General features: G+C 51.9%; 7 protein-coding genes across 21 annotated transcripts; 4 read left to right on the forward strand and 3 right to left on the reverse strand.

The window, feature by feature from the left end:
• Positions 1 to 184,741: 184,741 nt before the first annotated feature.
• On the forward strand, positions 184,742 to 830,972 carry CDH4 (cadherin 4). Of its 2 annotated transcripts, XM_064382571.1 has the most exons (16): positions 184,742 to 184,798; positions 187,064 to 187,175; positions 655,073 to 655,299; positions 682,213 to 682,392; positions 732,705 to 732,860; positions 738,393 to 738,537; positions 766,446 to 766,618; positions 784,231 to 784,368; positions 800,056 to 800,241; positions 816,519 to 816,772; positions 817,425 to 817,567; positions 821,266 to 821,499; positions 822,697 to 822,930; positions 825,898 to 826,037; positions 827,759 to 827,923; positions 830,623 to 830,972. In XM_064382571.1, exons 1-16 carry the CDS (start codon positions 184,742 to 184,744, stop codon positions 830,827 to 830,829), a joined length of 2,751 nt encoding a protein of 916 aa, XP_064238641.1. In that variant the 3' UTR covers positions 830,830 to 830,972. The 2 variants fall into 2 exon arrangements, with proteins under 2 accessions (XP_064238641.1, XP_012296092.2); XM_012440669.3 differs by lacking the exons at positions 184,742 to 184,798; positions 187,064 to 187,175 and adding an exon at positions 517,684 to 517,825.
• A 24,661-nt stretch (positions 830,973 to 855,633) lies between these two features.
• TAF4 (TATA-box binding protein associated factor 4) lies at positions 855,634 to 938,556 on the reverse strand. The gene is given in 16 exon segments (XM_021672436.2): positions 855,634 to 857,132; positions 873,132 to 873,251; positions 873,701 to 873,757; positions 874,507 to 874,632; positions 876,223 to 876,353; positions 876,649 to 876,818; positions 879,200 to 879,314; positions 879,755 to 879,902; positions 882,565 to 882,810; positions 883,574 to 883,663; positions 885,022 to 885,144; positions 885,923 to 886,042; positions 888,596 to 888,715; positions 890,118 to 890,278; positions 937,178 to 937,349; positions 937,351 to 938,556. Coding segments are annotated over 16 exon segments (3,273 nt in total). The 3' UTR covers positions 855,634 to 856,964.
• A 57,316-nt stretch (positions 938,557 to 995,872) lies between these two features.
• On the forward strand, positions 995,873 to 1,009,441 carry LSM14B (LSM family member 14B). Of its 4 annotated transcripts, XM_021672437.2 has the most exons (10): positions 995,873 to 996,003; positions 997,592 to 997,755; positions 1,000,562 to 1,000,697; positions 1,001,845 to 1,001,961; positions 1,004,063 to 1,004,230; positions 1,004,496 to 1,004,573; positions 1,004,800 to 1,004,961; positions 1,005,638 to 1,005,788; positions 1,007,569 to 1,007,754; positions 1,008,445 to 1,008,534. In XM_021672437.2, exons 1-9 carry the CDS (start codon positions 995,877 to 995,879, stop codon positions 1,007,738 to 1,007,740), a joined length of 1,275 nt encoding a protein of 424 aa, XP_021528112.1. In that variant the 5' UTR covers positions 995,873 to 995,876; the 3' UTR covers positions 1,007,741 to 1,007,754; positions 1,008,445 to 1,008,534. The 4 variants fall into 4 exon arrangements, with proteins under 4 accessions (XP_021528112.1, XP_021528113.1, XP_021528114.1 ...); XM_021672438.2 differs by lacking the exon at positions 1,007,569 to 1,007,754 and having other exon boundaries at positions 1,008,445 to 1,009,441; XM_021672439.2 differs by lacking the exon at positions 1,004,496 to 1,004,573.
• A 1,976-nt stretch (positions 1,009,442 to 1,011,417) lies between these two features.
• On the reverse strand, positions 1,011,418 to 1,018,360 carry PSMA7 (proteasome 20S subunit alpha 7). Its single transcript, XM_064382570.1, has 7 exons — positions 1,018,173 to 1,018,360; positions 1,015,801 to 1,015,927; positions 1,014,507 to 1,014,631; positions 1,013,692 to 1,013,814; positions 1,012,834 to 1,012,953; positions 1,012,039 to 1,012,101; positions 1,011,418 to 1,011,637 (listed from the first exon to the last, which is right to left on the reverse strand). The coding sequence occupies exons 1-7, from the start codon at positions 1,018,266 to 1,018,268 to the stop codon at positions 1,011,545 to 1,011,547; spliced, it is 747 nt and encodes a 248-aa protein (XP_064238640.1). The 5' UTR covers positions 1,018,269 to 1,018,360; the 3' UTR covers positions 1,011,418 to 1,011,544.
• Positions 1,018,361 to 1,018,734: 374 nt separating this feature from the next.
• SS18L1 (SS18L1 subunit of BAF chromatin remodeling complex) lies at positions 1,018,735 to 1,056,667 on the forward strand. Of its 8 annotated transcripts, XM_021672446.2 has the most exons (12): positions 1,018,775 to 1,018,864; positions 1,026,594 to 1,026,927; positions 1,031,245 to 1,031,321; positions 1,032,183 to 1,032,267; positions 1,033,665 to 1,033,809; positions 1,035,110 to 1,035,289; positions 1,036,827 to 1,036,991; positions 1,037,460 to 1,037,561; positions 1,038,468 to 1,038,560; positions 1,045,885 to 1,046,004; positions 1,047,542 to 1,047,669; positions 1,053,429 to 1,056,667. In XM_021672446.2, the coding sequence occupies exons 2-12, from the start codon at positions 1,026,766 to 1,026,768 to the stop codon at positions 1,053,453 to 1,053,455; spliced, it is 1,284 nt and encodes a 427-aa protein (XP_021528121.2). In that variant the 5' UTR covers positions 1,018,775 to 1,018,864; positions 1,026,594 to 1,026,765; the 3' UTR covers positions 1,053,456 to 1,056,667. The 8 variants fall into 8 exon arrangements, with proteins under 8 accessions (XP_021528125.2, XP_021528124.2, XP_021528121.2 ...); XM_021672450.2 differs by lacking the exon at positions 1,026,594 to 1,026,927 and having other exon boundaries at positions 1,018,735 to 1,018,864; XM_064382572.1 differs by lacking the exon at positions 1,053,429 to 1,056,667 and having other exon boundaries at positions 1,047,542 to 1,052,520.
• A 458-nt stretch (positions 1,056,668 to 1,057,125) lies between these two features.
• On the forward strand, positions 1,057,126 to 1,074,825 carry MTG2 (mitochondrial ribosome associated GTPase 2). 4 transcript variants are annotated; one of them, XM_064382578.1, is made up of 8 exons: positions 1,057,197 to 1,057,205; positions 1,060,700 to 1,060,792; positions 1,068,535 to 1,068,743; positions 1,070,475 to 1,070,622; positions 1,071,815 to 1,071,930; positions 1,072,617 to 1,072,835; positions 1,073,099 to 1,073,237; positions 1,074,333 to 1,074,825. In XM_064382578.1, exons 3-8 carry the CDS (start codon positions 1,068,540 to 1,068,542, stop codon positions 1,074,725 to 1,074,727), a joined length of 1,221 nt encoding a protein of 406 aa, XP_064238648.1. In that variant the 5' UTR covers positions 1,057,197 to 1,057,205; positions 1,060,700 to 1,060,792; positions 1,068,535 to 1,068,539; the 3' UTR covers positions 1,074,728 to 1,074,825. The 4 variants fall into 4 exon arrangements, with proteins under 4 accessions (XP_012295998.1, XP_064238648.1, XP_012295999.1 ...); XM_012440575.3 differs by lacking the exon at positions 1,060,700 to 1,060,792 and having other exon boundaries at positions 1,057,126 to 1,057,205; XM_012440576.3 differs by lacking the exons at positions 1,057,197 to 1,057,205; positions 1,060,700 to 1,060,792 and adding an exon at positions 1,066,619 to 1,068,385.
• A 14,058-nt stretch (positions 1,074,826 to 1,088,883) lies between these two features.
• HRH3 (histamine receptor H3) lies at positions 1,088,884 to 1,093,738 on the reverse strand. Its single transcript, XM_021672451.2, has 3 exons — positions 1,093,489 to 1,093,738; positions 1,092,297 to 1,092,463; positions 1,088,884 to 1,090,657 (listed from the first exon to the last, which is right to left on the reverse strand). Exons 1-3 carry the CDS (start codon positions 1,093,736 to 1,093,738, stop codon positions 1,089,737 to 1,089,739), a joined length of 1,338 nt encoding a protein of 445 aa, XP_021528126.2. The 3' UTR covers positions 1,088,884 to 1,089,736.
• Between the last annotated feature and the right edge of the window lie 11,405 nt (positions 1,093,739 to 1,105,143).

A 1,105,143-nucleotide genomic window follows, 5' to 3' on the forward strand; every position in this document is an offset into this window, starting at 1 on the left:
TTGACACAGTGGATGGTCAGCAAGGTTTCAGCTTGGATTTCTCAAAGTAAGGCTGAAATGGTTCGGCTTTCTGTCCCCACCCAAATCTCATCTTGAATTATAATCCCGCCCTCTCTGGGGCAGGACCTAGTGGGAGGTGACTGGATCATGGAGGGGGTTCCCCCACACTGTTCTCACGATAGTGAGTTTTCAAGAGATCTGATGGTTTTATAAGGGGCTCTTTCCTGTTCACTCATGCACACTTCTCTTGCCTGCCGCCATGTAAGACATGCCCCTTCCCCTTCTGCCAAGATTGTAAGTTTCCTGAGGCATCCCCCATGCTATGGAACTGTTAGTCTTTTCTTGATAAATTACCCAGTCTTGGGTATCTTATAGCAGTGTGAAAATGGACTAACACAAAGGCCATCTCTCCACCCCTTGCTTGTATGGGCCATTGCTTTGGACTTGCCATCAGGGCCCAGTGACCCTGGATGGGCATCCCTTGGGCCACCCCTCACACTGCCCCAGACAGGACATGGGCCTGGAAAGGCCTAGCTTCCTCTCTGCACAGCTGCTAGGCTTATGAGCTCTGAAAGGTCCAGGCCTCCAAGAGCCTCCATTCAGCCCTCGATAATGAGAGGGGGAGAAGAGCCATCTCTCAGCCCACAGTCAGAAGGAAGTGGGCTTCATATTCATTTGCACAGCTCCTCTCAACCTGATCTGACAGTCCCTTTGCCCTATCTCCCCTGCAACAGGGAGTTGCACTGGACTTCCAACAAGGAAGAGAGGCAGCCTTATCCCCATTTCCCAGATAAGGAAACTGAGCATCAAGGAATGTACAAGTGGCAGGTGGCAAATTCCAGAACTCAGATGTGTGTCTTCCAGGCTTCCGAGGCTGTGCTTTCACATACCCTGCAGAATCTGCCTTTCAGATAAAGGGACTGGGGCTCAGCAGCTTGCCCAGCTCCCACGGCTGAGAAGTGATGAACACAGATCTGAATTCCACCGCTTCCCATGCCAGGCTCTTGCTGCTCTAAGATGCCTCCTCCTCAGGGTCCAAAGAAGACGGAGCAGCCTCTGGTCAGATGGCACCACATGCTGGGTTACAATGCAGAAAATCTTCCTCCCTTCTTCTTGGGGCCAGTGTCTTGCCTCATCCCACTGAAATAGGACTTGGATAAGTAGCTTGTTCAGGCCAATGGAACATAAGCAGAAACAACAGGCCAGTTCTGAGCCAAGCCTAACCGGCATCTGGTGCTTCCTCATGGCCTGTCGTGTTTCTACAGTTACCACAAGAAAGCATGCCCTGGATAGCCACTAGTTCAAGGATAATGGGAGGCTCATGGAGCAGAACTCAACCCAAATCACAGCCTGGAGCCTGGAACCTGGAGCCAGGAGCTGGGAGTCCAGAGTCCAGCGTTAACCCAGCCATGGTGCTGTGCAACTCTCTTACTGGCTCATAAGTGATAAATACCCATTGTTTTCAGCCTCTGGATTGTGGAGAGATTTGTTACTCAGCATTATTACAGCATTGCTAACTGATACAGATGGGTCTAAACTTGGATGGTGAACAAATATGAAATCTATCTTAAGAATAGCAGATTATTCTCTGATCCAGAAAGAATGCACAACATAAAATACAAAATAGATGGCCCCATGCTAACTGAAACCAATATTCAAGCTAGCTCTTTACAATGTGAAAGGAAATTTAAATTTGAGATAGGACGGGAGTTTTTCATTTGAGGTGTCTTGAATGGAAACATCAGGATCTCCACAAACGTGCTTCTCACTTTTTAAAGGCTTTTGTTTATATCTAACACTAAACTGATGCTAGATTGAAACATCAATTGACAGCCTGATACAGTCAATGAAGAATGACCAGCTTACACGCAAATCCATGTACAAGCACGGGCCTTCCATTCAGTCAGTCTCAACTGAAAACTGCCTTCTCAAATTCATTCTAACGTGTGGATTGCATTTATTTATGGGTGACAGCTAATTTGCTTTCTTCCTGTAATAAAATAATTAAAATATTTTGCTCTCCGAGTTATATGTTTTTCAGGGTAATCCTTTCATTAAAAGTCATTTAATATCCTTCTGTTCTGTTATCTGCTACATTTCAACTTTTGTGTTTTCTCTGCTCTCCTTGTCTTCTGTCATATTTCTCATTAAGTTTCCCCTTCTTGTTCTTTTGTTATGATGGCTTATTTTCTGCCCTAAAACAAGCTTTGAACTTAAAAACCTGAAAAGCATTTTATTTGGAATAAAAGAATCCGCAGTGTCACGCATTTGTCAGCTAATGTGTTCCTTCCCATGCTTCGTTTCAATTTTTCAGCGTGATTGTTTATGAAGGAGGCCTTTGGTTTCTCCAATTGGTCTTTCTACCCATTCTTCACAGAAAATGATAATCCTCTGATAACATAATCATCGCCGTAGCAACCGGAGGCAATGTCATAAACAGGATTATGACTTCAAGAGCCCAGATTTGCATCTCACACCCACTACTTACGCACCAGGTGCCTCTGTGGATGCCACTCCACAGCCTCGTGTGTTAAGCGGTGCAGAAGAGCTGCCTGATTGGCTCCCAAGCTGAGAACCAGGAGCCCGGGGGAAGTCTTGGCGAAATCTGAACCTGATGTGGCCCTGTCAGCATCAGACGCACCAATGTGTTTAGTTAGTCCCACTGTCCTGCCCACCCCTCCCACCACTGAGGACTGGTATTCAAAAGTGCAGGTGAGTGCTTTGCGGGTGCTGGGTGCGTGATTTAATTCTGGGTTCCTCGATCTAGTAAAAGCTTGGAAAGGACTGATCAGAGAACCGATGGGCTTCTAAGACAGGAGAAAGACCGTGGCCCCCATTCAGGTGCAGCCAGGAGGGCCCTGGGGACGGAAGCCAGCACCGAGTCCAAACCTGACATGATGTCCACCTGCGTTTGCACTCCTCCTTTAGCCTTTGACAAGTTACTTAACTGAGTAAATCTTCTATTTCCACCGTGATAAAGGAAAGATTGTGTGTGACTATTATGTTTTTATTCCGGATTGAACCACTCAGTGTATTCACAAGGTCAGTGAAGGAAGCACAGGGAAGGTAGTGTGGGCTCGTGCTATGCTCGTGAAGTCCACAGACACCTTAGGGGTTGCCAGGGTATTATCTGGGTCTTCTAGGCATCCCAGTGGTTTGGTGGGCGATTGTTCACCCATTTCACAGATGGCAAAACTGAAGCTTATGGAGTGCCCTGTGATGCTCCAGATCACAGAGCCAAAAGGCGCAGAGTGATGGCTCAGACACAGGTCTCCCAGCTCAAGCTCTGTGCTCTGGACAGAAAGTCAGTGTGACCCTGAAGGACGGGGCAGCTGTGCGGGGACAGGATAGGCCCATTCTGGAAGGCTCATTGGCTAGGGGAAAAAGGGTACAGGGAAAATAATTCCCTTTCATCCATCCGTTTCCACTATTGATCCTAAACTTCCCTTCCACCCCAGCTTCTTTCCTTTCTTCTCCTCGGGACTCCGCGGCACAGACAGTGGGGCTGCCATCTCTTACTGTCCACTCCACCATGGCTGGGGACAGATTCTCTCCGCTCTACACAGAATTCAAGAACTACATTTGGATCTGCTTCACAACAGTAATCCCTACAGCCTTAAAACATGCAAAATAAAAATGAGTTAATCACCCCTCAGCATTTTATGGTACATTTGTAATTTTTTATTTAAATGTTTAATATCATAAAAGAAGCTTGGCTCATAGAGAAACTGTTGATTTCATCAGAAGAAATTGCTCTCTTTTAAGTGAAAGTAAATACTCTTTAGGGCATCCCCAGAGAGGAAATGAGGATGAAGGAAACTGGTCTCAAGTTAGCCAAATCTGGTGATTATTCTTTCAAAGGCAGCAATGTGTCACAGCAGAATGTGACAATTCCCTAAAGTGACTGCTGGTGAGACTGATTCATGAGCAAAAGCAAAGACATTGTTTCCCCAAACGACCTTTGAGTTACTAACCACCTATGAGTGAAGACCATGGAAGGAGAGGGACCCAGGAGGCTAAGGGGTCCAGATCAGCTCTGAGAAGGACCTGTCTGTCACCCTTCCTCAGGGTTCTGTTATTTCAAATGGCAGATCACCATCACCTTCAAAGCCTGGCCTTGTTCTCTGATTGGCCACTCTTGGAGAGAGATGGGCTGCCCATTAAGACCCACTGTTCTGACTCCGAAATGAAGGAAAATGAACCAATTAACATCTTGGCAATGGACAGAATTCATCATGCTTGACCGTTTTTATTTAAGTTCTTCCCACGAATGCAGCACAGAAAGGCATTTATTAGTTCACACAAAGAGGCATGTCTGAACACCAAACATTCAATTATTCCAATGTTTACTGTTGAGAAAACTGCAAAAGAAAATACGCGTTCAACAGACACATTTTGAAAGGTCTCATAAAAATGAGACCTTTTCACAGTTTCTAAGGCATATCCTATAATTTTGTTTTTAATCATTGCAACCTATTGGATTCAATATTAGATTCTTATTTCTACCTCTCCAAACCCTCGTCACAGTCTTCTGGCCTAGGTAGCCATCTTGCATTCAGCTTTGCAATGTCTTACCTCCACTGTCACCAAATTAGGTGACACCTCAGATCAGGTTAAGGAAAAATGGCACATGAGATTTGTAGACTGTCTTCCTCTCTCCTATGACCAGGGTGGTCAAGTGGTGGCACTGATAACCTGATTAATGGCCTCCTTGTGCCCCTGTCCCACCGAAACTGGGCTCAGCCAAGTGGCTTTTTTTGGCCAGTGGATGTTAGCAAATATGACCCAAGCCGAGTTCTGAAAAGATATTCACTCTGTTTGACCTCTGCAACCACCGTGAGAACATATTCAGGGTAGCTTGCCAGAAAAAAATCTAAAAGATATCTAGAGGAGAGTGCTCTGGCCTCCAGAAGAACCTCCCTGAACCAGCAGCCCCTATCCAGCATGCAGCTGAGCCTGGCTCAGATCAGCAGAACTGCCCAGCCAACCCAAAACTCAAGGAAAAATAGTGAATGGTAGTTCTTTCAAGCCATTTAGTGCTGGGGTAATTTGTTACGTGGCACTCTTGAGGCAATAGGTAGCTGCTACAAACCTGACCCCAGTTGTCATTCATTAAGCACATGTTATGTGTCAGGGATGGTGCCTGACACTTTACAGACTCAACTCTGATTTGCCCAGTGATGCCTGCATGCTGGTGTCATTATTCCCATTTTTATAGACAAGGGTACACGCCTTACCCAGTAGAGTTTAGTAAGCATGTGAGAAGCTGCGTTTGGACCCACAGCAGTCTCCTCCTCCCTCCAGTCACCTGCCTCCACCTTGACAGGCTTCTCTGAATCCCTGGCTCTGGTGCCTGGCTCTGAGCATAAGCAGGTTATCACGTGAATACCAACAACCTCATGTTGACCGGGAAGGACTAAGCCATGCCATGTGGCCAGCCCTGGAAATGCTATATGGGCATGAGCAAAGCCCACCTTGAATGTCTAAAAGCAAACAGGGGCCAGGAGTTCCTATCTGCAGCCACTCATCAGCGTTTTACCCTCCCAGCTCACCCACTCATCACACTGTGAAATGTGATTGCTCCAAATAAACCCAAATGAGGCAGCTGCTGAGCCCACCACACATGCCCAGTGACGGGGGAAACTGGTCACTCTCTCATAGCCGGCCTTCCCCTGAGATCACCCCCTTCTGGCATAAATAGAGTGTACCTGCGATGGACCGGACTCATCCATCTTGCTTTCTGAATGTCCTCCTAGCAGAAGCTGGCTACTTTTAGCTGAATTCTGTCTTGCTCCCTGATAGGCACTGGCCTGGGTGCCATGGGAGGGCCAGGAGCTTGCTGATCCTCCTCACTGTATCTTCAGCTGTAAGTATGATAAGAAACACAACAAGTGTTTGTAGACGAATGAATGGTCTAAATGTACATATGGGGAGTTTTTCAAGTAATGCATCACAACTCCTGCACACATTTATTTACATCTGTTAGTGTTCCTTGACTTTGGTTGTATACTAGACTCATCTAAGCTGTTCTGAAAAACACAAATGCACAGTCCCACCCTGGAGCAATGGAACGGGCTATTGGAGGGATTCCTGAGTGGAGCTATTGCTTGAATTCTCTCTGGGTCAATCTGATGTGCAGCCAGGGTTGACGGCTGCCCTCCTCTCCCATTTCAATTTAAACACAGAATTTTAGCCAACTCCTTTCTAACCCTCATGATGTGATGTCGTCTCTCCAGGGAGATCTCGCATTGTGTTCCCAGGAGAAGGTCCAGCAAAACCTGCAGCAGGAGGAAGTGAAAATCCCGCCCCCGTCCCTTCTCTCCATGCCTGCGGGCGGCTGCACAAACCTGTTTTCCCTGCAGCAGCTTGCACATGTAATGGCTTCCAGGATAACTGATGAGCTGGAACCAGTAAGACATGGCTGGGGGAGGGGGCTTCTCACCTGTCAGCTGGGGAGCCTTGTGGGCCTTACATGGACTCAGCTTTCACCAGTCCTGGAAGAGCACCCCAACGGTCCTGGGATTTTCAACTCTGGAGCACAAGGTGAGAACCCAGCAGCAGGCTGGACCCTCCAGCCCCCTCCCTGTTGTCCTCCATGAGCTCCTGGGCCCATTGGTCTCAGAGTGAAACCACAGTTGGTGGGACTTAGCAGATTGTGAAAGCGTGTTGATTATGAATATTGTCCCTTTCAGGCAAGTTAATGAAGAATCCAATTCATGCCAGCTTTTATCTGTCAGAGAAACACCAGCAAGCAAGGTAGCAACACCAAGCGAAATGCTGATGTGAAGTATGAACTTCATGTTAATTTGGAAACAGAAGAATGTGTGGATTTCTCTAATGCAGACTCGTGATACGAAGTCAGCTGATTGAAAAGCTCTCAGTCTGGGCTTGGGGTCATTTGTGTCAGCTCTAAGGCCATCTGAGGCAGAAGCATTGAACATGACCTTGAGAGTATCCTTGACCACTTGGCCAAGAGGCCAGAGACTCTACAAGTGTGCCCAGGCTGGACAGCTAACCCAACCTGTGCCCATCAGGATGCCAGGATGCCAGGATGCCAGCTTCTCCCCTAAACCATGTGAGCTCACTGACATGCTGCCATTTTAAACTACAAAAACAGCTATTTCACCCTAAACGATGGACCACTGACTATGTTACTGGAAATTTCTCTCTGAGAGTATAATGGGAAGAGGACTGGGTGTAAGAGACCTGGCTGCGGAGCTCACCTTCTCCACTAAGCAGCCGTAGACATTTTGGCCACTAAGGTGCTGAGTCACCTTATTCCTCTGGCCCACAGCTTCTTCGTCTGGGAAAGGAAGACATTGGATTGTAAAGTAAAAACAGCCCGCATTTTTTAGCATTTGCAATATGCTAGGCAATCTGCTAATTGCTTGATCATTAAAGAGACCATCGACATTGAAAAGTAGTTATTAACTCCTCACCACCCCGGCAGGTGGAGACCGAGTGGTTCTTCCCCTTTATCAGATTGGGTCATGGAGCTCAGGATGCTGCATGTGCTGCATCTGAAAGGCTGGGGTCTGGTGCTCACTTCTAGGTTGTTGATGACTGGGTTCAAACGCATCATTGTGCATCCCTTTCTTAGCAGAGGATTCCTTTCCGCTCTGCTATGGACAATTCATTGCTTCACAGTCTTTTCACTGGAGACCACTCACTGGCAGTGGCATTTGTAGAAAGTAGTGTCTAAACTGCCAAGCCCCGTCTGTCACCGAACCTACGAAGGGAGATTCCCACTTGATTTATGATGTCCAGAGTGCTCCTTGTGTTGCTGTGTGGGCTCTATTTTTCTGTTGTCCATTCGATATGGTCAACTGGCATTTACCGTGAATTCCCAGCTCCTCCACAAGTTCTTCTTATACTGCTAAGGTTGAAAATTAAACAATACATTCTCTCGAATCTTTTATGTGGTAAGCAGCTAGAAAGGTGGTCCCCAATGACCCCTGCTCCCTGCCACTCATGCCCCTGTGGAATCCTGCACCCCTGTCAGTGTGATGTGACCTAGTGACATGTTCTAGCCAATAAGATGATGGGATGATGTGTAATTAAGGGGAAAAGATGTCACGTCCTTGATTAGGTTGCAAGAAACTGTAACCTCCATCTTGCCAGCAGATTCTCTATGACCATCTCAGCTTGCAGAATGTAAAGAAGTAAGCTCCCACCTTGCAGAGGTGCCTGTCATAAGGAACTGGACTGGAGGGTGGCTCCACACAGCAGCCAGCAAGGAACTGAGGCCTCTGTCACCCCTGGAGCAACTGAGCTCACCAACAACCCCAGTGAGCTTGGAAGCAGAGCTTTCCCCAGTTGGACTTTCGAATGACACCCCAGCCCCAGTTAAGGCACCATGATGGTAGCCATGGTAGCCATAGGAGGCATAGGACCCAGCCAAGCCCACCTGGATTCCTGATCCACAGAAATTGTAAGATGATAAATGTCTGCCAAGTTTGTGGTGATCTGTTAACCAGGGATGGATCACAAACAAACCTGCACCCACAGACGAGATTGAATTCTGTCAAGCATCTCCCTGGGGGGATGTGGAAAGTTCCATCCCCCTGGGGGGATGTGGAAGACAGAAATGAGGCTATCTATCTACTGGCTTCCTATGGCTGATTCTACCAGCACCTGTGACAGATCACCAGCTGAGCAGGTGTGGAGATGACATTATAGCCTCTGTAGCTGCATGATACCATCCAGGTGTCCTCATAGTTACAACGGTGGCAGCAGATTTCTGGGCCCTGTTGGCCAACCAAGAGATCTCTGTTTGCATATATTGTTGGGATCAACAGTTCCATGGCTGTCTCCTGATTCCCCACTTTCCTGATGGTGGAAGAGATGGCAGCTGCCTGGCAGGTCATTCTGCAGCACACACTCACTCTGCAAGCTGGCAGGTCTCTGAATCCACAGAGTCCACTTCTTCCATCTGGTAATTTCATGAGCACCTGATTCCCTGTATTCAGCCACTTTCACCTCAAGTGGTTTCTGTTTCCTGCACAGAGCCCTGACGGATCCACCTGCTAACTGGATTGTTTCCTAGAAAGTCAAGAAACCCTTCAATTTTCTTACCACGTACCTGAGTGCTTTTTCTCCATGAAAATTCAAGATACTTTGAATCATGGCCAAACACGAATTAGACAACATAATCTTACCTCAAGTACATATGGGGCTTTATTACTTAAGCTGCGCCACGGAACTCCTTTCTTTCACACTCCACACAACTTTCTGAAGTGGGTGTACTTCCTCCCCTCCCCACTTTATAGATCAGAAAACTGAGGCTCAGAAGAAGAACATCTGCTGACCAGCTGGGAATGACAGGGCCAGGACTCCACCCAGGTTCTACGCTAGCTTTAATGCTTTCTTCCCTCCATATGATGGCAGTTCCTGTGATTTCCTATCCTTGTGACTTTGCCAATGATGCCATGCTTAAACCCTCCTACAAACGTGAACCACAAGGTGGGGATGTCCTCAGTTTGACTTCTCGAACATTATTTTCTCAATCCCATCCCCGGATGCTTCCTTGGCTGCTGTGTGGGAACCAGCTCATCCACCTGTTTGGATTTGATTCTGAGGCAGAGTCTCACTCTGTGGCCCAGGCTGGAGGGCAGTGGTGTAATCTTGGCTCACTGCTGCCAAAACCTCCTGGGCTCAAGCAGTTCTCCAGCTGAGGCTTCTGAGTAGCTGGGACTACAGGTGCATGCCACCACCCATGGTTAAGTTTGTATTTTTTGTAGAGGTAGGGTTTCACCATGTTTCCCTGGCTGGTTGTAAACTCCTAAGCTCAAGCAATCTGCCCACCTCAGCCTCGCAAAGTACCAGGATTACAGGCGTGTGCCACCGTGCCTCACCCCATCCTCTTACTAATTCACAAATGTACAAGTGCATGTTGTTGACAAGATCAGAGCCTTGTCCAAATCCCTCTCTCTCCAGGATAAACAGGTCTGGAGGCCCCTGCACTGCCCAGTGCATCTTCTCCGTTTGCGCACAGTTGGCATTCGCTGACGCAGCCCCACGTCCACAGAGCTATGCTCATTCAGAGGAAGTGCCTCTCCTGAATTTGTTTGCCCCGACTTCTGCTTTTCTCTAATTTTCCCAGTCTATTAGTCTGTTCTCACTCTGCTAATGAAGACATACCTGAGACTGGGTCATTGATAAAGGAAAGAGGTTTAACTGACTCACAGTTCCACATGGCTGGGAAGGCCTCACAATCATAGCTGAAGGCGAAGGAGGAGCAAAGGCTCATCTTACATGGTGGCAGGCAAGAGAGCTGGTACAGGGGGCCTCCCCTTTATCAGATCATCAGTTCTTATGAGACTTATTCACTGTCGCAAGAACAGCACTGGAAAGAGCCCCCCGCCGTGATTCAATTACTTCCCACCAGGTCCCTCCCATGACAGATGGGAATCATGGGAGCTACGATTCAAGATGAGATTTGGGTGGGGACACAGCCAGCCCATAACACCCTGTCTCCTATCAACTGAGGGCAGCCCTGTCAAAGCTGAAGATGCAGCTGTGAGCAGAACATTTTGGAACTCCTCAAATAGTCTGACCAGCACCAAGGTGGCTCCTAATGTCCTTGAGATCCATTTCAACACTTCAAACATTCTCACTTCAGTTAAGAGTTCCTTCCTTATCTGTGTGTTCAAGAGACCAGAATTAAGAGCAATGAGCAGGCTGGGCATGGTGGTTCACACCTGTAATCCTAGTACTTTGGGGGTGCTGAGGCGGGAAGATCACTTGAGCTCAGGAGTTTGAAACCCAGTCTCAACAACAAAAATTTGAAAATTAACCGAGCATGGTGGTGCATGCCTGAAGTCCTAGTGACTCGGGAGGCTGAAGAAGGAGGATTGCTTGAGTCTGAAAGGTTGAGCTTACAGTGAATTATGATTGTGCCACTGCACTCCAGCCTGGACAACAAAGTGAAATCCTATCTCAAAAAATAAAAATGAGCAATGAGTGGAAATGTCTGGGAGACAGATGGTGGGCGGGGGGGTTGCCAGATTATTCAAGTTCACTGGAGAATGCCTTCTCTCAAATTAATTGGGTCTGATCTCCAGAGAAGACCAGGCAGATCCTGGACACCATGGAACAGTTCAGAAGGAAACAGCACGGCCTTTGCATGAAGCAGCATCTTAGCCAGTGACGTTCCAGGACTCCCCATAAGTCCCTCCTTCTCAACACACAAGATCACCTTTCAGCATGTTTACGTGACCACTGGGTGGGGAATATTCTCTAAAGTAATTGTCTTCATCTCTGACCTCATTCCATGCTTGAGATAGACAGGCCAAGTGCTTGAAGCAGTGGTCCCTGGACCATTTTACCTTTTAGCTGATCAGGGACAGGAGGCAGGTGGACCAGGAGACATCTGTTTCTTGTGTTTCTTGCAACCAGGCAAATGGTAAATTGCAAAGACGGGAAAGAGGTTCATCTTTAAAGTAAAAGGCAATATGCTGCCTTGACTATACTGTGAACATTTCGTATGCTAGTGGGATGTAATTGGGTTTTCTAAACACCTTACCATCTGATTCAGAGTCGGAAGGACTTGAAATGGACTTCAAATAAAAATTTCCAATTGTCTCTCAGAGCAGAACCCAAGCCCAGAAGCCTAATTACCTGCTGAAACTAATTGCTCCCATCTGAGCCTCCTGCTGGAACTCCCCACAAAGGGCATGAAAATGAGATGGGCCAGTAAACTTGCAGGCCAGAGCCCGGAGCCCGGAACCCGCAGCCCAGGAAAGCAAGCTGTGCTCACAGAAGCTGTGCGCGGGCGAGAGAGCTTGTTAAGTGACTTCTCTTTGAGCTGCTCCTCACAGAGCCAGCCAGAGAGAGAGAAGCCTGCTTCCTCTGAAGGTGCCCGGAATGACTCGCAAATTTCATTGAAAGTGGCAGGAGGGAAGCAGGCTCTGGATAAAACGATGCATGCACACACACTTTGATCTCGATCAAGGCGCTCTACAAGGGGACCGTGGTGTCAACACTCGGAGAAACTGACACCAAGGAGAATGACACCCGCCTTCAGAACGGGAGCCCACTTCGCCTCCTCCCCCAGATGCTGCAGAGAAGTTTTGTCAGAAGGCCCATATCTGCACCTCAGTGTTGGCACCATCCGAGGGTCACAGTCTGTATCCCCAGGGGACACTTAGAATTGTAGCAGTGTTTCTTAGAACCTGCGCCGGCTCCCCACCCCACTCCCTGCTTCTCTGCTGGGCTCCAACCTCCTGGAAACGCCTCCCTCTGTGCAGAGGAGCTGCAGAAGAAGAAATGGGTCCTCCTGCAGAATGAGCTCCCAAACGCAATACTGATGCTTCTGTTCTTCACACCCCGCTTCCAACTCTCAGCAGATGCGGTTGGTACTACCAGATCAAGACTGTGAACCCTTCCCCCGTTTCACATTCCCACCTGGAGCCAGGCTACCATCCTACCCGATGAAGGCAGTGGCAGCCAGGCATGCTGCAGCACGCCGTGGTCCCAAGTCAACCGCTGCTACGTTAATGGCCCAGTCTTCTGTTGGCTCCGTCTGTCTGTCACCTGTTGTCTGTCTAACCATTTTATATGCATGTAAAATGACCACAGTCTTTAAGATGTTTTACATATATACATATGAACATACATATATGCATATTTGTGTGTGTGTGTATATATGTATATGTATATGTGCCTATGTAAATACTTTAACATTTTGTTGGTGAAAAGACAAACACAATCCAGGCAGGATTGTATTCCTTTGCCTCTTTTTTTTCTTTGTGAGACATGATCTTGCTCTGTTGCCCAGGCTGGAGTGCAATGTTGTGATCACGGTTCACTGCAGCCTCATCCTCCTGGGATCAAGCAATCCTTCAACCTCAGCCTCCTGACTAGCGGGGACTGCAGATATGCACCACCACACTCAGCTAATTGTATTTTTAATTTTTTGAGGAGATGGGATCTTGGTATGTTGCCCAGGCTGGTCTCAAACTCCTGGGCTTAAGTGATCCTTCTGCCTTGGCCTCCCAAAGTATTGGGATTGCAGGCATAAGCCACTTCACCCAGACCCTTTGCTTTTTCTGCTTTTAAAGGAAATTAAAATGGCACCTAAGATCCAGTGGGGTCTGTACACTGCACCCAATAGAAAAGGTGCTCAGGCCACAGAGAGCACCCCTGGGCCTCCTGCTCCCACCGCGCAGCCCCACACTGCTGCTTCTCCATTCAAACCATGTGTGGTCTTTTGGAGGACAAGTCCTTGCCTCAAGCATGTTATTCCTCGGTTCTAAGCGTGCCCATGGCTTCCATGGTGCTCAAAATCGACCCCAGGTGCCTGACCTGACCCAGGCTGCCTGGCCTCTCAGGGAGCACGCTGGCTCTCACGCTCTGGTAGATGGATCCAATCGGGCCACAGGCGCCTCTTTGCTGCTTCCCAAGCGTTATTGTCCATTCTCCCGCCCCAGGGCCTTTGCACTTGCCGCACTCTCCAACTTGCAGGGAGGCTCCCTCATCCCTCAGCCCCCAGGCAAGCATCTTCTCAGACAGCACCGCGTCAGTGGAACTTCTCCTGGGCACTGACTTAGCATCCTGCTTACCACCGCCCGACCCATACCCCGTTGCGTCCCTTCGGGACATGTTTCACCAATTTGTTCATTGGGTGTCTATTTCCTCTGACCTGATTTCAGGTAGAGATTCGATCTGTGTGTCCAGGTGCCTAAAATCCTGCCTGGCACATCAAGGTGATCTCCAATACTACTAGTTTGCCTCCACTTAAGTAAATGGCTGTACACCACTAGTGCGACGTGAGATGAATTAAGGTGATAAACTGGATAAAGGTTTTCATTGCATGAATTAATTTTAATTTGTACCAGGAAAACATATATTCACATAAAATTACCTGATAAGGCGTTGACCTGGACCAAGCTCCCCTTTGAAGGCCTGGGTGCCGAAATAACAAGGAATGATTTTATGTTTCTGTGGAAGGGGAAGCAAAATTTATGGAATTAATAAATGGAGCGTGCCCACCTGTGCCAGGCTCACAAAAAGAGATGCCACGGGCAGCACAGAGCTGAGCAAGGAGCCCCTGCAAACCTCCAGAAGAGGCCCAGCTCCATCCAACTGCAGCCCCGGCTGGCTGGTTGCCTCCTGCAGTGGCGCTGTAACTCGAGGGGTTACTGAGGACTGGACACTTTGTCATCTCATTTCTCCCCAGGGAAGACAATAACACGGGCAACACACGCTTCTCCCTTGGCGGCAGCCTCGGAGAAGCCTCATAAGCCTTCTGGGCCTATTCTCCCTCTTAAAAGGCATCCAAACCACTCCAGCATTTGACAGAAGAATTTTCCTGGGCAGGAGCAGGAGTCAGTGTGGGAGCAGCCGCGTCCTTACGGTTCAGCGTTATCTGGGGATGGTGAGCCAGGACCAGGACAGTGGAACCAGCCCCCACTGGCTTCCTCTCCACACAGCCTGCAAGTTCTGCTGTGAGTGTCCCTTCAGAGAGACAGGTAGAGCCCAGAGAAGAGACTTCTGACTTTGACAAGCGTCTACATCAATTATGAATTTTCTATTTGCAGGCAAATTATACTGCTACTCCGTTTTTTAAAACTTGAGGAGTACCTTATGTGAGAACAAAGTGCACAAATCTTAGGAAATGAATGAGGCCTTCACTACACATCCATGTGACCACCTCCCATGCAGACACCGAAGCTCCCTCCTGCACCTGCAGCCACGGCCCTGGGAGGAAGCCACTGTCTGGGCTCCTGTCAGCATGGACTTCGCTGCCTGTTCTGGGGCTTCATGGAAATGGAGTCGCCCAGCACCCACCTTGCCGTGGCAGGCGTCTGTTGCTGAGGTCCCAACCCTAGGCGTTTCCATGTGGCCGCAGGCTTCGAAACGCCTTCTTTTTATTCCCGCGTGCCTTTTTTAACTAGTTCACATTGATATGTGTGAGTCTGGGGAAAGTCAATTGATGTTGTTGTTGACCTGGAGTTAATTGAGGCTTATGGGCCAAAGCCAAGTAACTCAAGTCCGGGAAAAAAATTGTTCCAGAAGAAGGTAGCTAATGGCTGAGTCAAACCCGTGAAGTCCCTAGATCAGGGCAGAATTTCCGACTTAATGGAATTATGACTGTGAAAATAATACAGAGCCGTCCACAGAGGCCTAGAACGAAGGCAGGTACTGAAAAGGAGGTAGGTCTGACCCACCATGAGTTCAAAGGGAGGAGATGGTCAAGTTAGAGCCCGGGCGGAGATGAAGATAAGGAGGAGCTGATGAGAATCTTACCAAGTTACATTCCTTGCATCATAGAGGCGACTTTACTGAGTTCAAGCCCCCCTTATGGTCAATGCATGATTGGGCGTGGACTGGATGCTGGGGCCCGCCATTCTCAAATGTGAACCCCACCGCAGGATTTCTCTTGCTTCTGTGGCCAAGACTGAAGGGAACACAACTTTCCAGACAAACAGAAAACACCTTTGTATGCAGTCCCTTTGCAGCAAAATGATCAGCTCCACCACGTGCTGTTCTCTGGAGTGAGAGGAGGCACCTGTTTATTTATTTATTTTCAGCTCCGTGATCTCCCCAGAACAGAACATCACCTCCTGCCCCTCACCAGCCAGAGCAGCTGACATCACACAGCACTTTCGGGGCTGCCATCACGGCAACTTCCTCTGGATGAAAAGTCTCCGTGTCAGTCACTCTTGAACGCCTTCCTCTCAAGGCCTGCTCGTTGCTTGGTAACTATTTTCACTGCTGCATTAAAAGGAGAGTTCTGAAAAGAGGATTGCTTAAAACCTGACAGCAATTACAGAGAAGGCAGACCACTTCTTTCATGTCAGAAACCAGTACACAAATGGATCTTCCCATTCAGTTAGTATTTTATTATTATTTAAATGGGCTTCACACTCTACATGAAGCCCAGCTTTGTGTCGGCACTAGGTCCACACCCCTCATCTCTGAGCCTCTTCAGAGGAGGAATCGCAGCCATTCCTGGGGGAGAAAGTTCTTCAAGCTGACCTTTGACTTCCTCTTGGCTTCAGAGTTTGTGGTGAACAGGGGAGTGGTAATTCCACAACCAGAGCACAGCCCGAGAGGAAGAGCTCTCCCAGCCACCTCCTTCCTCCGAGGGGCCACCCCCCACAGCCATCTCTCCTTTACCATTGCAGCTAAAACAGGCCAACACTAACCTGCCCATTAACTGACTCATGTGTGAATGTTCTGAGCTAAATTGTGAGTTCCTTCAGGGCAACAACAATAGATGGATTATTTGTTTCTCCAGAGAGCCCAACAAAGTGCTGAGCCCACAGAGAATTTCCGGCACACACTTCCCCGATTTCATGGCCAGCAAGCTCTTCTACATAGCGGTAGATCATATCACTGGTTAATTTCAACCCATAAATAGGATGTTTGGACCACATACTCAAGCTTGCAGAAAGACCAGGCATGCCCAGTTTGATATGAAAGAATTGCCCACCCTTTGTCCAGTCTCATTTCTTGCTCAATTAAACTGAGCTCAAGAAGGCTATGGCAGAATCCTGTGGAAGCCAACTGCGTGCCCGTAAAAGTGTCCAGAAGTACCAAGCTGACCCGGGAGCTTCTCCCCACGGTTCTCAACCTCAGCGTCTGTAGCACTTTGGATCAGATGATTCTCTGTTGTGGGGTCTCTCCTGTGTATTGCAGGGTGCTCAGCAGCATCCCTGGCCTCTACCCCACTAGATGCCAGTAGCGCCCACCCAGCTGTGACAGCCACAGGTGTCTTCAGACACCGTCACATGCCCTGGAGGAGAGGGAACAACATCACCTGTAGCTGAGAACCATAAATCTAGGTCGAATGTTAACCCATAATGGGATTTAAGCCACTGCCATTCAGAAATGTCCATCTCCATCAGTCTATCCATCACTCAGTTTTGTTTTCTCCATAGCCTTAATCACAGTCTGAGCTATTTTAATTTATTTTGCACTTATCACCTATCTCCCACTAGAATAAGCTCTTACAACAAGAACCACATCTGTCTTAATCATCACCACATCCACAGCACCAAAAGCACCTCCTGGTACATAACAGGTGCTTGTTAAATATGTGCTAAATAATAAATATATTTCCAATGCAGTGCTCCTTGCTCTAAGAGGTGATGTATTATCTAACCGGTAGCTGACTGTAAGGTGCTTCTCCATGGCCTGCCACTGCACAGTAAGCATCAATAGCATTATATGTGATTGTAATGATAATCGGAGTCAGACCTGGGAACAGATGGCAGACATGGGTTCCAGCATCTTCTAGGAATTAGTTAAGCTCAACTTCCAGTTCTGGCCACATCAGAGTGACAGGTTATTGGGCTTACCCTCCACCCAGCTTCACCTGTTTTCAGTCATTTAATAATCCTAAGAGAAGAGAAACAAGCAAGGTGAGGTCCACATGGACCCAGGCACTCCCTCCAAGAGGACCTCCCCAAATGTCACTCAAGGCATTGGAGATGAGTGGAGAGCAATGGTCTCACTGAGGGGAAGAAACAGAAATCAGAACCGGGACTGCTGAGTTGGCTGGAATTTGTGTGTACACAAACGGGAGGAAGCTGTGCAGAGAAGGAGCTTCGGATATCTCCATAGATTCCATTGACTACATGGATGAGTATTAAGCTGCAAGTGCACAGGAAAGATTCTGCAAAGATGGGCAGATAACAAATCCTGGAAGCCGTGGGCTAAAAGGAGATTAGCGATTTTAGAGGATGCCAGGGTTCAAGGGACCTTGGAGTCCTGAACAGTCAGTGCAGACACCGACCAAGCATCTCAGACAGTTATTTGATACCCAGCATGGCAATGTCTTAAGAACAGAGGTACTCTCTGCCTAGATCCATCTCCTAACAAAGCCAAAAAGCAAGGTCCAACGGCATAAAACTGATCTGCCAGTAAGTTAACTGCCTACCAGAGAAAGGCTCACTACTCTTAAAAGGAAGACCACATAATCATTCATACTGTCCAGCATACAATAAAAATCACTAGACACATAAAGAACAGAAAAAAAATGTGGCCTAGGAAGAGAATAAATTCATTTGATATTCAAAGATGATGCAATGGTCTAATTATCAGAAGAGGATTTTAAAGCACATTATAAATACATTTAAGTATTTAAACTAAAAGATGGACATAATGAGCATGCGACAGGGATCTCAAGGGAGAAATGGAAACTATAAAAAGAAAAATCTGGTAATTTTATAATGGAAAAATAAAATATCCAAAATGAAAAATTCACTGGATATACTTAGCAGCAGAACAAGAATTATGGAAGGAAAATAATCAGTGATTTTTAAGACCAAGACATTAAAACCAAGCAAAATAAAACAGGGAGGGGAGAGAGAGGGAGAAAAGATGGAAAACAAACTGAGCTTGATGACCCGAGGGACAGTACCAAATGGTCTAACGTGGATGTAGCTGGAATACCAAAAAGGAGACAAGAGGGAATTTGATCAGAAAAAAATGCGTGAAGAAATGATGGTCAGGAGTTTTCCAAAACTGCGGAAAATAACGTCCTGTACAACCAAGAAGCTTCATGAACCTCAAGCAGGATAAACATATACACAGCACCCACCCGGACATGCCAGACACATCAGAGTCAGACCGTTGAAAATCAAAGAGAAAGTGTTGGAAGTGGATAGAAAAAATAAAAAGATTCATCCCAACATTCTTGGCTTCAGGAACTGGTTTTGTGGAAGACAGTTTTTCCATGAACTGGGTGTTGTGGGGGGTGATGGCTTTGGGATGATTCAAGCACATCTTATTTACTGTGCACTTTCTTTCTACTGTTATGACATTGTAACATATAATGAAATAATCGTACACCGCACCATAATGTGGAATCAGTGGGAGTTCTGAGCCTGTTTCCGGCAACTAGACAGTCCCATCTGGGGGTGGAGACAGTGACACCCAGAGTGTGCTGCTTATGTCCAGTCCATGCCGTGGCAGCAAGAAGGGCCTGAGCAGGGTCTCTGTCGGTAGCTTCACCCTCCCAGCTCCGGCTGCACTGTGCTCTCACCTGACAGTTCTCATGTGTTTGTAATGCCGGAAAATAATTACTAATGGCAGCAATATATAATGTTAATGGAGGGCTCATGCCTACTAAGGACTAAAATGCATGGGTAATGATCATAACAATAGCACAAATAATAACAACTCAAACCGTGGTTTCGGCACTGTGGTGGGGCTGGCACCATACTCAGCATGCCCCGTGAGCATCCCTGGTTCATCCCCATGTTGCCCTGGGGTGCTAGCCTCCCATTTATCAGAGCTCAATGCCTGTCACACCCTCTTGAAAGGATGTTTCATTTTGTTCACTATCATATCCTCATAGCTACCCAGTGCCTGGCACAAATTTTGTATTCAATAAATATTTGTTAAAAGATAAAAAGAAGGCTCAGAGAGTCTAAATAACTGGCCAAAAAGACCATGCTGCTGACAACACTCAGAGATGAAATTCAACTCCAGCATTACCTGACCACAGAGTCTGAGCAGTCCAGCCAGGGACTGGAGGAAGGAGAATCCCACGTGAGGATGGGGCACCTCTGATTCAACCCCTAGTCCCAGGCTGGGCGCCCTGACATGAGATCCCAGCCTGGAGGGGTGGATATCAGCCTCTCTGCCTTATGTCTGGCTGCACTGGGGTTAAATCACCACCCAGGCCACGTGTTTTGCAAGATGAGTGGGTAAGATTCTGTGGTCCCAGGTTAGTCTTCTCAGCCACTGCGACCTTGTCCTCGGGTATAAGAGTCCTTCCTGGGCATCTTTGCACTTAACCTCATCAAGGATCTGTGAATTTTGCAGTTGCATCCATTTTTACAGACTCAGAGGAAGAAACTGCCTGCCTAGAGTCACACAGCTCGTACCTGGGGGCAGACCTTTTGAACCCAAGGCCTCACTTGGTGCCAGCGCCTCTCCCACCAACTCAGCACTGCCTTGGGGCAGCAGCTTCGTCAGAGGCAAGCACCCAGGCAAAAGCAAGCCCAGCCTCCCCTCAGCCCACCTCGTTGCCCTCTTGTACCTTACGCTTCACAAAATTTCACTTATTCCACCAAGTATCCAGAATTTTTAGCCAGCAAAGAAACAGAAGACGAACTGTACAGAGCAGTGGAGGCATGGCTGGAGTGCCGCCCAAACTCACTCCTTCCATCACTCTGGGCACAGAGGAGCCAGAATGTCTGGCCCTTAACAGACGCCTCCCTCTCCTGCTCTCTCCAATTTCTTGGCCAAGTGAAAGAAAAGGAGACCCCTGATCTAATGAAATGTTCCAACGAGAGGATAAATTAAGTTCCTCTCTGAGTTGTCCAAGCTATTTACTGTAAACCGAGCAGTCAAATGAAACTGACTTCAGCAGCTGAGCAGGGGCCTGCAGCCTCAAGTATCTGGAAAGAAGTCGGGAAGGAAGTCCCCAAAAGGCTCTCCCTGGTGCTGTCTGCTCTGCTTCTTTTCAGGTTGTTTCTCAGACCTTGGTGCATGTACAGATGTGCAAGATGATAGGACGCTGGGGAGACCCCGGGCTCCACAGCGGAAGTCTGGTCAGCAGGTAGGCAGGTCCCGAAAACTGTATGTAAAACAAAAGACACCTGGAGAGACCCCAAGTGAGGGGGGACGGCCACCTCCTCTAATTCCTGTGCCACACCTGGAGAGACTCCTAGTGAGGGAGGAAGGCCACCTGTTCTAATTCCTGTGTCACATATGGAGGCCACCTCCTCTAATAATTTTTTAAGAGCTTTATTGGGGTATAATTTACACACCAGAAAGTTCACTCATTTCAAGCATATGATTCAATATTAAAGCTTAATCAATGTTATTAAAATTTAATAAATGCTCAGAGTTGTGTAACCATCCACCTAATCCAATTTTAGAGCATTTTGTCGCCCCCAGAAAGATTTCTAGTGCCTGCTGCAGTGATTTTCCTTCAGACTCCCAGCTCCAGGCCTCTCCTCACAAATCCTCACAGCCAGCACGTTAGTACCCATGTGTCCATTATTGGTGTAAGAGAGAATTACAACTGATTCTATGCTCAGCAAAGAATTGCTGCCTTCTTAAAAACAAGGGAAAATAGTGCACCTGCTTTTCTTCCGTGTGAATCCTACCCATATGCAAGAAGCCACATGCCTTGGCGTGCTTTAAGGCAAGGGCCGTTTCCCTTCCCATTCCTTCCAATACCACTCACCATCCCAAGGCCGGGGGAGGTTTTGTGAACCTGGTGAAGATGAGGCTTTGAGGCCTCACCTGCGTGGGCTTCCTCCAAGCCCTAGGAAGAACCCCAGCAATATGTTCATATAGTCAAATATTTTTGTAAAATTTGGAAAAATTAGCTATTTTGAGTGGTGTTAGTTAAGACCATCTGTGTTTCCACTGAGACTTAGCTTCTAGTTCAATGAGGACAGCCAGGCCGGTGTAGACACGGCTTCCAGGAGTGTTTCTGCTCCCCTTCCCCACATCAATCACTCAACATGTACGCGATACAGCAAAAGCAGAAGTTATGGCGTGATAGAAGGAAGTGCTCCGGTGCTAGACTCCAGAAGAACAGGGACAGTGTGGGGGGACACAGGGCAGCAGGAGCCAGTCTGTGTAAAATCCTTCCAAATCGTTTCATTTGTAGGAAGGAAACTTGGAAAAAGACCTCCCAAATTTGAAAAGTATTCAAAGTTTGCCGATGACATTAATAAGAACACTTTGTGATATAAAAGGCAACCTTTTCATTGTTAATAGAAAATCAAACTTTGATCAATGATGATACATAAAAGACTGAATCGCCCTTCAGCAAATCATTCTGCTTCCTCAGCCTCTGGAATAATTCCCTTCCCTGCTAATTGTGACTCAAATGGTGCATGGAACACAAAAGTGCTTTGTAAACTGCACAGCGCTATGGCAACCGTAGTCATTATCGCCTTCATGGCTACTATTGACAACCTGGAGCAAGGCTTTAACTCTCAGGTCTGCCACACTGAATCACCCCGCTGACCATGGAAACCATTTAGCTTGGCGGGAGCTGCAGATACAGCTGCAAGTGGAAGCCGTTTTTAAATAAAATCTTAATTGAGGAAGTTGTGGTGGTGGTTGTTTCTTTGCATTTTTTAAAGCATCTACGAAGTCCCCTTCCTGGTTATGGTCCGCTAACCCTGTTTCTCCCTGGAACTGCGTTCATTACCTAACATTCGTCAGGTTCCATCTGATCACAGCCTTCAGCCACAGACGCCTCTTTCCTCCATCCCCCCAGCTGAGTTTCCAAGCCCAGAAAGGAAGAGCAACCACACCTGTGTTTGGGGCCCCTTCTGTCAGTCCTGTATCCCTTTTCCCTGAGCTGGACACAGACTTCAAATACCATCTTTCTGCTGCAGTTTTACCTGTTAACCCAACATTCCACGTGGTGCTACTCTCTTCTATTTCAGAGAATGAATTATCTGAGATTGCCAGAGATCACCTCGCACCTCACAGCAGTCACCCCTACCCATTAGCGGGAAAGTGGCTGTGGTCCCCCTCCGTGCCTCCCTGGAATTATTGTGCTTCGAGGTCAAGGATGGCAAGTGCGGTGGAAGCCATCTGCTTTAGCACCATTAGTGCACTTTGTAGATAATTATGTCATTTTTCAAACATTCCTGGGGATTCACTTCAGCTGCCCAGTCTTACGAGTGAACTTTGACAATAAAAACTGTGGCTGATTTCTGTTTGTTTGGGTACTGTTCATAGTAATGATGATTAATAAATGGAGAAAGTTGTGCTAAGGTCTTCAGTCAATACGAAACCTTAATATTTTTTCTTTAAAAAAAATGCTCACAATAAAGATCTAGAGCAGAAGGAAGCAAGGACATCTCATAGTCGCTCTTCTTTCCGTGCTCATCTTGGAGGTGAGATATAATTCTCAATTTAATTAAAGTCCTGAGGAGTAACCGCCTGCAGGACGATATTCCTGGCAGGGATCCCAAATGTCAGGGAGCTTGTGAATTTCTCTAACAGGAGAAGGGTAAAGGTCACCCATGTGTTTTGAAGACAAGTATTCACCTTTCCCCCACCCGCCCCCATCAGCTTGTAAGTCGTGATAAGGCTTAGCACATCTCACACAGTTGGAAAGAAAAAGAAAAGAATACCAACAGCACCTCTGCATGATCGGCCACTGTTTCTCCAGTATTCAAACCATCAGGCACTGGTGGGCCCCCAGAGCCAGCAAGTGTCTTTGTATTTTCTGGGTGGCTGCATAGTGAGCTGGCATCACACCCTCCATCTCCACACATGTTCGTGGAAACCTGGCCATGTGCTGGGCGGCAGGCTACAGATTGGGGATACACGGCCGGCATCCTACACGGCCAGCAACACCCATCAGGGGCCTCATGGAGCTCGCCCGGCCAGTGAGGCTTGTGGTGGGAACTTCAACGGCACGTCAAGTGTCCCCGGATTAATTCCAGCTCCCCCAGAAGCAGAAGTCAAGGCTTCAAGTGTTTATGTGGGAGGGAATCCCGGGAAACTGCAGCAGTGGAGTGCGGGGATTAGATAGGGAAGGAAAGATAGACAATAGAGTGTATGTTACTCAGCCAGCTACCCCTGTGGGATACTGGAGTGAGCCCCTTAGGGCAACTCTGGGAGCCAGTGTAGACATGCACTGCAGAGTTGTTGCACCTGACGGGAGAGGGAGCTGGAGTATTTATACACCCACTTCCAAGAGTGATTGATGGACAGCTGCTTTTGGTCACTATTAATCCTCTGGTGTTTCTGACCCCCTGGGCGTGGAGCTGGGTGGGGGCTGTGCAGAGGGCTGTGTAGCCAGAGAAAACTCTGGGCAGAAAGATGCAGAAGCCCCAGAAAAGCGAAGTCTGCAGGCACAGCCCCCACACCCATGGCAGGCACCAGGGTGGAGGAGGAGCTAGGGGAGCACAAGCACCCCAGGAAGTCTTCTTAGTGAAGGGAAGGGAAATGAGATAGCCACAGGGAGCCTGGAAAGATGGGAGGAGCTCTTCCCCCAGGAGGAGTTAGAGAGGAATGCTCCATTGGCAGGCGCCAAAGGGGATTTAAGGAAGAGTGATTTCAGGAGCCTGCCAGGAGTTTAATCTCACTGGGGCAAAGGTGAGATGAGGGTGGGAAGATGGTGCTGGAGAAGTGACCCAGGCCAGACAGTGGGAAGGTCCTATGACTGGCTATAGCCCTGGAGAGGAGTTTAAAGCAAAGGCATGAGGCTATGTCTTTCTGCCTGCCGGGAGGGGCTGTTTCTGCAGTTTCCCAGAGGGAATGCATGCCTGAGCTGGCTGCAGGGCTGGAGAGAGGTGGCTAGTTAGAAAGGAAGGTCCGTCAGAGTCAGGGGCAGTGCCATTTACAGAGTTGGGAGACCCAGCTTAGAATTTTAAACAATGGAGTCTCCGTGCAATTTGCAGGAGATGAGGGATAAGACCAGCCAACCAAGGCCGCCCATTTAGCCGTGGGGCCTGGAACTTCCTGTGGGAGAATCACATGTATCTGCCTTCTCCCCTTCTCCCTGTAGCCCCGCTCTGCTCTGTAAGAGAAGACACGCGAAGGCATGAGAGGAGGCTGGGGTCTCCCCTTCCACCTTTCCTTGAGCAAAGCCGTCTGACACTGGGGCTGAGCTGCTCCCCGCTCCCTGCACATCCTCGACTCTCAGGCACAGCTGCCAGCTTGGTCCCAGACACACTCGCTTCCCAGACCCCAATCTCATTTGCAAAGTGACAGTTGGAGCAGCATCCGGCCTGGCGACTCTGCTCACAGCATCATGTGGCTTCCTTTCTCTGTAACTCCACCCTCCACTGCAGAAGTTCAAACCACCAGTGGGTCGGCAAAGTAAGTCCAACCAGACATCATCGCTGTGTTCCTTCCTTCTTGATGCATCCATTACAGAATGATTCCAACGCGCGCCCTTGAAATGGCTTGGCCAGGAATTGGCACCTGTTTCCATGTTTCACAGAGTGATAGCCTGACCTGGTCCTTAGGAAGCAAAAGGGGCCCCTTGCCCATCAGCAACCCCATGAGATGCTGCCAGCGCATTTATCACAGAAGCCACACTGCGGTGCTTGTTTTTTTACTGGGAGATGTGGTAAAAAGGTGGTGACATGGTGTATGGCCAGCAGAGCATATGGGTCTGTAATGGATGTCTTCACTATTTCCTCCTGCTCCTGATGATGCTGATGTGATATTCACCCGTGGTCATGAACGAGCCAAGTGGGCGCCATTAGAATGTGCCTATCGTGAGAGCGAGACCTCTGTGATGCCAGGCCCACGTGGCGGACAGGATCTCCTGCTTGTAACGCCAACCACAGACACCCACAGATAGAGAAGAGAGAAGGAGTCTGGCAGGAGGTGCTGGGATCTCTGAGAGCTGAGGAGGAAAGTTGAACAACTGGGTCCCAAGGACAGAAACCTGTGCCCAGCTGGGGATCTCCGCTGCTGGACGTGATGGTGGCCCTGGGTTTCTGCACTGCCCAGCTGGGGATCTCTGCCGCTGGACATGATGGTGGCCCTGGGTTTCTGCACTGCCCAGCTGGGGATCTCTGCTGCTGGACATAACGGTGGCCCTGGGTTTCTGCACTGCCCAGCTGGGGATCTCCGCTGCTGGACGTGACGGTGGCCCTGGGTTTCTGCACTGCCCAGCTGGGGATCTCCGCTGCTGGACGTAACAGTGGCCCTGGGTTTCTGCGCTGCCCACCTGGGAGACTCCATACTCACACGTGGTGAGAGTCAACCCGCTGCGCCTCAGCCTCAACCGTCTCAGCCTGGGGTTAAACACAGTCAGCTGTTCATCCTCAGTACCTTGCACAGCCTGAGCGCTTAGTAGGAATTTGTGAAATGAATGCTTTAAGAGGTCCCAATTGGCTGGGAGCTTGGCTCACGCCTGTGATCCCAGCACTTTGGGAGGCCGAGGCCGGCGGATCACCTGAGGTCAGGAGTTTGAGACCAGCCTGACCAACATGGTGAAATCTCATCTCTATACTAAAAATACAAAAATTAGCAGGGTGTGGTGGCGGGCACCTGTAATCCCAGCTACTCAGGAGGCTGGGACAAGAGAATCGCTTGAACTTAGGAGGTGGAGGTTGCAGTGAGCTGAGATCGCACTACTGTACTCCAACCTGGGTGACAGGGTGAGACTCGATCTCAAAAAAAAAAAGAAGTCCCAATCCATTGTATAAATTTGAGGAGATTCCTCTTTCTCTGTCGCAGATTTGGGCATTTGGTGGGAGGGGGAAGAGGTTTCAGGAGAAAATTGTTTAAAGATCCATAGAGGAAACACGTGCTTTTAAACGTTGGTTACCTGCATTACTGTCTGAAGCCAGATTTGCAATCTAGGGCCTGCTAGGAAATTTCAGTCACCCCGTGCTTTTGTAAATAAAGTTTTCTGGGAACACAGCACACCATCCCATTATATCTGCTTTCACACTGCCCCACCATGGTTGAATTGTTGCAACAGAGACTGCATGGCCCTCAAAATGGGAAATATTTAGTATCTGACCCTTTGCCAAAAAAGGTCTCTGACCCTTGTTCTAGGAGAACATGAATAAGACAAGGCTGCTGCATTCTAGTCTCTGAATTATGCGACATTCTGGGCAGAACTGTGAGCAGGCGGGGAGAAAAGGCAGACCAGACCCGTCCTTTCAGAACCCCTTGAGGCCAAGGTTCCAGGAAGATGTCCCGGTCGGATCAGTCCCAGCCCCAAGAGCCCGCCCGAGTTGCTGCGAGCAGCCACACGACCCTGACGGTTTCTGCCCCTACTCTCTTGGAGGAAACGCCCACCAATGAGAACCCAGATCTGGGTTTAAACCCTGATTCCCCCCTAGCTGCAGTGAGGACAACTCACTAAAGACCCTCCAAGCCTCAGCTTCCTCATCTGAAAAGCTGGGTCATTAGCATCATCCCTCTGACAGAAGCTGCTGTTGGGATTAAAGGTGACAATCCGTGTGAATTGAGCATGGTGTCTACCTGCAGAAGGTGCCCAGAAACACTCATTTCAAACTCCATCGTATTACAGACTCCACGTATTACAGGTGTGAGCTTGACCAGGATTCTCCCCACCCCTCATTAGAACCACCTGTGCCCTGTTAAGGGCATGCCTGAGCCAAAAAACCAGCTCCTCCTGGACACTGTGGCTTCGATGTGAACATTCCAATCTGGAGAAGGATTCCCCCACCCCGGACTAATATCCGTGTTGTGCTGGTAAATGTTTAACAGCCAGATTTCCGTTGTGGAGGGGAAGCCCTGACCCACAGCATCTGCCAGTTGTCATGATGAAAATGGCCCTACCCTACCTACCATGACTGATTTCAAGCCATCTATGTGACATTATGAACCCAGGGCAGGGAAGAGACGCAAATAGTCAGGTCTCCTGCATGATGTGGGCCAGCCGCAACACATCACGGTGAAAGTTTAGATTGTAGCAGGTTTCCCAGACGTTAACAACCGCACTGGGGTTTGGTTAATCCCCACATTCGCTGGGGTCCCTCTTGTTAGCTGCAGCATTCTTTCCTCAATACAAGGCTCTGGCACAAGGGCAGGGGGCAAGCTCTGTGCATCTTTCTCCCATTGACACAGACCGGGGTCTGCACCACCACAGCCCATGACCTCCTGGACTAAATGCCACTGGAAGGTAGAACCTCAAGATCTCTACCCAGGGAGGCCAGTACGTTAGCCGGTGGCTGACCTCCTTTTCTTGGGTTGAGGCAGTATTGTATTTTAAAAGCTGGGGTATCAAAGTATACTTAGAATGATCTCAAGACACACAGTGTCCTCTTGTCTCTTTGATGGGCACACGGTGGAGGAGCCAACACCATGCATGTAACCATCTGAAGGGGCAGCTTGACGGGGATTCTCCCCACTCCTCCTTAGAACCACCTGTAGCCCTGTTAGGGGCATGCCTGAGCCATAGAAGCAGCTCCTCCTGGACCCTGTGGCTTCGATGTGAACATTCCAGTCTGGAGAAGGATTCCCCCCAGGCTTTTCCTGGCCACTTTTCTTGGCCGAGTGTTCGAGCCCAGGGTGAGCCCTGCTGATCGGGCTTTGCGGCCCCACTGCTGCAGAGTCTTCATGCTCTCCATTACCAGACTTGGCTTATTGTCTGCTGGCTTAAGGAGGGCAGTAAGACCCAGAAGTATTTGACATTAGTCTAGCTCTGGGTCACATCAAGTTCTTGTTTCTCTGGGCTTTTTGCCTCCCATTTCACAAGTCAGCCTTGCCAGGCACCAGCTTCCCCATGGCCACTGCCAGGGGCACTGGGTTCCCGTTTCTCAGGGTTGTGGCCTGGGTGTTTTCAGGGAAGCTGAGTGCGATCAGATCCCTGGAACTAATTCCACAGGCAAACATGCTGTCTCTGTGGATAAGGAACAGATAATGGACCAGTTGGTTTTAATTTTTTTAAGGAATAATGACACCTGCTAGGATGTGAATTACACAGTTCTCATTTTTTTTCCCCTCTACAATCTGCATTATAGCACTTTTCATCAATTGAAACATTCAAATAAAGATCACCTAGCATACCTGGATAATTATGCCTATCAAGGAACACGCGTTGCCGCGCAGAGCCAGAACGCAATGCCGTTTGCTTTGAAGTGCCACCAAGGAAAACAGTATCTATAGAAACCGCATGCAGGCGTTCCAGTACCACCGCGTTTCCCGATAATGGGCCCATTAATGAAATAGCGGTTTGATTTTCAATCACACTTAATGATGCCTTTTGTGTAACCAACGTCCATATATACCAACATGTTTCAATGGCCTTTACGGGGGGAGGCATCAGACACAGAGAAGGGGGCAAAAGGGGTGGGGGAGGGACAGCATTTGCAGGCAAAGTTTAAAGAAAGGCAACCACATCTCTCCCAGAGCCATCGCTAAAAAGGTCCTTGACTGCTGCTGACTCATCAGATAAATTCTATGGTTTTTGAGAAACTGGGGTTGCCTACTGCGTGTTCTGTCTACTCGTGAGGTCATGTTTAAAGGAGGTAACATATGCACAAGCAGTGGGCCAAGCCCAAGCCTCTGACACTGGCCCTGTGCCCCGGCCCTCTAGACCCCTAGAGCCTAGATGTCCGCGGAGACCAAGCAGGAGCACAGAGAGCCAGCCCAAGCCCTTCCTCCTTCTCGGAAAACCCATCCATCCTGCCCCGGCTGGAAGTTGGCTCATCTGCAGCCCTGGCCACAAGGAACAAAGCACAGATGGTCACCCTGCTCAGGCTGAGCCAGTCGGCGCGGCCCTCGGTAGAACGTGCAGTTGAGCCACAGAGTCAACTCCTGCCAGTCGCTTAACATGATGGCAGAGAAAGGAGAGAATTTTGAGGCAGCCACTTTGTCCCATACACACAGAAAGTGGGAAAGAGAGAGGGGGCCCAGGGTTTCTGCTGGAGTTCCTGTTCTAGCTGCATCCCCTCATGGGGCACTGGAGTCTTCCTGTTCTTGGGTTGCCTTGGGTCCTCTTCATAAAGTTGCCCTGTTTCCAGAGCCACCTGCAAACAAAGGACCCCAAACTGAGAGACACACCCTTGTGAGGTCAGTGCATCCTGCCAGGCAGCCACTCCTAGGTGTTAAGTCCTGAGCAACACAACCTTGGGAAATCGAGCAACTCTTCTGCCCTTGAGCTTTGGGGTCAAAAGAATGGGGCTCGAGTGTTTATCTTATCCCACCCCACATGGTTGGTTTTCCTCCAGCAGGACTGGCAGCCCTGAGACACCCCCACCCATCCCCTGCATGGCGCCGGTGTTGAGCCTGCGGCCCTCAGAGCACCCTGGGATTCTGCTGTGGCGTTCCTGGTCCTCTGTCCTGAAATCTGTCTAATCAGCAGGGCACACCAGGAAACGGGAGGAGAAAACGCTAATGTTTTGATTGATGTAGGTTTTATTTTGGATCGCTTTTTTCCTTTCACTTAGAAATTGATGGTGCCATTCCTAAAAAGTTTCCCCATGTTTTTACATCTCTGAAGAGTCCTCTATTGATCTGGAAACCAGCAACACATTCACTCTGTCGAGATTGTCTGAAACCAGAGGCAGCCTTGAGCCCTTCAGAAATCCTTTCTCTCCACATCCCCATTTACAGGCTAAGTCACAGTCCCAGCCCTTTAGCCAGGAGCGAGACCCTGCTGATAAGGTCAGTAGCATCTGCTGAGCAGGGAGTTGAGGCCCTGCTTTCCAGCACTCAGTCCCTGAGCCAAGAGGGCAGGCAAGTGTCACTCATCTGAAGCATCATTGGATTTACCCAACAAACATGGCCAGAGACTTACCTAAAAGGATGTTGTGATATGGTAAAGGATATCTTTGGTCCTCCTCCTGTTTCCTGGCATTCAACTCCTAAAACCCTTGGACTCTCCAAAAGGATAAGTGACTGTGTGTGTGCTGATGAGATGATGGGTGGCTGGGGACCCCTAGTTAGAGGATACCAGGATGGAGATGGTCTCTGGAAAGACCCTGGCAGGATGAGAGTGTTGGGACTTTCAACAATAACCTCCTATCCTCCACCTCTGGGGAGGAGGAGGCTAAAAATTAAGCCGATCACAAATGGCCGTCACACTTGATGTAATTAAACATGCCTCAGGAATGCAGCCTCCATAAAAGCCCCAAAAGACAGAGTTAAGATGAGCTTGTAGATAGCTGAAAGCCTGTGGAGGTTCCTGGAGGGCGGTACACAGAGAGGAAATGGAAGCCCCTCCCCGCTCACCCCACACACCTTGCTCTAGTCATCTCCCCATCTGTTCTGTGGTATTCATGTGACACCCCTTTTAATAAACCAGTAAACATTAAGTAAGTGTTCTCTGAGTTCTGTGAGCCACTCTAGCAAATGAATGGGACCCAAGCAAGGTGTTGTGGGAACCTTGATTTATAATTGTAGTCTCAAGCACAGGCAAAATACCGGGGCGGGGCTGGTGCTGGCATCAGAAGTGGGGAAGGAGGGCCGCAGTCTTGGAGACTGAGCCCTCAGCCTGTGGGGCCTGAGGCCATGTGCAGGTGGAGAATGTCGGCACCGAATTGCTTTAGAGGACACCCAGCTGGTGTTTGCGGCAGAACTGATGGCTTTGTTGCTTTCTCCTTCCACGCGCACACACATCTGGCTGAAGAAGTCTTCTGTGTTGTTTGTCAAGTGAGAGTATCGGAGAAACTGGGTTTTTTTTCCTTATAAACTCAGAGATATGCACTACGACATGGTTAGTTACAGTAAAAAATTTGAAACAGCCAGCATGTTCCACAGTGAGAGACCAGCTGGAAAAATTATGTGACAGACAAATGATGATGGGTCATGAAACAATTAATAAACCCACCCTCAAAAAATATTCTGAGACTACGGGAAATTCTCATGAGTCAAAAAAAAAAAAAAAAAGCAGGATAGAAGCATGTGAATCAGGGGTGTCTTGATTTTTGTGTTATGCACACGCAGGGGTGCTGGGATTGCAGGAGATGTTCATTCTCTTCTGAATAATTTCCTGTATTTTCCAAAATTTCCACAAAAATACAAACTTATTTGGTAATTAGAACAAAGGTCACATTTTAAAATATAAAAGAAGTACTGGAAATGTACTTACAATGGCTAAGCTTTCAAGAGATTTGGAACATGCTTTAGCGTCACCATGAAGAGCTCGGAAAGGATACCTTCTTTGGCCCAAAGACACCAAAATCACGTTTGAAAATCCATGTGCATGAATAACAAATTTCAGAATCCTGTGAACCCTGTGCTCTGCAGTCATTCTCCAAACATAATCTTCCTTCCCTGCTCTGGGTGGTTACTAGCCCCAGGCGTCTCCTCCCCAAGGACGGTCAGGGGTTGAGAGCCAGGTGTCAACGCCGCAGCTCCATGGGGAAGGTCTGTGCTGCCTCATTCTTCCCACCCATCTTGTCAAGGGAAGAGGAAGGGACACACTTGCCATCCCTCCGCACCCATAGAGTGTCCTCTTCCCAAAGGGTCCACCATGGGAGCCAGAGTCTCCACCAGGGGACCACCCATCCTGCTTCTACCACCTCATCCTAGTGGAATCCAGCTCGACCTGCAGGTTCAACCCAGGCCTGGGGAAGCTTGTCTAGGTGGAGCACCTGGGAGGGATGCAATGATGTCAGGTGCATGCATTGTGGGGAGCTGGGGCAGGAGTGCTCCGTGTCTGGACACCGTTCAAAGGGCCATCTGCAGAGAAGAGCACTGCAGGGAGGCTGAGAGCTCACAGAGGGACAGATGGCGCCATGGCCCCCATCAGCGGTGGGCGCAGCTTCCAGCAGTTGCATCCCAGGGCTCCTCAGCAGGGCATCTGGGCGCATCCCTGTTGAGGCTGCAGGGCGGCCTTGGAGAATTGTCAGGCATGTCACTTCATTCCCCCACTGCAGAAAGCATCGAGATTCAAAACAAAGGGAACCACTTTTAAAATCTCCTGGTCTCAGAAGTCTGATTCCAGTTTGCCTTGACCTGTTGTTAACCGCACGTCCTCTGACTGAAACGTCCTTCCCGGTGCTCCCACGCAGCTCTTTGTACCTCCCCTTCATTGGGCGGGTAGAAGAGAACAGGGATCAGAGAGACCCCAAGCGCTCAGCCATGGCTAAGGGCTGCTTCTGCCATTTCCCTCCAGCATGCAGTACTTTCTTGTTAGACAAAACCGATGAAATAAATGAGAAACCCAAGAAGGGAGTGGGCTTGGGGAAAACACTTTTTAAATGTAATTTCGGTGCAATTTAAAATGTTTCTATGACTCTAATTTTAAGGACACATTTATTTCTTTTTTATTACAAGTTCTGGTACTTTTTAATGGAGCCACGGCCTCAGACAAAATCGGGTTCTCCTTGGATTAATATCTTTGAAAATTAAGTTGATTTATAACCAATTTTCTCCTCATTTAAACAGCGACCCGCAAAGGTTCCTCTGGGGGACTCACAGGATCTGAGAACTGATGTGTTGCCGAGATTACCCAGTGAAGCGGAATCTTTGCAAACATGTGCATATGGCGGTAGGTGCTTAAGGGAGCAAAATAATGTATTTCCTTGTTCTACATCCCTGCCTTAATTTTGGAGTTCTACATGCGCATTGCTGGGGATGAAGAAATGCTAATTGGGTAATTACAAAAACTCCCACCCGACTTCCCACTTTCAAATCAGTCTATCTGCCCTGTCCTTACACACACTCCACTGTGGGCTGTGGGTGGAGGGCATGGGTCAGGGTCCCTGGAACATATGGCAAATCTCCCTCCACGTCCAGCAAGCCTGAGACGCAAGTCCCCCAGCAAAGCTAGGGAATGACAGACGGCAGTCCCTTCTCTACAGTCCGTGTTGAAGGTGGAGGTGTGTTTAGAATGAGCCACCAGACGCTACCACAGATGCAGGAAAAACAGGGGACCGATCGGCCGGCACACTCATCTCTTCTGTTGAGAAAATGTTGTGTGTCATTACTGCAGGCTTGCTGGTGGGCAGCTTCTCCTAAAACTGGATAATAATTGACCATACCAGCTTCCTAGCGTTGCGTTTGTGTGCCAGCCACTAAGCCACCAGTTAGTCCTCATTATCCCCAAAACCCTCGCTGCGGGTCCACAAGGTCGTTACTTCACTGCCCCCGTGTTTGCGGATGAGGACATTGAGGCTTGAGAGACCCACAGCCCGCTCTAAGCATCACCAGCTAAGTGGCACCCAGCGTTGCTTTTTGCCTTTCCTTTGCATGGCAGCGTGTTTTTAAAGCTACATCCAACATAATCTATATTTTATTATTTACTCTGTTCACTGTAAGTTCTGCTAGGGCAGATGGATTTCTCTTGCTGTTCTCTGGGTATCACAGTCCCTGGCAAAGAGCACGGCTCAATAAATATTTGCTAAATGAATGCATGCAGACATGCTCTTAGCTGTTCTATGCTACCTAGTATGGATTATTCCAGGCTCCCTTAATTCTTCCCAAATCAAGAAACCACTTTCCCGAAGTATTTTAATACAAGCTGCCGAGCTTCGACTGGTGAAATGTTTTTGACAGTTGGCCTTGCCATCCTTAGATGTCGTGCCCTTTTTAGACCTTCCCAGACCTCTGATCACCAGCGCCTTTCCTTAGAAAGCCATCCTACATTGGGTCCCGGAGATGCAGCTCTGCAAAGCAATAGCGTGGGCTCTTGATCACGATATGCGCGATGCAAAGCAATGGCATGGTCTCCGAGGGGCAGTATCCCTCCCTGACCCCAGGCAGCCCTGGCTGAGTGGGGCTCAGCCCAAGAGCAGCCTGGAGCCAGACAGCTAGGCCCACAGATATCGATGAACAGTTTAAAAGGACAAGCCCATCAGCACTCCTCCCTCCAGGGTCCTCTCCCCAGCTCTGGGTTGGTAATCAAAGGGAAAATGCACTTTGGAAATAATTTTGATCCACTGGATTTTGTTTCTCTGCAGTTCAAATTCCAGAGACCTTGTTTCAAAGCTCATTTTAGTAATAACCAGAGGAATTAAAAATTACTATGAATTGCTGTTATTTATTGAGGGCGGGTTAAATGCCCAGGGCTTTTCCAAAGGCTTCTCTTGCACTGTGGCACTGCAGCCCTCCATTTGTATTCTTCTTTTAAAGGGAAGAAAACTAGCACTTGGAGAGTTTAAGAAACTTGCATTTTTCTCCCCAAGAACTATGGTTAGGAAACGGCTAGTCCTGGATTCTCATACTTGCCAAGTGCTGTGCTTCCCAGCAGAAACTTGGCACCCGGGCAGCCCCCAAGGGCATGTTCCTGCTTACACAGCTATAGCTCAGTGATGCTGACTCCTTCCTGTCCAAACTTTGATCGTCATTAGAATGCATGCTCTGGTTGAAGACCCAACGTTTTGAAAAACAGAGGAGCAGCTAAGGAATAGACCCAAAATCTCAGGCTGACCCAAAGCTCTTCTTGGGTGTGGCCAGAAGGCTCACACTCTATTCCCTGGGGGGCTGTCTGGAATCCGGGCCCCACCAGCTCACCTGCCCTGCACCTTGGGTCTGATCTCCTGATGTGTCCCTGCCCTTGGAGTCTCATAGGGAAGTGACACAGTATCCCCTGTTTGCTAAGAGGCTGGGCTTCCTCACAGGCCCTGCCTCTAAGTTCAAGACCCAGCTCCACCTCGGGTAGCTTTGGAGAGATAAGGGAGCCTTCCAGACCCTCCAGTTTCCCTCTGACGTCTCTTGGATGATGTTGGCCCGTAGGGCTGAGGAGAGGGCAATCCGATAAAGCCTGGATTCGCCCTGCATGCTGCCTGGCACGAGGGCATTCGTCCTGCATGCTGCCTGGCACGAGGGCAACCTTGAACAGAGGTAAAAATAAGATGGTCCCTTCCAGTCCTGCCCGCACTCACCAGGGCCAAGGTTCCCCCACAACTGCTCTGTGAGCTGAGTGGTCCCTGCTTTCCAGGCCCCCACCCAGATGTCCAGAGGCCATGGCTATGATGGCTAATTTTTTTTTTTTTTTTTTTTTAGACGGAGTTTCGCTCTTGTTACCCAGGCTGGAGTGCAATGGTGCGATCTCGGCTCACTGCAACCTCCACCTCCTGGGTTCAGGCAATTCTCCTGCCTCAGCCTCCTGAGTAGCTGGGATTACAGGCACTCGCCACCATGCCCAGCTAATTTTTTTTTGTATTTTTTAGTAGAGACGGGGTTTCACCTTGTTGACCAGCATGGTCTCGATCTCTTGACCTCGTGATCCACCCGCCTCGGCCTCCCAAAGTGCTGGGATTACAGGCGTGAGTCACTGCGCCCGGCCCAATGGCTAATATTAAGTGTCACCTTCCTTAGATTGAAGGATGCAGAGTCTTGTTCCTGGGTGTGTCTGTGAGGGTGCTGCCAAAGGAGATGAACATCCGAGTCAGTGGGCTGAGACAGGCAGACCCACCCTCAGTCTGGGCAGGCACCATCAAATCAGCTGCCAGCAAGCCTAGGATAAAGCAGGAAGAAGAACCCGGAAGGAACAGACTGGCTGAGTCTTTCGGCCTCCATCTTTCTCCCAAGCCAGATGCTTCCTGGCCTCGAACATGGGGCTCCAGGTTCTTCAGCTTTGGGACTCCTGGATCTTCTACCGCAGACTGAAGGCTGCACTGTCAGCTTCCTTATTTTTGAGGTTTTAGGACTCAGACAGGCTTCCTTGCTCCTCAGCTTGAGATGGCCTATTGTGGGACCTCACCTTGGGATCGTATGAGACAATACTCCTTAATAATCCCCCCTTACTACAGACATCTATCCTATGAGTTCTGTCCCTCTAGAGAATCCTGACAAATACAGTGGGTATCGCCCGGATCTGGGGGAATAGCACGGCCCAGGCCCCTGCAGGCTCCACCCGCATCCTGCATGAGTCAGCAAGCTGGTCTAGGGAGCTCCCTCCTTTGGGGCTGCACCCCCCGTGCTGGGTCCAGGGTAACCTGCCTCAGTTCTCCTGAGGCTGGAAACAGCCTCCATGAGACACTCCGGGTTTGCAATCAACAGTGTGCTGGCCAATGTTTAACAACAAGCTGTCAACAACAACGAAGTTTGTATAAAGCTCTGATTTTTAGCATTTGTCAATTTTCATATGTAAATCTTCCCACTTTGGTCAACTTCAAGACATCTACGTGACTTTACTGAAGGCAATGCTGGGAAGAAAGGCTCAGTAGCAGACAGTTGTGCGGTGTGTTACCAACCCCAACAAAATAGATTCACAATCTCGACCACATAGATAGTAGCAAAATGTAGTCAAGTAATTAGAAAGTTATGCATTTTTGAGTATTTATGACCTTCCTTTTTAATATGATTTGTTTAATTGTAATTTTACATAATTTAATGTTTAAAATGTCTTTGTTCAACAACCAGTGAGCACAATTCCTGCAAATTTACCATTCGGCTCTCCTGAGCTTGGAGGAGCCGGCTCCTGCACACCCTTGGCTCTGGTCGCCCAGCCTGTTCTTAGCTCAGCTTCCACACCCTGACTGTGGTCCAGCCCTCACTTCCAGCCCACCCGTGCTTTCAGGCGCAGTCTGTTCCCAGCCGCCCAGCGTTCAGACCTCCAGAGACTCAACCCCAGGGCCTCCCTCCAGCTCCAACATCCTGACTCCCCAGCGGCCACGTCACCTCCCTCATCACCAGAACCACTTAATCCGTCTCATATCCTGGGAGGCAGACACAAAATAATGCTACAGTGAAGAACCTGGCTGGAAAATCTGGCAGAGTGGGGGCGAATCCTGGCTCCTCCCTCTCCTGCAGGTGACCCACTTCCCCAGCATCTGCCAACATATCTGCAAGAAGGGAGAGAGAGGGGTATGGCAGGGGCTGGTAAACCAATCACGCAAAGGTGCTCGGTGCACTTCTTACCACGTAACAAGGGCCCCACAGAAGATGCTCTCACTACTCACCTCCTGCCAGCTTCCGGCCAGCGCTGGGGACAAAGGCAAACCCCAGCACAAAAGCCTCATTTCCCATGGACGGTACCTAACAGCCCCTGTGTTTCCACGAAGTGAGCAATTTAGAGCCACCAAGCCTCAGAGCAAAGCTCTGACAACCTGCAGAGGACGACTTTTCTTGATTCAAATTGTCTTTGAGTTTTGACTTTTTAACAGAATGGGGGGCGTTTTGAGTCAATGTTTCGACATTCCTCTGGAGTTTATTTCCTAGTCCTAATGGTTATACCTGGTAGAGGAGGAACTCTTAAGACTCAATGGCAAGAAAATAACCAAATCTTTAAAATGGGCCAAAGATCTTAGCAGGCACCTCACCAAAGACGACAAACATGTGAATGTCAAACCAGCACATGAAAAGATGCTCCACGTCCTATGTCATCATGAGAACGCCAATTACGACAACAAGAGATGCCACCGCACAGCTGCTAGAATGGCCGAAGTCCAGAACGCAGATGACACCAAATGCTGGCAAGGACGTGGAACAACGGAACCCTCACTCGTCACCGCTGAGAATGCAAGATGATAACTTGGAAGACAGTTGGTTGGTATTTTGTAAAACTAAACATACTTTTACCATGTGATCCAGCAATCACCCTCCTTGGCGTTTACCCAAATGAAGCTTGAAAATGTATGTCCACACAAAAACCTGCACACAGATGTTTATAGCAGCTTTATCCATAATTGCGAAAATCTGGGAGAAACCAAGATGTCCTTCGGTAGCTGAACGGGTAAACAAACAATGGAGTATCCAGTCAATAGAATACAATTCAGGGCTAAAAAGAAACGCGCTGTCAAACCATGAAAAGACGTGAAGGAAACCTACATGTGCGTTAGTCAGCAAAGGGAGCCACGCTGAAAAGGATACACACCCTACAGTTCCAACTGCGTGACATTCTGGGACAGACAAATCTACGCAGACAATCTAAACATCAGTGGTTGCCAGAGGTCAGCAGGAGGGAGGGATGAGTTGGCAGAATACCGAGGGTTTTAGTTAGTGAAACTACTCCTTGTGATACTATAATGGTAGATATATGTCATTATACATTTTTCCAAACCCATGGATGTTACAACACTAAGTGAGCCCTAATATAAACTGCAGACTTTGGGTGATTATGGTGTGTCTGCGCAGGTTCATCGCTTGTCAACAAGTATACCCTCTGGTGGGGGCTGCTGCTAACGGGGTAGGCTGTGCATATGTGGGGGCTGGGGTGATGCAGGAAATCTTTGTACCTTCTGCTCAATTTTGCTAGAAACCTAAGACTGCTCTAAAAAATTAATTATTCAAGATAACTAGGAGCAAATTCCAAATGCTTCACCACAGAGAATGGTAAGTGAGATGATGAATATGTTAATTAGCTTGACTTAATCCATCCACATCGTATACATCCATCAAAACATTACTTTGTACCCCATAAATGTTCATTAAAAGTAACATTAATTAAAAAAATACAGTCTTAAACAAACCAGCTATCTCTCTGCACACGAGGAACCAGGATCACAGCACCCCACACTCTACCTGGTGTGGTTTTGCTTTGTTCTGTGATTCACTATACTCTAGTCTTTATTTTAATTTCACCCGTTTCCTGTCTGATACGGTTTGGCTCTGACCCCAGCCAAATCTCCTCTTGAACTGTCATTCCCATAATCCCCACATATCTAGGGATGGACCCAGGGGGAGGTGACTGGATCAAGGGGCAGTTTCCCCATGGTGTTCTCATGATAGTGAGTGAGTCTCATGAGATCTGATGGTTTCAGAAGCCTCTGGTGTTTCCCCTCCTCTCACTTCTCTCTCCTGCCTCCATGTGAAGAAGGTCCTTGCTGCCTCTTCACCTTCCGTCCTGATTGTAAGTTTCCTGAGGCTTCCCCAGCCTGTGGAACTGTGAGTCAATTAACTCTTTCCTTTAAGAATTACCCTATCTCAGGTAGCACCTTTACAGCAGTGTGAAGACAGACTGACACACTATCCATGTCCCTTTCCTGTCCAGGTTCCCACCCAGGTTCCTACAAGACATTTACTCCTTATGCCTCCTGGGGCTCCTCCCGTCTTTGAGAGTTTCTCAGGCTTGCTTTGTCTTTCGTGACCTTGAGGGTTTTTTGAGGGCTGTCAGGTACTTGGTGGAAGGTCCCTCAGCCTTGCTTTGTCTGATGTTTTTCTCATCGCTAGATGAAGGGCCTCCTCACCATGCCCTAGCAGGGGCACATTGTGTCCGCACGGCTGCGCTGGGGAAGCTGGCCTTGGTTCCCTGGCTGCGGTGGTGTTTCTCAGGTGTCTCTATCCTCCAGGCACACCTCTTCCCCTTTCCTCCTTTGCTCTTTGAAGTCACTAAGTCCAGCCCACACTCAATCTGAGGACAGAGAGGAGGATGGGGGAGGCTTCAGCTCCACGTCTCCAGCGGGAGAGCATCTACCTCTATTACAAGTATTTCCAATTCTGCAAGGAAGATGTGTCTCCCTCTATTTATGTATTCACTCACTTCTTTATGTTAGCAGAGACCTGAATATATTTATTTTATACCTTGGGTTATTATCCACTGCCGCATCCCAGGACAGTGTGTAAGTCACCATGCAGGGTCCCCCAGCCTCCCACAAGCCTGCCCCAACCCAAGCACCAGGACCAGTGAACCACAGATTCTTCTGCAAAGCAGGTGTAAAGAAATTTTATGAGAGGGCAACGTAGTTGAGCGTAGTTGAGATGTGTGTCCCCTCCAAATCTCATCTTGAACTGTGATCTCCAGTGCTGGAGGCGGAAACTCCAGGGCGGTGTTTGGGCTTGGGGGGCAGATCCCACATGGATTGGTGGTACCCTTGAGATAGGAGTGGGTCCTCAGGAGATCTGCTTGTTTAAAGTTGTTTGGCACCGCCCCCCTCCCTCCCACTCTGGCCATGTGAGATGCCTGCTTCCCCTTTGCCTCCCACCATGATTAGAGAAGCTCCTTGAGGCCTCCCCAGTAGCTGAGCAGATGCCAGGACCCTGCTTCCTACACAGCCTACAGAAGAAAGGCACCTGCTTCTGATAAAGACCTTCCCTTTATCCAACTTGCTTACCCCTGCAGACCTGGAGCTCATTACCTAGCAGAAAAGGCTCCCCTCATCTTGGACAAGCTCTTCTTTGTGCTAACAACCATAAACCGTACTGTGACTCAGAGGAGGAAGAGGCATGGTGCAGGCTGGCACCTTTACTCTGGCATCAGCCTGTAGACTCAACCCTGTGCCTGCCACTTACTAGCTAGGATTTGGTAAGGACACTTGACTTTCTGAAGTTTCCATCTCCTCACTGTAAAGTGGGGTGATGATGTTGTAAATGTCATACATTTTAGATACATTCTATTGGCTGGAATAAAGAGAAGGTCTGGGCTCCTGGAACTGCAGAGCACAGGGAGTAGATCCAGTTTCAGGCCCAGTTTGATCCAGAGTACAAATGATGCCACCAGAGCACTGCCTCGATTTCCTGACGTTTTTCCAGCACCATGCCACCCAATGAGCCAGCCACATACTTAAGCCTACGTCATGTAAGGCAGCAAAATTAGCACAGCCTACTGGGACCTCACATTCTGTGGTTCTGGTGTGCGTGTTTTCTCACTGTCTGTGTGTCTGCGGGAGTAGATGTGCCATGTGCATTAGCCATTCGGGGCCTACTCTTGAAGGGATGGGGCCACTTATGTGGACCACTTGGCTGAGAACGGGAGAAGGGCCATTCCTCAGGAAGAACCAGGGTCTGAGGAAAGAATGAGCCCTTCTGTAACAGCCCAGCCAGAGGCACTAGAAGGCCCCAGAAATGAGCAGTAACACACTTTCCCACCTTTCCCCAACTGCTGACCGCGAGATCCATCACCCAGGAGAATTTAAAGCAGCCACCCGGACAGCAAAAGCTACGCCTTCCAGAGGAAGAGCATGGACGGCTTCTGTTGCGAAAGGCCATGGCTCCCTGACCTGGCCGCCATCCCCAAGTGATAGCACAGACTCACGATCTCATCCTGAGTGACAGCCCTGGGTGATTCCAAACAGGCCTGGTGCTCTCCGGGACCCTGACACGGATCTGAACTTCATGGAGCTGCGGTGATGCGGCCGGCTCAGGTGCCAACCACAGTGATTCAAGGCAGAGCAGCCGGCACTGGCTCCCTGGGGTGATAATGCCCACCTCGAAGAGCATCCTTCATGAAAATGTTTAGATATCAGATCCAGCCAGGGGACCCTCAGGAAAGCACGTTCCTCCAGGACGGCATGACCCCTGTCCTGGGCTGCAGGACAAAAAGCGCAGGGTTGAAAGGGCTCAGGCGGGGAGCCTGACTTCGCCTGATGAGGGGCCACATCCAGCCCAGGACAGACTTTGCCTTGTGTACCTCATTTAATTTTGATCCGGATACAATCGGAATGATACGATATGGCCAAGAATCTGATTCTCCTTACAGATGTCGATCTCGTTAGCAGGATGCCGTCACTCACTCAGCAAATCTTCACTGAGCAGCTACTATGTGCCCCGCAGATGCTCACCGGAGAGGCAGCCACGCAGCAGCAGAGTGAACCTCCGCCTTTATTGCACTCCCACGCTCCTAGGAAAGGGGTAACCCAAGCAGAGCCACATGGCCCATTGCACGACGAGATGTGCAACAAGGAACAGCAAAGCCAGGCTGGGGAAAAAGCGTGGCGTTCTGAGACTCACGTGGTCACTGTTTGTGTGGCTCGGCTTCCTGGGCCCTGCCCGTGCCCACAGCTGGAGCTCTGCCCTGTGGTGAGTAGTTTTGCTCTGTGTTTGGAGGAGGGAGCAGAGGGCAGGTTGAAGAGCACTGTGGGCACTCCATCAAGCGAGACCAGGTCCGTGCCTGTGCGCTGCACCCTGACCCTGAGTCTTCAGCCACTGCTGTCACAACCACCACAAAGGGAGTGACTTACAACAACTCAGATTTATTCTCTTACAGCTCTGGAGGTCAGATGTCCACAATCGAGGCGTGGGCAGAGCTGTGTTACCTCTGGATGCTCTTTGGGATAATCCGTTTCCTGCCTTTTCCAGTGTCTAGAAGCTGCCTGCACTCCTTTGCTCCTGGACTCTTCCTCTGTCTTCAAAGTCAGCATCTTCCCATCTCTCCCTGACTGACCTTCCTGCCCCATCTCATGAGGACCCTATGATGACACTGGGACCACCTAAATGATCCACGATGATGTCCCATCTCAAGATCCTTAATCCCACCTACAAAGTCCCTGTTGCCCTGTAAGGTGATGTAGTCATGGGTTTCAGGGATGAGGATGTGAACATCCTCAGGAGACATTTTTTCAGTTGACTACACCGACGCTGACCCCAGAGAATCCTCTGTCTAATTAACTGAAATTCCACATCTGGAAATGTCATCATGTGTACACATTTATGCTCCCTTTGTGACAAGGACAAACACATTATTTAGGGAATTTATTGTTTTCTTTGCCAAAAGGTGTTTTTTTCTTTTACGTAATCATTTAGGAGTTGTATGTTTTAGCAACAAGGAGAATGAAAATGGTTGAAATTGTTAAACTTGCTTGTTTTTTTCTAGCTGTTGGAGAATTCTTTGGGGTTTTGAACTTTCTAGAGTCTTCTCTCGGGAAGGTTTCTGAAACAGAAACTCCTGTTGGTAAAATTGCTTGGACCAAGGGCCACCTTTGTAGGTCTGGGGGAGGATGGACTCGAGTTTGTTCTGTGTGTGTCTTGCTGCAAAGCAGCTTGATCTTAGGACACACCACCCCAGAGAGAGCCTCAGCGATCAGAGAGGGAGGACCAGGAAACCTACCTTGTTGACGCTATCACCATAGCGATGGCCTGCATGGTGGCAGGTGGCAGCTTTGACTCTGGGGAATGGGAAACATCTTCACAAAGCATCATTAACCTCCTCACAGTTGGGTGTGCTACTGGGAGGGGGACACCAGCAGGTTGGAGCTAGAGGGATGAGGAGTAGGAAAGCAGGCACTCAGGGAGGGGGCCACATGCTCGGGCACAAAGGGACTCAGTCCCTGATCCCTGGAAACGGGACAGGAGAGGAGCAGAGCAGCCTCCCTGCACGTCCCTCCAGCCCAGGAGACCCAAGTGACAAGTGGTAAAGGAAAAACACACAAGGGCCGCAGGGACTGGGATCCTGCCCCCTCGTGCCAGTCCTGACCCACGCAGGAGTGATGTGCTGGCCAGGGCGGGCCCTGCCCTCCCGCCTGGATGCAGAGCGGAGCCTCCAGACCACACTTGATAAGGACCTCAGTTGGCCTCGGGGCAGGACTGTGGAGCTTGAGGAGACAGTGGCTCTCATCAAGGCCACGTGGGGAGAAGGTGAAGTTTGACCCTCCCTGGCTCCAGGGCCGTGGCGGTGGAGGACCTGCAGGAGTCTGGGTTTGTTTCGCTCTGACAGCTAGGCCCGCAGAGGCTGTGCCAACCTCACCAACAGGAAATACCAGGTCCGGACCTTGGGTTCTCGTCTGCTCTGTGCCTCGCTTCAGTTGCAAGGTGGGCGCAGCTCCAGACAGGGATTCCATGGACACAGTGTAGAGAAAGGCGTTTGGGGCCTCCAGAGCCTCCAGAAATGCGCTGAGTTCAACTGAGGGCCCTCATCTCCCGGTGGCCTCTGGCCTTCTAGGCTCCAGCCACCTGTGCTGTGCGGGGCTCCACAGAACGCGTCCCCCAGGAAGGACAGGAGAGGTTCACAGCAGGAGCTTAGAGGCAGGGCTAGCTCGCCATGGAGGCTTTGAAAGGAAGATGGCCCGGGAGGCCGCCCGAAGGAAGGGGACCCTGTGGGAGGCAGTGACAGAGACCTGGCGCCAGCCTTGGCCTCTCGCCCCTCCCTGCAGAGCACTTCACATGGATGCCTTCCCCTCCAGGGTTGCTGCCACAAAGGCACAGACTGAGGCGTGAACAGCGGAGCTGCATCATCTCACGGTTCTGGGTTCAGGGGCCTGAGGCCAAGGCATTGGAAGGTCCGGTTCCTCCTGGGCTGTGCGGGAGGCTCCACTCCAGGCCTCCCTCCAGCGGCCAGTAGTTGCTGACAATCTTTGCTGTTCCTCGGCCTGTGGAGGACTCACCCTGATTCCCACCTTCATCTTCACACGGTGTTCCCTGTGTGTGTTCCCTTTAATACATGAGAGTTTCCCCTTCTATTAAGGACACTAGTCATATTGGATTGGGGCCGCCCTAATGACCTTGTTTGAATTTGGTAAAGGTTCTATCTCCAAATAAGGTCACCTTCTGAGATGCTGGAGGTTAGAATTTCAACATACAAATTTTAAGAGGGCACAACTCAACTCCTAACAATAGAACCCCTCGTGTCAATTTCAAGAATATGATTTTCCCCAATTTACAGCTATGGAAAGTGAGGATTTAAAAGATTAAATAATGTGCTCAGGGCCACATACCCAGTTAACAGTGGAGCCGGGACTGAGATCCCAGCGAGCCCCACGCCTAACTCCGCTAAAATACGTCCTAAACTATACCTTAACGTCAAAACACCCTGAGTTATAATCCACCTACGTTTCAAAAAAATAGCTGGTTACCCCCGTCTTTGGCAAGACGGCACCTCACCCGCCAGGAGGGGCCCAGGTAGGAGGACCCGAGGTCTGCCGGGTAATGAGAAATAGACGTGGATTAAGCTGGATTTCTGAGACCCCGAATGAAGCGGCACAGAGGCTGCACGTCCAGGTTTTAAGACTCAGCGGGTGTTGGAAAAGGAAGACGCTGCTTATCGAGGTCCCCGGGGAGACGGCGGGACATGCAAATGTGTCTCTGAGTGTGCTCCAGCAATGGAAAGGGATTAATTGGGATTTTTTTTTTTGGTTGCAAGAAATGGAAAGCAACTTGAGCTAGCATGAACAGGAGAGGAAGGTTCATACAAAGGACCCAGCATCTCCCGGGGCCCAGGTCAGAGGCGCAGGCCCAGGGAGAGGTGGGACAGGAACAGGCAACGCCAGCGGCCTCTCTTGGCCCCTCAGTGGCCCCTCGGTGGCTGTCCCTGCTGCTCATTCCTGCGGGGCAGGTGCACACCATGGGCCCTGCCCCCAGTCGGCGTCCTGTTGTGCTGGAAAGACACTGACACAACAATCTCTCAGACCCAGGACACAGAATCTGTCCCAGCTTGGATCGTGTGTTCACACCGTGGTCCAACCAACTGTGTCCAGGTGTGAGATCAGGTGGTGGGAATATGGCGGCTGGTTCCCACCGGGGGAGGGGAAGGCACAGGGTGACCAGATGTGCTGAGCCAAGACCCCAGGAAGCCGCCTTCCCTGAGGACTAAGGCAGGAATATCTAGGCTCGGTTTTCCTATTTGAGGAGACTGAGGATAGAACAAGGAGCCACAAGAGATTGAAGAACACACTCTCTGTTTAAAACCAAACTGGGGGGTTGGGGAGACAGCTTTGTCCTCCAGAAATCAAATATTTCAAACCCTGCAGGATCTGGCTCTGCCAGAGTCTTCCCCAAGCTGGTTCGCCTGCTTCTCTACCGGTCTCTTAGCAACTCAACACCTGACTGATATTCAACTTTTTCCGGGGCTTTAAGAGCTGCCAGATATTAATTCCACGCAAAACATGTAAGCTTGCCTGTGCATCCCTTCATAGGTTAGACGCTGAAAGGCCACGTTACAAGTATCCTTACTGTTTCCCCCTCACCATCTCGAGAGGCAGGACTGAAGTCCCATCTCCACAGCGCCATGGCAGGAGGGGCGGTCCGGGCTCGGGTGAGCAGCTCCGGGGCGGACGCACACAGAGCTTGGTATGGTGATCTCCGTGAGTCCTATAACTTCTCTGAGGCTCAGTTTGCTCCTCTTGAAATTGGGGAAACAGTCACAACACACAGGATTTGTCCAAAGTAGGTGCTCAAAGCCGAAGCCACGGCTTTGTACAAAAAAGAACTAAGCCTTTAACACAAGGAATTAGGAAAACTCAGGCCTCACTGCAGACATGGTGGCTGTCACTTCCTTTAATCCTCACAATGACTGCTTGGGACAGGCACTCGGTCACCCCCACTTTTACAGATGGGACACTGAGGCTCAGAGCAGACAGGAGCGTGCTCAGGACCCTAGGCCCGTGAGCAGAGCAGTGGGGACTCGGACCCAGGCAGCGTGAGCCCCCCGCTTCCTTGACAACCTCGCTCCATGCTGCCCCCAGACAGGTCATCAAGCAAATCCCAAAAAAGAAGAAGGAAATGGGAAAAGAAAAGAAATAATAGAGAAGCAAAAGGCGGAGGTGCTCACCACAACCACAGAAATCTGAGGGACTGAAAGGGGTCGTGTCCCAGACCCACCTCTTGCTCAGCTCCAACCTACACAAGGCCACACAGCCAGGGCCCTGGGGTGAGGCCTGAAGGTCCCCATGGGACAGCCTTTCTCAGCCACCGCCCTCACCGACAGCGCCACCGTTGTGTTTACGTGTCAGTTTCCACTTACACACTCAGGGAAAACGGGCCTCTCTTTCCAACCCTGGGGGAAATAACAGAAAGAAATAATAAAATAGAAAAGCAAAATTACTGATGGATGAAAACCACAAGATGTTTTTGTTTCTTAAAGACAAATCAACAAAACTTAGCAGGTATGATCAAAGGGGAAAAAACCCATAAGCATTAAGAACAAAAAGCAGAACATATGAAAATAAAAGATCTCAATCTATAAGTTGGAGGCCGGGCGTGGTGGCTCACGCCTGTCATCCCAGCACGTTGGGAGGTCGAGGCAGGCAAATCACTTGAGGTCAGGAGTTTGAGACCAGCCTGACCAAGATGGTGAAACCCCGTCTCTACTAAAAATAAATAAATAAATAAATAAGTGTATGAGTCGGTGCCTCGGCTGTGAAACCCCGGCATCAAGTGAACAAATATCCCAGGGCTTTTGGCCAGTGATTGGCCCCTTAGTGTCCAGGGAGTGTCAGGGATGAGCTGTCACCGCATGCAGGGCGTCCCATGAGCATGAAGCTGCCACGGGAGGCCCGAGGATCCCAGATGTTGATGGACGCTGACTGCTGTCCCTTCACTCTCTGCGTTGACTTTACCTGCAATGTCTGTGCTCTGGGCTGGACCTGAAGGGTGGGGAGCCCCAAGGACGAACATGCTTCTAGCTTAGGGAGCATCAGGGAGCACTGGAGACACAGAGCCTCCCAAGTCCACCCGTGGAGGATAAGAGCCTGACGTCCACCTGTGGAGCACTCTGGGCGAGTGTCTGCGCCTCCTGACTTTCTCATCTGAAGTGCTACCGTTCTACACTGGGAGTAGTAAGAGCGCCGGCTTCTGATGGCTCCGGGGAAGGGCTGCTCACCTGAGTTGTCTCACGTCATCTGTTCTGCTATCCTGGCAACCTGGGTTTGGTGAGGCTTGTCACTGTGTCACCTACAGATGAGGACACGGAGGCCCAGGCCAGGTGGGCACTGGCCGGCAGCCGCAGGAGCACAGCATGCGCCAGCCCTCGCCAGAAGCCACACCTGGATCACTTGTCTGCGCCGTCTCCCTAAAAACACGTGGAGTGATGCACCTTTCCAAGTGGCCCCGTGCTGAGTACAATAAAGCTGCTTAATTTGGCATTCTATCAACTGGAAATCCTTATTAACTAGCGATCATACCATACAGTGATAATTGATATTCATAAGGAACTTAATTGAAATTAAGTTTTAAAATAGCTTTAGTGTTAAGTGCATTTTATTCTAATTCCTGGAAAATTGGTCATCCGTGTATAGTAGATGAGGTAACAAGAAAATGTGCTGAATAAAACCACTCAGCCCCGACTTTCCTAGACATCTAAGTTTCCTGTGAAAGAAAAGGGGCTTAGCAGAGTCCAGCAGGCGCTCACCGTGCTGACGCCAAGACCACCCCGAGGTGCCTATGAGGCTGCATCTCCTCTCCCCACCTAGCCCTGCGCATGGGAATACTGTGCCCCTCAGTGTCATCACCCCAGCAGCACCCCCACTCTGTCTAGGAATCTCTAGGGGGTTAAATAGTGACTCCCCACAAGATATATTCAAGCCCCAGCCCCAGAACCTGTGTATGGGTCCTTATTCAGAAACGGGCCTTTGCAGATGGAATGAAGTCAAGAGGCTCAGGATGAGATCATCCTGGATTTAGGGTGGGTCCTGAATCCAGTGACTTGTCAGGAATGAGAGGAGAGGCGGTGGGAAACACAGAGTGGGGGCCATGGGGCCTTGCAGAGGCTGCAGCGATGCTGCCGGGAGCCAGGAGCTGCCCGAGCTGCGGGAAGAACGAGGAGACAGGACGGACCTGCCCTAGAGCCACGGAGGGAGCGGGTCCTGCCCACACCTCGGTCTCAGACTCTGGCCTCCAGAACTGGGAGAGAGGCATTTCCGTTGTCTGAAGCCCCTTATCGAAGGTGGGCAGCATGAAGTTTTATGTAGTATCCATAGTACAATGGCTACGCCATCCAGCCAATTAGTGTCTCCATCACTTTACATAGTTACCGTGTGTGTGTGTGTGTGTGTCTGTGTGTGTGTGTGTGTAGTAAGAGCCTCTAAACTGTACTTTCAGCAAAATTTCCATATACAACATAGTATTATTAGACCTCATGCTATACACCACATCTCCGGGATTTATTCGTCTTCTTTAACTGCATTGGGCCCAGGTCTGGGCATGTGGAGTAGGTGAGGCAGGGTGAATGGGACCCCCAGGGTCTGTCCTGGAGCTCAGGCTGGGGACGGGCCATAAACAGCCCCGAGCGCAGGAGACTGGAGGAGCGCATGTGTGAGCCCTCTCATTATACCAGCTGTCCCGCCTTGGCAGTGCCAAGCTCTGTGCCCCACCTGTACACCTTGCTTCTAAAGGTGACTCCCTGCAGGTGCTCTGGCTATAATGAGGCAGATGGCAGAGGCCCAGGGTGTTTGAAAGCAGAGATCGAATAGGGAGAGTGTGGGGCAGAGCTCACCCTACCTTCAAATAGGCTGTGGGGGTTGAACTCAGCCTGCCCTTCCTGCACATGAGCAGAGCCAGAGGTCACAGATGCCCAGTGACCCATGGGCATCCCACTGCCCGGACTTCACAGACCCAGTGCCCACCACAGTCCCACTCTGCAGTCTGATTCTGCCCTTTCTTCAGACCCTGATGACAACATGAGAACAGAAGAAATAAGATGTGGCTGTCAATGATGAGCTGTCAATTCTAAAATGTACTCATGAAAACGAGGCCAAGTTGTATCCATCACAGAAACCCCACCCAAGAACTCAGCCAGGAAGAACAATCGTCCTCGGCCTTCCAAGTTAGCAGAAAACAGCGGCAGAGGTCCTCAGCAATTGGCAAAGGGAAAGCAGCCCCAGGTGCTTGCGCCCCCACGGTGCTCCCGCCTCCCAGCCCCGAGGTCCCTGCACCCGGCAGCCCAGCCCTGCCAGATAAACATTCCTCATCGGGGACGGTACAGGCAGATCCCAAACCCAGTCTTTCTAATTATCTTTGAAGCACATGCCAAAGACTGATTTGCATATTGAAAATATGGCAGGGCAGGAAGGGAGCTCGTTGGCATTTCTCAACTCTGCCAGTGTTGTCTTCTGATGGTGTCATAAGACACTCCTCTAATGAAGTAATAAACACAGTGTGAAATTTCAAACCACCCCAGGACATCCTTAAATGACAGCACCTCGTTTCCTGCAGTGATGAGAAAGGAATGGCTCAGAAGCTGCGGACCACACAGCGCTTCCCGGGACCCTACCACAGTCCAGTGAGCTGTCTAAACACTCGTATGGACGTCTCACTGTGCATCACTCAGTCGCCAGCACTGAGGCACCCACCCTCCCATAGTAGAGCTTCCCACGCTACCTACCTACCTGACTAACTCCCATGCATTCTAATTTCCCAGGCAAGCATGCAGATGACTGATATAAAGTCTGCTGTGGACCGGGCACGGTGGCTCAAGCCCGTAATCCCAGCACTTTGGGACGCTCAGGCAGGTGGATTGCCTTAGCTCAGAAGTTTGAGACCAGCCTGGGCAACACAGTGAAACCCCATCTCTACTAAAATACAAAAAATTAACCAGGAGGGGTGTCATGAGCCTGTAATCCCAGCTACTCAGGAGGCTGAGGCAGGAGAATTGCTTGAACCCAGGAGGTGGAGGTTGCGGTGAGCCGAGATTGCACTCCACTTGGAGACAGAGCAAGAATCCATCTCCAAAAAAAAAAAAAAAAGTCTGCTGTGCATGCTCATTCCATCTTCAAAAAAAAGTGTTTAATTTGTTAGCATTTAAAGTATGTATAACTGTGAAGACAGCCAGGTGCTCCAGGGAAATTTTGCTTTAAACAAAGACGCATCTTACAGCAAGTGTTCTATGGGCCGTATCTATGTGTGTATAGAGCACGCCACGCGGGGCTCTGTAGGAGGCCACTGCATCTGTCCGAAACAGCATGGGATGGGAAACCTTGGGAACTCAATGCTGTCACCCCTAGAAGAAGAGAAAGGTCTGTCGAGTTGGCCTTGGGTGGAAGCTTTTCCCAACTCAGTGCCCCAATTCCCCGTCCGGGAAGCCTGTGTTGGCCCTGAGCTGTCAGCCCCTGGGCCCAGAATCCTCACCCACTCCCCATGCACCTACACTCAGCTCCAGTCTCTGGAAGGAACAGACTGGCCAGCATGCAGTTAGCAGCTGAGAAGCCAGTTCATGCTGGGGAGGTGCAAGCTTTGGGGTGGTCGCCCCTAGTCTTGTCTTAAGATAAAATGTCAATGCTTTGTCCTGACCTTCCTACCCAGTCTCGCCCCCGCCTGGGTTATAGCTTCCTTCATGCACTCCCCTGCTTGCCCACAGTGGATTCTTCCACCCTGGTACCCCACAGAATGTTCCTGAGTTTTGCAGGGCCAGGGTCTTCTCAACGCCAGAGACCCACTAAGCCCCCGGCACTCACAGCTGCCCTCCTGGGAGTCACCCTGCCTTGCTCCTTGTTTCTTTGTTTTCCACAGCACCTGTCTGACAGGATGTCATTTTTGGCTAACACGTGAATTGCCCCTCTAGACCACTCAGCAACCACTACCATGTTGGTCCACGCAGGGAGAGGCCACGACCGCCATGAGAGCCCCCATCCCTCCACCTTGCACAGCACTGAACGTGCAGGGAAGCTCCCTAAATTTGTGCCACATGAACAAACGAACATCTTGACCCTGTTGGAAACCCAGAGTGGGAGAAAGAGGCGGTGCCCTTGGGAAGCATCTGCGACTTAGACCTCTTAGGCAGCAGGCAGAGGGCACTTTCAATGTCACACATGAGAATGGCGCCCTGGCTCACAGAAGGATGATGGACTCTGAGCGCAAAGGGCACTTTCTATCCCTCAAGACACTGATGGCATTCAGGTAGACCTGGGCTCTCTTAAACTGAGGCAGACAGAGTACCTGTCTGCTGGGAACGGTGATTGAGTCAAGGGGCAAAAGCATTGCCACAGACCCAGACACAATCGGGAATTAAAGCAGGAGGCTGGGTCTGAAATGCAACTCGGTGTCACGGCACAGGCTGAACGCTGCCTCCATTCTGGACACTGCTTTATAACCTCCTCACACACTCCGCTCCTTGCCCACAAGTGGATTCTTCAGCTCTCGCACCCCATAGAACTATTCCAGGACTTTTCAGGGCCAAGGGCTTCTCAGCTGAGCTGCAGGAAGTGCCAAGGTAAAGAAGCCGCAGCCCTGCCCTACAGTTCACCTTCTGACCGTGAAAACAGATGTGTGCCCCTCAAGCTGCAGCCTTCTTTCACTAAGGCACTGAGCCACGTTCAGGCTGTGGGCCGCCCACTGCTCCGGACAAGAAGGCTTAGCCGTCTCTGACCTCATGGAGCTCCAACATGCATCAGCTGATGTCCCAAGTGATAAATAATGTCTAATTGCAGCTTGTGATAAGCACTGTACAAGAAACACGGAGGGTGGCCTGAGAGCTCATCCCAGAGAGCTTGGCCTACATATGGGGCTGGGGATCTAACAGGAAGAGTCACCCTGGAGTCTGGAATGTGGTGCTTGAGCTGGGAAGGGTTGGCCAAGTGCTTGGCATGGAGGAAGAGTCAGAGACGGGAAAGGCTGCGTCCTGTGAGGGGCATGGCAGGTCTGCAGAATGGCAAGTGGGGCTGGAGTGCGGGAGCCAGGGCAGGTCCGGGAAGGCACGGCTGGGGTGGGGCTAGCAGACACCATGCCATCTGGACTTTCTGACAGTGTTAAGCCTGCTGGTCTTTATCTCCAGGGTGGGGGGAATATCCATACATCTCACCCCACTCCTTTCTCAGGTTGGGCTCCAATGTACCCTTCTCTGTGATGTCTTTTTTTTTTTTTTTTTTTTTTGAGATGGAGTTTCACTCTTGTTGCCTTGGCTGGAGTGTAACAGCGCGATCTCAGCTCACTGCAATCTCCACCTTCTGGGTTCAAGTGATTCTCTTGCCTCAGCCTCCCAAGTAGTTGGAATTACAGGCATGTGCCACCATGCCTGGCTAATTTCTTATTTTTAGTAGAGATGGGGTTTCTCCATGTTGGTCAGGCTGGTCTTGAACTCCTGACCTCAGGTGATCCGCCCACCTTAGCCTTCTAAAGTGCTGGGATTACAAGTGTGAGCCACCGTGCCCAATCTGCGATGTATTTTTTTAAAGACAAGGGCTCACTCTGTCACCCAGGCTGGAGTGCAGTAACATTATCAGAGCTCACTGCAGCCTCAACCTTCTAGGCTCAGTCAATCCTCCCACCTCAGCCTCCGAGTACAGTGACTACAGGGTGAGTCACCACCCCCAGCTTGTGCTGCCTTCTGATGCCCCTTCCTTAAAATTAAACCCAGCCCGGCCTCCTGGCCTCCCATCTCACGTCTTACCCAGCCCGGCCTCCCTGCCTCCCATCTCACGTCTTACCCAGCCCGGCCTCCCTGCCTCCCATCTCACGTCTTACCCAGCCCAGCCTCCCTGCCTCCCATCTCACGTCTTACCCAGCCCGGCCTCCCGGCCTCCCATCTCACATCTTAGTCTTCCCCACAGGACTTTGCCATTTACATACAACGTCATTTACCTCTTTTTATAATTTTTTTAATTTCAATAGTTTTTGGGGTACAGGTGACTTTTTGGTTACTTGGGTAAGTTCTTTAGTGGTGATTCCTAAGATTTCGGTGCCTCTGTCACCTGAGCAGTGTACGCTGTACCCAATGTGGAGTCTTTTATCCCTCAGCCCCCTCCCCATTTCCCTGAATGCCCAGAGTCCATCGTACCATTCTTATGCCTTTGCGTCCTCACAGCTTTAGCTCCCACTTAAAAGTGAGAGCATACGATATTTGGTTTTCCATTCCCGAGTTACCTCACTTAGCATGATGGTCTCCAGCACCATCCGAGTTGCTGCAAAAGACATTCTTCCCTTCCTTTTCATGGCCGAACAGCATTCCGTGGTGTATATATGCCACAATTTGCCTCTTTGCTTATTCCGCGTCTCCTCCCACTGGAGCAAACGCTGCAGGAGGACAGGGAATGGTCTTTTCTCGGCAGGATTTCTTCCCTGCTGTCTCTTCAGTGCACTTGAGGGGGCTGGTGGCTCCTGGTTTTCTCTCTCACATTTAAAAGGCACACAAATTGCAGAAATCAAGCGGGTTTGAAGGTCGCTGGGGCAAAGGGGAAGGTTGTTCCCTGCGTGAATCTTAGAAACACTGCAGGCATCGTTGAGGGCCCAGGGAAGCCAGGAATGTATAGCGATACTAATCTGCACGGGGGTCGGGGGAATTCTCCAGAAATTCTCAGCAGTGTGGGTGTGGAGAATGCACACAGCTCAGCTGGCCACACAAGTTCCACACTGACACAGGGCAAGGGAGGAAGCCAAGCAGGGAGGCTGTGTCAAGGCAGAAAAGCACAACAGTATTGCCCAACAGGTATGGGAGGAAAGAGATGATGAGAAGGATCAGGACATGAGTGCACAGCACATCCCCTGGTGAGCTGCAGAAGGCAGGACTCAGCCCTCGCTGTAGGCAGCTGACACTGCCATGGGCCACCTTTTCTGAGACCCAGTGTCAGCGTGGTCTGGTCCGTCACTCTGGGAGCAGGGCTGCAGTTTCCCCAGCCCTCCCATAGGTGTGCACTGACCTTGGAAGCCAAGGTGATCAAAAAGCTGGTCTGTTCTCTGGACCATACAACGGCCCTGCAGCATACCTAGAGTCATCCTTATTTTAAAGACAGCATGTCGTGATTTCTCCACTGTTGGATGGAGGGCTTGGGATGCCCTATGAAAGGTGGCATGGAAAATTCATAGCAATCTTGGAAATAGATGTTGGAAATAGATGCTTGCTGCTGCAAAGAAAAATTAGCACTGAGACAAAGGATCTTTCAACAACACGATTTTTATTTCCTGGAATGCAGGAAGAGTACTCTCACTAGCCATCTTGCCAAGAGAGTACAAAGAACAAAGGAATACACACAAATTTATCCCTTACGCATTTGGGGTCATCCTCACTGCTGTGTCTGATCTCCATTGGCTGGAGCCAGACCTCACAATCTAAACTAAAACCCAATTGGCTAACAACTTAAACCTTTTCTAAACAGGTAAAAGCAATGGAGAGCTGGGCCATGCCTGTGAGCACGTCCAGCACAGATATCTTGGTTAAAGTACAAGGACATAGAATGTACAATGTGCCTGTAAGCATGGCATGTCTAACAGCTACAAAGGATAGGGCTTAACAAAGTTATTAGCACACTTATTCCTTAACAAGAAAGGAAACTTTAAAAAGGAACTTTCTACTTCCCGCACTTAGTAATGAAGCAGGAAGGCCTTGGATGGAATTGCCGAGGGCACAGCTGAGGGAAGGAGTGCATGGACATTGGTGGAGTTCTCATTATGTGCTGGCCCTTTTACACTCTCCCATTTGATTCTTAGGATAATCTAATTAAATATGCATGTGCTTCCAAACGTGCAACATTTAAAAGGAAAATGCATCGGGAGGGGCATGTTTACATGCATAAGAGGCACACGCCTAAAACTCAAAGTACGCAAGACGTTTTTGTTCTTTCAAAACACTTGGAAATATCCTCAAAGGCTGTTAAAACCAGTCCCTGCAACTGAAATTGCTAGGCATTTTACTGAGTTAACAGAAACACATTTTAACACATAGCTAATTCACCCAATTGATAAACTTGCAAATTGATTTCAGTGAATTGAATTATGTTCGATTTCAGGGACTTGGTCCTGTAGCAAAGTATTTATTTTGTGAACTGATTGACCACGGATTAGTTTTGCTAACCCATCTGTTTGGATCCAGAGCTGATCTCCCTACTCAGCCACAGACCTCTGGGACCACAGCAGCATGCTCCAAGGAGCTCCTGCTTTCTGCCGACCTGTTGACATTCCACATTCGGAACCTCAATTCGATCATTCGAATGTATCAATCCATAGGCTGGCCACATGCACAACTCTGCCAAGTACTGTTTCCAACACCGCAGGGTGCAGGAAGACTTAGTCAGGGGGTCCATCCTCCCCCGGGTCCTGCTGCAGCACAAGGAGATGTGAACGGGCTGGCTCAGCCCCATCTCACCTCCTGTCACAAGGAGATTCACGGTCGGATGCTATTTAAACTTGGGTTGGTATTTGGTGGGTGATGGATGTTTCTCTGCAAGCGTTCACAGTCCACCTGCCCCCTGCCCCATGCAGATGTGACTTAGGGCATCATGAATCAATCATCACTTCCAGAATTTCAGGGAACAGATGTCCTCTTTAGAGATTCTAATGCAAACTGTCCACCTCCAGATTTCTTTGGCTTTTTTTTTTTTTTTTATGAAGTGCCAGTTGTCTGTGAAGATGTCAAAGGGCACGAATGTTGTTTGGATATGGGACTCACCGATAGGCCTCTCTTGAATGAAATAAATGTGTCTTATGGGACAAGCACACAGAGGGAGTCCAGGCAGCACTACCCCCCCAGACACCAGCTTGAGCCGGGCGACGTCGTCAGCAGCAAACAGATGCACTGCAGGGCATCCGAAATTAATCACTGCTGCTGGCATTTTAATAAACAGCTGCTTTTGAAATTGCTTTGGAATGAGCACAGATTCTGACCAAATCTTTTTGAAAGAAGATCAGGGCACTATGAAGCTGTCTATTTTGAAGGCAAGGAGAAAACACACTTGAAAGTAATTCTTAATCGACTCCTTTAGGAATCAGCCCCTATGGAGTGACCCTAAGTAACTTTTCATGAGCTCAGGCCTACACAGAGGCACAGGGCAGTGACATGTGTTGGGGGACCTCACGCCACGGGAGCCTGGATTAACCATGTGGTCTTCTTAGGGTATCCACCTTGCCGGGACTCAGGTTCCTCATAGAGTGGGGATAGCGCAACTCTCCCTCTTCTGTGGGCTCCTGCAAGGAACTGAGGAGACCCGGGACGTGGCTGCCCTCCGAGCAGATGAAGATGCTCCCTACACAAGACAGCCTCTGTCACCCACTGCATCCTCCCAAGTGGAACCCAGGAGCAGCTCTACTGTGGGGATAAAAAGAATTCCAAATCATGTCAGATCCATAGTTTTGCGACTGGTGACCTGGGAAGACGCTCAGACTTTTTGGCCGAACATCCAGGGAGATAAATAGAAGGTTGGAAAGGATTCGCTGCAGCAGAGGGATCCATTGCTTTGCCTCCAGGGCTCCCTCTGGGTTGGGAGGGCTGGTGAGTGTGTGGACGTAGCGCTGGGTGGGGCAGGAACCCAGCCCCACATTCTCTCACCGCTGCTGCGTTCTTTCGCAGGGCTACAGGTTTCCACTCAAATAGCTCCGGGGTATTCTTTTGTTTTTGTTTTTGTGTTTCATGAGAATGTCATCGTTCTTTTACAGCCATGCTGAATAAATCCGTGCTAAATAAAGCCGAGGGGAGCACGCTGCCAGCCTCCAATATCAGAAGCAGGCAGAGGCATCCGAGAGTCAAATGTGGGTCAACTGGGGCCCAAATCACTGCGTAAGTGGCCGAGTGCCACAGAGTTCCCCATCAACAGTACAGAAAAAAAAAAAAAAGAATCCACCCAGACTGAAACACGACCACCAGGATAATCCCCTCCTCGTTCCAAGCAAGAGGAGCTGCCCCAAAGCAACTCCAGACTTGGGTATCACGGCCCTGCACACCGCGGGTGAGGAGAGTCAGGCCGGGACATCAAACGGGGACCCCAGGGACCACACTCTGCACTACACACAGGTCAGAGATTAGCCCTGGACCCAGCGTTGCTGAGGAGCTTAGCAGTAGGGTGCTTGACATGGCAGTAATTCCAGGACACACACCTCACACAGCTTAGTGACAGGAGAGAGAAGCACTGAAGGAGCAGGAGGAGGCTCTGTTGATAATCTGCACTCGGCAGCCACCACTGCGAGCCCTCGGCGCCTCGCCCCTCCTGGCAGCTTCCAGATCCAGCTGGCACCATCCCTCCCTCTGAGGCTGGGCAGCTTTGGTCTGAGCAGCGTGCTTCATTCACAGAGGCAGGGAGGCTCCTGTGTTCACTGTCCCCAGCTGGGGAAGTATTTCAGGTCCTGAGCCCCACCAAACCTCTGCCTGACTTCCTTGGCAACTTGTCCCGCACTGACTCACCTCAACCCCTCAACCCAGGTCAGGAGACGTAAGACGCAAGCGGGGACACTGCACCGCCTGGATGGACAAGCTGCTGCCACGTTCAGGAGGAAATCGCTGACTCACTCAAGGAGACGTGACTAAATGGACGAATGCTGCAGACGACACGTGCTTCTGGATATCAACATCTTATTCCACAGAGCAGCTAATCAGATTGCCTGAGGAGAAAACAAACCAGTGCCTATTAATTAGCTTAAATATAAGTTTTGAACTGTAATATTTAGCAGGTTGAATTCTAAAGCATGGAGGCCAACTAGAAAATAAGATCTGCTGTTTCTCAGGGGCTGACGTGGGTGTTTCCAAAAGTCAAAACACAACACAATTTTTGAGATCTGCTTTAAAATAATCAAGGGGGCTGGGTGCGGTGGCTCATGCCTGTAATCCCAGCTCTTTGGGAGGCCAAGGCGGACCAATCACCTGAGGTTGGGAGTTTGAGAACAGCCTGACAAACATGGAGAAATCCTGTCTCTCCTGAAAATACACACACAAAAAAAATTAGCTAGGTGTGGTGGTACACACCTGCAATCCCAGCTACTCGAGAGGCTGAGGCAGAATTGCTTGAATCCGGGAGGCAGAGGTTGAGGTGAGCCAAGATGGCGCCATTGCACTCCAGCCTGGGCAAGAACAGCAAGACTCTGTCTCAAAAAAAAAAAAAAAAAAAAAAAAAATCGAGGGAAGTCATGCTAGCAGAGAAGAGGAGATGAGAAGATTGGCCCTGCGGGGCTCATTGTTGAGTCTAGGGTGTGAAGGCAGGGGCCATACAGTTTTCCTGCGAGCTAATGAGGCTGACTCAGCTGGTTTCCTTTCCTTCCGCTCCCAACAGGCTGAGAAGCTCAATACCTTGCGACATGAATAGGACAGACCCCAAGTCTTAAGGAATGGCCACACCTGTCCTGAACCATCAGCCTCAAGTCATCGGCCGACCATGTGTTACACGCAGGGTTGGGACACACAGCCTGGAGACTTGGCGAGTGAGACGGGCTCGATGAGTAATTCATCAGGACGATCGGCATTGTTCCAGGCAGACCAGGCCGCCTGGGGACCCCACCCGTGACCTGAGCTGGCTGAAGCAGGGGGAATCTCAGGCCTGTGATTCAAGAGTCTCGCTCATGCCCTCTCCTTGCTGTCAACGAGAAAGTGGCCGGGTTGCCAGCAGCAGCCATCAGAATCCAGCATGGGAAGGAGCCCAGAGAAACTGACGGGCGTTATAACTAAGCTGCGGCAGACGCCCCCCAACTGCCGAATCCTCCAGGCATGTCGGCCAAACCTCCCTCCACTTTTGAAGCATCTGTGAGCTGCGTTTCCAGCTCCTTCCACAGCAGGACCTGTGAGTTGGCTCTCCTGCACCCCAGAACAGCAGGTGTCATTTCAGAGCCTCCTCGAGGTCATTCTTTCTCAGGTTAAACATTGTTCTTCTGAATGGCTCCACTTAGCAGGCGCCCATCAACTTTCTCGTGGCGTTCCTACGAGTTTGTTCCACACGTGTCGTTCTGTTCCTCAAGTGCCTGGTGAAGGCTAAGGTCAGTGACGACCCCTTCTGATTCTTCTCCTTGTGCTCACGGCTTTCCGGCACACTCTGGGCAGCCAGCGGCTAATTAAATCATCCCACTAACGTATCCTGCATGACACACAGTGGTGGCCCTAAGTGCAAACGCCTGAGTAAGCATCGGGAGAGGGACCAGTTCCGATGCTTCTCAACATCAGGACTCAGCGCCTATTCTAAAGCTTCTGTTTCCAAAGATATGCCATGCTAATTCGGAGGCTTTGCTAATACACTTCTGAGCAGGCACGGCAGGATGCTGGTCAGCTTGCAAATGGACAAGGCCCTCCCTGGTCCTGGTGTGGTGATGCAGCCTGGCCAGTCCTCCAAGCTTATCAGGAATGGCAGCATTGCCCTGCAGGAGACTTCAGATGCTTAACAACCATGACACAGGGACGCAAGGGACCAGCGACAGTCACCTTTGCCCGTGAATGGCATCTAGGTTTTTCTTCTAGCTTCTTAATTTCAGTTCTTTGGACCAATTCTCTCTCTCTGTCTCTCTCTGTTTCTCTTTCCCTCTTTCCCTCTCCCTCCCCCCTCTCCTTCCCTCCCTTTCCCTCTCTCTCCTTCCTTCTCTCCCTCCCTTTTTCCCTCTCTCTCTCTCCCCACATTCTCTCTCTGTCTCCCCTCACCCACCCCCCACTTTCCTTCCTCTCTCTGTAACTTCAGTTGAGCGTTGAACTTGGTAACTCTCCTGTAGCCCCTCTTGGAGTACACAGTTGAGCAAGGCTTAATATACACAGTTTGGACAATCACATGTGTTAATTCAGGGATTCCTTAACCTACTGGTTGTCAGGAATCCAGCAATGCCTGACCTAACAGCTGACACTTGAAGCTTGCTTGTTCACCATAAAGGCGGAGATTAAACCTAAAGTGAGCTGCAGGGTTTATTCGAATTCTCTCTTCAATGCTGTGCCCCCCTCCAAATGAAATTTAAAAATAGGCATAACTTACTGTATCATGGGCTTTACGGAAAATGCCAGGGGCTGCTGGCCTCCGAAAAATAACAAGAAGCTCGTAAGATGGCCTCTGATTTGCCGACAAGGAGGCCGCCGAGGGGACCCACACACGGCTCTTTCCTCTTCTAGAGCTTTGCCCTGCCTGAGAGCCCTGCGTGGGCACCTTCGAGGTTTCATCACCCACTTTATGAAAGAACCAACAGCCTCTTTTGTTACTAGTTAGACATCCCTGCCCAATGGTAGAGCCCTCTGCAAAGCACACGGTGCTGGCGCTTCCACTGAATTCTGTTATTCACACCGTCCTACAGGCTCATCAAAGGTGCGATTCAGGGCTGCCTGGATGAAAAGGAATTTCAAAGGCAGCTTTCTCTTGCTGACTTATTTGAATCCACTTGCAAAAAATCAGAACTTGATTCCAAGCTTGTTCCAGGGATGGCAAATTAATGAACTGTCCTCATGTCACTAAAGACTTCGCTCAGAACTCGGGTTACAGGGGGATTGGGTTTTTATTAGCTGCTTTCCCGGGAGCTCTTGCAATTCCAGCCTTTTATTGTTGCTTGGGAGGGTGTTGTATGAAGCTGATGAGTGTTTGCTGCAAAAGCTTCAGTATAATGAGAGATTAAGTCGTTTCTCCCTCTTCCACTCTTCCTTTTCCACAGTCAAAGGAATCAGGAAGGCAGAATTCAAGTGAAAACTAAGCAGTGCATAATTCTTAAATGCAATAGTTAAATGCCCATAATAAGTCGAGCAGCTATTAGATGGGTGCTTTTCACAAAAGGTTCTGATGCTTCTCTCTCCTTTGAAAGGATCTGCTCCTTAAAATCTGACTTAGGGGATATTCAATCAGCATGAATACCTCCGAGGTACTTTCACCATAAGATAGCTGTCAACTCTTTCCCACAAAGCAAGACGTTTACAATATATTTACGCGAGAGTCCACGTGGAGAGGGCTTGAATATGTTCATTGTGCTTCCTTCAAAGTGGCATGATGAGGAATCAGAGGACGTTTTATAAGACGGGAAGAAGGCAATTTGGCTTCCTATAACACCTTTCATGCTCAAAGAATCCCAACAGTGAAATACTTATGAAGAATAAAATGCTTACACTTTGTAAGTGAGAGAGCGGAGTTGCAGCGATGAGGCTGGAAATGGAAAAAGGCTGAAACCAAACATGGGCTGGAGCCACACTTCAGCTGGGTCTCCAGGCGATTGAGATCCCAGGGTGTGGCAGCAATTGAAATGAGAAGGGTCTGTTCAGGTGTCTTCGGTGGCCGAAGGGAAGCCCCTCGGAGCTGCTGCTGTCAGCAGTCACCCTGCCCGGCTGCTTCCCTCGGGCGCAGTGGCCTCATCTGTCCCTTGTTTTTATTTACACGAAGTGGTCCTTTTTCACGCCTTTGCCTGGTTTTAAATTGATAATTCAAAGAAAATTATGACAACAAGAACATGCTCTGCTTGTCTGGCCGCTGATGCTTTCACCGCAACTGTCATTTTTGGGTGTTCTGTTGGTCCTAATTTGTAAGGATGAATAATTCTACTGAGTCATGCTCCCAGCTTGGACAGGATTCTGTGTTCTGTCTTCCCACTTGACTTTGGTCACCTCCATCTCTTGACTCCATCTGCCTACATTTGAACAGGTGCAAACCATCAAGGGGCCGGGCCGCCATTTCGCCCAATATTCTGCTATTGCTGAACCTTTGGGTTCATTCATCTATTCATTCATTTTTTAAAAATGCTTATGGAGCACCTACTCTGAATTAAAGAGATAAAGATGCTGAGATATAAAGGTTTTCACTGGGGATGAGGATAAAACATGAATAATGAGTAAACTTTATTGTATGTTCCAAGGTGAGAGGTTACCTGGAAAAGTCAACCCATGGACGAGGAAGGTGGGTGTGTGGAGGCGGGGAGGGGAGTCTGTGAGTTCGAAGTGCGCAGCCTGGCGGGCCTCCTGGAGGAGGTGAGCAAGGAAGCCACACCCGGGGAAGGAAGGCTCCAGGCGAACTGGCCAGCAGAGTACAGGCTCCAGGCGGCCAGGGTGGCCTGGGAGAGGATCCGCAGGAGGGCCAGCTTGGGGGCGGCTTCTAATCACTGTTAGTTCAGGCAGCTGCTTCTTTTGTATGGATTCCTGGGAGCCAAATCATTGTGTCTGAGGTTGTTTGTATTTTTATGGTTATTTTTATGTGTGGTCAAATTATTCTTGCAAGGGCCTGTAGCGATTTATACTGCCACCAGCAATTTACGATTATAGCACAGGATAATCCCAATAGCATTAACTATTATAGTTTTAAAAATATGTTAATTTAATAGACTTTAATACAGTTTCTTTTTGTTATTTTACTCTATTTTAAAAGGGTGAACATTTTTTCATTGTTACCAACATCATGACAGCACAGGAATGGTCCCTTTCTAATTCTCAGCCATTTCCTTGAATCGCCATTGACTCATTTATTTAAAGTAGAGTTGCCAGATTTAGCAAATAAAAATACCAGTCACTGGTTTAAGTTGGAATCTCAGATAACCAACAAATAGTTTTTTGTATAAGTATGTCCTGTGCAATAAACTAAAATAGTATTTATTGTTTTTTGCAATTCAGATTTAACTGGGCTTCCTGTATTTCATTTGGAAACTCTACTTTAAAAGAATATGTATTACAGATCTACTATGCACTATCGTCTCGGGGTGTTGAAGCCTTGATGTTGGTCTCAGTCGTTTGTTAAGTAGGTAGATATTAATTTACTACCACGATGTTAGTCTCGGTAGTTTGCGAAGCAAGTATACTGGATACTAACTTATTGCCTTTCACATGAATTCCTTATGTTTTCCAGTATGTTTCTCTTCTATTTAAGTTATTATTTCTAATTGTAGAAATTTTAATTTGTGGATAGTTGACTTTTTTTTCCTTTTTAGTTTATCTTCTATTTCAAGATTAGGAAGACAGGGCACATCTAATGATGAGACTCTCAGATCTCCCGCTGATGGGTTTTAGTGATACTTGGGAAGATATTTACTGCTATGCTTAATTCTTCAGAAAAATGATTCCCAACTCTGAGAGGTACAGATTGCTGAATGAACTTAGATGCATTCTTAGGCTCAGTAAGAATGTTTCTTCTGAAAACGCGCTCATATCCACCCTCATAGTCCAGTTTCTCATGCAGCAGTTTCAAATGAAACCACTGCTGCTGCTGCTCCTGTTCAGTGATAACCTGCTTGTGTGCTGAGCTCGTCCTGCAGCTCAGGCATGAGGATGTCCACTACCCATCCTCAGGTTTTCTTCACTATGCCCCCAGGAGGGAGGTGTTAAAGATGTACCATGTAAAGCTCAAAGAGGTTACCAAACTAAAAGAACACAAAGTCATACATGCTATAAATTATAGAAGCAGGTTTGGTCATGAGTTTGGAGCTGGAGTTCTTAACCGTCACCTGATAGTGTGGGTGTTCTGTATTTAATCAGAGTGAATACTCTCCGCTAACAGCCATGATGCCTTCCCTAACAACAATGCCCCAAACTAATGGGATTAAAGTGTAAAAATGAATTTCTTAACGTATATAACAGAGCAAACATTACTGATGAATTCACACGGTTTATTTTGCATCTAGGCAATGAAGCTTGTGTGGATTAACAGAATTTAAAACCTACTTCTTGGAAGTCATGTAGGACCAGTCAGCTGTTCTGTAATGTGTTTGTGTTTTGCAGTCTTGATTCTCTTTAGAGAATCACCATACAAAAATTTTCTTCCTGTTCTCCATCATCATTTACACCACCCCATAGAAAAACTGACCATTGTAAAGTTCTCTTTTTTAAATTAAAGGGTGCACATACACATGAGAAAGGTGGTTGAGGTTCATTTTCATGACGGTGCAAAAGAATCATCAGTACTAATAAAATGTTTGGACAGGAGGAGGTTCATACTCAGATAGCACTTGTGGTGATGCAGTGTCTTAGGTGAGTTGGAAATTAGGTCCAGTCATTTTATTTCAAGTCTTCCACCCATAATGTGGCTATTTAATGAAAGTGACAAATAAATATTGTTGCAAAAGCACTTTGCACATCTTCAAAAAATGGTACTGGGAAAACTGAGTATCCATGTGCAAATGAATAGAGTTGGACCCCTACCTCACACCATATACCAAAATTGACTCAAAACAGATCAAAGACCTAAATATAAGACCTAAAAATATGCTTCCTTCTAAGAGTTTCAGACCTCCATGACCTTGGATTTGGCAATAATATCTTTAATATGACATGAAAAATATGACATGATTAAAAAGTAGACAAAGGCCATAAACAGACATTTTTCAAAAGATGATGTAGACGCACCCAACAGGCATATAAAAAAAAATTCACTGTCATTAATTATTAAAGGAATGCAAATCAAAACCACAATGAGAAATCATCTCACAACAGTCAGAATGGCTATTTAAAAAGTCAAAAAATAACAGATGCTGGTGAGATTGCAGAGAAAAGGGATTGTGTTTACACTGCTGGTGTATACCAAACTCCTGTAACACACAATTTACCTATGTAACAAACCTGCACATGCACCCCTGAACCTAACGTAAAAGTTTAAAACATTAAAAATATACATGTATTTTTTAAAGCATGAGAAACAAATCTCTCCTTATGGATACAAAATTACAGCTAGATAGGAGGAATAAGTTCTAGTGTCCATATCATTGTAGGATGACTAAAGCTAACAATAATATATTACATAATTTCAAGTAGGTAGAAGGAGAATATCTAATGTTCTCAACACAAAGAAATAGTAAGTGTTTCAGATGTTGGATACACTAATTACCCTGATCTGATCACTATTCATTATACATATGCATCACTATGTACCACATGAATATGAACAATTATATTTGTCAATTAAAAAATAAAAGCATGAGCAACAAAAGAAAAAAAAATAGATAAATTGGGCTTCACCAAAATTAAAAATTTTGTGCTCCAGAGGACACTGTCAAGAAAATAAAAAGACAACACACAGAATGGGAGAAAATATTTGCATATTATATATCTTGCAAATCATATATCTGACAAGGGTCTAGTATCCAGAATACTTAAAGAATTATTACAAGTCAACAACAAAAGATAAAAAAAAAACAACAGAGGACTTGAATAGACATTTCTCCAAAGAAGATATACCAGATAACATCAAGCACATGAAAAGATGCTCAACATCATTAGTCTTTAGGCAAATGAAAATTAAAATCACAATGAGATACTGCTTTACACCCACAATTCTGGTGACAATCATTTAAAAATGGAAAATAGGTGTTGACAAGAATGAAAAATAATTGAAACTCTTGGACACTGCTGGTGAAAAGGTCCAGCTACTATGGAAAACAGTTTGGCAGTTGCTCAAAAAGTTAGACATACAATTACTCAATGAACCAGCAATTCTACTTTTTGATATGTGCCCAAAAGAAATGAAAAGATGTACTGAAACGAATTCACGTATGCACATATTCATAGCAGCACTCTATTCTCAAGAGCCAAAAGACAGAAACGGTCCTGATGCTTATCAACAGATGAATGTGTAAACAAATTGTGGTATACATATCCATTGGAATATTCTTCAGCCATGAAGGATGAAGTGCTGAAACCATGTGGCCAAGCCTGGAAAACAGCATGCAAATGAAAGAAGCCAGATACAAAAGGCCACATATTGTATGAGTCAGTCTATACAAAATATCCAGAATAGATAAATCCATAGAGACAGGAAGTAGATTGGTAGTTGCCAGGGCTGAAAGGAGGAGAGAGTGGAGAGAAACTGCCCAATGTGTGAGCCCAGATTGACCATATTCAAGTGCAGTCTGTCCTTTGGCCAACATTCCCCAGACATGTGTGCTGTGTTGGACCCCCTACACCCTGGAGCCGTGACTGTGAAGAGGACCCTCAAATCCCTGCCCTCGAGTAGCTTACTTTCTAAAGTAGATAAATAATCAAGGAATAGTTCTTTTGAGTAGCAAGAACAGAGTGGAAAATAACCAAGAAATGGAAGCGAGGTGCCATAAATGGTGAAATGTGTCATGGGGAATTTTATCACTGTGTATGACGCATAGTCACGAGGATGCTCACCATGCACACGGACCGGGTGGTGAGGGAGCCACATCTGAAGAGGCAACATCACGCTGAGACCCGAATGATGGAGGGCAGCCTGCCATGCAGAGAACAGGAATAAGGGACTTTCAGGCCAAGGGAATGACAAGCGCAAAGGTCCTGAGACAGGAAAGATCTGGGCACATTCCCAGAAATGAACAGTACAAGTGCAAGAAGGAAAATGCCTCGTGATGCGGTTCAAGAGGTGTATGGGGTCCAGGGTTCTGATCTGAACAATGAGGGCAAGCAACCGCAGTGTCTTCAGTGTGGTAGTGGCATGCTCTCATTTGCATTTTGAAAGATCATTCTGGTAACTGTGAGGACTGTATAAAAGCAGCAGTGAAGCAAGGAGCTCTTTCCGGAGGCTTCCGCACTTATCCAGATGTTAGATCAGGTGCAGTAGAGGGTGAGCGGAAAAGGAGTGGGCAGTGTCTACAGGACTTGCTGAGGCATAAATCCACTGAGGACAGGAGGGCAGGCAAAGAGAAGAGAAACCAAGTGGATAGGAACGGCCAGGAGGGATGAGACTCAGGAGAGAAATCTGAATATATGTGTGTGTGTGTGTGTGTCTGTCTGTGTGTGTGTGTCTACATAAAAACGCATATATATATAATTACAAAATATATTGTATAATATTCATTGTGACCTACCGTTCTTTATTATGCATGCATTTATTATGTATTTATCTATTAATATCTTACTTGAATATATAACGTTATAAGTAAGGTATAGGTGGTCATCTATGTATGATTACTGTCAATCAACAAGCTCTTTTGGACAGCAAGGACCGTGATTCTGTCAAGCACAACCCTCGATGGGATGCTCTTGGTCCGTCTTACGTTTTGTTAATATAATTCTTCACCATCAGAAAACCACAGGAAAGTTAAGGAGGTGGAGAGGCAGGATTGAGGCAAAAGACGGAGGACAGAAACGATTCCCCAAGAAAGCCTGGTTTTTGAGAGGTTGTGGACAGCCAGGAGTGCTCCAGGACCCAGATGTCACAGAAGGGGCCTCGCTGGGCAGGGTTTACCCCGCACACCCTCCCCAACTGCACCTGCTTCTCTGGGCAACCTGAGGCAGGGATATGGGGGACAGTGTGAGGGGTCTCTGTGGAACAACCAGGGATGGTGGGGTGCTGGGCTTTCTGCCCTGGGTATTAAAGTGTGACCTTGCTGTGCAGGGGTACACTAGCAAGTTTTGAGGTCACCCTCTGGTGGCTGCTTTTCATGGGTCCCCATCTCTGGGGTCCTGGATTCTCAAATTTACTCTCTAGCAAGAGACCCATGCCATGCTTTGTCCATACTGGTGTGAATGACACACACGCTTCCTTGACTCTGCCCACTTTGTCTAAATATTCACAGGTTGTGGAGTATCTGACACTCTGCCTCTAATTTGCCAGTCTTCGGCTGCCCTGGGGAAATTTTCAGTCCAGGCTGGGATGGGAATGGATGTCTCTACAAATATAATTAAACTGATACATAATAACTGTATGTATTTGTGGAGTACACGCAGTATTTTGATGCATGCATACAATGCGTAATGATCAAATCAGGGTAACTATGATATCCATCACCTCAAATATCTGTCATTTATTTGTGTTGAGAATATTTGAAATCATCTAGCTGTTTTGAAATCTATAATAAATTATTTTTGTAGCCATCAAAAACTAGAATTTAATTCTTTCATCTAACTGTGTTTTTGTACCCATTAACCAAGCTGTCTTTCTCTCCTCCCTGCTTCCAGCCTCTGGTGACCATCATTCTACTCTCTACCTCTGTGAGATCAATGTTTTTAGCTCCCATATATGAGTGAGAATGTGAGACATTAGCCGTTCTGTGCCTGGTTCATTTCATTTGACATAATGACCTCCAGTCCCATCAATGTTGCTGCATATGATGAGATTTTATTACTTACATGGCTGAATAGTATTCCATTGTGTATATGTACTATACTTTCTTTACTCATTTGTCCACTGATAGACATTTAGATTGATTCCATTTTTTGGCTATTATAAATAGCGCTGCAATGAATAGGAATGTGGCTATCTCTTTAACATATTCATTTCCTTTCTTTTGTGTATCTATTCAATAGTGGGATTACTAGAGCACATGCTGGATCTATTTTTAGCCTTTTGAGGAACCTCTATACTGTTTACTGTGGTAGCTGTACTAATTCACACACCCACCAGAAGTGTGCTGGCATCCCTCTTTCTCTGCATCCTCACCAGCATCTGTTATTTTCTGTCTTTTGGTAGTAGCCGTTTTCACTGGGATGAGATGATATCTCATTGTACTTTTGACTTGTGTTTCCCTGATTAGTGATGCTGAGCATTTTTTGTTTGTCTGTTAGCCATTTGTATGTCTTCCTTTGAGAACTGTCTATTCAGATCATTTGCCCATTTTTAAATCAAACTATGGTTTGTTCGTTTGATATTTTTGTTTTGTTTTGCTGCTATTTAATTGTTTGAGTTCCGTATATATTCTGGATAAAATCCCCTGTCAGATGACAGTTTGCAAATCCTTTCTCCTATTTGGTAGGTTGCGTTGTCACTCTGTTGGTTGTTTCTTTTGCAGTGCAGAAGCTTTTTAGTTTGATGTAATCTCATTTGTCTATTTTTGCTTTTGTTGCCTGTGCTTTTGAGGTTCCGCCAAGAAATCTTTGCCAAGACCAGTGTCCTCCAGTGTTTTCTCCTAGCAGTCTTATAGTTTCAGGTCTTTCACTTAAGTCTTTAATCCATTTAGAGTTTATGTTTGTATATGGATTAAGATGGAGAGCTCCCAAATACTTATGAATATCCAGTTTCTCCAGCATTGTTTATTAAAAACACTGTCCTTTCCTCAATAAATGTTCTTGGCACCATTAAAAATACATAGTGGACTGTAAATACATGAAAATACATAGTGAGCTATAAATATATGGACTTATTTCTGGGTTCTCTATTCTGTTCCATTGATCTGTGTGTCTGTTTTTAATGCCAATATGACATTGTTTAGGTTACGATAGCTTTGTTGTATATGTTGGCCTCAGATAGTGTAATGCCTGAAGGCTTTGCTCTTTTTGCTCAGGATAGCTTTGTCTATTCAGTGTCTTCTGTGATTCCACATGAATTTTAAGACTGCTTTTTCTGTTTTTGTGAAAAAACATCCTTGGTTATTTGATAGGGATTGCACTGAATCTGTAGATTATTTTTGGTAGTACGGTCATTTCGACAGTATTAAGTCTTTCAATCCATGGACATGGGACGTCTTTTCATTTTTCTTGTGATCACTTTAATTTATTTCATCAGTGTTGTATAGTTTTTCTTGTAGAGATATTTTACCTCCTTGGCTAAATGGATTTCTAGGGTCTTTTTTTCTTTGTAGCTATTGTAATTAAGTTGCTTTCTTGATTTATTTTTCTGCTATTTAACCGTTAACATATAGAAATACTACCGATTTTTGTGTATTAATTTTGTATCCTGCAACTTTATTGAAATCTATTATCAATATGTCCACAGGGGAAATGACAAACTGATGCTATAATTCCATTGCCTTTCTGTATCCAAATATTTCATGAAACAAGGCTCAAGAGATCACTTTCTTGATTCACAATGAAGACACATTGAAGGTGACAAGCCAGGATGCCCTCACCAGGAACCAAATGCATTGTCACCTTGATGTTAGATTTCCAGCCCCAGGACTTGTGAGAAATAAACATCTATTGTTTTAGCCACCCTGTCTGTGATGTTTTGTTATAGAAGCCCAAGAGGATTAATACATTCCCTTTTAAGCACAACTTTTGTTTAATCAAAAATACATTATTGAGTTATTAGTTGAAGACATTCAGCATAAGAACATACAACCAAAGATTCTAACCCTTGGGAGGTCGAGTCAGGAGAATTGCCTGAAGCCAGGGATTCCAGACTGACGTAGGCAGCATTGCAAGGGCCTGTCTCAAAAAATAAAAATAAAAAGTTAGACAAGTAAAATGGCATGCATTTGTGGTTCCAGCTACTTGGGAGGCTGAGGAAGGCAGATAGTTTGAGCCCAGGAGTTCTAGGCTAAATGAGCTGTGATCAGATCATTGCACTCCAGCCCGGGTGACAGAGTGAGCCTGTCTCAAGAAAGCAAAAAGATTCCTACCACAGCTGTAACCTCAGCCCCTGCCTATCCCAGAGCATGGCTCATCAAAAGCACTCGACAAATGTCTGTTGACTGCATTAATGATTAAATGATACCATAGAGTATTCACACATCAAACAAAACATTTTTAATAATGTGACCTGCAAAGTGTGTTCTCTCTTCTCTTTTCCCTGCAGAGCCTATCTGTGACAGAAAGTTAAGTGTATTTTACAACATGGTCTGTTTGACAAGTTCAATTTGATTTTATAAACCAACTGATTTGTTGTGGAAAGTTGCCGGGCAAATGGTTTTCCCAGAAACAGGAGGTTGCCAGGCGCTGGGTCTGCCTCCACCATGTTGCACATTTGTTCTCAGCAAGTCCAAAGGCATCCCGTGCCCTCAGCCTGACCCCAGCATTCAGCTGGACAGAGGCTGAGTTCCTGCCAGGTCTCCATGAACTCGCACATGGCCAGAGATGCCAGGTGGCCAAAGGGAGAGGCCAACATGCAATTGAGCTAGGGAATCCTAGGGATGCTGAGAACTGTCTCATCCTCAATCCGGTGGGCACAGCTCTGTGTATTCAACGTGCCTCCTTGGAAATGTGTGACTGGCTTGTTTTCTCAATGAGCACACTCCCTGCAAAAGGAAGCATCAGTCAGAAGCGTGTAGGACTTGGTGTTCTTTCTGACAACACAAGTACCAGTTCAGCTCGTCCTTAGTTCTGTGAAGCAAAATCAGCATGAAATAATGATTTTAGGGGACGATGCAAAATATGTTTAAAATCTAGCTCCTTTTGTTGCATCTCAAGTCTGAAAGAAAGATCTGAATTCTAGGTCTTCCTTGTTGAGAGAGAGAGATTGTGTGTTGGGGAGTGGGGAGAGATGGGAGTGACTTTTAACATATATTTTACAGAATTACCTTATATTGCCAGAATAAATAAAAGTATTATTATGGTGAAAAAGTCTGCCTTTGCAGGATACCTTTATTTAATTATATATGTATTTACTTATTTAGAGATAGGTCCTTGCTCTGTCACTCAGGCTGTAGTGCAGTGGCCTGATCATGGCTCACTGCAGCCTCAGACTCCTGAGCTTAAGCAATCCTCTCACCTCAGCCTCCCAAGTAGCTGAGACCACAGACATGCACCATCACGCCTGGCTAATTTTCTATTTTTTTATAGAGTTGGAGTCTTTCTTTGTTATACGGGTTGGTCTGGGACTCTTGGCTTCAAGCACTCCTCCTGCCTCAGCCTTCCAAAGTGTTGGAATTAAAGGCACCAGCCACCACACCAGGTTTGGACACCAAGGGTTTTGGAAACCCTGAGACGCAGGGTCAGCTCCTAGGTGAGTGGGAGCCTGGGATGGCCAAGAACCCCCGGATTCTATTAGCAGGATTATGTCTCCAGCTCCACAGGGGCTGTCCTTAGAGATTCCAAGGCATGAGTCTGGACTCTTCCAGACTTGTAACCCTCAGCACCACTCCACAAAAGAACACAGAGCCACCGATTCCAAGCCTGGGGAAGTTCTTAGTCTGTGGCCCCTCTGCCTTACCAGGAACATTCCAGAGTGGAATTCATTCCAGAGATACCTACCCAGTCCCCACCATCATGCCAGGCACTGGGCTTGGCCAGGGTCAAAGTGGACGATAGAGAGCACACAGAAGCCAACATTTCCTGGGCACTCACCTGATGCCAGGTAACCTAGCTGCACCTGCGAGCCTAGTGCAGCAGAAGCTTGAGAAGAGTGATTCGAGCAGACACATTCTTTAACAGATGACTGTGTGAGCAGATGGAGAAGGAAGGGGTGGGTGTGGACGGATCAATGGAAGCTGTCACAAATATCCAGGTGAGAAACAGCAGGGAAAGTGATGTTGGAGGTGGCAAGGGCATTCCAAGGAGAGAAGAGGCCAGTGGATCAAGGATCAACGTCCCTGGCATCAGTCAGTGAACCCCGCAGGGTGCGCTGTAACCAGGGAACCTGGAGAGAGGCACCTGTCTACACAGCATATACGGGCCTTTGGTCGTAACGTCCATTACGTTTTGCTCGGGTTAAAGCTCCTGGACTTTATCCCAAAGGTGATGGGAATCCGCTATCAGATCTTAAAGAAGACAGTTGACATGATCAGATTTAACACTTAGAAATTCACCCTCTGAAATTCACCCTCTAGCGTGCAGGAGGGGTGCTGGGGAATTGAGAGAAGAGGGTTTCTGGAGGCTTCTACAAGAATGAATGTCAGATCAGCCTCTCCATTTTTAAAATGATGTTAAAAAATAACTCATTTTTGGTTTTGGGGAGTCTATAAAGTAACAATCATAATAACTATCATTCATTGTGCACTTAGGCATCATGCTGAAGGCCTCCTGTACAAAATCTCATTCAATGTAAACTTCACAACCTACGAGATAGCTTTGATTGCCTGACTTGCACAGATGAGAATATTAAGTATCAGAGCATTTGAAATGTCGCCTGAGATCATCAGCTATTAGGGCAGAGCTGGATTGTAAAACCACAGCCATTTAACTGGGGACAACCAACTCTTAAACGTCTCACGTCCTGAAATATATGGAGTAGGACAGGATTCCCTTACATTTCACAGATGAGGAACTGAGGCTCAGAGAAATTAAGCAATCTTCCCAACTGCAGAAGAAGAGGTCTTCTCAGTCTTACACCACGTCGGTTTTATAAATCAGAAGGTAACCGATGCTTTTTATGGCATTATCACCTACTAACATCCAGGTCAAATATTTTCATTCAAATGCATGCTTTCTCATGAGCAAGGCCTTCAGTGATTTGGAAAAGAACAGAATATTTTTAATGCGGTGAAAAAGGGAGATTCTGGCAGACTCCATCTGAGAGGCCAGGCATGAAGATAGAGTGAGAAGCGAGGGCAGCTCTGGGAGAGCCTGGGAGCAACAGAGAGCCCCAGGAAAGGGCTCCAAGGGAATGCAGGATGGTGGGCAGCTTCTGGTGCTGAGCAGATCACCCTCTCCATTCACGATGGCCTCTGTGAATCACCTGTGGTCCCACTGAAGGCTGCCACATCCTCCTGCCTCCTCCCAGGGTAAGGAGACTGGTGGTGCTTAAAAGTCAGCCTTTCCAGACAGTTTTCCTTTCAACAACCTCCTTGTTCTTGTGATTAAGCTATTTCATGCAATTGCTGCTAACATCTGTATTTCCAGGAAAGCCAAAGCAATTTATTTGGAAGATGAATTCAAGCCCTTGAACAAACCGCACAGAGCAGTGTGACTGAGGTGAAAATTCAAGAAGAAATGAAATCGCTAATGGAGTTCCATAAGTCTGGGGCTATTTGTGATTTCTGCAAAGTGACTGAGCCCCAACCTCTGGCATCAAATCCTTGTGCAGCCCATCTGGGCGACTCTTTAACAGAGTGGATAATGGGCATTCCTGATCTCGCCAGAAACAATGAAATTCCTGGGGTTATTTAATCCCTCATTTCACTTAAACACCTACTTGGATGATTACAAATGGCAGCACCTGTGCACTAGACTCACTGGCCTAAAGTCATTATGAAAATGCTTTTCAGCTATTCTGTTAAATCATTGAGGTTTAAAAAAGTGTTTCCATAAATCCTCAACTCTTTAACACCACTAATTGCAAAATACATATTTTAAATTCAAAACAACTTTCTTGGCGGGAGGAGGGAGAACACACCACATTCATTGTAGCTTGCCCAATTTCAGGAACAGTAAAATACAAAAAAATAAAAATGTGACTCTTTAAATGGAACCAAAAGGACTTTGCCTAAAAAAGCATTGCTTCGACATTTTTAATAATATCTTGGAGAAATCATCTTTAAATAACCTCAAAGCTTTTTCTTGTTTTACCTTAACTTAGCTTTAGAAATTGGGGTTGGTAGGAGGGAAAGATGGCACCACCTCTGTTTCACAGGAGATCAAGAGGAGGCGAGCGTCCCACTGAAAGGTGCTATCGGAGTCCACCTGCGCCGCTACAATGAAACACCTGGGACTGGGTAATTCACAACAAACAGGAATTTTACTTTTTGCAGTTTTGGAGGCTGGAAGTTCAAGATCAAGGCATTGCAGACTCAGTGTCTGCTGAGGGCTGCTCTCTGCTTTCTAAACGGGGCTTTTTGAGTGCTGCTTTCTCTGGAGGGAATGAATGATATGTCTTCACATGGCACGGCGCAAGGGCGCAAGAGCTCAAGAGCGAGCCAGACTTTCTCAAGCCCTTTTATAAGATCAGTAATCCTCTCCATGAGGGCTCCACCCTCATGATTTAATCACTTTCTAAAGGCCCCACCACTTAATACCATCACATTGGCAATTGAGTTTCAACATATGAATTTTGGCTGACCCACCCAGACCATAGCATTCTGCCTCAGACTCCAAAATTTATGTCCTTCTCACATGCAAAATATAGTCATCTCATTGCAGTAGCCCCTAAAATCTTAATACATTCCAGCACCTTCTCAAAAATCTAAACTCCAGAGTCTCATCTCAATCAGATACAGGTGAGACTCAGGTTAAGATTCAACTTTGGGCAAAGCACTCTCCAGCTGCAAGCCTGAATCAAAGGAGTTACGGACTTTCAAAACACAGCAGTGGGACAGGCACAGGACAGACATTTCTATTCAAAAGGAAGCAACAGGCAAGAGGAAAGGAGGAACAGATCCCAAGTTCCCAAGTAAGTCCAAATCCAACAAGGCAAACGTCATTAAAAATCAGCTTTCGGGGCCAGGCGCGGTGGCTTGCGCCTGTAATCCCAACAGTTTGGGAGGCCAAGGCAGGCAGATCACGAGGTCAGGAGATCGAGACCATCCTGGCCAACACGGTCAAACCTCATCTCTACTAAAAATACAAAAATTAGCTGGTGTGGTGGCGTGTGCCTGTAATTCCAGCTACTCAGGAGGTTGAGGCGGGAGAATGGCTTCAACCAGGGAGTTGGAGGTTGCAGTGAGCCAAGATCACACTGCTGCCCTCCAGCCTGGCAACAGAGGGAGACTCCTTCTCAAAAATAAAATAAAATAAAAAATCAGCTTTGGCTTCCTGACCAACTCTCTAGATGCACTGAAGCAGGGGTTCAGCCCCCAAGACCCCGGGTCCCCAACCCTACAGCAGCTCTTCCATTTGGCGTCCCATGTCTGCGGTTCTCCTTGGCTGGCATTGCACACTGGTTACTCAACAGTTATGGGGCCTCAGGGGTGGCCCTCCTCACCACTCTCCTAGACCTTGCCCTAATGGAGGCTCTCTTCAGCCACTACCACTCATGGCTCCACTGGGCATTGCTCTAGCGGGAGCTGTCTTCAGCACCTTCACCCTGGTGGCTGTTCTATGTCTGGGCCCCAAGGTTATCTGAGGCATCCTTTGAAATATAGGTGGCGGTAGCCATGCCCCCACAGCTCTTGAACACTGAAAGCTGTGCAATTAGCGCCACGTGATGCCATGAAGTGTTTATTGCTTGCATTAATGGTGGCTGGAGCTGCACCTGCCAAGGAGTGCTATGTCACAATGCAGTGAGCAGACACTTGAGGTGGCCTAAAGCAGTGAGCACTGAGGTCCCACAAGTGTCCCGGGCCCTTCCCTTGAAATCATCCTTCCCTCAAGGCCATGGCTCTGTGGGCCTGCGATGGGCATGGCAGCCTTCAAGACACCTGAAATGCTGTGCTGGTCATTCTTCCACTGTCTAGATGAATAGTACATGTTTTCTTTCTGGCCTTCCTAATCTCCTCTTAAACGTTCACTTGGCCACACACTTGATACTCTCTTCTGAACACGGTTTTACAAAATGACCAGGCTAAGAATTTTCCAAATCTTTAAGTTCTAGGTCTTTTTAAATTATAAATTTCATCTTTGATTTTTTCCTCTTTTCTCCCATTTCACTATAAGCTGTCAAGAGAAGCCATCAGCACCTTCGACACTTTGCTTAGAGAGTTCTTTTCCAAATCACCTAGTTCATAACTCACAATTCTGCCTTTGTCAAAGCAGGAGGACAGAGATGCAATTCAGCCCAACTCTTCGCCGTTTGATAATGAGGATTGCCTTTCCTCCAGTATCCCTCATTTCTGTCTCAGACCTCATCAGAATTGCCTTTACCAACCATGTTCTTATCAGCATTCTGGTCACAACCACCTAAGTAATCTCTAAAAGGGTTCAGGCTTTCCCAACAGCTCTCTGCTTCCAAGCCCGCAACAGATCTCCCTTGACAGTCTATTCACAGCAATCTAGGCTTTTTCTAACATAAATCTCAGAACTGCTCCAGCCTCTGCACATTATCCAGTTCCAAAGCCACTTCCCCATTTTCAGGTGTTGTTATAACAACATCCCACTTTTCTGTCCTAGCCTGTCAGTGCTGCTTTAATACTAAAATATTTGACAACAAGTAATTTATAAAGAACATGAATTAATTTTCTCATAGTTCTGGAGGCTGGAAAACTCAAGATCAAGGTGCTGGTAGGACCAGTGTCTGATGAGAGCTGCTCTCTGCTTTGAAGACGGTTCCTTATTGCCATATCCTCTGCAGGGGAGGAATGCTGTGCCCTCACATGGCAGAGGCAGAAGGGTAAATGGGGATTAATGCTGTATTCTCACTTGCCAGAAGACAGCAAAAGAAAGGACACACTCCCCCAAGCCCTTTTATAAGAGCCCTAATCCCATTCATAAAGGCTTCACCCTCATGACTTAATCACAGGCTAATGGTCCCACCCCTTAATACCATCACATTGGTGATTAAGTCTCAAATATGAACTGTAGGGACACATTCAGACCGTAGAAGCCACTCAGCCTGCAGACTGTGAGGCAGAGTTGGAGTCCAGGACTCCAGAATCCTCGCGAGGGACTTTTTCTCTGCATTATTCACACACGGGTTCCCTTTTGCAGCCATCACATTCAAAAAGATAAGGACACTCACCCAAGGCAACAGCCTCTAGGCAGACTTTCAGAAGAAGAACGTGTTGTGAGTTCAAGGCGTATCATTTCCTGTTGCTGCTATAACAAATCATCGCCAACTCGGTGGCCCCAAAACAAGATTTATTCTCTTAGGTTTGGAGGCCACGAATTTGAAACCAGTTTCACTGGACTAAAATCAAGGGCTGGTTTCTGCTGGAGACTCTGGAGGAGACTTCATTTTCTTGCCTTCTCCAGCTTCAGGGGCTCCCAGTATTCTGTAGCTCACGGCCCCTTCCTCATTTCATCATGACCTTCTATTTCCATGATCACAGGGCTTACTACTGCAAATGACCCTCCTCCCTCACTCTTCCATGAATCACATCCTGGGGCCCACCCAGATAGTCCAAGATAATCTCCCCAGGGTCCTTAATTACATCTGCAAAGTCCCTTTTGCCCTTAAAAAAAATAAAACGTTTATAATTTCCAGAGATTAGGATGTGAACATCTTTGAGCACAGTTACTGCTTATGACAAAGGGAAGGGAAAGTGAGAGCCGGGGTGCACCCTGCTACTCTGACATGGATTGCTGTTTATATTTTACTGTATACCTTCCTGCCTGACTTATTTCACTAACTCTGTTTCCCTTAGGACCTAGCCCCATGAACTACAACTGGTGCCAAAGCTACGGCTTCTGCCCCATTGTCGATGTGTTTGTTCACCCCAAAAGTATTTGTCAGTTGCTGTATTTCAAGGCACCACACTTAGGACCTGGGTGGGGAGGGGACACAATTATGCAAATTAGTCTCACCCTACAGGAACCTGCAACCCAAGAGGAGGAGCAGATTCTCCCTGGAAATAGGTGAGACTTCAAAGGAGCAGACAAAGAGCAGTAAGTGGTTCAAGAAAACCCATCCTGGGAAGGAGCTCAGAGAAGAGACAGCCGATATTGACAAGAGAAGGCGGGAAAGGCTGCCTCGACGGGAAGTGACATGGGCCAGTCACAAAAGACATAGCTGGAGGGAAAAGAGAAAGGACAGTGTCTCCGAGAAGGAGCACACAAGGAGAAAAGCTTTGAGATGACAGCATGTGTGGTTTCTTCTGGGCACAGAGCGGATACCACAGGATGGAGCTCAGTGTCCACAAGATGAATATGGAGATGATTCTGGTGAATTTGGGCAAGATTCAGTTCTGGAATATCTGCATCCAACAGTAAGTGTTGGGACTTTATCCTATAATTAGGGAGGAGCCTTGGAAGGATTTCAGAGAGGAAAATTCTGTAATAAAGTTGGTAATCTGACAACGTAGGCATGATTGGAGTTGGGACCACACAGTATTAACGGGATGGTGATCAAGGAGACGAGGGGAATCGGACTGGGTGTGGGCAGGATGGGGAGAAAGCACAGGTACGATGGCAAGAGGAGACGGGAGAGCAGGCTCCCGGATAACAGCGGGTCAAAGACGAGGTGGAGACAACAGACAGGGCCTCCAAGGTCCAGGATCACACCCGTCAGACAGACGTGGTCTCCAGTCTCCAATTCACCACTCACATGCTGAATGGCCTTAGTTTCTTCATCTTTAAAATAGGGACACCCAAAATGTGTGGATTCCCATTTGGCAGGGTGGATGTGAAAGCTCAGGATAGGCACATAAAACACTGTACCCAGAGCCTTCTTCATGAAAGGTACTGAGTAAAAGGTAACAACCATCAGGGTGTCCACCCCAACACTCCAACCCAGGTACAGGAGGGAGGGAAATACATGTTTCTAACACTTGCATTGCAACTGGCAATCCTAATGGTTGGTGGAACCCCAGAAAACAGAGGAGAGATTCCATAACATTAGATTTAAGACTTAGGCCTAAAAGATCAAACTGATGGCTACACAGGATACAAAGTTCTGTAAAGTCATGTAAAGCTGTCAAAACAGAACTGGAAGGCATGGTGGTTCTCAGCAGAAAACATGGCGCTCACTGCAAGAAAGGAAATGCAGATGATTGACCAGACCCATGGGGCACTCCAGCAAGAAGCAGGGGACTGAAGAGTCCCACCAGAGTGACCAGCCAGAGAGGACCTGCAGTCTAGCACAGGTCACCTTGGGAAGGACCCACTTCCCCCAAGGACCTCCTGGCGACCACACAGACTCCAGGCTCTCGGCTGTCCTGTGCGGTCAGCGAGCCTGCAGCCCCAGGAGCAAGGCTGGAGGAGGAAAAGGAACAGATTCTGAAGGTCATACTCTGAGCCAGGTTAGAGGGTGACGCCCTAATAAGGTTTGGGGTTGGGGGGAAATTGCATGAATTTGTGTTTTGTTTAATTTTGTAAGTGTTTAAAATGTAAAAGTGAATTTGAATTCCTATAAGAGAACTTGGTTTATTTCCATAAGTTTAATACATTACACAGTAAGGGGAATGCAAGTGAGAATGACTGCCCTCCCCACACACTGAAACCCCCTGGAGAATTTAAATCCCAACTAAATGGATGCCTCGTTACCCCCATGGGCTCAGCCACACAGGGTTTCTCAAGTAGCTCAGGGTCGTCCTTCCCTGTTTTAACCTAGAGCTGAGTCTAACTTTCAGGGTACTGAATATGGCAGCCAAGATGGGCAGGTCTGACAGGCAGAGGGACCGACATCACCCACATCGGCACAAGAAGATGTCCTTGTCTCTGCCAGGGTCTGCTTCCGGCTGCAGGTAGCACCAGGGACGAGAACATCCTCTTTCTCACCCAGCGGAGCATGGGCCTACCTCCTCTGATGGTCAGCCTCCACTGACCACACGTCCACCTGGTGCTCAGCACTGGGCTCTGGCTCTGGCTCAGTTACGTGGACACTTCTGTTGGCATGGAGCAGGGTCCTCCACACACTCCGTGCCTTCCTCCCCCACTCTGAAGCTGAAGGGAGTTTAGGCGGCTGCCCCACACTTCCCCTCTGCCTTGGCACACCTGCGGCTGAGAGCAGCTTGAAGGGTTTTCTACTGTCTGCGGCCCCAGCTGGGGAGCTGGACCCTACCCTCTGCTCTCCACCCGCTGACTGCTATGCCTTCCCTCGGGGCTCCACACAGGGTGGAAGGTTCAGCGCCCCCTCGCGGGAAACTGCAGCAGCCACATTGCCTTGCTCTCAGATTCTTCCCCATCCCCGAGCATTCAAAGCTTTTGTCTGGTCTGGGCAAATGGGGAAAACCCGTTTTGAACAACTGATCATTCGTTTTTCTATGCCTGTTTGTCAATCCAGAGCTTCTATTCTTCGATTCAAGAGGCTTTTTTGGCCCAGCCTGTGAGCAGTACCTTGGTTTCCAAGGTCTGTTTTGAATCTAAAAAGTTAAGTTTAGACTCCTTCTTGTTCTGTCCATTTCCGCTGGAAGAGGCCCATCCAGGGGCCCTGCCTTCCGGGAGGGGGACAGCCCGGCACAGTGAGTAATGGGAAGGCTCTCCGGTGACAATGGGACTTTGAAGGGTCCTCGGCAGCACCCCCATGCTCAGGTGCTGTTTTTATGGCAGTCCTGTAGCACTTGGCTAATGTGGCTTGCTGGGTGGGTGCCCCAGTAACAAACAGAGGCATTATTTCTAAAGACTAGAGAGTCAGTTTCCAAATTCCAGAGATGGACAACAGGATGTCAGCAGCAGAATCACCTTGGGAGTGTTTCTAAAACATAATGTCCAAGCCTTTACCCCAGAGTCAATGGAGCCTCAGGGGCCTGGGACTCTGCATCTATGTCATTGTTCAGCCAGAAGTTTCTGGTGTTCAACTGGGTTGAGAATCCCTGTTAGAGAAAGCTTGTTTCCCAAAAAAATAACCCTCTTAGCTCTTAGAGGGAATCATAATTTCTGCTGTTTCGCAAACGAGTCAGGGTCATTGCCAGTGTAAGAAAAATTATCTTCACAAGATTGTGGGCAGGAATATCTTTTTGACTTCTGGTAATACAATTTTCCAAAGATGAACATTATCTTCATAGCCAAACTGGTTGGTTTCCTTCAGAAAACTAACAGTTGATTCCTATGTTTACACTTACATTGTGATTGATAAGATTTTTTAACTTACAATACAAAATACAAACTGCAGAAAGTAACACAAAAGGAGAAAATGCAGAAAGCAGACGTAAACAAACCAGAGAAAATTCCCACTCCTAGTAAGACTTCCCCACTATGAAACACCACATTAACACGCTGGCATGCACACTTTCCAGCCTCTTCCCCATGTCAATGTATAGAACGTACACAGACGTGCATAGGCAGCATTCATGCCCCTCCCCCTGCTCCAACAAAGGGGACCTTTTCATGCACAGAAGCCTGCTGTCTTCAGGATACTCGGTTCCAAAAAATAAACACAACCTCTGGTTAACTTAAGAGTTGTAAGGCCGGTTGCCTCACCAGGAGCTTGGACGCACACCCCCATCCTTTTTTCTGAAGGCTCGAACAAGCCCGGACGAGCTTGGGCAAGCTCAGACATGCTCGGGCATGCTCCCTTCTCCCATGCTCGCACAGCCTGGCCTTCCCTTAAAGAGCCCAGTATGCAAACAATGTGTTGTAATCCTACCCTTTTGCCAACCAATAGTGGTCAAGTCTTATTGACCAATAGCAGTTGAGTCTTAATAGCCAATAGCAGTCGAGTCTTACTAGCCAATAGCAGCCAAGTCCTGTATGCAAACAAAGCCCTATAACCATACCCAATGGTAGTTCTGCTTTTCCCACACCCTGCTCTCCCAAACCAATCGAGCTATTTCACTCCCTATAAAACCCCGTGTCTGAGGGGAGTCCATGCGACTTCTCCGGCCCCTCCTGTCGGACCGCAGAACCTCACCCAGGAGCCTGAATAAACCCTTTGCATTGGATCTTCTTGTGCTGGCCTCAGTTTCTTCACTTTAAACTCGGCGAGAACAAACCTTACAAGAGTGATTAATCAACAGAGTGATTGTGGGAGACAAAACAACTGGTCCCTGAAGCTGGCCATGTCCTGATCCTCAGCCCTGGTGAATGTGTCACTTTACCAGGTAAAAGCGGTTCCACAGGTGTGATGAAGTTAATGGTGCTGCAACGGGAGATGGTCCTGGATAAGCACAGGCCTGGATGTCATCAGAAGGGGCCTGCTAAGAGGAAGGCAAGGGTCAGAGTTAGAAAACGGAAGCAGAGGTAGGAGTGACATGGGACTATGAGCCAGCTCTCATGGCCAGAAATTGCCAGGGAAGGGATTATCTTCCAGAGCCTCCAGAAGAAACCAGGTTTGCAAACCAGGTTTGCAGACACCTTGATGTTAGCCCCTAAAATCCAATCTGGACTTCTGACCTCCAGAACTATAAGATAATCCGTGTGTGTGTGTGTGTGTGTGTGTGTGTGTGTGTGTGTGTGTATCTTTTGAAGAGTCTCACTCTGTTACCCAGGATGGAGTGCAGTGGTGTGATCTCAGCTCACAACAACCTCTGCCTCCCAGGTTCAAGTGATTCTTGTGCCTCAGCCTCCTGAGTAGCTGGGATTACAGGCGGGTACCGCCACACCCAGCTAATTTTTGTATTTTTAGTAGAGATGGGGTGTCACCATGTTGGCCAGGCTGGTCTCAAACCCCTGGCCTCAAGTGATCCACCTGCCTCAACCTACCAAAGTGCTGGGACACAGGCGTGAGCCACTATGCCCAGCCTACTTATGTAGTTTTAAGCCACTAAATTGTGAAGTTTTGTTACAGCAGCCAAAGAGAACTAATACCGGTGTCTTATCTGAAAGGCATCTCTTAGCTCACAGAATCCACCAGAAGGCTGGAAAGCCAGGCTGCCACAGACATGCAGGGGAAGCAAGGCACAGCCAAAGCTTGCTCACAGCCTGACTTGCATGACGCCCTGAACGTTCGTCTCTGGCCTCACTCCCAGAGCTTCCCCTACAGGGACTTACGTCCCCTGCCCCCTGCCTTTGACAATGGGCTTCCACCCTCACTGCAGCTGCCCCAGTGACCCCGCCTGACCCTGTGCCTTAGTTCATTCCACAGGAAATCACATCCTGAGATGCCCTTCGTGGCTTTCCTCAGGGTGGCCCCGGCTCTGTCTGCCAGGCAGGGAGCTGGCTTGCGAGAGGGTTTGGCTGTGTCCACAGCCCAAATCTCATCTTGAATTTTGGCTCCCATGATTCCCACGTGTTGTGGGAGGGACCCTGTGGGAGATGATGGAATCGGGGGCGGTTTCCTCTACACTGTTCTCGTGGTAGTGAATAAGTCTCATGAGACCTGATGGTTTTCCAAGAGGTTTCATTTTTTGCTTGGTTCTCATTCTGTCTCTTGCCTGCTGCCATGTAAGGTGTGCATTTTGCCTGCTGCCATGATTGTGAGGCCTCCCCAGCACCGTGGAACTGTGAGTCCATTAAACCTTTTTTTTATTTATATAAATTATCCAGTCTCGGGTATGTCTTTACCAGCAGCATGAAAACTAACTAATACAGCCTGCCTCCCCCTTGGCCTCGCCTCCCCCTGCGGACCTCAGACCCCTGTCTGTTGCTTATTTGGGATTCCAGAAACAGTCAGGCATCCAGCCGCTTTGCAGCCAAACAGTCACTCCACCAGCTGGTCTCACTTCACTCCTTCCTCATGTCATTAACATCGTTCATTTTCGCAATATGATTTTCTAAAGGCTTCTTCGTACAGTCGAAGCGTTTAGTTTGTTTCGAGTATATTTTATTTTAAACAACACTGCAGTGAACATCTGTCTAGTTACATCTTTGGGCACATCCATGATTATTTTCTTAAGATAAACTTCTCAAAGTTGAACTCCAGCGCCGATGGTGTCACGGCACATCGAGGCAAACCCCGCGTCACTGACATGACACAGCACTCAGCATTCTCACAGCCAGAATACATTCATGCGAAGTGGACAATTGCACCATCACACGCAGAGGCAAAAGGTTTTTGAAAGCTGGCATTAAATACTGTGTTTCTCATGACTACGTTTTTGTTTTCTCGGGTTCTGTGGTTTTTTCCTCATTTTAGAGACATGGTATGTAGGAAATTGAAATAGCAACATCACAGGCTCCAGCACTGGCATCGAGAAAGAGCGTATTTCAGTGATAAACATGCAATGTTCAAACTTTTCTTAGGTGCAGCAAATGCGTTTGCCTGCCCTTTCGCGGTTCTTCGAGTCAGTGTTGGAAACGTGCCCACATATGATTGATCACATCTGTGGTTAGCATCCCAGTATGGAATAGCACCATTTGAATGCTACCTTTCCCATGTATGTACGAATAGCAGACAGATTAAAGTTTCAGTGCGGCCAATCCCAATTAGATCTCAGATCAACAATGAGATGCATGACAAATAGAAGTCATAGAAGTCACACACCCACAGTACAGATGCTGGAGTGCCCAAGCATTCATGCAATTTTTTTTTTTTTTTGAGACAGACTTTCACTCTTGTTGCCCAGGCTGGAGTGCAGTGGCATGATCTCGGCTCACTGCAACCTCTGCCTCCTGGGTTCAACCGATTTTCTTGCCTCAGCCTCCTGAGTAGCTAGGATAACAGGTGTGTGCCACCATGTCTGGCTAATTTTTTGTATTTTTAGTAGAGCTAGGGTTTCACCATGTTGACCAGACTGGTCTTGGACTCCTGACCTCAGGTGATCCACCCACCTGAACCTCTCAAAATGCTTGGATTACAGGGGTGAGCCACCGTGCCCAGCCCATGCAATTTCTTTACTCTGCAAAAATATTTTTGGCTCAGTCCATTCATATAGTCCAGTCACTCACAGACAGTGCCTCCATTCTTCTCACACTTTTCAGGAGCCAGCTTCTCAACTAGTGAGAGGGTGAGGTGAAATATGGAGAATGCACGGGGAACGCAAAGCGGGAGGTTTTGAAATCGATTAAAAAGCTCGACCTGCATTAGTATTAGATTTTTCCTTATGTTTAATTAAGTCTAATTAAACAATGCTGACATCTTCTTGGCACCTGTGGTGCAATGATGTTAAATATTTAATGCTTGTGAAGGATTAGGCTGCGCTTCTAATCTATAGCTAACAATCTGTTCCCTCTCTGGAGTATTTTTTATTTAGTTCTGCTTTTGTATAATGAGTTACATTTCAAAGGAAGTTGTTAAAAACCCCAGCACCGATGGACCACATCGCTGCCCAGGGGATTGGAGGGAGAGGCATCAGGCCACACGACTCTGATCTGGGCCAGCCCTCGGTGGTGGCTTACTACAGAGAGAGAAGGAGAGGGCGAAAGGCATCAAGGGGCCTCTTCAGGGGCTTTTCAGCAGCAGAGAGCCCAGTGACTAAGGACCTTGAACACGGGGACACGAGCTCATGTTGGAAACCCCCACGCATGCTCTAACAGATACTTGCCTGAATATTCTCTGCCCCCCACCCCCTAAGAGCTATCAGTTGAATAATGAAAAATTATATTTGCATGTGTGTATATCTTTTGTACATTGCATATTTGCATATTGTAGGTGTATGTCTTAAAATTGTATGTCTTTACCCACTTCCTCCAACACACACCCATCCCTCCGCCTCTCGGAGGGAATGAAGCCATGCTAGTGAGATGAGCGCCTATTTCGAAGAACTCGCTTCGAAAAAGAAGTCTATGGCTACTTCTGGAACTAGAAATGCCAAGTAAGGCTGTTTGCAGATTGTCAGGCTCGGCCTCCAAAGGAAACCTGGTGGCTCCTGACTCATCTTGGCCTGAAGCGTGTTTCCTGATAGCAGAAATTCAACTTGCTCTTCACATATGCAACAATTGGTACAAGACTCTCAAAACGGGAAGCTTGGTTTCATTTCCCTGATAACTCCTAATATTTTGAACATATTTAAGAACAAAAGACAGATTCATGTAATTAGCTTCCAATTGGCTGAATCTGTGTAATCAATTTCTCAGGGTTTTTAATGACCCTCCCTCCTCTGCACAGCATGGCGGCAGTAGAAACTTCTTACTCATAAGTTGGAATGAGGATCCAGTAGCCTCTTTGGCTAAATTAATTGAACTTCTAAAAAATTAAATTAGCATAGCTTATACAAGTTCTGGTGGTGATGAATTATCCTCAGGGTTTTTGAGCAGAGATGAAAATCAACTCTACTCCTTGCAATTAAGCTCCAAGTCTTCTAAAAAGAGACTCCAAGAATGACGCCTGGAAAGGATGGCTTCCCCAGAAACCTGCAGCTCCTACCTCAAAATCCCTCCCAAGGAAAGATGGCAGAGAAGGTGGTAGCAGAAAGCCAGGCACACGCTCAAAGAGAAGGCTTTGTTCATGAATGGAGAGAGGCATTTGGTCACATGTCAAACAGCAGGCGCTCCCAGGATCTGTGGGTGATTCCGTATATTTTTGATGTGCAGTGGAGACAATTCCATTCTGGAGTGGGAGGCTTATGGGTGGATTTTAAGTGTAACTCTTATAAAAATGTACCCCTGCGTGTAATCCCAGCACTTTGGAAGACTGAGGTGGGTGGGTCACCTGAGGTCAGGAGTTTGAGACCAGCCTGGCCAACATGGTGAAACTCCATCTCTGCTAAAAATACAAAAATTAGCCAGGCATGGCGGCATGCACCCATAGTCCCAGCTACTTGGGAGGATGAGGCATGAGAATCACTTGAACCAAGGAGACAGAGGTTGCAGTGAGCCAAGATCGTTTCACTGCACTCCAGCCTGTGAGACAGAGTGAGAGTCTGTCTCAAAAAAACAAAAAGAATGTACCCCCAAATGAAAACATGGCCTTGCCCCACCAGCGCAGTGGCAGGAACAGGAACCATCTACTCACCACCAGTTGTGAAGTCCAGATCACATCTATTTAGGATCGTAACTGGATTTTCAAACATAACTTTACACTTATGTAAAATTAATAGGATATTCATTATAAAATCCATGGCATCTTATTAAACGCTTCCTGTCACTGGAAGCAGAAGGTGAAGTTCCTTAAGCTGGGGTTTTGTTGCCCTCTAGTGAAAGAGGTCAGCATTATGCATGCAAAATTATTTTGATCACTGCATAATTAATGTTTACAGAGGTAGGGAGAAGAGAACCCGAGCCCCAGCCTGTTCACAAGGGCTATGCATGTATGTCTATGTGTATCTGTGTGTGTATGCACGTGCGGCCATGTGTGCGTGTGTGTGTGTGTGTCCATCCCCCATAAGCAAACCCCCCTTCCCTGAACTTGACTTCATTAACATATGGAAGCCATTTCTTCCCTCCTGTCACTGTTATCTCTTGGCATGGAAGTTTAGTTTTATATGGCTATCAACAGGCAAAGATCCAAGCATAAAGAATAAATCAACAGAGCTGATCTGAGATGCAGCGCTTTAATGCATAAGTATATATTTAATGTGTCTGCTGAAAGAATGTCTAATTACCCTGTCATTGAACAAAGCGCATGTTCAACTGTGATAAATTATGCCATCCTTTACTTCTGCAGAACATATTGAGATTGAGAAAAGCTGCAGCAAAATCACCACATCATCCACCCAATAGGACAAGTTGGCATCGCCCAGACCACCACGGGAGCAGAGGGGAAACCACCGGGTAAGGGTTCAGACGCTGCATTTCAAACCCTGGCCACTGTGCTTGGTGAGAAGCAAGCCCTTTCTGCACAGCAAACCTCCTTCAGCGTGAGCTGTTCCCTGCGTCAGTCTTTTGTTGACGTTAGATTCGTGGCGTCTATAGTTTGCCATTCTGAATCCCAGTTTGCCAGAAGGCTGGATGCCAATATCCAAAGAGAAGCCAGTCTGTATTTCAGGAAAAGGACAGGGAAAGCCCAGGCGCCCAGCACCTCAGCGCTTGCTGTAGGAGCAAAGCTGCTGGTGTCTCCCTGAGGCTTATTTATAGTCACGCCTCTTCCCACAAGAGGCTACGAGATTCAGACACCAGGTGCCACTTCTCCAAGAATTCAACCCCCTTGAAAGGATTACAGAAGTCAGGATGAAAATACTCTAGCAACATGCCCCTTTTGAGCTGCCCCAGGGAGAGTAATGTGAGCAGGGTACAGTGGGGAAATTGAGGGTGATAGGAAACTCAGCAAAGTGCAGCTACTGATGTGTCCAGCCCGTCGTGGGTGGGAGGAAACTTAGGTGCTCATATCTGAGAAGCCGCCACACTGGGATGATGTCAGGGAGGCGCATCCCGATAAGTTGTGCAATGTGGATTCATTTCAGTAAGCAGGTCACCACCTATTCACGCCCACCTTTGTCACCCCACACTCTCCACCCGCTCTCCTTCCCTGGGTCTCAGTAGAGACCTGTCCTCTCCTCAGCCACCAGCCTTGGCAGTCCTCAGATCCTCCACAAGCAGGAGAGGCAGTTCCAGCTTCAAGCCCCAGACCCAGGTGCTTGTATCATGCAGGAGCAGAGTAGGAACCACGCTGTGCTCTGTGATTTGTGCTGCGCTGGAGCCCACGGACACAGAAGTGCTGGGTTTCTATTTATGTCAGCAAGAGCCATAACAAACCGGGGAGAGAAAATACCATTTCATGTGCCCCAGTATCTATTCCTTTCCTGAGAGAATGCCCAGAGTAGCAGTCTGTTTCTTCAATGGTGATTATATTTCTTATTTCTTTGATTACCTCGTGTAATAGCGTTCTTTTATTTACCGACAGAGAAGAGAAGGCTTTACCATGATGTCTCCATCACGCGTAAAATACACATCCCGTAACAGCAATCCCTTTATTTGCTTTCCTGAATTGTGATCTATAGACTGAAGGGCAAGTGAAAAATAGAGATAAAAAATCTATTTCTGATACCATATTGGCTCTAAAATGTCAAAGTTTTCTTTATTGCTTTAGGAGATTTGTAACCTTATTTATCTTTCTCGTTTTATTTTCAAAGGCTGCTGCCTCCACTCTGTTTGATTGGATGCTGTTTTCATGTACGATCAGGGCTCTCCCTTGCTGCTTGTTGGTATTTTATCAAGACCTCCTAGGGCAGCAGAGAGAGAAAAGCCAGACGCCCAGCCGCACAGAGACTGCAGGTCGGTCACTGATATGCCACATGGGTGGCCGGTGCCATGTGCACACGGGCACAGCAGATTTCAGTAATAAGCAGTGATTGGCACTCCACGTCTCAGAATATTAAGAACTTGATAGACACACTAAACACTGTGCTTCTAAAGGACCATTTAGAGTCTCAAGTGATCCAAACAGAATGGAGTAGCCCAAGCTGTGCGCCAGGGTCGATCTGAAGTTAAAAGATCTCAGTCAGAATTCCTCTGCTCCAGGAAACAGAACGTACCTTCAGAATGAGGTGGTATGGAGGGAGGTCATCTCCTCTGTTCCCATCAAATTGACTTAGTGGAGAACGTAATGAAACTGTACCTGAAACAAAGGCAAGGTTGATAGCAGAGAAGCTCTTCTATCTTTTTAACACTTGTCTCCAAAACCCACCAACAACCTGAGCTTCAAAAAGGAAAAGAAGAGAACGTCCAGAAACACCTCCCTTCCTCGAGCCTGCTCCGTGTTCTGTCCTTTCAAGATGAGTGGATTGAAGATTTAAAGAATGATGCGCTAATGATTCTGAAAGAAAAAAAAAAAACTTGTGTACTTCCCTGAGACAGAGACTGGCTTGTCCTAGAAATTGAAGGAACAAACAGAAAGGAAAAATGCTTAGGATCTGAGGCGCACTGAAGGGTTTTCCACGCTGGCCCAGGTGGTGAAGCTGTGCCAGTCCACACAGTGAGTCATGGCACTCTACCAGAGGAGGTCTTCCTCTCCACCCAGAGGATACCCGGAAACACCTGGAACCACGCCTGATTGTCATAACTGGGGAAGAGTGAGTGGAGGCCTAGGGCGCTGCTGTACACCTTACAGTGCACAGGGCAAGCCCCACAACAGAGAATGTTCTGGTCCACAGTGACAGTAGCCAATGTGAAGATGCTGAGAACTGCTTCTCTAGAGAGACTGTCACACATTTCAGCACTGTGCAGCTTTTAATTACTTCTTGTACCTTAGTTTTGTTTTCTTAACCAGGCCCTGGGCTCCTTGAGCGTCTACTGCATCTCACAGAATTACGTTTCATCTCCTGAGGCCCTGGCAGGAGGATGAGCATTCATTATGTCGCCCACAAAGATGAGACTTGCTGGTAAAGATGTACCAGAAGTCCAGGGACCTCTCAGCTCCCAACAAAATGAAGACCTGGGGAGCAGAGGAACTTAGAGCAGTCATGACAGATACCACTGTGCATTTAAAGATGTTTGACTTCAAGTATCTTCTTCCAAATTGCCACCAGCCCATTCATTTAGGTGCTGCTGGAATGCTAGGGGAAGGGGGATAGGCCATGACAAAGCTAAAAAAGCAAAACCCACAGCCAGTGGTTCAGATCTGGCCTCCACCACAGCTCGTGTGTCTCTGTGGCAAGTCTCTTTACCTCTCGGAAGATTCCACCTTTGAAAAATGGGGTTGTATCCATCAAGATCAAGTAGGCTTCATCCCGGGGATGCAGGCCTGGTTCAGCATAAACAAATCTATAAATGTGATCCATCACATAAACAGAACCAAAGACAAAAACCACACGATCATGTCAATAGATGCAGAGAAGGCCTTCGACAAAATTCAACAGCACTTTATGCTAAAAACTCTCAATAAACTAGGTATCAACGGAACGTATCTCACAATAATAGAAGCTGTTTACAACAAACCCACAGCCAACATCATACTGAATGGGCAAAAACTGGAAGCATTCCCTTTGAAATCTGGCACTAGACAAGGATGCCCTCTCTCACCATTCCTATTCAACATCATATTGGAAGTTCTAGCCAGAGCAATCAGGCAAGAAAAATAAATAAAGTGTATTCAATTAGGAAAAGAGGAAGTCAAATTGTCTCTATTTGCAGATGACATGACTGTATACTTAGAAGACCCCATCATCTCAGCCCCAAATCTCCTTAAGCTGATGAGCAACTTCAGCAAAGTGTCAGGATACAAAATCAATGTGCAAAAATCACAAGCATTCCTATACACCAATAACAGAGAGCCAAATCGTAAGTGAACTCCCATTCACAATTGCTACAAAGAGAATAAAATACCTAGGAATACAACTAACAAAGGATGTGAAGGCTGTCTTCAAGGAGAACTACAAACTACTGCTCAAGGAAATAAGAGAGGACACAACAGATGGAAAAACATCTCATGCTCATGGTTAGGAAGAATCAATATCATGAAAATGGCCATACTGCCCAAAGTAATTTATATATTCAATGCTATCCCCATCAAGCTACCATTAACCTTCTTCACAAAACTGGAAAAAACCACCTTAAACTTCATATGGAACCAAAAAAGAGCCCACATAGCCAAGACAATCCTAAGCAAAAAGGGCAAAGCTGGAGGCATCACACTACCTGACTTTATACTACAAGGCTACAGTAATCAAAACTGCATGATACTTGTACCAAAACAGAGATATAGACCAATGGAACAGAACAGAGGCCTTGGAAGTAACGCCACATATCTACAACCATCCGATCTTTGACAAACCTGACAAAAACAAGCAACGGGGAAAGGATTTCCTGTTTAATAAATGGCATTGGGAAAACTGGCTAGCCATGTGCAGAAAGCTGAAACTGGACCTCTTCCTTTCATGTTACACAAAAATTAACTTCAGATGGATTAAAGACTTAAACATAAGATCTAACACCATAAAAACCCTAGAATAAAACCTAGGCAAAACCATTCAGGACATAGGCATAGGCAAGGACTCCATGACTAAAACACCAAAAGCAATAGCAACAAAAGCCAAAATAGACAAATGGGATCTAATTAAACTTAAGAGTTTCTGCACAGCAAAAGAAACAGTCATTAGAGTGAACCAGCAACCAACAGAATGGGAAAAAGTTTTTGCAAGCTATCCATCTGACAAAGGGCTAATATCCAGAATATACAAAGAGCTAAAGCAGATTTACAAGAAAAAAAAAAACAACCCATCCAAAAGTGGGCAAAAGATGTGAACAGACACTTTTCAAAAGAAGACATTTATGTAGCCAACAAACATATTAAAAAGTCGTCATCATCACTGGTCATTAGAGAAATGCAAATCAAAACTACATTGAGATACCATCTCTTGCAAGTTAGAATGGTGATCATTAAAACATCTGGAGACAACAGATGCTGGAGAGAATGTGGAGAAATAGGAACACTTTTACACCATTGGTGGGAATGTAAATTCATTCAACCATTGTGGAATACAGTGTGGCAATTCCTCAAGGATCAAGAAATAGGAATACCACTTGACCCAGCAATCCCATTACTGAGTATATACCCAAAGGATTATAAATCAGTCTATTATAAAGACACGTGCACATGTAAGCTCATTGCAGCACTGTTTACAATAGCAAAGATCTGGCACCAACCAAATGCCCATCAGTGATAAACTGGACAAGGAAAATGTGGCACATATACACCATGGAATACTATGCAGCCATACAAAAGGATGAGTTCATGTCCTTTGTAGGAACATGGATGAATCTGGAAAACATCATTCTCAGCAAACTGACACAAGAACAGAAAACCAAATACTGCATGTTCTCACTCATAGGTGGGTGTTGAACAATGAGAACACGTGGGCACAGGGAGGGGAACACCACACAATGGGGTCCGTTGGGTGGTGGGGGCATTGGGGAGGGATAGCAGGGGGTGGGGAGGTTGGGGAGGGATAACACTGGAAGAAATGCCTGATGTAGGTGATGGGGGGATGGAGGCAGCAACCACCATGGCATGTGTGCACCTTTGCAACAATTTTGCAAGATCTGCATATGTACTCCAGAACTTAAAGTATAATAAAAAAAAAAAGAAAAGAAAAGAAAAATAGGGTTGATTATAATGAAAACTACCTCTAAGAACTGGGGTTAAGGACTCACAGAATTTGACACATGTTTAAACCTGCCCGCCATCTTTTAGGCGCTCTGGTCATAGGTGCAGGATTCTCATTGGTGCATCTGCTTCTCCTGTTTACTTCAGAGCCCTGACAGCTTACCAGCGTTTCCAAGTTTTTAAGCATATTTTTTCTGGCTTTTCTTGATGGTCATTTTGAGGAATGCCCCAGGAAGGAGGCTGTGGTCATGTCTGGCTGCTCCATTGAAAAGACCTGTGACCCTGGCAGCCTTGTGCCATGTGGCAGGCGGTGATCCCGTGACCCATGGCTAAAATAGGCACTCGAGTGTTTTTTGTGTGTTCGTTTGTTTTGTTTTGTTTTGTTTTGAGACAGTCTTGCTCTGTTGCCCAGGCTGGAGTGCGGTGACACAATCTCAGCTCACTGCAGCTTCCACCTCCTGGGTTCAAGTGATTCTCCTACCTCAGCCTCCTAAGTATCTGGGATTACAGGTGTGTGCCACCACACTCAGCTAATTTTTGTGTTTTTTGTAGAAATAGGGTTTCTCCATACTAGCCAGCCTAGTCTCTAACTCTTGACCTCAAGTGATCCACCCATCTCAGCCTCCCAAAATGCTGGGATTACAGGTGTGAGCTACCGTGCCCGGCCAGAGTCCTAATATTTTTTTAATCTTTACTCTTGTGCAAAATGCATCAGCTCTGGTTGGCTTATCCAGCGAATTTCATGAGAATTGGTGGAAAGAGCAGCTGCCACTTCCAAGGAAGATTCCAGAGTCATCCTCACATCAGACACATTTGGCTGTAGGGGTGCCAGTTCAGCCATTTGGAAACCTAGGTGTGTGGAGGCATAGTATTATAACCAAACTCAGGACACAGAGTAAACCAGTGACAATTGTGATCGAACTGTGGGAGGGTGCCTGACATGTTATTACACTTGCCGCCACCTTAGCAATCCTTTGCCTAACAGAGCTATTCAGCCAAGAAATCTCAGCCTTCCCATCTGTAGTCAGGTCCACAAGAACCATCCTTCCACTCACCTCTTGGCCAGTGAAAGAGAATAAAACCCCAGCATTCCCCAAGAGAAGGATGTCACACAGATTAAAGTTCCTAGTGACTGGTCTATTGATAGAACAACAGGACGGGCTTTCTAGCCTAAAATAATCACAGTCCACCATCATTGGCATTTTTCACTCATCGAGTAATATTCATCGGGATGCATTTACATTTTCTGTGTAATAAATCAAAAGCAAGATACCATTGTTTCTAATTTATCTTCTAGACTGCTCTAGTGATATCTTGCCACTGTGAATATTCCCAATATTTCTTTAAAATCGTAAGATAAATGGGTCCTGAATGTTCAATGTGGCAGTGATCCTCATAACCTAAAACTTTATTTTGGGGGTTGGGGGAGGTTCTTTCTTTTCAGTCTCTAAGGAAAGTAATATACAAATTATGTGGAGCAAGTACGAACTGTCAACACTAAAATATTGACTTTGCTCAAACCCTTACAAAGAGAAAACACTAAGAAGTGTGATCATACGTAGACCTGGTGTACCAACCATATGAATTGTGAATCAAAAGACAGAAACGTGCTTTTTTTCTGCAAAGACATAGAACAGGATATTAGAAGCCTAAGGGAAAATCAATGTGTGTGTTCCTGGTGTGTCTTACCCTCACCACGCTGCTAACTCAGCACAAGCTCCCCCTGCCCATTCCTCCCTTCTCCGCGACACCGCCCAAGGAGCACAGTCAGTAAACGCCGACTGATCGGTTGACTGAAAACCACTTTCATTGTGGAAAATTACCACTAATTTGAACTCTGCTACTTTAGACAATTTGTGTTCATGCAGGCTTTGGCTTAAAAAAATCTTTATGGAAAAAATTTTGATTTAGTAGACACGCCTAGGTGCCAATATAATTCCTGTACAAATACAGGAATTACGTTTGTCGTATCACGCACACACAGCTTCCAAGCAGGTTCCAGACTCTCGTTTCCCTATAAATTCTTATTATATGCTCATTATAAACCATTTTGCCTGTGTTTAATTTGTATTATGAAATAATATGTCCTCATAATTAAAAAACTAAAGTATATAACATAGAAAGTGGAGTCTTCTTTGATTGCACCTCCTGGGTGGAGGTGACTCTCCACCTTCCCACCTGTTTTTATTAAGTTGATCCCAATGGGCATCTCCCTGTCAGCTGAACTCAAGCTGAAGTCAAGGTGGAAGTAACGAGGAGGTTTTAAAATAAGTAATCATTAGTCCAGAACGTTCAATAAAATGGAGGCAAGTCATCCATCTAAACATGTTCCTTAAGGAATCCTCCCTCACCTTAGCGATGTCATGGGAGTCCCGAGGTCTCATGAAAGGCTAAGATTTGAAAGTAAGATTTCATGTTTTCTTCCACCCTCTGAGGGTGCATGCATATTCTTTGCCTGGAAGGCCTTGTCGGGGCCAAATGGAGAGGCTGCCTGGAGAGGACCTGTCGGCCGGCATTCCAGGACAGCATCAATTCATTGAGGAGCCCCGGAGGGGAGGACGAAGAGGCAGGCAGAGGGAAGACGAGATCACGCCACGCCGGGAAGAGAGGGAGCTGCAGATGCTGCTGAGGGGCTCTGTCCTCACTGCCACACTGCTTTCGGCCACGTGGTGCTCCGTAGCAGGCTGCTGGCCAGAGGGTGACTCCCAAAGACACACATGCCCAGGCCCGGGGTGGGTGCCGCAGAGCCCCCTTCCAGGAACCGTGCCCAACTGGACAAGGGCACATTTACAGCGACCAGTAAAGAGCAAACCCCGAGGCGGCTCCCAGGCTTCTGTCCCTGCACACCTCCTCTGACATCCTGGCAGCAACCACCTGCCACGGGGGTGAAGCCTGCACAATGTCTGCACTGAATTCTCATCCCAGGGGCTGGCGTCAGCCAGGGTCCTTCACAGAGGCAGAGCCAGCAGGATGTATGTGTAGAGAGATTTATTGCAGGGAGTCGGTTCATGCAATTACAGAAGCTGACAAGTCCTAGTATCTGTGAGGGGAGCGGGTAAGCTGGGGGCCCAGGAAAGCCGCTGACGCAGTTCTATCTGAAGACCCACGACCAGGCAACAGCCAGTGTGGCGGTACACCTCTGAAGTCTTCATCCCACCTGGGACACCGTGAGTGTCACTGTGGGTTCCACTGCTTGGCAGGTGACAGACCAATGGCCACAAGCCAGGAAGGTTTAACTTGCAGCAAGTGAAGAGGACACCAGGGATAGTCCCCTGGCTAAAGCAGTGCCTTCCCGAACCAGCTGACACACGGCTTTGATCAGCTGGTGAGCTGAGACATCGCATGCAGAGGTGGGGTAAAGGCAGTGAGGCGTGGCTGCCCATCATGCTTCTGCATACATTGCATGTACAGAAAACGGTAAATGAGCTCCTCCCCGGGCCGGGTGTTTAGTGTGGTCATGAGGAGAGTTTCTCAAAGCTCATCTCCAGATCAGGCATCTCAGGACCGACCAGTTTTTGTACTTCCAGAGCTGAGCTTCTTCCTGGAACTTTCTGAAACAACAAAAACTGAGCTACAACAGTTACAGACGGGAGCTTTTGTGTCATGCATGTCCCAAACCCAGGGACCCTGGTTACCCAAAGGCAGAAAAAAGGCCGCTGTCCCTGATCAAAAACCATGGGACAGAAGGAGTTCTCCGTTTCACGGGGGAAGGCCAGCCTTTTGTTCTGTGCAGTCCTTAACAGATGGGACGAGGCTCCCCATATGGGGCGGGGCAGGGGGACAATTGGCTTTACTCAATTTGCCGAGTTAAATGTTACTCTCAGCCAGGTGTAGTGGCTCATGCCTATACTTATAGCACTTTGAGAGGCCAAGGTAGGCAGACAGCTTGAGCTCAGCAACTTGAGACCAGCCTCGACAACATGGCAAAACCCCCTCTCTACCAAAAATACAAAAAATTAGCCAGGGAGGCTACTTGGGAGGCTGAGGTGGGAGGATCGCTTGAGCCCAGGAGGCAGAGGATGCAGTCAGCTGAGATCACGCCAATGCACTGCAGCCTGGGCAACAGAGCAAGCCTCTGTCTCAACAAAATAAAAATAAAAATAAATGTTAATCGCATCCAAAAACACCCTTGCAGACACACTTAGAACAATGATTGATCAAATATCTATGCACTCCATGGCCCAATCAAGTTGACACATGAAATTAGCCAGCACAGGGGTCATTAGCGATTGCATGTGTCTCAAAGAAAAGGAAGTGTTGTATCGTGCCTGCCCTGATTTGCAGATTAAGATTCACCCTTTTACAGAAGCAAACAGGTGTTACAGGTACGATGGCCAGGTTGCTTCCTACCACTGAGTGTGGACATGACATCGGTGTATCCTCCTGTGCCCCTCTGTGTCCTCCTTCCTCGAGTCTGTCCTTTGTCCCTTGTGAAATCCACTGGCTGGATCTGTCTTCACTGTATGCTAAGCAAACAGTAACCAAAATAGCCCGCTCCTTCTCGAATCACCAAGCCAAGAATGCAAGGAGACTGTTTAGCGACAGCTAGATAAAACACTGACAGTAAATCACTTGCTCTTTCTAAGGGTTATAAACATAACAAAGAGCTGCCGTGGAATGAGTGGGAGCCACCCACTCCAGTTCTAGGTCATTGCTCATCGATGGCCATGACCAGAAGCAGCTTTGAGCTGGCCTGGCGAATGGCCGGAGGCTTCGCTTTTATTTCCAGCTGCTTTCTGCTGGCCCAGGAGCAGTTCCAAGAGGGAGAAGCCGGAGGAGTCATTTGCCATCTTGTTCATCCTCCCACTAATTAAATTATTCACTTAATGCAATGACTCTTCACTGAACTCCTGGACATGCCTGGCACTGGGGCACGTGAGCAAAAGCAGCAAACGCCCCTGTCCCTTTGGTGCTGAGTGAGGGTTGAGGGGTGCTGGAGTTCTGTCCTGAACAGCGAGTGCCTGGCGACTCTCCCCTCCACATGCCAAGGGCTTGTGATGCTCCAAACGTATCCATCTGGGAATGAAAATATCCGCATTGATGAATGGATTTCTGCTAAAAGCCAGCTCAACTTATTTGCAAAACTGTTGGGGATGAAGTTTTCAGCAGGACGCGGTAGAAGTGAATTGGGCCATGATGAAACACACGTCCCTAAGTACTTCTTTCCAGAGCACTGGAGTCATCATTGACTCCAGCCTGGGGCCCAGGGTCCTGTGACAGTCCATGCCGGGGCTTAGACACATTTCAGCCACCACGGAGGCTGCAGCTTGCTGGGGATGCACATTTTCCCAGTTGGCCAAAAGCTTAGGCCGAGGACAAGCGCTCTGAAAAAACTGGCCCTTCGTCAGATGCGTTAAGGAGGAGTGGCCTGGCTCACAAGTCACCTGTCTTCAGGGAACACACGAGGCTAAGCAGAGTCCTTGCCTTGGCGTGGAATTCTCTTGGTCCAAGCACAAAACCTCTTTGTCTACTGAGAGGGTGGGAATGAAGGCATCTTTGTGGACACTGTTTCCTCTGTCACTAAAATGAAGACGTGGCCCTGCTGCCTCTGCCCATCCAGGCCCTGCCCGTGAGACCGGTAAGGGTGAGACAGGTGGGCCTGAGAAGAGCGAGCTGGCTGGTTTCCTGTTCCGATGTTTGGAGTGAAAAAAGAACGGAGGCCCCTTCCTCAAGCTGTGATTCCAGCCGATCAGCACCAAAGGCCCCAGAGGCTTTTCACCACAAGCTTCTGCTTTAGGAGACCAGTGACTTTCCCAAAGCCCTGCATGCACAGCTAAGCTTAACTTCCAACTCACAGTTACCCTTTCCTTACGTTAATGCTAAAACTCATGCCCAGAGGTGGAGAATTCAGATGCTAATGAGACAGACGTTCTAGAAAGAGCACATTGGACCAGGAAAACCCACCGCTGCAGGCCCTGACGGTTCCCCTTACTTCCTTTACTGCAGAGCCTCACAGCAGAAGCCCACACTCTGACTTCGGGAGCGACCTCCTCAGGCACTCACACACATTCACACCCACCTGTGATCGTGCACCGTCACACCTGCTCACGCTCCTGCACTCTCAGGCACCGGCACACTAGCACGCTTCCTATCTTCCGGCTTGGCTGCAGATGTGGTCTCATAAAGGACTCATTCCCCTGGCAGCTGTGATGGGATCCAAGCCACAGGGCTTTCTCTAGAAAGATGGGACAGAGAAGGCTGCTTTCCAATGAGCTGCCACCTTGGAGGGCTCTGCCTGTGCCTGGAGATTGTGGAGAGGGAGTGAGAGGGCAATCTGGGCACCAGTGAGCGCCGCATGCTTTCGGCTCCGTTCAGCAGATCCTCATTTCTGCTTACGCCTGCCAAGGATAAGTTCTGTTAGTGCATTGAGTAGAGTCCCCATGGGTTCAAGCGGACACCCCAGACACTCATGGGGCTCTCTGGCAAGTATCCGAGAGCAACTAAAGACAAGGCAAGCCTCAGCGTGGCTCCTCTGGAGACTACTGGGCCCTGCCCATCCTACGTTCCACTCTTCTCCCAGCACCTTTGCTGCTGAGCGCCTAGGCAGGCTTCCCAGGGTTGTGTGCACAGGGTTGTGTGCACTGCTACGGCTGCAGACAATCATATGTGGCTGCAAATCATCTGTGGCAAATTCAGCACTGTAGCTGGTAAATAGTATATTTTAAGCGTTTTGCAATTGATGCAAAGGCGCCCTTCTTGAATTCTGATTTTCTTTCCTGGGTCTAATAAAGGAATGAGCCCTTTATTAGTCCACATCTACAGCCAAGCTGAGAGATAGGAAGTGTGTTAGTGGGCCAGTGGCTGAGTGTGTATGAGTGTGAGCAGGTGTGGCAGTGGATGACCTTGTGTGGGTGTGAACATGTGTGAGTGCCTGAGTGTGACAGGGCTAACAGCACCCAGGGATGCATCCCCTGCATGAGCACCGCCTGATGTGGGCATCCAGTCCTAGAGATTCTGAACATGCAGTACCGTCACATTGATGTGTTTTAGATACCCCAGTTGCTTATACCTGGCTTCCTCTCTTGATGTCCCTGGGCTCCCAGCTCCCAGCCTCCTCGGGCCTGGTGGTACATGGGGAGGAGTATCTACACAGGCCCTGTATGTCTGACCTGGTGGTACATGGGGAGGAGTATCTACACAGGCCCTGTATGTCTGACCTGGCAGTACCTGGGGAGGAGTATCTACACAGGCCCTGTATGTCTGACCTGGCGGTACCTGGGGAGGAGTATCTACACAGGCCCTGTATATTCGACCTGGCGGTACGGGGGGAAGGAGTATCTACACGGGCCCTGTATGTCTGACCTGGCAGTACCTGGGGAAGGAGTATCTACACAGGCCCTGTATGTCTGACCTGGCGGTACGGGGGAAGGAGTATCTACACGGGCCCTGTATGTCTGACCTGGCAGTACCTGGGGAAGGAGTATCTACACGGGCCCTGTATGTCTGACCTGGCGGTACGGGGGAAGGAGTATCTACACAGGCCCTGTATGTCTGACCTGGCGGTACCTGGGGAGGAGTATCTACACAGGCCCTGTATGTCTGACCTGGCGGTACGGGGGAGGAGTATCTACAAGGCCCTGTATGTCTGACCTGGCGATACAGGGGGAGGAGTATCTACAAGGCCCTGTATGTCTGACCTGGCGGTACCTGGGGAGGAGTATCTACACAGGCCCTGTATGTCTGACCTGGCGGTACGGGGGAGGAGTATCTACAAGGCCCTGTATGTCTGACCTGGCGATACAGGGGGAGGAGTATCTACAAGGCCCTGTATGTCTGACCTGGCGATACAGGGGGAGGAGTATCTACAAGGCCCTGTATGTCTGACCTGGTGGTACCTGGGGAGGAGTATCTACAAGGCCCTGTATGTCTGACCTGGTGGTACCTGGGGAGGAGTATCTACACAGGCCCTGTATGTCTGACCTGGCAGTACGGGGGAAGGAGTATCTACACAGGCCCTGTATGTCTGACCTGGCAGTACAGGGGAAGGAGTATCTACACAGGCCCTGTATGTCTGACCTGGTGGTACCTGGGGAGGAGTATCTACACAGGCCCTGTATGTCTGACCTGGCGGTACGGGGGAAGGAGTATCTACACAGGCCCTGTATGTCTGACCTGGTGGTACCTGGGGAGGAGTATCTACACAGGCCCTGTATGTCTGACCTGGCGGTACGGGGGGAGGAGTATCTACACAGGCCCTGTATGTCTGACCTGGCGGTACGGGGGAAGGAGTATCTACACAGGCCCTGTATGTCTGACCTGGTGGTACCTGGGGAGGAGTATCTACACAGGCCCTGTATGTCTGACCTGGTGGTACGGGGGAAGGAGTATCTACACAGGCCCTGTATGTCTGACCTGGTGGTACCTGGGGAGGAGTATCTACACAGGCCCTGTATGTCTGACCTGGCGGTACAGGGAGAGGAGTATCTACAAGCCCTGTATGTCTGACCCGCTTGCTGCCACCACCCATCTCCCTGCCCTACAGCGCAGGATCTCTCCGATCCCAGGGCTCTCTCCTTTCCTGGGAGTTTGGGCACTGACTGTCTCTCTGCCTAGGACTCTGTCTCAGATGTTTTTTTAATTTTTTTATCTTTGTGCTTCAAACAACAGATGTGTAATGGCTGACAATCTAGAAGGCAGAAATGTGAATCAAGGTGTTGACCAGACCGCAATCCCCTAGACGCTCTGGGGAGACTCCATTCCTTCCTCTCCTTCCTATCCCAGTGCTGGAGGCTACCAGCCATGACACGCATCTCTGCCTCCTCCTCTTCTGCCTGGCTTACCTCTCTGCCTCCCTCTTAATAAGATCCCTGTCACAGGATTTAGGCCCCATGAGGACAATCCAGGAGGGTCTCTGCATCCGAAGGTCACTAACTTGACCACACCTGCAAAGACCCTTCTTCTAAATATGTTCATGTCCACAAGGTCCAGGGATTTGGATGTGGACACACCATTCAGGATAGTGGCTGCAGTGAGGGCCTCTTGTTCTCTCTCTCCTCATCTTCACAGTTTGGTTTGGCTTTGTTTAAAAATTCCCAGATAACACATGCACACATGTGTTTATTGTGGCACTGTTTACAATAGCAAAGACTTGGAACTAACCCAAATGCCCATCAATGATAGACTGGATAAAGAAAATGTGGCACATATACACCATGGAATACTATGCACCATACAAAAAAAAGGATGAGTTCATGCCCTTTGCAGGGACATGGATGAAGCTGGAAACCATCATTCTCAGCAAACTAACACAAGAACAGAAAACCAAACACTACATGTTCTAACTCAAAAATGGGTGTGGCACAATGAGACCACGTGGACACAGGGAGGGGAACACCACGTTTTCTCCTAATGCTATCCCTCCCCAATCCCCCCACCCTCTGCCATCCCTCCCCTAGGCCCCCAACCCCTGACACACCGGGGCCTGTCAGGGGTTGAGGGCCTAGGGGAGGGATGGTAGAGGGTCAGGGGATTGGGGAGGGATAGCGTTAGGAGAAATACCTAATGTAGATGATGGGGAGATGGATGCAGCAACCACCATGGCACGTGTATACCTATGTAACAAACCTGCACATTCTGCATATGTACCCTAGAACTTAAAGTATAATTTAAAAAAAAAGAAAAGAAAAAATTCCCAAGTAACAATGAATGTTTTTATCCCTCACAAAAGATACTCATATATACATACATATATGTGCAGGGTGAGTGGTGGGAGTGTATATACTGATTAAATACACATAACATAAAATTCACTATTCTGACCATTGTTAAGTGTACACACTGGTGGCATTACGTACATTCACACTGTGTACAACCATCTTGATCATCCATCAACCATCTCCACAATCCATCAGGTATCTCCACCATCCACCAACCATCTCCACCATCCACCACCTATCTCCACCATCCATCAACCATCACCACCATCTATCAACCATCACCACCACCCATCAGTCATTTCCACCATTCATTAACCAGCTCTACTATCCATCAGTCATCACCAGCATCCATCAACCGTCTCCACCACTCATCAACCATCTCCACCATCCATCAACCATCTCCACCATCCATCAACCATCACCACCATCTATCAACTGTCACCACCACCCATCAGTCATTTCCACCATTCATTAACCAGCTCTACTATCCATCAGCCATCACCACCATCCATCAACCATCTCCACCACTCATCAGCCATCTCCACCATCCATCAACCATCTCCACCATCCATCAACCATCACCACCATCTATCAACCATCACCACCACCCATCAGTCATTTCCACCATTCATTCACCAGCTCTACTATCCATCAGCCATCACCACCATCCATCAACCATCTCCACCACTCATCAACCATCTCCACCATCCATCTCCAAGATTCCTCAGATCTTTAACTTGCCAAATCTGCCTCAGCATTAAGTCTCAACCGGAATGATGCTCAAGACCCTCCGTCCTTATTCTTTATCACATGTCACTGACCCAGGACTCAACTCTCCAAGAGCATCTTGTTCATTTGTGTGTTTATATTGTGCCTACCGCCTGCACACTTCCTGAGGGCTGGGATCACCTTCTCCTTGCTTATGATGGTCTCCTCAGTGCCTAGAACTGTCTGGCCTGCACTCAGTACCCAAAAAAAATACATGACATGTGAATAAACATGTGTATAGGGTTATGACTATCAAGTGATTCAACTCTTGTAATGATTTTAGCTCAGCTCTGGACACCCTGTAAGAACTCAAGAAGGTAGCTGTATTGCTATTAAGAACTTAGGAATGGCATGTTTCAGGTGAGCTCTTTGGTTACAAGCAACAGAGGCCCCACTCAGACTCACTTGGGGTAGGGTTTTCACCTGGGTTAACAGCAAGCCATACAAGGAATCCCAAGGAAACTGAGGTGTATACAGGCTGTGGGGGACCCATGGGGGACAGACTTGAATCTGGGTGGCTCAGAGTCCTCTGCATCAGGACTGGGTGGCTGTGCCTGAAGGCATCCTCTAGAAACTGCCCAGCAGCTGGCCACTGCCTACTTCTTCCTGCTGCACCAAACACTGGCAAATCCTTCCCGTGCATCTGGTTGAAATGAGCCTAGTTGGTCCTGCTTGGATTTAATACAGACCAAGGGAATTTTATGTCATTGACTCAGCCAGGAACGGGAAGCTCTGCAGTCAGTTGCTCGGCCCTGGACCAGTCGGCCTGGGAGAGGCAGGACCACAGGGTGCCGATGCTCCTGCTGTCCCCACGGTGCAGGGAGGAAAGGACAGGTGTTGCAGCTTCCCCTTTAAGAGGGAGCAGGGAGGCTGTTTGCTGCTGGGCCCCGATCCCAATTGTGAACATCATGTAGATAGGTACGGGTGCTGTGCTGAGGCAGGCCTGGCTGATCTTCAGGAGGGAGAGGGGACAGACCCTCTGCCATAGAGCCAGGTCTCGGGCAGATGCGTTCTCCCCCTGAGTTGGGCAAGGCACAAGCTGTGGCATCACACAAGTCCTGTGTCCCCAAGAGGCCTTGATAGAGGAGGAACGCCCCCTTGGGCTGAGGCCAAGCTTCCAGGTAGGTCCCGGGAGCCAGAAGAGTGGCGCTTGCAGCAGCAGACCCAAGACAACAAAACTAAAAATGTGTTGAATTTGCAGAGTGAGGGGAAACAGATGGGAGGTGCTGGGGGTGTCGGCCTCAGCCCTCTACAGGGTGAACCTGCAGGGTTTCCTTCATATCCCTCCCTCCTCTCCAGTTGCACGGCTGGAAACCAAGAGGAAATCAAAGAAAGATGGTGATGATGATTGTTTCTGTGAAAGACATCACATGGGCAGAAGCAGCTTCAAACTCAGAGAGGTTTCATAGAACAACCCCGGTCAGTGGAGGGTGGGGGGGTTGTTCTTTCAAGGTTAAGTAATATGTCATTGTGTGTATGCACCACACTTTGCTTAGCCACAGCACAATTTGCTTCTTCCAGGAGCCCCAGAAATGGATGTTCCACCAGTGGCCCCGTCTTCATGGAGGTCCCCGTCCTCACTCTGTTTGCCACTTCTGTTCTCTTCAGATAGCTTCAAATCTCATTTTGCCTCCAGCCATTGACTCTTCCATGGATTCAAGCCAGTCAACCTGTCCCAGGCTGCACTGGGCTTAGGACACCTTTTGGAAGGTCAAAGGACTTTCATAATCCCTAATTGTCTGCTGCTCTTGACCAGCAGCTCCCTCCATCCCTACTCTCTGGAGGGTTTGAGCCACCAGAGATGTGGCCTCTAGATGCCCAGCGAGGATGCTGAACGACACTGACATGTGCCCACATTTTGTCAATCACACAGGTCAACATGGTTTGCCAGGACCCAAAAGAGAAGGCAGAGGCGAGGTTCCTGAAGAGTGGCCTGCTTTGCCGTTCAGCCCAGCATGCTGAATCATTCAGCAAGTAAAGTGAGCTGGCTGCTGTCATAGGCCAGAGGTTTATTATGGCACTCAGACCCTCAGAAGATTAAGGTGATGATGTATTCCAATGTTGTTTCATGAAATTTGTCAATGAAAATAATTAGAGACAATTATCTTGAGGATAAATCAGAGCTAAGCAGACACCATTATGCAAAATGTAGATGTACTGGAGATACAAGAGGCTCTTAATGGTCAGCCTCAGGGAGGTGCAGGAAAATCAGATGTTGTGTGAAGCGCCTGTGACCTCAGAAGGCTCCCCTGCAGCTGCCATGTTCACGGTGATGGAGGTGTCATTGCCTGCTCAGCTCCCAGAGATGAAACTGCCCCCGGTGAAGAGTTAAAATGTACCTCGCCTTCTGCAGAGCAGTCCCACCTCTCCATTCCCAGTCCAGGGAAGTGCCGGCATGCAGGAACAAGAAGTGGCATGCAGAAGGGGCTTCATTGCAGCATTTACAGTATTAGCAATAAAATTAAAATTAAACTAGAATACCACACCCAGGTGTATGCCCAAAAGGACTGAAAACAGGGACACAAGCAGATACCTGTACATGAGTGTTCATAGCAGAACTCCACAACAGCCAAACAGTGAAAATGACCCAGATGGCACGATAGATGATTGGATGCACAAACTGTGGTGTGTTTACACAATAAGATATTATTCCGCCTTAAAAAGAAAGGAAGTTCTGGGCAGGCGCTGTGGCTCACACCTGCAATCCCAGCACCTTGGGAGGCCCACGCAGGTGGATCATCTGAGGTCAGGAGTTCGAGACCAGCCTGACATGGTGAAACTAAAATAGTCTCTACTAAAAATAGAAAAATTAAGTGGGCATGGCAGTGTGCACCTGTAATCCCAGCTACTCAGGAGGCTGAGGCAGGAGAATTGCTTGAATGTGGGAGGCAGAGGTTGCAGTGAGCTGAGATCATACCACTGCACTCCAGCCTGGGTGACAAAGAGAGACTCCATCAAAAAAAAAAAAAAGAAAAGAAAGAAAAGAGAAAAAAAAGGAAATTTTGACACATGCTCCAATACGAATAAGCCTTGGAAGCATTATGCTAAGTGAAATAAGCCAGTCACAGGGACAAATGCTGTTTCCATCCACTTATATGAAGTACCTAGAATAGATAGGAAAATTCAAAGAGACAGAAAACAGAATGTTGGTTACCAGGAGCTGGAGGGAGGGAGGAATAGGGAGTTATTGCTTAATGGATACAGAGTTTATGTTTGGAGCAATGAGAAAGTTCTAGAAATAGTGGTGATGGTTCATAGCGTTGTGAACGTATCAGATGCCACTGAATTGTACGCTTAAAAATGTTGGAAATGGTGAACTTTGCATTATATGTATTTTACCACAACAAAAAATACTGAACTGGAAGCAGCTTTGTCTTAGTTTGAGCTGCTGTAACAAATTCTCACAGACTCGGTGACTTCGGCAACAGATATTTATTGCTCACGGTTCTGGAAGCGGCAGAGTCCAAGGCTAAGGCAGCAGTGGATCTGCTGTGTAGTGACATTCCTGATTTCTACTTCCTGATTTCCAGACGGGACCTTCTGTCTGCCCTCACGTAGCAGAAGGAGCGATAGAGCTCTCGGGCTTCTCCTTACAGGGGCACTAATCCCATTCGCGAGCGCTCCCGTCTTACCTAACTACCTCCCAAAGTCCTCATCCCCTAACACCATCGCCTGAGGAGTTAGTATTTCAGCCTGTGCATCTGAGAGGGACAAAAGCATTCAGTCCATAACAAGCCTAAACTGTTCACCGGTGGGGAACACTTGGGAGACAGCCCCTGGTGCTTCTGTGGCAGGAGCAGGCGCACACCTGGACTAGACAGTAAATGTGTTAGGTTTTGTAGGACTTTCTGTTTCTGCCTTGTATTACCTTTTGTGTTTTTATAACAGCAGGGTTGTGTGAGAACAGATTGAGGGAGGGTTTTGACCTGCAAGCTGTAATTGCAGAACCCCTGGTCTGTGCTATGGAAAATTATGTCAATGACAAAGAATTAAATGCTTTTATATGAATTGATACTGAAAGAGTTCCAAGATACATTGCAACAAAAACAACTTGCAAAGTGATATAGTGTGGTATGATCGTCTCTATGGAAAAACGGAACCACGGACCTTTACACGTGCGCACCTGCCTATACCTGAGACATCTGGAAAGGTGCGTGCAGACCCATTCACAGAACTTACCTCTCAACTGGGCTTGGGTGAAGGCTAAGGGGAATTTTGTATTACCTTATGCCTTTTGCTTTTTGGGGTTATTTTAAATTATATTTTAAGTTCTGGGGTACACGTGCAGAAAGCGCAGGTTTGTTACACGAGTTTACGTGTGCCATGGTGGTTTGCTGCCGCCATCAACCCGTCATCTACATTATCTATTTCTCCTAATGCTATCCCTCCCCCGACCCCCTCCCCGCGACAGGACCCGGTGTGTGACATTCCTCTCAGTGTCCATGTGTTCTCATTGTTCAACACCCAAGCATAAAAAAAACTTGTAAAATTGAAACCAATTGTTGCAAAAATTATGAAAAAAGGGATTGACATATTTCCCATATTTAAAATGTGCATGATAAGGGTGGTCCTTCTCTTCTGGGGAAGCTCCATAAGTCTCTTTTTACGCCATATGACCCCAGTGTTCTACCCCGACATCCGAGGGCAGCGCTGTGCAGGGAGAAGCAGAGAACGTTTTTACAGCCAATGGCTCTGAGACCTCCATCAATCCCCATCATGCCTAGTTTCTACTTCTTTCTCCTCCTAGACATAAAGCGTAGATATTTACAGACACCACAGGGTATCGTCGTTGTTAACTGGGACACTCTTGGAGGGCTGAGAGGGCTCAGCCCTGTGCTTTTCTACGGAATGCCTCTCTCTAAGGCAGGCAGTAGTTAATGATTCGCTTTAATTTTATGACCTGGGGCCCGGGTGTCAGGTAAACAGTTTTACAGCCATTTTAACATAAGCTAGGGTGGTCGGATGACTTACTGAGCCTCTCCCAGAACACAAGCACATTTCTTTTTTCCTTTCCTCCTGGCAGGGCAGAAACCCAAGCTCCTCTAGCTTCCTGCCGTATTCAAGCAGGCTGCAGCCTCAGGGGCGGAAGGGCTCAGGCCACTGTGTTCCTTTGGAGGATGAAGGTGAAGAGTCGTTCTCTGATAGGCTCCCTCTCCTCCGGGGTGGATGTGTCTGCTGAGCACACAGACTGCTCATCTCGCCACCAGGCCCCTTGATGAGCCCAGTCCCGCCCCCCGCCCACCCCCAGCACCTTGTTCCAACCCCAGCCCTGTCCTCAGGTCAGGCCCATGCTCATAAAACTCTCTGCAGTGAGCTGTGATACACATGAAACTACAGGTTTACAGGGGAATCTGTAAATCAGGGAAATCGGGACAACCCCAGATCCCTTCTCAAAACCACTTAAAGTAGCAAAGCTGTGGCGCCGGATTCAGCTCTGCGTTGGTCACTCACAGACTCAGGTAATCATCACTGGCCTGGGAGGGTGCAGCCCTTGAAGAGCTTTGCGGCATCTCCACCCTTAGACGCACTGTGCCTCACATCCACAGGCAAGTATGTGAGTGTCTTTCTGCCCGCTTCACAGATTGGAAACCAGGGTTGTGAGTCTATGCTACTGACCAAGCCACAGAGAGCTTTCCTGCAGCGTGAGCAGCTTTTCCTCCTCTGAAGTCCCTTCTTAAAGGAAGCAGGTAAAGAAATAGCTATAGAATGTGTGCACTAACCTCTCTAAAATCACAGCAATCCAACTAGTTTTCATGAACAATTATGTCTCTACTGCTCAGCGTGGCATTTTCATTTGTAAATTTATAACAGTAATAGATCTCACTCAAACGTTTGTTTCAAGGATTCAGTGAGATAACATTAGAACAACATAACGCCTACTAACTAAATCATGGTGGCTGCTATTGCTGTGATAGTGGAATTTGAATCTTGTCACCTTTTTGCAAACCAGCGGGGACAGAACATTTGCAAACCATGGGCCACTCCATAGTGTGTGTGGGTCCCTATCCTTGCCTCAGTCCTCAGTCCTCAGGAAGCCCAGCAAAGGCCAGCAGTTTCCCTCTAGAAAGAGTCAACAGCTACCTTCTTGGAGGCATCTGGTCCAGCACATCTCCTGATGGAATGGGATTAAATACTTTCTGTTAAGTTACTCACTCTTCCTATGGGCTGTTGCTGTAAATGCTGCTTTCCCCCTGGAACGACCATGCATTTTGTTTTTGCTGGTGTTATAGGTTTCCTGCTTTTGTTACAAAATAATCCATACCAGCTGTAATAAATACAGAAAATATAAATGTAGATAAAGTAAGAACTCCACCCATATACCTCAATACCGTTCATACAGATAAAAGCAGAGAACTGATGCATGTGTGACCTTCCAGACGAATGCTGTGATGTGTGCACATACAGCACATGCATACGTGCACCTGCACACGTGCATACATTCATGCATAGGTATGCACACAGGGACACATGCACAGAGATGCACACTTGCGAATGCACACAGAGGGAGACACACAGACACACACGGGAAATTTGATCTCATGCTGTCTTTTTTGACAATATTAAGATTATACATGCACAGCATCCTAAAATTTACTTTCTACATTTAACCATATTGGTGTCCCTTCCGTGTCAGAGCATAGGATCACTGTTCTCAGGGCTGCGACGTATTCCATATGAATGTACCTCAATTTATTTAACTGCTGGTCCACTCCTATACACTGCAACGTAATGATCCCCAATGATTTCCTAACACAAATGATGCTGAGATGAATCTCTTTAAAATGCATCATTGTACATTCAAACTAGTATTTCTCTTTTTTTTTTTTTTTTTTTTTGAGACGGAGTTTCACTCTTGCTGTCCAGACTAGAGTGCAATGGTGCGATCTCGGCCCACTGCAACCTCCACCTCCCCAGCTCAAGCAATTCTCCTGCCTCGGCCTCCTGAGTAGCTGGGGTTACAGGCACCCACCACCATGCCTGGCTAACTTTTGTTTTTTCAGTAGAGACAGAATTTCTTCATGTTGGTCAGGCTGATCTTGAACTCCGACCTCAGGTGATCCACATGCCTCGGTCTCTCAAAGTGCTGGAATTACAGGCATGAGCTACCGCGGCCAGCCCAGGCTGGTATTTCTTATACACTAAAACAGATCTGTAAACTTAAGGAATGGACTGCCTGCGTAAGAACTCTTCACTCGAAATTAAAGTCTTCCAAAGAAATGGACATGCCGTGTTCAAGCAACCACCTGCCTGTCGCTCACCCAGACACCAGCCTCTGAAGGTTCCACTTATCTGAAATATTCCCATAGGCTGTCTACATTAATTAGCCTCAACAGATAGTTATTTGACAAGTTACATGTTGTCATAATTTGCTTGAGACTTTGGGAAGAGGTGACATAATATTGTGACAAGGTACTGCAACACTTGGAAAGTCTTAACGCCCATGCGTGCCCAGGTCACGAATTCCCAGCCCAGCCCAGGCTCACACGCACTGCAGCATCTTCACTGGAGATAGATTTCTTCTACCTAGGTCGAGCTGCAGTTTTTATGAAGACACTAAATCATGACACATTACTTCTCACCTTGCTAAATTTGTGAACAGGATACAACATATCTTGCCTTCGAGATACCCAATTAGAAATATAGAAAGAAAGGCCGGGTGCAGTGGCTTGGGCCTGTAATTCCAGCACTTTGGAGGCCCAGGCGGGCAGATCACTAGGTCAGGAGATCAAGACCATCCTGACCGACATGGTGAAACTCCATCTCTACTAAAATACAAAAAATTAGCTGGGCATGGTGGTGCGCCTCTGTAGTCCCAGCTACTCAGGAGCCTGAGAAAGGGGAATCGCTTGAACCCAGGAGGCAGAGCTTGCAGTGAGCCAAGATTGTGCCACTGCACTGCAACCTGGGCGACAGAGAAATATAGAAAGAAGGGGATTAATATTGTAATGTTGGAGCTTCCATAAGCTAGCCATTTCTCCCTCCTATTTTAAAAGAATAAAATATTACAATTAAGACTTGGTAGCTAAATAATATGGCCTAAGGAACTACCTATGAACTCACAGTGTTCTCCTGCTCACCCCTTACAACAACAAAATGTGCTTTAGTCTTCACAATGAGAATTCAGATGCAACTGCATCAGACAACTGCATTTTTTCTTCCAACCCACTAGGCCCAGATTCAGGCATGGAAGCTTAATTTATTTTGCAAAGTGAGTGTCATCACAGGCTGAAGTGTTTAAAAATCACTCATTCCATCTAATTAGATCTTCCAGTAGCTCTGAAAGTTAATATTACACCAACTGTGGCACTAATGAGCGTCAGGATCTCGTGTGTCACAGAGACCAGCCCCACGTAGAGACCTTGACATCTGGACCTGTGTGTGGTGTTAGAAGAGAGCACTGTTCAGCCTCATTTTTGTGACTTTATTCAGGTGCAAGTAGCCCATTGTAACAAGATCCCGTGGTGTCTGAGTGCTCTGGCCATTTAGCCTGCTACATTTGAGGAGAAAAAGGAAAAAATATATAACCAAGCGTGATTTAACCGAACTGACACACCATTTATTCAACTTTTTTCAAAACCCCATGTTTTCAGCATCGACCTCATTAAAAAACCTCTAAGCAGGGTGAGGATCTAGGTCCCGTATACATTAATAAAATCATCGATTTTCACGGAGCCAACGTTTTTCTGACATCGGGGACCCTAACAACACTATGTGAAAACGTGGCTCATGTCAATTTCCAGTGTACCACTGTTAATATCCAATTTCGAGAACACATCTTTTATTTGTAAAAATAAATTGCTAGAAAAAGCATTTGCCACTGGCATTCTATGTTTCTAGTTCTACCATGCATCTTCATGGAAAATTTATAGGAAATATTTTTCTAAATTCCTCTGCATCCCGTATAGTATGGGTGTTTATTATATATTTAGAAACATATGTGGCTTGATTAATTTTTCAAATGACAGCGCATGAATTTAAAATGAGGTTACTCTGGGGTGCACAAATTAAATAGCATCCAGTGAAGGATTAAAAATGGAAGGTAAAGAGGGCAGAAGCCATGGACAGACTGCAAAACACAAGCTTGAATTATCTTTGGCATTTGGTGTGGGGCCCTCTCAATCACACGCCGTGAAGCTGCAGCCTCTCTAGGTTGGGGAGGTAATAGGAATGACTCTGGGAATTAAAGCAAGAAAATTAAGGACATTTGCAGGAGAGTTCAAGGAAACCAATCGTTCTCTGGAACTATTGATTGAATGATAAGTCAAGTAATATTAGCGTCAAGTAGAGAGTGCAGACCCCACAAGTAAATAAAAGAACGACACATTTTAAATGCAATTGTTTCAAAGGGCACTAAGCAGTCACTCTATTAAATACATCGCTTGGTGCCGAGTACATTTAAAGCTCCCAGTACGTCTGTGTGTGTGTATGAAGTATAGCAAAACAGAACCGAAAGCAAGTTGAATAACAATGTGAGCAGGTCTGAGGTAACCTGTCAAATCTGGCTGCTGATATCACAGTTTGGGTGACAGCAGATCATGAAGCAAAGCCATAAACGAGGTAATGAAGTATTAGCAGAAATAAGGTAAAAAAAAAAAATGGGTAAATATAAAAGCCACGCTGTCCAGGGCAGGTGCTCAGAGGAATTAACCTGTCAAGGATGCAGCTCAGGGAAGTGTCTGGGTCCAATGTGATCGAGGACCAAGCCAGGGTGCCCGGCCTGCCAGCAAGGGGTGGCCTGCTGGATCCAATGTGATCGAGGACCAAGCCAGGGTGCCCGGCCTGCCAGCAAGGGGCGGCCTGCTGGGTCCAATGTGATCAAGGAACAAGCCAGGGTGCCCGGTCTGCCAGCAAGGGGCGGCCTGCTGGGTCCAATGTGATCGAGGACCAAGCCAGGGTGCCCGGCCTGCCAGCAAGGGGCGGCCTGCTGGGTCCAATGTGATCGAGGACCAAGCCAGGGTGCCCGGCCTGCCAGCAAGGGGCAGCCTGCTGATTCGTTGTGTTTCACTTGCACAGTGCTTTGCTTTTTTCATTTTTTAATGACCTGCTGATATTTAAAACTTAGGAGGTTTCACATAAACATAAAAAGAATTCCTGGGTTTTTATAGAAAATTAAGATCTGCTAGCACTGTGGCCCCCTCCCACACCACTGTAACGGGCTGTAGCCACAGAGACGGGGAGAAGGGGGTTTTTCTTTCTCACACACCCCGCCCAATCCCAGGACATTTGATTGTGAGACTTCTCGTGCAAGAGGACCCTAAAGACGAGTGAACTCTCTTCCCTAATAGGCCAATAAGGTTTATACCAGGATGTGGTTGAGCAATTGAAAAATGCAGGCTTTCCTGGCCCCGATAAGTTTATATGCAGTGGTGGCTTGCTTTATATATCATTGTAAAGATTATATAAAGATTATGAGAGTTTCTGTGCTCCATGCGGTATGGGGAGAAAATCAATTTCTCGTTCTTCTAACAAGCTCACAATGCAGCTGGAATTTTCCCTGAACCAAGTAAACAAAAGTGTCATTTAACTTGAGGTGTTGGAAAAAGTCTTTATCATTCTACTTTGAACTTTCCTATTATTATCTAAGTTTGACTGACTTTTCAACGGGTAACTGAGATGAAGCCATGCTTCAGAGTTTATAATAGAAACGTTTTACAATGTGAATCACCAGCGAAAGATTGAAGCCACGCATTCGGGAAACTGATTTTACTGTTGTCATCGTTTCTTTTCCAGGAAAGTTTCAGCCCTACATGGTACCTGCTTCTTAGCCTGACCATGGGGTGTCCAGCAGGTGAAGCAGCTGAGAAGTGGGCAGGTGACCTTGGCTTTGCCCTCCACCTTGGATATAGACCCCAAGGCGCCCTGCTGAAGACACCTTTGGGATGGAAAACAAGCTCTTTGAAGCCTGTTTCCCGATTCTTATATTTGAAGATTCTTACAGTCAAAGCCAGGAGGAGGGTAGCCCTGTCACTGTTACCAGATCTCTTCTCAGAAGGTTGGTCTACACATCTGGGAGAAAACAGGCTTCAGAAACCACACACTCTGCAGTGACTGCTCTGGCTTATCGACGTGCAATTGATCTGGCATGCCAAATTGGAGTGCAACGAGTCATTCCACACATTCCGAGTGCAGGGCAGGCTGCATGATATGCTTGGCACACTGGCGGGCATGCAGAGAATGATGGATGGCTTCACCACTGAGAAGCCGCCGAATAACAACCATTAAGGGGTGAGGAGTTCAAATCTGGCTGCTCCTCCGTGTTGGTTGGAAAAGCTATTTGCTCGTTGGAAAAGCCTCATTCATAAAATTAGAATAGTGACTTTCACATTGCAAGCATTCCATGAGCTAACATGAAAAGTGTGGCCCAGGCAAGCGTATCAATATTAGTATTGTTGTTGCTGTTGTTGTTATTATTGTTACCACAGGAATAATCTGCTTTATCTTTTAAGGACCCATCTTTCAGGAATTGATGGGACGTGGACAAATCAATCGGACGTCTATTGATCAGCACTCCTGCCAATAACTTAGAGCATCATTTCCCAGTTAATAATTTCAGAAATGAAGATTTGCAAAATAGTGTTGGTTGCCTGTTGACTACAGTCACCAGTTCTAAACGCTCACTCCAGTGTGCCTGCCAGAGGAATACAAACCCGGCTGGTGTACTTGCCGGGCCCTGGAGAGATGAAAAGCCTTACTGAACACTCTTAGTAAATGCGCCCTTTGCTCCTGGTGGGTGAAGCATTCCATGATACATACGATATTGTAAACTTTTATTTTCTTTGCATAGACTTGGCTATTATTGTAATTTCTTCTCTTGGGGAAGGTAATATGGATTTATCCAAGTTAATAAAGCCTCTTGGACATAACATCTCCAGGACTCAGGGCCATTCTCAGGGTACAATTAAGACATTTGTTTACTCAGTATTTACCACAAAAATCCAAAGTTGCCATCATGCTACGTCATTGCATCCATTTCATGACATTGCATGCCATTCATTTCAGGCAGGACAGCGATCACAGTGGCATCACCGTTAGAGAAATTGAGATGTTCTTTGGAACAAACTACAGGCCATTAATAAGAGTAACAAGTGTGCCACATCATTAGAATGTGAGGTGGTTCAGGGGACACCGAGCCCTGGAGAGAAGGGTCAGGTCACAGCATGCATCACTGCATTCCACATGTGTGCACCACCATGCCCAGCTGATTTTTGTATTTTTAGTAGAGACAGTGTTTCACCATGTTGATTAGGCTGGTCTCGAACTCCTGACCTCAAGTGAGCCACCGCTTCAGCCTCCCAAAGTGCTGGGATTACAGGTGTGAGCCACCGCACCCGGGCTGTGGTTTTCTGTTTGGGATTCAAGGCATTCACCCCTCCGGAAGGAAGCTGAGACATATCTCTTATTAAATGGCATACACTTTCCTCAAACACCCTAGTGGTATATACGAAATACATCCGAGGCACTAAGAAAAGAGTCTTCCTCTGACGATGCAGCACACCCATGAGACTCATCACTCGCATATGCAGGCAAGCATCCCCCACCCAAGCTTGGCAGGCTCAGCAGAGTGCATTTTGTCCTTACAATTCTCCATCTTACCAACAAATCTCCAAAGATTTCTCCCGTTCCTTGGTATACGGAGGTTTTGATCTGATCTCCCAGCTGATGACGTCATTCTTGAAGAATGAGCACTATCTTCTTCCAGCTTTTCTGGAAGATGCTTGAAATGGGAAGTGAGAACCTACATGTTATATGAACAGGAATTCACGTAATGACCGATTGCTCCCTCAATATGTTTGGAGGAAATAACCTTTCATTTGAACTCCAGAATTTTCTCCTCATCAGCCAAGAACGGCGTCAGCCTTCTAGGTGAACAGTATTCTGCTAAGTTGAATGTCCCAAGCCCGTGCCCCTAAGCTCCCTCTCGCCTTCTCCTTAATTTTGCAAAGACGCCCTATCTGCTTCCAGACACTCCAGAGGGGCCGTCAGCGCTTTCTGGGTTGTTGGTCATATGTTAGCCACTTCTGTGAGTGAAGAAATGTTTTGAAAGCTGCCAAGTCCACCTTCCTCATTCTGCATGTATGAAAAATTCATTGCAGTTGCTACTTGTCAAGAGACTGCAAACATTTCCTATCATTTGTCTCAATCCTTGCTTCAGTTTCAACGTCCATCACAGAAATCCACAGTCTCAGTTGCTTGAAGCCCCTCATCCTCCTGCCTTTTCCACTCAAACCAAAATTATCCATCATTTATTGTCTAAGAACAGAAAAGATGTCACTGCCATTGGTTCTATCAGTGTCTACAATTCCATCGTGTGCCTTACGGGAGGAGAGTCTAATTTTCGGCCAGCGGAAGTTTCACTGGAGCCCTCCAGCTCTAATCTCAAATTAGCAAGGTGCCGCAGAGCAGAGTCCACCATTCAGGATAAGGTGTATGTTTTCAGAGTACACATTTGGGCGTGTAATTGTTAATAGTAGTGTGAAGTTTTAGCTATGTCTGTTGATTTGTTCCAATGTGAGTATCTAAATACTTACATTACATCACGGCTGTGCAGCAGAATGGAGACATTTAATAGCCGTTTGGAACATGTGCTCTGTCTAGATAGCCAAACTGAAAATCAGTAGGGATCTTTTTTTTTTTTTTTTGAAGGGGAAAGTGGGATATTAGTGATTTTAAAATCATTATTAGTTTTCATTTTGCTTTTCAACTGGCTAGTAAATTCTGTCTTCAAGTCCACGACAATTGCCTCACATACACTCCATGGCAAGGCAGCAGCTGGGAATTCAACTGTGACAAGGCAGGCGTCAGAACGGTGTCTTTCCAGACGGCTCCTTGTCATTAGAAATCTCAAACGCTAACTCTGTAAAACAGCGAGATAAAAAGGGAGTTGGCGCATCCGTTTCCGTGGGTTTTCTCCTTTCATAATACCTGGTTATTCAAAAGGAGCACGATCAAACCTCAGGACTGGCACCCGACGGCACCCCTGCTCACGGCAAGCCTTTCCAGACAACTCGAATAAAGAAGATTATTCCTAGTAAGGTATCACATCATATCAATAAAGCTGTGTGGCTCTTAGATGTCACTGATGGAATTACATGAGTGATTAAGGGGTTAAGCGGGCCCTCCCCGGGTTAGTGGCATCTCGTCAGCAGCAAGAGGGAACCTGGTTGCTGGGAGGGGCCCTTCCCCTCCCAGGTCAGGCCACCCCTGTCTGTCAGGCAAATACAATAGGAATTACTTAATTTAACACCGTTTCAGTTCTAATTGAATCCCATTTTCTAAATCCTGAATAAATACATTACAACTGCTGCTTCGGTCAAACGGAGAGAAATAGCCATCTTTTAATGACTCCCCTGTGGATTTAATGCCTTTTCTATCCGTGAGAATAATGATTCCGACATCCCTGGAATACATTGAAGGGATAATGGTTATTTAAACATGCCAAGTCTTTACAGAGCAGATAAGTATTTTAATTTGCATTTATGAAAATCAGAAAGTAAGCATGGGAACTGGAGCCAGTCTGTCTTCTTCCCCAGTCACGGAAACCACGGAGTGGCAGGTTCACGACATGGGAGCAGAAGAAAAACTCGGCACCATCAACCCCACCATCTACTGCTTCCTGGAAGGACCCTCCGCGGACACATCTGTCCCACCAGCGTGATGGAGAGGGCTCCTGAAAGCAGCAATGTGGCCACACCCTCGCCTGGTCTTCAGCCCCCACTGGCTTCCCACTGCTCTGACACTGGAGACCAGAAGGACCTACCTAGTCGCCATGGCCCCTGCCCAGCCCTTTGGTCTCGACACCACCACATCCTCAGCACTCTGTCATCCCCTGTCCTTTGTACTCCGTGCTCCCCCAGTGCCCGGAACCTTTGCACGTGCTGGACTGTCTGTCTGTAAACCTCACCTGCACATACACCACAATTTGTAGTCATTATGTTCACTGATACCATTGTTCAATTAAATTTGCCTCTCCTGCCAGGCAGTAACTTAGGAACCGTGTCTATTTTGTTCAATATAGTAGCCCCAGCACATTTTGTGTAACACATAGTGTGCTCTCAATATGCTTCTGATTGGACAAAGTGGGGGATCAATCGACAAACCGATCAATCCATGCCCTACTTTGCAAATTCTGTTGAACCTAAAAATAAGCCATTTGGTCAACCTATCTTGATTACTCCCGTAATGCAATGTGTCTAATATTCAGAATTACATCACTTCAATTAGTCTCCCAATTTTCTTTCCTATACTCTCTCTTTATTCTATTCCTCACAATTTTCAGACTGGTTAACCCAGCATAATTTACCCAGTGGACTCTCCTGCTGTTGATTTTCTGTGCCTGGATTCCCTTGCAGGGGCTGCCAGGAACCCATCGAGATGAGTCTCTCTCTCAAGTTCTGTGTGCAAAGAATGCTGGGGCCCAGGCTTGCCTAGGATGTGGGCCAGGTGGGCGTCTCCCTGCAGGTGTGCCCTGCTTCTCTTTTATAACCTAAGTCTCCCGTGTTTGCCCTGCCTGACAGTGGTCTGCAATCCCCAACACGCTCTCCAAAAATGAGGCCACAGATGTTACCTGTCTGAGCTCCAGTGGGCACCTGGGGAGATGACTCCCGGGTTCCAAAGTGGGCAGCCAGGCTCTTTCTTCAGCCAGCAGCCCAACCACATCGACGTGGAGACCAGGGACAGGCAGGGGCACTGGTGTGCTGGTAAATGTTTAACATCCGGCTCTCAGGAGAGGAGGTGGGAAGGTCCCAGTTTGTAGCATTAGACAATTTCTGAGGTGTAAATACTTTCACTGTGGCCCACTGCAAGCTTGCCAATGTGAAGTGACTGGAAGCAGAATTGGGAAGAGCTGCAAACTGTCGCATCTGATGGGCCATGGAAGGTGCTTCAGTACCTCAGGTACCACAAGGCTGGACCACAAGTACTACGGGGACTGACCGTGGGTTCTGCAGGGCTGGACCACGGAACCTGCAGATTTTCACTGTGGGGACTGCAGGGCTGGCACATGGGTGTGGCAGTGACTGGTAACAGGTGCTCCAGGACTAGACCATGGGAACCCCAGGGACTGGTCACAGGTACTCCAGGGCTAGACCGTGGGAACCCAGGGACTGGTCACAGGTGCTCCATGGGAACCCCAGGGACTGGTCACAGGTACTCCAGGGCTAGACCGTGAGAACCCAGGGACTGGTCACAGGTGCTCCAGGGCTAGACCGTGGGAATCCCAGGGACTGGTCACAGGTGCTCCAGGACTAGACCGTGGGAACCCCAGGGACTGGTCACAGGTGCTCCAGGGCTAGACCGTGGGAACCCAGGGACTAGTCACAGGTGCTCCATGGGAACCCCAGGGACTGGTCACAGATACTCCAGGGCTAGACCGTGAGAACCCAGGGACTGGTCACAGGTACTCCAGGGCTAGACCGTGGGAATCCCAGGGACTGGTCACAGGTGCTCCAGGGCTAGACCATGGGAACCCAGGGACTGGTCACAGGTGCTCCATGGGAACCCCAGGGACTGGTCACAGGTACTCCAGGGCTAGACCGTGGGAACCCAGGGACTGGTGACAGGTGCTCCCGGGCTAGACCGTGGGAACCCAGGGACTGGTCACAGGTGCTCCCAGGCTAGACCGTGGGAACCCAGGGACTGGTCACAGGTGCTCCAGGGCTAGACCGTGGGAACCCAGGGACTGGTCACAGGTGCTCCCAGGCTAGACCGTGGGAACCCAGGGACTGGTCACAGGTGCTCCCAGGCTAGACCGTGGGAATCCCAGGGACTGGTCACAGGTGCTCCCAGGCTAGACCGTGGAAACCCCAGGGACTGGTCACAGGTACTCCCGGGCTAGATCGTGGGAACCCAGGCTTGCAGGACAACATGAAGAAGCAGTAAGCGCTCTCCTTTCCCTTTTACACCAACTTTGGTGTTGTTCACTGCACACCTCCCAGGATCACATCTTTATTGCATTTATTCCAATATCTAAATTTTTTCTTATTGATTTGTTTGCCTTTCTGACACCCGTACAGTGACAACACAAACTCTAGGAGAACACAGCATTGCCTGTCCTGCTCTGAGGAAGCCTGGGCTACTATCCGGCACGTCGAGTTCACTCATTACCTTTGTCTTCATTTTCTTGTTGAAAAGAATATGCTTGCGGCAACCAGAACCTTCAAGAAGAGACTAGATTAAGCCTCATTTCTAGGTGCTCATGAACCTGCTTTCTTCCCGGAGGTCTTTGGAAATGCTTATCTAACTACCTAATGAAATGGCTTTTAAAAGCCCACACTCCTAATTCAGAAAACAGCCCTGCAGTTCTAAAGTCCTCATTTCAAACAGAAGCAAAATTCAAGAACATCTGAGCAAAATAATTCCTTCAAAATAAGAATAATAGTCAAATGTATTATATAAAAGAAGGTCTAAACATTCAAGAAACCTCAAATTCAGAGTTTTTCTTGCCTTTGAAAACTTTTTCACCATAGATGAAAAAGGAACCAGAGCCCGAGAAGTGGCAGAGCCTCAGCCTGGCTCTCATCTTTCAAACTCTAGCCTCTGTCACTGGCCCTGCTCCTGGCAGTGAAAGAGATGGGCCCTTACAATAGAAATCCAACACTTACCTCCTGTGGAATGCACACCTGGGGATGAGAGTTCCGTGCCCAGGACCTCCGCAAAGCCCGACTACTTCACCTCCAAGGACGGGATGCCAGATCTTCTGTCTGCATTGGGTGTCCTCCCCTTGATGAGCAGAAAGAAAGCATCTTGGCTGATGTAGAATGAGAAGAGGGTCTTGGGCTTGAAAATTCACCTACAAGTCCCATTGATGGTATTTGTTGCTTTGCTTTGGCCTTGTGTGCATGTAAGAGAGAGAACATCCTGGCCACGGGGGTGACGGTGAGGAGCACTGCTCCGGGACTGAGCTGTAACCCAGAGCCAGCAGCCTCCGAAGAGCCCGCATCTGTGTGACGGGGCAGTGGCGGCAGAGCACAGGCTGCTGAGCATCTCCATCAGCCTCTGCCCGGCTCCTGCTGCCCCAGCCCTGCGTGCCGCAGTGGAGCAGAGGTGGGCCTGTGCATAGCAGTGCGGGCTGCGGTCTGGAAACAGAACTCTCCACGGTGGTACTTTCTACCTGGCCCTTTACAGATCGAGCTATTTTTCAAATGTGTGATGTCTCCGCCCTCTCCTATTCACACACCCCCTGGGAAGAGGGATCTGTCATGACAGCATACCCCAACTATACCACTGCCCTTAAGATGACAGGGGCAACCACCCTATTATTTCAGCAGAAAAAGCAGGGCTGTCAGCCCTAACATCCCAGGAGCGTTGCTGAGAATGTGGGGAATGGGACCTCTCAATCACTGCCGACTAGGGAGAATAGCCGGGGAACACTTGCAGGGCATTGTTTGTTTGTTTAGATTGATTTTTTAAATTCTTGCAGAGCAGTTGGCAGCATCATTTAGAAATTAAAATGCCCATTGGCTCCACAATTCCACTTCTAGGAAATCCATCTACAGAAATAATACCAAAATCGAGCAGACACGCATATATGGATAATCATCATGAATAACGGAAAACAGGAAAAAGCCTAAACATTTATCAAGACTGGGCTCTGTCATTCAGGACATCTATATAACGGCACATTCCATGCAGCTAATCCAGTGATGCACATTCTATATAATGACGGCAAGTGCCTGGGGCGTTTTTAAAATCAGCTTCGTTGAGGCATAATTGCCATACAATAAACTGCTTATATTTAAAGTGTATAATTTGGTGCATTTTAACACACTCATGAAACAATCACCACCATCACGGCAGGAGCACATCCGCTCCCGAAATCCTCCCCGTCCCTCTGCACTCTCTCTCTCCAGGCAGCCACTCGTCCGCTTTCTGTCACCAAGGATTAATTTTCCCCCTGACTTTTCTACAGACGGAATCACACACTATGCACTCAACTCTGTCTGGCTCTTTCACTCAGATAATTGTTTTCAAATCTATCCGCCTTGTGGTGTCAACAGTTCATTGCTTTTGTGGCTGAGTAGCTTTTGGGGCTGTGGATGGACCACAAGCTTCTTACCAGGTTTTCTGCTGATGCACGTTTGAGTTGTTTTCAGTTTAGGACTTATATGAATGAAGCAGCTATGAACATTCATGGAAGCATTTTTGTACAGACTTCTACTTTTTTTTCTGATAAATATCTAGGACTGGAACGGCTGAACCATGAGGTAGGGGTGGGTTTAACTTTCTCAGAAACTTTCGAACGGCTTTCCAGTGCGGCTGCTACATCCCGCTTTCCCACCAGGAGCATGAGCGTGCACCCAGGACATGCTTTGCTTTTGTTGTTTTAAAATTGATTTATTTATTTTATTAACAAATAATAATTGTATATTTTATCATGTACTCATGGAACTGTTATAGAATTGCTTAAGCAATCTAATTAAGGAAAAAATAATAGAAAATATATAAAAATCAATTTGTACTAAAAATACATTGTACATTTATATAACTAAATAAAATACCATTTAAATGTGTATATAAGCATATGTAAGGTGTGTGTCTGCATGTATACATTCACACAAGATGGAAGACTTCACATCAAATTCCTAACAATGATCACCTCCAGAAGACATGATGGAGATGGAATTTTTACTGGAGTTTTGAATAATTTTCCCAGCGTGTGTTACTTTTATATGTTAAACAGATAATGGTGTGTCCAGAATTTGAAAAGCTATCCATCTCAGCCTCAGTCCAGTGAAAGCTGTGGACACCACTCATCGGCGACTCAAATCAATGCCACGTCCACTCTACAACTGGCCCTTTGTCCCCAGGCACCTGTTTCTAACTGGCTGTCTATAAAGTCACTGTGGGGTTGTTTCCAGGTGAGGCTGGCTGTGCAGTCAAGCTTGGTGATGTGGCTTAAAGGCAACAGCATCCTCACCCAGGCATCCTGGATGCAGGGGCCCACCACCCACAGGAGTGTGTGAGCCATGCGACTCTCTCATCTCAGTTCTTCCTCTACGTATGTGGCTAAGTGACCTCGGAAGTCTATCCCAGTTATAAAAATGGTCTGCCATGGTTTTTTGAGTAACCATATATCTTATGTGCATGCCATTTATGTGGGATTGTTTTCTTAATGTTGTTAGGGCAACAGTTGATTCCCCAACCAGCCCTTTAGGAGATTTTTTTCTTATTTTAAAGAATAACTTGCCGATGGTAGGTTGCAACTGTGCTTCAAACAATGGCCCAAGAGAGCCTTTTCTAAATAGTATTTTTTCCATTTTCTTGAATTATTAGCAAACTTCGCATTTTTAAAAGACCAAAGTTTGAGTAAAGGCTGTGAACAGCCTCCAGAAGGCTTAACAAGCCTGGCTCTCCACAGATAAGGGTCATGATGGGCTCTGCTATTGGGGCCACGTCCCAACTCCCAGCACCCACAAGGCTTCAGGTCAGGATGCTCAGAGACAAGAGGGTGCACTCAGGAAGTGAGATGAATCCACGAAGGACCAGGCAGTCCAGGGCTCCACCAGCCCAGACATTATGAGAGTCCAGGAGTCTGGGCCGGGGTTCATCCTAACTCTCAGGAAAGAAAGACTCCCGCAAGAATTAGGATGCAGGTGGCACAAGGGACCCTACCATTCGTATCTCACATGGGGGTCCATGCACCAGGCTAAGAGCATGGCAAGGGTACCAAGACAGTCTTTGAAATCTCTGATGCATTTGGCTAACTATAAATCAGGATAAAATGGACTTAAAGTTACCACTAATGAAAAAAAAAAGGTTGTCTCCATTTGTAGTATAAAATTAAGGCATCCTTTTGAGCTGGTTCTATAAATTTCTCTAAGTGTATATGCAACTTTATGACTTTTGTACATTAGTATCTCAATTTTGTCTTCTGTAAAATGAAGAAAATAGCACCTGCCTCATAGGCGCTGCATGGCTACGTCAGTATCTAAAAACAGTGCTGAGCACATGGCAGGGGCAGCGGCAGCACCGACTGCTGGTCCTCATATGTTCCTCTCTAAAGTTTGATCCTCTTTTCCGCAATATAAGATTACCATCATGTGCTCACTCACAAACTCATTCATTCATTTACTCATCCAGTGTTTACTGAGCACCTTTTGAAAGCCGGCAGCAAGGTCTCAGCTAATTGCCGGGGATGAAGTAGTCAACAGGAAAACCTTCAAGTCCAGAAGAGAGAGGCATGGCACGGAGGCGTGGGCTCTAATGGAACACAGGAAGGGAATCTGCCCTGGGGCTTTAAGGTTTGGGAAGCCGGCAAAGGCATGCAGCCCCGGGGAGCCAGGACTCTATCTTAGCAAAAGCACGTGGCAACAGAGTGGAGAGGAGCTCGGAGAAAATGCTCGTTCACAGGCGATGGCGCAGTTCCAATGGAAGGTGCCGGAAGTTTTGAAAGGAAGGGAGATATTATTTGGAGAAAAGCAGGATATGAGGGTAAAGGAGAAAGAAGAATCAGGAACGGTTCCTAGATTTCGAGCTTGGACATCTGAGTGAATGGGAGAGGCACAGACTGGCTTGCAGAACAATGGACAAAGCGTGCCTGTGGTCCGTGGGGAAGGGTAGAGCCTGCAAGGAGGGCAGATGTGGCCATTCTGGGTTAAAAAAGATCTGGTGTTTCACAGATGTCTACCAAATAATCCTCCTTAAAGAAACAAATGTGCTGGAGGCTTTTATCGAGAGACTCAAACAGTCGTTACTTACTAGGAGTAGCTACCCTGGACAAAACAAGAAGGTGGCTGCATAGGTTGTCGCGTATGTGGAGGGAATATGCATCATGCCACATCGTGCTCACCCCGCCCAGGGAGACTTGGGAAAATGAACAAAGTTGACACTGTGGTTCAACTAGAAGTGGTGAATCACAAATTTGAACCCACATCTCCCTGATTCTAGCATCGTTGCCATTCTAAAGGCACCTTGGAGGAGTCTTGAGAATTTTTTTGCAGAGAAAGGAATCTTCAAGGTGGTGGAAAGGTAAGACATCATTTGCAGGTTTTTGGCGTGCGATACAATTGGTAGGTGTTCACAGGTCTTGACAGGTACTCTCTCACAGCTTCTTAAAAGACGCACCAGGCAGGTAGCCAGATAAGACCAAGTTTCTATGATAAAATGTATGTACACTGAGAGATGGTAAAATACAGTTCAATCAAACAAAGTGGAGTCCAGGACTTCAGCTTTTGAAGTGACTAAGATATCTGGGAAGAGTACGGCTTCCACCTTCACAGTGAGTAAAGGACTGAACAAACTGCAAACCACTCACTTTTCCTGAAATCATAAAGGAACCGAAGTTGCAGAGTAAACAAAATGCCCCCAAACCTGGGGAGAGACAGACGCTTGCCGAGAAAAAGAAGAACCACGCATTCATTTACTTGGAGCAGATGTTGCCTGATTCTGTATACACTGGTAATAAAATCCAGCTATGAATTCTTAACTAATTGCTTGAAGCCAAGTGTGGGTGAGTGGAACGCCCTAGGACTAGAGGCATGGATGGGGTTCACACTGTCTGATGAACATGGCCACTACTGTGCGCCTGTAGCACGTGCTACAAAGAAAAGTGAAATCCATGACAGCTGTGTCACAAAGGAGGGGACCGAGGACTTAGAAACACACAGTTAGAGGCCCTTGCACTTTATGCAAATTATTATTTGAAGATGGCCTTAGATTTTTTAAAGTGCATATTATAAATACCAGGGCAAATATCAAGCATCAAGTGATATAAATAATTAATAGAGAAATGAAACAAAATTATAAAAATGGTCAATTGCATCTAGAGATGACAAGAAGGGAGAATAAACAAATAAATGTAACAAGCAGACGACAGCTGGCACGGAGGTTTTAATCCAGTTAGACTGACGACCATTCCAAATGTGAATGACCTAAACACAGCAGTTAAAAGATAGAGATTGTCAGGTTGAATGAAAAACAAAAGACTCAACAATACGCTGTCCACATGACATTTATTTTAAATTTAAAGACATAGAAATATCTAAAATAGAAGAATGGAGAGTGACGGACCATGCCAACACAAGCTACAGAAATCTGGGGCAGCTGTAGAAATTCCATACAATGCAGAATTTAAAACAAGGAGTGCTATCAGAGATAAAAAGTGATACTACATAATGATAAAAGAATCGAGTCTCGCAGGGGAGACTTTGCTAACAACCCAACTTTAAAATATGTGAAGCAAAAACTGAATCATCCGAAAGAGACAGCAGAATTTACAGTTATAGCTGGAGACTTGAACACTTCGCGCTCAGCAATTGGCTTAACAAGAAGGAAAAATAAGTACAGCTCGTGATGACCCAAACGGCGTCATTGACCATTTTGACATAATTGACACCTGTAAAACACTCTGATAACAGTAACAAAATACACTTCTTCACAACTGCAAATGAAATATTCACCCAGAGAGACTGTATTCTGGGCCTTAAAACACACCTGAGTAAATTTAAAAGCATAATGTTCATACAAAGTATATTTTCTGTTTTTTGTTTGTCTTTTGATTTGTTTGTTTGTTTTTTGAAATGGAGTCCCGCTCTGCCTCCAAGGCTGGAGTGCAGTGGTGCAAGCTCGGCTCACTGCAACCTCTGCCTCCCAGGTTCAAGCCATTCTCCTGCCTCAGACTCCTGAGTAGCTGGGACTACAGGCATGCGCCACCACGCCTGGCTAATTTTTTTATTTGTTTGTTTTTTTGTATTTTTAGTAGAGACAAGTTTCACTGTGTTAGCCAGGATGGTCTCGATCTCCTGACCTCGTGATCCACCCACCTTGGCCTCCCAGAGTGCTGGGATTACAGGTGTGAGTCACCGCATCTGACCACAAAGTATATTTTCAAAGATTGAATTGAACTAGAAAATAAATAACAAAGATATCTGAAAATCTCTAAATATTTGGAAACTAATACTTCTTCATAAAACATGGATAAAATGGAATTATCTGACAAAATCAGAATTGTTTTGAACCAAATGACAATAAAAATGCAGCATATAAGAACATATGGGATGCAGTTAAAGCTGTGCTCAGAGGACAATCTGTGCAACTAGATGCTTATACCAGAAAAAGACATTTAAATCAATAACCTAAGCTTTCACCACTAGAGGAGGAGTTTCGTTTAGCTTTAAAGCAAGCAGAAGGAAGGAAATAGTAAAGTTAGTGATGAAATCTATAAAAGAGAGAACAGAAAAACAATAGAGAAAAATCAAAGGAATCAAACGCTGTTCTTAGAAATAAATCAAAAAAATTTTAAACCTGTAGCCAGACAGACCAAGAAATAAGAGTAATCAGGAACAAAAGAGGAGTCATTACTACTGATCTCTCAGACAACAAGGATGATAAGAAACTGTCACAAACATTCTTAGATCAATAGACTTAACAACTTGTGTGAGATGTCCCAATTCCTTGAAAAATGCAAAATATCAAAACTTACTCAGGAATAAATAAAGGGAAGAGTCCCACATCTAAAGAAACTAAATTACTAGTTTAAAACCTTTCAAAAAAGAAAATTCCAGGTCCAGATAGCTTCCTGGCAAGTTCTATCAAACATTAAGAAAGAAGTAATACCAAGTCTGCACAATATCTTCTAGAAAATGAAAGAGAGCCCTTCCCGATTTATTTTCTGAGGCCAGGTTTATACTAACACCATTATCAGCCAAAGGTATCGCTTCCACCCTCAAAAACGGGAAAGAAAAAAAGCAAACTACAGTTTAACATCCTTATAAACACACATGCAAAAACCCTTAACAAAATAATTTGAATCCAGCAATACATAAGAAAGACAAGAACACATCATAAACAAATAAGACATCGTTACGAGGTGTGTCCATGTAGTACCAGGCTGGCTCAGCAGTAAATGTAAAATAACGTAATTTACCATATCAATAACCTCAATGAGAAAAGATGAGACCACCTTCACAGATATAAAAATATTAGAGAAAACTCAACATTAATACATGATAAAGTATCTCAGCAAACTAGAAAAAAAGGAACCCTCTTAGACCCGTGAAGGGCACGGCGGAGAATATTCACACTCATGACAGGTAGACACGTCATGTTGGTTCCCGAAGATTAAGAACAAGCATTCTCCCTCAGGACGCTCCACAGACTGTCACCTCTGTTTGCCCTCAGGACTCTCCATCCTCACTCAGGACCCTCCGTGAATGTCCTCGCCATCCACACTCCCCCTCTAGGCCCAGCCTGTTTGAGGGTAGGACACTGAGCTGTGATCCCTGAGCCTGGCTCGTCCCTCTTGGGCACCTCTCTCTCAGACTAGGCTTGGCTCCAACATGAGTTCCCAGAGCCCATCCTGTTCACTGTCTGGTGTCTCACATTCACACCTGCTGACATGCACACTGACTCATTCACACGCAAACTCACACTCATGGTTCACTGCTTTCCTCACATCCCTCTACAGTCAGGTGGCCACGGGCACCTTCTCACACACAGACTCACACCCATGCTCCCAGACACGTTCACAGGTACACACAGACTCATTGGCACACTGGCACACTCAATGCTGTGCACACCTGCTCTCAGGCACACACGCTCACACACTCATCCACACAGAGACACTTGCTCCTGTGCAGGTGCGCACATGACACGCTCCCACTCACCTCTCCCTTCCGGCACCCAGTGTTCCCTGTCTCAGGGTTCACCCTGCACGAGTACTGGTGGAGGTTGCTCAGGCAGGAGGAAGGCCAAGACAGGGCACCCGCACGAACAGGTTTGAGGCATATGTCATTTATGTGGCTGCTGCTGGTCCTTTACGGAGGTCCAGCATTTGGAGGGCAGGAACTCCATCTCTGGGATATCCCATTATTCCAGGACACAGCAAGTGCCTGCCACAGCTAGGAACTCGGTAAATATTCCCTTTTTAATAAGAGAGGGAGGAAGCACAGGATCTGGGATAGAAAAGAAAAAAGAAGGCAAGGAAGGACGGGTGCTGAAGAAGACGGAGAGATGGGCCCTGCTGAACCTGCGAGGTCTCGGCCGGAGCCGTCCCGGGCACGGGTGTTCTCTGATTCAGTCTAATTTTGATGTGGCCTCAGTGTGACATACTATGGGACCACAGCTTCCCCATCAGGCGCCTGACTGAGATGGAACTCCACAACCTTGATTTGATAGACAGAAGCTGCATCTGCCTCCCCACAAGTCACTAGCCCACACGGGCACTACTTAGAATTAAGAACGTGTTTCCATGGTGACCTTCTGGTAATTAACTCTTTGGAAAGTGTCCAAGACAGACCAGCCTCCTCCAGAATTCAGCACCACCTGGGGTCCTTCCCGCCCAGGGTTACTCTTTCTGGAAGATCAAGTTGCATGTCCCGGCCGTGGGAAGGGTCACCTGATTTCCTTATGTCTTTCGAGGAGTTCACTCTCCCCTAGACCAAGCTTGTGTACTTCCTTCTTTTACCTTGTTTATACGGCGGGACCCCGGATCCAACCAGTCTCCTGTGAACTTTATCAATAGACTATGGCTTACTGTGAGAACCTGGGAAGAGACTGAAAGAAAGGGGTGGGATGGGCTTGTGTCTAGCCACCTTCAGGACTGGTGTGGCTTGGAAAATGACCAACAGTTCCTTTCTAACACACTGTGAGCAGGACACGCAGAGCACAGGAGGGTAATCCAGGCGGATTTCTTATCAGATCACGTGTTCTTAGATGGGGGTTTCTTGCTAACATTTTGAAAGTCTTTGTTTAGCTTCTTTATGCTTGAGGCAAAACACTTAACAAGAGACAGTGATAGTGCCCTGTTGAAACAATGATGATAAATTATAAACAGGCATAATTACCCTGTGGCCTGAAAAGAGACCCGCACACAATTGATAAATGAAATTTGGCAAGTGCGTGATAGGAAGAAACCTGTGATTTCTTAAATAAGGGGGTTTTAGGAATGCACACTTATAACACTTATGTCACACTGCACATCACGTCTTCTGGAGGGAGAATGAAACCCCAGTGCTGATGAACGGCATGGGCGCAGGGCTTGGAAAACACCACAGATCCAAATCCACTGCTGCATTCTCCCCTTTCTACCCGCAGCAGTTCCAGCACGATGCTGAAAATGATTCAAAGATTTGGCTGGGAGTACAAGTGCCGGAGGAAAAGGCCTGTTTGCAGCGAAGAGGCTGCCAAGCTGTTGAGAGTTCCATGCACCGTGAGCTAGGCAGATCCAGTTCTCCGGAAGATCTGGTACAGGCTGTTTTTATCTGGAGAGAAATCTGGGCTGAAACCTCGCGTGCTGAGCAAGTTTACCAGCATAAAGGGAGAAGCCGGCAAAATTTGGAGGTACTGGCTCAGGGTGAGCAAATGCTAGCTCTGCGCACTTGGAGGGAGGCGCTCTGCACAGCCCAAGGGTGTGGAAGTTAATTCTCCGGTCTTGGAGTTACACTGTCTTGCTCCATCCCTCAAGTCTGCCAGTGACTTGTTTTGGACCTTCACAAGTTTCATAGCCTTTCAGAGCCCGGGTCTCCATGTTCCTGTAGCACAGAACTCCACCTCCTAGGGTTGAAGATGACCTGAGATCAGCAAACTGCCTAGCAGATAGTTGGCACTCAACTCACAGCAGCTCAGACCCCCCACAGCAGCCTTTGGTGCCTGGATTCTCAGATCCCCATGAAGCAGCTAGACCCCTGAGGAATGAAGCAAAAATGAAGTGAATGCTTCACCTTCAATCAACATGGCATGCATCCAGTGGGATTTAACTTCCCATTATTGAATTAAAAAAGAGTGGCCTAGTAGTTCAAACTCCCTGGAATCCTGTTCCTGAATCCCCAGTCCAACTGAGACTCAGGTGACCAAGAAAAAGGCTTTCAGCATTTAAACTTGGACTTAAAAGCCTTTTAGAAAATGAGTGTTCCTGAATCTGTTGTTTCATCGGTGGGCGGGGGGCAGCGGATCACGAGGATCACCCAGCACGGCAGCTCTGAGTCCTCCCAGCGCATGGTCAGGGCGTATGGATCACAGGAGGGGCTGCGGTTGCCACTTCCACAGTGTCGTGCTCACCCCAGGGGCGTCCTGCCCTTCCCTGGTCCTCTCCCCACTTCAGAAGTCATCCCAAAAGACAACTTCCTCCTCCTATCCCCATTAAAAGCAGCTGTTTTATTTCTGATTGACTCTTTTTTGAGCAAATTCTCCAGAATCAAGTCACTTGAAGGGTAATTGTTCCTGAAAAATATCTTGTTTCTTCATCTGTGCAGCTGTGGTTATTCAATCGCTGTAACAACATCTATTGACTGGCATATTTGCTGCTTGACTTTTTTCCCCTCCTTTTACTACGGTTTAGACCTCTTAGTTTGGAGGGTGGCTTGTGTTCTTCAGGTTTGTGGGGGGAAGATAGTTTTCGCTGTGTTGCATTTCTAATATAGAGTGTCCGAAATTTCTATTGTAAAAACTAAATAACTTTAAAATTAAATATCTCACTGAAAACATCCTAAAAATTTGACATGAGTCCATTAACTGACAAGATCTGTGTTTTAAGGAAAAATGGGTCATCTCGGATGTCCAAGCAGCACCTTTACAAACCCTGGAACCACGAGTCAATCAGTTACAGGAAACCCTCTTTAGGGAACTGTTGTCATACTCACGTACATATTTAATTCATAACCAAAAACATCCAGGAGGCATTCATTGTCCTCTTGAGACTGTCTGGGAACAGGATCCAGGATCTCACCTGAGTTGTGATGGACCTGGGGCGTCCCTCTCGGGTCTTCTCGCTTGTAAAGCATCCTTGCAGGGAAACAGCCCCCTCTGAAGGACAGGAAGCCAGGAAGCCCAGGCACTTGTCCTAGCACAATCGGGGGCTAGCATCAGAAGCAGGACTTGGGAATGGAGTGGAAGTGGGTACCAGGGAGGCCCAGGTGGAAAAGCATTGTCCACCTCACCGAGTGTCCTTTGACTCCAGACCACCAGTGTGGGGGGTTATTTTGGAGGCAACAAGCCACTGGCTCCCCAGTCACAGTCCCATCTTAGAGAATATGTCCCACCCAGTCCCATCAAGGCCACCACATGGCACTGAGCCCCCATCCCCAACGCGATGAGCGGGGCCAGCAGTTAGAAAGGAATAGCCTGTGGGTAAGAGCTGGAGCTTGGGAGGCCATCGAGGCAGGCAGAGTGAGAAACAACAGGAGGGCAGGAAGGAAGGAGGGGAGCCTGGGAGCCAGATGAAATGACCCCATTTCCCAACTTTCAGTGCCTGCTCAGAATCCGTCTGGCTCCACGTGGCTCGCACAGCGCCCGTCCTACTGCACCATCACTGCTTAGCTAGATGCCTGCCTCTAAATTACAAGCTTCACAAAGTCCAGCATCTGTGTCTGTCTTGTTCATGCTAATGTCCAGAACACAGCTCCAGGGCTGGCACAAAGTGACTTTCTTCAATAGAGGAAGGAGGAGAGCACTTTTAGTTAAGAGAGAAATAGGCCAGGGTGTCGGCAAGGTATTGGCAGGCAGGCCTAAAATTGGGGCTTAGCCTGGGAAGGTTCTTGGCTTTGCCCAGGAAAGAATTCAAGAGCAAGCCGGTGGTAGAAGAGAACAGCTTCACTGAGGCACAGCGTTACAGTTCTGTGACTGTCCCTGCAGAGCAGGGCCGTGTCCTAGGCAGTGTGGGCAGAGCAGCAGCTCTGGGGCAGTTCTGTAGCCATATTTATACCCACTTTTAATGACATGCAGAGTAAAAATAGGTTATTCAGAATTTCCTAGAAAAAGAGGTGGTGACTTCCAGGTCATTGCGATGGAAAGGGGCGGCAACTTCCAGGTGTGGCCATTGCAATGGTAAACTGGCGTGGCACTGGCCGGCCGCCTTGTAGAGAGGTGCTTTCAGCTTTCACTTCTTCCCTGTTTCAGCCAGTCTTCAATTTGCTCCGGAGTTTGAGCCCTGCCTCTTGCCTCAAGGGGACCACAGCGTGGTGGTCACAGCGTATGTAGGAATTATAATCACAATTGCAGTAAAATATTCAGGTAAATGTATTAGAAGGCAAAAACATTTTCTTTTTCAACATCAGAATACAGTTTGTTTGGTAGAGCTAGTTACATAGTGAACTCATGCTTTAAATACTAAGTACCTTCCCCAACTCCATCAGTAAAGGAGCCATGAAGATTCCCATGAGACAGCCTGGTACATCTTCCAGGCCCCTAGGTTTTTATCTTAAATATGAGTCTACAATAAGATGAATCAGAGCTCCTCAGGGAGAAATCGATTTGGTGTCCCGGGAAGAGGAAAGTTGAGATGGTTCTGGCGCATTTTATTGCCAGAAAGCAATAATTCTTTCCAACATTTTGGGGAGTCATATCAAAGGACAGAAAAGCTAGCCCGAGATGCTCCCAATGGACACATTATGCCCATGTAACCATCATCAAGAGAGGGATAATTATGGGTAATTAGGACGAGTCACTTCCTTTAAAACCACAGGTCCATCAGGCCACTCGAAATGGGTAAAATTGCAATACAGTTTGCAAAGACGTCTGTGAAAGGTTGATGAGGAATTGGAGATGTGTTGGTGCCAGATTCTCACTCCACAGATTACTTGCAGGTTAGTAGGAGAAAATATAATTACAAAGTAGAGGGATCTGACTGCCCTCACTGTAGTCCAGCAACAAAACTTAACGTCACTCAGGGTGAAGCAGCCGGACGCACGTGTCAGGATGTGACACACATGATGTACACAGACGGCATCATTGTCAAAGTAGACACCAGAACGTGTTTACCTGAACCAAGTGAGGCCCCCGGACCTAACATCCAGCCTACAGGAAACACTGTGGGTGGAAGGGCTGACCGGCACCAGGCCTGATCAGACTCAGGCAGAACATGGGGCTTTCCTTCATCCAATCACAGTCACGGCAGCAAGCAGCAAGGCAGGGCCCTTCTAAGTGAAAAGAGACTTAGTCTGTAGAGAAGCCAAGACAGAGGGAAAATGGTAAGGCAACTACAGCAAAATGCCAACACTTGTTCTTATTTCCTCATCTACAAAACGGGGGTGGCATCAGCAGCACTGACCTCATAAGATTACAAAGATTAAATGTAAAATGTCATCAAATGTCGCACATTATCAAGTAATTGTTCCAAAATCGGTCAGCCATTGCTGGTGAGTGTTCTTTCCATGCATAACATCCTCTCAGACGTTTAAAAATCTAGACTCAGACCAGTGAATCCTGTTTGGAGACAATGCCACACACACCCCCAACCCACTGCAAAAAAAAAAAAAAAGATGAGGATGAGGATGGTGCATTGAAAGCACAACAGAGAGAATGGCAACTCCAGTAAACAGAAGCTTTCCAGGAGTGCACATGGTGAAAAGTCAGGTGTAATTGCATTTTATACTTGGTAAATTGTTATTTATAATAGAAAACGCAAACGTGAGTTTCTGTATCAGTTAACTATTGCTGTGTAACAAACCACTCCAACATTAGTGGCTCAAAACAATCAGTTATGATCGCTCACAAGACTTGGGTTGCCTGCGTGGGTTCTGGGCTGGTCTGCGCTGGGTTTGCTGCAGTCTGTGGGTGCAGCTGGTCAAGGAGGGCCTCACCTGGACTGGCCTCCTCCACGTCGTCTCTCATCACCAGCAAGCTTGGAACTGGTACCTCATCATTCCTTCCTCCACTTTTTTTTTTTTTTTTAGATGGAGTCTTGATGTCACCCAGGTTGGAGTACAGTGGTGTGATCTCAGCTCACTGCAACCTCCACCTCCCGGGTTCAAGCGATTCTCCTGCCTCAGCCTTCTGAGTAGCTGGGATTGCAGGCACATGCCACCAAGCCCAGCTAATTTTTGTATTTCTAGTAGAGGCGGGGTTTTGTCATGTTGGCCAGGCAGGTCTTGAACTCCTGACCTCAGGCAATCCGCCCACCTCAGCCTCCCAAAGTGTTGGGGTTACAGACATGAGCCACTTGGTCACAGAGCAACTCAGATTCAAGGGAAAGGGAAACAAACTCTGTCTCTAGATGGGAGGGGCTCTAGAGTCATACTGAGAAAGGCACTGATAAAAGTGCAGGGGAGGATTGGGGCAGCTGCAGTCAATCAACCACAGACTGTCTGGGCTGCACTGACATACCCAGAAATGCAGATGAAGAGGACTGTTGTGTAACGCAGTTATTTTCATAGCTGGGCTTTCCTCTGTGTTTTTGGAAGAGTACTTACAAGGCAGCTGGTAAAATGGACCTATTCCTTAAAGGTAGCATGAAAATATAGTAACTGACAAAGACTAACAGTTATTCAGAGGGCAGGCCGTGTTTGCCCTGAGGCCTACGCATGGTCTCATTGCATCTTCATGCCATCTCCTCCATGTCTATCCCATTCTCTTCATGTGAAGTTGAGGAAGTTCAAGCACACAGAATGTTAATATTTTGTTCAAGGTCAGTTAGCTGATGAGCGATGGCACAGAGACTACAACTCCCCCCTGCTAATTCCTGGGCCCGTAGGCTTAGCAATATACGTACACGCTTCAGCCTCCATGGGTGGAAAGCTGACAGGTCACAGGTCCCAAACACCAGAGAACCAACAATCATCTCTGATTAACTTTTTAGCAGACACAAACTAAACAAAATAAAACAATGCAGGGATTATTTTAAGTGCTAATTCTATCTACCTATTGATATATTTTATTTATTTACTTGATTACTTATTTATAATTTTATCCTGAAATTGTGTCCTTCTTACTTTGGGGGTGCTAAAATAAACTTTTCTTGAGGCAGTAGTGGGAAAAGGAGAGGGTAGCTGCATGCTTCCTGCCGTTACTATTGTAAGCTATTATTGGTTTGAGTCCTGGTGTTTGTAATGTTCTCACCTGAAAAAAATAAAATAAAATGTTAGTAATAGTATTTACAACCTCTATGAGATATCTGACATGTGCCTTGCCCCCCTACCCCCACCCCAGGTCATACTTCCTTCCCAGAGCTCTGGGTTTCTGGAAGCATCCGTGTGGTGCTCAGGCACCTGACTCCCCCCGAGGCCCCAGCAGAGGAGCAGTCAATCTGGATAAACCCATCAGTGAGCTCCGGCACCTTGGCCAGGTATTTGGGTCAGATGCTGAGTCAGTCCACATCGAATGAATCCGAGTGTGTCCCAGGAAGACAGGGTCAGAGAGGACAGTCTCCCTAGGAGATGCAGCCATCATGGGACCCTGAGGGCAGATGGCTTTGCAGTGAAGCTGACCCTCGAAGGCAGAGTAGAGATGGAAACAAATTCAGCCCTCAGTGTCACTATAGAGGCCCCTCACATCAGCCATTAATTCAGGATCGTCAGGTATATGAGCCAATATATTCCACTGATTGTTTAAATCAGAGTGAACTTGGTTTTCAGTCTGAAAAGAGTAACCAAGGAGTCAAATACTCCATTTAGGACCACCTAGGAGAGTTCATCCTCCCTTCGTCCTGGTCACTGAGGAAAATAAGACCCTGAGTCTCTGTCACTCTGATAAAAACACGTCGAATTTAGTCGAAGCTAGGCAACCTGGGACTTTTAAAATGATTTAGTTGCTTCATTGCTACTTTCTTCTCCTTAGTCACCTTTACCTGTATAGAGTGAGAACCGAAGTTGGGGTGCAGCCATGTGGGCACGTGGTGGGAGTGTACTGTTTGCCACGGAGCCTTCCTTGTATTTTCACTGCCGGCAGACCTCCCATCTTATGCAATTCTTCAGGGACATGTCTGGGATCTCAGTCTCTAACTTATAAAAGCGCACAGTTTTAACCACATTGACTCCAGTTCCCAAGCTGCTGCTTCAGTTATCAAGCCTCAAAATCACCGGCGAAAAGTCATGCCTCTTCTGGAATGGAGCTGATCTTCAGGGCTGTGGTAGCTGCAGTGGTCCTGCTCACATCTGTGTGAGGTCCACTGGACGTCCACGGGAAGCATTAGTGGAAATCATGGCATTGCATATCTCTGTAGCAAGAGGATGTATCCTCTGAAGAGGAGTCACAGTGATGGTTGCCCTCCTGTTATTTCATCCACCTCCGAACATGTGTCGAGGTGTGTGATGGCGAATTTGTGGCAACAGGACAGGCGAGCCGGCACTAAAATTTGCCTGCATTGGTTACTTCACTTACCTTTTCTGCTCGTCTTGGAGCATCCTATTCAGTGTTCCTCAAAAGCTGAGTTTTTGACAAAGATTTCTTCCTACAACCTCCACAGTATTCCAGGGACTGAGACGTACGTGTCAAATATTTTAATTCATTTACAAAAGTACTGAGATTTCCTCATGCTAAATGAGCAGACAGAGGCTGTGAACGGCAAAATTACCCATTGCACGCAGCACTTCAGAGGTTGTCTGTCACCCATACAAGACACCGTGGAGGGGAGGGCTGGCTGATTTAGCTACTCAATAGATGCATCCAAAAATACCACTTAGAACTTAGTATTTATTTTCCATGGAAAAGAATAACTGCACTGTTTCCTGCTGGGAAATTTACTATGCCTTTATTCTGTTTAACCAATAATACCTTATGGGCTCTTGAAAATTATATTCACTTAAAGATCAGGCAGTCGTTTTCATTTGTCCTGACAGGAAAGCAGGGACTGCAACTGGGTCTGCAGAGCTCAGTTTCAGCCAGTGTTGTGCTGGTATAACGACGGCCACAACCAAGCTCAATGTCACTCAAACCTCCTTTCTCTTGGCTGGTGCTAACATTTTGCTTGGGATACTCTTTTATGCGGAGGGCCAGCCCCAGCCAGTCTTTACTCTTGCCTGAGGCTAAGGCCTCGTCTTCTCTTCTCCATGTCTGTATTCACCCCTCTCTCTTCACGTGTGCTCTCTCTAGACCTCCATGGCAAGTGGATTCAGGGGTCTTCCTTACTGACCTCTCCCAATCCATGCTCTTGCCACCCACATAGCTCCTCAGCTTCTCCTACTGAGCAAGAGTTTCCTGCCATGCATCTGGGCTTCAGAGTTGGCCACTCTATCTGCTTTGGCCAATAGAATGCAGATGGAAGGATTTATGCGCCAGCTCTAAGCCTAGGACAGGGGTTTAAAACTGCTGAGCAGAGCCCAGGCAAACCAGCAAAAGCATCCAGTAGCCCATGCACAGACACATAAGAAGGAAGTGCTTATTTTTAAACACAATCGTGATGTTTGCGGTTGCTTGTTACATAGCAATACCTGTCTGATACGCCCTCCTATGGCATTTTTCTTCATGCTCCTCATTTTAGGAGGCATGGATATAGTAAAGTGGGCATGATAGATATGAAACTTGGCCCACTGAGGAACATATTTAATAAATTAGATTTTCTTCATCAGAAGTCAACATCATCCCCTGGCTCCATTCCACTAAGGTGAGAGAAACTTCATCTCAATCTGTTTAACTCTGTGCATCCTCTTTATGATTGCAGCTAAGTTCTAGAAGTTTCTTCTTAGTTTCACAAACTAAGAAGATAGTGAGAGAGTGGAGCCCATCTGTTTCTTGATGCCATCCATCCAGACAGCCAACTACTGAGACAGCCCATTTAGGCCACCTGGAGATATTCCCACCCATGCGGGCTCTTCTGGCCTATGGTTCCTTTCTACCACTTCTGTCACATGGGCACATTCTCTTGCTCCAATCATGTGCTGGGACCTGAGATTCTGTGGACTCCTCTTGCACCTTCTCTGCCTCATCAAAGCAGGCACATCTTCTCTGTACTATCCCCAAAAGAAAGGCAATGTTTCATCTTTCCTGGGACTCAACAGGTGTCTCTGGGTTTTGTCTGTCTTTCCTGGTAATTAGTCCAGAAAACAAGGCATGGAACCGATTTCCACAGTGCCCCTTGGTGACTTTCTTCCTTAGGTCACCCAACCTTCCCATCCTCCTAAGAATTGTCATCTTGTCTGAAGCATAGCCTGTCTTTTGTTTCCTCCCAAGTCCAGGTTTACTGGCTGGCTATTCCCTAAGTCTTTTTGTTTGCCTAGAAACTTAGGCCTTTGAAACTCAAAAGCTTCAAAAAGAGGTAATAACATTAGAATATACAGACACATGGAGGAGTAATCATATGGACAAACCCACATGATCATCTCAACAGGCCCAGAAAAAGCATTTGATAAGACTCAACACTGTTCATGATATTAACATTCTAAAAAGTAGGAGTAGAAGGAAACTTTTTTTCAGTCTAATGTGTCTGCACATCCCCTTTTTCAGTCAAAAACTACAGATGACCTAAGAGTACTGATGAAGCAAAGGGTCATCAAAAAGAAATACTGTATATAGTTCCGAACTCATTCTATGACCAATATTACCCTGATGTCAAAACCTGATACTTCAATAAAAATAAAAGAAAAATTTTAAAACCCAATAGAGACATCACAAGAAAACTACAGATAAAAATTTCTTATTGGCCAGGTGCGGTGGCTGACGCCTGTAATCCCAGCACTTTTGGAGGCCCAGGCAGGTGGATCACGAGGTCAAGAGATCAAGACCATCCTGGTCAACACGGTGAAACCCTGTCTCTACTAAAAATACAAAAAATTAGCTGGGCATGGTGGCGTGTGCCTGTAATCCCAGCTACTCAGGAGGCTGAGGCAGGAGAATTGCCTGAACCCAGGAGGCGGAGGTTGCAGTGAGCCGAGATCACGCCATTGCACTCCAGCCTGGGTAACAAGAGCGAAACTCCGTCTCAAAAAAAAAAAAAAATTCTTATTAATATAGATACAAAAAATTCTCAACACAATACCAGTAAATTGAATCCAGTGGTATATAAAAAGAATTATATACCATGACTATGTGAGATTTATCCATGGAATTCAAGGTTGGTTTAATTTCTGAAAGTCAACTATTGTAAAATATCAAATCAATATAATAGATTTATTGTTACATAGCAATACCTAATTGATACAACCACTTACGATGTCTTTTTCTTCATGCTACTCATTTTAGAAGGCATGGATGTAGCAAAGTGAGCATGATAGGTATGAAACTTGGCCAACTGATGCACATATTTAAAAAATTTATTTATTAAATGATCTCAACAGGCACAGCAAAAGCATTTGACAAAATCCAACACCGTTCATGATATTCACATTCTAAAAAGTAGGAGTAGAATGGAACTTTTTTGTCTAATTCAGGGCATATAAGAAAAATTCATATTTTAGTGAACATTATGCTTAATGGTGAAAGGTTGAAAGTTTTCCACCTAAGATCAGGAAGGTGACAGACAACCCTGGGGAATGGTGCCACATTGGGGAATCAGTGTTGGTCTGTGCTCCTGGCAGATTGAACACTCAGAGGTGGCTGTCACCAGGTCAGGCTTGGTGCACGGAAGTCCATGTTGCTGATCCCAGAAATAACCTCCATCCCTGCCACCATTGTCACTTAGATCATGAGGCCATTCACGGCTGGGGAAAGAGGCTGCCTGGTGTCCACAAAAAGGGTCAGCCTATCCACTTGATTATCTAAATCCTCCTCCGCTGAGGTCACCATTTGTGGAGCATTCACATGGGACAGAAATATCTTCATTCTTTTTCTCATTCAGAAAGGTCTATGCACACGCCAGTTTCCTAAGTTTTTTCATCAGCAATTTTCTAATGATGTTCCTTCTAAGCTACTGACCTTCCAGACAAACCAATAACCACAGCCCATGAATCGATATCTCATCACATTTCTGGCCATTTCTCCTTCCAAGCAAACTGAACAACCAGGTGCACTGCTCAAAGTTCTGCCCACTGGGAGGATGTTCCTTCACCACTGTCCTTCATAATATCTCAGAAAGAGGCTCAGTACTGCAGCCGTCCACTTTCGGGGCAGTGCCTACACCTCCTATACAACCACCTGTAAGCCAGGCCTGAGTCTTCTCTTCCTGTGTCAGCTGAGCATAGGGAACTTCCCATGAGGCCATTGGCACAGGCTGGGAGACAGAAGGCAGGGCAGCAGCAGCGGGGACCAAGGGCATCTAGGCCACTTCCTCATGTAACCTGTACCTTCAGGAGCTGCTCAGGCTGACTGCGTGTCTACCACCTCCAGTTGATGATGGAGTGGTCCTGGGAGCACCCAACTATACAACACGGTGGATCAGATAACACCCGTTCATGACAGGAAGTTCAGACCACATGGCAACTTGGTGGCCCGTGGTAAAGCACTCAGTCTCTACTAATGCCCGTCGCAGGCCAAGAGCTGTTTCTCAAAAAGTTGTCTGCAAATAACGACAGGGCTTTCCCCCCAAATCCTCAGGGCTTGTGTGATGTGATTCACCTGTCGGGTACCACAAAATACTCTAAACAGCATCTCTCTCCACCACTCGCATCTCAGACACGATTGCATCTGGGCCTCCTAGGGCCCATGTGACAGAGCAGCTTACACAGCAGGCTAGACCTGCTTCAGGGCCTCCTCCTGCTCTGGGCCCTACTCAAAACCAGCAACTTTTCAGGTCACTTGAGAAATGAGCCAGACCAACACGCCCAAATGGGGAATATGTCACCTCCAAAATCCAACGAGGCCTATGAGGTGTTGTGCCTCTTTTTGGATCATCAGAGGAGCCAGAGCAACAACTTATCCAACACCTTTGGAAGAAAATCCCAACATGCCCCACACTATTGGACACTTAGAAATTCCATTGAGACACACGTTCTCTGAATTTTAATCCGGTTTATTTCCCAAACCCTGGTGCATAAATGTCTTACCAATAAGTCTAGAGTGATTGACACTTCAATCTCACTAACTCTAATTGTTTATGAGACACTCAAACTGGGAATTCAATCCCTGTGTTCATCCTCGTTTTTCCCACCTCGTCTAGTGACATTAGGACAACCGGCCAATCTCAGCACTATTTGTTAGTTTGGGAAAAACGTTCAGAAGCATCAGAGACACCATCATTGAGATCCTTGCTTCTTAGATGTGTTTGATGAGGCATATCTGGTGGTTGTCACAGTTTGTGTATCTCTGCTGCTCAGTCGTGCCATGGGATGACTAGAATTGGAGTGATTCATGTCTTTCCAACTAATCAGTTTAGAAAATAAATATCAGAAAACCCAAAAACTATTTTAAAATGTGCCCTTAGGATTCCATTCCTCTAGAAATACCTTCAGCACCACAATCTGTATTAGCTGGAGTTCTCCAGAGAAACAGAACCAATAGGGTGTGTGTTTTTATAGACAGAGATTTGTTACAAGGAACTGGTTCCCAGGATTAAGTAGGCTAACAAGTTCAAAGGCAGTCTGTGGAAAAGTGTTCTCTTCCTGGGGGACAGTCAGTCTCTTTGTGGGCCTTCAACTGATTGGATGAGGCCCACCACATCATGGAGGGCAACCTGCTTTACTCTAATTAAAATGTTAATCTCAACCAAAAACCCCCTTACAGAAACACCCAGGATGATATTTGACTAAATATCTGGAGTCATGGTGTGGTCCAGTCAAGTTGCCACATACAATTAACCATCACGGCGGTGTCCTGATCGGGCCTTCATTTCAGCAAGAGAGTTCTGCATGCTATTTGGAGAACAGCAGGTTTCACTTTTGCAAGAACATTCTGGGGGTTGGTGGAGAACAGACTGATAAAGAGACTTACAGGCAGACGTTAAAAAAAGAATGTTTGTCTTGTAAGCCTAAGGTATAAAGAAACACAGAACAATGAGTGCCCCAGATCCCAACAGCAAATCAGGAAAAGCAGTAACTGTTAACCTTGAAGACGCTGCAGACAGCCTCCATCCTCTCCATCGTCTCCATCTTCCCATTCACAGCCCCGTGCATCTTCCTGTTCCTGTCTCAGAGGTAACCACTCATGTGTGCTTACTGTTTCTTGCATCTCTGTACAGTTTTGACACTTACATTTGTGTCCCCAGCAACATATTGTCAATGTTCCCGTGATTTCTTTAGCTTTGCACATTTTGACTATTATATAAATTGGCAAATACCATATTTATTTTTCTACAGCTCGTTCTTAAACTCAGCATCTTGCTCCTGGGCTGTATCTGGTTTGATTGTCTGAAGCCGTGCGTCTCCGTTTCAGCGTTGTCCGGCATTGTGTACGCACACCAGCCCTGGCTTCTCCATCTCATCATCAAGGGATGTGAGTGCTTTTCACTTTTTTGTTTTGCTCTGACACCTGAGGCTGCCAGGAGCTGGCTTGTCCATGCCTCCTGCCACTGCAAGTGGGGAGTCTCTCTAGGATGAAGGCCTGGGAGTGGGATCGCGAGGCCAGGGGTATGTCCACCCCCAGAGCCGGTAAGTAAAACCACCTTGTCTTTCAAAGCACTGGCGTTTGTTGATATGCCTCTAGCAGCATTTCAGCTGTGCCACGTCCTCACCAGCACTCCAGGTTAACAGTTTCGTGCTGTTGTTAGAGTGCGTGTAAGTCTGATGGGTTTTAAAGATGCTTCGCTTCGTTTTTCACATCCTAGTCCACAGGAAAAATTCTATCATCCATATTTCTGAGTTCAGTGTGCTTCCCTGCTGCACACATGACACTCAGGCATCATAGAGTATATATTCTTTTCAGGTCACATGAAATATTTATAAAAATGCAAGCAAACTGGGCCATAAGCAAATCGCAACAGATTTCAAAGGATAGGTGTTATACAGATCATATTATCTGACTTCAGTGCAATAAAAATGGAAATCGATAATTTTCAAAGGCAACTAAAAACATCATAATATATATATATTTTGGAAAACATATTTATAATTATGAGTCAAAAAATAAATCTTGATAAAAATTGGAAAATATTTAGAACTATACAGAGACAAACACTCTGCTTGGCAGAACTTGTGGGATGCAGCTACATGACATCCTAGGAAATCTCAGCCTTAAATGCTTATCTTAGAAGAGAAAAAAGGTGGAAAATTAATAAACTGTATGTCCATATTGTCTAAAAATTAAAGATCCAACTAAAATTCCATAGAAGGAAAAAAGAAATAATACAAGTAAGAGCAGAAGTTCATAAAATAAATAAAACAGAAAATTAGCATCTAGCAGAAAGAATGAGCAGGAGCAGAAATAAAAATGTGTAAGAAGGTTTTGAAACCAGACTGTCAATAATTGTAAGTAAATTCCCAGATCAGTAGTTACAATTAATAGGAGAGCTTATTAAGATATCTACAAAAGTATATACCTCTACAACATTTTTAAATTTTTTCCTAAATTATTGGGTTATAGGTGGTGTTTGGTTACATGAACATGTTCTTTAGCGGTGATTTGTGATTTATTTTTTAATTTTATTTTTCCAGAAGTTATTGGGGTCCAGGTGGTATTTGGTCGCATAAGTTCTTTAGCGGTGATTTGTGAGGTTTTGGCGCACCCGTCGCCCGAGCAGCACACACTGCACCCTATTTGTAGTCTTCTATCCCTCGCCTCCTCCCACTGGTCCCCCCAAGTCCCCACAGTCCATTGTATCATTCTTATGCCTTTGTGTCCTCATAGCTCAGCTCCCACATATCAGTGAGAACATACGATGTTTAGTTTTGCGTTCCTGAGTTACTTCACTTAGAATAATGGTCTCCACTCTCATTCAGGTCACTGCAATGCTGTTAATTCATCCCTTTTTATGGCTGCGTAGTATTCCATCACATATATGTATATCTCACAGTTTCTTTATCCCCTTGTTGATTGGTGGACATTTGGGTTGGTTCCACCATTTCGCAGTTGTGAATGTGCTGCTATAAACATGCGTGTGCAAGTATTATCTTTTTCAAATAGTAACTATTTTTTTCAATATACTAGTGGCAAACAGATACGAAAATTTACAATATTTATTAAAAAGGCACCAAAATGTTAAAAGCCTAGGGATAAATCTAACGAGAGCTCTGCAATACTTCTGTGGGATAAAATCATAAAATTGTATTAATATAGTAAAAAAAATCAAATCACTGGAAAGATATGTTCTATTAATGGATCTGAAAATTCAATATTTTAAAAACCTATCAGTTCTTTTCAAATTGATATAAGATTCAGTGAAATCCCAGCTATTCCAGTCAACACCCTAATATTTCCTGTATATGTTCGCATGTATGTAACTTGACAAAATCATTCATTCTAATATTTCAACCAACATGGAAAGGGACAAGAAGAGCCAGTCTGTTGTGGAAGGAGAACGCAGGTGGCTCTGTTTCCATCAAACAGCAGAATGCCGGTAATTAAAAGCATGAAGAATAAGGTAGCAAGTCAATGGGACAGACAAGAGCACCCAGAACCCCTCCCAGACATACCTGGAAAGCTCATTCGTGATCCAGATGGCATGGCAGAGCAGAGGGTGGGGAGCGTGATGTTGTCAGTAAATGGTGCTGAAAAATTGGGGTTTCCTGCAAAAACAAAAAATTATAACTCAAACTCATGTCATATGCAGTGGCCGATTCAATGAGGATCAAACAAATAAAGTGAAAGGCACACCTGCGATCGTCAAAGACCAGGAAATTGAAAGGCTGGGTGTAGTGGCGCACGCCGGTAATCCCAGAACTTTGGGAGGCCGAGGCAGGAGTTTGAGACCAGCCTGGCCAACATGGTGAAACCCCATCTCTACTACAAATACAAAAATTAGCTGAGCGTCATGGTGCATGCTTGTAATCCCAGCTACACAGGAGGCTGAGGCAAGAGAATTGCTTAAACCTGGGTGGCAGAGGTTGCAGTGAGCCGAGATCACATCACTGCACTCCAGCCTATGTGACAGAACTAGATTCCATCTAAAAAAAAAAAAAAAGAATGTAGAGAATACATGCAGTTGCTGTTGAGAAGCCAATTAATGCTGCCTAATTGTCTGAGAGTTTAAGCAACCTGCCTTTTCTCTCTGGTTTCTTGAAGATGGTCTCTTCTTTTTAGTTTTCTGATTTTCACTAAAATATGACTAAATGTGTGTTTGTTTCTTTGTTATCTTGTCTAAGATTAATTGCACTTCCTGTATCTGTGAACTGGTGTCTTCCATCAGTTCTGGAAAATTCTAGCCACTGTATCTTCACATATTGTTCCCGTCTATTACCTGCTCCCCCTGTTCTGGAAGTCTCCGTGGATACATTGCATTTTTTCACTCCATGCCTCATGGCAGTATTCTTCTCATATTTTTTTTCATTTTTTCATCTTTCTGGGCTATGTTTTGGGTGATGTTCTCAGATATATATTTCAGTAAACTAATTCTCTTTTGTCTGTGTGTGATCTGCTGTTAAACCCATCTGTTGAGTTTTAATTCTCATCCTCATCTTTGTGGGTTTTTTTACACTTGTAATTGGCTCTTTTTATAATTCACTTGATAGTTTCATATTCTCTTGCACTTTTCTCATATTTTCAATCATTTTCTTTATTTACTTAAACCAACTAAACATATCTCTTTTCTACTTTACACCTGATAATGCTAATATCAAACGTTTTACGTAGTTATTAAACCATCTGTTGTTTCCCGTCCTTCTCCTTCACAGCGTGTAGTTTTGCCATGAGTTTATAATTTTTGCATGAGTTTGTATTTATTTGGAGCTTCATCTGTGGGAATTCCCTGACATCTGCATTGGAAGTGGAATTATCTCTGTTCGCTTCCACAGGTTTCCCAGGACATTACCAGCCGGGACTACTTTAAGCTAAATTCTCAGTTTGCGGTTTTACAGACTTGGTGTTCATGTAAATTCGGTCCATAAAGCTGATTTCTCAGGTTATAAATTTTCAGGGTAGATTTTTCCCTCTCAAGTCTTCCTCAAGGTTTGAGACAGACAGTTGGCCATGCAGCCCCCCGAGAGTGGGTCTGTTTCCACTTCGCCTTACAGTGAGGTTGTAGCCCTTTGGGGACCCAGCTTTACTTGGGAAGAGCGCCTGTTGGACTGGCCCCTTGGACAGACGCTGAGCTTTGCCCTGTCTCTCCCCTGAGCCCCTGCAGGCTCAGAACTGAAGCTCACATGTCCTCGGTTGTCAAATGCCCTCAAGGCAGAGCCAGCCTTCCTGTGCTTGTCACCTCCTTGGGTTCCCAGTAATAATCGGTTGCTGGCTTCCAAGTGCAGCTTACTTTCTTGCTGGCACAGCCTGCATTTTAATGTGTGTGTGTGTGTGTGTTTGTGTGTGTGTGTTTAACCTCACATTTTTGGCTGCTTTCGGTGGGGGGAGTTTGTTACATCTAGCCCTTCATTCTGCCAGAAGCCATTCTTTTTAATAGCTGCATAAAATTCCACATTATAAATGGCCCACTTTTAAAATCATTGACGGATGGATAGTCAGTTTGTTTCTGGACTATTCTGTTTGCTTTTGACACAAAAAGAACCATAAGCATGCATCTCTATGAGAATGTGCCCTCATTTCCATAGAACCGGCTCAAATATCAGGATGGTTATGTACTGACATGGGCTGCTTGTATAGATCCACACAGATTCACAAACACATCTGGAGTATTGACAGTGAGTACATCTGCCCCTTCTATTCACACAACTTGTTATTTTGAGAAGTTTCAGACCTACACTTTAGCTGCAAGGCAAGTATAATGAGCGTACCCCAAGACACACACACACGTACACACAGAGATTCATCCACGCGGTTTTGTGATCTGTTCTGCTTTACTGGACCATGCAAATGGTGCAGCCGTAAGGACACTTCCCTACTAAATATGTCAACATGTATGTCCTAAGAACAAAGCCAGCTACGTGCAGTTGCCATACACAGGAGGTGCAACAATTATATAATTTTATGATCTAAAATAAATTAGAATAAAATCAAATAAAATTTCTCCAATTGCCCCAATAACACCTGTTACAACAGTTTTAGTTTTTATTCTAGGAAAACCTCCAAGAGCAATGCAATGCATTTTTTTTTTTTGAAAGGGAGTTTCTCTCTTGTTGCCCAGGGTAGAGTGCAATGACAGGATCTCGGCTCACTGCAACCTCCACCTCCTGGGTTCAAGTGATTCTCCTGCCTCAGCCTCCTGAGTAACTGGAATTACAGGCGCCCGCCACCATACCTGGCTAAGTTTTGTTTTGTTTTGTTTTTTAATAGAGACGGGGTTTCACCTTGCTGGTCAGGCTGGTCTCGAACTCCTGACCTCTTTTTTATTCTAGGGAAACCTCCAGGAGCAATTAAAGGTGACAAATTGCCTTTAGTTTCAAGATTCCCTTAATCCCCTGTAACCTGACACAGTTCTCCTGCTTTATTTTTATTTTTGCTTTTCCTGGCAAGGATCTGGGGGTGAGTCCAGGGCAGTTACTTTGTAGACAGTTCCTCAGGTGTGTTTATCTGATCTCTTCCTGGTGCTGTGTTTCGGGATCATCATTCTTGGTTGGAATGCTCCACAGGACATGCCCTTCCCAGTGCACCCCTTAGAGGATGCAGGAAGCCACTTTGTCCCATTCTTCGTCATGTTAAGTGTGGTCATTCAGTTGAGGTTGTTTCTGACATTTCTCTTTTGTTAAGTTGTATTTTGCCTTAGTAATTAATCATAATTTATGGCGCTAGACTTTGAGGCCACATGGATATCCTCTCCAACATCATCTTCCATCCAATGATTTTAACATCCATTGCAGATTTTTGCCTGAATCAGTAATTATTAAGTCATTTTTTTATTAAGTTGTGTTTATTTAGTTATATTTTGTCGTATAAAATTATTAAGTTATATTTTGCCTTAGCAATTAATAATAATTTATGGCGCTAGGCTTTGAGGCGGCATGGATATCCTCTTCAGCGTCATCTTCCATGCAATGATTTTAACATCCATTGCAGATTTTTGCCCGAATCGGTGATTATTGTGGCGGCTGTAAGGGGTGATTTACGTCTTTTTTACTCTACATTTATCTGTTGGTGTTTCTTCTGTAAAAAAGAGCTCGCCCAAATAGTCTAGGTTTTTTTAAATGTTTGTCTGTTTGTTTGTTTATCTGAGTGTAGACTCATGGATTCCTTTCTCTTTTTTTTTTCTCATTTGATAGCATATAACCTATTCCGATAGCTTTTATTTTGATGCTACAATTGCTCTGAGCCCTGGCCGGTGGGAGCCCCCGTTGAGCTGGCTCTGCAGTTCTTCTGCTCCGTCTCTAACAACTTTGGACACTTGTTTATCTTTGGCATATCAGGATGTTCCCATCTCCTCATGTTCTCTCAGTCCCAGCCCTTGCACCCATGGGTCCTGTGGAAACCCTGATTCCTTTTGGTGGGGAAAGGTTTGTGGACCTCAGCATCTTGCCCCTTTGTGAAACTCTCTGCTCCTGGACTTCTATGGCTGGGCTCTCCCTGGCTCCACTCTGTGCTTGTCTGGTGGGATTCTACTGGCCTGTTAGATAGTGGTCCTTGCCATGGTCCTTCCCTGGTGCCCCCACGATCCTCTTCCAGCCTCTGTCTTCTTGAAGGACTTCACCCTCACAGCCGTTTCAGGAATCACTGATACACTGTCAACCCCCAAGTCACTCTCTCCCATTCTAGATGGTCTCCTGACCTCCACTGTTCACAACTCCCTACTCCACCAACACCTCAAAGCCCTGTAGACATGTCAAACTCCCTGACTTCACTTCCAACTAAAGGCCTCACCACCCACCCTGTCTCCCACACGTAAACACATCACATCTTTCTCTGCCACCCAGTATCTCTGGTCACCAAATTCTGCCATATCTGCCACAGAAATGTCCTGTGCACCATGTTACCCTCTCTAGCCCCACTATTGCTATGGAAATACCAACTCTCACTTAGATGACTGTCTCTTGTTCCAGAATCCTTGCCACTTGCCTGATCTGTTATGTCAGAATTTCCTCCTTGGAAATGAAAGAGATGGGATGTGTGGCATGGGTCCCTCAGCCACTCTCCACGTCCTCCTTGGGAGCACCCTGACATTCATAGCCACAGACCATCACCTGGTCATCTGGCTATGTCCTCTCTAAAGGGATACAAGCAAAAGGAATCACGTGGGGCTTGGAAAAAAGCTGAAAGCCTCAACCAAAAACGTGCCGTCCTTCCTTCTTCCAGCTGTGATGCCAGCAGTCCCCCGAGGATCATGAGCTGATCCTGAAGATGGCATCCATGTGCTTAGAGACATGGGCAGAAAAGGAGCCGAAATCTCACATGACACTCTGGAACAGCTATTTTCTGCCATGTCCTGGCTACCTTTCACCAGGCTTCTTCTACCTGGGAGAGATCAACATTAATCTTGTTTAAGCCACTGCATTAGGGTGGGAGAAGGCTGTGCCTCTTATCAGCAGCCACCCCTAATCCCAGCTGACAGAGCACAGCGTAGCAGTGGGGTGCATCGCCTTGGGAATCAGCCACTGACTGGATTAGAATTAGTGCCTGGCCTTCATCAAGTCACCTAAATGCTTTTAGATTCATTTATTTCTTCACTTCTCCACCACACATGTCTCTTTCCACTCTCATTCCTTGGCTGGTTTCTATCCATGCTTCAGTATCCAAGGTAAATGTCACCTCAACAGAAGACAGGCTTCTGGGCCACGTTCTCCACCTGGGTCTGGACACGGCTCCATGCATGTATTCACTTTGGAAAGTCACATCTTTAACATGCATACACTTTGATATCTATCTGTCCATATATAGATGGCATAGCTGCAGGTATGGGTGTAGGTACAGGTGTGGTGCAGAGACAGATACAGATGCAGACGGGATATAGCTGTAGCTGCAGGTATAGGTGTAGGTATAGATGCAGGGGCAGGTGTAGGTACAGGTGTGGTGCAGGCACAGGTGCAGACATAAGTTCAGGTGCAGATGCAGGTGTAGAGGTACAGGTGCAGTTACAGGTGTAGGTTCAGGCACAGGTGCAGATGTAGACGTAGATGCAGGTGTAGATACAGGTGCAGATGCAGGTGTAGGTACGGGAGCAGATGCAGGTGTAGATACAGGAGCAGATGCAGGTGTAGAGGTACAGGTGCAGTTACAGGTGTAGGTTCAGGCACAGGTGCAGATGTAGATGTAGATGCAGGTGCAAGGAGAGGTACAAGTGTAGTCACAGGTGTAGATGCAGCTGCAGGTGTAGATGTGGTGCAGGTGCAGGTCTAGGTACAAGTGTAGACAAAAGTGTCGAGGCAGATGGAGATGGAGGTGCAGATGCAGGTGTAGGTACAGGCACAGGTACAAATGTAGATGTCAATGTCAGTGCAGGTGCAGGTATAGGTTTAGTTGCAGGTGTACATGCAGATGCAGGTGTAAATACGGGTGCAGGTATAGGTACAAGCGTAGTTACAGGTGTAGGCACAGGTGCAGGTGTAGGTGTGGTGCAGGTGCAGGTCTAGGTACAAGCGTAGGCACAGGTGCAGATGCAGGTGTAAAGGCAGGTGCAATTTCAGGTACAGGTGCAGGTGTGAATGCAGATATAGTCATAGCTTAGCTCCCAGGTCTTCCTTCCTGAGTGGCAGGTGAGCTCCACATCTCTAGAGCCAGCCACACTGGGCACACACAAAACACCCAGCAAATGTCCATAAACATGGGAGAGAGCCAGAATGCTTCATGTGCTGTGTGTACTTTCAGTCTTTAATCATTTCCATGTGTCTAATTCCAGTTGCATGAAATCACACTTCTCTTATTGAGTCTCAGATGATTTTCTTTATATTGTACAAAAATTCCTCCTGAACTTGGGAACTGGGATTTGGAGAACAATCTCTTCTCCCTTCCTTCATTTCCTTCATGGCTGAATATATTTAATTAGCATCCTCTTGACCTTTCCATGTGGAAAATGACATCTTTGGGCCTGTGCTGCATGGAAGCCTCTCTCTGCTCAGGCGGAGTGTCAGAGGGACTGCTTTGTGGCTCCCTGAGCCTGGCTGGTCAGCTTCACAGTCGGGCTTCCCATGCAGAGAACACCACCCTCCCTGGCACCTACAGAAGAAGACAGACGAGCAATCTGCATTAGAGTGAAACAGGCTGGTCTTATGTGACAACCATGGTAGGGTTCCCAGGATTAACAGAAAAGAAAAAAATGACATCCAGTTAAATGTGAAGGTAGATAAATAATTTCTTGGCATATGTAGGTCCCATGCAAGCAGCAATTTTTAAATGTAAGTATGCCTCCAAATATTGCACAGAACATACTTACACTAAAAAATTCACTGCTTAGGCCGGGTACAGTGGCTCACCCCTGTAATCCCAGCACTTTGGGAGGCCGAGGCAGGCTGATCACGAGGTCAAGAGATCGAGACCATCCTGGACAACATGGTGAAACCCTGTCTCTACTAAAAACACAAAAAATAGCCGGGCATGGTAGCACGTGCCTGAGGTCCCAGCTACTTGGGAGGCTGAGGCGGAAGAATCGCTTGAACCCAGGAGGTGGAGGTTGCAGTGAGTCGAGATTGCACCACTGCACTCCAGCCTGGTGATAGAGCAAGACTCCGTCTCAAAAAAAAAAAAAATTCACTGCTTAACTGAAATATAAACATAATTCGGTGATCTGCATTTATAGAACAACTCAAGATCTGAGTGCATTTTGCCTAAGCTGTGTTACTGCAGACAGTGACAAAGCACGGTCTTCTCATCCTACTAATTCCTCACAAAAGTCCAGTGAGATGGGCAGGGCAGATGCCATTAGCTTCATCAAAATGGAGATATTTAACAAAAACCACAAGACTACAAGTGACAAAACTTTACTGAACTCAGGCTTCCTGGCTTTTATCTCACCATCTCCACACCTTTACCAGTGACCTGCAGAAGAAGGTGACTCACCTGCTTCCTGCTGCTCATTACCCAAGTGCCATGTTTCCATTGGGAAGCTCCTTGCCCCACCCTGCATCCACATGCTCAGATAGGGTGGACCTCAGGCTCAGGCCCAGGCCAGGAAAGGACTGCGTATCCCTTCCTCTGGCCACAGTTATTAGCTTATGGCGCACACCTAAGACCAACCAATGAGACACAATCACAGGACTTTGGCTGGAACCTACTGAGAGAGAGGCCTCTCTCTTGGGTTTCCAATTGGATCAGCCTAGAGCGCTGGGGGCCATCTTGCTACCATGAGGGGAACACACACCTGAGAATTCAGCCATCAGAGAGAAAGCAAAGCAATGAGAAAGAGGGAGCAAATCCTGACAGAAGTGATTTGAGCACCTGGATCCAATCATGCCTGAAGTCCATTGCCCTGGGCTTCTCAATTACATGGGAGCTAATGCATTTCCTGTTTTGCTCAACCTCTGCCACCTACTGGCAAAAGGGTCAGGAGCATCCACTTCCGTATCAAAAAGTCAGTCTTTTGAAATCTGTCCTGGGCAGAAATTTGACAAACATTTTTTAGCACTTGCTATGTTCCAAGGACCGTGACAAGCAGAGACGAACCGACAGTGGGCCTTCCCTCTGCCCTCGTAGAGTTCATCTTGGTGGTCAGGCAACCCTTCAACATGCCACGGCCAGGCTGTGTGGTCAGATTAACAGGGTATTGGAGTGACCGTCCTCTGGTCTAGTCATGCCCCTCCCAAATGTCCAAATCCCAAAGAGCCAGTTCTCCAGGCAACATCACTAATTCCTACCCCAGAGTAGGACACGGGCCCTGTGGGCTGTCAGAGAAAGTCTTGTGTGCTTCCCTGTGCCCCAGTTATCCCGGAGTCATCTTCCAGCACTGCCCCCAGATCTGTCCATCCTCTCACAGCCACCAAAGGAATAAATCTTCCTTAAAATGAGTACATCCCAGCACCAAGACCCCGGCAGGCGACGCATCCTACCTATCCCCAAGATTTACATCCTGAGTGTGAAAGTCAATAAAAACTAATTAAATGTTTACCTCATTTCCTTGGTAATGACCCTTACATGCCACTAATTGTCAAACTGAATCCATATGCAGGCGTTCCCTCTATCGGGGTCAGGGCTAATTTCCGCATACACGAAGAGGCATCACTGCAGTTATTTACACCTGCAACCGGCACGTTCTGTGCAGATGCTCGTGAGCTCATTTCCATAGAAGGAGGAGTTGGAGCCGAGATTTCAGCACAATGAGCAGGGAATTAGGTATGCAACAACAATGAACAATAATGAGAGCCATGCACCTAAGTCCCCGGCATCATCTTAAAAATGTGTTTTATTAAATAATGCTATGATGTTATGTTAAGTAATGCAATGTTAAGTAACATTGACTTCAGCCTCATTAAATAATCTCCTTAACTATCATACTGGAAAACTAGCATCATTAGACAAATGCTATTTGTCATCAGCCATGATGTAATTGTTACAGAAGATTCCGTGCTAAGGAATGAATTAATAAACAAAGCAGCACATATAGAGTGCCCTTCCCAAGGAGCACAGAAAGAAAAGCAAGAGGATTCAAAAGATACCTTGGGAGAGAAGTAACTCATAGCCTCCTCTGATCATTAAGCCGGAAACACCAGACAGAACGCCAAGGGGAAGAAACCCGCAACCCCCAACTTGGCTCTGGCTGCTTTTGAGCCCGGCTAAAAGACAAGTTCTGGGACAGGCGTCGTCTTGATGTGTGGCTGAGACGAGAAGTGGGCAGCAGGTGAGCAGGGCTTGGGAGGTTCCCTTGCCAACCTTCCTCTCACCAAAGGAGACGATGGAAAATCAAGATGACATATCTTGAGAACTCCCCCTTTCCCACATGGAAGCCACACTCCCTAAAGGGAAACACGGGGCTATGTGCTTGCCTTTTATTACCTTATTCTCATTAGTGATCAGCAGAATCATGAGCGCTCAAAGATGTCCGTATTCTAATCCCCCAAACCAGTGAATAGATGAGGTTACATGCTGAACAGGAAAGAAGGCTACTAGTCAGCTGACCTTATAATGGGAGATTACAGCGCACTATCCGTGCGGGTGGGGTGTCATCCCAGGCTCCTTAAATGAGGAAGAGGAAGGCAGGAGGCTCACAGAGAAAGAACTGTGTCATGCATGGAAGCAGAGTCTGAGAGATACGACGTGGGACTTGGCCTGCCAAGGCTGGCTGTGGAGGTGCGGGAAGGGATCTCCAACCATGGAATGCAGGCGGCTTCCAGCAGCTGGGAGTGGCAGGAAGGCCAGCCCTCACTCAGGGCCTCCAGAAAGGAATGCAGCCCTTTGGACACCCTGCTTTCAGCCCAGGGAGACCATGTCAGACTCCTGGACTCCACAATGAGAATAAATACGTGCTTTTCAAGCCACTGCGTTTGTGGTCATTGATTAAGGCAGCAGTAGAAAGTGAATGTTTCTGTGATTCAGGAAATTCTCAGGTACTGCACAGCCGCACAGTCAACACTGCCCAGGTAACCAGTCACAGGCCAGCCCTTCTAGTGACCTCACTGTGAAACTCGGCCACTTCAACCTAAGTTTTATCAGCACCGGAGAAGAGAGAGGGAAACGGGTGAGCAGACACGTAGCTGCCTTCCATCACAGCTCAGCATGGGGAGGGTGGGGCCGGCTCTCTGTGTGCTGAGTGAGCAGCTCCCCAAGCCCCTCTCCTGAAAGAACAGCCTCTCCTCAGCCAGCCTTTCTTTTGTGCAATTATTTGCTTGATTTTAGAGCTGAGAAAATAGATCCTTAGATGGTTCAATACATATCCAGAGCCCTATTGAGTAACAAACCTCTAGGGCAGGATTGGAACCAAGCTGAGTTTTGGCTCCCAAGGCCAAGTTCAGAGCTTCATGATTTCAATGCATTTCCATCGGCTATAGATGTAATGGAAAGATTAGCCTTGTTTGCAAACATCTATTAGGTTGGTGCAAAACTAATTGCGGTTTTTGTGATTAATTTTAATGGCAAACCACAATTACTTTTGCACCAACCTAATACCTTCAACTGTGGCTTGCTTCTTGTCTCGTCTCTGCTAAGGGGTCTTACCAAAAGGGATCTTGAAGCTACACGCAAAATCAGTCCCTGGAGATGGATAAACATGACAGCGCTCTGTGGCTTTGCCAGGCTCACGAGTGTGAGGGCTGAGGGTGGTGTCATCCTGAGGGCCTCTTGTTAATCCCACCTCCCCTGTGCACGCAGACATGCAGTCCACTGACTGCCCGTGGTGCGTGGACATCAGGTCACTGAGAGTCTCTCACCAGGTCTCCTGTATGTCTACACAGGACTGTACACCGGAATAAAAAGGCGATAGTAGTATTACATATGAGAAACTCTCCCCTGCGTTGGCAAAGGCCCATTTTATGCTGCCTAGAAGTAAAAAGGGCACGTCGTGGAGGGCAGCTCTAGCTGTGCAGCAGAACTTTCTGCGACGCTGGGAAGGTTCTCTATCTGCGCTTTCCAACATGGGAGCCACCAGAAACATGTGCAATGGAGCACTTCTGTGACTCCTGGGACTGAGAAACCGAATATTTTCATTCTGTTAATTTCACTTAATTTAAATTTAAATGACCACATGGGTCTAGTGGCTCTTATATTTGACAGAATTGAAGAACTGAAGAAATGTTTTTGAACTTATAAATGTGTATAAACCTCATTTTTCTCATTTAAAAATGTCCTTCAATCTGAAATATGGTCTGCGTGCTCTGACACTTCTGGAGATAATTGTGAGTGGCGAAGTGAAGTCGAAAAATGTGAGTTCTGGTTAAAAACAGTCTGGTGGCTAGTGGGCTTGGAATGGTCAGCTTTGCAGACAGGCTCATCCCAACCTCCAGAATCTAGAAATATAATCCTTCCGTGAAAAGCCACGCTCACTCATCCATCATCCTGTCATTGCTCCAAAAGACCTTTAGTCTGGGTGTCTTACATCTATTTCTTTGGTTACTGTAGCTGTCCATTTGCATTTCACATCATACCTCAACTGGAATCCGTGCCCTGAGGTAGCCTACATCTCCTTTGATTGCACTTGCGGAATTAATGCAAGTGTTAATTACAGCCATCAATTAAAAATGTAGCTCATCATAAAAAACATCCTTGAACTTTTTGGAGTTCAGAGAACCACAATAGACAGGTGCCTGGTGGAGTGGGGATGGACTCCTGGGCGTTGCTACCCAAATCTCCGTCACCAGGGGAACTGGTTCTCACGTCTCACTCTCAGAATCCAGTGGAGGAAGAGCCTCAGAACCACTGTCATCCTGGCATGATAAAGACCACTCGAGACACACATTTTTCAACTTCACGTTAGCACTCACAAATATCTCCAGATGCGTCAGAGCAGCCAGGCCATAATCCAGATTGAATGACATTTTTAAACGAGGAAAACGAGATTTATGGATTTACTTGCCAGTTTCCACGTTTCGATCCTCATACTAAGCACCGTACGTCTGACAAGCGTTATTTAGGACGCTGTCTGATTGGGCTTCCCAGGGAAATGACAGTCTGTGATTCTCTGCCCCAGCTACAGGATCTCTGAAATTAACCATCCTCACCCCACGGAACTGAAGAGGAGAAGATTGTCTTTTCTTCTTGAGAGCCCATATTCTATTCCACACACTTACTATGAAGTTATTTTATTGATCACACAGGATCGGAGGTCCTGTTGAAATGTGATCTCTCAAAGCGAGACCCTGAATGAGTGGTGCAGGCAGCTCTTAAATATTTGTTCAGCCTGCGGCTGTGCTTTAAGCCAGTTAAAGGGCGCGGGATAAACACAGCAGACCCGGTGCACACACTTCCAGAGATTTCAGGAGACGATCGGGGGCTGCTATGTGGGGAAGGGAGGCTGCACTCTATGAATTATTGGCATGAATAAGTCAATATTTATCACTCCCAAGGAAAGACAAAGAAACCAAAACCAACCAGGGCTTTCATGAGCCACACATAATCAGATGTCACGCAGGTTCCCAATGAGTGTTCCTTGACACCCCAGTCTAATCTGTCAGGGTTATTTGTTTAAAACTCAAGAGACTCTAATTCCAATTACATTAAGAGAAAAAAAAAGAATTTCTATGGAATAGTAGTCCCAATCCTGACTATTCTTTAGAATCACCTGGGAAACTTTTTTAAAATGCCAGGGCCCAGAGAACACTACAATTCGTTACACACACACACACACACACACACACACACACACACACACGCATTTCTGGGCATTGACCTTTGAGAATCAGTATATTTTAAGCTTCCTGAGGAATTTTAACTTGCAAAGGGGTTGGGCATCACATACCAGAAGGTCTGGAAAGTTCTTGGTTGGGGGAAGACTGGAGAATCTGACTTAGGCATAGAAGCCCCCAAAAGCCCCAGAGAGGTTTCCATAGCCAGGGCCCCCCATGGGGACGGATGAGAGTCCATGGGCAGAGCTCCAAGGGAGCAGGTGACTGTGCTCAAACATGGCCGTGCCCTCCAACTGCCCAGCCGGAGGAAGGAAGCAGCTGCCCTCGTCCCTCGGGCCCCTGAGTGGGAGGCAGGCATCAGAGCTACATCCCTCCTGCAGCTCTGCACAGCGCAGGCAAGATGAGTTCCCCACAGCTAAAAGGAAAAAAATGGGTGCTTGGACACCCAAAATGTTCTCTGCAGCCATTTTCTCTGGATGTCAACAGATGTATGATAGGATAAAAAATGCATATTAGTCAAAAGTCTGTGGGATCATCAATCCATGAATGGATAAAGAAAATGCGATATATATACACACACACATGTGTAGACACACACATATACACACACACACCTTGGACTACTACTCAGCCATAGAAAAGAACAAAATAATGGCATTTGCAGCAACCTGGATGGGATTGGAGACCGTTATTCTAAGTGAAGTCACTCAGGAATGAAATGCCAAGCATCGTGTGTTCTCACTCTGAAGTGGGAGCTGAGTTATAGAACGCAAAGGCAGAAGAATGGTACGCCGGACTTTAGGGACCCCGGGGAAAGGGAGGGAGGGGGTGAGGGCTAGAAGACTGCACACTGAATACCGGGTGCACTGCCAGGGCTATGGGTGCACCACCCACCTCAGAAGTCACCACTAAAGAACTCATCCATGCAACCAGACACCACCTGCTCCTTTCAAAACTATTGAAATTTTTTTAAAAAGTAAATCTAATTACCAGGCTACAATAAAATTTAAAAAGTCTGTGGGCTAGAAACAAATCACATAATGTCTTTGAACCCAAGAATGCATATTGGATATGTTTTTTTCCAAAGTATTTTTTATAACCTCAAAGCGTCCCACCCTGTTGTGTTTGCTGATTTAGCATTTGAACGATGTAAAGAATCCAGTTCCGTAGCATGAGATGCATCACAACATGTGTCTACCTGGTTCTGGAACTCTGTCGTCATCCCAAAGGGAAATCCCAAAGCCAGTCAGCAGTCACGCCCCTCCCTCAGCCCCCAGCCCCGCAGCCAGCGTCCTGCGTTCTCTCTCGGGGCTTGCCTGCCCGAGTGTTTCACTGAAATGGCGTCATAAGTACGTGGCGTCCGTGTGTGGCGCCTCTCACTTAGCATGTTTCCCAGGCACATCACACTGCAGTGGGCGTCAGCACTGCACGTCTCGTTACGGATGAACAGAATGTGCTACGTCCATACTCGGAATATTCTCCGCCCATTGTTTCTTAAGAGAAGCATCTTGCAGGAGCTGTGCACCATGACGCTCTTTTTACAAAGCTAGAGACAGGAAAACAAGGCCGAGCCCGTCTGAGTGACTGTGGTCAGAGGCAGTATGCTCTGCCCTCCCGTCTCCACAGGCCCACCTGTTACTAAAACCTCCCTTGCGGTCACTGGCCTGACCTGGGCCATGTGCTCCCGGGACCAGGGTGGCCTCAGCCCCACCCGACCTTGCCATGTGGACTAGGGGTGGACAAGGCCTTGTTTCTCACAGGAACCCTCCTAGTGCCAAGAGAAGGGGCTGCGGACTCGAGGGAGGCACAGATGTGAGATGCCCAAAATAAACAAAACATGCTCCAACTCTGGGGGGCTGAGGCAGGCGGGCCCGAGGGACCTTGGTCTACAACTAGTGGCCCAGCTTGAGACTTGGGTAACTGTGATAATAGTGGTTGTAACACGCACCTGCACGTCGCTCTCCAGTGTTCTTCAAAGCCTTCCACAAATCCACTCAATCCTCCTTCATGTAAGATGGGGATGCAAATTCCATCCCCCCGGGGCAGGGCTATGCTTAGCTAAGAGTTTCCTTGCTATAAACAAATGCCCCTCAAGCCAGGTGCTGAGGCTTTCCAAGGTGGCCTGCCCCAAGTGTCTAGAGCTCAGTGCAAATCAGGAAAATATCTCAGCTTTTGGCCACACTCCACCAACACCACCGGCCGCATGTGCGTGCTCTACACTGGAAACGTGGCCCATCCAAGCCAAGCTTGGCTGGGAACGTAAAACACACCGATTTCAAAGCCTGCATGTGAAAAAAGGCAGGTGGAATGCCTCCTGGGTGAAATCTACATTGATTATATATTGCAATGACAATATTTGGGGTATGTTGGGTTAAATAAAATACAATCAACTTAACATGGGCTTTATATTGTTTTACTTTTTAAATGTATCTACTCGAGCATTTTAAATTACATGTTAGGTTTTCATTGTGCGTCAGTTGGATAGCAGTGCTGATCTGAAAAGTAGAATGTGAACGCAAGGTACGCGTATTAGCCTTGGTGTGAGCCTAGTTCACCACTTACCAGCTGCGTGTCCTGAGACAAAGTATCTAATCACGCCAAGTCTCATTCTCTTTAGACGGGACAGCAAATACTTGGCAGGACCGCGGTGCAACTGGACAGCCAGCGCACGCAAGGGCCGGGGTGGGGAGTGGCCTGCAGCTGAGCACCTGAGCAGCCGCCGCAGTTGTGGGTGTCACGATCATCCCTCTCACCTGCAGAAGAGCCAGGAGTGAAAGAGAGAAGGACAGAGGAGCTTCAGGAACCCTTGCACTGGAGGCCAGTGTGAGCCTCTTGTCCCCGAGTAAAATGCATATCAGATTCCTCCAACTTTGGATATCACGGGGCATGTTTTGGGCACAGCCTGGGTCAGGAGGGGACGTGATGAGTAGGCAGTGTAAGCAGCTGTGTGTCCGGGCTCTGGGGCCCGTCTTTACTCCCTCACACACAGCCTCTCTGGGCTCCAAGTGCCTTGTCCCTCAGGGGATGGTTCCTACTCACCAGCCAGGGGTGACAGTGAATTGACTGATGAGCTTGCAAGGTGCCAGGAGGTGAGCACAGTGTCCCTTCCAACAAGGCCCAGCGACCAAAAGGTCAGAGCTAGATGCACCTGTGCAACCAGGACTGAAGCTCCTCCCTTTGGGCGAGGGCTCACCTTTTCCTCGTGCTTCATGCAAGGCTGTGTGTGACTGCAGGTAGACAATTCTCTCATGAGGGTGTGTGCCTGTGAGTGTGTCCGCATGTGCCTGTGTGTGTCTCCGTGCCTGTGCATGTCTGTTTGTGTGTATTTCTATGTGTGTCTGTGTTTGTGTCTGTGTGTATGTCTGTGTGTATATCTGTGTTTCTGTGTGTGTCTCTGCGTGTGTGTCTCTGTGTGCATGTCTGTGTGTGTTTCTGTGTTTCTGCATGTGTGTGTCTGTGTGCATGTCTGTGTGTTTCTATGCATGCCTGTGTCTCTATGTGTATATCTGCGTGTGTCTCTGTTTCTGTGTGTCTGTGTATCTCTGCGTGTGTATATGTCTGTGTGTATCTCTGTGTATCTCTGCATGTACGTCCGTGTCTGTGTCTCCGTGTGTGTGCGCGCGCAGGGGAAGAGTGCTCACTGCTCTGTGCATGTGTGAGAGGGAGAGAGCAGAGCCGCACAGAGGATCCTTCTCAGCCTCGGGTCCATCTCAGCCTCGGGTCCTTCTTGGTGTCGGGTCCGTCTCGGTGTCGGGTCCTTCTTGGTGTCGGGTCCTTCTTGGTGTCGGGTCGTTCTTGGTGTCGGGTCCATCTCGGCGTCGGGCCCTCCGGCATTTTCCTTGCGTATCTCTCAGCAAGGTCTGTCTTCCTGGTGGCCTCTTCTTAACCTCTCTACTTCCAGAACCCAGAGTGCTCTTGGCATAAACAGGCACCGGGCACTGCATGCGGAACTCAGCACAGCTTTAGGTTTGAGGAAAGTGAGGATAGATTCGGTGCGTCACCGTCATGGTGGGGAGGCCACAAGTAATCCAATTCTCCCGCTCATAAGAACCACCTGGGCTCACCCCAGGCCACACCCAGAATCCCAGGGCAGTGGTCTGAGAATCTGTATTTTTAGCCAATGCTTCGCACTTGGAGAAATACTGACCCCTGGTAAATGCTGACTGGGTTGCCCGCTATTCAAACCCTGCCTGACCTGTCTCCTGCCCACCTCCCTGCCCTCCTTCCCCCACATCAACATTCCACACAGCTCCTCATTTCAGCTTCAAAGGCAAACCTTGGGTCTTAGATAAATTGGGGTTTCTTTTCCAATCACTGTCCATCCCTTCTGCCCATCACTCAGAGGCACGTGCTATTTACCCCTCAGAACACGCTTAGGATCCACGCATCAAATTCAGTTTAAAAATCTATCTCACACATACACAGAGCAAATTAAATCAGATCAAGCAGAAAGTGCCTTAAAGGGAGTTAATATTCTGACTAAACTCCTGCGTAAGGAAGCCCCACTAACCAGCTTTGCCACACTTAACCTGGTATCCGGGTCAGATTCATGAACAAGGCAGGGCTCCCTTGGGTATTTTTTTAAGAACTGGCCCTAGGAAATCCCATTCACCTTACAGCTCTGGATTTCAATTTATGGCAGGGGTTCGCTGCCCACCAGGGCAATGGAAGAATAGCAAACGATTTTCAATGGGTGGATGGGTTTAGGATATTGTCTATTCAAAATGTGAAAAATGCATACAGTGTTTTGGGAGCGTTTAAAATGGAGGCAACTATTTTTATAGCTAGAAATTGGAAAATACTCAAAAGTCAATGGGAGGATGTAGAGAGGCAAATTGTGAAAATAAAATGGATGTAAAATTGCCATTGGAAATAACAGTTACAAGGCTTTGGCAGAGCCCACACAAAAACCACAAGAGGGGTTCCTGTGGACAGCAGAATAACACCCCCAAAAACATTTCACACCCTAATGTCCAAAACCTGTGAAATACGGTACCTCACATGGCAAAAGGGGCTTTGCAGGTGTGATTCAGGCCCTTCAATGAATGATCATCCTGAAGATGGAGGAAGGAGCCACGAGCCAAGGAATGGAGGGGCCTCCAGAAACTGGGTGGGTTCTTCCCCGGAGCCTTCAGCCTGGCAAGACCCACGGTAGTCTTCCAACCTCCAGAACCTGGAGATGGTGACTTTGAATGGTTTGTGGGAATTTGTCACAGCAGCAATAGGAAACTCAGACAGCTCTGGAGTCGCCCACCCCTGTTCAGCTCACCCACACGCACCCCTGCACCGCAGAGCCACGCCTACAACGTGGAGGCCACCAGCGTACCTACTCCACAGGACAGTTTTACAGATTAAATGAGATGGTGCCTGGAGAGCACCTGGCCCTTCACGCAATGTGTGTGAGTCATCACTAGAGCCAACAAAGGAAGGAGCTATGCACCAGAAAATGCAAAATGTTGAATTAGTAATGATAGCAAGGACATAAATCATGATCGTGTAAATAGCAGGCTTATCACAGAGCCGGGTTTTTCGTAACAGTTACAGATTTGCAAGTCAGAGCTACTTCGCTTGAAAGTGGAGCTAATGGAATTAGGATGTTCTTCTTCGTTTTGCTCATTCATCCATCCATTCATGCAGCAAGCATTCGAGAGCTCCCGACGCCAGGCTCTGGGCTCCGGGCAGGACCCTGGGAACCCCCACTCCTCCACGCTCTTGCTACGTAGAACCAGGGCTCTGCTGATTGAATATACATGAACTATAAAGAGGGCCAGATGAGGAGACCATCTTGGGCCCTGTAATCTGAGATGAGTCCTCTGCAGTCTCTGGACGATGCTGGAAATTGCGGCGTTGTTCTATAACGCGAAAGGGAAAGAGGTTTCATTCCCACAAGTCTGAGCTTTTTGAGACGGGAACTGTCCTATTTTGTTGTTACTTCCCAGGGATAAAACCAAAGCCTTTTTATTTATGCTGCACAAGCTCAATGCTTTCTTTGCCCTTCACCATTTTTTTTGCGAGTAAATTTCTTTCTCCTCGTAGTTTTCCTGCAAGCGGTTGGCCTGTGATTCTCGCAGTGTCTCATTTCCCCTGGGAGTGTGCCCCTCCTTCCTCCTTGTTAGCCAGGCCTGGGGAAGCAGGGCATCCATCACCGCTGGTCTCATTGCCCTGCCCCTGCTGAAACCCCCTGCAGGCGCCGCTGCACCTGCAGCCCGCAGGGCCAGGCCGCTGAGCTGCAGACGGCGCCACCTAGCGTCCGAGAGCCACGCCGCGCCTGCTGTGCGCATCTCTGGGCGACGCTGGGATGGAAAAAAACCCGGTCTTTGTAAATCACCATCTCATTTTGCTCCTGGAGCTCTGTATCCGAAAGCTATGCTGGAATTTGCAGGCAGTCGCAAACTATGAATTAAGGAGAATTAATGAATGCGTGCCTGTGTATTGACATGTTCAACAGAACCCTATGAAATTACCATTTCAGACATCAAAAAATGGATCAACCTAATATTTGTATAGGGGAACTAGAGACACGAAGGAGATGTGTGTACATATATATTCTCATTCCAGGGAAATTCTGATAATGTGGGGGTTTCTTCTTGCTGTTGCTTTTTTATTTTGTTTTGATTTTTTGAGAAAGAGTCTCACCCTGCCGCCCAGGCTGGAATACAGTGGCGTGATCTCTGCTCACTGCAATCTCCACCTCCTGGGTTCAGCAATTCTCCTACTTCAGCCTCCTGAGTAGCTGGGATTACAGTGCCCACCACCACACCTGGCTAATTTTTGTATTTTTAGTAGAGACAGCATTTCACCATGTTGAGCAGGTTGGTCTCGAACTCCTGACCTCAAGTGATCTGCCTGCCTCAGCCTCCCAAAGTGCTGGGATTACAGATGTGAGCCACCGTGCTTGCCCTGAGGATGTGTTTAAGAATAAGAAACAGGGCTAAGCAATCTGGTTCCTGAACTTAATAACAAAGCTATTTATTATTTATTTATTTAAAATAAATGTATTTATTTAAAAGAAGAGGAAAAGAGACCTCTCTCCATGCACACCTATTGAGAAAGGCCATGTGAGGGCACAGCAAGAAGGCTGTTGTCTGCAAGCCAGGAAGAGAACCCTCACCAGGAACCATGCTGGCTGGAACCTCAGTCTTGGACTTTCCAGCCTCCAGAACTCTGAGAAATAAGTTTCTGATTCTGACTTACATGTATCAAACCCTACTCCTCACCAGCTGGCTGCAAAAGACTTACTATCATTTCTTTTCCAAATGGAGCGAGGCCACCTTGCCCTGCACACTTGGTACCTGACATGCCTCCCTTGGTCCCCACCCTGGCTCTTAGTCTCACACTGTGTTGCGCTTCATTGAGACACTGAGATTCACTTTCATCCCAAGTGCGCTGCTGGCCTCTGACATCTCCCTTGCTTACTCCAAAGGTGAATCTCAATTCAGTGAATCTCCTGGAAGCAGGTGTGTTCAGAGGAAGGTGCACGGCTCCAAGGCAACTCGTCCTCCAAGAAAGACTCATCTTCAGGAGACCTCTTCAAGGGAGGCTGGGCCTGGGCAAGCAGCAAACCCAGGCTGGACCAGGACAGCCTGGGTAGACACATGACAGGTTGACCCAGGCCAGCTCAAGCTACACCAGGTCAGCCCAGGCCCAACCCAAGCTACACCAGGTCAACAGGGGTCAACCCAGGCCAACTTACGCTAAACTAGGTCAACACAAGTCAACCCTGGCTAACCCAGCCCAAACTATGTCCATCCACCTTGGCCGGGCTTCAGCAGCATTCACCTTGACTAGGTGAAGGGGTAGCTGCGTCCCACAGACCTGAGGAAGCCAGAGGCGCAGCCCAGGGTCTTTGAATGCTTTTGAAACGTGAGCCTTTCCCAATTAAACACTGCCCATTAAAGAGTCTAATGGGGATCAGCGGCCAGGAGTTGCCAAAAAGGCCCTGCCAGGCTCACCCCAACAGCCCAGGCTCACCCCAATAATGCAGGCTCACCCCAACAGCCTAGGCTCACCCCAAAAACCCAGGCTCACCCCAACAGCCCAGGCTTACCCCAAAAACCCAGGCTCAATCCAACAGCCCAGGCTCACCCCAACAGCCCAGGCTCACCCCAAAAACCCAGGCTCACTCCGACAGCCCAGGCTCACCCCAACAATGCAGGCTCACCCCAACAGCCCAGGCTCACCCCAACAGCCCAGGCTCACCCCAACCGCCCAGGCTCACCCCAATAGCCCAGGTCACCCCAATAGCCCAGGCTCACCCCAACAGCCCAGGTCACTGCAACAGCCCAGTCTCACCCCAACAGCCCAGGTCACCCCAACAGCCCAGGCTTGCCCCAACAGACCAAGTCACCCCAACAATGCAGGCTCACCCCAGCAACCCAGGCTCACCCCAACAACGCAGGCTCACCCCAACAACCCAGGCTCACCCCAACAGCCCAGGCTCACCCCAACAGCTGGCTCATCTGACGGTATGTTGTGCTGCTGGCTCATTACGCTGCCAGCGACCTGACATCATTTTCAAACCACTGCTCTATTTCAATAATGATAAAGCTTCCTGGCCTCTGAAAGAGAAGTGTGAAGCCTCCCCACATGCAGGCAGAGCCAGGGAGCAGGGAGGTGTCAGAGCTCAGCCCCGCCCTCCTGCACAGCTTCTGCCCTCCCTCATTTGCATTTGCCCAGAGCAATGGGAAATCCAGAGGCTGCAGATGTGTTACTCACTTTTCACCCCCGTCAGTCATGATGAGGTTTTACATTACGGGATGTGAGTTTGGGGTGAATTATTCAGGTTTCATATTTTGATGAATGGGGGAAAATGCCTGTAGAGAACACAGAACCCTGTGCATGGGTGTGTGTGTGTGTGCATGAGTGTGTGTGAGTATGTGTGTGCGCACGTGCACGTGTGCATCTGCACGTACATCTCAGGGAAACAAATGTCACCATTAGCAATCCCCATTAATACCATCCCATGAAGAATTTTCTGCAAATCTCTTGTGCATGACGAGTAAAGGGGTGGGGGCTCCCCGTGAGAGGCGTGGCCCATCTCTCTCAGAGACGTTTGCCTTTCAGTAAACAGCAGTAACAGCTGTAATGATAGCCGCTGCTCTAAGTTGCGGAACGATTATTTCTCAAAGTTTGCAAGGAAAATCTGCGTGCTGTCATGTATTGTACAAACAAGGATATGCCACTCATTCTGTCATGGAAAAAACACCTACTGTTGCACTGTCTGGGAAACGGGTTTTCAATAACAAACAAGACATCAAGACCCCCCAAATCTCATGATGCTTCCCAGTTGCTATAGACTAACATCGGAGCACCCTTTCTAACCTCCTGCTGGAAATGTAAGTAGTGACTTTGTGGTTGTTTTCAGGCAAGAGCTGAGTATCACCAAACTGCTGAGTATCACCCCTGACAAACTGGGAGACTCACCTGGTGACACGGTGTCTCCACTGTCCTTCCCATCTGCACATAAGGGGTGGCCTCCTTGCTCCATGATTGCTGACCTTGGCTAGCAGACTGGGCTCTCAGGCCTTCAAAACACTGTCCCAGAGAGATGCAGTTTTGTTTCAAAACCTTCCGCTTCCTCCCAGGTGTGTGTATTCACTAATCACCTGTTCCAGACTGTTGCCTTTTCTTCCTATTTCGATAGCCTGAGCCTGTGCCTGGGTCAATTGGCTACGCGCTGCAGCTGGTGAGAACCGGCTGCACTTGAAAGCTGATCTTTGGTCTCCAAGCTTAGCTGGCTTTAATGGTGTTATCACTACACCTCCTCCACCTCATAGTATTAATTTCATTTATAGCAGGACCAATAACTCATCCATTCAAGGCAGTTTGTCATGCATACCTGTAAACAGATTGAAAGTTTGCTGAAGCATGCTGGGTAGACACAACTGCAGCGTCTGCTTGTCTCCTGGAATCGTGCCAAGTTCTTCAGATTCGGGCGATATTTTTCATAATGCATAAGAATTTATGCTACAAAGGCAACCTCGCCACCTCAGCCCCTGCCGCCATCACCCCTGAAATTCCATTTAGTTTCAATTTTACTGCTCCAGCCCGGCTCTGTTTGAGCTGCACCCTGTGAAGGTGAAATGTCACCACCATCATTTTCGTATTGATTTAGACGAGTTGCCTCGGTGTGCACCGGCTCCTGTGGATTTCTGTTCAGTGACCTGAGCTGAAAGTACTTCGCTCTGTGCAAGGTGAGCAAAGGGAGCGGGGGCTACCCCGGAGGAGGCCCACCCACGGCAGCAGGGGAAGGGGCCTGCGGGGCACAGGGAGGCAGGGGGAGCCCCCATCCACGCTGCTTCCCCAGGGGCCCTGGAGTCACCAAGAAGGGTTCTTGGTGCAGCCAATGTGAGTAATTAAAGGAGCTCTGCATGTTTGGAGCAGAACCTATGTTTAGAATAGAAAAGTTCTTTTTCTTTTAAGGCTCCATCTAAAAGAAAGTAAAACGGATGCCTAGGAATATGACAGATGTATGTACCTTTTGACACCAGCTGTACTTCCCAAAGGTCCCTGGGCTATTGTGGTGGGTTGGCCAGACCTTGGGCTGAGGGCCACAGTGCAGTGTCACTGTCTCGTGGACGCAGTGGTTTCGGCCTTCCCAGCGTCTGCCGCTGCCTTCTGCTGATAACATACCCTGAGTTTTCAGTGGGGAATTTCACTCTCATCGGTTAGATCTGAGTTGACTGAGTCAACTCCAGCCTCCAGTTGTGTCCTGGTTGAGACCTGGCCAATCAGAGCATCCCATCATCCTGCCATAATGACAGGCTCAGAGAGAGCTGCAGTAACCAGATTAGTCCAATGAGCCCTTTTGCCAAAATAATTAAATAGCTTCAGCTTCCCTGCTGCTGGGGTTGCTGAGAAGTTAGTGTATAAACTTGGAGCTGCTGGCGGCATTCTTGCTACTAGAAGGAGAACACTTCATTCAAAATGAAGCTACTGTGAGCAAATACAAAAGGAAACAACGTCCACAGGTCAGAAGTCTATTGAGCACCTGGATCCAGCCATGCCTGAATTCAGCCATATCTGTCTCAGCTTTTGAGTTACCTAAGCCAATATATATACTTTTTTAAAAATTTTAAGCCAATATGAGTTGGGATTCACTCTTTTCTGGCTGAAAAAAGACACTGGTGATACAAGGGAGAGCCCACATACCAAGATCAGGAGCCTCGCCCATCCTCCTGACAACTGTCAAGCGTTCCTAATGACCACAAAAGTCCAGTTCTAAATTCCTGGTAGATTTTGGATTTCTCCAAGTCCCATCCTTTGTAAAATCCGTCTCTCGAGGTGTTAGAGTGCAAAGTGATCTGACTACTTGGAGGAAATGTAGCTTTTTAAGACAGAGTCTCCCTCTGTCGCCTAGGCTAGAGTGCAGTAGTGCAATCTCAGCTCACTGAAGCCTCTGCTTCCTGGGTTCAAGCAGTTCTCCTGCCTCAGGTTCTTGAGTAGCTCAGATTACAGGCACCACCATGCCCAGCTAAGTTTTGTATTTTTAGTAGAGATGAGGTTTTGCCATGTTGGCCAGGCTGGTCCCAAACTCCCAGCCTCAAGTGATCTGCCTGCCTCAGCCTCCCAAAGTGCCGGAATTACAGGCATGAGCCACCATGCCCAGCCAAAGTGCACCATTTTAAAACGGAAAGGGAAAGGCTTTTCCTCCAGGCGTTCTCCTTGCATCTGGTGTCATCATCCCTCCAGCATGTCCAGCCTCCCCCTCCACCCGCTTCTTCCCACTTTGGAGGCAGCCAGCTCTTCCTCCAGCCGGCAGACGCGCCCTTACTCCCAGCTCTCCAGCTCATGCCCTTGGATTCAGAGAAGAAAGGGACAACTCAGTCCTTTGCCCAGGGGCTGCCACTGGCTCCCCTCTATCAGTGGCTTTGGATATTGTGTATGAATCCACTTGACTCAAGCTGAAGTATTAATTTTACTTTATTCTACATACCAGAGTCAATGGCATTTTGAACACAACAGGAAAATCTACGTAAATAATACACACCATTGCGTAAAAGGCAATGCAAATACATGCCCCCAGAGGTGGTCATGCTGCCATTGAATTTTCCCACATAGGGGGCCTGTGTCCGACTTTGTTTCAGACCTCAGAAAAACGGTTCACAACTCAGAAAATACTTGGGTTTCCGATTGCAGCAAAGATGCTGATTGGGTTGGTGGCCCCTTGCTTCCCTTTGAATGGAAGATTTTCTTGCTTCAGAAGATGATGGGAGGTAAAAAGTCCGATTTCAGTTGTATGGTTTGAAAACAAGAACTGGATTTTGAGTCTACATAAATGTGGTTAAAACCTTCTGTGTGCCCTGTGCCCGAATGCCCTCCCTGGAGTGGCTTCCCTCCACTACGTTTGGACTTGATTTATTCTTCCTTTTCTGCTTCCTTGAGTCCTAACATTGGGTTGTTGATCTGAGAGTTTCTTCTTTTTGAACGCAGGCGTCTCTCGCCATAAACCGCCCTCTCAGCATTGCTTTGTTATACTCCTAAGTCTTGTTGTGTTGGGTTCGTTTGTCTCAGGGTATTTTCTAATACCCCTTTCCAGATTTCTCCTTTGGCCTGTCGGCTGCTCCCGGATATGTGATGTCTCACTTCCACACCTCTGTGAGTTTCCCGTGTTCCGTCACTGTTGGGTTCCAGTTTCATTCCATGGTGATTGGAAAAATACTTGGTATGATTTCAGGCTTCTTCAATTGGTTAAGACTTGTGTGGTGACCTCATCCATGACCTGTCCCGGAGAAAGGTCCCCACGCACTCGAGGAAGGGCGTATCTGCGGCCCCGTGTTCACCGCGGTACCGTCCACAACAGCCACAGCGTGGAAACAGCCTAAGTATCCATCCATGGATGCATGAAGAAAGCGCAGTCTGTCCACACCATGGAATACTATTCAGCCTTTAAAAAGAAGGAAGTGCCTCCATATGCAAGAACACGGATGAACCTGGAGAACATTACGCTCAGTGAAAGAAGCCCATTGCCAAAAAACAAATACTGCATGCTTCCAGTTACAGGAGGTGCCTAGGGAAGGCAAATTCATAGAGACAGAAAGCAGAATGGTGGTTTCCAGGGGCTTGGGAAGAGAAAAATGTGAGCTTCTGTTCAACGAGTACGAGATTCTGGTTCCGGGAGACAACTAAGACCCAGGGGTCTGCTGCACACGTTGCGTCTCCACTAAACTGTGCTGCATTGCACCCTGAAAGTCTAAGAGTGTCAGTCTCCTGCTAAGTGTTCTTACCTCTATATAGAAAAATAAATAAATTTGCATTTATTATTTAAGAAGATGACTTTAAACGTAGGGAGACAGAGAAGGTGGAGATGCCAGCAAGGGTGTGCTGCTGAGCTGGTCCCTGATGGGGCACCTGGGGCTGGGGAAGGGCGCCGTCTCTCAGGACCAGGGAAACACACTCAGAAAAAGGCCTTTCCCTGTTCATTTTGAATAGCACAGTTCTTCCATCCCATCAAATCACTTTGCACTCTGATAACCTGAGAGATTGGTTTTATGAAGGACAGGAGCCTGAGAGGACACATCCATCAACTCCCACCACTGCTGGTTGCCCCCAGGGGATTACCAGTACACCTCCCCACAGGCAGACACACACACTCTCTCTCTCTTTCTCTCTGTCTCAGCTCAGCCTGCACACAGCTGAGGAGCCCCTGAAGCCAGAAGACATGGCCAGGACTAAGAGGGGCAGCTGGAAGCTTGCTTGGGAGCAGCCCCCCACCACAGCCCCCGACATCAGTGATGGACCTGACAATGCATCATGGGACACCGATGTGTCCACTGTAACATGGAGAAGCCCTCCTTGGCCATCCATTCTGAACTGGCCTCTGCATTTTCCCTACCCTTTGGGGACACTAGGGATGTGACTTGGCTGGGGGACACTTCCAGAAAGAACCAGCCTTGGGGCCGCCACATTCACTGGCCTGGGTCTGGGATTGCCTTTAGCAAACTGCCCATCCCAAATTCCATTTGCAGGATGAGCTTAGAGCGGAGGACAAATTGGGCAGAATCTGCTGCCTCCTCTCCTGGCATGAGTCGCCCCCATGGAGTAAAGGTGGGAAAGCCTGTTTCTTCCTCGGCCGTATGTTCTTGCTCATTCTACCCTGGCTTTGTGGGCTTTTCATGTGCAGTTGGGTAGGGAGAGCAGGTTCCATGGACGCTGCCCGCCCCCTCGATGCAGGGCCACGCCGTGGTGGGCCTGAGGCCGGCATCCTGATGTCAGCCTCCGATCGGCAGGGGAAGCGGGGAGTTGTAGAGTTACAGAAGCTTCATCCCTGGCTTGCTTCCTGCATTGATTCTCTTAGAGTCAATTAGCATCCCATTTTCCCAGTACAGCTTCCTCCTAGGGCACTATGTCTAATGCTGGGAGCAACAGAGGCAACAGTCTCTGCTTCCCTTCCCTCTACTGCTCTAGACTCAGCTCACACAGCCCACCTCCGGAGCAACTCTCCAGGCTCACCTGAGGCAGCTCAGTCTTTAAGAAAACAACAGGGCGGATTCCCAAGGAAAGACACGTAACCCATATTTTAGCCTCTTGAAAGGCATCATTTTACTCCTGTTTAAAAAATCCTTTCCCTTCCCTCCTCTTCCCCTGCCCCTACGCTATCCTTCTGTGGTTGAAAACCTAATATACATGATTCCTGTCTTGCTTCTGTCCTGCAGATGAGAGTGTGAGCAGAGTAACGCATTCCATATGTGGAGGGCAGGCGTGGAGAGGGTCAGGGCCTCCGGGAATACTTCCTTCCAGCTGTGTGAGTGAAGAAGACCTCGTCATGGACATGGTTGGTATTTCCAGGGTCTGAGTTCTGTGTTTGAGGCTGAATCAACTTGAGGTTGAGCCCATTGGCTGTTCCCTGTGGGCACGGGGAAGCATGGGGACCTCCTGCCACCCCACAGCCTCAAACATCTGCCCAGAGCAGCCTCTGAGCTCACCAGCATCAGGCGCACTGTGGAAGTGAGAGTGGGCTTTCTTCTCCTTTCTTACCTACCAGTGGCAGGCTTTGGATACAAGGCTGTGAGTCTGAGTCCACTGTGCCTCTTAGGTAGAACAGTGTTACAGATAGTCATCTACTGTAGTACAGTGAATCATCCCATAACCTAGTAGCTTAAAACAGTCACCTTGAGGACAGGTACGGTGGCTCACACTGGTAATCTCAGCACTTTGGGAGGCCAAGGTGGGCGGAATACGAGGTCAGGAGTTTGAGATCAGCCTGACCAACATAGTGAAACCCTGTCTCTACTAAAAATACAAAAAATTAGCTGGGCATGGTGGCGGGCACCTGTAATCCCAGCTGCTTGGGAGGCTAAGGCAGGAGAATCGCTTGAACCCAAGAGGCAGAGGTTGTGGTGAGACTCTGTCCCAAAAAAAAAATCATCTTGGATTGTATCTTGAAATTCTGTGAGTCAGGAATTCAGACAGGGCTCAGCCAGATGGTTCGTCTGTTCCAGGTGATGTGAATGGGGGTCATTTGGTGGCACTCAGCCAAGGAATAGGCTGGTCTAGAGGCTCTGGAGAACTTCAGGCTCATGCCTGGTACCATGACAAGAACAGCTGGAGGTGACCTACATGTGGCCTCTGCAGCACAGTGGTCTCAGGGTATTTAGACTTCTTACACAGCAGCTCAGGGTCCCAGACAAAAAGGCCAGAGAGGCCCCAATGTGAGCTGCATAGCTTCTCGGGATCTAGTCTTAAAGATCTAGCCATTTAATTACATTGTATTGGGCAAACCAGCAGTTAAGTTAATGAGCCACAAAGCACCAGCACCTTCAATCTACCACAGCAGAGCTACTTCCTCTCTGTTAAGTCTTGATTCTCCCTCAAAGAGTGGGAGTTAGAATGATATGAAAGACAGTGCTTAGAGCACTCGGTCTGCAGCCTTTGAATAGGGTAGGAAGATGGCTCTCCTTTTCCTTGGTGCAGGCACATTGGAAATTTCCTGGTATGGAACTTCTCAGAAACCTCAGACTGAGAGTCCAAGACCAAGAGTCCAAGTCATTCACCTAGGACCCGGTTCTTCCTCCAGCTGAGAGAGAGCTCCATACTTTCATGATATTCCCCTAAACAAGGAATTTCAAGTACAATAAATTAGATCCTTTGTAGAGAAGACCATGGCACTCTCACTAAAGATCATTATCTCTTAAGAGCAATGACTGTTTGTTGAGAATGTGCCTTCCCCAGCAATAATTTATAAATGAAAGGCAAATCATAATAGTCATTGAGAGTCCCAATAGAAGGAGACTATTTATAAATGCAGAGTGCTTTAGACCTGCCAATTCCCAATGCTTCAGTTCCTAAGTGGGAGAGAGCGAGGGCAATGCTGTTAATTGACATCTGAAATATTGTACTGTGAGAGGTGCTCGCAGGACTCCACGGGACACCATGTGTGCTACCTGCAGGCTGCAGGGGACAGCACAGTGATGAGGGTGAGGCAAGGTAGCAGAGCTCCTAAATTGGGGCTTAGCCTGGGAGGGTTCTTGACTTAGCCCAGGAAAGAATTTAAGGGTGAGCTGGTGGTGTTGGACAGCAGCTTTTATTGAACTGGCAGTGCACAGCAGCAGCTGGGGAACTGCTCCTTGTGAGGCAGGGCTTCCCCATAGGCAGTGAGCCCAGAGCAGCAGCTCAGAGGTGGTGCTGCACTTGTATACCCACTTTTAAGTTTCATGCAAATTAAGGAGCAGATTATGCAGACATTTCTAGAAATAGGGTGGTAATTCCAGGTGGTCAGGTCATTGCTATGGAAAGGGATGGTAATACCTGGGTGTTGCCATGGTGATGGTAAACTGACATGGCACACTGGTGGGTGTGTCTTATGGAACGCTGTTTCCACCCATCTGTGTTTTAGCTAGTCCTCAGTTTGGTCCAGTGTCTGAACCCCACCTCTGGAATGAGTCCCACCTCCTACCTCAAGGGGACAGGGCAGGAGTTGCAGTCACTCAGCCCGACCCCCAAGCTCACAGTCAAAGCTGGGGCAGAGTAACCAGATCCTTCTGGCCAGACAGGAGGCAAAGGCTTGCTGCTGGAATGATAGGTGGGGCTGGCCATGTAGGGAAGACAAGAAGCCATTAGCTTATGTGAAATTCATCCAGGGGAAAGGTGGACAAGGAAGTAACTTAGCCTCCACTATTCAAAACCCAGGGAGCTTGAAAGCAAGCAGTACATCCTCAAACTGACAAATAGGTAAACAAACCATGGGGCATCCATGCAGTGGGATACATTCAGTGACCAAAAATGAGCTGTTGCACCAGGACAAGGCACGGAGGAACCTCAAATGCATGTTGCTAAGTGAAAGAAGCCAGCTGAAAAGGCTGCACGCTGTGCCATTCCAACTCCACCACATTCAGGAAGAGGCACAGCCATGCAGACAGTGAAGAGTTGTTGCCAGGGCTTTGGAGGAGAAAGGAATGAATAAGTGAAACACAGAGCATTCTATTCTCTTTTCTCTTTTTAGAGACAGGGTCTTGCTCTGCTGCCCAGGCTAGAGTGCAGTGGCATAATCCTAGGTCACTGCAGCCTTGAACCCCAGGCCAAGTGCTCCTACTGCCTCAGCCTCCCACGTAGCTAGAAATGCAGGTGTGTGCCACCACACCTGTCTAATTTTACGTTTTTTTTTTTTTTAGAGATGGGGTCTCACTATGTTGTCCAGGCTAGAGAATGTTTAAGGCAATGACGCTATTCTGTATTATATTGTATTACTGGATAAATTTCACAAAACCCATACAATCCTATAACACAAAAGGTGAGCCCTCATGTGAAGCGTGGGCCTCAGTGAATGACAGTGCATGGATACCGGTCTGTCTGTTGTAACAAATGCAAGACGCTAGCAGGAAAGTTGTGCGCCTGTGTCCGGAGAGGAAGCGGTGTCTGGGAACCCTCCATACATTCTGCTAAATTTTTCTGTAAGTCTAAAACTGCTCTGAAATGTAACGTCTATCAGTGTGTTTTAGAGTGCAGTGGAGGGATTCAGGGGCATCTACTATTCATGATCTCCTACGAACAGCAAACCGAGGAGTTCATGGAATTTGGAGGGAAGCAAAGGGGGCCCAGCCTGAGGCAGCTGCTTCCACCTGGAACCCCAGGTGAATGATCCGTGGTGGCCCCTAGAATCCTGAATACTGGGGTTCTGGGACCAGGATGGCGCCTGTTTCTAATCTCAGAACCGAAGGTGTTTTCTCACCTATAAATTGAGGCTGATATTGCAAGTCCCATTCCAGCAGCGGGAGGATGAGCTGAGATGTGAGGTGTGAACACGTGAGGTGCGCCCAGGATTCATGCCCCGCTGAGCCAGTCCACCTGGCATCTTTGTTCCAGGCAGGCCTGCTTTCCCCGCTGGACTGTGAGGTTTCAGGGACAGCAGCCGTGTCTCTTTCATCCCCAGCTGCCTCCTGAAATGTAGCACAGCCCTGTGCATAGTTGGAGGCCTGAATTAATGGTTGAACTTGGAGGATTCCGCAGGGATGGGAGAAGTGACTTTGAATCCTTCATGCAGGACTAGGCTGGGCTCGGTTCCTCAGAGCCTGACGTCTGTGCTGTGCTCACTTATCCCTGCACCTGAACCCAGGTATGCTAAACAAAGGCACTGGTTGCTGCCAGACCAAAGGGCCTCTTCATCCTTGATTGATGGAGTTGGGCCTCTGTGGTCCTGGGAGAACACCCAGGTAGTCTCTGGAGAACACACGTGGTCCTTCTCAACCAGCCATCCAGTTTTCTCTCTTCCTTTTCCGTCATCCTAGAATTCTCCAGAAGAAAGCATTCATGAGACAGCCAAGTGTTGCCTGAATGTCAGAGACACTTTTCATTCTCACATGACGTGTCCAGGCCACACAGCTGAAGGCTGTGTGCAGAGCTCAGCCTTCTGCGAGGGTCCTCCACACAGCCACTCAGGTATCTTCCTTCTGCAGCTGTTGGGAGTGGAGAAGGAAACCTGCATCCTCTCAATCCATCCTCTCATGCCCCAGCCCCACCACCACTAGTTCATCTGCACTCACAGTCTCTTCTGTGTGCAGCTGGCCATCTGGACCTAGTCCTTTGGGAGGAATCTTGTTCCTGGAGTCAGTTTCCCCCATTGTGGCTTGAGCGCAGAGTCACCTGCTGAGTTGCCCAGATGATCATGTCAGTATCACCCCAGCTTCTTCCTTAGGGTCTCCTTGCTGCCTCCCATGTGGTGTCTGGTCACCTGGAGGCCCCTCCTGGCTGTCCCAAGACTCCCACTGTCACACCCCCCTCCCCAGGAAGGGGACATCCCAGCCTCCTCCACACCCCTGTCACACCTCCCCCATCACATCAGACATTCGTGTGCCAACCCAAGGTGGCCCCCTTACTGGAAAACTATCAAAACTTAAGTCTCAAGAAGGTGTTGGAGCAGGAACATTTGGAAGTGACTGTGTGCCTTCCCCAGAAGATTAAATACTGGTGTGCCTTCTGGGACACCTGGGGATAGGTCAAGAATAGTGTCACTCAGGCCCTGATGATATTTGCTGAATCTGAATCTACAGAGCCGGGCAGGGGTCCACGCAATCAGATTTTTAAGGCGCACGTCAGGTGGTCCCACTGCTCCACTGAAGTTTGCCTTCTCCCAGGAAGCGGCTCTCCAGTGGGGTGTGTGCATTTGAGAAGGTGGCATCTTCCATTGGCATCTCCAGTTTCTTCTCCATTACAGCTCCACCAGCAGACCCAGAAAGCAGGGCACCTCAGCTTGCTTGAGGCCTGCTTGCTGAGGACAGATGCCCCGTGGGGAGCCGCCATGCACTGCCTGAGCAGAGGGCAGTGGAGGCCATGAAGGCAGACGAGTTAGCGGTGATGGGGTTGGGGCATCAGAGAATGGACTGGGAGGATGCAAGGTCCCTTCTCTGCCCACAACAGCTGCAGAAGGAAGAGACCCCAGAGCTGCGTGGAGGGACCCTAGCCATCCCACTCGCCGAGGATCCCAGCCACCTCTCACAGCCTAGGACGTGCGTTCTGCAGAAGGTGATCAGCAGTAATCCCAAAATTTGACAACAAAACCTGAAAGGACCCACCCAGCCTCTCTATAGGTGAGACCCATTTCCCCAGGCCCTCATTACCCAGCAGATGGCTTCACACTCCAGGCGGATAGGTCAGCGCAGAAAACCCGCTCTCCAGCTCCTTCCCCTCTCCGCGGTCTCTGGCATTTTATGACCACTCTCCTATGACTCCCACTCTCGGCATCTCCCCCATTTTCTGCCTCACTTTAAATCTGATGTTATCTATTTTACTGTGTAATTTGACTTTCTCTCCCAGGACATTTGTTTTTATCATCTTCCTTCCACTCCCCCGACCCTTGCCTCTAGAGTCCCAGGTGGACAGTGCATTCACAGAGACCCAGTCTTGCAGACCCTCCCTGTTCCTTGTCATTCATACTTCCTGGGGGGCGGCAGCTTGGCCAGGTGCAGCATCACAGGACCGCTCCCGCTCCTGAAGTCCTGGGAGACCCCCTCCTCTCCCAGCTTTTGCAATCATGTATTCGGATTTCTTTATTCAGGTATTTGCTGAGCCCCTGCAGGCCAAGTGCCATCCCAGGTGCTGGGGACAGAACGTTGTGCAGGTATGGTGCTCCTGCCCTTTGGAAATATTCAAGAAGCTCAGAACCAGAGCAAGAGGGGTGAACAGTCATGGCTACCTAGGAGCCTTGCCGGGGGTCCCGCAGGCCTCTGGAGCAGAAGCCTGTGTCCTGAGCAGCCTCAGCCATCAGGGCAGCTGGGGCCGAATGTTCCAAACAGCAAGTTCAGAGACTCAGATGCAGGAAACAGCTGGGGAGAAGCCAGAGGTCAGTGGGTGGGAGTGGGTGCGGGGAGACAGGACTGAGGACTCGGGCGGGGGCCAGAGGGTTTAGGACCTTGTGGGCCGTTATCAAGCGTCTACAGGAGGCCAGCTGAGGGTTTTCAGCCAAGAAGGCAATGTAACAGTCTTGGAATCAGTCTTGAGTGGGCCCCTCTGGGGCCTGGTTTTCAGAGCGAACAGTGAGGAGGAGACCATGGCAGAGAGCCGGGTGAGCGACGGTGGGTACCAATTTTCAGTCGGAGGGAAGTGGACACACTTGCAACATGCTTTGGGGGAAGAATGAACAACAAAAGGGAAAAAAAGATAAAAATTAAAGTAAAAGAAAAACGTTCAATTCTCTGCCCCACCTTAATGATGCCAGGATACGGGGCAGGCGAATGCATTAAGTCCCAGACGTGAAGGGCACAGCCCCATCCCACAGTGGGGTATCCCAGGGAGCAGGTGTGGAGGACAGGGCCAGGCTGAGGGAACCAGAGCCTGCATCCCCCGTGGGACATGGGAGTGTAACAAGGTGCGTCGCGTCTCATGCTGACACTATTAGTCCACCCGTGTCAGCGGCTCCCGTTCCAGCCGAGGTTACTGTGACCTCCTTCTCCCTCTGTCAAGCTGCTTCTATAAACCAGCCAGTGACAAGGCAGACGTGACGTGAGGTTGAGCCTGGACTCTGTCGTCGGCATCCCTGTGACACATGTCTCTCTGCTCCCACCTCTGGTGTTCCCCTCTTTTTAACAGCAGACAAGAAACACAACAAAATCCCTGGGAGCTGGGAACGGCCCTTCCCCATCTTCTATTGCGGACGCACCTCCTTTCTCCAGCAGATCTGACACCTTTGATGGTTGCTTAGTTTGACTGTTTTGTTCTTATTTTCCCCCGTGTGAACTGCATCTCCTGCTTCATAGAAATTTCCAAAAACTCAAAGACCCTCAAGTCCCAGGGAGGTGGGAGAAGCGGCTCACCCCGTTCTTCCTCAGGACCTACCACGCATGGTGTGCTTCTTTGGAGCAGAGTCATAATTAAGACTAAGTCTGGGTCAGGTGTGGTGGCTCATGCCTGTAATCCCAACACTTTGGGAGGCCAAGGCAGGCGGATCACAAGGTCAGGAGTTCGAGACCAGCCTGACCAACATGGTGAAACCCCGTCTCTAGTAAAAAAAAAAAAAAATACAAAAATTAGCTGGTTATGGTGGCACATGCCTGTAGTCCCAGCTACTCAGGAGGCTGAGGCAGGAGAATCCTTGAACCCAAGAGGCAGAGGTTGCAGTGAGCCGAGATGGTGCCACTGCAATCCAGCCTGGGCAACAGAGCGAGAATCCGTCTCAAAAAAAAAAAGACTGTAAGTCGGAACTCAGCCAGCCCTGGGTTCCAGGTCAAGCTCCTCCCTTTGTTTCATGCCTCAGTGTCTTCCTCTGTGTAGTGGGTGATTGCAGGAAGTACCCCAGGGTTCAGTGCAACTGGTGGGGGTCATCCCTGGGGTCCCCCAGAGGGTCAGAGGCTGGGCCACATGCGGAGAGGGGAACACCCTATTCCCCCACCCTCAAGGCTCTCAGAGTGGCCAGGGGACAGACACACAGAAAGGAACTCCATCACACTGCGAAGAGAGATGTGTGCACCAGGTCCTGCAGCAGCCACAGCCAACTCAGTGCGCCAAGAGAAAGGGTGAAGCCCCTTAGCAGGTGGAGGTGCCTGGTGGAGGGAGCCTGGATGGGAGCACGTGCTTCTGGGTGGACTAGAGGGCCAGGCTTCTGCCGGTGGGGAGTGGGCCAGACAGCATGAGACTGGAAAGGAAAGAAAGCAGCCCTAGGTTGGAAGGGGACACTGGCATCTTTCCCGCTGGGATTTCTGCACCAGGGAATGTGCCTCGTAGTCATGCCTCTAGGTCCTAAGTCGCTCTGCCTGGAGTAGAATCTCAGCCTGCCCTGTGCCGGCAGGTGAGCCAGGCCAGGCTGCTCACATACCCAAGTCTGTCCTCTGTGAACCATGGGCACCACACCTCTGTCCTGCGTGAGGATCGCATGGGATCACGTTGGAAACCTTTGACGCAGTACTTGGCACGCAGTACGTATGGATCCCTGCTCATGGAGAAAGATAGATTTTGAAAAACCTAGAGCAGTAACTCTGTTCCTTTCTCTATTCCCAATGTAGCTGCAGCTCGGCGGGTGAGTGTTATTGGAATCGAAGGCTGGGAGTGACTCGTGCTGGTCTCTCTCCTGCCTGCTGGCCCCTCTCAATCCCTCTCCGTTGCTTTTCACATTAAGATCGCTCTTCTCTGTGGCATGCAGGGAGTTTTCTTGAGCTGGGTAGCAGGCTGATTTCATTCATTTCTGTGGTGCGTCGGATATCTTCGATCACCCACAAAGACATTGTTTTATTCTACGAACACACCTTTGCTGACATCTCACTGCTTTCTGTACAAAACAGTCATTTTGTCTAACATTGAAGTGTCTAAAATAATAACTATAAATAGGGAAGGAAGCAAATTAACATCCAATCAAAGCAGAGGAATGTGGCCCTGATGCAAGCATTTGGTTTAAAGATGAAACCCCTTCCCAGACTCGCCTCAACAGTGGGAGACAGAGGGGGGAAGTCTATCAAGCTTAGCAAACATCTGTAGTCCAATTACAGTCAACAGTTTACAGGTGTTGAGAGCAAACAGTCACTTACACACTACCCTCCCAAATGCATTCTCTTAATCTCTCTTAGAAACGAAAGCACACATTTTTCTAGGGTTCTTTATCCAAAGTGCAGAGAGAATAGCTCCCCCTCCAGGCCAGCCGTGGTCCTACACACCTGGGTGGAGCAATGGCAGGCCAGAGACCCGCTGGCCAACATACAAACACCCAAACACAGAGCCAGGGGCTCTCCAGCCTCCCCGGGCAGAGTCCCAGGCTCCACCCCCAGAGGTCCAGGTTCTGCAAATCCAGGGTGGGGCATAGGAGAGAGCCTTTCCTGATGCTGCCAGCACTGTCTGTGGGACAGGCCGTGATTCCCAAACGCTAGTGGCAAGAGCATGGACTGAAGGGACCGTTACAAGGTCAGCTTCCAGGCCCCACTCCCAAAAGCTCCCAAGTCTGTGGATTTCGGGTGGAGCCCAGGAATCTGCATTTTCTTAAGTTTCTCTATGATTTTGATGCAGATGATTGTGGACCAGAGGTGGGCGTGGCAGGGAATCCCTTCAACATTCAGAATCAAGGAAGCAGGTCTGGAGTGGGGCCTGAGTTTCTGCATTTTAAACAAGCTCCTGGGAGTTCTTGATGCTGCTGGTCTGGGAACCTCACTCGGAGTGACAGGCTGCAGACAGTTCTTCAGAGTCACTGTATTTTAGGTCATATTTTTCCTTTCTCTCTCAGCAATCTTCACTGCTGCATTCACAGTAAGTCTGATAAACCAATGCTCTCTACTGGACTCCTATCAGTTACTGCAGTATTTCTGAAACTATGTATTTCTGAAAACGCGAGCTCTCGTAAGACATTGCAGACTGTGTAAGAAGCTTTCTTTGAACAAGTAAGTTGGGGCCATGCTGCGTGCGCCAGGGTCCCAGCTCTGGGTGAGAACGCTGGCACTCCAGTCTCCCCCGGGCCTGCCCTCTGCACCTTCCTCTGCCTGACTGTGTAGTCGAGTCAGGAGGACTCCAAGAGCGACTTTACATCCTACACCTGTACCTGGCACGTAGCCAGCACCTTGTAAGGGCTGGTTGTCGTCAGGCTCTACCCTTTCTGGAAGTCACATTGCATTTCAGTAGACTCAAGACTCAGACATTCAGTAGTAGAGGGAGAGGTGCTTAACCCAGTGTTTGCCGTGCAGAACCCACCCCCTCCCGGCCCCCCAACCCTTCCCTCCACACTTTTTTCTTTTTCAAATTGGCACCTCGTCAGCACTTGAAGTTTCACAAAGTACATTCCAGCAAATGCTAGGATCTGTGATGCCTCTCCAGAGAAAGAACTCACGTAATGCTCAGGCCTCCTGCAGACAAAGGTGTAGCCCCAGCGATGGATATTTTAAGAAAATAGACCAGGGACACAAGACAAGAGAGCTGTCTTGGTGTCTAAAGCAGTCTTGGACAGCTTCTGATGTCACTTGAGCAGTGGTGAAGCTCCTTGAATAAGGAGGAAAGCAGAGGGGGCATCTTCCAAAGGGACTGGCCCAGGGCGGAGGAATGGAATTCTCTGTCCATGAGGATCTTGGATGGGTTTATTCATGAAATCTCACTGGCTCTGAGTGAGTCAAAACGTCCAGCCATGCCAACTGGTAACCTCTTCTTCTCCTGCCAGGTGGGGAGTGGGACAAGCCCGTAACTGATGCAAGTCCAGGCTGGGGCAGATTTCGTGTCTCCTGACTAGTTCCATAGTAACAGTTGCAAAGCCCAGTCTGGCCTTGTGCTCTGGGATGTAATGCTCACCTTGCTCCTCTGGGGTCATCTAAAATCTGGTTTCCTTAAGTGTAAGGCGGAGCTCTAAGCAAGAGACCACCCTGCCCTCAATGGTGGGGGTTCTGGGAGGGAGAGAGGGGAGCGGCTGGTCTGTAGCTTTCTCTACTCAGTCGCCCAAGTGGACTCCGATCTTGGAGCTCAACAGCGTCACTCAATCTTCCACCCTCTCCTTTGCAACCTATTTCTTAAACCAGAACGAATATCTTCTGGACATAGAGCCCCTGCAAACCCAGACAAAGAAAATTCAATGTATCTGAGCAAACAAAACCACGTTTATTAAAATCTCCAAGTCAAGAGGAAAAGCACAGAAACATTTCCTCACTGTCCAGGCTGTACATACATTTTACCTGTCGGCCCTTAAAGAAGTGACCCCGCGTTCAGCAATCACCCACGCAGGGCAAAGGGAGCTGGAGCCGCCCGCCTGCGGGGGCAGACACTCCGGACAGCTCCTGTCTGCGAACCTCTTCCTTCCTTGGAGCTTCTCGTTTCTTTCTCGGCCTCTGAGGCCTAACAGTGTGCTTTGATGCACACACAGGAATGAGTACTGTCCCTAATCCTAAGGGCACATCCCTAGCCTGAGTTTTCCTGAGCTATGAGCCGGAGGGTCTGCAAAGCCCCGCAGGCTGGAACCTCAGCCTGTCCTTCTGCTCATCCGCTCCAGGTGGCGACCCTCACCCCTGAGCTGCCTGACTTGGGTTCAAGGCCATGGGGTAGGCCGGGTCAGGGGAGTTAGGAGACACTTGAAAAAGAAGGGACAGGATGGAAGTGTCCACTCCCACCGCGCGCCCAGGCGGGAAGTTGGACTAAGACCACCGCGGGGGCGCCTCATCCAGAAGGGGTGCCCCGGGTTTGGAGACGGAAACCCCAGCGCTGTCTTCAGTCTCCACACCCCTGTGTTTTTTCCCCGGAAACCGAGGGTCCTTGGCCTCTTCTGCCGCAGCCAGGCTCCCGGCGTCCAGCGGGGCCTGGGCTGGGCTGGGCGGGCCGGCTGGCGCGGCGCGAGGGGCGCGGGCGCGGGCGCTGCGCCTTTAAGGCCCGCGTCGGCAGAGCGAGCGAACGAGCGCAGGGGCCGGGCGGCGGGGCGGGGCCTCGGCGGGGCGGCCGCGGCTTCACCTGCAGCTCCGAGCGCGCGGAACAGAGGCGCGGGCGGCTGCGAGGCCGGCGGATACCGGCCCGAGGGAGCGCGCCGCCCGCCAGACTTGGCCTGGCTCCCGGAGCCGGGGCGGCGAGCGCGGCGGGCGCAACGGGGCTGGAGGCTCCGGTCGGGCGCGGGGGAGCGGCGGCGGCGGCGGCGGCGGCGGGGAGCGGGCTCCGGGTGCCGGGCACCGGGCGGGCGCCGGGGAAGATGACCGCGGGCGCCGGCGTGCTCCTCGTGCTGCTCTCGCTCTCCGGCGCGCTCCGGGTAAGTTGCCGCCTCCCGCCCCGGCCGCGCGGAAGCCCCGGGCAGCGCGAGGTCGCCTCAGAGCCGGCGGGGCGCGCACACACCCGGCGGGGCTCCCCCCGGGCTCTCCCGCCGCGCTCCTCGCTGCATCCAGCCCGGCGCCCGCGCTCCACGAAGCTGCCTGTGGTCGGTGGGAGCGGGGAGCCGAGAGGGCAGCGGGGAGTGGAGGAGCCGGGCGGGAGTGGGCTCGGCGGGGGACCCGGGGAGGGAGCTCCGCCTGCACCGGACCCGCGGAGCATCCCTCGGCCGCCCCGAGCCCGCGGCAGCTGCCCGGAGCTCGGCTCGCCCGCGCGGGGCAGGCTTCCCACTGGCGGAGCCGGCGCGCCCTCCACTGCCCGAGAGCCGCGCGCCGCGGTAGTTGCTGAGCCCAGCTCCGGCCGTGGCTGCGGGCGTGGGGATCCGGGAGTGCGGACGCCTGCCTGACCTCTCCTGCCCGCCCGGGGCCTGGGGTCCGCCGCGCAGCGCGGCTCAGGGCTTTGGGTGCCGGCAGAACTGGCGCTGCGGGTGGGCGGCGGGTGAGGACCGCGAGGAGTCCTCGGCGGGGCTGGAGCCCGAGTGTCCGGCGGGGACCTGGCGGCCGGGAGCGGGGCCGGGCTCGGGCCGGGAAGCCGGACGCCAGGCAGGCGCGGCGCGGGAGGGCGCCCCGGGAGGGGAGGGGAGGGCGAGCGGGTCTCCCCGCTTCCTCCACAGAGCCCCGCGGCCCCGATCGCGGCTTTGCTCTGCGCCTGGCGAGGTGCGGGGCCCTCGGGGACAGAGTGCGCGGCGGCTCCGGGGCGCCCCTGGGCGGAGGCGGAGGCGGAGGGGCCGCGGGAGTTACAGGAACCCCCTCTCGTGGCCGATCGGCCTCGCTGCCTCCTCCCGGGCCGCGCTGTTGTAACCTCGGAAATAAACAAGTGCTTGTAGGCTGGAGGCTAGCTCCGAGGCCGGGGGCGCGGGGGGTGCGCTGGGCACTCGCCCCGGGCGGCCCGAAACTTTCCCGGATGAGTTGAGCCTCCCCCCGGGCTGCGGGTGCGATTTGGAGCTTCGTGGCCGAGGAGGAAAGCCGCGGTCTGGAGCTTTTCCTAAGGAAGGACCCCGTGTCGCGCTCTCCTCCCTCGGTGCTGGGGGCAGAGGGGCGCCCTCCGCGGGGCTTTCGTCGCGAAGCCTGAAGCTGGGGCTGGGGGCGGCCTCCGGAGCCGAAGCGCGGGCGGGCGACAGCGGCGCGCGGGGCTGGAGGAGGCGGCGCGTGGGAGGTGCCACTGCCCGGTGCGGGCTGCGCTCGGGGCTCCCTGCGCTCACGGGGGAACCGGGGAACCCAGCACCGCCGTGCTCCTGCCGCTCCTGCTCCTGCAGCGTGCTGGCTTCCCGCTCGTACACCACACGCTGCCTCTCCCTCCACCACCGCCTCCTGCCTGTCACGCCCCCTCCTAGAAGCTTGGGAGAGGGCCCTGTCGCCCACCCATCCTTCCCTGGCCTTGTGCCACGGGCTCTAGACTTCCCCACTGAGCGTGAGTGGCGAGCGAGCTCCGGAGGACAGGAGGAGACCCTCTCCGCCGTCAGTTAGGGGAGCTGTCTCCCTGCTTGGGCTGGAGATGGTGGCTCCGAGGGTGGAAACGCGAGCTGAAGACTGGAAGGCTGACGCGCCCCCACCGCCTCCTCCACCCCAGCCCCGGCAGCCTCCCGCAGAGCTGCCTTCTTCGCCCTGCGCTGAACCTGGTCCTAGAGAATCTTCTTTCTTGCTCTCCTCCTTCTCCTCCCTCCGGTGACCCGGAGACGAGACAAGAAGCCGCCGCCTCCGCCTTACCAAGCGCGCGAAGCGGTGGGCCCCAAGAGCGAATGGTCTGAGCAGAGCCGCCCACGCTTTGGCCTCGCTGCCCTTAGTGGCTTCGGGAGCAGCGGCTGGAGTCCTCTGCCTCGGCCTTTTGGACATTCCTCAGGCATCTCCTCTGCCCATACGGCCCTGACCGGCCTGGCTTCGCCATCAGTCCGTCCTTCATTCCCTACAGCGCATCCTGCTGTGTGTGGGGCTGGGGAAGGACGCTCTGGGTCTACAGCCTGGAGAGTGCGCCCTGAAGCCCCCAGAGAGCAGAGGAGCGGACGGGATTTCGCGTCAGGGTGGGACCTCGGCCTGCCAGCCGTTGTCTCTCAGCCAGAGACTCTTTGCACAGCAGGCCCCAGGTTCATGTTGGTTGGACTAAATGTCTGGGAACTGATTTTTCTTTTGCCCTCTCTTCTTTCTGTTCTCAGGCCCATAATGAGGATCTTACAACCAGAGAGACCTGCAAGGCTGGGTTCTCCGAAGATGATTACACGGCATTAATCTCCCAAAATATCCTAGAAGGGGAGAAGCTACTTCAAGGTAGGGCGGGGCGTGGAGGGTGGGAGTGGACCGCTACCCTGCTTTTCCTTGGGGTAGAGGCCAGGCTTGCCTAGTCTTTGTGCTCTCTGTGAAATGATGGTTGTGAAGTCAACGAGGTGCAAATTGGTCGACCTGAAAGGCGTTTTGCATAACAGGTGAATGATTCAGAATCCCTGTCATTTTTGAGTGAAATGAATCATTTCCTGGGCAACAAATTGCAATTCGGATGTAACATCACCCAAATAATGTTCAGAGAGAGACTTTCTTACCAAGTATTTTTATGTATGAAGTTCTGGGTACTGAAATTATCCCTGCTTTGAAATGCGTGATAAAGCAGACGGTGTTGTTGGAAATGCGGTAAATAAGCCCACAGACGGTCTGCTCGCAAATGTGGCATTCATTTTCATTACTGCCCCACTGACAACAGGAAAACACACGTGCAGGAGGGAACTACCAATTAGCTTTATCGTAATTGCAGGATTATATCCACATTTGTGACGGGAAAGTCAGAGACAGCTTCAGACTCAGAAGACAGCAGATCACCCTGCTGATTGATCTGTTTCCCTTTCAAGACAAACTAATTAAACTTTATATTTGCATGGAAGGGGACATAAATCAGTTCTTCCTTCCCGGAGGTTGCAGAGTTGTGCCACGAGCACCTTGGCTATGAGCCTTTCCTCTCTGCATCAGTTCCCCAGAAATGGCAGCCTTTGATTTCAAACCCGTAGAGGAAGAGAGCTTGGATAAAGTACGGAAGCTAAATTTAACATTCAGGATTGTTGACCGCCGTACTGGTTTTGTGTCCCAGGGAATGTTGACTTTTCCCTCCGGAACTGACAGCAGTTACCGTGTGTGTGCGCACGCGTGTGCATGAACTCAGGCTTATAGTGAAGTGATTTTTCAGATTCTCGCCCTTCGAGACAGAGCGTGTTGACGTGCCTTGTTGATTCCTGGTTATGTGGATTAGGGTTTTTATTTTGCACCGAGTCCAAGTTTTCTGACTTGTTTTTGCTATCTAAACTGTGATATTATTGACTCATTAATGATCAAAACATTTAAAAATCTCTAGGCAGTTGGCCTGGGAGCAGAATGGATGTACTAAGAGGGCATGCATGGGAAAGCCCTTTCGAGAGCCACTCTGCTAATTGCGCTGTGTGTGCCACTTTGAATGGGTTAGAATGGGCAGGAGTTAGAAGTTAGAACGGGTAGGTCATTTTCAGGATCGTTTGGTTTACTGAGAATCTCAGTGGACCCCCAGAGAAGTACTGGGGGGATCCCTCACTCTCAGTCCATTGTACAGTCCCTTAGAACTCATGGGGCGCTGACTGCAGTCTGCTGTGCCCACGTGCTGCTGTGCTGAAACCGGCATCCTTAAGCTCTCTGATTATGTGGCCAATATGGTAAGACCTTGGAGTATCCATTTTACTCAGGCACTTAAGCAACGTGCCTCTCTTTTTATAAATAACTACTGCTTACCACAGAAGAGAGTGGCAGGTGCTGAGACGTTCTACGACACAACGTGAGATTTCAAACCAACACCTCTTCCCTTTCACGGTGGACTGCGCGGGTATCTCCACTCGCGGCGGTCCAGTCCAAACTGCGCTCTGCTCTCGGCCAGTGTGGTGGGGAAGCCTAGATCACTGGCCAGATGTCGGCCTGGCTCCTGTGCCCACGTGGTGTTCACCTCCTGGGGACCAGGAGTCACATGACCCTGGGTGAATCTGGACCAGCTCAGATACTTTGTGGACTCGTTTTCCAAGCAGCCAATGACTTACGTGTGCAGCCCAGCCCAGGGCGGTTCAGGGAAGAATTGCGGAGAATCTCCCGAGCACCTGGCCGTGTGGGGTCCTCTTCGCCCCTCCTCTGGGGGGCTGTGGTTGCATGGCTTCTCCTGCGCCTGGTGGGTCCGCTTCTCACTGTTTCCTTCCACTGGTTCTTCTGAAGGTATAGAGTCTCAGGAAGAAAGAGATGTTTTATATCTTACAAATAACTTTGCACGTATGGAGGCAAGAGCTAAGGCTGACGTGCATGAAGCCGGGGCACAGTGACATCGCTCTCTGTACGCAGAGTGCTTTGAAACTGTGGGAGCACGGCGAGGAGGCCTGTGTGAAGAGGAGGCAGGAAGCATGGTGGCGTTTCTGTTATTCTGGTAGGAATCAAGTTAAATAGATAATGACTACTTATAATTGAGTTATTCCAGCAGAGAGAGCTTAACCTTAATTTGATGAGTGAAGCTCCACAGAGCGGCCGTGTTCTTCCGAGTAGGCCATGAGCTGTTAGCGACTGCTCCGCGGCTCCTTTTCTCTGCCTGAGTCAGCTCACAGCAGCCCCAAACATACAGATTCCAGCAGGAGCGATTTGTTACACAGTAATTAACTTGTTTATGACAAATGGATGGAAGAAATGTCGTGGCATTTTGTTTTATGTCTAATGAAAAGCATTTGCATTCTAAAAATTTCATGCTAATTAGGCTTAAAATAGTTTTCCCCAATAGGGTAGCAGATACTATGTATTACGAACCTTCTGAGAAGCGGAGCCGCGAAGTATGGAAATGTGGGAGTTCGCGGCTCATCCGTAGCCTTCCTCGACACCGCTCCCATGTCCCCTGTCTGAGCTTTTTCTGGAGAGCGTTTGAATGTAATTGCATACGCTCCTATGCTATAGTTTTGTTTTTAGGATAATTCGCTTCTGGCCCTGACGACTGATGCATGGTGATATCTAAAATAGGAAGGCGAAGCCCTTTGCCTTCGGCTACAATGCAGTGTTCTCTAAGCCGTGGTTTAGTCTGGGGTGATGGCTATGCTGGTGTCTTTTTCTCTGCGTTGTTAATAATTAATGGCCAGCCCGCCCGGAAGCTGAAGCCTGGTACAGTGACCTGCATTGCTCTCCCACGTGGTGGGCAGAGTCTAGGCACACCCAGACCCAATTCACAGCAGAAAACTCGTACAAGTGGGAGAGTCCTAGTTGGCTTAGTGGGAACTGAGGACTCCCGGCTCATATCTCCCCTCTGTCCTGGAGTGAAGGGGGAACAGGTGAGTGTAAACACTGTTCCCTGGGGATGGGGTGGAGCCTGGCGTCATCAGATTAACATGGGTACACTATGGGCCACGTATAGAAACAGGAGCTTGTTTCTAATGGCTGAACGTAACAAGACGTTCTCAGCAAAACCTTCCCTGTCCCGATTTCTCCATCAGTTTAGGCCCGTCTTGTGTACCCTCGTACCACGCTCGGCCTCCTTACTGAAGAACCTACATTATCTGGCCAATCGTCTCTCTCACTTAAACTCTCAGGTTTCTGAGGGCAAGAGCTCTGTCATTCTCGTTTTCTATTTATATCATTTCAAGATGTTTTTCACCAACAGAATAAAACCCATTTCATGTAATCTTAAATAAATGGGGGTGAATGTTTCTTAAGTGACCATGAGTGCAGACATAGGTGGTCACAGGCTGGAGCCACAGATAAGGGACGTGGTCATGTGCCTGCCTAATGCTTGTCTTCCCTTCTGCCATCTGCATGTGTCATTGAGTGCTTCGTCACTGCAAACTGGCTGCTGTGGTTCCAGTCATTGCTTCTGAGTTCAGAGCAGAAGAAGGTGCAGATAGTAACACCATCTGCATTTCTTCCTTGTACCAGGAAGACAAACACTTTCTCAGAATCGCTGTAGAAGTTCTCCTTGACTAGGTCACAGGCAACTCCTAGCTGAACTGGGTGGTGGAGGGGACACTGGGAATGAAGCGAATTGCATTGTCATGTGTGCCTTAGGTCCATTATAATCCATCATGTGGTAGGTGTTCAAATTGCTCATCTCAGAACAGAACTGGGGCTTTGTTTTGGGAAGGAAGAAGGAGGGATGGATGCTGAGTAGACCTTCCCCAGCGCCCAGCACTGTACCTGAAGCAGAGAAGCAGGCAATGAATTGCTGAATGAGTGGCTGCCTCATTGGCAGGCAGAGGCGCGCAGACCCAGGCGCGCAGAGAGAGGTGCGCAGACAGAGGCGCGCAGACAGAGGCGCGCGGGCCGAGGCCTGGTTGAAGAGAGCGCCAGTGCAGGTGTCTGGAATCCACATCTAAGAATCCGCCACTTGTGCCACGCTGCATGGCCAGGAGTACTATCATCTTGTCTTTACAGGTAGGTTGAAGACGGACTGTTTGACCATGCAGTTTGGCTTGAAGCATCTCTGCACAGACTGGTAATTCTTACAGGGCTGAGGCATGCTGGATACACAGGCGAGAATGTACGCCCGTCTCCCTGCATACCCGCCATCCAGCACTGGCCTAACGCCTGGGTCTGTACAGTCAGTGTTAGTCAAATGAAGTAATGAATGAGCCAGAAAACACTGACACTGTGTTTGTTTCTGAGTTGCTTTGGTTAACTCACAGCAGAGAGGAAGCTGGTATGGATTTTCAAATAAGTGACACTAATGATAAGTCAACCGCGTATGCCTAGAATTATTAGACACTGCAAGTTGCCTGTCCAGTATTCATTCTCTCACTCTCTTCCTCATCAACAAACCTCGCCTGTGCCCATCCACTGGCTGACGATGTGCCCTGTTTAATACGCCTGTAGACTCATTTACACCAAGGTGGCAACGTGGCTTCTTTCTGGTCACTGGTATCTAATTAGGTTAGTCTGTTAGGTTAGGCTTCAGGGAAAGCTGGCCATGCCTTCTGCCCTTTGCTCTTACTTCTTCCTCCTACCTGAAACTCAGATGTGATGGCTGAGGTAAAGCAGCCACTTTGTGACTATGAGGATGGTGGAACACAAACTGGGTCCCAGAAGGCATCCTCGAACAATGGCAGAGCCTGGACTCATTGTCTCCTGAGTGGTGAGAAAAATAAGATCAAAACACCACGCTTGGTTTTGTTGTCACGTGCAGCCAAGTGCATCCCCTGACTTAGGGAAAGCCATGCACAGTAGCAAAGTCAACCTCTGTCCTGAGCCTGGGTTTTCAGGCTCCCTCTACCCTCCAGTGTTCCTTGGACCTCGGCCACTTGCTCTTGCTTTAAAGGCCCTCCTCTGCTCCTCTGTGAATTGGTTTCTGCTCTCACACACTGGATTGCAGACAGCGTGTCATGAATACTCGGGGACTGTTCGTTAAATAAGTGAACAGTCACTACTCCAAGTTGTCTTATGGCCAGGAGATGAAAGAACCCTTAGACATATTAAGCCAGGACTATCTACCTGAACCCCCACCAGAGAATCTGGACTTTTTGCCGGGTCTCGTAGTGATCCTCTTCCAGGAAGCCGGGGGTTGTGTGTTGGGGTTTGACTCTGGTCACAATACTGACTGGTTCTAGGGAATCTTGGTCTCTAGAGAGCAGAGCTGTGCGAGGCAGAGTGGGACTCAGACCCCGCTGGTGGCTTGGGTGAGCTGGAAGCCAGGACTTTCTTGCTGTTGAAGTCAGAGGACTGTTTCTTTCTGAGTACCCAAACCTCTTCTGCTTCCGTGGGTGGTCACTTCAGGGATCCCCCAAAAATGGGCATACGGAGCCCATGATGGAGACCGTGGGAACCTCTTTGGCCACCTCTGGGGGTGGTCCTTGCCTTTTTGGGGGCTGTTATTGTTTGAGGTTTCCAGCAGCAATTCCCTGTTGCAGTTTTGCCTGGTCCCAGGGTTAAGAGGTTCAGAAAGGGAAGTATATATCCTGTCCTTGGAAGGCGGTTGCCATCAGATAAAAGGCAGGACCAGCCCGGAATAAAGCACAGAAAGTGTTGCACGGAGCATCGTCTGCAGGCCAAAGCTCACGCTGAGAGAGGGTCCGGGAGCCATGGTTAGAAACAGCGAGGCAGAACGCTGCCGCCCTGGGAGCTGCACAGATGTGTGCGCCTGTGTGCAGCTGCTTCCCCGGCTCTGCCTTTCATCTCAAGGGGTAGCTGTGGTCAGTGGCCCTGCTGCTACCCAGGAGGAATCCAGGTGCAAGGAGGTGGCCACGCCTGCCCCAGATCACTTGATTCCTAAGTCAGTGGATCAGGATTCCCACCCTGGAAGCTTCCTAACTGCTGCTTCTCTGTGCTCACCGCTGCTAAGCAAACCCCCTTCATTGTAGAAGGCAGTGCACATACCAGCTACAGAAATGAGGATGTGTGAACTCATTGACGCTGTGGCTTAAAGATTAAGGTTTTGCATTTGAGAAATGGGTGTTTTAATTGAGTCTTAAAATGAGGGAGCATGAGGCTTTGCAGAATTATAGTGTCACAATAACATTACGTTCCGTCCAGTCCTTGGCATATGATATCTCATTTAACCTTCACAAAAGCTCTTCCTGGGAGGTAAAATTGTTCCCATTTTATGGATCGATATCTGATGATAGGTGAGTTCTGGGGATCAGCCTAAGGGTGTGAGATTTGCTCTGTTTTCCCTCTTTGTCCAGTCCGAGGCATTTGGCTCATTCCTATCTCCAGATTAATGTTAAAGGAGATGGTTTTAGAGCACTGCTGACATGCGCAGACAGGACGGGACCCAGATGTTCAGGGCCACAGCCAGAAAACCAGCAGTGACCAGGCACACAGATGCATGCAGTAAACAGAGGCCCCCAGTGTGTCGGGAAGTGCTTGGTTGTGGTTGCTCGTGTACCACACTCAACTGAAAAGGGCCCAAACTGTGGACACCGGGGTTTTGCAAACCCAGCCCTGGGATTAGAGGACCCTGGCTTCTGCGATGCCAGCAAGAGTTTTCTAATTCTGAGCATGCAGCGAGCAGTCCCAGAGCAATGCTCTCACTCCGATTTCAGACTCTGCCAGCGCTGGGGAGCCATGAAGAGACAGAGCTGAGAGAAGGTTCTAGGCGGTCCTGGAAGCCCTGAGCACATTCCACGTGAGCTGGGTTTATGCACGGATCCATCGCTGTCAGTACTCACGTTGTGACACGGGGCACCGGGAGCCTTCGTGAGGCCGATTACAATTAAGAGAAAGTGCCGTGACTGTGCAGCCAGCCGGGGCAAGGCTCCCTGACACCACTTCTTGAGCTGATGAGAGCTGGTCCTGAGGCTGCTGGGGCCTTTCTGCCCATGTCGGGGTCCTGGGTGTCTGCAGAGATTGTATCCTAAGCTTAGAGAGAGCAAGGTGCTTGGTATAACTTGAAACAGTCCAAAGATGTGGTGCCTTCTAAGGTTCCCGTGGGTTTCCCTGTTCTGCCAGACCCCCTGTGGTGAAGCCTTTTGCACCTGTGCCTCCAGCGGTGACCTTCCTGGGCACAGGGTCACTTCCACTCTGGGACTGCATGGCAGCTGGGTTGGTATAAGCTGCCAAGACCTGTGGCTTCTTTGTTTCGGACATAGTGATTTCTCTAATTCTACCCTGCGGAGTTAAATCAAAATCAAATTCATAATCAAGTTCAAAGGGAGTGTATTTGGTGTATACATACCTGTATTGTTTGCTCCATGATACTAATTTCAAAATGCGGAAATTTTGTGACTTCTCTTATGTTGCAAGAAGAGGTGGATTAAAATTAGGAAAGGGCTTTTCCCTCCCTCCCTCCTTTCCTCCCTCCTTTCCTTCCTTCCTTCTTTCTTTCACCCTCTCTCCCTTGCTCTCCCTCCCTCCCTCCCTCCCTCTCGTCCTTCTTTTCTTTTTCTTTGAAAGCTGGGTTAAGTAGATGCCAGGACTAATCGTGAACTGAGAGAGAGAGTGAGAGCACACAAGCATTCATCTTTTCAAAAAGTGAGCCTATTATTCTGACTTTTTGAAGAAGCGATTTTTCCTCCAAGTGAATTCCAATATAAAAAATACCATAAGCCGAATGAAGCTTCTTTCCGTCAAGGGCGATAAAGTTCTCCCGAGTGTGTTCTTGTAAAACCTCATGGCATTTGCTGCTCCTTCAATCCCCAGAGTGGGACTGTGGTGCCTTGCAGGCTCGGCTGGTAAAATCCTTTGTTTTTTTTTGTCAAAAGGCTTAGAATGTTGGTGCCTTTTTGCCCGGGCTGTGGGCTGCCCTCTCCTGGTGGCCTCCGGTATTGTCTCCGATCGGCATCTGCTTTTGGTTCTTAAACAAAAGAGAACAGAACAAACCGAAAACCTACTTAATTATCTTTGACCCAGTATGTGCTCCTCGAGGCCATTTCCTTGCAACGTCCACAGCAGGGGCCAGGAAGGAGGGAGGAGCTGGTGTCTGGGGGAGGACTTACCGTATACCAATGAGTCTTCTCGTTTAACGCTTAAGGTGGTCAGAAAGCACGCCCCAGGTCACACGGTATGTGCAGGGGACTTTGTCTATGTGTTTTCAGCCCCCACACTGCCTTTTCCAGGAGGAATTTACTTAGATTACAAATTGTGTTATTTCCTTATTGCAGTACAAATCCCCACAAATGTAGCAGCTTAAACAACACGAAGTTCTGATCTCGTGGTTCTGAAGATCAGAAGCACAGCTCCAGTCCCTGTGCGGAGATCAAGGTGTCTGCAGGGTGGGTTCCTTCTGAGGTTCCGGGGAGAATCCGTCTGCTTGTGCTTCCCAGCTCCTCGGGGTTCCTGCACTCCTTGGCTCCTGGCTGCTTCCTCCGTCTTCAGAGCCCCGGTCCCATCTTCCTCTACCCCTCCCTACTTCCTGCGCTTCCTCCTGTAAGAACCCTTGTGATTGCGTCGGGCCTGCCTGAGTAACCCAGGGTACTCTCCCATCGCAACGTTCTCTATTCAGCCCCTCTGCCAAGTCCCCACTGCCACGTAAGATCCCAGGCTCACAGCCTCCGGAATCAAAATGGGGACCTCTCTGGGGAGCTGTGATTGTGCTGACCGCGTGCGTGTGTGAAGACAAAGCCCAGCAGAGGTGTGTGTGGTGGTTTCCCTTTGGCTTCCACACACCGACGACTGGCCATGCGTCCTCACTGTGCAGTGACCTTCGTCCAGTCCCGCACAGACCTCAGTGGTTCGTGCTGGCACCTCCACTTCACCGTTGGGGAAACCCGGGCGTGGAGCGATTGAGGTCTGTCTGAAGGAAGGCTGCAGCCCTTAGCCCCGGCCCGCAGGTTCTCTTCCTGGGACCTTCCGACTCCTCCTCGTTTGGATTCACTGTGCTTTCTAGCTGACAATATGTGGGGATTTAGGGAGGATTGAGGTAAGCCTTCCACGACAGACAAATACCCACAGGGCCCCCTAGTGCCGCCTGCGCCTTGCTAATAGGAAGGTGATCTTTGAGAGTTTGGGTACTTCCTGGTCCAGGAAACATCCCCCGGTATGGCCGCAGGTGCTGAGAGGTGCGCTTGCTCCAGGAATGGGTGCACTTTCTATCTGGAATAGGATTTAATGAATTTCCAGCCCCAGGGTGCGGGTATCGGACGCTGGGTCTCTCCCCGAAGGAGGACCTTGCTCCCTTTGTCTCTGGAGAAGGCAGCGGAGAAAGACTCGCCCTCCAGGTCACTCTTCACGAGTGCGCCCGTGGGTTTGTGTCTGACTTAGAGGAATGTTGGAATTTTTGCTTTGCATTTGTTCTGGCACCCAAATGCGAGTTGAGATGCCATCTCTGTCGATCTGCCTGGAAAAGCAGGAAGGAAACTTGGTGTCTGAGTTTGCTGGGTATGAAGTCCTGGGCTTCTACTTCCAGAAAGATCCAAGGAGAAACAGGCTACGGCCCCCAATAGGGTGCAGAGAGCTGCTGGCTGGGAGTCCTGAGAGGGATGAACTGAGTGAGGACCCTGCCTTCTCTGGGCCTCAGTTTCCCTATGCAAAGCAGGGGGTTAAGATGTCCAACTGTGGTCCAGGAGCTGCCTCCCTGGGGGGTGCTTGCAAAACTCACCAGCCTCCTGGTCCTGTCCCAGACCTGCTGGAGGGAGCCGGACACTGGCCCTCAACGGATCCATCCACGCAGAGCCTCTGAATGTAATGTTATTTGCAGAAGGGGTTCTTGCAGATGTAATCAACTTCAGAAGCTCTAGATGAGGTCATCTGGGTGGGCCCTGAATCCAAGGACACCTGTCTTCACAAGAGACAGAGAAGACCCAGACCTGGAGGGGGCGCCCTGTGAAGTCGCAGGCAGAGACTGGAGCAACGCGACCACAGGTCCAGGAATTGCTGGAGTCCCCGGAGGTGTGGAAGTCAAGGAAGGACACTCCCCTAGACTCCAGCAGCCCTAGCGACACCGGGATTCTGAACTTCTGGCCTCCAGAACTGCAAAATAATACATTTCTGTTAGCTGAAGCCACCAAGTTTATGATCATTTATTACAGCGGTCACAGGGCATGAATCCACCCGCTGAACTGGAGGGCGCTTGCGAAACTCGCCAGCCTCCTGGGTCCTGTCCCAGACCTGCTGGAGGGTGCCGGGCCGTGGCCGCAAGGAACTGGGAATTCCGGGGATGTGACCAGGGACTCTGCCTTTTCCATCCATCTCCCAGGAAATCCATCTCTGGGAAAGCATCAGGGCTTCAGGCTTAGAGGACATTTCGCTTCCCATTCCCAAGAGGCTGCATCCCTTGAGAGAAGCCATGTTATCTGGGAAGGTGTCTGCGAATGTAACCAGCATCTGAAAGTGCAGCTCAGGTGGGCGACTTGAAACATGCTGTGTGTTTCAATCCCACCAGAAAAGCAAATGAGGCACTTTAGTGTAGTAATGGAGTATTTTACATTGTAAAGCGTGACATAGAACCATTTCATTGGAATTAAAATGTATATGGAACATTTGTTCTCTGCCCATTATCTTCCTCTGTCAAATGGAATCTTAACAAGGATTATAGCTCAGATAATATCACACAGATACATTGTAAATATTTTGTTAATCTAAAGGCCTGTGTTGGGAATGGATCCTTCAGCAGAGACAGAGAGGGGAGGCACGCTCCCTCTGCTGATGAGAGGTGGAGGGATATGGAGGGGAGCTGGGCACTCTCCGGCGTTTATGGGACGTACCTCTCCTCTCCCCAAGCCGCGTTACTGTGGAAATGCAGAAAGACGTTATTTCTGTCTGCAGAAGCCTCCTGTCCTGTGTCTTCTGCAGCTGTGCGTTTGCAGCCTGGCTGAGGGTCAGCACACAGCTCGGGAAAGCGGCTGCTGAGCCTGGCTCCAGGGCTGCATCTGTGTCTCCTGCAGCCTGTGTGTCAGCGGGCTTGTCGCGAGCGACGGGTCTGGGCCTGTGGTCGATGGGGATGCCCTTTGTGCCCCCAAGGGTCTTCTTCCGACACATGTGACCGCGCATCACACAGCCTGCCCTCCCGTCTCTCTGGGTTGAGGTGGGCAGCTGAAGCGCCAGCGTCCAGATGGGAGTGGGCCTGGCCGGCCCAGGGGGTGGCCTGTAGCTGGATGCCAGAGCATCTGGGGCCCATCCACCTCTCCAGCGCAGATCCTGAGGAGGGGCTCTAGGCCAAGGAGAGGAAGGTGCCTCTGCTGCACTTGACCTTGCCCTGCTGATGTCTCAGAGCAGCTCAGCCAGAACCGGGAGGCAAAGCCAGACAGTGGCAGCTGGCGGGGCCTGCACGGGGGAGGCCCGGTCCAACAGGTCAGTGGCTGAATTGCTTTTTCCTGATGCTAGAGTTGGCTTGCAGCCATGAGAACCTGAGGGAGGAAGATGCGTCCTCTCCTGTCTTCTTGTTAACTTCAGTAGGTGCTATTCCAAGTCTCTTGTTGAAATGTGAACCCAGCTGTTGGAGGTGAGCCCTGGTGGGAGTGTTCATGGATGGCTTGCTGCTGTCCTCGCAGTAGGGAGTGAGTCCTCCCTCCTTGGCTCCTGGGAGAGCTCCTCCTTACAGAAAGAGCCAGGCACCTCCCTCTTGTTCCTTTTGCTTCCATTCTCGCCATGCGGTCTCAACACGTGGCCTCCCCTTTGCCTTCTGCCATGAGTGGAAGCTTCCTGAGGCTTCCGCAGAAGCAGATGGCAGTGCCATGCTTCCTGTACAGCCCGCAGAACCAGGAGTCAAATAAACCTCTTTTCTGTATCACTTCCTCAGCCCCAGGTGTTCCTTCATAGCAGCACCAATGGACTAACACAGTGGGATATTACAGGGGCTCTGGATGATTTGTTGGTAGGGATAGCCCCTGGCGTTTGACTCCTGAATCCTGTAAGTGTCATGATCTGCGTCATGCAGACCCCTTGGGTGAGCTTCAGAATCCCATGGGAAGCCCTGTGGTGATCCCGGCGCTCAGCCCCACTGGAGGGGCGAATGGCTGTACTATATCTTGCTCTAGGCTGCTGATGGAGCCCTCCCCATGCCGGTGCACCGTGCCAGCTGCGTTTATCTGCATGACCACCCTCAGCAGGAGGCATGTTATTGACCCTCCTTTCACAGAGCTGGGGTGCTGACATAGGATGATTGGCACTGCCACTCCCTTAGTGGCCCTGGAGGAGCCAGGATTGACAGGGGGGCAGCCTTCAGAGCCCCGCCCTCCACCCCTGCCCTGTGCATCACCTTGGGACCAACCACCCATGGAGACCTGGGACATCCAGTTGCCTGGAGAGTCCACGTGTCTAGTCCTCAGCCATCAGCTCTGTGACACTGGACCGTTTTGTGACCTGTGTGACCTTTTCTACCTCCATTGGAGGGAGACGGCAGGTCTGTCTCATGAGGGCCTTGAAGTCCCAGCAGGGTGGTACATATCCTGTGTATTGTGGCACCAGGCTTTGGAAACACCAAGGCTTGCCCGCCTGCTCTTAGTCACCATGGTTATTTATTAATGTAAACACATCAGGCCAAGTGGACTCTGGCAAGTGGACCCCAGCCCTGCCACAGCTGCCCTCCTGCTCTCCTCCTGTCCTCTGGTCCCTGTGGAATGACCTGCCTGGCCGCTGATACTTGGGAAAGGGGAGTTGCTCTCCCAACCCCAGTTTTCCGGTGGGGACTCTTAGACAGCACTGCATGTTCCCGGCGCAGGGCCAGATGTCCAGAGCCCATGCTGCTCATTTCCACCAGGCCCCGGCTGATGACAAGGACCTCGAGCTCCCCAGGCCAGCCTCCTCCAGAACCCGGCCCCGACACGTGGAGAGAGCCAGCTGATGTTTACGGCAGCCATTTTTCCATTAGAAGGTGGCTTGATTCGACAGGGTTTATGGTTTTGTTTAGAGACTTTCTCCCTTATGGCCTTTCCATTTATTATGTGTGGCCCGAGATCTTTTGGCAATAGGTATGTTTTAAAAATTAAATAAATAAGTTATGGAGAATGGCTTATTTAAAGCTCCATGGGCTGATGGGGGAGAGAGATGGCAATGAACGTAAGTTACTGACCGTCGTTATTTATTAATCGGGTATTGGTATGATTGGATGACGTCGTATCCTGTTTAATGCTTGGGCAGTGATGAACTGATGGGTTGGAAGCAGGTTGTTCCGAGGATATGCCTGCTGCAGTGTCAGCTTCTTCTCAGGTTATCTTATTCTTTCCCTTCTTCCCTCAGATACAGAAAAGGGATTATATAACTTGTTTTATCCAGTTCTTATATTTTAAGATAAAAATGGAATACGAGTGCCGGGCTGAAAGCTATAAAATTGTGATCAAGAGTCCGTAAAATTATAGAACTTACGTTTTTCTTGAGAAGAGAGAGGATTCACAATGACTTTTTCCTTAAAGGTGCTGGACACCTCGGGATTGATCCACACAGAAGTGTAAGATACTCTCCCATGTGGAGCAAAAAAATAGAGTTACATGCTTGAAAGGTTAATGGCTGGTAAACGTCAATTTTCTTCAATCCTGGCTAATAAAAATAGCTTATAAGACATAAAATGTCATGCTGCCAAAATGACAGGGGCCTTTGAAATCCAGTTTGAAGTCTTGTATCCTTTGGAAATGGCAGTGGGGTGGGGGCAGTGTGAGCTGCCAGTGTCTCTTCGTGGTTGAGTGATGGCACCTTTGCAGGGAGGTCGAGGCAGCTCCAGAGTGGGGAGAGTGGCTTCCTCTGGGGTGTTTCTGTTTAAATGTTTCACATCCTCTAGATTCAGAGTCTGGGAAACTTGGAGGCACATCTTTATGGCAGTCGGTCTGGCTGCCCTGACAAACTTGGACCCTACGGGGCAATGTTAAACACCGTAAGCACCATATTCTCTAAAAATCTCCTATTTCTAAATATAATGGCAGTGACAGACTTTTGGCAGAGCCCCTGAAATTAGAACAGGGCTCACTTTTTGGGTTGGAATTTCAGCACATAAGATTATGGAACTCTCCAAGGTTTAAAGGGATGGATTGGGGGCTGGGAGAATAAGGACTTCTTCGTATGCACCGGCGTCTCTACCCCCACGGCCCCATGTCAACTGCTTTACTTGGGACGCAGGTTTGAGGGCACAGGGCAAAGGCCCTGTGATGACAGCAGAGGTGGACAACCTGACTCCAGACATAATTGCTCATCGTGAGTTAATTTCCCAGTGCCCTTTGGGGCTGGCATCCTTCACTGTATTAAATCCAGACCATTGACAATGGCGCTCCTTCTTCCTAAGTGATAGAAGGCCCTCAGCATCCAGCCTTGCTGAGTCAGCACAACAGGGAATCCAGCAGGCTGCCTTCGTAATTTCGTTGTGAGCAGAGGATTAAATTGCCCTGTGGGCTGGCACGGAGCCATGGGTCCTGGCTTTGCATCCTGCAATGGGAGGCCCCGGCCTGGGGGTTCTCGGGTCTGTGCTCACATCCCCAGCATCTCCCACGCTGTCCCACATGCTCTTTTTGCAATGATGCGTGAAGCCACGTGAACTGAACGTCAGAATTTGATTTTCCCACCCCACCAACCTGGAGGTTGCACCTCACCCTGGGGAAGTGAGAAAAGGCGCCCCCTCGAGATGGTTCCGTCACAATGCCATAGTCTTGGATTTGCCTTTTTGCAGTGGAAAGATGAAAGCGAAGTGTCGCTGAGCTCTCCCCTAAGCATGCCAAGATTCTGTTTTCGGGGGCAGACTGGGATCGGGGCTGACCCACGTGAGTTTGCACGTACTGTGTTTAAACAAGGCAGCTCACTGATTGGGGGTAGGGTGGGTGGGCAGGGAGCCGTGTGCACGGAGGACGGCCAGAGAGAGCAGGGGACCGGGAGCACGGCGCTGCTCTTGTACTTGGTGGCTTCCTTCATTCACTTAAAATTGTGTCATTAATGGCTTTTCCTCCCTTTACAAAGAAGCCCCAAGAAGAGGTTTTTCATGCCAGGCCTCCTCCTCTTGGCAACCCTGAAGCTGCAGCCTGCTGGCGCACAGGATTGTCAGAGACATGCCCCATTGTCGGGTTCTAAAAGGAGGATTCTGGAAGGATATCACTGTCTGACGTGCACATAAAAGTCCCCCAGTGGCTCTCTAAGGCTGCAGCTTTGAGGAGGCACTAATTAATCACTTCCTCCTGCCCCAGTGCAACAGAGGGGCTGCTCCTGAGATAGGGAGGCTGCAGCCGCACCTTGTCTAGGCAGAAAATCACATTATTTCCTCATTTTGAAAGGTGCTTGTTTTATCAGGAAGACTTCCCTTCCATGCAGTTATCTAGGAACTGTCTCACTGCATTTCTCCCGTATCAGTTTTGAAATAATGTTATTTCCTTCTTGCTTAAATGCCATATGAGTCAAAACTTTCGTGGTTCGAAAATGGCACCATCAATGTGTGCACTGTTTGTCGCAGAAGCTCCTGGTCACCCTCAGAGGTGGCAAATGCCCAGGGGAATACCATGCACAATTTGGGGGTTACCATGTGCATTTTGGTGGAGAACCATGTGCAGTTTGGGGGAGTACCGTGTTCACTTTGGGGGAGTACCATGTTCACTTCGGGGGAGTATCATGTGCAATTTGGGGAAATGTGTGTAGTTTGGGGGAGTACTGTGTGCTCTTTGGAGGAGTACCATGTGCACTTTGGGGGAGTACTGTGTGCTCTTTGGAGGAGTACCATGTGCACTTTGGGGGAGTACTGTGTGCTCTTTGGAGGAGTACCATGTGCACTTTGGGGGAGTACTGTGTGCTCTTTGGAGGAGTACCATGTGCACTTTGGGGGAGTACTTTGTGCTCTTTGGAGGAGTACCATGTGCACTTTGGGGGAGTACTGTGTGCAGCTCGGGACACTTGACTGCTTTTCTGAAGGCTCCTGGATTCTGAGTCTCATGGGCGGTGAGGCAAACACTTATCTGTTGATTTCCTAACATATTGCACTGTTAATCTCAACTTGCCTTCTCCCAGTGGAACTGCTCTTGGTGAGACTGTAGCTTCTCTCCAGGAAGTTATTTGATTTTTGATGTAAGGAAAAGGATGAATGTGGCTGGATTTTGATAAGGCCGGCCGCCTGGCACGTCAGCGACACTCTCATCCCGCCGCTGTCACTGACAGTGGGGTGGTTATGCGGGAGCACTGCAGAGCGGTGATACGGGACGTGCAGAGATAATTGTAGTTTTGCTATTTAAAAAATAAGTGTAGTGCTTTACAGTGTTTAAATGATAACCTGTTTAGAAAAACTCACAGTGCTTGTCTTTCGGAACGGAAAAACCTCTCTAGCAGCTTGACTTGGATTTTATTAATCTATTTTTATTTTCCTGAGTATAAATTAAAGTCTCATTTCTGTTTGAACTCTTAAGCTAGAACTTAAGACCAGAAGTGCACATTTGTACTTTCGAACTAAACGTGCTTCCAGGGGTTTTCCAGCAGCGAAGGGCTTCTGTCTTTGCTTTCTAGTGCTCTCGGGCTTTGAGATTAGCGGCACTTGGTTGGACTCAGTGTGAGCAGCTTGCTCTGTGCTGCATGTATTTGATCAAAGCGCTAATCTTGGTGTTTACCTGGGGTTGCGAGAAGAGAGGATTAGGAGGCCACACTTGAGCAGTGGATAAACGCCATGCTACATCCCTGCTGTCTTTCTGTCCCCACCAGGAAAATGGCAGGGCTGTGCCTGGCACGCCTGTGTCCTTCTTGGGATGACGTTCTGTGACTCTCACTGGCTTTGCTGCTCCTATTGTGGCCAAGTCAGCTGTTTCAATGGGATGGACACTGGCTCTGAGAGGTCCACAGGGTCAGGGACAGTTGGGCAGAGGGATGTCAAAGTAGTTGTAGTCATCTTTGTCCCATTCTGCAGGGGATCCAGGCGACTTAGGCTCTCTAAAACCTTTGAAGGCTTCTGCTGTCGATAGAATAAAGTCCACATGCACCATTCCAGGCCCCCCATGCAGTGGCCCTCAGACCCCTTCCCGTTTTTCCCTGTGCCACACCCACCCCCTCTGGGCACCAGCACTGGTCTGCCCGCTGAGGCTGCTGGAACTTGCTGGCCCTGCCCTGATGTGCCCCTTTGCTTCGGCTGCCCCGCTCTGACTGGCTTCCATCTCCCCTGTGGGAATCTTCCGGGGCTCCCTAATTCAAGTGTCACTCCTCCTCTGAGTCCTCTTTTACTGTCCTCTTCCTTCCCCTGTACCTGGGCTAAGTAAGATGAATTATTTCAACCTCTTTTGTCTCAAAGTTTTATTACAGTGTGTGACGATAGAGTGTTTTCATCCTCTCCATGTCTTCCCAAATTGTGGTGTTATTGTGACTTTGTGAGTGTAAGTGTGTGTGTGTGTGCACGTGCTGGAGAGCAGCTAGAGAAGTGTGAAGGTGTGTACGATGCCAGAGAAGTGTGAGGGTGTGTACGACGCCAGAGAAGTGTGAGGGTGTGTACGACGCCAGAGAAGTGTGAGGGTGCGTACGACGCCAGGGAAGTGCGAGGGTGCGTGCGACGCCAGAGAAGTGCGAGGGTGTGTGCGACGCCAGAGAAGTGTGAGGGTGTGTACGACGCCAGAGAAGTGTGAGGGTGTGTACGCTGCCAGAGAAGTGTGAGGGTGTGTACGCTGCCAGAGAAGTGCGAGGGTGCGTACGACGCCAGAGAAGTGTGAGGGTGTGTATGACGCTGCCAGAGAAGTGTGAGGGTGTGTACGCTGCCAGAGAAGTGTGAGGGTGTGTACGACGCTGCCAGAGAAGTGTGAGGGTGTGTACGCTGCCAGAGAAGTGCGAGGGTGTGTACGCTGCCAGAGAAGTGCGAGGGTGCGTACGACTCCAGATAAGTGCGAGGGTGCGTACGACGCCAGAGAAGTGCGAGGGTGCGTACGACGCCAGAGAAGTGTGAAGGTGTGTACGACGCTGCCAGAGAAGTGTGAGAGTGTGTACGCTGCCAGAGAAGTGTGAGAGTGTGTATGCTGCCAGAGAAGTGTGAGGGTGTGTACGACGCTGCCAGAGAAGTGCGAGGGTGCGTACGCTGCCAGAGAAGTGCGAGGGTGCGTACGACGCCAGGGAAGTGCGAGGGTGCGTACGCTGCCAGGGAAGTGCGAGGGTGCGTGCGACGCCAGGGAAGTGCGAGGGTGCGTACGACGCCAGGGAAGTGCGAGGGTGCGTACGCTGCCAGGGAAGTGCGAGGGTGCGTGCGACGCCAGGGAAGTGCAAGGGTGCGTACGACGCCAGGGAAGTGCGAGGGTGCGTACGCTGCCAGGGAAGTGCGAGGGTGCGTGCGACGCCAGGGAAGTGCGAGGGTGCGTGCGACGCCAGGGAAGTGCGAGGGTGCGTGCGGCGCCAGGGAAGTGCGGGGTGCGTGCGACGCCAGGGAAGTGCGAGGGTGCGTGCGACGCCAGGGAAGTGCGAGGGTGCGTGCGGCGCCAGGGAAGTGCGAGGGTGCGTGCGGCGCCAGGGAAGTGCGGGGTGCGTGCGACGCCAGGGAAGTGCGAGGGTGCGTGCGACGCCAGGGAAGTGCGAGGGTGCGTGCGGCGCCAGGGAAGTGCGAGGGTGCGTGCGGCGCCAGGGAAGTGCGAGGGTGCGTGCGACGCCAGGGAAGTGCGAGGGTGCGTGCGACGCCAGGGAAGTGTGAGGGTGTGTACGGTGGAACTGGGGAGAGACAGGTGCCCAGTGCACTCACGTGAAGCCTCCTTCCCAGGACAGAATCTTCATAACGGAAAGGAGCGGAGCCTTCTCCCCCGTCATGGAGTGGGTGGCAGTGGTGGTGGAAAGCTGGAACTGACAAGCAAGGAAATATGAAAGCATTATAATTGGAAAAGGATGGGCATAAAATGAAAAGCCACAGTATTTTTTATTTTGCACCTGTGTATTAGGGCTCGCTCAGTTTATTTATTAAGCCGTTATCAAAGGAAAGTAAGACAAGTGAGTCTTGGTCTAATGAAATTGCCCCTCTGTGGGCGGTGTTGGCGTCAGGTATCCAGAGCATAATTGGATAACAGTGGCAATTACCATGTCGGGAGTTTCGGCACCGGCTGGCCTCCCCTTTCCCGTGCTTCCTGCGCGGTGCAGCTCAGGCGCGTTCCAAGGGAGCGGGGGAGGCCGCCTGTTCCAGCTCCAGTTCCGACTTGGGACTGCAGGGTGGGTGCCATCCGGCCTAAAGCCCTCACGTCTCAGCCCCTGGCGCTGGTCTCAGGTTCAGGCCCTGCATTATAACCCAGGGGAAAAGCTCATCTGTTGCCATTTGGTAAACTTTCACTTGGTGGCAGTGTGCTTGCTCCAGGCCTCTGTCAGCTGGGCAGTGGTCTGTCTTGGGGTCAGGGGTCAAGGAGACCTGCCTGTGACTTCTGCTTCGTTTTTTAACGTGTGGACTTACCGCCCCTCCCGCCAGCCATCCTTCCCCTAGTAACTCCGTTGCCTGTATCATTTCACTGCTGAGAATTGGGTACCTCTGTAAAAATTATATTGACCTGCGGGAACTGAGACATACAAGCGCCTGTGTGCTTAAATGTGCGGGAATCAAACTGCTTGGCTGATAGCCTTTCATTGATTCATCTCCTTTCACTGATCTGCTGAGCCCGAGGCCGCCTCACATGAGCCAGGGATGTGTTGGTGTTGCGGCCAGGCGTGGAAGTTCTCATTCTGGATATTGAAATGATACGTTTGTAAGCTGAGGACGTCGAACTTCATCACGTCTGTGGTGACCTCAGGCTGTGGCCCATCTGGCTGGGGGGTGTGGCTGCCCCTTCTGCTCTGAGAGGCAGAGGCCTTCCGTGCCCGGTACTCAGCCCTTGGGAGGTGGCTCAGCTTCCCTTCAGCATCGCCCTGAAGTGTTTACAGTCATTGTTCTGAGAATGTTCAAAATGCAAAGGAAATAGAGGCCATTTGGAAGGGACTTTGGGAGAGAAGGGGAGTGGTCCACGCAGAATGCTTTCTCCCCTCGAGAGCAAGGAGCTGAGACTTTGCTGGGTCCCCGTCCGCAGTCTGTGGGAATGGAGGGAGAGCAGTCCCCCGGCAGTCACGCCTGCCTGGGCTGGCCGCGCCACTTACCTGGGCGAGGGCTGGCTTTGGATTGCAATGGCAGGGACTCTTACTGGGGAGATTCACGATTGGCTTTTGGAGGCTTCGCCGTAGCAGGGTGCAGTATGAACCGCTGACGGCGGATGTGTCTGCCGGGGGAGCTGGGGCCAGCCTGCTGAGAGTTGGGGGGCCCCATGGCTCCCTCCCCTCTTATTCTAAGAGCCTCCCCACAGGCCTCTCTTTTGAGGGATGAGAAGCCAGGTGGGCGTGAGTGATGTTCCTGAGAGCTGCCCCTTGAAATCTCTGCCACAGCCTTTGATTAAGCATGTTATTAGATGACCACCTGGGAACATTCCAAGTGGTGGGCAGGGCCAGGCTCCAGAGGGATGCGGTGGGGGCCGTGACCCTGCCCCCATGAGGCTTGCCGGCTCCCTCCCACCCACTTGGCTGGAACTTTTTGGCCCTCCTTCCCTTTCCTTGCTTAGCATCTGCTGAGCCTCCTCCCAGGCCACAAGGAAACCCTCAGCCTTTTCCCAGAGGGCCCTGGCAGCCTCTGCCTCTCCGCGGCTCTGCTGGGGAACCATCAGGGGGTTCGTGTCACCCACTTTCTCCAGCATGTGGCTCAGCCCCTACGGGTGGGACTGGGAACATTCACTCCCCGGGCTGTGAGTCTGCGTCTACCGGCCTTGGCTGGGTCTGCCAGGCTGTGTGGGGTGACCCCTGGGCTGTGCGGGGTGACTCCTGGGCTGTGCGTGGGGTGGGCTGTCTGAGCAGGACAGGAGGGTGAGAATGCAAGACCCGGGTACACACAGGGTGATGGTGCAGGGAAATGGGAGTGACCGCGGATTTTCACCTGAGATGCCCAGGAGGCTAGAAGGAGTGGATGTGAACTGCCTTTTGTTCAAACATGCGCTGTTAGCGCCTGAAGCCACCCAAACCTCCGGCTCCCTCTCCGGTGCCTCTCCAGGCGGGGCGTGTGACACGTGTGAGGGCGCCAGGTGTGGGCACACACAGGCCTGCGGTGGAAAACGGTGCCCTGGTAAGCTCTCTTCCAACGCTGCGGTGGGGGCCGGTGTCCTTACTCTCACGAATCTTCCTCCTTCACATGGAAGGCAGACCCCAACTAGGAAGCAAGGGTGTAACGGCATTATTTAGCCTTTACTGTGTTTTTTATAAGCACAAAGGTCGTGATATAAAGTTCCCTTTCAGATATAAAGTTCCCTTTCAGAAACTGGTGAAATAATGGGACCAGTTAAAGTAAAAGCAGAGGCCCTGAAAGCTGGTGACGGGGATATGGGGCCACCATGGTTCCAGCACCCCTGGGCTGACGTGGCTTTGCCCTCCCCAAGTGTGAAACGCCGGCCTCCCTGGTGTGGGGTTTCGGTGCCCTTGAGTCCCTAAGGCTCTCACCTCACTACCCTCCCCGTCCTCCGAGTGACGGAGAGCAGGCGGGGGGTCCGGGAACAGGTCACCCACTGCCCCGCTGCTACTGTCCCTCTTCAGAGTGCCTTTGCTTTCTCTTACAGTCTCCACGGCTGGCTTTCCATTTTCCAGGGTGACTAAATGTTTCCCATTTAAGTTGTGAGTTATTCATGGTAGAAATGGCCTGCAGATGGGGCCTAATGCCTGGCTGGGGTCAGAGCTGGTGCCGGAATTCAGGACAGCCAGCAGGAGGGGACTGAGCTTGGCTCTGTCGTGGGCTCAGGGCCCGGGAGGTGCCAGCAGGTTCTCACGGAGTGCCGTGGTCTCGATGCTGGTGTTCTCCCCGATTCCTGTGTTGAAATCCTCACTCCCAAGGTGGTGGTGTCAGGAGGTGGGCCTTTGGGAGGTGATGAGGTCACGGAGGTCAGCCCTCATGAGTGGGATGAATGCCCTGAGAAGGGGGACCCCAGAGAGACCTGTGGCTGTTTCCCCGTGTGAAGACACAGTGGGAAGGCACCATCTGGGAACCAGGAATTGGGCCCTCACCAGACACAGAACCTGCCAGCGCCTTGACCTTGGACCATCAGCCTCCAGAGCTGTGAGCAACCAGCATCTGTGGTTCATGGGCCACCCGTGGATGGGGCTTTGTGAGAGCGTCCGGAAAAGACTGACACCAAGGGCTCCTGGTGGTCTGGGGTCTCTCCCAGCCCAGCCTCCCGGAAGCCATGCACGGCCCAGGGGAGAAGTCAGTCAGTCATGTGCACTTGCCGCCGCCTCCAGGATGGCAGGATAAATCCTCAGTGTTGAGGGGTAATGGTGGCAGCGAAGCAAACCCCAGACTGAAGGGGGACATTCCCGCTGCCTCCTGCCCTGGAGGGGACACACCCCGTCCCTGCACTTTCATCATGAGGGGTTGTCTGCCATCCGACATGCTTGCTGATGTGTTAGACTCGAAAGAAAATCACGGCTCTGCAGACTTAGCAAGTCCCAGTGCCATTCTTAGTCTATCGGAATGTTTGCTTGAAAATTCTAAAGTGCTAGCCGGAGGAGAGCAGTCCACTGGGGGTCGGGGGCAGTCAGCAGCCCCTGTCACCGTGAGTGAAGGAGGAACACACTTGGCAGCCCACTTGGGACGATGTGATTTCTTTTAAAATGAAATTCGCGGCCGGGCGTGGAGGCTCATGCCTGTAATCTTTGGGACGCCGAGCGGGTGGATCATTTGAAGTCAGGAGCTCGAGACCAGCCTCGCCAACATGGTGAAACCCCATCTCTACTAAAAATGTAAACATTAGCCGGGCATGGTGGCACGCACCTGTAATCCCAGCTACTTGGGAGGCTGTGGCAGGAGAATCACATGAACCTGGAAGATGGAGGTTGCAGTGAGCTGAGATTGTGCCACTGCCTTCCAGGCTGGGAGACAGAGTGAGACTCAGTCTCAAAAAAAAGAAATTCAGCTTCAGCTCTATCCCTCTTACTTTCCTAGAACACTCTGTATTTTCCAAATACGAAAAAAAGTATTGTTAAGACTTTAAAAAACAAAAATTCAAAGGATAAAAGGGTAACTTCATTTCCTTCCCCTGAGCAAACCACTTTTAATCGTTTGGCATGGCGTGTGTGTGTGTGTCTGTACATGTGCCTGCACGCACAACTGGATGAGCATGGTGTGTGTGTACACATGTGACGTGTTCATTGTGCACAGGTGTGTGGCTGTGGGATGCTGGGATGTGCCATGAGTTGGTGTGTCTGCTTGTCCACAGCATGCATGCAAGTGTGCGCTGTGTGTACATACAGGAGCACGTGTGAAGGGGTGCATGAGAGTGGTGCATTAGTGTGATATGCACATGTGTGCGTGTGTGGTGTATGTGCGTTTGCATGTGCTGTGGTGTGTGTGGTACAGTGGGCTGGGAGAATATTTCTAGTGCTCTGCTCCTAGGAATGATGCCATGATGAAGATCTGTGTATCCACATCATACAGCACATCTCTCATTATTTCTTTATGATGAGTCATTAGAAGCAGAATTCTGAATTTCTGGTTCAGAAGCTTTGTTTGTCATGTGGCCCTGGATCCACACATCTAAGAGATGTTTCCGGAAGGTGGTGCCAATTTACATTCCCAGCAAGAATGCGGGCTGTGCTCGCGTCCCCACTGCCACCCTGGCCTGAGTTCTGTCATGCGGGCGTTCCTTTGGACGTGCTTCCCAAGTGGACAGGTGTAAGGTGGACCTGATCAATCCCACATTTACTCAGTTACCGGAGAGGCTGAGTTCTTTAAAAGTCTGTTTTGCCTTCTTCCTTTCTTTTTTTGTGCATCGCATGTGTATGCATTTTCTGCTGGAGGTGGTGGGAATGGCCTTGTGCAAACGCGGAGATTCACTTGGGGAATCGGACATCTGTCTTCCACCCACAAACTCAGCGTCTGGGTGTGTCCGGCCCGGCCACAGAGATCACGTCAGCCTCCAGGACTGTCTGTGACTTGTTTCGTGTAGTCCTGGTGCCTGCTTAGACTTTGTCCCTAAGTGTTTAACAAATGCTCAACACGTAACATGTGCTTAGCACGTCCTTATCATGCGTGCAGGACGGAGGTGCTGGTGATGGGGGTGGTTCAGGGAATCTGTTTTTTCCAGGGATCGTTAGTTATATTGATAAACAGGCAAAACCCATCCAAACTGGCTGAAGCCCCCAGTGCAAAGTTTTTTAAAGGAAATGGGGCTTTTTAGGGCCTGGAACCAAAGAATAAAAGTTTTCATAAAAGGCCAGATAGTCATTATCTTAGGCTTGGCGGACGAGATGTTGGGACCTACTCACCTCTGTAATGTAGCTGAAAAGCAGCCTTAGGAGATACGTACGTGAATGGGTGGGGCTGTGTGCTAATAACACTTTAATTTTTGAGCTGTGGTTTGACCCTCCCTGCTCTGTAAGGACACAGCCTCTTGCTGCTGCTTCTCAACTCTGGGCTCCCATTTTTGATCTCTGCACAGCCCAGATTTTCCTGTTTTTTCAGTACTTAGAGGAAAACGGCCCCTGGCTGGGAGCCAAGGCTCTAACGGCCTCTTTGGCCCTCATCTCAGCGTTATAAAGTTTGGTGTTACTGGCCGCATTTGACAGGTGGGGAAACAGACCAGAAAGCCCATGTGACATCACCAAGGTTACAAAGCCCTGCAGCCACAGAGCTGGGCGTGGAACCCACCGCTGCCTGCTCGTTGCACTGGCCATGGGTGCAGCCTGGAGCAGGGACAGGACGGGCCCGAGGCCATGGTGCATGCCTGAGAGCCCCAGCACCCGGGAATGGAGAAGCAGGAGGGGGAAGCCGAACTCTGACAACAGCGGAAAGGCCTGGCCCGAGCTGTCCCTCCGAGCCTGCCATGGAGCAGTTTGTTTTGCTGGGCAGATAATGATGATGGCACCATAAAGATGACTGTAATAATGAAAGATAAAGGAAATGAAACATTATTAACCATTGATGGATAGTGTATTCAGTTTTCAATTTAATGATCTGCAACTGCAAATCTGTAGTCGAGAATGAACCAATTTCTCTCTTCCTTTTTGCTCTGTTCATCCCAGATAAGGAAATGAAAGGATTACTCTGCAGACATGGAATCCAAATGTCAATGTTCTGCCTCATTAGAAGACCTGGCACAGACGCCCCTGAAAGCCCATGCAGTTCTGGTGATGTTACCTGGCTCACCTGGCTAGGAGGTGGGCACGGCAGTGGGCACCCACACCAACTTCTGGCCTCAGCAGGCAGGAAAGCCAGCTCAGGGGCCTCCCAGACCCAGACGCCTGATCTCTCCCTGTGAGTGTGCCCCAGATTCCAGGTGTTAAATCTCACACTCAGGATGTGCCAGCCCATCCCAGTGAGGAGGGAGGGATCAGAGGGAGATGGTGCCCAGATGAGTGGTGAGTTGGCCAAGGTGAGCATTGGCACCTCCTTCTTGATGCCCTTTGCATTGAACGCTGAGACGAGATGCAACTCGGACTCAGATTTGGTCCCACTTTCTTCCCGGCTTCATTAGCTGGACAGGAGGCAGTGCAGGGCAAGAGCCTTCTGTTCAAAGCCAGACCTAACTCCGGAGGACTGTGTGTGCCAGGACTGGGGTCAATGCTGAGGAGCTGCCTCCCTGTGCCACGTGGGCTTGAGGACCCACTTGCCTTGCAAAGCCCACTTGTCCAGCTGTTTCACACACGTGACTCCATGGAACCTGGTGACCCAGCCACAGCAGCTTCTGCCGAAGGCATGGGTCAGGCATGTTCTTTGCACTCTACTTGGTGTGGGCGGGGGGCGCGTGCGTGTTTCAGTTCAGAAGCCAAGAGTGGCAGCTAATGCTTTTACTCCGGGAGCGAAATTCTGAGTAAACCTCCTGCTCGGCAGCTTTGCGCAAACAAACATATGAGAGTGGAAAAGCTTTTTAACATCCCTGCATGCTGGTCTGGCTCTCAAGACACTGAAAACAGAAAATACAACAATGAGAAGGGATGTGTCTGCCAGCCCAGCTTGCAGGGAAGAATCCCGAATAGCTGACGAGTTCATTTTTACCTGTATATGGGCAGATTTCAGAGTTGCACCTGTTCCTGCTTTGTGAGCACTCAGACATCCTCCGAGAGTTGGTTTGTTTGTTGGACTCTGTGACTGGCATTTGCCCAAGGTTTAATATCCAGCAGGTCAGGTGGAAGGTTGGAAAAGTTAACTCCAGAGAAGCCGACTGTCGTAAACGTATCCGCTGTCACTTCTTGATGGTGCTTCCTGAAGCATTATTTGCGGGACAGGCATCTTAGTGGGACGCGAATCCCCCAGCTGTGCAGAACGGTCGACAGCCATGGCCTCCAGATCCCCACTTTCCCTGCTCCTTGGCCTTGAAGTTGCAGGTCCCCTGTGAGCCTCTGTCTTCATCCAAAAGCCAGGATGAGCCTCTCAGCAGCCTGGTCCTGTGGTGAAGTGAGGGGAGAGCTTGTCTGTTGGTGACTTTGTGGGGTGCCTGGTGGGCAGTCAGCACTCAGTCCACACTAGATCTTCTTTAAAATAAGCACACATAGGGGCACACATGGCCAGCTTGGGCAACATCAGGAGACCCCATCTCTACAATAATACAAAAAGTAGCTGGGCATGGTGGCGCACCTGTAATCCCAGCTACTCGGGAGGCTGAGGTGGGAGGATCACTTGAGCCCAGGAGGTCAAGGCTGCAGTGGGTTGTGATCATGCCACTGCACCCCAGTCTGGGTAACAGAACGAGACCCTGTCTCAGGAACAGCAACAAAAAAGAGTGCTGACGGGATCCTGTGAGTGACTGAGCCCTGTTCATTTTCTGCAGTGGGGTGGCATTCACAAGGGATGCCCCATTGACTTCTGTTCCCTCCCTGGGCACATGAAGCGCCCGTCGTGGGAAGAAGAGGCGTGCAGGGACCAGCCTCCTGGGGTTGCTGCGGAAGAGGAGCCTGAAGCTGGGGGGACGAGGCCGATGTCCAGGAGACACTGTGGTATGAGGCTGCATCTGTCAGGAAATGGGTGGAAATCAGGATGAGGGCTGTGTTATTTCAGTGGAGTGTGAGTTCCACAGCACGAAGGACAATGACAGCCAACAGGATTTGGTAGAACAGTTGTCAGCCTTGAAAAATTATATTTCTCCTAATCTGTTTGGTGAAAGAAGGGTCTGGTCTGTTTTTATTCTCATGATGTTTTTACTGAGTAGAATGCATTCCTTAGGAGGGGTCTGTGGGCACGGGATCCAGTTAAATTTTTGGAGGGAAAAAAATATCCCTCTTCATGGGATTGGCCGTATTTTCTGAGTGGTCCGTGAAAATGAGGATTTCTCAATCTTCTGGCCAGGCCCCCAGAGTTGAACTATGCAACCTGCTGTGGCTGAAGAAATCATGTTGGTCACTCCTGGCTGACAGCCCAATGCCCTCGACAGGCAGTGCTCACAGCATGGCCAGTGGTCGCTGGGTGACCTGCTATCTGCACTTCAGCCAGTCCTGCTGATGCCTGGGTGTGGGGAAAGCAGGTGGGCAGGGGTTTTGTGCCCGTGAGCACTGTCAGGAGCCCGTGAGCGTGGGCCATGGGTGAGCAGTTGCTAGTGAATGAGCTCCGGGCAGTCAGGCCCCGATGCCCACGGTGGCCCTGCCAGGCAGGCCGGAGCTGCGGTTACTGTGGGTCCAGGCAGCCCTCCTGCTGCAACAAGGAGAGGGGGCATCATTGTCAGAAGCACAACTTTTCCGGGCTGCAGCGGCCCGCTCCGGACCTCACGGCAATTGAAGGTGCCAGCGGCTTGAGCACGCCCGCCCAGCGCTGATATTGCCGGCTGCTCCGCGCGGAAGCAGAGCGGCTACACAGTAACAATATAAGCAGGTTCGGCTTTTATCTGTGTCGGGAGTTCAGGGCTGCTCGTCATCTTCCGGCAGTAACAGCAGCGTCGTGTTCTGAGGTGGAAGTCACAGGCTCTCGCTCTTCTAAAGTAAACTGGGGCTTAAAAGGAAAGTGGCTAATAGAGATCCCGTTAGGGAGGACGAAACGCGTTTGCAGCTGTGAGTGCATTCTGCTTCTCTAGCCGTTCTAATGAGAAAGCGGCCTGGACAATGCACTCCTTTAGAAGGTACAGCTTGTTTCTTCCCTAAGGCCAAATGTGCCATTTGCAGCCACGCTGAGCAAGATTCTGGGGTGATGGGGAGGGCAGAGGAGAACGGGGTGCCCCACTGCACCCGGCCGCTGCTCCGTGGGTCTTGTCCTGGCCTGAGCCGTGGCGAGTGCTGAGCAGCGTGCTCCCAGCTCCCGGCCCTGTCAGCTGTCGGCGCGGAGCCTCCGTCTGTGGGTAGGGACGCCAAGGCTCACAGGATGGAGTGACCTGCCCAGAGTCCCACATCTGAGCCAGGATCTGACCCAGGCCATGTGGCCCCCAGGCTAAGTCCTCCAGCCCTGAAACCGTCTCTCCTCCGGGGGAAGCTGTTTCTGAAACTGCCTGCTCGTGCCACCAGTGCATTCCAACAGTAAGGGGCACAGTGTCTCGCCAGCCTGCAGCAGTGTGAATGATCTCTGTGCTGCTGTGTGGGTGCCCGGGGCATGGGTGCCTGGGGAGTGTGGCCACAGGCCGGTGGCAGTCCCTGCCTTTGGATTAAAGAGGCCTCAGAGGCTTGTTTGGTGATGTCATGGGAAACAGCATATGACACCAAAATATCCCTATATCCAACGAGACCTGCTGGGTTTGTCCCCATATCCAAGGAGACTTACTGGGCTTAGCACAACAGAAGCCAGTCTCAGAGGAAACTGATGGCCTGGCAGGCAGCGTGATATGGTGTGCAGGTACCAACCCTCGTCCTTGCAGATGGCAAGGGCACAGAGAATGTGGGGTGAACAGTTAGAACGAGCGCCTTCTCCAGGCTCGCCGTCTTCCATTCTCCTGGAAGATGGCACAGGTGTAAGAGGAAGACAGCCCCAATTTCTGTGTCACTGGAGAGAAGGGGACCCAGCCACCCACAGTGGGCTATGACATGGGGGAGAAAGGAACTGCTACTCTTCCCAGACACTGAGGTTTAGCAACTGTTCCAGAAAGGAGCTTTCATAACCCAAACCGATAAAAGTGGGCCATATTCCTGAAAACTCTTAAGGGCCTGAGGTTAGCTTCAGGCATGGCTGGATCCAGGAGTCCAAGCCCTGTTACTAAGAGTCTGTGTCTTTCCATCTCTTGGCTTGGCCTTTTTTAGCTCGTTTTGGGGTTTGGTTTGTTCGTTTTTCTTGAGTTTATTCTCTAGCTAGATCTTCCCTCGTGGGGCACCTGTGTATCCCTCAACCCCTGTGTAGCTGCACGCAGGGCCCTGTCGCCCACTCCAGCAACTGCAGCCTGTGAGATGTGAGCTGTGATGTCTGCTGGGCTGCCCTGGGGAAAGCTGAGCCCGACAGCAGAGCTGGAAGCCAGGACGCTCGTGCGTGAGGCCTGAGGGCAGGCACCAGGCTGGACGGAAGCTCCTGGCCTGGTGTGAATTCACAGGGCGGTGACTCTAAACCTGGCGGCTGCATCGGGCACAGGGTCACCCCCCGGCTCCCAGACCCCGCCCAGGCTCCACCAGGCCCAGCCTCTGTCCCGAAAGCGTGGCTGTGGAGCTGTTGAGGAAAAAGGGTGAGCCAGAAAGAATGGCCGCCTGGACGAGTCTCTGCCTGCGCTCGCATCCTCACTTCCTGATGGAAAACAACCTCTTTGGATGACTTTTCAAAGGCAGGGGGTGTTATGGAAGAATGTGGGATAATTATAAACACATTTGCATCTATTGATTATTTGGTGAATCAGGCTGTTGAATGGGAGGGAGAAGGATACTTTGTTTTTAAAAACGCAGGTAAAGCACTATCCCTGTTTCCCGGAAAGGTCTTTAATTTTGCTGCAGTTGGGTCATGTTTATTGATGTCTTAGGCAGTGATTTTATGGATACCTTGAGTTATAACACCTACCATGGGGTATTGAGAGGGTCTGGAGTCCAGCACCCCAAATCACAGGGTGTGACCTCAAACTCACACCCCGCTCTGTCGTCTGCCAGGAGGCTGCGACGTGTGTCCCTGTCACCTGGCAAGGCTGTGATGCCCAGATGTGGTTGTGGATGTACAGGCACGGCAGCTGCTGTGGGGTGCAGGTAATTAATAGCAGTGGCCACAACTCCCTTTGGTCTCTCTGATTTCAGTACTCGTCAGTGTCAAATAATTCCAAGAAGCTGCAGAGTTGGGAGTGGTCCTGGCATCATCCTGCGGTTCTTATTTCTTGGCGAGGAAACAGAGGTTGTAGAATGTGGCCAGAAGTGCGGTCAGCAGAATGGCCTGGGCACAGGCTGGGCTGGATAAATGGCAGCTCGGGGAAAGCGGGGAAGGAGGCGGTGGCCTGGCAGGCCCCTGCCCCTTGTCAACCCCTCATGCCCGGCAGCTGCTGCCCAGCCTATGTCCACTCACTTGCTCCCCAGGGCTGCCAGCAGGGTGTGTCCTGGGGTCCCCGGCTAGCCGGACGGAAGCAGCTGCCTCCCTCTCTGGAAGGTGCTTTGAAGGGCTGACACCAGTTGGACAGCTGTAGAGTGAGGGAGTGCTGTAGGTATTCGGAGGCCATGGAAACACGTGGGAGGGTCTGTCTGGCGGCAGGAGGAGGTTTGCGGGAGGATGGAGGAGACAGGGGTAGGGAGTGGTTAATGGCTGAGCCAGGACGATGGGGCAAGGAGTGGCCTGCGAGGAGAGAGGCTTCTAAGTAGCAGCGTAGAAGATGGTCCGCACCACATCGAGGGTTAGATGTGCTGGAAGCTTAGAGTTGTCGAAATAGTAAGTGTGAGCGTGTGCGTGCATGTGTGTGTGTGTGTGTGTATGAGAGAGAGACCTGAGTTGTCACAATAATAAGCATGAATGTAGCCAGGCGTGGTGGCTCACACCAGTAATCCCAGCACTTTGGGAGGTGGGGGCGGGCAGATCACAATGTCAGGAGTTCAAGACTAGCCTGGTCAATATGGTGAAACCCCATATCCACAAATAATACACAAATTAGCCAGGTGTGGTGGTGGGTGCCTGTAGTCCCAGCTACCCAGGAGACTGAGGCAGGAGAATAGCTTGAATCCGGGAGGGGGAGGTTGCAGTGAGCTGAGTTAGTGCCACTGCACTCCAGCCTGGGTGACAGAGCGAGACTCGATCTTAAAATAAATAAATAAAATAAGTTAGAGTGTGTGTGCGTGTGTGAGGGAGACCTTAGAGTTGTCAAAATAATGAGTGTGTGTGTGCTTGCGTGTGTGTGTTTTGTGTGTGTGTGTGTGTGTGTGTGTGTGTGAGAGAGAGAGAGAGAGAAATCTACCTGCCTGGCTTTTCTCTCAGTACTGGAGGCCACAGGCTGTGCTTGTAGGGAACACACAGTCCAGGGAGGGCTGGGCCTGCCTCACCCTGGATCTCAAAGTTTTTTGACCGTGACTCATCGAAAAAAATTACTTTAAAATTATGAGCCAGGAAACACCCCCCAAACCCTCCCTTCTCATAGAAACATCCCCACCCACAAACAGAAATAAGTGTTTTACAGAGCGGCGTTTACTACCTCATAAACGTGATACAATTAGAATGGGTATTTTTTTCCCCATTCTGTTCAATTTTGTTTTAAAATGTTCACCATGCCACAGCAAACTGGTGCCCCAAGTTTGAGAAGCATGTTCTGGAAGGCCAGACGCTGAGTGGGTATCTGGGGTGACGTCTCGAAGGAGCAGGCATGGTTGAAGGTCCTTGAGCTGGGCGTGTCAGGCCACAGCAGGTGGAAGGGTGAGGGCTGGGCAGTGGGCGGTAGTGGAGAGTGGGCAGATGGGTAGGTGGAGACGAATGTGTTTGAGTGTCCTGGAGCTGCTGGCTCCGAGCGGCAGAACTAGGGGCTGAATTTAGTGAGCGGGACCCCAGGACCCCAGGACCCCACCTGAGCTTCACAGGGAGTAGTTATCTCTTTACCTACCATGTGCTGGGGGTTCCTAACAAGGATCCCTCTCTTTTTAAAAAGTGTGGAGGCCAAGGCGGGTGGATCACCTGAGGTCAGGAGTTCCAGACCAGCCTGGCCAATGCAGCCAAACCCCGACTCTACTAAAAATACAAAACTTAGCCAGGTGTGGTGGCACATGCCTGTAATCTCAGCTACCCAGGAGGCTGAGGCAGGAGAATCTCTTGAACCTGGGAGGCAGAGGTTACAGTGAGCCAGGATGGCATCCAGCCTGGGCAACGAGCAAAATTCCATCTCAAAAAAAAAGAAGCAAAAAAGAAAGTGTGGAAAAGCCCTGGCCTGAAGGCGTAAAGAACACCCTATATTTGGTATAAAATAATGCCACAGATGAAGGTTTTGCTCACTGTGGCACCTCTCCGAGGTGAATCCCGGTGTCTGCGTCCTGGAGCACAGCCCACTGACAGCCCAGCTACTGAGGGCCGGGCAGCAGCTGCTCTTCCAAGGCCGGGCAGTGCCTGGCACGCAGTGGGCCGGGCCTTCGTACATAAAGACTTATCGATTGCACCAAGAAACCGCCCTGTCCTGCCACTGGCGCGGGCTGGAGTCCGGAGGCCTTACGGCACGCTTCCGTGCCCTCGCGCGTGTGTGATAGAGACATTAGCGTGTGTCAGTCCCTTTACGGGGCCTCCCGTTGTCTTAGCATATTCCTTTCATCTACTAAGCAGGCGCCCTTGGCTGAACTTTTCAGGACTCTGCGGGGAAACTGGAGTGAATATATTATGGTGCTGTGGAGCGAATGACAATCAGGTGGTGCTCGCCTCTGGCCGTGCAGGTGTCTGCGCCACCCCAAAATGCCTCACCCTTCCTTTGGGTTTTGGGGTTTCAGGTCAGCTCTGGGGACCCGTCATCCCGTGTCAAGGAGGCCCACGCCGCGGGCACCCGAGGAAGACTTTGGCTATTACGAGGTGGCTTTTGTGTGGGCAGGTTTGGTAACTTCGCATTCACTGGGGCGGCTGGTGCTGGGGGTAAGTGAAGAATGAGATTGGGCACCAGGCTGACCTGCCAGGGAGCCGAGTCTCCAGCCTGTGTGCAGCGGCTGCCCGACTCAGAGCACCAGAGCAATGACTCAGTCCTGACGCTCTGAGCATCCCAGCCGCCGGCTCTGCACTGCCTGGAGATCAGTGAAGTCATGTGTAAGTCTCGGGGATTAGAGTGAAGGGCATGGGCGTCATCGCTCCACTTTCCTGGACAATCAGCAGCCCCTCCAAGGGCTCAGGACCCACCACTCAGCAGGAAGCCTGGCTTGCTTCTCTCCTGCACCTCCTCCTCCCACACTTCCCCACTTTCCTCTCTCCTGGATTTGATTTCTGGAAGGTTCTGCTGGTCACATCCTGTCAGGTCCCCAGGAACGCTGCTGCACAACCACACACCCCATCTGCAGGAGCCGCAGGCCTCTGAGGCCCTGGGTCTTCGTGTTTCCCTGTGGTTACCAATTTTCCTTTGAAAAATAACACTTTTTTTTCCCTGAGACTTCTGGCACCCACCATACCCTCTGATTCTACTATAATCATCACCCTTTTCTCTTGCCAAAAAAAAAAAAAGAAAAAGTCTGAAATTGATCGCTGGTGAGAGTCCTCTGTTTTTCATGGTAACCACGAAAGCAGGTGCACTAGTGTGTCTGTGTATGTGGTGAACAACATGGCTTGCCAAATTCAGGAACTGAGAATGCTCTTAAAGAACAGGGTTCACTTCTGAAAACAGCAAAGTTGGAACCCTGGCACCCGTACTTTGAGTCAGAAGATCACTGAGCACTATGGGTTGAATGGAATCTCCCAAAATGGTATATGCCAAACCCCAGCTCCAGGACCTGTGCACTGACCTTATGTGGGAAAAAACTGGGGGGTCTTTGTAGATGAAATCCAGTTAAGAGGCAGTTAGTGTGGATCAGGGTGGGCCCTAAATCCAATGACCCGTGCTCTTAAGAAGAGGAAACCGAATCCAGCGTTAGAGGCCCCAGGAGAACGTTGCTTATTCCTTTATCAGGGGGCAGAGATGGGAGCCCCGGGGACTGTCACACCCCAGGCAGCCGAGGGCCTCTCCCAACAGGTCCCCGAGGGAGCACGGCCTGCAGATGCTCTGATCTCGGAGTCCTAGGCTCCAGCACTGAGAAAATCTGTTTCTGCTGCTTTCAGCCTCCAGGTTTGGGATACTTTGTTCTGGCAGCCGTGGGAATCTGACACATTGTGGAAAATGGCAGTTTTGAAAAGCCCAGAAAATAAATATGCTGGAAGAAAAAGTTGCTTGAGATGTTTCTTGGTAACCCGACTTCTTAGTAACTCCCAGAAGTGATTCTTTTGAAAAGGACGTTTCCCCTGCTAGGGCTGAAAGCGTTCTGTTCCGAGCTTGCCTTGAGAACAGAGGAGTTGCTTCCTTCCAGAACCGCTGGGGTTAATATCGGCCCCTGGAACTCAATGCCTTGCCCTTGAAAGCCTCCCTGCAGGCAGGGCCCTCACCTTTCAGGCCTTGCTTTTCACACTGTTCTGCTGTAAGGTCATAAAACCATCATCCAGATGCAGTTGATGAGGACTAAAAACAGAGCCTATAAGTGTTAGGGCCCTAAACTGTCAGCCTTAACTGAAGCCAGAAAAGCCGGCCAGAGTCTTCCCCTGGGGCGTGATGCTTACAGCAGGTGTCTGGGGTGAGAGGCTTCGCTGGTGGTGTGTCCATTGGAAATGATGTGCAGGGGGTGACCGGGCTTAGGGCTGGATCTTACATAGGCACATGACTGAAAATGGCTTTTTAGGGAAGCATGCGTGTGTATTCATTCAGCGAACATGCGGAGACTCTTCTACAAACTGGCTGACCATGTACTGGTGCAAAAACAGACATCCCAGCCCACGTGGAGCTTACAGTGGAACGGGGAGGGCGGATCGACAGCTAAAGCAGGTGGTGAGATTCCAGGGGACAGGGGGTGTGCCACAGCCAGGCAGTGGGGTCAGGTGCTAGGCATGCATGGGTCTGAGGCTGGGGCAACCGTCAGGTAAAGGGATGTTGGAACACCTGAAAACTGGGCAGGAGAAGGGTCACATGAGGACCCAGGACAGCACGTTCTGCGAGAGGGAACAGCGTGTGTGGAGGCCCCGGGCCCTCACCTGCTCCTGGGAACCCGGGAGTCTCGGCTGGTGGGGCTGCCACTGGGCCCCAGCCCAGGGCACTCTCTCTGCAGCCGGGCGACCTCTGGGTGAAGAGGGCAGTGCCAGCTCTCCCTGGGCACAGGGCTCCCCTGGCTGCGGCCACAGCCCTCGCCCGCCCACCGTCCACCCTGCGAGGCTCTCCTCCTCGCTGCATCTTCGCTCCCTCTGCCTGGCCCGTCCCAGCCCTTTGGACCCGTCTCCCAGGTCTGTGTCCCCTCTGTCCGGGATTCCTGTCGCCCTGTTCTACCGGTGCAGGACCCCTGGCCCCCATGCCTGGCCTCCTGGCTGCCCTCTGGGTGGGATGTCCCTTTTCTCCAGGACACTCATGGGTCCCCTCTCGGGGGTGAGGCAGTCTCTTCTCCCAGGACAACTGTATTTAGGTGGAAAAACATCGGCTTCCTGGCAGGGCCGCTGGGAGGCAGGGACCTTGGACACCGGCCCACCCCCTCCTCCTTGCCCTTCCTTTTGGAGCAGTTCAGGCTGCACAAAGCCCGGAGCAGCGGCCATTGGCAGCTGGCCCCGAAGCTGGCAGCAGGGCCCTCCTGCCTCCTCACAGGAGCTGCTGGGTAGCGTGGACCCACCCCAAGGTTAATCCCATTAACCCTCAAAGCTCACGACTCCTCCCACACAGGGTGCCAGGGCTGTGCCCAACCCCTCACTCGCAGTGTCTCCGTGAAGGCGCCCAGCCCCTGGCTCAGCCCACTGCACAGATGGAAGGACCAAGGCTCCGCTAAGCAAGGTGGCTGCTGTGGCCACTGGAAGGGGAAGGGGCAGCGCTGAGCCCGGCCTGTCTCCACCGTGGGTCTGGTCAGTGCCTCAGGGCTACTGTCACACAGGAACCAGGGGACACAGTGCTCGGCCTTTCCATTTTGTCAAGGGCACCAGCGGTGGCGCCCGGGCCATATGTTGGCCCTTTGGGAAAACAGCAGCAGTAAAACACTTTTCCCCTTTATTTAAACGGGTAGCTGCTGGGCTCATGGCCTGGGCGTGTGCATTTTGCTGACATTTGGGGCAGACCTTTCTGCTGAATTCTTGCTGCTTCGTGATGCCCCTTGCCTGGATCACACGACCTCCAGAGAGTAGACAGAGTCTCACTCTGTCACCAGGCTGGAGTGCAGTGGTGTGATGTGGGCTCACTGCAACCTCTGCCCCCTTGATTCGAGTGATTCTCCTGCCTCAGCCTCCCAAGTAGCTGGGACTACAGGTGCACACCATGACGCCCAGGTAATTTTTGTATTTTTAGTGGAGATGGGGTTTCACCGTGTTGGACAGGATGGTCTCGTTCTCTTGACCTCGTGATCCGCCCGTCCTGGCCTCCCAAAGTGCTGGGATTACAGGCGTGAGCCACCGTGCCCGGCCAAGTTTTGCTGCTTTTAAGTTATTTCCAGCGATTATTCTCAGGCCATAAAACTGAGCTTTAAAAATAGGTCTCATAAAGACCTAGGCTTTTCTTCTAATTAGTGTAAAGATTTATTGAATATATATCATATGCATAGATCATAATATTATTAAAATTACTATTAAGACTTTACACATCAAAATATTTCAGGCAGTGGGGAGACAGGAAGCCTGATGGTCCCTGAGAATCGAATCTGCACTGGCAAGATAAAGGACAATTGAGGACGATTACAAAAGCCGTGATTTAGGTACAACATAAAACTCTGCTGAGAACTAATTCGTAATGCCAGCTGCTGCTAAGCTTCTTAATCTTTATCTAGTTCAATTAAAATCTGAATGTTTGGGATTTCATTAACAACCGGGGGTTTGCAAATTACATGTGCTTTTACACTGTACTCCATTGCTGACTGAAAATATTGGAAGTTGCCCAGAATGTCTCCAGGTAGACTTAGGTATAATTAAAACTTAAGTATTTAAAGGCTAATGCAAAGGTAAAAGCAGATTATTTTAATTTGCAAGTCAGATGTGATTGACAAAGTAAGGAGACTCCACTGAAAACGGTGCCCCTTTTGTGGGGAGAGAGAGCATTTAGGTGCCCGAGCTCCGGGCAGTGGCCTGCAGCTCACGGTGCGAACCCTCACCACTGGGCGGGTTTCCAAGTTAGGGCCAGGGGTCTGCTTTGGGCATCTCCTCAGCCTCCGGGTACCTTGCCATGTTCCCATGTGTGCAGTCCGCATCTTCACTGTGATGCAGATGGGTTTGCTGTCTGCCAATTCATTATGCATTTTCAAGACTTTGTAAGCAGGTCTTTCTAAAATTAAACCAGCCAAAGTGATGAACAAGCTTAACGCCTAACTTCAGGCAAACGGTGAAAAGCAAAAGCACCCGGGATGCTTCCTGTGTATGTTTCCTTGGCCTGGGTGGGGGGATCTGTTGTCACAGATGTCATTCTTCACCGGAGAATGGGAGGGTCTGAGGTTGGGGTGGGCAGGGAGTCAGCGTTGTCACCCTCCATCCCTCAGGTCATCCTGAAACTGGTCGGCCCTCCCATGTCCCGCATTCCCCTGGAGGGATGGTGGCAGCCTTTGGGTCTGTGTGAGACACGCCTGTTTTGAAGGTGGAACAGGGGCCCCCAAAGATGCCCCAGTCCTAATCCCTCCACTGCTGAGTGTATCACCTTGCACAGCAGAAGGGAGTCTCCATGTGATGAACGCGAGGGACACCAAGGTGGGAGGCTATCTGCTTGGCCCCGTAGATTCTCAAGGTCCTTTCCAACAGGGAAGCCGGAGGGTCAAGGTTGGGAGAACAGTGTGAGGAGGGAAGCAGAGGTTGGAGTGATGTGAAAGAGGCCGTGAGCCAAGACCACAGGTGCCTCCAGAGGCTGGAAGAGGAAGGATTCTCTCCCGGAGCCTCTGGGAGGAGCCAGCTTGGCTGACACCTGGCTCTCGGCCCAGGGAGACCCATATCGGACTTCTGACCTCCAGACCTGTAAAACAGTAAATGTGCACGTTAAGCTGTGGGGTTTGTGGTGACTTGTTACGGCCCCCATAGGAAACAGATGCACGCTGAGGCCCAGAGCACGTGGCTCCCCTTCCTGCACCTGTTTTCTTGGCTGTCAATCAAGGCTGGGGCGTGGTACCCAGGCGCTCTTCTGAGGATGGGGGAGATGGTGAATGTGTCGTCAGTGTGGCTCAAGGAGGGCAGCATTAGCCATGAGCTGCTGCTGGGGTGGCCTTCCTGTGGCCGGTCCAGGTGCCTGTCCTGGTGCTGGTCCAGGCCATGAGTCCTCCACAGGAGCCAGGGAGGGGTGAGGGACAGCGAGGAGCCCAAGGCATGGCCACGTCCACACCCTGCCCTGTCTGGCCCTGCCGTTGCCATTTTTCCCAGCTCCTCTGGCTGCCTCTGCCTCATCCTCACCCTCCTGCTCCTCCTGGTTCCCAGCAAGGCTGCAGCAGCAGGACAGGGGGTCCAGGTGGGTCCCCAGCCAGTTGCCTTGCGATTTGGGGGTGTCTGCTCTCTCTGGTGCCAGCTCTCCTCAAGTCCTCTCCTCTCTGCCTTCTCACCTGCAGCACTATTTCCTAATTTCCCTGTAGCTCTTTGCAGGGGAGCAGGGAGGAGGAGGTAGGATCTGGGCTGAGATACTCGGGGCATCACTGTGCATCTGTGCCCACCCCCAGGCCCGGGACACGGAGGTACCATTGAGAAGAGCCCACGGAAGTCCAGTGGGGCAAGCTGGAGAGTAGGCTTCCAGTGGCAGCCTGGATCCCAGGAGGTCCGATGGGCACAGTGCCATCCTGTTTTGTAACTTAGGGAACACGTGCACCTCCTCTTAAATAATAGAGGCTGCTTCGGAATGGAGCTGACCTAGGGCTGCTCTTCTGAAGGTAACACGGCAGTACAGATAAGCTCCTGCCAGGGGCTTCATTTCACATGTTTTCCCAGGTGAAATGGGGACCCCAGTTCTATAGGACCCTCAAGAAACCCGTGTCCTGGGGCGTGGGAAGAAGGCCAGGCACTCATTCCTCAGCTGCAGATCAGGAAACTGTCTTGGCAGCCCCAGGCTTCTGTGAAGACGAGTCCTGGATTTACGTCTTCCTCCACTCACCCTCCCAGCATGGTCCTCAGCAGTCAGCGTTTTGCACTGAAGATAGTGGACAGCCCGCTGTGCTTTGGTGTGGTCGTTATAGGAGTGACTTCCTAGGTAATCACTCAAGTGGCCAGTGTTTGTAATTTTACTCATTCTGAAACTGGTTTTCTGTGTCCTCATTTTATTACCTCGTGTTTTGTAGTATTCCTTCATAATGCTCTGTGGGTCGGCTTCTCTCTGAACCAAGAGTGCCTGGAGGACAGGACGCCTGCGGCTGTGTTGTGTGTGCGTGAATGTGCGTGTGTGTGCCGTGTTTTTTGTGCTGTATGTGTTGCATATGCTGTGTGTGTTGTATGTTTTGAACTCTGAATTGTGCAAGAGGGCCCGGCTGTGCCATAAGAATATTAAAAGGTCTAGTGAAAAGGTCAATGGAAGGGATGTTATTGGCGGAGTTTTATAAAGTTCAGGAGCAGCTAGAGACCGTATTTCTAGACTGTGTATGTTCTAGAGACTGTGTGGGCAGGGTGCTCTGTGTGTTGTGCATGCAGTGTGGGTGTTGTATGTGTGTGTTCTGTGTGTGTGTTGTGTGTTGTGTGTGTCGTGTGTTGTGTGTTGTGCATGCTGTGTGTGTGTTGTATGTGTGTGTTCTGTGCATGTGTTTGTGTGTGTGTACTCTGTGCATGTGTTATGTGGGGGTGTGTGCAGTGTGTCGTGTGTTGTGCATGCCGTGTGTGTTGTATGTGTGTGTTTTGTGTCTGAGCTCTGTGCATGTGTTTGTGTGTGTGTGTGCTCTGTGCATGTGTTATGTGGGTGTGTGCAGTGTGTCGTGTGTGTTGTGCATGCCATATGTGTGTTGTATGTGTGTTTTGTGTCTGTGCTCTGTGCATGTGTTGTGTGTGTGTGTGCTCTGTACGTGTGTTTTGTGTGTGTGCTCTGTGCATGTGTTATGTGGGTGTGTGTGCAGTGTGTCGTGTGTTGTGCATGCCGTGTGTGTTGTATGTGTGTGTTGTGTGTGTGTGCGCTGTACGTGTGTTGTGTGTGTGTGTGCTCTGTGCATGTGTTATGTGGGTGTGTGCAGTGTGTCGTGTGTGTTGTGCATGCCATATGTGTGTTGTATGTGTGTTTTGTGTCTGTGCTCTGTGCATGTGTTGTGTGTGTGTGCTCTGTACGTGTGTTGTGTCTGTGCTCTGTGCATGTGTGTGTGTGCTCTGTACGTGTGTTGTGTGTGTGTGCTCTGTGTGTATGTTATGTGTGTGTGCTCTGTGCGTGTGTTATGTTGGTGCGTGCGTGCAGTGTTTCGTGTGTGTTGTGCATGCACTGTGTGTGTGGTGTGTGCTCCATGCCTGTATTGTGTGTGGGAAGTGTTTCTCAGCATCATCTGATATTGAGCCTGACCACCCATAAGTGTGTGTTTTGGTGTGTTTCGGTGGATCTATAAACTTGCCTTTTTGTTTTGTGATTTTTGTTTCTCTTTGTTTGGGGGCAGAGGGGACAGAAACCTCCCACCCAGCTCAGCGTGTGAGGTGCAGGGCCAGGACACCTGCCGTATCTTATGCAGCGGCCTGAGAGTCTTCAGGCCTCTAGTGATGAACCTCCGGGAATCCTGCTGAATGCGGTTGCTGACTCCCGAGGGCGGCAGGGCCTGAGAGTCTGCATTTCTGACACTTTTTCTCTACAGATGCTGCTGATGTGGGGACCACAGTTGTAGCAAGACGTTGAACGGCCTGAGATCCTCACAACATTCCAAGTCCCTGGGCCGATTCCTAAGTTATTAAAAGTAAAACTCCCTTGATTCTTTTCAACTGTCTTGCCCTCGGTTCACAACTTTTCTCTTCCCCTTGGTCTCAGAGCTTCCCAGGGCTTGGGTGGCCGTGAGTTCGCACATTCCCAGACGTCATCTGGCTCACTGCTCACGTGCACCTAAGTGGCCGGTAACGTCGAGATTAAAAGGAGCCACTTTGATCTGGTGCTTGTCATTTTCACTTGAAAATGACAGAAATAAATGAAAGATGCTGCCACATCACAAATGAATTTGGTAAATGGCTCACCAGGAGAAGTGTGGGTGTTCAGAGAGAACTGAAAATATGATATGGATCCGTCTATTTGGCTTCCAGAGTGAAGATCGGCCCACAGATTGATCTGATGGGGTATTAAATTCATAGTCTCTAGTTGCTCTCAGACTTTGTAAACCTGCTGCCAACAGCACCCCTTCCGTTGACCTTTTACTCTTAGGCCTTTTACTATTCTTACGGCACAGCCAGGCCGTCTAGTACAATTCAGAGTTCAAGATGGGAGTCGGCGGTGGGTTTTAGATGCTGGCCGCCACTCTCTTGAAAACTCTGAAGGTTTCTGCTCATCTCTTCTTTATTGCTTAGGGTTTCATCTCATCTGTTGATTTCATGTCTTCCAAACATTGCTGGAAAGCATGATTAGATGATTGTGAACCTTGACTCAAGAAATGACCTTAGAATATTATAGATAAACATTCTAGGTTCTTTTAAAAATGTGATTTATGGCCAGGCATGGTGGCTCATGCCTGTAATCCCAGCACTTTGGGAGGCTGAGGCAAGCAGATCACCTGAGCCCAGGAGTTCAAGACCAGCTTGGCCAACATGGTGAAACGCTGTCTCTACTAAAAATACAAAAAATTAGCCGGCATAGTAGTGGGTGCCTGTAATCCCAGCTACTCGGGAGGCTGAGGCAGGAGAATGGCTCGAGCCAGGAGGCAGAGGCTGCAGTGAGCTGAGATCACGCCACTGTATTCCATCCTGGGTGACTGACTAAGTGGGACTCTGTCTCCAAAAAATAAAAAATGCAATTCACTCTGCAAGAAATGACTGCTTTGCTATTGAGTGATGCCATTAAGTTTTTAAAAACATTTTGTTGTTGTTTACACAAAAACACGCAAGCTGTGAGTGGCCAGATGGTGAATCATCTCAACCGAACACACCCATGGGACCAGCACTGACTGATCAGGCCATGGAGCATGGCTGGCTCTCCCGGTCCTCATACCCTTCCAGCCAGGTCCACTGCACCTCTACAGCTCTGTTTTGTGTGATTTGAAATTTGTGTCAACAGAACCCCACTTCGCCTTTGCGCCTGGCTGCTTTCCCGAGCCCTGTGTGGAGAGCCCTCTGTGACCCAGCTGACCGGGCCCTTCTGGCTTCCTCCTTGGTGTGGATATGCTGTAGGTGGGTGTGCTAATTCAGGTTCCTAACTTGGCCACTCGGAAGAATTTGAGAGCCAGTCCATAGTGAGAGTAAGCAAAGAAGTTTCTGGCAAAGCAGAAGTCCATTCCGAGAGACAGAGCAGCAGCTCAGAGGGAGAGACGGCAGCTGCTACCTGAGAAGGAATTCCTTTTATGGGAGCGGTACATGAATATTCATGAAATACTGGTGAGGTCAAGGGTGCAAAGGCGGACCTGCGATTGGGGCGTGCACTCAGCATCTACCTGCTCCGACATGCATCGCATGTACCTTTCGCATAGAAGGTCTCCACCTAGGGGCGTGTTTTTTGCTATTAAAATGAGGAAAAGTTCACTATAACCTAAACCTTGAACATAGCTGGGCATGCTGGACCTTGAAGAAGTCCCTGCCCCATCCCCCGGCCCAGGAATCTGTCACTAATAGCTTGTTGGGATTTGTGTGCTGATTGGCTGGATATTGGGGAAGCTACGTCAGGAATAAGGGGCGTTTGTTTTCTTTCCCGGGTCATTCCCAGGTATCCGGAGCCTGTGCCCTGGCTGTTCTGCTGGTGTCCCGTAGGGCTAGGCTGCTTCCCTTCCAAAAGAGTTAGGCACTGACGTGGGAGGGTGGAAGCTCCGCGAAGCCGGATGCGCTCCACGCACGGGGACAAGTCAGTGCGGCCTGATCTCACGTATCCTGTCTGGATATATGCCAGGCTTGATTTATCCAGTGTACTCTTCACGGACGTTTGGGTGTCACTAATGGTGTCACCATAGGAGCTGTCACATGTGGCGACCGCCCACTCAGCCGCCATATGCCGAGTCCAGGGAGAGATTCTGAAACAGCTCTCGATGTGGAAGTGAGAGGACCAGAATCGCTGTAGAAATACAACCGACGTGTGAAGCTGTGGAGTGTCAGGGCTGAGCGTCATTGCCCGGGGTGGGGGTGCAGGGCATATGTAGCATACGTTGACACGTTTGCACTATGCCAGGGCGGTGTAATTTTCAAGGGTTTTGCAGATGAGTTCTTTAATATTAAATACTATGTGAGCGCATATACGTAACCAAAGCTGTCACAAAGCCACCACGAGCCGAGGTGCTGGGCGGGTGGACTTAGTTTTGTGCTGATTGAATTAGTGGGATCCGATGTCCTTTGTGGGGAGAAGGTGGGGTGAGGTGAAGTCGGCGACACCCTCCTTCTCAATGCACTGTGCAGGAAAGCTGTGCCAGCAATTAATCTCTATCCACCTGCAAACTCTGGCAAAAGTCAGACAACGCCAGTGGTCCCTGGGAGTTTTCTGCTGAAATAGCTGCTGCTTTTGTGCATTGGCATAATTGCCTGTGCCGGGGGGTGCTGGGAAGTGAGCATGGGACCTTACAGTTTGGCACCATCCAGACAAAATGCTTAGTGTGTTTCCTTGTCTGATGTGGTTTTCATTTGCTAATGTGAACCTATTCAGTCACCTTCCCAAGGCCTTGCGTCAAAACTGAATTCCATGACTGCAGGTGGAGGAGAGGCTGAGCAGGAAGATTTCTGGAGGTTAGACTTCACAGCCAGAAACCTGTGGCAGCCTCTTCAGTGTCCCCCTTCCTGTACATCTGAATTTACCTAAGTCCTGATCAAAGGGCTGGGCCATGGGAAGCAGAGCTTACAGCCTGCAGTTTGCGGGAGAAACGATTCCTGCCTGGATCTGATGGGAAGCCCAGCAGAGGTGCTCTGGGGCTGCCCCCTTCCTGACAGACCTCAGTTGGAGCAGGACTGGCTGCACATTTTCAGGCCCAGAACACAATGAGAATGTGGAGCCCCTTGGTAAAAAATTATTGAGTCTCAAGATGGCAACGGCAGAGCATGGAGCCAAGCACAGGGCGTTTCTGAGGGCAAGGCCGGCCCTGCACAGCTCGGCCGGTGCCTGGGAGCGCCTGTGGTCTCTCTGAGGCCAGCTGGCTGAGTGCTGGGGGCACGGGGCTGGGAGCTGCCCTGCAGGGGTGAGCAGGAGCCAGTGTGCAGGCTGTGGCTCTGAGACACGGGTGGGGCGCCTCGCTGTGACGCCCACGCAGGTGTGCATAGAGAGATGCCCTGGGGGCCCCTCTTCCTCTGGACACTCATTTGAGGCGTGTTATGCAGGGTGGATGTGGTGCTGAGAACACAGTAGGGATCTGGAAGCAAAGCAAAAAAAGGAGGGAAAAGCTTGGGAAAGGAAGAGGCATGGTTTATAAACAAACCTTCGAAAACCGTTTCCCGGAATGGTCATACCTTTTGTGTTGCTATTTCAGGGAAACACGTGAACTTAATTAGTATATTTAGTAGAGGTCTGAGCAGCATAGAGATTAATTTGTAGATTCCCTTGTGCTGTAATTCCACAATGCTTCCTGAACACACAGTAAGTGCCAGGCCCTGGCTCTGGCGGTAAACTAAACAAAGTTTAAGAAAGAGTTAGGATGATTTAGACCTATTGGGTGCATTCGTTGGGAGTCCTTGGGATTTGAAAAATCTATTAAAGAGAAGAATGATGCAGAGCAGAAGTGTGGCAGGGGCTGGCCAGGTGTGGCAGAGCTAGGGTGCCTCTGTGCTGCCCTCTCTGCTCCTCTGCCCCTGCAAGATTACTTTGTTTGCAGGGTGGCTCTCCTGTGGCTTACAGAAATGGGCAGCCCTGTAAAATTCCAAAGTTCAGGCCTGTTGGATGGCTTAGGTCCCCTGCCCACCTCCAAAGCCCATGGGAATGTGGGCCGCAAGATGGCACCACCCGGAACCAGCCCAGAGCCAATGGTGGGGGTAGGCTGAGTGTCTTCAGCTCACTGGCTGGTTGGGTGGTCTTTGCTGGAGTGGGGTGATGGGGGTTCATCTTGCACAAGCCAGGATGGGAGGGCAAGGCTCTGTGCCCTACTCAGCTCAGGCTGCCATAACTAAGTACCACAAACCAGGTGGCTTCAACCGGCGGTCCCCAGCCTTTTCACACCAGGGACCAGTTTCGTAGAGGATAACTGTTCCACGGACGAGGGTGGGTGGGGGTTGGTTTCTGGATGAAGCTGTTCTGCCTCAGATCATCGGGCATTAATTAGATTCTCATAAGGAGTGTGTGCCCTGGATCCCTCCCATGCGCAGTTCACAGTAGGGTTCGCACTCTTGGGAGAATCTAATGCTGCTGATCTGAGAGGAGGCGGAGCTCAGGCGGCCATGCTCTTTCTCCAGCTGCTCACCTCCTGCTGTGCAGCCGGTTCCTAGCAGGCCACGGGCTGGTCTGGGTTTGCGGCCCCGGGGTTGGGTACTCCCAGCTTAAACAACAGGCGGTGGGTTTCTCCCTGTCCTGGAGGCCGGAAGTCTGGGATGGAGGTGTTGGCAGGGTTGGGTTTTCCTGGGGCCTGGCTCTGTGGCCCGCAGATCCCATCTCCTCTCTGTATCTTCACATGATTGTCCTTCTGTGTGTCTGCGTTCTAACCCCTCTTCCCACAGGAACACCAGTCTATGTGCATATGTGTGGCGTGGTGTGTGCATGTGTGTAATGTTTGTGTGTGATGTGTGCATTTTGTGATGTGTGCATATGTGTGGTATGTGTGTATATGTGTGCTGCGTGCATTTTGTGATGTGCATGTGTGGTGTGGGCATGTGTGCATGTGTGTATGTGTTGTATATGTGTGTATATGCATGTGATGTGTGCATTTTGTGAAGTGTGCATATGTGTGGCATGGTGTGTGTGGTGTGTGCAAGTGTGTGTACATGTGTGAATGTGTACGCCCATTCTACTTGGTGAGCATGGACCCTGCCTGGCAGGCAGAGTGAGGCCAGGTGAGTACCCATCAGCCCCCAGGTGCACAGGTGGACCTTCCAGCTGGTCCGTGCTGGGGATCCCTCCGCACTGCAGTCCTCACCACCAGGCCTGCACCTCTTTGCTGAGGCCCAGCTTGGAGTGACTTTCTCGCTAGAGCCTGGACCACCTCATGAGACCTTGCTTACTGTGGCCATCTCTGATGGCTTGGCCAGCGTTCTCCTTCCTCTGTGCACATGTCAGTACTTCCAGCTACCCGAGTGGTTATTAACTTCGTGCAGCATGTGATGACCCCGTCCAGAACAGAGCTCAAGCTCTGCCACCTACAGCTTATGGGATGGGACACCCACAGTGCCGCCGTCCCTGCTCTCCTGCTGGACTTCCCACCCATCCTCCGCTTGCTCTCCCCTGCCCAGTACAGGGGAGCGAGCTTGCCTGGGGTCACGGGTGCTTGGCAGGCCCCCTCCCTCCATCCAAGCTCTCCCACCCCCTCACCACCTCCAGGGCCTGAGGGTCTCCTGTGGGGTTGTAGTGAGCCCCTCCCTCGCCCTCCCCCAGGGCAGCCCCCACTGCCTTCCCAAGACCGATTCTAATACTACAGGGAGGAAATGCATAGAACAGGCTAGCTCTGCTCCAACGTGACTGCCTTGTGGGCTCATGGAGGCCTGCTCACATTTAAAGTCTCATTTATTCCACCACTCTCGATCCATGCACTACACGGGGCCTGGCTTAGCCCGAGTGTCTGATGAGGGATCTGCTGAGCCCTGATGGTTCAGGGTGCTTCACTGTGAATCTCCAGCCACCAGCGAAGGGAAGAGCATGGAGGGTTCCAGAGCTGGCACCCGCAGCCGGGCTGGGAAACAGGTGCGAGCACTCCCCGGGAAGCCCACACAGCTCCCTTCACCTTGTGAAATGAGGGGCATCTTTCCCTCTCATTTTTCAGCTCACCAGTGGGTCACCTTTGGCACACTTTGCTTTTCATGTGAACAAACCCTGCTGGGAAGGCACGAGGCATGTCTCACAGTGCAGGGATCACCGCGTGAATACACTGGTAGAACCATGTGGCGGGAAGCATGACTTTCACATTCAGACGGTTGCTTGCAGCCTGACTGGGATGAGTGAGCGCTGTCTGCCCTGGGAACATCACAGGGGTGTTACGGTTCAGGGTTTTGGGGTTACTTTTCATTTTATGAAGGTATAGTTGACAAAATTTTATATATTTATGGTATACAACATGATGTTTTTTAAATTTTCATTATTATTTTTTGTTTAAGACATGGTCTGGCTCTGTCACCCAGGCTGGAGTGCGGTGGTGAGATCATAGCTCACTACAGCCTCAAACTCGTGGGCTCAAGCGATCCTCCCACCTCAGCCACCTGGGTAGCTAAAACTACAGGTGCACACCAGCATGCCCAGCCAATTTTTGTATTTTTTATAGAGATGGGGTCCCACCATGTTGCCCAGGCTGCTTTCAAACTCCTGAGCTCATGTGATCTGTCCACCATGGCCTCCCAAAGTGCTGGGATTACAGGCATGAGCCACAGCACCCAGCTGACATTGCGATGACTCTATATACATGTGATTCCCCAGGTCAAGCCAGTCCACCTCTCCATCACTTCACCTCATTACCTTTTGTGTGTGAGAGGTGAGAACATTTAAGGTCTGTTCTTTTCACAGATTTCAAATTTACAGTGCAGTATTGCAACCTCTGTTCCCTGAGCTGTACCTTAGATCCCCAGAAATCACCCATCCTATGCCTGAAATTGTCCCCTCTGACCAACAGCTCCCCTCTCCCTACTCCCAGCCCCAGGCCACCATTGTTCTATTCTCTGCTTCTATGAGTTTGACTTTTCTAGATCCCACGTAGAAGTGAGATTGTGCCTTTCTGGGCCTGGCTGGTTTCATTTAGCATCGTGTCCTCCAGGTTCATCCATGTTGCTGCAAATGCCAGGATTTCCTTTCTCCTGGTGGATTCCTGGTCCATTGTGTGTACGTGTGTAGACCACAATTCGTTTGTCTGTCCGTCCACACTTAGGACACTCAGATGGATTTCATATCTTGGCTGTTGTGAATGACGCTGCAGTGAACTTGGGACTGCAGGGATCTTTCTGAGATCCTGACTTCATTTACTCCAGGTACACGCCCAGAGGTGGGAGCCCTGGGTGCTGTGGTAGTTCTGCCTTTCATAATGCTCATCCCAATTTATCTTCCCAGCAACAGCGAAGGAGGGTGCCCTTTCCTGCTCATGCTCAGCCATGCTTGCTGTCCTCACCGTTTTGACAACAGCCATCCTAACAAGTGTGTGATGACAGCGCATTGTGCTTTCAATTTGCATTTCCCTGATGATTCGTGATACTGAGCGCTGTTTCGTAAACCCGTTGGCCATTTGTATATCTCCGATGAGAAATGTCTGTTCAGGTCCTCTGCTAATTTTATTACATCGTTTTCTTGCTATTGATTTGTTTGCATTTCTTATGTATTTTGGCTGTCAACCCCTTCATTTTAAACCTGCCTAGGACCCGATGGGCCTAAACACAAAAGCCTCCACTCACAGCTGGGAGCCCACGTCTGACTCCTCCCTGGACTCAGGTGCATAAGGGTTCGAGGGGGCCTGGCCCCATCCTGAAGCTCATCTCTTGCTGGGGCTGCTGTGATTGAATGGGTTGGGTGGGGCTCGTGATCTGGATGGGGCCAGTGAGATGCTCATGGCTTTCTGGATTCCTGGGAAAGAAATGTTTCCTCCTCTGGGCATGAGGCAGACATCAGTCTGGTATCCAAAAGAAGAGAAACTGTGGGTCATTGAGCTTCCAGTGAGTGTGGAGCTCAGAGCAAAGAGAGAAACCTGGCCCTGGGGACAGGTGGGTGCTCTGATAAGAAAAAAAAAAAAAAACAGAAGCCAGCCAGCCTCAGATGGATTTTCAGCTGTGAAGGCCCATCAGCCCGGTTTTGCTGTAGCCAGGTTTCCGTCTCCAGCTACAGAAAGAAAAAGGACATGAGAATTGAATGATGTCAAGAAACTCAGACAACCAGGCGGGAGGATGTCAGGGAAAAGGAGGGGTGCACTGGACCTGTTCGTCAGGAGGCCTCCCTCTCTGCCCTGGGTGGGTGGAGATTTCCAGGGAACAAGCCATTTCCACGGGGCCCTGGAAAGTGGGCTTCTGATGCAGGCACTGAGGGGCTCTCCAGGGGGAGGAAGGATTTGGCAGCTTTTCATTGAAGACGGGACTCAGTTTTCCTATTCACCTCCTCCTCTTCCTCCTGGGTGCTATTGACAAGTTCCTTTGGGTCAGGATGAGCAGGTTTCGGGGTGGTCTATGGAAAAAGAAATGGAAGTTCACTTCCCAAACAGAAGGGCGATTCTGGATAGACTTCTTGATAGATCTGCATTTTTCAAACTCCAATCCATCGGGAGAAGTTGGGACAAAGAAAATCTAATTTTCTGGAACATCGGAGATGGAAAAGGCGCTGCGCCCCGCAGATGGAGACCACGCTAACCTAAGTCGATAATTTGAAGGCTCTAACAAGTTTGAAAAAGTCCACTTGGCCCCTAAATCAGGTTCAGGCGGCAGAACAAATGTGTTGTTCCAACAGAGACGGAACAAACCTTTGGTTGGAGGAAGAATAAAGCCATGAGCTCCCTCTTATCAGGTTTCTGTCTCGCCCTTCCCATCCGCCATCTGCTGCGTCCTCGAAGCAGGGATAGCTTTGCTTGTTAAAGGGAAAGTGGTTGTTTTTCAGCGCAATTAATTTAGTAGGCCACAAATGTTGCTGACTGATGGGAGGAAGGTCTGATCAAACAGATTGGTTAATTGGTAGCGAAGAAATGCTGGCCATGTGAAAAGGATGAAAGTGAAGTTGGACTTGACTGTCTTTAGAGCTGCCACCTCTGCTTTTCAGGGGAGGGGAGTTTCTCTTTCTGAGTCATTGCCCAGAGCTGGGGACTGGCCACCCTTTCTGTTTAGCCATTTGTACGCATGATCATCCCAGCTGAGATGCAGGGCCGGGAGGGGAGGCGCCTGGATGTGGGTCCCCCAGCCTCCCTCAGGTGTGCACGGCCTCCTTACCTGAATGTTTGGCAGCAGGCTTTAAAGATGTGCCTTGCAGTGGAGTGATAAGTCTTGCACATAACCTGCTATTTCTAACATGGGGTAAATTAAGGCGCCCGTACTGCTGAGTGTCCAGGTGCCTGTGCTGTAAATTCAGTCAAATCCGTTTGTATTGAAGTATTTATTAGCAGGCCCCAACGGCGTGACCTGATTGGATGAGGAGGTCTGCGGCCCCACTGCATCTCCCAGCTCACATGCCCACCAGAGCCTCCATTCACCATGGCTCCAGACCAGGTTTCCCGACACGCGGGCATGCCTGCTGGATGAGCCTGTTGTGGGGCCTCTGCCCTGAGTGAGGGGAGCACTTCCAGGGAACAGGCTATTTCCACGGGGCCCTGGAAAGTGGGCTTCTGATGCAGGCACTGAGGGGCTCTCCAGGGGGAGGAAGGATTTGGCAGCTTCCCTTTGAAGATGGGACTCAGTTTTCCTAGTTCTCCTCCTCCTCTTCCTCCTGGGTGCTGTTGACAAGTTCCTTTGGGTCAGGATGGGCAGGTTTCAGAACAGCCTGTGAAACAAGAAATGGAAGTTCACTTCCCAAACAGAAGGGCGATTCTGGATAGACTTCTTGATAGACCTGCATTTTTCAAACTCCAATCCATCGGGAGAAGTTGGGACAAAGAAAATCTAATTTTCTGGAACATCGGAGATGGAAAAGGCGCTGCGCCCCGCAGATGGAGACCACACTAACCTAAGTCATCCTGTGCACTAATGGTGTGGAGCAGCCTCCCAGGCTGGCACCTGCTGAAAGCCAGAGCACCCCTCCCCCAGCTGTGACAACCAAAAATGTCTCTAGATATTGCCCAGTGTCCCCCGGGAGCAGGGACCCCCCCTCCCACCATGGCCAAGACCCCCACAGCTCTAGATAAAGGGCACTTCCTGGGAAGGCTTTTTCCCATGTCAATTTGTGAATGTCTGTCCAGCCAGCGAGGGTGAATTTGGTTTCCTCAAGGGACATGTCAGAAGGTGGGGTAAAAGTGAAGGAGTGCCCCCTGGCACTTGGGGAAAATAGAACAATCCAGCCATTCCTACCGCGGACGTGTTGCGACACTTTGCTGGAGGAAAATGCCAACTGTTTGTTCTTAGCAAACCTAAATGGGTAGAGGCCTAGAGACCCAGAGAGACTCAGAGGGCTGGGGGGTGTCCTGCTCTCCGTCTTGGCTGGGGGACACTTTTCATCTAAACCCTGGAGGTGGGACCCATGCGTCCCCACCCTGCGCTGGTGTGGTGGAGGACGCCTGGAAGAACTTGCTGCCCTCATAGAAGTTAAACTCCGGCTCTTGTTGAGACAGCAGTTCACTCTGTGTGGACGACTCTCCCATATGTTCCTCTCCATCTGGAGTGAAGCTTCCCAATGGCCCCTGCTTTGTGGAAGACACCAGCCTGGGATTCTCAGTGCTCAGCTGACCAGCGGCGAGGGCCAGCAGATGCAGCCTTGTGTTTTGTTTGATCCTGTCCAAGATTTACTGCTTTGAATGATTAAAAACCCTAAGCGTGTGAAGATGATTTGAACTGACGTTCTTTCTTTTCTCCTTTACCCCTTGCCTCATCTCTTTGGATTAACTGTGACTCTCCTGAGGAACTCTTATCCATTTAATTTTATTATTAGATCATGAATTGGGTAGAGATTGCTGGAGGCTATGATGTGGGCACGTGCTCTAAAAGGGCACCATGCCGCAGAAGGCCTGGTTCATGCCGAGGAGGAGCCTAGAATCAGTGATTCTAAGTCAGAATACATGCTCAGTGCACAGTCACTGATTAGAAAATTACAAGCTCAGTGAGGTCAAGAAGTGTGTTGAGTTCTTTGGCTTTATATTATTAATTACAACCACGTGTTCAGGGAAGAGAGGGTCATCCTTGGATATGCATTGATTGAACTGAAGAGGTAACATGCCCCTTTTCCCATGTAATGTTTCTTTTCATTGATTCACAAATTCCCAGTCACCCTCTGTGCCTGCCACTGCACTGCCTGCCTCTGCTGGCAGTAGAGAGCTAGGCAGAGACCCCTCCTTGCCCGCAGTGATGCTGCTGTCAGCCTGAGCCATGGCGGGCACCACACACCGACGTGGAGACGCTGCACTCCACACATGTCACGTGATGCCACGATCAACTGGTGGCTTCGTTTCCATGTTCTTAACAGGTGACAGCACCGAGCACTTGCCCCGTAGCTGCCACAGATGCTCACATCATGTTTCTTAGCTCAGCCCTCTCTGCAGTCTTACAATAAGCGTAATGATATAACACATAAGAATATATTGTAACATATAACATGTTATAATAATACATGTCATTGTAATATATAATAATACAATAAGCAGCTGCGTTATTACCCCCATTTTACAGGTGGGGAAACTGAGGCTCAGGAAGGTGCTGTGAGGATAGCCAGAAGGACACACTGGGATTGCTAATGTTTCCCAGGTTGGAGAATTCATCAATTCAAGATTTCCTTTTATGCTCTACCCAGAAGCAGGGCTAGATCGCATTGTAACGAGCGCATCACAAGTGCAGCCTCCTTCCTCCGTCCATGGGTGGGCACATCAAGGTTTCTGTATCTTGGCTTTGCTGATAATGTTGCAGTGAGCATAGGCATGCAGAATCTCTTTGAGATCTGATTTCAGTTCTTTTGGATAAACACCCAGAAGTGGGATGGCTGGATCATATGGTAGGTGGTTGCCTGGGGCTGGGGGAGGGGAGATGGGAAATCACTGATCAAGGGATATAGAGTTTCAGCTACGCAAGACGAATAAGCTCCAGCCAGGTGCAGTGGTGCTTACCTGTGATCCCAGCACTTTGGGAAGCTGAGGTTTGTGGATCGCTTGAGCCCAAGAGTTCAAGACCAGCCTTGCCAACATGGCGAAACCCCATCTCTAGTAAAAACATCAAAATTAGCCAGGCGTGGTGGCAGGCACCTGCAGTCCTAGCTACTCAGGAGGCTGAGGCAGGAGAGTCACTTGAACTTGGGAGGCAGAGGCTGCAGTGAGCTGAGCTTATGCCACTGCACTCCAGTCTGGGCGACGGAGTGAGACACTGTCTCAAAAAAAAAAAAAAAGAATAAATTTTGAAGGTCCACTGCAGAACATGCAGTCAATGGTGTTTTGTTGTGCACTTGAAATTTGTTGATAGATCTCATGTTCAATGTTCTTCCCACAATAATTTTTTCAAAATTGCCAGTATTTTTGTAGCATCTCCCAGGTGGGACTGGTCCGTGTCTACGTTTATTGGGCCTCTGTGTTGCTGATGTGGCAGGGCCTAGGGCTTTCCAGAAGAGCCTGCAAGGGCCTCTTCCCAGGCGTCTGACATGTGCCGACCGCATTCTCCCTGCACTCCATGTTTCAGTTTTGGTCACGATTGCTCATTTGCTGATTCACCAGCATCCTGGAGCATCTGCCGTGGGTCAGACCCAGTGCCAGGCACAGGGAATCATTTTTCCTGTCCCTGGGGATCACAGCCTGATGGGCAAGAGCAGCACCAGTCACAGAACCACGCGGGAGAGGATGAGACTGGAGGGGCCAGTGCCGCCGTGACGTTGCTGGGGGGCTGGGTCGGCCTCTGTGGGGAGCAGTGACTGGTGGGCTCGGCCACTCCCGTGAAACGCGTCGCTTCAGCCAGAGGTTCTCCCCTGGGGCAGTTCTGGCCCCAGAGAGCACTTGGCAATATCTGGAGACATTGACCTTTGTGAGTGGGGGATGGGGGTGCTAGTTGCATCTGGAGGGTGGAGGCAGGGATGCTGCTAAGGGCCCGACCCAGGATTGCCTCCCAGCAGAGAACCATCCAGCCCCGGAGTCAGCACTGCTGGGGTCGAGGAGCCTAGCTTTAGTGAGACCTGGAAGACGAACAGGAGCCGAGCAGATGAAGAGACAAGAAAGGGACCTGGGCAAAGGGAGCAGCGTGTGCAGAGATCCTGTGCCAGGGGGAGAGTGTGGGGACATGGCCGGGTGGCTGGACAGGTGGGCGGGGCTGTGTCGTGGAGACAGCGTGTGGATGGGGTGGGCCAGGGGAGCTCCTCTGTCTGCTCCACCAGGCTGGCTCTGTCCAGAGGCTCCAGCCTTTTAAACCCCCGGGTCCTCCTCCAGGGTCCCCTGACACGTGGGTCCTCTGTGCGGTGGCGTTGACGTACCTAGACCTGCTTGTGGTCAGCCACACCGCAAATTCCACCTCCAGAGCGCGCAAGAGAGAGAGGAAGAGAGAGAGGGCTCTGTGGGTCTCATTAGTCGTTGATTGAGGTCAGAGAGCTCTGGCGTTTATTTAACTCTGCAAATTAGAACAGTTAATTTCCTGGGAAATGAATAGAGTCTTCTCATTGATCTAGGGAAGAGCGGGTTTCACCTTAGGAGGGCAGAGGGAGGACGCGAGACAGGTTCTGCTAATTCCAGAGGCGCGGTTACTCTACAAAAAAAGCCTTGATTATCTTTGCTGCTTTGCTGGAAATGTTTTTAAATTTTTTGATGTTTTAAAAAATATGGGCCTTGAAATGCTAATGTTGTTAAGTTATACATTGTGTGTGTGACAGAACGGGCGAGAGAGAATACAGGGATTTTCCCGCCAGTCGGTGTGTTTGGAAGACACCGCGTGGCCTCATCTCCCTTGAGTACCTGGGCACTTGATGTGTGTGCTGACACCTTCCCTGAAGACATGCGCTGAGCAGAGGACTTCGGCTTCGTTGAATTCAGCCATTGCCACTATGCAATGGCAGGGCCGCCTCCCCGGAGTAGCCTGCAGAATTAGTGCTTCTCAGCACAGGCCTGGGAGACACTGCATGCCATGCACATCACATGACACCGTGATCGACAGTGACTTAGTTTCCATGATCTTAGCAGGTGACAGCACAGAGCCCTTGCCCAATAGCTGCCAAAGACGTTCACCTCGTGTTCTTAGCTCAGCTCTCTCTGCAGCCTTACAATAAGCATAACAATATGGCGTATGAGAATGATCTATTGTAACATATGTTATAATCATAAATATGGTATAATAATTTAATAAGCAGCTGAATTATCCCCCTTTTACAGGTGGGGAGACTGGGGCTCAGGAAGTGGACGTTGCACATGAAACCCCATGCTTGAGGTTCCGTGGCTGGTTAGAAGTCCAGCCAGGATATGCACCCAGGATTCAGGTCCAGCAGCTCCTCTGGGCCCTTGCACTCACTTCGGGGATGGTCCTTTATTCATTCAGGACAATGGGGTTGGCGCCTTCTGTGTGCCTTGCACTCTGCTAGCCTGAGGTTGGGACCCAACATTCCTCATTTGACTAACTACTCCCGTCCCCACGCACACACACAGGACAGGGGAGGCTGCTTATTCCACAGCTGAGGCTTCGCCTGGCTCTGTGGGTGCACCAGGCTTGGCATCTCCTGCAGCAGCTGGGAGGTGCAGGCATCAGGATCCGCAGTCCACACCTGCCGCTGAACTGAGCAGAGACCTGGCTCCCCGGCTCCCTGCAGTAACTTAGCCTCGTCCCCTTTCCTGCCCAGATTGGCATGAAGTCAGGATTCTCCGTCTCCCTTTATAGCCCAGGATGAGTCCCTTCCTTGGTGCCTCAATCCCTTCCTGGGTCCTGGTGTGTGCCGTCGCTGTCACTGCAGCGTCTGGGATCTGGGGTGTGCTGAGGCAGCAGGAAGCTGGGCACAGAGCAGCTTTTGTCCCAGAGCCCTTTCCAGGCAAGGCTGCGTGCCAGCCACACAATATGTTCACTTCATCCAACGCTGAGACACAGCCACCGAGGGATGGAATCCTGGAAGGAATGGATAGATGGCAGGGAGCGGCACGCACACAGCTGGAGGGAAAGTGACAGACTAGAGTGGGTGGGGGCCCCTGGTTCAGTTCCCAGTGGACGTGTGCAGAGACCTCTGATGGCAGCAGCACGTTTCTGTGGGAGTGTATTGGATGTTCTTCATGCACCAGGCATCGTGCCCCAAGCTCTACCCCCAGTGTCCCCTCTGATGACCTGGTGAGGCTGTCAGGAGCTCTTGTCATCTTTTACAGATAGAACGTTCAGGGACCCTCCCTGTCACTTCATAGGTGCAGAGTTAAGAGTTCCAGCCAGCATCTGAGGGCCTGAGCCTGTCCTCCCAGGGCATGCTGCCCGAGGCACCCCTTGCCTCTCCAAATGTGAGTATCAGGAATGATGGTAGCAAGGGGAGAGCAAGAGCGCATAAAGATTCCCTGTGACACGGGGTCGGCTGAGGGTCGGCCGGCTTTCCCTAGGGCTGCTACGCCTTCAGAGGACTTCTGTTCGTCAGGAGTGGTTGCCGCTGGCTGAAGGGCAGCCTAGTGACCCGAGTGGGTGGCAGGTCAGCCACTGTCCCCTCATTTTGGATTCTGCGTGAACTCATCACACATTTGTCCATCAAGCTGCCGGGAGGGGAGGCTTGGGAAGCTCTTCGTTGAGTGAGTTCTTCATCTCCACCAAACCCTTTTGGCTCCCATGCAGGCTGATTGGAAAGTTCTATTCAGTTAGCTGAATCCACGCAGGGGAAAAAACAATACACCAAACACAGAATAATGCGTGATGCATGTAGTCCCTAAGCCACTGAAGTTGGAGCCAGGGACACTCAGCTTCTGCCACCATTCTGTCATGGTACGGGGGTCTGCAGCCCCTCCCCACCCCTGCTCCCTGATGGTGACAATTTACCAAGGTTGTCACTTCATGGATGTTTTAGTCACCAGTTCAGCAAAGCAATCAGAGCACAGTTTGGATGCTTGGGTTTCTACCTTGGGGTCCCAGGGACTGTGGCTGTGCAGGAACACTGAAGGGGGCTCCCACTGGAGAGGAGGGGGCCTCTCATCTTGCCATGACCTTTAGTACATGCCAAATGTGTTTGTTTTAGATCTCTGGAGCATTTCAAAGAGGCTTATTGCAATTAATGCCTCCCTGTTGGGGAAATAATGAACTTGAGATTGTACGAGCCTAAGAGTGGAAGGACGGAGATTATGGTTGTGACTTACCCAGAGGCAAAGCCTTTGCTCCTGAAATTATGGGAAAATATTAGCGCTGGTGCCAGTACATTTGAGGGGAGATCACAAAGATGGTTTCCAACAAGTGAGAACTTGATACAGCACTTCTTCCACGGACCTTGCTATGAAACTCCATCTCGCTATCCTTGCTGGCTGCAGGGCTGTGGATTGTGTGTGGTACCAGGTACAGACCCAGATTGTCCAAATGTGGTCCTAGCCTTTGGGTATGAAGTGGGTACCTGGCTGTGGGAGACAGATTTGCAGAGAGCCAGGGACGCTGGGCATAGTGTGAACCTGAGCAGGGCCTTCTATATGTGGTGCAGTCCAGGAGGCCTTCCTGGAGGAGTTTGGATATTAGAAACTGATCTCATTAGTGCCCTGGGGCTGCCGGAACAAATTTTCCCAAATTCGGGGGCTTAAAACAATAGATCTCTTTTTCTCTCTCAGTCCTGGAGGCCGGAACTCTGAAGTCAAAGTGTCCCAGAGCCATGCTCCCTCCAGGGGCTCCAGGGGAAGACCCTTCCTGACCTTGGCCAGCTCCTGGTGGCTGCTGGCAGACCTTGGCTGTGGGCTCGGATGCTCCAGTGTCTGCCTGGCTCGTCACATGGCCTCCCCCTGGTGTGTCTGAGTCTCTTCTGTGCCCACATTTCCCTCTTCCTGTAAGGACAGCAGTCATGGGGTTCGGACTCACCTTAGTCTGGAGGGGACTCACTCTAATTTGACTGTACGCAATCAGGGCACCTTCTGGGTTTCCAAGGAAACATGAATTTTGCAGGGATGCTGCCCAACCCAGTCCACCCATCCACGACGAATATGAAAGAGGAGGGGGGGAGGCATTTCTCACACCCAGGAAGAGTTATCCTAAGTCGTTTTCAAGGTCACCAACCACAAGGGACTTTGGCTGCATGTCGGTCCCCACATCTCCCCGTTTATGGAGTGTGTGCCAAGCACTGGACCCAGGAGAGCTTTGGGACATGGAACTCCCTGGGAGGCCATCACATAAGAAGATGCAAGAAGTTTCCGAGGCCACATCAAGCCTGTTTCCTAAGCTTGCAGGAAGCACTCACGGCCGGACCTGCAGGAGTCCCGGCTCCCACCCCTTGCATCTGCATGATGTTGGGTGAGCCCCGTAACCTGCCAGTGCCTCACTTCCACAGCCACCAGAGACCCTTTCCCCGTCGGGCTGTGTGGATGTTAAATAAGACGGAGCACATCAGGTGCCTCTCAGTGCCTGATGCACAGCCAGCCATCCGGAAGGAGTGGACGCCATCTTTGCTGGCTTCTGCAACGACCTTCTTCACTATTCTGGGTGGGTCATAAGTAAATGGTCGCTGAAAAAAAAAGTCTTGGCTTTTAAACTCTTTCATGTAGAAAATCTCTTGAGGAGGTTCAGAGGAACCTGGCATCCCCAAATTTTGTTTCACAGAGTTATAAGGCAAATCCAAAGGTATCTTTCTCTTTCTGGAGTGAAGTTGCTATTTTAAATTCTGTTCATGTTTGCTAACCTGTAGATAGTAAGGCCTTGAAATTTCTTATTTTTTTCTGATAAAGGGCAAAAAGAGGAGTAAAGACTACATTTCTTGAGAGATGTCGGAATGGGCGGTGTGTTTTGGGGAAGAGAGGAAATTCGGGCAGGAAGTGGCCTTTTCATCAGGTGGGGGTCTGTGGGGCACAGGGTGGGGCAGAGGTGCAGGGGATGGTGTTTGAGTTCCTTGGAGAGATTCTGAAGCCAAGAGCACCGTCCCAGGGCAATGCGGATTGGGGAGGCCACAGCAAAGCGAGCCCCGAAAGAAAGGGTTGAAAACGCCACTGCATGTGCAGCAGTGTTTATAGGTTTGATTAAACAACAACAAAGCAGTGCTGTGTATAAAGAATTCCATGGCCGTCAGCTCTGGAGGGCCGCCTTCAACAAAGCTAACAGGCTTTGCTAGAAAATTTCTTGAAAACCCAGCACCGTGTGTGCTGCTCACCGCGGGCACCGACACGAACACGTCGCCCCTTTTGCTCCCGGAGCCCGTCTTGTCAGCCTGGTCAGCACCACGCTGTGTTCCCTGCTTCTCACTCTGCCTGATGGTGGCGGTACCAGTTCAAACCCATCAGGAGGTAAGGAGCTGCCTGTCCTAGTGGACCCCGTGAAGGTAGCAGGAGTGGAGCTCAGCAGAACTGTGTGTTCCCTTCTGTTTTCAGACCTCAACTTTAAGGGACAAATGGAGTGCAAGGTGCGGTGAGGTGGCAGGTCCGAGTTTTTCCCACAGAATCTTGGCTCAGGTGGGATGAATATGCTGCTGTTTGCAGACTTCTCCACTGCGCTCCATTGTTTTAAGAAGGTCTTAGCCCAAAGTTTAGCTTAAGGTAGGTTTTGTGATCATATTCAACGATTAAGGGATTGAGTGATTGAGTGACCTGTTTGAACCCTGTTGATTCACTGATGAAAAATAAGCATGAGGAGAAACTTGCTGAGAAAAAAATGTTATTTTATGAAATTCACAGCAATCTCTCAAATATGTTGTGTGGCTTCAGAATCTTCTGGACATCCTCCAGTGGTAGTCTAGCTGGAGGAGGATATGACATTTTAGCTAATCAAAGATGGAAGCATGATCCTGAATCTGCCACAGTATATGAAGTAGATGACCAGCTGGCCGGGCGCGGTGGCTCACACCTGTAATCCCAGCACTCTGGGAGGCCAAGGCAGGCAGATCACGAGGTCAAGAGATCGAGATTATCCTGGCCAACATGGTGAAACCCCACTCTACTAAAAATACAAAAATTAGCTGGGTGTGGTGGCAGGCGCCTGTAGTCCCAGCTACTCGGGAGGCTGAAGCAGGAGAATCGCTTGAACCCGGGAGACTGAGGTTGCAATGAGCCGAGATCGCACTACTGAACTCCAGCCTGGTGACAGAGCAAAACTCTGTCTCAAAAAAAAGAGATAAAAGACCAGCAAAATATCAGTATAAGAAAATCAAGCTAGCATTAAAACTGCACTATATGGAATTGCATTCCTCCTTGATCCAGAAAGCACACAGGTATTCTGGTAGTCACGGGGGTCACGGAGAGCCTGTGTGGCTACACGTGGGGTTTGCAGATATGCTGAGTGAGCATCAGGTGGTGAAATTCCACAGGACACAGTCTCGCCTGCATCAGGTCACATCAGTTGCTAGCAAAATGAGTTGTTTTTCATTTCCTTGGAGGAAAAATTTATTTGATTTTAGGTGGAGAGAAGGCACTGGTAAATGCAAGATGTGTTACTTTTTACAACTTCCCATCTTGGTAATCCTCAGACTCAGCTAGAGCCAGCTGTGAAGTGTAGTAAGATACATGAAATAACCATTTCCAGGACTGCCTTCCTATATGTCATCTGCAAACAACCTGCTTGTCAGATTCATTTTTACTGGCTAGAAGTTTTAAGACTTGCCACACCAGGCAAGATTACCCCTTACTCTTCATCCTGGTCTCCCTGAGCCATTCTGTAGCAAAGGAGAGGGAAGGGGTAGCCCTGGGGTCCTGTGAGCATCACATGAAATGGTCTGCTAGAAGCAAATGACGGCTTTGAAATCTCATCTTTTATCTGAAAGATGTATGCACCCAGAAGCCATAAAAGAAAAGGCAGCTATGCATGGCTATGTGAAAATTAAAGTTCTTCACTGTCAAAACACACTATTTAAATTTTACAGAAATAAATAGACACCTGAGGAAAACTTTTAAATATATTTGACAGCTTTCCTTAATAAATAAAGAGCTCTTTGAAATCAATGAGATAAACACCAGCAACTCAATTTGGTGGAGGTTGGGGATGTTGAAGAAAGAAAGGCTCAATTATGTGAACCAGTGCAAAACGGATTTTAGGTGGCTGAGAAACAGTTTTAAAAGATACTTAGATTTACTACATGCAGAATAAAACTCTGATCTCCTGTTCAACCAGTCATGTTGGCAAAGATTAGAAAGTTAGTGCTCAGGGCTGGGAGGCTGTAGGGAAATGGACCCTCATGCAGGTAGTTGTGGAGTGCAAATTGCACATTTTGGATGGTCCTTTGAGGGCATCCACCAGATGTAGCATGGACACACCCTTTGACCCAGTAGTTCCACTTCTAGGAATGTATTTTGCAGATGTCCTCACAGGTGTGCAGGGGTCTTCACTGCAGGGCATTTATGGAAACTGAAGAATGCACATGTTTCTAGCAGCTGAGAGCTGTTTCCCCTCACTCCAGAGCACCCACAGGACAGGAAACCAGATGGCCTTCATAAAGAATCAGGTGTCGTTTTGTGAATGGCCATGGAAATTTTGTCAGTAACTGATCTTATGTGAAAAAAGCAAATTCACAGGGCAATACTGATGTTTTTGTGGGAGATGGATGGTATGTTTGATGATATTTGTGATTGTATGGTTTTGTACAACACTTTTAGACAGATATTTTTAAATGTACAGTTTTTCTAGGGAGGGGTTAGAGGATGCAGGGAGGCAAAGAGGATTTTACTTATGTGAATTAGATAAAGTGAACTCTAATTACTTTTTAACAAAATTGCTTGGTTTTTTTTTTTTTTGTTTTTGAGACAGTGTCTTGCTCTGTCACCCAGGCTGGAGTGTAGTGATGTGATCTCGGCAGCTCACTGCTACCTCTGCCTCCCAGGTTCAAGCAATTCTCCTGCCTCAGCCTCCTGAGCAGCTGGGACTACAGGTGCATGCCACCATGTCTGGCTAATTTTTTGTATTTTTAGTAGAGACGGGATTTCATGGTGTTAGCCAGGTTGCTCTCAATCTCCTGACCTTGTGATCCACCTGCCTCAGCCTCCCAAAGTGCTGAGATTACAGGCATGGGCCACCATGGCTGGCCAAAAATTGCTATTTTAAAAATAGTTTTACCAGGTGTAGTGGCTCACACCTGTAATCTCAGCACTTTGGGAGGCCAAAACAGGATTGCTTGAGCCCAGGAATTCAAGACCAGCCTGGGCAACATGGCAAGACCCCATCTCTACTAAAATTTAAAAAAAAGAATAGCCAGGCATGGTGCTATGCACCTGTGTTCCCAGCTACTTGGGAGACTGAGGCAGGAGGATTGCTTGAACCCAGGAGGTTGAGGCTGCAGTGAGCCATCATTGCGCCATTGCACTCCAGCTTGAAGTGACAGAGGGAGACTGTCTCGATAAAAATGAAAATAAATAAACAATAGTTTGCTCAAGGAGGAACTTGGCCTTTCCTATTATCTCTGAATGATGGAAACTATCGTACAGATGCTCCTTGACTTACAGCCCAATAAACCCATTGTAAGTTGAAACGATATCATTAGTTGAAAATGTACTTAACACTCCTAACCTGCCGAGCACCCCAGCTTAGCCTCTCATCCTTTCACTGTGCTCGGAACACTTGCAGAATCATCGAACACAAAGCCGATTTTATAGGAACACGTTGAGTGTCTTGCGTAATTTGTCGAACACGGCACTGAAAGCGGGCAACAGAAGGCTGCGTGGGTGCTGAAGATGCTTTCTGCTGAACATGGATCACTTTTGCACCACCATAAAGTCAAAAACTTTTAGTTCAGCCATCGTTTAAGTTGGAGGCTGTCTGTAGTTGACAGGGAGTACAAAATATTCACATACGTTCTGCTTTGGAATCCACTTTGTTCCAGTGTTTTAACCCCAGAGTGCCACAGTGGGTTGCAGCATGCGTGGAGGGCGCCCAGATCCTCATGTCCCCTCGTGGCTCTGGGACGTGGGTAGAGGTGGCTGTGAGTGGCTTTTCTGCCCCTGGCTTCTGTATTTAATAATAAGAGGGCTGTTACTTCCTGTCTCTCTGCTGCTTTGTACTTTCAGTCGCTCTCTTTCCAGCATAGTTCCCCCTAAAACATCAGAAGGCTGAGCCTGTGCTCTTCTCTCAGAGCTTAGCCACTTGTATTCTGCAGACCCTGGATTGTCACTTTTTTTAAAAAAAATTAATTTAATTTAATTTAATTTTAAGTTCCAGGATACATGTGCATGACGTGCAGGTTTGTTACCAGACAAACGTGTGCCATGGTAGTTTGCCGCACCTCTCAACCCATCACCTAGGTATTACGCCCTATGTACATGAGCTATTTATTCCGATGCTCTCCCTCTGCCTGCCTCCCCAACAGGCCCTGATGTGTGATGTTCCCCTCCCTGCGTCCATGTGTTCTCGTTGTTTAGCTCCCACTTACAAGTGAGAACATGCGGTGTTTAGTTTTCTGTTCCTGTGTTAGTTTTCTGAGGATAATGGCTTCCAGCTCCATCCATGTCCCTGCAGAGGACATGATTCTTGTTCCTTTTTATGGCTGCATGGTATTCCCGTGTGTCTATTTGTCACATTTTCTTTATCCAGTCTGTCACTAATAGGCATTTGGGTTGATTCCATGTCTTTGCTATTGTGAATAGTGTGGCAATGAACACACGTGCCTGTATCTTTATAACAGAATGATTTATATTCCTTTGGGTATATACCCAGTAATAAGATTGCTGGGTCAAATGGTATTTCTGGCTCTAGATCTTTGAGGAATCGCCACACTGTCTTCCACAATGGTTGGACTAATTTACACTCCCTCAATGGTGTGAAAGCATTCCTGATTCTCCACAGCTTTGCCAGCATCTGTTGTTTTTGATGTTTTAGTAACTGCCATTCTGACTGGTGTGAGATGGTATCTCGTTGTGGTCTTGATTTGCATTTCTCTAAGGACCAGTGGAGGACTTGTGATGGTTTTATTGTCACCAGAGCAGCCTGTGCTTTGGTTGAATAGGATTCAAGTCATTGTAGGCAGTTGCCTTCAACAAGATTACACGCATGTCCTGACTAGGAACGCCTGCCTTCTGGGCAGCGCACCTGCGGCTGGCTGGACACCAGCATGCTCCAACAGGATGGCCCTCATTCCTCCAAATGGGCTCAGAACATGGTGCCACGTTAGAAATTCACTTTTCTCATGTGAGATTAGGTATTGAAGGTGACTATCATATAAGAGCATTATCAACGTAGCACAGCCCTTTGCAAAATTCTATCTTCTCCCTTCCAATCACTGCCCGGTTTCCTGCTCTGGGATGGGCTGTACTTGCTTAGAATATTCCCAAATGATAGAGATCGAATTGTTTCCAGTTGCCTGTCATAAAACACTCCTCCCCCGAGTTCCTCTGCACGCCTGGGAAGCGATCTGTGAAATAAGTTCCTAGAAGTGGAATTTCCGGGTCAGTTATAAGGTGGCTATTTTGGAGGATGTTGTCAAATGATTCAGATTCTGCTATTTCACTCCCACCAACACCTGTGTGAGGGGGCATGTCCACAGCCGCCCCACGTGTGGGAGGATCTCTGCCAGGACTGTGGTGGGGAAGGCTGTCCTGGAGCTTGGCATCTCTGTCCCCATCTCCTCCCGTGCCCAGTGCCCCCTGTTAGTGCTTGCTTAGCCTCTGTGTCCAGACCCTTTACTGACACCCAGAGCTGACGCCAGCTGGCTGGGCTGGCCACCTCCTCACTGTGTCTGTGCATCAGCTGCACCGTCCTTTCTGTTCCTCACACTTATCCAGCATGTCCCCCTACCAGAGCTGTCCTCTGATCTGCCCACAGCTGACTACAGGTCTCAGCTCAAACCCCAGCTCCTGCCCCAGACCCACCTCCTGCCCCAATCACCTGCTCCAGACCCACCTCCTGCTCCAGTCACCTACCCCAGACTCACTTCCTGCCCTGGCCACTTGACCCCCAGGCCCACCTCTTGCCCTGGCCACCTGCCCCAGATCCACCTCCTCCCCTGGCGACCTGCCCCAGACCCACTTTCCCCAGACCCACTTCCTGCCCCAGTCACCTGCCCCAGACCTACTTCCTGCCCTGGCCACCTGACTCCCAGGCCCACCTCCTGCTTCAATCATCTGCCCCAGGCCCACCTCCTGCCCTGGCCACCTGCCCCAGGCCCACCTCCTGCCATGGCCACCTGCCTCAGGCCCACCTCCTGCCCTAGCCACCTGACAGAAATGAGATGCCAGGCATTGTCCCCAGGCCATCTGTGTTAGTGACAGCGCTCAGAGGCCTGCACCTGTTCTGAGCAGTTCCTCACCTGCTGGCTTCCGTCTCTTCCTCTAAACTGCAAGCCCTTGCTGCTGTCCATGGTGCTGAACGGTGCTTGGCACACAGTAGGCGTGTAAAAGGTATGTGTTGAGGGCGTGAGTCAACTCTTCCAAGGGAGGTCAACTGTGCACCCCACAGGGAAGGAAGCTCTGCCTCTGCCCCCTTCTGTTCCATCGTCCTTCAGTGCCCAGAGCAGGGCCAGGCACAGGTGGGCTCTGGAAAGTTCTCTCTGAGTGGACAGAGGCCGGCTCCTGGCTGAGAACATAAGACACTTGACAGCAATGCCCTGCCTCCCAGAGTGGAGCAGGGTCCTTTTCAGCTGCAACTCCCTGACCCCTGCCCAGCCCGCCCGCCCACGGTTCTCACTGCTCCAGGAGAGGGACTTTGGGCAGTCGTCAGGAAGAAGCTAGCAAATGCTAGTCTCTGATGAGGGTGGCTGGAGCAGTAACGGGCTTCCTTCAGAGTGTCAAGGTCTCTGTAGCTACGGACTCAGAACTGGCTGGGCCAGGTCGTTTCCCTAGAGAGTCTGGGAAACCTGGGGTGCTGGCCCACTACACAGCACCCCAGTCCAGGGCTGCTGCCTCCCATGCCCTGGACAGTGCAATAATTTGAGTGACCCCGGATGGCCCACGGGTGGACCGCTCTCAGAGAGGGCTTAGGTCTCCTGGCTTCTGATCTGGCATGGGGGCTTCTTATCTGGGGCAGGGGGATTCTTGGTGCATCCCGTTGGCCACCACCACCGCCTCTGTGCCTTTCCTGCCTCACACTGGGCAGCAGGCACTTTGGGCCAGGTGCTGTCAGTGACCACCGGTTAACTTCACCCTGTGGCAGGGGTAATTTAAGGTTCTGTAAAGGTCCTTGGCTAATTTAGAGACTTCTGGTTCACTGCCCACCCTGGGGGTGTGAGCATTTTTGTGTCTTCTCTTAGCTCTCCTGCTTTGGGTCTTGCAGGAGGAAATTCACTTCCTGGTGGGTGTTACTGTCCCTGCCCCGGCTGTGGCGCCAGCCCTTCCTCTGGCCTCACCCTGTGTTTTCTGACTGTCCAGGCTATTTTGGGCGAAGGCTGTAGCCACAGTGCTCATCACCCTGGCTTTCTGCTCAGCCCCTGTGGAGACTGACACTCCCTTGCCCTCACAGACCCTGAGAGCCTCTTACAGCATTATCCTAAAACAAAGCTCCAGCCTTTCTTCCCCACTGCTGGGCGAAGTCTTTATTTTTGGACCAACCTAGTCACTTATTTGTTTGTAAAGGGTGGTGCTTTTTTGTCTCCTAAGAACCTTACCTGGGGTTGGTGGCTGCCTTCCTTGGCCTTTTGAGAACAGGAATTATTTTTAGAGGCATTTTGGCAACTCCGATAAAGAAAAAAAAACAAAGGTGCGTGTGACAACTGCTTGTAATCATGCACAGGCACACATATATACACATGCAGGCACACATGCACACACATGGACATACGCACAGGCACACATATGCAGGCATGCACACCCGCACACATACATGCACACACACAGGGACATACATGTGCGCACCTGCATACATGCACACACATGCAGGCACACATACATGCACACACATGCAGGCACACATACATGCACATCTGCACACACATGCACGCATGCACACACATCCACACACATGCACACACGCACAGGCACACATATGTAGGCACACATGCACACACATCTGCACACACATGCACAGGCACATGCACGGGCACACACATGCAGGCAAACACACATGCACACACAGGCACACACATGCACACACATACACACATGCACATACACAGGCACATATACATATGCAGGCACACACACACACGTACACACACAGATGCATGTGCACACACACACACGCACATGCACACCTGCATGGGGGAGCTAGTAAGCTTCTCTTTTCCTGGACATTTGGCAAAGTCTGAGTTGTAGAAACCTCATTTCAGACATTGCAGGTGTGTGGGCTGTCAATGTGGCTATTGAGGCTCTGGTATAATGAGACCCCAACAGGCGTTATTTCACTGCAAAGGTCACCAGATAATCTGGCCAAGAGGGACCCAGCACAGAGCTCTCACTTGGCCCCAGGAGGGGTGATTGCAGCAGCGGTGCAGCCCTAGGAAGTGATTTTGTGCTGGGAGCTACCCTGTAGTTGGTGTGTGTGGCCGACCCTCTCCTCCCAGAGCCACAAGACAGCCAGAGCCATCACCCTGGGCCACACATGGCCCACAGAGCTGCCTTCCCATTACCAAAGGCTGCACAGACCTCTGCAGTATCCCGGGTTGCAATTTCAGGCAAAGAGCATCGTGATGTAGTTTACTGCCCTTGTCAGAGTGGCTCAAAATTAATCCCCGGGCTGTCTGGGAGATCCACTGTGAGAACATACTTCACATGGCCCTGACACCACCATTAGCACATGGCACGTCTGTGGCCTGCCAGGGCCTGGCAGTGGGTGGGCACAGGCTGCAAGGTTGGGGGTACCATGAGGTGACTGCCTGGGAGAGGGCCTGCTGATCAGTGAGGGCATGAGAGACGATGGGTAAGTCTTGACCGTCAACCTCATGGGCTGAGAAGGGCAGCCACTGTCCATCCTGGAAGGTGTCGCCTCTTCTCCAGCTTGGGAGGGTGTCCTGGCCTGTGCAGCTCTGGTCACCCCAAGAGGGCCAGGAATTGGAGCCGCTGACCACAGCAAGCCTCTGGGCCACCCCCTGAGGGCCTCTGTGAGCCATTCTGTAACCCCAGATCTGCTTCCTGTTGCTACTTTTGAAACAGTGTCTCTGTCATTATCCAACCTCATCTGACCCGAAATGAGGCTCATGGAGCACATCCTATGTCTGCAGTGTCACTCGTCATCCCAGGTAAGTCTCACGGACTTGGGACCTGGTTTTCCTTGTTTTCCAGGTGAGGATCAGGCTCAGAGAGGTTAAATCATCACCGATGTCACACAGCGGTGGGTGGTGGAGTGCATCGGGAATGTCCTAGTCTGTTGGCACTGCTGTAGCAAATCACGTGAGACTGGCTAATGAATAAATAAATAGAAATCATTGCTCACAGCTCTGGAGGCCGGGGAGGCTGGGATTGAGGCGCCAGCAGTTCGGCAGCTGTAAGCCCTCTTTCTCCACTTCCCTGACCATGTCTGTTACTGCCTCCTCAAGCCTCTGATAAGTGCACTAATCCCATTATTAGGGCAGAGGCCCCAACCCCTCCCAAAGGCCCCACCTCTTTGTGCCACCACACTGGGACTGAGTTTCAACATATGGATTTGGGGGTCGGGGACATGAGCACTCACACCTTTGCAGGGCCTCCGTCTGTGGCCCTCACCTCTTGGGGTGGAAGCTCGTGTCCTCTGCTCAGTCTATGAAGGTGCATTGGCATTCGGCTTTCGGAATCTCAGGCTTCCTTCTTCCCATGACGGTGCTGGATATGCTGCGAAACTCCACTTCACCTCCCTCATTTGCTTATGAGTTTTCTGCAGGAAACCTTGAAACCTTCTTTTTCCCAGGCTGCTGAGCCTTAGGCTGCAGCCTCTCCTCCAAAGACTGCTCAGTAAGAGGCGTTCTGCGTCTTAATGAGCGTGATGACAGCGATGACGTGGCTGGGGAGCCCGTGAGATACAAAACATCTGACAAGTCTTTCTAACGTAGTTTCTTGTCATTCGGCACGAGCACTTTTCAGAGTTGGCAAGAGGGGGGCACCGGCCGTTGACAAATGTCAATGTATGATCCCTTCCTTAGTGGCGCAGCCGATCTGGAATGAGTGCGCAGGAGCCAAGCCAGCAGTTGTCCCTGTGTTCCACGTAACAGGTAAAGCTGCCATGTAGTTGGTCCAACAGAGATCAAAGATTATTACATTCACTTTGTTCAAAAACTTAGGAATAAGCCACAGGGAAAGCATTTAAGGATTCCAGGCAAAGGGATGTGACATTTAAAACATTCAGTTGCACTGTTTGTGATGCATGGGTGTGATTATTGGCACCGTGAATAAGTCACGTCTGGTTTGGATTCCTGCTAGCCTGTTACTCAGCGGGGCCTTCCAGGGCAAGGTGGTCTCACCCCGAGAGGCGGCCCCACTGGGATCCTAATTGCATCAGCAGTTGTTCCTAATAAGAGAACTAACATGTTTCTTTGAATCTCCATGACTCATTCAGATTCCCATTGAGAAAATTCAAACTGAGATGGGATCGATAAGTCATGCAAATTGTCAGAAAACTCCCTCCGTGGAGGGCATTTGAGTTGACCTTTAGCGAAGGGGAACATAATGTCCCATCTGAACACTTCCCTGTCTCAGGTGGGCACGGTTCAGGGTGTGGTTCGCAGGCAGCTGTTTGTGTGAAGGGACTAGCTCTGCATCCTGCTTGACTATTGAGGTTGCTTAACGGGTGACTTTGGTCGGGAGCTGGTTCTACCCACTGATGACTGTTTCTACTTCTCTGATCCAATAAGAATTATCCAGGTTGATGCAAGGATCTATTGCCAGCTGGCCCTTACTTATGCCATTTTTTATGATGAAAGTAGAAATGTAGCCGCCACCATGATCACCTCTTAAATGACATGCCTGTGTGAGAGAATCTCAAGCTTTCTTGACATTATCCAGCTTGTTTCTGATATTGTCAGGGAGAGGTTGCAGATATGATCATGTGATCAACAGGAGATGCTTTCTCATCAACTCTCCCGCCTGGGAACGTTCTCGTTCTTAGAGTGCCATCCCTCCATTACTGCCTGTTTAAATCCTAGAGGACCCAAACAGATCCTCATAGTGGCTGCGAGACCCTGGGTGAATCACAGTCGCTCAATACACTTTTTTTCCTTATCTATACAGTGGGGATATTTTGAAGATTAAATGAGCGATGTGTATAAAACATGCGTTGTGACTGACACATAGAAGTGCTTTTTCCTCTTCTTCCTCCTTGATCATCAACATTATTATCATTAAATATGAGTGTTTCGCTGATTCTTCCCTGATCCCTCCCCCAGCACGACCACCACCACCATGCTTTCCCTTTGGTGGCCTGTTTTCTCACGGCACCTGTTCCTCAGCACAATATCTATCTTTCCTTCAAGCCCCTTTTTGTCTCCTACCTCGAAGACATTTTTATGGGCCTCCTTCAGCCTCCCTTGATCAATGCCAAGCCTGTATGCAGAGTAGGTCTATGCTAAGTATTTGGTAGAAGGAGGCCAGGGCCTTCTGTGGCCAGCCTGTAGGACAAAACTTATTTTTGACCAAAAAATGGGGGAGATTGTTAATGTAGAATCTCATTTCAGAGGGTCGATTGCCCAGTTCATTGAGAATCAGTGAAAGGTCAGAGTCCCTGGGTCCTGGCCCCTGTTTGTCTGTTCTGTTTTCCTTGCTGGTCTTTAGAAAGAAGAACGGAGATGTGGTCCTTCCTATCTCTCTTCTGTTGAAATAACACCTGCCCAGTAGAAGCATATCTCAGTCTCACTCAGAGAAAAGAAAAGCAGTGATTGGAGAGTGAAGACAGGTGGTCTGGGTGGGTGGGCAGATTCTGGCTATCAGGCACAGATGTGTAACACTGGAATGACATATATGCCTCTTCTCTGTGTCTTAGCTCGCTCTCACTGTGAGGTTCACAGCAAGGGCTGGGGACAGCCCTGGGTTGGAATCCTGACTCAACTGTTCTTAGCTGTGATGTTCCTGAACAAGCTACTTTGTCCCTCTGAGTGACTGATGCTTCTCTGTAAAGTGGGGATGCTCTAGGCAGCCACATCCCAGGGATACCTGAGAACTTAGTGAGTTATCACCTGCAATGTGACTGGAAGAGTGCATTGTCATGATAATGGTGAAGATCATGGTGATGGTGGTGATATGATAATAACGATGATGATGATAATGATGATGGTGATGATAACAATAGATAATGATAATAATGATAGTGACTATATTGATGATGATGGTGATGATGGTGATAATGATGATCATAATGGTGATGATGATGATGGTGATTACGGTAATGGTGATAACAGTGATGATGATAATGATGGTGATACGAGTGGATAATGATGTAATGATAGCGATGATGAAAGTGATGATGATGATGGTAATGATGATGGTGATGATAATGATGGTGAGAAGACTGGATAATGATAATGATGGTGATGATAGTGATGATGATGGCGATGATGAAGGTAATGATGGTGATGATGATGAGGGCAATGATAACGATGGTGGTGATGGTGGTGATGATGATGGTAATGATGATGATGGTGATGATCATGGTGGTGGTGATGGTGGTGATGATGGCGATGGTGCCAATGGTGATGATGATGGTGATGATGATGGTGATGGTGATGATGGTGATAGTGATGATGTTGGTGTTGATGATGATGGTGATGGTGGTGGTGATGGTGATGATGATGGAGATGATGATGTTGATGGTGATGACGATGATGGTGATAATGATGACGATGGTGATGATGATGGTGATGATGATGTTGATGGTAATGATGATGGTGATGGTAATGATGATGGTGATGATGATGGTGATGGTGATGATGTTGGTGATGATGATGGTGATGATGATGATGGTGATGGTGATGATGATGGTGATAGTGATGATGATGGTGGTGATGGTGACGATGATGATGATGGTGATGAGGGTAATGATGATGGTGATGATGATGAGGGTAATGATGATATGATGATGATGGTGATGATGAGGGTAATGATGAGGGTAATGATGGTGGTGATGATGATGGTAATGATAAAGATGATGATGATGAGGGTAATGATGATGATGAGGGTAATGATAATTAGGGTAATGATGATGGCAATGATGATGGTCATGATGAAGGTAATGATGAGGGTGATGATGATGATGACAATGATACTGCCAATAACAATGGATGATGAGGAGAAGGAAGAGGATGATGACGATAATGATGGCATGATGATGATAAAAATGGATGATGAAGTGGATGATGATGGTGGTGGTGGTGGTGGTGGTGGTGGTGGTGGTGGTGATGATGTATAGATACTTCCTGGGTCGAATCCTCAGGTTTCTTCAGTATTTACAGTGAAGAGCTTTACATGTGTCCATTTTCAAAGCTTCTCCCTGTGAGTGCATCAACTTCATATTTTCACCCTATGCTGAATTGTCCTCCCTGCCTGGGAAGCTTGATATTCCATTCCATGACTTCATAATCTATAAGATTTCTATTTCTTTGAGCTGTGATTTTTTTCCTTTAGTATTTGTGCTTTATTCTACTTTCTAAACCTGTGCCTGCACCAATGATTTGCCCTGCTGTGAAGATAGAAATGGCGCTTCCTTCTTTCCTCTGGTAATTTTGAGATGTGTGAGTTTCTGCCCTGGGGTTTTTAGTTTTCTCAAACTGCAGGGGGTTAATTAGTTTGGTTACTTCACAATAGCATTTACAGTTTTCTTATTAACTGGGAAGATATCCAAGGACTCCTACTCTTCATTGGGGTCTTTTGCAAGGTTTTAGTCACGAGGATGGGTGGTAGAACTTGCAGAGAAGCCAGAAACAAGGAGAGATCTGAATCACTGAAATCACCTCTAGCTGTCCTCAAAAAGTCATGGGGCTCAGTTTGTCTTTTTGGTTTGACCAAGGAGAGAAATATTAGACAACGCATAGCTTAATTGTTCAACTATTCATTTTCTACAGACTTTGCTTAAAAACACTTAAAAAGCACAAGTTATCAAGGTACTTTAAGTTGGGAGATTGGGAAAAGATTGAAGAGAAAAAAAAATCAGGGTCTTAAAGCCAGCAAAGAGGTTTTTCCTGTACCTAAAAATCTCAAAAGGTGACATTCTTTCTTGGCAACAATTGAGTATCTGTACATAAGATTTGACCAGGAGTGGAAGTGGGAGAACCAAAGAGGTTGTTTTCTCAGGTGAAGACTCATTCTGCCTGAGAATGGGAATCACCAAAGAGGCCCTGGCTGGACTCAAGAACTTGCCTCTTGCTACTTCTCTTGCCCAGATATTTGCTCCCTCCCCAGTCTGGCCCAGATTTAACCATCATTTGTTCATGGAGTCTTCCCTCACCCTCCAGACTAAGTTGCTCCCTGACTGACCATTACTGTTTATTTGTAATAATAATATCAAGCACTTGCCCAATGCAGGGATTTAAATTAGAATTAAAAAGAGACTTTTTAATTATACTTAATGGTTCCCCAGAAAGTGTTTATTTTTTAAAATGTTGAACTATCCTCAGGGCCAAGATAATATTGGAAGGCTGAGAATCTTAGAGAAAATTCCATTCTTCATTTTATGTGTGTTTCTACTGTTTCTGGAGCAAATACCTAGAGATGCTCTTGAACGTGTCTCCAAAGAGAATACCTGGGCAATATATTGCAGTATTCTTCATCATGGCAAAAACAAACAAAAGCAAAGTAAAATGTCAATGATAGGAGAATCAATGTGCAAATTGTGGTATATTCAAGCACTACAATTCTGTAATAAGCCCCTCCCCCACACAGCATATATTCATGTTCCCATGGATGAATCTCTAATATACTGGTACATAAAAATTGCAGAATTATATTGACAAAAATGGTATTGTTTATATGATGTTTAAAAACATCCCCAAATACTATATTTTATTTATGTGTTCATGTGGCGTGAAAGCATGAACATGAACAGAGAGGACACGTAGACCAATTTCCAAATTGTGGTTCCACTGTGAAGGAGGGTACCATGATGGAGACGAGGAGCAAACGTGTCTTCCACTGACGATGATGATGTTGATGAAGATGGCGTGATGTGTGATACTTCCACTAGAATCCATGACACTTTCTGGAGAGCTGAAGCAAAGATGATGAATGTTCTCACTTGCTAAATTTAAGTGGAGTGTGTGTGTGTGTGCGTGCATGTGTGTGTGTGATCACTTTTGGAACATTCCCGTATGTTTGAAATATTTCATAGATAAATAGTGTTGGTCTTTTGATGGACTTGATGAAGAGATTTTACAAAACTTTTTATAAGCATCAGAATCTCTCATAATAGATGGAATTCTTGAGTCCAGATAAAAGGGTCATGCAGAAGCTGTGAGAGCGATTATGGGACTTTGTGATAGGTTATGACAGAAATCGTGATGTGTGCTTCCTGCCTGCTCTTTGCCCTTCTCCAGACCTGTGCCATGGACACCTAGATACCTCCTCATGCTCAGTTCCCTGCAGGCGTCGCTGGGGATTGGAAGTCTTAGAGGGATCCATTATCTGATGGAGAAAGCGAGAGGGACTCTTTCATGTGCTGGATAAGAGCAACCATTCAGTGTCCCAGATAGAGAAACTGATTTAGAATGTCTGAAGGGAACCGTCCTCTGAATTAGTCCCACCTCTAAAGAATTATTTAAATGCCATCTCATTGCCTCTGAGTTCCTTTTATGAATAAAAAGGGTATTACTGAGTTTAAGAAGATGAGTTAATTAATGAAGTATAATTCCCAGAAAGCCTCTCTGACATACTTTTAAAACCCAGGTAGGTGTAATCCCATCATTTAAAACTTTGAATGTGAGACTGGAAAATAATATTCTGATTGTAGGATACAGTAACCCCAACAAGGGCACTGGAGTGGAGGGAAGGGGAGCTGGGAAGGGAGAGAAGGTCAGGCACTGGGAGAACCAACAGTCATGAGGAATGAGACTCAGCCTGGCCCTGAGTCACAGTGGACAGCAGAGGGGACCAGGGAGATGGTTTTAGGTGAACATATGGATGAGTTGCCAACAGCCAGCGTCTCTGACAGGGAACCAGCTGGCAGCTCACCGCTGTCCAGCACCTAAGGCAGCCTCCATCGTGGGTGAATAAACAAAGTCCGGGTGTCCATCTGTCCGAGATATTGCTAAAGGGGTTTCTCCATGGGGTGGCATCTCGGACTTTCCAAATAGGATTCTGTCATGATTTGTGTTAACGTTATGCATCATGAAATAATTGCTTGACCAAGGACTTAGAGGGAGCCATTAAGTAAGTGATTGTTTATTTTATTTATTTGCTTCTTTTTTTCTCTTCTTTTTTTCGAGACAGGGTCTTGCTTTGTTAACCAGGCTGGAGTATAGCGGCATGATCATGGCTCACTGCAGCCTTGATCTGCTGGGCTCAAGCAATCCTCCTCCCGAATAGCTGGGACCACAGGCACACACCACCACGCTCTGCTGATTTTTTTTAAGAGTCAGGTCTCACTTTGTTGCCCAGGCTGAGATAGTTTCTTAGCCCATTGGGTTGATAATTGATTCTGTTTACCTATAAAGTCCCGAATATCGGGGTGCAAATAAATAAATCTAAGTTTTGGCCCAGTAAGGGCTACATTGGCCAAAGCTTCATGATCACAGTTTCAAAATGTGAACCAGATGTTTGCTTATATCTGCCAAGCAACAGAAAGTAACCTCCCCATTAGACAGAAGCGGCAGGTAGCAGCAGCCCCGCAGTCTGCTACGTGAGGCCACTCGGGACGAAACCCTTCCTTCCTCCTTCCCTGGAGAGACAGTCACAATCCTGGCCTTCACCGCAGGCTTGCTCTGCTAGCTCAGATAAAGCAGAAGCATGAGATAAACGCCTTTCAAGGAGGGAGTGCTGCTGCAGTGTGTTTTGTGAATTTTTCCACTATTTTAAAGGAAGAAATTATTTCGGTTGAAGGCATTGCTCTTGGTTGTGATCAAACGGAAGGGGAATAAGTGCTTAACACAAAATGCGGCACAGAGATTGACCTGCAGACATGCTTGTATTGTTATTACTCTCATTAAACGTTGGCTTCAGCTCTGCAAACTCAGGAGAGAAATAAATGACTCCACTGACAGGGAAAGTGGTTTTATGGCCTAATATTGACCAAATCTGGGAGTTGTGAAGTAGCCAAAAAATAGCATTACCGTTGTTTGACCAAACTGCCAGGGCAAGATTACTTGGTTTCATATACTTTTTTTTTTTTTTAAGATAAAATGGTGTTGAGGAAGGAGTTTGAGATCATGATTTTTAGCAGGCTTGAAAACTGACAAATGAGAAGATTGGTGAATAACATTATTCCAAAGCAGAAGCTCGTTCTTCTCGGATGATAAACACCTTTGTTGATTAATTGCCGTGTGCCATTAATAGGCAACTGAGTAATTGGAAGTGATTGGCAGAAGGTCTCGTGAGCCCATCTGTTCGTTGCATTTTTATGACCATTTTCAGTGCAAGGCATCTTCAAAGTGCAATGGAGAAGCTTGGAGAGCCACAGACCAGAGACCGAGTGAGCGGGACGTGGGACGCCCACCCTGCCTTGCAAGGACCCCAGGACAGTCATTTCCTGGGTGCTTTGTGTCTCCTTTCCTTGCCGTGGTATCAGTGGAGTGTGGAATGTGAAGGAAGCCTGGTTGTTGAATCTGGGAGTCTGGAACTCACCAAACTCTTTAGAAGTGCATGGGCCACAGTGGGTGAGGCTGTCGGCAGTGGTGGCACCGAGGCAGACCTATGGCTGATGCCAGCTGGGCACGCAGGGTCTGAGGACGGTAGGGCTTTCGTCTCCTGACACAGCACTGATTGAAAAGATGAGGCTGTGTGACTCAGACCAGCAGCCCTCCACCTTTTTGGCATCAGGGACCAGTTTCATGAAGACAGTTTTTCCACAGATCAGGGGTGGGGGATGGATTCGGGATGATTCAAGCACATTGCATTTATTGTGCACTTTATCTCATTATTGCAGTGTGATATATAAAGAAATAATTATACAACTCGCCATAATGTAGAGTCAGTGGGAACCCTGAGCTGTTTTCCTGCAACTAGACGGTCCCATCTGGGGGTAATGGGAGACAGGGACAGATCATCAGGCATTAGATTCTCATAAGGAGCGTGCAACCTAGACCCCTCGCATGTGCAGTTCACAGTGGGGTTGGCGGTCCTAGGAGAATCTAATGCTGCTGCTGATCTGACAGGAGGCAGAGCTCAGGCGGTCATGTGAGCCACAGGGAGCAGCTGTAAATACAGATGAAGTTCACTTGCTCACCCCGCTCACCTCCTGCTGTGCGGCTCGGTTCCCAACAAGCCACAGACCAGGACCAGTTCTCAGCACCCAGGGGACTGGGGATCCCTGACTCAGACCATTCATTCTGCCCTGGCCGGGAAAAATAGGCTTCAGTGTCCTGGGTGGGGAGATGCACACAGAACCTCTTCTCTGGAGATTTCCTTGACTTGGAAGTGATTCTCTCTTAGTCACAAGAGACCGTGGGAGCCCAGGGGGCAGCAGATGGATTTGTGAATAAAAAAACTCTGTTTTAAAGTTCTGTGCGGCGATTATGGCCAGACATAAAGGTGGCATCTTAAATGAACATTACCCTCTTTAAAAGCAAAAACAAAAAGTAACACGAGCAGTTGAAGATTCCTGAATATGAGTGGATTTGAAATGATCTACCTATGGCCCAATGCTGTCAGATACACTTTTCCCCCTACCCTCACGAGGACCTCAGTGGTTCTGGAACTGACGTGTTTGCAGGCTCTGGGTGCCCCATGGTGTCGTTTCAAAGCTGCTGCTCTGGGTGGAGGGTGCTCATTCGCGCTGTGGCTGGTGATGTGCACATTCGCTGATCCCCCTTTTGGAATGCATTATGTTTCTGAGCATGCGTAATGTGGATAAGCAGAGGAATATCTGTTCTAGGCTGGAAAATAAGACTCAAAATGATTGTGACTTAAGGTAAAAGAAACTTCAGGTTAGCAGTCCTTGCCAAAACATGATTTCCATTCAGATTATATCAAGGGATTGGCTGGGAGCCAGGAACATGAAAAGAACAATATTTAACTAGAATTCTTGAATAGTTATGTGAGGAAATGTGTGTGTGCATGGGTGTCAGCTGTGTATCACTGTTGGAGCCCACGCAGATCTCAACCAACGTCTGTGATGTGTTTAGGAAACACGTCAGTTATGTGTATTTGTTTAAGATCCTGCAGCAAGGGTATAAAACTCAGTGCTTCCAGTGGCAGTCAGCAGGAGGCGAGTTATGCTTGCGGTAACAGATGACCCTAGGGTCTGTGGCTTCCGAAGAGGCTCATCCTGTCTCGCTCACAGACACGTTGCTGTGGCTTGCATCACGTCTCCGGTCGTCTGGAGTCCTGGCTGAAAGTGTTCGGCGCTCTTCTAGTACCATGTAACTTTGCTCTGGAGGACTTTTCCCAGCTCGTATTAGAAACAGATTGGCCTGCCAACCAGGCTGGAGGCTCCGAGAGGGTGTGGGCCATTGTGTCCCTCTCACGTGCCTGTCACAGCAAAGACAGTGGGTCACACCAGTTGAAAGAACGGGGCCCATTAGGCTAGATACTACAGGGCCAAGATAAAAGTAAATAAACACCGAGTAACCCCTGAGAAACTGACTGGACTTAGATTTAAAGGACTGGACCTATATGAAGAATGAAGAGGGCCATTCCAGGAAGAGGAACAAGTTTGAGCGAAGACACAGGAGCGCAGCGAGTCTCAGTGCACCGAGGCTTCGGGAAGTTCCACGCGAGCAGTCACTGCGGGTTCGAGGGAAGCACTCATGAGGACCAGGGAGGAGACGGAGCAGACCCAGCCTCGAAGCAGCAGTGGAATGGTCCGTGGGGCCTGCGGTGTGGATGCGGATGCTTTGTTCTTTGTGTGTGTTTCTACGCCCTTTGATATACGGGTTCAGCTATAAGGCTTTGCTTCCACTGCGTCACACGGGGGCTCTACATGGACTGCGCCCTCACTTCACATGTTCATTTGGGAATTTCTTCAGGACTGGGAATGACTGGGCTGGTCTGTCAGAATTTTATATCTGTGTATTTATAATTATTCCTCTGCCCACAGTCAAGAAAAGATTTGAAGTAATTTGCAATAAAATAGAGATATAAATTAAGGTTGTTAACATGGCAAGTTAGAGAGAAGCAGCTCACTCAAGTTGTGTCTGTCCTTTTCTCGTGAATGTTCGCAAGTGTTTTTGTTTTCTACATTTGCCATTGTTCCAGTGACGAGGTAGCCAGGGGCCAAGCTGCCCATTCACTAAGAAGCCATCGAGCTTCCCTGTCGCTCATTAATTTATAGAGGCCCTTACGTGCGGCCAGCTCCTAGCCTGATTTTTCTTTGTGATTCTTTTGGCTAAATCCTTGTTTCCCAGTGTCTTGTGTTCCACTTTAATGTTTTAGTTTTTGTGTGATGTCTATAATACCAACAAAAGCTCAAAATAAGGCTTTCCTAAGGTTAAAATTGATCATATGAAGCCACCAATCAAGGGTCAGAATCGGCAGAATTATAGGACACTTCCTCATGGCTTGCATCCTTTGACACAAAGTCATGTTATGCGCCAGCTGTTTACCTGCAGACTCGAGTCTAGGATGCCCCCCAGTGCCCACCTCTGCTGTGTTCGGAGTGAGATCTCTCGGTCAAAGGCCAAGTCCGAGGTAGAGCTACTTATGCCCAGGTAACAGTGGGGGCAGAAGTGATTTTTATAGCCCTCCCTGGGACGTTTGGGTTCCTACCTGTCTCTTTCGGTGAACAATCAAATTCTACCAAGAGTCAACACTTGCTCCTAGTGAGAAACCTAAATGGGTTCTTTGTGTGTGTTTTGGACCAGTCCTCGTCTGCCTCCCTCGCTGTCGACCTATCTGCAGGTACATTCATCTGTAAAAGTCGTGTTTCCACCCCAGTGAAATGGAGAGGGACAGCAGGCCGGTTTCTTCTCTTCCTCACCTGGAGCAGTTTTAAAACCTCAGGCAGTGCCACCGCACGATGATCAGCATAGTGAAACTCAAGCCCTCCACTTTTAAAAGTAGTGTTCGTCCTTGTAATTAATTTGCCACGTTTCGTTGGGAATATAACGCTTCATTGAACATTCTGTGTTTCATTTTTACTCAGCTTAATATAGTCCGGGGTAAAAGAAGTCTGTGGACAAGGTAACTATGCCTTTATGGAATACCCAGGGTGGCAAATCTGTAACAGTGGAAGCAGCCCTACCTGGGACACTCCTAGCGATGCGTTCATCTTATTAGACAAGGAAATGTTGATTCACTGCCTGTCAGGTCTGCTTTTCCCTCTAGCAACGCGTGGGGGACAGGGGAAGAGAGTTTGTGGTCGCCCCTGCGCTGAGAACGTGAATGGACAGCAAGGAAGCAGCTGCCAGAAGCGCGTTGTTCTGGGGCTTCCTCCTCAGGGAGGGGTCTTTGTGCTTCCAGGTTGCAAACTGGAGAGGTGGACGACCCCCACTGCCAGCAGGAAAGACATGGGCAAGAGGAGAGGCGGCCTCCAAGGTTCGCATTCCTCAGGGCGCCCTGTCAGCTCTGAGGAATGTTCGGTAAATGTTTGCTGAGCACCTGCTGTGGACCTGGTATTTTCTAAGCATTCAGGCAGTGCGTCCTCCTTTCCTCATGCGGGTGGCACTCCCCTGGGAGAGGCGGAACACACGGGGAAGTGCTCAGTGAGCGGATACCATGCAGGTAAATGCTGCAGGGAAATCAGCGCCATGGCGTGGAGTCTGAGGGGCTGCTGTGCAGTCAGGGCAGGCTCTCTCAGGGTGAGGTGGTCATTGCATTCTGTCTGGCCTTGGGGCTGAGTGTATCTGGAAGAGAGAAGAGCCAAGGCGGGGGAACTGAGACCAGGATGACCAGGAAGTCCTAGAGGGACCAAAAGATGGTCCCAGGGGCCATGAGTGGAATCAGTGCATGGCCGTCGTGCTTGGAAGGAGGCAGGAATGAGCCAGGCTGGCCATGGTGGCCCCAGCAAAGGGCTTGGGCTGCATTCCCAGGGCCTCGAGGAGGCTTTGGAGGGTCTGAGCAGGAGTGTGCTGTTGGATTTGGGGTTTAAATTAACTCCTCTGCTGGCCCGGCCTGGTGGCTCACACCTGTAATCCCAGCACTTTGGGAGGCTGAGGCGGGTGGATCACCTGAGATCAGGAGTTCAAGACCAGACTGGCCAACATGGTGAAACCCCATCTCTACTAAAAATACAAAAATTAACCAGGCATGATGGCACATGCCTGTAATCCCAGCTACTCAGGAGGCTAAGGCAGGAGAATCGCTTGAACCCAGGAGGTAAAGGTTGCAGTGAGCTGAGATTGTACCAGTGCACTCCAGCCTGGATGACAGAGCAAGACTCTGTCTCGAAAAAAAAAATTAACCCCTCTATTAGGCCCCACTGACTCCATGTCCGGCGTCTGTCCGTCATCCCATCCCACGTTCCCAGGCAGCTCGGCTTGCTCCCCTGCAGATTGGCACACATGTCTCATAAACCATCTCTCCCATCATCTAATAACAAGGGTTCATGGCTCTCTCCTTCATTAGCCTGAGGATTCTTCAAGGTCAGTGCCATGTTTTACTAACTTCATCTCCAGAACCCAGTGTAGGGTCCTGTCTCCCAGCAGGAACCCACAGTACCCCTAACTCATGGGCTGCAGTCTCAGAACCTGGCCTCTGCGGGAGACCAGAGTCATAACCTCATGCCCCGCATGGCCCTGAGGTCCTGCCGGTGTTCAGAAGACAGGTGACAGCCTGTGCCACTGCCTGGCCAAACGCTTGTGCACGTTTCACTAGTGGCAGCTGAGTCTGTGTGACGGCCAGCGTGGTTTGAGAAATGTACAGTCAGATTAGAGGAGGCTTCTGTCTTAGAGATTCCAAATTTCTTACTTGGATTTTGCTTAAAGGAAAAACAAAGCTACTTACACATTTCCCCCTCTTTATACTTTACCGAAAAGAAAGAAAAAAATGTAAGAGGATGTTGACTCCCACGATGCTTCCTGTGGTGACTAAATATAAATATGTATGACAGATCGCAGAAAGAATCATTAATGGCAGCTGTCAGTGCTATTCAAAATGAATTAGACCTTTCCAGTTTCCCTCTAGTGTGAGCTGAGAGACACTTAGGTTGCTCTGATTCATCTGGACCTGGAAGTCCATTGTTCAGCTTAGTCAGGAGATGTAGATGCTTATCAGGCAAAATAAGCTCCGGGGTGTTTGTGAAACGCCAGCTCACCCTCTTTGTCTCATGACAGCTGACAGCGTGTGCTTTCCTAGTTCGGCACAGGACGTTGGTCTCTTCAACTTCAGCTGATCTGAACTGGGAGTTTGACCCACAAACCAGGTGGGAAGCGTGCCTGGAATATCAGATGAGCACTGTGGCTGTGAAGTCTGATCATCAGAGGGAATGTCAAATCCATACAATGAGGGACAGCCCTTTCCATGGTTAAAGGGAAGCGTGGAAACCCATGTGTGTATTATCAGGGAAGACTCTTCTGGGAACAAGTGTACCTGTAACGTGGTAGGTTCCCACTGTTCTGTTTTCCCGCATAATGGTAAACATTTCTATATTTGGAGAGAGTAGGTATATTAATCTGCCCTCATGCTGCTAATAAAGACATACCTGAGACTGGGTCATTTATAAAGGAAAGAGGTTTAATGGACTCACGGTCACACGTGGCTGGGGAGGCCTCACAATCATGGTGGAAGGCGAAGGAGGAGCAAAGGCACATCTTACACGGTGGCAGGCAAGAGAGTGTGTGCGAGGGAACCATCCTTTATAAAACCATCAGATTGCATGAGACTTATTCACTGTCACGGGAGCAGCACGGGAAAGACCCACCCCCATGATTAGTTACCTCCCGCTGGGTCCCTCCCGTGACATGTGGGAATTATGGGAGCTACCATTCAAGATGAGATTTGGGTGGGAACACAGCCAGACCATGTCAATAGGAAACAGGGAACTGCTGCCAGTGAGATGCAGAGAGACTGTGTGCTGCCTGCTTTGTCTAACCTAAAGCCGAGCGTGCGGGCGGGCATCGTTTCTGTTCATTTTCATGCTCTTTCACTTCCTGTGTTTAGATGACCCAGGATCAGTTTATGCATCACGGTGTCTTCTTTTGATAATCTGGCTGAATATCTCCAAATGGCTGGGAGTGTATGGCCCTGGGCAGGTGGATGAGTGGGCAGAAGTGAGAACAGAACTTCAGGAAGTATAAAAGCGCTTGTCTCTTCTGAAGGACCTCTTTCTTCCTGGCTTTGAAATGAGCCCTCCAATGACAGCCAAGAACGGTTTCTGTCTCCAGGATGGAAGAGAAAGCCATGTGGATTTTTTGATATAATTGATGCAGGGTCTCTAAGAGCTCTTGTTTTGGAACTACATTTGAAAGAGAAGAGGCACAGAAACACGCAGCCCCGTCCTCTCCTGGCTGCCTAGGGTTTCTGGGAATAATGAAGGTGGTGGGAGGCCGCATGTGCTGCGATTGTTCCTCTATGTAGTTGGCTTCCTGTTTTATTTTATGCTGTGCAGCCCCAGCATCCAGGGTTTTGTGCTTGGAAGATCACAGCTATGCCACGGGACAGAGTGCCCACCTGTACGGAACGTGGGCCACTTCTCAGGAGCCAGCCTGCAGCCCTGATGGACAGTCTGGGTCATCAGGAACAGATGGTGGGGACCCCACAAGTGCTCCGCCTGCCCCAACCCGAGGCTGCTCCATAGTCGTTGTAAGGTTTGTTCTCGCCGAGTTTAAAGTGAAGAAACTGAGGCCAGCACAAGAAGATCCAATGCGAAGGGTTTATTCAGGCTCCCGGGTGAGGTTCTGCAGTCCGACAGGAGGGGCCAGAGAAGTCACGCAGACTCCTCTCAGGCACGGGGTTTTATAGGGAGTGAAATAGCTCGATTGGTTTGGGAGAGCAGGGTGTGGGCAAAGCAGAACTACCATTGGGTATGGTTACAGGGCTTTGTTTGAAGGCCAGGCTGTGCGAGAAGGGGAGGAGGGAACATGTCCGAGCACGTCCAGGCTTTGGGAAAAAAAAAGGGGTGGGGGTGTGCGTCCGAGCTCCCAGCGAGGCGACCGGCCTTACAGTCGTGGAGTTTGTGGCTCTGGAGAAAGGTGGATACAACCTGGGGTTCGGCCGCAGCTCGGCCGCTGGGTGTGGCGGCTCCTGCACTGGGTAGGATTCCCCACATCTGGGGTGAAGTTTTCATCTTGAGCACTGGCTGATGTTTGCTGTGAATTGAATCATGGGGAGAAAACACCCACCTGAGGTGTGAGCCAGTTAATTTACAAGGTTGGTGAGGAAAAATCCTGCAGGTGCCCAGTGAGGGCGAGCAGAGCCAGGCTCCAGACAAGGCTGGGAGCTGGGGTGTTAGCGGACGTCCCTGTTGCTGGGCACTGCCGGGCATGTGTGGACCTGGGGTACGGCATGGCGGGCCTCATCGGGAGGTCTGTGGAGTGAAACCCTGGGGTTCCCCAGAGCTCCTTCATGCCCCATGGGGCGCGCCCTTGTGTTATGAAGAATCACACGATCACTTGTGGAGATGGCTCACAGGGGCAGTCTTGCTGATCCGTCTGCAAATAAGACCCCTCTGAAGCTAAGAAGTACTGTGGGAAGGAGTCTGCGCTCCTAAGACGGCACCTTTCCAGGAGGGGAAGGATGAAGTTCATGAGGGACCCAGCCCAGAACACAGCTCACCCCCTTGCCGGGGCAGCTCATGTGGGACCCAGCCCAGAGCACAGCTCACCCCCATGCCGGGGCAGCTCATGTGGGACCCAGCCCAGAGCACAGCTCACCCCCATGCCGGGGCAGCTCATGTGGGACCCAGCCCAGAGCAGAGCTCACCCCCATGCCGGGGCAGCTCATGTGGGACCCAGCCCAGAGCAGAGCTCACCCCCATGCCGGGGCAGCTCATGTGGGACCCAGCTCAGAGCAGAGCTCACCTCCATGCCGGGGCAGCTCATGTGGGACCCAGCTCAGCACAGCTCATGACCCATGCCGGGGCAGCTCATACTGCCATTCGAGTGGCGGCCTTGGTACCAGACTCAGCCCAGCTCCAGGAGCCCCTCTCCTCCTGCCCCTGCCTGCTGGGACAGACATGACAGGAAGGAACTGAACACACGTGGAGGAGTAGGCAGCCGCCCTGCAGTGTTGTGGAGGCCAGGGGGACACCTCTGACCTTGTCTCTCCCACCCAGGATCCAGCAGGCCCTCCCAGTGCTAATCGCGCCCTCAGGTGTCCTCAAGAGAAAGGTTGTGCTTTGAGAGGAAAATCGCCACTCTTATGCGAAAGATGCTGTGTTGGAAAGTTGAGCTTCACTTGGAATTACGATTCCGTGAGCATGTTGCATGCTGCTGTTTTTTATTTTCTAGGAATAAATTTGAAAGGAAATATTGTACACATCAAAGAGTGACTGAAGACAGAGACTGTCGCTCTAGGCTGAGCCAGTCTGAAGCGGGGCCGAGGCGTGCGCTGTGTCTTGAGTGCCAACAAACCCGCGTTCACAGCAGGGCTGGGGCGGCAGCTGTGGTGGGGGCAGTGCCGTGGGCATCACAGCCACCCTCCCTCCATCCCTGGCCACCTGTGCTCAGGGCCTGCTGTCATCCCTGCTTTCAGATGCCGCCGGGAAGCCGGGTGGTGGCCGGGTCCATGGTTTCTGCCTCCCTGGATCCACCAACCACAGATCAAAAATGTTAGGAGGAAGAATTGTGCCGTACTGAACATGGACAGATTGCTTTTTCTTCTCATTCTTCCTTAATCAATAAGTGTAAAAACTGTGTACACAGCATGTACATGGTATTCCGTGTTATAAGTGATCCAGAGATGACTTGAATCTGTGGGAGGGTACATGGATTCTGCGCACACCCTGTGCTATTTTGTATCAGGGACTTGGGTGTCTGCAGATGTTGGCATTTGAGGGAGGCCCTGGAGCCAGTGTTCACTGATTCTAAGAGACAGCTGTATACTGCAGCATACATGGCACTTACTAGACATACATTTCTGCAGCTGACTTCTGTTGTAATTTTTACTTTTTTGTGGATACACAGCAGGCATATATGTGTATGGGGGGCCTGACATGTTTTGTGGATACACAGCAGGCATGTATGTGTATGGGGGGCCTGACATGTTTTGTGGATACACAGCAGGCATATTATGTGTATGGGGGACCTGACATGTTTTGTGGATACACAGCAGGCATATTATGTGTATGGGGGACCTGACATGTTTTGTGGATACACAGCAGGCATATTATGTGTATGGGGGACCTGACATGTTTTGTGGATACACAGCAGGCATATTATGTGTATGGGTGGACCTGACATGTTTTGTGGATACACAGCAGGCATATATGTGTATGGGGGGCCTGACATGTTTTGTGGATACACAGCAGACATATATGTGTATGGGGGACCTGACATGTTTTGTGGATACACAGCAGACATATATGTGTATGGGGGACCTGACATGTTTTGTGGATACACAGCAGGCATATATGTGTATGGGGGACCTGACATGTTTTGTGGATACACAGCAGGCATATATGTGTATGGGGGCCTTACATGTTTTGTGGATACACAGCAGGCATATATGTGTATGGGGGACCTGACATGTTTTGTGGATACACAGCAGACATATATGTGTATGGGGGGCCTGACATGTTTTGTGGATACACAGCAGACATATATGTGTATGGGGGACCTGACATGTTTTGTGGATACACAGCAGACATATATGTGTATGGGGGACCTGACATGTTTTGTGGATACACAGCAGGCATATATGTGTATGGGGGCCTGACATGTTTTGTGGATACACAGCAGGCATATATGTGTATGGGGGACCTGACATGTTTTGTGGATACACAGCAGGCATATATGTGTATGGGGGACCTGACATGTTTTGTGGATACACAGCAGGCATATTATGTGTATGGGGGACCTGACATGTTTTGTGGATACACAGCAGGCATATATGTGTATGGGGGGCCTGACATGTTTTGTGGATACACAGCAGGCATATATGTGTATGGGGGCCTGACATGTTTTGATACAGGCGTGCAGTGCACAGTAATCACATCAGGGGAAATGGGATACCGTCCCCTCAAGCATTTATTTTTTTGTGTAACAAAGTATCCAGTTGCACTCCTTTACTTATTTTTATTTTTATTTATTTATTTTGAGACAGAGTCTCACCCAAGCTGGAGTGCAGTGGCGTGATCTCAGCTCACTGCAACCTCTACCCCCGGGTTCAAGCGATTCTCTAGCCTCAGCCTCCCGAGTAGCTGGGACTACAGGCACGCGCCACCATGCCCAGCTAATTTTTGTATTTTTGGTAGAGACATGGTTTTGCCATGTTGGCCAGGCTGGTCTTGAACTCCTGGCCTCAGGAGATCTGCCTGCCTCAGCCTCCCAAAGTGCTGGGATGATAGGCGTGAGCCACTGCGCCCGGCCTCCTTTAGTTATTGTTAAATGTCCGATTCGGTTGTGACTGAGTGTGTCACCCTGTTGTGCTAACCAGCACTAGTTCTTCCTTCTTTGCCCCTTTCTGTGCCCTCGCTCGCCGTCTCCACTTTGCCCCCACCACCCTTCCCAGCTTCTGGTCCCCTTTCGCCTACTCTCTATCTCCGTGAGTTCATTTATTTTAATTCTTAACTTCTGTAAATAAGTGAGAATGTGCAAAGTTTGTCTTTCTGTTCTACAACCTACTTTTAAAATTTAAAATATATTGACATACATGGCATGTCAGAGCAGAGTTTACCTCATTAAAAAAATCCCCGATTAAAACGCACTTAGTCATTTTTGATGCCATTAGTTTGTTGCCATTGTCGTGCCTCGTGACAGCCAGTGTTCTTCCACAGTGCAGGGAGCACGTCTGAAAATGTGGCAGACGTCTTCACATTGCTTTAGAGAGGACCGTACCGGCCTGCGTGCCGGCCAGCAGGGTGTGAGCGGCCGGAGGAGCAGCCTCTCCGCGCACGGGACTTCCAGCCCTTTCGGTTCTGACCTGGTGTAAAGAAAAAAAAGCATTTTCTTTTGTTCTGACTTCCACTGCCTGGTTCTTGTGGCGCAGGCCGTTCTGTGGTTGAGCCTACCTGTATTTCTCCTTGGATTCGTTCTCCGGGGTGGCCAGCTGTCTCCTGTCGGTTTGCAGAAGCGCCTTTCCTAGCCCGCCGTTCACTCCTCCCTGGTCACCTGTGCTGCGTTTTCGGAGCTTTTCATCCAGTTGTGCAGCAACGAGCCTGACACCCTGTGCACCTGTGAAACGCTGAGGACAAGGAGCCTGTCAGTGTCCCATCCTCATGGCGGGTGCACAGGACGTCCCAGGACCTGGGAAGCCTTGTCGTTCTCTCTGCCTGGGTGGCATGCTGCACCAGGGGCCCCTGCGGCTGAGGTCAGGCTCCAAGGACCCCATGGGCCCCTCCTCCCCTCCACACCTCTTAGCTTCCCAGGTTTCTAACCCTCCACAGGGCTCTTGCCCGCCTGATTCCATCCTATTTCCACTGCCCCCGCCGGGCTTCGCTTCTGGTGTTTTCTGTAGGTTTCCACCTGTGGAAAGCATGTTATGAATGTGCTACTTCCTCCGCTGAGGCAAAGCTCAGCTGGTTGGAGGGATCTCGGGTTGTGAATGTGGGGCCTGGGGGTGCACAGGTGCCAGGGTCTGGGACCCTGGGGCAGCCATGTGGCCCTGAAGCAGTCTGTATCCAGACTAACATTTCCTCATCCATTAAAATTAATTTCGCAGTCTCCGGCCATGTGCCAAGCCTTTGAGGATTGCATAGTGCCTTCAACTGTGGCCGGTAAATTTATTTCACCACCGTTATCTAACTCATTACCTTGTAAACTGCCTTAATACACTGAGCCTCACAGAATGCAGTCTTTGTAGAAAACCAGATTCTATTCCGGAGCACTGAGAGTGGACATCTCTCAAACTGATCACTTCTTGTGCATCCTGGCTCTTAATTCAGATCAATTCTACTACCTTCCTCCCCCTCCTCCTCCCTCTCCTCCTCCTCCCCCCTCCTCTTCCTCCTCCTCCCCATCCTCTGTCTTCCTCCCCCTTCTCCCCATTCTCCCCCTTCTCCCCCTCCTTCTCCTCCTCCTCCTCCTCTTCCTTCTCTTCTTCCCTCTCCTTCCCTTCCTCCTCCTCCCCACTTCCCATTTTCCTCTGGAAGGTGATGAGAGTACAGTATGATGATTCACCCTCCCCCTCCCCCCTTTCCTCCTCCTGTTTCTTCCCTCCCCCTCCTTCCCCTCCCCCTCCTTCCCCTCCCCCTCCTCCTCCTGTTCCACTCTTCCTCTGGAAGGTGATGAGAGTGTAGTATGATGATTCGCCCTCCCCCTCCCTTTCCCCTCCTCCCCCTCCCTTTCCCCTTCTTCTCCTCCCTTTCCCCTTCGTCTCCTCCTCCTCCCCCTCCTTCCTACTCTTCTCCTCTTTCTCTGCTCCTCCCACTCCTCCTCCCCCCTCCCTTTCCCCTCCTCCCCCTCCCTTTCCCCTCCTCCCCCTCCCTTTCCCCTCCTCCCCCTCCCTTTCCCCTTCTTCTCCTCCCTTTCCCCTTCTTCTCCTCCTCCTCCCCCTCCTTCCTACTCTTCTCCTCCTTCTCCGCTCCTCCCCCTCTTCCTCCCCCCGCCTTTCCCCTTCTTCTCCTCCCTTTCCCCTCCTCCCCCTCCCTTTCCCCTCCTCCCCCTCCCTTCCCCTCTTCCCCCTTCCTTTCCCCTCCTCCTCCTTCCTTTCCTCTTCTTCTCCTCCTCCTCCCCCTCCTTCCTACTCTTCTCCCCCTTCTCCGCTCCTCCCCCTACTCCTCCCCCCTCCCTCCTTCCCCTCCCCCTCCTTCCCCCTCCCCTTCCTCTCTCACTTTTCCTCTGGAAGGTGATGAGAGTGCAGGATGATGATTCACCCCAGTTCACCTTCCAATGGGCGGGAACAGCACTTCATGCCAGAGCCTGGAATGGGCCCCATTAGAAACATCCGCAAATGAAAATTGCTTTTTAGCCTGGTTGGTTTAATGAAATTTATCTTTGAGCATAATAGAGAATGATGATTTTTCACCCCAGCAACCCTGCTTTGTGCCGAAAGGACTTATCTTCTGTGTCAGTCTTGCAAGACTTTGTTTTCCTGTTTGTAGTTGTGAGGAATTGATAATTTACAGGGATGGGGTCATACTGAAGATTCTATGGAAGTGGTTTTCAACAAGGGGTGGTTTTCCCCTCAAGGGACATTTGACAATGTCTAGGGATGTTGGGTGGTGCTGGCATCCTTCAGGTGGAGGCCAGGGTGCCACCGACCGCTCTACAGTGCTTAGGATGCCCCTGACCCCCCAGAGGCCCAAACATTCCAGCGCCGAGGTCGGGGTGGCTACTCTAAGGCACCCGAATGTCTCCCAGCAGCAGGTGAGGGGGAGAGCGTGCAGGCTTCCAGACAGCCCTCCGGGACCTCCACCAGACCCTGGAGTCAAATAATTCTCCTTTCAATTCCAAGGCATACCTCTTACTGGCAACGTAACCTCTCTAAACCACGGTTTCCTGACAAGTGCGCTCGAGGTAACCATCCCCACTTTGCTGGGTCCTTATGAAAATGGATTCACTGATCACGTTGAGAGTTTAGCAAACTCCAGATGGTGGTTGCGGCTGCTGTTGCCATTGCTGTTGAAATAAATCAAAAATGATCATTGAGAGAAGAGAGACTTCCAGACTTCCCCTTGCCCCATCCTGACCCCTCCCTGTGGCTCAGTCCCGCTGCACCTGCTGGGCTCCCTGTGTGGCTGTGCCATAACTGACCGGGGCCTGCCCACCACATTGCTTGGCCAGGGTTTAGCCTGGTCTTCCCAAGGTCTCATTGGCTTATCGTCCCAGGCATGACCGGCCCGGAGTCAATCCTACACTCCTCGTCCCACTGTCCTGTTGCTGGAACCGGCCAGGGGTGCAGGGGCTGCTGGAGGGCCTCCGCGAGGGGAGGGCAGGGCCCAGGGCGCCGCTGTCAGCTGCTGCCGATGCACTTGCTCCGCACCTAAGAGCGTCCTCTTAATTAGGTGTCACCAGCCACATTTGGAATGGCGCATTAACATTTTATGGGCCATTTTCTCATAAAGGAAAGCAAAGCAACGTAATTCTTGCTGGCTTTGGGGTTTTGGCTTCACACTCAGCACATCAGACGAAACCACCGTGGGAATAAAACTCCTCAAATGTGGCCGCATTTGTTGAGTAGGGAGAAAAACTCACCGTTTTCGTCCTTTAGCAAAGACCCCTAAATCCTTTAATTTCCAGGCAATAAACACTGAACAAACCTGCCCTGGAGAATCGAAGTCCTTGAAATGAGCTCTGAGGCAAGGGGGTGATCAAGAAAGCAGAGCGTTCAGAAACGCTGGAGCAGGGACCGGACTCTCCGCCCCTGCCGGCGTGAAGTGCGGGCCTGGAGGAAGATGAAGCCTGTGGCCAACCTTCCATGGGGCTTTGCATGTCCTTGGACCTTAGCAGTGACCTTGGCAGGACTGAAGGGGAAAGTGAGTGGGGTGCAGGTAGGTCTTTGTCTCGTGGAAATTTCTGGATCTAAGACAGACACGAAAAATAAAGCAAATGACCTCATGCCTCATAAATGAAAACCAAAGTCCATCCCAAGCTGCCACCCAGACCGTGCTGAGGGACGGCTCTCTCCTTGAACAGAAGCTCAGCCTGGTTTTCTGGTTTAAGAGAAAAAAACAGAGGCAGCTTAAGGCACACTCCCTGAGAACACTGAAAAACAGTAGCTGGTGGTTAAGACGAAGGGCAAAACCATGTGGATGCGTCCATATGTGTGTGAGCGTCGGCACCGTGCGCCTGCCTGCCATCTGTCTGTCCGTGGATCTGTCTCTCTGCTCATACGTGCACGTGCACACATGTGCGTACCACACACATGCACCATTTTCTCAGGCCACCAGGCTACTTTATACGTGTGAAAAATGTCCTGGCTTCTTCACAGCCTATAGGGGCATGAGTGTTTATGGAATAGGAAGGTGGTGGATTGTTCTGGAAATGGTCAGGTTGTCAGGAGATCATGTTATGGGGTTTCAGATGCACAAAGTTTGCCATGCATTTGGTGAAAGTTTCTTTCCGGAAAAGTCACCCTTTTTCTTTTTGGTATTTTTGCTTCAGCAAATGGTCTTTGTTCATCTAGGCATTCTGTGGAGGTGGGATGGTGAGGGACAGCGGCCACGTCTCTGGAGCATTCACTGGGTAACAGGCCACGTGCCAGTGCTTTTCTATAAAGTGACTCATCTGAAATGACCACTGTTCTTATTAAACGGATGAGGGATTCTCTTGGAAGGGGGTTGAGCCCTTCCCCAAAAAACTGCACCTGGAAGGCACCGCAGCTGGCCTGTAACCTGCTCCGTTTCATCATAGCACCGCACCCTCCCGCCAAGCAGCGGCCATTCCCGGGTGGAGAGCCGCCGTTTCCCAGCGTGTCCGGGTAAAGCAGGGTTGAGGCATTACCCGGCCCAGCTCACCAGCAGCAGCCCCGTGCGTCTTTATGCCTGGCTGTTTGTGAGTGAAACCAAGCGAAGAAACACCGTGCCTCTTACTGGCTTCCATCTCCTCACCGTTAATTGTCTGACTACATTTTCTTCAAGAGACAACAAAGGGTAAAAGCCATGCAGTTGCTTTTCTGTTTAGCTGGTTGTGAATATTCAGCCAGAATTTGACTGACAGTGTAATATTATGCTCCCCAAAGCCTGCACCGTATGTGAATATTTTAATTAGGATTGTAACAAGCTATTGAGAAAGTTTGAGCTAAATTGGTTCAGCTGTTTTTGCATTAGTGAAGCATGAAAAGAAATTTTTTTCATCTATTAGAAAATATTCTGTTTTTAAAAAATTAAGCCAAGGCAACAGAACATCAGCCGGTTTTGGATACGTAGTTAAAAAGTCAGCAGATTGGGTCTAGGTGGGGATTAACTGGGCAGACTTGTAGAATGTGAAATAAAGTTCAGAGAAGTTACCCATGTGTAACCTCTCTCTCTCAGCAGCTGTTTGGAAGGAAGACATGGATCTCAGAGACAGCCCCTGTGCTGACAAAGGAGGGAATCCGCAGCGGGGCCGGACTCCCCGGGGTGCTCCAGGGTTAGGGTCAACCGCACTGGTGACTGTCCCCCCTCAGTGAGACGTGGGGTGCCAGGTTTCGCCCCGCCCCCACCTCCGCCCAGGCTAGAAGCGTGGCCATGCCCCCATCTTGGGAATGCACTTCTGGAAATTTCCTTCCTGTGCTGAGTTGAAACCTGCCTCCCTGTTTCTTCCACACACACCTTGGCCCTCGCATCTGCTCTGTAATTTGTTAGTTATCCAGTGTTTCTTTGTTCCGTCCTCTCCTTGGAGGTGGTGTGCGTCTCCTGGCATTGTCTGAGGGATGGGGCGGGATGGGGAGAGAAGGATGGGCTGGTCCACACCCGCTGCTCACTCCGCCGCGTGGCCGGGTCCACACTCGCTGCTCACTCTGCCGCGTGGCCGGGTCCGCACCCGCTGCTGGGAAACCTTGGAGTTTCTCTGATTCCGGAACCTGCCACTTGTCCCTGTGAGGTCTCCCTCGTGGCTCTTCGCTCTGATGGTGGTGAACGCTTTATGTTGCTCTTCTTACCAATTCTTTGTGGTCCCGTGTCCCCGTTCCTACAGGGCCCGGACGGCCCCGGGGGGAACCTGGCCACCAGGCAGCCCACGGCCTGCTGTCGGGGAAGGACAGGTGGTCACTGCCTCACAGTGTGGGTCCAGTGTTGCCAGAGCGTCACATCTTCCAGAAGAAACCGGAAATCTGGAATTAAATGTGAAATCCCGTATTTTCAAATAGTGGCAGCTACTTCAAGTGTTGCAAAAACACTGTGCCAGCCACGCAGAGCAGAGCCACGTGCCAGCGAGGACCACACGCCCACCAGTGAGCTACGGCGCTGGGGGCATGAACAACAATTCTCTGCTTTTTATGTTTTTCTCCAGTATCGCCTCCAACCCCGACGTAATGATCTCTTGGTAGTTGTTCATAAATGTGTTTGGCAGGGGGTGCTGGGGAGAACGCTGGCGTTTTTGTGTGTCGCATTCGTGCAGGGGCAGGAGAGGAGGCCTGCACGAAACCGCCTGCAGTTGTGCGCTCCTTCCCCGCTAGCTCTGGGAAGACATGTTAGGATTCATAAGTGTGGCGTGTTCTTATTTTCTTCTGCCTGGATATGGGTACTTTGAGAGATTCCCGTGAGCAAATCCACAGGCTGTGTTTCCTGCACAGAAGCCTCGAAACCCCTCCTTTGGGCTGTGCTTTTAGGATGAAGAGTGTGCTGTCTGCCTCCCTCTCCCTCAGCCCCCCGACTGTGCACTCAGCGGGGTTATGGTCCTGCCTCCGTGTTTCCCAAGGCACCAAGCCCTGTGCCCTGCACACAGCATTCACATCAGTCAGGCTATGCCCGCAGGCCGGCGCTGACCTCCTCTAGTGGTGCAGGGTCCTACCTGGCTATTTCTCGGCCATATCCCCAATGCATAGTAGAGGGCCTGGGGCAGAGCGAACATTTTATAAATACTGGCTGAATGAAGGCTTGAATGAACTATCAGCTTCTCATCACCTCCCTCCCAGTTTTTTTGATGTTGAAATGAGGACAATTTAAACATCAGCATTATTCTGCTAATTAGTAAAACCTAAAATCCAACCCCTGTAAATAGACATCCCTGTATTTTACACAGAGAGGGTCAAATCCACGGCCCTTCCCTGATTTTCTGTTGCAAACCTCACATTTGTCTTGCGAACACATTTGCCTGTTGTTGAAGGCTGGGTGCCGGAAGCTTCAGGCAATAGTGATCCTGGCTGGGGCCTCAGATGGTGATTCCCACCCGGGGAACAGTTGCATTCATGCAGGGGAAAGGAGAGGGGCCTGCACAAAGCCACAGAAACTGTCCCCTCCACAATCGCATGGCATGCTCACCATCAGTTTCAGCCCAGGATGGGGGTGGTTCACTCCATGGCACCAGCTTTTGGGGCCCAGAGCACCTCGAATGAGAACAGGGGTGTCTAATCAGCGTGCGCCACAATGTTCACATCCTACACTTGTCAGAGAGCCGGGCAGAGTTTCCCAGAATCAGCCAGCGAAGACACATGCCCACAGTGCACTCCCCAGCAGCCTGAGTTCGTTAACTCGAGGGAAGTTTCTGAGTCGGCGACTTCTCATCTTGGCTTTCTTTTAATAAAGAAACAATGAACTCACACATCACCACGGAAAGTCCCTCTTACTCCTGGCAAGGTATTTGCTCTGTGTCGTTGGCTCACTTCCTTAGGGGTTTGGGGGTGGGGGGTGGATTACAAGATCACTCATTCGTCAGCTACGCCAACCCAGAATTCTGTGGCCATGCGCCCGTGTGTGCTCGCCACCTACCCTGACCCGGGAGAACCTGCGGTGAGAAGCACAGAGGACTGGGTGCCAGGATCCCCTGGGAGTGCCACCGTGAAGCTCCCCACTCCCCAGCACACAGGCCACCTGGACGAGAGGTGGCTCCTTCCCACCGCCCCGCGCGGCAGGTTTGAAGGGCACAGGAGTCGGGCTGAGCCTTTGCTGCATCCCACAGTGTGATACGTGAAGCACGCGCTCTGTGTCCCGGCCTGGCCACCCCTTGGTGCCTGGCTTTCGGGGCAAGCGCTTAGCATCGCCATCTCCCCTCCCACATCTTCCCTGTTTCAGCTTTAGCCAGAAAGGCAGAGAGGAAGGGACAAAACCTAAAGGTTTCATTCTGCGCGAACTGCTCCCGTCCAGATCCGCAACGCGTCCTGATGGAAGCTGGGTTGTGGCGGAAGGAAAAGAGGAGACGGGGCCTCACCCCAGCGAGAGGGCACTTTAAAGATGGAGGCCTCAGAAAGGAAGTGTTTACTGAGTAATCAGCCATAATAGACTCAGATAAGACAACAGATCAAACAAATCTTCCTGGAAGGAAAGTGATGGGAGAATAGGACTTTCTGGAAGGAATAGCGGATCGTAACCAAAAGCTGCAATCTGGAGCTCTGGGTGAGACCCTGGTTCCAAGAAGAAGCAAACTGCCACACCCAGGTTTCTCTTCTCATTGAACCAAATTGTAACCAGAATCACAAAAATCCAGGGGAGGCTGCCTTGAGACAACGTCTGCACACAGTCAGCATCTTTGGGAAGGGAGAGTTGTCGCGTGAGCTCATAGGTTCATTGGGCAGAACCAGGGAAGCTAAGCTATGCCCTGGGTGTGCAGAGATCTGTGCTGGACACAGCCAGGAGCTGTGTGTCAGACAATGAACAAGTGTGTTCCTTACCCTCGAGGGGCTTTCGAGGGGATGCAGGATACGAGGTGAGACATGGGGGAGACCCAAGAAGTAGAAGAGGTGCCCATTGGGGCTGGCGTGTGCCCTCGGAGCAAGGCAGAGGAACACGAGTGAGCAGCGCTCAGGGTCCCAGGCTTGCGTCTCAGGGATGCGTTCCTGGACAGTTGGCATTGGTTGGCAGTAGCTGTGAGCCAGGTGGAGGACTCTGTCCAGCGCTGCAGAGATGAGACCCCCCTGACTAGGAGCTGGGGGCCACGAGAGTCCCGCTCTGAGTACAGTGTGAACAGCAAAGTGACAAGATGACTTGAGATGTCACCACCCAGCCCGGCCCGCGGACATGTGGCAACGGAGGGAATCAGAAGGCCTCATATTCCTTACGGTTCCACGCTGGACCTGACGTCGGAGGCCATGGGACACGGGGATTTCTGAGCTTAACACAAGGTGGAGAAAAAAACTGTAGAGAAGCTGTCGAAAGCAGCCAGCATGATCAGAGGCACCGAATTCAGTTCCAGAAAGGAGGCTCGGTAAATAAGGGTGGTACACTTGTGAACAGATACATTTAACCCCATCCATCAAACAAAAAGAATACAGACTTGTTATTCCCATTTCCACGGAGGGTCAAACAAAAGGAACAGAATGAAAATGTAGCAGGAGGAATGTGGGTGGGAGGTCTGAGAGAACATAGAGAATCCCAGATTCCAAGACGGGTGTCCTTCAATTTCTGTTCTTAGGAGAGTAGACAGGAGACTCAGGGAAAAGCAGGCAGGAGACGTGGCCAGCGTCACAGAGTTGGGAAGAGGGTGGCGTGGAGACTGACCGTGGCCGGAATCCTGGGGTGACTCTCAGGTGAGACAGAGGGGAGGAGGCCCGAGGGCTGTGCTTTCCGGCAACATGGAGCTCAGGGCTCTCCCATTGCTCTGGAGACCCTGCGAGGGTTTCTGGGGTGGGCCCTCCCTTGCCAAGAGACGTGCACACAGGGATCTTATGTGGGTGGGAGTCGGGGAGGAGGAGGAGGTATTAGTTCTTAGCTTTCATGGTCGCATGTGTCAAGAAAGAGAAAGGAGAACTTGTGGAGGTGGGCAGATGAGAGAAGCTCCTGGCAAGCTGATGAGTATTTGTAAACCACTCCCAGGTGTGATTTTCTAGGGGGTGGGGAGGGCGTGCAGCTGCAGTGATCAAAGCAGACAGCCAGACACTTTCCCTGGACCTCTTTCTTCTAATCTGCCGAGCATCTGTCTACTGGCTTTGGTTCTGAAAAGGAAGATACTCCCATTTTAACTTTGGTTTCCGAGAGTCGTGCGTGGGGGAGCCCAGCCTGACTCCTCCCTTGAATAGACATCCGCTGAGCAGCAGGTGACAGGGTCCCCAGACTCGGGTCTAAGAAGGGAGAGCTGGAGCCTAAGTCAGGAAAGGTGCCCACGTGAAGCCAGAGCGATGGGGCTTTCATCAGTCCGTGATCAGGCATAGGGAGGAGGTGCTCTGGTGCAGAACCCGGGGTGCCTGCCCGAAAGAAGGCCAGCCCAGCACTTGGCTATCTCTCATACCCCGAGCACTGCTTCAGGCCCACGGGATCCTATGAACAGCAAGTGAGCCAGGCTCTGCCATCGGGGAGCCCACCCTTTCCTAGAGGGGACCAGCAAATGTCTCGCACAGTCGGACCAGCTCAGAGAGCAGTGGGTGCTGGTGAAGATGCAGATGGCTGTGCATCCCTTAGCCAGCACGGTCGGCGAAGACTTTTGTGAACGCGAGACATCTGGGCTCAGACCTGAGAAGCAAGAAAGAGCCAGGCAGGCAGCGATGAGGGAGAAGAAAGATCCGGGTCGGGGCACAGCGAGTGCAAAGCCTGGCGGGGCCAGGGGCGGCGTGCTTGCTGCATTTGGCTGTGTGGGCCTTGGGGAGGGGTTTGGGGCTTGAGGGTGATGCGAGCCACAGAGTATTCAGCAGGGAAGGGAAGAGTGAAGAGTGGAAACTTGACCCAGGACAGGGTAGTGGAAGTGGAGGAAGTGCTGAGATTCAGCGGGTCAGGAGGGGAGAGCAAATGGGGCTAGAGGTGAAGACACATCACAGTCCTGATGACCTCTGGAGCCGCCAGGGCCCCTGACTGAATGGGTGGGGACACCCCCCAAGACAGGGCACCTGAGACAGCATTAGGGAAGGAAGGAGGTGGTGGGAGGACCATGCGTTCTGTGTTGGGCTTGAGATGAGGTCAAATAACTGCAGGTAGAAGGGTCCGGTGACACGCATCCTGGGTGCAACGGGGTCTGAGTCTAAAGATGCCATTCCTGACACTTCAGGAATGTGGACAGGTAGGGTTTTCACAAAGCTCCACACCACCTGTGTCCTGTGCCCTTCTCCCCTGTCACATGTGAACCGTGTTTGCTGGACTGAGTTGAAAGGTGGCTCTGGACTCTGGGGTTCCCATCTGGGAGGATAGTGAGTTTCTTCCAGCTGTGGCCCCTTCTCATTCTGGTGAGCTGAACCTGCTGCATCTGTGCCTTAGAATTGTGTCTGGGTTCCAGGACAGCTGCCCGCAGGTTTGGAGGCCAAGCACCGGACTGTGGGCCGGACTCATGTGTGTGAGCTGGCCATTTCCTCATCCTCCCATCCACTTGCTCTTTAACTCATTCATTTGTTTATCCATTCAACAAACATTTTTGAGCATCTATTATTTGCCAAGTACTATGCAGGGTTTGGGGAATGTAACGGCCAGGAAAACAGATCGATCCCTTGTCCTTATGGAGTGCCAGTCTCTTGAGAGACATGAAAGAATCTCTCTCTCTCTCTCTCTCTCTCTCTATCACACACACACACACACACACACACACACACACCTATGACAAATGTTATACAGAACTCCTGGGCTCAACAGAAGTGTTAAATAAAGGGGATCTGGCCAAGGCAGCCTTCCTGAAGCAGCAGGAGTTAGGCTGATGCCAGGGATGAAGGGCAGGGGTCGGAGAGAAGTTAGTGTTCCAGACAGGGGTCGCAGTGCACACACATGGGCCAGAGGGTGAGAAAGTTGCCCCTTCCAGGAGAGAGCCAACATGGCCGGAGCTCAGAGGTAGTCAGAAAGGTTGAATCAGTGCATGAAAGCTACCAGGTGGATGTTTCTCCAGGCAAGTGAATTGGAAGAATTAGATATACAAATCATTGCAGCGGGTCCCTGACTTAGAATGAGCCAAGTTAAATTTTCAACTTCGTGATGGTGTGAAAGCGATATCGTAGAACCTGTACTATGATCTTTGGTGGGAGAGGCGTGTTAAAGGCATTTTCAGCCTGGGATATTTTCAACCTACGATGGGTTTATCAGGACACAATCCCCTCGTAAGCTGAGGAGCATCTGAACTTCTAAGTTGCTGTGGCCAGCATTTCCATGTGTCTTTTAGACACTCGCCATGCGTTAACCCAGAGATCAATATCCCATCTGAAGCAAGGACGGGAAAAGGCCTGCCACCTAGTCCAGCAGATCCCTGATTCCACCTGTGCTCTCTCTACCCCAGCTCAGACTCATCTGGTAGATCCCTGATTCCACCTGCGCTCTCTCTACCCCAGCTCAGACTCATCTGGTAGATCCCTGATTCCACCTGCGCTCTCTCTACCCCAGCTCAGACTCATCTAGTAGATCCCTGATTCCACCTGTGATCTCTCTACCCCAGCTCAGGCTCATCTAGTAGATCCCTGATTCCACCTGTGCTCTCTCTACCCCAGCTCAGGCCCATCTAGTAGGAGCTGAGAATTTATGAGGGTTTTCTGATCCAGTGGCCAGGCACCTTGGGAAGCAAACCCACATGGAAGCTGGCAGAGACATAAGCTGGGGGAGTGGAGCCAGTGGGAGGACTCTCAGACCAACTTGCCCTGGTCTAGCCAACAGTGCTCTAGCCCCAGTGCTCTCCCCGGGGACTCCTCACACCCTCAGTTCATCCCCATAAATGTTTGTAGCACTGCATGAGCTCAGGGCTCCTCTTGGTCATGGACTTGCTCCCTGGAGGGCTCCTCTGTAGCTGCTTCTGCAGATGGTGATCAGCCGCCTCCACAGGGCTTAGCCTGGGCTCATCTCTGTTCCACATCAGGAGGGAGGTTCCAAGTGGGACCTTGGGGTCCACCAGCCAGTCACAGCTACCCTCTCCTCGGCTCTCAGGCTTCTACAGACATCTCGGTGCACACACTGTCCATAAACATGTATAAAAACATCCACAAAGCTGTGCTTTTTAAACCCCAGGGTGGACACTGTGACCTCTGTCTTGCTTCTAGTGAATGGACATTAAATGTAGTGAAAGAGATCTGGTTTCAAACCCAAGCAGTGATGAGGCTGCCTCAGCAGAAGACTATGAGAATTTAGAAGAGTTGCCAGATCCCCTGCGGCTCTCATGGTGTGGCCCCCGGGCGCGCGGTGGTGACACACCTGTTGGACGTGCAGACCCTCAGGCCTTCCTGCAGAGCGGGGATGTCAGGAACTCGGGCAGGGAGGGAGCTGCAGCTCTGTTCTAAGGAGCGCTCAGGGGACCCCAATGCCTGCTGCGGTTTAGGAACCACTGCCCTGGACCACATGCACCAAACTTGGCCCGTCATGGATTCCAGGCTATGGAGTGGATCTCCTTTGAAATAAGCTTTGTGCTCTAGCCATTTACCTGTAGGGCTGGAGTCTTTCTGCACCTCAGTGCCCCACTCTCCTGTGTACTTGGTAAGATTATAGCAAGAGTCCAGGGTCTGTCATCGTGGGGGCACATGGTTTCCACGTTGTTTTGGTTCCCAGCTGTCCCTTTGGTGAATGATCAAATTCTACCAAGAGTCAACACTGTGCTCCCAGTGAGAACCCTAAAGAAGAACAAAGGTGTGTTCTTCGTGAGACTTGGCTTCTGTTTCTGCAGATGTCTGTTAGGACATTCAAGAACATCGGCGTGGTTGGTCCATCGTGGGAGGGACGGGTGGAAACCTGCGTGGCTCATAGTCCACAAGGGTCGGACGGGTGAGGAGCAAGGACAGAAGGCGGCACTCACTCTCTCCAGAGGACCCAAAAAGGCTTCTGCTTAGAGCTGGGGGTGGTGAAGGTGCAGGGCTGAGTCCTGAGGGTGGGCTCGGTGCAGGGGTGAGAATGGTGCTGAGCCGGGTTGCACCTGGCAAGGGAGGCCGGGTCTGGACCTGCCAGGGCCTGGCGTGTTAGTGAGAGAAGAGCTACCCATTGACGCAGTAGCATCCAGCTCAGCAGAGGCTCAGGATTATCCATGGGGCTGCGACGGGGCGCCTCTGCTTTCCCTTTGGAGAAACAGTCAGCAGGCTCGCTGGGGCATGGCCGTTGAGTGCCCTCAGACCAACAATCAGCCGTTAGGATTTGCAGATAGTATTGCTTCTCAGCCTTTTAGCTAAGATCAAGTGTAGGATGCACAAATAGTGCCGCACCTTGCTCCTGAATCCAAGGCAAACTCCACACAGGTCAGCACGACAGGATTCCACAGAGGCTGGGAGGGTTGGGAATGCCCTTTCTAAAGAGGATGCATGATGAGCGGGGAGATGACTTAATGACAGTGAGTTACCCAAATGCAGAATGAGGCAGGCGTGCAGTGCCAGAGCCCACGTTTCGGGGCTGCGATGACAGGTTTCAGGCAGCTCACGGCTTCCCCAGTGGTGGCCGGCCAGCTGCAGTCGGAAGGAGAGCAAGCATCTTGTCGGAAGAGGGTGTCTTGGTTGAGACACGGTTCTGCTGGAGAAAGGCTGGGGTCGTTGGCGTCCTCCAGGACCGAAGACTCAACCCAGAAGAGATGCTCCTGAGTCTCGCTTTGAATTCATTTCTAGCAGCTTTCTGCAGTCCTGGGGGGCCATCCTAAGATGAGGTTCCCGTCTTGGCTTAGAGTAAACCTGTGACTATTTGAGAGATGATCCCAAGGGGAGAAAGGTAATAAAGGAAGAAAACCAAAAGCAGAGCATAGTAACAGATCATGGCCCCGGGTAGCTGGAGCTCAGAGCATAGTAACAGATCATGGCCCCGGGCAGCTGGAGTTCAGGCCCTTTGCGGACCCTCCAGAGACCACACAGAACATGCCGTGAGCGATGAGAGAGCAGGGCCCGCCGACCCCACCTCCCATCGCTGGCGGAGAGCCGTGCCTGGGCCACTCACTCGGGCAGGTCCAGTCTGCCCAAGCCCTGACCGAGCACACGTGCAGGTCCTCGGGGAGGGCGTGTGTGCTGAAGCGGCCACCAGCGCTGTCAGTTCCCCCAGGCCAAGGTTGGGCAGGGCTCACAGTGCCTCGGGGGCTCTCTGGGATCAATTTCCTAACACACCTGAGCGTTGTAGTCAGTTAAATGCTCGCTGGGTGCTAAACATTCTGCAGCACAGCTGTAAACAAGGCTGACACAAGGGACAGTCAGTAAATAAGTGGACGAACGAGTAAACAGCAGAACTCCAGCTAATTATAAGTGAAGCCAATTAAAGAAAAACAGGACAGTGAAGAAAGTAAAAAGTGCTCAAGCGGTGGAACGTGCTAAAACCACAGGAGCCAGCTTGAAGGGGCCCCCACTGACACAGCCTTGAGCATCAGAAACGAACAGTGACTGTCGAAGATCATAACCGCCCCAACACATAAGAACCCCGAGTCCACCCTGGCAGAAATCGAGGAGAAGTGAGAAACAGCGCTTTCTTACGGCAACATGTCAGCTCATCAATGAGAAGGGAATCATGGAATGAGAAGATCGCCATTTGACAAGCATCATAACGATAACTGATCCAGGCAGGAAGCATCCGGAGATGCTGAAACAGAGTGAAAGTTTGCGAAGTACAGGATGTATATTATGCATTGCCTGGAAATGCCTTTCTCGAGACTCATAAAGAGACGGAGTCTCACTCTATCACCCAGGCTGAAGTGCGGTGTCCTGACCTCCACTCACTGCAACCTCTATCTCCCAGGTTCAAGCAATTCTCCTGCCTCAGCCTCCTGAGTAGCTGGGATTACAGGCATGTGCCACCATGCCCAGCTAATTCTTGTATTTTTAGTACAGACAGGGTTTCACCATGTTGATCAGGCTGGTCTCAAACTCCTGACCTCATGATCCACCCACTTTAGCCTCCCAAAGCACTGGGATTATAGGCAAGAGCCACCTCACCCAGCCTCTGCAGCCTGTAAATGATTACAACAGGAAAACTGGATCCTTGCTGTGCTCTGAGTGTTTATGTCTCCCCAAAATTCCTGTGTTGAAATCCTCACCCCCAAAGTGGGACGTTTGGGAGGTGATTTGACCATGAGGTCAGGAATGGGATCAGTGCACTTAGAAAAGAGGTTGCAGAAAGAACCCTCACCGCCCCCATCAGGTGAGGACCGGGAAGCAGCACACAGCAGTGAATCTGTGGCACCTTGATCTTGGACTTCCCAGCCTCCAGAACCGTGAACAATGGATTGCTGTTGTTTATAAGCTACCCAAGGCATGGTATTTTTTTTTTTTTTTTTTTTGAGGCCGAGTCTCACTGTGTCACCCAGGCTTACTGCAACCTCCATCTCCTGGGTTCAAGTGATTCTCCTGCCTCAGCCTCCCAAGTAGCTTGGAATACAGGCCTGCGCCACCATTCCAGGCTAATTTTTGTATTTTTAGTAGAGACAGAGTTCCACTATGTTGCCCAGGCTGGTCTTGAACTCCTGGCCTCAACTGATCCACCTGCCTCGGCCTCCCACAGTGCTGGGATTGCAGGCGTGAGCCGCCGCACCTGACCAGTGTGGTATTTTGTTCTAGCAACCCAGGGGGACTGAAACACTCCTTAATGAAGTACTCAAAGTTAATATCCCTGGTAATTGAACAAATCAGTATCACTGATTCTTGACACAATGCACTGAGAAGGACACAGTGTCATTTTTATGATATCCCGGAAGATCCCAAATCTAATCATGAGAAAACATCAGACAAATGCAAACTGAGGAACATTCTCTAGTTCATCGCCTACTGTCTTCAAAAATGCCATTTTCACGAAACATACAGGCTGATTAAAGTCCAGATTAAAGAAAACTCCTGCTAAAACGACAGCTGAGCCCTGGCCCAGGATTGTCTTTTGTTAAAAGACATTGTTGGACAGTAAGCAGAACCTGGGTCAGGCCTGCAGATGAGAAGACAGCGTCGCATCTGGCTCTGTGTACCCTGTGCAGGTAAGAAGATGCCGGTGTTTTTAGAAGATGCACAGTGAAGGATGTGCTGGAGATGAACCCGGTGGGGTTAACAAAATCTACATGAAGGAATTACAGGGATATTGTGTCCTCTTCATGCAACTTTCTGTAAGTCTGAAATTCTATTAAAATAGAAGTTCAAACCAACCAAAAAAAAAAAGTCAGCAATGACAAATGGAAAGGGACAGGGCCCAGGGAACGCTTCAGACAAGGGGGTCACAGAAGACCCCTGCAGGCGCCATTTGCATCATGAAAGAGAAGGTGCCTGGCCACACCAAATCAGAGGGAACAGAGTGAGGTGCCCTCAGCAGGGAGGACTTTGCAGAATCCTGGGGACACAAAGAGGCTGACATCCTGGGGACAGGAGAGGTGGGAAGCAGAGCACATAGGGCCTTGCAGACCACGGGATAGGAGCGGGGTTGTATTCTGGTGTTTCTGGACCTCACGGGAAGGTTTCTAAGCGAGGCAGGGCCCCAGCCTGGCCTGTCAGGGCTGCATCCTGTATCTGCTGCTGGTCAGAGAACTGCCTGGGGTTGGGGGAAGGGAAGCCCTGCTTTTACCTGGCAGGTGGTGGAGGCCTGCCCAGGGATTGAGTGGTCCTGGCAAGGTGTGCATGGGGAGGGGCCAGGTCAAGGAGGGCCCTGTTCTTTCACGCTGAGCTCCTGGCTGGCCCTGGGGGTGGTGGTTGCCTGTGAAGGTGGAGTGCTTGGTCGGACCTCTCGGTGCTCTCTGGGATCAATGCAGAGGAGGGTGGTACAGGTGATGCACAGGAGAGGAACTGGGTGGTCCCTGGGCCTGGGCCTGGGCCTGCAGGGGGGTTATGTACTCCCCGCCACAGCCTCCTCCCTCTGTCTGTGGCCTCCTCCCTCTGTCTGCAGCCTCCCTCCTCTGCCCAGTGCTGCTGAGCGAGTGGTGGTCACTATTCCCACCAAGTCCAGGGCTTTCCTCCTCTAAGGACAGGGAGCATCAGTTGCTTCTAAGGATTGAACTGGAAAAGGATTCAAGCTGGCCTGTCAGGAAGGGCTTTTGACATGACTGCATTAAGGGAAGACGTATCATTCCAATGAGCATTTAAACACTGATTACATCTTTTGCTTTGTAAATAACTCAATGGTAAATTTTTACAATATTGTTTTTACAGAGACTGTAATGAGAAAGCAATTTTTCTCCCCCGTCACTCGGATATTAAGCTTTTTAATGAGAGTACACAAATGACTATATAAAACTTGGGATGGTGAGAGCTGGGTTGGGACTTAATGTGAAATTAAAGTTGTGCGGGCTCCAGCTTACTGCTGAACGAGGCTTCTGTCACTGCGAGGAGCGGAATGGCGCTGGCTCTTTGTCCTTTCTCCCTCCCCTTCCTCTGCGCCCTTTGTCCTGAGAAGCCTCAGTGCTCTGGGCAGGGGTCGCTTAGAGAGGCTTCCTGGGAACGGGGCGGGAGCACGCAGCCTGGGGGATGTTTTATTTGGGAGCATGCCTACTTTTTAATTGGCCTTGGTGTTAATGAATGGTTTGGTTCTGTTTGGAGCGAGCAGGCTGGGCACTGGGGCGTGTAATCTGATTGCGGCCGGGCGCTCCCAGCCCTGCAGAACGCAAAGAGTCTGGAGTGGCTGGGACTGGTTTGGCCCCAGACTGCGCAGTGCTGGCGGCGATGGGGCCAGGAGGGTGGGAAGTGGGGAGAGGTGGGCACCTGAAGGGCCGTTTGCCCTCTGGCAGTGTGCCCCAGGCAGACCCTCTTTGGGCTCTGTGGTCGGGCGGGGTGAAGCATACCCTTCCTGGTATAGCCATTGGTATCCAGTGGGCATTGAATATCTCAATACACACGACTTGTCTCCGCAGGTAAGAAGCAGGAGACGCTGCAGACGTGTTTTCACCTGCCAGCTCTCAGTGCCATGGGGAAAAGCCTTTAACCAGCCGTCATATAGGCGGACCATCTGGTTATTCCCCAAACGCCTTGTTTTTCTTTCTGTGGCTTCTCAGCCTTTCAGCTCATTCCTCATTTAAACGACCCCTTCCCCAGGAGCACCGGGCCGGCCTCTGCTGCGGGCCTCCGAGCCCCCTGCCAAGGCCTGTGTGTGTTACCAGCTTTGTCACTGGGTGCTGGCGTCCGGAGGACAGAGGCCATGGGGCTCCCGTGGGGACCTCATCACGTGCCGAGCAGCCCTGGGCTGGACTGTGTGGAAGGCGAAGGCATGAGGCCAGAAAGGGGAGTATGCCAGTGCACATCTTGAAGGCAGATTTTGAATCTGAAATCTTTTCCTGCGTGATCTAACCCCCCACCCGCACCCTCCGCCCCTTGCCTCTGGCCAAGTGTTTGTGATTGTCATTTGGGCTCCACATACCAAGCCCCGTCTCGTGGAGGTGACTCAGAAGTGATGTCTGATCGGGTCACGGGCAGGCAGCGTGTGTTTGTAAACGCGTGTGCCCGCCAGGGTGACAGGGCTCCTTCTTTAAGTGACTCTCCGCAGTGTGGAACCGCACTTCCGTGTTTGGGTTGCGTACTTTTGTTCCAGGTTCGTCACCCAGGTCTCTCCCTCCTTGGATAGATGAGAAGCCAGTCTCTGCTGGGCGTTTTGGCCCCAGAGGGAAGCACGTGACCTGTGTTGATGCCCTGTGTTCCCCCAAAAGCCACATGCCGTGTCTTCCTGATGGCCCAGCCCGTGTTCGTGGGTTGGCTCCTGCTGGGAATCACACAGCAGTGACCTGGCCCATGTTTCTGTCCCACTCAGACATGGAGGCAGCTGCAATGGGACGAGCTACCCAGCCCTCCTCCCCAGTGTTAACATCAGAAGAGAGCGGCACGCTCCTGTGTGTGCCCCGCACGGGCTTTGCCTCCTTCTCCGTGCTGTGCCACCCACCAGGCGGCTGGACCACAGACTCTTCTGGCCGCAGGCCCACATGGCTGTATTTGCAGATGCACCACAGGGGCTCCACAGGGACTGAGCGTTGCAGATTCATCTTCAGTAGAGGGTGACGTCCAGGAACAGCCTGAGCCCTGCTGGACCTCTGAGTCACTCCCGGGTCCCCCCAAAGCTGTGGTGGACTTGGGTTGAGCGTTGCAGATTCATCTTCGGTAAAGGGTGACGTCCAGGAACAGCCTGAGCCCTGCTGGACCTCTGGGTCACTCCCGGGTCCCCCCAAAGCTGTGGTGGACTTGGGTGCCTGCAGAGATCTTGGCCCCCCTGACACTGCTCCTGTTCTTGGTCATCCTGACATCCCCTGAGGTCCAGACCTGGAGCCAACCCTCCCCCAGCCCCCACCCATGTGCCCGCCAGGCCTCAGTTTTGCTGCAGATCAGGAGCAAAGCTTCTCAGGTCTCCGCCCACCTGGGAGGAGTGGCCAACTCAGAACACACTTACCAAGCTAGACAGTTTTTTCCCACATCTACAGGGAAGGCCAAAAAGCATCCTGGAGGTTCCCGGGAATGAGATTCAACAGGCGGAGCCTTTGGCGCAGGCAGCAGGCATGGCCACACAGCCCCGGCCCACCGCCCTCCGTGTCCCTGCATGCGTTTCGCACAGTGCTTCAGATTTTTTATTTCATTTAGATGTTAACACTTTTATAAAAAGTACTTTTTATAAAAATCCTGATCCTGGCTCGTTTTCTAGATAATTGGAGGATTTGCTTCCAAGGCCAACATTCCTGCAGTGCCCCGTGGCTGGCTCAGGGCAGCAGCTGTCCCTCAGCCGGGCACACCCTCTGCATGGCTGACATTCCCGCCCAGGTCCCAACACCCAGGTGTGCGTCCTGCCCACCCCATGGCCTGGAACGATGACCTGTGTCCTATGCTCAGGGCTGTCAGCACCAAGCAGCTCACCCTCTCAGTGAGAACATTGGGGCCCAGAACAGGCCTCAACTCCAGGGAGAGTCAGGGGTCAGCCAGCAGGAGGGTTTGTATCCCAGGGAGAGCCAGGGAGCAGCCAGCAGGAGGGTTTGCATCCCAGGGAGAGCCAGGGACCAGCCAGCAAGAGGGTTTGTATCCCAGGGAGAGCCAGGGACCAGCTAGCAGGAGGGTTTATACCCTGAGGAGAGCCAGGGACCAGCCAGCAGGAGGGTTTGTATCCCAGGGAGAGCCAGGGACCAGCCAGCAAGAGGGTTTGTATCCCAGAGAGAGCCAGGGACCAGCCAGCAGGAGGGTTTGCATCCCAAGGAGAGCCAGGGACCAGCCAGCAGGAGGGTTTGTATCCCAGGGAGAGCCAGGGACCAGCTAGCAGGAGGGTTTGCATCCCAGGGAGAGCCAGGGACCAGCTAACAGGAGGGTTTGTATCCCAGGGAGAGCCAGGGAGCAGCCAGCAGGAGGGTTTGCATCCCAGGGAGAGCCAGGGACCAGCCAGCAGGAGGGTTTGTATCCCAGGGCAAGCCGGGGACCAGCCAGCAGGAGGGTTTGAACCCGCTGAGTGAAACAGGCTATGCCCTTTAGCCACTCGTTCTGGATTGTTGGAGGTGGATTCAAAGGCCCTTTTATTGTTCTAAGAACAGCAATGATATTCTTTGTTCTTTGAAGATAATGTGCCGGAGGTTCTCCCCTTACGTTTCTTATAATGAGTGTCGTCCTGGGGCTCGCAGGACCATTTGGACTTAATGGGGAAAAAGCAGCAGACAAAACTGTGGCAATTCCTTGCTGCAGCCGCCCTCCCAGTAAAACGGAATTAGAACCTGGGAATATGCGTTCTGATGACCAGACTTACACCTGAATTGCCAGGTGACCTTGGGCTGATCATGTGGGCTATTTGGGACTGTTTTGTCCACTGAGGAATCACAATAACTCACCTTCCCCCCGGGTGCCATGTGGGTTGGCTGTTGAATGGGTTGGAAAGTGATTTGAACACATCCAGGGCAACATAAATGCTAAGTGTGATTTACTAAATGTACAGCGGCTTGAAGAAATGTGTGTATCTGTATAAACGTTGGACTTAGTCACATTAAACACATGGATACACCTGTTCTCTTCAGAAAGTGATGGGATGGGGACAGGTGTGGAATTTGTGGGGCAGTGGTATTCTCTGGAGGTGGGGTGTGGCTGGGGACAGAGCATGGGCCCCAAGGTTTTTTTTTTTTAGATGAAGTTTCGCTCTCGTTGCCCAGACTGGAGTGCAGTGGCGCGATCTCGGCTTACCGCAACCTCCGCCTCCCGGGTTCAAGCAATTCTCCTGCCCCAGCCTCCTGAGTAGCTGAGATTACAGGCATGCACCACCATGCCCAGCTAATTTTGTATTTTTAGTAGAGATGGGGTTTCTTCATGTTGGTCAGGCTAGTCTCGAACGCCTGACCTCAGGTGATCTGCCTGCCTCAGCCTCCCAAAGTGCTGGGATTACAGGCGTGAGCCAGCATGCCCGACCCAGGTACCCCAAGTTTTTAAACATCTATCAAGCACTGCCACGGATCTGGCACTGAGCTTGGGGCTTGCAGGTTAGCAAAAGCACCCACGACCCCTCCCTGAGGAGCTCGCCATCTAAAAGGGGAGAAGCATGTGGGAAACGTGAGTTCCATGCAGCGTGATGTGGAGGAGATGTGTGAGGCTGGACCAGGGCTCACCCCCATGCACAGGACTCAGGGAAGGCTTCACAGAGGAGGTGATGCCCCTGGGGGGAAGTTGCAGTTTGAGGGTGACTAGATCACCCCATCGTGGCATGCCCTGGGAGTTACCAGGGAGTCTGGAGAGGGTCTGGGAGAGGCGACTCTGCTTGCAGATTGCCCCAGCCCAGGTCCTGCTGCTTCCCTCCCTTCCTCCGTGGCCTCGGGAAAGTGATTTAAGGTACCTGGACCACAGTGTCCTCAGTTATGAGATGGGATGACTGTAGCACCAATCTCACACAGTTGTCACGGGTATAAACCAAAAGCAATGTTCTGAGCACCCCCCAGTCATCTGAATAGACTTTCTCCTAGGCCAGGGCTCGCTGGAATTTAAGCTGAAAGACGGGTTCAGGCCATGACGGGAAGTGGGGGTGGGACATGCCTCATGATACCTCGCTGGCATGAACGTCAACACAGACCTTAGGTCTGATAAGAAACAGTCATGACCTGTTTCCTGGAAGCATGCTGCCTGGAGGCTGCATCCAAATGATACAGCTTCCGTCTCCACAACCTCCTATTGCAACCGAGACATTCCTTTCTATTGGTAAGTCTTCCAACCAATTGCCAATGAGAAAATGTCTCCCTAAAGTGTCCAAAACCGAGCTGCACCCCGACCACCTTTGGCCCATGATCTCCTGAGGCTGTGTCACGGGCCAGGGTCACTCATATTTGGCTCAGAATAAATCTCTTCAAATATTTTACAGAGTTTGACTCTTTCTGTCAACACGGGAGTGATGTGCACGGTACCTGCTCAGTGCTTGGTAATGGTGGGTGGCAGTAGCAGTGCTGATGGTGATGATGGTGGGGATGGTGTGGAGCTGGTGATGAATGTGATGAATGGTGATGATCATGATGGTTGAGTTGTGGCAATGATGGTGGAGGTGCTGGTGATGGTGGTCTTGGTGGTGGTGGTGATGTGTGGTTTGTTGTTGCTAGGGTGATGGTCTTGGTGGTGGTGGTGATGATGGTGGAATAGTGGTGGTCATAGCACTGGTGGTGAAGGTGTCGTTTGTTGATGGCAGTGTGATGGTCTTGGTGGTGGTGATGATGGTGGAGTGTCGGTGATGAAGGTGGTGCTGGTGGTAAATATGCTCGAGATGGTGATGGCGTTGCCAGTGTTGCCGATTGTGTGGGTGTGGTGGTGCCAACGCCAGTGGTGGCATTTGTGGCGTTGATGGTGGTAGTGGGGGTGGTGATGTGCTTTGTCTCTGCCCTACTGGTGCTGATGAAAGGAGCACTGAAACCCTGAGACCAGCCACAAAAGTGCCTGGAATTCGGCTGTGTGGGATGTAAGTGCCGTTGGGAAAGATCCCAGGGGAAGGAGGGCAGGAGGAGCCAGAGCTGTCTTCTTGGAGAAAGCCAGGCTCTAGCCAAGCCTGAGAAGGGAGACGGCAAGAGAGTTTCCTCAAGTTGGAGAAATGAAAACGCCACAGAAGTGGGGCAGGGGAACCTGGAGCCGGGACTGAGAGGAGCACAGTAAGGAAGCCGGGGTGGAGGCACGGGCTTGGGACCTTCTGATGGTGGAAGGGCTCTTACTCCAGGCAGAGTTCAGATCAGCCGTGGAGGAAAGGCTGGTCTAGGCCATGATGCCTCCTCCTGTGTGTTCTCCCCATGGCGTGTGGTCAGAGTGGTTCCCTCCTGTGGACCCTTCTATGTGGCTGCCCCTGTTCTTCCCATCTGTCTCAGCACAGAGCCCCAGGCAAGACCTGGGAGGTGGGTGCTGATATTCCCATGCTACAGGTAAGGGACACAGGCTCAGAGACACAGGTGAATGGCGGGCGGTCAGGATCACTGGCAGCGGGAGGCATCCCCTACGCCGCCTCTCCTCCCTGGCACTTCCCTGTGGCAAATGCACTGATCTGACAGCCGTCCTAGGTGGTTCTGACACAGACGGGCCCAGTTCCTGAGTTGGAAGCCTACTTTGCATGTCTTTGGGGCCATTTCTTTCATCTCAACCGGTGAGCGCTGGCTAGGCAAGCTGGAAGCTATGGGATGATCAAAATACAGACATGCACCCACCACCAACACGTGAAGGCGGCTGCTGTCCTTCAAGCCTGTGTTGCCAAGGTAACGGGATTTGGAAGGGACAGCCGAGTAACATATTTTGCAAGCAGGGTTCTGCAATTATTGGAGACTTTGCGGCTCCATCTAAAACAGAGGAGACTTGGAGTTTGTGGAAGTGGCATGGAGGCGCATGGGGCGCTCCGGTGAGGAGCAGTGGCCTTGTTGCGCTCTGTCACAGCATCGTTTAGATGACACAGGCCGGGACTCCTGGGCCCTGACAAATCCAAAGGATCCCCGTTCCATGTCCAGGTGCCCATGAGACGGTTGAGTTGTGTGGTACAGGGCTCTGCCAGCCCCGCCTCCTGGTTGCCCCGCCTCCTGGTTGCCCCGCCTCCTGGTTGCCCCATCGCCCTCTTCCTCTCTTCACCTCCCTGGTGCCTTTTGCGAGTGCACAACCCTCGAACACCAGGACATCCCCATGGGCACTTGTGTGAGGAGGAGGCTGTGTGTGTGGTTGAGGTGACCTTCAGGTGTCCTTGTGCAATGAAACCATTACATGCTGCTTTCTGTACTCCGTGACTTGCTTTAGCTTTCAAACAACTGTAACGTCTCAAACTTTGTCTGAAGAACATGAACTGGATCCCCAGAAAGAGCATCCCTTTCAAAACCAGAAGTCTCGGGCTGTTAATGTGTCATAACTGCTGGCTCCAAGCAATCCTTCAGTGCTATGTGAAGGGTCCATTCCATCTGTTTCCCATCTGGACTCCTTAGGGCGATCTGCTGGCCTGTGCCTGTTCCTTAGAAGGTCTGAGGCCTGTGTCCTCTGTAGCGGAAAGGAGGCCCATGCAGCCCTGGCAAGGAGTGGGGAATTAGTTCACACACCCCTTCATGTCCCGTGATGTTGAGTCACTTGATCTGGATAAAAGATTTAGGAAACACGGTTCTAAAGATGTCACTGGGAGGCTGGGTGTGGTGGCCCACACCTGTAATTCCAACACTTTTAGAGGCCGAGGTGGGCAATCCCTTGAGCTCAGGAGTTCGAGACCAGCCTAGGCAACTTGGCAAGATCCCCATCTCTCCAAAAAATAAAAAAATAAGCTTGGCATGTTGGTGCATGCCTGTAGTCCCAGCTACTCAGCAGGCTGACGTGGGAGGGCTGATTGAGCTCAGGAAGGTGAGGCTGCAGTGAGCCATGATCATGCCACTGCACTGCAGCCAGGGGGACAGAGCAAAACTCTCTGTTGTGGGATATGGTTTTCTTCCCTTGAAAACTTTGGAAGTATAGTTTGTGAGTTTCCCAGGGCTGCTGTCGCCAATTAGTACAAACTGGGTGGCTTAAAACAACAGAAATGTGTGTCTCCCAGTTGTGGGTCCTGAAATCCAAAATCAAAGTGTGGGCAGGACCATGCTCGCTCCCTCCCTGGGCTCCTCCACCTCCTGTCGCCTCTGGCTTTCCTTGGCTTGTGACCACATCACTCTAGTCTCTGTCTCTGTCTTCCTGCGACCTTCTCCTCTCATCTGTGTGTCTCTCACTTTGTGTCTTCCCTAGGGACACCTGTCATTGGGTTTCGGGCCCAATCAGATCACCCAGAATGATTTCTTTATCTCAGCATTACTAATCCCATCTGCCTGTAAATGCCTCTTCTCCAAGTAAGATGACATCGTAGGTCCCAGGGATTAACGCGGACGTGTTTTGACCATCAGTCAACTCACTCCATGTAGAAGGATGGCCTAGCATAAGTTTTAAAACTTTTTTTGGAACTATTTCTAGATTCACAGGGAAGTTGCAAAGATAGCCCAGAAAGGTCCCTTCGCTGGATACCTTACCGGTAGCCTTCAGTTAACTGTAGGGTGATGTCATCACAACCAAGACGTCGACATGGGTCCAGTCCACAGATTTCAAGCGCTGGTTTTTTACTGAGGGATCAGCTGTAAGTCAGAGAGACCCTCCCTTCCTAGCTGTTTGGCTTTACGCAAGTTTGCAAGCATTCTGAGCCCAAGGTTTCTGTTTTCCACGTGTGCAAAAGGGAGCATGAGAATGCCGGGTAGGTGGTTGGGAAAGTTAAATGAGAGTGTATGAATGAAACTGGCCACGTGCCTACCTGACAATTGGTCCAGGGTACAGAAACAGAATCCATTTCAAGATCTGCTCCTCGGAAGGGTCTGCAGGTGAGACACAGAGGATGCACATGGTTTGGGAGCAAGTGCCTCGGCTGTGGACGCTGGGTCTCAGCGGGGTCTTGGGAATGCTCTGCTCTCAAAGTCACTAATGGGGTAACAGCAGCATGGTGTCCCCTTAATTGACAGACAACCATGCAGAGTCATCCTATACTCCTCGCTGTAAATACCAAGCAGGATGGAATAGTTAGAGCCGTGATGTTTACAGTTATTGAAGTTAATCCAACATCTGAATCTGTGTAGGGAAATCCTGAAGGTCATTAAGCAAATTCAGAACCTCATCTTCTGAGCCAGTGGCTGCAGGGAGGTGGCCTGTGGGGCTTTTGGCATTAGTCTTTAAATCCTCCGGCTCACCCCCATTGTCTGGCGTAAACATCTCACTTTCTGAAATCCACAAATGGAGGGGAGGGAGGTTATTGAAATGCTTCATTTAAATGCACTGATTCGGTTAAGAATTTTTCTAAGGGGCGGTAGAAAATTTGCCAGGACATTCTTTCGTGTTCCCACGGTTTAACCAACTCTGCTCAAGGTCCCTGCGCTCAAATGTTCTTTGTTTAAATTCCCACTGCAAGTTTTAGAGGTGGAGTGTCAACTCCAGGAATGTTAAACCAAAAGAAACATGACTGAAAAACGGAGTAGCGTTGCTGAGGGCAGAGACAAATCATTCGAAGAAAATATTGGGCGATCATTGGGTTTTGTTTAAAGTGGAGAGTTATGCCGATAAGGATTGTGTGGATAATTTTGTTGCAGACTTTTTTATTACAAAGACTAATTTGGTATTGTCCTGGGAAGCTGTCCCTTTGAATATTCAACAGAAGCAAGGATGCATAGGGAGAGATGGTATTGAGCATATTATTTTGCATAATTTATGCTCAGTGACAGCCACTGCCTGCTTCACCTCATCAGACGTTTAGGGGAGACTGCTCAGTGCTTCAAATCTCATTAAGCTATTTATTCATTGTAATGAATGATTTTAATGTACTGCATTAAGGTTATGCCACACTGAACTGTTAAAAAAATCCACCTTATTGTACACATTTTAATGTTTGCAGCTAAATTAATACCTTTATGGCTGCCTCAATGGTTGAATGGACATTGTTCACAGATAAATCACACTCCACAGTCATCCTCGTTTTTCCCGCTTCTGGGCCACGGCCTGACAGAGTTGTGATAATCTCTGGTATCCATATCCGTGGACAGATAGATGAGTGATGAGTTTTGCATGAACTCTGACATCACAGGCTTTCCCTTCCACAGCACCTCCACCAACAGCGCCATCCTACAAACCCCTCTGCCTCCTGCCACCTGCTTTTGCCCCCCCTCGATCCATCAAAGATGCTAGCAAGTTGCAATGATGGGAAGATAATATCTTTCAGGAGGATGGGAGGCAGTTCTAATAAAAAACTGCCATTCGCAAACACAGACCCACACTGTCATGCGACATGCATTTTAAAGACCATATGAACTGTTAAATGGCTCAATATGGCAGCCCGCATGGTTGCTACAACTTAGAGGTCTTTCAGACGCTAAAAGAGGGTGTGGGGCTCATTGCAGCTTCGGCAAACGAAAGGTTTGAGGTTCTACAAAGAAATATGTCATCTGCGCTCTGTTGTATCCAAATTATTTCTCTTACATCTGCTTAAGATGTCATCAGAATACTCCCCCTTAGCAGGGGAAGATGTGGGGAAATTCAGATGGTATAAAAATACTGGAGTATCCTCCTTTATCATCTAGCAAATATTTGAAAACTACAAGCTAACACAGCATGACATAGTCACTGCCTGAATTTGGCAGATGGAAATTCAGAGTTATTTCGCGAGGGAAGGTTAGTCAGTCATAGGATGGCGCATTTTAAATTTGGGAGGAAGCGAGAAGGAGGAGAGACCAGCTCCCCTGACCCGTGTGGAGTAGTGATCTCGAAGACCAGCTCCCCTGACCCGTGTGGAGTAGTGATCTCGAATGAGGTTGGGGGTGCCTGTGCTCCCTAATGTGTCTTCCAAAGAAGTTGCCCAGTGTCCTGCCTTGAAAGGCCACCAGGATGTTTGTGATTGACTCTTGACAGGGGTTGTTGCTTATTTCTATGGATGATATCACCAGCACCCAATCAAGGACTCAAGTTCTGAGATGTAAGGGAGAAAAGCAAGTTCTTTGGGAGAAAGTCAGTGCAGAAAACGTAGACAGCTATTTTGGGCTTCTCTTAGCCTGTGCATAAATAATTAGTTCATTGCACATAACCTGGCAGTTTATAATAAACAAAAACGTCCACTTAGCAAGTCAGGTTTTTTTTATTATTTTCAGTTTTAGAAGAGGACAAATGAAACGAGGGAAGAACATGTGACCCCGTCCCCATCCCTGCATGCCTTATGCCTTCTTAGGATACCTTGAAGCTCAGAACAAAAACTGCATACGCTACTGTGGAATGCTGCTCCAAAGCCACGGGGCAGTCCACAGAATTCCCCTCTGGGAAGATTTGAGCCATCAGTTAACCCACCCACCTAAGGAATATTAGTTACTCACTTTCCCACCCCAAGCTGGCCTTTGCATAATCTACTATCAGATAAACACTTTAATCAGATGACACCTTTCAGAAAACCAATTAAAAAGATCACTGTTGGCCAGGCGCAGTGACTCACGCCTATAATCCTAGCACTTTGAGAAGCCAAGGCAGGTGGATCACCTGAGGTCAGAAGTTCGAGACCAGCCTGGCCAACATGGCGAAACCCCGTCTCTATTAAAAATACAAAAATTTAGCCGGGTGCGGTGGTGGGTACCTGTAATCCCAGCTACTTGGGAAGCTGAGGCAGGAGAATCGCTTGAACCCGGGAGGTAGAGGTTGCAGTGAGCCGAGACTACACCACTGCACTCCAGCCTGGGTAACAAGAACAAAACTCCATCTCAAAAAAAAAAAATTATAAATAAAAAGATCACTGTTACGAGCAGAAATGTCTAATGGAAAGGATACTGCTGGCATCGTGTTACATTTAACTAGAGGCTGGAATGTACAAGTAGGAAATGAGAGCTGCAATCAAAGCTTACTCGATGCCGGTGACTGCCTGACCGCCTAACGGAGTGCTCAAGCCCAGCAGCTCTAACTTCCTATGGAAAGGGCGGTGGGAGGAAGGGGTCATTTGTTCAACAAGATGAAGAGAAGGGCGAGAGATCCTTACGCTGAGAGGAAAGGCAGGTGAAAAAACACACACAGAAGACCCTGGCGTGGGGGATCCCTGGGAGTGGCCTCTCGCCAGCAGGTGTTCCTGACGGCTCCGCCGTGGGCCTCCTGAAAAGGCAGCAGAAGTGACAGCTTCCATTGGCTTTCCAGGGCTGTCATGACAAATTACTACAAACTAGGGGGTCTGGAACCACAGGGACTTATTTTCTCACAGTTCTGGAGATCAGAAGTCTGAAATGCAGGTACCAGCAGGGCCATCTTCCCTTTGAAGCTTCAGGGGAGGGTCCTGCTTCACCTCTTCCAGCCTCAGTGGCCGTGTCACTCCATGCTCTGCCTCTGTCTTCACGTGACTCTCCTCCATGACCTTCTCCCTTCTTGAGAGGACAACTCTCATCAGAAATACTCAGTGCCAGGGAGTTAGAGCCCACCCTAAGTCCAGAATGATCTCATCCCAGGATCCTTATGTAATTACATCTGCAGAGACCATTTTTCCAAAGAAGCTCACATGTCCAGGTAACCAGGGTTAGGATAGAGACATATTCTTTACAAAGGGTGGGGGGGATACAAGTCAATCCTTACGCTGACAGAAAAACCAATCAGTGCATAATATCATGGTGAGGGAGTGTATTAGTCACACTTCTCTACAGGGACAGAACTAGTGGAATATGTGTGTGTGTGTTATGTGTAACACACACACATATATATATATGTAAAGGGGAGTTTATTAAGTATTAACTCACACAATTATGAGGTCCCACAATAGGCCTTCTGCAGGCTGAGGACCAAGGAGACGCAGTCCAGGTTCCAAAACTGAAGAACTTGGAATCTGATGTTCGAGGGCAGGAAGCATCCAGCACAGGAGAAAGATGTAGATGGGGAGGCGAGACCAGTCTGTCTTGTCACATTTTTCTGCCTGCTTATATTCTAGCCATGTGGCAGCTGATTAGATGGTGCCCACCCAGATTGAGGGTACATCTGCCTTTCCCAGCCCACTGACTCAAATGTCAGTCTCCTTTGGCAACACCCTCACAGACACACCCATGATAAATACTTTGTATCCTTCAATCCAACCAGGTTGACACTCAGTATTAACCATCACAGGAGGGGATATTGGGAATCACGCCAGAAGGAACGGTGTAGAGAGACAGGGTCTCCCCACAGAGCATGGAACCCAGGTCAGCTCTCACTGAGAGTAGCACCACTGGGGGTGCTAAAGAGCTGGCTCTTATTCCGGCCCTGACAGGAGGGAGGAGGGCAGTGCTTTTACAATGTGGTCTGGCATTTGCTGTGCTGCTGTCCATCTGGAAGCTGGGCGGTGACCTGGGTGTGTGTGCTTTGTCCTGCAAACCAGCCTTTTCTGAACATCTGCCCTAATGTCTCACCACTTCTCATCCCACCCACTGTGTCTACCCTTTTCTTTCTAATCCCTTAGTCTCTCTCTAGCACATTCTAAACAGTTTCTTCTGACCTGCCTTCCAGTTCACCAATTCTCTCATCAGCAGTGTCAGCTCAGCTACTAATCCTACCCATTAAGTTTTAAATTATAAATTCCATATTTTTCACTTCTGGGGGTTCTCTTTGTTAAGTTTTAGCTTCTTTTTTTAACACTTTTCTGTTCTTTGCAGTTATTTTCTAGCTCATTAAACAAATCTCTTTAAACGTAATAAGCATACGTATTTCAGACTCCAAGTCTGATACCTCTCATTCCTGATGTTGACCGTTCTGATTTTATTGTCTGGGGTTTTTACTTGTTCTAGCTCCTAGTGTAGTTATATCTAACTCTGAGCTACTCGTTTGCCATGGGATATCACTGGTGAGAATCTTCCTACGATCAGGATGGGTATCTCCAGAGAGCTTTTGCATTGGTGATTGCCAGGCCCTAGGGGCATTGTCAGTTTGGAAGTGATTTAAACTGAGTTCGGGGTTCTGTCGGCACCATCTAGGTGCAGTGAATGTGACCTGTATGCTCTCAGAACAGTACTCCTGCCGTTGCGAGCCACTGAGCCACCTTCCCTAAAGCCTCTGGAAGTGGCATAAGGAGGGGGCTAGAGTTATACCGCGTGTGCGAGCTTTGAAGTGGCAGCATTCTGGGATCTGTCCCCTATGAGGCTGTCCACCTGAATGGGCCCTGGACTTTGCCTTCTGACCCCACAACCAGCTCCTTCCCTTCCCTTCCAAGACCATGAGATGAACACTCAGATCAGGAGGTTGGCAGATCCCCTGGACAAGAGCAGCTGAATCCATTGTGCCAGTGACCAAATCCTCACTGCCCATTGGGTTGTGGTCTCATGGACTCTTGAACTCTTCCTGTATCTGATCGGCTCATCTTTGCCTTAATGTGCGTGCTCAGCTGTTCCTGCCTGTGTTGGTTCAAATTCCTGCCCCACCATATTGCCAGATGTGAGACTGGCCTCCTCTGCCGGGACTGGTTTCTGCTCTCCTGCCTCCCCTCCCTTTACCTTCTGTGGCTGTCCACGCTGTATCCAGGTGGCTGTAGCTTCTCCACACACCAGATTCACAGGCTGAGGATCGGCACAGATGCCTTTTCCACCGACGGGAGGAGTCATCATCTCTTCACGGGAGAAGCCATACTTCCGTCCTCTCCACCTTTAAACTTGAGCGCAGATGTCATTGACTCAAAAGGCCCCTGAGTGCCCAGGCCTCCTGTTCGCCTGGATCTCTGCACTTGACATTTGCTATGTAGGTTGCGGCTGTGATTAAAGTATCACGTGGGTAAGGATTTCATGCCTGGCACCAGACCGGAGCTGAGCCGCAGGAGGTGAGGAACCACGGCTGTCCTAGCTCATGGGGACGCCCGTGGATGTTTCTCCCATGGCTCTGTGCTCAGCTGTGCAGCCATCAGCCTGGAGCAGAGCCCTACCCTGAAGCCTGAGCTGTCTGAGTAGTGGTGAAGGCATGGAGGTTGACCCCTCTCTCACTGTTCGTGCCTCCTGGAAGAGTAGACCCCGTACCATTGCCCTTCATTGCTGGCGAGGGCTTCGGCCCCTGTGGGTGCTCCTCCCTGAGCCACAGCTGTGCTTGCCTGGCCTCACAACTCCTGGAAGGAAACGTCTAGGTCTCTTCCAGAGGCTTGGCCTCCCTGATGTTGACAGTGGTGCCCAGGATGACACCCAGCAATCCCTGACACCCTCCTCTGGACAGGAGACGTTGGATAAATGGATTCTGACCTCCCAGCCACATTTCTGTTTAGGTCACCTTCTTACCAGTGATTCCACTCTGCCTTCCCCCAGCCTGCCCTGCAGAGGCCCCAGCATGCCCTGAACCCATGCTTTGAGCTCTTTCCTTCTGGTGGAATGATGAGGGTGGTATGGCCTTGAGGTCTTTGATGGGAAGATGGAGGCACTTTGGCATCAGGAGGTCAGAGAGGCTGGGTTACCTGACCCTGCCCTTCCTGGAGAGCTGCACGTGGATTCTCTTATCTCTGAATGTGTTATGTCCCCCGGGGCTGATGGCATCTTCTCGTGGGATTGTTTCAGGGTTAAGCAAGAGGGTATTGCCAAAGCGCTGAGCACAGTGCCCAGCGCAGCATCAGGCAAACCATTGCTGTCCTCGATATTTTGTGCCTTCAGGAAACAGAGAGAGAGGTGACCCTGCAGCTTCCTGACAGAGGTCAAAGCTGGACCTGAAAGGTGAGGCAGGTGTGCCCCAAGGCTGGGGGAAGGGGGCATCAGGACGGGCCCGAGACCACGCGCCGGGTCCATACGTGGAGATGTGTGAGCTGCGCATGGGAGGAACTCCTCCTAGTTCTGTTACCAATTTTCCATGTCTCTGAGATGAGTTTACATTACTGGGTTGGATTCTTTTTATATTTTGCAATTTTGTTTAAAAATTATACAAATAAAATATATTCACAATTAGAAGAAAGGAAAATCTTGTAGCTCAGGAGGCTGGAAGGTAGAAGATACTCATCTCTCCTCTGACCCACTAATGTGATACACACACATACACACACACACACACACATGCAGACACACAAACCCACACACAGATACACGTATACAAATAGCCACACAAATATACACAAAGGCACACATACAGCCACAGAAACACACAGAAACACACAGCCACACATACACACACACAGAGACACATATACACACACATTTAGCCACCAAACACATACACACATGTAGACACACAGATCCATATATGCACACAGCCACACAAACACAGACACAAAGACACATACACACACGTTAGCCACACAGACACACACATACAGACTTAAAAACATAAACCCATGTCCTGTTTGAGTCGCTGCTCAGGTATGTCATTAACCATCACCGTGGCTTGTGGCTCATTTTTGTCATTGGTCCACACGAGCCTCTCTTTTACAAATGTGTTTTTAACAAGGCCGCCATGAAGCCTCCCCACAGTGAGAGCACCAGACAAGCCCGCACCTACCCCTGAGACCCTTCCCCATCCTTCCCACTCCTTCCCCGCCCCAGCCTCCTCTGGCCCCACCCCAGGTCACCGCCGCCCAGACTCACTGTCTCTGCTCCCTGCTGTGCCTTCTAACGCAGTTTCAGCACATCTGTGTGTTTAACTAAAAGGTATCTGTATTTTTGATTTGGGTTGTTTAAATTGTAATAACTGGGTATCTATAATTTCAGGGCTCTTACAGTTTTGCATTCAGTGTTGGTAAGATTAACAAAGCGAACATTTTGACCCCCATATCATAGACACTGAACTCCACAGTTTACCATCCTGCAGCGTGGAGACAGCGGGGCTCACTCCGCTTCTTTGCAGTTAGAATGTGCATAAACTGCATTTCTGCAGGCGCCCAGGCAAGGGCTGTGCGGCTGTTGGCCCTCAGCAGAGCCCTGCCTTGAAGCCTGAGCTGTCCGAGTGGAGGTGGGTGGGGGTTGGGGGGTTGAACCCCTCTCACTTTTTACCTTCCCTGGAAGAGTAGACCGCATACCACTGCCCTTCATTGGCTCCAAAGTGAGGTCACAGTTTCTGCTGCTACAGTGCAGCTGCGCTGTGCAGGGAGCCACTTCTCCCAGACGTGGTCATGGCAGACTTTGAAGTCTGTGGCCTTGAAGGCGTGCAGGGTGATACTGTGGCCTTCTTTGATTTGCATCTTCCTGATGACACATGAGGGTTAGCATCCTCTCACCGTCTTCATTGGCTGTATTACCTGTGTCGCGCTATTCAGAGCTTCCGCCCATGCTTCTATTCCGTAAAACACCTCGGGGGCAGTCTGTATTGTGCTACAGCTTGATTTTTAAAGATACCACAGGCAACAGGTAGATGCTGGCTACACGTGTGGTTTGTGTGTGTGTCCACATGCATATGTGTATATATGCGCAGATACGTGAGTCACATTTTTATGGTGTGCTATTTTCATTTTACAACATCTCTTGGAACTGTTTCATGAAAACAAAATACATCTAAAACTTACGTAACTTCAGTTATGCCGTGGTGTGAGCATAACAGACTATATTTAAGCCCTTATATTCTGTTTCCATTTTTTTACGTGATAAACTGCTTTGTGATAAACAGCCTTGAAGTTAAATCTTTTCACATTGGAATTTTTCTCTCCTTAGGAGATATTTTAAGTAAGAGGAGCATGAGTCAGAGGATATATTTTAAAAGCTTCCTTTTGTGTGCGGCTGAACTGATCAAGGTGTTTCGGTGGTGTTTGTTTTTGTTTTCTGAGAATGCAGATAGCCGAGGCTATTCCGCCCGTGGGCAGAAGTCCATCAGCCCACAGTCCCCAGGCCCAGGCTGTGGCTGTGCACCTGTGTGGCATTCAGAGGGGCAGGGAGGCACAGGGGTACAGGGCTCTGCCTTCTCTGTCCTCGTGCCCTTTGGTGGCTCATTCCTGGATTTCCCACCTTGATCATGTGGTGGCCGGCCCCAGATGTTCTTTATGTTATCACATGGCATGTCTGTGTCCACTGGGCACTTCCTGGTACTTGGCACAGCTCCTAAACATCTGTTTGTCCCCGTGGTTACAGATCTCGCCACCTTGTAAAGGTGAGCAGTATTTCCTGCCCACTACAGTACTTCTCAAACCTAATTCCAATACCTGGCACACAGTAGGTGCTTCAAATATCTGTCAAATGAAAGTATGATTGGATCTGACAAATGATGGTGGAAAGATGGAAGAACGTCTCCCTGCGTCTTCATTGCTGTTGTGTAGATCGATGCTTCTCAGCTGGGCCAGGAACACATGACGATGTCTGGAGACATTTTTCGTTGTCACAACAGGGGGTGAGGACAATCAGCATCTGGTGGGTGGGGGCTGGGGGTGCCGCTGGACATCCTGCTGTGCACAGGACAGCCCCCACAAGTGCCCATGGTGCTGTGTTTGGGAAACTCCAATTGAGATCATGCGGTCATAGGGTGCCCATGCGCCATGTTTGGGAAACCCTGATTGAGATTGTGCGGGCACCATGTTTGGGAAACCCCCAATTGAGATCCTGTGGTCCTAGGGTGCCCATGACACCATGTTTGGGGAACTCTGATTGAGGTCATGCAGTCATAGAGTGCCCATGGCACCACGTTTGGGAAACCCTGAATGAGATCATGTAGCCATAGGGAATTTTCTCCCTTTTCTTTGTGTCACCTTTCCAAATTCTCTAAAATAATTTTGTAGTTAAAAAATTGCTTATTAAAGATATACTACTCACTAATAGAAGCTGGGGAAGGAGGCAGTGCCGTGGCGGGGCGGAGCCCGAGCACAGCACACTGCTCCTGTCTGCTCAGCTTTGTCCTGCCTGGGGAATTTTGGGGTGCCAGGTTGAAGGTCAGCACACAGCCTCAGACCTCAGAGCACTTGGACACCCCTGAGATAAGCCTACCCTGTGGTGTGCCAGGTGAGCTCAGGAACGCAGTAATTTACTCAAGTGGGCAGAATTTGCGTCATTTAGGGAGAGGGGCTGAGTGGTGTATTGAGGGGCCTGGAAGCCATCAGGGCTGGGCCCGGACTAGCTAAACACATCTGATCTGACCCTTGCGTCAGGAGCAAGGTTGGGGGGACAGCTGGTTTTCATGGGTGACCTGCTCGCCGGGGGCATTTCCTGCAGTAGACAAGAATGTCTGCCACCTGCGCCCTCTGAACCGCTTTACTGGACTAAGGGACATTGCCAGGGCTGGACACATGTCCTCATCACTCTACATGTGTGGCATAAGGGGCTCAGCAATTATCTAAATAGAGGCTCCTTCTTAGACAGCAAAGATTGTGTTTCATATCCGCTGGTTTTATTTCCTGTGGGGATGTTTCCTGGTTGCAGCATATCTGTGCTTGGTTAGTAAGACCGTTGGGCCAAAGCTCTTCTCTCCCGTGGGGAATGTCAGCAGAACGATCCTTAGGCAGAAAAGTAGAGAACCAGTACTCCTGCTACTTTTGCGTTGGTGGACAAGATATAACAGTGGGAGGACATTGTCTGTCCCTAATTACCTGCCCTGACTCCAATTCGCTGGTGTCGGGCAGCTTTCCTGAGGCATGCCCCTGGGTGCGCTGAGCCGGGAGGAGGGACAGCAGCTCCAGGGGCCTGTGGGGCTCTGGGACTTTTTTCTGCCAGGCACACTTCACCCTGCCTGCATTCTGCAGAAAGGCAAAGATGAGCGGTTGGGAGAAAGACCGCCCCAGTGACTCAGCGTGGAGGTACCATGGGATAGGGAAGAGCTGGCTGCTTCTAGCCTTTCCCTGGCCTCACTTGCGATGAAACCGCCTGAACTTCTGACGTACTCTAGAGTTCAAATGCCAGGGCGAGGGTGGGTGCAGGCTTCAGCATCGTAGGGGCTGTGGAAAAAGGCCCAGACAGCTTTGCAGAACCAAGTGGTGGCCGGGCAGCTCCTGCTGCAGGATGCGAACCAGGCCATGTGACAGGGTAGCGGGGACTCTTCCTTGTTTAATGGGGAGTGTGAGTGGCCTTAACTCGGGGACCCGACAGGATCCCTCTGAACTGGGGAGGGACAGGAACCCCAGGCAGATCTTTCTACCAAGCGAGCGTTTTGCAGTCAGGATGCAGCCTCCCCAGAAGCAGGGGCTCCCCCTCGATTCCGCTCGGAGCCCCACGCTGCTCAGTATGCACCCTCACGGGGCGCCACCGGGACGGAACGCGCGACGCCCCGACGTGATTTTCCAGAGAACTGAGTTCCTTGAATATTAAAATTAACCTTTTTTTAATAACAAAAATGACATAGTCCATTGAAGTAGGGCTGGATTTATCTTATGACAGTGCTTGTCATGGCCTTGAGTATTTATTGAGTAGTTTCAAAAGTTCATTAACCTCAAGAGATTAAGTGTTGCCCTGAGCAGTGTCCCATAAAGGGGAAGGATGTCCCTATGACTTGGTGAAATGTTGTGCTGTTAATTCAACTCCCTTGGGTTCTCATCTTCTGATTCAAAAGACATTTTCCCGTGCTGTGAAATTTGAACCTCGGACTGTTTCTCTCAGTGTTCATCAGAAACACAGTACCGCACGTTCATTTCCTGGCGGGTAGAAACACTGGCCCCCCATGGTGCTCTATGAATGTCAGATGCGTTAGTCTGCCATTAGCCCCGCCACCGTCCCCTGTGTCACCGCACTTAGTAAAGCCAGTGGACTGACACAAAGGCTCCCCGATCGGGCAAGGAGGTGCAGACAGCCCCGTATTCACCCAGGGCGGCCGAGCCTCCTGCCCGGGCACACCCCGTGTCACTGGGGGGCTTGACGGGATAGAAAACATGGGGGCAGAGCTGCTGCGGGGCCCCTTGGTGATTAGGGCTGTTTATTTTCTTCCTAATTTCTTACTGAGTTGATTCCCACTGAATCTCTGTAGAAATATCCTCTTCATCATCTCTTCTGACCGAGGGCCTTCTTGGGGTTTATACAGAGCAGTCTTGGTGACATTGACAGCACTATTGAATCGGTCCTCGCGGGAGCTGCCCGGGAGGCAATACCCAGTGTTCCCCAGAAGAGGAGGCCATCTGATGTGCGAGTCCACGCACCTGGAGAGAAAGGAAAGGCCCAGTGTCCGGTCTTCCAGTGGCATGGAGGGTGGCAGTCGGGGGGCCAGGGTCTTCCTTACCTCCTAGCTTGTGTATGGATCAATGACCACCAGCCCCTCTGATGTTGGGGACCACCAGGGATTGGCAGAAGTAAACCTGGATGATTTGATCGCTGGCAATAAGGGACACCCTGAACCCTAACTTTCTTCCCAGAGTAATTCTGAATGGCAGCCCCGCGTGGAGTCTTTATGGAGCAGGCTCCTCACGAGGCTCACAGACGTCACAGCCACTTGGCTGAGCCCTGTTTTAGGTGTTGGCAAGGCAGGTGTTGAGTAACAGACCCGAAGCCTGGTGTTTGCAGCAAGGACGGTAACAGTGGACCCGGCCGGGGAGTCAGGCAGCCCCTCACGCCTCTGTCGTGTCAGGACGAGACGTGAAGCTGGCAGGGTTCTCATGAGGATTCCTGAGACGATGCAGTTAACTCTTATACCCCAGGGCTCAGTGAGTGGGGGCTGCTGCCACCCTCACCGGCAAGACAGGGCGCCATGGCCTCTCAGCTTCTGTGAAGAGGGTCTGTAATGCCCAGAAAAGAGTGTGTACTTCATGTGACCGTCAGCGTCATCATAATGATTGCCCCATATTCTATTATACCAGTGTAATCTAATGACATTGGTCCACATACACAGACCAGAGGTATAATAAAAACACTTCTATAAAGCACTGCATTGTTATCATTATTCATCTAGAACTATGCTGTGTGTTTTGAGACGTGAGAACAGGAAGGAGGCCACCCTGAACTTTGAAGGATTTGTAGGTAATGTTGGTTCATGTCTCAAATTCAGCCAGTGGTTCCTGGGGACTGTTTTCCTCTCTAACCACAGCCCCAGCCCTTTGACCTCAGTCCCCACCAATCTCAGATGTGCCCCTTCTCCTGGACATCTTCATTTCCACCTGTGAAGGCTCCACTCCAGCGTCTCCTGCCATCCAGGACTCTCCCGCCCGTGCCTGCACTTCTGGGCAGAACCCACCTCTCAGCCCCAGCCCCGTTGGCATGTGAGCAGCGGCAGCCCCGTCCTGAGAACAGCCTCATTTGTAAAGAAAGTCAGGTGTTCTCATCTTCCCTGAAGGACTTGGATTTCTTCAACTCCTTCCTGTTTCCACTTTGATAGAGACATAGAGATACAAAAGTGAGACTCTCCCTTTTCTCTGGGCATGACAGTAAGAAGTAAGTGTCACGTAGCACTTGTCCTCAGGCAGGACTGAAGAGAGCACCAGGGCGGGAAGGGGACAGCTGAGCGCCATCTGAGCAGTCGGGTGGCCTCTCCCAGTGGGTGGTGGAGCCAGAACTGCCTCTTCTTCCAGCCTCTCAAAGGAGCCAGCAAATTCATATTTTTATATAAAATTATTTAATTTTTAAATGTTGGAAACTTTATATTTAAAAAAACACATAAAACATTCTGTAAGCCCAACAGAAGTCACCTGCGGTTTGGAAGCCGTCACTGGCCATGGGGCTGTGAGCCCCACAGTCCTGCCCCTGTCACCCCCGCCCCACCCAGCAGTGATTCTGAGGCCCCCACGTCCATCCTGGAAAACTGCTCCCTGAGCTGCGGCACCTGTCTGGATCGCCAGCTGTGGCTTCCAGGCTGGAGGTCAGAGTCTCCTGGGAGAACTGGAAATGGTGCCCTTGACATCTGAAGCCGCTCTCCTCCCTGTGGGCAGGACACCAGGCAAGAGGGGCCTTTGGTAGGTCCCTGGGGACAGATGCACCTTCAGCTTCCCATGCCCCTGCCTGTCTGAATCCTGAAATCTCACTTCGTAAAAGGAAAAGATGCTGAGGAACTCACCCAGAGAAACACATTTTTGTCTTGTAATTCCAAAATATAGATATTTGTTATTTTATAAATTATATGTGGGAACTCCTGTACTACTGTTATTTAGTAAAAACGTATAACATAAGCTGACATGTTAAAGATGCAGAAATAAATTTGTATTAATTAACAGCAGAAGAACCTTTTCTCTCATATATGGCATACATACATGCATACATATATTTCATTAGTGCGTACATGCCGTTATTAATAATGTATATTATATACCATGATGTAATACACACATAGTATTATCAATAATGTTACTAGCCAGGCACGGTGGCTCACACCTGTAATCCCAGCACTTTGGGAGGCCAAGGCCAGAGGATCTCGAGTCCAGGAGTTTGAGACGAGCCTGGGCAACATGGTGAGACTCCGTCTCTACAAAAACTACAAACAGCTGGGCGTGGTGTTTCGTGCCTGTAGTCCCAGCTACTCCAGGGGCTGAGGTGGGAGGATCACTTGAGCCCAGGAGGTCGAGACTGCAGTGAGCCAAGATGGCGTCACCACACTCCAGCCTGGGAAACAAGAAGACTCTGTTTCAAATAAAACATGTTACTGAGTTCTAAGCACTTAGGTGTTTTTTTTTTTTTTTTTCATGTATACTTTTTGCCTTGGAAGCAACATATTAAAATGTAACCCTAACACTTGCCAGTGGATTAGTCAGGGTGAGCACTAAAAGCCCACTGATATTTGAATGCCAGACCTCCCAAAACCTTATGTATTAATAACTTCAGATTTGGCTGTATTCAGGGAGACTGTGTCTTTTTTTTTTTTTTTTTTTTTTAGAGAAAGAGAGAGAGAGAATAGGAAGGAGGGAAAAGGAAGAGAAAGAGAGAGAGAGAATGGGGAGGAGGGAGAAGGAAAAGAAAGAGGGAGAGAGAATGGGAGTATTGCTTTCTTGCCCAGGCTAGAATGCAATTTAGTAATGGGTATTGAAAACCTCTTTTATACTGATAATTATACTTAATGATGTAGTCAGGAAGGAATAAGGGAAGAAGATAAACAAACAGCCAACCAATATTTAATTTAAACCTATGAAATGCTATGCGATTACTGAGGAGTGATTTACTTCCAATTATATAGTCACCTTTGGAATAGGTGTGAGGTGGTAATGTATGTTTTGTGTATTTGAAGTGGAGAGTTCTATAAATGTTTATTAAGTTTACTTGTTCAGGGTTTGAGTTCAAGTTCTGAATATCCTTGTTAATTTTCTATCTCGTTGATCTATAGAATCATTAGCTCTTCTTGTTGCATTGATCCTTTTGCCATTATGTAATGTCCTTCTTTGCCTCTTTTGATCTTCGTTGCTTTAAAGTCTACTTTATCAGAGGCAAGAATTGCATCTCCTGCTTTTTGTTTATTAGTTTATTTTTACTCTCTGTTTGATTGGTAAATCTTCCTCCTTCTCTCTGAGTCTGTGTATTGTTGCATGTAAGATGGGCCCGGATGCAGCATACTGATGGGTTTTGGCTTTTTATCCAATTAAAATATATATAAGTTTAATACCGGCGTTTGATGCTAGCTGGCTGTTTTGCCCATTAGTTGATGTAAATTTTTTATTGTGTTAAAGTTCTTTGCTTTTTGATATATTTTTGGAAAGGCTGATATTGGTTGTTCCTTTATATGTATAGTGCTTCTTTCAGAAGCTCTTGTAAAGCAGGCCTGGTGGTGGTGAACTCTCTAAGTACTTGTTTGTTCACAAAAGATTTAATTTTTCCTTCGCTCATAAAGCTTAGTTTGGCTGGATAGGAAATTCTGGGTTGAAAGTTCTTTTCTTTAAGGATGTTAAATATTCGTCCCCACTCTTTTCTGGCTTGTAGCGTTTCTGCTGAGAGATCTGCTGTAAGTCTGATAGGTTTCCCTTTATGGGTAACCTGACCTTTCTCTCTGGCTGCCCTTAGTATTTTCTCCTTCATTTCAACCCTAATAAATCTGGCGATTATGTGCCTTGGGGTTGGTCTTCTTGAAGAATATCTTTGTGGTGTTCTCTGTATTACCTGGAGTTGAATATTACCCTGCCTTGCTAGGGGAAAATTTTCCTGGATGATATCCTGAAGAGTATTTTCCAACTTGGATTCATTCTCTTCATCAGATTCAGGTACACCTATCAAACGTAAATTAGGTCTTTTCACATAGTCCCATATTTCCTGGAGACTTTGCTCATTCCTTTTCATCCTTTTTTCTGCATTCTTGTCTTCTCGTTTCATTTCACTGAGCTGGTCCTCGACTTCTGATATCCTTCCTTCTGCTTGATCAATTCGACTGTTTAAACTTGTGCATGCTTCGCGAAGTTCTCGTGTTGTGCTTTTCAGCTCCATCAATTCGCTTATATTCTTCTCTAAATTGTCCATTCTCGTTAACATTTCGTCAAACCTTTTTTCAAGGTTCTTAGTTTCTTTGCATTGGGTTAGAACAAGTTCTTTTAATTCACAGAAGTTTCTTATCACCCACGTTTTGAAACCTGCTTCTGTTATTGGAACACCCGTGTAATCTATTAAGCCTTGTTCCATTACTGATGAGGAATTGCAATCCCCTGTAGAGGGAGAGGCATTCTGATTTTGAGTATTCTCTACCTTTTTACGCTGGTTTCTTCCCTTCATTATATATTTGTCCATCTGTCGTCTTTATAATTACCGACTTTCTAACTGGGTCTCTGACGTCCAACTTGTTGATTCCCTGCGCCGAAATCTGAGCAATCCACTGAGCCGGCCAAAACAGCGGTGTTAAGATTGATGGTGCTTTTCTGCCCGGGAATCTCCGGACTCTGCACCAAGAACTGGCATGCTAAGGCACCAGCAAAACCGCCACGCCGGCCACAAGAGTCACCCTGGCGACCCGTGGAGCTCCTCCACTGGGAATCTCCTGGTCCGTGAGCAACTAATATTCGTCTGAAAGTGTGGCGTCCTCTCGTTCTTTGCGCTTTTACTGGGAGGTACATGCCCGAGCTGCTAGTGATCAGCCATCTTGGATCTCTCTCGAGACTGTGTCTTATCAGCACTTAGGTTTTAAAGGACTCGCTAACTTTGCTATCGGGGGATTATTATCTAAAGGCACAAAAACGCTTAGGGGAGCGTCCTCCTTGACGATACCCGGCATCGGTCCATATTTCACAGGCTTCTTATTCATTTCAGATGTTTGGGATGACTTCATCAGTTTAATTAGATCCTCACGTGTCTTTACCCTAATGTGGCTGACAGATCACTTGGACTAGGACTGGATGTGGGGCTGCCAAGTTTGTTTGAGTAAATAATGAATACACTTTATTGGCGCTCAGGCAGGCCCACCTGTCAGGCCGTCTTTGAGTCCTTTATGCCATCACAGCAGCAGCGTCAAGGAGTCGCTGCAGAGACCATATATCCCTGAAAGCCTAAAATATTATAGTCACCAGCTGGCCTTCTGCAGAAAAAGTGATGACTCCCAAATTCGGGTGGGGGTGGAGGGTGAGGAGACACACCCTGGGACCATCCTGGCTTCGTCGGAATTGCCAGGGCCCTTGAAGACCCAGATTGAGGCCCCTTCCTTGGAGACCTAGCGGGCGGGGAGCCCGGGACTGTGTGTGGAACCGAGCCCCTGGGGCCATCATGGAGGGTGACAAGAGGCTCAGGAGAATCTGGAAAGCACGTGGACTTCCCAGGATGCCGGCAGTGTCTGGAGTTTCTCAAATTGGGTTCTGTACATAGACCATCTGGGGTGCCGCCCCTCAGAGCACAGGCTCCAGCGCACACCTGGCCACTGAACTGCTGAGTAACCTCTTGCCCTAAGCATCTCTGTGCCCGGGACTGGCCATAGGGACTATCCCCAGACCTGCAGATGTGGCTTCCTTGGCCTGGCGGCTCCAACTCTTATGCACACTTCCTCCTCCTATCTCCAGGCTTCTCAGTTCTGATGCCCTGCAGAGGCCCCCAAGGGGTAGCTTCTCCCTCTGTTCAGTCGCCATAGGCACCTGTGACCCATCACAAAAATTATCTTGATAAAAATAGTTTTGTTTTTCAGACAGGGTCTCACTTTGTCACCCTGGCTGGAGTGCGGTGACTTAACAGCTCACTGCAGCCTCGACCTCCCAGGCCCAAGCAATTCTCCCACCTCAGCCCCTGCAAGTAGCTGGGACTACAGGTGCATCAGCACATCCGGCTAATTTTTTTGTATTTTTTGTAATACGGGGTTTTGCCATGTTGCCCAGACTGGTCTCGAACTGCTGAGCTTAGACAATCCACTCTCCTCAGCCTCCCAAAGTGCTGGGATTACAGGTATTCATGGCCGCACCCAGCCTTTGATAAAAATATTTATTTAAATGAGGAAAAACTAGAGAGTCTTGAAAAGTGAGGCCTCTCTCTTCTGGGTGAAGTTTTTCTTGTGACGAATGGAGGAGGCAGGAGGGGCAGCCGCAGGAGAGGGGTCCTGGTCCTTTTTCCCCATCGAGGTGGTGCTTAGGCACCAAGTTCACTTTGTGAAACTTCACCAAACTGTGCTCATGACCTTCAGGCTTCCTTGCGCATAGCACGTGCTTCCTAAACACATACTTAGAAAAATACAGGCTTTTGAGGGTCTTCCCAATGAGACCTAGAATCACCTTGATGCCGTCAAGGCTGAACTTGAAACGTGGGTGTCATCACTAGAGGCAGCACCATATCACCCTATGAATTAATGCTTTTTTTTTTGAGATGGAGTCTTGCTCTGTCACCCATGCAGGTGCAATCTTGGCTCACTGCAACCTCTACCCCTGGATTCAAGCAATCCTCCTGCCTCACCCCCCCGCCGAGTACCTGGGATTACAGGTGTGGGCTACCACGCCCAGCTAATTTTTGTATTTTTAGTAGAGATGGGGTTTTGCCATGTTGGCCAGACTGGTCTCGAACTTTTGACCTTGTGATCCGCCTGCCTCAGCCTTCCAAAGTGCTGGGATTATAGGCGTGAGGCACATCACTTGGCCCGAATTAATACTTTTAAATCCTGTAATTTTCTTCAGAATGGCATAATCACATTACATTGTATTTTCCCCATTTCAGTGATACTATGTTGGATATAAATGTTTAAATCGCACTATAGTTTTTGTTAGAAAAAAAAATTCCCTCCTGAGCAGGGTCTCCTGTCCTGTTTGTGGCTGAGTTATTGATGCCAGGTGGGGCACCCATGCCTGCCTTAAGAAGTGGCCACTGAGTGAATGGACAGGTAGGTTGAACAAATTAACAAGATTCCCACATCCATTGAAGTCTAGAACCATGGTACTGAAACTTCAGCATCAGCTTGGCTGCATTTCAGCTGCGATTTTTTCAGCGCATACGGTGTACAGAAGGGATATCTCTGGTATTTTGGCCTGAGCTGCTCGACAGAGCAGGACGAGGCTGACCACAGGCCGAGCTGCATGCCAGGGAACCACACGGCAAGCTTCACCTGCGTGTCCTGCAGCGCCCCGGAGTGTGAGCTTCATTCCACTGATTCACTGGCTGTGTTCATTTGCAGAGTGAGGCTGGTATTCTCACTTTAGAATTGAATGAGCATTCAAGCCTATCAGTCTTGCTTATTTATCTTGGAATTGATAATGTACCGCCAAAGATTTCTGGCTTTAAATATTGACAGAGGCCTGATTCTGCATTATGGTAGATTTGCATTCTAGATTTCTCCAGCTTACGCACAGAAGAGACGTTCCTGAGAGCGCTGTTAGCAACACAGAAGGAAAGCTATCTAACGCTATTTGAGTCTATCACCTCTAAGGCTGAAGAGAGCAGGGTGGACGGACTCTGTGATGGGCAGGTCTCCCCAGGAACACAGAATCATTGGATGTGTATATACAGGGGAGTAGATTTCTTTTAAGGAATAGACTCCAAGTGGGGGCTGGCAAGTCTGAGATCTACAGAGCGGGCTGACTGGCAGGAGGAGGCTGGGAGAGCCGATGTGGGCCTTCCAGTCCCAGGGAGTTTCCCAGCGAAATCTCTCCTCTCCCAGGGAGAGTAAGTCTTTCTTAAAGCCTCAACTGATTGTCAAGACCCACCCACACCAGGAAGGCTCACCCGCCTCAGTCCATGTCTATGAACTGAATTGTTAATCTCATCTGAAAATATCTTCACCTCCACATTCAGGCTGGGTACCCAGGTCTGGGTACTGTGGCCTAGCCGAATTCACTCATTTTGACACAGACACGATTATGTCTTGGAGGAAGATGGGGCTTGCATCAGTCATCAGGTGTCCCTTTTCTCAGGCCAGCAGGTGTGACTGGAGTGCCCAGAGCAGGACTCTCACAGTCAGACCCGGCTGCAGCCCAGTCCTGCCACGCTAGGTCCTGCAGGCCCTGTTACTCTCATATTTTCAGGTTGTACAGCCTCTGGCCATGGAGGCATCTTGCTGATGTGGGTTAAATGCTGATGTGGATTAAATGCTGATGTGGGTTAAATGCAGATGTGGGTTAAATGTTGATATGGGATAAATGCTTTGTAAAGTGAACCCCAGGTCATTATTTATACTAAGTCCTTAAAGACTAGGCCCAGCAATCAGAACCTTACAATTGTTTCAGGAGGAAAAACCTACTTTTTAAAAAGATTTTTTATTGGAAAATTTCAAACATACCCAAAGGTTGAGAGCACAGTATCCTGAGCCCCGACCCATCTCCCAGCTCCCGCAGTGACCACCCGGGGCCTGGCTCAGCTGTTGCATCCCTCTGCCCTCCCCAAAGCCTTGCCTCCACCAGGAAGGCCCATTGGTTTGGTCTACAGTATGTGCCAGAACTCCCTGCGGGACTTGGCAGGTGGGCCGCTCACATCCACCCGCCGTCCATCACTCGCAAAGCACTCAGCCTCTCCGCTTGCCTTTCAGTGTTTTTTCTACCTGCCTCTTCTTTAGTGCCTGGTCATGTGTGTGATGCTGGGCTCGGGAGATCCTGAGGGGAGGAACTCAGAGCCTACCCTGCAGGGTCTTGGGGACAATGGTGGACTCCCCAGCAGGGGCTGAGGGTCACCACACAGCCCACCCCAAGCCCAGTGGTTCTCATGCACTCCTGCTCTAGGCAACCCCATGGACAGCTGTGTTGGTGACCAGGGGTAGGGGAATAGCTGAGTGGGCCCCTTTTCACCAGGACCCCTCCTGTCATTTTCAAACCAGTCCCCTTTGCCGTGGGCAGCACATTTTGGGACAACTCTCCCAGAGGTGGGCCATGGCCTGGTCCTAACTGTAGAGAACAGCAATACCCAGGCTGGCTTCACTCTGAGGCTCACAGCTCTCATGGCAACACAGAGCCCCCGGGTCTTGGGCGTCTTCTCTGGAGGGAGTTAGTGCCTCTCAGTCTGCAGAAACTCCTGGAGACCTGAATGTTTTCTCTCTCAAAAGGTGATGCTCTACAGTCAGGATTTTCTATGATCAACAGCACCTCTCAGAAGTTACAGTTATTGGAAACTGAGGTATTCATTGGAAGGAGGGAAGGAAGGAACCCTTTAGGGCTGATCCGAGGTGGAGGGTGATGCTGCATTGGGGGTGGCTTTGCTGCATCAGAGTCCAGGGAAGAAGGCTGGGTCCTTCTTGCAGCCTAGATGAGCCCTGGAAGTCCCAGTTCTGCTTTGATGAGAGACATCCTCTAAATCTCAGGACTGCTGCCCTTTGATGTTTATTTCTTGCTCGTTCTCCATGTTCCCATGAGTCTGTAGGGGCTCTGCTCCACACGGTCACGCATGGATCCAGTCTCCACCATCTCCTCTCTGCGCCATCAGGAACACATAGGCTCCTCAGTCACTGCTGTGAGATGAGCCACTGGGAGCAGTCATGGCCTGGGGGTTGGGGATGTGAGAAGCTTCTTTGGGTCCCTTGGTGGGACAACGAGGGCTCCTGGCTACAGCACCAGAGGCCTTCGGCGCTGGCCCGGCCCCACCTCCACTGGTACCGTCACCTCCTTGTCGTTCCGGCCTTTCCATTTCCACCCGCCCTGCCCCATTCCAGAGCCTCATCCTTTCATCTGCACCCATGAGCTCCTAACTACTTTCTAATTTGACGTCCCTCTGCCACTATAATCATTCTTTCTGTGTACTCTCCTTCTTTCTTCACATCTTCTTTCACAGTCGCCAGCACGCAGATGCAGCCCTGTCATCGCCCACCGCATTTAACACCCTGCGATGGTTCCCTGGCCCTCCAGACAAGTCTGGAGCTCCTAGCGTGGTCCCTAGACCCTGTTTCCGGGCCGCGCAGTCCTCTCCAGCCTCATGCTCATCACTGGGCAGACGTACTGTTCTTGGCGGACTCAGAAGTGACAAGCTTTGGGAGGCAGGGCCTACCCACTGTCACCCAGACAAACCTGACTGCATCTTCCTGTGCAGCCAGTACTTTTCACTCTGTTTCAAAAATGCAATTGTAAACCTGCTCCACCAATAAGTGGCCCATGAGCCTTTAAGAAGGAAGGATCTGTATCTTTCGGTTCTGTGCCTGGTACATTTCAGGCATCAGTCCCTGTTGTGCATTGAACTGTGCAGAAATCATCCCGACATTTTTTTTTAATGACAAAGAGAACAAGGCCAGAATCTCACGACTGCATCCCACCCTACCACGGGGCTGTCATGAATGTTGTGAGGCATCTTTTTTATTTGAAATGAGAGAAACTCCGCTCATGCTAGTGCAGCCAAGAGGGGACTAGGTTTCTTCACACAACTTGAAGTGCAAGGATAGCCTGGCTTCAGGTATGGCTGGATCCAGGTTTTCAAATGTCCCATCTGTTGAACACAGTCTCCCCATATGGTAGGCAGTGACATATCATGACCTCTTACACTGCCAGCCTCTTCTCATAACACAACAGGAACGTCGCTCTGTCTGGTCTGGCTTAAGACAGAATGCTACACATTATAGATTCTTTGGCCAGGGAGTAGACGTGATGGCTAGGCCTGGGTTATGGGCCCACAGCTGAGGCCCTGATGCAAGAGGAGGGTCAGCCCTGCAGTCAGTCATCTCCTGGAAGGGAGGCCCATGAAAGAAGGAGAAGGGAGCCCAGGGGACAGAGGCCACAGTCACCTGCGACAAACGCTGCCGGGGAAAGCTGACCAGCTGCACCTCCATGTAATGGTGGACTTCTGAAACCACCTTGTTCGCAGGTGCGGTGCAGGAGGCCAGCGGCGGTTGCTCAGATGTTATGTGCGGAGGCTGGAAACATCCCTGGATAACACTTGTCCCAGTCACTTTGCTACACAGCACAGAATGCATTTTTATAATAATGGATATTCGCACAGAGCTCCCATCTTAAAGCATGTACAGGCATCTCTCAGCATCTGGGAGGCTGACTCCAGGATCTCCCAGGACACCAAATCCACAGGTGCCCAAGTACTTGATAGAAAGTGATGCAGCATTTGCATGTCACCTATGCACATCCTTCTATGAACTTTAGATCACCTCTAGGCTGCTTATAACACCAAATCCAACATAAATGCTATGTAAATAGTTGTGACACTGTGTTGTTTAGGGAATATTGACAAGAAAAAATGTCTGTACAGGTTCGGTACAGGTGCGGGGGGGAGTTGTTTGTTTGTTGTTTTACAGACTGAGTCTCGCTCTGTCACCCAGGCTGGAGTGCAGTGGCACAGTCTCAGCTCACTGCAGCCTCCTCCTCATGGGTTAGAGCGATTCTCGTGCCTCAGCTTCCTGAGTAGCTGGGACTACAGGTGCAAACCACCATGCCTAGCTAATTTTTTATTTTTAGTAGCGAAGGGGTTTCACCATGTTGGCCAGGCGGGTCTCAAACTCTTGACCTCAGGTGATCTGCCCACCTCAGCCTCCCAAGGTGATAGGATTACAGGTGTGAGCCACTGCACCTGGCCCAGATGCAGTTTTTGGGTTGAATCCACAGATATGGAACCCATGAATATGGAGGGCTGACTATACTTACATAGCATCTTATCTGAAACAGGTGTTAGGCCCATTTATAGATGAAGAAACAGAATGGTTAAGCCACTTGTCCTTTTATCACTAGGATGGAGCTCACTGGAGAAAATCCATTTCCCTTTCTTTCTTATTTACGGATCCACAGATTTACATGGGACCATAATCCACTCAGCAAAAAGGCTCATTTCCCAGGCTCCCTCACAGCGTAGCATCACCCTGTCACTAAGGGCTGACCACGTGATTAAGTGTTTTGTGGGACTTCTGGAAAGTTAATGTTGCAGATTTTGCAGGAGTCTCTCCGGCCCCCATTCTCTGTTTCTCCTTTTTCCTGTGTGGAACACAGCTGTGATAGCTGGAGATCCAGCAGCCACCTTGGACCATGAGGTGACCTTGATGAGGGAAGCCACACGTGTGCAGCAGAGGAGTAGGAGGCTGGGTCTGGATCTGCCGTCCCTTCACCACTATAGTCCTCCTGCATTACCAGCTCGTGGGCTTCCCCTACAGGGGCAAAGATAGCCCTGTGAGTTTGAGGGTGTTTCCTTATGTGCAGCTGAACCTAAGCACAGGGCCCTTCATACTGAGTAACTGTTATTTTTTCTGGAGCTGGGCAATTTGGGGGCAGGAGTGGTACTGAGTCCGAGTTGTTCCTTTGTTTCTTTGGGTGGTCCTCACGCCCTGAGGTCTACGATCCCCTCTCTAGAGATCAGAGTAACTGTTACTTTTTCATTCTGAGTACTTAATACTGAGTAACTCTTACTTTTTCATTCTGAGTACTTAATACTGAGTAACTCTTACTTTTTCATTCTGAGTACTTAATACTGAGTAACTCTTACTTTTTCATTCTGAGTACTTAATACTGAGTAACTCTTACTTTTTCATTCTGAGTACTTAATACTGAGTAACTCTTACTTTTTCATTCTGAGTACTTAATACTGAGTAACTCTTACTTTTTCATTCTGAGTACTTAATACTGAGTAACTTTTACTTTTTCATTCTGAGTACTTAATACTGAGTAACTGTTACTTTTTCATTCTGAGTACTTAATACTGAGTAACTCTTACTTTTTCATTCTGAGTACTGAGTAACTGTTATTTTTTCTGGAGCTGGTGAGTTTGGGGCAGGGCGGTACTGAGTCCCAGTGTTGCTTTGCTTCTCTTGGGTGGTCCTCATACCTGAGGTCTACGGTCCCTTCTCTAGGGATCAGGACATTCTGGAGAGTGGCCACTTTGTGGGCCCTCTCTCCCTGGTGTCGGTGCCATAATGCAAATTAAATCATCATGGAAAATGTGTAACCTGGATTAAGAGACTAGGAGGGGTCTTTTTCCCTGACTTTAGTTGTGTCTGGACCGCAGGTGTGCTGTGCTTGGCATTATTCTCCAGAGGGCCATGCACTCACCGGGGCTGGATTCACCTCCTGTGCTCCTGGATCTGAACTTTCACCTCAGGAGCTCCGTGCGTGTTCCTGATTTTGCACAGGACACTTTTTTTTTTTTTTGCACAGATAATAGACTTAAATGGTCTTTATCCCGAAACCCAAACTGAGAAACTGAGAGGGGAACCAACAGCTCTGACCGTGGAACAGCTTGTCCCCTTTATCTAAACTCAAGGAGAAAATATCTTGCAAGACACAGTGTTTCAGGAAAAAAATCTACAAATTGCAGCGTGTGATCTCCAGCTCATGTAAATATCTCCACATGTTATTCTTAATTAATTATACTTTATTGAAGCAATTAGGTGACTGTCAACCTCAGTTAAGTCCTAATGAACGGACCATGTCTTTTCACATGCCATTGATCAGAAAGTACAGCCTGGACTCCCCGGGGCTCGGCGCCGGACAGGGAGACCCTGGGCAGGTGCGGCTGAGCTGGTGCCGTCAGGCAGGTACAGGGTCCTGGGCCAGGACTCCCACCATCACCCGTCCCAGGGCACATGTCTTCTCCTTGCTAAGGAAAAGGTGCTCCTGCAGCCCCACCCTCTTCCTCTGCTTGTTCCTGATTGTTTCAATTTCCAAAAACCATGATGAGGACAGCTGTTGAAACCTTAAACAATGATGCTTCTCTGGAAAGTTGGTTTAATTTGTTTAATTTTCACACCTTTCACTCTCCTCCACAATGGTAGAGTGCTTTTGTGTCAGGGCATCAAATAAATTTCATGCTTCTTGCCTTTTCTGAAACCTCCAGTGGCATTAAACGCACCCAGTGCACCTGGCTCCGGCCCGGGGCTTCCAGACTTAATTGCAGTTATGACGGTCTGCAAGAGGAGGCATGATTATTCCCGACACCGCTTGCGTGGAGACACAGAGACAACATGGGCAGGGATGTGCGGGGAAATTGCATTCTGTTTTCTTAAGGCCAAATTTCCCATTAATCCGAGCTCCTTCTTAAGGGAAACGTGAAGCATCCCGGGGCTTCAGGGACTTGTGTGAGGCTGTTTAGCCTTTTTGTTTTTTTTTTCTGGAAAGAACATTATTAAGAAAAAGCTCCTTTTTTTTTTACCAGTGTTGTTAATAAGTTAATCTAAATGCCTCTTTGAGGCTGATTTTGTTTCAGGGTCCCCAGGAGTGGATGTAAAGGGGTCTTCAGCCCTGCCTTTCGACCCCGCCTCCTCCCTAGGATGTGCGGCATATCTGCGTCCTTCTGCAGAAGCCACGGACCCTCTGTTTCACCCATGTGCCATTCTTGGGCATTGACTTCTGTGTCCCCCTCCTGTGAACAAGTGTCCTGCTTCTATACTGGTCGTGCTAGCAGACGTATATCCTTGAGCGAACATTCTGGAAGTCACTCCTCACCGTGGTGCTGATGATCTGCACTGTGGCCATTTATGATTTTAGGGGCTGTGAGCCTCTCCCATCTTGTAAAGTAGAGACGACAACCAAAGAAACTGCTCCCAGAGCCAGTGTGGCACGACACTGTCACCACGGCCCAACCCCTGGTGTTCTTATTATTAGACTAGTTAATATTCCCGTGTCTGCTGCAGAGGGAAAAGGGAAATCTGAGGCGGAAATAGAAATAGAACCCAAGAGTCTCAGCTCCTTTTCTAGGTCTTCTTCATAGTAAATATTTAGACCAGGTCTAGCTATATACATTATACGTCTATCTATCTATCCATCCATCTATCTATCATTTCTATAACTGAGCGACTTAGTCACATGAGTTTCTCTATAGATCGTAACTGTCGCTTGTCCCATAAACCCAGCCCGTTGGTGTGGATCAAAATCTTCCACATCTTCTTTGGAGCAAAGACCTTGCACTTAGCTTCCAAGGTCGCAATCTCTGTCAGGATTTTTCAGGATACTAGAAGGCCAGGTAACACCCGTCTGGTACACCGATACCCTGTTTAACCCTGGACCACCATCTGCTCTGCCTGGATGCAGCATCAAATAAGACAGCTGTCTCTGCTGTTCCCACCAAGAGGTACCGCTTGCGAGGTTGCTGTGGGATCCCTGTGAAGACTGAGAGCTAACATGCAGAAGTTAGCTGCCAGACCCAACTGCTGCTTCTAGAACATTTTTCCACCGGTTCTGTATATGGCTGGGTTTTTTCTCATTACGTAGGACTCTGCTGCAGGGTCAGGTCCTTGGAGAAGCCATACCTGCCACCCCGGGCTCTGCCTCTTCCTTGAGCTTCTCAGCACCTGGCATCTAGCGGTTGATGCCACCTTCACCTGTTCCCGCAGAACCCCGAGGCCAGGTGTGGCTGCCTCACTCTCCACCGATTCCCAGCACCTAGAACTCTGGAATTTGTTCAGACAAATCATTGTGGGTGAATACATGACTCAGGGAGGTCTAAATGGCTATGACCACTTTAGAAAATACTTTGCCAGGGTCTTATAAGTAAAGCGAAACATAAACTTCCTATGAAATTGCTCCAGAAATTAGACTCAGCTGGGCATTTTCCCCAGAGAAATGAGTGCGTCTGTCCTGATAAAGCATGTCCAGGAATGTGCAGAGAAGCTGTATTTCTAATAGCCCCATACTGGACGCCACCCAAGTGTGCATGCCTAGAGGGACAGATGAGAGAACTGTGGCGCAGTCACAGGATGGCACACGGCACCACGATGAAGAACGCGCTGGGCACAGCGGCATCAGTGACTGTCATGTCATCGCATTACATGGAGCAAGGGAGCCAGGCCACAAAGGGAGACACACGTGTGAGGCTGTTTCCATGAAGCCCAGTGACAGGCAGGGCTAATTGTCTCAGTCCCCTGTTGCTGCCATAACACATGACAACAATCTCAGTGGCTTAAACAACAGACACAGATTCTCGTAGAGTTCTGGAAGTCAGCTCAGCTGCCTAAAATGCAGCAGCAGGGGCTGCTTTTCCTGCAGGTTATTGGGGGAATGTGTTTCCTCATCTTTTGAGCTTCTGGGAGCTGCCTTGCCCCATCCGACCTCTCCATCACCAGGCCTCCACTCACTAGGACCTTCCTGCCCCTCCCTCAGAAGAGTCCCTGAGATTATCCTGAGTGCTCACCCAGGCAATCCAGGATCATCTCTGCATCCCAAACTCCTTAACGTCATTGTACCTGCAAAGCCTGTAAGAGCTCTGGAGGTTAGGGCGTGGGCGTCTCAGGGGAGCCATCGCCTTTTTGTCCCTATTACTGATGGTGATGGGGTTTAACCTGGGGGGCGGTGTTGCCTGGGAATAGACGGAGGGGAGTGTTCTGGGGGCTGGCCATGCTCCAGATCTGGACATGGGGCTTGGACACAGGCATGTGCATGAGTAAAATTGGCCAGGCCGGAACCGTAGACTCGGTGCATGTCACTGTGTGTTTGTTACGTGTGGGTACAAATCTAAAACAGAAGAAAAGGGTGAACATACCCTCCTCCAGATGCTGCACTGCCTGTGTGGAGCGCCCCTGTGCTCAGAGGGTGAACCAAGCAACAACCAGGCCCTGTGTCAGCGAGTATGGTGGAAACAGCGTGGGGTGCGTGGAGGTGAGGCGTGGAGCAGCCAGCTGGCACCACCTGTGTTTCAGAATCCCTCCCTGGTTCCGTTTCATTTTGCACACACCCATGGAAATCCCATCACGATGGACAGTGAAGCAGCTTATTTTTTAAATGGGGCCCCTGGCAGCATAATGAATGGGCCTTTAACAGATGTTTGTGGAAGGGAAGCTCTTTGCGATGCCCTCTGTGGTCTCCAGGATCCCAGCCAGACTGACCACGGGGTCACGCACCTGCTGGGACTGGGCCCTACACACGGTCATGGACTTTTAGAGACAGTGGCTCTGTGCAGGCTTCTCTGCTCTTCAGCGTGGCTTTTAAGGTTCTGGAAATTGTGCAGTTTAGAAAACTGCTGGGCAGATTTGTCAAAGGGAAAGCACCCTGAGCATTTTCAAGATGTTTCTGTCTTCAAAGACCCAGCTTGGGCTGGCACAGATGCCAAGGCTGTGCCGGCCACTCCGTCACATGGTGGGGATGGCTCTCACGTGGTTCAGCAGTGTGGCATAGGCGCCTCGCCAAGGGGAGCAGTACCCCTGACCTTGAGCCCTCCCCCACTTAGTGCCGGAATCAGAACCATCAAACAAACCTCAAAACAGCTGGGACTCAGAGAGAAATTCACTACATCCCTGGAACGCTCTTTAATAACTTCAGACTCACCATCAAAAGGGGTTCCCTCCCTCCCCATAAGGCAATAAAATGTGTTCTTTTCAGATAAATATTTCAAGAACAGACCAACTCATCTGGATCAAATGTTACCTTTTTAAAGATGCAAATTGAAAATTAAGCACCCAACACAAGGATTCCCTGGAGCCGCCTGGCAGGGCTGTGCCTGCTTATCACTCCCAGGGCCGCCTGGCGGCCGGAGCCCACCATCCCCACTGCCCTGAGAGGCATCGCACTGTGTGCATTTCAGAATTGGCAGCCTGGGCAGCCGGAGCCCACCGTCCCCACCGCCCTGAGAGGCATCACACTGTGCATTTCAGAATTGTTTCAAAGAGGCAATAAGGACCCCGATGCATGTCCTAAGCAGGCAGAGCCGCTGCGTGTGACACGGCAGGTCATGGAAATCAGTCTACAGAGCTATGGGCAGCTTTTCCTCCACACTGCAACTTTCCTGCAGCCCTGGAATGCCATTTATTTTCTAATATTCCCAATTTGGACACTTTTAAAGAGCATCAGTCAAAGCTACCAAAGAAATATAACAATAGGTAGCTAAGAATATCCAATGCTTCAGAAGCTCGTGATCATAATGAATGGTTGGGGGCTCACAGCAGACCCGGCTTTGTGTTCAGAGATTGATCACCATCTTATTCCATCCTTGCCCAGGCCTCCTGGTCAGTGCAACCTTACCACTTCTCTCTGAGGAGAACTAGGTAACTCAGAGAAGTGCAGCGGCCTGCCCCAAGGCTCACAGTGCAGCTTAGTGCAGAGTGGGGATCTGAACCAAACAGCCTGAGTCCTGACAGCAGGCTGCTTGACCCCATGAGTATTGGCTCTTACACTGAGACGGGACAGGCTAGAAGCATGGAGAAGCTTGGTGACGTCTGAATGCCTTTCCTGTATGTTATTAGGGAAAAGTAGAGTAACTTGTGTTCATTTATCCATCTACCTACCTGCCCACCCGTCCATCCATCCACTCACTCACACACCAATCCATCCATCCACTCACACATTTATCCTTCTGTTCACCTGTTCATTCCTCCCACTTGCCCATCCATTCATCCATCTGTCCATCATCTTCCATTCCTCTCACTGGTCCATGCATCTATCCTCTCACTTGTTAGTTCATTGATCTGTCCATCTATTCATCCAATCATCCATCCATCCATCCTCCCACTTGTTAGTCCATTGATCTATCCATTGAGTCATCCAGTTATCTATCCATTCATCTATCCATCCATCATCTGTCCATCATTCACCCACACATCCATCGATCCATCCGTCATCTACCCATACATCCATTTATCCACTCATCTATCATCCACCCATCCATCTATCATCCACCCACACATCCATCCATCTATCCATCTGTTCGTCATCCACCCACACATCCATTCATCCATCCATCTGTCCATCATCCACCCACACATCCATTTATCCACCCATCTGTCTATCATCTACCCACCTATCCATCCATCCATCCATCATCTACCCAGCTGTCCATCCATCCATCCATCTGTCCATTGTCCACCCACACATCCATCCATTTATCCATCTGTCCATCAACCACCCACACATCCATCCATTCATCCTTCTATCTGTCTTCCTACTTGTTAGTCCATCCATCAGTTCATCTATTCATCCAGTTATTTATCCCATCCTTCCATCCATCCATCCATCCATCCATCCATCCATCCATCCGTGCTAGAGTCTAGTGATTCTGTGACCAACAAGGCTGCTGAGGTGCCTGCTTTCATGGGTCTAATGTTATTAGTGTTCATTCTTCACCATCCTTTGCCACCATGGAAAACGGGGAACTGTGTAGTTTCCTGACAAGGCCCTCATTATGTCCCCACTGAGCATCCACTTCTGGGTTCATCTAGTATGACTCTGGTTTCAAAACTGCCTCAGTCACTCCCTCATGCAAGGAAAAGCCGCGTTCATAGATGTAAGGACTGTGTCTGGATAATAGCCTTGGCAGAACCTCAAGCCAAACTCTCTCATCTTTTTTATTTTAGTTTTCAAATGGGCAGCCTTCCCACAGGGTCAGAACAGCCCAGCTTCAACCTGGGGGCTCAGCTGCCGGCTGGGCTGGGCACGTGATGCTGTCTGCTTCAGGGATACCACCAGCAGCACATTCAAACGTGGCCGGCCACATGCCCCACGTCTCCGTTGAGCAGCTTGTTTTGTTCAGCTCTCTCTGATGCAGAGCAGGATTTGAGCTCAAAAAATCAAAATCAAAATCAAATGAGCAGTGCATGAGCATGTCCACCCTCACATATCCCAAAGTGTGCTGGGCCTGGATAGGAAGCAGTGTGGGAGGTTGGGGGTGTGTCTTGGCAGGGATATGTCAGCACCACGGGCTGACCACAGTGGGCAGCTGGCTAGCATGGGCATTGTGCACAGAAGGCTCCAGCCAGGCCCTGGTCAGCGCCCACAGGCCTTACCCACTCCTTAGCATGGCTCAGCAGGGGACAGGGTAAGGCCAAAAAGACCAAGACCTGATCTCAGCAGGGCGACCGTGGGCACTGACTGTGCAGAGCCGCTGCCTCATCCAGAAGGATGAGCCAGGGTCAAGGCCGACTCAGAGTGGGAGAGCCGAGGAAGGAGGCTTCTTGGCCACTGATATGACCAACCCTCCTCTGCAGGCACCAGCCACTCTCTGATCTGTGTCTGTCCCCTGCCCAGTTCATACCCAGATCACAGTGAGTAGAGCAGGGCCTCTGCCGTTCAGTCTAGTCTGTGCTAACAGACCAAAGTGGCTCAGCAAACACTCTAGCAAGAAACTCTTGGTCCCTAGCATGAGCCCATGTGGCTGGAGCTGGCTCTCATTGACTCCCCAGAGCCATCTGTGCAGTCCTCTCCCTGACCATCGTCAGCAAGGGCATGTTGGTAGCTTGGAACTGGCCATGGTGGGAATAGTTGCACCATGGAAATTGGCAAACGCTATAAATCTGCCTTCTGCCCAGAGAGCCAGAGGCTACATTTATCAGTGCCTCACTGGTTTGACTCCTCAAGTCTGAATTCCTCCACATGGCATTCGAGATCCCTCCTGGTTTTCTTATCCAACTTACAATGGCTACGGAGAGAGAGGTGGGGGAGGGATTTCTTGGCTCATATAACTGAATTTCCAGGACGTGCTGAGACACAGCTAGATCCCAGGGTGCCAACTGTGTCCTCAGGGCGAGTCCAGTCCCACCTTCCAGCTCTGCCCTCCACATGGTGGTCGCTGCCAAGTCCAGGTTGACTTTATTTGTGGAGTTCCCCACCCCAGCGAAACAGCAGCCCTAGCAGAAAGCTTTGGGACTGCATCTCTCTGGCTTCATCAAGGTCTTGTTTTTCCTTCAAACCAGTCCAATGAAATGGAATGTTCTAGATGGCCAGGCCTGGGTCACGTGATCGTCCTTTAAGCAAGAGGGTCAGAGTCAGCCCCACTAAACCCCAGGGTCGAGCCCTGGGAATGGGAAGAGTGTTTCTCCAGGGAGACCCTGAGGGGCTGTTTCCAGAGGAAGGAGCCAGGCTCTGTGGGCAGAACCCTGCTGTGGGCTTCGCTTCCCCCTCCAGCACTGCGAAACCGTCCATCCCCCAGGCGCTCTTCCTTCCCATGTTCCAGGCTCTTTGTGTGGGAGGCCACCTCCCTGGAAACACCCTTCCCGGTCGTTGCATGGGTTTAAATCATCCTTCATGGCACCCAAGGCCCCTTCCCATCCCATGCTCAGCTCCGGAAGCTCCACTCCCCATTCACAGAGCTTGCCCCTGCTGCCCCTGCCTGGCCACCCTCCCCCACCACGGGCCGTTCTGCCTGGGTCTCCCGCTGGCCTGGAAGGGCTTGCCAGCTGGCCGTGTTTCTCTTTATACCTCCTGCAGCTTCCAGCAAGGCTTTTGTCCTGGCAGTCGGGACCCTCGTGGAGGGGAGGGGGCGTGTCACCGGAACAGCTTGCCCTGTTCCGGGGCCCTGTGAGTGGTCGCAGAGCCTGGGCTTCCCCTCACCTTCCGAGTCCGCCGCTGCCTAGCTGGCGACCTGAGTCTGTAACAAGCCCCCCCGAGCCTCAGTCACCTCGTCTGTAAACTGGGGAGATACCGGGACTGCTGCATGGGGTGGCATGTTGTGTGTCTCCTGCCTAACACCCCCCCCCGCCCCCCGCACAACCGCCACGCCCTGTGTGACGGCCGTTCCAGCCGTTATTGTGTGATTCCTGCCTGGCCGTGGCCTGGCGCTGGCTTTGGGTGTGCCTTGCACATAGTGGGTGCTCAGATATTCACCGTGGAGCCCTTCCGCCAGAACTCTCCCCTGCTGGTCTCAAGGACAGTCATTTACAAAAGGCAATTTCTCGGTGGTCGCAGATCTTCTGTGGACAGCTGTCGTTCCCCATGGGCAGCGCTTAGTAGGTAGGGCCTCTTCCTTCCTGTCTGCACCGTGGCAAAGCATCGCAGCCTGGGAGCATCAACAACACTCATTTTCCCACCATTCTGGCGGCTCGAAGTCCGAGTCCGTGGTGTCCGCAGGGCTGGTTTCTCCTGCGGCTTCTCTCCTTAGCTTGCAGGTGCTGTGTCCTCCCTGTGACCTCCCAAGGTCGTGCCTCTGTGTCAGTGTCCAGATTGCCTCTCTTTAAGAGGACACCAGTGATCAGCCCGCCTTGGCCCTCCCTTGGCATTAGGACCCACCCCAGTGGCCCCATTTTACCTCTGTCAGCTCCTTAAAAGCCCTACTGCAAATTAGTCCCGTTCTGTGCTGCTGGGGGTTAAGACTTGGCACGTGAATCTTGGGGAATGCAGGTTACCCGGCTTGATGTCCCAGTTAACGTGGGTCTGCCGCGTGAATCACCCATCTCATTAGAGTGGGCGGGGCACGGCCCACGCCTGGCTCAGCCCCGAAGCCTGCAGGAAGTGGGCATCACTGGTAGAGGAGTCGGAGGAATGGACTCCCTGCCTTTGGGCCACTGTGTCCTCTGCTCTGCTGCTTTCACTGTGGTGTGAGGCGACTTGGAAAGGAGAGTGGAGTCAGGGAGAGCCCTGCATGGAGGCCGCTCTGAGACAGGCAGGCGCCCCAGCCCCTCTCCAGCTGGCTTGGTACAAATGCTCGCCGAGCAGCTTCCGGCAAAGCTGACTCCTGGCATTATCACACGATTCGACTGTTGTCTGTGCGGCAATATTAATACTGCTCACTATTGTTGCAAGCACAGCAGGAAGCAGCGTGTGACGGGGCGGCGGGGGCATCGCTGTAAACAGGGCTTGCTGGCAGAGAGCTCATCCTGTCCTTAGGGCAGAAATTAATGTCACCTCTCAGAATCGGAATTCCGATTAGAGCTGCACTTGGGAAGTCTCTCCAGATGGGAGAGAACATGGTCTGAAGTCCCTAGCAGAGCCGAGAGCTGTGTCCCTTGCGGAGCCAGCCTGTCTCCTCCTATGGTGAGAGTGGCAGCTGGTCTGGACTCGTCCTCCCATCAGTCAGCGAGATGCCTATGAGTGCCCGGGAGGAGCCGCCCTATGCAGTGGGGGTGTGGCGCTCCCTGGACCGGAGGTCAGGCCGCTGATGGAGGTCCTGCATCCCTCACAGTGACTCCAAAGATTCCACCAGCCAGAGGGAGGCTGGGCTCTTCCGCTGGCTGGAACTTTCAGAGCCCTTGGTCCACATTCGTCAAACCGCCAGCTCAGAAGTGAGTGGTATTCAAATCCTTTTCAGTGGTGCTTCTCAAAGTGGGTTCCCCAGACCAGTGGCATCGGCATTACTTTGGGGGACGCTGGGGACTCCCGTTCTCTGCCCCACCCCAGACCTGTGGAATCAAGAACTCGGGCTGTACCCCAGCCCTGCTCTGCCATCCAATGAAACATGATGTCCCCATGGAAAGATTTTAAATATCTTTGTGGCCATGTTGAAAAAAAGTGAAAAGAAACAGTAAAATTAATTTTTATTGTGGTGACTGTATGTAACAAAATTTAACCATTTTTAACCATTTTTATGAGTACAGCTCAGCGGCGTTTAGTACATTCACAGTCATGGAACCCATCTCCAGAGTGTCTACATCTCTTCAATCTGAAATTCCATCCCCATTAAACACTTACTCACAGCCCCTCCGCAGCCCCTGGGCCCCACCATCCTGCTGTTTTTATGAATATGACTGCTCTAGGGACCTCAAACAGGTGGAATCAGACAGTATTTGTCCTTTTGCATCTAGCTTTTTTCACTTAGCGTAATGTCCTAAAGTTCACCCATGTTGTAGCAATTGTCAGAATCTCTGTCCCTTTTTTTTTTTTTTAGACAGAGTCTCATTCTGTCAGGCAGGCTGGAGTGCAGTGGCACGATCTCGGCTCACTAAAACTTCTGCCTCCCAGGTTCAAGCAATTCTTGTGCCTCAGCCTCCCCAGTAGCTGGGATTACAGGCATGCGCCACCATGCCTGGCTGCTTGTCATATTTTTAGTAGAGGCAGGATTTTGCCATTTTGCCCAGGCTGGTCTCAGACTTCTGGCCTCAAATGATCTGCCTGCCTTGGCCTCCCAAGGTGCTAAGATTACAGGCATGCACCACCACATCTGACCTCTCCTTCCTTATTTATTTATTTTTTTTCCTGAGACAGAGTCTTGCTCTGTCACCCAGGCTGGAGTGCAGTAGTGCAATCTCAGCCCACTGCAACCTCCACCCACCAGATTTAGGCAATTCTCCTGCCTCGGCCACCTGAGTAGCTGGGATTACAGGCTCATGCTACCACACCTGGGCAATTTTTGTATTTTTAGTAGAGATGGGGTTTCACAAGGTTGGCCTGAGTGTTCTCAAATCCATGCCTCATGATCCTTCTGCCTCAGCCTCCCAAAGTGCTGGGATTAAAGTCGTGAGCCACTGCACCCGGCCCCTCCTTCCTTTTTAAAGCTGCATAACGTTCCATCATGGGGTCAACCGCATTCTGCTTATCCCCTCACTCACGAGTGAATACCGGCTCAGTGTTTTCACAGCTGCCACACCATTTACCATTTACATTCCCACACGTGCACAAAGTTCCTGTTTCTCCACATCTTCGCCCTGTTTGTTATTTTCTGTTTTTTGATAGCGACCATCCTAATGGGTGTGAAGTGGTGTGCAATCAGTTTCCTAAATGAGTTTCTTTAACCTAGTATTCCCAAAACAGTCTTATTTTTGGAAATTCTCTACCCACCAGAATTGCTTAAATCTGGTGGGTGGAGTCTAATACTCAGAGTATTAATTAGATATTCTACGTGGCTTTTAAATTTTTATTTTAGAGGAAGCCTTTGAAATTGGTGTGCATTAGACAGACACTCACAGCCCACCTCCCCTCAGAACAGACACACTGAAGGCACTCGGCACAGGCCTGCCCCTTGGTACCCCGTGGACAGCGTGGCACTGGGTGAGTCTCTCTACAGCTCCAGGAAGGGACGAGAGGCCACGGCTTACTTACCGAGTGTGATTTCGGGGCCTGCAGCTTTATCCATTTTAATGAAGGGTGTTTTTTTGAGGGGGTGAAATCTTTGGACAATTTTTTCTGACTCTGCCTCCGGGGAGAATTGGATATCTATGTTCAGACACAGGCTGCACGTCTCGGGGCTCTTCCAATTGCTGGTTTGAAATGACTTGGAGCGGTGGAGAGGCTGAGCTGGAGAGGTGTTTGGAAACACCAATCCTGAACGCAGCAAGACCGGCCCGGCCTGGCATTACTGCTCAATAGAATAATATGTGGCCCGCAGAGCTGGCTGTGGGCGCTCGGGATAAAACCCAGATTCTGCGGCCTATTTCCTTCTTCTTCAGAAAAGGACTCTGTTGGGGGCATGCAGTCCCGGTCTCCAAGAGACTCACTCCTTCTCTGTTGCTCTGTGTTCTCTCTTCCCCTCTTCCCCTCCCCCTCACTCTTTTCTCCCCCTCTCCCCCCAGCTCTGTCTTCTCCGTCTCCCTCCCTCGGTCTCTCCTTCCTTGCCTCTGCCTCTCCTCTCTCTCTCCTCACTCCCAGCCCCTCCCTCTTCTTCCTCTCCGTGTTATCAGCAGACCTGCTGAGGTCACCTCTTCCACCTTGATCCAGCTGTGGGGTGTGGGGCCCAAGGACAGCCAGCTGTTTCCTCTAAAAATATCCCCCAAGTGAGCGAGCACCACGAGGTCTGGAGCCGTAGTCTCCCCTTCTGAGCTGATTACTGTCAACAACTGTCAGCCCTCGCTGGCAGTTTCTGGCCAGAATACAGTTTCTGTATCGCTATCTAGCGAGGCTGTAAATTAGCAGCGTGGTTGGGGAGGGACTCTCTAGTCGCTTCCTTCTCAGAACGTCCAGTTCTCCTGGCTTATATCACTCGTTTTACGGCTGGAGACAGGTGCACATGCCAGGAAGCAGGCACGGGAGCCTTGACCCGACGAGGTCCCCGAGGCCAGGCGAGGTCTCAGGAAGCCTGAGTTTGGAAGGTGCCGCCGCAGACTGCACCTCAGTGTATTGTGGTCCTGGTCCAAGGGGCCAGGCCGGGAGCAGCAGGGCCATGTTCATGCCGAGAGTGGGAGCCTCCCATCCCTTGAGTCTTCTGAGGGTGCACGTGTTCTCTCTTCCGGGGGCGCCACATTCGAGGCATGGAGAAGCCGCCTGCCTCCTCAGACAGATCGCATGCACGAGGCTCACCTGCTTTTGCTCTTTTGCTGTTAAATGGCAACTGCTGATCGAGGACGTAAAGGCGGCCACTGGCTTCGCGCTGGCCCTTCGGTCTCGAGCGACAGAGAAGACAGACGAAAGTGAAAGGTGTGTTTGCAAGCTTCAGCCCAGACTTTTTTGACTAAGTGATGTCATTGGTGAGCTGGCTTTCCTCCCTGAACCTCTGAGTTCCCAGCTGTAAGATAGGCTGATAATGGCACTTGCAGTACAGCCCAGTGAAATCACATGTGGAGGAGCTCGTGTCCTGGGGGTGGCTGGAACAAAGTGCCATCAACTGGTCGCTTAAGACAGCAGAGGTTTCTTCCTTTAGGCGTCTGGGGGCCGGAAGCCTGAGACGGAGGTGGGGGCAGGGGTGGTTCCTTCAGGGGCTCTGAGGGAGGATTGCTTGGGCCCAGGAGGTCCAGGCTGCAGTCAGCTGTGATGACATGGCTGCACCCCTGCCCTCCTCTCCCAGCTTCTGGTGGGGGCCAGAGAGAGCCCTGGGTGTTCCTGGGCTTGTGGCCACGTGACTCGAGTCTCTGCACTGGCCTTACGCCACTTTTTCTGTGTGTCTGTGACTTCTCTTGTCACTGGATTTAGGACCCACCCGGATCCAGGTTAGTCCCGTCCCAGGTCCTTCGCTGCCTTTGCAGAGACCCTTTCTCCGGATGAGATGGCAGGCGCCGGTTCCAGGCGCACATATCTTTCTAGGGGCCGCTGTTCAACCCCTGATGGTGGCTCAGTGTTTTCTCCATGGAGAAAGTCCCCACAGAGTTTGGTGGGCCTGCTGGTTGTGGGGTGGGGCTCACTGCAGACATGCCCTGAGCCCGGAGCGTACCAGTTCCCCGCAGCAGGTGCAGCTGACAGCAGAGGCCGCCGCTTTGCCCAGGGCAGCGCTCTTGTTTCTTACCTCCGCTCATCAGTCTCTGTCGTGCCCCAGCAAATAGCTTCCCTCCCATCACAGCTGTTTCTGGGGCCTGTTGGGATCGCTCTGCCGCTGGTAATCCTTACAGCTTAGGCAGGTTAGCGGCGCTTCGGAGATGAAACCGAGAGATGTGACGACTCCCTTCCTTGGAAGTTCTAAAAGGCACATTAAGATGAAAGAGCGATTTCGAACCCGGCATCCTGGGGCAGCTTTCCAGTCGGCTGGAACCTGGAGCTCGGAGAGGGGAGTTTGGCTTCCAGGCCAGCCACAGCGGAGTTTCCACCAGGAAGGTTCTGGCCCTTTCTGCCTCCCTGGCTCTCTCCCCACCCACCCCTCTTCCACAGTCCTAGCTGTCTCTCTCTTCCTGCAAAGCCAAGGCCACCCTGCTCCAGGCATGGCCCGTGCTGTCCCCCCTGCTGAGCATACACCCCCATTCCCTGTGTCTGGCCAATTCCATCTAGTCCCCAGGCCTCAGCGCAAGCCTCCCACCCCGGAGAGCCCGTCCGGGCAGCCCCAGTCCTGGCATGTCTCCCTGCCGTGTTCTCAGAAGTACACACGTGTGTTCCCTCACAGCCAGCTCCAGAATTGAAATTATACACACATTGGCATCATGAAGTCGGTGACGGTCCCAAGGGCAGCTTCGTGAAAAGCACCCAGCACACAGTAGGCATCTGCTGAATGCCCCATTTACAAAGCCTGTGCATTCTTACTGCATCCAGCCACAGCCCTCTTAGTGGGGGTTGTGCCAAGAACACAGAGAGGGGAAGGGACCCTGAGGCCAAGCACACGAGGGCACCCGGGACTCACCCGGAGAGGGACTGGAAGTCTAGGCTCTTTCCAGTGGTCTCCGGCCACTGTCCCTCTGGAGTGTGAGCAGCTGTAGGAATCCTCTGCCCGGAGAGCAAGCCTCCCTCTGCAGACAGCTCCTCCTGCTGTGGGGGGCAATGCAGAGAGAGGGGGTGGGTCGGCACCAGGGCCTGGCAGATCTGGAGCTGGAAAGGGCTGAAAGAAGCATTCAGGGTGCTGCTTGCTCTGGAAGGCATTGATCTCACCACCAAAGACCATGGAATGAGTGGCTGCAGGAGGAAAGATGCCACCTCCAGCCAGCAGCTTCCAAGTGCAATGCCACCATCCCACAGGGGCCCCAGGGGTGGGAAGATCTCACCACTATTGCTGTTTGCCATGAAGTTGTCACCACTAAAAATAAACCAAGCAGGCCCAGCCATTCTGCAAAACCGTGTGGCAGTGTCGTAGTGTCCAAGCTGGGTGTGTGTATTTCCCAAGATCCGACGACTCCCTTCATAACAAGGCCTGACAGAAACACACGCCCATGTGCAGCCAAAGCTGTGTCTGGAAGGTTCATAGCAGCAACCCCTCCTAACAGTCCAAAGTCAGGTTCGAGCCAGGTGTCCACATGCAGGGTCCCTGGGGAATAGAGCGTGGCATGTCCCACAGGGGATGATAGGTCAGGAGTAACGCAGGTGTCCACACACAGAGCACTAGTGAATAGTGTGGCATGTCCCACAGGGGATGATAGGTCAGGAGTGACGCAGGTGTCCACACACAGTGCACTGGTGAATAGAGTGTGGCATGTCTCACAGGGGATGATAGGTCAGGAGTGACACAGGTGTTCACACACAGTGCACTAGTGAATAGTGTGGCATGTCCCACGGGATGATAGGTCAGGAGTGACGCAGGTGTCCACACACAGTGCACTAGTGAATAACTCAACCCAAGCTCATGGACTAAATCCAGCAGCTTTAAAACAGCCCTGGAGGGAAACCGCAGCCTGGAGACCTTCCTCACCATGCCAGCCTTGAGCGAAGTGTGGGGCTGACACCCGTTCCTCACAGGCTGGGGCTATCACCAGCCACAATCAGAGGTTCAAAAGCAAAATCAAACAAAAACTGATGATCCAATCACATCTGTGACATGTCAGCCCCAAACGTGTGAAGTTACCAAGATGACTTTGAATGTATACATTCCATTGCATTATCGTTAAAGACAAATCTCCCCACGTGTCTTCTTTATTTACCAGTGGAGGGTTCAGAGCGGCAGTCAATACATTTATAAATATACAAAGATTTTTATATTAAGGGTGCATGCCAGAAATTCTCTTCTCTTCGTGGGGTACATGAGCACGGAGTTCGGAGAGCACTCATGCAGGAGGACTTGGGGATCTGGATCTGAATTCTAAATTAGGACAAGATGCAATTGCTGAGCACTCAGCTGCAGGAAGGCCTCACCTGGCCTCAGGAGGCTTCTGTGAGTGCCTGTTCTTGGCCACCTTGCACCTGCTGTGCTCAGCTCCTCCTGGGCATGGGGGTGTCACGTGTCTTCGGAGAATCACCCCATTCCCCTTCCTGGGCTCAGTAGCCTCAGTGCTTCCCACCTTGGGGCTGGGAAGCCCCGCCCTCTTGTCAGATGTCAGGTGTCAGTCAGGATTCCAGCTAGGAAGAACCCCCTGCAATAAGGGATTTCTTACTGGGCTTAAAACCTTACACAGTGTGGGAGAAGCTGAGGAGGCAAGATTCAGAGAGGACAGAGGCAGAGTCTGCGGGGTCTTCAGGGTGGGACAGCTGGGACTGGCCCCTGTCAGAAAGGGGTCTGGGGAGGTGAAGGAAAGCCCATGTCTCCAGCCTGAACCCCTGAGCAGGACATGGTCTCTGAGGTCGAGCCCAGGAGGACAGGAGGGAGGGAAGACATTGCTGTTATTATCTGTGAGGTGTGGCACAGAGCGCGTCCTGCAGGAGAGGCAGAGCCCGGGGAAGACAGGGCGGCAGTGGCACAGAAACTGGTGACCGCGCAGCCCAGACAGGACGTCCTCGAGGGCCCCACCCAGGGCAGGATGACCTATTGCAGGTGGCGCTGATGTCCTCAGACCATCTGAAAACGGAGGTGTGTTCTCTTGTTCCTTAAAGTCGGGGCAGATCACATGCAACAAATAGTTACCGGGGCTGCCCTCTCTGGTGAGACCACGGGGAGATTTTACTCCTTACTAACTCTTTGCAGTTAAAAAACATATTAAGAGCTATTAATTTTATGAAAAAAGCAATAAAAGAAATAGAAGAGCCCAGAACACATGATGTATTCAATGGAGGTGTTTGGTTGCTTTGTTTCTTTTTCATCCGAGCGTTAAAGGAATCATCTCGGTCTGTGACACAGCCAGGTGCTTTAATCCAGCTGATAGAAGTTGTGGTTGGAAAAATACTCTGGCTTAATATATTAAAGATGGGAAATACGGGAAGGTGTAGGCACATATAATGAGTAACACTCACACCTGGAAAACGCTGGGTCTAACTCATGGCCACCGCCTTTGGGTGGCTCCAGGGCACCAGGATTCCTTTCACATCGTGCAGCTGGAGGGTGGGCGGCAGTGGTTGGGGGCGTCCCGTGTGGAGGGTGTGGGTAGACTCTGGGTGCCTTGCTCAGCTCTGAGCTTCAGCAACTGCAGAGGGATGGTCTGCCTGTTTGCTAACCCTTCCCTGTCACCTGCCTTTCCGCTTTATGTGTGAGTGACTCAGAGATCCCAATTATGATTGTCACGGAAATTCTCCGTCAGAATAGGATTGCAGTGCAGGCTTGGCCAGTCCCAGTCTTTTGAGATTGCAGCGTTGCCTCCTTATTAAAGTGACCTGAGCTGTTGACACCAGCGCAGGTGGAGGGAGGGCTTTGGCCCCGCAATTTCTCACAGGGAATCAGGGCAGAAGCGTAAATGTTTCCTTCATATACCCTGTCTCACGAGTAGGGCATATGCAGAGATGTGTTCAGATATCGAGGATTTCAAAATGAAGACGTTCTTCTAGATAAAAATCTTGGCTTATGGCCTATCCTGTTAAACCAGCTGTATGGTCCTGGGCTAATTGTTAGTAATTTTTTGTGGGTGGGTACCGTGTTCCAGACAGGTGACTTTTTTTTTTAGTAATGTTCATGTCACTCATTTATGACTGAAAATTTTATATACAACAGCAGCTCCAAGACTAAGTAGGGGGAGAAAAATCAGGAAGGTAAACATGTCACAGGCTGGCATCTTTGGAACAAATAATTAGGACAACCTTGAGGGCAGTTGCACAACTTCCTGCCGTGTTTACAGAGACTACTGAGCCCTTCCTCCTGGTTCCACATCCCCAGCGTTGCAGAGAGGACCTGTGCGCTTGTACGCAGGGAGCTGACCCTGCCCTGCCCTTCATGTCTCTTTTGCACTGCCTGCCTGATTGGGACCCCCTGGCCCGTTTCTCTGTGGCCCAAGGTGGAAGACGAGGTGCCTTTTCTCCCAGCACCGGCACAGCCAAAGGCCAGAGGCATTCACAGTTTTTCTGCAGGGGTTTTAGAGGCTGTGGCATGAATTCAGAAAGTCATCTTCCCTGATTCTGGATCTGTGTGCCATCATGCATTTATCAAAACTGTTTCCCAAATGAGGACTTTTTTCATTTTTTGGACCACCTGGTGGCTCCAGCCTGTCTGCCTGCGTCTCTCGTCCCTGCATCGTCTACCTCCTGACATATTCTGCACATTTCCAAGCTGCTCCTTCCAGTTTCCTGAGCAGGGTTCTCTACTTGGAGCCTCTGGGGTGTGCAGCCTGTGTTCTGTCTTCTACCTGGAATGCCAGCTCTAGACTCCCAGTTTCATGACAGACAAATGCCTACCCAGCCTTTATTTGTCTGTGTGCTGGCAGCTGTCTCCCCACCCATCCCTCACTGCAGGCAGGCAGTGCACACCCAGCTCCAGCGACCTCCAGGTACCATATGGTAGAGTGGCTAGTATTAGACCAAGTCACCAAGAATCAAAGGCTGTATTAGATAGGAGAGAGGGAGGGAGGGAGGGAAGAAGAAATGAAGGAGAAAGAGAGGGAAGGACTTTGATAGCATCAGAAAACAACCAAACCAGCTGGAGACGCCAAAATCACAGAGAAAAGAGAGCTATAGAGGAGTGAGGGGAGACTGTGCATGGAATTCCTCCAGACCTTGCTCCCTGCTGGGTCGCATCGTTCTCTGAGTGATGGACAGACCCCCAGCAGACAGCAGCTGCTGAAAAGTGGGGCCAGTTGGGAATTCTTTCTGGTTCTGGGGTTCTGAACTTGGGAAGGTGAGTTCCTTCCAAGTCTATCTAAAGGCAAAAATCAGGCACTACCAAGTGTCAACAGAAACGTGCAGCCCCTGGAATCCTGACACACTGCATGCAGCTGGGGTGTAAACTAGTCCGTCTTTTGGGAGAATCGTTGCTTCTAAAGCTGAATGTATGCATATCCTATGCCCCAGAAATTCTACCCATGGCTGCCTCTGTAACAGAGATACACGTGTGCACCAGAAGACAAATACAAGAATGTTCACAGCAACTCCATCTGCTGTGTCCCCAAGCTGGAAAGCATCTGGCTTAATAGATGGTAGATTTATCAATTGGACAAGTAGTGGAATAGGAGAAATAAACTGGGGGCTAATCATACCCCTAGCACGGAATACTACGCAGCATTCAATGAGAACAAACCGATGCCCTTTACCACGTGGACCACAGGCATGTGATGATAGGAGACAGAGCGGAAGGTGCCGGGACGGGCGTCTGGGGTTTCTGTGGTTCACGTGCTGTCCTCATCTCGATCTGGATGCTGGTAACATGGTGTGTGTGTTCACTTTGCAGATCCATCTGGCCATGCATCATGATTTGTGCATTTTATCATATGTATATTTTAATATAGATTTTAACTAAATCGATGGGGAGAGAGAGAAAGTGAGGGAGAGTGGGCGAGCTTACTATCTGTTCCAGGGACGGTTCTGCACAGACTGAGAGCCGTTTCTTCCATGCTCATAGTATATATGTCTCCTTCTGCCCCTTCTATAGAGGTTATTAGTTGTATTGTATTAGTTTTCCTTAGTTATCTAACTATATCATATTAGTCCAGAACCTACTTTCTAGATCGTAGGTCCTTTGTTGAGAAAGATGACGGTAAAATAATGATAATGGAGCTTATATTTAAATGCTCAATTTTCTCAGATGCTGTTCTAAGTGCTCGCTAAGAATTAACTCATTTTATCTTTATAACCAACCCTTGAGGTAGGGACTACCTTTATATCCATCTTACAGATCAGACACATTTGAGACTTGGAAAATTTATTCAATGTACCTAAATTCATGCAGCTGACAAAGGGTAGAGGCAGCATTCCACACCCAGCAGGCAGCAGCCAGAGCCTACACATGCCCCGGCCATCAGGCTCTGTCTCCTAGCCTAGTGATTAGGCACCAGTTTATAGCAAATCATATGCCAGACACTATAGAGAGCACAATGCCCAGTGAGATCTCTCATCTCTGTGTCTCCAGTACCAGGCAGCAAATTAGTGCCTGATATGTATTGAATGGATGGATGGGTGGATGGGTATGTGGGTGTATGGACGGATGGGTGAACAGATAGGTGGAAAGATGGGTGGGTGGATGGATGGGTGGATGGGTGGGTGGATGTGTGGGTCAATAGATGGGTGGGTATCTGGATAGATGAGTGGGTGGATGGATGAGTGGATAGATGGGTGGATGGGTACATGGATGGATGGATGGATAGGTGGGTGGGTGGGTGGGTGGATGGCTGTATGGATAGATGAATAGATGGATGGATAGGTGCATGGATGGATGGATGGACATACGGATAGGTGGATGATTGGGTGGATGGATGGGTAGATAGATGATGGATGGATGGATAGATGAGTGGATAGGTATATGGATGGATAGATGGATGGATAGATGATATATGGATAGGTGGATGGTTGGATGGATGGATGGATGGATGGATGGGTAGATAGATGATGGATGGATGGATGGATGGGTAGATGGATAGGTAGATGGTTGGGTGGATGGATGAGTGGTTAGGTAGATGGGTGGGGAGATAGATGAATGGGTGGGTAGGGTTTTCAAAAGGCACTACACCTGTAGCCTTCCTCTGAGCCTGTCGTCTGCCTGGATCTGCAGATAAGGAATTCCCTGAGAAAGGTGCCAAAAGTTCAGGCATATTTGTGTGTGAACATGGCTTGGAGGCATGCTTCTCACCTGGAGATGCCCTTGAAACAGATTCCTGGGCCCAGCCACAGAGATTCTGAGTCAGCAGATTTCCCATGGATCTGGATGCCCTGAATTTCCAATAAGCTCGCAGGGGATGCCCCTCCGCTCGTCTGTGGACCACACCAGACAGGCGAAGACATAAAGCCCTCTGGTGCCTTTGGGCCAGCTCTCTTGCAACAACAGTGAATAATGCTTCCCTAACCCCTCTGTTAATTGGACTAAGCAGAAATAATGAAAAAATGATTTCTAGGGCAGGTCTTCAGGGCTCTGAAGAGTGGGCGTGTGCTTGCAGAGCAGGGGGCGATGTTTTCTCAGCAGCCTCCCCCGAACCTGAGTCTGCACTCAGCTTTGAAGCCCGGCTCATCAGTGTGCCAGGCAGCCTTCTGCCTCCAGGCCATTTATAGTGCAGAAGCTTGTGAAGCTAAAACAGTTTGATGTGTAATTGCAGGAGGAAATGGGAAACCTGCTGAGCGTGGCAGGATATAGTGCCTTATCACCCTTTATGTGCAGCCACTGCTTGCTGGAATTGCCGGCAGATCCGCACCATCGACAGAACGGTGACATTTTTCATGGGCTGCCGTGTTCTGAATCAACACTGCAAGGGTGCGATTAGAGGAGGTCAAGGAAGGAAACAATCCCAGCCTCGCCGGTGACAGATCCGTCCCGAGTGCTGCTTCCCTCCTGATTACCTGCTGTCTTGTGTGATATGCAAAGCAGCTGCTCCACACGCATTACACCTTCACACTACCCGAAAATTGAATTTTATTTGGTAGCCTGCATATCATTTATAACACTCCTCCCACACACTTCAGTTCTCATTTGGCTAAAAGTGTATTCTTTTTTTTTTTTCTTGAGATGGAGTCTTGCTCTATCACCCAGGCTGGAGTGCAGTGGTACATCTCGGCTCACTGCAACTTCCACCTCCCTGGTTCAAGCAATTCTCCTGCCTCAGCCTCCTGAGTAGCTGAAATTACAGGTGCCCACCATCACACCCCAGCTAATTTTTTTTTGTATTTTTAGTAGAGATGGGGTTTCACCATGTTGGCCAGACTGGTCTTGAACTCTTGACCTCAGGCAATCTGACTGCCTCGGCCTCACAAAGTGCTGGGATTACAGGCGTGAGCCACTGCGCCCGCCCGGCCTGAAAGTGTATTCTTTACTTCCTACTGGGCGAGAGACAGAGAAAGGAGCCCGCGTGTTCATTGGTGCCTGCAACCCCAGGCTTCAGGGTTCCTGTGGAACAGGGTGTCATTGACAAGACTTGAAAAGCATTTCCCCCTCTTCAGAATGCCCCGGATGCGTCCTTCCTGAGGGGACACATGCTGCCATCAGCCTTGATCCAGGAGCCATGCTGCTCTCTGTTTCTTTTCTTGGCTGTAGCATGCTGGTGCCATGTGCGCAAAGAAACAGCGCAACACACACAGACCCACCCACGGAATCCCCACTTCAAGGGAAGTGCATCGGTGAAGGATCAGGTGGATTTTAACTTTAAAGCTTATCACAATAGTTCTCTTCTAAAAAGCCAACAAACAACAGGAAGCCCTGCCTCTCCCCACTATTTCAAATCTCAAAATACCGTGCAAGGAAGTTTCATTTGTCCAATCTTGGCTATTGAAATTCCAGTGTAGGAGAAAACCTTGCTTGGCCAAAATTACTCTCTCTTTTTTTTTTTTTCTTTTTTTTTTTGAGACAGGGTCTTGGTCTGTTGCCCAGGCTGGATTATAGTTTTGCAATCATGGCTCACTGCAGCCTCAGCCTCCCAGTTTCAAGTGATCCTCCCACCTCAGCCTCTTCAGTAGTTGGTACTACAAGTGCATGCCACCATGCCTGGCTAATTTCTGTAATTTTTGTAGAGACAGGGTTTCACCATGTTGCCCAGTCTGGTCTCAAGCTCCTGGGCTTAAGCGATCCACCCGCCTTGGTGTCCTAAAGTGTTGGGATTACAGCAGTGAGCAGCCGTGCCTGGCCAAAGTTACTCTTTTTTATCAAGGTTTTAAGTGTATACTTTCATGAATTTTGACATATGAAAACATGAAAACATCACCATAATTGAGATAGAGCATTTTCGTTCCTCCCAAAAGTTCACTTTGCCCCTGGGCAAGCTCTCCTCCCCTCCCCCATCCCCTGGCAACCAGCTTATGGAACCCGTCATTAAGACCAGTTGGCATTTTCTGCAGTTTTATGTAAATAGAATAGTAGGAAATTTAGAATCAAAATGCTCTATCTCGATTCTGGTGGTGGTTTCATTTTTTTCTATGTCAAAATTCATGAAAGTGTACACTTAAAACCTTGATGAAAAAGAGTACCTTTGGCCAGGCACGGACGGCAGCTCACTCCTGGAATCCCAACACTTTAGGAGACCGAGGCAGGAGGATTGCTTGAGCCCAGGAGGTTTTTGTGTCCGGCTTCTTGCACTCAGCTTGAAGACTTGAGCTCTGTCCGCCTCACTGTGCATGTGTGAGGCCCTTCTAATGCGGAGCAGCACTCCAGCTTATGTAAGCTCACATTCTGTTCCCCTTCTGATGTGTATTCTCAGCTGTTTCTTTGTTTTTGCTACTGTAAATAAAGCTGCTGTCCACATTCTTATATGAGTCCTTTATGGTTTCACCTATCCGGGGTAAGTGCTACGAAGCAGGTAGCTAGGCTATATAGTAGGGAAATGTTTCACTTTTTAAGAAATTGCTCCATAGTTTTCCAAAGTGGTTGAGCCATTTGACATTCTCAGCAACAGTGGGTGTGGCTGCAGCTCCTGCACATCTAACCGGCACGGAGTGAGGTCAGTTCTTTACATTCTGGCCATTCTGGTGAGCAGGGCTTCATTTGAATCTCGTTGTGGGCTGATTTTCATTTCCCTGGAGACTAATCACGTTAGGCCTGTTTTCACATTCTCCTTGATAGCTCACGCATCCTCTTTTGTGAAGTGTCTATTTCCATCTTTTAACCATTATTTAATTGTATTATGTATCTTCTTCTTGCTGGGTTGTAAATGTTTGTTTGTGAATTCTAGGTGTAATTTTTGCCAGATACACACAGCATATTGAAAGTGTTTGCATATATATATTTCAACATACATATTTGCCATTCTGTAGTTTGTTTCTTGGGGGTGCTTTTCAAAGAGCAGAATTATAACTTGGATAGAAAGCAGTGTATCAGCGTTTTCCTTTTGGGTTCATGCCTCCACGTTCTATCAAGGAAATTTTTTCCTACCCAAAGTCACCGCACGTTTTCTCTTATGTCTTCTTCTATACCCTTTCACCGTTTTAGCTTCTACATTTAGATCTATGATTTTCTTTTTGTTTTTTTTTTGAGTCAGAGTCTTGCTCTGTCACCCAGGCTGGAGTGCAATGGTGTGATCTCAGGTCACTGCAGCCTGTGCCTCCCAGATGCTAGCGATTTTCCTGCCTCTGCCTCCCAGGTAGCTGGGATTACAGGCACCTGCCACCACGCCCAGCTGATTTTTGAATTTTCAGTAGAGATGGGGTTTCACCATGTTGGCCAGGCTGGTCTCAAACTCCTGACCTCAGGTGATCCGCCTGCCTCAGCCTCCCAAAGTGCTAGGATTAAAGGTGTGAGCCACCACACCCAGCCTATGATCAATTTTGAGTTAATTTATGTTTGGCATGAGTGAAGGGTCAGTGTTCTTCTGTTTTTAAAATTGTTTCCTTATGGTTATCCAACTGTTCATACACCATTTGCTGAAAAGAGTTCCTTTCCCTATGAAATTACCTTGGTGGTTTTGTCACGTTTCAATCACCCATCTGTGTGTGGCCCTGCCTCCTGTCGCCCTGCTCTGACGCCTTCTTTCTGGTGACGCCACCCTGTCTTGATTCCCGTGCTTTTCAAGTGAGTCTTGAAATCTGGTAGTGTCAGCCATTCCACTACTCTTTCCAAAATTGCTTTGACTCTTCTAGGTTATTTGCATTTTCATATAAATTTTAGAATCAACTTGTCATGTTAAAAAAATAAAATAAAACCTGCTAAAATTTTGATTGGGATTGTCAAAATCACTCTTAAAAATCACTTAATTTGACTCTGAAATGCAGTGTGCCAGGGTTTGGGTGTGCAACTTGTACATGAGTTCTTGTGTACAAAAGAAGAGTGAGAGCCAGCCAGCAAGCCGGCCTAGGGGAGAGAGAGCAGAGTGCCGCGTGCCCCTGCCCAGGCTTCTGTCGGCCCCTGAGAGCTTTCCTTTCTCCAGAGTGGCCACAGGATGGGTAGGAGGTTCCCTAGCATCCCTGAGGGTGTGGCCCTTTATTAATAATAATAAACGGTATTATTTAGACTCCTTAACCTTACTATAAGGCCGATTGCCTTGCCGGGAGCTCGGACGCACATCCCCCCCTCCTTTTTTTCCAAAAGCTCGGACATACTCGGGCATGTTCCCTTCTCCCTTTCTCGCACAGCCTGGCTTTCCCTTAAAGAACCCAGTATGCAAGCAGGGTCTTGTGATTCTAGCCAATAAGCAGCCAAGTCTTTCTAGCCAATAAGCAGCCAAGTCTTTCTAGCCAATAGCAGCTGAGTAATTCTAACCAATAGCAGCCAAGTCCTGTATGCAAACAAAGGCTTGTAACCTTACCCAATAGTAGTCCTGCTCTCCCACAACCAATCGAGCTCCTTCACTCCCTATAAAATCCCACGTCTGAGAGGAGTCCGTGTGACTTCTCCTGCCCCTCCTGTTGGACCGCAGAACCTCGCCCGGGAGCCTGAATAAATTCTTTCACATTGGATTTTCTTGTGTTGGCCTTAGTTTCTTCTTTTTAAACTCGGCAAGAACCCAAGAACAAACCTTACACTTACTACATGTGAAAAGAGTGTTTATCGCTGAGGGGATTAAATGAGATAAGACACTGAGTAGCTGAGCAGCACATGCTTGTGGATTTAAATCCAAAGCTGGCTTACACAGACCCGCCTACCTGCCCAGGTGGTATTTCCTGCAGTGGCCCTGCTGTGCCCCAGCCATTCCCATCATCCCATGGTGCCCGGCTGGCGTGCTGTCCTGCAGAGGGCCAGGTTTTACCCTCTAGCGTGTACCGCTCTCTGCTGGCTTCATCCTCGGGGCTGATGATACATGTTCTTTGGTTACTTCCACCTCGGAGTATCAAAGGGCAAATCAGCCAGTAGCTCATGGAACTAACCCATCAGTGGTGTTTACCCCTGGATCATGGCCCAGTGGCGGGCTGGCCTGCAGCTTATACCCACCGTGGTTTTGCTGAATGGTGCTCGTTAGATTTTGCATAATCAAATTTAGCCCAGCTCTGTGAAGGCTCTTCACAAGCTAGTCTCCTCTCTCCACTGTTTGATGGAATAATAGATCCATAGGAGAATTCATTTGCAATTTTAAGCCCCAGGTTAAAGACATCTCGAGGGATGAACGTGGGTGATTTGTGGAACATTGCAATGCATTTATGAGATAGATTGCAAGTGCACCGCAGCGCTCAAAGAGACCAGATCGGGTTGCATTAGAGGCGGCGCTGTAATCCAGCTCTCCTCTGAGAGAGAGTGCAAGCTTCACGGAGCGCGAAGTCCGAAGTACGAGAGGCTGCAGTGGAAACTGCTTCCGTGGCTCTGGTCCTGGGAGCAAGTACCTGCTTCTCGTTCATTTAAGCACATTAGCGAGCTTCATAAACACTTAAGTGGCTCACAGGATGCTTCACTTCCAGGCCTCGCCGCACCTCTTCTGCTGTCACACAGAGGCCACCAGAAACCACTGTCTTCTGGGTTTCACAGCCAGGCAGACAGGACCAGGCCAGGCTGCAGATGCTGACCCCTGCGCTGGCAGCTTCCCCACCCCCTGCACAATGCTGATGCCCAGTGGTTCTTCCCTGGGCTGCCTGTCTTCCTGGGGCTCCTTCATTTAAAAACAAAACAACTCACTCTCACTCCTTTCTTTTTCATGTCTTGTTAATAACTGTAAATCTGTTAACGTTTTTGGACCCCACCGTGATGTAAAGTAGATGCAATAACCAGCTCGTTTTCCTTTTTCTTGGTAGTGGATGTCCTGCAGGCTTCGTTCCTCCCAACCCCCACTTCACAAGTGTGAAGTTGAATTAACTCATGCTTTGCTGAAGCCAGATTGTGTAGGCAGACGTGGCTTTTCTTCCCAGCCTGCAAAGCTGCAGGATTCGTGGCAGTGGGTTCTGTGGTAACGGGGACTGACTGCGCCTACGTCCTCTCTGTTCATCTTTATAGTACTCAGGGATTCAGATGCCGTTACCGGGCCCATTTTACAGAAAACGGAGGCTCTCAGGGCGACATAACCTGCCTCGGGACAGGCAGCCACAAGGCAGAGAAAGGACGTTTGGACCTGCACCTGTGAGACCACAGCCCTGGAGCATGGCTTCTGAGACCCATAGCTGGGGCTATGGATCCCCGGGGGGGCTCTGTGGGCTCACTGCTCTCCAGAGTGCTCCAGCCCAGCCGCAAGTGGTGCTCCCAGCTTGGTGCACTGAGGCGGGAGGAGGTGGAGGACAGAAAGTAAGATTCAAAGACAGGGAGTGCAAGGGGACAGTGAGCTAACAGGACTCCGAGGAGGAAGTGGGAGAGTCGTCAGGAATGGCTAGCCTGGACCCCTGGACCAAGCCCAGCCCACAGAGCAGCTCCCGGGTGTTTGCACCTGCCAGAGGCCAGAGCTGCTTTCACCTCCAAATGCTAGGTGAGGTGCCAGCACCCAGCAGGAGACGTCCTGCAGTCAGCTCACAGACATGGGGTGTCGGCTCCCCAGTGCCCTCGTTAGGGACACAGAAGTCAGGGTTTTAAAGTAGGGATGAGAATACCAGCTGCCCTCATTTGGGTGCGGGGAGTATCCTGCTGGCCTGTGTGCTGGGGAGGGGCTCTAGGGCTGTGGTTACGTGTGTTCCATGGCCTTCCAGGCCGGTGTGGTGTGGCCCCACCCCACTCTCCTCACCCTCTCCGCTCCGGCCACGCTTGCCTCCTCCCAGCCCCATCACAGGGCCTTTGCAGGTGCTCCTCCTGCTGCCTGGAGTGCCCTGCTCACGCTCCAGATTGCAACTCCGCTGTCACTTCCTAGTGGAGCCGGCCTTGCCCTCCACTAGGTCAGGACCTCCTAGTCTCAGCTTCGACCCCCTTCTTGGGCTCACCTTGCTCCTCTCTGGAGCACCATCACGGTGACTCTGGCACCTTCATCCCCAACTGTGTGGATCCCACTTCAACCCCACTGGCCAGACACCAACCAGGTATCCTGCAATTCAGTTCTGACACTGCCTAGCAGAGGCAACTCAGACCCCACAGATTAAAGACCAAAGTCTCCAAAAGACTACCCCCACTTTAGATGTAAGCCACAAGTCCCAGGGTGGGGGCCTTGGCTACAAATTCTGGAGTTCCCACAACACTCTCAAAATGGATAACTCACGGATGTAGTTACCTATAATTATGCTTTTATTTTAAGGGAAACACACAGACACTGAGGGTGAGGTCTGGGAGGGGCAGAATTTCCAGCCCGCTTGTCCTGGAGTCCGAAGGGGTCTCCTTCCGGCACATCCATCTGTCCAACAGCACAAAGCTCTGCTGAGCTTCAGTGTCCAGGGTTTTGATTATGTTTTGTTATGTAGATATGATTAATTAACTCATTGGCCTCAAGACTCAACTCAGTCTCCAGCCCGCACCCGCTATCCCATCTGGAGGTCAAGCTGGCTCAAAGTCCCCAGCTCTCTGGTCCTATGCCTGGTGGTTCTGGCTACCAGCCTCTCCATCCTAAACCACCCAGGGGCCAACAGTGAGTCACTTAATTCGCATAACAAAGACGCTGCAATCTCTCAGGAAATTCCAAGGGCTTTTAGATACTCCATGCCAAGGCCCAAGGACAAAGGCCTCTTGTTTTCTCTGCCTGCAGCAAGCTCAGAAAGGCTAGGCCCAGAGGCGCCCTGCTCAAACCCAACCCCCCGCTTTCCGCTTGTCTTTCTCAACTGCTTTTCAACCAGAGAAACTTCTCTCGCAAGCTCCTAGGCCCTTGGTAGGAAGCTGTTTACTTGCCTCGATGTCCTTTTTTTTTCCCCTTTACGGTATATGTTATTTTCCTCTGGCAAGATCCCTGTTTTCTTTGGAATGGTGCTTAAAATGATAGCATTTAGCCAATGAAATAGCAGCCCATCTTCTGTCTTCCTGTGACACAGAGAAAGCACTGCAATGAGCCAAAATGCCTCGCTTCTTTCTCATTGGCACAGCAAGTCCTTGCGCCGGGCCTGATTGCTAAATAAGGTGTCTGGGCTCCCGTCATTTCATCCTAAGAGCAGTTGTAATCAGAGTTTCAGCAGCACACACCACCCTCTCAGGAAGGGGGATGCTGGCTGGGCTGTCTTTTCCAAACAGATCATCAGTGTGTTGAGGTAATAAGGAAATGAGAGGGTTTTTCTTTTCCTTCCAAGTGCCACTGTGCATGGCAGCTTCTTTCATGGAATCTGGGTCCACTGTGCTCCATTTACAAGGAATTAGGTCACTGGGGACCCCTTCATGACTGCCCTGATGCAGACGGTCCCATTTTGTTGACACACTCCACAAGACTGTCAGAAAATTTCCATGGGGCCTCCAGACGTGCCCCTGGAAAACAGAAGTCATCCTGATGATGCCAGAAAGGTGGGTCCTTTTCTATCAGTCCAGGAGTCGGGAAACTTTTTCTGTTCAGGGCCAGTGGGTTTTTCAGCTTCATGGGCCAGGTGTCCATCAGAATCACTTAGCTCCACCCCTTCAGCAGGAAAACAGCCACAGACAGCACTTAATGAGCCCTCGGGACTCTGACAGCATTTTATTTTCCTAAACGGTGCATGCCAGGCTTGGCCAGTGGGCTATCATCTGCCACGCTGAACCCTGTAAGGTGTTTTAGGCTGACTGACTGCACCATGGACCGCACGGTAACCTCTGTGACCTGTACATACACCTCCAGATGAGTTCCTGGAACTAGAAAGTCTGAAGTAACTGGAAAACCACAAAAAAGAGAAGAATGATCAACCCCTGTGGTGCCTAATTAACTCTGAGACATTTTTCTATTGTTCCTTATTCCCGCCTCAACTGATAAGGCAACTGGACTTTGAAACCAACCTTGGTCAACTGATAGGTCAACCCTGTGACTCCAGACCCTACAACCCCCTCCCAGCTTGCAAAAACCACCCTCTGCTGACTCTGTTTTCCGACTCAGCCTGCCCACACCCCGGTGAATAAACAGCCATGTTGCTCACACAAAGCCTGTTTAGGGGGTCTCTTCATTCAGAATGTGCACTTAACAAACCCTGCTACAATCCTGATTCAGGTGTCCCAAATTGGGCAAAATGCACCTTGCATTTCCCTAATTTATGGGTCAGATTTGTCCAATGATGCCTTTAATTCAAGGACAATTATCTTGAGAAAATGTACATTTTTTTTTAAATTATACTAGCATAGAAATAAATAAACGCACCAGGATGAAAGTGCAGCTTCCGTGAAGAATTCACATCATATACTATGAAAATCTGTGCCCTGTGCAATTTGACTGTTTTTTCTAAAGAAGCTGGGAAACGTTTCTGTGAGTTTCGGTTTTATGGTGTGTGTTTTGTTCTCCTTGAGAGGACCTCATAAATCAGTTGGACACATTTTGCTATAAAGGAAATATTTTATGTGTGAAGGACTGTCTTGAAGATTTTTCTCTTTTATCATGGGTTTGTAAAAGTAGAAAATGGCACGTGGGTATAATTGGTTGGCTATAGTCCTTAACTGTAGACGTCAGAGATCTCTGCTTATGCAAAATTTGTTTGTCAGAACTTTATTTGAGTGGATAAGTGTAGAAGGAAGCTGCTCTGAAAACATTTCATATGAAAAGGCATATTCTGTGCTTCAAAAAAAAATCTTTGGCAAAACTTTGCAACCCTGTATTAGTAGGGGTGCTAAACTAAACTACCCATAGAAAACACCCCACCAGTGTCCAGAAAGAGATCCTTGGCAAAAGTAAATCCTGACATGTTATTAAATCAGTAATATCCCCCGAAATCAGTGGGAGAAAGCTCAATTCATTTTCAATGCCTACAAATAGTAAAAATTAGCTTAAAAAGAAATAATAAGCCTTAACTCACCTAAAAACATCAAGATAACAAAACTTCGTTCTTATTTACACAGTGAAAACACATCGGGTAAAGATTTCAACGCCGTTTCCATTTCTCCCGCATCCTAGCATCTGTCTTCTGTGTGGACTCTTCTGACTGAATATATTTTTAACTTTTAAAAGACTTGTCTTTTAACTGAAAAATAGTTTGACTTTTTGTCAAAATGGTCAAAACAATCTTGGTGCTTGAAGTTGTGTTATCTGAAGATGCAGACCCGTCTTGAAAATGAGAGCCCGAGAAGGGTGTTGAAGTGTGCATTTCAGTCATATAGTCAGGCACAATAAACCTCCTCAAAGCTCAGAGGCTTAAAACAGCCATCCGTTGCTACCTCTGCGGCTCTGTGGGTTGACTGGGCTCAGCTGGCCCGTCTGTCCTTGGGATTTCTCATGCACCTGCACTCACTGGGGTGGAGTCTGGAGTCATCCCAGGCCATGACCAGCCAGGGCATGCAAGATGGCACTTGTATGTGGCCAGTAATGGAACCAGCTTGGAGGTACGCTGGCAACACAGACTGGACATGGTTCAGCCTTCTTGTAGCCTAGGGACTAGGTTCTGAGAGCAGATGTCCCGAAAGGGAGCATTGCCGGAGTCCCCTGTGGAAGCTAGAAGGCTCCTGTGACCCTGCTGGCCAGTCTAGGTTCAAGGGCAGGGCATTAGCGTCTTCCTCTGATGGGCCGTCCAGCCTGCAAATACAGAGAGGGAGGATTCAAGGTGCCTCTTTGGAGACTACCATCCACAGCACTAGATGGGAGCACTGCCCACATCCTGACGCTTTATCTGTATTGCCCTAGTTACGTGGTTACATTGGGGAAGAAGACATTCTTATACAGACCACTCCTAAACTGAATTCCCGTTCTAACATGCCTCACTGCTCATCGCTGAGACCCATCTCTGCTTAATACATTCGGGTCTTCATGGGTTGATCTTAGCTGATTGTTTTGTGTTGCAGCCGTCCTATCATAAAGCCTCAGTGCAATGCAATTGGTTGCAAAGTGAAAGTGCAAGTAATGCAGACATACAGGATTTCGTGAAGATGATGAAAGCGCTATTGGGAAAGTGCAGGAATTGCAGCCACAATTATTGAGAAAGGAGATGGAGTTCAACCGGATAACCACTGAGGAAGCAGAGATCCAGTTAGCCGGGAGAGGAAAGGTTCATCGGAAGACACTTACTGAAGTGATAAATGATCAAGGGAACACCTTCAGGATATTAATAACATTCTAGACGAGTGTTTGCAACAGTTGCTGTTCGCAGTGGGGCTCTGAAAGGCAAATGTAAAAGGAAATTGAGCGGCCGTAGTGCTTGTTAGCAGGCTGCAACAAAGGGCGCAGTCACTGCTTGAATGTCTTTCACCCTAAAAGTTAGCATGTAGTTGCAGGTAGAAGCAAAGTTTATTAAATATAAAATAAATCTATTTTCACAAAATTTTGGTTTTGTGTTTTGGATATGAAGTGCTAAGCAAATACTCAGTTTGCACTCTTGACTATAAAATTTTAACTCTGGTTTTCAGTGGATTCCTTTCGAAGCCTTTCTGAGAGTATGGATTGTCCTTCGGAACAAAGACCTCCTGAGAGGTGAATCTGGGAGACCAGGGCAGCAATGCCTGCTTTCCCCTGGCCCCGTGGTGGGCGCCACGGAGGATACGCTGTTGCTGGCATCCTCGGCAACCAGGTGTCCTGGTGCCTCTGGTTGTCATGGTGCTTCTCTAAGACAGGGACAGCAGGGGAGAAGTTCTGGCAGTCACATCAGGTGGCTAAATGCCGCTGCCCCCACGGTGGTAAGTTCTGGAAGGCTGTAGTCATTGGGAAGAGCCCAGGTCAGCAAATCGACAGGCAGATTGCTCAGAAAAGTGTCAGAACAGTCAGACTTTGGGTCTGAGCTGGAAGTTTCTTTTGAGTTCAGATATCACTTCAAAAACATTTCCTGTGTCTAGCTTCAGTCTTGGGGTGAAAAGACACATTTCTTTATCCGTTTCAGAGCACAGATGACTTCTTTGAGTTCCAGGCCTGTGCTGTGTGGCCAGCTTTCCCATGGCTCTCGCAGAATCGCAGACTTGAAACGCAGCATCCGACACCAGCCCTGCCGTCATCCGTCCATGGCAGGAGCCAAGCTGTCCATTCTCTTGGAAGAGTGAAAAGAAATAGGACTGAATTTCAGAATCGGGGTTTTCAGAAGGAAAGGAAGTGGAGGAAGCATCCAGACCAGCCCCTTGGCTTCAGAAAGGACTTAGGTGGAGTGACCAGGCCAGGGCCTCACAGCAAGTTGGGGCAGAGCTGGGCAGGCCTCTGGGCTCCACTGGCTCGTCGATGACACAGCATCAACCCTCTTTATGCTGATAAAAAGCTATTGCAGCTTCAAATCCGATCTTTTATATCAGCGAATTCTCCTGAAGGACAGTGATGAGCACGAATGTGATGCGCACTTGGAGACCACCCAGACGCAAATGCTCCAGCAGCTTCCAGCTTCTCCAGGTGGGAGAAAAGACCCCTTTTCCCCACTGCCATATAACCACTGTTGGATCCTGCTGTGTTCTGAATGTCTGTGTCCCTCCAGAATTCATCTGTTGAAACCTAACTGCCAAGGTGATGGTGTTAGAAGCCAGGGCCTTTGGGTGGTTACGAGGTCATGAGGGCTCTGCCCTCAGGAATGGGATTACAGCCTTTATAAAAGAGACTCCAGAGAGCTGCCTGGCTCGTCTTCCTTGTGAGCACACGTACAAGGTACCATTTAGGAGGAAACGTGCCCTCACCGGACACCGCATCTGCTGATACCTTGATCGTGGGCTTTCCAGCCTCCAGAGCTGTGGGCCATGCATTTCCACGGTTCACCAGTGATCCAGTCTCAGCTGTTCTGTGTGGCAGCCCCATCAGACTACACAGGACCCTAACAGCAACAAGGGCCAGGCTGGGTTGTGACGTTTGCATGGCACGTTAATCCAGGTTCCCTGCAACCCTTCTTCACTAACGGGACATGGCTTCAGAAGAACTCGAGCCCTGGTGAGGTAGAAACTATCGCGGCTTCATATCTGATCTTTTGTATCAGCGAATTCTCCTGAAGGACAGTGATGAGCACGAATGTGACCCGTACTGGAAGACCACCCAGACGCAAATGCCCCAGCAGCTTCCAGAAACCGTTATCACTATTTTAAGTGCTTCTATTTAGCATGATGGATTTGATCAGTCTTTGCTAAATTGAGCTCATAAACGAGGATTTAGTCAAGACGTAGTTAAAGGAGCGTTAGTGCACTTTTCCTAAAACCCAAACGTGCGGCAAGCTGGCTCACGCTGGTGTTGGGGCCTGGTGTGTGTCTGATGAAGGGTCGCGTCGCACTGGATGTGGGTTCTGCGGTTCCTGCCTGACATGGAGACCCTCCAGATACTCCACTTGCAGAACCTGTTTTTAAATAAACATCATTATCAGGTCAATGAAACATCCCCGTCTCTCTTACACTCCTCATCCTGCTGTGCAAATATTTGTGGTTTTAAAAAGATAACAGATTGTGAGAACTCCAGTAGAATGATTGCAGAACTAACCACCCTTTTACGTAGAAGTGACGTTTCCAACAGGCCCACTCAGACGGTTCCAGCCTTCACTTTGGGGTTATACATTCAGCTCCACTTAAGCTGCCTGCGGTGAGGGGCAGAAGCCTGCATTACAGAGACTCATGGGCAAAACATGGGATGCCTGCCAGCACTCAGAGGAGCCTCCTCCACCGTCAGTGACTTCCAGAGCCAGGCAGGGGGGTCAGGAGACTCCCGGGACGCACTGAAGCAGCTCCTTTTATGAAATAAGTGGCGGAAAAGAATTTTAACCCTCTTTATGCTGACAAAAAAAATACACATATGTGGGAATACGTGTCTTGGTTTGAGCACTGATCCTTCCCTGCACTTCCCAGCCGTGGCACTGTGGGGCTCAGGGACTGAATCACTCTGTGACAGGGGCTGCCTTGCGCATTGGAGGCTGTTTGACAGCATCCCTAGCCTCCACCCATGAGATGACCCCTAGATGCACCCCTTCTTCCCCCTCCACCCTCAGTTACGTTCATCAGTGAGGGGCTAGGGGAGGAATAACAGAAGGTGGGGGAATTGGGGAGGGATAGCATTAGGAGAAATACCTAATGTAGATGATAGGGCAATGATGCAGGAAACCACCATGGCACGTGTACACCTGTGTAACAAACCTGCACGTTCTGCACATGTACCCCGGAACTTAAAGTATAATAAATAAAAAAACACACAATGTCTTTAGACGTTGCCAGTGTGTCTTAGAGACCAAAGCAACCCTGATTGGCAACCACTGCCTAGGAAGACGCATGTTCTGTCTCTGCTGTTTTTAATGTACTTTCTCGGTGAGAGACACCGTGCCCCGCGTAGGTGTGAAGCGCCTCGCTTTACCTGGAAAGCTCCGCATGTTTAAATGCCACTCTCCTGCACGCTTCTCCGCCACAGGGTGGTTAATGCTCTTTAATTGCAGTAAATATTCCAGAGTCTTCCTTGTTACGCGGGAGTCGTTTAGAATCAGCCCCTCAATGTTGTTGCTATTTTAGGGATCATCACACATCATCTGCTGTTTGGTGTCAAACCCTGAGCTGCTGTTATTTAACACTGATTAATAAATGGCAGGTTGTCAGCACCGGTTGCGAAGACACTTCAAGGAGCCATTGTTCTTTTAAATTAAAACATTTAAACATTTAAATCCAGGGCTGGTTCTTGGGGCTCGTTTTAATTATTCCTTTTGTCTTGGCGTACTTTCTTCTGCTGATCACGCAGCTGTCACGCCAGCAGTACCTGGAGTCAGACACGGCAGCCCTTCCCCTATTCCTGCCATTATTTTCACAAGCAGAGCTGCAAAGCTGCTGGAGCAGACGTTAATTCAGAGAGAAGACTGCTGGCTGAGTTATTAAAACGAACGCATCCAAAGGCTGCGACTCGCGTCATTGATACACGGGCAGGGCCTGCAGGACTGGGTCTTGCTTGGCTGTGTGTGTGTGTGTGTGTGTGTGTGTGTGTGTCTCTGTGTGCTGTGTCTGTGTGCAGGTATCTCTGTGGTGCGACGGTGTGGATCTTTTTGTGTGTCTAGATCTGTGTGTGTGTGTATGTCTGTATCTATGTGTGTGTCTTTGTGGAAAGCTCTGTGTGGTGTGTGTGTATCTGTGTCTCTGTGTGCACGACTGTATCTGTATATGTGTGTGTCTGTGTGTGTGTATCTGTGTGTGGCTGTGTCTCTTTGTGCATGTTCATGTGTATCTATATGTGTGTCTCCTCTGTGTGTCTGTCTTTGAGTGTGTATATATGTGTTTGTCTGTGTATCTGTGTGTCTGTGTGTGTCTATGTATGTATGGGTGTATATCTATGTGTGTCTTTGTATGTGCATCTGTGTGCATATTTGTGTGTTTCTGCATGTGTGTGTCTCTGTGTGTCTCTGCGTGTCTTTGTGTACATCTGTGTCTGTGTGTATATTTGTGTATCTGTATGAATATCTGTGTGTCTTTGTGTACATCCATGTCTGTGTATATTTGTATCTGTATGTGTGTTTCTGTTTCTGTGTATATTTGTGTGTTTCTGCATGTGTGTGTCTGTGTGTATCTGTATATATGTGTATGTGTACGTGGGGGGGCTTCTTTGTGTGTGTCTGTGTGTGTATTTGTGTGCATCTGCATGTGTCTCTGTATGTGTCATCTGTATGTATGTGTATGTGGGGGGCTTCTTTGTGTGTGTCTGTGTATTTGTGTGCATTTGCATGTGTGTGTCTCTGTGTGTCTCTGTGGATATCTGTGTGCATATTTGTGTGTTTCTGCATGTGTGTGTCTGTGTGTATCTGTATGTATGTGTATGTGGGGGGCTTCTTTGTGTGTGTCTGTGTGTGTATTTGTGTGTGTCTCTGTGGATATCTGTGTGCGTGCACACTTGTGTTGATGAAGCATTTTCCTTTCCCATCTTGGTGCTTAGTTTGGGGAATCTTTGTCCCTGGTCTTTTCTCTCTCCCCTCACACCCTACTGCAAGAATCCCAGCCTGACCCTGACCATCTCCGGCCAGAGAATGGATTCAAAGACTGCCAGGGAGCTCTGGAATCAGTGGAGCTGGGGGACCCCAGTTGAACAATCTCCAGGAACCAAGGGGCCTGTGGAGAGCCAGGCAGGCCCCCAGCCGTCCCCAGGCGGGACAGCATCAGTGCTTAGTGTCTGACTCCAAAGCAAGGGTCCACTTGGCCAAGCTGAAGGCATGAGCTGTTGCCCCAGGTCCCTCCTTCAAAGTGGGTGGCCACAGCACCCCAGGCCAAGACCAGCCACAGTGAGGGCCCTCTGAGGCAGGCAGAGCATGGGAGTGCTGACGATAGCCAGGATGGGGGTGACGAAGAGCTGGGCAAGACCAATGCCCCTCACGCCCCCTGGGCTTCCCTCCGGGCCCTCCTCTCCCCCTCCTTTGTCCTCCTCTTCCCTCCTTCTTCCAACAGGTCAGCAGTAGGCGAAGGGACCAAGGCCGTTCTACTTTTAGTTCTAGAGACGCAGTTTTCTCACCAACTTCAGAATACACCCGGTTCATGTTATATTTAACTGTGCTCTCAATTTTAAAAAAAGGAAAAAGCAGGAAAGCCATGTTGCAGCATTGAAGGCGGAAACTTGCCAGACCTTTCCCAGGATGTGACATGATGGCTGGACTGTGGTCCTTTGCACTTTCCTGATTTGACATGGGGAGGAGGGTGTCCCCTCCATCGGAGCTGCTCCTCCCCAACAGTCCTGAAGAAGGGCATCTGTGGTCCAATACCTGACGTCTTTTCCCCCAGAATGCTGGCCCTGGAGCCTTGTTTGTCTTTTAGGTTTACTCTTGGTGTTTTTATTTGTTTGCTTGGTTGTTTTTGATACAGAGTCTCACTCTGTCACTCAGGCTGGTGTTTGGTGGTACAATCTCAGCTCACTGCAACCTCCACCTCCCAGGTTCAAGAGATTCTCCTGCCTCAGCCTCCTAAGTAGCTGGGATTACAAGCATGCACCACCATGCCCGGCTTTTTTTTTTTTTTTTTTTTTTTTGTATTTTTAATAGAGATGGGGTTTCACCATGTTGGCCAGGCTGGTCTCGAACTCCTGACCTCAGGTGATATGCCCGCCTTGGCCTCCCAAAGTGCTGGGATTACAGACATGAGCCACCGCGCCCAGCCTATGCGTGGTGTTTTTGATATAAAGGCGTTCCTGGTATTTAGAAGTCATGCTTTTCAGCCTTGTTCCATTTCACTCACTCTTTATCATTTGGGGTCTTCTGCTTTCCCCTTTCCTGCTCAGATCCATTTTCTCTCCCCTGCTCATCCTACTTTCTGTCGTCCTGTTTTTGCTTTTTAGCTTGAGATTGGTGCATGGAAATTTGTAATAAGATGCATAGGAGGGGAGGAGAGGAGATAGGAGCGGGAGGAGAGCAGGAAAACACGACTTGGACGGAGAGGATGTCACCTTCTGCTTGTATCTTCAAACTCTAATTTGCTTTTTAAAACATATAACGATGTACAAGACTCATTTGGAAATGACGTCCTCATTCCATAACCCTCTCTTTCACCTTCCTTTCATCGTATTTTCTAACACTTTACCCCTGAATTCTCCCTCTTCCTTCATTTTCCTTCTTATTTTCCCAACACCCTGAAGCGTGAACTTCCTTTCTGGAGGTCATGGGCTCTTCCCGAGGTTCTGCCACCAGCGTCCTGTTTCCCTTTCTTGTTCTTCCACAGGGCCTTGTATGCTGATTTCCATACCCAGTCAAGGCAGAAAAGAACCAAAAGGATCTTCTAAGTGGGTTGGCCCGGGCTTCGCTGCCTTGTTCCAGCCTGGCTGGAAGCCAGTGCCCCAGGACACATTTGCACTTAATTCCTTCTGTGTCCCCGGAATCACGGGCAGCTGGGCGCTTTGTTTTACATTCTACTGACTATGAAGAAGGTGCTTTTATAGTTTCCTTAGAATTTTATTAAACAAACCTGTACTCTTCCAGACCAAAAAGGTATTATGCGAACATTTTATGAGCAGAATGTAGAAATTAATGGAGAAAAACTACTGGAAATTTGGGTTGTTTGGCGCCGTTTGCTGCTGACACCCAGCAGAGTGCGGTTAATCGTACATCACGGCGCAGGTTCAGCCAATCTCCTCCGCAATGTGGCTTTTTATTTCCATTTGTGTTGGGAGTTTTGTAAAATAAACAGACATTGTGTTCTCTGGGGAGATAATGGGTATCTCTGAAAGGACAAAGCGGACTGTGAATTTAGTTGGCTCTGTGCTGTGATAGGAGCAGGAGGAATGTTATGTATTGCATTATCACCGTTCTGGGGGTAGGAAAAATGACTTAAATAGACGCAGCCTCCGAAATCACCATTGTGTTAAGCCTTGTTATGATGAACTTTTCCTCGTGTGCGCGTGCATTCTGTCTAATGAATATATAAATAGGCACCCATGCATCTGAGGTTTTCTTTTTGATACTCTGAAAAGGCTATTCTTTCTTTCTTTAGGCCAATCTTCGAGGTTAGTGATGGAGAAATAGCAATAATAATAATAACAACAGCATGAAAAATAAAATCGAAAAGCTGTGGTGTATTTAAATTTTCAGTAGAAGCCAGCTGCAGTGTCCTGATTCTACAGTAGGTCACGTCAAGGGGCTGCTGGGTCCTGAATATGCAGGGTTGTCTCTACTTTTTAAAACCTGGATCCTCATTAACTTCTGTCACTTCACACACCGCCTCTGGGGAAGCAGTTGGGGACTGGGGGGCACCTGCCCACCGTGTGCAGTGCCAGGGGCTGGGCGGGGGTGTTCAAGCTTAATCTTTGCTGCTTCAAAGGGCACTGGTGCCAGCCACACTAGCGTTTTAACCCAAGCCAAGGCTGTCCTCAGAGCCGCACGGCATGGTGCATTTATCTCCACAGGGGGCCGAGGAACCTTCGAACAAAGGTCAGTGTGGATGGCTGGGCCAGCCACCATCAGATGCAAGGAAAGGAGAAATTAAAGCCATTCATTTACATATTCCTGATTCTGATGTTTGCTCCCAAGCTCTGTGCAAAGGCTAGCCTCCACTCTTCCCGGCAGCTCCGCTCCCTGAGTCCCTCTGCTAATAAGGACCGCCAGGCTGCCTTCTGGTCTCCCTCCGTAGCCTGTGACATGGGGATATTTTGTAATCGGATGTATGGTCCGTCCTGCTTAAATAGTAATTTGTACGGTCTCCTAATAGTGTATGAAGAGAAAGCAGGATAAGAAAGAATTTCAACGTTGACTGCTTTGTAAAGATTATTTTAATAGTAGTGTATGTTGATGGTAGAAAATTTTAATAAAAATGGATAAGACTTAAGAACTTGAAATCACCACTGTTAATATTTTGATCTACAAATATCTTTTCTAGCCTTTCTCATTAACTCTACAGAAGTGAAATTATACCAAATACTTTTGCGTTTCTCCTCAATTTATCCATATACTGAGGCCATTTTCGTGTTAGACATAATTTTCTATACCATTTTCAAGGGCTGCCTAGATTCTGTGGTATTTTGTAGTAGTTTATATGGCAATTTCCATAACCAAGTCAGAAAAGATGCTTTGTTTCAATTATCCTATCATTAAATGGAAAAAAGGGCATTTTCACATACCTTGCTTTTGCGAAACCAGCAGGAGCTCTATATTCCCTTTAGGTGGGGGCGGGGGCGGGGGCAGTTTGCAGCAGAGCTGATCTCTGCACCTGACTAATCTCAACCATTATTCAGAATGGAAACTTGAGGGTATGTTAATTTCTATGGTGTTGACAATGATGTCATTACAGTCAAAACTATCTTAGTGGATTCTTTTAAGTCTTCTTGAATGACCTTCTGTTTATGAATGTTTAACCCAAGTCTGTGAGTCAGGGCTGTCTCCGTATGACCCAACTTCCTGGTATAATCCCCCAGGACAGGGTTTCGGTGAGGCCCCAGCCTTCAAACTTTTGGACAGTTGGGACTAGGGGGAAATGATGCTTCCAAGAGGGGCTGAACAGGACCCACAGATCCGGCCTTCCACACATGCATTGGCCCAGCCATGCAGGGAAAGAGCCCCCCACACAGGGAGAACCCTGGGGGCTGGGGGTTCGCCCAAACTGCTCTCCACGTCCCTTGAAGTCTGTTTTCACTGCAGGGGGGGCTGGGATCCAGTGTGTTTTGCACCAAGCCCTAACCTCTAAAGATACGGTTCATATCCACAAGCCTTTGTGTTGGGTCATCACCTGACAGAGGATTTATTAAGGAAGACTTCAGTTGCGAATGCTGCTTTGATATTGAAATATGCATTGGGTTTTGCAAATATGTTTGAGGCTCTATCTGTGTCTATTCCTATTAATAGTTCAGTTCCGTCATCATTGTCCCAAACCGAGAAGGTGTCTGAGCTTGCTGTGATAACACAAGGATGTCTCAGGCCCTGAGTCCACAGCTCCAGGATTCATTCAGTAAGCTGCTGGGCGGCCACTGTTGTCAGCACACTGGGTTAGGGCAGAGAAAACCCCGCTGTCCAATGGAGAGAGTCACCTGCTCTCCATTAGGGTTAGAGCGGGTTCTCTCTGCACTAACCCAGTGCCCTGACCACAGCAGCCGCCCAGGAGTTTGCTGAAAAAATCCTGGAGGTGTGGACCTAGGCCCTGAGAAGTCCTTGTGCTATCACAGAACACCAGATAGCCATGATGCATCTAACACAGTCCACTTGTGAGGAAGTCCACATATCTGGATCGTGAGCCTCCATAGAGAGGGGCCTGGAGGCTCAGGAGGGGGGAGGAACTGTGGGAATAGATGCTCTCCTGCTATTCTCGGGCTCTTTCCCTCCCTCCCGCACCCTCTCCTTCCCTCTGAGCCATCCTGCCACCTGTGCACATTCTTCAGCAGTGTCTTGAGTAACCCTATGATAGGCAGCTGTGCCTGGTGCTGTGGAACCCTGATGGGCATGATGCTTGGCACCTGGCTTCAAAAGGCGGCTGCATATGAGGAAACTCAGCACGGGCCACCACGGAGTAGGTACGTCTCAGCCGCATTGGAGTGGTTCAGGGTGCGCGGCTGCAGGCAGACCTGGCTGTGAATCCCAGGTAGGATTATTGCTTACCTAAAGCCACATCTTTGAAGCCTCAGTTTTGTAAATCTGCAAAATGGGTATAGTAATACCGTTATATATCCTAATACTATTTCTAGGATACAGGCAACCTAACAGGTTCAAATGAGAAAGCGCTTCTGGGGCAAAGCCTGAAGTGGTGACATTTCTTCCTCTTCCACCTTCCAAGTAGGTCCTTTGCTTACTGGGTAACGATTGCCTGGATCCCTGAGAGTCTGTGTGGACTTCCCTAGGAGAGCTGGGGGCCTCCTCGAGCAAAACTGCAGAAGGTGGGAGGAAGGAGGGCACTAAAGAGAGGAGAGGGGAAGGAGGAGGAGGGGGTGGGAGGCTGGGAGAAAGGCGTCCAGGGCAGGCTCTGGGCAGGGCAGGAGGGCTCCTAGGCCGTGGTGTGCCAGGGAGCCCAGCACACAAGCTGCCGTTTGTCCCCAAAGGCCTGATCTGTACAACATAAATGAGGGAATGTAGACTCTTCCCAGCTCTTCTCTCAGGCATAGGCACTTAGATGATTTAGGGAGAAACCATTGGAAAATTAATTATCCAGGTAACTGCCTAACACTTAACTTCACTTTATAAAATGTAAACTTGATTGTCAGTCTGACATACACTCCTTCTGTGTCCTTTAGAAAACGGCTGCAGCCCCTGCCTGAGAACCCGGAGCGTTTCCGCTTTTCCTTTCATTTGTCTGTGGATTGTGAGGCTGGGTCAGCCCGTGCTCCGGCCGCACTGCAGAGTTGCGCGGCTATCGGAGCCTTGGGTTCAGGTTGTAATAAAATAATAGCCTTTCGTCTTCCCAGGCCAGGTCCACAAACAGGCAGGCGGCAGACTTACGTGTCGAGTTCCAGGTGTCTTTGGAATTAATCTCTTGTGTCAGAAAATTATATGAGATGATGCCTGATGCCTCTTGTCCGTAATAGATCTTAGTCCCTTGTTTAAGGATTTTCTTACACTGCTTGATAGAGAAGAAAAGCCAACCTTAAGTAGCTTTATGTAGGTAGCTTGATTCCTGAAAAGATTGCTAATCCTAGTGGAAATTTATGTAAAAGTGTTCAGACTCTGCAGAATAGTCAAGGTTTCCATATTTATCAAATGCGGCTCTTCTTGTGTGAATAATGCATTCTGGGGCAGGCTCGGTAAATTGCTTTAGTTAATGAATTTCAAAGGTGGAGATGGTTGTTGAAGCATCTCATCTGGTGAGCTTGCTGTTTGAGTTTTGCTATTTATTCAGTTTTTAAATTTTTCCAATTGTTGAAGAGTTTTCCCTCACCGTACGGAAGTAAGGCAGGGAGAGCAAGAGGTGTGTGATCTGGTTTATTCTTCACACTTCATCTTTGTGATGCATTTTTTTTTTTATGTGTAGAGACCTCGCAGGGCTTGTGCTTTAGGCAGTAAAACCTTGAGAAAGTGGCCACTGGCAGATGGAGAAGGTATGAAATAGGGGAGTGAGACAAAAAGAGAAGAATGAGTGACACTTATTATGTGTCTCACCTTTTCCACCATCCATTGATGCCACAGCCTTGGGTTCTAACCAATCTGCCTTCTTACAATAACACACTTCAGAAAAAGCATAGCTGGTATTTAATCTTGCAACTTCTTAAAAGTTAGACTATTGATGTGTCTTCTCCTAAGTTAGCGGTGTGGATAAAGATTCTATTAAGAAGCAAATGAAGAAATGAACATCAAACTTCCTGGGAAGTAATTGTATGAGTTTGTAATAAGCCATAAGAAATTTGAAAGGAAGGGGGAAAAGCCAATGAAAGAGCGTACTGAGGATATTAAATTAAGTAATTTTAATGTCACCGTTTGATATCCAGGAACTTGAACAATTTACAGTTCTTGAAACTGACAGGTTGAAGCATTCATTTTTCTGTCATGGGAGCAGTGGCAATGATGGAGGATTATATGTCAGTGTATATGAAGAAGAACTTGCACTGCATGTTGAAGATGCAGGTTCCTGTGGGGCAGCCCGGTAGAGATGTCAGGGCTGAGCTCACTGGGCTCTCACTTGTGTAATCCCAGCTGGCTGTGAGTTCCTCCAGGGAGTGAAGGGACCTCTCTGAGCCTTCTCCAGTGTCCTATCTCTCATGGGAGGAGGATGCTATTACCACCCACCTCTTAGGTCCTTACAAGTAAAGGATCTAGTGTATGGGAAAGGCTCTGTGTGGAGCTGGGTCCAGGGTGCATCAACCCATAAGAACCAGAGCCACAGAAAGATGGTGTCTTCTAGGCAGCTCACCTGCAGACAATCTGCAGGCTGTAGATTTGATTCTATGTGTGTAAAAACCAAATATTTGGCCTATCTTCCTTTATAGAATTATAAGATATAATCTGAAAGACCAAAAAGCAACCTGATACAGTTTGACTGTGTCTCCACCCAAATCTCATCTTGAATTGTAGTTCCCATAATCCCCGCGTGTTGTAGGAGGGACCCATTGGGAGGTAAATGAATCATGGGGACAGTGACCCTCATGCTGTTCTCCTGATAGTGAGTGAGTTCTCACAAAATCTGATGGTTTTATAAGGGACTTCTCCCCGTTTTGCTCGGCTCTTCTCCTTCCTGCCACCTTGTGAAGAAGGATAGGTTTGCTTCCCCTTCTGCCATGATTGTAAGTTTCCTGAGGCCTCCCAGCCATGTGGAACTGTACATCAATTAAACCTCTTTCCTTTAGAAATTACCCAGTCTCAGGCAGTTCTTCATAGCAGCGTGAGAACAGACTAATACATGGCCACCCTCGTGACCTGTGTGAACTCTGATGAAATTCTGCAGCATGAGCCTGCCTACGTGTTCACTGAGTTCCCTTCTTCCAGGCCCTGGGCCAGCTGCTGAGATACAGTGCTGACCAAAGTGGAGACGGTTCCTATCTTCACGGAGTTTTTAATCAAGATGGGGTGTCAGCAAACAGGCAGCCACAACCATGGGGTGAACTTTGTGACGGGGACATGCACCTGGGCGGAATGTTGTGATAGGAGCGGGGGCACTTGGGTCAGACACGGGTTATTGTTAGTGAAGACCCCGTAAGACGGAGTAGGGGTGATGGAGCACAGGAGGGAGGAGTGTTTAGGCAGAGGAACAGTGTATATGGTAGCCTGAAGGTCAGAGGTCTGTGGCAAACTCGGGAGCCTGCACCTGGTGTTAATTTTCCCCGTTGCAAGGGGGCAGTGGCGCAGGAGTGGTTTGGAGGGTGGGCTCTGTGACCGAGTAGGAAGCATGGATTTTACTGCAAGCAGTTGAGAACCATTTAAGTGTTTTATTTTCTTTAACAGCTTTATTGAGACATAATTCACATACCATAAAATTCACCCTTTTAATGTAATTCAGTGGTTTTTAGTTTATTCACAGACTCATGCAGCCATCACCACCACCAATTCAAGCACATTTTCATCACCCTAAAAAGTTCTAAGTAATTTTTCATCTCACGTGTAGATTTGTGTAACCACCACAAGGAACATCCCAGGGCGTTATATCTCCACAAGCATGTGCTTTGTGAAAACATCAATATCAAGTCCAACTGTGACATACAGGAAGATGAGACGGAAAGCACATACACTGCATGGTGATGTTCGGGATGGAAGCACTCCAGAAGGAAGCACAGCCACAAGGTCTATGGCTTGTCCACAAGACCTCTGTGAAGGTGGCAACTGAAAACACCCACAGCCCAGGGTGGGCTCGTATTATGAGTGCCTGAAATCGGCATGCCTGTGGGTTGTGTGATTCTCTGAACTGGTGAAGAACTCTAGGAGAGTTCTGAGCCGCACAGTTTCCCTTCTGTGCATATGGTAATCACACTTCTGAAAAATTCAGTATAGGATTTTAATAAATCCCACAAAAACCAGGTGATGTTTATATGTGAAAGAAAATGAAGATCTGGACTTGGGTAATTCCAAACTTCTAGGACTAGCCAGAGGCCATGGAAATGTCCACATGAGGAGCCTCCCATGCCATGCAAGGTGCATTAGCTTCTCCAGTCCGTGCCCATAAGAAGCTAATGGCATCCCTAGACATTGGAAAAACCCAAATGTACCTCTCACATTTCCAAATTGCCCCATGGGGTGGGGCAACCACCATGAGAGCCACTGTGCTTAACTCTGAGATCCTCAAGGACCCTGTGTATAGTCCTGACATGTCATCTGCAGCATGGGGCCAGGCAAGCATGCAGGAGCCAAACATGCATGAATGTGTGGACAGACAGAGGGAGGGAGGGAGGAGGGGAGGGATGGATGATGGATGGATGGACAGACATTGGATGGAGAATAGGATGGAGAGAAGGAAGGAAGGATGGATGGATGGATGGGTGGGTGGGTGTGTGGAGGATGGAGAGAGGGATGGAGAGAAGGAAGGAAGCAAGGATGGATGGATAGATGGGTAGGTGGGTGGACAGGATCAATGGCTCTTAAATAACCCGTGCCTGCAAAACCCTCAGGGGCCTGCTGCCCAGCAGTTGTGCTGAGTTCACCATCTCTACCCTTCAGGCACAATGGGCCTCTCCACTGCTAAGTAGAATGTGTTGGCAACAAGGCAGGTGAAATCTTTGGCTGGCTTTTGGAAGAACATTGTTTAAGAATCTGAGGGTTTTTTTTAATCCACTGGTTCTCTGCTGGGGCTGATTTTGCCCCCCAGAGGGCATTTATCAATCCCTAGGAATATTTTTAGTTTTCACAAAGCAGGGGACTGTGAACTGACATCTAGTTGGTAGAGTCCACCCTGGGGATAAGCAGGGATGCTGCTATCCATCTCTCAATGCCAGGGCAGCTTCCACACCAACGAATAATTCACCCACTTGGTTGAAAGCGCTGGAATTGAGATACTCTGCTAAAGGTGAGAAGCTATATTATTTCTTAATAGCCACTATAATATGCATTAATTGATCTCTGGAATACTGAAGACTGCCTTGAACAAAATGGATGCAGAAAGATCTCTAGCACCTCCAGAAGACAATAGACATGGGAGAGGCAGCTCCAGAGATGAGCTCCGTGAGGAAGCTTCCTGAGGTGTCTTTAGAGCAGAAGGCATGTTCTGTATGTTGGCTGTATCATTAGTGTGATTATATGTACCCATGCAAAGACACAGTTGTTCTATAAATGCAGCAAAGCTTCTGAGAATAATAGGAGAACTTCTCCTGGGGGTGAGCAAGTTAACACACAGAGAATGAGAAGCTCGGATTCACAATGGGGTAATAAATGGAAACTCACTGCACAAAGAAGAATCAGTGTTTTAATTTGTTAGAGAATTACTAAATGGCTAAAGGGGCTTTGTACCAGAGTTCTCCTTTCAGAGCGTGAATTTTCCTTAAAAGAGAGCGAACCTGTGTTTACAGCAACCACCTGAAACAGAGAAAATGATAAGGACAAAGGACCTGCGTGGGGTTCACACAAGCCACAGTGTTGCTGTCACCACAGGGGCGCTTTTGCAGACAAGGATGGGACAGGGCCACCGTGGTGGCTGTGGTCCTGCTCCTCCACTCACCTGGAATGTTGTCAACATCTCCAGTCACTTTCTCTTCCCGCCTCTACCATGTGTGGAGCAAAGGGGCAGCTTGTTTGAGCCTCCTTCAAATAACTCTGTTAAAAAAGACACTGGGTAGAGAGAGCCAGAGATGTGAGCAGGATATAGAGCCACCCTGAGAAATTCAAGTCACAAAGCAGCGGAAATTTGGTGGTGACTGTGATGTGACAGTGGCAGGGATGATGACAATGGCGGTGACGGTGATGGGGGACAGAGGTGGCAGTGACTGGATAGTGGTGGTGGCAAAGGTGGTGATAGTAGTCATGGTGGTGGTGCTCATGGTCACCATGGTGATGGTGAGATGGTCATGGTCATGACGGTGATGGCAGTGCTGACCCTGGTGGTGGTGGTGATGGTGATGGTCATGATGGTGATGGTGTGATGGTCATGGTCATGACGGTGATGGCAGTGCTGACAGTGGTGGTGGTGATGGTCATGGTCATGATGGTGACCCTTGGCTAGCACACAATAAACACTGAATAAATAGCCAGGCACCCACTGTTGACCTCATCATTGGTGCCTCTGCTCCGTCCCTAAGGAAGGGAAACCTGCAATCAATGTGAGCAGCTCATCCTGATGGCAGAATGTTGTAGCAGAGAAAAGGTGCTCCATCTCTTTCAGGGATACCAGGTATGCCCAGGTGATCTAAGGGTGAGACCAGCTTCTCTCAGCTGGACCCTGGAAACCTTGATGCCTGGCATCATTGGAGAGACTGGGGAGGTTTGGATCCCAGTTTGCCCAACCAAAGCGGGGCAAAAGGGGACCCCAGAGCCCCCAGACTCCCCTGCTGCTGGAAGCAGCCTCATTTTACAAGGGTCTGTGTTTGGGGATAAGGGCCTTGGGCCAGGAGGTTTGCTGAGACTGCAAAGCCAGGCTGCCTGTCCAGGTGTGCACAGAGGCGTCCCCAGGTGGTGAGGTGGCACCCACAGGAGGAAACATGTTGAGTGGATGTCCTAGGAACCCTTGAGGGGCTGCAGAGCTGGCTGGCTGTTCTGCAGAGAGGGGGCTTATGGTGGGAAACGAAGTCACATGTGTTGAACTTGGCTTCAGGGTGGCAGCGGGTCTCTCAAGAGCTGGGGGCTTGACAAGGTCATTCCCAGGGGTATCTGGCTCGATGCATGGCCCCAGCTGTTCTGTGATTGTTGGATGAATGATATTATTGTTATTCCTCAGTGGCCCTCTTGCCAATGCAGGCTCTCTGCTTCAGCTCTGTCAGCCCCCTTTATCTGCTCCCATCTAAGCCCCCACTTCCAGGGTCATCACCAGGGAGAATTTGTGAAAGACCAGGTACCTACCACAGGACTTGGCTGCATTTGTAGAAACACTGATCTAAATTTGATCTTCTAAAATGAATGTCGGAACATCCCCTTTTTCCACTTTTACACAAATTATAAACAGAATATTGGCAATCTAGGAAGCCATTTTTTTAAAAAATGCAAAATCCCTAAGTCTGGAATTTCAGGTGCATCAGCAAGAAAGACAGCGAGGAAGACAGCCTTATGCTTTCCCTGCAATTAAAAAGGGTATTAAGAAAAGCAAAGCTTTGCAGACACTGCCTCTTAATTGTCAGTTGTGCAGAGTTAATGAACTACATTAGTTCACTGAAAAATAACATACTGACTGTCAGAACCTGTCACAGCAGCAGAGAGGAGCCTCCATCGAAATCTTTGTAGGAAATTACAGGTGACTCTGCTTCCGCTGGAAGGAGGAGACCGAGGGGCCTGCTCAGAGGGTTCTTTCTGAATGAGTGGGCTCAGTTCAGACTTGTTCCTGAGTCCAGGCGCAGGTGCCTGGGAAATGCAACGGCACCCACGTGGGAGCAGGAGGGGCGGTGGCCTGCAGCGGGGTGAGGGGCGATTACACTTTTCCTGAACTGCTACTCTCTGGAATTGGTGCCTGTCCTCCTGTGTTATTTCCACATTTGTGAGGTTGTTCACTTAACCTGTGCACTGACCTGGAATTGTCCCCGACGGAGGCGCGTGATGTTTGCAGGGGAGTCTCACGGAACAAGCACCGTGTCTCTTTACACTTGACTAGCAAGTGATGAGAGGGAGATATCATTCAGTGCTTTGCTGCCCAACGCACTGGCATGCCGTGTGCAATCCCAGGGCCACGTGAAGCCCGATGGTGAAGTCCATGAAACATGAAGATGCCCATTAAAGATTGAGTTGACAAAAGGATTGCCACTTTTAATCCCCGCGGTTCAGGTTCCAGCACAGCACTCGCGTACAACTTAAAATTATTACACGGCAGTAAAGCTTCTTGACGAGAAAGTTGTCAAGGATGGGTGTTAGCTGGATTAATGAATAAATCCAAAATTAACCCAGCACTGGAAGCACTGTGGCTTTGCAAACCTGGAAGATGGAATGCACGATAAGAAGGGTATTTGAACCATCATCTCCCAGCCTTGCCAAAATCGTGTTACAGGTTAGAACTTTCTGCTGAGGTTCTGCCTTTATTTCACTGGAGTCCTCTTGAAGATGAAGACATTGTAAGATCTCCATGATGCAAACTAAATGGGGCTGGCCCTCCCCTTTCTGGGGTGACCTGTGCATTGTGGCCTTGATGGGGGAGGATGAGTCAAAGTAGTTGTGACTCTTCAGAGGTGTAGAAGAGATTTGTTTATATGCAATTTTTAATATGATTACAATTTGTTTTCACCTGGCAAATCAAGGGAATGTAGTAACCCTAAGGATTCCTGTATCAGCTTCTGCATGTACTGAAAATAAAAGCACTTAAAAACTAAGTCATTCCATGGGCTTTCCACCACTCAGCTTGTGCCTCGCTCCTGAGCAGACCTGGGTGCCGAGAGCCTCCCTCAGCCCCCTGCATGCTCCCAGTGCTCCTCCCTCTCCACTGTGCGTGGGGGGACACTCTGAGCTCATAGGGGCTCCCCCATCTCCCTCCTTCCCTTGGTTTCATCCTCCATCCTTATCTTTGGCCTGACCTTTTCATAATCCCAGGTCAGAACAGGTCTCGTCTTTGCTGGAAATACTTTCATGGCTCTGAGGAAGGTTTACATCATCCTCAGTAAAATCCTGCCAGAGGGGAGGGAGGTGGACAGTCAGCAACATGGGGTGGGCACCTCACCAGCCAGAGTCTTCAAGGCGATGAAGCAGGAGGGTAAGGATCAGGGCAGGGGTGGTGACGTGGTGTGGCTGTGTCCTCCCCCAAATCTCACCTTGAATTGTAATGATCCCCACATGTCAAGGGCAGGGCCAGGTGGAGAAATGGGGTGGTTTCCACAATGCTGCTCTTACGGTAGTGAAGACGTCTCATGAGGTCTGATGGTTTTATAAATGGGAGTTTCCCTGCACAAGCTCTCTCTTGCCTGCTGCCATGTAAGACATGTCTTTGTTCTTTCTTCATCTTCCTCCATGATTGTGAGACCTTCCCAGTCATGTGGAACTGTGAGTCCCTTAAACCTCTTTCCTTTATAAATTGCCCAGTCTCGGGTATGTCCTTATTAGCAGCCTTAGAACAGACTAATACAGGTGGGCACCAGGGCAGGACTGGGCAGGTGAGGCCCCAAGTAACAGCAACAAAGGAAGAAAATCCAAGCAGCTCTCTACAGAGGAAGAGTGCTCTCAACACCAAAGGACCACAGTTCAACCAAATGCAGTCTCTATAAGACGTCCCAGGTATAAAACCAGTGAGACTTTCCACACGAAGATGCCTGGGACTCTAATCCAGCCTCGGGAGTGGACTCAGAGTCCTGGGAATCAGGATCCGTCCACACCGTGCATGCTTTAACCACACCGCTGTGCAGGGGACTGAGTCCGGAGTGGCCTCACCAGTGGTTCCCCAACCAGTCAGTCAGGAGTGAAGACAGTGGCTCCAAATGGGCACAGATGGGTCCTGGGTGAGGGCTGAGGGTCTAATGTTGAATTTCATCCTATGTAAGTCACAGCACCAGACCTGTAAAAGAAAAATTGCACCAGAGCAGTCAAACAGGCCAGAAAGACTTTATTCAAGACTATTGCAACAGGGGAGAGAGACTGAGCTCAACCCACTGAGACAAAAGGTGGGAGGGTTTTTCAGCACTGGGTGAGCTGGCAGGGAGGACAGGAGGATGCTAGGGAAGTTGGTCCCCGTGATTAGGCCATCAGGGGATTAGGGAGGTCAGGGGCCGATGGTCAGGAAGAAACCTATCTAAAGTGTAGTTACACTGAGTGGAGCATTGAGGCTGTCTTGGTAGCAGGGAAGTGACGAAGGAAGGGTTTGAACTTACACCTCTCTGACCATAGCTCCTGGCTAATGGCCCTCTTCTCAGCAGCTCGTGACCATAGTAATGTAGGCAGTGCCCTTAAGCTTATGGTTTAGGTAGAATTAGTGGGGTTAGGGTTTTTCTTCTCTTAAACCAGTTGGTTTGACATATATCATTTTCTGGGAAACTTGGCACATTGGGGCTCTGGCTGGTGTTGGGGAGAAGGTGCTGGGGGCTGGGCAAACCCTGTTGCCACAGATGCAGGGAGGGATACAAAAGGAAGGCCACAGTATTACCTTTAAAGATCCCAGTAAGTTTATTTCCAGGCATAGTTACTGTGGATGTCATCCTACTAACCTGCATTTTGAATCCGGGTTGAATATAAAGAGTGTTTGGAGTCTGTGTTAGGCTGTGATTGGGTGGTAGGAGATGAGAACTTAATGCTGTCCCTACGATTCAGTTGAGAAATGACAGTCCAGTGCCCAGCTACAGACCAGAATAGCTTCGATTTTCATGGCTGCTGAGGGCCCTGCCTGATGATGGGCTGAGACATCCTCTTGCTTTTTCGCGCAGCACTTGGTCCCTGAGTAGTGACTAATACTAGAGAAGGTTAATTGATTTGGGCAGTTTTGGACAGATGCTCTCCCTCGATCCTTTGAGCTGAGGTTAGAGCAGCTAGCTGGACTGTGAGGTCTCTGGGACCCGGCCTGTTAACAGCCCGGTGACACACGTCGGTGTCTCTGCTGTTCTCAGGCTGAGGCACACTAGTAGAGCCCAGGTCCCCTCCTGAGCAAGAGTGGATGCTCCTGCCAGCATCCACTGGGGGGTGGAGGGACAGGGCTCACCATCCACTGTGGACTTGGATCTGTTACCAAACTAATTTTCACTGAGAACAAAGAAGCCGGCTTCAAAACTGAGAGCCCAGTGAGAAAAATGGCTCTTTTATCCAGGTCATGCATTTTACATTTTCCCTGTTTAATAAGCTAAAAGTCTGAAAATGCCGAATTTGGATCTTTTATTAAGCAGGCCCTAAAAGTGTGCACAGGCCTGCAAAAGTGTGTGTGCGTCTTATATGCCTTCACATTTAAAAGATGTATTTGAACATCCCAGGTGACCGTCCACAGGGACTTTGATCTGGCATACAGAATGCTGGAAGGGCAACGCATTGTGTATCTTTCTGTCCCTCTGGGAACAAGGAAGGGATCTGCCAGAGAGCTTGCTGGAGAGTCGGCATTTTGATGATGTGAGAATAGCTAACCTGCTGCTTTCCAATTTTTACCATAGCATCCAGGAAGAATGGGATTTCTGTTGGAATTATGCATTTTAAAAAAACTTTCCAGGGAGGTATGATAATGGAGGAGGAAGAAGTGGATATTGAACCAGGTTTTTTTTTAACTTCTCCAATTCTCGTCTCTCTTCACCTATGTGAAATGTTTACTAGCAAATGTATTCCAATGATAATCAAGCTGTACTTTTATGATCTTAGATTGTTCTTGGCATGGCGGGGCTCAGATAGTGCCGGGCACCTCTCTGTAAATCATATGGACATATTGATTTTATGTAGAGAAGGCTAAATGCATCCGAAGGGAATTACATCTTGGTGGGCATTGGTTTGAACTGTTGTCAGTAATGAAGGTAAATGACTGTATTTTAATTTTGAATCTTTACCTCCTCATTTTTATCAATCCTTGCCAATAATTTTGAACTTGATCTTCATTTGTGGGCAAGTTTCACGCTTGCAAATGTTACTTTCAATTTTGACCCTAAGGAATTGTTAGAAATCGTAAACCAAAAGAACTGATTCCCAAATCCTGCGTATTATTGTGTAGGGTATAAAATTGGACTTTTTTGCAGGTGGGGAGGGGACACAGTTTTGCTTCCTAATGGTCTCCATAGGCCAGTTTCTAAATGACTCTGCCTGCCACGGGTTCGCAAATGAAGAAAGCCTCTTGTTTGGAATGGCCAGGCAATGAGATTAAATTTCCCCTTGCACATTCTTTAATTTTGAGAATGTATCAACATTTAGCTCACCACGTGGACTGCATAGCATGTATTCTTGTGCATCCAAGGAGATGTGGATTTCCATTTATTTCTCACTGTGGCTGTCCTTGTACCACCACAGCCAGCTGCAAATGGAAAGGTTTAGTCAGCAACTTACAAAGAACCAAGGAGAGTCTCTTATTAGAGATGCTAAAGGCCCAAACATCAGACTGTTTGATTCCAATGTTTTTTAAGCTTCTCTCCAGATGTTTAAGCTTCTCTACAATATGCGAGCACAGCTGGTTTGTCTTCACTGAGACAGGCAGCTTTGCTGCAGTCCTGTTAGACAATGTTTCCTCTTAACATGCTAAGAAGGAAAAAGGGCTGGACCCCCATTGTAATAAAAGAGCTCATAGCAGGTGCATCACATGACTAAAAGAAGAAATACATAACACGTGACTCAGTACAATCCCAAAATTAACATCTGGGACTGACAAACTTGTTTCACACATCAGAGGTTGCAGCATCCTCGTTATGGTTCTCGTGCATTAAGGATTCATTCTTTCCTGGCTGTGCATGGTGGCTCATGCCTGTAATCCTAGCACTTTGGAAGGCCAAGGTGGGTGAATCACTTGAGGCCAGGAGTTCAAGACCAGCCTGAGTAACATGGCGAAACTCTGCCTTTACCAAAAGTACAAAAAAAAATAAAAAAGCTAGGCATGGTGGCATGCACATGTGGTTCCAGCTACTCAGGAGGCTGAGGTGGGAGGATCACTTGAACCCAGGAGGCAGAGGTTGCAGTGAGCCAAGAAAGCACCACTGTACTCCAGCCTGGGTGACAAAGCAAGACTCTGTCTCAAATAAATAAACAAACAACAAACAATCATTTCTCTCCTGGCATGTAAGACTGGGGGTGGGGGGCAACCAAGCTGTAGTTTCTTAATAGTTGCTAAAAGCATTGGTTCATCTAAAATTCCTATCTTGGCCCCTTTTTGTCCCACCAAAGCAATGGTGTTCTCACTGGTTTTAATATCTGCCATTTTATGTGTGTTCACTGGGAGCCAGGATTTTTAGTAAACCATTGCAAACATTATTTCAGTTAGTTCCCATAAACTACTGATGAGGAAGTGGAAATCATCTCTATTTCACAGATGAAGAAGCTGGCTTCAGCGTGGGAGGTCACAGACCTCACCTAATGGTCACAGACTTCATTAGTACAGATTCTCAAAGTCATCACCTGCTTCCCTAAATCAAGCCTACATCAAATAAATAAATACCAGTGAAGAAGATCTTCCACATTTCAGTTTACCACACTGACATTTGTTTATCACTTAGTACGTACCAGCCTTCCATTTGGGTTGGTTCTTTTTGAAATGTTCTGTAGAAGCATCTGATTCTAAGCACTCTGAATTCTTCCAGGGACTCTGTGGCTATTTCTCTAAAACATGTGTCTTCAGTTGATAAGAAATAGTACATTCTGGCAGGGCATGGTGGCCCACACCTGTAATCCCAGCACTTGGGGAGGCCAAGGCAGGAAGGATCGCCTTGAGGCCAGGGGTTTGAGAAGTAATGTGTCCCCTTCCATCCACACCCTCCCTGTTTGTGCTGCCATGTCCAAATTCTACATGCCATAGTTACACATGCTGCTGCCCACAAAGAGCAGGAGACCTTCTTGTTCATGCAAAGTCTGTGGTTCTTCATCAGTGATGCTTCCTCCATATCCATCATCTTTATGGTTTATGTGGAGGTAGACAACTACAGAGTTGGAGGGGACAATCCTGAAGACCACCCTCACTGTTGACACTAATTTCAAGTTCAGGGATTCCCCAAACCACCCTTGGATTCAGTAATTCTCTAGGAGGACTCACAGAGCTCACTGAAAGCTGTTATACTCATGGTTACCGTTTACGACAAGAAAAGGACCCCAGTTGAAATCCACAAAGGGAAGAAGTGGCACGGGGTGGTGTCAGAAGGCCACCAAACACGGAGTTTCTGTCGTCCTCTCCCCATGGAATCAAAGTATTATTCTCCCAGCACAGGGGGTGGCAGTGTACATGGAATGTGGCCTGTGAAGGAGGCTCACTAGAGCCTCCATGTCCAGAGTCTTTATTTGGGGCTCCATCACCTAGGGGTGATTGATTGCCCATGTGGCTGACCCCAGTCTCAAATCTCCAGCCCTTCTGGTGACCAACTGTTACCGTATGACCCAAACCCCCACCCCATGTCACACTGTTACCATCCAGCTGGCCCAAGGTCCCTGGGGAAAGAAGTCCACTTCCATCAGGAATGACATTCCAAGGGCTTAGAAATAGCCTCTCCGGGGCCAAAGGCAAGAGCCATACCTCTCTTTGGTAAGGTTAAATTCTTTCTTTCTGTTTCTTTGTTTTTAAAAAAAAAAATTTAATTTTTTAATTTTTCTGGGTACATAGTAGGTATATATATTTTTGGGATACATGAGATATTTTGATATAGATATGCAGCGTGTAATAATCACAGGGTAAATAAGACATTACCTCAAGCATTTATCTTTTATATTCCAAACAATCCATTTATATTCCTTTAGTTATTTTCAAATATACAATTAAATTATTGTTGATTATAGTCATCCTGCTGTGCTATTAAATCATAGGTCTTATTCTAACTACTTTTTTGTACCCATTAACCATCCCCACTGCCCCCGCCAGCCCACCCTGCCCTTCTCATCCATCCTTCTACTGGTAACCGTTCTTCTACTCTCTATCTCCATGAGCTGAATTGTTTGAATTTTTAGCTCTCAGAAATAAGTGAGAACATGCAATATTTATCTCTCTGTGCCTGGCTTATTTCACTTAATGTAATGATCTCCAGTTCCATCCATCTTATTTCAAATGACAGAATCTCATTCTCTTTGATGGCTGAACAATACTCCATTGTGTATAGGTACCACATTTTCTTTGGCCATTCAATGATTGATGGGCATTTAGGTTGCTTCCAAATTTGACTGTTGTGAATACAGGAAACATGGTAGTGCAGGTGTCTCTTTGACATACCGATTTCCTTTCTTGGGGTATACACCTAGCAGTGGGATTGCTGCACCATATGGTAGCTTTGTTTTTAGTTTTTTTGAGGAATGTCCAAGTGGTTCTCCACAGTGGCTGTACTAATTTACATTCCCACCATCAGTGTATGAGGGTTCCCTTTCTCCACAGCCTTGCCAGCGTTTGTTATGGCATGTCTTTTGGACTTTTGGATAAAAGCCATTTTAACTGGGGCAAAATGATATCTCATTGTCGTTCTGATTTGCATTTCTGTGATGAGCAGTGATATTGAGCACCTTTTCATATATCTGTTGCCATTTGTATATCTTCTTTTGAGAAATGCCTATTCAGATATTTTGCCCATTTAAAAAATCAGATTATTAGATTTTTTCCTATGGAGTTGTCTGAGCCCTTTATATTCTGGTTTGTGATCCTTTGTCAGAGCAGTAGTTCCCACACATTTCCTCCCATTCTGTGGGATTATTAAATCTTTTCCTATGGAGTTGTCTGAGCCCTTTTTATATTCTGGTTTGTAATCCCTCGTCAGAGCAGTAGTTCCCACACATTTCCTCCCATTCTGTGGGATTATTAAATCTTTTCCTATGGAGTTGTCTGAGCCCTTTATATATTCTAGTTTGTAATCCCTCGTCAGAGCAGTAGTCCCCACACATTTCCTCCCATTCTGTGGGATTATTAAATCTTTTCCTATGGAGTTGTCTGAGCCCTTTATATATTCTAGTTTGTAATCCCTCGTCAGAGCAGTAGTCCCCACACATTTCCTCCCATTCTGTGGGATTATTAAATCTTTTCCTATGGAGTTGTCTGAACCCTTTATATATTCTGGTTTGTAATCCCTCGTCAGAGAAGTAGTCCCCACACATTTCCTCCCATTCTGTGGGATTATTAAATCTTTTCCTATGGAGTTGTCTGAACCCTTTATATATTCTAGTTTGTAATCCCTCGTCAGAGCAGTAGTCCCCACACATTTCCTCCCATTCTGTGGGCTGTCTCTTCACTTGCTTGTTTCCTTTGCTGTGCAGAAGCTTTTTAACTTGATGTGATCCTATTTGTCCGTTTTCACTTTGGTTGACTGTGATTGCAGGTATTACTCAAGAAATCTTTGCCCAGTCTAATGTCCTGGAAAGTCTCCCCCATGTTTTCTTTTATTAATTTCATGGTTTGAGGTCTTAGACTTAAGTCTTTAATCTATTTTGATTTGATTTGTGTATGGCAAGAGATAGGGATCTGGTTTAATTCCTCTGCATATGGATATCCGATTTTCCCGGCACTGTTTATTGAAGAAAGTCTTTTCCCCGGTGTATGTTCTTGGCATCTTTGTCAAAAATGTGTTCCCAGAAGGTATGTGGATTTGCTTCCAGGTTATCTGTTCTGTTCCATTGGTCTGTGTGTCTGTTTTTATGCCAGTATAGCTTTGTAGTAAAATTTGAAGTCAGGTAATATAATTCTTCTAGTTTAATTCTTTTTGCTCAGGAGAGCTTTGGCTATTCTGGGTTTTTCATGGTTCTGTATGCATTTTAGGATTCTTTTTTCTGTTTCTGTGAAGAATGTCATTGGTATTCTGATAGGAGTTGCACTGAATCCATAGATTTCTTCCCATACTACCCAAAGAAATCTATGGATTCAGTACAACACTTTAATGATATTTATTCTTCTAATCCAGAGACATGGAACAGCTTTTTTGTGGCCTCTTTTTTCATCAACGGCTTATAGCTCTTATTATAGAGCTCTTTTACTTCTTTTGTTAATTCCTAGATGTTTCATTTTATTGCTACTATAAATGGAATTGTTCGCTGTTGACATATAGAAATGCTACTCGTTTTTGTATGTTGATTTTGTATCCTGCAACTTTACTGAATTTATCAGTTCCAATCATTTTTGGTGGAATCTTTAGGTTTTTCCAAGTATAAGATCATATCATCTGCAAACAACTATAATTTGACTTCTTCCTTTTCGATTTGGTTGCCCTTTATTTCTTTCTCTTGTCTAATTGCTGTAGCTAGGACCTCTAGTACTGTGTTGAATAAGGGTGGTGAAAGTAGGACTCCTCATTGTGTTCCAGATCATTGAAGAAAGGCTTTCAGTTTTTTCTCATTCAGTATGATATTAGCAGTGAGTCTGTTATATATGGCTTTTATGATATTGAGGTATGTTTCTTTTATGCCAAGTGTTTTGAGGGTTTTTCTTAATCATGAAGGGATGTTGGTTTTTATCAAATGCTTTTTCAGCATCAACTGCAATGGTCATATGGATTTTGTCCTTCATTCTGTGGATATAATATATCACATTGATTGACTCATGTATGTTGAACCATCCTCGAATCCCTGGGATAAATCCCACTTGATTGTGATAAGTGATCTTTTTAATGTGCTGTTCAATTTGGTTTGCTAGTATTTTGTCAAGGATTTTTGTATTAGTATTCATCAGGGATATTGGTTTGTAGCTTTCTTTTTTTGATGTGTCTTTGTCTGGGTTTGGTATTAGGGTGACACTGGCCTCACATAATGAGTTTGGAAGTATCCCCTTCTTTATTTTTCAGAATATTTTGAGTAGGATTGATATTAGTTCTTTACATATTTGGTAAAATTCAGCAGTGAAGCCAGTGGGTCCTGGACTTTTCTTTGCTTGGAGACTTTTAGTATGTCTTTGATTTTATTACTCACTATTGGTCTGTTCAGATTTTCTTCATGGTTAAACGTTGGTAATTTGCATGTGTCTAGGAATTTATACCTTTCCTCTATATTTTGCAACTTATTGGCATACAGTTGCTCGTAGTAGCCACTAATGATCCTTTGCATTTCTGTGTTATCAGTTGCAATGTATCTTTTTTCATCTCTGATTTTAGTTATTTGGGTCTTCTCTCTTTTTTTCTCAGTCTGACTGAAGGTTTGTCAGTTTTGTTTCTCTTTTTTAAAACCCAACTTTCATTTCATTGATCTTTTATATTTTCTTTATTCAGTTTTATTTATTTTTGCCCTGATCTGTACTATTTCTTTACTTCTCTTAATTTTGGGTTTGCTTTGCTCTTGCTTTTCTAGCTCTTTAAGATGCATTGTTAGGTTGTTTATTTGAAGTTTTTCTACTTTGTTGATGTAGGTGCTCATAGCTATAAACTTCCCTCTTAGTACTACTTTTGCTGTATTCCATGGGTTTTGGTATATTTTATTTCCATTATGATGTTTCAAGAAATTTTTCAATTTCCTTCTTAATTTCTTTATCATCCCACTGGTCATTCAGGAGCATAATGTCTAATTTCCATGTGTTTGTATCATTTCCAAAATTCTTCTTTTATTGATTTCTGGTTTTCCATTGTGGTCAAAGAAGATGCTTGATATTATTTAAATTTTTTAAATGTTTTAAGACTTGTTTTCATGATCTTATTTTGTGGTCTATCCTTGAGAATGATTCATGTTCTGAAGAGAAGAATGTGTATTCTGCAGCCATTAGATGATATGTTCTATAAATATCGATTAGGTCCATTTGGTCTATACTGCAGATTAACTCTGACATTTCTGTGTTTACTTTCTGTCTGGAAGATCTGTCCAGTGCTGAAAGTGGGCTGTTGAAGTCTTCAGCTACTATTGTATTGAGGGATCTCTCTCTCTCTACCTCTGATAATATTTGCTTTTTATATCTGGGTGATCCCTTGTTGGGCACATATGTATATTTATAATTGTTATAGCCTCTTGCTGAATTGACCCCTTTGTCACCACGCGATGATCTCCTTTGACTCTGCTTACAGTTTTTGTCTTGAAATCTTTTTGTCTGATATAAGTATAGCTACCCTTGCTCCTTATTGGTTTCCATTAACATGGAATATCTTTTTCCATTCTTTTATTTTCAGCTTATGTTTGTCTTTATAGTGAAGTGTGTTTCTCTTAGGCAGCAGATTATTAGGTCTTGCTTTTTTATCCATTCAGCCATCCTGTCTTTTGATTGGAGAATTTAATCCGTTTTCATTCGATGTTATTATTGATAAGTAAAGACTTACTCCTACCACTTTATTATTTGCTTTTTGGTTGTTTCATGGTCTTCTTTTCCTTCTTTAGTTTCCTCCTGTCTTCATTTTAGTGCAGGCAATTTCCTCTAGTGATAGGTTGCAATTTCTTGCTTTTCATTTTTTGTCTATCCGTTGTATGTTTTCTTGAGGTTTTCAAATATTATAACCTACTATTTTAAACTGATGACATCTTAACCCCAATTGCATAAACAAGCAAATTCTCTGCCTCACAGCTTGACTGTCAGAATGAAGTCTGAATAACTTTATAGTTTTGATTTTTGCCACTTCTTGGGAGACATCATTATTTAATTTTTTTGGGTTGTTCTGCTAACTACAACATTTGATTATTAATTTTTTCAGCAAATAATACTGCTGAATGTATGTAGAATTTTACACAGGTCTGCTTTGTAGTCAAATATGAATCATCTATTCTCATTTTGCTAAAAAAGAGGCTTGACCAGCCCTCCGCAAAATTAGATTATATGGTAAAACTTGTTTTTACCTAATGCTCTTTCAATTAAAAACTGTTACATGAAGTTGGTGGGCTATACCCAACCACGTGTTGGGTAGGCTGTACTCTTGTGGGGTAGGGGAGGGGAGGTGATTGAACCCTGATTCCTAACGTTTGTCAATGACCATGGTGTAATTTTGTGGTCTATTTCAAGCTAACAACATTATATCATCATTGAATGTGGAGTTCGAAAGAGATGAAAATATCACGTTATAATATTTCTATCACTCAGATATAATAGGTCAAAATAACCTCTTTAGCATAGATAAGAATAAGGTGGTAAAATAATTCTGAAGTGAGAAATTATGAGTATCCCTCACCTTTGTTTTAAGATGATGTATTAATTGCAGTTTTCTACAGGTTAGTTTTTAGCAGTGGCTGTGTTTAACAACAAGCAGGCAAATGTCTGGATCTTTAACAGCAGGCTCTGGTGAGTCCGCAGGAGCCTGCTGCAGCTCAGCTGGCTACACCCCAGTAAGAAGGCTGAGGAGCCCCTCCGACGGAGAGCTGCATACCATCCTGTTTTATCTCAGCTAGCACATTGTTTTCTCCAATGCTGGGTCTTCCTTTCCAAAACAGCCTGTTTAAGGAGCTCACATTTTAACCAATAGACACCATAATTTAACTCATAAGCAGAAAGTTGAATTTCTGGCTCATTTAGCAGATTGCTTATATTCTGGGTTCTATAATCTTGCAATAAGATACACTATGGGGAATAAAGTCCACCATGTCTGTATGATTTTGTTAAAGTGACTTTAATAAGTTGGTGAGTGCAGAATGGCATGCGCACACACACATACCACACACACAAAGACACAAACACACACAACAAAGACATAGACACACAAAGACACAGACACACGGGTACTCATATAGACACACACACCCAAAGACACTCACAGACACACACACACACACAGACACTCAGACACTCACATATCCCTTCTCTTTTTACAGCCATGCCAAGATAGAAGAGTGATTTTGGTGATCAGCTGTGGATGAATACCACATATAAGTCTTATTTCCTTGCCTGTTTCACTGTATACTAGTTAATATATTTATGGTGCTTCTCCCTTGGTTCTGCTGTAAGAAAAACACCATGGGATCATAGACAACTCTGGTTTGCTGTAAAGATCAGGCTGTTCTGCTGACAGCCATGGAGGATGAGTTTAAACTTCCTCCACTCTCTGGATTTCAGAAAACATCCACTCGATGAGATATTCTTTTGTCATGGAATAGTATATTACTGTTGGTGTTCTTTGATACAAAAGAAATGTGGTACCTTCAGGGTAGTAAATATCATTGATTCACGTGGGCCAGAAGAGATGCTGTAATATTTTTCAGATTATTAAGAAGGCTCTACTTACTCTGGGATAGAAACAGGTGATTTTTTTAATCATTGTGCCATAGGTGACTTGAGTTAAGCAACCAGACCCTTTCTTTAAAACATAATTAACAATTGCTTTCTACATTCTTTTTTAAAAAAAATCATTTTTTCTCCTTTCTCCATTTTTGATGCTGCCAAGGGCATTTTTACATGTTCTATTAGGAAAATCCCTGCTGTGGCAGATGCTAGCAGCAAATACTCTGGAGCTGTCTGGTGTTTCTGCGTTGCATGAGATTTTATAGCATTATTGAGCATTTCAGAACATTAGATCAGAAGTGCAGGCTGCAGAGTTTGGTTGTAAACTTAAGGTTTTCATTGCCATTTTAGAAACCTGCTTCCTAATATCATCTACTTTCAGTATCTGAAAATATTTAAAGACCCAAAGCAAATAAAACAAAAGCAGTATCTTTCTATTCAGTTTTGATTTGTGATGCCTTTGATTTTAGCGATCCCCACATAATTAATAATGTGCTTTACTTGAGAATCTTGCATTATATAAACTAGCTGTGAAATTCACTGTAAGAGGGGATGTGTGTTACACTTTTTTCCCATAATTACTTTGAGCACAGTGCCAGAAATCACTAATAAAAATCTGGTGTGTCTGTTGACTTTGTATCTGGAGAATGAAATCAGCCAAACCACAGGGATGGAAATAAGAAGCACCCGCTTCTGCCAACCCCAGCCCCTTCCAATTTAGCTTCTTCAAATGCCCAAACATGAAACTCTGTTCCACCAAAAATGACACTGTCTAGAAATGTGAGTGTTCTGAACTGGAATCTTCACTGACCCTGCCTCCAGCCTCCTCCACCACTTTCTCCCCCATGGAATTTACTTCCCCGCCTCTCTCTCCCTCCACTCTCTCCCTCCCTCCCTCCCTCCCTCTCTCCCTCTCTCTCTCTCTCTCTCTCTCTCCGCCCCTCCCTCCCTCTCTCTCCCTCCCTGCCCATCCCTCCCTCCCTCCCTCTCTCTCTCTCCCTGCTCCTCTTTCCCTCTCTCTGTCTATCCGCCCCTCCCTCCCTCTCTCTCTCCCTGCCCCTCTCTACCTCCCTCTCTCTCTCTCCCTGCTCCTCCTTCCCTCTCTCTGTCTCTCTGCCCCTCCCTCCCTCTCTCTCCCTCCATGCCCATCCCTCCCTCCCTCCCTCCCTCTCCTTGCCCCTCCTCCTTCTCTAACTCCCCCTGACCCTCTCTCCCTCTTTATCTCTCCCTGCCCCACTCCCTGCACCTCCCTCCTTTTCTCTCTCTCCCTGTCCCTCCCTCACTCATCCCCATCCCCTCTCTCTCCACCTCTCTTTCCCTCTACCCCACAATTGTGGACTCTGAGACATAGGATCTGAGCTTTATGGCTTAAGGGAAACTTTATTCCTGTCTTCATGGCAATCTAAAAATGCTCATGCAATTGCTGTTTGATCACGAACTACAAATGAACACCACTTGTGAGATAAATTCAGTGTGTTCTTATACTAATTCTGAAAGAAATCTTTCCTGGACAGTATGGTTTCGCATCTGCCGGTGAGCGTTGCAGCCAAAGGCAGAATTCCAGCTAATGCTGGAATTAGCCTCAGGAATGTCACAAGTTCTAGGCCAGAGTGAGCCTCTAGAACACCAGAAGGGATCTGCACCTTGTCACCACTAGACCAGTCCCATTGGACGCACAGGAATTAGTGACATAAGCCACCTAACCCGCGAGCTTAATTCGGGTTAATGAGGACACGCGATGGTTCTTCTTTGTTGAAATGCTAATCATAGTGAAAAATCAACCACACCATTTCCACATTCAACTTCACACTGATTCAGGTTTTAATATTTCACTGGAGTCTCTTTGAGTTCTTACCCCACAAATATTTTGGTAATTTCAGTCCTGCATTAAGCTCTGACCTAAGCCCTGGAAAGTGAGAGGAGGCGTGAGCCATGGTTCCTGTCCTTGCGAGATGGAAGTCAGAGCCAATGTTTGTAGGACGTTTCCTGCCTGCCAGACTGATCTAGAAGTGTGTGTGTGTGCGTGTGTGTGTGTTCTAAACATATGTGTGGTCTGAACATATGTGTGTATTTTTCTAAACATAGACACAACACATAACAAACATGTATATCCACATGGACCCATTTAATCCTCACAACAGTGCTATGGGGAGGGTCTACCTCCACGTTACAGCTCAGGAAACGGGGGCTGGAGAGACCATGGAAGTCCCCAGTGAGGCACAGGTGGACAGCAGAAGCACCCGTCTTCAGAGCTGCCGGCGCCCCCTCCAGGCCTTCTGTGGAGCTGAAGAGCTCTACAATTCAGCGTGAGGCTGGGCGAGGCCAGCGGTAATTTTCACACTATTGTCTATCGCTGTAAACTTTTCTCAGCTAAAACAATGTTACTGAATATGCTTGAAAGGACACGGTTGGGGGCAGGATGTCTGCACATGGATCCCAGGAATACTGGCACGGCTGCCCCATGGTCTGTCTGGGCCACTGAGGTGGGACGGGTCCATATCCAGTCAGGAAGGCGGGATCCCACCAGGTTGTAGAAGGAGCTGAATGCAGGAAACTGGGTTCAGATGTTAGAAGACCAGAGAGGCCCTGAGAGAGAGAGGGAGGCCAGTCAGAGGCGACAAAGGCAGGCAGGGACTTCTGCTGTCAGCTAGAGGGACAGAGGCAGGCAGGGACTTCTGCTGTCAGCTAGAGGGACAGAGGCAGGCAGGGACTTCTGCTGTCAGCTCGAGGGACAGAGTCAGGGGCCAGGGAGGACATGAGGACATTGCAGGGCGTGCAGCCCGAGGCCAAGAGAGAGGGAGAGATGCCTGGTCCTGGCCTCCCCGGGCCTCTTCCCTCCAGCGGAATCCTGTGGGCAGGAAGGCTGCACAGTGTGCCTGGAGGGCCAGCTTCTTGCACCACGGTCCAGGGCAGGAGGGACAGGAGGGGTCCCGTGGCCAATGGGCAAATGCCCTGCAAGGGGGCAGCGAGAAACACCAGCCAGATTTCATTGTGACGGTGGAGACATGGGCGGGGACCCATGGGGTTAGGCCTGGAAATGGGGAATTGGGATGATGGTCAGGAACATAGCTGGGCCAAAGACAGGTATTGTCCAGATGGCAGACCTGTGCCCATGTGTAGGGAGCGGAGGACCCAGCAGAAACGAAGCTAATCATGGGCAGCTGCAGGCATGTGTGCCAATCCAGGCCAGGACTCAAAGACTGAAGAGACGAGGGCTGTGCTTCCCGTGGAACGTGGAAGAAGGTCCACACAGGCCACGAGTGCGCAGGTGTAGGGGCCAACCAAGTATGAAGACCGCCCCTCCCGGCACAGCGGGAGCCCCTCCCCAAGCATCCCTGGACCTGCACTGCCCAGTCCGAGCCTAGCCACACGTAGCCGTTCAGATTTCAGTAGCTACAATTTAATACCATGAAACAGTTACTTTCAGTCACATCACCTACATTCGAGTGCCCAATACCCACGTGGCTAGTGGCTACCCTCCCGGGCTGGGTGGATGTGCACCATCCCCGTGGTTGCAGGAGGTCCGCGGGCAGTGCTGTAGGAACCCGCGTCCTCCTGGCCTCACCAGGCTTGGCGTGATGTAGGGCGCGGGACCACATTTGGATGACAGGCACATTTCACACCCTTCAATTGGGAAGAAGGTTCTAATCTAGCAGTGAGGTTTCAAGTTCAGCCAAACTGAGCCCCGCCCGGCCTTGTAACATCGTAGACATTTGGGGTGAGATTTAGGAGAGAGGTGTCTGTGTGCTGGCATGGCTCTGCCATCCCGCCTTCCCTGGGCTCAGTCGGCTCCCAGCGGGGGCCTCTGCATCCTGCAGTTGACACACGGCGAACCTGCTTATCAAAGCCTTGGTCCTCCCGCAAGAGCCTGTTCTGGGGGCAGATTTCCCTCCTTCCAGCCCATTGCTCATAAAGGAGATGGTGTGTCTTTCCCCTGAGGGAGAATGACCTCCTCTCGGAACAACTCCTGACCCTGTTGCTGGGTGAATGCTCTAAAAGGTAGTGTTCTCAAGCAGAACCTTCTCATTCTGTAGAAGCTTTCACGGGCTGAGAAATCATCCCTCTCTCTCCGTCTTACACACATGTAGAACTTTTGTTGTGGAAAATAAGACACCAACATAGATTATGAGATGTAAATAGAACTTCTGTAAGATGGAGTCCAAAGCCGTCTAACGGCAGGGATCGGAGCTGCTCAGAGTCCAAAAACATGCCTCTAAATGGGGAGCTGTGAAAATTCCACCCCAGATGACAAAGACAAGACTCCGCCAAAGGGCCTTGGGTTGCAGACGCCACCTGCCCTGATGGCCTGTGAGCATGGGCGCACTGCAGAGGGAGAAGAGAGGAAGAGGAGATGTGGTGTCTGCCAGAACCATCGGGAGGGCTGGGCGGCGCCAGGAGCCCGTCTCTAGCAGCAAGGGGTGCGTATCCTCGTAACGGGAGCACCCGGCTTGGGGACAGTGCTGAGCACATGTAGGCCGGATGTTCAACCGGTCAGGGCCAACTCTGCTTGTCATCCAGCAGAGAGTAACACACGTGAGTCCAGTGTCGCACAGTGGTGCGTGGTACTCCTGTCCACCGCGACATGAATGTGCCCTCCATGTGCGGATTAACTTCTCGGCCTATCTGCAAGTCCCCGATGTACGTTGGGTACCGTGTCTCGGTCTGGTACCAGAAAGGGAATATGCGTTGCAGTCCTGCAGGTCTGCCAAGGAGTCAAAGCCCAGCGTGCGGCAGATGTGACAGCAGGAGATCGCTGTGATGTGGAAGATGCCGAAGAGCAACCGACTATGTTCCATTCACCGTTTTTCTAGAGATAAAAGTTTAAAATCAGCCTTTTGTATTCAGCGTTTCTGGTGCTGGTCATTCATTCATGTAAGCTCCTCAGCCTGGGAGTGCCTTAAACATCCTTCTAACAGCTTTTATATGTTGAAGAAAGTCTTTATTTTGCCATTTTTGAAGTTTTTTTTTTTTCTGGATCTAGAATTTTCGGCTGAAGGGGTGTTTGTGTGTTTTCTTTCAGGGCTTTAAAAACATGGTCACACGGTCTTCTGGCTTGCATCGTTTCTGAGAAGACATCTGCTGTGGCTCTCATCTTTGTTCCTCGGCACGCAATGTGTGTCCTCTCCTGGCTGTGTTTAAGATTTTCTCTTGATCACTGGATTTAAGCAACTTGATTAGGAGTGGCCTCGGTCTAGTTTTCTTCGTGTTTTATTTGGTTCTTTGGGGTTTGCTGAGCTTCTTGGATCTTTGGATCTGTGGTTCTCACCAAGCCATCGTGGTCTTTATTTCTCCCATGGCTTTTGTTCCTCCGCCCCCGCCTCCTTTGGGGACCCTAATGCCTGCATATCCAGCTGCTCAGAGTCACCCCATAGCTCATGGAGTCTGGCTGTTTCTGTTTTTGATAACTACGTTTCGGCTGTTTCATTTTAGACACTTTGTATATCTTCACGTTCATTTTCTCTTCTGCAGTGTCTCCTCTGCTATGAATCACATTCCGTATACTTTTCATTGGAGACTTTATAGCTTTCATGTATAGAGGTTCAATGTGGGACATCTTTTGTGTCTTGATCTGTTGAGGCTTTCTTCTGCACTCTTCAAAAAAACATGGAAGGTAGGAATGGTAACTTTGTAATGCTCTTGGCTATTTCTGTCATACGGATATATTTTATTGATTGCTTTTTATTCTCATCACGAGTCCTGTTTTCCTGCTTATTTGTAGGCCTGATACTTCTTCATCAGAAGCCAGATGCTGTGGATTTACTTTGGTGGGCGTGGGCATTTTCGTTGCCTAGAAATATTCTTGCTCTTGCTCTGGGAGCAGTTATGTTCCCTGGAAACAGCGATGCTTTGGGGTCTTGTCCATAAGGTTCATTGGGCAGGACTGGAGCAGTAGGTGGCCCAGGGCTACTATGGAAGTGAGTTGTTTCAGAGTCATCAACTCAATGCCCCACGAATTATGAAGCTGGCTATGGGGGCATACACTACAGCGCTGTGAGCTCCAAGTATCGTTCCCTCTAATTCTCTCAGGAGGTTTCTTCCACACAGGACCGTCAGAATCTCGTTAGACACTAAAGGAGAACTTCTGCAGAGCTCTGACGTTCTCTCTCTGCAGCTCTGTGGTTCGCTCGCGCTCTCGCTCTCTCTCTCTCTCTCGCTCACTCTCTCTCTCCCCCCACCCCATGCCTTATGATCTCTAGACACCCGTCCCACCAGGCTCCCAACTCATCTCTTCCACCCCAGGAGGACCCCAGGCTTCCCCTGTCGAAGTGGCCTGGAAACTCCCCAAGCAGAAGCCAGGGCAGCTGTGGGGCCCCCTGCCTGTGTCCTCTCCTTCCGGGGCAGCTGTGGGGCCACCTGGCTGTGTCCTCTCCTTCCGGGGCAGCTGTGGGGCCCCCTGCCTGTGTCCTCTCCTTCCGGGGCAGCTGTGGGGCCCCCTGCCTGTGTCCTCTCCTTCCGGGGCAGCTGTGGGGTCCCAGCTGTGTCCTCTCCTTCCCGGGCAGCTGTGGGGTCCCTGGCTGTGTCCTCTCCTTCTGGGGCAGCTGTGGGGTCCCTGGCTGTGTCCTCTCCTCCCGGGGCAGCTGTGGGGTCCCAGCTGTGTCCTCTCCTTCCCGGGCAGCTGTGGGGTCCCTGGCTGTGTCCTCTCCTTCCAGGGCAGCTGTGGGGCCCCGGCTGTGTCCTCTCCTTCATGGGCCACTGCCCTGTGCTGTCTGGAGCCGCTGCCTCAGCACCACTGCCTGTACACTTTGGGTTCTAGTTGCTCCAAGGTGGGTGGTGGATAACACCATCCTTGCCACCTGTCTCCGGGGAAGCCTGCTTTCCCTCTTCGTCCAGGTCTTATCGAGGTGCCTGATGGGTCATGTTCCCCAAGGAACCCATGCAGAACTGGACCCTGCAGGAGCCAGGCCCACCCTTCCCAGTGGCAGGGAATCCCCATCCTGACCAGGGCTTGGTGGCTGGCCGCCTGCAGGCTGACACAGGGGAAGGGGTTGTGGGGAGGATAGGGCTGAGCAAGGGCAGGTGGGCATCTCCCCGAGAGCACTGTGTGGGCATCCGGGTTGTGTCCTGGGAAGGCGTTGGGATGGTCGAGTCCTGTGGCCTGCTGTTGCATTATCACCCCACCAAAAGAGGCCACAGGACTAGAACTGTGATCCAGTTTCTGCACCTGCTGGTTGTCTGAAGTTAAGAAGTTTCTGCCCCTTGTGTCAGGGAGGGGAGCATCACACACTGAGGTCTGTTGGGGGGAAATAGGGGAGGGACAGCAGTGGGTGGGGAGTTGGGGAGGGATAACATGGGGAGAAATGCCAGATATAAGTGATGGGGAGGAAGGCAGCAAACTACATTGCCATGTGTGCACCTGTGCAACAATCTTGCATGTTCTTCACATGTACCCCAAAACCTAAAATGCAATAAAATATATATATATATGAAGTTCCTGCCCCTTCTCCGAATTGCAGTTTGTTGGGCTGTGCATTTGGGCTCCTCCTCCATGCACTGCCCACACGTGGATTTGTGCAACCAAGATAATACAACTTCGATACCACTGCTTATCAAGTGTGTCCACAGCGATGATGCTACTCAGTCCTCAGACGGCATCCGTGAGAGGTGTCTGCAGTCAGCCTCTTTTCTGTTCTGTAGACTGAAGTGTGCCCGGTTGAGAAGCTGGCTGAAGCTCTCGCTCGAGGCAGTGGCCATCCTTGGTCTAGAACTCGTCTCCCAGTGACAAATCCTCTTTCCTTTTCTCTGCACAGCTTGTTCTCAACTGCAGTTTTGTCCCCCAGGGAACATCTGGCAGGGTCTGGAGACATTTCGTTGCCACAGCTGGGGCATGGGGGAGGGGACGCTTTTGGAATTGAGGGGTAGAGGCCAGGAATGCTGCTAAGCATCCTGCAATGCCCAGGACGAGCCCCCAGCAACAGAATTTTCCAGTCCCCCATGTTGGGGAACGGAGTTGCAGCTGAGAACCCCTGGTCTGCACCTGTCTGAGAAAATACTTGGGAGGCCGTGCAGGGCCATTGCAAATAAAATCTCAGTATAGGGCACGACTGTGCCGTTGCTGCCACAGCCCAGGCTTGCTTTCTGTGGTCAAGTCTAAAGGGGGATGCAGCTCTTTAAATCCTTACGTCACCTGTGCAACCAGATAGCCGAATTTACTACCAAGTTCTTCTCAGCCGTTTCTTCCGGATACAAACAGTAAACATTTCTTTAGACGGTGTGCAAGCTCTGAGGAAGCAAAAAATTATATCATTTCACAGAGCGCAGGCTCCTTTCTGGAGCACAAGTCTGAGCTGAAATGTGCTGGCTGCGAGCATACACGGTGTGAACACTAAGGGCGTAAACATGCAATCACAATCTAACCAAGTCATAGTTTCTCTCCCATTCTGTTTGTGCATTTCCATGTATATAAGAGAATATCATTTTTTTCTTTCCAGGAATAAACTGTCTCAGCAAATGGTTTTCACACACAGTAAAATGCTCACACATTTGTACTTATAAAATGTTCCCCCATGGCCTACGTTTTTCAACTTCGTACATATCTGTGACTGTGTATGTACGTACCCGTGACCATGTATGTACATATCTGTGACCGTGTGTGTACATGTCTGTGACTGTGTATGTACGTACCTGTGACTGTGTGTATGTACCTGTGACCATGTGTGTACATGTCTGTGACTGTGTATGTACGTACCTGTGACTGTGTGTACGTACCTGTGACCGTGTGTGTACATACCCGTGACTGTGTGTGTACGTACTTGTGACTGTGTGTACATACCTGTGACCGTGTGTGTACATGTCTGTGACTGTGTGTGTACGTACCTGTGACTGTGTGCGTACATGTGACTGTGTGCATACATGTCTGTGACTGTGTATGTACGTGTGTGTACGTACCTGTGACCGTGTGTGTACATGTCTGTGACTGTGTATGTACGTACCTGTGACTGTGTGTGTACGTACCTGTGACTGTGTGTGTACGTACCTGTGACCGTGTGTGTACATGTCTGTGACCATGTATGTACGTACCTGTGACTGTGTGTGTACATACCTGTGACTGTGTGTGTACATACCTGTGACCATGTGTGTACATGTCTGTGACTGTGTATGTACATACCTGTGACTGTGTGCGTACGTGCCTGTGACTGTGTGTGTACATGTCTGTGACTGTTTATGTATGTACCCGTGACCATGTGTGTATGTACCTGTTACTGTGTGTGTACATACCCGTGACCGTGTGTGTACATGTGTGTGACTGTATGTACGTACCTGTGACCGTGTGTGTACGTGCTTGTGACCGTGTGTGTACGTGCCTGTGACTGTATGTGTACGTACCCGTGACTGTGTGTGTACATGCCTGTGACCATGTCTGTATATGCTTGTGACCGTGTGTGTACGTGCCCAGGACCGTGTGTGTACATGCCCATGACTGTGTGTGTACATATCTGTGACCGTGTGTGTACGTACCTGCGACTTTATGCCTCATCTATGGCGGTTTTGCTTCTCTTTCCCTCCCACTCCCAAGGTTCAGCTAGCTGATCCCGCGCAAAAGGCCTGCAGCTTCATTTTTCAGCAAAATGGGCCCTGTTGCTGCTGAGAACTGAGACCTTAGAATTCCACTTTGCTCTGGGCCCACTGCTCTCACGTATTACTCAAGTTGCTGTAATTCTCTGCTTGCCACATTTTCTGCAAAACAGAGATTAATGGAGCCGTGGTTCCGTCGGGCCTGGAGGAAGCCAGGTGCTATCAGAGCTCTGGCGGCAGAGGGAGGGACCCTGGAAATGGATTCCTGCAAATGTTGCTCAGGGCGTTTGTGTGTGTCTGTCCCCGGATCACATTTCTTTTACTCATAAGGAAATTCCTATGAAAATAATTGATCCGTTTTTACTGCACAGATCTTTCTGGCATGCACTGCCAGCAATCAGAGTGGCTTCGTTTAGTGCATGCAGGTGCCAGGAAGGGTGAGGTAGGTGTTTTCTCTCTCATGGCTGCACCAAGTTCTGTTAAACTGGAGCCGAGGGCTGCACACACCTGTGCACCGGGCTGGCCCTCTTTCACTGTGGATGGAGCCTGATACCAAGTCCTGTTTGCAGTAGGTTTCCTGGCTGGGACCGGCTTTGGCCCTTCCTCTCCTACCCCGGTTCTCCCACACCCCTTCTGCGGATGGGGCTGGATTCTACTCAGCTGACTCGCCCTGCTCCCATGTGGTTGGCTGCTTCTGGAGCAGTCATATGACCCAGAACCAGCTAATCGGTGTGCTTTGTCCCCCTGGCCCAGCTGTCTATGACCCACGTCGTGATGGAATGACCCTAAGCAATGACAGCCTCCGATGGGGCACCGGCTCATGCCAGCCCTGGTCCTCCACTGTACTCACGTTAACTGAGTGAATCCACACCACCACCCTGTGTAGTACCTCATGCCATCAGCGTCCCCATTTTACAGACCAGGAAGCCGAGGCACAGGGCTCAGCCATTTACGCAGCTGGAAGATGGCAGAGCCAGGATTTGATACCAATGGGTCAGCCCTCAGATTTGCTGGTCTTAACTACCATGCTGTGCTGCATCAGGATGGTCTGAAACCTTCAGTTCTGCTGCTGCTAAAACTTTTGAAAGAGAAACTTTCTTTCCTCTGGAGCTGCTGAGCCCAGAGCTGTGGGGATCCAGGAAGGTAGGAAGATGAGTGGGATAAAAGAGAATGAATGCTTAAGCTCCCCTTGAGAGGACATAGAGTGGTTTAGCACCTGGATCCAGCTGTACCTGAAAGAGGAGAATCCCAGACATAGCCCTCCCCCATCAACAGTTCAGCGTGGCCCAGTTTGATCTGTGTTTGGGGCTTTTCTACCAAACTTTAGTGTTCTAACCTAATAACCCAAGCTCAAAACCGTGGGAGTCATCAGTATCTCCCTTGAGTTCGCTCTCGTGTTGATTGCTTGAAGAGATGGTCACAGTGACAAGAATTCATCCCATCTCTGTGCACACCCTTTGAGCATGAAATTGGCTCTTCCCCTTCTCAGGGATGGGTTTAGCCATGGACTTTCTTTGGCTGACAGGATGTTAAGAAGCATACTGTGAGCCATGGCCTGGACATGCCCTTACATCACGGTGGCCCTCTTTCACTGTGGTTGGAGCCTGAGACCAGGGTGTGAAGGAAGCTGGTGGAGAGGAGAGCCAGAACCCCCTGCTGCCCCCATCACACACACGAATAGCCTAAGACCTAGTGGATGCACACCCTGAAGAAACCATATGACTGACGCCTTCCCAGGTGACTCCAGGCAAGGCTTGCAGAAGAACCATGCAGCTGAGCTCTGTCAGAATTGCTGACCCACAGATTTATGAATTCTGGAGGGAAGGGGTGGTTACGCAGCCAAAGCCCATGAAAAGCCTGTATTGTAGGTTTTTCTTCCCACGTTTTCTTCCCCTTCGGCTCCTGTCCCATCTTTCTGATATACTCATCTCCTCATGGCTGGCCACTTTCAGATGCGTCCCTCCTCTGCCCGGTCCTCACTCCAGACGCTGTTCTTGGCGTTTTCTCCTTGAGCACAGTGAGTCAGGCAGGCATTGATCAGATCTTCAGTCGGTTCCTCCACATTGCAAATATGAAGATGCTGCGGATGCATCTTCCTAAAGCATAGCCTTTGTCAAGCCCTACCCTGTTGTCCAGGCTTCCGCAGACCCTCCTGACCCCTAGGAAGCAGCGTCACCTGCCTAGACCATGTTTGAGGTCCGAACACCCACACTTACCACATAATGTTTCCCCACCAGCACCTCCCCCCAGAACAAAACATGCCACCTTGCCGTGCACATCCCATTTTATTATTCTTTTGCCCTCTCTTTCATCCCCTTCCTGAAATGCAAACGTGCACTCTGGTCTTTTCTGAACTTCTGCCCACCCGACTCCCGCTTTCTCTGTATAGCCTCTGCCGACAACCTGACTGGGCCTTTTTGCTCCTGCAGCCTCTCATGGCTGCAGCCTCGTCACTGGGCAGGAGTTCCGTTGCCATTTCTCAGTCTGCCCAGCTCTTCATCAGGCCCATCTGTCTTCTGCTGATTTGCCACCTTGGACGCTTAGCAGCCTTGCTTGGCTTTGATTTCCTCTATTTCCACAGCCGGGTGAAGAGCAGCCCCACCCACGGCCAGCGCTGGCCTCACACGGTCGGGAAGAACGTGGACCACTGTGCTTTGGGTGGTTCGCATTTGCTGGGTGTGCAAGGCCTCGTGGGCACCTTGGGGAGAAGTCACCTGCATGCTCACCGGATCCCTAAGTCCAGCCAGTGGAGGAAGAACTGTCATGGCTGTTCACAGCTGAACACAGAGGGCTCGGGGGCCCAGCAGCCCGGCCGGGATTTGAACTCGCATCACCGCAGTGTTGAGCCACCTTATCCATGACCCCACAGCCCTCCTCGTGCTTAGCTACAATGACAGGGGACGAGCCGTGTTTCCATCTCATCTATTTGCAAGGCAGTTTCAATAAGATCAGAGGATAAAGGTTCCAGTGTTTTCTCCTGGGGCTAAGAAGGAAAGACTGTTGGGGTGTACCTATGAATTTCATGTGAAAGCATTAATATGGTCACCGGCTGCCTGGTAAGAAATAAGAATTTCATCCCTTTCCAATGGCAGCTTCATTTCGGGAAATGAGTTGGCATGCTGTGCTTCATTTGGATGATTTTGGCAAAGGAGTTGGGTTCTTCAAAATTGAAGTCAGCACCCCTGTTCCACTGCGAGATGTGCTTGGCAGCCGTGAGCTTCCAAAGATCTCCCCGACAGAGAATTGTATTCCATTTACTTTCTAATATAATTATAGGGTGACAGGGAGACTGCCCAACTTTTTGTTACTCCACTCTCCAGCGCTTGGCTGGATTCGGGGTGGCTGTCGTGAATGGCAGCACCACACTCTCTCCAAGAACACTGGCTATTGTGAAAGCATCCCCACGGAGGAGGGTGCATGTGGCACCCCAGGTCTCTCCCTCCTCTAGATCCCAGCATGCACAAGCCCAACCACTCTGCCAGGGCCATGTTGGGTCCTAGAGACGCAAGCTGAAGAAGGTCCAGTCCAGGCTTGAGGGGCAACCCCAGCTCAGGAGAGAGCTCCACAGTGCTCTGCCAGACGAGGCCCAGGCATGAGCCCAGGGATGGCAGGGTGCTGCTGGGGAGGGTCGCGCATTGGTCTCTTCTGCAGCCTCAGTGAAGCTGGTTCTCCATGGCAATGATGGAGGATTCTCCTGACTCTTGAGAAGCCTTCATCAAGCCCTATCCTGTTGGCCGGGCTTCCGCAGACCCTCCTGGCCCCTCGGAAGCAGCATCACCTGCCTAGACCATATTTGAGGTCCCAACACCCACATTTACCACACAATATTTCCCCACCAGCACCTCCCCTCAGATCAAAAAATGCCGCCTTGCCATGTACATTCCCACATTTTATTCTTTTGCCTTCTCTTTCATCCCCTTCCTGAAATGCAAACATGCGTTTGCTTCGTGCCTCCAAGCCTAGGGGCTGCAGCGTGACGGGCCAGTGCCCAGCCCGTGGGTGGGGGCTGTGCGGGTAGGGGAGGAGCTGTGCATGACCGGTGACATCCACACATGGACATCACAGTCCCAGGACAGGTCCTGTGTCCCCATGGGGCCCTCGGCTTTTCCTCACACGGTCCGGGAGCAGGGCGACTGCAGGGTGAACCGGTCCTGTGTCCCCATGGGGCCCTCGGCTTGTTCCTCTCACAGTCCGGGAGCAGGGCGACTGCAGGGTAAACCGGACCTGGCCACGCAGCACTGCCCATCTCATCTGGTGGGCCGGACAGCTGTCTGCTGCGGTGCCCGGGCTGGGGCCCCGTTTCTCTCAGCGCCTGCCCCATACAGACTTCGTCGACATCCAGCTCCTTGGAGCAGCGCTGAGTAGCTCCACTCACTCTTCTACACTCCACGTTCCTCTGATCCTCCCTTGATTGGAGAGACTCCCAACACACGCACCCACTAATTACACCGCTCCCTTGAGTCCAGACTAACAATCTGATGAGTGCATCAGTGCCAGATTACTTTTACTGGACTGGAGTGCCAGAATGCCCGGCTATGCCATCTAACCGATGTGAGGGAAGTGGGAGCATTGGCCCAGGTGGTGGGCAATGCTTTCCCTAAACTTCCAGGATATCATGAGCCCAAAAAATTCATAAAACACACAGAAGAAACTCAGCTAAAGACAAAATGTCCCATTCTGCTGCATTCCTTGTTTCATCCTTCCACGCCACCGTGCTGTGAGCAAAATACACCCCTGAAACGTGCACGGTTATACAAACAGACCTGTGTGCACACAGCCCTGAGGTCCGGCATCAGGCTTAGGGGCTGGAGCGTGACAGGCCGGTGCCCAGCCCGTGGGTGGGGGCTGTGCGGGTGGGGGCAGGAGCTGTGCGTGACCCGTGACATTCACACGTGGACGTCACAGTCCCAGGACGAGTCCTCTGTCCCTGTGGGGTTCCACCTTGTTGCTCTCACAGTCTGGGAAGCGTTATCCGATCCAGGCTGCAGGAGAACAAGACTGGATGTAACTCTGAACGCCCACAGTTCGGTAAAGCCACTGTCCAGCGTGTGCTGTGCTTACGACTTGAACCATCGTTGGAAATAAACTACTTGTGTGGTGCCACCTTGCTTAATAATCCACTTTCTAAGAGATATATTTTAGGCCAGGCATGATGGCCCACACCTGTAATCCCAGAGCTTTGGAAGGCTGAGGTGGGAGGATCACTTGAGTCTAGGGGTTTGAGACTAGCCTGGGCAACATAAGGAGACTTCATCTCTACAAAAAAAAAAAAAAAGAAAAATTAAGTAGCCAGATATGGTGGTGTGTGCCTGTAGTCCTAGCCACTTAAGCTGAAGCAGGAGGATCCCTTGGGCCCAGGAGTTCAAGGTTATGATGAACTATGATTGTATCACTGTACTCCATCCTGGGTGACAGAGTGAGACTCTGTCTCTAAAAATGATAAAATAATAATGAGACACAAGTTTCAGTTCCCCGGATATGGCAGATGCTTTCAGAGAGGGACTGTTTCATTCTTGTGTATACCCAGTGGTGCCTGGCAGAGGGAGGGCCCGGGAGATGCTTGGTCCACGCCCTCCGTCTTCCCCTGGTACCTCCGGCCCTGCTGTGGGCAGGGACGGGATCTCTGCCCTCGTGAAGATTACAGTCAGGAGGAGGAGCGCCAAGGAATAACCATAAGCAATCGTGCAGACCAACTGGGAAGTGCCTCAGGAGAACACAGCTGGTGCATATGTGTAATATATGTATAGCTTTATTTCCTAGAACAGTTTTAGCTGCACAGCAAAATTGAGTAGAAGGTACAGAGATTTTCCATCTGCCGCTACCCTCAATGCATGCGCTGCCTCTGCCACTATCAGAATCCCCAGAGTGGTGCCCGGGTTATAGTCGATGAACCTACGTTGACACATCATCAGCCAGCGTTCATACTTTACATTGGGTTTATGCTTGGTACACTCTGTAATTTTGGCAAATGCGTGATGACATGTATCCAACACGTACCCACAATTATACAATCATACAGAGTATTCTCACCACCTAAAAATCCTCTGTGCACTATTCCTCCCTTTCTGCCCACTATCCACTGGCAATTGCTCATCTTTTCACTGTCTCCATAGTTTTGCCTTTTCCGGAATGCCGTATAGTTGGAATCGTGCAGTATGCAGCCTTTCAAACAGGCTCCTTTCACTTAGGAATATGCACCTAAGGCTCCTCCATGACTTTCATGGCTTGATGGCTCTTTTTTTTTTGAAATGGAGTTTCAGTCTTGTTGCCCAGGCTGGAGTGCAATGGCACGAGCTTGCCTCACTGCAACCTCCACCTCCTGAGTTCAAGCGATTGTCCTGCCTCAGCCTCCCAAGTAGTTAGGATTATAGGCGCACGCCACCATGCCCGGGTAATTTTTGTATTTTTAGTAGAGACCAGGTCTTTACCATGTTGGCCAGGCTGGTCTCGAACGCCTGACCTCAGGTGATCTGCCCACCTTGGCCTCCCACAGGCAGGGATTACAGGCGCGAGTTGGTGGTTCATTTCCTTTTAGCACTGAGCACTGTTCCGATGTCTGGATGTGCCACAGTTTATCTGCTCTCCTCCTGAAGCACATCTTGGTTGCTCCAAGTTTGGGCAATTATGAAGGAAGCTGGTATAAATATCCATGTGTAGGTTTTCAGGTGGACTAAGTTTTCATCTCCTTTAGGCAAATACCAAGGAGAGCAATTGCTGGGTCATATGGTGATGATGTGTTTAGTTTTGTAAGAAGTTGCCAGACTGTCTTCCAGCAGCTGCGCCATGTTGCATTCCCAGCAGCCGCGGCCGAGGGTCCCGTTTCTCCACATCCTTGCCAGCCTTTGGTGGTGTCTGTGTGCTGGGTTTTGGCCACCCTAGTAGGTGTGTGGTGGCATCTCATGGTTGTCATTAATTTATAGTTCCCTGGTGATGTAGGATGTGAAGCATCTTCTCATATGTTTGTTCGTTTTCCGTCTGCAGATCTTCTTTGGTGAGGTGTCTATTAAGGCCTTTGGCCCATCTTTAAATCGCGTTGTTCGTTTTCTTGTTGAGTTTTAAGAGATCTTTGTACATTTTGGATGTCAGTCCTTTATCCGGAGTGTCTTATGCAAGTATTTTCTCCTAGTCTTTGGCTTGTCTTCTTGTTCCCTTGACAGTGTATTTTTTTTTTTAAATCAGGGCATGGTGGCATTCACCTGTAGTTCCAGCTACTAGGGAGGCTCGGGTGGGAAGATTGCTTGAGCCCAGGAGGTTGAGGCTGCAGTAAACCATGATGGTGCCACTGCACTTCAGCCTGAGTGACAGAGCAAGACCCTATCTCAAAAAAAAAAAAAAAAAAAAAAAAAAAAAGAAAAGAAAAAATAGGACACATGGGGAGTCGAGGTGGCTAGCAAGTCACAGCAAACAAGGTTTGGGGGTCAGGAAGAGACTTTCAAATCTGTTTAACCATATGCCAGTCTCTATAGATGGTTCAGTCAAAGAGGTTCAGCAGACAGGGCTAGATACAGGCAAATAACTCGGTGCCCCTTCAAAAGAATATTTTTTATTACACTTTAAGTTCTGAGATACATGTGCAGAATGTGTAGGTTTGTTATATAGATGCATATGTGCTGTGATGGTTTGCTGCACCCATCAACCGTCATCTACATTAGGTATTTCTCCTAATGCTGTCCCTCCCATAGTCCCCCACCTCCAGACAGGCTCTGGGGTGTGATGTTCCTCTTCCTGTGTCCGTGTGTTCTCATTGTTCAACACCCATTTGTGAGTGAGAACATCTGGTGTTTGGTTTTCCATTACTGTGTCAGTTTGCGGAGAATGATGGTTTACAGCTTCATCCATGTCCCTACAAAGGACATGAACTTATCCTTTTTTATGGCTACATAGTATTCCATGGTGTATATGTGCCACATTTTCTTTATCCAGTACTATCTTTGATGGGCATTAGGGTTGGTTCCAAGTCTTTGCTATTGTGAACAGTGCCACAACAAACATAAGTGTGCATGTGTCTTTATAATAGAATGATTTATAATCCTTTGGGTATATACCCAGTAATGGGATTGCTGGGTTAAATGGTATTTCTAGTTCTAGATCCTTGAGGAATCACCACACTGTCTTCCACAATGGTTGAACTAATTTATACTCCCACCAACAGTGTAAAAGGATTCCTATTTCTCCACATCCTCTCCAGCATCTGTTATTTCCTGACTTTTTAATGATTGTCATTCTAACTGGCATGAGATGGTATCCCACTGTGGTTTTGATTTGCATTTCTCTAATGACCAGTGATGATGAGCTTTTTTTCATATGTTTGTTGGCTGCATAAATATCTTCTTTTGAAAAATGTCTGTTCACATCCTTTGCCCACTTTTTGATGGAATTGTTTTTTTCTTGTAAATTTGTTTAAGTTCCTTATAGATTCTGGATATTAGCCCTTTGTCAGATGGATAGATTGCAAAAGTTTTCTCCCATTCTGTACATTGCCTGTTTACTCTGATGATAGTTTCTTTTGCTGTGCAGAAGCTCTTTACTTTAATTAGATCCCATTTGTCAATTTTGTCTTTTGTTGCCATTGCTTTTGGCGTTTTGGTCATGAAGTCCCTGCCCCTGCCTATGTCCTAATATGAATGGTATTGCCTAGGTTTTCTTCTAGAGTTTTTATCGTTTTAGGTCTTAAATTTAAATCTTTAATCCACTTTGAGTTAGTTTTTGTATAAGGTGTAAGGAAGGGGTCCAGTTTCAGCTTTCTGCATATGGCTAGCCAGTTTTCCCAACACCATTTATTAAATAGGGAATCCTTTCCCCACTGCTTGTTTTTATCAGGTTTGTCAAAGATCCGACAGTTGTAGAAGTATGGTGTTATTTCTGAGGCCTCTGTTCTCTTCAATTGGTCTATATATCTGTTGTGGTACCAGTACCATGCTGTTCTGGTTACTGTAGCCTTGTTGTATAGTTTGAAGTCAGGTAGCATGATATCTCCAGCTTTGTTCTTTTTTCTTAGGATTGGCTTGGTTATATGGGCTCTTTTTTGGTGCCATATGAAATTTAAAGTTGTTTTTTTCTAATTCTGTGAAGAAAGGCCATTTTCATGATATTGATTCTTCCTATCCATAAGCATGGAGTGTTTTTCCATCTGTTTGTGTCCTCTCTTATTGCCTTGAGCAGTGGTTTATAGTTCTCCTTGAAGAGGTCCTTCATATCCCTTGTAAGTTGTATTCCTAGGTATTTTATTCTCTTTGTAGCGATTGTGAATGGGAGTTCACTCATGATTTGGTTCTCTTGTTTGTCTATAATTGGTGCATAGGAATGCTTGTGATTTTTGCACATTGATTTTTTTTATCCTGAGACTTTGCTGAAGTTGCTTATCAGCATAAGGAGTTTTGGGGCTAAGACAATGGGGTTTTCTAAATATAGAATCGTGTCATCTGCAAAGAGAGATAATTTGACTTTCTCTCTTATGGTATTTTGGTTCTGAATACCCTATATTTCTTTCTCTTGCCTGATTGCCCTGGCCAGAACTTACAATACTATGTTGAATAGAAGTGGTGAGAGAGGAGAGGGCATCCTTGTCTTGTCCCAGGTTCCAAAGGGAATGTTTCCAGTTTTTGCCCATTCAGTATGATATTGGCTGTGGATTTGTAATAAATAGCCCTTATTATTTTGACATATATTCCATCAATACCTAGTTTATTGAGTGTTTTTAGAATGAAGGGGTGTTGAATTTTATCAAAGGCCTTTTCTGCATCTATTGAAATCATCCTGTGGTTTTTGTCATTGGTTCTGTTTATGTGATGGATTACATTTATAGATTTGCATATGTAAAATCAGCCTTGCATCCCAGGGATGAAGCAGAATTGATCGTTATGGAAAAGCTTTTTAACGTGCTGCTGGATTAGGTTTCCCAGTGTCTTATTGAGGATTTTTGCACTGATGTTCATTGGGGATAGTGGCCTGAAATTTTCCTTTTTTGTTGTGTCTCTGCCAGGTTTTGGTATCAGGATGTTGCTGGTCTCATAAAATGAGTTAGGGAGGAGTCCCTCTTTTGCTGTTGTTTGGAATAGTTTCAGAAGGAATGGTACCAGCCCCTCTTTGTACCTCTGGTAGAATTTGGCTATGAATCCACCTGGTCCTAGGGTTTTTTTGGTTGGTAGGCTATTAATTACTGCCTCAATTTCAGAACTTGTTATTGGTTTATTCAGGGATTCAACTTCTTCCTGGTTTAGCCTTAGGAGGGTGTATGTGCCCAGGAATTTATCAATTTCTTCTAGATTTTCTAGTTTATTTGCATAGAGGTGTTTATAGTATTCTCTGATAGTAGTTTGTATATCTGCGGGATCAGTGGTGATCTCCTCTTTATCATTTTTTATTGTGTTTATTTTATTCTTCTCTCTTTTCTTCTTTATTCATCTGGCTAGTGGTCTATTTATTGATCTTTTCTAAAAACCAGCTCCTGGATTCATTGATTTTTTTGAAGGGTTTTTCATGTCGCTATCTCCTTCAGTTCTGCTCCAATATTAGTTATTTCTTGTCTTCAGCTAGCTTTTGAATTTGTCTGCTCTTGCTTCTCTAGTTCTTTTAATTGTGATGTTAGGGTGTCGATTTTAGATCTTTCCAGCTTTCTCCTGTGGGCATTTAGTACTATTAATTTCCCTCTAAACATGGCTTTAGCTATGTCCCAGAGATTCTAGTACATTATGTCTTTGTTCTCATTGGTATCAAATAACTTATTTATTTCTGCCTTAATTTCATTATTTATCCAGTAGTCATTCAGGAGCAGGTTGTTCAGTTTCCATGTAGTTGTGAGGTTTTGAGTGAGTTTCTTAATCCTGAGTTGTAATTTGATTGCACTGTTGTCTGAGAGACTGTTATGATTTCCGTTCTTTTGCATTTGCTAAGAAGTGTTTTACTTCCTATTATGTGGTCAGTTTTAGAGTAAGTGTGATGTGGTGCTGAGAACAATGTATGTTCTCTTGATTTGGGGTGGAGAGTTCTGTAGATGTCTATTAGGTCCACTTGGTACAGAGCTCAGTTCAAGTCCTGAATATCCTTGTTAATTTTCTGTCTCATTGATCTCTCTAATGTTGACAGTGGGGTGTTAAAGTCTCCTACTACTATTGTGTGAGAGTCTAAGTCTCTTTGTAGGTCTCTAAAAACTTGCTTTATGTATCTAGGTGCTCCCATGTTGGGTGCATATATATTTAGAATAGTTAGCTCTTCTTGTTGCATTGATCCCTTTACCATTATGTAATGCCCTTCTTTGTCTTTTTTGATCTTTATTGGTTTAAAGCCTGTTTTATCAGAGACTAGGATTGCAACCCTTGCTCTTTTTTCTTTCCATTTGTTGGTACGTCTTCCTCCATCTCTTTATTTTGAGCCTATGTGTGTCTTTGCACATGAGGTGGATCTCCTGAATACAGCACACCAATGGGTCTTGACTCTATCCAGTTTGCCAGCCTGAGCCTTTTAATTGGGGCATTTAACCCATTTTCATTTAAGGTTAATATTGTTGTGAATTTGATGCTGTCATTATGATGCTAGTTGGTTATTTTGCCCATTAGTTGATGCAGTTTCTTTATAGTGTCAATGGTCTTTACATTTTGGGTTGTTTTTGCAGTGGCTGGCACCGGTTTTTCCTTTCCATATTTAGTGCTTCCTTCAGGAGCTCTAGTAAAGCAGCCCTGATGGTGAGAAAATCCCTCAGCATTTACTTGCCTGTAAAGGATTTTATTTCTCCTTCGTTTGGCTGGATATGAAATTCTGGGTTGAAAAGTCTCATCTTTAAGAATGTTGAATATTGGCCCCCAATCTCTTCAGCTTGTAGGGTTTCTGCAGAGAGATCTGCTGTTAGTCTGATGGGCTTCCATTTGTGGGTAACCCGACCTTTCTCTCTGGCTGCCCTTAACATTTTTTTCTTCACTTCAACCTTAGTAAATGTGACGATTACATGTCTTAGGGTTGCTCTTCTCAAGGAGTATCTTTGTGGTGTTCTCTGTATTTCCTGAATTTGAATGTTGGCCTGTCTTGCTAGGTTGGGGAAGTTCTCCTGGATAATATCCTGAAGAGTGTTTTCCAACTTGGTTCCATTCTCCCTGTCACTTTCAGATACACAAATCAAACATAGGTTTGGTCTTTTCACACAGTCCCATATTTCTTAGTTCCTTTTCATGCTTTTTTCTCTAATCTTGTCTTCACACTCTATTTCATTAAGTTGATCTTCAATCTCTGATATCCTTTCTTCTGCTTGATCAATTCAACTATTGATACTTGTGTGTGCTTCACAAAATTCTCATGCTATATTTTTCAGTTCCATCAGGTCATTTATGTTCTTCTCTAAACTGGTTATTCTAGTTAACAATTCCTCTAAGCTTTTATCAATGTTATTAGCTTTTTTTGCATTGGGTTAGAACATGGTCCTTTAACTGGGAGGAGTTTGTTATTACCCACCTTCTGAAGCCTACTTCTGTCAATTTGCCAAACTCTTTCTCCCTCCAGTTTTGTTTCTTTGCTGATGAGGAGTTGTGATCCTTTGGAGAATAAGAGACATTCTGGTTTTTGAAATGTTTAGCGTTTTTGTGCTGATTTTTCCTCATATTCATGGATTTGTCTACCTTTGGTCTTTGCTGTTGGTGATCTTCAGATGGAGCTTTTGCGTGGACATCCTTTTTGTTGATGTTAATGCTATTGCTTTCTGTTTGTTAGTTTTCCTTCTAATAGGCCCCTCTTCTGCAGGTCTGCTGGAGTTTGCTGGGGTTCCACTCCAGACCCTGTTTACCTGGGTATCACCAGCAGAGGCTGCAGAGCAGCAAAGATTGCTGCCTGCTCCTTCCTCTGGAAGCTTCATCCCAGAGTGACATCCACCAGATGTCAGCTGGAGCTCTCCTATACGAGGTGTCTGTTGACCCCTGCTGGGAGGTATCTCCCTGTCAGGAGGCACGGGGGTCAGGAACCCACTTGAGGAGGCCATCTGTCCCTTAGTAGAATTTGAGCACTCTGCTGGGAGATCCACTGCTCTCTTCAGAGCCCGCAGGCAGGAACATTTAAGTCTGACAGTGTCTTTCTTAGAGAAGAAATTTTTAGTTTTAATGAAATCCAGCTTAGCAACTTTTTGTTTCATAGATCATGGCTTGGGTGTTATATCTAAAAAGTCATCACTCAAGGTCAGCTAGATTTTCTTCTTTGTTATCTTGCAGGAGTTGTATAGTTCGGCATTTTACATTTAGGTCTATGATCCGTTGTGAGTTAATTTTTGTGAAGGGTGTAAGGTCTATGTCCAGATTTATTTCTGTGTGACAATGTCCAGTTGTTTCAGCACCATCTGTCAAAAAGACTATCCTTTCTCCATTGAATTGCCTTTGTCTTTTGCCAAACATCAGTTGACTGTAGTTATGTGAGTCTGTTTCTGGGTGGGAAGGGGGCTTCGTGGGCTGGAAGAAGTCAGAGGTCTGAGAGTAAAGAATTTCTAGGGAAATGAGGGGCGGGGATTGGAATTTGGGACAGGATTATTGGCCTCAGCTCACCGTGTAATTGTTAATGAATCCTTAGCACAATTTTAAATGTATGTATGTATTTATTGGATCTCATAATGGAGCCTCCATTGATTCTAACAAGTACCATAAGCTTCAGCCTCTGTAGAATTTTAGGGAAGTGGCCACAGGGAGTTTGTGTTTCAACTCGCCCTTTAAACAACTGGAGTTGCAGTGATTTTCTGATTCTCTGTTATTTCCCCATTCCTCCCTGAACAAGCATCAGAAAGAATGAAATGCAAGCTGACAAGGCAACCCTTTAGCAGGTTAATTTGTACTAGACCCTCAATTTTCCAGCTAGAAATCTAGCTTGCAACACTACTACTCAAACAGCATCTATCAAAGACCAACATCTGGGTCTCGCAGCTGCCAAGTCCACCCCATGAAGACTTGTCAATATGCCAGCCTGCTTTGTAATCAAAGTACTATTCAAAGTGGCAAAGTCCTGTCCATGGAAAGAAATAGTCCGCATATGCAGTTACAACTAAGTAGGGGCTGGAAAAAAATACAAGCTGAGGTCAGCTTTTCCTAACAGGACCATCTAAGCAATGCCCAAGTCTTCAAGCCACGGTTGTCATGATATCTGTTTGTTACAGCCAGAGGCAAATGAAGGTGGGTCAGTGGATGATTCTGTGGGAGAAGGAGGGCAGAATAACTTAGGCAGAGACAATCACTCAGTGCCATTTATTTGTCTTGCATGATGCCGATAATCATGGCCAGTCTGACTTAGTGTTAGCAGCAGTGATCTGGCATCACCGAGGAATGAATCTGCCATTGCTGCATTTCTCCTGCCTATTGTTCTGACCTCAAAAAAGCAAAGCACAGAGCAGGGTGATATGAATGGGACCAGCGGCCACAGCAGAGCTTCATGCCCTTTTAATGGAACAGAGCCATTTTTAATTTTTTAAAAGATCATTCCACATTAACTCATTTGTTTAGCGCCTCTGTAGAACCAATGCCTGGAGTTCATATGGATCCCCTATGGAATGATCCTTCTAAGTGGCTTTGGCTCAAAGACGTCCCATGGTGGTGATTGCTTTAGGATTGTTTCCGTTGGAGTGAATTACACTTGAGGTAGAATTTGTGCTGGGCTGATTTATCCTAAATTGCAGGATAAGTTCTAAAGTACAAGGAGCATGTGCTCTATAAAAAATGTCATGGGGCCTGACTGGTGGCAAGAGGACTGAACGTGGAGAGGCGAAAGAGGGAGAGAGAGAGAAATGGGGCTCTGTAGCTGTCAATGTTCGATGCCCTTGTTTCTCAGTTTATCTAGCCATAAGGTTGAAAATGCTTTTGATAATGTTTTCAGAACTAAGAGACCCTTCTCCTGTCAGCTGCTCTCTGTTTTCCTTGAGTAGTCTCTAAAAGATTGGAAGAATTCATGGGTTCACCTAAAACAGTCACCATGGACCTTGCCATTTGCAGTGTGTCTTCAGACCAACCTCATCAGTGTGGCCTGGGAGCTTCTATTTTGGTTAAATGCAATTAGGAAGTCAGTATGTCTAGCCATCTTAAATCAGCCATATTTTTTTAATTCATCCAGCAGTTTGGAAAAATAATGGAGTCCATCACTTTGCACTTTAATGCGTCACTGTGCGATACACTCATTGATGACTCAGACACCATCAGGCCTTCTCAGACCTCTGCTTGGAAGCTCCTGGGTATTAAGTCTGGGCAACCCCATCTCCTCCCAGCCTCACTAACACAGGCTCCCTCCTCAGGAGAATTGAGAAGAGAGCTTTGCACACGACAGCTCTGTCCCTTCCAAGCAGGTCTCCAACTGCTTGACAGCCATGACTCTATCAGCTCCTGTACCTCTCCTGTTTGAGCAGATAGAACCATGTTCAGACCCAGGCACAGTCCAGTAACTATTATTTAATAAATGTATTGGGTTGGTACACAAGTAATTGTGATTTTTGTCATTACTTGGGTTGGGATTATTAAACCTATACCTACTCTATGGCCCAGCAGTTTCTTTCCTGGATTTTATCCAAAAGGAATTAAAGAGATGCAAGAAAATATTCAAAGCAGCTTTTTTAATGGCCAAGCCAAAATTACTTTCACACCAATCTAATAGTTTGATAAGGTGGCATTAAACTGGAAATCTAACTCGACTTGTCCCTCCTCCTTCCCCGGGGGCTGAGCCCTGATTGCTAATGTCCATGGTCAAGGTTGAGTTGAACCCTCAACCAGGGTTGATTCAACGGATTGGCTGGTCCTGATATGAATAACTTGCACAGATGCTTTGCACGCGTTAAGCGATTTCATCTTCTCATCAGTCCTAGGAAGTGGTTGCTGCCACAATCCTCGATTCATTGGTTAAGATACTGATGTACGGCCATTAAGTAACTTGTTTTTTGAACTCAGTTTGAGAGCCTCAGAGTCCAGATCCTAAACCACTGTGCTGACCCACCAGGGGCCTGCAAAAGTGCTTCTACATCAGCATTATCTGGGGATGCTTCTGAAGCAATCCAGCTCCTGGGAGCCTCTCAGGGAGAGTCTAAGTCAGTAGGTCATGGGCCCAAGGAGTCATATTTTTAAACAATTTTTTCAGATTATCGTGACAGTAGGTCAAGTTGGGGACTGCTGTTTTAGCTCACAAATTCCTGGTTGATGACCATCACGTTGGCTGGTTGGTTGGTTTTTCAAAAAAGAAAATCAAATGTACTCTATGGCCAACAATTTTTTTCCTGTATTTTATCCAAAAGAAAGGGAAGACATTCAAGAACATGTTCAAAGCAGCTTTAGTCACAATAGGTCAAGAACTGGACACAGCCCAGGTGACCAGCAGCACTCTGGGGTGCATCCATGTGGTGGAACTGCACCCAGTGATGAGAAGGAGCAGCCTGGAACTGCACCCGGCGATGAGAAGGAGCAGCCTGGAACTGCACCCGGCGATGAGAAGGAGCAGCCTGCTAGGGCGTGCAGCCGCATGACTGAGCCTTGAAACACGTGAAGCAGAAGGGGCCTGGTTCAGCAGTCCAAGTCCCCTTATAGGCCCCTCCAGAAGAAGGAAACCAATTGGTGGTTTAAAAGCTGTCATAGACCAGGCGCAGTGGCTCACACTTGTAATCCCAGCACTTTGGGAGGCCAAGGCGGGCAGATCACAAGGTCAGGAGTTCAAGACTAACCTAGGCAACATGGTGAAACCCCATCTCTACTAAAAATACAAAACATTAGCTGGGTGTGGTGATGTAAGCCTGTAATCCCAGCTACTTGGGAGGCTGAGGCAGGAGAATCGCTTGAACCCAGGAGGCAGAGGTTGCAGTGAGCCAAGATCGTGCCATTGCACTCCAGCCTGGGCAACAGAGCGAGACTCCATCTCGAAAAAAAAAAAAGTTGTCATGGTGTTTGCCTCTGGCGTGGAGTCGGAGTGATGGGGAGCACACCTGGACTGAGCAGGCCCTGCCCACAACACACAGGTGTGTGACTGTCATGTGATAAATCCAACTGCAAGGCTCTTAAAATACCTCGCAATCCTTAAAGAAATGCAAAGTTACATTCAGGATCATCAAAGCACTAACAAGGATGGTTGAGATTTTAGCTGTCTGATGGTGGACAATGTGTAAGATTGATGTGGTCACACTCAGGGTGTATTTGACTGATTGGAATTCCTCACCCACACTGGATAATAGTTACCAAACATAGGCTGCCACAAATCCTTGGGAACAAAGTACCTTATACAAGAAGAACATAGAATTTTGTTATCGACTCCATTGCAATACAACATTTGGCATATGGCATAGGCAATGCTGTGTCATATAATAGCAGGGTTTTGTCTTCTTTCTTATGTTGGGTTTTCTAATTACAGGTGTGTGCATGGTATGCATAAGCCCGAAGACAGCACACTGGTTTTCAGGAGAGTTTTTGATGTGATAAGTTGGGCTGAGGCAGCTTAGATCCAACATGCTGAGTCCCACACAGGTTGCTGTTGGGCTGTAAACTTGGTTCTTTAAGTTCATGACCTCCAACCAAGATGGACTATACAGAGCTCTTGCCCCGACCATTTGCAGGACAGGTGTTCTGAGCAGGCTGTATGTGGCTCGTGATGCTCATGAACTTCACAACTGAGGGCCAGCAAAAAGGAAAAGGTAGAAAAAAGGAAGACAGCACAGAAGGGTGCCTGCAACTGCATGTTGTGGAGAGTTTACATTAGGGAAAGAATATTAAAGATGCACACAAACCGTGACTGAAAGATACACAACAATTGTGATGCAGTCTTGAAGAAGAGAGAACCTCAATTTCTGCCGTTGTTTCTCTGTTGTTTTGGCTTCATGTACATATATTTCCTCTGTTTTCATTGGTGGTGTTGATGTGGGTATGTTGATGTTGATGGTGGTGGCATTGATGTTCTTGCTGCTGATGTCAGTGGTGTTGATGTTACTGATGTTGGTGCCATTGCTGTTGACGTTGATGCTGATGTAATGGTGTTGATGTTGGTGGTGCCAATATTGGTGGTGGTGATGCTGACGCTGGTGATGTTGATGTTGGTAGTATTGATGTTGACGCTGATGTTAGTGGTGTTGATGTTGATGGTATTGATGTTGGTGGTGTCGATACTGTTGATGCTGGTGGTATTGATGTTGCTGATACTATTAGTGATGTTGATGTTGGTGGTATTGATATAGGTGGTGTCGATATTGTTGATGTTGGTGGTGTTGATGTTAGTGGTGTCGATATTGTTGATGCTGGTGATATTGATGTTGCTGATACCGTTAGAGGTGATGTTGGTGGTGTTGATGTAGGTGGTGTTGCTGTTGGTGGTGGTGTTGCTGTTGATGGTGGTGGTGTCAACATTGTTGATGTTCGTGGTTGATGTTGCTGATGCTGATGTTGGTATCACTGTTGTTGATGTTGGTGATATTAATGTTCTTGATGCTGATGGTGGTGTCAGTATTATTGATGTTGGTGATGGTGGTGTTGAGGTAGGTGGTGTCGATATTATTGATGTTGTTGGTGTTGATGTTGGTGGAATTGATGTTGGTGGTGTTGCTGCTGGTGGTGTTGATCTAGGTGGTGTTGATATTATTGTTGGTGGTGGTGGTGATGGTGGTGTTGATGTTGGTGGTACTAATGTTGCTGATACTGATGTTGGTGGTGTCAATATTGTTGATGTTGGTAATGTTGATGCTTCTGGTGTCAATATTATTGATGTTGGTGGTGTTGATGTTCGAGGTGGTGATGTTGGTGGTACCGATGTTGCTGATACTGATGATGGTGGTGTCAATATGGTTGATGTTGATGGTGGTATTGATGTTGCCGATGCTGACGGTGGTGGTGTTGATGTTGGCTGGGCTCTATACAAGTTTGTTTTCCTGGTGAAGACTCTTTCAGATAGATAGCGGCATGCTGTGTGTCAGGCATCATTTGGACTGGCAATGCCATGGTGAAAAGATCAGATGAGGTGCCTGCTTTCATGGTGCTCACAGTCTGAGGGGGGTAGCCCATAATGAACAAGTCCATGTGTAATGACAATATCAGGAAGCAAGAAGTGCCATGTACAGAATCAGAATATTAAATATTGGAGGGTAGACAGAATGTTTGGGGAAGGGCTACTTTAAATTGTGTTGTTAAAGAAGACCACTTTGGGGAGTCCTCAGTTAAGCCAAAACCTGGATGGCAAGTTGAGGCAGCCATGAAAGATCAGGGGATGAGCCACGTCGGTGATGGAGGCGGATGGAGAATCATTTGCAGCTTTGAGCAGTCGTACCTATCAGCCTGGAAAGGTCAGCCAGGGCTTGGGATTTGGCCATGGCAGAGACATAGGTGGAGCCCAGCAGGCTTGAATGAAGTGTGTAATTTAGACTCGAGCAAGTCACTCAACCCATTTAATTTTAGCTCAGGAATTTTCCTGGAAATTGACCCAAGTGGACTTTTCTCTCTCTTGACTGTTTTCTAGGAGAAGCTGCATACAGGCCTGTATCAGTGCTGTAGCCCACACTCAATGTGGGCCTTTCCAGAGAGTCCCCTCGTCTGTCAAGCGTGCCATGCCCTGTTTAGCCTAGAGATCTGTTTCCCTCGTATGCAAAGTGTGCTTTTCTCTGCCTAGCGTAGAGATCTGTTTGGCTCCTCCCAAATAATGCCCACAAGTAACCTTTTAGTTCTCTGAATTTTTTGCTTCTTACAGCGCAGTCTTCCCCTCTGCGGGTCATCACCTCTGTGGCCCCATAAAAATAAATTCTTAGGAAACAAGCTGGAAAGTGGGTGCCGATGAGCTGCCACAGGCAATGACGTCGTGGCCGCAACACGCGTGCCATTCCGGCTCTTCTCCTTCACGATGGCCGATGGCTGCCGATGAGATGAAATGCCAGGCAGTCCCTTTGTGCCTCCTTGCAGGAGACAGGTCCCCAGGGACATATCCGTCACCCACAGGGTAGATTCGCGCTCCATTATGGGGCTGCTGGGGAGACAGGTCCCCAGGGACATATCCGCCGCCCACAGGGTAGATTCGCGCTCCATCATGGGGCTGCTGGGGAGACAGGTCCCCAGGGACATATCCGCCGCCCACAGGGTAGATTCGCGCTCCATTATGGGGCTGCTGGGGAGACAGGTCCCCAGGGACATATCCGCTGCCCACAGGGTAGATTCGCGCTCCATCGTGGGGCTGCTGGTCTGGTCTGGTTAGTCTTCCTTCCTCTCCCTCCTCTCGTATCTCCCTTGCCAGTCTTCTTGGGTGTTGATGCAGGTCAGAGTCATGATAAACTTTCACTCCCAACCCTTCTGGGTGACCCCCCCCCCCAAAAAAAGAGCAGACCCCGTGTGCACTCCACTATAGGTGGCCTCCACTCCAGTCCTGGGAGAACAGTGGCTCATACAAATGGCTATGGAGGCAGGTGGATCCCCTCAGATCCTGGCCCGTGGTCCTCAGAGCCCCCCCCAAGCCTCCCCCTGAAACACGACCTGAACACTCTGGAGCAGACTCTCCAGGTCTGTGTTGTTGTGACAGCTCAGCAGCCACATTACCAGAGAAAGAGCGGGCGGGGGAGAAAACGGCCGTCTGACTGCCACTCATCACACACAATTCCAGGAGCCGGTGGCAACAGGAGTGCTTGATGGGGCTGAGCCAGGCTGGGCACCAGCCCTGTGAGTTCTCGAGGCTGGGTCCCAGGTTCTGACTTAAATATCACAGCTTCTGTTCATCCTCAAACTTCAGAGAAGTTGGGTGTCAAATGTTAGCTTCGTCCTCCTTCTTTCTTCTAAACTCAATAAGGAAACCCCCACCTCTGCTTGTGCATGCTGTGTGCAAATCGCTGAAATCTATCAATTTGAATAGACTTAGAAAATCGTATGCTGCTATGAAAGATACCCATAAATGGATCTTTATATTTGAAGTTTTTTCATTTAACAAATGCATTGTTATCCATTATCCTTTCAATACTTAACAAACAGCTCATAATGAAATACAGAAGGGCTCAATTGGAAGGCTTTTTTTTTTCCTTTTTTTTTCTTTCCAAAATAGCTATTTCCTTGCAGGTAGTAATTTTGTTTCAAGAAGAGCGATGTTTAGCACGAGGCTTTTTAATAAAATATGTGTGAGAGAATAATTCTTCTAAAACATTCTGTATCTACAAAAATCTATATGTGGGAGCACTTGAATTATTCTCTAATAGATTTTATTACATAGCAGTTAAGAATTTCTCTAAGAGACATCTAGTCAAAGGCATCAATTTGGGGTAACAAAGCATTGGAGAGAAAGGAACTCACTGAAAACTGGCGTTATTTGCTATTTTGTGAATTCTTTATCTGTTTCTCTAGCTATCATTTTCTTGTGGAAGGTGGAGTGTCTGAGGCTGTGACTGAGTGTGATGGCACCTTGTGCATGTCTAGTATTATCAGCTGCAGAGGACTGAGCTGACATTCCTTCGCCCAACCTGCACTCTTTGGCGTGGGCTCTCTGCCAGACGCCGTGCTCTGCACTGGGGAAACTGAGGCTGGAAGAGGCCTATCCTCAGGGAGCCACCTTGCATGGTGGGAGTAACAGGGGCTGAGTTCAAGGTTCAGGGGCCCACGGCAGAGGCAGGAGAGCCAGCGCAGGGGCCAAACAGCTGTTTGAATAAATTAACGTGACCTTGTAGGACCTAATGCCATCTGTTTAAGTCTGAGGACCAGAAAGAGCAGCCAGTGGCCTCATCTGTTTCATCCCAGACTTCATGTTGAGTGTGTGAGGTGTCAGGCGTGGTTCGGGATCTAGACCTTCAAGCAGGAGAAACATGGCCCAGGCCTGGAGCTCAGGCACTCAGTGGGGAGCCTAACCTGAGGTTCCTCATGTTAACTACACTAGGCCTTGGAGCCTCCAGGAGGAGCTGTGGGAGGGAGTCCAGCCACGCAGAGCCTGGAGACCCCGCTCATCCTTGATGACAGCAACTGTGCTGCAGGGCGGCCAGGACTGCCCAGCCAGGCAGGAGGCAGGAGGATGCAGGAAACAGATGAGACTCTGCTAAGAAACTGGGAGACTGCAGCCTGGGCAACAGAGCAAGACCTTGTCTCAGAAAAAGAAGGAAAGAAAGTGGGGTGTGGTAGAGGGAGGAAGGGAGGGAGGAAGGGGAGGAAGGAGAGAAGGAAGGAGGGAGGGAGAAAGGAAGGAAGGGAAGGAAGGGAAGGAAGGGAAAGAAGGGAAGGAAGGGAAGGAAGGAGGGAGGGAGGGAAGGAAGGGAAAGAAGGGAAGGAAGAGGAGGGAGGGAGGGAGGGAGAAAAGAAGGAAGGAAGGAAGGAAGGAAGGAAGGAAGGAAGGAAGGACGGAGGAGAGAGGAGAGAAGGGGAGGGGAGGGGAGTCCAGGGCAGGCCAGGCACAGTGGCTCACGCCTATAATCTCAGCACTTTGGGAGGCTGAGGTGGGTAGATCACCTGAGGTCAGGAATCCAAGACCATCCTGGCCAACATGATGAAATTCCATCTCTACTAAAAATACAAAAATTAGCTGAGCATGGTTGTGGGTGCCTGTAATCCCAGCCACTCAGGAGACTGAGACAGGAGAATTGCTTGAACTCAGGTGGCGGAGGTTGCAGTGAGCCGAGATTGTGCCACTGTACTCCAATCTGGGTGACAAAGTGAGACTCTGTCACAAAAAGTAAAGAGTCCAGTGCAGCAAGCCAGGGACACACAGCAGGAGAGAGGAAGGGAAGGTTTAGGTGCCGCACAAGGGAAAACTCTTAGAACATTTTTTTCTCTAGGTACTTTACTATGAAAATGTTCAAACTTACAGAGAAGCTGAGTGAATTGAACCATGGACATCCATATATGCACTGTCTAAATTTCATAAGTAGCCAGGCACAGTGGCTCATGCCTGTAATCCCAGCACTTTGGGAGGCTGAGGCACAAGGATCACTTGAGGCCAGGAGTTTGAGACCAGCCTGGGCAACATAGTGAGACCCTGTCTGTAAAAAAAAAAAAAAAAAAAAAAAAAAAAAATTTAAAGTTATCTGGGCATGGTAGTGCATGCCTGTATTCCCAGCTACTCAGGATGCTGAGGCAGGAGGATCACTTGAACCAGGAGGAAGTTGAGGCTGCAGTGAGCTGTGATCATGCCATTGCATTCCAGCCTAGGCAAAGGAGCAAGAACCCTGTCTCAAAAAAAAAAATAGTAAAATTCACATGTTGCTGTGTTTGCTTCATCCCGTATCTGTCCTCTGCCCATCCCTATATCCGTTTTACTTTTCAATGCATTTCAAGATAAAGGTGCAGATGTCCGTATACTTTATACCTAAATACTTCTATGTGTATCTCATTTGTGTCCAATATTGATTTAATGAAGTAAAGTTTCATAAAGAAAAAGGATCCATTTTAGGTATGCATTCTCAGAGCTTTGGCCAAAGCTTACATTTGAGTGACTAAGACTCCAGTAAAGGTGCAGAACATCATTCCAGAAAGTTCTCAGGTCTTGTGCAGTCAGCCCCTCCTCCACGCCCCTCCTCTGGCCCCAGAGCGGCCACTGTTGTGACTTCCTCACTGTGGTTTTGTCTGTGGTGCGTTCTCCGGCCGTGCCATGTTCTCCGGCCGTGCCATGTTCTCCGGCCGTGCCGCATTCTCTGGACAGGCCGCATTCTCTGGCTGTGCCGCGTCCTCTCTCTGGACGTGCCGCGTTCTCCGGCTGTGCCGCGTTCTCCGGACGTGCCGCGTTCTCTGGCTGTGCCGCGTTCTCCGGACGTGCCGCGTTCTCCGGACGCGCCACATTCTCTCTCTGGTTGTGCCACATTCTCTGGCTGTGCCGCGTTCTCCGGACTTGCCGCATTCTCTGGCTGTGCCGCGTTCTCCGGACGTGCTGCGTTCTCCGGACGTGCCGCATTCTCTCTCTGGCTGTGCCGCGTTCTCTGGCTGTGCCGCGTTCTCCGGATGTGCCACGTTTTCTGGCTGTATGTGTCCTGCTTGGTTTGATGTTGGTTCTGCGTTTTCCAGTGAAAACACTGCAAGCAGCTTGGGCTGTTAGGAGTGAAGCCGCTGAGAACATTCTTGGGCCAATCTTGTTGTGGGCAGGTGGTTTTCTTGGTTCTGCGGGTTTTTACTTTGTCTTGTTTTGTTTTTTTGTTTTTTCCGGGTGAAAGGTCTTGCCTTAAGTCTCTCTTATCCAGTGTTAATGTCGGTTGTGAATAAGCCTCTTACGCTCGCCGTTGGCGTGGTGTGTGTTTTTCAGCTTTTGACTCTCCACCTGCCTGTGTGTTCACAGCGTGTCTCTTGTGAGCAGCATGTCTTTGAACCTTGATTTCTTTTCCTCATCCTTTTTGATAACCCTTCCCTTGTAACGGGATTCCTGGTACTTTCTGGAATGTTACTGGTGGGGAGGAGTCGGTCTAGCCCTCCTATTTGTGTTTTTGTTCACTCTGCTCTGTGATGTCTCTTTTCCCCTTTCTCTCCTTTCTTATGTTAATTTGTGTTAGAACTCTATTTTAATTTAGCTGTCGGATTTTTAGCTCTACCTCTCTGTCCTGTGTTTCTAGGGATTACAGCACAGGCTACAGAAAGATTTGGTTCCTTTGTTGTTTCAAAAAACAAAAAAACAAGGCCGCAGCTTGTGAAGACCTGATCAGATGCACAAATAAAGGAGACCAGTGAGATGTTCCCGCCAGTTGGACGGTTGATTTTCCAGTTAAGTAAAAGGAGTTTCAGAGTGTTCTAGCTCAGATGGCACAGTGTACACTGAAACTCTTTCTACCATGTGACTGTATTGATAGTGTAATCAGTCATGCTGTACCCACTCAGATCAGGGACACATGGCTCCAGCTTCCAGCTACATCTTTGAGAACTGTCTAATCACTGCAGAATTTTTAAAACTCTACTCTTAATGTAAAAATAACATTGAATTTGAAGATGCACTCCTGGGACCACACAGTGACCCTCCTTCCCCGTTATACTCTGCAGGTGAGCCTCAAGTGGCCACAGGAGGACCTCCCAAAAAACCCACGTGGTTTAACCAGATCTCCAGAATCTCTCTCCAGGGTGCTCCAGTCTTTTGGCTTCCCTGGGCCACATTGGAAGAGGAATTCTCTTGGGCCATATATAAAATACACTAACAATAGCTAATGAGCTAAAAAAAAAAAAGAAATCGCAAGAAAAATATCATAACATTTTAAGAAAGTTACAAATTTGTGTTGGCCACGTTCAAAGCCATCCTGGGCCACATGTGGTCTGTGGGCTGTGGGTTGGATGATTTGCCCTAGCCCTTTACTCCAGCTGTCTTCTGTACAGGATGAGTGAATCTGGCGTCCAGCCCTGGCTTCTCTCCTCGGAGTGAGTTTCCTTCCAGGAGAGAATAGAACTCCATGCGTCCTGAGCCTTGAGTGGTAGAGGGGGGCGTATTGTGACTCTCAGGCCGCACGGCCTCCAGGCTGCGTGGGGGGAGGTTTCCGTGCTTATGGTGGTCCTCACTGCCCATGAGAAGGAGCTCTGGACACCCAGGTCCCTCCCCAGCCTCCCTGCACTGTGACTGTAGAAGTCAGCCTGTCCGTGGTTGTGTTTTTGTAGCTCCTGGAGCCCTGTTTGGGGAAGCCAGTGGGCAGCTTTGCCCACTAATCCTCAGTGTCAGGCAGTCAGGATTGTCTGGACTGGGGGCACATCCCCTGACCCTCTCACTGCTCACTCTGGCCAGGTCGTTTCACACCCCCATGCCTCAGTTTCCCCACCTGGAAGGATAGCAGTGCCTCCTGCTCTGACCTGTTGAAGGTTATGTGGGACTGGGTGGGGTGCAGGTGTGCCTGGTCAGAACAAGCATTCAATGAATGGCAGCTGTGACTTCATTCTCAGCACCTCCCTTCTACCCTGCTTTAAAGAAGGCGAGCATGGGTGTACTGGGGGACTCCAGGTTTTTTGTGGGCCACCTTTTTATCTAACTGCACCCTCATGCTTTAGACAGTGTCCCTGAGGTCACACAGGGAGGAGAGCTACAAGCCAGAATGTAGACCTCAGCCTGTGGACACATGACAGATCTCGGCCCACAAACACAGGCCAGTGCCACCTGCCATCCCACGAGGGCAGGAACATGGGGGCATCCACCTTGAGCTCCTCGCCTCTGTGCGGAGTAGACGCCAGGAGCAGGGCTTATGAGCCAGGCTTTGGGGGCAATGAGGAGACCCTGAATTCATCTGCGCCCTAAGCCAGATGTGTCTGAGTGCTCCTGCCGCCCCCCACCTGTACCATGGAACCTTGTTTTCTTCTTCCCAGATGTGGTGTCAATTCTGTCTGTGGCTGGAAGGGTCAGTGGAGCCATCATGCAAAGCACCCAGGAGGCACGGGCACAGCTTATGTGTCCCTGAGTCATGGGCTGGGCCATGAGAACTATTATTCTTAGTTTTATGGCGACTCTCGTTGCTATGACAATGGCCCCGGGTGCGAGGCTGTTACTTCTGCATCAGAACCACTGTAGCGTCCTCAGCCAGGAGGCAGTGGCCCGGCCGATGGAGCAGGGCGTCCCCTGGCCTCGGGATGGTCCTGCATGTCCGTAACACGTTCACACGACTGTTGTGTTTGTTAAATAATGAAAGTATCATTATAGTTCTGCACTGGGAAATGGAAATGAAATTTTTCCAAGGATACGCGGTGGTGATAAAAGATGGGCATGGAGGCAGGAGCGAGCACAATAATCACCGATTATAAAGCCATTGCTCACTGGCGTTCGGAATTGCAGTGTGAATTCAGATGCTTGCTGAGGAGCAGAGTTCCCGGTGCTTGCTCATTAGAATTCCACATCACGATGTGGAGAGAAAGTAAACGCAGTGGCTTCGCACCTTGGAGGCTGCCTGTGCTGACCGCGGGCGTGTCTCAGGCCCTGCGGCTCACTGCGAAGAGACTTGAGTAACCAGGAATATTGGCTGCGCTGGGAAGACACAGAAGGCAGGGAATGCCTGCGCTTTGCAGGGTATGCTCTTTCCTCTCAAGACATGGAGAGGAGCAGACCTCTGGGAGGCGCAGACACCCGCATAGCATAAGCTGGTGTTCGTATGAAAGTCAGGCTGTTAACTGTGGGAAGAGGAACTGTCTCTGCAGCATTAGGCAGAGGTGTCTTCTGTACATGTTAATACTTAGTCTTTATAAATCCTGTTTCCTTCGTATCATTGGCCTGTCAAGCACTTGACCTACAGCCTCACAGCCCAGATCTGGAACCAGCCTTGAGGTTGAACTGGCACTGTGGATGTCCAGTCCCCAATGCGGGCACACTGTAGGGGGACATCCAGCACCCAATGCGGGCACACCCTCAGGGAGACATCCAGCACCCAATGTGGGCACACCCTTGGGGGATATCCAGCCTCCAATGTGGGCACACCCTCGGGGGACATCCAGCCTCCAATGCAGGCACACCCTCGGGGGACATCCAGCCTCCAATGCGGGCACACTTGTCAGGGAGACATCCAGCACCCAATGCAGGCACACCCTCGGGGACATCCAGCCTCCAGTGCGGGCACACCCTCAGGGGGACATCCAGCCTCCAATATGGGCATGCCCTCGGGGGACATCCAGCCTCCAATGTGGGCATGCCCTCAGGGGGACATCCAGCCTCCAATTCTGGCACGCCCTCAAGGAATATCCAGCCCCCAATGTGGTCACACCCTCGGGGGACATCCAGCCCCCAATGCGGGCATGCCCTCTGGGGGCCTCCAGCCTCCAATGCAGGCACACCCTCGCCAGCCCCCAATGCGGGCATGCCCTCAGGGGACCTCCAGCCTCCAATGTGGGCATGCCCTCAGTCTCAGGTGCTCGCTCTTGGTGTGGAGGCCAGAAATGCAAACTCTTCAAGTTCCTGGAGCACTCGGCTCTCTGTGCAGTGGTGTGTTAAGTATGTCTCTCCTCCACACCATGTCATTCCTGTGTGCACAGCAGGCAGGCCCCTGGGAATGGCCCTGATGAAATGGAGAGGAGAGGATGTTCTTCTCCAACAGTTCATGATTTCCAAGGTCTTCTCTGGTTAGGACCAGAATTACATTTCTGTAGACCGCAGAACAGGCCACATCTACCCCTGCTCTGAGCTACGATAGACTCAGGCTGGGGGAGGTACCACCACCTCCAGTCTCCTTATCTGATGTTTAGAGCTTCATAGTTTAAATGGCAATCGTTCCTTGAAGCCTGCAGCTTGCGATAATACAGCTAATACATTATTATGTCTGGCTTCTGTGCAGAAGAGCGGCTAGAGAAGGGTGGAAAGAGAGAGCCTTGGGGAGACAGAGACGAATGGAGTGTGGCCTACTTGGGCAATGCTGAGAAGTGTCGGGGTTTACCTGGCTCCCTACCTGGCCACGGAGAGTCCAGTTGGGAATCGTTTATTAGGTGAGCGGTGCAGCTTGAACAAGGCTTGGCTGAGCAGAGAGGGCCGCTGCTGTCTCTGCCCCCATCCTTGCGGAATCTCAAAACCTTCGGGCCTGCATCTCTGCAGCCCGGAGATGCTGACGCTGGTTGCCCAGCAGAGCTGTGGTCAGGCTCAAAGGCCATGCAGAAGGAGCGTGTTCTGGAAAACATGCCATGCCCTGCAGACTAACAGAGGGCACGAGAATACTCGCTGTGTCCACGAGTGCCACCCTGCCGCTGTCTCCACCATTCATCAGGGACTCACGCATTATGGGATGAACCACCAGACTCAACTAAAAAACTTTTCTGTTCTCTTCTTTCTAGGTAAGTGACTCCGGTGCGAACGCTGGACACACTCGTCTTTGTACATACCTGTTGCGCCTGTGAGAACGTGTTCTCCACTCCCCTGGCTCCTCTGAGGATGCCTGAGTGAGGACCCCGTGTAAAGTAAGAGGAACTGCGTGGGCATGTTAGCCCAGGCCGATGCCCTTCAGTGGGGATGTGGGGGCTGCGGGTCACAGTTTCCTAGACTGCTGGCATTGCCTGGTCTTTCCTGGTCAAACTTATGCAAATGAAGTTGGGGGAGGGGATGAGACCGCTAAGCAGTGAACCAGAAAAAAAGCAGCTGACATGGACCATCTAACCTGAGAAACCATCATAGCAAATGGTGACGCTCTCCTTCAGTGCAGCATCTACAAGGCCCAAATGAGACAGAACACGGAATTTCAATGGGAACCTTACAACCTCCTCCCACTGCGAGGCGCTTTTCCCGTCTTAGCAACCTGGTGGTCTAGGGTGTCTCTTTTTTCCTGAGTGTAACTTGGAAGCTTCCATCTCTAAATCTCTACCACTTTCCGGGAGTTTGCTTTCTGTTTCCCAGGGTTGTCCTGGGACTGCCCTCCGGTGAGGCGAAGGTGGTTCTTCTGGTGTATGCCGCTGGTTCAGGAAGTGTTTTGGGTTAAAGAAAGTGCTAAGAATACATAGCTAGAGATTATTTTTCCAGCTCACTGAAAGAGGAGTTCTAGATGGCACATTGTCTGTAGTTGTGTGGTTAAGAAGTGTTCCCTCTGCTGCTACCATCTGTGAAAATCTCTCTAACCCTGGTACTGCACAATGTGTCAGTGTTGGTGAGACTCCTGTATGGCTCTGAGCTTCCTGGTGTCCAAAGGATAGAGGAAAATAAGAGCACTCAAAACAGTCGCCAACGTCATGAAGGAGAAACCACCTTTATTATCTTTTTTGTTATTGGCAGAAATTTTACCAGAACTAGCTTATTCCATAAGAATTATTCTGTGCTGCGGCTTGTATATTGCAGACATCAAATAATATATTAAACCACATTCTTAACATTTCTGGAGAAAACACAGTGGGTGGGTTCCTTGTGGTTGTTTGAGCCAATTTATTTACTAAAACAGTGGGATCACATCTAAGTGTCACTCACTGTGAGCATTTCTGCACCAAAGATGATTATGCCTAAATGAATTTCCTTTTATTGGCTTGATTGAATCCCAGGGAGAACCTAGAATGCCTCAAAAAATAGACAAGTTATAAATACTGTGAGCAGTGCTCTTCCCAGCAAGACCGTGATAAGAATTGGACAGGAGGCCCCTTGCATGGGGTTGGGCTGCAGATGTCCTGGGGTGTTTGTCGATGGAACAGCTGGCTCTAAGAAACGGGACATACATGATTAGGGTGAGGTCCTTTGGGAAGAAAAGAAGCTCAACTGGGCCAACAGGAAATGTGTCCGTTCAGAGTTGCAGGTAGAGCACGGTGAGTCAGGCAGGCGTTGGTCAGATCTTCAGTCGGTTGCTCCACACTGCAAATATGGAGGACTTGCTTTGAAAAAAGGACAAAGGAAAATTGGAAAAGAGGTTGTAAGAGTAAAGATAATCAGCCAGCATGACTAAAAGCGAATAGAGAATTTCTTCAGAAAAAGCAGTCCAGATGTTTTTCCTGCATAAGTGGAGTATTTGATATCACGAACGCTGACGAGTGTGTCCTGGATGTTGGGGTAGGGTGGTCACTTACCCTAAATCTCCTCAAGTCTCAGAAGGACGTAGGTCATATGTTAAGGTCACATGTCATAAGGACATAGGTCCTACTTTACCTTGAATTCAGGGCATAGTGTTTGGCTTTAGGGTAATTGAATCAAGTGTAGAATGAGCCACATTCTCTATGCAATGGGATAATTCTTATTTATCAATAAACAAATTATTGTTCAATAATTATATAAATTACATAATTATTGTTTACTAAACAATTTGTATTTAATGTTATTCAACATGTCAAGTCTGTGGGTACAGTAGGACACGGTTTTCTTTTGAATTTCATCTGAGTACGGGCATTTGTTCTCCCAGTGCGAAGGCGTTTTTGCCGTCTGAACTCTGTGTATCTTTGGCTCACCCTGGGGTGGAGAAGAAGAACTTGAGCAGGTTGGCCAACGAGGCCTTTTGTGGTCCGGTTTTCCGTAGGGGCCTGAGATACGCTCCCTTCCCAGTCGCCATCCCTGGGCTGTAGTGGCCTTCCCCATGGCCTGTTGTTGGACTGAGGCAGGCCTCTCTTGGGAATAAGAACCTTGTATTTGCAACTTTCTTGGAGGCCGTTCAGGTCCCAGGATTCAGAGCTCTGTGCCCCAGATCCTGCAGGTGATACTAAAGACTGGTGCCTGTTCCCACAGGCTGGCTTCGTGGCCAGCCACACACTGGGGCGTGAGCCTCCACTGCCCTCTGAGCTGCCCACGTCTTCCTATGACTGAGGCTGGCTGAGCCTGAAATCCAGGAGGTCCCTCTCTCAAGGAGGCCTATTAGATACTCAGATGTTCAGATTGTGTTTTTTCTCACTCTCCAGGGACACATCTACTAAAATGATGCTTGGGATGGTTCCTTAAACATGACCTTAGACAGAGGTGGGGTGTTTGTGATGATAGCCTGGGCCTTCCCTTCCTTTGAGGTTCTCAACTGAGGGGGCTTTTGAAGCCCATAGAGGTTGTGACTGCCCAAGATGCCACCGTAGGCAGTGGAGCCGTTTCGTCCTGACCGCGTTCCTCCAGGTGCAGACACGTGTGTGGCTGCTTTTCAGCGGAGCAGAGGATCCAGGCTCCAGCCCTCATTAAACACCCAGCCTCACCTGCATGTCAGGCACAATCTGGACATTGTGAACCTGACTCGTGGCCTGAATTGGTACCAGAAGAACAATTACGTGGACTCTTTCCTGACGGCTGTGTGTGGTGGCACTGCCCGTGATCTCGGCATGGAGTCGGTCAGAAAACGCACGCTCCGCTTCCACACTCACACGCACGGCCTCGGCGCTTTCACCGTGTCCTCCCCAAGGGCTTGATTTAGAAGAAGTGTCTGATTTGATGGGGAAAGTAAAAGGTGAGATAGCCAAGGCAGCCACCCAGAGCCTCCGAGTGTGGGGGCGGGTGTTTCTCTCTCGTCACCCAGCTCGGTGTTCATCGTTCGCTCTTTAACATTTTGCTGAAGATGTAGGGCTGTGGGCTGTTTTCCTCGTAGAGATTATTTTCAAATCCGCATCTGCTCTCACTCGTGTCTGGGAAGGGAGGTAGGTGATGCCAGCAAGGCTCACTGGGCAGATTTGGTTTGGTGCGGGGTGTTTCAACTTTTGCAGCAAGGCGGTACCTAAAGAGTTAACTGAAGATGAGCAGGAGAGCAGGGCACCGGCATCAGCGGTGGCATTCTGCTCCCGGCCGGTCTGAGCAGGAGAGCTGGGCGCCGGCATCAGCGGTGGCATTCTGCTCCCGGCCTGTCTGGAGAGTGGCTGGAAATGAGCCCTAACCCCTCAATGCAGATTCAGTACATTTCAGAGCATTTCTGGGACTTAGGCGTAGCTTGAGGACAGCTCTCTTTGGAATCCCATCAATGGGAGCATAGTGTTAAGTTCAGGAGTGAAAGGTTCTGAGGGCGATTCTTCCTTTTGTCTTTGCAGCCTGTGATTGTAAGGTGAGAAATTAGCACTGCAGATGAAGAGGGCTGGCACTTGGCTGTGGGGCTGTGCAGGTGGCCCCAGTGTCAACAAGGACCGGGGAAAAGTGCCCTTCTTAACGCTTGTGCCCCACTCAGCCCTTGCTTAGGAAGGTCTGTGCCAGGGGCCAAGGGGGCACGGGTGCAGCCGCTTTTGTTCTTTCCCGGGTAGTCCATGATCGACCCCTGACCCCATGCTTGACGTGCTGCCTGGCATGCCAGAGACGCTCAGTGCAGGTTGGCGGGAAGAAGAAAGATGGAAAGAATTGGCACATGAGAGTCTTCACTCCAAGATGCTAACATTCTCATGTGTTTTTAGGGAAGTCCAGTCCTCACATTTGCTTGTGTTAAGATGAATGGGTTTATCGATTGACTCATAGTATGCAAAGGGTCACGTGGTGTTTCCATTCTTCATTAAATCTTCCCTATTAATAAAAGTGGAAAATCTCTGTTGATGTGTTGAGAAAGAAATTCAGACACGCAGGAGTCCGCCAGGTCCATTAGAAGTCTGGAGGTGGTAGCTGAATTAGACGAAGGCAGCTCAAGTATCATGAGTTAATCTTCACTGGATGGGATCTGAGAGTCATTGGCTCCCCATAAGAATTCTGAATATGGAGAACAACAAAACCAAACTGACTTTCTTCTTTGCATTAAATATTTACATCAAGGGGAGTAAACAGTGTGTATGACACACTATGACAAAAATGCATCTTTCCCAAAATGGCCAGTTCAGGAACATCTGCATTTGACGGAGAGTAAAGACGCTCGTTCCTCTTCTTTGCATATGTGGTGCAAGCAAAAAACAAAACTCTAGACAATTCTCTGTGCTTATTAAAATCCAGTTACAGTAATAGCTCAGCCTTAAACCTGAAACATTATGACTGCAATGTAAATGTTTAAACAGTTTGGTTGCATGAATTTCTTCAGTTCACGCTTCCTGCCATCGGTGATCTGGTTCTCAATTGCAGCTGGCTTTCTGGGATCTATTTGGTGAAAGAAATTTGAAGAACTCGCTACTGAATACATTACATTGTATCCACATGATTATTTTTTTCTTTCTCCCTTAAGGATTAACCTTTCATTTTGGCAACTCTGCAAGTTGGGCAGAATTGTATCAGAGAATTAATTGTATCGAATAATTAGTTCAGTGGATATTTACATGGTACCTAGTAGGTGCCAGTCATTTTGCTGTATTTACATATACAGATGAGTCTGCCTGCAGGAGCTGGGGGAGAAAAAGGCTGAGCCAACTCTAGCGTGGGGTGGATCTGCACATTATGAGAGCAGCAACTCACAAGAGGTTTTTGGGGATCTCAAGGTGAGATCTATTCATTGGGACCTGCTCTGTCTTATTCACGCTGGATGGGAACTGCTGGGAGAAAGCAGAGGCTGGAGGCTGGTGCTGGGTAGGGTTTAAATGTTTGAGAAAGGAACCGTGGACCTTGTGGGTCAGGAGGTTTTCAGAGTACTTAGATTTGAGCAAAGAAACAGCAAGGTCCACCTGGTCAGACATGAGGCTGTGGATGCCCCAGGCTGCTGGAAGAATTAAAATTACTCGACTCACTGGCTCGTAACCATGCTGGTTTTCCAACGGTGCTGCTTTAGTGAAATATGCCCCATTTTGAGACTTTTGAGTATTTTGTTTTCCTAAGTGAGTTTGCAACATGTGTGATTTTTTACCAGAATGTAGTTTCTTGAATCGGATGCAACAACTAAAAATAAATACATATACACATATACACAACAGACATTTATAAATATATACATTTTCCCCAAAGGTAATTTTTCTAAAAGCTAGAATAGCTTTTGGTATGACATCTAATTAGGAGATTGTAGAACAAGGCACAGCCATCTTGATTATAATAACCGTCTTCAGATAATGCGGTGTTAAATTAGCTCACTCAACAGCTACTTTGTAAGTAGATTTGCTTTATTTTTAGTTCTTATTGGAAGCCAGGAATCCAAATGGAGATGGAGGGTTTTCAGGGAGCGTGAGAGATTGCTGGCCAGCGGTGCGTGGCCGGGCTGCTCTTCCTAGAAGTTGTGATTTGCGGGAGGAAATTTTAAGTAAAACCCACAGTACAGATGAGGCTCACTGTGTCTTAGGAACTAGCTTTCACTCTAAGAAAAAGAAATGGTTTTTCTAGGAAAATAAAGGAGGGGGGCGATACCTTCTACAAAATACCTGACCCATACTCCTCAAACCATCAAGGTCACCAAAAACAAGGAAAATCTGAGAAAGCGTCACAGCCAAGCGGAATTCAAGGACACCTATAGCTCCATGTCATGTGGGATCCCGGGACCGAGAAGAGGCATTAGGGAAAAACAAAGGACTTCATTAATAACAACGTATTGACACTCATTCTAACAAATGTTCCATACTGAGGGAAGATGTGAACAGCAGGGAAAATAGGACAGGATCTCTCTGTGCTATCTTTGCAACTTTTCTGTAAATCTAAAACTATTCTAAAATAAAAGGTTTGGTTTAAAACGTATAAACAAGGTAATTTAAACCGCCCATGACTCCACCGTGGGGAAGGCGTCACTGTCAGGACAGGGTCGTATCCTGCTGCCTCTGTGCACACTGCTGTGCAGAGTGAGACCATGCTGGGCGTTCAAGTTCGCAGCACACATTTTCCCTTAATGTTGTGCAAACATAAGCATCCTTCCTGTGTCCCCAAAAACGTGTTTGGTCAATCAGACAGTCAGTGTGTAAACAAATGCTGTCAGAGAACATTGCCTCCTCCTAAGAGTGGAAGTAAATATGCAAATGATTCTATGTAGCGAAACACAGAAGGTCCCAGGCAGCCCATGTGCCCTGTTGAGTTGGGTCTTAATGCTCACAGTGGGGGACAGCAGCCTGGAGAAGTCCCCACCAGGTGACAAGCTGGTCCTTGGTGACTGGGGCCACTTCTCGTGTCTGTACACACTGTCAGTCACACGGGTGCCCCCACCCCCATCCCTCTGGCTGACTGAGGACTGTGCGGTCAGCCCTGAGCTCGCTAATGACAAGCTGGTGACTGAGGCTGGGTCACCTGGGTTGGGAATGGCCCCTCGCTGAGGAGAGCAGGTGGACAGTGGCGGAGCCCACTGTGATGGGAAACAGAGCAGGCTGTAGCAGGGTTTGCAATAGAGAGAGAATCAAGACAGGGGTGTGTGTTCAGGAGGACCTGGTGGGAGGAGGGGGCATCCCAGTGGCTTCTAAACAGCAGTGCTGAAAGCCAGGCTGGCCTCAGGAAGGCAGTGAATCCCTGGCTCTGTCCCACCTGGACTCCCCGGCTTAGCGTGGGTCGCCACTGGGATTGGAGCAGTTTCTTCACCTGCTCTTGAGCGGCGTGGAAGCCTCTACTGGCATGTACAGCCAGACAAAAATGATACAGACTTGCCACCTGGAGCCCAGAGGGTAAGGCGGGCTTGGGCTGGGTTGGCGAGTGGCTCAGGGATCGGAGAGCTGGGTTCTACCCGCTCTCCACTCTGCCTCCACGGCGCCAGCTGTTGTGTTGATGTCCTCAGGGCAGAAGCAGCCTCTCTCCCAGTCTTCGCCCCGGGCCATCACGGCACATGCAGCGTGGCCCCGGTCCTGCCTGGGTTCTAAGCCGGTCTTTGGAGGAGGTGTGGGGTTCACTGCGCCTGATTGGAGCAGCAAACCCCACACCCCTGCAGATGGTAGGATGGGCCCAGGCACAAAGGCCGTGGCATCCTGCAGCAGGAGAGCCAGCTGCCTGGGGCATGGAGGAAATCACCTTGTCCGTGTCTAAGCAGAATGCCCAGCTCTCAGAGCCCCACCAGCAGCCAGTGCCCAAAGTATGCCTCCTGCCCACAGAGGGACCCGCCCACGGAGGGACTCACATCCTGCCCCAGGGAACATTAGCACAAGAGAAATGACGCCTGGACAAGGGCAAACATGATTTGGCGACTGCAGGTGGGCGACCTGTGAGCTATGAGACGGGCATCAGTGCCACTTGCTTTGTTGGGGGCATCAAGCTAGGTTCCCTGGAGAAGGAGGCATTCAAGGCGGGGCACAGGGGAAGAAGAGCATATGAATGATGTGTGAGGAGCTAGGGGAGGGTTCTTCCCAGCCCCCCAGCAGCATGGCAAGAGGGGGGTACCAGGGTGGGGGATAGGACCATCATGCCAAGGCCAGAGGTGCACACACAGCTGTCCCACGCCCCAGGGCTGAAGGCCAGACCAGGCAGGAGGGAGGAGTTGGGGACAGGAGTGGCAATCATGGAAGGGGAAGAAGGGGCTGAAATTCCAAGACTTGGCTGAGGTCGCACCCATCAGCGGACAGGCTCTGGGTGTCCGATGTCACAGTCCAGGGGTCACCTGCCTTATCAAAGTCTCAGGAAAACGGTGGACTTCCACTGGCAGATGCTGGCGGCTGCAAGCTCTCGACACAGCTGGCATCTCAGGATGTAATGGAGCAGAGCCACATATTTTAGGGGTAAAAAAGGAGGGAAAGAGAGAAAAGGGGTGGGGGGATTCTTCCATATGGTGAAGGTTCTCATTAAAGTCAATTGTAAACTTAGCTAATGGCTGGGTTCGCGTCATTTGGAGATAGCTGTAAATATCAGCTGCATCTATATTCAGCATTTGAAATGTTCCTATTGAAAGCCTATATAACTCTGGGCGTGTTTTCCAGTGGAGTGTTATTCATTTAAAGTTGTTTGAAAATCTGATCAGAAAGATCTTCAACCCGAAAATTTAGTGATTTGCAGTATGCTAGCATCTATACTCAGCACTCCCACTGTGTGGAGCTCAGGAAAGGACACTCGTGAGAATGTGGACTTGGTGTGTGCTGTGTGTTTGGTAGCAGCAGGAACGTGCATTCCATGGAGTTTCGATTTGCCCAGGAGGATTGTGATGTAAGGCACAAGCCCCGAATCTGGAGATGTCTGGTGCATGGGAGTTTGTGTGGAAGCTGGAGTTGGCCAACCCCTGCCTTAGCCTCTGTCAAAGAGCTGGACGGGCACATTTACTATTGGAACACCCACATGCCTGCTGGGCTGATGGGGTCCCATAAAGAGAGATTCGTTCCACATAAAATGCCAGCACTGTCTACTGACCCCAGGAATGGCCCACGAGTGCAAAGGGTGATGGCCGACCTCAGGATCAGTTAGCTCCCATTACTGCTTGGTGGCTAAAGACCCATGGTGGGATTACCTGGGGGATTACATTGCTTGGGGGATTACAGGGGTGAGAAGGTGTGTCCTCCATTATTTAGAGGAGGCAGGTCAAAAATTGTATTAGGCTGTTCTTGCATTGCTATAAAGAAATACCCAAAACTGGGTAATTTATAAAGGAAAGGGGTTTAATTGGCTCACGGTTCTGCAGACTTTACAGGAAGCATGGTGCCGGCATCTGCTTAGCTTCAAGGGAGGCCTCAGGAAGCTTCCAATCACGGCAGAAGGTGAGACTGGGGCAGACATGTCTCGTGATGAAAGCAGGAGTGAGAGAGAGAAAGGTGGAGGCGGGTGTCTCACACCTTTAAAAAACCAGGTCCCCTGAGAACTCAGAGCAGGAGCTCAGTCATCGTGGCCCGTGCCGTTCATGCCAGATCCACCCCCGTGATCCAAACACCTCCTCCCAGGCCCCTCCAACACTGGTGATTCCATTTAACATGAGATTTGGTGGGGACAAATATCCAAACTATATCATAAGTGAATGAGGCAACATGTACAGCAGCAGAGCAGGACGGTGTCACCCACGGCGTAGGCAGGCCTTGCTTTTCGGAATCATCACCTACCTGTGCCACTGCCAGGAGTGTGCACGTCAGAATCACCTGGGGAACGCCAGCCACACTCCACACCACCAGGGCCTGGAAATCCACGTTTGGGCCGAGGCCTGGAAGCCACCTTTCCTTGTCTGGCTCCCCTCCTGACCCTCTAACTCCATGGTTTGTGCCAGGAAGACCCTGCTCTGCACCCGCTCCCACACAAACTCGTGTGTTTCACCACAATGTAGAATTAATTTTAAAAAGTCCTTCCCCTAAAGCAAACTACTGAGACTAGACGGCAGACTCGGAGATGCCCCCTCTGCAGCGACCAAGAAAAAGATCCTCAAAGAAGCTTCTGTCCGCTTTGACCAGCAGTGGGCCCTTCCCAACACCCACTTAAGACTATTTGTAGCATTTTACAAATAGGCTTGTGAATCATAAAATGTGTGTATGCATTAAGCGACTTTGTGGCCATTTTGTAGCCAGAGAAAGAAAGACAAGAAGATGTTCATGCTTGGCAAGCATCTGGCAGACGCTAGAGACCTCCGAGCTGCCTCATCAGAAACGGAGCTCATCACTTTGCCTGAGACAAAGGCATCCCGGATGCCTGCCCGTATCTTCGTCCTCAGCGTTGACTTCTTGCTCTGAGGGCACTGATATACGAAATTGTGAAACTCATTTTTTTCATGGGTATACCGTAGAATAAATATCTGGAAAATTCCTACATTCCCGATAAGATTCCTACAGAGAAAGCATTCCCTCGATCTACCCCTGAGAACTGCGAAGCTTGCCTGCTGGGATGCTGAGATTTCACAGTAGGCCGAGGACATCCTCCATCCGCACTGATTTATTCTTGGTTCCTGGGTGAACTTGCTGGCTCTTAAGGATGCTGAGTAGTAAACCTGGGTGAGGCTCCCATCCTGCAGGTTCCTGGGCCGCCTGGTGGTTTGGCCCCCGGACCCTGAACACTCTCTAATCAAGGCTATGTGGGCAGTCACTTCAGCAGCTCGTCGTCTCTCAAGGGTTAACCACGGCAGTGACTGGAGCGTGCGTGTGAGTGTGACTCTCATAGAAAAGACCCCGAGAGTTCGTATAGCCAGGCCCGGGAGGGGATTGTCCTGCGTGGGAGACAGTGGGACCCGATCATTTCAATCCACCATACATCTTCCAGGTTGCCCATTTCTACTTCATAATAAGCTTCACCTGGTCCAAGGCCTAGACGAAGGGGAGTCTATTAAAACATCCATCGCCAAAGCCCCGCTCACATCATGACCTAGTTATACAAGTGCCGGCTTACAAAAGACCAAAAGTAGGTCACGGGAGGGAGACGAATGTGATGAGGGGGAAAATCATTTCATGAGCAGTCACTTAGCGATGTTCTGCGCTGGCTTCCAAAGACTTACTGACATGCCGGGGCAGAGTTCCAGGGCCCACTGTCTCACTTCTCAGTGGCTCCTGGGGACCTCCAGCCGGTGGCTCTAGGGCCTCCTAGGAACACCCCAGGAGCACATCTGTTCCTTGCTCTTCACGGAAGCTCATGGCTGTGAGGTCTGGCTGGTGGGTATGACTTTCTTCAGGTCCCTCAGGAAGAATTTTGGAACAAAAAAAAAAAAGGCGATCAGGGTTCAGGACTCAGTTTTGTCTTCTCTGATGTCTGCGTGACAGTGGTTGGCATCTTCCTTCTGTGGGTCGGGGGGGAGGTACACCAAGATGTCGTCTTTGGTTTCTGCAGGGACCGGACATTCGGAGGCTCTGCCTTCCTCGCGGCTGCTGTCCTAGGCTTCTGTTACCTTCTTGCTTATCAAGTTGCTCGTTTACTTCTCAGAGCTCGCTGGTGCCTGGAATTTCCCTTGAAGGCACTAAAGATTTACTTTATTTCCATGCTGGGGGTGCCTAACAGGCCCCTAAGAGGGGTCCCGGCCCTGTCTCATCACTGGCTTATGAAAGGACTGTAGGCCAAATGTGTACTGGGCCTGAGGTTTGCTGGTAATAAATACACGGATATGACTCTTAGCAATGCAGCTGAATTGAGACCAATAGATTTATTTTACTTCTCAAAGCACAGATTGAATGTGGGCCTCGATATTCATTGTCTAGAGAACAGCTCTGGAACTGTGGGCAGGAGGATTTAGAGGGTCCTCACTGTAATGTTTTCTACAAGGGGCAGCTGGGCGGCAGCCGTGGGGTGGCAGGAAGGGGCCAGGACCTCCCTAGAGGCCCAGGACGTGCCTCCCTGCACCATTGCCTGGCATCAGGGTGGGGGCAGGTGGCATGGCTGGGCCCCTGCCCTGCACCTGAAAACGAGGCTCCAGTTCTTCTCAGGCTCCTGCCAAAGCACCAGGCACAGAGCCTGTCATTCTTGATCATGTGGCAAGTTGGGAGAAAAGAAAACTGGAATTTTTGGTTTAATGCAAAACGTCCTGCCTTTGCATTTTGGCAAACAGTTGAAAAGCTTTGACATCCCCAGGTGGCCCAGCAGCTGCAGTCCTTGCCACTGTCTGTTGCCATTTGGGCTCCTGGCGGACTCCCCTGTGTGGTCATCATCACGACATAGCCAGGGAACCCACGGTGAGCATACAACAGGAGCCTGCAAGTCTAGATTGTCACAAAGGAGGCCGCAGTCCCCAAAAGCTGCGTGTCTGATATGGGAGCACTGCTGGCCACATGCACAAAGCCAGCGAGGACCCTCATGGGCTCATTAGCTTAGATCCCAGTTTCCCAGCAGATGGGAATGGGGACCCTCCTCATGACAGCTGCAGAAAGATGGTGTGGGGCTTTTCTCTTTTCCCCTCTGAGCTGCAAAAGCTGCCTGTTGGGAGTCGATTGTCTCTCCCGCCCCTCCCTCCCTCCCAGGTGTCCTTCATAAAGATGCAATTGAGCTGTGGGTTCCACCAGTTAGAGGTGTTGCTCTGCACAGAAATCCCGGGACAAATGTCCAGCACTTCCTGATGAGACTCAGGGCTCTGGTGTAGTCCACCCACCTGGCCATTGCTTCTCTTTTCGCTACAACTGGGAAAGAAGGCTATGATGCCCAATTACAAATAAAGGCAAAATAATTACATCTGGCTTTTTTTGTTCTTGTTGGAAATCTACTCTCCCAGCTCCCCATTCCTCCCTCTCCCTCTCTCTCGCTCTCTCTCTCCCTCTCTCTCTGTTTCCCTGGAGGCTTGCCCAGTTCCCCTGCAGTCTATCCCCCGATCCCACAGTCTGTCCCGCCATCCCTCACCCCTCCTGGCCTGTTTCCTGGCTGCTCCAGGGTAGAATGTGGAACCTCTGCAGCCCCATCTTCCGCCGGGCTCTGGAACTCACCCCAGTGTGATTCTGCCACAGGCAGCCCCCTCGCCACAGGGGTTCGCCCCGTGCTCTGCCTCATTGCACTGGCATAGGGGCACCACAGGACTTAACTCTGCGGCCAGGCCCTAGGCCGTGGGCTAGAGGGGATGCGGCCACCTCTGTCACCCAAGCAGCTGCTGCAGGTGTCCATCCTGGGGACTGAGAACAGGGGCAGGCCCACAGACCCACTGGCCTCATCCTAACCGGAGCAATCCATTCCTGTTCCTCTCCCCACTCCCTCCTTCTGTGCCTTCTGCTGATGCCACCATCTCTGAGCAGTCACGGGCCAACGTCTGTCACACACGGAGCCCTGGCCGGACACTGCATGAGCTCGTGTGTCACCTCCCACTCCTCATAGCCAGATGCCATTACAGCTTCCTGGTTTCTTTTTTTTATTTCCAGAAACGGAGTCTCACCCTGTCACTTAGGCTGGAGTGCAGTGGTGCGATCTCAGCTCACTGCAACTCTACCTCCCAAGTTCTAGCAATTCTCCCACCTCAGCCTCCCAAGTAGCTGGGACTACAGATGCATGCCACCATGCCTGGCTAATGTTTTGTATTTTTAGTAGAGACAGGGTTTCACCGTGTTGTCCAGGCTGGTTTTGAACTCCTGAGCTCAGGCAATCCACCCGCCTCAGCCTCCCAAAGTGCTAGGATTACAGGCATGAGCCACCGTGCCTGGCCAGCTTCCATTTTACAGACTGGGAAGCCGAGGCCCAGAGGCCAGGCTGGGAGTGCACGTCCAGGGAGCCTAACAGCAGGGTTTAGGCTGCTAAACCTACCACCCTGGAAGCTACGTCTGCCGCAGTGCTGCGCCCCTGAGTCACAGTGTCACAGAATACAGTTTACAAGGTCATTTGGCAGAAAGCTCAGTGGCTAAGCTATTTCAGAACAAAGTCTCAGACCCTCGGAGAGGCTGGATTGATTGTAATAGCACAAGGCCGCAGCACCGGCTCAGGATGAAATGTCAAACCGCAGCCCTGCCCGAGAGCAGGCGCTAAAAATAACCAGGCGCCGGTCCCAGGTCAGCGAGGGTGGGTTCGGGATCACACTCGGCTCCTTCTTGGGAACCTGGGCTCACTGTCCGCAGGGCCCCGACTCCCTGACTCTCTGGCTCCTCATCCTGGTGGGGAGCTCCAGGCATCCTCAGCCTGTCAACCTTTCAGCTCCTCCAGCGAGTGTTTGTAACATGGGGTGTTTTCGACGTACGGGGATGTCACACACGCCCTGAGAAATGCAGGAATAGTTAGCGCCCAGCCGACAGCTCCGCACAGCCTGCTGGGCCCAGTGTGGCGAACACCCAGCTTGAGTCATGCTCCGCCTGCCTTTCCAGAAAGCTCCCTCAGGCCCCTTGCGGCCACCATCCCTTCGCCAAAGGGTAACCAGCTTTCCTGTATTCCAGCTTTCTAGAGGTTGCCCGACTTTCAGGTAAATGGAATCCCTTTTAAAGGTGAGATTTCACTCCGTTTCCCAGGCTGGAAGGTGGTGGCACAGTCACTGCTCCCTGCAGCCTCCAACTCTTGGGCTTAGGCGACCCTCCCACCCACTGTGGGACTGTGCAGCTGGGACCACAGGTGCACACCACCTCACCCAGCTAATTTTTTCATTTTTTGTAAAGACAGGGTCGAGCCATGTTACCCAGGCTGGTCTCAAGCTCCTGGCCTCAAGCGATCCTTTCACCTCGGCCTCCCAGAATACTGGGATTACAGGTGTGAGCCACCGTGTGTGGCCTATGGATTTTTGTGCCTGGCTTCTTTTAAGAGTCAGACTTGTTTGCAGTCGCCCCAGGGGAGGATGAGTTAGAGCGCAAGTCCTGCCTTCTGCACTCCTGACCTTGGAACTTGGCAGGGGGCTGAACCCCTTGGGCTGTGAAGTGAGGAGAATGACAGCAGCGCCCCTGTGGGACCATGGAGGGAACGGACGAGGAGGGGCGTGAGACGTGTTCAGGTCAGGGACAGCACACTCAGGGTCACCATTCTTCTTCTTCTTCTCAGCTATTACATGTCTCATTTTATGGGTTTTGTCCTGAAATACGTGCTCACTCCAGGGTTCCTCGTTGTAGCTTTGTGACCTCTTATTTCATTTATTTTCGGCTCCATCCCGTGCAGGCGTCTCACAAAACCCGTGCGCCCCTCAAGGCCCCTCCCACAAATGCACAGACACAGCCAGAACAGCTTCTGTGGCTGACTGCCCCTGGACGGGCCTCTTGTGTGTGGGGTTGGGGGTGGGGGGAGGATGCCTCAGCCAGGTTACCTGGCCCCTTCTCAGTTGCTGTTTTCTTTTCCCCATGCAGCTGTGGCCTTCCATTTTCCAAAGATCTTGCAAGAAAGCACGACGTTACCGCAGGGGTTAGTGTTCCTTCCTCACTTACTGTGTCTGGGACAATAGGTGGCTGCCTTTTTTCAAATGCCACTAGTTCCTCGGCGCAGGAAGTCCATGCATCTCCACAGGCTGACCGCACGGCAGTGGTATAATTCCCACTATAAAGTGGGGGACTCTGAGGTGCGGAGATGGGCTCTTCACCACTTCCCTATGCTAATTCTGTTCCCCTACAGGAAAGATACCTTATCAGATAGGCTGGAATTTGGCCAAATTCTCTATTATGATGTGGTTGTCCATCATCTGTCCATCAGCCATGCATCCATCCATCATCCATCTATCCATCATCCACCCATCATCCTTCTATCCATCTGTCATTGATTCATCAACCATCTATCATCTATCCATCCATCCGTCCATCCATTCATCATTCATCTGTTATCCCTCCATCCATCTATCCATCATTCATCCATCATCCATCTGTCATCCACTCATCTATCCATCCTTCATCCACCTACCCATTTATCCATCCATTCATCCTTCCATCCATCATCTTTCATTCATTCATCTACCTGTCATCCATCCATCCATTCATTCATCCATCCACCCATTATCCATCCATCCATCATTCATCCATCATCCATTCCATTCATCCTTCTATCCATCATCCTTCATTCATCTATTCATCCACCCATCATCCATTCATTCATCCATGTATTCATTCATTCATTCATCCATTATTCATCCATACTCATCTGTCATCCATTCACCCTTTTATCCATCATTCATCTGTCATCCATCCATTCATCCTTCCATCTATCATCCTTCATCCATTTATTCATCCATCCACCCATCATCCATCCTTCATTCATCCACCCATTATCCATCCATCCATCCATCACTCATTCATCATCCATTCATCCTTCCATCTATCTATCCATTCATTCTTCCATCTTTCCATCCATCCATACATCATCCATGCATTCCCAGGACACGCACTTATGAAGCCCTATTCACCACCCGCAGATGGACTTTCTATACATGGCTGAGTATGACCATCACCCCTCCAGTGGTCAAAGTCTAGAAGCGAGGTGCTTTAATGGAAGTTTCCACCACAGAATTCTGGACTCTTGGCATCCCATTCACAGTCCACAGGGAAGAAGGGCCTAAAAGCTTAATAACATTTGGGAGCTTCATAGGAGGATGTGTGCCTCTGTCTGTGAACACTGACTTCAGTCACTCTTTCAGCACTTAATGACTTGTTAGAGAATTTGATGTCTCCGCTCTAGACGTGAAGCAGTCATTTCCCAGCACTGCGTCTCCAGCCTCTGGGCTTTGGTTTCATCCCCCTGGACTCCAGTCTAGAGGCGGCTGCACATGCAGGTGCCGGTGGGAGGTCCTCTGATTGTTCTGTGCAAAAGCCTTTTTGACCAAAGGAGCTATATTTGTTGTCCTTCCAACATCCTTAACTGCTTAAACTTCACAGTACCTTCTCTACGAAGGCCTTGCGATGTGACGGGTGTGTGCTCAGGCTTTCTGAGGAGGCTCCCCAGGGCCCGGACACCTAGGAGGGGCCGTAGCGCTGGCCAGGCAGCACTGCCTCTCAGGCTGCTGCACCAGCATCACAGGGTGATGACCCCATGCTGGGCTCTAGATGGGTGTCAATTCTGCCATCATTCCTTAATCAAATGTCACTGGTTCCTAGGCACAGGAAGCCAGTGCGTCTTCACAGGCAGATTGCACGGTGATGTGATAATCCCCACCAGAAAGTGCAGGAATCTGAGGGGCAGAGATGGGCTCTTAACCTCCACCTCCTCAGGGCCCTGCCTACTGTCCAGAAGGGCCTCGCCGTGCTCACCTGAGACATGGCTGCCTTGGCATTAGTGGCGCCCACTGACTCTGCCCACCAACTGCTGGGCCACATCGGTCCTGTTCCCCGAAAGTCTCAGATCCATTGTATGAGATTCCCCAGGACCCTGCAGACTTGCGTGTCAGTTTCTAGGCTGTTGACTCTCCATGGGCCTGCCCACATGTTTCTGTCGAGCAGCTTCTTTGGGATTATTCTGCCCGGTGCTGGTGCGTGGGCATTACCGGCAGAAATGCCCATGTCCATGGAGACACCAACTCGACCCATCTGGTCGGTCTTCCAGGCTGCACGACGGGGGTGATGGTAGTGCCTGCGTCTGAGACTGTTGCCAGGAGTCCGCCTGTGTGAGACTGCAGAGCCCAGCTCAGGGTGACCGCCAGCAGCACTGGTGCCAGACGCTGAGAGGTGGTGCTGCCTGACTGGGGATAGGAGCCCGGGCTCCAGAAGCACACCTTTGGGTTCAAATCCCACATCCATCCCGTGATAGCTGTGTGACTTCAGAGAAGTCATTGAGCCTCTCTGTGCCTCAGTGTCTTCGTCTATGAGGTGGAGATAATCCCAGTGCCTTCCTGGAGGAGTGGTGTTGGTGTCAAGGGAGCTGTCTGCGTGGCGTGCTCAGGTCAGCGCTTAGCACAGAAACAAGCGCTGGCAAAGCAAGTGAGGGCTTCGGCACTGCGGGTTGTCGGGCCGACCAGGCCCTGCCTGTGGGTCAGGCACCAGGCGTGGCATTTGACCCACAGTTTCTTCTTTCATCCTCTGAGCGGCTCGGAGACAGCGATGCAGGTCTTTTCCGCCTTCCAGGCTTCAGGAGGTGAGCTGTAAATGGAGAGCACACCCAGGCTTCCAGGCCCCAGATCCTAAAGACTTAACCACCCCTGCACTGCTTATTAGAAGTCTTTAACCTGAAGGAGCTTTCGGTCTTGTTGGGAAGACAGGATTGTAATCATCCCACTCTGGCAGGGAAAGGAAGGGAATAATTCAGCGTTCAAACGGGCAACCGTGCTTAGTGGGCGAGGAGCAAACACAGGTCGGTGCGTCCTCGGGGGCGGTGCCAGGGCCTTGAAGGGCGAGTAGAATTGAGGTTGTGGTGGGAACACAGGAGGCTCTTCCAGGCTTCAGGGGGGCCACACCCAGCCCCTTATTAAGAATTAACTGTGGTCTGTTCTGATTTGAAGATGCCCAATGTGTTTTGCAATCATCCCATTAGAAAGGCCTTCTGCTTCCCTCTTTGCTTACCCTGAAGCATTTGTGACGATGACTAATTTCCAGCACGTGTGCAGGGCTGCACATTTCTGTGGGTCCTGCTGCCTCTGAGCTCCTGCCAGACAAGCCCATGGGGAGCAGGTCTGTGCTCACGGCCTCCTTCAGCAGTGACAGAAACAGCCTCTGAGAGGAGTGGGCAGCCAGACAGCAAAACCAGGCACTGTCTTCCAAAGCGCCATCAAAAGCATCGCTTAGGGAGCATGTTCCAAAAGAAAGAGAGAGGGAGACGGCGTCAGCCCCGTCTCCCCTTTGCTGGTTTACAAGCTGAGCTCCCATGAACAAGCAGCCGTGAGTCCCGGCGGAGAGCACCACAGCCTTCACTCACCCACTTTCCAGGGGGCCATGGAGAAAACCAGTGGCACCCCCACTTTACAGAGGAGAGGCTGACACACAGAAACCTGAATTCAACAAGCTCCAGGAGTCACTGGGATTTGAACCCACAATCTCTGGTTCATGAGCGTGGCAGAAACTAGCCATCTTCAAATCAGAACACAGCACAGTTAATTCATAATAAGGGGTGGACGTGGCCCCCCTGCAGCCTGGAAGAGCCTCCCAGGATCTCTGGTTCCTGAGCCTGGCTGTCTGCATCTCTCTGACCCGGGTTTGGCGATTGGACCCACCTGCGCTCCCAGCAGGCAGCACAGCGGCCCAGCCTGCACTGGTTTTAGTCAAATGTCCTCTGGGAGCTCCGCAGGCGTTGTGGGCCGCCTTGCCGTGACTCACGGAGTTTATCTTCCTGCTGCAAGTGAGCACAGATCTTGGTGTAACTGGTTTAAGGTCCGCTTATTAATTCCCATCCATTTGCCAAGAGATTGCGGAATCGTTTGTATGTGGTGAGAGTTAAGCTGCCTCCTGTCTGTGGGGGCTCTTGGGGGACTCACAGGCCTTCCCCTGAATTCCCACCTGGCACTCCCTGTGACAGGGGCATGGGCTTCTGCTTCAGAGTGGCAGCTCCCTGGGTGTCCACCTCCATCCTCTGTGGTCCTCAGGAGCCTCCACCCAAGCCTGTCTGTGCTGCTCCCTCAGCCCTGGCTTAGCCCCAGACCCAGTAAGCACGTGGGCAGAGCGGAGAGGCCGGGTCAGGAAGCCCCCACGCCAGTGGAGGAGGATGGGGAGGGAGGCTAGACACCGGGGACAGGATAGATTTCCTCCCAAACCCCTCCAGCTGCTGAAAATGCGTGCGTGAGTAAGAGCCACCTGTGAACTCAGTGCCATGTGTGAGGTGCCGGTCCGTCCCTGACACCAAATGTCACATTCGTTAAAGTTTAATTTGATCTTTTTCAATATCATGTTAAAATGTTTCCATCTTGGAAGGGAATGGTTATGGTTAGTGTAAATCTGCCATGTACACAGAGACTTCATTTATATTAGCTTTTATTTTACTTGGTAAAAGGTAATTTGTTTTTATTAATTGACTCATTTCCCCCCCTGCCAGGCAGACGGCCCAGCCCGGAACCGCACCCACAGTGCAGCCCAGGTGGGAGCCAGCGCGCTGCCCCCCTCACCTGGCTGCAGGCTGTTGCCTTCCCCAGAAATTTTAATTGATGGCCCAGCGCCTGTGTGGCCTCATTATCTGCTCCTCTCTGCCTTCAGTCTTTTATTTTTTAAGTTATCTCGGCCAGTTGATTAGTCTAACACTTACCGCCGCCTGCGCTGGAGCCCTCTGCAATGTTCCGCTTTTCTCAGAGTGCAGGAAAACGCAAAAAGCTGCCCACTCACAGGCGCATCCGGCAGCGCCCTGGCATCCGGACGTGGCCTGCAGACCCGCTGGTGGCTCCGTCAGCCACTGGCCTCCAGGAGCTGAGGAAGGAGCAGGAGGGAGGGTGCCAGGGAAGGCAACCCGGACCAGGCGGCAAGTGGCACACATCCTGCTGCCCAGCGCTGGCCTGCACTGTCTGTTCACTGCCCATCCTCCTTCCCTCTCCCTGGACACAAAGGTGGGACGGCGGCTCAGTCCCAGAACTGTGCCTCAGTTTCCTCGTTGGTGCTGGAACTTTCTCACCATCATGAGGCCCCGTCCCAGGCCACGGCCTGCTGACCCCAGGAGAGCCTGTCCTTGTCTCGGAGCTGCTGGTGAACCCATGCTGGTCTCTGGTCTCTTGTCAGATGACCGTGTGTGTGCCATGTGTGATGATCGTGTGGCATGGGGTATGCCTTGCATGCACAGACGCACCCTCCCAGCATTCCTGTACAACATAGAGAAGGCGTTTGCCTCTGTCATTCCCTGCCACGTGCTCTTCCAAAACCTTCTGTATAGGCCTCTTGTCAATCTTCCTCCCTCCACAGCCTCCACTCAGTAGCCTGACTTTTTACTAAAGTTCATTCTATAAACTCCAGATTGCAGCTGTCGGGCAGGGCATCTTCCCAGATACTTCCCTTGGGGACAGATGGCCAGAGCCAGGTCAGGAGGGCACTGCACGTTTCACGTTTCTGCCACCCATTTAGGGAGGAGACACCACCCGTCTGCCTCCCAGACCATCCATGTGGGTAACTTTATGTTCCTTATTCAGTAAAGAGTGAGCTCCTTTCATTGCTGGGGAGACCCCTCCCCTCTCCAAGTGGAATTGTAATGCCAAGTTTTTCTTTACAAAAAAAGTCAGGTTAAAAACGGCTACACAACTTCTCAAGACTGTAGCCAATAGCTGCTGCTGGACAACGCCGGCCACTTTGCTTGGATGGTGTCACATAAAGAAGCAAGATACCTGATGAATTCACCTGTATCTACCCATCAAAGGACCCAGAAGCCACTTCAGACTTGACTTTCGAGACGGGCTCCCTCAAGGGATCTGTGTTCTGTGCGTTGCTAACCACTTCCCCGTCTTAGACAGGAGTCATGAGTGTTTAAGTGATGTGAGAACACTTCACACAAAGGCAGGGGCTGTTCTTCCTCACCCATGCAAATACTGCACAATTATAACCGGGACAAATTGTTTTCTGTGATTTCAACGATGACACTTTATGTGTGTAGTCCTTTAAACTCTTTTCAAAGCTTTTTTAATATCCATTATGTCCTTTAATCCAACTAACTGAACTTGAACTGGAACTAAGAAAAACATTGATAAATTAATTAAATGTCCTCCTTTTATCGGGGCTGGCAGGGTGAGAGGCACAGCTGTGTCACAGTTGGCTTGTGAGTGGCTATTACAAATGTGACAGTAAGAGGGAAAGCAACGAATGTCCACCCCTCTCTGCTTCTGGTGACTTCAATGGAAAAAAAAGAGGTGGGGAAACAGCTTTGTACTTTAATATTGTGAAACACTCAGGTAACCCTTGCTAATTGTTTTCTTAGTCTTTTTCTGACCCTCCCTCCACCACTACCCAAAAAAAGTATGTCTGAAAGTTTCATAATAGGATGTTTTTACAAGAACATACGGTGATAAGAGATCTTTGCTGGTGAGATTCAAAGACGTTACGTGAGAGTTTCTCAGCCCCAGCGTGTTGGCCACTGAGGGCCGGCCGGTTCTCCCACTGTGGCCGAGGCCGCCCTGAGCCCGTGGGCTGCATCCCTGGCCCCCTCCCCTGGATGCCAGCATCCTCCCCCACCCACCTGCCCAGGTGTGACAACCAAAAGTGTCTCCAGACATGGCCCATTGTCCTTGGTCACAGTGAATCATCCCAGGTTGAAAACACTGAAATGGTGACATCCCTGCAAAGTGTTTGCTGAAGTCTGCAACACAAGCCTCCCACACAGGACACGACTTGGTAATAGCACAGAGCACAGGCCTCCCCGTGAGTCCAAGCCAGGAATCCGGCACAGCACGGGCTGAAATCGGCCCACACTGGGGTCCCAGTGGCATCCCCTCATCCGCTCCTAGGCAAGCAACCACCACTTCCCTGCTTCAGGCAGGAATTCCTTTTTCAGAAATTCAGTGTCCGAGGAAGGAATTCAGAGGAGCAACAACAGAGAAAATGGAAATAAATGGCTTCTGCTCAGGTTCTGAGTCCTGCCTGCCAGAATCTCTCTGACTTTAATGAGGTGCAGCTGCATGGACCACTCACGGGAAGCCCTCGGGACTCAGGGGCCCAGCTCAGCCTCCCTCCTGGTGTGAGTGCCTTGTAGTGAGGGGAAGCCCAGGAGAGGATGGCTTTCAGTGATGCCACCTGAATAAGATGGCTTCTAAGCAGCCAGAGGCCCCTCCCAAGTAAAGCCAAAGGCAAGGTTCTCCCTTGGTTTGGAGCCTGGGAGGGCAGGAAGAGCCCTGGGGTGCTGCGGCCTGGAGCAGGGAGCCTCTGATCACACGCTTATCCCAAGGACATCAGTGTGCAGGAGCAGGGGACTCAGCATAGACACAGCCACGGAGACGCGGTGCCGCTCAGCTGCACACAGCACCTGCAGCCAGGGAGACTGAGAGCTCTGATCTGAGGACGTGGGCCCAGAGAAGGATGCGGTCGGTCCCACGTGCACCCGAGGGGCTTACCTGGAAAGCCGGTCTAAGCTTCCCCGGCATGCTGGTGTGAAAGGGTCAGGCACGCCCTAACACGCACACATGTCCATGCACAAACATGCACGCCCCGTGCACGCGCACTCACATACGCAGAGCTTTTTCTGCACTAACTCCTTGGTAAATCCCGTAGGGTGTGGCTCATTGAATTTCAGGTAGTGAACAGTGTGAGGAGGCTGAAGAGCAGGAGGAGCTTGGGGCCGTGGTAGCTCCAGTGCCCAGGAAGCCCCTGAGGACCACCTGTAGCTGGTGAAGCTGGAGAGCTGAGGCTGAGTGCCCCAGCCAGGGAAGGCTCCTGTTGAAAACAAGTGAATGGTGCATTCTCCTCATTTCCCAGAGCCTGGTAGCCAAAGTTTTTGAAGCAGCCTTCCTGCTGCAGAATAGGGCAATTGCCAGGAATCGGCTCCTTGCCTTAAAAGGGCAGAGCTCTGTGGAATCAGGGTCTGGGCTCAGGGAAACTGCCCTGGCTGTGCCACTGGCCGGGGTCAAGGGAGCTCCAGGCAGGAGCAGAACCCTGCGGGGTGGTGAGGGGACGGAAGCTTTCCACTTGTGAACCGTGGGACTTCCCAAAAACACACAACCAGACTCCGTCTGTCTAAACATTGACCTGGGCTAGTGCCGTTTATTAAAGCTAAGGGAAAAAAGCCACAGAACTAAACTACCGTCCCGAGCTTGCTGTGGTCCACGGGGCTGCCTCGGTTTATGCCGCTGGGGTTAGAGGAACATTGCTATGGAGAGGCCCTGTTTCTACCTGGAACGCCTCCATGCTGGAGACACAGTCGTACTGGAGTCATTTAAAAATATCCATAGAAGGAGGGCACGTGGAGACCGGGGAAAGCAGAGGAAAGCCTGCCCCTGCGTTCACGGGACTGCACCGTATCCTGTTCCCACTTTCGACCGTGCACTTGGGGCACGACCCATGTTGTCAGCAGAGGAAGCTGCGTGAGAAATACTCGGGACTCTCGGCACTCATTTTGCAACTTCTATGAATATGAAACGTTTTTTATGAGACAAGGTCTCACTCTGTCTCCCAGGCTGGAGGACAGCGCTGCAGTCTCAGCTCACGGCAGCCTCGACCTCCTGGGCTCAGGCCATCCTCCCACCTCAGTCCCCTGATTAGCTGGGACTACTGGAACATGTCACCAAGCCCAGCTCATTTCTGTATTTTTTGTAGGTACGGGGTTTTCCCATGTAACCTAGGCTGGTCTCGAACTCCTGAGCTCAAGTGCTACCCACCTCGGCCTCCCAAAGTGCTAGGGTGACAGGCGTGAGCCACCACACCTGGCCAATTATTTCAAAATTAAAATTTTAAAATGCATTTTTAAATTCCATTCTCATTCATTAGATGATACCATTGTAGACAGATTTCTTGAACAAATTCTCCACACCCGTGAACACAAAGAAGCCAGAATCTCGCACACAGAAGTGGCCCCTCCTTGCCTCCCCTCACCCTGTCTACTTCCACCATCTTCCATGTAAAAAACCCTCTTTCCACTGTGAACGTAGTCATGTGTGGGCCCCACCCACTGGCTTCAGTGCCAGCTTTCCATTGCCCAGTCAGAAGTGCCGCGGGAGGGCCGTCTTCTGAACGCGGTCTCCGTTGTTATTAAGCTCAAATGCGGCCTTTGCCAGACCTTGCTGGGCATGATTCCCCCGTTTTATCCTAATGCCCATTTGCTCAGTCGTCCCCTCTATAATTTAACTCAGCTGGAAGGTTCTGGTGACTGGAGACCAGGCTGGAAGGGTGGAGGTTTGGAAGCAGAATTGAGCTGCCGTGGTTTTGGAAGAGCTTCCGTAGGAGTTTTAGAGAAGCCACAGGAGAAAGCGGGTCAGGGGCGCTGGGTTCTGCCGTGTTTCCTCGGGTTTGCCCAGTGCTGCCCTGGAAAGTGTCCATCACTCAGGCCCCCCAGCAGGCCGGGGAAGTGGGCTGTGCTCACCTCCTGCAGGCCCCTCCCGGGATGCTGAGGATGCAGTAAGCAGGTGTGCAGGCTGCTCAGCCATGGCCGTGAACCCAGGAAGCGTTGCCTTCCCATCCAAGAGCCTCTCCAGCTAAGCCCCCTCCAGCTGCAGGAGCCGGGACTTGCCAGACTCTGAGAGAGCAGGCGGGGAAACGGATTGATGGGTAGCTGCCGCGCGCTCGGCTCTGTACTGCGGCCGCACCTGGATGGGTAGCTGCCGCGCGCTCGGCTCTGTGCTGCGGCCGCACCTGGATGGGTAGCTGCCGCGCGCTCGGCTCTGTGCTGCGGCCGCACCTGGATGGGTAGCTGCCGCGCCCTCGACTCTGTGCTGCGGCCGCACCTGGATGGGTAGCTGCCGCGCGCTCGGCTCTGTGCTGCGGCCACACCTGGATGGGTAGCTGCCGCGCGCTCGGCTCTGTGCTGCGGCCACACCTGAACTCGCTTTCTCCTTACTTACCGTTGTGTTCTTGCTGACTAGCTGCTGTGACAGAGAAACTGGAACTCCCAGGGACTCTGCAGGTTTCTTTCTGGCTCTTGTCACAGACCCCTGTGGCTGCCCTTTGCCTGTCCTCATTTCGGGAGGAGGACTCTCTCCGCCTTAAGTCTCCCAGCTGCTGTGGCCAGGCCGGTCACCGTGACTCCTGCTCGTATCCCAGAGGCGAGCAGTGCCACGTGGAAGGAAGGCCCATCCCCACTGACCCCGTGGGGGCAGCGTTGGTGGTCAGTGGATCAGCTTGGCCCTTTAGTTACCTCCATTTTACAGAAGAGGAAACAGAAGTCCAAGAAACGAGTTATCTCACCCAGGAACACGTGGTCCCCCAAAACCTCGGCGTCAGTGGCAACGTGGCTAGTATGTGGGAGGGGACGTGGATGCCGGCTGTTCATTCCCAGAGTCTCTGCAGGTCCCTCTGTCCCTCTCCTGCTGATGGTCCCCTGCCCCAGCTGGTTTTGTCCAGCTTCTCAGAATTTCCCCTGAGCCCAGGCAGAAGCAGAAGGATCCTTCTTCTCTGTAGGACAAACACGACCTGCCTGGTCTCTGTATTAGTCAGTGTCCGAGAGACTTAACTTCATGCAGAAGGAAGCAAAGGCCTTTCTAAAACACAAGTCTCGTGACCGGCTGGCCTTGGTGGAGGCAGCCAGCCCAGGTGAGTGCTGGACCCCTCCCGGGATCAGGATGCCTCCCCCGACGATGGACTCGTGCTTTAATACGTCTAAATAAAGACCACATCCCTGGCTTTTTAAAAAACTATTATGGGGCAAGGTGATTGATTTCACGATTCTTGGATGTGAGTGATGGAGAGACTGGTTTCAGTTTCATGATTGCAGTTGTCATATTTCCGAACTTCCTAAATAGAGCTTTATTTTTAAAGATCCTACAGTCTTACATCAAGATAAAAAGGTTGCTGTCAAAATCAAATGGCATGTCAATTTTAATGAGCAACTGAAAAATTAACAAATGTAACGTTCTAATCTAATTATGTTCCTTCGGAAAGCTTTTTGAAAATTGATTCAAGTTTGATTTGTCAGGCATTCTACCGCCAAGGCGGCGGTGACAGTGTGCGGGAACCCCGCGCCGGGACCTTCCCGATGGGGCTCTGCTGGCCTCTGGTGTCTCTAGCTTTGGGACGACTTGCCAACACTGTAAAACTTTTCATGAACTACGTGCACATACAGAGAAGGTGAACCCCTCTGCACTTCCGCAAGAGAATCACAACCAGGTCACCAGCACCCAGACACCCTCGAACCCACCCTAACCTACTGTCTCCCACTAAAGGTAAACACCAGTTTTGAAAAATAAGAGCTTTTTTTAAATTTGAAGCAGAGTCTCGCACTGTCGCCCAGGCTGGAGTGCAGTGCCACAATATTGGCTCAGTGCAATCACTTGAACTCTACCTCCCAGGTTCAAGCGATTTTCTTGCTTTGGCATCCTGAGTAGCTGGGATTACAGGTGTGCACCACCACATTCAGCTAATTTTTGTATTTTTAGTAGACACAGGTTTTGCCATGATGGCCAGGCTGTCCTCAAACTCCTGACCTCAAGTGGTCTGCCCTCCTGAGCCTCCCAGAGTGCTGGGATTACAGGCGTGAGCCACCGTGCCTGGCCAAAACATAAGAGCTTTTTTTTTTAAGCATAGCATCTGTGCTTTTTAAGCAGGAGTGTGTGCAGCAAGGGAAGAGAACCTTTATCATCTGAAAGTCTGTTCAGTGCCCCATGTGGTTGGGAATTATTCATGCTGTTTCGTATATTTCTATTAAAAGATGGAGAGAGAGAGTCCTGTCCTGGTGTCCCCGAGGGTGAGGGCCTTGCGGAGACGTCTCGTGGTTCTGGTTTCTTCCCCTCCCAGAGGCATCTCAGGTGGTGTCCTTCTGTGTGTGTGCCATGCCAACATGACAAGACGTCCTATCAGGGCAGCGGCGCTGGGCAGGAGAGCTCTGTTCCCAGAACCCGGGCCGCCGGCCCCCACTTTTCTGCATCTCACTCTGGCTTTGGTTTCGAGAGTGATGACATCCCATTAGTGCCCTCTGACACTTAGGACAATCTACAGAGCATTATTCCGGGGTTTAGAGATAGTTGAAGCAGGCCCAGTTCCTTCTCTTAAAGGATTTACTGGTTAGCTCGAAAACCGGTCACTTAAAAAAGAAGAAAAAACAGACTGGGCATGGTGGCTCACACCTATCATCTCAACACTTTTTGGAAGGCCAAGGTGGGAAGATCATTTGAGGCCAGGAGTTCAAGACCAGCCTGACCAATGTGGAGAAACACAATTTCTACTAAAAATACGAAAAAAAAAAAATTAGCTGGGAGTGGCAGCGCACGCCTGTAATCCCAGCTACTTGGGAGGCTGAGGCAAGAGGATCGCTTAAACCCAGGAGGCAGAGATGGCAGTGAGCCGAGATCTCGCCACTGCATTCCAGCCAGGGGGACAGAGCAAGACTTCGTCTCAAAAAACGAAAAGAAAAGAAAGGTAATATACAGGCCGGGCAAAGTGGCTCACACCTATAATCCCAGCACTTTGGGAAATCAAGATGAGAGGCTCACTTAAGCTCAGGCTTTTGAGACCAGCCTGGCAACATAGAAGGACCTCATCTCTACAAAAAGAAAAGGAAAGAAGAGAAGAGAAGAGGTTAGATGGAAGGAAATGCAAAGTCCCCAGAGTGAGGGAGAATTGGAGACCAAAGCTATAGGGATGGAGATGGATGACGATGACGCAGATATGCTGGAAATTGCCCTAAGACGAAGCTGGACGCATGGCAGGGACGCAAACTGAGCGGTGCAGGGCCTGGCTGCTTCCCCGGGTCTTGCCATCCTTGGAAAGGGAACTCATGATGACCTTGACTTTTTGTTTTTTACAAATGCATGGTCCTGATCCCTTATTATTACGGATTTCGCACAGTCCACAGATGACTCTCACTGATGCGGGGAATTCGACATTTTAGAAAGGTTCCCAGCAGAGGCCAAAGCAGGAAGGTTTTCTAGTGAAATATTCAGTTTTTAGTCAGCCTGGAGTATTCCATCCCTAATAAAGATCGAATCCCAGAGATTCGGGTTTTCAAATCCATAGGAAGGAATGACCATTTTCATGGTAAGACATTGATATTTCATTCCTGAGACCCAAAGCCACCTTTGTAACTTTTTGAGATCCTTTTTGATTGTATAAACTTCAGAAGTCTGGGGATCTTAGATATCAGGAAGATAAATTTACATATGTAGGCACCATAATTCTTGTTCCTCATATATTTTATATTGCATCATTTACATATGCTTTAAATATCCAATGAATTGTAATAAATGGGAACTCATAATAAAACTGGTAATAAAATGGATTATTCAGGTGATGCTGTTTTATTACACTCTCATTATGATTATATAATCCTTATTAAAATCTGGATCAAAGATGAATTTCTCACTGGAGGCGCTTCCCAAGTACTTTAATAAATTCTATTTGTTGCACAATCCCTGGGTGAATATTGGTTTTTATAATTTCATACAAATGTGTTGCAGTATGCCATGGAATCTGTCTGTAGGATTCCTTGAGAATCTGTGTGGTGAGGGAAGAGAATCTCTATCATCCGAAGGTCTGTTCAATGCCTCGTGTGTTCTGGGAATCATGCCTGCTGTTTCGTATGTTTCTGTTGAAAAATAGGGCGAGGCCCTGTCCTGGTGTTCACAGTGAGTGAGGGCCTTGGGGGGATGGCACGTACTTCTGGCTCCTTCCCTTCCTGGAGGTGTCTTGGGTAGCCTCTTCAGAACCTCTCGTTCTTACTCAAGATTCTTTTACTGGAAGAGCTGTCTGATGGGTGGAACACACTCATCAGTGTTATTTTTCCTTTTTTTTTTTTTTTTTTGAGATGGAGTTTCGCTGTGTCGCACAGGCTAGATAGAGTGCAGTGTCACAATCTCGGTTCATTGTAACCTCTGCCTCCTGGGTTCAAGCTATTCACCTGTCTCAGCCTCCCAAATACCTGTGATTACAGGTGGCTGCCACCACGCCTGGCTAATTTATTTGTTTATTTTTTTTTTTCCAAGAGAGAGTCTTGCTCTGTCGCCCAGCTTGGTGTGCAGTGGTGCAATCTCAGCTTACTGTGACCTCCGCCTCCTGGGTTCAAGCAATTCTCCTGCCTCAGCCTCCTGAATATCTGGGATTACAGGCGCCCACCACCATGCCCAGCTAGTTTTTGTATTTTAGTAGAGACAGGGTTTCACCGTGTTGGCCAGGCTGGTCTCGAATTCTGACCTCAAGTGGTCCACACACCCCCAGCACCTCTCTCAAAGCGCTGGGATTACAGATGTGAGCCACCATGCCTGGCCTTTTGTATTTTTTAGTAGAGATGGGGTTTCGATATGTTGGACAGGCTGGCCTCGAACTCCTGGCCTCAGGGGATCCACCCACCTTGGTCTCCCAAAGTGCTGGGATCACAGGCATGAGCCACCACGCCCAGCCAGCGTTATTTTGGATTTAGCTGTTATGACTGTTCCCCAGTGGCCCTTCCTTAGAACCCTGTTCTGACACAGTCTGGGGCCTTTGGGTCTTGACTGAAGCCACACGTGGCAGAGCAGAGTCCCACTGAGTGAACGCCATCACTGTGGTGTAGGGATGCGGTGGCCGGGGGACCCTGCAGGGTGTGAAGTGTGAAGTAGCCCCTTCCCCTGGTCCTCCAGAAAGCTCTATCAGGCTGGACGAGAGCCAGAGTTTTCGAAGGAGAGCCAGAGTAAGCCAGGGAGCAGTGGAGGGACAGTCGTGCAGGCCCTTGGAAAACGGAGGGGCAATCAGAATGCTTTGGCTGGAAAGGGGCTACGCGAGAAGTGTTCCATGTCATGATGTAGAAGGATCTGTTACCCTAAACCGTGGATGCAGGAGCCAGGAGGCAGGGCTCGGGAGCAGGTGAGCACAACATGAGAACCAGCGAGGGCCGTCCTGCCTTCAGCCAGATCCAGCAGCAGAGACAAGAATCTCCAGCATCTTGCAGCTTTCTTCACTGTTTTACCCACGGCTGCTGCAGCCACAGTGCTGTCCGTGGAGCAGGTGCTGAATACATGTTGGAAAGAATGAGCTGCTCCGAGATCATTGCCATCAGGACAACTAATATCCACACTAATAGTTCCTCTCCAGGCCCCCAGATGTGTGGGCCAAGGGAAAAGCAGGGCTGAACAGACTTCAGGTTTTGGGAATTTGGTACGCAGAGCTGCTGAGTAGAGAGAATGGCACCAGAGGGAGACGTTGGGCCTGGCCTGCTGGATCTGGGCTCAGGGGGCTCAGCTCTCCAGCTGGGTGGCCTCTTCTTGCCTCACTCTTCTTATCTGTAAAATGGTATAGCAGGCAAGGCACAGTGGCTCATGCATGTAATCCCAGCACTTTGGGAGGCCAAGGCGGGTGGATCACATGAGGTCAGGAGTTCGAGACCAGCCTGGCCAACATGGTAAAACCTTATCTCTACTAAAAATACAAAAATTATCTGGGTGTGGTGGTGGGTGCCTGTAGTCCCAGCTATTCAGGAGGCTGAGGCAGGAGAATCACTTGAACCTGGGAGGCAGAGGTTGCAGTGAGCTGAGATCGTGCCACTGCACTCCAGTCTGGGCAACTAGAGCAAGATTCTGTCTCAAAAAAAAAATCAGTACAGCAAAACGATTTACTTGCATTTGTTGTAAGGATGGAATGAATTAATATGAAAGAGCTGAAATGTCTGGCACATGAGGATGTGTGTTGTAAAAAGCTTTGCTAAATTAATTTAAATAAATATTGCTAAATTAAGATAAATAAATAAATGGCACTCACGGAGCATCCCTGGGCTGGAGGGCAGCGCCGCAGTGTGCGTGGACATGGTTACAGCATGGCAGAGCCCCAGCTGGCAGAGACCACGGATTGGTTGGTTTTGAGATGAGGCCGGGACGAGTCTTCAGCCTGGATGCACAGCCCGGAGCGAGCGCCTCAGAATGCAGACTGGAAATTGGATGTGGAAACTCGCTTCAACCAACACCGGTTGGGGAAGCACAATTTTATAAGCAGGATTTAGATAAAATGCTTATTAGTAAAGTGAGGATTATCCAGGATTTTAAAGTTTGTTCTTATCTTCCATGCCGCTCAAGTGAGAAAACGAGGTGGCTTCAGTCCTCGGTGGAGGAGCCTCAGCTGTGGAAAGCGTCGGCCAGTCTCATCAATGTGGCACCTGCTGCTGGCCCTCAGGCTCTGCCGCCGAGGACAAGGTGCTGCCACAACACAGGTGTGAGCACGACCCTAAGAAGCTGCTGCCCTGCGTGTCCTGACTGCATGAGGACACGCCCATCACACCCCCCCGATCACCTGCAGAGCGTGGCCCCCACAAAGGGACCACACAGGAGGCCCCCAACCCCCAAACACCGAGAGTTTGCTGGGCTTTCCTCTCTGTCCCGCCTCCAGGCAGGACTGCACCTAAATGAATTCATGTCCTGGCTTCCCTGTCCTTCCGTATTCTTCACACATGAAGGAGGTCCCGTTTAAGAAGTTCCAGTGGACCCTGGCAGCCAGTTAAACACTAGGCGGCAAATATAAAAACGGAGCCCGGTGTGAAAATGAACCTCTTCGGTTTCAGAACTCAGAGACCCTGAAATCCGACCCCATCCCTATGTCACCTGTGCCTCATGTTTAGCAAGCACCTCACTACCGATCAGTAAGAACAAGTCCACACAACAGAAACAGTGGGTCAGTGGACAGGGGATGTCAGTGCAAAACACAAAAGCAATGTAAGGCCGGGCGCAGTGGCTCACGCCTGTAATCCCAGCACTTTGGGAGGCCGAGGTGGGTGGATCACGAGGTCAAGAGATCGAGACCATCCTGGTCAACATGGTGAAACCCCATCTCTACTAATACAAAAAATTAGCTGGGCACGGTGGCGCGTGCCTGTAATCCCAGCTGCTCAGGAGGCTGAGGCAGGAGAATTGCCTGAACCCAGGAGGCGGAGGTTGCGGTGAGCCGAGATCGCACCATTGCACTCCAGTCTGGGTAACGAGTGAAACTCTGTCCCCAAAAAAAAAAAAAAAAGCAATGTAAGCAGCAGTCTGTGAAAAAGCTCTCCCGCCCCAGAAATCGGTTCACAGAAACCAAAGCGCCACGTTTCGACCCTGGTCAGCCAGTGTTTTAAGGTTTGATGTGAGGCCGAGCAGGCTCTGGGGAGACGGGTTCTCTGGCCGGGTTCTAGGGGAGATCGGGGAAGGTGGTTTGGCAGGATCAGTAGGTACGAAAGGCACATGATGAGTTTTCCATGTCCTGTAACTGATTCCCAGGAGCCTCGCAGCTGAAGCAACACCCCTGCGTCATCTCGCAGTCCCGCAGGCCCGAGTGTGGCGCAGCTGGCTCACTGCTCTGGCCTCCCTGGGCTGCAGTCAAGGTGTGGGCCGGGGCGGGGCTGTGGTTCTCACCTCAGGCTCACTGGTTCCTTCGCCTGCTTTCCAAGTGGCCTCTTCTGCAGGAAATGCCAGCTGGTGTGGGGCAGGGGGAGACAGCTTCAAAGTGAGGACCCTGAGAGTGACAGCGGAGGAGGCTGCTGAGGAGGAAGCTTGGGGCAGGCACAGAGAAGAAGGGGACTCGAGTAGGGGGTGGCTCGGGCCACTGAACTCAAGGCAGGAGCCAGCCTGGGGGAGCTGGAGGGATCCCCAGTGGCCGGCACCGAGGCTCAGTCGAAGAGCGGCAGGGCAGGGCGATGGGGGCAGGCCTGGGCGTGGCAGGCGGGTGGGGGAGCAGCACAGGGAAAGAGCGGACACCAGGGACTGCCAGCCAGCTCCCAGCCTGCAGGAGCCCCTGGGCAAGTGAGTGTGGCCACACCCTGCTGATGTAAAGCTGCGTGGTTCAAGCCCTGCTGCAGAGGCTGCTAGAGCTGAGCTCGTCTCTCCATCCCTTCCAAGTATCCATTGTCCTCCCGAGACGGGAAAGACCCAAGTGGGCTAAGAGGCAGAGCATGCCTGAGGACCTGGGCTCAGCCTCCCCAGTGGGGCCCTGGCTGGGGCCGCTGGATGCAGGAGCGCTGCTCCCTGGCTTCCTCTCCCCACGAGGGGTCTCTCTGGCTGCCTCTCTCTGCAATTAGAGCTGCTTCAGGTACAGGGGCCGTTAGCACTGCCGCCTCCTGTTTCATGGTTGTGCAGGCTCCGCATGAGACCAGATAGACCCCCACTCTTTAAGAGGAATAGATGGGGTGAGAGCGTGGCCCTGGGGAGCATGGGCTCTGCAGACCTCACATATATGGAACTTAATTACCCATGACACTGGCGGGAAGGTGGGAGCCAGGCAGAGGTATTTAAAGCCTCAATATGGGACCAAGGATGCTTCTAGAAAAGTCTCCCTGATTCCTGCAGAAGCGTCTGGCTGTGTGCCTCACCGTCCAGACTGTAGTTGGGAGGCATTTCTTGCCATCACTTTTGCTTTCAGACAGGAATCCCCACCTCCTTCTGTTTAGAGAGATAAATGGACCGAATGCTAACAAATTTGTTCCGTTAACATATTCAGCAGTAGGCAGGCATGAGATAGCATAACTCAATTTCTATCTTAAATCATTGTTTTAATCTCATACTTGAATATCATCATTTAATTTGTACATCCAGCTGGAAATATTGATTTTTGGAGGCATTTATTCTGTGCATTATGTAAAATTCTATTTGCACTCTGCTATGGAAATATTACTTTGTGGCTTAAAATATGATTGAGACTGTTCCATTTTTTCTTCTCCTGTCTCGTGCAGATGGGACACTGTGACTTCGCTGTGGATCTGGGAGGGTGTCCGGGGCAGGAACAACCACAGGGGGCAGGAGGGTGGTTTGCTAGAGGAGGCAAGGAGAAAGAAAACTCGGTGCTGTGATGGCTTGGTTTCCATGACTGTGCAACTTGTTAGATGCATTCCCTATTTAATACACTATTTTAAAGCTGGTAAAATGGCAAATGACAGGCTCACCACCATGACCAGAGGCTGAGAGCCTGGAAGAGCTCCCAGCCAGCTGTCTGCAGGCACCTACTGGGAGGGCGCGGGGCAGGGCCAGAGGCCGTGGCCCAGCTGTCTGCAGGCACCTGCTGTGGGAGGGCGGGGACAGGGCCAGAGGCCGTGGCCCTGCTGCATTGCCGTCCTCTTCTGCAGGGATCAGATTCTGGGTGGTTGTTGTTGTTGTTGTGTGTGTGTGTGTCTGTGTCTGTGTGTGTTTTGAGGTGTTTCCCTAAACTTGTGCCATCTCTGTGGTCAACCCAAAGGCCTCCCTTGCTCCCTTGGGGCAGCCTCTGCTGGGGCACTGGCAGAGATGCCTACTCATCCTGGGTCCCTTCAAAAGCCAGCCCTGCTCACTTAAAGGGACAAATAGATGAATTCCCTTCTCCTGGTTAATGCAAACCTTTGAAGAATGACTCGTGTGGAGGTTCAGCCCTTAAAACCAACCATTCCCTCCAAGGGGCATGGCTGGCTGGCGCTGGCTGAGCCCTCACCGTAGCTGATCTGCTGGAAACCTGTGAAGGGGCTGGCGTCGCCATGATTCCCATTTCACAGGTGAGGAAGCCGAGGCTCAGAGGTGTGGCCTGATGCCCTGTGACTTCAGTGGCGGATCTGTAGTCTCTCCTCATTCTCAGCAGCCACAGGTGGGGCAGGCTGAGTCAGGTGCAAGGGTGCCCTGGCCAAGGGGATAGCCCCGGGCAGTCCTCAGGCTCGGCCTCCTGTGTACAGATCCCATTCCCAGGCTCACGGAACAAGGAACGGCCTGGCTCTCGGAAAACCCAGGTCCGTGTGTCAAGGCAGTTGCTAATAGAGAGGAAAAAATGGTTGTAATGTCAAACTTGGAAAAAAACTCAATTTGTAGTTGTCCTGGAAAGCCTTTTAAGTAGAATGTTTTTAGAAATAAATTATATATGGGAAAGTCAGAAGCAGTGACATAATTTGTGGGACCCAGTGCAGGATGAAAACATGGGGGCTTTGCTCACAAAGCACCGGGACTTCCTGACAGCAGCAGCAGAGTGTTCATCTGGTGTGGGGGCCCCTTCTGAGCGGGGACCTGGGCCGCACGCCCCTGAGCCGGCCCTGGGGAGGGTGTGGGGGCCCTTTGGTGCCAGTCCTCTGGGCATTTGAACCCCCTGTGCCCTCCTGCCCTGCGCTGTGCTCCTCTAGGCTAGACGCCCTTTGTGTTTCAAGGCAGCGAGCAGCACTGTCCTAGCCAGGAGTCTGAGCCACGTCCTGAAAGATCGGGGTGCTTACCTCCGTCAGTATTTCAACCCAAAGAACCCCACACTGCCTGCTCCCACTCTGTACTTCTTATGGCATCAGGAGGTGCCCCTGAGCCCCACCAGAGCGTGAAGACCACGGGAGTGGCCCAGTGGGTGGCCCAGGCTCCCTGCAGGCATAGAACCTGGCCAGGCCGGCCAGGGCCCAAACCAGCTGCGGGGAAGAGCTCTGCTCAGAGAAGCCTCCACTGCCTTCCTCCTGTGTCCCGCGGGTGCAGCAAACACATCTCAGATCCAAAGCTGCAGCTTCCCTTCCCTCCTGCTCCCCCCACAGAGGTCCCTAAGCACTTGGGGGGCTCTGCTGACAGGGCTGGATCCACCGGGTGGTGACCCGAGGGGGCCACGTCCAAACAGAACGGAGGCAACAGCGTAACCCATGGCAAATTCCATCATGAGACAAATGATAACGTTCATGATTACTAAGGAGGGAAAGAGGATGGGGAGGGAGTGGCCCGGGCGGGGAGGGAGAAAGGCTCGAGAGCACTGACAACCCACAGATGTCCAGCCAGGGTCCTCACCCCTTCTAATGCCCCCCATGCACCGCCACTGCAAAGGCCACACGCAAACACAGCAGAGGAAAACAGAGCTCTGATCCTTCTCTCATGAAATAAAAGAATGCTTTTCATTGCGTATCTGACCACTGACTACAGTGTTATTTTATGTGCATACTCGTGTGTAGGCTGCATACATACATATACACACAGACGTATGTGTCTGGAGACAGCTCCACTGCCCCGTCTGGGGGCGATGCCCCGGCATCTGGTGGGCACATTCAGGGATGCCCCTCCGCACCCCACAGTGGCAAGAGGAAGGAAGGAGGGCGCAGCAGAGAGCTGGCTGGGCCCAGTGTGGTCAGCACAGGGACTGGGCCCTCCCCTCAGAAAAGAGACTGGTGGGTCCCAGGAGGGCCCTGGCTGCAGGTGCCCCCCACACGCCAGTGTCTGGGAGTGGCTGGCTCGAGGCAGACGGATGGGTGTGAATGAACGAATGCTCTGAGCAACCCCAGAAGCCACTTGGAGACTCTGTGTCCCCTCCCTGCAGGGTCGGGAGATGCCAGGTGTGGCGCTGTTTCACCTGTTTAAAGGCTCAGGAGCCACGTTCGAGGCTGCCTGCCCGCCCTGAGGTCCATGTTACCGCTTTTGACTGTTCACTTTCTTCCCGAAGGGCCATGTCCTGCTGCCTTTGTCGCGTGTACAAGGTGTCAGTGGAATTGTTAAAATAATGTTTCTTAGGACCCCTTAGAAATCTAATACTTGAAATCCGACATTCACTCATCTTCGTTGTTTGCAGTTTTTCTGTCCTCAGTAACCGCTGGGTAGAGAAGCATCGCGCGGCACTAACCAGGCACCCTGCCCTGAGGAGAGAGGGAGAGGCTGGCTCACCGAGCAGGGGGCCGGTGATGTGTTCCAGGTCATCAGGGAGGCCCAGGCCAGCTCGAGAGGGCAGGGAGCTAGGGGCCTCAGCCTCACAGCCAGGTGCCCTCAGCAAGCGCTCTCTGCCTGCTACTTTCTCCACTCTGAACATAAAGATAAGACACAAGCCTGGAAGGAAACCACCATACCCTGGCCTAGAACTCAAGGAGCCAGGAGTGATTTAGAAGCAGAAGTGGGTTTCGCACACGGGCACCCCTGCCCTCCTGCCCGCTCCCGAGGCGTTGTTTGGGGTGTTTTCAGCCATTCTCCCTTTCTGTGCAGACTCAAGGCAGATGCCTTGTGGGGGTAACAAGCTGGGCCATTCAAAGGAGAGCTTGAAAAGCCGCATTGAGTCGGAAGCCGAGGGGCTCTGGAGTGAGACTGGGAGAGAAGGGTCCCCTTGAGTGACAGAAACATCACAGAGCCATGGAAGGGGCCGAGCGAGTCGGCCAAGTGGCCCGCTGTCTCCAGTTCCTCTCCGCAGTCTGCACCCCCGGAAACTACCACCGGGTCGTGGTGGGGTCAGGCCAACGCGGCCGCATTGCTGTGAAGACAAAGTTCTCAAACTTGAGCAAGAGTGAGCCCCCTCCAAACTCCTAGGCCGCTTGATTATGCACAAAGCCAGGTCAACGGCCTGTGCAGAGGTGCGTGCGAACAGCAGCTGTCCAAGTGGCCAAGTTCAAATCCAATCAGAGCTGCGTTTTCTGGGAAAGCCCACACACCCTCTTGTCTGAGATATCTGACGGGCACCCATTTTCCATAGAGCTTTCCTTTGAATCTCTTCTGCTGTAAGCAGCATTTTCTAGGGCCAATCCAGCAGGGTCCTTCATCCCTCCAGTTGTGCCCATCACTCTAGGAGGCCACCTGCCATCTCCCCTCCCCAGGGTCCAGTGTGTCAGAAATTGGTGGGCGAGAAATTGCATCAGGTCAAGAAGTTTACTCACAGACAGATTTGTTCTGCTCTGATACACAAGGTTAGAACTAATATCTGTGCCTGAAGCCCAGCCCTGCTCCAGACCTCATCCCCAAAACCTGCCCTCCTGCTCTCTCCCCCCGCATCCTCCCTCACCTGCCCTCCTGCTGTCTCCCCCATCATCCTCCCTCACCTGCCCTCCTGCTGTCTCCCCCATCATCCTCCCTCACCTGCCCTCCTGCTCTCTCCTCCCCATCCTCCCTCCCCGCCCTCCTGCTGTCTCCCCCCTCATCCTCCCTTGCCTGCCCTCCTGCTGTCTCCCCCCTCACCCCCCCTCACCTGCCCTCCTGCTCTCTCCCCTCTCATCCTCCCTCACCTGCCCTCCTGCTCTCTCCTCCCCATCCTCCCTCCCCTGCCCTCCTGCTGTCTCCCCCCTCATCCTCCCTTGCCTGCCCTCCTGCTGTCTCCCCCCTCACCCCCCCTCACCTGCCCTCCTGCTGTCTCCCCCCTCACCCCCCCTCACCTGCCCTCCTGCTGTCTCCCCCCTCATCCTCCCTCAACTGCCCTCCTGCTCTCTCCCCCCTCATCCTCCCTCACCTGCCCTCCTGCTGTCTCCCCCTTCATCCTCCCTCACCTGCCCTCTTGCTCTCTCCCCCCTCATCCTCCCTCGCCTGCCCTCCTGCTGTCTCCACCCCATGCCCCCTCGCCTGCCCTCCTGCTGTCTCCCCCCCATCCTCCCTTGCCTGCCCTCCTGCTGTCTCTACCCCATGCCCCCTCACCTGCCCTCCTGCTCTCTCCCCCCATCCTCCCTCACCTGCCCTCCTGCTCTCTCCCCCCTCATCCTCCCTCACCTGCCCTCCTGCTGTCTCCCCCCTCATCCTCCCTCAACTGCCCTCCTGCTCTCTCCCCCCTCATCCTCCCTCACCTGCCCTCCTGCTGTCTCCCCCTTCATCCTCCCTCACCTGCCCTCTTGCTCTCTCCCCCCTCATCCTCCCTCGCCTGCCCTCCTGCTGTCTCCACCCCATGCCCCCTCGCCTGCCCTCCTGCTGTCTCCCCCCCATCCTCCCTTGCCTGCCCTCCTGCTGTCTCTACCCCATGCCCCCTCACCTGCCCTCCTGCTCTCTCCCCCCATCCTCCCTCACCTGCCCTCCTGCTCTCTCCCCCCTCATCCTCCCTCACCTGCCCTCCTGCTGTCTCCCCCCTCATCCTCCCTCACCTGCCCTCCTGCTCTCTTCCCCCTCATCCTTCCTCACCTGCCCTCCTGCTGTCTTCCCCCTCATCCTCCCTCACCTGCCCTCCTGCTCTCTTCCCCCTCATCCTCCCTCACCTGCCCTCCTGCTCTGCATACATTCGCCTGGCCTTCCTGGAGCCGACACTTTTTAACACCCGCCCACCCCTACTGGTGCCTCCTGAGCGGGTGCAGTGAGGGCTCCTTCCCAGGAAGCCATGTGGCAGGGCACGGCTCCCTGTCCTCCCTATCCCCAGGAGGACACTTGCTCCCACTATTCCCACTGGTGCGACTGTCCCTGGGCCCGGGTCTTATCGTGACTTGGGGGCCAACCCATCCTGATGTGCCACTGCTCATGTAATCAGCATGTACCTGCTGGGTCCCTGCCACAGGTCAGGCATGGGGCTGGGCTGAAATGCTAATGGGGCCAGGCTCCTAGAGGCTCTGATGCTTGTCCAGGGGGTGTGGAGGGTGCCAGGGCACTGTGAGTTCCTGCCTGATGCCAGGTACAGGAGGTAGCTCAGGCCTGGGTTCTGGCCATCAGGATCTGCTTCTGTCCCTGCTGCTGGAGGCAGGGGAAGAGGACTAGAGGAGGATCCCAGGCTCTGGCTTTCACAGCGGATCCGCAGAGGGTCAGGCGGACGGGGAAGGGGATGTGAGACACTCCACACGCTCTGCCGCTGCCCACCGTGGCCAGCGCAGCCACAGCCCTGGAGAAGTCCCCAGGGGCGCACAGCTGCCTCTGGCCTCCTGTGCTCAGCATCCTCTCCTCACCTTGCTTTGAAGCCTCTGGGTCTCAGCTAGCCCCAGCTGCCTTCTGACATGGCCATATCCACAGTGCAGGTGTGTTCATCAGTTGGGACCAACCACACACCAGGCCTCGGGGGCTTAAACAACAGAGATTTATGTTCTTACGATTCTAGAGCTCAAAACCCAAGACCAAGGTGCGGGCAGAGCTGGTTGCTCCTGATGCCTCTGTCCTTGGCTTGTAGCTGCCACCTTCTCCCTGTGTCCCTGGAGTCGTCGCTGTGTGTATGTCTGTGTCCTCATCTTCTCTTCTTATAAGGATACCAGCCAGATTGGGTTAGGCCCCACCGCATGGCCTCATTTTGCCTTAAGCCTGTCCTAAAGGCCCAATTCCAAACACAGACGTGTTCTGACGGGGTCAGGACTCAGCCTAGGAATCAGTGTGAAGTTAAGCCCAGGTAGTTCATCAGGGCAGCCACACGGCACAGTCTGACCTGGGCGGTGGTTGGCTCGGCATTGGTTCAGGGCTCCTGGTGGTGTCCCCCCCAAGCCCTGCTGTCACAAGACGAGAGGGAGCAGAGCAGGGACACCACAGCTCTTGACCGCCATGGGCTCTGCACATACCCCCTTGGCCAGAGCAGAGCACAGGACTGCGCCTCGCCCAGGGGTCTCGCGGGGCAGATCTCTGTGCACAGGATGAAAGAGAGTTTGGAGAACTGTGGGCTCTATGTGCTCACCACGTGCCCCACCCAGTTCCTGGCAGATGTCCACAGTGTTCAGAGCAGCCTCAGCGGGGAGGCGATTCCATCTGATTGGCTGGTGATCAGGTGTGGCCCTGAGGCTGGAGGGAGAGCAAGCAGGAAGAGAGCTGAAGGGGGTGCGTGTGCCATGCCTCTCCCACGCCCTGCTGCGCGCCGGCCCCTGGAGCAGGGCCTGGTGCCACGTGGACACACGACAGTCCTGATGGGCGGATGAATGCCCAGCAGCATCGTCTTGATCCAATATTAGAAACTGCCATTGTGAAGACTTCATGTCACAATGGAAGAATTTCCTTTATTGAAAGCAAAACCAAAAAATTACTTGAAAAGACATATGAAATCCAGTCCAAAAAGTATCCGTTGACATGGATCTTGTGCTCTGGAAGTTGGAACAGTCTTGAAAACTGCTCATGAGAGCACCAGAGGCCACGTTTGAAAGGGAAGACTTCACACGAGAGGAGGGAAGACTCCCGGAAAATTCACTGACCCGTCATCATTGCGACAAACTGCTGACTTCTGTCACCTCAGTGGCTGGTCTTGGGGTTGGGGATCAGTTCATCAAACCCAAGCCAGCGTGTCCCACACACCATGTGAAATGCCGGGAGAACTGGGTTGGAGATCTCCTGTCCCAGGGAAGATCTCATAAAGCCACACAAAGAGGTGATGACAATTGGAAATAATGCCACTTTCGACAGATTTTTCTGTTTCTGATATCTGACTTTAGGGTGACGTTTCCCAGAATCCAAGCAGTAAGACTGGATGCCTGTCCTCTGTGTAGCTTCAAGGCCAGAGGCGACGTCAGGAGTTTCTCCTCTTTCTGCAGGCTGACGGGTCCTGTGGGGGAATTTGGTGGCTTCCCAGTGAGTAGGTGACCCTGAGACCCTCCAATAAGGCAGGAAGCAAACAAAAGGGCCATTTGGTTGCAAACTCCCCCCACGACCCCACAGGCTCTTCAAGCCCATGCCATCCTTGAATTTCTTTTTGAAATGTTCCATCACAGCCTGTCAGAGATGGAAGAGTGGGTGGGAGGAAAAATCTGACAATTCCCCATTGCTAACTAAAATAGCTTATTAGCTGCCATTTTACCCGTGTGCCCAGAGATTTTCAGAAGGGAACTGTTCGTGTCCCTTCTGCCCCTCTCCAGAAAATCATCAACCACCCCAGTCATCATTCATTCCAGGTCTGTCTGCCCAGGTTATTAATCAAAATGTAGACTCCTGGATCAGGTGCTGCCTGCCCCTGGCGTCGATCTGCTGCACACCTGCGCTAATGTGCAGAGAACGACGGCAAAGGTGACAACACCAGGAAGGAACCAGAGGAGGAGAAGCCACGCCTCCAGGCAAGCACCAGGCTCCTCCAGGGCTTCACCACGATGGCTTATCCTGCTGGTCAGCGCTCTCTGCTGCTGTTTTATTTGTGTTTTCCTTGTAGGCTGTGTTTCTGTTTTTATTAATAGCAAGCACAGTGGCTAATTTTATATCTTAAAAAGATTGACTAGAGCTCTGAAAAGGACACATGGCATGGCCAACACTGGGGTGTCTTCCGTCTAGAATTGGCAGACGTTCCTACTTTAGCACCGGAGCTCCAGGTTTGTAAAAGGAATAAGACCGGTGTAGAAAAGGGAACATTCTGTGATCGCCTTCCTTCTCCAGAAGCATCGCTATGGAAGAAGGCCTCTCTTCGTCATATATGTGTGGCTTTGCTCTGTTGTGCATAGACAGAAATTATGCTGGAATTTGATGGCTTTTGCTTTTCACTTAATGCTGTCTTGAGCCTCTCCCCGTGCGTCCATGTTACTCTGGCTCATTTCAGCAACTGTCCAGCCGGTGAGTGTGCCAGGATCCCTCTCTCTCCTGAGGACTTTGGGTTGTATGTGACGCTTGCTACTTCCTGGCCATATTCCCACCTCAGCCCTCCCTCAGGGCACCTGGCAGGGTTGCTCTGTTTGCCTCTTGAGAAGGGGCTGAGTGGGGCTGTGCGGCCTGGTCTGGGCCATGAAAGGTAAGTGGGGGTGGTGCCTGCCACCTGCTGAACCGTTTAAACCGCCCTGTGAGCCTGCTCTGGGCCTCTTTCTCACGTGAAAATCCAAACATCAAGGCGGCTGGGAATGCTGAGCCACACCCAGAGGGCAGCTGGTCTGGAGACCACACTCCCCCTGCTCTGAAAATCAACTCGTACTGGTTTAAGCTACTGAGATGTGGGGGCTGGTGTTAGTTCAGCAAAACCCACCCTGTCCTGACTGACGCGGCTGCTTCCGATTTTCTGTTGTTACAAACAGTGTGCCATGCCGACCTGCACACATGGCCAGGTCTCTACAGTGGATCCCGGGACTTGCTGAGTCAGAGGGCACCTGCTGCGTCTACTTTCCCGGGGCTGCAGCTGTTCCTCCCCAGCCTGTGAGAGGCTGCGTCATGAACGGCAGCTGTAAAGTGCTGTTCTCTTTTTTTATTTATTTATTTATTTATTTATTGCATTTTAGGTTTTGGGGTACATGTGAAAAACATGCAAAGTTGTTGCATAGGTGCATTCATGGCATTGTGATTTGCTGCCTCCCTCCCCCTCACCCATATCTGGCATTTCTCCCCATGCTATCCCTCCCCAACTCCCCCACCCCGCTGTCCCCCCCACTCCCCCGCAACAGACCCCCAGGGACATGGATGAACCTGGAAACCATCATTCTCAGCAAACTGACACAAGAACACAAAACCAAACACCACATGTTCTCACTCATAGGAGGGTGTTGAACAAGGAGAACACATGGACACAGGGAGGGGAGCACTAAGTGCTGTTCTCTTAAAGTAATCTGGCAAGTGTCAATTGGCCTCCTGTGAGATTCATTTCTCTGAGATGGTGCCTTCCTTGCCTTCAGGCCACTGAGGCGAAGCTGGACCAAGGCTGCTGACCTGATGCAATGGGGCTGGCAGCCAGCCCTCCAGGACGCTGGGCTCCTCTGGGATTCTAGGAATGGCTCAGATTCTGATTGGGGATATTTCTGTCATCGCAAAGATGGGCTCTCCACAGAGCTAAGAGGGTATGGTGGCACAGCTTGCTCTCGTCACAGCTGAGGTCCTCAGAGGCCGCCCCACATACCCCACCTACACCTGGCTCTTGGCACTGAGGTCCTCAGAGGCCACCCCACACACCCCACCTACACCTGGCTCTTGGCACTGAGGTCCTCAGGGAGGCTGCCCCACACCCCCCGCCTACACCTGGCTCTTGGCACTGAGGTCCTTAGAGGCCACCCCACACACCCCGCCTATACCTGGCTCTTGGCACTGAGGTCCTCAGGGAGGCTGCCCCACACCCCCCGCCTACACCTGGCTCTTGGCACTGAGGTCCTTAGAGGCCACCCCACACACCCCGCCTACACCTGGCTCTTGGCACTGAGGTCCTCAGGGAGGCCGCCCCACACCCCCCGGCCTCACACCTGGCTGTTGGCACTGCACTGCCTGGTCCCACGGCCATGTGGTCTCTTTGTATCTGGGGTTCCCACTCGGCGATGATGCTGCCCCGTCTCCCCAGGAGACACTGGCAATGCCAGAGACCACAGTTGTGTCTGTGTATGTCGGGGGTGCTGCTGACATCGAGTGGGTGGAGGTTGGGTGCTGTGAAACACCCCATGACCCACACAGCCTCACAGTGGAAGCGTCAGCTCCACGTGTCACCGTGCCCAGGCCGAGAAATGCTACGTACAAGTTCACCTTGCCCAGGAGAGAGGGGTGGGACTCCTGGTGTTCACCTCTTGGATGTTCTGTGGTGGGAGCACGGTGGGGGCCGCAGGGCATTGGGGGTCTTTGAAGGAAAGCCTGTGGGATGCGCATCTGGGAATTAAAGCAGTCCACGCGATGGCATCTGCCCAGCAGAGATGGTCGCGGGATCCCTGTGTGGACAATGATGTGACCGCACGTGGGATGGGAGGCACCGGGGGCAGACAGGGCCCACCAGACCCCACACTGCTCCACTCCACCCTGGCCCCTCACCCATGCTTGACCACACTTCCGCCTCCTGCCCCTGGGGCAGTTTGGGATAATTTTGGTGGAGAAATTTGTACATCCACCTGAATGAATTGGTTTGGTCCATGGACGGGAAGCCTGACCACCCACCCCACCGGCAGCCCTGCCCTGAGGAAGGAGCCTTGAGCTTTAAATTTATGGGAGGGACGCACCACTAGGGTTTTGGAACTTGGCACATACACAAGCTAGGTAACGTCACGTGTGTGTGGCAAGTGATTAGATATTCTGATAGACGAGGCGTGACTAGCAAATGACTTGAGCAGGCCCTGCTGGGCTCCCATGGACAAACCACACGCCCCTGTGCTTGGGCCGTCTTAGATGGCAGGACCACCCTCACTTCTGTGCGTCTGACACGGAGGCAGTGTCCCCAGGCCACTTTGTGAGCCCAGAGTGGCTCAGCAAACAGAAGATTCCAGAAAGCAGCAAGCTCCGCCACACAGCATCGGGACAGCTGTTTATTGCTCCCATATGGGAACAACCACAGCTTTTTTAAGACCGAGCAGTTTTCCATGTTAAAAATTACCTTTAAGTTGCTAAAGCAATGGCCATGTCCGACATGTGTGTGTCTGGGAAGTGGTGGTAAATTCCATGCCACACCAATTAACATTTCACAATTCTGCCGGCCGTGGGCTGGAACTCTGGCCGGCCTGTTGGAGTGAAGGATGCTTTCCCTCCAGGCCATGGCAATCAGCCTGTCACAGGCAGGACGCCGACCCGGTGCTCGCCAGCCTGCACAGCGTCTCCCACGGCTGGCGTCTGGCATTCGGTCACTGTCTGAGCACCCGCATCTTCCCCACTCTGTCCCATTCTCTTTCTTGGAAGGGCTACTGCTGACGTGGACTTTCTTTTCATGATCACCCTACAAATTCATTTCTCTTTTCATCTGTCACTGTCCAGCACTGGAGCTGCTGGCAGAGCCGTCAGGAGAGCTGGAGGCTTTGGCAACGGGTGCCACTCACACTTGGCAGCTTTGTCCTGAACACCAGGACAGTGTGCTTGTGTGTGTGAGTGTGTGTGGGGGGCTATGTGGGATACGGTATGTGTTCACATGCATGTGTGTGTGTGTATGTATAGGGGTGTGTGTGCATGTGTGTGGAGGGGTATGTGGGATACAGTATGTGTTCACATGCATATGTGTGTGTGTGTATAGGGGTATGTGGGATATGGCATGTGTTCACATGTGTGTGTGTAGGGGTGTGTGTGCATGTGACAGTGGGGGTATGTGGGATACAGTATGTGTTCACATGCACGAGTATGTGTGTGTGTAGGGGTGTGTGTGCATGTGTGTGGAGGGTGTATATGGGATACGGTATGTGCTCAACTGCACGTGGTGTGGTATGTGCACTCGAGTGTGCATGAGTATGCATGTATGCAGAGGTGTGTTCATGTGAGATGTGTATAGATGTGCGTGTGTGGTATGCATGTGGGTGTGGGGTGAGGTATGTGTCCACACGTGTGTGCGTATGTGTGTGTAAGATGCTCGTACTTTTTGTTGGTGACATTCTAGGGACTCAGTGCTTCTAGGATCAGTGCAGTGCAGTGATTTGCAACATTCTGTAAAGGTCTCGCCTACCTCGAGTACTTGCTGAACTAAACTGCTCTGAGGTCCTTCGTGTTTCTCAGGCAATTTTGTACCTGGAAATCGAGGTAGGGAGGGGTGTGTGTTTCCCTCTCTGCTGCAGTAGACAAGCAGACATGGAATGAGAGAACAGGGCTGGTGTGTGATTTACATGCTGCCTGGAAATCCAGCTTTGAATGTGATGAGCTGACCTAGGTCTGAAAGATTGAAATCTAGAGGAGAAATTCACCAGGAGGACCCAGGGCAACTTCCTTTGAGGAGGAGAGAAATCTGATTGGGAGTGTGGGCAGAAATGGGCTGGCCGGCTGGGTGCCAACGTGGTCCCTGGGGCCTCCTTTACTGAGCCACTGATTGGCTGGGGGGCTGCATGGGGTACACACGGGTAGTTTTGGAGGGAGGTGTCTCTTCTTCCACCTCAGCACCCGTGCTCCAGGACAGGTGGTGGCTCAGAAAGTGCAGAGCGGTGGCAGGCGGCCCCTTAGGATGCTGCTGGACACAGGTGACTTAGGAAACCAGCAGATCACTGCCTCCCTCCTTCTACGTCCTTTCCAAGTTGGTGGTGTCCTCACTTACCGTAGCGGGCCACGCCTCTGTCACTGAGTCAATCAAACTCCCCCAAACCCCCAGGTGCAAATGGCTTTTATTGGATTCAGTCTCACATGCTTAATTAACTGCAGAACGTTTTCTGCTCCAGCCTGTGATTCTCTGTGGTGCGTCTCCTGCCACTGCTGACCCTGGGGTAGGAGGTGGGGGTGGGGCAAATGCAAGCCTGGCCTCTCCCAGTGCTTTTACACCACTTGGCCAATCATGACACAAGGAACCTTTGAAGTCAGAACGTTCCCGAGCTCCTGCCCCTGCAGACAGTGCAGGAGCAGGTCTTACCTGCCTGAGGCTGCCTTTCTAGACGTGGCCCTGTGCCACCTCGGTGCTCACCTGAGCATCTGAAATCGTTTCACGTGCATGGACACGTGTGTGTGCCTGCACACATATGCGCACATGTGTAAAGTGCCACTGCATGGGGCCGATGGAGCGACTGCACCCGCGTGTGCACATCAATGCCCAACAGTCTCCTGGCGTACAGTAAGCTTCAGATAAATGTGTGAAATAAATAAAAACGAAGTATTTTATTTATATCCCCTTGGCCTTGAGCAGGGGAGGCCTTTGCTTCCTGTGACTCCTCCTGGCTCCTGGCTGCAGCATCAGACCCACAGGGCAGGGCAGGGCTCCTAGTCCGTGTCTGGGCCCAGCCCTAGGCCAGTGCCCCATGCTGGAGAGTAGGGCTGGAGGCCCAGTAAGTCCCAGTCCCCAGGGCCCCTTTAAAGCTAGAAAACAATATAAGAGGTTTCTGTGCATGGGTATGTAATGGGAAAAATACCCCAAAACTTGCACAGTTACGAGCAGAGGAGTGGTTTCACTCTAAGACTCCAGGCAATTCAGAACGGGGCCAGAGGGGAGCTGGGAGGGCTCCAGGCTGAAGCTGGAGCAGGCAGCGTGGGGAGGTGGAGGGAGGGATGAGGGCCCGACTCGTCTGCCTTCTGACTTGGAAGTAAGGAGCCACGGTCACCCTGAGAAGAGAAGATAAACAGAGTGTGAGGAGGAGGAAGAGGGGAAGGAGAGTTGTTTCAGGTGTCAAGATTAGTCCCCGCATTACAGCTCTGGAGTATTTTTCAATTTAATATGAAACTATCAAGCAGAGTTCTTGGGGCAAGATTTTATTCAGATTGGTTGCATTTTAGTGGCTTAAAATGTCATTAAAAAATTAGGCCGGGCGCGGTGGCTCAAGCCTGTAATCCCAGCACTTTGGGAGGCCGAGGCGGGTGGATCACGAGGTCAAGAGATCGAGACCATCCTGGTCGACATGGTGAAACCCCGTCTCTACTAATACAAAAAATTAGCTGGGCACGGTGGCGCGTGCCTGTAATCCCAGCTACTCAGGAGGCTGAGGCAGGAGAATTGCCTGAACCCAGGAGGCGGAGGTTGCGGTGAGCCGAGATCGCGCCATTGCACTCCAGCCTGGGTATCAAGAGCGAAACTCCGTCTCAAAAAAAAAAAAAAAAAAAAAAAAAAAAAAAAAATTAAAGCATGTTTACAGAAACTTAAATTCTCAGGGTGTAGCAAATAAATTGCCTCTAAAAGCACCCGTTTTTAAGTAATTCAAAGAGAAGGGTCAGAAATTAGGAGCTTCTGATGACGCAGTACCACAGTTAACAGGTACGCCGTGATGGTTATTCTTCTAAAAAGAAATGTCACAGATTAAGAGCTGGAGAAAGGAAGGCTGGGAATACTGCAAGAATCGGCAGGTGATTGGAGCATTATCATTAAGAAGCAGTGGGTAAAGACGGCTCGTTCAGGGAACTGAATTAGGAAGATTACAGATCGGGAGCCTGGAGAGAGTGCAAGCCACGTATCTTGTTGTATAAAACTACAAATGGCTTCAGGTCTCGGGGCGAGAGGCGGGTGGAAGCCTCCGTCGGGACGGAGGGAGTGGGGGCCCCACAGGGGCACACAGACGTTACTGGAGCCGTGGTGTTCTGTGTCTCGCAACATCTCCGCTTTGCAAACATGTCTAGGTTCAGAAAGTGAACAGCAATGTCATTCCCTGCTTCTTAATGTTACAATGAGAGGCCCTTTTCCTACAGCCTTGAGAAACAGTGCTTCTGACCCCGAGGTTGAGCCAGTAGCAATTGGCATGAAATACACTGTGACAGTCACCAGTTAAAGTGGTTGGAGTTTTGTGGGCATAAACATGGGGAAAGAACGGGGCCCCTCACTCCCTCCCATGTCACCCCCCCTCATCATCCCATACGCCTGATGAGGAACGGACTGGAGCCTTTCGCGGCTGAGAAGGAGTGTACGAAGGCTCTGCAGACCCGCACATCCTGCTGGTGTCTGTTCAAGAACCAGATCCAACGCAACCGTGCTGAACTGGGCATTTCTTTTTAAAAATTACTAGGAGGCTTTGAAGGGAGGTCTGCAGGGTCAGGATGCGAAGGCAGAGATCTGGCCATGGTTTGCTTTCTTTGAGGACAAACTTTTCAGCACAGATGTTCCTCGTGCGTTCCGTGGATGTGTGTCTGTGCGGACTGGCAGCCTCTTTATCCTTGACCATTTCGGAAAGGGACGTCAGCCACATACTGGGAGACTAAACAGTGAAGCCTCCAGGGTATCATGGGCACTGCTGGGTGCCAGGCCGTGTCGGAGATGCTGGGATGGCAGCATTATGCAGAGGTGCTGCCTTCACGGGTCTCAGAGTCTAGACACGTGAGCACTTAACGCATAGGAAATATTCCCCAAATCACAAAGAGGATGCCAGGACTTAGGGACAGCCCAGGACTGGGGCGGCAGATTTGCTGCACAGAATGGGCCCTTTCTGTGCTTGTGGGCAGCTCCCACCACCCACAGCGAAGGTGCCAGCTGGTCCTGGAGGCCTGGCTACTCCTTAGAGAAGGTCTTCCTCTCCACTGGCACCTCTCTTCCCCTGGACTCACTGCAGCCCTGGCCTCCTTGTCCTGGCCTCCCTGAACAGCCTCTCTGGCCTCCCTGGTCTTCCTAGCCTCCCTGCCCCCAGCTTCCATGGCCTCCCTAGTCTACCTGCCCTGGCCTCCCTAGCCTGCCTCCTTGGCCTCCCTGCCCCAGCCTCCCTGGCTGCTCCCAGCGACTGCCTCCTTTGCTTCCCCTCTCAGGCCATTGGGAAGTCTTCGTGACTCTCTACTTGGCACCATGGGAAATCTCTTCCCTCTGCCAGCTTTCAGGGCTCCCTGTAACTGGTCCCATCCCATCTACTCACCCCTCCAGTATATCTGCAGGACCCTGCCCTTCTGTTCATCCTTCTCATGGGAGATGCCCTCCATCCTCCTCCCTAATAGTTTACATGCTACAGGGCACCTGGACCTTCCCACACCCACCCGAGGTCCTTCTTGGATGCTGCAAGCCTGCATCAGAGCTCTCCTCTTTAGGCTCCTTGCAGTGCAGAGCTCCATGGCAGCATCTGTGATCCTGCATTGCCTTCTGTATTAGGACCTGGCCTCCTGGTGGAAGATGAAACAGCAATGCTCCTGGAGCCTGCAGTGCTCAGAGTCGGGCAGGGCTGAGCAGGAGCAGAAACACTGAACAGAAGGCAGTCACTCTGCCAGACGCACGGGCCAGTGCGCAGACAGAATCTCCTCTTGCAGCTGATGGGGAGAATGGAGGAGTGAATTCTGCAGTCAGTCAGCCGGACAGTCAGTTGAAATCCCAGCTCTGCCACCCACTAGCCTTGTGATTTGGGAAAAACCGCTTGATCTTTAAACTCAGTTTCCTCAAATACAAAAGGCAGATAATAGGCATTCCCTCCTCCTGGGGATCGATAAAGGTGTAATGAAAGCATGTCTGCGAATACCTGGATTTGCGCATGGCACATCGTAGGCACTCAATAATCGGTAGCTAATATACATGCTGTTGTTATTTTGTGTGCTTCAGTCCACAGCATACACTAACAGCTGGATGATATGCCGGATGAGTAAGCGATGCCCTCTCCTCACTGTCTTGTCTAAGCCTTGGTCACGTCAACTCAGTCTTGTTCTTTAAGCTGGTAAAATTTATTGGAGAATAAAGTCGTACAGAAAGTTTCACAAATCACTGGTGTACTACTCACTGCATTTTCATAAAATTAATTTGATGTGTAACCAGCACCCACATAAAGGAACAGAACCTTCCCAACATCCAAAGCCCCTCATCTCTCTCATTCAATGTCTCCCCTCCCATCCCAGAGGCGGCCACTCTCCTGGCCTCTCACAGCTCAGAGAACCTTTGACATTGGGGAACTTCCTGTGTAGGAAACCACATGACTTCCCCCACCCACCCGTATGCTTGTGAGATTCATCCAGCTGGTGGGAGTGTGGTCCATTCATTCCTATCTGCACAATAGTGTCCTGTTACACATGAAAACACACTACTGTGAAGAATCTTTACTGGAAAGTTACTGTGATCAAGATAGCATGGTACTGGCATAAGGATAAACATACAGATCAATAGAAGTAAATTAAGAGTCCGGAAGTGAACCCATACTTCCATGGTCAGTTGATTTTTGACAAGGGTGCCAACACCACTCAACAGGGAAGACACAGCCATTTCAACAAATTGTGCTGGGACAACTGGACAGCTATATGCAAAGAATGAAGTTGGACCCCTACCTCACACCATATACAAAAGTTAACTCAAAATGGATCAAGCACCAAAATGTAAGGCCTAAAACTATAAAACTCTTAGAAGAAAACATAGTTGTAAATCTTTGTGACCTTGGATTAGGCAGTGATTTCTTAGCTATGACTCCTAAAGTGCAGGCAAGCAAAAAATAAATAAACAAACAAAGTGGACTTCCTCACAATCAAAAGTGTCTGTGTTTTAAAGGATATTATCAAAAAAGTGAAAAGCCAATTCATAGCATGACCAAAAATGTTTGTTAATTGTATATATGAATCTAGTATCAAGAATATATAAAGAACTCTTACAACTTAACAGTGAAAAATACAAATAACTCCATTTCAAATGAGCAAAACTTTTTAATATTTTTCCAAAGAAGACATACAAATGTCCAATAAACACATAAAATCTATGGAACATTATTAGTAGAGAAATGCAAATCAAAACAACATTGAGAGGCCTGGTGTGGTGGCTCACACCTGTAATCCCAGCACACTGGGAGTCTGAAGTGGGCAGATCACCACAGGTCAGGAGTTCAAGACCAGCCTGGCCAACATAGTGAAACCCCATCTCTACTAAAAACACAAAATTAGCTGGGCATGGTGGCACACGCCTGTAATCCCAGCTACTCAGGATGCTGAGGCAGGAGAATCGCTTGAATCTGGGAGATGGAAGTTGCAGTTAGCCAAGATCATGCCATTGCACTCCAGCCTGGGTGACAGAGCAAGACTCTGTCTCAAAAAAACAATGATAATAAAAAATGAAAAAAAGCAAAGAAAACAATGAAACAAAAACAACAACAAAAAACAACAACGAGATTACACACCCACTAGGATGGCTGTAATTAAAAGGACAATAACAAGTACAGACAAGGATGTGGAGACATTGGAACCTTTATGCATTACTACTGGTGGGAATGTAAAATGGTGCAGCCACTGTTAAAAAAAAAATTGTCAAATTCTCAATAAGTTAAAAATAGAGTTAGCATTAGCATGTGACCCAGAAATTTCACTCCTAGGGAGCTGCCCAAGGTAGTATATCCACACAACAGTTTGTACATGGATGTTTACAGCAGTACCATCCATAGTAGTCAAAAAGTGGAAACAGCTTCCATCTCCATCAGCTGAACGGTAGATAAGCAAAGGTGGTGCATCCAGACAGTGGGATATTCAGCCATTTAAAGGAATGAAGTCCATATGCAAGCGACAACATAGATAAGCCTTGGAAACATTATGCCAAGTGAATGAAGACAGACACAAACCCATGTATTGTATGATTCCACTCATCTTAAATGCCCAGAATAGGCAAATCCATAGAAACAGAAAGTATATATGAATGCAGGGGAAAATGGACAGAGACTGCTAATGGACACGGGGTTTCTTTTGGGGGTGGTGAAAATGTTCTGGATTGAAAGTGAAAATGGTTGCACAACCTGTAACTCTACTAAAAAACACTGAATTATACACCTAAAAGGGTGGATTTGCAGTATGTGAAGTAAATCCTAATTTCGCAAGGAGAAAAGCAGCCTTTGAGTTGTTTCCATTGGGGGCTATTGCAGATAAAGATGCGTGAACATCCTGATCCTGTGCATGCCTTTTGATGAGCATGTGTGTACATCTCTGTTGCAGGTCTGATTGCCGGGTCATGGGGAATGCCTGCACCCCACTTTACAGATGTGGTGCAGATTTCCAAATGGCAGCACAGATAGTATCCCACCATCATTGCATGAGCATCTCAGTTGCTCCACAGTCTCACCAGCACTTGAGAGTCTCTGTCTTTTCCATTTTAATTATTCTGGTGGGAACTATAAATATTTCCAATTCTATCTCCTTATCCCTTGTCCCATGAGGTTCCCAAAGCTGTGTTGTTGCTGGACCTTGCTCAGTAGATATGTGTGTCAAATATGAACAGCCAGGAGGCGAGTTCCTTCCAAAATGAGGCATGGCCCCAGAACTGTGAGCTTCAAGGTGAGCCTCAGATGCAGCTAATAATTCACAGCACTGTGGTGAGCTCTGTGCCTGCAGGGGCCAAGTCTCTGTCCTAGGAACTGCTCAGTGGTTTCCGTCTGCTCTGAGGAGCACCCACGGTTCAGAGCAGGACTCCTCAGGGCAGGAGCCGGGGCAGGGGTAGGTTCTCCCCAACCCCATCAGCCAGAACAGCCTGGCCTGGCTCTACCTCGTGTTTCAGGGATCTTCTGTAGATGGTTTAATTTGAAGACAGAGCTATGATGTATTTGCACTGCACTAGGTCCATTTCTTTCTGTTGTTCTTAGATGGTTTCGTTAGGGTCAGAGCCCTGATTTCCATTTTCTTCTGATTCACATTGTCCTTGGACTCCCAGCTCCAGTAGGTGAATTGGACTCCCAGCTGATGAAGGTGAATTGCTTCTGTGACGTGGGTGAGGCAGGGGGCTGTGGAGGAGGCACAGGCTCCAGTGGGCAGTGACCCAGAGCCACATGGCTGCCCTGGCAACATTATGTTGTCAACAACCAGGACCCAAGAGTTCAAACCCTGTTTTCTCTTAGAGTTAACTGTTCAAAGTCACATGTACATCAGAGTGCACTGAGTGCTGGGAGAGCCTTAAGGAGCCTTTCCACGTGGGGCTTAGCAGTCTGGAGAGGGTCCCAGCCACAGCACTGGGTTTTGTTGCAGACGCCCAGCCAGGCTCACGACAGGTGATCACAGACTCGCAAGCTGGCTGCCTGGGAGCTGCAGCAGGTGCCAAGCCCACACTGGGTGGGTCAGCCGGCAGAGCAGGAAAAACACTGTGGATCTGTTTTGTGAGTGTTCCTGTGTGTGTACACGTGTACATGTACATGCATGAACATATCTCTGTGTGGTGTGAACATGTTTTCACATACATGCATGTGTGTGCATATGAATGTGTCAGAGTAATTTCACCTGTTCATGTGTACATGTGTGTATAAGTTCACATTTGTGTGTACATGTGTGTCTGACAGTAAATTCATGTTTGTACGTGTATGTGTGTGTGATAGTAAATTCACATTTTTGTGTATACGTGTGTGTCTGAGAGTAAGTTCATGTGTTTATACATGTATGTGTGTGTCTGAGAGTAAGTTCACGTTTATGCATGAATGTGTCTGTGAAAGTCTCAGAGTAAGTTCATGTGTGTATACATGTATGTGTCAGAGTTCACCTGTGTGTGTACATGTATGTATGTAAATGTGTGCTCATGTGTGTGCATGCATTCTTGTGCATGTACTTAGGTGTGCAAATGTGTTTACATGGCAAATATATGTGAAGGCGCCCTCCCAGCATTACCTGTGTGTATGCGTGTGCACTGGTGTGCATGTATGAGCATGTGTGTATCTGTATATGACGTACACCCATATGGGGGTGCTCTTCCACTATGATGTGTGTGTGCATGTGAACATATGTGTGTATGCAGGGCACAAGCATGGGATTGCCCTTACAGTGGGTGCTCTTCCACTATGATGTGTGTGTGTGAACATATGTGTGTATACAGGGCACATGCGTGGAGTTGCCCTTACAGTGGGTGCTCTTCCACTATGATGTGTGTGTGCGTGTGAACATATGTGTGTATGCAGGGCACATGTGTGGGGTTGCCCTTACAGTATAAATTGTAGCTGCTCCTTCATCTGCTTGCTTCCGAGACGCAGGCAGCCTCCTGGTGAGTGGTTTCTGTGAGTGCGTGCAGAGGTCATGTTAAGAGTGAAGATGCATTTATCTTTAATTACGGCAAGGATGTGGGGTGAGGCAGGAGGGCAGTGGGGCATGTTGGCATCAGCCTTGCTTTCTCACCTGACAGCTGAGTCTGGTGCAGGTAACTGGGAGGACCCTACCCTGGGTGACTTTTTGTGGGATGTGCAGGGGCATCCTGCTACCTGGAGCAGGACACTCTGAGGGCGGGGCTCATCCTCCTGGCGCCTCCCTCACCCCCCAGCCCAGTCCTTTTGCCATGACAATCCTGCCCCACGCCCGGGGGAGAGGCGGTCCCTTCCTGTCTTTCTGGTGTGTTCACCTCTGCAGCCATTTGTGCAAAGGCTACAATGGATTTGATGTAATTAATCACAAAATCACACCCTTTATTCAACAATGCGACATACATAGCAATTCCATTTGGAATGAATTGGACCCATGCGGTGAGTTATGGGCTCATTAGAGTAGCAGAGGACCTTCCTTTATCATATTAAGTTTATTTAAATCACACAGAATGTTCAGTTTTAGAAACAATTCATACTTACCTTAAGGAATCATCAGCATTGCTCCAGGAAATACGATACAATCCCATTTTCAACAGGATTCACACGGTCTGCAGTGGTGTGACAATGCGATTCCATTATGCCTTCCCTATGGGGACAGCCCATAAAGATTGATTATACATTAAAAGTGGCATTAAAGAAAGACAGCACGTTGTGGACGTGCCTCCCTGTGGCTCCAAGTGGGGAGCCACCCTCTCTCTGCTCGGGTGTACCCATGCTGGGCTCACCCTGGTGTGCCCTCCTGTGAGGACACACAGACATTCTCCGGCCTTTCTCGGTCAGAGCAGCCGTGACCACAGAAGTTTGCCAGGGTTGCCTTGAACTTTGGCAGTAAGAATGTGCATTTGGGCATTGGTGTTTTCAGCGCTTGAATCTGCTCTAGAAAATCTATCCACCCAGGGCCAGGGTGATCTGGGCACATGCAGGCTTTGTCCTCTAGTGAATTCCCACTGTGTGTGTCACCGAATTCTGAACTCAGTAGGGAATCTCTCAGGACTTTTTATGATTCAGAAGAAAGAAATCCTGGAGAGGGAAGCTCCAGAGGCAGGGGTGGAGAGGAGGAGGACAGTCCTCCAAGCAGGGGGACTGTGTTATTACCACCAATATATCTGGGTGTTCTGCACACACACTTTTATTAAACAGCAGAAGGATCTTTTAAGAGAAACAATGAGAGTCCAGACAGAAGCTTGAGTGTTTTCTTAACTGAGGCACAGCTGGGAACAAACGGAACACAGCGGGCCTCGTCGCCATCACAGCGCACTGCTGTGGTCTAAAACTCCCATTTTCGGTAGCATGCCACCTGATGACATGCAGTCTGCAACTTGTGCATCAGAGCATGCTTTCCAGAGGCCCCTCGTGTGAACCCGCATGCTTCTCTGGTGGCCCTGCTTGAGGCCCCCCAGTCTTGGCGCCCCCACTTTGGTGCTCTGCCCCGAGGCAGGTGGCCAGGGGCTCTCCTCACACAGCTGCTGTCAGACAAGGATGGTGAAAAGCCAGGGAGCTGTGGTCGATCTGTCCTCTGGGCAGTAATGCTGAGCACATGCGGGGCGCTGCCGTCCTCCTTGTCCGAGGCTGCCCCCGCCTCAGTTTGGGGCCTGACAAATGGAAATATCACTGGAGATGGATTTTCAATTTAATCGAAAGAAAATATCTCTGGGGCTTTCCAAATGTAAGGTCATCCCTTGATGAGTCTGGGAGAACGTTCAGTTTTAGCCTTCCTCTCGGGTGTGTGTGGGTGTTGTGTTCATGGGTGAATGGGCGTCCTGCAAGCCATAAACTAATCCTGAAAAGGTTGGGATTGACTCTGGAGTGGACCAGTTCTGTGATGGAAGACAGGAGTCTTCTGTAAAGGGCCAGGGAGTACATATTTTAGGCATGGTGACCACACAGCCTCTGTCCCAGTGACAACACTGCCATTGTAGCAGAAACGCAGCTACAGGCAGCACCCGAGCAATAGGAGTGGCTGCCCTCCTGCAGACATACTCACAGGTGGCAGGTGGAAGGTGGCAGGTCCCTTCCAGCTGACGTCCAGAGTTGGCCGACTGTTGGGTGATCCAAGACTCTTAGGTGTGTGTGACTTTCACTAAGACCACACAAGGTCATGCAAAAACCAATTCCATTCCACCGTTGCCTTCAAGTGGGAAGTAAATGTTATGCTCTCCGGGACCTGGTCTGCGCACTGCAGATTTCTGGCGCAGATTAACTGAATTTCTTCTTGTGATAGCTGTTATTCGGATAGCTTAGAGGAACGAGAAGAGATAAAACTCATGAGAGAAAACGCCGCTGTTTTGCATTCTTGTTCCAAATGGCATCTTTGTTTTAGCGGAATGGCCACACTCTTTGGATGGGCTTGAATTTCAGGGGAGAGGGAACCACGGAGCATCTCTTGACTATTTGCGATCGTCTTGGACTGACGGCTGTGCTGGAATCTGCGAAGGCGCATTAAGGGTGTGAACATGCAGCTACCTGTGTGTTAATCACGCGAAGACAAACTCCAGCCATTCTGTGCTGGCGGAGCCTCACTAATTCTAGTCACACGGTAACAGCGCGGCGCTGGATTTTAGGAATTAGGCCTCCGAGATCCATTAGCTGTGTGGTTCGCCGTCACTGAATGAATGGCCGTACTATTATCAAGGTAATTCAAAACAAATTTCAAGCTGCGACAATAAAATGGTTCTTGTAGTAGGTTGGGGTTTGTGTTGAAATTGCCAGTTGGAATGAGAACAGTTGTGTTTTCAAGCTGGAGTTTTGGTGGACTCATTTTACGGACTCGTTTTATTAAATTCTGAACAAATTTTTTATTAATGTGATAATTTCAGACTCAGGCAAACTGTGATTATTGGTTAATAACGAAGCGGTATCTCTTGCACCCCGTTTAGCTCCTGGGTGGTTTTTGGTCTAAGATTACACTGTTCTCATCTGTGTCCAAGACAGAGAAGAATACTCAAGAATTCACACCGAGACCCTGTCCCTGGGCGGAGTTGGTCCCAAATCTAGGACCATCCTTTCAAAATCCTCATGTTAGTGGCACCTGCTCACAAGTCCCATTTCCATCCCCCTTGCCCATGCTCAATGCCATCAGTACCCATGGAGAAATTCTTTTCAGTGGCAGAGGTGTAGATAACTTCTTAAATCCTTTATCTTATTTCTAATGCTGAGGGGATAGAAGAAGAGGAATTTGTAGCTCTCTGGGGCTGCCTGGCCATCCCCAGAGCCCACACTGGCTGCAGCCTCTGGACCTGCCCCCACCTCACCCATATTGCCTCACGCAGTGCAGGAGACGCTCAGGAAATACCCGTCAGGCAAACGAATGAAGGTCGTGGTAGTGATCCTGTTTTGAGGAAGCCTGTGGGCTTTGTCACAGAGCACAAGGAAATGGTCCCAGGAGAGCCTTGAATAGCATCCCGCACGTCCTGTCTTTACCCAGTTCCCGAGACACATGTCGACACTCGTTGTAGCAACAAGAAGCCATTGCCTGCATTTACCAAAATGTCCCTGCAACACACACAGCAGCCTCCCCAGAAGGTCTCACCTCTGGAGTGGCCAGCATGCTGCGGTCCCCGTGGCGAGCACTGTGGGGTCGCTGGATGGCTTTGCTGGCTGCCGGCTGGCTCCAGCTTCGCCATCCCTCACTGATGAATCACCAGCTGTGCTAAGTGGCTTTAAAGACTAAATTCTTTTCTTCCTGTCAGGTAGACCTGGGAGAAACCCAACAGGGAAACGGAAGCACTGCTGGGCCAGATGCAGCTGCTCACGCCTGTAATCGCAGCACTAAGGGAGGCTGAGGTGGGCGGAGCATGAGGTCAGGAGTTCGAGACCAGCCAAGCCAATGTGGTGAAACCCTGTCTGTACTAAAAATACAAGAAAATTAGTCAGGCGTGGTGGCTCATGCCTATAATCTCAGCTACTCAGGAGGCTGATGCAGGAGAATTGCTTGAACCTGGGAGACGGAGGTTGCAGTCAGCCAAGATTGCACCAGTGCACTGCAACCTCCACCTCCCGGGTTTGAGAGATTCTCCTGTCTCAGCCTCCTAAGTAGCTGGGACTACGGGTGTGTGCCACTGAACCCAATTAATTTTTGTATTTTTAGTAGAGACAGGGTCTCACCATGTTGGCCAAGCTGGTCTTGAACTCCTGACCTCAAGTGATCCACCCACCTCGGCCTCCCAGAGTGCTGGGATTACAGGTGTGAGCCACTGAACTAGTCAGATTCTCCTTTCTCCGTGCATGTCCAAGCCAGCCATGCTGCTGCCTTCCCGGGGCCTCTTGCTTGCTGATGTTGTGTGCACTGGCTGACCTGGCCCTCCTTGGGAGAGGAAGAGGCCCTCAGCTGCATGCACTGCAAACCTCACAGCACCACGTCTGAACCACGAACCCCTCCACCATCAACATCCAACCTATTCGGCCGTCAGGCGCTAGGTAGCCCGAGTTCCCAGCAGTGTCTGTATAGGGAAGATCGACCCTGCCACAGGAACTTCAGAGTCGCTCATTTGCTCTGCTTATCTGGTGAGCAGAGACAATGGAAGAATCCCTGTGGCAGAAATCCCTGGGACCCAGTGCCATCAGCATCACAGAGACTCCCTTCACCTGCGGGTGCTCCCCGGGTTTATCAAGGCCCCGGTAACAGATTTAAAGAGCACGTGACTTTTTAAGTTGTTATGTTAGTTTTGGGGGTTACATGTGCAGGTTTGTGTATTGCCTAAAGTCTAAATGTACACCCTGAAACCACGAAGATCCTAGAGCCAATCCTAGCAAATATTCTAGGCGTGTGACTCCAGCCATTGTGTGTGAGGAGTTTTGCGTTGGTTTAAGCTCATCTGAAACTTCGTAGGCACGCCTCATGGGTGTGGTGGAAGTTATCCCGGAGATGCTTCCAGATGCCAAAGCCACGTTGTCAGGAGCCACAGCTCAGACGCCCGGGTCCCCAGCCCTGCCAAGGCTCCCAAGCGGGTTACTCACCCCGCCCTGCACTCTGGCACCATCATGTGGAAGATGAAGGTCACGGCAGCCTCACACGCAGGGCCCTGGTGAGGACTAAGTGCATGGAGGCCTGGGAATGCTGCCCAGCAGGGCTTAGCTCCTGGGAACAGGAGCCGTCAGCAGGTGCCAGTGACCACCTCGCCGTGAAGGCAATGCCCCGGATGGAGCCTGGGTCTCAGCCTGGGGAGGCCTCAGTCTGTCCCTCCGGGGATAGTCCCAGCCCTTGCAGCAGAAGCGGCTCAGGCCCTCTGGACATCTGTGCTGGGTCCTGCAGCTGTCGGACACGGAGCCAGCCTCTTACTCTCCCGAGCCCAGGTGGGAGGGACAGACGGGGTGTTACCCCTGTGACCAGCCATTTGTACCCAGATGACCAGGGAGGGGATGTAGTTTTGTGATTCTGGAGATCAGGCCATTGCTTATGCCCCGGGCCCAGTCCCCACCCACGGACAAAGCCTCTGAGGAGCCCAAGCACTGCAGGAACCATCCTGTCTCCATAGTTCCACAGACCCAGGAATTCAGAATTATCTCTTTTTGTCATTATGGTAAATACGGGGAACCCAGTGTCAACTCTGTTCACATCCTCTGCATCCAATGACCACACAACCCACGCTTGTAGGATGGGAACCGAGCCGGAGGCCCTGCTGGGTGCACCACGGGACTCAGACCTTGCGTTTTCAAGCACAGGCGTCATCCCCGTTTCACAGCCACGTGGCAGGTGCAGGCAAAGCCAGGGCTGGAGGCCCTGGTGCGTCCCTCTTCCCGTCTCCTCCGAGTGGCCTATGTGTGTCCAATGCACTTACGAAAGGAGTGACACTTCAGGGGAGTCCCATGGAAATACAATGGCAGGTGGGTTTCCGCCTTTATTCCGGTGGGTTCCGTTAAGGGTAGACTGTGGCCCGTGAGCCCAAGCGGGCCTGCTGCCTGCTTTTACAAATAAAGTTTTATCGGAACTCAGCCTGCCTGTTTGTTTGCCTCCTAGCCTGCTTTTGTGCTATGAAGGCAGAGTGGCAAGAGACTAATTTAGTCACAAAATGGCATATTTACTATCTAGCCCTTCACAGAAAGTATTTATGACCCCTGGACAGGAACATGGACAGGAAGAGAAAACAAACCAGCCCGCAGAGTTTATAGCTGCTCTCCTGTGCTGAGGAGCTGGCCCTTCTCTGGGCCCCAGTGGCCGCACGTGCGGTGTTTCTGAGCAGTGGCCGTGACTGTGATGGCGGTGAGGCAGTGTCTGGAAATCCCGACCCCAGGGCTCCCAGCGAGAGACGGACCTCCGTGTGAAGCGGTGGTTTGCAGCTCCTTTGATCTTCAGGACAGTCATTGCCTGGGAAACTGGGGGGATTGGTCCCAGCCCACCTCTACACCCCGGACCTGGTGCATCCCCGCAGGACGTGAGCACAGAACGGTCCGCTTGGGCCCGGCCACCAGGCCTGCAGCGCAGGGAGAGTCCCCACGGAATGCCACCGCTCAGACCTCGTGCGGCTGAACAGAGCAACACAGGAATCTGTTCCAGCTGCTCCCACCTTGCCATGGGAATGGTTCTCTGATTTATTATTTTAATTACAGGCTTTTAAGCTTTAATTTAAAAAGTTAGATAAGCTCTCTTTATATGTAAATCGTGGTTCAGTGCATTATCACACGTTGCCAGATGCACACTTGGATGGGAGAGCACTGGCCTGTCCAGGGCCGCAGTCCCTGCATCTTCACTGCTCCTGAAGCAGCAGGACCCACTAGGATCAGCCCAGGGATGCTGATTAGAGCCTTCCAGGAGCCCAGCTGGCTTCAGGGGCATCAGTGGCTCTGGACCGTGCTCACAGCTGTGTCCAGCAGCACCAGAGCAACCTCTCCTGACCTGTGAATCTACATGAGGGCCCTCCGGGAGCCCAGGCGTGGCACTGCCCTGTGGCAGCTCTGCAGCCTCCAGGAGCCAGCCAAGGCTCCATCCCTGCCTGGACACTGTCGTGAGGGTGCTGCTGGCGGAGCTCAGCTGCCCAGGGTGAGGGTCTCTGGATGCCCCCTCTGTCCTCTTGGGGTTCTCCGGCCACACATGCACTGTTGCCTCCCACCTGATGGGACAACCCTCACTTTGTCCTTGTCACCCATCAACTGCCCGCCACTGACGGTGGCTCAGCCCTTTCTCAGGTGCACAGTGCCACACCCGGTGGGTGGCTGGTCCTCTGCTTCCACGGTGCCTCGGGCTGAGTCTCCTGCAGCGGCGTCACTGGGCTGCTCTGGCCTCCAACACACTCACCCACTCCTTCCACCCCTGCATGGTCCCAGGCTTCATGCCCTTGCCGGGACCACGTGGCTCACTCGTCTGCTGTTTGCCGCCATGTCTGTTCCTCCAAAGATTTTGAAAGCTGTTGGAAAACACTCTTATTTTCTTAGGGACCATTTTTCAGCTTCTCTACCAAGGATGAAGAGTTGGAGTAAAAATTAATTACATACTGGCAGAGTAAACATCCACCTATTTACCACGAGCGAGAGACTGTCGGCGGTTGCCGGCGCAGAACACTCATTTTTATTAACCCCATTTCCTTTAGTGTCACCTTCCACTGACATGGACGGGCCCCGCACGTGGATGTGGGGAGAGAGCGCTCTGGCATCCTGCAGGACAGGACAAGGTGGCCCTGAGGACCCATTGGCGCCCACAGAGTGCCCATAAAACTTTAGCAATGGTACATATTTACCCAGACGCCACTAAATCACTTTCTAATTTACCAGTCGTTGCTTGAGAGGCCAGAAAGATTGAAAGCCCATGGAACTGAGCAGGGCCGATTCTGTTGGGAGAAGGGGCCACCCAGATGTTGAATCGCTCGCTTATGGGCAGCGCTGGGCCCGCACCACTTTGGGGAGTGCTGGGTTTGTGTGGGAGGCAGGCGGCCCATGGATAATGCAGGAATGGATGGCGTGTCTTCCTCCCAGCGTCCTCGGCACACGGCTGTTGCCAGTGGTGGTGGCGGGCTTGCCTGCCTCGGGGGAGCTGATGGGAGGAGCGGGGAGCTTTGTGGACACTGAGGAACTGTGTGAGGTGGGGAGCAGCTCTGTTCCGAATGCCCATGTCCGTTAGCATGAGACTCAATCTGTCACCTAAATCCCACCAAGCTGCCATCCAAAAATCACCGTTTAGTGTATCTGCTAAAAGTGGCATGTTTCAAATGCACACAAAATTCCTAAAGCCAACAGCACATGGCTTGGCACCTGTCTCCGAGCTCCCCGGGATCGGCCTCTGTAAGCTCTTCTAGGAGGGACAGCAGCGGTCACCTCAGTCTGTTTGGGCCGCTGCGACCACAGGCAGATGGGACGGCTTAGAAGCAGTGGAAATGTGCTTCTCACCATTCTGGAGGCTGGAGTCCAGGTTGGGGTGCCAGCAGGTTGAGTGTGGAGTGAGGTCCTGCTTTCTCATTCGTAGCTGCTGCCTGCTCACTGTGTCCTGGCATGGCTAGGGGACAGGGTCCTCTCTGGGGCCTCCTTTATAATGTAATTAACCCCATTCAGGGGGGCTCCATCCTGGTCCCCTTCCAAAAGCCCCAGCTCCTAATATCATCACCTTGGGGATTAGGTTTCAACGTACGAACTTCAGGGACACAAACATTTAGCCATAGCACCAAGAGACTTTCACAGACCATGCTGGGTCCTCCCCTGGAAGGAGGAGGGCAGAGGGGAAGTAAACTGGAGGCATATGGAAACAGGCCGGGTGTGGTGGCTCACACCTGAATCCCAACACTTCAGGAAACTAAAGCCAGAGGTTTGCTTGAGGCCAGAAGTTTAAGACCAGTCTGGGCAACACAGCAAGATCCTGTCTCTAGAAAAGATCAAAAAGTTAGCCAGGGATGGTAGTGCACACCTGTGGTCTCAGCTGCTTGGGAGGTTGAGGCGGGAGGATCCCTTGAGCCCAGGAGTTCAAAGCTACAGTGAGCTATGATTCCACCACTGCACTCCAGCCTGGGTGACAGAGTGAGACCCTATCTCTAATAAAAATAAAAGAAAATATATTTTAAAATTTTAGGTAGTGGTAAAGAAGATCAGAATAAGAGAATTAATGCTTATTGTTAAATACTTTTTAATGGAAACCTAAGGAAAGAAAAGCAAAGGTCTAGAGGCAGCCTTTAAAGCAGATGAACCCTTCCTGTGAGAGTATCGTGTTGCAGACACGGTGATAGGGTTTGGCTGTGTCCCCAGCCAATCTCACCTTGAATTGTAGTTCTCATAATTGAATTATGGGGGTGTCTTCCCCCCATGCTGTTCTCATAATAGCAAGTTCTCACGAGATCTGATGATTTTATAAGGGGCTTATCCCCTTCGCTCGGCTCTCATTCTTGCCGCCGCCACGCGAAGAAGGATGTGTTTGCTTCCCCTTCCGCCATGATTGTAAGTTTCCTGAGGGCTCCCAGCCATGCTGAAGTGTCAGTCAATTAAACATCTTTCCTTTATAAATTATTCAGTCTTGGCTGTGGATTAGCAGTGTGAGAACGGCCTGGTACATATGGCCAGACATGTGGATCTTTTTGATGTCTGGAGGATACTACGGCAAACTCGCGTGTTCTTCCTGGTCTTCCCACCTTCCTGCCATGCTCCAGCCTTGGGGCCTTGGCACTCGTTCCTTCTGCCTGGAAGATGCTTCCCCACACAGCTCCATCCTGCACTTCCTTTGGGTCTTGGCTCAGACACTGCCTTTTAGTGGTGCTCTCCTGACCCTCAGCCTTAAGCTTGAGCTGTGCTCTTCCGTCCAAGATGCTGGATCTCCTGGCAGCCGTGCTCCTTCCCGGGAGGCTGCAGCTCACACACCCTGCATTGCACACATGCCTTTTCTTCACTGCTTTCTCCCCCAGTGAGAGCAGAAAAGGCTGGCGACTTTTCTGCTTGGTCAAGAGTGTACCTCCAGTGCCTGGCACACAGTAGTCCCTCCCCCAAGACTCAACAGATGAAAGCCCAAACCTGAAATCTGAAATCAGTGACCCAGTTGAGGGACAGCTGGACTGCATGGGTCACAGGGGCAGCAAGTCAGTTTGTGCTGTCTGGAGCCTCAAAGACCCCAGGTTCATATCCTGGCCCCACCACTTGTCTTCCTGGGGGTGAGTAACTGACCTTCCCCGAACCTTGGTTTTCTCATCTGAAAAATGGGCCTCATATCCCTCACCTTCGGGGGGTGGGGAGTGTGATAATTAACTGAGATGAGAGATGTGGAGTTTCTGGAACACTGCCTTGCGCATAGTAAGTGCTCAATTAATGCTAGCTCTGATTTTCATCTCCTGTAATTCTCATTTTAACTCTTATTTGGAGACAATTTTATACTTAGAGGAATTGCAAGAATAAGACAAAGAAGGCTCTTATTTTCTTCATGACTCATCGCTGTTACTTCCCATGGGTCCTGTGCACAATGCCTGCTCTAGTCCCTCTGTCTCCTCTTTCTCTCTCTCGCCTCTCTCTCAGGATACACACACAATATTTTCCCTGAATCATTTGAGAATTAGTTGTGGATATCACAACTAATTTTTTAGTTTTGCCCCTAGATACTTCAGGCTGTATTTCCTAAGGATGGGATGTACTTTACCGTGCAATTACTAAACTTAGGAAATGTATCAATGATACAACATTCATATCTAATCTAGATATTCCAGTTGCGCCAACTGCCTTAAAAATGCTTTTTGTGGGGACAACCTCCTGTCAGTCCAGATGCCATCCCATAGCAGCCACTGCATTTACTGTCACGCCCTTTAATCGCTTTAGTCTGGAACATTCCGGGGCCTGCCTTTGTCTTGCCTAACATTGGTGTTTCTGCAGCGCGGAGGCGAGTTGCTTTGGAGAGCGCCTCCAGTTCAGGCTCGGCTGATGTTTCTTGATGAAGCTTTTGTCATTTTCATCAGTGTTATCATTTCAGAATTGAGGGTCTCATTCGAAAAGTACAAGGCCGGTTTTCTGGGTGAAACACTCATGTCTTTAACCAACCGGTCACTGTCTCAGCACCGGTCTTACGTGGCCTGTTGCTGGCTGGAGTGACACGAATGGTTACTATGGTGCCGTTACGCATGGGGAGTTACGGGGAAAATGAGCTGCTTGCCTAAAACAAGTGCAGCAAAATATTGAGAAATATCTTGGGCCTGTCACTCAGGGAGCGTTGTAGAAGGTTCTGGAGAAGGCATTGAGACTATAATTCTACTTTAATGAGCTGGGCTACCTAGAGTCTATGGTACAGCGAGAGAGGCTGTTTGTATGCCCCCTTTGTACATGCCTTACTTAAAATTCAGAAAGAGAATCTTCAGGTGCCAGAATTGCTTGTAAGCCTGGTGAAGAGTAAAAAGCCACTTCCCAGGCCAGACAGGAAATAGTGCGTGGTTGGGACACGCACTGGCTGCAGACCTGTGCTTTGGACTTCAGCCCAAAAGCGGCCCCGATGCCACCTCGAGCTTGGCCCGTGCTGCTTCCCAGAGACCAGGTCTCCCCACACACCCTGCTCTCAAGGATGGGAATGAGAAGGGGGATGACGAGGCACATTTCCTTTGAATCCAAGCATTGACTTCCGTGGCTTTCTTTACTCATCAGTCTACCCTTTAAAGGGTCCTGATGTGTGGGAATGGGATGGATGATTTTGCTTTTAACAGTGGTGTTGGGCTGTTGATCCAGAACCCAAGTTCCAGAAAAGCGATGCCAGAGCAAACGGTGCCGCCTCACGGTGGCGGGGAAAACGCAGGGGGTGAGATCCTTGAACCACGGCTTGTGATGATGCCGCTGTAATAAATGCTAATTACCTTCTCTGCTGCAGCAGGGGGTTGCTGCTGTTTTCTTCCTCTTCCAAGTGTGTTGCGTTTAGATATGTAGTGGCTGTTAAGAAGTTTGACAGCTTCTCCTAAGAAAACGTCAGCGTGGAGGCGCTTAAGTGGGTCTTAGTGGGTGCAGGGCCGCAGGGAGGTGGTGCATTTTGTAGCTGGAAGATTCGCCGCGTGTGTGTGGTGATGTGAAGAGAGTGTGGCGGACACCTGGCTGCTGCCTGGCCCCTCTCCGAGGGGATGAGGGCTGTGCAGGGTGGTGGGCCGACAGGGGTTTCTTCCCCATGTCCTCTGGTGGCCATCTGAATAACCCGCCTGCAGGCCCTTTCCCGTGTACAGCCTCTGCCTCCAGGAACACTGGCTCTGAGGACACACTGGCTGCTTCTTCTCTGTGGTGTTTGCCTTACGGGTGATCTGAAATGGAATTTGGACCCTGGTTCTTTCACAGCCTTTTGATGCTCGGGAGGACCCTGGCATCCTCAGGCACACTCAGGTGTGTACTGCTATTGGCTCAGAAGGACTTGCCTTGAGCCGAATGTAGACAGTGCTGGCCTTGACCTTGGGTGAGCGTCTCCTTGATGCCCAGAGGGTATCTGGGTCATAGGTTTCCAGGTGCCAGGGCAGGGAGTGACTGCAGGACCCAGCTCCATGGGCCACGTGATCAGGGCTGAGAGACAAACACAGGTCCCGACTTAACAGGCAAGTCCGTCCCCAAAACTCGCCTGCAAGGGACCAGTACAGGAACTGGCACAGGTCTTTCTGCAGCAACAGGGTCCTCACCACCTCCGCATTCTGTGCCGACTCCCAGAAGCCTGGCACACCCCAGCTCCCACTGAAGGACCTTCTGTAGGAGCTGAAAATGAAATAAGACCACACGGCTGTGGTGGACAGGAAGGACGTGCTTCTCCTCCTCCCCCTTCCCTCCCCTCCCATTCCCTCCCCTTCCCGCCCTCAGCTCTCAGGGACTCTCAGAATCATGCCTCATGCCAGACGCCACACTGTGCAATGTCACTGAGTCACATGTGGCATCCCTACCTCTGTGCAGTGCATGTTCAGAGGAGGAAACTGAGGCACAGGCACTTCAGTTCCCTGGAGTCTCACAGACAAAAGATCGGGAGCTGGGATTCAAACTCAGGGGCCTCTACCTTAGAGCCCAAGCCCTTCCTGAGTGAGTGAGACAGAAGCAGCCAGCTTGAGCCAACCAGAGTTTTAATCCTGGGGCTGCTGCCTCCAGAGCGCAGGCTTCGCTCATGAAGGCACTGGAAGCCGTGGGGATTCGGGTGTCCTCTCTTCGGCTTGGGGTCAGTGACATCAGCTCCGTGTTAAGTCCGATTTCACCTTAAAATGGATTTTCCTGTTTCCTTGAGGTGTGTGTGTTCCTTAGGCTAACCATAGATAGTTAATACATGATGTTATATGTGTTATATCTAAATATACAAATATTATTTAATTCATGAGAATGAAGGCTGAAGTTTCCCTAAGTGACAGAGCAGAAGCGGGGAGTGGGAGACGCAAGGGAAGGGGTGGAGGAAGTTTGCCTGGATTCAAAGAAGGGCTGGTCTGGGGTGCAGTCAGCACGTCCTGAAGGACTGAAGGAAATGGGCAGCTGGGGTGAGCCTCTGCCCTCTCTTCTGGAGGGGAGGGAGCTTCAGGTCCTCCCAACTTCCACCCTGCGATGCTTAGGAAGCATCCCATCTCAGGACCCACAGGGGCAATGGGCAGATACACGCCACACGGTGAGGATGCCTGGTCCTGAGCAAGGCCCCCAGGATAGCATGTCTTTGTATGAAAGACTTCATATTTCCACCATCTGGGTCAGTTTTCATCACACACAAGAGAAGTCCTTCTAAGCTTAGTATTGAAGGTGGACCTCAGAGAAGACAGCCCCTAGAGGAACATGCAGCCCCAAGGGGTTAATCTTGTACAGACGATCCCTCTTTCAGAACACTATGGATAGATGGATGGATGGATGGATGGATGGATGGATGGATGGATGGATAGATTGATGGATGGATGGGCTGGGCAGATGGATGGATGGGCAGATGGATGGATGGGCGGATGGATGGATGGGTGGATGGATGGATGGGTGGGTGGGTGGATGGATGGATGGATGGATGGATGGATGGATGGATGGACAGATGGACATATGGGTGTATAGACAGATGGGATGGATGGATGGATGGATGGATGGATGGATGGATGGATGGATGGACAGATGAGTGGATGGATAGATGGATGGATGGGCAGATGGATGGGTAGTTGGGAGGATGGATGGATGGATGGATGGACAGATGGATGGATGGGTGGATGGATGGATGGGTGGATGGATGGATGGATGAACAAATGGACAGTTGGACAGATGGATGGGTTGATGGATGGGTGGACAGATGGGTGGATGGATGGATGGATGGATGGATGGATGGATGGATGGATGGACATATGGGTGTATAGACAGATGAATGGATGATGGATGGATGGATGGATAGATGGGTGGATGGGTGGACGGGTGGAGGGGTAGATGGACAGACTGGTGGGTGGGTGGGTAGCTGGATGGATGTATGGATGTATGGATGGATGGATGGGTGGGTGGGTGGATGGATGGATGGATGGATAGATGAACAGATGGGTGGATGGATAGATGGATGGATGGGCAGATGGATGGGTAGTTGGGAGGATGGATGGATGGATGGATGGGCAGATGGATGGATGGGTGGATGGGCAGATGTATGGATGCGTGGATGGGCAGATGTATGGATGGATGAACAAATGGACAGTTGGACAGATAGATGGGTTGATGGATGGGTGGACAGATGGATGGATGGATGGATGGATGGATGGATGGATGGATGGACATATGGGTGTATAGACAGATGAATGGATGGATGGATGGATGGATGGATGGATGGATGGATGGATAGATGGGTGGATGGGTGGACGGGTGGAGAGGTGGACGGGTGGAGGGGTAGATGGACAGACTGGTGGGTGGGTGGGTAGCTGGATGGATGGATGGATAGATGGATGGATGGATGGATGGATGGATGGATGGATGGATGGATGGGGTGGCATGCAGGTTTCCCTTTGCAGGTCATACCCCTGCACAGTCCTTTCTTCAGAGAAAGTGAGCTAATGGGGTGGGAGCGTCCTATTTCAGCTGAGTGTTAAAACCCGGGGAATAGAACCTCACCCAGCAGGGAACCAAAGCAAAAAGAACACCAGCCTCTTTGTGTCTGAGAAGGAAGGTCAAAGTCCAAACGACTGCACAGTCCCTGGCCTGGTGGATGCCCATGGCTCTTATTGGTAGTTGCCTTGAGATTTGCTCATTTCAGAAACACAAGTTGAGAATTTGGAGGTTTCTGTAGAAATGTCACCTGCTTTGGCATCTCTGGAAGCAGAAAGAGTGTTGCTCTAATTAGACCACCTGCCAGGGTGGCACCTGAAAGTGGGGCATGGAGAGTGTGCCATCATGCCTGAGGGTCCTTGGGTTCCTGTTGGCATGTTTGATGGAGGGGGTTGTATCCCACAATCCTGACCAGCGTGGGCACCCCCAGGGCCATCCCTGGAGCTTCTGGGCCTCCTGCCTCGCAGCACAGTGGCCCTGACATTCCACTGAGCAGCATGAGCCCAAAGCCAGAGCCGACTCCCCACCCACACGGGGCTCCTGCCATTCCCAGCAAGAGGAAGTGGCAACAGCCGATGGGCTCCAGGCCCTCCCATGGCAGAAATCCCATCACATGGAAGCTACGGCTGTGTATGTAAACTGCATATAAACGCAATTTTGATAAACTCAAATACAGGACAGATGGAAGGGAAAGCTGTGTGCTGATAACATCTTGAGCCCTGCCAGGAGCTCCCCTCGATCCCCTCTCTGCGGCCCCATCCTCCCTCCTGCAGGAGAAACAGCAGGCTCTGGCTTGTAACTGCTGCAGCTCCTGAGACCAGCTGATGGATCTGAGTGCCTGTGAGGGCCCCAGAAGCCCCGCGGGCCTGTGAGTGGACCTTCTGACCAGGAAGTACCCACGGCCCCAGGGTGGCTCCAATAACCCATTCACCAGCTGGCCCCAGTTGGCCTCATGACCTGAGCCCTTCACCTGGTGCTTGCTGGGCGTGGTGACCACCAAGGTGCTTTCCCTCCCCCTCTCCGCACCTTGCACGCATGTAGATTCAAAAGAGCAAGCATTACCACGCTGTAGCCCAGCCAAGGCTGATATTCTCACTGGGGTCTGCTCTCACCTGCCAGCCAGCAAATGCCCACATGCCTCACCATGCAAGGATGTGCTTGGAAGAGGCCTTGTGAGCCCTGAGTGCAACATGAAATGAAGTAGACACAGGCATCTCACTGCAGTGGGAGCCATGGAGTGCCTCAAGGGGAGAAGGCACAGGCTTTCAATTGTTTACACAGTTCACGCTCCTGGGTTCAGCCTGCCCCCCGCCCCCTTTCTCCTTCCTGCCTTCTCCCCCATTTGTGAATGCTGTTGCAATCTTGTGGCTGTAATTTAATTACAGAGAAAATAATGGTCTCAGTTTAAGTTAAAAAAAATATTGCAGAGGACCCAATGTGAGAAATAGCATGTCCAGCGGCTGAGAAGTTGCCCAGCCTACAAAGTGCTTGTTCCAGGACAAGCTGCCTGGGTGGAAGCTCCCTGGTCCCTCCACGGGCAGAGGGTGTCACATCTCTGCTTTAGGGCTTGGATCCTAAGCTCTTCCCTGTGGGCTCTGGACCCCTTATAAAGCTTTGGACCAAGATTCTCATAGAAGTGCCAGCTGCCAAATGCCTGAGCCGTAGTGAGTTAAATGCCCACAAGCAGTATTCCAGCAAGCAGAACTCACCTTTGCTGGGGAGGATTGTCTCAGGGCAGAGCAGAGATAACCCAGGCAGCTCGCACACCTGATGATGAACTCACAAAGAATGCTGCCACGTGAAGAAACAGTGTGCTGGGAAGTGCAGCATAGGGTCAGACTCGGGGTTTTATTAATGAGGTTCTAGCAGGTAGAGCTCTTTCAGAGACAACACTGAATTCAAAGTGGCCAACATGAAAAAGCTAAGTGCCAGGGAAATCCAGGGGCCAGCTTCAGGGGCAGCTTGATCCAGAGGCTGAAGCCATTACCAGGGCCTGGTTTCTTTGTATTTCCGCTGTCTCTAAGTTGACTCTTCAGTCAGGCTCTTCTCTCATGATGGCAGCAAGCTGGCAAGGACAGGTCCAAGCCTATGTGTTCCCAAGTTTAAGTTAAGGAGAAAGGAGAGAGGTTTTTCCTTGTATTGTTAACACAAATCCCAGGGTATACACTTGTGGGGTACACACCATAAAGCAAAGGTTCTTCCTGTCAGACTCAGTGGCACATTTCACAAGTATTTGCTGGGTAGTCTGTAATGGTGATAGAAAGACACAGACCTGTACTCATGGAGTTAAATCTGTTCATGACAGTTATTTATAAAATTCTGGAATGAAGCAAAGGCAATGGAGAGAAGGGACCATGATTCTGTAGAACAGGGCTTAGCAACCTGGCACACATGCCATATCCGGCCCTCTGCCTGTATTTGTAAATAAAGTTTTATTGGAACACAACCACACCCATTCATTTACATATTGTCTTAACTGCTTTCACTCTGTGACAGCAGAGTTCAGTAATTGTAGTAGTGACCTTACACCCACACAGCGTGAGAGATTTATTATCTGGCCCTTTGCAGAATGTGTTTGCCAATTCCTGCTGAGCAGCATATGATAAAGGAAACTGACCCAGACGGGAGGTGGGCACAGCTTCCCTGGGGACATGTGAACCACCTAGATCTCAGGAATAAATAGGATTCAACTCTGCCAGTAGGAGAGAGACTGATGACATGGGATGGGGCTGGAAGGGCAGGGAAGGTGGCCACCTCAAGGGCCTTGTCCTTGGGCTTTGGTCTAAGACATGGTCTCAGGATTGATTGTGAGTGGGAGGAGAAGGGATAAGTGGAGGGGAAGATGAAAGAGGGAATCCAGAGGGTGTGCTTCCCATTTGGAGGTGGGCAGTGTAGGCTCTGATTCAAAGCTGCCAGAAAGAACTGGAGCACGGCTCCTGGTAGCACGGCTTCTCAGTGCGGCTTTTATTCTGACTTTTATTTTGTGGGTGTGAACATAAAACAGGTTTTTCCTGAAGCAAGACAGTGATGCATCAGATTCATCCTTGCTGGGTCACCTCCAGCAGAGCCATTAACCCTCTCTGTCATGATGCTTCCCCAGCCGATCATGTTTGCAGCTGTCAGGTCAGGGTTAGGAGACAATAAAGGCTCCTTGTGCTGAGAAACCCACCCAGGATGATACAGATTAACTCACTACCCCAACCCCTGGTCTTGGCTTCACTAGTTCCTATTTGACAAACCAAGCTGATTACCCATCTCCCCAGCATCTAGAGCAGCACCTGGCTTGGAGTAGGATGGCAAGAATATGTCTGTACCACTGCATCCCCTCCCTGATCTGAGGCAGGCATCACTAATTGATCCCATTCTCTCCCTTCCCTCACCTGAGGCAGACATTGCTAATCAAACCTGCTGTTCTCTCCTCTGGGCCAGATGGAGCCTTGTGAGATGTCTCAGCTTCAAGCTCTCAGTGGCCACTGCTGCCACTCAGCACCCAGGAGAAGCCTGTTCACCCCTGTAGTGCCGGGTGCTCAGAAATGTCAGGCGAATGAAGTAAGAGGGCCTATATGAGTGCATGAATTTCTCCATGTCAAAACGTGTACCTCTCCACAGTTCGTTTGGAAAACTGAAAACACCAGTCCACAATTAGCCCCATTGAGCCTTGGGACTCCAGGGTCTTGGCAGCTTTCTTTATTTTTAATGCCAGAGAAGAATGTCATTGCAACAGCCATAAAGTGCAGTAGGAAATTTAAAAGCAGCAAGGGAACCCCAGCTGATGGCTGTATGAGTGCATGGAAATGTTTACCTGTGTCACCACATAAATGTTTTGTGTGTTAAAGGATGAATGGATGTTTTGCATGTCAAAGGATAAGTGGATGTTTAGTGTGTGGAAAAATGAATGGATGTTTAGCGTGTTGAAGGATGAGTGGATGTTTTTTGTGTTGAAGGATGAGTGGCTGTTTTGTGTGCTGAGGGATGAGTGGATGTGTTGCGTGTTGAGGGATGAGTGCATGTTTTGTGTGTTGAAGGATGTGTAGATGTTTTGCATGTTGAAGGATGCATCAATGTTTTTCATGTTCAAGGGTCTGCATGAGGAAAAGACTCAGTCGTGGTCCATGGGAGCTGAGCTGAATCTCTGATTTTCTTGGACACAGCCATGGGTCTCTGGAGTCCCAGGAAGGATGGGTGGGTTAGTGTAGTGGGTGGGTTGTGTGGGGCTACATGTTTGAAGTGCAGCCTATGGTTCTAATGTGTTCCAAATGCTTGCATTGGAGGGAGAAGCTGCTTCTCCTTGGTTGATTAAATCTCTGGGCAGTGGCCCTGGGCATTCCCAGGAGAACATGCTGATGCTCAATACCAAGAGTGTGTCTTGACATAATGAACATTTCTGATCCCTGTCTCCCTTCCTGTGGATTATCTAAGAAGCAAACTAGCCTGAGGCAATGCTGTGCATAGGGAAAGCTTGTCTTCATTTCTCTCCGTAGTGTCTCCTCCCTCCTTCAAGCCCCACTCCTTCCCTGAGAACCCCTGTGCCCAGACAGCCTCACCACCATGCAGTCTGCCAAGCTTGCCTGCCCAGCCAGGAAACCTCTGCCCCTCCTTGGCAAATCTCTCTGCATCCCGACCCTCAGCTCTACTCAAATTAAGGCATTGTTTCCCATACATCCTCTCTGCCAGCTGTCACCTGGGAAGGGCCAGAGCAATTCCCAGGGGCCCTGTTACCTGTATGATCCACCCCTCTTGATGAAGAGAGAGGTCCTTTTACCCACCAAAGAGAATGGCTACTGAGGACATGTTGGGCATCAGGGAGGGGCTGGGGCGCTGGGGAAAACGGCACACTGCCATTGCGTGTTTTGCAGAACCAGCTGTTCTAAGGGTCTTTAGTTTTTTGCTTTTGTCAGAAGGTTCCCATACCATAGCATTCTGTGATTCACTGGATGTAGCTGTCAACTTTACAAATTAAAAAAGCAACTGGGGATGTTCCTATGTCCCACTGGCTGAACTCCGAGCAATGTGTGAAAGTTACAGAGCCATCGTTACAGTTCATCAAAGAGGAAAACATGTCTACAGCTCATGATTTTCCACACATACCAGTGACCACAGGAAGACGGTTCCCTCCCAGTACTTGGAGCCACTCACAGGGCCAGCAAAAGGGGCAGTGGGCCAGGATTCTCACGAGGACGTGGCCGCTTCTCCTCCATCTCATCTCGGCCTTGCACTTGCTGTCCATGGAAAGACACCAAACAAAACCCCCAATCCAGATGGTAGGAGCTGACGTCACTAAAAATATCACTCCTCTCATCCGGTCCCTTCTTCCTTACCTCATGATTTTAGTCTTTATTTTCAGACTCATATACATGGCCTGGGGCAGGTCTAGATCCTCCAGTCAAGCGGTAAGACAACAGGCATCCCGCCCCGTCCAGGGGAAGAGAGGGCTTCTCTGTCATCCATTCGGTCTTGTGGGAAGGAGAGGGTGCCTTTCTTTCCAGAACCCCTGGGCCGGGATTGAGTCCCATCCCCCACCGCAACTGGGTGCTGAAGATGAGCAGCTGTGATCTCTTCCATCCTGCAGGGCCGCACAGGGCATGGACAGGCATCCTGCCACTCCAACCCCACACCTGAGGGTGGAGGATGGGGCTTCCCAAAGGAAACTTAGGGTCCCAAATGGACAAATAGGCACTCACACTGTCACAGTTCTTCCAGGACTCCTCAAAACTCGCTGTACCTCACTCGAACAGGGGAGACCCTACTCACAGCCAGCAGGCAGTCGGGGGAGTTGCCTCTAAATCTCCCTCAATGGAGAACTTTTTATTTATTTATGAAACAGTCTCACCCTGTCACCCAGGCTGGAGTGCAGTAGTGTGATCTCGGCTCACTGCAGCCTCCACTTGGGTTCAAGTGACTCTCCTTCCTCAGCCTCCCAAGTAGCTGCGATTACAGGCAGGTGCCACCATGCCTAAGTTTTCTATTTTTAGTAGAGTCAGGGTTTCACCATGTTGGCCAGGCTGGTCTCAAACTCCTGGCCTCAAACGATCCTCCCGCCTTGGCCTCCCAAAGTGCTGGGATTACAGGTGTGAGCCACCGCACCTGGCCCCGATGGAGATGTTAAAGTCGACCCCGTCCGTGATTCCAGGCCCAGGGTGTGTTCCATGAAAACAGAGGCCACACATGGCTTATCTCCCACCACCCCTTCTCTGCCCCCAGTGCAGAGCACAGAGTAGACAATTGATAAATACTTGTGGAGTTCCATGGAGCTACAGACCTCTAGGCAAAGCTAGTTGACATTTGCCTTCCTATTGAAACTTAAGTAAAAGGGACATCTAAGGCTGAGGACCAATTATGAATGCACACGTCCCTCTATATTATAGTTATTCAGAAGCTCCTGGAGCCAAAACGTACTGCCTTTTTTTGGAAAATAAGAGGACTAATTAAATTGCAAACACTTTCTGAATTTAAAAAAAAAGCTGTAAAATAAACATCTGTGCACTTGAGGCGCATCCAGCACCTTCCCTGCAAGTCGCATGTTGATCAGCCGGGAGGCAGCTGACTCGCGGTGCCACGCCCTCTCCGTTCACAGTGCAGCGCAGGTAAAGGCCTGGATTTACAGACTCACATGCCACCAAAAAAAAAAAAAAAAAAGGAATCTGTTTAAAATGAAGGCAAACACTACTTTTTTTGGCTGGGCGCGGCGGCTCACATCTGTAATCCTAGTGCTTTGGCAAGCTGAGGTGGCTGGATCACCTGAGGTCATGAGTTCAAGACCAGCCTGGCTGACATGGTGAGACCCCCATCTCTACTAAAAATACAAAAATTAGCTGGGTGTGGTGGTTCATGCCTCTAATCCCAGCTACTCGAGAAGCTGAGGCAGGAGAATTGCTGGAACCAGGAGGCAGAGGCTGCAGTGAGCCAAGCTCTCACCACTGCACTCCAGCCTGTGTGACAGAGTAAGACTGTCTCAAACGCAAACAAAGAAATCTTTACTTAAATTGCATGTGTTTTCTGACACCTTCATGAGTGTCTGGTTGATGCATGCAGACCTCTGGCACCTTAATTAGCTTCGTGCATGGCCCTTAGCTGTGTTGCCATAGGCTGAAGGCAGCCCACTGGCTTTTAAGGTTGGCACTCTAGGGAGATAATTAGGCCCCTCCGTGACTCCTACTGTCTGAAGGGGGATCCGGGTTATAGAAGGCTCTAGCATCGTTGTTTCTAGACCAGCACTGGTGGCAGGAGGTGGGCACACGACATGAGCCATTAGCAGGGGGTGGCGCCTAATGGGGCTTACAAAGTGGACCGCCCCCAGCCCCAACGGTGTTCATGTGGATAAAGCACTAGGACCTTTACTCCTCCTGGAGTAGATGGGAGCCCAAGGCCTCACGAGTCCTGCACCCCAATAAATGACAGCACCCGAGGACCTGAGGATAAGTCGCGGTCCCCTAAAGAGAGTCCATCCTGAAGCCAGGATTCCAGATATCATGTGCATTGCAGCTTCTTCCAAATGAATGGACAAGTGCACCATCCAAAAGGGAACTGGAGCCAGGCTGGCCTCTGCATGCTGCAGGCGGGGAGGGCAGGTGGGGAGGGCAGGTGGGGAAGGCAGGCGGGGAGGGCAGGCGGGGAGGGCAGGTGGGGAGGGCAGGTGGGGAAGGCAGGCGGGGAGGGCAGGTGGGGTCTTCCTCCCGGGACTCACCTTGCTCCCCGCCGGACTGGTCTGCAGAGGAGGCAGCAGGCTCGCCTGGGCAGGAGACCAGTGGGAGATGCTTGCCAGGGCCTGGCTCCAGGCATCCATGTGTGATGTCTCACCATGTGTGTTAATTTCCTGTGGCTGCTGTTACAGATGAGCACAAACCAGGTGGCTTCAGACAACACCGGTTTCTCCTCTTGCAGTTCTGGGGGTCAGTAGTCCAAAATCAGCCTCAGTGGGCCAGAGCAGAGAGTTGGCAGGGATGGCTCCTCCTGGAGGTCCTGGGAGCATTCATTTCCTCGTCTTTTCCAGCTTCTGGTGACGTGTTCCTTGGCTCCCGGCCCCTCCTCCACCTTCATGGCCAGTGGGGCAGCCTCCTCCTGTCCTTCTCTACTCCAGCATCACCCCTCCTCCTGGGATGGCCCCTCCTCCACCTTCACGGCAACTGAGGCAGCCTCCTCCGGCCTCTCTGTGCTCCCCAGATGTCCTGACGGTACCCAGAACACCTGCCCTTCATTTCTTTAACAGTTTTATTAAGGTATCATTTACACACCCGACACTCCACTCATCTAAGACATGCAAGTCAACAACTACATTCAGGGTTGTGCAGCCACCACCCCAGCCCACGTTAGAATATTTTCATCACCTCACAAAGAAACTCCATATCTTCAGCTGTCCCCCTTCTGCGCCCCCATGGCCCCCGGCCCCAGGCAGCCACGAAGCTACCTTCTGTCTCTGTTGACTTCCCTGTTGTGGGCTCTGCACGTGAGGGAATTGTACAGCGTGCGGCCCTGCCCTTGGTTTTCCAGATGTTCTTGGTGTTTGTGGTGGACGTCAGAGGGGAGATGAAGGTGGGAGAAGAGGAGGCCAAGCATCAGAAGGCTGCAGAGGGCTGGATGTGAGAGGCAGCCGGGTGACCAGATGGTGCTGGCCCCATGGTCATGTCTGGGCACTTGCCTGTCCCTTAGCAGAGAGCAGTGAGGTGCGTCAGGTGTTTGAGAGGCAACGGGGGTTGCCACACACATGTTCTGTGCAGACCATTCCCCAGTTCCTGTAGAAGGCATCCAGGAGCAGAGGGAGAGGCGACCACGAGATGAGGCTGAGCTGGCATCCAGAGGGTGCAGAGGAGGCTGGGGTGAGGGGTTGTCCCTGGGGAGCTCATGCCCTAGAGGGACCACCCCACACATGGCTGGGTGCCTGGCCTGGCCTCTCCATTTTTCTCGCTGACATCACATTGCCATCCTTCGCCCCCTCCTCTTTCAACATGTAGGGTTCTCAACTTTGATATCTTATTACTCAGTGTCCATGAGACATCTCTCCTGCTGGCCTGACTGTGTTCCCACCCTGCACTGAAGCAGGACAGCATGTCTCTGGATGGACCGGCCTGTACAGCCACATGGGCCTTCAAGATGACAGAGTGATGTTTAAAATATGCATCAGGGCAGGGCACGGCGGCTCACACCTGTAATCCCAGCACTTGGGGAGGCTGAGGTGGGTGGACTGCTTGAGGCCAGGAGTTTGAGACCAGCCTAGCCAACATGGTAAAACCCTGTCTCTACAAAAAATACAAAAATTAGCCAGGCATGGTGGTGCATGCCTGTAGTCAGCTACCTGGGAGGCTGAGGCTCAAGAATCACTTGAACTCGGGAAGCAGAGGTTGCTGTGAGCCGTGACCGTGCCACTGCACTTCACCCTGGATGGAAGGGCAAGACCGTCTTACATACAGGCATCCAGTGGAGAGGGTCCCTGCCTACGTCCTTCTGGCGGCCTTCCTACTCCTCAAGGCTCTAAATGGTGCAGCCTCAGCCGCTCTTGCACTTCCTTCCTGGGTCTGGAATGTTCCGTCCTGGCTACTGGGTACTGACAGCATCATCAGCTCTGCAGATTTTTGAGAAGCTTGTCCTCAGAGAGGCCTCCAGACAACCTCACAAGCCAGAATGCCTGTCCTTCCCGCTCATCCCAGACCCCGTGCATTTCCTTCCCAGCTCCTCTCGCTCTGACAGTTCTGCCCGTTTAACAACTGACCTGAGGCGTCTTCCTCCCACTAGAAAGCCCACTCCGTGGAGTGGGAGGGCCCCTCTCCCATCTGCTGCTGTCTCCAGTGGACAGCAGGGTACCTGGCCACATCCTGGTGGTACTGGGTACTGGGTGCTGGGGCCACCTCGTTTGAATAAATGCATGAATAGATTTTTGCTAAAACAATGATAAAATATAACATGAGCTCAGCAGATGCCCTTGAGAATGTGTGCTTAGTGGGGGTGGGGCATGTGGATGAGAGGAAGCTGCAGGAATGAGTGTAGGGGGAGGGAAATAATGCTAACAGGGAGGAAGCAGGGACCCAGAGCCTGCAGGGGCTGACAGCTACGAGGCAGATGCACAGGACGCACTGCCTGGGCCAGCAGCTTTCGAATGGGACACTTGCCTGCGGGTCACAGTGAGGCCGGTGAGATGAGCAGGTGCCTGGATGGAGCCTGCTCCTAGGAGCGGGGGTGTTTCCCTGGGAAGGCAACAGCAATGTGCAGCCCCTCCTTCTACCGCCTCCGCAGGCCTGCGGGCAACCGCTGCTGCCTCTGAGAGCTCACCAGGCCCGGCTCCCCTCCACTTCTCCACCTGCACGTCGCAGATAAGGAAAACTGGGCTTGAGAGTTTGGGAATCTTGGCTCAGGGTGACCAACATTGTAAGTGGCAGAGCTGGATCCCAGCCCTAGGTCTGCTCTGAAATGTTCCAATAAATGATCCTGCTGAAAAGCACCATGCATGGACGGGTGCTGTGCAGAGCAGCAAGGCTCACTCAGGCTGAGGGGCCATTGGTCATTTCCAGCATTTCCCTTTGACCTTGAGGAAGCCCTCCCCACCCTCAGTCTTTCCTGCCACGCCATCCCTCTCACGATCTTCTCCTCTTGTCCTTCAATTCTTAACCCACCCCCAAGATTGCTTGCATTTGTTAAGGTCCTGTTTTAGGGCAGGCCTTTATTATTTGATGTGCAGATATTTGTGTTTTATAAAATGTTTATCATTTTGTGCCATTTCTCTCTTGATTTTCAATCTTCATATTTAGAAGAAGTTTTATCTTTCGGATGATTTGATCAAATTCAGTTTAATAGGAATTTATTGATGATCTATTGTTGGATACTCCCCAGACGTGGTGGAGCCACTTGAGTTGATGGTGATGATGATGGTGATGAGGGTAAATCTGATGGTGATGATTGTGATGATGATGGTGATGATGGTGATGATGGTGATGGTGATGATGGTGATGGTGATGATAGTGATGATGATGGTGATGGTGATGATGGTGATGATGGTGATGATGATGGTGATGATGATGGTGATGGTGATGATGGTGATGGTGATGATGGTGATGATGATGGTGATGATGATGGTGATGGTGATGGTGATGATGGTGATGATGGTGATGATGGTGATGGTGATGATGGTGATGATGGTGATGATGATGATGGTGATGATTGTGATGATGGTGATGATGGTGATGATGATGGTGACGATGGTGATGATGGTGATGATGGTGATGGTGATGATGATAATGGTGATGATGGTGATGATTGTGGTGATGGTGATTATGATGGTGATGATGGTGATGATGATGATGATGATGGTAAATCTGATGATGATGATGGTGATGATGATGGTGATGATTGTGATTATGATAGTGATGGTGGTGACCGTGATTGTGATGATGGGGAGGATGATCACAATGTTTATGATGATCATGGTCATGATTATGGTGATTATGATGGTGATGGTGGTGATGGTGAGAGTCAGAATAGGGATGGTAGTGACAATAACAGTGACATCTGCGCCTCACACTCTCCAGCACTCGTGGGTTTCTCAGCACAGTTCAAGCCCTTTACGTGCATTAACTTCATCTGATCCTCCATTATCCTTTCCAGGCTGACCCAGTAACCAGCTGGGGCACCACGTCTTCCACAGTTATTGTGTTTCTGTGGCCTCCAGCCAGGGAGTGCCTGAGGGGGTGTTAAGGTATGGGAGACCCTGGCCCTGGGATAACTCAAAGGCAGATGGTCTTCCAGTAGCCCACCCAGGTCTTAGCACATTTTCTGAAGGAAAACTAAGTAGCTTTGATCCTTCATTTGGTTCTTTTGTAGGCAAAGAACTTGAGGTACAGGAAGTTGACCAGCCCAGCCAGTGAATGGCAGAGCTGGTATCTAAACCCAGGTCTCCTGAGACTGTAGATCAGACTCTCAATCACCATCCTGTCTGCCCTTGGAAAACACAACAGCTTATGGGGAGACAAGGCATACACACATATACACACACACACACAGAAATTAAATAACAGTTCAAAAAATAATCTACTGAGGCTCATTAATTAACTTATCATTCAACAAACATCGGAGTGCCTACTGTGTGCTAAGCCTGGATATAAAATCATAGATAAGCAGCCATGCCTTCGTGGAGCTTGGGAGCAGAAGGGAGAAGCTGCTCTCCCAGCAGCCCCTGGAGTGAGCTGTGCTAAGGAGGGAGGTGTGGCTGGGAGTACCTGCAGGATTCAAGGCAAGGATGTCATCAGAAGCTGGAAATGGTAGGCACAGCTTCTTGGCATCAGTAGACTTGATCCAACTGCTGAAGAAAGGCTGAGAATCCGAGACAGCCAGTGCAGAGGACAAGGTGGAAGGCTCTGGGCTCTGGGCGGGGGAGGGTAGGAAACCCATGGGGAAGACAAGGAAGTCTGGGTGATTGAAGGGGAGCCACTGAGTGACTGGCGAGGGCCAGGCAGGTGGACACTGTCCGGGGGCTGCTCTTCCTTCCTCCACCTCTGCCCTTTGTTTTCTGCCATCTCCCTCATTCCCAGAGCCCCCGGGACCCCTGCTCATGCTGAGTGAGGGGCAGCAGGGACACAGCAGCTGCTCTGCTGGATTTTAAAAATAGTTTCCAAATCAGCTTGACCAAGATAACATTGACTCTAAGGTCTGGGCAGTAGGACTGGCTCTTCCAGTAGAGTTCGTAGTCCTGGGTCATCCACTCAGACACTGTGGTCCTGCTTCCTGAGGCAGGGTTCTGGGCAGAGCACGGGGAGGTGAGGGCCCAGGGACAGAATGATTCCATTTGACTCTGCTTCCTTTCCCAGCTGACCCCATAACCAGCTGGGGCACCATGTCTTCCACAGCTATTGTGTTTCTGTCACCTCCAGAGGGACCCTGGCTCAAGGCAGACGGCCCACCCAGTTCTCAGCACCTTTTCCAAAGCAAAATTAAGCAGCAGAAAACAGCCACTTTCACTATCATTGTTTTAATTCATTTTTTTAATGCACAAGCAACACATGAGTGATTTCTCATCACAGAAGACTCCAAGTGTACAGTTCAAGCAATAATCCCCCACTCCGCCCTCGCCCAGGCCCCACGTTAAATTGATTCTCCCCCCGGAGTCAACCGGTGTTTTCTGCTTCATGTGTTTACTTCCCTGTGCAACTAAAGCTGTATGTAAGAGTGTACAGATGTGTTTTCCGTGGCATTTTAGAACATAAATGATGTCCTGGTGCGACTGTGCAGAGCTGGCTGGTCCCGCTGAATTCCATGCCTCGGAGGGCCTTCCGAGAAGCCAGCGTGCAAAGACTTAGCCAGGCGCTTAGCGTGTCGCGACCCTTCTGGAAATGTTACCTGTTATTATTATTAATTGCAGCAAGTCAAAACTGGGAAAGAGACTGAACTGGGGTTTGTAAACTGGGAAAACTCCAGATTTTTAAATTGATTTCCAAAATGGTTAAACCACGATAACAATGAATCTAAAAACTAGGAGGCAAGGCTTAGGTCTTGCAACCTCCATCAGTCATGTGATCCGCAACGTTGGTCCTGCTTCCGGAAGGTCTGGGCACAGCCGGAGGGAGGCACGAGGGCTGATTCTTTCTCTGTCCTGTTCAGCTCATACCAAGGACCAGCTCTAGGCCCTTTGCAGGGAGAGAGAGAAAAAAACAAAGACCATGAATTCTGAGTGGAGTGACCAGTTCCAGAAACAAGCAGCTATGGTTTGTTTTGTTTTTTGTTTTTTTGAGATGGAGTCCCACTCGGTCACCCAGGCTGGAGTGCAGTGGTGCAATCTCAGCTCACTGCAACCTCCGCCTCCCAGGTTCAAGCAATTCTCCTGCCTCAATCTCCCAGTAGCTGGGATTACAGGTATCCACTACACACCCAGCTAATTTTTTTTTTTAATTTTTAGTAGAGATGGGGTTTCACCATGTTGGCCAGGCTGGTGTGGAACCCCTGACCTCAAATGATTCACTCGCCTCGGCCTCCCAAAGTGCTGGGATTATAGGCATGAGCCACCGCACCCAACCACAGCTGTGTTTTATAAACTTGGCCAATGACTCGTTCCCCAGTAAGGGGAAACAGAGTCACGCTCAGATCTGCAGAGCCCGAGTCCTTTGGCTTTCTTTCCCCGGGGTCCTGCCCCTCTCCAGACCACACTGGCCTGCTGCTCACCCCTTTCTCCTCCATCTTCACTGCTTTTATCTTTCATTCAGCTTTCCCCCGAAAGTACCACCAGTCCAAGCTGGCGCTCAGTCATTTGGCCTCCCATTCAGTTCTGTCTTTCCCTAGAAAAGCCGACAAAACCTCGCACCTCATAAATTTTAACAGCTTTTCCAACTGATGTATTTCATGTCTGAATTGTTTTATCTGTCGTACTTTGATTGTAAGCCTCGAGGGCTGAGACCTCGTCCCGTTTCATCTTCTGTGCAGCTCCGAGCACACCGTTGGCATTCTGTTGGTAAAAACACACACAGAGATAAATATATGCAAACATCGGTAATTGTTTTAGTTGGAGCCGTTTGATGGCAGATCAGAGCTGCGTGTGGACCCCTACATCTGAGGCTGGAGTGCGATTTCAGTGCACCTCTTAATCTGTTCCTTGGGTATTAGTAATTTGTAAAACATGATTTATTTGCTTAGAATTTTTCTTCATAACTTTAAATGTGTGCATAATATTAAATCTCTGATTTCTGATTAACTTTTGCCAAATAGGCTTCCCAGAGTGATGGATGCTTGCATGGTGACTCATAAACAAGACACAAAGCATTTGTCTTAAAAAACACAAGGCTTCCTTCTGTGTAAGCTCGAAGTGATGTTAAAACAAAAAGTTTTGACGTAGACTTAAGACAGACACAGATTAATCAGGAATGGTTTCTTCTTGGTCTAATTTTAAATTGTTTGTGAAAGGGTCATAATTGAGCTGGCTTTGTTTTATTCCATTTATTTAACGTCATGTCTAATGTGTAAACTTTCAGATGCTTTTCTGCTGGAAAATTCCCCTTGGCGTATATGATGTGCTTGTCCTCACACAGTTCAGCAAGTGGCGTGCAGAAAAACAGGGTGAGCCCCGCAGGAACCATCCAGAGCTCTTTTCTTCACTCCGTGTTTGCTGAACACCCACTCTGTGCCAAGTCATGAGCTAGATGGCAAGAATTCATGGGTGACATTGAAAGACAAGGTTCAGCCCCAGGGAGCCACAGACATTGCTAGGACAAACAGAGAACAGATGACCAACAGGATTCACAGGAGCAGTGGGAACGGCGCTCAGAGAGAGGGGTTGACCAGGAGGCCAGGGTCAGGGGGCAGCCGTGCCAGCTGGGCAAGGGTGTCTCACTTGAGCAGGGTGAGTGCGCAGGCCCTGGAGTGAGGAAGGACTCGGTGAGCTCCCCGGGCAGAGGGGAGTTGAGCCTCTCTCTGTTATTTCAGGAGCAACAGGAAGCACTAGAGGACCTCCAGGAGACTAAATGATTGTGGTTCCTCTGGCTGGTGTAGGGAGATGGACCTGGAGGGATGGGCGGGGGAAGGGGGATGGAGAAGTCTCCTTCAAGGAGATTCCCAGAGGCAGGATGGGATGGGGACGGGGCCAGGGACCTAGAATTGGCAACATAGGAGGAAGCTACTAGAATGCAGGCCTGAGCTGAGTCCTCTGACAGGAGATTTAAGTTTACTTTTGCTCATGGTCACAGGGAGCTGTGAAGCCCCAGTGGGTCTGGGGAGCCCTGGCATTTCCTGTGCCTGCAGCAGGAGGTTCAGGCTCGGGCATCTACTCACACCCGAAGGAGGGCACTCTCCCCTGCGCTGCGACGGTCAGCCCAGCACCCACGCTGACTCTTTGCCTTTCTTCTTCATAAAAAACAAAAAATGCGTCTCTGCATGCTGCAGTTTAGAACAGTGGAGCTGCTGAAATCAGCAGATCATCCGTGGCTAGGGAGGAGACGGGGCTAGACAGGGCATGGAGCCTTCCCCCCACTGGGCTCTGACCACAGGCAGCCTCCCTGCCTGGGGACTCAGGTCAAGTTTGGGAGCTCGGGGAGCAGTTCATGTTCAGCTCAGTGGGCCCAAGTCAGAGGCAGGGATGCAGTTATCACACCCTCTACCTTCATGGCGGTGTTGAGTCCAGTCATCCGGGCTTGGGGATATCAATACCTGACCTTTTAAAGTGAGCACTCCAAACAACCCACAGTGAGTACTTCCCAAAGCCTGGTCCTCCCCAAAGTTGTAGGGGGTCCCCGGGTCTCCAGGCTGCAGCTCCATGTGATGCTTCCTGACCTAAGGGCAGTTGGTCTGCATCGCCAATGCTGAGCCATGAACAGCATCCAGAAGGCACCCCTCAGAGGCCCAGGGAGACGGCTTCTTTATTCCCCAGCACAAGGGCTAGCCCTATTGATAAGCACCAGGGCTGGACTCACTGATAGGTGCCAGGGCTAGACCCACTGGTAGGTGCCAGAGCTGGACCCACTGATAGTTGCCAGGACTGGACCCACTGATAGGTGCCAGGGCTGGACCCACTGGTAGGTACCAGGACTGGACCCACTGATAGTTGCCAGGGCTGGACCCACTGATAGTTGCCAGGGCTGGACCCACTGATATGTACTAGAGCTGGATCCACTGATAGGTACGAGGGCTGGACCCACTGGTAGGTGCCAGGGCCGGACCCACTGATAGGTGCCAGGGCTGGATCCACTCATAGTTGTCAGGACTGGACCCACTGATAGTTTCCAGGGCTGGACCCACTGATAGTTGCGAGGGCTGGATCCACTGATATGTATCAGGGCTAGATCCACTGATAGGTGCCAGGGCTGGACTCACTGGTAGGTGCCAGGGCTGGACCCACTGGTAGGTACCAGGGCTAGACCCACTGATAGGTACCAGGGCTGGATCCACTGATAGGTGCCAGGCCTGATCTACTTATTGACAAGTACCAGGGTCAGACCTACTGATAATTACCATATGACACATCAAAACCCAGACATTTGAGAAGTAGTGATTAATTTGTTTTAAACTATCAACAACAAGCCCATTCCATGTTAACGTAAGTAGTGTATTTTATGAAAACAAACTGTGTTTTCCAAAACAACACCAGCTTAGTGAGAGAGTGGCATTGTGCTACATTTTTGCCAGTCTCTTCCATGTCTGGCATCACAGAAGCTGGCTGGGTTCTCTGGGTTCTGCTTCTGCTTTCACTGTTGCGATGCATTGTTTGGGTTGAAATATATGAAAAAAAATCAGCCTCATTCAGATGTGTAAATGGGACGGGGAGGTCATTTTAATCTCCTTCTCAGATGATTGTGGAAATTATTCTTTGATATTACTTCAAAGGTCAACAAGGGGTAGTTTCCTATTTCTTAAACATTAGTTGCTTTGTGAAAGCTGAAGCCATGTCATTGAACTTCTGCTCTGTTCTGCTAAACTTCACTGATCTCTCTTGTATTCTGAATGGATCTTTATCCCATGCATAATTTTGTAGCGTCATGGATTCATCATATGAAATTGTTGGTTTTCTTAATTAGGTAGGTCTTCTATTATACCGCAGTTTAGAAATCACATTTGTTAACATCACCACCAGCCTCATCGGAAAAGTCCTTCATTATTGGGAAGCCATTGAGCTTGCCATGGCAGACACAAACTTTCCAAAATTCTAAGTTTTGCTTGAAAACTCTGAGTTTGTCCTTGCAGCAAATACCACCAGCTGTTTGCCTCAAAGCAGCAGACTCACTTGTTCCTTTTCAATTAGATATCTGCCTAGCACTCAAACATGACTACATGCAGCTTGTCTGTCAATCCTTCTTTTAAGCAAAAACAGGTTTTCCATGAAGAAATGGCTAGTTGAGCTAGTAACCCAAACAGTGGCCCAGGTGCTTTCCCCCAGCCATTTACTTTGGTGTGAGTTTGTCTGTACTTCCCACTTTGTCACATGAAGTAATAAGAAATCTATTCAAGTGTCAAGAAGTCAAGACTTGGTACAATTGACATCACTGCTTCTGCTTCATTCTCCACATTTCCTAGTCGAATGATGTTTCTCCCATAGCCCCAGCATGGTGAGGCAGAGCAAGAGGATGACTGGGCACCACTCAGGGCCCTGCAGTGGTTCCACAGAGGCACCCATCTGTGCAAAAGTCACCACCATGAAAATAGCCAATGGTATGGTATTTTTTTAAATAAACTTAGTCAAAATACAATTCACATGCCTTGAAATTCAGACTTTGAGAATGTGCAATTTATGGTGATTAGTAAATTTAGAGTTGTGCAGCCACCACCACAATTTAATTTTAGAAAATTTTCAAAAGAAATAAGTGAACCCCTAAAAGAAACTCCATCCTCATTAAGCAGCCATTCTCCATTACCCCTCCACCCTGCTTTTCCCACTGGCCCTAGATAACCACCAGTGCACTTTCTGTATGTGGATTTGCCTATTCAGGATACCCTATGTGAACAGAGTCGCTCCCACATCGTCTCTGGGTCACCTGGCACACTGCCATCACGACTCATCTGTGTCCAGTGTCATTCGTACTTAGCTTTGTTTTTATTGCAGAACCACTTCATAGTGTGGTGAGGAAGGAGAAATAATGACCCCCCCTAGATGTCCACATTCTGATCCCTGGAGCCTGTGAATATGGCATGCGATGTGGCAAAGGGACTTCACAGGGGTGACAAACTTTAGGACCTTGAAATGATCCTGGGTTACCTGGGTGGGCCCTAAATGCACTCACAGGGTCCTTATAGGAGGGGCCAGGAGGGCCAGGTCAGAGAAGTGGCAGTGGGCACAGAGGTGGAAGGGACATGGGAGACAAGGAAATGGATTCTCCCCAGAAGGCTCCAGAGGGGCACTTTCGACTCTGACCTGCAGGACTGTACAGTAACATGTGTATGGCAGTTTAAGCCTCGGATACTGCAGTAATTTGTTACGACAGCAAAAGTAAACTCACACATGCCCATGGGCTATACTCTATCCATCCGTGCCTGGGCTGACGCACACAGGGTGTGCTCCCACTTCCTGGCTGTGAGAAGTGAAGCCACTATGAACACCGGTGTGCCACATTTGTATGGTCATGTGTTTTCATTTCTCTCAGTTCTACCCCTGGAACTGGAATGGTGGCCAGGTCACAGGATAACTCACACTGTTCAACATTTTCAGGAACTACCAGCCTGCTTTCTAGAGCAGCTGTGCCATTTTCCATTGATACCAGCAATGCATGATGGTCCCAGTTTACCCACATCCTCGCCAACACTTGCTGTGTTCTGGTTTCATGTCTTAGTTTATCCCAGAGGCATGAAGTGGTGTCACACTTGATTTAGTAGATTTTCTGGAATGAGGGTTGCTCAGTTTGCTGTAAACACTTAGAACAATTTCTGGAGGTGTTGAATGGTGGATGTTTTTAAGACTTTTTACCAGCTATGGTTGTTTCTCTGGGGACAAGGTCTGTGGAAGTCCTCATGCCTCCACTCTGGAAGTGTCAATATCTGAATGTTATTATAAAGATTCCTGGACATAGCAGAACCCCCTGGGGATGTCCAGGGGTCTAGGCCATGCCTGGGGTGCAGCTGTGACATTCGGTGAGGTGCGTGCTGCTCACTGAGGGTCCCCCCAGCATAACTGAGCACCTCCCTTGCAAGGATTGCAGTTTTGTTTGCTGAAATCTCCCCAGTACACATTCGACATTCAGCACACAGTGAACTCATGGATGAAATGCCATGGTGCATGAGGAAATACATGTTCAGAGGTGGGAGAGTGGGAGAGAGGACTGAGCTGGGGGGGAAGAGGGAAGGGGAAAGGGGGTAGGGGGACTGACCTGAGGTGGGGAAGGGGGTGAGGGGGAAGATGGTAGGGGGAAAGGGAGTTGGGGGAAGGGTAAGCTGAACTGAGTGGGGGAAGAGGGTGGGGGGAAGAGGGTTGGGGGAAAGGGGGTCGGGGGCTGACCTGAGGTGGGGAAGGAGCTGAGGGGGAAGGGGGGCTGAGCTGAGTGGGGAAGAAGGTTGAGGGGTAGTGTAGGGGGGAAGAGGGAAGCAGGGCTGAGCTGAGTGGGGAAAAGGGTCGGGGAGGATACTTCCAGTGCTGGTGCCTGACACCCAGGGCCGGACACTGTTGCCCTAGACACGGAGGGAGGACAGTGTGCCCCTCACAGGGCAGCCCACACCGGCCCACCTGGGTCTGCCCTGGCTCCTGTCACTGCCCAGAGAGGAGAACAGGACCATCTTATGCATGCCCCTCAACCTCGACAGCAGCCAGGGTTTCCTAAACGGCATGTCACCTCTCCCGTTTGAATAGACTTGAGCCACCTCCAGGTCGGTGGCTCTCCCACCGTGGTGCTGCCCCAGAGGTCGCTCTTGGACAACTGGCTTTGCTTCCGTGTCCTGCTGGTCACCCCCACCCTTCCCATCCCTGCAGCCAAGGGCTTTGCCCTCTTTCACCGGTGAGGGGGCAGCTGTGCTGGGTGCTGGACTGGGGGCCTCCTCCTAGGGGGCTCTGCAGACAAGAGGGGGCACGCTGGATGGATGTGCCTGAGAGGCAGGCAGGTGGCAGGCGGCAGAGCCAGACCTCAGCCCTGCCCTCTCTCACCCGCTGTGTGAATTCATCAGCATCCTGCATGTGTACCCAGCAGGGCTTTCTAAAGGCCTCCCCTCCTGACCCTCCTGGGCCTCCTGGGGCGGGAGGTGTGGGGAGCAGCAGTTACGTGGAAAACAGACCTAAGCTGGCTGCTCTCCCAGATCAGAGCAGGAACGCTTCAGCAGCGCAGGCAGGCAGCATTTCTCTCCAAGACAATCGCCCTGTCCCAGTGAAAGACAGAGTAGAGAAGTCTGGGCATCTGGGCTCCTTCATCTGCTGAGGCCACGCGCTTCCTCCCGATGTGGCTCTGCTTCTCCCACGCACCCGTGCTCTGGCTTTCTCCTCTCTCCCTCTGCCTTAATGATGCTGCCTCTTTCCTGTTCCTGGTTGAAGCTGAAGCCCGCTTCCCTTCGCCGTGCACAACACAGGAGCAATCGTCTCAGCCGATCACTCACAGCCTGGAAAATAAAGGGGGAAGGAGTCGCAGCCGCAGGAGAGAGGAACGGCCTCTCTGCAGAGATGCTGCTGCTCCTGAGCTGAAGTGACAGGTACACCGTGTTGATGATGGAAAGTGTGCAGGGTTTATTATCATTTGAGAGCCTTTCTATTCGAACAGACTTACTATTTAGAGATGGTTCTCAAAACCAGCTGGCTCCCCAGATGCTGCTGAGAATGAAATGGGGAAGCCGGGAGAATGCAGGCAGGTCCCACGCGAGGGCCTGGCGGCGGGGGCGTGGCGACGGGGGCATGGTTGGGGGCATGGCGGGGGGGGCGTGATGAGGGGTGTGGTGGCAAGGGCGTGGTGGCGGGGGTGTGGCATGGGGCGTAGCAAGGGAGGGCGTGGTGGGGGGGTGTGACAGCAGGGGCGTGGTGGGGGAGGGTGTGGTGGGGGTGTGGTGGGGCGTCGCAGTGGCGTGGTGGGGGAACGCGGCGCGGGGGCGTGGCAGTGAGGGCGTGGCGGGGGCGTGGCAGCAGGGACGTGGTGGCGAGGGCCGCTGCCGCAGAACCAAGGCCCGCGCATCTCATTTTGGTGAAGAGTGTTATGGAGACAGAGGGTGATGAGTTCAAGGACCACCTGGATCCCTGGACTCCTTGCTTTCCCGGCTGTGAGTGCGCCCCATTTCCCAGGACGGGGGTGGCCCAGCGTCCTCTCTGCAGCTTATCTCCTGCGAGGCACAGGCACGTTGTGGATGAGGACACAGACTTCGGTGCCGGACAGGGGCCTTCCCAGTCCTGGCTCAGGGGCCTTGAGGGAGTCACTCAGGTCTCTGAGCCGGAGCCATCTCTGCAATGGGAGCCACAGTGGTGCTCATGTGACGGGACTGACATGAGAATCTAATTCAGAAATGAACGCCCACAGTGCACCCTGGGCAGTGCCTCGTGCGCAGGAAGCACTCAGCCAGCCACTGCTGTCTTCACAACCGTTGTCCGTCGGTACGGGGCGGGGGGCGGTGGAGGGGATTCATTCCAGGCCCCCCAGGGATACTGAAATCTGAGGATACTCAAGTCCCTTATAGAAGAAGGCGTAGTATTTGCATGTAACCTATGCACATTCTCCCGTATACTTTAAATCAACTCTAGATTACTTATAATGCCTAATATTATGAAAGTGCTAGGTAAATAGACTGTATCTTTTATTATGACATTGTCTTCATTTTTTCAAATATTTCAATCCTCAGTTGGTTGACTCTGTGGGCACAGAATCCGCAGGTGTGGAAAGCCAGCTGTATTTCACCATTACCCTGTGGACGTGTTCCTAGCCCTGCTGCTGCCTGGCGAGCTCCTACTCAGCCTTCAGCACCTCACCTGAGTGCCCCTCCCTGAAGCAGCTTCCCTGGTGTATTTGTCTGTTCTTGTGTTGCTATAAAGAAATACTGGGGGTGGAGTGATTTATACAGAAAAGAGGTTTAATTGGCTCATGGTCCTGCAGGCTGTACAGGCATGGCACCAGCATCTGCTGGGCTTCTGGGGAGGCCTCAGGGAACTTTTACTCATGGTGGAAGGCAGAGCAGGAGCAGGCATCTCACATGGTGATGGGGGAACACAGAGGTGGAAGGCACCGCACTCTTTTAAACACCTGGATCTCATGAGAGCTCACTTGCTGGGGTGAGGACAGTGCCAGGCAGTGAGGGATCCACCCACATGACCCAAACACCTCCCACCAGGCCCCACCTCCAACACCAGGGTCACAGTTCAACAGGACATTTGGGTGGGACAAACATCTAACCTGTGTCCCCTGGCTTCCCTCCCCTGCTGCCCAGTGCCCCACACACCTCACCTGGCCCTCCCTGCAGGTCTCTGGAGTCACCTGGGCGGCCTGCGGCCCCACACTGTGATGCTCTTTGTCAGACCTGGCCTAACCCTGGGCTCTGCTCTTCCCCAGGACTGTTTGGATGCCTGTCCGCTGACCACCACACACCCTCTGCCCTCCTGCGTGTGTGTCCACCTCTCCTACAACACCGCAGGGTCGTGGGGAGGGAAGGTGGAGACTGGGCCTTGTCTGGCTTTTCCTGGCCTCGGTTGAGTTGCACCTGATAGGGCGTATGCCGCCCATTCTCCACCACCCAGGTCGGTGCAGGGGAGGTGGACACATCCCCTTCCATGGGCATTTGTTTACCCCAAGCTCCATCCATAGCCTTGGTGCCTGCAGATGCTCTGGGGCTGCATGGCTCCGTTCCTCAGCATCCAGAAAGCAAAGTGTCCCATTCAGTTAGAAACACAGCCCTATAGAAAAGTCAGCCATAAATATGAGAGACAGGAGCACACCAGGAGGGAGGAGAATGGCAGGATACCATCTGCCCTGACGTGTGCCCACAGTGCCGCCCAGAATCAGGCTGCAGGATGCCAAGGAAGGGGCTGACAAGGTGTCTGACTCCCAAAAATGCCCCTTCTCCAGGGGGTGGAGATGCACCATGCCCGGCCATCTGGCCCATCCTGGGGGCTGCTGGTGATGCTTTCTGGTAAACGCAGCGGACTCTCATCATGTGCTGGACTGGGAGGGTGTCCAGCTGAGCCCTCCTGTGTTAGGGGGTGCTGCCAGCACACTCACTGACACCCCAAAACACACATTGGATCACAAGTTTCTTCTCTTGCTGCATTTCAGCAATGAGCTTACTACACCACACAGGCAGACACCTGGTCCCCAGTGGGGTGGAAAATGAGAGAATGGCCTTAAACTTCCAGAGGGAAACTTGCTCTGAAAACCACCAGGTCCTCAATAGAAACTCAGGCGTCCTGACTTCCAAGGCTCCGCTGTGGTCACGAGCAGCTGGACAGACATCTTGGTGGAACCAGCCTTGCTTAGGAGGGAAAGGAAGCAGCTAAAAAGAAACAACATAATAATAATAACAGTAAAAATAGTCATAACATAGCCTACAGTTCTGAATTTTGCAAGCCTCATTCTTCGGGGATGTTTTGGTGAGCCGGAAGGGGAAAGCCCATGCCAGCTCTTTAGGGGAAAACCCTGAAGCTGCGGCCCATTCTCTGAATGGCCTTCTGAGCATTCTGGCTTTATACATTCACTTTATTAAAAAAATTTTGAGCACCCACTATGTCCCAGGTGCTGCATGCACCAGGCCAGCACCAACATCATGAAATTATTCTGAAATTTTGTCTGGCCTGGTGAACACGCACACAGAGGAGCTGCTTACTGGGGTGCACGCCTGCAGGGCATTTATTTGATGAACATGTTACAGTTTTGCTACTCAGTATGGTCTCCAGACCAGCCAGTGGGGTGCCTGAGAGATGCAGCACCTGGACCCCTCCCTGTACTCATTTTCACCAGCTCCCATGTGATGTGCAGGAGTCTTAGAGAAGCTCTGGATTGAGCAACTATTTTGCACCATACCCTGTGCAAGGCACTGAGAATACACACTGGGGGCAACGTGGCCCCTGCGCTCGGAAGCTCTCAGTCTAGTTCAAGAGGTAGCTAAACAGAAGCACAGTTCTTCATTCTCTGGGCATCCCTGTGAGCCAGGTCCAGCTCAGGACACTAGGACGTGGCCAGGATGACACAGACAGAGCCTATGTCACAGAGCTCCCACTCCGGCTGGGAGACAGACACGGGAGTCAGGACGGTGTCAGGGTATGCACAGGAGTGGTAAGTGTCATGGAAAAAACAAAGCCAGGTAATGTGGCAGGGTCTCCGAGGAGGGCAGCCAGGGTCCCACACCACTCCCGATGGCCCCTGCAGAGACACAGGTCCCTGGGGAAGCTGGCTGCAGACAGATCTGGGCAAGGAGACTCCCAGAGAAGGAACGCAGGCAGTTGGGCAGCTATTGTGAGAGCCAGGAGAAGGCCAGCATGCTGGAGGGGAGGCCGGGCCAGGCTGTGGAGGCCAGGTGTGCCCTGCCACAGGTGGGAGGGAGCCCTGAAGCACAGTGAGCAGAAGGGCCCATGCCAGGTCCTCACCCACTAGGTCCCATCATCCCCATCCCTCCTCCGTGCCCACCCCGTCTGCCCAGGGCAGGCTTTCAAGTATGCAAAGTGCCAATGGGGCACAGAGAGTGAGCAGCAAAGTGCTCGGGGTGCTAGTGGAGGCTTCCTGGAAGAGGTGACATTTGAGCTGGGTCAGGAAGCCTGTCTGGGTGTTCTCCAGGTAGAAAAGGAAAGGGCTCAATGCCTGTGACCTTTTGAGGACTCAGCGAAAAAATAGGGGAAAATAGGGGAATAGATAATGTGGGAAAAGCACCAGGGGTATAGTAAGCCCTGGGAATGTTCACACACACGTGTGGGTATGCAGTACACACGCACGCATGCACATGGGCACACGCATCTGCTCATGCACACCCAGGCATGATCGATCCTCCTTTGAAACACACTGGAACTGCCACAATTCCCATGGCCAGCTCCCTGCCGAGCCGAGCCTTACCCGCATCCTAACAGAGAGCCTGGCTTTGTTTAGATGCAATTGACTCCCAGTCCAATGTGCTAATGCCATTGTTTCCTTCCTGATTAACTTTTGTGTCCAGAGCTAAGAATACGTTATTTTTAGGCCCTGGAGGAGGAACCTTGAGCCAGTGACCATCTCAGAAGTAAGAGGCCCAAAAGCTTTGGCAGAAGCCGAGATGCAGACTTCATTTTAGCGTCTGCCCTGGCGGCAGCTGCAGCGCCTGTCTCTGCTCCTAATGAGCCTTTCTGGATAGTGACGATGATCTCCGATGAGTTGTTGATATGCGGTACAGCTTAAATATTGCAAGAAGAGCACAGGACTCCGAGTGGGGACGTATCTGGCAGTGGAAGAAATGCTTCCCTGGCCTCTCCTGTCAGCATATTCCCAGGTGAGAGGCCAGCCGCGATGAGATTTGCTTTTAGGGTATTTTCAGCATTTCAAGTCTTGTAGAAATCATCTCCCCACCTCTTGGGTCAGAAGGGAGGGGAGGGAAGCGAGGGGCGCCCTGGCTTGGAAGGCATCTCTGTGTTTGATGTTTGTTCTTACTGACGCATCTCCGTCCTGCACACATTTGAGAGCACGCGTGCACACGCCTCCCTCTGACACACACACGTGTAGGTTTGTTTTTACTGTCATTTCTTGGACAAGGCATTTGATAAATGAGCCGTTCTTCCATCCGGCAGCTTGCACTAATGGTCTAATTAGAAGCTCCTGGTGAACGTTGCTATCGGCGTCACTTCAGGATAAATGGAAATAGACCAGGGACCCTGGTATAATTTGGGGAAATGGACTATGGGAAGAGAGAAGCCTGGCCAGGAACGACGGTTCCTGCTGTCACCATCACCACCTCCCTGAATGGGGGCTTCATCCAAGCCTGTTGGGGTCTGGGTGAAATGTCTCCAGTATTTCACGCTGGAAATTGTGGTGCAGACATGTAGAAGGCTGGCCTCTCATGCTGCCTGTATTCACTTCGCCATCAAATGCAATTCCACGCGCTTGGGAAGACGCCGCCCTTAAGGTCAGGCAGTGAGCGTGAGTAACTGTTATTGGAAGGAATGACTCCTGCCTGCCGCTGGGCACTGGTAGGCGGTGAGGCATCTGCCACTGAGGAAATTTGGCTTCTGATGAATGCCCACGGTCTACAGGGGTGACAAAGGCCCCTCTGTGAAGCAAGGCCCGGGGCTCTGCTGCCTGAGGGGTGGACCCTCGGTGGAGCCCACTCTGCCTCTCTCTCTGTGTCTGTCTCCCTCTCATCTCTCTCTCCCTCTCTGTGTCTCTGTCTCTGCCTTTGTCTGTCTCTTTCTCTGTCTCCCTGTTCCCCCCGTCTCTCTCTCTTTCTGTGTCCCGGTCTTCCCCTCTGTCTCCCTCTATCTCCCTGTCTCTCCCTCTCCCTGTCTCTGTCTCCCCATCACTCCCTCTGTCTCCCTCTATCTCCCTGTCTCTCCCTCTCTCTGTCTCTCTGTCTCCCCGTCCCTCCCTCTGTCTCTCTCTCTGTGTGTGTCCCTGTCTCTCCCTCTATCTCCCTGTCTCTCCCTCTCCCTGTCTCTCTGTCTCCCCATCCCTCCCTCTGTCTCTCTCTCTCTCTCTCTGTGTCCCTGTCTCTCCCTCTATCTCCCTGTCTCTCCCTCTCCCTGTCTCTCTGTCTCCCCATCCCTCCCTCTGTCTCTCTCTCTGTGTGTCCCTGTCTCTCCCTCTATCTCCCTGTCTCTGCCTCTCTGTCTCTGTCTCTCTGTTTCTTTGACTTCTTCTCGTTCACTCTTTCCTGCCTCTCCCACCCCACTTTTCCTCTGTAACTCCTTTCCATTAAACAGTAATCAGATTGCCATTAGAAGCTGTGAACTGTGGTGCAGAATTCGGGTTTTGCACATGAATGAAGGTCTTTGCAACATCTAGAATTTGGACCCTTGCTTGGAAAGAGCAAAATTTTGTTCCCAGTAGTGGTCAAGGATGTGGAGAAAAAAACAGGAAATCAGGCAGAGTGATAAGCTGGTAAGCCAAGGACCATGGCATGAGTCGCCCCTGGGATGAGGAGGCCCTGGGAGGATGGGCTGTGCAGCCAAACTCCCCAGGCAGTGGCTGGGCAATGGCGTCCCACTGGCTCTGAGGGCACGTGAGCCCAGGGTGCCTCGGAGCCAGGGCTGCCCGTGTGGGTGATAGGCACAGCAGAGCCCTGAGCCTGGGCTGAACAGCAAAGAGTGGTGGCAGGGTTCACAGGTCACCTCCCTCTGTGGCTCAGTGTCCATGCAGCAGATGCAGATAGAAGGTGGCCAAGCAGACGGAGAATGGCAGAGAGACGGCCATGCAGATAAGTGCCACCTCTGTGCCAGGCTCCCTTCCAAGTGCTCTGTGCACTGCCATTCCTTCCACAGCACTAGGGAGAGCTGTTGTGATCACCCATCCTATAGACAAGGGCACCAAGGCACAGAGAGCCTGAGTGACTTCCCCAGAGTCACACAGCAGGCCAGGTCGGGGAGCTGGGATTTGAACCCAGACCCAGGCTGACTCCAGAGCTCACCTCTGTTGCAAAGCCTGACAGTGTCAGTTCAAATAGGGCCCAGAAGCTCCTGCAAGCGCCCTGTCCTGGTGAGCACAGAGGCGCATCTCCCTCTCCCGGTTCTTCTGCATATCTGAATGAGTGCTGTTGGCAAAAGGGCCAGACCCCCAGGAAATGAGTGGAATTGCTGCCTCCTGGCGTGGCCTCAGTGGCTATTCTGAGAAGCGCACCCCGCTGCTCCTCGGCTATGTAGATTGGGGGGTCCTCGGCTGCCCTGGCTTGTGTCACGCACACATCTGCTCAGGGCCAGTGACATTTTGGGGTCTGAATGTTGTAAGTGAAAAGAACAAATTTCTGATTTGCCTGAGGTTAAATGACTCTGTGTGACCTTGTGTGAAGGTCCCTGGTGGGATGGGTGGTGCAGGACATGGTCCCCTCCAGTCCAGCTCCAGGATCCCACCGGGATGTCCCAGTGAGCCCAAGATGACCAGAAATGACTTCTCTGACTGACCTGTGGGAAACGGAGTCAAAGGTCTGCTGAGCAGCTTGGGACAGGGTCAAGGAGGGATGGAGCCACCAGCCGGTCTGTGGTGGGTGACAGTGATGTGTCCATATCCTGCTCTGACACCGTCACTGTTGTAACCTGCCTGAAACCCAGGCGCCAACTTGGATATACAAGTTAGATGAAAAAACAAACACACCCCTCCATACAGGACCAGATAGGTTTTTAATCTGTGCACATATAAAGGCGACTTTTTCCCTAGCCCTGGGATGCACTAACTGAGATGTTTTCCTTGCTAATATTTGTTTGCTTTTTTCCTTTCATAAAAGCACTGGGTAATACCATGACCTTCCGAAATGCAAATAGATTTTTTTTTTTAAATTCAGAAAGCCTTTTTATTCCACTTAAGATGAGAAGGTCCTGTTTGGAAAACACATTTGATGCCCCATACCCATTATTTATGATTTTCTCATAAATTATTTTTCTTGTAGACTTTTAAAAAAATGGATGCAAAACCTGACACATTAGTGCAGAAAGAGGGAACGTGAGGCTGAAATGGTTAGCAGCTGCAAAACAGGAGAAGATGTAACAAGATCAGGGAAAAAAGGCATCTTTTTTTAAGGAGTTTTTCTGACACCTGCGTGGACTCGAGATAGCATCTAAGAGGTCCCAGGTGAAGAAGAATCAGCATCATCACTTCAGGGCCAAAGACCCACTATCCCTGGGTGCCAGGTTCCCTTTACCTGGGTGAGGCCACACTCGGAGATGGGTCTGGCTCCCGCCCAGGTTGTCATTGGACAATGCAAAGGTTGCCTTGGGAAGGTTTCAGCAGGAATCGGAAGTGGCTGTCCTTGGTGGGCAGAGACGGAAGGGAGGCTGCTTTGATGCTTTCGTTGCATGGACAGTTTGGAACCCGAGCCTGCCAGGTTCTGCCTGTGTCTCACAGGGCTGGGTCTCCCTACCCTCCCAACCCCCACGCTTGGGTCTACACCTGAGGCTTCCTCCTCTCCCTCGTTCACATTCCTAGAACCCCGCCTTTGTGAGATTTCGAACTCCACCAGCTTACAGCTGAGCTCATCCCTCTCTGCATCTCCCTCTTCCATCTTTCTCCCCTCGCCCCCTGCCCCCAGCCCCAGCATGTGTCCTGTGCTTCTGGGCAGATCCTGGGCTGCCAGACAAGGTGAAGCCATGCCTGCCAGGGCGTTTAGCCTAGATGTGTCTGCCTGTCATAACGCTTGATTAACTAGTCCAACCAGCATGCGTAATTTGGCTGAGAGCAAATTTATTTCTGAGCCACACAGGTTGGCAGGGAAATATCTTGATGTTACCTAGAAAGTGTTAGCAATAAATTTGTCAAATGGCTCCAGTCAAAGAGAAGTTGCAGCCATCATTCTGAGAACAAAGGAGAAGAGTCTTTCAAGAGATGCAATCCACAAAGCATCCTTGTCCAAGTAGAACTGCTATGACCCCCGTGCGTGTCCAGCAGCAACTGGCCCTGCAGCCTAGAGCCGTCAGGACCCTGGACAGTTCTCCAGGACTCATGCATGCCTGGTGATGGGCTGACTCTGCCCCACTGGGCGTTTAGGACTGCACTTCTTCTTTCTACTTGATCCTCTCAACTTTGCTCTGTGGCATAGCAATGCTCAGTGCATCTAAGAATGTGGTCCATCACAGCCTGCACTGCTTCCCTGGTTTTGTTCGAAAGATCTGCATGGTGGACACTTGGCTCTCCTGGTCCCTGGCCTACCACCTGCACTGCCTCATCACTCTGTGGCTGGTGGTGGTGGTCGGCAGGCTGCCGGCGTCACTGCCACGGGTATCTGGAGGTATTTGCCAATGAGGCTGTCATGTGATCAGCTAAATGCAGGGTGGTGAGCATGACCTCCTAGATCACAGAGCAGATGTCCACCTTCCGTGTGCAGAGCCAGGCTGGCAGCTGGGGCCTTGGCCAATGCTGCTGTGTTTGCTCTGTGGCACCTGCGTCAAAGGCCGCCCTGTCAAGGCCAGGCTGTGCAGCCTCGCACCTCTGGGAGGGCCGGTGGGGAAGCACAAGACCCCGAGCTCACTGCCCAGCTCCTCTGCCTTTTGCTGAATCACAGGCCAGTTTTTCTTCTCAGGTTTTGGGGTTACAGGGACCCTTTCAAGCATCATGTGTCTAGGGCATACAAATGTGGCATAACATTAGTCCAATCAAGCCATTAGAGGAAGGGCATATCAATCACCGTTGTAAAACCAAACACACGTTAGCATGTTCCTGTTGCTTGTGATTGGATGTTCCAGATTTGCTGGTGTGATGGCTGCAAAACTAGCCACGGAGGAGACTGCTACAGAATCACCTCCAGTTTCTACTCACCGGGCAGCCTTTGCTCGGTGCTTTTCCTGTGATTTTGCAACAGGGGCTGGCCCCGTGCAATGCAGTGGCCTCCGTCCAGGGCTGCCTAAATCTGAAGAGGGTTCTTTTTCTTTCCAGTGTTTGTTTGTTTATTTGTAGAGTACTTCTGGCAGCTCCTTCCCAAGTTGAAACAAATTCCGAAAGAAGTGGCCTGGGGTGCCCCCGCCGAGGGAGGGTCCTCTTGGAGACCCGGCAATAGGACACACAGCAAGTTCCACGGGGGAATTCCAGGAGACGCCACACGCTCCCCATTCTCTGTTGGCTGAGCCTGAACCGGGCAGCGGGTGGCCACACTGGGTCACCTCAAATCTTCCCCAATCCAGGGGGCGTGCGTGGCCTCCCTCTACAGCAGCTCTGCACACGTGCGTCTCCGCATGCACCTGATTGCCATTCGAGTGACCTAGTCTGCGAATTCTCCCCTCACATCCTGTGCCATTTAAAATTTGTTTTTCCTGTGTTTTTCCTCTAAGTTTTTCTGTCCTATTCATATATTAGTTATACATATTTTAGGGACACGTGTGATATCCTGATACATGTAAACAGTGTGCCATGATCAAACTGGGATCATCAGGGCATCCATCGCCACAAACATTCATCTTTTCTTAACGTTGGGAACATTCTAATTCCTTCTGGCTATTTTGAAACATGCAATAAATGATTGTTAACTATTGTAACCCTACTATACTATCAGACACTAGAACTCATTCTTTTTATCTCACTTGATGTTTGTACCTGTGAACCACCCTCTCTTCATCCCTCCCAACCCCCCAGGCACACTCCACCTTCCCAGCATCTGGCATTCGCATTCTACCCTCTGCTTCGATGGCATCCACCATTTTAGCTCCCACACGGGAGTGAGCACATGCGGTGTTTGTCTTTCAGTGTTTGCCTTATTTTACATGGCATGACCTCCAGTTCCAGCCATGTTGCTGCAAATGACAGGATTTCCTTCTTTTTATAGCTGAATGGTATTCCACTGTGTCTATGTGCCACGTCGTCTTTATCCACTGTCCACTGGTGGGCACTGAGGTTGATTCCACCTCTTAGCTATTACAGATGCAGTGGAGAAAAACTTGGGAGTGCAGCTATCTCTTCAGGACACTGTTTTCCTTCCTCTAGGATGAGTGCCCAGCAGTGGGGTTGCTGGGTCAGAGGGCAGCTCCATCTGTAGACTCTGAGGATCCTCTGTGCTATTCTCGAGGTGGCGGTCCCACCTCACGTCCCCTCGGCAGTATACAAGGGCTCCCGTTTCCCTGACTCCTTGCTGGCCGGATTTTTCCCTTTGGGTGAGGTCGTATTTCCCCAACTGTTCTTATGCCTGTGAACATGTGACACTGTCCATGTTGAGGGATTAGGTGTCTATTTCAGCCTTTGCAGTCAAGTGTCTTGTCCTTCAGCTTTGAATCCATTTCCTGAGCCTGTGACCCCGTAGCCATCTCGGCACTAGAGGATGCTGTAAGTCCAGGCTGGCCACAAGGCTCTCGAGGGCTCCAGGGCGGACCTGCAAAAGACCCAGCGAGGGTGCTGGAGCTGTGTGGAAATGCTGGCCAGGGCTCGGAATCCGAAGACCGTCCAGTGGCCCAGACAGCCGTGCCTTCCAGCAGGTCTCTGCACAGGCGCAATGGGTCCCTGCCTACAGCGAGAGGGGCTGCAGCCGAGACGGGGGCCCCCTCAGGCTCTGCAGTGGGATGAAGGCTGGAGAGCGTGGTCCCATTGGTTCAGAGGGTGCACATCTCCCATCAGGTTGGCACAGTTCTCCAACTCCAGCAAGTGGGGCCAGAGCTGAGGCTGGATCCCCAGGTATCTGCCATGGGACGAGGTTGGTGATCCCAGATTGCTGAGCCTGACAGGGAGGCTCAGACTCCTGGCCTGTAGATGTGAACAAGGCTCCCTCTCAGTCCCTGTGTGAGCGGCTCTTAGCTGGGACCTCAGCTGAGTGGGGCTGGAGCAGCGCCTCTGGGCCACCTTCAGGTTCTCTGCCAAGACCCATGTCAGCAATCAAGAGAATTTTTCTGCCAACCCACTAGCATGCACGATTCCTCCTGGATGTCTTGGCAAATGTCTTGTTTGCAGGCTCAGGCCAAATGGGGCTGTAGCCAAGCTGCTTGGGGGACAGGGCCGTTTCCAGGCTTGAACCTGAAAGCAAGCTCAGTGGGGCAGATCAGCCACCTGGGTGTGGGTCCAAGCTCTTGAAATGACCCTCCCATGTCTTGGGCTCTACCAGGGATTGACGAACTCCTGCCTGAATCTGGAGGCTCCTGCAGAGAGACTTATGACTGTGGATGGGTGAAGACTTCTTGTCATGCAAGGGGATATGGGCGAGTCACCTGCTGTGTCACCATCCTGATGGCATCTTTGGCTCATGCATTTTTCTTGTGGTTTTACAAAGGTTTCTTGGCTATGACACATGTTGATTTTGCCAGATAGCAAGTCTCCAATCTAGTACTCATTGGTTAACTCTGTCAATTATGGACTTTTAAAATTTTTTGAGATATAAAAATGTGCATATTTTCAAGGTACTTGTGATAATTTGATATACTCATATAATTTGTAAAGATGAAATCAGTGTAATTGGGATATCCCGTCACCTTAAATATTTATCTTTTCTTTTTTTTAAGATGGAGTTTCGCTCTTGTTACCCAGGCTGGAGTGCAATGGTGTGCTCTTGGCTCACCGCAACCTCTGTCTCCTGGGTTCAAGCAATTCTCCTGCCTCAGCCTCCTGAGTAGCTGGGATTACAGGCACGTGCCACTATGCCCAGCTTATTTTTGTATTTTTAGTTGAGACGGGGTTTCACCGTGTTGACCAGGATGGTCTTGATCTCTTGACCTCGTGATCCACCTGTCTCATATCTTTTCTTTATGCTGAAAACATTCAAATGATTCTCTTTTAGCTGCTTCAGAATATACAATGGATCTTGTAACCTGTAGTCACTCTACTGACCTGTCAAACACCAGGTCTCATTTCTTCTGTCAAACTGTATATGTGTAACCAATAATCAACCTCTCTTCCTGGTTCTTTTGTCCATTTTTGATGCCTGATGTATTCTGGGCGGGACTTGCCTTTTTCTCGTAGTAGGATGCTGTGGGCATCCCTCCACGTCAGCAGCCATGCCTCTCATCCCATGTTAATGAGGGTGCCATATGCATGGTGTGGTTGGATTCAAACTTACCCAGCCAGGGACAGCTGTCCACATGGTCACCTTTCCATTACACCTGACTTTTCCACGGGATTTGTTAAGGCCATCCTTCCTGCTCAGGCTCAGAGTGGGGACATAACCACGGCAAATTTTGGACTTTCCCAAATGAAAAGTCCTTCCTTCCAATGTTACAGTTTAGACTCTAGGGTCTTATTTAAAGACGCTTTCCCTAGCTGCTGAGTTGCAACAGCCTCCTAGTTTCTCCGAATGTGACGGTTTTGTGTGCTGCATTTAGGCCTGTCACCCACAGGGCTTTGCTTTGGCATTTGGTGTGAGGTAGGGATTGCATACCTCCACTTCTCCTCATTGGTCTCTTTGGTCTTTGGCCATTTCTCTGCCTAATTTTTACTACAGGGAACTCAGCTCCTCAGGGGCATTCTTCCATCATCTCTGTGCTGTATACAAAGCAGAAAATGACCATAAATAGCCAGCCACAGCTCCAGGAGGGCAGATAAAGGTGTGAATTAGAGGTCCCTGCTCGCCCAGGGAGACAAGCTTAGAGTGTGAGGCTTCTCCTGCCTCTACCGAGAGCAGGTATTTGCCTCATCTCTTCATCTCTTCTCACCTCCACAAGTTTCCTCGGAAAAAAAACAGGAGCTTTTTTCTTCTCCTGCCCACTCTTCATTTCACACTCTCTGTCCCGTTGATAGCCCCTAGTCTTTACTCAAGTGCTTCAGAAAACAAACACACTTGAAAGTCATTTAAAGACCAGAGAGACACAGGCAGAGTGAGCTGGGAGGCTTCACTCTGAGTTTCTGGAGTAGCTCATCTCCATGTGGTGTGTAAGTTCTCACCAGATCTGGCCCAGAGCCGTGTGCCTGTGCCAGTCGGTGGAGGAACCTCAAGTGCCAGGTAACAATCTTCTCACCCCCTAATATCACCCTAGACACATGCTTGCCTCCGTGTGGAGCATGCTTTTCTCCCTATCACCTCCACAGTGGTGTTAGTCATTTGTAAACTGTCCATCTGTGTGCAGAATCTAGGATGTGGTACTAAAAAGTAAATCTGGAAAATAGGCTTCAAAAGAAAAAAAGATCTAGCGAACTGGACACCTAAACCACTAGGGAAATAATTAATTTCAAGAAGCTAAAAGAAGCAGAGCAACAACTTGGATGTGGGGACGTCATTGGCTGTGTCTGCCTTCACTGCTTTCCACGTGAGCCCTTGAACTTGATTCTTGAGCCAAGCATGCAGTCCATCCTCTTTGTGGAGCCATCAGCACTACAGACCTCCGGCTCTTTGGAGCTTGTTTCCAATTGGCACCCCGAAGCTTGTTTGCTTGTTTGTTTCACCACAGTGGTTGCTGGTGCTTGATTTTCCAAATGCAGCTTAAATGTTTGTATGTCTTGAGTTTGCTGTGATTGCCGACATAAGTCTCTGGTGCAGATGTTTCATCCTGCAGGCGTATGAGAGGCGAGGGGGCAGGGACAGACGTGTGGTAGAAGGAGAAGTTGACTTGGTCTTTGTCCAGGTTCCTGGCTCAGAGCTCCCAGAGCCCTGGGATTTCACAAGTGTTAGGACCATCTCTATGCCTGTGAGTTTATGCTAATGAAGTGGCTCAGGGTGGACCCCTGTATATTCTCAGATGGGGCTGGTCACCAGAAAGACCTAGAGATTATGGGGACTTTTTGTCCGACCCTCTAACCCCCAGGAAGAGGAAGGAAAGGGGCTGGGGCTGGAAGCTGAACCCTGTGAAAACTCCAGAGCAGGAAGATGCAGAGCTTCAGGGCTGGGGAGCACAGCAGGGGCAGGAGGGCGGGCACCTGGAGGGCAGGGAAGCTCCCACACCCCTCCACCCCATGCCTTTCCCTTCTCCGTTTGTCTGTTCAGTAAACTTAAGCAAACAGTCTCCAGGAGCCATTCTAGCAATGGACCGAGCCCGAGGAGAGAGTCCTAGGAACCGTCAGGCAGAGACACAGGTGGCTGGGATGTGGGAGTGGCCTGCGGGGAGGGCTGTGTGGTGGGACCCAGCCCTTATCTGTGGAGTCTGCGCTGACTGTGGGCGATTAGTGTCAGAATTGAATTGAATTCTGGACACCTAGTTTGGGTGTTGGAGAACTGGAGAATTTGTTGGTGTCAGAGAAAACAACCCAGAGGATGTGAGAAAAAAGCAAGGGAAAAAGAAAAGCCTGTTGTCGAACAAACAAACAAATACTGATCTCCAAGAGCCTGAAGGGAAAGATGCTGGGTTCAATTAAATGAACTAAAATTCCTGACCCCTCTGGGCCCAGGAAAGAAAAGGTGCACTAGGTGCCCCTTCAAAAGATGGATGGATGGACGGACGGACGGATGGATGGATGGACGGATGGATGGATGGACAGATAGACAGAGGGACAGACAGTCAGACAGATGATGGATGGGTGGGTGGGTAGACAGATGGTTGATGGATGGATGATAGATGGTAGGCAGATAGATTAGATAGATACACAGGTAGGTAGATGAATGGATGGATGGATAGATAGATAATTGATGGATAGATGATGATGGATGAATAGATAATGGATGGATGATGAAAGAAAGAAAGAAAGAAGATACATAGATAATGGATGGATAGATATATGGATGATGGATAGATTATAGATAGATGATGGATGGATAAATAGATGGATGATGGATAGATAATAGATGGATGATAGATGATGGATGGATAAATGGATGATGGATGGATGGATGATAGATGGATAATGGATGGATAGATGGATGATAGATAGATAGGCAGAGAGACAGAAATAAAGGGGTAGACAGAGAGCTAGACAAATCTTGCTATAGCAGGAAGAATAGTGGTGAAAATTGCTACTTACCAACATGCTCCAGAATTTATTAACAAAGATGTTTAAATTATTTTAATTTTAGTTCATTTAATCGAAACCAACATCTTTCCCTTTAGACTCCTGGGAGAGCAATGTTTGTTTGTGTTTGCAGAGGCTGGTCTTGGATTTTCTAATAAGAATCAGGCAGAAAATGGACACACTCTCCCTGGCCATGCCATCCCTGTTAACAAACAGGAATGTCAAGGCCATTTTCCCAGCTCCCAGGTGAGTGCCCTCGGACAGCTGAGAGGCGCTTCTTCCACGCGGGAAAGTTCGGTTTCACTGGGTCTCTGGTTCATCCCAAGTCAGGCTGTTTGCTCTCCATCGTGTCTGTAGGTTTGTGGAGATTTCTCTGTGTTCAAAGAAGCGTTGGCATCTGTTTCCGTTTTCCAACCACACTGTTAATATTTGTTCTAGTGAAACATATCTTAAGCTGGTGCTGTCAGTACTTCTGTAGTCACAGGTGAGCATTGTGAACTCAGATTTCCGTGGAAAGCTAACCATCAGGCGGAGTGGGCATGTAAGAAAAAGTCTTGAATGGACCCTGCAGCTCCAGGTCAGGGCCAGCTGCTAGTGCTAGCTATTTGCTTCTGCTCTGCCCTGCTTCCTAGAACACGCTGTCAAGATCTGTTTGACATTCTGTAACTCTTTCTCCAACAACAGCCTGTCTCCTCTGCTGACAGCGAACATGCCTCCAATGAAAGTTCATTAGTCTATTGAAACATTTCAGTTAATTGCAAAGCGAGAACCCGGAATTGTCAAGTTCATATTTCCATCTGTGCATGAGCATGGTAATAAAGAATTTTTTGGACAGGTTAATTTGCCTAAAATACCATGCAGTCAATCAGAGTAACAGAGTTGTTGCTGCCTGCATCTGTCAGGCAGGGCTCTCATCACCGTCCTTCTCCGGGAGAACATCACGGGCTCGTACAAATTGGCAGAAATACAGCACACATGCGCGTCAGCTGCAGAGGGAAATATTATTCCAGCGTAAAGCACCCAACAGCTGGGCGCTGTGCTAGTGAGGCTGGCTTGTAGTTCAGGGTCTTTTTTGGAAGTAAAATATAGTCATCGAGACAGAAGATGGCTTTAATATTTAATTCAGATTGTTGATATTATTTACATTTGTTAAATTTGTAAATTTTTACTTAATTTGCCACAGATGAAAACCCTCTTTGGAGTGAAGTGTGTGAGCTTCCCTCTGAAGATCCCTAATATACAGAGGTGTTTAATTTAAAAAGAAAAACAGAGTAAGTGCATAAACTGTAATTACTAAAGCAGGCTCCTGTCAAAGCTCCGTGTTCCCATCCACGGAGGAAGCGCGCTCTGGAGGTCGCAGCAGCCGGCCGTTAACCCCTGGTCATCACCTCACATTGCGTCCTGCCCTATCAGGTCAGGCCTCCCGTTAGGATCAGTACTTGAGGGTCGGCTGCCCACGGAATGCCAGGAATGTCATCCAACAGCAGCACATGCCACCAAAGGAGAAGCTGGGTCAGGTGCTCCGTGTCTGGCGCTACAGAATGCAGGCTGCTCCCGGTCGCCACTGTGCTGCATTCCAGGTGTCACCGCCTCCTCCCCACCCGTGTGTTTATGGAGTAATATGCTTATGGAAAGGACCTAGGTGGCCTCTGGGTTTTATGCATGGGGGGCCACCCCCTTCCCTTGGAAAGGAGAGAGCTCCTGCTATGCACTCCCTGGGGCAGATAGTTTGCTGAGAGCTAAGAGGTGTCAGTCTGTCAGGCATAGCCTGGGTGCAAGAAATGAGACATTTCTTAGGCGGCGGGTGTTTCAGAAGCTGACGTCTGGACATGATGGGGCTTGACTGCAGCATCCAAAGACCAGACACTCGTGGCCCGTGCCAAAGAGACTGTCAGGGAGGCAGAAGGGACCCAGAGATGCCCAGCACAGCAGCCTCCTGCTGCACATGGCCCAGGCCCTGGCTACGGAAGACTCACCCAAAACTCTGCCAACGGAAGATGTCAGTGACAGGGCCAGCATGCAGCTGGAGTGGGTTTCCTGACCTCAGCACTTGTGACTGGGCGACTCTCTGCAGGGGCTGCCCTGTGCACTGGGGGGTACGCAGCTGCATCCGTGGCCTCTGCCCAGTAGATGCCAGTAGCACCCACTCTACTCTTGTGACAGCCAAGACCATCTCCAAACATTGCCCTGTCCCCTGGGGCACAGAATCGCCCCCTGATGAGAATCCCTGCATTTGAGTTAGCAGGGACCTGAGTCACAGGAGGCAGCTGCAGAGATTAAGAGCCTCCTCGCAGTCATGGGTGCTCACTGGGGGCCCAGGAGGCCCAGAGCCCTCACTTGGAAGCTACTTGGGACAGTGGGATGATCCCGTTATCAACATGAACCACAACTAGTCATTTAAGATGATCCAGGAAACAAACTGAGAGGTTCAACGCAAATGTTCGTTGAAAATAATGGCATAAAACAAGTGGGCTGAAGATGGATGCAGAGAAGTGGAGTTTCCAGATGAGGATGTGGAGGTGGGAGTGGAAGGGCCTGGGTTCAAATCTCGACCCTGCCTGTGCCAGCCGCTGGCTCACCCCACCCCCAACACCACATGCCGCTCACCACACCGCAGTGCCTGCTTTTTCCTGGAGCGTCTGGGACGTCTGTCATCACCAGTCACTGCTTTCCACGGCTGCCTTCCTGGAGGAGCATGGTGACGGCTTCCTGCCTGTTCCCTTTCCCCACCCCACCACAAAGCCCCCGTTCAACGCCTGTTTAGAATGGTGATTGAAGGTGCTAATTTCACATTGTCTTCTTTACACAGATTATACCTTCTGTTGAAGCCTTTAGAAATACGATTATAATGCAAACAAGTTCAAGAGCAAACTGATCACCTAAAATGTATAAATGCACCGTATAATTAATTAAACCGCATAAAGAGAGCCCGCACGGTCATCGAGAGCAAGACCCAGTGGCCGTGTTGACTTTTCCGTACCTGAGCACCATTTGTTGAAAGTGCATCACAGCTGATTTTAGGGGAGATTCTGACATGGCAACATGCAGCCCTGGGACCAGCCATCCACAGAAAAGGCTGGTTTTAGTGCATTGCTGAGCACAAAGCAATTTTGCAATCAGAAAATAAAGTTTACTCAGAAACATCAAAGACACAGTTCCTAGAGTGAGGAAGAGTGGATCTCCCGTCAGACGGCTGGGTTCAAATCCCAGCTTAGGAGCAGTGGATCTCCCATCAGACGGCTGGGTTCAAATCCAGGCTCCAACACTTCCTCACCCCATGTCTTCGGGCAAGTATCTCATCCTCTCTGTGGAGCTGCATGTCCGTCTGTGGAGTGAGGCGAGCGTGGTTCACAGCTCAGAAGGCTGTAGGAATGATAAAACTCCATGACCCAAGCATCCGGTCAGTGTTCCCCAAAGCCGTCATGCTAGGCCATTCTCACCTGGGACATCCTCTCAGGAATCAAGAAGATATTCACAGTTGCTAAGTGGTTTACTGAGAGAGGTCTAAATAAGTCACACAATTTACTGTCCTTTCCCACAGCTCCTGAAAGCCATAGCAATGACTATTGGACCCAAGGTATCCCGTGACCAAATCCCCGCATCAGGCATTGAGTGAGGGCTTCTTGGTCATTGAATTCCCCTCTGGAATCACAGATGCTCCCTAGGAGAGAGGCTTGGCTCACAGAAGGAACTTGGCTTTCTCCCTTCCCCAGCTTCCCCAGAAGGCGATCCAGGCAGAAGTGAGGATATCCAAAGGGCTGTGTCCACCAAATGGCATCCAAGGCCAGGCAGCCAGGAAGCCGAGCCTCAGTGGCCAAACCCGGGGAGGGACTCAAGGTCCTCAGCTTGATGACAGGGACGAAGAGAGGAAAAGACAATGCCAACTTCGAGGGACAAAAGGACTCAGAGGAACTGGCCCAGGGGCCCAGGGGCCCAGGGAAAGCAGTGGTGGATTCTCTGGTGAGGAGAAAACAGCCAGATTTACAAAGAGCAGCCGGGCGTGCTTGCAGAAGGGAGAAGAGTCGGGGGAGTCCAAGCTCTAGAGAGCCGACGCGGCACGGGGGAAGCTGCAGACCCGCGCGGACAGCCCCTCACCGCCTGCCAGACGCCCTCACCACACCAGCCCCCTTGATCCCAGCAACACCATCTGCAGAACCTGCAGCACAGGAGGCCAGGAAACAGGTGACCAGTTGGCCCGGGCCACAGAATAACTGGCAGGTGAGCTGCGCCCAGTTAACTGATGATCCTGGTGGCAAGGGCGCTGCGTTCCCGGTGCCACCGCCTCCTCCCCGCCCGTGTGTTTAGGGAGTAACATGCTTATAGAAAGGACCTAGGTGGCCACTGGGTTTTTTGCATGGGGGGCCACCCCCTTCCCTCAGAAAGGAGAGAGCTCCTGCTATGCACTCCCCTGGGGCAGGTAGTTTGCTGAGAGCTAAGAGGTGTCAGTCAGGCACACCCTGGGTGCAGACACATTGTAAGGCTCAGAACCCAAGTTGAGCAAGGGGGGCTTTTGTTTCTGAGTCACAGGTCTGGGGAGATTCCTGGGCCTCTCGAGTTGCTCTTTGAGGCTAAAGTGTCTAATAGGATGTATAAGAATCCCCACAAAACTCACCAGGGTGGGGCGAGAGGGAAGCATCCCTCCCGAGCTGTGCCTGGAGCGTCTGTGGCGTCTCCAGAGGCACCCGGCCCCAGGCGTGATCCTGGTCTGCTCGCTCCACGGCAGGGAGGGACAGGCATTTCGAACAAGTTTGTTTCTCTGTGTATTTAATTAGTGTATTCATTCAACATTCAATATTTAATGAGGTTTCTTTTCCTTCTCCATGACATCAGAAATCTCTGACATTTGCTGAACCAACTTGGCATCTTTATTATGGATTTGGACGTGAGGCATCCACAGTTTTGAGCAGTCTGTGTGATAGTTTGTTCCAAAAAGCCCATGTGGGAGTCTGAATCATGACAAACACAGGGCTATATTAGGGTCAGAAATAATGATCATCTGCTTATCATGAGAACCAAATATCAGCAGATCAATGAAAACAAATCTGAAGGCAGTGAAAACAACATGATTTTAAAGAGGAAAAAAACAGGGTTTTTGCATTTTGTTTTTCAGGATTGTTTTTAGCCTTGGGTGTATGAGCAGACACTCTTCAGACGCTCGCAGCCTCCACATTTGACGAAATTAACGTTTTAACAGACCACAGAGCCGTCATCATGGGCTCATCTTCTGAGCCGCGTTCACCTTCAGCACAGGGCAGTTATACCACGTCGTCTTCACTTCCAGTTAAGGACGCCGAGGCTCAGGGCAGCTGTGACCTGCCAAGGTCGTGTGGCCGAACTTGGCCCGGGTTTTCCCGTCGCATATCACATGACTTGGCTTCTCTTCCCACCTCGTGGGGTTGGCTTGAGGCTCCAACAGGCCCTGGCCAGTCAGGAAGTGCTGAGTGCTGGGCTGGCATGGGCCACTCACTGCACAGTGATGCACCCTCAGCCCCTGCAATGTTTGAGCACTTACTGTGTGTCCGGCAGAGTCCTGGGTCTGGGGGTTGTAGCAGGGAACAGAAGAGACAACAGCCCTGCCCTCAGGAAGTGGACATTCCAGAGGTGCCGGTGGGAGAACTGGTAACCACGATGATCTGCCAGCTGGGCCGGGGAACAGTGGAGCGGGCCAGGGGGTGGGGGTTGGTTTTAAATGGGGTGTTGGAGCAGAGGGGATCATGTGGAGGTGACCACCTGGAGCTGCAGAGGCCAGTCTCCCTGGGCTCATGGCCTGTCGCATGTTTTCTGTATGGCCTTGATGGGGGCTTTACTGGCATTTGATGTGGGCTCATGAGCCAAGAATGTGTGTGTGTGCATGTGACTTTCAGAAGTGGAAGAAGCGCTGGTGTTCCTGAAATCGGCACGTTGTGGGGGGTGGGGGTGGCACTGGAGGGGTTAGAGAGGATGACGGGGACGCTGCTTCATGACAGGGACAGGGCAGAAGCTCCTGTGTGAGCTGGCCGGCACCCAGCCTTGCCCGTCCATTCCGCTGGGTCAGGCCTCTGTCATGCCCTGCCTTTGCCAACACAAGCAATGGGTCTGCCCTGCACCAGCCCAGCCCAGGGGGTCCTGGAACCATAGACAGCTTGGTTGCTCTTGTTGAGTGAACAGGAAGGAATGTATAACTTGTCACCCCACCTACAGACAGAGTGAGAGGAAGGCAGGAATTGTAACTAGAGCCCCTGAATTTTTTAAATTGCACTCGAAGGGTCAGAAACACTGAATTCAGCCCAGAGAATGAGCAACTCTAGAAAACGTGCTTGTTTTCCGACGTTTTTTCTTCGGGTTCTTTGGGAGCCACTGAAAATCTGGGCTTCAGACGCCCTTCAGGACCCTGTAGGGTGACAGCCCTTGGCTCACATGGCGACCAGAAGAGCCTCAGCTCCACTCACTGAACCAGACAAGCTTTATAGAAAAATCAGAAGAGGCGACGTTTGGAGGAGCGTGGGTGGGTGCTGAGAAAGGCCTATGAGCTCAGCGGCTTCTGGGGCAGCAGGAAGAGGGGCACACTCGTGACAAATTCTGCCTAGACACAGGTTGGAGGACCTGTTCCAGGGTGTGCCCTCTGGGAATCAGGCCAGTGGTTCAAGGTGAGCAAACCGGGAACCATCTGTGCCGGAAACCCCACTGTGCCGGGGTTCTGTCCAGCACTTCCCAGGGCATCGGCTCATAATCCTGGCTTTTCAAACTCATATTTTATCCACATTCATGAAAGGCAGAGAGCCTGAGGCCAAGGTCCTGCCCCACCCGGAGCCCGGGTGCCCTTGCTGCTACAGGAGAGCACCATCCACCAGGCTGCAGGGCCTTCAGCCCACAGGCCAGGTGTCGAGTTTCTCTGGGTCCATGGGGGATGGCCTGGGTGCACCCCACCCAGTAGGCCTGTTGGGTGCAGCTGCCAGGCTAGACTCAACACCCACTGACTTGGGATATCACACAGAGGCTCGCAGCCAAGAAGACAGAGCCTGCTCCCGAGCCCTGCCCCTGCATCCCAGGTCCTCTCTGGACACCAGCCATGTCATGGGCACCAGCAAGTGTGTGGGGCATGAGGAATGGAGGGTGGCGTCCTCTCCTTCCTGGCAAGTGTGTGGGGCATGAGGAATGGAGGGTGGCGCCCTCTCCTTCCTGGTTTGCACATTCCTTTAGGGTAAGATGGTGTCTTTTACTTTCATCTCTGCATCGCCATCCCTGGCCGTGCGCTGCATACAGTGGGGGCTTGATAAATGCTTAATGAGTGTGCTGGCGAGTGCCTCTCAGCCAAGGCTTCTCGCAAGCTCCCAGCCTCTCTCTGCGGGAGCCGCCTCTGATCCACACAGGCAGGTGGGAGCTGGGCCGCGCAGGCTCAACTGCAATCCCCAAAGCAGCCGCCGCCTTGCACAGCCGTGCCGTGGAGAACAGAGAGGGGCTGGGAGGAGGCGCGTGACTGTCTTGTGAAGCATGTCAGAAATGGCCACTGGAAGGCCAGGCAGTGTGGGCCAGGGAGCCCCCTGTGGCTCTGTGCCCCCAGCCCAAACCCCCCGACCAAGTCTCTGGCCAAAGGCTTCAACTCCAGCCAGAGTCCCTGGGAGCAGCCACCAGGGAGAGCTGGAGACGGATGTTCTGGGAGCTCACTGATGCCAGAAATGAAATAAAAAAAAATAATTAAGAGCTTGGACTCCAAAGGTCTAGGGATTAAAATTCCCCAAGGCAAAAATGAGCCATAATCAAAGGAATGGTGCCCTGTTATCTGTCCTCCACACTTGTCGCCCTGGCACATGTGGTTGGCTTTAATTATTGATATTTCTTTTTAAGTTAAAGATGAATTTGAGATAGCTGCGAACTTGGAAGGTTTATCTTCCAATTACAGGGAAACCTGTTAATAATGATCACTTAAGGAAGCCGTGGTTTTTCCAGCCTAACAGAGGTGGCCAGGGCCATGGAGAAGAATCCAGGAGCCCCAGACAAGCGAAGCTGCCATCTCCCTGACGAAAACTGGACAGTTTCGCGGCTCCTTGTCCTCAGTGCCTGGTGTGTCCAGGGTCCATCCTCCCTGCAGCCCAGGGCCTGAGCCTGATGTGTCCCTTCCCTTAGACAGTCTTCGGGCCTCTGCATACGGGACCAGCCGAACAGGAGGCAGAGGGTGAGGGTCAGGGAGTCCCTTGTGACCCAGCACATGGAGTCAGGAAGACACGGCCTGTGGCTTGGAGGACAGGTGACAGCCTTGTCCCTGCTTTCCACCTCTGCCTGGGCTCCGAGGTGGTGCGAGGCCTCTTAGAACCCCCTGATGCCCAGGGAGCTTGGCAGAGGCAGCATCAGCCCCAAAAGGTGCGGCCACTTAGAGCCATGAACACAGGATGCAGAGCAGTGCTCAGAGGCAAGTCCACCCCAGTCCCTCTTAGACCTCTGCTGCTATCCCCTGCCAGCCCACCCAGGCATCTGCGAGCCACCAGTTAGCCTCGGCCTGTGTGCAGCGTGCACTGCGTCCTCCTAACACTGCTGTACTGTGACCTCATGGCCGTGCTTGGTACACCTGGGAGTAGGACCTGGCCTTGGAGAATCTGCCTGGGCGCCCGCTCACACCAGCCACCGGGGCCCCAGGACATTCCTGACCACGGCTGGCAGCAAAGGGCTAAGTGTCGGAGAGCCCCGGAAACCTGTGTGACTCAGGGCATGTGGTTTTGCTCAGCAAGTGACGCTCAGCTAGGCAGGTCAGGCAGGGCCTTGGTTCGGGGCTCACACCTGCTGGGAAGGGCACGGCCACGCCTGCAGGCTCCTGGCTGTGGGTTCAGGCTCCCGGTTTCGCCTTGCTCTCTCATGGGGTTCCGGCGCCTTCCTCCTCCTGGCTGTGGGTTCCAGGCTCCCGGTTTCGCCTTGCTCTCACGTGAGGCACCAGCACCTTCGCCTCCTCCTGTGGAAGGAGTGATGGTTGGTTGGAAATTACTTTATTTCATGATTTAAAATTCTCCCAGAGTCCAAGACACTCCAGGATCCCGAAGTTAGTGTTGGAAAGAAGCAACTTATGGATCATAATTCTGGGCCGGGTTCAGATTCTTCCTGATGCCCATTTGAAACAGAGATGACTGTCTAGGTAGAAATAGGTGGAAAACAGTTTCAGTTATTCATTCAGCAAACACTTCCAGAGCCCTCCAGGTGCTGGGGCTGCGGATAGAGCAGTAAACGGGGCCCTTGCTATGCTTCTGTGCCTGTGGGAAGGTAGACGGGTGAAACCCACAGTTACTAACAATGGAGGCACAGGGTAAGAAGGAAGTGAGCAGGGACAGGAGGTGGGCTTGCCCCAGGAAAGCCTGGAGGACCTCTCTGAGGAGGTGACATTGACTGAGGAATGAGACGGGCTCTGACGTGTGAGGAGAGAGCAGAAGTCTGGAGGGTCCCAGTGATCTGTAGTTCTGTCTACTGAGTGCCACTGTGTCTGAGGTGTCCCAGCTGGGACCAGGGATGCACGGGGAAGCATAAGGCAGCCTGGCTCCCCTGGAGGCCCCTTGCTCTCCCACTGCTACGGCCACTAGGCATTAGCGTCTGTGTTCACTGTGCACGTCACCATGGTGCTGGGGACAGAGAGCTGTCCTCTTTGGAAGAAAACCATGGACTGGAGCCAGGGCCTCAAGTTCACTGGGGCCTGGTTGCTTTAAAAGTGGGGTCCTGGCCAGGTGCAGTGGCTCACACCTGTAATCCCAGCACTTTGGGAGGCAGAGGCAGGCGGGTAACCTGAGGTCAGGGGTTCAAAATCAGCCTGGCCAACATGGCGAAAACCCCCCTCTACTAAAAATACAAAAATTAGCTGGGCATAGTGGCATGTGCCTATAATCCCAGCTACTTGGGAGGCTGAAGCAAGAGAATCGCTTAACCTGGGGGGCAGAGGGTGCCATGAGCCAAGATCACACCACTGCACTCCAGCCTGGGTGACAGAGTGAAAAGAAAAAAACGTGGGGCCTAGGAATCTGCATTCTCAGGTGCACGCCTGTGATTCTGACTCACTCCATGAAGCACCCGTGAGGAGCACCCTCTAGGCTGGCTTCTGCCATTGTCTGCTGCAGCAGCAGCTTTGCTCCAATGTCACGTGGATGAAGGCGGGACAGCAGTGGGGGCGGCACACATTCTCCAGGCTGGGAGTAAGAGAAGGAGCCCTTGGGAGATGTGTCCTCCGTTGAAACTGCAGACCATGAGACGGCACCTCTGCACCCAGCCGCTGCCATGAGGAGCCCGGTGTGGGTGGAGCCACACAAGTCACATCCATCAGACAGGAGCAGCATCCAGCGTGGTGTGAAGGCTGCACAGGTGTCTGTCGGGGCGATGCCAAGCTCTGCTGGCACGTCAGATCATCCGCGATGGGATGTGCTGGCACACGCACGCACGTGCAGCCTTCTGTGATGTGTGCAGCGCACCAGGGCAGTCTGCATGCTTGAGTTTGGAATCTCCATGGGTGCAACCTTCAGAAGAAACGCTCCTGGGACAGAGAGTGAAGCTCAGGGTGCAGGCTATGAAGGGGCGTGTTGGGATTGGGCTTGTTTGCATGGAAGTAGAAATTCGGTTGGAGGCCTTGCCCTGCCGGTCTGGAGCATGGCTCCCGAGCTGTGCACTTACACAATCCTCCCCCCGCCACCGCCCCTGCATCACCCCAACAATTGACCCTGTGCTTTTCAGCAAAAATGTCACCAATCCTTCCAACTCTCCACCCGCAGGTGCCAGGATGGGTGGGACCCTTGCCCCATTAAAGGATAGAAACATGGTTAACACCAAGCCTCCAGGAAATGACCCCACACCAGGGAGCCTCAAAGGCCGCTGGAGGCATGTCAGCTGAGGTTCCCTCTCCTGGGCTGGGAGGTCTGTCTTTTGTAGAGGCAGCCCCCACCCCTACCAGGAGCAAGGCCTTTCAGGACTGTGTGCCAGGCCTCAGAAGGTGGCCGAGAAGGAAGCACAGCTGGCCCTTCCTCACGGGTGGTGCCAGCCTAGCTTCCCTCAACTGCACTTCACAGGGACCTGGGTCCCTCCCTGTGGTGGGACAGAGAGGTGCCCATCCCCACCCCAGTCTGTGCTAAACCACCATTTCCAATGGCAGTGGTGGCCAGAGGAGGTACTAGAAGGCCAGAGCGGCCCCTGCCACCCCAGCCATGGCTCGGACTGATTCCTAGTGTCTACATTGTGTCCATCCCAATGCACTCAACTCTCACCTGCTCCCAACCCAGGACTCCTGAATTAAACTGCCAGGGTGGGTGAAGAGATACATGAGTGTTCTCCTTGGTAGGCCTTTCCTGACCTCCAAAAACCGTAAACCACAACCACCAGTGATGGAGGTAGGGCCCCTCCAGCTTCCAACACAAGCTCACCCTGACACGCAGTCACCTCAGCTCCTGATAGCTCTACCCTCCCTCTACCATGCACCTGCTTGTCCATAAACATCTTTTTCCTCCCACCTAGCCGTCACCTACCCACCCCGTCTGCCCATCTGTATGCCCACCCTTCCTCTGCTTCTCTTCCTCTTCTTCACCACCTCTTCCCCCATCAGCCTGCCCTCCACCCTCTCACCCATGTGTCTGCTCACATCCTTCCATCTCCCCACCTCTCTTTCCATCCCCCTGCACACCCACCCCTCCTCCCCTCTCACTTCACCCATTTACCTAACAAGCCACCAGCCAACCACTCACTCATTCATTCTTTTACCCATCACCCATCCATCTATCTGTTCAACCACTGACGCATCTGCACAGCTGTGCTCCCCTGGGCTCTGCCCACTTCCTCTTCCTCTCCTCCTCTCCCCACCCTCCCAGCCACTCACTCATCCATCCACTCCCCATCCAGCTATCCGTCCATCAATTTGCCCATCGGTTTCGCATTGTCTCATTATCTCTCTGCCCATCTTCTCATCCTCCCATATACCTACCCATCCATCCACCATCTGTCCTCCATCCATCCATGCATCCACCCATCCATCCACCATCTGTCCTCCATTCATCCATCTATCCATCCATCCATCTTCATTCATCCATCCATCCTCCCATCCATCCACCATCCATCCATCCATCTTCATTCATCCATCCATCCTCCCATCCATCCACCATCTTTCCTCCATCCATCCATCTATCCATCCATCTGTCCATCATTCATTCATCCATCCATCCATTCATCCATCTATCCATCTGTCTATTCATCCACCCACCCACCGACCCATGCATCCTCCTATCCACCCACCCATGCATCCAACCATCCATCCACCATCCGTCCTCCATCCATTCATCCATCTATCCATCTATCCATCCATCTTCATTCCTCCATCCATCCTCCCATCCATCCACCATCTTTCTTCCATCCATCCATCCATCCATCTTCATCCATCCTCCCACCATCTGTCCTCCATCCATTCATCCATCTATCCATCCATTCATCCATCTTCATTCATTCATCCATCCATCTATCCATCTATTCATCCATCCATCCACCCACCCACCCATGCATCCTCCCATCCATCCACCCATGCATGCAACCATCCATCCTCCCATCCATTCATCCATGTATCCATCAGTTTTTTTACCCATTCATATTCATCCTATCCATCTACCCATGCATCTAACTGTCCATCCTCCCACCCATCTGTCTGTCCATCGATTTATCCACCCATTCATCCCATCCATCCATCCATCCATCCATCCATCACCAGGTTCCAAAACATGTAAGACAACCTAGATCTTCCCAGAGGCCACCTATCACGGTGGTAAAAAGCATGGTTTCTGGAAGCAAGGGTGGGTTGCACAACCTTCCTGCACCTCCATCTCTTCATCTGGGAAAGGAAGTGACAGCAGCACTTGCCTCTTGGGGTTATGGTTGAACTGAGGAGACCGTCGATGCGATGCCCCTGCACAGAGCTCGGTCCAGGGCTGGCGCTCAGTGACAGGGCCCGTAGTTAATGTGCACTGAGCACTGGCTTTCTCCCCGCTGTCCATAGTGTGCTTTTAAACAGAGACATCTAATTGCTCTCAGAACACAAGGGGTTTCTCTTGTTTAATAGCAGGAGGGTCTGATGGAAAAATCTCCAGTTCAGATTTTAAAACGACACCAACAATCCTAGGTGAGTTTTCAAGCCTGGGTCTGCTTCTCTCTGCAAGTCACTTTTGGGACCCAGCCAAGCTCGTTTTTCCACCTCTAACAGGGAGGTGCTATTATTTACCTGACCCAACTCAGTGGATTGTTTAGGATTAAATGAGTGACACATTTCATGAAAGTGCTCTGCAAACTGTAAAGCTCCGTAAGCAGCTCAGGGCAGGGGACACCCACAGCCACACGCACGGGGAGAGCCTCTTCACCCTGCACACCCCTCCTTCCTGTGTGTGGACAGAGATGGGCTCATTTGTGCACTAAACACACAAGCAGCACCTTCCAAGTCCCCAGAAGGAATGGAAACAGCGGGAGGATGATACAGTCCCACAGGGCCAGGGGCAGGTGCCTAATGCCGTGACAGCTCAGGCAGAGAGCGGTCACCCCTCACCGCACCCTGCACCGGTGACCCTGACTTCTGGCAAGTATTGTCCACACCCATAGATCTGCAGCTTTAAAGCAACAATGCACGGAGGCTGCGGAGCAGGACGCCCACCTGGGATCGCTGGGGGCCGGAGCAGCCTTTGCAGGAAGCATCTGGCTGTGGCCTCCTGTGCCCATCACAGAAATGTGTGTGCAGCACCCCACGCTCCTGGGTCGCCCCTGCCCTTGCTGGTCGCTTTTTCCCGCTGTGGTAAACTACACCTAAACTAGGCGTTCGTTTTACCACTTTCAGCTGCACAGCTCTGCGGCGTTAGTGTGTTCACGTTGTGTGGCCATCACTGCCGTCCTCCTCCAGAATTCCTTTTCCCAAAATAAAATTCTGTCCCCATTAAACATAAACTTCCCATTTCCTCTCCTTGGAAACCGCTGTTCCACTGTCTGTCTCTGTGGTTTTGACTGTGCTATGCTCACATGAATGGAACCTTTTAATAATTGCCCTCTTGTGACCGGCTTATTTCACTTAGTATGATAATGTTCCGAAGCGTGGGTCAGAATTGCTTCCTTTGTAAGTCTGAGTGGTAGCGGCGGCACTTTGCTTCTGCGCCCGTCTGCCTGTGGACACGGGTTGGCTGCGTCCAAGTTTGGGCGATGTGAACGGTGCTGCTGCTGTGAGCGTGGGGGCAGACCTCCTTCGGGTCCTGCTTCCCGTTCCTTAGGCTGTCTGCTGGGACGTGGGATTGCTGGACTCGGCAGCAACTCTAGGTCTAGCTGTGTAAGGAACTCCAAGCTGTTTTGCACAGCAGCCTCAGGATTCCGCATCCTCACCAGCAATGTTCAGGGGCTCCCCTTTCTCCAAATCCTTGCCAACACTTGTGAGCGTGTTTTTATCATAGCCATCCTGAGGGTTGTGAGGCGGTGCTGCGGCTTTTTGCAAATATAACCAACCCAGTCACCGCCCCAGGAGAATGGGGACTTGGCTGCTGCAGGGGACAGGGGTTCCCCTCACCCATCCTGTGCCCAGAGGGGCTGGCAGAGGGAGGGCCTTTTGCCTGCATTTTGGAAGCAGATCTTCGGGGTCTCGGCTGGGTCTTCTGTGCCCCCCCCGCCATGTTCTGTTTGACCGTGGTCATCCCCGTGGTCCCCTGAGAAGGACAGGGCACAAGGGAACGAGGGGCGGGCAGCGGCCTAGGGTCCGGGCAGCAGAGGCAGCACTGTCACCACCAGAAAGGGTGTCCTGGGGAAGCCAGCCGCTTGGGAATTCTGGGGGTTAGGGCAGGAGGAGAAGGATTTTCTAGGGGCTGACTAGCTTTGCACACACTAGCGACCCACTTCTGCCTGAGCACTAGGGCTGCAAGCACGTCTTCCTGGTTCGCACCTGTCCCCAGGATCTCCCCACCGAGCTCCCAGAGCCTGTCTGCCCGTGGCCTGTCCCGCTAGACTCCAGAGCAGGAGGCACGACACAGGCCTCGAAGCTTTGGGAAATGGCTCAGAGGCAGTGGGGGCTTCCCGGGCTCTGCCAGGGAGAGGCAGAGAGCATCTCCCTGCGCCCCAGAAAGCGTGGCCATGACAGCAGCGGACCCGAGCCCTCTCCACACAAGCCAGGTGGGACGCTGGAGGCCGGGCCTGCTGATGAAGGCAGGCGGCTCCACACGAGAGGGAGTGTGCCTGGGGTCGCTCTTCTGAGTTTCTCCTCGTCCCATTTCCAATGCAGAAAGCTCCCTGCCCTTCCTTTGGCAACTTGGCTAATGGCTGTTGCTGAAATTTTTAGGCAGTTTACCCTCTGCGGATTCACTTATCTTGAAACTTCAGACCATGAATCACATAAGAAAAGCACTCCCGGCGCCTCTGAATGGAACGTGGCGATAGCGCGGCCCTTGTGAAAAGGCAAAAGTGGCTCCTATTTAATCCGGGAGAGTTTGGCTCCAATCATTAAAAATGAAAGAGAGAAAAGAAGTTTCGTTTCAAGAGAGAGACCTGCTAGGGCTCTTGTTCCATTAATAAGCCAAGTGATTTTTAAATGAGGATCTTTGCTTGAATAATTCGTTTTATCATTTACCCACTGAAAGGGAGCATCAAACCCATTCCCATCTCCAGGCTGTCCCGAGGGGCCTTGCTGCCTTTTTCTCTTCTCCCAGCCCAGCGAGCAGGGCGTTTTGTCCGTCTTTGAGAGGAGTGGCTCTGGCCGCTCTTCCACAGGGCTCTCAGCCCAGCTGCGGCCCAGGCTGGAAGGCAGGAGACAGGACTGCCGCTCCCACCTGCCCCTCTTCTCCCAGCGCCTGTAGGCTCCGGAGCTCCACGCCCTCCCCCAAGCCCCAGACTCCTGAGTCACTCTCACTGCAAAGCGCCAGGTGCCTGAACCCCACAGGGAATCCCAGGAAGCCTCCGCAGGGGCGGCAGAATGGCAGGCTTTGCAGGAAGGTTCCACAGCTGGGCCGCATGGAGGGCGGTGAGCTGGGGGCCCACCCTCCCTGAGCCACCCCAGGGCTGGGCCACTCACCTCCTCTGATGGTCCCCTGCAGAGACCACAGCGGCCTAGGCTAGAGGCCCCTGCCAGTTCTGACCCAGGCCTTGCGTGCAGAGATCACCTGGACTGCAGTCCAGCAAAGCTTCCTGGGTGCAGTGGGGGGCAGGCAGGGGAGACTCAGTTTAGGGTTTTTCTTTGTTTTGTCTTACTTTGCTTTTTGCTTTTGTTTGTTTTTCTTCAAGCTCTGCTTTTAAACTTTTTATTTTGAAATATATAATCATGATCCAGGGAAAGTTGCAGGGGTGGCACGGGGGTCCCAAGCACCGTCTCCCAGGAAGGGGGCACCAGGAAGCCAGCGAGGGACACACGTGTGTGTCTGACTCTCCATTTATCATGAGGGTGGATTTGTTTAATGGCCATCAGGCTGCACAGCTGCTCCCACAGCCAGAAAGACCTCCCCTACCCCCACCCCGAGGCTGAAGCTGGGTTTCTCCGTGCTCACCCTGGATCTCCTCTGAGGGTATCTATGAGGCTGAACCTCCCGGTATGACTGTTGGAGGCGCCCTTAAGAGCTGCCTTGGTTACCTGCTTTTACCTGAAGCGGCAGCTCTTGCTCACCCGGAGTCACGGCTCTTCACCGTAATTCTAAGAAGCTGCCTGTCACTGCCCCATGTCAGCTTCTCTGTTAATTTCACCTTCTTTCTCTTCTCTTTTATTACTTAATTTCTGCATGTCATGTTCCCATTCTCCCTTAACAAGCATCTAAACCATATAAAATATTAGCTTTGTTCTCTTCCAGCAAAAAGCATCTGTGATATGATAAGAAAAATGACATGAAAATATGGCTGGGTGCGGTGGCTCACACCTGTAATCCCAGCACTTTGGGAGGTGTAGGTGGGTGGATCACCAGAGGTCAGGGTTCGAGACCAGCCTGGCCAACATGGTGAAACTCTGCCTCTGCTAAAAATACAAAAATTAGCCAGGCATGATGACAGGTGCCTGTAAGCCCAGGTACTCAGGAGGCTGAAGCAGGAGAACCGCTTGAACCCAGGAGGTGGAGGCTGAAGTGGGCAGATGTCGCACTGTTGCACTCCAGTCTGGGTGACAGAGTGAGACTCCATCTCAAAAAAAGAAAGAAAAGAAAACAAATAGCATGTTTACTGAATTTGTGCTTTTGCAGAAACTAGGTTGTCCTGTGCTGCGAAATACCAAATGTGCTTTGGAGGAGTAACTGATGACAGATCATGGGTTGTGAAGGGAGGGAGAGTCTCAGTCACAGGTGTCACCGACGTGCAAAGCTTCCTTGCTCATCCTCTGCTCCTCCAAATTCCCCACCACGTCTTTGGCTGTCCCTGAGTCATGCGGCGGAATGTGAATCAATGTTTCAGGCTGAACCTCGGTAGATGCCAATTTTAGGGACTCTTTGTCATGTGTGGATTCTGGATAATTTTTTTTCACCTAAAGTTAGTTTCTCTGAGTCCAATTGAAAGACTCTCCCAGTTTCTGAACCTTAGAGTCTTATTACAAAAACAAGCCTGGGATACGACCCTCCTCTTGTTCCACTCACCTCTCCTTTATCTGGCGTAATTGATTTTTTAAAATGACTTGTCTGAAGCTCATCGCCGCAGCATACTCTGGTTGGAACTGTTGTGGACAATTACCAGAGCTTTGTAAGATTCATTCCCCAATTTACCCATCTGTCAATCCACAGTGCCACAGGCGTCTGGGAGGTTAGGTGGCCATGGGACACATCATTGTTTGACCCAGCTCAGCCTTCGGTCCCATGGGGGTCGCTGGAACCTCCATGTACATTCTGTCCTGGATGTACTTTTCCTGGGTGGTCCCACTGGCCAAGCAGCCCCCTCCTCAGGCCATGCAGATGAGCGTGCACTGCCCTGCGACTGCTGCACCTGGCCCCCAAGGTCACCTTGCCAACTGGGTGATCAGGCCAGCCTTGGTGCTGCGGGCGGGCTGGTTCCATGAACACCATCGCTGGGTGAACAGTGGTGTCTGATCGCTGGACTTGCCACAGGCTGAGTTTATGAAAACAGAGTTCTGGAGTGTTTCCATCTGCAACCTGGCTTCTGCCCTTTGGGACAGCTTCGCCCCTCCTCCCTCTGGCAAGAGCATTTTGCTTTTCCTGGTCATCTGACTCACTAACATTTGGGTACAGTCTTCTGGACATATGGCCAAGTGCTTCTCATAAACCCCTAAGAGGCTTCACTCAGAAAACTGGCCTGAGGCCTGACCTCAGCCTGGTGTGACAGTGACAGCCTTCTGGAAGCTTCCTGAAGAGGAGGCCCTGTCTCAGCCAGAGGTGGAGTATGTCTGCTTCTTAGAAAGTGCATGAGAAGTGGCAGGAACCGTCAGGACAGCAGCAGGTGGGTAATGGACCCCAGCCTTCGGGGGCAGCTGAGGCCAGAGTGGGAGTGTTTCTCCATCACTGATGGCCTCAGAGTCCACTAAATGGAGCTCAGAACTTTTCTCTTATAACCCATTGGTTCTGAATTGTGTATTCCTAGATTCCTTAAGATGGGGTTGATAGCCACAGACCTTCAACCCAGAACACTGCCATGTACATCTAAGGCGTCACATGGAAACTGGGACGGCAGCAGGTGGGCCCCGCTCAGCCACGGGCCCTGGCTGTGGGGCTACACACAGGGACCTTTTGAAGCTGGCGTGTTGCGCGGCTGTGTGGGTGGGAGGGGCCGCCAGTGCAGTCCTCAGGGACGGGCTGCTGCAGTTCCAGGAAGAGCCTGGGAGACCCTGTAGGAGCACAGTGGTAGCCGAGGTCGGGAGGGGGTGCAGGAGCGACACCATGATGATGAGGAGTGGGTTCCACTGGGAAAGGAGGAGACAGAGGCTCGTGGTTGATACCCAGGCCCAGGGAGTGGTAGTTTGACAATGCTGAGACAGAGGACAGAGGCAGAAAGGTGGTTTTGTGTTGGAAGAGGGTGAGGAAGCTCAAGTTCATCCGGCACGTCTCCGCATGCTCAGGAATGTGTGAGGGTAATGGCCTCTGGTATTGGGGTGCACACAGGGACTGTGCTTGGCATTAGAGGACGGGGCGTGGGGATTCCTGCCCTTGTGGGATTATGTGTTGGGGAGACCAGCACAGGACACAAGCGCTTGGTTCAGACCATGAGGAAGGAACACTGTGAAGACAGTGGGTAGATGTGACCGAGAGCCGATGGCCAGATGGGAGCTCCTGAGCGCTGTCCAGGGAGGGGACCTCTATATTGAGGATGAGCAGACCTGAGAGGAGCCTGAAGGCAGTGGAACAGCAGTTGCAGACTGAGGTCAGAATCCCGAGGGGCACACATGCCAGGGGGTCAGTCAGGGCAGGGTCTCGGCTGCAGGGACAGACGGACCCTCAGCCTCAGTGGCTTCACACACTGAGGATCATTGCTTGTTAACGCAGCATCCAGCACAGCCCCGCTGACTTGGCTTATCTCGACCACACACATGGAAAAGGCAGCTCCCAGGTCGCTGCAGCAGCAGCAGCAGGGCTGGAGGGCCCTGTACAGAAGGGCAAGGGCCAGGATGGCACAGATGAGAATGCGCTATGTGCAAGGCCAGGGGCCAAGGGCCAGGATGGCGTAGATGAGAACGCGCCGTGTGCGAGGCCAGGGGCCAAGGGCCAGGATGGCGTAGATGAGAACGCGCCGTGTGCGAGGCCAGGGGCCAAGGGCCAGGATGGCGTAGATGAGAACGCGCCGTGTGCGAGGCCAGGGGCCAAGGGCCAGGATGGCGTAGATGAGAACGCACTGTGTGCAAGGCCAGGGGCCAAGCAGCCAGCAGAGAAGGATGTGCATGTGGAGGTGTCTACAGGTAGTCAGGCGCTCCCTATGCTGGCGATGACTGTGCTGAATTTAGCACAGGCCTGTTTAATACAGTTTTGGGTCACTTTCTTGTGCCACCGAAAATTTAATATTGATCATGTGGCATGAGCACGAAGTCTTTGCTGCTGCCAGAGGCCAAGTTTGGCTCTGAGATGCCTGGATTTGAGTGGCTGGAAAAGGACAAGGGGCTGTCAAAGCAGGCAGGAGGAGTGGCAGGAAGAACTGGGGATGTGCCCTTCATGGGTCCCCATGGAAGAAGAGACCCAGGAAGGAACTGGTCAGCAGGGAAGTAAAGGGAAAGGAAGAGCCAGAGAGGGGTCTCACTCAGCACTCAAGCGCCTGTCCACCAGGGAGGTCCAGCAGAGAGACGTTACTATGCTGAGGGTGTGGGAATTCGAAGGCAAGGGGCTGGGGGCTTGGGAGGAAGGGGGCTATGAGCAATTAGTATGGATGCTGCAGGGAGCGTGGAGAGGGCCTGGAGCAGGTGGAGGGAGCATCTCAGCAGGAGTGGGCATCTCCTCTTTGGAGTGGGGATAAAGGAGTTCATGAAAGGGAAGCCTGAAGTTGGAGAAAAAAGAAATGCAGCTTATTTAGTGAGATGGAGTGTGAGGGAGCAAAGGCATGAGATGAAAGAGCGGGTGGACCAGGAGCCTTGTGGAGCCTGAGGCAGAGGAAGGGGTGGTAATGTAGAGGAGCAATATAAAATATTAAGCTGGTGAGGAGGAAATATGAGCGCTTTATCACCAAATCTCAGAAATGTAGGATGTGGTGTTTGCTGTTTGAGCGACATCTGTTTGAGGGCTGACTTCAGGCCAGGATATGGCTGAGGATGTGGCTGAAAATACCATGGTGACCACTCAGACAAGGCTCTTCCCTCGTGGACTGCGTAGTCTAGTGGAGAGAGACCATGGACATTAGGGTGAATGGAGGATGGATGGATGGATGGATGGATGGATGGATGATGGATGGATGGATGGATGGATGATGGATGGATGGATGGATGATGGATGGATGGATGATGGATGGATGGATGGATGATGGATGGATGGATGGATGATGGATGGATGGATGGATGGATGGATGTGGATGGATGATGGATGGATGGATGATGGATGTGGATGGATGGATGGATGAATGGATGATGGATGGATGGATGGATGGATGATGGATGGATGGATGGATGTGGATGGATGGATGATGGATGGATGGATGGATGGATGATGGATGGATGTGGATGGATGATGGATGGATGAATGGATGATGGATGGATGGATGATGGATGGATAGATGATGGATGGATGGATGATGGATGGATGGATGATGGATGATGGATGTGGATGGATAGATGGATGGATGGATGGATGGATGATGGATGGATGGATGATGGATGGATGGATGAATGATGGATGATGGATGATGGATGTGGATGGATAGATGGATGGATGATGGATGGATGGATAGATGGATAGATTATGAGTTGGTGGATGGATGATGACTGGTTGGTGGGTAGGTGGATGGATGGACCAATGGGTGGGTGACTGGGTACATGGATTACAGACAGATGGATGAATGAACATATTATGAGTTGGTGGATGGATGATGGCTGGTTGGTGAGTGGATGGATAGATGGACCAATGGGTCTGTGTAGGGGAAAATGGATTATGGATGGAGGGAATAGATGGATGGAAACTTCATCTTGAAAAAAAGCAAAAGAGAAAAAGTAAAAGGTGGGGGAGGGAGATCAGAGACATGGCCAATTAGGAAACTGAAAGGCAAGCAAATATATGAAAAAGAACAGCATCCACCATAGATGAGCAGAAGGGGCAAGCGTCACTGAGAGAAGGCCCCAAATATGAGGGGATGACCTGGGGGTCTCCTGCCCCCCAAAACTTCCTCTTTATCTCATGGCATCCTTCAGTAAGCACTTACCTTCATGATTAGTCACTGCTCGCCACTTTCTGGAAGTGATTGCTGAATGAATGAATCCTACAGGAGGCATGAGATCTGTGCTGTGGCTTTCTAGGGAGAGTGTGTCCTGGTAAACAGGAGCCCCTTGTGTTCTGTAGAATATCCTAATGGATTTGAATATGCCAAGGGTGTTAAAATCACAGGAGAACTGCTGAGATCTGAAAAGAAAGAGCAGGAAGTGTTTTGAATGGAGAGGGACATTTTGGAGGGAAGTACAATGGATGGAGGAGAGCTGAGAGGAGCAGCTCCCAAGCAGCTCCCAGTGACATGGAGCCCAACAGTGGGGAGGGGCCTGGTAGTTCCCAGGGCACTGGCTGAAGAACCTGGTGAAATATCAAGATGCCTGTCATTCAGTGTGAGGCACACTGCACATGTAAACCTTTCCTTTCTTCCTCTCTGCCCACATTGTAAGTTAAATCCTTTGAAAATGGGTTGGTTTCTGGTTTTACTTTAACATGTGGGTAGATGCAATGCAGAACAGAGGTGCTCTATGAGAGACGGATGGATGATGGATGGGTTATGGGTTGGTGGATGGATGGATGGATGATGATGGATTATGGAACAGACGCAAAGGTGACCCTGAAAACAGAAGCACCCTGAAAATTCCCCAAGATCTTAGTGAGGTTCAGATTCCACACAGTGTGGAGCAGGGGACTGAAGCCAGCTCAGGTTCCAGGGACCCACGGATGCCAATAGTCACCCATGCCGTTGTTATAATGGAATGAACGACGCCACGTGAAAGACAGCCAAGGCCGCCTAGTCATGTTCTTCAAATGTCAGTCTGTTATTACCGCCGATGGAATAAATGAACACGTGCATAAGTGAATGACAGAAAGAAAGAAAGTGGCAGCGTCCACCTGGAACACCCCTGTGTGCAGAATAAGCAACATCCCACAGTATCTGGTGACAGTTCTGAGGTTCATGCAGGGAGGTAAATTGACAATGTGGCACAGCATGAATGTATAACGTAGGACCTGCCGCTACTTCCCTTACGGTCATCTGTGCGATTATAGTCTGTGCTGTTACGTGCCCGCCATTCACATGGGGCTTTCCAGGGCCTTCTCTGCAATGGTCCTCTTTTGGGGGGGCAAGCATCACACTGGTGGACGCTGACACCCTCTGCTAGCAGGGCAGCTCAGCATGGCACGTGCCATTGAATTAATCAATTTCTTGCTTCGATTGTGTGAGACGGCTGCTCTATCATTTCCTTTGTACGCTTGCTGATGTTTAGTGCTTACAGTTCCTAACCTGAAATAAAACCATTTACGATATTAATTTATACACATGACCTCTTCAAAGACATGATGAAAGCCTTGCATAACAGGTCATCTTGATGAAAACCAGAGTCAAGCATTATTGTGGGAAGGAAAGGACACATCGCTGCAGTGCTCGCCTGCACTCGGACCCTGACACTGCATGGTTTTCAAGAGAGAGACGTTGCTTCCCTAGCCCGGGTCTCCACTGGCTATTTACATTCTTAACACGGCACCGAAGGCCGGAGCTTCACAGAAACTCCTGGATCTGTGAACAGCATCTTTATTTCTTGGTGGGCTTTAGGTCAGCTGGCCAATTATTTTATGTCCTTTTTTATACTGAGAATACCATTGTGAACAGAAAATTATCTGGTTAGATAATTTTGAAAATGCCCGTCTTTGTCATTGTGGAGCTGATGTGTCAGATACTAAACCCAAACCCGGCTGCATCGTCACAATCGCCTTCTGTTCCGTCTAAGTGATCACTTTCTTACAGGAGTTTTGTTGTTTCATCATGGTGGATAGTTCACTTGGGAGAGCTGATGGGAAAAAGAAAGCCGTAGATCTGGCTTCCCCATGAAGCTCCGAAGCTTCTGATGGTTACTGGTAGATTTTAATATAAACTCCCGGAGAAAATAGCAAGATCTCTCTTTAACTGAAGGAAGGCACGCGCTTAAAGTCATTGACTCTTCCTGGTCTTTGTGACATTATCAGCGGGGCAACCCAGGCCAGTCTTGCAGCCCGGGGAGACTGGGAGCAGGCTCAGAGAGCGTGCACAGCAGCAGCATCACGCACCTCGGCGGCCCGGCTCACCGCAGGCACGGTGGCCCCACGCCGTCCAGGTTGCATGCAGGCCCCGCCCCCAGCGATGAATGTGCACACGCATAAATGCAAATCTGACTCAGAGGACAAGTATGCAAGTAGACACGTTTTCTGAGTGTAGACCAACCACCTGGCCCCGTGCTGGCTTCCGGGGCCCATGGGGGGGCTGCCGCTATTGAGGGGGATTGGAGGAGAGTTTAGAGAAGTGGAGGCGCTATTGCCACGTGAGGGGGATACCGCCGCCGTGATGAGACAGGTGAAATAAATCTGCAGCTTGGAGTCCAGGTCACACCCTTTGGGGAGGAGAGGAGGGATGCTTTGAGGTAGACTGGAGATGGGTCTTTAAGAGGTGGCAGGAATTTGCTGGTGGAGAATTTACAGAGCAGCCTTGAATTCATACGTGATTTTCCTACTGATAGAAAATTCTGCTTTCATCACCCAGCAAACTCAGCAGAGATTAATTAAACATGAGACACTGATTAATGTTTGAAGAGTAGCAGGAGTGTGGGCTATGCTGTTGGTCTGTCTTTGGGCGATTCTTGGTTCTGTTTCTGCTAATGACTCCTTAATACTGTGGGTTCCAGCTCTGAGACCGGGGAAGTGAGTGGCACCAGGTGAGGCAGCTGGGCCTGCTCAGGGGAAAAACCGGCCTGCATTCTGGAGGGCGGCGGCTGGTGGCTGCATTTGCTGCGTGTGGCCGGGCAGGGGGCTGCCGGAGGCCAGGTGGGTCCCTGGGACGTGCACCTCCATGTTACCCTAGCCCTGTACTTTCCTCTCGGCTGGAGGTGCGGGGCAGGGTGGGGCATGGGAAGGCGGCAGGACGGAAGGGAACCCTGGAGAAGGAGAAGGCAGCCTGATAAGGGGTTTGGGGAGAGGAAAGCCAGCCCCGAGCCAGTGATTTGGGGGAGTTTTCGGGCCTTTCCCCATCTCACGATTGCTGTCTGTTCAGAGGCTTCTTTAGAAGGTTGGGCCTTTTCATTCACTCAGCACAGAGGATCCGAGGGAGCTCAGCAGGGTGGGCCAGCCCTCCAGCTCCCCACAGCCCACCGGCCCTTCCCTCAGTTGTTCCCGCAAATCAGGCCTCCTCACAACACCCTGCTACCCCAAAGCCCTCAAGGAACCATCAGGCTTTCCCACCCTCGGTTCGTTCTGGCTCAGAAGACACCCTTCACCTCAGCACCCTTGGTTAGCAGGTGTTTCCAGCTGCCTGGTGGGTGTCGGGAAAGCCCTGACCCTACCACACCTGCAGTTTTGGGATCAGAAGGGGCTGCCTGGGTACCATAGCAACTAGGACCATGTGATATTTAGCAGCCCCTAAAATGTTTTCTTTAAAAATCAGAAAGAAAAAGTGAGTATGGTTTAGCCCAGATTGTAGTCCTCTTTTTACCAATACAGTCATGAATGAAATGTAATCGTTAATTTTACTGTTCCAGAGGAAGGGGCCACCAAGGCAAAAGTGCCCAAGACCCACGGAAGTCCTAGGGCAGCTTGGGGTGTGGAACGGGGAACCAGCAGGTGGGTGGCAGAGAGGTCTACACCACAGAATGAACTCCTTCCCAGGCTGGGCAGAAGGTGTAGGCAGGACAGAAGGCTCGAGGGGGAGGGTTGTTGAAGGTGATCAAAGATGAGAACAGAGAGGTGGCCACAACCAGGTTACGTCTGCAGCGAGAAGGTGGGGTTTACTTGGAGGGCAACAGGAGCTGGTGGGCAGTTTGAAGTATCTGTGAGAATCCCCCAATGAGGACAGAAATAAAAGCCCTCTTGCTTTGTTTCCTGTTGTGCTGTAGCAAAGCACCATAGACTGACTGCCACACAGTCCTGTAGGTCGGAGGTCTTACTGGGCTGTAATCCAGGCGTCTGCAAGGCTGGTTCCTTGTTGAGGCTCCAGTGGAGAAAGCACTCCCTTGCCTTTCCATTTCTGGAGGCTGCCTGCATTCCTCAGTTCATGGCCCCTTCCCCTATCTTTGAAGCCAGCAAATGCATCATTCAGACCTCTGCTTCCATCCTCACATCTCCTGCTCTGACTTCCCTGCCTCCCTCTTTCCCTTTTAAGGATGCTTGTGATTACTTTTAGGACTGACTTGGATAATCCAAGACCATGCTCTCATCTCAGGAGCCTTAATTCAATCACACGTACAAAGTCCCGGTTGCCATATGTGTCTAGGTCAATTTTCAGTTGCTACAACTGAATAGCTGGGACTGGGAAATTTATAAAGAAAGTGAATGTCTTTCTTATAGTTCTCAAGACTGTGAAGTCCAAGATCAGGCAGATGCGTCTGACTGGCTTCAGGTCAGGGCCGTGTGCTGCGTCGTAACATGGCAGAAACCATCACAGGGAGGGGTGTGGAGAGAGCTAGACTGGCATGTACAACAGGCCTACTTTTTGATAACTAGCCCAACCCTGTGATAACCCATTAGTCTCTTAATCCACGAATGACTCTGCCCTCATGACTCAACTACCTCTTAAAGGCCCTACCTCTCAATACTGTTATATTGGGAATTAAGTTTCAGTATGAGTCCCACAGGGACCAAACATTGCATAGCACCATGTCAGGTCACATATTCACAGGTGCCTGGGATTAGGTCAAGGCCACTTGGGAGACCATTATTCTGCCCACCACACCTCTGGAAAGAGGGAAACTCGTGCACCAACATTAAAATGTTGGAGAATGATCCCCAAAAAGTGAGTATCAATGGAGGAGCTGTTTCTCTGGGGCATCCAATTGGGATGTCTGGACCCAGGATTGTCATTCATTTGGCTCATGCCTTGAAGCAAGGAGAATACGGTCTTGCCAGTATTTGCAACGGAGGAGGAGGTGCTTCTGCCATGCTAATTCAGAAACCGTAGACAACCTTGGCTATCTGAGACAACTCTATGTGACCAGAAGGCCTGCCATAATCAATGTGACTACTTTGAGTCAGCTTATATTCAGACAAACTGTTTCATTTTTTATTATTTTCTATGTTAACCTTTAAAAATTAAAATGATGAAATCATAAAACCTTAAAAAATATATTGCACAGGCTTTATTTAAATCCTGATTCAAACTATTAAAAATTGTATAACAGTAAGAGACATTTGGAAATTTGAACACTAATTAGATACTTGATGATATTAAGGAATTAATTGTAAATTTTTTTAGATACAGTAATAGTGTTGTCATTGCGTTTTTAAAGAAGCCTTGTCTTTTAGAGATATGTATGAAGCCTGTATAGATGACAATATAATGTCTGGGATTTGTTCAAAATATTTTGGGTGGCAGGGAAGCGGGGAGGGATAGATAAAACGAGACTGCATGGGAGTTAAAGCTGGGGGACGAATACTTGGGTGTTCACCGGAGTGTAGCACCCTTTGTTTTTTTTTGAAACAGGGTCTCACTCTGTTGCCCAGACTGGAGTGCAGTGGTGTGACCACAGCTGACTGTGTCTGGGGCCCAAGAGGTGCATGTCCCATCTCTCCTTTACCCGTGGGTCCTATGTGTGTCCAAGGAATCAGCATTTAGTGTCATCGGCCCAGGCTTCCTCCTGAGACCTCGGGACTCCACCAGCTCAGAAACTGTTTGCTGTGGCTGTCACTGGCCATGGTGGCTCTTCTTTGATCGGCAATGCTGTACACGCCCAGCTGTTGCTACGCCAGGTCCTCGCAGTTTTCTGTTCTATGTTCTTTAACTTTGGACCCGCCCTTTCCTTAATCCATCTGAGTTCCCCTTGTCATATGTGCTTGGGCTTTGGGACACCCCCAGTAGACAAAGCCCCTGCTACATTAGTCCAGACAAAAATAAATGATTCCAACTCTAGTTAAAGAAGGCAAGGAAGACTCTCTGAAAATTTTGCTACAGGAGGGAGTGGTGGAACTCTGCTCTGAACACAGCAAAGACAGCTGAGGATTCTCAGCCAGTGAGCCTGGAGCTCTGGGTCCCATCTGCCTTTTGGAATAGTGGTGAAGAGGACAGACAGCCAAGCTGAGAATCCCAGCTTTGCCCTGCACGACTGTGCTGTGTCACCTAGGGCCTGTTACTTAATCTCTCTGAGCAGCAAGTTTACAGTTAAAAAGTGATTGCTGGCCAGGTGCAGCTGCTCACACATGTAATCCCAGCACTTTGGGAGGCTGAGGTGGGAGGATCACTTGAGCCCAGGAGTTTGAGACCAGCCGAGGCAACGCAGTAAGACTTCATCTCTACAAAATGTTTTTTAAAGTTATCCAGGTATGGTCGCACCTGTGGTCCCAGCTACTCAGGAGACTGAGGCAGGGGGATTGCTTGAACCCAAGGTCAAGGCTGCAGTGAGCTATAGTCACATCAGTGCACTCCAACTTGGGTAACGGAGTGTGACCCTGTCTCCAAACAACAAAGTGACTGCTAACATTTCCTGGTGCTTCTGAGTGCAGGGAACCGTGCTGAGAGCTGTGTGCCCACTCTGTTTACCCCATTCAACCACCCTGAACCACAGGGTGCTGCTGTTATCACCTGCATGCACTAAGGGGGAAACTGAGTCACAGAGCAGTGAGGTAGCTGGCCCAAGATCACACAGCCTTCAGGAGATAGAGCCACGACTCAAACCCAAGTCATCTGACCCCAGAGTTAGCCCTTCCCCTCTTGTAAAGTGGAGGGAAAGACAGCACCTTCCTCCCGAGGGCGGTGGGGAAGAAGACGGACAGCCGGTCTGGATTCCAGCTCTGCCATGCTCGTGTCTGAGACTCCCAGGGATATTGTGTGTTCAGGGCCTGGCCCAGCCCAGCGTGCAGTGAGCCTGGGAGGAATATTCTAATAGTCCATGTGGTCACTCCCAGCCTGGGTCATCGTTTCCACAAGGCTTGGAATCACACCCCTTCCAGCTCAGAGGGCCGCGCGTGCTGTGAGATCCCTGCAGTGGGAAGTCAGCTCATTAAAGAACCCAGCGCCTAGAGAAAGGTCCTCTTCCCCCTGCCTGGATGTCTGTTCAGGAACTCAGCTGACATTTGAACCTCTGGGCACTCAGGTCCCCAGGCCCTCATACCTGGGCTGTCTTCTGTGAGGGTTTATTCAGCCTGCACCTGCTCAGCCACCCCTGTTCGGAGCTCTGGTCAGGCATGTTCCTGCCAGCTGACAGCCACCTTTCAGAAGGGCCCACACAGAGGACCAGGACACAGTGATCACCAGCTGTGGGCGTCAGACACACCTGGGCTCACCCTGGCTCTGCCACCTGCTACCTGTGTGACCCTGGGCCGGCCGTTCATGCCCTCTGAGCCTTGGCTGATTGTCAAGTATGGAGAATGGGGTTGCTGAGGGGGATCCCTGGAGGGACGAGGGTGAACAGGGACTGTGTCCTGGGGCTCTGAGCAGCTTCTGCCCTCACCCCTGCAGGCAGGTAATGGCTGTAGGCATGGATCAGGCCTCAGCGCTCAGCTGCCTCCTGAGCCCCAGGCACGTCAGCCTCCAGTTCATTAAGGCCAACAGCACTACAAATTCTACAAAAACTCTTTAAGAAAGGGCTATGAATTAAATAACCACAGGAAAGCTTTTCCTAAGGAGTTAAGGCCAAATCCAGCCTTCGACATTTTGTTAGGGCATTTTCTGATTCCAGTGTGCCGGAACACTCAACTTCCACGTTGGCTCAAAACCGCAGGTGTGGTTAAAACACAACGTCTGTTACTCAGGAAGACTGGGAAAATGAAGACTCCAGGTGTGTGGGCTCTCAAGTGTCTGCCTAGTGAGTTCACCTCAGCGGTTCTTGTTATTCTTGACAATTATGCACAATTGAGCCCAGGATGCTTGGAGAGTGGGTGACGCCCACCCAGTGTGTCCTCTCCACCCACCTGAATATTTAGGCAAGGGGATGCCTCACCCAGCCAGTCTAGCACCAGGCACGTGTCCCCAAGCAGGTTCCTTGGGTTCCCAAGCTTCCTAAGTGGCTCAGCCTTGGGTAGGACCAGGGTCTCATGCCCCAGGTGATTGGATCCAGAGCCACCAAAGTCCCCTTGCCAACGCCCTTCCCCACGGGTGGCACCTGCTGTCTGCCTGGAGGCATCTCCCTCACGCTTTGCCCTAGTGCAGCTTGTCCTAACAGAAGTCCAAAAACATGATTCACATAGAAAGTCAGAGGGGTGATTTACAGAAGTAAATGAAATTGTCAAATGCCAGAACATGTGCTTTACATGTCTTTGTATCTCAAAATGATAGTCAAAGCACATCAGCACACACACACACATTCTCATTCTCTCTCTCTCTCTCTCTCTCTCTCTCTCTCTCTCTTTCTGTCCTCACACTGTGTTGAGGGGCTTCAGATACACTGCTGGGGAAGATTTTCCCCACCAGGCTGATCCCCATCTCGGAGGCTACAGCTGGTTTTCCGAATGCGGGGAAGAGCCTGGCTGGTGCTCTGTGTCTGAGGTGCTTGCTCTGTGCACCACGGGGAGTTGGTCACAGGTCCTGACCTATCTATTGCCCCTGGATAGGTGTTGGCTTAGGACATCACAGTGATGTGGCAGACTTGGAGGGAGAACAGCCCCCAGGGGACAGTTACGCAGCAGCCAGTATCAGAAGCGTCAGCCAAGATTGGCAGTCTCGGGCCACACTGGTCCTGAGCGCACCTGTGCAGGGGCTACGGCCTGCCAAGGGAGTGGGGGATGGACACAGGCTGGCCAGCAGGAACCCTGACTGCCAGGTGCCAGCACAGAAGAGGAGACGCTTCCCAATCAGGAGCACGACTCACTGCAGGCAGGGTGGGCTCCAGCCACCTCTGACTCCTCCCTTGCTTCCTGTCATCCTCGGAGGAGCACAGGTGCAGAAGGCACTGGCCACACATCGATTAAGTATCACAGGGAACAGAAGAGGAAGATGAAACCGCCTTCAACATGCTGATTCACTGTCTGGGTCTTTCTGACGAATGTGGGAAGAGGAGACAGGGAGAAGGTTGGGGCTTTCAGGAGGGTGGAAGGTGAAGGGTCAGCCCGGTTGGAGAGGTGCCCGAGGCTGGTGATCATCGGAGCCTGCTCCGTTGCGCTTGCATTATGTATAAGACTCACTGTGCAGACAGGATTTCTCACTCAGCCTCCGAGGGCTGGCAGTGTGATGTGGAGAAGGCACGCAGACCTTGGGTCTGACCGAGCCAGATGCACCCCCAGGTCCGCTGCTCCCAGCAGGGCCAGCTCTGGCCTGAGCCTCACTTTGTCACCTGGACAGTATGGGGTGGGGACTGTGGAAGTGAATGCTCTGTGCGTGCTCTCACCCAGGCTTTTCCCATTTTCCACATTGGTGAGTCTCTCATCATCCCTTTACCATCAGAACTGGTGCAGGGGTGAATGGCGGGAAGAGGCTGTTTGCCGCAGTGTGTAAAGGTCGCTTTTTGAGGCATGCTCCCAGGGTTCATGCTGAGCCACGTCAAACCGCCACTCTGGGTCGCAGTGTTTGCATGTGTCATGGGGATAGCAACGGTCACACCTCCCAGTGTGGTAACGAAAACCAAGTGCGTTAACTTGCAAAGTGCTTAGAACAGTGTCTGGCACCGCGATTGCTGACTCCAGGTTTGCAGGAATTCTACTTTTATGGGAAGGAGTTTGCCCCGGAGGCTGCACCCTCTCCGACTTCAGCACGAGCTGGTAACAGCGATGGTCACATATCTGACTAATTCCAGCCCTGTTCATCCTCACCTGCACACGCCTGTCTGCCAGTGAGCTCTTCCCCCTTCCCTGGTTGCCAGATTCTGACAACTTCAAGGGCAAAGGCCCCACTGAGCCCCCCAAGCATGCACGTTCACCTTTTGCATTCAACACCCATCCTCTAGCCAGCCCAGGGTCAAGGGGAGCATGACTGGCAGAGAAGTCAACGAGGTGCCTGGGCTCCCCTGCCGGGGACTGTGTAGGCCAGGTGTGCAGTTCAGATCTTCCTCTACATGCTCGCTGCTTTCCTCCTCACCTCTTTTTAAACCATCCTCCCTTGCATGCTACGCCACTGAATCCATTTTGAAATTCTGGAACTTGTACATCCAGGTCACAACTTAACAGCTGTCATGAAACTCTTCTTCAAAAGTGAAAAGCTGCCATCTCTGCAGTGGAGGCGGGGCATCAGGGAGCCGGGCGTTGACGCCAGTGCATTGCTTCCTGCAGGAGGAGACCTGCAGGCTTGACTCCTACCAGGAGCAAGCGCGGCTAGACGGGGGCTCGGTGTCGGCTTTGGAATATTGGATATTGGGAAACTGTAAAGCAGCTGGCAGGAAGTGTCTGTGTTTGTGATTAGCTTGCAAGAAGAGGTGAGCAGGTCTGTGACATCTTACTCCCAGGACAGTCCCTTGGCCTGGGACTCACCCGTTATTTCCTGGGCTATGACACTTGCAAGAAGGAAGACTGAGGCAGGACCTTCCATAAGCCTGTGTGTACCTGGCCTCCAGGACCTTCCATTAGCCTGTGTGTACCTGGCCTCCAGGACCTTCCATTAGCCTGTGTGTCTGGCCTCCAGGACCTTCCGTTAGCCTGTGTGTACCTGGCCTCCAGGACCTTCCGTTAGCCTGTGTGTGCCTGGCCTCCAGGACCTTCCGTTAGCCTGTGTGTACTTGGCCTCCAGGACCTTCCGTTAGCCTGTGTGTACCTGGCCTCCAGGACCTTCCGTTAGCCTGTGTGTCTGGCCTCCAGCACGCTGAGCTACGGCTTGGCTCCAGGCACTGTTTCCTGGAATCTGACAGCGTGGAGCTCACCGCAAAGAATGCCGGGCCTTCCGCCTATGCCAGAGCCCTGAGTCACCCAGGTGGTGCCAGCAGCTGCGCTCTCCAGGGCTGTTTGCACGTTTCCTGAAGGGGAGTGGCCGGCTAGCCCAGTCTTACCTGCCTCTCCGTCTCACCTCTTCCAGTCCATTCTCCTCCATGCCGCTGCCTGGCCAACCAATATTTTTAGACCAAAAATTAGATTATGTGACTGCTTTACTCTAAATCCATCAACAGCTCTGCATCCCGTTTGGAGTAAAATCAGAAGAATCTCTTCCACATGGCCATTCCTGATCTGGCCGCCGCTGACCTCATGTACTGTTCAAGATTCCAGGTACGTGAGCACAGGGTCTGCGTTTTGTTTACCACTGACTCCTTAGCACTGCCTTGCACAGACGCAGGCATCCGTATATACTTACTTGTGGGATGAATGCCATGTTTGTCTTCTGTAATGGGCCATATGTTTCTATAAGTTCATATGCATAAGATATATGTGTACCACATATCTGGAAGCGTGGGTAAATGCTGGCTGATGCTGTCATTAACCAGCGTATCTTAGTATTAGCCAGGAAGCTTTTATATTAAACATTTCTTCCCTCTTACTAAGCATCTCCCGTGCATCAGGCACTGGGCAAAGCCAAGAGAACACAGTCTGGCCTGAGGTGAGCAGACAGCTTCCCCACCTTTAGAAAAACTGTGTCTCAGAATCAACGTAGATGATCACCCATACACTGCATTTATATTGTATTTTAAAAGGTTTATTTCCATAATTAAAGGTAATAATAATTACAGGTCTTTAGTGCTAATTCAGAAATAAGTAGTATTTTGTTAGTTTTTCTAAGAGCTAACAATTAGCTCCGTCTCTCTTGCTGGTGTGAGATTTATTTCATGTAGGCATTAGCAGGGGTTTTAATCAACATTTCATACACAGGTTATCTATATAATTATGCTCTTCAATGGCCTAATAGTTATTTCCACCCAGGGATAACATCGAACCTTACTAAAGATAGTTCTTCTTGTTTTATGTGTTTTTTTTGAGACAAAGTCTCACTCTGTCACTCAGGCTAGAGTGCAATGGTGCAGTCTTGGCTCACTGCAACTCCACCTCTCGGGTTCAAGCAATTCTCCTGCCTCAGTCCCCTGAGTAGCTGGGATTACAGGTGCCCGTTACCATGCCCGGCTAATTTTATATTTTTAGTAGAGACAGGATTTCACCATGTTGGCCAGGCTGGTCTCAAACTCCTGAACTCATGATCAGCCCACCTCAGCCTCCCAAAGTGCTGGGATTACAGGCATGAGCCACTGCACCTGGCCTGAAGGTGGTTTGAACCCAGGGCACACAGCACAGAGGGCACTGGTTTGCTTGTGTGAGTGAGTTCAAATCGTGGCTGGCCATGGCAGTGAGTTCTCATTGCAGGGTCTCAACACTCTGGGAAGGGCAGGTGCCCCTTCAGTGGCATTTCCCAGACTTTAGGGATATTGAGTCTTGCTCAGGTCACCCAAAGGCAGGTGTCCCAGCCCCCAGTTAAGCACAGAGGCCTCCCAGGAGCACACCTGTGTCTGTCACGGCATTCCTTTCTACTTGCTGCTTCCCCACCCCTTACAGCCGGCAGCCTGTTTCACAGGAGCCCTAGGTGCAGTCAGCCCCCAGCTGGAGGCCACGTGGCATCCTGAGCAGCATAGGGGCCGGACTCACACCGGCACCGGAACTCTGGCTTCCCCATTTACTTGCCCTGTGACCTCAGGCAGGCGGCCCCACTTTGCAGGTGGATCGGTGGCCATCTGGTCAGCCCTGACGCAGGGGACTTGTGCCAACCTCCTCTCCTCCAAATTCGAGAGTTCCCAATTATGTTTTATCTGTACTCATTTATCTTCCAGTGATTTAGTGGTTTTAGTGTCTTTCTCGGGATCCTCTCTGTCTTAAAGTTAAACAAAATTGTTTAAAAAACGGCGTTCCGATTTTGAGTCATCCTGTCTTTAAGGCTGAGGGTGGGAAGCCACTGGGGCTGGGTGTGCCATGCAGGTGCCCCGGCTCTGGGGTGGAAAGCAGGCCCTGAAATGGTCCTGGCACTGAGGTGACAGAAACTCAGAGGGGAGAGGAGAGTCCCATAGGAGCGGGTGATGGACCCACTGTGTGGTGAGGAACAATTTCTCTTCCACACATTTACTTAGATGTCCTTGGCCAGGACGGCAGCCTGTGGTCCCAGGGAGGAGGAAGAGCAAGCCAGGTGCTGTAGGGTCTGAGCTCGTGCCAGCGCTTTTAATGTCACCGGCTCTTTAACCTTATTAAAGCATGTAATATATACTCACGATAGGAAGAGGTGAAAATACTGGAAAGAAAACAAAAATCCTACAGAACCTCAATATCCACATGAAACTGCGGCGGCACGTGTGCACAGTTCTTTCCGGCCTCTGATCCCATGTGTACACGGCTGCGGCACGTGCGCACCATTCCTTCCGGCCTCTGATCCCGTGCGTAGGCAGCTGCGGCACGTGCGCACCGTTCCTTCAGGCCTCTGATTCCGTGTATAGTAAAGGCAGCACGTGCGCACCGTTCCTTCCGGCCTCTGATCCCGTGTGTATGCAGCTGCGGCACATGCGCACCGTTCCTTCTGGCCTCTGATCCCGTGGGTCCGCAGCTGCGGCACGTGCGCACCGTTCCTTCAGGCCTCTGATTCCGTGTATAGTATAGGCAGCACGTGCGCACCGTTCCTTCCGGCCTCTAATCCCGTGTGTATGCGGCTGCAGCACGTGTGCACCGTTCCTTCAGGCCTCTGATTCCGTGTATAGTAAAGGCAGCACATGCGCACCGTTCCTTCCGGCCTCTAATCCCGTGTGTATGTGGCTGCGGCACGTGCGCACCGTTCCTACCGGCCTCTGATCCCGTGTATAGTAAAGGCGGCACGTGCAGCACCCTGCCTTCTGGCCTCTGATCCCGTGTGTACACGGCTATGGCACGTGCGCACCGTTCCTTCCTGCCTCTGATCCCGTGTGTATGCAACTGCGGCACGTGCGCACTGTTCCTTCCGGCCTCCGATCCCGTGTGTACATGTATGTGGGCTCACTTATTGCAGTGGGATTGCACCCTGCATACCAAACAGCAGGGAACTTGGTCACTTAGTCATGGCCATGCTCGCCTATTTCATACATTCACGCCACCGTTTTCAATGACTGATTCACCATCAGGAAATAACTGTCGTCTGTTAAGCCCTGTGTGACTGACAACTGAGTGATCTCTAATTTTTCAAGATCATAAATAACATGGGATGAACACCCTTTATCTTTTTTGCATTTGTCTATTCTTTCCTTAGATACATTCTTAAAAACAAGTCCGAGGTCATAATGCATGGACATTGATAATGCTTCTAATAAATACTGCTATCCTGTCTTTAGAAAAACCCGATTCCCTACATCCTCACCATTGGCATTAGAGAAAAGCCACTCAAATCCATGGAATCTTGAAATTTAATTTTTCCTGGGTAGAGTCCCAAGGAAGGGTAACACTTAGGAATTAATTCATGGAGTGATTTCCTCAAACGAAAAAAAAAATTTCATTTCCCATAATCCTAAAGAAAATTCAAGAATTTTAAAGAAACGTTAATCGTTGATTAGTTGTGTATTTACATTGTATGCGAAGCAATATAATCTTCAAAACACAGTCCTATGGAAGATTCTTTAACCTTTTCACCTGGCTCTTTTAATTTATTCCAGTTTGTCAGGTATCTCTTAGTCCATTTCTGAGCTTCCTTTGGCATCAACAATGCTTACTGAAAATGTTTACAAAGGAAGGTGAAATAACATGAAATGGTTGTGAAATTAAACAATCAAAGCAGGGTATGAATTCTGTAGAGAGTGTGGTCTCACCGACGTCAACTTTGCCCAGGATGCGTGAAACCAGCAGGTGGAGGGCTCCACGCACCAGCAGATGGGGCCACGCTGCAGTCCAGGAAGGGGCTGTGCAGGGCTCTGGCTCCTCTGAGACGGACTCTGGACAGGGGCGTGGGGCCTGAGACCGTGAAAACACGTCTGCAGAGTCCCCAGTGCTGGCTGCTATGGGGAGGAGGTGGGCACTGGGTCCCAGGGAGGGATTTCAGCGTCTTCATCACAGTCAAGTTTTGTTTTCTTGACAAGGATGTTATATTTGTAATAGCATGTGTGGTAGATATGCTCGCATGTACTCACATATGCAGGGGGTTATGTGTACATGTCTGCTTATGGGCATTTCACATAGGAAAATGACTGGACACATACCCGAAAATATTAACCAAGCCTCCTTCTCAGGTGTGGGATTGAGTGTGATTTTTGTGCTTCAAAATTGTATGTGCCGTGTAGTTTGCAGTGGATGGTATATGACTTCATTAACACAAACAGTATGTAAATGTCAGGTTTTAAGGTGTGCACTGGCACATGCACACGTGCACAGAACTCTCATTTCAGCCTTTTGGAGAGTGACAAGGCAAGTGGGGTCCAGTTAAAGGAAACGGCCGTCGTTCCAGGCCCTGCTGTGGCAGGACAAGGGCTTCTTTGACCACCGCCGTGTCCTCCTCACTCTCTGGGACATGAGCCCACTTTCTGGCTGGGCTCCAGAAGGGGAAGCGGAAGGCAGCGCCTGCCCGCCAAGAAGCTCCGCTGGCTTTGTTGTTAGGTGGTCCATGTATTCCATGAGTTGGTCAGCTCTGAAAGCAGGCTCCGTTGGTCATTCATTCCTTCATTCATCCATGGGCCAGGCTCTGTTCTGTCCTGGGCATGGGGACGCTGCAGGGTCAGCCAGCACAAGTTCCTGCCCTCAGGGACCAGGTAGTTCCATCACCTACAGGGTCCCCTGTATCACCTGCACACAGTCATGGCACAGCCCAGGCGAAGCGTGTGGCTGAGAGATAGCAGCCAAGCTCCAAGGCTGCATGTGCCTAGAGAGGACGTGCTTCTGAACATCACCCTGTTGAGAGAGTGTGAGAGGCTCGAGGGTGACAGCCTCAGATATCATGAACAGTCCCGAAGGGATGCAGACCACATGAAGCCACATCACCCTAGAGGAGCGAGTGGGGCCGGTGGAGCTGAGCCCTGCTCTGGTGGAAAGGGCGGATGACGTAAAGGTGGCGTGGAGACTGGCCGTAAATGAACCGCGCACGGTGCTCTCTGACCTGCTCTTGGTTGGGGTCCGCAGCAGGGTTTGCCCTCTTAGTTAGGGTGTTGCCTGGGAATGCATGCTGGTGTGGGCAGGTGTGTGCTGGGGTAGCAGGTGTGTGCTGGGGTGTGCAGGTCCATGCTGGGGTGGAGAGGTATGTGCTGGGCTGGAAAAGTGCGTGCCGGGGTGGACAGGTGCGTGCCGGGGTGGACAGGTGCGTGCTGGGGTGGACAGGTGCGTGTTGGGTTGGACAGGTGTGTGCTGGGATAGGTGCGTGCTGGGGTGAGCAGGTGGGTGCTGGGGTGGACAGGTGCGTGCTGGGACAGGTGCATGCTGGGGTGGACAGGTGTGTGCTGGGGTGGACAGGTGGGTGCTGGGGTGGCAGGTGCGTGCTGGGGTGGACAGGTGGGTGCTGGGGTGGACAGGTGCATGCTTGAGTGGGCAGGTGCGTGCTGGGGTGGGCAGGTGCGTGCTGGGGTGGGCAGGTGCGTGCTGGGGTGGGCAGGTGTGTGCTGGGGTGGAGCGCTGGGTGCTGGGGTGGAGAGGTTCATGCTGGGGTGGACAGGTGCATGCTTGAGTGGGCAGGTGCATGCTTGAGTGGGCAGGTGCGTGCTGGGGTGGGCAGGTGCGTGCTGGGGTGGAGCAGTGTGTGCTGGGGTGGAGCAGTGTGTGCTGGGGTGGAGCGCTGGGTGCTGGGGTGGACAGGTGCATGCTTGAGTGGGCAGGTGCATGCTTGAGTGGGCAGGTGCGTGCTGGGGTGGACAGGTGTGTGCTGGGGTGGACAGGTGTGTGCTGGAGTGGAGCGCTGGGTGCTGGGGTGGAGAGGTTCATGTTGGGGTGGGCAGGTGCATGGCCAGAGTGTGTGACTGCTGTGGGGCACAGCCTCCCCCTGGCTGAGGTGTGGATCTGTGTGCATCATCAGGTTTCTCTCACCGTGGTCATAGGGGCTTCTGGGCCCTGCAGCCCCTCTCCTGGGTGGATAGATGCGCGTCCCTACGTCTAACAAGATCACCTGTCATTCGGCATCAACGTGAACCTCAGAAAAATCTCTCCTCCCAGGAGCGTGCCCTGCATCTGTGAATAATAGGTGATGCCAGAGGCCAGGGTCCATTCATCAGGAACCCACTATGTGACCGCAGGCAAGTCCTGTGCCCACCCTGTGCCTCCTCTGTGAAAGGACAGGACCAGTCCAGGTCTTAGGCTGTGTCCAGAGGCTTGGGACGCAGGTAGGTGCGGGTGGAGGCCGGCAGCCTTCACAGCCATCAGCGCTCCACATTGCCACTGCCCAGAAACACCCACCTGGGGTGCACCAGACGTGCCTCAAAGCAGCTGAGTCCAGCTGAGGCCCCCAGAGGCCTGTGTCTTGAACATCTATAGCATCTGGAGCCATTTTTGGGCCAGAGCAGACACCTGGAAATATCTGAGCAAACCTGATGACAGGGCTTGTGCTAAACGCATGCTCAGTCCTGCAGGTTCCACCCAGCGGGATCATCCTCCCACCCAGGGCCATGTGGACAAGGCCTCTGCGCTGCCCCCTCTTCAGGGCTCAGCTCTCCTTCTCATCCTATCTCATGCAAACATGTTTTTGACACAAACTTAGCTGTTAACAAAACAGGGTCGATCATCCTACATGCTCTTGAATTCTGCAGGAGTGTCGGCTCGCCAAACAGGTTGCTTCCACGGAACCTCAAAGGGTAACCCATGCACACTCCACGGATATATCTTTGAATGACTTCTATAGTTTAGGAGTTAAAAGATACGACCACAAGACTCTTTCAAAGCACCTTATTCGTGCCGAGCTTAACCTCCTCGTCTTCTGCCCCTTTTTTCTCACTTACCAAAAAGCATCCTAAAGAATCTCTGATGAGGCAGATACGTAGTCTTTCACTTCCCCAAATGAGGAAAACATGGGCAGAGCTTCTCCTGCCCTGTGCAAGGTCACTGTGAAGGAGAAGACGGGCTGTCCTGCAAAGATCCACAGAAGGAGTTGGATGGGCCGCCTGTGGCTTGCTTCATTGACGTCTGTGCTTTGCTGAAGGGACATCGATCAAAATGAAGATATTTGCAGAATGCTTAAGAATATAAATGAAGCATTCACCTCGTAGTAAAATGAGGAGCTACATGGGATTTGTGATGGGTCAAAAATCAATAGTGTTAAATCCATGTCAGTAAAAGAACCTAATCCTTTAAAAATATACTGCTGTGCCCGTTTTTGCTACATAAGGGTGCCAGGCCCGGGAAGGACACTTGGGGAGTGAATCAGAGGCTCGTTGCCATGGGAGGAGCCCGCGGCACCGTGCGTCCTGTGGTTCTGCTTCTTGACCCTTTACTGGAGGGAAGTGGAGTGGATTAAGGGAACAGGGCCCCCACATAGCTGATTATTCACAGGCTAATGAGTCTCCCAGGACCCCGGCCACGCATGGGAGCTCCAGCCTTCCTGCAAGTGCTGAGGTCTGGCTGCGCTGTTGCTCCTGCTTCCAGATCTCTCTATTAGAGAGGGCTCCCTCGTACCTGCACCTCCTGAGTCATCATCCCCTTCAAGTTCCAGATCTCTCTATTAGAGAGGGCTTCCTCACACCTGCAACCCCTGAGCCATTGTCCCCTGTGAGCTGGCAGGTGTCCAGGCACCTCAGAGACACTTCCTTCCACTTGACGGAGCACTCTGACCTACAGGCTGCAGGTGAGACAAATGTCCAGGGTGGGACCCCGGGAGCCTGCCCTGCGCAGAACTCAGGAGTCTGAGTGCCTACAAGAGCAAAGGACAGACAGTCCAGGTTGTTGTGAACACCAGTGTGGCCCTGGGCAGAGACTCGCCACCCCACACATGTCCTGGCCCAGGAGCCCCACTGTCCCAGCACCAGCTGGGGCCTGGACTTGAGGGTCTAGGGCAGAGCTACCAAAAGCCCAAGGACCCAGGAACAAAGGAACAGGATAGTCAGAGCTGGGGGAAATCCTACCTGCCTACTCCCAGGCAGCAGCCCCCACAGTGGACATGGAGGCAGGCAGGGGCCTGGTGGGTGAGGCCGAGGGGAGAAGATCGTCCCGTCCTAGTGAACCCAGGGAGGACCAGGGTGGGGGAATGACAGACTGGAGAAGGTATCCCCACAATTCAGAGTGAACCCTTAGATCTCCCCACATCTGAGGCCCTCAGAGCAGTGGCTCATCCTCAGACAGGGCACTTCTGACAGGTCCCCAGGGCTGCTGCGGCTGGTCTTGAACTCATGGTGAGAATCAATCTCACACTCTGATATTAGCTCCCAATCAGTCTCAGATCATAGCAGCCAGAATGTATTTGATGGGTAAGTAAAATGAATGACAGAAACGCCCAAGGGACAGGAAGCGGGGACTGGGGGGGCTCCACGTGAGGCCCTGCACCACTCCTGACACTCGTGGTGGTTTGAAAGTGGACTTGGATTTGTGTATATCAGGCGGGTGTATATCGCAAACTCTAGAGCAGCCAGGAAAACATGATGAAAAGCAGCACAGCTGACGCGCTAAGGAGAGAAACAGCTTTGTAGACTGCTCATTTAAAACCAGGGAAGGCAGAGAAAGAAGAAAAGGAAAAGATAGAAAGGACAAGTGCAGGGAGGAGAGGGGCTGCAACCCCCACCTGGGGAGGGACCTGCTCCATGGCCCGGGGGCAGCTTCCTGCTTCCTGGAGGCCTGCCTGGCTTTCAAGTGAGGGAAGGGTGTTAGAGGCTTGCAGATAGGGGGAGAGTGGGCCTCAGGCGTCAGAGGCTTGGAGACAGGAGGACAGCGGACCTCAGGCCCGCGGGGCCAGGCCAGGCTGTTTGCAGCAAAGGCCGTGGGTGAAGTGGGCAGGCAGAGGCAGAGCTCCAGAGAACGAAGCGGCTCCACTTTCTCCTTCGACTTCCTCAGTCTGTCCCCACTGTGTCTCCCGGCCCCTCCTCCAAGTCTGTCCCTGTTCCTGAGTTTGCTATTCCACACACTGGCGGAAAAGGTGCTGAGCAGGGATTTGGACTCCAGCCTTTCTGGCTGTGACGCCCGCTCCCAAGGGGGCAGCTCCCCGAGGGTCTGCGCCAGCGCTCTCCCATCCAGAGCTAAGGACGGAAACACCGCAGCCAGCTCAGCCTCGTGACGTGATGAACTTCCTCTCTCTGACCTTGGTCTCTCTGGGTGGCCCAGCAGCCCCCTGGGGAGCCAGAGGCCGCCCCTCACTCCCCCTTCTTGCCTTCCCCTGCCCTGGAGCGTAGCCCCGCTGCCCTCCACTTGCAACAGAAACGCCCGCAAGGCATCTGTTCTCTTCTTATTAAACAAACAGCATTTAATAACTGTAATTAATTCACTTTGGTGCTCCGATAAATCAGATAGACAGAAGTCAGTGAATGTTAGCAGTGAAATGCCGAGGAATGTGAACGCTGAAGGCTGGAGGCGCCGGGACTCGCCTGCACCTCGCGTTCCGTTCTGCGTCCCCCCAGTCCTACAGGGATCCATTTGCAAACATCAGCCGTGGCGAGTCTGTTACGCGCGGGTGCGCCTGACTGTTTCAATATGGATTGTGTTTGCAGCTCAGGAGACGGAGGGCTGGACGGGGCAGACTTTCCCAGCAGGACCTGTGAGTCCATGGAAGTCACCGAGTCAGGGCCTTCCAAGTGGGATGGGACCTCACTCCTAGCTTGGGTCTCAGAAGGCCTGGTCCTCGGCTACCCAGGGCCCACCCGGGATTTGTTTGTTGCGTTATACCTGGTTGCCACACTGAAGAAGTAAGTGCTTTGAGGAGATACCTGGACTCCCCATGGAACACGCAGCGGGGCATGGGGAGGAGCCTCTCTTCCCAGTTTCCACAGTCCTGGCAGCTCCACCCGGGCAGCCTTACCAGGACTCCTGGTCCCACAGTCTCTGGAGTTTGCGACTCTGCTCAAGACCAGTCACTAATGAGTCCTCCATCCTTTTCTGCTGTAAATTGCTAAGAGCAGATTCTAAAAAATTCTAGTGGCTTTTGGCCAAACGCAGTGGCTCACGCCTGTAATCCCAGCTCTTTGGGAATCCAGAGCAGGCAGATCACGAGTTTAAGACCAGTCTGGCCAACGTGGTGAAACACCGTCTCTACTAAAAATACAAAAATTAGCCTGGCGTGGTGGCAGGTGCCTGTAGTCCCAGCTACTTAGGAGGCTGAGACAGGAGAATCACTTCAACCTGGGAGGTGAAGTTTGCAGTGACCCAAGATCGCACCACTGTACTTCATTCAGCCTGGCGACAGAGCAAGACTCTGTATCAAAAAATAAATAAATAAAGTTCTAGTGGCTTTCACAAGTTGCCAGAAAGAAGCCATGGCTGGAGGGAGGCAGTGTGGACAGGAGGCACAGGGGACACAGTGGCCAGGTTCACAGCTGGAGGGAGGCGGTGTGGACAGGAGGCACAGGGGACACCGTGGCCAGGTTCACAGCTGGAGGGAGGCGGTGTGGACAGGAGGCACAGGGGACACAGTGGCCAGGTTCACAGCTGGAGGGAGGCGGTGTGGACAGGAGGCACAGGGGACACAGTGGCCAGGTTCACAGCTGGAGGGAGGCGGTGTGGACAGGAGGCACAGGGGACACCGTGGCCAGGTTCACAGCTGGAGGGAGGCGGTGTGGACAGGAGGCACAGGGGACACTGTGGCCAGGTTCACAGCTGGAGGGAGGCGGTGTGGACAGGAGGCACAGGGGACACCGTGGCCAGGTTCACAGCTGGAAGGAGGCATGGGGGGGACACAGTGGCCAGATTCGTGGCTGGAGGGAGGTGGTGTGGACAGGAGGCACAGGGGACACAGTTGGCAGATTCGTGGCTGGAGGGAGGTGGTGTGGACAGGAGGCACAAGGGACACAGTTGGCAGATTCGTGACTGGAGGGAGGTGGCGTGGACAGGAGGCATGGGGGGGACACAGTTGCCAGATTCGTGGCTGGAGGGAGGTGGTGTGGACAGGAGGCACAGGTGACACAGTTGCCAGATTCGTGGCTGGAGGGAGGTGGTGTGGACAGGAGGCACAGGGGACACAGTGGCCAGATTCGTGGCTGGAGGGAGGTGGTGTGGACAGGAGTCACAAGGGGGACACGGTGGCCAGGTTCATACCAGGCAGGCGCAGAGGGGTAGCCTCCTGCATGCTGCACCTGCTCCCCCAGCTCCACCTGGGAAGGGCCAGAGGGGCCATGGCTGTCCCCATCAGCCCATGGTTCTGCCCGCCTGGGAGCTAGGAGACCAGCACCCCCCGGGTTCTCAGCAGCTCACCTCTGCAGGGCCAGCTCAGCCAGATGGGAAAGCTGGATTTCACATCACAAGTCTTGTGTTTTCAACTCGGAGGGTGAAATTGAGCACATCGTTCTGCCTCAGCAGCAGGAGGGAAAGCGTCGCAAGGCAGAGCTCAGCTCTCTGTACGAACACGCTGGTGCTCTCGGATCGCCTTTCACGTGGGCTTGCTCTCTGACATATTTTGTTTACACTCACACATGTCAGAGTTGCTCTATAGAGAAACTCTTCTTTTTTAATAGCTGGAGGAAGGACCCACCGTTGATGCCATCTACGTCACGGGCATGACTGGACATGTGTCTTCCCGATTCACCCAGGCTTGAAAAGAGGGTCTTAGGACCACGGACCCTCATGTTTGTCACGCTTGCATCAAGTTGTTGTAGGGACGTTGCAGCCACCATAGCATTTCCGCGTAGGGTCTGGACTGACCATCTCTGAGTGTCCACCCGTCATTCACTGAACACTGGTGCAGTTCGTATGACAGGCCAGGCCTCTGGCAGGCGCTGAGGGTGGGCACACCTTCTGTGGATCCCCATTTAAATGATCTCATTCACCTTGTGCCGAGGTCCTGTAAGCCAGAACTGTTGTAGGGAACTGAGCGAAGGGTCCACGGGGCCTCTCTGTGCAACTCCCTGGGAACCTGACGTTATTCCAGGGTACACATTTTTTAAAAGGCTAACATTCTGCCCCGGCTGTGTTGGAATGTTGCATCCTATCCACCTTCGCAAGCTGTCTCTGGGGTTTTCCTCCGAGAAGCAGCCTTCCATCCCCCGCCACATGTATAGACCTCCTCTTTGAACCTCCCTGACCCCCTAATCTGCCATGGCCTGGTGTGCGATTGATGCTGGCAGACTGGTGTGATAGAATCCGCCAATATGCCAGGGACTGGGATGGGCAGAGCAGGTCACCCCATGGAGCGACACTGCCCAGGAGAGACGAGGGAGAACTAGGGACCAGTCCAGGATCTGTGTGAATCTTCTCTGTGAAGCCCCAGAGACACTGGAGCATAGCTCCAGGCCAAGAGCCCTGCCAGCAGGTGAAATGGGAGCTCATGGGTGGCCCCCCGCAAGGCTGCTCAGCGTCCAGGCCACACCCTCCCGTGTGGCCTGGGGATTCCAGCAGGCCCAGGGAAGGGACCTGGTCATCCTCCTGAACAGTGTGTGAGCATCAGGGGCTCTGGGCTGGCCTCTGCAAGCAGGGCACAGAGGGGACCCCCAAGGCCCACCAGGGTCTGAGGGTGAATAACTGATGTCCTCAGTCTGTGAATGGGGCCCAGCACCATAAATAAAGCAGCGCCTGCCCTCCTGCCCTCCTGCCCTCCTGCCTTCCCACCTGCCCAGCCCCCCTCCCAGGCCTGCTTTGATGTTTCGTTCAGATGCTGCTCTGTTCGGGGCTCATGTTAATCTGTTTTCCGGCCCTGCTGCTGGTGACATCTAACACAGGCGGGAAAAGCAGCCCGTTGTAGAACTTACAAACAAACAAACAGGAGTCTTCAGCAGTCTTCGTGTTCTTGGAAAAATGATTTTCTAGCATGAGGCAGCCTTTGTCCCTAAGACTCGGGCAGGTCCCGGTGATTCCCTCCAGTCACACCAACACTTCATGTAATAGCTAGAATCCATCAGGGTGACGGGACCGCCTGCCCGCAGCAATTGCCCTTTTAGGCATTTGATTTTATAGGACAATGCACAGGAGCTCCCGAACTGGGACCATCCAGCCTCCTGGGAATAACATTTTGGGTCACACTCCCCTCCTCAAGCTGAACCTGTGAGATCAGCCCCTATGGGTCCTAGAATGCAAGGCCTGGGCAGCAGAGAGAAAGGTGAGGGAAAACTCCCAGGCTGCCCATGAAGGACAGGGGACTCCTGGGCCCGGGAGTGGGTGGGGGCAAAAACCACACTGAGGCGTCGGGCGAGCTGGCCCCCACTCCTGTGTGACTGAACACCAGAGCCTTTGCGGCATTCTTTCCTGAAGATCTGCAAAAACACAGCTGCCTGCATCAGCCAGGCTGGGAGCTGAGCCCAGGAACCTGGTTTTAAAGCAGCGTGCGGAAAGTTGAGAACCCGCGTCGCGTCAAGAGACCCGGGAAGAGGGTTTGCCCCCAAGACTCTTGCACAAACAGTTCCACTCCCCAAGGTGCGTGTGTTCAGAGACAGAGCCTGTGCAACCCAGAAATGTGCTCTCAGCCAGGATTCTTCCACTGAGGTCCGTGGACGTCAGCTCAGAGCCCAGGCTTCCACCTTAAACGCCCTGCACCCGTTCCTTCCCTCCAGGGGTCTGCCTGCTGAGAAATCAGCAGACACCCAAGAAATCCATCATCTTTTGCTCCAACGTGGCCTCTTGGTGTCCACAATTTAGACCAATCTTTTCAACACTCATTCGGAAGAGGAAAGCAGCATGCACTGAATGAAGTTTCTTGAAATTAACCATAGTCATCTTATCTGAACAAAGAGGCTGCCCAGAAAATAAGTTTGGCAATTGAAATTACTTCTACCAGCCCATTAGTCTGAGGTTGAGTGAATAAAAATCTCTAGTTGCTAAAGGCAGGCATCGCCATGCAGAGACATCGCTGGCAGTGGTGACTGCTCCCTGAGTCAGAAGGGAGACGGGACAAGCTGAGAAGGCCGATCCAGCCAGATCTGGGTGCCGCAGCCTGAAGGGCCCGTGCCCACTGAGCTGATAGCCACGTCTTGGTCACATGTCACAGACAGGAAGCAGAGCACCATGCTGGTGGCCTGGGGGTGGCCTTGGCCTCCAGACCCAGGAAGCTGCCAATGGGGCTCCCGCTCTTCAATTTTGCAGCTGTTTCTGCGGCTCTCTGGCCTGGCCAGAGTGCTTAATGCTCACTCCTGAGACAGCATGTGCAGCAATTTGACCTTTCATCGGTTAAGTGATGCCACAGACAAAACCAGCCTGGACGTACACCTGTGGGTTGAGGGGAAGCCACCCACATAGATGAGGGCAGTTTCTCACCAAGGTTTGCCTTTGAATTTGTAGAGTCCCTTCTTTCCGCTAGGTTCTCCCTTCTCAGAGACAAGGATCCCTTAGTGGGTGACAAATGCCCCCCATGAAGCTCACGTCCCGGGCTAGGGGCCTGGAGCATGTGCCAGCAGCACTTGGCAATGATGATGGACAGGTATGGGTGCTCTCAGCGGCTCATGTTTATTTATTTTTGATGAGGTGTGCATGCAGCCAAGGGCAGCCGAGCTGTCTTACAACACACCGGGGTCACCTAGCATCGGATTTATCTCCAACCTTTGAGTGTCTACAGGCAGGATGGCGGCGGCTGCACACACAGCTTACACGGGCCTCAGCAAACCACAGCCACGTCCTCTGGACCCTGGGAATCTGCCAAGCGATATTGGCTGTTGGGAAGCCCAGGAAAATCGCTGCGGGCACCGAGGGCACCCGTGGCTGCGTGTTAAGGTCACGCGTTGGAACGTTGCTTCCTGCAGTTCTGGGCAGAGTCCAGGTTGGAGAATGGCTGTGGACTCCGAGCGCTGACCCTGGCCATCCCTCAGCAGCCAGCCAGTCCCACCCAAATGGACGTTGGGGCTCATGCCACTTGTGTTCTCCAGAACTGTGCAGACAGAAGCTGTGAGCCCCATCTTAACTCTGGCATGGCCTCCCGCCCGCTTAGTCAGCCTGCTCTTGATTTTCCCTACCAAAATGCGGGGTGGCTGTTGCCATACTGTGTCCAACAGCGACAATGCTTCCCCTCAAGAGATGGCTGCACAGATGAGAGCCACGGTGCCTGGAGCTGGGGAGTCGGCCCTGCAGATGAACTTGAAATTCACCTGAAGAAACGCTGCTAAGTGAGCACCAGCTGCTGCCGGCACAGCCAGGGCCAACACGTCCCTGCAGCCCCGAGAAATCCGCTTCTGCCCTCAGTGCTAGAGCCGATCCCACTGGCAGTGCACGGGACCAGTGCTGTGACTTCCACAAAAACAGCCGTGGGCTCAGGAGGACTCCCTAAAGAAAAGGGAGGACGATGGCATGGCTGACATTGGCCGGATCCACTGAATTCAGAGTCCACACAGGAGACATTGGAGCTGAGGCGTGGGCCCCACACAGGCCACGTCCACAGAACTGTGGCTTCCAGAGAACCAGCCCAGGTGGCACTAGGGATGCCAAGAGGGTTCCCACCCCCCACAGAACCCTTAGAGCCCCTCGCCCCAGACCACTGCTCTCCACACACAGCTCCTGCCTGACCACAGCTTACCCTCAATGGGGCATTGGGAATCTGCCAGCCATGGTGGCGGGAAGCTGCTCCCAGCTCACCATCAGGAAAGGGTTCAAAGAGGCATGAACCTGAAGACACCACCATCTGGGCCCGTCTTCTGCTTCCCCTGGGTGTGTGGTAACACTCAGGGGCGGTGGGGGGGGTGCTGCCTTGAGCGAAGCCAGGAGGAGGATGAGATGCATCGCTTACCCGCATTCCTGTCAGTCTGTACGGCCAGGCGGCAGCTCCCTGGCAGCCCACAGCACTGCTGGCACCACGGGCTGCACGTAGCGTGCTGTTTGGGCATGACGCCACCATCTCATGAGCTGCACCCAGGGCCCCTGTGGATGTGCTTGATCAGAGGAAACTGGGACAATGTGATGGAGGCAAAGAAGGAGCCGGTCCAGCCAGCACCCGGAGCCACAGTGGTGTGGGAGGCTGGGCGCACAGGGCCTACCCACCCTCAGGAAGGCTGAGAGGGTCTTGGGCAACCGGGTGTGTGGAGAAGCAGTTGGCCCGATGGCCCTGCTCACGGAGCCTCGCTGTTCGTCCCGCCCACCCCGGGGCTCCGCATGCAGGGTTTCTATGCCCACCATCCTCGCCATTCTGTGAACCAGGGACCACCCATGTGCCTTCCTGATAGATGAGGAAACCAGGGAACAGAGAAGTGGGTTATATGTCAAAGGTCACAGAGCCAGGAAGTGACTCAACACTCAAAGCGGGTCTTTCCGGTTCCAAACCTGTGTTCCCAGAGAAGAAGGTGGCCTGCACCTCATGCTGGTATAACACACCACTGCACCAGCCACATGTGTGAGCATACATGTCTGCCCACACACACCCCTGGAGGTGAAGGAGCAGGATTGGGTAGGGTGCAGCACACACACACACACACACACCTGCCCCACACACACCCTGGGAGATGATGGAGCAGGATTAGGTAGGGCCTGGGCTTTGTGTACCGCACCCACCCCCCCCACACACACACACGAACACCCACACACCCTGGGAGGTGATGGAACAGGATTGGGTAGGGTGCAGCACACACACACATGCTCACACACACACCTGACCTACACACACCCTGGGAGGTGATGGAGCAGGATTGGGTAGGGCCTGGGCTTTGTGTACCGCACCCCCCACCACATACACACACACATGAACACACACACACCCTGGGAGGTGATGGAAAGGGCCAGGCAGCACATGCCTGCTCTTAGCCCACTGACCTCGCTGCTGGGTCCTCAGTGAGTTTCCTGGACAAGGAGGCCAGCTGGAATGCAAGGGCAGAGGAACAAGGAATGGGTTCTGAAGAGGAGATGCATGTCTTAAAAGCAAGACTCCGCAGCAGAGGGATCCCCGCCAAGTCTGAGGCTGCCAAATGTCGCACGTGGCTGTCAGGAGGGCAGCCAGGGTGATACTCATTGCAGACATTAGAGTAAGCGCTCTTGAAAGGCTGGGAGCAGTCTGTTGCCCAAGGCTTCTAAGACTAGAGAGATGCTAAATGCTTCTATATTGAAAAGAGTGAGCATTCCTAATTCGTTAGGTCCCTGCTATCTTTTAAATTCTCCAACCCTAAGAGAAGAAAGACCTTATTCTCCTCCAGAGGTCAGGCTGGCTATCATCCCGGGAAAGCTGAGCTTTATGCTGTGTGCACATGTGTTGGTGCGTGTGTATCTAGCGGGAAGAGCTGGAAGCTGAAGGTGCAGCTGGGTACATGCATGTGGGTGGACGTTTACTGCAGTATTGACAGACAGACATGCACAGGCATGTACATGCAGAGGGAATTTAGCCCAGGCTGCCCCGAAGCCACAGAGGATGCACCTGCCTGGAAAGGGAAGCACAAAACCCTCTGAACGTGACCCCGAGAACACACACTGAATCCAGATTTTAGAAGTCAAAGCAGTGCCCTGTGGACCCAGCTGTCCATGCTGGAGGCTGTCACGGGGTGTGCTCACCACTGGGGCCGCTGTGCATGCTATGGAATCTGACGGTGCTGGGCTGCCCAGGCTGCTGGCACCTGCTGGCCACTGCTGTCCAGGGCAGCTCCTCCTGTGTGCATTCTCCCAGCCCCATGAGGGAAGAAGAGACTGGGATCAGAGAGGTGAAATGGCACACCCAAGGTTAAACAGCCTGGGAGCTTCACTGCTATAGGCTGAAAACCCAGGTCTTCAGAGAATGTTGCACTGCTTGTCTGCACTCTAGGGGGATGCTGGCTCCAGGCCCCCGGACCCTCCACTCACTGCCCCTTGCTTCCCACTGCTCAGTGATGTTGCAGACTCCTCCAGGGAGAAAGGAGAGGGTGCAAGGAAAACGTACTTAGTTCCACCAGCAAGCCCGGGTGCCTGGAGCCAGCACCCACCTGTTCTCATCAGAGCCCCATCCGCCAGCCCCTCTCTCCAGTCTCCTTGGGACAACGCTGGGAAGCCAGTGGGACAGGTGTTCCAGGAGGACCCCTGTCCAGCGAAGCTCAGGGCCGCCTCTAGGCCCCCGACCGATGGCAGGTTAGATCCTTCCTTCACCTTCGGGGATGGTGCCTGCCATAGCCCCAGGCCTCCCGGAGCCCACATTTTCCAGCAGTAAGTTAAGGAGGGAGCATGGACACATCTTGGGGCAGTAATTCCCTGTGAGTGGCATCCAGAGCATGATGGGATGGAGAGGACAGGCTTCCCCAAAGACACGTCTGTGGGCCTGGAGAGTTAAAGGAGCCAGTCCCATGGAGGACGCAGCACCAGCACCCCACACAGCAAGCAGCGTGAGGCCAGGGCGATGGTAAGGCCTGGCAGGTTCATCATCTGGCATCCGGCAGGATGGGCAGTGGAGCTTGGAGGAGGCCCCTGGAGGGAGAGTGTGCACAGGAGGGGACTGTGCTTTTTTCTCACACCACTCGGAGCCCCTGAGGGTTTCAGCAGGAGTGGAGGGTGTGGATTTAATTGGAGCTTAGGTGGCCTATGCCTCAGCCCCTGTTTTCAAGCCCAGAGGGATTGAAGAGTGGGAGGGAAACCGAAGAAGGATGGCTCAAACCCCCGCAGAAGCTAACCCGCTGTGCAATGTTCCTAGAGAAGCTCTTTCCTGAAATTCGAATCTACCGAGGAGCCAGAGCAGTCATTTTCTTTAAATCCTCTTCCTTTTGCCTGGCAAGAGGGTCCTCCCTCTCAATCTTCCTGTCCCCTCCACTACAAAAGGCTTTAATGAAAATAACCTCTGCCAGCTGTGTGTGAGAAACTGATGCAGTTTGGGATGTGACATTTCAGTATAAGTAAAATGTGTAAGTTTACATAGGACATGCTCTGGGAGCAAACAGAAGAGTGGGTTCCACTCCCATGAGGCCACTGGTGGACCTGAGTCAGAGCACGGGGAGTGGCCGGGGCCAGCGTGGTTCCCCCAAGCTGTGTGGATTGGCCAGGCTGTGACATTAATGCCCTTTCCAGCAGGAGCTGATGGAATGACTGTGAGGATTGTGTGGCCCCCAAAGGTGGTGCTGAAGGAGGCAGACGCTGGCCAGGGCATTTCCATTGCAGGCAATAAAGCATAGCTCTGAGTAGCTGGACAGCATGGCTGCCACATGCCACACAGGGAAATATGGGTTTCAGGAATGGCCAGACTCAGGTGCTCTGCAACAGCACCAAGAATCTCTTGCCGCTTCCCTCTGAGTTGGCTGTGTACTGAGGCAGGTCCCCACCCCCAGACTGCTTCTGACTTCTGTCCTTAAAGGTCAGCAGAAAGAGAAAAACTGTTTTCTTCACCCATAGTTCCAGGAAAATACTGGGAGTGACTATCATTGACCCAGCCTTGGTCATATGTCCACCTCTGACCTGGTCATGGGGTCTAGGCCGTGGCCTCGGTGCATTGGCCAGGCCAGGGTCACGTGTCCCCCAGTGGAGCCAAGGGTGAAGTAAGCCCATTCACCAAATGGACCAAGATAAGGAAGGAATGGTTCCCTACAGAATACTGGAGGTTCTGTTGCCAGGAGAGGCGAGAAACACCCAAAGTTTTGTCCAGCACTCTAGGAGGATGCTGGGAAATGTGCAAAGCACTCGTCTTTGTATGGGGAGTGTAAGGCTGATGAACTGCTTCAGGAAACGCAAAACCAAAGGCCTGTCAGGATTCCCAGGACTGCTGTGGCCATTCTAATGGGTGGGGCCCAGGGTGTCAATGAGGATGAGGCAAAGGGATGGAAACCTGTGGGAAGTCTGGCGCACTGTTCTCCCATATATGGGACAGAAAGTAAGGAAGGGATTCGAATCAGGGGAGTGAGGGATTCCAAACAGGTTTTGCTGCATCTCAGCTCTAAGACCCTCTCCACAAAAGGAGGGGCCCCCTAAGAGATAAGACTGAGGAAAACAGATTCAGCCCTAAAACATCTGTGAGTGTCCAGGTATAAACTCTGGTCTCTGCCTTTAGTGAATTACGTGTACATACCAGATCCTGCTGTACTGTTAGCAGTCAAGTGTGTATAGTATAGGGGTGAGTGGATAGGTAGGTGGATGAGTAGATGGAGGGATGGATGGATGGATGGATGGATGATGGATGGGTGAGTGGCTGGGTGTGTTGGATGGATGCATAGGTAGAAGGATGGATGGATGAATGGGTGGATGCATGGATGGGTGGGTGGATGGATGATGCATGGACAGATGGAGGATGGATGGATGGATGGATGAGTAGTTGGAGGCAGGATGGATGGATGACAGATGGTGGATAGATGTATGGGTGAGTGGGTGGATGGATGGATGAATGGATGGACGGATGGATGAATAAGTGGATAGATAGATGGTTGAACAGATGAGTGGTTGGATGTATGGATGGAGGAACAGATGGGTGGATGAGTGGATGGATGGATGAGTGGATGTGTAGGTGGGTGAATGGATGGATGAATAATCATATGGGTGGATGGGTCTATGAATAGATGAATAGGTGGGTGGGTATATGGATGATGGATGGACGGATGGATGGTTGGTTGGATGGATGCACAGATGGTCATATGGGTAAATGGGTGGGTGGGTGGGTGGATAAGCAGATGAATGGGTGGGTGTGTGGATGGATGGACAGAATATTCCTCCAAAAGCATCTCAGATGCTCTGTACATAGTAGGATTGTGTGCCAGGTGCTGTCCCTGCCTTGGAGATTCCAAGATGAATTATACAAAGCCCAGTCCATCAAGGAGCCATCTGCACAGTCAGACACACAGACTTGAATCAGGTGTGTGTGTAGCACAAGAGGATAGGCCATGTCCGTGAAGTGTGTTCACAGCTTCCACCTCTAGCACTGTGCCTGCTGTGTAGTAAGAGCTCTGTAAGAAATGAGGTGTGATTCCAATGAGTGAAACTGCCCATAGTCAGGACCACACCTGAGAATACAGGAGGGGCAGCAGGTCTGAGCTGAGCCTCTGGGATGGACAGTGAGGCATCTGCCAAGGGTGGGAGGCAGCGCTGAGCATCCCTCGGGGTCACTGGCAGAGACTGGAATGTTCACTGTGAGAGGTGGGAGAAGATTGTGGAGCATCCCTGGGAACCTGACGGGGCTCACGGACTGGGCCCCTGTGTCCCTGCTCAGCTGGGAACCACAACCTGACAGGGACCAAGAAGGGAATGGGGGAGGCACGGGCCTGAGGGAAAGGGAGGAGGCGGTGAGAGGAGGAGGTCGTCTTGGGTTACCCAGTGGGTCCTAAATGCCATCACTCATGTCCGTAGAAGAGAAAGAAGGAGGCAGGAGAGTGACAGAGACAGAGAGAGAAAGTGACAAGAAAGAGACACAGAGAAAGCGAGACAGAGACAGAGAGAGAGCAAGAGAGAGAGAGAGTGACAAGAAAGAGATGCAGAGAGAGCGAGACAGAGACAGAGAGACAGAGAGAGCATCAGGGAGACAGAGAGATTGGCAGATGCTGTGCTTGAGGACGAAGGCCGGGCGAGGAGTGGGGATGCAGACGGCCTCTGGAAACTGGAAAGACAAGGAAGGGTCTCTGGACTGGAGCCCTGGAGAGAACACAGCCCTGCCCACTCTTCGACTTCAGCCGCCCTCCTGCACGGTGACCTCCATTGCGCTGAGATGTTTTTGGCCATCAGGCCTGTGGTTGTCGTCGGAGCACTCCAGGAGGCTGGGGATTTCTATGCCTGAGTCTCAGCCGCAGCTGCTGCATGAGACCATCCTGGAAGGAATTCGAGGGCAGCTCAGGGCACTTGCTTCTGGGGCAGTCTTTCAATGCCTCCTTTTAAAGGCCCATGTGCAGGGCATGGTGCCCATCAGCATGGGTCGCACGGGGAGGCTATGTGCCTGGGCCCAGCCCTCCCACACCTGGCAAGCAGAGAGGCCGTGAGGAGCCTGGCAGTTTTCACCTTAAAGGAAATGTCAGGTCTGATATTCCATGGGAGCAGCTACATCTTTGTTAAGGTCTCATTATCTCAAGAACACGTGGCCCGGGCCCAGAAGGCACCTCGTTCTTGAATATTTATCCACCCTTCCCAGGCGGCCAGCCTGGCAGGCCGGGGAGGGTATGGCGGTCAAGCACAGAGTTCATTATTCTGATTCAGCGTGTCTCAGGTTCATGGTGCTTTCAAGAGACATCATGAAATAAATTCAGAACGGGTTGTGGAGATGCCCACAGAGCAAATAACACGCACAAATTACCTCGCTGCTAAGGGGGAAATAAAAATCACATCTCTCTTCCAGACAATATGACAAAATGAGACAGAAGTCAGGGAAAATGTCCTTCAGGAAATTAAAGTCCTTGCATTCGCATCCTGTGACCATCTCCTCCAAACTGGCGCCTGTTAAAAGATTACATTCTGCAATCTTAACATATATCTTAAGAGAAACAAATGCAAGTCCTTAAAAGAAGGCCTGGTCAGGAACAAACCTGCTTTTCACACAGCTTGAAAGGGCTGCCTGGCTTTGGGGGGGTGTGAACGAGCCCTTGTTCCCCAGCTTTCTTCTGCAGCCCAGAATCTGTTTAGCAAACGCTCCCCAGGCCTGCCTGGCCAGGCCCCGGGCCCAGCACGGTACACGCACAAGGGCCCAAAACAAGCGGAGCCCGAGGTCCAAGCTGCCCGGAGTCCCATGGGGCAGACAGACGCGAGGGTGAGGTGGAGGGCGGGCACCAAGCTTGGAGCAGGAGTCACAGCATGTCATGTCGTGCTGGTCACAGGGCATCCAGACCAGCGCCCTTGTGGAAGCAGCACCAGGCTAAGGAGAGTGGGCATTACTGGGAGGTTGGGGGTGGTGGGGCAGCAGGCGTTTCACGCAGACAACGGGAAGGACACATGCCAGGTCACGCGGAGCAGGAGAAGTCAGACGCCCGAGAGACCACAGGCCCAGCGCTCAGCAGAGCCCACCACTTGCACGCCTCCTCCAGCACAGTCCCACAGAAATGGCATAAGAGAGCCTCTGTATTCTTAAATTTTCAGGAGCCACATTCAAAAAAGTAAAAATAAACAGGCAACATCCATGTTAACGCTACATTTCATGTAACCCAATAGATCCAAACGGTTCTTTCAACATGCAGTCCGTATGAAAACTTGTTCATGGGAAATCTGACATTCATTTTGGGGAGCGATGTCTGCAAAGCCTCCTGTGTAGTTCACGCTGATTGGCTGCTCAGCCCAGTGAGAACAAGCACAGCCCTAGAACCTAGACTGTGGTCATTGGCAAACTAGAAGCCGAGCCTGGCCCCCTGCCTGTTTTATAAAGTTTCATTGGCACATAGCCACACCTATTCCTGTACGTACTGCCTGCGGCTGCGTTTGGCTCTGCTGTGGACCAGGTGAGCAATTGGAAGAAGACCTTATGGCCCAATATTTACTGCCTGGCCCGTTACAGAAACCACATGCTGTCCTCTGCTCCATACAGAGATAGAATGGGGTCTTAGTTCTAGCAGCCAGGAAGGGGCTGGGGCTGGGCGGGGTGTGATGGGCTGCTGTGTTTTGGCAGAAATCCCCACAGCTGGCGGATGTGGCATGAGGCTGGATGGAGGACAGCTCCGGGGACAGGCTTGGACAGCGCTGTGCCCACCCCTGCTTCTGGGAGAACGGAACTACTATCCTAGGACCGAGTTTTTGGGCTCAGCCGAGCACTCCCGTGCCTTCGGAGCCTGAGACCAGGATGCGCCTCTCTGTGCTTCAGAAGGGCCCATCTGCGCCGTGGAGGTTGCCCGGCCTGGAGGCCCATGTGCACACTCAGGCCAGCTCGCCCCTCCTCCTGCCCAGAGCACAGCCTCAGGCTCCTGGCACTGCCTGGTTGAAACCCTCAGATGCCTCGGGATGTCACGGGTAATGTAACCGGGCAGTCGGTAGGGGGAGCTTCGGTGAGGACAGAGTGTGGGGTGAGAGGTCTGAGACTTAACTCCGGGTTATCTGAACGGGGCCTGCCATTTCGATTTTGCACGTGCAGACACTGCTCTGTGGAACCGCGTCTTTCTGTCACTCCCGTTAACATTCGCCTGGTGTCAGGAGCGGTGGGCTGTAATTGACTCAAGTCTGTTTGCCAGCCACAAAGACAATCTTAATAAAACTCAGGTTGGAAAATGAAAAGTGCTGTTGAATACTGCGGCCCCCAGAGGAGGTGGGATTGCATTCGCATCTTCTCTCCATTCTGATTTGAATCTTCTGAGGCATCCATCTCTACCTGAAAAAGAAGGTGGATGTGGGAGGGACGGTGTGAACGGTGGCATCCTGGGGCTCCCTCCCCCTAGGCCGATTCCTTTAGGGGCAGGCTGGAGGGGGACAGACATCGGGAAGGTGAGAAAACTCCTGGTCCGCAGGGATGGGTCTGCTCGGAGACCCCGGGTCTGGCATTCTCTCAATTCTCTGCTCATGCCTTCAACAAACTCAATCCCACACACCCCCAGGAGCTATGGAAGTGGCCGGATGATAAACCTTGATGTAATACAAACGGAAATGATGCTGCGTGTCAGAAGATGCTGTTCGCTGTGACAGAGGAAAGTGGGATGAGGCTCGGACTGGAAGGGGCTGCTGTTGTCCCAGGGGAGGTCAGGGGAGGCCTGGCTGGGTGGCCTCTACCGGAGGACTTGATGGGGCAAGGCGGTGGGCCAGACCACAGTGGGACCAGCGGTCCAGGGCCCTGGGGCAGGAGGAGCTGTGGTGTGGCCCCATCAGAGCAGACCAGTCGGGTACTGAGGACCAGACAGAGAGAGGGTAGGTGCGGCAGGTCCCACGTAGGGCCTCGTCACCTGTCATTAGGGCCATGCCTTCCACTCCACATGCAGTGGGAAGCCTTGGAGTTGAGGACCCCTGGGGTGTGCAGTGTTTGTGGGAAGGAGAGTGACTGCGGGGAGCCCCCAGTGTGGAGCTGGCTGATTAGGGGGAGGAGCAGGGCCCTGCCCTCTGTGCCGTCTGGGAGTAGGCGGACTCCTGGCGCAGATTCAGTTACAGGAAAATTGTATGTAACTTACTTAAGATGACAGCCTGTACTCGATGCACGAGCGGCACTGTTCACACGCAGCCAATGTGCTAAACCGCCAGCACCAGGCACACGGAGAACACGCACTCCCTTCTGTGTGAGGGCCTTCCCTCCAGACTCCTGTCTCACAGCACGCACTTCACTTTTAGCTTTTGTTAATGTGTTATAGTTGGTGTTAATGTATAGACTTGAAGATAATACAACTCTTTTTTAACAAAAAAAAACACAGCACTTCACACGGTAGATTTTTTTACTCATTCAGACTACCTCCTTCTGCAGCAGGCACATCCCCCTCAGATCCAAGTTAAGAGAGGTTAGTGGGATGCATTCTAATGGCAAGGATAGGCAGGTCGGCAGGTGGGTGGGTAGATGGGTGGGTGGATGGATGGATGGATAGATAGATGGATAGATGACAAGATAGATAGGTAGGCAGGTCGGCAGGTGGGTGGGTAGATGGAGAGATAGAAGGATAGATGACAAGATAGATAGGTAGGTAGGTCGGCAGGTGGGTGGGTAGATGGGTGGGTGGATGGATGGATGGATAGATAGAAGGATAGATGACAAGATAGATAGGTACGTAGGTCGGCAGGTGGGTGGGTAGATGGGTGGGTGGATGGATGGATGGATAGATAGATGGATAGATGACAAGATAGGTAGGTAGGTCGGCAGGTGGGTGGATGAATGGCTAGACAGATAATGGATGGATAGATATATGGATGATGGAAGATAGATAGATAATAGATAGATGATGGCTAGATGGATATGGAGATGATGGATATATAGATGGATGATAAATGATAGATAATAGATACATTAGATAGACAGATGATGGATGGATGAATGGATGATAGATGATAAAATATAGATAGATGGATAGATGATAGAAGATAGATATAGATAGATAATTGATGGATTAATCAATAGCTAGCTGATGTATGGATGTTGGGTGATAGATGCATGCATGCATATGCACATACATAGATGATGGATAGATGCATAGATTTTAGAACGATGATAGATTACATGATGGACAATAGATAGATGATTGATAGATAGATGGATAGATAAATGATAAATGGATGATGGATGGGTGATAGATGCATGCATGCACACATACACAGATGACAGATACATCGATTATGAATGGATACATAGATGGATGATAGATGATAGATTAGACAGATGATGGAGGGATGGAGGGATGGATGGATGGCAAATACACACGTGGATCAACATAGACGTGGGTATATAGATGTAGCTTCATAATTTTCTGAAGATGGTGGCAGGTAATTGGTTCAGAATCTTCAGAAGGAAAGTAAGTAGACAGGAGAGCTGTAGACAAGGCCGCGGACACTCACAACGCGGAGCTGTGGTGGATACGATGGCACCTGGTAGCCAGGAATGGGATTTTGGATGGATGATAATGATAGATTAGATGACAGATGGATGATTGATTGATAGATGATAGATGATGGATGGATCATGGATGGTGCACGCGTGCATCCACACATACATAGATTACAGATACATCGATTATGGATGGAGAGATGGATAATAGATGATAGATTAAATAGATAGATGATGGATGGATGGTAAATACTCACGTGGATCAACATAGACGTGGGTATATAGATGTAGCTTCATAATTTTCTGAAGATGGTGGCAGGTAATTGGTTCAGAATCTTCAGAAGGAGAGTAAGTAGACAGGAGAGCTGTAGACAAGGCCGCGGACACTCACAACGCGGAGCTGTGGTGGATACGATGGCACCAGCAGCCGGGAGACTGAGCGTCTCAGCAAAGCAGTAGACGTCTGGGTGCCTGTGTCAGTTTCCTGGGCTGTAATAACAAGTGACACCAACTGGGCGCCTTAAAATGACAGAAGCGTCGTCTCCTGGTCCTGGAGGCCGGGAGTCTGAAATCCAGGTGTGGGCAGGGCTGGCTCCTCTGGAGACTCCTCCAGGAGTCCACAGCAGCCCCCGTCAGCTCTGGGGCTGCAGCCGCCCCGGGTCCAGTGGCTTGAGGAAGCCTCACCACATCCCTGCCTCCAACCACCCGTGCCGTCCTCTCCCTGTGCATCCTTTTCTGTTTCATATGAGGATGCTGTCTTTGGATTAAGGCCCACCCTAACCCAGCGTGAGCTCCAACCCTCCTCACCTCCAATTACACTGGCAAATAAGGCCATTCTGAGGTTCCAGGAGGAAGCTGCCACACGCAGAGCCTGGAACAGCACACACAGTGACAAGGGTCAGAAATGCTGATGGGCTGGGTGCACGGTGTGGCAGCTGCGTGGTGTGGCGGCTGCATGGTGTGGCTGGCATTCATTCTGCAGTTCAATCTCAGCATCCACCTTCCGCCCGCGTCGCCTCCTGGGCCTCCTTTCCTCCTGAGACACATCCCTGTGTCTGTGCTCCTCATTCTTCCTCTCTTTTCCAGCTTTTTTGCAGCACGGTGTAGAACAGAGGTTCTAAATTTGAGGTGTGTGTCAGAACCCCTGGGTGGCTTTTGTCAAAACACAAATTGCTGGACCAGGCCTGGAGGTGAGGGGTGGGTCCCAGGCCTGGAGGTGAGGGGTGGGTCCCAGGCCTTTGCCCCTTTCCTCAAGTTCCTGGGATCTTGCTGCTGTGACCCAGCACCCACATTGAGGACCACTTGTCCAAGAAAGCACAGAAGGCCCTTCTAGATTCCGAAAGAACGGAGCTCCAGTTCCAGCTCCGCCACCACCGCCAGGGCACACCCGGGAGGCCACTCGCTGCCGGGTACGTCAGAGGCCTCTCCTGAAATCTGAGGTTAACAGCCTCACCCACCAAGAGCTGCAGGGCCGGTGGGGGGCAGGCGAGGAGCTGCTTGCACAGCAGGGGCCTCCCTGTCGCTCTCCCCTCCCGGCGGTGCTGTGAGCATGGCAAGGCCCAGGAAAGAGCCTGTGGCCCCGGCATGTGCCTCCCGACTTGGGAAGGACATCTGGTTTCAGCAGCCCACTGGCCTGCGGCAGACACGTGGGCCACACGTGGATTCCACCTGGAACAGACCCCGAGCTTTGCATCAGCTCTCAGGGCCCCCATCTGGGTGGACTTCTAAGGCTCTTCACCAGGTTCTCACAAGAGAGCTGTTTTGTCCAGCCGTGGGAACTGCCCAGGGACTCGGGCAGCCTGGGAACCCCAAGAAGAGACCCTTGTGCCCAAGTGCAGCCTGCAGCCCCCAGGAAGCTGAGGAACCTGACCACGGCCTGGGGCACCCATGGAGAGGAAAGGGGAGATGGGAAGCCATGTGAGGACCTGCCCCAGGGCTGCGCCCTGCACCCTGCAGTGACAGCACCACCTCCCCAGGGCCAGGGGCTCCACCACAGTCCCGTCACCACCCCTGGCCACTGTCCCCTGCAGGAGCCCTGCAGCCCTGGCTCTGTGTCAGGAGCCGGACGGTGAGGAGGGACAGGGGCCCGGGCTGAGACTGAGATGGGGAGGAGGCCGCTGTGGGCCCTGTACCAGGACTGACGGGAGCTGCGCTGGGTGGGGCCCAAATGGCCTGACGGAAGTGGCTCCTGCCGCTGTGACCTTGCCCCCAGGTTCCTGGCCAGGGCCTCCGCTCGGGGTGAAATGCCATGGGAGGCTGTGGGGAGAATGAGACACAAGACGGTCACTCAGGCATCTGCAACAGGCCAGTCAAGGGGACGATGCCTGTTGGGCAGGGGCGTTAAAAATGGGAAGAAAGCAGGAATGAGGAGTGGGGGCAGGGCGAGGGGAACGCAGAGGGCCGAGAATCCCCCAGGCTAGAAGGGCGCCTGGGTGTCCTTTCTAAACAAACGGCTCCCTGAAGATTTTCAAAGCCCCGGCAGTCATGGCTCAGCAAGCCCCGTGCTTTCCTGGCTGTTTCTGGGATCCTGGTGGTTGGAGCATTGGCCCTGTAGGGAATCCCATCTCCCCAGGACACACAGGACCTCGGACAGCCTCAGCAGAGCCCTGGAACCACAGCTCTGTCCTGAGTGCCCCTGTGGCTTCTTCCCATCCAGCATCCTCAGGGGGATGGACGGAAGCCGGGGGTGGCCGCCTGTGTCCAGGACAGGACATTTCTTCCCTAGAGACACAGTGGGTGATTCTGAGGCCAGCTCTCTGGGCAGTGAGGGCAGAGTCAGAATTCCTTCTTGTTCCCTCCCTTTCCACCCCCTTCTTTGGGAAGACAAATAGGTCCCTTTCCAGAAAGAAGCATGTAGCTTTTCTAACGTATTCCCTCTGTGCTGTGCGATTATTAACACATCACTTGAGGGTATTGTGGAGGGAAGAGAATATGGACCCTCCAGAATTCAAGAAAATGTCCCTGCAAGGGAAAAACACCCTCTCTCACGTCCTAATGGCTTTTTTTCTCTTTCAGCCACACACAGTCAAATTTGAGGCATAATTTGCTGTGAATTACCTACAAATTGTATACAGGACTTTAGGACTAAGTAGCTTTTTGCAAGCTTGGTATGAATTTTCTCTTTTGTCCAAATCATACAAAATACTCTTTCTAAATTGTTAAGATTTTCTGCAATGCATAAAAATGAGGCTGGAATCACTCAAAAGGTGACAAAAATGGATTAGACAGTCCTTGGAACTTTATAACTGTGTGTGCATTTGAAGGGATGTTAGCTTCTGAGCTCTTGTTCTGAGGGGTGGGAGAATTAGTCAGTCCTTGGAACTTTATAACTGTGTGTGCATTTGAAGGGATCTGTTAGCTCCCGACCTCTTGTTCAAGGGGTGGGAGAAAAGGGGGCACCATTTAGCGGCTGGAAGGATCTCAGGATCTCCTGGAGGAAGCCCGGAATCCTTTCCACAGGCGCAGAGCTGAGGGTGCTGCGAGCCCTAAAGAGCTTCCTGGGCATCGGTAGTCAGGGCTTGGCGCACATCAGTTGCCGCCCGAGAAAGCCCTGAGTGGGTGTCATAATGATGTCCAGCCTTTGGCTTCCTGGTGACAGAGGGACAGAGAGAGTGTCCCCATGTTTGTCTTTGAGGCTGCATGGTGTGTACGGGAGCAAGCAGGCTCCGTAGAAAATGATGCGATGCCGAGGCCAGGGACCGTGAACTTGCAGGAGCTGCCTGTGACCCCGGGGCGCTCCGGGCTGTCAGTGCAGGAGAAGCCTGGTGGGTTTCAGCTGCTAGTGAAGAACCAGTGGCTTCAGTGCTAGCAGCCGGTGTATCTTGCTAAGCGTCTGCCTTCATTCTGGGTCCTGGCTTCTGGGCCGGTCCCTGCCTTTATGACACTACCTTCAGGGGTTGTGGGAAGGTGGACTGAGGAATGGGTGGGTAAAGGGTAGATGGATGGACAGATGAGTGATGGATGGATGGATGGATGGATGGATGGATGGATGGATGGATGGAGGAACTGATGGATGGAGGGATGGATACAGGCATGGATGGATGGATGGATGGATAGAGGAACGATGGAGGGATGGATACAGGGATGGATGGATGGATGGATGGATAGATGGACAAGTGAATAGATGGATAGAGGAACCAATGAAGGGATGGATGGATGGATAGATGGACAAGTGAATGGATGGATAGAGGAACCAATGAAGGGATGGATGGATGGATGGATAGAGGAACTGATGGAGGGATGGATATAGGGATGGATGGATGGATGGATGGACAGATGGACAGACAGGTAGATGGGTGGATAAATGGATGGGTGGGTGAAGGGATGGGTTGACAGAGAGAGGGAGGGAGAGACAGAGGGAGGAAGGGAGGGATGGGTAGAAAAATGGAAGGGAGGAAAGAACAGAACATTAAGATTTATTAATGATAAAACAATTACTGGAGGAAGCCTGGACTTCGCCTCCCCACCCCAGGAATGTCTGCTGTTTCTGGCTTAGTGGAGAGGAACCTTGGGAAATCCCAGATGATTCTAATCTGTGGAACACTGTGTTACTCTCACATTTGTAGGTTTATGGCATTTGTTATAGAAACGTTTTTATTGTGGGGCAATCTACCCAGAAGCAAATCCCCTGAAGGCAGAGATTAGCTGCTCACCCATCTAGTATTTCCCTTTGTTTGTGAAAACGCATTCAGTGAGAAGATGTGTAAGGACCAATCGTGAATGCTTCTCTTTCAGCTAGTTTTCAAAAAAATCCAGCATCTTTTTATAAAGATGGAAATGACAGCCCAGAGTCTGTTAAAATAAGTATAAAGTCACCATGTTGGGGGCTGGCGATGGGACTGGCTGCTTGTGACTTTGACACCACATTTCCTCCCTGGAATGTGTTTCTAGGCGTTTCTAGGCTGTGCGTGAATGTGCAGAGCACAGGGAAGTCACACAGCTGTATTCTCCACATCTGTGCCCTGTAATCTCCACAGGGCAGATGAGAAGTCCTGAGATCCATATGTTTCTTATAAAATTCTCATCTTTGGAAGGATGAGTAATAGACATTAAGACGGCAGAGAAAGAAACATCCCAAGAGGAAATCGTGCATTTCGGCGGCCGTTTCTGCTTCACAAAGAAAGTCTCCAGCAAAATCTACCGTATCCTGCTGCAGACGGTTCCAGCCAGTTTCCTCAGAGCTGTCAGGGTGCATCTGGTGTCCCCTGAACTCCGAGTCCTGGAGGCCCGTGGGCAGGTGCCCCGGGAGTGTGGCCTGGCGGATAGTGCCAGAGCAGGGAGGCAGGGGGCTGGAAGAGCACCCCAAGCTGCCCACATCTGCGTCCTCAGAATCCCGCAGGTGGGCCAGGGGTCTGTAGCTTGTCAGTCCCCCACAGAGTGAGATGCATACTTTGTCGATAGAAGAGATTTAGTGTTCAAGTGGAATATTAAACTGTGTTTGCATGTGCGGGGCATGATCTTTCTGTAGAAGCCTTGTCGTGATGTACAGTTGCTACTCACTGGCCTCTTCCTTCCAACCAGGCTCTGTGCTGAGTAAATGATCTTGATGAAAACCCTGTTTTCATGGCCATTCGTGCACAAGCCGCTGCCTGCCTGCTATGGGGTGAGGGGCACCGCCTAGCTCGCACTTCACGGTAGATGGCAGCCAGAGGGACGGGTTGGGGGAGGCTGGGCTCTTCCTGGCAGTGGGAGGGGCTGTAGCCACATCACAGCAGCACCATCCCCTTCCCAGGAGCCCCTGGTGTCTGGGGAGGTGGGTGCGGCGGGGACTGCAGCCGGCGCTGGGAATGTTTGGTGCTTCTTTGCTGTGCATGGATTCAACAGGGTTGGCTGACACCTACTGTGTAGCAGGGATTGTAGTGGCATCAGACAAAGCCCCTGCCCTCTGGACGCCAAACATTCTGGAAACCCCCAGTGGAATGAATGCAGCCATTGCTGCCAGTGCAGGAGGCCGCCGGGGTGCTGTGAATGAGGGGGACGGGCTGCCCTGGGAGGTGCTCAGAGGGTGACAGAGGGGCAGCCATGGGGCTGAGCCCCGTGGGAAAAGCAGAGGGGAACACCCAGCTAAGGAAGCAGCAGGCGCGGAGCACGCTGCCCTGACCCCGTCTCTCTCATGCTGGTTAAATAGGTCTCAGGGTAACCAAGCCAAAATGCAGGGCCAGGGACAGCTCAGACCCTTTAATACAGAATGAGCCTTGCACCTGGGCAGAATCTGGAGGCAGCCGTCTCCTGGGTACCTGTTCCATATCACACGGGGTCCAGCTGCCTGTGTGGCTCTGCAGCTGGCCTTCCTGGGCTCCATCCTGGGGGCTGAAAGGCTCCCAGGGGTTCATGCTTTCACCTGCTCTTTAAACTTTTAGGGCTTTCTTGGGTAGTTTCATTTTATCTCAAAGCCTTGCAAACCATCGTAGCGTTTTTGTGCAAACAGCTCCCAGCACTAGGCTAATCCTCGCCAGCACCTGGGACCTGCCACCTCCACCCAGCCCAGCAGCCTCCCTCAGTCTGCAGCCCACAGCCGCCTGCTCTGACCGCCTGCCAATGTGGGTGAGGTTTCCCAACTGCTCCTGGACCTTCAAACACACAATTCATCCGTAAATATTTGCTCAATCTATTTCTAACCACGCTATTAAGATATAAAAACATACCATGATGTTCTTGTTTAAAGTATACTATTCAAGGGTGCTTAGTCAATTCAGAGTTTCGTTTACAGTATGTAGTTGAGTATATACCACAGGGAGCAGCCGCCACTGTCATCTAATTGTGAAACATCTTTGTCACCCAGCAGGGAAACCCTGTGCCCATAAAACAGCCACTCTCATGCCCCAGTGTGCCTTCTGTCTTTCTGTCTCGACGTGCTTGGTCTGGATATTTCAGACAGACGGGATGGTATGATGTGTGGCCTTGGGGTTGGGCGTCTTTCACTTGGCACGTGTTTTTAAGGCTTCCCGTGCGGTTTGGGTCCGTTCATTGGGATACATTGTTTCCAGAGCCCCGCTCTCCACGCACTGCTACTGGCTTCAAAGCTGTCTCCACTTACTTATGTCCCAGAGCAGCTGTCTCTCCACCACCTTTTGTGCAAAGTGGGGTGACTGCCCCTCCCCGCAGGCTCATGAGAGGGGTTGAGCAAGAGGCCTGTGCACCAAGCCATTCTCACTGCACCTGCCTCGTAATAAATGCATGGCCTCGACTCCCCTGCAGAGAGTGCCTGCTCCATCAGTCCCCTGCATCTCCCCTTTGGATGGCAAGGCCACTCCTTGGCCCCGCCACCTCGCTGTTTGTGACGCTTTCTGTCACTGTCCTGGTTCAGTCCTCGTGACCACCACCTTGTCCCAGCCTGGACACTCGGCCTCTGTGTCCCAGGCTCTGACTGCGTCACCCACACCCCTTGCACAGGGGGAGACTGTCCTCAGACACCCTCCCGCTGTCTGGACTCGGAGCACCCGAGGCACCTGCCCTGGGAGAGCTCCTGGACACCAGTCCTCACAGGGCGGCCCCCATCCTGTGCGCACCCCCAGCCCCCTGCAGAAGCCTGGAACACACTTGATTCAAAACCTTCATGTTAATCTCGGGGGACAGACCAGGCTGCCAGATCCTCATGGGGTAGTACCCACATACCATGTCACGTTCCGGATGGCCGACTTCGGGAAGGGAAAGCTATTCTTTCCAGACCCCTCCCCTGCCTTTCATCAGAGAAAATTGTGTAGTTCTTGAAGATCCTGATAAATACTGAAGGCAAAACTAATACCCATTTTAGCACCGTCAGAGGTGCTGGGATTTTTTTCTTCCAGTGAAAATAGACCAGCGGCATCTGTACTGATAATTTTATTGACTTTTCTGCCAAGATAATGAGGATCTTGCCAGCTTTTCCTAAAAGAATCAGAAGTTTCACGAATCTCCTGGAGTTCTACAAACTGTCTGGGGATCTGATGACAGTCGATTTCCTCACAGAGCTCTCCTTGTTAAGCACAGCCAGTCCCCACATCTTCGTGGCTGGGAGGCCTGCCTGTGAGTGCGAGTAATGGAAAGTCTGGAGAGAAGCAGAAGCCCAGCTGTGTGTGCATGTGTGTGTATGTGCATGTGCATTAGTGTGTGCATGTGTGTGTGTATTAGGGTGTGCATGTGTGTCCATGTGCATTAGTGTATATGTGTGTGCATTAGTGTGTATGTGTGTGTGGTATATATGTGTGTGTGCATTTGTGTGTGCATTCGTGTGTATACATGTGTATGTGTGCATTCGTGTGTATATGTGTATGTGTGTGTGCATTCGTGTGAGTGTGCATTCGTGTATGTGTGTGTGCATTAGTGTGTGTGAGTGTGCATTCGTGTATGTGTGTGTGCATTAGTGTGTGTATGTGAGTGGGCATTCGTGTGTGTATGTGTGCATTAGTGTGTATATGTGTGTGCATGTACATTAGTGTGGGTGTATATGTGTATATGTGCATGTGCATTCGTGTGTATGTGTGTGTATGTGCGTGTGCATTTGTGTATATGTGTGTATGTGTGTACATTTGTGTGTATATGTGTGTGCATGTGCATTGGTGTGGGTGTATATATGTATATGTGCATGTGCATTCGTGTGTATAAGTGTGCATGTGCATTGGTGTGGGTGTATGTGTGTGCATTCGTGTGTGTGTGCATGTATGTGTATGTGCATATGCATTATGCATTCGTGTATGTGTATATGCACATGTGCATTCACGCGTATGTGTGTACATGCATGTGCATTTGCATATATGTGTATGCATGCGCATATGTGTATATGTGTATTTGTATGTGTTTGTATGTATATACATGTGTGTGCATTTGTGTGTGTGCATTCACACGTGTGTGCATGTGTGTGTGCATTCGTGTATGTGTGCATGTGTGTATATGTGTGTATGTGTGCATTCGTGTGTATATGTGTATGTGCATATGCATTCACGTGTGTGCATGTGTGTAAATGTGTGTAAATGTTTATGTGCATTCGTGTGTGTATCTGTGTGTGTGCATTTGTGTATGTGTGTATGTGTACAAGCATGTGCATTCACATGTGTATATGTGTATGTGTGTGCATTCACGCACGTATATATGTGTATTGCATGTGCATTTGTGCGTGTGTATGCATTCACGTATGTGTGTGTGCATGTGCATACGTGTATGTGCTTGTGCATTTGTGTGTGTACTCACGCATGTGTGTACATGTGTGTGCATTTGCGTGTATGTGCATGCCTACACTTGTGCTTGCGTACATGTGTGGGCGTGTGTGTGGGGTTTGTACATGTACAGCACAGAGGATGATTAATTTGCTATCAGATCCACTTGCGTCAGGTCAAAGCTTCCCCTCCCAACCCCCGCCAGCGACTCTGCTCCCCCAACTGGCAAGGTGTTTCTTCATCGTGATTATCACCCCTGGGTTCAGCTTGGCCAGTGCCCTTGCTGGGAGTCCCTGCTCTGAAGATTTCCAAGGACCGTGGCAGTTGATTGGGCGACCCTCCCTCACGCCCTGGCCGGTCCCTCGGACTTCACTGGCAAAGTTGAAGCACATGTTCAGTGTCCACTGAAGCAAACCACACCCTCTCCAGAAAGCCGCAGAGGTGCCCTCCTCTCCGGCTCCACGACTTGCTGTCCCGTTTTTATTTCTGACACCAGACGTGATCCACTGGACTGAGCTGGACAGTGCCTCCTCTTCCCATTTCCCTGTTGGGTTAACTCATTCAGGGGAGTTGTTTACAAAACCCCTCCTCCCTTGGTGACGGTCTGTACTCGGACTCAGCGTGTGGTGCCCAGAGGAATGAAGGTGTGTGAGAGGGACCTGAAAACACAGATGGGTGTCCCCGGGCACACACGGATGCTGCAGCCTCAGCCACGGCCCTGGCAGCGGGGACGGGCGGACTCAGGCAGGAGTTTAATCAATAACTTTGTTTTAATTCCATGAAACAACCTGGGAGCTCATTTAGGAGAGTTTTAAGCACAAAGAGGAAGTTTATGTAAATACAGATTTGACAACGTGAGACAGGCTCGGGTTTCCTCTCTGGCAAACAAATGCGTTTACGATTTTTTAAATTCCCGAGTAAATGATTCGAAAATTCTTTCTGCCTTAAAGTCTGATCAAAGGGAAGTCTTGACAGGTGGCATTTATCACAGGAAGTGCCACCTGATGAAGCAAAAATTTATTTAAAAAAAAAAAAAAAAGAAATGTGGTCCGTGATCTATAGTTGCAATGTGTCTAGGGCATAGCAAAGATTTCAAGTGAAAGGACCTCGCCTACCGTAGACCACAGGGGAGTGTGGGGCTTTTGGGGGTGGGTTTGGGTTTTTTAGTATTCAAGTCCTTTCCCAGCAGGAAATGAAGTCACATTCCGTAAGCACATGCGTTTAGCTGGTACTAGTGTAGATATTATTATGACTTTGCTCAGATAGACTGTAAATGCAGCAGCCTCGGGCATAGGTGAGCACCCCAGTCTGGAGGAAGCTGGCCCAGTAGAGCTGATGGGATCGCGGGACCTGGCCGACAGCCCAGGCCTGCCCCACGACAGCCTCTGAGCTTCTACAAGGCCTCTCCTAGGGTGGGCTCGTAGGGGTCAACGTTGGGGGTGATTCTGTGACCAGAAACACTCTTCTTCCACGGGTGTGTCTTTCCACCACCATTAAATTGAGCGATGCCGTGCAAATAGCTGCCAGGGTGACTGCTCCAGCTCGGGTCTGTGTCTTTCTCCCTCTTCCCGCCTCCCTCCTCTCTCCCTGCTGGGTCCTCCCCACACCGACACCCACCACCCAGTGCCTGAAGCACCTTCCTTCTGAATGATGGTTTATTAAGCACTTCCGGAAGAGCTGTCAATCTAATAATGATAAAAACAGCAGCAAACGCACTGAGGGTCTTTTCATGCCCTGCCTCCACAGCAGCACTGACTCTCGGTCCCCTGAAGGGCACTCTGGGCAGGAATGCGGCTCCTAGCTGCCTTCTGGAAGCACTGGGACATGGAGTCCTCCCGTGCCTCAAAGCATCCCTGCAGCTCCGGATCCTTCCCAGAGCCCAGGTCCCTGACTCAGGCCCACGCTCTAACCACTGTGTCTGCTGCCTCTTCTGCTCAGAGAGCTTCCGCCAGTGCCCAGAGCGTAGAATCATTCCTCCATCTGAGAGCTGTTAAGGAATCAATTCATCTTTTAAATTATATTTTGATCATTTTTTCTGATAACACAAGTAACATATAATGCAGAAAAATTTCACACACAGGAATGTACAACCCAGTGGGGAAATGTCCCTATCATCTCAGCTGCTTAGAGAGAACCATGCTAGTGAAGGGGTCCTCCTTTGAGATCGTATCCTTTGTAGAAAGTGGAAAACACACATGTATCGTGTATTTTATTCTTTCAAAACTAAAGCCCCATTGGACCTCCCTTTGCAGCTCCCTCCCCACTTCCCTGTGTGTCTTGGGAGGATGCCGTGTTCTACTTCAGATGAATTTCTCCTATTTGTGGGTGCCTGTGACTGACTCACACCAGCCCTGTCGGCACTGGACACTGGAGACAAGTCTGAGTATCGTGGGTGGAAAAGAACAGTGGCCGCTGATGTGCTGTGGACACTGGGTGATGTAATGTGGATTCAGGGGGGACAGTGATGTGCTGCGAACACTGGGTGATGTAATGTGGATTCGGGGGGACAGTGATGTGCTGTGGACACTGGGTGATGTAATGTGGATTCAGGGGGGACAGTGATGTGCTGTGGACACTGGGTGATGTAATGTGGATTCGGGGGGACAGTGATGTGCTGTGGACACTGGGTGATGTAATGTGGATTCAGGGGGCAAAGTGATGTGCTGTGGACGTTGGGCGGAACAGTGTTCAGTGAGGTGATGTGGATTTGGGGGGCAGTGGTTGGTGATGTTGTGTGGATTCAGGCTGGTGTGGTGGTTGGTGATGTGTGGATTCGGGCTGGTGTGGTGGTTGGTGATGTTGTGTGGATTCGGGCTGGTGTGGTGGTTGGTGATGTTGTGTGGATTCGGGCTGGTGTGGTGGTTGGTGATGTTGTGTGGATTCGGGCTGGTGTGGTGGTTGGTGATGTTGTGTGCATTCGGGCTGGTGTGGTGGTTGGTGATGTTGTGTGGATTCAGGCTGGTGTGGTGGTTGGTGATGTGTGCATTCGGGCTTGTGTGGTGGTTGATATGTTGTGTGGATTCGTGCTGGGACAGTGGTTGGGTACAGTGATGTGGTCATCGGGCTGGGACCATCTGCTGTGACTGAGACACGTGTGTGTTCTCCCTCCTGGGAGGCTTTCAGGAGGTGGTGACATTGTCTGTGATCATCATATGTTAGGTAAGTTTGGTGCATTCGAAGACCAACTCTGAGTCCATTGCATCAGCCCCAGGCTGGCGCAGGTGATGCAGAGGCGGGGGGAGTCACAGGGTTGGATACTCCAAGGCCGAGGGAAGACTGTGGGCCCACTGGACTGCCCACACAGTGTCCCTGCCTGAGCATCTTCTCTGAGTAACTCGCTGTCTTCCCTGAAAGAGCCTCAGGGACAGGTCTGCTGCATGCCTCTGTTCCCGTTCAGAGCTGCTCTGAGCGTCAGACCTGAGCTTTGGAGGACAGATGGAGTTTCTCCAGGTGGACCTGGCAGAACGAGAGCAGGGCTGTGACAACACAAAGACCACCCTCCCCTACCAGGGACAGTGTCCACCTCTTCTCGCAACGGGCTTGCTGTGGGTCATCGCTGGGGGGTTAGTGATGGCATAGCCTGCCTGAAAGAGAAAAGGGAAAGTGGCTGTAGGCTTTCCAGAGTCTGTGAGGTTTTGGGAAAAGCCAGGTCCAAGCAGAAGCGTTTCCAGAGCTGCTGGGAGGGGCATGTTCTGGGAGGGGCACACCTCAGGGCCACAGCCTTGCAGAGCCCCCCACCCCCGGGCTGAGCCCTCTAGGCTTTGAGAACGATGCCACCTCTAACAGCTCCAGGAAGTGCATGGAGACCAAGTCCCTGCCCACCCCTCAGCCAGCAGGGATCTGATCACCCCTAGATTTGATCTCCAGAGATCTCTTCACATTAACTCTGCCCCGAGACTTCCAAACACTGTGTGTGTGTGCACGTGCCTGCACGTATGTGTGTATGCAAGTGTGTGTATATGTGTGACTGTGTGCATGTGCATGTGTATGTGCGTATGTGTTTATGTATTTGTGTGAATGTTGTGTGTGCATGTGTATGTGTGTGTGCATGTGTGTGCATATGTATGTGTATTTGCACACACTGTAGATACAGCCGTTAGGCACATATATGTACACTCACGCTTCACTTAATGACAGGGACATATTCTGAGAAATGCTTCAGCAGGTGATTTCATCACCCTACAAACATCAGAGCAAACTATCACAAACCGACATAGCACGGCCCTCTGCACCCGCGGCTTCAGGCTGCAAACCTGGCCAGCCTGGGACTGGATGAGGCCTTGCAGGCAGTGGTAACAGTGGCATTTATGGAGCTAAACAAATCTAAACAAGAAAAGGGACAGTGAAAAACAGCATTCTAATCTCACGGACCCACCACCATGTCTGTGGTCTGTCACTGATGGAAACATCCTATGCAGTGCACAACTGTATATCACACAACTGTATATGTGTGTATGTATGTGCATGCATAGATGTTTGAGTCCTTAAACTCACACCCATGGCAGCCTTCTGAGCATTTTTGTGTGTTATCTGAATCTGCAAAGAAATAAATGCCTTGCTGTTCTTGCCGAGGATGTAAAATTATTCACCTTGTCTTAGAGCAAGGAAATTTATAGACATTAGGTAAAACAAGGTCCAATGAGGGGTAAAGATGTGTGTGTATGTGTATGTCTGTGTGTGTATGTATGTGTATGTGTGTGTCTGTGTGTATGTGTGTATGTGTATGTGTGCCAGTGTGTATGCGTGTGTATACGTGTGTCTGTGTGTATGTGTGTATGTATGTGTATATGTGTGTATGTGTGTGTATGTATGTGTATATATGGGTGTATGTGTGTGTATGTGTTATGTGTCTGTGTGTCTGTATATGTGCATGTATGTGTGTATGTGTGTATGCATGTGTATTTTATGTGTGTGCATGTCTGTATATATATGTGTGTCTGTGTGTATATGTCTGCGTGTGCATGTCTGTATGTATGTGTGTGTATGTATGTGTGTGTCTGTGTATATATGGGTGTGTGTATGTGTGTGTATGTTATGTGTGTCTGTGTGTCTGTATATGTATATATGTGTGTGTGTATGTGTGTATGCATGTGTATTGTATGTGTGTGCATGTCTGTATATATATGTGTGTGTGTATATGTGTGTATGCATGCCTGTATGTATGTGTGTGTATGTATGTGTGTGTCTGTGTATATATGGGTGTGTGTATGTCTGTATGTGCTATGTGTGTCTGTATATGTGTATATATGCGTGTGTATGTGTGTATACATGTGTATTGTATGTGTGTGCATGTCTGTATATATATGTGTGTCTGTGTGTATATGTGTGTGCATGTCTGTATGTATGTGTGTGTGTATGTGTGTGTCTGTGTATATATGGGTGTGTGTATGTGTTATGTGTGTCTGTGTGTGTGCATGTGTATTGTATGTGTGTGCATGTCTGTATGTATGTGTGTGTGTATGTGTGTGTCTGTGTATATATGGGTGTGTGTATGTGTTATGTGTGTCTGTGTGTCTATATGTGTACATATGTGTGTATGTGTGCATGTGTATTGTATGTGTGTGCATGTCTGTATGTGTGTGTGTATTTGTGTGTCTGTGTATATATGGGTGTGTGTATGTGTATGTGTTATGTGTGTCTGTATATGTGTATGTATGTGTGTGTATGTATGTGTATGTATGTGTATATGTGTGTATGTATGTATGTATGTGTGTATGTGTGTATGTATATATATGGGTGTGTGTATGTGTGTGTATGTGTTATGTGTGTGTCTGTATATGTGTATGTATGTATGTATGTATGTGTATGCATGTGTATTGTATGTGTGTGCATGTCTGTATGTATGTGTGTATATGTATGTGTGTGTCTGTGTATATATGGGTGTATGTGTGTGTATGTGTTTTGTGTGTATGTGTGTCTGTATATGTGTATATGTGTGTGTGTATGTATGCATGTGTATTTTGTGTGTGTGCATGTCTGTATATATGTGTGTCTGTGTGTATATGTGTGTGTGCATGTCTGTGTGTGTGTATGTGTGTGTCTGTGTATATATGGGTGTGTGTATGTGTATGTGTTATGTGTGTCTGTGTGTCTGTATATGTGTATATATGTGTGTGTATGTGTGTATGCATGTGTATTGTATGTGTGTGCATGCCTGTATATATATGTGTGTCTGTGTGTATGTGTGTGTGTGTGTAACTTGATTTTTATATTTGTTTTCATTACCTATGTCCTCAACTTTAATCAAGGAATTTATCAGAGGAACAGTTATCATTTCCAGAGGCATCAAGGTACTTTGTTTTTGTTCTGGTCAACATCTTCTTAAAAGGATCTTTTTTAAATAGATAGACTGACATAAGACTTATCTTTCTTTAGGCTTAAAAGAGAAAGGATGAGAAAAAGGCCTGGCCTCTTAAATCACACGAATTTGCTTACCATGGGCACATTCGATGCCACATTTCCTAATAAGCATTTATTGACTGAACCAGGAAATTTTCTCAGCTATGTGTCCGTGAGAGCAAATCCCCAGGCGCTGAAGTGCGGTGGGGCAGGGGGCAAATTTATAACAACTTTGCAGTGTCGCAGAAGCACATCTGCGTGCCGCGCGGCTCAATTTGCAGCTACTTACACACATTTCTGCAGCAATTGATCAGAAAACATCGATTTAGATTCTGTTTTAATACTCTATTTTCTACTAGCAAGTGAGGGTTTTTTTTCCGCAAATGCTAGAGAGGACCTCAGAAATGCCCATGTGGATATTGGTCAAAAGTTAGCACATTTTCCTGAAAGCCTTTAAGCTAATCATGTCAGGAGGTTTATGAAAGGAGAATTTCTTTTCCATTTATCCAATTAAATGATCCGCAGGCTCAGCCAGCCCGGGATGGAGAGGAGGGAGAAGGCCAGCTGGGTCTTGAATGGCTATTTGGGGATCTGCAGGGACTCTGTTAACTCATCACCAGGCCGACTGGTCACAGCTCAGCCCGGTAACACTTGGAGCAGCCGGTCACTTTCAGGGCACACCACAGTGTACCAGGTGCTTCCCTGTGATGAAGGCGGGTGCGAGGGGCCACGCCGGGCCTGTCCCTGGTCCGTGCTGCCTCCTGGTCTCCTTCCACAGGCAGATTCCGTGGACTGCCTGCTCTGCTCCTGCGCTGTGCTGGAAACGTAGGGGAGGCCTGCGGGGTGTGTGGGGGAACAGCTTTGGCTTGGCTTCTGATGAACCTGGATAGGATCTTTGAGCAAAGGTAATTCTGTGGGTGGGGCAGCGAGCAGACAGCCAGCTGTGGGTCTGAGTCCCTGCAGGCAAAGGCATCGGTCGCGCTTGGCCTCTGCCCCTCGGAGCACCTGCTGCGTCCACAGTGCCTGCCGCCCAGCCCGCCTGCCTCCTCTGCCCTGCATCCACTCCCCTGCAGCATTTTATATCATGGATCACTCTAGGATTGTGTTTATTTCCTTGGAATCTTCAGCCTCCCTGAGCTACAGCATTCGAGGGCAAAGGCCTGGTCTCATCCACCTGGGCATCAAGCAGAAGTGGAGCATGCGTGGAATCGGACAGTCATGCCCCTGTCATTGCCCATGAGGCAGGATTCAGTGCTATTTATCAGAAACTAATTGTCACCTGTAGCTCCAAGTCACCTTCCCACTGAAAATGCTTCTCAGACACTTTTTTTTTTTTTTTTTTGAGACAGTCTTGCTCTGTTGCCCAGGCTGGAGTGTAGTGGCGTGATCTTGGCTCACTGCAACCTCTACCTTCTGGGTTCAAGCGATTTTCCTGCCTCAGCATCCCCAGTAGCTGGGATTACAGGCACCTGCCACCATGCCCAGCTAATCTTTCATATTTTTAGTGGAGACAGGGCTTCGCCATGTTTGCCAGGATGATCTTGAACTCCTGACCCAAGAGATCCACCCTCCTGGGCCTCCCAAAGTGCTGGGATTACAGGTGTGAGCCACCATGCTTGGCCTCAAACACTCATAGTGACACCCTTTCCTAAACCTGCAGGGTACAGGGAAGAGGTGCGGGCAGAGCAGGAAGGAGGGAGCCGCACTGACTTGCTGGCATTCTTTATGGACCCGGGCGCCGTTTCTACTCCCTCCTTTACGGAAGAGCTGCAGGTACTGGTTCTGTATCAACGCTGCTGGCCTGCACCCCTTCCCAGGCTTGAGGCAGAGGAGAAAGTCACTTCCCCTGGAGGTCAAGGTGCAGCTTTCAAGATGACCCTTTGACCGAGGGAAATGAGGAGGCAAACATATTTTCAAATCATCCTTGCCAGATGAAATGCGAACTTAGATTTCAAACTGAAAAAGAGAATGCTTTCTGGGGTGGAGGCTTGGAGCTTGGGGATGTCAAGTCTCACCCAAGATAACGAACGCATTCGGAGGAGGGCCGAACTGGGGTTCTGGGATCGGAGCAAAAATTCCTAGAAACGAGCACCTCCTGGAGGAGGGGCTGCCAGCCGCACAGACGGACACGGCGTGTGAGGCTGCCTTAGACTTTGTCTCCCACATGCTTTAGAGACGAGAAGCCACTCCTCCCTGCTGGCACCGCGAAGGGATTAGCGGGCGGTTTTCTCCTCTCCGTGGGCGCCACCTCCACGAGCCTGCTCCGCCGGGCGCCGCCGATACGGCAGATAGTGCTGACAGAAGCTGAAGTGAAATGTCATCATTTCAGATCCCGTGCACCGCCCGAGAGCTGGAATGAGGCCTGTGGTGCCTTCAGAGACTGACAGCTAAATCCTTCATTCTTTCAGCTCCCAGCATTTGGCATGAAGTAGGGTGTGAAAGATAAATTTCTTTGGATAGGTGCAGAAAATATGTGCAACGTTTTTACTGGTTGGCTGCATAGAAGGATCGAAACAGCCATGTTTTCTGAGAGCAGAATTTGCACGCTTTGAAACCTTGCCTCCAGATTGGTAATGTTGATTCAGAACTAATACCTACGTGGAGTAATTAGCAGTTTATGCAGTAAGCACAGAGGTCGTCAAACAAGGAGAGGATTAGCTACAGACATCCACCCTGCCTCTGCCCGAGGTTACATGCCTATTGCCCGCAGAGGCATCCTGGCAGGGAGGCATGAGCCAGCTTCGTTTCCTCTGCTTGCTGGCCGTGCTGCTGTGGGGATCCGATGTATTCCACCGGGCGCTGCAGACTCACGCTGGGCCCCACACAAGGGTTGCAACTGACCTGGAGCTCATGTCACCCAGGAGACACTGAGTGCAGTCTAGGGACCCCACAAGCCCCCTTCCATGGCGCCCCTCACCCTGAGCCTCAGGTTGCCACTGGGAGGGCGGATCACGCTTTCTGGGTCTGGCCACAGAGGAACCCAAGGTCCGCCGTCAGCTCAGGGCTTTGCGAGGCTCCGGGTGGTGGCGCTTTTGTGCTGGGGGCCACAGGAGAGAGCAGCGAACCCCTGGGATCCTCCAGCATGGCCCATGGGGGAAGTGAAAACGCAGGGGAGCAGCCGCGGTGTCAGCAAAAGGAACATCAACTTGGAAGATGGTGAGCCCTGGCCTCTCATCAAGCCGGAACACTCGCTTCTCCCGGAATTTGTACTGAGCTCCTTCTCCGATCCTTCCCCTCTCTGCAGTTGGACTGCTGGGCTGGGCTGTGCCCCAGTGACTCGGCCGCCATGCTGAGCTACACAGCGGGCAAGGACGCAGCCCCTCCTGTGGGATCCCCAGGCCTGGCCTCGCCCGCCTGCTGCCAGGTCTCAGGCACCCGACCAGCCCCCTCCGTGGGGCCCCTGCTCCTTCAGGGCCCGGCTCTGCCAGCTGGGCTGCACCTCCAGGCCGGCAGTTCTGTCCCGCCTGCGTTTCCTGAGCCCCTCTTGCAAGCCAGGCCCTGGGCTCATCACAGAGGCAGAGCTGAAGCCGAAGGGGCCGTGTCTGTGCCAGGCTTGACCGTGAGCTCTCTGCAAGCCCCTCCCACATGTGCCTTGGACTACCAACCACGCGTGCCGGAGGGAAGCAGAGGAAAGAATGAGAACCACCCCCCACAAACCAGCTCAAGCACAGAAGGAAGCTCCGAGGCCTGCACGGGGCTGAGTCAGGGGCAGGGCCCGGGGCCCCGATGTCCAGTAGCCTCAGGGACCCCTCTCCGGGGTGAAGGAGGAGCTAGGAGGCAGGTGGCCGCTCTCCCGGTGAGATTTGGGCCGAGGACATCAGAAAGGGGCAGGAATGGATGTGACAGTGTGGTCGGGACAAGCAATGGCCAAGCGCCAGCTGCGCACAGCAGAGCTCCCTCCTCCACAACACGGTCCTTAAGGCGGAACCGGGGCTGAGACCCAGCGCCAGGCCAGTGCCTGGGTCAGAGAGGGCAGGAGCTGAGGCTTGAGGGGCACTCTGGCCCGAGCCCACCCTCTGACCCACTGCCCTCCATGGCCCATGGGGCTGCCCTGGCCCAGGGCTCTAGAACATACTGCCAGGGAGGTGGCAGAGGATAGTGGGCTGAATCGAGGCCCCCAAAAGATACATTCATGTCCTCACCCCAGAACCCACAAATAGGACATTGTTTGGACAAACAGTGTTTGAAGATATGATGAGATTAGGAATCTTGAGACAAGATCATCCTGGGTGATCAGGCACATCCTACATCAGTGGCAGAGGTCCTCACGAGAGATGCACAAAGTGGAGATGGGGTGAGAGAGGAAGGCCAAGAGAAGACAGAGGCCCAGGCTGGACTAAGGCAGCCAAGCTAAGGAACGCCCAGAGCCCCCCAGGCTGGAAGACACCGGAATGGCCCTCCCCTAGAGCCTCGGCGGGAGCACGGCCCTGCCCACATCGGGATCTCAGACTTCTGAAGTCAGGAATGTGTCGCAGCTGCCCCAGGAAGCCAACATAGGAGTCCCGACTGCAAACATCAGGCGTGTGGATGAAGGATCCCGGGGATTCCTGGGGCCTGGGAGTGAGGACGAAATACGGAGAGGGTGGAGGAGGCTGATGAAAAGCCCAGTTCGTGTGGCCCACACCCAGGCAAGTCTGTACCCTTAGGAAAAGAGCAAAGATGGCACAGAAATAAGAAGGAACCCCCTAACTCATCCCAGCAGGGTTCCCGCCTCAAACCACTGAACTCTGAGCTCATGGGCTCCCCCAGGGCTGTCTCTTCTGCCCAAGAAGTGCTGCTCCTGCCCCGGGCTGTGAGGTCCTCACCTGTCCACCTGCCCAGGAGCCGCTTCCACCCATTCCCCCACCCAGGGCCTGTCAATACTCCTGTCTGTTTCTTCTCTTCTGGGGAGTAAGCACCTCCCTGCAGAGCCAGGCTGTGCAGCAGAAGCCAGAGACCAACCCGGGAGAAGAGGGTTCTGGCCTGGCCAGCCATTCATTGGCTGTTTTGCTCGGGCTCATCACTGAGCTGGCAGCAACTCAGTTTCCCTCCTACAAAATGACCAGGCCCGTCTCACACCGCCACACTGCCTGAGACAGCAGCCATTAGCCACACGTGGCTGGACAGTACAGACCAGGACATGTCCACCCTCAGAGGGGTCTCCTTGCATGGGCTCCACTCTGGACAGTCCTGGGGCGCTCCCACCCTCATGCCCGTTCTCTAAGCCAAGCACAAAGCCAAGCACAGTGCCCCCCAACCATTCCAGCCCGCACCGGCTTCTGCCCCAGATCTGCACTGCTGGTGCAATTGAGGGCACAGAGTCGAGCCTTCGAGTAACTCTTCTAACATGGCACCATTCATGCAGAAACTTCCTAATGGGGCTGGCCAGGCACTTGGAAAGTGGGAGCCACAGCCCTGCCATCCCAGTGCTCCCCATCCAGGGGAAGCCAGTCAGAAACCAAGGCAAGGAGCTCATTCCCAGGGGAGGTGACGGCAGGCGCCTGCAGAGGGCAGGGGGGACATGCCCTGGGCCAGGCAGTCAGCGCCGAAGTCCTCTCCCAGGAAGGCACGTGAGCCAGGGCTGGCGGGCGGGCAGTTGTTTTCTGGCATGGGTCTGGGAGAATGTGCGAGAGCCCGTCCCCAGCCTTGGCGCTGCCGACACGTGGGGCCAGAGTCTCAGCGGTGGGGCGTGCACTGTGGGGTGCTCAACGGCAGCCCTGCCCCCACCCACTAGCCCCCAGTGTGACAGCAAGGGGACCCCTGGCATTGTGCCGGTGGTTCGTGTCCTCCTGATGGCGGCTGCCTTGGGGCATGGTGCTGAGAGTTTGGTGTTGGTTAAACAGTGACTGACAGTGGCAGGTTAAGCCACTTCGCATATCCAAGGACACCCCGGCCTTGGTGGCCGCATTCCATTACAGATTCACCCACTTTATGCTGCACAAGAATGGCTGCTGGCAGGCCCCCACAGTGGCAGGTCGTGTGGGACGTGTTTACAGCGTCTTTATCTGGAGAAAGATGACTTTTCCGTTCTCGTTACAGCCTTGGCCATGGACGTGATTTATGAGAACCTTGCTCTGAAGTGTGTGGTGGCACACAAATGCTCTGACCTTCTCCTTATCCCTGCGTTCAATTAGCTGGTCATCCCATCCTTCCGGTAAAGGTCACTGTGGCTGTAAATGCATTTGGGGGGCTGCTGGGCAGCGTGCAGCCAGGCGGGTGAGGTGGGGCAGAGGCAGGGCATGCCGTGCGCGCACCTCAGACGCCCCCAGTCATCACAAGCCCCCGGTGCAGGGCAGGCGCCGGGGCTCCCAGGGCTGGCAGTGGGGCCACGGTTGCCAGGTCGGCGGGGCACAGCCAGCTGCCTTTTCCACAGCTCTGCCCAGGAGCACCGCTCACCCTGGGTCAGCAGCCCAGGCGGCTAATTAGGAGACACGGCAGCAGCACTTTCTGGCTCCCTAAGTTGTCTGCTGGAGGAAGTGTTATTTTCAACAGCATCTTCTCACACACTCTGCCCAGTTGTGCCCCAGGCTGGATGACATCACCCCATTCGGCCTTTCTCCAGCCTATGCGCTTGTTTCACGGAGGTCTCCATGTCATTAGTGTCAAAAGGAAAATAGAACTGAAGACAAATTAGAGGGGAAGAGGCTGGGCGGGAGCAGGCTGCTGCCCGGGGGCTTTCTCCGCTGACCCAGGGCACACACGAGTCGTGACCAGCCTGTAAGAACATCTTCACTCCCGAGGGGTCCACTACACAGGCTGGCAATGGCTGAGTGAGGACAAAGCAAACAGTGAGGCCAGCAGCCGCACATCAAGCCCAGGAATTGCCGAAATGCAGCCAGGTGGCTGCTGAGGAATGAGCACAAAGGCTCACAGCGCAGGAGCTGCAGGTCCCAGAGCAGGTGTGCACTCAGAACGCCCCCGCAGGGGACAAGGAATGTCAGAGCATGTGGTGGCTTCCCCTCTCCCGGTGCCTCAAAGGTCCTGGAGGGTGGAGAGCGCCACGTCCTGCCCCCTTCACTCCAGCCATGAGCTCTGCCTGCGCTGGGCTGATCCACAGTGAGGAAGGCCCCCTTTTCTGCCCACAGACACACATTCCCCAGGTCCGCATGTCAGGAGAGTGCTCTGCAGCTACACGGAAGACGCTTTTTTCATCGTCAGCCATTCTGGTTGGTCGGGTAGGAAATGTGCCTCTGCACGTCTGCCCGTGTCGCTGCACATGTGTCCTGCCGCTGGGAGATTTTCTTGTTCTGTCCTTGGGCTTATCTTAGAATCCTGGGGTCAGGCCTTCCTTGAAAACTAACTGTGGATCAGAAACTCGGTCTTTATTTACCCCAGTGCACGACAGAAGCTGCTCGGTAGAGTGTCAGCCCAGAGGGCAGGAACCTGGAGGTCTCGGGGTTGTCACCCCAGCAAGGGACCCGCCGTGTTGTCAGCCTCCACGTATGCATGGTCAGTGAAAGCACGTCACACCCGTACGGCCTCCCCGTGGGGCTGCATCTGTCTTCGTGGGTGTATGGTCCAGACCTGGGGCAGAGTCGGGGTTGCAGCTCAGCAGCTGAGTGCCACATGAGTCTTGCCTTCAAAGCCAGAGTGCTCGATCTTGACAGTGAACCAACATCTTCAAGGGAACAGTGGCTCCCTTTTGTGCAGAACACTTTCAAAGGTGTATACACGTCCCAGGGCCACCGTAACAGAGTACCACAGAGGGGCGGTGTCGTAAACCACAGAGATGTCTGCTCTCGCCGTTCTGGAGGCTGGAAGCTTAAAGCCAGGGTGTTGGCAGGGGTGGTTTGATGAACGCGCTTTGGAGAGCTTGGAGGGAAGATCCTGTTCCAGGCCTCTGCCCTTGGCTTACAGACGCCGCCTTCTTCCTGTGCCTCTTCACGTGGCTTCCCTCCAGGAGTGTGTCTGTGCCCGAGTGTCTGGTTTCATAAGAACACTGGATGTACAGGATGAGGGACCTGCCTTACTCCAATACAGCTCATCCCAACTAATTCCATCTGCAGTGCCCCAATTTCCAAACGAGGTCACGTTATGAGACACTGGGGTGGCATTTCAACGTATGGATTTAGGGGGACAGAATCAAACCCATAACAAAGGGGCAAATGGATGTCAGGGTCCTGGCTGTGAGGGTCTCTGTGGGTGAGTGAGTTCCATGCGTCCAGGGCCAGTGGACACCTGGGCTAGTCCACACAAGTGCGTTTGGAGGCGCAGGTGCAGCTGGCAGTGCCATGGCCTCCTCACTGGGTAGGGACCAGCCCTGTGGGCGTCGGGTTCCCGTGGGAGTTGTATGTGCTGGGGGGTGCATTCCAGCCAGCACAGCAGGACTGTGGGTAGGTCGGGGATGATCTCAAACCAAAGCAAGAGCGAGAAGGAACGGGCGCCAAGCAGGCCTCCAGCGCTGGCAGCTTAGGAGCCTCAGTCCGGCTCACGTGGGGACCTCTCGTCTCAGGGTTGACTGCATTCTTAATGACTCAGATAGAGCGTCCATGGGCAAGGCAGTTCCAGATGTGGAATATCCAGAATGGAGTTTTCTTCAGTCTAAACAAAGTTGCTTTCACGTGGGGCAAGTTTACTTTATTGCAAAAGCACAGGTGTGGCTCAGGCCGAAGAGAAGCTGACTCAGCTGCGGGAAGCCTCGCCCTCCTCCTTCATCAGCCGATTAGCTGGCAGCAGGGAGGAAGAGCCGGGGCCTCACGGAGGTCTTGATAAATACTCTCTTCACTGAAGTGCAGTGAAGTCTGCCAGACAAAAACTGGACAATGGGAAGAAAACGTCTTCTCCGCGGCGATTTCCCGGTCCCTTCAGCTCCTTGGAGCGGTTCTTGCTCTGAGAGTCGGCCGAGACACAGTGAAACGGGGTCCTCTGCGGCTTTCTACATACAGCTGAGGTCGGCCGAGACGCAGTGAAACGGGGTCCTCTTCAGGTCTCTCATACAGCCCAGCTGGCCTTCTCCTAGGACCATTTCTGACAAACTGGGTTTCGTTGAAAAGCTCATGAAGACGGCAAAGCAAGAGGGGCTTGTAATTGTCCATTCTCGATCCTGGTGGAATCGGCGGTCCGGGATGGGACCGAACAAAGGTGCGTGCAGAGTTAGGCAAGGCAGGAGCCACGTAATGGGTCCCTCCATCCTCCGGGAACACGCCACGCAAAGCCTTGCTCTGTAAAAGGACAAGGGCCACCCCCGCAAGCGCAGCCACGGTCACCAGCCCCGGCACAGACGCTCCTGCACTGCGCGCTGCTCGTCCTTGCAGGCATTCTGGGGCGCCATTAATTCCTCTGAAGCACGTGAAAGTTGAGTACGACCTTGAGCCGGAGCCGTCAAAGCCAGAGCAAGGTAAGGCGGTGGCTGGTAATCACACACTTTCTAATTTATCCGTGTGTGCATCTTAAAGTCACAAAAACATTGTTTGTGCTTCAGCTGCAGGTTCAAAAGTGCTCCGCAAATCCAATTATGGGCAACGGCATCTGTAGAAAAAGCACAGGGTGTTCATGTGTAGCTTATCGCGTTATTTTTTTCCAAAGTACTTTGAAGGATTTTGCAATTAATCTGCTGTTCCATTTGATTGAAATTTAGAGTTCTTGATCTACATCTGTCACCTTCCTGCAAAGCAAATCAGGCCTGGTGTGTGGTGTGTAACAACCTGCTTGTTACGTGTGGGAGATCCTGCCAGGCGTGTGCTCAGCAGGCAGCAGCCGTGTGCGTGTGGCCCTGAGGCTGTGGGTACTTCCTAGACCAGCCTTTCTTCATCTCAGTCTGCGCGCCATGGGCAGTGCCATGTTTTGGGGTAGAGCAATGAGCGTAAAGGATGGCGTCCCTCTTGGCTGAATGTACGCTCTGGTGGGGCAGGGGGCTCACAGCACTGCCAGGGGCCACCGGATGCTAGAGCTGTGTCAGAGGCCGAGCTGAGATCAGGAGCTGGGCCCTGGGCAAGCTCAGAACTCACAGGCCTGCGGTCGCTTCTCCCTTCCTTACTTTCCGTGTGCAGTGGATCTCCTTCTATGTGGCATAGGCTGCTCTGAGCATGGGGACCTGAACATTGCGAGGCGTTCACCCTAGTTTAAGGAGTCAGCAGTAAATACAGCAAGGGTCACGGAGAAAACAGGCCTGGCACAGCTGGACGTGGTTAATACCTGAGCGTGAATGGAGGCACCTGTAGCCGTGGGATTTCATAAAGGAGGGGACAGCGTGGCTGGGGTATAGGCGACCACCTTGCATTTGCAGAGTATTTAACCCGCTAATGAAAAGACATTATTTGTCCCCACCAACAAATAAGTGGGGAAGGAAGGCATGAGGTCAGGGGTGGGAATCAAAGCTCCTTGTCCCTGGCTCACGTCTCTCCCCGCTGCACGTCTTCCCCGTGCCTGGATGAATCTGCAGAGAGAGCAGGGATGAAATGTGTGCGGCCATCTGCTCAGCCATGCAAGAGCTGCCGTGCCTCGTCTAGACCCTGGTGATGAGGTGGCTCCACTCGAGGCAGGGTTGAGGCTTTCTGCACCTGCATCAGACCCTGTGCCCTCCTCAGCCTCCCACCCCGACTGTGTCCTTTTCATTTTAATTTTAAGCACATTGGATTTAAACATTTACTCAGAGATGCTTTACCTTGTATTTTCATTTGGAAATATTGTGACCTTTCAGAACTCCCAATTAAATTTTTCCAATAAAATGAAAAGGTTGAGCCGGAGCAGAGGCAGGGGCGTGGTCAGGATGAGGGTGGTGGAATCGTGGCTGCCGGGAGTGACCGGGCAGGCAGCCGTGCCCCAGGGGTCCCTGACCTGGAGTCAGAAGAAAAGCTGCCCCCTTGGATGAGAAGGCCTGAGTCCAGGCATGCTTTCTGCCAGCCTCCTCCGAGGCCAGACCTCCAGCCCTCTTGGCTCCACCTGGAAGCAGCAGCAGAATTACCCGTCTTGGGATTATGTGCCCATGGCCGAAAGGCACTTCCACGGGTGTCAGGACAGTCGTTGGCATCTACAGCACCTTAAGTTGCAGCATTTGAGATGTACAGACGGGACGGGATCCCTGGTTCTCTCTGCGTCACCCTGAGGTGCTCAGGCCTCTGCTGCTTCGAGGAAGGCACCAGCCCACCAGAAACCCAGCTCCCCAGCAGAAGTAGCCTCCCCACTTGACGTTCTCGGGATGGGCTTTTGCGGTAGAGAACCAATGAAGAAGCTGATCCGGGTTACGTCAGGCGGCCTCGTGGGGCGCCTTCGTTAAAGCCGGAACGTGTTCTGGGTGCCGCACCGCTTTTCAGCCCAAGTGAGGTTTTCTGGAGGCCTGGCTGGCGCCGCCTTCTGAGGAAGAAGATAGGCTGGTCCTGAAGGCCCCGGAGCCAGGGTGCTTGGCCGGGCTGGTGGCATCTGGAGGCCACAGCATGCAGGAGGAGTGGGGGTGTCATCTCAGTGGGTGGAGTCACTCTCAGCCCTGGGGTCCACAGAGCTTTTTAGTTTTCATGATAAGCTGAACATCTGGGCTTTTTTAAAATATGAAATTTGCCAATATCTAATCTCTACAGTGTCAGCCAGGAAGTGTGAGTCTTGGCACGGTCATCATCATAGGCATTAAATGGGGGCACCGCCCTGGGCACCACAGGCATTTAGCAGCATCTCTGGCCTCCACTCACGAGACGCCAGTAGCACCACCCCTAGCTGTAACTGCAGGAATGTCTCCAGATACTGCCAAGTGTCTCCTGGGGCCAAAGCCACCCCGATTCAAGAACCCAGGATGTAGAGTATGGGCTGCTGTTCTGTGAATTCTCTAATAATCCAACCAAAGGACCCAGGTGTGGACTAATGGTCAGCTGGGCCCAGGAGCACTCTTAGAGGCCCCTGAGCAGGTAGGGCTTCTGCACCCGGCCAGCTGCTACTTCCCATCCGCTGTGTCTCAATGGCATGTGCCTCTTCAGGGCACACGAGCCTTGTACCTAGACCAAGCAGACTTCCTGCAAACCCCACACACTTACAAACTTCAGGGAACATTTGTTCTCATCTTGGTGGAGGCATCCACACCTGGGCTGGCTCAAGACCCCAGGTGGCTGTTTTACGAATCCCGTGAAATGGACGGAATGTCACCCGCTGCCTGTCCAGGCCAGGACCTTGCACCTGGAGGGGAGATGGCATACAACCGCCGATCTGGGGCACCAGAGCTGGGGACTCCGCATGGCAGCGGAACATGGTCAGCCCTTCAGTTCTGGCTTCTGTGTCTGGTTTATGTGCTTCACATTGCTCTGTGGGGCTAACCCCTCGGTGTGGGAGAGCTGTGGGTGCCCCAGCGGCCATCTTTACAGTGTCTTTCAATCTCAGCATCCACGGCCCATGGCCATTCATGCAAACAGCAGCTGGTCCATTCCTGCCACTTCCAAGGTCCTTCCATCAGGAGAGCCACCCTCATGGGGCTCCCACTGGCCCTTGTAGCTCTGGGTGGGAGCGTGTAGAAAAGGGGGACGCATTGCAGCTTGGCCTGGAGGCCCCCTCACCCAAGCTGCATATCCCTGGAAGCCAGCAGCTGGCTTCCTCTAACCACAGAAGCTTTGAGTCTGAGCCCAGTGAAGTTCTAAATGGGGTGAACACTTGCAGAATTGCCGAAAGGCTCCATTTGCGAGGGCTTGGCTGGGCTCTTCTGCACACATTTGTGTCAACAGTGAAAAAATCACATCAGTAACAGCCAAATCAAGTACCCCAGTTATGTCAAGATTTCCCAGATGTGCTGTGCAGAGCTCGGAGCCCCTTGTAAATTCCGTGTCACTTCCTTGTCTTAAAGGCGCCTGTGGATTTCTCTCCCATGGGTGCTGGCTTGGATTGGACTTGGGATCTGAAAGCCCTGTTCTTCCCTTCCAGGCAGAGAGCAAGTCACCCACCCCGTTGTGCACAGTGGCCTTAGCCCATGAAACCAGGTGAGGTAGCAGAGGAATACCCCTGCCTGCCGCCTGCCTGGCCGCTGTTCTCTGTAAAACCTTCCCAACTGGGCTGCTCCCAGCTCTCCTGGAGGCCCAGGACCCTGTCTCAGAGGGTCTGGGCAGCTTTCCCCTAAGCGACATGAGTGCAGCAGGCTTGCTACTCTGGGGCTGTGTGTTTAGTAGAGGGGGCTTTGGAGGGCCGGGCGATGATAAGGGACCTGACAGCCCGCCCGGGACTCCAGCCACCACCCGCGGCACTGACATTTGACAGATTGCAGCTTGGCCTGGAGGCCCCCTCACCCAGCTGCTGGCTTCCAGGGATATGCAGCTTGGGTGAGGGGGCCTCCAGGCCAAGCTGCAATGTGTCCCCCTTTTCTACAAGCTCCCACCCAGCTGACAGAAAACTGCAGCTGGCCTCATTTGCCAGAGATCCCCTTCTCTCAGCAGGAACGTGGGTGGGGGTGGTGGTGGTCACGGTCTTAACAAACATGACAAGAGAAAAGGCGTATAGGGAAAGGAAGATGTCCAGGAACGGAGTAAGTTTAGCTGCCCTGAAGACTCCGGGGAGGAAGGGCAGATGGAAAGACCAGCCCAAAGGGAAGCGGGGGTTCCTGAGCTGAGGACGGGGCCTGTGGGATCTGCTGTAAGGGAGGTGAACCAAGCCCAAAGGAAGCGGTCTCTTCCTAGCACCACTCAGCGGCACCGACTCCCTGATCTCTGGTGTTTAGAAAACACCTTGGCTGAGTTCTCTGGAGCCCGCTGCACGCCAGTGGAGCAGTGGTTGGGAATCTCACCAGAACTGGCGCAGGCAGGACATTCATGATGAGGTTCCAACCGGAATGAATCACGTGGCCATCAGCGTCCGACCTCCACATTAGCCACACAACCCTCTGTGATGCTCAGACCAGCTGAGATGTAGTCCCTGCAGAGGGCGAAGAGAGGCGTCTGTGGCACGTGGTGGGGCCCCTGGTCTTTAGAAGCCCCCAGATTCTGGGTGCTTTCAGCTGGGCTTGCAGGTGGGTCTGCCTGCGAGCAGTCTCAAAGGCAACACTATTCTGGAAGCTTCTGTGGCTGTACTCTCCATCTTCCCTGGGACAAAACAGGAAGTCAAGGCCGGTCCCTCACACAGGCACGAGCTGCCATCCATATCTGGACACAGTGCTGGGGTCCCTGTGGGACCATGGCAGTGATGCCAGCCCTGCTGTCGTGCCAGTGACCCTGAGCTCCCTGAGGACAGCACCCGGTTTGTCTTCCCACCTGGTGCCCAGGAGCCTGGCATAGTGCCAGGCATTGAGGCCCTCTGTCCACAATTATGGGACAAGGAAAGGCCCAACTCTGCCTTCATCAGTTGTTGCATACAGCGTTGCTTTGTGTGGCTTGGGCAGTAAAGGAAACCTGGGCCTGTTTCACAGGGAAAGGATGCCTGAAACCAAGGCCGCCAGCCCGCCCGCAGCCCCACTGCCCGTGTCCTCCCTGGGCAAATGCAGGACGTGGACACGTGTGGGTGCCGCGTACATCCTCACCTACCTAGAGCTCACAGCATCCTGCCATGGTGGAGAGTGGAAATGCAGCCCATAAAAATGGGGAAAGGATGCAAAGATAAATAAAAATAAATCCTTCGCGTCCGTGGCCCCCAGCCTTTCTGGCACCAGGGACCAGGTTTCTGGAAGACGATGAAGACAAGTTTTCCATGGGCCAGGAGTACAGGATGGTTTCGAGATGAAACTGTCCCACCTCAGATCATCGCGCATGCATTAGATTCTCACAAGGAGCGCACAGCCTAGGTCCTGTGCATGTGCAGTTCACAACAGCGTTCACAGTCATCTGAGAATCTAGTGTCCCGGCTCATCTGACAGCAGGCAGAGGACACGTGGTAACACTCGCTCACCCAGAACTCCCCTCCTGCTGAGTTTAGCTACAGCGAAGACTCCGGCGAGCAAAGGTAGATGGAAAGGCCAGCCCAAATGGAACCTAACAGCCCATGGACCTGTGTGGTCGCCGCCCAAGGACTGGGGAATCCCGGCTTTACAAAATCCAAGTTGGTTGAGAGCTTGCTTTCGGCTCCTGTCTGACTGACCTCTCTCTCCCACTTTGGGGAAGTACAGTGCGGGGAGGGCTGGGACCCAGATGGAGGTCGGGTCCAGCAGCACCACCTGCCGAGCTGGGGGCTTTGCAGGAGGTGGCTCTCCTCCCCGTGCCTCCGTTTCGGCCCCCTGGGGAAGGGATAATCAAAGCACCTGCCCGCAGGTGTCATGAAAGCATGTCACACCGGTCACCTGCAGCTCGGCTGGGCCGAGGACCTGCTTCCCACCCAGCTCCCCAGCGTGGCTATGGGTTCCACCCACATGGGCACCGTTGGGCTGCTTGAGTGCCCCACAATGTGGCAACTGCCTCTGCCAGAGTGAGAGGCAGCAACTTGGAAGCCACGGGTAGAAACCGCAGTGCTTTTCTGACCCAGGCTTGGAAGCCAGGTGTGGTCATTTTCATGGTACTCTCATGGGTGCACAGGCCAGCTGTTGAGAGAAGGGGGAGATGACACAAGGCATGAGTGCCTGGAGGCAGGCGCTGGCCGCTGGTGGCTGCTGACCCGGGGGGGTGGGTCAATGGAATTGGGGGAGGGCAACAGAGACTGCCGGCCAGCTTGGTCCTGGGTCCACAGCAGGGGTGTCTCCTTTGCCTCCTCCTCCAGGAATCCAATCCGTTCTCCCGTCCCACCACCCCCATGCCAGGGGGCTCTTCCTGTGTCCTGATCTCAGCTCGGGGGCATGTTTGCTGTGTTTGTTTCCACGTTATGCCTGCAGATGCCAGGGAGGGTCATGGTGTGAAATCTGGCTTAGGAAGGCGGCCACCAGGCTTTGGAGGGAAGAGACAGTGGAGTTTGCATCCCCCAGTGCTGAGGAAAGCAGGCAGCCCAGCCGCTGTGTCCTAGACCCGGTGGGCTCGGCTGGGGGTCCCGGGTTATAGGCTGACTCCCTGGGCACAGCCATCACCCAGCACGGCAGTGGCTTCAGGTAACAGCCGGGAGGAAACCCAGGGAAAGGGAGAGGGGCTGCTGCCGCCCACGAATTCCGGGACCTGTGCACACACAGGCTGAGTGCAGCATAGCCAGCGGAGGGTGGACTTTTACCCCAAACCAGACGTACCAAGCACCCCACTGACCCAGACTGCCCACCCCCCAGCCCCCAATCTACCTCCAGCAGCTTCTGCCTTATGACTGGGTTGGGGCACCGCCCTCCGCTCTCTGCCTTGGCTGCCTCGGCCTGGGTTGCAGCCACAGGCTTCCCCAGCCAGGGCGACTGCGGCCCCACCTCCTGCCACAGCCCGGGACTATAGAAAAACCCAGACCAGGCCCGGGGCTCCCAGCCTGACACGTGGCCACACAGCCCCGACTCGCAGTGGGTGGCTGCAAGCTCTTTGCCCCCCCACCGCCAGCCCTGCACCCTCCAGCCTCATGGCCCCTGCACACACTCTCCACCCTCCTGTGCCTGGAGCTCCTCCCCAGATATTTGTGTCCCGCCCCTTCCCATCCTTGGGGCTCAGAGAAATGCTGCCTTCTCCTGGGAGGCCATCCTCCCCAGCCTCACGTGGGGCTGCGCTGCCTCTAGGGGGCCTTCTCTAAGTGTGCTTTGCGGACGGGCATCTCCTCCGTGGCTGTGCGTTACAGATGAGCACGGAAATCGATAGTGAGCATTGGCAGACTTGCAGGACACCCTGCGTGCCGTCTCTTCCTGGTAATTCAATTTTATCATATTTTATAGAAGTATCGGCTTGTGACCTGGAGGTTGCACTTAGAGAAGAAAAGGCTGTTCCTTCAGACGGACAGTCAGGCAGCAGACCTGGGGCCCACGCAGGCCTGGCTCATGGTTGGAGCGTGGAGGACGCTGGCTGAGTCCACATCACCCCAAAGCCCCAGGACCCGAGGGCGCAGCTGGCCACCCAAGTGATGAGCCCACAACACACCTGCCCCTCTCTCCAGGGGAGTGCAAGCAAAATAGGAAACTGGGGCCAGGCTGGGCCACTCTCAGGGGCTTTGCTGTCCACAGATTTAATCAAGACAGCTGTCAGCAAACGTCAGACTTATTATTATTTTTTTTTTCCTGAGAGAATCACTCTGTCGCCCAGGCTGGAATGCAGTGGCGTAATCTTAGCTCACTGCAACCTCTGCCTCCCGGGTTCAAGCAGTTCTCCTGCCTCAGCCACCCAAGTAGTTGGGATTACAGGCAGGCACCACCATGCCTGGCTATTTTTTTCTATTTTCATGAAAGATTGGGTTTCACCATGTTGGCCAGACTGTGGTCTCAAACTCCTGGCCTCAAGTCATTGCCTGTCTTGGCCTCCCGAAGTGCTAGGATTACAGGTGTGAGCCATTGCACCTGGCAACTTTTTAATGACAATTTTTTTTTTTTGCTGGCTAACCACAGGGTGAGCAGAGGTGCTTGGCAGAGGAGACGGCACAGTTTCCTGAGTAAAGGGGGGCAAAGGGCACCCGTAAATGAAACTGATCTTGGTGATGCTCCACTGTACACACTCACCGCGTCCCCTCATCCTCAGGAAGCGCAAAATAGCAGGATGGAGGGGAGGCAGGGGTTCTTTCTTCTTTTCTCCCCACAGATGGCACAAGCTAATTATCCTCATTGTGTAGCACCTTACACCTCTGTAGACGTTTTTCAAAATGTTGGGAAGCAGATGATCACGTCTGTTTTTGTAGCCGTGTGAGTTTGTTCATTAGCGTACCGGGCAGGAGCATCTGTGTGTTTTAGGGGAAAGTTTGCCACCAACGGCGAGTTTAAAACTTTGAAACAATAGCTGAGTGTGTGTGTTCCTCCCCTGTCCATGGGTGGCCAGGGTGGGCCTGGGGAATGCAGAATCCTTGACAGATGGATCTGGAATGGACCGAGAACCTCAGAGCCCTGCCGGCAGCTATACACAGCCCCGAGCACCGTCTCCCCACCGGCCTCAATTCCATGCTTTTCCCCAGCCCAGACTCATGATAACCAAGTCAGAGAACTCTCCAGAAAAACTGGCGGCCAGAGTCCCTCTGCGGGCAGCTGCCTGTGTGTCCTCAGAGAAGTCAACTCACCTCTCTGAGCCTGGTGTCATGGTGAAGTTGACGCCAATTTCTTCAGGCCCCAGTGCAAAGGCATTGAGTGCTTGAGCGTCTATGGAGAACGTGGCACAGGAACTCCCGAGCTGCCGAGCCCCCCGGTTCCATCTGCTTGTAGTTTCTGAGTCCTCGCTCCTGCGGCAGAGCCCCCACCTGGGGAGTTTCAGAGGCACATTGACGCTTCAGCCCACTGACCGTATCACCAGTGGTAATTAAAGCAATGCACAGTGGTGAGCAGGAACTTCATCCAGGGAACTCCACAGCCCGTGCCTCTGGGGCCCTTGGGCTGCAAAGGCGGTGGTCTTCAGAGGAGCTGGAGGTCCCTGGTGAGGAAGGGGCAAGGGCTGGTGTGGAGCAGGGAGCAGGCAGAACCACGGTCATCCTGACGTTCTCGGTGCTGCAGAGACAAGGTGAGCTGAGGCAGTTCCAGGCTAAAGAGACCAGACGCTCACTTATTAACTCAACAAACACGTGCTGAGGTCCTGCATGCTCAGCTCTGCTCGAGATGCTGAGAGACCATGCAGTCCTGGAAGGGGGGCCCTGCCCTCTTGAGGTGTGCCTGCCAGGGAGAGTGTGCCAGATTCCTGCCACTGCTGTAACAAATCGCCAGGAGCTCCGTGGTTTGAACATCATAGGCATATGACCTCACAGTTCTTCAGGTCAGAAGCTGACCCACTTTGCCACGTCCCCACCCAAAATCTCATCTTTAACTGTGATCCCGTAATCCCCACGTGTCAGGGAAAGACCGGGTGGAGGTGGTTCCCCCCACTGCCATTCTCACACTAGCGAGTGAGTGCTCATGGATCTGGCGGTTCGATAAAGGGCTCTCCCCCCTTCGCTTGGCACTTCTCCTCCTGCCCCCTTGTGAAGAAGGACGTGTTTGCACCCCCTTCCCCTTCCGCCATGACTATAAGTTTCCTGAGGCCTCCCCAGCCATGCTGAACTGTGAGTCAATTAAACCTCTTTCCTTTATAAATCACCCAGTCTCAGGCATTTCTGTGTAGCGATGTGAGAATGGGCTAACACAGAAGGCTTGCAGGCCAGCCGGGAAGCCCACAGGCCTGGCTCCTTCCGGAGGCTCCAGGGCAGAATCCTGCCTTTCCCTATCCTGCAAGCCACCTCTACTCAGACTCTGCCTTCCACCCTCAAAGCTGGCAGGGCAGCCTCCCCCATCTCCTCCGGACCCTCCTTCCTCTCTCGTCAGGACCCTGTGAGGACACAGAGCCCACCCAGACCTTTGGGATAAGCTCCTGTCTCAAGACCCTTAACTTAGTCATCCCCAAAAGTTTCCTCTGCAGTGTGAGGTGGCATAGTCTCAGGTCTGGGATTAGGACTAGGACATCTGGGGAGGGCCATTATTCTGCCTGCCCCGGGGGAGGTGAACCGTCACCTGCAGGCTTGGGTGCCACCGTGTGCAGGGCTGAAACATGAGCAAGATACAGGGTGACGGAGGAAGGTGTCTCTGAGGAAGTGGTATTCCACCTGCAGGGAGGAGGGGGACAGCCATGGAGACATCTGGGGACAGTCAGTGCACGTGTCCTAGGGTGCTCATGATGGATAGCTGTGCACTGAGGTGAGTTGCTGGGAGCCTGTGATAGATACTGCCCCACTCTAAGCGGGGAGGGGTCCCCAGGGGGTTGAGCAGCCTTGGCCAGGAGAGGGAGAGGCTAGAGAGAGGCGTGTAAGGAGACTGGGTCAGCCAGGCATGGTGGTGCAGGGATGGAGGGTCTTCCACAGGGATGATGGGGCCAGGAAGCCAGGAGAGGCTGGTGAGGCCGAGTGGTCCAAGGGGCCATCTCCACCAAGCCAAGCAAGCTGTGTCCGGACTTGGGACTCGATCCCTGTGGTGGAGCCCTGTGGGCCTTGGGGCCTCTAGGTGGGTGGGAAGGAAGGGTCAGCCATGAGCCTGGAGGCAGTGGGGCTCTGCAGTGGGCTGCCTGGCCAAGGTGGGAGGAGAACCAGCCGATGAGAAAGGTGGTGGGGGGGGTCAGGGACAGGGTTCTTGGAAGGTCACACCAGCTCTGGCAGGGCCGACAGCGTCGATCCAGGCAGGACACTTAGGCACTGCCGCCCTGGAGGGGATAAGGGCAGGACGGGAGTCCTGGGAAGCCGGGCAGAGGGTGGCTCATCTCTGCATGGAAAGGTGCCAGCCCGCCCAGCTCCTCCCCTCCTTCCTCCTCCGCTCCTCCTCCTGCCCTCCTCATTGCCTCTCCCTTCTCTCCAGCTTAAAGCCTGGATCAAATATCTGCTGGCGCAAAAACCAATCCTGCAGGCACATCCCTGGCCCTATAACAGCACTCGCTCCCAGGAACAGACCAAAGTCAGGGTCTGAGTGCCCAGAAGGCAGCAGGAGCCACAGCGAGCTGGCTGGGAATTCAGAGGGGTCGCGCCCTCACAGAAGGCTCCCCGTGCCCAGCCTCATGCTGGGCACCGGTTCAGAGCTGGCACCGTGCCCTGGGCCCGTGCAGTCCCCGAGCAGTACAGGAGAGTGAACGCTCCGTCTCCCTGAGGGTGATGGAAACTCCTTGTTGACAGGCAGGAAGTCACTTTGTGAAATGTTAATGTACTAATGGAGACAAGCCGCAGAAGCTTCGCCAGGACACTGGGGATGACCTGAGGCTCCCTGAGACTCGTGACTTGGCAGTTCAGAGCAGAAGAGCCACAGCTCTTGGAAACAGGTCAAGTGGCAACTGTCGTCCACTCCTGTGGCCAGCTCTGGCCCCATCTTTCCATCTTGACATTTGAGAAGAGCCTTATCCCTCCTCTCTGGGCAGATGTGCAAAATATGCAAGAATAAGTAAAGATGCTTTGGAAATGGGCCACGTCTGTGTCCGGACCGCTGCACGTCCGCCAGGTTTGCGGTGTACATCCTGTGCTGCTGGAGATGCACTTTGCAGTGCACAGGGTGTCTCTACTCTCTCCCAGACCTCCTGCAGGGAGTAAGCTGAGCTGTGAGGGGCCCCTGCAAGCAGCCCACCTCTCGGATATGCACAGACATGGGTCCTGTGTACCCTAAGTGTGGAACTTCATTTCTTAGCTTTGTTTAAAGTCATCAGGACATGTCTTCTTGGGGAAATCTTGGAATTTGCCATGCTTGTCTGCAAGGGTCTCTGTGATGCTGAGCTCCCGAGGACGGAGATGCGACTCCTCTGCTTACATAGCAACACAGTTAGGTGGATGTGCAGGTGTGCGGGGCCAAAGACTCCTCCAGAAAAGGATAGTCCGTGCTCCCACGCCAGTGCTGAGTGAGGACCTGGCACGAGGGCTGCCCCACACTGCCCCGCTGTATCGTAAGAGCCTCAATTCCCCACGTGAGCAGTGGGGCGGGGGGGCTCCACATGGGCCACAGCAGCCCACCTGCCTTTCGTGATGCCTCAAAGTGGAAAGTTAGAAAGCAGCCCCTGCGCGGCTGCTGAGACACTAGAAGCCCATCGGTGGCTTTCCAAGCGACACTTTCTCATCAGGAAGGTGAGTGTGGCCATGGGACCCCCACGGCTCAGCAGTCCCCGTGCAGTGGGCTGATCAGCTGTGTATTCACCTCGGCGGGACCCAGCACCTCGGCCTCGTCTGGATGGGAAACCTCGCTGGTAACCTGTCTCAGTTCATTTTCTAATCTTTAACAGAACACCCGGGACTGAGCACTCACTATATTTTATTTTATTTTTTATTTTATTTATCCTTTCATATATATTTTTATTCCAGTAGCCTTAGGGGTACAAGTGGTTTTTGGTGACATGGATGAATTATACAGCAGTGAAGTCTGAGACTGTTGTGTAGTGGACATTGCACCCAAGAGGTACTTTTCAATCCCTCGCTGTCCCCCACGCTCCCTCTTCTGGGTCTTCAGTGCCCATTATGCCACTCGACGTGACCTTGGGCCCCGGCTCAGCTCCCACTTACAAGTGAGAACACGCGGCATTTGCTTTTGCATTCGTGAGTTGCTTCCCTTAGAATAACGGCCTCTAGTTCCATCCAAGTTGCTGCAAAAAACATTATTTCATTCTTCTTATGGCTAAGATTTCATGATACATGCATATATATATATATATATATATATATATGCCACATTTTCCTTATTTACTCGTCGCTTGATGCGCACTTAGGCTGGTTCCGTGTCTTTGCAGTTGTGAGTTGCGCTGTGATAAACACACATGTGCAGGTGTCTTTTTCATGCGGTGACTTCTCTTCCATTGGGTAGATGATACCTAGCAATGGGATCGCTGGATCAAACGGTAAATGTACTTTTTCGTTCTTTGAGAAATCTCCATGCTGTTTTCCATAGAGCCGTTCATGCTGTGAGGCCGGGGATGGAACTCCGTCTGCTGCTTGTTGCAGCTCGTCCAGCCACAGTGTGTCGGTCAGTGTGTTAAGCAGGGGTCTCCTCTCCTCGTCCTGCCCCCTGCCCTGCACCAGATGAACCGGCACCCTCAGCATCACGAGTGGAACCTGACGAGAGAAGGGCCCTCTCTGGCCACACTCGTGCTGATAGGAAGTGCTGGCAAAAACAGATGATCAAATTCGTATCCCAGCCCCTTAATGTCACCTGCAGCCAAATGGCTTTGCATCTGAAAGCGACACGTAATTGTCGGCATCAGTGGGTTCTAATCAGAGATTTTGTTTTAGTCTCAGCAGTTTTTGTTCGTTAGCAATACAGAGAAGGCTGCAACCCGCTGTTCTGTGCCTGGATGTAAAGGAACATTTCTGTGCTGTGTGGCCTCACTGCTGAATCTTCCCAGGTACGAGGCAGCCACGGAGGACTGTGAGGTTTTTATTCCTTGCTTTCAAAAACACAAGCTGTTTTTCGCCCAGGAGAGCATGCAATGTGCAAAAACATTAGCGATATTGCAAAATGCTTGCATGAAATAACTGTGGAAATATTTCACTAACTACATTAACCTTCGCTGGCTTCTCTTCTCCTCCCAACCCAAAGAGAGATAATTCCTCGGGAGTCTTTATCTCATTCCTCTGTATAATTGCTGCCTTAAATCACAAAAGCCTTTAGAGTTATGGATGCAAAACGCATGGAACTCTGTTTGGGCCGTGCTCACCTGCAAAGCTGCGCGATCCCGCGTCCCCCCAAGACGAGGAACAAAGGGGGAGTGTGTGGGGAGGATGGTATCCCTCTCGGGGTGTTTCCCGGCAGCCGTGCTGATACTGTAGGACAAGAAGGGGCCCTGTCTCTCGTGGGTTCCCTTTGTTCTTTCCTTCTGAAGAGTGAAGAATTCCTGGCAGTTTCTGTTTCCCTCGTAATTGTTTTTTAAATTAAGATACACCCTGCAGCCCTGGCTGTTGAGATGCAGGCATGGCTGGTGGGGAAACACCTTACTTTTGTGAACAGCAGAAAAGGTAAGAAGACACTGCAGGGTGCTCCCTCCAGGGTTTAAACGCCTAAACGTGGAAGCTGTGGAGCTGGGGTCTTCCTTCTCGAGAGTTCCTCCCATGTCTCCATAACAGAGAAGGAGGCAGTGGAGGACAGTGGGCGATGGGGGTGGGGGTGCTGCCTGCTGTTTGGCAGCACCGACCAGTGTCTGCAGGACCCTCCTGCCTTCGGATGGAGGGCAGTTTCACATCAGTTTATTCATGTTTTGGGCGGACATTGGTGGGGAGAAAAGCTGGAGTCTCCTCCCCATCTCTCAAGGATGCAGCAGCCGGGTCCAGTTCCCAGCTCCAAGGGCAGCATTTCTGGCTGCCTGTCCTGCAAGGGGTTCTACAGCCTGGTCTTGACTCACCAGGAAGCAGGACAGCAACTCGAGAGTGACCTGTGCTGGGGACACGTGCAGGGGTGCAGAGTGCAGGGTGTAGGGGTGCAGGGTGCAGGGGTGCAGAGTGCAGGGGTGTAAGGTGCAGAGTGCAGGGGTGCAGGGTGCCATTCCTAAATCTCTGTCTGGTGTCTGCGTCCTATGTATTTATTTGTTTGCATGCTTTTCCTTCCAGTGTGATTTTATGATCCGTGGACGTACACAGGCTCGTCCCTATCTAGCTAAACCTCCCAGTCGCCTCTAGAAGCTGGGGATTGTGGGAGTGTGTTCTCTCATTGTACCATCTCATTGAGTTGTCTCAAACACCCTGCGAGGTAGGGTGGTTATTTCCCTGTGACATGAGACAGTAATCAGTAGCCTGACAGCTTCCCTGCGTCCAGTGAGTCATTAAACCCGACTTGTCGGCTACACACTCGCGCCTGGTGGTTTCTGGGTGTTGTGCTTGGTCAGGTCCATGTTCCGAGGGTTCAGCTCCCCAAGGCCATGGTGCGTGTCCCACCGGCTCCCTGCCCCGAGCACCTCCTGAAGCAGCTTGCCACACTCACGCATCCTCCAGTAGCTCTCACACACAGTAGGGGCTGAGCGCACAGTGGGACTCAGGGAGCTGAAGGGGGAGGTGAGTTGAATGCCTTGGATGTGAGTCTTCTCAGCAGCCAGTCCAGAGGTTACCCTTCTCTGAGAGCACTCTTCGCTCTCTAAGGACAGCCCAGAACTTTCTTTCACCATCTTCTAATGTGCCTTCAGCAGAAGCTGTGACTCACTGGAAATGGATGGAGTTGAGGCCAGGCACAGTTGGCCGGGCTGCCAGACAGCCCTTTCCAGCGAAGGAGCCACCCAAGCAGAAGGGTAGACACAGGCCTTCTCCCTCGGCCTCCAGCCCTCCTGCTTCTCAGTGTCTAAATCACCAGAAAAAAATCGTTTCTGGTTCATTGACCTTTCTGCAAATTATAATTTATACCCAGGATTAAAATGTCATATAATTTTTATGCATTCAGCTGGGTTTTTTCACCGCTATCTTAAAAAACAATTCTTTATCAAGACTTCATGTCAGAATTGTGCAGGGATAATTACCTCGGGAGAAACGCCTCATTTGCATAACGCACCATGCGCAGCTCCCCCAAGGCAGCGTTGCTGAGGGTTGGCCGTGTGCTTCTCTGGAAGGGGGCATCGGTGAGGCTTGGGGATTGGTCAAGGACCTCGGTGAAGTGAATATCTATCATCTCCAAACTGACTTCATTACCAGCTGCTTTTCCAGCCACAAATTAAATCATCAGAGTGGATCTCAGATGGGCAGGAATCTCCCTAGACAAATTCCTGCAGGACCCGGCGCACCGCATCACCTGCCTTCCCTGGCCGTGGGAGGCTTCATGGCCACACTCTCCATCACCCATTTCAGAGAAATGGGGTGTGCTAGAGACTGAGGACCCTGGCTCTTTCCTACAGAAGACAGAAACCGCACAACATCCACCTTCAGGAACCTCACAGTCCAACGTGAGAGGAAGGACAAACGATTGCAAAGAGATTTAGGAAGGCTTTGCAGAGAAACGTACGGACAAGCACGCCCCAGGCCGAGGAGAAATGGAGATTATTTTTAAAGCATCCACTAAAATTATTTCTTTAGATGCAGGAGCTGCTTTGGGGGGTTTTCTTTGTCGTTGACATTGTATTTATTGCAGAAAAGAAGCCATAGTTGGAAAGTGCGGGACCACCTCTAAATGCTGCGGAAGGGTGGCTGATGAACAGCAAACATCGATGGCCTTGGGCCCAGCATGGCCACCACACCAGCCACGTCATCGATGGCCTCGGACCCAGCATGGCCGCCATGCCAGCCATGTCATTGATGGCCTCGGGCCCAGCATGGCCACCACGCCAGCCACATCATCGATGGCCTCGGGACCGATGTGGCCACCATGCCAGCCATGTCATCGATGGCCTTGGGCCCAGCATGGCCACCACGCCAGCTGCCATCATCAATGGCCTTGGGTCCAGAATGGCCACCACACCAGCTGCCATCATCAATGGCCTTGGGTCCAGAATGGCCCCCACACCAGCCGCCATCATCAATGGCCTTGGGTCCAGCGTGGCCGCCACACCAGCCACATCATCAATGGCCTAGGGCCCAACATGGCCCCCACGCCAGCTGCCGTCATCAATGGCCTTGGGTCCAGCATGGCCGCCACACCAGCACCATCATCGATGGCCTAACCCCACCCAACAGGTGCACAGTGGCCATGTCATGCACATGAGCCAGCATCAGGCTCTGTTGTTTCAAGTGACAAGATCTGGGAGCTGTTATGCTACTCTTAACCCAGCCTTGTGCTGGCAGATACACCCTGAATTTCCAACAATGCCGTTCTTCCAAGGATAATAGAAATTTGTGGGGGTTCAATCATCGCCTCCCCTCTAGGACTTCTCAGACCCTCTGATGTGCGTTGGAAATTTCCAGGAAGACAGAAGTGATATGCACAGCTGTCACACCGCTGAGGCCCTGTGTTCCTGCCCTCCCCCAACACCTGCCCACGCCAGGTTCCCTGGGACATTCCTGGAATGATACTGTTGTGGCCTGAGAGAACCTGCTGATCGTGCTCTTTAGACACAGGACCTGGATCCAGAGTGGCCACAGACATCCTGGGTCCTGCGTGACGCTCTGGAAGACTAGCCCTAGAGAGTGGAATGCTGTTTTCTCCTCCCGCACAAGGGCAGACCTCGCTCTTCATCACCCATCACTTCCAGTCCTGAGTCTGGTCATGTGTCTCCGACTCCCAGAGGATCCAAGTCCTCGTTTTTTCCGAAGAAGTCCTCGGCAGCATCCCCATGGGGCCTCATGGAGAGCTGGGCGGCCTGGGGGAAAGCGGACCCTTGGTCTCGGTGGGGGCTCGAGGGCACACTCACCCGGTGGGGTGGCCCCTGCACTTCCTCTGGACCCCCGTCCTGGCTCCTTGGCACCAGGCAGCCCCTCCCAGGGCTCTCTGAGCACCGTGCGCAGTGGAGTGTGCCGGGAAGCGCCGTTTAATGAGCGTGTTCCGGCCCCGCCACTTTCCTCCTGTGCCTGCAGCCTCCTCCAGGCTTGGCTTCCCTTTGCTCAAGGTGGGGTCTGCCTGGGCCCTGCTGAAGGAGTGGGCATCGAGGGCACCAGAGACCCTAGAAGCTTCCATCCTCACTTTACAGATACCCCAAGCACCAGCTCTTCTCAAGGGACTCCCTGAACAGCTCAAAAATGCATGAGAAGTGAATGCACCTGGGACGACGAGGCCTGGCAGTGAGAGGCTCCCGGGCAGGGCTGTGCGCTTCAGAGAGGAGGGAAAATCTGTTTGCATTTCCTGAGTTGCTTCTTATTTACTCTAGAAAAAATGGTTGGCAGTCAACCACAGTGTGTTTGCAGAGGGATCTCGGCTGGTAAATTTCAGGGTCATCTTTGGATTCAGCCCTAGAAAGCTGGAGGTGAACATGAGCCAGACATGTGAATGGCTGGTGGCCCCATGTGACAGGCAGGACAGGTCCCCATGCAGAGGGCACAGGATGGAGGCCCCGTGTGGCAGGTGGGATGGGTTTCCATGCAGGGGGCACAGGATGGCAGCTCCTTCCAGAAGGCAGGGCAGGTGCCCCTGCATGGGGCGGGTGGGGCACAGGCAGGTGGACACAGCAGCCTCCTCTCTGCCCTGCCTCTGCTTTGAGGCAGAGTCCAGGCACTCACCACACTTCCAGCAGGGCAGCCTCAGACAGGAGCCAGCATGGCCAGCGCTGTGTCATGGGTGCCACAGTTCAGAACCCCATAACCCCATATCCCGCCAAGACTCCCAGTGAAGGCCCTCACTCAGCAAACTCTGGAATGTGTGAGCTGAGTGCAGTGGGCTCCGTGAGAAGGCTCAGGCCTGCCCCCTGCATCCCATGGAGGCCGGGGAATTTACCCGACCGCAGCCTCAGAGACTACAGCGCTGGCTCTACCCAGAGAGAGGTCCTTCCGGACAGGAGAGGCAGAGGAGGAAGTGGAGAGGTGGGGGTGCTCCCTGCGGCCCCTCACCCCCAACCCCAGCTGTCCTGGGGCCAGGGGGGTCTCCACTCGGGGGCAGCAGTCAAGATTGGAAGATGTGGTCTTGTAGTCCTTGCCTCTAAATTTTCCTCCTGATTTGTACACCAACAGTCAAGAGCAGAGGGTAAAATATTTTCTGTTTATTTGTATATTTGTTTTTAATTTAAAAAAATAGAGAGGACGAGACATAGTGTCTCATGCCTGTAGTCCCAACCCCGTGGGAAGCTGAGGCAGAAGGGTCGCTTGAGCTCAGAAGTTCAAGACCAGCCTGGGCAACATAGCATGACCCCATCTCAACAAAACATTTAAAAATGAGCAGGGCATGGTGGCACACGTGTGTGGTCCCGGCTACTCAGGAGGCTGAGGCAGGAGAGTGGCTTGGGTGCAGGAGTTCAAGGTGATGATGAGCTACGATGGCGCCGTTGCACTCCAGCCTGGGTGACAGAGTGAGACCCTGTCTCTAAAAAATGATAAGTAAATTTTAAAAGGTAGGGGAGTGAAGAGGCGCTGCCGTGGGGTTAGAGTGCATTGATTACACTCATTTATGCACTTCCTCCACCCATTCCTCCTGCTTCAGGGACATCTGTGGCCCCGTCCACCCGCAGACACCCCCAGCATAGAAAGGGCCCTGCCCCACGCACACCACCCTGGGCTGGTCGCAGACGGTGCGCACTGCACAGCACAGATGCACGTGCACGGGCACCTGCAGCTGGGAAGGGCCAGACCCAGGACCCAGGTCTGGTCTCTCTGCCTGGAATTTCTTCCCCTGTGGCCTCGCGCTGCCTGGGAGCACTGTTCCCGGCATTAACAGGATCTGCCTTCCCGAACCTCACCAGGGCCTCAGCTCTCCTTCTCTCCCAGATGTTTCCAAGAGTTTTGAGAGGAAAAGGAAATTGTGTCTCCCTCCAGTCTGAATGGATGGAGCTGCAGCAGGAATGCTTCTTAAATACAGAAAACAAGAAACAGCCCCAAATTGCACTTGTGGGAAATGGAATGCAGGCAGAAACTGACTCAGGAAGCCCATCAAGAACTGCCCCTACCTCCTCCTCCCGACTGGGCTTTCCCATCTGCAGAGAGGAAGGTGGGGGGAGGAGGCCAGAGGGGAGGGAGGAGAAGGGGAGGGCTGGGAGGGGAGGTGGCCTCTCAGGACAGCAAAGAGAGCTGCCTCTCCACCTGAACCTTAATTGCAAATGATTTCATTAGCTCAGTCCTGATGTGCAAGACACTAATGAGGGAGGCTTGCGGCTCCAGAAATAGCCTGGCCAGTCCCGTGCCTTGTGTTTGAAAGGATCCACCCTAGGGCCCGGCTCCCCGGAGTCCCAGCCGTCAGCTCCAGTATCTCTCACCTCATCACATGGACAATGGTCACATGTGTGATGGGAGCTTTCAGAGAGGACAGGAGCCAGCCCCTAGCCGCCATGACCAGCGGGGAGAGCGTGGCATGGGGGTGGTCTTGGGGGTCGGTGGTAAACCCTCTCTGCTCCTGTAGCAAGTGAGTCTGGGCGCCAGGGCTGATGCCACAAAAGAAAGAAGCAGAAAAGCAGCTGGGAGTCGCCAGTGACCGCTGGCGCCAGCACGGGGCGGGCCCCGCATGGTGGAGTGAGTGATCCCATGAGCCAGGCCTGGGATATTCTCCTCTGAGGTGCCCTGCAGTGGTTTCTGCTTGGGAACCCCCTCCTCAACTGAGGCATCCTGAAGGCGGAGACTACGTTTTGGAAGTCAGGATGTGCTGGGTATTTAGTTCTCAGTGCGTCCATCTGTAAAATGGTGTGATAATAGTCCCAGCCTAAGGCCGTTGTGGGGACCTAGTGAGGGGCTCTGTGTCTCAAGCTTGGTACATTCCCAGGCAAGTGGTATGCGCCAAGTAAGCAAGAGCTGCCAACATCATCATCACTGCCATCAGCACCATCGTTGCCATCACCATCACCACTGGTGCCATCATCATCACCATCACCACTGGTGCCATCATCAGTGTCACCATCGCCTTCATCATCACCACTGGTGTCATCATCATCACCATCACCACTGGTGCCATCATCATCACCATCACCTTCATCATCACCACTGGTGTCACCACCATCACTGCCTTCATCATCACCATTGCTGCCATCATCATCACCATCACTGCCATCATCACCATCACTGCCATCATCACCATCACTGCCATCATCATCACCATCACTGCCATCATCACCATCACTGCCATCATCATCACCATCACTGCCATCATCACCATCACTGCCATCATCATCACCATCACTGCCATCATCATCACCATCACTGCCATCATCACCATCACTGCCATCATCACTATCACTGCCATCATCATCACCATTGCTGCCATCATCATCACCATCACTGCCATCATCACCATCACTGCCATCATCACCATCACTGTCATCATCACCATCGCTGCCATCATCATCACCATCACTGCCATCATCACCATCGCTGCCATCATCACCATCACTGTCATCATCACCATCGCTGCCATCATGATCACCATCGCTGCCTTCATCACCATCGCTGCCATCATCATCATCGGCATGATTATTATCCTTCACCTTAGTCTGCCTATGTTGCTTTAAAGGACAGCCTGAGGCTGGGTAATTTATGAAGAAGGGAGGTTTAATCAACTCACAGATGTGCAGACTGTACAGGAAGCATGGTGCCAGCATCTGCTTCTGGCGAGGGCCTCAGGAAGCTTCCACTCATGGCAGAAGGTGAAGGAGACCTTGGGTGTGCAGATCACATGGTGAGAGAGGAGGCGGGAGAGTTGGAGGTGCCAGGCTCATTTCAACAACCAGTTCCCTTGGGAGCTTAGAGTGAGAACTCCCTCCCTCCCTCCCTCCCTCCCTCCCTCCCTCCCTCAAGAATGGGACTGGAGAATTCATGAGGGATCCATCCCCATGACACAAATGCCCTCCACTAGGCCCACCTCCAACACTGAGAGTCAAATTTCCACGAGACTTAGCTGGGCGAAGCAACGTGGCCACACACAGCATTGCGGCTCGGGCTAAGGAGAGGCCTTGCCCGGTTAGAAGCAGGCGACTCGCTCCCAGCAGTGTGGGACGCACCTGTGCCTCCTCACCGTGGCAGGAAGTGCTCAGGACCCCTTGGGGCCACCTCAGTGAATGGGCTTCAGCCGGGGCCTGAGCAGGCTGCATGTCTGGGAGGCTCCAGAGACCGCCTGAGCACAGCCTTTTCCCCTCTAAACATCATCAGCTACAGAACCTGGCCACGCAGCTCTGCAAGGCTGTGAGTGCGTGCGTGGGCTGCTGCGTTCTGCAGGGGTGCTTAGCATCTAGGCATGACCACCTGTTTGTGAGCAGATGCCTGTGTGTCTTACATCCAGGAAGCTCCTCATAGCAAGAGCATGGTGGGGAAGGCAGCAGGGCAGTGGGACATCACGACACTGCTGGCAGGGCAGCGTCATCTGGACAGTGCCTTATTCTCATCCTTCCGTCCTCTAAGACTCTGCTCGAGTTTGTCATTCAAGGAAGGGCTCCAGGGCCATGTTTGGAATGAGCAGGAAAGGGGAGCGCCAGGCGACATGAGGCTCGTGAGGGTGGGGGTGGCAGAGCCAGGCGCCCCAGGTGAGCACTGACCCACCATGCCCTGCGGTAGAACCTCGGGGCAGGGGCAGGAATCCTCTCTACCTCCGTTTTCTCTTCGGGAAAATGGAAGGAACATGACCTTCTGTGTAGGTTTGTGCAGGTTCTGTAAGAGAACGTGCACCCAGTGCCCCGGGGGACGCCTGAGCAGACACAGTCCTTCTTGAAAGAATGGAGGAATGCATGAGTGGAGATTCAGGAAACGCTAGTTCATGTTGGTTCATGAAATGTTAGTTCCAGATATTCAGTAAAAATGAGACTTTTTTAAGTGTCCTAAAATATTCCCCTCTCCACATCCCGCTTCTCCACACTGTCAAGTAGACTCTCACAGCCTTGAGTGAGAAAGCAAAAGTCCCAGCAGGGCCACCCCCCAGGTTCCCAGGGAACACCCATAGCATCAGGACACCGTGGCCCTGGGAGAGAGGGACAAAGGGCTTTTAGGACCTCAGGGCGGCAGTGGTGCCACAATGTCCCGGCCATTGCCAGAAGAACATGGGTCTCCAGCCGTGGTCCTCGCCAGCGTGGGAATGACAACGTGGGTCTCCAGCCGTGGTCCTTGCCAGCGTGGGAATGACAACGTGGGTCTCCAGCCGTGGTCCTCTCCAGCATGGGAATGACGAGCGAGGCTTTGCCCATTAGCCCTGTTGTCCTACGAGTGCTGACTGCGGCGTGTTCTGACAAGAGGCCCCGACATCTCACAGCCTGGGAGTCCTCGGTGCGCGGCGCGGCGGTGGCTGGACTTGCCAGCCTTGTTCTCTACTCACTCCTGTGTCGCCGTGGGTGGGAGGACTTCATTAGCGATGTGGCCCACGTCAAGAGCCACTGTGTAGGCTCCGTGCTGGTAGCACCAGCGGGACTGGCTTATGAGGCCCTCGCAGTTTCCGCGGCCACGGAGAAGAACTTCTGCATAAATACCTGCTTTAGAATGCAGCCCTTCCCTGCTGCCCCCTCCTCTGTCTCCCAATACATCTGCACCTTTGTTTCTTGAACAGAGTACTGTTAATTAGTGCCAGAACCTAGAGAAGTTCCTCTCTACATAGGCTCTGAGCCCTTTCACAGTGTAAGGCTGCGTCGCCAACAGGGAGCTGCAAACAGGCTCACTCGGTCCTTTGAGGAGCTGCATCTCCTCTCGGCAGAGTCTCTGGTTTGCACATAGCACCATAAATATTAGACGAAGACGTGGAGATGATTCGTGCAAGTTTGGGGGGACAGGGCCGCGCTGGAGAGCGTAAGGCATGAACTTGTTACCATGCTGCTGGCTTTCCTGGGCAGGAAGAGTGTCCTGGTATTGCCTCTTTAACAAGAGACAGTGTCCGTGAGGACGTGAGATCACAGCGTCGGATGCATCAGGAAGAAAACCCAGAGGGAGAAGCAAGTTTAATGTTCCCTGACATAAATGAGATGGCGAGAGAGAGGTTCCACTGTTTTACTTTATAATGGGATTTCTAACATTCCAAAGACAGAGTGTTTTGTTTTCTCTGGAGAAAGCACAGCTGATAGAGAGTGAGTATCCATTTCTTAATCGACTCTGGTTTTTAGAGCAATTTACATCTGTGGGAAAACGGAGCAGGAAGCTGCCCCCATCCCCGTGGCCAGCTTACCCATGGTTACCATCTTGCATTCGTGTGGTGCATTTGTTAGGACTGACCGACAGCAGGCAAATCATACGGGGGTATTGATGCGTTATTGTGACTCGGTCCAGCCCCCAGGAGGGCTCTCCCTTGGTGACATGGAGGCACCATCGCAGGCCTCCCAGTGCTGCTTCCCTGCCCGAAAGCCTCCCACGCCCTGCCTGTTCAGCCCTCCCTCCTCCCACGGGCCTTTCACCGTCTCTGTGGTTTTGCCTTCTCCAGAATGTCGTGGAGTCGGAGTCCTGTGGCATGCAGCCTTTTCAGATAGGCTCCTTTCACTCGGCAGCACGCACCAAACGCTCCTCCGTGTCTGGAGTGGGGGCCTGATGGCTCATGTGGTATCCATTTTTGAAGCTAAGAGAAATGAAGTGTGTGCATTTACCCCACTAACTTTTCTCAAGCACCTCCTGGGTGCCAAAATCACATGGTTGGAAGGTGCCAGAGACCCCGGTGAGGCGCCTGCCAGCCCCAAGCTCACAGACTGGCGGGAGGTGAGTGGCAGTTTCAGGCCCCACCTGTGCTTGGAGCCAGGGTGAAGCCAGCCAGGGCGGCCTGAGCAGCTGTCAGTGGAGATGCTCGACCACGTCCCTGTGACCACAGGAGGGACGGGAGCAGATGAGCCTCCCAGAAACGCCAGCTCTACCTACCTGCTCCATGAGGCAGAGATTGGTGCTGGGGCAGGGCCTGGCTGGGGAGACCACCGGGCCGTGGGGCAGAGCAAGGCAGTGGGCCAAGCTGGGCAGCGGGGTCAGGCAGGTCTGGGAGGGATCTGGCGTCCAGGTGGGGTGCCCAGGGGCTCTGGCTCCGGCGTGGAAGGTGGCACCCTTCCTGTGGCGGTTCCAGAGGAAGGAGCAGCTGAGGGGTGTCAGGCAGCAAGGGTGTGCTGTGTGGGCAGACCGCAGAGACCTCACCCTGGGGTCTGGAGTTCAGGAGAAGGCTCTGCACCAGGAGATGCCCTGGGGGCCATGATGGCAGGACCCTCTCATCTGCAGAGCGTGAGGGCAACCGGGTTCCCCCTCAGCCCTCAGCCCTCAGCCCTGCCCCCAGCTCTGGGCAAACAGTCGTGTCCCTTGTGGTGCGTCCCGTCCCGAGGGTCTCCTGAGGGATGTTGGCCTCATGACACTCCCCCCACCCAGCCCCTCATGCATGCTCAGTCAGGTTCTGTGTTCCCATAGCACCCTTCCTGGCCGCCACCCTCCTGGACAGTTCCCAGCGTGGCCCTGCAGCCCTCCATGGGGTCCCTGCTGCCCCACAGGGTCAGCTCGGTCGGGAGGATCTCTTTTGCAGGTGCACCCGGTCCCATCACTCATTGGGCAGGGCCTATTGGGTGCACCTGGAGCCAGGGCAGGTGCCTCCAGGGCGGGGTGAAGCGGGGCCCTCGGGGCAGCCTTGGCCCCTCCACATCCTGTTCCTCGGCAGAGTCCTGAGGAAGCTGCATGTTTGTAGAATCGGAAAAGCGCCATTTCCCACAGGACGCCTCCTGCCAAGCCCAGCACCGCGCAGGGGGCTGGGGTGGGCAGGCCCTATGCAGATGGTGCCACCTCACCTGGAAATGCCCTTTGGTTTGGAGACGTGAGTGAGTGGCTCATGGGGTAGAAGGTTCTCAAGCTGCCGCAGGTGTCCTGGCATCACGGGGGTGTGGCTGCTCCTACTGTCACCCCCACGAGGACTGGGGGGCTGCGCAGCGCTGCCGGGACACCTCTATCAGAGGATGTGTCCCCTGAGATGAACACCTCAGAACCCAGGTTGCCCCACCTGCACAGTCCCCCAACCCATCCCCTTAGGAGATTCTCCTCCGTCAAGATCCTGAGCCTGCACCACCACCCCCAGAAGCCTCGGGCTCGGACCCTGTCCTCTCTCTCCTTCCTCCTCAGCCTCCTCTCCCCTCTTCCAGCTCCTGCCGCTGCGACGGTGACTCACGGCTGGGCTGGTTCATTCCAAAGCAGCTAGAGGGTGTTACTCAGGTCTTCGCAGGAACACCCAAGTTCATTCTGTGTCCAAAACATACACCTGCGTTTGCCTCCCAGCAGCAGCGTCTGACTTTCACGGGAGAGAGTGGTTTCCCAGCGAGTCCCGGTGAAGTGACAGGCATGAATGCTGAGATATTCTGAACCAACACAGAGTCTCTGTGTACTGCATGGGGGAAAAGAAGGAGCTTTTTGGAGTTCAAGTCCCAGCTCTCCCGCCTATGAGTGTGGAGGTGACTGCATGCCTTGGAACCAAATGCAGAAATCGTGCTGAGGCTCCCAGGACTCATAGGCACTGCCCCACCCCTCCCCACCTCCTCCTGGATGCCTTCACGCCCCCCGATCTCCTCCCATCCTCAGATACCAAGCGTGCCTCAGGACCCAGGGCTTTGCACTGTCTGTTCCCTCTTCGGGGAATGCTCTTCCCTCGGGCATCTACACAGCCTCCCACCTCGCTTCATTCAGATTGGCCTGTTGGAGAGGGGACGCCTCCCTGCACTGGCTCTGTAACCCTCCCCCTCCCCAGCCAGGCACCTCCAGCTGCCAGCTCTTTGCGATGGCCCCCACTGGACAGCTTCCTGGGGAGGACCTCAGTGTCCACGGCTCGTCCCCCGCGCCTGTGAGAGTGCTCAGAGGCACTTCTAGAATGGATAAGTGGGAGAAAGGAGGAGGCTGGAGGTGGGCGAGGAGGCCCCCTGCAAACGTCCCTGTGTTGCCTGAGGCTTTGATGTCTCAGACTGTCTTGTTCACTTGGGGCGTCTCAAAGTGGAAGCTGAATGTGGCCTCTTCCCTGTGCCGAGTCTGCTGGGAGCCCCTTCAGCACCAGGCTGGGGCACTCAGGCCTAATTCTCCCCTGTAGACCCCAGCTCCCACCTCCGAAAACGGGGTGCTCTGGGCTGTGTGGGGGCGGCAGGCGTGAGATGACATATGGACAGGAGAGCAGTGGCACGGGGCGAGGTGGGGGAGGGCAAGGCGGGGAGGGCAGGGGAAAGAAGGGCAGGGGAAACAAGGGCGGTCTCCTGGGACGCTCGGTGCTCGGTTGCTACAGCTGCTGACGTCGTTTACGAGAGTTTGCAGTTGTTTCAAGGGAATTCTCTATGTTCCAAGCAGAGAAGGTTCCGGGCAGTGCAGCCGTTTACATGCCCAGGTGCTCGAAGTCGTGGTCCACGCCCACCAGGCTGGATCCCTGCCTCTCCCACCGCCCTCCTCCCGCTCACAGGAGCCGCGCCCAGTGGCTCTCTGCTTCTGGGCCTTTGCCCTTGCCGTTCCTACACCGAGCACTGTTGCCTGACTTTCTGTGGCTACTCCCATGGTCACGGAGGCCACGGGATGGATGCTTCCTCCCCACAGGCCCTCTGCTCCCTCATCTCCCTCGCTGTCCCTGTCACAGTGACTTTGTTCATGGGCGGCTGCCTCGTGGTCTCCCCACCACACTACACGCCACTCGGGCTGACTGCCCAGCACCCAGGATGGTACGTAGGGAGGCAATGGGTATGCCATGGATGGATGGAAGGAAGGGAGGGAGGGGGAGAAGAAGGAGGGAGGGGGAGAAGAAGGAGAGAGGGAGGAAAGGAAGGAAGGAGGGAGGGAAAGAAGGAGGGAAGGAAGGAAGGAAGAAAGCTGGCTGGTAGCCTCTGCTGGTTGAACTGAGGGTTTGAAACTCACCCACTCCTCAGCACGGTCCCAGCTACAAGCTCACCTCTGGCTCATTTGATCTTTCTCAATTCACCTAACAAGAAAAATAATGAAAAGGTGTGTTTCATAACCACAAGCCGTTCTCCGGCATGTCCATCTTGGGGAGACACAGCCTGCTGCCCCGTTAATGTCAGCAGGCTCCTGCCTCCGGGAAGCGGAGCGTGTGTCACTCAGGGCTTGCCCCCAGTGCAGGCTGGCCCCCGGCTCCTTTCACAGAGAAGCAATTAGACGTGATGGGGGTAAAGGGTTAACCTGGAAGCCTCTTAATGAGGGGAGCAGTGGCGACTCCTCTGTGGGTGCCTGACGCCGCCACGCCGCCACGCCACCATGCTGTGTCTCCACAGAGGCTTTGGATCCCCATCGCTGCACCCATCGCTGCCGTGCGCACCTGAGGCTGGGGGCTGCGGGGAGATGTGAAATTGCACACTAAGAAAATTATTTCCTTCATCCTGGAAAAATAAAGGAAGCCTGGCTCTGCTGTTTAGCTGAGGGTATAATTATGACGGCTACACGCAGAGAAGATGAAACCATGGGATCCTCAGAGTTCAGAACTGGCCCACGCCTGGGCAGGGCCCATGCACGCATCCCAGGGCTCAGAATGGCGAGTCCTTCCATGCGAGGTTCGCACCAGCTCCAAGCTCCGTGAATACACAGAATTCTCAGAAAGCTCCGTGGCCATGGGCTTGCAACATGCTTTGCATTTGGGCACCTACTACGTAGATTCTGGAAGTGCCCAGAGCCCCAGACGGGGAGAGACGGCCTTGGTCACGACTCTGGGCCCGCGTGGGGCAGGGATTCCACGAGGGTGGGAAATTCTTGGATAGTGGGTGCGTCTCAAATGTAGTTTCCTTCAGCAAGCAGAGTCTCCTTATCACTCAAACAAGGGGCTGGAGTAGGTCATTCCGGAGGCCCCTCCCGGCCTGGCGTCCTGCGGCGTGGGGCTGCTGGGGGCTCTGGAGGCCAAGCTAAGCCGAGGCAGTTTCTCTCTGTGCTGCCAGAGTTTTCTCGTCCCATCGAACACGTGGACACTGTGCACACAGGCACACAGATCAACTTGGGCAGATATTCAAGAGCCTACTCAGTTCCCTCCTGAGTCCCCAGGGCTGAGGCCCAGCGCAGCGCCAGCCCCCACTCCCGAGAGTCTCCCTGCCTCCGTGGGCCTCGGGCGGGCGCCTGGTGTCGGGTGAGCCGGTACTCTGGGAAAGTCTGTTGCTCTGAGGCCCCTCCCCCTTGAGTCAGTGTTTCCCGGTTAACTCCAGCGAGCACCGTCGTCTCCCTCGGGGACAGGAAAAATGGCAGAGGGGCCGGAGAAGGAGCCATGGAGGAGGGACCTGGGCTGATCTGGAGATCTCTGTAGCAAGGGGAAATTGTGGCGGCCTCGGGACTCACTCCAGGGAGATGTGTGAGACTCGGGGTGCAGGTGAGGCCCCCTTGGTCACCGAGGGAGACCCGGCCCCATTAATGCTTGCTCCCCCACCCTCCTCTGTTCCTCGCACTCCCTGATGGGCAGAACCTGTGGCAGGTACAGGAAGGCACCTGCAGGGACCACAGCCCAGCCCAGTGCAGACCCCCGAGGGGCTCCCCAGGGACTCGGGGACCCTGAGTTTCTCCCCCCGGGCCAGCACCTTCGAGGCTCCTGGGGGGACTGAGGCCACATCTGCCTCCCCCGCCGGACCCAGCACTCCCTGACGATGGCACCCAGGGTTGGGGCCTCCCCACGGCCTCCGTGGCTAACAGGTCTGGAGGAATCGTCTCCCCTCTGACATTCCTCACTTGTTTCTTCTTTCTTTTCTCCTTCTTTTCCTGGCTCTTGAATTTCTCTGTCCCCAGCAGGCGTGCCTGAGAGCACGTGCAGGAAGCGGGGCCGTGGCCGTCTGCTCTGGGGGCTGCGATCCTCTTTGCAGCCAAACATGGAGGGTGTGTCTCTGGATGCACCACAGCAACCTCCTAACTCATCTTTTTTCTCATATGATTTAACAGACAAATACACCAAATGATGAATATAAATCTATGTTAGTTTGCACACAATGTATAGTCTGTGACAAAAACAATATAAAGAAAGATAAATGGAGAATATAGTTGTCGGCAAGGCTAGGAAAGGCCCGAAAGGTGGGGGTCTCGGTGCGGCCTCCACTCAGGACACCCCTCAGTCCCAGAGGCCGGGAGACTTCCCGGGAGCTCAGGGCAGCCCCTGCTCCTCTGCAGAACTCTGAGCTTTCTTGCAGTCGCCAGGTCAGCAGGCTCCATGCGACGTCTCCCAGGCCAGTCCCCACCCCAGAGGTGTGAGTCATCTCGTCGGCCGGCCGAGGGGCTTCCTGCCACCATGCTGTGTTTATTCTCGTCACCCCAGCTGCCCCTGCTCCGGTCGCAGCAGCTCAGGTCCTCCCTTCCTCTGCCCTGGGACCTTTGCATGTGCCATCTGTACTGCCAGGAATGTGCTCCCCAGCTGAGCCTTCCTGGGAACCTCACTCTGCAGGTGTCCACGGAAGGGTCCTGTTAGCAGGGAAGCCCTCCCCACCTGTCCGCCCAGCTGGCTCAGGCTCCCACAGAACCTGTGTCTTCCTCGCAGAGTGCTGCACGTCTGATGCGACGACTTGGTTCGTGTCTGCCCTGCCGCATACTCTCAACTCCACTGGCAGTCCCTGTGTCTGGCGTCTGCTAACTGGTGGTTCAGAAATGTGTGATGTGAGTGGATGAAGGGAGGAGGGAGGGTGGGGCAAGCTGCCCTTCCTCAGCTGTGCATGTCCACAGCCTCATTCACGAGAGGCAGGGGGCCCTTCTTAGGGAAGCAGGATTGGCATGAGTCTGGGAGATGGAGCTGTCATGAGGTCACCTGGGGTGGGGGCCACAGAAACTCCATCCATGACACAAGCAAGACCTTGGAGTGGGGGTCGCCTGGAGCCCAGGGCAATAGAAGGAGATGCAGACCCACATTCACACCACACAAAGACATGGGTGACAGGTGGGGGCCACCTGTGTCCCAGCCCAGAAAGGGGAAGGGGAGGGGAGGGAGAGGGGAGGGAGAGGGGAGGGGAAGAGGAGTCCGGACCACCCTCAGCCCGTGCTTTGCTCTACAGCTGCTGAGAAGGGCAAAGAGAAGGGAGGTCGCCCTGGGACGAGTCCCAGGCTGTGGGATTCCCTGGTGCGCAGCCCTGCCCACGTGCCCAGCGGGGGTTTGTGTGGGATTCCCTGGTGCACCACCCTGCCCGCGTGTCTAGCGGGGGTTTGTGTGGGATTCCCTGGTGCACTGCCCTGCCCGGGGGTTTGTGTGGGATTCCCTGGTGCACAGCCCTGCCCGCGTGTCTAGCGGGGGTTTGTGTGGGATTCCCTGGTGCACCGCTCTGCCAGGGGGTTGTGTGGGATTCCCTGGTGCACAGCCCTGCCCGCATGTCTAGCAGGGGTTTGTGTGGGATTCCCTGGTGCACAGTCCTGCCCGCGTGTCTAGCGGGGGTTTGTGTGGGATTCCCTGGTGCACCGCCCTGCCCGCATGTCTAGCGGGGGTTTGTGTGGGATTCCCTGGTGCACAGCCCTGCCCAGGGGTTTGTGTGGGATTCCCTGGTGCACAGCCCTGCCCAGGGGTTTGTGTGGGATTCCCTGGTGCACAGCCCTGCCCGCGTGTCTAGCAGGGGTTTGTGTGGGATTCCCTGGTGCACAGCCCTGCCCGCGTGTCTAGCAGGGGTTTGTGTGGGATTCCCTGGTGCACTGCCCTGCCCGCATGTCTAGCGGGGGTTTGTGTGGGATTCCCTGGTGCACAGCCCTGCCCAGGGGTTTGTGTGGGATTCCCTGGTGCACCGCCCTGCCCGCCTGTCTAGCAGGGGTTTGTGTGGGATTCCCTGGTGCACCGCCCTGCCCATGTGTCCAGCGGGGGTTTGTGTGGGATTCCCTGGTGCACTGCCCTGCCCGCGTGTCCAGTGGGGGTTTACCTCAGCATTTGTTGCTCCTCGTTCTGCCTGGACCGCTTTGCAGACCCTGCTGAATACCGGCCACAGGAGCTGAGCCCTGCCCAGCGTTCGGTCCTATTTCAGAGTGGGCGGCATGGGGTGGTCCCTGGAGAGGGAAGGATGGAGCAGCTTCTGTTCTCTGGTGTCTTCTCAGAAGAAAAAACAGGCTTTAAAATTAAGTCCATCCTGTCCAGAGTGGGAGGCCAGTGGTGTGGAGCTGGGCTGCCCAGAACCTCAGAAGCTGGTGACCCCACACATTGGAGTGAAGAGGGGGAGCCAGCCCCCAGCAGGGCAAGAGCTGGATGCCCACAGGCTCAGAATCCTGAGAGCTGGCTGCCGCACAGGCCATGCACGGCTCGCCCTCCCACCCCTGGGACCCCCAGCCTGACTAGGGCCCTGGTGTGACCCCACTGTAGCCTGGAGGGCTCACTCATCCCTCCCATCATCACCTGGCCACTGACCACCCTGGCCTCAGCCTGTGCGGTTCCTGGCAGACTCCGGTGTTCAGTCAGTGTTTGCGGGATGGACAGCATTGACCTTGTGTGACCTTGGCTGGGTTTCTGGCTCCCTGGAGCCATGTCCACAGCACTGAAGGATGTCCTGGGGCGTATGGCCAGGGCATAAAGACAGCAGCCGACGCCAGCCCAATGCCTGCCCTGTGCCAGGCACTCAGCAAAGGCATCAAGGTGCCACATTTATCCCCTCCCGACCCTCTGCTGTCACTCCCATTTCACAGAAACCAAGACCGCACTCAGAGGGGCCGCCATTCCTCAAGGTCACGGAGGCAGGAGGCTGTGGTTTGCGCTCCAAGACCAGGGCAAGTGTGTGCAGGGCTGCTAGTGCATACCCACCTTGCTGGGCACATGCAGCCCTGCCCCAAGGCACACGCAGGGGTTCTGGGACCCTGAAGTTCCATGGCTGTGGCTCTGGTGTGAGGACAGCAGGTGCTCCCCTCCCCACCCTCCGGGGTCCACTCCTTGGGGCAGGCGGTGCTGGGCCTGCCCCCAGCGCCTGATCCTCTGCGCCACCCCCAGCACTGGCTTTGGGGTCTACAGCAGCCACCGAGTGGGGGACAGAGGCAGGGAGGCTCCCACTGCGTGTTTAAACAATTAGATTTAATTTCTCTCTGGACCCTTCTGTCTCTTGTCAAGTTTGTTTAAAACTAACAGAAGTAATTAGCAAATCGTGGAGAGCTGCATGTGGCAGGTAGCGGCTGTGGTGCCGGTGCCAGGCGGTCCTGTGTTGGCCAAGAATGGAACAGGTGGCCTCCTTCCCAGGGGGATTTCCCTCCAAAGCAGGAAAAGTAGGTGCCTGATGCACCTACATTTCCACACAGGTTTCTTCTCCCCCAAGCAACAACTCTTTCCTCCCCCACAATTCTTTCTGGGGCTGCAGTGTCCCCAGGGCCCACAGCAGGCAGTCCTGGCTTCCCCACAGAACCCCTGCATCCTGAGGCCAGCGCCCCAGCAGGACCTGAGGAGCTATAGCCTTGGGGACTTCCCAGAGGCACCACCTGGGGTCCAGTTCACACATCAGCTGCAGGAAGCTCCCCACACACCCCAGCTTGGCATTCCCCCAGCCTCGGGAAGAGCCAGCCCCCTGGCCGAGGGCGACAGACCTGCAGTCAGGCAGCAAATCCTGTTCCTCCTCTCACCACCTTCACGAAGGCGTGAAATGTCCCTGAGCCTCAGCTTTCTCATCTGCAAAATGGGGCAGTTCCACTCTCCAGCGCCACCTTCCCTGGCCCGGCAGCACACCCACCACGTGAAGGCTGCAGGGGACGGGACGGGGCTTGTGACCTGCACTGGATTCACAGAGGCGGCCTTTCAGGGCATTGTAGGTTTCTGCTGGTACCTCGAGGGGAAAGTTTTCTGGGAATCCACTGGATTTTAATTCTTTCCTGGACGAAGGGAGAAGTCAGGAGATCAAAAACAAATGCATAAGAACACTAAACGAGCAGCCTGGGCGCTGCTGCTGGCTCACTCGCCCTCACGCCTGGGAGGCTGCTGGCACAATCTCATTTGGGGGCTGCTTCCCATGGCGAGGGAGGCGCAGGGGGTCCCAGGATGATTCTGGGCTGAGCACAAAGCAGGAAGAGCCCCCTTTCTGCCCTCAGCCTGCGGGAGCCTCGGAGTGGCCAGGGGAGGCCTGGCCCGGCTTCACCCTGACCCGGTGCCTGATCAGGACAGCAGCCCTGACCTCAGCACACTCACCAGCCCTGCGGGACGCGGGGGAACACGGGAATTCCAGATATGAAGCCAGGGAATGAAACAGGTTACAGGTTTCCACAGGAGCCAACATCCCAGCCAGGCGTGAGCACTGGGCAGGAGCCAGCTCCACCAGAAACTGCTAGAGTCACAACCTCCACCATCACTGCATCCGTTCGGATCTGAGCTGAGGCTGGAATGCGCTGGAGTGGATGGCATTCTCCCTCCGGCATGCTGGGGCTGTGGCCCTCGCCCCACCTGGCCCCCAGCTGGGCGTGCACAGGATTCCTGGACGTGCGACAGCCCCAGCAGCACTCAGCCTGGCCTGGCAGGTCTCAGGGGTCTCAGAAGTCGCCTCATTTAGATGTGCCCCAGGTCACAGGGCTCTTTAGGGCACTCAGGTCCCACCCTCGATTTCCCAGCTCCCAGCGGGGCTCTGGCCCCTGAGAAGGACGGGGGCGTGTGGTGCTGTGGCCGCATGGCCCTGGCTTTCTGGGACACCAGATCTGGAGGCAGATGCTCTGTGCTGGGCCTCAGCTGCTTCTGCTGGTGTCGCAGGGGAGTCCAGGCTGAGAGCTCAGTGCTGCCTGCATTTCCTCCCCTGCCAGGACTGTCTCATCTGGAAAGTAAGCACAGGTGAACAAAAATGACGGCCCAGCTTTTCCGTGGGCTGGGAGCACCCCCAGAGAAAGGGGCGCCTCTCCAAGACCTGTGCCACCGCCCGGCCCTGGGCAGCCCGGTTAACATCCTTCACCTTGGAGACCCTGTAGGCCTTTGTAGCCACTTCCACTATCATCCACGGTCCCTTCGCCAGCCAGGAAGGAGGCAGCAGGGCTGAGCCCATTTCCAAGGCAGAAACTAAGAAAACAGGAAGCAGGGGTCTCTGTGTCCAGTCTGGAGGGTCCAGAGTGCAGGCCCAGGATGGGGCTGAGGCACCAGACGCCTGCCTAGAAGAGGCTGAGTGACAGCGAGCTTGGAGCTCAGGCCCAGGCCAAAAGGTGAAACTAGAAGGGCTTCCCAGTGCCAAGGTATAGGCAGACGCAGCCCGCTCCTGGCTGCTGCAGAGGTGAGGGCAGCACAGGACTCTAAGTGCCCACAGAAAGTTCTGTAAGCAGCCAGGGGGCTCTCCAGCGACACCTCAGGCTCGGACTCTAGCCATGTTCATGGAGAGGCAAAGCAGAATCCAAATAAGTGCCAGGCGACACCGCCAGGAGCGTCCTCTCTGCACATGGGCAAGCGTGGTGCATGCTGACACCTACATATATATGTGCACATTTTCCGTCGTCCTCCTGGAGCACATTTAACCTTCCAGAGAGAGGTGAAGACTCCAAATATGAGGAAGGAAGCAGGTTGAAGAGAAAACGGTGAAAAATGGAATGTGATGAGGTTAGCCAATGTCTCAGCATCGTAGAAAAGCCGGCTACGGTACTGCCTCTGAGCTTCCCAGTAGCCAAAGTCAAGAAGGAAACGATATTTAGGCAATTCACAAGGAAAGACAAATAGGATATGGGAAGGAGTCCCCATCCCGAGACCTCCGACATTTCTGCCTTGTCCTGCTCTGCACTCACTCGCCATTTCTACAGCGTGGCAGTGTTAGCAACGCTGAGTGCTGTTCACAGTACCCACATTTCACAGTTTCAAAAGGCAGTGTTCGTGAAGTCGGTGCCGATGTTCTATGAATGCCCCAATCATCTCGGAAGAGCTGCCTTATTTCTCTTTCCTTACGAAAGAGGCCACAGCCTGGCAAGGCACAGGAGCAGGTAATGCTCTGAAGTTCCTTTCTTCTCCTGGAGAGCAGGTCCCCCCAACACTGGGGTCTCTCAAGGACCCCCGATCTTCCGGGCCTCTCTCCAGGAGGGTGTGGGCCAGCGCTGTGTGCGTAACCATGTCCTGACCTTTGCTCCTGGGCTTCTTCCTTCTCTGCCAGTGGCAACTCCTGTTTTCCTCCTGCATCTCCGCGGATGAAGACTCAGAATCGTAAATGCCAGTGGTCTGAGTGTTCAGACACAGGGCTGTGGTTTTGGGCAGAACACCCAAGTTACAGTTATACTGAAATGGGATGTTGGGACTGCATCTTGTCACAAAGCCTGGAGATTTCTCGCGAGTAGACAGGGCCATGTCAGACACAGAGGAGAATGCCATAAAGATCTAGGAAGTGACCAGGTACCATGGCTCACACCTGTAATTACAGCACTTCAGGAGGCTGAGGCAGGCAGATCACGTGAGGTCAGGAGTTTGAGACCAGCCTGGCCAACATGGTGAAACCCGGTCTCTATTAAAAATACAAAAATCAGCTGGGCATGGTGGTGCACACCTGTAGTCCCAGCTACTCCAGAAGCTGAGGCAGGAAAATCACTTGAACCTGGGAGGCAGAGGTTGCAGTGAGCCCAGATGGCGCCACCGCACTCCAGCCTGGGCAACAGAGCAAGACTCTGTCTCAAAAAATAAAAAATAAAAATCTAGGAAGCCAGTACGCGGGGGCCCTCGTGCTGTCCCCTGGTGCCACTCCCCCAAGCCATCCATGGAGCTGCCTTGGAGGGCGCAGTGGTCAGTTTCATCCAGGGTCTCTCCTGCAGAGAACGCCTTTCACCTGAAAAGTCCTTGTTTCACGGGGCCAACGCCCCCGCTGGTTCCCGCCTGGCCGCTCAGATGTTGGTGCTCCATTCAACCTCAAAGCAGCTTCAACGCTTGCCTAGGATGTCCCCAAAGCTGCGTGCCGGTACTTTTTTTAAACTGCACCACTGCGTTTAATCCTGAAGACAGCACAAACCCTCCTGCCGCTGTTCAGTTGCATTAGTCTTATTAGGAATTTGCTTTGAGAGCAGAAGTATTTGTGCTTGACTCTCAGCAGTCACGGAGCTGTCGTTTTTATCTTTGTCAGTGACAATCGGGTGTCAGAAATGATTGATCCGCTAAGTTGATGCTGATTTTAATTTGTTTACCATTGGGCAAACAGTACTATAAAAGCAGTTTGGAATTTTCCTGCCACTTGAGAAAACGATGTAATGATTCCATCCTTAGAGGGGGGCCAGGTCCGGGAAGCCACAGTAGACCCTTGCCTGGGTTGCGCCCGTCCATCAGAGGAGCCACCAAGGGGCCCTGGAGTCTGGAAGTCTCATCGCTCTCTTGAACCAGACAGGGTGGAAATGCCGGGTGTCATCACATTTAAAAACATTTTCACATGAAACCCACAGGTGGGAGGTGCCAGTGGCTGGGAAGATATCTAAAGTGAACTATGTGAGACAAGGGAACAGACACGTTATTTATTTTTTCAAGGCAGGCAACAGTAAAAGGCGAGCGCGGGGGAAACACGTTATCTAATGTAACAGCGAGTCGATTTTTTGGTTTCTCAAATGAATAGTAATTAAATCATGTAAGCTGAGACAACAAAATGGCTTGAAAAACCAATCCTCCCAGCATAATTACTTAGATACCCACATTTGTATAAATACTAGGTAACTTTACCCATGGCTTTTATCAGCAGAATGTGACACAGGCTGTGGGTGCGTCGTAATTCACCACGGCTCTAGGCGACAGCTGCAAAAGCGCACGCGTCAAAAAAATGCACTAATGTGGTCCAGGTGAATCTGCTCCTCTGGAGCTGCCTTCTGCTGCAGCAGAATGAGAGATGGCCGTGGTGCTGGAGCCGTGAGGGGAGGTTGGCCTCCTGGTGCCTAGTAGTTAATGTTTTTGGAAGCAAAGCAATGCACGGCACCCAGCGGTACCAATAGACTGTCTGCCTTCAGCTCTGTTTCCAGGTCACCAAGAGCGCAACCGGGTGGGGCCAGGGTCTTCCCTGGCCACATCTTCCCAGCCCACCCCAAGGCAGTTCGCAGGCATCAGGTCTGGCTTAGTAATGAAAAGGACCAGAAACACAGCAGAGTCGAGTTCTGCTGCCAGAATCCACCTGCCGTGGAGGAACGGTCCCTCTCACTCCTTCCCTGGACTTAGCCTTCTTGGGGTAGAAAAACAGGTCTATTAGGGGCTTTACAGTCTACGCTGGCAGGCAGAAGATTTGCATAGGCGAGAGCTGGGGGAACCGAGGGAGTATTTCTAAGGTGGAGAACACCCACCGAGCTGCTGGATTCAGAGATAATAGCGGAGAGACGCATTTGCAGAGGGAGAGCAGCTGTGTTGTAGATAGAACGGAAGTTCAGCATTGCTTTTTTCCCCTCCTGTTTTAAAATCCTCAGGCTAATTCCCTAGGCGTTGAGATAAAACACACCACCTTCTCAGGAGGTGGAGAAATGCATGCAAACCTCATGCCCCTAAGCCCACCGCGGGCCTAGAGGGCGTCCTGTGTGGCTGCTGCCATCGTCACCACACTTCTGCGGGCCAGGCCAGTCCTGACTGTCTCCCCCTCCTCTTACAGTCAAGTTCAGCAGCTGTTTGGGGACCACGGGGATGCAATATGAGACCAACAGCGTGGACTTCAAAGTTGGGGCAGACGGGACTGTCTTCGCCACCCGGGAGCTGCAGGTCCCCTCCGAGCAGGTGGCGTTCACGGTGACCGCGTGGGACAGCCAGACAGCCGAGAGATGGGACGCTGTGGTGCGGCTGCTGGTGGCCCAGACCTCGTCCTCGCACTCCGGACACAAGGTAAGGTGTGACCGCTGGGTCTGCGCCCACATCTAGATGTCCTAGTTCCTCCTTCAGGTCCCGGGCAGAGCCTCTGCCAGGCCTCCCTCAGGACAGAACATCTCCTCCTCCTTGGGCTGTGCAGCTTAAGAAAGGCCAGTGCCAGCTGGGCACCCCTGCCCTCTGCACTGACCTGAGGCAGGGCCATTGTGTCAGGAAGGCCCCCTGGGCAGGCGCACAGACCCCACACTCAGGTTAAGACCCGGTGCCACCCACGGGCTTGACGTTCTTCATACGTTTATGAACAAGGGACCTCACATTTTGATTTCCAACTGGACACTGCAAATTCTGGAATCCCTCCTGCTTCCAAATTTTACAGCCCACCAGGCCCAGGACATCTGATGAGCCTGGACAGATGAGTAGCAAGGTAGAGACCATGTGGTTGGAAGGGAACCAGCCAGAGGGAGCTGGTGAGAGAAGAATTCAGAGAGCAGGGAGGGAGAGGGAGAGAGAAGAAGGGGGAGAGAGAGAGGAAGAGAGGCAGAGAGAGACAGGAAAGGAGAGGGAGGGAGAGGGAGAGAGAAGAAGGGGGAGAGAGAGAGGAAGAGAGGCAGAGAGAGACAGGAAAGGAGAGGGAGGGAGAGGGAGAGAGGGAGAGAGAGAAGGAGTCAGAGTTGGGGAAGAGAGCTTCACACAGACATGAAAAGTCGTGCTATTCAGCATCCCAGCTGCCCTCTGACTCTGCCTCCTTCTAACCTGGCTGCCTGGCTCACCTGGGTGACAGGGAAGGGTGACCTCACCATCCCTTGTCCTGAGAGCTCCCCTTTACCCCGGCATATTCCAGCAATCCAGCACCAGGCTCCTGGATGGCCAATGTTCATCCCCAGCTCCCAGCTGTAAGGTTCCCAGGCCTGATGGGGAGGTGGCCAGGTCCCGTCCCATGCCTGATGGGGAGTGGCCAGGTCCCGTACCGTGCCTGATAGGGAAGTGGCCAGGTCCTGTCCCGTGCCTGATGGGGAGTGGCCAGGTCCTGTCCCGTGCCTGATGGGGAGTGGCCAGATCCCGTCCCGTGCCTGATGGGAGAGTGGCCAGGTCCCAGCCTGTGCCTGATGGGAAGTGGCCAGGTCCCGTCCCGTGCCTGATGGGAGAGTGGCCAGGTCCTGTCCCGTGCCTGATGGGGGAGTGGCCAGGTCCCGTCCCGTGCCTGATGGGGGAGTGGCCAGGTCCCAGCCCGTGCCTGATGGGGGAGTGGCCAGGTCCCGTCCTGTGCCTGATGGGGGAGTGGCAGCAGGTCCCATTTGCCTTGAGCATCCTGGCATTGGTTGCAGCCGCTGCACCGCCTTAAGATGTGCGGCTGCTGAAGAAGCTGTTCCGGGCGGCCTGCGGGACAGCACTGCAGAAGGCCAGCCTGTAGCCCTGTAGCCCGGCTGTTGCAGCTGCCTGCCTGAGGGGCCACAGTGGTGGAAAGAATGTGTGCCAACCCCTCCAAATCCCCCCAGTTGACACAGGCCTCCATGGGGTCGTTTGAGTTACGGTGAGCAAAGGAAATCACCACGCAAGGCGGCAGCCACTGGCGATCACGGGCAGTCCCTCAGAAAAGGACCTCGGGAAGTAAAGGGTTAAGCAGATTCCTTCCTGTGGGTCTCCCAGAACCTCATGACTCATGCTGTGGAAGCCTCTGAGTGGGACACGGTCTGCAAGTTTCCTCAAACTGTCTGACCAAGGAACCCTTCCCCATGGAAAGCTTGCAAGGCAGGTGTTCCAAGGAACCCACTTTGGGAAGGGAGGGACCTGTGTCTACTTCTGACTTGTTTCTTAGGTGGAAGTGGAGGTGGTTAAGGTTAGAAAAGAGAAAGTGTGACTCTGGGGAACAGTCTTCACTGCCTGATGCGCTGACCCCATGGGGAAAGGAAGTCATGTCTCCTGAGTATGTTAAACTAGGCATCAGAACGTGCCTCTAACAACAGCGGCCCCCACATCCTGATCCCCACCTGTGAGTCCTAAAGATTCTAGGACAGCGTATGTCGCTTTCATTCTTTCCTGAGTGATTATGACAAACCACGCCCTGGTGAGCAAGGCAGGCCCTTGGGCAGCCTGGGGACCCTGTCCCATCACGCCTGTGACTTCCAATTTGTCCCCATATCCCCGATTGTGATGCAGAAACTTGGCACCTTGTGGGCTGAGAGCAGAGCCCCTGAGAGTCTGTCGGAGGCTCAGATAAAGGCTCGAATTGAGAATCTAATGACACCTTTTCTTGGGCATGTTCGTGAAGTGATTTCAGAGGCAGTGAATCCCCTGACCCTCTGTGGAAGGTGCAGGCCCAGCTGTGGTTACAACTAGACAGTCCCTCGTGGGCGTGGGCCTCAACCCCCACCAGGCTGGCTCAGGAAGCACCCAACCAGCAGAGCAGGGGACACTGAATTCCTATCCAGGCTCAGAGCACCCAGGGGAGCCGGCTGTGGGGTCACTGTGGGATGTGACTGTTGCGGGGCCAGTGGGCCATCCCCATAGCCCAGGAGACCCTGCCCTCCGGCGCTTGTGTTGCCAGCGGTTCCTCTCCTGACTTTCTAGGACCCACTCAGACCTCGCCCCAAGTGGTGTAAGCTCGTCTACCCCTCTCCACACCCTGGGAGTGGGCGCCGTCCTTGCCCCCCCATCACACATGAGGGCGCTAAGCATGTGACCGCAGCCACATGCTGCCTGGGAGACCTGATGTATGGGAAGGAGTGGAAAGGACTTTGCAGGTGTGGCGGAGCGCAGCCTGGTGTGAGAGCAGCCCCCGCGGTGTGGGCACACGTCGGGGCTTCTGCGACTCACTGTCTGGGGGTTTTAGGCGCACTCATACCACTCTGAGGCAAGCTGGTGTTTTGGAGAACGGGAGAGTAATGCTACCCACGTCCAAGCCGAAGGGTGCTGGTGTTTGTGAGGTTATGGAGGTCCGGAGGTGGAAGATAGTGGTGTGTATGGTTGTCATTGCCTGGTCCCAGCCTTCACAGTCCTGTGCTTATCACAGCTGCTGGGCCTCGCCGGGTGGCATGGGGGTGGGAGGAGGCAGGTAGGGAGTGGGGTCACTGTGGAGCGCAGCCACCTGGTCGATGCGCCCTTACAGAGTGTGATGCCAGCCTCCAGCTAATGCCACCCTATAGATGACCAACATGACCCCAGATAGCTGGCGTCCTGGCCGCCTTCCAGAAGCAACTGTGCATCTTCCCCAGGGCAAGCTGTCACCCAGGCCCTGAGCTGTGTCCACCTTCTTTCATCTTCAACATCCAGCACTCGGCCTCATGACTGGGCAGAGGAGGAGCGATCAAAAGAAGCGGCAGATACGAAAGTACCCGCAGAGGCTCCAGAGCATGGGGTGATCAGATTCTACAGTGACTATGCTTACTATGTTTAAGCAACTTAAATAGAAGACTTTGAGGGAGAATTAGGAGGTAGAAAACAGAATTATTCATAGTTGGGCAGTTGGGAACGGAAAATCAAGCCCAACAAAATTAAGATAGCTGTATCTGCAGACTTGACATGGCTGAAGAAAGAATTAGCAAAGCAAAAAACATCAAAAACATTCGTGCTGTAAAGCAGGAAGAGATACACAGAAGGAAAATATGGAAGCATGCCTGAGAGGCACTGGAGAAGTGGTCTCACGTGCATGTTTGCAACATGAGGGGACGAGGGAAAATGGAGCAGACATAATATTTGAAAATACAGTGGTAGAAAAGATTCCAAAACTGAAAATATTCATCTAGGCATGGATTCAAGAAGCCCCGTGAACTCTATGCAGGAGATATATTTAAAACACACACACACACACACACACACACAGAGTACCTAGATGCTTTATAGTAAAATAGTTAGAACCCAAAGACAAAGAGAAAATCTCAGAAGCGAACCGAGAGAAGAGGCACAGTTCCTCTGAGGGAGCGACGACCAGATGCAGGCTGACTTCTCAACAGGCGCTGGGGCATTGGAAGACAATGGAATGAGCTCTTAAAAGTGCTAAAGGAAAGCAGAATTCTGTCATCCAGTAAAACCATCTTTCAAGAAGTAAAGTTGAATGAAGAAAAGCTGAAAGAATCTGTCCCAAGTGATGTTCTTCAAACAAAAATAAAACAAGTTGAGGTGAACGCTCAGAAATGGAGGAAAGAATGAGGAACTGGGAAAAGGCCAGGTACACGGAAAAGTAGAAATGCGTAACAGCAGCGTAGTGGTTCACGGGGTGTAAATAATCACTCGAATTCACAGCAAAAACTGTAAGCGTTGAGAAGGGATAAATGGAATCAAAGAGGTAGAAGTTGTTTGCATTTTTATCAAAAATGATGGAAATAACAAATTTTACTCATAAACAAGACAAAGACACTTGTTATAAAGTCTTTAGAAAATCTTATGACTAAGAGTCCTCAGAGTCTATAAGTAGTAACATAATACATGGAAAAAATAGATTGATAAAATTATCAAGCCAAAAAAGCAAAAAAAAAAAAAAAGAGAAATGAAAACAGAATAGATGGCCCATACATTTCTCTTTGAGTAAGATGGCAGATTTGCAAATATATTTGTAATTATAATAAATGAAAATATATTTGGTATACTTTTAAAAACCAAATTGATGGATAAAGATGAATCCATCTGTATGCAGTTTTTAAAAGATACATCTGAAACATATAAAAGGCTAAAGGTTAGCAGCAAAATCCTAGAGAAATAAATACCATGCACATATCAACCAAGAGGCAGTTGGGGGACTCTGTTAATATCAGACAAATAGAATCGGAGGAAAAAGCTTTCTGTGCAAGGAGGAACACCGTAGATAAACAATTCAATTAACCAAGAAGATGCAGGAATCCTAAATTTGCATGCATTTAATAATATGACTTCAAAATATTTATGCCAAAATTGGCAGAAATAAAAGGAGAAATACATATGCAGTCAGTGGTAAATTTTAACAAACATTTCTTAGCCAGTAATAGAACAAGCAGAGAATATCAGTAAGGAAATAGATCAGAATCACACAACTAACAGATCTGACTTTACTGAGACGTATGAAAGCACAGCAGCCACACACTGCTAAATACACATGACTTTTAAGTATAGACGGAACATTTACAAATATTCACCAAGCAAGTCCCAACACACTTCATTGCCTTCGAGCAATTCTCAACATACTTCAAAGGTTTAAAATCAAAACGTAGTTTGTTTTCTTAACTCAGAGCAATTAGGCTAGAAATCAATAGCAAAGAACATAACTGGAAAATCCCCATAGATTTGGAAGTTAAGTAAAAGCCTTCTCATTAACCCTTGGGCAGAAAAAAAAATCATGTAAATGAGTGAATATTTTGAACTGAGTAATAAAACTACTGGCATGGAGCTAAAGTCATGCCCAGATGGAAATGTTTAGCCTTAAATGCATATATTACAAGATAAAGAAGGCAGAAAATTGGCCGGGCGTGGTGGCTCACACCTGTAATCCCAGCACTTTGGGAGACCGAGGCAGGTGGATCACCTGAGGTCAGGAGTTTGAGCCTAGCCTGGCCAACGTGACAAAATCCTGTCTCTACTAAAAATGTAAAAATTAACTGGGTGTGCTGGCGGGCCCCTGTAATCCCAGCTACTTGGGAGGCTGAGAGAATTGCTTGAACCCAGGGGCAGAGGTTGCAGTGAGCCGAGACTGCGCCACTGCACTCCAGCCTGGGCAACAGAGGGAGACCCTATCTCAAAAAAAAAAAAAAAAGGCGTAAAATCAACAGTCCAGGCATTCATCTCAAGAAATTATAAAAATAACAGAAAACAAGACCCAAAGTCTAAAGAAGGAAATTGTTAAAACGGGAGGAAAACGCAATGAAACAGAAAATAAAAGAAACAGCAAAGTTGGTCCTTTAAACTACTGAGCCGATCAGACTGAGTAAAAGGAAAAGATGGAAACTGCAGTGAATCCATATCGGGGATGAAAAAATGACATCACAACTAACCTTGTGGACGTCAGAAAGATCATCTGAGGATATTATATACAATTTATACCAATACGCTTAAAAATATACATGGAAAGGATAATAGTGTAGAAACATACGCCTTACCAAACTAACATAAGAAACAAGTCTGAACCATTTTATTGTTACAAACAAAATTAAAACTAAAATCCTTATCACAAAGAAATGTCCACACCTGCGGGCTCCACCAGTAAGTTCTACCCAAGCTGTCCGGAGAAATTAAAACAGATCTTCACAAACCTGTCCGAAGATTACAGCAAGAGGAATTGCTCCCCCAAAGTTTTGTCTTCCCAAATCCTGGTAGCGACCGTGCCTAATGCCTGGCATGAACTGTGTCCAAAACTCACAAGAACTTTGCCCAAAATGGGGGAGGATCGTATCCAAAACCTGGCATGGGTTGTATCCAAAACTACCAAGAACCACGTCCAGAAACATCGAGAAGTTTGAAAGGACATGAGAGACTAGATCATTGTAGGCAAGGCTTGCTCAACAGTAGCTGCAAAAACACCAACCAAAATATTAACAACCTTGAATCCAGTCGTGTTTGCAGAGGATGGTAAGTCGTGGTCAAACTGGATTTGTTCCAAGGTAGAATTGATTTAATCAATATAACTTAATATAGGATAAAGAATAAAAATCCTATGATCAGATGAGTAGCAATAGTCAAAATTTAACCTCCATTCAGAACAACAACAACAAAAAAACATTTAGCAAATTAGGAAAAGAAATTATTTTCCTAATTTGCTAATTAACAAAAGACTTTTGTTAATCTCGTAAAGAGCATCTACCAAAAACCTGCAGCAAATAAGTCAATTTACAATTGACCAGCTCAGTGCCTTCCCTTAAGAGCAGAAATGTGGCAAGGAAGCTGTTACATCACACGCTGGAGGTAAAGCCAGTGCAGTAAGGCAAGACAAAGAAATTAGAATAAATAAAACTGACATTATTTGTAGCTTATATGATTATAAATATTAGAAAATGTAACCTGTCCTAAGTTACTGGGATTCATGAGTAAGGCTAGCAAGGGTACTGACATAACAGGTGTACTTCTGTGTACCAGGAATAAATCATGAGAAAATAAAATCTGAACTAGATCACAATTACAACAGCGTTAAAAACAATCATACAACTGGGAATAAATCTAACAAAAATGAACAAGACTTTTTACATATTGTTGAGAAAAATTAAAGACCTATAAAAATGGAGGGATATGGCAAGCTCATAACTTGGAAGGCTTATGTCAGAACATTAATTCTACCCAAAGTTGCCACAGCGTCAACCTCAAGAAAAATTCCAGCAGATTTTTTGTTTGCTTGTTTGGAAGAGTAAAGAGCCGATTTAAAAATTTTAAATAGAAATGGAAAGGGCCAAGGTAGCTTAGAACAAGAAAAGAATTGGAGGCCACGCCCATCAGGACATGTTATTGGGCTGTCCTGGGTGCCACTGGACAGTAAGTCACACTCCTGGCCTCCGCCCGCTCAGTGCCAGGGGAAGCCCCATAACCGCCGTACGCAACCACAGCTCTTTCCAGCCATTGCCAGATGTTTTCTGGGGGACAAAGCTGCCCCCTTTTGAGAACCACTGAACTATAGCCATTAAAATGGTGTGGTTTTACAGCAAAGATGATCAGATAGACACATGGGACAAAAATAGTGAGCCCGGAAAAAGATATGTGATGTTTTTTAAAATCAGCTTCATGGACGTATGACTTTCATGCTACAAAATCCACCCGGTTCATCTTTACAACCTGATGAGCCTTGTCACATGCCCAGGGTGCAGATGCTTGACTTTATAAAAGCGGTGCTGTACAGTAGGTGCCAGCATGCTGTAGCCCACAGGTCTTTCATGGCCAGCAAGCTAAGAACAGTTTTCACCTTTTTAAATGATTCCATTTTAAAGGGGTATGTAAGTACTGCCACAATGTCCTCAATTTTCCCCCTTGCCCTGTGAGGTACCTAAAATATTTACTATCTGGCCATTTGGGGTAAAGTTTGCCCATTTCTACTGAAACAACAGAGGAAAGACTGTCTTTTCCATAAATGGTGCTGGGCCAGTGGAGCATCCTTAAGAAAAAATGTGAAATGACCCCTACCCGACACCACAACCAAAATCCATTTCGGGTGGACTGAAAATCCGAACATGAAAGGGAAAGCAATGCAGCTGGGAGGGACGTGAGCCGGGTGAGGAAAGCCTTCCAACATGACACATGAAGCGTGAAGCATGGGAACTTTATTAAAAATAAGAACTTCTGCTGGGCGTGGGAGCTTACGCACGTGATCCCAACACTCTGGGAGGCCAAGGTGGACAGATCACCCAAGGCCAGGAGCTCGAGACCAGCTTGGCCAACATGGTGGAACCCTGTCTCTACTAAAAACACAGAAATTAGCCAGGCGTGGTGGCTGGTGCCTATAATCCCAGCTACCCAGAGGGCTGAGGCAGGAGAATCATTAAGCCCAAGAGGTAGAGGCTGTAGTGAGCCGAGATTGTGCCACTGCACTCCAGCCTGGGCAACGCTGGCTCAAAAAACAACAAGAACTTCCCATTTTCAAAGCATATATCTTAAAAATGAGACGATATGGCAGAGCCTGGGAAGGGACATTTGCAGTACTCAGTTATGGACCGAGGACTCACACCCAGAAGATGTAGAGAATCTCAGATCGCTGCCTACAGACAGACAAGACTGCTGATCACCAGAGAACAGTGCGTGGTGGTGGATAAACATAAGACAGAGGCCGGCGCAGTGGCTAGTGCCTGGAATCCCGGCACTTTGGGAGGTTGTAATCACCAGAGAACAGTGCGTGGTGGTGGATAAACATAAGACAGAGGCCGGCGCAGTGGCCGGTGCCTGGAATCCCAGCATCTTGGGAGGTTGAGGCAGGAGGATCACCTGAGGTCAGGAGTTCAAGACCAGCCTGGCCAACATGGTGAAACCCCATCTCTCCTAAAATACAAAAATTAGGCAGGCATGCTGGCAGACACCTGTAGTCCCAGCTACTCGGGAGGCTGAGGCAGGAGAATCACTTGAACCAGGGAAGCAGAGGTTGCAGTGAGCTGAGATCATGGCACTGCACTCCAGCCTGGGTGACAGAGCAAGACTCTGTCTCAAATAAATAAATAAATAGATAAATAAGATGGGCTCAACCTGAGCAGGGTGGTCAGAATGGCGAAAATTGGAAATACTTGCACTACCGAGTATTGGTGGGAATATGGAGCAAGTGGAATTTTCATATACTGGTTTTCACTTGTTTGTTTGTATTTTGAGACAGGATCTCACTCTGTTGCCCAAGCCGGAGTGCAGTGGCACCATCTTAGCTCACTGCAGCCTCAAACTCCTGGGCACAAGCAATCCTTCTACCTCAGCCTCTGAGTAGCTACAGGCATGCATCGTCACACCTGGTTGTTTGTTTGTGTGTGTTTTAACTTTTTATAGAGACAGGGTCTCGCCATGTTGCCCAGGCTGGTCTCAAACTCCTGGGCTCAAGCAATCCTCCCATCTCAGCTTCCCAAAGGGTTGGGATTACAGGCATGAGCCACCATGCCCAGCCTTTTCATATACTCTTGATGGGAGTATACAAGGGTGTCAACACTTTAGACAGCAATTCAGAATTATTATTAAAGTCAAATATACATATGCCTCGTTTTTGGTGTATGCTCCATAGTATAGGCAGGTAATACCCACAACTCTGTACAGGACGTTGAGAGAAGCCTTGCACGTAATCACCAAAAGCTGGAAATAATGCACACGCCTTCACCATTGGAATGGGTCAGTACGTGTCGGTGGGCTCCTACAGTGGAGTATTATACAGCAGTAAAGGCAAACAAACTGCAGCTAGAAGCAGCAAAGCCGGTGAATTGCACAAACGCGTGACCAAGGAAGGAGAGCAGGCAGGTGCCAGGCAGCAGGAACGTGTGCCAGCTGAGTGATCGCACTCCCATGAGGTCCAAACTCGGGTGGCACTGAGGTGTAGAGTTACAGTCGGTCGAGAGTTCCCATCAGGGGCAGCGGGAAGCCATGCTGGGGGGCACAAGAGGGTGGGAGGGAGTCTTGTGATGAGACAGGAGTTCCTTCTGCCATCCTTTATTTAGCTGGTGTTCTGTATGCTGTTGTGCTTCTAGTCTATCACTCACAATTTTATTCTTTAATACACAAATGCATGCAGAGGGTCGCCTGACTGTTTGGAGAAGGTGGGCGTTCTGATGGGGGCACGTGGTGAGCGAGAGTTCTGCTGGCAGAAGGTTCTGGAGAAACAAATGGCCTCCTTCAAAGCATCTGTTTACAAAGCGCTAGGAGTCCCAGGGCAGTGTTTATCGAGAGGAGCCTGGAAGCCAATTCTGCCAGGGCAGGCGCACGGGGACCCCTAATTTCCTGGTTCTGTAAATTTCTCTTGTGTCGAGGTTTCTTCAAGTGCAGCCTCCTCCATCCATTATTTTAGCGGCTCTGTGGACTTGGGTGAAACTGACAGCTTTACAGTTAGATGAACCATAAAAATTTGGCAACTTTTCTTTCTTTTGTCCTCCTGTCTTAGCAACTATTTGAAAGCAGCCCTTCTGTGGGCAGCGCAGGCAGTGCTAGAATCTGGAAGAACTGTTTTTTGGTGCAGTCTTTCAGGAAAGCTGATAGCAATTCAATTAGGAAATGCAAATTAGGTCACTTATTTCCCACCGGAGTGCTGAGTTGCCCCTGAGGAATCAGAGCCGCGTTCCGGCCTCACAGGAAATACAGGAGATCAAGCTCTCACCCAGCTGTCATCTGACAAGCGCTGCAGTGCTGGAAAGTGGCAGTAGGACCTGTGGGTATCATTTGCAAAAAAGAAACCGATGTTTATGAAACTAGTATCGGGTCTTCGAGCACGTGTCAGCGTTTATGAAGATCAACTCAGCCGAGCAATGTCCCACGGTTGGGCGGGCCCAGGCTCTGGCCTGTGGTCTTTTCTGGGTGTTTCTGACCCCCAGATAATATGGGCTGAACTGTGTCCCCAGAAATTCAGGTGTTGAAGTCCTCAGAACATGACTTCACTTGGAAACGGGGGTTTTGCCGACATAGTTAGTGAAGAGGTGGGTGAGGTGGGCCCTGATCCGACAGGACTGTGTCCTCACGGAAGGGGAAATGTGGACGCAGACGCCCCACAGAGACGCCTGTGAGGAGGAGGCAGAGAGCTGGGGGATGCCTTTGAAAGCCAAGGATCAGGGAAGCGTGTGGCAGCCGCCCGGACCCAGGAGAGACTTGGGAACAGACCCTCCTGCACAGCCTCCCAGGGACCAGCGTGGCCTACATCTTGATTTTGGACTTCCGGCCTCCAGAGTTGTAAGGGAATAAATCTCCGTCTCAGCCAGCTGGCTTGTGGGCCAGCGCCTTCTAGCCGATGTGGAGACTCAGGTAGCAGAGTGAAGACAGACCCCAAGGCACCCCCAAAGGCAGGGAGGTAGGTCCCCAGCCAGGAGTCCTGCCCAGGGCTCCAGAACCCCTGAGTCCTCTTGGTGCACACAGCCACATACACAATGCACACCACACATACACACCACATACACACCACACATGTGTGCCCCACACACACTACACATACAGGCCCCGCACACACACACCCCACACACAGTGCACACCACACACACACCACCTGATGACACCACATGCATAGTGCATGCCACACACACACATGCCCTGTACACACCACACACACACCATATACACAGTGCATGCTGCACACACCCCACATACCACACACAGCGCATGCCACACATGCCCCACACATCATATATACCATACACAGTGCATTTCACACCACACACACTGCACACGCTACATACCACACACCACACATACACAACATACATAGACACATACACATGGCACACACCACACACCACACATACATACACCATACATATGCACATACATGGCACACACTACATACCACACACACCACACATACACGCCATACATATACACACACAGCACACACTACACACCACACATACCACACATACACCATACATATACAAATACACACACTGCACACCACAACACACCACACATACCGTGCATACACACCATACATAGACACACACAGAGCACATACCACACACACCACACATACGCACCATACATATACACATACACACACAGCACACACTACACACCACACACACCGCATATATAGCACTCACAAAGGCTGGAGCAGGGGCCGGGGGCACGTCCACTGGCTCAGGGAGCCCAGGAGAGCCTAGGCCAGGTGAACTCTGTCCCTCACAGGCCTGTCCCCCACTACTTACATGGTCCATCCCCCCATCCCCCTGGCCCATCCCCCTACCCTCCTGGCCCATTGCCCCATCCCCTGGTCCCTCCCCCCACCCTCCTGGCCCGTCGCCCCATCCCCTGGTCCCTCCCCCCATCTCCTAGAGAGGCCTGGGGGTAAGTCACTTCTTGCCCTTCACCCTGAGAGTGGAGGGCTTATAAGTGAGGCTGGCACTGCGGAAACATCCACAGACTGCCTCCTCCATGAGTTCCCCAGGGCCAGCTGGCCCGCGTCTGAACCTGGACGCCTGAGCTTTTGAGAGCTTTAACTAAAGGGGGTCTCGGGACATCAGGGCAGTGAGGGGACGGTCCCCCAGGGCTCTCCACATGAGCTGTTTCTGCAGAAGGCATGTCTGCCTCAGGAAAGCAACCAGAAGGTCCTGAGCTGTGGGTCCAAGTTTGAAGCTCACATCTCTATAACATAGCGGTTCATTATCCTTCTCCAAAAGATGGCCCTAAACGGGGCTGAAAAACAGCAATTCTAGAAGCAACAGTGCCGTTGGCAAACCTGTAGACAGCCTGTCCGCCATCCTGGCTTTGTTCTGAAGATGATGAGCTATTTTAATGACTGCGAATAACCTCCACGCTCCTGCAAGTTCAGACACTGTCACCAGCAGAGGTCTGGCTGCTCAGGCGCAGATTCAGTGGCCCCTGCGTTGGGCAGAGCATGTGTTGATGTCTCCACTCATGTTTCTCCGCATCAGAACACAGAGCCCCCCAAAACCCCTCCAGGGGGCTCGAGTTTCGAGGGTGATGGGTTGTCAGTATTAGGCTTCATGGGCGTCCAATGCACCCCAAAGGAACTACAGCTTGTAACTCTTCGAGGGTGTGAAGGGGAAGTGACTATTGGCACTGGTCTCACTTCTTTCAGAGCTCAAAAGTTCAAACTTAGCTGGTGTTTTCAGGCTGCAGACAGCCTTGAACGATATCTGGGCCAGCCCTTCACCTGTACGTGGAGGGGTGCCCAGGGCCCCAGGGGCAGTCAACTGCAGGGACAACCCCAAATTCCCCAGGACCAGGCAGGGAAGCCCCCTAGGGAGCAAAATATGGTGAGTTATTGGTCATTTTCCCCAGGCCAGTCCTGGTGGAAGAAGGGCAGACCTCAGTGCAGACGCTGCCAGGGGCACTGTCCCAGGAAGATCTAAAGGGGATAAGCCCATGGTGACCCTAAAGGTGGCTTGGTGAAGATTCTTGCCACTGTGTGCAGGGAGGGGGGATAAAAGCAGGCAGTGCAGGCAGAGAGGCTCTGGTCACGTGAGCCATGGAGGGAGGAGCGGGTGGTACACACTCTGTGCCATCTCCTCCCCCAGGAGTGTGGCCATAGGACTGGACCTGAGTGGCGGCCATGCCTCTGGGGACCTTGGAGTCCCATGGGCAGGGAAGATCTGGAGGTCACGGCCTTTGTTCACTCAAGAGTGATGCTGGGTATTCGCGTGTCCCAGCTCTGCTGTGTGGCAGCTCAGTCTAAGACTTGGGGACATGAATGAGGACACTGCTACACGGTCCCTGCCCTCACTGAGCTTACCTCCTCTCAGGGCAGGAGGCCAGGTGTCCATGCGGCAGCCATGTTCTGGCACATGCTGTGCAGAAGCATTCAGCATCGGCCGAGGGGTACCCAGCCCCAGGACAGGTGGACAGAGCGTGGAGGAGCTGTTTCATCCAGGGGTGCAGAATGCTAACATCCGAGTTGAGACGTGATGTATGGGGAGAAGCCAGCAGGGAAAAAGTTCCCATGGGAAAAACATTCCAGACAGAGGGAACAGCAGTTGCAAAGACCCAAGCCAGGCCAGCCCCGGTCGCGACGTGATTGCTCAGTGCACCACTGTGGGATGCGTGCTCCGCCTCGGGCCCTGGGCCCTGCCCGTGTGTGCTGTACGTTCTGCATGGTTGACTCATTTGCCGTCTGTCCTGATGCGATCAGGGGCTCAGGGGCTTTCCCACGAGGAGTTAGGGGCAGAGGGGCACTGGGAGAGAGCCCCGAGGTGAATCTGCCCCTGCCAGCCTCCCAGACAATGACGTCTCTCATCCATCTGCAAAGTCGGGACCACGATGTCCATGAAGGTGTCCTGAGGGCATGACCTCAGGACTGCAAGTGGCACTGAGGCCCATATACGGTGATGGTCCCCCAGAGCCCTGGCCACCACCCCAGCTCCACGTCTGTCTGGGCCAGTCAGTCCAAGCCTTGGCCTCCTGACAGGGGACGAGCCCACCTGCCCACTTCTCCTGCAGGCCTGTGTGGGCTGGGAGCTGGGAGGGCACACAGGCGCAGTGTGGGGGCAGGCACACGGGCCCTGCAGTGTCTCAGCTGCTAGCACAATCAAGTTCTACTTGGGCCATTAGCTCTTGACTAGAGCTGCTGTGTGTGTGCACGTGTGTGTGCATTGGTGTACACATGCATATGAGTGTGCACATGTGCATGGGTGTGCACAGGTATGAGTGCATGTGTATGCAAATGTGTGAGTGCACGTGTATGCATGCACATGTGTGAGGGCACATGTATGCACTGTGATTTGCATGTGGGATAAGGTATGTGTGCACACATGTGCATGTTCGTGCATCTGTGCACACACACATGTATATGTGCACACCCTGGGAAGCCTGTTCAGAGCCCCCCAAGCAGAGGTGTGAGGGCCCAGAGCTGCTCTCCTGCAGGTGATTAAAGTGAAACTGAAGGCAGACTTCTCAGACCAACACGTTTGTGTTTCATTCCAAGGCTATAGCTCTCATTTAATATTTGGTTAAAAATAAAATCATCTGTGGTTCTGGAGAAGGATTTTATGACAACAATGGCAAATGGGTCATGGATACACTTTTGTAGCTGGCAGAAAGATTCCCAGCAAGAACAGGGGTGCCTGTGAGCCCGAAATGCGCGCACCTGGGCATGTGACGTGGCCGGAGCCCATCCCTCGGACGCTTGGCACCACGTGGTGGACGACAGATCCATGGAGCCGGAGGTCCCGGGGGCTCTGCAGAGGGCGTGTGACTGAGGGTCTGGCCACCAGGGCTCTGGTTGAAGCCTTCACCGCGGTCCTCACCAAAGCCGTCCCGAATCTCACACGCTGATGGTACAGACCATCTTTCTCACTGATTGACACCACATGAACGATTTCATTCAGTTCCACCCTAACGACTCTGGAAAGAAGTAATACATTTCCCCTTAACTTGTTAATTTAATTCAATTTTTTTTACTATGAATTTATTTTTCTGTAAACTGGAGGGTAATCTTGTTTAAGGTGTTTCTAACTAAACACAATTTCCTGATTTTCTAGAGCAAGTTGTTGTCAACCAGGGTGCTTGGCAAGACCCGAGGTGCCTGTGATTGTCACTACAGTGGGGGTTGCCCCCAGCATGGAGTGGGTGGAGGCCGGGCATGCGGCTCAGCACCCTGCGGTGCCCACGATGGCCCAAAACACAGCAGGATTCAGCCCAAAGTGTCAGTAATGCCAAGGATGAGAAACCTGGTCTAAATAAAGCCCAGGGACCGAGGTCACAAGCTTGGTGGCTTGTCCAGGTCTCTTTTACCAGGACATTCTGGAAACTTCTTTCTTCTACTAAGTGACAGTGCTTCTCAACACCCTTAAAGAGGCTGCCATCGGAACACGCATGCCACGCACTCTATCAGCCACGATTCCTCATCTTTCTGTGTCTTCGCTTTTGGTGGGAGACAGGCTGAAGGGTGGGGAGAGGGGTGGGCAGCTTCGAGACCTTCAGCCAGAGAAACATGGTGTTTGTGATGCTAATTAGGAACAAGGTGAAACCCCTCCACAGGGTGATGGTAATTGGGACAAGTTGCCTAAAGAACCAAGTCTAAACTGTCTCCCCCAGGACGGCCCAGGCCCTCAGAGGTCACAGCGCAGGCACCGCACCGGCTTTGCACACAGGTGCAGGGTGGCGGGGAGAGGGGTCCCAGGACCACAGTGTGCTGGGCGATCCTCCATCCTCTGTGTCCTGGAGAGGAGGAAGGTGAGGGCTGAGAGCCCAGCTCCAGGGCATGGCCTGAGTTCCAGCCGGTCTCCAGAGAACAGCAGCATGACACTGGGCAAGTCGTGGACCCTCCTGGGTAAAAATGAAGGCACTGGCTCCCCACCCCTCCTCCATCCTGGGAGCAAAGAGCCGAGACCTCGCTGCACCTCCCACTAAGGCTTTCCTTCCAAACAGACACAGCACAGAAATAACCACCCAACTGTGTTCGGGAAACCTTTCTTTGTATTATTTCTATGGGAATTTTCAAAATGATCTCCCCTTCTTATGAGAGATGAGAAGTAAGAAATTCCGTGGTGCTCATGGGGCAGGGAGAGCGTGTTCGGCCCCTACTGGTGTCATGGATGTAACCAGAAAAGCCCCTAAGTGCCTTTTAGAACCAAACTCGTGCAAATGCCGACTTAGAACGGCTCACGCGTTCTGTTTGTGAGAGAATGTGGGTATCGTTCTGTTGTTTCAGTTTGTGTTTGTTAAATACCGTTTTATTCCGTCCATCCTTAGCTACCATGGAAACCAGCTAGAAGGCTGCAGGCAATATCCTAGTTAAATATTTTAAATATACATGTTTTCAGGGAAGCAAAATGGACCCTTTCTCACAGGTACGCTGAAAAGGAGATAGGAGGTAGAGGAATGAACTCTGTGTAGATTTTAGTGCACCCCCTTTTTAAAAGAAATCTAATTATCCTCAGTAAATATCCATACTAGGTTTGACATTTGGCGGGGAGCCCACATTATTTCCTTTTGAAGCATGTTTAACCCAAAGCTCTGAGGAAGCAGTGAGAACAGGAAGACTGCAAATCAGACCGTCTGAGAAAAGCCATAAATAGCGTTGATATTTGGGGAAGAAATCGTATCCTCCCTGTTCCAACACAGCAATGCGCGTTCATAATGCGGACACGGCCGGTCCTTCCCGAGATGTTCATTCTGATGACACACTCCTGTGCCATCGATGGTCTTGGAGCACTAGACTCTAAGACGTGGTGTGTGTGTGGCTGGGATCGGCCACGTATTTACCCAAACATTAGAGCGTTCAGAAAAACAAGAGCCGGAAATGCACTATGAGATGATGCCTGGGTCTGTGGTCACTGTCGCATGAGAAGCTGCCAGCACCCAGGAGCCTGAGGCCAGACCAAGTCAAAGGCCAGTGGCTTTGGGGGCAGAGGTGCTGGGTGTCTGGGACGGCAGTGCACGGAGGGGTGAGCGCTGATCTTAGTGGATAACGCGCAGAAGACGCTGTGGCCTCAGCAGCGCTCCGGGACCTACACAGGGTTTCAGAGCTCCTAGAACCTTCCATCCTGAGAGTGCTTTTCTCCCTGCATTCCCAGACAGGGCACCTTCCCTCTCACAGGAAGCTCCAGTGCATGGGGCATCCTCATCCACCGTGCTGCTCAGCCATGCCGACAGCTCTGCCCAGCAGGGCTATGTTAGAGGGCTGGGGGCAGGGAAGAGCCGCCATGCTTTGCCTTTGCAGCCAGTCCAGGCTCAAGGCCGCTGCAGGGCCCAGCTGGCTCTGCTGTGGGGATAGGATAGGGGCAGGAGCTCCCCTGCACTGTTTCCCTCGGCCACCCAGTCCACAGGTGGTGGACTTCCCAAGTTGGAGTGAGAGCGTTTCGTAGACACTCACTAGTGGCACCTCCGAGATCTGGTCTGTGCCCATCACCATTCAACACCGTCATAAGGCATGTTGGAAACAAAATCCACAAATTAGATGTGTCTTATGCCTGACGTGACCACACGGCGGGACTGACCAGCATCCCCATATTTGAAGAAAGTTCCCTCTGAGCTCAGTTCTCCAGTAATGATGAAATTTCCATTCACACTGAAAACCCTCTTGAATACCTGCCGTTCACCCAGATTTCTACTTCTGGAGACATTTGTACCTCTATTTTTATCTTCACAGAAGAGGAGGCTCTGTTTTCCCACCACATGACACACAAGGGTGTGGGGAGGGAGCCAGCAGAATCCCCAGCTCAGGGCTGTTGCAAATATCCTTTTCTTCCTTGGTGGAATGGCTCCCGCTGCACTCTGTCCAGCCTGGAAGACAGGGAGAGGCGGCAAACTCAGGGAAGTGAAGACGCACAATCCCCTCTGTGTCCTCTCCCCGTTGTTTGACACTGGGTCTAGTTTACCTGCTTATGGAAATTGGACCCCCAAGCTCTGTGGCTACAGAAGCTTTTCTCTCAGGATTACGGGTTCACAGGGCTGTGCTGCCCATCAGAGAAATCCGCTGGCGTGAAAACCTCCCCAAAGAGCCCCTTTCTTGGGTAGTGGGACCCAGCGGTTACAGCTTTCCTGGAGGGGGCAGATGTACCCCATCAAGCTGACACAGAGCACCTTGACCAGGCAACAGCTGCTACAGTGACCGAGGTCATGTCCCACCAGAAACTGATTTGGAAATGTTCCCATAAATCGCTTTCATTGAATCAGATGGATTTGTGCCCATGCCATTTTCTCAACATTGTGGGGAATGTCAGATGCTAAGGAAGTGTCCTGCAGGGTCAGTGCAGGACCTGCCCACTGGGCGGGATGGCAAGTGAGGGATGCCACCACTGCCATCCATGACCCCAAAGGTCGGGGCTCCCAGCCTTCCTTAGACACGTTCTATGGATCTGGTGTCAGGAATTTGAAGTAATTTCCATGTTCATGCCATCTCTTAAGGGTAATGACATCAACTAGGAACTGGGGATGCTCGCTCTTCCTCACTGAACCTGGCAGGAGCATAAGGGCCCCACAACGAATAACCTGTGCTCGGGGGACCCAGGCCCTGCTCCCTGTTCCATCTGCGCCACCCTGGGGTTTTGATCAGGCCCACCCCATCTCGGCCCATCTATCCAAGAGGACTTCTCTGGTGTCTCTGCCTCTGGGAGGCATTTTCACACGATGGCCACAGGACTGCAGAGTGAGCGCTCAGTTCAGGATGCCCAGGCGGCTCATCCGCCCTGCAGAGAGCCTCATGTGATGCGTCCAGAAGATCTGGAGTGGGACCCACCATCTGCATTTCTACCACAAGGAAATGTTAAAATAGTTGCTCACCATCCACCTGCAAACCAGCTCACTTGCCCCCATCAGACCAAGATTGTGGGGAAAGACCCCCTTTCTTCCACGAAAGGTATTCCGGGAGCTTCTGAATGAAGCAAGGTCTTGGTGGCTGGTCCTCCCCCATGTGGCTTTGCCTCTGAGTGTGTTAGCATCTGTCCCTTCACTTAAAAGCCAGGGTTCTTCCTTGGCTCTTCCTAATTCCAGGCTCCTAACAGATGAGTGTATTCAAGAATAAAAAAAATATGACAAATGATAACTTTTTGCATGTAGGTTGAGGGGTACATATGATTGTATTCTTTCCTGGACACTTTTTCTTTTTCAAAAAACAGAAAAAGGCAACACTGTAAAGCCTGCCCCAGGGTTGTTCTGCATTCTTTGTGTGTCACTTGCGAGCGATGAGGGGAGGGAAATGACCCGCTTTTTGCCAGTCTTGAGTTGTCCCTGGGGACCTCACCTCACAGTCACAACCAGTTACAGCCTCATCACACGGAGAGCAATTCTCTTACAAGGAGAGCAAGACCCAGGCGCAGAGCAGGGCTGCCCAGAGCTTAAGAAAATTAAACCATGTAGCCCTGAGAAGCCGGCAGGGCAGAATCCAGCCCTCGGGAGGACGCAGGCCGCTGCAGCGTGCAGGTGTGGGCGGGGGGCTACAGTGTGGTTTTCTCAACATGCACCTGGCCCACGAACCCGGGACCGCGGACTTCCAGTGGAACAGAAGCTGTCTTTGTCTGCATGGCTTCCTTTTGTCCTCTTAAGTTCACTTACCTCCCATCACTTCCCCTGATTCATGTGTTCTTCAGGGTGAGGGATTTGTCACTGGATCCCTGGGAGGAGAGGGGATGCCTGCACTCGAGATTGGTGCAGGAAGCCTGCACAGAGAGACCCGGGGCTGGAGGGGAGTTCATCCATAAAGACCACGAGACCACCCAGACGCCTTGAGCCATAGGCAGAGGGGGATGCACCTCCACACAGGGCCACCCAGGCAGCCCGCTGGAGCCCAGACTGTCTTTCATCCTTAAAAAGCCAAGTCCACTTAGCGTGGGACCCTGTCGCGCATCCACCCCACTCAGTGGCAGTTTCGTGGCGCCTTCCTCCCCAGACGTGAAGTGAAGCTTCCACTCTCCAAGGTGCCCCAGCCTTTGGCTTCCAACATCACTCCTGCCCCCAATACTGCCCACACCCCAGGCACCCAGGGAGCCCCAGTGCCAGCCCCTCCCATCGGCAGGGAGCCGAGGCCCAGGGAGAGTGGAGCCTCATGCAGGTCCCAGAGCCCAGCCCTAGGACCCGTGCCTGGGGGCTCCTGCCACTGCTGCCTCCGTAAATCACCGTCTTAGAGCAGGATCAGCAGAATGCATCCATGGGAAGCACGGTTGCTTAGGGCTCAGGGGGAAAAGGCGGTCTGAAATGAGATGCTTTGTAAATAAAGGCTGATTAAGAAGCAGGCAGCTTTAGAGTCATCTGCACTTTGGACACACATCCCTGGGGGCCTCAGGCTCCCACACCCTTCATCTGTCCCTGGGAGAAATGGCCCTGTCCCCACTCAGTGCTGGGCAGGTGGGCTCTGACCCGGGAAACTGGTCCCCTGGACAAGCTCCTCTGCCACCACTCCTGGCTGCTCAGGGCTTGGAGGTAGTCCCAAGAGTGGGCCTCCCACAGCCTCGTGTAAGCAAGAGGCAGGAGTGGTGGCACCGTTTACTGGGCATCTGGGGCACACTGCTCTGGGCTCTGACGATGCCCCAGACTGCAGACTCTCTCCACCTCTGGGCTCTGTTTGACCCATGGACTGCCATCCCCAGTCAGCCAATGGTTGCACATGCCACTGAGACCAGCGGCTCGCCCTGGTGTCCATCCCAGGAAAGGCAACGGAAGCCACCAAGCCACAGGGTGCATGGCTCACAGATGCCATCTGCAAACAGACAGGCCAGGCTCTCAGCTCAGCTGCAGGGGAGCAGTCGTAGGGGGTAAGGAGAGTGGGGAAGAGGAGGAAGAGGAGGACGGTGTCTCCAGGTTGCTGTCCAGCCCAAGGAGGCTGAGTGTAAACAGACTCTGAGGAGCCTGAACTGGCAGGGACCAGCCTGTTCATGGTGTGTTTCAGGAACAGCAAGACTGGGGCTAAGAGTCAGGAAGGGGCAGGTAGGGGCTTATTCCAGTGGCCTGGAGGTCAGGCCCAAAGTCCCAGGTCCCTGTTGGGGCGAGGGGACAGCCAGGGCTCCCACTCTGCCTATCTGGAACCCTCATCCAGAGAGAAGAGCCCACCCCTTCCAGCAGCCCCGGGAAATTCCCCTGCTGGGGTCGCCTGCTCTCCCTGGAGCAGTCACCTGGCCTGATGGAATGCTGGGCTCTGATTGGCCCACTGGACCCTCAGGCCCACTCCCGCACCTCTGGGATTGGATCCTGGGAGGAAAGTATGGGTGGGGTAGAGGGCTGGCAGATGCTGGGTGCCCCCACCCTCCTTTCCTTCCAGGCCCCAAATAATGGTGGTATCTGCCTGGTTTCTGAGGAATCCACACTGTCCTGTGGCACTGTCCTTGTTCCCTTTCAGGCCCATCCTGCCTGGCAAACTCCTATTCACCCTTCAGTGCCCTGACTGAGGTATAATACCCACCATGGGCATTTGTGCCCCTAACTCCCCAGTGGACTGATTGTGCGTGACTTTGTGCCAGTATGAACCTCCTGCCTGATTCTGACTCTGCGCTAATCGTGGGCCCCGTGGGAGGTGGTAGGCTGGGCCCGTCAGGATGGTGGGCCGCAGGTCAGGCAGTGTGGGTTCCAGTCCTGACCTTCCAAGCTTGAGCGGGACTTCACCCCTTGAGTTTGATGTCCTCTGTGGGCTGCCCTGAGGACTAATGAGATGGTGCCTGGGAAGCCATGTGGGCGGGGCCAGAGCCCATGCAGGACTCAGGAGGCGTCCCCGTGGTCACGGCTGCACCCCCGCCCCAACATAAGCATGCAGGGGACGGGTTGAGGGCCATTTGCTTTGTCGTCTCCTGGAGCTTAAGGGTGGTGTGGGTTAATGTGTGTGGATGCAGAGGTTTCAGTCTGCCTGCTGAGTTTGCTCCATATGAAGTGAGTGGCTATCAGGGCAGAGAGACGGGTGGAAGCAGGGCCTGGGGGCGGTGGGAGTGGATGTCCAGTCCCCAGCACCCAGTAGGTGAGCTGAGCCCCTGCAGGCTGGAGGCCAGAATGGGTGCTTTGGGGTGCTGCTGCCCACTGCCCTGTAGGAAGGGCTTTGAGGGAGCCCAGTGGGGCTAAGGCAGGGCAGAGTCAAAGGCATGGGGAAGAGGACTGGGTATGGGACACTGCAGCCCGGGGCACCTGGCCTCGCATGGACAATCAGGCCAGTTTCCAGGCCTGGAAACACTAATGGGAGATGAAAGTGGGCCCCCGGTCCCATCCTGCCAGGGAGGGCTCCATGAAACATCCTCGGGAGCCATCCTGCAGGCTGCTGGCAGCTCCGGGAAGCTGTCCCCTCACACATCTTCCCAGGCATCCGTGAGTGGATGGAAGTGGAGGTGGCAGCTTCCTCGGTGCTCCTGATTTTACAGATCTGTAGGCATGACCTTGACTGGACCCAAAGACCAGCTTAGCCACCAGGACCCTCCTGGACCCTGCTAGTTAAAGGACTTCTAGCTTGCGCTAAACTGTCAGGATGCAGGGAGTGGGTGTGACCAAGTTATGGTGCTGCTGGGCTGTTGGTTTTGACAAAGTTGTGATGTGCTCTATACACAAACACAGAGATACACAGACACACACAAGCATAGCTGTGCATGTGTAGAATGAGTAAACACATGTATTCATACATACGCCTGTGTGCACGTATGTACATGTATTCACACACACATCTGCACATACTTGACGTGTGCATTAATACATATCTCTACATGCACATGCATACGTGCATGCGTACACGTGTGCATGGCGCCTGTCTACACGTGTGTGTGCATACTATCTCGTTTCTGTAATTGGTGGAGTAGAGGTCACCTTCAAGCCATTCCCCAGTGCTCGGTCTTCACTCACTCAGAAATACAGAAGAAAGACATGCACCAGGGAAAATCAGCAGGTGTCGTCTGTTAGAAAATATTTTTAATGAGTATAATGATGCATCCGTGTTTATGTGATGTATTCTGAATGGGCCCAAGATGACTGCATGCTCAAAAGAACACTCTTGTTTCACCAGGGTAAGCGCTAATTGTGGTTGACATTTTTTTCCAGGGAAACGGTGCATCTTCCAGACAGAAGCCCGTGCAGGTCTGGCATTTTCACCAGATTTTGTTATTACATTTGTCTCACAGCTTTAAAATAGTAGCAAATATGTGCAATTTATTTAAACAACACTAGGGAAATTAACGCCATGCATGCTCATCCTAAGCAAATGAAGATGAAGGTTTTTTTGAAAAAACGGCTGCACAGAAACCCTTTAAAACTCAGAGTCTGAGATTCAGAGGGCCCTGATGAGCCACTGCTGGTTCTGAAGCACCAGCAGGTGGGGCAGACCAGCCAGGCTCTGCCTCAGTCTCCTGCTGGGAGATGTGGGGGAGCTTCAGAAGGCCAGAGGGCCCCTCCTAGAGGCGGTGCTGGAGGCTCCCCTCTCCCTCATCTGGGAGAGATTGGTCCAGTCGGCCTGCCCTCGTGCAGACCTGCTCAAGAACAAAAGTAATGCTTCCACCGCCCATTCTCTGGAGAATGCTTCCCTTCTCCAGAGGTGGATTCCCAATCGCCTGTGGGCCGGGAGACCCCCTGATCGCATGTGGGCTGGGAGACCCCGATCCCCAGCCACAGTACATCTCAGGCGTGGTTGGCGGCCCCACCCCAGAGTTAAGTCCTGGGTGAGACCTAGGAACCTGCATTCCTAATGAGCTCTCCAGGGTGCTGAGCTGCTGGTCCTGGGACCAGCCTGGGAGCTCAACCTTGTTTCTCCCAGTCTGGGATTTATGGAACACATCCCTGGTACAGGAAACATCACTCAGACCCCCTTTTCCGCTGGTTCCCTGCCTCTTCCATGGGACGACTGATTTCTGCCCAGCTGGGACCACCATGGGGTCCGGCAAAGGGGGTTCACAGGCAGAGACCACAGGAAGGAGAGGTGGCACTTTCAGGTGCTCTGGCCTTGGGGTCACACTCCTGGCATCCAAATCCTGCCTCTGCTGAATGGGCTGTGAGCGCTTCAGGGGTGCCTTGGCCTCTGCTGAATGGGCTGTGAGCGCTTCAGGGGTGCCTTGGCCTCTGCTGAATGGGCTGTGAGCGCTTCAGGGGTGCCTTGGCCTCTGCAAGATAGTAAGGCAGGGATGGATGATGGTGCTCCCTGCTGAACTGGTGAGAGGAAGCATTCAGGGGGAGACTGCATGGAACAGCATTTGGCCTGAGCCTGGAACCTGAGTGCATGCCACAGCTCTTATCATCGTTCCTGCTGCTATGTTGGTGTTATTTCTAGCCGCTTTCAGCAGTGGAATTAATCTGGTCTTTCTCATCAGAGATGAGAGCTGATTGACCTAAATTGTTGTATCTCCAAGGTAAAGACCAGGCTCCCAGGGAAGAACTGTCTGTCTGGGGACAGGTCTTGGAGGACAGGTGGGTCTTGGAGAACAGGTGGGACATCTTCAGTGGAAGGGCCTGATGCAAAGTCCTGCTGTCATCCTCATCGGACTTTCAGTACCTGTGAGGCACTGGGGCTGTCTGAGCAAGGAACCAGTGTGTGCATTTTGATGCATTTTCTTCCATTTCTTTTTTCTTTTCTTTTTTTTTTTTTTTTTTTTTTTTTTTGAGACGAAGTTTCACTCTTTTTGCCCTGGCTGGAGTGCGATGGCATGATCTCAGCTCACTGCAACCTCTGTCTCCTGGGTTCAAGTGATTCTCCTGTGTCAGCCTCCCAAGCAGCTGGGGTACAGGCGCACACTACCACACCTAGCTAATTTTATATTTTCAGTAGAGATAGGGTTTCATCATGTTGGCCAGGCTGGTCTCAAACTCCTGACCTTGGGTGATCCGGCTGCCTTGGCCTCCCAAAGTGCTGAGATTACATACATGAGCCACCATACCTGGCCTCTTTTTCTATCCTTTAAAAAAATGCAGTAGGTTTAGTGGCTCACATCTGTAATCCCAGCAATTTAGGAGGCCAAGTCAGGTGGATCACCCCAGGTCAGGACTTTGAGGCCAGCCTGACCAACATGACAAAACTCCATCCCTACTAAAAATACAAAAATTAGCCGAATGTGGTGGCGGGCTCCTGTAATCCCAGCTACTCAGGAGGCTGAGGCAGGAGAACCACTTGAACCCGGGAGACGAAGATTGCAGTGAGCAGAGATCGTGCCACTGCACTCCAGCTTGAGTGACAGAGCAAGACTCTATCTCAAAAACAAAAAAAGAAAACGCAGTTGATGCTTATGTTTGCTTTTGTCCTATTTCTCCACTTACTAATATTTTATGGTCATTTTTTCATGTCAGCCTTAACCGAGTAATATTATAATATTATAATATTCCAAGACAGGAACACAGTGTAATGCCTTTATAGTTCACTGTCAGACATTCAGATTTGTGCTCTAGTGTTTTTACTCATGTAAGAACATTTGCAATAAACATCTGTCTACAAGGACTTTGGTCCACCTGGAGTTTCCTGGGGACAGATTTCCAGCTGTGGAGTTACTGGGTCAAAAGGGATCATCCTTTTTGAGGTTATTGATAGTCACTGGCAACCGGGAGGCAGAGGGCTGTGCTGAGTGACCATGGGGCCGCAGCAGCAGGAGCCGCAGCAGCGTCAGCCCTGACAGCCTTGAGTCCCATGCCAAGCATGGCCAGACATTTTCTCATTGTCATCTGATGTCATTCCCATAGCAGCCCCTAAACTCAGGGCCATTGCTACATCTCCCTTCTGTAAGAGAAGAGCCCAGGGTTGTGCGAAAGGAAGGCACACATTGCATGAGCTTTTGCACAAACGCACAGGTGTGGGTCCAATGCCAGATCCCACACCCTCAGCCATCACCCTCCACTCCCTGCCGCACAGCACACTCCCAGCATTGAAGATTCCTTTGCTCAGTCTTGTCAATTTGGCAGGTAAAAAGGATGTGTTACTTTGATATGCATTATTTGATTACTGGGAGATGTGGGCGTTTTTCATAAGTTTATTGATCATTTACGTTTGTTTTGCTGTGAATTATCTATTCATGTCCTTTTCTTGTTAGGAAACAAGATTCCATTTCATTTTCTTACTGATTTGTAAGAGTGCTTTATATAGTGACTATTAGCCTCGCGTCAAATTGTTATAAATCATGTTTTCCAAATGTGTCAATTGCGTCCTGGGTATGTTTTCATAAACGGGAGTTTTCTGGTAAAACGCATTAGCCTTTTCTTTTGTGATCTCTTGCGTAGTTCTGCGGGGGCTTACAAAGCCCTATCTACGCTGTTGGCGACGTTGTCAACCGTATTTTCTCCTTTCTTTATGGTTTCTTTTCCCCCATTTACTTTTGTAATCTGTTTCATCATATTTGACGGGGATCTCACTTGATTTTTTTCCCCTAACACTTAGCACCCGTCCCAGCGTGATCCCGCTCTTCCCTCTCAGTCCCCAGATCGTCTTAGCACATGATGTTTTCCTCTGTGCAAAACCTTAACCAGGCTTCGTTGCCTCTTCTCTTCCCTTTCCAAATAAAGGCACAGAAAGGGAAGAAGATCATGGCTCTGGACCTGTCTCCGCCTCCGAAGGACACGCTGCTGCCGTGGCCCCAGCAGCAGAACTCCAACGGGCTGAGGCGGCGAAAACGGGACTGGGTCATCCCACCCATCAACGTGCCCGAGAACTCACGAGGACCCTTCCCACAGCAGCTCGTGAGGGTGAGTCCGGACCCCCTGCCATTGGCGCGGGGGTCTCGGCGTGGGGGTCTCGGCATGGGGGCCAGGCCCTTCTTTTGACATCACAAAGCCTGGGTGGGCTCTGCGTTTGGTGTCTAAGAAGGCTGCGATTTCACCCTTTGGGTAATGAGATAAGCATTACAGAGGCAGGAATTCTGGAGAGAAAGCTGCATCCTCCAAGGCGGATGGGTCTTTGTGAGTTGCGGGTGATTTCTGTCTTGGTTACTTTCGAATGGCTGCTCTGGAAGCAGCGGGCAGGGGTGTGGATCGTGGCCTTTGACCTCTGACCCCTTTCTTTGGTCTGATTGCTCATATTTACTTCCACGTGTGACTAAGATCGTGGATGATGGGATGGTGGCGTGTCTGCCATGATGATCGTTGTGCTGAGGCCCAAGTGGGCTGTGCCGTGGGCCGTCCGCGGGTTCGTGGTGTCCCTGAGCGCTCAAGGCCACCCTAGATTGCTTTTACTGCAGAAAGAATTTATTTTACAAATTTGTGTTTCTGTAATCAAGGCCATCAACCAGTAATTTCTTCTTCCCTTTGAAGAAAATTGCAGCCCAATCCGAGCAGTAATTTGATAAAAGGATGGCGAGAAATCCATTAAATAATTCCCACCCATTGTGGAAAAGCCTCACCCCACTCTTTGGAAATGAGGGTCCCCAGAGTATGCAGAGGGGACATTCTCATTCTTCGTGCTTATTAGCCTGTTTTGTTTCTCATTCCTTTCAACGCTGAAGGCTGGGCTGTGCATTTGGAATGCATAGATGGGCGGAGGAAAGCAGCCACCAGGCAGGGTCCCCCCAATTCTTTGTCTCCCTAACCTCAGCCACCAGGGCACCCTGCCAGGGAGCAGCCAAAATGGCCAGTTGTTTAGAGCAGAAACTCTGACGTGACTGAATGCAGTGTGTGTGCACACCCAGTCAAGGTGACTTGGTTGCAAATACATCACCTGTGTTCTCTGCCCAGAGCCGGCCCTCCCACCTCAGCACCCCAGCCTCTGCTGCATCCTCCCCATCACGGGCTCAGCTTTCCTGCGCTGCCCACACCCCTTGAGGGGCCAGTCTAGGTTGGAGATTTTGCTGTAAAATGCAGTTCAGGGCTTGAGGGAAGCCACCAAGGGTTGGAACCCCATCCTTGGGGGAGCTTCCCGGGCCCACATCTCCTGCTGCCCAAAGCCCAGTCATATGGCCATGTCTAATGGCAAGGGGCACTGGCAACGAGTCCACTCCATGTCCTGAAGGAGCAGGAAATATGTCTGGTGAATGGCTGGTCTCTGCCAAAGCAGTTTCTAAAGATGAGATCAGCCTGTGTCATTTCCTCCCTGTTGACCCCACTGTCCTAAGGAGCCCGCCCGCACTGCCACCAGAGCCCTCGGCGAGCAGTTCACGTGTAATTCACCAACCAGGTCTACCCTGCTTTAGTTGGCCATAGTGCTTGGTGTTATCCGGCTGTATTATCATGATTTATTCACCTGCTTACTTCTCTAAGAGGAGGCTTCCTGAAGGCAAGGATCTTGCCTGTATCCCTAGTATTGTAAACAGCCCTTGGCACACAGTGGGCACTAAATTTGTTGAGTGAATAAGTGATGGACGTGATCTCAGTGGTGACTGTTGTGCTGGGCGCCCATCAGCTCACCCTGGAAAATGGCGCAACTGCTGGAATTTAGTAGAAACGTTAGCATTGGCTGTCCTGGCTCTCGGAGTCCTCCAAATATCGATGTGGCTCACACAAAGGCATCCCCTCCAGCTTCCATCTGAAGGAAGAGGGGAGAGCATCCAGACGGAGCCTGATGCCTGGGGAAGACAGACCTTAGCGAATGGAAAATGGAATTTCCATTATGGCTTCTGTAGATTTGTTTTCCAAATGGACTCCAAGTTATTACGTAAGACTCTGTGCATGCACACACACACACATTTACACACACAGGCATGCACACACACATGCACGCACACACAGGCATATGCACACATACGCATACCCGTGCACACACATACACACGCATGCACACACCATGCACACACATGCACACACGCACACAGGCATGCGCACACACATGCATGCACACATACGCATGCCCATGCACACACAGGCACACACACTCATGCACACGCACACACACAGGCATGCGTGCACACACACATGCACACAATACGCATGCCCGTGCACACAGGCAAACACATGCACACACATGCACGCACACACACATGCACACACACGCACACACAGGCATGCACGCACAGTGCACGCACACACATGCACACACACGCACACACAGGTATATGCACACATGCGCATGCCCGTGCACACACAGGCACACACACACATACATGCACACACGCATGCATGCACACACAGGCGCACTCACATGCATACGCACACAGGCATACACACACGCACGCACACTTCTGTGCACACACAGATGCACACACATACACATGCATGCACACACATGCATGCACGCACACATGCCTGTGCACACACATGCACACGCATACACACATGCACACGCACACACAGGCATGCACACATATGCATTCCCAGGCACACACATGCACACACGCACATAGGCATGCACACGCACGCATGCCCGTGCACACACGTGTGCACGCGCACACACACGCACACACGTGTCCGTGCACACACAGGCACACACATACACACATGCACACATATGCGCGCACACACACATGCATGCACCGCTCTGCTTCACACGCACGTACTCCTACACAGTCACGTTCTTGCCACCTCCCTTTCTCCACCCTCCCCTGTGTCTTCCATTAACTTCTTATCTAGCACAGGCAGTGGTTTTGGAGGTGCTTTCCTGTCCCCGTTTCCATCTATAGGAAGCTGATGAGCTTCCTGGCAGCGTTGGCAGGGAGGCGGCTCCTGGAAGAGACTGTGGTGAATGCAGCCTGATGTCGGGGGCGGCAGGATGAGCACAGAGCGCTTCGAGGTTCAGCTGCGATCAGCTGCAGTTCTGCGCTCATTAAGGCATTTCATTCTGATAAAATATGTTAAATGAAAAACGAGCAGGAGAGGAGGAGGCAGAATATTCTTCCCCAAAAACATCTGTTAATTACAGGCTTTTTCCTTGGAAGGAATATCACGTCTCTTCCTAAGCACTAGTGGCACCATGCAGGGGGAAACAGGGAACCTACGTGTAGAGAGGAAAGCCCCGAAAAACAGAGGGGTGGCTCTAATCGACAGGCTGTAGAGCCGGGGGTGTCCACGGCAAAGCGGGGAACCATGCCTGGTGGCTCTGCCACTGGAACCCGACCGCAGTCTAAAGTGAGTGGTGAGTGCGGAGGTGTAGCCACGTGGCAGAAGGACCACTTGGAACCCCAGGCTGTCCCTTCTTCTCAGGCAGAGGAGGGAGGAAGCTGCTCACCGTCACTGAATTGATTTTCCAGGAAGTCACATTGGGACTCTTCCTTATGTCCCCAGGGGAACTGGGGAAAATGGCAGGAGGGGCATCATTTAAAGGTTAGCAGGATGCCCTCCCTGGTCCTGGACTGGCTCTGGACTGGACAGTTTGGGCACTCGGTCGGGTGCCAAGCAGCATGCGTGCACTGGGGATTCAGGGAAGAGGGGATTTAGAGTTCTTCGTGGCCTCCAGAAACCACCAAGCAATCCACATTCTGCGTGAAATTCACAACTTGGCCCCGGCTGCTGTAGAGGTAGCACCTGCACAGCCATGTTTGTGAAGGTTTGAAAAGCCACCTGTTGGCCAGCATGCGGTAGGTTTGACTCCAGGCGAGACTCAGAGTGAGGATAAAGTGAAACATTTAAGAAGAGGGCCTATTGCTTGGCTGAGTCTGGTACAGATTCACGGTGTGCTGCCTGGTGAGGTGGTCCGGGGCACCGTCGGAGTCGGCTCCAGGTGATGAGGAGGAATGTGGTGCTCTTGGGTGCAATTGCAGTTGATATTTTAGAAGACAAGAAGTCATGCAAACCAGTCTTCAGGGCCCCTGCCAGAGAGCAAAGCCTGGAAAAGAGCTGTCAACACAAGGCCCTCAAGGGCGGTCGCTACACAGTCGCAGAGCCTGAGAGGTGGGCCCCTGGAGGAGACAAGCAGGAGCCCATTTCCAAAGAAGCGCAGTCACAGGCGTACAGCCACAGGTGACTCGAAAAGCATTGCTCAAGTCAGTCCCGGCACCCGACAACTCAAATGAGCCGGAGCGGGCAGAAGTGGAATGTTTCCTTCACGTCTTCTGGATACACTCGGTTCCCGTTGGTGCACAGATGCCCTGTTGCTTCACATCCAGCCACAAATACTTATGCCATTCTCTATAAACGAGATGGGCTGGGTCTTTGAGAAGGTGGAGGTGAAAGGGCGCATGCCTGCCCCACACGGCTCAGGGCTGCCGGAGCGAATGGGTGGTGCCCCGAGCCAGGTCTGCATCCTGAGATGCACAGCCGAGGCACTGGAGACCCCTATCTGGCCTGTGGCAGGGGCCCCGTAAAAGTTGATTGGGGCCAGGTATGGTGGCTCACGCCTGTAATCCCAGCACTTTGGGAGGTCAAGGCGGGCAGATCATGAGGTCAAGAGATTGAGACCAGCCTAGCCAACCTGGTAAAACCCTGTCTCTACTAAAAATACCAAAAAAAAAAAAAAAAAAAAAAAATTAGTTGGGTGTGGTGGTGGGTGCCTGTAGTCCCAGCTACTCAGGAGACTGAGTTAGGAGAATTGCTTGAACCTGGGAGGTGGAGGTTGTAGTGAGCCGAGATCGCACCACTGCACTCCAGCCTGGTGACAGAGCGAGACTCAATCTCAAAAAAAAAAAAAAGTCAATTGGATGTGTGAGCAGGTGTGGTAGAGCCAGCTGAATTTCAGCCCCGTTGTCTTTACAGAATGTTTGCTGGGTAACTTAGCGTTGTAATTAGCACTGAGTCCTAATCACGTTCTGATACTCTACAGCGTCCGTGCGGGCGTGAATGATGGACATGGTAGTCATTCATCGTCTCCTGGAAGCAAATGTGGCTGTGTGATCCCCACTGTCCTTGGGAGATGGTCTGAATCCTTGCCTTGCCCACAGGTTTTATGAGCTCACACCACCCCTTGGCACAGCAAGCTCCAGCCATGCTGGGTGCCTTGTAGCTTCCAGACTGGCTTGCAGCCTTGGTCACCTGAAGTCCCATGCACAAGCTCTCCACTCAGCCTGGAAGGTTTTCCTGGTGCACCTGACACCCCCCTCAACCCGCTACTTCCTACCAGCTCTGAGAACTCCCCGCTTTTCAGGAACCATCAGAGGCCTTCCCATGGGGCGCCAGGGCACCCGCTTTGCCTGCTACTGTGGCCAAGTTTTTGACACTGTTTTGTCAGTAATTATTGTTTGTGTCCCCAGCTAAACCCAAAGCTCCTGCCAGACACAGCACTGGAGACAGCGCCGATGTCACTGATCGCTCGTTAAGTGAGGACAGCGGGTGCAGCCCTGGTGCCCATCTCTGCTAGTCAGCCCTTCATTAGGAAGATTGTTATGGTAGGGATACCGTACCTGGCAACGACAAATGGGAAGGTCTTTTGGTAATGGTGGGGTGGTTTATTTCATTCTTACACACATACCGATAATAACTGTAAACTCTAGGGGAAACTGTTTAAGCTCTTTGAAGTTACTTGGGAGAGGTGGATAGTAGGCAGGATCTGGGGGGGCTCCACCCTCAAAGGAGGAAACAGCACCGAGTAAGGCCTGCGTGCAGGTGGCTTCCTCCTGAGGGCACCACCTAGTCACCTTAATCCTTGCATCTAAGCGTGAGTAGATCTCATGCAGGAAGCCACAGTCACGCTGGTCACAGGAGTTGTAAGGTGGAGTTTAGAATTGACAAAGCAGCTGCAATGTGAGGAGATACATTCCAGAAAATACACAGCCACAGATAGAGACTCCCAAATATGCGTGTAAGCTCCGCCTGGATGCTTGGCTGCCCCAGAACTGTGGTGCACAGGGAGGCACCGGAGGACCCAGTGAAATGAACAGTCAGCAGACTGGGAGAACCAGGCAGACGTTCCAAGGGAAACACATTGAGATCTGAGTCCAGCCAAGTGAAGCCCCTGCTGTAATAAAAATAAACACCCTAGAGGAAGATAACACAACCAGGGTCTCTACAAGGTCTCATTCACAGTGATCAGCATACACACGAATATTATCAGACACGTCAAAAAGAGCGAAAATGGGATCCAGGATCAAGAGAAAAGCTGCCCAGAAAAAGGAAGCCTGAGATCACCTAGACACTGGAGTTAGCAGCAAGGCCTTAACCCTCAGGCCAGAAACGAATGATGCCAGTTGGAAATCCACACCTCCAGGAAGGGATGGAGAGCTCAGGAAGAGATAAATTTATGAACTGATATAAAAGATGATCATTTTTCTTTTAATTTCTTTTAAAAAGCTGACTATTTAAAGCAAGAGCACAGCGCCGTATCAGGGAGATTATAACGTTTGCTGATGTGGTAGATATGACCACATTGGACAAAGGGCAGTCGGGGTCAGTGCAAGGAGGCTGCTTCAATTTTCTGACTTTCTGGTTAAGCGGCCCAATATCAACTCTAGGTAACTGTGATGCTTGTGAAGTCGAGATAAATATTGTCATTAGTAAAGTTAATAAAAATGAATTTCTTTAAGACTGGGTGCAGTGCCTCATGCCTGTAATCTCAGCACTTTGGGAGGCCGAGGTGGACATATCACTTGAGACCAGGGGTTCAAGACCAGCCTGGGCAACATGGCAAAACCTTGTCTCTACTGAAAATACAAAAATTTGCCGGGCATGGTGGTGCATGCCTGTAGTCCCAGCTACTCAAGAGGCTGAGGCACAAGAATCGCTTAAACCCTGGAGACGGAGGTTGCAGTGAGCTGAGATCACGCCGCTGTACTCCAGTCTGGGTAACAGAGTGAGACCTTGTCTCAAAAAAACAAAAAAGAATTTCTTCATGCATAAATTAAAACTCTTAGTCACCAGATTGTCCGGTTTATTAGTACAAATAAATGAGCTGTGGATGTGCCCATCTATGAAAACATGCCGCGCACGAATGATTCTGAAGGCTTCTTCCAAATTCATCACCTGACATCTTACCTAAAGACGCTAACGTGCAGTTCTAGGGCCGACGGTACAAACTAAATTCTCCAAAGGCACATTCCATGATTTTTGCCCACAACCCTTCCTTAATACGCACATGTTTTCTAGATCAAACATTAACTAAAGTGACATCAGGGCCCCCCTCCCCTCCTTTTCTTCGATCTATGAGAGGAACGTCAGCCCAGTACCTTAGGACATTTCTCTCTGGTGTCCTGCGCTCCTGGGGCCCCATCAGACATTAGCACACAGTCCCCATGCGGGCTCTGGATGGTGTGAATTTCCTGCCTCCCATCCCCTTCCTGTCTATGGATGGGTGCAGGCTGGACCCTGGCCTCCTCTTTCCTGGCCTCCAGCTCGCAGCCCTCCTACGCCTGGAGCAGAGGGGCCTTTTACACCTGAGCTGTGCTGGCCACTGCTCTGCTGCAGGCCGTCTGCAGCTCCCCAAGCTCACTCAAGGTCGAAGCTGTGGCCGAGGCTTGGGCACTGGGGGCTTACTCCTGCTGCCCAAAGATCCCATCGGGATGCTCCTCCCTGGCCATCTGCCTGGCACATGGCACTAGGACTCACCAGCTCATCGGGTCTCTCCTCCGATGGCTTCTATGCCATGGTAGGACCCCCACCCTATTCACACTCAACCTTGGCCCGCTCCCCGGTCATGCCTCACCATCTCCTCGCCCCTAGTGGCGTTTCTTCGTGGGGAGGGTCACACCTGTGGCAGCTCAGGTTTGCCTGTCTGTCATCGGCTTCCTCCTGCTGTGCTGTGCTCCCTGATTTGCCCTGTCGGTGTCCCAGCCACCAAGAATGCAGCCTGGCCTAGAGAATCCCTCGTGACTTGTTGCTGGAGGAGTGGATGGTGACCTGCTAGAGGCAGGAGCTGCATTTGGCCCGTGGGCTGTGGTCTGTGACCCCTGGACTATGCACTGCCTGTCAGGTAGTATTGTCCGGTGGATGCTGCACGCCCCACCCAGGTGTGCAGAGCCCTCACCCAGGTGGACAGGGCCCCCATCGAGGTGTGCAAAGCCCCCACCCAGGTGTGCAGAGCCCTCACCCAGGTGGACAGGGCCCCCATCGAGGTGTGCAAAGCCCTCACCCAGGTGGATAGGGCCCCCAAACCGGTGTGTAGGAGCCTCACCCAGGTGGACAGGGCCCCCAAAAAGGCGTGCAGGAGCCTCACCCAGGTGGACAGGGCCCCCACCCAGATTTGCAGGAGCCTCACCCAGGTGGATAGGGCCCCCACCCAGGTGTGGAGAGCCCTCACCCAGGTGGACAGGGCCCCACCCAGATGTGCAGGAGCCTCAATCAGGTGTGCAGAGCTCTCACCCAGATGAACATAACCCTCAGCCAAGTGCGCAGAGCCCTCACCCAGGTGGACAGGGTCCCCATCCAGGTGTGCGAAGCCCCCACCCAGGTGTGCAGAGCCCTCACCCAGGTGGACAGGGTCCCCATCCAGGTGTGCGAAGCCCCCACCCAGGTGTGCAGAGCCCTCACCCAGGTGTGCAGAGCTCTCACCCAGGTGTGCAGAGCTCTCACCCAGGAGGACAGAGCCCCTGCCCACGTGTGCAGAGCCCCCGCCCAGGTGGGCAGGGCCTTCTAAAGTTCAGTACACCTCCCTTTCAAGGAGCCACCTGGAGAGAGGTTTGATGCCAACTCAGCCACTTTCTTGGAGGGCAAGGTCCCTGATGCTCCAGCTCCTACCTGTGCTAGTGATCTTTAAGCCTTCAGAGCCAGGAAGCTTGGGAGTGAGTGGAAAATGAGGTAGGTTTCTTTCCCCCAAAGGAACCTTTAGACTGAAGATCTCGGAAGAAACCAGGGGCAGGAGGAATCTCAGGAGCCGGCCTGAGTCTGGGTTTTCTCCCCATAAGCGGACTGTGGAAATGCCCCCTCTGCTTCACCATACGAACACAGAATCCACGTCCAGGATGGGAGGATCCACTCCGAGAGTGCTTCAACGAGAGGCCCTGGGGTCTCCGGCTCAGCCCTGAGGGGAAACGACCCCTTGAGAAAGTTCGAGCTCTCATTCACACAGCATCTCCTTCCACAGCAAGACAGCGTGGCACTTTGATTTGCCCATCACCTACACTCCAGGGCCTAAGGAAGGGCAGGTACATGTGTGTGCCACCCCCACGACCGTCCTGGGTGGTTCTGAAGACCTGGACCCAAGACAAACGCCTTCACCCTGCTGCAGCCTGGGAGTCACCTGGCACCAGACACCATCCTGAGACCCACAGGGAATTCGCATTGTCCCTGCTGAAGCCAGAAGGACATGAAGAAAGCAGCCATTTTGGACTCAGCTGCCCTGGGTTGTGTGGTTTAATAGCTCGTGTGAAAGGAACGGGCAGACCCTTTGTGTTTACCGCCTCCTCATCCGAGCAGAAAATGTTCCCTTTCTTGAATTGCTTTAATGGCTATATTTATACAACTGAAATTTCCTTAAGAAATGAAAGTAAAATCAAATTGCTGCAAATGCTCAAATAATTTATTGGCGAATATTCAATTGGAATATATTAATATTTTAGATTTGCATTATCAATGGAATATTCAGAGATTTCATTTTGTCGTTGAATTGCTGGAGCACCCCGTGTCGCTGGGTGTTTAGGACGAGAGGTCAGGCACCTCCCACAAATTCCCAGGGTTTGGCTGTGGCACTGGGGCCCTATGTCTGCCGGGCCGGCTCCAGGATGGCTGACTAGACGTTGTCCAGGTGCTAATGAGTGGGCCCCCAGGCCACTGCAGGATGCGGCTGTTCTGAGGACGAGTTTAAAGGACAGTGTTCTTGGGTACGTTGGGGTGTGCTGGCAACAGCCCTTGCTGGGAAAGGGGTGTCCTTCATTCTTCAGCTGTGGTCTGCATACTTCAGAAGGCGAAATTGTCTTTGCATGAAATGATGATGATGATGATGATGATGACAGCAGGCTGTAGTGATAGTTATCCATCCATCCATCATCCGTCTATCCATCCATCCATCCATCCATCCATCCCTCCAGCCACCTAGCCATCTATCCCTCCATCCACCCATTCGTGCCTTCACTCAGCCTTTCCATGTCAAGCACCCCTGTATTAGTCTGTTCTCATGCTGCTAGTAAAGACATACCTGAGACTGGGTAATTTGTAACAGAAAGAGGTTTAATTGACTCATGACTCACGGTTCAGCATGGCTAGGGAGGCCTCAGGAAACTTACAATCATGGTGGAAGGAGAAGCAAACACGTCCTTCTTCACATGATGGCAGGAATGAGAAGTCAGATTGAAGGAGGGGAAAGCCCCATATAAAACCAGCAGATCTCAGGATAATTCACTATCACAAGAACAGCACGGCGGTAACTGTGCCCGTGATTCAGTTATCTCCCACCAGGCCCCTCCCATGACACATGGGGATTACGGGAACCAAGATTCAAGATGAGATTTGAGTGGGGCCTCGGCCAGACCATATCAACCTCCCAGTGTGCTGTTCTGGGTACAGAGGCTACAACAGGGAACAGATGAAACAGTCCAGCCCTCATGGAGTTTATGTTCAAAGACAGGGATAAGTAACCATTAGTTACAGTCTGGGGACCAGAGAATGTGGGGTGGCATTGAAGTTCCATTTCAGATAAGGTGGCCAAGAAAGTCACTTCTGAGAGGACTGAATGCAGTGGTGGACAGAACCACGGGGATGTCAAGGGGATGTGTGCTCTAGGCAGAGGGAACAGTAAGTGCAAATGCTCAGAGTCTTAGAGGAAGAGCCAGGAGGTCAGAGTGACTGAACAGAAATGGCCAGGGAGAGGACGAGATGAATGAACTGAGAGAGTGTCAGGGCCATGTCATTCAGGAGCATGTGGCCATGGGAGGGACTTGGTGGTTTACTCTGAAACCCAAGGGGTGGTGTGGCATGGCATAAATTGATTTGCCAAGACTCCTCTGACTTCCGTGAGGGACCAGGCAGAGCAGGAGCAAGGGCAGCAGCAGGAGGCGGCTTCACAACCCTCCAGCCGAGCAATGAGGCGGCTTCACAACCCTCCAGCCGAGCAATGAGGCGGCTTCACAACCCTCCAGCCGAGCAATGAGGAGGCTGGGGGTGTTGTTTTAATGCCTGCCCAATAAAACAGTTGGAAACCCCAATAAATCCTTTTTTTCTCTGTTGAGTTTACTTACCACTGAAATTCAAGGTTTTGGAGCAGCCCAAAAATTAGCTAGCATGGCGGTGCACGCCTATGGTCTCTGCTGCTAGGGGGCTGAGGCAGGAGGATCGCTTGAACCCAGGAGGTCAACGATGCAGTGAGCTGTGATTGTGCCACTGCACTCCAGCCTGGGTGACAGAGGGAGATCCTGTCTCAAAGCACACACAAATTTGGGGAGCAGCTGCCCTGGGACTTGCAAGACCCTTGGGTTCCTCCCTCTCTCTAAGCTTGGAAGGGAAAGAGGGAGTCCTGCCCAACCCAGCGCCTGCCCCATCGCCACTGAGAGCCAAGAACAGCAGAGGGTGCCCGTCCAGGGTGCAGTGAGAGGAGGAACTCTGATTATGCCCATGTTCAGATAGGAAACTCGGGTGTGAAGATTTCTGTGCCCCACACAACTCTCTCTGAACCAGCCCCAGGTCTCTCCCACGTGTGGGACCAGCAACCAACCCCCGGTCTGCTCAAAGACGTCTTTAGTTATACACGTGCAGAGGTTTTAAGAAATGTGAATTAGTTCCCAACCTCTTACTCAAGAGATGTCATCTGAAATGTATATTTAAAATTATCTGAAGAGAAAAGCCACATGCAAAATGATGTCCAGGTACAGTCAGGAGAGCTGATGTCACCAGACCCACGGCCCCTGCAGGATGCTGGGCAGAGCTGAGGAGCAGCATCCCTCACATGCAGCCTTAGCCCCGGCTGGCCACAGTCCCTACCACCCCCTGATGTCTTCCACTCTGCCTGCCTCATCACTGACCATCTGTCTGGGCCCCGTAGGCATTTGCGTGGTGCCCTCACATGTGACTGCATTGAGCTGCTCTGAATAAGCAAATGCATACGGACATCGTCCCAACACCTCCCTGGCTGGGAAGGCAGGACAGGCTCAATGCACTGAGCCGGGCACCAGGGTGTGAACAGAGCACAGGTGGGTGGGGCTTGAACTGTGGGGCCCCTGTAAGGTGTTTGGATTTTATTTCCATTTCTCAGGAAGCCTGTAGACGATTTACAGCAGGTACAGGCCAGAGAGCGCTGGGTCACGCCTCGGGGCCCTCCCCAGACTCGGTGGGTCTGCTTGGCACATCTTGGTGACACAGGCTACTCCCACCTCCTAGCACATCCCCATCTCATGGGGGAGACGTGGGGACGGGTGTACTGCAGGCATTGAATGCCGCCCCCACTCAAAGGCCCAGGCAAGTCACGTGGGAGAGCACCCCACAGCCCAGCAGAGGTGTGAATGAGTGAGGGAGGGAAGGAAGGAGCTGGGGAATGGGTGAGGAGAGACTGATTCACCGTGTGGCTTATGGGCCTCTGGGGCCCGGGGAGCAAGTGCTGCTGTCTCCAGCACCTCTGCAGGGCAGCTCCACGCAGTAAACCTGGGACCCACCTGGCGGCGGTCCTTGAAAATGAAGTTGCATCCATCCATCCACCCAACCATCCACCCACCCATCATCCATCCATTCAACTCTCCATCCCTCCATTCATTCATCTACACATCCATCCACCCATCATCCATCCATTCATCTTTCCATCCATCCATTTCTCTCTCCATCCATTCATTCACCTGGGTGTGGGGAGGGGACCACAAGAGGACATTTCTGCTCCTCAGCTGGCATCGTTTTGTGGGCATCTGCTCCATGAGAGGGTGGGGGCTTGATCTGGACGTCTGCGACCCTCGAGGAATGAGAGGCTCCCTTTGAATCCCTCGTGACCGTGGGGTCGCAGAGCTTCTGTCTCACTTTGTGTGTGCATGTGAGGAGCTGGAGTGTGGCAGCTGGAAAAAGAAATGGCCCTGGGGGTCTGGGGGAGGGCCGGGGGTGCAGGTTCTGGTTACAGGATTCCTACTGGCTTGGAAGGGAAGTGATGGCAGAGGAGCCCTGGGGAAATGGACATTCATCTTCCAGATTCTGGCTCCCGGCTCCCTGCCAACACCCAGAGGTGGGGTCAGGAGGCCCCCAGGTGCCAACAGCAGGTGTTCCCTGGAGCTGACAGAGGAGACAATCCTCCTGGGCTCCCACCCCAGCAGCGTGTTCCTGCTGACGGCAGTCCTGCAGGAGGCCTGACCATTTGGTGTTTCCCGTTAATTTCTGACAGCAGACATTTCTAATATTCTGAAGACTCCTTTCTCAGAATATTAGAAACCCAAGGAGGAAAAGCCATGGCCCCAAAGCTCTCTGTGCAAAGGCCTAACTTCAGCTCAGAGAAACAAGGGCATGGGAGATGAGGCCCAAAAGCAAAGCCAATGAGAAGTGAATGCGCAGGAGGGGGAATGCATCTTGGAAACCAAACTGTCCCTTAGCCTCAGAAGACAGCAGAAAACGCTGCTGCAGCTTCCGCTTCCCAACAGCCCTCTGACTTCAACGTGGGGCTTTAAAATCATGCCCCAGAAAGAGTCTTTGTCCCCAGGGCCCCAGCATCAAGTCGGCCTGGGTTGTTTTGGTCAGGCAGAAAGTCTTACCTGACACGGGTATGGGCTGGTCAGGCACCAGGGCTCGGGGACCTCCCTGCTACCGCCCAGGGGAAAAGGCCCCAAGGCTCTCTTGATGGCGCTGGCTTTCCCCGTAGAGGCCCGAGATGGCCCACAGATGTTCTGCATCTGTGCTGCGTGCGGCCCTGTCAGAGTGGTTTTCCGTGGAGTTCTGTTTGATTTGGGGTTTGAGGCCTCATGAGTTGTAATGCTTATTGAAGCTGAGAAACTGATTTCATTTTCCCAAAATGCAGGCTGATTAAAACAAGAAAAGCTGTGGAGCCTTAGTGTCTGTTTCTTAAAAGCAAAATTAAGCATTCAGCTAAGCTGCATGTCAGAAAAGGGGGGGCACTGGGCTGGCACCCCCAGGATAGAAGTGGCCAGCAGCCGCACCCTGCCTCTGTGAAGTGGCCTCTCCCCCGAGGACAAAGCCAGGAGGATCTTATCTGATCTAATGGCTGCAGGAACCTTTTACACTCATAAAGTGAATCAGGAGGAGAGGAAATTGTTGATGTGCTCTGAGTTTCCAGCAGAAAATCGTTCCCTGTGTCGCTGCATGTGTGAGCTGCCTTACCCGGGGCATGCCAGTGCCTCAGCCCAGCAAGGTGACATGCAGGCCCGGAGTCAGGCAGGGGCTGCAAACACAGTGTTTCCCACTCACCACGGCCTCTGGAAGGTAGAAGTGGTGGAGAAGGGAAAGGAGAGATGGCTGTCCTGTGCGATCAATTTGGGACAGCCCAGGCCTGAAGACTCTGTCTCTATAAATAAGTAGCTAGGTGAAGATTTAGGTTTTCTATGAAAAATAGTGGAATCTGAAGCTAATCCATGTTGCAAATTCAAGGTGTAGATTTGGACAGGGTTGACACAATTTACTGTGTTCAGTCTGAAATTGATCAATAGAGGATGACAGGGTTGTGAACAGTACATCCACAATCTATTATAATCGGTTAGTATCCATCCACCATTCCATCCAGACACCCACCTATCTGTTCATCCATCTATCCACACTTCTACCTACCCATCCATTCATCTATCCATCCTTCTTTCCACTCATCCACACACCCACCCCTCTACCCATTCATCATGCATCCACCCATCCACCCAACCATTCACCTAACCATCCACCCACCCACCATCCAACCATTCATCTCTCTATCCATCCATTCATTCATACATCCACACATCTATCCACTATCCATCCATCTCTTTATCCATTTGTCTCTCCATTCATCCATTCATCTCTCCACCCATCCATTCATCTTTCTATTTATCCATCCATCTACCCATTCATCCACCCACCCACCATCCATCTATTCATCTCTCTACTCATCCATTCATCCTTCTATCCATCCATTCACCTCTCCATTCATTTATCCATCCACCTATTCACCATCCATCCATTCATCTCTGTATCCATTCATCCATCTACACACCCATCCATCCATCCATTCATTCATCTCTCTATTCATGCATTCATCTATCCATTCATCTCTCCATCCATCATCTCTCAATCCATCCATTCATCTCTCTATCCATCCATTTATCTCTTCATCCATTTGTCTCTCTATCCATCCATTCATCCATCTGCACATCCTCCATCCACCTACCCATCTACCCATTGGTCCATTTGGCCATTTCAGCACTGTCACCCTCAGACCATCTCACTGTTCCTGACAGCAGCAGGCCCCTAAGTCAGAACTCTGGCATAACCACAGCGCCCAGCTCCAGCTACCTTTTCAAAACACTTAAGGCCTTTCAAGTAAAGGAAAAACGAACAGGCAAAAAGATTGCATCATTAGTTGCTGTCCTTAAAACTATTTCAACATTTGAAAACTCCCTGTCAAGGAGAAAGGTAATAAGTTTTTGGCAGTGGTGGAAAATTCTTCCAGGGGTTTGGGGAAAAGCCATTCTGTTTGGCTTGCCTGTGAACACTACACAAACTCTCTGACTTGATGCTGAATCCTGTGCTAAGGAAGACTTTAGGGCCAGAGAAGTCTTGATCGCTTTCCTAAATCATCAGCAACAAAATGTGGGTTTAGAAAAAGAAGTGTGTTTACCCAGATTTCTCCTTAGAGGAAATGTTAGGTTTTTATAGGAAAGTCCATCTTAGGCCAGATAAAAACAGTGATTCACCCGGTCACAGACGAGACGTGTATTGCGATCAGCTCTGCAGCCGGCGTTGAGGTCCTCAGGGACCACTCAGTCAAGGTCCCTGTCCTGAAGTGCCACACATCGCTGGTGGAGACAGGCAGTGAAGGCGAGAACAGACGAGAGGAAACTGTGGGAACACGGAGGGAACCACAGGGAGAGTGACCACAGGGTGGGGATGGGCAGGGAGGGTCGAGTTGGGACAGGGATCAGGGCTGTAGATGGGACCTGCCAGCCAAGGCATCTCCGGGAACAGCAGCTGAACTGGCCTGCATGGCAAGGAGCCGGCTGTGCACAGGTCAGGCAGAGACCAGCGAGTGCAAAGGCCCTGGGGTAGGAATGAACCGGGCACACCCAAGGAAGGGAAAGGTCTGTGCCGTGAGAACATGATGAGCAAGGGAAAGGGAGGGAGAGGCCTGGGGGAGGGCAGGAGCAGGCCCCAGGGCCTCCAGCTAGTAGGAGGTTGGGTGTAGCTCCAATGCCGGGAGAAGCCTGCAAGGAGCCACCTGATCATCCATCTGTCATCCCCAGGATGCCTTTGGCTGCCTGGTGGGACTGGAAGGTTAAGGCAAGAGCTGCCCCAGAGCCCTAGGGAGGATAGAGTTGGCCAGGGGAGAGATATGCGGGCCCTAGGCTAAGACAGTAGAGGCATGGAGGTGAAGAGGGGAAAGTGGGCAACCCAGGTGGCCTGCAGGGAAGGACCCAGAGGACTTAGGGACAGGCAGGTGGAGGAAAGGGAGCCATTGGGGCTCGCTCCTGGGTTTTCAGCCCACTCTGATGGTGAGGTGACAGCACCCAGCATCCCCATTGCTCAGGAGGTACCCACGTGGGGGTGCCATGTGGATGCCATGCACAAGCCCCTCCTGCACATCCGCCTCTTCCCGCTCCCTCCTCACCTCTCATTACCAAAGAGGCTTCCTGCCCCAGCCCAAGGGCCTCTTCTGAGACGCAGCTGCTGGGCGTATGGGAGTTAAGTCTGCCGCACTGGTTCCCAGGCTCTGCATTCAGCTCTCCAGGATGCTGCAAGAAAGCAGGAAATCAAATAAGGCCATTGACGCCTCACCCAGGGTCTTCATTCTGTTGTCTCTTCTTCTACCCGAAAAAATGTACATCAAAATAAATCAGAATATCTTTAGATGATGCAACGTGTGTGTGTGTGTGCGCGCGTGTGTGTGTGTGTGTGTTTAGATGGAGTCTCTCTCTGCTGCCCAGGCTGGAGTGCAGTGGCACGATTTCAGCTCACTGCAACCTCCACCTCCCGGGTTCAAGTGATTCTCCTGCCTCAGCCTCCAGAGTAGCTGGGATTACAGGTGTGCATTCCTATGTCTGGCTAATTTTTGTATTTTTAGTAGAGACGGGGTTTCACCATATTGGTCAGGCTGGTCTTGAACTGTTGACCTGGTGATCCACCTGCCTCGGCCTCCCAAAGCACTGGGATTACAGGAGTGAGCCACCACGCCCGGCCTATGTGTATTGTTTTTTCTTTTTGAGTCAGTCTCCCTCTGTTGCCCAGGGTGGAGTGCAGTGGTGCAATCTTGGCTCACTGCAACCTCCACCTCCCGGGCTCCAGTGATTCTCCTGCCTCAGCCTCTGGAGTAACTGGGATTACAGGCAGGGCCCACCATGCCCAACTAATTTTTTGTATTTTTTAGTAGAGACAGGGGTTTTGCCATGTTGGCCAGCCTGGTCTCAAACTCCTGGCTTCAAGTAATCTGCCCTCTTTGGCCTCGCGAAGTGCTGGGATCACAGGCATGAGCCACTGCACCTGGCCCAGAGGACACAGTCTTAATGGGAGCAACGTCACCCCCAAAGGGAAAAACATTAGTTCTTGGTGACAAAAAAAAAAAACCTTAGATATTATAATGGATGGTGGCCCTCCAAAGGCACATAAACAGATTTCATGGCTGGAAGAGGCAACTGGGAAAGAAGGACTTAAAGAAGGCCCTGGGGGCTGGAGGGATCATAAGAGACATCAAGAAGTGTCGCTCTGGGACCCTCAGCGTGGCCCCGGAGGTCAGGGTGCTCCCTGGGCGGTCATTCTCAGGCTCCCAGTAAGAATGAGCCTGAAATCAATAAATCCCTCTCGCCCTGGCAGCTCGGAAGGTGTCGAACCTTGGACCCCCGGGAGCACTCTGATGCGAGTACTTCTCTGAGAGGTGGAGGAGACACTGGGTGGGGCAGGGAAGTGAACTGAGGAAAGGGAGGCAGGCCAGTAAGTGGTGCGTTATCAAGATACCCGCCTTTGGGGGCTAGGCATCCCGCTAGGGCAGCCCCGGACCCATCAAGACACCTACCTCTGGGTGGCTGGACATACCACTAGGGCAGCCCCGGACCCATCAAGACACCCACCTCTGGGTGGCTGGACATCCCGCTAGGGCAGCCCCGGACCCGTCAAGACACCCGCCTTTGGGTGGCTGGGCATCCCGCTAGGGCAGCCCTGGACCCGTCAAGACACCCGCCTCTGGGTGGCTGGACATCCCACTAGGGCAGCCCTGGACCCGTCATTTTCCCACCTCCACCACCGTGGTGAGGGTCTGGGGTGCTCATACACCAAGTCCTTTGGTCTTTGGCTGGAGGCTGCTCCCAAGGACATTAATCCCTCAGCATTTCAGCCTGTCAAGTGGGCAGCAAAGGCAGCCTAACGGGAAGAGAAAGGCCCCTGGCAAAAAGTCGCAAGTGCTGGTTGGAAGTTGGCGGATGTGCCCTGAATTGATGACGTGGGTGGACACCCACAGCTTCTGCTACAACAGCACATCCTTGGACTGGGCACAGGCTCCATGATGCTCCCCCAAACCCCCATGGCTGGTCCTAAGGACCAAAAAGAAGCTCTGAGCCAGGCCAGCAGGACCGCAGAGTGAATGACCACAGAGGTCCGCAGTGGGTCCTGCCTGCTGCCCTCAGACCCGCCACTGGGCTTATCGTGCCACATACTGTGGGCATTTTAGGATGTTCCTGAATGTAACTGTGCACCCTTCCTCCCCCGACCATGTAGGAAGAATGTTAAACTGGCCTAATTCCTGAGTCACTACTGAAGCGGTTCCCTCTGTCGTAACATTTGTCAGAGTTTTCTTGGTTTCTTAAATATCAGTAGAACGGCGTGTTCCTCCATTGGGATGATGGTGATAAAGGTGGGGGTGGTGGTGATGATGATGGTGGTTATAATGGTGAGGGTGATGATATTGGTGGCAATGATGATGGTGATCATGGTAATGGCAGTGAAGATTATAGTGAGGATGATGGTGACAATGAAGGTAATGGTAGTGTTGATGATGGTGATGATGGTGGTGATGATAATGACAGTGATGAAGGTGATGGTGGTGATGGTGACAATGATGGTAATGGTAGTGATGATGATGGTGATGATGGTGACGATGGTGGTGATGATAATGACAGTGATGAAGGTGATGGTGGTGATAATGGTAGTAAGGATGATGGGGTTGGTGATCATAATAATTAAGAGAAGGACAAGGACTAGTATTTATCATTGCTGCCAGCTACCATGTGAGTTTCATACAGATCATGTCTAAAATCCTAAGTGTTAGTCCTCATAAAACCCATAACCTTCCCAGCTCTCACTTTGTACCGACCATTTGTTCGCTATAGTATCCTGAGCCCCATCTTCCAGTTGCTGTCCTGGGTACCAGGGACAGAACAGAATGAATGATGTGAGTGAGATGTAGCCTCTGCCTTTTAGGAGCCTCCAGAAAGGTGAGAGAAACGAGAGGTGAGCAGGAAGTCACATCATGATGGCGAAAATGAGACACTCAGGGTGACAGTGGGAGCCCCCCAGGAGGAGACTTTCATTATGCTTGGAGAGACCAAGGCAGGCTTCACAGGGGAAGAGAGGTGTGAGCAGAAAACAGAAGAAAAAGGCACCATCCACTCAAAGCAGGGAGGGTGTCATGGCAGAGAGAAGGGGCAGGGAGGCCAGCAGGCCACTGGAACGTGCAGCTTGCTTTGCCTGTCTGGAACATACCAGAGGCCGGGCTAGGGGTGTGGACTCAGGAGGGAGGGAGGCTGGGCCTCAGGACCATAAGAACCACTGGACTGGAGCTTCATTCACACAGCCACCCAAGAAGGCTGCCTGAGGCAGGAGCAATGCTACATTAGTGAATCGATGAATGAATGAATGAATGAGTGGATGGATGATGAAGAGCCTCAGAGCTGTGCTAAGAAGGATAGGCTTTGTCCTGAGAGTAATGAGAGCCTTTGATGAGCTTTCAGGCATTGAATGACATGGTCAGGTCCGTGCTTACCTTAACCCATGCTTCCCCTCCCACTACCCACACAGCAAGCTGGACCTTGATGGAAGGCAGGGGCTGGGGCTCAAGCCCTCCATCCAGGGAGGCTCCTGGACCATTGGGACTGTGTCGTCACCTCCCTGGGTCACCATCTCCCAAGTGGCTGACTGTGATAGAAACCTGGGCTGGGTCCCCAAGCCTCCACTCCTGCACGTGCCCGCTCTCTCCCTCCCTGCTGCCGGCCCAAGTCACACACACGACACTCCATACCTGCCCTACATATGGAGTATGGGGCAAGAGCAGCCCTTCCGGAGACAGGCCTGTTCCGAGGAGGATGCCACCTCTGTCACACAGTGCTTTCAGTGACTTAGAAACTTGCTGCCCATAAACACCCACAGCACCTGCCTCTTGGGAAGCAAGTCCGACGGCTGCCCCTGCAAGCCAGCTCCCTGAGATGGGGCTACTTGTTCCAGGAGTTCAAAATCAAGAGCTGGAGACGCAGCCGTGACAGGTGTCACTCACCATAGGCTGTGATGGGGAAAAAAGGGAACACGCTGATGCCTGGTGCTGTCTTCTGAGACAGCCGGAGTCCACACCCGCTCCCCTCCCTCGCAGCCCAGAAGCGGCCGGAGTCCACACCCCTCTCTGCAGTGGTGACTTCAGCTCCGCCAGCCTCGAGATCCCTGTGTCTGATGGTGCAGACCTGGCCTTGTGTCCAGGAGCCAGCGCCGGGTGATTGGGAAACTGGGCTGGCTTCACAGAGGGACTGCCAGGCACCTGGTGGCTTTGCCTTCTGCGCCAGGTGTCCTATGAAGCCCAAGAGCGCAATGGAGGGCCAGACAGTGGGCAGGGGGCCTGCTGGGGTCTCAGGACGCAAGGTTGCTGGCTTTGATCACAAGCTGGAGAAGAGACAGCCCCTGGTGACAAGGGGAGCATCTGCAGGCATCCCAGGATGACACTGGCCAGAGCATCTTGGCTGGGAACGGACCAAGCCTCCCAAGAACACACTGTGTACCCTGCAACCAGCTTCCCTCAGCTTCCCTTGGTGCCCAGGCCCTTCCTGTTGGAACTGGACAGACGGCGCCGCTCCTCCGGGACAGCAGTTCCCAACTCTGCTCTTCTGGCTCCAAGTCTGCGAAACGGAGATAGTGGCCTGAGGCTGGCCCACCAAATGTGGGATTGTGATGGAAACGAACTCAGCGTCCACTCCACAAGTGATGACTCCGAGACCTTTCTCCACTCTGGTGCAGTTCAGCGGTGAGGTGCGCATGCCCGTGCCGGCTTGCTTGGGAGCGCTGTCGGACGTCAGCTGCGGCATCAGCTCATCACTGGGGAGGCAGCGGCAGCAGGAGCCACTCTCCTGGGTGGCCCAGGGAAAAGGGGTGCAGGCTGCTCTCTGAAGGCTGGACAGGAAGAGCCCACACACTGGCCAGCACCTGGTGGCCCACAGGTCCCTCCTGTCCCTGAGCATTGGAGGAACAGTAACCCCGCTGGCAGGTGAAAGGGCTCACATCAGCCACTGCCCAGGGTGGGGAAGGCGGGAAAGAGGCTGGAACTCCACGGCGGGAGGGAAGCATTGGATCTGGCAGCCCAGACTCAAGCAGGCCTGGCTCACATGGAGCTAGGGGTGTATCAGAACAAAAGCAAAGCACACCATCTGGTGGGCTTGACGAAAACGGCCGGCCTGTGGCTGAGGCTCGCGCTGTGAGGCCAGTGCTTTGGGAGGCGGGCGGATCGCTTGAGCCCAGGAGTTTGAGACCAGCCTGGGCAAGACAGCAAGACTCCATCTCTACAAAATAATTTTAGAAATTAGCCAGGCATTGTGGGGCACACCTATAGTCCCAGCTACTCAGGAGGCTGAGGCAGGAGGATTGCCTGAGCACAGGAATTCGAGGCTAAAGTGAGCTGTGATCGTGCCACTGCACTCCAGCCTGGCCGACCAAGTGACAAAAAAGACAAATATGCAGGCAGGCCTCCCCACCGACGGAGAAGGTCCAGGCGGTGGGACCCGCGTCTTTTCCAGCTTCTCAGGTGAGGGCAAGGCCGCAGGACGCAGACTGCAGGTTGAGGCGAGCTGCGGGCCTCCAGGGGCCCTGCGTGCTGGGGGACGGCGCTTGCTCGTCTTAGGGTTTCTCTAGACAAAGCCCAGGTAGAAAAGCAGCACTCCGGGGTCAGCGCCGGCCTCGCTCAGCATCCACAGCCGGCCTCTCCGGGTCACGTCCGTGTCACATCTGTGAGCAGTTCCTTTGACACCTCTTGCCTGGGCCACCCGGTCAGTCACCGCCCTCCCACCCCGCACCTCTCCTGAGCCGGCAGCTGTGACCCCCGGCTCTGTGGCCAGTGCCTCCTGCTAGGAGCACCCTCAGCTCCCTGAGGGAGCACGGAGCAACACGGGGAGGGGCTGTGGTCCCACGTCACACGCACCCCCGCTGCGGGCACCCCGTCCCTGCACCTCCGCCTCTGCCTGGCTCCACGGGCCTCCACACTCCTCACACACACAACAGTCTGTGGGTCCTCAGCCCATCCAGACCCTCTGGCTCCTTTCCCGCCACCTCGTGGGTTCCGCAGCAGGGCTTGTGGGAGGTGGTCCCGAGCTCGGCCAGGGCGTGCATCGTGCTGATTCCGCCGCAGGTGGGTGGGTCCCTCAGGAAGAAAACAACTTGACAGACGCAGCTGCTGGGTCTATACGGAGTCACCTCCATGCTGGACTGGCTAAGGCCACATGGACAAACGCCACCTCGGCCAGGCCCCTTGTTCCCGGTGACCGGTACTCATGGACACCAGCATGCTGGGCAGAGGCCCTGAGTATTCCCGCATGCCAGGGGCCCTGGACCATCTGCTTCTCCCTCCTCACAGGACAGGAGAGGCCTGGGCTGGCAGGGGTCCTCCACAGCAGCCCCAGGTGCCAGTAGTCCATCCGGCAGGGCAGTGCCAAGTCCAGCCAGGACACGGCACTGGCCCCTCTCTCCTCAGCTCCATGGATGCGTCCTTTCCGAACTGGCAGTCAGTGAGAATTGGGCCCCGCCGACCCCGTCTCCCTCCACAGCACGGGGCAGCGGTGGCAGCTACTTTGTTGCAATCAGTGGTCCCCTGAGCGTTCACTAAGCTCGAGGTTCTCTTAATGCAAATTTAAAAAGCTTCTAATGTATGTTAAGTAAATACCAGCTACTTGTCAGAGCTGTGGTTATTGAGGATTAATTTTATAGCTGCTACATTTTTCATCAACTGTTACTTGTAATTAGCCCTTATAAATGTTTCAAAATAATCAGATAATACTTGAATAGCTTAAATAAACTGTCTTGCTGCCTCTATCAGGAAATTACATGTAGAAAGCTATAAATTGGGAATTGCAAAGAGATAGGTCCATGTGACTGGATGGTGTAAGGGTGAGCTGGTTGAAACCCAGCTGTTACCCCCGGGGAGAAAAAGGTTAAATATGCTTCATAATATAAGAGGATTATTTTAAATACTCCCATGAATTTCTGGAGAACACCAGCAAGATGTTCCAAGACCTGAGTTCCCTGCGGGCTGGCAGGGCCTTTGCGTTTTAGAGTCAATGTTTGTGCTAACCTTTAACCACGGGCACCTGTGTCCAAAGCCTGGGCCTGCGTTTCCAGGTGGGTTGGCGTCACCCTTTGTGGTCTGGAGGGGGCAGGGGCTGCTCTCTCCCACGTCTCAGGAGATCCGTCCAGGGCTGCTCCTCCCCGCCTGGATGCCACACTCAGCCTAGGCACTGGGGCAGGAGGGGTGCTGGGGTCTCTGTAAAATGGCTGTTGAGCTGGGCCTCGGGAGCTCTTCTCCATCTTCCCTGGGTCCCTGGAGCTCCTCCGAGGGTGTCCCCGCCCTGGGTGGGCAGCGGGTGGGCCCGGTCACAGCAGGAGCAGATTTCCTTCCCGTGCTGCCTTCACTGACACTCAGCCCAAAAGGCCAGTCTCATGGTCATGGCCGCCCAGCCTCGTAACACCACGGTCTCAGCAGGGCCTTGAGTAGGGCCTCTGTGGTGGCTCTGCCCCCATCCCCATCTCTCCTGTGACCTCCCTGAGAGCCGGGGCAGTCTCCCCTTGTCTTCGTGGCTCGTGCCTCCTCACAGCCCACTCGGTCGGCTGCAGCAGCCCTGGGCAGGTGCGGTCACCAGTCCTGGCTTCCCTGCCCGTCCCGGCTGTGGGCAGGGGGCTCACAGGAAGCGCCGGCCATGCCCAGCTCAAGGCAGAGCCCCAGGCAGGCTGAGAGCACAGAGGGCCTCTTGGACACACCCCCAGGGGCTGGGGCTGGGACACAGATGGGCTGAAACTCCTTGCCTTGCCTGATAACAGGCCCACTGGGGACCCTGGGGCGTGAAGCCTCTGGCAGGCCATAACCTCAGTGCCCATCAGCGAGAATGGCCAGTGTCCACTGCACAGTGGCCCTGGACCCATCTGTGCCACAGGTAGGGTGGGCCTGGGCACGGCTGAGGAGCCGTCCTGGGACTTTGCAAGCATTTGGTCAGGGGCACCCAGGAGGGGCACTGACTGTCCGCTTCTCATCCGGCACTTTGGACACTGTAACCCCAGGCTTGGTTTTCAGTGGGGACTTGAGAAACCCAACTTCCGCAGTGACCTCAGTCCTCAGGACGCCACGGCACCGGGACTCCTGCCTCTTCTTGGGATGTGTTGAGGGCTTGTGGACACACCACCCCTCACCATCTGCAGGCTGCAGGGAGAGGGCCAGCAGAAAGCAGGGTGGTCCCCAATACCTAGACATTGGGGTGCGGGGTCAGGCAGCCTCTGGGCAGGGCCAGGGTGTCCAGCCGCATCAGCCAAGTGTCCTTCCAGGGCTGGGGACATCAGCCACAAACGCTGCTGTGTGTGGTTAAAGCCATGGAGCCTCGGAGTCCTGCTGAGTCCTCTCCCGAAGCCGCCTGTCCTCCTCTTTGTGAGTACAGAAGCAGGTGTCCCTTCAGTGATCCCTCCCTGTCTGTCTGAGTTGTGGGAGCTGCCGTCACAAATCACCGGAAACCAGGTCGCGGAGAAGAGCCCCATGTAGTCCCGCGGGGCGCTGCAGGTCAGTCTCTGTGGGTGAAAGTCAAGGGTCAGCAGGGCCACGCTCCCGCTGGAGGCTCTGGGGGAAACCGTCTCCTGCCCTTTCCCGTTTTTTGAGGCTCCTGCCCTCCCTCCTGGCTCCTGGCCCCTTGCTCCGTCTTCAGGGTCAGAGGGCAGCCTCCCCCAGCTTCTCTCTGCCCTCTCGCCACATCACCTTCTCCTCTGTAGTCAGAGCTTCCTCTCCTGCCCTCTGATGAGGACCCTTCACTGGCTTTTAGGGGTCCCTGTGAAATCCACAATGGGCCGCATCTCAAGGTCCTTCACTCCGTCACATATGCAAACTCTTTTGCCGCGGAAGCTGGCATTCACCGGTCCCGGGATGAGAACCCGGATGTCTCTGGCGGCCGGAAAGTCAGACCGAAGCGCCCACCCTGCAGCTCCCTGCTGTGTGTAGCTGAAAAGCTCGTGGGGACCAGTCATGCCTGGAAAAGTATGAACTTAAGCTCTCCCACACTTGGGGTGGCCCCATCATCCCTGTGTTCACCATGTCTGACATCTAAAGAAAGGAATTTCTCTGCAGAGCATTGCTTTGAAGGGAAACTTACTTGGGGAAAGAAAAACAGCTGTCTCCGTTGGGAGCAATTTCCAAACAGGAGTCCGTGCTTGTGTTTTTCACTTGCTGCTTAAGTAAATCAGCTGTTTTCACTCCAGAATGGCTGCAAAGGAGACAGAGAACAGGCAGAGGGCGGCCCTCGGTGCCACCTCCCAGCCTGGGGGCTGTGCAGCGAGCACAGTTACCACCTCAGCCTAGACAGGGCGGTGCCCAGGAGGAGGGGCTGGGGGACCCGGGCCTTCCCACCACGGGGTCTTGGTTGTGGCTACCGCCACCCACAGAGGCTTCTCAGGTGCACACAGCGCTCCTCCCGGTCCTCCTGGCTGCTGCCTTTTGTGTGAAATTCACAGGCTGGCTCTCGTCGGAGGGGCTTCTCCGAATTCTGTTTGTCCTGGTCTGGCTGTCTCCAGCATGGCAGCTGGGAGGCAGAGGAGGCGGCGTGTCCACCTTGTCACTGCCGGGGCCTGATTTGCCAACAGGTCTGGAGGGCTCCCCCTCCTTCCCATGCCCCCACTGCTAACTGCCCACCTGCACAGCAGCCAGCCCTGTCTCCGTAGCACAGCAAGTCACAGCCCCATGGTTGCCCATGTGTCTGTGGAGCGCTGTGGGGTCCCATGGTGGTGGCTGCAGACAGGCTGGGGTCTTCCTCCAGATGCTTTCGGAGTGGCAGGGAGCGGCTTGAGTACTCGGCCTGCTCGTACAATCTGCCCGGGCTGGCAATTAGAGAAGCCACAGAGAGGCACGGCCGGAGACGCTGTCCAACCCAATTTCCCAGGCTAGGTTATTTGAAAGTCTAAAACTCCCTAATACCAAGAGAAGGGCGGCATTTAAATTTAAGTCTGGTTCCCAAATGAAATCTTTTAATTCAACTGTTCAACTTTATTTGGAAATATGAAATGGTAACTTGATTACATGTTAAGGTAGCTTCGGTCGGGGGATTACAGCCAAAATCTCTGCTCCTCTGAGTTTATCCTCCTGTGAATGGAACCCATTCAAATTAGGAATCAGTTCTGCTACTGTGGGCAGGCGAGCTGCAGGCCTGGTGGCCTGGAGGGTGGGGCCTGAGGCTGCGGATTCCAGTGACTCTGCATGGCCAGGATGAGGGAGCACCCAAAGCACCGCTTTCCCCAAGGGAGGTCAGGAGGAAACATTCTTGACCTGGAGCAGGCGGTGGAAACAGCGGCTCACAGGATGCCTGACCTTCCTGCATGGCGGCCTGAGAGCCGCCCCAACTGCAGAGCTGAGGACGGGAGCGGAGGTTCACCCTCAGGTCAGGGGATGCCCTTGAGGCACCACCAGGACGGTGTCATTGGCCGCGTGGTGCAGGTGATGAGATGAAGGACTGAGAGACAGAGAGTTGTCCCCTGCATGCGCACTGCCCACGCTCTCTGACCAGCCCCCTCTGCCCCTCCAGCCTCTGCATCTGGCCTCGCCCTCACCCACTGCTGGCCCCCGGTCACCTGGAGGTCAGCCACACCAGCCACAGCAGCTCTCCTCTCTGAACCTCTGGGCCACCCCGGAAGTGATCCGTCCCTTCCTCCTGACACCTCCAGGCCCTGCCCTCTCCTTACCATCCCTCCTGTCTCCTCTGTGCACCTGCCCAGCTCTCGCCTGGCGGGTGTGTCAGGTTTCAGCTGCCCCAGAGCGGGGATCCTACAGGGGAGGGAGTGGCTGTAGCCTCAGAAGTGCAGGGACAATCCAGAGAGGAGTCCCACTGTGGAGGCGTCACTATTTAAGTAAGAGACCAGAGAAGGAGACAGCTCGGAGGTCTGGAGCAGAACAGGCAGGACTCATCTGTTGCAAGGGGCAGAAGCCAGCTCTAGAAGGCCGAGGCCGGTGAAAAGTGTGAGATTACGGGCACATAAACAGAATATGTGGAGCCGTCAGCTTCAGGCCCGGTGGGATCTAGGTGCTCAGACAATGCCAGGGTCGGCAGGCACTTTCTCCTCATCCCATGGACCTGCCGTCCTTGGTCTCCACAGAATCCCCAGTGCAGCATCAAGAGTGCATCCCAGCAACTCCAAGTTCGTGGAAAGAGAGGTCCTCTCCTTCTTATCATTCCAGCAAACACCTTGGGAGTGACTCGCTGGCTCCAATGGGCTCATATGCCCAGCCTGAAGCCGGCTCAGTGCTGAGAAGACTCCAGGCTCTGCTCAGCCAGTCCTTGACCCAGCCCCTACCCCTACCCCAGCCAGTAGAACAGAGAGGAGCAGAGAAGAGCAGCTTCCTAAGGATCCCTGGGGTGCTGTCCCCAGAAGAGGGGACAGTGAACAGTGGGCAAGCGAAACAAACAGGTGTCCACTGAGAGGTGGCCGGGATGGCCTCTGCTGGCAGATGGAGGTGGGCAGCACCGCCAGGTGCCCCACAGAGCCACGCCTGAGCCCTATAACCATAAAGGCCAGCAAGGGTCAGGGCCACCTATCTGGCCAGGCACAGCCTTTCCAGGGTCCAGAGGGTGCCCTCCCCTGCCCAGCCTCAGACACTCACCCTCCTGTGAGGAAACGAGGCTTCTGCGCACGGAGACTGCACCCCTGGCCCGAGGGTCTTGGACTCACCCCTCAGTCAGAATCACCTGAGGAGCATTCAATTGCCTGACGCCACCCAACCTACAGCCTGGCAAAGGTGTGTTTAAAACTCCCACAGGCCAGGGCGGTGTATTGGGAGATACTCAAGCTCATTGACCGTCCGTGGAAAACACACTCGGGGAGGGGTCCTCGCACCGCCATGACCCCAGGATCGTCCAGTCCTGTGGTGGGTGCGTGAGTTGTCACTGCCCTGTGCAAAGCAGTTTTAACTTAGAAGGAACTATAATGTGGGATCTTCACTGCCCAGCAGTTGCCAGCTGTGTAGGTACCCACCCCAGAGAGAGCTGCCATCACTCACTGGGCATCCACTGCAGGGCCACGGACGATGACACAGGCCCCCTGGGAGACGGGTCCTTGGGGTGAGGGGAAGGCAGGAAACCTCGTCTGGGGGCTCCCTTCCACTCTGCTATACCCAGCACTGAAAGCACTGTGCTTTGGGCACATTTAGAATGGCTGCAGGACGTCGTTGTGGAAGGAATTCCACAAGTGTCTGTTGTAGGCAGCAGGCTGCTCTGCAGGACAGAGGATCAGTGACCTCTTAGCACGAAAAGACCCTTGCGTCTTCCCAGACGTCATAGCCTGCCTGCCTTCCTGGTTAGGGATGGAGCATCCTTGTCACCACTGGAGAGATGTGGGGGGGCATCCACAGGCCTAAGGAAGCCTACCCAAAGCCTCATGCCCAGGACGGAGACCGGGCACCACCCCCCACAGGTTAGAAACACACAGGGAGGACTGTCCACTCGCAGGAAGGAGGGCACCGGAAGCCCACAGTGTGTGTGGCCGTGCACACCCGGGGTGAGGAGGCGCCCTGTTAAAAGGGAGTGGGAGGTAATCCCATACCCATGTGAGCGTCTGAGGAACACGCCTGCACACACACGTGCACGCACACAGGCACACACACAAAAAAACCATCGGACCACATGGGGGCTGGGGGCTGTAGCAGAGGCTGCACGGGAATCGCTCGGGGGCTGCTGGAGGAGCTGCCGCACCTTCCCCTTGGGGCTGTCTAATTTTGGGGGGAGAGCGAGGACCCAGGAGGAAACGTCGGTCCCTGCCAGGGCTGTCGTGACCAGACATGAGGGACACGTTCCTCAGCAAGCATGTTCTGACACACACACGGGCACACCGTCTCTTGTGAGGGCAGGTGCCAGCATCTGGGGGTGGTGTCTAGCACCTGTTCCTATCCCCGAGAGGAGAGTGGTGGCCACAGTGCGTCAAGGACCTAGGTGAGAGCCGCTGCGCTGCAGGTGCTCTAATGCACAGTACAGAGATGGGGGCTTCTCCAAACTACAGCTACGCTTTGAGAGGGGATCTTTCGTTAACTACCACAAAGCCCTCTAATAATGGGTTGCTAAGAAACTGCTACAGGAGATGATTTTGAAAACATCTTGCTCATCCCCTAATCCACAAGCTCCCAGGGCCCTGCGGCCCTGCCAGCCCCCAGTTACGAGGCCAGTAAAGCAGGGGTGCCGGGAGAGCCTCAGAGGTACCTGCTGGGGACTGCCAGATGGAGGAGTGGCCTGTGAGGGGACGGCCGTGAGGAAGGAAATCAGTGATGCTGTAGAGACTGGGTATTACCCAGTCCACATCGTTGGATTCAGAACCACCAGGGCCAGACCCAGCCTTGCTGTGGCCCCTCTGGGGTCTTTGGGCAGGATCTTGAGAGAGTGGGAGGTGGGAGAGGATCCCCTGAGCTATGGACTTCACCCTCAGCTTCTCGTAACAGGGTGTCTGGGTGCCTAAATGTCTGAATTTGAGGCTATTTAAGTTAAATGTGTTGGATTCAGAAATCTCCCTCCTCCTACTCCGTCTCCTGCCGGCTGGGGAGTTCAGTCCCTTCTCCCCGTCGAGGTGCAGCTGTGCCGCATCAGGAAGGGAAGTGTTCCGTGCAGGGCTGGGTGGTGTAAGCCCAGCCACAGAGTTGTGGCCAAATAGCATTCGGGGAGGTAAACAGAAGAGCGTGAGAGCAGCTGGGGAACTGTGGACGGCTCTTCATACTCAAATGGTGTGATGGACAAACCGACTCAGAAAATGGCTTGAGTCAGGAGGAGGCCCGGCTAGCTGGGAGTTCTGAAATACGGGAGGGGGAGCTATGGGGCGTCTCCGCACTCGGCACACATGGATGTAGGATGCTCAGTACTGTCGCTTTCGTTAGGTTAGAGGCCAGCCACTGGGCAGCGGGCTGTGGGCCTGTCGGGATGCAGGTACAGCGTGATCCAGCACTGTGCTGGGTGTGCTGGGTGCCGCCTCAGGGCAAGCTGCCGTAGCAGCAAGGAGCCTGCACCCCCTCCAGCCCTGATGATGGCCAGCCATCCAGCTCCCGGGAATCCTGGTACAAGTGAGCTGAGACCAGCAAGTGTGGTTGGCATGGAAATTAGTCCTCCTTAGCTGAGCGCTGGGTCCACAGCCTGGGAAGGCTGCAGGGGCCCAGAACCATGGCCCTGACGGGAACAGAGCTGCACGTCCCACCCCAGCCCTGGGTTCAAGATCACCCTGGCAGGTCACTGAGGAATCCTCACTTCCAGAATCCCACTTTGATTTCAAACCTAAGGGGTACAATCTGTTGTCTTGGACTCGTTTCAAATGTAGCAACACCGGCTGCAAAAAAAAAAAAAAAAAAAAATACAGCTACGTCTCTGTGCAGAGACACATTTATAATTGCTCCACCCTGCAGTCAGCGGGGAAAGCCTCCATTTTGAGTCTGTGGGCGCATGAAGGGCAAACTCTAGATCTTAATGATGTGCGGGTTTGTCTCCAGCCTGGCTCGGCCCCCCAGATCTTTCTATGTTTCGGAACATTAAAGGGAATTTATGCAAAATTCCTCCTTAATGCGATTTGAAACAGAAGAGCAGCCCCACACTGCCCTCGGAGCAGCGTCTCCGCCGCCACGCCCCTCCCATGCTGTGAGCCTGTGACTGCCTTTCCAGCGTGGGAGCCACTCCTGTCCAACCCAAGTCCCTGCGTGTCCCCCACCCCCACCTGCCCCTTCCCCCTTTGACTGGGCTCCAAGAATACTCTTGATATGTGGTTGTTTAAATCAACTCATTTTTCAAACATTTAATGGAGTCATTGTTTAACAACAACAACAAAAAAAAAACATCAGTAGCCATAAAGAGAACGTGACTTTCCAGAATAAATACAGTGCCAATAAATAAGTCATGTTATGTCTAAAAGAAGCATGTGCCCCCCCACACACACCACAGAAAGCATCCTGAGTCCCGGCCACGGATGCCTGACAGGTCAGGAAATACCCGTGTCTGTGGCTGCAGGCATGTGGTCAGGGGTCCTCTGGGCTCTGCCCTTTGACTGGGAAACGATCTCTGTGTGATCTGATTCCACTCATGGGGGTGGTGTCCTTCTTCCCACACTGCTCAGACGTGTTTCTAGGAAGGATGCACTGTCAGGACCACCGTGGTCGTCCCAGGGGTGATCGGTGGGGGGATGACGGGTGTGACGCATCTGTGCAACTTGGAATTCAAATCAATCTGTGATCTTAAATGTCGTGGCAAATTGCAAATGATACCCAGGAAGACAAGCTTACCTGTTATTCTGCGTGGATTACATGACTAAAACCAATTCCCAATTCCACGTATCCTGAAAACAAGTGACATCTCATTAAAGATCAAAGCCCCAGTATGCTGGATGATTAAGTGTGATTATAGCCACACACGCTCGACACGGGACTAATGAGTGTTTGCGCTTGGAGGAGGGAAAGCAGGCTGCGAGCTCACAGGCGTGGCTGGATCCAGCTGCGGACGTGCCTGTGCCCTGGACTGCATGACAAGGGACAGATGAGGAGGCCAAAGCTGGGAACCAGTGTTTTAATGGCAGGAGGAGTTCTGGTAGAAAGCAGCTATTTTCTAACCAGGGTGGTGTGTTTCATTGCTGGGAGGCTGATTGGACGAAGGCAGAAGCTTCCATGTTTGCAGATGGTACAAGCAGCAAGTGCCTAAGACGAGGCAGGTGTCCAGGAGTGAGGCCGGTGAGCCGGAGCACAGCCGGGGGTGGGGGTCACTGTGGGCGACAGGCCATGGTGAGGAGCATGTGCATTGTCCTCAGTTGCACAGGAGGCTGTTGGGGGTTGCAGGCGGGAGGGAGAGGTCTGGTTGCGCTGTAGAAGACCATCGTATCAACTGTTGATTGCCATGATAAATCTGCATGACAACCACCCTCAAAACCCCAATGGCATCCGACCACAAGTGTGTTTCTCATGCATCCAGGGGTTTGGCTGGCGTTGGTCAGACCCGGACGGGGTGAGGTGAGGGGGCACCCGAGCCCAGACTTGTTCTCAGGACAGACAGAGACGCGTGAGGGAGGCCAGGCCAGCCCACTAACATCCCACTGGCCACTCCCAGGAGAGGCCCCAGCCCTGGCGTGGATGCATGGGTGTGGACAGAGGAACCATGTGGCTGTCCACCAGGCCGGGTGGGGCGGCTGTGCCATGGCTGTCACCCCCGAGGGCCTGCTGTGCGTGTCTGCGGCAGAGTTCCTCATGCCCTTACCAGGACTCTTTCCAGCAAAAACTGCCCTTGGCCACGTTTCCCACCTGCTTTCTCAGACCCAGGTTCTGACCCACTTTAGTCACTCCCAGGGGGAGGAGCAAGGGAGCTTTCACAGGAGCCAGAATGCGTGAGCCACGGGCGCATAGAGGGCCTGAGAGAGCCAGAATGCGTGAGCCACGGGCGCATGGAGGGCCTGAGCGAGCCAGAATGCGTGAACCACGGGCACATGGGAGGCCTGAGAGAGCCAGAATGCATGAGCCACGGGCGCATGGGAGGCCTGAGAGAGCCAGAATGTATGAGCCACAGGCGCACGGGAGGCCTGAGCAAGCCTTGGCCTGTGTGCCAGCCTCACCCTGCCTCCTGCCCTGCTCCCCCCACTGCCATCAATACTCCCCAGGCCCCTAATAGACCAGGAACCACCCCAAGGCTATAAAACATTTAATTTTGGAAAACATCAGTACTCTGCAGCTAGATGAAGTGTGGCTGCAATCAGGATCTGCTGCACTCAGGATCTGGCTGCATTCAGCATCTGGCTGCATTCAGGATCTGGCTGCATTCAGGATCTGGCTGCATTCAGGATCTGGCTGCACTCAGGATCTGCTGCACTCAGGATCTGCTGCACTCAGGATCTGGCTGCATTCAGCATCTGGCTGCATTCAGGATCTGGCTGCATTCAGGATCTGGCTGCATTCAGGATCTGGCTGCCAGGGCAGAACCAAGCAGGGCCCGCAGTCTGCAAGAACTTCTGAGACCCCCTGACACCTCGGCGATCACCTCTCCACAGTCTCAGCTGCTCAGCGGAGCCACCTGCCTTTGTCCTGGCTTTTCCAGATCTCAGCCAGCACAGAGGGTGTGGCCGCTGCTGGCAGCTTCGAGGCTGGGGCTGCAGGAGCCTGCAGAGCCTGACATTACCCTGCTCTGCAAATGATGCTGCCTTTGTAATGGGAGCTAGAAAGGAATCAGTCAGACGAACCCATGGCTCTTCCTCCCCTGTAAAACTGACGGCGCGGTGCTGACAGCACATCCTCAGCAGCCCCGCGCTGCCTGTCAGGCCTGCTGCTCTGGAGGAACAACAGAAACCACACTTCTAAAAAATACAAACATCCCCAAACTCTTCGAGAAAAACAAATCCAGTCCCTGCTGAGGATGCGATCCAGGCGGAGTGAAGAACTGCTGGAGGAAGCATCCAAACGGCTCAGGCTTTGGCAAGGAGCTTTTCCTGAAAGCTGGGGTCCACACGCCGGCAGCCCCAGACCGCCCTAATCAGGGCTGGGAATGAAATGCCCGTTCCCAGCTCACACAGACACAGCCCAGAAGAAAGAGCAGTGACCATTATTTGCCTGAAATCAAGATCACACTTTTGACATCTGCAACACGGAAAGACAACAGACACCTAGATTTATGCTTTTGCTGTGAGGACAGGAAGCTCATTTCAGAGGAGTGGAATCAACCAGTTAGAAATGGGAAAGTGGTTGTTCCTGGTTCAAAACGCCCCGGGGCTCCCTGGCCTTGCTGGTGCTACTGTGTGAAAGCTGTGCCCACGAGTCCAGCCACTGCCACCCAGGGTCACGCCCCTGGCTGCCTCCTGTCCATTTTTTTTTTTTTTTTTTGGAAATGTCATCCAGGCTGGAGCACAGTGGTGCAAGCTCCGCTCACTGCAACCTCCGCCTCCTGGGTTCAAGCAATTCTCCTGCCTCAGCCTCCCATGTAGCTGGGACTACAGGCACCTGCCACCACACCCAGCTAATTTTTGTACTTTTAGTAGAGATGGGGTTTCACCATGTTAGCCAGGCTGGTCTTGAACTTGTGACCTCAGGTGACCCACCCACCTTGGCATCCCAAACTTTCCATTGATTACAGGCCTGAGCCACCACACCTGGTCACCTGCTGTCCTTAAGACTCCTGCTAGGGCTTGAGTTTGAGGCCCTGTGTGGTTTTCCCATCCGCCTACCTTAGTCTTTCCTGTTTCTCCCCCACTGCAGGGGACACAGCACTCTCATCGTGCCTTAGCTCACTGCTCCAAGGGTGGCTGCCTAAGCTTCACTCAGGTTTTCTAGAAGCAGAGCTGAGACTGGGATTGTGGTGCATGCTGTCAGCAGCAGAGTATCAGAGAGGAAAGTGGTAGGGGTGGGGGACAGCTCAGGGAGGGCGTGGTGACAGCCAGAGACAGCCTCAGCCTCATCCCTGCCGGAGCTGAGACACACAAGCTGGCCTGAGGTCCCGGCCCTCTAGCCATCACTGGCCCTGGGCTGCTGGGCCACCCAGGCGGAGCTCCCGTGGGCCAAGGGCAGCTCTCCAGAGCAGGGGCAGCTGTGAGCTGTTAGCAGCCAGCCCCCAGCAGCTGGAGAAAGTGTTCACTGTGCAGGGAGATGAGTCTGGGCCTGGTACCAACTGCACCAGCTCCCACCTCTCTCTTCGATGTATCCTTTAACCCCCTGAGAGAATTTCAGCTCCATACGTGGTCTGTATTTTCAGTCAAACCATTGCAAATATAGCCTTAAAATTTCATGGCCACATTCCCTGCCCTTGGTGTGTAATTCAGTTACTGACCAACAGATATTAACTGCAGTTACGTAGAAGATGGCTCCTTGCCAACCAGCGCTTTTTGGGGCTGATACGGAGAGTTGGACCTGGATGTGTGCATTTGCCACGATTTGCATTTGTGTGAAATGCTTGTGACCTCCCATCCCTCCCTCAATTACTGTATCCCAAATACGTAAGAGGAGGGGCCGTGCTCCCAAGCTGTGACGGCCGGGCAAGGCTTCTTCCTGCAGGTCACCTGCACATCCAGGAACAGATCAGGAGAAGTCACAGCTGCCTGGTAACACACAGGCCTAGCGCGGCCACATGAGGACTCTGAAGGGAAATTGCAAGTCCATGCGCGGTGGATGCGCCCTGCCGAGGCTCTCCGGGCTGCAGGGCTGGGAGTCTCCGTGTGCGGATGGGAGGCCCATGGCAATCCACATCCTGCTGCCTTGTTTTTCAGACAGAGCGAGGTCTTAAATTATTACTGCCAGAGAGTTCAAACAGAATTTCTAACATCCTTAGCAAACTCCTGGAGTTTTGAGAATTACCCGTGTGAACGAGGCTGCGGTGGGGTGGCCGGTTAAAATGGTTCATGAGCTCCCTCCGGCACCTGAGAATGCAGAGTAATTGTTCTAGGCACAGCCAAGCCAGAGGAGCCCAGCCCCAGGTGCCGGGCCCACATGAGCGTGGGAAGGTGCTCGGTATGAGGGGCAAGGCCTCACCTCCCTGCTGTCTGAGGACGACCACCTGCATGTCCCTCATCTGTGGAACAGGGACAGGAAAGGCCCACTTTGTAGGCAGTGAGGGCTGATGCCCCTGAGACCACCCCAGGGACTCCCTTAGGAGCCCCATGCTGCGACCCTCCCAAAACAAGGCACAACGACAAGTAACTTGCCCCAGGTCACACAGCTAGGACGCAGGGGCAGGATCAGAATGCAGGACTTCAGAGACACCTGGAAGGCCCTTGAAAACCTGTCCCCCACTCTGGGCAGAGGCTAGCGGATCTGGGAGCTTGGGAGCATTGACCTGAGCGGCTGTGGCCACCTGACAGTGATCCCTGCAGACCCAGCCCCCCACAACCACGCTTGAAGGCCCCCGAAATAACTTGCAGAAAACGCGCTTGTGGAAGAGATGGAAGGCGGAGCTCATGTGCAGAGAGAACATGTGCTGTGTGCAATTAAACCCTGCTTTGCAGTGATGTGAAAATGAGCCCCGTTAAAAGAATATATCCACTAAATACGTACTTAAGATGTTGGAGTGTTTGTAATTGCTACCTTCATAAATTCCGGATCTTGCTGTGCCTCGCGCTGGGCGATCAGCACTCGGAGTGGCTGCCTTGAATGTCCTCCTTGCTACTGAGCGAACATTCTAAGGAGGCAGCTCTCACCGCATTCATGGTACCGTGTTGACGCCGGCATTTCTCTGCAGCGAGCCTCCCAGGGAAAGTCGGTCCCCTCTGATCCCTGCCAGGTGCCAAGGCCCCAGTCTCCACACCACGAATCCCACCAGCTCCTCCTGCGCTCCGCTCCCCGGCTCTGCAGATCGCAAAGTGCTCCAGCATCTGTGTAAGCATAGGCATTGAGGTCAGGAGGCACCCCCTCGAAATGAATTTCTCCCTCTCCTGCCTGACTTTCAGCAACCCTGGACCTCTGAAACCGTTAAATAGGACGCTAGGAAATTCTGCACTCTGAGTTCTCTTGGGTTCCCTTTAATATGTCAGGCACACAGATTCTGCCCTGGAATGCAAGGGAGTGGGGGGGCAGAAAGAGCTGGTGGCGGCTGAGCTAGGTATGAAGTCCTGTCTAACCCCGAGGCCGTCATCACAGGCCTGATGCATCCAGCCGAGAAAAGCAGTAACGTGGCGTCCCGGGGCCGCTGCCGTGGAGGGCGTGGGGCTGCCTGCGGGAGTCTCATGCATGATGCTTTGTGCCCACGAAGGATTTGCCCAGGCTCAGTGGCCTCTGTGATCATTCCAGTAACGCCTGTGCCAGTGAGCGGGGAAGCTGCCCATTGCTGTGTTCTAGAACAATCAGGGCTCTTCAGCTGGACGTCACCCTTTGCCACATTGTCCCAGGGAGCATCCAAGAGACAGCAGGAAGATGCGGCCTCCGTCCAGAGTCTCTGAAGGAAAAGCCACGTGAAATGAAACTCCTCGGGATGCAGGAGCCTGAAGACCCCCTGATGAAGCCTCCTCAGAGTGAGAAGCCTGCCCGGTTGGCATCTGTGTCGGCAAAGGCACAGAAGCAGCTGGAAAGCTGAGAGGTTGTGCTCTCGACGCCCGGAGGCCTGGCTGAGGGAGGTCCAAGCCAGAATTCACATGAACCGAAGGAACACCAGTTTTCTGATTTTAAATCTTCAAAACTGTTAATCCTAGATTATCAAATGCAAAACGTACCCCAGCCAGAAATGCAAAGCTCCCGCAGGCCGAGGTTTGGAACCGGGGCTGCGTTTATCTGTCCTTGTTATCCTGGCTGCCTTGTCAGCCGCGACGCCCACATTTATTTGTTAAAGCTTCCACTTCTCTCGATTGACAAAAGAAGGTTTAAGGAAGCAATTTCACTTGGCGTTGGTGCCAAGGAGCTTAAAGTCCCATAAGCCTAGGGAAGCTGCATTTCAGAAGCAAATGAGGAGCTTCCCCAGCAGCTCCCAGCAAGTCCAGGAGCAAGCACCCACAGAGGGGCAGCTGAGGGCCCTGGGTTTGTGACCTGGAGTCCGTCCTGCGGGAGCCTTGGGAGGGAGCAGATCATCTCCAGGAGGTGCCGCCATCTTCCCAGACCTAAACTTAACAGTCGTCTTTGCTTTCATCATTATTTGCCTGATAATATTTCCCCAAATGTTCACAGGGGGTAAAATGGCAAGATTAAAGGGTTTTCTCAAATCACTCCCTGATTTTCTAAATAGAAAAGGGGCCATTCTGGCAGCAGAGTTCAGCTGAGATTCTTAGGAAAAAAGCGATGAAAAATTCCATTTTCCACTTTCTTAAACACCAAACTTATTTTCTTTTGTCCTATGAGACGTTAACTCTTGCAGTAACTAAGGCCTTTTTCTGCAAAGTGGACTTATAAACAGTAGCTACAGTCACAGATAGAAACCATTCTCTCTGCTCCCTGAGACTCATTCAAACAACTGCTTGAGCCGAAATATACTCCGTGTGCTTCTGGCCACGAGTGAGTGGCTGGGGAAAGCCCGGAAGCCATCCGAAGGCGAGCAGGCATTGCAGGGGCTGACGGCACCCAGGTGCATTGCACGTTAGATGGAGGTTGGGTGGGTTTGCCAAGAGGGCAGACACCCTCACAGGCCTCAGTTCATCACTTGCCACACCAGTGGGGCATACTGCACTCCTGGCACACAGCTGGGCCCAGGCCTGGGACACTCCCACCAGCAGGCAGCCCTGAGTTCACTTGCATCCCTGTCCCCCGGCCCGGTGGGGACACTCGGGTCATTTGCGTTTTGCCACCTGTCTGTCACCTGTTCTCATTTCCACGAGTTAATTCCATATCATGGCAGTGACTCAGGGGGAAAAGGTGGCCAAAGAGCACCGAACGGCAGGGCTGCACCCACAGGAAGGGCTTGGTCGCCCGCACAGAAGGAGCGGCGACCGAGTGCTGATCGCCCAGCGCGAAGCACAGCAAGATCCGGAATTTATGAAGGTAGCAATTTATGAAGGTGTCCGTTAAAATGAAATGTTCGCTCCCTGGCTGGGCACATCATGACCCCCACTTTCTCTGACCCGTGTTTCACCGGCCAACCTCTGGGCCTCTTCCCGACCTGCCGACACCTCCTTCCCCCACAACCTTGGGCACAGCCCTGATATCTGAGTCCAAACCCCAAACCACATGTTTATATGAGTTCTTGGGGGAGCAAGATCAGGACCCGCAGGCAGGGGCCCCTGAGTGAGTGCCCCTCACCGGCCCAGCCCCACCACATCCGGGGCCACACCCAGCCCTCTCACCTCTGTGCCTTGCTACAGCCGCCTCTGCCTGGACGCTCTCTGGGCTTAGCCTGCCCGGATCCGAGGTCTGCCTTGCTCAGAACTGGCCCAGGAAGCCTTCCTTACCCCGCAAACAGATCTGCTGGCTCCTCGGAGCATGCATTCCTCCCAGGCTGCCTGTCCCACAGCGGTCCATCACCCTCCCGGTGTGCTTTCGTCCACACTTAGCAGTGAGCGCCCTGAGGTCACAGATGTCTCCGCATTCATCTCTGAAGACACCGCTAGCTATGCCGGGCATCACACATGCCGCCTGGTCGGGCAGTGGCTCAGCAAGGCCCATTCCCACCAACAGGGAGGAGCCCAGGCTGTGGAGAGTGAGAGCTTGCACGAGGAGCTGGGTTAGAGTGGAGGCCGAAAAGTCGAGAATGCCTAGACTGTCTCCCGGGAGGCCACAGGGAGCCAGTGAGGGTTCTGAGCAGCAGCAGGGCACACGCTGAGCTTGCAGTCAGGACTCCTTGACCTCCAATAACCCAAGGATTTGGATCTTGCAGGGTTTCAGGTGACAACAGCCTCAAACCTGGGGCAGCTGCCCTGTCACGTGCACTTTTTTTCTTTCTTTGAGATTGAGTCTCGCTCTGTCGCCCAGGCTGGAGGGAAATGGTGATCTTAGCTCACTGCAACCTCCGCCTCCCAGGTTCAAGCGATTCTCCTGACTCAGCCTCCCGAGTAGCTGGGATTACAGGTGTGCACCACCACGCCTCTAATGTTTTGTATTTCACAAGTGCTATCTAACAGATGGTGACAGGGATTGGCTTCGAGGTTGCAGGCCCTTGCTGGACTGCCCAGCAGTGCTGGTGAGGGGCCTCTCTGCACTGTCCTCCCCACCCCTCCAGGCCTAATTCTGGACTTTAGTTGGTGAAAACTGCCTTCCAGGTCTCTAGGTCAGAATTCCAAAAAGTGGGAACTTGTCTGGGTGTGGTGGCCCATCCTGTAATCCCAGCACTTTGGGAGTCAAAGCAGGAGGACGGTTTGAAGCCGGGCATTCCAGACCAGCCTGGGCAGCACAGCAGGGCCCTGTCTCTACACAAAATTCAAAAATTAGTTGGACTTGGTAGTGGCGTGTGCCTGTGGTCTCAGCTACTTGGAGGGCTGAGGCAGGAGGATCGCTTGAGCCTGAGTTCAAGGCCACAGTGAGCTGTGATTGCCCTACTGCACTCCAGCCTGAGCAATGGAGCAAGATCTCTTAAAAAAAGAAAAGTGGGAAGTTGCTTTCCACATCTTGTGTGGACCTAGCAGTGTTCCGGGCCCCAGCAGATCTCCTGAGGATTCCAGGATGGTGGGTGGGAAGGAGCAGAGGGCTTCCTGGGTGGCTCTCTGCAACCAGACCCCCTGCCCCACCCCACCCAGCAGTCCTAGCAGAAGGTGACACATGTCATCCTAACTGGCAGCACGGAGAGCGGGGGCTCTTTCGGGCCTCTGCTCAACCCACGTCCCAGCCTGGCCTGCAGGGACTGCTTAGGGTGAGCCATTGGAGCTGTCAGGAGACCTGCTGGAACTTTCTGAGGTGGGCAGTGCAGCAGGAGCCACGTGGCTGTGTCCCAGACGCCCTGAGCAGGCAGAGGACCCTGTCCGGATGGGCTTTCGGGGTCACTGCTGTTGTCCTTTCCCTCGCCCCTGGGCTCTGGGGTCTTTGCATCTGTGAGGACCTCATCTCCACTTCCCAGCTAGACCCCTCAGACAGCCCCAGGGCCAGGCCCTGTAGGGACCAAGATAAGCAGACATGGGTGCACGTCGGAAGCCACCACGGGCAGCGGAAGTGGTGCTGGTCCGGAAACTGCCCGCTTCTAAGAAAAACAGAACCGGAGCCCAGTGGGCAAGACAGAAGGAAGGAGCTAAGGAAACGAGAAGATAGCATTTGCTTTTATCTTCTTGTGGTTTGGTTTCTATTTTTTAGAGAGATGTGGGCTCACCGTGTTGCCCAGGCTGGTCTTGAACTCCTGGTCTCAAGTGATCCTTCCACCTCAGCCTCCTGAGCATCTGGGTCTACAGGCATGTGCCACCATGCCCAACCAAGTTGTTCTTTTATTTGTTTGTTTATTATTTTCTGTAGAGAAGGGGCCTTGCTATGTTGCCCAGGCTGGTCTTGAACTCCTGGCCTCAAGAAATCCTCCTGCCTCAGCCTCCCAAAGTGCAGGGATTATGGGTGTGAGCCACTGTGCTGGCCAGTGTTCTTAATAAAAACTAAATTTTTTTAAAAAGCTGGCCACGGCAAGGGCTAGGACGACAATTCCACTGGGTGTGGCAGCCCCTGCTAGGGCAGCCAGGTCCCCTGGGAGCCAGCCACCCAGCCCCTGCCATCGCCCAGCCCACAGAGGCAGCCTCCTGGCCTCAAGGCTCAGTTCATACACCAGGGCTTACCGTGGGGTGAGGCTGAAACTGGACCCAGGCCGAGACACCCCTTGTCACTCCCGCTTATTCCGGAGGCTCTCCCTAGTCAATCACTCATACGAGAATCCCTGTCTTGGGTTCTGCTTATAGGGACCCCAACCCAAGACACAGGGATCTAGAGGTCCAGGCAGGCCTCTCTGTGGCCGAGGCCCAGCCCTGAGCGCCACAGTCAGGTCACTCTCTGGTCAGCTCTCTCCTGCCAGGCGCTGTGTTAAGGGCTCCCCAGACAGCACCAGGTCAGGCAGAGGCTTCAACGTGCTGCACCTGCAAACTCTGACCGTCCCAAGTGGAAATGAGCCTGCTGGATGGACCTTGGCTGCTCACAGGCTGGAGGGGAAGGCCGGCCGGCTGAGTGACCCCGGGGGCTCGGGTCTTGACCAGGCTCTGGCGTTGCAAGGAAGGGCTCCAGCCATGTTTTCCACTCGATTCGTTCTTGACTCCAGGTCCACGTTGGAGAAAGAAGCTGATCAGTCCAGCTTAGCTCCCAGTCCTTCCCATCAGCTACGGGGAGGGTGGGGCACCTCAGCTGTATTCCTGGGACCACTCAAGGACGCCCCCATCATAAACTAGGCCTTTGTTTCCAGAAGAGCCAGGAGAGTCTCCCACAATCCCACGCCAAAAATTCAGGAGGTGCCTCCCTCTGTTAATTTGGTACATCCTAAAGGGCATTTTCGAGAAGGAGCTAACTCACTGTTCCCCACTGGGCAAATCTGTGAGAACACATTCATGCCTTTCATTAGCATTCATATGACTTTGAGGGGCTCTTTGTCATTGCTAAAACTCAAAGTATGTGTGAACAGTTCTGTGTGACGATGTCAATGCTACACAACCAGTGACTTTTCACATCACGTTCCGGGCTTTTCTGCTCATTACGAGAACCTAATTGAAAGTAATTGAAGGCTGAATTTCATCATGCATGAAAAGTATTTTAGAAAAGGCAAGAAATACAAACATCTTTAAGCCTCTTGAGTAATGCTCAAGAACCAAGGAAGAGTTGGGGGAAAACAAGTGAGAACACTTGCTCGGCCCCACATTTGTCCCGTTAATTTGGTGAGAATAGGTTTCACGTCGATGAATCTTGCTGGTCACCTAGCACCGTGGCAGGGGCTTTGGAATTGCACTTTGCACTAAGCTAGAAGAATCTCACTCAGGACAGGGTTACAATTTCATAATCGCTTTCCATTGAAGTGAGTTCTAGTCTAAGACTTTAGAGAGAGACTTCTAAAAGTATCGGGGGTGGGGCCTGGCGCAGTGGCCCATGCCCATGATCCCAGCACTTAGGGAGGCTGAGGCAGGAAGGTCATATGAGGCCAAGAGTTCCAGACCAGACTGGCCAACATTGTGGAATTCCATCTCTACAACAAGTTTTAAAATTGGCCAGGTGCGGTGGTATACACTCCAGTCTCAGGTACTCAGGAGGCCGAGGTGGGAGGATCACTTCAGCCCAGGAGTTCAAGGCTGCAGTGAGTCGTGATCGTGCACTCTATCCTGGGTGACAGAGCAAGATCCTGTCTCAGAAATCATGGGGCTTCAGCATCCTGGCCTTCTCATTCCAACCAGCTCTACAAATGCACCCCCAAAGCCGCATTTGTAGAGCTGGTTGGAGTGAGAAGGCCAGGATGCTCATCCCCTGTGGAGCGTCCAGGGGCACGGGGGAGACACTCAGAGCCGGAGAATGGCAGGGAGGGAAACTTCTGCCCCCGTCCTGCTTTCAGGGGCCACTTAGGTGGGCACCGTGACACTGAGACAGGAGCTGGGAACTCTGTCCAGCTCGTCACTCACTCGTGAACCTTCATCACGTCCCTCAGCCCCTCTGGGCCTCAGTCCCTCCACCTTCAGAAGGGGCTGGGTGAGAAGGTCAGGTCGGGCTGACACTCTGGGATTTTTTCAATGGTCTCTTAAGGAATCCAGGCTGAGGGTGGAGGTTCCTGAGCCTCCTCTTCTGTGCCTGCTTCAGGTGAATGAGGAGGCTTCTGAGGCTGTGGTGAGGACACGTAAGGCTGGGAACTGTGATCTGCCCTAAGATGCCCGGGACAGGCACAGTGGGAAGCAGGCTGAGGACCAGCCTTGGGAAGCCCCCAAATGCCGCTGTGAGGTTGGTCCCTTCCCCTTCCTCCCTAGCCTCCAGGAGCCTTCCTCCTCCTCCTCGTGCTCTGGGACCCATGTATCATCCAGGCCAGCCCACTGCAGGCTGCTGGGTCAGCCACCCCTCCGTTCCTTCCCCTCCCTCTCCCTTCTCCGTGGCCTCCCTTCCTGTTGGTTTTCCTGCGCTCAGAGCTCCCACATTCTCTCCCATCACTCCCCAAGCCCTCGCCTCCTTCCCCACCTTTCTCTGCCTGCTCAATGTATCTTCCTTCCAGTCTTGGGGCGGCCCACTCTGCTCCAGGAAGGCCTTCTCAGGGCCGGAACAGCCTTGGTTTCCCGTCACAGCTGGGTGACTGGGGCCTTCTGCCTGCCTGCCCTGCCTGCCTCCCTGCCTCCCTGACTGCCTGCCTGCCTCCCTGCCTCCCTGACTGCCTGCCTGCCTGACCGCCTGCCTGCCTGACCTGCCTGCCTGCCCTGCTCCTGGGCTGCCTCCCTGGTTTCACCTGTTTGTCCAAGAACTGCTGGGCCCTACCTACCCACAGGCCATCCCTGGGGACCGGCAGCCACGTGTGTGTTCCTAGGGCCTGGGGAAGGGCGTGGAGTATCCTTCATGCTCATGGGAAGGTGGGAGGTGGGGAGGCGGGGAGGCCCCAGCTATGCAATGCAGGCAGGAGAACATACAGAAAACCTGAGGAAACCCCGATGTTGTCGGCATGAAAACGAGGAAGCTCAAGCAGGGGAGCCCCAGCGGGAGCACCAGCCGGGGCCACAGGGGAGATACAGGTGCACATGGGCGAAATTGCCTTCTTCCCTCAGGGCTCCCATGAGACTCAGATCCTATGAGAAAATTGCCTCTCTCGGCCGGGCGCAGTGGCTCACACCTGTAATCCCAACATTTTGGGAGGCTGAGGTGGGAGGATTACCTGAGACCAGCCCCAACAACATGGTGAAACCCCTTCTCTACTAAAAGTACAAAAATTAGCTGGATGTGCTGGTGGGTGCCTGTAATCCCATCTACTCGGGAGGCTGAGGCAAGAGAATCGCTTCAACCCGGGAGGTGGAGGTTGCAGTGAGCCAAGATCACAGCACTGCACTCCAGCCTGGAGGACAGAGTGAGACCCTGTCTTGAAAAGAAAGAAAATTTCCCATCTCGGCAGGCCAAGCGCAAGCCCTCCTGCCTCAGTCCTGTGCCTTCTGGATGGGGCGGACAGCTGAGGAGCCTGCTGTCACCGTCCAGAGCTTTTACTCCACGGAGAGAGGGGAACTGCTCAGGCGGCTCAGAACTCCCAACAGGCTGCAAAGGCGAGGGCCTGTGATCTGCTTTCCTGGGAACGTCTCTGGGCTTCATATCATAGAAGGAGACAGCTGAAACACTTCGCTATAGAGTTACATCCTGCTGGAAGAACTTGATCCGGAAGATTTTAAAAGCATCTTTAAATGCCGGGACAGGAACCAAGGGAGGCTTGATGAGTGGCCGGGCAGAGCCTGTGAATGCAGAATGGCCACCCCCTTCCATTCTGAAAGGATACCCTGCCGTGGGTGCGTGGGGGAGTATTTGTGTGTATTGTGTTCTGTGTGTTTGTGCGTATGTATATTCGTGTGTGTTTGTGTATATATTGAATGTGTGCATTGTGTACTGTGTGCCTGTATGTGCATGTATGTGTGTATTTGTGTGTTTATGTGTGTTGTATGTGTTGTGTTTGTGTATGTGTATTATATGTGTTTGTGCATGTATGTGTGTAATGTGTATTTGTGTGTGGCATTTGTGTATATGTTTATGTATTGAGTATATGGTATGTGTTGTGTACTGTGTACATGTTTGTGTTTGTGTCATGTGTACATGTTTGTGTTTGCAGGGTGTCTGTGTGTGTATTGTGTATTTGTGTGTTTATGTGTTTGTGTATTGAGTGTATGTTGTGTGTACATGTGTGTTTGTGTATGTGTGTATGGTATATTTATGTGTTGTGTGTACATTATGTGTGTGTATTTAGTGGGTATGTGTGTGTATGCGTGTGTGTTTGTACGTATGTTTGTGTGTGTGTATTGAGCATGTGCTTGTGTGTGTGTACTGTGTGTATGTGAGTGTGCATGTGTGTACTGTGTGTGTCATGCATACATGTCAGAATGTGCATTTGTGTGCATGGTGTGTGTGTGTCCAGTGCTGTGCGAGGCAGCAGTCAAGGCCAAATCGATTCACTCTGACCCTGACCTTCTCCAAGGCCTTCCTTGCCCAGCGCCCCACGGGCTCTCCCAGACCCTGCTCTGTCCCGCAATCCACATCCTGATGTACGACTTGAGGGGGTGTATCACCGGTGGGAAAAGCCCTAATTCTGAGAGTGTTCGTGTCCATCTGTGGGCTGAACCTCGCTGACCGTGCAGGGGGACAGCTCTGGCTGGCGGGGGGCTCCAGTGCAGGGGCGTTCCAGTGGGTCCCTCCCTCCCCTGGAATCTGGGTGTGACACTCTCGCTCCCCAGCTTCCTCCCTTGAAAGCTTAGGGACTCCACCTCCAAGGTGTCTGCGACTCAAAACCACACAGGGTGACTTTTCTCCAGTTTCAAGTTCATTTGAAATCAGGCAAATCCTCTCCCCAGGGGAGACTCCGCCAGAACTTTTCATGTCACCCAGCTTTTCTGAGGACGAGGGCCGGCCTGCCAAGTGGAAGTCCACGGGTGAACACTATCGCTGAGCCCCATAAGTTATTTTAATGTAGACATCACTTTAAACTAACCTTCTGCCATCTGTTCCATCCTCTAACAACAAACGCGCGAGAGCGTGGGTCTCCGCGGCCCCCTCAGCCGATGGGCACGGCGGCGGCGCGTCTGTGCTGTCAATTCACAGCCTGCCGTGGGCTTCTGCGGTGTTTTTCTCATTTGCCAGACACAAATCAAGGGCAAACGGCTCTCCCCTGATCTGGCGGATGCACTAGCACAGTATTTCTTCTTAATACGGTAAACCAGGAGAATTCAGAGCATTTTGAGAGCCGATGCTAGGAGCCCACACACAGCCGCCCGCCACCCGCCGTGTTTCAGAGCAGGCCCCAAACCGGCCTGGAGAATACGCAAATGAGCCTGGTGGCCAAAATGTAATGAGATTTCCTTGAAAAAAACTTTCTCTTTAAATAGGTGGTGGATTTTTTTCAGCAGTCCCGCCGTTAAATTTCCCTATGAAAGAGGGATCGATTCGCCCAAAACTGTAGCAACAGCGCACAGTGAACCTGCGTCGCCCGTCCTTCGGGCTGCCGAAGACCCATCACACGTGCCCACCTCCCGCCTCCGGAAGACTGGACCTGGCTCCATGCGTTCTCCTCAACCCAGTGCCACGCAGCCCCGCGAGGGCCTGCTGTGTGCTCTGAGTGCCCTTCCCCTCACCCAAAGCCAAAGCAAGCGTCCGAACTCATCAGCCCTCGGAGAAGTGCCGCGCTCCCGGACGGCAGGGCTGGTGGGCTCCGACCTCTACCTCAGCTGCCCGCTCTCCTGGGAATGTGATCTCTTAACCTCTCTCCTACCCCCGAGGAGCAAGTCATTAGAGGCGACAGGGAGGGAGGCTCTTCCCCTCTATCTGGATGTTACCACATATACCCTGGTGTCATGGGTGGAGAAGAGACAGGTTTTGCCCACGGAAGGGCCGCAGGAGTCACGTTGCTGGTGACGTTGGGTAGTAGAGGGAGGGGTGACTAAGGCCCAGTCGGAGGCTTTTCCCAGCTACTGCTGAGGGGCCCAGACCCAGCCTACCCTCCATCGCTGTCTCCAAAGCCCTGCTTGGTGTGTGCAACTCAGGGCAGAGCCGGGAAGAGCATACCTGATCACGGGAAAATAAGGAGGTGCATTGTGGGCGGGACAAAGACACACCTCACAGTCTGCAAGTGTGTGCATGTGTCTGCACACGTGTGCACAGGAGAGTGTGTGTGTGCCTGCACCCCACGGGCCTGCAGACCTCCTCTCCTGACCGTGTCTCCCAGCATGTGAGCAGCCCCACACTGGCACTGACCCCCATCCACCTGTATGATGGAAACAGCACCTCCCTCTTCCTATAGGGAAAGCAGCTTTTTTCTGTTACGACATGAGACAGTCTTGGGGTGGCTGGTGTGCCGGACACCATGCTCCTACGCACAGGAGCAGCTCTGGGGTGCAGATGCTAAGTGCTGGCTGAGGAAAGATGTTCTCCACCAACTGAACTCTCCACGAACTGCAGTTTCTCTGGGGGATGGCTTGCTTTCTCTGGTGCAAATTGAACTGGAAAGGGTACTCTATCAAACCTGTTTGGCGCCTCTATGAAGGCTAGCCTATGACTGTCATCGTGCTGCTGAGATGAGGTGACTGGTGAGGAGCCAGCCCGGTTTCTGAGATAAGTGCTACTCAGGGCCATGCACGAGGCTTGGCAGTCACTGCTGTGCCCGCTCGCTGGCACCTCTGCTGGGCACCACACCCATGCCACACGGGGGATGGTTGCAGTGGTCACACTGTGTGTCCTCAGAATTCAGAATGCATCTGGACAGTGAGGTCTTCGAGCTTCATAAACCTGAGTGGGCTGCTTTTTCTGTTTCTTTCTCTGCTCTGGAAAAGTTTCAGGAAACTCTGGGGCAAATTGACCTGTCCTGAGCTCTTTTAGGAGGAATTTCCTGAAGTCATTGGTATCTCCAGGTGTGCATTCTCTGCTAGTCAAGTTTAAAATTTTATATTTTCTCAAAAAAAAAATCAATTGCATAAGATTTGCCTGTGCTAGCATAACGTACAGAGAATAAAACGCTTTTAAAAATCTTATCTTTTTTCTCTGAAGTTTATCAAAGACACAGCGAGTTTCCGGAGGACTTTTCCCCTAACTGCAGCTCTTGAATCTATCCTTGCCTCTGTTTTTCTGTTTTCAGATTCGGAAATTTCTGTGTCATCTTTATTGGTGACCTTGGTGTCTGCTGCTTCCTGCTTGCTTGTTCCTTTCCTTGCAGAGATAAGTGGTTGGTTCATTGGCTGTAATTCCATTTTGATTATGAAAACACTCAAGTTTATGGGTTTGCAGGGACTCAGTCTCCGGGTTTCACTGTACAACAGTCGTATTGTTATATGATTATTAAACAAAAGAAATATTTTTAAAGCCTCTAAAAATAACTTTGGTTCCTGTTGACTCAATGGTTATTTCACAGTGTCATCCAGATTTCTAAAAGATCTTTTTTCAGTTTTCTTGTTAACTTTTAATTGCATCATTTCAGTAAAAGGTCTTAGGATAAATGCGGTAGCTCACACCCATAATCCCAGTGCTGTGGGAGGCCAAGGGGGGAGGATCACTTAAAGCCAGAAGTTCAAGACCAGCCTGGGCAACATAGTGAGACACTGTCTGGACAAAAGAATTTCAGAAATTAGCCAGGTGTGCTTGCCGGCACCTGTGGTTCCAGCTACTCTGGGGGCTGAGGTGGAAGGATTGCTTGAGCATAGGAGGTCAAGGCTGCAGTGAGCTGTGATTGGCCCACTGCACTCCCACCTGGGTGACAGAGAGAGGCCTGTCTCTAAAAAAATAAAACAAAAAAAGTCCTGTTCCATTTTGCTTTTTAGGGTATTTTTGAGGTTTTCAATATGGCCTATCATTGTATTATAAAATGTTGTCACAGTCCCATGAGCTTTGAGAAAAAAAGTAGTATATTCCAAAGGTATGCTCAAAGTTGAATGCAGATCTGTTAATTCCGCCTTCTGGATTTCACTCGATTTCACCTTTCAAATCCCATGGCCTCCGTCCACTTCCCTGAGGGAGCCCCCAGGCTCTGGGAAGCACCGCTCACCTGTGGTGGGCCTGCAATCACCAGGTCCCCCTCCTCACTACGAGGGGTTTCACTTCAGCTGAGTGAAAGGCGGGTCTGATTCATAATGCTACCAGTGTCCTTTCTGTTCCCAGAAACGTGTATGAATCTCACTCTGTGTCCAAAATAAAATGAAGCCTTTGCCTAACCCTTCCCCACTCCATGGAAAACTCGAGTTTCACGTCCGCCTGTGTCTTTCCATTTTCTCCCCAAGTTTGCAGCCTTTCCTCGCTTACTCTGGACTTGGGACCCCGGTAACCGTCATTCAGTAGTTTCTAAACAATTAGAAAGGCCGAGGCACACATGCACTGGCTCCCAGGCTTTTCCTCGACGCTGTGGAGGCCGCTCTGTTTTCTTGCCTTTGTTGTGACCCGGGTTTGGCGTCGGAACACGAGGCCGTTTCAAACTGTCATTTCCATTGTCTTCACCTGTGTTGTGGATGTCTGCCAGGCGTCCGAGTTCTCGGTGCAGACGCTGAACCCGGAGTGTTACACACGCACCTCCCTGTCACTGCTGGTCACTGGACCTGCAGTCGGTGGCTCTCAGTAAACCCCTGACCACCGACTGTCCTTCCAGTTCCTAAAGTGGATGAACGATCAGCTGTGGTCCCCACTGTACCTCAGATTGGTCACGCTCGAGGAACTGGTTGTGGGGGATGCACGCCAGATGCCCAGCCCCGCCCGGCCTTGCCTCAGGCTGACCTCTTCTCGCTTCACTCCTGCCTTTCAGATCCGGTCCGACAAAGACAACGACATCCCCATCCGGTACAGCATCACCGGCGTGGGCGCCGACCAGCCCCCCATGGAGGTCTTCAGCATCGACTCCATGTCAGGCCGAATGTACGTCACGCGGCCCATGGACCGGGAGGAGCACGCCTCTTACCATGTGAGTGTCCATGCCTGGGTGGGAGCTGGGGCCCGGGGCGGCCATCCCAACCCCATCAGGCCCCCAGCAGGGCCCATGCCTGCCCTAATCTACAAGCAGCGCTCCAACTCTGGCCTGGAGCAGAATCTCCTGGGAGGCTGGGGAAAGGGCCATCTCCATGTCGCCGGGCACTGCCCCCCGTCTCTAATTCTGCGGGGTGAGCCCAGGGCGGGCCTGGGAAACTGCATTTCACACACTCCCCGGATGCCAGTCAGGCTTGGGCTCACACCGGGACAGCTGCCGGTCCAGGTCTCCATCCACGTGGGCTTCTGGTTTGGACCGCTCTGCGGGGCTGGGAGTGAGGGTCACCAGCCGCTCTGCTTCCTCGGAGCCCTCATGCTGCCCTCGGCGCCTTCCTCTGAAGCACGGCCCGTGGTCCTTCCCACCCTCTCCAGTCTGGGACATGCGTCCTGCAGGCTTTTCACTTCCTCCGCCGTCCCTGACAGCAGCAAAAGAGCCTCTGAAGGAGAGCCACGCTGGTTCCCTGTCACCAGCTGTGCACAAAAAGAGAAATGCCCCTCAGCTTCCAGGGGCGGGGGGCGGACCTTCTCCGCCCGGGGCCACACTCACCCTGGCTGGGAGGAGGGGCCTGGACCGTGGTGAAAGCAGCGGGGGGTGCACGTCCCTCCACCTCAGGGTCTGGGGCTGCCCATCACGAGCTGGTGAAGGCCACACCAGCAGGGCCGCACTGGCTGGAGCCAGATCTCGAGGGTCAAGCCCAGACCTGCCCCTGGCCAGGTGTGCGCTGTCGGGCAAATGATGTGGCCTCCCCTGGCCTCCGTTCCCCTCCTCCTCATCATGGGTTGTTCTGAGGACTCCAGGTTGCCCGAGTGAGGCTCTCCTCACAAGCCCGCGCTTCAGGGCCGGGTGCCCCCTCTGGGTAGCTCGGGAACAACCCTGGAGGACTCAGCCCTGCCTGACGCTGTTGTCTGTGTCGGCTCTACCTTCGCTTGGCTTCAGCCAATGGCACTGAACAGGACCCGACCCTGCAGCTTCTCTCACCTACTGAGTACTGGGGGGTCCATTCTTTCCATCTCACACTAGAAGGAGGCCGTGTAGGGGCAGGGAATCGTCCGGCTTGTCCCCGCCAGATCTCAGGCCCAAGAGCAGAGCCTGGCCTTTTGGGGGCTCACTAACCGTTCGAGGAAGGGAGGGAGTTGATGGGAGGAGGTCAGTTTTGCTGTTGGCCATGGCGGCTTCCCCGACAGGCCCCTGAAGCACCCGTCTGAAGCAGGGGTGGGGCTGGATGGACCCTGGGGAACCCACGTGGGAGGTGGCTGCCCTCACCCCGGTCTGTCCCGGGGCCTTATCAGCCCCTCACAGCTGCCTCCTGGGAAGGCTCATGCCTCAGCTGGGTGTTGGGGAGACCTGATTGACAGTGCCTGGGCCTCGTGTGCTGGGCCCACAGGAATGGCCAGGGCAGATCCGCAGAACCAACCAGAGACTCCGGCTGATGCTCACCAGCCACACAGCAAGAGACAGGCCCTCGGCATGGCTGCCAGCTCCCAAAATGGGCTTCGGGCTGCCGTCACCACGTGTCTCCAACAGGCTCAGGAATGGGGACTCAACAGCCCTTACTGCCAAGAAATAGCTACAGACCAAGGACTTAGGGAGAGACACAGACACACAGAGATAGAGATACAGAGACAGAGAGGGCGACAGAGACACAGAGAGAGACACAGGACACAGAGAAGCCAGTTGCACTGGATGCCCGAGTGTCCTTCTCTCCTGCCTCTAGCTGGAGAATGCTCAGTTTTCGAAGGCCCCCGTGGTTGGATGATGCCCAGCCAGCTCCATCTTAAGGTCAAAAACGCAGCCCAGTGGGAAGGGAACAGGTCCGTCTTCGCCTCTGGGGCCAGCACCTGACAACCTCGGGGCCACCTTAGAGTTTCCTGTCTCCCCAGTGTCCTTTGATCCCGTTCCATTTTCCACCCAGCTCTGTGGGCTGACGAGGGTGCCAAGGACGCACCCCCAGCCTGGGTGTCCTGATGACAGTGACACCTGTCACCCTAAAGCCAGCCGGTAAACACTCAAATGCATGACACACACAAGTGGTCACTGCTGGCTTTGCAGAGTGTTGCTCCAGAAGATTCCTTTAAGGATTCAGTAAGTTAGACATACTAGCTCACCCGGCCACATACTGTCACCTTCTGAACGTTTTCCAACCTTCCTGAGCCTCAGTTTCCCCGTCTGTAAAATAGGGACCAAGACAACACTAATCTCACAGACGCTGATGGAAGCTGGCGTTCATGTGTGTAGGTTCTTATGGCACTGCCTGGCCCGAGCGAACGCATGGTGCGAGCGGGTGCCAATGTGACTGATGAAAATCTCCAACATGCGCACCCCTCCACCGCTCCCAAGGCCCCCTGAACTGTTCCCAGTTCCACACTCCTTGAAGGGAACTCTCACCTACAATTAAGATAGGAAGAAAAGAGAGCAGCTGAGAGGTGGCAGAATTAGATCCCAGGCGTACCTGGAGGGTCATCTGTCAACAGCCACATTTCCCCCAGCGCATCCCACCCAATGCAAGCCACACCCAGCACATCCCACCCAATGCAAGCCACACCCAGCACATCCCACCCAATGCAAGCCATGCCCAGTGCATCCCACCCAATGCAAGCCACACCCAGCACATCCCACCCAATGCAAGCCACGCCCAGTGCATCCCACCCAATGCAAGCCATCCCCAGTGCATCCCACCCAATGCAAGCCATCCCAGTGCATCCCACCCAATACAAGCCATCCCCAGTGCATCCCACCCCAATGCAAGCCATCCCCAGTGCATCCCACCCCAATGCAAGCCACGCCCAGTGCATCCCACCCAATGCAAGCCATCCCCAGTGCATCCTACCCAATGCAAGCCATGCCCAGCACATCCCACCCAATACAAGCCATCCCCAGTGCATCCCACCCCAATGCAAGCCATCCCCAGTGCATCCTACCCAATGCAAGCCATGCCCAGCATATCCCACCCCAATGCAAGCCGTCCCCAGTACATCCCACCCAATGCAAGCCACGCCCAGTGCATCCCACCCAATGCAAGCCACACCCACATATTATATTTCCTAATCTTTTCTCCCAGAACAACAACAACAGAAAAATGTCCTATTCAGGCCAGGCACGGTGGCTCACACCTATAATTGCAGCACTTTGGGAGGCTGAGGCAGGTGGATCATGAAGTCAGGAGATGGAGACCATCCTGGCCAACATGGTGAAACCCTGTTTCTACTAAAATAAAATATAAAAATAAAATTAGCCAGGCATGGTGGCGCACGCCTGTGGTCCTGGCTACTAGGGAGGCTGAAGCAGGGGAATTGCTTGAACCCAGGAGGCGGAGGTTGTAGTGAGCCAAGATCGTGCTACTGCACTCCAGCCTGGCGACAGAGGGAGACTCTGTCTCAAAAAAACAAAGTGTCCTATTTAAAGTGTTGTGGAAAATGCGCTCTTCGCCTGACGCTCAGATTGCAGGTCGCAGAAAGCTCAGAGGACTTCTCCACCCACATTTGCTTGTTTCCTTCACCACCATGGTGAGGTCACCTCTCTCGGGCCCACCCCGGGTGTGCCCAGCCCAAGAGATGGATGGGGGAGATTTCCAACAAGAGCTGTCAAATGTAATTAAAACTTTTGGGGGTCAGGCAGGGAGTGGGACAAAGAGGACACAGGCCGCGGGCAGAGGCAGAGGCAGCGTTTCCTCGTTATCTGCACTCCGCCTGCTCTCACTGCTAAAGATAGCACCTGAAACTGCTTTCGATAGGAGATAATAACTTTAATTGTAGCTCGGAATTACTTTGGCCGGGCATGTGATTGTGCGGCTGCATTTCACAACCGCCGCCCGTGGAAGCACGTCCACAGCAGGACGGAGCCGCAGATGGGTGGGGAATGGAGGAATCTGCGGCGACGGGGCGGGGGCGGCTGGTTACAGCCACCACACGGCGTTCCAGGCTGTTCACACGTGATACGTACAATCGACTTGGCGTGTGCGCATCGCGTCTTGTGCTGCAGGCTGCAGTTCCTCCAGGAGTCAGGCCTGGTTCATCTCTTTACTACAGCACAGATTGCCTCCTTGGGGAAAGCCAGCCTCCAGATCTTCCTTAAACATGCCGTGTAGGGGGTAAAATTCCACTCGGGATTGTTGGAACCAAGCCAGAACACTGGTGTGGGCATGAGCGCAATTAGCTCCTGGGTTTCCCTGGGGCAGGCGTGGAATGCAGGGCGCCCCCGATCCCCAGAGGTCGGGGAAGCAGGAGTGGTCGTGTGAGGCTGGCCACCAAGGGGATGACGTGGAGACCCCTCCGGCGTGAGACTCCTCTCCTGGCCACCCTGGGCTTGGTGATATTTTGCTGCAAATAGCTTGAGGTCTGTTGTGTCCAACTTCAAGGGCGATGTGGGGTTTCAGCAGAAAGATGTGAGCTGAGAACCCCTCTGGGTGACCATCCAGGTCTGAGTGGAGAGGCCTGGGACACGCTTTCCACTCTCTGGCAGCCCCTCAGCAGCTCCCTCGCCTGCCGGTAGTGCCCAGCCTCTCCATGTCCTCTTCCCTGCCCGGTTCTCAAGGGCTCAGCTCAAGCAGCCCCTCCTCTGAGAGGCCTCCCTGGCAGCCACCACACCCACTGATGGCTTCTTCTCTTCCTGGTGTCCATTGTCCCTGGGATGGACACTCCAGGCAGCCACTCTGCTTGATTTCAGTGCACAGTAATCCAGGGTCCAGCCCCGCACCTGGCATTCCAGGCCCTTGATGGGCAGCTACGGAATGAATGAATGAATGAATGAATGAATGAGTGAAAGAACAAATCCAGACCTAGAGGGGTGACTCTGAGAGCTGCTGTGGAACCTTCCAGCCTAAGTCCAGCTCTTCCCTTTTCACCCTGAAGGCAGTTCCCTGTGATGTTCCCAGGAGCTCCTCACCGGCTTCCCGGCCTGGCCTCTCCATGGATGCCCCCAGCACCACCCATTTTCCCCTGTTATGCCAAGCCCAAGAGCTAACAGGTCACACAGACGCAGAGGAGCCTGGAGCTCGTCTAGGCTGGGCTCTTAGTGGGCGCCCAAATGGGCCCAATTCCCAGCCCCAGCTCTGGCCTCTCTGCATACCCCCATCTCCGCTGGGGACTAGCCCCCACTGAATTAGGCACAAATGGCTTTTCTGTTTCCACTGTGGGTGGACATGACCCCATCCGAGGGGCACCTGTCCTGCTCCAGACACCTGATCAGATCAGTCGGTGGCTCACAGAACAGTCGGGCAGGCGTGGGAGGTCCTGGGTGGGTCTGGCCATGGGGCTTCGGAGCTTTGGCTGGCTTCCAGCTCTGTGCGTCACCCTCTCTGCAGAGAGAGCTGGGGCTCGGAGAATTCCATGATGTGTCAAGCCCCCAGCCCCTAGCCAGCCTGCCTCTGCCATCAGCCTCACACCCCAGTGCTGCGGGTCCTACGAGCTACTCTCAGCTGAGTGGGGGTGCCCACCCACCACTGGGCCCTGACGTGTCTCTGCTGCCTTCCAGCTCCGAGCCCATGCCGTGGACATGAACGGCAACAAGGTGGAGAACCCCATCGACCTGTACATCTACGTCATCGACATGAATGACAACCGTCCTGAGTTCATCAACCAGGTCTACAACGGCTCCGTGGACGAGGGCTCCAAGCCAGGTGAGGCTGAGGCCACACTCGGGAGCACATTCGAGTTTGCTTGCTGGAGACCCACCAGGCTCTGCAGGCCGAGCACAGGCCCCAAGGGCTGGGGAGGGCTGGGGAGGGCTGCTCAGTCCCCGCCACCAGAATGGTGCCCCAGGACTTGGGTGCAGACACACAGCACGAAGCAGGTGTCCACCAAAGTCCCTGCTGTCACAGGCCTCAGGGTCAAGGGGGATGAAGACCACAGGAGAAGCGATTGCAGCCATGGCAGCCTCCTGGGGCACCTGCAGGGCTCCTGCAAAGGGGTTGGCAGCATCCCGGTTCTGGGATGGGAAGGAAAACTTTTACCATGCCTATTCGTAGAGGCAGCTTCATGGTCAACCCTGGGCTGCAGTGTGAACAGGGTGAATTGCACCCTTGGTAGGTCCCCGGGCTGCAGTGTGAAAAGGGTGAATTGCACCCTTGGTAGGTCCCCAGGCTGCAGTGTGAACAAGGTGAATTACACCCTTGGTTGGCCCCCGAGCTGATGTGTGAACAGCGTGAATTACACCCTTGGTTGACCCAGGGCTGCTGTGTGAACAAGGTGAATTACACCCTGACTGTGTCTTTCAGGATTATGAGACATGGGTGCATCCGGTGTCACCAAAGGGAATAAATGTGACATTATTTCACTGAACCCGTGGGCTGCTGGTCCCCAGCAGTCCCTTGAGGAGCAGGCAGTGGGTGGGCAGATTAGCTCCAGGCAGCTGAAGCAAATGGACAAGGACACTGGAGCCCCCTCGAGGGCGCAGATGTGGAGTGGGCGGCCAGCAGCGCGTGCTCCTAATACAGATACCACTGGCCTCTCTCCCCGAGACCCAGGATGCTATTTAAAGGTGCCTGGATTTTCCTGGCCTCTCTATCACAAATCAAACCTCCTATGTCTTACTTTTTAAAAAATCAATAGCAAAAGTCTTCCCAAAAGCACAACTGGCTTTGCCCATTAGGATAACAAAAGCAAATTGCAGAGCCGTGGCCTCACAGCTCCGAATGAGCCAAAGCCTGGAGAGCCCGACTGCCAGGGCATTTGCAGGGCTGGACACAGCTGGGCAGCAGGAGGACATGTTGACACCGGGACCCCAGAGTCAAGCCTTCTTCCCACTACTGAGCTTTTCCAGAACTATGTTGAGTTAAATGTCCACGGCTCTCAGAGCCCCTGGGGGGTTGGGAGTCTGTCTCTGGTCCCAGAACAAGCTGTCTCTGTGCAAAGGCCAGGACAGAGCTGGAGGTGCCACTGTCGAGCCCACCTCGGACACCCTTCGCACACCCGGGCCGGGCGGGGAGAGATGGTGTCCACGCAGCGTGTGGCTTGCTGCTGTAGGTGGCAGCCTCCCCAGGACTTGGAAATCATCTTTGCAATTCCATCTCTTCCATCAGTAAATTACAGTAATGGAAGGGTTCTACACAGTGCCTTTGTGGGATAAGGAAAAACTACCGCCAGAAATTAGTCATTATTCTCCGGAAGGACAGGCTAATGAAGGGTTTCAGATGCGCGTTCTAATGGAAAACAAATGGAAAGATGGGTTAAATATTGACTCAGCTCCAGAGGAACTTCGAAGACTTGGGGAGTTCATCTGGGGACATGATCGCGCGGATGTAGACCCGGGATCCATGAGGGTCCTGCATGTACCCCACACTCTCCCCCAGTCCCCCATGATCCCTGAGGGTCCTGCGTGTACCCCACACTCTCCCCCAGTCCCCCGGGATCCCTGAGGGTCCTGCGTGTACCCCACACTCTCCCCCAGTCCCCCAGGATCCATGAGGGTCCTGCGTGCACTCCACACTCTCCCCCAGTCCCCCGGGATCCACACTCTCCCCCAGTCCCCCGGGATCCCTGAGGGTCCTGCGTGCACCCCACACTCTCCCCCAGTCCCCCGGGATCCCTGAGGGTCCTGCGTGCACCCCACACTCTCCCCCAGTCCCCCGGGATCCCTGAGGGTCCTGCGTGCACCCCACACTCTCCCCCAGTCCCCCGGGATCCCTGAGGGTCCTGCGTGCACCCCACACTCTCCCCCAGTCCCCCGGGATCCCTGAGGGTCCTGCGTGCACCCCACACTCTCCCCCAGTCCCCCGGGATCCATGAGGGTCCTGCGTGCACCTCACACTCTCCCCCAGTCCCCCGGGATCCCTGAGGGTCCTGCGGGGTATGAGAGTCCTGTGTGCACCCCACACTCTCCCCCAGTCCCCCGGGATCCCTGAGGGTCCTGTGTGTACCCTACACTCTCCCCCAGTCCTTGGGAATCCCTGAGGGTCCTGCATGTACCCCACACTCTCCCCCAGTCCCCCAGAGTCCCTGAGGGTCCTGCGTGCACCCCACACTCTCCCCCAGTCCCTCAGAGTCCCTGAGGGTCCTGCGTGTACCCCACACTCTCCCCCAGTCCCCCCCCGGGATCCATGAGGGTCCTGCGTGCACCCCACACTCTCCCCCAGTCCCCCGGGATCCATGAGAGTCCTCTGTGCACCCCACACTCTCCCCCAGTCCCCCGGGATCCATGAGGGTCCTGTGTGCACCCCACACTCTCCCCCAGTCCCCTGGGATCCATGAGAGTCCTCTGTGCACCCCACACTCTCCCCCAGTCCCCCGGGATCCATGAGGGTCCTGCATGCACCCCAAACTCTCCCCCAGTCCCCCGGAATCCCTGAGGGTCCTGTGTGCACCCCACACCCTCCCCCAGTCCCCCGGGATCCATGAGGGTCCTGCATGTACCCCACACTCTCCCCCAGTCCCCCGGAATCCCTGAGGGTCCTGTGTGTACCCCACAGTCTTCCCCAGCCCCCTGGGATCCCAGAGGGTCCTGTGTGCACACCACATTCTTCCCCAGCCCCCCTGACTTCATGAAATCCCCTGGGACGATGCTGACCTGCCCTGCTGGGTGTGGCAGGTGCCGTGGCCTGCCCTTTTGTGGTTAGGGTGCAGAGTGAGACATCTTGTTAGTGAGCAGGACGCAGAGCCCACCCCAGGGCTCCCTGAGCAAGTGGACTATGACTGGAAAGTAGGTGGGGCTGGCAGTGCCGGCGTGGCCGCACCCCTGGCTGAGATGTGTTTCCAGAGTCTTCCCACCTTCCTTCTTTCTCCTCCAGAGGTCCTCTCTGCAGCCACCATGGCCTTGGAGGCCGAGAGCTTGTTCCTAAGCAGCCGGACAGCCCTGGGGATGAGGGGAGTGCGTCTTTCCCGAGTCCACAAGAGTCCCAGGGCGGGTTCTCACAGGTCTCACTGCCCTGCCCCCGCCCCTGCCCCTGCCCCTGAGGCTGCCCCCACACCCCTCCCCAGGGCAGGAGGCTGACAGCCTGTTGCACACAGCCAGGGGACGTCCTCCATCTTCATGCGTTCCGGCCGTCTGGGATCGTACGCAGGGCACACGTGTTCGCCATCGAGTAAGCCAGGCCTCCAGGAAGCGGCATTTCCACCGAGGCCTTTGGCCTGGGCTGCAGCAGGGACCCTAAGCCTCCTGCACTCGCTGGCGTGCCAGGGCGCTGCCGAGTGACCCACACACGTTTTCCACAAAGAAATCAAGGTTTGTTCATTTCAAGTTCCCCAGAAAGTGGAACCAACCAAAAAAAAAACTAAAGGTCCTCCTGAAACAACGGGAGAGCCGAGGATTTTTGCCCGATGCCCAGAGGGGCCTGAAGCCCACAGAGGTGACTGGGGACCTCCGGTGGGCAGGAGCTGGGGCCTGGCTTCACAGCCCTCACTCTGTCCACCCAGGCTTCGCCACTTCTGTCTGCTGTGCGCATTGGGCTTCCCGATGGGATTTCACTGGAAGAAATGTCTTCTAAAAAAATATTTTTATTTTGAGACAATTATAGAGTCTCATGCAGTTGTAGGAAATAAGACAGACAGATCCTGTGAGCCCTTCAGCCAGCCTCCCCCAAGGGTGACGTCCTGCAGAACCACAGTGCAAGACCACAGCCCCTATTCAGATCCCACCAGTTTTACCTGCATTCACTGGTGGGTCTTTCTGTGTGTCTGTGTCTGTGTGTCTCTGTGTCTGTATATCTATGTCTGTGTATGTGTATGCATCTGTGTGTCTGTCTCTGTGTCTGTGTGCCTCTGTGTGTGTGTCTCTGTATCTGTATATCTGTGTCTGTGTATGTGTATGCATCTCTGTGTCTGTGTCTGTATGTGTGTGTCTGTGTGTGTGTCTCTGCATCTGTGTGTGTCTGTGAGTGTCTATGTGTCTGTGTCTGTTGTCTGTATCTGTGTCTGTATCTGTGTGTGTCTGTGTCTCTGAGTGTCTGTGTGTCTGTCTCTGTGTGTCTGTATCTGTGTCTGTGTGTGTGTCTCTGTGTCTGTGTGTGTGTGTCTGTGTGTGTGTGTCTGTGTGTCTGTATCTGTGTCTGTATCTGTGTGTGTGTCTCTGTGTCTGTGTGTGTCTGTATCTCTGTGTGTGTGTCTGTGTCTGTGTCTCTGTGTGTGTGTCTCTGTGTCTATATATCTGTGTCTGTGTATGTGTATGCATCTGTGTGTCTGTGTCTGTGTCTGTATTTGTGTGTCTGTGTGTGTGTCTCTGTGTCTGTGTGTCTGTGTCTGTGTGTCTGTATCTGTGTGTGTCTGTGTCTCTGTGTCTGTGTGTCTGTGTGTGTGTCTCTGTCAGTGTGTGTGTGTCTGTGCCTATGTGTCTGTATCTATGTCTGTATCTGTGTGTGTGTCTCTGTGTCACTGTGTGTGTCTGTGTGTCTGTGTCTGTGTGTCTGTATCTGTGTCTGTATCTGTGTGTGTGTCTCTGTGTCTATGTGTGTGTCTGTGTGTCTGTGTCTGTGTCTGTATCTATGTCTGTATCTGTGTGTGTGTGTCTATGTGTGTATCTGTGTGTCTGTGTCTGTGTGTCTATATCTATGTCTGTATCTGTGTGTGTCTGTGTCTCTGTGTCTGTGTGTGTGTCTATGTGTGTTTGTGTCTGTGTCTGTGTGTCTGTATCTGTGTCTGTATCTGTGTGTGTCTGTGTGTATCTGTGTGTGTCTCTGTGTCAGTGTGTGTGTCTGTGTCTGTGTGTCTGTATCTGTGTGTGTCTGTGTGTGTCTGTGTCTGTGTATATCTGTGTCTATATCTGTGTGTGTGTCTCTGTGTCTGTGTCTGTGTGTCTGTATGTATCTGTGTGTGTGTGTCTGTGTCAGTGTGTGTGTGTCTGTGTCTGTGTGTCTATATCTGTGTCTGTATCTGTGTGTCTGTGTCTGTGTCAGTGTGTGTGTCTGTGTGTCTGTGTCTGTGTGTCTGTGACTGTGTCTGTATCTGTTTGTGTGTCTCTGTGTCTGTGTGCATGTCTGTGTGTCTGTGTCTGTGTCTATGTCTGTATCTGTATGTGTGTCTGTGTGTCTGTGTCTGTGTATCTGTATCTGTGTCTGTATCTGTGTGTGTGTCTGTGTGTGTCTGTGTGTCTGTGTGTGTATCTATGTCTGTATCTGTGTGTGTGTGTCTATGTGTGTGTCTGTGTGTCTGTGTCTGTATGTGTCTGTGTGTGTGTGTCTGTGTGTCTGTGTCTGTGTCTATATCTATGTCTGTATCTGTGTGTGTCTGTGTGTGTCTGTGTGTGTGTCTTTGTGTCTGTGTCTGTGTGTCTGTATCTGTGTGTGTGTGTCTGTGTGTCTGTGTCTGTGTGTATCTGTGTCTGTATCTGTGTGTGTCTCTGTGTCAGTGTGTGTGTCTGTGTCTGTGTCTGTGTGTCTGTATCTGTGTGTGTGTCTGTGTGTCTGTGTCTGTGTGTATCTGTGTCTATATCTGTGTGTGTCTCTGTGTCTGTGTGTGTGTCTGTATCTATGTATCTGCATGTGTGTGTCTCTGTGTCTGTGTGTGTCTGTGTATCTGTGTCTGTGTGTCTATATCTGTGTCTGTATCTGTGTGTCTGTGTCTGTGTCAGTGTGTGTGTGTCTGTGTGTCTGTGTCTGTGCCTGTATCTGTGTCTGTATCTGTGTGTGTCTCTGTGTCTGTGTGTGTGTCTGCATGTCTGTGTCTGTATCTATGTCTGTATCTGTGTGTGTGTGTCTGTGTGTCTGTAGTCTGTCTGTATCTGTGTCTGTATCTGTGTATCTGTGTCTCTGTGTTAGTGTGTGTGTCTGTGTGTCTGTATCTATGTCTGTATCTGTGTGTGTCTGTGTCTGTGTGTCAGTGTGCGTGTGTGTATCTGTGTGTCTGTGTCTGTATCTGTGTGTGTGTCTGTATCTGTGTGTGTGTGTCTCTGTGTCAGTGTGCATGTGTGTCTGTGTCCGTGTGTGTGTGTCTGTGTCTCTGTATCTGTGTGTCTGTGTCTCTGCAACTGTGTGTGTGTCTGTGTGTGTCTATGTCTGTATCTGTGTGTCTCTGTGTCTGTGTGTGTGTCTGTGTCTGTGTGTCTGTATCTGTGTCTATATCTGTGTGTGTGTCTCTGTGTCTGTTTGTATCTGTGTGTGTCTCTGTGTCAGTGTGTGTGTCTGTGTGTGTGCCTCCCATCAACGCTAACCTGTGGCAACTACTAGTCTATTTTCATCTCTGTAGTTTTGTCATTCTGAGAATACTGTAGAAATGGAATCACAGCCATGAGTTCCCTTTTGGGATTGGCTGTTTTCTTGCAGCATAATTCTCAGGATACACAGCCAGGTTGTATCCATAGCTCGTTCCTTCGTGGCCCGGAATTCCGTGGTCTGGGCGTATCACAATTTGTGAGCCATCCCGATTGATGGATGCTGGGTGGTTTCCACTCCGGGCCATCGTGAACTAAGCTGCTCTGAGCGCCCATTCACGGCAGGTCTTGTGTGAACGTAAGTTTCCGTTTCTCTAGAATGAATGCCCGGGAATGCAGTTGTGGGTCGTGTGGGAGCAGGCATTTGTTTTGGAAGGAACTTCCAAGTTCTCTGCTAGAGGGGCTGCGCCGGCTAACACGCACCCCACCCCTCCGAGAGGCCCAGTTTCTCTGCATCCTCTGCAGCGTGTGATGTTGTCATTGCTTTCAACGTTAGCCATTCCAGAGGTGCGTGCTGGCCCCGCATTGTGGTTTTGACACGTTTTTCCCTACTGGCAAACGATGTTGAGTGGTTTTCCTGTATTTATTTGCCACCAGTGTATCCTCTTTGGGGAAATGTCTCTTCACGCCTTTTGTCCATTCCTAACTAAATTATTATTTTACTGTTCAGTATTCAGGATTCTTTACGTATTCTAGATGCAAGTCTTGTGTTGGATATGCAGTTTGCAAATACTTCTCCCACTCAGTAACTTGTCTTCCATCCTCCTCCCGGGGTCTTTGCAAGCAAAAGTATTTAATTTGGATGAAGTCCAACTCGTCCACGCTTCCTCTTACGGAGCAGGCCTCGGTCTCCAGTCTCAGAATGCTTCCTCAATCCCTAGGTTCTGAAAATGCTTTTCTCTGGGTTTTCTAAAAGGTTTCTAGGTGTTTATTTTACACTAGGTCCATGATTCATGCTGAGTTAATTTGTATATAACATGTGAGATGTAGATCAGGTGTATTTTTGGCTCATTTCCATCTTTTCCATGACTACCCCAGCACCAGGCACTGCAAGGCTGTCCTCCCTCTGACATCTTTGTTGGGCGCGTGTGTGTGGGTCTGTTCCGAGGTCTGTTGGGCGCGTTTGTGTGGGTCTGTTCCTGGATCTGTTGGGCGCATTTGTGTGGGTCTGTTCCGAGGTCTGTTGGGCGCGTTTGTGCGGGTCTGTTCCTGGGTCTGTTGGGCGCGTTTGTGCGGGTCTGTCCCGAGGTCTGTTGGGCGCGTTTGTGCGGGTCTGTCCCGAGGTCTGTTGGGCGCGTTTGTGTGGGTCTGTTCCTGGGTCTGTTGGGCGCGTTTGTGTGGGTCTGTTCCGAGGTCTGTTGGGCGCGTTTGTGCGGGTCTGTCCCGAGGTCTGTTGGGCGCGTTTGTGTGGGTCTGTTCCTGGGTCTGTTGGGCGCGTTTGTGTGGGTCTGTTCCTGGGTCTGTTGGGCGCGTTTGTGTGGGTCTGTTCCTGGGTCTGTTGGGCGCGTTTGTGTGGGTCTGTCCCTGGGTCTGTTGGGCGCGTTTGTGTGGGTCTGTCCCGAGGTCTGTTGGGCGCGTTTGTGAGGGTCTGTCCCGAGGTCTGTTGGGCGCGTTTGTGCGGGTCTGTTCCTAGGTCTGTTGGGTGCGTTTGTGCGGGTCTGTCCTGAGGTCTGTTGGGCGCGTTTGTGTGGGTCTGTTCCTGGGTCTGTCGGGCACATTTGTGTGGGTCTGTTCCTGGGTCTGTTGGTCTGTGTGTCTCTTGCCAGTACCTCAGGATTCCCGTAGCTTCACTGCCAGCTTCACTGCCGGGTGGAGGGTGGCTTCGTGGACGGCGTGAGGTGGTCACGCCCTGGCCTTCACCTGCCTCCCTCTGCCAGGGCGGGGACATGCACATAGCACTGCCCATGCTCAGCCCCCTCCTCAGCAGGCAGTGGTTCTGCCACACTGCCCACGACAGTGCCATGTGACCACAGCATTGGGCGTGGCTCTGTGTGGCCCGGGTCAAGCTTCTTCCCGCTGCCTCACACATCATCAGTGAAAGGAAAACAAGGACGGCCCTGCCTCGTGGATGGGAAAAGTTAGGGACAGGCATCCATGTGGCTCCCCGCCGTGACGCTGTCACCGACAGTGTCATTATCTACAGCTGTAACACCATAATATGTCATAATGTCATCGTACATTCTGGCTCAAAATATCAGTTCATTTTCCTGACTCCACCAAAGTAATTTTGTCAGCTCGAACCTCTCTTAATAAATACAAGATAGGCCAGGCGCAGTGGCTCATGCCTGTAATCCTGGCACTTTGGGAGGTCAAGGCAGCTGGATCACCTGAGGTCGGGAGTTCAAGACCAGCCTGACCAACATGGAGAAACTCCATCTCTACTAAAAATACAAAATTAGCCAGGCATGGTGGCTAATGCCTGTAATCACGGCTGCTTGGGAGGCTGAAGCAGGAGAATCACTTGAACCCAGGAGGCGGAGGTTGCGGTGAGCCGAGATCGTGCCACTGCACTCTAGCCTGGGCAACAAGAGTGAAACTCTATCTCAATCAATCAATCAATAAAAATAAATACAAGACAACTTTGAGAACCACCTGTGTTCCAGATTCCTCAGAGCAACAAGGTCCTCGGGGTCTGTGCCCGGTCCCCCTGCTAGGCTGCCTGGTGGGCCCGCTCTTCCCTGAGGGCTGAGCTACACCTCAGATATGCCTATTTCTGAATTATCACAAATTCCAAATCAGCCATGTCCAAATGACGCAGTTTTCTAGCTGGGATAGGCCAACCACGGCTTTGCCTGAGGTCTGGTTCCCAGACGCTAGCCTGCGGGAAGGATTTGGGTGCCGGTGATTTATTAAGGACCTACCTGCTCCCAGGAGATGTCTGGGAGGGAGGAGGAGGTGCAGGATGCCCTGACCAGCAGAACCACACCTCAGAAAGGCCCCAACCCAAGGCAAGGCTCCTGGGCTCTGTACTGCCCCAGCGGGTCCTCGGGAGGGGAAGAGGCAGCCACTGAAAATGACGGCGACCACAAAGGGGTCTGTCCGGGTGGCATCCGGGCCCCTGCAGGGTCAGCTACAAGGCAAAGCTGCTTTCCCCTCCCCTCTGCAGTAATGGCCCCAGGCTGCCTTTCCCAAGGGCTCCTCCTGTGGGATCCTGGCATTTATATCCACAGAAAGACTCCATGAGACCCGCAGAGACCTGTGCTGAGAAACAGCCACCCCCTCCCCAGGGCAGAGAAGTGCCTGGGGGACCCTCTGGGGCTGTCTGCCTGCAGATCAGCGTGCAGCCCCCCAACCCCCAGGGTGCCTTTGGGTCTAAAATGCCTTGTTCTGTTCCTTTAAACTGGACCTTTTGAAAAGAGTGAGCAACAGATGAAAACTCACTGCTGCTGCCCTGACCTACAGCTCATGTGCCCGCCCAGCCTCAGCTGTCCGCTCTGCCTGGGCACAAGAACCATGCTGGACGTGGGCTCCGCTGGCCTCCACCAACGATCCCTGCTTCTCTGCACCCAGGGGCAGGGCCAGCAAGGAGCCTAGTGAAGTTCAATGTGGGAAGGACCCGCCTTCCGCTGAAGATGTGGCCGTGCAGTCATCACAGAGACGCTGTCCGTAGCACTCGTCCACTCTGCCGAGTGCCAGGCACTATCTTAAGTTCACCGCAGGAATCAGCTCGCTAAACACCACAGCAGCCCCAGGAAATGCTACCTTTATGTCCCCCACATACGACTGAGGAAGTGAAGGCACAGAACGGCAAAGACCCACCACAGCTGGCAGGGAAAGGCAGGACTCAGGCCGGCGGGCTGGCCTCTGAACACCCCCGCCAGCCACTGCAGACTGCCTCCCCTTCCCAGCCTGTGTGTCAGCAGCACCTTTGGCTGGAAGTCACAGAAAACTCAGCCACAGCAGCTGGAGCCAGTGGAGGCTCTGGTGAGAGCTCAAGGCGTCGGGCCGAGGCCTGTGTGGCAGCCACTCCCTTCTCAGTTCTTACCACGTGGTCTTGAGGTGGCTGCGGGGCCCCCAAGCATCACGCACACCATCGCACAGGAGGGAGGAGGGGGGTCGGTGTGTAGCCTAGGCAGGTTCCTGCAGGAAGAAGTCCCAGGTGGGTGTGTTGTTCCGTGGATAAGGTGGACATCAGAGCTGGGTGCTGCGGAGGGCTCTGGGTGGGAATGCATGAACCCCACCCTCCAGAAGACCCTTGTCCAGTTGAGGAATCCAGAGATACAAACGCTCCTCAGGGCACAGGCCTCGCACCTGGGGAAAGGCAGGGAAGCAAATGTCCAGGCCACTGTCAATGGGAAGAGCCTTTCCCTGCCCCCAGGCCCTGGCAAGCACTGTGCCCTCAGCCCGGAGCGCCGTCCCTCACCCTCTGCGCCGGCTCTTTCCGCCCGCAGCTCACACCCACTTCTGCACAGACGTCTGTCCCGGCCTCTCCCCCAGGGAGGCCCCTCCACACCCTGGGCGACCTCCCTCGACACCCAGCAAGTCACTCCAGTGGCTCTTGGTCTCCACCGCCGGGTTCAGTTCTGCGGCACAGAGACCCCACCTGCTTCCTCACCCCTGCGGTGGGGGCTGGAGGGAGGGCCCAGCCTCAGCCTGACCCCGAGGCCAGCTGGCAAGTGTCGATGACACCTCAGATGTGTCCCGGCGCTAGTTCCTGGTGCTCCCAAGGTGTTCGGGGATTCATTCTGTGAGATGGGCAGGAGTCCGTGGGACCTCCTGGGGGGTCCTTGACAGACAGGTGGGGTCCACACAGGTGTAGAGGGAGGCAGATGTCAGCCAGGCCTGCAGTGAGGCCAGGCATCTCGCCCAGGGCAGGAGGGCAGTGGACAGCCGGCCTGGCACCCTCCTGCAGGGTCCCCTGGACCCCTCACTCCCTGTCACTGCCCAGTGACTGTTTTCTGCTGCTGTCCCTCACAGCCCCAGAGGGCGAGCACTCAGGGCCCAGGAACTCACCAGGCTCTCGGCATTTCTCAAGCTGCCCAGGGAAAGAGACACCTCCATATTGATGATTTTTTTAACTAAAAAGGGCTCTAATCGGAGGGCGCTACTCCCTCTAACTCCTTGTAACTGTGTGGGGGCCTATATCATAAGTTTTGAAATTAATGTCATTTTAAAATATTAAAAAGCGGGGAAATCTACATGCTGCAAATGAAGTCAGAGAAACCTTCATCTATACAGCACTGAGCTCTTGCTTAAATAGATTATTCTATTAGTGGCCCCGTTTATTTATTTATTTTATTTCTGTGCCAGTGGAAGTCCCCCTAAGGTTAATGCACAGATGGCACTAGATACTTGAAAGTCGTCTGAATATTAAGAATTTAAATCTCTAGCCTCAGTGATTTAAGCAGAAAGCCAATTATGGGGCTGAATTAGTTTTCAAATTAAACTGCAACTGAAGGCTTGTGAAATTAATCCTTTAAGGCGCGTGGCAGCGTTGGTACATGAATTCCGAGAAAGAGCAGCCTCCGACGTCTCCCCCTTTACCTGTTAGCATGATTCATAAGGAGGTGGCCGGCATCTCCTGCGTGAAAGACAAGGCTGCCCTCAGCTGCAGCCAGGGAGGGGAAGCTGTCCCAGCTCACTGCTTTGCTGATGGGGAAATATTCAGGTCTCTCTACTGGGGGAGGAAGAGGAGAAAGGGGCCTCCAGCGAGAGCCTTCGAAAGACAGCTTCCTTCTTGTTCTCAAAGCCCACGGGACAGAAGAGCTCACCAGGGCACCCCAGGTTAGCACAGATGCCACCGGGTGACCATTCCTCGGCTGAGGGCACAGGTGAGGGACCACTGGCCACATCTTTCCTTCGGGGAGCCTGGTTTCTGCAGATTTACAGCCTCTGTGACATGGGGCCCCGCAGGGCTCACACTTGAGAATGGCCCAGATCCCGCATCACTGGAGAAGCTCGAAGGTCAGTGGGGACACAGGAGTCCAGGTTCCCACCTTCCCAGATGCCGGAACCAGCCCTGCTCACAGCACAGGAAGGAGGCCAGACGGACAGGGCCGCTCCGGGTGCAGAGGAGGAGCCGAGGCTCCCAGAGGTGAATTGAGGGTGCAGAGCCGCAAGGCTGGGAGGGCCTGCCCTCGTGCTGAGCCCCGCCTGGCCTCCAGAGTCACCCAGGGCATGGAAACTCCTGTGGATGGAAAGAGGCCCTGTCTCCTCCCGGCCTTGCCAGAGGGGGTTTCCGGGCACTGCCTGCCTCAGCTTCAGCTTAGCCTGTGGGTGGGTGGACTACAGCCCCTCCAGTTCATGTCCACCCAGAACTTCAGAATGTTACCTGATTTAAAAATAGTTCTCTGCAGACATTTTGTCAAGATGAGGCCAGTAGGGTGGGCCCTGAATCCAATGACTGTTTTCCTTATAACAAAAGGACAAGACGCAGGGCTGGGCCCAGGATGGTGGAGGCAGAGGCTGGAGTGACAGGGCCACAAGCCCAGGGACACCCAAGATGGACGGCACTCTCACCCCAGGAGCTGGAAGGGCCGGGCAGGACTGCTGGCGCTGAGCCCTGTGTGCTGGCGTGCCTCCCAGCCTCTGGAGCTGATGGGGCTGGTTTTGTTTCTTCACGCCGCCCATCTGCAGTGCTTTGGCACAGCAGCCCAGGAGACCAATGCAGTCCCCTTTGGGGAAAAGCCTGAGGGCCCCCCTGGGTGTCACCTACTTCCTTCCCCGTGCAGTCAGAAACCCCACCCATCAAACATCCCTGCCACTTGGAGCCTGTAGGGAACTCAGTGCATGCCCCCAGAAACTCAAGAAAACTCATTGCTGGGGAGGGCCACGTGACCCAGGACACGGAGGCCACGTCTGCTGATCCCAGGACCCTGAAGCAGCCGCCGTGGCTCAGGGACTCCAGACACGAGGGCCACATGGATCAGTGAGGTCAGGGGGACGGCGGCTCCCTCTCCAGGACACACTCACTCACTCCCAGAGCCAAGCCCTCCCAGCGCAGACGGCAACCATGAGAGGACGGAGGGGAGGCGGCCCCAGCCTGCTGGGCAGTCCTTCATGAGGCAAACCTGATTGTCTCCACCCACATTCCCTCCTGAACCCACTGACAAAGAGCCCTGGCGAGTTCACTGGGGCCTCCCAGGGCAAGGCCAAGCACACCAGTTGTCCTGTTACCTTGACCCCTGGCTGGGGTCCTCTCTAGGGCTGCACAGTGGTGCTCTCCAGCTCCATCATCCACCCAGGCCCTGGCTTTCTGTCCGGTCCTCTGTGCAGCAGAGCTCCAGGGTTCTATGCCACCCCTGGAGGATGTTCTGCCTCCATCCATCCCGAGTGGCTTCAAGGCAGTCTCATCACTTTCAATCTGTGTATGCCCAGACCTCATGCCCTGACACCTGCCTGGCCTCTCCCTGTGCTCCCACCCCTGCCCCTGGCCCCCAGCAGCTCTGCCAGGCACCCCTCCCAGCCGTCCTGAATCCCACACTGCACCCAGCAGAAGGCAGTGAGCTAACTTCCTGGACTGGTTAGTGTAGCTGATGGACTGACTTCCCAAGATGGTTAGTGTAGGTGATGGACTGACTTCCCGGGATGGTTAGTGTAGGTGATGGACTGACTTCCTGGGATGGTTAGTGTAGGTGATGGACTGACTTCCCACGATGGTTAGTGTAGCTGATGGACTGACTTCCCGGGCTGGTTAGTGTAGGTGTGGACTGACTACCCAGGATGGTTAGCGTAGGTGATGGACTGACTTCCCGCGATGGTTAGCATAGGTGATGGACTGACTTCCCGGGATGGTTAGTGTAGGTGATGGACTGACTTCCCAAGATGGTTAGTGCAGGTGATGGACTGACTTCCCGCGATGGTTAGTGCAGGTGATGGACTGACTTCCCGGGATGGTTAGTGTAGGTGGATGGACTGACTTCCCGGGATGGTTAGTGTAGGTGATGGACTGACTTCCCGGGATGGTTAGTGTAGGTGATGGACTGACTTCCCGGGATGGTTAGTGTAGGTGATGGACTGACTTCCCAAGATGGTTAGTGCAGGTGATGGACTGACTTCCCGGGATGGTTAGTGTAGGTGATGGACTGACTTCCCGCGATGGTTAGCGTAGGTGATGGACTGACTTCCTGCGATGGTTAGTGTAGGTGATGGACTGACTTCCCGGGATGGTTAGTGTAGGTGGATGGACTGACTTCCCGGGATGGTTAGTGTAGCTGATGGACTGACTTCCCGCGATGGTTAGTGTAGGTGATGGACTGACTTCCCGGGATGGTTAGTGTAGGTGATGGACTGACTTCCCGGGATGGTTAGTGTAGGTGGATGGACTGACTTCCCGGGATGGTTAGTGTAGGTGATGGACTGACTTCCCGGGATGGTTAGTGTAGGTGATGGACTGACTTCCCGGGATGGTTAGTGTAGCTGATGGACTGACTTCCCAAGATGGTTAGTGTAGCTGATGGACTGACTTCCCGGGATGGTTAGTGTAGGTGATGGACTGACTTCCCGCGATGGTTAGCATAGGTGATGGACTGACTTCCCGGGATGGTTAGTGTAGGTGATGGACTGACTTCCCAAGATGGTTAGTGCAGGTGATGGACTGACTTCCCGGGATGGTTAGTGTAGGTGATGGACTGACTTCCCAAGATGGTTAGTGCAGGTGATGGACTGACTTCCCGCGATGGTTAGTGCAGGTGATGGACTGACTTCCCGGGATGGTTAGTGTAGGTGGATGGACTGACATCCCGGGATGGTTAGTGTAGGTGATGGACTGACTTCCCGGGATGGTTAGTGTAGGTGATGGACTGACTTCACGGGATGGTTAGTGTAGGTGATGGACTGACTTCCCAAGATGGTTAGTGCAGGTGATGGACTGACTTCCCGGGATGGTTAGTGTAGGTGGATGGACTGACTTCCCGGGATGGTTAGTGTAGGTGATGGACTGACTTCCCGGGATGGTTAGTGTAGGTGATGGACTGACTTCCCGGGATGGTTAGTGTAGGTGATGGACTGACTTCCCAAGATGGTTAGTGCAGGTGATGGACTGACTTCCCGGGATGGTTAGTGTAGGTGATGGACTGACTTCCCGCGATGGTTAGCATAGGTGATGGACTGACTTCCTGCGATGGTTAGTGTAGGTGATGGACTGACTTCCCGGGATGGTTAGTGTAGGTGGATGGACTGACTTCCCGGGATGGTTAGTGTAGCTGATGGACTGACTTCCCGCGATGGTTAGTGTAGGTGATGGACTGACTTCCCGGGATGGTTAGTGTAGGTGATGGACTGACTTCCCGGGATGGTTAGTGTAGGTGGATGGACTGACTTCCCGGGATGGTTAGTGTAGGTGATGGACTGACTTCCCGGGATGGTTAGTGTAGGTGATGGACTGACTTCCCGGGATGGTTAGTGTAGCTGATGGACTGACTTCCCAAGATGGTTAGTGTAGCTGATGGACTGACTTCCCGGGATGGTTAGTGTAGGTGATGGACTGACTTCCCGCGATGGTTAGTGTAGGTGATGGACTGACTTCCCGGGATGGTTAGTGTAGCTGATGGACTGACTTCCCGCGATGGTTAGTGTAGGTGATGGACTGGTAGTGTAGGTGATGGACTGGCTTCCCGGGCTGGTTAGTGTAGGTGATGGACTGACTTCCCAAGATGGTTAGTGTAGGTGATGGACTGACTTCCTGGGATGGTTAATGTAGGTGAAGGACTGACTTCCCAAGATGGTTAGTGTAGCTGATGGACTGACTTCCCGAGATGGTTAGTGTAGGTGATGGACTGACTTCCCAAGATGGTTAGTGTAGCTGATGGACTGACTTCCCGGGATGGTTAGTGTAGGTTATGGACTGAATACCCGGGATTGTTAGTGTAGGTGATGGACTGACTTCCCGCGATGGTTAGTGTAGGTGATGGACTGACTTCCCGGGATGGTTAGTGTAGGTGATGGACTGACTTCCCGGGATGGTTAGTGTAGGTGATGGACTGACTTCCCGGGATGGTTAGTGTAGGTGATGGACTGACTTCACGGGATGGTTAGTGTAGCTGATGGACTGACTTCCCAAGATGGTTAGTGTAGGTGATGGACTGACTTCACGGGATGGTTAGTGTAGCTGATGGACTGACTTCCCAAGATGGTTAGTGTAGGTGATGGACTGGTAGTGTAGGTGATGGACTGGCTTCCCGGGATGATTAGTGTAGGTGATGGACTGACTTCCCAAGATGGTTAGTGTAGGTGATGGACTGACTTCCTGGGATGGTTAATGTAGGTGAAGGACTGACTTCCCAAGATGGTTAGTGTAGGTGATGGACTGACTTCCCGGGATGGTTAGTGTAGGTGATGGACTGACTTCACGGGATGGTTAGTGTAGCTGATGGACTGACTTCCCAAGATGGTTAGTGTAGGTGATGGACTGGTAGTGTAGGTGATGGACTGGCTTCCCGGGATGATTAGTGTAGGTGATGGACTGACTTCCCAAGATGGTTAGTGTAGGTGATGGACTGACTTCCTGGGATGGTTAATGTAGGTGAAGGACTGACTTCCCAAGATGGTTAGTGTAGGTGATGGACTGACTTCCCGGGATGGTTAGTGTAGGTGATGGACTGACTTCCCGCGATGGTTAGTGTAGGTGATGGACTGACTTCCCGGGATGGTTAGTGTAGGTGATGGACTGACTTCCCGCGATGGTTAGTGTAGGTGATGGACTGACTTCCCGGGATGGTTAGTGTAGGTGATGGACTGACTTCCCAGGATGGTTAGTGTAGCTGATGGACTGACTTCCCGCGATGGTTAGTGTAGCTGATGGACTGACTTCCCGGGATGGTTAGTGTAGGTGATGGACTGACTTCCTGGGATGGTTAGTGTAGGTGATGGACTGACTTCCCGGGATGGTTAGTGTAGGTGATGGACTTACTTCCCGGGGTGGTTAGTGTAGCTGATGGACTGACTTCCCGGGATGGTTAGTGTAGGTGATGGACTGGTTTCCTGGGCTGTTTACTGTAGATAATGGCTGACTACCTGAGATACTTAGTGTAGATAATAGCTGCCTTCCTGAGTGGTTAGTGTAGATAATGGCTGTCTTCCTGGCTGGTTAGTGTAGATGATAAGCTGACTTCCCTGACTGGTTACTGTATATGACAGCTGGCTTCCTGTCTGGTTAATGTAGATGATACCTGGCTTCCTGGCTGGTTTGTTTATGTAATGGGTTAATTTCCTGGCCTGCTTAGTGTAGATAATGCCTGTCTTCCTTGCTGGCTAGTGTGGACGATGGGCTCGCTTCCTGGCTGGTTAGTGTAGGTGATAGCTCGATTCCTGGCTGGTTAGTGTAGGTGATAGCTCACTTCCTGGCTGGTTAGTGTGATGATAGCTCGCTTCCTGGCTGGTTAGTGTAGGTGATAGCTCAATTCCTGGCTGGTTAGTGTAGGTGATAGGTCACTTCCTGGCTGGTTATTGTGATGATAGCTCACTTCCTGGCTGGTTAGTGTGATGATAGCTGGCTTCCTAGCTGGTTAGTGTAGGTGATAACTCGCTTCCTGGCTGGTTAGTGTGATGATAGCTCACTTCCTAGCTGGTTAGTGTGATGATAGCTCGCTTCCTGGCTGGTTAGTGTGAAGATAGCTGTCTTCCTGGCTGGTTAGTGTGATGATAGCTCGATTCCTGGCTGGTTAGTGTGATGATAGCTCACTTCCTGGCTGGTTAGTGTGATGATAGCTCGATTCCTGGCTGGTTAGTGTGATGATAGCTCACTTCCTGGCTGGTTAGTGTGATGATAGCTCGATTCCTAGCTGGTTAGTGTGATGATAGCTGGCTTCCTGGCTGGTTAGTGTGATGATAGCTCACTTCCTGGCTGGTTAGTGTGATGATAGCTCAATTCCTAGCTGGTTAGTGTGATGATAGCTCACTTCCTGGCTGGTTAGTGTGATGATAGCTCACTTCCTGGCTGGTTAGTGTGATGATAGGTGTCTTCCTGACTGGTTAGTGTGATGATAGCTGTCTTCCTGGCTGGTTAGTGTGATGATAGCTGTCTTCCTGGCTGGTTAGTGTGACGATAGCTTGCTTCCTGGCTGGTTAGTGTGACGATAGCTGGCTTCCTGGCTGGTTAGTGTGATGATAGCTGGCTTCCTGGCTGGTTAGTGTGATGATAGCTGTCTTCCTGGCTGGTTAGTGTGATGATAGCTCGCCTCCTGGCTGGTTAGTGTGATGATAGCTGTCTTCCTGGCTGGTTAGTGTGATGATAGCTGTCTTCCTGGCTGGTTAGTGTGATGATAGCTCGCCTCCTGGCTGGTTAGTGTGATGATAGCTGTCTTCCTGGCTGGTTAGTGTGATGATAGCTGTCTTCCTGGCTGGTTAGTGTGATGATAGCTCACTTCCTGGCTGGTTAGTGTGATGATAGCTGTCTTCCTGGCTGGTTAGTGTGATGATAGCTGTCTTCCTGGCTGGTTAGTGTGATGATAGCTGTCTTCCTGGCTGGTTAGTGTGATGATAGCTGTCTTCCTGGCTGGTTAGTGTGATGATAGCTGTCTTCCTGGCTGGTTAGTGTGATGATAGCTGTCTTCCTGGCTGGTTAGTGTGATGATAGCTCGATTCCTGGCTGGTTAGTGTAGTAATGGATTAGTTTCCTAGGCTGCTTACTGCAGGTGTGGTCAGAATCCTATTTTTATATTTGGTCAAGTCATTGCTCATGTTTATATTGAACATCTTAGTAACATCTGGGATCACACAGTACACTGTCACCACCAGGATCCTGGCACTGAGGTCACCAAGGGACAGAAGTTTCCTACCCAGAGGACCCTTGGTTGCCACATAGTGGCCCCACCACCCCCTGACATGGAGGATTTTGTTTATGAGCTTCAGCCACTGGGATATACACGACATCAGTCTCAGTGCTTGGCACAGAGCGGATGTTCAGTAAGTGTTTGTTCCAGGCTCCACTCTGCTCTCAGAAACGACGTCCAGCTTAGACAGCCAGGGTTTTCCACACCTACGATTTTCTCCTTAGGATAAACTCCTAGCGGTGGATTTGCTGAGCGGGCACATTTTGAAGGGTTTTGTGTATGCACAGCCAAACCGCCTCCAAGAAGCTGAGGCCACCCCCTCCCCCCAAAAGCCGTGGAGGGTGTCAGCTGCCCTCTGTGTCATCGCTATTAGGTACCATCATTATTTCAAAGTAGCTTTTGCACATTTGGCATGTGGAAAACATCTTGCTTCCATTTCTTTGATCAATAATAAAGTTGGTTTTAAAAAGAAGGAGAAGCAGCAGAAAGCCTGTCTATGTTAAAGATGTAGGATCCTGCCCCTCTGGCAAGAGGGCTGCACCTGGCATTCCAGCAGGTGTGTTGGGTGTGGCACCATCGGTGCCGTCTGCATTGTGCCCTCAGTTTCCCAGTGAGCATGTGCTGGTTACCATGAGTGTGTTTAATTTCTGCATCCAGAAAAGAATTCTCAAAAGTGTGTGATTTGGCTTTATAAAGCAGACTCCTGAGTGTGACAAGAAAAAAAGGTAGACGCTCACGTGTAGCATGATTTTGTAGTTAGCTGGAAAGCAATGAGCAGTTCTTGGTGCCAGAGAGTGGGATCCTGAACCACCCCCCAAGAAGGGGCCCTGCCATCCACCCTTTCCCGGGAAAAGAACGATGCAGATGGCTGGGATGGGTTCTTGAGAGCAGTGTCCATCCTCAGGGGGCATCCAGTGAGGAGCCAGCAGGAGAGAGAGGGATGCAGGCTACCTTCCAGGTGCACATGCACACACACCTGTTTCCAGAACACTCGCTGTGGGCGCATGCACGTTTGACTCTGAGCCTGGGATTTTGACGCCCTGCTCACCCTTCCTCAAACACTAACACCCTGGCGGTCCAGTCCAGGTGCTGTGTTGGAAGCAGTGGACCTCCTTTCAAAAAGCTTATGATATGCCGGGTGCAGTGGCTCATGCCTGTAATCCCAACACTTTGGGAGTCTGAGGTGGGTGGATCACTTGAGCTCAGAAGTTCAAGACCAGACTGACCAACATGGAGAAACCCCATCTCTACTAAAAATACAAAAATTTGTCAGGTGTAGTGGTGCACACCTGTGATCTCAGCTACTTGAGAGGCTGAGGCAGAAGAATTGCTTGAACCTGGGAGGTGAAGGCTGCAGTGAACCAAGATCATGCCACTGCACTCCAGCCTGGGTGACAGAGCAAAACTCTGTCAAAAAAAAAAAAAGAGAGTGAGCACTTATGATAAAATTGGGCCCAAGTAAAGGGGGGGATTCCTGGGTGCTCATTACATTTCCTCGTCCCCACAGGTCCTTCCTCCTGTGCCCTGGAGCTGGCCAACAGCTCTAAGTGCAGGATTTGCATCCTGAGGCAGGAGGTAGGCAGAGGAGGGCACCGTGGCACTGGTTTAAAGCCTCTTCTGTCTTGAGTTAATGAAGAGCTAATGTGATAAGAGCCACTACGAGCTTCTAATGAGCAGTCCTTACCATGGGGGAGGGGTGTTGAACTAAGGCGACTCACAAGGAACGACGCACCTGCCACAGTGAGCTGAGTTCCAATGACTTGGGCCATCTCAGCATGTCCAGGCTCTTCTCTGTGAGGAAGACATTCTGTTTTTGCAAAAACTCAACCAAATGGAAATGGGGATAGTTTTGCCTGCATCAAATGTGAGGGGTACAATTATTTTTAACCAAAAAGCAGGCAGAGACTTGGACGCCTGATCAATGTCCGATTAGTGCTTGGTTAATGAGCATAAACCGTGGAATGGATCAGCCCCTCAAGTCAGACACGTGGAATTTCTGCGCTGGAGGACTCTGCGGTGTGGGTCAGGGCCACCAGCTCATCCCATGGTGGGGGTGTGGAAGGGGTTCGTCCATGCCAGAACTGCTTCCTGGGGCAGGCATCCTGGGGCTCTCTGTATTCCCTTTACAGGGACATGGGAATGCTGTAGATGGGAGGGAATTTAGTCCAAGAGGACACTTTACAGCCGTCGGCCTGGGCAAGACCTCTGAGAGTTCAGAGGGAGGCAGCTGGGTCGGTTCCTGCCGCAGAGGCCAGCTTCTAATGGGGCAGGGCCGAAAAGGGGTGAGAGGCACAGACAGCCTGGGAGGTGGGGACCCAGACAGCCCCACAGTATGCAGGGTCATAGGCGATGGGGGGAAGGACCAGCGCCTCAGCTCCCAAACGCACAATGGGCCATAACCCTGCTGTTGTCAGCCCTAAGGCAAACCAGGCGGGTGTCCCTCCATGCTGGCTGGGTGTCCCCTTCACACTGGGAGGGTGTCCCTCCATGTCAGATGGGTGTCCTCTATGCCAGGTGGGTGTCCCTCCACGCCAGGTGGGTGTCCGTCTATGCCAGGTGGGTGTCCCTCCATGCCAGATGGGTGTCCCTCTATGCCAGGTGGGTGTCCCTCCATGTCAGATGGGTGTCCCTCTATGCCAGGTGGGTGTCCCTCTATGCCAGGTGGGTGTCCCTCCATGCCAGATGGGTGTCCCTCTATGCCAGGTGGGTGTCCCTCCATGCCAGATGGGTGTCCTCTATGCCAGGTGGGTGTCCCTCCATGCCAGGTGAGTGTCCCTCCACGATGGCCAGCCTTTCCTCCTGTGCTGGGACTGCCTCTCCTCTTGTCACCTGGTTTCCCCACCATGTATTCCAAGGCAGAGGGCAGGAAATGGGGAGCTCTGAGCACACATGGGGAAGCCCCATCCCAGCCGTGCACACCTGCCACCCACTGAGCCAAACCCCCAGCCATGGCACCTGCAGCTCACAGGCTGAGGTGGACACACAAAGTCTCTAGACCTGTCAAGTGCCTTCAAGAAGCTCAATTTATTGAATGCAGGACTGACCTTTATTCTGAGACTACGCCTTTCCTATGATTTTGGTGGTAAAATACTATTTTCCTTTCCTGAAACATTTGAGCTAGATGTATACTTTAAATCCTTCCCTTGGTAGAACTAGAAGTTGGCAACCCTATATTGGTTCCCCTGTATTTTTAAAAACCAATGTTGTCCCTGAAATCCAAAAAAAACAGAGTGTACAGCAGGGGTCAGCAAACCAGCAGCCAAACCCAGGCCAGCACGTGCTGCTGTGAATGGTTTGATGGGAACGCAGTTGTGCCCATTGCTGAACGTATCCCCTCGGGCTGCTTCTATGCAGGGTTGAGGAGCTGTGACAGAGAATGTGTGAGCAGCAAAGCCACAATATGAACCGTCCAGCCCTTTACAGAAAGTACCTGCTGGACCCTGGAGGACCGTGCAGCTGGTTTATACAAGTAATATTCCTTAGGTGTACCAGTATATTTCTCCTTTATATAAACATTATGTATATGTATATATATAGGAGCTGTAAGTGTGTGTGTGAGTGCGTGAGAGTGTGTGTGAGTGTGTGTGTGAGTGTGTGTGAGAGTGTGCGTGTGTATGAGAGACAGAGCTTCTCATATCTTTCTGCATTTCCGAGGTGGCCTCTAGAATCGTTTTCTTCTTCCTGAAAAACGCCTTAGTATTTCCTTTGGTGCAGGTCTCCAGACGAAAATTTTTTGTTTTATCTAAACGTGTCTGTGTTTCACTTTTATTTTAGAAGTTTTTTGACTGAATAATGAACTCCGGGTTCTTCATGAATTCCTTGTATTCCACTCTTTTCTGGCTTCCGTCATTCCTATTGAGAAGTCAGCTTGAAGTCTTCTCATTGCTACATTGAAAGTTTTATGCCCATTGAAAAATCGCTAGTTGCTTAAGAATTTTTATCCTTGGCTTTGGCTTTTAGCAGTTTTCCTATGACGTGACTGGCTGTGAATTTTGTTTTTAATTTATCATGCTCAGGGTTTACAGTGCTTCTCAAGTCTGGGGCTTGATATTTTTTACTGGTTTTGGAAACTTTCCAAACTATTTTCTAATCAGATGTTGCTCTTGTTTTTTCTTTCCCATTGGTCCCTCTGGACTCCAATTCCACATCTGATGAACCCCTCAAAGCCTCATGGGTTCCTTATGCCCTATGCTGTATTGCTTTGGTCTGGACAATTTCTTCTGATATATTTTCCAATTCATCCACTCTCTGTTTAATCATATTAATCTACTGTTAATCTAAGTTCTTAATCTCAGCTATTTTCCAAATAGAGCTTTCTCATTCTATTTTTTGAGTAATATCTAGTCCTCTGACATAATTTTCTATCTTAACCTTTTAATGCCTCAAACATATTAAACTAAGGTCTTTTTGTTTTTTCGGTTGGCCTCTGTTTACTCCGTGATCCGACTGTCCTCTGGGTCTGTTTAGTGTCTGTTGTTTTCAGTCAGGTTTTGTCTTCTTGTATGCCTAGTTAATCCAATGCGGTCCATGGTGTATGAAGAACTGTAGACATCATTGGAGGCTATGTGGGATGTCATCTCTCTCCATGAACGATTTCTTTTTGCTGCTAGTAGGAGACACTAACAATCACAGACAACCATAACCTAAGTTACTGTAATTAGCTCTGTGCTTCTTTAGGACTGTTTCTTCCCAGTTCACCCTCGCTCCTCGGGTGCTGCACTTCAAGGTTTTCCTCCTAGGAAAATACAGAGGAAAGCCAGCACAGAGGCAGGGGGACGTCTCTTTGGAGGGTGCAGGCTCCATCTCCTCATCTGCAGAGGGAAGTATGGTTGGGACCAGGCTTGTTGCGCTCTAAAGCAGTGGGAACACCATGAGTGGGGGAAGGATCATCGGAATGGGGTCCCCAGTTCCAGAGGCTGATGGTCACCAGCTTGCAGCCCCTCCCACCTATTTGCTTACTGCATAAATACATGTATTTTGTTGAACTATAATTCACATACCATACAGATTGCTCTTAAAACTGCCCAATTCCGTGGGTTTTTAGTATATTCACGAAGTTGTGCAACTACCACCAGAATCTAATTCTGCTGGGCTAGAGGGTAGACCAGGATGCTTCCTCTTTGACAAGCCCTCAGCCCAGTGTTTGATTCCCATTCCCGTAAATCTGTTGAAAGCCCTTCAGCACAGCCATAGCCAGTTTTAGAAGCCACAAATGCCCTAAGACAAAAGATGGCCCAGGTGTCGGGCTCTCCTTTCATCAGTCCCACACATCCTGGCATGTGTTAGCTCGCTGGTGCTTTTACGCAGATGTTTTAGGTCTCTATTTTGTCCAGTTTTTCTAGTTTTCCTTGGGAGGAATATTAGTTTAAAATGACATTGTCCACCATTTTCTAAAAACAGGATTTCCTGGGCTTCTTTTAAATAACTAGTGACTCTGGGGAAATTCTGTTGATAATTATATTCATTAAAGTTGGGTTCATTCACAACTCTTTGGGAATGTATCCATCTCATGAAATAAAGCAGGTCTATTTGGAGATGCTTTTTCTTGTGGCTTTTAAAAAAACACAAGCTCTCAATGTTTTCCCTGGAAGACACGTAATGAAGATGTGTTGAGTGAAGGACCCAGTATCTTAGCGGATGGTCCCTGCTTGCAACATCTTCTTGGTCTGATCGCAACCAAATTGTCTATTAAATCCAGTGAATGAACGAGCTGCCTTCTTCTCCACCCCCGCCTCCCAGGACTCCTGACTACCCACAGTCTATTTTCTATGCAGGTCTTAACAGTGGTAACTGCGTACCTCACTCCCCTGATGAAAACACAGCACTGGCTTCCCTGTGATCTTAGAAAAAAGTCCACAGTCCTCACCATGGGCCCAGCCCACCCCTCACCCCGTCACATGCTCCTTCCCCTCTTTGTTCCTCAAACCTGCAGAGTTCTTCCCAGCCCGGGCCTCCGCCCCTCCGCCCGGAGTCCTCCTTCTTTGCCTCACTCCCTCCACCTCCGAGAGGGCTTTCTGCTTCCTCTGCCATTGCCTTCTCAGCAGCTCCCTCCGTAGCGGTCCGTGCATGCATATCGTATTCCCGCAAAGCATTTATCGTCGCCGACAGCTTTACCTTACTTACCGGTTTGTTTTGTCTCCGTCACCAACGCATAAGGAGTAGGCACCGTGTGTGTCTGATTGCTCTCATTGCTGTATGTAAGCACAGCACGTGATGTCTGGCACGTGGCAACTGCTTAGTCACTAATCGTAGAGTGACTATAAAACAATGAAATGTTATTCAGCCACGAAAAGGAACGAACCATGAAAACGTTAGGTTAACTCTAAAAAGCCAGACACAAAAGGCCACATGTTGTATGATTCCATTTATACGAAGTGTTCAGAAGAGGCAAATCCACAGAGACAGGACGTGGATGAATGGTTGCCGGTGTCTGGAGAAGCAGGAGGAGCGACTGCGGACAGGGATGGATTTGTTTTCGGAATGATGAAAATGCTCTGGAATTCGATGCCGGTGGTAGCTGCACAACTTTGTGAATGTACTACCAAAAAAAGACCACTGAGTTGAGCGCTTTAAAGAACAACCTGTATGGGGTGTGAATTACAGTTCAGTAAAATACACGTATGTATGCAGTAAGCAAGTGCGGGGAGGGCCACGACCTGGTGACCACCAGCCTCTGGAACTGGGGACCCCGCCCCGATGATCCTCGCCCACTGGCAGTGTCCAGCACCTGCCTTAGGGTGCGACAGCATGGTCCCAACTGCAGAGGAGGAGATGGAGACTGCGCCCTCTAAAGAGACATCCTCCTGCCTCTGCTTGCTCTTCTGTGTTTTCACGAAACGTGTCTGCTTTGAGAATCTTGCATTCTTTCAGCAGAAGCTGAACGCTGAAGCACACTCCTAGTCAGACACACCCGAGGGCCCCTGCATCCCACCTGGGCTTGTCCTGCCCGGTGGAAGGCCAGATTTGGGGTCTTCCCTGCCAGGCTGCAGAGAGAGGGTGACGTGGGAGAGGGGTGGAGAGAGAATGCTCCCTGCCTGCTCTAGGGTCCTGGAAACAAGAAGTAGCTTCAGGATCCTTGCAAATTCTGCCTCCTGAGCATAAGGTCGCCCCGCACCCTGGGCATCTGGCACAGTTGGCAAATGTCCAGCAGGGCATCTGTGTGCCAGGCTGTAGGGACAGCAAGGACCCAGCCCCACCCTTGTGGCAGCTGTGATCCCACAGAGGACACGGGCATTAAGCAGACACACAGCTGTTCCAATGCAGGTTACATGAGGATGCACAGGGCCTCATGACTCAGTCTGGAGAGCCAGGAAGGGGCTTTGGGGAGGAGGAGGAGGTGGCCAGGTGGAGGAGGAGGAAGAACGTTCCAGACACAGAACAGATTGTGCAAGATCCCAGGGCTGGCGTGGTGAGAGTCCTTCATCTCACACACACAGGAACAAGCACCTCCGGTCTCTCTGGGGCCCCCGCATGACCAGCAGCCCCATCAGCCAGGGGAGGCACCGTGCGGGCAGAGGCCACACCATCCCCGGGGCCCAGCAGGGCAGCAACAGCTCTCCTCTGAGCATGAACGCAGCGGGGCCCCAGGCACTGGAGCTCCCAGGTTCTGGGAGCCACCAGGGTGAGTGGAGCACACACGTGTGCAGAGCCCGGCCAGGAACCCCGGAACATGGCGGCCAGAGTCCAGCCCCAGGACTTCCAGGTGGGAGCGTCTGCCACGCCAGCGTCAGGAGACAGCAGTTAGGAGCTGCAGAGCAGGGCCCCCACCGGCACAGTGCTAGCACAGTGGACTGCAGCCCCCACTCACCTCTGCCCCCAGCAGAGGTTCACCCTCACACCTGGAGAGGTGCTGAGGCCACAGGGTTGGGATGTGCTGATCCAATCCCTCTCCAAGGCAGGAAAGGCTGCGCGGCCAAAGGAAAGCCAAGTGCCCTTCTCAGAAAGTGGGCACTTACAGTGTGCACTACAGACCTCAGCCCCGACGAGCAAATGGGGAAACAGGCATCGAGCTGAGGGAGCACATGGGCAGCTCACCCAGCCCCTTTGGGTCCACCTCGGCTCTGAAATGCGGACGGCCCCCGGTCCCATGTCTCCCCAGATGCACTCCATCTGCCTGAGTCCCATACACACAGCGTCCCTGCTGAGGGGTCCCTGATCGGTTTGTTTGCCACTGTGTCCTCTGCAGGTGTTTATTATACAGCTTCTGTGTGCCCAAACCCATGCCAGGCCCTGCCGCAGTGACTCCGAGGCCCTCCCTTTAAGCCCAGCCAGGCTGGGCCCCACGTAGGACTGGAGATACCTTTGTGAATGACCGACTGTGGGGGCCTCGGGCCGCCTGGCCCCAGGCCTGGTCTGCTGCCCTGTGCTCTGGAAGCTTAGAGAAGTCCTTCCTCCTCTGGGGCCAGGTCTTTCCCCAGCTGAGAAAGGAAGAGGTCAGAGCAGATGACCTCAAAGGAACCTCGAGCTCTAGAAGAAGATTCTAGAAGCTCGAGTGCCCGGGGCCCTGCAGCAATCATGCACAGATTCTAGAACCCCGTGACTCTATAAGGTGGGGATCTCCAATCCTGCATGGCAGAGGTGGCAGGTGCACTAACACCAGCTCTGGGCACACAGATGAAGGAGGCTCCGCTATGCCAGACTCGCAGAGAGCTCTGCCGCCGAGGGGGCTTTGCCCGGGTTTGCACGGGGGCAGAGCCTGTGTGGCAGGCCGTCTCCATCTGAGCAGCTCTCTGTGTTCCAGGCACCTACGTGATGACCGTCACGGCCAACGATGCCGACGACGGAACCACGGCCAACGGGATGGTGCGGTACCGGATCCTGACGCAGACGCCGCAGAGCCCATCCCAGAACATGTTCACCATCAACAGCGAGACCGGAGACATTGTCACGGTGGCGGCTGGCCTGGACCGAGAGGTGAGGCGGGGTGGGGTCTGCGTGCCAGCGGGTGAGCCCCTGGTTCCCCCAGGACACACACACGAGCTGCTGGGAGGCTCTCCAGTGGCGCAGTCGGGGGTGATCGGAAGCCTCCCCCAGGTCGCTCTCTTGCCGTGGGAGATACTCGGCAAAGCAGGCTCTAGAGCTCTCAGCACCAGCTGCTCTGGGTGAGTCCTTGTGAGATTTCCAGGACAGGCCTGCTTGCAAGTGCGGCCACGTGTGGAGGGCTCAGAAAAGCAGGGACCGGCCCCTGGGTCTCTGGGTCCAGCCACAGCTGCACTCGGGGTCTGGGGTGCTCTGAAGTCCCCGCTCAGGACCTGAACACACACGCCTGCCTTGAAACCCACCCCTTCTGGGCCTGGCGCCTTAGAGGAGGCCCACCCAACCCACCCAGGCTGCAGCGGCCTGGCTATGACAAAGTGGGTACAGAGCAGCAACACCTCACACAGCCCGAAACCATCACAGCCAAATGTATGGGCCGCTGGTAGGTGCTGGGTTCCATCCACTCGCCGCTCCTGCACTGTCCTGTGGCCCCACGGGCTTCGTGACAGAGGCCTCCCTCCACCCCACTGTCTCAGGCGCCCACCCCACTCAGAGACAGACCCCAGAGGGAGGCCTTGGGCAGAGGTGAGACCAGGGACCTGCTTCTGCTCTGAAGCCTGCCAAGCGCAGGGCCACTCCAGGGCTGGGCTGTGTGTCCCTGAAGATTCGCCACCAGCTCCTGGCACTGACAGCACCCCACCAGCAGCACCTTGAGTTCCCAGGCACCCAGGACAGGGCCTCACCTGCCTTCTCCCACCCCCAGGCCTCACTGTCTGGCCTCCTGCTTGCATTGTGACCACAGAGGCCAGCATCATTCCAGGTGAAATTTACCCTCTAAGGCGTTTGGCTCCCAGAAGCCATAGAGCCACCTCGCTGGGCTCAGATCCAGCAGGGACCTGCCCACGGGAGGCTCATTGCTAAGGCCGCAGCACCACTTTCTGGCAGCGCCTCCGTCTTGCTGGCCTCAGCTCTCCTGCTCCGAGTCAGCAGCTTCTGAGTGTGGCACAGCCCTCGAGTTCTGGAGGTGCTGGGGTGTGAGGGGACCCTGCCTCAAGCTGGGGCTGCTAACCTGTCACCGGGACTTGCTGGTGACACTTTTGGGGCTGGGGCTGGCAAGGAAGTAGCAGGTTCTCCTTCCAGGTTTGGGGCTGTGGGACCCCCAGTGCCTTCCGTCTCCACCTTGGCTCCAAAAGCCCGGACTCACCTGTGGGGTCTTTATCTCTGCCTTTCAAATTAAAGCACAAAGGGGTTTTCTTGGGAATTGTAAGGGGGTGGCGCTCAGGGTAACACATGGGGCAGAGACGCCACGTGGGAGATAACTCTCAGCAGCCGTGTGGCTTGGGGGAAAGGCCAGGCGGACCCCGGGGTCAGCACGGACAGAGGGCGTTGTCAGCCCCAGCTGCGGTGACTTTCATCTGTGAGATGGGAGGATGATGACAGCCTCGGGCTCCAAGGATCAGAGATGGGGTGAGGGCTGACACGGTCGGCACAGGCTGGGATTTTCGATGCAGGATTTACATAAACATTCTTAGAGTGATGTCGGCCAAAATGGGCAGGGCTCCAAATGAGCTGCGGTCAGTCCCAGCACCTTCACCCCAGGACTGCAGGGTCCGTGGAGGTCCCGCCGCCCTCCAGTGGCCATGAACGAGTGCCTACTCCACTCAGACAAGGCTCTGCAGAGGAGCTGCCCAGCCCTGGCTCTGCCATTCAGCTGGAGAGGTGATTCCACGGCCATGACCGGGTCGGGAGGGCTGTCAGTGAGGCCCACGCAGATGTGAGGAACCAGACACTGTCCCCCATCTCCTCTGTAGCCTGGGGTCCCCACCTGCCCTGGGGAGAGAGGGCAGTCCCCGTGTGCCCCCCACACACCCGTGAGAAACACATTTCAACAGGCTGGCACCTCTCCCAGGTGTTTCCACAGCTTTGGCAGAGCGGGAGGTCTGACCGGGGTGCGTGTGTGTAAACCCCTGCCCACACACTCCATTCTCACACACACACTCCCGCACACTCACACTCCACATTCACACACATTCCTGCACATTCCTGCACACTCACACTCTCCCTCACACTGACACATTCAGCTTTTGCACACACACCCACATTCACACACACTGACACACACTCCACACACACTCCTGCACACTCACTCCACATTCACACACATTCCTGCACACTGACACACTCCTGCACACACACTCCCGCACACTGACACATTCACAGATTTTGCACACACACCCACATTCACACACACTCCCACACTGACACACACTCCTTCACACACACTGACACCCACACACTCCTGCACACAATCCTACACACTGACACTCCCACACACACTCCCACATTCATACACTGACACACACTCCTGTGCGCACACACACACACTGACATACACTGACACTCTCCCACACACTTTTCCACACACACAGTCCCACACACTGACACACACATTCACACATTTTTGCACACACACTCCCGCGTTCACACACTCCCACACACTCCTGCACACACTGACACTCCCTGACACACTCCCACACTCCTGCACACACACGCACACACACACTGACACTCCCACACACACTCCTGCACACGCACACACGTGATGCTCCAGAGGTACAGATGGGATGGATGGCTGCCGCTGTGTCCAAGGGGAGAGCAGGATGGCAGAGCAAGGGTCAGGCCCATGGGCACCAGCACCTCCGGGATGGCCCCTGGCAGAAGCCGGGCAGGGCTTACCCAGAGCCCACAGGCTGTGCCGTCTGCAAGCCATCAGCTCCGGGTCTGTAACGGGGAAAGCAGAGGGGCAGAAAGGGCAGTGGGGATGCTCAAGGAGACCCAATGGGGCCTCGACCTCCAATTGCCATGCGGGCACATGGCTGGATGCGTGCTGGCCCCAGGAAACTGTCCTCTCCCTGCATCGTGTTGGTCACGGAGGAAGAACGTCCAGTGGGAGAGGCAGCGGTTCTGTTGAGTGACCGGAGAACCGGGAAGGATCCCATACCTTGAGGCACCTTCTCCCTGGGAAGGGGGAGGTGTGGGAGCTTCATGGGGTTGGGTGCCCGCAGGGGAGGCATGCAGGCGCGAGGAGCGTTCCAGACGCATGGACGCAGCCCGTGAGCACAGCGCTTCATTCATCGCATGTACAACATGGCGGCAGTCTTCTCTTAGGACAGGGGTTTCGATTTATAGTGATAAGCTGGGGATCTAAAGGGAACCGTAGGCCGCCTGCTCTGACCTGCACTAGTTTCGTGTCCGACCCACTCCCTCTGGTTTCCGATGGGGGCCGAGGGGCTCCCCGTGGCATCGGGACCATCTGATCCCCTTCAGCAGCAGAGCCTACAGATGAAGAGACGAACAGCTAAAGCTTTCCCACTGCAGAGGGGGCGGCTGGGAGGGCTGGGGGACTTTGTAACTGATGTCATAGGAAACAGTATCTGTTATTTTCCAGGCTGAAAATATATAGAGGCCACATCTGTGGACCCCCCCTTCATAGCTGAAAATCTATCAGTAGGTGTGGGTGCAGGCTCTGACCCTGGGAGGCATCCGGAGCACCACAGAGCCCACGACGCCCTGGGGTTCCCCCAGCTGGCCTGGTGCACCCCACAAGAGGGACACCCCCTGGCCTGCCTGGCATGGGCATCCCTGTGGGCATGCCAAGGCCCATGATAGGCAGAGTGCCCAGCCTCCTGGGCTCAGCTCGCCCTCCCCGCACAGATATGGCAGCTAGGCCAACGGAGGGCCGGCAGTCCCAGTCACCCAGAGGTCTCCCCACCCACTGGCCAGCCCCCAGTGAGGCCGACCCAGCTGCTGGACCCCTGCCCAGGCCAGACACCAAGGCGAGGCCAGCCTGCCCCCCAGGCCCACAGCAGACGCAGAGCGGTACCCCCTGCTGTTGGCAGCTTCAGTGTGGCCTGCAAAACATTCCAAATAAAATGCTCATTTAAAAGCCATTAGAGGTGTGGTTGACGGACAGAGACATGGAGATTGAGGGCGTGAGGAGGCGCTGGAGTTGCAGGCGTGGGCGCTCTCCGCTGTGTGTGCCTGGGGATGTGAACGGCCGGCTTCCATCCGATGGGAGGCCCCGTCTCCTGCCTCTTGGGCGCGGTGTGCTGGAGAGGGTGGTCCCGAGGCTGCCTCCTCCAGGGCTCGTTGGAACGTAGATGTGTTTATTTTCCTTGATGATCCTTCAGCTGCTAACTCGATTCCAGGAAGATGTATTTCTCTCTCCTGTTTCTGTCTTGTGCATGTGAGACAAGCTAGTTGATGCAGTGAAGTCCGGGACCCCCATGTGGACGGGTATTGTTGGGGGACAGCAGAGCTGCGGTCCAGGGGCTCATCACGGGGATGGACTTTGGGGCCATGACACCTGGAAAGTCCCTGTGGTGCGTCTGTGTGTCATTGTGTGGAAATGTGTCTTTGGCTGGGAGGACCCCTGGCCGTCCTCAGACCCCTAGCAGGGGATGGGGTGTAACCCAAATGAGGCCCAGCCCCAAGCAGGCTGTGACAGGGTCATCACCAGGAGCCAGCTAGGCACGGGGGCTCCAGAGGGAGGCCTGCATGGACACAGATGGGCATGGTCGCCCCAGAGAGGACAACAGGCCCTGGCCTGTATGAGCGGCTGGGAGCTGAGCTGCAGGCCTGGGGCAGCTGGGGCAAGGCTCCGACCCCACTGTGGCCATGACGTCCTCATTCCCAGCCATGATAAAACAAGACCTTCATGGACAGCACATGCAGGCAGCAGAACCCTGCCCACGTTCCGTTCCCACTGCCCCTTCCACACTGAGCCCAAGCCTAGGAATGCCAAGGTCCCTGAGCTGCCCCCTCCCAGGTTCCACGCAGGGCCCTGGCTGGCAGGTGGCTGTAGGTCTTGAATCTGAGACAGACCTGGACGTGGGCTGCAGCTGGCTGCATTTGGGCACGTGGGCGTGGGCTGCAGCTGGCTGCATTTGGGCACCCGGCCACGGGCTGCAACTGGCTGCATTTGGGCACCCGGCCGTGGGCTGCAGCTGGCTGCATTTGGGCACCCGGCCGTGGGCTGCAGCTGGCTGCATTTGGGCACCTGGTCGTGGGCTGCAGCTGGCTGCATTTGGGCACCCGGGCATGGGCTGCAGCTGGCTGCATTTGGGTACCTGGCCATGGGCTGTAGCTGGTTACAGAGACAGTGTTGGGTGCCCTGAGGGCTCTTCATGAGCTGAACCAAAGATGTCCACGTCATTTCCACATTATTTTCTTTCTGCAAATGAGTCTCTTTCCCCTTCTAAAGGTACCAGCTTGAGGACTTCCATTAGAGAAGCTGCCTCCAGCACGTAGCAGCCATGTCCCCTCGGCCACAGCCTGGTCCCACGTCTTCTGCAGCCCCTCCCAGTGGGGACATTGAGGCAGGTTCCCTGACACAGACTCGGAGAGGTCATCCCCTGGGGCCAGTCTCCTCAGCAGTTTATGGCGTGGTCTCGGGGTCGTGGGTGACCTCTGCATTTGTACCCGCTTGTCCGGAGGAGACGCAGGGCCTGGCACTGTCCACCCCACTCTGCCCGCTCGGCCATTCCAGGCCCTGCCTCCCTCCTCGCACACACCCTCTCCCACCTTTTCGCCTTTGCCTCGGGATAGAAGTGGTGGATGCTGCCGAAGGCCTGCGGGGGTGTGCTGGGGCCGGGGCGGCCCTCGCCAGGGCTCTGCTTTCCGCCTGGGTCTGTGCTTTATGTTGAGAGCTGCCCTGCTCTTCGTTCGCCGGCCTCCTGGGGAAATCCGAATCATGGTTTATAGTTAACCGCTTTTGCAGCAGAAGCGGCTCGGTCTCAGATTTTCAGCAGCAAACAATAAAACAACAGGTTTTAGGACAGTGGCTCCAGGACCACTGTTGCCGGGCATTAGTAACCCGTGCCAGGACCACCAGCTGCAGCGTAGACACCAAGCGAGCACCAACCCAGTCTCTCGGGCCCAGCCTTCCCCCGGCAGAGCTGCTGCACCCTGGGCCCAGGCCTGCTGAGCCCGAGCAGCTGATTTCTGTCTGGACCTGAGCTGGGCCTCAGAGAAGAGCACACACTGGGGCCATTTCTCCACCAGCCACTTCTGAAAAGGGCACATCAGTAGTTCCTTTTTCTCTCCCTCCTCCTTCCCTTGTGCGACAAGCAAAGTCTTCAGGGGAAGCACCGGAGATGCTTCTCAGCACCAGCCTCTGTCTGACAGAGCAAGTCGTCTTTAGGAAGAAGAAAATCCACAAACATCATTGCCGCCGTGTCTAATTAGGCAGAGCTATGTAAATTGAGCGCTTCTACATGATTAAGACGTCAGGAGAGGCTTCGATAAGACCTGAGCGGTTCAAGTGTCTCTCGTGTACCAGCCGAGGATGCCCCCTATGCTAATCCTATTCATCTGGCGTTGTTTCCTAATTAGAATATTTATGGCCTAATGAGGAGGTGAACGTGCTGCCCGAGCTTCGTTCTGAAGGTGAGAGTGGCCTCCACAGATGCTGGCGCCACTCCAATTGTCGTGCGGTGAAATCAGACCCAGCCAGCATTGTTCTCAGCGTCCCTTCCAGGCTGCTCCAGAGGATGTTGATTTCATTATTAGAAACTCGATCCAGCCTCCCGGTCCTATGACAAGAGGACTATCACCCCGTCACCTTCATCAGCTTGAAATTTCTTCCCAAACATGGTGGGCCAAATTCGCTACCTCCTGGTCTGAAAGGATTCTGGGGAAAGCAAAGCCCACACCTCCCTGAATGTGTCCAAGACGCTCCACCCGGCGCTGTCTTCCGACGGAGAGCGATCGCGTGGCTTTGTTCTGCTGCCTCGGGATACTGTTCTCACCATCATCGACTTTAGTTAATATATTCACAGGATTCAGATTCCAGTAGAAAGCATTCAACGGTGACCAGAAAGTTCTAAAAGGCGTTTCTCCCAGCCAGCGAGCCTCTCGTAAGCCCCACCCAGGGAGTCTGCCTGGGGAGATGCCGCAGTGGCCTGCGGGAGGCAGGGTTCAGCGTTTCCCACTGGCTGGATTTTAAATCTCTTTCATGGAACCCTGTTTTGAAGACACCGAATATGGCTGTGTCATCTCGGAGGAAAAAAATATTAGCAATTGAGACAAATCTGCCGCTGGCCCACCTCAGGCGGGATTTGTGCCCCTGAAGTTTTCCTGATCTCCCCTCCGCCCATTCCCAAGAGAAGAGAAGAGAGGGAAGGACAGCAGCAAAGTGGACCCAGCAAGGCACTGCCCTCCAAAGCAGAGGCCCGGCTCCCAGGTCACATGGCGTCCCGGAGTGTGGGGCACTGAGCAGCCCTGAGGACCTCAGGCCAGCGGGTCACCCAGGACACAGGCCGCCACCTGCACGGTGCCCGGGGCCTCCCTGGAACCCCCAGAGCCGCGTCTCCAGCCAAGTCCTGATCCCGGCGCGCCAGCCACACCCTGCCCCCACCCCAGGTGGACTTCGCCTCCTTTCTGACTATGGATGTGCTTTCTCATCACAAAGATTTATAACATCAAATACAAAAAAACGCAAGAAAAAATGATCCTCCCAGGCCTCCACTTGAAGCCGAGCGCAGGTACCATGTGGCGTGTGGGACATTCCCCAAGGGGCTCCCAGGTTCCTCTTTGACAAACACACCTTTTTTGATCGGCAGCTGTCACCACACAGCAGATCCCACTCCGCGCTGCTGTGGCCCACGGTGGCATCAGGCAGACACCCTCCCACCTCCAGCTTCCGTCATGGGTCTGTCCTCACTTATTTACAGACTCCGGCTTTGGACCCTGTGTTTTCTGCCTGGTTGCTGTGGAGAGCACCTAAGTCAGCCAGGACATTTCAGCCACAAGCCACCAGAAACCCAAAAAGCCCAGAGAGGATGAGATGGCGCCGGCCCAGGGAGCCCAGGTCCAGGCAGGTCGGCTCAGGGACCCGGGGCCTTGGCGGCCCCCTCTGTCCTCCCTGCAGTGAAGGGACCTCCAGTTCCCTCACGGCATCCTCCGTTCTCGTCATCACAGGCAGAGGCGACACCCCCCACATTCCTGCGGGCACCACCCATCAGCCGTGCCTCTGCCGCTTCTGGGCCGAGGTGAACCCCAGCCCTGCACCCAGGCCTCTCTCAGTCCTGCCTGGGAACCTCAGGAAATTCTGGGAACAGGATGCAGTTCCCAGGCACATTGGGCAGTGCCTGCACTGAAGGTTGGGCCACAGGTGAGCTGGTGCCCACCGCTGCTGTCTAAAGGTTTCTAAAGGCCAGAGCTGGCAGGTGCGGCCACCCAGCAAGGTGAGAAGACATGCCAGTGAGTCAGAGTGAGGGCCCCGGGGCCCAGGAGGGCAGTGCTAATGACCTGGTTTCATGGGGGACCCTGGATGGCAGAGAAGGGGGCTGAGTCACAGGACAGCCGAGGTGACCCCCAACCAACTGGTGACACTTCCCACCAAGAGGTCCCTCCCACCCACCGGCGTGTAGGGCTCTGCAGCCACAGGACATGAGTGCCAGCCACGCGGAGCAGGGGCACAGCAGAGCAGGGTCAGGACAGCTCCTTCATCCACGGACGCCACTGATGGACAACCCCGCAGCCCCCGAGCGGCTCCCCACCACGGGGCCAGGTGTACACAGGGTGAATCTCTGTGTCCCGGCAACCTGCGCTGGAGGGGAGGGAGGAGAGGAGCAGGCGGCCGTGGACTCTGAGAGGAGGCTCCATTCCAGCCGTGGCCTTTCAAAACCAAAGTGCCAAGGTGTGAGTCCGGGCAGTGCCGTGGGAGAGGGCAGCAGTGGCAGCGGAAGAAGTAAACCATGGCGTGGTGCAGCTTCCCGGTGAGCCGCTCCTGTGAGCCGGCCCCAGCGTGAACCGTGGCCAGGATTTCAGCCCCACCTGGCAGCAGCAGCCCAGGCTCCCACCTCAGAGCCTCCAGTGGTCAATTAGTCGACCGCTGTCCATCTGCTTTGGAACTGGGCCCAGCAGCTGGGGTTGTGGCTGGAGCAGGGACCAACGTCTCCCTCTGAGGATGGCCAGTGCCAGGCGGAGGGCCGGAAGAGGGAGGCATGTGGGGGCCTGGAGGCGGGGAGGAGCAAGAACCCAACACAGCTGGAGATGCAGGCCCCCTGGGGGACACTGGCCCAGCCACAGACCTGGCCCTATCAGCATCTGGACTGGGTTGAATTGCGGTCCCCAGAAAAGCTGTGTCCACACCCTGAGCCCTGGCAGCGTGACCTTGTCTGGAAAAGGGCCTTTGCAGCTGCGAAGATCTAGAGATAAAACCGTCTGCATTGGGGTGGACCTTAAATCCTTAGAGAGGCAGAAGGAGGCGTGAAACGCAGGGGAGAGGGCTGCGTGGGGACCGAGGCAGAGGCCGGACGATGAGGCCGCAAGCCAAGGGCGCCTGGAGCCACCAGGAAGTAGAAGAGGCAGGACGGGTCCTCCTCAAGCCCCTGGATGGAGCCAGGCCCTGCCCACACCTCCACCGGGAGCCTCTGGCCTCTGGGCGGCTGTTTTTAAGCCGCCTCGTTTGACCAGACGCTGACAGGAAGCGGCCGGACTCCGTCCCTGTTGTCGAGAAGCCTGTGACTGGCTCTGTGATGAGGCTTTATTGGCACGGCGTGGTGGGTCATTTGCACCATGACGCGAAAGCCGGTCACTTAGGAGGAAGGAGCGGGGCTATTTCACCTGCGTCCTTGGCGGCTCGGCCCCTTTGTCAGGCAGGTCCAGTCTCAAACCCAGGGGCAGCTTCCGCCACTGAGGTGCAGTTTTTATTCAGCTTTTTTTTAACTTGGCCAGCGTTGAAGCAGGAGATTTCTATTCAAAGCCCAACTTCCGGATTCTCTTAAGATTCAGATCCTTGGTCACAGGGCCTGCTTTCCCGCAAGGCGCCAGGAGGGCTGGGCTGAGGGAGGCCTGGGTTGAGGGCTGGAAAGCCCCTGGCTGGGAGGGTGCAGCTCCCCTCCCCGTCTCCCACCCAGGCCAGGGTGCGCCTGAGCCACTGAGTGCGGCCATTTCCCTGCCGTAGAGAAATGCTTCCTCTAGGTCTATCAGAGTGAGAAAATGCAAAGCGAAAGGCCTGTGCGTCTCAGGAGAACGGGAGCCTGAGCGTGTCTGTGTTGGGGGGCGGGTATTCCCCAGTGTTTCTCGGCACCCCAGGCAGTGTGGGCTCCCCAGCCCCCGCCCCTTCCTATCTGTCCAAAAACTCACCCGCCGGCCCTGCAGGTGCGTTTCCTTCTGTGACTGCCGTCTTCCCACACCCAGCGGAAGCCACCCAGACCACCTGCTCCACTGGTCTCCAGCCTCTGTGCCTGCCCTGCCTCCGTCCGCGCGCAGGAGCCTGGCGATCCCGTTCAGACACCAATCCCATCTCCCGAGTTCTCAAACCTTCATGGCTTCCCATCTCACCCAGAGTCAGAACCAAACCCGGGCCCATTCCCCTGGCCCCCTGAGCCCACCCCGCCTGCCCCAGGGCCTTCTCGCTGGCTGTCTCCCCGGCACCCCAAGTCCATCTCCCACCCCAGGGCCTTCTCACTGGCTGTCTCCCCGGCACCCCAAGTCCACCTCCCACCCCAGGGCCTTCTCGCTGGCTGTCTCCCCGGCACCCCAAGTCCACCTCCCACCCCAGGGCCTTCTCACTGGCTGTCCCCCCGGCACCCCAATTCCACCCCACCTGCCCCAGGGCCTTCTCGCTGGCTGTCTCCCCAGCACCCTAAGTCCACCTCCCATCCCAGAGCCTTCTCACTGGCTGTCCCCCCGGCACCCCAATTCCACCCCACCTGCCCCAGGGCCTTCTCGCTGGCTGTTCCCCCAGCACCCCAATTCCACCCCGCCTGCCCCAGGGCCTTCTTGCTGGCTGTCTCCCCGGCACCCCAAGTCCACCCCCCACCCCAGGGCCTTCTCGCTGGCTGTCTCCCCGGCCTGCCGCATTCCTCCCTAGATCCCCATGGCCCAATGGCCACGTGTGCTTGGCAGACAGCCCTGCCCCGCCGCCCAGTGCACTGACACTCTGTCCCTCTCCCCTGCTGTGTTTTCTGCACGGCCGCTGTCCCCAGCTGACGTGATACTCTTTGCTGTTTGCTGTGGGTCTCCTCCCCTAGAGCTGTGCTTCCAACCTATGGTGACATCCCTCTTGGGACACTGGGCAAGTGGTGGCATCTGTGGTTGTCACAGCTGGGTGGGGGACGCCAGGAATGCTCAACACCCCTCAGGGCCCAGGACGCCCCACAGCAGAGAATGGCCCAGCCCAAGGGCTGATAGTGCCCAGTTTGGGAAAAGCTTCCCCAGAGCATCAGCCACAGGCAGGCAAGGGCTCCAAGAGCCGCTGGAATCCATGGCTCAGAAACACGGGGCCCCTGGAGAGCTCAGGCACATGGCCCTCCACAGTTGGGTGTGGCTGCCCGGCCCCCGGAGAGGGAATTGTTCTCCTCCGTGACCCAGGGGTGGGGGGTCAGGAGAGGCCCCAGGGAGGAGGCCCAGGGAGGAGCCTCAGTGCCTACTGGACTGACAGGCCCTCCCCTGCCGGCCCCCGTCTTGTTCTTCCAATCACCAGCAGTCATTCCTGCAGCCCCCCTCCCTCTGTGCCCAGCAGAGAACACGAAAGACACAGAGAGAGAGAGAAAGAGATGGGGGAAGCCAGAGGACCCCCCAACCCCCCACCCCCATGCTGTGCATTTTGTGAACTGACGAAGCAGAGACCTCTTTTGTGGCCTCCCCCTGCCCCCAGCAGCCATTGAGGAAGGAATCGCTGCCTGGAACTGGGAAATGCTGGCGTTTCCTCTGGTTTTGATCCAGCTCAGCACAGCAGAAAGCAAACCTGGTTACAGAGTGTGAGGGGAAGGTCGGCTGGAGTCGGGTTTGTGGGCGCAGCGCAGAGGCTCTGGGCCACCAGGGAATGCAGTCAGGGCCAGGGACACCGGAGGCCCCAAGGAGTCGTGAAACCCACACGAGCCGAGGCAGCTGCACGTCACCTTCCCGGGTGTGCGAACAGAAGCCGAGTGGAAGGCGGGGCGAGACACGCTTCCTTCAATGCACCAGCCTGGGCGGCTAAGGGGCCAGGTCCCGGGGTTTCAGCCCCTCGTCCTAGAGGAGGAAGGGCAGGGAAGACAAAGCCCACAGAGCCAGGGGTGGTGAGGGGCAGACTGTGGCGGTGGGTGGTCCACGAGTTGAAGGGGGTAAGCAGGGTGTTCAGGAGGAAGGTTGGGAAGGAGGGACGATGGCCACCCTTCAGGGCTCGCCACGTAGCCGTGCCCCTGAGCAGGGGTGACCTCTCAGTGACAGCCTGGGGGCACCCAGGGAGGGGCTCCATCCTCAGCCCCGCCCCACCCCAGGCAAGGGAACCCCAGAAAGCACCTGCATTTGAAGGCAGAAGGGCTGAGCACCTCACCTCGGGGGCCGGCTGCTGCTGGCTCCTGGGTGCCCGGGAAACTCACCTGGACAGGACGTGCCGCCAGGCAGTGCCTCCTCCCAGAACAGCAGCAGCCCTGAAGGGCTGAGGGGCCAGGAGGAAGGAGAGAGCCCTGGGGTGGGGGCGGGGAAGGCTTCCTGGAGAGGGACTCAGCCCGTAGGGGGAGGGGCGGGTGGTGACACCCGACTGGAGCCCTGGGCTAGGATTAGGTGTGGGGTAGGCCCCATGTCCCTTTAGCCTGGAGGGACCCTTCTCTGATAGCTTAGGGGTCAGCCTGCAGGCCCAGCACAGTGCCTGGCCGGGACCACCACCAGCCAGATGCAGCCCCCACCCCACTAGCTCGGTGAGCCACGCTGGAGTGGACGTGGGGTACTGAGTCCCCTGGGGCCCTGCAAGGCTGCGGGGACTGAGGTCGACACAGCGCATTCCTGCCTGTGCCAGGCGAGGGAGCTCACATGCCTCCTTTAACCGCACGCTTCAGCGGGGTTCAGTGGTCACAAAGCTGTGCGACCATCACCTCGACTCACCCAGGGACACTTGCAGCAGCCCAGAACCATCACTCCCGTCCTCCACTCCCTTCCCCCAGCTCCCCCAGCCCCTGGCAGCCCCGAGTCTTCTTTCTGCTTCTATGGATCTGTCTATTCGGGACATTCGCTGTAAGTGGGCTCACTCCACGCCTGGGGTTTCGTGTCTGGCTTCTTCCACCGAGCGTCACCACGGCAGCTTGCGTCTGCACTTCCTGCCTTTTCCTGGCTGAGTAATAATCCACGGCATGTGGAATAATATTCCACAGTCCCACATGGAACCGTGTTCTCTTTATCCAGCCATCACTCACGGGTCGCCCGGCCATTCGGCGCTGTCGGCTGCTGTGAACGAGGACATGCGGGTGTTTTCAGAACACCTGATTTGTGCTCTTTTGGATACACACCCAAGAGGGGAGCTGCCAGGCCGTGCGGTGACTCTTCACTTGTGAGAACTCGCAGCGCCTGCATTCGCTCCTCCCATAGCATCTAATCTTCATGCCCCCCGTCACTGGAGAGACCCCAGGTGCTGTGCAGCCTGAGGACAGACGCAGAGCGGGCCTGGCCCTCTGTCTGCTCGTCTCTCAGCCTCCAAGGGGATGGAGGTTCCAGCAGTGACAGCTGGGAAGGCCCTTGGGGAGGGTGTGGTCCAGGAGGAAGCAGCAGGAATCCCGCTGACCTGAGAGGGGCTAGAGAAGCTCCCGGAGCAGCAGCCGCCGCTGCGCTGGCACTGGCGCAGCTCACTCAGCAGGAAGGGACGCAGGGCATCTGCCAGCCTGGGCTGCAGGCCTTGGGCCTCCTTTACACCCCCATACTGACCGCCTCTGGGTGCAGAGAGCCTGGAACAGGTTGGGTAGGCATGCTTGCAGCCTGGCAGATGAGACCATCCCTAGATGGTGGCTGGGGTGGGAGCAGCACCCAGGAGAACTTCAGGATCTGAGCTCCAGGTGCGGCTCGGGCCATGGCGCATCACTGGCTGCGTGGCTGGCCACCCCACGCTGGGTATGGGCAGGGCATGCTCAACTCGGGAAGCTTTGATGCCTTTCTAGGGCAGGCCGGCAGCTGCATTATTGATGGCTGTTCTGGAAAATTTACATGCCGAGCTATAGGGAAGTGAGCGAACGCCCCAGGGACGGCCCACTGCGGTTTTCTTCCCTCCTCTTGAACTTGAAAATGGCCAAATCACTTTTTAATGAATTCATTGCGGCTCCACTGCTGATGGCATGGCTGACTCCAGAGACCTCTGCCATGTTCCCTGCACCTGACAGAAGCAGGAAGGGTGGTGGCCCCGCCCAGGATGTGGGCAGGTGTCCCACAGGGCAAACCAGCCCTTCCAGGGCTCCCGCTGCCCGCACGGACACCTCCATCGAGGGTTATACGGGAAGCAGAGGTTGCACACGTCAGCCATGGAGAGGGAACGCTGGTCCAGAGCTGAGTCCTGGGTCATCTGTTTGTCCCTGGGGACGGTTGCTGGCCTCCGGAGCACTCACAGCCCCTGACCTCGAGGAGTCCCGGGCCTTCATCTTCCGCAAACGGGAGGGCACCATGCCCCTGGGCCACACAGGCCCGTGGAAGGCTGCACATGGTCCATGCACGCAGTAAGGTTGGTTGGGGCGCTGGGACGAGGCACCCGACACCCCTGAGCAGGGCCCTGCCCCATGGTTAACATGGGGCTCCCCTCACCTGCCTCACAGGAGTGAAATGCACTTGAGGAAAAAGCGTGCAGCCCAGTGTGAGCCTTTTAGATAAAGACATCGAAACTTCCAGCCAAGCCAGCCCCGGCCTGCTATATACAGACCAGCAACGTCTGCCAGGCGGCCTGTCTGCGGGTGCACCCATGACCACCTCGTGGGCACATGCCTGGGTCCTGCCCACCCACCCTCTCACCCCATCCCGGAAAGGGGCAGGTGGAGAAGTGATGAGGTCAGGAGCCTGACCCCACCTCCCCACTGCTCTCAGGGGTGCCAGGTTGACCCTGCCTGGGCTTTAGAAGCCCCACCAACTGGAAGGCCACTGGCTGCTTCTGGGGGTCCCCATGGAGAGTTCTTCCTTCTCGTGGGTCTAGCTTCCTGCCCCACCCGGCCAGGAGACACCGCGACCTGCCTCCCAAAATCAAGACCAAGCTGCCCTCTAGTGGCAGTTGGCTACACACACACAGACAACACGCATGCACATCCATGCCCATGTGGGTTTCTATGCATGCAGACGTGCACACATACAGGGGTATAAACACACATGCCCACACAGGCATGCACACACATGCACAAACATGCATACACACACAGGCATGCGCACATGTGCACAAACACGCATACACATACCCACACAGGCATGCACACCCGTGCACAAACATGATGCATACACAGGCATGCACACTTGCAAAAACATACACACATGCACACACAGACATGCACACGTGTGCACAAACAGCCCAAACAGGCATGCACACACATGCACAAACATGCATACACACATGCCCATACAGGCATGCACACAGGCATACACAGACACACATACACACATGCACACACGTGCACAAATGTACACACATGCACACACACATACAATACACTGTACATGTCTGTTATTTTCAATATATAGAAAAGAATGCATTTCTTTTCTGTACACTGAAAGCCCAGCAGCTGGGGTGGCTTCCATGAGCCGGCTCTGATTCAATAGCAGAAGCAATGAAGACTTGGAGAATGGTGTCACGCTGCAAGCTTGTGACCGCAGTTTCTCTGGGGGTGAGGGGGTGACATTCTTCTCCGGATGGATCCCTCTCTCTCCCCGGCTGGTGTCAGTCTCCTGCTTTCCAGTATGGTCCTTCTGGGGGTGCCATGCCAGGGGGCCACAGCCAAATACACATGTAGCTGAGAGCAGCCCGAGGGCCCCACTTTGCAGAACAGAGGTGGCCGAGGGAGGCCAGCGTAGGAAGGCAGTGGGGCACCGCCTGAGGGGGATGTCGTGCCCAGGAAAGAGGCTGCAGAGAGTCCTCAGCAGCTTCGATTTCCAAATCCATCCTGGGACGGGGAAGAAAATCAGATTTGTAAAGAACAAGAGAAACATGGTTGAGGAATGAAGGAAGTGTCCACGGTGAGGCTGCCTGCTGCACGGTCAGAAAACTCAGACAACAATCAAGGGAGGACATAACAAATGTAAAAGTGCAACCCAGCAGTGAGCCGTGGGTGAGGAGCAGGCTGCGCTGAAGAGAATCCCATGGGAAAGGGACATCAGGGGGCTGGGGGGCTTGATTCAAGATGAAGCCACAGAGGAGGTTAGCAGCCATGACATACGGAGTGCTGTGGCCGTGTGAAGGGTTTGGGTGTATGCCGGGAGCTTTTGCTGTGTAACAAAAGATCCCAAAACTTAGCAGCCTAAAACAACCACCATTTATTTCTGTTTATTTAGTTCACAAGTCCACAAATTGGCAATTTGGGCTAGGCTCAGCTGGAAAACCCTTCCAGCCTTGGCTGGGCTCATTCATCCATCTCTCATCAGCTGCCAGCTTGGCTTGGGGTTGGCTGGTCTTGGAGGGAAGGAGAAAGGGATAGAAAAACAGAGGGATGGAAATGTAGAAAGAGGGAGGGAGGAATGGTGAATGGGTGGGTGAGTAGAGGGATAGATGGGTGGGGGGATAGATGGATGGGTGGGTGAGTAGAGGGATAGATGGGTGGGTGCGTGGGTGGGTAGGTGGGGTTATAGATGGATGGATGATGGATGGAAAGAGAAAAGGTTGGTGACCATCGGCTATTTTTAATTTCTTATGGAGCCAGTTTATGAACCTGAGCACATTTCACTGAATCACACTTCGAGGAACTTCTCCATTACCCTCTTAGAGAAGCAAGGCTCGGGATTGTTAGTCACTTGGAGGGCATTTCACAGGGTCCCCAGAATCCCCCTCCCCTAATGGTGCTGGTGAGAAGCGGGCTGTGGTCCCCGCAGGGAGCTGCCCACAAGTTTGTCCTCAGCTGTCACCTCAGAAGTTCATGGCCTCTTGGTCAGAACAGAGGTGTGGAAAAGCCACATCTGCCAACTCAGGGATTTCACCACCGGTGGAGTCCCAGCAAGGGCTCTGTGGAGAAGGGCCGTGAGACTCCTTCAACGTCTAATAAAATGCACTCATCCCGCCAAGCTTCACACCTGCACCGACACGGTCAACTGCTCTGTGACTGCATTTTCCAGCAGAAAGCATGCTTGCATCTCCACACCTGCAAACAGAGGGAGAGGGTGTGTCTTTTCTGACCTGCAGTTCAGCTGGACGAGGTAAACCCTCAGGAAGCGAAGTCCCTCCTGACCCGTGTCTGCGGGGCGTCCCTCTCTTTCCAAACTGTCCCTGCTTGGTTTTCCAGACTGAATGCAACCCCAGTGCACTCTGGGCACCCCTGTTCTCCTCCCTTCTATCTTAGCACCAAACGATCTACCCCCATCAAAGGCAGGGCCACTGAGATGAAAACACAAGCAGACCTCTTCCTGCCACAGTTTAACCTATGGTGAGGAGAGGAGAAAGTTACTCCGATAGGCAGAGTCAGCCAGGAGGCTTGGCGAGGGCCCTGCACCCAGCATACGGCCCTGATGAGAGAGAATGCCGTTCCTGTGATAAGATTTCTTTTCATAAGTGCCCTGTCAGTTACAACCCAAACTGAATCTCTGTTCTTTCTCAACTGGTGTCTCCCTTCCAGAAAGTTCAGCAGTATACAGTCATCGTTCAGGCCACAGACATGGAAGGAAATCTCAACTATGGCCTCTCGAACACAGCCACAGCCATCATCACGGTGACGGACGTGAATGACAACCCACCAGAATTCACCACCAGCACGGTGAGTCCCTCGAAGCCGCCCGGCGACACGTGGCCCGTGCAGGGCAGGAATGCACTGGCACGCGGCACAGCTCCCCCTCTCTGCGGCTCTGTCTGACGGGCACTTGGCAGGCAGTGCGTAAGAAAGGCCCTGGCAGCAGGGGCTGCTGTGTGGAGCAGCTCCACTCCTGGTGTGTGCAGTAGGGCAGAGGCTGGGGCTCAGCCAGGGAGAGGGCCTGCGGGGAGGTCGGTTGCCGCCTGGGAGGCATCGCTGATGTCTGCAGGAGCTGACCGATACTGTCTGGGCTGATGTCACTACCACACTGGGAGGCCTGTGTGTGCTGTGTGGGTGGGGTCTGCTTGGGAGATGCCCAAATGGGGCCTTGGCAGGGCAGGTCCATCCCCATGTGGAGAGCTTGGCCGACCCTCTGGGACCGCTGTCGGCAGAAAGGGGGTCGTGACCGGGCCCCATACTGGCTGCTCAGGACCTGAGTGGCCACTCAGCGACTGCTGTTGAAAGTCCATGCGGGCCCCAAGCCCCCAATTCACAGGGGGCCAAACTCCATCCTCCTGGTGGGAACACGGTGGAGACGAGGCTGTGAGGTTCCCACCTCCCCTGGATTCCAGCGGGGCGGCTGCACCGCAGGGAGGGTCCATCCCCTTGAAACCTGTAGAGGCCACTGCAGCCAGCAAACATTGGATGACCCCACTTCCCTGCTGCCTGACGGTCTGGGGAGGTCCTGGCCTTGGCTGTCACGCTGCTTACCACCCAGGACCCTTCATGGTGACTCCCTGGGTTCATGGGGCATGGCACTGTGTCCCCAAACTGTCTTTTTGGGCCCTGCATGGCAGTGCTGATGTCACAGGCATGCAACCCAACCACGGAGGCCCCTCTAGAAAGGCTGAAGGTGCCAGGCTGGGACGTACAGAGGGAAGGGTGGGCAAAGGCTTCCAGAGCAGCCGCAGCCCCAAGATGCCGGGATCTCAGGGTCCTCTCTGCTCCTACAACCACGTCGCCCTCCTCTCCCCCCGGCCCAGGCCCCTGCAGGGCTCCGTGTCAATCATGATAGCAGTGAGAACGGCAGTACCAGCCACGTCTGCGGAGCCGCCCCTGGGTGCCAGCCAGGGCTGCAGGGCCAGCCTCTGATCCAGCCAACCCAACCAACCCAGTGATGGAGGACGATGCTGGGATCCGGGAGGCTAAGGGGGAGAGGAGAAGGGATGGGTCAGGAGGTAGACCCTCCATCCCTGGGAGCCGTCCTCCCAGTGGGTGGGCTGGCTTGGTGACTCAAGGCCAGCGCCCCTGGCCACAGCGCCTGCCCGTCCGCATCTGGGCCTCCTGCAACCCAGGCCCCGGGCAACTGCACTAGGCGGAGGCAGCTGTGAGCACACACCGCCATCTGGTGGGCAGATGGCAGATCGCCGCAGACAGAGCCAGCTCAGCCCCACTGCGGCTGGGATGGGGGGCTCCAGGCGCTCCCCCAGGCTCCTGGCAGTGAATCCCAGGCAGCAAGCGGCCAGGGCAACCAGGAGCCCGAGGAGCATTTAACTGGGCAGAGCCCCGGGATGCAACAGCTCTCATGCAATTGGCCAGGAAGGCGTTCAGATGGTTTAGAAAACACCCCCTTCTCTCTGCTTCAGTCTCTATCTGCTCTCTTCTGGCCAGTAGGCAATGAGCAGGAGAGGCTCAGGGCCAGGCTCCTGGGGAGTCTGAACCAAGGGGAAGCAGCTGCGAACCCCGGGGCCCTGGAGAATAATAACGCCCAGGCCCAAGAGCTCAGCAGGGCTTCATCCACACAGCTGGCCCGGCAGCCCCAGCTGTCCTTGCTCCCTGACTCTAAGAAAGAGAAGGAAGTGATGGCAGGGAAGGGGAGGAGAAGGGGATGTCCCAGACTGTGTGGAACAGGTGTCTCTGCCTCTCTTGGAGCCAGCATCCCTGTGGGGGAAGATGCAAGCCAGCAGAATGTCCCTGCCCTGCACATGCCTCTGACAAATGGCCCATCAGGAGTCACACTGAGCCCCCCACAGAATTCTGCATTTGGCTCCAGGTGACTTGAAGCACATTGCAGGGGAGAATTCCTGCCTCTGTGTCCCCGTGAACGAAAGGTGGGGATGGCCGGGCTCTCCCTCTGTGTCCCCGTGAACGAAAGGTGGGGATGGCCGGGCTCTCCCTCTGTGTCCCCGTGAACGAAAGGTGGGGATGGCCGGGCTCTCCCTCTGTGTCCCCGTGAACGAAAGGTGGGGATGGCCGGGCTCTCCCTCTGTGTCCCCGTGAACGAAAGGTGGGGATGGCCGGGCTCTCCCTCTGTGTCCCCGTGAACGAAAGGTGGGGATGGCCGGGCTCTCCCTCTGTGTCCCCGTGAACGAAAGGTGGGGATGGCCGGGCTCTCCCTCTGTGTCCCCGTGAACGAAAGGTGGGGATGGCCGGGCTCTCCCTCTGTGTCCCCGTGAACGAAAGGTGGGGATGGCCGGGCTCTCCCTCTGTGTCCCCGTGAACGAAAGGTGGGGATGGCCGGGCTCTCCCTCTGTGTCCCCGTGAACGAAAGGTGGGGATGGCCGGGCTCTCCCTCTGTGTCCCCGTGAACGAAAGGTGGGGATGGCCGCATTCTGCCTCTGTGTCCCCGTGAACGAAAGGTGGGGATGGCCGGGTTCTGCCTCTGTGTCCCCGTGAACGAAAGGTGGGGATGGCCGGGCTCTCCCTCTGTGTCCCCGTGAACGAAAGGTGGGGATGGCCGGGCTCTCCCTCTGTGTCGCCGTGAACGAAAGGTGGGGATGGCTGGGTTCTGCCTCTGTGTCCCCGTGAACGAAAGGTGGGGATGGCCGGGCTCTCCCTCTGTGTCCTCGTGAATGAAAGGTGGGGATGGCCGGGCTCTCCCTCTGTGTCCCCGTGAATGAAAGGTGGGGATGGCTGGGTTCTCTGAGATATTGGAGGGCAGAAGATAAACAAGGGGAATTGTGGTCCTAAATCCCAGAAATCAGAGAATCCCATCATTCCATTGCAAGCCCTACCCCTCATCTCTGGGCCCCCTTCCAAGACTCTGGGAGGCCAAGGCAGAGGCCCTACTAGACCTAACAGACCAGCCCCCGGCACTGACCAGCCCCTAGCACAGACCAGCCCCCAGCACTGACCAGCCCCCAGCACTGACCAGCACTGACCAGCCACCAGCACTGACCAGCACTGACCAGCCCCCGGCACTGACCAGCCCCCAGCACTGACCAGCACTGACCAGCCCAAAGCACTGACCAGCACTGACCAGCCCCCAGCACTGACCAGCTCTAAGCAGCCCTTGGCACTGAGCCGCCCTCGCCGCCACTGCTGACAAGCCACACCACCGTGGGTCTGCTCCTCCTGGGACTGGGGCAGAGGGTTCTGATGGCATTTATTAGAGAGACACATCTCTGTGCTCTTCCAATGGCTGAGCACAGGCTACTGCAGCCTCACGCGCCTCCCAGAGACGAGCTATTGTCCATCCTTGGTTCCAGGGGACCTCAGGCAGGTCCCAGGCCCCGGATCATGGGCAGGGCAGTAGCATCTCTTGAGGATTATGCAGATATGTCTAGGTCTCAGCCAGCGTCCACGGCACTTCCCAGTCTAACAGAGGCCGGGAGACGATCTGCAGTCTGCTGCACTGGTCAGGCTGGTGGGGTGACAGGCTAGTGGGTAGATGATGGACGGATGACCCTAGCAGGGAGGCTGTCCGTCCACCCTGGTGTGGCTTTTCCAGGTGACAGGGTCACATGGTCATGGGGAAGGGGTGTCCATTACTACTCGGGGTTAGGATGGCCCTTGGTGTGTCCTCCTGGAGACGGGTATGGGATGGAGTCCCAGGACACTGTCCATGCCTCGCCATGGGATGGAGCGGGCAGAGGGGCCAGCAGGATGGTGAAGGCCGGCCGTGCTGCCGCACATGCCACCAGGCTATTTTTACCAAGCCTAATCAAGAACAATCAGCAGAAGCTACAGAGATCCAGGGGATTTGCGTGATCCAATTCTGAGTCCTAAATGTTAATTAAAAGTTATTTTCCCTTCACTGGCTCTGAGCACGGCTGCACTGCCCATGTGAGGCTGAGTGGGGACCCTCGGCCCTCAGCACTCTCTCAGGTGAGCTAGAGGCTGGTGGCCACAGAGGACACAAGCTTCAGACCCTGCCCCAAGGCCTATTACACACCCACGGGTCCTGGAGTGAAGGTCTCAGGGACAGTCCCAGCCAGCACAGAGACCCTGGAGACCTGGCGTCGCAGGCCTTCCTCCAGCCCATCCCTCCCCGCCCACGCACACACCCACAGGGAGGGCCCCAGGAGTCAGGAAGCCCAGCACTGACCCTCCTCTTGGTCCTTGCCAGCTGTGTAGCCAAGGGCGGATAGTCCAACCTCTCTGAGCAGCAGAATTTCATCCCGCTTTCCACCTGAAATTAATCCCGTCTCCAGGTGTCGTCAGCAGCACTGCTGATCTATTTGAAAGTTTAACACTTCCGTGATATAAATTCGCTCTAAAAATGCCACGGTGGTGCCCCAGACCCCCATCCCAGGGGCACAGAGCTGGGCAGTGAGCAGATAAGGCTCCAGCTTTAACAGACCTGGCGTCCTGACCCGTCTCGGCCTTTCACAGGTGAGGGGTTTGCAGCAACGTCACAAAAACCTTCTCAGCCCAGTTTCCCCAGCTGTTAAAAGAAGAGGGAGGTGGAAATGATCAAGGTGTATCATTGTTGTAGTTTAAAATGCATACATGATAAGACACATTTTGCTTTTACTGTATGTTTTTTGTGAAGGATCGATTCCCCATCCCAAGGCAAAGGTGAATAAAACCAGGCTACATATTCGTTAAATAAAGAGGGAAGGGAGTGGTGTGGTTCCCTGCAGGGTCTGCGAGGGCAGGATGAGCGGATGCCCAGTACTCAGGATGCGCCTGGCTGGCCAGTGCCTAGTTATCACAGTTGATGTGTAAATACAGATTGTTCTCTCGACGGGGTTAAAAATGGCTTTGCCAGGCAGGACACAATGGCTCACGCCTGTAATCCCAGCACTTTGTTAGGCCAAGGTGGGCGGATCACAAGGTCAGGAGTTCGAGACCAGCCTGGCCAACATGGTGAAACCCCCATCTCTACTAAAAATACAAAAATTAGCTGGACATGGTGATGGATGCCTGTAATCCCAGCTACTCGGGAGGCTAAGGCAGGAGAATCACTTGAACCCAGGGGGCACAGATTGCAGTGAGGCAATATCACGCCACTGCACTCCAGCCTGGGCAACAGAGCGAAACTCCATCAAAAAAGGGGGGTTTTGCCAGAGGCAGGGGTGTCAGCTGAATTCAGGAGCCCTGGGGTCTGTGGCTCTGTGGCCCCCACGTTGTTGAGATCCTTCTGGAAGCTCCTGTCCCACGCCACCCAAGGATGCACCTGCAGTCCTTCCTCGGGAGTGGCCAGCCTGGCCGGGTGGAAGGGCAGCCCCAGCTCTGCAGGGTAGGCGGCCCCCTGGCCAGCATCAACACCTTCCAGGGGACTGGCTGGGCTGGTCCGAGCAGCTCTTACCCACAGATCCCCAGCCCCTCCAGCCTGGCGGCGTGCCCCCTCTGGCCAAGCCCTGTGAGTCCCTGACTTCTGCAGGAGAAGGGAGAAATTACGATTCAGCGTGAGTCCCTGAGCATAAGAATTTGGCATCTTAAAATCAGAATGGACTCAGTGCCCTTAAGTATGCCTGGGTGCGCAGTGCAAGCCTCGGCCATAAATAATTAATCGGAGCCAGCTTTTCTGAGCACAGAGGTGGCAGCCACAGGGACCAGGAGCTCTCCCTCACCCCCCGACAACATCACCTCTCGCCTCCTTGCTCCTCCCACCGGGGATGGCTTCCCAGAGACAGCTGCGGAAAGGGCACTCCTGGGAGCCCAAGCCTGGGCCCACCCTGGAGCAGGGACCAATAGGACATGGGCCCAGAGATGTGGAGGAGCTGCGGACTGGGAAGGACAAGGCAGGGACACAAAGACACCTGAAGTCCCTCGGCCTGGGGGTCAAGACTTCCATCCTCCAGGCCACAGTGCTCCCGCCAGAATCTCAGATCTCCCTGGACCCCACCTGTCCAGGCTTTACAGGAGAGGCAGGGCCCAGGGGCCAGGAGTGGGCCCTGAGCCAGACTCTCCAGCTTCAAGCCTGGCTCCACAACTGACCAGCTGCTGACCTTGGGCAAGTTCCACAGCCTTCTGTGCCTCAGTTTCCTAATCTGTTCCTCTGCCTGATGGGTGTGTGAGGACTGAACGTTCCCAGGCATCAGTCCCTCGGCAGCGTACCTGACTCAGAGAAGGACCCAATGAGTAGGACAGCAAGACTGTGGAACTTGTAGCTGCCATATGATTAATAACAACGATCGGCAGCAATTGTGTTCTTCACCCTGGCACACCCTGGCACAGACAGGCCTTTGACGGGAGCTGCTGGAGCTGTGCTCTGAGCCGGGGCAAGAAGATGGGTGAATCTCTGTGTCCTTTCAGGGAAGGGAGCAAGCCAACCTGGTCTGTGGACCCAAAAGCCGGGGAAAGGGGCTTTCACGTTAATTTTTAGCTAAGTGGCTGGACTTTTCCCTCAGGCAGGCGTCGCAGTGAGCACTTTTTTGTGCACTGTTTATTTGTTCTTCAGTAGCAGCGCTCCAGGTGGGACCTGCCGGCTCCCCCCACCCCCGAAGCTCTTGTCTGTAAAGGGAGGAGGAGCAGGAAGGAACCGCCTGCAACTTCTTTCTGGTTACAAGAGCCTCGGGTCCAACCATTCTGATTTCTGAACTCAGAGCCCAGCAGAAATTATCATTGTTTTACGGGGTAGGAAACTAAATTACAAAAAGCAAATACATTGTAACGTCCAAAGGAGCTGCGGTTTGTAGGTTTACACTGTCAGTTTTCCAGGGCGAGCAATCACAGAATGGAGGAACTGCGGCCGACTGGGTCCCTAGGTGGCTGCCCTGTGGCGGGTACAGCAGACTGCACCCAGGCCGACAGGAGCGTTGGGGCCGGCGCTCCCCTGTGCAGTGATGGAGATGGATCCGCTGAGCTCCAGCTGGGCAAGAGCACCAGGCTTGAGCGCTTCCCTCCGATTCGATGCCCTTGTCCACACCGGGCTCAAGCCAGGAGAAGCAGCGCCCAACACCCGCTGGCTGGAGCGTCAAGGCCTCGGGACCAGCTGACACTTCTGAGCACGCAGCCACCCCAATGAAAGCATCCATGCTGTGCTGGCCCATGGGGCTGGGGTAATGAGGGCGGCAGCAGAGACCTATTTCTGCTCATTCAGATCTGCTCCGTGGGAAGAGGCAAATGAGGTCCTGAGCCTTCCAGGGGACAAAGCCGGACCTCGGTGGCACTGCTGTCCATCAGAGGTGGAAGCAAAGTTTGCGGTCAGCCGTGGCTCATTTTTATGAGATACTGAGTCACCGCCACTAGTCTAGTTGCCAGAAAACAAGACGTGGGAGGGACAGACAAAAATTAAGTACAGCAGAGAGTCACCAAGATGCAGTCCTGTGTGTCACCCCTGAGGACCCGCCTGGAGCCGAGGGCGCCTTCTGGCTTCCAGCAGCTGATGGAAATTCAAACAGTGACATGCTCAGTCCTTGGAGTTTCAAATCGCGAAGGGCAGTTCCCTGACAGGCATGGGTGCTTCACAGACGGCCGTTTTCAGAGCAGGTCAGTCAGCACAAATGGATGAGCAATGGAGAGACAGAAAAAGTCCAGCCCGGGGCCTCTGGAACCAGGACCCCGGGGGCCTCCATTCAAGGAGGAGCAGCCTCACTCTGCCCTTCACCAGCCACAGAGACCCTTGGGCTATGGGCAGTGCCCTAAATGCCAGCCATGCCCCGGGGCACGTGGCCACCGCCCAGCAGAACCGCTCCTGGGCTCATTCCAGGAGTGCAAGGACTGATCCACAGATGGTGCGCAGGCCCCACTTTCCCCGGGATTTGCACGCAAATGAGTGGCCATCGACGGAGGGGCCAGCACATCTTTTCTCAAAGGTTAGGAGAGTGAATGTTTCCACTTCGGGTGCCAGGAGGTCTCCATGGCAACCCCACACCTCCACCATTGTAGGACAAAAATAGCCACAGAGAAAACACACGCGAGTGGGCGTCGCCACATCCCAATAAAACTTTATTTACAAAAGCAAGCGAGGGACACATTCAGGCCACAGGCTTGTTGTCAAGCCCTGACTTCGCCACGGCAAAGAGGCTACAGTGGTGTCGTTTTGGGAATATTTGAAGGAGGAAGATTCTAGCATAGCACACATCACCCACCTGTCTCAGAGAGCTGATTAAAAATCTCACACACTGCAGAGGTGGCACAGGTCCATAGTTCCAGCTATTTGGGAGGCCAAGGCAGGAGGATCACTTGAGCCCAGGAGTTCAAGGCTGCAGCGAGCTGTGATCGTGCCACTACACTCCAACCTGGGCAATAGCGCAAGACCCTGTCTCAAAAAAACTGTCACACAGAGTCTTAGCGTTGGATTAAAAAGTAAATGTCTTACAAAACTTCCCATGCCACATGCCAGGCTTATTCACTACGTTTGCATATTCATTCATTCATTCATTTCACTGCCCACTGGGCACTCCCTACACCAGGACAGTCACAGCCCCTGCCCCTCAGAGGTTAGTCTACATATTTAAAATCTGTGAGGCCGGGCGCGGTTGCTCACGCCTGTAATCCCAGCCCTTTGAGAGGCCAAGACAGGTGGATCACCTGAGGTCAGGTGTTCAAGACCAGCCTAGCCAACATGGTGAAATCTTGTCTGTATAAAAATAGAAAAATTAGCTGGGCTTGGTGCTGTGTACCTGCGGTCCCAGCTACTCGCAAGGCTGAGGCAGGAGAATCACTTGAACACGGGAGGTAAAGTTGGAGTGAGTTAGATCGTGCCACTGCACTCCAGCCTGGGCGACAGAAGAGAAGCCGTCTCCAAAAGGAAAAATAATGTGTAAATGTACATATTTTATTTCTGTGGATTTTGGTTTTTCCAAGTTTTCTACCATGAGCAATTGTTCTGCATTCACGGGTGTATAATGTCCTGTTCCAAACAAAAACCGTGAAGGTCACCTCGCAAGACAAGCAGGCTGTGGGGCCAAGAGGCTGCCCCAGGGGACCCAGTGCAGTCCCAGCCTCCCTTCCCCACCATAGTGCCCCAGCCTCCCTTCCCACCATAGTGGCCCAGCCTCCCTTCCCACCACTGGCCCAGCCTCCCTTCCCCACCACAGTGCCCCAGCCTCCCTTCCCACCACTGGCCCAGCCTCCCTTCCCCACCATAGTGCCCCAGCCTCCCTTCCCACCACTGGCCCAGCCTCCCTTTCCCACCATAGTGCCCCAGCCTCCCTTCCCACCATAGTGGCCCAGCCTCCCTTCCCACCACTGGCCCAGCCTCCCTTCCCCACCACAGTGCCCCAGCCTCCCTTCCCACCGCAGTGGCCCAGCCTCCCTTCCCCACTGCAGTGGCCCAGCCTCCCTTCCCACCGCAGTGGCCTTGGGCAGGTTGCCTTCTAGAGCCTCAGTTTCATCACCTACAAAAAGGGAACAATAGTATAATCCCTTCTGCCCTTGCTCCCAAAATGCTGCCATTCTGCGTCCCTGGGGTTGTCACCAGCATGAGCCCCTCTCTGGGACAGGCCTGTCCCCTCTCTGCTCCTGCCTGCTGCCAGCTGTTCTGCATTTCTGCTCTTGCACATATGGCTTTGAAGGCATCTGAGTGGCCACACCTGGGACTTCTCCCCAGCTAGCGTCCTGTGGTCTGGCCCCAACAGGGTACATACAGCAGCCAGTCCTGAGTGCGGGCTGCAGGGCCCACACCCCTACCCACGCCGAGCTGGCAGGAGCTGTCATGGGGGCCTCCGCTGGGGATTGAACATTTGGGGCATGAGGATTAGCATGGTGGCGACTCACTGGAAGGGGCACGAGGGTGCCAGGGGCTGCAGCTCTCTCAGGGGGCTCCCAGCCCTCTGGGTACCTGGAGGCCATGGTCATGGGGCATGGGCACCCCCAGGTAGCTGCTGAGAACTGAGAGGGCCTGGGATGGGGTGCGCCCTGTGCCCTGCCTGGGGCCTCTCCGGCAGCTTCTCTTCCTTCTCTCCCCTGCTCCCCTTCTGTCTTGATGAAACGCCTGACTGGGCTGGAGCCCTCACACCTACCCGCCGCAGTCAGCTTCATCTGCACCATGTCCCCACAGAACCCACCCTAGCCTTGGTCATCACAGCAGCAGGTGGGCACCGACCCTGTGCCAGGTGCTGCATCGAGTGCCCTGCCTGTGCCAGCCCACGTGACCGCACAGCCTCCTGAAGAATGGAGTCCCTCCTCCCCATGTCACAGAGGGGACGGACTTCCTGTGGGGAACAAATCTTCCCTGATGCTCCCTCCCACGTGGCCGCTTGCCATGTGGCAGATGCCAGACTTCCCCTGAGGGCAGGACCACCACTGTAGCTCCAGCACAAGTGCCTTGGAGGCCCCAGGGTCTTGCTGGACATTGTATGGACGGGGCCTGGCCCCTCGGACCTGACCACCCGCTGACATCATAAGGAAACAGCTGGGTGGGCTTTTCCTGAAACAGCAGCCGTGCTGCAGGGTTCCTGCCCAAATCCTCCTCTGTGTGAATGGAGCCTTCCCCTGGGAACCTCACCGTTTCTGCCTCGGTGCTGGGATTGTGCTGGACGGCCCTCATCAGAAGGCAAAATCCTCCTGCCCCTCGGGATGGGTGCACAGTTGAATTCTAGATTACAGTCCCGGCAAGAAATTCCACGCCGATGCGCTTAAAATTCTTTCTTTCCCAGATACCTGCCTTTTCATCCCAAGAGGCCTGAGAGGCTTTCCTTGTGTTGGAAAATCTGACAAAATTAAATGTAAAAGTCATTATGGCTGGGGTAAGGTTAATAAGAGAATCCTAAACCAGATTTATCAGCTAAGACCTTCTTTGTGAACCTTTATTAAACTTGCATAAGTTAGAATAGACTCTTCATATAAACTTCACTCAGAAGTCTGCACGGGGACGGACACAGAGCCCGCCACGTCCCTCCTCAGAAGGATGGGAGCAAGTGAGGAGGGGTCAGACAGGTCCTTGCTAAAACGGCAGATGACACCAGGACCCACCTAGTCATGTAAGCAGAGGCAGATGCTCCGGAGGATGTGAGGAACCACGAAACCCAACGGGCCAGGAGCACCAGGCACGGCTGCTCCACAGGGAGGGCGCCCTCCTGCCCCCACCACCAGGCACAGAGCCTCGCCCCCACCTTCTGCCTCTGCAGCTCGCCAGGATCAGGCCCTCTCCACCTCTCCTCTGAACCACAGACACGAAGGTGCATGTGGCTGGCAGGTCCTAGCTCACCTACCTGGCTGTGGCTGTAGAGAAGGCCGGGAAAGTGGATTTCTGTAAAATAAGGAAGGGAATTCAGAAGGTGCAGGGGAGCCAGGAAGCCTCACCAATGACCACTACACTGACCCTGGCAACTACAACAAAAAGAGAGCAGCTCATCTCACAAGAGCTGAGAAGTCTTAGAAAAGCTCCCTTCAGGCGTGGCTGGATCTAGGCTCCACCAGCTCACCATGACGCTTCCCTGGGTCATGCTTCCTGCAGCTGGCTTTGTTCCCAGGCTGAGAATGGTGGCTCCCACCCAACCCAACACCTTCAGATTCATGTGGTTACCATGCCCAGGCCAGACGCAGGGGCCACCGGAACTGAGCCATAATTGGCTGACCCAGGTCATGAGCCTATTTCAAACCAGTCATTGAGGCAGGGGCCTCAGGGGCAGAGAACAAGGATCTGAACCATTTTCAGGGAAGGACCTGATAGTATTTTCATCTGTTGTCAGGCTGTCTCTATTGCCCTGACTCAATACCACTGCTGGGGCAGGAAAGCAGCCACAGGTGATATGTAAATGAAGGGGGTGTGGCTGGGTGTTAATAAAACTTTATTTATAAAAATAGGCTTCAGGCCAATGCCACACTAGACCAAGCTGCCCAGAGTGCTTCATCCCACCAAGCCCTTAAGGAAACTTGGGGATGACATGGCTGCAGGACCAGAGTGGGGTGATCCTGGTCAAACCTCCCTCAGAATCTAAAGGCCCGAAGCTACCGAGGGCTGCCACGCAGCTCCCAGGGGATGCCAGCAGATTTTCCTTGGAGGAAGTTCTGAGAAGCAACCCCAAGATTCAAGCAGGCTTCTTTGGGGGCACAGTGGTGTCCCCAGCAGAAGGAGTGGCCCTGGGTCAGGTGTCAGAGGCCAGCGGTGTGAGGGGGCTGTGGGTTCAGGGCATCTCTGGAGAGGGCTCAGGGTCCCAGGACCTGGCACATTTTGCAAACTTAGATCCCACGGTTGGGGAGCTCACTGGCCTTGAGTCCTCCACCAGCCACTGCCAGGCTCACCTGCCTGCCTCACTGCACTGATGGGGCGGGACGCCCTCCTCCCCGCCCCAGGCCTGCAAAGCTCCCCCCGCCCTGGGGCCCTCGCACTAACACCTCTACCTGGAGATGGCCCCAGCAGGGAGTGCATAACATGGCTCAGCTGCTGCCTCCCCTGAGGACGCCAGGAGGGATGGTCGCCTCCACCTCACAGCTCTGTCCCACTCCCAGCTCCCCTGGGCACCAGGTCAGCCCCTAGGCCCACTGCAGTGCAGCCCTGGCTGAGGAGGGCTGCCCCTCCCACCCCGTCCCTGGCCCTCCTGAAACTTGTTCACAGGCCTCAGCGAAGCTCCCCTGAGTGTCCCCCGCAGCGGTCCTCTGCCTGGGGCCTGGCCGCGCAGCACCCCGCACTGCCGCAGCCTCAGCAAGGGCTGTCCTTTCTCACACCCGAGGACCGCAGTGCTGAGGCCAGGCAGGCAGCCCACTGCACCCCACTCCCAGGCACATTCACCCCCAGAACACACACCTTGGATCCCCAGCTATGGCCTGCATAACCCCTCCCATCCCCCCGGCGGGCACTGTCCCCCCATGCCATGATGCTGTGCGATGCAGTGTGTCCCTGTCCGTTGGGGGACCATCTGACCCCTGGGCAGCTCAAAACGTGATGAAGGGAAGATGGAGTGAGTCCCGAAGCTCCCTCCTCTAGGGCGAGATCAGCCTCTCCAGGCCTCCCCGGGTTCCCAGCGGCAGCTTCCAGGCTCCAGCCACCTGGCTCAGGAGCAGAGACAGCAAGGGGATTCCACCCCACGTGGACGTCGGGAGCGGTGGAGGCAGCAACTGTCCACTCCAGAGTTTAACAAAGACAGTTCCTCCGGATCCCAAGGTGAGCTCTTCTGCGGCCGAGTGTGGCCGTGTGAGGAGGGCCCAGCTCCACAGACGTGGCTGAGATCCCACTTTGGGTAAATCCACAGTTTTTCTTCCTAACAAGGTGATTGTTTTGGGGTGATCACCTGCAGGTGACAGGCGGGGCCGTTCGTACCAGACCTGGAGCTGGGCCAGGCTGCAGGGTTTTCAGCCGAGCTTAGAGTCCCAGGCCGAGGAGGCTGATTAAAGGACTTTCTCTGAGCCTTTGAAATACAGGGAAAGGACGCAGCACTCGTCGGCACTAAACTGGAATATTTTTCCATCCTTGACGGGGGAGCCCCAGTGGTGTCTGAATTCTGCTGCTGTCTCTGTCCTTTTTAGAATGCTGACACAGCTCCTGCCTGGGAAAGGGAAGCAGCATAGTTCATTTCTGTGCATTTGTATGAAGGCCATCACTCACTCCTTCATTCACTGATGAGAGGCCAGGCCTTGGGCCAGCAGGGACCCTGTACACCTGACGTCATTGTCCACGGGTCTGACAGGGCCTCCACGCTCACCACAGATGCGCGCTGAAGGGGCGCTGGTGGGTCGGGTGAATCTGCGCTGTCTCTTGGCCTCCGTTCACACCAGCTCTGTGACTCTGGGCACAGACCGAGCACCTCAGGGCCTCTGTGCAGCACCCACCTATGGCAGATGTGGTTTGCTGGCTGCCTGATGCCCCTTTCCCACCTCTTCTCCGTTTCCCACCTCACAAGGCTCCATTCTTTGGGCTCATGGTGGCCAGGGGACATCGCCCTGGCCAACAGAGCATTGGCACAAGTCAGCTGGGGAGGGACACTCCAGGAAGACTCTTTCTTACTGAAGGGACAGCTGTGTGTCTCAGGCAGCCAGAGGGTCAGGCCAAGCTGTAGGGTCCTGACCACAGGAGGCTGGGGAAGGATAGAGCCCCACCCCGACAGGCCCAGCCACCAGCAGCCCTGGAAGGTCAGGCTCCCAGGTTCAGGCCACCACAGTGCCAGTTTCTGTTTGCTGCACCCGAGGGCTCCTCCCTACTGCTAGCTGAGGGCAGGTGTGAAGGTGGCCCAAGTGAGGTCCCCGACACCCTTCCAGCCTTGTTTTAACCTGATCACCTCTTGAGATCACCATCTCCAAATACAGTCACACTCTGAGGTCGTGGGGGTCTAGGGCTTCAAACATAAAAATTTCAGGACATGCCATTCAGCCCCTAACATTGCCCCAATGCAGGACACAGGGCTTCTCACCTGTAACGCCCCGGCGTCTGTCCTGGGAGGAAGGGTTTGTGATCACAGGACCGTCACATCACGCAGCACTTCTCAGCCATCTCAGCTGCACACAGCAACGCAAAGGAATCCCAGATCCACAGTGCTGAGCAGCAGAAGCCAGACACAAGTGCTGGAAGGTTCCGTCCACGTAAAGGACAAACCCAGGTGAACTCATCTGTGACACCAGAAGTCAGTGTGAGCTTACGTGGTTCCTACAGCAAATGGCCACAAACTCGGGGCTTGAAACAACAGGAATTTATTCTGTCAGTCTGAAATCATCAGGAATGTATTCCTTCAGTCTGAAATCACCGGCAATTTATTCCATCAGTCTGAAATCACCAGGAATGTATTCCATCAGTCTGAAATCACCGGGAATTTATTCCATCAGTCCGAAATCACCAGGAATTTATTCCGTCAGTCCGAAATCACCGGGAATTTATTCCGTCAGTCCGAAATCACCGGGAATTTATTCCGTCAGTCTGAAATCACCGGGAATTTATTCTGTCACTCTGAAATCAGCAGGGTCTTGCTCCCTCTAAAGACTCCAGGGAGAACCCTCCCTGCCTCTTCCGGGTTCTGGGTCCGCCCTGGTTTCCTGGGGATGTGGCCGTACCACTCCAGTCTCTGCCCCGTCTCCCATGGCCTTCCCCTCTGAACGTGTCCGGGTCTTTTCTTCTTTGTGAAATCCCCTCTGCCTCTTCTGAAGATGCATGTGGTGGCATTCAGCTCCCACCTGGATAATCCAGCAAAACCTTCATCTCATCTCAGAACCCTTACCTCCATCGCCTCTTCTCCCTGTAAGGTGACATTTCCAAGGACTGAGATGTGGCCACATCTTTGGGGCCACCATCAAGCCAGGACAGGTGGAAACTTTGGGACCTGGAAGGGGTCTGGGGTGGGGACTGGGAATGAAAATAAGCGCCCATTGTTGAAGCTGCTCTGTCAGTGGCCCTCTGCCGTGGCCCTCTGCCGTGGCCGTGGGCTGACGCGCCTGCCAGGCAAGCCTGAACACCTGCCTCCGTGGGCCCCGTGTGGCTGTGCTACGTATGAGGTGCACGCTCCTGTGCACCCCCAAGCAGCCTGTCATCTCTGAGTCCTGATCTGGGTGCCGTTTGCACGGTGTGTTCTGTTTGTGAACGTTCACTGAGCTGTACACATGTGCTACATACACTTCTCTGTGCATATTTACACTTAACGCAGGCTTGGAACATTCTTTCCTTCCATTTTGCAGTTTGCAGGGGAGGTCCCCGAAAACCGTGTGGAGACCGTGGTCGCAAACCTCACCGTGATGGACCGAGATCAGCCGCACTCGCCAAACTGGAATGCCGTTTACCGCATCATCAGTGGGGATCCCTCCGGCCACTTCAGCGTCCGCACAGACCCCGTCACCAACGAGGGCATGGTCACCGTGGTGAAGGTGCGTACTTTTCTCACACCCTGCCAGGCACCCCGAGTTCTGCCACCTGCACACTCCCTGGGACCAAACAGGAGTGATACTTGGTATAAAGTTAGTGTGCCCCTAATATCCAAGGGCAGAGGCAGGTAACCCAACCTGCTGGAGTCGAAGACAACCTTCACAAGGACCAGTCGTGTGACCTTCAGGGGCTTGGCAGAGTCCCCCAAAATACCCTCCTATTTCCTTCCTGACATCTATATATTTCCCCTGCCCCTTAATCTAGTAATGGGTGAATTTCACTATTATAATTCCCAATGTTAAACCATCTTTGCATTCCTGAGATAGAGCCCACTGAGTAGTGAGGTAATCTTTTGTAACATATTGAAGAATTTGTTTTGCTGATATTTAAAGTTTTCCATGTACTTTTCTGGGTGATTTAGGCTTATGGCTTTCCTTTCCCATAGCGTCCTCATCTGGGTTTTGCTATCAAGGTTACAGACTAATCTCAAGAGATGTGCTGGGAAGTGTACCTTTGTTCTCTGTCCCGGAGGCGGGTCATGGGATGCTGTAATGATCTGCCTGTGGAATTTTAGTCACACTGTGCTGTGAGGCTGTTGAGTAGCTGTGGATTTTGTCTTTTTGATTGTGATTCTTTCTGTTTTTGAGACAGATCTGTTTGTAACTGCTGGTTCAATTTCTTTTGATGGTTTTGGTCAGATGTGTTTTTCTAGAAAAGTGTCCATTTAATCTAAATTTTCAAATGGACTTATAAAGTCCTAGTCCTGTCATTATAGTAGTAGTGATTCAATCTTCTAACCTAAGTCTTTTTCTACACTTATAATTCATATTCCCCCAGAAAGGCAGATGTAAATTGTATAATAACACTTAGCGTTCATTTACAATGTAGTATGAAGAATTTGCAGCCGTTGTCCCAGAGCAATTCTGAATAGGACTAAGAAGAAAAGCGCGAGAGCACGTCAAACATAGTTAGAGAAAAGAGGGAAACAGAAAGGTGAGCTTAAAGCTGGATAGGCTATGCCAACGCATAAGGAAAAGCAGGTTTAATTTTGGGTTGGATCATTTAGAAATTTCTTCAGCTGCTGGGAGCAGAGACTTGACCACAGAAGTCATCAATACTCAAGAACTTTATTCTCTCAAGTAAGAGGAGTCCTGAGGTGGGCAGTTGGGGTTGATGTCACAGCTGCACAATCAGCAGAAACCCTGGCCCCTTCTATCCTCTGCTCTGCTGTGCACACCTTTCAGCTTCTAGGGCCCCCTCGTGGTCCAAAATGGCTGCTAGAGCACCAGCCATTACAAGACTTTCACAAGCAGTAGAAAATCAAAAATGGGGAAGAATAGTTTGCTCCTCCTTTATAAAGGGACCTTCCCAGAACACCTGTTCACATCTTATTGGGCAGAGTTTAGTCACCTGGCCATTCTTAGCCAGAGGAGATACTGCACGACAGTGATGGGCACATATCCCAAACTTCTCCTGAGGAAGAGGGGAGCTAGACCTCAGGAGGCCACGGGGAGGAAAGCAGGCTCTCCGGGATCTGTGTCTTTGAGACGTCAGGAGGCCACGGGGAGGAAAGCAGGCTCTCCGCGATCTGTGTCTTTTCCCAACACCCAAAGTCATCTTCTTTCTTTTCTTAATGACCCTTTTTCCAAGCAACCTGGTGAAGACCAGTTCTGCTGAAAAATCTTATGTCTCCATCATTTTTTCTTTATGAAATATTCAAACATACAGACAAGCAGAAATAATAGTAATATGAACTTCTGTACACACATCCCCTAGATTTCATTAACATTTTGCTACATTTACTAAATCTTTTTATTTTGGCTGATGTGTTTGAAAGTAAATTAATATGTCACAGCATTCCAACCCTAAACATATAAGCTTTCTTCTCCAAGAGACGCTATTTTTTCACCTGAAAGATAGTTCTTAGAGAAGAGGCAAAACACACATTTCACTTCCCCTCTAATTATGAATTTTCAGAGTGGGGCGTTAGCACAGTCGCACCCCCAGTGGCAAAGTCAGATCTGTGTGCGCAGGGACTGGGCATGGCGAGGGAAGATGTGACAAAACCTTTCTCCTTTTCTCTGGACGCATCTGACCTCGAGCTAGCGTTGTAGTGCCGGCCCCTAGAAACCACAAGGTGAACCGTCAGCTGCTTTGCTGGCAACATTGTTCATGGGAAAGTGACAGAGACCGGAGGTGACATGCAGGTGGAGGAGAGGGACGAGCCGTGAGCCCAGGGCTGGCTGGGGCCTTCCCCCGGGAGCAGTGAGCCTCGGCCCACCTCCTGCTTGTGATGCCAGGGAGGCCTCTCTGACTCCCACAGCTCGGATTCTGTGGCCTTCACAGGGAGCACCAAGAACACCCCCCAACCCCAGGAGGGCAGCACCTGGCTCGCCTGGCCTGCGCCTGGAGTGGACTGAGCCACTTCTGCAGCTGGAGCACACACAGCCCCGCCACCTTCATCAGCCCAACATAGATCAGAAAGGGCCAGAGCAAAGGAGGAAGCTTGGCTGGGTGTGGTGGGGAAACCTGACCCCTAAGGACTCCAGGGAAGGTGGCTTTCTGCCTGCCCAGCCCATAACAGGGCTGGTGGCCTCAGCCGTCTTGCACCTGCCTGGCCCTATCTGCATAGAGCATCACAGCCATAGAAGGTGAACAGCACGGCGAGCTGCAGGGAAGCACCAGCGTCCTGGAACTACATGGACCTCATGGCACTGGGCCAGGCCCTCTGCAGGCCCATGGAGCCCTCTACAGGCCCTCAGAACCTCTCTGCAGGAACCCCTCTACAGGCCCACACAACCCCTCTACAGGCCCACAGAGCCCTCTACAGGCCCACACAACCCCTCTGCAGGCCCATGGAGCCCTCTACAGGCCCTCAGAACCTCTCTGCAGGAACCCCTCTACAGGCCCACACAACCCCTCTACAGGCCCACAGAGCCCTCTACAGGCCCACACAACCCCTCTACAGGCCCACGGAGCCCTCTACAGGCCCACAGAGCCTTCTACAGGCCCACACAACCCCTCTCAGGCCCACACAACCCCTCTACAGGCCCACAGAGCCTTCTACAGGCCCACACAACCCCTCTACAGGCCCACACAACCCCTCTACAGGCCCACAGAGCCCTCTACAGGCCCACACAACCCCTCTACAGGCCCACGGAACCCCTCTACAGGCCCTCAGAACCCCTCTGCAGGAACCCCTCTACAGGTCCACGCAACCCCTCTACAGGCCCACGGAACCCCTCTACAGGCCCTCAGAACCCCTCTGCAGGAACCCCTCTACAGGTCCATGCAACCCCTCTACAGGCTCACGGAGCCCTCTACAGGCCCACACAACCCGTGCACTTGTTAACACTCCTGAGAGTGACTCTTACTGCAGGCCAATTTTCAAATGAATTTTAAAATGTGAGAAGCTGAGAGCACAGACTCCCAACCACAGTGTCCCCACAGAGTCATGGGTCGTGGTATCCTAGGTAGAATTCAACAGCAGAAACACACTTTTTCCTCTTTCTTTCATTTTTGTTTTTATTCCACATTGTGCTTTTCTCTGAAGTTTCCGTTTAGAGTCTGTGTAAGGTGCGTATTTAGTCTGGGGAGGCTTCACCTTAGAAAACATTTCCAAAACTGGTTTTGCATTCACTTCTTCATCTTTTCAGACATTCTCTTTCAGAGCAGGGGAGCAGGGTGGAGAGGAGGGGCTGGGGAGGGGCAGGTGGTGTGGGAGATAGACGGGCAGTGCAGGGACCCTGTGGCCCAGCCCACAGGAGATGCCCAGTATCTTGCAGGCATCTATTCTTGGATTCTCACACTAGCTCTTGCTCACTTACCCCTGGCATGGACCAGCCACTGAAATCTCTGTGCCTCATTTATCTCAAACATAAAGTAAGGCAAATTATGGGGCCTATGCCCAGAGGCTTATGAATCACATTGAAATAGACCCTGGATATAAAAGATTTGGGAGGGAGGATCCAAGATGGCTGAATAGGAATAGCTCTGGAGTGCAGTTCCCAGCAAGAACACCACAGAGGGCGAGCGCCCACCGCATTCCAAACACATTTTCACTGCCCACAGACCAGGGGATTCCCGGGCCGAAAATCACCACAAGTTTTCAGCACGGCGGTTTCAGCCGGTGCCAGGCTGGCCACAGAAACTCACACAAATCTGCACGGCTGTTTCAACTGGCGCCTGGAATGCCTGGGAGACAGAGCCACCCATTCAGCTGAAAGGGAGGGGGCTGAGACAGGGAACCAGGCGATCTGGCTCAGTGGGGACCACCCCACAAAACAAGCAATCTGAAACGCTCTGGATTGAGAGTTTCACAGCAAGCGCAGCTGGATCCAGGACAGTCCAGCTCATTGGGGGAAGGGCGACCACCACTCCCGAGGCAGTTCACACAGCAGCTGGGCAGAGCCTGCAGCAGCTCAGCAACACCTCTGCTGGCAGACTGTGACTAGACTACTCCGTGCAGGGCAGGGCATCTATGAAAAAAGGCAGCAACATGACAGAAACTTATAAATAAAGCCAACCTTCCTAGGACAGAGCACCTGGGAAAAGAGGTGGTTATGAGTTCCCCTGCAGCAGACTTAAAAGTACCTGCCCAGCAGCTCTGCATGGAACAATGGAGCTCCCAGCACAGCACTTGAGCTCCTATAAGGGACAGACTGTCTCCTCAAGCAACTCCCTGACCCCCGTATACCCAAAGAGACACCTCTTAAAGGACAGCTTACACCAACATCTGGCAGGTACCCTTCTGGGACGAAGATAACAGAAGAAACCGGCAGCCACCCTCACTGTTCTGCAGCCCCCACGGGTGATCCCCAGGCAAGCAGGGTCTGGAGTGGACCTCAGCAGTCCTGCAGCAGAGGGGCCTGACTGTTAGGAGGAAAACTAACAAACAGAAAGAAATAACTTCATCATCAACAAACTGGACGTCCACTCAGAGACCCCATCTGAAAGTCACCAACTACAAAGACCATAAGTAGATAAAACCACTAAAATGGGAAGAAACCAGTGCAAAAAGGATGAAAACACCCAAAACTAGAACGCCTCTCCTCCTCCAAGGGATCACAACTCCTCACCAGCAAAGGAATAAAGCTAGATGGAGAATGAATCTGATGAATTGACAGAAACAGGCTTCAGAAGGTGGGTAATAACAAACTTCTCAGTGCTAAAAGAACATGTGCTAACCCAATGCAAAGAAACTAAGAACCTAGAAAAAAGGTTAGACGAGATGCTAACTAGAATAAACCTCTTAGAGAAAAATATAAATGACTTGATGGAGCTAAAAAGCACAGCACGAGAACTTCACGAAGCATACACAAGTTTCAGTAGCCAAATTGACCAAGCAGAAGAAAGGATATCAGAGATTGAAGATCAACTCAATGAAATAAAACTAGAAGGCAAGAATAGAGAAAAAAGGAGTGAAAAGAAATGAACAAAGCCTCCAAGAAATATAGGATTATGTGAAAAGACCTAATCTACATTTGATAGGTGTACTTGAATGTGATGGAGAGAATGAATCCAAGCTGGAAAACACTCTTCAGGATATTATCCAGGAGAACTTCCCCGACCTAGCAAGGCAGGCCAACATTCAAGTTAAGGAAATGCAGAGAACACCACAAAGATACTCCTCAAGAAGAGCAACCCCAAGGCACACAATCGTCAGATTCACCAGGGTTGAAATAAAGGAGAAAATGCTAAGGGCAGCCAGAGAGAAATGTTGGGTCACCCACAAAGGGAATCCCATCAGACTCACAGCAGATGTCTCAGCAGAAACCCTACAAGCCAGAAGAGAGTAGAGGCCAATATTCAACATCCGTAAAGAAAATAACTTTCAACTTAGAATTTCATATCCAGCCAAACTAAGCTTCATAAGCGAAGGAGAAAGAAAATCCTTTATGGACAAGCAATTGCTGAGAGATTTCATCACCACCAGGCCTGCCTTACAAGAGCTCCTGAAAGAAGCACTAAACAAGGAAAGGAAAACCAGTACCAGTCACTCCAAAAACACACCAAATGGTAAAGGCCATCGATACAATGAAAAAAATACATCAACTAACAGGCAAAACATCCAGCTAGCATCAAAATGGCAGGATCAAATTCACACATTACAATATTAACCTTAAATGTAAATGGGGCAATCAAAAGACACAGACTGGCAAATTGGATAAAAAAAGTCAAAACCCATCAGTGTGCTATATTCAGGAAACCCATCTCATGTGCAAGGACACACATAGGCTCAAAATAAAGGGATGGAGGAAGATTTATCAAGCAAATGGAGAGCAAAAAAAAGCAGGAGTTGCAATCCTAGTCTCTGATAAAATAGACTTTAAACCAACAAAGATCAAAAGAGACAAAAAGGGCATTACATAATGGTAAAGGGATCAATGCATCAAGAAGAGCTAATGATCCTAAATATATATGCACCCAATATAGGAGCGCCCAGATACATAAAGCAAGTTCTTAATGACTTAAAAAGAGACTTAAACTCCCACACAGTAATAGTGGCAGACTTTAACAGTCCACTGTCAATATTAGACAGATCAATGAGACAGAAAATTAACAAGAATATCCAGGATTTGAACTCTGATCTGGACCAGGCAGACCTCATAGACATCTACAGAACTCTCCACCTGAAATCCACAGAATATGCATTCTTCTCAGCACCACATTGCACCTACTCTAAAATTGACCACATGATTGGAAGTAAATCACTCCTCAGCAAATGCAGAAGAATGGAAATCATAACAAACAGTCTCTCAGATCACAGGACAATCAAATTAGAACTCAGAATTAAGAAACAAACTCATAACTGCACAACTTCATGGAAACTGAACAACTGGCTCGTGAATGTCGACTGGATAAACAATGAAATGAAGGCAGAAATAAAGCTGTTCTTTGAAACCAACGAGAACAAAGACACAATGTACCAGAATCTCTGGGACACATTTAAAGCAGTGTCTAGAGGGAAAGTTATAGCAATAAGTGCCCACATGAGAAGCGAGGAAAGATCTAAAATTGACACCCTATCGTCAAAATTGAAAGAGCTAGAGAAGCAAGATCAAAAACACTCAAAAGCTAGCAGAAGACAAGAAATAACTAAGATCAGAGCAGAACTGAAGGAGATAGAGACACAAAAAACCTTTAAAAAAATCAATAAATCCAGGAGCTTGTTTTTTTTTTACAAAATCAACAAAATAGACAGACTGCTAGCCAGATGAATAAAAAAGAAAAAGGAGAAGAATCAAATAGATGCAGTAACAAACGCTAAAGGGGATATCACCACTGATTCCACAGAAATACAAACTACAATCAGAGATCACTACAAACAACTCTATGCACATAAACCAGTAAACCTGAAAGAAATGGATAAATTCCTGGACACTTGCACCCTCCCAAGCCTAAACCAGGAAGAAGTTGAAACCTTGAATAGACCAATAACCTTGAATAGACCAATAATTAATTGCTGAAGTTGAGGCAGCAATTAATAGCCTACCAACCAATAAAAGTCCAGGTCCAGATGGGTTCACAGCTGAATTCTACCAGACGTACAAAGAGGAGCTGGTACCATTCCTTCTGAAACTATTCCAAACAATACAAAAAGAGGGAATCCTTCCCAAATCATTTTATAAGACCAACATCATCCTGATAGCAAAACTCAGCAGAGACTCAACAAAAAAAGAAAACTTCAGGCCAATATCCATGATGAACATAGATGCAAAAATCTTCAATAAAATACTGGCAAACTGATTGCAATAGCACATCAAAAAGCTTATCCATCATGATCAAGTAGGCTTCATCCCAGGGATGCAAGGCTAGTTCAACATACGTAAGTCCATAAACATAATCCACCACATAAACAGAACCAAAGACAAAAGCCACATGATTATCTCAATAGATGCAGAGAAGGCCTTTGACAAAATTCAACAGTCCTTTATGCTAAAAACTCTCAATAAACTAGGTATCGAAGAAACATATCTCAAAACAATAAAAGCTATTTACAACAAACCTACAGCCAATATCATACTGAACAGGCAAAAGCTGGAAGAATTCCCTTTGAAATCCAGCACTACACAAGGATGCCCTCTCTCACCACTCCTATTCAATATAGTGTTGGAAGTTCTAGCCAGAGAAATTAGGCAAGAAAAAAAAATAAAGGGTATTCAATTAGGAAAAGAGGAAGTTAAATTGTCTCTATTTGCAGATGATATGACTGTATATTTAGAAGACCATATCATCTCAGCCCAAAATCTCCCATAACTGATAAGCAAATTCAGCAAAGTCTCAGGATATAAAATCAATGTGCAGAAATCACAAGCATTCCTATACACCAATAACAGACTAACAGAGAGCCGAATCATGAGCAAACTCCCATTCACAATTGCTACAAAGAGAATAAAATACTTAGGAATACAACTAACAAAGGATGTAAAGGACCTCTTCAAGGAGAACTACAAACCACTGCTCAAGGAAATAAGAGAGGACACAAACAAATGGAGAAACATTCCATGTTCATGGTTAGAAAGAATCAATATTGTGAAAATGGCCATACTGCCCAAAGTAACTTGTAGATTCAAGGGTATCCCCATCAAGCTACCAGTGACCTTCTTCACAGACCTGGACAAAACAACCTTAAACTTCATATGGAACCAAAAGAGAGCCCACATAGCCAAGACAGTCCTAAGCAAAAAGAACAAAGTCAGAGGTATCACGCTACCTGATTTCAAACTATACTACAAGCCTACATTAATCAAAACAGCATGGTACTGGTACCAAAACAGAGATACAGACCAATGGAACAGAACAGAGGCCCTGAAGGCAATGCCACACATCTGTAACCATATGATCTTTGACAAACCTGACAAAAACAAGCAATGGGGAAAGGATTCCCTGTTTAATAAATGGTGGGAAAACTGGCTAGCCATGTGCAGAAAGCAGAAACTGGACCCCTTCCTGACACCTTACACTAAAATTAACTCCAGATGGATTAAAGACTTAAACATAAGACCTAACACCATAAAAACCATAGAAGAAAACCTAGGCAAAACCATTCAGGACATAGGCGTAGGCAAGGACTTCATGACCAAAACACCAAAAGCATTGGCAACAAAAGCCAAAACAGACAAATGGAACCTCTACCTGAGGTGGGCACACAGCTTCTCTGCTCTCAGGTCCCCAAACCCAAATAAGCCATCTGTGACCATCGCACCCTCCTCAGGGCCCAGCACGGCCTCTTGTCTCCCTCCTCCGGCTGCGAAATCTCATCTCAAAGGAGCAAGGCCCAGGCACAGGCTCATCTCAGATCCTTTCATGTCTCGCCCATGGCCCTCAGCTTTAAAGCTCAAAAGCCAAGAACCAGCCTCTGCCACTTCCGCTTTGGGCAGCCACAGAACTGGCCTTCCTGTGGGAGGCTCACAGGTGGCGAGAATTCCAGGGAGAGCAGGTGGGAATTCCGGGGAGAGCAGGTCAGTGATGGGGATCTGGTACCCTCAGTTCAGGCAACTCTTCCCAAGACAGGGGCACAGAATGAGACTTTGAATGGAAGACATAGGCCCTGAGCCTCCCATCAAAGGGGTCAGGGCAGGCGTCCTGGTATGTCCCCCACCTAGCCCTCCCCGCCCCGCCTGGCCCTCCCCGCCCCACCCAGCCCTGCCCGCTCCACGCGGCCCTCCCTGCCCCACCCAGCCCTCCCCACTCTGCCCGGCGGGTGCTGGGGCTGCTGCTCATCTCCGGGTAAAGGGTCATGGCCACGTGCAGGCAGCAGCCATGCGGAGCCCGGCCAGTATATCCAGCCACCCTCATCGAAACTGCTGGCACAAATTACCTATTGATTTCTCCATTACAAATGTTTTTTATTTTACCTTCCTGTGGGCTTTTATTGGCCATAATCGTCTTTCTTGAAGGCCTCCTTGCTCAGAGCAGTGACACGATTTTTTAACACATGGCATGCAGCATTATTCCATGTCCCCCGGGGACACAAGCCAATAAATATGGGAGAAAGACCCAGACAGTGCCGCCGCCACCACGTGATCGAACAGTCTAGCTACATGAGGGGCCCCACCCACCCCAGCCGACGCCTGGAGGGCCTGGGTGAGCAGCTGCCGGCGTTGGCATGGTCAGCTCTGGCGGGGACCCCGATACGATGTGGGTGCAGGTGGTACTGGGAGCTCAGGGGCATCTGGAGTGCAGAGATGGAGGAAGCAGGGCCAGACCTGGGGGAGCCTGAGGGCCCTGGTGGAACCTTTCAGAGGAGGGTACTGGGTTTTCTGGATCTGGCATCCCATCAGGCTTGTAGTCAGTTTGGGCTGTGGAAGGTCTTGCAGGGTGACAGCTGCGGGTGTGAGACCCCTGTGTGGTGCACACAGCCCCAAGATGGGTGCTGGGCAATGGTGGTGAAGAAGGGGGTGCCCACCCCCTACATCTCCCAGGCACACAGGGGATACAGATGGTCCACACTGGTGCTGTGCTGGCCACTGGGGAGGCAGAGGTACAAGGCACAGCCCCTGCCCCAGGGGTGGCAGAGTCAGGGTGGGGGTCATGCACAAACAGCAGTGAGAGGTGACAGTGTGCATCGCAGAGCCACAGGCATCTCAGTTGGGACTCAGGGAGGCTTTCAGGGACCACACCTTCCTTCAGATGGACAAGGAGACCACCCTGGGGAGGATGAGGGCTCACCTAAGATCACTCAGGGGCAGTGGGGGACAGTGGGGGCCCAGGACCAGAACTGTGATCTCTGCCACTCCGTGCAGACCCTCCTGCAGGCAGGCATCTCAGTTTTCCTTCCATGCTTATTTAGGCTTTTTTTTTTTTTTTTTTTTTTTGAGACAAGGTCTTACTCTGTTGCCCAGGCTGAAGTGCAGTGGTGCAATCACAGCTCACTGCAGCCTCCACCTCCCAGGCTCAAGCAGTCTTCCCACTTCAGCCTCCTGAGTAGCTGGGACTACAGGTGTGCGCCACCATGCCCAGCTCATTTCTGTCTTTGTAGAGATGGCATCTCGCTATCCTGCCCAGGCTGCTCTCGAACTCCTGGGCGAAAGCAACCCTCTTGCCTCAGCCTCCCAAAGTGCTGGGATGACACCACACCTGGCCTTCCCGGTGTGATTTTTAAGTTTCTTCTTTTTGTTCAGAAATATCTTATTCAGTAGCAGTGCTGAGAATCCTGAGTGTGACGCACCAGGTAAGAAGTTGTTCCTGCTCAGAAAGATCAGATACTGAGGGACTGGTGGCCCCGGAGATGGGGTGGGGTTGGATCTGTCCAGCCTCAGGTGCTTCACGGCCGGCCCCCAGCATGGAGCCTGGGGTTCAGAGCAACAGCACCTTGCTGGTGAAACACCCCAGATTCCTTCCTGTCTCGCCAATGGCCCTCAGCTTATGAAGCTCCAGCCACAAACTGGCCTTTTCCACTTGCCCACGGGCAGTGCCCAGCCTGCCTGCCTGCAGGAGGCCCACGAGTGGCAGGAACATGGGGAGATCACATCAGTGTGGGGGCCCGGTGCCCTCGTGCTTCTTGGGGAAAGCTGGCTGGTTCCTCCAGCAGGTAAGTTCCTCTCTACGTGGAAATGTGTTACACTGTTTACCATGAAGGTTTCCAGGCATTCCTAGAAGTAGGAGGAGCTGGCATGACTGTGTGGAAGTGACTTGTCATGTAAATCTCATAGTGATGGGCACGCTGCTGCCAGGAGTACGTTTTTTAATTACCAGACCTCATGCTTCTCCACTCCTAAATCTGTCAGAATGCATCTCCCTCAAAAGCACATTTTGGGCAAGGCGCAGTGGCTCATGCCTGTCATCCCAGCACTTTGAGTGGCCGAGGCAGGTGGATCACCTGAGGTCAGAAGTTCAAGACCAGCCTGGCCAATGTGGGTAAACCCCATCTCTACTAAAAATATAAAAATTAGCCGGGCATGGTGGTGGGTGCCTGTAATCCCAGCTACTGGGGAGGCTGAGGCAGGAGAATCACTTGAGCCCAGGAGGCGGAGGCTGCAGTGAGCCAAAATCATGCCACTGCATTCAAGCCTGGGCTATGGAGGGACACTCTGTGTAAAAAAAAAAATAAATAAAGAAAATCAAAGCTGTATGAATAGAAATAGATAGAAAACTCAGACTCCCAGCTATAACCTTGACCCCATTCCTTTCCTCTGATAATAATGACCATTTTTATTACTTTTTGTTCTGTCCTTACGGTGTTTCTTTCTGCAAATATGATCAAATACATACACAAAGTCAAATTTTTCTCCCTCTTTTGCACAAAAGGTGCACACTATGTGAGTTGCTTTTCTGCCCACCAGTAGATCCTGGAAACTGCTTCTCTTCGCCCCAGAGCTTGTCCTCATTCCTCCTTACAGCTGCAAATGTCTCCCCATGGGACCGGCCATTGCTGACGGCTGTCCGGGTCGTACCAGCATAGTGTCTTCACAAATACTACACAGTAAATACTCCACAAATACTACACAGTGAAATACTCCACAAATACTACACAGTGAAATACTCCACAAACACTACACAGTGAAATACTCCACAAACGCTACACAGTGAATACTCCACAAACACTACACAGTGAAATACTCCACAAACGCTACACAGTGAATACTCCACAAATACTACACAGTGAATACTCCACAAACACTACACAGTGAATACTCCACAAATACTACACAGTGAAATACTCCACAAATACTACACAGTGAAATACTCCACAAATACTACACAGTGAATACTCCACAAATGCTACACAGTGAAATACTCCACAAATACTACACACAGTGAATACTCCACAAACGCTACACAGTGAATACTCCACAAACACTACACAGTGAAATACTCCACAAATACTACACAGTGAATACTCCACAAATACTACACAGTGAATACTCCACAACTACTACACAGTGAAAACTCCACAAACGCTACACAGTGAATACTCTACAAATACTACACAGAGAATATTCCACAACTACTACACAGTGAAAACTCCACAAACGCTACACAGTGAATACTCCACAAATGCTACACAGTGAAATACTCCACAAACGCTACACGGTGAAATACTCCACAAACGCTACACGGTGAATACTCCACAAACGCTACACGGTGAAATACTCCACAAATGCTACACGGTGAATACTCCACAAACGCTACACGGTGGAATGCTCCACAAACGCTACACGGTGAAATACTCCACAAACGCTACACGGTGAATACTCCACAAATACTACAGAGTGAATACTACACAAATGCTACACAGTGAAATATTCCACAAATGCTACACAGTGAATACTCCACAAATGCTACACAGTGAATACTCCACAAACGCTACACAGTGAATACTCCACAAACGCTACACAGTGAATACTCCACAAACGCTACACAGTGAAATACTCCACAAACGCTACACAGTGAATACTCCACAAACGCTACACAGTGAATACTGCACAAACGCTACACAGTGAATACTCCACAAACGCTACACAGTGAATACTCCACAAACGCTACACAGTGAATACTCCACAAACGCTACACAGTGAATACTCCACAAACGCTACACAGTGAAATACTCCACAAACGCTACACAGTGAATACTGCACAAACGCTACACAGTGAAATACTCCACAAACGCTACACAGTGAATACTGCACAAACGCTACACAGTGAAATACTCCACAAACGCTACACAGTGAATACTGCACAAACGCTACACAGTGAATACTCCACAAACGCTACACAGTGAATACTGCACAAACGCTACACAGTGAAATACTCCACAAACGCTACACAGTGAATACTCCACAAACGCTACACAGTGAATACTCCACAAACGCTACACAGTGAATACTCCACAAACGCTACACAGTGAATACTCCACAAACGCTACACAGTGAATACTCCACAAACGCTACACAGTGAAATACTCCACAAACGCTACACAGTGAATACTCCACAAACGCTACACAGTGAATACTCCACAAACGCTACACAGTGAATACTCCACAAACGCTACACAGTGAATACTCCACAAACGCTACACAGTGAATACTGCACAAACGCTACACAGTGAAATACTCCACAAACGCTACACAGTGAATACTCCACAAACGCTACACAGTGAATACTCCACAAACGCTACACAGTGAATACTCCACAAACGCTACACAGTGAATACTCCACAAACGCTACACAGTGAATACTGCACAAACGCTACACAGTGAAATACTCCACAAATGCTACACAGTGAATACTGCACAAACGCTACACAGTGAATACTCCACAAACGCTACACAGTGAATACTCCACAAACGCTACACAGTGAATACTGCACAAACGCTACACAGTGAAATACTCCACAAATGCTACACAGTGAATACTCCACAAATACTACACAGTGAATACTGCTTACTACACAGTGAATACTCCACAAACGCTACACAGTGAATACTCCACAAACGCTACACAGTGAATACTCCACAAACGCTACACAGTGAAATACTCCACAAACGCTACACAGTGAATACTCCACAAACGCTACATAGTGAATACTCCACAAATGCTACACAGAGAATACTCCACAAACGCTACACAGAGAATACTCCACAACTACTACACAGTGAATACTCCACAACGCTACACAGTGAATACTCCACAAACGCTACACAGTGAATACTCCACAAACGCTACACAGTGAATACTGCACAAACGCTACACAGTGAAATACTCCACAAATACTACACAGTGAATACCGCACAAATGCTACACAGTGAAATACTCCACAAATACTACACAGTGAATACTGCACAAATGCTACACAGTGAATACTCCACAAATACTACACAGTGAATACTCGACAAATACTACACAGTGAAATACTCCACAAATACTACTCATATGCATATGTTACTGTGCTTGTGTCTAAGCAGGATTTTCTAATGCAATTGCAATTCATTGTGGTGTGGCTTTTTTCCACTAAGACTGTTGCAAGCTTTGCCATTGACTGTCTCAGGGCTCCAAGCTTTTCCCATGTAACTTCCCTCCCTCCCCAAAGTGTGTAGGAAAAGTTTGATCGAAGCTCTTCTGATAATGCAGCATCACTGCAGAACTGTAGCCTATAGACCCACTCTAGCATTTTAGCAGCCAGGGTTCTGGTGCAGCAGAAGGGCACGAGAGAATTGTGTGAATGCAGGGGCCATGTGCAGCAGTGATGGGAGCCACAGACCTGGAGTGTTGGTGTCTGGGGCTGTGGTAACAAATTGTCACAAACCAGGTGGGTTACAACATAGAACTGTCTTCTGTCCCAGCTTTGGGACTCAGAGACGTAAAATCAAGGTGCTGGCAGGAATGGGCTCCCTTGGGAGGTTCTAGAGGAGAACCCACCCCCTGCCTCTCTCCTGTTCCTTGGCCTGTAGCTGCCTCACTCCAGACACCACATGGCTCCATCGCCACGTGGCTCCTCCCTGCACCCATGTGTCTCAAATATCCCTCTCCCTTTCTCCCTGTTTTGAAATTTTAGAGAGCCTCTCTCTGTCACCCAGGCTAGAGTGCAATGGTGCAATCACACTGCACTTGCAGCCTCAAGTTCCTGCACCCAGCCCTGGCTGTCTTCTGAGGGCCTCTGTCACCAGCCCTGCCTGTCTCATGAGGGCCTCTGTCACCCAGCCCTGTCTGTCTTTTAGGATGGCCTCTGTCACCCAGCCCTGCCTGTCTTATGAGGGCCTCTGTCACATAGCCCTGCCTGTCTTATGAGGGCCTCTGTCACCCAGCCCTGCCTGTCTCTTATGACGGCCTCTGTCTTTAACTTACACGTACAAAAGACCTTCTTTCTAAATAAGACCCCATTCACAGGTCCCAGGTGGACATGACTTTTGGGGGCCACCATTTGACCCCCTGTACCTGGTGAGGCCCCCCTGGCCAACAACATCAGGAGCCTCCCCCATGCTAGGCTCAAAGGAGAAAGGTAGGGATGGGGTTCCCAGGCCAGGAAGAGGGGCTGCCCAGCAGGGGCTGCAGCCACCCAGAAGGAGCCCAGCTTCTGCCTCAGCACAGCATGGGATGGGCTGGGAGGCCTAGACCCCCTCCCTCTCTCCTCCCATTGGCCAAACCCAGCAAGAAAATGGAAGATAAGGGTGCTTGGGAGATGGGACCGTTTGGGGCCTCCCAGCTAAAACACAGCACCGAGAAGAGCTGGACATGGATCGGGGAGGGGTAGAGACCAATCTGCCCATGTATGCCCCTGTGCCCACCCCCACAGGGACTTTGCCGGGTCACTCCCAGCCCCGATCTGTTATTCCAGGCTGTCGACTACGAGCTCAACAGAGCCTTCATGCTGACAGTGATGGTGTCCAACCAGGCGCCCCTGGCCAGCGGGATCCAGATGTCCTTCCAGTCCACGGCAGGGGTGACCATCTCCGTCATGGACATCAACGAGGCCCCCTACTTCCCCTCAAACCACAAGCTGATCCGCCTGGAGGAGGGCGTGCCCCCCGGCACTGTGCTGACCACGTTTTCAGCTGTGGACCCTGACCGCTTCATGCAGCAGGCTGTGAGGTGGGCCCGCAGGACATGCTCCCCGGGGTCCATACAGAAGGGTCCAGAAACACCCCATGAAACCCACAGCCAGACCAGGAGTCCCCCAGATGGGTGGTCGGGGACAGCCCCGACCTGAGGCATCCTTCCAGGAGGGAGCAACAATCCCTTAGTCCCAGACAGCCAGACGCAGCCCCTAACCAACCATGAGCATTGTGACGATTCCCAGAATGGGGAGGTGGCCGGCGCTTACACATTCGGCACCATCTCTCTGCAGGCCACCCCGATCCTGGCTGCACTCTCACTAGCCACTGGCCATGAGACTCGGCTAATCACCTGCTCTCTCTGTTCCTCAGCGTCCTTGTCCCTGCGATGGGGACGATGAGGGCGTCTGCTCACAGGGTCCTTGTGAGTTGAGACCACCCACCACTGTATGAGCTCTGTGTCCGTAGTCACTGCGTGGCCTGTTCTGTGGTGAGGGGCGCAGTTCAAGGTGGAGGTGAAGCTCCAGAGGAGGACAAGGCCTGGGGGTTCCAGGGAATCAGACTCTGGCCCAGGCCCAGGCCCTGGAGGCGTGGCCGGTGCAGCTGCCACATCCGGGCAAGGAGGCCTGGGATCGGGGCAGCCCCGCCCGCCCCCACCTCACCTCCCCCTGCACTTGCTGTCTCCACAGATACTCCAAGCTGTCGGACCCGGCGAACTGGCTGCACGTCAACACCACCAATGGCCAGATCACCACGGCAGCTGTGCTGGACCGTGAGTCCCTCTACACCAAAAACAACGTCTACGAGGCCACCTTCCTGGCAGCTGACAATGGTGCGGCCCACCCCTGGGGGCAGATGTCGACGTGGCCTTCCCGCATCTTGGTTCAGTGGGTGCGGGAGGGCGCTGGCCAGGGAGACCCCGAGAGCCCAGGAGGCATCCAGAGGGCCACCCGGAAAGGCTGAGGGGGCGTCTGCGCAGACAGCAGTGATCAGGGATGGGCCATCTCAGGGCCCCAGGCCATGCTTCCCCTCCACCCATTCCCATATCAGTCATTCATTCCACTCTCTCCCACTTCATTCATTCCACTCCCTCCCATTCAGTCATTCCGCCCCCTCCCATCATTCCGCCCCCTCCCACTTCATTCCACCCCCTTTCACTCATTCATTCCGCCCCCTCCCACTTCATTCATTCCACTCCCTCCCACTCAGTCATTCTGCCCCCTCCCACTTCATTCATTCCACTCCCTCCCACTCAGTCATTCTGCCCCCTCCCACTTCATTCCACCCCCTCTCACTCATTCACTGCACCCTCTCCCACTTCATTCCACCCCCCTTCACTCATTCATTCTGCTGCCTCCCACTTCATTCATTCTACCCCCCCCCACTTCATTCATTCTGCCCCCCTTCATTCCGCTACCTGTCCAGCATTCATTCATTCTACCCCCTCCCACTCATTCATTCTGCCCTCTCCCACTTCATTCATGCATCCTGTCCCTTCCCCAGCATTCGCTTGCCCACAGGTGCACGGGGTCCATCCCCCCAGCGTCACTCACCCGCGGCACCAGGGGCGTTAGGGCGCCAGTCATCCCAGCCCTGTCCTGGCTCAGTTTTGCTGCCTATGAACTGAGCCACTGGAACCAGGCCCACAGTTTTCAAATGCTTTTAGCCAGCAGCTCTTGCCACAGACCCCATCCTGCGAGGAAGGCCCAGCCCCACTGGTCAGCAGCCCCCGGTCACATCTCTGACCACCCACAGCACAGACCCCTGTGGCCCTCAGTCACAGTAGGGGGGCAAGCAACCCTCCAGGACCCTGGGAGTCCAGAGAGGGAGGCAGCAAGGTCCCGAGGCAGGCGGCACAGCAGACGACCTCAGGAGCCTTGGCAGGAGGGCGAGGACGGGCTGGGGAGAGGTGGCAGCAGGAAGGTTTGAGAGCACGCAGGGCTCTCCAAGGGGCGTGGGCCGGCTTCTCAAGGAGTGGCCATCCCTTCCTGGACCTGCAGTGGCCCTGTGAGCTGGCTGAGTCCCCCATGGGTCGCATGCTCTTAGAGACATGGAGGCAGAGTGGGCGGCTGGGAGCAGGGATTCTGGAACTGGACATCAGTCTAGGGCCACAACTTACCAGTGGGAAAAGACCTGACCACTCTATGCCTCAGTTTCCTCCTCTGCCAAGTCCGGAGAGTCTTAGTACCCCTGAGAATCAAATGACTCCAAGTTACCAGAGCACCGAGGACAGGGCCCGGCTCAGGGCAGTGTGTGCCCCTGTTTGCTGTGGCCGTGATTACTGCCCGGCCTGTTGTTCGCTGAGTACTGGCCAAGTACCTGCAGCTGCTCAGCAGTGCACAGAACACCTCGACGCCCTGCCCTGGTGTGGCTGACAGCCCAAGTGTGTTGGCTGGAACCTGGGTCAGTGAATACTGATGGGATGGAGGAAACTGCAACGCGATTGAGGCTTGTTTTCTCTCACGCCAAAGAAGGCTGGAGGCAGGCAGCCCAGGGGCAGATCCAAGACCCAGAGCACCCCAACTGTGCCACGGCGTGGTCCAGAATGGCTGCTGGAGCTCCAGCCATCACAGCCACGTTCTGGCAAACAGACGGCCTCGTGGAGAGGGCACGGGCACACACCTGCTCCACTAAGGACTTTCAGGAAGCCCCATGCAAGACCTCACAGCTCACGAAGCACAGAACTTACTGAGACAGCCACCACAGCTGCTGGGCTGCTGGAAAATGGTGTCTTCTAGGTGGACAATGGCAGTCCCAGACAAAATGAAGGACCCCAATTATTTCATTAAAAGAAAGCAGGAAATGGGCGCTGGGGATGACTCCACAGCAGCTGCCCCAGGGAGGCCGGAGAGGAACCAGCCGCACTGATGATTCAGGAAGCAGGAGGAGCTGGCAGAAAACAAAACGGCAGCCGGAGGCAGTGACCAGGGGCTCCGCTCTGAGGAGCTGACCTTGGGATCAAGAGCTGTGGGACCAGAGGAGCAAACAGGGGAGGGTGGGCAGAGAGGAGGGTCGCGGAGTTAGGAAGCCGTGTGCGCAAAGGCCCCGAGGCAGGGCCACGCCTGGTGGGCTCTTGGAATGGCCGAGCATGAAGCCTCACAAGCAAGAGTAGCCATTGCACAAATGCTCATCCTGTAGCAGGCGAAAGCCAGGACGTGGCCACCACCCTGCCAGCCTCCCCAGCCATCGCCGCACCCCTGGGGTCCACAGACCCTGGGCCGTGGAGCTGTGCAGCTGCCTGTGAGCCCAGGGCCCTGGTCAGGGGAAGCATCTCTCCTTGTCGGCCCTCCTGCCGCAGGCAAAGCCCTGAGGTTAGATCAGAAAGTGATTGTGAGGCCGTAGCTGGAACATTGGAGGGTCCGTCGCACGTAGTGGGCGCCGTGTGGGTAAGCTGGGCGTGCAGGCCGGAGCGGGGGCCCTCTGTGCTTCGGTCATGTGCTACGTCATCAGCTACTTCTCAAAGCAGTTTTCAAAGGCAGCGCCGCACTGTGTCACCTTAAATGTGTTTTGATGCAGCTTCCAGAAGATTAAAGAGACATCCCGTGGGATATATTCTTACATGCTTCGCCCGCCTCAGTCAAAACACGTGGTTGTTAAGTCAGGTCGGGAGCCGCCGTCAGGGGCAAAGCCACAGTCAGAACGTGCCACCGCTGCCCCCAAGCCTGGCGAGCAGACGGGGCATCTCTCTGTCCCCAGATTCCAGCCCCTGGCCTGTATCCACCAGCACTGCTAGACTGGGCAGAGGCAGGGGCTGAGCATGTGAGGGCCCCAGGGACAGGGATGCCCCTAAGGAGCTCTGGGGGCTCAGCATAGCACCTACCTCCACACTGAGGCCAGAGGTGATGGGGTCCTCCAAGGAGGCCCCCTGCCAGGCCGGGAGGGAGCTTCCATCAAAGCTCATCTGGACCAGCCCCTCCTGCCTTTCCCAAAGACGCTTCCAAAAGCAGCAGGTCTTCGTTAGGTTCAGGCATCTGGGCTCAGGACTTCAGCCTCCTGGGGCTTTGCTGGATGGGGTCAGCAAAACGCAGGAAGGCAAGGAAAGGTTTTGCCCCAAGTAGTCCCAGATGAGAGCAAGATGTGGTGGGTGGGTCCCAGCCCTGGGAGCCGGTGCAGAGCCCAGCACCCTCAGAATCCCTCCCTGGCTCCCCAGGGGGAGTGGTCCCCCATGCAGGTTGTGACCTCGGTGGCTCTGAGTTTAGCTGTGCGTCAGTGGAGGGCGTGTTGCGAGGCTCCAGGTGAATGCCACGCCCTGCTGTGTGCCTGTGTGCAGCTGCGGCCGTGGGCTTGGCCATGTGCTCTTCGGTGGCTGCCCAGGGTGTGTGGCAGGGTGTCAGTCAGGAGCCATGGCTGGGCTATGGGTCTGTCCCTGTGCAGCTGTGGGGCGGGTGGCCAGCCCTGTGTCCGGCTGAGGGGCTGTGCATATGTCCCTGTGTATGTACATGTGGTTGCTGTGTGCGTGTCCTGTGTGGAGCGGCAGATTGGTCACGGAATACCAGGACTGCCAAGCACTGACCTGTGTCCGTTCCGCAGGGATACCCCCCGCCAGCGGCACCGGGACCCTCCAGATCTATCTCATCGACATCAATGACAACGCACCTGAGCTGCTGCCCAAGGAGGCGCAGATCTGTGAGAAGCCCAGCCTCAATGCCATCAACATCACGGCGGCCGACGCCGACGTCGACCCCAACATTGGCCCCTATGTCTTCGAGCTGCCCTTCGTCCCGGCGGCCGTGCGGAAGAACTGGACCATCACCCGCCTAAATGGTGAGGCTGTCCTGGGCCACGGGGAGGGTCAGACTAGTCTGGGGTGCAGGCCCCTGGGGGACCCAGCTGGCCTTGGAAGAGTGAGCACCAGAGAGGGGCGACAGCCCTCCAGGGGGACTGTCCCGCCAAGGCTGGGGACACCAGCCTCGCTTCAGCTGCTCAGCCTTCTTCACCTGGCCCCGAGGAGGCCCCCGAGTCAAAACCGAGTTCTTGCTGCCTTACGGAGCCCAGCCGTGAACATCCTTGCAGCCCCGCCCGTGTGCACCCATGACAGGTTCCTGTGCCGGTGATCAGCTGGCTGCACCGTGACCGATATGTTTCCTTAGAATACTTGCTTGGATGTCGATTTTTGGTATAAAAGGATATCAAAATTCTGAAGCTTTGGCAGCACAGTGAAAAGGTGCTCTAGACATGTCCCCTTCCATTGGGAGAGGACCTGTTTCCACAAACCCCACCAACACTGAATATGATTGTTTTAAAATAGTATTTTATTCTGTCAATTTTACAGCCAAAGGCATTGTTTCCATTTGTATATCTTGATATCTTGACTACCAGTGGAAATTTTTTTATATATCTATTGACCATTTTTGTCTCTTCTGTGAATTGTCTGTTCAATGACTTTGCCTGTTTTCTTTGGAGAGTTTCTTTATATTCATTTGGTAAAACTCTTTATATATTCAGGAAATCATCTGTTCATCCTACATGTTGCAATTGCTTTTTGGTTGTGTCTCCAATGTCTTTTTTTTTTTTGAGATGGAGTCTTGCTCTGTTGCCCAGGCTGGAGTGCAGTGGCACAATCTCAGCTCTGCAACCTCCACCTCCCAGGTTCAAGCAATTCTCCCACCTCAGCCTCTCAAGTAGCTGGGATCACAGGCTCTCACCACACACCTAGCTAAATTTTTGTATTTCTTAGTAGAGACAAGGTTTCACGATGTTGACTAGTCTGGTCGTGAACTCCTGACCTCAAGTGATCTGCCCACCTCAGCCTCCCAAAGTACTGGGATTACAGGCATGAGCCACCACACCCGACTTCCAATGTCTTTTGACTTAATGGTGTAGCACAGTGTGTGTGTGCATGCGGTAACCAGGCAGACATGTCCGGTTTCCAAGCCATGGGACTTAGTCTTTTCCTTTGGCCGTCTTGCTTGGAAGGGAGGGCCGGGCTCAGGCTGAACGTTCACTCTTGCTTTGCACCAGGTGACTATGCCCAGCTCAGCTTGCGCATCCTGTACCTGGAGGCTGGGATGTATGACGTCCCCATCATCGTCACGGACTCTGGAAACCCTCCCCTGTCCAACACGTCTATCATCAAAGTCAAGGTGTGCCCATGTGATGACAACGGGGACTGCACCACCATTGGCGCGGTGGCAGCGGCTGGTCTGGGCACTGGTGCCATCGTGGCCATCCTCATCTGCATCCTCATCCTGCTGAGTGAGTGTGGCTGAGCACCAAGGCGGGCAGGGCACTATGGGTATGAGCGCCCTGTCCCAGGGATGGTGGGCAAAGGGAGGCCCGCGTTTACCCCATCTGCCAGGAGCCTTTCAGAAATGCAGCTGAACTGGCCCATATAACAGTAGGAAATTGGAGGCTCCCGTTACTCTCAAATCCGGAGGTCCAGGCATCTCCCATGGCCCGGCCCCTTTCCACAGCTCCACTCTGCCTCCCAGAGCCGTGTCCTGAAGCTGCTCTCCTCCAGGGCCTGCAATGCCTGCAGGCAGCTCCCAGGTGGACTTAGCAGGGGGAAGGTCAGCCTGCCTATTAGCATCCCCATCCAAAGTCCCAGGACACTCTCTGATTGGACTGGCTTTAGTCACATGCACACCTTGGAGCCAATCACCAGCCAAGGAATGGGGTGTTCTCATTGACTCTGCCCAGATCACATGCTCCAGTAGTTTTCAGAGTTTCCCAGAACCATGTGGGTTCCCCAATAGGAGTGAGGGTTGTGGGGGGGCACCAGGAGAGGTGCTTGAAAATGACCCCAGAGGTCCTTCTTCCCATCATCCCTCATGGACAGTCGCCCTGGTCCGTGATAGCCCAGGGACCCCAGTGGGAGGCAGGGCAGGGAAGGGTTCAGCCACCACCTCCCCAGTTCACACCCAAACCAGAGGGTCCCCCACCACATCCAGAACAGGCTGGAGCAGGCAGCAGGCCCTCCTGCAGACCTGGCCTGTGGCTGACTTCAGACCCCAGGGACTGTGAGCCCCATCCAAAGGACATCTGAGTTATGAGGCCTCTGCTTTTTTTCTCATTTCCAGACCCATCCCCCCTCAAAAAGCTGTTTTTTATTTCTGAGGCTTGTTTTGAAAGCCATTCAGTGTATGGGGTCCTTTGTATGATCTGGAGTAGAAAGAGCCCCACAGAGGTTGGGAGGTGTCTCCGTAACAAAGATGGGGCATTCTTACCCATGTCTCCTGCTCTGAAGACACAGGGGCCAGGCCCCAGCCAGAGCACCCGCTGTGGGCCGGGCTGTGAGACGTGACTCAGCTGGGTGCCTGTCTCGGGCCACAGTGAGGCCAGGACCAGGGTTAACAGCAGATCCACCTGCTGCCTGGCTTCTGCCCAGTCGTGGGCACCTCAGCCCTAGTTGGGTACATGGGGGGCATCTGGGTGGCCTCCGCTCCTCCGCACTCCTCCCCTGAAGCCTCACTCGTCTTGTCCTCCTGGACAAGCCTGGGGTGCCGGCTGTAAGTGTGGTTCTTGGCACTGTGGCTTCTGTCGAGCCAAGACCAGGCCCAGGTTCCAGGTTCCCGGTTCTCACCGAGCTGCACCTGCAGTGGGTGGCTCCTCCCTCTGCCTGCGCTTCCCTCTCCACGATCTGGGCCAGGCCAGGAAGCGTCCCCCGGCTGTCAGCTCACCCTCTGCAGGCAGCAGGGATGCTGCCAATACCCATAGAGCTCCTCCCAAACCTAGACTCAGCTTCGGAAGCCTTCTCACGGCACTCAGGCAGCCACAGCCAGTTAATTAGGTTGGCAAGGGACAGCCCTTCTGACTGGGGGTGGGCGTCCCCTCCTGCCTCTGGGTTGACCCTCTGTGGTACACAGGAGCACACCTGTGACTTCTGGGCCTCTGTTGTTACATGTGACGTGGGAGGTGCTGAGAGGCTTTGGGAGGATGCAGCGGGGTGCTTTCTGCAGGCATTTACTGGAGGCGTGGGCCACACTGCCTGCTCCTGGAGCCCGTGCTGGGTGCATCGCCCACCCTGCGAAGCCGAGAAGCGAATGCACAGAGAACGGACAAAGAGGGAGGCTTGCAGATAGGTGCCCAGGCTGTCCCTGCAGCAGTGGCAGCCAGGGGTCCAGAGTGAGCCAGGCCAGGACACGGACCTTGGAGGGTGGCAGGGAGGCCGGTTCAGCTTCAGGGAGAGGGTCCCTCCATCCACCCCACAAAGGGGCTTTACCTCTCTTCAGTTTCCACCTGCACCTGAACTTCCGAGCCTGCACCCCAGTTCATTTGGGTGATGGAAAGAGCCCCTCTGAGTGACCCCCTTGGGAGTGGATGTGGCTGCCCTTCCGTCCAGCAAAGCCCTGGACTGACCCTGTCCCATGGGCCCTCAGGAAGCAGGATCGCTGGATCCCCGCTCTGGGCCCCGCTCCTTCCCTGACCCCTCCCAGGGCAGAGCCTCTTTCAGTGTGGGAGAATCCATCTCCCTCACTCAGCGATTCCTGCCAAGCACTGTGCGCCTAAAACCTCACTTCCACCTCCTCTGTCAAATCCGTCTCCCCTCCTGCCGCTCAGAAGAGGGACACAGAACGACTTGTGGGTGGGTCCCTCAGCACCCATGTCCTCCTGCCCCCAGGCGGTGAGGGGCACCCTGAGCTGGCGGCCTCCTCAAAAGGGGGGTGCAGGAGGAGGACGAGTATGTAAATCAGTGCCCAGGCAGTGAGCTGGGGAGGGGCCTGAGCCAGCATGGCTCTCAATGGAAACTCAGAGGCACACACAGACATGCACGCATGCACAGGCACATGAGCAGAGGTGCATTCACACTCACACCCACACCTGTATGCATGAGCACACACAGACACACATGAAGACACATGCACACAGACATGCGCACACAGACATGTGCAGACTTCTGTGTGCATGTACGCACATGAACACATGAGTGCACATTTACACAGATCTACACGCTCACCCACAGGCACACACGTGCACACATTCAAACGCACATACTCCTGTGGATACACGTATGCTTGCTTACACAGACATGTATGGAACATTTGCATCCACGAATGCACATATGCACAGATGTGTGTCCTTGCACACCCAGGCCTGCACGTGCATAGACACGTGTGCATGTGCAATAGAGGTGGGCATACACACCTGGACACACGGAGGCATGCGTGTGCACACATGCGGCACACCCGCACCCCCTGCTCACGCCCGGCCCTCCCCCCACAGCCATGGTCCTGCTGTTTGTCGTGTGGATAAAGCGGCGGGAGAAGGAGCGCCACACCAAGCAGCTGCTCATCGACCCCGAGGATGATGTGCGTGACAACATCCTCAAGTATGACGAGGAAGGCGGCGGCGAGGAGGACCAGGTGAGACCGCGCCCCCACCGCCTCCCCACACGGGGCCGCCTCCCCACACGGGGCCGCCTCCCCACACGGGGCCAGCCCCCCACCACCTCCCCACACGGGGCCGCCTCCCCACACGGGGCCACCTCCGTTCCCCACACGGGGCCGCCTCCCCACACGGGGCCAGCCCCCCACCACCTCCCCACACGGGGCCGCCTCCCCACACGGGGCCAGCCCCCCACCACCTCCCCACACGGGGCCGGCTCCCCACACGGGGCCACTTCCACTCCCCACACGGGGTCAGCCCCCCACCGCCTCCCCACACGGGGCCAGCCCCCCACCGCCTCCCCACACGGGTCCGCCTCCCCACATAGGGCCACCTCCGCTCCCCACACGGGGCCAGCCCCCCACCGCCTCCCCACACGGGGCCAGCCCCCACCACCTCCCCACACGGGGCCGCCTCCCCACACAGGGCCCACACAGGGCCACCTCCACTCTCCACACGGGGCCAGCCCCCCACCACCTCCCCACACGGGGCCCACACGGGGCCACCTCCCTCCCCACACGGGGCCGGCTCTCACAAGCACCAGTGTCTCAGCAGGGCTTGCTCTCAGGTTTTAATAGTAAGACATGGCCGGGTGGGGTGGCTCACACCTGGAATTCGAACGCTTTGGGAGACCAAGGAAGGCGGATCACGAGGTCCGGAGCACAAAACTAGCCTGAACAACACGGTGAAACCCCATCTCTACTAAAAATACAAAATTTGGCCAGCGGGGTGGCGTACACCTATAATCCCAGCTACTCAGGAGGCTGAGGCAGGAGAATCGCTTGAACCTGGGAGGCAGAGGTTGCAGTGAGCCAACATCACGCCATTGCACTCCAGCTGGGTGACAGAGCAAGACTCCGTCTCAAAAAACAAACAAACAAACAAAAATGGTAGGACATTTCAGCCTTTTTCACCAATGAAGGCACCAGGCAGGGGAGCCCGGTTTCCAAGCCTGGTTCCCCTGCCCACATTTGCAGGCCTGGCCTGGGGTGAGCTGCACACACTGTACCTGCATCCCCCAGGGGGGATCCTGGGACCCCTCCATTCCTCGACTCCCTCCCTCCCACCACCAACCCCAGCCCAGTGCTGCCCTGTGCCCCGCAGGGGAGGGGGCTCTGGGTTGGCCAAGGACACCGATGCCCACTCTCCCGATGCTGCTGTGTGCAAGGGGCTGTGAGTGACCAAGGGCAGTGCACGGGGCGCCCGAGAGGGTACGCTACAAGAGCTGCTGGTTGGAATCTGGGTCTGCCCCAGCCTTTGGGGGAATTGGGGCAAATCCTTAGCCCCTCTAAAGCACAGACCCCTCCCCGCCCCCTCACAATATGGCCATAACAAGCATGAGGAATGTGCCTTGCGGAGGCCCAGCTCCTGGCCGCCTGAGCACTCGGGGTGCATGGTCGGTAAGCAGCGTGGCGCTGGGTTCACTCAGAGTGAGCCCCAGGCCATCGAAGGAAGCCAGGCACAGACCCCATCCCTGCCAGAGGGATTGGGGTGAAGGGTGAGGAAGTGGAGCACTGTGGGAGGGCACAGCAGGGGACAGCTTGGGACTGTGGGGTGTTTGGAGACCAGGGCGCAGGGCAGCAGGCACATCTGTGGCCCCGGTCACAGAACAGGGTGTGGGCTGGAAGCGGGGTGCAGGCTGGAAGGGGGGCTTGGTGGTTTCCTCTGGTGCCCTGACTCCCCCGGCTCCCTCCCCCAGGACTACGACCTCAGCCAGCTACAGCAGCCGGAAGCCATGGGGCACGTGCCAAGCAAAGCCCCCGGTGTGCGTCGCGTGGATGAGCGGCCGGTGGGCGCTGAGCCCCAGTACCCAGTCAGGCCCGTGGTGCCACACCCAGGCGACATCGGTGAATTCATCAACGAGGTGTGTGCCCTCGGCAGAGGGGGGGTCCCGGGCAAGGCGTCTCCTCCAAAAATAAATGCTAGTAGCACACACAGACAGAAGCTGTCTCCACTGTGCCGGCAGCCACCATGGGGACAAGGCAGCTTAGACCTGGGTTCCAGGACCACCCTGCCACTCCAGCTGGGTGGCCTGGGCAAATCACCTCCCTCAGCAGCCCCTCTGTCCAAGAACGAAGATTCCTACCTGTGAGCCAGGTGAAGGTTCAACACACAGGGCTGGGTGCTCAGCAGGGGCTTCATAAGAATTTGGGTTTGCAGCAGAAGCACCAGCAGCAAGGACCGGCCTGAGGAGCAGCGGCGGAGCAGGAGCAGCGGTGGGGCAGCAGCAGCAGGGGGGCAGGAGCAGCAGCGGGGCAGGAGCAGCGGGGGGGCAGGAGCAGCGGGGGGGCAGCAGCAGCGGGGGGGCAGCAGCAGCGGGGGGGCAGGAGCAGCGGGGGGACAGGAGCAGCAGTGGGGCAGCAGCAGAGCCCCCCAGGCACTGACCTTACATGCAGCCCATCATCCCGGGCTCGGCCCACCCAGATGCTTAGACGGGCAGAGGCCCAAGCCTGGTCTCAGGGCCCAGGCCAACTTGCCCTCCCTCCCCACTCTTCCCCCACAACCCTCCCCTCAACCCCTTTCCCCACCCCCGACACCATCAGGACACAGCAGGTGGGAACACACAGAGGCGGCCACCTGCAGGGGCTGCCTCCTGACCACCTGCCTGACCACGTGCCCAACCCGACATTCGAGGGTTAGAAGGGACTGGGCCAATGAACGGCATGCCCCAGCCTTCGATCTTCCCCTTTGAAAGAGACATTTGAGACACCTCTTACAATGTCACCAGGGACATTCAGTTTCCACTTCAAAATGCGCACCTCCCTGCCTTCACTCCCATCTTCCTTTGCGGTGAAGTGAACAGAGGAGCAGCAGGGCAGACTCCCCCCGAGGAGCGTCCTCCAGCCGTGACTCTGAGGCTCCAGGCTGGCCTTGCCTGCCGCCCTGCAGGGATCGCCGTGTCCTCCACCCCTGCTCCAGCCGCGGGAGTCCTGTGGTTTCACCACCTGCTCTCCAGTGCCGGCTGCATTATAAAGGACGTTTAGCAACACTTAGATCTCAGCCTTGGTCAGAATCTCACTTTAAAGGAGTTGATTTAAATAGAAGCTAACCCAGGCAATGATTTAGCAGAGAGACAAAAAGGTTTCCCCAAAGCAGATTGTGTTCCTGGCCACAGATGAAATTCCTACAACTGCCCACAAGGGAGCCGCTCTGACGACACTTACCGTCTATGACGGAATACAAATGTAAAGACCCCAAAGCATGCCCGGCCCAATCTATAATTTAAAGCCCACTGTTAGGCCGGCGTGGAGGCTCATGCCTGTACTCCCAGCGCTTTGGGAAGCCAAGGCAGGTGGATCACCCGAGGTCAGGAGTTCAAGACCAGCCTGGCCAACATGGTGAAACCCCCATCTCTACTAAAAATACAAAAATTAGCCAGGCATAGTGGCAGACGCCTGTAATCCCACCTACTCGGGAGGGTGAGGCAGGAGAATCTCTTGAACCTGGGAGGCCAAGATTACAGTGAGCCAAGATCGAGACACTATACTCTAGCCTGAGTGACAGAGCAAGACTCCATTTCAAAAAACTTCAAAAATAAATAAATAAATAAATAAATAAAGCTCACTGTTAGATAGTTCTTAGGAGAAATTAAAAATGAAAACAACAAACCAGTCAGTACCGAATGACGCTGAGTACCCTCTCCTAGGGCCACGGGAGGAGCAGGTGCTGGCATGGAGGTGGCACCCACAGGCACTGAGGAGAGGGTGGGGCTCCAGCAATATCCGCCACACTGCCAAAGCTTGTCCGTGGGAGTGCCGAGCTCATAACTGCTGGCTTCTGAATTCTGCCCACCCTAGGTTCACACTCCCTCCAGATAAGAGTCCGCGGGACTGGAGAACTATCTGCCCTCTTAGGAGGAGCTGAGCTCCAGCCACAGGGCCCAGCCTCTCACCTGCCCCACACCACCCTTCGCCCTCTTCCGTATCCCCTCGCCTTCCTCCGTACCCCCTCATGCTCCCCCACCCTCCTCCATGCCCCCACCTTCCCCCACACCCCCTTATCCTCCCCCACATCCCACCTCCCCCTCCCCCAAACCCCCACCTTCCCCACACCTCCTCACATTCCCCCACAAGCCCTACTTCCCCTCAAACCTCGCTCACTCTCCCTCACACCCCCTCACCTTCCCCCCACACCTCCTCACCCTCCCCGACACCCCCCTCACCCCCACACCTCCTCACCTTTCTGCCACAGCCCTCCACCTCCCTCACCCTCCCCCACACCCCCTCACCTACCCCTACATCCCCACCACCTCCCTTACCCTCCCCTGCCCTTGGCTTGGGAGGAGCTGAACCCCAGCCACAGGCCCTCCCCAGCCCTCCCCTCCCCTGACCCCGCTGCTGCTGAATTTGCGTTCCCCTCTGACACTCCCACACTCTGTCCTCACAAATGCCCTTTCCTACTCAGACATGCCCTTCGGTTACATGCAGAGAGCACTTATTGGACACCTACTGTATACAACGTTCCATCCCCCTCCTCCTCAGCTGGGCCCCGCCGTCTGTTCCCTCAGGTCCCAGGACCGAGGCAGCTCGCCCCACACCCTAACCCCATGTCTGTGACCCCCAGGGACTCCGCGCCGCAGACAACGACCCCACGGCGCCCCCCTACGACTCCCTGCTGGTCTTCGACTACGAAGGGAGCGGCTCCACCGCAGGCTCCGTCAGCTCCCTGAACTCGTCCAGCTCGGGGGACCAAGACTACGATTACCTCAACGACTGGGGGCCCAGATTCAAGAAGCTGGCGGACATGTACGGAGGCGGCGAAGAGGATTAACTGACCTCGCATCCTCGGACCGAAGTGAGAGCCGCACGCGGACGCCGGAGGAGCAGGACTGGGCGGAGGCGGCGGTCTCCGACTCTCCCTGCGCGTGTCCTTAGTGCTGTTAGGAGGCCCCCACCCCCACGCTGAGCTGTCTGGCATGAGCACCCACCCCCGCGGCGCCCTGCACGTGGCTGCTGCCCAGCACCGCGGCCGACTGGCACTGAGGAGAGCAAGAGGCACTCGGTCTTCACTTGAATTTCCTAGAACAGAAGCACTGTTTAAAAAAAAATGAAAGTGCCTTTTGGTACACGTATCAGATTCCCTCAAACTCAGGAGTGACTAAAGCAAGCAGACAGCCCGCCCCACCTTCCCGTCCCCAGCGGCCTCCGACCCCAGCTAGTCCCAGCTCGGGAGGCATCCTTCAGAAATGGGGAGACTGTGTCTTTCTTTCTTTTATTTTGGTCTTTTATTATGAAAAAGTAAGTAAGTGACTTGTTTGAAAACAGAGTGGGGTTCAAATCCCAGCAGCCTTTGCTGTAATTGGGGGTCTCTTGGGCCCTTTGAGAGTCAAGGCCAGCAGCAGAAAGCCCTGGGTGGCCAAGCCCTGGGGCCTGTGTGGCTGAGACTACGCCCCCACCTGTGGCTGCTCCCCACCCTCCGGAATGCTGTGAGGAGCTCCAGCGGGTGGGGGTCCCAGGGGTCATCCTGGGTGTTCCCCATCTCTGCCCTTGGCCGCCGCCAGGGCTCCACCTCCAGTCAACCCAAGCCTCCCTCAGGGCCACCTGCCACCCCGAGTGCCACCAGGTCCCCTCTGCTTTTGGTCTAGAAGAGTGAGTTGTCCAAACCAGCCAGCACCCTGCAGAACCCTGGCCAGAGCCCTCTGGCCCTTGTGACCAGACCGCATGGGATGCTGTCAAAGGCCCCTTGCCACGAATCAATTCAAACCCCAGGACGCTCTCGACAGCTCCAGCCACCCTGGGGGCTGTGTAGATGGCAGGGACGGAGGACCCTCCCTGGCACCTGGAGAGGGCAGTCACGGGTGGGCATGGTGACCAGAACCACACCCAGCAGACTGAGGCAGCCTCCCCGTCCCTAGCCCGTGTGCTCCTGATTCCTGCCAGACGCCAGTGAGCCTGTGTGGGTGCAGGAGACCCCGTCTTGCTGTGCCCACCTGCCCCGCAGACAGTGCCCCTCCTCTCCTGTGGACCCATGTCTGGGGCAGGCAGTCCTCAGGGCTGGCACTGCTGTTTCCAGGGTGGGGTGGACTCAAGCCACACAGCGGGGCAGGTCAGTTCTGCAGGGCAGTGAAAGGGGCTGTGTCCCAGGACCCCCGGAGAGCCCTAAGCTGCCTGTGTTCATCACAGCATGAGCAAGCTCACAGGCGCATTCTCTCTCCGGGCATGACTATTTCTGGGCGCACGGGCACCTCGGGCTGGGGCAGAGGGCAGGCCCGGCGGGGAAGCCTTGCGCCTGCTCAGCTTTCTGTCTCCCCAGGCCACTGACAACTGGCTTCCTGAGGAGGGAGATGAGGTACCAGGGGCCCTGGGCAGGACCTGGTGTTGGGCAAGGTGGTCCCAGTGCTGGGGAAGGACAGGGAGCCCTTCAGGAGCCCTGCCCCACACCTGCTGCTGGGGTCAGGGAATGCCTCGGGGTGCCTGTGAGGGCAGTGTGAGCTCCACTGGGGCCCTGCCCCATGGTTAAGGCCATGCCTTTTCTGAACAGCTTTGGCCTTGAGTGCGCACATCCGTGCCATGCTCACGGCATGTTCCCATTGGACGTCAGGGTCCTTACCCAAACCAAACTCACGGCCACCCCTGTGCAGCCTCCAGCGTTGAGTTGGGGTCCCAGTCTCCCGGCTCTGTCCGCTCCAACCCTCCCGTGGCTGCCTAGGGAGGGCGGGGTTCACTGTGCCACGTGCTGGGCGCCCCTCTGCAGACAGCCAGTCCAGGAGATGGACAGACAGAGGTCAAGGGGCAGCCAACCGGACCGCACCGGGGTCCCCCAGTTCTGAGCTATGCTATGCAAAGAAGAATGCCCCTGAGTGTCTGCGGCATGGTGTCGGAGGGATGGCTACTGAGGCTGGTGGAGGGACTGGACATCTCTGTTTGGGAAAGTCCATCCTCCAGTCCTGAGGGTGTGAGTAGATTGCTCTGTGACTATAACCAGCAGCCAGGGCAACATGAACTCCTTTCGCTGAAATTTCCAGGCCTCCTTGGGTTCCCTGAACCCTGGGCTGGCGTTCCTAGGACCCAGCACCAGACCCTAGTCCCACCAGCACCGCTGCACTACCCAGGAGGGCTAGGCGATGCTGGTGCCGGCTCCCCTCCTCCCCCGCAGCCTCGCATCACTGCCAAGCCCCCGTTCATTTTGCCCAAATCACGCAGGATGAAGCTGCCGTGCCAGTTGGAGGGACATTTGTGGGGCTTCCCGTGCCATCCCTGTTTCCAGACAGCTGGACAGCTTCCCCTTTACCCCAACCCAGTGAGCCCCTGCGGGCCAGAGAAAGATGGGGTTCCTGCACCTTCCCAGCTCCACCTCTGAACTTGAGTTAGCGTTAGCTAAGCATACAGTCAGTGTTGAACCTCTCTCTTCCTTAGCTTGTAGATACGACTGTCCGTAATCAGGGGACCCGCTGGAGGCCGGGTGGCGATGCTGGCCAAGCACCCGGGCGTGGTTTGGTTCCTTTAGGCAATTTTTCTTCTGCCAACGGGAACCTGTGCTGCCGGGTGTAGTGGCAGGAGCGCCTGGCCTTGGTCAGCGGGCAGCCCCCAGCCCGGGGCCACAGTGCTCTTCGGGGCCTGGGGAGCCCCAACTTCTGGCCCAGCAGGTTTCTCTTTCTAGTCTTTCAGCGCATCCAAAATGGAGGCCTCCCACCACCACCGAGTCAGAGCGACAGCCAACAACGGTCCGGCGCTCAGAGGTGCCTCAGTTTCCCTAGCATGAGCACCAGCCAACACATGGTCCACTGAGATTATGATTCTGTTCTCTCCAAAGCAAAAAGCCGGGTGAGGGAAGTCTCAATTTCTGCCAGTGCTCAAAGGAGTAACATCAAAAGAATCAACACACAATCTCCCGGACACAGAGCAGCACGTGACCCAGCTCCAGGTGCCATGGGTCCGTCGGAGGGACAGCACCGTGCCACAGGCCCAGCGGGGGACCACCTCTCTGTACAATTGGAACGTGTTTTACTTTTCTTTTCTCTCCTTTCTTCATTCTGCTTTTTTTTTTTGCATGTTTCTTTTTGAAAATGGAGAAAATGTGTAGCAGCCCGCATGACTACGGTTGTTTTGGGGAAAGGTACCGGGGTATGACGTACTCGACACCTGCGGCTCTGAGCATCGAGAGGTTAGACAAACGTTCCACCTTTTTTTGTAATCGTCAACAGCACAACTATTTTGTATTGTTGTTTGTATCATTTTGTACCAAAAAAAAAAAAAAAGGAAAAAAAAAGGGGAGAGAATTGATGTTTCTGTTTCTAGTGCCAGACAGTCTTGGTCCCGAACTGAGTAGAGCCTTGCGGAGCGGTTGTGCACGGGTGGGCGGGGAGTGCTGCTCCGGAGACTAAATAAAGTCCCCCTTTTTCATAGTCAGCCTCGCCCTGGCTTAGTTTTCTTCCACGCATTTGAGCAGCAGGAGGCGCTCCGGGACACCAGGTGCGTGCACACAGGGGAGGTGGTGGCCACCGTGGGATCCATCTGCGCAGCTAACACTCCCTGAGCACCTGCACAGCTCAAGGCGCTGTTCTAGGATGCGGAAAAACAGAACGAACGAAGCCAGGCCACTCCTCACACCTGTGGGGCCCACATGCCACCTGCCTCAGTGTTTTAAAGGGTTTAGAAGGTATATGTGAATCTAACAAGCAAAGTCACATTCCCCTCCTACCTCGGCAGCTACACCTCCCAGACTCCATGGAATGCCCAGATCGATTTGGAATTCTCAGACTCCTCAGAGTTTGGTGCTATAAGTGGCAGCAAGGAAGGAGCTGGCCCGGGCCCAGGGCTCTTCTCACCTCCCTCTCTCTCTTCCCACCTCTGGCTTTGTCCGATGCCCCAAAAAGCTGCGTGTAGACATGTGGATGCCCCAACTGGCATGTCCCGGCTTCATCTAAGCCCCCCACAAACAGTACCCCTTGGGCCTCGGGATACGTCCACCTCATGGAAATGCTCCTGCAGAAGAGGCCTGAGCAGGACAGAGAGGGGGATCAAAGCACTTTGTGAGGAGTCCAGGGTCCTGGTTCCCAGAGGTGTCTGGAGGGGTGCACATGGCCCCTCAGCCCTGTAGACTCCTCCCCCTGTGGCAGGGGCACAGTCACATGGGCTGAAGGGTAGGCACAGAGAACACATGTGCACATGTGTATGCTTGCACACGGACACACCTGCACACCTGCTGTACATGCACATGTATGCAATGCCCATGTGCACACACGCACTCATGCATATACATGCAGCACATGCACTGAGATGCCTCCGGCCACTGACACATTTAGATGCAAACCCTCCGTAGCCACAGCCACGTCAGCAGATAGAACCACCAAGCCCTGGAGCCCATCCACGGACACCAGGTGCTGCCTGCATCTCTCCCTCCCCACCACACTCCCCAGCCTCAGGTGGAGGCTCTCCTGCAGCGGTGAGACCACCTGGGCCCCTGAAGGTGCCTCTCCTGCCCTCTGCCCTCTGTCCCTCCTGTCCTCTGCATGCTTCCTGCTTCCCCATTTCCTGTCACTGCCTTATTCCAGGCAGGGGGCATGAGGAGGCTCAAGTCCCTGGGCCTGGCCTCCTGGGATGGCCAGGCAGGAGGCTGGTCACCACTGCAGCTGGAGGCGTCTTCTGGAGGCCTAGGCACCAGGGGATGGTGGCACTCCATCTCAGTGGCCCTCAGAGTCAGCACAGGCCATGCAGCAGTGCTGTACCCCTCGGTGGTGCTTACCTTGGCAGTGAGCTGGGCCCTCTGTGGGGTGGGCACACGATCCAGCATTCCCTGGGCCCTCCCAACTGAGGCCATCACCGCTGGTCCCCAAAGAGCAGCTCTGGGAGCCATGTTCAGGCCTAGTCCTCTCTAGCGGAAGGGATGTGAGCTCCGGAGGCTTCCCTGCACAATGCCCTGTGGCCGAGGCTCCACACACAAGCTCATGGGCACTCCATGCCCATCCGGGGTGCCCAGGAAGCCCCCTCAGATGGAGAAGACAGGCACAAACAGCACCACCTGTCCCAGGGACTTACTCTTGGTCCCACAGAATCAGCCATGGAAAGGCTATGGTCACCACCACTTTACAGATGAGGAAACTGAGGTTCAGAGAGGGGCAGTCCCCCAGTGTGAGCGGGGTTTGAACTCAGGCCTCCCTGTGGCCCTGGGTCACCCAGGACACAGAACCAGCAGAACAGCCCAGGCATCTCCCTCACCCCACAGAGCTCTGGCCTCAGTCGATGCTGCCCCAGCTCCAGGATGCCTGAAGCCAGGCCCAGCTCAGCCTGCACTCTTCAGAGGCGAGAGGCTCTTCAAGGCCCTCCACTGCCTCCCCTGTAAAAACAACGGTGGCGCAGGGAGCTCAGTCGCAGCTCCCCCCAGGGCAGGCTAAAGGGCTGGGCACATGGCGGTATCCCCTTCCCACCCCCAGCCCTGGGCCCTCACCTCTCCCCTCCCCCTCAGCCTTGGGCCTCCCTCCTACCCTCTCCCCTCCCCCAGCCCTTCACCCCACCATTCTCTCCCCTCCCCAAGCCCTGTGCCTCCCTCCTACCTCTCCCTTCCCCCAGCCCTGGACCCCCTTCCCACCCTCTCCCCTCCTCAAGCCCTAGCCCCTCCCTTTTACCCTTTCCCCTCCCCCAGCCCTAGGACCCTCCCTCCCACCCTCTCCCCTCCTCAAGCCCTGGGCCCTCCCTCCCACCCTTTCTCCACCCCACACCTGCTCCTTTCCCCCTTCTCCCCACCCCCACCTGCTCCCATCCTCCCACCCTTTCCCCTCTCCCAGCCCTGGCCCCCACTTTTTCTGGGGCACAATTCACATGCACAATAACTTGCATAACAAAAAATCACTCACATGGTTAATTATGGGTGCAGTTGATAATTACAGGCACAATTAGCCACTTGCTAATTTTGAGGGTGCAAGCAGCTAATTACATTCACAATTAGGCAACTGCTGTGGGCCTGGGACAGGAGTCCTGAGGACCATGTATCAGCTAAATACTTGTAATTAGACTCCCAGGGTGAGGTCCAGGTGGGGGGTCAGGTGATCTGCAAAGCACCCACCTCCCAGCTTCAAGGCACGGGGCTTACAGGCCTAGAGGCCAGGGCCTGGCAAACGACCTGAAAAATCCAGCTTGGGGCTCTTTCCAGGGAGGCCCAAAGGACTTCTCTTGGGTCCTTTCACAGGATAGGGGTCACTGTCACTCCTCCCAGGAGGATTCAGAGGTCAGTTCACAGGCCTGTGCTGGGCAGAGCCACTGGCCCATGGCATTGGCCACCCAGCCAGGTGTTGACAAACCCACCCGCAGGGCAGACGAAAGAGGAGTGGCCCAGCCGGCTGCAGGACCCTGCACCCCCCAGTCACTCACACGTGCACACGCACGCACATGCCCGTGTGCAAACACACAAGCACACACACACCGCCCTCTGCTCACAGTGGGCTGCAGGGTGCTGTCCAAGGTACTGACCTCCCTGCTGCTGGCCCCTCGACCCTGAGCCAGGCACGGGGAGCCAGCTGGGCCAGCTGGGAGGGCGTGGCAGGGACAGGGACAGCACCCGGTAATCCCTGCTTGGCCCCTCAGCTGTCCCTGTCCCTGAAACCATGGCCAGCCACCCCAGGGACACCCCTCAGCGGCCTGAGGACTCAGCTTCAGCTCTTCACCTCAAGCATGGCCGAGGTGCAAGAGGGAGGGGCTGTGGCCTCGGCAGAGATTGGGCTGGATGCATTGAGACCCTGGCATGGGGCAGGCAGGGGCTCCCTCAGGGGGCTCAGAAGCGGTCAGTGCTGCAGACCACAGGCCAGCCCGGTCTCAGACACCGTCCGACAGGCACAGTGCACTTCACAGTGTTGAATACACTGCTGTATTTGTTTCCTGAGGTAACAAAGTCCCACAAACTGCGTGGCTTAAAACACACAAGTTTATGCTCTCCCAGTCCTGCAGGCCAAGTCAGAGATCCGTATCCCTGGGCTGAAATCGAGGGGTCAGCAGGCTAAGCTCCCTCCGGGGGACCTAGGGCACAAGCCCTCACTGCCTCTTCCAGCTTCCTGTGGCTCCAGGTGTTCCTTGGCTCATGGCCACATCACTCCCATCTCTGCCTCCATTTTCATTTTCTCAGTGTAACCTCCCTCTGTCTCCCTCTTATATATGGACACTTCCCATTGGATTTAGGGCCTATGCTAGTCCAGAAAGATCTCACCTTGAGACCTTTCATTCCATTACATCTGCAGAGACTCTATTTCCAAATAAGGTCACCTTCATGGGTTCCAGGAAATTGGACCTGATATGGTTTTGTGGGGAGGGGGGTGGATTTTTCAGCTGACCACAATTGTCAACATTAAAAAGTCAAGATATTGTAGGGTCCCACCTAGACATCAAGGAGGTGGACAACAGGAGGACTGGGTCTCCCTTTTAGCCCTTAGCTGCCAGGATGGAGGGTTTGGGGGGCCATTTCTTACAAAGCTCCCAGTAGGAGGGGCTGTGTAGCTTTGGAAGTGTCATTTAGCTACCTCTGGGCTTCCTTTTCTGTTGCTGGGACCATGTATCAGCTAGATACTGCTGCATAACAAACACAAACATGATCTCAGCAGTAAAGTCAGCATTTGGTTGGCTGATCCAAGCCAGGCTGCTGGGCTCTGCCCCTCACTCCCTCATCCTCCTCCTGACCAACAGGCTAGCCTGGGCAGGAGCCACTCTCACTGTTGACAGCAACACAGGACAGCAGCCCAGTCACCACAGCTCTCTCAACTCAGGGCACCACATGCCCCGTGAATATCCCCTTGGCCAAAGTGAGTCACAAGGCTGAACCCACAGTCACAGGGCAGGGAATTAGACTCCACTATGGGGGAGCTTCAGAGACACATGGCAAGTGTGGATGGCAGGGGTGAAGGATGGGGCCAGCAATGCCAGGGGCTGGCAGGGGTGCATGGGGCTCAGAACCCCTGATTCACTCCCAAGCACCAGTTGGCCCACAGTCCCCCAGGTGCCCAGTGTCCCCCTCTGTCCCCCTCCCATGGGGCAGGGCTGACATCCATCGCCTGGTTCCTAGTGTCCTCCTCGTCTCACCTGCACGGTGACCTTCCAGGTCTCTCTCCCTGGGCCTGCTGCTTATTGAGCGCCAAGCAGGCCTGTGGGGGAGTGGGCACATGCAGGAGAGACATGTGATTTGCAATCTCATTAATAAGCTGGAATCCAACCATAGACCTGCCTGGACAAGGAGCTGCCCTCATGGTAACAGAAAACTGTCAGCCAGGCAGGCGTGGTGGCTCACGCCTGTAGTCTGAGCATTTTGGGAGGCCGAAGCGGGTGGATCACCTGAGGTCACGAGTTCGAGACCGGGCTGGCCAGTGTGGCAAAACCTCTCTACTAAAAATACAAAAACTAGCCAGGCAGTGGCGCATGCCTGTAATTCCAGCTACTCAGGAGGCTGAGGCAGGAGAATCACTTGACACCCGGAGGCAGAGGTTGCAGTGAGCCGAGATCATGCCACTGCACTCCAGCCTGGGGGACAGAGTGAGACTCTGTCTCAAAAACAATTTCTTTTAATTAAAAAAAAAAAAAAAAAACAAAAAACTATCAGCCAATGGTGCTCATTACAAGCTGCTTCTCAAACTTCTGTCAGCTGTGACTACATCCACCTGTTCAGCCCCTCCAGGCCTGGAGCTGGAGCCCAGGGAGGCCAAGGGGTCCCCACCACAGTTGAGGTGTTGACCGTAAGCTGCCAGCCCTACTGGGGTCTGTCAGGTGGAGTCTCGGATGCCGTGGGGCCCTGGGATCTCTCATGGGAAGCCTGACTGGGGCCGTTCAAGAGCCAATCTACCCCTCAGCAGGACAAGATCCTCTCAGCAATGTCCCCAACACACACTCGCCCAGCCAGCCTGCAAGGAGAGCCACCTCTGTATTTGGACGGCTCGGTCCCCCACGGTATGCCTGTACCCCATGGTAAGCCAAAACAAGCCTCTTTGTAACTTCCACCCACTAAAACCACCCCCCACCACCAACTAAGATGGATTTTCCACCCTGCCAGTCCCAAACACACCTCCACTGCCCCGTTTCTCCAGCATCTGCCTTCCATGTGCAGGCTAAGGGTGAAATAACAAAGGGCACACTCCTGGTGGAGCAGGGCAGAGTGCCAACTCACAGAGGGGAGGGCATCCATGCAGGCCATGAGCCAGCTCCCCACAATGATGGGCCCGGCCACCTTGATGGCGGGGGAGAACGGGTTCTCCCTCTACGATCTGAGAGTTCAGCTCAGTAGCCCTCACACCCTACTCCACACCTGTTTGCCCTCAATCTGACTTGCTCACTTTGAACTCTCTGCCTGTATGCTTTTTCCCAGGCTGCTACCCTCTTTGCTTGCTTTTACAAACTAGCTGAATTTCTTCCCCAGAGCAATCAGACAAGAGAAAGAAATAAAGGACATTCAAATTGGAAAAGAGGAATTCGAACTACCTCTGTTTGCCAATGGTATCACCTTATATCTAGAAAACCCCAAAGACTCCTCCAAAAGACTCCTAGATTTAATAAAGGAATTCAGTAAAGCCTCTGGTTACAAAATCAATGTAGTACTGCTATACACCAGCAATGACCAAGCTGAGAATCAAATCAAGAACTCAATCCCTTTTACAGTAGCTGCAAAAAAATAAAATACCTAGGAATATATTTATCCAAGGGGGTGAAAGATCTCTACAAGAAGAGCTACAAAACACTGCTGAAAGAAATCACGGATAACACAAACAAATGGAAATACATCCCAAGCTCATGTATTGGAAGAATCAATATTGCGAAAATGACCATATGGCCCAAAGCAATCAACAGATTCAGTGCAATTCCTATAAAAATACAAACATCCTTTGTCACAGAATTAGAAACAATACTAGCATTCATCTGGAACCAAAAAGAACCTCAATAGGCGAAGTAATTTTAAGCAAAAATAACAAATGGAGGCATCACATTACCTGACTTCCAACTATACTACAGGGCTATAGTTACCAAAACAGCAAGGTACTGGTGTAAAAGTAGACACACACACCAATAGGACAGAATGGAGAACCAAGAAATAAAGCCAAATACTTACAACCAACTGATCTTTGATTAAGCAAACAAAAGTGTGACTTGGGGAAAGGACACTCTACTCAGTAGGTGCTGGGAAAACAAGTTATCCACATGTGGAAGAATGGAACTGGGTATCCATCTCTCAGCACACACAAAAATCAACTCAAGATGAATTAAAGACTTAAATCTAAGATCTGAGAACACAAAAATTCTAGAAGAAAACCTAGGCAAAACTCTTCTAGACATCGGCCTTGGCAAAGAATTTATGACCGGGACCCCAAAAGCAAATGCAACAAAATGAAATACAAATGAGTGGGGCCTGATTAACCAAAAGCTTCTGCACAGCGACAGAGCCCTCCGAGTAAGCAGACAGCCTGCAGAATGGGAGAAAATGTTTGCCAACTATGCATTCGATAAAGAACTAATATTCAGAATCTACGAGGAACTCAAACAAATCAGCAAGAAAAAAACAAACACTCTCATTAAAAAGTGGGTGAATGACATGAAAGACATTTCTCAAAAGAAGATCTACAAATGGCCAAGAAACATGTGGAAAATGCTCAACATCACTAATCATTAATGAGATACCACCTTATCCCAGCCAGAACAGCCATTACTAAAAAGTCAAAAAACAACAGATGTTGGTGCGGATGTGGTGAAAGGGAAACGCTTACACACTGCTGGTGGGAATGTAAACTAATACAAGCTCTATGGAAAACGGCGTGGAGATCTCTCAGAGAACTAAAAGTAGATTTACCATTCGATCTAGCAATCCCTCTACTGGGTATCTACCAAAGAAAAGAAAGTCATTACATCAAAAAGACACCTGCACATGCATGTTTCTCACAGCACAATTCACAATTGCAAAGACATGGAACCAACCTAAGTGCCCATCAAGCAATGAGTGGACAGAGAAAGTGTGAGATAGAGTTTGATAGATGGTAGGTAGGTAGGTAGGCAGACAGACAGATGATAGGTAGGTAGATATATGATGACAGATAGAGAGATATACAGATAAATGATAGATAGATGATAGGTAGACAGATGATAGATGCTAAGATAGGTAGGTAGATGATAGATAAATGAAATACACACATATGTATGTTATGAAATGCAACTCAGTCATAAAAAGAATGAAATAATGTCTTTTGTAGTAACTTGGATGAAACCGTAGACCATTATTTTAAGTGATGTAACTCAGGAATGGAAAACCAAATACTGTATGTTCTCAATCATAGGCGGGAGCTAAGCTGTGGGTACACACAGGCATATGCAGTAGTACAATGGACACTGGAGAATCAGAAAGGAGGAGGGTGCGAGGCGTGAGGGATACACAGCGACCTATTGGGTACAGTGTATACTACCTGGGTGACGGATGCACTCATACCTCAGACTTCACCACTACACAATTCATCCATGTAACCAAAAACCACTTGTGCCCCTAAAACTATTGACAAAAAATAAAAACTAGAGCTGGGCCCAGTGGCTCACACCCGTAACCCCAGCATTTGGGAGGCCAAGACAGGGGGACTGCTTGAGCCTAGGAGTTCAAGACCAGCCTGGGAAACAGAGCACGACTCATCTCTACTTTAAACATTTTTTTAAATATCCTGATGTAGTGACATGTATCTGCAGTCCCAGCTGCTTGGGAGGTTGAAGCATGCAGCTCACTTGAGTCAAGGAGGTCGAGGCTGCAGTGAGCCGTGGTCGCACATCTGCACTCCAGCCTGGGTGACAGAGCAAGAGCCCATCTCAAAAAATAACAACAAAAACTATTTGAGGTATAATTTACATACAACAAAATTCACCAATTTTAAATTGTGGGAAGTAGAAAGTTTCCTTTCTAAAGTTTCCTTTCTTGTTAAAGAATAAATGTGCTAATAACTTTGTTAAGCCCTATCCTACGTAGCTGTTAGACATGCCATGCTTACAGGCACATTGTATATTCTATGTCCTTGTACTTTAACCAAGATATCTGTGCTGGACGTGCTCACAGGCATGTCCCATGACTGTAAAGCTCTCCATTGCTTTTACCTGTTTAGAAAGGTTTTAAGTTGTTAACCAATTGGGTTTTAGTTTAGATTGTGAGGTCTGGCTCCAGCCAATGGAGATCAGACACAGCAGTGAGGACGACCCCAAATGCGTAAGGGATAAATTTGCGTGTTCTCCTTTGTTCGTTGTACACGCGTGGCATGATGGCTACCGGGAGTACCCTTCCTGCAGTCCAGGAAGTAACAATTGCGTTGCTGAAAGATCCTTTGTCTCAGTGCTGACTTTTCTTTGTGGCACCAAGCATCTATTTCCAACATAAATATAGTGTGATGAGTTCTGACGTGTAACCTCCAGGGCAGTGATGGCGGGGGACATTTCCATCACACCAAAACTCTCCCTCTCTGTGCCTCTTGACAGTCAATTGCCTCCTCAACCCCAGCCCTGGACTCCTGTATTCTATTTGCCATCCCTGTAGTTTCGACATTCATATAAACGAAACCACGCAGGATGCAGCACTTTGAGTCTGGCCTCTATCATGAAACATAATGCTTTTGAGATTTATCGCTGCTGCACCCTGGGGTAACCGTTCTGTTTTTCTGGCTGAATGACTTTCCCTGTGTGAGGTGCTAGTTTATTTCATCCATTCCCCTGTTGGAGGGTATTTGGCGTGTTTCCCAGTCACGGCTATTATGAATAAAGCCGCTCGCTATGAATGTCGAAGTCAAGTTCTCAACATGGACAAAGGCCTTCTCTTGGATGGCCGCCAGGAGTGGAACTACTGGCTCACGTGGTGACTGTGGGTGTGAACTGCCAGACTGATTTCCAAAATGTCTGTGCCGTGTCCCATTCCCCCAGGCAGAGGAGTGAGGGTCCCAGCAATCCACACCCTTCCCTGCACTGGCACGGTCAGTCTTGCACATTCCAGGTGGTGCGCAGCCATGTCTCACTGTGGTTCGGATTCGTGTTTCCTTAATGACGAATGACGCAGAGCATCTTTGTGTGTGCTCATTTGCCATCTGTACGTCTTCTTTGGGGAAGTCTGTTCCAATTTCTTGTCTCACAGGAATGTTCACCTCTGTATTTGGCTACACAGTTGCCATTTCTGGTGCTATTTCATCACTGTTTTGTCCATTTGATACAACTCTCCTGCTTACAGAGCTTACTTTAACCTTACTTAAAATGTTGAGGCAGGAGAATAGGGAATCGGGGTGACCAACGGTTAAGGCAGAAGCCAAGGAGCAGCAGGCACCACCAGTTCCAGGCAAGACTGGGAAGCACACAGGCCGCACCCCCACTCCTGTGATGATGAGACAGGAGCCTTCACTTCAGTCTCTGATTGGCCGCGGGTCAATCCTTCATCAATTGGAGGCCTCTAAAGGGCACCTAAGGGTGTTACCAAATTCTTTTAGCTTTATAAAAACCCCAGGGAGCATTGCAATGTGTTGAGGGGGGTGGCTTGAGCCACTTGCTGGAGGCCACTCCCACACTGCAGCACGTAAGTTTGCCTCAATGTATCTGTGCTTCGACTCAGCAAAACAGAAGCAATGTTCCACATGTGCACAACGGCATGAAGCCACAGGCACATGTGTATCTGCACCTGTGCCCGGCCATCCGATGCCAACAGGACACTCTCAGTCAGACTTTAGAAGTATATGTAAGTGTCTGTCTTTCATAATTGCTCTATATAGAGTGTGTTATCAGAAAAGATAGTTATTTAAGAAACATGGGGCCAGGCAAGGTGGCTCACGCCTGTAATCCCAGCACTTTGGGAGGCCAAGGCGGGCAGATCACAAGGTCAAGAGATCGAGACCATCCTGGCCAATATGGTGAAACCCCGTTTCTACTAAAAATACAAAAAAATTAGCTGGGCGCGGTGGCGCACGCCTGAGGCAGGAGAATTGCTTGAACCCGGGACGCGGAGGCTGCAGTGAGCCGAGGTCGTGCCACTGCACTCCAGCCTGGCACCTGGTGATGGAGTGAGACTCTGTCTCAAAAAAAGAAAAAGAAACATGGGGACTGCAGAGCAGCAGTGACTGTGGTGCGCTTTTTCGCTCTTTAAGTTAGCTAGTTCCCAAATTCCTGAAACAATTTTTAGGGTTTTTTTGTACTAGAAAATGCAAGCAGTGTTTTCACAAAAGTAAATGTACGATTTAAAATACAATAAATGAAGGCAATGCGTGGCCTTCCAGTAAAAAATTAAAAACTAAATGAATAAAAAGCTGTGACTTCGTTACTCCGTTCCGTCGTTGCTTTGTTCTGCTGCTGCTTTGTTTGTGCATTTTGTTCAATTCTTTGTACAAGGCACCAAGAACCTGGACAACTCAGTCAAGACATTCCATCCAGTGACAATGTGACATCGCTTTAACTTCTCCTGGGGTGCAGATCTGATGGTGATGAACTCTTTCAATGTTTGTGTTTCTGAAAAAGTAATTTCACCTCTTCAAAAGCAAAACATGTTTTCATTGGGTAAAGAATTTTAAATTGGCTGGGTGCAGCCTCTCATGCCTGTAATCCCAGCACTTTGGGAGGCCGAGGTAGGAGGATCACCTGAGGTCAGGAGTTCAAGACCAGCCTGGCCAACATTGTGAAACCCCTCCTTTACTTAAAATACAAAAATTAGCCAGGCATGGTGGCACGCACTTGTAATCCCAGCCACTCGGGAGGCTGAGGCATGAGAATCACTTGAACCCAGGAGGCAGAGGTTGCAGTGAACCAAGATCATACCACTGCACTCCAGCCTGGGCAACAGAGCGAGACTCCACTGAAAAAAATAAAAAATAAAAAGGGGCCGGGCACAGTGGCTCACACCTATAATCCCAGCACTTTGAGAGGCTAAGGCAGGCAGGTCACATGAGGTCAGGAGTTTGAGACCAGCCTGGCTAACATGGTGAAACGCCGTCTCTACTAAAAATACAAAAAATTAGCTGGGCGTGGTGGCAGGCACCTGTAATCCCAGCTACTCGGGAGGTTGAGGCAGGAGAACTGCTTGAACCCAGGAAGCAGAGGTTGCAGTGAGCTGAGACCGCACCACTACACTCTAGCCTGGGAGAGAGAGCGAGACTCTGTCTCTAAATAAATAAATAGAATTTTCCATTGTTGTTTTCTTTCAGGGCTTCCAGGACGCTGTTCCACCATTTCTAGCTTGTGTTGTTTCCAACAATGCAAATATTCTGACAGAAACACTCTGTCAACCTTATTTTTGTTCCTTAAAAATTTTCTTTTTAAGGCCATTTGATTTTTATGTGCCTTGGTGTCAGTTTCTATTTTGTTTTTAGACTTTAGACAGGGTCTCGCTCCATCACCCGGCTGGAGTGCAACCTCCGCCTCCCAGGCTCAAACAACCCTCCGGCCTCAGCCTCCCGAGCAGCTGAGACTGCCGGCATGCATCACTATGCCTGGAGAATTTTTGTATTTTTTGGGGAGTTGGGTTTTCGCCATATTGTCCAGGCTGTTCTCAAACTCCTGGGCCAGGTGATCCTCCTGCCTCAGCCTCCCAAAGTGCTAGAATTACAGACATGAGCCACTGCGCCTGGTAGATGTCACGTTTTTTTGTGCGTTTCTTATGCTTGAGGTTCATTGAGCTTCTCAGATTTCATTAAATTTGGAAAAACTTTAATCACTATTTCTTCAAAATTTTTTTTGCTTCTCCTCCTTGGGGAGCTTCTCTTACTGACATATTAACCTGCTTGGTGTCCTCATGCAGTCCACCGATGCTCTGGAGTCTTTTCCCTCGCTCCCCGCCGTGTTCCCGCGCTCCCCGCACCGTGTTCCCCCGCTCCCCCACCCCGTGTTCCCCCGCTCCCCCCTTCCGTGTTCCCCCACTCCCCCCTTCCGTGTTCCCCCGCTCCCCCCTCCGTGTTCCCCCGCTTCCCCCTTCCGTGTTCCCCCCGCTCCCCCCTCCGTGTTCCCCCCGCTCCCCTCTTCCGTGTTCCCCCCGCTCCCCGCTCTGTGTTCCCCCGCTCCCTCACCGTGTTCCCCCGCTCCCCCCTCTCCGTGTTCCCCCGCTCCCCCACCCCGTGTTCCCCCGCTCCCCACTCCGTGTTCCCCACTCCCCCCTCCGTGTTCCCCGCTCCCCCCTCCGTGTTCCCCGCTCCCCCCTCCGTGTTCCCCCGCTCCCCCCCCCGTGTTCCCTCGCTCCCGCTATGTGTTATATTTTAGATGGTTTCTACTGCTACGTCTTCAAGTCCTCTACTTTTTTTTTTTTTTTTGAGATGGAGTCTCGGACTCTTGCTCTGTCACCCAGGCTGGAGTGCAGTGGTGCAGTCTCAGCTCACTGCAACCTCTGCCTCCTGGGTTCAAGCGATTCTCCTGCCTCAGCCTCCTAAGAAGCTGGGATTACAGGCGTGCGCCACCATGCCCAGCTAATTTTTGTATTTTTAGTAGAGACAGGGTTTCACCATGTTGATCAGGCTGGTCTTGAACTCCTGACCTTGTGAAGTCCTCTACTCTTTTCCTCCGCCATGTCCATTCTACCGTTTACATTGCATCCAGTGTGAGCTTCACATCAGACACTGTGGTTTTTATCTCCAGCGGTTTTGTCAGATACTATTTTTTTGACAGGGTCTCACCGTGTTGCCCAGGCTGGTCTTGAACTCCCGGGCTCTGGCGATCCTCCTGCCTTGGCCTCCCTAAGTGCTGGGATCACAGGTGTGTGCATCCAGCCTCATCAGAGCACTTCACATGTCCTTTGTCTCTGCTCAGGCTTTCAGCTGGCTTCCTGAGCACGCGATATAGTTACAGTGACTACGTGAGTTTCTCTGCATGACAATTCTCTCACCTGTCACATTCCTACATCAGTTTCAACAGGTTGGTTTTTCTGCTCATTATGGGTTCTCCTTTCTGGCTTCTTTGCTGGCCTGGTCATTTTTTTTTTTAACTGAATGCCAGACATCGTGACAGCTGCCTTTCTGGGTGCTGGATGTTTCTGTAACCCAAACATTCTTGAGCTTTGCTGTGGGACACTATCATGTCACATAACAGTTTCATCCTTAGGGACCTTGTTTTTAAGCTTTGTCAGGTAGGAAAGGAACGCATTTTGTGTAGAGAGCATGTTTTCCTCGGTGATGAGGAAAATTCCTTCCATAAAACACCCGACGAATGAGGAGGTGTTTAACTCCGACTGCTGGGAAGAGGCCCTATTCCCGGCCTTGTGTGAGCTCTGGAGGTTGTTCGCTCTAACCTCAGCGAGGGGCCCTTTCTCCAGCTGGGCTCGTGTTCCGGGCCTGCACTGGCACAGGACACAAACGAGGTGGTATAAATAACAGAGTGTACTCCCTCGGCTCTGGTGGCAGGAAGCCCCAGATCAGGTGTGGACAGGGCCGTGCTTCCTCCAGAGACTCCAGGGGAGGCTGTGTCCATGCCTTCCTCACAGCTCCTGCTGGCTGCTGGCAGCTCTTGGCATTCCTTGGCTTACAGAGGCACCCCAGCCTCTGCTTCCACCAGCCCATGGCCTCTCCCATGAGTCCCTGTGTCTCTTCCCGTAATGACACCAGTCACTGGATTAAGGTCCACCCTACTCTAATATGACCTCACCTTAATTACATTCGCAAAAACCTTATTTCCAAATTAGCTCACATTCACAGGTACCAGGAGTGAGGATCTAAACATGTGTTTATTGTTTTCTGAGACAGGGTCTCACTCTGTCGCCCAGGCTGGAGTGCAGTGGCATAATCACAGTTCACTGCAGCCTCAACCTCCCAGACTCTAGCAATCCTCCCACCTCAGTCTCCTGGGTAGTTGTGAGTGTGCACTACTACGCTTGGCTAATTTTTGTGTATTTTGTAGAGATGGGGTCTTGCTATGTTGCCCACGCTGGTCTTGAACTCCTGGGCTGAAGCAATCCTCCTGACTTGGCATCCCAAAGTTCTGGGATTAGAGGCATGAGCCACCACACCTGGCCAAAACATGCCTTTCCTTTTTTAACTAAAAAAAAAAAATGTTTTGGGGTACATGGGAGGTGTATACATTTATGAAGTACATGAGATATTTTGATACAGGCATGCGGTGTGTAACAGTCACATCAGGGTAAATAGGGCATCCTGAACAGGTCCTTTGGAGTATTAGTTTGTTTTTATGCTGCTGATAAAGACAAACCCGAGACCGGGAAGAAAAAGAGGTTTATAGTTGGACTTACAGTTCCACGTGGCTGGGGAGGCCTCCGAATCATGGCACAAGGTGAAAGGCACTTCTCAAATGGCAGCATCAGGAGAAAATGAGGAAGAAGCAAATGCAGAAATACCTGATAAACTCATCAGATCTCGTGAGACATTCGTTATCACAAAAACAGCACGAGAAAGACTGGCCCCAGTGATTCAATTACCCCCCAGGCCCCTCCCACAACACATGGGAATTCTGGGAGATACAATTCGAGATTTGGGAGGGGACACAGCCAAGCCATGTGAGGGGATGTGGTTCAGCCCACACCAGCGGCCTCAGACAGGCTCTTCCCACTCACGTAAGAATCGGTCCTCAGCAAATCCCTGCAGTTTGCTGCTGTGGAGATCTTTCCTCCCTGCTTCTCTGCCCCACTAACTCCAGCCACCTTAGACTCCCTGGTCTCTTGACTCTGTCTTATTATTCAGGGGTCTCACAGCTTCTCCTGGGCTCACCCCCCTGTACCATGAACTGGACCCTCTCCAGGCAGCCAGGGGGCAGCCATGGGCTCACAGCATTGGCTTCCCACCTCTCCGGGGTCACCGGCCTTTGCTGCCTGATGTCCAACATCTCAAAGGCCAGTTTTGTGTATTCTGTCAGCTTTTGAGTTGTCTGAGGCAGGACAAATGCAGTCCCTGTTACTCCATCTGAGCCAGAACCAGAAATCTGAGCATTTTCCATAAACAGACTTTGTCATGAGTTAAAAATTCTGTATTTTCTTTTGCAGACTTCTGGATTACTGTCCTGGATAAGGTGGGCTTCTAGATTTCACCTGTGAAACTGCCTTTGCAAAGTTATGATTGAGACAGTGAAAGAGATCGAACTTAACTGACGCCATCTTGCTTCTAACCTCCAAGCTGTCCTTGTCCATTCCCGGACGCCTGGGCATAGACGGAACTAACTTTGGGAGAAACTTATAGTTTAAACAAAAATGGTAACAGCCCTTTCCCAAAGCAGACCTCCTTCTTGCCTGGGGACTAGATGGCCTTTGTAGGACTAACAATAGTCACAAGATGAGAAATTAGGGTTTAGGAGTCATGCAGCTGGAAGACACAAGATTCTGGCCCTCCCTAAACTGCTCCTAAGATCAGTGCTTGAGATGTTTTGCAAACCCTGCACAGTGGACTAGCTGGCCTCGCCCAGATCAATAAACTGGCTCATCTGATCGTGTGGCCCCCATCCAGGAACTGACTCAGTGCAAGAAGACAGCTCCGACTCCCTGTGATTTCATCTCTGACCAATTGGCACTCCTGGCTCACTGGTTTCCCCCCACCCATCAAGTTATCCTGAAAAACTCTGCTCCCTGAATGCTGGGAAGACTGGTTTGAGTAATAATAAAACTCCGGTCTCGCGCACTGCTGGCTCTGTGTGAATTACTCTTTCCCTATTGCAATTCCCGTCTTGATGGACGACTCTGTCTAGGCAGTGGGCAAGGCGAACCCCTTGGGTGGTTATACCTACAGTTCCCCTGACTTTCTTCTGGGTTTTAGGAATTCTTTTCCCCTTCAGTTTAATTCACTGGGGACTTCTCTACATGGGGGGAGAAGTCTGCTTCCTTGTCCTTCAGATGACAGAGTGTTACACTGGTGCCGTTTACTAAATCATCCTTTTATTCTGAATTAAAATATTACCTCGGCCATATATTAAGTCCTCAGATACACGGGGATCTTTTCTGGAGTTCCTGCTCTGTCCCACCAACCTCTCTGTCCAGTCTCATGTCAACGCCACACTGATTTGCTTAAGTTATTAGCTTTTTAGAGTGTTCCTGTGTCTGATGAGACAAGAGCTCCCTTCTCACCCTCCTCCTGCACTCTCCTTTTCTGTGAAGGCCAGAAGAGGGGCACCCTGCCCACCCTGGGGCATGGCAAGGGCCCTGCAGGATGGGTACACCCCAAGAAAAGGAAGGCGGATGGGCTGGGGGAGTTTGGTGCAGCGTGGGCTGAGGCCAGAGGAGAGGCTGTCACAGGGCATGGACCTGAGAGTTTACGGGACACGCTGTGCACCGTGAACTCCACCACTGTTTAATTGGATTGGATCCCAGAGTTCTACTTGGCTCACGGGCCCTGATCAGCTGTTCACAAGGCTGTAGGACCAGGAAGTTTTCCAGATAGAACAGGAAGATGTCTCCAGGCAGCAGTGATTCAGGAACAGCAGGCACTGGTAGGTAATTACCAGAAAGCAGACACTCCCAGTGAAAATGAGCCTGCCTAGGCCAGGCACAGTGGCTCCCGCCCATAATCCCAGCACTTTGGGAGGCCAAGGCAAGAGGATCCCTTGAGCCCAAGAGTTCAACACCAACCCTAGCAACATATGGAAACCCCACCAATTCTACAAAAAATTTTAAAAACAAGCCAGGTGTGGTGGTGCATACCTGTAGTCCCAGCTACAGGCTGAGGTGGGAGGATCACTTGAGCCCAGGAGTTCAAGGCTGCAGTGAGCTATGCTCACACCACTGAACTCCAGCCTGGACAACAGACACCTTGTCTCCAAGAAAAAAAAAAAAAAAAAACAGGAGCCCACCTTGACAACATGAGCACAACTAGGAAGAAAGCCCCCCATGGCTCAGGGGGCAGCACAGGAGTGCTGCTTCCCAAGGAACCACACCCACCACCGGCACTGCTTCCCTCTCTCAATTCAGAAGGGAGACTGGGGGCTGGGCTAAAGGAGGCTTCTGCTGAGCCCCTCTGTGCCCAGGGAACAACAAGTGTCAGGAGAGAGCACAGGGGCTTGCCTTAGGAAGGCCCAGCCAGCCAGGCGCGGGACTTACATGCAGAAGATCAGAAAGTCGACTGAGGTACGGATCTTCCTCTGGAGACAGAAAGGAGACATGGGCCCTGGACCACACTCTTCTCAGCATTGGCCTAGAAGCCTCAGCTTCATCACCCGATGACACAGGACAGACCTGCATTCAGCCTCGTCACTGTATCACAGATGACAGACCTGCATTCAAAGCTTCATCACCGGATGACACAGGACAGACCTGCATTCAGCTTCCTCTCTGTGTCATACATTGGACAGACCTGCATTCAGCTTCCTCTGTGTCACACCCCGGACAGATGCATTCAGCTTCCTGTGTCACATCCAATAGATGTGCATTCAGCTTCGTCACTATGTCACACACCACACCACCACTGGATGACAGTCCTTCAGATTCGAGCCCTGAGGGTGGGCACACAGGATTCTGGCTGTGGTCTTATCTGCATTTATCTAAGGAGCAGTAATAGTGAGCCCCTGTCCAGCTGCTTACTGGCCACTCATGGATTTCTTTCTAAAGCACCTGTTCATGTGCCTCACACATTTTTTAATGTGTTATCTTTTTATTACTGAGTTGTAGAATTCTTTATTCCTTTGTCATGGATAAATATTGCAAATATTTCTCCAAGTCTGTGGCTTGCCTTTTTACTTAATAAAGAAACCTTTTTTTAACAATCTAAAGATAAATTGACATGGCATTTTACTTTTTCTCTCAGTCACATAGCAAAACAATAAAGAAAAAAATATAGTATCTAAACTTTTTCAGAAACAATCTATTTCACGGCGTACAAATTGAATAGACGTTTTTTTCCCACTGTGTTCACAAAATCTAAATGACAGATTGTGGAATTCATAAGTGTGGCAAATAAGCCGGTCCAAAGAAAATCTCTCATGGAGGAACCTCCTATACCACGGACCACACAGGAGATGGCCGAAAAGCCAAGGCTCCACTCTGACCTTGAAGTGCCAACCTTCCAGCACATCTCGGTGAGCAAAAGGCTGGAGCTTTGAGGCCGAATAATATCCATTTTTCCTCAGGAATTGTGCCTTCTGCGTCCTTAGAAATCCTTGCCCACTCCCAGTCATGAAGATCTCTGATACTTTCCGGGTCTCTGACCCACCTCGCTTGTGTTTCTGTACGGTGTGACGATGGACACCAGGCTCATGTTTCCTCCACAGGGCACAGAACTGCACCAGGGCCTTCGTCTAAAACCTCGTGGCGTAACGTGTAGACCTATTTCTGGACTCTTCCATCCCTCCAGCCATGCCTGTGTTTGCTTTGACACCACGCCATCCTGATAGCTGTCACTTCAGAGGAAGTCTCGAAATGTGAGAGTGTAAAGTGCTCCATTCTGTTCTAGGCTGTCTTGGCTACGTAAGTCCTCTGCATTTCTGTATAAATTTGTGGAATCAAATTGTCAGTTTCTAGGAAAATCCTGCTGGGTTTTGCTTGGGCTGGCGTTGCATCTGTTTATCAGTTTGGACAGACTTGCTGTCTTCAGCAACAGTGAGTCTCCCCCCGCCAGCACTGTGGTGTCCACCTCCACTGAGGGCTTTGATTTCTCCAGTTTCAGGGTAAGGATCGTATCCATCTTTCATCCCGTGTATTCCTAGGCGTGCTTTCTCCATGCTCTTAACGGCATGTTTGTGACCCTCTGGTTGCTGGCTGCTAGTGCACGGAACTGCAAGCCCTCTAGCTACGGCCTTGCCACCGGCCCTCTTTCCAAGTTCACACGCCACACTCAGTGTTGTGTCTGCAGGTGTGTCTGGACTTGCCAGGCACAGGTTGTGTCACCTCTGAATTCTCAGCTCACCTCTTCCTCTCCGCACTTGATGCCTTTTTCTTGCCTTTTTGCCCAGCTGGAGCTGCCTGCATGTGGGGAGCGGAGGCGGCAAGAATAGCCATTCCTGCCACTTCCTCACTGTGCCGCCCGTACCCCAGGCCTGTGCAAACACCCAGGTCAGACTGAGAGCAGCCAGCAAGCCTGTGATGAGACACGAAGCAGCAGCCATGGGTCTCAGGAACAGAGTCCAACGAACACGCCTGCGGACCAGGTCCTGCTTCGGGGCCTCACTGAGGGGCATCCCTCTCATGCTGGCCTAAGCCTCAAGTCACCAGGCAGACTGACGGACCCAGCAGGAAGAGCAGAAGGGCTGGAGTGAAATCAATCACACTTGCAGAAGTCCACGTGCAACTGCCCTTTGTACCTGATCATTTCAGGCCAAGAACTTGGTGAAACGTGGGTATGAGTCATAGCTGGAAAGCACAGGTGTGACCCCATCCATGAATGACCCTGGCAGGGCCTCAGCAGGAGGGTGGAGAGGGCGCCCATCGGTGCTTCCTGCTGAAACTCTCAGTGTGGCCACAGGTGTCCAGGGTGAACTGTATCCTCCTTAAAAAAGATACAGGGCAGGCCAGGCGAGGAGACTCACGCCTGTAATCTCAGCACTTTGGGAGGCAGGTGGATCACCTGAGGTCAGGAGTTTGAGACCAGCCTGACCAACATGGTGAAACTAAAAATACAAAAAATTAGCCAGGTGTGGTGGTGTGTGCCTGTAGTTCCAGCTACTGGGGAGTAGTAGCAGAGGAGGAGGGAGGGTGAGGGAGGAGAGGGGAGGCTGAGACAGAACTGCTTGAACCTGGGAAGCAGAGGTTGCAGTGAGCCGGGATCATGCTACTGCACTCCAGCCTGGGTAACAGAGTGAGACTCCGTCTCAAAAAAAAAAAAAGGAGGACTCCTTACCCCCAGTCCTCAGAATGTGACTATCTGGAGTTAGGGACTTTACAGAGGTAATCCACTCAGAATGAGGTTGTACAGGCAGGCCCAGATCCAAGAGTGGGGTCCTTGCAGAGAGGGGAGGCTGGACCCAGAGAGCAGCACACACAGGGGGAAGCTGTGGAAAGGCGGAGGCAGAGAGCAGGCACTGTGTGTAAGCCACGGAACCCAAAGATGCCAGCAGCTGCCAGAAACAGGGAGAGCAGACCCTTCCCCCAGAGCCTGGGGAGAAACTCCCCCTGCCGGCACCTTCATCCCCAACTCTGCTTCCCAAGCTGTGGGACGGTCCGTGCTCCCCGCCCCCGGCAGCCCCAGCAGTGGGCAGTGCGACAGCTTGAGAACAGGAGCTGCGTCTCCAGCGGAACTGGTGAGTAAACCTGCCTGTCATTGCAGGTCCGTCACACCAGGTGGAGTGAATGTCATGCTGGGAGGCCAAGTCCAATCGCGGCAGTGACCACTCCCCAAGGTGGTCAAAGGCAGGGAACAGTGCACATCTGCGCTGACCCTCTGAGGGCCCACCAGGAGCTGCGACCTGTCAGGGCCAACTTGTACCATGAGCCACCCTGGAGACCCCTTCTTTTGCCACAGGAGGAGGGCTGGGGCCCTCTGGGCGCCTCAGCTGGGCTCACCAGGTGTGCTTCTGTGTCCACCTCCCCCTGCCCTGGGCCCCCCCCCGCCCCTCCCAGCTGTGCCCAGCTCATCTCCACCTGCGAGAACAGAAGGTAGCGCAGCCTCCAGCCCTCAGCCTCCACACAAGGCAGCTCGGCCCTGTCCTCACAGAGAAAGTTCTTTCTCCCGGCTCTACTGGGGCTCAGGTGGTTCAGAAAGCAGCACCTCAGCAGAGCCAGAGTGGAGTCCAGTAAGCAGAATCTAAGACTGGAAAACTGGGGAAAAACAGGCAAAACAAATACAGATAAAGTTGTTTTTAATAAAGGAGTTAATTTTCTTTCAATCCTATATAAAACAATAGCAATTAAAAACTTCATTTTTGAAAGTAAAATATTTACATATGAACAAGTAACTGTGCAAAATTTACATGAAAAAATGGAAAGACAGGGATTTCCTAAAAGACAAAATAAAAGGTGTAACAGTTCTCAGGTGTTGATAAAAAATACTGATCAGCATTCAGTTCACACGCGCTCGAATTAAAGTCTAACGTGAGAATTCACACGGAGAAAGCCGGAGTATTTACAGTCATAAAAGTACTATCAATAGACAATTTCATACAATAACCTCTGAAAATATAAAGAACCAATTAGTATATTTGTAATAAAAAAATAGGTACAAAGAAGGGGCTTTGCTCTGGACGCCTGTCAAGTCGGCCCAAGGCTTGCATACAGTGTCTTAGCAAAATAGTTCTAGTTTACACAGCCATTCTGTCATGTGCCAAAGTATGTACAGTTACTGACAAAATACACCAACCATTTTTCAACACTTGATTCACACCGAGAAACAGTCTTGATGATTCTTCTCAACTTTGATTTTATTTAATCTAGGTTTTCACTTTTAGCTAAAAAAACACAGTGCAAGTAAAATATATTTATGCTGAAAAGGTTTTCATCTCTTTTAACTTTACAGCTTTACAAACTATAGCAAATAAAATGCATTTGTACAGATGCTGACCACACATTCAGAAGGAGCCCACCTTTGCTGGGCTCTGCCTCTACTAAGCAGAAATGTGATTACACTCTGAGGTGGGGGTGCCACGATGAACTGTGTCCTCCTGCAGGACTCTCAGCAGAGGGGAGGGCAGGGGAGGAGTGGCGAGGAGAGGGGAAGATAAATAGTCTAAAAAATCAGTTTGCTTTGCCAACTGACTATTACAAAAATAAAATAAAGGAAATGAGGTCATCGGCTGTAGACAAACACCTATGTAGTAAGTTAGGTAGAACTAAACCAAAATGCACAAATAATGCAGAAACTACTATGAGTTGACAGAGGGCAGCTAATTATTTGCTAACGATTCCATCAGTCTTTATATATGGCTTGTTTGGCAAGAAGGCCACTCAATCAAGATGAGTTAAGATTTAATTGTCCTTTTAAGAGTATCCACAGGCCTTTGTGTTCTCTCTCTTACAGAAACGTATTTTCTTTCACACTGAAGAGCTGATTTAGAAACAGGAATATAAAACTGTTCCATTGTAAAGAGGTGGCTGTTTTTTTAAACAATATCCCATTTGCTTGTTACAAAAAGGCGTAATCTGCAAATATATAAAAAGTCCCCAGGCGTCCTCCTGTGTCACTTAAGGAATGCTTTGTAGAGCAGCAGTGAATGGCTTGTCTCGCGTTCATTTTCTAAACAAAATATGAGGTCCCTGAGGTTGACCCGCGTGATTCTTTGTCGTGTGAACTGCCTGGGGGTTCCAACACCCGAGCTGCCTGGGACCACTGAGCCGGGGCCCGACCCCTGGTGACGAAAAAGGAGAAGACAGTTGTGTTAGCGGGGCTCGAAGAGGGGCTGGCAAGGGGTGCCTGTTGGCTGTCCCAAGTACCCTGATGCCAGAGGAGGCCAGGCCCGGCCAGGCCCCTTCCGGCAGGCCCACAGGAGCAGGGGTGAGGGCAGGAGGCCCCACGGTGTGCCTTCAGGATAGGGCAGACTCAGACACTGCCCAACGCCCCACAGTGCTCAGACCAGGCCCGGGGCTGAGGACGGACCAGAGGGTGGTACCTGCCCAAGGCGGATGGCTGAGCAGCCCCAGGGCCACCCTCCATGCGACCACAGCAGAGGGCATAGAAGCCATACTAGGTCTCTGTGTGTCATCCCTGCTTGGCTGCTGAATTCCTGCACTGGGTGGGCTCGGCTCGGCTGGGACTGGGTGTGCTGGGTCAGCTGAGAAGGCTGGATTGCTCAGTGGTTCCCACAGTGATCCCCGGGCCTCTGGCTGGGCCCTGGCTGCAGAGACCCTGCCTCCGCCAGCCCCTCCAGGTGACCAGCTGTGTCCTGAGTCGCCTCAGATGCCTTCCTGTTTGGAGAAGCGTAGCTGCTGGGTGCCAGTTCTTGTGGAGCGTTCCCGTGGTTTCAGCAGACAACACCTGCACGACACCAGCCAGCGGGCACATGCCAAACTCCCAACAGCTGCCGTTTCCCCATTTGGCTGAAAACCAAGACCTGCTCTGGGGGTTAAAGTTGCTCACGTATATTTAAGTACAAAGATTATGATGGCATCTTTACAGTACGTTCTCAACCAAAGTTAAGATGCTGGAAGTAACAGATTCTGCTCTGTGTGCCATGGGAGCCATGCTGTGGGCAGCTGCAGGCAAGGCCCAGCTGCCCCGACCTGGTGCCCTCATCCTGTCCCTCATCCTGCCCTTCCTCCCATCCCCCCTCTGCCACTGTCAGTTCGGGCTGGGAGCACGGTTGCCCTGTGTGATGGTCTCTAACCGACAGCATTTTCTTTATTCCTGTGAGACTCAAACAGTAGAGGGAACCCATCTCCCTTCAGATGCCCTGAGCTGTGAGGGCCCTTCTTTAGATCCGCCCTGGGTCCCTCTGCTACTGAAGCCTCTGCACGCGCCACACTCGCTGATTACAAACTGATCCACACCTGATCAAGCTTGGGCAGGTGACAGCTTGCAGAGTGAGGGCGGGGCTCTCAGAGGCACCACCCAAACAGGCTGTGACCCACTGACACCTGCTATAGATTCCAGACTGCGGCTTGACGTGCCTACCTCATAATAGCTCAGCAGCCAAAAAAGAGGGCTGGGGTGGAAGTGAGTCGCTCGTCTTAGGAGCACAATTTAAGGGATGCTGAGAGTCAGAAATCAAGATATTCTAATGCAAGTGTCAGCACCAACCAAGGGGTGCCAGCGAGGCGGTGCCCGCTGGGGGCTGAGGCCACACCCAGGCCTGGCACACTGAGAACCTGATGCCAGGCCCTGCTTCTGTGCCAGGCTCTGAAAGTGCAACTATGAATGAAAACCATAAATTCTCCAGGTTCTATGAGTTTTATAAATACAACTAAATTTTTCTTAAATCTTAAAAAAAAAAAAAAAAAAAGAAAAGAAAAGAAAAAAAGAAAAACAAGCTTACCCGCAAATCTCACCTGCCTGATCCTCCGACTGCCTCTGTCTACACAGTGCCCTCCGCTTCCCCACCCACCTCACCCCAGGCAGGAGGGTCCACACTTGTCTTTCCCACAGGGTCTTTGCTCACAGAATTCTATGTGGAGTCTGACTACCACAGAGGGTCCTCTGCTAAACTGCTCTGAAGACAGAGTCCCTCCATTCTCAGGACTGGGGCTGCCGGCGGACCAGGGCCTTCTGTGCCCAGCCTACACAGCAGTGGCAGCGGCTTTCCTACCTAGGTTCATCGAAACCCCTCATGGGCTGTGCCCGTGGTGGGCACAGACGCCCGGGGGACCGGTCATGGAGCCTGCTGGGAGGAGTGTGAGGGCTTCCAACACCGACGGGAGGCCGGAGGACAAACCACCTGTGGGGACCAGGGCCAGGGCACCATGGACACTCTAGAGGGACTGTGGCACGTGCAGGCGCGATGGTGCAGAGCAGGGCCTGGGACAACACAGACCCAGGAGGGCAGCACAGACACGAAGCCCTGGGGGCCTCGGCCTGAACAACTCAAAACGCAGGGGCTTGGGGTTTTCTAGGTGCAGGCACTGGGGTCAGAAAACAAGCAAGCAAGCGAGCAAACATAAATCCCCACGACCTTGGACATGCCACGTGAACCCTCCCTGAGCCGGGTCTCCGCTTCTAAAGATGGCGCCACAGACACCCCCTGCCCCGTCACAGGGCTCTTAAAAGGGCCAAATGAGAGGAGGCGATCTCTACCCTGCACATGTGCCATGGGCACTTGAGGTTGAAGCCCAGTGCAAAGAGTCGCCATCCACAGATCCACCTGGTGCAGGGTCTGTGCCACCCAAACGTCAGGCCCCACGCCAGCAGCGCCTGGGCTGTCCGGGAGGAGCACGTCTGCTCCTAGGGTGGGAGCCCACCAGCCCATCCTTTCCTCCACCACCACAGAGCCCCAGCCATGGGTGGCGATGGCTGCGCCCACAGCCGCCTCGGCAGCAGGTACAATGGCCCGTGCAGCACGCACTCCAGCGCTCTGCCCTGAACGCATGCGCGCCCCCTCCATACCTAACCATTCACAGGGTGTCACACGCGACGCCAGGTCATCGCAGCATATTTTCCAGAAGAGCAGTAGTAACAAAAAACTCGGACACACAGCCTAGAGAGTGAACACCACTTTCGGGAGGCTGAGGATGACCTGGCTGCCAAACTGACATCTCCCAGCCTTTCTTCCAATCACAGTTCAGCACAAGCAAGGAACCCAGGTCTACGCCAGCATCACCGTCTGCACAGGGTGCAGACGAGGGCACCTAGATTTCAAAATCACCACAAGTCGGCGCAGAGTCGACACACGCTGAAGCCTGATCCCCCCAGTCCCTTCCCTGCAAGGCCACGGCGGGGCAGGTTCGTGGGAAGCCACTGCTGAAAGGCTAAGCCACCTCAAATCCGAGGGCCTGAGAGGGGTCCGAGAAGGTCAGCATAGAGCACAGGGCAGGGACTGCCGAGCATGAGATGGGAAAGGGTCGTCAAGGCAACATGGCGTGTCCTGAGAGGAGCCGTTTGGCAAGTGGTAGTGAGGCAGAACAGAAGGAAAAGGGAAAGTGCCAGGTACTGCAGCAAAGGGCCAGGAGAACCTGAGGACGATGTGGGTCCTGCACAGACGCCAAGGACCTGTTCAAGACCCGGACTTCCCCATGCGGCCAGCAGAGGGCACCAGGGAACCACAGATCCAGCAAACACCCTGAGGCCACCAGGGCAAAGGGACAGAGGCGGCAAAGCCATCCAGAGCCACCAGAAAAACAGAGAAGAGTCAGAGAATGGGGCTCCACACACATCAGCAACAAACGCACCTTGGAACGAGGAAACTAAGACAACACTCTCAATCCAGTAACATCTGCTTAAATGTGCACTTAAGGATATCAAAATCACCTCAAATCGGAACCTCAAAAACTAGAAGACAAATTGTTATAACAATAATAAAAATATAAATACAAAACCAAAAGCGAAAGGAAGTAAGAGTTGACTGGACTTAAGAAAGAAATGTAAGGAAGAGACACAATTATCTCAGAAATGACTGCAACAGTCCAAGGGAGGGGACAGTAGAAACGCAGTAAGGAACCCACGCGAGGCAGGAGGCCGGGAGCGCAGAACCGAGACGCGCAGAGGAGGGAAGGTCAGGCGAAAACAGCGCAAACCAGAGCTGGGCGAATGTGAGAAACGGCATCAGCGGTGTCTCCAAGTGTCTCCTCGAGCTACTTACAACAGAGAGAAAAACGGCAACTTGACAGTGGCAAGACCTGCCAACCCACGTGAACCAAGCTTTAAAGTCAGCAGCAGCAGCAGCCAGGTGGACGCCACCTGCCTCCCAATCCAGCGCTCTGAGGACATGCCAGCCGGCCTGTGGCATTCTAGCTGAAATTCTACAGCCTGGATGGCATCACGAGGAGACGCCAGGCAAACACAAACTAAGGAGCCGTCCATGAGGCAAGGACCAGTGCTCTCCAGAGTGTCAAGTTCATCAAAGACCAGGAAAGACCAAGCAGCTGCCACCAAGAGGAGGAGCCCGAAGAGCCGCGAGGGTCCTGGGGCAGGAAAGGATGTCGGGGACACTGGTAAGAATTAAGTAAGGAGAAAATATTTGCAAAAGACACATCTCATAATGGGCTGTTATCCAAAATATACCAAGAACTCCTGAAACTCAACAATAAGAAAACAACCTGAACAGATGCCTCACCTAACACCTACAGATGGCAAACGAGACACAGGGAGATGCTCCACGTCCTCCCTCGACAGGGAAATGCAAATTAAAATGATGCCACCACACACCCACCAGAGCGGCCAAAACCCAGAACACAGACAACACCAACCACTGGCGAGGATGTGGAGAAACAGGCCTCTTCGCTGCGGCTGCTGGGCTTCTGACAGAACCGAACGCGCTCTTACCACGTGAGCCAGCAGTCGTGCTCCTCAGTATTTACCCAAAGGAGCTGAAACTTATGTCCACACGAAATCCTGCACGCAGATGTGCACACCAGCTTTCTTCGTAATTGCCAGAACTTGGAAGCAGCCACAATGCGCTTCCGAAGGTGAGTGGGTAAAAGAAACTGTGGCACATTCAGACGTTGGAACAGTGCTCCATGCTGAAAAGAAATGAGCCCTCAAGCCATGAAAAAATACGGAGGAGCTCAGGTGCATATTCCTAAGTGAAAGAAGCCAGTTTCAGAAGCTGCACAATTTCAACCACATGACATTCTGGAAAAGGCTGAACTATGGAGGCCACAAGATCCGTGGGGCGGGGCTGAGAGGAGGGGAGGGACGAGCAGGCAGAGGACCCGGGGATCCAGGGGCCACAAGATCTGTGGGGCAGGGGCTGAGAAGAGGAGAGGGATGAGCAGGCAGAGGACCCGAGGATCCAGGGGCCACAAGATCCGTGGGGCAGGGGCTGAGAAGAGGAGAGGGATGAGCAGGCAGAGGATCTGGGGATCCAGGGGCCACAAGATCCGTGGGGCGGGGGCTGAGAAGAGGAGCGGGATGAGCAGGCAGAGGACCCAGGGATCCAGGGGCCACAAGATCCGTGGGGCGGGGCTGAGAAGAGGAGAGGGATGAGCAGGCAGAGGACCCGGGGATCCAGGGGCCACAAGATCCGTGGGGCGGGGGCTGAGAGGAGCAGCGGGATGAGCAGGCAGAGGACCCGGGGATCCAGGGGCCACAAGATCCGTGGGGTGGGGGCTGAGAGGAGCAGCGGGATGAGCAGGCAGAGGACCCGGGGATCCAGGGGCCACAAGATCCGTGGGGCGGGGCTGAGAGGAGGGGAGGGATGAGCAGGCAGAGGACCCGGGGATCCAGGGCAGCGGAAAAACTCCGCACGATACGGTACGGGTGGAAACACGTCACTCTACAGTTGTCAAAACCCACAGAATATACACACCAGGAGTATGCCCCAGTGGGAACTACGAAAGCTGGGTGAGGAGGACGTGCTGACGTGGGTTTGTGGATTCTAACAAATCCACCACCGGCCAGCACGGAGGCTGCGCGCCTGCAGGGCAGGAGTACACGGGAAGTCTCACTGTTTTCCCCTCCTTTTTCCGTGAACCTAAAACTGCTCTAAAAAAGTTTATTAATTTTTAAAAAGTTAAACTCAGGAAAAACAATCATATCAGGTCTTTATAAAGTGAACAGTATCATAGCCATGTTTAACATGAGGGAAAACTGCGTGAGGGATATATGGAAACTCTCTACCACTTCCGTAACTTTCCTGTAAGTGTAGAATTCATTCAAAATTAAAAGTTAAGAAAAGAAGACCTACCCTTAAGAGATATCCTAAAGGAAAAAGAGAAAAAGAAAAGAACTATCGAGCACCGTCTCTGATGAGGAAAGGTGTCTGAGAGATTTTACATTCTGGACTTTGTGTTAATTGTTACACAGGCTACACACAAAGATCCTGAAACTTCAGAAAAGGCAAGCCGAACAACTCTGAAAGAACTGCTCCCCCCAAACAGACGCCGACGCCACACTTCACCCACCTGGCGGCGCCTCGCCTGGGTCCTCCGGGTCCAGCTTTCTCAGTGCTCCACGCGCCTCCCAGCCCCACGCCCAGGCCCTTCTCTTGAGCGAGGACACGAGATGAGCTCCCTGACTCTTCTTAGAGGCTACTCCACACATGTTAGCGCTCACATCCAAAGCTCATCAATGTGCCTTTCCCCTCCAATCCTCCCTCCTGGTGCAGGGACCCCAACTGCCAAAACGGTTGGGAAGCTGGTTACGCTGAATAAAAAACAACTACGCTGATATGCTGAATGATGGGAACTAGGTTCCGCATCGCCTGAGAAAGGACTAAGAGGCAAGGAAGGCGGTCGGCTAAACAGAGGCCCTGACGTGCTAGGCTAGGACCGGAGCATCAACACGAACACACAGGACCCCTTCGGCACGGAAGGCACATGCCACACACTCCCCTACATGCACGTGGGTCCTGAGCTCTGGCTGCTGGCACAGCCTGGAAGTAGGGGCCCCAGCAATCAGCACACCAAGGGCCCAGATCCTGGCCTCTCAACACCACACTCCACTAGAGGAAGCAGAGCTCCAGGGGAGCTGCAGAGTGGGCAGGGACTGCACGTGGCATTAAGGAATGCCGCACCTCACAGACAAGGGGGTGTCACAGGATGCAGACCCCGGCCACCAACCAAGCCTAGAAATGAGAGTGCTCATCAGAGCCTAACAAACACAAGAGGGATCTCTGCATCCACACCACAGCAATGAATGAATGAATGAGTGAGTGAGTGAACGAATGAATGAATGAATGAATGAATGAGCAAACTAATAAACCAACGAGGAGGGGCAAAGCTCTCTTCCCAGCAGAAGGCAACCAGCAGGTCCAGAAGGGGTGCCGGAAGCATCTCCACAACTGGGCAGCCCGGGGGTGGCGACAAGGGCAGGCAGTGAACAACAGAGGCCATAGGTGGAGGCACGATAAGGATGGGGCATCCGTGTGAGGCGGGAACGCCCTGTGAAATGCCAATACATGCCACAGGAACTGGCCACCATGCTGTGGAGAAAGTGCCGTGCTGGCGGTGGTAGCGTCGGTGCTGAGCGCCTGACCGGAGGGCTGCCTGGTAGCCACCTAAGGTATCGGCCACACGAGCACTCAGGGTGCTGGGCATCGTGTCAGAACAAGGCTGAAAGTATACACATAAAAAAATACAGGCGTGAACGCAAACACACATGGTGTAGCAAGGACCAAGCAGGCGGCGTGGTGCTCACATGCCAGAGTCTGCACGGAGCTCCTTGCTCTGTTCTTGCAACTTTTCTGTAGATTTGAAAGCTACTTCGAACTAAAAGAACAGCATTTTAAAAGTTAATATATTCCGGAAGATGATGATGGGGAGCATAGTTTCTGGATCTTCCCAAAGCTTCACATAAAAGAGCAACTCCATAGCAAAACCAAAACCCAGCAGACAACACTGAGAACAAAACCGATGAAGATGAGCCACAGCAGCCATCACCTGAAGGGCGCTGCAGAACTGGATCCCAACAGGCCTGGACCCAGCAGCCAGCGGGACTTCCAGGAAGAGCGGCAGGTCCCTCCAAGGGCCACGGCCAAACCTGGGGCAAGAGAGGACCAGGGCAGGCAGCCTGGCCACTGCAAATGCCCACGCCCACCTGCCAGGGCTCCTGCAGCACAGGGTCTCATGCAGGAGAACCTGCTGAGTGAAATCAGAAATGAGCAAGACAGGACCGGGGAGGCAAAGAACGGTCCGGATGCTCAGGAGATGCACAGGCCCCAGAGCCAGACACTGAGGAGCCCCGTTCCTAACAACACCTGGAAGTAACCGCAGAGGAGCACCATGGAGTCAGCAAACACTGCAGGCCACGTGTCCTGTCACAAGTTCAAGAAACCAAAACTCACGTCAAAATTAGCAACAGAAAAGCGTCAAGGTAAAACCCCAGATGATTACTATGAGAGAAAAAGAGGAAAAGAAGCAGAAGAGCATCCTCATGGGCCATAAAAGACCTCAGAAAAGCATACGCAAATGGCAGGTAAACGGCAAATGATGCCTTGAGAGAAACAGAAGGCAAAAAATGAGGCCAGGCGTGGTGGCTCACACCTGTAATCCCAGCACTTTGGGAGGGCAAGGTGGGCGAATCCTTGAGGTCTGGACTTTGAGACCAGGCTGGCCAATATGGCGAAACCCCATCTCTACTAAAAATACAAAAAAATTAGCTGGGTGTGGTGGCACATGCCTGTAATCCCAGCTACTCAGGAGGCTGAGGCAGGAGAATCACTTGAACTCGAGAGGCAGAGGTTGCCGTGAGCTGAGATCTCGCTAAGATAGAGTCACTGCACTCCAGCCTGGGCAACAGAGGGAGATCCTGTCTCAAAAAATTAAAAAAAAAAAAAAGAGAGAGAAATTATGCTGGACACAGCGGCTCAGCAGCATTGAGGGAGGCCAAGGTGGGAGGACCTGCTTGAACCCTGGAGGTCACAGCTGCAGGGAGCTGTGACTGCACCACTGCACTCCAGCATGGGTGATAAAGACCCTGTCCCTAAAAAAAAAAAAAGAGAGACAGAGATTTTTAAAATTAAGAGACTGTAAAAAGTGCTCTAGCAGGCAAAGAAGATCCAACGTGTGGAAAACAGGACTCTGAGGAAAGAAAGAAGAGAACAGAACAAACACAAAGGATCATTATTCCAGATGTCCCTAAGGTGACCTGAAACGACATGAAAGAGTGCGGCCAGTTGCACCAGACTTCCCTGAGGAGCCTGGGAACAGCACGGAAGGAGCACAGCCAGTCCTGAGGATGGCAGCCCACAGGACCGACCCGGGACGCGCGCCAGTGGGATACCCAGGCATGCAAGAGAAGGGCGCCCGGGGAGGAGAAGCATGGCCTACAAAGGAAGTCAAATGAGACTCTCATCAGATTTGGACAGCAACACTTTATGGAGGAAATAATTCAGAGTAACGTCTTTAAGACACTTGAGGAAATACAACGTGAGTGGAGGATTTACCCCTATCAAAACGGACCTTCACGTACAAAGGGCACAAAGTCATCAGCAGGTGGGAACTTGGGAGAGGCTGTTCGCATGAAGTGTTCCAAAAGAATCTAGCAGAGAAGGAGATTTGGAAAAACCAAAACGACTACAGAGACACAACATAGAGACAAGTCATGGCATTAAACATCATTATTTATGGCACTAAAACTCAAAGAGGGCCAACGGGAGAGCTCATGGTGTAAAACAGCTGCATGTGTCGACAACATAAATACAACACAAAATAAAAAACAGGGCCAAGGGAGAAAGCACACGAGCGGCTTCCAGCCGTTCCCACCACCACCGTGGGGAACACTGGAGTGTCCATATTCTTGTTCTCTGGCTACATGCAAAGTTAGGAGGTATTTTAACTCTATTATCTCCTATGTCCATGAGAACCAGGATTCTTTTTTTTCTCTCCCGCTCTTCTGCCCTCCCCGCCAACTACCCAGCCCCCAAGCCACAGGGGCAGCCAGGAGCCAGAATTCTTACTGTAGAAGATAAAGACGCCATTTTGAAGCAGGCAACTCCTATACCTCTGAATTTAAACCACCTGAACTGGAACTCTCCATATAAACCCATGAGACCCTGTTTTTACACACATTCCCTAGCTCTGTCCACTGAAAAGGACTCCCCACCCCAGTGGTGATGACAGCCCTAGTCCCAGAGAGTGGTCTTCAAACACCATCTCCCACTATAAGAAACCAGTTCTTGGAGAAATGACTATTTCCAGGTCTGAAACAGGAAAGCTTAAGGTGCACCTGACACATGTTAACGTCCAGATGGCAAAGATGCTGGCACCACGTCCCAGCATGACTCAGGAATCAAGCTGGAGATGCTTCCACTGGCAAAGGATGGCGCAATCTGAACTGCAACCAAGATGAGAAGTGTAAACCCTTGAGTTTACAATGAGTTTACAATGAGAAAAAATAAAACTGCTTGTCACCTTCTGAGGATGACATGCAGCTGACGCATTATCTTCAACTGGGTATATGAAAGGAAACACACGTGTCCCCTCTATGAGCTGTACCCACCAAGTGGCCAAACAGCAGTGGTGGAAGAGTCTCCAAAAGAACACCCCAACTAGGAAGAGGAAAAGAACTCACAGACCAAGAGCACCGCCGTCTCCAACCTCAAGGGACTAGCGACCCTCGGCATGAAGCATGACCAGCCACCATCCCCGGAGTGCCTGGCCCAGACCTGTGTCCTCCCGGTGAGGGGCACACCAGCACCCAGGATCCTGCCGCAGGGATGCAGCCAGAGTCAGAGTCACCTCTGGGTCCAGCCACCAACGTGCAGGAAGTTGAGAAGACGGAGGAACGGGCAGAGCCGCACCCCAAGGGTGCGGCCAGCAACCCTGACTCAGCACACGCCCTGGGCCAAACGCCCTGGTCCTTCAACAAACACATTGTAAGGAAAAGAAAGTGCCGGCGGGGTGGGAGGGACCTACAGCCTTTTTTTTAATTTTAAGGTTTCCTTTTCAATCAAGTTTAATGGGAAAAACACGGCAAGGCTGACCAGCGTGTCTTGGTTATGCAACTAAGGATTGTCATGCCCTGGCATTTCTTTCTGGCTTCAAGATAAAGTCAGGGCAGCAGTTACTTTTAGAGGGAGGTAAAAGCAGCTGTGATGTGGTGGGGCACGTGGAGCGTGGGGGGATTCTCAGGTGAACGTTCTAGTTCTTGAGCTGATGATGGGCTACAAGGTCTACGCCACGTGACAATTCAGTTAGCAATCAAAGAAATCCAGGAAAAAAAGGCTAATCAGTATCATTAACCTCTGCCACAAAATACTAAGAGTCCTTAACTCTAAGTGCTCTTCTCAATACATGTTGTTATTGTTCAGAATTTCAGCTCTTTCTTGGTTTACAACTGTATCTGCAGTGTGGGCTGCAGGCCTCACAGCCAGTGGGCACTCAGGCAGAGACCCAGGTGAGTGCAGGTTCCTGCTGCGGCCTCCTGTCACGGGCCAACACTCCCAGCCACACAGCGGCCACAGCCCGTGTTAGCCTTGGGAATCTGTTCTTTCTCTTATTTCTGACCCAAAGAAGAATCCCCCTAATTTATCTACATCTCACACATGCATTTATAAGGACAAGATGTTTATATTTTCTTCCTACATTGTACCTGACATTTTAACCTGTACTATCCCAGGAGGGATTTCTCTGAACCTCTGGGACACCATATTGCCAAAACTCCAGTGTCTATCAAACCTGGAGTACCTCCTCTCCACACCAGGTGGCCATTTCTTAGAGGTCACTGCTAGCATCTGGGCAGGTGAGCCCCAGCACTGAGGCCTGGGACATCCCACCCACGTGCTTCCAACAGCCCTGGTAGGGAGGCGGAGCTGTGCCCTGATCAGGTCACTACTCTGATCCTGTCCCAGGGTACACCTGCATACCGAAAGGGACTGTCCAATGTGCAGGAGACAGCAGCTGCCACGGGGCTGGGAGCAAAACAGAGGAGCCAGGGGCCGGGCAGAGTACACGGGAAGACCAGAAACATGAGAGTCCAGCCTGCCCGAGCAGCAAGACCTTTCCTTGTAAGTCAGGATCACGCCCTGGAGTAAGACCTACCTTAGCAAAGCCCAAAGCCAAACCCAGACAGGAAAGACAGGGTTTGCAAATTGAGTCCCACTAAGTTAAAGGGACTTGAGAAACACCTTGGCCTTTCCCCAGATCCTCACGGACAAAATGAAAAAGCCACACAAACTCAAGATGGTCAGCCAGTAACTCAACTGCCCGCAACAATCAACACTCTTAAAAGGAAATCACAGAATCCAGTTTCTCGCAGGCAATCATGAGCCGTGTAGGGAGACAAGAAAGTGTGACCCAAGACCAAGGAGAGTCGCACCCGAGAGAAACTGAACGTGAGATGGCCCAGGTGCTGAACTTGACAAAAACCTTATAAAACAACTTTAATAAATAAACTCAAAATAGAGGAAATATGGTCACAATAAGAGAGCAGAGAGGGAATTTCAGCAAATATGTATAAACTATAAGAAAGAACTAAATGGAAATCTTAGAATGGCAAAATACATTAGCAAATGGAAACTTCAAATGAAGATGGCAGAAATCCATCTACCAAGGACCCTGTAGACAGATTAGCAGAAATCATCCAGTCTGGAAAACAGAGAGAAAAAAGACTCAAGTCCAGGAACACAGGCTCAAAGAGCTGCAGGGCAGCATCAACAGGCCTAACATACACATCACTGGAGCCCCCACAGAATAAAGTAAGACTGAAATGGAAAAAAAAAAATTGAACAAATACCAGCCAAAATGCTCCCAATCTGATGAGAGACACGGACCTACAGACCTACGAAGCTCAGAAAACCTGAAGCAGGCTGAATATCCAGAGAATCACACCAAAACACATCACAGACAAACCTCTGAAACACAAAGATTAAACATCTCAAAACAAAGATTAAAAGTCATGCCAGAGACATGAAGCATATTATGTATAGAAAAAAAATTAAAAATTATAGCAGGACCAGCCCATGCCACATGGTGAGACCCTGTCTCTAAGAAAAAAAAAAATACAAAAATTAGCCAGGCATGGTGGCATGCACCTGTAGTCCCAGCTACTTTGGAAACTGAGGTAGGATGATCACCTTGGCCTGGGGAGGTCGAGGCTACAGTGAGCCATGATCATACCACTGCGCTCCAGCCTGGGTGACACAGTGAGACCCTGTGTCTAAGAAAATTAACAATTAAAAATTATAGCAGAATGTCAGAAGAGAGTGGAACAAGGTCTTGAAAGTTTTGCAAAAAAAAAACAATCAGCCCAAAATTTTGTAATCAGTAAAAATATCCTTTGAAAATGAGGGTGAAGGGAGAGAGATCCAAGATGGCTGACCACTAGCAGCTCGGGATTGTAGCTCCCAGTGAAAGTGCAGAGAACGAGAGGACACCACACTTTCAGACGAATTTCTGTTGCTCACGGACCAGGCGATTCTCAGCGGAAGAGCCCCACGGGTCGCCAGGGAGACTCTTGTGGCCAGCGTGGCAGTTTTGCTGGCGCCTCAGCACGGCAGTTCTTGGTGCAGAGTGAGCAGGACTGGGCCCCCTTTTGGCCGATTCCCAGGCAGAAAAGCACCATCAATCTTAACACCGCTGTTTTGGCCAGCGCAGTGGATTGCTCAGATTTCGGCGCTGGGAATCAACAAGTTGGACGTCCACTCAGAAACCTAATTTGAAAGTCGGAAATCACAAAGACGACAGGTGGATAAATTTACAATGATGGGAAGAAACCAGCGTAAAAAGGCTGAGAATACCCAAAATCAGAATGCCTCTCCCTCTACAGGGGATCACAGTTCCTCATCAGCAACGGAACAAGCCCTGATGGAGAATGAGTGCGTTCCATTAACAGAAGTAGGCTTCAGAAGGTGGATGATAAGAAACTTCTGTGAATTAAAAGAACTTGTTCTAACCCAATGCAAAGAAACTAAGAACGTTGAAAAAAGGTTTGACAAAATGCTAACGAGAATAGACAATTTAGAGAGGAATATAGTTGAATTAATGGAGCTGAAAAACACAATACGAGAACTTTGTGAAGTATGCACAAGTTTTAACAGTCGAATTGATCAAGCAGAAGAAAGGATATCAGAGTTCGAAGACCAACTTAACGAAATAAAACGAGAAGTCAAGATAAGAGAAAAAAGGATAAAAAAGAAGGAGCAAAGTCTCCAAGAAATATGGGACTATGTGAAAAGACCTAATCTACGTTTGATAGGTGTACCCGAATGTGACAAAGAGAATGAATCCAAGTTGGAAAATACTCTTTAGGATATTCAGGAAAACTTTCCCAACCTAGTAAGGCAGGATAATATTCAACTCCAGGTAATACAGAGAACACCACAAAGATATTCCTCAAGAAGACCAACCCCAAGGCACATAATCGTCAGATTCATTAGGGTTGAAATGAAGGAGAAAATACTAAGAGCAGCCAGAGAGAAAGGTCAGGTTACCCACAAAGGGAAGCCTATTAGACTCGCAGCAAATCTCTCAGCAGAAACCCTACAGGCCAGAAAAGAGTGGGGGCCAATATTCAACATCCTTAAAGAAAAGAACTTTCAATCCAGAATTTCATATCCAGCCAAACTGAGCTTCAAAAGCGAAGGAAAAATAAAATCTTTTGCAAACAGGCAAGTACTTAGAGATTTCACCATCACCAGGCCTGCTTTGCAGAAGCTTCTGAAAGAAGCACTATCCATATAAAGGAGCAACCAGTATCAGCCTTTCCAAAAATATATCCAGCTAGCATCAAATGGCAGTATTAAACTCATATATATTATTAACTGGATAAAAAGCCAAAACCCATCAGTACGCTGTATCCAGACCCATCTCACGTGCAACGATGCACAAAGACTCAAAACAAAGGGACAGAGGAAGATTTACCAACCAAACGGAGAGCAAACATAAATAAATAAATAAAAAGCAGGAGTTGCAATTCTCACCTCTGATAAAATAGACTTTAAAGCAACAAAGATCAAAAGAGGCAAAGAAGGACATTACATAATGGTAAAAGGATCAATGCAACAAGAAGAGCTAACGATCCTATATATACACGCACCCAATACAGGAGCACCCAGATACATAAGACAAGTTCTTAATGACTTATAAAGAGACTCGGCCTCCCGCACAATAATAGTGGGAGACTGTAACATCACATTGCCAATATTAGACTGATCAACGAGATAGAAAATTAACAAGGATATCCAGGACTTGAACTCAGACCCGGAACTAGTAAACTTAATAAACATTTATAGAACTCTCCACTTCAAATACACAAAACATACATTCTTATCAGTACCATATCACACCTATTCCAAAAGTGACTACATAATTGGAAGTAAATCACTCCTCAATAATTGCATAGCATTTCAGAGGTTTAAATGAAATATTGGTTGGCTGCTTGTTTGTTATTTTCTTCCCTTATTCCTTCCTGTCTCCATTGTTAAGCACAATTATTGGCATAAAAGAGGTTTTCAATTCCCATTTTTAGACTGCATTCTAGCCTGGGCAATAAAGCAATACTCCCGTTCTCTCTCCCTCTTTCTCTTTCTTTTTCTTCCTCTTCTTCATTCTTTTTTTTTTCTCTCTTTCTTCTTCTTCAAAAATAAATAAATAAATAAATAAATAAATAAATAAATAAATAAAAAAGAAAATGAGGGTGAAATACAACAATTTTCAAGTAAACAAAACCAGAGAAGCCATCACCAGCAGACCCCCACCACAAGAAATGCCACAGCTCTCCTTCAAGCCGAAAGGAAATGGTGGCAGATGGAAAGAGGGACCCACAGGGAGGAATGAACAGTACTGGAGATGGCAAATAAGGAGGGAAACATTCTTCCTGTTACTTAAAAAACAACCCACCACTGAAAGCAAAAATAACATGTGAAGGCTGGGTTTCTAAGTATTAGAGTAGAAGGTTACCACAAACAAGAAAGTAACAGAATGTGGACAAACAGCCCCGAGCAGCAATTCCATCCCTTCATTCCATCAACTGTCCATTCTCCTGCAAGGGCTCATCCCACAGACACTGCAGCAAGAACAGTTACTGTCATTCGGATCATTCTTCTGACCGTTATAATTTCGCCACATCCTTTTCAAATCCAGCCTAAACCTCGTCACGGTAATCAAACGTCCTCAGGAAAAAGGCTTTCAGCTCACGTGATACTCACAAATAAGGTGACTTGGATTTAAAATGTCAAATGTAAAACAAATATTCCAGAAAAGGCAAGACAGCATGTAAATGGTGAGAAAGCGAATGCCCCTGTGTGTCTGTCCCCCAGAAGAGGGAGGCCCTAAGATGCTCCAAGGTCCCCCCAGACCTGGATCCCGCACCACTGCGGTACCTCAGCTCCCGAGCCTGGTCCCGGACAGTCCACTTTCCTCTTTTTCCTGGGCCCGATCGCTGCTAGTGCCGTGAGGTTGGCGTCCCGCTGTCTCATCTGTGCCAGTTCCTGTTGCTGCATCTTGTATTTTGAAAAGGAAACAAACAGCGTCATTTCTTCCGTGGTTTTTACTTACTACGAAGTATAGGTAGATACCGAACGGTTTTCTATCATTTTCTAAATCTTAACTTCTTCCGTGTTTTGACTTTTTAAATAGTAAGCATATTCTATCATCAGAAAAATGAAATGTTTTAAAAGCAACATACATTCATCTTAAAACTCTCAGAAAATAGAAGCAAGTCAAAAGTACAGAGACTAACGCCCCCCAAAGGGAAGTCACCATTGAATCTAAAAGTAGGACACCAACTGTTTGCACAGGAAAATACCTGTGACGTGGTGTTTACTTAAACTTTGCAAACATTTTAAATAGACACACAAATGCCCGTCGCACAGAAGCGCCACGGATTCCTCAGCTCCTCTCCCATGGGGCGCTGAGTGTGCAGTGAGGCTCCACGACCAGCAGGACTCACCTCCTTTGCCTTCTGTTTCAGCCTTAACTGTTCTGGATCTTCTTGTCTTGACCGAGACTATTTTTGAAAGAGGTAGAAAAGCAAGTTATGAACTAAATGTTTATCATTTAACAAATGTGTTAACTTATTGACTATACAGTAACATCTAGGCAATGCGAAAGAAGGCATAATAAATTTGTTAAATGCTTAGAGCCAAAGACGAAAATTTACATCACACACAATGAAAAAAGCCAGTACTCTTGAGAAAAACCAGTAACACTTGGATATAAGAAGGCAGAGTCATCTACCAGTCGCAGGCTCTGACTTCACCTGACGTGACTGAACAACAACGGGCAGGACGGGCCTCAGGCTCCAACTCAGGTGTGGTCCTGCCCCACATACCGGGGACGGGACAGCCTGTGGCTGTGATTGAAGCATGTGCCCCTCCCACTCCACAGCACCCACCCTGTCCCCAGGGAACTGCAGTCTCCTGTCTGACTCTATTACACAGAGGCGTCTCGCCTGGCTGTGACCATTCTAGAACAAGGGCAATGTGAGTGTGAAGAGTCCAATCCAGCACATGCAGGGGGCTCTGGAAACAAGCGCCTCACACCTGGGTGTGACCACGTGGGGTGCTGCGAATCTGAAGAAGCCCCACTTTCCGAGCATCTATGTTCATCCCAAACGAATGAGGCTTCTCTCTGCATCTCCACTGAGAGCACCCGAAACATGCTCTGACCCCCGAAACCCCAGTGTCTCGGCGAGCTCATGAGCTTGTGCCCGAGATGGAGGAGCCCAGGCGGCAGCAGCAGACACCCAGCACTCGCCTTTGCTGCCCTCATCAGGATCTCCCGCTCCTGCTCGTCCTTCCTCTGCTTTTCGATTTGATCGAGCTGTTCAAAAAACTTGAGCTGTGCCCGGACGTCACTCGCCTGCTCGTATCTGTCATCATCCTTTGAAGAAAGTTAAAAAATACTGCTTGTCATCAATCTGAGAAGCCAGCAACGAAGGGGGTTGTCTAGCACCACTGGACCATCCTCACACAATGCCCTCCCTCCATCCACAGCCGACTGGCAAGGACCCGACCCCTCCTGCCTCACAGATGCTGCACCCGAGGGCTCTGGATAGTGCTCACGTCCACAGAAAGAAGTCTCATGTTAGCTGCCTCAGGGGGCTTGTGGGAGAGTGTCCCTTTCATAAACTTTGACATTGGCTGATTTTTTAAAGTAATATTTACCTTTTTTGCAGCAACACAGAACCACTTTTACAGCAAGGGCTAAGTGTGTTTACTTTCAGTGCTGCCCTGAAGGCGCTGCCTCCTGGTTGCAGGAGCAGGCACCACCTCGCCCAGTTTGCCCTTGGAAGAGCGTTCTTGTGACTGCTGGCGAGAAAGGCACGTTTTATGTGGAAAAGCTGCTTCATGAGGAGAGGGCTGTGGCACCTCAGGGACTGCCAGTTGAGCCCATAGCCCGGGGAGAGAGGTAGGCGCCCACAGAGTGAACAGCTGCACCTTCCAAAAGGTAAAACCCACCAGGCATGGTGGCTCATGGCTGTAATCCTAGCACTTTAGGAGGCCAAGGTAGGAGGATCACTTGAGGCCAGCAGTTCAGGACCAGCCTGGGCTACATAGCGAGTTCCTGTCTCGTCTATTAAAAATACAGGCCGGGCGCGGTGGCTCAAGCCTGTAATCCCAGCACTTTGGGAGGCCGAGGCGGGTGGATCATGAGGTCAAGAGATCGAGACCATCCTGGTCAACATGGTGAAACCCCGTCTCTACTAAAAATACAAAAAATTAGCTGGGCATGGTGGCGCGTGCCTGTAATCCCAGCTACTCAGGAGGCTGAGGCAGGAGAATTGCCTGAACCCAGGAGGCGGAGGTTGCAGTGAGCCGAGATCGCACCACTGCACTCCAGCCTGGGTAACAAGAGCGAAACTCCGTCTCAAAAAAAAAAAAAAAAAACAAAACAAAACAAAACAAAAAAAAAACTTAGTTGGGTGAATCACTTGAACCCAGGAGGCGGAGGTTGTGGTGAGACGAGATTGAGATTGCACCACTGCACTCCAGTCTGGGGGGCAGAGTGAGACCCTGTCTAAAAAAAAAAAAAAAGAAAGAAAGAAAAAATAAAAGAAAAAATTAGGCAGGTGTGGCTTATGCCTGTGGTCCCAGCTACTCCAGAGGCTGAGGCAGGAGGACTGCTTGAGGCCGGGAAGTTGAGGCTGCAGTGAGCTTTGATTCCACCACTGCACCACTCCAGCCTGGGCACAGAGTGACCCTGTCTCAAAAAAATAAAAGGTAAGCCCCTCCAGAGCACCCTCTTCTCTGGCAGGTGCCCTCCCTCCTTCCCTCACCCAGGTTCACGGCGCACCAGCACCACGTGGCTACAAGAAATGAAGTCTTCCCAAAATCTAGTCCTACAAGAAATCCAAAACATGCTCAAAAGCAACGGGGCACTCGGGACCCACTGCCGGAGGAGGGAGGCTTCCAGCCAGCAGAGCGGGAGCCAACAGCAGAACGATGCTCTCCTCAGCAAACAGCCCATTACCTTGTAAGAGAAGTTCTTCTGCTGAGCCGTTTCTGATATTTTCTCTACAAGATTCTGTAGCCTTTGTTGCGTGGCATGTGATACATAACTCACTACATCTGGATGTAATTCCGTTATTCCGTGTTTTTTACCTAAAGATCAGGCAATAAAACAGTATTTTAAAATCATTAAGCAGGGTTCTTTCTTTACACCCATTCTCTCATTCCGCAGTTACTGCTTTTATACAACCCAAGTGCAGCCCAGACAGGCTGGCAGGGTGGAAGGCAGTGGTACCCACACTTTACCCAAGAACCACCAGCAGCAACCATGTGGAAATCACAAACACAGACAAAACACATGACGAGGTACCAGGTCTGCTCACCGGAAGCCCCCTGCGCCCCAGCAGTGCAGCTGTTTCATAAGGACTGTTATTAAGCACTGACGTACCTATTTCTAATATTCTTCTCTGCAAAGGCGCTGAGAGCAGGAAGGTTTCGTCTTTACAGGACCGTGTCAGCGTGCCCACCAGTTCAGAGTTGGTAGCTAAGATCCTCGCGCTTTCTTCCGACAGGTTTACTCCCGCCATCGATGCAACATCATTAATGTCATCGTCGTCCCTTGAGGAAAGAAGGAAAGATCATTATAACTGTACAAGGAACTCATCGGGAGGAGGGCTGAGATGGTCCTGACTTGGAGGCGACACTCTAAGGGCAGGAAACCCCATGTGGATGGCAGGGCAGAGCCGAGACCAGGCCTCTGTCCTCCCAGAGCCTGCACCCGCTGCGTCTGCCACAGCAAAGAGGGTGCCTCGCTGCTTTCCTGGAAAGCTCCACTGTTCTGTGCAAGGAGAGCAGTGAGCTGACACCAGATAACATCTACACACAGTCAAAGCCAGAGCTAGCATTAAATTCTTCTTAAAGACTCAGAAAACTTAAAAGAAAAGTACACAGATCTTTTTCCTGATTTACCTGAAAGTTGCTAACCTGGCCTTCCTCTACCTGGAACATTCTGCAGATGTTTCCTACAGACAAGGGCATTCCATCCAGAAGCAGGGTGCCACTGAGACGGGGCCATGATGAACGGCCCCTCCCCAGGTCCTCCCACAGGGCCCTGGTCCCAGCAGCGCCTTTCCCCGCAGGAGCGTCTACGTCCCAACCCCGGCTGCCTGCAGCTGCCACGTCTTGTCCGGCTCCTCAGCCTTTCCTGACTCCTGGGCTGCCCCTGACACCTGGAAGGCACAGGCCAGCTGTGTGCTGGACATCCTCCTCCAGGCTGACTTCGGCCCCCTTGTGAGATGTGGGCTAAGAGCTCTGCTGGGAATTCCACACACACGCAGCCTCCACCTGCTGCCTCCAGCAGTGGACTGTGAACACGAGGCCAGGGGCCTGCCTGGCATCTCCTGGTGTCACTGTCTCGGGGAGGAGCTCTGCATTAGTCCTCATGCCCACTCCTCATGCCCAGTCCTATGGGCTCCACGTGCTCACTCAGGGTCTGGCCACGGCCTGGCATCCCTGGTGGTCATGGGCTGCGACTGGGCTGCACAGCTTAGGGCTCTGGCTGAGGGACCCAGCCACTGGAGGGAGGAAGCTCTGCTGACGACCACGTCCAGTCACGCCTTTGTCCACTGCTCTCTGACACAAGACGGTCTCCGCTCATCTTGTATTTCCTTATCCCCACCCTGAAATCAGCCTTTTCTCTCAGGAGGCCTTGTCATTTTAGAGGAAAACGGTTTTTAGAAGATGACTTCTGAGCACTAGGTGTGCTCAGTGCTATTAGGGTGTTACTGCTCCAGGGTCCTGCAGGGGACAAAGCTAGAAACTTATGGCAAGATCCATCGTTATCCATGCCTGCGGACACACACTGAAATCCAGGCGTTTGCGTCAGCATTCCAATCCTGAGCCAACCTACAGGACTCACTCTCCTTTATCCTTTCTGCCAGGCCACTGACTCCTTGACAGCAAAACACCAAGGCTTCCCGCAGCCTTGATTAATTCTTTGACCTGTGTGTGTCCCTAAGTGCCCTCCCTTCTCACTGCGGTACCAGCCTCACGCCAGCCCAAGCATGCTGGCCGCCTCTCCCTGCTTGGGCTTGGACTCTGGCTCAGGCCACAGTCACTCCCCAAGCCTGCTCTGCCTGCCTGATGCTTTTAGGGATGAAGTGTCTGGGAAAGGGAAAATTCACAAGACAACTTCCTGAAACACACACACTCCCCCGCTGCTTGATCACAACAGAGACCATCCCAAGCCTCTCCCATTGCTCAGGTCCCGTAAATACCTCCCTGACTGACAGTGATGCTCAGACCAGCTGCTTTCCAGGAGGCCCATGCAAAGCACAGCAATTCTTTTTATTTTCTTAGAAACAGGGTCTCACTCTGTCGCCGAGGCTGGCATACAGTGGTAAAATCATAGCTCACTGTAACACTGAACTCCTGGGCAGAAGTGATCCTCCCGCCTCAGCCTCCCAAGTAGCTGGGCCCTCGAGGGCACACCACCAAGCCTGGCTAATTTTTTATTTTATTTGTTGAATAGGGTTTCACTCTGTTGCCTAAGCTGGTCTCAAACTCCCGGGCTCAAGCGATCCTCCCACCTCAGCCTCCTGTAGTGCTAGGACCACAGGCGTGAGCCACTGCGCCTGGGAGTACAGCATTCTGAGGGTTCTGAAGCTGAATGTGTGGAAAGTGAAGCATTCTATGCGATGAAAACAATGAACTCAAAATACTATGTTATATTTTAAAATGAATTTTCTTTTAGTTCATATAAAAAAATCAGTTGATTTGCTTTCTGGCTGTGTATGAAGCAAAACCTCTTTGAGCCAACTCCACAGGAAAACGCACTTGTGTGACGGTGAGGTCACAGTGAGTGTGGAGCAGCCGCCTCGGAGCTCCCGGCTGCCAGGGCCATGTGGGAAAGACCCACGCACAGGAACGGAGCAGCACGGACTCTGGATTCTTCTCCGTTCTGGCCACGCTCCTCCAGCGTACACAGGCCCATTCCTTACCGAAACGAACCTCCCCCAGGCTCCTTGAGTTTATTTTTCTGTGCAGCAGCTGCTTGTGCCGAGACAGCAGAAAGGGCTTTGGCTCCAGGTAACACGGCGGGTTTCACCACAGGCACTACAAAACAAACATAGCGGAAACCACACGAGGCTTTCGTTAGACACACCGTGCCTTACAGGCCTAAGGGCACAGCTACCACTCTCCTAATTAGCTACAATAGTTCCCAAAAACTTCACGTTAGTAACTCTAAATTACAGTACAAAGTATAAGCTGTCTCTCTCCAGCATTTATTTTCCTCTATTTCATCAAAGTTTTTAAAGTGCAGGAATGATTACAGATGAAGAAGCTCACTGTGGTAAACGTGTAAATAACATTTAAAATCACACTGACAGCGGGGATAGTTACACAACACGGCAAATGAAATTAATGTTACTGATCCAGACACTTAAAATAGCCAATTTTATGATATGTACATTTTACCACAATTAAAATAAAATAAATACAAGCACAGTGGCAGCTGGCTCTGGGGGCTGCCCTTGGTCGTGAGAGGCCCTCACCTGGCTGCAGCGGGTTCAACTGGATCTGCTGAGGCGTAGTGAGCATGATCCGGTTGTGAGGCTGCCGCAGCGCGACCATGGGTGTCTGCGTCAACGTCACCTGCGGGGGCCGGATCAGGGCTCCTGGCTTCGGAGGCTGCTGGATCACCTGAGGCAGAGCCAGCAGAGAACAGTGAGCATGCCCCAAGAGGCAGGGACCACCCGGTCCCTAGCGGGAGGTTCCTCCCTTCCCTTCCTCTCCACCCCACACCGCCAGCATGGTCTCGGCCAGAATAGGGCAGGACATGGGCAAGGGGTGCCCATGTGAGCACAGCAGAGCAAAGCAGGAGGAGCAGATCTGCTGCCTAGAAGCTGCCCCTGGGCGTTGGTCAGGGCCTGGAGGCGCCAGGTGACAAAGTGATGCCTGCTGAGCTCAGAAACTCAGGATGGGGTGGACCACTGCCTCCCAAATATTAGCAGAAGTGACACTGTTGCCAGGTGGCTACAGGTCAAGTGGTTTTACCCATCTGAATTTTGTTTCTTTTTTCTTTCCTTTTTTTTTTTTTTTTTTTTTTGAGACAGGATCTCCCTGTCTCCCAGGCTGGAGTGCAGTGGCACGATCTCGGCTCACTGCAACCTCCGCCCCTTGGGCTCAAGCAATCCACCTGAGTTTCCTGAGCAGCTGGGACTGTAGGTGCCCATCACCATTGTCTGGCTAATTTTTGTATTCTTTGTGGAGATGGGGTTTTGCTATGTTGGCCAGGCTTGAACTCCTGGGCTCAAGTGATCCTCCCACCTTGACCTCCCAAAGTGCTGAATTACAGGCATGAGCCACCAAACCCAGCTCCCTTTCTGAATTTTCTATAAGAAAGCTGACGGCTTTTCTACTGGAGTGGGGTTAGAGTTCCTAAGTCCTGCCTGAACTTGGCCCTCAAGGGTCTCCACCCACTGCCTCCAGCATGGTCGGCTCTGTCTGCCCAGCTGCTGGGCCCCTCATGGCAGGGCCTGCCCGGGTCTGCTGCCATCCTGTCTCTCATTCCTACCTCCAGCACAAGGCAGAGGTCCAAAACCCAGCAGCACTGACCACGGACTGTGCTCTGGCCCGTCTCCAGGACGCTGGGGCCCTGAGACACTTGTGTCTCTGTCAAAAGCCAATGCTCAAGCCCACAAGGCCTGGCCCCAAACCTCTGGGCCCAGATGTTTCAGAATTTAGTTGCACCTTTTGCAAAGGTGCCCTGGCAGGTAAACTCTATGCTGCAGAACATGTGTGGGGGCCTGGGGAAGCGGCCTACAATGCAACCATGTCTTCAACAAAACCCAAACACCCACCCTGGACAGGAAGAGCCTCAGGCAGCCAGGACAGCCCTGCGCATAGGGAGCCTGCCGTCAAATGCTCAGGACAGGCTCTGTGAATAGGGAGCCTGCAGTCAAATGCTCAGGACAGGCTCTGTGAATAGGGAGCCTGCCGTCAAATGCTCAGGACAGGCTCTGCACTTAGGGAGCCTACCATTAAATGCTCAGGACAAGCCCTGCGGCGCAGGGAGCCTGCCGTGAAATCAGGGAGAAGCCCGGGTTTCGCCTCCACAGGCTTCAGGGCACAGGCAATGGATGGGATGTCCCAGACCCTACTGGCTGCGCTCTGCAGACTCTGCCCACACTGTCAGGCAGAGCCCAGGGAAGCAGAATGCAGAGGTGATCCTGCTGCTGAACACAGCATCTGCTTCTAGAAACACCCATGCTGCTCATGTGTGACTACGCTCCAGAGGTCAAAACCTGGCAAGAAAATGTCCCCAGACTGCCCCTGCTTCAACAGAACCCACCTGTTGGGTACACTAGCCCCACTGGTGTGTGAATAGGGAGATTCTGTCCTCACCCTATACTAGAGCAAGGGCATGGAAATCTCTTCCCCTCTGCAGTCAAAAGGAAGGCAAGGAAGCCTTCTCTTTGCACAGGACCTCAGCCCTTCCCGGTGTCCATGCTCCTCTGGCCTTTTAAACTCTCCCGCCATGCCATTTCAACCCTGTTCTCCTCGCTAATAATCAAGATAAAAACAAATGCAATTTCAGCGGAGCACAGGAGCCAACTCCCTACTGGACACTCCTCACTCAGTTGGTTCTGCGTGTGCACCATCATGAAACGTACCTGTTCATGACGGGGGAGCCTGCGCCGTTTTATTTTCTTAAGCTATCTGAACAGGAAGAAAGCCCCTCTGACACCTTTTTGAAACTGTGCTTCTACATGTGGTGAATCCCTCTGCCCGTGAACATGCTTGAAACGTTAACTCCTCTGGCGAAGACATCCTTCCTCTATCTGCAGGGCAAACGTCATGACTACAAAACCAAGAAAGCCAGATCCAAACTGCACGTAAAAGATCCGCTGTGACCAGCTGCAGCTTCGCCTCCCGGGACTCATCTAAAGCACCCCGCGCTGTGAGCTGCTGCCTGTGTCCAGTCTCCGCCCACCTGTCCTGCACAGGTGCCTGTCTTACGCTGGGACCGCTGCTCCTAATCCAAGAGAACATCGACCCACAAAATCCTCGAAAAACACGTTGCATTCATTTACACCAGTCACCAGACAAGGCAAGGCAGGGACGTGCCAGTGGCTCAAAGCCCACTTGAGTATTTCATTTTACTGAGAAATAAAATACAAAATCCCAGAGCCTCAATCTCTAATTTCTATTTTAACTATTTAAGGTAATACCCAAGCTTCCTCTAGCAGGAGCCTTCCTGCATGCTTGGAAAAGGTTTCTGAGCCGCGGCCGATTTATCTAAGAGGCTGGAGGGAGCAGAGGCATGGCAGGCTGTGCAGACGAGGAGGCGCGCCTTCCATACCAGCGGCGTGGGTTGCCCCTGCTTGCCGACGCCGACCTGCGTGGGCTGCGTGAGGCTGAGCACAGGGGGCTGGAGGGCACTGGTCACAGTGGCCGCCGTCTTCCCGGCCGTGCGCTGGACCGAGCCACTCAGCACCACAGCTGTGAGCGCAGTGGTGGCCTGCGAGGCAGGCGGCGGCTGCTGCTGGCTCTGCTGGATGAAGGCCGCGGAGTCGGGGGTCAGCTGTCTCAAGGCAGGTAAGCTCCTCTGGATGGAAAAACAGACACAAAGGGTCAGGGGGCTGTTCATGTGTCGGTTTTCCGTGCTTAAAGATTCAGAAATATCAACTTTCACAGAAAGTTTTTGAGCTGAATAAGATGGATCGTGGCCCTCACAGCAGCGCATCTGGATGTCAGGGGCCAGGATCCCATCCTGCCCTCCCACTAAGCGGGATTATTCCTGATAGCAACTGTCCAAAATGTGTTTAAGAAAACAAACAGAAAGAGTCATATCGTTAAAATACTTTTAAAAATATTTTAACATCGCTGGAAGAGAAGATTCTGAATGTTCCCAACACATGGAAATAAGTGCTCAAGGTGGCAGACCCCGAGTGCCCTGATTCTATGAGTGTAATAAGACATCACACACACCTCATAAATATGTACCAATATGTGTACTGATTTTTAAAATGTCCTGATACCAATGATTACCCAACAGAGACAGCCTGACGCTCTTGAAACCCTTGGTCCTATCCAGTTTTGCAAACACTACCCCATTCCCCATCCACCTCACTTTCAGGAAACACACACCCCTGTCACCCCCTCGCACACGACAGGACAGAAGGGCAAGGCCACAGGGTGGGGAGCTCCTGCTTTACAGAAAAAAACCTGACATTCTGTCCCCAGGCAGCGGGCCCCACCCCCACACCCAGCCCCTGCCCTGCAGGCAGCACAGGTGATGCTTGCCCAGTGCATCTGAGCCCCACCCCCCCAGCCCTGCTGCTCGCGGGCACCCAAGCCTTTGAAGTTACCTTCAGGAAAGGCACAAGGTAAGGTTGAGGTGAAGAATTAAGTTCTCGGTATAACCTGCTTGTGAAATCTTCTGCTTCGATTTTTCCATCCTTAAAAATAAAATCCATGTGGAAATTCTGCTGAATGAGATTCCACACACACTTCTGAATCCCGCATCACTCTGGTCTCATATTTTATGGCTGATTCCGCCCTGAGCTTCACTGGACAGAGCAGACAGGAAAGCCTGCGTGCTACACCTTCCACAGGTACACATGTGACAGGCGCTCACCCTGGACACCACGGCACAGCCCACTGCGAACCATGTCTCCTCCTGGGAGGGTCACCTGTCTACTTCTCGTCTTTTCCTAAGTCCCTTAATGCCGGTTTTTACTCAACGTTTACCAGGCACCTACTCGGTGTCAGGCACATTGCTAGGCGGTAGCTCGGCCTAAGAGTAACTCCATGATCAAAGTCACACTGTGAGTGCAGTGCTGCAGGTCACAGTGTGTCAGGGGCCATGCAGACAGTATCCAACCAGTCAGGGCATTGGCGCCTTCAGGAGGAGACATCTGTGCTCACCCCTGCAAGCGGCCAGGGTGCCCAGAGCCCACAGTCAGAAACAACGGAGCCCAGAGCAAGAGGGGCAGACCCTGTTCCAGAAACAGAGGGCAGTGTGGCATAAAGGTTGGGAAGACAGGTGACAAGGGTGGGAAGGCAGTGCCTGGACTGAATCCTGAGACTCGGGAGATGTGGTCAGGTGGGCAACGAGAAGGCACAGAAAGACCGGTCACTCCAGATCTCCAGGCCATCCTGCTGAGGCTGACATACCCCCGGGCCATGAGACGGCCATGGGGTTGAGGAGGGTGGACGGCCAAGAACTCAGCCATGGGTATAGATTTGGAGCTTGGGGCTGTGGGTTAAGGAGAGGGGAGGCTGCCAGGAATCCTCCCACCTTTTGGCAGGGGACAGAGTGCTGTTCACTGCGACAGAGGTTTCAGGGGTAGGGGCGGGAGGGGGCAGCTCTGCCACTGGAGCACAAATGTGCCGCAGCTGGTCTCAGGGTACAGAACATCTGTTCTAGCTGGGACCTCGGACACCGAGGAATTTTATGAGAGGTCACACAGGAGCAGGGAGAGGGCCAGAAGGGAGCTGCCGAGGACCCTGACCAGAGTGCAGCACGGTAGGGGCAGCCAGAGGAGAAAAGAGTTACAGACAAGGGACACAGGCACAGGAAAAAGGCAAAGCCCAAGAGACCTCCAGGCACCGGCCCCAGAACACCCAGACCCAGGAAGGAGTCAGCTAGGCCACATATACCTCTGACAGGTGTGCACCCTCCCCTCTGCCTGCAGCCATCCCGGGGGCTCTCCCTGCTGGCACAGGCCTCCCAGCACAGATCACAGCGGAGACAGGTGTCTGTCCTATGCAATAGGCTTTAGGGCAAAGGGAACGTAAAGTCAAGGTTTCTTACCAGTAAATTCTGCACGAGCTCTTTCACATTAGCTGCTGTCTCTGTAGACTGCTTGCCAGATGAAGCCAATTTTATTAACGTAGACAGAAAATTTTTACATTTCTTCACGTTTTCCATGGTTTCCTGGATTAAAATAAAAAGATATAAGTGAAAAATCTTAAAAGGCAGATTTTCATCACAGCCTTTGGTTAGTAAAATACGCATGTGTGTAAAAGATACATGTATTTATTCTCTAGACTTTTTTCAAGAAAATGCACCACCTCTCGGCCTGCATACGGGCGTAGAACCCAGGGCCATGCTCTGAGGGATGGCCCAGCCACATCAGTCACAGGCCACCGAAGTCTGCATCTCCCTCAGCCCCACAAGGCCGAAGCTAGGAATGCAGCTATGCAAATAATCAGAACCGGAAAGAGAGACTGTGAAGATGCCCGCCACAAGGACAAACTGATGCCGATTTAAATGGACACAGAGGGAATCAAAGAGGAGGCGGCCACTAAAGAGATGTAAAGTCCGCCGCAAAGAAACACAGCAAAGTCTGTCCTAAAGTGGGGCCCGTTGTTTACAGCTGTCCGTCAGTACAGGCAAACACGCCAGTGTCAGCTCAAATGGGCGACAGCTGTTTCACAGACTGAACGCGACAGTACACCAGTGACTTCTTCGAAGGCGGCTGTTTGGGCTTTTGCTATTTGTAGACTTCTGTGTTCTGAGGCCCAGGGCCCACCTCACGCAGCAGAGCAGCCAAGCCCCACGCGCTCATGTGGGCCCTGGACTGTTAAGACCCCTCGTGAATCAGGCAGCCAGTGTTCTGGGACAGAGCCGGCCTGAGGCCTCAAGGCTGCATTCTGCAACCTGCGCGACGGGTCGCTCCATCTCTGAAGGCACAGAAGGGAGCAGCTCTTACCGTGGCAGCTGAGGAAGTGGTCGTCGCCCCTGGAACTGTGCGCTGAGGAGTCCCTGTCTGAACAGCCGTCGCCGTCCCAAGTGAAGCCGTCTGGGCAGCACCACCCAGAACGAGCTGAGGCTACAAGAATCCAAAACACAAGGTCAGTGCATGTCATGCCACCAGCGGCAAGGGGAGGCCAGCCTCACGCCCGGTAAAAGAAAATAAGCCTCCCTGCGGCCACCAGGACACCCAGGCAGCCAAGGGCCCCGACCACCTGCCAGCCAGCTGGACGCAAGAGTGCCCTGCGCCCTGACAACTGCAGCCCTGAGCGCCTGAGGAAGGCATGATTTGCACCTGCATCAAAAGCGGACGTTCACGAAGCCGGGCACTGCAGAGACCCTAGTCCTCAGAATGCCATGGAAAAAGTCACATGGTGACCAGGGTAAACAATCCTAACAGGCAACCCAGATCCCCATCTCTCAAAAATCAAAACAACAAACAGAGAAAACTCCATCATCCCAGGGCAGAGGCTGGCGAGAGGGCACTCAGGGCTCCATAGCCGCAGCCTCCCACAGGGGAGTGTCCCCAGCTCACTGCAATCGCCCAAACCCACCTTTCTTTACTCCCCAAAAGTGAGTCTCAACAAGAAGCCTCCCATGAAAGGGAGTTTTCAGAGCAGATTTGAGCAATGGAGGATGTCCTCAGTGTCAGTCAAACTGTCAGAAGGGAGGGGCTGCTTTGCTAAACAAATGAACAGCCACACACCAAAAGGGAGCTCAGACAACTCACTGGCCCATAGTCAAATTCCTAACATTTCCATTCTACGTGAATAATCAAAATGCAAATGTTTACTGACATTTCTAATTTATAAATCTAACCATCAACGTTTTCTCTCTCCAATTTTTTAAACACTCCTTTGCAACTTCTGAAAGCAGGGGGCAGTGTAAGCCCTGAGAACAACTCCGGAGCAGCCAGCGCGGCTCCCTCCCAGCAGCAGAGAAGCCGCTCTGAACCAGCCCTGCTTCCAGAGGGTTGCGGAGGGGCCGTGAGGAGGCAGCGGGCGAAGGGGCTGTTTCTCAGTCTGTGTATCCTTTCCCTTGTAACAATAACCATTGATTTTTTTCAACTGAAAAACATCAAATAAAAACCTCCAGTGAAGAAAACATAAAAGGACAATCAAGCTGCTGCTTCCATACCCTGGGAGCACCCGGGACCCATCTCACTTTTGAGAGTTTTCTTTCCCATCAAAACTGACTACTCACACTTACTTCTGCTCCTAGGAACACACATTTCACTCAGATGATAGCAGATTGTGTCTGCCGCTAAGTTTAATGCAAAAATTTAACCATAAGCTGCACTACCATCTCAGAAAAGTCACTGTAACCAAAAATCCAGGCGCCAATCAGAGCACAGGGCTGAGCAAGCTCCTTCCGGGAAAACATCGAGGGTGGAGCCTACACCAAAGGCCAGCACGTGTCTCCCTGGCACCGAACCGCTCTTCCACCTACTTTCAGCCACTGCACCCACAGCCAGCCAGGACATGACTCAGTGAGGGTGGAATAGCCAGGGGGCTGGGTCTGCCCCCAGAGTCCACACCCCCTGGGCCTCAGCCTCCGTTTCACCACTGAGAAATGGGAGCAGGGCCTGCAGCACTGAGGCAAGGACTCTGAATCCATGGGCAGCCCGTCCAGCCCCAGCGCCTGGCTCACGGCAGATGCTTCACTGGCAGTGACCTATGCCACAAAGACCTATGCTTCTATGGATGCTCACAGACACCAGGATCAAAGAAAACCCCCTAAGCCACTGTTCTCCCAGCTGCTTCCCCTGACTGCCCAGAGAAGGCTGCTGCCCTCAGCCAGTGCATCCGACCAGCCAGCCCATTCCCCTCCACACACTTCCGCCACCGTCTCCAGAACAGCCTGGCCCACATACAAACCCTTCTGGGCTCTGCAGGCCAAAGGGAGCATCAGCACCACCAGGAGAGGGGCCAGCACCTGCTCTGGAGCACGCTCCCCTTCGCAGATGAAAACGCTGTTCTAGAAACCAGCCGCCACCAGGGTGGATGCAGAACCCTTCTAGAACTATGCTCTCACTACAAGCAAGGGACGTCAGTGGCTGGGTGGTAGCATGGCGTGGCAGGCACTGTGCAGGCAGCATGGCCGGAAGTGAGTCCCAGAAACACCGTCACCTCAGCGTACGCGCCGCACTGCAGCTTAGAAAAGCAATGGCATCTACTTCCCAGGGTGTTGTGAAAATTACAGTCATGGTGCCTGCAACAGTGAGAACAACATCTCGGCCACGTCTACCTCAGCGACAGCTGCCGTCCTCACGGTTACATGCAAGACCACACGTGCAGACACACACACTGTCCTCACCGCAGGCTGCTCCTGCTTCAGACATGCCTTACGATCAAGTATTAATAAGGAGATAGTTTTAATACTTCCAGCATGGTGGAAAGCTTCAACAGTGCTGCTAGTGTTAAATTGTGTGTGACTAAAAAAAAGGAATCCTGATTTATCCCACATTGGCGGTCAGAGAAAAAGCACTTTCTTCATGGAGCACCTTCCTCCCCAAATGTGACTTAGTATCCAGCAAAAAAAAAAAAACCTCCTAAGGCCTGATCTTTGCATCAGAGAAACTGCACTTGGTGGCCACCGCAGCCTCAGTGGATCCGCCGCCCGCTCCTCTCACCTGGACGCCGGGCGAGCGCTGTAGGGTTGCGCTGGGCTGCACCGTGGTCTGGGCCTGAGACACTTGCTTAATTATGGTAGTTGGGGTCACCTGCCGGGCAATGATAGGTGTCCCAGGTGCCTGAAAAATAAGTAAGAGTCACCCAAAACAAGCACAAGTGAGAGGAATTCCCCCACCACGAAACACAAAATGATTCCTTCCACACAGAACTGGTATATCCCAGTGGGTCCACAGGCTCGTCCATGACACGAAATGAAGCCACTGCCATTCTAAAGTCTTCTCACCAAAGAAACAGCGTAAGACGAGTATTTTCCTACACTACAATCAACACACCATTAGGCTTAACGAAGTCTACAAAAGGTCATCTCTGAAGAGTGCAGGTATCTGGAAATCAGTCCTTGTACTGGTGTCTTATGATCTCATTAACAATCACTAAAAAGGAGGCAAAGGCAGACGGCCAGTCAGTGCCGCAGAGGGGAAGAGAGGTGGCCACCGGGGACAGCGAACACCACAATCCTGAGCCCATGAAGTTGGTGGGAGAAAGACTGACACGGAAAGAGCAGATGGCAGACTGCAATGCGATGCCCACAGTGCAAGTGAAGCCACGAGTGTCTTCTACTGCGTCCCACTCAGCAGACAGGCGCTGCAGACTTGAGGACACCGTTCTGTGCTACTTCAGATGGGGGTGGTCTCCGGCAGCCTCCAGTATGTCCGTCCGCATCCCTATCTATGGGACAGAGGCACGACTCCAGAGGGTACGCAGGTCACGTGGGTGGCAGGAGGAGAATGTTGGTCAAGTCATTCTAGTCTTCACAACCTCCCAGGCCGTTCAAAGCAGCAGGGTCACAGCGCCAGGGAACATGGCAGGAGATGGAGCAGGAACACACAGCGTGCAGGCACGTGCAGGTGACAGCCATGGGGCTAGACACAGACACACGCCGGGAGAGGCAAGTCCCAGGCACTCTGCTCTCCACGTCAGAATCCATGCTCCCTCCCACAGCTCGGGAGTCGGGAGCTTCGGCCCTGAAGGCTTGCAGTTGTGTGTGTGCGGCCCTCATGCGCCCCTGACAACAGCAACCACCCCCACGCGCACGCAGCCACTCCAGGACTCTTGGCGCCGTAAGTGCCTCCATGTGGCGCTGGCGGCAGTCCTGCCAGTGGAGTCCTAGCACAGTCTCTACTTTGCAGATGAGGGGACAGGCACAAGAAGGTGAAGCCATGGGGAGAGAAGGGAAGGGACTGGGGCGGCCAACCCTGGACTGTTCACTTTGACCACACTCGGCCGGCCCTGCAGTGGACTATAGGAGCCGGTGTCTCTGAGCTGGACACAGCCCTGCCACCAAGAGGACAGGAGGACAGCGCCGTCACGGGCCCATCCCGGACAGGAACGGACGCCCCCCACACTTCCCAGTCCTCACTCCCACCCATGGCTGTGCCTGGGCCTTGAAGGCTTCCCCAGCATGCGTGGGGAGAGGGGTTGGGCAGGGAAGGGGTTCGCGCTCCAGGGCACACGTGCACTCACCTGTACGGTGGAGATCTGGACAGGAGGGGCACTTGTGGGGGTGGCAGGGCGGGGCGCCATGGTGGTCTGAGGCTGGGCATGGGCCTGCGCCTGCATCTGGGCCAGGGCCTGCTGAGGGATCATTAACAACTGCCCATTCTCACTTCGGACCAGAACCATTCCTGCAGACAAAGGAGACCCCGCGTCAGGGACGCACCCACCCAAAGCCACAAGGTGGTCCTGGCCCTACCCAGGAGAAGCCGGCAGCTGTAAGAAAGTAACACAGGAAGTCCAAGTCTTAAACACACAAATCCCCCAAATTAAAAACATGCTTGTGAATCAACAAGTTATACAAGACAAAGAAACTGTCAAGGTTGTTAGGAGGCCATTAAACCAATGGCACCTGAGCCTTCGTTTTGTAAATGAGCCGGCGAGCAAGACAATGTAGTGATGGCTTCCACCGGCCACACAGCCCACAGACATGCCAGTCTCCTTGCCCCCACCTCCTGCCCGTGCCATGGCCACGTCTGCTGGGCTGGGCCTAGAGGGCACAACCCTGTCTACAGCCCACACTCCAGGAGTCTCCTAGCCTGCTGTGCTGTGACACCCAAACCCGACAGAGAGAGGGTGGGCCACGAGGCTCCTCACCGGAACCCTCCTCTCGGGAGGCAGGGCAGTGCCATCCCACACTGCCCTGACACCCACAACGTAGGCACAGGGATGCAACGCACCCCGGGAACCATTTGCCCTTCACGGTCCTCGAGCGAAATCACAGGACAGCAAATCCTATCAGTTAGGTTTGGCACTCATTTTAGCTTCAAAAAACAGCAACCAGTTATATCACAAATTCCACTAGAAACAGTAACACAATTGTCCAACTTTTAAATTTAACTTCCCATGACAGAGGTGGGGATGCAGCCGCCGCAGCAGGGCTATAAACATCACGCTCTTTCCCAAGCGAAGCCTTCGCAGATGGCCCAGCACCACACAGCCCGGCTGAGAAACAAAACACACGCTCAACGAGGCACTGCCAGCGGCTTTCCCATCCACCCGTCGCACACTGGCCAAGCCACAGGACTCGGGGAGCGGCCACTGCATTTCACAGCCTCTCCTTCCTCCCCTTTATGGAAAATGGAAAATGACAGCCTCAAAACTGTTGAAGTAAGGCCCAAAAACCTCCTGTTGGTCATCATGACAAATGAGCGTGGGCTTCTTCCTCCTGGGCTCAGAAGCTGGGACAGTCTCAGAAGTTTTAGGAGTCTGTGAAGCTGCTGGGCTCCGGCTCTTTTGAAACTCAGCATGGTATCAAGAATAATGGTGATGTCTCTCCCTGGGATAACATCTAAAATTCTTGATCCAAAAACCACATTTATGGCCATTAAGAAAGCTTTCCCCCCAAAACATCCCTTTCAAAATAAACCATGCTGAAATCAAACAAACAAAACCAAACATCCAGCTGCAGCAAATAACCTGCTGGACTCTCCAAACATGGAGCTCACGAACAAAGTAACAGCAAAGGCCTCCAAGGCTCCCTCTCCAAGTCTGTGCCCACAGCCCCCAGAACAGCCTTCGAGTCAGGAGGACACTCATCAGCCACGTGGCCACCAGAGCTGCTGTGAGCCACGAGGGAGAGTTCCACTCTCACCCAAGCACTCACAGGCCTGGCACCCCAAAACAAGACATTTGGTAAACATCCCCATGTCTGTCATGGGTATTTTGGAGTGTCAACCTGATGGGATTGAAGGAAGCAAAGTACTGTTCCTGGGTGCGTCTGTGAGGGTGTTGCCAAAGGAGAGTCACATTTGAGTCAGTGGGCTGGGAGAGGCGGACCCACGTCAATCTGGGTGGGTACCATCTCATCAGCTGCCAGCGTGGCCAGGATAAAAGCAGGCAGAGGAAGTGGAAGGACTGGACCGGCTGAGTCTTCCGGCCTCCATCTCTCTCCCAAGCTGGAAGCTTCCCGCCCTGGAACATCAGATTCCAAGTTCTTTGGCTTGGAGAACTCTTGGCCTACACCAGGGGTACCGAAGGCTGCGCTGTCTGCTTCCCTCCTGCTGAGATCTGGGGACTTGGACTGGCTTCCTGGCTCCTCGGCCTGCACACCGCCTATTGTGGGACTTCACCTTGTGATCACGGAAGTCAATTCTAATAAACTCCAAACTCCCCTCCGTACAGTCACCTCTCCTTTAGTTCTGTCCCTAAAGGGAACAGTTCCGTCTCCAAAGAGAACCGTGACTCATACAACGTCCTCAAATCCAACACTTCATGCACTGCATTCAGACACCTGCTCCTCCTCCTCAAGAATTCTGAGAAAGCAGGGTGGGCATGTTGGCTCACGCCCAAAATCCAGCACTTTAGGCGGCCAAGGTAGAGGGATCACTTGAGGCCCGGAGTTTGAGACCAGACTGGGCAATGTAGTAAGCCCTCATCTCTACAAAAAATATGTATTTCTTTGAGACGGCGTCTCGCTCTGTCGCCCGGGCTAGAGTGCAATGATGCAATCTTGGCTCACTGCAACCTCCGCCTCCTGGGTTCAAGTGATCCTCCTGCCTCAGCCTCCCAAGTAGCTGGATTACAGACACACGCCGCCACACCTGGCTAAATTTTTGTACTTTTCTTAGTAGAGATGGGGTTTCACCATGTTCCCCAGGCTGGTCCTGAACTCCTGAGCTCAGGCAATCCACCCACCTTGGTCTCCCAAAATGCTAGGATTACAGGCGTGAGCCACTGAGCCTAGGCCAAAAAACATTTTTTAAAAAATCAGCCAGGCATGCTGGCACAACTATAGTTCCAGCTATTCGGGAAGCAAGGGCAGGAGGATCATCTGAGCCCAGGAGTTGGAAGCTGCAGTGAGGTATGACTGCATCACTGCACTCCAGCCTAGGCCATAGGGTGAGACCCCATCTCCTAAAAAAAAAAAAAAAAAACCTCCCACAGGAAGTGACCATGTGACTTCAGGCAGGTGTAACGTAGCCTCTCAAGGAATTGAAAATACCTGTGAACCAAGCATGGGTGGTCACACCTCCTAAGCAGAACTGAAGTTCGTTCTAACAAGCAGCACGTAGGAGGCGCTGTCTCTGGGGACTCTTTCTTGTCCGCCTCCCTGGTTAACGACTGTGCCAAAAAGCAAAGTCAGACACTGCACTGTGTGATGGTCTGAGGACAGTCAGAACACCAACGGCTGCATCCGTGCCATGTTTCCAAGATTGTCTCACAGTTCTGGGTCCTGTGAGCGCTGCTTACAGTCACTCCTTCAAGCAGACAAATAACCCGGAGGCATCTATTCACAGCAAGGTAAAGAGGAGCAACTCCGTCCAGACATAATTAACTGAAGAGTAATCGACAGTGGCTATGGCAGCACCTGCCCTACGAAAAGCAGCCGCCCCTCGTGCCTCTGCTCCCCTCTCTGTAGCTGCAGCAGGGTGCGTGTGGCAGGTGTGGCCCCCGCCCTGCCTCATAGATGGGACCTCAAGGCTGTGGAGGGTTCTGCCCGAGAGCTCCTCGGAGAGAGCTGCAGGGACACTGGCCTCATCCCCGCCCATCCTTCGAGAGAGGAGCCAAGGCTGACGGGGAGGAGGGCTCTCGGAGACAGAAGCACAACCGGCTCCACACACCCTGCCCTCGAGTAAGGAAGACATCACACCTGCAACAAGAAACACGACACCCGTCCCAAAGACCTCAGAGTCCTCGTCCTGCTAAAATGGGCGAGGTGGTGACAGGATGGGGCACAGCCCCAGAGGTCATTAACAGTTAAGGTCAAGAAGCTGGGGCCTAGGACCCTGCCTCCAGACTGGGCCACCATGGTCGCCCGCTCTCCCACCCCGCACCTCCCCGGCTCACAGCTCCTCCCTCTGCCACACTCCACCTTCCTGGAGACTCCTTTGTGGCCTGGCCAAAAGCCCACGGCAGCTGATGTGCACACACCACCACCACAATGCATCCGTGTCCAGCTGACAGAAGGACACTGGGGCTTCCTTTTCCAACTCTCCTAGTATCTTCCTTAGCATAGGAGGAAGTGTTCTTCACAGAAAACTGAAGAAACGCAGAAAAGTACAAGAACAATGGAAAGCTCCTAAAGCCCCTCGCTGGCACGTACACCTGTGAGCTCATGCACTTGGAAGCCGTAAGGACCTCGGGGCCACCTGCTGCTCTGTCCCCTCCTGGCTCCCCAGGCACACTTCCCATGGCGGTAAACATTCTTCAGAAACATAATCGTCCGCAGCTACATAGTATTTCATCCAAAATGTGTTTATAATTTCCTTTTGGTGAAGATTTAAGCTATGTTCTATTTTTCATTATGGTGAAAATATAGATTTTGAAACTAAAATAGTGTGAAGCTCTCTCCACTATCCCAGCACGTCAAGGCCACACTGCTTGAGGTGCGCAGTGCTGAGTCAGCAGCGCCGCCAGCCACCTCCCTGGGGAAGGAGCAGCCTGCACCCCTCCGGAGCCTGGCCAGCGGTGACCAGGGCCTCCCCCGGAGTCTTCCAGGGACCCACATCACCCCCTCAGCGTGCCACCACCAATTCCCACAGTGTGAGTGAATTCCACCCTCCCTAAGGAGAAACACCAGGGTTCTTACCCACGACAGCTTTCCTGATTCTTTTCATCAGTAACACTGTCACTGTACTTGAAGCCAAAATGTAGAGCATGCGAAGCTGCACCATGGCCACACAGGCACCTGCATCCTGGGAACCCCCATTTGTGGGGAAACACCTCTGCCAGGTGCCGCAGGCCGCCCCACACTCCCAGCGTAAACCCCAGACCTGGGCCTGCGGCTGTGGGCTCCGCCCTGGCTGCCTCTCAGACCTGCACCGCCCACACCGGCTTGGCTCTGTCTGTCGTTCTCCTGTGCAGCCCAGGTCAGGACACATTCCTCCACAGGGGTCCACGTTCACCTCTGCCAAAACCCAGGGCTGTCACTATCCTGGGTACCCAAGTCACTTGGGAGCATGGCTCCAACCCTGCCTAGGAGGACAGGCCCCCTGCGGATTCTCGGAGGGGCGTTTCCTCTCTCCCGACTCACAGGACAGGCTGCCTGGACCTCTTTCCCCTCTGCTGGTAGGAGCTCTTCCTGGTCCTGAGGGGCTCTTAGCACCAGCTCTCCTGAGGCTACGGGGCTCTCTCCAGCACAAGCATCAGGGTACAGAGCCAGCCAATGAGCAACCGCCCAGTCCCACCTCAACTGTTGTCCAGCTCCACATCTGAGCCCTGCTGGTTTTCCTTATTTTCTAGAATGCTAAACTCTTCATTTTGAAGAACACTTATCCAAGTTCCCCAGCCCTTCTGGGTGTCTGGTAACGGGAAGGTCTGTTCTCACCGTCAGTGTCACAACTCAGTACCAGCCCCTCCACTGGATGGGCAAACAGCCAGGGACCACCGGCCACCCAAGGAAGGCCCAGCATCAACCCAGACACTGAAGCAGTCAACTGATCAAGGTAAGTGAGAAACCATTATCCAATGCGAGAGTCAAATTAAAAACTCCTGGGATGACCAGACAGTGCTAAGGCATTCCCCCTGAATATAGTACAGAAAAAGAAAGAAAAACCTTGGAAGAACAGATGAGAAAACGCAAAGGAGCATTCCAGAAAACCCAACAGGTGATCACCAGAAATTCTAGGAGGAGAATAGAAAGGAGAGCAGTTGCTGGAGCCAGCGTGAACGTGAGGAGGGAGGCGCACACCGGCCTCACCGCAGAAGCCAGACCACCGGGAAAGAGGCGCTCCCTGAGTTTCCAGGGGAAAATCAGAGATCCCACGCACAGCACAGGAAAGCAGAGCTCGGCGGCCCTGAGCACGCCACAGAAACGGGAAGAGATGGCGGGCGCCTTTGAAACCCCATGGGAAATTACCTTCCACCTGGAACTCAATGTCAGACCAAACCACCCACCAAGGCTCAGAAGTAAATAAAGGCATTTCAGACACACTAGGTCTCAAAAAATGTACATTCTGTAAGAAGGGAGAAGTCGCTTAAACAAGGGAGTAAGTGAAGAAAGCAAAAGACGGGATTCAGGAAACATGGGGCTGAACCCAAGAGAAACAAGGAGACTCTCAAAGATGAAGCGGAACGGAGGAACAGCCGTGGCCAGGAGCGGGGTCCGGAGGGCCAGGGCGCTGGGACCGGCTGCAGGGTAGTCAGCACCGGGGAACCCGCAGCACTTTCAGCCGTGGAGACACAGCTGCCTGAACAGGAAGCAGAAGCAGCACAGCGCTTGGCTCGAGTCAAACAGATGTTCACAGCCAAGGGCCGTGCGCACCGAACGCGAGTCCGCCAGGGCTTCCTGGGCTGGACGGGGGCTCTGCGGACTGCGGCTGGGCGGCCGGACTCCCTAACTGACGCTTCCCTCGGCAACCTCAGGAGGCGGCTGTACAGGCAGGGCCACGTGAATACACGTTTTCAAAGTGGTTCCCTCTGAGAGGCAGTTAAAAGGGGGTGGGGTGGGCCAGCAGAGTTTGTTTCTCACTGAAAGCTCTGCTCTTCAAAACAGGCATATGATTCAAGTTTTACACTTTTTTTTTCTGAAACGGAGTCTCGCTTAAAATTTTACTCTTTTAAATATTTTTTTTTAAAAAAAAAGGAATAAGAAAAAAAGACAGCCGGTGCCTCAGACGGTGATGGGGAGGCACTGTGAGCAGCAGCTGCTCCGTGAGTGAGCGCACCCTTGGGTAGCTGGGCGGGTCCAAAGCCCGGGAGGACGCAAGGAAACTCAGGCACACGGCGGCCAGGCCAGCTGAGGACGGTGGAAGAGGCGGAGCGGGCCCTCCTGGCCCCCAAGGTCTTGGAGGGGCAAGAAAACCCCAAGATGGGCCCCTGGGGACACAAATGTAAGAAAATCCCTCCCTCCTCTCCCCAGCTGTATTTATAACGGTATCACAAAAGCGTCTGCACCACGGAGACATATGCAATCAGGAGGTGGGTGGGCCTGCTACAGCTTCTATCCGGGAGAACGCAGAGAACGGCTGTGCTGCCAGTCGGCTGCCCTCGCCCTCACTTCTCACCCAAGCATGGAGAGGCGGGAAGAGTCAGGGCTGGCCGCAGAATAGAGGCAGCCCCACTGGAAGGCCCAGACAACACAAACGGAGCCACCAGAAGGCAGTCTCATCCCAGCTGAGAGGAGCATGGTCCTCAAGGAATAAGCAAAAGTGGTGGTTCCCTGCAGTGAAAAGGGGTGGCCTGAAGCCTGAGGGTTTGCAGCTCCATTTCCCTCCATAACGAGGACACTCGAACTCACTGCATGCTATGCTGCCAGCTGGGACCAGTGGCAGGCAAGACACACGTGGTGACAGCCCCGATGTGGAAAGGGCCCTCCAGAATCCAGTGCACTCTCCGTACAGAGGCTGGCTTTCTCTCTAAGCGGGTGCCCGTGCTGTGACAGATACATAGCCACATCTTCCTTCTAACCTGTTCTGGCTAAAGCAAGCGCTCTCTCTCCCACCTCAAGGGGGTCGGCAGGTCTAAGGCCTGGGGCAAGGACAGCACAGAGTTACATGTGCTGCCCGGTGCAGGCGCCAACACCACTGCACCCTGAATTTTCCGCTAAAGATGAAGCTTCTGACGCAGCTCCTGGTCCAGCACTTGCAGCCTCCCGCACATCACAGATACTACTGTAAAATCATGAACTTTGATTCATCCTCCCCTAAAACTACAAAACACTGATTAAAACAAAAATGTGAACAAATGAAGGGATATGCTCTGTGTTCATGGGTCAGGAAATTCAAGATGGTTAAGATGTCAACTCTTCCCAAACTGCAGAAGCAATGCATCCCAAAGTCCCAGCAGCCTCCTGTGTAGAAACTGACAAGGTGATTCTAAAATTCATACAGAAATGCAAAGGTCTTAGAGTAACCAACGTAACTGTAAAAAAGAACAGTCACTCTGGCCGCGGTGGCTCACACCTGTAATCCCAGCACTTTGGGAGGCCAAGGGGGGGCGGATCACTTGAGCCCAGGAGTTCTGGACCAGCCTGGTGAAACCTCGTCTCTACTAAAAATACAAAAAAGTAGTTGGACATGGTGGTGCACCCCTGTAATGGAGGCTGAGGCAGGAGAATCGCTTGAACCAGGGAGGCAGAGGTTGCAGTGAGCTGGAAGCATGCCACTGCACTCCAGCCTGGGTGACAGGGTGAGACTCCCTCTCAAGCAAAACAAACAAGAAAAACAGAGGACTGACACGAGCTGATCTCAAGATGCATTAGAAAGCTCAGCACTTCGGGAGGCTAAGGCAGGCAGATTGCTTGAGCTCAGGAGTCCAAGACCAGCCTGGACAACATGGCGAAACACTGTCTCTACTAAAAATACAAAAATTAGCTGGGCGTGGTGGCGCACATCTAATGGTGTAATCCCAGCTACTCGGGAGGCTGAGGCAGGAGAATCGCTTGAACCCAAGAGGCAAAGGTTGCAGTGAGCTGAAATCACACCACTGCACTCCATCCTGGACGACAGAGCAAGACTCCGTCTTAAAGAAAAAAAAAGAAGAAAGCTCCATTAATCTCGGGGTCAGGCTCACACCTGTAATCCCAGCAACCTGGAAGCCAAGGCAGGCAGATAACCTGAGGTCAGGAGTTCAAGACCAGCCTGGGAAACATGGTGAAGTCCCATCTCTAGTAAAAATACAAAAATTGGCCGGGTGTGACCGCACCTGTGGTCCCAGCTACTCTGGAGGCTGACGTGGGAGGATTGCTTGAGCCCGGGACACAGAGGCTGCAATGAGCTGAGATAGCTCCACTGCACTCCAACCTGGGTGACACAGTAAGATCCCTGTCCAAAAAATGCTCCAGTAACCAGGACAGCACGGTGTTGGTGCAAAGTTAAACAGATCAACACAGCCGTGCAGAGTCCACAACGGCCCACACACAGATGGACAAAGGCAATTCAGCGGTGAGGACAGGCTTCTCACACACTGGAACAACTGGACAGACACAGGCAAAACCCTGGACCCACACCCCCGTAATGTGTATCAACATCAACTCAAAATGGATCAAGACCTAAATATAAAACTTAAAACACTAAAACTTCCAGAAGAAAACAGAAGAACATCTCTTTGACCTGGGATTAGGCAAATAAATTTTAGATACAGCATCAGAAGCACAATGCATAAAACAACAAATGGATAAACTGGACTTCATCAAAATGGTAATCTTTGGCTTTTCAGTAGACACTGACAGAAAATGAGAAGACAAGCCACAGAATGGAGAGAATCTTTAGAAAGTGTCCATGTAATAAAGGGCTTGGATCCAGAATATATGCAGAATCCTCAAAATTCATTAAGAAAATAACCCAGTCTGGACACAGTGGCTCATGTCTATAATCCTAGCACTTTGAGAGGCTAACGCAGGCGGATCACTTGAGGTCAGGAGTTTGAGACCAGCCCGGCCAACATGGCAAAACCCCATGTCTACTAAAAATACAAAAAAATTAGCTGGGCATGGTGGTGACCACCTGTAGTCCCAGCTTTTGGGGAGGGGAGGGGAGGGGAGGGAAAAGAGAAATGAAACGATCCAATCTTAAGTGGGCAACTGAATAGACCCTTCACCAAAGAAGGCAGATGGATGCAAAGGGGCACACAGAGAGAGGCCAACATCATTAGTCATTAGGGAGACGCAAATTAAATCCCTAACGCAATACCACTACACACTCACAAAAATGGCTAAAAACAAAAAGACCAGGTGCCATCCAAGACGTGGAGCAGCCGGAGCACCTGCATGCCGCTGGTGGGAGCTGCTGTGAGAACAGCTGTGCAGTTGTTTAGAAAGTTAAACATACTCCTCATGCAGGACCTGCCATCCCACCTGAGGAGTTTACACAAGAGAAAAGCAAGTATGTGGCCTTTCAAAGGCTTGTGCATGGGTCATCCCAAGCAGTTTTATTTCGATAGCCATAAATTGGAAACAACTCCAAAGTACACCAAAGGATGAAAGTGTAAACAACTTCTGGCGTATCTGTAATAGAAAAGCGCTCAAACAAAAAGAGAAGAACTACTGACACATACAACACGGATGACTCTCAAATCATCACACCGAGTTGATGCCAGAAGAGAGAAAAGCTACACACCGTGTGATCCGGCTTGGCTCTGCGTCCCCATCAGACCTCATCTCCAACTGTAATCCCCACGCATGGTAGGAGGGAAGCCACTGGATCACGGGGGCGGCTTCCCCCATGCTGTTCTCATGACAGCGAGTGAGTTCTCACAACGTCTGACGGCTTCATAAATGGCAGTTTCCTCTGCCCTCCTGTCTCTCCCGCCACCTTGTGAAGAACGTCCTTGCTTCCCCTTCGCCTTCCGTCAAGACTGTAAGTTTCCTGAGGCCTCCCCAGCCATGTGGAACTGTGAGTCAATTAAACCTCTTTCTTTCTAAGTTACCCAGCCTCGGGCACTTCTTCATAGCAATGTGAGAACAGATTCGTACACTGTCTGATTGCATTCATATAAAATTCTAGAACATGCAGACTCTCCTGCAGTGACAGAAGCAGATGGGGCAAGGGGTGTGGGAGGGAATGAAAGGAAGGGCTAGGGAAAGGCAGAGGCCGTGCTGGGCTGGCAGGGCTCACCATTCTGACCCTGGGGTGACGGCTTCATGTGCACGCAGAGCTTGTCAAAACTCACAGAACAGTCACTTTAAATGTGCTCAGTTTATTGTTGTCAATCACACCCCAACAAAGCTCTTAAAACACACGCACAGATCCCTTAGAAAGCAAGAAAAAGGTACAACACCCCCCCCCATCCACAAACAATGAAAAGCATAGTTTTAATTCTCTTCCTCCCACCATCCTTCCCAAGTAAAAATCACTGCCAGGTTCACAGCTAGCGCACAGCCTTTTCCCGGCAGTCCTGCCTCTGAGGAACACTAGGAGCTGCCCAAGAGTCGTACTAACAACTCCATTCACCATCACACACAAAAATCGGCCCCGTTCCATGAGTTTTCCTCCACCTGACCCCACGCACAGCACAGGGACGTGAGTGTGCTGTCAATGGCACCACCAAGCAATCACAACCTCCACGCTGCCTTTTTAACAGAGCATCTTACTGAGGAGCTCAAAGGATCAAACAGCCGCAGGGGTCCTCAGCTCCCAGCCTCCGAATGAAATTGCATGTTCAAGTCTGCAAAAAGTAACCCCAAGCTAGCACCTTTCGTGGAAAACGGATATCCCAAAATGCTGCAGAAGGAACTGTGGTCAGGCCTAAGGAGCAAGCCTCAAACCATCGGCCCTGTGGGAGCTGGCCCCGGCCCCCATTTCCACAAAGCCGCAGGTGGACACGCCGCATGCACCCTCTACACCCTCTGGAAAGCCAGGCTCCACAGAAAGACGAACCCAACAGGCCACACTCGGCACGGGAAAGAACAGCCTCTCCTGAAGGATCAGCGGCTCTGCTCTGCAGGTGGAAGGGCCTGGATGGGGCCTCCACCAACCCACCCACAGCTTGTTGCCGCCCTGGGCTCCGATTCCAGGATTTCGCCTTATTCCTTAGGTGGTCTGCACATCAGTCAGCCAACTCAGCATTCCCTCATCATTTGGCCAAATTTCACAAATATGCAGTGGCTCACCTTGCAGCAAAGTGAAAAGAGCAACCCGTGGCCACTTCCACTCCTGATTCGTTTCACTCGTTAACTTCTCTGTGACTCAACAGGAATGCTTACCCTCTGCCTGTGTACAAAAGAACTACGTGCAAATCAACACGAAAGAAATGGCAACAACACACCAAACTCCAAGTATAAAGGTTCATCCTGAAGTTTAAAAGACTGTCTTTCACCTCAAAAGGCAGGGGCACCGCAAAGCACATCGTACTGATAGCCAGATGCGGCTCTCCAGGTCCAGTGCAGAAACCTGGAGTAGAATGAAGGTTGCAACCCTGAGGGCCCAGAGGCATCGTCAAAGGAGCGAGGTGCAAACCCCAAACAGGCGCCGTGACTGACGGGGCCTGCGGGAAAAGCCTCACCCAGCCTTCAGCATCGCCCAGCCTTCGGCATCACCCAGCCTTCGGCATCGGCCTACACAACCCCTCCTCCTTGCACTCACCTCCCAAAGCACAGTGAAGCTTGGGAGAGACGCTTTTCAAGGCCACAGGCCCTGCTGTCACTCGCATTGGGCTCTGCCCACCTCTCCGGCCACTTTCCTCTGTGGCCCACCCCACGCCCTGGCCCAGGCCTGGGCACTTCTCCCTCTGCTTTCTCCGTGGGGAGCTTCTCTGCAGCCATCACCTCCCATCTAAACCCCAGACCTCATCACCCACTCGCTTCCTCACCACAGCCAGTTGGAGGGCCCCACTTCCCTGTCACAGCAAGCGCCAGCACCCCCTGGGCTGCTCATGCCAAAGCCCAAGACTTCCAGGGCATCTTCCAACCCACACCCACTGCCACCAGGGCGTACCCATCCCAGCTCCCCACTGGCCTTTAAGCCTGTTCCTCCATCTTCGACATTGCCACCCTAGTCTAAGCTGTCACACCTCTCACCTAAGCGAAGACGGCATGCCTAAGCCTCCTTGTGGGAAAGCAGCAATCCTTCCAGAACCTCTGACGCCTTCCCACAGGACTCAGGAAAGGAAAAGTGTAAGCCCCAGGGACGGCCCTCACCTCCCTCTCTCTGCAGTCTCACCTCACAGCGACACTGGACACAGCCAGACGCCCCTGCCCACCACTGGCCTGGAACCTTCCTTCTTCCCTCCCACGCATCACCCTCCAGAGCTGGGCTTTCTAAGACCTCCCTGGTGAGCACACCTCTTCACATCTCCTGCTTGGCATTATGGCAGTTGCAATTTTGTGACTGTTTAGTGATTTAGTCACTCTCAGAAGTCTGTCTGTCCTCTCAGTGCAAGCTCCTGGGCTCAGGGGCTAAATCTCTACATTCACACAAATGAACAGATTGGAGAAAAGCTTAGTGAACCTACAGGTGTGCCGTGCCCACCCAGGCCCATCCTCCTCCCACTGTGTACTCCAGTTCCTTATGTGTCTCTGTTTCTCCTGCCGACCACAAAACCTTACTACCGGAGCTATGCCAAATTTATCCCTCTATATTCAGAACAGGATAAAATAAACTTGGCAAATAATTAAGTTTCTGTATTGGATTCCTAAAGAAATCATTACCTTACGAACATGTAAATCACATACTCCCTCAACAGGTGTTCATGAAACACCATCACCAAGCCCCAGGCACACAGCGGAGGGCACAGTGGGCACGGACTGCATCACTCTACATGCATGGGGCAAAGAAACAATGACTGAGAAGCCGCCTCCCGCCTGCCCTCGCCCCCTCCATTCCCAGCTGGGTGGGTTGCTCCCCGCTAGCCTCAGCTGCCGAGGTCAGGATGTTAGCCACTCCTAGACACAACCCTGTCTGGGGCGCAACCAGTTGGCCGGAGTAGGAATTGTGTCACTTTGAATTGCTTTCCAGGTTGTAAAAGCAGCTGAGTGGGTTTCTAAGCCATCTGACTGCTCACAGCCTCCCCTCCATGGTTCAGGGTGTCACATGTGCTCTGCTCCTGCAGCTGAGCCTCCCTAAAGCACTGGGCAGAGTCCTGGACACCCAGGAGCCGCACCTGCTCTGGGATGCTGGAGGTGCTAAGAGGGGCCGCTCAGAGTGACCAACAGGGACGGACCCACCCCACACAGGGGTTCTGGTCTTTTTTCCTGCCAGGACTTCTGCAAATCCAAACATACCCCCCAAAAATGTTAGCTCCTCAAATTCTCTTTAAGTTAACTTTAAATGGCTAAGACATTTTGGTAAGAATACTTTAGGAAATTACAGTTGATCTTTGAACAACATGGGTCGAACTTCCAGGGTCCACTTACATGCAGATTTTTTTCAACCAAGCAAGGACTGAAGACACAGCATTGACAGAATACGAAACCTGCATACGCAGGGCTGATGTGTTCCACGCCTGGGCTCCACCAAGCAAGGACTGAAGACACAGCATTGACAGAATACGAAATCTGCATATGCAGGGCTGACGTGTTCCACGCCTGGGCTCCACCGGGAACTTGCATGTGCATGCAGGGCCCTGGAACCACCCTGAGAACACTGCAGGGCGACTGCATCTGGCACAGTCACTTTAGAAAAGTCTTAACACATGGACACATCTCTGTGAACAGGTACAGTGCATGTGCGTGTCTGTCAAGCCACACGCGGAGAGCAGAGCCCTGCTGCAAACTTCAACCCAAAGCTGCCTCTGAAAAGCCTGTGAGCAGCCTTCAGTAAGGCGGGCATCCACCTGCCATCCGACACGGATCTCCTTCCCCGCAGTGAGCTCACATTCAAGGGTACCATAAAGCACTCTGCCCAAGCCTCCAACAACACTCAACAAAGGCACAGGCTTGCATCCCATAAATACCAACCCTGTGTCAGCTACAGGTTAAAACTGCTTTGCTTAAAACTTAGGATCTAGGGAAGTACACAGGTGTTTGTTGTACTCATTTACTCTTTTAAGTTTGAAATTTTGCAAGATAAAACTCAGCGGCAGGGACTGCTTTGATATATAGATACGCAACTTTGGGTGACATGATCTCTCCACTTGGGGGGATGGGCAAGGGGAGTGACAAGGTAGACAGGGGGACTCCTGGTAAACTCTGACACAGAAGCCCTTCACTGGGAGCCCTGCTAGCTCTGCAGCTCCAGGGCCCAACACACACACACACACACACACACACGCCATTCACCCCCTTATACTTGGGGCTGCTGTGGGGGGTGGGGTGAGGAAAGCCTAGCTCTTGGCCTCCAGGAGCTGACAGTCTGGTAAAGAATGGGAATGTAGACTGGTTACGGAGGCTCATGCCTGTAATTCCAGCACTTTGGGAGGCCGAGGCGGGCAGATCACGAGGTCAGGAGATCGAGACCAGCCTGACCAACATGGTGAAACCCCGTCCCTATTAAAAATACAAAAATTAGCTGGGTGTGGTGGTGCATGCTTGTAATCCCAGCTACTCAGGAGGCTGAGGCAGGAACTTGAACCTGGGAGTTGGAGGTGGTAGTGAGCCAAGATCATGCCACTGTACTCCAGCCTGATGACAGAGCAAGATTCAGTCTCAAAATTTAAAAAAAAAGAATGGGAGTGCAGGCACTGCTGACCAATGGTGGTCAGGGGCAGCCTTAGGGCCGGGCACGAGGGAAGAACAGTGTGCCACAGGGGCATGGTCACAGTGAAGCTGCCCAGGTGCGTGTTAGGAGCTGGCCAGGTGGAGGAAAGACACACAATGCCAGCGTAGAGAGGACAGGTGAGCAGTGCATCGGGCCAGAGCCCCAGGAGGGGTGTGGCGCCATGTGCGCAAAGAGAGGAGGCCTCAGAGGCCTCTGCAGCACTCCAGGGAGCCGAGTCACAGGCAGGGACACCAATGAGACTGCCAGGAAACCAGACACCTGCACCTCCCCGGTGCCCAGTCAATGCAGGCAACGAATCTGAGTTTCTGGTGTCCTGGATGGGACGACGCAGAGCATCAGCAGCGTCACAGACGTCACCGCCCAGAGTCAGACACCACGGCCTTTTCATGCAAAAGTCTAATACTCATTTAGATTCACTTTCATATGTAGACAGACACACAATTTAAAACAGCTCTGAAGCATTACAATGATTTTCCAGTCATTCAATAAGTTAATAAAGTTTACCCGGCCAGCAGTGCCCATTTCTACTTTTTCTTTTCTTTTTTTTTTTTTTTGAGACGGAGTCTCGCTCTGTCACCCAGGCTGGAGTGCAGCGGTTCGATCTCGGCTCACTGCAACCTCCGCCTCTCAGGTTCAAGCAATTCTCCTGCTTCAGCCTCCCAAGTAGCTGAGACTACAGGCACACACACCACCATACTCAGCTAATTTTTGTATTTTTAGTAGAGACGGGGTTTCACCATGTTAGCCAGGATGGTCTCCATCTCCTGACCTTGTGATCCACCCGCCTTGGCCTCCCAAAGTGCTGGGATTACAGGCATGAGCCACCTCGCCCGGCCCATTTCTGCTTTTTCTTAACTGCCACCCCCACTATGGCCTGTCATGCCTCGAGGCACATTTTAGATCAGCCCTGAAGCCAGAGCACGCACTGGCAGGATGGGCTGGAGTGTGCGGGGAGGGGTCTTGCTTGCCCTGCTCTATACACCTCAGTGCAGGCTGCAATTTTCCAATTTTCATGTTTAGAGTCATTATTTTTTTAAAACAAATTTCATAGAAAAACTTCACTAAGTTGCCAAAAGTGCTTAATTGTCTTACCTACTTTTTAAACTGGCCCACAAAAAATGCATCAGGTGACCATGAAAGCAACACGAAGGGCCACGCAGCGCACATGCAGAACCTCACGGACAGACGCGCAGCAGGCCCGACTCAGGCACCCTCCACACCCCATCACCTCCGCACTTCTCAGTACTCAATCCACTTGCCCAACTGCACCCGAAGTGCCTGAGTCTATCTGACAGATGCAACATGCAACAAACAGGAAGCAGACTGCAGTGGGTCTCAGGCAGGCTTTTCTTCACGTCTTTAGGTGAAAGGCTTCTGCTGAAAACATCGAGCACCTGGCATCACTTCTGCCTTCGTGAAGCCTTCCCTTATATTCTCAGCCATTCCTGGTTTCTGATCTTCTCAGATTCTAGTATCTCTGAAACCCACAGGTCTCATGCGACTTCACCAACTCCCTCTTTTGGGGGAGCCTGGATCCAAGGCCAGATCATGGCCAGGCTGCTCCAGGCTGGGCATCCATGCCCTCATCCTCCCGGCACCACACAGCTTGAGGACCAGCGTGTGCAGAATCAGGCTGTGCTCGCTTCCACCAACAGCAGTGAGCACGCTGGCTGGGTCCGAGATGCCTCCCTGACACTTTGCTAAACCTCAGGATACAGCATATTCATCTGCACTATTCAACTCCCAAGACTCCAAAACTCCCGCACTAACAGAGCCTTTGCTTCTGCACAATTTTAACATGTGCTCTTTCATTTGCAGATTCTGAATTTCATTCAAATGACACTCTAGGCATTCCCTCTGCCTTGACTGAAAGCTCAGTTCCAACTCTATGCCCACCTCCCAGCCTCCCCCACCCTACTCCGCTAGCAGCTGAACAGGGCCCAAGGTGGGCGTTTTTCACTCAATTCTCCCTCGCCCCTGACTTTCTCACTAATCGTATCTTCTTGGATTATGAGTATTTTTCTTAGTCACCTTAAGTTCTTACCAGAGTAGTAAGCACATGTGTCAACAAATAAAATCATCAACAAGCAAAAGCTCCCGCCAAAACTCCAGGGAGGGGCCTGGGGCATAGAGCATGCAGCCTATGGCACTCGGAGGCAGGGCTCACAGGGAAGGCCCCGTGGAACAGCCTGGGAAGACAGCAGCTGGCGCAGCAACACCGAGACACGGAGTGCACAGGACACTTCTGGACAAAAGTTCCGGATTCTTCTGACAATCAGCAAGCAAGAAGAAAAGAACCCTCCTCCCTCAGAGCTCCCCCGCAACGCTGTCCTTCTGTGAGCCTGCACCTCCCACCTCATGCTCTTCCTGAAGCCAGCGGTGTCTCAGCACCTCTGGAGTCTCCAGGTTAAGACTTCACATATTTGGATACATTTTCTCTCCTAACTTGAACAAAAATGGTTGGTGAAGCTGCCATTTGGATGGTGCTTCCAAGTCAGTGGTGGGAGCAGTCAGCTCTGCGAGCAGTGCTCTACTCTTCTGAGACGACAAGGACTGTGCTCTGATTCCTCCCCTGCCGCCCGAACTGCTGGTCCTGGAGCTACCATCTCGGCAGTTTGTGTCCTCTGATGGGCCAGGACACAGGCCTTCTCTAATCTAAAGTCTACAGGTCTGTCCGGATGGCAGCAAACATCTCTCCTCTTCCACACGTTTACTGTGTTTTAAAGCGGCTCTATCCAGACAGGCTGGGGAAGGGGGACCAATCTGAGAGTGCCAGGGCAAGAAGCGCAGCTCGGGGCCACAGGTAGTGCCTGCTGTCTGAAGAGGATGGACTTCCAGAAGGCCCAGGGGCCCACGAGGCCTCGGCTCTCAGCACCTGAAACCACATCTCCAGCCCTCAACTCCCAGTGTTCTGCTTATTTTCAAAATGTTTTAAATAGTGCCAATCCCAGGCACAATTTCAAGGAAACTGAAGGCAGCTGGCAGATGACATGCACCTTAAATGACTTACAGCAAAACCTCAGTTCTCCAGAACCTGGCTTTCAGACAACCTCACTCATTAGAACACACCAGCAGGGAGACAGCAAAGCTGGGGCTCCGAGCAGCCAGCGGCCAACCAGCACACACTGGGCACCGGCCCCAAGTCAGAAGCACACATGGAAGCTGCACACCCTCCTGGAGCTTCCGATCAGTGCCATGCATCAGACTATGCTAGGAAGCAGAGCTGCCCAGCCGCCCAGCCCTCTAAGAACTTGCCACCAGCAGACCTTCTTGACCTCATCTGAGCACCAAGACTGGCTTCTCGAAGGAAGCAGCTGGGAAGTGGTGGATGCAGGCAAGAAGAGTGGGAGGCAGCTGTCCGGACGTGGTGAGAAGCAGGAGGGCAAAGAGAGTAGCAAGGACACAGTGAGGGAGTGACCTGGGAAGAGCGGGAAAGAGGGCCATCCGCAGGAGAGGAGGCCACAGGGGAGATCCCTCAGCAGGGCAGGGTCGGGCGGGGTGGCTCCAGTGTTCTCCATGAAGCAACAAAGGGCACCAGCTGCCAAGACACGTGTGTGGCAGGAACCAGAGACCAAGGCAGAAGAGGGAGGTGTCGGGACAAAGGAGCTAGCATGGGCCCTGCTGGGTTTTAAATAAACAGAAGGCATCTGATACAATCCAACCTCCACTGAGACAAATAAACAAATATCCCCTGCCCCAAGAAAAACAAACAGAAAACAACTTTAGAAAATAAGGAGTGGCAGCCGGGCACGGTGGCTCACGCCTGTAATCCCAGCACTTTCGGAGGCCAAGGCGGGCGGGTCACTTGAAGTCAGGGGTTCGAGATCAGCCTGGCTAACATGGCGAAATGCCCTCCCTACCAAAAAATACAAAAACTAGCCACGCGTGGTGGCACATGCTTTTAATTCCAGCTACTCGGGAGGCTGAAGCATAAGAATCGCTTGAACCTGGGAAGTGGAGGCTGCAATGAGCAGAGATCGCACCACTGCACTTCAGCCTGGGTGACAAGCACGAGACTCCGTCTCAAGGAAAAAAAAGGAAAGGAGTGGGAAAGACCTTCCTTAAGAGAATCTATGAAAACATCTGTAGCAAATGTCATCTTCAACAGTAAATCACTACAAGCATTTTCTTTATCATCAGAAGCAATTCAAGGCTGCCGGTCATCACCACTGCCCCTCAGCACTGCACCTGAGACCCCAACAGGCCCAAGACCAGAGAAAACAAGGCAGTGGAACACAGGACATACGTGAAATAAAACTGTCGTTAACTGCATGTAATTAATTCTCTAGGTATGAAACTCAAAAAATTGCGAATTTTGAATGAAAGAGTTTAAGAGTGCTAGAGTAAGATGAATATACAAAATTCAACTGCAATTCAACACAGTATCAACAAAGAATTAGAAAATGCAATTTTTTTTATTTATTTTTAGAGAAGGGTCTCATTCTGTCACCCAGGCTAGTGTGCAGTGACACAATCATAGCTTGCTGTAGCCTCAAACTCATGGGCTCAAGCAATCTTCCAAACCCTAAACTCCTGAGTAGCTGGGACTACATGCGGGCATCACCACACACGGCTAATTTTTATTTTTTTATTTTTTGAAGAGACAAGGATCTCACTATGTTTCTCAGGCTGGTCTCAAGGCTCCCGACCTTGAGCAATCCTCCCACCTCAGCCTCCCAAAGTGCTGGGATGACAGGCATGAGCCATTGCTCCCAGCCAAAAAATGCATTAAAAAAAATAATACGACGTACAATAGCAGCAATGAACACAGAATTTCCTGGGATATCCTATACATATGTAACAAAATGTGTGTAAGACCTATATGGAAAAAGACACACAAAACTTGATTGAAAGATATTACAAAATATCTAAAGAGTATAATATACCATATTCATGGATATAAACACACTATATCATAGATTTCAATTCTCCCAAAATTGACCCACAGGTTGATATAACTTCAATTAAAATAACCTACAGGGACTTTTATGGGCCCTGAAAAGCTGACTCTCAAATTTGTAAGCAAGATCAAAGTCCCAAGAGTTGCACAGACAATTCTCAAGAACAACAGAATGGAGTATCGCCCCTAGTAGACATCAAGAGTTAGTATGAAGCTACATTATTTAAGGACAAGATGATACTGATGAAAGGATAGATGAATAAACCAAGAGAAAACAACTGACAGACCAGAAACAGATCCCACATAATATAAAACCTGAAATGTTACAGACAGGCCATGGAGACCACAGAGGTCAGGAAAGACCATTCAAATAACTAACACCAGGACAACTGTTTATCCAAATAGCAGGAAAATGAAAATGGAGCTCTAACTCACATCATACACGAGCCTCATGCCAGGAGGATTACATACTTAAAAGTAGAAGCCAAAGCTATCATTTTAGAAGAAAATACAGAAGAACGTTCCTATGAACTTCAGGTTAGAAAGGACTTCTTAAAGATGACTTGAAAAGGTTTACCAAAAAGGAGACAATGGATAAATTCAACTACAGTAAAATCAAGGAGTCCTATTCATCAGAAAATATCATAAAGAAAGTGAAAAGGAGGCCAGGCATGGTGGCTCATGCCTGTAATCCCAGCACTTTGGGAGGCTGAGGGAGGTGGATTACCTGAGGTCAGGAGTTCGAGACCAGCCTGGCCAACATGGTGAAACCCTATCTCTACTAAAAATACAAAAATTAGCCAGGCGTGGTGGTGCACACCTGTAATCCCAGCTACTCGGGAGGCTGAGGCAGGAGAACTGCTTAAGCCCAGAGACGGAGGTTGCAGTGACCCGAGATCATGCTACTGCACTCTAGCCTGGCTGACAGAGCAAGACTCTGTCTCAAAAAAAAGAAAGTGAAAAGATCAAATATAAACCAGAAGAAGATACTGGCCATGCATATGACCTATAAAGGAACAGTAACTAGAATATGCACAGAACTCCAATAATTAATAATTTAAAGAAAACTGAGCAAAAAGACATAATCAGACATTTCACAGAAGGTTACCCACAAACAGCAATAAACATATAAAACTAATTTCCTCCAAATTAAAGGAAAAGGAAGTTAAATGAAATTAATTTTCATTAATGAATTAAATAAAATTAATTAAATTTCATTAATTCATTTTTTTTGTTTTGAAACAGAGTTTCACTCTTGTTGCCTAGGCTGGAGTGCAACAGTGTGATCTCAGCTCACTGCAACCTCCACCTCCCGAGTTCAAGCAATTCTCCTGCCATGGCCTCCCAAGTAGCTGGGATCACAGGTGCCCAACACTACATCCAGCTAATTTTTTGTATTTTTAGTAGAGACAGGGTTTCACCACGTTGGCCAGGCTCAAAACTTCTGAATTAAGTTGATCCACCCACCTCGGCCTCCCAAAGTGCTGGCTACTGTGCGCCCAGCTCACTAATTTTTAAATGAAAATTAAGATGACACTATGATAATATTTTATACCCCCAGATTTAAGGAATTGAAAAGTCTGACAATACCCAGTGCTATCAAGGATATAAAATAACAGAAACTGCTGGTAGGCAAGTCAACTGCTGCAACCACCATCACTCATGCAGTACTGCAGGACAAACCAAAGAAATGACAGGCCAGTATCCCTCCTGAACTCACACACAAAACTGTAGCAAATCGCATGCAACTGTATATAAAAAGGGTAATACATCATGACCAACAGGGGTTATGCTAGGAACTCACCAGGGTTTACCACTCAAAATTAAATCAATGTAACTCACCATGTTAAGAGAATAAAGAAGAAAAACCATACAAGCATCCCAATAGAGGAAGAAAAGCATTTTAACAAAAATAAACATCCACCCACGACAAAAGTTCTCACCAAACCAGGAAAAGAAGGTGCCACAGACTGAATGCCACCATGATTCATATGCTGAAACCCGATCCCCAAGGTGATGACGACAGAAGGGGGGCCTCTGGGGGCCAAGCCCTAACAGGATCAGCACCCTTGTGAAAGAGCCTGCCCCAGAGCAGCCTTCCCCCTCCTTCCGGGCTCTGAGGACACACAGGACACCGCGTGGGAGCCGGGCGCAGGGCCTCACCAGCACGGCAGTCTTGTACTTCCCACCCCAGGACTGTGAGAAATGAATTTCTGGTGTCCATAAGCCTCCCATCTATGGCATTTTGTTACAACGGCCAGAACGGCCTAAGACAGAAGGGGATTCCTCAACCTCACCCAGGGCCTCTACGAGAAACCCGCAGCTGACACCATGCGCTTCATGAGAGAAGACAGAATGCCTCCCCCGAGATCAGAAACAAGGCAAAATGTCCCTTCTCATCCCTTCTGCGTAATGTTACACTAGAAGTTGTGGCCAGTGCAATGAGGCAAGAACAAGAAATAAAAGGTGCACAGACCAGAAAAAAAGAAAGAACCTCTCTTCACTGCAGATACCACGACTGTCTTTGAAGAAAATCTTAAGAAATCCACAGAAGAAAGCTGTAAGAACTAATATACAAGTTAAGCACAGCCACAGGATATAAAGTCAACATTTTTCATTTTAATTGCATTTATTTGATGCTGAGTTTATTCCCATGCCGTAAGTTTCTGTTGCTTCGGTTTCTTCTGGGACATGTTTTTCTTCTGTGCAACTTCCTCTCCTGGCTTGGGAACAAGTTTCTTTACCATGGGGATCATCTCGATGTGACGGGCGCCCCTGTAAGAGTGAACCTGACCCCCCGCCCTGGAAGTCCCACAGCACATCCTGGGTGCTCAAAGACCAGAGAACCTACATATTCGCCCTCACCTTCAGCCTGACTCTCCACATTTTTAAGTATGTGCAGCAAAAACTCAGCACTCTTTTTGGGCCACCAACCCTGTGTCCAGTCCTACTGTGTGGCCTAGGTACACCTGCCTACCCCACCCCTGTAATGTCGGAATGGCATACACTGTTTCCACAAAGGGACAGACACTTGGAAGCTTCTTGTATATGCATACCCTTGATGGCCTAGGCAGTTTCATCAGTGTTCTTAAAGCGATCACGAAGGCTGAAATTCTTGATTTGCATGACTTTGTGGGGAGTTTTGGGTCAGGTGACTAGTGAACCATTTAATAGCTCACCTCAGGCTGTTTGGGGAAGAACTATAAAGTCAATATTTTTTAAAGCAATTGTTTTTCTAAATACTGGCAACAAATAATTAGAAACAAAATTTTTTAAAGGACCATGTACACGGCATAAAATGTGAACACTTAATAAATTTAACAAAATATGTTCAGGACACAAACACTGAGAACTATGAAACAACGCTGAGAGAAATCCTGAAAGGCCTAAATCAATGAAGAGGCACACTGTGTTCGAGAATCAGGAAACTCGTATTTCTAAGATACCAATGATCATAAAACCAATCTCTAGACTTCCCAAGTCTAACAATCCCAAGCAAGATATCAAGGTATCGGCCAGGTACAGTGGCTCACACCTGTAATCCCAACACTTTGGGAGGCCGAGGCGGGCAGATCACCTGAGGTCAGGAGTTCGAGACCAGCCTGGACAATATGGCAAAACCCCATCTCTACAAAAAATACAAAAATTAGCGAGGCATGGTGGCGCATGCCTGTAATCCCAGCTACTTGAGAGGCTGAGGTGGGAGAATCACTTGAACCTGGGGGAGAGAGGTTGCAGTGAGCCAAGATTACGCCACTGCACTCCAGCGAAAGATGCGAAAGAGTGAAACTCCATCTCAGAAAAAAAGGTATCAAGGTATCAAGAGACTTTTTTTGTAGAAACTGGTGAACTGATTCTAAAACACATAAATGCATAGGACCAGAACAGCCCACAACATTTCAAAAAAGTAGCATTGGAGGACTCCTGCCACCCATCAACGCTCCCTCTAAACAGGCTGGAAAGTGCTGAGCTGCAGAAGGGCAGACAAGGACATGAGTGGACAGAACACACCCCAAAAGTGACGTCCTCACAGGTGGCCAGTTGAGTTTCAATAAAGGCAGCAGCATCATTCAACAGAAAAAGGATGGTCTCCTCGACGCATGGGGCTGGCACAATTGGTACCTATGGAAAAAATGAGTCTCAACCCCCTACCTTACAACTCTCCCAAAATTAACTCGAATTGGGTTGAGTAAGAGCTAAAGCCATAAACATTCTAGAAAATTTCTGTGCCTTGGGTGTGGCAAAAATTTAAGAAGGCACAAGATGAATTCTTAAAGGAAAAAAACGATACATTGGGCTTACTTAAAATTGAAAACTTGTGCTTTAAAATATACACACGTAAATGAAAAGGAAAGCAAAGACCAAGAAAATAGTTACAGAACAATTCTATCTGATAAATTACTTACTTCTAGAAAATGTATTTTAAACTCTTACCAAATCAATAACAACAAAATAAACAACCCAATTTTAAAAACGCAGGCAAAAGATGTGAAAAGACGCCTCCCAAAAGAAGATAGACAAATCAGCACATCCACAGATGGAAAGACGCTCGGCATCGTCAGTCCCTAGGGAAATGCAAATCAAAGACACAATGTAATGGCATCAGACCCATCAAAAGGGGTAAAATTAAGGACTGACCATACCAGCTTTCTGCAAGGAAGCCAACCATTATGCGCTGCTGGTAAAACGCGATGCAAAATATGACAGCCACTTTGGAAAACAGCTCAGCAGTTCCTTCAAAAATTAAATATTCATTTGCCATATTCAGCAATCCCACTCCGAGTTATCTACCCAAAAGAAAGAAAAACTTATGTTCACATAAAGATTTATAGAAACAGCCAGGCACAGTGGCTCACGCCTATAATCCCAGTACTTTGGGAGGCCGAGGCGGGTGGATCACAAGGTCAGGAGTTCAAGACCAGACTGGCCAAGATGCTGAAACCCCGTCTCTAACAAAAATACAAAACTTAGCCAGGCATGGTGGCAGGCACTTGTAATCCCAGCTACTCAAGAGGCTGAAACGGAGAATTGCTTGAACCCAGGAGGTAGAGGTTGCAGTGAGCCGCGATTGTGCCACTGCACTCCAGCCTGGTCTACAGAGCAAGACTCTGTCTCAAACAAACAAAAAAAAAGATTTATAGGAAACATTCATAGAAGCATTGTTCATAACAATCAAAAGCTAGAAACAACCCAAATACCCATCAACTGGTAACCAGATCAACTGCAGTCCAGCCATACACTGGGACACTCCTCAGCAATGAAAACAAACCAGCTACCGACACACACAACACATACAACCTGGGCACCACGCAGAAGTATCCTGCTAAGAGAAGGGGCCAGATGTGAGGTTCCCACTGCATAATCATTTATACAAAATTCTAGAAAAGGCAAAATCACAGTGACAGAAGCAGCTCAGTGGCTGCCGGGGAGGAGGCTGGAGCTGGGGCTCACTCCCAGGGGCACAAGGCTGTGGAATGATTTCAATTCCGTACTCGGTGGTGGTGGTGACATGACTGTCGTTAAAACTCACAGACCTATACACTAAGAAAATGCACTCCACTATGAGTCAACTATGCCTCAATTAACAGAGATTTTAAAAGTAAGGTGCAAAAAAAAAAAAAGTAAGATGCGCTACCACTGCCTGCACACTAGAATGGTTAAAACGGAAAAGCCTGGCCACACCGCGCGCCAGCAGGATCACAGGGCAGCAGCAGCACTGGGCCCGCAGGTGAAGGTAAATTTGCACAGCCGCTCAGGAACACAGCCTGGTAGTTTCTGATGAGACCAAACCTACACTTTCCATATGACTCAGCGATTCCTCTCCTAACACTTACCCAAAAGAAAAGGACGTTTACACAAATGTTCACACAAAGACCTGAACACAAATGTTCAAAGAAGCTTTATTCATAATATCCAAAAACTGGAAACGTGCCAAATCTCCTCGGCTGGCAAATGGATAAATAGTGTATGTCCAAACAGAAGCCATTCCACATAAAAATAACAAACTGTGGACCTGCGGAGCACACGATGACCCTCCAAGTACTCTGAGTGTAGGAAGCCAGACGCCAGGGAGCATACAACTGGGGTTCCAGCCACCTGAGCTCTCGGAAGGGCAGATCCACACCGATGCAAGAGGCAGCTTGGAGAACGCCTTCCCGCCCGGGGCTGTGGGCCAACAGCAGAGGGCGCAAGCAGAACCTCCAGGGGCTCAACGAAATCCTCAATCTGTGCACTTACAACGGGGCATTTAATTGTAGATAAATTATGTCCCCCTAAAAAATGTTTATGCATGTTAACCTTGATTTAAAGGAGAGCCCCCACCTGCAAACCATCAGCCAGCGTGTACAGTCACACCTCACATGACAACGCTCCTGGCAATAACAGACTGCACACATGATGCTGGTCCCAGAAGATTAGAACAGAGTTGAGAAGTTCCTATCACCTGGCGACATTACAGCCATCTTAAAGTTGCTGCCAGTCACATAAAAGTATGACACATTAGCCAGGTGCGGTGGCTCACCACTTTGAGAGGGTGAGGTGGGAAGATTGCCTAAAGCCAGGAATTCGAGACCAGCCTGGGCAACAAGGCAAGACCCCCTCTCTCTACAAAAAATTAAAGCATCAGCCAGGCACAGTAGCTGCAGTCCCAGTTAGGGAGGCCAAGGTGGGAGGATCACGTGAGTCCAGGAGTTCAAGGCACCACTGCACTCCAGTCTGGGTGACAGAGTAAGACCCTATCTCCTAAAAAAAAAAAAAAAACACTCCCACAAAAATTCTGTAGCATGCAGAATACTGGATAAAATGATATGGACAAGAGGCAAGGAAATCCTGGGTAGAAGAGGGCAGCTCCCCGGCAAAGCCCCACCCTCAAGCCTGGACATCCGAAGTCCTAAATGAGAATGGGCATTCCTGTTTGCATGCCCAAATGTTACCTTTTCCAGGGCTACTCTGGCCTGCCACGCCCCATCCTGTGTCCATATAAATCCCAACCACCACTGGCGAGAGCAAAGCGGTGCAGCAGAAAAGAAGACAAGAGAAGGAGTGTTTAAACACTAAGAGGGGTTCTGCTGGGCACTGTCCAAGAGGAGATCGGTTGTGGGACAGCTGAACTCCAGAGGGAGGTCACCTTCCCACTCCATTCCCTTGCCAGCTCCCCATCCATCTCACTGAGAGCCACCTCCATCACGCAATAAAATCCCCCACTATGGCATCCTTGAAGTCCGTGTGACATGATTCTTCCTGGACACCACACAAGGACTTGGGTACCGAGAGGGCAGGGTATAAAAGGCTGTCACCTGACTCTGCTGAGCTGGTTAACACTTGGCCATCCGTGAATGGCAACTGCTAAAAGAGCATTAATTGTAACATACTCCTAGATGCTACTGTGGGGCCGGAGCCCAGAAGTGCTCGTCTAGGCTCCTCCATCTGCCTGTCTGCCTGTTTCCCTCCTACAAACAAGCCACACCCCTCTGCAAGTCCCGAGAGGGGGTCAGGGAACTCTCCCCTTTCAACGATAATTAACAACTATCTTACTGGTTTATGTATTTACTATACTCTACTTCCTAGTATTGTTTTAAAGTATACTCCTCCTGCTTATAAAAATTAAAGTTATCTGTAAAGCAGCCTCAGGCAGGTCCTTCAGGAAGAATCCAGAAGGCGGCACTGTTATCATAGGGATGACCGTTCCGTGTTACTGACCCTGAAGGCCTCTCAAGGGGACAGGATACGGAGGTGGAGGACAGCAAAGCGGATGGTCCTGACTTTGTGTAGGCCTAGGCTAACGTGTGCTAGTGTCTTGCTTCTAACAAGAAAGTTTAAAAAATAATAAATAATTTTAAAAATAGAAAAAAGCTGGCTGGGCGTGGTGGCACACGTCTGTAATCCCAGCATTTTGGGAGGCTAAGGAGAACAGATGACTTGAGCCCAGGAGTCCACAACCAGCCTGGGCGACAGGGTGAAACCTACAAAAAAATACAAAAATTAGCCCAGCATGGCGGCCACTCATGCCTATAGTCCCAGCTATCCAGGCTGAGGTGGGAGGATCTCGAGCCCAGGGAGGTCAAGGCTGCAGTGAGCCATGATTGCGTCACTGCACTCCAGCCTGGGCAACAGATTAAGAACGTGTCTCAAAAAAACAAAAAAAAAGCTTACAGAATAAGGATACAAAGAAAGTAGTTTTTTGCACAGCTATATGATGTGTTTAAGTGTTATTACAAAAGAGTCAAAAAGTTTTCAAAAGTTAAGTTTATAAAGTTATAGTAAGTTAAGGCTAAATTATTACTGAAGAAAAATCTGTTTGTATAAACTGAGTGTGCCCTAAGCATAGAGTGTTCTAGAGTCTACAGCAGCGCGGTCCCAGGCCTCGCTTGCTGCCTCCCACAGAACAGCACCCAGTCCGGCAAGCTCCGTTCACAGTGAGTGCCCCACACAGCTGCACCATTTTTAATCCTTTACCCCGTATTTTTACTGTACCTTTTATATGTTTAGATACACAAACTCACTATTGTGTTACAACTGTATACTCACAAGCCATGCGGGTTTACAGCCCAAAAGCCAGGGGCCACACCACACAACCTTGGCGTGCAGCAGGCTGTGCCATCCAGGTTCGAGTTAGTAGATTCCACAATCCTCGCACAATGATGAAATTGCCTAAAGATGCGTTTCTAGAATGTATCCCCGTCATTAAGTGATGCACGACCACACCTGGGTTATACACAATTCCAGGAAGTACTCCCAAGCCCACAGCAGGCTGCTCTGGAGATGGAGAGGCAGGGCCCATTAGCCACCCCCAGCTTCAGCCTCCCATCAGTGAAAAGACCACCCTGCCTGGCCTTCCCTTAAGACTGACCCCCGCCATCTCCAGCCCAGCATTCCCAGGCATCGCTAACTTGTGCATATTATATGTTTTATGCCTTGGCAGAGAAAAATATAATGTATTTTTTGAACTATTTCCTTCCAAAATTATTTTTTAAGTTTTAGTGCTTGAATTATGCAGAAAAGCATCACTATTCAAAGTAATTTCCTCTCTGAGTGTACTACACATAAAACTTAAAAGGTTTTCAATTAAAATAAAATGCTACCAGAGATGATTTCCAGGTTACATTGTTAAGAAAAAATACCAAGGTAAAAATCAGTGTATATGCTACATTAGTTAAAATAGGACCAAAAAAAAAAGTGCGTATTCAGGTGAGTATGTGTATTTTGAACCATATAAATGTTTTACACACACAAAATTAAACAGAAAATAAAAATAAAATTGAAAACAAACCAAAACACAGCTAAATTGTGTCTCAAGCTGGTAACACAACCACACAAAAATCAGTTCAGTGGAGCTTTGACACAGTACTAATCCAATATCCTTAAAGGATAAACTCTAAAAACAAAGAGTGAGAAGAAACTTAAACTTTACTCTCATTTCACTGTTGTCATTCTGAATCCATGTTTAAGTATATGGTAGGATAAGCCAAGTAAGTATGTTTATGTTACTAGGATGTAAGATTTTCTGTGCAAGAAAAGAGATAAAAATATAATTTCAGCCAGGCGCGGTGGCTCACGCCTGTAATACCAGCACTTTGGGAGGCCGAGGAGGGCAGATCACAAGGTCATGAGTTCAAGACCAGCCTTGCCAACATGGTAAAACTGCGTCTCAACTAAAAATACAAAATAAATATTAGCCAGGCACGATGGTGCATGCCTGTAGTCCCAGCTACTCAGGAGGCTAAGGCAGGAGAATTGCCTGAACCCAGGAGGCAGAGGTTGCAGGGAGCCAAGATGGCACCACTGTACACCAGCCTGGGCGAAAGGGTAAGACTCTGTCTTTAAAAACAAACAAAAAAAGAAACATACACACACACACACACACACACACACACACACACACACACACACAGTTTCAAAGAATTGACGGGCGGAGGGGAATGTGCTGTGTTAAAAATGTATTACCAGCATGACCAGTACCCCCAGCCCTGCCTCAAGTGCTCAAGAGTCATTTTCCTCTACATGCCATTCCAAGGCTCCCTGGGGAAGGGACAGGCCTGGGACAGGAAACACAGGATGAGGCTGATGTCTTGTGCCAGATGCACCAAACAGGCCAGCGAAGGGCAGGAGGCACAGGGAGCAGCCCCAGATGGGAACAGAGGAGCAAGTCAGCCCACGGCGAGAAAAGAGGCCACCCTGAGCAACACATCAAAATTAATCCCAGACAGATTAGTGACTATGAGGAAAAGGAAACCCACAGTGCTGGGATGAAAACACAGGTGAGCAGGGAGAGACAGTCTAGCCGCACTGCAGGAAGGTAACCGGCAAAGCCATGCTGCTCAAACAGAGTCCCATCAGGACGCTCCCTGCTCAGGGGGTCACAGGGACAAGTGTCCCGCACCTCCCTGCCCATGCATCCTCCCCACCGGCCACAGGAGGTCTGGAATGTTCTTCCCTGCCCTTCCTGGGAGAGGCCTGCAGGAAGATAATCGGCAAAGCTGTGCTGCTCAAACAGAGTCCCATCAGGACGCTCCCCGCTCAGGGGGTCACAGGGACAAGTGTCCCGCACCTCCCTGCCCATGCATCCTCCCCACCGGCCACAGGAGGTCTGGAATGTTCTTCCCTGCCCTTCCTGGGAGAGGCTTGCAGGAAGATAACCGGCAAAGCTGTGCTGCTCAAACAGAGTCCCATCAGGACGCTCCCCGCTCAGGGGGGTCACAGGGACAAGTGTCCCGCACCTCCCTGCCCATGCATCCTCCCCACCGGCCACAGGAGGTCTGGAATGTTCTTCCCTGCCCTTCCTGGGAGAGGCCTGCCCTGCCCGCCCCACTTCAGGTGCTTGGTGGAGCTGACAGCGGTTACACTTTCAACAGTGCACCTGTTTGGGTTCAAGCTTCGGGAGAACAGGGGCAGAATCCCTGCACGTGCGAGCACTCCGAGAGTACTGTGGACGAGCGAGTCACGCTGCCTGAGCCACACACCCATGGTCTCGCCTCTATGGTTCTCCCTTGGTGACAGGAATACAGATTAGCATGCGTTTCTTTTCCATACTTTTTGGCCTTTGTATCAAATTTTCTAGGATGAGTACATATTACTCAGAAAGAAAGTAACTGTTTAAAAGCCAGACACTGCCTTGTTTGTGAGCATAAAGCTACATAAGCTATTGTGACATACCTGCTCCTGCAAAGGATGAACCCAGATTCTGTGGCGAAAGAGCCGGGTGGGCATGAAAGCTCTTTCTCATCTAATCCAGAGCAGACACTGCTGCTCAGACCAAGGGAAGACAGAGCTGCCTGCCGGTGTACAAACAGGTCCCAGACACACAGCTCCTCATCTGCGGCCTCTGCAGGAACAGCAGTAACCTCTTTTTCACAACTATAACTAATACATTTTCCTTCATGCAAACACTTCCAAATACTGATGCTCTCCTAAGGAAATGTGAAGTTCCACAGCCAGCATCAGATTGAAGAGGCAGTTAACGAGGCTGTTTCCCACCAGGCTGCTGCAAGCCCTTGCCCTGTGGCACCCCGGTGTAGCGGACGGCAGACACTGGGATTCTGCACCAACAAATGAGCCACAAATGACAACCACAGCCACAACCGCCTTTCCTTCCCTGAGACACCACGCTACACGCAACAGGAAGAAACACCGGCCCCAGGGACTTGCTACAGCTTTACTGAAATACAGTTCACATAAAACAAAATTCACTATTTTAAGTGCGCAATTTGAAAAGTTTGGGCAAATGTATATAGTGGTGTAACCTCTACCACAATCAACATTTAAAACATTTCTATTCACTTAAAACATACCCCGACGCCACACTCCATCACCCTCAGTCCAGGAAACCACCATTGTTCCAGCTTAGCTTTTTCTAGAATTTCATGTAAATGAAACTGTGCAATCGGCATCTTTCCTGCCTGGCGTCTTGCACCTGGTGGGGAATGTTTTAGATGCACGTACTGCTGCGGTGTGCCATGATCAGCTCCTGCGTGGAGCTGAGCAGCATCTCACCGTATGGATTATCACATAACCTGTCACCACTCACCTCGAAATGGACACTTAGGTTACTTCCAAATATCCTGGGTGGGGCTGCCACACACAGTAAATCAGTACTTACCTGTTCGTGCTCCTCCTCCTCCTCCTGTCAGTGTTGAGGGTCCCAGGACCTCCACACCCGCTGACACACAGGATGGCTGCCAGTTTAACTCCGGCTGTTTTCAGGTGGGTGTGTTATCAGCTGCAGCATCCCTCTGGGGTTTTATTTCCTGGAGTCTAGCGATGTGAGCACCTTTTCACACGCCTGCTGGCCATCTGTGTACCTTCTTTTGGGTCTATTCAAACCCTCTGCCCATCTTTCACCATCGTTTCTCATCTTGTGATTGAGTTGTAAGAGTTCTTTATGTATTCTGGATACAAGTTCTTTGTTAGAAATAAATATTTTCTCCCAGTGGCTTGCCTTTTCATTTTCTTAACAACGTCTGTCAACTAGCAAAAGTTTTCTTTTAATTTTGAAGTCCAATGTTTCGATTTTCTCCTCTATTAGTTCATGCTATTTGTATCCTAGGAAATCTTTTCCCAGCCGCAGTCATAAAGACCATCACTGCAGTTTTACTCGTCTATTCTTCGACAATGACTCTCTTTTCAGAAGGGCAACTTCAGTGTCACCATGAGTGGGACACACTCTTACTAACATGGGGCTCTGGTGACCACCACTGCAATCCCAAAGCTGACCAGGCTCCCTGCTTACCCCAAGAGGCCATGCCATCAGCCTGCATTGACACCCATGAAACACCAGCCTTCTAGAAGCATTCTTTTCTTCTGAGAGTCACATGAAGGACTGGTTAAATAGGCACTCAGAGCACGGACTTCTCTTAAAGTGGATGAATATTCGTGAGCGCCTTGAGAAGGAGGCAATGACACAGTCAAGTCTCAAGGAGCCTGCTCTACCCTCTTCCCTCTACAGCGAGACCCGCCTCCTGCCCCACACAAGAAAGGGACGCTGGGACGGATAAGTCCACAGGCAGATGAAGTGAAGACCCCATCACAAGCACAACAGGCCACACTCGAGGACAGCATAGAGGCACCACCGCACTGGAAATAACCAGCGTAAGAAGAGATGGAAACGGCAGAAGATGCTGCCAGCCTCTGCCTCTGCCTCTGCTGTGAGCACAGCGTGCACCGTTAAGCGCAGGTGATGCCATGCGCTTCAGCCACCAACCAGGCTTCGCCATGAGAAGAGCTACCCCTAGCTCCTACCGCAGGAACACGGCAGAATATAAACGCACGCTATCGAATGTCAATCATACCAAAAAGGACACAACCATGAAGCCACAGGTCTATTTTTATAAACACCAGCACCCAGGATTCTTCGCCGAGATATTCAAACACGGGCGCTGCCTGACTCACCGGTGACCCTGTGCTGGGACCATCCCACGTCAGGGTCATCCCAGATCTAGCTCCCCAGCACCCACACCCTCACTGGACCACCCCCCCACCAAGGTGCCTGGGCCCCCACCCAGAGCCACAATATGGGGAGGGGATGTGTGAAAGAAAGCAAGTCTCAAAGTCACCTCTGAAAATGCCCTGAAGCCCTGGAGCTCAGTGCCGAGTCAGTTCCCTGCGGCTGCCACACAACCAGCACCTTCCAGAACAGGGCAAGCCCAGGCAAGAAAAGGGGCTTCCTCTGGGGGTTCCGTTGTAACACAAATGCTTTTCTACAAACCGAGAGGCAGCCCAGCCCTGTACCAGCTCCCCCTGGACACACCTAGGAAAGGACGGGGGTTGTCAGGGGACTTGCTCAGCTGGGCATCCCGAGTGCAGCGCAGAGAGGACAGCGACAGACAGGGCCACCTTCAGGGCGCAGCTGGAATCTCCCTGACTCCAGCTGGCCAGCAGGTCCTAGCTAGCCCCTCCCTCCTGTCCCTGGGATGGACCCTGCTCTTACCCTAACAAAGGGCCCCACTCTGGGGCAATACAAACCTGCTGCACTTCCAGGGTCAAGGCGGGGGCCACACCTCCGTTAAGCAGGATCATCTCCCTGTGTGCCCACCTATGTCACTGGGCTCCATCACCCTGGGCCCTTCCCTAAGTGTCCACCTCGTTCACTGGGCTCAATCCCCACAGGCCCTTCCCTGAGTGCCCACCTTGGGACCAGGCGCCATTCCCCCCGGGCCCTCTCCCAGCATGCCCACCTCTGTCACTGGGCTCTGTCCCCCCCGGGCCCTCTCCCCACATGCCTACCTCGCTCACTGGGCACCATCCCTCCGGGCCCTCTGGCCCCATGCCCACCTTGATCACTGGACACCATACCCCCCGGCCCTCTCCCTGCACGCTCACTTCAGTTACCAGGCTCCGTCCCCCGACTCCAAGCTGCAGCATCTGCACTGTGCCCCCACTGGCACCACCCACCAGTGCCATCGTGGTTGCTGGTTCTCCAGATGCAGCAGTGCCCATGCCCGCCTTCCACATCTGCCCCCACTGTCCCCACCATCAGGACATGCAGAGACGTGCGGGGGCCCCAGGCTGAGCTCCTGTGCCAGTGTCTGACCTGTCCAGGAAGCAGACCCCAAACACCTGTCCTGTAGGGCGGCGGTGAGCATGGGAGGCACACAGGGCCTGGCACCAGCCAGCACATGGCAGGCACAGCACACAGGCCCACTTCTGCAACCCCTGCCCAGTGACCTCTGCTCCGTCTCTGATTCCATCTCCAAGGTGTCATCAGGACCAACATCTGGAGCCCAGGCCAGGCCTTCTGGCTCTTCCACCCCACAGACTTCAGGGGTCCCACTGCCTGGAAGAAGGCCCTGCTCTCTGCACCCTCCTGGGTCTCGTCTGCCTGAGCCACAGCCACACGCACACCTGCAGAGAAGCACCACGCCCAGATCCCCACCTGCCCCAGCCCCATACCCTGCCCACCGGGCATCCCAGCCCAATTGCCAACTCCCCAGCAGCCCACAGCTGCCAAAAAAGTCACTCCAGAGTGAGGCGGGGCCAGGGCAGAGGTTCCAGAGCCCGGTCTCTAGCCCCAGCTTCCCACCTGCCAGCGGTGTGGCCTTGAGCAAGTCATGAAAATGCACTTCGGGAGGGCTCCAACGAGGCCCAGGCCTGCGCCCCAGCCGGTCACAGAGGCCCCTTTCTGCCCACTGGCCGGACACCCAAGGTGCTCAGCTCTGACATGGGACACTGGGAGTGCTGGCCCATTGTGCCCGAAGCAGTCACAGGGCACCTTGGCCTGGCCTGGCTATTCTCCGGCCTCCTCTCATAGGACCCTCCCGTCAGCAGGGAGCCACCCGGCAGCCCCACCTCCACAGGGCCCTGGGCTGCCCCACCTCCACAGGGCCCTGGGCTGCCCTCCCTAGATTGTACCTGCAGAGGAAACTTCATCATCTCGGCCCTGAACACGAGTGCCACCCACCACTCGCTCCCGTCCGTCTCAGCACCACAGGACATCCCAGACCTGTCCTCCCACTACCACAGCCTTGACCCATGGAGGCCACCCTCCCTCCCCACTTACTCGGTGACCCCCACAGCCATCGGAACAGTCCTTCGGTCCCCACAGTCCCTCCTCTGAGGGAGTGGCATCACTTCAGAATCTCATGAAGGTGGCCTGTGGTCCTCAACGCTGCCCCTGCCAGGCCTCCTACAGGTGTCACTGGCCAGGCCATCAACACCTCAGGGGCGTCCCAGGCAGCAGGGACACAGTGAGGAAGCTGCACCCACAGGACGTGCTCCACTCTGGACATCTGCCACCCTTCCTGGACAAACCCAGGTTGCCAGCTCCCACGAGGCTCCAGGGCCTGCAGACACACCAACCACCCTGCTGGGCCATGTCACCTCCACAACCACAAGGAAGAGAGATGACAGGAAGGCAGCCTTCCCCTTCTGCATCCTGCACCGTGGGCTCCCTGCCATCCCCACAGCACACCGAGCACCCAGACGCGCCCAGGACAAGCAGCTCCAAGTAGGGTGCAGGAGTAGGGTACAGGCCGAGTGGCAGCGGCCTGCATAAAGTGGCTGACGTAAAGCACATCACCAGGCTCAACCTCCCCCCACCCTACCCGTCCTCATCCAGCCTTACTCGAACCAACCCAAAGCACAAATCCACACGACGCACGTTCTGTTTCCACTATGGAGCATGGCTCCAACATCTCTCCTTAAAAACCAAATAGAAAAAACAAAGAAACTGTCCTTTGACCCCTTCCCCAAAGTCAGCAACCTACCTCTCCACCTGCTCCTGAACCCGACCCCAGCACTGTCATCTGGCACCAGCCACCTCCATTCCTCTGAGATCGACAAACCTCAGGATGCCCTGCCCTGCACCCGCTCCACACCCCAGCCCCAGCCTGTGTGTGTGCCCTGTGGGTCACCCGCCTCCCCTGCACCAACAGAATGTCCCCACCCAGGTTTCACCTCCCCCACACCAGATAAGCACCCACCCCATGGTTTCAACATCACCATCCCCACGTCCCCACACTGCCCCCACTCTGAACCGCAGGCTCATACCCCAGGTCCCTCGCTGCCCCCACACCACCAGATCCCTCATGCCACCCCCCCATCCCAGGTCCTTCAGGCCAACTCCCACACCCCAGGCCCCTCAAGCCACCCCTACACCCCAGGCCCCTCAAGCCACCCCCACACCCCAGGCCCCTCAAGCCACCCCCACACCCCAGGCCCCTCAGGCCAACTCCCACACCCCAGGCCCCTCAAGCCACCCCCACACCCCAGGCCCCTCAGGCCAACTCCCACACCCCAGGCCCCTCAGGCCAACTCCCACACCCCAGGCCCCTCAAGCCACCCCCACACCCCAGGCCCCTCAGGCCAACTCCCACACTCCAGGCCCCTCAAGCCACCCCCACACCCCAGGCCCCTCAGGCCAACTCCCACACCCCAGGCCCCTCAGGCCAACTCCCACACCCCAGGCCCCTCAGGCCACCCCCACACCCCAGGCCCCTCAGGCCACCCCCCATACTACCAAGTCTCTAGGGCTGGAACTGTGTGGCCCAAGGCAGGTGGCAGCCCTTTCCATGAAAGAACTCTAGTAGCCCCACAACCTCCAAGGCACTGAGGTGACAGCATCCCCAAGCCCAGCCTCAGCAGTCCAAGCAGAGCTGCGTCTGGCCTGCAAAGCACCCAAAGGTGGAAGAGGATGGCCCTGTCACCTGTCCAGAATCAGAGCCCCCAAGGCACCCGATCTGTGCTTTCCAAACTCTCCGAGCTCTGTGGCCAATCAAGTGGGACGGGGGAGGGCCACAGCGGCCGAGCTCAAGCCCCGTCCCGACACCAGGAGCCCACGAGGCCACCGAGCAGGAGAACCAGGACTGCCCCGCTGCCCTAAGACGAGCTCCCGGCCCGGCTCTCCACTGCTCTGGATCCATCACTAAGGGGCTCCAAAAGTGCCTGGTCAGGCAGAGCAGCAGGGAAATGCCGGGGTGTCCACAACCGAACAGAGGAGACGCCCACCTTGAGAAGCTACACTGGAGAAGGGAGCGGCGAGCAATGTTCTACACTGAGAAGCCGCGTCCGTGCACCTTGCCTCCGCCCCGTCCACACAGACCTGTATTGCTCCCCAAGCAACTCCGTCAGGAAGCTGCTGGATCCGCAAGGTGTGATCTGAGCTCACTGCCAAGTGAATATTTGTTGACCAACCAACCAAACTCATTCCCCTGGCCCACCAAGGCCACACGCGGAGGTCTGCTGGCTGTCCACCCGTATCCCACCCGCCCCTAGGCACAAACTGAACCACCCAGCACTCCGTGCAGACAGACACAGCCAGTGACCAAGTCTTCTCGGCTGGAACTAGGCAGAGGCCTGCGTCACTTCTGAGCGGGGGCTTTAAGACCGGTGGTGCCTCCTGGCCACTTGCCGCCCTTGCAGCCGCAGAACTGCGAGGACTGACAGAGATGGACCTCCCCAGGCAGATGAGGTGGCCCAGACCTAGCAAACGGCCACCAGCCGGGGGAAGCCCAAGCACTGGAGGGCCCGCAGGACACAGCAGGATCATCGGGTGAGGCCACAGGCCACACAGGCCCAGCAGCCCCTCACCATGCAGACTCGAGACACTTCATCCTGTGGATCTTCTCTCTGAAAGCCAGGTCCCTGTGCTTTAGGCGTTAGAAACCCCTACCTTCACTCCATACTGAACCATTGCCAGTCTCTCAGCGGCACAGGCGTAGGGAGGAGGCCTGAGGGAGTGACAGGTGCCCTGTGGCATGTTAAGTGGCCTCGGGGTTTTTGAGAAGTCGGTCACCTCTGTGAGCCTCAGCATCTTCACAGAGGGGGACTCTCTTCCGGGACTTTCTGGCTCTAGAGATCTGCGGACCCGCGAATCTGCACACCAACACACGGCAGGAAGGCGAGGACTGCACCTGCCAGAGCAAAGCGGCCTCCATCACAGCCCTGCTACCTCCACCCTCACTGCGCTGGAGGCCAGGAGAGACGGCGACCTTGCAACAAACACTCCACCACACAGGGCTCTCAGCGACAGCCACACCATGTCTTTCTGCCCTAAGAGCTGACAACTCTTTGCTTTGGGCCACCCCCCTGCAACCTCCTCCCACCAGGCTCCTGCACCCAGGCATCCACCCTCACCCATCCCACTCCCAGCACCACTGGCCAGGTGCGCCCTCTGAATGCCTGCCTCTCCCAGCACTCCTCCCTGGCTCCCAAGCCAGCCCAGCCTTGGAGGTGCCAGCAACTGCAGGGCAGCCTTCCACAGCTCTTCTAGCCTACTCTGTGGGGTCTCATACACCCCATGGCCATCAGAGCTGGCAACACCACGACTCCCAGACCCTGACCTGTGCCAGCAGCTGCTCCCCTGAGCTCCTGCCTCACACCAACCACCACTGACGCTCCCTCTCACCCTGCCTGCCCACCTCAATCTCACTCCACAAGGGCCCTTATCCTCACCCCTCTCTTCAGCCCACCCACACCTCCCTAAGCCCCACCACCTGCCCCAAGCCCCTGCCACAACCACCCCATCATTCCCCCAGCTCAGACGCAAAAGTGACCTCTACATGCAACTTTGAATTCTGCCCCATCCAGCTACTGAGGCACTTGGAATCAATTCACACTGCCTGTGACAACCCTGCAATATAATCAGTTCACACTGCCTGCGGCAGCCCTGCAATACAATCAATTCACACTGCATGCAGACCTGTGATATAATCATTTCACACTGTGTGCAACCCTGTAACATAATCAATTCACACTGCCTGCAGGCAGCCCTGCGATATAATCAATTCACACTGTGTGCAGGCAGTCCCGCAATACAATTAATTCACACTCTGTGCAGCCCTTTGATATAATCAATTCACATTGCCTGCAGGCAGCCCTGCGATATAACCAATTCACACTGCCTACTGGCAGACCTGCAATACAATCAATTCACAATGCCCACTGGCAGCCCTATAATACAATCGATTTATACTGTGTGTAGCCCTGTGATATAATCAATTCACACTAAGAGCAGCCCTACAATCTGCATGGAGGACCCCTGCATCTGCTCTTTCCTCAACATGGACACAGGTCCCTGCTGTATGTGGCTCACCCCTTTCTCACCCCTCAGCCTCCTGGGAAAGCGTTCCTTGACTACCCTGCCCAGCAGTCCCCTCTCACCTAAGGGTGCTTATCACAATCAGACACACCTGCTGATCTGTTTCCCTTGGACACACCATGGAAGCAGCAACTGTCAGCCTGGGACCCCCACAGCTGAACCCTGGCATCCTCGTCAGCCTTCCCCCGTGGCTCAGTACACGCCCTCAGAATGCGCTCATGTAGGCCAGGCACAGCGGCTCACGCCTGTAACCCCAACACTTTGGGATTACAGGAGTTCAAGACCGGCCCGGCCTACATGCTGAAACCCCGTCTCTACTAAAAATACAACAATTGGCTGGGTGTAGTAGTGCATAACTGTAGTCCCAGCTGCTCAGGAGGCTGAGGCACGAGAATCGCTTGATCCTGGGAGGCAGAAGTTGCAGTGAGCTGAGACTGCACCACTGCACTCCAGCCTGGGTGATCGAGTGAGACTCTGTCTCAAAAAAAAAGCAAGTACTTATAAAAATGGACACAGTTGGTGAGAATAAATAGCCAACATCTGCATGAACGAGGTCTAATTTCACTTAAAGAAATGCAACTTAAAACTAGATACAATTTTCTTCCTTTAGAACGGTATCCACTTCCAAAAGTCATATTGTGGCTATGCTTTTAAAAGCATTATCTGGTGGAAGGTGATGTGTATCAAAGCCTTGAAAATGCTCAACCCACCAGACACACACAGAGTTAGGCATAAAGGCATTCACCTATGGGGCCACTTGTCACCGTCAGCACGGCACCCTGGTGCAGGGGCCTGTTACGAAATGCTGGAGGCTGAGACTACCGAGGGCCAAGAGAAAGTGCACCAGACACAGGACAAGGCAAGGCACAGACTTGGGTCATGGGAGAATTGTGATTCTAGAAAAGCACAGAAAGAGATCTGCACTGGACACAGGCTGAAGTAAGACACCCCAGAATGTCAGCAGTCTGGGCCAGATGACGATACAAGTGTTTATTTTCTTCTTCACAGTTTTCTTCACTTTCCAAACTTCCTATAATGAAGAAAAACTAATTTTGTAATCAGAAAAATCGCATTGGAGAAGTCAAGTAACTAATAATTTTATTACACTTACAGTTACACAAAAAACCAATCAAGCCTGCTTCCCGTTTCACCCCTCGTTCCTGCCATGATGCTTCTGACACTGACACTCATAGCCTTCTGCAAAGCTCCAAAGTGAGGCAGGCCTGTGCGTTCTGGCCGTGCTCTGAGAGCCATGCGTGGCTCCTATGAACAATGTGGGGGCCACGCTTTTCTGCAGAAGACACAGAAGTTCCTTTAAAAACTTTTCACAAGTTGTTGTCCCAACACTTTAGTGCAAAATCAGAAGGGGAAAGGCTGTGTCTCCCAACCCCGAGGAACAAGGTGCCCGCCTTGCCACCTGTGGTACCTTTGCTCACAGTGCCTGTAGCCCACAGTGGACCAGCTGACCCACAAAGCCTCTGCCTTGGGTGTGCTCTGGCCACACCCAGCGCTCAGAGGACGGTTCAGCTCCCAGGCTCCTAGTGTCCTGCCTGGTCCATCCACTGTCCACTCAGACTCCTGACCCCAACCCCAAAACAATTCCCTTGGGAGCCACAGACCTGCTTCTGCTGGGCCCTCATTCTAAAACCTAAGGTCCAGTTTCCTAGACATAAAAAACTGTTTCAGGGGTTCCTGACTATTCGGAAATGGTCCCTCTGAGATCCATGTGCCCCGACCACCACCCGACCTGGCCACGCTCCTCCCACAACTTTGAGACCAAGATGCCACGTGTGCCTTCCTCACATTGGTGCTTACCGATGATGCCCAGTGAGGGACAAAAAGGCCCCATCAAGACCTCAGGAAGGACAGATGTAGGTCTACACACAAGGCTACATACAACAGGGCTTGTGTGGGGCCAAATTCTCCAGTCCCCAAACACAGTTCCCAACAGACAATTTCTCCCGTCCTCACACACAGTTCCCAATAGACAACTTTGTTCCACAACGTGACACCACGGCAGGAGAAGCTGGGAGCACTTCACTACCCTATCCCGCACACAGCAGCACGCCCTACACCACACAGCAGGTAGGGCTGGAGCAGACCCTGAGACCATCACTAACCAACCAACAGGGGACAGTACTTTCTCAGATGGGAGCGGGGCCTCGAGGTGGACAACGCGTAGCTCCTTGTTTTTTAAATGCTGTCATTCTTTGGTGCAATCATTCATTTAAGATATGCAAAAAACAAAAGTTTTCATTTGAAACTTTCACGGTCCAGCCATGCAGAAATTAATTTCCAAACAGAACGCTCAGCACTTGCTCTGCTTCACTCCTCCAAGTGAGAATTTTGAAAGAACAGCTGTGTACACGTTTGCAGTTGACGCCACCACAGTGCCATAGCAACCGAAGGCCCACCTGGAGGCAGAAGCACCCAGGAGGCCCAGGTGCACAGCACCCAGCACAGAAGGGCCTGCAGCCAAAAGCCCCCTTTACTTAACTGCTTTATTGCTATCAAAGGCCTGATGAAGTAAAGGCCCTCATCCCACTGCCTGAGCCAGGCCCCAGACAATCAAGGGCCTGGAGGTTCCTACTGAGCACCACGAAGAAAAGCAAAGCACTTCGGGACCTCTGCAAATTACCCCAAATCTCAGGCAAGCTTCTCCAGAGCCCTGCTACACCTCTACTTCAAGATCCTCAAAAACAGCTGCTAATTATGCTTTGATCAACTCACATATAAACAACAATTTATAAAAGCTTTCTTCAAATTTATCATTTAAGTGGAAGAAAGCTCACATTATACACTGGAGAAGACCGTGGAAGCAGAACAGGAGTCGCCTCAATTCTACTCTGATTGCAGGTTGCACCGCGCCCACCACTCTGTCTGCTGAGACCCGTCTGTGCTGCTCTGACCAAATGCCACCTCCCGGCCACCCTGTGCCCATGTCTTAGGGCCAACTTCCACAGCACATTGGGGAGCCCAGGGATGGTCCTGGGAGCCAGGGTGGCTGTGCTCTCTGACCTGGAAGAAGGTCAACTCCCCAGGTGCTTGTGGCCTGCCTCAGGTCCATCTGCCATGAAGCAAGCGGGACACCCTCTCCTACGAAGCTTCTCACAGGCCCTAAGAAACTGGGCAACTGGGCTGGGAGCGATGGCTCACGCCTGTAATCCCAACACTTCGGGAGGCCGAAGCAGGCGGATCACATGAGGTCAGGAGTTAGAGACCAGCCTGACCAACATGGAGAAACCCCATCTCTGCTAAAAGAAATACAAAAATAGCAAGATGTAGTGGCGCCCACCTGTAATCCCAGCTACTCGGGAGGCTGAGGCTGGGGCTGAGGCAGAGGAATTGCTTGAAGCTGGGAGGCAGAGGCTGCAGTGAGCTGAGATCCCACCGTTGCACTCCAGCCTGGACAAGAGGGAAACTCCCTCTCAAAAAAAAAAAAAAAAAAAAGAAACAGCAACAGTAGGAAACTTCGAACGTCGTTCTCTGTTCAAACTTACAGACCTCTCTGTGAACGCAGCACTCAGGCTCGGTAAGCAGTGAGGAGAAAGGCTCCTAAGTGTGACAGGACCCCGAGTCCTGGCTGCCACCAACCCATGAGGGTCACCAGCTCCAAGACACCAAAGGCAGGTGAGGTCCATCCCAACCTGTCACCAAGATGACTCTGTTCATCCCGAAGTCCATGGTGACGACCCCAGCAGTGGGGCAGGGAGCAGGGGGAAAGGAAGGCCCGGAGCAGCAGCTCTGCCCTACGCTAGGCAGAGTCGTCCAGGGCAGACTTTGCGCAGCTCCCCAAAAGTTCTTTCTGCTTGTTCTTTTCAAATGTCACTGCTATCTGGGTGCATCAAGAGGAACACTGGGTTAAGGCCTCTGCCTAAAGCGAGCCCTCCACCTATGTCCAGGCCTCCAAAGGCCACTGCAACCCTCTCCTATGTTAGGCAGGCAGGCAGCCACTGCCCTAGGGTGACCCACCTGCGACCTCAGTAACTTCCTCGTTGACAGAACCAAAGTCAGCTGCCACACCAAACACCTCGGTCACTGAGAAAACGTGCAGTCTGGATCATGTGTGAAAAACAGAGAAAAATGAGGGGAACCGGGAGACCTTGGAATAGCGAGTGCCACCTGACGGAATTCTTCACCAAACAGGCAAACCCATTTTACAGGTGGGGACGCTGAGGCTCCCAGGAACAATATACTCCTCCCAGGTCAAATGGCAACAGTGCCCTCAGGTCACAAAATCTAAACTTCTAGGAATGTCCCTTGTGCCAGAGCACTGGCTGCCACCACTGGCCACCAGAACTGGCAGTTCCCACAACCTCAGGGGTAGCCCTCTGCATGATGTCACTCAGCATGGGGCTGGACCCGCCAAACCCAACCCCTGTACCCACAGCATGGTCAGCGGCTAGTGGACTTTCCCCCTCCTTTCCTCACAGATGGGAACCAATGCTCAAGACACCACCCAGAGACACACATTCACCCTGGGAGCACTCATCCTAAAATACGCAGCGAGCACACGCTCCCTAGGCCAAGGGATCGAGGCCCATGGTGAGAAAGTGCTTTTCTGTACCGAAATGAGAATCTACTCTTGGCCCAAACCTTAGAGCAACAGGGGAGTAAATTCTGTGTGAAAGGAGAATCGACCAAGATACACTAAAGAAAAGGCAAATTTGCTAGGCCAAACAATAGCCTTTAGAAACAGGCATCTTTAACACACACCTACCTGAAGAGATCTCTCACACCATTTGCAAACATGCCGATTTGGGTGTCAGATCACTTTTTCCTTCTCTCAGCTAAAATCATGATATAACTATGACATTACGACTGTCCTAAGCTGTATATAACTAGTGCTTCTCCATGTTCTTGGGACAAGTGTGTCACCTGAAAAAATCTCACTGAAGCCATGTTTCCTCCTTTTTCCCCAGTGAACAGAATTTAGACTCTGGCACCTCAAACCAGCAAATCACAATTACATTAACATAACTGTCTTTACAAAACTGTCCTGACAAAGAATATCAAGACAGCCGGCTAAAACAAAATTCAACATACATGGTGTACTGCGGGGCTGAAACACTCAGGGCCTAAGACTTAGCCTTAAGGGTGAAACCTCTGTCCCCTCCCTTCTCCCACCCAAGACCTCCATGGAGGGAAGGCCTGGGAGGGGCAGGCCCTTTCACACCCCAGCCAATTGCCACCAGTCTGCTATTCCACTTGACACCTACGTGCAGCTTCAAGAACCCTGCCCACCCCTAATACTCCCAGCTCCGCCTCAGTTTGCAAGGCTGAGTTGTAACTAGAATGAGTTATTAGTCAAGCAAGAGTTATAAGTTCCTTCCATCTTTGTTCTAAACATTCTTATTGTGAAATATTTCAATGAAGCCAACTAGAATAATTCAATATTGTGTGATCAATTACGGAAAGTAACCAGAGTATTTGCAATTTGCCATTTTGATTTATAAAATTAAGTTGTACTGTTTAAAAGAAGGTACTCTGGTTTGGGGCATTGGTAATTTTATTGATACTTTTTTTTTTCCTTTGGCAGTTCCTGAAATAACACAATCAGAATTCCTCATTAGGAATTCTGTAGATGAACCGCAGGGGAGCATGAAGAGATGGGGCAAATCTTTCATTTTTTAGACAGTAGCATTGAGCCCCTTGAAAGCACCGCTCTCAGCACTGCCACCCAAACGTCTGTGTGAGCTGTTCCCTGTCCTCACACACGGGAATCACAGTCAACACTCCCACAGTTGTTTCTCAAGGTACCTCCTCAACAAACACAGCCAACCCTAAAACTGACCTTAAAACAGAAGATGGAGGTGAGTCCCAGGATCACTCATGACAAATACAGCAGAGATGCCCTTTTCCAAACATGTATTCCTCCACCTCCTCCCAAAATAGAGAGACAGGCTTTACCTCTGCAGAGGCTCAGTGCAAGAGAACCCGGCCAGCCCTGCATGGCACAGTCCCATACCTACCCAAGGGGTGCAACAGGCACCTGGCCTGCGCTGAGACACGTGCGACTGCTAAGAAAACACTTTAATAATAAAGCATTGTGATATTTTACATAACAGACCACAGCCATCAATCACCTCTCCACAACATTACTAAAGATCGGCCACATTTCCTAATAAAAGGTCAATATATACATTAAAAACAAAACCAAGCCTTTGGTAAAACACTCCTGCAAACGCTTCAGGACCCCAAAAGCTTGTCATAATGGGCATCTCAGCAACCCCGGGGGAGCTGGCTTCCCAGCTGTCTCCCTCCCTGGAGCACCGCAGCCCAGCGGCCGCCGGGACACGCTTTCCCCGCTGCAGTGCTCCCTGCACCTCCCCTGTCGGGAGTCTGACCACCAGTCCTGAGCCTCACATACTTGGACAGGAAAATCTTTCAATTCTCAAGATACTGCAACCCGGTCAAAGTGACCAATAGCTAGCTCCCTTCAGAGAGGGGACACAGGAGGGACCCACGCTCTTCTTGTAGTTCCTACTACTGCTGCCACCGCGCTGCTACAACTGCACGCGACGCGTCACCACAGGCCGGGGAGGAGCTCCCCAGCCCAGCACCCACCACGGCGGCTGGGGAGGGACGGGGAGCCCCAGACAAAAGCAGCCTAGCGTGCAATGCTGGCCAGGCAATCTTTCCCATCAAACTTGAGGGGCCCTGAGGAGTCAGAGACAGCCAACTAGACAGGAGCGTGAGAACTGCCAGGCGGAAGGGGCGCCCGAGCCCCAGGCATCCGCAGCGAAGCCAGTACCACCCCGAGACCCCTGCACAGAGCGAGAGCATCTGCTGCCACCGCCCTCCCTCTGCTCTCCCGAGAGGGCAGCAACCAGAGTAGCTGGGCACTCCTTTAGGCACCAACGCAGCGCTGGAAGAGACCGTGACACAACGGTCTGAAACCCTACTCCAGAGCGCGGCTCTCAGCAAGGCTGCGCGCCGGGAGGGCTCTCACAAGGTGCGCCTGACATCTCTGCCTTCCTGGTGGCAGCAGGGAAACCCAAGCCTTCCATCCAGACTTCCCCAGCCCCGAGGAGGGGGCGTCACCCTCCCCCCTTGTCCTCGCCTGGAGATTGGGGAGGCTCAAGCCCAGGGTCACAAAGGGGCAAGAAGGCTAAATGGGGACATACATAGGCCACACACCTAACTGCAGAACTGGGCAGGGGACAGCCGATGCCACTTAAGTCCTGCCCTCGGCTCCGCAGACCACATCGCCTGGCCCAGAGAGCGCCTGCGCTGAACCTTCGAACCCCCCGGGGAACAGGTAAGGACTGCTCCATTAGGAGTCCTGGCTGAGCGGCTCCGAAACAAACCAGCCCCAAAGCACAGGCAGCCACCGCAGACGTCAGGGATGAAGACGGGGAAGCAGGCTGTGGCGACTCCCACTGGCTCACTCGCAGGCAGCCACCTGGACTGGCCCGCACCTGGGCAGCGGCTGCCCCTCAGCCTGCTCCAGCCATCGGCCTGCGGGACAGATGACCTTAGCATTCCACCAGCGGAGAACTTCCTGGAACTGGCAGCTGGCGCTGCTGGGACCCGCCCTTCCCTCCCGCCCCGTGCGGCCACTCACCTGGGGGCAGCTGGAAGTTCTGGATGTTGGTCGGGTTCTGAGGCGGCTGCGGCAGGCGAGGGGCCAGCACGGTGGGCGTCAGAGTGGCCCGGATCCCGCTGGTGGTGGCCGTAGGTGTCCGGGGCAGGCTCTGGGTCACCGCGCCGGCCGCGCCTTTGGGCAGCCCGGTGGGGGGTCCCAGGGGCAGGCGGCGGAACGGCGGCGGGGCTGGGCAGAGCCCCTTGCATAGTTGGCCCGATGACCATGCTGGCCGCCGTGCTGGCCGGGCCGCTGGCCGCCAGGGTCTGCGCCGGCGGGGGAGCCGCCTGCACCACCGTCTTGGGCGACTCGGCCTTGACCCCCGGCGCGGGCGCCGCGGCCGCCGCGCCGGGCCCAGGCTGTCCGCTGACCCCCGCGGGGCCCCCAGCGGTCGGGGCGGGGGCGGGGGCCGCTCCGGCGCTGCCCCCGTTCTGGGCGGCGGCGGCGGCGGCGGGGGGCGGCGCAGCGGGCGCGGCGGTCGGGGGTCCGGCGGGGTGGCCGGGCGGCCGGGCCAGGGTGGCGGGAGCGGGGGGCGGCGGGGGCGGGGCGGCGGCGGGGGCGGCGGGGGCGGGGGCGGCAGGGGGCGAGGGCGCGGCGGGCGCGGGGGGCGCGGCGGCGCCCACGAAGGGGGACGTCTGGATGACAGTGCCGGGGGCGGCGGGCTTGGGCAGCGGCAGCAGCGCGGCGGGCCCGTTGTTGACCAGGCTGACAGCAGGTGCGGCGGCGTGGTGCGAGTTCAGCAGCGCGGCGCTCCCATTCAAAGTTTGCGCGGCGCCGGGGCCGGCGGGCTTGCCGGAGCCGGGGCCGGGGCCGGGGCCGGGGCCGGGGCCCGGGCCGGCGCGGGCGGCCAGCGCGGCGGGGCCGGCGGGCTTGGCGGGGCCAGCGGGGGCGGGCTCGGGCCCCGCGGCGGCGGCGGCGGCGGCGGCGGCGGCGGCGGCGGGCACCGGGGCGCAGGCCCCCGCGCTGCCCTCGGGCGGCGGCCTCAGCTTCGCGGCGGGCGGCGCGGGCCCTGCGGGGACAAGGGGGCGGCGCGGTGAGGGGGGGCCCGGGCGCCGCGGCCCCCCGCCCCCCGGCCGCGCTCTACCTGCGGGGGGCGGCTCCGGCGCCGCTCCGGGCGCGCCCTCGGCGGGGGCGGCCGGCCCTGCGCCCGCGGCTCCGGCCGGGCTGCCGCTCACAACATGGTTCCCGAGCGCGCCGGCGGCCGCGGCCCGCACCTCGGGCGTGCGCGGCGCGAGGTGGTGGTGGTGGGCCGCGCTGGCCGCCAGCTGCGACTCGAGCGAGCCCACCAGGTCGCTCACCACTTTCTCGTCCACCTCGCTGTTGAAGAAGACCTCGTCCAGCAGATCCGAGCCCGCCGCCATCTTTTTTCCTCGGCCGCCGCCGCCGCCGCCGCTCGGGCCGAGCGCGCCTGGGCGAGGAGGAGGTTCCGAGTGGGGCGGGCGCGGGGCGGGCGGGGGGCGGCGCGCGGCCGGCGGGGGGCGGGGGCGCGCGGCCGGGGGGGCGGGGGAGCGGGGGCGGCGGCGGTGCGCAGGCGCGGAGGCCGCGGGCGCCCGGCGATTGGCTGCGGCGAGCGCTTAAAAGGCGCGGCCAATGGCTGCGAGCGGTAGAAGCCGGGGCGCGGGCGGGCGGCCGGGGTGCGGTGGTGGCGGCGGCGGCGGCGGCGGCGGCGGCGGCGGCGGTGGGGAGCGCGGGGGCTGGGGCTCGGGTTCCGGGCGGCGGTCCTGCGGCGGGCGGCGCAGGGGCGGCAGGGCGGAGCGCGGGATGCGGGGATGGCGCGCCGAGCCGGACCGGGGCGGCAGCGAGGCCTCGCTCTTTGTCTCTACTGGCTCCAAAATGGCTGCGGCGGCGCTAACGGGAGCGCCTGGCCGGTCGCTGCTCGCGGTGGCGGCGGCGCGGGGCTGGCCCGAGGCCCGGGGAGCAGCGCGCGGGGCTGCCGGAACGCCGGCGGGGCAGCGCGCAGGCCCCGGAGCGGGTGAGCCCGGGAGGCGGGCGAGGGCGCGGCGGGGACGGGGACGGGGACGGGGACTGGGACGGGGATCTCGCGGCGCGCCCTGAGGATGGGGACGGTCTCCCGGCCTCTCCGAGCCGCTGCGGGGAAGCTGGGTCCGCCCCTGGCTCAGCCGGTCCGGGGCGATGGGGAGGGGTCCTGCGCGCACGGCTCTCCTCACCCTCCCATCGTGACCACCCCGGGCCCTTCCTTCCATTTTTAATCAATAAACCAAGCCGCCTGGGGTGACCGTCCCCGCACCCAGCTGCTGCCTTGGAGACGAGACTGTCTTACAAGCCTGTAGGTAAGAGCACGGTGCCTGCCAGGCACCAAACCGAGTTCCCGAGCGTGAAGCCCGCCCGTCTGGAAGTAGCTTTTCATCTTCTGCGGGGGGAGGGGAGTAAGTTACCTAAAATAATGTTCCCAAGCACCTTCTCTCTGGAAATACTTCACCGAAACTTCCAGTCCCCTTTTTCTGCGTGTTTTATTTTCCAACCAAAAGATGGTGTTATTGGACATTTCTAGTGGTTTTCCTTTCTTCCTAAGAGCCCAGAATAGGTTTCAGAGAGACGCTTCCTTGCCTCGGACCTCACGGGGGACCAGAGGCCACAGGCTCAGTCTTCGCAGCTGAAGACAGCCCCGCAGGAAGCAGAGACCTCGGGACGACGAATGACGTTGCTGACAAAAAACGATTGATTTTAATTGTTTTAAGAAAGGAAACTGCTGGTCTCAAAAACAGACCCGAATTGGGCCCTACTGCCGGTTCGCATTGCAGCCTTTGAAACGAATGGAATACGGGACCTCAGCCCAGGCGTGTTCTCTGCAGCCGCAGCAGCCAGCGAGCGTGGAGGACGGAGCCTAGGAGAGGCGCCTCCCCTACAGGAAAGCAGTGTTTGGGGAAAATCGCTGTAAACGGACAGCTGGAATTTTGTACCTGACCTTTGGCTCCCAGAAGGCAGGAAAGGAAATGAATGGAGCAAGCTGGGTATGGCGGAGAGGGCACCTCTGGGGGCTCCAAGGGGCACCTTGAGCTCAGTAGTGGGACAGTCTGAATTTTCCAGAAAGAGCAGAAATGTAGAGTGATGATTAAATCTCAGGATTTTTAATTTTTAAGTGTTGACAACTAATTAGAACATTTTTAAAGTAGGTCAAACCTCCAGGCAGGCTGACCAGCCCCATGCACACTTGCAAGGTGGGGCACAGGCTCACAGTACAGCTGGTGCCCTCAGACTGGAGTCGAGGCAGAAGCAGAACGCAGGACTCGCGTGAAACCGACCAGGTTCCAAGGCCCCTAGGTCCCAAAGGCCGGGGTAACTTGGAAGGTTCCCACGCCCAGGCCCCCACTCTTCAGGTCCGCTGCTGCTCAAGTGAGATTGTAATGAGTCTGGTGCCTTGTACACACAGTGGTGGCTTCTCTGTTCTCCCAGGCCCTGGCGGGAGCCCGTCATAAGGTAGTCAGGGCTCTGTAGGCTGGGCTCAGCCTCCTGCACTCACGCCTTTGTTGGCATTACCCAAGGGTCCTCTGGGGAACCACCCAGCCTGGCAGCTGCAGCAGCTGTGGGGCACGAAGGCTCTATGCCCACCTATCCCAGCTTCCCTTGCAAGGAGGGTCTTGTGTACCGGGAGGCCCTGGGGGAGGTGGGAACCGCAGACAGCCTGGCAGCTCTACTGAGTCTGGGGCTTTCGGGAGAACCGCCTCCCTGGAGGAGGAGCTGGGGGGCGCAGGGGTGGGGATACCATGTGACTTCCCCTCCTAATGTGCCTGTGGTGAGGGGTCACCCTGGGGACCTCAGGCCAAATTTTCTTGTAGTATCTCTGTGTGATTTAAGTTTTGCCACAAGCAGTTAGGACTTCTGTGGCTTGAAAGAAAAATCCCACCCTAGCATAAGGGGAATTGTAACAAGTGCCAATCATAAGCACTGTGTTTAAAGCCGGAAAAAAGTTTGCTCCAGGCTGTAGGCAAAGAGGTGGCGTTGGAGGCCAGCAGCTCAGTGGGCCTTCCAAGTTTACTAAGCAGGTTGTCTTTTGCAATAAAATAGGGCATCAGACACGCTCACTTATTATAAAAATAAACTAATAAAAACATTGTTTTGAATTAAGTTTAAAACACATTTAAGAATGAAGCAAATCTGAGTATAAAGGGAGTTGTGCTTTCCGTGCTGCCGGCTGTGTGAAAGGTCTGTGGTGTTTGTTATGTGACCTGTGCTTTTCTTGTCTGCCTGAGATCCTTCATCATAAAACAATTAAAAAAAAAAAAAGCCCCGTGTCTCACACCTATAATTGCAGCACTTTGGGAGGCTGAGGCAGGAGGATCACTGGGCCCTAGAGTCGTTGGAGTTCAAGCCTACAGGTGAACTGCAATCATGCCACTGCACTCCAGACTGGATGACAGAATGAGACCTCCTACCCCACCCCACCCCCAAGAAAAAGGCATGCCGCTAGATGGCAGCTGAATGTTTTGGGAGCCTCTTCAGCCCCACTGGTAGCATTCCTCAGCCTTGCAGGCTCAAAGGGATGTCCATGGTCAAAAATAAATCCACACCTCAGGGAGAAACTCATGGCCACTTAACTGCTCTGCAAATGCAGATGGATGCGTTTCTCAACATGGCCTTGACAAATGATCACAAACGTGTACCCTTCAACAACAGAAGTGGATTCTCACAGCTCTAGAAGCCAGAGCCAGGGTGTGGGCAGGGCTGCCTTCCCTCTGGAGGTTCTAGGGGAGGAGCCCCTCCTCCATCCCTGGGCTTGTGGCCATGTCACTCCAGTCTCTGTCTTTACCTGGCCATCTCCCTGTGTGGCTGCGTCCTCTTCTCTTACAAGGACTCCAGTCGTTGGGTTCAAGACCTACCTAAATGCAAAACAGTTCATCACGAGATCCCTAACCGATTATGTCTGCAGAGCCCCTGCTTCCAAATAAGGTTGCATCCACATGTTCTAATGGATGTGGTTTGAGGGGACACTATTCAAGCCAGTACATGGGATGGCTACTTAAGGGGAGACCTTTGACAAATTAGGAGGCACGTACCCTGGCCCCTTTACCCCAGGACACAAGCCTGGGGAGGCTGGAGTCTGAGACAGTAGGCCGCGACCTGAAGGCTCTGGTGTAGAGAAGTCGGCTGGTCGAGTCACCTCCACCCCCTGCGCTGCTTTCCCAAGAAAATGGGATGCTCAGATCTGCTCGGCCAGGACTCTCTACAGGAACAGGGCTCGGCCAGGCACCCATGTTAATCAGGCCTGACACGTCATCAAGTGCCAGGCAGAGCCTGTTGTACAGATGAGGAGGGTCTAGAGCTCAAGATTAAGTCAGCAGCCCAGGTTTCATTCTTGGGAGGGGTGGAAACCTTGGACTCGGACCCAAAAGCTGACCAAGTCAGCACTGCCCAGCTGACCAACCTCTGCGTCCATACACCAGGCACAGTTGGACGCCACGGATTAGACGCCTGCTTACTAAATTATAGTCAGAGTCAGGCCTGCTTCCTCCCTGAAATTGACCCAGATCTCCCAAGCGGGGCTGTCTGCAAACTCTTGAGTGACTCATTTACAACAGCCTCTTGGCTGACTCCCACAAATGGCTAACCATAGCCATCGTGGATAGATTTTACTAGCTTAACTCAGACAGCAGTGTATTTCAAAGTTCAGGAGTGAATGGCTTTGTCCTGACAGCACTCCAACAAGTCAGCCTTCCTGGGATGGCTCCTCCTTCCCAAGGTGCAAGCAAGGAATGAGCTTTCCAGGAGAGAAGGCTGTGGCCTCTTGACTCCTCCCTAACCTGGAAAGGTGCAGCGCTCCTGGGATCCGCGTTCTAAGCGTGACGTCCATCCGTGGTTTCTTGGGAGCGCTGTTGCTGCTTTGGTTAATTCTTAAAATAACTGTCCCCATATTCTGTTCACATGCTCAGTTTATAAAACCCAAACACCTGGCCAGGCTCAGTGGCTCACACCTGTAATCCCAGCACTTTTGGAGGCCAAGGTGGCCAGATCATCTGAGGTTTAAGACCAGCCTGGCCAACGTGGCAAAAACCCCATCTCTACAAAAATACAAAATTTATCTGGGCATGATGGCAAGTGCCTGTTGTCCCAGCTACTGAGCCCAGGAGGTGGAGGTTGCAGTGAGCCAAGATCGCCCTGTTGCAATCCAGCCTGGATAATAGAGGAAGACTCCTCCCCTCTGCCAAAAACAAAAACAAAAAAACACCTTCCTGAAAACCTTTAGTTCCATTGCAGGTGCTTTACCAATAACAAAACCTGTGAATATATAAAGAAGAAAATTGTTATTCATTTTCCATTCTACTGAAAACTGACCCCTGATAGGACCTAGACTGATGAATTAACAAACAAGGATTTTAATGCAACTATTATAATTGCTGTGTAAAGAAAATACACTTTTCTTGAGACACGGTCTTGCTCTGTTGCCCAGGCTGGAGTACAGTGAGACCATCTTAGCTCACTGTGGGTTTTGCTTCCCAGACTCAAGAGATCCTCTCACCTCAGCCTCCCAAGTAGCTGAGACTTCAGGTATGCACCACCACATCTGGCTAATTTTTGTATTTTTTTTGGTACAGATGGGAGTTTTACCACGTTGCCCAGACTGGTCTTGAACTCCTGAACTCAAGTGATCACCCATCTCTGCCTCTCAAAGTGCTGGGATTATAGGTATGAGCCACTGTGCCCAGCTGAAAATACACTGTTAACAAGATTTTTAAATCGCAACAGCTAATTAGAAACTTTTTTTTTTTTTTTTTTGAGACAGTCTTACTTTGCTGCCCAGGCTGGAGTGCAGTGGCACAATCACGGCTGACTGCAGCCTTGACCTCTCAGCTAGGGTGATTCTCCCCACTCATCCCCCCCTAGTAACTGGAACTACAGGCTCATGCCAGCATGCCCAGATAACTTTTTTGTATTTTTTGTAGAGTTGAGGATTTGCCATGTTGCCCAGGCTGGTCTTGAACTCCTGGCCTCAAGCAATCCTCTTGCCTCAGCCTCCCAAAGTACTGGAGTTACAGGAGTGAGCCACCATGCCTGGCCAGAAGCTATACTTTTTAAAAGGAAATTTTAGAACTGAAAATTAGAATATCTTAAATATAAAGTTAACTGAATGAGCCTAACAAAAGAGTGGAGATGATAATTAACTCTTAACTTGAAGATATACCAATAGAATTGATCCAGTCTGAAAAAGAAAGGGTAGGGGGAAAACAAGAAGAGCCTCGCGACCTGTGAAACAACATCGAAAAGCCCATAAGGCCGGGCGTGGTGGCTCACACCTGTAATCTCAGCACTTTGGGAGGCCGAGGCAGGCAGATCACGAGGTCAGGAGTTTGAGACTAGCCTGACCAACATGGTGAAACCCCTCTCTACTAAAAATACAAAAATATTAGCCAGGCATGGTGGTGCACACCTGTAATCCCAGCTGCTGGGGAGGCTGAGGCAGGAGAATCTCTTGAACCCGGGAGGCGGAGGTTGTAGTTGAAATTACAAAAAGATAGAAGAAATGAGGCAGGAAAAAGTATTTGAAGAAATACTCCCTGGAATTTCTATATTAATAAGAGACAAATTTACATATTTAAGAAGTTCCATTATCCCCAACTGGGATAAACTCAAACAAAACCATGTGTAGGAACATGATAGTCAAGTTGCCAGAAAGCAAAACTGAAAAGAAAATTCCTAAAGTAACTAGAAAAACACATATCAAGGTCAGGCATGGGACTCATGCCTGTAAACCCAGCATTTTGGGAGGCCGAGGTAGGTGGGTCACTTGAGACCAGGAGTTCAAGACCAGCCTGGCCAACATGGCAAAAACCCATCTCTACAAAAATACAAAAATTAGCTGGGCATGGTGGTGCTCACCTGTGGTCCCAGCTGCTTGGGAGGCTGAGAGGCAGGAGAATCGCTTGAACCTGGGAGACAGAGGTTGCAGTGATCTAAGATTATGCCACTGCACTCCAGCTTGAGCAACAGAGTGAAACTCTGTCTAGAAAAACAAAAACAAAAAACTGTTTCGGTCAGGGGAACAATGAAATTAAAACTGGTGACTTCTCATCCAAAACTATGGAAACCGGAAGAGAGTGGAAGAACATCTTTAAAGTATTGAAGTGGCCAGACACAGTGGCTCACGCCTGTAATCCCAACACTTTGGGAGACCAAGATGGGTGGACCATAGGTCAGGAGTTCAAGACCAGCCTGGCCAACATGGTGAAACCCCGTCTCTTCTAAAAATACAAAAATTAGCTGGGCGTGGTGGCATACACCTGTAATCCCAGGTACTCGGGAGGCTGAGGCAGGAGAATTGCTTGAACCGGGACCCAGGAGGTGGAGGGTGAAGTGAGCCGAGATCACGCCACTGCACTGCAGCCTGGGCTACAGAGCGAGACTCCGTCTCAAAAAAAAAAAAAAAGTATTAAAGTAAAACCTTTCAACCCATTTGTAGACTGTTAAACTATCTTTCAAGAATGAGGATAAATAAAAACATTTTCACATAAAAGAAAATTAAGAGAATTCATCACCACCAGAGTATTATAAGAACTGTTGAAGAAATTTTTTAGGCTGATAGTAAATAATCCCAGATGGAAATTTGATCATCAGGAAAGAATAAAAGCATCAGAAATGGTAAATAGTAGAATAATTTTTTAAAAAATATTCCTCTTAATTTATTTAAAATATATCTGTCTGTATAAAGAAAAAAATTATAACATTGAACTGTGAGGTTTTGACTCTATGAAGATGGAATACACACAACTGTAACAAAAAATGAACCTCTGATGTGGGAAGGTTTCTATATTTTATATGAAATGGTACAACATTAAAGAAGATTATTATAAATTAAGAATGTGTATTATAAGCCCCAAAGCAACCGCTAGAAAAATAACACAGAGGTATAGATAAAAATCCAATAGATAAACTAAAATATAGTGCTAAAAGTTTTTGAATAATCCCCAGAAAGCAGGAAAGAAGAAACTGTTAGAAGGAATGAACATAAACAGTAAAATGATAGACCTGAATCTCGCCAATCAGTCGTCATGTTAGTTGTTTTGTTTGTTTTTGGTTTTTGAGACGGAGTCTCACTCTATTGCACAGGCTGGAGTGCCACGGCATGATCTTGGCTCAGTGCAGCCTCTGCCTCCCAGGTTCAAGTGATTCTCCTGCCTCAGCTTCCCGAGTAGCTGGGATTACAAGCACACACCACTACGCCCAGCTAATTTTTATATTTTTAGTAAAGACGGGGTTTCACCATGTTGTCCAGGCTGGTCTCAAACTCCTTACCTCAGGTGATCTTCCAAGGTGATCCACCCACCTCAGCTTCCCAAAGTGCTGGGATTACAGGCAAGAGTCACCACGCCAGGCCTTAATTATCATATTAGATTTTAATGCATTAAGCACATCAATTAAAAGGATAGAAAGACAAGACTACTATACAGCTTTCAAGAGAGATGCTTTAAGAAAGATATGCAAACAGGAAGCCTAGCGAGGCTATGTGGCTATGTTAACATCAAATAAAATAAACTTCAACACAAAGAGCCTTCTCAGGGATAAAAAGAGACACTGCGGAATGATAAAATGGTTAACTCATAAGAAGAAAGAAAGCATAAATTGATATGTGCCTCAAAACAGTTTCAAGGCCAGGCATGGTGGCTCAGGCCTGTAATCTAAGTGCTTTGGGAGGCTAAGGTGAAAGGGCCACTTGAGGCCGGGAGTTTGAGACCAGCCCAGGCAACACAGTGAGACCCCAATCTCTACAAAAAAAAAATTAAAAATTATCTGCGCATGGTGGCACACACTTGTAGTCCTAGCTACTTGGGAGGCTGAGGTGGGAGGATCACTTGATCCCAGGAGTGTGAGGTTAGAGTAAACTATAATTGTTCAATTGTTCATGACTTCTCATCAGAAACTATAGAAGAGGGTGGAACAACATCTTTAAAATATTGGAATAAAGCTTTCCAACTCATTTGTAGATGGTCAAACTACAGGCAAAACTTTTAGAATAAAACATGTATATAATCTTAGAGCAAAAATTATCTCAAAAGTTAGCACAGAGAAAGTTCCAAGATGGCTGATGATTAGCAGCTCGGGCACGTACCTCCCAGTGAAAGCGCAAAGAACGAGAGGACGCCACACTTTCAGACGAATATTAGTTGCTCACGGACCACGAGATTCCCAGTGGAGGAGCTCCACGGGTCGCCAGGGCGACTCTTGTGGCCGGCGTGGCGGTTTTGCTGGTGCCTTAGCACGCCAGTTCTTGGTGCAGAGTCCGGATATTCCCGGGCAGAAAAGCACCATCAATCTTAACACCGCTCTTTTGGCCGGCTCAGTGGATTGCTCAGATTTCGGCGCAGGGAATCAACAAGTTGGACGTCAGAGACCCAGTTAGAAAGTCGGTAATTATAAAGACGACAGACGGACAAATATATAATGAAGGGAAGAAACCAGCGTAAAAAGGTAGAGAATACTCAAAATCAGAATGCCCCTCCCTCTACAGGGGATTGCAATTCCTCATCAGTAACGGAACAAGGCTTAATAGATTACACCGGTATTCCAATAACAGAAGCAGGTTTCCAAACGTGGGTGATAAGAAACTTCTGTGAATTAAAAGAACTTATTCTAACCCAATGCAAAGAAACTAAGAACCTTGAAAAAAGGTTTAACGAAATGTTAATGAGAATGGACAATTTAGAGAAGAATATAAGTGAATTGATGGAGCTGAAAAACACAACACGAGAACTTCGCGAAGCATGCACAAGTGTAAACAGTCGAATTGATCAAGCGGAAGGAAGGATATCAGAAGTCGAGGACCAGCTCAGTGAAATGAAACGAGAAGACAAAAATGCAGAAAAAAGGATGAAAAGGAATGAGCAAAGTCTCCAGGAAATATGGGACTATGTGAAAAGACCTAATTTACGTTTGATAGGTGTACCTGAATGTGATGAAGAGAATGAATCCAAGTTGGAAAATACTCTTCAGGATATCATTCAGGAAAATTTTCCCAACCTGGCAAGGCAGGGTAATATTCAACTCCAGGTAATACAGAGAACACCACAAAGATATTCTTCAAGAAGACCAACCCCAAGGCACATAATTGCCAGATTTATTAGGGTTGAAATGAAGGAGAAAATACTAAGGGCAGCTAGAGAGAAAGTTCAGGTTACCCATAAAGGGAAACCTATCAGACTTACAGCAGATCTCTCAGCAGAAACCCTACAAGCCAGAAAAGAGTGGGGACCAATATTTAACATCCTTAAAGAAAAGAACTTTCAACCCAGAATTTCCTATCCAGCCAAACTAAGCTTTATGTGCGAAGGAAAAATTAAATCTTTTGCGAACAAACAAGTACTTAGAGAGTTCACCACCACCAGGCCTGCTTTACAAGAGCTTCTGAAAGAAGCACTATACATATAAAGGAACAACCAATATCAGCCTTTCCAAAAATATATCAAAAAGCAAAGAACTTTAACACAATAAAAAATTCACATCAACTAATGGGCAAAACAGCCAGCTAGCATCAAATGCTGGTATTAAACTTACATATATTTTAATTGGATAAAAAGCCAAAACCCATCGGTATGCTGCATCCGGGCCCATCTTACATGAAACAATACACAAAGACTCAGAGAGAAGGAGGAAGATTTACCAATTGAACAGAGAGTAAAAATAAACTAATAAACAAAAAGCAGCAGATGCAATTCTCACCTCTGATAAAGTAGACTTTAAAGCAACAAAGATCAAAAGAGGCGAGGAATGACATTACATAATGGCAAAACGATCAATGTAACAAGAAGAGCTAACGATTCTATAGATCAACGAGATAGAAAATTAACAAGGATATTCAGAACTTGAACTCAGACCCGGAACAAGTAAACTTAATAAATATTTATAGTACTCTCCACTTCAAATACACAAAACATACATTACCACCTCACACCTATTCCAAAGGTGACTATATAATTGGAAGTAAATCACTCCTCAGTAATCGCATAGCATTTCATAGGTTTAAATTAAATATTGGTTGGCTGTTTGTTTGTTATCTTCTTCCCTTACTCCTTCCTGATTACATCATTAAGTATAATTATCAGTATACAAGAGGTTTTCAATACCCATTACTAAATTGCATTCTAGCCTGGGCAAGAAAGCAATACTCCCATTCTCTCTCCCTCTTTCTTTTCCTTCTCCCTCCTCCCCATTCTCTCTCTTTCTCTTCCTTTTTTCTCCTTCCTATTCTCTCTCTCTCTTTCTCAAAAAAAAAAAAAAAAAAAAAAAAAAAAAAAAAAGTTAGCACAAAAAGTGCTAAAGCTGGCCCGGCACTGTGGCTCATGCCAGTAATTCTAGCTCTTTGGGAGGCTGAGATGGGAGGATCACTTGAGGCCAGGAGTTTGAGATCATCCTGGGCAACATAGTGAGACTTCATCTCTACTAAAAACAAAAAATTCACCAAGCATGGTGGCAGACACTTGTAGTCCCAGCTACACAGGAGGCTGAGATGGGAGGATCACTTGAGCCCAGGGGTTCAAGGCTGCAGTGATGTATGATTGCACCACTGCGCTCCAGCCTAGGCAACAGAGTAAGACGCTGTCCCATCCCCCCTAAAAAAGTGCTAAACCCTATAAAGGAAAAAAAATTGATAAATTGTGTGACATTAAGAACTTCTCATGGGCTGGGTACAGTGGTTCACATTGTAATCCCAGCACTTTAGGAAGCCAAGGCAGGCAGATCACTTGAGCTCAGGAGTTTGAGACCAGCCTGAGCAACATGGCGGAACCCCGTCTCTACAAAAAGTACAAAAATTAGTTGGGCATTGTGCATGTGTCTGTAGTCCCTGCTCCTCAGAAGGCTGAGGTAGGAGGATTGCTTGAGCCCAGGAGGTTGAGGCTACAGTGAGCCATGACCATGCCACTGCACTCCAGCCTGGGTGACAAAGTGAGACCCTGTCTCAAAAAAAAAAAAAAAGGAAAAAAAAAAAGAACCTCTCATCAAAACCATTGCTAGAATGGAAAGGCAGCCAACAGAGTGAGAGAAGATATATGCACTATACAAAAATGAGTGGAAGACTGGAACAGGCACTTCACAAAGAGGATGGCCAAAGGGCCAGTAGGGTGCAAAAAGATGCTCAGCCTCATTAGTCATCAGGGGAATTCGAACTAAAACCACTACAGACCCACTAGCACAGCCAAAATTAAAAGGACTGATAACACCTAGTGTTGATGAGGAGAATTCATTGAGGAGACTGGAGTCAGTTCAGCCACTCTTGAAATTGCTTGGCCATTTCCATTAAAGTTGTATAATTGCTCAGCATCTGGCTCAGCAACTCTACTCCATATGCACTCAGAAGAAATGAGTCCTTCTGTGCCCCAAGAGCAGTGCCTGGATGTCCTAGCAGCATGATAATATTCAAAACTGGAGCAACCACAATTTCCATCAACAGCAAAATGGAGAACTAAATGGCAATCTGCTCATATAGCAGCATTAGATGGGGGCTGTGTTAGTCTAGTCTCACATTTCCATAAGGAAATACCCAAGACTGGGTAATTTTTTATTTTATTTTATTTTAGACAGAGTCTCACTCTTGTTGCCCAGGCTGGAATGCAATGACACGATCTTAGCTCACTGCAATGTTTGCCTCCCAGGTTCAAGCAATTCTCCTGCCTCAGCCTCCTGAGTAGCTGGGATTACAGGTGTGCACCCCCATGCCTGCCTAATTTTTCTATCTTAGTAGAGATGGGTTTTCACCATGGTGGCCAGACTGGTCTCGAACTCCTGACCTCAAGTGATCTGCCTGCCTCAGCCTCCCAAAGTGCTGGAATTGCAGGAGTGGGCCACCACGCTTGGCCAGCTGGGTATTTATAAAGAAAAGATGTTTAATTGACTCACAGTTCAGCATGGCTGGGGAGGCCTCAGGAAACTTACAATCATGGTAGAAGGCAAAAGAGAAGCAGGCACCTTCTTCACAGGGCAGCGGGACAGAATGAGTGCAAGCAGGGGAAATCCCAGATGCTTATAAAACCATCAGATCTCAGCCAGGCATGGTGGCTCATGCCTGTAATCCCAGCACTTTGGGAGGCCGAGGTGGGCAGATCACAAGGTCAGGAGATCGAGACCAACCTGGCCAATATGGTAAAACCTCGTCTGTACTAAAAATACCAAAAATTAGCCAAGCATAGTGGAAGGTGCCTGTGATCCCAGCCACTCAGGAGGCTGAGACAGGAGAATTGCTTGAACCTGGGAAGCAGAGGTTGCAGTGAGCCAAGAAAGCGCCATTGCACTCCAGCCTGGGCAACGAGAGTGAAATTCCATCTCATACAAAACAAAACAAAACAAAAACAAAAACCATCAGGTCTCGTGAGATTCACTCACTGTCACAAGAACAGCATGGGGAGAACCATCCCCATGATCCAATTACCTCCACTGGCCCCAATCTTGATACGTGGGGATTATGGGAATTAGAGGGATTACAATTCAAGATGAGATCTTGGGTGGGGATGCAGCCAAACCGTTATCAGGTGTGTTTGGTTTGAAAGAATGTGTTGTGTGTCATTTTTTGGAATATGTTACACTTGAATGAAAGACAGTGAGGGAGCCGGGCGCGGTGGCTCACACCTGTAATCCCAGCACTTTGGGAGGCCAAGGCGGGTGGATAATGAGGTCAAGAGATCGAGACTATCCTGGTCAACATGGTGAAACCCCATCTCTACTAAAAATACAAAAAATTAGCTGGGCATGGTGGCGCATACCTGTAATCCCAGCTACTCAGGAGGCTGAAGCAGGAGAATTGCCTGAACCCAGGAGGCGGAGTTTGCGGTGAGCCGAGATCGCGCCATTGCACTCCAGCCTGGGTAACAACAGCGAAACTCCACCTCAAAAAAAAAAAAAAAAAAAAAAAAGACAGTGAGGGAATGTTCAGCTCTTCTGGGCAGACTCAGCTTTCTAAGCTGGAAAACCTAAAACAAACCCCTTATTTTGTTTGAGAAGGAAACCAGAGCCCAGAGCTGGCAAGTGACTTGCCTAAGGCCACCAGGAGATGGTAGAATGTGGACCAAAACCCACATTTCCTGAATTCTCAGCCAGCAGTCTCCCATCAACATTTTAAAAAATTGTAGTTAAGAATAAAATGATAAAATTTACCTTAAAAACCAGTTTTGAGTGTATAGCTGAGTACCACTAAGCATTTCACATTGTTGTGCAGCAGATCTCCAGGACTTGTTCATCTGGAAAAACAGAAACTCTACACCCATTCACAGCTCCGTGTTTCACCCTCCCCACAGGCCCTGCTAACCCTCATTCTATTGTCTGCTTCTGTCGATTTGAGTGCTTCAGATAACTCACGTCGGTGGGCTCATACAGCGCCTTCTTGTGCCTGGCTTACTTCCCAGCATAGCAGCCTCGCGGTTGCTCCTTGCTGTAGGGTGTGTCTGAATTTCCTTCCTTTTCAAGGGTGAGTAATATTCCACTGCACATTTGGCTTCTCCATGTACCTATAGATGGTCCCTTGGGTTGCGTCCTCCTCTTGGGTATTGTACATAATGCTGCTATGAACACGAGTGAGCAAACATTTCTTCGAGATCCTGCTTTCACTTCTTTTGGATATAAATCCAAAAGTGGCCTCATCAACTTTCTTAAGTTATTTTGGACTTGTAAGTTTTACTACTTCAAGCAAACTGTGAGGCTCTAGAGTCAGACGTCGATGATCCAGGTGGGTACTGCTGAGTGTTTAATAACTGTCTCCCTCAGGAGAAAAGGCCCCGAGGCATAGCACCTGCCAATATCCACGGCGCAAATGCTCCCACCCTGGCTGGTTTCAAGCTGTCGGTGTGACGTCACTGGACATGGACTTGGGAAGAGACGCAATAGCTGGTTCTTGTGAGCTGGGCACGGGGTATGTGCCACTCAAGTTACCCGCTTTTCCTTAACACTTGCCCGTGCGAAGGCACACACGTCAGTGTGGACAGGGATGATTCTTCCACAGACACAGGAGGACGTGGCAGGAGACTTGAGCCAGGACCAGCTCCAGAATGTGCAGGGCCCCGAGCAAAATGAGAACGTGGGGCTCTGGGGAAGGTTGAATAGTGTCCCTGGAAAAGATGCGTTCAGGGAGGGAGAATGAGGGGCTGGTGTTCACGGAGGACACAGAGTTCCTGGTGCACATTTGTGATCCAAACTACCCAGCAGGTTGAGGGGAGGATCACATGGGCCCAGGAGGTTAAGGCTGCAGCGAGTGAGCTATGATCGTGCACTCCAGCCTCGGCAACAGAGCGAGACCCTGTCTCTAAAGCAAAATTTAAAAGATGGAAAGTTTCTAGAGCTGGATGACAGTGAGGCAGTGATACCATTATGAATGCACTTAATGCTACTGAACTGTACACTCAAATTGGTTAAGACAGCTCCCCAAATGCCTGTTAGAGAGGCTACTGTCAAAAAAGTGAAAGGTAAGCACTGGCCGGGAGTGGAGAAAGGGAGCCCTGTGCAACGGTGGTGGGAATGCGAACCAGTACGGCCGTTTGGGAAAACAGAATGAAGGTTTTTCAGAAATCTAAAATTAGAACTATGGTATGACCCAGCAATCCCACTTCTGGGTATGTATCCAAAGGGATTGAAACCGGGATATGGAAGACATAGATGTCTGCACTCCACGCGGACTGCAGCGTCATTCTCAAAAGCCAAGGTATACAAACAGCCCACGTGCCCGTCAGCGGGTGAGCACACTTTCCATGTGCTGTGTCACTGCAGTGGAATGCTACTGAGCCTTCGAAAAGAAGGCGGGCCTCGGATTTGCTGAAGCATGGGTGAACCTGGAGGACTTTATGCCAAGTGAAATAACCAGGCACAGGGCGAAAAATACCACATGATGTCACTCACATGTGGAATCAAAAAAGTCAGACTCATGGTGATGGCTCATAGGAGGGGTCAGCTTGACTGGACTGAGGGATGCCTCGATCGCTGGCGCATTGCTTCTGGGTGTCTGTGAGGCTGTTTCCAGGGGAGGCTGGCATGTGAGTGGACTGAGACAGACCCCCTTCAATGTGGGTGGGCACCATCCAGTTGGCTGGGGGCCAGTCGGGACAGACAGCTGAAGAGGGGGGACTCTCTCTTTCTCTCTCTTTTCTTTCTCTCCTCCCCTTCTCTCCCTCTCTGTTTCCTTCTTTCTCTCCTCCCCCTTTCTCCCTCTCTGTGTCTCTCTTTCTCTCTGTCTCTGTCTCTCTCTCTGTCTCTCTCATCTCTCTCCCTCTCTCCCCCTTCCAGATTGGGACCTTTCCTCTGGCTGCCCTTGGACATCAGAGTCCAGGGCCTTTGACTTTTGGATCTGGGACTTGCACTGGGGCCTCACAGGGCTCCTGGGCCTTTGGCCTCCGTCTGCGACTGCACCGTCCCTGCTTCCAAGGCCCCGGGCTTGGACTAAGCCCCGCCGGCCTCCTGGGTTCTCCAGCTTGCAGACTCCGTGGCCTCTATGAGACAATTCCCCTGTCAAACCCCTCGCCTCTCCATGGCCCTGTCTCTCTGGGGAACCCTGGCTGAAGCACTCCTGGAAGTAGAGAGGAGAATGGTGGGCACCAGAGGGCAGGCGGGAAAGGGAGGCCCCACTCAGAGGACACGAAGCCTCCGCGGGACAGCAGCGGGTTCTGCTGGGCTTGGCACAGGCAGCGCGGCAACTCGAGTGAGCAATGGCGCACTCAGATTCCGGAACTGCTAGAAAGTGGGTTCAGCATTTTCCCACCACAAAGACATGGTAAGTTCATGAGGCGATGGATGTAGGAATTAGCCCGATTTGATCATCCGCCGTGTATACCTGTCTGAAAACACATGACACCCCATAAATAAATACAATTATTTGTGAATTTAAAAAAAAATCTTTGAAAACATGGTTAAGATGATAGATTTTATGTTACATGTATTTTACCATAATAAAAATCAGAAGACAAATAAATAAATGCTAAGTGAAATGTCAGTCATAAAAAGACAAATACTGCATGATGCCACTTAAATGAGAACTCTAAAGTAGCCGAATGTACAGGGCCAGGTGCGGTGGCTGACGCCTGCAATCCCAGCACTTTGGGAGGCTGAGGTGGGTGGATCCCTTGAGCCCAGGAGTTGGAGACCTGCCTGGCCAACATGTGAAACCTCATATCCACAAAAATTACCAACATTAGCCGGGCATGGTGGCACCTGTCTGTGGTCTCGGCTACTCGAGAGGATGAGATAGAAGAATCACTTGAGTGCAGGGAGGTCGAGGCTGCAGTGAGTTGGGATCGCACCTCTGCACTCCAGCCTGGGTGACAGAGTGAGACTCTGTCTCAAAGAAAATAAGAAAAACTAAGAAATTAAAGTGGTCAAATTTACAGAAACAGAAAGTAGAATGTGATTACCAGGGACGGGGGAGAGGGGAAAGTGGGGAGTTGCTTTTTAATGGACATAAAGCTACAGTTTTGCAAGATTGTCTGTCTATAAAGATATAAAGGTATTGATATAGATACAGGTATCTCCAAGTCCTAACAGCATGGTTCCTGAGGAGGTGGCCTTGTTTGCAAATAGGGTCTCTAGACGCAATTAAGGATGTTGAGAGAAGATCGTCCCGGACTTAGAGTGGGCCCTAAATCCAGTGGCTGAGTCCTTATGAGAGGAGGTCGGGGGAGATTTGACACAGATAGACGCAGCGGAAGCATCATGCAGGTGAGGCAGGGCAGATGCTGCTTCTGCCAGTCAAGGCACACCCAGGGTGGCCAAGGCACCGGAAGCTGGGACAGCCTGGGCTGGATTCTCCTCGGAGCCTCCAGGAGGAGCCGACACCCTGATCTTGGACTTCAGCCTCCGGAACGGTGAGAGATGAGTCTGCTGTTTAAGCCACCAGCTTGTGGTGATTTGTCACAGCAGCCCCAGGTCGCGCCGCAGGCTCCTTGTTCAAACGTCACAGATGATTTCAAGGCAGAGGCAGCAGACGCACAGCGTGGACCCTTCCTGGACAGGGCCTGGCAACCGAGGTGCTGAGTCCGGAGGCCGGCCAGCACCCCTGTGTTGGACTTGAGTCAACCTACAGAATTCTCAGGGTCTCTAGAGATGTGTGCAGGTTCAAAGGGGAGAGGGAAGCCTGGACTGAGGTGATTGAGGATCTGCACGGAGGGACACGTTGGGGCAGAGCTGGGCTGAAGAGGAGATGCCCTCCCCACCTGTTCCCGCATGGAGCTTGGATGTTTCTCTTCCACCCTATGCACATCACTCAATGATTTTAAAACCTAGTTGAAACAGCTTCGTTCCCTGTGGAGGAGTCTTTGGACGAGGAGGGGTGGCCATTGGAAGTTCCCATGTAGGATGACGTTTTGGTGTTTTACCGGGAGAAGATGGCCTTGTGTGACTTCTGTCATGGAAATGATGTAAAATAAAAAGCCAGGCCAAGCACGGTGGCTCATACCTGTAATCCCAGCACTTTGGGAGGCCGAGGCAGTGGGTCATCTGAGATCAGGAGTTCAAGACCAGCCTGGCCAACATGGTGAAACCCCATATTCACTAAAAATATGAAAAATTAGCCAGACATGGTGGCACATGCTTGTAATTCCAGCTACTCGGGAGGGTGAGGCAGGAGAAGAATCATTTGAACCCAAAAGGCACTCACACAGGCTCCTGTACACTCACCTCCCTGCAGTCACACTCACTCCTGTACACTCACCTACCCAGTCATGCACTCCTGTACACTCACCTCCGCAGTCACACGCTCCTGTGCACTCACCTCCCCAGTCACACGCGCTCCTGTGCACTCAACTCCCCAGTCACACGCGCTCCTGTGCACTCACCTCCCCAGTCACACGCGCTCCTGTACACTCACCTCCCCAGTCACACGCGCTCCTGTACACTCACCTCCCCAGTCACACGCTCCTGTGCACTCACCTCCCCAGTCACACGCGCTCCTGTACACTCACCTCCCCAGTCACAGACGCTCCTGTACACTCACCTCCCCAATCACATGCTCCTGTACACTCACCTCCCCAGTCACACGCTCCTGTGCACTCACCTCCCAGTCACAGTCACACGCGCTCCTCTGCACTCACCTCCCCAGTCACACAAGCTCCTGTACAGTCACCTCCCCAGTCACACACGCTCCTGTACACTCACCTCCCCAGTCACACATGCTCCTGTACACTCACCTCCCCAGTCACATGCTCCTGTATACTCACCTCCCCAGTCACACGCTCCTGTGCACCCACCTCCCCAGTCACACACGCTCCTGTACACTCACCTCCCCAGTCATACGCTCCTGTACACTCACCTCCCCAGTCACATGCTCCTGTACACTCACCTCCCTGCAGTCACACTCACTCCTGTACACTCACCTATGCAGTCTTGCGCTCATGTACACTCACCTCCCCAGTCACGCGCTCCTGTGCAATCACCTCCCCAGTCACACGCACTCCTGTGCACTCACGTCCCCAGTCAAGCGCTCCTGTGCACTCACCTCCGCAGTTACACGTGCTCCTGTACACTCACCTCCCCAGTCACAAACGCTCCTGTGCACTCACCTCCCCAGTCACGCGCTCCTGTGCACTCACCTCCCCAGACACACACGCTTCTGTACACTCACCTCCCCAGTCACATGCTCCTGTACACTCACCTCCCCAGTCACACACGCTCCTGTACACTCACCTCCCTGCAGTCACACGCTCCTGTACACTCACCTCCCCAGTCACACACGCTCCTGTACACTCACCTCCCCAGTCACACACGCTCCTGTACACTCACCTCCTCAGTCACATGCTCCTGTACACTCACCTCTGCAGTCACACACACACCTGTACACTCACCTCCCTGCAGTCACACGCTCCTGTACACTCATCTCTCCAGTCACGCGCTCCTGTGCACTCACCTCCTCAGTCACACACACTCCTGTGCACTCACCTCCCCAGTCACACGCTCCTGTGCACTCACCTCTGCAATCACACGTGCTCCTCTACACTCACCTCCCCAGTCACACGCTCCTGTACACTCACCTCCCCGGTCACACACGCTCCTGTGCACTCACCTCCCCGGTCACACATGCTCCTGTACACTCACCGCCCCAGTCACACGTGCTCCTGTACACTCACCGCCCCAGTCACACGTGCTCCTGTACACTCACCTCCCCAGTCACACGTGCTCCTGTACACTCACCTCCCCAGTCACACGCTGCTGTAAACACCTCCCCAGTCACACACACTCCTGTACACTCATCTCCCCAGTCACATGCTCCTGTACACTCACCTCTGCAGTCACACACACTCCTGTACACTCGCCTCCCCAGTCACACACGCTCCTGTACACTCACCTCCCCAGTCACACGCTTCTGTACACTCACCTCCCCAGTCACACACGCTCCTGTACACTCATCTCCCTGCAATCACACGCTCCTGTACACTCACCTCCCCAGTCACACACTCCTGTACACTCACCTCCCCAGTCACACGTGCTCCTGTACACTCACCTCCCTGCAATCACACGCTCCTGTACACTCACCTCCCCAGTCACACGCTGCTGTAAACACCTCCCCAGTCACACACACTCCTGTACACTCATCTCCCCAGTCACATGCTCCTGTACACTCACCTCTGCAGTCACACACACTCCTGTACACTCGCCTCCCCAGTCACACACGCTCCTGTACACTCACCTCCCCAGTCACACGTGCTCCTGTACACTCACCTCCCCAGTCACACGTGCTCCTGTACACTCACCTCTATGCACTCACACACTCCTGTACACTCACCTCCCCAGTCACACACTCCTGTACACTCACCTCTGCAGTCACACGTGCTCCTGTACACTCACCTCCATGCACTCACACGCTCCTGTACACTCACCTCCCCAGTCACATGCTCCTGTGCACTCACCTCCCCAGTCACACACACTCCTGTACACTCACCTCCCCTGTCACACGCACTCCTGTACACTCACCTCCCCAGTCACACGCGCTCCTGTACACTCACCTCCCCAGTCACACACACTCCTGTACTCTCACCTCCACGCACTCACATGCTCCTGTACACTCACCTGCACTCCTGTATACTCAGTTGCACACACACTCACACATGCTTCTGTGTATGACTGCAACTGTATATATGAGCTGTATGTACATGTGTGTATACACACACACACACACACACACGGATACAGTCCTGCACCACATAATGACGTTTGGGGCAAGAACAGACTGCATATGTAATGGCTGTCCCATAAGATTCCAGTGGAGCTGAGAAATTCCTTTTTCCAAGGGACGTCATAGCTGTCGCAGCACAATGCATGACTCATGTTTGCGCTGCTGTAAGGAAAGCCTAGCGCATGTAATTTTACATAGTACAGAATTCTTGGTCTTGATAATAAATGACTGTTACTGGTTTATGTATTTATTATGCCATACTTTTTTTTGTTTTGTTTCATTGTATTTATTTATTTTTTAGACAGAGTCTCGGTCTGTCGCCCAGGCTGGAGTGCAGTGGTGCAATCTCGGCACAGCACAACCTCCGTCCCCCAGGTTCAAGTGATTCTCCTGCCTCTGCCTCCTAAGTAGCTGGGACTGCAGGTGCACGCCACCACGCCTGGCTAATTTTTGTATTTTTAGTAGCGATGGGGTTTCGTCATGTTGGCCAGGCTGGTCTCAACCTCCTGACCTCAAGTGATCCACCTGCCTCGGCCTCCCGGAGTGCTGGGATTAAAGGTGTGAGCTACTGCGCCAGCCTATTTTATTTTTGAGACAGGGTTTTGCTCTGTCACCTAGGCTTGCGTGCAGTGGTGTGATCATAGCTCACTGCAGCCTCAAAGTCCTGGGTTCAAGAGATCCTCCTGCCTCAGCCTCCCAAGTAGCTGGGACTACAGGTGCATGCCACCACGCCTGGCTGATTTTTTTAAATTTTTCTCTTGCAGAGACAGAGTTTCACTATGTTACCCAGGCTGATCTCGAACTCCTGGGCTCAAGCCATCCTCCCACCTCGTCCTCCTAAAGCGCTGAAATTACAGGTTTGAGCCACTGCATCCAGCCTTCATTGTTATTTTAGAGTATACTCCTGTACTTATTAAAAAAAAAAAGTGAACTGTAAGGCAATGAGGCAGTTCTTTCAGGAAGCATCCAGAAGAAGGAACCATTCTCACGGGAGAGGACGGCTCCGGGAGTGTTACTGCCCCTTCAAGTGGGCAGGATGTGGAGGAGGAGACAGTGACGGGGATAATCCTGGCCCTGAGTAGGTCTAGGCTCATGCGTGTGCTTGTGTCTCAGTTTTTAACAAGCAAGTCTTTTTTTTAATTGTACAGAAAGATTTATTGAAATGTATCGATGACAGACACAAAACTCAAAGTGTGGCTCTTCTGAGGGGCAGGAGAAAGACTGGGGCAGATATTTAATACAGATGACACGCGGGTTCAGAAACTACGCCGGAAGCTCTGAAGTTACCAGACGGGGGACAGGAAGGCAAAGGTGAACGTTCACTAGGAATTTGCAGTCCTGTTAGATTTCCACCAGGTAAGAAAACACAATTTTGCATTCGTTTTGCTGCGCTCAGGTGTTTGAAAAGAAAAGCCAGCCAATGTGCAGCAATGCCTACCGCGCGCAGGGCTGAAAAACGTTCTAAGCACAGAAGTACGTGCAAAGGAATTCACTCTTCATTTTTGTAAAACAAAGCATTTTAATGTTTTACAGAACAATATGGGATAGTTTTTTTCTTTTAAAGAAGTTGAAGTTTGAGGGTTTGTTTCTTCTCTTTTGATCGTAATTACCAAATCATTTTCCTTGTAACTCGCAGGCCCGCCGTTTTCAGCTGTCTGGCTCAGGAGCTCTTAGGAGTGACACCAGAGTCCTCTTTGCAGAGCGAAGCCCAGCACCAGGGGAAAAGGGCTGAGAGACGGGGAATGTGCCCACACCAGTGCCAAAATACGGCTTTCGGTTGCTGTTTACAAACCAGGGCATTGGATGCCTCTAGCAGACCCGAGAAAAACAGGTATCCGGGAACCAAAGCAGAAAACGCGGCTGGTGCTCGGCCTCTCCTGGGCGTTGAGTACCGAACCCAAGACCAGCACAGCCTCCACCCAACGCGAGAGACTTGGCAGATACCAGGAACCCTGGGAGAACCTCAAACTGTTCTCTCTGAGAGTCAGAACAAACGCTCACGTGGTGTGCACTTGGCCGCCGCATTTGCAGGGACAAAAACCGGACACAAAGAAAAAGTAGGCGGAGAAAATAAAGGGTGAGAGTAAAAACAGTATTTTAGACCAGGCGCGGGGGCTCCTGCCTGTGACCCCAGCACGTCGGGAGGCCGAGGCGGGCGGATCACGAGGTCAACAGATTGAGACCATCTTGGCCAACATGGTGAAACCCCGTCTCTACTAAAAATACAAAAATCAGCCGGGCACCGTGGCGCGTGCCTGTAGTCCCAACTACTCAGGAGGCTGAGGCAGGAGAATTGCCTGAACCCAGGAGGCTGAGGTTGCAGTGTGCCGAGATCGCGCCATTGCACTCCAGCCTGGGCAACAAGAGCGAAACTCCGTCTCAAATGGAAAAAAAAAAAAAGAATTCTGTAAATTAATCTGTAAGGCTTTCAAGTTTGCCTTCATTTGACCACCTGTCATCCAGGACAAGGTCTTTGGCACAGGAGGACGTCCTGTTCCGCAGCCCTAACTGAACCCGTCTGCCCAGCTCCATCCCTCGCCCTTTCTCTGCAGAGGGTCCCACGCTGTCAGAATAAACCCTGAACCCACAGCCACGCGTTTTAGGACTTTGAAGGCTCATCCAGCTCTGCTTGGTTTCACAAGTAAGTTTTACTTGTCACAAAAAAACAAAATAAAAGATTTTAAACATTGAAAAGAGTTTATAAAATAAAAATATAGAGAAAAATATTTTTATACAGCTATACAATGTGTTTGTGTTTTAAGCTGTTAATACAAAAGAATCAAAAAAATGTTTAAGCCTTATAAAGTAAAAAAATTATAGTAAGCTAAAGTTAATTTATTATTGAGGAAAGAATATATAGATATATATTCACACACATTGTATATATTTTTGGAGACAGCATCTCACTCTGTCACCCAGGCTGGAGCACAGTGGCACTATCATAGCTCACTGCAGCCTCCAACTCCTGGGCTCAAGTCATTCTCCCACCTCAGCCTCCCAGGCAGCTGGGACTATAGGCATGTGTACCACCATGCCCAGCTGATATTTTTGTTTTTTATTTTTAGTAGAGACGAGGTCTCACTATGTTGCCCAGGCCAGTCTCAAATTCCTGAGCTCAGGTGGTCCTCCTTCCTCAACCTCCTAAATGCTAGGATTACAGAAGTGAGCCACTGCACCTGGCCAAAAAAAACCCCAAAAAACCCCACCTTTCATAAAGTTAGCGTAGCCTAAGTGTGCGGCATTTATAAAGCCAACAGTCATTACAGTAATGTCCTCGGTCTTCACATGCACTCACTGACTCACCAGAGCAACACCCAGTCCTGCAAGCCCTTTCCGTGGCGAGCGCCCTGCAAGCCCTTTCCGTGGCGAGCGCCCAGGAAGCCCTTTCCGTGGCGAGCGCCCAGGAAGCCCTTTCCGTGGCGCGCGCCCGGCAAGCCCTTTCCGTGGTGAGCGCTCTCCACAGGCGTCCTTTTTATCTTTGTACCACATTCTTACTTTAACTTTTCTTTTCTTTTTTTCTTTTTCCTTTCGAGATGGAGTTTCACTCTTGTTGCCCAGGCTGGAGTTGTGATCTTGGCTCACTGCAACCTCCACCGCCTGGGTTCAAGCAATTGTCATGCCTCAGCCTCCCAAATAGCTGGAATTACAGGCATGCGCCAACACACCTGGCCAATTTTGTATTTTTAGTAGAGATGGGGTTTCACCATATTGATCAGGTTGGTCTCGAACTCCTGACCTCAGGTGATCCACCCCCCTCTTCCTCTCAAAGTGCTGGGATTATAAGCATAAGCCACTGCTGGCTTTTTTTTTTAGACAAAGTCTCCCTCTGTTGCCCAGGCTGAAGTAAAGTGGTGTGATCTCAGCTTACTGCAATCTCTGTCTCCTGGTTTCAAGCAATTCTCCCACCTCAGCCTCCCAAGTAGCTGGGATTACAGGTGTGCACCACCATGCCCGGCTAATTTTTGTATTTTTAGTAGAGACAGGGTTTCACCATGTTGGCCAGGCTGGTCTTGAACTCCTGACCTCAGGTGATCCACCTGCCTTGGACTCCCAAAGTGCTGGGATTACAGGTGTGAGCCACCGCGCCTGGCCAACTTTAACTTTTCTACGTTTAGATATGTCTAAATACAGAAAAACATATCGCTGTCTTAGTCCATTTTCTGTTGCTTACAACAGAATACCTGAAACTGAGTAGTTTTTAAAGAAAAGCTATTTCTTTCTTACGGTTCTGGAGGTTGGAGGTTCTAGGTCGAGGGGCCGCCTCTGGTGGGGGTCTTCTTGCTGGTGGGACCCTGCAGAATCCTGAGGAGGTGCTGGCATCATAGGTGAAGGGCTGAGCCTGTCGGCCCAGGTCTCTTCTTATTGCTAATCCACCAGTCCCATTCCTGTGACAACCCAGTAATCCACTAACTCATCCATTCGCGAATGAATGAATCCATTCTGAGGGCACAGCCCCCATGACTCAATCACCTTTCACAGGCCACACCATTCAATGTGACCACCTTGGGATCAAGTTTCTACATGGGTTTGGAGGGGACAAGCATTGGAAGCATAGCACTTGCCTGGAGCGCTCGCTGTAGTAAGATGCTGGCTGCACGGGCTTCTAGGTTCGGAGCAATCGGCTCTACCCTATGGCCTCTGCGTGTCGTAGGTTCTGCTGTCTAGGTTTGTGTAAGTTCACTCCATGATGCTTGCACAGGGACAAAGTTGCCTAACGACACATTCCTCAGGACACACCCCCATCATTAAGTGGCACATGCTCGTGTAAGTATGTACCTCTTACTGGCACTGTGTCGCTGGAAAACCCTGATTAACACAGAAGTTGGCACCAAGAAGTGGCGTGCCACTGTAACGAACACCTAAAACTGTGGAAGCAGCATTGGAACTGGGTAAGGGGGTAGAGGCTGGGAGCGTTGTGAAGTGCAGGCCTGAAGAGGCCACGATCGTCATGAAGGGATTTTAATGGTGATTCTGGGGAGGGCTCAGGCCTCTGTCTTCGCAGCGAAAATGCAATCAATGACCAGATTGTTGGGAGAAATGTGGATGGTCGGGCCATTCTTGTGAGGTCTCAGACAGAAATGAGGAACGTGTTATTGGTCAACGGAGAAAAGATGATTCTTTTTTTTTTTTTTTTTGAGACGGAGTTTCGCTCTTGATACCCAGGCTGGAGCGCAATGGCGCGATCTCGGCTCACCGCAATCTCCGCCTCCTGGGTTCAGGCAATTCTCCTGCCTCAGCCTCCTGAGTAGCTGGGATTACAGGCACGCGCCACCGTGCCCAGCTAATTTTTTGTATTAGTAGAGACGGGGTTTCACCATGTTGACCAGGACGGTCTCGATCTCTTGACCTCGTGATCCACCCGCCTCGGCCTCCCAAAGTGCTGGGATTACAGGCTTGAGCCACCGCGCCCGGCCGAAAAGATGATTCTTATGATAAAGAGGCAGAGAACGCGGCTGAATCGTGCCATGTTCTAGTGTTTCTGAAAAGGTAGAGAACTTGCCAGTGAGGAAATCGGATTTTAGTTGAGGAGCTTGCTGAGCGGTGTTGAAGGAGTGGCTCGGCTCCTCCTGACTGCTTTCAACAAAACTAAGAAGAGAGACACGACTGATGAGGGATTACTAAGAAAAAAGGAACTGGAACTTAAAGATGGGAAAATGGTCACCAGCCTATCCGTATCGCAACAGATGAGAGAGAGCATTTGACAAAGAAGACGGAGGGTGTGGTCAGCCAGCCAGTGGAGACGGGACTCGTGCGGGTGTGGTGGGCCTCGGACTGTATCGGCCGCCCTAGTGGGAACGCTGCAGCCGAAACTGAAGGGGAAGGAGACGGCAGGAATGAAGGAGGACTGGACTTCTTGGATTTTAAGAGCTCGTCACAGCTGCCTCCTTGGTTTCAAAAGGGGGATCGTCACCTCACTTTCAGCAGCCAGATGCCCTTTGCTCAAAGCCACGGGGGCCTGCCCCTGCCCAGCACAGCCCCGGGGGTGGGACCTCTGCCTGGCAGAGCTGCGTGGGTGGGATTGCACGGAAGAGCATGGAGCTAAAGACGGCTATTTTGGCTTGGAGATTTCTTTGGAGTTTTCCAAGTCCAGGTTTCAACTTGCTTGGATCCATCACTTCCTTCTTCCCTGTTTCACCTTTTCAGGATGGAGATGTCTATCCAATGACTGTCCCACCATTTTTGTTTGCTTTTGAAACAGTCTTGCTCTGTCACCCAGGCTGAAGTGCAATGGCGCGATCTCGGCTCACTGCAACCTCTGCCTCCCAGGCTCAAGCAATTATCCTGTCCCAGCCTCCCGAGTAGCTGGGATTACTGGCATGCGCCACCACACCCAGCTAATTTTTGTATTTTTAGTAGAGATGAGTTTTCACCATGTTGGCCAGGCTGGTGTCAAACTCCTGACCTCAAGTGATCCACCTGCCTCGGCCTCCCAAAGTGCTGGAATTACAGGTGTGAGCCACCGCGCTTGGCCCCATCATTGTATTTTGGAAGCACGTGACGTGTTTAGCTGTAAGGGCTTGTGGCTGGAGGGGAACTTTGCCTTGTATGAATTGTCCCCTGAGTCTCATCCATATCTGATTCAGATGATATTCAGATGAGACTTGGACTTCACACCTTAGATCCTGGATCAAGCCTAAGGCATTCAAAACTATTGGGATGGAATAAATGTATTTTGCATGGGAAGAATAAACAAGTTTGGGGAGGTTGGGATGGAATGTTTGTGTGTCCCCACAATTCATACATTGAAGTCTGATCCCCAGTGTGATGGTATCTGGAGGTGGGACCAGTGCCCTATGAGAGTCTCCAGAGAACAAGTCCCTCTACTACCTCCCATGTGAGGGCAACTGAGAAGCCAAGAAGGGCACAAAACGGAAGGGGGCCCCCAGAAGAACCCAGCCGTGCCGGCACCCGGATCTCCAGAATTGTAAGAAGTCAATTCCCGTTGTTTCTAAGCCACCCAGTCTATGGCACTTCGTTATGGCAGCCCAAGGCAGGTGAGCCAAGCCAAGCCTGTCATCAGGGGAAGCCATGAGAGCACTTCCTGAGAGTCAGCGTGTCGGTTCTGCTCCACCTCGGGCGGGGCGTTGGGTGTGCGGGTGTCCACCACTAATTTTTTTAGTTGCATGTGTGATATATACATTCTTTTATATACACTCTGATATATGTACTCTTTTAATATTATTTTTTGAGACAGAGTTTCACTTTTGTCACCTGGGCTGGAGTGCAATGGCACGATCTTGGCTCACTGCTAACTCCACCTTCCGGGTTCAAGTGGTTCTCCTACTTCAGCCTCCCAAGTGTCTGGGATGGCAGGCACTCGCCACCATGCCTGCCAATTTTTGTATTTTTAGTAGAAACGGGGTTTCACCATGTTGACCAGGCTGGTCTCAAACTCCTGACTTAAAGTGATCTGCCCGCCTCGGCCTCCGAAAGTGCTGGGATTACAGGCATGAGCCACCACGACCAGCCTGCACTCTTTTCATACTAAAAACATTTAATATTAAACAGTAAAGCAGATGCTCATATGCACAGACTTGCATGTGTGCCTGCATCTGCACAGGTGTGCACACAGGTGTGCCCGGCCTCTCCCAGGAGCTCCGCACCTGCACGGGTGTGCACACAGGTGTGCCCGGCCTCTCCCAGGAGCTCCGCACCTGCACGGGTGTGCACACAGGTGTGCCCGGCCTCTCCCAGGAGCTCCGCACCTGCACGGGTGTGCACACAGGTGTGCCCGGCCTCTCCCAGGAGCTCCGCACCTGCACAGGTGTGCCCGGCCTCTCCCAGGAGCTTCGCACCTGCACAGGTGTGCCCGGCCTCTCCCAGGAGCTCCGCACCTGCACAGGTGTGCCCGGCCTCTCCCAGGAGCTCCGCACCTGCACAGGTGTGCCCGGCCTCTCCCAGGAGCTCCGCACCTGCACAGGTGTGCCCGGCCTCTCCCAGGAGCTCTGCACCTGCACAGGTGTGCCTGGCCTCTCCCAGGAGCTCCGCACCTGCACAGGTGTGCACACAGGTGTGCCCGGCCTCTCAGGAGCTCCGCACCTGCACAGGTGTGCACACAAGTGTGCCCGGCCTCTCTCAGGAGCTCCGCACCTGCACAGGTGTGCCCGGCCTCTCCCAGGAGCTCCGCACCTGCACAGGTGTGCAGACAGGTGTGCCCGGCCTCTCCCAGGAGCTCCGCACCTGCACAGGTGTGCACGCAGGTGTGCCCGGCCTCTCCCAGGAGCTCCGCCAGCAGGTGTCAGTGGGACCCAGCCTCCTGCATATTCTGCAAAGATCATTCAGACGATTCTCACGGCCCCCGAGATTGAGACCTCCCGCTCTACGACGAAAGGCGCTCGTGTTCTCAAATCTTTTCCCTCAGCTCTCCCAAAATAGGGAATAACTGAAACACATCATTTGCTCTTTTCATGAAAAGCCAAAGTGAGTAATGTGCTGTACGAGGCTAGAAGTCATGAAGAAGCTGATGAATCTAACCTCATAAGTGCAACCCTTTCCCACATTCAATTCAATGTGAATTGTAATGTTCAGATTTTATCAAATGGGCTGGGGGGTTCAGAAACAGTTTGCAAAATGAATGTCCTGCCTCCATAATCCAGGCACAATTTTTTTTTCCAGCTTAAAAAACAGGAAAGCCAGAAGCAGTGGTTCATGCCTGTAATCTCAGCACTTTGGGAGGCCAAAGCGGGTGGATCACCTGAGGTCAGGAGTTCGAAACCAGCCTGGCCGATATGATGAAACGATTTCTATTAAAAATTAGCCAGGCGTGGAGGTAGGCACCTATAATCCCACTACTTGGGAGGCTGAGGCAGGAGAATCGCTTGAACCTGAGAGGCAGAGGTTGAGGTGAGCTGAGATTGCGCCACTGCACTCCAGCCTGGGCAACACAGCAAAACTCTGTCTCTAAATAAATAACAAAAACAAATCTTCTGTTTTAGAACACTTCCTTCTCAGAAAAAAAAAAAAACCAAAGAACAACAGAAAAAACCCTTGTCTTCCAGGGAGCTCAAGAGGCAACGGTGAAGGAGCCCCTCGAGCTGGGAGTTTAATAATAGAACAGAACTAGGTCAGGTGGGTTTGCTCTGTCGCAGATGGGGTACTGCTTAGAACCAGCCAGCTTTCCCCAGAACTCACCTCTCGCCACTTCACGGTGAAGGGGGCAGCTGCTGGGTTGGACCCCAACTCCACCACCTGCCAGCTGGCGGGGATTTCCACGCCATTCCGGGTCACCCCTCCACTGTCAAGAGCCGGTGTCCTGGACGCGGAGGAAACTGAGCAGGCGGTGAAGACGGTCTGGAAGCGTATCTTCACTTCAAGACCCAGGACCCCACGCACGTCCCGCCCACAGACCACCCCGCAAGCCCTGCTGCGGTCACCGGGCATCTGGCAGCACCCAATAGGTGTCACGTGGCGCCGCCCGTTCTGTGGGTCCCGCCGCTGTGCCTAGGCCGCCCCCTCGGTCCTCTCCAGCTCTCCTGCAATCTCCCAGCTCTGCTCACCCATCCCTCCCTCAGCCCAGCCCTTCCTCAGGGCTCCTCCTGACTCTCCCCAGCCTGTCCCTCCACACCCCCTTTCAGACTCACACAGCTGCCTCCCCATAGCAGCCATCAGGGGCCTCTGCAGCCCGCCTCTCTGCCCTCTCCTTCCTCCCCGCACTGTCCCTAGATCGGTAGCTCATATCCCTGGCTACTTACTAGAATGCCTGGCAAGCTTGAATAAAACCCCATACTCAGCCACACCCAGGCCCATTAAAGCAGACACCTAGAGTTGGCCTCGAAGCCCCGAGTGCATCCAGGGTGTAGGAGGCGAGAGGCTTCCGTCCCGGACTGAGGAGGGAGCCCTTCCCAGGGACTGCCCAGCCCCACCCCAGTGCTAGCCAGCCTGGGGATTGAATGTTGACCCACACTCAGTGAGTGTCTGTGGGATCAATACATCAGTGATGGGGAAATCAGTCGATCAACCGATCAATGAGTGAACCGACGGCAGGATGATCTGAGTGGCCACTGCTATGGGCTGCGACGGCTTCTCTCGGGCTTGTCCTCACCACCTGCTTGCTGTCCAGCGCTCACCCTCCTCCGTGCACCCTGGACCCACCTCTGCCTCCCGTGGGCACGCCCTGCCTCTGACACAGACCGAGATCCCGATGAGGACGGGGCTGACTCTCCTAAGGATCCTTTGCATCAAAATGATGCGAGGCCACAGATTAGGCCACAAAGAGAAGAGCGTGACCCTGCCTGCTGTGGATTCCCAGCTCCATGGTCCCACGGTCCTGCTGCTTTTTCCCTGCACTTCCTCCACTCACCCACCCGGCAGAGGGTGGTCCCCTGGGCCCATGCAGGCCTGAGGAGTGCACTCCTACAGGCTTTGGGTGTAAGTCATTCTTGTGGTCAGTTTCCCAGGCCTGCCTGTTCCCATCCCCAAACCTCCCCAGGAAGTCTGGAAAGCATGTCCTGGGCCACCTTTCCACGGGGGGAGCAAGAAGGCCCCCAGCCCATCCTCCCAGGGGCTCTGGTAGGCACCCTGGCTCTGACGCCCCCAGGGCAGCTGCGCATCACGCTGCTGTCTTCGGGCATCAGGCTCCCACACCTCTTTTGGAGTTTGTCCTGAACAGAACCTGGGCCCCCCCGCCCCCCCAACTGCCCTCCCCACTCACTCCCTGCACATCCTCTAGGAGTTCACTGCGAAAGGTGCCCGGAGACTTCCTGAGTCTTAGGGTCCTCCCTGGGACGGGGACGCAGAGCAGCTTCCCACAGGGCTGTGAAACCTTCGCCCGCTGCCAACAGCAGCCAGCTGCGGCCACCCGAGAGCAGTGCCAATCAGATACCAGCTCTTCCGTGGGACCGGGACTTGCTCTGCCAAGAGTTGGCTTTATGTCCGATGTTCAGAAATGTCATGATGCCATGCCTGGCCGTCCTCCCCTCATTCAGCCTGCAGCCTCGCGTTCACATTTTAGGACGTTTTCTCGTAAATCACTTGCTTGGCGATGCTCTCTCTTCTGTTTTCTCTTTCTGGAGCTCTTCTTAATGTTTTCTTCCCTATTTTTCATTTCATTTTCTCTGCTTTATGAAAAATTATCTTTTTTTCAAGATGGAGTTTCACTCTTATTGCCCAAGCTGGAGTGCAGTGGTGCGATCTCAGCTCACTGCAACCTCCGCCTCCCGGGTTCAAATAATTCTCCTGCCTCAGCCTCTTGAGTAGCTGGGATTACAGGCACCCGCCACCACAGGCAGCCAATTTTTGTATTTTTAGTAGAAACGGGGTTTCACTAAGTTGGTCAGGCTGGTCTCGAACTCCTGACCTCAGGTGATCTACCCACCTCGGCCTCCCAAAGTGCTGGGATTACTGGCATGAGCCACTGCACCTGGCCTCTTTACTGGCATGAGTCACCGTGCCTGGCCTCTTTTTTTTTTTTTTTTTTTTTTGAGACAGAGTCTCACTCTGTCACCTAGGCTGGAGTGCAGTGGCCCAATGTCAGTTCACTGCAACCTCTGCCTCCTGGGTTCAAGTGATTCTCCTGCCTCAGCCTCCTGAGTAGCTGGGATTACAGGTGCCCACCACCATGTTTCACCATGTTGGCAGGCTGGTCTCGAACTCCTGACCACAGGTGATCTTCCCTTGGCCTCCCAAAGTTCTAAGATTACAGTGTGAGCCGCCATATCCAGCTTGAGAAATTTATCTTTAAGTTTTCATTTGTGCTGTGTTGTCTTTTATTTTTTCCTTTCCAAGGGCGCTTTATTAATTTTTCACTGTTCCTTTTTTATAACACTCTGTTCTTGTGTCATGGATGTGATGTTTCCTCTTCTCTCTCCAAGGGTATCAGCAATAGAGTTTTTTTTCTTTTTTATATTTTTTGGTTCCTCAGGTTGTTTCTCTTTCCCCCAAGCTCCCTTCTTTGGCAGGAGGGGATGTGGAATCTGTCTTTCACGTGAGGTCCTTTTCTCCTTCAGAGTCCAGTGACCCTTGGGGTCCACGTGCTTTCATGAGAGTCTCAAAAGTGCTGAGGTGGAGCAGCGTGGGGGAGGTGAGCGACTGCTCCAGGGTGGACCTCAGAGGGGAAGCAGCAGGGTCTGAGCGTGTGACCAGAGTTCTTGGGAGGCCAGTGCAATTCCACAGAGCCCCCAGCCCCCTCCTGGGAGACAGAGCAGGCTGCTGGCACTCTGTGGGGGAGCAGAGTAAAGGGCTCAGGCCGCCTTTCCGGATGTGGCTGTGACCTGATCTCCTGGCCCTCTTCAGTACCTTGCTCTCTCATGGTCGATGCCCTCCCTCGGCCCCAGCCCAGAACCTCCCAGCCCTGACTCCCGAGAGTAGCCCCTGGACCCCTGTCTTCTGCCTGCATCTGTAGAAGAGCTGTCTCCTGGCTGTGGGTCTGGGCTCTCAGTCCACCTTATGCTCCACCTTCAGAGCTGCTTGACCTTCTGGATGGAGTTCGTCTGGAGTCCTGGGGATTCTCCACCCTGCGTGCCTGGGCTCTGGCTCTCCCTGCTCTGCCCAGTTGGTGCCACCAAGCTGTCTTTCTTCCAGCTGAGCCAGAGAGGAGATGCCCACAGATAAGCAAGGTCAGCAGTGTCCCCTCTGTGGTCCTCCCGTGGGTCTGAGGAGGGGATGCCTGTAGATGAGCAAAGTTAGCAGTGCCCTCTGTGGTCCTCCTGTGAATCTGGGGAAGGGATGTCCCAGATGAGCAATGTTGGCAGTGTCCCCTCTGTGGTCCTCCTGTGGATCCAGGGAGGAGATACCCCAGAGGAATAAGGTCAGCAGTGTCCCCTCTGTGGTCCTCCTGTGGATCCAGGGAGGAGATGCCCCAGAGGAATAAGGTCAGCAGTGTCCCCTCTGTGGTCCTCCCATGGATCCAGGGAGAAGCGTGTTCTCTGCACACTATGCTGAACCAGAAGTCACCCCCTTACATTTGACTGTCTTAAATGTATTTTTAGAAGGAAACTGTAACCACTGCTGCTTCGAGCGTGCTGTCACCACCATAGCCACCTGCCCCACAAAGACACAAGCAGCAGCCAGAGGCTGGGAAGCCTGGCGACCTTGAGCAATGGCACCTGGATGTCACCTGCACAAGGACAAGAAGAAAGACTGCGCGTGCCTGGCCCAAGAGCCTCGCCCTCGGCCCTCCCACCTCGGGAAGAGTTTGGGGAACGGTGTCATGCGGCTGTTGTAGGAGTAGCTACAAAGTCAGGGCATTTCCCATCACACTCACAGCTCCGGCGTGCTGTGGGTGGCTGGAGGTGGGCCTGGCGGGAGGCGTTTGGGGGCAGATCCCTCCTGGCTGTCCTGCCATGGTGAGCTCTCCGAGATCTGATTGTTTAGGGGCCTGTGGCACCGTCTCGCTCTCTCTCTGGTTCCTCTTCTCACCTTGCCTGCTCCTGCTTCCCTTTCCGCCTGAGTGGAAGATCCCTGAGGACTCCCAGAAGCCGAGCAGATGGCGACGGTATGCTTGTACAGCCTGCAGAACTGTGAGCCAATTAAACTTCTTTCTTTATAAATTACCCAGCCTCAGGTATTTCTTTATAGCAATGCAAAAAAACAGCCTAACACACAGCTCCTCTTAAACACCAGCTCTGGGCCAGGCACAGTGGCTCACACCTATAATCCCAGCACTTTGGGAGGCCAAGGCAGGCAGATCACCTGAGGGTTAAGAGTTCAAGACCAGCCTGGCCAACATGGTGAAATCCTGTCTCCACTAAAAATACAAAAAAGTAGCCGGGTATGGTGGCGCACACCTGTAATCCCAGCTACATGGGAGGCTGAGACTGGAGAATCACTTGAACTTGGGAGGTGGCAGTTGCAGTGAGCTGAGATCACATCACTGCACTCCAACCTGGGTGACAGAGTGACACTCCAGCTCAAAAAAAAAAAAAAAAAACAGCTCTGGACCCAGGTTCCCACAAAGCAGCATTGTCTGTCTGTTTAGAGCCAGGGTTTCCTGACAAGCCACTTCATTTTCCTGTCAATGCATTTATCTGTAAAATAAAAATTTACTTTTTAAAAAATGGCCTGGGGGCTGGGTGCAGTGGCTCACGCCTGTAATCCCAGCACTTTGAGAGGCCGAGGCGGGTGGATCACGAGGTCAAGAGATCAAGACCATCCTGGTCAACATGATGAAACCCCGTCTCTACTGAAAATATAAAAAATTAGCTGGGCATAGTGGTGCGTGCCTGTAATCCCAGCTACTCAGGCGGCTGAGACAGGAGAATTGCCTGAACCCAGGAGGTGGAGGTTGCGGTGAGCCGAGATCGCGCCATTGCACTCCAGCCTGAGTAACAAGAGCGAAATTCCATCTTGAAAAAAAAAAATGGCCTGGAGTGATAACTGCCCCACCCACTGGGATAGGGTCTGTGCCCTCAAATCTGCCTGCTCCCCAGCATTACCACCATCCCTACTAGCGAACCTCTGACTGCTGGCCTAGAGAGTTAGGGAGACTGTGAGGCGGCTCTCCACACCCCTTCTTCTCCCTCCAGCCATGCAGGGACAGCCTCGGAGCCCTTCACTCCTCAGGCCTGGGCTGGTGCCCTCTGTGCCTGCTGTGGGAGCTGGGGACACATGCCACCCTCACGGGGTGGGCATGCCAGCCAGGCAGCCAGAAAGAACATGAGGCAGAGATGGGTTGAGTGTGGGGTGGGCCCAGAGTGCCAGGGAGGAGCTGTTTGCCATTTGTGCCGGGTGGCCTCTCTGAGATGAAGTCAGAGCAGAGGAGGCCTAGGCCCAGCCACGTGGGGTCTGGAAGAAGAGACTCCCAGCAGGGGCAACAGAAGAGGGCACCCAGGCAGGAGTGGCCTCAGGGGACAGCAGGGGGCCTGAGCAGCACCTCGAGGGTGAAAAGGGGAAAGGTGGGCAGTTGGGCAGGTCCCCAGGCCTCTCCACACTCCAGAAGGGATTCCCCTGGCCTCTTGTGCACCAGGTGAGGGGCCAGAGCTGAGGAGGGCCAGGTGGAGACTCATCCTGTAATGCAAGGTGGCCACGGTGGGGCCAGGCAGCTGCGGTGCACAGTAGGTGTTTTTGGATTCTATACAGGTGTTGAAAGTCAGGACATCGGGATTTCCTGGCCCTGGGTGTGAGAGAAAGACGGGGTTGTGGAGAGCTCCAGGGCTTTGGTCTGAGCACTGGTTGGGGGGCCGATACCACTGGGCTGGGTGAAGACATATCTGGATTCCCAGCATCAGAACCGCAGTCCTTTGCACGTAGCCTCAGGTGGAAGGGACCTGTGGTGGGGGTGCTGTGGGGGATGCAGCTCACAGGAGAAGCCCCCATGTGGTGAGGTCGCACATGGCCAGGCCAGGACTGGGCACTGAGCCCCAGGAGGAATCCAAGGGAGGCCTAGAAGTGGGGCCAGTAGGGAGAGGAAACCAGGGGGTGTTGGGGAGCCTGGCCAGTGGCAAGGAGGGAGGGACCGCGGGCCGAGCTGCCGCCTCCCCGCTCTAGAGGACAGCTTAAGGGACTTAATCTCCAGGAGGTCATGAGTGACCTTGACCACGACAGCGTCGGCTTGTGGAAGAACAGCAGTGATGGCGGGGGTGGATCCTCGGAGGAGTTTGCAGAAAAGGGGAGGTGAGCTTGCCGGGGATGGGGGTTACAGGAGCGGGGTTTTGAGTGGGCAAGATTGCAGGATACCTGGGGGCTACAGGGGATGGCTCTGCAGAGATGGGAAAGCTGAAGTTCCCAGGAGAGGACTCAGCAGAAGGGGAGGGAGCTGAGGGGGGCCGGGGGAGGAGCCGTCTGGGAGGGAGGAGACAAGAGATGGGGGTAGTGGGAAGGGGAGGCAGGAGGCAGGGGAGGTGGGGGAAAAGGAGGGGGAGGTGGGAGGGGGACGTTGGGAAGGGAGGAAGAGGTAGGTGTGGAGAAGGGAGGGGGGTACATGGGAGGAGGGAGGGGGAGATAGATGGGAGGTGGTGAGGGGATACATGGGAGGTGGTGGGGGGTACATGGGAGGAGGGAGGGGGAGATAGATGGGAGGTGGTGAGGGGATACATGGGAGGTGGTGGGGGGTACATGGGAGGAGGGAGGGGGAGATAGATGGGAGGTGGTGGGGGATACATGGGAGGTGAGATGGGGATACGTAGGAGGGGGGGTGGGGGGATGTTGGGAAAGGAGGAAGAGGTAGATGTGGGGGGAGGTGTGGGGGGAGAAGGGGGTACATGGGAGGCCGGTGGGGGATACATGGGAGGTGAGCAGATGGGACCTTGGGAAAGGAGGAAAGGGTAGGTGTGGGGGAGGTGGGCGGGGCATGGCGGATACGTGGGAGGATGGGGAGCTGCCTGTAAGGGCGTGGACTCAGCCAGGCGCACAAACAGTAGCCAAGAAGTGAGGTTTTCACATCCCAGGACCAACTTTTACAACGACTTTGTAACAAAACCAAAGACAGTAAACACAGTGAAGTCATCCAGTGAGTGCAAGTGAAGGAAAAAACATATTGCTTTCTTCATTCAAACAGTGAATGTTCTTAGCATTTCTGAGAAACCACAGGTCACCGTGGATAAAAATCAGGGAGGGCTTCCTGGAAGAAGTGAGAGTACAGGCAGAAATCAGCCAGGGAGAGAGGAGGGACTGGCTTTCCAGACAGGACCATGGGCGGAGCAAAGGCCCCAGACGGAGAAGGATGAGGAGTGGACAGGCCAGTGTGGGGAGGGTTTGTGTCCGCTGGGAGCCATGGTCGCTGAACTAACTTGGCCTGATACCTCTCCTCAGGTCCAGAAGGCAAAGTCACTGCCTGCTCAAAAGGAAAGGAGGCGTGTGGCGACACCCACACAGGCCAAGGGTGGTGGGACCCCATGGAAGCCCATCCGCTGCTCCTGACCAGGGCTCTCTCAGAGCCCATGCGCAGCTGAGCCCTTGGAGAGCAGCCATCCAGGTGCGTGACGCACAGCAAGTTCTCCCAAAGCTCAGTAGTGTGAGCCACGCCTCGGCTCCTGTGCATCGGAATCCACATGGGCGCAAGGAACGGGTTTATCTGCTCCTGTACATCTGGGGCCTTCGCCTAGAGACTGAGGCTGGGCTGGAATTACCTGGAGGTCTGTTTGTGTGGCTGGCGGTCGATGTGGGCTGTTGGCTAGGAGGCCTCCGTGCTTCTGCGCATGCTCTCTCTGTGGCACCAGGCTGGTCTTCTGCACAGCATGTTGCCTGGGTTCCCAGGGCCAGTGGCCCCAGAGAGAAGCCCCATCACACCTGCTACTTCCTTGGGAGGCCTTCTCACCTTCCTAGGGGGAGCAGCGCCCCCACCCTGCTCCCGCCACCTCCCTGCAGCCTGCACCTGCCCATCAAGAGGACTCACCCCATCTGCAGCACACGCTTGAGTGCACATTGGTCTCTGCCACCAGCTGCAGTTGACTTCTGCCGGCTCTGTGAGGGCGAGTCCTGTTGTGTTCAGCTCACTATTGTGTCTCCAGATCAATACAATGCATAAATATATGAATTAATAATATAAATGAATGGATGGATGGAGACAAGGACAGATGAATGAATGTTTGACTGGGTAAGTGGATGGATGGATAGACAGATAGGCAGATGGATGGACGGATGGATGGATGGTGGATGGGCAGATGGATGGATGGATGGGCAGATGGATGGATGGATGGGCAGATGGATGGATGGATGGGCGGATGGATGGATGGGTGGTGGATAGATGGATGGATGGTGGGTGGATGGATGGTTGGATGGTGGATGGATGGATGGTGGATGGGTGAATGGATGGATGGTGGATGGATGGATGATAGATGGGTGGATGGATGTGCAGATGGATGGATAGATGGGGGATGGATGGCTGGATGGATGCATGGATGGTGGATGGATGGCCAGGTGGATGGATGGATGGGTAGATGGATGGATGGATGGATGGTGGGTGGGTGGATGGATGGATGGATGGTGGATAGATGGCCAGGTGGATGGATGGATGGGTAGATGGATGGATGAATGGATGGTGGGTGGGTGGATGGATGGATGGATGGTGGATAGATGGATGGTGGATGGATGGATGATGGATGGGCAGATGGATGGATGGTGGGTGGATGGATGGATGGTAGATGGATGCACAGATGGATGGATAGATGGATGGATGGATGAATGGTTGATGAATGGATGGAAGGATAGGTGGGTAGATAGATGAGTGGGTGGGTGGGTGGATAGATGGATGGATAGATGGGCATGTGAATGGGTGAATGAACCGATAGGTGGGTAGGCAGATCGATGGATACATGTGTGACTAGAAGGATAAGCGAGTTCATGGGCAGATGGGGAGGTGCATGGGTGGATGCATGGATAGATGGATGCGTGTGACTGAACATCCATTGAACCCTACTTTCTGAGGACTGGGCTGTCTGTTACACTCCTCAAACTGTTTTCCAAATGTCTCTCTTACATCACTTTTCTCTTTCTCTTTGTTCTCAAGAAGTTCTTGCCTGTAACCTTTATTTCTGGACATAATTGCAAACAACCTTACATTGTTATTTAAATTCCTCATGTTTACACATTTAGCTTATAAATACTTTCAGAGGCTAACGCTGCCTTTGAACCACAGACTCACTACCAGAGTGGTAAATCAACTGTACATGAACCCCTGTGGACTTGGCAATGTTCTGATCATTAAGATAATGAGGCCAGGCGTGGTGGCTCACGCCTGTAATCCCAGTACTTTGGGAGGCAGAGGAGTTCAAGACCAGCCTGGGCAACATAGGGAGACCGCATCTCTACAAAAATAAAAAAAAATCAGCTGGGCATGGTGGTGGGCACCTGTAATCCCAGCTACTCGGGAGGTTGAGGCAGGAGAATCACTTGAACCTGGAAGGTGGAGGTCGCAGTGAGCCAACATTGTGCCATTGCACTCCAGCCTGGGCAACAAAAGTGAAACTCTGTCTCAAAAAAATAAAAAATGAGCTGGGCATGGTGGCACATGTCTGTAGTCTCAGCTACTCAGGAGACTAAGGCAGGAGGATTGCTCGAGCCCAGGAGGTGGATGCTGCAGTGAGCCACGATTGCACCCTGCACTCCAGCATGGGCAATAGAAGGAGATCCCATCTCAAAAAACCAAATGAAAACAAAAGATAATGAAGTGTTCTGCCTGAGCTCTTCTGGGGAATTGGGCCTGCTCTGGGATGCATTCTGCAGAGATGTCCCTGCCTGGTCTTTAGACATAAGGGGCCTCACTGGAACCCTTTGAAGCTCCCCATTGCCCCTGGCCCAGCCTCTCCTTGGCCCACCCATACCTGTGCCCCCACTCTCCTACCCTAACCCTCCCAGCCTCACCTCACTCTGTGCCATCTGCACCCCTGCCCCTCCAGTCACTCTGGTCTCCTTCTAGCTCCCCAGAGGTGCCATCTTCCCTTCTGCCACAGGACCTTTGCCATGCAGTTTCCTGTCTTTGCCTCATTGACCATGCATCCTTCAGTCTGGAGCTCAGCTGTCACTTCCTCGGGGTCCCTGCCAGGGTCAGCCCTCACGCACCCTCTCCTTGTCTTCTCTGTGCTTGCTTGGCTGTCTGTCATTAGCCAGGTGAGTATCTGGTTTACCTCCCCTTCCCCCTCTCAGCTGGAGGCTCCATGAGGACAACCCCAGCCAGGTTTCCCACATCAGGTATCTACAGAGCCCCAGAAAAAGGGCTCCTGGAAGGCAGGTGTGGGGGGTGGGGCTGGCTGAACTCTACTGCCATCTGATGCCCTGAGTGGAGAGTGCATCAGGCTGCCCCATGCACCTGCCAGTCCCTGCCTGCCTGGGGTCAGGGTCAAGTCAGCTTCTTAGCCTGATCTAGCGTTCAGGAGAGACAGCCTACCGGCTCAGGTACAGACACAGCCAGTACTCCGGGGAGCTCCATCTTGTGGAACAGCATCTGGGGAGGCATCTGGCTTTGCCATCAGTTATGAAGACCTACCCTGCCACGTACTCATAAGAGCCGGCCTCCCACCACAGGAGGCCATCAAGGTCAGGAAGACTCCAGGGAGTTCTGCCGCAGGGAGACAGGATCCTTACCAGCTCTCCTGGAAACACTGGAGCATTTCCCCATCCCCGTGGCCACACAAGGCCTGCTGAGTTCCAGGACCCCAGTGAGAGGCCCAGGAGCAAGAGGCAATAACCAAGGTGGGGAGGGAAGGGTCGAGGAGGCCGCAGCTGCCTCTACTCAATGGGGCATCAGTCCCAACTGCCAGTCCCCAACTGAGCAACCCAGAAAGTCAATTTTCTTCCCTAAGCCCTGTCTACAAAAAGAGAGGGAGCTGGCAGTTAAGCAAGAGGACAAAATAAAGGCATCCATATTGAAAAAGAGAAGCAAAGTCAGCTCTGTTTGCAGATGACATGATCTTGTACATAGAAAATCCTAAGGAAGCCACTGAAAAAAACATTAGAACTAGCAGTTTGGGAGGCTGAGGTGGGAGGATTGCTTGAGCCCAGGAGTTCAAAACTATCCTGGGCAACATAGCAAGACCCCAGCTCTGCAAAAACATAAAAAATTTGGCAGGCATGGTGGCACATGCCTGTAGTCCCAGCTACTTGCGAGGCTGAGAAAGGAGGATCACTTGGGCCCAGGAGGTCAAGGTTGCAGTGAGCTGTGATCACACCACTGCACTCCAGCCTGGGTGACAGCCAGACCCTGTCCCAAAATGAACAAATAACAAGTATTAGAGCTAATAAATGAGCACAACAGAGCTACAAGCTACAAGATCAACATGTGAAAATCAGCAAGCCAAAATGACATGAAGAGAACAATTCCGTAACACTTAGGAGTCAAGAAAATCAGCACAAAACACATATTCTGAAAACTACAATACATTGTTGAAAGAAATTTTAAAAGACTTAAAGAAATGAAAAGACCTCCTGTGTTCATGGATTGGAAGCCTGAATATTTTTAAGATGACATTACTGCCCAAATTGATTTTTATTTGCATTTCTTTGATGTTATTTTTATTTCCAAATGATTTTTAATTTCAATTTCACTGGTATGGCAGATTCAACACAACCCCTATCAAATTCCCAATTACCTTCTTTGAAGTCAAGCAATATTGAAGAAAAATAATAAAATTAGAGAACTCATACTTTCAATATCAGCACTCACTACAAAGCTACAGTAATCATGACGGTGTGGTGCTGGAATAAGGATAGACTTACAGATTAATGGAATAGAATAGAGAGGCCAGAAACAAACTCTCACATTTACGGGCAACTGGCTTTTGACAAGGGTGCCAGGCACATTCAACAGGGAACTTGTTGAAACAGTCTTTTCAACAAATGGTGTCGAGAAAACTGAATATCCACATGCATAAGAATGAAGTTGTATCCTACCTCACACTATATACAAAAATTAACACAAAACTAATTGATATAGTTTGTCTATTTGTCCCCATCCAAATCTCATGTTGAATGACCAGCCCCAGCGTTAGAGGGAGGGCCTGACGGGAGGTGTCTGGGTCATGGGGGCAGACCGCGTATGGCTTGGTGCTGTCTTTGCAATAGCGAGTGACTTCTCATGAGATCAGGTAATTTAGAAGTATGTGGCACACCCGCTTTGCTCCCATCCTCACTGTGTCTGCCGCCACTTCTATTGTCACTATGATTGGAAACTTGCTGAGGCCTTCCAAGAAGTAGATGCCACTATGCTTCCTGCATGGCTTGCAGAACCATGAGTCAGCAAAACTTCCCTTTTTTTTCTGAGACAGAGTCTTGCTCTGTCACCCAGGCTGGAGTGCAGTGGCACCCTCTCAGCTCACTGTAGCCTCTTGCCTCCTAGGTTCAAGCAATTCTCCTGCCTCAGTCTCCCAAGTAGCTTGGACTACAGGCGTGCACCACCACAACTGGCTAATTTTTGTATTTTTAGTACAGATGCGATTTCACCATGTTGGCCAGGATGGAAACTTCTTTTCTTATAAATTATGCAGCCTTGGCCAGGCGCAGTGGCTCACGCCTGTAATCCCAGCACTTTGGGAGGCTGAGGGGGGCGAATCATGAAGTAAGGAGTTCGAGACAAGCCTGGCCAACATGGTGAAACCTCATCTCTACTAAAGATACAAAAAATGGCCAGGCACGGTGGCTCATGCCTGTAATCCCAGCACTTTGGGAGGCTGAGGTGGGCAGATCACAAGGTCAGGAGATCAAGACCATCCTGGCCAACATGGTGAAACCCCATCTCTATTAAAAATACAAAATAAATAGCTGGGCATGGTGGCTTATGCCCGTAGTTCCAGCTACTTGGGAGGCTGAGGCAGGAGAATTGCTTGAACCCAGGAGGCAGAGATTGCAGTGAGCTGAGATCACACCACTGCACTACAGCCTGGGCAACAATGTGAGACTGTCTCAAAATAAAAAAACATGCAAAAAATCAGTCGGGCATGGTGGCATGCACCTGTAATCCCAGCTACTCAGGAGGCTAAGGCAGGAGAATCACTTGAAACTGGGAGGCGGAGGTTGCAGTGAGCTGACATCAGGCCATTGCACTTCAGCCTGGGCGACAGAGTGAGACTCCGTCTCAAAAAAAAAAAAAAGAATTATGCAGTCTCAGGTATTCCTTTATAGCAATGCAGGAACAGCCTAATACAGAAAATTGTTATCAAGGAGTGGGGCATTGTTATAAAGATAGCTGAAAATGCAGAAGCAACTTTGGAAATGGGTAACGGGCAGAGGTTGGTAGAGTTTGGAGGGCTCAGAAGAAGACAGGATGATGAAGGAAGCTTTGGAACCTCTTAGAAACAGGTTAAACAGTTGTGACCAAAATGTTGATAATGACAAGAACAATGAAGTCCAGACTGCCAAGGTCTGAGATGGAAATGAGGTCCTCTATTGAGAACTGGAGCAAAGGTCACCCTTGTTATGCCTTAGCAAAGAACTTGGCTGTATCCTGTTCATGCCCCAGGGATCCGTGGTCGTTTGAACTTCAGAGTGATAATTTAGAGTATCTGCTGGAAGAAATTTCTAAGCAGCAAAGCATTTAAGAAGTGACCAGCTGCTTCTAACAGTCTAACTCAGATGCAGGAGCAAAGAAATGACTTAAAGTTGGAACTTACATTTAAACAGGAAGCAGAGCGTAAAAGTTTGGAAAATTTGTGGACTAGTCATGTGGCAGAGAAAGAAAAAGCTCCTTTTTTTTTTGAGTTGGAGTCTCACTCTGTTGCCTAGGCTGGAGTGCAGTGGTGCAATCTTGGCTCACTACAACCTTGGCCTTCCGGATTCAAGCAATTCTCCTGCCTCAGCCTCCCAAGTAGCTGGGACTGCTGGTGTGTGCCTCCATGCTCAGTTAATTTTTGTATTTTTAGTAGAGATGGGGTTTCACTATGTTGGCCAGGCTGGTCTTGAATTCCTGACCTCGTGGTCTGCCTGCCTTGGCCTCTCCAAGTGCTGGGATTACAGGCATGAGCCACTGCACCTAGCCAAAAAAGTTCTTTTGGGAGAGAAATTCAAGCAGGCAGCAGAAGAACCACTAGATAGAGAAATCTGCGTAACTGAAAAGGAGCCAAGTGCTACTAGCCAAGACAATGGGGAAAAGGGCTCAAATGCATTTTGGAGACCTTTGCAGCAGCCCCCCTCCCATTACAGGCCCAGAGGTCTAGGAGGACAGAATGATTTTGTAGGCCAGGCCAAGGGCCCCACTGTCCTTCACAGCCTTGGGACACGGCTCTCATATCCAGGCAGCTCCAGCTCCAGCCATGGCTCAAAGGTGCCCAGGTACAGCTCAGGCTGCCACTTTGGAGAATGCAAGCTGTAAACCTCAGCAGCTTCCACATGGCATTAAGCCTAGAGGTTCACAGAATGCAAGAGTGAAGAATGTTTGGCAGCCTCTGCCTAGATTTCAGAAGCTGTATGGGAAAGCCTGGGTGCCCAGGCAGAAGCCTACTGCAGGGACAGAGCTCCCACAGAGAGCCTCTATTAGAGCAATGCCAAGGGGAAATGTGGAATTAGAGCCCACACAGAGTCCCCACTGGCTAATGGAGCTGTCAGAAGGGCACCACCATCCTCCAGACCTCCAGAATGGTAGATCCACCATCCTCTAGACCTCCAGAATGGTAGATCCACCAGCAGCTTACACCCTGCACCTAGAAAAGTGACAGACACCCAACTCCAACTAGTGAGAGCAGCCCTGGGGGCTGAACTCTGCAAAGCCACAGGGGCAGAGCTGCCCAATGCTTCGGGAGCCCACCCCTTGCACCAATATGTCCAGGATGTAGAACATGGAGAGGAGATTATTTTGGAGATTTAAGATGTAATGAGGCCAGGCACGGTGGCTCACACCTGTAATCCCAGCATTTTGGAAGGCTGAGGTGGACAGATCTTCTGAGGTCAGGAGTTCAAGACCAGCCTGGTCAACATGGTGAAACCCTGTCTCTACTAAAAATATAAAAATTAGCTGGGCATAGTGGGGGGCGCCTGTAATCCCAGTTACCTGGGAGGTGGAGGCAGGGGAATCACTTGAACCCGGGAGGTAGAGGTTGCAGTGAGCCGAGATCACACCAGTGCACTCAAGCCTAGGCAACAAGAGCGAAACTTCATCTCAAAACAAAACAAAAACAAACAAAAAATAAAATAACATAAATGACAGCCCTGCTGGGTTTCAGACTTGCACGGTGCTCGCAGCCCCTTTCTTTTAGACAATTCTCTCTTTTGGAATGAGAATGTTTACCCAGTGCCTGTACCCTCATTGTATCTTGGAAGTAAATCACTTGTTTTTTCATTTTACAGGTTCATAGGTGGAAGGGACTTGCCTTGTCTCAGATGAGACTTTGGCCTTTTGAGTTAAAGCTGGAATGAGGCTGGACATGGTGGCTCACACCTGTAATCCCAGCACTTTCAGAGGCTGAGGCAGGTGGACTGCTTGAGACAGGAGTTAAAGACCAGCCTGGACAACATGGCAAAACCCTCTCTCTACTAAAACAAAAATTAGCCAAGCGTGGTGGCACACACCTGTGATCCTAGCTACTTGGGAGACGGAGAGGCTCTATCTTAAAAAAAAAATTGCTGGGATGAGTTACAACTTTGAGGAAATGTTGGGAAAGCATGATTGTATTTTGCAATGTGAGAAGGACATGAGATTTGGGAGCGGTCAGGGGCAAGAATGATATAGTTTGCATATTTGTCCCTGCTCAAATCTCATGTTGAGTTGTAATGTCCGATGTTGGGGGGGGGCCTGGTGGGAAGTGCTTGCATCACGGGCCCAAACACCTCCTAATTGGTCCCTCGTGGCTTCGTACTATGTTTGTGATAGTGAGTTCTTGGAGACCTGGTCATTTAAAAGTGTGTGACATGCCCTCCCCCTGCCCCTCCCCCTGTTTTCGCCATGTGATGTGCCTGCCCCCCTTTCTCCCTCCGCCATGACTGGAAGCTTCCTGAGGCCTCCCCAGAAGCAGATGCTGCTATGCTTGCTGTATAGCCTGCAGGACCATGAGCCAAATAAACCTCTTTTCTTATAAATTACAGTCTCAGGTGTTCCTTGAAAGCATTGAAAGAATGGCCTAACATACTAATCAAAGTCCTAAATGTAAGGGCAAAAACTGCAAAACTCTTAGAAGAAAGTAGGCATAGACCTCTGATTAGGCACTCCAGCCCCGCCCTGTGTGCTCTTCCCGTGAGAAGACCTACCATCATCAGTCTCAGCACCCTCCTTCAAGCCCCAAATGCAGATTCCCAGGAGGGAATTAGCTGGCCCAGCATAGGGACTGGTTCCCCTGGCCAGGTGACCATCCCATCCAATCAGTGGTGACCAAGGAGATGACCGGGCAGCAGAGCCATGGCCGTAGGAGCCCCCAACCAGCAGGCGCATGGGTTGGACGAACAGCAGCTTCCCAAAGGGCGTGTACAACTCTCCACACATGGCGCACGAGGACACTGTTGAGGGCACAGATTACAGTGAATACTGACATCCTCTCATGGCAGAGGCAGAGAGGTGCTGCCCAGATCCCCATCCAAGGAAGGACGACACCCTCCAGCCGGGGGTGGGGAAAGCTGGCAGCCTCCAGATGACCATCTCAAGCCACGTCAAGTTCTTCTCCAGCGACCCAAGTCACTACAGAGCAAGGTGGTGGAGCAGAGACAGCTGTTTCTGCAGGCAGCAAGATGGGTTTGTGGTCAGGACTGCACTCCACGTGGTCAGTGACAAGGACGCTCCCTAGTTCGAGGTGCACAGCCAGCCTGGCCAGCCCGACTGTTTTTGCTCCCCCTGCAATCACCTGGGAGAATGAGAGGGCGCAGAGCCCTGCACCACAATCCAAGCTGATTAGGTTCTTAAAATGTGTGGTGAGGGGGAGGATAATAAAATTGGTGGGTTGTTAACTAAGTCGCATTGACTTAGAGATGGATAATGACAAGCTGAGGGCAATTAGCAAACAATTGAAGACTAAGTGTGAGAGCTTCCAAGAAGCTCCCCCGCCCGCGGGCAGCGAGCAGAGCAAGCTCACGGTCAAGTCCAGACTCCACAGCCACAGTGGCTGAAGGCAGAGATGGCCCAGCAGCCAATGGAGTCACCGCTCAGGCCACCAGGAGCCCTGGCTGGGAGCCCTGGGACACCCGCTGGGGGTGGGGCCCACGAGTGTGCAGATGGTGCTGAGCAGTTTGTAGCATTTGACCCCTCAGACGCCCCCTTCCCCTTCAAGAGCCCACCGCTCCCCAGAATTCTGTAATGCAGACTTCCTTCCCCTACGGGACCACAGGCTCCTCCTCTCTGAGAGATGTCCTGAATCCTCTCTGGGCCACCAGACTCGTCATAGCAGAGCCCAGCTGGTGACACACCAGGCTGGCAATGAGGAAAGAGGCCACACCCAAGGGGGGCTGCCAGGCTCAGTCAGTGTATGCTGCCAAGACTGGGGCACACTGGTGGCATTGGATTCCAAGGGTGTTCAGGGCCCTCTGGGCATCATGGCACCCCCTGGCCCCATTGTTTCTGTGCATGGACAAGCACGGCCACCCAACCTGACAAAGTCCAGTGGCCACGGCTCGGGGAAGGAGCGTGAGGCCCCAGGACCTGCAGTGGTGACAGCCGAGGCAGGAGAGTGCAGGAGGGAGAGCACACATGCCAGGTGGGTCCCCAGCTCAGCCACAGCAATGGGGGCTCATCTGCCCACCTCCATGCTCTGTCTTCCCTCCGGAAGGGGCTGGGTAGGCTTTGGGGGAGCAGCCCCAGCCCAGGCACCAGACAAAGGCCCTGGGGCACAAGGGTGGATGGTACAGAAATGTACCACTCAGATCTCCCTTTAGAAAAGGACCAGGCCCAGGGGCTCACGCCTGTAATCCCAGTGACTTGGGAGGCTGAGAAAAGAGGACAGCTTGAGCCCACTGGTTCAAGACCTGCAGAGGCAACGGAGGGAGACTCCGTCTCTACAAAATATTGAAAAAAAAAAAAAGAGAATGATTAGCAGGATGTGGTGGCACGTGCCTGTAGTCCCAGCTACTCAGGAGGCCGAGGCAGGAGAATCGCTTGAGCCTGGGAAGTCAAGGCTGCAGTGAGCCATGATCACACCACTGCACTCCAGCCTGAGTGGCACAGCAAGTCTCTAAAAAAAAAGAAAAAGAAAGAGGCCAGGCCCGACGGATCACACCCGCCTGGGAGGCCAAGGCAGGTGGATCACTTGAGGTCAGGAGTTTGAGACCAGCCTGGCCAACATGATGAAACCCCATATCTTAAAAATACAAAAACAGCCAGGTGTGGTGACACATACCTGTCGTCTTAACTACTTGGGAGGCTGAGCCATAAGAATCACAGAACCCTCAGATTTCGGGAGCCGAAATCGTGTCACTGCACTCCAGCCTGGGCCACGGAGTAACACTCTGTCTCAAAAATAAATAAATTAATAAATATATTTTTTAAAAAAGAGAGACTTGCTGCCCAGCTCCTCTTCCAGGGGTTACCTGCCTGTTCCCCAGTTTCCTGCCTGCAGCTGTTAGAGCCTTGAGGGTTGCCTCTGATTTTGCTGAGGTGGTGCCTGCTGGGGTGTCTGCTGGGGTGTCTGCTGGGGTGCCTGCTGGGGCGTCTGCTGGGGCGTCTGCTGGGGCGCCTGCTGGGGTGCCTGCTGGGGTGTCTGCAGCCAGTGACTGGGTCAGGCCGTAGCAGTAGGACCAGCCACCTCTGCCCCATCAGGGCTCCTGTACCGGCCACTTTTTCCTCCCAGCTCACCGAGCTCCTCCTCGGCAGCCCGGCAGGACTGTGTGAGACCCGCATCTCAGCCAGCAAGCTCCAGCCCAGCCTGCTTCCCCCAAGCTTCCTCTGACGGTGTTACCCTCCCACTAACCATTTGTACCCTCAGCTCCAGCTCTCAGGGGCTGCTTCCCAGAGAAACCAGCCCGCAGCCCTCTCACTTGGCCTTTCTTTTTCAAGTTTTTAGTTTTCTTGAGACAGGGTCTCACTCTGTCTTCCAGGCTGGAGTGCAGTGGCACAATCTCAGCTCACTGCCACCTCCACCTCCTGGCTCAAGCGATCTGCCCGCCTCAGTCCCGAGCTGGGTCTACAGGCGCATGCCACCACACCCGGCTAAATTTTGTATTTGTTGTAGAGATGAGGTTTCATCATGTTGTCCAAGCTGATCTTGAACTCCTGGGCTTAAGTGATCTGCCCGCCTCAGCTTCCCAAAGTGCTGGGATTACAGGCATGAGCCACCATGCCCGGCCCAGCCTTTTAAAAATTTTATTTATGTATTACTGTATTTATTTATTTTAGAGATAGGATCTTGCTCTGTCACTCAGGCTAGAGTGCAGAGGCAAGATCATAGCTCACTGTAACCTTGAATTCCTGGGTTCAAGAGATCCTCCCACCTCAGCCTCCTGAATAGCTGGGACTACAGGCACATGCTACTATGCCCAGCTAATTTTAATTTTAGTAGAGACAGGGTCTTACTATGTTGCCCAGGTTGCTCTCAAAGCCCTGGCCTCAAGCAATCCTCCTGCTTTGGCCTCCCAAAGCACTGAGATTATAGGTGTAAGCCACCGCACCTGATCTCACCTGGCCTTTGTTGATGACCAGCAGGAAAGTCAGACAGGGTTCACTTATCCACTCAGCAAATATCTGGGCAGGATGTGTAACACTGTGCCTAAGACCATGGGTTCTCCAACCTGGGTTTGTCACCTGTCTCTGCTGGGACAGTGGGTCCCCAGTTCCCTGGCTATAAAATGGGGACACCCATAAACCTGTTCCAGAGTGTCGCCTTGACACATGAACTTCTCAGCATGGTGCACTGCACACACTCAACTATTATGAATTTTTTCTGCTGTTATTTTCAATTTCTTCCTGCATCCACTTCAAGGTTTTGGGGATGTGAGAGCTTTACTACTCAGAAATTAGAATGCCTGGTCTGACGAGCACTGGGGGAGGGATGGTACCAAGAAGACTGAGGATCTGGAGTGGTGAGATCTGGGGGTTTCAGAGCGGATGGCTGCTATTCTCATGCACATATATGGCTGGCTGGTAAAGGGCAGGTTGCGTGTGTGGCAACCTCTGCGTGGCTCTTCCCAGGGGCTGCCGCCCCCTGCCCTCATATGAAAGCAGCCTCTATCTGCCTTGCTCATTCGTGCCCGGGGCAACTGCTGTCAGGCAGAGCGGACCCTTGGTTCCGAGGCACTCATCTGAGCAGGGAGATGCCTTCATCCCCGGATGGAGGAACAGCCCCACTGAGACACCAACACCCTGTCCCCAGCCACAACCAGTATCTTAGAAATGAGGGCTCTGCCTCGCACACGGCTCCTGGGAACAGGACGTGTGGCAGCCAATGTGGCAAACAGTTTGGCAGCTTCTCACACAATCAAACATCGAATCACCACGTGACCCTACAACTGCACTCCTGGGTATGCACCCAGGAGAAATGAAAACATATGTCCACACAAAACACACACATGTTCATAGCAGTGTGATTTGTAACCGCTCGAAAGTGGAAACACGCCACAGGTTCATTGGCTGGTGGGTGCATGGATAAGCAGCTTCACGTGCTGGAGCCTCACTCAGCCCCGCAAGGAAAGAGGCCCCCACACCGCACAGGCACACGTTGAAACCAAGAGACGCGATACGTGGAGGGGCCGGGCACAGAAGGCCACCTGAAAGCGTATGACTCCGCTTACAGGAGATGCCCCGAAAAGGCAAATCCATCAGGACAAAGGGGAGACCAGTGGCCGCCTAGAGGAAGGAGATGAGGAAAGTCCACTAATGGGCATGGTGTTTCTTTCGTCTTTTTTTCAACCTCTGCTTCCTGGGTTCAAGCGATTCTTCTGCCTCAGCCTCCCGAGTAGCTGGGATTACAGGAATGCACCACCACACCTGGCTAGTATTTATATTTTTAGTAGAGATGAGGTTTCACCATATTGCCCAGGCTGGTCTTGAACTCTTGACCTCAAGTGATCCACCTGCCTTGGTCTCCCAAAGTGCTAGGATTACAGGCATGAGCCACCGCGCCTGGCCTGGGGTTTCATTTTGGGGTGATGAAAATATTCTGGAATTAGTGGTGATAGTTGCACAACTCTATGAATATACTAAACATCAGTGAACTGTACATTTTTTTTTTTTTTTGAGGCAGAGTCTTGCTCTTTCACCCAGGCTAGAGTGTAATGGCACAATCTTGGCTCACTGCAACCTCCGCCCCCCAGGTTCAAGCGATTCTCCTGCCTCAGCCTGACAAGTAGCTGGGACTACAGGCATGCACCACCACGCCCGGCTAATTTTTTTGTATTTTTAGTAGAGACGGGGTTTCACCATGTTGGGCAGGCTGGTCTTGAACTCCTGACCTCAAATGATCCATGCAACTCAGCCTCCCAAAGTGCTGGGATTCCAGGTGCGAGCCACCGCGCCCAGCCAGAACTGTGTATCTCCAACGGGTGAATATTATAGTATGTAATAAAAAACGTTAATAAAGCTGTTAGACACATAAATGAATGGGGCACAAGTTCTGGTTCAACCAGCACAGAAGGGCCAGACTCGGAGGTTTGTGGTGTGTGGGGAACGCCATTTGTAGACATGTTGTGGCCCGAATGCAGCAAGGCTCCAGGGCAAACGGGGTTTCCACGTTGCGGTGCTTGGGAAAGACAAACACGTATTCGTGTCTATCTGCGACTGCCTGTCTCAACGAGACGAGCCACCAGAAATGTCTCAGGCACCATCCTCCCCGCCCAGCTCCCGGTACCTGCTGGAAAAGCATGGGGCAGCCCTGCACTGCAATGACTTCTTCTCCCCGGGCCCAGGCCCTGCCCCTTCTGCCACACACACTCCCCCGCGCACCCAGTTATGGGCTTCACCGCCAGGGTCTGCCTTGGTGGGCCCGTGTGGGTGCCTGCTGGCTTCCGACGCACATCATTTCTTGCCACACAAAGCCTTAATCCAGCCTTACTCTCAGGGTGGTGAAGGCAGCGACAGAAGGAAAGGATTACGGTGTTAACAAGTCGGAACTGAACATAAGTAAAAATAACCACGTGTCCTGGCAGAATGCTTTCCATCTGACGGCGAGAATGTCTCAGTGCACGGACGAGGGTCCTCGGGTGTGCTGCTGGGTGAGGACAGGCTTCGGGAGGCCTGGCACACCTCTCCCGACATGTGCAGCGCGTCTTTATTTATATGACCTTATTCCCAGGGCCGTGGCTCTGCCCAGCAGGCACTCATGCCGCATCAGGCCGGAGTAAAGACAAGTGCCCAGCCTGGCTGGGATGCACCCAGAGGCCTCTTGGGTTACCATGGCAACTCTCTAGGATGCACCCAGCATCCTTTGCATGGAGTTAAGGGAGGATAAAATGTAAGAGGAGAGACCCTTGAAGAAGGAGCTGCTTCCTTCCCTCATGCCCAGCGCCAACCTCAGGTGGGTCTCCATCTGGACATCTGCAGAGCATGAGCTCTAAGTGCAGACATCGCGTCTGGGCTTTGTCCCCTCCTGCCGTTCACTACCCACCCCCTAGCCTGAAAGCTGAGCACAGGGGACCACGAGGGAGGAGGCCTGGACGTTGAGCACCCAGGGTTAGCAGCCAGCAGACTCGGACAGGAATCCCAGCCCTGCCACGTGCTGGCGTGTGACCCTGACTGTCACCTCGCCTAGGATGAGTGCCTGGTTTCCTCCCCTCTGAAGGTGCACCCCCATATCCGGAGGGCTGTGGAGGGGTTAGGGGAGGAACCGCATGGCCGGCTTGGGCACTGGGTCTGGCACTGAGTGGTGGGAGTGGGCTTGTGGGCACTCAGTAAGACAATGGGAGATTGACTTAGAAGGGGCCTTTCAGCATTTACTTTCTATCCAAGTAGAACACAGGGCCAGGGACTGTTACCCCACCCCAGCCGTTCCTGAAAGGCCAGGCAGCAGGGCCCTCACAGCCCCCGGGAGAGGAAAACTACCTGCCTCCCGCTGGCGGCCCGTCCTCTGTTCCACTAGGATCTCTCAGCATTTTCTCCTGCATTTCTTAGGTGACAGCTCCAGGGCTGGCCCTATCAGAACCCAACATTTCGAGAGCTGGCGTGAGGATCTGCCCAGGTTCTCATCAGCTCGTACTGCACCTGGTAACCACAGAGGCTGCGGCTAGGGGCTCCTCACGCCAGGAAGCTTGGCTGTTGGGGTGGGAGGGGGAGAAAGGGAGGTGGAAAGGGGAGAGGCGGGAGGGGGAGAGGGAGGGGAAGAGGGAAGAGGGGTTGACGATGCCTGAACTTCAACCCACCGGTGCTCATCGAGCCTCCTGGGAAAACAGCCCTGCAGAGCCCCGTCAGGAGGAAATGAATTTTAACTGGATTCACAGAAAGCAGGTCAGACCTCCGAGAGAATTCCTGATTGTGCAAGATCAACTCCGCCCTCCTGCTTCACCTTACTGCCCAGCCACCTGTGGGTCCCTGTGCCTAGGACGCCCTCCCTGGGCCTCACTGTCCCATTCCCTGCCTGGAAGCTCTCCTAGCAAAGCTGGTGCTGAGCCTTCGCACCAGGCGCACCTGCCCCCTCCTCAGCTCCCTCCCAGCGGCGCTGTCACACCTGTGCAGTTGGAGGGTCTTCCTGGGGGTGGGGGGAGAGCCTGAGGAAGGCCTGAGGCCTGCAGGGCCTCCCTAAGCCCCTGTCCTGTGCCAAATTCTGAATGAGGGGAGGGGACAGTTGGGTCCTGTCTCAGCAGCATGCTACCGCACTTCAGACCACTGACTTTTTAATCAGTGCACCAGCCATTGTTAATGCCCTCTGAATTAACTCACCTGCGTTGTGTGGCTTTCACTGAGCAGTGACACCTGTGAAATCAATGGCTGTGCCAGTCACTCTTGCTCAGGGGTACGTTAGAGGGTTTTCTGTGGTGGGGCACCTTACCTGTGGCGGGAGGCTGGCCTGTGCCATCCCAGCTAGACTGGTGATGCAATGTGGAGCAGGGGTCCTGCCTCTGTGTCTTCCCACCCGTCACTGGGGACTGCTGCCTGCTCCTACACAGCGGGCATGTACTGAGTGGCTTCTGGCTGCAGCAGAAACGTCTCCAGCTGCCTCTGGGGCCCTCTGTGCACCCAGTTCCTACACAGCCCTGCAGAGTAGCCCCTGGTTACTCTCGGAGCCCTTCACAGGCGTGATCTTCCAGGGTCCTACATACACCAGTGAGATGGGCAGGCAAACGGAGAAACTAAGGCTCAGGGATTCCCAGAAGCCCCAGCTCATTTCTCTAGATCCTTGGGCTCGCTGGACTAAAGCTTGGTGATTACAATGTGGGTGGGCTTTTCAGACCTGTACACAGTTAAGAGCTGTTTATAGTGGAGACACTGGATACACGTGCCCCAGGCTGGGAAACAAACCTGCCAGTGAACTTATAGGTCGATTTAGGCCTCGCACAACTGCCCGCCTCAGACCTCTCCCAAGAGCCCTCCACTTTGGGCAGGACACCAAGGAATGAATGGCAGGGCCTGCATTCCTGGACCTGGGGACTGTGTATATTTTTAGCCTCTGCCTTCCTGGGCATTTGCAGGGCGGCTGATGTTCTCAGGGAGCCACCAGCTGCACACCCAAAGGCTGGGCGGGCACTCGGAGGTCTCTGGGAACCTCACCCTCCCTGCCCTCAGTCCTGGAGCTCAGAATCCAGCTCCCCTATCAAGGCAGAATCAGCTCCTGCTAGTGAAGCATGCACCCCACCCCCAACACAGTCAGAAGCTTGTGGTTCAGAAACTAGGAGGCACGAGGTACACCGTCTCTTGTCTTGGACTTCCTCACTTGGAAAGTGGGGTGGGGTGGGGGGTACAAGGACTCTGACTTCATCAGGTCAGTTCACTGAGGTGCTCAGGAGACCTGGTTGGCACCTCGTCCTGACAGGTGCATCCTGCAAGTCCAAGTGGGGAAGGCTGTGCAGTGTTGAGAGCTGAGAGTCCAGGGGGCGCTTCCTAGGGCCAGATGCCAGTCGCTGGAGACCTGTCTCCCCTGGGTGGGGCTGACACCATGGCTTTGCTGTCTTTGCTCTCTTTCTGCACACGATGTTCCAGGAGCCAAGAAGCCATTCCGGAATGTCCGGGTAAATCTTAGCAGATTAAACTGAATTTTCCCTCTTCTCTTCTGCTTCCTGTGTCCCCTTCCTCAAACTTGTCACTGTTCTCTTACTGGCCATTGCCGGGCTCTGCTGGGAGCAGGTTGGCTTCCCTTTTGTGAAGAGACAAGCGACCGTGTGATACGGCCCTAAGCCTGTGGAGGATGCCTCCAGGCCAGCCTGCAACTTTCCTGAGTGTGACTCTCCCGCACTGGGCCTATTTCCCCCTCTGTCAAATGGGGAGTCACAGCACCTATCCTGCCTGGCAGGTAAGAAGTTCTCAGCGTAGTCAGAAATACATTTTAGGTTCTTACCACGTCTATACTCAAAACAAATAGGTGAAATAAATACTTCACAAAATAATACTTATTCTCGCCATGGAAGATAGTTCTTTTCTTTTCCTTTTTTTTTTTTTTTTTTTTGAGATGGAGTCTCATTCTATTGCCCAGGCTGGAGTGTAGCATCCTGATCTTAGCTTCACTGCAACCTCTGCCACCCGGGTTCAAGCAATTCTCCCGCCTCAGCCTCCCAGGTAGCTGGAATTACAGGAGCCTGCCCCCGTGCCTGGCTAATTTTTTTATTTTTAGTAGACACGGGGTTTCACCATCTTGGCCAGGCTGGTCTTGAACTTCTGACCTTGTGATGCACCCACCTCGGCCTCCCAAAGTGCTGGGATTACAGGCATGAGCCACCACGCCACACCTTCTGATATTTTCTATCTTACTTTACTTCATTTTTTAAATTTATTTTTGAGACGGGGTCTGGAGTGCAGTGGTGCCATCTCTGCTCACTGCCACCTCCACCTCTCAGGCTCAAGCGATTCTCCTGCCTCAGCCTCCCCAGTAGCTGGGATTACAGGTGCCCGCCACCACGCCCAGCTAATTTTTTTTGTATTTTTAGTAGAGACGGGGTTTCACCATGTTGCCCAGGCTGGTCCTGAACTCCTCACCTCAAGTGATCCGCCCGCCTCCGCCTCCCAAAGGGATGGGATTACAGGCGTGAGCCTTGGCGCCAGGCCTATTGCATTTTTATAGTCACCACCCACGATTTTTTTTTCCGGAACCCAATATTGGTCCCTGATCTGAAGATGTTCACGGTGAAAAGGGAGACAAAAAAAAGAACACACGCGCGCCCTCGGTCACTAATCACGCGGAGGACCCGCAGTTAAGCAACTGCGGGTGGCCGAGCTTCCTCCACGGCCCGGGAGGTGGGCAAGGCCTCCGAGCCACAGCCCCAGGGACGAGCGGAGGCCTCCGAGGCCCCCGGTAGCCAGTCAGAATTTATTTTAGTGGAACTGGAAAGCTGCGGCAGGCTTTCGGAGGAGTGGCAGGATTAAAAGAGAAAGTGTGCTCAGCATGTTATATTTAGCGGCTGCCACGCCGGAAGCGCCGCCGTCGCAGGAGCTGCCGCCCCCCCGCCGGCACCTGGGCACCCGGGCGGGAGTCCCCGGGACTCCCCGGGAACACCCGGCGCTCAGGGCCTCCGCCGGTCCCGGGTCTCCCACGAGGGTGAGGGTCAGAGGCGCACCTGGCCCAGGATAAGGAAGTCGCCTGGGCCCCACTTCTGTAGGAGGGGAAACTGAGGCCAAGGGGACAAAAACCCCTAATTAGCCGTGCCCAGGCTCCGGGGCCCGCGCCGGCACGCGCGAGGGCGGGGCCTGGCGCTCCTCCCCGGCCCCGCCCACCGAGCGTGCAAACAGCGGCCGCCCACCCACGCGCACGCGCGTTCCGTCCGGGACGCTTCCCACCCCTCCCCCGGACTGCTGAGTCTCGAGTGCCCAGCTCCGCGCGGGGCCCGCCGGGAGCCAGCCGTGGGGGGCGGAGCGCCGAAAAGACCCGCCTCCGGGCAGCGGCACCTTGTTGCGCAGGCGCGACGCGCGGCCGCGCCCCCCAGCTGGCGGCGCGGCCATATTTAAAGGACGGCGGGCGCAGCGAGCCAATGGGCGGCGAGCGTGAGAGGGCGGTGCGTAGCGGCTCGAGGCCCCGGATGTGGCTGCGGCGGCCCCTCCTCCCTCGGGTTCCCCTCAGAGCCCCGGCCGCGCGCTCCTCCTTCGTTCGCTCGGTGCCCGCGCAGGCCCCTCGGGCGGCGGCGAGGAGGCGCCCCGGCGGCGGCGGCAGGGCGGAGGAGCGCAGGAGCGGGCGGCCAGGCCACCGTGCGGTGGCGGAGCGGGCCGCGGCCCGGCGCTTATCCCCCCCGGCGGCCCGACGCGCCCCGGCCGCCGCCATGAGCGGCTCCTCAGGCACCCCGTATCTGGGCAGCAAGATCAGCCTCATCTCCAAGGCGCAGATCCGCTACGAGGGCATCCTCTACACCATCGACACCGACAACTCCACCGTGGCGCTCGCCAAAGGTAGCGGCCGCCGCCCGCCCGCCGGCCCCAGCCGCCCGACGACCCCCGTCCGCCAGCAGCCCAGGGGCGCTCCGGAGCCCGGCGTTGAGACCCCCGTACCCGCGGGGCCCGGCGCTCAGACCCCGCCTGCCGAGCGTCCCCGCGCCCGGCGTTGAGACCCGCGGCCCGCGCCTTCACACGCCCTGCCCCGGCGCGGCCGGCCGCACAATGGTCTCCCCGGGCGGCGTTATTGTGCGCGGGCGCCGGGCGGCGTTTGGGGAGGGACGGGCCCGGCCCCCGCGACGCCGCCCCCTCGGCCGCCCAGCCCGGCCCCGCAGGTGCCGCCTCCGAGGGCCAGGGCGGCTCCCGGCGGCGGCGCTGCTCCCTGCGGGGAAGCCTCGCGGCCGGGGGCGGCGTGACCCCGCGCGGATCCGGCGATCCTTTCTGGAACCCATTAGACAGCTGTGGCCTTGAGCAGGCGAATCCTGCGCCCTGATGCAGCGTCCTGCCCGGGCAGGAGCACCCGGCGGCGGCCGATGCCCGGGTCGAGACCGACGCTCCCGCCTGTGGCTTCCCCGGTGCTGACACCCCGCTGTGGGCGCCGGGAGGCTTCGAGGAAGGGGCTCCTCTCTGACTCCAGGGAGGTCCAGGCTCTGAGGTCGAGGCAGCGGGTGGGCACAGTCCCTTTGTCCTCGCCCCCGAGAAGATGCGGAGCGCCCTTCCCTGCCTCCCAGCGCGAAGTGCCGCTGCTGCCGGCTCTGCCCTAGTCCCGTGTGTGCTGGATCCGGCGCTCGACTCCCCGGGGCTCTTAGGTGTCAGACGCACTCACTCCAAACCGAGACTGTCAGGTTTTGAAGCCCGTGTCCCGCGTGGCGCGGGAGCTCGCGGAGCGTGCCAGGGCCGTGCACCCACTCACTGCGGGAGAGCCCGGTTAGGGAAGCCGAGGTCCAGCGTGGGCCCAGGACTCCGTAGGAGTTGTGCCTTTGCCAGTTAGAAGCTGCTGTCCCTCCCAGCGCTGCCCCTGGAGGCCTGCTGAAAAGAGACTCGGTAGGGCTCCCGCAAGCCTGCCGCTTAGGGGCTGCTACCCCAACAAGTCCCTCGGGCTCAGAATCCCTTAGAGGTGCGGAAGCTGGGGTCGGGGTCCCTTGTTTCTATGGCAGCTGTTCCAAGGCCTGTCGTGGATGGAAGAGTAAGGGGAACGCTCACCTAGGTTCCTTCGCGAGAAAACTGCCCGCCCCCCACTCCAGGCGCAATGTGTGCTGAGGCGTCAGGCATAAGGCAGCAAGCTGGCTGTTTGATTTGCAGAGTCTGGTGTGAACAGGAAAGCCTTGTGAAGCAAGCCTTGTTTTGCTGAGAGCTCTGTGTTCGCACAGGAGACAGTCTGTGAAATAGTTCTTGTCATCTTTGTGATATAGAACTGTCTGGAGCTATCTGCATTGTCCACTGAAAATGGGGGCGTTAAGTAGATGTTGAAATGTGGACCTGGGGTGCTGTGTTGTGGCTCGGAGCAGGTGCCGCTGTCTTCTGGAAGGCTTAAGAGCAGTTGCGTCGGGGTTGATTGAACTGGCTGAGGACAACACCTTAACGCTTCTCTTTCTCCACTCATAAGTGAGGTCCTTTGGCACTGAAGACCGTCCCACAGATAGGCCTGCTCCCCCCAGAGAAGAGATTTATGAGTACATCATTTTCCGGGGAAGTGACATCAAAGATATCACTGTGTGTGAACCTCCGAAAGCTCAGCACACACTCCCGCAGGATCCCGCCATTGTCCAGGTGAGTGTGCCACTGGCCCTGTGTGCACGCTGTGAGAGATGCCGGTCTCCACGTGGAGCTTGGTGGCATGTCGGGTCAGATGCCCAGTGTGAGGAATAACCTTTTCATTTAAAGTGGCTTAGCTTTTGTCGAGGCTGTTGCTGTTCCCACGGAAGGTGATTCTTGTAGCACACAGTAGGTGGCCTGTGCTGTGTAGCATGGCTCTTAAGGATGGAGAGCTGGGGAGCCTGGTGCACACATGCGTGCACGTGTGTGTGTGTGTAGTGTAGAGTGGATGTTCGTGTGCATGAGTAGTGTGTGTGTATAGTGTAGTTTATGAGTGGATGCTCTGTGTGTGTGTGTAGTGTAGTGTATGAGTGGATGCTCTGTGTGTGTGTGTGTGGTATAGTGTAGTGTGTGAGTGGATGCTCTGTGTGTGTAGTGTAGTGTAGTATGAGTGGATGCTGTGTGTGTGTGGTGTAGTGTAGTATGAGTGGATGCTCTGTGTGTGTGTGTGTGTGGTATAGTGTAGTGTAGTATGAGTGGATGCTCTGTGTGTGTGTGTGTGGTATAGTGTAGTGTAGTATGAGTGGATGCTGTGTGTGTGTGTGTGGTATAGTGTAGTGTAGTATGAGTGGATGCTGTGTGTGTGTGTGTGGTGTAGTGTAGTGTAGTATGAGTGGATGCTGTGTGTGTGTGTGGTGTAGTGTAGTGTAGTATGAGTGGATGCTGTGTGTGTGTGGTGTAGTGTAGTGTAGTATGAGTGAATGCTGTGTGTGTGTGTGTGGTGTAGTGTAGTATGAGTGGATGCTGTGTGTGTGTGTGGTGTAGTGTAGTATGAGTGGATGCTCTGTGTGTGTGTGTGTGTGTGTGGTATAGTGTAGTGTAGTATGAGTGGATGCTGTGTGTGTAGTGTAGTATGAGTGGATGCTCTGTGTGGTATAGTGTAGTGTATGAGTGGATGCCCTGTGTGTGAGGCGTGTGTGTGTGTGTGTAGTGCAGTATAGTATGAGTGGATGCTGTGTGTGTGTGTGTGGTGTAGTGTAGTATGAGTGGATGCTCTGTGTGTGAGGCGTGTGTGTGTGTGTGTAGTGCAGTGTAGTATGAGTGGATGCTGTGTGTGTGTGTGTGTGGTGTGTAGTATGAGTGGATGCTCTGTTTGTAGTGTAGTATGAATGGATGCTCTGTGTGTGTGGTATAGTGTAGTGTATGAGTGGATGCTCTGTGTGTGAGGCGTGTGTGTGTGTGTGTAGTGCAGTGTAGTATGAGTGGATGCTGTGTGTGTGGTGTAGTGTAGTATGAGTGGATGCTGTGTGTGTGTTTGTGTGTGTGTGGTATAGTGTAGTGAATGAGTGGATGCTGTGTGTGTGTGTTGTGTGTGTGTGGTATAGTGTAGTGTATGAGTGGATGCTCTGTGTGTGTGTGTAGTGTAGTGTAGTATGGATGCTGTGTGTGTGTGTGATGTAGTGTAGTATGAGTGGATGCTCTGTGTGTAGTGTAGTATGAGTGGCTGCTCTGTGTGTGTGTGTGGTGTGTGTGTGTGGTATAGTGTAGTGTACGAGTGGATGCTCTGTGTGTGAGGCGTGTGTGTGTGTGTGTGCAGTGAAGTGTAGTATGAGTGGATGCTGTGTGTGTGTGTGGTATAGTGTAGTGTAGTATGAGTGGATGCTGTGTGTGTTTTTGTGTGTGTGGTGTAGTGTAGTATGAGTGGATGCTCTGTGTGTGTGTGGTATAGTGTAGTATGAGTAGATGCTCTGTGTGTGTTGTGTGGTGTGTGTGTGTGGTATAGTGTAGTGTATGAGTGGATGCTCTGTGTGTGTCTGAGGCGTGTGTGTAGTGTAGTATGAGTGGATGCTGTGTGTGTGTGTGTGTGTATGTGTATGTGGCATGTGTGCGTAGTGTGAGTAGATGCCCCTGGACCTGTGATGCTTGGGGCAAAGCGTTTGCCCTTAGTTTCTGGTTGGAGAAGGCTGAGCCCTGCGCAACTGCTGTGAGTGGAGTGATGTACCTGCCGGGACTGCAGGGCTTGCCCTTGGGTTACGCCCAGATGTTACAGGCTGCTGTTGTGCAACACCCCAGATTTACAAGTCTGATGCCACATGCCCACCTATTGGGTTATGGCTTATTTTTTACCAAGGAGCCCAGGTTAACATTTTCTTCACTTCTAAATGTAAACATTCATTGGCTCCTTTGGGGTTGAGACTGCACCAGGTTCCGTGCTGAGCACCCATCTTGGAAGGTGCAGTCACACAGGGCAGGCTTTGCGAGCAGTGGGGAGCCATCTAATGGCTTTGAATTAGGAGAATCTGGGTTAGAATTACATGGACAAGACCCCTGTAATCCCAGCGCTTTGTAAGGCGGAGGCAGACGGATCATTTGAGATCAGAAGTTCAAGACCAGCCCGGCCAACATGGCAAAACCCTGTCTCTACTAAAAATACAAAAATTAGCTGGGTACGGTGGTGGGCGCCTGTAATCTCAGCTACTTGGGAGGCTGAGGCAGGAGAATCGCTTGAACCTGGGAGGTGGACATTGCAGTGAGCCGAGTTTGCACCACTGCACTCCAGCCTGGGTGACAGAGCAAGACTATCTCAAAAAACAACAACAAAAAAAAGAACTTTATGGACAGGTAGAATTGGAAATGAAGTACTGTGGAAAAGGCAGCTCTTGCCCTACTGGAAACTTGCACCCCAAGGGCTCCTCCGGCATCTCAAAGCTGCAGGCTAATGGGACAGCGCTTGTTTCCCACCTGAACAAGTGCCCTGATGCAGGTGTGCGGGCTGAAAGGATAGCCTTCTCTGTTCTCACCTGAGTGTCTCGTTGTTCAGTCTTCCCTGGGCTCTGCCTCCGCCTCGCCCTTCCAGCCGCACGTGCCTTACAGCCCCTTCCGAGGGATGGCGCCCTATGGCCCGCTGGCGGCCAGCTCCCTGCTCAGCCAGCAGTATGCCGCCTCCCTGGGTCTAGGTGAGTGACCTGTTTCTGTCTGGTAAACTATCCTTGTGTGTAACTCACTGAGTGGAGCGATGGAGCCTGAGGGTGGGGACGTGCATTCTTGTCATGTTCAGCTCGTAGACTGTTTTACTACAGACTTAGTAAATTACCCAGTGAATCTTCAGCTTGTGAGAGCTTTTAGTAAACTACTTGACTGAGAGTAAAAGAGGCGGAGGCCTGAGTGTTGGAACAGATGAATCCAATCGAAATTCATTCTAAGAGTCAGCATGGATCTAGGTGGAAGTCCTGGGCCAGGCATGGTGGTTCACGCTTATAATCCCAGCACTTTGGGAGGCCAAGGCGGGTGAATCACCTTAGGTCAGGAGTTCAAGACCAGCCTGAACAGCATGGTGGAATTCTGTCTGTATAAGAAATACAAAAATTAGCTAGGCATGGTGGCACACACCTGTAATCCCAGCTACTTGGGAGGTTGAGGCACTAGAATTGCTTAACCCTGGGAGTGGAGGTTTCAGTAAGCTAAGATTGTGCCACTGCACTCCAGCCTGGGTGACACAGTGAGACTTTGTCTCAAAAAATAGATAAATAGGTGGAAGTCCTTTATAGCTGCTTGAAAGAAGAAATAACTGATATATATGTAGTATTACAGATGAGGTTTAGCTATTTGTACATTTATAAGCCTGTAAATATAGAAGTTAAATACAAACCTACCCATCATGTTTATTATTCTACTGTAAGTGCCTCACTCAAAAATGGTTTCAACTGAGATTGAATCACCCCAGAATATGATTCTATTCTCCATATGTAGAGAGAAATCCCGTGGTATCCTTGACCTGGACCTAGCCTTGCAGATGGGCTCAGAGTGTAGAATTGACTGGTGATCCATCACCCTTGCTCAGAATCCAGCATGAAGTAGTGAGACAGGGAACCCTAAATAAGGTCTGTAGGCCACTTGCTGCTACAAATTGTGACTGTCTTGGTTGCTGTTCCTAGTGTGACAGGTGGCCTTCCCAGCTCAGCTCCCTATTTCTAAAATATGTTTGTATGACAGAGTCCTACAAGAGGTTGCTTGGCTCTTTCCAAGCTTGCTGGACACAAGACAAATATATCCTGACTTATTTGTGTGCTTTCTTTTTGCTCTTTCTCCTTTATCTTCCTTTAGAGAAGTTGGTAAGCCCTCCAGCCTCAGCCGCTGCTTCCAGCCCTAGCTCTTCTCCATCTCCACAGCCCGTTTCAGAGCTTGACTTGTCCTCAGAGCCACAGCAGCTCACTGCCAAGGGTAACAGCAGTTTGGGAGAACTGCATGCTGTCTTGCAAACCATTCTGAGAGCGAGGGGTAAACCAGCAGACAGAATGATAGTAGCTGTACCAGATCATTTGCCAAGCCCATGCGGCCGCTGAGCTGCCTGTTTGCTTCAGCACATGGTCCTGATTTATGAACTCTCAGTGTTAAAGAAGGGATTATGAAGAATTAGCGGAGTACTTTGTTCACTCTCATTGGGTCCAGGGTCTCTGTTGACTTGTACCATGACTACTGCATACGGGAAACTTCACTGTTCACAGAAAGTCATTTCCCTGGGGTTTTTGCTGGGTCCTAAATGTGTTCTAGAGTGCTGCAGTGGGACTCCCCAAAGCACCTCACATGCCCGTGCTGCTCTTTGATCTGTGTGGTGCATAGCTCACTGTTTTAGGGGATTCAAAATTGGGGATTTGGGTGACAGTCCCCAACTGTTTGGCCAGGTGGACAGTGTCTGCCTGATGGCCAGCTGGCCAGTGCTGGTGCACACCACCTGTCTCTGTGCTGTGGTGGTGGTGGCACCTGTGGGGTTTCTAGACTTTTCCTCACATTTTACTTATTTACCCTGAAGTTCTAAAATTCACATTGACGATCTTGTGTGTTTATGTGTTACACATAGTACCCTGTGCTCCGCGACAAGCTGGAACCCTCACCATTACCTGGCCCTGGTCCGGGATGATGCCGGGGCTTTCCTTATGGCACACAGCTGCTGTCAGTCTGTCGTTCTGCAAGTGCTGCTTTCCGAATCCTGCATGCACTCCGTGTATCTGAGTTAGAGAATAGTAATTTTTTTCCCACTTAAAAATAACACAGATACTTCGTTGCTTTTAGGATCATTTACCTAAACCTACTCACAGGGCAAGACTTTGCTTGAACTAGTTGGTTGTGTAAAAAGCAGACAAGCCCCAGATCCATGCCCCTGTAGTCACGGTATGATCAGGAAGCAGGCAGTGCTGTGTTCATCTCCAGGCCAGTCATGCTGATTTAGACGATCGGTGAGAAAGTGGCTGGGTGCATTCCTGCCAGAGGACACTTACCAGACCTCTATACAGAGCCGTTCTGGCCTGCCTTTTGAGAGCTTCTCTTGATCTGGTTACAAGGAATTTTTCTACACTGGTTTTTTTTTTTTTTTTTTAATTTTAGTGTCTATTTCATGAAAACAGGTGAGATCCTCAGTCTTCATGTGTATTGGGCTGTTCCTCTAATAATTTTCCTGTGGTTAGGGCATGTTTCTGTTTCGGATCTCTATTCACTTGTACCCAGTTCCACATTGTCCTGTTTAGGGTCCCCACAGGTCCTGGAACTTTGGAAAGGGAGGAGATGGAGAGGAGGTGGGTGGTGTTTCCCTTTTTCCTCCTGGTTCAGAGGGCCTGGTTTCTGAGGGTTCATCCCCTGCGCATGGGCCCAGAGACTGCAGTCTCATAAGCACAGCCCCTTGCTGAAGGCCACCTAGGAGCCCTTTGTGTCTTCATGATGGGCCTTTGCCCTTGAGAGAAGTGTAGGCTGCTCCCCTCTCGAAAGTCAGCTCCTACTTCATCGTTTTTAGTTTTATTGTGCCTTAAGTGGAAATGACAGTGTTCTAGAATTTAACTTCAGAATTCGATCACTGCATTTTCTAGAAAATCCCAGGCTGGGCTGGTTCTTCTCCAGTATGGACCAGAATGAAACAGATTTTCAGATCCTAAATTCACCAGGCTCTTGGGGCTACTGAGCCCCTTTGGGATTGGTGCATGTATGGTTTTAAGAAAGCTGTTTCTATACCACTGGGAAGGTACCTGTTGGTAGGCATAGTGTTTTTCCTCTCCTTGAGGTTCCCTAACTTGGGGAGCTCAGGACTTTGGGGGTGGGCAGTCCAAAGATGAACTGGCCTTGGTGCCGCCCAGTGACTTGGCCTTCTTTTGCTGCCTGGGCTAGCCTCAGAGGGAACAGCCCAGTCTCGGGGAACTTTGCTTGGATTTGGTAGAACCTCTAGGCAGTTACCCTCCTTTCCTTCCTGACATGCCAGCAGAAGAGAAATGTCTGGAGGTCTAAGTCTTGCTTCTTTTCTCTCTGTTTTTAAACCTTCCTCCCCTCCTCAATTCAGGAGCTGGTTTTCCATCCATCCCAGTCAGCAAGAGCCCCATGGTGGAGCAGGGTGTCCAGACTGGTTCTGCTGATAACCTGAATACTAAAAGGCTGTTACCTGGCAAGGGTACCACAGGGACGCAGCTCAATGGTCGTCAGGCCCCCCCGAGCACCAAGACCACCAGCGGTAATTGAACACATATTTTCCTGGAGTTTGCTTGATGTTCTAAAAGTGGCACACTACTTCCTGGGCTATTTTTTTTTTTTTAATTAAAAAATACTACTCCCCCATTCTAAGCCCCATGTGCTTTTGCAGGGCAGGCCCATGCAGCAGCCTCCTGCAGTGCTGCCCTGGCCGTGTGCCCCGTGGTGGTGGTGCCTGCTTCCACAGCTGGGTTCTGGCTTCCGGCTTCTGCAGGAGCTTCGCCTTACTCTTCCCTTTTGCGCCTTAGATGTAGTCCAGCCGGCAGCTGTGCAAACTCAAGGGCAGGTGAATGATGAGAACAGAAGACCTCAGAGGAGGCGATCAGGTAACTCTTGTTGCCACTTGACTTCTGGAGGCCATGAGTGATCAGGCTGAGCTCTGCTTGCCCTCCTGCCTGCTTCTCTGGGTGACAATTTTTCAGGGGTGCTGGTGTGAAGTCGCTGCTTGTGTGCTCTGCCCCCTCTGCTGCCTCGTGGGTGTGCCTGGAAACTGCTTGTGAGGTGCTTGGGTTAGTGACCTACTTTAGCCAGTGCTGTCCTTTCTCCTCACAGGAAACAGGCGAACGAGGAATCGCTCCAGAGGGCAAAACCGTCCAACTAATGTCAAGGAAAACACAATCAAATTTGAGGGCGACTTTGATTTTGAGAGTGCAAATGCCCAGTTCAACCGAGAGGAGCTTGACAAAGAGTTTAAGAAGAAACTGAATTTTAAAGGTTTGGCTCATTCTATGAAAATTATCCTCCCCACAGGAGTACCCCTAGAGAGTGTTAAGAAGAGACGCCTGGCCAGGTGTGGTAGTTCACACCTGTAATCTCAGTACTTTGGGACGCCAAGGTGGGTGGATCACCTGAGGTCAGGAGTTCAACACCAGCCTGGCCAACACCGCAAAACCTCCTCTCTACTAAAAATACAAAAATTAGCTGGGCATGGTGGTGGGCGCCTGTAATTCCATCTACTCAGGAGGCTGAGACAAGAGAATCGTTTGAACCCAGGAGGTGGAGATTGCAGTGCCAGTGAGCCAAGATTCTACCACTGCACTCCAGCCTGGGTGACAAAGCAAGACTCCGTCTCAGAAGAAAAAAATAAAAAGCAATTCCTGGAGGAAAGGGAAGCCAGGCTGGTGGTGAGCTGGAGTGAGGAGTTAATGAAACGAGGAGGAGTTTGCTACCGGGAGGGAGGTGTGAACACGGGATAAGGTGCAGACTGCATGGCCCAGACAGCGGAAGGAGACCTGTGCTGAGAAGGTAGAAGGAGATCTCTCTGCTTAGCACAAGGTGTAGGTTATGTCTCAGCCTGAGGTGGCTACTGAGTGGGTCCGGAGGAACACCCTGCTAGAAGGCTGTGCTGTCTGCCCCTCCTGTGCTCCATGTGTTCTGCTTCTCTTTATAGATGACAAGGCTGAGAAGGGGGAAGAGAAGGACCCAGCTGTGGTGACCCAGAGCGACGAAACGCTGGCCGAGGAAGACCTTCTGGGGCCCAACTGCTACTATGACAAATCCAAGTCATTCTTTGACAACATCTCTTCTGAACTCAAGACCAGGTGAGAGGCTGAATGGATGAGGGTAGGACAGTCCTGCAGTCTAGAAAGGACAGGACTGAGGGCCCTCACCTGAAGACACAGCTGGACCCAGAGGCCCAGGGTAGCTGTTCTAGGGTCCTGCTTGCATTTCTATGTGATGGGCGTGGGAGTCCCAGCAGGTTGTGTGTGGGAAGCCTCTTGGGGGTCCCGACCCAAGGAGTCGACTGAGGTCAAGCCCGTGTTTCCTCTTGGCTTTGGTGTCCTGTCCCCACAAAGGCTGGGTTGCACCGCCCCTCCCCCCACCCCGCCCCCCGGCAGACCTGTGTCTACATTCAGCGCGCCTCACTGTGGTCTGCTTGCTGGTCCTGCTGCCACAGCGGCCGGAGACCTTGCTTTGCAGCCTGAGGCATGCGGCTAGAACATGGTCACACTGGTCTTCCTTCACTTCATTGAGGCCAGGAACCATGTGGTGTGTTTTATTTTTCACACCTAACAGCTGGTCAGATGTCCCATGGAGCAACCTAGAGAGGGTGGCATCTACAGTGCAGGCCTGGCGTGGAGACTTGGGGCCATTTGACTAAGTGCCAGACATGCCACGGGGTGTTGACAGGGATGCGCAAGGCAGGCTAGGAGAGCCTCACCTCCTCAGGCTCCTGTTCTGCCAGGCGAGAAATAGAACAGTGTGTCGTGGAAGGCCAGGCAGCCAGGGCGATGCGCTGGAGCTGTGGATGCAATGGGAAGTGGATGATCAGTTCTCATGGGTGGAGCAGGCTGTGCAGATGAGTGCAGGAGGCACTTCCAGACAGGCCGCGTCTGGGGGATGGGTTTCTGTAGGGTTGTGTAAGGCAAGGCAGTGACTGTGGATTTTGTTCCAAGTGCCGAGGGAAGCCATCAGAGGGTTTTGAGCTGAAGAGTGGTGCTGTCTGATGTTTTACGGCATCCTTGGTGAGAGTGATTGGACAGTGGGCAAGTGTGGCTGCTTACTGGCCAGTTTGGGGGCCAGTGCTGCAGCACAGGTGGCTTGGAACCCGCCAGTGGTGGTGACAGAGGGAAGGGGTAGAGTCTGAATGTTATCTTGAAGGTGGCGCTAACAGAATTGGCCAACATGACGTGAGAAGAGTCCAGAATGACTCCTCAGTCTTTTGGCCTGGGCAGCTGATGGGTGGAGTAGCTATTTCTTTAAACACAGAAGTCTGTGTGAGCAGCAGGTTTTCTGCTGAAGAGGAGCTCGGGGTTGGTGTGCTGCCCTGGAGCTGCTGTCTGCATTGGTGGGAGTGCTGGGTGTGCTGGACACACAGTTGGATGTGGGAGACAGTCTCCCACCAGCGGCTTGTTTGGGTGGCATAGGTGTCTGTGCTGTATCCCCATCTTCCCAACTCCCAAAGCAGAAGCATCAGATTCCAGGGACCTCTAGCCTAGCCCCCTCCTCGTCTAGGACGGTCCACTTGATGTTCCAGCCTCGGGTCTCCTGGGCCCCTCAGCCTCCTCAGGGCTCCTCTGTGTGCCCAGCAAGCAACAGGGGCTGCCTTGATAGCCAACTAATATCACTGCTCGCCTGTGGTGACAGAGATGGTAGAGATGGATCCTGAGCCCCTGTCCACTGTGGGGACAGTCCTGGTTGGAAATGTGACAGGGAGCACCTGCAGTGCTGGAGCTGGACTCCAGTGCTGACAGGGCCACCCCTTCCCTGTAGTGGCCCTGATAAGTCTGTCCCTCCTTCCCTGGGCTGCCCTGAGGACAGGCCTGGCCAGAAGCCTGGAAGTCAGTGCTTGCTACAATCAGCATTTCCTCTATGGTTTAGCTCCAGGCGGACAACGTGGGCTGAAGAGAGGAAGCTCAACACGGAGACCTTTGGGGTGTCAGGGAGGTTTCTTCGTGGCCGCAGTTCTCGGGGTGGATTCCGAGGAGGCAGGGGCAATGGGACCACCCGTCGCAACCCCACTTCCCACAGAGCTGGAACTGGCAGGGTGTGAGGATGTAGTCATAGGTGAGTGGACAAGTCTTCTGGATTTCTGGATGCTTTGGTGGGAGGGTGTAGGATCAGGTGCACCTGGAGAGCTCAGGAGCTGGGGGAATGTTGGGAAGAACAGGCTCAGTTTCCCAGGAAGAGAGGCCCAGAGGTGTCAAAGCCAAACTGAGGGCCTCGACCCTGTCTTACCCAGGGGGCTCTTGGCCAACTAACCCCGAATCTGTGGGGGCAGGACCCAGGCCCCAGCATCCTCCAAGAGAGATAGGTGTGGAAGGTGAGGCCCTGCGGGTGTGGAGTGGCTGGGGTCTCGCCACCCGAGTGAAGCCAGCGAGAGAGCTTGCTCCAAGGCCAGCATCTCGGCCCAGCTGGCCCTAAATAACAGAGGCTTTGTTTTTAACAAGATTCCAGTGGACTTCTGGGCACCTTAGTGTCTGGGCAGAGCGTCCCGCATAGGGTGCCTGGTGCCGACCCCACCCCAGGGCCTTGGGGTGGCCAGGTGGGCCCTGGAGGGACTAGGCCTTCTGCCACTAGCTGCTTCCTGTCCCCAGTGTGTTGTATAGTAGGATTCTGAGTGGGCTGCGAGAGGAATGGTGAAGCTGGCTTGACTCAGCAGGGGCCGGAGGGAGGCTGAGCAGCTCCTGCTGGCCAGCAGGGGCAGCAGTGCCGGCTTCTCCCAGCAGCTGTTTGACTTCCTGTCATCTCTTGCAGGCTCCTACTGAAGTGGCGCAGAAATGAGTCTGTGTGTCAGGACACAAGGAAAACGCTGCACTTACAGGGAGACGTGGTCACTTTGTTTACGGAGTTTGGAAGATTCCCATACTGCTACTTATGTTTTGGACTTAACTTGGACACGGTCTGAGTTAGAACCACTTGTTTTGGGGAAGTATTCATGGGTAACCTCTTTGAGGTGTTTTACCTGTGTTTCCTTTAGTTGCACATAGCCTAATTCTAAGGTTTTGGTATTTTGCAAAAAGGTTTCTATAGCGAAAGCTGAATCCTTACTTTGTGACTTTTTTTTTTTTTTTTTTTTGAGACGGAGTTTCGCTCTTGTTACCCAGGCTGGAGTGCAATGGCGCGACCTCGGCTCACCGCAACCTCCGCCTCCTGCGTTCAGGCAATTCTCCTGCCTCAGCCTCCCGAGTAGCTGGGATTACAGGCACGCGCCACCATGCCCAGCTAATTTTTTGTATTTTTAGTAGAGACGAGGTTTCACCATGTTGACCAGGATGGTCTCGATCTCTTGACCTTGTGATCCACCCGCCTCGGCCTCCCAAAGTGCTGGGATTACAGGCGTGAGCCACTGCGCCTGGCACTTTGTGACTTTTTTTTTTAATGACAGCTTTGACTTTTAAAAGTGAAACCAAATCTCATTTGGCAGATGCGGCAGCCAAATGCATCTCTGTAACCCTGGCCCCTGGTGCTGCTGGCCTGGCACTGCCAAGGGTGGGGTCTCAGGAGTCAGGCAGGGCCAGCACAGCTGTGGGAGGGGGGCGGGTGGGTGAAGGGCACGGAAGGGGTTGTGCTATGGATCGTGTTGTATAAGTGAACCAGACCACCCTGATGACACCCACAGTAATGTTGTCAAGGTTGGGACTGGCCAGGGGTGGGTGGATTAGAAGCACTTGGGAATAGTGGCCAGTGGCCCCGGACGCCAGCCACGGAGCTGCTGCACAGAGCCTGGTGTCCATAAGCTTCCAGGTCGCAGTTGGAGCTTGGGATGAGCCCCTGTGGCACCTTGGCCCTTCTGTGGTCCCTGCCAGGCTCTGACCTGTGCCAGTCAGTCATTGCTGGACTTTGGCCACACACTTTGGTGTTCTCATCTACTTGGAAATGAGCCAGTCTTTTTTGCAAGGTCAGTTGACCAAGAGCATATTCCCCTCTGTTGTATATTGTTCTTTTGTGTTTTTGTTTTAAAGGTGGGTGGAGGGAGGGCAGGGTCTACATTTGGGGTCTACATTTGTTGCATGAGTCAATGGGTCAGAACTTTAGTATACGCATGCGTCCTGAGTGACAGGTCATTTTGTTGAACATAAGCACCTTGGTAACTAAACCCTTCTAATAGCTACAAAGGCTTTAGTTCTGTATTGATTAAGTTACTGTAAAAGCTTGGGTTTATTTTTGTAGGACTTCATGGCTAAGAATTAGAACATAGTAAGGGGGCTTCTCTGTTGGAGTAATGTAAATTGTAATTATAAATAAACACGCAAACCTTTAAAACGTCCTTCTCTGATGCCCTAAGAATCCTGTTGACTCTGCTGCCCAGGTCATCTCTGCATCATGTGCAGGTCTGGAGCACACTTAGGCTGGAATCTGGGGAGACTTGGGCCCTGTCAGGTGATCGAACAAAGCGGCTGACCCAACTGCTCGGGTGAAGTGCAGCTAGCAGACCCGAGTTCTCCCTGTGGGCCATCCATCTGGGATGAATGGCTCTACTCTCCAAACACTGGATACAAAGTCATTTAAAAAACCCAGTTCACAGACAATGCCTGTTTCATAAGACAGTGGCCCCTTTGCCACCTTCCTGCTGCCTCCAAGCTCCCCAGCTCAGCAGCACTCACGTTTTCAGGCACCATAGAACACGTTAGAGTCATGAGCAGGGCTGTACCTGGAACCACACAGAAAGACACGGCTGGTTCTAGGGTCAGAGCATCCCATTTGAGTCTAATGGGTTTCCAGGTGACCTTAAAAGTGGTCCTCAGAGAGGACGAGGAGACACATCAGCTGCATGAATTCTCCTTGCAATATCTGCCTATGGTGCCATCAGGCTCCACAGCAGAACTGCCAGCGAGCAGCTCTCCAGTTCTTGGGTGGGGATAGTGGATATCCTTGACTAGCAGAAAAATAAATACTATGTTTCAGATACAGGTGGCCACAGCCCTCACCCAGCTAGGTGACTTGGTGAACCAGGCATTGCCTGCCAGAGAATCTAAAGGTGGTCAGGTCATGGCATACCACCCGACTGACCTTGCTGTTAAACATGTTGTTTTGACAATTGTACATTTTATGCTACACTCAAAGTGTATCTGGGCCCCTTTAGTCTTTAGAAGATACATGCCCAAAACCAAGGATCAGAGCAATTGGCGCTGCAGGCGGCACAGCAGGCGGCACAGCACAGCATGGGAGGGAAGGGGCAACCCGAGGACCCAAAAAGACCATGCTTTAAACTGCTACTGGACTCAAAGCCAAAACACAGGAAAGGGCAAAAGAGCTACAGCCAGTCTTCAGGAGAAAGTAGGAGGCAGATGCCAAGATGTGGTCTATCAAAGCCAGGCATGCAAAGCTGCCTTTGAACAAAGCTGCTGCCTCTGTGGAATGCACTCCAGGCTACTTGTGTTTGTGTCCTTGACATACATTCATTGGGGAATAGAATGAGTCCCCTAATTTCTCTCTGTCGTAGACATAGAATGATTTGTATTGGTTTTTCTGTCTAAAAACCAATACAAGTCATTCTGTGTCTACGACAAAGAAACAGGTCTGCTGAAGGTTAGGTTTTTCTGCAGCACCCAGAGCAGCAGCTCCGAATTCCCAAGGGAGGAACCTCTGACTCACACTGGCTTGCTGTCCTAGCCTAGCCACAAGGAACAGAAAGTAAAGCTCAAACTTACAGCGGCTCAGGGTTGAAAAGGGTGACAGATGAGAGGACTACCATGACAGCACCTAAAGATACACATTCTCTTAAAAAAAGGTTAAAAAATACAGAAGTTTATTGTAGGACACTCTGTGAATAAATGGAATGGAACACATCATTGAGACTCAACCATGATTGATTTGAATTTAAAAATTATTACAAGCAAAGACATTTTATTCATCACGATGCTTTCTTTTGTTTCTTCTTTTCGTTTTCTTCTTTTTCTTTTTCAATTTCAGCAACATATTTCTCAATTTCTTCAGGATTTAAAATCTATTAAAAAGAAAAAAAAAGTACACTCACTCATGGTTACCTAAGCCACACAAGGTGCCATGGAACCAGCACCATCCTCTGGGGAGGGCAGCCAGGCTTTGGCACCGCTGCTTGTCCAGCGTCTTTGGAGGGGCCTCGAGGAAAATGAGAGGATGCTGCCTTGACCTAGACAAGCATTAAGCAGCAGCCGATCTCCTGACTGGCAGCTGCTAAGTATGCCAAGAGAACACGCGGGACCATCTAACCAGAGAGGAAGATGGGAATCTTTGCTTTGACATAAGCCTCGGAAAAATCTTTTCCTGATGTTAAAACCACAGATGTTTCCTTCTGAACTGGTACTGCCCAGCCTTGATCGTGGAGAAAACTCACAGGTAAAGAAAGCAGACAAACGTGGTGATTACCTTGAGGGGTTGATCTCGCCTCATGACAGCAAGTTCAATGTTTTTGCCACCTGACTGAACCACCTTGAAGAGACAGAAGATAGGAGCATTTGCCACCTTTCTCTAGTCAAGACCAAAGGAGCTCTCAGGAGTACCTTAAATAGCTGTGTACCCAAACCCAGTACCCAGGAGCACTCTGCCTCCCAGGAATGGAGGGCCCAGCCCCAGAAACCTGTATCTTTGTCCTAAATGCATAGCCACTTTTGAAGTCTATTTGGGATGCTTGCACACCCTCCTGCTTCCCAGCACTGGGACTCTCTCCTGCACAGCAGCTATGTTGGAGGCCCTCCCCTTGACACAGCGGTTACCACCAGGAAGCCTGATGCCCACACTGCAGGCTGGCCTTCCAGCTAGTCCGTCTCTGGTTTCACCTGCTAGCACTTCAAGGTCTTGACAAAGCCCAACCATAGCCCCAGTTCTCTAATTCCCTGACTTTAATCGTTCAAGCCTCCGGAAGGCCTAGTGATGGCTGTGAGGAGAAGATTCCACAGCTGGACAGCTGGGTTCACATCCTGCCTCTGGTTCCCATGCCGTGTGCACAAGCCTCAGCTGCCCCGGCTGGATAAAGGCGCTAATGATCACACCTTGCACGGCTATTTCAAGAACACAGCAATTAGGATATACCACAGACCAGAGCAGTGCCATCAAGCATTACTGGTGCATCCCTGCCACCTTCCTTGCTGCCCATCTGCCTATCAGTCACCACCACAACGTGGTATCTTCACCACCTTGCCTGGATTCCAAATGCAAACTTACTTCCAGGAGTGCCTTGATCACCAGCTTAATGGTCAGATCGTCTGTTTCAATGGCTTCATCAGTATAGTTCTTCTCCAGGAACTCACGCACTGACTTGGCGCCTCGGCCTATGGCATTGGCCTAAAACAAACACGTATGTTCTCAAGTGGCATAGGGCATGACAACCCAGGGCCGGCCCTGGAACACAGCTGCCCCATGTGGGCCACCCAGCCAGCGGTGGTGGCAGGAGGCAGGCTGGAGTGCTTGACAGCAGCCCTGGACACAGACCCTGCCCTGTGGCCTCCTTTTGCAAAGAGTGCTTTAGAGTTGGTGCCGATTCTTACCAAGAATGGGATTATACCTTTTATTCCATTATCAAGAGGCAATGGGAGATTTTTTGAGAGGAGTTTCGCTCTTGTTGCCCAGGCTGGAGTGCAGTGGTGTGATCTCGGCTCATTGCAACCTCTGCCTCCCAGGTTCAAGTGATTTTCCTGTCTCAGCCTCCTGAACAGCCAGGATTACAGGTGGGTGCCACCAGTGCCCAGCTAATTTTTTTCGTATTTTTAGAAGAGACAGGGTTTTGCCACATGGGCCAGGCTGGTCTAGAACGCCTGACCTCAGGTGATCCACCTGCCTCAGCCTCCCAAAGTGCTGGGATCAGAGGCATGACCCACCATGCCTGGCCAAAGATTTTAATTTATGTGGTCTACCCTTACGCCTTGCTGCCCTTTAAAGAAAGGTGTTTCTTCCAAACAACATTTAGCGACTGACTTATTCACTGATGCAGGCCCCACAGCAGGAAGCCCAGGACCTCCCACCCCCTCAAAGCCTTTTTCTGGTAAGACTGTCCAAAGCCCCTTGGTTTTGTCACGAACTCACCTTCCAGGCATGGTATGTGCCCGAGGGGTCAGTCTGATAGAGTCTAGGAGTGCCATCAAAGTCGAAACCCACAATGAGGGCAGAGATGCCAAACGGCCTGCGCCCATTGCTCTGCGTGTAACGCTAGCAAGAAAATAAACAGGTCAGTGCCATCAACCACGAAAATGCACGTGACGAAACCACCGCACTTAGTGAAGGCGTGAACATTCTCAATCATGCCGAAGCCCCTCAGGTTATCAGTAGTTCAGATGATACATCGGCCAATAGCTTTCAACATCCTTTTCTGCATTTTACTCCTAGACAGACTCACCTAAGATGAGAATTGCACCATGCAGCACTACTCAGATTACTGGAAATTATTTTGCCAGATAGACACGCATTCTGCTTACACGCTGGCCAGGATAGTCTCAATCCAACCTTGTGATCCACCTGCCTTGGCCTCCCAAAGTGCTGGGATTACAGGCGTGAGCCACTACGCCCGGCCTACATGCTGGTTTTGAGACTAATGGCACTTCCTCATGGGGTGGCTTCCAGCCTCCTTCAACTGCTTGGTGACTGGTCATTCAGAATGGCAAGACAAAAACCACCATTTCCCTCCAGACACAGGAATCTGGAATGTCCCATGTCAGGAGCTGATAACAGAACGCTGTTACTCAAATTGGTGAGTTAGGTCAAGTTACACTGTGCAAGTCAAGATCATGCCCTGGAATGAATCCGTTTTCTGATTCACATCAAGTGACATGGCCAGACACTCCACAGCAGAGCAGTGACTGCCCTGCCGCCAGAGGTGAGCATGCAATCGGGAAGGCACCCACCTGCTTCAGACTGGCGATGTAGCGGGTGATGTACTCCACAGTGACCGGGTCCTCCACGGTCAGCCGGTGGCTCTGGCACTCCACCCGGGCCCTGTTGATGACTATCCTCGCATCGGCGGTGAGGCCTGCAAGGAGAGCACAGAGGCTTCTGTGGACACAGCTCAAACTACAGGGCTGGGGGAGGGACCCAACACAGCATTTAACCTTCCACAGATCCCCAAACCAGCAGCAAGGCTATTTTGAGTGACAGTGGAACCAATCAGTCCCTGGGAACTTCTAGGAAACTGGGTACAGATGCTTCTTGATGTACAGTGGGGCAGTATCCCGCTAAACTTGTTGTAAGTTGAAAATACCTGGCTGAAAATGCATTGGCTACCCCATAAACCCATTGTAAATAAAAAACTGTAGGCTGCTGTACAGAATCTGGATTTTATAAAAAATTGTGCGTCGAACCATCCTAAGTCAGGGAGTGTGTATGAAGAATTGCATGCCTTGGACCATACTTAAACACAGTACCTGAGTCCTCTTGGGAATCTTAGAAATTGAGTGAATCCCTAATTACATGAATTGAAATTGGATCTGCTGAAGGAAGAAGTGAGCGAGACCAAAACAGTGCTGAGAAGATGCCGAGGCATGGCCTGAGCCCAGCAGTGCAGTCCTTTTCACTGCTGGGATAGAGGACATGGTCCTGCCCTCTCCACGCCTCAAGTCCAGCCTTCTTCTTGATTGTAACTGACCGATAAGAAAAATAACATTGGAGGTAAAATTGCACAGCAGCCAGAGTGTTTTCATCCATTTAGCCATTTCTGTTTCACCTGCTGTGGCGGAGAGGCCACCAAAGAAACTGGCCAACTTAAAAGTCCAAATCCATTTTTTTTTTTGAGATGGAGTCTCGCTCTGTCGCCCAGGCTGGAGTGCAGTGGCGTGATCTTGGCTCACTGCAACCCCTGCCTCCCAGGTTCAAGAGATTGTACTGCCTCAGCCTCCTGAGTAGCTGGGGTTATAGGTGTGTGCCACCAGGTCCAGTTAATTTTTCTATTTTTAATAGAGACAGGGTTTCACCATGTTGGTCAGGCTGGTCTCGAACTCCTGATCTTGTGATCCACCTGCCTCAGCCTCCCAAAGTGCTGGGATTACAGGTGTGAGCCACAGTCTTGGCCCAAATCCATTTCTTTTAAATGATTTTCATTTACTCAGTTTATATGGCTAACGATAGTCCACAGACCCAAGTTAATCTCCAAAGCCCTGTTCCTCAGTGATTCTAGAGATTAAGACAGCACCCCCCGACTCGTACCTGCAAAGGCCATGCAGACATTGTCATCCAAAGCGCAGATCTTCCGCACTGTTCTTTCATCCTGCAGTTTGGCCACTGACTTCTTCTCCACACCAAGAACAACAATGTCTCTTCCTCGAACACCAACCTTTAATTAAGATCCACAAACCCCGTAAGAAAGCGATATGAGTGCTTGGTGCAGCGGCTCATGCCTGTAATCCCAGCACTTTGAGAGGCTGAGGTGAGTGGATGTCTTGAGTTCAGGAGTTCAAGACCAGCACGGACAACAGGGCAAAACCCGTCTCTACAAAAAGTACAAAAATTAGCCAGGCATGGTAGCTCAAGCCTGTAGTCCCAGCTCCTCTGGAGGCTGGTGGGAGGATCACCAGAGCCTGGGAGCTGGAGGCTGCAGTGAGCCATGACGGCTGAGAGACAGAAGACAGCAAGACCCTGACTCCTCATCCCCACCCCACCCTCCCAAAAAAGTGACATGGTTCTACTGCCACGCAGTGAGCACTAGGAGCAGATCTGAGCCTGGGTCATGTGACAACATACTCTGGGCAGCAGCCCGCACTGGAAGGTGTGTTTTCGCCCACACCCCTTTCTCCTACACTCATCTGTCACTGTGGCTGGCAGCACATCCTGCAAACCCAGGGGCATTCATCTATTGCTGGTAGAGCTAGCCCAGGTGTGCTCACCTAGGTGGCCAACCTGTGCCTTTAAAATACTGAGATGCAGTTTTAGTTGCAACATAGCTAGTAATCAACCGCTATATAATCAGCATGTGTTTCATTTCAACCCAATGAATTAAACAGTCCCATGCAAAGCCTGGAAGCCTGAGACTTTCACATTCCAGTCTGGTGTTCTGATGGCAGTGTTTCTGTAATTGTGGAATTAAGGCACACTGCACTGTTTCTTGCACTATGGCATACTCAAGTGACACCCGTGGGAAGAGGCCTGATTTGCTATCAGTGGACAAGGTGTCAACTGTTACCCGAAATTGTTTACGGCTGGTACTAGAGAAGGATGTAGCTGTTATTAAAAGCGTGGGCAATCACTGACAGTTAACCCCGAGTCAAGCCAGAAACAAAGGAAACGGTCACTGGGATAAATAGCGCCTCCTGGTTCAGAGCAGGGCGCCTCCGTGAGCACCTGGGCAGGCTGATCTCGCTGTGCCTGCCGCCCTGAGCGGGGAGGGGGATGTTCAGCAGTGTCCCTGGCCTCTACCCGCTAAATGCCGGGAGCACCTCTGCAAGGCCTTGGGTCACTGGAAAAGTCTCTACACACTGCCAGTGGCCCCAAGGACAAAACCATCCCTGGCTGAGAAGTACTGGTCTGAAGTGTTTTCGGTTTTCTGGGAGCTTTTTCAGGTAGACTCGCTTGACCTTCGAACTGACCCAGAAGGCCCAGAGAAGCTACATGTGTTCGTTAAAGCCAGCTGCCGCCAGCTGGCGGGAGTGGCAGAATTGGGGTTAGGGGGCAGGGGTCAGCTGACTCCTCCTAGTGCTCTTTAAGCTGAGTTAGATCACCTGAGGAATACTGGGCCTTCATTTCCAAACAAAGATTCAGAAAATGAAAACACTTCAAAATTTATAGAAACGTGCGCTGCTTTCTCTGCCTGCTCAAACCTCTGAATACCAGATGATAAAAGAAAAACGATCTCACAGCCTGACCGATAAAACCCACACGTCTTGATACTACGAATTTAAGTTTCAAAAAAATGTCACTAAGGTCACTGTACACGAGCCCTCGTCAAAAACAGACAGCCGGCCGTGCTCAGACCAGTCCCGACCCGGGCGACTGCAGACGGGCACCGCGGAGGGCTCCTTCCGGCAGGGCGCGGAGACCCGGAAGGCGCCCGCCACCGGCCCGGCCAACGAGCCCCTTTGTTTCCGAAGCCCACAGGGACTTAGAGGACAAGTGTTGCCCTGGAGCGAGTGGGGATCCCCGTAACGGGGATCTGGTTGGATAGTTCACTCCCGAGGCACTCGCTGCGTGAACAGCCCCCCAGAGAGCGTAGGCCGACCCCCCGCGCTCCGCGGCCTGGAGCGGCCCTCGCCCGGCCTCTGCTCGCCGGGGCGGCAGCGCGACCCACGCGCCAGGCCGGGCTAGGGGTACCCAAGATGGCGTCGCCACGGCCCCGCGCGCCCGGGGACCCACGCGAGGCGTTGGGTTGAGGGAACGGGCGCTTGCGGATCGCACGCCAAACGCCGCCTCTGCAGGCACTGGTGGAGACCGGCAGCGGGGCCCGAGCTCAACAGCAGCCTCGGTCGCCCGCGCCACTGACCCGCGTCCGCCTGCGGGCGCCCGCAGCTCCGTACCCGGCCCCGGCCCCGGCTCCCCGACCCCACTTCCGCCCGCGTCCCCGGCCTGCGCAGGCCCCGATGCCTCACCGCGGTCGAACCCTTTTTGACGGCCTCCTGCGCGTACTCCACTTGGAAGAGGTGGCCGTCGGGCGAGAAGACGGTGATGGCGCGGTCGTAGCTCATGCCGGCGGGGCGACGGCCGAGCACCTTCCACCGCGGCTCTCAAAAGCGCACACTCACGGCCCGCGCGCGCCCGCGACTCCCGGCGCCACTACGCCCGCCCCCCGCCCTCGGCGCCGTGATCTGCGCTGCCAGCGTCGGGCGGCGTCAGGAGGCGTCGGGCAGCGTCAGGAGGCGTCGGGCGGCGTCCCACGGACGTGCGGGCGCGCGCCGGGGCGGGGCCGGGCGGAACCACTGGTGGCCGGGGGTGGGAGGTGGTGCTCTGAGGAGGGCCGAGCGCGGGTCTCGAGGGGCCCGCTGGGGGCCACCGCTCGGCACTGGACCGTAGGCCCTTCTGCAGGGCGGCGCGGCGGCGCGGCGGGCCCGGAGGCGAGGCGACGGCGGCGGGGAGGACGAGCCCAGGATGCGGCGCCCCCCGCGCCCCCGCCCCCTGCCCCCCGCCGCGACTGCGGATAATGAGCGCCTCGGGCCGCCGAGCGCAGCCGAAGTATCCACCCCGATGACCACGGGCTAAGCCCCGCGCCGCCACCATGTCCGTGGCCTTCGCGTCCGCCCGGCCAAGAGGCAAAGGGGAGGTCACACAGCAAACCATCCAGAAGGTGGGCCGGGCCGGGACGGCGGCGTGGGGCGGCTGGGCTGCAGGCGGGCGGGTGCGCGCGGGGCCCGGGCGCGGGCAGCCGGCAGGCGCGGGGCGCGAACAAAGCCGGGGCGCAGCCGGGCAGCTGCGAGCCCCGACGGCGGCCCGGTGCCCGTCCCCGCGCCCCACGCCTGCGCGCTGGCGGGCACCGGGCCATGCGGGGGACGCTCCCTGGAGAGCCTGCGCCAACTTTGTTGGGGCGCGCGGGTCCCTAGAGCCGGGGCGTGGGGCGGTGGGGGCCGGGCGGACGCCGGAAGGTGCCGGCCTCTGAGCGCGCTGTCCCCCGGGTCCGCGGCGCGCTCTGGGAACCGTTCTGGGCCGTACCCGGCGCACGGGGATTCGTCTTCGCCGCCCGGGCGAGGGCTCGTCGCGCTCCGCTGCCAGCCTCGGTGGCGAAGGCAGCAGCCGGCGGCACTCGCTTTCTGCGCTCAGCTTGGCGATTGGAGAGGGGCTCGGGCCGGGTTCGGGGCGCACAGAGACGGCGGGAACCGCGGCCGGGGCAGTCTCTCCTGCCGCTGGAGCGAGGCTCAGACGCTGGAGGCACAGAGGGACGCGTCCCGATGCCCAGTTTGGGACCGTTCGGCCGCCGTTCAGCAGCCCGGCCCCGTAGGGAGCGCACCGCCCGCCTGTATTCTCGCGGCCACGCTGGGTTTCAGCGTGACACCCTTGCCCAACAAACTTTACTGATTTGCTCCACAACCTTTTCTTTCACTCTGTAAGTTCGGCCTTGTGGTTTTCTAGAGACAGCGTTTTCATGGGTTTAGGACACTGTTATCTAAAGCCCTAAGTTTTGAAATTGAGACTTTTTATTTTCTGCTGTTCTGTAGAAGACAAATTCGGAAGAAAATCAGCATTAGCCATTCTGTTTCGGTTGTCACAACATCTTTTGGAGTGACACTGCGATTTTTTTCCTAAACTCTGACTCGTCTTCATCCTGGTGGGATTGCAGGGATAAACAGTGGTGTTCCTAGGTTTCCAGGAGCCGCTTATCTCCCTACGGGGGTTCACCTTGACCTTCACTGAGGCTCTTATTCCTTGATGACGTATCAGTCTCCTGTGGAAATTGTCCTAAATTTATCGCCTATTTTGAGACTACCCTTGCTGTGGCTAGTTTTAGAAATTTATGGTCTTAATAAATGAGAGCCTTGGCCAACTCTGAACAGGACGGATTATTTGAGAACAGCGGAAACAGATTTACAAGTGTGGCATTTTAATTTACTTAATAAACACTTATGTGGTGCTTACTGTATCCAAGACACTGTTACAGGGTTTTTATAAACCTTAATTCATCTGATTTTTCGTGGAAGCTACTGGCAGCCCGTTTGATAGCTAAGGACACTGAGGCCTAGGAGGCTGTGCCTTGCTGGGAAGTGGGCGCTGAAGCCTGGGGGGGCGAAGTGCCTTGCTGGTAAGTGGCACAGCCAGGCATTGAACCCAGACTGTGGTGCCAGGGTCTGCTGTCGGTGCCCCTTGGTCTGGGAACACGTGGCCAGGCAGAGGTCAAGCTCTAGGCTCAGAGGCACCTGGCGGAACCCACAGTGTCTCCTGGCACTCTGGTTTTTTGGAGCCTAACAATCATTTTTCCAGAAGCTGCCTTTGGCTCCAACAATCATCCAGTTATTTGTACTTCACGCACATTTCCATTAAAGCTCCCTGAATTCCCCAGGTAAAAGTGTGTTTTGGGGCGCAGCCCCAAACCTCAGATGGAAGAAATGCACCTGTGGACTGCGCATCCCAGGGCAGAAAATCAGCTGCTGACCACTGGAAATGGGTCTTCGGGTTAGGCTGCTGGCTTGGCCTGGTAGGGCCAGCAGTCTGCATATTGTGCTTGGTGTTTTGACATGAATATATGTACCCAGGGATCTTTTACTGAGAGGTATGAGAAGGCTGAGAAGGGTCTGAGAGGTGTGTATTCTGTGCCTACAACGTGTGCTGTGTCCACACTGTGTGCTAATAGTCTCATGCTGAGAGCATTAAGAGAAGCCAGGGACTCCTCAGAAGCCGGCTTGGTAGTGAAGGGAGGAAGTACACAACTCATCCTTACAGCATTACATGTGGGTAGGGTTCTTCCAGGCCAACTTCTACTCAACCCTCAAAGCCTCACTCACGTGTTCCATCTGTCACGCTCCCTTGGCAGTCCTGTGGCCCGTGGAGCACTTGCTTGGGCTCCTGAGTTTAGCCGTGTGGCTGGTTTCTTTTTCGCTGATCCCCGCCTCGCATGGCGCCTGGGCAGTTAGTGCTGAGTGCACACCGGCACGTCTGTGACGCTTGTTCCATCAGTGGAAGTGTTAGTGTCCTGTGACTTCCTTCACACATTACCGCAACCCAGGTGGCGTAGAACAACACAAATGGATTCCCGCGCGGCTCTGGAGGCCACAGGTCCACAGTCCGGCTGTCAGCGCCTGCTCTTATCTTGGCTTCTGGTGGCTGCAGCAGCCCTTGGTGTTCTCCAGCTTGTAGGTGCGCCTGGCCGGTCTCTGCTTTTTCTTCGTGTGGCGTTCTCTCTGTGTGTCTGTATCTCAGTTTCCTCCTTCTTACAAAGACTCCAGTCATTGGTTGTAGGGTCCATCTTAATCCAGCATGGCCCCATCTTAACTTGATTCCGTTTGCAAATAGCCTGTTTCCAGCACTTCCCCTGTGCAGGCAGCAGGGGTCAGGCCACAGTTCAGCCTACAAGGTTGCGTTGTGGTGAGAGCTGTCCCAGCGAAGGAGAGCCATGAGGTCGAGGCAGGGAGCTGTAGGGAGCGTCAGGGAAGTCACAAGGGTCCCGAGCCTGGCCTGCATGGAGCAGATATTGGGGGACCCACAGTGGAAGGCCAGGGAGTGCTGGGCCGATGGGGAGGGTGCCTGGTGGTGACGAGGCGGCAGTGCACAGGTGAGACAGTCAGAAGCGCACTGTGGTGAGCAGCACTGGGGACCATGGGGTGGGGCTGGGCCGTGGCCCCGGGCCTTGCTGGCTATGCTCCTGACACTGCTCTTGGGGCTGGGGCTGCAGTGGTCACTGTGGGCCACGTGGCCAGGCTTGGAGGGGACCCCTGGGTGGCTCCTTGCTGCTTGGCACACAATAATTGCTCGATAAGTGTGTTACTGTTTCTGTTGGTATTGGTTTTCTCATTGGTTTCCTTGACCGTATGGTAGCAGTGGTGTTTGCCTGTCTGCTGGGTGTCTGACTCCTCAGCTCCTGTTTCAGGGCAGGGTTGGGGTAAAGCTCTGAGGGAACGGGACAGAGCTGAGAGGAGGTGGGCCCCTGGGGCTGTCTGCTGGGAGGTTTGGTGTGGGAAGACAAACCTGTGGGGTTTTGTGGGGTGGGTAGGTGCTGCACCCAGGGTCCGAGAGTCAGGGAGTGGTCGACCCTGGACGGCCCTACCCTGTGTCCTTGGTACCCAGGTGCAGGGGTGTGGCATGGGCAGGGGGTGCACTTGTGGGTGAGGTGGGCTGCGGAGTACGGGGTGCACGCCCGGCAGGCAGTGAGCGCCCTGTGTTGCTCCCTCAGACCTGGAACTTGCTGTCTGAAGGAACGTGAGCTAATTTGGCCAGGAGTGTTTGTAAGGTCAGAGCTGTCCTGTGACTGAATGGCTCAGGGACACTGAGCCTCCCTTGGACGTGACTGTTTCACAGTGTTCTTCCTGTGATCAGAGGCTCCCCCCACCCGAGAATGGGAGCACGCAGGCCCGTCTGTATGTTCTCAGGGTTGGGGAGGGGTGCGGGGTGTAAAGACACCTCATTCCAGTGCCTGGTCTCTGCCCTGGGGAGGGACCCCGTAGCCGCAGGCCTTGCTAGCTTCTGTCAGGTGAGGGAGCCGCTCTGCAAGCCCCATGAACCTGGGCGCTGTGGAGGAGGTGTGCAGGAGAAAGGCATTCTCCTGGAGGGAGCAGCCACTGCCCGGCCTCTGTCCCCGCTGCCTGTGAAGCCTGACCGTGCACCCTCTTGCTGTGCGCTCCTGAAGGTGTTCTCCCTGCCCCCCCCAGCCTGGAGGGTGAGGATGCATTTGGATAGAGACACAGTGCCTGCCCACTGCCCTTTACCTCTGGCCTTTCCAAGGCTGGTGGGTCTCCAGAGTCTGTCTGCCATGCAGTCACTGGGTGTGGAGTCTGGAGGCAGCAGGCAAAGAAAGCCCATCTTGCCGAGGTGGCGCTCACTAACCAGCGGTCCCTCGGGTGCTCCCCTTGAGACCCTGGCCCTTTGTGTGGTCTGTTCCCCGGGCCATTGGGTTGGGGCCTGGGCACCTGCCTCTGTGTGCTTGGAGTCCAAGGACAGATTTCCTGGAATCCCCGGGATGCAGGTGTTGGAGTGTCACGCCTGCCCCCAGTGGATGTAGGAATAAAGGGTGGATGTCATCACCACAGGCCCTGCGTGCCGAGCAGCAAGCAGGTGGAGCAGCTAGCGGGCAGCACGGTGAGTCCTGTGGGGCCTGGAAAGAGGCAGTACAGGTCTTCCTGCGTGGTCCGGGAAGGCTCCTGCACCGCCTCCCCTGCCGTGTGACGCGAGAGGAACCCAAAGGGTTGGGAGAGGGTGCGTAGGTGACGGTGGGGAGGGGGCTCGCATGATGCCAGCCCCGATTCCATCGGCCTCCACAGTCTGTGCGGCATAGGGGTGGCAGTGGCCTGTGTCTGTCCTTACACTGGAAGTAGATGTGGGATGCAGGCTGGTCCTCAGTTGTACCGGGATGAGGATGGAGGCCAGTGGAGCTGCAGGAGGGCGGGGTGGGGCAGGTCAGGATGATATTCTCATCCTGCTGATGGTGGTGCGTGCTTCGCCTCTCTGTGCCCCAGTTTCCTTGTCTTTAGGACGAGGACAGGGCTGTGGCCTCCCTCTGGCCTGTGTGTGGGGGTAAGGCAATGCCTGGCAGCCTTGTAATTGGTCGCCTTTGGCCTTTGATGGGACACTCAACCAGCAAGGAGCTGCTGGAATTTATCTGTGGCGTTCAGAAGGGGAGGTGAGGACTGCATTCCGAACAGCGGGAAACTATTGCAAGTCCAGGGCCGTGTCAAAAAGGAAAGAGAGTTGTCAGTATGTGGACGAGGTGCATACAAGCGTCGCATATTTTTAGTACAATAAGTTTGTCTGTCTTCAGCTTGGGAATTGTCAGAAGCAAAATGATTTTGTGCTGTGCTGTGAAACGCCCCGGAGCAGCATGAGGCGGAAAGTGGCCGCCGCACGTGTAGATGCGGCTGCCGTTGTGTCTGTGTTACGCATGTCTTTGCATGTTCTAGAGTCTTTGAGAATTGCACACACACATCAGGCACACAGTGGTGGAGCCACACACGAGGCAGGAGCCAGCTCCTCCCAAAGTGACTGCATATGTGTGCACGTGGGGGCCCTTCTGAGACCCACATACCGACCTCACGTATTCCTCAGCGGGGCAGATGTTCCGAGGGGTTTCCCTGACTTCAAGTAGTGGAGTCTGTAGTGTGGCTTGCTGACCTTGGGCAGGGACAGAGCAGCTCAGGCTGGGCTCGCTGGGAAGTGCTGATGCATCCGCAATGTCTGCTCTTAGAACAGGAGTGGCAGGTGCTAGCACAGAAACCACCTGGTGATGCTTAACCAGGCTCCAGTTAGCCGTGGCTGCCCCTCACACCGAGGAGGACTCCTAGGAATTGATCCTGCGTCTGTGTCCACACCCTAGCCTGCGTGTGGCTCAGTGGCAGAAGATGGGGAACAGTTTAAATGTCTGTCCAAGGACACTGAGTACTGCGTTTTGTCCATGTCGTGGAATTCTCTGAAGCATAGGAAACGTTCGAGGTGGGATCTTTTTTTTTTTTTTTTTTTTGAGACAGAGCCTTGCTCTTTCGTCAAGGCTAACATGAACCAGGCTGACAGATACACGTTGGAGCTTCCCTTGGAGCCTGAGACCACAGGGATGACCACTCAGAGAGGGAGAGGGAGGCCTGGGTGTCCCAGCTGCTTCAGCGGTGAGCCCAGCCAAGCCCAGCAGAAGACCCTCCCAGCCAGCCCAGAATCACGAGAACTAAGAAATCACGTCTCAGCCACACAGCTCTGGGAGGTTTATCGTGCACGTGGTAACGAATGTGCCTGGCCACATTGCGGTCTTGGTCCGGCCAGCTTCTGCAGTGAGCATAGGCTTCGGTTGAGAAAGTCACCACCACTCTGGGCACAGGACTCCTGTTCCCGCAGCGGCCCCCATTCCCCTCTTCTCAACAGCCTTGTGTGTCTGTGTTTATGAAAATCTCTAAGACAAGCATTCACTCACGGTATCATCTGCAAAGTGATCTTAAAGAGGCCTGAAGTGAGTCTGGATTGCTGGGCCTGGTGATGGGCCCACCTGAGTCTCTTCTACTGGGTGTGTGCCTCTAACACTGCGCTGAACAAGGAAACAGCTCACTCAGCCTGGAGCATTGGAGATCTTCTGTATTTACTGCTGTCTTCTGCAGACACTGTTTCCCAGCTTCCTGACGTGCACTTGTGTGCTTTTCTGTATTGCAAGACACAGCTCTCCCCACCCTTTCCGGGAAGGCTGAGTTTCTACAAGTTCAGATTCTCCACACACCAGGTAGAGGAGACTCAGGTGGGCCCATCACCAGCCCCAGCAATCCAGACTCACTTCAGGCCTCTTTAAGATCACTTTGCAGACGATACTGTGAGTAAATGCTTGTCTTAGAGGTTTTCATAAACAGACAAGTAAGAAACTAGAAATCGACAAGCTCTAGAGCAGGGGCCACAGCGGCCTCTCGGCGCATTTCCCTCCCGTCAGGGTCTTTTGCTTTGGATTTTATGCTCACCAAAGCCATGGTTGCGCATCAGGAGTCAGGAAACGCCATGGGCTTGTGCGTTTGTCATTCACATTGCTGTGAAGATATACCTGAGACTGGTTAATTTATAAAGGAAAGAGGCTTGACTCAAGAGTTCTGCAGAGCTGGGGAGGCCCCAGGAAACTTAGAATCATGGCAGAAGGGGAAGCAAGGGACCTTCTTCACAAGGCGGTGGGAAGGAGAAGCACAAGCAGGGGAAATGCCAGGCGCTTATAAAACCATCAGATCTCGTGAAAACTCACTGCTGTCATGAGAACTGTATCAGAGAGACTGCTCCCATTATCCATCCAATTGCTTCCCACTGGGTTCTTCCCATGACACGTGGGGCTTATGGGAACTGCAATTCAAGATGGGATTTGGGTGAGGACACAGCCTGACCATGTCAGGGTCACCAGATAACGTCTGCCCTTCCTGCTGTGCACCTGCGCTCCCCACACGTGGTCCGTCAGAGTGGCTTTCTTGGGTTGGCTCTGCGTCTGCTGTCGACGTGGTGGTGATGAACGCCTCGCTTGCTGCTGAGCTGTGCAGGATCGTGTGACCGCTTTTCCTGCCTGGCTTTTGTTTTCCCTGGAGTTGTTTTTCTTTTTGATCACTTGTCACTAGCGTATCTCCTCCTTGGCTCAGATACTCTTTCGGGTGTCGGGTCTCAGGGCTGCTCTCCTCGGGCCTCCCTCCATTGGTCGAATTCCTTTGGCTTCTCTTGGGTTGGGTCTCGGATCTTCTCCTTCTGGGATTTGCTCCCTTGGTTTGGGGAGGAGGCGCGTCATTGCATGGCCTCCCGACGACAGGTGTTGGGGACATGCCCCTTTAAGCAGAATTCCCACACTCCCTTCACCTGACTGCCCGCATGTTAACGCCACCTCTTTTGCTGTCCCCTCCCCTCTTCTGTCCTGTGGACACACGTTATTTTTTCCTGAACAGTTTGAGAACGAGTTGTAGACTTGGTGCTCCTCTACTCCCAGATCCTTGAGGGTGGTGACGTTGCTGCCAACAAGGACCTGACGCTCACCGTACAAAGGTTGAAATGGGGACGGTGACATGGTAGCAGCTGCTGTCTGAGCTGACTCACTCTGACTTCCTGGTGGTCCCGGTAATGGCCTTTGAGGATATCATTAAGGATTATGGAAGGACCCCAGGACCGTGTCTGTCAAGTCTCCTGGTTGAGAACCATCTGTCCGTCTGCCTTGTCTTTGATTACGCTGACGTCTTTGAAGAATGCCGGTGCGTCATCGCGTGCCCTCTGTTTGGGTACGAGGTACGTTTTCTTAACTTGCGGGTTCAAAAGTGCATCCGTTCTGCCTTCACGCCTGGTTGGGGTTTCGGCTGACTAGAATTTCTGCACAGAAGTCTCCCTCAGGATCAGACCACAGCCCTTGCAGAAGCTTCTGCAGCGAGTTCATCTCTCCTCCAGAGCCTCCTCAGGCCCGGCCGTCGGTCCCTCAGAGGTCACCATTGGGCCTGGGTCATCTCGCCCTGGGGCATTTCTTGGTGTTGGGCACAGCTCCTTCAGAAGTCTCCGTGGGGTCATCACCCCTGCCCTCCCGTGTCCCGTGTGGGAGGCTCCGTGCCGTCGGAATTCACTGTCCTCACGAGGTCGTCACCCCTGCCCTCCCGTGTCCCATGTGGGAGGCTCTGCGCCGTCGGAATTCACTGTCCTCACGAGGTCGTCACCCCTGCCCTCCCGTGTCCCGTGTGGGAGGCTCCGTGCTGTTGGAATTCACCGTCCTGATGGTGTCATCACCCCTGCGGTCCCATGTGCCATTGGAATTCACTCTCCTTCACAGGGTCGTCGCCCCTGCCATCCTGTGTCCCGTGTGGGAGGCTCCGCGCCGTCGGAATTCACTGTCCTCACAGTGGCCCACGCCTCTCACTTGGCGATCTTTCTGTCTTCTCGGTGGATCTGTCCTGCTTTCCGGGACCCTTCCTCAACTTCATTTCCCACCGTTCTGTGGAGTTGTGTTTTGGCTAACACGGTTCTCCTCTGCACAGCTCTTCTCCCTCTGTGGTTTCTAACCAGCATCATCTTCTTTTTCAGGGCTCCAGTGACCTGCATCACTGCACTGGCCGACTTGATGAGGATATTACAAATAGGTTTTGTTGGATTTCTTTTGAAGTTTCAGGCCAGGTGCAATGGCTCATGCCTGTAACGAGCACTTGGGGAGACAGAGGTGGCTGGATCACTTGAGCCTAGGAGTTTGAGACCAGCCTGGGTAACACAGGGAGACCCCCTCTTTACAAACAAAAAAAAGCATTTAGCCAGGCATGGTGGTACATGCCTATAGTCTCAGCTACTCGGGAGGCTGAGGTAGGAGGATCACCTGAGCCTTACAGGCGGAGGTTGCAGTGAGCCAAAATCACGCCACCCCATTCCAGCCTGGGTGACAGAACGAGACGCTATCTCAGAAGAAAAGCAAATAGAAAAAAGTTACCATCTTGCATAATCTTCATCTCTGGATTTTGGCCTCTGTGGCTGGTTTTGGCCTTTGTCTCTCAAATGTCAGGCTCCCATGACAGGCAGGTGCCGCGCAGCTGTGGCTTCTGGGGACTGGAGGCCAGGGTGCTCTCTGGCGTCCTTAGGCAGGCGTGGGGCCTGTGGTTTGCTCTCAGGTGCTCATTCCCTTCCGTGCCTGAGCATTTTTCCTCTGGGCTGGTCACTTTCCTGGAGATGCCCCTCCTCCAACCCTCATCTGCCAGGGCCCGGGCGACCCTGAAAGCCGGAATCTGAACATTCCTGAGCCTTGTGGGGCTTCACAGTGCAGCCTGGCTCAGGCCAGGCACCCTGGGGGGCCTGGGGACCCTGATTCGGTTGTCACTCATCCTTGTGCTTTCCAGCTTCCAAACTCCTGCCGCTGCCGAGACGTGCCCTGCCCTCTCTGTCCTTAGAAGGCCACACCGGTTCCATCCTCGGCCACCGGCTGGGGCCAGGGGCTGGGGCATCAGTCTGTCGCCTTTGGTCTGCCTGTCCTGCCCTTTTTCAAATGGATATGTGTTTAACATACGTGAGAAAGTTCTCTGTATCTAGCTTTTTAAAAACCCACACCCATGCCATATTTCCTCATGCGTGCGTGAACTCCGTGGCACTGCCCTGGCTGGTGCACATGCGTGGGGCTCTGCTTAGTGAAGTCGGGTGACTTGCGCCCCCGATCCATCGCGGCCCAGTGCCAGGAGTCATGCTGAGATGCTTGCCGTATCTGTTTTGTGTCTCTGGAGACAGTCTCTGCCTGGGGGTTAGGAGTCAAGGAGGGGAAGCCGTTTAAAGGGGAAGGAAGGAAGTTCATGGTTGTCCCTTCCATTCATCTGGAGGCAGAGCCATCTGGAATGCCAGCGCCCTCACCTGCCCACAGGTAAGCCTGGCCCCCAGCGCCCCCTGGCGGCTCCCCGCCTCAGGAGGGCTTCTAGGCCCGCTGGACTCAGCTGAATGCTGGGCACCTTGTCCCCAGCAGGGTGAAAAGGGGAAAGAGTGGAAGGTATAACTTAAAAAACAGAGCAGGAGACCCCAACCCTGAAATCATGGAGACGGGCCGAGAGGGACGCTGAGTAGAGGGCAGTTGCTCGGCTGGGGCTGTGGGTCTGGGCTCTGCACTGGGAGGTGGCCTGGCTGGGCGCTCTCCACCCTGGACTCCCTGCCTGTGTGTGGGTTTGGCTCCCAAGGTCAAATGGCAGTTAAAGGGGCCATGTTGTAGGGTAGAAGCACGGCTGGGTGGCCCCAGGGCCCCAGGCAGGCAGATGGGCTCCTCCTCCCCTCACCCTAGGGTTCCCCTGCTCTAGGCCCTGCAGAGCTCCTGCCAGGAGCAGCCTCCTAGGGCTGAGATGACCCGGTATGGTTTAGTGGAGACGAAAGGCACCACTTTTTCCTTGGGTACAAACCTCTGAACAAAGGCCTTTTTATGGAAAGCAGCAGGTGTGGTGGGCTCAGTCCTGCAACTCCCTGCAGGCAGAGGCGGCTGGTCACAGGGCGGGTGTCCCCTCTTCTCATCTTCTCAGTCCCCTCCCATACCCCCTCTCTCCTCCTCGGCCTCCCATTCGGTCTCCACGGGCTGCCCAGTGCTGCCCCCAGGTGGACGCCTAGGAAGAGAGCTCTCCTGTGCCTGCTCCCCGTGGCCCGCAGGCATCCTGTGTGATGTCCGCAGGCTGCCGCCTGGCCCCAGCCCCCTATTCCTCTCCTGCCACTCGCCCCCAGCTTCTGCCAGCCTCTGAACTCGGCATGTCCTGAGCACGCGCTGGTCTGTGGACACAAAGCCTTGGGCTGCTGGATTTGGGGAGTGCTCCAGAACCCTCCTGGAGCCACATGAGCACATCCAGGAGGCCCTTTGGGAAGGAAACCTGGGGAATCTGTGGGCCAGCCCCATGCTGCTCAGGCGCGGCCAGGCACGTGGGTCACCAGATCAGAGACAGGCTGAGGCCCTGCATCTAACGGGTTCCTGGCAGTGCCGATCTTGAGTGTGGACTGTGCTTGGAGGAGTCCCCGCCTGGCCTTCCCTCCACCAGAAGCCTCCATTTTGCCAGTTCTAGGAGCACGTGGTGCCTCCACAGAGACCCCTGGCCTAGCTCTGCGAGGCCCACATCTGGCCAATCACCTGAGTCACTTGAGACTGGTTTAATCTGGGTTTGGGGTCATGACCCTGTCCATGCGCACACACTTTCTGTGTAAGACACGCAAGGTTTGAGACGTGGAGCCGGCCTTCTCTGCATGGCCTGTGGGCCAATCCTGCCATTCTGCTGCATTTCAGCGCAGCTGGGGGGGACTCCCTGGGGGTGAGGGCTGTGGGTCGCCAGCCCCAGTTCTACGTCATGCCCGGTTCCTCAACCTCACCCACCTTTCCTGCCTCCACGCCAGCCTGTGTGTGTGTGCCGTCCCTGCCCCCCTCCCTCCCCCACCCTGGTTGGTGGCAGCCCCTGCAGGAAATCTCGATGCCCCACCTGGGAGTGCCCTGGACTCCTATGGTCCTGCTCCTTCCTGTGTGGTGTGATTTGAGGCTACCCCTCCAGCTGGAGGCTCCAGGGCCTCGTGTGGGTGCCTGCAGGATCCTGACATTTTTGCCGTCGACTTGGCTGACCTGGCTGACCTGGCTGCACAGACACTCTGCCGTCAAGGGCCCTGGCAGCTGGAGGGCTCTTCAGGGTGGGAGCTGCTGGGGGCATGGGGCCTCTGTTTTCATTTGTGGGCTGAGATGGCCCTGCCGCTCATGGGTGACGTCCTTAGCACAGGGATGTGGTCAGCGTTTGGTCCGTGGTGGCGGAGGCGATGCGCGTAACGACAGTTTCATACACAGGTGCGGCATCCACACCAGCACTGCCGTCCAAATCTGGAAATTTCAAGTGCTCCAAAATTCAGAACTCTTTGGGTACCAACGTGATGGTCAAAGGAAATGCTCACTGGAGCATTTTGGGTTTCGGATTTTCAGGTTAGGGTGCCAAACCAGTGAGTCTAATACAAATGTCCCCAAATCAGAAAAATACGGTATCTGACATGTTTCGCTTAAGGGACACTCAGCCTATATGAAAAATAGATGCCTGGTGATGGCGCTTCCTCCCGAGGGTCAGCCACAGCGTCCGCTCACGCTCTCCACAGATGCTGGACGAGAACCACCACCTGATCCAGTGCATCCTGGAGTACCAGAGCAAGGGCAAGACAGCCGAGTGCACGCAGTGAGTGCTCCCCGGCCACACATGGGGACGCTTGGGGGGGTCATGCAGAGTCCGGGCACTGGGTTCAGATGTGTCCCAAGAGCCCCCAGCACAGCTGTGAAGCGTTGTTGCCGGAACTGGAGTGGTTCCAAGAGAGGTGGGAACAGTGTGGGGAGGCCTGGGCTGGCCACTGCGGGCAGCTCTGCGGCCATCAGCCAGGGCATCAGGGGACAGCGCCTCCTCCAGATAGCACCTCCTGTGACCCTAGGGCCCAGTGCAGAGGAGGGGTGCGTGGCCAGTCTGCCACTCTCCAAGCGGCCGTGCAAATGGCCATCAGACTGACCTGGAGGTGGGAAGTGGGTGCAGGGCCTCAGACAGCCCTGGTGTGGGTGGGGTGAGGGACTAAGGCCCCCTGGTGCGAGGTGTGTGAAGGGCCATCCCTGGCAGGACTCTGCTTCCCCATTGCTTTCCAGGCCTTTCTCAGGGTTGCTGGCTCCGTGGAGTCCACCCGCTGCCCAGCTCAGCTGGACAAGGGCTCTGTCCCTCTGTCACCTTCAGGCCCCTGCCTCCTCGTGGCCGCCCCCATCTCCATTCTCTGAACAGACCGGTGCCAGCTCCCGCTTGGCCGCCACCTTAGAGTTTTTCCAGAGTTTTGTCATGGGATGGGAGCCTGCTCGGGGTTTCGGGTAGAGGCTGCAGCACCCTGCCCCCTGCCAGTTTTCAGCTGGGCAGGCAGGCCTGTCCCTGGGTGTCGTCTGGTGTCCATGTCCTGATGGTGTTTGGCTGAATGTCAGGCTTTCTCGGTCACACTTTGCTTCTGCCATGGATCCGCCTGGGGACTCGGTGGTCCCGTCCAACCTCACAAGCGCCCCTCACCCGCAGGTACCAGCAGATCCTGCACCGGAACCTGGTGTACCTGGCCACGATCGCAGACTCCAACCAGAACATGCAGTCCCTGCTTCCCGCCGTGAGTACCCGCGCGGGGTGGGCCCCCGACCCAGCAGGATCCGACACTGCCTCCAATCAGAGTTCTGGGCGTGTCACCTCAGGTAGCAAAAGTGACTCGCAGAGAAACCCAACAGTGCCACCAGAACGACCAGAAATGGGAGATGTGGGCAGTGGTGACCAGCTCTTCCTGACACGGGGGGTGATGATGGGAGATGTGGGTGGCGGTGACCAGCCCTTCCTGACACACCGGGGTTAATGACAGCATCTGAGGTGGCGGGGTCAGAAAAGTGGCTCAGCCTTTTTATGTATCAAATGGAGGGAAGCCCTGGAACTCCAGGAGCGGCAGCAGCGGCCCTTGGGTACGGGGTGTGGAGAGGTGAGATGGGGGGCCCCCACATCTCCCTGGAACCTCTCTGGGTGCTTTGAGCAGTTGTGAGCCGTGCACATGCGCTGTTGTGGGTGAAAACAGAACTTAAAATACACTCCGCACAGTAAATTCTCCAAATGTTCAGATATTGTATTTTGATTTTGTTAAATGCATTTTTCCAAAATTAAATGGTCACTGTGAAGGCGAGGTCTTGCCGCTGCAGCCTCTGTCCTGATGAGCAGCGAAAGGACCAGCCTGTGGGGGCAGCGAGGTTGCAGGACAAACATGTCATAGGGAATGACATATCTCCTAGTGAGCCCTAGTGCCCGGAAACGGTGACATAAATGCCAGGATGTGTTTTGCGAGTAAAAACGTTAAACCCTCCTCGATGGACCTGTCCGATTGGAGTTCTTTGCCCTGTAAGATCCCCGTAGGTCCTACTGGAAATTTTTTTTTCTTGGCTAGGTGTAGACAGGGTGTGCGTGCAAACCTCCAGAGCTGCTGTTTGACCTTGATCGGGGTCAGGGGTGCTGAGGGTCACTTCACACTCTCTCCCTTCCGTGTGGTATGATCCAAGGTGGGCGTAGAGGGGTGGGGAGCGAGGGGGAGGGGGGCACACGCACCAAGAGCACAGGAAACAGCAGAGAGAGCCTGTCTGTGCCAAGGCCAGCACGGAGGGGCCGCGGACAAGGAACACAGAGGCGCCGGCCAGCTGCGCCCGAGAGGGATGGGGTGGGTGCAGCCCGGTGGGCCAGGGAAGGGGTCCCTGCTGTCCCAGGAGCAGGAGGTGCAGCATTTCACACCCAGGCGTGTATGTGGATGAACTCGATACTCACTAGAGTTTGGAACGCTCACCCGGACGCTCGTTACGCCGTCTCCCTCTGGGCCTGGTGCTCTGTGGTCACCCTGGCTGTGACGGTTAGGGACATCGACCGGGTGGCTGTGATGTGTGGCGGCAAAGCTCGGGCGCCCTCTCACCCCTGGCCTGGCCGGTAGAGGTCGCTCTCTGAATTAACCATTTTTTCCTGAAAACTTTCTGTTGCCCACAGCCGCCCACGCAGAACATGAACCTGGGCCCCGGAGCCCTGAGTCAGAGCGGCTCCACCCAGGGCCTACACTCCCAGGGCAGCCTGAGCGACGCCATCAGCACGGGCCTGCCACCCTCCTCCCTCCTGCAGGGCCAGATTGGCAACGGTGAGTGCGGCCGGGGGAGGAGGCCATTCCTGGCCACAGGGTCACCGAGGCAGCCCTGGGCTGCTGGTGGCCATGGTGAACACCCCACACCTTGCAGGGCTGGGCATGGGTACCCACTCCTCTTGGGGCAGCCAGAGGTCGGCTGCCATCGCCCAGGCTCGGGGCTGGTGCGGTTGCTGCGCGGCTGGATGAGCCCTTGCTCCAGATCTCCCACTTTCTCACACCATCATATTCCATCCACTTCATGAAGATATGGGCTCCGGGTAGGTGGTCGGATAAGGATGGAATGCTTCTGTCGTTGGATTGAAAAGTATGAGTAACGTTTGCAGACCGTTAATCATATAACAGGCCAGGCATGGTGACTCAGACCTCTGATCCCAACCCATTGTGAGGCCTAATAAGCCAGCAGATCACTTGAGGCCAGGAGTTTGAGACCAGCCTGGGCAACATGGCAAAACTCCATCTCTACAAAAAATAAAAATGTTAGGCGGGTGTGATGGCGCACACTTGTAGTCCAAACTGTTAAATACTTGGGAGGCCGAGGTGAGAGGCTCGCTTGAGCTTGGGAGCTGAGGCTGAAGTGAGCCGTGTTCATGTCACTGCCCTGCAGCCTGAGTGACAGAGCCAGACCCTGTCTCAAAAAATAGTAACAAAATAACAACAAATGTACCATTCATTTTATACTTTGCTAGTGTGTATGTTGCCTCCTGGGTTCAGGTGATTCTCCCGCCTCAGCCTCCTGAGTAGCTGGGATTATAGGCATGCGCCACCATACCCGGCTAATTTTTTCTTTGTTTTTGAGACAGAATCTCACTCTGTCACCAGGTGCCAGGCTGAAGTGCAGTGGCATGATCTCAGCTCACTGCAACCTCCGCCTCCCGGGTTCAAGCAATTCCTCTGCCTCAGCCTCCCGAGTACCTGGAACTACAGGCGCGCACCACCACGCCCAGCTAATTTTTTGTATTTTTTAGTAGAGACGGGGTTTCACCATGTTGGCCTGGTTGGTCTTGATCTGGCTAATTTTTTTGTAGAGATGGGGTTTCACCATGTTGGTCAGGCTGGTTTTGAACTCCAGACCTCAGGTGATCCGCCCACCTTGGCCTCCTAAAGTGCTGGGATTACAGGCATGAGCCACTATGCCTGGCCCCTTACTTCTTTATTAATCACTTAATGGTTAATAATAGTGCTATTGATAGCATCTCTCCCCAAAATCACTTGAAGGGAAATTGGGGTATCTTCACCTTCAGAAGTGGTGACCCGGCTGCCCAGCACCTGACCCCGCTCCCCACTCCCCTGGCAGGGCCGAGCCATGTGTCCATGCAGCAGACGGCGCCAAACACGCTGCCCACCACCTCCATGAGCATCTCGGGGTCGGGCTACAGCCACGCAGGGCCCGCGTCGCAGGGCGTCCCCATGCAGGGACAAGGCACCATCGGCAACTACGTGTCTCGGACCAACATCAGCATGCAGTCCAATCCAGGTACCTCCTATGCCTCCGCCACCCCGCGGGACCTGGGCCTCCCTCCAAGACCCTTCGCGCACGTGCACGATGGACGTGTGGTCCCCAGGGAGCTGCCTTCCTGCTGGGTGCTGTTGGGGAGGGGCCCGTGAGTCTGTGCCGACCACCTCCCAGAGCTTCTGGAGGGGTGGACTCCAGCGGGTGCACAGCCGACTCCTCCTGTCCCCCAGCTTCGTGAGGGGCGGGGGTGTTTCCCATGGAGTCTCAGGGAGTGGGCAGGCCCTGGGTCTGGACGGACAGCACTGGGCGCTCAGAGGTCAATAGAGTCGTTCCCCGGGGAGGGAACAGCCTGGCTGGAGACACCTCAGTGGAGAAGACGAGGGGTCACGCGTGCTGGGCCGGAGGCCTCGGCCTTTCTGCAGGGCCATGGGAGCCCAAGAGCGGCGCCATGTGCCGCAGTGGCCACGTGTGGTGTTGGGCACTTGAGAAGCAGCAGGTCCCCGCCACGTTTTGTGAGCGTCAGCCCCGGTTGAGTGTCATGAGTGTTTGAGGTATTCGGACTTCAGAGGCTTAGTGCCAGCAAAGGGTGTGGAGGATCTCCTTAGGACTTCCTCAGAATCACTGAATGTTAAACGTTTATTTTGGACATACTGACTCAAATAAAGTACGTGATCAAAATGGATTTCCCCTGTTTGTTTTTACTTTTCTCATGTGGTTACTAGAAACTTTCAAAAGTGTGGCTCCTGTCACTTCTGTTGGACGGGGCTTCTTGGGGCTCCTGAGCAGGGGATGCTGCGCCACCAGTGTGAAGGGCCTCAAGGTTGCAGAGGTGCTAAGGCGGGGACAGTGTGACCCTTGAGGCCGGCTCCAGGGACCAGGGAGAACAGGACTCGAGCCACAGTGGAAGCGGGGTTGTCACGGGAGCCGTGTGTCCGAGGAAAGGGTAGAGGTGCTTGTTGGCTGTGGAAGGCCCTGGACCTTCCTGCCCAGGGCTTCCCCTGTTGTCTCTGCACATCAGCGCTTGTTTAGTGAGTGCAAGCAGCGGGGGTCTGAGCATGCAGGGCGTCAGTGCAGGCCGCGTGGCAGGTGTGCATTGCAGTGGAAGGCGGTGTTCTCGTGGGGAGCACAGGAAAACAGCAAAGGGCCTTCCTGGGCGCAGGAGGTAGTTGGGTATGGGAGGGAGGGAGGGAGGGAGGCTCCTCCCGGGGTGACGGGGGCCTCTGTCCTCTTCCTGGGGTGACGGGGGCCTCTGTCCTGTCCTCTTCCCGGGGTGATGGGGGCCTCTGTCCTGTCCTCTTCCCGGGATGACGGGGGCCTCTGTCCTGTCCTCTTCCTGCAGTGATGGAGGCCTCTGTCCTGTCCTCTTCCTGGGGTGGCGGGGGCCTCTGTCTTATCCTCTTCCTGGGGTGACGGGGGCCTCTGTCTTGTCCTCTTCCTGGGGTGACGGGGGCCTCTGTCCTCTTCCCGAGGTGACAGAGGCCTCTGTCCTCTTCCCGGGATGACAGGGGCCTCTTTGCCTCTTCCCGGGGTGATGTGAGGCCTCTCTCCTGTTGCACAGTCTCCATGATGCAGCAGCAGGCGGCCACGTCACACTACAGCTCCACGCAGGGTGGCAGTCAGCACTACCAGGGCCAGTCATCCATTGCCATGATGAGCCAGGGCAGCCAGGGGAGCAGCATGATGGGGCAGCGGCCCGTGGCGCCCTACCGGCCCTCCCAGCAAGGTAATGCCCAGCCAGGCAGGGTCTCAGGCGCAGCTGACGGCCACGGGTCATGAAATGCCAGCCTGTGGGTGCTGCTCTGCGGGGCGCATGGGGGAGTGAGGCTTTGCGTCTTGGTGTGTGTTGAGTGTGGGCGCTGGCTGTGCGGGGCTGGAGTGGGGCCCGCTGAGGGGTCTCCTGTCCCCAAGAAGTCAGTGTTGGGGGTGGGTGGCAATTGTGATTAAGAGTGTCACAGCCAGGCCAGGCTCATCCCTGTATTCCCAGCACTTTGGGAGACAAGCCTGACCAACATGGTGAAATTCCATCTCTACTATAAATACCAAAAATAAGTTGTTTACAGCAACACCGTGGGTGTTCTCCCGGGGGTGGGCAAGGCCGCTCAGTGGGGCCTTGGCTTCCCCGCCGAGTGAAGGGGTCCTCAGCAGGAGGAGGCCACGGCCCGCACTGGTGCTGACTGTGGCTCCCCCGCAGGCTCTTCCCAGCAGTACCTGGGCCAGGAGGAGTATTACGGCGAGCAGTACGGTCACAGCCAGAGCGCTGCAGAGCCCCTGGGCCAGCAGTACTACCCCGACGGTGAGTGCCCGCGGGGCCCGGCCCCACCCAGGAAAGCAGAGTAGTGCCGGGGCGAGTGGGCTGCTACTGCATGTGTCCTCGGTCATTCCAGCTCAGGCCTGGGCTACAGGAAGAGTGGCCAGATGCCTGTACCTGCCACCCCCAGCACCTGCCCCTGCCCCCTCTCATCTCTGTATTTTCCCGTTGTCACCTTTCAGTCTTCTTTCCGTAGTCCCAGGGCTGTGGAGGGGGGATACTGAAGGTGGTCCTGGCTGAGCACAGTGGCTCACACCTGTCATCTTGGCACTTCGGGAGGGCGAGGCAGGAGGATTGCTTCAGCCCAGGCAACCGAAGCCACACAGCCATGATCATGCCATTGCACTCCAGCCTCAGTGACAGCAAGTCCCTGTCTCTAAAAAAGTAAAAACAATAAGAGGTGTTCTTGGAGGCTGGGTTCATCCCCGGGAGGCATCCAGGCAGGGAGCTGGCCTCAGCCAGCCAGGTGCAGGTGCACAGCCAGGTGGGGAGGCGGATGGGCAGGTGGCAGCAGGGCAAGCCCCCCTTGCCACGTGATGGTCACATGCAGGGAAGGCCTCGCTGAGGGGTGGACACCTGCCCACGTCCTCCCAGGAGCCAGTGGCAGGGAGGAGAAGTCAGTTGGGTCACTAGTGTGGCCGTGGGCGGCCGCTGGGAGCACTGATCCTCTGCACAAATCCTCAGGTAGCCTCACAGTCGCCCCAAGAAGAAGGAGGTATTGATGTCTGCATTTCAGCGAGGAGGCCGGGGCGTGGTCGGTCTATGGGGACATGGGTCCTGCTGGCTCCAGTTGTCCCCCTGGCCCGACAGTGTCTTCCCAGCCTGGGTCTCAGTTGCCTCCTCCGTGATCTTGCAGCCTCTGCTGACTGTTGCTGTCTCCGTTTCACACAGGCCATGGCGATTATGCCTACCAGCAGTCATCATACACAGAGCAGAGCTACGACCGGTCGTTTGAGGAGTCCACGCAGCACTACTACGAGGGGGGTAAGGAGCTCGGCCGCGTGCTGGGCTCGGGTGTGAGCGCCACGTGAAGCAGAGTTAAGACACTGCACCCTTAGGAGCGCGTGTGCCTGCCTTCAGCACGTCTGCCTTAAATCACAGCACAGCACCGTGTGCGGAGACAGTGCCTTCCTCTGGGAGCTGGAAATTCAGGCTGTGTCGGGAGCCCCGCTTGCCTTACGTGTGTGTTCATGAGAAAGGGGAAAGGGGTCAGCTGGCCATGCTGGGGCTGGGGGCGCAGACTGTTACTGGGTCTGGCCAGGCAGCGTGGGGCCTGCAAGCCACACTCGGTGCTTCCTCCACAGAGGCCAGCAGTGGCTGCGCTGGGTGTGGCCTTGCAGTTCTTCAAACACCTGCAGGCCAGGAAACGGACATCTGTGGCTGGGGGCTTGCCGCCCTTCCTGGGGTCCTGGGCTGTGCTGTGCTAGGGGCTGTGCATCAGATAGACTTGCCCATTTCTGTGGTGTCTGTGCTCCTGCCCTGGCTACTCTGAAACCCCAGTAGAACATCCCAGAATGTGGAGTTGGGAAGAGGTACACACACAGCCAGTTCCAGCCCGCCCTGGGATAAAGGTAGCCCCCAGAGAAGAGTTGATGATCACCTTGCGGGATTGCGTGACCTTGTCCGGGAGATAAGGCGGGCCTGCAGGCCCTGGGGAGAGGGGCTTCGTGTCCACTCGTACTGACCAGCAGGCAGCAGTGGCCAAGGCCTTCTCACTTCCGGGCCTCGATTTACCAAGAGGTAACAGTGTCCAGAGTAGGTGAGGCTTCAACAAAGCAAGCAGGCTCTAAATGGCTACAGATTTCCTTGTTTGGGTTACTTTTTTTTTTTTCGAGATGGAGTCTTGCTCTGTTTCCCAGGCTGGAGTGCAACGGCACGGTCTCAGCTCACTGCAACCTCTGCCTCCTGGGATCAAGCGATTCTCCTGCCTCAGCCTCCCGAGTAGCTGGGATTACAGGCACCTGCCACCATACCCGACTAATTTTTGTATTTTTAGTAGAGACAGGGTTTTGCCATGTTGGGCAAGCTGGTCTCGAACTCCTGACCTCATAATCCGCCTGCCTCATCCTCCCAAAGTGCTGGGATTACAGGCATTCTGGGTTATTTCTTAAAGAATTGAATGTGTAAAAGTTTTGCTTCTGAGCTTACACGTCTCGGTCTGCTGTGAAGAAACCACGCAAGTGTAGGCCTGTATAGGAACATTACAGTATGAGCCACAAATGCCTGTGACGTTTAAACGTCAGTTATACTTTCAAACACCTGGGGGAACAAAAAGTGCGTGAATAAATAAGAAAGAGGCTGGGCGCAGTGGCTCACGCCTGTAATCCCAGTACTTTGGGAGGCCAAGGCAAGCAGATCACTTGAGGCCAGGAATTTGAGACCAGCCTGACCAACGTGGTGAAACCCCGTCTCTACCAAAAAATACAAAAATTAGCTGGCTGTGGTGGTGCACACCTGTAGTCCCAGTTAGAAGGCTAAGACAGGAGAATCTCTTGAATCCGGGAGGCAGAGGTTGCAGTGAGCCGAGATCACGCCACTGCATTTCAGCCTTGTGACAGAGTAGGACCCTGTCTCAAAAAAAAAAAAAAAAAAAAATGCCAGGTGCAGTGGCTCACACCTGTAATCCCAGCACTTTCGGAGGCCGAGGCAGGCAGATCACCTGAGGTCAGAAGTTCAAGGCCACCCTGGCCAACACGGTGAAACTCCATCTCTACTAAAAATACAAAAATTAACTGGACATGGTGGCGTGTGCCGGTAGTCCCCAGCTACTTGGGAGGCTGAGGCACAAGAATCGATTGAACCCGAGAGGCAGAGGTTGCAGTGAGGTGTAGGTTACAGTGAGCCAAGACCATGCCATTGCACTCCAGCCTGGGCAACAAGAGTGAAACTCTCTCTCAAAAAATAATAAAAATAAATAAAGAAATGGCCAGGCACGGAGGCTTATGCCTGTAATACCAGCACATTGGGAGGCCAAGGCAGGAAGATTGCTTGAACTCAGAGGAGTTTGAGGCCAGCATGAGCAACATGGCAAAACCCTGTCTCTACAAAAAAAACCCAAAAAGTTAGCCAGGTGTGGTGGCAGGCATCTGTAATCCCAGCTACTCAGGAGGCTGAGGTGGGAGAATTGCTTAAGCTCAGAGGCAGAGGTTGCAGTGAGTTGAGATTGCGCCACTGCACTCCAGCCTGGGTGACAGAGGTAGACCCTGTCTCAAAAAGAAGAAGCCACCCTGTGGCCAGTGCCCAGAGGCCATCTTTTGGCATACTGGCTGCAGTGGCGCCCCGGTCAGCCTGGGAGCCTGCAGGGTCTCTGCCGTCTTGGTCCTGGTCCTGGCCCTGGCCCTGCCAGCTGGAGCAGTTTCAGCTTTGTCCGTGGTGAGGTGTCCACGTGCATCTGCCCAAGGCTGCCACACTTTATTCCAAAAACAAACAGGATGTGCTACTTAGCCTTTCAACGTCTGACATAGATACCTTCTTTTCAAAGAGGACCTTGCTCTGTTACGTAGGCTGGAGTGCAGTGGTGTGATCGTGGTGCACTGGCAGCCTTGAAATCCCAGGCTCAGTGATCCTCCTGCCTCAGCCTCTAGATACTGGGACTACAGGCATGCACCACCATGCCTAGCTTTTTTTTTTTTTTTTTTTTTTTTTTTTTTTTTTTTTTTGAGACAGAGTCTCGCTCTGTCGCCCAGGTTGGAGTGCAGTGGTGCGATCTCGTCTCATTACAACCTCTGCCTCCTGGGTTCGAGCAATTCTCCTGCCTCAGCCTCCTGAGTAGCTGGGACTACAGGTGCGTTCCACCACCCCTGGCTAATTTTTTTGTTTTTTAGTAGAGATGGGGTTTCACCATATTGACCAGGCTGGTGTTGAACCCCTGACCTCGTAATTTGCCTGCCTCAGCCTCCCAAAGTGCTGGGATTACAGGTGTAAGCCACCGCGCCTGTTGGGCTGTTTTTTAATTTTTGTAGAGATAAGGTCTCGCCGTGTTGCCCAGGCTAGTTTTGAACTCCTGGGCTCATGTGGCATGTCAGCCTCCCACAGGGCAGGGGCTCCAGGCGCCTGTCGTGCCCGGCCGATGCGCACGTCAGCCTCCCACAGTCAGGGACTCCAGGCGACCGTCGTGCCTGGCTGACGCGCACGTCAGCCTCCCACAGGGCAGGGCTCCAGGCGCCCGTCGTGGCCGGCTGACGCGCACGTCAGCCTCCCACAGGGCAGGGCTCCAGGCGCCCGTCGTGCCCGGCTGACGCGCACGTCAGCCTCCCACAGGGCAGGGCTCCAGGCGCCCGTCGTGCCCGGCTGACGCGCACTTCAGCCTCCCACAGGGCAGGGCTCCAGGCGCCCGTCGTGCCCGGCTGACACGCACGTCAGCCTCCCACAGGGCAGGGCTCCAGGCGCCCGTCGTGCCCGGCTGACGCGCACGTCAGCCTCCCACAGGGCAGGGCTCCAGGCGCCCGTCGTGCCCGGCTGATGCGCACGTCAGCCTCCCACAGGGCAGGGCTCCAGGTGCCCGTCGTGCCCGGCTGATGTGCACTCTGTAGCTTGCTGTGGGTCACACACTCTTGCCATCCATCATTGATGAGAAATTTGCTAAAAAGCTTAGTAACCTCTTAAGACCAGTAAGACAGTGGCATGGTTTCCTCCTTGGTTTAGAAGGCTTTCATTCCATCTGCTTGTTAATTAGACTCTGACATGAGGAGAACACATACGCAGGTGACACTACCCTACAGCAGGTGGTACTGCACAGGGTGAGGGGTCTGGGGGGGCTTTGTTCTGAAGAGACTGGGGGACGCATCATAGCCACCTTCAAACACAATTGTGGCCCATGGTACAGTGGAGAGACTGGGGGACGTCAGGAGGAATAGGTCAAAGGCACCATAAAGAACTTTCCAGGCCGGGTGCGGTGGCTCCCGTCTGTGATCCCAGCATTGTGGGGGCCAGGGCAGAGGATTGTGTGAGCCTGGGAAGTTGAGATCAGCCTAGGCAACATAGTGAGACCCCCTCTCTACTAAAAATCAGAAAAATTAGCCAGGTATGGTGGCAAGCGCCTGTTGTCCCAGCTACTTGGGAGGCTGAGGCGGGAGCATAGCTTGAGCCCAGGGGGTCAAGGCTGCAGTTAACTGTGGTTGTACCACTGTGCTCCAGCCTTGGTAATAGAGGGAGACCCTGTCTTAAAAAAAAAGAGAGAGAGAGAATGTTCCAACTTTGAGTCATCCCTCAGCAGGATGAGTCGGACAGGCTGGGGCCGGAATTGTTTCTGGTGACAGCATCCATTAGGAGCCTGCAGAGTCCAATAAAACAGGAGGGTGCTCCAGAGCCAACAAACACATAGGGTTTTTGAAAAAAAAAAAAAAAAAAAGAAAACAGGAGGGTGCTCATGCACAGGGCATCAGTAATACGAGGGGACCAGAGTGGGGCTGACCAAGTCAGGAGGGGACACCAGGGGCCACGGGGCCACGCATGCTGGGCAGGAGCATTGGGATGTGGTGCGTGGTGGGGAGGGGCCCAAGCCCTGCACTTGCATGGGAGTGAGGTTTGCAGTGGCTCAGACTGCGCAGAGCCTGGCCCCTTGTGACCTGGCTGCTGGGCACCGTGGCCCTTAGGAGAGACCGCCGTATGAGCTGCAAGAGCCGGGTGTGGAGCCGGATGGGATGCGCCTTCTCTGTGAAAATGCAAGGAAGATGAGACTGTACGCTTGCGCACACGCACGCTCACGCTATCAGCCAACTGGACAAACACCAAAACAACAAGCAGAAACGCTTACAGCGGGAGATGGGGTTAGGCTAGAGCAGGCGTGGACGTGGCCGCCTTCCCGGACCTCTTGAAGGTGTGGGTCTGTCTGCATTTACCTTTGAATCATGTGGATGTGCTGGCAGCTTCAGAAGTTAACCATCACTGGGACCGGGAACAGTGGCTCATCCCTGTAATCCCAGCACTTTGGAAGGCTGAGGCAGGTGGATCACGTGAGGTCAGGAGTTTGAGACCAGCCTGGCCAACATGGTGAAATTCCATCTCTACTCAAAAATACAAACATTAGCCAGGCTTGATGGCACGTGTCTGTAATCCCAGCTTCTTGCAAGGCTAAGGCAGGAGAATCAATTGAACCCGGGAGGCAGAGGTTGCAGTGAGCTGAGATCACCCAAGTGCACTGCAGCCTGGGGCGACAGAGCGAGATTCCATCTGGAAAAAAAGGAACGTCATTGGCTGTCACAGAAACTGAAAGGACCCCACCTTATGGCTGTCCACACCTGGAGTCCCGAGAGCGGCCGGCGTGTCGTGTGTGTTTCACAGGCTATCGCCAGGTGGTGACCAGTGTGTCCCAGGGGTGGACGACAGGGTGGGGAGGCCGGGGCAGCACTGGGGCTGCCTTGGCTGCGTCCTCGTGTGGATCACTGTTATTATGTGACGGCTCTGAGCTGCCCGTTCACTTATTCCTTGTGGCCGATTGTGACCGCATCGTGCTCCTTCTGAGCAAGCAGAGGGCACATGCTGGCATCTTGTTACACAGATGCACCAGGCTGCCCAGCGCCTTCTCACAAACACCCCGCAGAATGCCGGAGGGTTCTTAGAGGAAGAAAAGAAGAACCATGGAGTGTTTGCTGCTACAGAGGAAAGGCCTCATATCTACCCGCCCCATTGCTTTCCTGTCACCATGGAGTGTTCACTGCTGCAGAGGAGAGGCCCCATATCTACCCGCCCCATTGCTTTCCTGTCAAGAGCACAGCCTGGGCTCCCCTGGCTCTGCCGGGTTCATGAAACACATCTGAAAATAGCGAAGGGCTTTTCCACAGCCTTTGTGACCCCTTTCCCTGCAGAGTTATCTCAGCAGCCCTCTTTCTCCAGGGATAGGGCAGCTGCTGCCTGTTCACACTGGACTGCCTGATCACCCACTGGGGTGCGAGAGCCAGGCCTGGTCCCTGTGTACTGGGGCTGTGTGTTCTGAGCTGGCACTCGCACAGTTATTGCATGCCTGCTGTGTGCCAGGGCAAAGCTGGCCCATTTCCTACAAGCTGCCTCCTTAATTATATAAAGAATAAAGTGGGCTATAAAACATGAGAATATGCAGGCTGACCCCCAGAAACCTGACACCGCTGAGAAACCCCCCACGTCAGATGGCTTTCGTGGGGGCAGGATCAAGAACAGCGACCTTGTCTTCCCACGTGATGATGACAGCCCCTTTGCCAGCTGTCGCTGGAACCGGCCCTGGATTTTGAGGGAGGTGTGGAAGTTCAGGACTCAAGGGATTTCCTGGATGAAGAATGACTGGGAAGGCTCAAGCAGGTTTCTCCAAAGCTCTCACCTTAGGGAGGAGCTCAGCCTGGAACAAGAACGGGTGTTTTGTCATCCCATCTAACCACAGGTTGAGTTACCCTAATGGGTTTTTAAGCTATTCCAATGTGCATTATCTCAATAAAGCTGTTATTTTAAAAAATACATTACTAGATTCCAGTTTTAAAATACTTAAATTTTATAGCTTCTGAAAAAGGAAAGTTATTTCCAACCAGAAAAGTAAAATAGGAAAATTGACTCTTTGCACAGAGCATGGTGGCTTACGCCTGTAATCCCAACAGTTTGGAAGGCCGGTGCAGTAGGATTGCTTGAGGTTAGCCTGGGAAACATAAGGAGACCCTGTCTCTACAAAAGATTTAAAAATTATCTGGGCATGCTGGTACACACCTGTAGTCCTAGCTACTCGGGAGGCTGAAGTCAGAGGATCACTTGAGCCAGGGAGATTGAGGCTGCAGTGAGCTTTAATGGCACCACTGCACTCCAGCCTGGGTGATGGAGCGAAGGCCTGTCTCTGAAAAAAATAAAATAAAATTACATCTGCACAGACTCTATGCCCAGATAAGGTCCCATTCACAGGCACTTGGCTCACTTGAGCCCTGGAGGTGGAGGCGGAGGCTGCAGGGAGCTGAGATTGCGCCACTGCACTCCACCTGGTGGCAGAGTGAGTTACTAATAATAACTTGGCTTTCATCAGTTCTTTCTGAAGCCTTTGACTGAGTCCTTCCAGGACTTCAGCATCTCTCTGGGGAGCACAGATCCGCCCACAACGCTGGCGTTCGTCTCTGTCTTCGTTGTCGCTTTAACAGTTTCATTTCTTAGCTTTCCATTTGTATTTCTGTAAGATAAGAAAAAGGTGTAGTTTAGTATTTGAATCGTTGTGAGAAAGCGCACATGCCAAAGCCACCGATTTGGTTTTGGAATTCCAGAGTTACCGTGTCGTGAGCCGCTCACAGAATGCGCTCCCTTAGCCTGGGCGGCTCCCTTAGCCTGCGCGGGAAGTCATCTCCGTGTCTCCTCCTCCCTCCAGGAAACTCTCAGTACAGCCAGCAGCAGGCCGGGTACCAGCAGGGCGCCGCGCAGCAGCAGGCCTACTCCCAGCAGCAGTACCCCAGCCAGCAGAGCTACCCCGGGCAGCAGCAGGGCTACGGTAAGTGGGGACATGTTCCTCAGGGCCCCCAGCGCCCACTCCTGGCACACATGGGCACGTGTGCAGCAACCCTGGCACACATGGGCACGTGTGCAGCAACCCTGGCACACAGGCAAATGTGTAATCAGCTTCTTATTTTGAATAGCTTTAGGTTTCCAGAAAAGTTGGAAACATCCATGCATGTCAGCCTGAAACATTGTAACTTAAACATCAACATAAATTCATTGCCCACTCGGCCTGTAAGGGAGCCAGTGTCCTGTCCATCTGCCACCTGCACGCCCCATGCCCAGCTTCAACCTCTCTGACAGAGCAGATCAAAGCCTGTGGGTCTTGGCCTTCACTGCAGCTTAGAATCACCCAGGAAGCTTCTGAAAAGTAAGGTCTGGGGCTGCCGCAGATCAGTCTGAGCAAAATCTCAGTTCTCAGAATGAGCCCGACACACATGACTTCTTATGAGACTCATGCATGATTCTGCTGTGGTGAGGAAGGAGAGGCCCTGTTAAAGGTTGCTCACCCTTTAGGGCCATCGCTGATTAAATTGTAGTTTAAATATTACTTGAAGAGGCTGGGAGCGGCGGCTCACCCCTGTAATCCCAGCACTTTGGGAGGCAGAGGCGGGTGGATCACCTGAGGTCAGGGGTTCGAGACTAGCCTGACCAATATGGCGAAACCCCATCTCTACTAAAAATAAATTAGCCAGGCATGGTGGTGTGTGCCTGTAATCCCAGCTACTTGGGAGGCTGAGACAGGAGAATTGCCTGAACCTGGAAGATGGAGGTTGCAGTGAGCCGAAGTCGTGCCACTGCACTCCAGCCTGGGCGACAGAGTGAGACTCCATCTCAAAATAAAAAGAACTTACTTGAGGCTCATTGCGGTGGCTCATGTCTATAATCCCAGCACTTTGGGAGGCTGAAGCAGAAGGATTGCTTGAGCCCAGGAGTTTGAGACCAGCCTGGGTGACATAGTGAAAGCATCTCTACAAGAAGTACAAAAATTAGCCGGCATGGTGGTGTACTCCTGTGGTTCCAGCTACTTGGGAGGCTGAAGCGGGAGAATCGCTTGCGCCCAGAAGTTGGAGGTTGCCATGAGCCGAGATCATGCCACTGCACTCCATCCTGGGTGACAGAGTGAGACCCTGTCTCAAAAAAAAAATTACTTGGCCTTTATCAATTCTTTCCGAAGCCTTGACTCAGGCTTCCTAGAGACAATGCCTCTCTCCCTGCCTGTAGGCTTTTCGCAGCTCCTGTGATAGTTAAGTTACAGCAGCCAGTGTGACTGGCACCAGTGGGTTCTGGAGGGCTCTCCTGCTCTCCCGCCTTTGGGTAGCAGCAGCTCAGGGGTGATGGGGAGAGGCCGTCAGTGCCCCCATGCTGGTGGCAGGCTTGGGGCACAGTCCTGCGACCTCATGGAACTGGAGGGGCTGGTGAGTTGGTTGCGTGCTGCTCACGCCGTGCAGAGTTAACGTGGAGCTCCTGGAGATGCAGAAAGACATTTGCGCCCGTTTTGGCCGGCCTCACGGTTTCTGCTGTTTTCTCAGGGCCTGCCCAGGGAGCCCCCTCGCAGTACCCCGGCTACCAGCAAGGCCAAGGCCAGCAGTACGGAAGCTACAGAGCACCGCAGACGGCGCCCTCTGCCCAGCAGCAGCGGCCCTACGGCTATGAGCAGGCAAGCCTTTTGGATAGTAACAGATGTGCCCATCCGCCTTGCGTATTGAGACTTAATGACGATTTCTCTTATGGCCATGAGGAGTAATGAGCTAGAACTAACTGGCTTCCAGGGTTCCTTCCAGAATGTTAAGTCTCTGAGCCTGTGAGGTTTTTCAGAATTACTTTTGTGTACACGCTCAGTCAGTCATGCAGCGGCTTTTCACGCCCTAGATTCACCGTTATCTGCATGCCTGATTCTCCCATTCATTCCTTCACTCTGCCCACGTTTGTTGCGTACTGGGCACGTGGCAGTTCTCTGCTGGGTGCCTGGCATGTGGCCATGACATGAACCCTGTGGTTTTAGAGCTTATGTCTTGCTCCGGAGACCGTCATTCGTCCCATGGGGCCAGACCTTGCTGAGCACGGAACGGGGAGCCCCTAGTGGAGTTTGCATTCCGGGTGGGGGTGCAGGCGGCCGCATTAGGCCAGTGTGGACAATTCCAGAAGGAAGACACAGTGGGGAGTGGCGGGCAGCCGCAGGCTCAGCCCAGGGAAGGGGGAGTGCTTTCTGTCCAGGGACAGTGATCAGGACTCTGAAAGAGCTGAGGAAAGAGCACCTTGGAAGCTGGAAGAGTGGGAGCTCCCGGGACAGTGACAAGGCCAGTGTGGCGGGAGGCAACAGGGACAGGTGGGCGTGGGGGCCCCCATAGAGGAGGCATCACTGTCACTCTGAGTGGGACAGGGCCACTAGAGGAGGATAGGGTCTGTGTGGTGGGAGCACTGTGGGGGCAAGGGTCTCCCAGAGGAGAATGAGCCAGGCACAGGAAGGGGCGTGCCAAGGTCCTGAGGCACCAGGCGGTTTGTCCCGGTGAAGGCAGCAGAAAGGACGCTGGGTGGCTGGAGCTCGGGGCACACGAGGGAGAGTGATCTTGGAGAGCTGGGGACACACGAGGGAGAGTGATCTTGGAGAGCTGGGGGCACACGAGGGAGAGTGATCTTGGAGAGCTGGGGACACACGATGGAGAGTGATCTTGGAGAGCTGGGGACACGAGGGAGAGTCATCTTGGAGAGCTGGGGACACACGAGGGAGAGTGATCTTGGAGAGCTGGGGACACACGAGGGAGAGTCATCTTGGAGAGCTGGGGACACACGAGGGAGAGTCATCTTGGAGAGCTGGGGACACACGAGGGAGAGTCATCTTGGAGAGCTGGGGACACACGACGGAGAGTGATCTTGGAGAGCTCGGGGCACACAAGGGAGAGTGATCTTGGAGAGCTGGAGACACACGAGGGAGAGTGATCTTGGAGAGCTGGGGACACACGAGGGAGAGTGATCTTGGAGAGCTGGGGACACACGAGGGAGAGTCATCTTTGAGAGCTGGGGACACACGACGGAGAGTGATCTTGGAGAGCTCGGGGCACACGAGGGAGAGTGATCTTGGAGAGCTGGAGACACACGAGGGAGAGTGATCTTGGAGAGCTGGGGGCACACGAGGGAGAGTGATCTTGGAGAGCTGGGGACAAACGACGGAGAGTGATCTTGGAGAGCTCGGGGCACACGAGGGAGAGTGATCTTGGAGAGCTCGGGGCACACAAGGGAGAGTGATCTTGGAGAGCTGGGGGCACACGAGGGAGAGTGATCTTGGAGAGCTGGGGACAAACGACGGAGAGTGATCTTGGAGAGCTGGGGGCACACGAGGGAGAGTGATCTTGGAGAGCTGGGGGCACACGAGGGAGAGTCATCTTGGAGAGCTGGGGGCACACGATGGAGAGTCATCTTGGAGAGCTGGGGGCACACGATGGAGAGTCATCTTGGAGAGCTGGGGGCACACGAGGGAGAGTCATCTTGGAGAGCTGGGGACACACGAGGGAGAGTCATCTTGGAGAGCTGGGGACACACGAGGGAGAGTGATCTTGGAGAGCTGGGGACACACGACGGAGAGTGATCTTGGAGAGCTCGGGGCACACGAGGGAGAGTGATCTTGGAGAGCTGGGGGCACACGAGGGAGAGTGATCTTGGAGAGCTGGGGGCACACAAGGGAGAGCGATCTTGGAGAGCTGAGGGCACACAAAGGAGAGTGATCTTGGAGAGCTGGGGACACACAAAGGAGAGTGATCTTGGACAGTTTTCGGAGCCTCCTCTGAGAGAGTCCTTAGCAGGAAGTGGTGACTCTGTGTTGGTGACTCTGTGCTAGCTTGGAGGTGTTAGGGACAGTTTACAACGCCGATAAAATTTCAAAGCACTCCATCGATCAAGGTTGTTTTTCTCAGGGAATCGGATGGGTAGGCCGCCGCGTGCTGTTTTTTAAATGCTTCTCGGCCTGCTCCTCAGGAAGGCAAAGGGGCACAGTTAAGATGAAGAGACGGCACAGTACTGGAAGGGCACGCCCATTAGGCAGTTTCACAGGCGTCAGGAGTGCTCCTGGTCTGCTCTCGGGACACTGAGGCCACTGCAGCCAGCACCAGGGGCTGCCTCTCCCCAGCACGTGCTGGGCGCTGGTCAGCAGGGAACAGCCACGCTCTCTCTAGGGGCATCGTGCTGGAGTCTGGAAGGACAGCCGTCTGCGTCTTCATGTTAGAATCATTTGAATGATTCTGATGAGACGCCATACCTCCTTCATGCAGTCCTGAAAATAATTTCTTTGGATTTTGTGAAATAAGTTCTAACTTAATTATAGACTGAACCAGAGCACGTACAACTTTACGCCTACCTACGAAAAGACCGGGACCGGTCTTGGTGGCCCATGGTTGTAGTCCCGGCACTTTGGGAGGCCAAGGCAGGAGAGTTACTAGAGCCCAGGAGTTTGAGACCAGCCTGGGCAACATAGCGAGACCTCTCTCTACAAAAAAAAATAAGAAAAAGTAGTCGGGCATGGTGGTGCATGCCTGTAATCCCGGCTACTTGGAAGGCTGAGGCAGGAGGATCCCTTGAGCCCAGGAGGTCAAGGCTGCAGTGAGCTGTGATTGCACCATTACACTCCAGCCTGGGCTACAGAGAGTGAGACTTTGTCTTAAAAAAAAGAAAAAGAAAGGCAAAGGCCAGGTGTGGTAGCTCAGGCCTGTAATCCCAACACTGGGAGGCCGAGGCAGGTGGATCACCGGCAGGCAGGAGTTCAAGACCAGCCTGGCCAACATGGTGAAACCCCATCTCTTGTAAAAATATAAAAATTAGCAGGGTGCCTGTAAGCCCAGCTACTCAGGAAACTGAGGTGGGAGAATCTCTTGAACCTGGAAGTTGGAGGTTGCAGCGAGCGGAGATTGCACCACTGCACTCTAGCCTGGGCGACAGAGCAAAACTCTGTCTCAGAAAAAAAAAAAAAAAGACTCAAAGCAATGGAGAAGATAGAGATTTTCACATTTGGGGGAATGTTTTCATCTGACTGCAAAATATTCATGTAACATAGTCTTTCGTCGGAATCAAGTGTCAACTGTGGCCGTGGTGTTTCGGCACAGCACTGCCAGCGCTGGGCGTCTCCTGGGGGCCGTTGTGGCCACCATGTTATGTTTGCAGCACCTTTGGCCTCCACCCACAATGCCAGTAGCACGCACATCGCCCAGTCTGACAAAGTATCTCCAGACATTGCCGGATGTCCCCGGGGCATGCTGAAAAGTGTGCTGAGGCTTCGGGGTTGCCTGTGGGTTCCCAGGGCTCAGGGGCTGCTGTGCCCTCGCCTGAGCAGCTCTGGATTGGAGGCTTTCTGTCTTACCCAGTGGTGCAGGGGCAGAAAGACATCGGAACGGACTCCTGCTGACTAGGGTCCTCACAGCTGCTCTGAATAATGTGGCAGCCTGTGTTCCGCCAGAAACGTGATGTCTGGATTCTCGGTCAGGCCAAGACAGCTCTCCTCCCCCACCTCCCTCCCTCACTGTGGGCACTCAGGAAATCTGATCGTTAACTAGCTGGGGGCACATGGAGAATCAGGCATGCAGACCACGATTCGTGCCTTCCTCCACGGCAGTCTCCTGATTGGCTTTCATCACAGGTCTGGTGCTCCATTTGGCTCCTAAGGAATTCTCGGTCTTGTGGCCTTGCGGGCCGTGGGCTCTCTAGTTCTCTCTCCATATTTTGAGATGAAGTCTTGCTGTCGCCCAGGCTGGAGTGCAGCGGCGTGATCTCGGCTCACTGCAGCCTCCGCCTCCCGGGTTCTACCGATTCTCCTGCCTCAGCCTCCCAAGTAGTTGGGTTTACAAGCATGTGCCACCACTACCAGCTAATTTTTTATTTTTAGTAGAGATAGGGTTTTGCCATGTTGACCAGGCTGGTCTCGAACTCCTGACCTCAGGTGATCTGCCCTTTTTTGTTGTTGTTGTTTTAAGACAGAGTGTCACTCTGTTGCTCAGGCTGGAGTGCACTGGCATGAACACGGCTCACTGCAGCCTCAACCTCCTGGGCATGCGCCACAACATGCGGCTCATTCTTACTTTTTTTTTTTTCCTTTTTTTTTGAGACAACGTCTCATTCTGTTGCCCAGACTGGAGTGCAGTGGTGCGATCTCGGCTCACTGCAACCTCTGCCTCCTGAGTTCAAGCGATGCTCCTGCCCCAGCCTCCTGAGTAGCTGAGATTACAGGCACATGCCACCACACCTGGCTAATTTTTGTATTTTTAGTAGAGATGGGGTTTCACCATGTTGGTCAAGCTGGTCTTGAACTCCTGACCTCGTGATCTACCCTCCTCAGCCTCCCAAAGTGCTGGGATTACAGGCGTGAGCCACTGAGCCTGGCTGTTTTTTTCTTTTTTGAGGCAGGGTCTCACTCTGTCACCCAGACTGGAATACAGTGGCATGATCTCAGCTAACTGCAACCTCCACCTCCCAGGCTCTGGCAATTCTCCTGCCTCAGCCTCCTGAGTAGCTGGGATTACAGACGTGTGCCACTACTGCCCAGCTATTTTTTTTTTTTTTTTTTTTTTTTTGTATTTTTAGTAGAGATGGGGTTTCACATGTTGGCCAGGCTGGTCTTGAACTCCTGATCTCAAATGATCCAGTCGCCTCAGCCTCCCAAAGTGCTGGGATTACAGGTGTGAGTCACTACACCCAGCTGAGGCTAATTTTTTCTATTTTTTTGTAGAGATGAGGTCTTGCTGTGTTGCCCAGGCTGATATGAAACTCCCAGGTTCAAGCAATATTCCTACCTCGGCCTCCCACATTGCTGGGATCACAGGCATGAGCCACTGCACCCAGCCTTCAGATTTTTTTTTAAGTTTTTTGAAACAGGGTCTTACCCAGAGTAGAGTGCAGTGGGGCAGTCATGGCTTACTGCAGCCTTGACCTCCTGGGCTCAAGCGATCCTCCCACCTCACCTTCCAGGTAGCTGGGACTATTGGCATATGCCACACCTGGCTAATTTTTGGATTTTTGTAGAGATGGAGTCTTGCCATGTTGCCCAGGCTGGGTCTTCAATTTTTTTTTTATAGATCGAAGCCTATTACCCTGGTTACCCCCTGCTCCCATTTTCTGGGGGCTCCCAAGGGGGCCCACTTGGAGGAGAGCCTGCCTGCATAGCAGGTCCAGCATAAGGGTCTGATGCCAGGCACCTGGCACAGATCCAGCCACAGCGATCCCCGTGTGTGACTGATCGAACAAGCCTTGGCCCTCACTATGTTGTTAGCCACAGGCTTGGCTGGTGGTTTCTGGAAAGCCATTTGCTGCCCCCCAAAGATGTGGGCAGAGGTTGTTTGCTTGCCATTGTCCCTCCTATCCCCGTCCCGGCTGGGAGGGGACGTCTGTCTTCCTAACTCATGACTATAGGGGTGTAATCTGTGTCTTGCTCTCTTTTAGGGCCAGTATGGAAATTACCAGCAGTAAGGGACACATGGCTGGAGCCCTTGTGGTAGCGTGTTCATCCAGGGGCCGGATGGGCTGGTGGCAGCTCTGGTGAATTGTGACATGTTGGTTACCCTTTCGCCCAGTGCCACGTCTGCATGTGAAACGTGCTCATTTCATGCTGGGTATGACGCCGAGCGCACACCGCTGGTGCGAGACCGCGCTTGGCGGCGTGATACTTTTGGTGCTGTGTATAGTATTGTATGTCGGTACATGGAGAGGTATCCTTTTTTTTGTCCCCCCGCCCCCTTCTCAACGTTTCTAGCTACTTTGGGGGTCATTTTGTCATCAGAGCATTTCTGTGCCCAGGGATGGGACGGATCTCAAAGACACCATAGTCCACCTGTTCCGATCAACAGACCTTAGGTCTCATTTCTCTCCTCATACAGTTGCTGTAACATGGGCTGTCAACTTTTCTTTAACTGGTTACGCCACAGCTAGACACACATGCAGCCCCTGGAGGGCAGCCTCTTCCTGTGCCTTGATGGGCGGGTGGGAGGGCGTCTTCTGTGTGCTGGGTCAGTTTCTGTCACATAACAAAAAGAAGAAACATCTCCCACGGGAGAGGCCACAGATGGCCATTTCCAGAGCTTGCTCATGGCCTGTCTCTCACCAATTCCATTTATCAAAAAAGCTACATGTTTTTGTATTTAAAAGTAAACAGGAATCAATGACTGTATTCCAAATAAACATGAATCCCTAAGGTCCTGGGTGAATCGCCTGACCCAGGGCGAGCGGTGTTGCTGAAGGAAGGAGGGGCAGCTCTCTGGGAAGTGGGCCGTCAGAGATTACTCTGGCTTTGACCCTTGTTTAGCTGATAGTCATTTCTGGGATTGGAATATTTAATATGCCCAATGCTAAATTGATAGGTAATTTAAAATATTGACACCAGATTTTCCAAACAGTTGGCAAGTTGTTTATATTATTTCTTCCAGGACCTACTTGCTCAGATCTCCAAGCAAGCATTTCTTTTCTTTTAGGGATGTCTGAAAGTGACATCCAGTAACTTAACTGTGTTCTTTCTAATGAAAAATAAAGGTTTTATATAGTGAAACTTAAGTAATTTTTACATTTCTAGGATATTAAATCCCATTTCAATTCTGTGTAAACATTAAAGACAGCACACTTGGAAAAGTGTGGTCAAAGGAAAAAAATCCTACGAATAACTCGCATGGACATTTGATCAACCTTTACTTGGAATAATACTCATATTTGCTATGAATCCTTTTAAAAAACATCTTTGGATAAATGCTGGTGAATTTCGAAGAACTACCAAGAAAATACAAAAGATACGCAGTGCTTGATAAACGAGGCCTACTAATAATGACGTTTCTCTTTAACTGATGTTTCGTTTTAAAAGTTAAAAGTAGTTCTTCATCCAGAGTTCAATGCTTTAGAATTTACAGGGTACATACGTGTTTTGTTTGAATTAATCCTGACAGCCCCTGTGAGGAAATTTTTTTAGAGATGAAGAACTAAGGCTCAGATTAAAGGACTTGGCTGTGTTGAGTGCCAGTCCTGTCATAGGACGTTCCTCCCCCGTCCATGAGACAGGTGTCACACAGAATTGGGGATAGCAGTGTTTATTTTGTAAGCATAAGGGTTTTTTAAACCCTTAACACTGGTAAGGGCTTAAAAGTAAATGTGTATGTTGATATTACTGAAGAGAGTTCTTAATTGCTAATTGACAAAAGTATTAGCAATTTCAGTTAGGGAGTCTTCTCCCTTGATTTTGTTCTTTTCATGTCAATTTTCATAGAACTAATTTGCAAACTCAGTCGGGGACTAAAATTTCCCACTGAAAATGTTAAACATTTTAGGTAACTGTGAAAATAGTTTATTTTTATTCCTTGCCAATCTGGGAATATGCCTTTTGTGTGTGTGTGTGTGTGTGTGTGTGTGTGTGTGTGTGTGTGGTTTAAGTGCTGTATTAATAATACTTTCTGAAAGAAAAGGACACTTATCCCAAAATTTCAATCTGAAATGTCTTACATTAAGAATATCTTGAATGTTGTGTACATATTTTAAAAAGCACTTTGCAAAATAGTTTGTACATTTATTTCCTAATTTATACATGATTTTTGGTGTTAATATATTTAATGATTAATAACAGAATGTTTATTTAATGTGTTGTCCATTTTTATGTAATATTGTGGGGGAAAGTGATGCCAGCAATTCCTTTTCATTAACTTATTGTATCTTCTATCATATGAATGTTGAGAAAAGCTTAGGCTAACATGAATTGTTCGTGAAGTGTGGTTGATGGTGCTTTGTTTTTTTCTGACTACTTCTATGGAAGGCCAGTGAAGAAGCAAAGGAAGACATGCAAATTGATGCTCATTCTTCTTCCTATTCCCTGACATCCAGCAAATTGTGAATTTGAAAAATGATGGCCACAATTTTCAGAAGCGCTGACAAATTTCATATTGGTAGGCAAAAGCTCATCACCCATTAGGGTTTGTTGTTGAATCAACAGTACTTAGCATATTAAAACAGTACATCAGAACTCAGGCCCAGAGTCTTTATGAATGGGATTAAGGCGGACAAGATCTCCTAAAATCTGAAAAGAAACCTTAATATGCTCATCTGGTTGGAGTCTACGTGAAGCTCTGAGTTTTTCTACATATCGGGGGCACCCTTTCAACACTGTACAGAGTACAAGACTTTTCCATTTCCATTAAAAAATGTTTAGCTGGGCCGGGCGCGGTGGCTCACGCCTGTAATCCCAGCACTTTGGGAGGCCGAGGCGGGCGGATCACGAGGTCAAGAGATCGAGACCATCGTGGTCAACATGGTGAAACCCCGTCGCTACTAAAAATACAAAAAAAAAAATTAGCTGGGCATGGTCGCGCGTGCCTGTAATCCCAGCTACTCAGGAGGCTGAGGCAGAATTGCCTGAACCCAGGAGGCGGAGGTTGCGGTGAGCCGAGATCGCGCCATTGCACTCCAGCCTGGGTAACAAGAGCGAAACTCCGTCTCAAAAAAAAAAAAAATGTTTAGCCACTTCATTTCTATTTATTGAACAAGTCAAATTTGTCTGGTTTGTGAGTACATTCGGAAAACATCCTGGATATCGGTTAATTTTTTTTCTGTCGGAGTTTGACGTATAAATTGTTTATGGTTTTGGTGTAATCTCTTAATATAAAACTGGTTCTTCAACAATCATCCTATAAAGTGAGTTTTGATGAAGGTAATGGGATTTTGGTGTGATTTGTTTTGCAAACACTTATTACCAGGACCCGGTAGATTGTCAGCTCGGTTCCTGGGCAGAGTCCCCGTGCGTCCGCGCCGGATTCCCCGCGGCTAGAAGGCGGAGCCAGGGGAAAGGCAGTGAGGACGGCGCCCCGGGACTGCCCTGCGGTCCCCACTGCCTGCTCTGCGTTGTCCCGTAGCTTCCTCGGGCAAGAGCGGAGTCCTCATCAGGTCGGGGAGGCTTCGCAGACGACCACAGCGTCGGACGGGTCGGAGGAGCTGGGTGGCCCTGAGCACCGGGCGGGGCGGCTGTCCCTGGGCTCCGGCAGCGAGGGCGCCGGCGAGAAGCGCGGCTACAGCTGAGCGCTCTGTGCCCTCCCGCTATTCCTCTTGGCGCCCGCTCACGTGTCCCCTCCGGGGTCCGCCGGCCCGTCTTCCGCACCTGCGCACTACGGAAGCGCGGGGGCAGCCGGAGCCTAGAGGCACCGGAAGGGGTCGGCCGCCTGTGATAACCCGGAAGTGACGCGCATTCCCGAGCAGGTGAGTGAGGGCGCGGTGGGCGCGGGGCCCGGGGGCGGTCGTGGCCGGGGCGTGAGGAGGGGCCTCGGCTTGGGCCGCGGGGCACCGGGGTGCTGGGAGCGGGAGAGGCCCAGCCTAGGAGCCGAGAGGCCTGGAGGGCTGCTGGTCTGCCAACCCGGGCGGTGGGGAGCGGCGGCGTGCTCCCCGGTCCTGCCCCGCTCTTCCGCAGAACCGCGTTTTGGGGTCGGAGGTGGTGTCGGCCACCCCGGTGCTGCTGTCACAGAGATGGGTGCCGCGTGTGAATTCCGAGTCAAGTTGTTTAGGAATTTGCCCTGATCCAGGGCTCTCAGTACTAAACATTTCCTCTGGAATGTTAAAGTGGTGATTGGTCGTATACACTCGCACAGGACAACATAAATACGTGCGCATTTGGATGATAAAAAGTTGTGTATTGTAAGCGTTTCCAGAGAGTTCACTGTCCGCGGGTGGCTTTTGCCCAGTGAGACGGGGTTATCCGTTCTGTTCCCGTTTTACGTTCTCTTAGCTGTAGATACCGAGGAATGGTGTTCACACACACCTGTCGATGGGAATCGGAGGGGCTTGTCGGGCGGTGTCGGCTAGAGAATACCTTTCTTTTGTAAAGGGGAGGACCCGTTGTGAAAGGGGGACGGGAAAGGAGAAGTCAGTTTTTTTAAACACAAGTTCCTCCTCAGGCAGTTCTGTTTTAGCAGAGAGAACATAGCAAAAGTTGAGGAGCAGAAAATGGATTCCTTTGAAATTATCCTGACCTTAGACCCTTGGGAAGTCTGTGTTTATGCGAACCTCAGTGGGAAGACTCCTGCCGTAAAATGCAGGTGTCACCAACAGCTGGGGGCCAGAGGACACTGTGTCACTTTGGGCAAGTGACTTAACCTCTCTGAGTCTCAGCCTCCTCTGCTTTAGATGGGCATAAAAAATGTAAAGTCAAGAATCAGTGCCGGACACGGTGTCTCACACCTGTAATCTCAGCACTTTGGGAGACTGAGGCAGGTGTCTCATCCTGACGTCGAGAGTTCAAGACCAGCCTGGCCAACATGATGAAACCCTGTCTCTATTAAAAATATAAAATTGAGTTGGGCATGGTGATGGGCATGTGTAATCCCGGGTACTCGGGAGGCTGAGGCAGGTGGATCACTTGAACCCATGAGGCGGAGGTTGCAGTGAGCTGAGATCCTGCCAGTGCACTCCAGCCTGGGCAACTAGAGCGAAACTCCGCCCTCCTCCCAAAAAAATATATAAATATACACATACACACACACACATTAGCTGAGCGTGGTGGTGGGTGCCTGTAATCCCAGCTTCTTGGGAGGCTGAGGCACGAGAATTGCTTGAACCCAGGAGGCAAAGGTTGCAGGGAGGTGAGATCATGCCACTGCACTCCAGCCTGAGCAGCAGAGTGAGACTCTTGTCTGAAAAAAGCCCTGTCTGTGATGAGGGCACTGTCCTCATCTGTACTGTCCCATATGGTACCCACTGTCGACATGTGGCTATGAGCACTTAGACGTGGCCTGAGGGACTGAGTTTTTACATTTTAGTTGATTTTAGCCTAATGGCCCCATGTGGCCTGTGGGTACTATACTGGACAGCTCAAGGACAGCCTTGTTAGAAGGAAAATAAAGACACAGAAGAGCAGCGCGAAACAGTGGAATTTGTTCATCTGGCAAGGGAGGGCCACATCACTCTGCAGGTCTCCAAAGAGAAATTGAAAGGGCAAAAAGGAGGAAGCAGATTAGCCTTCTCTGCAGTTCATCTTCAGGTTCCATGTCACCAGTGTCAGGAAGCCTGGTTTCCAGAATATCCAGGCTGGGTGGTGTAGCGTTACAGCAGGCTGAGCCGTGACTGTGCTTGTGTTGATGAGCCCGAGTTGCGTTTTTTCCCCAACCTGTTTTCATGCTCCACCCCTGACCCTTCCCATCTGATAGCTCTTGGGTGAGTCTCTTCACCTGTCCGCCTCAGTTTCCCCAACTTTAAAATGAGGATGATGAAGTATTTTCTTCACAGAGTTTTATGAGGACTGAATGAGTTAATCCCTGAAAAATACTTAGAACAGTATTTTGCAAGTAGAGAGGTTCAGGTTTTGAAGGTTTATTGTGAAATTATGTTCAGGTACTTTTTGTGTTTGGCACTACCATAAATGGGTGTTTTTCTTAATTTTAATGTACAGTTGTTTGCAGCTGAAACTTAAAAATACAACTGATTTTTTTTTTTTTTTTTTGAGATAGAGTCTCACTCTGTTGCCCAGGCTGGAGTGCAGTGGTACAATCTCAGCTCAGTGAGACTCCACCTCCCGGGTTCAAGCCTCAGTCTCCTGAGTATCCAGGACTACAGGCACATGCCACCATGCCTGGCTAATTTTTGTATTTTTAGTAGAGATGGGGTTTCACCATTTTGGCCAGGCTGATCTAGAACTCTTGACCTCGTGATCCACCTGCTTCGGCCTCCCAAACTGCTGGGATTACAGTCGTGAGCCACCGCACCTGGCCGGGAGTGTTCTTTTATAATAAATTTAACTTCTTGAGTAGATACAGGGCTGTTTTAGATTGTTTATTCTTGTATTTCTTTGATAAGTTGCATTTTTCAAGGAATTTGTTTATTTTACGTAAGTTGAGTTGTGATTGCATTTGCTGGCATAAAGTTGTTACTAGTCTTCTCTCGTCCTTTTGCTCTCTGTAAGGTGTGTTGAAAATAACCCTTTTAACATTCCTGGCAGTGGAGACTTGTGCGCTCTGGGTTTCCTGATCAGGCTAGCTAGAGGTGTTAGTAAGCTTGGCTTTTCAGTGAACCTGTTTCTTTCCCGTTACATTTCATTGTCTGTTTCTTTGTTCATTTCTGCTCTGTATTATTCCTCTCCTTCTCACTTCAGGCTTACTTTGCTCTTTCTGGTTCTTGATTAGGAGCCTCAGGTTACTGATTTTAGCCCTTTCTTCTTTACCAAGGTAACCTTTAGAGCTGTAAGTTTCCTTCTAAACACTGCTGCAGCCGCATCTCTTAAATTCTGGTGTTGTGCATTTTCATTGTCATTCAGTTCGAAACATTTTCTAATCTCTCTTTTGATTTCTTCTTTGACCTATGGATTATTTAGAAGAAGGTCGTTTAATTTGCAGATATTTGGGATTTTCCTAGATATTTTCTAGCTATTGACTTTCAGTTTAATTCTGGTTAGAGAATAGACCCTATGGTTGATATTTGAGGGAGATTGGTTGGAGGTCGCTCACGTCCCTGATATAAAATGGAGTATTATTTGCATGTAAGCTACACGCGTCCTTCATATACTGTTCCCGGCCCCGCCCCCACCCCCCCCAGTCAGGAGCTCTGTCACCCAGGCTGGAGTGCAGTGGTGTGATCATGGCTCACTGCAGCCTCCAACTCCTGGGCTTAAGTGATCCTCCCACCTTAACCTCCTAAGTAGCTGGTATTATAGGTGTGCACCACCATGCCCAACTAATTTTCTTTTTTTTTTTTTTTTTTTTTGGTAGAGACAGGGTCTCACTATTTTGCCCAGGCTGTGCTCAAATTCCTGGCCTCAAGTGATCCTCCCACCTTTGCCTCCCAAATTGCTGGGATTACAGGTATGAGCCACTGCACCCAGCCTTTCTGCATACATTAAAAAATCTCTAGATTATTTATACTACAATATAATATAAATGCTGTGTATATAGTTGTTGTACTTTATTTTTTTTAATTTAAAAATTGTTGTATTGTTTTTTTTGTTTGTTTTTTGGCTCCTCTCTGCCTGAGATTTGTTGACTCCGCATATGTGGAGGGCTGACTGTACATGACTTCTTTTCAGTGTACTGAGACTTCTTTTGTGATGCATCTCATGCTCTGTTTCAGCAAATGTTCCACATGCACCGGAAGATGGTGTATATTTTACAGTTGTTGGATGTACTATTATATAAATGTCAACTTGATAAATATTTTGATAGTATTGTTTAGATTTGATGTCTTTACTGTTTTTATTTTTCTATTTTTAGACAGAGGGTCTCAGGGCAGTTGTGGTGACTCAAGCTTGTAATGTCAGCACTTTGGGAGGCCAAGACAGAAGGATCGCTTGAGCCCAGGAATTTGAAACCAGGCTAGGTAATGGGGAGACCCCATCTCTGCAAACAACTTTTAAAAAATTTGTCAAGCACAGTGGCACTTACCTGTAGTCCCAGCTACTCCGGAGGCTGAGGCAAGAGGATCGCTTTACTACAGGATGTCAGGGCTGTAATGAGCTGTGATTACATCACTGCACTCCAGTTAGTGACAGAGTGACACCCTGTCTCAAAAAAAAAAAAGATAGGGTCTCATTCTCTCGTTCTGTTGCTCAGGCTGGAATGCAGCTTTGAATTCATGGGCTCAAGTGATCCTCCCGCCTTAGCCTCCACAGGGGGTTTGAGGGGACCAGGCACCCTACAATTCACCAGTCCCCTCCAGACACCACCAGGCATCCTACAATTCACCAGTCCCCTCCAGACACCACCAGGCACCCTCCAAGTAGCTAGGACCACAGGGGTGCACCACCAGGCCCAGCTAATTTTTTTTCTTTTGGTAGAAATCAGGGTCTTGCTGTTTTGCCCAGGCTGGTCTCAAACTCGTGACTTCAAGAGATCCTCCCACCTTGGCCTCCCACAGTGCCGAGATTACAGCCAGGAACCAGCTGGCTCTTTTTAACCCACTTTGTCAACCTCTGCCTTTCACTTCGAATCTGTGAACGTAGCATTTAGTGAAACTGCTTACACGCTGAGATTTAGGTGCACTTTCAGCATTGTTTCCCATATGTCCCCTCGGTTTTTTGTTCTTTTGTTCTTTTTCTTCTGAATTGTTGGGATAGTTCTTAGCATTTCATGTATCTGTTGGCTTTTCGGATCTGTGTCTTTGTATTGTGTGTTAGTAATTGCTCGGGAGCTTCCAGTCTGCGCACCTAGCCTTCACCGTCTGCTTAGAGTCAATGCTCTGCCCGTCCCAGAAACGGGGGACCTTTAATCCCCTGCTGACCTTTTTGTTGTGCCGTCATGTTTATTACCTCTGTGCGCAATGGAAGCCCACTGGACAGTGTTCTTTTGTCTACAGTCATACGTATTTGAGAACTCTTGAGAGGAAAACAGTGGCGTTTTATGTTTCCTGTTTCTGTCGCTCTTGCTTCCCTCCGGTATCGTTTTCCTTCAACCTGAGGAACTTTCTTGGGCATTTGTTATACAGCAGGGATATTAGTGATAGACTGTCTTGGTTTTCTGCCACCTGAGAATCTTTATTTCACCTTCCTTTCTGAAAGATACTTTCCCTGGGTATAGAATGCCTCAGTACCTTTTTTCTTCACGCACTTGAAAATATCACTACCTGCCGGTTAAAAGCAGTGGATCCTGGCCTGCATCCCGGAAGAGAAGAAGGGTGCTCTTGGGAAGCCGCTGAGCCCCGAGCCCCACCTGGCACTCAGCAGCAGTGCACCAGCGGCGGCCACACAGGCGCGGCTGCCGGGGACACTGGGGAGAAAATCCGTGGGGATGCCTTTGCACCTTGTCCACAAATCTAAACTCATCTCAAAATCAGCGGTCCTTTAAAATATATTCACAGTAAGGGTAACAAGGGGAGGTATCCCATGGAGAGGTGGCCCAGCATGGCGGCTCGGTCAGTCGGGGAACGAGAGCACCTGTGTGGAGCAGGGACGTGGCGCTGAGGGGGGATCACAGCAGGGCTTGAGCAGCTCCACACATGTCTTAAAGAGCAAGGAGGCCCAGTTTCTTATAGGCAGAGAATGGAGTGACCAAGACCACAAGAGAAAATTAGAATGACCCCAGAGTGCTGACCTGGGAACAAGGACGTCCTGCATGTAGCTGGCCTGCCTCCTCCCAGGTGTCAAGGGCGGTCCAGGAGTCAAGAGAGGCTGAGGAACCTTCCAGCCTAGAGAGCCGGAGGAGGCGCGGCAGCTGCAGGCAGCAGGGACTGGGACGCAGACTGTCCTGCGGGGAGGGGCGCTGCTGGGACCTCATGTGGGAGGGCCTGAGGAGGTGCTGTTGGTCATGGCCGGTCTCGGGAAAACACACATGGAATGTTCTGGGTGCAGGGAAGTCTGATCGGCGACTGACTCAAGTGATTCAGGAGAAAGTTCTTTGTATCCTTTCAACTTTTCTGTAACTGTGATTGCCTCAGAATTAAAGCAGAATAGCCAAGGACCCCACAGAGGGAGTGACCCCCCCCCCGAAAGGAGGTGACCCCTTTTCGGAGGAGTGAGGCCGTGGAGAGGGAGGCATCCAAGCTGCTTCGAGGAAGGAGGCAGGCGGTGTCCCCTCGTTGTGTTCCCACACTGGCCTCGTGGCAAGATTTCAGCCGTGCACCAGGGGCCCTTTCTGTACACGTCTCTCATACTCAGGATAGGGAGCGCTTTGTAAGGTTCTTCCTGTGGGACCCGCTGAAGAATGGGGGGCTCGGGGAGCAGGCGGTATTTGTGTTTGTGATGAAGGGAGAAGGGCTGTCCTCTGCTAGAAGGCAGGGTTGCCAGCTTCCTCACTGTGCCCTTGGCACATGCAGGGTCACCAGCTGCCATGAGCGGCTGAATGCACAAGTGACCGCCGAAATGAGACTTCGAGAGTGACAGTAGCTGGCACTTAGAGTCTGCAGCTGTGCCAGCCCTGTCGCTGTGGGGATCTGTTTCCACCCACACCACCATCAGACACCAAAAGTATGGGTTTTCCACACCAACAATTCACCAGTCCCCTCCAGACACCACCAGGAACCCTACAATTCACCAGTCCCCTCCAGACACCACCAGGCATCCTACAATTCACCAGTCCCCTCCAGACACCACCAGGAACCCTACAATTCACCAGTCCCCTCCAGACACCACCAGGAACCCTGCAATTCACCAGTCCCTTCCAGACACCACCAGGAACCCTACAATTCACCAGTCCCCTCCAGACACCACCAGGAACCCTACAATTCACCAGTCCCCTCCAGATACCACCAGGCACCCTATAATTCACCAGTCCCGTCCAGATACCATCAGCATCCTACAATTCACCAGTCCCCTCCAGACACCACCAGGCATCCTACAATTCACCAGTCCCCTCCAGACACCACCAGGCATCCTACAATTCACCAGTCCCCTCCAGACACCACCAGGCACCCTACAATTCACCAGTCCCCTCCAGATACCACCAGGCACCCTATAATTCACCAGTCCCCTCCAGACACCACCAGGAACCCTATAATTCACCAGTCCCGTCCAGATACCACCAGGCATCCTACAATTCACCAGTCCCCTCCAGACACCACCAGGCACCCTGTAATTCACCAGTCCCCTCCAGACACCACCAGGAACCCTACAATTCACCAGTCCTCTCCAGATACCACCAGGAACCCTAAAATTCACCAGTCCCCTCCAGATACCACCAGGCATCCTACAATTCACCAGTCCCCTCCAGACACCACCAGGCATCCTATAATTCACCAGTCCCCTCCAGACACCACCAGGAACCCTACAATTCACCAGTCCCCTCCAGACACCACCAGGCACCCTATAATTCACAGTCCCCTCCAGACACCACCAGGAACCCTAAAATTCACCAGTCCCCTCCAGATACCACCAGGCACCCTACAATTCACCAGTCCCGTCCAGATACCACCAGGCATCCTACAATTCACCAGTCCCCTCCAGACACCACCAGGCATCCTACAATTCACCACTCCCCTCCAGACACCACCAGGCACCCTACAAGTCACCAGTCCCCTCCAGACACCACCAGGCACCCTATAATTCACCAGTCCCCTCCAGACACCACCAGGCACCCTATAATTAACCAGTCCCCTCCAGACACCACCAGGCATCCTACAATTCACCAGTCCCCTCCAGACACCACCAGGCACCCTACAATTCACCAGTCCCCTCCAGACACCACCAAGCACTCTATAATTCACAGTCCCCTCCAGACACCACCAGGAACCCTACAATTCACCAGTCCCCTCCAGATACCAACAGGCACCCTATAATTCACCAGTCCCGTCCAGATACCACCAGGCATCCTACAATTCACCAGTCCCCTCCAGACACCACTAGGCATCCTACAATTCACCAGTCCCCTCCAGACACCACCAGGCACCCTACAAGTCACCAGTCCCCTCCAGACACCACCAGGCACCCTATAATTCACCAGTCCCCTCCAGACACCACCAGGCACCCTATAATTCACAGTCCCCTCCAGACACCACCAGGAACCCTAAAATTCACCAGTCCCCTCCCGATACCACCAGGCACCCTATAATATTCACCAGTCCCGTCCAGATACCACCAGGCATCCTACAATTCACCAGTCCCCTCCAGACACCACCAGGCATCCTACAATTCACCAGTCCCCTCCAGACACCACCAGGCATCCTACAATTCACCAGTCCCCTCCAGACACCACCAGGCATCCTACAATTCACCAGTCCCCTCCAGACACCACCAGGCATCCTACAATTCACCAGTCCCCTCCAGACACCACCAGGTACCCTACAATTCACGAGTCCCCTCCAGACACCACCAGGAACCCTACAATTCACCAGTCCCCTCCAGACACCACCAGGCACCCTACAATTCACCAGTCCCCTCCAGACACCACCAGGCATCCTACAATTCACCAGTCCTCTCCAGACACCACCAGGCACCCTACAATTCACCAGTCCCCTCCAGATACCACCAGGCACCCTATAATTCACCAGTCCCGTCCAGAAACCACCAGGCATCCTACAATTCACCAGTCCCCTCCGGACACCACCAGGCACCCTACAAGTCACCAGTCCCCTCCAGACACCACCAGGCACCCTATAATTCACCAGTCCCCTCCAGACACCACCGGGAACCCTAAAATTCACAGTCCCCTCCAGACACCACCAGGCACCCTACAATTCACCAGTCCCCTCCAGATACCGCCAGGCACCCTATAATTCACCAGTCCCATCCAGAAACCACCAGGCATGCTACAATTCACCAGTCCCCTCCAGACACCACCAGGCATCCTATAATTCACCAGTCCCCTCCAGACACCACCAGGAACCCTAAAATTCACCAGTCCTCTCCAGATACCACCAGGCACCCTATAATTCACCAGTCCCGTCCAGAAACCACCAGGCATCCTACAATTCACCAGTCCCCTCCAGACACCACCAGGTACCCTACAATTCATGACTCCCCTCCAGACACCACCAGGCACCCTACAATTCACCAGTCCCCTCCAGACACCACCAGGAACCCTACAGTTCACCAGTCCCCTCCAGATACCACCAGGCACCCTATAATTCACCAGTCCCGTCCAGATACCACCAGGCATCCTACAATTCATCAGTTCCCCCCAGACACCACCAGGCATCCTACAATTCACCAGTCCCCTCTAGACACCACCAGGCACCCTACAATTCACCAGTCCCGTCCAGATACCACCAGGCGTCCTACAATTCACCAGTCCCCTCTAGACACCACCAGGCACCCTACAATTCACCAGTCCCGTCCAGATACCACCAGGCATCCTACAATTCACCAGTCCCCCCCAGAACCACCAGGCATCCTACAATTCACCAGTCCCCTCCAGACACCACCAGGCACCCTACAATTCACCAGTCCCCTCCAGACACCACCAGGCATCCTACAATTCACCAGTGCCCTCCAGACACCACCAGGAACCGTACAATTCACCAGTCCTCTCCAGACACCACCGGGTACCCTACAATTCACCAGTCCCCTCCAGACACCACCAGCCATCCTACAATTCACAGTCCCCTCCAGACACCACCAGGCACCCTACAATTCACCAGTCCTCTCCAGACACCACCAGGCATCCTACAATTCACAGTCCCCTCCAGACACCACCAGGCACCCTACAATTCACCAGTCCCCTCCAGACACCACCAGGCACCCTACAATTCACCAGTCCCCTCCAGACACCACCAAGCATCCTACAATTCACCAGTCCCCTCCAGACACCACCAGGCACCCTACAATTCACTAGTCCCCTCCAGACACCACCAGGTACCCTACTATTCACCCGTCCCCTCCAGACACCACCAGGAACCCTATAATTCAGTTCAGTCCGACCCTGACATGGTTATCCTGGACCCCTGGTTTAGGGGCTCCGTCACACCAAACCACCTCGCACTTCAGATGCTAACTGCAGGGCACCCACACTTCTGTCCATCTTGGCTATACTTTGGGGGTTCCTGCAACCCCTTCAGGTTTGATCATTTGCTGTAGTGGCTCACAGAACTAAGGAAGGCAGTTGGTTTGCATTGCCAGTTTACTATAAAGGATGCCACAGGAGGCAGAGGCGGGCAGCTGGGTGAGGAGAGGCACAAACCAGGCCTGGAGGTCCTGAGCACAGGAGCCCTTGTCCCTGGGAAGTTGTGTCTGCCCTCACAGCACAGGACGTGTTCACCAAACCGAAAGCTTTCCAGGGCCCCTAGTTGGATGATTTCCATGGAGGCCTCATCATGGAGACATGATCACTTATGAACTCAGCCTCTAGCCCATCTCCCCTTGTGGAGGGTGGGAGTGGGACTGAAAGGTCCAGGCTTCTCATCATGTTTCGGTCTTTATGGTGACCAGCCCTGTCCCAAGGCCATCCAGGAGCCCACCAAGAGGTGCCTCATTAGAACGGAAGACTATCCTGTCACTTGGGAAGTCCAAGGGATTTAGGAGCTCTGTGTCAGGAGCCAGGAGCAGAGGCCAAATATCTGCTTCTCATTCTCTCAGTGCGACAGCGAGGGCCACTGTTGTCCAGCCGTGTGGATCAGCTCAGCCCGTCCTCACCCCCAGCCCTGTCCTTACAGCTCCCCATCCTAAGTACCAGTGTCCTTACAGCTGAGGAGGCTGAGGCCACACAGGAGCGTAGCCATCCCTGAGACTTGGTTTCCAGAGCCTGGATGCTGAGCTGCTCTGACCCATGTTTAATATTTTTGTTGTGTTCCAGTTTAACAACTTTAAAATTGTACAAGATTACCCACTTAATAATATTTGAATAAATGGGTGTCTTTATTTTCAATAAATTTTGACTTGCAGTTCAGATTTCCTTTTTAATATTTTTGTTGAGCGGATACTTGATATTTCATAAGAGGGCATGTCTAGTGTTGTGGGCGATTTAATGTTTTAAATCCTTTGTACAGAAGGCCTGCTCCCGAGTCACAGATCGGCTGACTGGGTCAGGGCAGAGAGGGTGAGTGCCCAGGGAAGTCGGATTTGTCAGCTCACTTGTTTGTTTCAGAAACAGGCATTGAGACCTGCTGCGTGGGGCTGCCTCTTTAGTTTCTGTTTCATGCCCAGGATTCAACCAAGTATCTCATTTTGCCAATCTGACTTCCGTAGGGGCCATGACACCTGCAAGGCTTTTCTCAGCAAGATCGAGGACCATGTTTGAGGGCGTGGGGCACTGGGCTTTGTCCACGCAGGCTGGCCTCAAGCCCAGCCAGCTACTGCCACGGCAGGTTTCTCCCAGGCTGCTCTCAGTCGGCTGTGCGGACCATGCCAAGCATCAGGAGCTCCCGGGGAAGAAGCCGCTCTCTGAGAAAAAGCTGGTAAGACTTCTGAAGTTAGAGGCCCCAAGTCTGCATGTGGGAGTAGAGCAGCTTGCCTGTCTACTCCCCAGAAGGCACAGAGTGTGGTTTGGGGTCCTCCTCTTGATCTCATCTCTGTTGATGTTAGTTGATGATGTTACTGATGGGGGCATGTGGAGCTTCTTGAAAATGATGGGGTGAAATGCAGGCCTGTGTGCTAAGTCCCACGCTCAGCAAATCCCAGCAGGCTGGGAGAGGCGCTGGGTGCTTGGAGAGCCGTGGTATAGGGTGCTCAGTTTACCATGAGCCTGGGTATCTTACATGTATATTACACATATCCTTTAATATATGTGGCTATTTCTTGATTTAAAACCCATCAGGGGGCCAGTCACAGTGGCTCATGCCTGTAATCTCAACCCTTTGAGAAGCTGAGGCAGGCAGATCACTTGAGGTCAGGAGTTCGAGACCAGCCTGGCCAACATGGTGAAACCCCATCTCTACTAAAAATTAATAAATAAATAAAATAACAAGTGGAGGAAATAGACTTTCTGTTTCATGGTTCTTTAAGCCTTACCAGTTTTTCTTGATCTGTTTACCAAAACCTCCTATTTGAAACATGATTCTCCCTAATAAATTCAAGAAAATACAAGTTTATGACTTACTTCATTCCTCCTGAATAGAGGGGCTACAGATTAGCATCACTGGGGCAAACAGCACTTCAGGAGAAAAGCCACTGTGGCGGGAAGTGTGCCCGCATAGCTGAAGTGTCCGCACAGGCCTGCCTCATCCCTAGAAGATAAGGCGAGTCTAGGTGTGGCCCTCCCTGTCTGGTGGACATTACACATTGAGATTTGGAAATAGCAGTTCATGGTTTTTCCATATGGTGGTGCCAAAGAATCTTAAAATGTTTGTGTATTTTCTTTTAAAAGAAAAAAAAAAGATGCATTTGAGGAGTATTGGATGGGAGTGCAGAAGCAGCAGGCCTGGGTGGCTGTTGGGCGTGGTGCGTCTGTCTGTGCATGTGGCAGAAGCCAGGCGTGCACCACAGGGTGTGGTGAGGCTGCAGCACCCTGGGCCGAGGGAGCTGACCCTTCTGTGGTCGGAGCTGCTGTGTAGCGAACAGTAACCTGGTTAGTTCTCTCTTCAACCAGACTGCACCTACCTCGGTGACCTCGCGATCGGCTTTCCCTCCAGCAGGGGGCTCTGTTTGCATCACTAGGGTTTTACAGTGAGCCTGGTTTGCTTCAGGCCCCAGAAAATACTCTGTTCAGGGTCGAAAGCCTGGCAATTGTGCAGGAACAACTCTAACTCCACTTCCCTATCGCATCCTGGGAAATTAGAACTTTCTGAGAATAAGGATCTACTGTTTCAGGAATGGTTTTTTTGGAATGGAAAGACACATTATTTAATGAATATTTCGTGAGCAAGATGTGGGTGTTTTCGGTTAGAAATGCTGGGGTTTGGTTTATTGTTAAATTAGTCTCACCCAGAATAAGCAGTGCTGAAGTTCTTGAAGTGTGGGTCCATACAGAATACTTACATCTGCATGGTGGATTTACCTCTGTCTACAAATGCTGCTGACTTGCGGGAGCTGTTTTATCTTTGAATTTTAGAAGAGATTAGCCATGTTAGTGTCATTAACCTCTAATTTTAATAGGCTGTCACAGATAGAAGTACATCTCAAATGGATGTGTGGTCTCTTGAAAGGCCCTCAAGTGCTGAGATGACGTGGGATGCTTGTGCTCTCTGTAGAAAAGGTATTTTGTGGACTGTCGGAGAGTGCTTGTCTGTGGAGGAAACGGAGGCGCCGGGGCAAGCTGCTTCCACAGTGAGCCCCGCAAGGAGTTTGGAGGCCCTGATGGAGGGGACGGAGGCAACGGCGGGCATGTCATTCTGAGAGGCAGGTGCCCTGGGGTGGCACGGGCAGAGTTGGGAAGGGGCCCTGAGTCTGCATGTGCATTTGAACTAAAAACCTGATGTATGGGCAGGTTCAATGGCTCATGCCTATAATCCCAGCACTTTGGGAGGCCAAGGCAGGGGGATCACTTGAGCCCAGAAGTTCAAGACCAGCCTGGGCAAAAAAAAAAAAAAATTATTTTTTTGGTCTCAAGATCTGTGGATCTACAAAAAATTTTTGAAAAAATTAGCCAGACATGGTGGCATGTGCCTGTGGTTCCAGCTACTCCAGGAGGATTGCTTGAGCCCAGGAGTTCAAGGCTGCAGTGAGTCTTGATCATACCCCGCACTCCAGTGTGGGTGACAGAGTGATACCCTGTCTCTAAAAATATAAAAGTAAAGTTTTTAAAACCCAGCTAGGTGCAGTGGCTCATGCCTGTAATCCCAGCATTTTGGGAGGCTGAGGATCACTTGAGCCCAGGAGTTTGAGACAAGCCTAGGCAACATAGTGAGACCCTGTCTCTTAAAAATAAATAAATGACCAGATGTGGTGGCACACACTGGTAGTCCCAGCTACTCGGGGTTGAGGCACAGTGATCGCTTGAGCCCAGGAGGCGGAGGCTGCAGTGACCTCCGATGGTGCCGCCGCGCTCCACCCGGGCCAACAGGGAGAGCCTGCCTTAAGAAAGCCGAAACCCCTGGTGTATGGATGTCATTTTTATAAAATATGCAGATGTTCATAAACAGCACATGCAAAAAGCAGCTTCAAGCATGTTTTGTCTTGTTTTTTAATTTCAGGAGCACAGAGTGTTTCCTGTCAGGGCCCCTGACGTGCTGGCCACGTGAAAGCTCGAGCCTGTGCGGCGGCCCCAGCGGGTGCTGCCGAGTGCTGGTGGTATTCCCACTCGCTCGGCACAGACGCGATGGCGATCTGGGAGCAAGGCGTTCACAACAGAGTCATAGAATGAAGCCACTTTAAAAAATGAGTAATTTAAAAGTTTTCAGAAATTATAGCACTTTTGGAAGGAAAATAAGAAGTTCACTTTTAAAAAGTCATGTTGCTGGTTTTGTGACTTCCGCTGCAGCCTCACTCCATGCTTCCATACGCATTGTTAAGGTTCTTAAAAGGGACACAGAGGTATCAGCAGTAGGCCATGGCTGTCTTAAAGGGACTGAGACTCTTGTTCTCACTTCAGTTGATCAGCGAGTCAAGTCCCTGTCATCGGTCCTGTCGCGTTACCAGGGTTTCAATGGAGAAGATGGCGGCAGTAAAAACTGCTTCGGGCGCAGTGGCGCCATCCTCTACATCCAGGTGAGCCGAGGCTGCCAGAGCCGGCCCTGTCCCTGTTGTTTCGGATCATTCAGCTCCTGGGGCCGCTCAGGAGACCCCTGTGACTTGATGCCCACAGCCAGGAAACAGCGCAGTGCAAATGGAGGCCGCAGACAGCGGGAAAGCAGCCCCACCCCCAAAGCAAACCCCAGACAGGCATTTGTACCAGGGTCACGCGATGTGCATGTCACCTAGTGAAAAACTCATGAAGTGATTCTCTTAGAAATCTGGAGCCCACAGCATCCACACTCCCTCCCTTTCTGGCGCCATGAGCCACCCTCTGACTGAGGAGGCCATGCCACCCAATGGGCCTGGGCATCTCCTTTGCCAGTGGAGTTCATTCTTCTCTTAGATTAGCTGTTTTGTTCTGGTTGCTTCCGTTCACCCTGATATTTTGGAAACACTATTTGGAAAAGCCCTTTGTGCAGTTAGAAGGGTGTGTACCCAGCCCCATGAAATCCCTGGAGCACTGGGACCTTTTTCTTGTATTCCGGGGTTGTTAGCGGAGGTGAGTGGGGTGGGGCTTCACCATCCCGTTCCTAAACTGGCAGCCGCCGCGGGCACAGTCCACTCCTGTCTTCTTCCCTTAGCGCCTGCTTCGGGAGAGTTACGGTCACCTTTCCTCACTGCTCATACAGCTCAGCTGATGAGCGCTTGCTGTTTCCCAGGTCCCCGTGGGCACGCTGGTGAAGGAGGGAAACAGAGTTGTGGCTGACCTGGCTCACCTGAACGACGAGTACATCGCTGCACTGGGCGGGGCGGGAGGGAAAGGCAACCGCTTCTTCCTGGCCAATGACAACCGTGCCCCTGTGACCTGTACCCCTGGACAGCCAGGACAGCAGCGAGTTCTCCACCTGGAGCTGAAGACGGTGGCCCACGCCGGGATGGTAAGTGTCCCCTCTGCCAACAGCATCTGTACACATTGAACTCTAGAAAATCCCTGTTCTCCATGGGGGTTTGCCAGCGACCAAAAAGAGAACAGCTTTGCGGCTCACCGTTTTCCCGTGAGTACAGTGCTGACTCGGTCACAAGCATGAGCCCTTGGTGAACCCCACAGTCCTGAAATCCTCCCACCAATCGAGTTAGTTACAGACCACACTGACACAGGTGCTGCTGAGGGCCATGCCACCATCTTCCCTCTCTCCACCAGGTGGGGTTCCCCAACGCCGGGAAATCTTCACTTCTCCGGGCCCTTTCAAACGCCAGACCCGCCGTGGCCTCCTACCCATTCACCACCCTAAAGCCCCACGTCGGGATCGTCCACTACGAAGGCCACCAGCAAATAGCAGGTAGGACTTCCAGAAATCTCCCACAGGTTAGACTTAAATGATGTAATTCAGAAAAATAATCACGTAGCTCTTAAATTTAGCTTTCCGTTTAAAATGTAGCATAGTTTTTCCTGATTTAAACAATTTTTTTTTTTTTAATGGAGTCTCACTGTGTCACCCAGGCTGGAGTACAGTGGCATGATCTCAGCTCACTGCAACCTACACCTCCTGTGTTCAAGTGATTCTCCTGCCTCAGCCTCCTGAGTAGCTGGGATTACAGGCATGTGCCATCATGCCCAGTTAATTTTTTTGTATTTTAGTAGAGACAGGGTTTCACTATGTTGGCCCGTCTGGTCTCCAACTCCTGATCTCAAGCAATCTGCCCACCTCAGACTCCCAAAGTGCTGGGATTACAGGCATGAGCCACCGGGCCTGGCTTTAATTTATACAATTTTAATCAGCCTGTTCTCTATGAAAATTAGGTTCACACCCCATCCCCCCGGGAACCTGTCAGTTACAGTCTAGAAACCTGAGTGGAAATTTCAGCCTGAGGACATTATTTCTTCCCACCCCATTTGTCCCTCGCTTTCATCTGTGGAAGCGCAGCACCATCACAACGTGTGGCTTAAAAGCTTTCCTTGTGCCATTTGAAAGAATAAAACTTTTTCCCAGAAAACAATGTACCCATTAAAAATAGTAAGCCTGCTGGCGAGGTTATTCGTCTGGCGCTTTATATCTGCAGAGTACTGTCTAGTAATTTCTATCAGTAATCAGACTATTAGTAGAGTGCAGGAAGCCATTTTCCTTTGTTTGAATCCCATTTGAAGCCGGAAAGATAAGAAGGCGTTAAGTGTCTCCTGCTAGACGGAGCCATCACCACGCCGGTCTCCCAGTTATCACCGAGCATTCAATTCCTTGGCTGGCAGTTAGTCCAGTGAATCACCCGGGTGATCAGATGGCTTCAGTTCAAGCCATTCCTTGAAAGGAAAGTGTTAGAACTCAGGAAATCCAGCCTCCGCAGTGGACTCCAGGCCTTCCCTCCCAGACTCGAGGTGGAAGGCGCGCTTGGTGCTGGGTGGGACCAGCGGTGACCCTGTGTGCCTGTCTTCCTTGCAGTGGCCGACATCCCCGGCCTCATACGAGGTGCCCACCAGAACAAGGGCCTGGGGTCTGCCTTCCTCAGGCACATTGAGCGCTGCCGCTTTCTCTTGTTCGTGGTGGATCTTTCTCTGCCTGAGCCGTGGACTCAAGTGGATGATTTAAAATACGAACTGGAGATGTATGAAGAGGGCCTGTCTGAGAGGCCCCACGCAATCGTCGCAAATAAGATTGACCTCCCTGAAGCCCGAACCAATCTGTCCCAGCTCCGGGATCACTTGGGGCAGGAGGTCATCGCACTGTCGGCAGTGACCGGTGAGAACCTGGAGCGGCTGCTGCTGCAGCTGAAGGTGCTGTATGATGCCTACACAGAGGCCGAGCTGGGCCAGGGCCGCGAGCCGCTCAGGTGGTAGCTGCGGCAGAGCGGGTGACTTCTGGGCCTCTGGCCGAGCAAACCTGGGCGTGAACTCGGTGGCTTCGAATGCATAAAGAAAGTGCCTTGTGGACATGGCGGAGTTGTGGTGCTTTTAGCTCTCAGGGACCCCACCCGCCGGCCTGGGATGCCCTCAGGTAGAGGAGCATTCTGTGCCCCCTGCTCCCGGATTTCCTGCACCTGTCAGCGCGCGCCAACTGATAGCCAGCTGACTCATCTGTGCTGATTAACACCCCTAATGAGGTGTTGGGGTGCCCACGCCGCAGTGGCCCTGCTGCTGACCCGGGTCTCCGCGGCGCACGCATGGACTCTCGGGTGAGCTCAGCGGAACCGCACAGCCAGAGCCCCAGGTCAGCGGTGCAGAGCGGCCTTCTCAGCACAGGGCCCCTCCCGCCTCCACGGCTTGCTGCAGAGGGAGACCTCTGGATCCACACTGGGGTTGGGTACGCCCCACTGTCCACAGCCCTACGGAGCCACAAGCCCGGGGCCAGTGTCGGGGAGGCTCACTGCTGCACCAGTGGTGGGAACTAGGACGTGAGTCCAGGCAGAGCGGCGAGGGCAGCTGTGTGCTTTTCTCCAACGCCAGCCGTCTGAGAAGAGCAGTGAGGGCCAGCTCCTTCCTGTCCTTCAGAACGCTGCCATGTGCTGGCTGGGAGCCAGGCGCCGGGGAGCCTCAGGCTTCACGACTGAATGCACCCAATATCCGCCCAGGCTACAGGATTCTGGCTAGGCTGCCGTGTGCATGGCGAGTTGCTCACTAAAGGGGGTGTGGGCCAGGGAACGTCGGCATTACTCCCAGAAGGCGACGCGGCGTGGGCAGGTGTGGTGACAAGTGGAAGGACACTTGTGCCTGCTAATGTAGGGCAGAATTTCCACTCGGCTCCTTTTGCTGGGGATTGGAGGAGAACCCTTGTGCTGGGCCAGGCGGTTGCCAAGCCTTCCCTGACCCTGTGGGAGATGACAGGCCTCTTCCCTCGGTGAGACAGCAGCTAAGGGAGCCTGTGTTTGCCCCTCAAGGCAGCCGCATCATCTTTTCTGTCTGATTGCAGAGGGCCCACAGGACAAGGACAGCTCAGCTGCTGGCAGCCTGCCTGTCTCACAGAAGCCCCCAAGTAGTCTCATGCCTCTCACATATCCCTGAGGGCCCCTAAGAAAGAAAGCGGAGGGGACACTTGGGAGGCTGAGGTGGGAGGATCACATGACCCTGGAAGGTCGAGGCTGCAGTGAGCTGTGATTGCACCACTGTACTCCAGCCTGAGTGACAGGGCAGGACCCTGTCTCAAAAAAAAAAGTGGAGGGACGAAACAGAGAAGTGTGACCAGAGGGGGACCCTTGGCCCTTACGGGAGAGACAACACCACATTGTGGAAAACGTGCGCTGGGGCAGGGCGTCCCTGGCAAACTAGGCGGGCTTTCCGAAGCAATTCTCTTTTGATCTCACATCAAATCTGCAGCAAGAACATGACAGTCCTTTTACCCGAAGTTTATTTTAATATCTTATAATTTCAAAGGTCCTTCTACCCTAGAAGCCAGAGACAGGTTTTGCATCTATTTGCTTTTCCTTTCAGGCCACCACAAAGGGTTCTGTGGAATCAGCCCAGACCAGAGAGCCATCATTATCCCTGGCTTTCATCTAGCTGCTCTTACGGGGGAGGCTCAAGATGTGGCGTGGTGCCGCCTGCGCTAAGCCCCCAGCCCAGCCTCCCCAAGGCTGGAAACCTTTATCTGGGCCTGACTCTCAGGCTGCCTGGGGGCCAGGTCATCACCTTTTACTGAAGCTGAGGCTCCAGAGGGGAAGTCACCATGAGCCAGGTTGCCCAGAAATGTCCTTGCTGCAAAAAGCCCCAAGACTCCCTGCTACACTTAGAGCTTTTGCAGTCCCCTCCTAAAAGCAGACACGTTTCTCTCCAACACCGTTGTCACTGGGCGGGGAACTACAGACCTTTGTCTCTAACACTGTTCTCACTGGGGGGGGGGAACTCCACACCTTTCTCTCTAACACCGTTCTCACTCGGGGGGAAACTCCACACCTTTCTCTCTAACACTGTTCTCACTTGCGGGGGACACTCCACACCTTTCTCTCTAACACTGTTCTCACTTGCGGGGGATACTCCACACCTTTCTCTCTAACACCATTCTCACTGGGGGAGGATACTCCACACCTTTCTCTCTAACACTGTTCTCACTGGGGAGCGGATACTCCACACCTTTCTCTCTAACACTGTTCTCACTTGAGGGGGATACTCCACACCTTTCTCTCTAACACTGTTCTCACTTGGGGGGGAGACTCCACACCATTCTCTCTAACACCATTCTCACTGGGGGAGGATACTCCACACCTTTGTCTCTAACACCGTTCTCACTGTGGGGGAAACTCCACACCTTTCTCTCTAACACCGTTCTCACTGGGGGGAAACTCTAACACTGTTCTCACTTGAGGGGGATACTCCACACCTTTCTCTCTAACACTGTTCTCACTTGGGGGGGAGACTCCACACCTTTCTCTCTAACACTGTTCTCACTGGGGGAGGATACTCCACACCTTTCTCTCTAACACCGTTCTCACTTGTGGGGGGGATACTCCACACCTTTCTCTCTAACACCGTTCTCACTGAGGGGGAAACTCCACACCTTTCTAACACTGTTCTCACTTGGGGGGGAAACTCCACACCTTTCTCTCTAACACCATTCTCACTGGGGGGAAACTCTACACCTTTCTCTCTAACACCATTCTCACTTTGGAGGGGAAACTCCACACCTTTCTCTCTATAACACTGTTCTCACTGCGGGGGAAACTCCACACCTTTCTCTCTAACACTGTTCTCACTGGGGGCGGAAACTCCACACCATTCTCTCTAACACCGTTCTCACTGGGGGGAAACTCTACACCTTTCTCTCTAACACTGTTCTCACTTGGGGGGGGAAACTCCACACCTTTCTCTCTAACACCGTTCTCACTGGGGAGGAAACTCCACACCTTTCTCTCTAACACCATTGTCACTGGGGGGAAACTCCACACCTTTCTCTCTAACACCGTTCTCACTTGGGGGGAAACTCCACACCTTTCTCTCTAACACCGTTCTCACTGGGGGGAAACTCCACACCTTTCTCTCTAACACTCTTCTCACTGGGCGGAAACTCCACACCATTCTCTCTAACACTGTTCTCAGTGAGGTTGTTAAATCACCCGTGGGTTTCACCAGTTTGTGTCTTCCTGTCTAGAAAGAAATTTTGCCATTCTGCTTTTCAAATGGGATATGTAATTCACATGCCATAAAGTTTCTCACTTTATGTAATTCAGTGATTTTTCGTACGTTCAGAAGGTTGTGCAGCCGTCACTCCTTATTCCCGAAAGTTTTCTTCACCTCAGAACAGTCAGTGTCCCACTTAGCATGAACCCTCCTGTCCCCTCTCCCAGGCACCCAGCTGTCTACCTTTTGTCCTTATAGATCTGCCTTCCAGCCAGATTCTTGAGTCGGAGTGTACACTACCTGGCCGTCTGTGGGGGACTTTAGTAGCCGTGCCTGGGCCAGTTGACGCCGCTGTCCTGAGTTAGAGAAGGGACTGCAGGTGCAGCCAGCCCCCAACAGTCAGCATGTGTGGGCTGCCTGGGCTGCTCCTACGCAGGGACTCTGTGTGTCCCAGCAGCCTCGGAACACCGGACCTGGAGCCGGCGTTGGTCACTGCTGGCAGGTGCACAGAGGGTGGCGATGGCACCAGGAGCCTTTAGGCTGCTCCTAGTTTGAAACTATTTTTATTTATTTATTTTTTTTATTATTATTTTGAGACTGAGTCTCGTTCTGTTGCCCAGGCTGGAGTGCAGTGGCACAGTGTCGGCCCACTGCAACCTCTGCCTCCCAGGTTCAAGGGATTCTCCCGCCTCAGCCTCCTGAGCATCTGGGATTACAGGCGTGCACCACCCCGCCTGGCTAATTTTTATATTTTTAGTAGAGATGGGGTTTCTCCATGTTGGCCAGGCTAGTCTTGAACTCCTGACCTCAGGTGATCCACCCTCCTAAGCCTCCCAAAGTGCTGGGATAACAGGCGTGAGCCACCGCTCCTGGCCTGCCTGGTGACATTTTCTAGTGTCCCCGGCTTCCTTTTTCCTGGAGGCTTCCTCATGTCGGCCTCCTTCTCCCTCTGGACCTGCTTCCTTGTGGGGCCAGAGATGCAGGCCAGAGGCGAGGCCACCCAGCAACCCCACAGCCAGAGGCCTTGTGCCACTGTGCTGGGCACCTCCGAGTCTCTCTTCTCAGTCACTCTGTCCTGTGGGTCGTCACCCTGCAGTGGGTGCCCCCGGGTGTCCACTTGGGGCTCTCAGACCCCTGGCCTTGGCAGGAAGTGTGAAGATGGAGGACATGGGTATCAAGGGACACAGTTTCCCTCAGTTTCCCACCTCTCGGCCCCGAGCAGCACCCCCGTGCCTGGCGTCCCCCCCGCCCACAGCTCCCTGCTCACTTGCAGAACTTCCGAGGGGCCAGGCCTGGCCCAAGCTTGTGGGGACCTCAGCAGCGAAGCTCCTGCCTGCCTCACTCCATCCCTGTCATTTAGGGGACCAGGGGTGGGAGTGGCAGGAGCAGGCGGGCCCAGCCCTGTTCCCGGGAGGACGAAGGGGGCCGACGTGCACAGCATCGGGACTGGAAACACGCTCAGCAAGCGTAAGCCGGGACTGCAGTGCTCTCACGCATGGCTGCCCTGCGACCTGCCCTGACCAGCAGGACGGCAAGTGACACACACATTCCGAGACTGCCTCCAAGGGCCTTGCAGCCTCCCCTCCATGGCCTGTGACCGAACCAGGTTGGAAGACCCATGAGAGGCCACATGGAGCCGAGAGCAGCCATGCAAACTGCCCCCAACAGGTGGTCTCCAGCTGGCGGCCAGGTTCTGCCGTGGTCTGCCGTGGGCTTGCCTTGCTTTATGAGCATTAGGTGTGTTGGGAACGCTGGCGTGGAGCTTCTCCATCCCGCGCCCTAGGCGGGTCCCAGTTGACCTTGAAACACTAGCCCCTGGGTGGAGGCAACCGGGTTGGGCCTTCCTGGCGCCCCCAGCTCAGCCATCTCAGCCATCTCTGCATCTCGGCAGGCAGCCGGGGGGTGAGGTCCAGGTGTCCTGGGGCCCTGCCACCTTCCACTTGGATACGAGCGAGGAGGGGTCTGCCCTGAGCGTCCCGTGTCGAAGCCCGCCTCGTGCCAGTGCTGTGGGAAAACGTAGCGTTTCTGTTTGAAAATAAAGTTTTGTCTGTTCCTTATCAGCATCCTGGGCTGCTGTGACAAAGCGCCACAAACTGGGTGACTTAAAACAGCAGAAGCTGGTCAGGTGTGGTGGCTCATGCTTGTCATGCAACACTGTGGGAGGCCGAGGCTGGTGGATCACCTGGGGTCAGGAGTGTGGGACCATCCTGGCCAACATGGTGAGACCCCATCTCTCTTAAAAAATATAAAAATTAGCTGGGCATGGTGGTGCACACCTGTAGTCGCAGCTACCCGGGAGGCTGAGGCAGAAGAATCGTTTGAACCCCCGATCACTTAGCCAAGATCGCGCCACTGCACTCCAGCCTGGGTGACAGAATGAGACCCTGTCTCAAAAAAAAAAGAAAGAAAAGAAAACCTACGTGGATTCCGGTATAGGCAGGGCATGAGGCCTCTCCAGGCCGGGGAGGTTCTTTGTGCTCCTCCTCGGCTGGCGGTGGCAGGGCTCCCGTGCCTGTGCCGTCCCCAAGTGACTTCCCCCGTGTGTCTGTGTCCTCTGACCTCCGCGGATGCCGGCTGCAGGATGTGGGTCTCTTTAAACCAGGATAGTTCCATCTTGAGACCTGCGGTTCCATTTGCACAAACCCTGTTTCTAATAGTGATATTCTGGGGTTCTGTGGATGTGGATTTCAGGGCACATTGACCCCAAGCAGCATCCCTTTCCATCTTTTTTTTTTTTTTTTTTTTTTTTTTTGGTAGGGAGGGCAGAGTCTCTCTGTCACACAGGCTGGAGTGCCGTGGTGTGATTTCGGCTCATTGCAACCTCCGCCTCCCAGGTTTAAACGATTCTTCTGCCTCAGCCTCCTGAGTAGCTGGGATTACAGGCGTGCACCACCACGCCCGGCTAACTTTTGTATTTTTAGTAGAGACGGGGTTTCGCCATGTTGTCCAGGCTGATCTTGAGCTTCTGAGCTCAGGTGATCCGCCTGCCTTGGCCTCCCACAGTGCTGAGATTGCAGGCGTGAGCCTCCGCGCCCGGCCTCCCTTTCCATCTGGCTGTCGTGTGTGCTTCCCGGCGCGTGTGCTGTGCTGAGTTCAGCCTCACGCGGGGCCTTTGCCTGCTCGCCTGCAGCAGCTCTGCCCTCGGGTCCACCCCAGGTCCCGCATGCCTGTCGCCTCCACCCCTGCTCTGGACAATGGTAGTGGCCTGCCAGCGGCTTCTCCGCTCAGTGCCTGCGCCAGGGAGCCAGGCCCCTCACTGGGAGTCCCTGTGCCCGCAGCACCAGCGCCGCCACCCGCTCCTGTGTCTCGGCCATGCTGGGCCACTCCCTAGACTGCAGGCTTCTGTGTTGCTGATCCCTGTCACCCCGTGCCCGCCCCAGACACCCCATGAAATGCCCTCTAATCAGAAAGCCAAAGACAGCCTCACCCACCTGGGATCTGCACAGCTGGGGCCACCACCCTCTTGTGTGTGCACTTTCCACACCACCCATGTTATCCACCGTCCCCCCAGTGCGGTGAGAAGAGACCTCGTTTGTCTGCCCAGTGCCCAGGTCAGTCCTGGCCCCAGAAGGGAGGCCTGAAGGGCAGACGTGCTGAGGCAACCTGAGCGTCTCATCAGTGAACACGTGCCGGGGACCTGCTGGGTGCTGCTGAAGGGGCACAGCAGAGCTGCGGGGCGCGGCAGCGTGCAGTGGGAGTGGGGAGCGGCTCTGCCCACGTGGCTCCCACTCAGGGACCACAGGCGTCAGGCCAGGGAGAGCCAGTGCCGGTAGGTCACACCTGATGGTTCCCTCTGCAGAGCGATACAGAAACGACAATGAGGAGAATGGATGGGTGTCCTCGGGCTGAGGGGGCAGGAGGGTGCAGGTGGCCATGGACACAGAAGGGCTGTGCCAGGGTCCCGTGTGTGGGTGCGGGGGCCACGACTCTGCTCATGTGAAAGAATCCCACTGGCTTAGTGTTTCAGGCTGGGAAGATGAGCAGCTCTGGAGGTGGAGGGTCACGATGGGTGCACAGCAGTGGGAGGGCGCCGCTGACTGCACACTTCAGATAGTTCCAGTGGTCAGCTTTATGCTTCTCTTATGACGTAAAACTAAACATGCACACACAAAGTGCCGGGGAGCGGGAGCCTGTGTGCGGCGATGGCGTGCGTGCTGTTGTCTTGGAAGGTGGCTCACCCTATGTTGCCCGTGAGGGAAGCCAGTCAAGGGCACGTGGGTGTCTGTAGTGTTGCATGCAACAGCACGGGAATCTACAACAATCTCCAACAGGGAAGGCATGATGTCGGGAGCCCACCGCCCGCTGATGAGCCCTGGAGCCGCTCTGAGGAGTGTTTGTGCTGCCTCTTCCCAGCCCTCCTGGGACTGTCCCCTCCTCGCGCTCTGCTGGAAGAAGGCAGCATGAGGTCAGCCGAACACAAGCAAACCTTTCTGCAGCCTCCACACCCCTTGGTGCTTGGCTTCTGCAGGACACATCCCTCCTGGTCTTTGCCACTACTGAGGATCATGGGATCTGGGGACATCTCCAGCAGCACTGCCAGCAGAGGCCATGCAAAGGGGAGGCCCAGCCCTACCTGTGGTTCTGGTAGTTCATATTCTTACTGCCAGGACTGGCTCCGCCACCAGCCTCACCCCCAGGCCAGGGTCTCCACTTCTGAAAGGAGCCAGACAGTCAGAGAGGACCCTAGGCTCCTCCATGGGACATAGGGATAGCTACACAGGCAAGACAGAGGCAGAGTCCGAGGATGTGGCCTAATGGCCTGATGGCCCACAGGCTGCTGAACCCATGGGTGCAAGACAGGCCTGCATGGGAACCACGCCTGATTCCCAGCAGTGGGTGCGGGGACAGGGCTTGTGAAAGACAGGGATGCCTGATTGTTTTTTCTTTGTTGTAATTGTCTGATTCTTCAGGAGAAAAAAATGCTTCTTTGCAAAAAATCAGTGGGCACCAGTGGATACATGATTTTCCCTAGGGCCAGGAAATCCCTGCTTTCTGCCATGGCCTCCAGGGGAACAGGCTGGCCATGGCTCGGCCGGGTGTTGAGAGTGAGGATGGCGGTGTCTCACTCCCCCTGCCTCGTTCCCTCCTCGGTCCAGTGGGGTAACAAGACTCAGTGCATGAGCCAAAGCTGTGCCTTCCCCTGCTGGACCTGGAGCAAGCTCCCTTCACCCTGCCTGGGCACAGATGGGTACCTTCCCTGTTCAGGATCCTCTGGGCTCACTGGGGCCCTGGGTGTCTCCTGGGATCCCCAGCCAAGGGTGGAGCAGAGCCTCATGGGCCTGGTGGCTAGGCCCCTCCTGTGTGCTGGGCAAGCCACGCCCCCACTGCTCAGCCCGCCACCCCCAACCAGGCCCGAGGGTCCAGGTCCCAGGCAGCCGCTCCAGTCCCCCTCCCAACCCCAGCCCCAGCCTTTTCTCTTCCTTGCCAAAGAGCTTGGTGGCTCCTTAAAGCCAGGTGCCCCATGCTGCCCCCAGTGTCCCCTCAGCAGAGGGAGGGCCTTGGAGGGAGAGCAGACGGCGGGCAGGTTTCCTCAGGCAGGCACAACGCAAGCCGCTAGAGTGGAATTTTGGATTTACGATGAACAGTGCACTGCATGGGACGCACACACTGAGACATCTGTCGTCGTGATGCTGAAGTTCAGACTTGGCGAGCGTCCTGCCTCTTATCTGGTGACCCTAAGGAAAGCAGGTGGTGGCCCAAGCGAGGAAGAGGTGGTGACAGGGAGAGTTGCTTCAACACGGACTGTCCTCAGTGATGCCTGCCCAGAGGGGGTGCCAGGAGACCCAACACTTGGGGGATAGGATGGCCAGGGCCTTGGGGGAACGAGGCACACCCTTTCCCGAAGCCTCCCCTGCCTTCCTCCAGCCCCTGAGGGGGTGATCTGGAGGGGCTGGGGGCAGGGGCCAAAGCCTCTCCCTCCTACGGCCACTTGAGGCGGGCAGCCTAGGGGAGGCCCCTCACAGAGGCCTTCTGTAGACAGAAAGGATGGCACCCTCCTCTCTCCAGAGCCTGCTCTGTTGGAAGATGGCTTTCCTACCGGTGACCATGACAAACAACACCTTATCATTTACCAAAAAATCATCTGACTTCCCCACTTTTCATTAATCAGAGACACAGACCTCCCATGGGCAGGAGTGACCTGTTCTCCCCTGGGTTTGAGGATGCCAGCCTGGGTGGAGTCTCACCCACTCCAATTATAAAAACGCATCTTGTGTGGGCTTTAGGAAAGAAGGTGGACTTGATAACTTGTAAAACATTAAGCTCCAGGGCCAGCTTCAGGCAGGGCTGGATCCAGGTGCTCAGACAACAGCATGGGGAATCTGCCTCTCCCCAGCTCTCACCTTGACTTTCCTTCGCTCTGGCTGCTCCAGGGGGACTCCCTCCACCAGGCAGACTTGGAGGCAGGCAGGACGGCAGCTCTGGCTGGAGAGGGCACCTCCTTCCCAGGCTCCCAGCCAGAGTCCTGGGACTCTGATGTGTGTCACCTTAGACCCGTCATGGTGATGGTGCCCAGCCATGTCAGAGACCTACATGAACCCTGGAGCCCAGGGGTGGGTTTAGCCCCACCAAGCCCACCAGAGTGAGTGGGGAGTGGTCCCCCGAAGAAAACTGTGTCTCCCGAGCAGGTGTCTGAGGCGTCCGGCTCAGGAGAGGAAGAAGAAGGTGGTCCTGAGAGACAAGGGCTTGGAAAATGGTCCCAGATTTGCTGCGTGATGACCAGGTCACTTCACCTCCTTCAGCCAGATGAGCTGAGGAAAGGGCTCAGACTGGTGCCTGGAATGCAGCGCTGTGCCCCAGAGCCGTTCTGGTCGTTACTATGGTCTGAGCGCGCACATGTGCCTGGCGGCAAGGTGATTCCTCCCAGGCGGGTGCAGAAAGGGACCCCTGAGTCTTGGCCCTGTCCCTCCCTGCTCTAGCCCTGCTGGGCTTCTTGACAGACCCCTGTGTGTCCTCAAAGGGAAACAGAGGCCCCTTTGGAGCTTGACCCTTGACCTTGACTCCTGCTTTGGGATCTGCTGCCCCTGAAAGTTCCCCCCAGTGCCAGTCCCTGGATGCAGCCTCAGGTCCGGGGAGGAATTTGACCCCCACGGACACTGGGAGCAAGACATCCCTCGATCCTCACTAGACTCCAATGAGGGGAGCTGTTTGGTCCCCAGGGGTTGAGGGACCTATCTGAGGTCACACGGCTGGGAAGTGGCCCCGTCCAGCCGACTCCCCGCCCTTGAGAAAGGAAGGAAAGAAGGGGTGGGGAGGAGGCGGCCCTCCGGGGACCTTGGCGACCTCCCCCCAGCCTCCTCCAGCTGGCCACCTCCAGCGCTGCCTGCTGAGAGGCCTGGCACTTGGTGATGTTAGCACAGCGCTGTCCGCAGCGAGCAGGTGCGGGCACCGCCAGCAATGGAGCAATTTGCCGTGATGATGGGGAGGCCTACAGCGGGCGCCAGAGCCGCTTCCCGCCCGCCAGGGCCAGGGGCCTGCTGAGCTGCAGCCAGGCAGGGAGAGTGGTGCCAACTGGATTCGGAGGGCCAGGCGGAGGCCACTCATCAACGGCTCTCCATCCACCCCCGAGCATGGCCGAGCCCATTCTTCAGGGGAAGGAGCCCGGGCCCAGCAGGCCCCCGCTGGCCTCTAAGACCTGCTGGGACAGGAAGGGTCAGGGCCGGCATCCTGCCAGGAAGCCTGGGTTCTAGTCCAAGCCTTAATGCTTACCTGCTGGGTGGGCTAGGGCAGTCCCTGTGCCCCAGGCCTCAGTTTCCCCTCCAGACACACTTTCTGCCTGACAACTGGGACTTCAGCTTCCACAGCCCACCCCTGCTCCTCCCTTTTATTCCCCCCAGCTTCTTCCTGGCCCAGCTTGACTGAGTGGGGTCTTATGCCCGGCACAGTGGAGGGACCCCAGTGCCACTCCATGGCTGCTTCCTTTTAAGATCGGCAGAGCTGAGGTCTGGGTCTGAGGCCCACGCAGTGCTTCCTGGATGTCCCACTCTGCTCTTGCCCAGGGGGTGCCCCCGCCAGCAACTGCACACAGTGGTGTCCCCCCAGAGGGCACGGTCCACGGGAGTCGGGGAGCTGCTTACACCTGCCGCACTGTGGTGCCCAGAACACAGTAAGTGCTCAGGGACAGTGCACTGGGATCAAAAGAGCATCGGCCTCAGAGTCACACCTTGCGTCCCATCCTGGCTGCACCCCCAACTGCCGAAAGTGGCATGGGGCGGGGGTGTCACCAGCTTCCCAACCCTCGGTTCTCACATCTGTAGAATGAAGAGCATCTATACCTCCCCAGGTGGCTTCAAGGGCATAGGGTTCCCCACCTCAACCTGGCACCCAGGGGAGTGCCAGTAAATGTTGGTGGAAAGGCTCTTCACACCCCCAGGCCCGGCTGTAAGCACCAGGTGTGCTGGGCACAGAGTGCCAGGCAGCCGTATTTCCTCCATGGCAAGGCTCCGGAAGCTCTCCCTTGTTGTGGCCCTGGCTCCCCAGTAACTGGGCCGTTCCTGCAGGACAGAAGTAGGGTTGCCTGCTGGGCATCCTGAGAGCTCAGGGCTTCGTCCCAAGCTGGGAAGGACCCTCACCAGCATGTGCCCAGAACCTGCCCCAGGGCACCCCGTAACCAGCACGGCAGGTGAGCTGGCCGGCCACACAGCTGGTGGCAGCCTCCGAGGGCCTGGGCTGGGGAGACCCTGCTGGCCTGAGCCCCTATTCCCCGCGGGCTGCCCGGGGCCTGACTGTGGCCCTGCCTCCTGCAACAGAAGGGCCGAGGGTGGCCCTGAAGGCAACCAGGCCGCCCACACGCACCAGGGCAGCCCTGTGTCCCCACACGCCCTGTTCCTCAGGGCCTCCAGGCTGGCTGCTGTTGGTCCTGCTCACAGAAACTGGATTCCCTGTGCAGCCCAGTCCCCACCACTGTGCCTGGCACACAGTGGGCGCTCAGTAGACAGCAGTGGCCTGGGCGGGCAGACCCCCCCGGGCAGCGGCTCCAGCCCGGGCCCACAGGCTCCGTCTCCCTCCCAGACGCTCACTCAGAGAGAGAGGCCCCCTTCCATGTTTGTTTGCTGCAGAACTCGGGCCCAATAGACTCGGTGTCTTTCTTCTCTCGTCCTCCATCCCGCACAGGAGCTCCAGGGAGCAGCAGTTTCCAGAGATTGAAGGCAAAATTGCTTGAAAGCCTGTGCTTTTATCCTCCAATTTGCAGCCATTTAGCAGGGCCGGGCGGAGGGGCAGTAGGGGCTCTGCTGGGCTGTCGGCGCAGAAGCACCCATCGCTGCGGAGAATGGTTTTTGTCCTTTCCCAGACAGCTCTGGGGGGACCAACGCCCGCTGCGGAGCCAGGCTGGGTGGTGCAGGGCCCGCGGCGGGGGGACAACAGCTGGCCTCAGGGCCTCCGAGAGGGGCGCCCCACTCTGAAGGTGACATCTGTCCTCACAGCTCCAGCTCTGCTTGGAAAGGTGCCCGGCCCCAGGGACAGAGGTGCACACAGGCTGGGACAAGGATTAGGAAGGAAGGCCCAGGTGTCCCCAGTCTCGTCCACCCTCCCTTTGGTCACTAAGAGGGGTCTTGTGTGGCTTCTGCCCAGGCAGAGGAGCCTGCCTCAGAGGGGTCACTTGGGTGTCTGGGAGGCAGAGTCAGAAGTTCGGGAGAGGGAAAGAGAGCTGAGGCGGGGAGGGGGCAGGGGGTGGAGCTTCAGATTCTGGGGAAGTTTCTGGGGAGTTTGGAAAACAGCGGTGCATGTCTAGCTTTGGGGCTTGAGAAAAAGTCTGGAGGTCCCGGGTTTTGCCATTAGCTTCTCTGCAGTACTGAGAGCTGGCGTGGCCGGGACTGGTGCTTTCAGGGGGAGACGGAGGTCTCCCTGCCCTGGTGGATCCCACACCCCCAGCACTGGCTGTGAGGGTAGCTGGGAAATGGTTCTCCCTGCGGTGGGAAGGAGCGATGTGAGCAAAAGTGTGCCCAGCAAGGCTGCACTGTCCGAAGTAGGGTGGGCTCTGGGAAGACAGACCCTTGAGGCTGGAGCCGGGGGACGGGAGGGGAGGCCGGGGGAGGGCACCTGGCTCACCGAGTTTGCATCTCACCTAGGTTGGGCTTGGGTGGTTTCCGAGTGGCCTCTGAGCACCTGGGTGAAGCCGGCATCTGCCTCCCTCTCCTGGGGCCCATGGGGCAGGTGCAGCTGCCTTTGGGATTGAGGGCTCACGAGCCACAGCGGAAGGTGCCACCTTCCCTCCCTCTGCCTTCCTCCCAGTGTCCCCATCCTGCACCCTCAGTGCCACCTCCAGGCTTTTGCCCAGGACAGCTCCCCTCCCAAAGATGCCTTTTCTCCAGGGCTCATCCCTCCTAGCAGTCCCTCCAGCTCAGCTCCAGCCACACGCCCAGTGCCTCCTGCCAGCCACTGCAGTCCCTCTGCCACGCAGCCCCTGCACACGTTGGGCATGGCAGGATCCTCCCTGTCCTGGGGGCAGAAGGGCTGCAGGGGCAGGGACTACGTGTCTGTGAGCAGGACACGGGCTGCGTCTCCTCAGCTGCCAGTCAGCTCCTGAGAAGTGTAGGGTCCGGTGGGAGGGCACTAGGGGCATGAAACCCTTCTGGGATGAAACCCTGGTGTGGCAGGCTGCCCTTCATCCCCACTGCAGTCCCCCCACTTAAAAGAAAACAGAGACCTCAGCCTCACGCCCGTCTCTTGTCTCCCTGGGGTCTCCCCTCAAAGCACGAAGGCTCTGACCACCCTGCAAAGTCCTCAGGAATCAGCACCAATAAAAAATACACTTTATTGTGACCTCATGGTTTGCAGGGCAGTGCAGCGGGCACAGGCAGAGGAGCATGCAGAGTGCATGGCACAGGCGCACAGGACACGGCAGAGCAGCCCCTGCCCAGGCACCTCCTCTGGACCACCCCTGCACACCTTGGGACCCTCGGGCCCGTCTGGGCCCCGTCCTCCCACAACCCCCAGAGGTCCTGGCTAGCAGATGGAGTGGCCGGGGCAGGCTTGGCCGCCAGGGCCGGCGTGAGCCCAAAGGCGGGGTGGGCAGAAGCAGCTGGCACAGCTCAGGCGGAAGCCTTAGTGGAGGGAGGAGGGCGTGGGAGCCCACACCTGCCAATCCAGCCCTGAGCTCCTCAGCAATTTTGTCTCTCTTGATTAAACATCCCAGGAACATCAAGTTCACAGACATGTTTTCTTCATCTTTCTGAAAACACCCAGAATGGAAAAGCAGAGAACAGCTTCGAGGCTCCTCGGGCCCCTTGACACTTTTGGGGGCAGAGAGAGTTGGTGGAAAGAGAGTCGGGGCCAGGACCGAGGCTTGTGCAAGAGACAGCAGCAAAGGCAGTGTCCTGGCTTGTATGGGAAGAGGGATGGTGTGCAGGTGTGTGCCGGAGTGTGCAAGGGTGCGCAGGGGTGTGCAGGGGTGTGCACGTGCCGAGGCAAACTGCTAGAGCAGGAGGCCTGGAGCACACCCAGGCGCTTGCTTTGGGAAGGACACCAACCAGTAACCATGAAGGGCAAACACCACCAGGCATTGCACTGTCGGTGGGGGGTGGGCCGCATGTCTGGGACCCTCCAGACTGTCCCTCCTGGTGGAGCCAGAATGTTGGGGGCACGGCCGGCCACCCAGCCTCCAGTCCAGCCAGTGAGGGGCCCTCTGGCCAGCCCAGGAAGGTGCCTCCATGGCAGGGCAGGTGGCCTAAGAGAGGCTGCCGTGGCATTAAGAGAGGGCCACAGACATGGCGGGGCTCACCCCTGGGGTAACGAGCCGGGTTGGGGGCAGCAGGGCCAGCTGCCCAGGAGACTCTGCTGAGAGGGAGGCTCTGGGCCTGCTCACTTCCAGCACTGCTCCAGGGAACTGTGGGGCTGGATTTTGAGCCTCTGGGGGCAGAGCAGCTTGGTGAAGGCCCGCCGGAAGCTGTGGTGGCACAGCGGGTAGAGGACAGGGTTGACAGCTGAGTTGACCCACAGGAGCCAGAAGGAGGTTTCGTACCAGTAGTCAGGGACGCAGTGGCCATGGCAGGCAGCCCGGATGATCATCAGCAGCGTGTACGGGGCCCAGCAGAGCCCGAAGATGCTCACGATGACGGCCAGCGACTTGGCCACCTTCCTGTCCCGAGACAGCCGGAAGCGCTGGGTGAAGCTCTGGGATACCATCTTCATGCGCTTCTCCAGTGAGGCCGAGGATGCCGACGGCTTGGAGCCCCTCTTGAGTGAGCGCGGCCTCTCGGTGCCCCTCGAGGAGCCGGAGCTGGAGGTAGGTGAGGCCGCGGAGCCGCCCCCACCACCACCTCCGGGGGCCACGTCCCCGGCCTCAGCACCTGTGGCTGCCTCACCCACCCCATACCTGTGCAGCGGCATGGCCTCCCCGTGCCCCTTCCGCCAGCAGCCCCAACAGCCGGGGGGCGGCCGGGGTGGCGAGGGCTGGGCCTCGGGTGGGGGCTCGGGGCCGGCTGCCTCTCGAGCCCCGTCCAGCCTGAGGCGGGTGCGCCTCTGGATATTCAGGTAGATGCTGAGGTTGAAGAAGGTGACGCTGAGGAAGGGCGTGAAGAACTCCAGGGTGGAGGCCGTGATAAGGAAGTACCAGTTGTAGAAGAACTCCGCGTAGCAGTGGCCCTCAGGGATGGCGCTGCCTCCAGAGAGATACTCCCAGCTCAGGATGGCAGGCCCGTACAGCAGGAAGGCCAGCACCCACACGAGCAGCATCTTCCGCACCGCCCGCCTTGTGTCGCCCTGCTGGGCCCGGTATGAGACCTGCAGACGGGCAGGCTGGTCAGGGGCAGGGCGGAAGGAATATTGGACTGGGTACGCCCCGGCAGCCTGCGGGCCCTGTGTGGGCTCTTCCCTCAGCAGCAATGCTCCTCCCTTCCCCTCCGGTCCTCCCTCCTTCCCTCCCTCTTTCCCCTCCCTCCCCCTCCCCCCTGGTGTCCTGGGCTGGCTGATGCCCCGCCACACTCAGTGAGAGCCTCAGAAGCTCCCTGATACCAACCTGAATCCTCACTCTCCGCTAGGCTGCCTGCTTACCATCCCCTATCAGCTGTGAGCTCCCTGGGGGTCCTGTCCTTGGCCCCTGCACCCTGGGACCAGCCTTAGCATGGGCCCCAGACCACATGCATACACAGCTGTTTCCGACACGATGCATCCTGCAAAGGCCCGAGCCATCTCTAGAGGTTGGAGGTGGGAGGTCCAGCCCCACCCCTGCTCAAGTGCTTGCAGCCCTGGAAGCTGGAGGTTCAGGAGTGAAGCCATGAGCTGGCCAACTGCTGGGAGACATCCCCCCAACCACAGAACGAAACATCCCAGATCGACATCTCGGCCTCTGGAGAACAGGGAGAGAAGTCAGGGCCCTCCCCAGGGCAGAGAGCAACCAGCTGGTGGGGATAAGGGCAGAAGGGCCAAGGGTCCCACCGAGGGGTCTCAGGTGGGACAGCTGGAGGAGAGGGACCTGAGAGCCTTGCTGCCCTGCCCCACCAGCCTGATGGCGTTTACTTGATCACAGCTATTGCTAATGAGAGCTGGGCAGAGCACCCCGGCGCCAGGCTCTGGGCTAGGCTGCTTTCCCCTTTGAGGCAGCTCTCCTTATGCCCCATGCCTGGGAGACAGGAAAGGAGGGAGAGACCACAGGGTGATGGGCTCAAGAGGACCCCAAACCCATGCTCTTTGCACCCTGTCTCTTGGCCTTTCTGGGCTAGAACGAAATAGCCTGCCCTCAGTCCTGCAGAGGACCTGATAAAGCCCTGAGGAGGTGAGCTGCCAAGGAGAAGATGAGCAGGGGAAGGAGAGACTTCAGCTGCGGCTGCCTGGGCTGCACAGCACTGATGCAGGAGCCCGGTGGGGGCAGGGTCCCTGACTCAGGTGGCCCCTCCCACGAAGGGAAACATGGAGTCAGGATCTGCCACCTGCCTTCCTGGGGCCTGTGTGTAATCCACGCTTGCACTCACATGTGTGAGGAATGTTGCCCGGGGCCTGTGTATGCACGCTTACACTCACGCATGTGTGAGGGATGTCGCCTGGGGCCCCTGTGCATGGTTGCACTCACACATGTGAGGGATGTCACCTGCCTTCCTGGTGCCTGTGTGTGTATGCATGCTTACACTCACGCATGTGTGAGGGATGTCACCCAGAGCCTCCGGCCCCAGATCCTCCCTTAACTCTGGGAACATCTGTGTCCAGATTCCCTGCCTCCTGCCTGGGCCAGGACAGTCTGGCTGGCAGCCATGGTCCCAAGTGGGCAGCTGGCCATTGAGCAGCCCCTGTGTCAGCAGCAAGCAGTGGGACCAAGCCCACTTCTGCTCAGAACTCAGGGGTGGGGACCGGCCCACCCCGGTGCCTCCCATGGGCGTCCAGAACGTCCCTGCAGGAGTGAGCAGGGGCTCCGCGGCCCAGGACTCACGGCTCGGGTGACCGACAGGAAGCGGTCGTAGCTGATGAGCACGATGTTGAAGGCAGAGGAGGTGCACAGCAGGTAGTCCACTACCAGCCACAGCTTGCAGAGGCCCCGGCCAAAGGTCCATCGGCCCGTCAGCACATAGGGCACATACAGCGGGATGCAGAAGGCGCCTGTGGGGAGCAGGGCCACAGTGGGACCATGTCGCCAGGGGCTGGGGACAGACCGACCTCAGCGCAGACACTGGCGGGACCTGGGGTCACATAATGGCTGCCTTTCTGGGACCAGCCACCCTCATCTTACCGGCCCCTACAGCTGGTCTCAGCCACACACTCTACCCTGCCACCAGCCTTCACCCCCACATAGCTCCCAGCACCACTGGTGTCCCCTGGACCTGGGGGCAGGAGGGAAGATCCAGGCATGGGGACCTCTGGCCACCACAAGACTGGGAGAGCCTGGAGTTGGGACTCCCTGGACTTCTGTCCCGCCCTCCGAACCCTCAAAGGAGGAAAGAAGATAATTTCCCTCTCCCCTCCCTCGAGGGACTCCAGCCCCTACCCTCCCTCTCAGCTTAGACAACGAGAAAGCCTTTCTCCTGGCTGACAGGGCACTTGGTGGCAGCCGCCAGCCGCTACTACTGCCAAGCCCGGCTTGGAGTGTCTGGGAGACGCACCTCACAGCCCCAACAGGTGTCTGGCTCTCCAGCCCCCTCCGCGTGCCCCGCCCCCCAGCCGGCAGCAGAGTCTGGACACGTGAGAGCGCGCTCCTCCGAGCGTCTCCCCCAACCCCCACCTTCCGCACGGTCCCCTCCCCCAACACAACTCTAAAAATCCCCCTTCCATGTCCCCTCCCCCAGACCTTCTCTAAACCGCCCCCCTGCGCCTTCCGCGGGTCCTAAGTCCGCAGCAGCCTTTGTTTGGCTACGGCGCAGGGGCCAGCGCTGCACCCGCTGCCTTTGCTTCTTGCGCCTCTCAGAGCCCGTGTCCCTTCCCAGAGACACCCCTCCCCAGCCCCTGTCCCGCGGCCTGAGTGGCAAGGAACTTCGCCCGTGCCCCCCACCCCATGGGCTCCGGACGCCTCCGGCCCACGCCGGGCGCCCTGGTGGAGCGTGTGCCCGCGGGAGCCACCCGGGTCCGCGCTCCAGTCCCCGCCGGCCGGCCACGCGGGGTCCCACGGCGGCAGGGGGCTGGGGATTTACCCACGAGGAAGTCGGAGATGGCGAGGTTGAGCAGGAAGAAGTTGTTCTGGGTGCGGAGGCTCGAGTCTGCCACGAAGGCGAGCATGACCAGCGCGTTGCCCAGCACCGTGGCCACGATGAGCAGCGCCATGAGCGCGGCCAACACCGCGGTCCAGGCTGCCGAGAAGCCGCGCGCCCCGCCCGCCGCCGCCGCCTCGCCCGCCAGCGCCCCCGAAGCGTTCAGCGGCCCGTCGGGCGGCGCGCGCTCCATGGCCCCGCAGGCTCACGCGGCTCCGGGACGCGGGGCAGGGCGCCGGCCGAGAGCTGGGCGGCCGGGAGGGGCCCCGGTCCGGGAGCCTCGTCTTTGTGGGCCCTCGGCCGGGTCGGGTTCCCCGGGGGGCGCCCAGCGCATGGTCCGCGGGGCCGGGGCCTGGGCCAGGGCGGGCGGTGCCGAGGGGGCCGGGGACGGAACCAAGCCCAGCGGGGCCGGCGGCGCGGCTGCTGCAGCGGGAGCGGAACTGGAGCCGGAGCTGCTGCCGGCGGAACCGGAGCCGGAGCTGCTGCCGGCGCGACCGTGCACCCCGAGCGCAACGCGCAGCCGAGTGCGCCCCGCGCCCAGCCCACCGCCCCCCGCGCCCCGCGCCGGGCCCCCGCCATTGGCTGCCGCCCTCGCCCCGCCCCCTCCCCCGCCCCGCCCGGCGCCGGCAGCACCACGGACAGCGCCGCGTGCCCGCCGGGCAGGCTGGAACCCAGCCCCTGCGCTCACCGCAGCTGGCTGGGCGCCCGACCGGGGCTTGGCCGGGTCTGGGGGCTCGCCTGTGGTCAGTCAGCTCGCGCACTCGGAGCCGGGGTCTGGGTTGCTCTGCCTTTCCCGTGCCCTCGACCCTGGTGACCCCTGCCTGGTCATCATGGGGAGCCCTGGCGCCGGTGGGGACCTGGGGTGGGGGTGGGGGAAACGTCTGCACCCGCGCTCCGGGGAACTTGCCCTGCGGAGCATTTCCTCGGTTCGGGTTTTTAGAATGTGGGTCTCTGGGGAAGGAACGTCTGGAGAAGAAGGGTTGGGGGGGGCTTGGAAAGCCGGTGCCCAGACCAGGGGTCCGCTCCACCTCACGTTTGCACGGACCCTGGGTGCCAGCCTCCCTGTGGACAGGACCCAGTGCAGGGTCCGGGGTGACCTGCAAGGTGCAGGCAGATGTGGAGTTACATAAGGGAAGATGAGGCGCCGGGCGGACCCAGCCGGAGGGGAGCGCGTCCAGCCTTGGCTCCGGCGGCCTCAGGCTGAGGAGGGAGCAGGAAGCCCCTTGGAGCCCAGCCACGGACCCCAGTGGACAGAGGGGCAGTCGCCGCTGTAGCGGACAGACGAGGTCACTGCGCTCAGGTCGCAGGTGGTGGCTGTGTTAGCGCCTGTGGGAGGGGACGGGGGAGGAGAGGAGAGGTGGCGGGAGGAAGCGCCCCCACCACCAGACACGTGCGCTCAGATACACGGGGTCAAGGACAGATTCCGCCTGAAACACTCAGGGCAGACAGACATGCCCACACTTAGATACACAGACACCCACAGGCCAGGGAAGCAGCCGCCAGCGCCAGGCTGAGCACCCAACAGCGAGACGCACATCAGACAGCAGGCAGGGAGGGAGCCGCGCCTCAGGGGAGGGAAAGCAGCAACTCCGCTCTGTCGCCAGCCGCAGGCATCCATGGTGCCTCAAAGAGGGCAGAATTCGAGTGCCTGGTGGGGGGCTGCAGAGGGGACCTGGGCGCTGACACCCACCGTCACTCCCTACGTATAGCAGCTTCCCCGTTCTGTGGGGACCCACCCCTTTCCCTCACTCCCAGTGTCGCTTCAGAAACTTTGAGGAGAGTGGGGCTGGGATTCCTCTGCTGCCTCCCCAGGACTGACTGCAGGTAGGAACCCCCAGACCCATGGCCCCAGCCAACCCACTATTCCTTGGCTTCCAGGCGCCTGCTCTCGGGGGAGGGGCTCGGCTTCCCTCTCTGACTACCTGGTTGTACTCACCCCACTCCACCTGCAAACACGCCTCTTCGTCCGGGCTCCCCCAGGTTCCCTGCACCCCACCCCAACTCACCCAGTGAGGAGGGGCTGTGCCTGGACCAGGGAAAAGTTTTCAAGGGGAAAAGTCTCATGAAGTCGGGCAGCAAGGGGCTGTGGGGTCACAGAGCTGCCACCCAGCCTGCTGCAGCCCTTGACTCACTGTCCCCACCCAAGCCAGCAACTCCCTGTTGAGTGGACCCCTCCCCAGGCCCTGCTCCTCCTCAAGTACTCGCTGAGGCCGAGGGAGATGGCATTGCGTGGGGTTAAGAGGGGGCCCTGGCTCTCTCCTTCACTGGCTGGAGCCTAGGTGTCCCCATCTTGGAATGGAGAATATAAATCGGAACCCCAAGCAGAACCAAGAATGAAGGGGTCTGCAGGCCCACCTGACCGTTCCCCCTCCCCATCCCTCCTCCCCTGTCATCCACAGCTGCCCAGGCTTCCCCATGCTCTAACCAGCCCTGGAGAGCCTAGGCAGTGCCGGCCTGGGCCAGATGACCCAGGCAGAGGGCGCTTTCCTAGTATTCTCTCTGCCCCACAGCCACCGGGGGGACATCTCAGCCTACTCCTGCACCACAGCTGTTATGAAACCCCTGCGGAGCCTGCACCAAGATCCAGGGGCCCATGGAATCTGAACCCACAAGTGTGGAATCCCACACAGCGTGGCATCGGCCAGGGGACCCACTTCTGCAGCTGTAACCATGGTGGTAACAGATATCCATCACACGCCTGTGGGTCACCTTAGGATTCCCTCGCAGGAAGTCAGAAGAAGTCCGAGGGGTTCGGCCCCTGTCAGTGGGGACCCAGCTGTGTGACCGCAAGTGAGTTACCAAACTTCTCTGAGCTGCTGTAGATGGAGGCTGCATGGAGGGGAGAGGGCCTGGCTTGGCCCGGAGAGCTGGTAATGACTGTGGCTGGCGGCTGTGAACGCCCCCTATCGGCCAGACTTGGTGGGAGTGCTTAGTACCTGACCTCACCAGCACCCCCTACACCATAAAGTTGGGCTGGACTCGCCGCCCTGTAGCACTGGTGAGCCCCCTGCCCGAGGTCATGCAGGCCCACCCTCTCCATGGGCACATGCCTGTCCCAGCCTGAGGCTAGCAAGCGCACCAGCATGACCAGCGCCATGTGAGAGGCCCGTGTCCTTGCCCAAACAGAAGGCTGGTGTCCTCTGGGCTGGGGCCTGACGTGACCAAGGCCATTCAGGGCGCATGTGTCTGGACCCTGTGTAGTCCGTCTAGCCCTGGGGGACTCTGTTCCAGGGAGCAGCTATTCCAGTTGTGTAGGAAAGGAAAGTGGCCAGGGGAGGCTATCCCTGCATTCAGAGGCAGAGGCCAGTGTCCTGGCAGAGCCCGGGAGGAAAAGGGCTGGAGATGGAGACAGGACTCTGGGCCAGAGCCAGGCAAGCAGACATGACCACGGGCCTCACTGGATGGCTTCGGATCACAAGCAAACACCCACCCACCGGAGGCCAGCCACAGGCAGACACCCACCGGAGGCCAGCCACAGGCAGACACCCATCTTAAGCCAGCCACCCTGAAGACGGGACATTAGCAAGGCCTCTCATCAGCTGGCCTCGAACTGGGACATAGCATGAACGCAGTGGCCACACCGGAGGCTGTCCGTGGGTCGAAGGGCACGACCCCCACCTCCCAAGGCCCACTGCTGCTGCTACCCCTGAGTGTCTGGCCACCAGCAAGTGTTCAACACCCAGCCCCAAGAGGGGGACATTCCCAGAGGAGAGCAAATAGCCACCTGCTGGCAAGCTGGCTCCGTGGGGTCCCCTTTCCCTAGTCTTCATGGGCCACAGACCTGCCCCAGGTGTGGGTCGGCCTCTCTCACCTGCTGAGCCTCCACCATGATCCAGGGGCCTATGAGCTCCAGGTCCACAGGCAGGGACTCCTACACAGTGTGGCATCTAACCAGGGGACCTCTTCCCATGAAGGCGGAGCTAATGTGGCCCCCTGGCCATGGGCTCACTGGGGTCTAGCCTGACATACTACCCAGGAGCAGCCTCTAGAGGCTGGGGCACTCACCCACAAGGCTGGTGCTGCCCTGCAGGACACGGATGACAGAGCAGAGACCTTTCCATGGCACATCTCCAGCAAAAAGACCACAGGTCTTCTGGGCCAGGGAAGGAGCAGGAGGGGCCCCGCCTGGCACCCTCCCAGCCACCCACGGGGGAATCTGTGCTTTCCAAACTCGGCTCTGCAGGGCTTGAGCTTCTCATCTCTGAGGGACACCTGCTCACCGGGGACACAGCTTCAGATGGCTCCCAAGCACTTTGAGCTCCTGAGCTCCAGCAGACAAGACAAGGGGCCACCTTTCTATGGGGGTGAGTGGCCCCGATCAGCAGGAGGAGGTGGGGCTGCTGTTTCCGGGAGAGGAGGGGTGGGAGGGGGTGAGTGAGACTCAGGGCCCTCTGGGTGTCATGGCACCCCCGGCCCGATTGTTTCTGTGCATGGACAAGCACGGCCACCCCAGCCTGAGAAGGTCCAGTGGCCACGGCTCAGGGAAGGAGCGTGAGGCCCCAGGACCTGCAGTGGTGACAGCCAAGGTGGGAGAGTGCAGGAGGAAGGGGACGCATGTCAGGCAGGGCCCCAGCTCAGCCACCCCTGCTCCCTGGCCCCCAATCCTTCACAGGTCTCACCCCAACACAACCACCCCACCTCCCGTGATGTCATGGCATCTGCTTCCTGAGGACCCACGTTGACACAGCCCAGGTTCCAATTTTGAACGGGTGGTCTTGGAATTTCCACTGAGAAGGAGACACAGGAGCAAAGGGAGGAAGAGAGGGAGGTGGATGTTGGAGGGAGCAGAGTTCCAGGAAGGGGAACAGCAGCAGTGAAGGCCAAGGGGTGGGGCACGTCTGTGTTGCAGGGGCACTGCGGAGGCCCGTGAGGCTGGAGCTTGGGCGGGGGCACGGGGGCGCGTCGGAGGGGCAGGTCTGGTGGCCCCTGAAGCTGCTGCAAGGATGCTGATGTTTTCTCAGACAGGTGCTCCAGGAGGCCTGGGGACGCTTTTACAGGACCCCTGACTGCACTGGAGGCTGGTCTGTAGGTGAATGAGGACAGAGAGACCAGAGGGGCGGCGCTGCGAGACTCCAGGTGGGAGGCGATGGTGACTAGGGGGCAGGCAGAACGGGGCAGATTCTGACATGAGCTGGCACGTGAGGGGTGAGAGGGCTCAAATGCCTCAAAGGAGGTGCTGACAATGAACCCGAGGGAGCAGGTTTGGGGGTGAAGAGGTGCCGTTTGAGGATGTCGAGGCTGAATTGGCAACTGGACGTTCAAGGGATGAGGCTGGTCACATAGGCAGTGGGGGGCTGGGGTGAGAGGAGCTCTGGGCCGGTGGCCACACTGGTGTCACAGCAGCCAACAGCAGGATGCTGTCCCATCACCCTGTGCCATTGGGGAGCAGCTCTGCCACCAGCATCTCTGGTGCCCGGAAAAGACCCTTCTCTTTGGAGCCAGTGGTGTGCCCAGGTGCCGTCCCTGCAGAGCTCTGTCTCTGCTGCCTGGGGACACAGCTGTTAGTGAGTAATATAGGGGTGAGGCGCGGGGCCGCCACGGCCTGTGCAGGACAATTGTCCTGCTAGTTGCAGCCAAGGCACCTGTGGGGGTCTGGGGCCAGCTCTGCGCTGTCTCTTCCAAGGAACCCGTATTTGCTTTCTCTCTGCAGGAGCTCATTTGAATATGGGAATGTAAATTTTTCTTTTTTTGTTCCATGTCTTTTTTTCCCTGTGACATTCTGAGCCAGCTCCGGGTGCATCCTGACAAGCTCAGGGCCTGGGTGTGACAAGAATGGCGTCTGAGGCCACCAACTTGGAATAAAAAGTCAAGTCTGATTTCCCTGCCTTTGTAGACCAGGCAGAATTGGGCCCAAGGCTTGGGTGGTGGGATGGGGAGAGGGGACAGGAGAGCCAGACATTAGTCACTATAGTTTGGTTGAAAGTGACAGAGCCCAACCCAAAGGGACTAAGGACAAGGAGCATGTGCTGTTTTCCACGCTTACAAAGTCCAGGGGCAGTGAGCTCCAGGCACAGCTGCGTCGCGCTCAAGTACAGCCGCTCCCTCCCTCTTGTCTTACCCTGCGTGGGCTTCATCCTCAGGCAGGGAGTATCTCCCTGAGGTCTCTCCCTGCAGCTCCAAGTGACTCCTCTGTCCCCTCCTCCATCCCCAGGCAGGAGAGGAGGCTGCCTCTCAGCCAGCAGAACCCCAGGATCAGCCGCTTTTGCCTGGCACTGGCCTGGCTCAGGCAATCGTGGTGCCCAAGCTCACAGCACCGCAGTCAAACCCTGGCTGAGGATACATGAAAAGTAGCGGGGGAGTAGTGGTGGTCGTCCCTGCAACTGCCTTGGGGTGCCTGAGAGGAGCCCCTGCCTGCTTCCCCAGAAATGCCTGAGGGGCCCAGGTACCATCCTGCTGGGACAATGGGCCTGGGCACGGAAAGCCTGGCTGTAGTCAGGGCAGCGGGGAAAGCAGAGATGATCTTCTCTCTGGGCATCTGGCATCTGTGTCTCTTGCTGCCTGGCTGCTGTGAGAAGTGAGGCTGACAGAGCAGGGCGAGGGGCAGTGAGGGGTGATGGCAGCCTGGCAGTCTCAAGGGACCCGGGCAGGATGGCTGTAGAGCCACCCATGGTCCGGCTGTAGGAAGGAAGCTGGCAGCCCCCTCAGGGTCTGCTCCCTGCTCACCCAGGGCTGATATAGGCAGCTTAAGGGTCAGGGTCACAGGCTGGGCTGAGGGCTCATGCCTGTAATCCCAACACTTCTGGAGGCCAAGGCAGCAGAATTGCTTTAGGCCAGGAGCCCAAGACCAGCCTGGGCAACAGAGAGAGACCTCGTCTCTGCCAAAAATAAACAAAGAGGGAGGATCGTACCCACGCCAGGGGCCAGGACAGCGGCCCCAGAAAAGTAAGCTCCAAACACACCTCATCTCCTCCTGCTGAGCCCTGGGACCTGGGTCCAAGGGCAGAGGCTGGGGCAGGGAGAGTGTAGGACTGAATGGAGCCTGACCCAGCACTCTTCCCTCCTAAGGTTGGTGCCTGGGTGGAGACATCAAGCATGAGAGAAGAGAGAAGGGGTAATCCTAGGAAGGCTCCCTGGAGGAGGTGGTGCCTGGAGGAGGTCTTGAGGACCCAGGTCTGATCCGAGAGGAAAGGGGCTCCTGCCTGCCGGAAACTCCCTCCGTGTGAACCAGCCTGTTGCTGGCGTGCGGTGTGCACCTCCCAGGGCTGGCTGAGAAGTATGTGCTGAATGAATGGAACAGATTGCCTCTGTGGGCTGAGAATGAAGACGTGATAGAGAAAACAGAAAAGAAGAAAGAGCAGAACGGCCTCCACTGTGCTCTTCCAGGACCCTCTGAAGGACCCAAAGGGCACCAGGGCAGCTGGGACCTGGCCCCAAAGCCACGTCCAGCTGTGGGGGCCCAGCCCCAGCTCAGGAGCCCTCACCCCATCCCCAGGAGCATTTGGTGGGGCCTCCTGTGGCTATGATCCAGCAGACCCACACGGCAGCACTGCTGGGGGATCCCCCAGCCGAACCAAGGCCATGACCCCCCATCCCTGTTGGCACCTGGGAGTAAATTGGGCCCTGGCCCAATTTACTGGGAGTAAATCCCCCCCAGCCCCCGGGGGCCGCTGGGCCAGGCCAGGCCAGAGGTAGGGACAGGCCCTGGAGGAGGGGGATGTCTGGACCCTCAAACTGCTTGGCACCCAGCTCCTCCTTCTCCTATGCCAGGGTGCCCTGAGACCCTGCAGGTGTCTGCCCCAAACACCATGCCCACTCCTTGGCCTAGGTTCCAGCAGTGGGGACTGGGCTTGGTGACCCTGGTCCATCCTGCAGACCCCCAGCCAGGGTGCAAGGCTGGGCAGGCCGGCCAGGGGCCACGTGCTCCCGGCTGCTCCACACGCAGGCTGGTGGGGCCCTCGCCTCGAGCAGCTGACATGAGCACAGGCTGCCCTGGTGGGGCCTGGTGGATCTAGTGGAGGGCAACAGACAGAAGGTGGGACATGTGGCCTGCAAACCTGTGCTCACCACCCACCCAGGGCTGCTGGAGGCCCAGCCTGTCTCTGTCCACCCCCACCTCCCACCCAGGTGGGAACCTGGGTTGGGTAGTCTGTCTGGGGAGGGAGCAAGGATGGCCATGGGGCGGGCACGCTGGAGGCCCTAAGTGAGTACTGTGAAGGCTGGCCCCTGTCTGGCTGCTGCCTGGCTCCACTCTGAGAGGCTGGCCTCATCTGGGTCCCCAAGGCCCTAGAACTGAAGCCTCGCAGGGAGGTGGCCCGTCCTCCTCCCTGTGTTCCTGCCTCCTGCACCTCCATGCCCCTCCCAGCCTCAGGTTCCGCCCCACCTGCATCTTCCCCCATGGGTGCCCCCTCCCAGAAGCCCTCAGGGTTACTCCAGGTCTTCCCATGGCCCATGCCGTTCCCAGAGGGGCTGACTGAGGGCCCAGGTAGTGTGTGCCCTCACCCCACCCCCAGGGCACATGCAGCGCCCTGACCCCTCCTCCCTGGCCCCTCTTTCCCTGCAGAAGGCCGGGCAGAGGCACCAGGTGCAAGGTCTGAGCAGTGTAGGTGGGCTCAGGGAGCCTCATCCTGGAGGAGGAGTCTGGGCCCTACAAGGACGAGGACAAGGATGGGGATGAGGATGGGGACTGGGATAGGGACGAGGACGGCCCTCTCTGTTGGCTCCCTGGAGTCCCCAGATCCAGGGAAGCTCCTGGGGAACCGGTGCCTGCCAGAAAAACTAACCCAACTTTGATCAGTGCTGGGGCCGGGATCCAGTGAGTGTGGACGCCCCGGGTCCTGGGGGAGGAAGAATAGGGGGTCTCAAAGAGTGGGCAAGGGATGCCTGCCTGTGCGTGCCTCTGTGTGAGTGCCTCTGTGTGAGTGCCTCTGTGTGCGTGCCTCTGTGTGCGCGCCTGCGTGTGCTTGCCTGTGTCTGTGTTGGTGCCTGTGCGTGCCTGCGTGTGCGTGCCTCTGTGTGCGCGCCGGCGTGTGCGCGCCTGTGTTTGCGTGCCTGCGTGTGCGTGCCTCTGTGTGCGCGCCGGCGTGTGCGTGCCTGCGTGTGCGCGCCTGCGTGTGCGTGCCTCTGTGTGCGTGCCGGCGTGTGCACGCCTGCGTGTGCGTGCCGGCATCTGTGTTGGTGCCTGTCAATGTGCACATCTATGTGCATCCGAGTCTGTGCGTGTGTCTCTGAGCTGTCTGTGGGTCTGTCTGTGGGTGTGTCTGAGGGTGTCTGGTGTGAGCTGTGACAGAGGTGTCAGGAGGAAACTGACACTGTCCCCTTCTGCCCTGTAAGAGACAGGTCAGGGTCAGAGAAACGGTCCCTTCCCTCCACAAGGCCCTGAACCAGGGTGGGGGTTGAGAATTGCTCTAGAGGCAAACCCCTCTCCCCTGTATCTGGGCACAAATCACTGTCACTTGCTGCCTTCGCGCCTCTCCCCACACACACTCAAACACACACACTTCCCCGTTACACACTCAAACACACACACTTCCCCGTTCCACACACACACACTTCCCCGTTCCACACACACACTTCCCCATTACACACACACTTCCCCATTCCACACACACACTTCCCATCACACACACACACTTCCCCATTCCACACACACATACTTCCCCATTACACACACACATGCACTCACGCTTCCCCATTCCACACACACATGCACTCATGCTTCCCCATTCCACACACACACACTCAAACACACACACTTCCCCGTTACACACACACACTTCCCCATCACACACACATACTTCCCCGTCACACACACACACTTCCCCATTCCATGCACATGCACGCACGCTTCCCCATTACACACACACTCAAACACACACACTTCCCCGTTACACACACTTCCCCATTACACACGCACACTTCCCCGTTGCACACACACACTTCCCCATCACACACACACTTCCCCATCACACACACACACTTCCCCATTCCACACACACATACTTCCCCATTCCACACACACACACTTCCCCATTCCACACACATGCACTCACGCTTCCCCATTCCACACACACACTCAAACACACTTCCCCGTTACACACACACTTCCCCATTACACACACACACTTCCCCGTCACACACACACACTTCCCCATCACACACACACACTTCCCCATTCCACACACACATACTTCCCCATTCCACACACACACACTTCCCCGTTCCACACACATGCACTCACGCTTCCCCATTCCACACACACACACTTCCCCATTCCACACACACACGCACTCACACACTTCCCCATTCCACACACACACTTCCCCATTCCACACACACACTTCTCCATTACACACACACACTCACACACTTCCCCATTCCACACACACACTTCCCCATTCCACACACACATGCACTCACACACTTCCCCATTACACACACACACTTCCCCATTACACACACACTTCCCCATTCCACACACACATGCACTCACGCTTCCCCATTACACACACACACTTCCCCATTACACACACACATGCACTCATGCTTCCCCATTCCACACACACACACTTCCCCATTACACACACACTTCCCCATTACACACACACATGCACTCACACACACATGCACTCACACACACACTTCCCCATTCCACACACACACTTCCCATTCCACACACACATGCACTCACACACTTCCCCATTACACACACACTTCCCCATTACACACACACACTTCCCCATTCCACACACACATGCACTCACGCTTCCCCATTACACACACACACTTCCCCATTACACACACACATGCACTCATGCTTCCCCATTCCACACACACACACTTCCCCATTACACACACACACTTCCCCATTACACACACACATGCACTCACACACATGCACTCACACACACTCTTCCCCATTCCACACACATGCACTCACACATTCACACACTCTGTCCCCAATTCCACACACTTTTCCACTCTCACACACACTTCCCCATATTCTACACACTCCCACTCACACACACAGACTTCCACACTTACACAACACACTCATACACACACTCCCAATTCCACACACTTCCACTCACACACACTTATTCACTTCCACATGCGTGCACACACTCCCCCTGTTCCACACACTCTCACACACACTTCTACTCCACTAACTCACTTCCACTCACATTCACACTCACATTCACACTCACACACACACTGTTACACACAGCCAGAAAGCAAGGGAGCAAGCTGTCCGCCTGGGCTGTCCAGGGAGCCTCGGGCAGCTGTCCTCGGACCACACCACAGTGGCACGGTGCGTCCTGGCTGCAGCTGGAACCCGAGGTCCTGGGCCAGATCAAGGGATGAGCAGGGCAGCGCCAGACCTTGATGGAGGACGATGGAGGTGCAGCTCCTACACCCAGGCCAGGGGCTGCCTTTGCAGAGCATGGTGGGGCCCGCTGGGCTCCCCTCCTGCCTGGGGGAAGTGCTGTCCACATCCCCAGGTGCTTGTTACCCTGGGGCATCCCCTGCCCCCTCCCTACACCAGCCAGACCTCCGTCTGGATCTGCCTCTTCCTGGCAGCCCATCATCCTCTCGCTTGTTCTGAAGTTGTTCGGCTGATCCAACAGAGATGCGGCGAGGTCCCTGGGCGACCCCTCCCTG

The sequence above is a fragment of the Aotus nancymaae genome, unplaced genomic scaffold, assembly GCF_030222135.1.
Source record: "Aotus nancymaae isolate 86718 unplaced genomic scaffold, 86718_ANA_hifiasm-v0.15.2.pri h1tg000029l, whole genome shotgun sequence".
In the NCBI taxonomy this organism is placed as follows: domain Eukaryota; kingdom Metazoa; phylum Chordata; class Mammalia; order Primates; family Aotidae; genus Aotus; species Aotus nancymaae.

Coding starts and splice junctions, on each gene's coding strand:
- LSM14B (XM_021672437.2), top strand. CDS start 995,877: ATGAGCGGCTCCTCAGGCACCCCGTATCTGGGCAGCAAGATCAGCCTC. Junction 1,000,698..1,001,844: donor TGCCGCCTCCCTGGGTCTAG/GTGAGTGACCTG, acceptor ATCTTCCTTTAG/AGAAGTTGGTAAGCCCTCCA. Junction 1,005,789..1,007,568: donor TCTTCTGAACTCAAGACCAG/GTGAGAGGCTGA, acceptor TCTATGGTTTAG/CTCCAGGCGGACAACGTGGG.
- SS18L1 (XM_064382572.1), top strand. CDS start 1,026,766: ATGGCCTTTGAGGATATCATTAAGGATTATGGAAGGACCCCAGGACCG. Junction 1,036,992..1,037,459: donor CTACCGGCCCTCCCAGCAAG/GTAATGCCCAGC, acceptor GCTCCCCCGCAG/GCTCTTCCCAGCAGTACCTG. Junction 1,046,005..1,047,541: donor CGGGCAGCAGCAGGGCTACG/GTAAGTGGGGAC, acceptor CTGTTTTCTCAG/GGCCTGCCCAGGGAGCCCCC.
- HRH3 (XM_021672451.2), bottom strand. CDS start 1,093,738: ATGGAGCGCGCGCCGCCCGACGGGCCGCTGAACGCTTCGGGGGCGCTG. Junction 1,092,464..1,093,488: donor CATCTCCGACTTCCTCGTGG/GTAAATCCCCAG, acceptor TGCTCCCCACAG/GCGCCTTCTGCATCCCGCTG. Junction 1,090,658..1,092,296: donor TCCTGTCGGTCACCCGAGCC/GTGAGTCCTGGG, acceptor GCCCGTCTGCAG/GTCTCATACCGGGCCCAGCA.
- MTG2 (XM_012440575.3), top strand. CDS start 1,068,540: ATGACACCTGCAAGGCTTTTCTCAGCAAGATCGAGGACCATGTTTGAG. Junction 1,068,744..1,070,474: donor CGCTCTCTGAGAAAAAGCTG/GTAAGACTTCTG, acceptor TGCTCTCTGTAG/AAAAGGTATTTTGTGGACTG. Junction 1,071,931..1,072,616: donor GCGCCATCCTCTACATCCAG/GTGAGCCGAGGC, acceptor GCTGTTTCCCAG/GTCCCCGTGGGCACGCTGGT.
- PSMA7 (XM_064382570.1), bottom strand. CDS start 1,018,268: ATGAGCTACGACCGCGCCATCACCGTCTTCTCGCCCGACGGCCACCTC. Junction 1,013,815..1,014,506: donor ACATCGCCAGTCTGAAGCAG/GTGGGTGCCTTC, acceptor TTTTCTTGCTAG/CGTTACACGCAGAGCAATGG. Junction 1,012,102..1,012,833: donor TGATCAAGGCACTCCTGGAA/GTAAGTTTGCAT, acceptor TGTCTCTTCAAG/GTGGTTCAGTCAGGTGGCAA.
- CDH4 (XM_064382571.1), top strand. CDS start 184,742: ATGACCGCGGGCGCCGGCGTGCTCCTCGTGCTGCTCTCGCTCTCCGGC. Junction 655,300..682,212: donor CCTCGCACTCCGGACACAAG/GTAAGGTGTGAC, acceptor TTCCAAATAAAG/GCACAGAAAGGGAAGAAGAT. Junction 816,773..817,424: donor TTCATGCAGCAGGCTGTGAG/GTGGGCCCGCAG, acceptor CTGTCTCCACAG/ATACTCCAAGCTGTCGGACC.